Here is a 1,153,433-nt window from a genome sequence, read left to right on the forward strand (position 1 = left end):
AAAGAAAATAATTATTATTTGAACTGGTTGCCTATATTTGCCATGGCAGAATTGCCACTAACATGCCAAAGCAAAACCATAGGTTTAGAGATTTTAAAAAATGAAGAGAGGGAGTAAGGGCCATATTTGGAATAACTCTGACAATCACAAAATATGAGATGACACAGCAGAAGTGTGCATGTTTCAGAAGAAAGCAGCTGTTTGCATAAAATATTAACTATTACCAGCACCGCAATAAAATTGCAAGAGGAAACAGATAAAGCCTCAAGATAATTTCTGCCATTACCTAGCATTTTACATCCATTGAAGAATTCCAAACATATAAAGGGATGTCAGTCTTTTTTCCCCCACGAAACAAAGTATTTTTTTTAAAAATGGTGAAGCTTCAAAGGCTGTCAGTGTTGAAGTCAGTCAATTATAGATCTGATTCATTTCTTAACCCCTTGAGGTATAAAGTAAGCTTTTTCTGCCCGGCAAACATTTTCAGTAGTCACTAGGATGAAAGACCTGAAGTTTGCACACTGATATTATAGTTATATCTATTTGGAGCACAAGATAACGACCGGAGTTGTAAAATTAGAACACAATATAATTAATTATAGAAATGGATGAGAAACCTAACAGATTTTCATTTTAAGCTGGCATGGACTATAGCAAATGATAGTTCCTTCTTGATAAATCTGTAGCCAGTTACATTCTTTGTTTGATGGACTGATTTAAAATTTCAACATTTAAAATAACGCCTTGGATGTTCACATATGCTCAGCCTTGAGAAGTACAAGAACTCAAAGTCTAGATCATACCAGGTGGAACATGTAAGAATTTAGAACACATTTGCACTCTGTTATCACATAAATTAAAGAAAGTCATTCGTCTGTGTAGCTATCTCCATAAAACAGAAAATATCCTGATTTTTTTTTTAAAAAAAGTGAACTGAATCGTATACCGCCAGATTTACTGCATTAACAAGATGTGGCTAAAGTATAGCAAAAAGGAACAAACTGTACTTGATTGAAAATCTACTTGCTTTATAAGTTTACACTTTATTCAATAGAAGTCAAGGACATACGTTTCTAGGAGGCTAGAGAAATGTGAAAATTGTCTCCAAGCAAAGCAAGTGACCAAAACCTAGATTGTAAAGGCAAGAATCTTGAAAAGATTTCTAGGTCAGAGATTGGAAGCAGATAGATTTGATGAGTGATGTGCCAACAAGGGTTTTTCTCAAAAAGAGCCTTGATAGTACAGGGGTTTAGTGCACCCTGTTATTAACACAGCTGCCTGCAATTTCTGCTGGTTCGAATCTCTCCAAGGCTCAAGGTTGACTCAGCCTTCCATCCTTTCTAAGGTAGGTGAAATGAGGACCCAGTTTGTGGGGGCAATAAGCTGACTTTGTATAAAATATACAAAAGAATGAAGGCTATTGCTTAACGCATTGTAAGCCGCCCTGAGTCTCCGGAGAAGGGCGGCATATAAATCAAATTAAAAAAAAAAAAAATTAGACAACACAAAATATTTTTTCCTACCTAAATTAAAACAATATAAATATCAGGAAAAAATGGGAGGAAATTTCCACCTTGGTTACACAAATGTGTATCATTCTGGAGTGATTATCAGTTTTAGGTTAAGTTATATGTGTGTGAATATTTTTTTTTTAAATCAGGTCACATTCAGAAGGTATTTTCGCACTTGACTTGCACTTGGTTAGGCCTTAGCCTTATCTAAAGGAATAATGTGGATACTGAAACATGAAATCTGCCTATATCTAGGAGATATTCATTCTGGATTAATTACAAATCATGGAAAATTAAAGATTAAAGATGTATTACTGGATCTGAAGGCAGCAACTCTGAATACGTATTTCAGAAGCTGCATTTAAACCAATTGTTCTGAAATTATTCTTAATAATTATTACCTATATAATGGAAACAAATGCACTTATTACTTTTTTTAAAAGGTGTTTCAAAAACCTTTCATATTCTTTTTCATTTCTCCCCTATCTATAACTGGATTGTGCAATCTGAATTTATTGTTGAATTATGTTTGGACCATATGTAGTCAACATTAATCTTTAATGTTACAAGCTCATGAAAGATACCAATTGGACCTTTTTTTTAAGGTCATTGGTATTATTTGTTTTATGATATAACTAATAAAATGCATTAATATTGTTGTATGCATTGTTTATCTGCATGTTATATTCTTTTATGGTAGCCCTTTTTTAGCTTCTGTACTAAACAATTCAAGATGGTCTAGCAGATCATAGAAAATGCTTACTTTTTCATTTCTTTTCTTTTCTTTTTCTCACTAAAAGCAAGCAGGAGGAAAATAGGTAAACCTCAATTATTTTAGTGGAATTTAATGCAAATTTTACATTTGGGTTTGCAGCTGAAAGTTATACATCCAGACTTCTACCATTCATGCAATTCCATGTTGAAATGTCACTCATTTATAACACACAAATTGGGCACAGAAGTATCAATTAACAAATATAAATAATACATAAATAAAAGGCATCAATAAGTAAAAATAATAATTTGGCAGCTTTTTTAATTAATGGCTTTACTTCAAAATTCAAAAGCTGAAAACAGTTATTTCTAATAGTGAATAGTTCTGACATCATCTGAAGAGTTCCCATTGAACATTTTTGCAAGGCTTATTTCTTTTTCTCCCTTTGCTCTAAGCAAACTGGTTTGCATACCAATAGGGTTAATAGGGCTGCAGAAAAAATGAACTTCATCTCTTCATAGCAGTAATAAGTATGTACTGATTTTTTTTTTAATGAATGAAAAGCAAGGGCCTTCTGTACACATCCACGCTATTCCAATCCTCAGATGCCTTAGCAGACTATGGTCCACATACAGCACCTGCCTTTTGGGATATTGGCTATCTCTGTAGATTAATCTACAAGGAGCAAATAAATAACTGTTCATGTGATATGAACAAAATATCTAGAAGTAACCCCAAAATAAAATCAGTGTGATTTGTCTCTGAGTAAAGAGAAACAGGACCACATTGTAGACAGAATATTTATTTTAAAAAGCTCCTTTTTGGTACTATATTGCCTGTGAGCAAAAAAGGAGCATAAAATGGAACTCTTCCATTTTCCAAATCCATTTGTTGTTTATTTGCAAAAATACTAAAGAATTACTGGATGGCATTGTATGTGCAATGTCTTATTGCCACCATTTATCCTTTAGACATATTTCTGTTTTCATCCCAGCAGACAGGACTGGATCAGTTGTGTTTCCTTACTATGCTGCTTGAGTTATACTCATCCAAAATGGTATTCCAGTTGCACTTAAGAGATAAATCTTAATTTCCACCCTAAAGTCCAAGAAACAATTCTATGTTATCTTGCTCAAATTACTTAGAAGTTTGGATTTGCTATTATAGAAAGAAGCATTTTCTATGGCAGCCTAGGTTCAGATACTGCTAAGAAAAATCATACCTGGGTTTGCCTTTTGAATGATTACTATGTACTTGCTGTATTTGTGTATGTTGCCTATTTCACCTCCCGTTTTGTTGCTGTAAAACTACATCTAGCAATTCCACTGCTAGAACATTGGAATGTTATATTCCACCATAACTCTATGGAAGGCCTGTTTGGAATGAGGCCTGCAAATTTATAAAATTGGGAAAAGAAAAAAAAAAGACATCCCTATGAATGTTGTTGCTCCTTAAAATTTTCAACAGTTAGTTCAGTTTCAGGGAAAATCACTTTAATAAGATCCAAGGCCAGAAACAAAGCTGCCGAGAGTTTTGATTGGAATTGAGCCCTAGCATTTATTTAGAAAATGCCTTGAAAGAGGATTCTTTTTTTAAAAAAGAAAAACATATTTAGTTTCATTATGGAAGGACCAAAATATGTGCTTGGAAGTCTGAGGATTGCAATTGCGGCAGCATCAAGAGCCTCTCTGATAAGATCTTCCTGGCCATTGTGCCTCTGGATAATAGCTGGCCAAATCACCATTTAGGAAAACAGCCACTTAAATACTTTCAACTGTGCAATCGGTAACAACAACACTGGCACCCCACTTTTAAGAGGCAAGGCAGAGAGCCAGGAGCATCCTCCTCCTTGTGCACTGCCCACTCAGAGAACGAGCCAGGAGAAGAGGCATTTCCACGACTTTACAACAATCAGACTTCCTACCTTTCTTTCCTTGCAAAGAGAGATGGAAGAAATGTCCTGCTTTAAAGAAAGTTGTAGGGAAAAACCAGGCGGCAGTTGCAGTAAATTGAGTCCTTTCAGTCAGTGGATACCAGCGAGCGGAGTTCTGGGGGTGGGTGGAAAAATAGAATGGGAGGAGCAGCTGTGAACAAGTGACCTCCTGAAGCACAGCTTGCTTTGTGAAGCGAGCACTTGGGAGCCAGTGGCTCGCATTTGCATGGATTAGCTCCACTCCAAGAGAGAGAGATTTAAATATATCTGGCACAGTACCAAGAGATGGAAGGGAAAGATGGAAAGGAGGAAGGAAAGGGGTGGGGGAGAGAAGGACAGAGGAAAATAAAAAGGAAGGAAGGAAGGAAGGTTACATACATAAGGGCAGAAATTCAAGATCGGTGAGAGAAGCACATGCAAACTGAAAAAGTGGAAGAACCATAGCTCCCTCTTCATGTCATCTTGTAAGATAGGAAATGCTGTCATTAAGAGTTATTGAATACAAGGAGAAGGGAGGAAAGCGAGTTACCCTTCTCCAAACCTTTAGCTTCACCAGAAAAAAAAAAAACATGCAACAATTGGGAAACAATTTCTCAAACCTTTTGTCACTCACGGGGTGACTGGGGCTAATGGGACTTGAGTGTCAAATCTCTGGAGAGCACCAGGTTGCTTAACCCTGTGGAGGAATTCTTATCTAAAACTGTGTATTTAACCTGATAATCCCTGAAACAGCTAGGTAAAGGTGACTGTTCCAGTTTCTGTATTACAGGTGAATATTTAGTGGCAGCTTGCCAGATTGTCACTGAATCTCTATTTCCATACTCACTAACTGAGAGCAAGCCTGTCTGTGCTCAGCAGAGTTGTCTTTGGAGAAAATGTCTCAGCAATGGCATTGTGTTAGTTGTAAGTTGCTTCAGCGTGGTTTTTCAATTAAGCCACACTTGGCTTGGTTCACACAATATGCTAACCAGTGATCCACGTGTTAGCTAAATAGTGTGTGGGAGCCCAGCCATTGTATAGAAGAATTCGCTTCTGTTTTCTTCTGAAAATTAATCCATTTGTTGTTAAATAAGTGGGAGGTGTCAGAACAATTCTATATATTTCTTCAGCAGTAACATATAAAAGATCTGCCTCAGCGGATGGCTTAAATCATGGACGTCTTACTTCATAGGCTCAGTAAGCTTTCTGAGTAAATATGCACAGCATGGTACTAGTCATCTATAACAGGGAAGATTAAGTTAGAAACAAAATCCCATATCCAGTTAGGTTACAAGATCTGGGCTGCAAAACTCTGGAGAAACATTAGATGAGACCACAGAATTGAAGTTAGTATCACTTTGCCACCATCTGGTGGTCATCTGGATTTTTGCAGCCCAGATTTGGCAGCTGCACAAACTTGTGTGAGCTTTAGAGACTGCTTTAGTCTGTTGAAGGTTCAAATGAAGTAAAATAGATTTACCATTGAATCAAGAGGCTATGAAACACTTCTTAGATTGATGTGTTTTCTGCTGCTGTTATCGACAATTTGCAGCATTGTAACTTCACTTATGTATACGGTGACACATTAGGGGGGAAGTTAAATAATACTCTTCAACATAGTATTCATGTCAATGCAATTTTTGTGACCTTATTAAGTTATCTACCAGAGTTCTGTGGACATAGCAGAGAGTAGTTTCATTCACTTTCTTAGCTGTGGTGTCTGTTGTGTTAGTAGAAACTAAAGTTAGTCAGATGTTTTGTCTTACACCAAGTCTTACTTTTAAACTTTGCACAATGTGAGGAAGAGTTCTATTTTTAAATAATGAATAGGAAGATACTATGCATCCTGCCCAACCTGATGCCCACTGAGGTTAAAAGGGTCATTTCTAGGAAATGCCAAGTTTTTAACAAATTAACAGAGTTGGAAGAGACCTTGTAGGTCATCTAGTCCAACCCCCCGCCCACGCAGGAGACCCTACACTCGTAATGGCCTATGAACCTATGGCATGCATGGCAGAAGTGGCATGCAGCGCCCTCTCTGTGGGCATGCGAGCTGTCGCCCCAATTCAGCTCCACCATGCATGCACGCGCACCTCCTGCCGGCCAGCTGGTCTTCAGGTCTCTGCTGCGCATGTGTGGGGGATCGGGCACATGTGGGGCACACATGCATGTGAGGGGCACATGCAGGGTGTGTGTGCATATGGCATTTAGGGGGATCATACACACATGAGCATATTCATGCACACACATGTGCTTTGAGTACTCGGTTCGGAAAAGGTTAGCCATCACTGCCCTACACCATTTCTGACAAATGGCAGCCCAATCTCTTCTTGAAAGCCTCCAGTGATGAAGCTCCCACAACTTCCAAAAGCAAGCTGTTCCATTGGTTGATTGTTCTCACTGTCAGAAAATTTCTCCTCATTTCTAGGTTGAATCTCTCCTTGAATCTCCTCAGTTTCCATACCTTGTCTGCCTTCGGATGCCTTGGAAAATAGCTTGACACCTTCCTCTCTGTGGCAGCCTCTCAAATATTGGAACACTGCTATCATGTCTCCCTTGGTCCTTCTCTTCATTAGACTAGCCATGCCCAGTTCCTATAACCGTTCATGTTTTAGTCTCCAGTACCCTAATAATCCTGGTTGCTCTTCTCTGCACTTTTTCTAGAGACTCGACATCTTTTTTGATAGTTTGGTGACCAAAACTAGATGCAGTATTCTAGGTGTGGTCTAACTAAGGCTTTATAGAGTGATATTAGTACCTCACTTGATCTTGATTGTATCTGTCTGTTAATGCAATTTAGGATTGCATTGGCTTTTTTGGTTGCCACACACTGCTGGCTCATATTTAACTGGTTGTCCATTAAGACTCCAAGATCCCTCTCACAGTTACTGCTATTAAGCCTGGTTTCACCCAGTCTGTATGTGTACTTTTGATTTTTCTTGCCTAAGTGTAAGACTTTACTTTTCTCTACATTGAATTTCATTTTGTTTGATAGGGCACAGTGTTCAAGTCTGTCAAGATCCATTTGGATCTTGAGCCTATCATCTAGGGCAGGAGTGTCAAACTCATGGCCTGCGGGCCAGATGTGCCATGCACTGGCCATACCCACCCCATTTTAGTGAAAGGGAAAAAAGTTGTGATACATCACGTGACGACAATGTGTCATCACGAGTTTGACACTCATTATAAGAGATGGCTGACTGAAGTCGTAGTAGTAGCAACTTTGGAAAATCAGCATCCAAATCTAAAGGCCATATCGATCTCTCATCCTTCAATAATCCAGCTTCCACCATTTTCTCTTTAGAAAGGCATTGGAGTGTAGCATAGTTCAGCTTGTGCAGAATCCGTTTGGCAGAGACCTTTTCTTCAGATTGTTTCCATTTGAACCAGTTCTTACACATCCTCTGCAGCCTACAATGCATCTCCTCCTCTGCTCTGGGAGCTACCTGTCACTGCATTAACCCCAATACCAATTCTGGCAATGAAACTCCAAGCTTTCTTCTTCCTTATTCTTTTACTTTGTTGTCAGGTGAGCACTGAAGAAAGTAGAGCAGGCTAGCTGCTACATCATCCAATGGAACAGAGAAGAGGAACCTTTAGATTTCATGTCATACCTTCAGTGGACTGTACTCAAGAGAATATATTTTCTCACGTGCCTTTTCTCCCTTTAAATGGGGAAAAAGGGTGGGGGCTTCAGGCTCAGGCAGACTTTCGTTCATTTTATTGCTGGAGTGCTAAAATAAGCATCCACACTTCCAAAGGTTCCAAATTTGGAGAATAAAATTCTATGCACATTCACATTCTTTCTTTTCCAAACACCTTATAAATAATTAGAAAAAATGGTATTAACCTAGAGCATCTATCCCCTCCACTGTCATTTTTCTTCTGCTCACCTTGGCCAGAGGCATCTAACAAATGAGGACAAAGTGACAAAATGAGAATTGTAGAGTGTGACGCATGATCCATCTTTGGGTACTTGTGTCCAACATGAGGCAAATGCAAAAAGGCAGAACATGTGACATTGCATTGCATGCTTCATTGTTTTGACATCTTTATGGCTAGCTGTGGACACTTATGGCCTTGTCTATATTAATTTCAAAATTTTCTTTACATATAAATACACACACATAGATTTCATATCTCCCTTAAATCTATCTTCTGTCTTGGAAATGTGGTCATAGTTTCTCACCTACAATGGGAAAATTCAGGGCATTGTAAAATTTGAAATGGAGACTGAGTGCCAACCCAGTTTTTAAAGCTGCTATTTATAATGGAAGGAAAACAGGAACCACAAAGGACCTTAATTTATATCATATGCTTCTACTTAGAGTAGAGAATGATTAGAGTATCAAATATTTGCAGGATAAGTATAATACGATCTCATGTTTTTAGTGATACATCATCCATACCAGAAAAAGTTAACAGGTGCTGTTATAAAGTTCCATCATGAAGGAATATGAGTTCCTTAGAAATAATCACAGTGCTAAAAAAAAGTCACATCAGATAAATGACCGAATACACAGGGGAGTAAGTGAGAATATTTTAAATGTCATTATAATTATTCTGTGATTCAATAATTAGAAACTCTCTGTATCCTATAAACAATCTATGACTAATAAATATGCATTCAATTTTCTCAAGAAAGCAGAGAATGTAGGAGTGGAAACATATGATATCAAAGGCTGTAGGAAATGCCTCAAAACCTAATATACAATGTCTCTTAAATGCAAAAAACGGGGAGTTGTTTTGATCACCACATCAGGCAATATTACTGTGATCATACAGAATCAATCCATATGTTATACATTCTTTAATTTTTTTCCTTTGAATTTTATATGTACTATTTTGAATTTTATATTTTACTATTTGATTGCTGCCTTGAGAATTCTTTTGGCAGACTGACAGTGTTACATTCACGGATAGTATAAGAAATATAAAAGGATAAATGTTAATTGCTTTAATTCATTTACATTGCAATACTAATATTTATTAAGAGTTCCATGGTCCTAAACTTTGGAACTCTCCAGTGGTCTCGCCAATGACAGGTAGAACATCTCTTTTAATATTTCATCTCATTTTGCAGAATACAGAATCATAGAGTTGGAAGGTACCTTGGAAGTCATCTAGTCTAACCCCCTGCTCAAGCAAGAGACCCCATACCATTCCAGACAAATGGCTGTCCAATATCTTCTTTAAAATCTCTAGTGATGGAGCATCCACAACTTCTGGAGGCAAGCCACTGATTGTTCTAACTGACAGAAAAATTATGCTTAATTCTAATTGGGTCTCTCTTCGTTAAGCTTCCATCCGTTACTTCTTGTCTTGTCTTCAGGTGCCTTGGAGAATGATACTCCCTGTCAGCGTTCCAAATTAGGCTTTCTTCCAGCGCTGACATAACAAGTTGAAGCAGAAAGAGCGGAAGCTTGATTTATTGCTGAGATGAACTTTTACCTAGTTTTGTATGTACAGATAGTGTTTCCTGGGAGACGAGGATGGGGGCTGCATTCCTGTGAAAAGAACGTGCCGGGGTGTAGAGATGGATCTGTATGATGGCCAATGGGATATTGGGGTTGGAGAGCGGAAGAGGAGGGGGTTGGAAGGAGGGGCCAGTTTGGCTGCAATTTGAATCAGAAATGTCGGATTCTGCTATTCTTAAAAATAAAATGATTCATTAGACAGCTTGCGCTTGAGAATGAAGTTTATTCAAGATAGCACCGAAACCTGACACTCCCACTTCTCTGTGATAGCCCCTCAAATGTTGGAATTGCAATCATGGCATCCCTAAACCTATTGTTAGATTAGACATTCTCTGTTCCCACAATCATTCATTGTATAGTTTAGCCTCCAGTCTCCTAATCATCTTTGTTACTCTTCTTTGTACTATTTCTGGAGCAGGGGCATCCAACTCGCATCATCATGGCAGCATCATGTGACATTTTGGGACTTCCCCCCCCCCTTTGCTAAACCAGGCATGGGTTTGGCCAGTGCGTGATGCATCTGACTCGCAGGCCATGGGTTTGACAGCCCTGTTCTAGAGTTTCAACATCTTTTTCATATCTTGGTGACCAAAACTGGATGCAATATTTCCAGTTTGCCTTTACCAGTATGTCAGCATTCCAGAAAAACCCCTGCTCCAATTAAAAACTCTGAGGCAAGCATTTTCTCAAAGTTCCATTTATTAGAGTAGGTATACTGGCACATCTTGGGAAAACCTGAATCTGAGAGTTCCGGGTTTTCCCTCAGTAAATCAAACCCCCCAAAACCATCCCCACACTCATAAGTCGATCACAAGTTCCAATCACCATCCGTTCCATCTCGAGACAGCAGTCCAACCACTCCTTCTCCAGATGCAAGCTCATCCTGACCTTGACCGACAGAAAGAATGCTATGCTATTTTGTCTAAATACAAACCCTCAAATAAATCCCCCCCTCCTACTTTCCCACACATGAGAAGGTGGCAGCTTGGAAGCTTCCGGCCTAATATGGCTTCCAAAGCTGACACAATATAGGATAAAGCAATATTAATACTTCACGTGATTTTGATACTAAACTTCTGTTAACGAAGCCTAAGATCACATGTTGTAAGCCTCCCAGAGTTACCATGTGGCAAGATGAGTGGCTAATACATACATACATACATACATACATACATACATACATACATACATACATCTCTCCTTGGTGAGGTTCAACAGCTGATCCATCCTTTTTTCCTGCTGTGGGACCATCAACATCAGGAAGATGATTATGGATTTTCTTGTTTAGAAAGATAGAAGAAAGAAAGCAGCCTTCAGTTTTCCATTTTCATTTTGGGACCCCTTGCTTTTGGGGAACCAAATTTAACTTGCCCTAACATTCCTGGGACAATCTGAACTATAATATGAAATCATACTAATGGATTGCTAAAACAGTATGTTATGTTGGCTGAACAGTCTAAATTATTGCAACTAAGATACCTGATGAAATGATTATACTGGGTTAACTGGTACTGCATGTTTAAAAATATTGCAGAAAATTAAATAATCAGTCATAGCTGAATTATCTGCTTGCTTTAATACTATCTTTGTCTGTCTGGATTTAGTGAAATGAAAGGTAGCATTTGGTGCTTTTCAGTTATCTTTCATTGTTCAGAATGATTGGATTGGTTCTAGACCCTGCTGCATGAATAGAAGGGATATTTCATTACAGAGAAATGGCAGTGCAATGCAGACTTGATGAAAGGAAAGAAAAGGATTGCACTCATCTCCCCCCCCCCCACACACACAACCATTCACAGACATTCTCTCTTGTCACTGTAAACAAAAACCATTTAACAATTCTTTGGAACAGCAAATGTTGCAAGGGATGCCTGAGCTAAAGGAGGAGATGGGAATCATAAAATATAATAACTCCATGACTTTCTTGAGTAGAGATCTTCACTGTATAAATTCTAAGTCAAGGTCAACTTCTGATAGCTTTGTATATATGATTATGCAGTTTCATATGCAATAATATGGAAGTAGTTCCTTTCTTGGTGCTAACCAAGTTGAATCCTTCTTAGCTTTCTCAAGGTCAGCCAAGGTTTGCTAAATGCTGTTCCAACTTTCAGAGTGATTATATGAACTATCAATTTCCTTTCATCTACATTTATAACATTTATATCTCAAGTCCTGATAATGAAGACTCTAATTCATTTTAGTAAATTCTGTACTGGCCTAATTCAACAGACACAGTGTCTTAAAGTGTGGAAAGGACTTGTACCGTATCTGCCTTTCTCATTGATATTAAAGATGAAATTGTCAGAAAAGCAGGGGTGAAATGCTCCCAGTTCGGACTGGATCGCCCAATCCGGTAGTGATGGAGGCAGTGGTTTGGAGAACTGGTAGCAAAAATCCCTGCCCCCCCCCATTGCCCAGCTGAGCAGCTTCTTATTATTTTTAAAAGCATTTTTTCTACAACCTCTTTGGCCGAAAAAATGCTTTTAAAAGTAAAAAAAAAGTCTCTGATGATCATGCAGCTCAGCTGGGATCATCAGAGGCTTTTAAAAGCATTTTTTACAACCTCTTAGCTGAAGAGGTTGTAGAAAAAATGTTTTTAAAAGGAAAAAAAAAGCCTCTGCCGATCAGGCAAGTCAGCTGGGATAGTCAGAGGCTTTAAAAGCATTTTTTTACAGCCTCTTCAGCCGAAGAGGTTGTAGAAAAAATGGTTTTAAAAGTAAAAAAAAAAAAAAGTTAGCCATGCCCACTCAGTCATATTACCCCCCTCCCACCACCACCACCACCAAGCCATGCCCACAGAACCGGTAGTAACAAATTTTACATTTCACCACTGCAGAAAAGCCAAGGGCAACCCTGTTTTAACATCACAAAATCAGCACATACAAGCTCCAATTTTAAACAGCTTTTAAAGCTTTGGGGCTGACTGGACAAAGGTTTCATATTTACTTTCTCCCTCATTCATTTATTTTATGCTCATGTTCTTTCTGTGCTGCAGATGTTGATCCTGTCTCATTGAATGGTAAAGTGTCTCTAGCAAGGCATACTTCAGAGTTCCATTGGAGTAGGAAAGACACACCCGTAATCATACCCAGGTAACTTCACTTTCTAGCAAAGAAACTGAAGAGGAACATTGGTGAAATCCATATGTGAAACTACAATCATTCTCCACCTTGAGGTTACCTAGCCAGCAGCTTGCCAGAGGCTTTTGTGTTTCAATCTTTCTGGGAAAAGAACAATGTAATTCTGGGGAAGAGAAGATGGAGAGAGACATTGAAATATTCAAGATGGATTGAATCAATCACATGCAAACTTCTCCATGGACTGGTACTGTAAATCAGATTGAGTTTGCTAATTTATTTTCCTCTGTCTTTGAATGGAATCAGTGCCTTGCTGAAGTCATCAGAGAAGTATTCCCATTTTGGATGAGTCTGTCCATTGTTGTCCCTTTGTTTCCATTGACCCTTTGAAACTTATATTTCATTGGCTCTGAATAAAGCAGCGTTACAGATCACACTGCTCCTTATGTTTAGATGAACTGACATACAATTCCTCTTCAAACTTCCCATCTCGATATATGTAAACCAGAAGAGAAAAAATGGGATAAAACTGCATCCACATTTTTCACCACTCTAAAAGCTTTACATACTCAACATTAAAAAAAAACAAAAAACTGGGAAATGCATCTTTTTCCAAAACTAGGAGTATATTGAAGTGATATGTGGAGCATATGCCACACCCTCCAATATGAGAGCAACCAAGATTTTTTAAAAAAATCTAAAGTGTACTTAAATTTAATTGAATAAATAACCGTGTTTATTCCTAATTTATTTAACAGGTGTTCTATTTTAGTAATTAAAATTGCAGCATCACAACACTTTGGAAAGACATCTCTAAGGCTTGGGGGGCGCATTAGGATTTTCTGGGTCACATTTGGTAATATCAGACAGCAATTTATTGGAACATATGATTCCTTGAGCCAGAAGCTGTTTATCTCAGAAGCTGTGGACACAGATATGCTAATATTTCCCCTATTTTCTGGCCATCTATAAGTAATCTATCAATCATGTGTTGTGTGCATTTAAAAAAGAAAAGAAGGAAGTATTGCAACTTATTTGACCTCTTCATATTTCCTTGCATGTAAAACAAATTATGAGACAATAAGCAGATAATATTATGAATGGAATAAATATGGATCATGCTTTGGAATCATAAGTGAGGAAATAAACGGTATTACAAAAATGAATTCAAGAGGAGAGAGAGAAAGACAGAGAGAGAGAGAGAGAGAGAGACTTAAAAAACTGGCAGTAAATCAAAAGTTGTGAGGCTCGTTCACACTTAGGGGATGATACAATTTGACGAACAGCTGCGATGGAAGTTGGATCGCATGCATATGAAATGAATTTTTTAAAAAGCCAATGAAATTGTAGCAGAAATTGAATGCTAATTTATGGCCCCTATTGAAGGAAACAGGGCAATATATCTGCATATAAATGGCTTCCAACTAATGCTCTATGCTAACCCATTATCTAGCCAAAAGGAAACAAAACACATTTTTACTGTATTGAGTAATCATCGGAAGCTTTCTTCAGTCTCATTAGTTACAAAGTAGACTTTAAAGAAAGCTTGAGTAGCATTTGAAATAAAAGAGCACTTCATCCTTACATAAAGGAAGAGATGATAAAAGAAGCATACTATAAACAGGATGATTAACCCCAAAGGTAAATGAGCTGAATCTCTGAATGCATTGGCAACTGAAATTCTACTTTCCCCGACAAAGTTAATCAACTCTAGAAAATTCAGTAATGATCATCGTTTGGTCTAACCCAGGGTTGATTTTTGATTTTTGTTTAGATTTCTGTATAAAAGGGCATTGGCTAATTTTAAAGAGAAATAATCATACATTTCTGAGTTACTGAATTACCCTCATACAATGTAAAGACGTGTTTTACTACAATGAACAAACCGCCAAATCTTTTTTTCAATGTTATTATTTATTGTAGGCAAACTTAGTCATTTCATGCATATCCAGCATACCCATACAAATTATAAATTGCAGATTGGTTAAAAATCATTAAAAGAATGGTAAACTGCAACAGTTAAGTTTCAGCTTAACTAATATTAAAACGATATGCTTGTTATTTGCAATAGGTGATGAAATTTAAAAATAAATAATAGTAAGGATTGTTTTTGTAGAAAAACATTTGATAAAAATCAGATTACCTCACTGAGAAAAAAAGAACTGATAATCTTCCTTTTTTATATCTTACACAATGGTCTGAAAAATAAAAGTAAAACAAAATAAAGCATTTTGGAACCACATTGTTTACTTCACTTCAGGCAAAAGAAATCAATGAAAGCTCTTGTGAGTCATATAACTTTCTAGTTATAATCAGGGATTAAATTATTAAAACATCTTTTCAATAGATCCTTGGATACTGTTTCGGACTAGGTCTAGTTTAGGCTATTTTACAAAATGTATTTAAAAGAATTTGAAAAAAAGAACAGGAATACCTTTGCATGGAATAGACAATTTACTCTGGTTTGAACTGAAACAAAAAAAGCTTCATTTGAGACTTTTAAACCATAGTGTTAATCAATAAAACAAAATTTAAAATAGCTTTTGTGTCCCACTGTCACAATTGTAACAACAGCCTGATGATCTTTGCTTTTCAATGTGCAGAAAAAACAGGAGAAGAACGAGAAAAGTCTATGTATATTATTTTAGTGAAATGTGGCCTATGCCTCTAACAAATAATAAGTACCTTCTAGGAGAATAACACTACCCAGACTGATAAACTATGCTGACTGCCACCTACCTCTAAATTGTAGAAAAAATGGTAAAATGTATGCCTTTTAAAGTATTTTTAGAAAAACACACCCTGGAAACAATAGAAACCCAGCTCTGCTTTCAGCCACTTAACCATCTGTAGAAACTGTTACTAGAAGAACCAAGCTGTTCACAAAAGGATCAGAATTCCTTTCAGTTTCTTCAAATTCACTGAGTTGTTCTGTCAACAAATTATTGGACTTAAAAACTAGTCTCTTTAAGATTCCTTTCAGTTAGGACATCTATAAAGTTTCTGATTATTATTTTTTTAAAAAAATAATCTCCTTGGTCACAATGTCAAGAAAGTATTCCTAAGGCACCATGATTCAGTGTTGACTAACGGGGGTTTGTTTATTGATTTACAATATTTGCAAGCTGTCCCAATTAGTTGAAACTCAATATGGAGGAGGTAAAACACCAGGCTCTTTATGAGTAAGCTACAAAGTAGAGCATGAGTGCCTGAAGACTCAGTGCCTGCTGAACATAAAGGCTGTTCTGATGAAGTGGGAAGAGGGAATATTGGAGGAGGAAATATTTTAGGAAGATGACAGATGAACAATGAGAAGGCACCTGCTGGAGTACCTTATTATTCTTGTAGAAACTATCTCCCACACTTGTGTATGCAACATAATGTCAAGGCAGAGAAGACAAGAAAGCTGGTTCCTCAGGGTTGGAACTTCCTCAGAGGGAAAGAAAGGGACCAGACACCACACAAGTAAGGAGTTGCTAATATGTCCACATTTGAGGCTGAAAGACTTATTGAAACTGTTTATACAAGAGTTGGAGAACAGGTCTCATCTCCAGCTGTCCTAACAATTTGCCTTCTTGGTTACACATTTTACTTTCAACTTTATGTTTATGTTGAGACTGAAGCTTTTCAGTCATCCAGGTAGAGTTGTCTAGAGGTTGAGTCATGGCAACTGTACCTTCTCCTTCTCCTTCTCCTTCTCCTTCTCCTTCTCCTTCTCCTTCTCCTTCTCCTTCTCCTTCTCCTTCTCCTTCTCCTTCTCTTCCTCCTCCTCCCTCTCCTCCTCCTCCCCCTCTTGAATTCATGGGGGAGTTCCAGCTAGACATGGCTGCTGGATTGATGACGAGCTTCACCTCTCCACCACTGCTCTATGATATCTACCTGCCCATCTTTTTGGTTATCATATTTATGTATTCTTGTTGTGTTCCTTTTTCATTATTTTATTTTATTTTACTTCTCTTCATTTTCTTTTTTTATTATTATTGTAAGCCATCTAGAGTAGTACCATGGCGAGTTAAATAGCAAATAAAATCAACAAATACATAGATAAAAATTGGGTATATGCTTAGAAACCAACCAAACTCTTGATTTTATCCTGGTCTAGATAGAGTTTGGATGTCACAAAAAAAACTAATCAAGTTCATTGTTCTAAATATAATTGTATTGAAATATCATAAGCCAGCTAATAATAATTTGATTTCATCTTGGCTTTATTCAAAATAAACCAAAACAAAAAAGACACTCAGAAGCAGGGGTGAAATTCAGCAGGTTCTGACAGGTTCTGGAGAACCGGTAGTGGAAATTTTGAGCAGTTCAGAGAACCGGTAGTGGAAATTTTGAGTAGTTTGGAGAACCGGCAAATACCGCCTCTGGCTGGCCCCAGAGTGGGGTGGGAATGGAGATTTTGCAATATCCTTCCTTCAGGAGTGGGGAGGAAATGGGGATTTCGCAGTATCCTTACCCTGTAGTAGGGTAGGAATGGAGATTTTTCAGTATCCTTCCCCTGCCACGCCCACCAAGCAACACCACACCCACTGAGCCACGCCCACAGAGCTGGTAGTAAAAGAATTTGGATTTCACCACTGCTCAGAAGCATTCTGTGAAATCAGGAGAAGCTGAATATCATTTCACAAGCTTCTATGCTAATGCAAAAGTAGCTGGATTTCACAAGATGAGCATTGTCTAATTAAATAAATCCAAAATAGGCCACCTTAAAGAACAAAGGAGAAACCATATTGGATCAGTTCAGTTTACATATCAGAAGGAAGGCAGATACAGTTTGGTGGATCCATAAGAAATGTGAGTCTTTGGCAATGAGCTAACTTCAATATTTGTAGAATTCAAGGTATTTCCTGCAGCTTACATTAAGTTATACACAAGAATACAGGAGAGAGTTTCAGTACTTATGAAGTGATGAATGCTCATCTCTCTACAGATTCAAGGGAATTTAGTGTGCTCAGTACATCCACATAGATATTCAGCAACCCCTGAAGATATTTCTTCTGCTAAGGATCTATTTTTAATAGGTTTGTAACAAACCGCTCAATAAACATTTAAGAACAGAGGAAAGATAGGGATGCTCTAGTTTAAAATTACTTTTGCTATTCAAAAGCAAATAACTTGATCAATATCAATAGAATTCCATAAAAGTTATGTTATATTTTCTCTTTCCTACTAATCCTACTAAGAAAGCAATTGATATCATGGTGTAAATGTGAGACATAATTGTGGCACAAACACAAAATACAGTAAGGGTCTGTGGTCTATTTGTGCACCAAACTAATTGTAAACTAAAGCAACTGGCATTACAGTGCTGATGTATTCATTCTAATACATAAATGTTTCAACAAGCTACCACTTAGGGGTGTTTGGCTCTCTATATCCTGATTGGAATTTTCAGTTTGATTTGAATCGCTAATTTGAGTCAAACTGAACCTGCAATTCGAAAGAGTTAATTTCACATTTTCAATTGGAATGATCAAATTAATTCCATCTGAAGATTCATTTCAATAAATATCGGTGGGTGAGAGTTCGTAAATTAAACTCTAGTTTTGAAGATACAGAATCTTTGAAACAATTGTTTCTCTGTGTCATACAATATACATGGGTATGTGGGTATATGCACAATTTTGTATTTAATTTTATTTTTCAGGTCATGTTTATTTAGTGTATATTGGAGGTATATGCAACGAAATTTTATTTTAATGTATGCGGATTAATGTATATTTAAATTGACAATCAAGTTATCCTAAGTCTAATTGAGGGTACAGTTTTCAGCTTCAGCACCACATTAATCTGAATCAATTTGATTTAAAGGGGGAAAAATAGACAAATTGCCTTCAAATTTAAGGACTGAATCTTGAATGAAAGCTTCATATAGTCCTATTGTTATTGCAATGTGGACATCCTAAAGTGACAAAAATGTTCAGACAATCAGATATGAGCTTCACCTGTTCACTAAATTTTACATCGTTGATATTAGTGGAATTTACTATATGTGCTGTGCAGATAATTGAATTATGTAGATACTGTTCAATAAAAGTAACATTACATTCTAATTGGCTGAGGGTATTAGTCTTTCCTAATCTCGTGATCACCAGATACGTGTCTAATACCATCCCTAACATTCAAAATATCTGGAAGGAACTATAACTTGCTCAGTATTAAGTGGCCTTACACAATCCTACAGAACTTTCAGTGAAAATAATCAGTCTAGCCTTATTGCTATTAACATGTCGACCACAACACAAAGTACACGCACTGTTATGGGAAGCAGACTCGAGTCTGTCGCATGTGTGAGATCCGATTTCCCAAACCAAGGGAACTACTCTGTTCATCCGTTATGACAAGGCAGCTTTGCCGTAATTAGTGATTCAATAGCACACTGGTGTTTGCTACCATTTGATCACGGGACACATGTTAAAAAGATTTTACATGGGAAAAGAATGGAGAACAATCAGATTTGCAGCTGAGATGGGTTACCACCATAAATCCTTTTCCAGCTGGGAGCCCTAAGCCTTTCAGGGAGGCTAAAGAGGAAAAATGACTAAGAGCACTGCAGGACTCCACCAAGCCACCCAACCGCAGCACAGAAATGAATCTCCAATGAATCTGATGGCATGTATAATGCTGGACATAGTTAAGAAAATCCTGCCGAACCCCCGCTGGTGATCACTTTATACGGTGAAGCATAAGATGTGATTATGCAATGTTCTGCAGCTCAGAGAATGGCTGATGAGTGAAAAATCTACTTTGCAGAGGACCTTAATGGAAAAGCAAGCAGAATTCTGCCCCAGGATGTGTCCCAGAGAAGCAACATATCGCTTTAGCTCACAAACTCGCTCCCTTTGTATTCCCCTAGTTTTGGTGTAGTTTTACGAGTGGTCTGACTTTTTTTCCCCCTCCACACTTCCAAAGCAATCCACCAAGCGTCCTTCCTTGAGATTACTTTATAAGGAACTTTTCCAACAGGGATTCATTTAAATTTCAGAGCAAGAAGCAATAGCGCAGATAATATTTTTGTAACAGACAGGGGCTTCTCCCCATTTTTTACTCATTTTTTTTTAAATTATGCTTATCACGGTGGCTTATATAGGTATTTTTAAAATATTTGTTTCTTTTTTTTTATAATTTTTTTTTTATTTTTTTCCAAACATAAACATAAAATATAACTTTCAAGAACAGAGTCTCGATCCGGTCACAGATGGTTACCACACTTATATTCCTTTGACAAGCTCCATTCACAATTTCTCATTACATCTTTTAAGAGTAAAAATTCAAAATATAAAAGAACAAATTTTAATATAAATTCTAGCATCTTCATCTAAACAAATCCATTATATCAATACAATTTTAGTTTCAAATTAACTTTTGCTCATTCTTATATCTGTATATCAATCCTAATTATATCTTGTTCTTCTCTACCTTGTCTTTATCATATATTTTGTCATCAGTGTCAAAGTAATTTTTAACAATATTCTAACCTCTTATTCTAATTATTTACCTTACAATTTTATTACCTCAAATCTTGATTTCAAATTCAATACAACTCCATTTTTATTACACTTTATAAAATAAAATTCTATCTTAATCTCTTAAAACTAATCTCTTAGTCTTAATCTCTTGGCCCTTTTCCTCGAATCTTAATATCTTAAACTTTATCAATTTGTCTCTGATTTTATCCCATTTATCATCTATTACACTTTTCATGTTACACAGGTTTATCACAAAAACATGTTTTATTTAAACTAATTTCCAGCATATTCTCTTTCATACCTATTGTTCATACCTCTTTCATATCTATTGTTTGGCTATTTTCCAGCATATTATGTTTGGCTGATTCCCAGCATAGTCTCCTCCAGAGCACCAACTATTTTTGCCTAATTTCCAGCATAGTCTCCTCTGAACCTCCCACCGTTATTGGCTGATATCCAGCATATTATGTTTGGCTGATTTCCAGCATAATCTCCTCCAACTCGCCTCCTATTGTTTGGCTGATTTCCAGCATTTTATTGGCTGGTTTCCAGCATATTATGTTTGGCTGATTTCCAGCATAGTCTCCTCCAACTCTCCTGCAATTGTTTGGCTGATTTCCAGCATTTTAACTAGTTTCCAATGTATTTCCTCCGAGTCTCAAACTCTTATCTAGTTGGTGTCCATCCCTCTTATTTTAACTTTCCCTTGCAGTGAAAACAGCAGTGAAAAAAGTGACTTATGACCATTTTTCACACTTATGACCATTGCAGCATCCCCATGGTCATGAGATTTACATTCAGATGCTTGACAACTGGTTCGTAGTTATGACCATTTCAGTGTCCTGGGGTTATGTGATCCCTTTTTGCGACCAATTGACCAGTAAAATCAATGGGGAAGCTAGATTCACTTTACAACCGTGTTACTGATTTAACAACTGCAGGGATTCGCTTAAAAAAAGTAGCAAGAAAAGTCGTAAAATGGGACAAAATTTGCTTAACAATATTTATTTTATTTATTTATTTTATTTAAATTTGTATACCGCCCTTCTCCTGGTGGACTCAGGGCGGTGCACAGCCAAGTAAAAAACATCCAATACAAAATTAAAAAAATTAAAAGAATTATACCCTTTGGCCAAAAATTAAGAACCTTACGACTAAAACCCATTAAGCAATTAAAAATCTAATATCTCAAAAACGGGGGGGGGGGGTTCACGCCAGCCCTGCTTGATGGAAAAGAAAAGTTTTTAGGGCATGGCGAAAAGCCCGGAGATCTGATATCCTCCGTATCTCCGGGGGCAAATCGTTCCAGAGGGCAGGTGCTGCCACAGAGAAGGCCCTCCCCCTGGGGGTCGCCATCCGACACTGCCTAGCTGACGGCACCCTGAGGAGTCCCTCTCTGTGGGAGCGTACTGGTTGGTGGGAGGCTATTGGCGGCAGAAGGCGGTCCCGCAAATACCCATGTCCAATGCCATGGAGCGCTTTAAAGGTGGTAACCAGTACCTTGAAGCGCACCCGGAAGTCCACCAGGAGCCAATGCAGCTCATGCAGGAGAAGTGTCACATGGGAGCGCCCTCTCGCTCCCATAATCCCCCGCGCAGCCGCATTCTGCACCAGTTGAAGCCTCCGGGTGCACCTCAAGGGGAGCTCTATGTAGAGAGCACTGCAGTAGTCCAGGCGGGAAGTGACGAGTGCCTGAGTGACTGTGCATAAGGAGTCTCGATCCAGAAAGGGACGCAACTGGCGAATCAGGCGAACCTGATGAAAAGCCCCCCTGGCCACGGCCGTCATATGCTCTTCTAAAGACAGCCGTGCATCCAGGAGGACACCCAAGTTGCGAGCCCTCTCCATGGGGGCCAATAACTTGCCCCAATAGCCAGCGATGGCGCCAGCTGGCTATATCGGGACACCGGAAGCCACAGCCACTCGGTCTTGGAGGGGTTGAGTCGAAGCCTGTTACTCCCCATCCAGATCCGCACGGCCTCCAAGCACCGGGACATCACTTCAAGGGCATCGTTGGGATGGCCTGGGGTGGAGATGTACAGCTGAGTGTACAACATAAATTCTGGGCTTAGTTATGGTTGTAAGTCGAGGACTACCTGTAATATTTTACTTTTCTCTTTGTAAAGGTAATGAACCATCTTGTTTGCAGAACATTCCCAAAATAAAATAAAATAAAAATTAAGGACACCAGGAGCTTTATGGATTATATTTTCATTACCATCTAGTCCTTCTATAAATAACTTTTTGATCTGTATACAAAAACCTATTGGCAATTTAGGTTATTTTTTCAATTACTCAACAGTATAGAAAATTAAAGAAAAATATGAAAGAAAAAATTTAAAAAAAGTAAAAGTGAGAAAACAGAATTGTGATTCCTGCTCTTCTTTCCATCAGTTACCATCCTAATTTTCCCCATTTCTCTTTAACACTTTTTAATCCCCAAATCATCCATTCAGTCTTTTCCTCTTTGAACAAAAAGTCCATATAAGGTTTATCACCACCACCCCCAACCAGATATTCAAACTTCAGAGGTGGAGTAGCAATAGCAATAGCAATAGCAATAGCACTTAGACTTATATACCACTTCATAGAGCTTTACAGCCCTCTCTAAGCAGTTTACAGAGTCAGCATATTGTCCCCCAACAATCGTGGTCCTCATATTACCAACCTTGGAAGGATGGAAGGTTGAGTCAATCTTGAGCCTGGTGAGATTCGATCTGCCAAACTGCTGGTAGCCAGTGATCAGCAGAAGTAGCCTGCAGTACTGCACTCTAACCACTGCGCCACCGCGGCTCATATATTTAATGTTATTATGTAATAATAATAGTATGTAATGTTATAGTGTGTATCCAAATTACAGAGAGCCTGTAATTTTATAATTTGTCCCATTTCCATTTGAAGGCACAGATGCATTGAACTAAATGGAATGAGGGTTAAGCTCTGCTATTGTGGAAAACATAGAAAGTACAAACCATTGTTTCGAGATCCAGTCATTTGAGAAAGCAGATCACATTGGGAATCTTGTTTTTTTTTTTCTTTCTTTCTTTCTGTTTCATTTAGAATGTATGAGAGGTTTTAACTCTGATAAAAGCTATGGCAACAGTGCCACATAATACATTTGTAAAGGTGAGCAATATTTTAACCTTAATCTGTAACCAGAATTATAATGCCACCTATTCCATCTCAAGTAGGTTTTGAGAACAGTTTTATTTCTTTCTATTTCCCCCCCCAAAGAATCTTAATGCATTTGCCTATTCGGAGAAGCACTTACATACTGTTGCTGAGCACATTAGTATGTCCTTGAAATTTATGAACTGATGCCGTAAATGCAGCTGTATTATTACACATTTGTCCCTCTTGCCTCCCTATCATTGGGCTGTGTCACTGCAATCAAGAGAAATTAAGCTACCTTTACATGCCTAAGGTGCTGCACAGCCTTGTAAAATAAATAAATAAATAAATAAATAAATAAGGGCAGCCCTCATGGATTTTGGAAATGTTGTAATGCTGCATGTAATGAATCAAACAAGCATAAAAAGGTCAGGAGTTCTGCGTTTGTAGGCCTCCTTTTAACTCATTTTCATATTGACTCGGGTTTTTTTTTTTTAGAAATTAAAAATTATTCTTAATCTTTTATTTCTAAAAGTAAAAGATTATACAATGCCTTGGTAAGGCCACACTTGAAATACTGCATTCAGTTTTGGTCGCCACGATGTAAAAAAGATGTGGAGACTCTAGAAAGAGTGCAGAGAAGAGCAACAAAGATGATTAGGGGACTGGAAGCTAAACCATATGAAGAACGATTGCAGGAATTGGTCTAGTTTAATGAAGAGAAGGACTAGGGGAGACATGATAGCAGTGTTCCAATATCTCGGGGGCTGCAACAAAGAAGAGGGAGTCAAACTATTCTCCGAAGCACCTGAGGGTAGAACAAGAAGCAATGGGTGGAAACTAATCAAGGAGAGAAGCAACTTAGAACTAAGGAGAAATTTCCTGACAGTTAGAACAATTAATCAGTGGAACAACTTGCCTCCAGAAGTTGTGAATGCTCTAAAACTGGACATTTTTAAGAAGATGTTGAATAACCATTTGTCTGAAGTGGTGTAGGGTTTCCTGCCTAAGCAGGGGGTTGAACTAGAAGATCTCAAAGGTCCCTTCGGACTCTGTTATTCTATTCTATTAAGTTTTGTCGAGTAGTTTGCAGCATCTAAAAATAAAGGATTTCAGTTTTGCTGAGTAGTTTGCAGCATCTAGCCTTGGGTGTTCCTGAAGGCAAGCTAAGCAAGATCACACATACCGTAATTAAAACTTGAATGAGAGGCCACCAGGAGATCCCATGGCTATAAGTTTAAATTCTGGAAATGGAAAAACTGTGGCAGAAGAAAGCAATGCCAAATCACTTCCTTATTATTGCAAAGATGGAGCAAGAGGAAGCTGTTGATTATATAACTGAGCTGGACTCCTATAAATTTAAATATTATCAAAATAAAGGTAACTACATAACTAAATCAGAGTCCTCCATTAACATATTCCATGTTTTTGAAGTAATGTTTTAGTCATCTTAGACTGAACTGTGGGCTTCAAAAGACATCCAAGAACAAAACTTGTTAACATAAAACAGAATTAACACACACACACACACAAAATGCCCTCAAATCCTGTCCATTCGACAGACCAACCAATTTGCTCTGTTTTTCAATAGCAAATTGAAATGTTTATTCTGTCTACTATCAAAAGGTTTGTTAGCAGGGCTGGCACTTTATTTCTATTCTTGTGTTTCATCATAGTTGAATGGCATCATTATCACAACTTCTAATAAATGATAAAAAGCTGACTGGTTTTTCTTCTTCAGTTCTGTTGTTCTCTTGATGGAACACTTTGAGGCCTGTTTCTCTCTCTTGTCCTTCTGGTTGGGAAGATCACCTTCTCCTTCACATCTTCCAGAGTACAAGTAAGATCAAATACATAAATAACTTGCCAGCCTTTAGACATCTCCATCATTGCCAAGCATCTCTCCAAGGCAGGGCACCCTAAGTATTTAAACAAGCATATGCTCTCAAGAACTCAAAGTCATAGAAAGTTTGTGTGTTTGTGTGTGTGTTGTGTTGTGTGTGTGTGTGTGTGTGTGTGTGTGTGTGTGTGTGTGACTGATCTAAATCAAGGAAAGGAAAGGAACAGGAAAGTTTGCTTCCATGTCCAAATGACTATTCCTGGATCAGACAAAGGCCAGTACTGATTTATTAAACCAAACATAATCTGCCCTATTTTAAGAAAATTAATGAAAAGATACAATGAACATAATGCAAATCTCCAACTCAGCATTGAAGCTGAAGAAGAAAATAAAAGCAAGCAGTCCAACACAGTCATCTGAACTACAGAATACATATTCTTCTCTTCACAAATTTGGCAGGATGTGAGCTACATGTGGGGGGGGGGGAAGGGGGGGCATCCTTGGCAACTTTAGGATTTGTGGATTCAAAGTGGGACAACCCTGGGCTACATGCATGGAATTTTATTCTTCACTTAAAAACAAAACAAAACACCAAAAGAACAATTTCCTGCATGAAACTCTGCAGCAGCTCTTTTGACCTTAAAATGGTGATTGTTTCAGATGGAAGGCAAAAACCATCATCCTCATTCCCAGATCACTACGGAATTCATAGTTTGATTTAGTTTTATTCAGTAGAAGAGATCCGGTGAAGTTAAGCAATGCTTTCGAAAAACACAAGCAAGAAAGGAAATCTCAGGCTTTTTAAAATTGCTAAAACCATAACTAAATAGACTACTTTAGCTTATTTTGGCACCAGGTCCTTTTATCGATGCTGCACGACTGGTTGCTGATTTAATTAGTCCCCCTTCCCCATTTCAACTTTTACCCTTTCCCCTTAAAAGCTAGGCTCCCGAAAACATCCGCAGCAGTCTTGTTTTGATTCCTTCTTTATCTTTACGGGAAAGATTAGGATCAGGACCTGTCCTGCTCCCACCCCTGCTGACCATAATCCATTTTAGAAAAGAGTTAGCAACGGCTGCAGCAGCCCAAGCGAAATTCCACATTGCACTTGCAATTATCCATAGGATTTGCGGAGCACAAAGCAAAAATGCTGGCTTTCAGAGGACATCTGCTCTAAATAAAATGATGCCATAAATTTTAAAGACAACCATCGCCGGCTCTGTTGTTGTAAAGGCAAAACATTTTGGCTTGTCAGAGCAGGTTCTCATGTTCATCCTCTTTCCAATGAGGTCAGTCATGTTTATTTTTGGGCTCTCTTTATACACACCCTTTAATGAAATTAGCATGTAATGCTTTCGACGCCTGCATATATCAACTTTCCTTCTTTGGGAAACATGTGAACATCATTAAAACACATTTTCCATCTCTTTCCCAAAAGAACCTCCTAAGATAATCAGTGAAACTCAAACTGGGCAGGGGTGTGTCTCCCTGATGCGATCTTGGGTTGCATCGCTTCTCCCTTTGTCTAGGGGCTGTATACTTTGTTTTTATAATATTTATCTTTTATGCGGATTCTTATAATTTTGTATTGATTGTTTATACATGTGCTGTTTTATTGAATTGTTTTGCGTCATGGCAGAATAGTACTTTTGTGAGATGTGCAAGTTGTTCAAATTTAATTAATACTATTTAATGCTCCTTAAATATTCATGTTTTTCACTATTTTTCGTTTGAATTCCTAGGTTTCACGAGAAAGTAGATATTAATAGTGAACTAACATTTAGGATAAAGAGTTCTAACTTTGATATAAAATATAACTGGGTTGCATTATATTTTTAAGTAATCATTAAGCTTTTTCTGCTATTCTTTTGAAGTCAGAAGGTAAAAAAAATTGCTCATTACAAAGGCAGACTGATCATAAAAAAATTTCCAGACAATTTTTTTTAAAAAAACTAAACTTATTTTATTGATTGGCATATGTGTCAGGGGTGGGTTCTACTTACCTTTACTACCGGTTCGCATCGTGCCTGTACGCGCTCTTCTGCGCATGTGCAGAAGCTTCTGCAAATACGCAGATCAACTTTGATGACGTCTGGGTCAATGGGCGGATCCTCCCACTGGTTTTACTACTGGTTCTTGCGAACCGGTCCAAACCGGGGGCAACCCACCACTGATATGTGTGTGTTGTTTCTGAAATCAGGAAGGTAGTTAGGAATACAATAACTTTTATCCAGGACATTTTATCGTGTCTTTGAACGGAAAAGATATCAGGAAGGTAAAGTGACTTTCACAATTCTTCTATCTTGCTAAATGCATTTTTTTCATCTTAAATATCTGTATTGCTAATTTAAGGGTTAGCTCCATGAGAATTGGAACCCATCACTCAGGATGCTTGAACATTCAGCTTTGTTGCTTCTTTTTCAGGTTCTTCCCCTTTACCATCAATCAATGATCCAAATTTTGCCATCCCACCCTTCCTTCCATCAAAATAATTGATTATTTGTTTTTCTAGAATCATTAATCTTACAACACTAAGTATTCTGGTCTACATGTTACTTCCAGTGACCAACGCTGATGCTTTAGTTTTTATTTTTATTATTTTTATTTTATTATTACATTTATATGCTGCTACCTCATTGATAAGATGGCTGTGATGGTTGCGTGAGAGGGGATGAAATAGGAATGCTCATATGCACATGTGTGATTCACAGCTTGGCAACATGCATGTTCATGTTCAGAATTGTGCCATAAACAATTTGGATTCGGATTCAGATGCAGAGGGCATTGCTACAACTGATGCAATAGTCCTTGCACCATTTGCACACACTCCACTAGTCCATTAATGGTACTGAATAAATTTCAAGAAAAAGAAGCAGCAGTGAAATGCATCTGCCCATTAGATTTTACGAGATTCAAAACCTTAGACAAGGTATCATTTAAATACCGAACATTAAATTGTCTTAGCTATTAATTTCTTGTTTTAGAAAGACTTCAATCTGATTTACGAGCACTTTGCTGCAGAGATTGAGAAGAGAAAGAAAATGCATTAATTTTAACACCAGAGATATAAATATATCTCATGATCTAAGGGCAACAAACATTAGCTAAAAGTGTGAGTGTCAATCTAATAATAGCACTACTTTGATGTAAGTAATTGTCTAGGTGACAGCCAGTTTGGTTTAATTGTTCATTAGGCTAGAAACTGGAAGGCATGAATTCTAGTCCTGTCTTAAACACGAAGCCGGCTGGATATCTTAGGCCAATACTGAGTTGAAGACACCAAGATAAATGGATGATAGATAAGATTAGGTAGGTAGGTGGGTAGGTAGGTGGGTAGGTAGGTGGGTAGGTAGTTGGGTGGGTAGGTAGGTAGGTAGGTAGGTAGGTAGGTAGGTAGATAGATAGATAGATAGATAGATAGATAGATAGATAGATAGATAGATAGATAGATAGGCAGGCAGGCAGGCAGGCAGGCAGGCAGGCAGGCAGGCAGGCAGACAGATAGATATGTGTCTATATGTGGTGTTTAATGAGTAGGGAAATCATAAAGGATGACCATATGATGTAACATTTAACAACAATGTAGGATTTGCTTAACAGCAGCAACCAGAAGTGCCAGAATTTCCATTGCTAAGCAGTGTGGCCACATGAGATCATGGTTTATGACCACATCATTTGGTAACCAAACATCTGGCCTCATTTTGTATCATTAATTGTAACTACCTTTATTTTCTTCCCAATTGTAACTATTTAATAAGAACTATTTAACTCTCTCCCTTCAGAGTTTTGGAAGGCAAAACTAGGGAATGTGTAGTACAGCAGCCCGCAACCTTTTAGGCACCAGGGACCAGTTCCATGGAGAGAAATGTCAGGGTTCCAAGTAATACACCCATAGCAAACAGAACTCCGGGGCAAGCAGATTCCTTTAAGAACAGGTTTATTGGGCACATCATATTGGCACAAACTGGTGAAAACCAACTCTAAAGGTTGCCGTGGTTTTCACCTAACTAAAAGTAAACGTTTCTCCCCTTTCCCAAATAATCCATCACATGGTCCAATCAAGGTGCTGTCCGATTGCTTGGAATCTTCACTCCTCCTCTCTTCAGCCACCTGTGGGAATGTACTTTGTTCTCAGGGGAAAATATTTTGTTTTGGCTACAGAACTCCAACTATCTCTATTCCCTGCTCTCTATCCCTATCACCATTGTGGCAATGCTGAAGCCTGCAAGATGGCCTCAGTCAGGCCAGCTTCAGAGTTGACAAGAAGTTTTTCTGAAGACTGGAGAGGGCATGGTTTTGCATGCTGCCTGCATCCTGTGGGTAGGGCTTTGCTTGTTTCTGGCATGCCATGGACTGGGGACCGCTGGTGTAGTACATTTTATTCCAATCTGGGGGGGAAAAACTTTTTTCAACACCTTTGAAAAAATATGCTCAATCAAAGAAAGGAATTTTATATAGTGTGCTTTAACTGAGACAATTATCCCCTAGTTATATGCCAACATCTATATTGAAGTTATAAATCTATCTCAGCATCTACTTCTGTCCTACTATTGCAGCACCATTGAGAATGTCCTGACATATGGCATTCTTGCATGGTATGGGAACAGCTCTGTAGTGGACAAAAAAGCTCTACAGAGAATCATTAAAACTGCCCAGATTATCATCGGGCTCCAGCTACCAGCCCTGGATGACATCTTTGAATCTTGCTATTTGAGAAAGTTGCATAACATTCTCAGAGACTCTTCCCATCCTACTTACAATCTTTTTGGACTGTTGCCTTCTGGCAGAAGATACAGAACAATTAAAATTCTGACCACACGTTTTCTAAATAGTTTTTAGTTAATTGCACTCAACAATGAACTCAAAGGTCACAATCAGCATTACAGCATTACTTGGTCTGTTGTGTGGATGTTTGGGTGGTTTAGGGGTGGGGAATTTATGGTGGGTGGGAGTGTGTTTGGGGATTGTTATGTGTGTTGGACCTGGTCTTTGGGTGTTAAGTGAATTTCGTTGTATGGGTATACTGTGTATACACGTACAATGAAAGTAAAGTTTATTATTATTATTATTATTATTATTATTATTATTATTATTATTATTATTATTATTATTTAATCTTTAGTGAGATTCACAGTCTTTAAGGCTGGTTAATAGCTCAGCAGCTTGAGTCCTAACCAAGGACCTAGGAACTGTTAAGGTATCATCGGAGGATGCAAGCTGTTCCGAGTAAAGGTGGTTTTTTGTAGAGTTGTTGTTGTTGTTGTTATTGTTATTGTTGTTGTTATTATTATTATTATTATTATTATTATTATTATTATTATTATTATTATTATTATAAAATGGTGCTATCATTGGAAAAGTTTGTTAATTAGGTTTACTGATAGATTAAGAGGATAAAATGTGTAACTCTTGTAATTTTGTATTATCAATTTATGACCAGTGGTCGGTTGCCCCCAGTTCGCACCGGTTCTATAGAACTGGTAGTAAAACCAGCAGGAGGATCCACCCACTGATCCTGATGTCATCAAAAAGCTTCTGCGCATGTGCATAAGCTCCTGCGCTTGCGCAGAAGAGCAAGCAAAGCGAGCGTGCACAGGCGGCCCCATTGGGAACCGGTAGTAAAGGTAAGTAGAATCCACCCCTGTTTATGATCATAACAAATATTCTTTGATGTGGTTATACTGAAGCTGCAGGAGTTGCACTTGAGTATTTTCTCAATGTTCTGTCCCCGTTTCCACACACACACAAACACAGCCAGCCGAGGGTTAAGAAAGCACTTGGCACGCACACAGGTCGTTATCTAAACTTGGCAACAAAACAAGCACCGTCTGCCAAGAGCTTTACTTCAACAGATAACATAAAATACATACGAATTGTAAATAGTCCAGCTCAAACAATATCCCTTCGGCTGATTTACACGTTGTTCAAGTGACTAGCCAGAGTTAGTTTTTGTTCGTCACAGAGTTTTCAACGGCCACCACACTCTCTTATATAGTCTCTGGGGTGTGGTCCAGTGACTCAGTTCTAATCCCTGGCACGCCTCCTTAACTGCTGCAACCGTTTATCACGCCTTCGTTGGCGTGGATCCAGGAACGACAGATCACCTCCCTCGCTCTCATCGGAGACACCTGGCTCCTGGCTAATCTCCTCTTCCTTGGCCGGCACTTTAGGCAGTGCCAGAGGGGAGGGGCCTGGAGAGGGAGGCCTGGCTGACTTACTCCGATGAGATAGGCTCAGAGGGCGGGGCCACAACACTCAACTCTTGTTCAGTTGAGACAAATTCCTAATCTTATTTCTCCAGATTTGTCACTTTCCATTATGCCATGCAGTTTTTCTGTAAATATGTTGATGACTTGGATAAGAGATTTTTAGATTTATCTTTATATATTTATCTTTATTTATTTATATTTAAATTTTGGAGTTGTTCTTTTCACTTTATAAACTGTATTCTCTCCCAGTCACTCTATTTTCCCTACAATTCTTGCAGTAAATTCATGTTTCACTTTGATTACTATCCTGTCTTAAGTTTCTTTTTTCTAGTACATTTAACATTCCTAATCAATATCATCCTTTCCTTAAATATTGCAACCATATTTGTTTGCTTCAAGCTTGCTTTCCTGCATTCATCAGATGGCATATACATTCATTGATTATTTTGTGAGTGTACTATCTTCACTTTATTAAGTTCCATGTTCCTTATCTCACTTGTCTCTGCTGTTCCTGGAGAAGGAACTCCCACCCTTCAATTCTTTTGGATTAACGTGGTTTATATTTTCAGCACAAATGCATCTCATTTAAAAGCTGCCCTTTCTGCCTTGCCTTTTCAATATCATAATCTCCTCTAAAATACAGTGAAGTTTCAATTTATAGATTGTCTTTCCTAAGAAACACTTCTAAGTTATATTTAAAAAATAAAAGTGAAGGATACAGAAACTGCTAATGTTTGCAAACAGAAAAATGTTTGATTTAACCTAAAATAGATTAAACTAAACATTTTTTTCTGTTTGCAAACATTAGCAGGTTTCTGCATCCTTTATAAATGTGTATGTGTCTTACAATAGTAATAAGAACAGTAAGAACAAATACAATACAAAATAAAAAGGAAGCAAGAGAAAGGGAAGAATAAAAGAAAAAGCTAAAAGTGCAAAAAAGAAAAAGTAGAAGGAAAGTAGAAAAGGAAATTGTAAACAAGTTATAAAGAAGGGCTTCTAATCTTCACAGCATTTATAAATACAGTTATACTTTAACTTCTCTCTGTCTCCCTTCGGTTGTATCATGTCTCTCTTCTTTCTACCCTTCTGTCTAATCACAAAAACCATAAATCACAAATTCATTTTTAATGCAGAAGAAAATGTTCAGCAATAATAGATACTGTCTTTAATCAAAGAAGTCAAACTTCAGTTACTTCAGCAAATTATGTCATTCCTTCATTGTAGATATTTCCATTTTTGGGTAAATAATAATTCCATTGCCACAATTATACATAAACACAGGGTTCTGTGGATCTTTTCTTTGGACAGTTTATCCCTCAGTTCCAGGAGGGGAAAAGGAGTCTAAAATAAATATGTTTCTTCCTTTTTATTCTACTGCTGTGTTCTTTAACCCAATGAAAAAAATACACCTGTTAATAGTTTACTTTTCTTCTGTTTAATTTTAATTCTGAAATGCAAAATAAATATTTTGATTTTTTTTTTTAAAGTGATGTGATTTCTTGAATAGAGAAATATGGAGCCTTGGAATATCTTCTATTATTAAAAGGGTGCAGAAATCTCTTAAAGAAGAATTATGTTGATAGATAGTAGATCTTCATGGTAGAAATCTTCATAATTTATACTTTCCTGTGCAAATCCCTTATTTTATAATGGAAAATCATACAACAGTTTAAGGAAGCTTGATACAGCTTGCTGGACTGTTTTGCCAACCACAATACTGTAAAATGAGAATTAATGGAACTCTCTTCTAGAAGCAAAGGGTCGTCATACCATTATGTACCAATCTGTAGCACTGTACACAGAATTTACACAACTGTACACAATGTACACAGAATGTTCATACAAGGTCTGCCATAAATCGTGCAGCCAACATGACGTCTTTATGATCCACGGGAAAAGCAGAGATTTTTCTTATCAAAACTCAAATTTTCTATATCAAATTGGGGGAGGACAATTTTTCTGAAGAATTTTTATCTTTGCTATCAGCAGATATTCTTCTATATTACAGAATAGGAAGTAGATGCATCTGGGTTTTTTCTTGTTTGAAGGAGCAAGCATTACCTCTAAAATAGAGAGACAGAGAGAGGGGGGAGAGGGAGAGGGAGGGAGGGAGGGAGGGAGGGAGGGAGAGAGAGAGAGAGAGAGAGAGAGAGAGAGAGAGAGAGAGAGAGAGAGAGAGAGAGAGAGAGAGATAAATACTGTTTTTAAATACTGAAAAAGTAATGTTGCATTATAGGTAGGCCTTGACTTACAACCATTTATTTATTGATCATTTTTAGGACCAATTTTCACTCTTAACAACCGTTGCAACATTCTCATGATCACATGATCAAAATTTAGCCACTGGGTAATTAGCACATATTTATGACAGTTGCATTGTTCTGGGGTCATGTGATCCCCATTTCTATCCTTCCCAGCAGACATCTGACAAGCAAAGTCAATGGGGGAAGCCAGATTTGCTTAACAATCACGTTATTAACATAACAACTGCATTGACTCAATTATGAATCAATATACAACTATGCTAAAAAAAACATGGTAAAATGGGGTATTTAACTCACTTAAAAAAAAATGCCTTGCTTAGCAATGGAAATTTGGGGCTTGATTGTGGCCATAAATTGAGGACTATCTTTGTTTTGAATTTCTAGAAACATTACAAATATATACAAAAAGACCCAAATACAAAGAATCAATATTTATGTATTTTAAAGATTTCAGTAGCATTACAAACCATCTGTCAAACCTAGCATTATGAAATCAAGTATCTATATTGAAGTATTAGCAAATTAAGCATAATCAAATATTTAGAGAATATTCTTTTAATTTTTAAAAGAACTCTCTTGAACATATGTTAATAAAAAACTAGGAAAAGACAATAAGGACCAACTACACGTTATACTGAAATATGTGTAATGGACTGATGTCCTTAAAAAAGAGAAGAAGTAGATGTTTTGGGGTGCCCGTAACAGTTGCAGAAGTAATTGGGCAATTGCTGAAAAGTCACATTTAGATGTAATCTAAATTTTGAAAAAAAAAATAGTAAATTAAGGAGGAAACCTAAGAATCTGGATGAATTCAGATGAACCGCTATTTGAGGAATAGAAATAAGATCTCTCATGATGGTGAAATGTCTATTTGATGATATCTATATCAAACAAAAACGCCCATGCTTGATATATATTCACTTCATCTTTAAGCGTGACATTAAAAATATATATCCAAACTTGTATGCGGTACTTCACATTTTTTTCATTCTTCTAGTAACAATTGCATCTAGTAAGAGGTCATTTGAAAATTACACTCTTCTGTGTCATGGGAAGGTGTAGTGAACTATGATTCAACTGAAAATAAAATTGTGCAAGGATTATCTAATGAAGCTTTCTTATCTAAAAAGGTCCACAGTAGTTTTACAACAGAAAACTACAGCCATGTCATTAAATTATTGATTTGCGTTCTCTCAGAAGATCTTCAGGTGAAGGTATATAAAGGTAGAATCAAGGCTTCATCGTATGATGAACAGAATTGAACTTTTTCTTATTTGCTTTTATTTCTGAATTATGATCATTGTACCTTCAAAATTTAATCATGGGTCATGGGTTAACAAATTTTAAACTAAATATGTCTAATATTGATAAATCGCTCAATTGATAACCTGCATTAATGTTTTGGGGATGCCAAATAATTCTCTTCCCTATTGTTCCCCTAACTCTAAGGTTCTCCAAACTCTAAAACACTGTAAGGTTTTGTTTAAATGATTTTGAACAATATAGAACATGATTCTTGTCCTGCTATATCTCTATATAAAGTTTAAAAATGAGTGTTTTATCTATTTTTAATGGCCTTTCTGAAGTCAATTTATGGTTGGGATTTGACACAGAGTCAAGAGGGCATAGGCTACACAATATTTTGCCATTTCTTCACAATTTCTTTTTTTACAGTTCAGTATTATGACCTGGTGGTATTATTATTTAGTTAGCTTCTCAAATGTTGTAGAAATGCTAGTAAAACCATAATGTGAAGTGAGATCTAGAGACATGACCATTTTTTTTATGGCAAAGTAAATTTCTCTTCTGCTATTTTATAAATATATGCTATTTATAAAAATAGCAAATGGGGAATCCCAGTCAAAGTGATATTAGTACAATTTTCTCTCTACTTCAAAAGCTTAACCTTTAATGCTTATCCATTCACCACCCATTTTTTAGTCTTTAAGACTACCTTGATTGCTTGTGACTACCGTGTTTTCCTGAAAATAAGACCCATTCTTATTTTCTTTTGGGCACCAAGAAAAGCACCAGGACTTATTTTTCAGGAGATGTCTTACCCTAGGACCACCACAGCCAGGCTTCCCATGCCCTGATACCTGTTGCACCACTGCCCAGCTCATCATACCAGTGCTGCCACTCGCAGCAGGAGGCTGCGTGGCATGTTGGGCCATTGTGTGCATGAGCGGTGGCACCATGCAATGGGCCATGCGCATCCTGCCATGAGTGGCCACACTGGCGCAGTGAGCCACATGGCCTCCTGTTAAGAGTGGTGGCACTGGCACAATGTGTCACATGGCCTCCTGCCACGAGCAGCAACACATCATGATGTGCCATGTGATGTCCTGTCACCAGTGGTGGCACTGGCGTGATGAGTCATGGGGAGTCCTGTCGAGAGTAGTAGCACTGGCACAACAAGCCACATGGCATCCTGCCATGAATGGTGGCACGGCGTGATGCACCAAATGCCATTATGAGCGGCCGCAGGTGGCTGCAGAAGAAATCAGACAGTGGCATGACAGGTGTCAGGGTGTGGGAAGCCTGGCTGCAGCAGTCTTAGGAGTGGCTAAGTGGGTGCAGGACGCAGGGCAGTTCCACCACCCCACCCCTGCCCTAGCTTGATTTTTACACCTCACCCCACCTCATAAAACCAGACAGTGGGTGGAGCTTAGCTATGGCTTATTTCTGGGGTAGGGCTTATATTAGGTGCAGGCATGAAAATTGGGCTAGGGCTTGTTTTTGGGGTAGGTTGCATTTTCAGGGAAACATGGTATATAGACAAATCTTTTAGGCAGCAATTTTTTTAGTTTGCCTTCTTCCAAGGGCTGGGAGAGAATAGCTGATTCAAGGTTGCCAAGTCGGTTATTGTACCTAAAGCAGAACTTGAAGTCAAGTTTTCTGCACCGATTCTAGCACCTTAACCACTACACCATGTTGGCTCTCTTTGCAAACTATAGATGTCATCAACTTATTTTTATATATTTTTTTTTCCTTCCTCCTCTTGGGCACAAACCATTACCCAGCGTTTTGTCCACCGTAGAAAATAAAATTAAATGTTTGTTGTCTGTTTGCTTCTGAATGTTTATTCCGATGAAATTCCCATGGTAGCAGTTTTCATGGTTAGTTTCTTTTTGGACGAACAGACTCACAGGACAGGGCTTTGTTTATTTGTTTGTTTTTTGTTTTAAATTAAATGACTTGTGGAAAGAATGATTTTTTTTGCTGCCTGCAGATTGAGACAGGTTCAGCTGCGCTTATGAGAAGATAGCTTTTCAGTAAGACACAGCTTGGAGTGTTAATAAACACATGCCAGGCAGGCTGATTTCAAATGAAGCCAGTGTCTCATTTTCTGTTCTTGTTTTTAACCTAACACCCTTTTGTTGCCAAAGTCTCTTCTTCCCATCCAGCTCACTCTTTTGTTCTATTGATTCCAAATTTTGTCTAATTCTGTAGCCTGAGTCTAACTTGTGCCTCTCCTATTCCCCCGTTGAGTTTGGTCTGACTCTTTCCTGTCAGGCTTGGCTTGTTCCTTTCCTCTTCAATAAGATCATCCATCTCCATTGGAAGTTTTTCCGACAAGGCTGGCTGGCTGGCTTTCTTCTCCTTTCCGCCAAGCAACGCTGACCTACTTCTTGTCTATTGTATAAAAGCATCCTGATCTGTTCTGCCAGGATTGGTGTGCTATACGCTCATCTCCCATTGCCTTCTCACACACTCCTTTTCCAGCCCATTCCAATCGTCCCTTCCACAAATCAACTTGCACTACTCCTATATTCATAGTCATAGAGGCAATCAGGAACTTAACCTGGATTTTGGCAATGAATCTAAAAAGGGATTCAGAGAGACAATGAATTACAGGTCCTGAAGCAACTTGATCATGGGAATTATGAACTCTAATCTCTTCCCCCTCTTTCCTTTTTTTGCCTCCCTGCCTTTTAGCTACACAAACGGAATTCCTTTATTGGAAAGAAAATCATTTGCAAAGGTGCTGTCTACAGTATTTATTCCATCTGATTCTTTAAATGACCCATTACCATATTTTAAAATATGAAATGTTGCTTTTTTGTTGTTGTTGTTGTTGTTTCATTTGTCAAACCATTGCTTTGGAAGATGAATCATACATTTTAACCAAAAGTGTTTCCACGAGTTACAGTGGGGTTAGGGGGGAAAAAAAATCATAAATCTTTTATTTCTGAGTGACTGATGAAAAAGAAAAGGTCTGCAAAGCAATGAATACCTCTTCGGGTAAAAGATGAAAGTCCCATCAAAAAATAATTGATACTCTTGTGATCAGTGAGAGCAAATTAAAAGCCTGCCTCTTATATGAAATCACTCTCTTGTGTGAGCTATGCAAAGGTTCAAAGTTGTAAAATATTTGTTTTGCAGGAGGTGATTCTCAAATCATATAACTGGCTGGCATGTAGCTTGCTCTTATTTTAGTTATTTATTTCTTCATGAACCTCCATTAAAATGGAAATTATCAGTTGCAACTTTTATATCTTTTCCCACTATTAATTACTTATGCCAGATATTAAATCCTGGATGTTCTGTCGGTATGTTGTATATGCATGTGCATATATATACATATACATGTGTGAGAGACAGACTTAAGAAAGATGGCGTGTGTGTGTGTGTGGCTGTTGATGCTTTTGTGAAAACCATAAAGACCATGTTGAGGGCCCACAGGAATAATAAAATATTAATTTGATGGCAAAAAATTAAGTGCTTAAAGAAAGAAGCTGTTGTCTATCCCATGAGTAGCTTTTAAGACACTGATGTCAAGCTTCGAATGTGCCTATTTTTAGCTGAGCTAACCACATGTAATGGGATCTAAGTAACTGTCTGACTTCAATCAAAGATTTCACTGGTGAAAACCAATAATTTCTCCTTTCTGTCACAGTGTCGGTATTGAAACACTTTTAACAATAATATCTGGATGCGAACAAATGTACTGTGTTTCTGCTAACAATGCTGAAAACTGTCTTGCTGCAAAAATGCATGATTTGTATCCGCCCTATGCATATGCATCAAGGTGATTTCTTATAACAGCAGGAGACAGCTGTGTCACAACATCACAGTCTGTCCTGTCTTGCTCAGAAAATGAACAAGTCGGTATATTGACGATGGTCATTCTCTTTTAGAAAATGAGGCTAGACCTTCAAAACATTTCCTCGGTGGTTCAGTAAGCCACAACACAGCAGATCCCCTAGATAAAAAGATCCAATAATCACTGCATCGGGAACATACATACATACATACATACATACATACATACACTGTGGTGGGATTCTGCCAGTTCTAGGGGGTTCGGCCGAACCCTTTGTTAAATTGCTGGCTCGCCCCGCCTCTTGCCCTGCCCCTCTGCACCACTATTTATTGCCAATAAATAGTGGTGGGCGAGGGGCGGGCGAGCCAGCAATTTAACAAAGGGTTCGGTGTTTTTTTGTAATTTTATTGGCCCGCGGAGCTTCAGCATAGGATAATTAGCCCTTGCTTAGATCGGCTCTTGACTCTCAGCTGATTTGCTCTCAGCTGTTTTGCTCAGGGCTCTGCTGCTTGCTTTCAAAGAGTGCTGATTTTTTTCCCCTAGCTATGCTGAAAAACGAAACAGAAAGTAAAGCAGGCTGTTGGCTTTGTTGTTGTTGCAATGTTGGAGAATTAGGCAGGCAGATTTCTTTTCTTTTTCCTCACCAGAAAAGGTAGATGCAAACAATGGGAAATTTAGGGCAAAAGAGGAGAGTTCAAGATTTTAAAACACAAAAGAAAAAAAGCTCTATTTAACCAGGGAATTGTAATAATTGAGATACTATTAGTTTAGTTTAGTTTAGTTTAGTTTAGTTTATTTGATTTGTATACCGCCCTACTCCCGAAGGACTCAGGGCGGTGAACAGCCAAGCAATAAAATACATAAATACACAAAATTTAAAAACCAGATAAAATCAAATTATATCATTTTGGCCCGGACAGATTAAAACACCCCAATAATTTAAAAACATATTAAAATTTACATATTAAAAGAGGGAGGAGATTAGGCCAAGCCCACTTGATGGAATAAAAAGGTCTTCACAGCACGGCGGAAGGTGCGCAGATCCGGGATCCTCCGTATCTCTGGGGGGAGCTCATTCCAGATGGTAGGTGCCCCCACAGAGAAGGCTCTCCCCCTAGGGGCCGCCAGCCAACACTGTTTGGCTGACGGCACCCAGAGGAGTCCCTCTCTATGAGAGCGTACTGGCCGGTGGGAGGCTATTGGTGGTAGTAGGCGGTCCCGTAAATAACCAGGTCCTAAGCCATGGAGCGCTTTAAAGGTGGTAACCAAAACCTTGAAGTGCACTCGGAAGACCACCGGGAGCCAGTGCAGCTCACGCAGGAGAGGTGTCACATGGGAGCGCCATGACGCTCCCATTACCACCCGCGCGGCCGCTCTCTGCGCCAGTTGGAGCCTCCGGGTGCTGCTCAAGGGGAGCCCCATGTAGAGAGCATTGCAATAGTCCAGGCGGGAGGTGATGAGGGTGTGAGTGACTTTACGTAAGGAGTCCCAATCCAGAAAGGGACGCAACTGGTAAATCAGGCGAACCTGATAAAAAATCCTCCCGGTCACGGCCGTCAGGTGCTCTTCTAAAGACAGCTGTGAATCCAGGAGAACGCCCAAGTTGCGAGCCCTCTCCGTGGGGGCCAATGATTCGCCCCCAATAGTCAGTGATGGTGTCAACTGACTATATCGGGACGTCGGAAACCACAGCCACTCGGTCTTGGATGGGTTGAGCCTGAGCCTGTTCCTCCCCATCGAGATCCGTACGGCCTCCAGGCACCGGGACATCACTTCAAGGGAATTGTTGGGGTGATCCGGGGTGGAGATGTACAGCTGGGTGTCATCAGCGTACTGATGGTACTCCACCCCCAAACCACAGATGATCTCGCCCAGCGGCTTCACATAAATGTTGAACAGGAGAGGCGAGAGGACCGACCCCTGCGGCACCCCACATATGAGGGGCCTCGGGGTCGACCTCTGTCCCCCTGTCAACACAGACTGCGACCGGTCAGAGAGAAAGGAGGAGAACCACCGCAACACAGTGCCTCCCACCCCTAACTCTTCTAACCGGTGCAGCATGATACCATGGTCGATGGTATCAAAAGTCGCTGAGAGATCTAACAGGACCAGGACAGAGGAGCACCCCCTGTCCCGAGCCCTCCAGAGATCATCAACCAACACGACCAATGCCATTTCCGTGCTGTACCCGGGCCTGAAGCCCGACTGGAATGGATCCAGATACGTCGTTTCCTCCAGGTGCTGGGGGAGCTGTTGCGCGACCACACTCTCAACAACCTTCACCACAAAATGAAGGTTGGAGACCGGACGATAATTTACCAACATTGCCGGGTCCAGGGAAGGCTTCTTGAGGAGAGGCCTCACCACCGCCTCTTTCAAGGTGGCAGGAAAGACACCCTCACCCAATGAAGCATTTATAATCCCCTGGAACCAGACTCGTGTCACCTCCCGAGAAGCCAGCACTAACCAGGAGGGACACGGGTCCAATAAACAAGTGGTCGCGTTCAGTCTACCCAGAATCCTGTCCACGTCCTCAGGGGTCACAGGATCAAACTCATCCCAGATAACATTCTCAAGACCTGCCCCAGTCCCTCCCCCTGAGACTTCCCAGTCAGAGTCCAGATCTTCCCGAATCTGAGTGATTTTGTCATACAGATATTGAACAAAATCCTCGGCTCTACCCTCCAAGGGGTTCTCCCGCACTTCCTGGTGGAGCAGGGAGCGGGTCACCCTAAACAGGGCAGCCAGGTGATTATCTGATGACGCAATAAGAGCAGCAAAGTAACTACATTTCGCTGCTTTTATCGCCACTAGGTAATTCCTAATATGAGATCTTACCAGTGTCCGGTCAGATTCAGAATGACTGGCCCTCCAACTACTCTCTAGGCATCTTTTCCGGCGCTTCAACTCCCTCAGCTCCTCAGTAAACCAAGGAGCTAAATGAGATCGGCGCCGGGTCAGAGGCCACAAAGGCACGACCCGGTCCAGAGCTCCAGCGGCTGCCCTATCCCAGGTGGCCACTAGGTCTCCAGTCGAGGCGTGTGCCAGAGCCTCAGGGAATGGCCCAAGCTCCATCTGGAACCTATCAGGTTCCATCAGGCACCTGGGGCGGAACCATCTTACCGGCTCCGCCTCCCTGCAGCACGGTGTAGCAGTTCGAAGGTCGAGACAAAGGATAGAGTGATCAGACCATGACAAGGGCTCGGTGACTATATCCCCTATCTTGAGATCACTCAACCACTGTCCAGAGACAAAAACCAGATCCAGCATGTTTCCCCCAGTGTGGGTAGGGTCATGAATTAACTGGGTCAGGTCCATAGCTGTCATGGAAGCCATGAACTCCCGAGCCACCTCAGACGCCTCGCCCACGGACGGTAGGTTGAAATCCCCCATGACCATAAGCCTGGGGATATCAACCACCACCGTGGCGATGACGTTGAGTAGCTCTGGCAGGGCTGCTGCCACGTGGCAGGGAGACAGGTACGTGATCAGCAAACCCATCTGAACCCCGTGGCCCCATTTCACAAGGAGGGATTCACAGCCGGTCGTCTGAGGGACAGCGGCCTCCCTCGGTTTCAGACCTTCCTTAATGATAACTGCTACCCCCCCCCCCGCCCCTTCCCTGTGACCTTGGCTGATGGAAAGCAAGAAAACCTAGAGGGCACATTTCAATGAGGGGAACCCCCGCCTCCTGGCCCAACCAGGTCTCCATAACACCTGCCAGATCCGCACCCTCCCTCCTGAATAAGATCACAAATGAGGAGGGCTTTATTTACTATGGACCTGGCATTGCAAGCATCAGCCGAAGGCCCGGGCCCTGAGGGTCTATGCAACCTGGGAGATGGGTGGAGCTTTGGGGGCCGGAGCACGCCATTGCTCGTAAACAGCGAGTGCGCGCTCCCCTAACACAATATGGCCCCCTGCTCCCACCATATCTATCTCTCCCACCCACAGTATTGATATTCAAAACACTATCCGGATGAACTCTAACCCCCCCTCGATCCTGGGCCCACCCCCCCCACCGTGCTTCACGGCCAGACCCGACCCCGACCCTCCCCCTTGTGGGTTTTTCCCCAAACCCACAACCTGAGTTCTAATTTGACCCTCCCCCTCCCTGAGACCCCTTAAAAATTTAACTAAAAAGTTTGATAAAAAAGCCCTCAACCCCCTAGTTTTCACATGCCACCTCTCTGGGTCCCAAAGCCCGTCATTGGGCCCTCGATAACGATGAGGGCCACATCTGCGAGAGGGGGGAATCTCGCAGCGCAAGAAGATCCGCAGTCGTGTACATCTCCAAGATACAGCGATGGAGGCACGGAGCTCAAACAGGGGACTTCACAAAAGATGTAACACAGCCATTTGTTCATTGATGTACTATTGGTATCTCTACTGTCTTCCCACGACAGTAGGAGGGTCCTGATTATCTCATCCAATGGGAACGGCCTCTGGCCCACCCTCTCACAGCAGGGTCCCCAAGGGGCCGTAGATCAAAAAAACTTCTCCGACAGACGAGACTCATGATGTAATAGAGGACCCCTCAACAGTTGCATCAATTGGATGACCCATGGTCAGAGGAAGAGTTTATCAGTCTATCAGTCAGTCAGTGAGTCACTTCAGGGGCAAAGATGGGAAATCCTTGGCATAGTCTTATACTCAAAATCACATCTGAGTAAGTCCCGATGAAAAAAAAGGGGGGGAGGAAGAAAGGAGGGGGAAGAAGGGAAAAGGGGAAGAAAGGGGGGGGAGAGAGAGGACTCACTCAGGGCAAATAATGAGCCCATTTAGGCGGACACAGTACCCGGGAGGGGGAGGAAAAAGGGCTGGTATCCATACGAGGGAAAACCCTCTGTCACCCACCAGCCCTATTTTCCTCAGTTCTTCCAGACCCCAGCCTCCATTAAAAGTCACAGGAGGCCTCCAGGTCCTCTGCAGCCACCAGGATATTCCGAGGGGGGTGGTCTCTCTTCTCCAATCCCAAGACCCGTTTATACTCCTCTCAGTTTCTGAGTGGGTTAAGTGGAAATTCAACTGGCTGCCACCACTCGCTGCCCCAAAGCCATTCTTCCTCCTTCATCTTCTCTGCCAATGCCTCTGGGCTTATCCAGGGGTGAGGGAGGTCTTAATAAACCCTCGCCCCGAGCTCCACTGACTGAGCCCGCCGCCGCGATGATAAGCCACCATATCTCCGCTCTCTGCGCTGCTCCGCTCTCTTTTCTCACCCTTCTCCACTCCAGCAGCGCTTCCATTCTCAGTTCTCCTCTCTCAGTTCTCGCCCGATAAGCCACCATGCCTCAGCTTTCAGCTCCACTCTCTGCTCCCCTCCAGCAGGGCCTCTGCTCTCGGCTCTCAGCTCTCGGCTCTCTCAGCAGTGTCGGCAGCGTCGGAGCAGCACAATTTCCACTCTCCCTTGCCGCTTCCGACTCCGGGAACATCCAGGGGCGAGGAAGGTCTCAAAACCCTCGCCCCGGACCCATCTGACTAAACCAGGGTTTGCTGATGGTCGAGGTCCCTGTAGTACCCCCTAAGGCCCCGAAAAGTCCTCCATCTCACCGCAGCACTTCATCACACGACCACCATCTTGCGCATGCTTTTAAAAGTTTAATTGTATATTGTGTTGAAGGCAGAAATGGTTAAGTTGTGGTTTGGAAGAATATATGGGGGAAATTATTTGGTTTATTATTATTGGTAAATATAATTAATTGATTTGTAAGAAATTGGATTGCATGGAAATAATTGGAATATTCATGTTCATATTGATTAATATACAAAAAAGGTAGTTATATAACTAATTGAGTTATATTAAAATGTTGAATTTATATTAAACAACTGTAATATTACATAATTAACCAATGTGAGGATGGATATAAAAATAGATGACAATGGGAAGGGTTATAATATAGAATAGAAGGGAAAAATTGAATTTAATTAAGATTAGAGATGAAGATGAAGGGTAATATTGGTTTTTTATAAAAATAGAGGAGGAATAAATATGGCAAAAAGGAAATATAGAAATTGTAAATTTAATTGAAATGACTAAACACTGTTTAAATTTGTGAACCGGCCAAATATTCTGTTCAAAGAAAATACATTGTATGTTTGTATGTGTGTTTCTAATTATTGTTATTTATTCATATTTGTTCTCTTTTATTCTTTAAAGTTTAACAATTCATTCTTTATCTTAATATCTTTATATTTGTTTGGGGTTGGCTGTCTTCCCTTTCATCTTTTTTATTGTACAGCAATCTTTCTCCTCAAACCTACCACCTCTCTCTTTTCTTTCCTTCTTACTTTCTCTTCCTCCCCTTCTTCTCCTCCCTACTTCCTCTTCCTTTCTCCTTCTCCTCCTCTCTTCCTTCCTCTCTTACCCTCACTCCTACTCTAATTTCCCTTCCCTTCCTTCATCCCTCTCTATTGCTGTATCCTTTTATGCATATGGACTACTCAGAGGGATGAAAAAATTATTTCTGACCGGTCCTCGCACTTTTGACCAGCCTTCAAACTTACGACTGTCCTCACATTTTACGTTTTTGCCCTATCTTGTCACCATGGTGAAGAGAAGCAGTTGTGAAATGAGTGACACGGTTGTTAAGAATGCTACAATGGGCATAAATGATGACCAGTCATAAGTGCGAAGACGGGTCAAAAGTGCGAGGACCTGTCAGAAATCACTTTTTTCAGCTCTCTGGGTAGTCCTTTTATGCATATGGACTACTCAGAGGGCTGAAAAAGTTATTTTTGACTGGTCCTCAAACTTTTGACCAGTCCTCGAACTTATGACTGTCCTCACATTTTACGTTTTTGCCCTATCTTGTCACCATGGTGAAGAGAAGCAGTTGTGAAATGAGTGACATGGTTGTTAAGAATGCTACAATGGGCATAAATGATGACCAGTCATAAGTGCAAGGACCAGTCAAAAGTGCGAGGACCAGTCAGAAATGACTTTTTTCAGCCCTCTGGGTAGTCCTTTTGTGCATATGGACTACTCAGATGGCTGAAAAAGTTATTTTTGACTGGTCCTCACACTTTTGACCAGTCCTCGAACTTACGACTGTCCTCACATTTTACGTTTTTGCCCTATCTTGTCACCATGGTGAAGAGAAGCAGTTGTGAAATGAGTGACACGGTTGTTAAGAATGCCGCAACGGGCATAAATGTGAGGATGGTCATAAGTGCGAGGACCGGTCAAAAGTGCGAGGACCAGTCAGAAATGACTTTTTTCAGCCCTCTGTAGTCCCTATGCAGCTAGCCACGCCCACCCGGTCACATGACCACCAAGCCACACCCCCAACTAAGCCCCGCCCACAGAACCGGTTGTTAAAAAAATTGAATCCCACCACTGTACATACATACATACATACATACATACATCTTAAGCTCATTGCTCTGCAATCCAACGATTAACGGATGTGCAGGAAGATTTGCTATTGATGTTAATGTATGTGCATCTAGTGTTACATGTTTTTCTTGGAACAGGTTGAAAGGGAATTAAAAAGCTGCACTGGGCACCATAAGGATCTCCTCCCATGCACAAAGTTTTCTGATCTGTTTGCCCAAGAGAGGTCTGTGTCCTTGAGCCTTTTGGAGGAAACATTTTTTTTTAAAGTGCAGATTTATTTACAGCAGCTGAGTATTTGGCTCCCAAGGAATGTCATTTGTTTAAATACATGCCCCACTAAAATTAACAGGTAGCACATTGCTTAAAATTTATAACAGAATAGGAATGCGTATTTGTTTGCTAGAAGCTAGGTCAAAAGCAATTTTTAAAGCTGATTTGGAATCTTGGATTGCCTACTGATAACTAATTGTTAAAACTTCTCTCTCTATACAGACATGCAAACATGCACACACATATGTATAATATATATACATATATTATATATACATATTAGAATAGAATAACAGAGTTGGAAGGGACCTTGAAATCTTCTTAATATTCCTACATATTAATTGTATGTGTGTACTTATGTGTGTATACATATTATATATTATGTGTGTGCATGTATATGTATATACTGTATGTATGCATTTGTGCATGTGTATATCTATAAACACCCACACATACATATGGTTGACTTAGAATAACTTTATTGTCACTTTGAATGTACACTAATCGGCATACATTAAAATAAAATTACGTTGCATATAGCTCTCAAAGGGTCTTCACCTCTAATATAAACATAAACATAAACATAAACATGACAAGATAAATAAATAAATAAATACAAAATTTATGCATGTACCCACATATATTATATGATACGGAGAAACAACACAGTCTATGTAAGTGTGTGTGTGAATGCATGTGTATACACATACAAACATACAGTACACACACACACACATATATATATATATATATATATATATATATATATATATATATATATATATATATATATATATATATATATTTGTTTTCTCAGGTTTTCGCGGGTGTTTGTATGTAGGTCTTTGGTTATTCGGGTCTTCTCCCACGTAAAATTGAAGGTTTCTTGGCAACGTTTCGACGAAGTCTCATTCGTCATCTTCAGGCTGGTGTCTCGGCTTCGTGCTTCCAGGAGCAATGTGAGATCGCAGCTGTCTCTTCCTTTTAACTGCTAGTGGGGGTGTGAGCTGATTGGGTGGGGACTTGGCTGTGCTCTGATTGGATGGGGGGTTGGTTGTGCTCTGATTGGCTGGGGGTGTGTTCTGTTTGGGTGGGGGCTTGGTTGTGCTCAGCTTAGTTGCAGGGGGATTTGAACTCAAATTATATATGTTATATAATTATATATATATAACATAATTATGTTATGTGTCTAACATAATTCCTTTAGTTTTTATTTTAATTAATAAGTTCAAATTGAAATTGTCCTGCCATGGGTCACCGACATTTAAGTCTTCATGCTGTGTTTTAAATTGTAATTCAAATTAAGAGAGCTAGAGCAAATCCAATGAATACTGTCAAGACTTAGGTTTATTAGCAAGATAATTGGCAACTATTTATATTTTTGAAGGGAGGGCTTTCATTATAATTACATTAAGGTAAGGACTTCTTTCTGAACAAGCATACAATATCAATGCACACATTTGAGAAAATCTGGGTGATGCACAACTCTGACATTAAGGAGTATGTTATAAAGAAATCAAAATATTAACTTTCTTTCAGCAATAGAAATGATGATCCTATATTCATAACTATTTTGAGATAGTTTCCTAATATGTTTGAACTGAAGGATCGTATTCAAAAACAGTTGATCTCAGTTGTTAAATTAAGCACAAATAAGAAGTAATGAAAATCCCTGAGTGATAAATTAATGAATGAATTAATGTCAGTTATTGGTCATGGTACATCACAACAATAATCAGAATAAAAACAATATCATGTGTCGCCCACAATTAATCTATAGATACAAATTGAAATTATCTGATGCATATCTCCTTCGTTGGTTACTACTGACAGCATAACATGACCCTAGAGCTTGCCCTGGACCTCATTCCAGTTTGTTCTTACAACTTACAACTTTTCCCAGACAAAACCTACAGATCTGCTATTTCTTGGTAATGCTTCCTTCAAGTGCTAACCAGCTTCATCCCTGCTTAAATTTTTCAAGATCAGCTGAAGTCCACCACCTGCTGTGATACACAAAGATACAAAAGAAAACAGGAATCAGTGCAGTACTGAACACGGACCAATGCAAGATTCAACTCTGGTTGCTTATTTCATGCTTTCTGAGCTCATGAGTCAACTACCATGTAGTTCCTCTACTTGCCTAAATTGAAGTAATTAATTGAAAACTGCCAAATTGGGCCGGATACCAGAAAATATCAACCACTTATTATGGAAGGGAAAATATTGGGGTCATTTGGGGTTGTTGTTGTTGTTTTTAACCTGCAGCTGGAAAGACTGGTTGAAACTTTTTTCAACTATCTTTTTTCCCCAAGATAAACAAAGTTTATTCCAAGTTGAACTCTGTTCTGGATGAGATTATGGACACATCTGTATACAGTCCTCAACGTACAGCCACAATTGAGCCCAACATTTCTGTTGCTAAGTGAGGCAGTTGTTAAATGAGTTTCGCCCCATTTTATGACCTTTCTTGACACAATTGTTAAGGGAATCACTACAGTTAGGAACACAGTTGTGAAGTGAATCTGGTTTTCCCATTGACTTTGCTGATCAGAAGGTTGCAAAAGGTGATCACATGATCCCAGGACACTGGAACCATCATAAATATGAGTCAGTTGCCAAGTGTGTGAATTTGGATCACCTGACCATGGAAGGATGCTGCAACAGTTCTTCTGATTGAAAAATGGTCATCAGTCACTTTTTTTCAGTACTGTTGTAATTTCAGACAGTCACTAAATGAACTGATGTAAATTAAGGAATACCTGTACTTCCCATGATAAAAGTATGGAACTGACTTGCTGTTGAGGGGTTCGTGGTACCCTCTGAGCTTGGTTGTCTTCTTGCAGATGTTTCATTACCCAAATCTTATGTTATCCTCCTTCTTTTACTCGTTCTTCCATAGTCTAGCCCAGAGGTCAGCAACCTGTGGCTCTGGAGCCACATGTGGCTCTTTCACTCCTCTGCTGCGGCTCCCTGTCACTCAAAATATGCATCACAAATGCCAATGTGCGACACCTGCCAGCACGTGATTTATTGACCTATTTTTCAACCCCCAGTAGGCCAACCATAGAAAAATTCAAGAAAAGAAAAGTTTCAGAAGAAAACAGAACATTTAATTCAATTACATATGCTAGTTTTGTGGCCGCTCAAGAAATAGTCAGGCACGGGAAAGATTTTGTGGCTCCCTGTGTTTTCTTTTCTGTGGGAAATAGGTCCAAATGGCTCTTCAAGTGTTTAAGATTGCAGACCCCTGGTATCTCTAGGAGGAGCTTCATCCAAATATTAGCCAGACCCAATATTGCTTAGTTCACAAAACTAATCAGAGGCTATTACCTGGCATAAATCAGAAAACTGAGGCTGGAAGGGACCTTGGAGGTCTTCTAGTCCAACCCCTGCCCAAGACAGGAGACTTTATATCATTCGGGTTATCTGGTCTACTTTTGAAAACCTCCTGTGATGGAGCATCCACAACTTCTGGAGGAAAGTCATTTTGCTGATTAACTGTTCTCACTGTTATGAAATTTCTCCTGAGTTTTAGGTGTTGAGATGCTATCAATATTCCCACTCAAACGGCCTACAAATTTATAACTGAAAAATGTCGATAATATTGTTTATCCTTATGCTTATAAAAAAAATCAATACAATGATACACATGCTGCCTCTGCACTGCCCACATGGCTTTAAATTTATCTTCTTAAATTTGTGTTCCTCATTTACCCTCCACAGCTGATGCCAAATCATCAGAAAGGAGTGAAACAATTAATTGCTGAGGAAGCCAACCACATTGTAGAATCTGCGTGGACGTTCCAACACTTAGATTATTATCTACATTTATAGCAGTGTTTCATAATGTTGGCAGGTTGAAGATGTGTGGACTTCAAGTCTCAGGATTGTCCAGCCATCAAAGTTCCCTTGAAGTGATGTCCCAGTGCCTGGAGGCCGTGCGGGTCTGGATGGGGAGGAACAGGCTTCGACTCAACCCTTCCAAGACCGAGTGGCTGTGGATGCCGGTGTCCCCATATAGCCAGCTGGTGCCATCTCTGGCTATTGGGGGCGAGTCATTGGCCCCCACGGAGAGGGCTTGCAACTTGGGCGTCCTCCTGGATGCACGGCTGTCTTTAGAAGAGCATATGACAGCCGTGGCCAGGGGGGCTTTTTATCAGGTTTGCCTGATACGCCAGTTGTGCCCCTTTCTGGATCGGGACTCCCTATGCACGGTCATTCATGCCCTCGTCACCTCTCACCTGGACTACTGCAATGCTCTCTACATGGGGCTCCCCTTGAGGAGCACTCAGAAGCTCCAGCTGGTCCAGAACGCGGCCGCGCGGGTAATTATGGGGGCAACATGGCGCTCCCATGTGACACCTTGCCTGCGCGAGCTGCACTGGCTTCCGGTGGTCTTCCAGGTGTGCTTCAAGGTATTGGTTCTCACCTTTAAAGCGCTCCATGGCTTAGGGCCTGGTTATTTGCGAGACCACCTTCTGCCACCGATAACCTCCCACCGGCCAACTCGGTCCCACAGAGAGGGCCTCCTTAGGGTGTCGTCAGTCAAGCAATGTCGACTGACGACCCCCAGGGGGAGAGCCTTCTCTGTGGGGGCACCCGCCCTCTGGAACGAGTTACCCCCAGGAATACGACTAATCCCGGACCTCCGGATCTTCCGTCGAGCTTTGAAGACCTTCCTATTTCAGCAAGCTGGGCTGGCTTAAAATTTTAATGGGTTATTTTAAGGGTAATGGGTTTTAATGTTTTGGGAAGCCAATTCGATTTAATTCTGCTTTTAAATTATTTTAAATTTTGTATTGTATGTATTTTAATTTTGGCTGTGCACCACCCTGAGTCCTTCGGGAGAAGGGCGGTATACAAATTTAAATAATAAATAAATAAATAAATAAATAAATAAATAAATAAATAAATAAATAAATAAATAAATAAAATCATGGTACTTCCCGATTGACTGGGGAATTCTGGGAGTTGAAATCCACATGCCTTTAAATTGCCAATGTTGAGAAGCACCAGCGTGTCTACCATTCCTGTCCCAATGTTCCCTTTAATTGTATTCATTTTATATATTCATTTCATGCATATATATATATATATAACAGTTTGAATATATTTAAACAGAACCCAAGCTGGAAAACAATCTCAAAACCCCGTATTGAAGAAAGCCCCCAATCCTAACCATGTGATAGAAATTCTCTCATTCTTTGACCATTCACATGATCGAACACCACCATCTTTCAATACAGAGCAACCCTTATTCTCACTAGCAAAATTAAAGGCTACCAAATGCTGTTAAAATAACTGTCTCTATAAAAAACATTACATTTCAGTCATAAACATCCTGTTCACCATCCCTAGACAGAATATTTAGTAGTACATTTTTATTTTTATTGCTTTGTACGCATTGTAAGCTGCCCTGAGTCTCCGGAGAGGGGCGGCATAAATAAATAAATAAATAAATAAATAAATAAATAAATAAATAAATAAATAAATAAATAAATAAATAAATAAATAAATAAATAAATAAATAAATAAATTTATACTGAAATATTCTCATCATGCTACACTTAGTCCTTGACTTACAACCACAATTGAATCCAGAATTTATGTTGCTAAGTGACAAATTTGTTAAGCGAGTTTTGCCCCATTTTACAAATTTTCTTGCCACATTTATTAGGAGAATCAGTGCAGTTGTTACATTAGTAATCCTGCTTCCCCATTGACTTTGCTTGTCAGAAGGTCACAAAAGATGGTCACCTGACTCCAGGACACTGCAACCGTCATAACTACCATGTTTCCCCCAAAAAAAGACTTATCCTGAAAATAAGCCCTAAGTTGATTTTTTACACATGCACCCGATATAAGTCCTACCCACAAAATAAGCCCCAATTAAGACCCTGCCCACTCCAAGATGCACAGGGGAGGGGGGGCGAGGTGCATGGGTAAAAATTAAAGTAGGGTGGGGATGGAGGGGTGGAGCTGCCCTACAACCTACCTTCAGACAGTTGCTGCCAGGCCTCACACACCTCGACACCTGCCTTGCCAACCCACTTCTTCTGCAGCTAGCAAGGCCGGTAAGGTTTTTCTGAAGATCTCTGACAGTGAAAAGGAGGTCAGGGGCAATGCAGGCAAGTGAGGTGAGTCAGAGGAAGACAGCCACCCCAAAAAATCAGACCTGGTGCCTTTTTTGGTGGCAAAAAAATTAAAATAAGACCGGGTCTTATTTTCGGGAAAATATAATATGAACCATTGAATATAAAATCATATGACAATAGGGATGCTGTAATGGTTGTAAGTGTGAAAAATTATCGTAAATCACTTTTTTCAGTGTTGTAACTTTGAATGGTCACCAAGCAAACTGTTGTAAGTTAAGAATTACCTGTATTTTAGGCTGAAACTGGAAAGAAAATTGTCATCATTTTTTTTCCAATTTTTTTTTTTTATTTTTTTAGCATAAAACATAAAATACATCTTTTTAGAGCAGGGGTTTGGTCCGGCTTAAAATAAGTACAATTATTCACATTTCCTCAATCAATTTTGTTCCAAATTTTAAAATCTTTAAGAAGAAAAAATAATAAAAAAAAGACAAAATTCTTATTCTAAACATTTATCATTCTACTATAACACCCAAAATTCTAAACAATAAACACCGTTCTAAATCTTTATCATTTTAACAATTAATATTTCATATATATTCCTCAATCCTAAAACCTATTGCCTCAAAACTATATTTTATCTCTCTTAAATGACAACAGATATCCAATTCTTGACAAAAAATATTTTCCTCCTCTCTTAAAATCATTTTGAAATACATCAACGTTTCTTTCTATATTTTATTACTTCCAAAATATTTTACTTTAATACTTCAAATTTATTCTCAAATTCTATTAGACCAGCTGTTTAGCTGATTCATAGTTTAAATATCTATTTCCCAGTTATAATTTCCAATATTCCTTTCTCCATTTATTTAACTGGTTCACAGTTCAATTACTATTCTCCAATAATGTCTCTTCCACTTCCTCCTAGGTTTATTTTTAAGCTGATTTGCAACTTAATCAGCTGCTTTCCAGCAATACTTCCTCCACTCCTTACCTTAATTATTTTGGCTGGTTCACAGTATAATTTTAACTGCATACCAACCTTCTATAACTTGTCATCATTTTTGTTATCCTGTAAGAAAAGGATGACAAAGAAAAGGAGCTTTAGTTTTAAATTGGCTGCACGTGAGATTAAAATTATGTCCAGATAAATCTGTGCTTCCATGATCTGGCGGTAGAAGTTCTATTTTTATTTTTTGTAGATTTTAATTCAGATAGACAACCAGTACCATCTCAACATTTTTTTTAAAAAAAATCACTGTTTCCAGGGCTTGACAAAACTCTGCTTCTAACCATAACAAGCCACCCCTAGGTAGTACATCTGATGCTATTTGCATGAACCCAGTGGTTTGATTCCCCACAAGGCAGTTCTTTGTGATGTAAACAATCCCTGAAGGGCAATGGAACTTTCCAACTATATACTGGTTTACACTCTTCATGCTGAGAATTTCATCTGGTTGATAAAACAAGACCACAGGGAACAGGCATAAACTCCCATAGTGATATATGACAATTGGCTTTGTACAATGTCTAAGGTAATTTCGCTGTCAATTCCTCCTGTACAACCTATTAGTCATCTTATTTTTTCTAATTGTTGTCCTGTTAAAAAGCAGATTTCATACTTTGCAACCATGGGCAGTATTTATTTAAATACTAGGAGGTATATTTTCTGTGGATTTCTATCTTTATCATTCTCAACCTTTCTAGTTTCCACAAAGAGCATTAGCATTCTTCTTATGGTTAACCTCAGTAACTTTAAGATCTGTGGGTTTCAACTCCCAGAATTCCCCCAGCTAGCATGCTGGGATCAGGGGTGGGTTCTACTTACCTTTACTACCACTTCACAATGGGAGCGAGCGCTTCTGCGCAGATCGTCCATTATGATGTCCGGGCGGGTGGGCAGAGTGTCCCACCGCTTTTACTACCAGACAGAACCAGGAACAAACCACCACTGGCTGGGGGCTGGACTACAAGACCTCCAAGGTCCCTTCCAGCTCTATTCTGATTCTGATTCTAATTCTAAGTCAGAAAAATAGTTTATTTCAGAGTAGTGAGCTAGCACATAGTAGTGTATATAGCACGTATAACCTTGCACATAAGCCATAATCACACAGCAATGTGGGCCAAAAACTGGAAACCCATCACTAAAAATGAAGAAGCCTTTCTTGCATAAGCAATTCAGTTTGTCACAGAAGCAAAACGGACAGTCTCTTTGTGCTTTTTAATTGTTTTAAATGAAGAGAAAAAAATGCATTTCCCCTCTTTATTTCCTTCAGAAGAGATGACAAGTTTTATTTTAATCTTTCCAAAGCATTTTAAGGTCCCATTAGCATTCCCACGAGATTTCAAGATGAGGTAGAGGCAGGCTCATTGTATTGAGTTACCACATCTGGAATTTCATCCACCCACAGGTAGCAGTGACTGCCAACAGCAGAACTGGGAGAACAGCCTGGAATCCAATCTCAATTAAAGCTACACATCATCCTCAACTGGCGACTCCTGGGAGGCCTCTCTCTTCTGTGTCTGTTCTGCAAAACCACCAAATGCCTCCAGCTGACAGCTTTTCAAAATAGTTACTTTTGGCATCACTTCTATGGGCACAATATGTCCTGGATAATTTATTTCATCTTACGTGTTAGGCTCTTTTCTAATTAAATCTTTTGCTTCATGAAAGGGTAGCTTTCCCTGCTGATGTGCCGGCGATAGACCAGCTTCAGTGAGGTGGGAGGAAGGGGGCTCCATTTTGAAGATTTGATTCGAAATGGAGTTGAGAGAATGACCCCTTTGAACGGAGTCTTCAAATCAAAGTTGTCGATATTGAATGGCTTCAAATTGATTTGGCAAGGGGGGAAGGTTGATGTGCACATTTTTTTTTTTTTTTAGTGAAATTCAAAAGTGACTGAATCACCTCAGACCTTTGATAATTCAAACCAGATATTGGGTGATTTGCACATCTGAATGTTGGAACAACACAAACAGTGGTGGGATTCAAGTAATTTATCAACTGGTTCTCTGCCCTAATGATTTCTTCCAACAACCAATTTGCCAAACTCCTCAGAAAGTTAACAACCAATTCGCCAGAAGTGGTGTGAACTGGCTGAATCCCACCACTGAACACAAAGGATACCTGTGCAACTTGACTGAAATTTGCATAGTAGACCAATTTCAGGTTCTATTTATTTATTTATTTATTTATTTATTTATTTATTTATTTATTTATTTATTTATTTATTTATTTATTTATAAATTTATAAATTTATACCAGTTATTTACCAAATCTTAGCTGTTTACATTCGAAGAACTTCGGCAATGTATTTGCTGATGTGATTCACTTTCCATCGGTAGGTCCTGAAAAGCTTATGTAGCAGGGAAAACAATGCTCACGTTAGAATCATGTATCCAATGTTCCAGCTGAAGCTGATTTGTAAGTGCATCCTTGAAGATTAAAGACTGCCAGCTCTTTATACATATACATATGGTATTCATGTATGTGTATATATATATATATAATAGTATATGTACACCATGGTGTTTTTTTTTTTGAAAGATTATATTCTATTGTGTTCTAGTAGATGTTCCAACACATTCAGGCATTACAATTTCAAGCAGAGGGAAGGAAGAAGGAATCCTGTAGCATAATAAAATGCAGAGGAATGAAATAAAAATATGGCTGTAAAGTCTCTCCTGGGAAGGCGAAAATATAAAAAGTTTCAGAAAATAAAAAAAAAAGAGGGAGGTAGAGGAAACAGGGAATCACCTACAAGTATATTATTGAGTGCCTTGATAGCAACATTGGAAGTAAATGAATATTGACCTTGACATTCCCACATTGATATTGTGGGAACTACCCTGAAGTAGAAGAGTTTTGACCACCTTGCCAAGATGCTGGGATTTTGGCAGCTGCTCAAGGAAATCGGATGCATCCAGATGGCTTGAGAATAACTTAAATTATTGTCCATAATGACTCTGCTTGTTCTATGAGATCATCAAATGAGGTCCTGCTTAAAATCCCATGAAGAGTTGAGGTAAGGGACACATAGGTCAGAAGACAGGTTCAGCTAAGGCTCTTATCTTCTAGAATGCTCTCCCCCTAGAGATTTCTTTGACGTTGCACTTCTGGCCTTCCAGAAACATACATTTCTAACCGGACTTTTGACAATTTTAATACCTAGTGGAGATGTGGATCGCCATCTGTTTTTCATTTTGGGTTGTATTATTAGATGGAGTTTCATGTTGTGAGATGACATTTTGAGTCTTGAACACCCTTCTGAGTCTTTTGATTGTGTTACAATTGACATAAATGAATAATGGCAGACGTGTTGTCACGTGCTCTAGGGCCATCTGAAAAATCAGCTGTGCACGGGCAGCGTAGTGAAACAGCGGCATACCTTGTTTTTCAATTTCTACCCATGGTTTACAGCATCTCTATCTGCTATTTTGTGTTATTTTGGGATGGGCCTGTGACAGGTCAAAAAGCCAGGGCCTGACTACATCAGAAAGAATTGCTTCACTCTGATATTTTATACCTGTCTGTAGTGGTCAGGGGGACCAGTCTGAGTGCCTGTTTTATGAACAAGTCAACACAAATGAAGTATTGAGGAAGAAATGTTCACTATGCTTCTTGTCATCAGAAAGTGTTCCACAGGAGAGTTGCTGAGGCTCATTGGAATACAAATAATGGATTTTAAAGCAATCAGCCCATGAGAATGCAATGATGTACTTGTGTGGGTAAATCTGTTTTCAAATTGTATGAATTTGTGTCTATTATAGCTATTAGGATCCCACAGTTTTGTTTGTTTTTTTTTCTTTTCTTATTTGGGGGAAGAACAAGAGACTTCAAAAAATTAAAATGTTTTCTCTTTTGGTTGAAATTGCATAAAGGCCTCCTCTTTCTCCTCCTTCTTAGTTTTTAACCATAATTTTCTAAACTCAGTTTAAACAGTCTCAAGAACAGTTCCTGATAAAGATATTTTAGGAATTTTAGGTATTCCTGAGACAGCCACTTGCTATATATCACACAACACATTTCAGGATTTTTGCACCCTAATAAAAAAAACTCATTGATCTGAGAAAGGCCCTGTTTATTACAACAGGCTTTGTATGAGGCTCTAAAAACTTCATTGAGGATTTCAGGGAACTTTGCCAGAAGTATAAAGACTTATGGAAATTGATTAGCTCTGAAGGAGAGGAAATTGAAGACATGATTGACATTGATTTGCTAGGCTTTGCTTCCTGCCTTAATGGTCAACGTTTGCCGGAATCATCAAGAGTTAAAAAGCCAAGAAAGGTTTTGTAAAGCTTGTAATAAATTGCGTTTTTAGGTACACTTGTGAAAAGAGTTAGATAACAGCTGCTGCACGTTTGCTACATAATCTATTAAATTGTGTATAGTAGTCAAAACTAGCATATGGGTTCAAAGACACCCCCATTCTCAGTTATCTTTCTTTTCTTCATAATGTTTAGCAAAATAAAATGGAAATTATAGTGAAGTCTGACTGAAAGTTTGAAGTCTATAGAACTCCATACCTATTGGAGAATCTCAATCATCCAGGTCATGGTTGTCCCAAAGGTGCTTTTTCAAAAGGCAAATGGATTTTCTTGGTTTTTTTTCCTTTGAATATTTCACTTCTCATCCAAGAAGCTTCTTCAGTTCAAGTGAAATATTTTCAAAGAAAAAACCAAGAAAATACAGTTGCCTTTTGGAAAAAGCACCTTTGGATATAGGGGTCCATGTTTTACAAACGATATAGTAATGATACTTATCTCCACTGGTCTGCACTAAGGAATCAGTCTGTGATGATGCTAATGGATAATTAAATTTCTCTCAATGTTATGCACACTGAAAAAAAATTATTTTAAGTCTATTAAAAGATAAACTCATAAGAGTATATTGCATAAAAATCATCGATGAAGGCCAAAGAGTCAAACTTTGTTTTGAGTGAACACAATTTCTCTCTCCACACTTTTACTTTGACAATAGTTATAAAATGTTTTGACATTGCCTTCTTCCAATATCTTTTTAGGAACTGAAGTCTAGCAGAAAACCCTGTGATTCCCTGTCCTATCTAACTGCTAACCAGGTTTAATCTACTTAGCTTTTTTGATCAGCAAAGTCCAGCCACTTGTTCTCTGCTTTGGAAAGCCTATCATGCAAAAACAGCCACTTTATAACATTTGAAAAACTTATTTCTGAAATGTAGCTTCATCCATGGCCAAGAGGACCACAGCGTATCTGTATGTAATACTCAGAAGCACTCTTATCAAAGATTTAATATGAAACAATAAAACGGTCTTTTTCAATTTATTTATTAGTTAGATCTGTATCGCACTTTTTCTTTAACGGACAGCCTTAGCACAGATTTATGTTGATTTGTGTCAGACTAACACTCTGTGAAATAGACTTGTCAAATCTGGGTGTTTTCATATTATTTGTTTCTTCAGACAGATAAATTTTTACTAACTTTTAATAGAACAACCACATTAAAGTACTGTTTTTCTTTGCCGCATAATTTTTGGGGGCTCATCAAATACTTCCTTTTTATATTAGAATAGTAGGATGCAACCTATACATCCCAGACCATGTTAATGCAACTTCCTTTGTCTTCTTTCAAGGAGCACAATACAGATGCATACAGCAGTTTTGTGTGGTTGAGCCATGCTGACTTGATTAGGATTTTCCACTTGGTATTTAAACAGACATTTAAAAAAAAAAAACCAGTCCTTTAATTTATGGCACAAAACATTTGCACTGATTTTTTTAAAAATAAAAATCATTTTAATATTTACCCAGTAGCTTTTTAGTAAGGCGTTTCAAGCTAAATTTAATATATATATATATATATATATATATATATATATATATATATATATATATATATATATATATATAAAAAGGAAAACCACAATAGATGACATGAAGATGTATGGTGATTTCTCATCTTACTTGGGCTAATTTTCTAAGGGTGGATGGATCATGCACACACATTACAGAGCATTCCAGAGCCAGGAGTATGGCAAGTCAACAGAGATTTCACATAGAGCTAATAGTAATAAAGCAAACAATGGATCAGTTTTCCAGCCCCAAGTTTGAATAAACCACAGGACTGGAAACATGCAGGTTCCTCCCCAAATTTGCTACATGTGATTCACTTAGAGGAAGCTGAACTTTGGAATTTCTGGAACACAAAAGCTGGGAACTAAGGGTCAAAGCCATTGTTTTGTAAACAAAGCATGTGCAGCTCCATATTCCATCTTGCTTTAATTAATCACAGGCAGGCTAGGAGAGGTGTTCGAGGAAGGAAATCCTGCTAGGCAGCATTACATCTTGCAAGGGAAGCTTGTGTTCTGATTTTCTACCCATCTAGCTCAGTGAAGGTATAAAACACAGCACATACATGCACACAATAGTTTGAATATGTTTTTGAGCATTCCAGCATGTTTTTGAGTGTGCGAGTGTGGGTGTCACTTCTACATAACTTCCATGCATTGTATATCTGATTAAAATTGATTTTATTTTATTTTTTTTACAGGAAATCTCCTTTGGAAATAGGACACTTTTGTTTCCAATATTTTCCAGAAGGAACCACCTAATGAACTGGGGATCAAGAGAAATGCTGCAGGTAAAGCTTTATTAAAAATTAAAAATGAATATGGAAGATGAATATGTTACAGATGTTATGACTGAAAGGGCAGAAAACATTGTGTTTGACATAATGCTGGAGGAGACCTTGAAATTTACACTGATTTACAATCGAAAGAATTTTTAAAAGATAATGAAAAGTTGGTATTTAACACCTGATATATTGTTAAAGATGAATAAGGGTGTGACAAGTATATGTTGGCAATGTAAGCAATGTGAAGGTACTTTTTATCATCTTTGGACATGTAAGGAAGCTAAGAAATATTGGGACCACATTTGTATTTTAATTTATAGAATTCTTAAAATAAATGTACAATTAAAACCAGAGGTTTCTAGGTTTAATGGACAGACTGAAAAAAAAATGCATGGGACTTTATTTTTATATATATAACAGCAGCAAGATTTTTATGTACATAGAGATAGAAGGACTCACAAATTCCCACAACAGAAGAATGGATGGGGAAGTTAAAGGGGTTGGCCGATTCAGCAAAATTCACTTGCTTTGATTCAAGAAAAGGCTTTGTCTACTTTTGCTGGAAACTGAAAGAAATGAAATTTTAACTTTGGGTTTTAACAATTAGAATTGTTTATGATTATATAATTACTGTGTGTTATGGTTAATTTTAGAGCAAAAGGTTATTGTATTTTATATTTGTATCTGTACTAAATAAAGTCAGAACTTATTCAGTTCTACATTTTTCTTCTTTTGTCTGCAGTACCCATTTTTTTCCACTGCCACCAACCTTTCCCTGTTTCTCTGTATTTTATCTTTTTTGGAAACTTAATAAAGTTTTGTAAAAAACAAGAGAAAGAGAGAGAGAGAGGAAGGGAGGGAGGGAGGGAGGGAGAGAGAGAGATGATAGATAGATAGATAGATAGATAGATAGATAGATAGATAGATAGATAGATAGATGCTGCAAGAAGAGTGAGGTAAGAAGTTATTTTCTTCCAACCTCCATTGGGAAACTACATGCATTATCTAAAAAGAGTCCCTGGAAGAGACAACACCAAATGATTAGAAGTAAAGGAGAAAGACATATTTCAAAAAAAAAAAAAATAGGAACAATTTATTTGAAGGCTTCCCATCCCCCAAATTAATTAATTATTTAAAATTAATCATGAACATATTTAGGAATGTGAGAAGCTATAAATAAATAAAATAAATAATCACTCAAGCAGTTACTTCCTTGGTCACCAACCTAAAATGCCCCTGATGTGTTCCTTGGGGTCTACAGGGCTTCTAATTCACAACAGACAATTTAAGAAAAAGTGTGAATAGTTATAACCTAGTACATTCTTTGAAAGTCTGTCCATAAGCTTGCAATTCTCACCACTGATTAGTTATTGGACAAGAAACTTTACTTTTCGTTTTCCCAGTTTGCCTTTTAGTCAACGGATGTTTTCCAAATAGCCTACCCATCGTGACATCCATTCTGCGAGAGTGCCACAGGTTAAACCTGCTTCTCAGCTTCCCAATGTGTCCAACTTTATGCTCCTGCATATTGTTTCAAATGAAAATCAAATGGATAATTTGAAGGAGAAAGAACGAAACTTTCAATAAAGTTTAGCTAATGCTTGCAGTGGCTAAATAACAAGGAGCTGCTAACTCTCTCTGTATGTCTGTGCATATATAAATGTCTAACAGATTAGCTCACTCACAGAATGCAAATCAAACCCCAAAGATAAAGCAAACGGGATAAAAAAGGGATCAGTGTGCAGCAATGCAAAGAGGAAAGTTAGACTTTACGTCCTAAACACAAGCCGGTTCATTGTTCCTGCAAGGAAGAAAACGTCTAGTTCAGCATCTCCAAACTCGCTTCCCCAGAATGTTTTGTTTTTTTCTTCTCCTTTTGGGCTACTCTGTCTCACAGCGGCATTAGGTTAAAATGCATGATTGCAAAGTAATGAAAGCAAACAGGAGACCTGCTGAGCAACTGAAATGGATAGCAAAACGATTCTGGAGAGTGCAGAGTTTGCAAATATCATGAGTCCCTCGCTGTGGAGGAACACCTTGACATTAAACCTAACTTTCTGTTCGGATATCCCTAATCAGTATGTTTAGGCTCTGAGCAACAGAGTTAAAAAAAAGAAGACATTTCCCAGAGGATAACAAAAGTATGTGTGAGGAAGTGAATAAAAGAAAGTGGGAGAGAATAACACGGGGCAATCTCTTTCAGTAACAGATAGAACTTGGCATGTTTCCCCTTTAGCTAGCTCATAATATAATCTGGTTTTACAGCCAGCTGTTTTCTTCTGCATAGGATTGAAGCTTAAAACTTTACCACACCAGTTGTAGAAGGGACATATACATGCTATCCCTCCTGATATCTGAGTCCCTTCCCCTTCCCCTTTCCCTGTTCACTGCCATTAATTGATTCCAATAATTTAGAAACTCATTGGATTTGCATCCTTGTATGAGATGCTGAGAAGAGAAAAAGGAGACATTTTAGAAACTTGCAAAATGTTTAAATTCTCTATCCAAATTTAGACAGTATCAAGTTCAGTAAATAATAAGTGTTTCCAGATTGTAAACGAGGAAGTGGATAACAATAGTAAAAGGGCTGCGATGAGCACACACTGAATCCCTTTCCTCTTTTATAGACCGATCAAAATTGTCATCTTGATATTTTTGATGCGCACACACACCAAACACAATTCCGGCGTTGCTTGTGATTCAGACAGGGGGACATAAAGAGTTAGAAAAATATATTGTAAATACTCGTCTAAACTATTTGAAAACCTCATTCAAATCTTAATACAAATTGACAGGCCATTGCTGTAGATAAAGTGTAGAATTCAGTGCTGGGTAAATAATACCTGAAAATCCATAACTCTTGATGACTTGACAATCCTAGGCAATAGGGTATAGCCCTTAGAAATATGCACAGCTTTAACACTTTATAATCAACGTAGATTCATATTATCTAGAACAATTAGATTCTGCAATAGCTTTATATCATATATATCAACCTTGTTAACTCTCAAGACAGAGTTTTTCTGCTATGTATTCAATATGGACTGTGATATATATATATAATAAATATATATATATATATATATATATATATATATATATATATATATATATATATATATATATATACACACACACACACACACACACACACACACAGACACACATATATATGCGTCTATCTATCATTTTTAATGTGTGCCTGGTGTGTTCACAGAAGAAAGTGTCAATTTCTCTTATAATCTTATCTTATCTTATCTTATCTTATCTTATCTTATCTTATCTTATCTTATCTTATCTTATCTTATCTTATCTCTCACCTCTTATCCTATCCTATCCTATCCTGTCCTGTCCTGTCCTGTCCTCTATATGATATATGATATGATATATATGAATACTATACTATACTATACTATACTATACTATACTATACTATACTATACTATACTATACTACACTACACTACACTACACTACACTACACTACACTACACTACACTACACTACACTACACTATCAACTTAAAAATAATTTGATCATAGGTGGTCCCAACTTAAATCTAAGTGTGAGTGACATCCTTTTCATCCTTCCGTGCAATCATAGAGCCTCAAATGTTGCCTATGTATGCATTAAGCTCCCAAGATGATAGTGTATAATGCCACTCTTCCCCTGAAAATGAAAATGAAAAATATAAATGCTGGCTTCCAGTTGTACAACATTTGTGTGAGTCTGAATGCTAAATCCAAATGTGGTGAGGAGTTTTTTGCAGAGTTGTCCTAGATTCTATTGTGGACACAAATATTCTTTATTTTCTGTCAAGCAAGCAAATGCCTCTGAGAACAGTTGCTGTTAAAAGCAACTGATTATAGAAGAAGGCATTTTCACTTTGCCAGGATTTAATTCAATCTTTGCATTTCTAGGAATACTTTATTTTTTTTCAGTAAATCCCACCATATGCTGCTAGGATTCCTGGACATGCATGCAGGCTTGGACGAGATTGATACTAAAACAGTTTATAACATAATGGGGAAACGTGCACAGCTCTAAAATCTGCATAAAGCTTTGCACATGTATTGGTCTTGAAGTAATCCGATTTCAGCCACATACTGTTACCTTGATTTAATTAAAATATATAGAAGCAGGATACTGATATAATGAGGTATAATTTAAGCTGCCTGGACTGTGCTTTTGTATCGGAGGCATTTTAACTCAGAAAGATTGAGGGAATATTGAAAATACACTGTTGGGGGCAGTGGCAAACACATTCTCCACCAGTCAGTCCATTTGAAAAGCCCTAATTTAATCATCCCTGTCCTTTGCATCTCATGGTTTTACATAATTCAAATGACAAGTTGAGCCAACCTTGCTAGCTCTTCCATGTAGATTATTCAAAGTCTCTTTTCAGTGGGCTGAACTCTTGGCAAACCAAATGAGAAAAAGGGATGGAAGATTATATGAGAGAGAAAGAGAACGAGAGAGAGAGAGAATGAGAGAATGAGAGAGAGAGAGAAAGAATAAAAAGGACATGAAAATAAAATGTCTTGAAATGTTTCACAGGTACCAGATGTTGAAGGAAGTGTTTATTTTCCTTTACAGTGGAGATAAAAATGAATATTCCATTATTTCCGTGGCAAGGAAAATATCCATGTTACCAACAAGAACCTAATGAGGAGGAATGGATGATACAGTTGGCCAAAGGCTATTCTGACCTCAAGGTCTTTGGCTGGTGGAATATTTTATGGAGAAATAATTGTATCTCAGAAACAAAATTTTTGATTATTTTGTTTTTCCATTCTTTTCCTTTTGGTTCCCATTGTCACTCATCCAGCAAACGAGCTGCATGAAACATTGTTAGATGTTTTTTGAGAGTGAAGGCGAAATACTGGATTAATCCCAAAATCAAAATCTTTATTTGTGTGTGTGTGTGGGAGGGGGAAACGTGCGCTGTTGGCTACAATTGAGGACAAGAAGGGAGTTAAATTCTAATTCATAAACATGTATTGTCTTTTTAAGTATAACTTACCTTACTAGATGGCTGTAATTGGAGCGAATAATTTCAGACATAAATTCCTAGAGAAAATGGAAGTTGAATAATAATAACAATAATGATGAGATAAGGAATAAGATCTTTTAAATTTTAGCTGATAATATTTGTTCATGTATTACATGTTCAAACTGTTCACTAGTCACTTACAAACATTTACAAACATTTTCCCAGTCAATTTTGTTCATAGGAAGTGAAACATTGATTACCATTATTTATTTATTTTTTTCTTTTATAAGTAATATCTGAATGGTGACCTGGATTTATCTTCTCTTATGACCTAGATGGAAAATATCATAGTACCTTTCTAGCTAGATGTTTGTTATTAATTGTTTGGATTGGGGTCACTATTGATATTAAATTTGAAAGGGCAAGTTACTCAATTATCTTTAAATATCTGATTTGTTTTCCTGCGTTGTTCAGATTTCAAAGACCAAAAAAATCATGCTTTCTACAAGGATACACACTACTTATAATAGAGAATTATGTCTGCAAGGCAGGTGTGGAAGTCAAAGGAATAGAAAATGCAATAAATATTGGAAGTTTTCAATTTGCCTAAGTAGAATGGACTTAAGAAAGGAACAGACTTGAAAAATTAAAAAATAAAATAAAATGTCTTATTATGAGATGAATAGACAATCCTTCTTTGCTATTACTACATCTTCTTCTCTAAGTAATAAAGCTGATGTTCTACTCAAATACTAAATATTACTTTTGTATACTCAGCTACCTAAGGATACAGTTTCTGTGAGCCTTATATCCTGGTAGAGTTAGTGATGAGCCTTTCCTGTCTTGCATCCAGAATCACATGATATTTTCCTACAATATCTTTGAGAACAGTCAAAATTGGTTCTTAGCATGTGCATCACTACCAAGAGTGTGTTTTGAGGCTCCACCATTTAAAAGGAAGCAGATATGTCCTTACTGAGCTACCAATTACCTTTGTGTACAAGATTGATTACAGGATACTTGAAATACGGAACACAGGAGTCTGAGGTTTGATGCATGTACAGAGACTTTAGTGATGATGGTGGTTGTGGTAGGATGTTGACAGGAGGAAGATCACATACTTCTATAGACTCATATCATGTGATAGGAAAATAATTGGACTTGCCATATACAACTCTGTTAATGCACCAGTTGCACACTCATTACATGCTAAACATTTATACAAAGGCTGAGATCGAAAATATCTGCAAACATTTGTCTGAAAGTACGACTATTTGAAGGTAGTAGATGATTGAGTTCATAAATTGTCCCTAATCCATAACAATGTCAGATGTCTATTCTGTATATGTCATATACTAATATTCAGTTGAGGTCTGAATACAGCTCATCATATGATCTGGGATTCTCCTTTATTGGGGTTCAAATGAAGACTTGTGCTTGTATTTAAGCAAATTTAAGTAGAACTCCTCTTCAAACTTCATGTCTGAGCACATGGGGATCAGAAAGAAGAAACAGACCAGTCTTCTATCTGCATCTATTCTGGGAAATATTTCAAAATGGAAAGCATGCCCAGTTATTTACCAGGATCCATTCAGGTAAGCATTTAAACAAGGTCCCTGCTAATCAATGTGCAGTATGTGATTTGGCCATCTTCACATTCAGGTAGAAGATCCTTACATGCATATTTCCATAAAGTCTTTCAGTATTCATGACTGTACCAGAGTGGTAGAGTGTATGGCTAATGGGTTAGATTTAGAGATTCAGAAATGCAGATTTAATTCTTCCTCAACTGTGGATCTTAAGTGTCTCACTCTATCTAGAAAAGTATTTCTCAACCTTACCAATTTTAAGTTTTTGGACTTCAACTCCCAGAATTCTGAGAGTTGAAGTTCACACTTCTTAAAGTCACAAAGGCTGAGAAATACTGTTCTACAGGAACAGTATATATAAATGTATTAAGGTAAGAAAGCAAATTCATAAATGAACAAATAAATAATCCATAACTTAATCTAATTATCCAGTAGAGCAGAGAACAGGGTTGTTTTTTTTTTTTTTTGAGAACTGATAACTTCTTGAACTAGATAAATATTTATTTTATATCCTGCTATCTTTTAGTATTTTTATTATTATCTCCAATTTCTCTATATGTTATCTTAACTAAGCCTTTAACCTTTTACACTGATGGTCCTTCGTAAAATAATTGTTCATAAAAGAAGTTTCTTGGCTGGGAATAAACAGTTCACCAGAAATGAGTGAAACGTGGAAGTCACTCAGTTTGAAAATGTTGCCTGAAGAAAATATAGATTTCCATTCATAATGAGCCATTCCTCACGATGGAACTACAGCAAATTCTTGCCACCAATCACCATCAAACTAAAAAGTAAGCTCAGGTACTGTATTGCTTTCTTCATTGCTTCAACAGAAAACAGCCAAGATCCATGGGTCAGAGTGAGAAAAGCAGACAAGAATGCTTAGCTTTTAATGAATGGATAAACTATAATGAAAAGAGAATCAGTTTAGTTCTAGCTGCCCTGTGGGCTACATGGTTTTGAAATAGCTTTTTTTCAGGAACTTTTCTTCAAGTGTTTATATTATTTCAGCAATTACCTCTGGAAATATAATTGTTATAAATGCATCCTACGATAAACAACCTAAAACTGGAGCTGTGAATTGTGCTTGCAAAATGTTTGTATTGCACTCACAAAGGCCAAAACATATGCCTGAGATCAGTTTCTTGCAAAAGATATTAAACCCTTTTTCAGTAAAGAAACTGGTTCAGAACAGTTCTCCTAACACATCCTATCCATCTGGCTTTTGGATAAAGGCTACAATTACTGCAGATGGAATTTTATGTACTGAGGGATTTATATGGTATTTTTAAAAAGTTATCAGTGACTTCTATTTAAGAATTTCATCCTGTAAGAAATTTCTGATCCCTGGACTTATGCAAACAGCATGCAAACCATTAATCTTTCCTTCCCATTCTTTCTATAATTAGCATCAAACAAAAGAAAGAAAATGAAGAAATTTTAGGTTATTACAATGTTTAGTTAAAATGTCATTTATTTCATAATTTTATTTGTTATAATATTTTAAATATAATAACAGCACTCCAAAACAGTCTAATCCCTGTTGTAAAAAAAACCACAAACCCTATCCCAAAATACATTTTTAAAATCCTGTATATAGATACTTCTAAGAAAGCATAATATTACAGAAACATTATTATGACTGCAGGTAGTCCTTGTTTAGCGACCACAATAGAGATCAGCAACTCGGTTGTTAAACAAAACAGTTGCTAAGTAAAACTGTGAATATATGTATAATGTATATATGTATATGTATGTATCTTACATCATCTTTCCTTTGCTTTAAAGATCTGTGACTGTTGTAAATATAAGGATTGTTCATAAAGTTACTTTTTTATCACATTATAATTACAGTCACTAAATGAAGTAGACATTGAACAAGGACTACTTGTATCAAAAATATATATGGCTTATTTGCATGTTGTAAAAAGACCAAAAAATGCTGCAATGTCTGAACAGGACAGATTTTGGGCTACTGAAAAAAAAGAGACACAACAAGAACTGCTTTGATATCAATGTGAAATCAATAGCTGGAAAGTCCTTAATATTAATAAGTATTTTCCTTATTTTGATGGCCAATTAGAAAAGCAAGGATGTGAACTCACATGTTTTGGGTCTAATTTTCTCTATTTTTTAAAAAAAATTCAGTGGGATGAAAAATATAAATTAAATGCTGACATCTAACAAATAGATTTAGTCATAAATCAAAATTATTTGTTTGGTAAAGGAATCTTCAGGCCTTCGGAAATAGCCAGTCTAATGCCTACATCGATAAAACACTAAACTGCTTTAAATTCAACAGATCCGGAGGTTTTTTCCCTAAACCAATAAACTTTATAAGGGATTGGCTAGATAATGTGCTGTTTAGCAAGGCTGAAATGAAGCTGATTTATGAGAAGATCCAGTAAGTTGACTTAGAAATGATAGTGACATACTTTCACTTTTATTTTATTTTTTTAAAACCCTTCAAATCAAACTCAATATTTTTAAGAAATAATATTGGATCAGCAAGCTATCAGATTAACTTATAATGGTTTAGTTAAGCACATTTGGCTCTCCTGGATTTTCAAACTTGACGCTATCTTAAGAGGAATAACTTTTATGGTAATAACTTGAAAGTAACTTGCTAATTGAAAGAGAGGATTGAAGGAAGGCAGTTCGCATTCTTCTGGGATTGGGACTCCGGTGGTAATTTTCAAGGTTACTTTCTCCTGATTAAAAACTCTGCAAAATCGTAATGAAGCAAAAACGGTCCCTCATTAAGGGAAGAATAAGATCACTCCTGGCTGGTAGCAGAATTGTGCTGTAACGTATTCCCGGCTTTTTTTTTTTTCCTAAAAAAAAACCCCCAAACATTCACTGTAAGCACAGAGGAGCCATAATTATACTATATTTGATCCTTATCAAAGTAACTGATCCATGTATCGATTTACATAACGGAAAGCACATAAAACATGATTGCTTCTCACCTTTACTCTTCCCTGCTCGGAGGGAAGTTTCCCTTTGCAGACTTCATTTGAATATAGAAATCTCCAGTTGAAATTTGTGATGTTAAACAAACCATACCACTCATTCAACTTTTTAATTAAGGATTCAGTGTTCTGTCCCTTTTCAGGCATTAAAATTCAGGTGCAGTCATTAATCTTTCTAAACGAATTCACCTGTGGCTAATACTGATGTATTTTCTATGAGGCTTGTCATGGACTGCATAATGCATGCATAACCACTTCACAGTTAATTACACAAGAGATTATCATTAATGTCACAAAGATAAAACTGTTCTAGAAGCATTACCAAGGGGTTCCCTCCCCCTTCTTAAAAAGCAATGCCTTATTTTATCTTTGTTAACAACAACACGAGTGTTTAAGAAATAACAACAACAACAACAACAACAACAAAAGAATGAGTTCACAGCACATGGAATGGTTCAGGGATCATCGAATCCTTCTTGAGATGGTTAGGGACTACTATCACAGAGCTATTTATAGGGCAAATGAATTCACTCTGAAAATTGCAATGATATAAATAGTCACTCAACAAAATATCACAGGGCAGAATACTGTTTTTTCCACCAGTTATACTCTTTTCCATAATACTGTGTCCCATCTTTGAACCCCTTTTCCACAGCATTCCTATCTGACTGATTGTGCCAAGAGGTATATTTCTTTCTTTCTTTCTTTCTTTCTTTCTTTCTTTCTTTCTTTCTTTCTTTCTTTCTTTCTTTCTTTCTTTCTTTCTCTCTCTCTCTCTCTCTCTCTCTCTCTCTCTTTCTCTTTCTTTCCTTCTTTCCTTCCTTCTCTTTCTTTGTTTCCTTCCTTCCTTTCCTTTTCTTTCCTTCCTTCCTTTCCTTTTCTTTCCTTCCTTCCTTTCCTTTCTTTCCTTTCCTGCCTTTATTTCTTCATAAACAGCCTAAGCCTTCTCCTATTCTTCTCACAAAAATAACCGAGTGATGCGGGCTGAGCTGAGAAACAGTTACTGGCTCAAAGACACCCAGCAGGGTTTAATTCCTAATGGAGCTAGAACTCACCATCTCCTGATTTCTGGGCCATCATCTCTCTCTCTCTTTTTTTTTTTCAAGATTTTTCTAATTTCCTTAAATTTTGAGTTTTCTGTCAACCTCCTATTGCCCCCCTCTTATGCATCATTTTTAATATTTCATATGGAAAGTAACCTCACATTGGGAAGTATAATTTATATGGTAGTGTCTACTACATACTTCAAGTAACAGCTTTTTATTTATCTATCAAGTTTATGTGGACACCTACTTCACAAAAAAAAGTGACTCTGGGCAGTGTAGAACATTTCATTATAATGCAGACACATAAAAACATTCATCTTTTTTTTTTTAAAGAAATTATGAAAAGCATAACAACAAGAGAGGATGATGTTAGCTGAAGTAAGAGACCCATTGCAAGGTATCTCCTATCTCTTGGGATTCTCAAATCTAAAGGGAAAGCTGATTTGAGGGACCTGCAGAATGTTAAGAGGCGTGGAACTAACTTCATTGTTATGTGATTTTTTAAAAATTAACATCTCTCATTGACACTTCCGTTTGCATTTTCTTCCATTCTTTTTAACATTTTCCCGTGCATCCCCAAATCTTTTCCTTTCTGCACAGAGTTCGGTCTGCATCTCTGCTGTTTCAAAGTAAAAATCACCCCTTACAACTTATCCCATCTAAATGGAATCATTTTCTGTCTGGTTTTATTGGTCAGAAAAAAAATCCCACTTCTTTCCTCTTGCACAGTATTCTGATTGGAATTTCATTAAGTACCATTACATCTGTGTTTTTCCTCTTCACTCTAGGACTGATAATAAAGATATAATATCTTAAAATGGTGCTGCAAAATTTGATCTCTCGTCTTCTTCCTGACAAAGTGCACATGGATATCCCTTGGAGAATTTCTTAATTTTACAAATCATATATTAAGCTCATAAACTTTATCAGTCTCTGCCCATGTCATTCTCATGTGATCAAACCCAAAAGTTAACAGGAACTTAACAATCTTTTCTTTGATATTTTCCCCATTGTCCTCTCAAATTGGTCTAAATCTTAAACAAAGTTATAAAAATCTTTTTTCCATATCTCTGTTTATAACATTTGTTTATACAAATGTTTATAACATTTGATTTGCTTTCAAAACTTCCACTTTGTCATCAATTTGGTTTACATCTCCAAATAATTGTCCTGTAGATTCTTTACTCTTCTTAACCTGTTCTTTCATATCCTATTTTTATCCCTGCAAATCCCTTTTCCATTTGTTTTTAAAAACTTCCATACTATTGGCAATTGTTTTAGTCATCCTCTTGCCTAACACCTCAAATATTTTCTGCAATAAATCTGGTCCTTATCTGTGCATTGTTCTACTGAACCTCTCCTTCCTTCTCCTATTTTTGTCCTTTTATTGTGGTTGCCATTGAAATATTTATGGTCCCAAAGCGAAAATAAATCAGTTACTAGAATGAAAGTAAAGGCAATCTTCTCAATTTTTTTTCCTGCTTTGCCTGCCTCCATCTTTAATGTTTAGCCCTAATTAACTCTCCAAAGTTATACTCACACAATCTATCTCATATTATTCTTATCTTCTTATTCATGATGGTATGAATTCTGGCAGCTGCAGAAGCAGTGGAGAAACATGTTGGCAACACAGAATTTTTCTAGAGAGAAGTCTGGCTTATGAGACTGCACAGTCCCAAGCTAAACAGGGGAAGGGAGAAGAGATACAAGGTAAGTACACCCCTAGAATCTCTCAAGCTATATCTTGTAGGTTAGAAAGTTATACATTGGCAAGTTTTGATCTAATAGGTATAAGTAAAAAAAAAAAGAATTGGACTCAATTGGATTTCACCATATTTTCTTTGGGCTTATGCCCAATCCCTTGACTCCCAAGCTGTTCAATGCACAATAAACCACAAGAAATTCAATTCCTGTGGTGTCCTCGTGAGGATCAGCTATCCAGAACACAAGTGGGAAATTTCCTGATCTCTCCTTCTCTGGTCAGAATTTCATTAGCCAGAACATGTTGCATGGCCACCAGAGGTGGGTTTCAGTAGGTTCTGATCAGTTCTGGAGTCCCGGTAAAGGAAATTTTAAGTAGTTCGGAGAACCAGTAGTAAAAATTCGGACTGGCCCTGCCCCCATCTATTCTCTGCCTCCCAAGTCCCAGCTGATCCGGAGGAAATGGGGATTTTGCAGTAACCTTCCTCTGGATTGGGGAGGGAATGGAGATTTTACAGTACCTTTCCCCTGCTACACCCACCAAGCCACGCCCACCAAGCCACGCCACACCCACCAAGCCACACCCACAGAACTGGTAGTAAAAAATTTTGAAATTCATCACTGATGGCCACCAATCTACAATGCTTACAGGGATGTCTTCCTCACCATGAGTCCTCACCCAGAAGCTCCATGGATAATAATTTATATTGGTAGTTACATCATTTTTTCAAATAACTTTTGAAAATAGGGAAAATTGCAGTCTGTGTTGGCAGGGGGGGCAGAGGTCGACCCCGAGGCCCCTCATATGTGGGGTGCCACAAGGGTCGGTCCTCTCACCCCTTTTGTTCAACATTTATGTAAAGCCGCTGGGCGAGATCATCCGTGGTTTCGGGGTGAAGTACCACCAGTACGCTGATGACATTCAGCTGTACATCTCCACCCCGGACCACCCCAACGATGCCCCTGAAGTGATGTCCCGGTGTCTGGAAGCCGTGCGGATCTGGATGGGGAGGAACAGACTCATGCTCAACCCATTCAAGACCGAGTGGCTGTGGTTTCCGACGTCCCGATATAGTCACTTGACGCCATCGCTGACTATTGGGGGCGAATCACTGGCCCCCACGAAGAGGGCTCGCAACTTGGGTGTCCTCCTGGATTCACAGCTGTCTTTAGAAGAGCACTTGATGGCCGTGACCAGGAGGATTTTTCATCAGGTTCGCCTGGTTCGCCAGTTGCGTCCCTTTCTGGATCAGGACTCCCTACACACAGTCACTCATGCCCTTGTCACTTCCCACCTGGACTACTGCAACACTCTCTACATGGGGCTCCCCTTGAGGAGCACCCAGAGGCTCCAACTGGCACAGAGTGCATCTGCACGGGTGGTTATGGGAGCAACATGGCGCTCCCGTGTAACACCTCTCCTGCACGAGCTGCACTGGCTCCTGGTGCTTCAAGGTTTTGGTTACCACCTTGAGAGCGCTCCATGGCCTAGGACCTGGTTATTTATGGGACCGCCTACTACCACAAGCAACCTCCCACCGGCCGGTACGCTCTCATAGAGAGGGGCTCCTCCGGGTGCCGTCAGCTAAACAATGTCGACTGGTGGCCCCCAGGGGGAGGGCCTTCTCTGTGGGGGCACCCACTATCTGGAATGAGCTCCCCCAGAGATACGGAGGATCCCGGATCTGCGCACTTTCCGCCGTGCTCTTAAGACTCTCCTATTCCAGCAAGCCGGCCTGACCTAATTTTCTCCCCTGTTTTAAAATTCTTTTAAATCGAAATTTTAATCTGTTTTAAATTATTGGGATTTTTAATTGTTTCGGGCTAAATTATTTAATCTGGTTTTAATTATGTCTTTTAACTTTTGTATCTATGTATTTTATTTTGTGCCTGTTCACCGCCCTGAGTCCTTCGGGAGTAGGGCGGTATATAAATCTAATAAAACAAAACAAAACAAAAAAAACAAACAAAAATAAAGTATCTTTACAATAGCAATAATACTTAGACTTATATACTGCTTCATAGTGCTTTACAGCCCTCTCTAAGTGGTTTACAGAGTCAGTATATTTTCTCCAACAATCTGGATCCTCAGAAGAATGGAAGGCTGAGTCAACCTTGAGCTATTCAGAATCAAAATCCTGGACTGAGCTGTGAATTAGCCTGCAGTACTGCACCACCACAGCTCTTCTATTAAAGTAATACATATTCATTTAACTAAAAATATTTATTTTGGGGGTGTTACAACCAAAGATATTATATAAGCTTTTATATCCTTTCTGTTTTGCTGATACAAAAACACTGGAGAATTGCTATGGCAGCCAATCTGATGTGAAATAGTCTGTAGAGATTCTCAGCCATCCAGGTCATGGTTGTCCTAAAGATGCTTTTTCGGCAGGCAACTGGACTTTCTTGTTTTTTTCTTTTGAAGACATTTCACTTCCCATCCAAGACGCTTCTTCTTCTTCATTGTTCTCTGAAAGAACAATGGGGAATGGAAGGATTTATATTCCTTGCAGACAGCTGGTAATCTGAATCCTTTTAGAGCAGGATACTAAAAGTTTGATACTTTTAGAGTATTAAACTCATGTTGTCACGGCGTCATCACATGACGTATTGGGACTTTTTCCCCCTTCACTAAACCAGGCATGGGCGTGGCCAGTATGTGATGCATTGGGCCTGTGGGCAGGGAGTTTAACAGCTCTGTTTTAGAAGGTCTTGAAGCACTTGGAGGTTTATCTGTGTTTTCAAGTACTGTGTCTGAGTAATCAGGAGCACTACTCAGGTGATCCTGAGGACACAGATAAACCTCCAAGTGCTTCAACAACCTGCTAAAAGGATGCAGATTATCAGATGTCTGCAAGAAATATAAATCCTTCCATTCCCCATGGTTCTATCAGAGTTGAAGAAGCTTCTTGGATGAGAAGTGAAATGTCTTCAAAACAAAAAAAATAAGAAAATCCAGTTGCCTCCTGAAAAAGCACCTTTGGGACTGATGTGAAATATATACTATAAGAAAAATTCTGAAGAAGTGCAATCCATATCTTTTATGAGGTTTTTTTTTTTTAAAAAAAAAGAATAGGGTTTTTTGACAATCTGTAGTATTTTGCAGACGTTTTAAATACACTGTACTTTCTAAATTCTACCCTATCCTAAATTTCTGAATGTTATCCAGATGATCTCAGGAATAAGACTCTGCATGCATACAGAGTATGTGTTTTAAATGAAGAGAGTATGTTCTTCAGATGCAAATCTGCAAATGAACGCAAAGACAAGTTTTGAAAAGCAGAAATACAGCAAAGGGAAGATAGTTTGGTGGGCAAAGAACTGAAAGAAGAACAAATTTGGATACTTTCAGTTGGAATGGAGTACTGAGGCATCAAAAAATAAACAGAAAAACAAGACATAGAAAAGAAGATGTAATAATAGCAAAGAAGGATTGTCTATTCATCTCATAATAGGATATTTAAAAATTAAATTAAATTAATTAAATTAAATTAATTAAAAATTAAATAAAATTTATTTTATTTAAAAATAAATAAAAAATATTTAAAAATTAATAAATTTTCAAGTCTGTTCCTTTCTTAAATCTGTTCTACTTAGGCAAATTGAAAACTTCCAATATTTATTGCATTTTCTATTCCTTTGACATCCACACCTGCCTTGCAGACATAATTCTCTATTATAAGTAGTGCATATCCTTGTAGAAAGCATGAAACGTTTTTTGCCTTTGAAATCTGAACAACGCAGGAAAACAAATCAGATATTCAAAGATAATTGAGTAACTTGCCCTTTCAAATTTAATATCAATAGTGACCACAATCCAAACAATTAATAACAAACATCTACTTTTCTGCCACCATCCTGCTGTTTTAATCTAAAAATATGCAAATTGCAGGAGAAATGAAACAAAGTTTGTGAATTTTAATGTCCAATTATGCTTTGCTTTCTTTCCTTAACATTCTCCTTTTTTTCCCAGGTGTCAAGTGCCTTCCATGTTCAAACAAACTATGCTAAAAACAAAAATGCTGCTGAAAAGTTAATCCGGCATTACATTGCACTACAGTGTTGTTTCTAAATGGGAAGATTTTATATACAAAGCAATTTATTACCAAAGCATATTATTAGTCCTTCTAAGTGGGCACAATCACGTCTGTAGATTAGATGCTAATGATCAACCTGCATCTCTTTTGCATGATACATATTCAGAACTAGCCCCATCATGAAACAGATTGGGACACCTGTTTTAGATGGCTAACCAGTGGTGAGTTGTTCCTGGTTCGCAATGGTTCTATAGAACCGGTAGTAAAACTGGCAGGAGGCTCCGCCCACCGACCCCGATGTCATCAAAATGTTTCTGCGTATGTGCAGAAGAGTGTGTGGCGCCACTGTGAACCGGTAGTAAAGGTAAGTAGAACCCACCCCTGTGGCTAACACCAAGGGTATTGGGCTTACCCACCAATGTTAGCTTGTTGATGAACTTGCGGGACTCCAAAGCATTGATTCTCAAAGCAACTATATAGGCTGGATATGTGCAACATGTTAAGGCAAAGAAAAAAGAAAAGAAAAGAAAAAAGAAATGAAACCGAGTAAGCCTTTAAAAACATTAAAAATAGCCATGCAAATGAAGCTACTAGGTCTTTAACTCTTCTGATTAAATGATGTAAAATTCCAACCTGCTTTATTTCCCTGAACTACTTTGTAATGTTCTTGTGTGCAGAGAATGAAGACATCCCATTTATCAGTGTTAAAATAAATGCAGTCTGCTAATCCAGTTGACCAAGCAGTACTGTGATGGCAGATTTGGAATATCAAGTTTTAGGAGTAGGCTTCATGCCAAGAGAGTGATTTTTAGTTAGCTAATATTTCATCCTGAGGGAACATGGTGGCTCAGTGGCTAAGATGCTGAGTTTGTCTATCAAAAGCAGTTCAGCGGTTCAAATCCCTAGTGCCGCGTAATGGGGTGAGCTCCTGTTACTTGTCCCAGCTTCTGCCAACCTAGCAGTTCAAAAGCACATAAAAAATGGGACTTCTGGTGGTTCCGCGTTTCCCGAATGGATGCTCCTTTAGGAGCTCCAGCCCCGTGATTCCGTTTGCCACTAGAACAGCGAAAATCAGCTGTTCTAGCAGCTCAAAACTCTCCCCCAGGGAAAAAGGGGAAGAGAAGAGCAGAAGGGTCTAGGTAGAGCTCCCCTAGACCCCCAGGCTTTTTTTTTAAGCGTGGGGTTTGCAGGGTGAGAGCTCCCTGAAAGCCCTTCAGTGCTCCGGATCCGGGATGATTCTGCTCTATGCAGAACAAGGGGTCGCGACCACACCAGCAATGCAATTTTAAGGACTATGAGAAAATTCGAACCTGGATGCTGGCACAGAAAATCAGGAGAACAGAAAATGCAAGTGTTAAACTTTAACTCCGTTTAAAAGAAAAAGGAAAAAAGATAGCGCTTAAGGGCGTTTAAAACAAAACTTACAAGTGAAAGTGATCGTTAAAGCTGCAACATTGTAAAAGCTACCAGATTACGTGGCAAGAAAAAGATTTAAAGTGCTAGTGAAATAAAAAGGACTATGGTATTGACCTTAACTACTTTATACTTCTAAATTGTGTGGAAAATTATTGGATTTATTGACCTGATAGCTGAACAAACTTAAACTGGGAATTGAAATATGGCTGACATCAAGGATGGAGGATCATTACTATATGAGCCAGCAAATTCACAAGTTGTGACTGTAGAGGTTTTACAAGAACTTTTAAATTTCTATACTTCTGCTATACTGGAATCAATTGAAAGGACTATTCAAGACTTCCGGCGGTGACGTAGAGTCGTGGCGGCACAGAAGAGAAGAGCTCTCTCTCTGTTGCCGATTTTCCGAGCTTTGGCGCCTGCTTTTGGCGGAGACCGGTCCCGAAGAGACCGGGAATAAAGAGGGGAAGCTTTGGGGGAGGCGAGGAGAGGTGCGATCTCCCGCCGTACCGTAAAGAGCCCTCAATCCAGGTTCGGGAAGAAGTCGGCTGGCGCGGTGAGCACAGTCGGCCCAGAGACCCGAACGAGCCGATTGAGATCATCGGGAGCAAAGGAGGGAGCACAGTGCAAAATTGCGGAGGTTGAACAGAAACGGAACTAATTTGGATTACTAATTTCAGCGCAAAACAGAGGAAAAAGCTTCTTTTCTTTCCGGAAGGACAGCGTGAAGAAGGAAGATCTCAAAGTGTAACCGGGCGGCAACTGAAAAGGCGAGCAAAAAGGAAGGGACAAAATACGGAGCAGTGAAGAAAGTCTAAAAAACTTTACAATAGACAAAACGAAGGTGAGGAGAAATAACTTAAATAGAGGAGATTAAAAGAAGAATGGACTCTCTTTTACCCCCGTCTTTAGCTGCCTGAGCGGAAGGAGTGAGAAAGTCTTGGCAAAGTAAGGATTATATACAGTGACTGTGCAGAATAGAGGCCGCCATACTGTAACTGGAAAAGACTTCAAGAGTTGTAAAAGAACTGGTTTTTTTTCTTTTTTCTTTATTGAAAACATATCGAGCCCAACAAAAACATTGAAAAGCACTGCTCTAGCTTATCATCATTTTCTTTACTTAAGTATAGATGAATTATTATTAATGCTATTTATTGGAATTAATTAATTAAGAAATATAGAGTGTATTTAATCAATTTAGAAAATATTTACAATACATAGAGATTTAGAAGTACTATTATTAGAATATCATATTACTATTAATTAATTAATTATTATATATTAACCAGTAGATATTATTAGAATATTTTCTGTTTGTGGATTTTATTGAATAATTAATTATTAGATATTAAGATACTAAGAATTGATCAATTGTATAGTTTTTAACTAGATAAGATATTTATTTATATATATATTTATATTTGTAGCTATATTTATATTCATATTTAGATTTAGATTTAGATTTATATTCTCATCACATTCTCAATTGATTTATATATAATTTCATATAGAGAGAATTAATTATTTAAAAGACTTTATTCATTTAAAGAAGGGTTAGTGGATTGATCTTTTACAAGGAGGGGGGAAAAAGAGAAAAGAAAAGAAAAGAATTATAGAAATTATAGAATTTGGATGGTGATTTGGGAGAAAGTTGATAAAATACTGGGAGAACAATACAAGATTTTGAAAGAAATGACTAGCACCACCACAACCACGTTGAAAACAGCTAAGAAGCCAACACCATTTTTAACAGGAACAGGGGCCTCCCCAGTGACACAGAAAACCTTGGAGGGAATGTTTGCATCAGACAAGCAACCCAGTACACCTAATATGCCAACAATGCAGGCCACGCTTATAACAATTCAGGAAACTATGGTCAAAATGCAAGAGTGTATGACAAGAAACCATGAACAATCTAGAAAAGACATGGATGAGGTAAAGAGAGAAGTTAAGAATGACATTCAAAAGATTGATGGAAAAATGGACTTAATACAAGAAATCATCCAAAAAAATGACCAAAGGATAAAAGAAATAGAACAAAAAACTGAATTGACGGAAGAAAAATTAGAAGCATTAGATACAAAAATGACAGGATTAAATAAGGAACTTGAGAACACTGTGGCCCAATTAGAAATGGAGAAGGCAGCATTCTATTTGCGTTTCCAGAACGTAGCGGAAGACCGGGAGGAAGATTTGACGATGGTAATGGCTGAGATGATAGCAGAGGCACTCCAGAGAGAAAAAGACGAGATAATTAATGAACTAGATGAAGTCTACCGAGTCCACACTAACTACGCCCGACAAAACAAACTCCCGCGGGAGGTACACATAAGATTTGTAAGAAGGAAGGTGAGGGATATTGTATATAAGATAACAAAGGACGAACCGATGTATTATAGAAATAAAGAAATAATCACCCTAAAGCAAGTACCTAAAAGAATACGAGATTTGCGAAGAGATTATTGGTTCCTGGCCACGTTACTAAACAGAAGATATATACCATTCAAATGGATAACCCCGGAAGGAATGTTAGTATCGTGGCAGGGAAAGAAAATCAAGGTGGATTCGCACAGCAAAGCAAAAGAATTATATGACCAAATGATGGGGGCTGAAGTAACAAATGGTAATAAAGAAGAGGAAGGACGATATATCAAAGGAAAACAGAAGAGAGATCGGGAAAGAACACCACAACAAGGAGGGAAAGCAGATGAAGGAGAGACCCAGGAAGAGGAAGGAGTACAGACAAGAGGCAAAAAAAAGGAACAGGAAGAAATAAAGAAGAAACAACAGGAAAGTTAATAAAAAAAAAAAAATGGAACGGACTTTAAAAATACTATCTGTAAATGTTAATGGACTCAATTCACCATCCAAACGACACCAAATTTACAAAAAAATTTTGAAACAAAAATCAGACATTGTGTGCCTCCAGGAGGTACATATAAGAAAACAGGATATCAAATATATACAATATAAAAAATTAGGTAAAGAATACGTTTCATTGGCAGAAGAAAAAAAAAGAGGAGTGGTGGTATATATCAAAGAAGGAATAGACAGTAATATGAGGTATGTAGATACAGAAGGTAGGATAGTCATGGTAGAACTAAATCTTGAGCTCAAAAAGATATTATTGGTAGTAATATACGCCCCAAATAGTCAACAATTAGAATTCTACAAAAAAGTGCATGAGAAAATTATAGAACAAAAAATGGAGAATGTCTGTCTGATTGGGGATTTTAATGCTATATTAGATGTAAGAAAAGATTATGAATGTGGTCAACAAAACAAAAATAAAAAAAATGTATTACCTAAAACCTTTATGGATATGGTGGAAGAGTTAGATATGGTAGATAGCTGGAGATATCTTAATCCCGAAGCAAGAAATTATACATATTATTCGAATCCGCATAAATCATGGTCAAGGTTGGATATGATTTGGGTAACTAAGATGTTAATAATGGAGATAGAAGAAGTAGAGATTTTACCAAATAATTGGGCTGACCACAACCCGATAATGATGAAGTGGAGAGGTCAGCAGAGAAAGAAGAATAGATGGACTATGAACACACAGGTTCTGCAAGAAAAAGAATATAAGAATTATATAGAAAAGGAGTTAGAATGGTTTTATAAGGATAACACAAAGCAACACACTTCCCTACAAAACCTATGGGATACAACCAAAGCATATATAAGAGGCCTCACGATATCATATAATGTAAAACGGAGAAAAGAGAGAGAGAAAGAATATAACAAATTATTAGAAGAAATTCAAAATTGGGAATGTAAATTGCAAAGAAACCCAGGGGATGAAAAAATAAGGTTAAATTGGTTAACAGCAAAACATAATCTAAACATATTAGAGCAGGGGAAATATGTAACAGCATTGAAATATACAAGACAAAATTACTTTGAAAACGCAAACAAACCAGGGAGATGGCTGGCGTATAGGCTGAGGAAGGAAAGAGAAAAAAGAACAATTCAGAAATTACGAGATGATGAGGGAAGGATTCAATGGGCCCTAGAGGAAAAAAAGGACATAATAGTCCAATATTATCAAAAACTGTATGAAAAGGATATAGTAACAGAGGAGGAAATTGAATACTATTTAAAAGGGGAGGGATTGCAAATACTAACAGAGGAAGAAAGAGAATTATTAGATAAGGAGATTACGATGGGGGAGCTAAAAGAGGCACTGAAGAGGCAAAAAAATAATAAAACCCCGGGGACAGACGGTTTACCAATAGAATTCTATAAGACATTTGGAGACTCATTAAATGGAATACTGTTAGAAATATACAATGAGGCCCTAATGGAGGCAAAGCTACCCAACACATGGAAAGAAGCATACATTTCCTTAATATCTAAAGAGGGGACAGATACCACACTAATAAAAAATTATAGGCCGATTTCTTTGTTGAACACTGATTATAAAGCTTTCATGAGTATAATTGCCAATAGGATGAAAATAATATTACAAAATAAAATACACCAGGATCAAAATGGTTTTCTGCCTACAAGGCAGATAAAAAACAATTTAAGAATAGTATTGGATGTTCTAGAATATTATGAGGTGCATCCAGAGAGACAGGTAGCACTGATCTTTCTGGATGCACAAAAAGCCTTTGACCAAGTTAACTGGCAATTTATGAAGCAACAAATTAAAAGTATGAATTTTGGAGAAAAATTTACTAAAATGATAACATCGATATATCAGAATCAGAAAGCATGTGTTTTGGTGAATGGTGACCCAACAAAATTCTTTGGAATAGATAAAGGAGTAAGGCAGGGATGTCCACTTTCCCCTTTACTATTCATTTTAACATTGGAAAATTTATTAATCAGAATTAGAGCAAATAAAGAAATTCAAGGATTAAAGATCAAGAGAGAGGATTATAAGGTCCAAGCATTTGCAGACGACCTTGTTTTTTTCGTAGAAAACCCATTAGAAACAACCCCAAAATTAATAAAAGAGATTGAAAAATTTGGAAAGGTAGCAGGTTTAAAAATTAATAAAGAAAAGACAAAAATGATAACAAAAAACATGACAATAAAACAAGTAGAGAAATTAGTAAAAGAATCCGGTCTGCAGACAGTAAAAAAAATTAAATACTTAGGGATAAATTTGACGGCCAAAACGACAACAATAAAAGAAGACAATTATGATACTTTAGTCCAGAAAATAAAGGAAGATTTAGAAAAATGGGGGAAACTAAAACTGTCTTTATTGGGGAAAATAGCAGCAATAAAATCAAACATACTGCCAAGACTCCTTTATCTATTCCAAACAATTCCAATAAAATTAGATAAGAAATTCTTTGATAATTTGGATAAAATAACTAAAAAATTTGTGTGGGAAGGGAAGAAATCAAGAATAAAATTGAATATACTACAAGATGATAAAAGTAGAGGTGGATTTGGACTCCCGGCATGGGATAAATATTACAAGGCTGCCAGTTTATTATGGATTAAAGATTGGATAACCTTAGATAATCAAAGATTGCTAAATTTAGAAGGGCATGATTTAATGAAAGGATGGCACGCCTTTATATGGAGTTCAGGAAATAAAATATATAAACATTTTAACAACCATACAATCAGGAGATCCTTAATTAACACATGGCTACAAATTAAACAAAAACACTACATGAAAATTCCTGGCTGGCTATCGTCTATAGAAGCAATAACTCACCCCAACATATTATCAAAACAAAAGATTCTAAAATATAGGGAAATAGTAGATGTTCAGGGGAATTTGAAAACTAGGGAAGAGCTTAAAGAACAAGGAATGGAAATAGACTGGTGGCCCTACTCGCAAATAAAAGTAAGATACAGAAAAGACCAAGAGAAAGAAGGAATAGATTTAAAACAAAATCAATTAGACAAACTATTAGAATCAAAAGAAGGGAAGCTAATCTCAAAAATTTACAAATATTTACTCGAATTCGATCTGGCAGAAGAGTTGGTCAAAGGGCAGATGGTAGCCTGGGCGAGGAACATAGGGCATAATATACAATTAGAAGATTGGGAAAGAGCTTGGGAAGATAATTATAGAATGACAAAATCGGTACCATACAAAGAAAATCATTATAAAATGTGGTACCGATGGTATCTGCCACCCGCAAGGTTAGCAAAAATGTATCCAAATGTGAACCCGGTTTGCTGGAAATGTAAAAAAGCACAGGGAACTTTTTACCATGCTTGGTGGCTTTGCCCAAAAATCAAAAAATATTGGAACAAAATAAAAACATGGATAATAGAAATAACAAATCACGAAATTGAATTAACACCTGAAGACTTTTTACTCGGCATGATCAATAAAAATATTAGGAAGGACATAAAATACCTAATACTCCATATTATAACAGCGGCAAGATTAGCATTGGCACAACTCTGGAAAATTGACCGTTTGCCAACTGATCAGGAAGTAATACAGAAAATCTATGTATGCGCAGAGATGGATAAATTAACCCTAAAATTACAGGATAAGGAAGATTCAAATTATTTTAAAATATGGAATAGCTGGTACCAGTGGATAAGTCAGAGAGAGGGAATGCTTAGAGATGAAAGTTAGGAGAAATCAATGTAAATAAACAACTGCACTGTCAGAGAGATATAGAAGGAAATATAGTCACTGTGTGTATATATATATATGTATATATAACATTAGAAAGTAGTTGATAGAGGAAATTGAGCACTATATATGTATAGTATATGTACTTGTAATTTGTGTGTTTGATTAAGAAAAACTTGTTCAGTTTTTCTTAAAAAAAAAAAAAAAAAAAAAAAAGAAAGGACTATTCAAAATTATAATTTGGAGAACAAAAATGATTTGCTGGCTGGAAAAGAGGAAGAAAATCAAACTAATTTGTCTTTGGAGCAGGGAAAAGAGGCTGTCAGGAACACGATGGAAGTTACCACATTGAATACAGAGGTTTTGGCAGAGGCTTCTATGCAGTTAATTGAAAAGCAGCAAATAGACTCTTTCCTGCAGACTGATAAACTTTATCGTGACAATTCTTGGTTTTATAGACAGAATCAATTTTTAAGAGAGGAAGTGACTGATTATATAAGCAGGAAGAGTTGAAATGGAGGTTTCAAAATGAAGAAGATAACTTTTAGGAGAGAACGATCTTCAAAGATGCATCAGTCTCAAATCTACATTCAAAAATTTTCGAAAATAAAAGCAGGGGGAGGAGCAATGCTGAAGGAGAAAGTATTATTGAAGAAGAAGGTTTGGAAAAAATATAGAAAGAAAGGAAGAATTAATTTCTTTTGGGGAGGATCTTAATAAATTTGAAAAGTCTATTGAAATTAGCATTTTTCTTTTTTTTTTTTAAAGTTTAAGTAAAAATGTTTAACTAAAAATGGATAGCTTTTTTTAAAAAAATGACTGGTATTAAAATGGTTAACTTTAATGTTAATGGATAGTTTTCTGAAAGTTTTGAAATTGATATTTTGAAGAATGAATTTAAGAGTTAGAAATAACTAAACTCAATGGTTTAATAGTATCTTTAAGGTTATATTCTGAAGAATATTTTAATGAAGTATTTTTTTTGAGAGAGAAAAAAAAGAAAAAAAGAACTTAATGAAGTACTAAAATGGTTAATTTAAAATTGAATGGATGCAAAATAATATTTTCTTTTTTTTCCTTTTTCTTAAAGAGATATGCTTTAAAGAAAGTTTTAAAATGTTTAAATTATAATTTTAAAAGGGGAGGCTGATGAACAATTTTTAAAAGAGGAGTTAAAGAGGGTGAGGGAGTTTTGACTCTTGTAGGAAGTTAGTATATTTTATTTTATGTTTAGTTTAATGCTATACCCTGTTTTTGCTCTGGGAAGTCGGGGGTGGGGTTGGGGAGGGGGGTTTGAAGGTTGTGTGGGGATAAAATGGTTGTCTAATTTTTAATATAATTAAAAGATAGATTAAGGTATTAATAGAGAAGTAAGAAAAATGGGGGAAATGTTATAATAAAGGGAGAAAAAATTTAAAAAAAGCACGTAAAAAATGCAAATAGACAAATAGGGACCATCTTTGGTGAGAAGGTAACAGTGTTCCGTGTGCCTTTGGCATTTAGTCATACCAGCCACATGACCAGGAGACGTCTTTGGACAGCACTGGCTCTTTGGCTTTGAAACGGAGATAAGCACCGCCCCCTAGAGTCAGGAATGACTAGCACATATGTGCAAGGGGAACCTTTACCTACTTCACCCTGAAAATATCTTTTTCAAATGTCCAGTAGTATGGATGGTTACAGAAGAAACCCATAACTTTTTTTTAGTCTTGCTGATAATCCTCCATAACACAAATGTTAATATCTTTACGCTAATTGTTTCCACTACAATAGAATGTTTCCAAAAGTAATTGTCACCCAAAAGATGTCCTTGAATTGACTCCTGGTGACTATAGGGGCATAAATTTGCATTTTTCTTGGTTGTAATATGGAAGTGGTCCACCCTTGCCTTCTGCAATATTTCTCCACTTCCCAGTATAGCATACAGTCTTAATATTCACTACAATCTCCCATTCAAAAACTAACCACTTTAATCCTTTAACTCAGAATGGGCTAACCACATGCTACAAGTACAAGACATGCAATATTATTTGTCTAAGCAATCCACAAGTCATAATCTGAAGTCAGCTCTTATGCTTTAGAGATTGGTTATAATTTGCTTTTCAAAATCAATTGTCTCTCTCTTATTATTTTTGCCCATCCTGTAAGATTCAGTATAATAGAAACTATTCAGCTGCCATCTATGAAATGACATCAAGCTGATTGGACTTTGCCCATTTTGCTTCAATACCTACCCTCTGAGAGGTGCAGTGGCTCAGTGACTTAAATGATGCCAGAGAAGGTCAGTGCTCCATCAGTTTGAACCTTATCCCTACATGACAGGATGAGCTTCTGTTACTTGTCCCAGCTCCTGTAAAGCTACAGTTTGAAAGCATGCATATGCAAGTAGATAAATAAGTACCATTTCAGTGGGAAGGTAACAGTGTTCTGTGTTTTGCCATATACTCTGCATTGCAGCATGATGTCATGCTGACTACGTTTTAGAAATTCTGTTTATATAAAGCACCAGAGAGCAATGGAAGACATTATTACTTTAGCATGTATCCTATAAGCTTTTAGATGATCCTTAAAAAATGTGTAACCATCCTTCCCCTTGACTCCAATTCAGGGTAAATAAGTGGTGTGCCTATTTTATGTGCATTATTTGTTCTGATTGTGATAGGTGTTTTCCCCATTATATGATATTCATTTTGTTCCTTTTGTTGTGTGTATATAAATAAGATTGGATTTAATTTTATATTGTCCAGTATAAAATTAAATCTATACTCCAGTGAGTCTGTTTTGAATTATAAATCAGAATTAGCAATAAGTATAAATAAATAAGATCAGAACAACAATGACAGAATGGGTAAGAATGTTTCTTGAAAACTAACTCAAGGCTTTGCAAGTGTATAACTCTTACTTTCAAAAGTGTGAAAAGGATCAGCAGAAGGAAAACCTGGCCAGACTGTGCCAAAAGCCTAAACTTTGCCTTTTCCTTCATTCTGGGCTTATATATTTTGCAATAATTCTTTTGCAAGAATCTAATCAAGGAAAATCACTATTTTCTTTTTTTAAAAAAATGAGCTTAATAAGGTATATTCACCAATTCATTTTTTTTAAAAAAAAATTCATTGCCTTAGTTCATTTAATTAGATATTCAGCTTCAAGATTCTATAATGCAGTATGAGAATTTTATATTGTTAAGACCTGAAACTGGAAGAATTAATGCTATGTTTGAGTGCATACTTCTCTTTGTAAGAAAACTGAATAAAACATGTAACAAAAAGCAGTGAACAGAAATGACAGCCCACCTTTTGTCAGAAAACACTGGCTGCCCTATTTTAGTTTATCTGCTAATAAAAATATTTGTGCTTGTCTCAAGAGTCTTCCAAATAAAAAGGAAATAAAGTCACAAAGTAAAGACCAAATGGCAACAATCGAGAAAAGGCAATCTGAATGCCTATTGTGGATCAATTTTTAACAATAAAAAAAAAATTATTTACCAAAAGTTATGAAGGGGGTATGAAGTGACAGGACTGAAGTTTGAGACTACAAGAATCATTGTCACATAGTGTCTGCTTACTTAAAATGAGTTTTAAATCTTCAGAAAGATATGATCTTCAGATACTGAAGAAAGTAGGTGAAAAACTGTTTTAAGAATTGCCATTAAGGAGCCCTGGAAAACTGATCAAGTCTTCAGAAAGTGATCTCTAAAGAAATTGATCTGTAAATACCTTGAAAACAATGTGATAGTTATCAGAAGTCAGCATGCATTTTTCAAGAAAAAAAATCTTACCACAGTAAACATATTTTTTTAAAAATAGGAAACTTCCTTAATAGATTCTGGGAATTCTATAGGTATAGTATCCCTTAACATGGGCAAAGAATTTGACAAATTACGCCATGATATGCTGACTAGCAAGCAAATTAAATCTGAGTTGGATGCCATGACAAGTGGATACATAGCTGGCTTGAAAATTGCCCTCAAAGGATGTTCAGAAAATTGGTGAGACATATCAAGTGAATGCTATAAAGATAATTTCTGGATCTTCTACTTTTCAATATTTTTTATTAAACATTTGGATAATGGATGGAAGGAATCTCTATCAAATTTGTAAATGATGAAACATTGGATAAGATAAGTCATACCCCAAAGGAAAGAAATAAAATGATCTTGATAGATTGGAGAAATTCAGTGAAAGTAATAGCATGGAATTTATCTGAGAGAGTACAAAGTTGTTCTAAGGAAACAAAAGTCAAAAGAAGAGCTATAAGAGGTGGGATATTTGGCTTAGTAATAATGTTTGTGAAAAAGTTTAGGCACAATAGTTGACTGCAAATAGAATCTTAGTCTGCAGTATGATTAAGTTAGATAGAAGATAAATGTATTTCTAGAATGCACCTACAGAAATAACATTTTGAAATCATAGACATAATTCTACTCTTTTGTGTTTTGCTCTAAGCTCATTCTGTGTCAAAATCTGGGCCCCACACTTTAATAGGAATTAATTAAAATCAGAATAGGTTCAAAAAAGGATAAAAAGATAAAGGAATGGTAACTTGAACCCCACAGAAAGAGAGGTTGAAGTTCCTTGGTTTCACTTTGAAACATGATAACCGAAGAGACATATATTATTTTTTCAAATGCAGATAAGGCCATCACATAAAAGAAAGTCAACATTTTCTCTCATTGTCAAATGCAGGACACGGAATAATGAATTTCATTTATAAGGAGGCAGATTCCATCAACAAATGAGAAAACTTCCTAAAATTTTTGTGTGCTTTGATAGTGGAACTAATTTCCCAAAGATATTGCTAGGTGTTCCTTCTTTAGATACAGTATTTTCAGGTAGACTGGAAACACCCATCTTCTGGGAATGTTCAAATTTGATTATTGCCTTCAGCAGAGGTTGAATTTCAGTGAATTGAATAGGTCTTCAACATAATTTTGAAAACAGGCAAAACAACTCTCCAGCTGAATTTATACACGTAAAATTTATATAGTTTATTTATTTATCTATCAAATTTATACAGCCACTTCACAAAAAATGATTGGGCGACATAACAATATACAAACAAATATATAAAGACAATAATTATAAAAATATAAAACAATTGCTTTGAGTTTCCTTCTCACATTTCCTTCATCTGCAATAGTCTTTCCTTCTCTAATGGCTGTGCGTCTTTCTCCCCTTTCTCAGATGGTGTTCGCTCTTCCATCACAGGGAGTGAGTTCATGCATTTCTAACTACCTATTCATAAAGTGGGAATTGACCATTGCAGCTTTATGTCTTCATTCCAGAGCTCTAGGAACACTTCTGTGCGCAACCTAAAATATCAAAGCACCAGACAGAACCAAATTAGAACATCCATTTGTGTCCTCAATTGGTTTCATCTCTGACCATGCAGAGATTTGCAGATTCAATTTATTCTTTTCCCGTTTGTTTTTCTTTCTCGCTCCCCTGCCTCCCTCACTTTTTGTCATAGCTTGCTGGAGGAAAAGACAACAAGAACATACATCTTCTTTAGTATATGTAAGTTGGCTTGTTAAAAATGCTGGCCTGTCTTGGATAATATCTAGATCTATCCAGCTTTTGTTTTGGGCTCCCATTAAGCAACTTCCTGATTCTAGTTAACAGCAAAATATCTACTGTACAATGAGCACATCAATGCATTCGAAAGACAAGCGTTTAATGCATTTGCACAAGTTGTACTCCAGAGCTTCAAGGAGGGAAACACACAGACTTCAAATCAACTGACAACACTCTGTGAAAGCCTACTTTGCATTTTTGGACATATGTTCAATTTCAGCTCATGAGCTAGCAACTTACTGGCCTGATGCACTAGCTGCAAAAGGCTTCATTTTTCTTATTTATTGGTTCAGCAACATGTCTCGTGGAGTATATTGCAAGATGTCATTCTAACAAGCATGTAAATAGGCTGTAGAATCAGAAGCAGATTTCACACAAGACAAGTTCCTCTCTTCTTTCCTTTTTATCAGTGGGTTTTAGTGCTAAACGCCCAGCGGGATCCATCTAGTTTACAAAGGCGTTGCCTTCTTACCCACAGTGTGTGCTCAAATATACCATCCCACACAGAGAGATTTTTTCGCCCTCTTTGCTGATTGCTTTTCTGGCTGCTCAGCTCATATTTGTCACAAGTTTGCAAAACCCCGTGTCTAAAGAAAGCAGAAGCACCATGTTCATCGCTAATCTCATTACAGTAACAGCAAGAGAACTAACACCCCAAAGTATAGCTGGCAAGCCAGCGACTGTATAGACACACACTTCCATGCCATGCACAGCATGATTCCCTTCAGAACATGCATAGCCATTGCCTCACTTCAACAATGGACAACGCCAAGTGTGCGCTTGTAATTCCTTGCTACTGAGCCCCTTTGGCCTTCTTTTAAATGGAACACAGCCACAAGGGGAACAAAGTCACTGCCTCATTTCAATGGCCAGGACAACATTGCCAAGACACAAAATACTTTCCTTGCTTCATTTTCTCTCTGAACCTGAAAAGATTTGACTCTGTCAAAAGCTGACTTTTTCTTCTTTTTCCCCTTTTGCAAAATGGGGAAATAGTCTTTTAAAAAAACCACACCTTATTCTCTGGGTGCTTTACTATCTCTTTCTTTCTTTCTATTTTTTTTAAGCTTTCTATTGTCATGAGATGGTGAAGGCTGCTCTTATTGTTTTATTCTGTTGGTTCAAGGAGCCTAGCCTTCAGAGGTTGCTATTATGCACTGAAAAGAAAGGGAATATCCTTTCACTTTAATACTTTAGATCAAAGGTAAAGAACAACTTTACTTAAGTGCTTGCTTTTAAGGGCAGACAAATGTTTGCACTGATTTTTTTTCACAGGGAGCAATTTTGGAAAACTTCAAAAATAGGGCCAGAGTAAATGTTGTTTTGTCACATTTAGGGGGGGAAGAACAGTAATTATGAATTTAGGGGGGAAAGAATTGTAAAAAGGCTTTTGGGGACCTTGGTGAATTAAAAAAAACCCACTCCTAACTTCCTTAAATATTTTAGAAATAAAATTTCTCTCTCTGCCCTCTTTGTACTTTTCTAAGGAAAGCTGAATATTAGCGGAACATTATTTCTAATGACTGGTATCTCATCACACTATGAATCTATTAGCAGAAAAAATATTCAATTTTTTCCTCAACAGACTCTATGGAAGATTTTTGTTTCTTTAAAATCCAGACCTAAACTAGTGGGAAAAATGTGTATCAACATGGGACTTTCCTCTTGCTAGGTTATTGTGAGAAGAGAATTAAAATTGGATCAACCCTGTTCCAATGGGTATTTTCAGAAGGTTGCAAGTATCAGGTGAACTTCCTCAAGTGAACTAGCAAGCAACCAGCCACAGAAGATTTAAATTAATATTCCTGAGTAATAAAAGTTCCATTCTAGATCATCTCATGTTCTGTACTACATGTCAAGATTAAAATAGTATAACAGAGCCATTGTGGAACAGGGGTTAGTTACAGTGCTGTACTAGATCTCAAAAGGCTATGTATTCTTATCCTTCTTTAACCATAAAGCTAAGGTGATTTTAGGTCAGTCATTCTCTTTCAGTCCAACCCATCTCACAGAGACAGGGAAAATAGGAGATGAGAATATTATGTATAATACCTTGACTTATACAAATTCCAGGCAGCATGCCTATGAAGACTCTTAGTCATCCAGGTCATGGTTGTCCCAAAGGTGCTTTTTCAAAAGGCAACTGGGTTTGTCTATGGACATTCTCAGTCATCCAGGTCATGGTTGTCCCAAAGGAGCTTTTTTTTAAAGAGGCAACTGGACTTTCTTGTTTTCCTTTCAAGATATTTTGCTTCTCATCCAAGAAGCTTCTTCAGCTCTTCTTTGAAATGTTTCCAAAGAAAAACAAGACCGTCCAGTTGCTTTTTGGAAGAAAAAGCTCTTTTGGAGCAATTGGACTTTGTTTTTCCTTGAAGACATTTCGCTTCACATCTAAGAGGTTTCTCCAGTTCTGAAGAACTGAAGAAGCTTCTTGGATGAGAAATGAAATGTTTTCAAGGAAAAACAAAGTCCAGTTGCCTTTTGAAAAAGCACCTTTGGTACATTTAGGCAGAATATAAATCTAATAAATAAATATACCACAAATAATACATTCAGGAGTGTAGCTAAACAATTATGTTGAAGCAATTATTCTTATTTATCTTGCTGAACAAGAGCTGTCAGCTCCTGTTTGAAAAAGTCTACCCTTACATTTTAACACTGAAAAGTGTTTTGTGCAAGGTAGTACCTCACTTTTAATTTATGTCCGGTTACTTTTGGATTGGAACAGCTAGGAAGCACTTGCTACACATCTTACATCTCTAATTTATACAGCGAAGACAAGAGTGTGATGTACAACCTGCCACCATTTCTGCAATGTGCATTCTATTTATAATAATTGGGAATTATTTGACACATTTCTGTATTTAAACTTGACTTTGACAGGAATCAAAGTCAGATTTCTAGTAAATGTGGGACATGCTGTACAACTTTTTCAGAATAAACAAGTGGAATGCGTTTATAGTGGAAATTGGATTAGTTGACTGGATTGGTTGGCATGCTTCATTTATCTTATTGTGGTGAAATACATCAAAACAACCTTTTTAAAAATACTTTAATTTCTGAGATTTTTTTTCCCCCAGCATCCAACATGGAGAAAGAGGTTTTGCTTTGTTTGTTTTAAAGGTTGCAGCCTTGGGACTTATTATGAGACTGTATATCCCATTTAGTACTATTTATTGAAATAAATGTGCATAGAAATGTACTGCATGGTTCCCTAGAAATGTTGCTATACCATCACAGGTCATTTGTGTTACTCTATGGGCTGTTCTGTAAACGGCCATATGCCTGGCATGAGCAACTATGAACAGATGTAGCCCTAATAAAAAGTATGAAGGCCATCCCAGGTGTTGAGGACCAGTAAGGACAATGCTAAAATCCTTAGGGGCTGTCCAAAAAGGATTACTCAATGCCTGAGCATATCTCATCTCTTGCCGGTACCAGACAAATAAAGCCATTCTCTTGAGGACATCTGTGCATTCACTAGAAATATCTGTGACAGGAAAAATGTACTGCACTCAGTTGTGTGTACTCCAGTTTCTGTGGTAAAACAAAGTTTGTGCATGGTTTCTTGGCTGTGTGGAAATCACTGCTTTTACAATCACACAGGTGAAGGTTTTTCCTTTTACAAATGACCATGCTGTCAACTCTCCTGAGGAGCTGTATCATTTTAGTGACATTATTGGAGTTTATCAGGAGTGTCCCTGCCTTCTTTTTGAAAGTGCAAATAGCTATAAATGTAAGTGTATAGATGTGGTGCTCTCTATGGAAGGGTGGACTCACACCCTTAATGAGACCAATGAGAAAATAATGTTCTTAAAAAAAAAAACTAAACTTTTTTTTGTCTTTTGAGCTATTCTAGTGAGATTGTACAGTTTAAGACTTGGATTGTTTCTAGGACAGAAGTGTTTTTTAAAAATTCATCTCTATTTTATAGTATAGCCTTTATTGTCATTGTACAATATATCATGCATACAACAAAATTGGTTGGTTAAAGACAATGGGAAGAGTATGCACAGACCCACTTGTGACATGTACACACACATGCACACATGCACACATGCTCATGCATGGATTCATGCACACTCATGTGTGTGCACACACATAGAGACACTGATTATTGCTACATATCCATAACTGAATAACAGTTAATTATAAAGGGTTTCACCTGAATAGAGCAATGAAGAATATTTATAATATGTATGGATTGGAGGCTTTAGGAAGATTGTGTGATATATGTCCTCAAATGCTTTTGCATCCTACTTCCATCAATCCTATAAATTATAGAAGATTCAATCCAGCAACATCTGGAAAGTCAGACCTTGCCCATTACTATACTAGGTCAAGTTCTGTTCTATGATATTACAAATGTAGATAAGTAAAAAACTACTCAGTTCAATTTTCTGCTCAGTTCAATTTTCAAATAAATATCTTCAGCCTCACATCAAACAGCTTGTGAGGAAAGGGAAAAAACAAAGAGCTTACAAGTGGGTAATTCTTGGTATATATGTTCTAATCTAAGCAATGTATCATCTCTTCTCCCTCCCTCCCTCCCTCCTTCCCTCCCTCCCTCTTCATTTATCTTTCCCTCTCCCTCTAAATCTCTCTTTCCCTCCATCTCTCTCTGTCTGTCTCTTTCTTTCACTGTCTCTCTCTTTCACTTTTGGTCTCTCCCTCTACACCTTCTTCATCTCTCTTTCCTTCTCTCACTATCTCTCCCTCTGTTTCTCTCTTCCTCTCCATCTCCTTCTTTCTCCCTCTATCTGTTGTGTTCCATCTACCTCTCCTCCCTCCATGTCACCTTCCATCTCCATCTCTGTCTCTCTCCCTCTCCCACTATCTCTTTCTCTGTGTCTTTCTCTGTCTCTTATTTATCTTTCTCCCCCCATCTCTCTTCCTTTGTCTCTTCCTCTGTCTGTCTGTCCTCTGGTTCTCTCTCATTCTCCCTCTCTCCCTCCCTCCCTTCCTCCCTTCCTACCTCTCCATCTGTCTCTGAACTCTGCTAACTGTAAACCCTGCAGTCTGTGTTCCACTCAAAACCAAAGTTAAATTTTGGCACTGAGTTTGAAGAGAGAGGACCAAATTAGTTTTGGAGTATTAGGTTTACTGCTACAATAAATTTATCCATTACCATTCTGTGGGTGGTGGTGGAATCACATTCAAGATTGCCAAAATGAAACAATAAAAAAAAAAAAAGATTGTACCAAACATTGCTGTAGACCTATTAACAAAGTAACATGAATACATAGAATTTGTGCTTGTCAATCACTATTAGGCAATTCTTTCAGGTGTAGGAATTCCAAAGCATTTACAGAGATTCTATCAAGTTGCCCATTCATTTCATAGGTTCCCATATTGAAACAAAGCTGAAAAACCAAACACTATTACTGAGGTTGAGAAATACCAAGTTAGCAAGAAGGTACAGGTACAACAGTTCTTACAACAGTCCGTTAAGTGACCGTTTGAAGTTACAACAGCACTGAAAAAGTGACTTGTGATTCTTTTTCACATTTACAATTGTTGCAACTTTCCCATGATCGCATGATCAAAATCCAGACACTTGGCAACTCACTCAAATAGTTTCAGTGTCCTGGAGTCATGTGATCAGCTTTGGTGAACTTGACCAGGAAAAACAATGGCAAGCCACATTCCCTTAACAACCATATTACTAACTTAACAACTGCAGTGATTCAATTAACGACTGCGGCAAGAAATGTCATACAATGGGGCAAAATTCAGCTAACAACTGTCTTGGCAATAGAAATATTTAACTCGATTGTAGTCATAACCATTGTATAGGACTACCTGGAAACGCTTTTATACAGTTACAGAATGCTAACAATTACATGCAAATATTTAGAAAAATTGTAAGACTAAGTTTGTAAAACTTTTCTGAACTCTGATTCTTTTATTGTTAAACTAAAAACGCTGGGGTTGCATTGGTATATCAAATATTGATGTTTTTTTTGTTTTACATTCATGGGTATTTTATATTCATCTTTGATATGAACAGATAACTTAAAAGACAAAATGATTTATTTTTTTTTAAATTAAGGATCCAAATAGCTCTCTGGGAATTTTAAAAATGTGATAAATTCTTCAAAGAAGTGATAGCTATGAGATGCTCCTGAAAGATTTCTTCCACTGGGTGCTGCAAATTTTTGTCCATTATCTCTGTAATATGTTGGTTGTCTAAACTTGTGATATTTAAGTTGTCCAAACAAGAAGAGTTACACAAATATTTACAGCAGGGGTCTCCAACCTTGGCAACTTTAAGACCTGTGGTCTTAAACCAGCTTTGCTTTGCTGGCTGAGGAATTCTGGGAGTTGAAGTCCACAGGTCTTAAAGTTGGAGACCCCTGATTTACAGTATGCCACAGGCATGGTACTCACTTACCTTAGCTACTGGTTCGCAAATGTGACCGCAAGCATGCGCAGAGCATCAAATGTGGGACATGATGACATCAGGGCAGGTGGGTGGAGCCTCCCTTAGCTACCACTACCATTTCATCCAAACTGGATAGAACCAGCTGAATAACACCACTGGTATGCCATGGTCTCTTACTAAACGTAACACCATGGAGTGTCACGTTGTGCCCACGTGACATCCCTCCTGCGTGAGCTGCACTGGCTCCCAGTGGTCTTCCGGGTGCGATTCAAGGTGTTGGTCACCACCTTTAAAGCGCTCCACGGCATTGGACCTGGATACCTTCGAGACCGCCTTCTGCCACCAGTAGCCTCCCACTGGCCAGTCCGCTCCCACAGAGAGGGTCTCCTCAGGGTGCCATCGGCCAAATTATGTCGGCTGGCGACACCCAGGGGGAGGGCCTTCTCTGTGGGAGCCCCTGCCCTTTGGAATGAGCTGCCCCCAGAAATTCGTAAAATCTCTGATCTCTGTGTATTTCGCTGGGCCCTCAAAACCTTGTTCCACCAGGCTGGGCTATCAAGGTAAAGATTTTAATTGGGTTTTTAAAAATGGGATTTTAAATTTGGGGTTTTAAATTGAGCCTATCATTTAATAATTTTAATTATTTTTAAATTTTGTCTGTCTTTGTGCTTTTAATTAGGCTGTACACCGCCCTGAGTCCTTCGGGAGAAGGGCAGTATAGAAAATAAATAAATAAATAAATAAATAAATAAATAAATAAATAAATAAATAAATAAATAAATAAACAAACAAACAAACAAACAAACAAACAAACAAATAAATAAAGCATTATCTAGTCATTGGTTCACAATCTTTCTGATACTGGACAATAGGACATAAACAAAACCTATATATTTAAATGGGAATGACATACATAGAAAGATATATTCATACACAAAGTAACAATATGCAAAGAATGTTTGCATGTAAGTGCACATGGATATGCCAGCATACAGTGCTATGGCTCTTGATAAGAAAAGATATATATATATATATATATATATATATAATAAAGTTTAGAAGCCAGGATTTAACTGTACAATAACTATGAAATTAGAGTATCATGTTTCTTTCATGCATTCAAACAGAATCTCGCTCTCTCTGTCATCTGAAGTGTCTACCCTGCTGGGAAGCATCAATTTGTTTGCCGATCTTACTGAGAAACATTCAGTCACACCATTTATGGCTACTGGAGCCTGTAAAACTATTACAAAGATTTAAATGAATGACTCTAGAAATATTTTTCCCCAAAGCTTTTGAAAGTTCATTATATCCAGCCACATATTCTTATTTAATAAGAATTTTGCTCTGAGGGACCATTGCTGCTTACTGCTACTTACTGCTGTTTATCATTTTTTTTTAAAAAAAAGCAGAAACGAGATTCCTAGAAGTGCATACCATGTTTATGTCTTTTTATCCCTCCAGCAACTAACAAAGTAAACTATAACTAGTTTTAAGGCTATCGTGTATAACTGAATTGCTGTTCTTTTTCACACTGCAGTAAATTTTATTAGACTGTGTGGAGATTTCTATTCTGAAATTAATTAATACATACACAATTGCTTTTAAGTAAGATACTATATGTATGTATGTGTGTGTCTGTTTGCGTTCAGCTACGAAACAGAGTTGAATCTGCTACATTGCTGGTTACCTGAAGGCAAAGGTTCCCACGAAAACCAAGGCAAACCAAAATGACATTTTATAACTTTTGCATCTTGCCATACATAAAGCATTCCATTTAAACTAGAAGTGCGTCCAAGTTCATAAAAATTAATCAGTCATGTGCAAATTAAACAGAAGCCGTTACAAAATAATTTTCTCTCTCTTTCTCTCTCGTAGACATGGAGACATAAATTAATTTGGTAATAATTTCTATTGTCTGATTTCTCAAAAACATGGCAAAATAATCCAAAAATCTGTTGCTCCAGAGAAGTGAGAGAACATTTATCTCTTTGTTTTTTTTTTTTTTAAAAATGAATATAATTGACTTGTTTAACAATAAATAGATAAGCTAATATCCAGCAGTATAAAGCACAAAACATTTATTTACTTCTGAGTTATAAACCACCAGGTTACAGACACATGCACGTGTTCAAGAAGCCTAGGCCAAATCACTTCCCATATGCTTTACCAGGTAAATCAGGTAGGAAATATGACCAAATAAGCTAATTCTACTTTATTGTAAGAGAGATGTGGTGGCTCAGTGGCTAAGATGCTGAGCCTGTCGATCGAAAGGCCGGCAGTTCAGCGGTTCGAATCCCTAGTGCTGAATAGGGGTGAGCTCCCATTACTTTTCCTAGCTTCTGCCAACCTAGCAGTTCGAAAGCACATAAAAACTGCAAGTAAAAAAATAGGAACCACTTTGGTGGGAAGGTAACAGTGCTCTGTGCGCCTTTGGCATTTAGTCACGCCAGCCACATGACCACGGAGACGTCTTTGGACAGCGCTGGCTCTTCAGCTTTGAAACAGAGATGAGCACCCCCCCTAGAGTCGGTAACGACTAACACATATGTGTGAGGGGAACCTTTACCTTAACCTTTTACTTTATTGTAAAGCTACATTAACAAAATCTTGCAAATCTGAAAGCAAAAGTATAAAATATTTATGATTTCATTTTAATGCTGAAAGGTGCCTAGAGCCACCTGGCTGGAAGATGGGCGGCAAGCAAATTTAATAAATAAAATAAATAAAATTCTCCCTCCATCCCTTTTACAGCCAGATAATTTAGGGAGGGCCCATCCTGAGAGTCTTGCTCTGCCCACTATGCAGCTGTGGCCTAAGCCCACTTATATCTGACTACAGGTAGTCCTCAACTTACAATGGTTCATTTAGTGACCATTCAAAGCTAGAACAGGATTGAAAAAAGTGACCATTTTTTCACACTTATAACCATTGCAGTATCTCCATAGTCAAATGATCAAAATTCAGAATCTTGGGAACTGACTCATATTTATGGATGTTGCAGTGTCCTGGGGTCATGTGATCACCTTCTGACAAGCAAAGTCAATGGGGAAGCCAGATTCACTTAACAAGCGTTACTAACTTAACAACTTCCATGTTTCACTTAACAACTGTGGCAATTATAATTATAAATATACAAAAGGCAATTATAAATATACAAAAGGATGAAGGCTATTGCTGAGCACATTGTAAGCCGCCCTGAGTCTCCGGAGAAGGGCGGCATATAAATCAAATTAAAAAAAAAAAATTAAAGTCGTAAAATGGGGCAAAACTCACTTAACAAACGTTTCACGTAACGACAGAAATGTTAGGCTCAATTGTAGACATAAGTCAAGGACTACTTATATTTCCTAGGCAGCATCTCTGCAACTCATCTTCCAAGGTTTTTCCGATATACAATTACAGTTCCATATAAACCGCTAAGAAGATATAACATGGCCATCTCTGTGTAATCTATAGGAATTGAGTTTGGGTCAAGGGAATTATGACTTGGGTACCACCTTATCAAGCCCACTCAATCAATTATGAAAAACTGGGAAAGAGACAAAATTCATGGGATCTTTGAAAAAATATTGCCAGTTTAAACTTTCGAATTTTAAAAATCCAAAAACAATAGCAATGTATGTCGCCTTTTCCTTTATACCTATATTGGTCTCCAGATTTCGAGAAAAAATAAATGCTGGGATTCATTTTTGCTTTGTTTTGTTTTGAGAGTCTCTTTACTATTGTCAATCTATCCAACACATTTTGGCAATGTGTTGGATTCTACCCAAATATTTTTTTTATACCTTTTTATTCTATTCAAAGTAATTTGATGCTCTTTGCTCACTGTATATAGAATATTTGGCTTTGGAAAATACAGTCTTTCTGGGGAAAGAAAGAACTGATTAAACTTGTTTTCTCTGTGGGTTAGGAAGAGTATTAAATGATTTAATAGCAAAATCATACAATGAGAAATACTTCACACCTTTTCAAGAGGACACAACGCTTTAGCATTCATTGTAAGTGCTGTCATCACATACTCAAATGTGGGTCCTCAATCATCTTCTTTTACAACTATATTTTGATTGGGGTTTAATTTCATGGGCCTCTCAAAGAATTTGTGCTTTCAAAAGAAAGCCATTTAATTTACAACATGATAAGAGTTGCACGTTTATTTAATTGAAAGGTCTGACATACTGATGGGACAAGCCTTTTAATACCAATTACCCAAACAAAGAACCTTCTCAATTTCTCTCTCCCTCCTGCCTCTTTCCTTCCTGCACCTATTTGACCAACACCAATGTGAAATCACATGGTACAGCAAGCCTTTTCAAGGTGTTCAGAACAAATGATAAAATGACCAAGTCTATTTGTTTTAGACCAAGTCTCTTCTTATAACTGCCTTCAAGTTTATATCGGATAATCTACAAATATCAAGAGTATGAGCACAAGTAACCATAGTTGCAGTGGGTGGGTTGGGGAATGGAAATATTCTATCATCTATCTATCTATCTATCTATCTATCTATCTATCTATCTATCTATCTATCTATCATCCATCCATCCATCCATCCATCCATCCATCCATCCATCTATCCCACCCATCTTCCCTATAAGGCATCTTTTGTGGCTTACAGTTTATAAAAAGACAAATTATTAAAATATTAAAACCACACCAATGAAATTGTTAGAACTATATATATATATAAAAACAGGACTAAGAGACAGATGACATGGAGATGACCTTCAAAGTGCCATAACATCATTTATATTGGCAATGCAAAGCAGTGTTTATGAATATATATTTTTTAATTTGATTTATATGCCGCCCTTCTCTGGAGACTCAGGGCAGCTTACAGTGCATTAAGCAATAGCCTTCATACTTTTGTATATTTATACAAAGTCAGCTTATTGCCCCAACAAACTGGGTCCTCAATTTACCTACCTTAGAAAGGATGGAAGGCTAAGTCAACCTTGAGCCTGGCAAGATTCAAACTTACTTTAATTGCAGACAGCTGGTGTTAAATTACAGTGCCTTGTCTGCAGAGCTATCCGGGCTCTTGAGGGAATGAGGGAACATTTCTTTATGTTCCCTCATTCAGTCCATATCTGGCTGCTGATTAATACTGACATATCTATATACTTCTAAAACTCTTGTTGTCATGACTTTTAACTGGATAAACAATACATCATAGGCAGTGATGGGTTCCCCCGGTTCGCACCGGTTCTATATAACCAGTAGTAAAACCAATGGGAGGCTCCGCCCACTGACCCCGACATCATCAGAATGCTTCTGTGCATGCCCCATTGCGAACCCATTGCAAACCAGTAGTAAAGGTAAGTAGAACCCACCTGATCATAGGACATCCATTTTTGAACCAAGACACTTCAAATGGACTAATTTACTTACTTGTGTTCAAAATCTAAGACTCTTATCTCCTGAGGGAATGAAGTTGTGGCTGCTTCAGTGCTAATAGTTGCTACTTGGCTGCTGGGTTACTGCTGCAATCATGTGATCTTCATTTTCAACACGCTTTGACAGTCTTGCAAACCTTCACTCTATCCCCCACCCAGAAACAGTGCTTACATGCCTGCTGGACAGGGAAGGGGAACAGGAAGAGAAGAAGATTTCTGCCAGATTCCCAACAAGAAAATTGATGGGGAAGCTGGCTGGAAGTCAGAAGTCACTCATGCTCCCACTACTTTTTGCCTGCCCTTGATTATTTTGTTTCTCTGTTTAGATAAGGAAATATCTCTGGGGGAAAAAAAGACCCAAGGGAACATAGGTTAGTTATTTAGTTAAAACTGAAAATTGACTCTGCTTCCAAAAAAAAAAAAAAAAAATTCTCAAGTCTATAATATCTAATACATATACTATTTTATTGTACACCACCCAAATCACATTTTGTAAATTAGGCAACCATATAAAGTACAGATGATAATATGTGTATTATAAAAATATAAAAATATGATGAACAAATAGTTATTCTTTTGATGGCCCAAATAGTACATATTATTTCTATATTGTGTTTGAGATAGTATTGTCAATATGTGTTATTTCCTTAGCTAGGATTAGGAGATGTTTCCAGCCAGATGCATGCTTGTCAATAAACCGAATATTCTAGATCTATTTAAGTCTAAATTTAAGCCTGGATCTGGTACAAACCCATCCTTAGTTGTCCTGATTGATGATGTCTATTAGGAAAGATTCAAAGGAGTCCTGTCTTGTTTGCCTGACTAGGTGGCTCAGTGGCTAAGACAATGAGATTGTCAATCAGAAAGGTCGGCAGTTTGGCGGTTCGAATCCCTAGTACAGGTCTTCTGCGTGAGCAGGGGGTTGGACTAAATGACCTCTAAGGTCCCTTCCAACTCTGTTACTGTTACTGATACTAGACCCCTTAGTAGTCTTTGACACCATGAACTATGGGATATGGCCAATGGTGGGTTCTAATCTGTTTTACCACTGGTTCGCATCGCGCATGTGCTTTACGCATGATCGCCATGCGCATACTCGTTTTGTTTGCACACCCGCCGAACGTGCACTTTGCGCAAGCGCATTAGGAAAAAAACAGCTGAGGCATGGCAATCCTCTCAGCCGTGCCTTACAACTGACAAAAAAACAAAGGAAATAAAGGTAGGTATAGTGTGGGGGTGGTGGGGCGGGCCAAATTGACATTCATAGCAAAGTAGTTCTCTCTACTATGAATATTTCCACTACCGGCTCTCCTGAACTGGGGAGAACCGATAGCAACCCACCACTGGATATGGCTGGAGAGATGCAATGATGAGGATCTGGAAGCATTTTGTTACACAGATTCTGTTCCAATCTGCAGTTGTGACGCCAGAAATTTTCTGTTTGACCCATAATACTTGAATTGTTCAATTCACTAAATTCTATTCTTTTATCTCTGCACTTCAGTATCTGAAGGAGATCTACCATCATGTCTCTTTGTGATACCGAATTGTGTTTTTCATTTCCCCTTGGATCAGGAAATATTAGACAGCTACCTCTAAGCTCTCTAGAGAAAGTGATGAAGCAGATGAAAATCAGCAAACTGAAGATAAATCATAGTAAGATGGAGATATTGTAGACAAGAGATTCTCAAGCTCAGGAATCATGAAAGTGGTAACCATGGAAGAAATATCACTACCTAGGAACTAGGGAAACACAGGTTCCTTTTGTGGCCAGGAATGATCAATGCTCTAACAACTTCTTAGTTGGATTATGGCAATGCACTCTGCGTGGATAAAGGCAATCAGAAAGCAACAACAGGAGCAGAATATACTTGTCTGATTGTTAAAAACTGGGTGGTTCTATAGCATCATATAACATTGAAACTGAAAGTGCTACTTTGATTGCCTGTCAACTATTATGCTCAATTTAAGGTTTTGAAGTCTCCTCCACTACCCTCAAGCTTGTGCATTAAAATCAACTGGAGAGGCCAGACTTGTGGCCTCACTGATGGATTCTGTTCACAGCACATTGGCAAGGAGTAGGGCTTGCCAGACCAATTTTCATCTAAGAGGTATTTGACCGGATTCCACATTGGCTTCTTTCAGAAAATAACTGAGGCAAATTTGTTCACCCATACATTTGTAAGGTGACGCTATTCAACAGCCAGCCCTTCTTTTGTATCCCTCATCATTTTCCTTTCCTTTTTCTTTTTCTTTTTCTTTTTCTTTTTCTTTTTCTTTTCCTTTTTTCCTTTTTTTTTTTTTTGCTTTTTAGCATGAATTTAATTTTTATATTGATTGTTTTAAGCATTGTTGGCTTATTATGGTTTCATTTGAGATTGTTTTTATTAGTCTTTTGTCAATTGTTCAGGGCCCTGTGGGAGAAGGATAGAAATGTAATATGCTAAATAAGATTTTTAAAAAATCAAGTGTACCCCATAATTTGATTTCATACAATTCACGACAAAGGCTCCATGCCTAGCAAACTATTTCTTACTCTGACCAGGAAAAAAGCTTGCTCGGTGCTTCTAAGTAAAGGCTACAATATAAAATCCTTTTTTAGTCCATGTATATTGTCAATAGCTTCTGTCAGTGTTCCAGATTTGTAATTTGGTAGGGCTTTCCTTCTTTTTTAACCATCTGACACTGTAGGTGTTAACAAGCTAAAGCAAACCATTGAGCAATCTGAACAATACACCTATAGACTCAGCAAGTTAGTGAGGTCTCTGAGGTTGAACCATGTAAAAGTCAAGTAATTAAACACCAAGTACTTACTGTAAAGAAGAAGAAATAATAAAAAAAAAAGAACCACTGGGAAAGTTTTGATTCCAAAGCTCTAATTTCACACACAGAAGATTTCAGTGGAAATAAAACCTTTATATTCCACTTGACTTGATCTGAAAGAACTGGATAAGAAAAAGAAAAGAAAAGAAAAGATTAGGAACTCAATTCAATGGTCCCTTTCTACAGTTGAGCTTTGGGAGGTGACAAACAGTTACGGGCAATTCACTCAGTAATCGTTCCTAAAATGGCATTTAGAAGCTTCCTCCCAATTTGGCGGAACATCTATGGTGTCGTTATTTTCGCGACATACAAAGCCACATCCTTTCATGCTCTTGGCTAAAGAGTCAATGTTTTGAGTTCTAAGAAATACCTAATTGAATACAGAGTTTGCAAATACTAGGACAATTTCATCTCATGCTGCTACATTCTTCTTTAGAAGGTCAATAAAGGATCTTTTTTTCTTTTTTTTTTTTAAAAAAGGTGTTTTTACTGGTTTTCTTTCCTTGTGTTTTTTTTAAGTGTTACTAAAGGTAAGCATTTAAAATCCATGCAGTCTACTCAGCCAAGTTTTTGGAGGGGAGGGGAGAAGGAAACAATGAATTTGTCAGAGAGTCCATTATTTGATTGTCATATTTTTTCAAGCCTAAGCAAGCTGCCATGCCTTTTCTTTTCATAACATGGAATATTATCTTTCCAGACCCAGTTCAAGGTGTTATTATTTCTAAAGCCTCACAGGTAGTCCTCAATTTATGAACACAATTGGGACAGGAACTTCCCTTGCTAAACGATGCAGTAATTAAGTGAGCCAGGCCTAATTTTGCAGCAGTTGTTAAGCAAATTATCGTGGTCATTAAGCAAATCACATAGTCATTAAGGGAATCCAGCTTGTCCTATAGACTTTGCTTTTTGGAAGCCCCCTGTGAAGGTCATAAATAACAATCACGTGAGCCTATCATAAATACACATTGGTTGCTAAGTGCCCAAATTATGATCACATGACTGCAGGAATGCTACAATAGTTGTAAGTACAAAGACTGATAATAAGTCATTTTTGTTTTCATTCAGTGTGTAATTACTTCAAATGGTTGCTAAACAAATTGATAGTCATCTGTTAAACTTTACCCTTAAATATAGCACTTAGCAATAGCACAGACTTCTATACTGCTTCACAGTACTTCACAGCCCTCTCTAAATAGTTTACAGTCACCATATTCACTCCAAAAATCTGCATCCTCATTTTACCAACCTCAGAAGGATGGAAGGCTGAGTCAACCTTGAGCTGGTCAGAATTGAACGGTTGAACTGCTGGCAGCCAGCAGTCAGCGGAAGTAGCCTGAAGTACTGCATTCTAACCACTGTGCCACCTCAGTGCTTTAAAATATTATGCTGTCCACAAATCAAGCATAGCTTTCTATCTGAATTGCAGTGCTACACATGCTTAAGGTTCAGATTTCTGTTACAGCTAAATTTGAACATTCCAGTTTGAATCGCTGACTTGAAATCTGAATTATGTGTTGTGTTGTCCTAATCGATTAAAATACATTTTCCAGTTCTCATGAAGCAGGACATTTAGATGTTACTAGATGTTTTTTATATGGCATATAGCCCACATTTTTCTTTAGGACAGGAAGGTTCGTATAGAACTAAGAAGGCAATAGAAGACAGTATGCCTAGCAGGGTGAAAACAGACACTTGAGGCTCAAGATTTTACCTGCCTTTCACACAGAATAATACCTGTTCAGCATTCTGTCTTTGCTTGAGGTATGACTGAATAAAACCATAGAACCAATAACATTAAAAAATGTTAAACATTTGTTGTGCTAATGTTGTGTTAAAGTGTTGGACCAGAACAAGAGGACCTGGGATCTAGGTTCTCTTCTGCTATGGAAGCTCACTGGTTGACTTTGACTCAGTCCTTCTCTCTCTCAGCCCATCCTTCCCTACACCATTCTTATTGTAGAGAAAATTAGAAAGAGGAAGAACAATTGACATCCCCTGAAACTTCTGTACAAAAGACAGGATACAAATCCAACAAGTAATTTAAACACCAGTTCTCAAGCCACCTGCAGCTGGCTCACTTCTGTGTAGCTGTCACTGCCTTGTTCCTTATGTCTGGCGTTAGCTTCTCTACCATCCTTATGCTTTACTTCAGGATTGTCAAACTCATGGCCCGTGGACCGGATGTGTCACGCGCTGGCCACACCCACCCCACCCCCAGTTTAGCTAAGGGGGGAAAAGTTGCAATACATCAAGTGATGATGTAACGATGCGAATTTCATTCTATTTGAATGAAAGTCACCTGTTTCTTATAAAATGTCAAGCATGCTACACAGCTGCCTTAGATGGCCACCATCATTTAAATACAGCAGCCAAATTGATCAAATTTGGAGTAGGCCTTTAGGTATCAAGATGTTTGTAGCTTCTTGGCAATTGGCCATTTGATTCAATTTATATTATTTTCAAGGATAAGTGCATACATGGATTATGGTAAAGTAAAACTCTATACCTCAGCATTGTTTCATGTGAAAGAATGTCTCTGGAATGTTGACAAATCCCACAAGAAGTCTAAGAAAGAAAAAACCAGTGTGGTTGCTTTACTTTAGAAATATGCTTCCCTATTAAGGGAGGAGGGAAAGTGATTAAAATTGGGTTGGTAGGGAGTTTACAGCATCATACTGTTGTTGTTTTTTTTTTTGTCATTCTGATGAAACCAGGTTCACCCTGCAAGCTTGTTATGTTGTGATGAAAATGACAGGACACACTGCTTGCATCCCTTTGTTACTGCTTTTCTTCCTTTCCATGGACCCAGTGGGTGAGGAGCTCAAGGGACCTCAACAAGCAAGTGGAAGGTTGCCCTCCTTAGTGATTAATCTGAAATGGGACTTGATGCTTAATCAAAACATTTTTCAAGCTGTTTGGAGCTCTCTGAACCACGATCATTGCAATGATCATATGTAGCAAGAAACCTTCATCACCAGATAACACTTTCTTTAGGGAAAGGCCCTACTGTAATGGTATGTGAGAATGACCTTAGGAGATAGAGAAGGGGAAGAAATGCTACCTAGGAAATCATCTAATAAAAGAGGGTATAGCCAATAGTTGTATAATGGCAGAGAAAGAGACTGAGAAAGCAAACCCTCCCTAACATCTCAGACTAGAAAAGAGATAGTGGTAGATGCCAGAGTGTGTTGCAAAATCAAATCCAGAAAGCACACATAGGCAGACTGATACAGCAGGATTCATTAACTTTTTTATATACATAATAATACATGAAGATAAATGTACAATACCAATATAGATTCTTCTTCAACGTAGTAGCAGTTACAAGCAAAACACACAGCAGGAGAGAACAGTTAGTTTCATTTCAGCAGAGTAGACAGACAAGCCCAGGCTTGTTTCATTTCAGAGCTGAGCACAGAGCTTAATACAAAGAGAGTCTCCTCTATAAAGGGCAGTTAAGCTTCTGCACACACTCAGTTGCCTAAGCCACGCCCAGACTTCAGACTTAAGTTTCTGTTTCCAAATAAGCCTGTTACCATGTTATTCATTGGCTGACCTTGTTACCATGTCTCTATTTATTTATTTATTTATTTATTTATTTATTTATTTATTTATTTATTTATTTATTTATTGCGATTTATATGCCGCCTTTCTCCCTAGGGACTCAAGGCGGCTTACAAAATGACAACTTCAATACAAATCACAATACAATATCAAATTAAAATCAGTAACCCAATTAAAAACGATTTAAAATTATACCAGTGTACCCCCAAACAGATCAGTTTAATTGGCGGAAGAGCCATGTCTTCAGCTCGCGACGGAAGGAAAGAAGGTCGGGGGCTGTCCTGAGCTCAGTGGGCAATCCATTCCAGAGGGTCGGGGCTCCCACAGAGAACGCCCTCCCCCTGGGGGTTGTCAGCCGACATTGTTTGGCCGACGGCACCCTGAGGAGGCCGACTCTGTGAGAGCGCACAGGACGATGGGAGAACGGCTGGAGATGGTCCTGCAAGTACCCCGGGCCTAAGCCATGAAGGGCTTTATAGGTGAGCACCAGCACCTTGAAACGTATCCGGAGTGCCACCGGTAGCCAGTGCAGCTCACGCAGGAGAGGTGTTACACGGGAGTATCTAGACGCCCCCGTAACTACCCGCGCGGCTGCATTTTGGACTAGCTGAAGCCTCCGGACACATCCCAAGGGCAGCCCCATGTAGAGGGTGTTACAGTAGTCCAACCTAGAGGTAACAAGGGTGTGAGTGACCGTGGCGAGGGCATCCCGGTCTAGGAATGGACGCAACTGGCGCACAAGACGGACCTGTGCGAAGGCCCCCCTGGTTACGGCCGTCAGATGGTCATCTAAAGACAGCCGAGAATCCAGGAGGACACCCAAGTTGCGGACCCTGTCGGAGGGAGCAAGGATTTCACCTCCGATCATTAAGGATGGAACCTCCAGATCCCGGGATGCCGGCATCCACAGCCACTCAGTCTTGGAAGGGTTGAGTCTAAGCCTGTTCCTCCCCATCCAAACCCGCACCGCTTCCAGGCAGTGGAACATCACGGAAAGGGCATCCCTAGGGTGGTCAGGGGTGGAGATGTAAAGCTGGGTATCATCAGCATATTGATGATACCTCACCCCAAAACCATGGATGATCTCACCCACCGGTTTCATATAGATATTAAAGAGTAGAGGGGAGAGAACTGATCCCTGAGGCACCCCACAAGTGAGAGGCCTCTGGGAGGATCCCTGACCCCCCGCCCAAACAGACTGCAGACGGCCCGAGAGATAGGAGGAGAACCACTGTAAAACAGTGCCTCCTAACCCCATCCCCCTGAGCCGCTGCAGCAGGATACCATGGTCGATGGTATCGAATGCCGCTGAGAGGTCAAGAAGGACCAGGATGGAGGAGCAACCCCCATCTCTGGCCCGCCAGAGATCATTTACTAGGGCGACCAATGCTGTTTCCGTGCTGTGGCCACGCCTGAAACCAGATTGGTTACCAGATCCAGGTAGTCAGTTTCCTCCAGGAATTGAGGGAATTGCTGTGCCACCACGGACTCAACAACCTTCGCTAAAAAGCGAAGGTTGGAGACTGGACGGTAGTTGTTAAGTACGTCAGGATCCAGGTTAGGCTTCTTAAGGAGGGGTCGAACCACCGCCTCTTTAAGCGCAGCGGGAAAGACCCCTTCCTTTAGTGAAGCGTTGACAATAGCCTGGATCCAGTCTCCAGTCACCTCCCTGGCTGCCGAAACAAGCCAGGAGGGACAAGGGTCCAGTAAACATGTGGAAGACCCCAACCTACCCATAATCCTGTCCACGTCATCCAATGAAACAGGCTCAAACTCAATCCAGATGTCTCCACCGAGACTAGGCCCTGTCACCTCAACGGACTCTGTCCAGTCGGAGTCCAACCCCGTCTGAATCTGAGTGATTTTATCTTGCAGAAACTGTGCAAAATCCTCAGCACGGCCCTGTAAGGGGTCCTCCCTCGCTCCCTGATTAAGGAGGGAGCGGGTCACTCTAAACAGGGCTGCTGGGCGATTTTCTGCAGATGCAATGAGAGTGGTGAAATAGTTACGTTTCGCCACTTCCATCGCCACAAGATAAGACCTAATATGGGTTCTTAGTTGTGTTCGGTCGGACTCGGATCGGGTGGATCTCCAACCACCCTCCAGGCGTCTTTTCCGACGCTTCATTTCCCTGAGCTCCACGGTAAACCAAGGAGCCGCCCGGGATCTGCGTTGGATCACAGGCCGCAAAGGCGCGATTCGATCCAAGGCCCCCACCGCAGCCTGTTCCCAGGCCGCGACAAGTGACTCAGATGAATCGTGGGCTAAGGAGGCGGGAAATGACCCAAGCTCCATCAGGAAACTTTCGGGTTCCATCAGGCGCCTGGGGCGGAACCATCTTACTGGTTCCACACCCCTGCGATGGGGGGTGGCGGAGGAAAAGTTGAGTCTAAGGAGGGAATGATCGGTCCATGACAGAGGGTCAATAGATAGAGTCCCCTCCCCACAATCATTTATCCACTGTCCAGAGAGAAAAATAAGGTCGAGTGTGTGTCCTCCAATATGAGTTGGGCCCTGTACAATCTGAGTCAGGTCCATGGCCGTCATGGAGGTCATGAACTCCCGCACCAACTCAGATGACTCACCGGCCGATAGCAGATTGAAATCTCCCACAACCAAAAGGTTGGGGAGTTCCACCGTCAATTCGGCTAAGACATCTAGTAGTGCGGGCAGGGCTGAGGGCACGCAGCTGGGGGAGATTTAGTCCCCATTGGTTGATCTATTCCAGAACATGAATATTCATACTCTGACAGTATATTTGTACTATCAAATTTGCAAGATTCTGTTCATGTAGTCTTACTATAAAGTAGAATTAGATCATCTAGTTTTTACTATCCGGTCTACTGGAAAGACTGACATCCACCAAGCTATGTTGTCCACATATATTTGCATTATAGTAAAGCAATGTGTGAAGCTTGATGGACCAACATACAAATATACTCATGATGTATTGAGTGAGGAACAGCAAGCCACTCACTGGTGTTCAGTAGAAGGTCTGCCTGTTAGATAGCAGTTGACTTCTTAACTATTAGTTATATTATTATGCTTCTTAAAGTTATTGTATACTTTTTTTTATTGAAAAAGTTTTACAGATACAAATTTTCCCATTCCCCCCCCCTTTCCCTCCCTAACCCTCCCTAACCCTCCCCTCCTCCCATGACTTCCCCAAGGTGAAATCCGTCCACATTATATTATATCATACTTTACCACCCTTCTATTCTCCCCCCTGTGTACTATACATTTCTACATAACATTAAGCTATTTTACCCCCTATATACTATACATTTCTACACAACATTCAGCTAAAAGCTATCTGGTACTTCCTAGTTTGGTATTTATTCTGCACATAATCTATCCATTTCTTCCACTCCCATGCATAAGTCTCTTGAGTCCGGTCTTTTAAATATGCTGATATCTTTGCCATTTCTGCAAAACTGGCCACCTTCAAAGTCCATTCTTTTTTTTTGTTACTTTTTTTTTTATTGAAAAAGTTTTCAATTACAAATTTTTCCCCCCTTTTTACCCCCCCTCCTCCCTAACCTCCCCTCACCACCCCCTCCCCCCTCCCCCCTATGACTTCTGCGAAATAAAAACCTAATACATAACAGATTCAAAGTCCATTCTTGAATTGTAGGCATAACATCCCTTTTCCAATATTGATCAATAAGTAACCTAGCTCCTGTCACCATATACAATATCAATTTTGTTTCACCCACTGAAAAGCCCTTAACTATACCCAGTAAAAACAATTGAGGAGAAAATTGGATTTTTTTCTTCAAAACATTTTGCATAACCCACCAAATTTTTATCCAGAAAACCTTTACTTTCTTGCAGGTCCACCATATATGATAATATGTAGCATCTAAGCAATCACTTCTCCAACATTTTGGTTGAACATTAGGATACATACATGACAATTTCTTAGGATCTAGATCCACCTATAAAACATTTTATAGAAATTCTGTGACTGTGTAAATTTAACATTCTGAACCCATATTTTTTCCCATGTTTCCATCATAACTGGTTCTGCAAAATTTTGCGCCCATTTTATCATACAATCTTTAACCAGTTCGTTTTCTGAGTCTCTTTCTAACAAAACATTATAAACCCTCTTAATATGCATTGGGCCTTTCTCTTTTATCTGTCTGACCAATTCTTCTTCATGCAACATTAATCCAATTTTTTGATCTTCTCTCCATCTCAGTTGAAGTTGATTATACTGTAACCAAGTTAAATTAATCCCTTCTTCCAACAGTGTGTATAATGTCTTTAGTTGCCATCTGCTCCCATCACAAAAAAGTATTTCTTTATATAAACCCCCCCCGAGTGACTTTATATTTATATTCCGTATAATGTGACCAAGATCCAACCACAACGGTATTTTATAATCCCATTTGAGCCGGTGCTTCTTCCATACTCTCATCAAGGAATTTCTAAGAATATGGCTGTTGAATACTTTATCCACCTTGTTTTCATAGAATAAATATGCATGCCAACCAAATTCAAGGTCATAACTCTCTATATTCAATATTCCAGTCTTTGTCCTTCCAACCAGTCACTTGCTTGTGTCAACGCTGCTGCTTCATAATACAGTCACAGGTTTGGAAGTTTAAGACCACCCCTTTCACGAACATCTTGCATAATTTTCAGTTTCACTTTTGGCTTTTTCTCATTCCCGACAAACTTATTCACTTCTTTTTACCATTCCATCAACTGTTTATACTTTTAAGCACCAGAATCATTTTAAACAAAAATAAAAATCTAGGTAGAACATTCATTTTAACTGCTGCTATTCTTCCAAGTAGAGACAGCTGCAGTTTTTTCCAGGTTTCCATATCCTTTTGTACCTTTCGCCACAGCACCTCATAATTATTTTGGAACAGTTTTATATTTAAATCTGCAACTTGAACTCCTAGATATTTCACCTTTGGTACTATTTCAAAACTTGCCTTACTTTCCAGTTCCTTCTTTTGATCAACTGTCATATTTTTAACTATCATCTTGGTTTTTTTCTGATTCAGTCTGAATCCTGATACCATACCATATTCTTCTATAATGTCTTTCATCTGAATTATTGATTCCATCGGCCGTGTTAGGTAATAACCAGGTCATCTGCAAATGCCCTTGTTCTATAATCCTCTTGCCTTATAACTATTCCCTTCAAAGTGCTCGAGTCCCGTATTGTGTTCAACAAGACTTCTAGAGTTAGAATAAACAACAACGGGAATAATGGACAACCTTGTCTTGTGCCTTTTTCTATAATGAAATTTGTAGTTAAGCTTCCTTTAATGATAATTTGTGCTGTTTGCTCTTGATAAATTGCTGAAACCACCTGCACGAACTGATCCCCAAAGTCCATCTTTCTTAAAGTCTTTAATAGAAAGTTCCAATTCACTCGATCAAAGGCCTTTTCCGCATCCAGAAACACCAGCACTGCAGAGATCTGCTTATTCTTCTCAAGATATTCCAATAAATCTATAATTTACCTCACATTATCCTTCATATATCTGCCTTCTATAAATCCTGCTTGATCATGATGAATCACCTCTTGAATAACTGGCATTAATCTGTTGGCTAATACTTTTGCAAAAATTTTATAATCTGTATTCAAGAGAAATATTGGTCTAAAATTTTCCGGTTTTGTAGAACCTGCTTCCTCTTTCGGTATCAAAAGCTGCTTTCCATGAAGGGGGTATTTTACCCCCTTGTTGTATGCTACAAAATAAGTCTTTAAGATGTTCAATCATTTCTGCTTGTAGAGTTTTATAATACACCGCAGTTAAACCATCCGTTCCTGGAGCTTTAGCTGTTTTCAGTTGTTTAATAGCAACAATAATCTCCTCAGCTGTTATTGGTAGACTCGTTCTTTCCTTTTGATCACTAGAAATTTATTCTAGTGATCACTAGAAGTTATTGTATTCTTATCTCTACATTATTTTGAACTCACTTTCCACTGCTTATGGTATTTTAAAACTGAAGTGGTTTAAAAGTTTTATAAATAAAGTAAGGAAGGAAAAGAAAGGAATAGATTTGGAAGGAGTAGAACATCTGGGCCTCAGATAGAGAAAGTATCTTGAGTTAGTCTGTCCCTAACATGTACTAACTATATAGCATTACTGGATCATGACTATAGATAAATGATTTATTATATATTCCAATGATTGCATGATATACATGCTCCAAAATTTCTGGGCAATGAGCAAATTTGTTAGAATTAATTTGTTTGAATTTAGTTATATCTACCAAACTCTAAATGTGCTCATGTTTATATTACAAATTTCAAGAAAAACATGAGAATTATTAGAGGAATTTTAAATATAGCTACAGTTGCCTGAGTTAAATAAATAGATCTTTTATTCGTAGACTTTCTCATGTACAGTATGTTCTAATCTCTGATGGTTACATTCTTGAGAGGAAATATAATATTTAACAAATTCTTTCTTTCTTTCTTTCTTTCTTTCTTTCTTTCTTTCTTTCTTTCTTTCTTTCTTTCTTTCCTTCCTTCCTTCCTTCCTTCCTTCCTTCCTTCCTTTCTTTCTTTCTTTCTTTTTTGTTTTCCTACACACTTCAAATATAATATAATTATAAGGTATTCAGAAAGTCAGTAGTGGCTTGGGAATAGAAGAGATTAGTTCCTAGTACTGTATGTTATGTTTTGCTAGTTGAATTTAAGCTATTAAATATATAAAATAAGATGATTCATTATATAAAATTGATCAGAAAAAGGTTAACTTTGCCAAAAGGAAATTAAAAAGAAAAAGGGGATGTAGAAAGCATTATGAAAATTGAAGGTGAGTCTAAATCAAATAGGAGGAAAAAGAAAGTGCAGCTACATCATTGATCTCAAGGGCTTCCAGCTGAGTTTGATGGTGAATTGTACAAATCCTTTATGACCTCAGTTAGCTAACTTACAGCTTGGCCTGGCAACACCCATTTGAATCTTTGTAATCTCAAAATCTGACTATTATTAAGGCCCAGCCTCAGAAGACTGTTCAATGTATCTGTATAAAAGTTGCAAAATGTTCCTGGAATGGGGGAAAGAAAATAAAACATATGAAGTTTGTCATATCTAAGTTTTGGAAATCAGTAAATTGGATACCATGGAGCACATACAACTTTATAAACAATAGATCCACATTAAAATATTACACTCAGTAATTTACTACGCAATCCAGTGCAGATGTTTTGAATAAGGCATCCTTATAAACACCAAATGATATGTCAATAATACGGGATACTGGAAATTTTACTTTGTATTTAGGATACTAAATGGTCTACATGTTTCTTTAGGTTTGCTTTTGTATTAACATTACTGAATGTAATACATTAAGCATTAATTCTAATGTAACATTAATTAAAAAAATAAAAAATGGTTAAATTCACAATATAAAAATGTTCAAGTTAAGTCATGAAAAAAATCAAGAGTCTTAAAGAAAATGAACTGTGGCTATTTAACTCAAATATATACTTAGAAAGTTTGCTTTCATTCTAATTTTGAGAACAGCATATTACTATTTTCCCTATTCTACAGCTTGATTTTCTTTTTTTTTTAAAAAAAAAAAACTGGAGTTAAAAGTCCATTCCCAGGACCTTGAGCTTGTCATAAGCTTTCATGGATGAATGAAGTTTTTGTTCATGTAATCATAATCAAGTGAGGGCAAATGGTATAAAAATAAACTTCTGCTTTAGTATTGTTGTAAATGCATTATAATTTTAAAGATGACGCAAATGTTTAAATATACATAAAGTGAACTAACAAAGGCAACAAAAGTAATTATTAAATATCACCAAGAATAAAATAATTCATTTTATAAAGTTTATCTTAGTTTTACAAAGATAAATATTACCTGTCCAGTGCTTATAGTGGCCCCATTAATAACAGCCTTTTTGTAAATGATGATTTCCAGTATGAGATACCAAGCTTGTGATAGTTATTGTGTGCCCGTTTGGCTTTTGTTGTGGGTTTACTTTCTGACTTAAAACATATCCTTTCTACTTGCTTGTGGTAGTAGATTACAATCTAGAGAGACAAAGCAAAACACCAAACCAAAGGAAAATAAAGAATGAATTAAAAAAAACACAGTTATAATCAAATGATACTGACAGAGAAGCATGTAAAGGTATCAGGCTGAGAAAATAAAGTCTAGCACTGAAAAGCAGACACCTCCAAGGCTAATTTCTACATGGAAGAACATCTGCAAATCAGGTACTATAACAGGAAAAACCTTTCCTAGGTCCTCACAATAGGCATCATTTTGAGTCATGGTCCATCAAGATCTTAATATTTGGGTAATACATCCTCTAAGTGCTCCTCTTTTTTGAAGTACTAGACTCCTAAACAATTAAAAATCTTAAATATCTGAAGTTTGAAAGGTGACATAGGCAAGTAGTACAATACTGTCAGATCAATCTCATAGAATCCTTGAAGGACTCTTTTGAAGGATGACTCAGTTACAGCGATGGCCTCATTACTGCATTCTGCAGCAGTTGCAATTTTCAAGTCTTCATGAACTATCCCAGGAGTATGTTGAATACTCGGCTATTGTGTTATTAACCAACCATATGGGTGGTTATTAAAGCATGGATTTACATAGTCAGGCCATTCTTCTCTAAACTGCAAATGCATTCTGGGCCATCCATATAACATGGTGGCACACTCGTTAGAATGCAGCACTGCAGGCTACTTCTGGCTGCCAGCAGTTTGACAGTTTGGGTCTCACTGGCTTAAAGTTGACTCAATCTTTTATCCTTCCAAGGTCAGTAAAATGAGGACCCAGATTGTTGGGGGCAATATGCTGACACTGTAAACCATTTAGAGAGGGCTGTAAAGCATTGTGAAGCAGTATATAAGTCTAAGTGCTATTGCTATGGGCCAGTGGTGGGATTCAGCCAGTTCTGTCCAGATCGCGTGAACCGGTAGCAGCAACTGTGAGAGGTTCTGCCCACCCACCCAGAAGTATTGTGCAGCGCAGAAGGCTGTGAGCATGCTCAGAGGTGGCATGTGCACTCACATTTGCAAACCGGTAGGGAAAGTAAGTGAATCCCACCTCTGTATTGGGCCTCAAGTGAAAGAGACATATCCAAGATTACGCTTGCTTTGCAGGGGAGTGCATCCTAATCTAGAAATTATCTTGGTTCCTAGACTTGCTAGCAATCATTCCACAGGAGTCTGTTTCTTATGCATCTTATGGGGATTTAATTTCTGTCTTTTCCAAGCCTTGGATGGATGCAAAGAGAAGGTAAGACAATGACAAGAGCCTGGGTAGTACAGTGGTCTAAAGCACCCTGTTATTAAGACCAGCTGCCTGCAATTACTGCAGGTTCAAATCTCGCCAGGCTCAAGGTTGACTCAGCCTTCCATCCTTTCTAAGGTAGGTAAATTGAGGACCCAGTTGTGGGGGCAATAAGCTGACTTTGTATAAATATACAAAAGTATGAAGGCTATTGCTTAGCGCATTGTAAGCCGCCCTGAGTCTCCGGAGAAGGGCGGCATATAAATCAAATTAAAAAAAAAAAACAAGCCTAAAATTCGTTATTAGCATCTGTCTCTTAGGTTTTGAGACAAAACTAACATAATCATTGTGAGAAGAATTCAAAGAAAGGATGCTTACCTTGAAATTATACCAGCAGTGAAAACTTCTAGCATGAAGAATTTGGAGGCCTGAATGCCAGGAAGAGAACGAGATAGACCATATGTCAAATATAAATAATGCCTTGGAAGATAGTACAAAACCCAAGCTGAAGATCTTTTTAGAAGGAAAAGGAACTTGTAGCAAGAGTATTACGAGAAGAGAGGTTGGAAGAAATAAAGTTGAATCCAACCAGTGAAGGCATCTGAAGTATGTTCTTATGTAGGCAGGGTTTGGACTATGCTTAATTGGCCTTTGTAATAGTATTACAAAGGCCATACTCACCTTTGCTGCTCAATCTTTTTAGCTGATAGTGGGATATAGGCTTGGCTTTCACTGATGTATAGGCCCTCTGTCCTTCCAATTGGTGCATCTACATCAGGAATCAATTATATGGAATAAGAGCCATTCTGTAGATGGCTGACATGTCAGCCTATTGCAGTGATGGCTAACCTTTTTGCCGTCACGTGCCAAAAGCAGGTGGAGCATGGGGGGAGGGTTGTCCGCGCATGTGCATACACTCATAATTCAATGGGCCCCACCCCTGTGCATGTGCATGTGACACCTCCCCTGTGCGCCCCACTTTTGGCACGTGATGGCATGGTGAGCCCGGTGGGCCCATTTTTCGCCCTCTGGAGGGCCTCTGGGGGCTGGAGAAGGCCATTTTTGCCCTCCCCTATTTCCCAACTTCCGGTGGGCCCAGAAGGCCTGAAAATCAGCTGGCCGGCACATGATTGCATGCTGGAGCTGAGCTAGGACAACGCTCGCGTGCCCACCGACATGGCTCCATGTGTCATAGGTTCATCATCACGGGCCTATTGCATCCTGAACTGTAGGCTATGTTTTCATCTTAGCTATAGTACAGAACTCCATAATATGTTGAATTATTTGTTTTTGTACTGTTTATTTCAGAGTGAAGACTGGAAAGATCTTAGAAGCCCAGGAACAATTTTAAGCCCACCTCAATTAGATAAGATCAAAGATTCAAGAACTGTAAAGTTTTAAGCAAGGTGTATATCATGCTGTGTGTCAATTTGTTGTAGTAGCTAAGACATCAGGCTAGAAACCAGGAGACCTTGAGTTCTAGTCCTGCTTTAAGCACAGAACCAGCTGGGTGCCTTGTCACTGTCTTTCCTTTTCCTAGGAAAAGGAAAACCCACTTCTGAACAACCTTGCCAAAAAAAACACTCCAGATCCTGCAGAGACGTGTGTAGACAATCTTCAAGAGTCAACAGTGAGTCTAAGATATTGGGGCGGGGGGGAATCCACAAATCATAATGCTAGTTTGGAATAGCTACAGAATCTTGAAAACTAGGGAAGGAATTTTCCACTTTTATTTACATTGAATGTCTTAAGACAATCACATTGAGTGATTTGAAATCCCTTTTCCCAGCTTTTGCTCCACCTGGACTAAGTTGCCATTTGTGAGATAAACTGTCAGCTAACTAATCCACTAGCTGTTATGTTTGTTCTCACTTCTACTTGTTTTCAAGCACCCTACCCAGGTATTTGACCAAGTAGCATATCACAGTTTATGGTATCAAAATCTGCTGACGGATCCAGAAAAATAAATAGAATTGTATTCTCCCTGTTTTTCCTTAGAGCAGATCTCTGTCAGGGCAACAAGCACTTGCCCGGAGTGGATCCAGATAATCTTCACCTTCCCAAATCACATAATACTGATTGATCATCAATCTCTCAAGTAGCTTTAGTTTCATCTCTAAAACAGAAAGTTCAAATAATTATTATTACTTCAATCAAATTTAAGTTGCAACTGAGCCAATCAAACAATGAAATAAAGGAGACTGTAGGCACACATACAATATATATATATATATATATGCATATATATATATTTGCAAAAACAGATAGATAGATAGATAGATAGATAGATAGATAGATAGATAGATAGATAGATAGATAGGTAGGTAGGTAGGTAGGTAGGTAGGTAGGTAGGTAGGTAGATAGATAGATAGATAGATAGATAGATATAGATATAGATATAGATATAGATATAGATATAGATATAGATATAGATATAGAGATATAGATATAGATATGACATTACCTTCCAGCTATTTGTATTCCACCATTTTTAATGAGCCAAGCATGATGAAACATATCTGATAACTTGATAGTAGGGTATATGCTGAGGTGTTCCTTATAGAATACTGTACAGGTAGTCCTTGATTTACGACCACAATTGAGCCCAAAATATCTGTTGCTAAGACATTTGTTAAGTGAGTTTTGCCCCACTTTATGACTTTTCTTGCCATAGTTGTTAGGTGAATCACTGCAGTTGATTAATAAGTAACCTGTTGTTAGTAAATCTGGCTTCCCCATGGACTTTGCTTGTCAGAAGGTCACAAAAGAGGATCACATGACCCCCGGACACTACAACTGTCATAAGTATGAATCTTTTGGCAAGCATCTGAATTTCGATCATGTGACCACAGGGATGCTGCAATGGTCTTAAGTGTGAAAAATGGTCATAAGTCACATTTTTTCAGTGCTGTTGTAGCTTTGAACTGTCACTAAATGAACTGTTGTAAGTCCAGGACTACTTGTATTCAAGTCACAGATCTGGAAGAAGTTTTGCCTACAACTTTCAAGTTTGCCTTCCTGTAGGTTGGTATAATTGAATGAGCTTATTAGGAAATCTGTTATATGATCATGTCTCACATCCAGATTCACTATTCACAAAGTCAGGGTTTGCTCCATTCTTTTCAGCATCTGGAATCTGTGCAAGAATGCAGTCCCTCTATTGTTGAATTCAGGAAACTGATCCGATTGACTGCTACAAGCTAAAACCCCTGGCATTTGGAGTCTTGGTTAAGAGGTTACATATGCCCCATGTTTGCTGTAACAGCCGCTAGATATTAAGAGTGTTGGATTACATATGTTGAACATGGGTAAGGAAAAGATATTTATACATTCTATAGCTGGCAGCATTTTTTTCCCTTGCATTTTGAGAAGTTAGGAGTCTTGCTGAGAGATATATTCTTTTATTAGATATTCATATGTTATCTAACTTAAATTGATCTCACTCTTCTTTTTATCCAGTTGCTCATTATGTGGGATATTCTTGTATGAAGTGATTTGTGTATGTTTATGTGCTTCAAGTATTTTCTCTGTCTTGTGTGGTTGGCCTACCAGCATTGTTAAGGAAAAGCATTTTAAAGAGATTCAAAAGTAATGATGAATCACCTCAGAAAAAATCCTCTGAGGAATTCACAAAAACCTCAGTGGTTTTTTTTTTTTTTTAAACAATGTACTTGCCTAATATTTAAACTGGGATAACTTCACTGAGTAAATCTGAGGTGTAGGCAATAACCCATTTCAAATGATGGAAAGAAAAACAGGACATTGAAAGGCAGAACTTGAAATTCCAAAGTAATTGTGGAGTTATTGTTCTTTGTAGCAATTCAGAACTTAAAATCTATCCTTCAACAAGATTCAAACCTCAAAGAATAAGAAGAGTTTCTTAAAAATGATCACTCTCCAAATATCTATAAATGAAAATTATTTCAATATTTTTAAAGAATTTTATATCCAGTCTATCAGAATATATGGCAGACTGAAGTTTGAAATCCACCTTGATTAATCTGAAATAGAATAAACTATCAGATTGTTTGCAGAAAAAAGTTAAAAGATCTTTCAAGTACATTTGGAAAACATATCTAGTAAACATGTAATATTAATTATCTTATTATCCACACCTGTTTTCATAAATCATCTTACATACTGTACATATACTTGCTCTTTTTCCTTTCCCCTTTATTTTTTAAAAATCTCTTGAGAACTCAACACCTACATTACATTCAGACAAACAAAGATGGGAGTGTAAATGTATTGGATCGTTTAGCTTTTCTAGGTTCTTGTAGATATTGTTCTTTATATTCCGTCCATTGCTGAAACTGTTGATTAGTCCAAAAAGAAAAACATCTGATTAAAGCATTAAGGTTGTGGAATCCTTTCCTCACTTTGGAACTATTTGACTTCACATCTAATTGATTCAAACTTTCCTCCTCTGCCAAGAATTTGTCTCGTCTACTTGATGACTCCAGCAGCAGAACCTCTTTTAAACTTAGTTAATCTGTTTTATTCTCTTGTTTTATTTCCTGTATGGGATTAATTTTATTTGAATTGTTTTAAGCTGCCTTCTAGGATGGAAGTAGATTGGAAGGTGGTGTTCTCTTTAAAAATGTTTTTTTTTTTAAAGTAAATGAAATTAATTACTGAAAGCAAGTCTCCTGTTTTTGGTGGACAATGGAGCACTCTGGTGACTGAAAGAAATACATTTTTGTTGTTGTTGAAAATGATTTCTAGAGCTATCAAAGTTTTCTCTATAGTGTTCATAACATGAAGGGTCAATTACAAATGGAAATCAATTGATGCTATGAATAGTTCCATGATGGTGAATCTATGGCACGCATGCAGAGCCCTCTCTTTGGGCATGCATGCCATTGCCAGCTGTTCTTCTGGGTTCCATTGCACGCATGTGCCGGCCAGCTGCTCTCTTCTGGGTTCCATCATCCACATGTGCACCAGACAGCTGTTGTTTTCCGGGTTCCAGAGTGCGCATGCGCACCAGCTAGCTGGTCTTCATGCAAACACCAGCTGGTTGGCGCTCATGCACGTGCTAAAACCCGGAAGAGAGCAGCTGTCCAGAGCGCATGCACGTGACTGAACCCGGTAGAGCAGCTTGTGCACCGGCCAGCTACTCTCTTTTGGGTTCTGGTGTTCTGGTGAGTGTGTGCCCTCATGTGTGCACAAGTGTGCACGCGCTCCAGTTTTGGCACTTGGTGCCAAAAAGGTTAACTATCACTGGGATAGATGATAACATTAGTAGGTGAGAAAAAAAAGATGCATGCATGTATCAGCTCATATGTGTGATCATTTTCAAAAGGTTGCTGTTATGATCATAGAAATGGGTCACTCTAAACAACTACTGGTACTGAAGATGATAATGGCATAAGGTTTCATGGCTGAGATTTTACAATCACGTGCTCCATTATTATCTAACAATAACATTTTAACAAGAGTCCTAGTGTTCTTGGTATGCTCTATTTTCAACTATGAGAGGTGCTTGGTGTTCTCTGAGCTTGGCTGTTTTCTTGCAGATGTTTCATTACCCAAACTAGGTAACATCATCAGGGGTAGTAAGGAGTAGGGTTTGCTTTGAGTTTATATTCTAGTGGCTTGCCCTGTCAGTATTGGTGGAGGTGGGTCATAAACAGGGGTGGGTTCTAAATTTTTTTACTACCGGTTCTGTGGGTGTGGCTTATTTTGTGGGTGTGGCTTGGAGGTCATGTGACTAGGTGGGCGTGGCTATCTGGTCAGAGTCATTTCTGGAAGGTCCTCGCACTTACGACCAGTCCTCGCACTTACGACCCGACTCATTTGTTTGCTTTTAACACTGATCAGCTGTAGGACGGCTCTTTGAAGCCCCGCAGCAAGAGTTTAAACAGTTTTTTTCCCTCTAGTCATCAGCTGGGACTCAGGAAGCAGCAATAGATTGGGGGTGGGACCAAATAAAAGATAAGAATAATGTGGTTAGGGCGGGGGGGAGAACCGGTTTGGTGATGTCATATCGGCCGAACCGGACCAAACCCGGAGGAACCCACCACTGGTCATAAAGATTCTTTGGTAGGGTTGTTTACTGTTGGCTTGTTCGGAAGTTCCTTGATTGGGGTATTGTTTACACGATTGTTAGTTAACAATTAATTACAAGATTAACATCAGAACAGATAAGTGGCGCAATGGCCTAGAGGTGAAGATGCTCGCCTTCCGCTTGAAAGGTTCAGTGTTCAATCTTATGCAGCGGCAGACCTTTCTCTATTAGAGCACAAAGAAAAAAAAATCTGTGAATTCCACATAGGCATCAGGAAGGGTATCCTGTCAGTAAACACTCAGCTCTACTCATTCGCCCCGACTCCACCCCGAAACAAGGAATTAAAAAGAAAAAATAATAATAATTCAGTGAGATGATGCCTTTCATTCCAAACATTTGTGATCACATCAGTGCCTGAACAAAACTGATAAATCTTTTCACAAGTTCAGCTTTTTCCTATACATATTTTTCATCCAGCAAGCAAACTTAGGGAGGTTTTTAAGCAGCAGTTTGATTATTGCAGCTAAATAATGGAGTACAAAATACATTTGCTGATCAAACTAGTAAACCTATTTTTCTGCTTGTATGCTTGTTTTAGGGCACCTGGTGCAACACAATGATTATAATGATCTGACTTCAGAACTAGAGGTAAAAGTTTGCACTTCAAAAGTATTATAGAAAAGATAAAATCAGGGCTCTGAGTGCTTTAAATTCCTCTGCAGTATTATCTCTCAGAACTTGGAAAAGGGAGGAAAAAAACCTTGCAGGAGTAAAAAAAAAAAAAAAAAAAAAAACAAGAAGAAGAAGAAGAAAGGGAGGGGTTATCCTTTGCTTTTTAAATGAGTTCAGCTGCAGACAATGTCATAGCCTACAGCTTCCAGTTAGGAAAATAACCTAACAGTGAAGCATATCTACATTATCAGTGCATAGAATACTGCTCTTATCCTCGTCTGCAGTATTATTCTTTGATCTTCTGCTATTTTTGTTAGCCCTCCGCTTGGTTAAAACATATCCACTTTTTTAAAAAAGTTTTTATTGCTTAAGAGGATTTAGGGTAACCAGGCAGAAATATTCAGAATGACCCCCCAGCTTCAATTCATGTGGCTATGGAACCTTACTACAATAAAATTAGCATTTAATTGAAGATAAACCAGGTACAGAAATATTTTTCTAAAGGGGAAAAAATAAAGTGAGCAGAGTTCATTGGAACTGACCGGTGGTACAAAGTTTCTGAATTAAAATGCACTTTTCTAAATGTTTAGAGACATAAATGAATGGCTTTGAATAAAGAAGCCGTGCTGATCCTTGGAAACTACTGGGAGCTTTGCCATTGACTTGAATAGGGCCAAGCGTCCTCAAATGATAGCTTTATTCACATGTCACTGGAGATATCCTCAACTTACAAAATGGGGCTAATTTGATGGAATCCGTATTCTGTGTTGGCTGTACCAGAAAATCAAAGCAGTGAGGAACATAATGTCTAATAGTGATGGTGATGAATTTACCTTTCTTGACAGTCGGTGTGCAAATTAGGGGAAGGCAACATGAGGCATTCCAGATGCTGCATCTTTCACAGCTTGGTCCAGGATGATGGAAATTGCTCTAAAACAATTGGCAGGAATCTATATTATAAAGACATTTCTCTTTTTATCATACCGTAGCTAGCTATTTCCAGCTGGACATGTGATAGTTTCACATGTGAAAATGACTCCAAACTGATTCCAATTCCGGAACGTTTATCTGGAAACATCTTATGAACTGATTTTTTTTTTTTATTGCAAAAGTTTTACAATTACATTTTCACCCCATTTTCCCCCCCTCAACCCACCCAAATCTCCCAACCTCATCCTCCCTAACCCTCCCTAACCCTCCCCTTCCCCCGGACTTCCATACAATATACTCAGATCAAAAGAAAAACCCCCCTTTGTATAAAACTTGAACCCCTCCCTCCCCCTTATAATTTTTCATCTTCATTACATTAAAATATTTCTATCTTAATATAACATTTTCAAATAAAAACTATTTGATACTTCCTGGTCTGATATTTGTTCTGAACATAATCTATCCACTTTTTCCATTCCCATTCATAAGTCTCTTGTGAACAATCTTTTAAATATGCTGAAATCTTCGCCATCTCTGCAAAACTGGCCATCTTCAAAGTCCATTCCTCGATCGTGGACAAAGCTTCATTTTTCCAGTATTTACCTATCAATAATCTCGCAGCTGTTATCATATACAATATCAACTTTGTTTCACCCGATGTAAAACCCTTAACTATACCCAATAAAAACAGTTGTGGAGAGAATTGAACTTTTTTCTTCAAAACATTCTGCATAACCCACCAGATTTTTATCCAAAAAGCCTTAACTTTCCTACAAGTCCACCAAACATGATAATATGTAACATCTAAACAATCACATCTCCAACATTTTGGCTGAACATTAGGGTACATACACGACAATTTTTTGGGGTCTAAATGCCATCTATAAAACATTTTATAGAAATTTTCCCTTAAATTCTGCGACTGTGTAAATTTAACGTTCTGAACCCAAATTTTTTCCCCCATGTTTCCAACATCACTGGTTCTTCAAAATTTTGTACCCACTTAATCATACAATCTTTAACCAATTCAGTTTCTGAATCCCTTTCTAACAAAACATTATAAAGCCTTTTAATATGCATTGGACCTTTCTCTTTTATATGTCTGACCAGTTCTTCCTCATGCAACATAATACCAGTTTTTTGGTCCTCTTTCCATCTCAATTGAAGTTGATTATATTGTAACCAAGTTAAGTTAATCCCTTCGTCCAACAGTGTCTCTAATGACTTCAACTGCAATCTGCCCGCATCTGTAAAAAGAACCTCTTTATATAAAAACACCCCGAGTGACATTATATTTGTATTCCACATAATATGACCAAGATCCAACCATAGCGGTATTTTGTAATCCCACTTGAGTCGGTGCTTCTTCCAAACCCTCATCAAAGAGTCTCTAAGTATATGGCTTTTAAATACTTTATCCACTTTGTTCTCATAGAATAAGTAGGCATGCCATCCAAATTCAAGATCAAAACTTTCTATATTCAATATTCCAGTCTTTTTCCTTCCAAACCAATCGCTTGCTGCTGCTTCATAATATAATTGTAGGTTTGGAAGTTTAAGACCTCCCCTTTCTGGAACATCTTGCATAATTTTCAGTTTCACTCTCGGTTTTTTCTCGTTCCAGACAAATCTGTTCACTCCACTTTGCCACACTTTCAGTTGTTTATCACTTTTGAGCACCGGAATCATTTGAAACAAGAAAAGAAATCTTGGCAAAATATTCATCTTAACTGCTGCTATTCTTCCAAGTAAAGACAGCTGCAGTTTTTTCCAAATCTCCATATCTTTCTGAACCTCTCGCCACAACACCTCATAATTATTTTGAAACAGTTTCATATTTGATTCTGCAACCTGAATACCTAGATATTTTACTTTTGGTACAATCTCAAAACCTGCCCTCCTTTCAAGCTCGTATTTACGATCTTGTGTCATATTTTTGACTATCATCTTAGTTTTCTTCTGGTTCAATCTAAAACCTGAAACTTTACCATAGTCTTGTATAATGTCTTTCATCTGGATTATTGATTCCATTGGCTGTGTTAGGGTAACAACCAGATCATCTGCAAATGCCTTTATTCTGTAGTCCTCTTGCCTTATCATTATACCTTTCAAGATATTAGAGTCCCGAATTGTGTTTAACAAGACTTCTAATGTTAAAATAAATAACAATGGGGATAACGGACATCCCTGTCTTGTTCCTTTTTCAATTTTAAACTCTGTTGTCAAGCTTCCCTTGATAATAATTTGTGCCTTTTGCTCTTGGTAAATTGCTGAAACCGCCTGTATAAACTGATCCAACAAAGTCCATCTTTTTAAAAGTCTTTAATAGAAAATTCCAATCCACTCTATCAAAGGCCTTTTCCGCATCCAAAAAGACCAGCACTGCAGGTACCTGTTTATTCCTCTCAAGATATTCCAATAAGTCTATTACTTGCCTTACATTATCCTTCATGTATCTACCCTCGATAAATCCCGCTTGATCATCATGAATCACCTTTTGAATTACTGGCATCAACCTGTTGGCTAGTACTTTTGCATAAATTTTATAATCAGTATTCAGAAGAGATATTGGTCGATAATTCTCCGTTTTTTTAGGACCTACTTGCTCTTTTGGTATCAAAGAAATATAAGCTGTTGTCCATGATGGGGGTATTTTACCCCCTTGTTGAATATTACAAAATAGATCTCTGAGTTGTTGCACCATTTCTGCTTGCAAAGTTTTATAATACACTGAAGTCAAACCATCCGTTCCAGGAGCTTTAGCTGTTTTTAATTGTTTAATTGCTACTATTATCTCCTCCTCTGTTATAGGATAGTCCATTCTTTCCTTTTGTTGATTAGTAATTTTTGTAACTCTTTTATTATCTAAGTATTTTTCTATAAGTCCATTCTGCATATCATCTTTAGCATATAGTTTAGTATAATAGTCCACAAAAGCTTCTTTAATTAATTTTTGTTGAAAGATTTCTTTCCCTCCAATATCAATACTATCAATAGTCCGTATACTCTGCTTCTTCCTTAATGTATAGGCCAACCATCTGCCCGGTTTATTGGCGTTACAGAATGTATTATGCCTCTCATATTGTAGATTTGTTGCAACTTGTTCCGCCATAAGCATTTGAAATTGATCTTTCAGAAGTTTAATAACACCACGTGTTCTTTCATCCATTGGGTTTTTAATAAGTAGCTGTTCTTTATTCTTTATTTCTGCTTCCAATTCAGATCTTTTCTTTTGTCGATTCAGTCTATGTTTAGAATTCATATAAATGAGTACCCCTCTCATATAAGCTTTGCTCGCTGATATTCTTAATGAAACTATATGGAAATTAGTCCATGAATCTGGAAGCATAACCATATATAGTAACAAATCACCTATCTACCTGTTAATAATTTCCATTAATAAACATCAAGGAGTGTCAGCATGCTAAACATTTGCCAAATGGAAGAGTTATTAAAGCAAGTTTTACAAATCTTTGATAAATTTATGGTAAAGAGAATGTTATATCTGGCAAAAAATCAATCCTGTTCTTGAGGTTAAGATATCTTGCCATGGATATGGATGCTTCTGAAGTAAAATAATAATAAAACTTATTTTTCATATATTTCTAATTATCTTATTAGTAGCAATGACTTCCAAGGTTCTTTAATATCCCAGTTACAACTTTTCTAATATTTAATATGATTGGGCTTTTTAGTTATTTCTTCTTCACTGGTAGGCAATTTAAATAAGCTTTTCCTAAGAGACAGACTCAAAGGATTATATTTATCCATGCAGTGGTTGAAAGAAAATATATGAGTTTCTTTAATTATAATTCATTATATTTGTATGGAAGTAACTGGGAGAGAGACAGGAAATATAGTCTAACAGTGCACTTATATATAGTAAATATACATTGAGAAGTAATTTTGCCAACTCCCAGAATAATAACCCAGAACTGCACTATTAGGGGATCTAACTTTAAGAACTTTAGGAGCTGACAAATTCACAAGTAGAAATAAGATACAGTGAAAAATCCTTTCCTGCCCCTATATTGATGAAGGAAATTATTCCAGCATTATGAAGGCTTCCTATTTCTAGCCGTTCCCATCACTTATATTGGATCAATTTACGAGAGTAATTTTACAATTACGAAGTACTGAGAGAAGAAGAGCCATGTCATATAACTCCTGAATTTCAAAGCAAACAAGTCAGCAATAAGATTTTGTTCCTAAATCTGACCTATGATCCAAAGTCCAGGAGTTAGTCTCATCTAGAGTGGTTTATAAGCCTTAAAAAGCAAACAATTTTCATTTGATTAGCAGTTCTAGACATTCACTTTTTTATGTATTTATGATTTAATTTCAATTTTTATCTTACAACCATATGTGCTAGCAACATCATTCAAGTCCCAAAATGTGGCTTGATGCAGAAAGAAAATAACCTACATCCTTTCAAGAATAAAAAGGGAAGAAAATGGATTCCTATTTCAAGAGTTGAAGCACCTGAAAAGTTGACTAGACTTAACATTTGGAAAAATGTACTATAGTTACAGTTATAGTTAATGTAGGCACTATATTTATTTGTGTGAAAGAGTAGTAACCAGCGAGGGGCTGAGTGACTAAGACACTGAGCTTGTAGATCAGAAAGGTCAGAAGTTTGGTGATTCGAATCCCTACTACAAGTCTCCTGCGTGAGAAGGGGGTTGGACTAGATGACCTCGAAGGTCCTTCCAACTCTGTTACTGTTAAATTTTACCCCTATGTAATTTAGCTATAAAATGAGAAGGATGGATCAGACTCATGGGTAAGATAAGAAGGCATTTATTTTTTTAATTCGGTTTTTCATTTTGGTGAAAGATTGCTCTAAATTAGCATCATTTTCCTTTCAAAGATACATAATATACAGTATATTGTATATTTTTGTGACCATAATGCTCTACTTCAGGTGTATAATTTAATAAGAGATTTGATTTCTCAAAACGAATGGAATAATTTTATCAAGTCCACTCTTCTTCCCTGGCCCAGCTTATTAGTGATTAAACCATGCCCAGTGTGATTAGATTATGGTTTCAGGTTGATCATTGAATAATTAAATAGAAATCACTTTACTTCATCAATTACAAATACTCTATTAAAAAAATAAGATTTGATTTTTATTTTTCATTCAACACTCTAGTTTTGGCCTGCATTTTTTTTTTCTGGATATCCCACTACATAGCATCTTCCATTGTTCCCTCTCATGTCAATCAAAATCAGAATGTAATTGTCCCTTTCAATCCTATCCATGTAGTCTTCAATTTACGACTATTTATTCAGTGGCTGTTCAAAGTTACCACAGTGCCGAACAAAGGGACTTGTGTCCCATGCCCAAAGTTAGGGTTGTTGCAGGGCCCCCACAGTCACATCATCAAAATTTAGATGCTTGGCTGCCTGATCACATTTATGACCACAGGGGCACAATTCCTTCCATCTGACAATCTTATTGTTATTCATTTGTTTAATTTGTATCCTGCCTTTATTATTTTAACAAATAATTTAAGTTTGTCAACATAATCCAACATACTTTCCTCCTCCTTTTTCCCCCACAACAGGGGTGGATTGGGCTGAGAGAGTGTAACTGGCCCAAGAAGACTCAGCTGGCTTTTATGCCTAAAATGGAACTCATGGCCTCTTGCTTTCTAGCTTGGTGTCTTAACCACTAGACCAAATTCCCTGCCAATCCACGCTCTGCCACCCCAGCTGACTTTCACATTCTTTTTTCTCCTCCTGCTGCTGAAAAGCTTCTCCAGAGCTCCACCGAGGCAAAAAGCCCCTCCTGACCAGGCTGAGGCTGGGCTTTGCATTGCAAAAAAAATACCGCCAGAGCAAAAACGGGTTTTTTGGCATGCCATGAATGTGGGACAGTATTTCTTTCTCCTTGGACTGCAAAGGTGACTAATAAGCAAGTACTGGAGCGTGTAACACCAGAATGTCACTGGAAGGCAAAACCATAAAATGGTGTCTCACTCACTTTGACCATGTCACGTGGGGGAATTCATTGGACAAAGTAATTATGCTTGGAAGAATTAGCAGTAAAAGGAAACCAGGCAGCCAAAGAACATAGTGGTTGGATACCATCAAACCTGACACAAACAAGAGCATAGAACAACTCAAAGAAGTAGAGCAAGATTGGAAGAAGTGGAGAAACCTGCCCCATAGAATCGCCAAGAGTCATACATGACTGAATGGATAACCTACCTACTTTTTTTCCTTTCTTCCTTCGCTCCTTCCTCTCTCTCCCTATCCCTCTTCCTCCCTCCCTCTGTCTCTCTCTCTTTCTTTTTCTCATGTAACCTAGCCCCAACCCAGCCCAGCAGCCAGACACAATTTGCCAGATGGAATGGACCAACTTGACATGGCCAATTCACCACAGCCAACTCGCCATGGAGAACTTGCCCTGGCCAACTTGCCAAGGGACAACTCAACATGGGACAACTTGCTGTGGGAGAATTCAACAGTTCAATTTAATTATTTAAAATAATTTTTGTCACATTTCATTTTGTCCCTCCTTTTCAATCCTTTTTTTAATGATTCTATTCCACCATTGCTTTGATATTAATGTAACACTTCGCCTGTGGCGAATTGTCCCGTGGCGAGCTGCCCATGGCAAGTTGGCCTGTGGTGAGTTGGCCATGGTGAATTGTCACAGATCCCTTGGCAGGGGTCTCTCTAATGCAGACTGGCAAGGTAACTGTGGTTGGATTTGGGCTGGAGTACTATAACTTCCAGGGATGTAGCATGCAGCTGCAGCGCCATATGGCAGGGTGTAGGGTGAGCAAAAGGGCAGAGATGAGAGGGAGAGTTGGGAGGGCATTGGAAGCAGTCTCTTATTTATTTTTTATTTTTTTCGAATTTATTTGTTGCCCTTCTCCCGTAGGACTCAGGGCGGCTCACAAAATAAAAACAACATAACGATAAAAAATATTAAACAAGCCAATTTAAAATCCCCCAATGATTAAAACTTTGCGACAGATCAGGGAATTTGCTGAAAAAGCCATATCTTCAGGCCGGTGCAGAAAGTGCAGAGGTCAGGGGCCATCCGGAGCCCGGTGGGTAACCCATTCCAGAGGGTCGGTGCAGCCACAGAGAACGCCCTCATCCTGGGCACCACCAGCCGACATTGTCTGGCCGACGGCACCCAGCGGAGGGCAGTCCTATGTGAGCGCACTGGGCGGTGAGAGGCCGGTAGGAGGTGGTCTTGCAAGTATGAGGTTTGGAACTGGGAAGGACCAAGCCTGGAACAGTTTGGATTGGGATAGCTACTTATTAATAACCCATAAGTATCAGTTGACGATGGCAATAGGGATAGGCAATACCCATGTTCCCATGCTAAGCAATGCAGTCAGATAACATCTTACTTTGTGACCACATCACTCAGCTATGGAAATTCTGGTCCCAATCGGGATTGCAAATATTTCTCTTCGGGTGTCTAGCTTTCATTGGGATTTTTGCAATATTGTAATCCTAAACACACATCCCCTGTTTGTGGCCAAAGGCAACACATTAAAAAGAATGATGTTGCCTAATAGCTCTCCATTCCTGCTATTGTGAGAATTAATTATGGTTTTCAAAGGGTTGTTGAGAGCTAGAGTTAAGACAGAGAGAAAACAGAAATGCCAAAATACTGCTATTATGGGTTTCTAATTTATTAGAAAGCTATCAATGGACTGAATTTGCTTCCAGTAGAATTTCATAGAACTAGCATAGGTCCTCTTGCTGTTCCAGTTAATCTTCTGTAGGTCTTTCATTAATCCTCCAAGGAAAGATTGAAGGCAAACGAGGTCCAGGCAGAAGAAGAACATCATGGCTTCAAAATCTAAGGGACTGGTTTGGACAAAACTCAACAGCACTTTTTTCTGCGGCTGTTGATAAAAATAGGATCGTCAACATGATCACTGACATGTGACGATGGATATGGCACAAGAACAAGAAGATTATCTTTAATTCAGAAATGATATGTTTTATATCTATATCTATATCTATATCTATATCTATATCTATATCTATATCTATATCTATATCTATATCTATATCTATATCTCTATCTATCTATCTATCTATCTATCTATCTATCTATCTATCTATCTAATTATGTCTTCTTCAGTGTCAACCTTGCCACTGAGGTATACAAGAATGGGACAGTACCTAGTGCCATGATTAATTGAGAAATTTTATTGTATGATATTTTTTTGGCAAAACACAAAGAGGCTATTGTCTCAAAAGTGAGCTTTCTATGGATCAAATTAAATGGAGCAGTCATATAAGTGAAGCCACTTATATGACTATATACTATATACATATCATATATAAGCAGCCCTTATCAGCAATTCAAGGAGAAAAAGAATATGAATAAGGCTACATTTAATTTAAAAATATTAAAAACAAATAAATAAATTAAAAGAACTTTAATTAAAATATTTATTTAAAAAAACAAGCCAAGTCAAAAACTCTGGAGAGATTTCAAAAATGCCAACATACGAAAGCAATATTAATAATTAGAAGTTATGTCACACTCCGGCATTTTTATTTACTGAAGAGGTCTTTTAGGCCCCTTTATAGGGGAAAGTGATCTCAGGACAGCATTCAGACATAATCCAATAATCACAAATAATAAAATATAATTAAAGTACGTCATGAATTGGAAACCATCTCACACAAGGCAGAACAAAAAAAAGAAAAAGAAAAAAAGAAACCAGTTTCTTAACTATAGGTTTAAAGTACTCATCAGCTTAACATACAATTATTACTTTTTTAAAAGGAAGGCAAATTAGGGTCCCAAATTAAAGCTCTGAAAATAATACTCTAAAAACAATGATCTAAATGCCATCAGCATTCTGACAAAGAAGAAATAATAATCTACACCCTAAAGCCCTCTTAAAGGCATATTATTTGATAGGGATTTCTGCCAAACTTGTCTCACTGCTTAGTGGTGATAGATCAGGTTCCCTGATGCCATTGGTGCATTACTGCTAATGTTTAAAATGGCTTTTGATTAGATTTTTATGGGGTTTTTTTAAACTAGGAAACAGTTCACACATATATTGATGGTCTATCTTAGGTTTCTCAACCTTAGCAACTTTAACTCCCAGAATTCCCTATTCTGGGAGCTGAAATCCACACATATTAATGCTTAATGGGAAATGTTGATAAATCTGATATAGTGATCCATCTCAAAACCATTTAAGATTTCAGGATATTCATGAAACAAAAATGGCAGCATTGGCAGTGGTGAGCAATGACAAATTCATAGCCACACACCCCATTGGATACTCAAAACATACTAATATTTATTACTAGAGTTGTGATAGCGCACTAGTTAGAATGAAGTACTGCAGGCCACTTCTGCTGGCTGCCAATTGCCAGCACTCTGGGCAGTTTAATTGTCACCAGCTCAAGGTTGACTCAGCCTTCCATCCTTCTGAGGTCAATAAAATGAGGACCCAGACTGTTGGGTTGGTAAAATGAGAATCCAGATTGTTGGGGGCAATATGCTGACCCTGTAAACCACTTAGAGAGGGCTATAAAGCACTATATAAGTCTTAGTGCTATTGCTATTGTTATTACTTTAGTACAGATAATCCTCCACTTACAACTATTTATGTAGTGACTGTTCTAAATTACAACATCACTGGAAACTGGATTTATGACCAGTGTTCACATTTACGACTATTGCAGTGTTGCCATGGTCATGTGATGAAAATTCAGGCACTTGGCAACTGGCATGTATTTATGACCATGGCACTGTCTTGGTGACATGAGATCACCAAGTGTAACTTTCCCAGCCAGCTTCCAACAAGCGAAGTCTGTGAGAAGCCAGATCCACATAACAACCGCATGTTTCATTTAACAATTGCATTGATTTACTTAACAACTGGGGCAAAACAGGTCATAAAATGGGCCACAACTCAACAGTGTTGCTTAACAACAGAAATTTTGGGCTCAATTGTGGATGTAAATTGAGGGATACTTGTATATTGGCATCAACTAAGTACTACATGTACCATATCTGGGATTGCTTCAATGGTACTTCCTAAATGAACAATCAAAAGTCTCACTTATTTTGAAAGGCATTAAATGGAGGCAAACTGAAATAGTATTAAGCATGGCGGCAGCTGCAGCTTGAAAGGATCTGTTCAGATATCAGCATGCTTTTCCTGCTTTTCATCAGAATAAACATTTTGGGTCGTGGCTAAGTGGTGGTCCGCTAGCAGCTTGCAAAACTGGCAGCAGAGTTGAACAGTGAGGAGGCTGGGGAGGAACATGGACCAGTCTGGAGTCTGAGGAAGGCCAGAATAAAGGCTCTGTGTCAGAGGCATAGATGGGGCCAGGGCCATCTGGGAATTATGTGCTGACTCCGGAGCCTCCAGAGTTTGACATCAGCAAGGCAGAGGAACAGGGGGAGCCTGTTCCCAGTGTGCACATGTGCAGAGCTGCCAGAAGGCAAGAACAGTTAAGACAAAAGGGGCAACTTGGGAGTAAGGCTTGGAGATGATTGGCCCCTCCTATAAAGACATAAAGGAGGAGCAAAGGGACATGAGCCTTTACAGGAAGTAACTTTGTTCATGTTGGTCGGTTTAAATTCTGAAGCTCTGTTTTAACTCTGTGCTCCATGTGGCCTTGCAAAGCTAATTGCCAAATAGGTCTTTGGCAGTGTGTCACGGGAGAAAAAGGTGGGTGCTTACCAGCCTTATTCTGAAGGACTGTGGCAGACTTCTGTCGGACTTCTGTCAGACACAAACCATTTGTGACAGGCTGTGATTGAACAGAATTCACAGCTGTTGAAATAAAAAGAGGGTTTTTGGGACTAATTGCATGCTTTTTATTGTGTCAGGAAGCCTAGGTGAGAACAGGCTATAGGTGTAACCAGTGGTGGGATTCAATTTTTTTAACAACCGGTTCTGTGGGCGTGGCTTAGTTGGGGGTGTGGCTTGGTGGTCATGTGACCGGGTGGGCATGCCTATGTGCATAGGGACTACTCAGAGGGCTGAAAAAAGTCATTTCTGACTGATCCTCACACTTTTGACCAGTCCTCGCACTTATGACCATCCTCACATTTATGCCCATTGCGGCATTCTTAACAACCATGTCAGTCATTTCACCACTACTTCTCTTAACCAAGCTGACAAGATAGGGCGCAAAACGTAAAATGTGAGGACAGTCGTAAGTTCGAGGACTGGTCAAAAGTGTGAGGATCGGTCAAAAATAACTTTTTCAGCCCTCTGAGTAGTCCATATGCACATAGGGACTACCCAGAGGGCTGAAAAAAGTGATTTCTGACAGGTCCTCGCACTTTTGACCGGTCATCATTTATGCCATCATTTATCTTCTAGTCCAGTGATCTCCAACCTTGGCAACTTTAAGCCTGGCAGACTTCAACTCCCAGAATTCCCCAGCCAGCTATGCTGGCTAGAGAATTCTGGGAATTGAAGTCCACAAGTCTTAAAGCTTCCAAGTTTGAGCTAGGGCTTTGGGGCCAGCCTTTTGGGGAGGGAGTCCCATTCGGAGAGACCCCCTGCCTCTCAGGAAGCATCAGGCCCAGGCAGAGAAAGTTGCCAAGGTTGGAGATCTCTGGACTAGAAGACCCTTCCAACTCTGTAATTCTGGTATTGGCAAGCAAGCACAGTTAAGCTACTTAAATCCTCCAGAGCAGGGGTCCCCAACCTTTTGGACCTCAGAGACCACCAAGTTCAAATTTTAAATTTCACGGACCACTAATACAAATCCAGCGCACCGCTTGCTGAAGCACCTGGACTCCCAGTGACGGGAGAGGGTCCTTCAGGCACTCTCCCCCCTCTTTTTCTCTCTCTCCCCCCTCTCTCATTCTCTCTTTCTCTCCCCCCTCTTTCTCTCTCTCTCTCCACCCTCTTTATCTCCCCCCACTCTTTCTCTCTCCCCTCTTTCTCTCTCTCTCCCACTCTTTCTCTCTTTCTCTCCCCCCTCTCTCTCTCCCCCTCTCATTCTCTTTTTCTCCCCCTCTTTCTCTCTCCCCCACTCTTTCTCTCTTTCTCTCTCCCCCTATTTCTCTCTCTCTCCCCTCTCTCCCACTCTTTCCCTCTCATTCTCTCTCTCCCCCCTCTTTCTCTCCCTCTCTCCCCCACTCTCTTTATCTCTTTCTCTCTTTCTCTCCCCCTCTTTCTCTTTCTCTCCCCCACACACTCTCTCTCATTCTCTTTCTCTCTGCCTTCTCTCTCTCCCCCATTCTTTCTCCCCTTTCTCTCTCCCCCCTCTTTCTTTCTCTCCCTCTTTCTCTCCCTCTTTCTCTCTCTAACCCTAACCCTAACCCTAACCCTAACCCTAACCCTAACCCTAACCCTAACCCTAACCCTAACCCTAACCCTAACCCTAACCCTAACCCTAACCCTAACCCTCTCTCATTCTCTTTCTCTCCCCCTTCTCTCTCTCCTCCACTCTCTCTCTCATTCTCACTCTCTCTCCCCCTCTTTCTCTCATTCTCTTTCTCTCTCCCCCCTCTTTCTCTTTCTCTCTCTCTCTCTCCCCCACTCTCCCCCACTTTCTTTCTCTCATTCTCTTGCAGCGAGCCAATCTGGTGTCTGCAATGGAGAGCAAAATGCAGCTTCTTCTCTCTGCTGTAAGTGCAGCATCAGGATTCCCACTTTGGCATATTTGCGGCACAAAACAGCCCTCGTTTCCTGCCGACTCAGAGCAGTAAACAGCGCCTGGTTCGGGGAGCAGCCGGATTTTGCTCTCTATTGCTCTCTCGGTCCCCTGCAAGCTCTCATCTCTCGAGAAGCCCAACCAAAATTTCCCGCACCACTTCAGGGAGCGCTCCTGAAGTGAACCAGCAATTTAACAAATGGTTCAGTGTGCTGCGAGGCCAATAAATTGCAAAAAAAAAAAAAAACACTGAACCATTTGTTAAATTACTGGCTCACCCACCCCTCGCCCGCCCCGCCCCCACTATTTATTGGCAAGGGGCAGAGCGAACCAGCAATTTAACAAACGGTTCGGCCGAACCACCTAGAACTGGCAGAATCCCACCACAGGATGTAACACATCTATATGTTTTGTGTTTTGGGTCATGGATATAGATGTAACACATGCAAAAATGCATGGATCGTGTGTCATAATATCATAAGACTATCTGCATTAGTCTGACACTTCTTATCTTTCCCTATAGAGTACTGCACTGATTGGCTGTGGGTCAGTAGTGAGTGAAAAAAAAAACATTCAATAAAGCAGAAGGATGTATGGAAGATAGAAAAGTTATATTGAATTCTTTTTTTTAAAGAAGATTGCTTTCAACAATCTAAGAAGGTAACAATTAACTGATATCTTCCAAGGAGCCAGCAATTCTTCAGATGTAATTTTGAATGAAAATATTTGAAGAAAGTGATCAGGGATGATAAGTACTTAGCAGTGAGAAGAGAATGCAGTATTGCGTAAACATATCAGATTCCCAAAGAACTCTGCCCTGTTTTTAATTTTAATTTACTCTTTCAATTTGAGGCCTACCATCAACATATATAAAGAAAACAATTCCAGGCTACAGAATAAGCCAAATATCAAAATCATTGAAAGCTGACTGTGAAAGCCTCTTTAAGGCTGAACATTTGGAGGTTATCAGGTTTTATAGATAGATAGATAGATAGATAGATAGATAGGTAGGTAGATAGATAGATAGATAGATAGATAGATAGATAGATAGATAGATAGATAGATAGATAGATAGATAGATAAAAACCCACTGTAATATTTATCAGAAACTTAGCCCACCATGCTTTAGCCTTCCTTAAACTCCATGTGCATTTGAATAATTCAAGAGAGCTAAGGCAGTGGACTATGATTTTGCAGCATTTGTTATCTGGCTGTGCTAGCATAATGACTATTAAACATTTTATTTCTCCTGGCTGCCTTTCTACCTCTCTGACAAAATGGTTTAGTGAGCCATTGAAAATATATTGTGAGATGATAGCGCCAAAAAATGGTCTTGGTATTCCAGCTTGGCCCAGCCCTAGGGATCAATATACTTCTGGTCTGTGCTATTCTGGTGTTGGTGCCTCTTTCTGACATTCTAAGTGATTGGTGGATATCTCAGAAGAAATTGCAGCACATCGAAATCTTCCTCTAATTGATAGGCACAATGCTCTGTTTACGCCACCCATTACATTTTTCTTTTCTATTCTATTGTACTGCCAGCTAATTGGCTTTTAAAAATAATTTATTGATACAATAAATTTATTAGTTCACTGTTTGACATATTGGCCACTAGGACTAAAATTACTCCCAAAAGTCAGATCTAGTAAAATTTGTATTATATTTTAATTTCTTTTTTCTGAGCGCTTAAGTCCAATGTTTTAGTAACTTTGAAAAAGTTCAGTGATTGCATTGTCTTGAATGCATATTTCAGGCTACACATGATACTTCTTTTCCTTTAAATCAGGGGTGAAATGTTCCCGGTTCGGACCTGATCACCCAATCTGGTAGCGATGGTGGCGGGTGGTTCGGAGAACTGGTAGTGCCCGCCCCCATGGCCAGCTGAGCCGCATGATCATCAGAGGCTTTTTTTTTAACTTTTAAAAGCATTTTTTCTACAACCTCTTCGGCTGAAAAAATGCTTTTAAAAGTTAAAAAAAAAAGCCTCTGATGATTGCGCAGCTCAGCTGGGATCGTCAGAGGCTTTTAAAAGCATTTTTTTCTGCAACCTCTTCGGCCGAAGAGTTTGTAGGGGGAAAAAAATGCTTTAAAAAGCCTCTGACAATCCCAGCTGAGTTGCCTGATCGTCAGAGGCTTTTAAAAGCATTTTTTTACATGCTTTTTTAAATGCTTTTAAAAGTAAAAAAAAAAAAAAAGTTGGCCATGCCCACCCAGTCACATTACCCACCACCACCAAGCCACACCCACAGAACCAGTGGTAACAAATTTTATATTTCACCACTGCTTTAAATATCTTTATATATAATCTCTTTATATAATATATGCACCTACAGCAATGGCTATTTACAATTTTCAAGATTTAAAATTAAGAAGTGACTTTTTTTTATTACTTACTTTTAAAAATGAAGTTTTATTTTTCTTCATTTTTTACGATATTATTCTGTTTCCTAGGAGGGGAAAAGAATGGCTGATATCTTTAGTTACATGCCATGATGCTATATGACTATGACTATGTGGCAGTGCTTAGATAGTATTTCTACATAACATAGCTTTTTATCCACCAGAAAGACAGCAGGGGATGATCCTATCTTTCTCACACAATGGAGGTTGGGAGTAGTGAGTTTCCCCTTGCAAATTAAAGTGATGGTGACAGAAACTACAAAGTCATCACTCCAGGGCATGAGAAGGGTATGGTATGAAGTTTCAGAGGTTTCTAAGTGAGGAAATTTGTGATGCAACCAGCTCAGCCCAGCTCACTACAGGTATTTATCCTATGTAAACCAAGTCACTGAGATAGGCAGACGTGTTTGGAAGTAGGTAATATGATTTTGAATCACAGAAAAGATTTACATTTCTTTAGGTTTTGATTCCCTTCAGCTATTGGATTGTATATTATTTTGATTTTCTGGATGCTACAGGAGAGCTCAGTAAAACAGCAGGAAGTCTACCCTCCAAAGAAGAGGAAATAAAGAGAGGCATAAATATGGAAAACCATGCAACCAGAGAGAGAGAGAGAGAAATCCAATCTATTTTGGACACCAGCATTTATTCAAGGGTTGAAATACTATTCCACCTTTTTTATCTATCTCAGAAAGAGATTTAGGGACACATTTTATGAGATGGTAAAAGCAACAAGTACATCTTAAAAGCAACTTGCAGTAGGAAAGAGGTGAGACAAGCGAAGGGAGTAGATTAATAGCGTTTTGCCCCTTGCTATCTGTTTTCCACCATCCCTTCCGTAATAGGTTTTGACGAAGCTTAAGGCCCTTCGGTGCCAGGAGTAAAGGATTCCATATGAAATGGGGGAAGATGAAAAGTGAGCAGTTCAGCAAAACTGCCATCTGCTCAGCTTTGCAAAGCTGATCCCGACATTAGCGCTGCCATTTCATGAAGTTTCTAGCAACAACAACAACAACAAAATCAGTTCATAAAATGCATAGCTGTAGGTTAGTCGTCTAATGTCCTGCTAGGGAGGAGGGCGGGGGAAGGTTCTTGCTTCTATTGGAAAAGTTGAAAAAGAAAAGTGGAAAGTGGTTGCAAGGCTTGTGTACTGAAAACAGAAGATAAGTTAATACAGGTCATTTGGAAGGAAGCACAATATTGTGGATAAAATACCAATCTTTGCCTTCAGTTCTTTTAATTTAGGTCTAGGGATTGGTCTGTAGGTCAGTTCAGGCATCTCTCAGTTTCTTATTTTGCAAAACTGCCTACTTTGTGTCATCAAATTTAAGACTTATTTTAAAAATTGGTAGAGATATTTCTGTACATCTTAATGCACATTTCTCTCGCTCTCCCTAGGCACACCGATACACACACACACACAGAGAGAGAGAGAGAGAGAGAAAGAGAGAGAGAGAGAGAGAGAGAGAGAGAGTTGTTTTGATCTATCCAGATTTTCTAATTTCCCCAGATATAATGCATTTTTGTATTTTCCCCCTTAGATGTACACATATTTCTGCAGAGCAGACTTCCTTCCTAATATTCTTTTTTTTTTTTGAAAAATAATGAAGAACATTGCAGTAATGGAATAAAAGTACTTTTCAATGATAATTAAGTATTAGTTTATGCATTCGGTTCATAATAAAAATTACTTAGGGGTTTAGGGTTTTTTGGTCAAAAATAAACAAAAAGAAAATCATCTTTATTCCTATCTCCATCAGCTATATTTAACAGCCAAACTGTTAATTTACATTAGCACATGCTAAACTTCTATCACCATCATATTAATGAAATAATAAAAAGGAAGTGCCAACCACAAATGGATTGTTCTTCTACTATACTGCAATCATATATCAAAGTTTAGCAGTGATGTTTTTGATCATACAACACTTTCCTATCAAGTGTCTTTTTCCTCTGGTCACCTTGTGCAATAAATACAAGTTGACATTATGTTATAGTCAACATGAGAGAACTTTAAGATTGATTATTTACAGCCAGAAAGCAAAGGTAGTAAGAGCAACTACGGCAGTAGGTCTAAACAATAACCAAAACAATCCAGTTTGCAAATCGTAGCATCGCATTAGGATGTTAAATTTGCCAGTCTGCACTGACGCCTCCTTTTTTTTTATCGCATGCTAATAACTGTAGTGCTTTCCAAACATAATATTTATTAACAGATGGAGCATTTCAGCTTCATGTTTAGCATTTCATTATAAAAAAACACAGAAAGAAAAGTGCATTGTATTTATTACTCTATAACGTAGTTCTCCTTTCTTCCATTTTAAATGGAAGTGAGTGCCGCTATGAATTTATAAAAGAAAGATTGGAGGAAAGCAACTTTTGGATGGTTCAGGAACTATAGAATGCCAGATTGGCCAGCTGGATCATAATACAATGCAATTATAATTATCTTTAAACCCCTTGCAAACCACGAGCTTAAGGATTTATAAATCGGCACTGGATGGTGGCCTTGATCTGTGGAAAAAATCTCTCCTAAATGTATTATTAAATAATGCAATTGCAAAGAGAGGCTTGTTTAATAAGCCCTTGGTGGTCTTGAACAATGCTGTATTGTTATAGTCCAGCTTTGAGAATGTGGGTTTAATTGAAGGAATGCTGGCTCACAAAGTATTGTTCAAACACACACATTTAATGACTAAGTCAGGTCCCTTCTTCTCTGGTTGACTTACAACTGATTACTTTAGGCTCAGGGAGATGGAATAAATAAGATAACCTTTGAGAAATCTGTTTAGGTAATGCACAAAACCTGGCCCTACAGTTTTTCTAGATTGTGATCATGTTGTTCAATAAGCACAATGTTTCACATATTCAAGTGAATTTGGCATATGTTGCCAGTTACTGGACAATTTAAAAAAATGCAAAAGAACATGACAATTATTTGGGGGCATAGAGTTGAACTGCATAGTGAGCAATTTAGTCTTGAATTCATTCTCAAATCCTTAGTTCCATTAGATGTGTAGTAGGCAATGTTATATCCGGACAGCAAGCACGAGCGGCCAATAGAGCAGCTGATTGGTCCATGTGCCGGCAGGCAGCCGGCGGGAAATTGGTGGCTCCTGATTGGCCCAGCTTCTGACAGCTGAGTATAAAAGAGCTGTCAGTGCCTCAAAAGCTGCTCGCTCTCCATGGTAGTTAGCTAACCAGAGCGAGTCACTGTTAGCTGTTATTGTTAGCCAATAAACATGTTGTGAAGTGTTTATCCTGCCTCGCCTCCCTTCTTTAGCCTTTGTTCCATGAATAGAACAACTGGCGATGAAGGATTGGGATTACTCTGAGGCGGCAGGTCGAGCGAAGCCACTACAAGAGCTGAAGCACTGAGCTGAGCCACAGCGACAAGACGTCGCAAATTCTAAGGTCTGACGCTGTTCTTCAGGAAAATGTCTACCCTATCTACATTCGCACCTTTCAACCAGGCAGTGGAGACCTGGGATTCCTTCTTTGACCGTTCTAACTGTTTCCTGGTCGCAAATGACTATAAAAGTCTACCAGGGGATAGAAAGTTAGCTGTTTTCCTCAGTGTCTGTGGGCATGATACGTTCGAGACAGCTAGGGCACTATTAGCACCTCAGACAGTCCATAATGTGCCCTGGGAGACATTGCTAGCCATTTTAAAAGGCCACTATGCCCCTCTACCCTCAAGAGTTGCTAGACATTTTGCATTTCAGCACCGTTTTCAGGCAGAAGGGGAAACTATTAATCAATACGTGGTAGCCTTAAGGGCAGCCGCTTTTTATTGTGACTTTAGAAATTACTTAGAAGATATCCTTTTGGACCAGTTAATATGTGGGGTCAGGGATATCCGCTTACAGCGTCGCTTATTAGCTAGAACGGATATTACGTTGCAAACAGCTATAGATGAGGCTAGAGCCTCCGAATTATCAGTTAAATCAGCTACCGAGATAAGACAGAACCTCAGCCTGCAAGTTGCCCAGAAAACTAGCATGGTTCACCATGAAGAGGCTGAGGTCGAGTCTGACCAGTTGTCTGAGGGTGAGGAAGATGTAAGTCGTCTCCAAACGTCTAGAAAGAAAGGAGGGAATTCTGAAGTAAACAGGTTTCAAGCCCTTGTGCAGGGTGCGGAGGGAATCATTCCCGTTCCACACGTAGGTTTAAGAATGCTGACTGCAGACGCTGTGGTAAAAAAGGCGACCTTGCCAGGGTTTGTAAGGCTAGCCAGCCAAATATGCCCAATAATAACAACAATAAAAATAGTTTTTCGAGACCCAGCTGGAGTTACCAACCCCGAAATAGGCAGGATAGGCGTGAGGAAGAATGTTTTACTATTTACAGGGGTGCCTGCCCCCCCGAGACGACCATAGGTCAGGCAAAGTCAGATTTGAGGAAAAAACTTTTCCTCACAGTTCGCATAGAAGGTAAACCGGACCTGGGGATTGGCAAACTAAATTGGCTACCTATTTGTTAACGCAGCATGTGACCCCATGCCAATGACAAACCGTAGCCCAGATGAGTTATTAATGGGCCGCCGGTTAAGAACAGACTTGGATCGTTTACATCCTGATTATTTTCCTGAGAAACCCCTGGATTCAAGTGGCGGGGCCCGTTCATTCCAAGAGGGAGAGTAGGTATATGCCCAAAACTATGGGAGGGATCCTCGCTGGTTGCCCAGCCAGATAATTGAGGTTATAGGGCCCCGGTCATACAGAGTGCAGTTGGGGGATGGCCGTACCTGGCGGAGGCATGTAGACCAACTGTGCCGCCGGCGTTGGTTTCCCCAAAAGATGATTACTAATGAATCCCTATCTGGGCCTGTCGCATCTGGGTCTGCTGGAGCCACGACTGCAGAGTACAAGTCACGTCCGGAGTCTCAACCCGATGACGAGGGGACCGTGAACTCACCTGTGGTTCCTGTACCTTCCCTGCCAAATGAAGCGCTGTCCGAACTGGATATCCAGTCTCCAGGAGTTCCAGTGGCACCCAGCATAGATCTCCCTGTTCCAGCTGAATCCGGTGGACCGCACAGATCAGGGAGGAACAGGAGATGCCCAGCATACCTCGATGATTACGTTTGTGCCATCCGGGAAGAAAGGGATGTTACGTCCGGACGGCAAGCACGAGCGGCCAATAGAGCAGCCGATTGGTCCGTGTGCCAGCAGGCAGCCGGCGGGAAATTGGTGGCTCCTGATTGGCCCAGCTTCTGAGAGCTGAGTATAAAAGAGCTGTCAGTGCCTCAAAAGCTGCCCGCTCTCCATGGTAGTTAGCTAACCAGAGCGAGTCACTGTTAGCTGTTATTGTTAGCCAATAAACATGTTGTAAAGTGTTTATCCTGCCCTGCCTCCCTTCTTTAGCCTTTGTTCCGTGAATAGAACATGCAATAATGTCCACTAATAATGTCTTTTTTTGTTTGCTTCATCTAGTGTCTTTTCTGATTAATTTGAATGAATGAATGAATGAATGAATGAATGAATGAATGAATGAATATATTGTCCACCCATCTTTCAACAGGATGACCCTTGGTGACTAATAATATTAAAAATATATAACTATACAGTACAAATAAAATACTGTAAAAAATACAAACCCTGAACCCTAACTAAAAGATGGTGAAGGAGGGAATAAGATGGCCAGGAAGGGAGGTAGGATATGTTATCAATTTATCAGGCACCCACAATATAAACCCCTCTCCCATTAGAGTTCCCAGCTAACTGGCAGAGCCAGGCCATTAAGTTCTTGCAGAAGGTCAGGAGCTGACCTTAGTCCATAGGGCAAGAAGTTCCTGAGGGCAACGCAATGGCAGAGAAGGCTCTTCTCCTGGACCCCAGGATATCCTGGCCAATGGGGCCTGCAGCATGCCTGAGTGGGGTGGACCAATCCAAGTGGGATGAGATGGTCCTTCAAATAACCTGGACCTATACCATGAACGGCTTTAAAGGTGATTACCAACATCTTGAATTGCACCCGGAAAAACCAGCAGCCAGTCCAGCTCATGGAGCAGTGGGCCACCCTTGGGTTCCCAAAAACTGCCTGTGCTGCTGTACTCTGCAACAGCTGTAGCTTCTGAATACTCTTCAAAAATAGCCCCATCTAGAGCAATGACACAAAGGACATTAGAATTGGTTGTACATCATATCACTGATTTTTAAATGTAAACTTCTAGAACTAATGCCAATGAATTTGGAAAAAAACCACCCTATGATGCATCTTTTTCTTCTTCTTGTGCCATATCTGTCATCAGACATTGGCGATCATGTTGGCGATCCTATTTTGGATGTGATGCATACAGCAGAATAATATTTGACAACAGGTAACTTTAATCAAGAATAACAATAAGTCTTACACTGCTTTGGGTGTGCATACCTTTAGTTGGACTTTACTTCTGATGACTCTCTGGAGTAGGGTTCATATTTATGACTGTCGCGGTGTCCTGAGGTCATGTGATCCCCTTTTGTGACCTTCTGACAAGGAAAGTCAATGAAGAAGCCAGATTCACTTAACAACCCTGTGACTAACTTAACAACTTCAATGATTCACTTAAATAATAATAATAATAATAATAATAATAATAATAATAATAATAATAATAATAATAATAATAATAATAATTTTATTTCTATACCGCCCTTCTCCCGAAGGACTCAGGGCGGTGTACAGCCAATTTACAAACACAGGACACAACAATGATTAAAAATTAAAATAATTAAATAGATTTGGCCGATTTAAAACCCCAAAAATTAAAATACCCCAATTTAAAATTATTATGTTGATAGCCCTGCCTGGCGGAACAACAGGGTCTTCAGTGCGCAGCGAAACACCCGGAGGTCGGAGATCTTACGTATTTCCGGGGGCAGTTCATTCCACAGGGCTGGGGCTCCCACAGAGAAGGCCCTCCCCCTGGGCGTCGCCAGCTGACATAAATGTGGAAAGAAAAGTCATAAAATGGGGCAAAACTCACTTAACAAATGTCTTGCTTAGCAACATAAAATAATGGGCTTAATTGTGGTTGTACATTGAGGACTATCTGTACACTATTGCTTTCATGTTTTTGGAGAGCTTTGGAGGAGTGTACTTCAAGCCATTTTCTTTTGCTATTCTCCTCTTTGTCACTGCAAACCAAATATTATGCTTATGCACAGTCTCTGTCATGCTTTCTTTTTTACTTTAAAAAATTAATCCAAAACTATAGTGTGGTTCAGTCACAGCTTTTTACCATATCAAAACATATGTAAACATTCTGTCAGCTAAACAGATAAATCTGTAAAAAAATATTACTTTTCTTGGCAGTTCCTATTCATTGATACTGCAAATATCTTTAATTTTCATCTGGCATCTTTTTTTTTTTTGGTATGCTGATATTGTCATAGTAAACCTTAGAATATTGCCATGCTCATTTGAATTAAAGCTATTTTAGTGACATATGTCATGGTGGGTTTTTTTAAGGTTTTATAAACAGGTAGTTTTAATGCAACATAGACATCTCATTGAGTGAGATTTTGTGTGCAAATTTTAGGAAAGTAGGACTTTGGAAGAAGGGAGACTATTTGGTCTTTCAATAATGAAGAGGCAGTTATCAGTCAACTTCTACTCTTTTCCTACCATGCCCAAAAGTTTCTTTTTTCTTTTTTATTCAATCCTGGATTTTGCTATTAGCGTATACATGGAACTTTGAAAATGTCTATTCTCCTGTATAGGTTGTTGAGAGCATGGTGGCATGCAGCTCCCGTTGGCCCTGGAGGATACAGACTACCTGGATCCATACCAATCGGGTTTCAGGCCGGGGTACAGCCCGGAGATGGCATTGGTCGCGCTGGTGGATGATCTTTGGAGGGCTCGGGACAGGGGATACTCCTCTGTTCTGGTCCTCTTGGATCTTTCGGCGGCTTTTGATACCATCAACCATGGTATCTTGCTGCAATGGCTCGAGGGGTTGGTAGTGGGAGGCACTGTTTTACGGTGGTTCTCCTCCTGTCTCTCGGACCATACGCAAGCAGTGTTGGAGGGGGGCAGAGGTTGGCTATGAGGCCCATCATTTCTGGGGTGCCCCGGGGTCAGTCCTCTCACCTCTCCTGTTCAACATCTATATGAAGTCGCTTGGGAAGATCATTCATGGTTTTGGGGTGCGGTATCATCAGTACGCTGATGATACCCAGCTTTTTATATCCACCCCAAACCAGCCCAGTGATGCCCTCGATGTGATGTCCCGTTGCCTGGAAGTGGTACGGACCTGGATGGGGAAGAACAGGCTTCGACTCAACCCCACCAAGACCGAGTGTCTGTGGGTACCGGCATCTTGGTCTGATCGAGATATTCCATCGTTGACCATCGGGGGCGAGGTGTTACCCCCGGTGGATAGGGCTTGCAACTTGGGTGTCCTCCTGGATTCACGGTTGTCTCTGGAAGACCATGTAACGACCGTGACCAGGGGGACATTTGCCCAGGTTCACCTTGTGCACCAGCTGCGCCCTTACTTGGACCAAGATGCCCTACACACCGTTACTAATGTGCTGGTCACCTCCCGTCTTGACTACTGCAATGCTCTCTACCTATGGCTGCCCTTGAAAACCACTCAAAGGCTTCAGCTGGTGCAGAATGTGGCCACGCGGATTGTGATGGGAGTGTCCCGACATTTCCATGTTACATCTCTCCTGCACAACTTGCATTGGTTACCGGTTGCCCTTCGGGTGAGGTTCAAGGTGCTGGTTATCACCTACAAAGCCCTTCATGGCCTAGGCCCAGGATATTTGTCAGACCCCCTGCAGCCAGCGACAATCCCCAATCACCTGGTGCGTTCCCACAGACAGGGCCTCCTCAGGGTGCCGTCGGCCAGACAGTGTTGGCTGGCGACCCCCAGGGGGAGAGCTTTCTCTGTGGGCGCTCCCACCCTCTGGAACCAACTTTCTTTGGAGCTCCGAATAGCCCCTGACCTTCGCTCATTCCGTCGCGATTTGAAGACCTGGTTGTTCTGCAGCCTGGACTGATGGGGGGGGGGGGTGTTAATGAATTTTAAATTGTTTTAAATTGGAACTTTAATTTTGTATCACTTTTAATGAGGAACTGTGCATTTTTACTGTCGTGAGCCGCCCTGAGACCTCGGAGATAGGGCGGCATATAAATTGCATAAAATAAATAATTAAATAAATAAATATAAATATATAACACAATTTTTGCCTCCATTATTAGCATTAGAATAAGTTAGATCATGTTGTGGCCATACTTAGGATAGACTCACTAAGTTCCTCATTAAGAGTTTTCTGGAAGTTGATGAGGACAGTAGGGGAATTTTCAGTACAATATTTATGGAATATTGTACTGAAACAGCATTCCATGAGCCTTTAGCGTAGTCATGCTGGCTACATGACCATGGAAAATATCTTTAGACAATGCTTGCTCCCTCATGGAAGAAATGGAAATGAACAGCGGGCCCTAGACTCAGACACGACTAGACAGGGATACCTTTACCTTTTTATTTGTTCAATGCTTTTATTAAATTGCAATTTTCATAAATTGATCTGGAGGTTATGATATGACCAGACCAAAACCACAAGGAAGTTCAGTCATGGATAGTCCAATACTGAATGAAGAGTACTTCATTTTACAAGAGACCTACAATGGGATCACAAAATGTGAAAAACAAAAATCAAAGGAAACTTGAAATTGTGAAAGTGAAAATACATATTAAATTGAACGCTAAAGGTGTAAGTGAAGTGAAGTGGATCAGAACTGGCCACTTTGAAACATACAATTATAAAGTGTGTGATCCTGTGACAGAAGGGAAGGGTGATATTATTCAAAAATGGGATGTGCTAAGCTATAACCCAATACTGTTAGGAGCTTAATAGAACAAGTATTATAAAGTGATCTTCAAACTATACAAACATATGTATGTTCTATAGAGGTGGCAGTGTCTGCTGCAGAAGAATTCTATGGCAAACTACAAGAGGTATCAAATTAAAAATCTAGAGAATGTATACTATTACTAATGGATGGTTGGAATGGAAATGGATAAATGGAGGAATTAGGAAATGTAATAAAACTTGGACCAGATAAATGTAGTAATGCAGGAGATAAATTAATGGAGTTTAGTTCATGGTCAAATCTGCTTCAAGCAACATAAACACAAACTCTACACTAAACAAAGAATAATGGAATCAGTCTGATTATGGAAAAAACAAAACAAAATGATCCACTTGATATACAAGCTATATTTTACACAGACTATAAAACAAATAGTAAACAATATATTAAATACACCAAAGAGAATCTGGAAGAATATGAGGAAACTGAAAAGATATTGTGAAAACTGAAGTGGAAAAAGGTTCTCAAAAAAGAAAAAAATTCAAGGGAGTTTTAGAACAAAACATTGTGATAATCACAGCCAGGGCAAGGGTGAAAACCTTAGATAATCATTGAGACATGATGACTGAACTCAAATTTTCAATGTCAAAGAAGAAAGGAGAAGGAAAGGTATAATCAAGAGTGTCCAGGATTAGAGGAAAATAACAACAACAACAACAACAACAAAAAGGAAAATTAAGAGGAAAATTAAAAACTTATAGGAAAATACATGATTAAAGTACAGTTGCTTAAGGATTATCATGGAAGATAAACACAGGCAAAAGAAGTTTAAGGAATATGTAAAGATCATTTTGAAACCCTTTGCAAACAGATGACAGAAACATTTGTAGAGAGTGAACATCTTCAGGAACCAACACTACTAGGAACTGAGCCTAATTGGCAATAGATTTGTGACCTGCCCAGAATTTAGTTTAAGAAGGGCAGCCATATAAATTTATAACAAACAAACAAACAAACAAACAAACAAACAAACAAACAAACAAACAAACACCAGTGGTCAAATAATAAAGTACTGGGTACAGATGAAATACCTATTAAATTGATTGAAGTTGCAGGATAAGATAAATAATAATAATAATAATAATAATAATAATAATAATAATAATAATAATAATAATAATACCATAAAAAACCACCTTACTCGGATCAGCTTACATCCTCCGACGATACCTTAACAGTTCCTAGGTCCTTGGTTAGGACTCGAGCTGCTGAGCTATTAACCAGCCTCAAAGGCTGTGAATCTCACTAAAGATTAAATAATAATAATAATAATAATAATAATAATAATAATAATAATAATAATAATATACATTTATTTATTTATAATATCAATACTTGTTTTTAAAACAACCTTGTAATCCCTTGTATTGAAGTGGAGCTGGGAAGACTGAATGCAGCTCGAGCATTTACTGGCCAGATGCCCTTCCTGATGCCTACATGGAGTTTGCATTAGATAATTATTCATTGTACCCAAAGAGAGAAATATCTGCCACTACCTAGGATCGAACTTACCTTCTGATTGTGAGGTGTATATATATATATATGGTGTATATACTTATACTGAGGAAAGGAAATGCATATTACTGAACCACTGCACTCACAAGAGGAAAAGATTTGCTTAAAAATCTTTGAAACAATCAGGAAGGATTCAGAAAAGGCAAAGGGGCTAAGGATCAGATAGATGGATAATTGAGGGAACAGTATAGTTTTCACTCTGCCAAATTGACTACAAGAAGGCTTCCAATAGTGCAGATCATGCATGAATGTGGAATATATTAAGGCTAATGAGTATAATTATTAAGCTGGTTAAATATGGGATGGATAGCATGACAATTAACTCAGTACAACTCTGGCTCAAAGATCTGGTTTTAAAAAAAATCAGTGGTTCCTTATCAGTTGGAACGTAGCCCCAAATGGACTGGCATAGTGTTCAATTCTAAACCCTATCCAATTCATGAACGTCTCAGAAGTGGGAAAAGAATAAAACACCTATGAAACATGCAGACTATGCAAAGTTGATAGCAGTGGCAAAATCCTCCACCGGTTGCCACTGGTTTGCTGCCCACTCATGCGCAGTGCATGCTGGATGCACACTGGGCGCAAATGCGTAGTGCGCACCAGATGCATGCTTTTGGATTTCCTACTCTTTTTTTTTTTTTTTTTTACTTTTTAAAGCATTTTTAACTACCAGTTCCAGAGAGCAGGTAATAAAAAAAATGCTTAAAAAGTAAAAAAAAAAAAAAGTTCTCAAGATCAGCTGAACGACGTGTGATCATCAGAACTTTTTCACCCCTGGTTGATAGGCTAGCTAATGTCCTATAAGATCTATGTAAAACTCAAAATTATATAGACAAACGCACTGGAAAGAATTAAAGAATGAAATTTAGCAGGGACACTTGCAAAGTTCTTCACATTCTAAAGAGAAGTGTTTAGAACCCTGATGACCAGAATGGAATATAGGTTACATAGTTTGTTAACAGTTGCCATGAAAAAAATATTGGAATAATAATTGATTGTAAACTGGATACCACTGAGCAATGCAGGGTGGATGTGAAAAAGGCAAAACATGACTCTAGGCTGCACCAATAGAAGTATAGTTTCCAAACATAAGGGACCACCTCACCCAATAATATTCTCTTCGGCTTTTAAATATATTAGTGTCAGCCTGGTGAGGCAGTCCTGGCACACCCAGATGAAGTAAATCTATTTTAAGGTTATATTAACACAATCTTACAAATGTCCCCTGTTGCCTTTACAGCGCAAGTAACTAGGGAGGGTCCCTTCTGAGATATTTTCCACATCCACATTCCTTCTGTGGGCTAATCTACCTCTTATCCGACTACTGCCGTGGCTGCAGCTCTTCCCTCTGTATCTCAAGATCATTTCCACATGACATTACAACTAGAGTGGGTCTGATAAAAGGTCTATGTTGACAGGAAATTGGCCTTCTCCAGTGGCTGCCCCACATTATAGAACTTACTACCCCATAGGTACGCCTGTCTTCTTCATTTATGGCATTTCAGGAGATATCCTTTATTAATTGTATTGTGGGCTTTTAATTGAATTAGTTGTTAGATGCTTCTTTTAGATTACTTGAAGTTGAAGATTTTGAGCTTCTGGAACATTTTTAAAATCTGACTCAGTCCCCAGACTATAATTGGACTATCATAATATTGCAATAAATAATTAATAAAAATAATGGAAAGCCACTGTTTTATATTACACTGTATTAGGCAGATGCACCTTCTGCATTTCTGGACTCTACAGTTTAAGAGAAATTGGAACATGTTCAGAAAAGGGAATGATCAGGAGACTGTAAACCAGGGGTGAAATACTTCCGGTTTGGACCGGATCGCCCGATCTGGTAGCGATGGAGGCGGGTGGTTCGGAGAACCGGTAGCAAAAATCCCTGCCCCCTCCCCATACCCAGCTGAGCCACGCGATCATCAGAGGCTTTTTTCTTTTAAATGCCTCTGATGATCCAAGCTCTGATGATCCCAGCTGGGATCGTCAGAGCCATTTAAAAGCATTTTTTCATAACCTCTTCGCCAAAGAGGTTGTAGAAAAAATGGTTTTAAAAGTAAAAAAAAAAAAATGGCCACGCTCACCCAGTCACATTACTCCCCCCCACCAAGCCACACCCACAGAAACGGTAGTAACAAATTTTAGATTTCACCACTGCTGTAGACTAAGTCTCACGAGAATACAGTACAGGTAGTCCTTGACGTATCACCACAATTGAGACCAAAATTTCCATTGCTAAGCAAGACAGTTGTTAAGTTTTGCCTCTTTTATAACCTTTATTCCCACCATTGTTAAGTGAATCACTGCAGTTGCTTAGTTAGTCACGTGGTTATTAAGTGAATCGGACTTCCTCTTTGACTTCACTTGTCAGAAGGTCACAAAAGATGATCACATACAGTCAGGTCCATAAATATTGGGACATCGACACAATTCTAACATCTTTGGCTCTATACACCACCACAATGGAGTTGGAATGAAACAAACACAATGTGTGTTAACTGCAGACTGTCAGCTTTAATTTGAGGGTATGTACATCCAACTCAGGTGAACGGTGTACGACTTACAACAGTTTGCATATGTGCCTCCCACTTGTTAAGGGACCAAAAGTAATGGGACAGAATAATAATCATAAATCAAACTTTCCCTTCTTAATACTTGGTTGCAAATCCTTTGCAGTCAATCACAGCCTGAAGTCTGGAACACATAGACATCACCAGATGCTGGGTTTCATCCCTGGTGATGCTCTGCCAGGCCTCTACTGCAACTGTCTTCAGTTCCTGCTTGTTCTTGGGGCATTTTCCCTTCAGTTTTGTCTTCAGCAAGTGAAATGCATGCTCAATGGGATTCAGATCAGGTGATTGACTTGGCCATTGCATAACATTCCACTTCTGTCCCTTCCAAAACTCTTTGGTAGCTTTTGCAGTATGCTTTGGGTCATTGTCCATCTTCACTGTGAAGCGCCGTCCAATGAGTTCTGCAGCATTTGGCTGAATGTGAGCAGATAATATTGCCCGAAACACTTCAGAATTCATCCTGCTGCTTTTATCAGCAGTCACATCATCAATAAATACAAGAGAACCAGTTCCATTGGCAGCCATACATACCCACGCCGTGACACTACCACCACCATGCTTCATTGATGAGATGGTATGCTTAGAATCATGAGCAGTTCCTTTCCTTCTCCATACTCTTCTCTTCCCATCACTCTGGTAAAAGTTGATCTTGGTCTCATCTGTCCATAGGATCTTGTTCCAGAACTGTGAAGGCTTTGTTAGATGTTGTTTGGCAAACTCTAATCTGGCCTTCCTGTTTTTGAGGCTCACCAATGGTTTACATCTTGTGGTGAACCCTCTGTATTCACTCTGGTGAAGTCTTCTCTTGACTGTTGACTTTGACACACGTACACCTACCTCCTGGAGAGTGTTCTTGATCTGGCCAACTGTTGTGAAGGGTGTTTTCTTCACCAGGGAAAGAATTCTTCGGTCATCCACCACACTTGTTTTCCATGGTCTCCCAGGTCTTTTGGTGTTGCTGAGCTCACCGGTGCATTCCTTCTTTTTGAGAATGTTTCAAACAGTTGTTTTGGCCATGCCTAATGTTCTTGCTATCTCTCTGATGGGTTTGTTTTGTTTCTTCAGCCTAATGGTGGCTTGCTTCACTGATAGTGACAGCTCTTTGGATCTCATCTTGAGAGTTGACAGCAACAGACTCCAAATGCAAATAGCACACTTGAAATGAACTCTGGGCCTTTTATCTGCACATTGTAATTGGGGTAATGAGGGAATATCACACACCTGGCCATGGAACAGCTGAGAAGCCAATTGTCCCATTACTTTTGGTCCCTTAACAAGTGGGAGGCACATATACAAACTGCTGTAAGTCCTACACCGTTCACCTGAGTTGGATGTACAAACCCTCAAATTAAAGCTGACAGTCTGCAGTTAACGCACATTGTGTTTGTTTCATTCCAACTCCATTGTGGTGGTGTATAGAGCCAAAGATGTTAGAATTGTGTCGATGTCCCAATATTTATGGACCTGACTGTATATCATAAATATAAACCAATTGCCAATCATCAAAGTTTTGATTACATGACTGTGGGAATGCTGCAATGGTTATATGAAAAACGATCGTAAATCACTTTTCTCAGTGCTGTTGTAACTTCAAACGATCACTAAACAAACTGTTGTAAATCGAGAACTACCTATAAAGGAACTTGGAAAGCTTAGCCTTAAGAATAAAAGATGAGAATGGCTGTATGGATAAGTCACTAAGTATGTATGTATATTCATGATATGAATCTGCTCTTTGCATCTGAAAGGGAGTTACCCAGTATCCAAAATCTGTTTTATATTAATAATATTTTTTGTTTTAATTTGTGTAATTTTAATCAGTTTTTGTATTTATAATGCGTTTCCATTATCTTGATGCAGAGTTGCCTTAAACTGTTGAGATGGGCAGCAAATAAATTTGATAAATAAATAAATAATAAGTTTAGGGAATGGAATATGGTATTTGATTTACAGGAAAACGAATTGTATTTGAAGGGTAAAGGGAAAAACAAACCTTCCTACGCGTAAGAAGACAGAGAGACAGAAGCACAGAGAGATGTTTGATTTGATGTTTGTTGGAAGTAGAAGCTAAATAGCCATCTATCTTGGGTATTTATTTGGAATTGTGATTGAGCAGAGGGTTAGATTTGGTGGCTGAAATAATCCCTTTCCATTATATTCTTCTATCATTTTAGGATTCATTGCTATCCAGACATGATTTTAAACTCCTTATGTTACTGGCAATTGTGCTGTCCTCTCTCTCAAAATTATGGATTCAGAAAAAAAGGATTTTTTTTATTTTTGATAATTGCTAGTTTGTACCCATGCCACTGAAGCTACAAACATTTATATCTGTACAGTGGTGAAATCTGAACTGGTTTGCTGCCGGTTTGCTGGCCCTGCATATGCGCCACATGCCAAGTGCGTGCTGTGCAATCACATGCACAGTTTGCACCAAATGTGCACTGCATACACATGCGCACTACACATCAAAAGGAGGCTTGGGAAGGTAAGTAGAACAGTGGGGGGGGATTAGCTGTGGTGCGCGATCTTGGGAACCTTTTTAAAAACTTTTTTAAAGAATTTTTTTACTACCAGTTTGGTGGAATAGGTAGTAAAAAAGGCTTTTAAAAAGTTTTTTTTAAAAAAGGTTCCAATGATCACAGCTGTGCCATGCGATTGTCAGAACCTTTTTTTTTACTTTTTTAAAGCATTTTTTAAGTACCTATTCACCCGAACCACTAGTAAAAAAATCCTTTAAAAAGTTAAAAAAAAGAGGTTCCGACGATGGCGTGGCACAGCTGTGATATTGGGAACCCTTTTTAAAACCTTTTTAAAGCTTTTTTAACTACCTATTTGACTGAACTGGTAGTAAAAAAATACTTAAAAAGTTTTTTTTTAAAAAAAAGTTCCAACGATCAGCTGAGTTACACGTGATCATCGGAACTTTTCTTTTTTTTTTACTTTTAAAGCATTCTTTTTACTACTGGTTCGGCGAATCAGTAGCATTTTTTGCTACAGGTTCGGGCGAACCGGCCCAAACCGGTAGCATTTCACCCTTGTATCTGTATCATTTATATCTATATAAATCTAATCAATCTTTGATGTTGATGTTGAATGTTTAGAGATCTGATGCATCAATTTATTTAAAAATAAAAAAATAAACAAAGGACAGAAAGCCTAATAACTTATTATTCATATTTTTTTGAAGAGAGAACTGGGAAATGAAGCTTTATTTAGGCTTCTCTTTGAGGCAGTGATGGGATGCATTGTGCTCAAATTCATATTTCCTAGAGATTAATTATGCCAAATCTTTCTTTTAGCATTCTACATCACAGGACATCAGAGTCCCCAGATCTCTCCTGAAGTTAAATCCATGCAATCCTTCATTTTTTTTTTTAAATTTGATTTATATGCCGCCCTTCTCCGGAGACTCAGGGTGGCTTACAATGCGTTAAGCAATAGCCTTCATACTTTTGTATATTTATACAAAGTCAGCTTATTGCCCCCACAAACTGGGTCCTCATTTCACCTACCTTAGAAAGGATGGAAGGCTGAGTCAACCTTGAGCCTTGGAGAGATTCAAACCAGCAGTAAATTGCAGGCAGCTGTGTTAATAACAGGGTGCTTAGACCACTGTACCAGCAAGGCTCTTTTTAGAACAACATCTAAATAATTTTAGAATAAAATATATTGGGGGGGAGGAATCAAAGTTATTATTGGAGGATATTATTACTGGAGTAATTACTGGAGGAGATGAATTAAAAATACTCTGGTGCCATATAACAGCCTACTAGATCCCACAACGACTTGCAATCTTTTAATAATTTTAGTAATTAACAGCTAAGAATCATCGTTAGGTTGATGCTATTCAAATAGTTGCTTCTAGATATCCCTACTACATGGGTATTTTTAGTTTAACTGCTGAGGCACCTAATGTATTTAATTATTTTAAAAGATTGATATGACCGTCCATCTTGAAACAACTCTGGGCAATTCACAAAAGCAATGAAACTACAAAAACCTTTATAAGCCTATAAAAAAATAAAAAAAATCCAATGCCTCAAAAGCCAGAATGCATAAAGAACCACCCACAGGTTACATCTCTAACTGACTCTACTTTATGGAACACCTTCCTCCAGCAATCCAGCCTTGACCTTCTGGAACATTCTTAAAATCTGGCTCTTTACCCAGGCATTGTTCTTCTGATTTAGTCAGGAGGGAGGTTTTGATAACCTTGAGCCCAATGTAGGACAGGGGAGAGGTAGAAAATTAGGGGCTTATTTCTAAGTAGAAAAGTCGGGCTGTATTGCAATCGATTTAGCAACCACAAAGCAGACCCAGAACTATGTATCATTCTAGCGTTTTATAACTGTCCATTAGGATGTTCATAATTGAACTTACTAATCTGATCCGCATTTGCAGAGCCGAAAGGAATATTATAAAATATCCTGATCTTGAAACAATTACATGACTATTGAAGGGGGGGGGGTGAATTTTCAGCAGTAGAAGAAGCGGAAAAAGTAACCAGGGCAGAAATATTTTGGGACTGTTCTCTTATTATAGCAGCATAAAAGTGATGAGAACACTGGCCATAACACTGCCAGGAAATCTGGCATGGAGGGATGCACGTGGCCCCCATGTGGCCCATTTTTGGCCTGGACAGCCTCCTGAAGCACTTTTCTGCCAAAACAGGGGGCCCGTGCTCCATTTTGGCCTGCAAAGTGCTGAAGGAGCCTGTCCAGGCTGAAAACAGGCCACTAAAATGTCCCCCATCCCCTGCTGGCCCACAGAAGAGAACTACAATGCTGATCTGGCCCTCGAAGAAATCCAGTTTGACACCCCTGATATAACCCAACAACAGTCTTTTATTCTCCCTCTCTCCAGCACTTCTCTGGACTTTTTAAAAATTTCAGTTATGAAAATGTACACCATCAAAACTATGAATAAACCTACGTGGTGTATCAATTAAGGACTCCAATGAGTGAAACTAAGATAAATCTATGTCAATACCAAAACAAAGATATCAGAATTGTTCAATGGACAATATTTTGCTCCTTCCTCATATGTTCTATTAACAGCAATAGAGAAGGAAAACATATTCCTGAAAACATGTGATGAACCTGATTTCTGTTAAGGTGTTTATTATATACTTTCCATCTGAGCTCCTCTTTTCTATACACAAAGGTGGCTTACAAGCATCCAGAAATTGCATGTGAACTTCTCAGTTGTCTTTATGCATAGAGGCACACATATCACCACAAAGCTCCTAGGCAATTCATCAGAAGTTTTGTTTTATTTATGTGTTTCTTATGGTTACCAGAAAATGGGGTGCAAGAATCCAGGGAACACTAAATGGTAGCAAAGGGACATGATTTTCTGACACTTATTGGTTATCTGGAGTTTTGCAGCTCAGCTGAGTATCAGGAGAAAGAGAAAAAGGGACAGGTATTTTCCAGACAGACAGACAGACAGACAGACAGACAGATAGTGGAAGAACAAGAGCAATTCTCAGCCTTTTGAGATCAAGAAACAGACACCACCAGGACTACTGGAACTGTATAGCTATAGGGTATAATAACAGAAACCCTAAAGCCTGACAGACTTTCTCTCTGCTCCCTTTTGTACAAAAAGAAATCAAGTTGGAATTATACTGATTTTGTTGCTCACCCAGTTTTCCTTCCCAGGGCTAAGTAGATGTTTATCTAACTGTTCTTGCATTCCATTTTCAAGGTTAGCTCCACAGTCCTCTACAATTTTCTGTAAGAGGTCTTGCAAATTATATCCCTTTCTGGCAGGATGAATTTCCTTCATGGTCTCAAGGTTAAAGGGGTTTTGCTTTGTTTTTCTACATGCCAGAACCAGGCTTGGTATCATGTGGACCCTGAGAAGGTCCATGTCTAATGAAAACACCTGTAGTTAGGCATGTTTTTCTTAGAGCTGAAAATATACAAAAAGGAAAATATGTCAAGCAATGCTGGAAAAGGTGTTGGATTTGCTTTGTATGGTAAGGGCTGGAGATACTGTTTGTATCAAGAAAACTATGGAGGATGAATATGCACACTTGAATTGTCAGGAGCAAGCAAGTTCAAGAGAGAGATCTCCTCCTGGATGATGGAGAGGACTGCAACTTTTGGAGAACATCAGCAAAGTTAGTTTGATAAAGTTACTAAAATCTTGCAATCCCATGAAATATTTGCATTTCCACCTCCCTACCAATGTTATAAACATCAAGGAGAGAGAAAAAATAAAATAGATAAGTAATTTTTTAAAAAGCTCCACTTGGAATTTTCTGTATAGAAATCTATTTGTTAAGGCAACATTACTTTATCTATTAGAAACACATACACATTATACACTGGAATTGTTCCTCCTGGGGATAATGAAAAAGACTTATAAGAAGACAAGACACATCATTCTACATATAACAACTGCAGCAAGATTGGCCTTTGCACAATGTTGGAAAAACGCAAAGATGCCCTCCGATGACTTAATAATTTAAAAAAAAGTTTTTGACTGCACTGAAATGGATAAACTGACATTGGAATTGAAAGGAATGACAGACTTGGAGTATTATGTATCATGGGAAAAATGGTACAAATAGATTGAAAACAGAAAAATAAAACAGACTCAGACATTGTAGAATTAGATGAAGTAAAATGTATAGAGTATAAGAATTTTGTAGTGATATGTTGTGTAAATGGTCACAATCTTGCAAAAAAAAATTTCTTTTTTGTAATTTTGCATTTATGTTTTTGTTTTTGTTTTTTTTTAATGTTTGAAAATCAATAAAGAAGAAATACACACACACACACACACCAGTGGTGGTATTCAGCCTGTTCTGACCGATTTGGGCAAAGAAGGTAGTGGCGACCTGTGGTGTGGGCACATCCTATTTAGCCACATTTTCTAAGCTGCACACATGCGTGCAAACCGCATGTGTTCACATTTTCGGTGCATGGCGAACCAGTGGTAAAATTATGTGAAACCCACCTCTGACACACACCAATGCACATTATCTACTGTATTTTCTGGCGTATAAGATGACTGGGTGTATAAGACAACCCCCGACTTTTCCTGTTAAAATATAGGGTTTGGGCTATACTCGCTGTATAAGACTATCCCTCTTCCAACGCACACCAAATAAAAATTAAAAAAACATCAACTGGCTCACCCACAATGTAAAAGCAGCTGTGCTAGACCCAAAATGGCCCCTGCAACAAGCAGGAACCTCACACAGCCATAAAAAGCCCCAAAAAACAACTTTCACACTTTACACACACACAATACAACACAACTGGCTCACCCACAATGTAAAAGCAGCTGTGCTAGACCCAAAATGGCCCCTGCAACAAGCAGGAACCTCACACAGCCACAAAAAGCCCCAAAAAACAACTTTCATACTTTACACAAACAAAATTCCACATACAGCTTTGTGAGATTTTGTGTGTTTGTGTAGTTAGAGCAGCGGTTCTCAACCTAGGGGTCGTGACCCCTTTGGGGGTCGAATGGCCATTTCACAGGGGTCGCCAAAGCCCTCTCTTGCCCCCCCACGCCTTCACTCACCCTCACTCTCTGCTCTGTTGGATCGCCGGCCGTTCGCTTACTCCGCCCACTTCCAATCTATTGCTGCCTCCTGAGTCCCAGCTGATGGCTAGAGGAAAAAAAAACTGTTTAAATTCTTGCCATGGGGCTTCAAAGCCTGCCCCTTGCCCCGCCTCTCCGCACCACTATTTATTGCCAATAAATAGTGGTGGGCAAGGGGTGGGCGAGCTAGCAATTTAACAAAGGGTTCGGTATTTTTTTGTAATTTTATTGGCCCGCGGAGCTTCAGCATAGGCTAATTAGTCCTTGATTAGATCGGCTCCCGACTCTCAGCTGATTTGCTCTCAGCTGTTTTGCTCACGGCTCTGTTGCTTGCTGGAGCAGATTTTTTTTCCCCTAACTATGCTGAAAAACAAAACTGAAAGTAAAGCAGGCTGTTGGCTTTGCTGTTGCTGCAACGTTGGAAAATTAGGCAGGCAGATTTCTTTTCTTTTTCCTCACCAAAAAAGGTAGGTGCAAACGATGGGAAATTTAGGGAAAAAGAGCAGAGTTCAAGATTTTAAAACACAAAAGAAAAAAAGCTCTATTTAACTAGGGAATTGTAATAATTGAGATACTATTAATTGTATATTGTGTTGAAAGCAGAAATGGTTAAGTTGTGGTTTGGAGGAATATATGGGGAAAATTATTTGGTTTATTATTATTGGTAAATATAATTAATTGATTTGTAAGAAATTGGATTGCATGGAAATAATTGGAATATTCATGTTCATATTGATTAATATACAAAAAAGGTAGTTATATAACTAATTGATTTATATTAAAATGTTGAATTTATATTAAAAAAACTGTAATATTACATAATTAACCAATGTGAGGATGGATATAAAAATAGATGACAATGGGAAGGGGTGTAATATAGAATAGCAGGGAAAAATTGAATTTCATTAAGATTAGAGATGAGGATGAAGGGTAATAATGGTTTTTTACAAAAATAGATGAATAAATATGGCAAAAAGGAAATATAGAAATTGTAAATTTAATTGAAATGACTAAACACTGTTTAAATTTGTGACCCGGCCAATTACTCTGTTCAAAGAAAATACATTGTATGTTTGTATGTGTGTTTCTAATTATTGTTATTTATTCATATTTGTTCTCTTTTATTCTTTAAAGTTTAACAATTCATTCTTTATCTTAATATCTTTATATTTGTTTGGGGTTGGCTTTCTTCCCTTTCATCTTTTTTATTGTACAGCAATCTTTCTCCTCAAATCTACCACCTCTCTCTTTTCTTTTCTTTCCTTCTTACTTTCTCTTCCTCCCCCTCTTTTTCTCCTCCCTACTTCCTCTTCCTTTCTCCTTCTCCTCCTCTCTTCCTCCCTCTCTTACCCTCACTCCTACTCTAATTTCCCTTCCCTTCCTTCATCCCTCTCTATTGCTGTATCCTTTTATGCATATGGACTATTCAGAGGGCTGAAAAAGTTATTTCTGACTGGTCCTCGCACTTTTGACCAGTCCTCGAACTTATGACTGTCCTCACATTTTATGTTTTTGCCCTATCTTGTCACCATGGTGAAGAGAAGCAGTTGTGAAATGAATGACATGGTTGTTAAGAATGGTACAATGGGCATAAATGATGACCAGTCATAAGTGCGAAGACCGGTCAAAAGTGCGAGGACCTGTCAGAAATCACTTTTTTCAGCCCTCTGGGTAGTCCTTTTGTGCAAATGGACTACTCAGAGGGCTGAAAAAGTTATTTTTGACTGGTCCTCGCACTTTTGACCAGTCCTCGAACTTACGACTGTCCTCACATTTTACGTTTTTTGCCCTATCTTATCACCATGGTGAAAAGAAGCAGTTGTGAAATGAGTGACATGGTTGTTAAGAATGCTGCACGGGCATAAATGTGAGGATGGTCATAAGTGTGAGGACCAGTCAAAAGTGCGAGGACCTGTCAGAAATCACTTTTTTCAGCCCTCTGAGTAGTCCCCACACACATAGCCATGGCCAGCCGGTCACATGACCAGCTAGCCACACCCACCCAGTCACATGACCTCCAAGCCACACCCACAAAATAAGCCACGCCCACAGAACCAGTAGTAAAAAAATTTAGAACCCACCCCTGGTTGGGGGTCACCACAACATGAGGAACTGTATTAAAGGGTCGCAGCATTAGGAAGGTTGAGAACCACTGAGTTAGAGTGAAACACTACAGAAACACACTAAATCTCAGAAAGCTGCACAAATATTATTTTATTTTTATTTTTATATAAAAACTAAATTTAAAACTTCCTAAACTTTAAATGGCTAGGTCTAAAAAAGAACAACTAAAAAAACCCCAATGAACTATTTTTTTTAAAGCTCCCAAAGGGGAAAAAAACTTACCAAATAGAACAGGGGTCTCCAACCTTGGCAACTTTAAGACTTGTAGACTTCAACTCCCAGAATTCCTCAGCCAGCTTTGTTTTGCTGGCTGAGGAATTCTGGGAGTTGAAGTCCACAACTCCCTGCCTGCTTGATTGCAGGCAGGGAGTGGCTTGCTGATGGAATGGATTCAGGCAAGCGAAGCAAGGCAAGTGTTGCGATTAGCAGCTAAGGTAAGTAAGCTGGAGGGGGAAAACTTTTTTTCTTTTACAGGGCTCTGGCGATCCTAGCTGAGTTGCCTGATTAGCAGGCAACTCAGCTGGGATCATCAGAGCTTGGATCGATGGCTCTGGTTATCCCAGCTGCGTTGCCTGATTGGCAGGCAACCCAGCTGGGATTGTCAGAGCTTGCAGAGCCACGTAAAAGGAAAAAAATTTTTTTTCCTTTTACATGGCTCTGGCATCCCAGCTGAGTTGCCTGATTAGCAGGCAAAGCTGGGATCGTCAGAGCTTGGATCGCCAGAGCCATTTAAGGCTCGTCAGAGTCTTTCGGGCTGATCTGCCTGGTTACAGGAGAACGACACCCGGCGTATAAGACGACCCCCGACTTTTGAGAAGATTTTCATGTCTTAAAAGTCGTCTTATACGCCGGAAAATACGGTACCTAAAAGTACCAAATCTATAAATATATAACTTAAGAGAAGAATATTGTCTGTCTGGAAAGTACCTGCCCCCTTTTCCTCTTTCTTCTGATACTCAGCTGATACAAGGAAAGTGATGAGCTGCAAAACTCCAGATAACCAATAGGTGGCAGCAAATCATGACTCTTTGCTACCCTCTAGTGTTACCTGGATTCTTGCACCTCATTTTATAGTAACCATAAGAAACACGGGAAAGGATTAAATAAAACAAAACTCCTCCGCTGGCATCCTTTTATGCAGATCTTGCTGCTACTCCTCCCACTGCCAACATTAATAAGGCAAGTAAAAGAAATGCAAATATAGCACTGATCATGTGGATTTGTGGGAAACTGTTGGGATGGTATCTAGTATGTCCCCTGATTCATTTGGGAGCGGGGGGGGGTGGAGGGGGAACAATTTTTAAAAAGGATGATATCCAGTTTGATGAAAAGACAGCAAAATGTATAGCTCCCTTATCACACATTGTGAGCCAGAAAACGAAATTCTTTTCCCCAAGCTAAGGTATCATTTAAAGAAAAGTGCATCTTAAAAACTGTGAAGCTCAGGTTCCATCTGCCTCCTTTATTTAGTTTTGATTCTGATGGTTTCCAAAATCCTGCTGTGTTGAGAATGGGGTGTTTTCCCATTTGAAGCACACAAAATAAACTGTGATTCTTTTTTCAAAGCTCCTTAATCTCTGGCACATGGCACATTTTAAATTCTTCCTCCAGGAAGGCCGTTCTCTTTGAGATGAAGGGGGAAAAAAATGGTAAAGCATCTCTGAACAGAAGGACCAGATGGCTCTTCCTGGTAACAGATCCCTCTTTATTTTTAACAGAATCAATAGTTATTTGCAAGGAACTGAGCCCGTAATATGAGAGCGAAAACATCAAAACTCCTGACTTTGAGCAGCTGCAAAAGCCAGAGTCTGGTGTTATTTCCCCCCTCTAACTGAAGTACCAGCAACTTTTGTGAGGTCAATGAAAGTGACCCTTTTCCCTGTTGGCAAACCACACTCCACAATTTAAATTAATCAATACGATACTCTCCTTTTGCCTCACCTCCACAAACCCTCTCCGGCAACCGATGGAAGCTAATCACACAAGAACCAGTTCATGCAGCTATTAAATAATAATAATAATAATAATAATAATAATAATAATAATAATAATAATAATAATAAAATTAAAATGTGAATTTTATAATTGGTCTACAGTCAAATACATTCCTTTGTTCGGATCAAAAGAGAATAAAGCATCTTCTCTTGCCCGTTCTCTCTGAGTAAATAATAAAGTATCTCCAGCAGTCACTTGCTAGTGGAGTTTTGAAGGGGCTACACATAAAATGGATGAGTTTAAGATTCCCCCCCCCTTTTTTTTCATGCTGTTCTTTTATAAGAGACATCACTGAATCCCATGCAAAAGGCTAATTAGTTACAAAGGAATGTTACTGCCTAAATGTAATTTACAATCTATTTGGCATAGTTCACCCACATGACAACAGCGTATTTAGCACCGGTGGCCACACCTTACAAAGCTTCCAAACCCTTTTTTTGGGGGAAAAGCTGCCACATTATTCATTCCTGCCTGTGTTACATCTTCCCTTAAGAGGGGTTATCATGTGCATGACCCTAATTAAAATACTGCTTCTGCAAAAGAACTGCCAGAAGACATGCAGGATTCAATTATCGCATAGATGTAATGCCCACTTTTATAACACAGAGGAAACAAAAAGAATGCAAGCTGATCCTTATTAATGGATGAGCATCTCTACCTCCACCCACCCACCCACCCGGCCCACTCTTCCAGCCGGCTTCAAGCCTTGAGGGTTAAAATTCTCTGGGATTCATTATGTTTGCTGGAATTGCTGATAGAGAGAATAATGATTTCTATCTAATGGGGTGGGGGGGTGGGGTGAGGGTGGAAGACTATTGGGCAAGTCTTAGATGAAACAATGAAATCCAGTCCCGTAGAGAGTTGTTGGTTTTAGAGCCAAGGAAAAATATATCAGCAATTTTTCGTTTATTTTTTGTTAGGTAGATCTTACAGCTTTTCTCCAGGATTTCAAAACGATATTGATAGTGATCAATTCATCAACCTTTTGTCAAGAGAGGATGTGCAGATTTTTATTTGGCTCAAAATGAGTTTCGAAGCAGTTTGAAACTTCTCTTCCCCTCTTTCCTCAAATCCTAGACAAGGGGTCTGCAACCTTAAATGCTCAAAGAGCCATTTGGACCCATTTCTCACAGAGAAAAAACCACTGGGAGCCATAAAACCTGGGTGGGCATTGCCAACTCCATGTCACTCACTCCCACCAGTCACATGACACCCCCCCCCCCAGCCACACCTACCCAGCAGGTCATTAGGGCAGAGAACTGCTTGTTAAAAAATGAAAAAAACACCACACTGGGAACCACAAAACCCTTCTCTCTCTCCCTCCTCCCCTCTCTCTGTATCTCTCCCCCTCTCCATCTCTTCCTCTCTCTCCCTCCTCTCTATCTCTCTCACCCCCTCTATCTTCCCTCCTCTCTCCCCCCTCTCTCCCCCTCTCCCTCTCTCTCCCTGTCTCTGTATGTCTCTCTGTGTGTCTCTCTCTATGTCTCTCTCTTCCCTTCTCCCCCCTCTGTCTCTCTCTATCTCCATCTCTCCCCCTCTCCCTCTCTATCTTCTCCTTTTCTATCTTTCCCCCTCTCTCCCCCTCTCTGTATGTTTCTCTTCCCCCTGTCCCTTTCTCTCTCCCCCTCTCTCCCCCTCTCCCCCATTCTCCATATCTTTCTCTCTCTGTATCTCTCTCCCCCTCTCTCCCCCATCTTTCTGTATCACTCTGTGTGTGTCTCTCTGTCTCTCTCCCCCTCTCTACTCTTTCTCCCTCTAATCTGATCTGAGGGCAACAGATTAGAAGTCATACAGTATACCATGAGTTGAATGAATGAATGAATGAATGAATGAATGAATGAATGAATCAATCAATCAATCAATCAATCAATCAATCTGTGATCCCATGACCAGCTTAATTATTGAGCTAACTTGGTGTTATGCAGTGGTGATATTTAGGTGGTTTGGGCCGGTTCGGGTGGACCAGTAGTTAAATAGCTGGGTGGCCCCTCCCCTCCCTGCCCCTTCCAAGAGTCCCCATGTATCCTATTTTGGCTCCTAGGTAAGTGCAGGGAGGCCTACTAGGCCAAAATGGGGCACAGGGAGTCAAGTGTCCCCTGTGGCCCTTTTTTCGCTCCTAGGAGGCTTCAGGGAGGCCTCCTAGGCCCAAAATGGGGCACGGGGGGCAGCACCCCCCACGGCCTGTTTTTGCTCCCAGAAGACTGCAGGGAGGCCTACTAGGCCCAAAACAGGACAAGGGGATGGTGCGGCCTACCTCCTGCGGCCCATTTTTGCTCCCAGGGGGGTGTAGGAGGCCAAGTGCTACCTGTCATGCCTCCTGGCCACACTACCATTGCCATGCCCACACAGCCAGTCATTAGGGCAGAGAACTGGTTGTTAAATTATTTGAATCCCACCACTGGTGTTATGCATATTATTATACTTCATTTGAATATATGTGTTCCATCTTTGGATGAGAGATAAGTAACCTATCCCTTCATTCAAATGCATTTTGTCTATCGTATAAATAAGATACATAAACTCAAACCTGTTTTTTCGATAGCATTTGAGCTTCACCGAGCTGTAGCCCAATGACAGTACGTTTATGTTGCTCATCAGACTAATAAAAGGAATTGGGTTGCAACTAGAGCCATCAAATATATTTCTATTCCTTCCTGAGAACTGAAAGCAAATTGGAATGAATCCAAATGAACATTAAGATCAATTGGGATTATGCTTTGGTTCCTCCTATGGTTAAAGTATAGTAATTTCAGGAATGGGGGAGTAGCACTCTTCCCTAGGGGAAACATATCTGGGCCCAAGTTGCTTAGCATTTACAGAGTAAAACTATCCAATGATTAAACTACCATTGAATCATTGGCACATTAATTCTTTTTCGTTTTGAAAATGGTTTAATATAACACAATCCTCTAATTTGTATTGTTTCCCCTGTTGTTCTTTTGAATGTTGTTATTTGAATGGTTTGCTTTTATTATGACTACTTTTCATAGTTAATCACTCTGAAGTCTCTTTTGGAAGAAAGGATAGCATACAAATAACAGTAATCTAGTATATAATTCTTGAATAGTTGGGTTAAGGTTGGACAAGAAGTGTTACACCTGTGAATGGTATGTCAGATGTACATGACTGCTAGGTTTCCATAGGAATGTGAGCAAAAATCCTAACTTTGCTCTTTCACCTCCAGGGGGCAGTCAGTTAGAATCCTAGTCCACCTCAGATAAAAAGAATAACTTGAATAACTCCTTTGTGGCATCCCCATTCGCTCTTGAATCTAGCCCAGATGCTCTGCTGTCAAGAGCATCTGCTGAGTGCTACTTCACAAAAAGTATTTCCTTCGTTGGGATACAAGCCATGTGTGTCATGTAAGACAAGCCTCATCAATGTCAAAACACAAGAGGAATCTTTGGAGTTTCACAAAGTTGTAGAATACACATCTTTTTTTTTCTCCTCAGAAGAAAGGATATCTATACTATTTGTATGTCTACCTCTTTCTCCCTCATACACATGAGGTGCACAATCATAATATTTAAGAAAAAAACAAATAGCAGCCAAGGTTAGTAATCATCACTGTTAATAAGAATGAGGTGAGAAGTTTCACCTGATAATTTGGCTTCAGGCGGTTCAGCTAATATCCTCCATCTCATGGAACATCAAGATGGGATAGTTCACCTCACCTGGTGGCTTCACTTCAAAGACTGTGGTTTCTGGAAATGTGCCGGATATGCTCAGAAACTTCTTCACTTGGCTGAAGTGAAGCAGCACAACAGCTCTTGCTCTTTAGAAGAAACAACAAAACCTTGCTTTTGTTTTGTTTTGGAAGCTTTCCTTGGGTGCTTCCTTTGGAGTTTCATCAAAGCAATATGCTTTTTGAAGCTCTTTACAGGCTTCTCTTGAAGTGGGCTCAGTAACGAATAAGAGGTCCATTCAGAACTGAGGTGGAATTCTGTATTAAGTGAAGTTTGGGAACTGCTTCCAAAGATAGGCTCCTCAATAGGGCTTTTACAGAAATCTAGTGTGGAAGTTGTGATGATCTGTTATTACAGTACAGCCAGATTCACTGCAGACTTCCCAATATAAAGGAAATGAGGCAGAACAAAATTGTAGAAGGTGCTCCAAGCCACTGAGGATACTTGAGCTCCACTTCCAAGTTTTGCACATTTAAATTGAAATTGAAATGTCTTCCAGCAAGATGTTCCATGCCTCATATCCTAAATACTTTCCAGCAAAAGCCCTGAGAAAACACAGAAGCCTTGGAGGGAGCCAACAATTTTTTCTTGGTAGGGAATTCTTCAGAGTAAGGCCTGGATGAATCAAGATCTCTGTTTCCCACCCTTAATTGTCCTGAGTCAAGAAACAGGGCCTCCAAAGTTTATATTAAAGAATGGGCAGATTCTTAGAGATGAAAATAATCTTTAAAATAATTTGAGAAATGTTCGAGAAATATTATGTCTCATGGCTTGATTCCTGTTTCTGAATGAAATAAGAATGCAACCTTTTGAAATAAAATGTGTCAACAGAAGTTGATCTTTACATTTGACTTAAATATTCAGCATTAGCTGTTCTGCATTCAATTCATAGGTATCCATAGGTATCCATCTAATAAAATCCATAGTTTTATTAGACTTTTGAAATGTGAATTGCATTTTGCATAAATTTCTTCAACACTACAATTGCATACCTTGCTTGGCTTGGCTTGGCTTCCTTGCCACTCCTAAAGACAGATGGTGAATCATCCAAACTGTGGTCTCCAAAAAAGCAACATTTCTCCTTTTGCATGGTTTTTATTCCTTTGTTGCTATTGCTTCACTGCCGGTTTAATTCTGATACGTGACAGCTTCAGTTGTCTCACCTTATTTCTTGGCTAAAACGTTAGCACTGCATGAGGTCGGGTATAGAACTCTAGTAGTGGTAAGTAGTTGCAAACTATTTGATGTACACATCCAGCATCAGGAAATCACATTTTCTCAGCACACTGTCTGATACTTCTGAAATAAGGACTGTGAGAGCTAAGCTCTTCCCAGAGCTATATCCTTTTGATAACAGGCAAAAGACAGGTGAGATTGTTCACTAAGGTAAAATCAGGGGTGAAATGCTCCCTGTTCGGACCAGATCGCCCGATCCGGTAGCGATGGAGGCTAGTGGTTCAGAGAACCAGTAGCAAAAATCCCTGCCCAGCTGAGCCATGCAATCATCAGAGTTTTTTTTTATTATTATTATTTCTAAAAGCATTTTTTCTACAACCTCTTTGGTCAAAAAAATGCTTTTAAAAGTTAAAACAAAAAAAGCCTCTGATGATCGCGCAGCTTAGTTGGGATCATCAGAGGCTTTTAAAAGCATTTTTTCTACAACCTCTTCCGCCAAAAGGGTTATAGAAAAAATGTTTTTAAAAGGAAAAAAAGCCTCTGCCGATCAGGCAAGTCAGCTGGGATTGTCAGAGGCTTAAAAAGCATTTTTTTTACAACTTCTTCAGCCAAAGAGCTTGTAGAAAAAATGGTTTTAAAAGTTAAAAAAAAAAGTTGGCCATGCCCACTCAGTCATATTACCCCCCCACCAAGCCACGCCCACAGAACCGGTAGTAACAAATTTTACATTTCACCACTGTGTAAAACCAACAGATGTGAGTCACAAACATGACTCCCCCGCAATGTTAATATTCCAGAATGACATCTCTATTGCAAAATGTCTACTGCTAAGTATCTCACAGAGCAGATTAGATTTTAAAGCTAAGAAAGATACACTGAAGGTTGCCTTTGTGTAAGAAACTTCTGTTTTTCTACCTTATTTTCAGAGAGATTTAGAATTTCTTTTCACTTTATTTGCATCAGCTGAAATGGCAGAGCTGCTTCCTGCCTGCCTTCTTTAATGTTTTACACACTACTCATCATAATTCATGGTGTTCTTAGATTTCTGTGTTGACTAATTAGAGAACAGAGCAGAACACTTTATTGGCCAAGTGTGATTGGACATACAAGGAATTTGTCTCAGGTGCATAAGATCTCAGTGTACACACAAACAACAAAGTATTGCAATCATAATAATGATACCAATAAGAGAAGGTAGTAAAAAAAAAAGATGAGAAGGGTAATAGTATTTGGCCTTGGTAGTCTCAGTGGTTATCAGTACAATGAGTGCTCTATCAAAAATATTTGATCAGTATTTAGAAAATCTGCACATTGACAAAATTTCCATCGGCCAATTGCAAAAGGATGCAATGCTTGAATCCACAGATATATTATGCCAATGTACTGGTCATCCTTGACTTACCACAATGGAGCCCAAAACTTCTTTTGCTAAGTGAAACAATTGCTAAGTGAGTTTTGCCCCATTTTACAATCTTTCTTGACACAGTTATTATGCGAACCACAGCAGTTGTTAAGTTAGTAATACAGTTGTTAAGTGAATCCCATTGACTTTGCTTGTCAGAAGGTCACAAAAAGATGATCATATGACCCTGGAACACTGCAACCATCATAAATATAAACCAGTTGCCAAACATTTAAATTTTGATTAGATGGCCATGAGGATACTGCAATAGTCATGTAAAAATTGATTATACGTTACTTTTTTCAGTGCTGTTGTAACTGTCGAGCCTAGCCTCGGCTCAACACAACCGGGTGCAGGGACGCTGCATACCCATGGCATACGATGAACCTTTGGGGGGTTGTTGGCTGATCGGTGGTGGTGATGGGTTAGGCACCCGACATGAGGGTGCTGGTGATGGGTTAGGCATTCGGGCATGCGACGGAATGAGCCATTGCCTTAAACGGACTTTGCTGCTGCACCGAGGAAGCGGAGAATGACATCACATCAGGTGCCTGAGCAGTTAGAAGTGAGAAGTAAGGATACAGGAAGCAATGTCTGATTGGAAGGCGGGCCAGCGCGCTCTATTTAAAAGGCGCTTGGCATTGTCTACGATTGACCTGAAGCATGAATAAACCATCTTTCTCACCCTGTGAAGCTTGGCTGAAGGTTTTGTTTGAATACGCCCAGGTTTGTTGAGAAAGCCGAGAGTAACTTTGAACAACCATCAAAAAAATGGTTGTAAGCTAAGGATGACAATATTCTATGGTCTTGAGAAGAACTCAGTGTGCATGAAGGCCAACATCAGCTAAAGAATTAGCAGCTGTGACTTCACATTTTGTGAATTATTATTATTATTATTATTATTATTATTATTATTATTATTATTATTATCATCATCATCATCATCATCATCATCATCATCATCATCATCATCGTATAAAACATTTGGTACAGTACTGATACAATTAAAAAGACTGGTATAATTCTATATCAATCACCTGGATTATATTTTGAATACATATCTACAGATTACCCTATTAAAAATTTTACATGTTTTAGGCTATTAAAGAAATACACACTTAGTACTAATAAAACAAATTAAAAATAAAACTGAACAAGTGATCCAGGTGGTCTGGATTTTCATTTTTTTTTTTTAAAAAAAAAAAGAGAGAAGTAAAATTTGATACAAGCTAAATAAGATAAAGGGATAAATGGAAAAGGAAGAATGAGAAGCAAAATATTATTTGCAGTTTTATATCTTGGCCAACAACAAACTTAATTGGATTTTTTTTTCTCCATACGGGCTTTCTATTTAACAACCACTAAAATGAAAACAAGACTGCAATTTATTGAGTGTTTTATATTTTCCAAATCATACTCTTCAGTTACAAAAAAGATTTCTGTAGTTATAGTAATCAGCACTAAAGATAAAAGTACTATGATCCACTCCAGGCTACTGGAGCCTGGAGTGGATCATAGGAATCCTAAATTTTTACTTCTGATGACAATTTTTAATGATCGTCATAAAGACCATCTTGGAATGAAGAGAGGAAAGGAGAGAGGAGAGGAGAGGAGAGGAGAGGAAAGGAAAGGAAAGGAAAGGAAAGGAAAGGAAAGGAAAGGAAAGGAAAGGAAAGGAAAGGAAAGGAAAGGAAAGGAAAGGAAGATATTAAAGCTATGAATTAAAATAGGAGGGAGGAAGAGAATATTCTAATGGCATTCAATGAAATTTCATACTTTGACAGAAGGATAGCCAATTTAATTTAGATGAAGCATTTTAATCAATAGTGAAGCTTCTTCATTTTGATCTTGTTTGTGTGTGTGTGTGTGTGTGTATCAAACAGTAAGTCCTGCTGAATTTAGTAAGCTTATGCCATAGTAAATCTGAAAAGAATATAAAGGAACACTGAACGTGCTAATGAAAAGCAAAGGAGATGCATTTGAGAATGGACATTTTTTTAAAAAAGATAGAAGACCAAAGAGTGTTAGTTAGCCTGAGCTATTTCCTGATGGCCTTAGTGGCAGCCTTGCGAGTCAAAGGTTCTCCTAATGAAGACTTCTAAATGTGTCTGCCAGCTTGACTTCTATTAGGAAGATAGAAAGAATCTCTGCTCTATCCTTTCCTCTCCCCAGTCCCTCAAAAGCAGGTGGAAAATGATCTATGATGATTTGATCTCCTGGCTGATCTTGAGAATCAGACAAGTAAAAATTATGTTCTGGCTTGAACTGCTCTGGGTTATACAACAGCAAATCTTCCCCCTCCTCACTATACATACAACAGAGCTAATATAAATTGCCTCCCTTCTTTTCTTTTCTGTGTTCTAAATCCATGTTGTTGCATTTGTTTGATCATAGGCAATCAGATCCAATCCTCATGGTTCCTATTTAGATCAGCTAAGATGACAACACATTATCTCTTCCTTTAAAAGACCAAAGAGTGACAAGGCAAATACCATGGAGATGCTGTGTTACAAAAATGAGTAATTTTACTGCAAATGTAAACGCATTGCAAGTGAGATGTGAAAGTGGCAACTCAGCTATCACACTGCCAGTTTTGTGGGAACACAGAAAACCAGAAGCCTCTCTTACCTGGCATAAAGTCTGGATGTAGAAGTGGAATGGGGATGGAGTTGTGGTGGTCTATATCAGTGGTGGGTTGCCTCCGGTTCGCACCGGTTCTATAGAACCGGTAGTAAAACTGGCGGGAAGCTCCGCCCACCGACCCAGACGTCATCAGAACGCTTCTGTGAATGCTCAGAAGAGTGCGAACGAGCGAAGCAAGCATGTGTAAGTGGCCCTGTTGTGAACCAGTAGTAAAAGTAAGTAGAACCCACCCATGATTTATATGATTCTGTTCCCCTGGCCAGGTGTCTTTTCAACAATAAACAAGAACAACAAGAACAGATGACAAATCTATATTTCAGTCATAGATCAGTACATTGTAACATTCTGGTTTTGTACATATGGATCTAAAGAGGGAATTCTTCGGACTACAAAGAAGGAGTTTGGGAGAGACATTCCTTGAAAATTCAGATTATGTTATTATAACCTGCAACAATAAAATGTAGTTCCATTTGTTTTTAGAGTGCCTTTTCCTGGCATGGCCTATGTTTCAGGATCAATCTTGAAAGTCTGATTGAGATTTTCTTTCCCATATCTTATACCAAAGAGAATCAAGGAGGGTCAATTTTGAGATTCTTCCTCATATCCTCCTTTCTTCCATGATTAATAGCAATAACACTTAGACTTATATACCACTTCATAATGCTTTACCACTTACCATATAAGTGGTATACATATCTACCACTTCATAGTGCTTTACAGTGGTTTACAGACTCAGAATATTGCCCCCAATAATCATTTTACCAACCTTGGAAGGATGGAAGACTAAATCAACCTTGAGCCGGCAAGAATCTAAGCTGGTGCTTACCTAATAGTTAATCTATCTAGGTATAATAGTTCACCCAGGTGTGGGCACCTAGGCAGTGGTGGGATTCAGCCAGTTTGCACCACTTCGGGAGAACCGGCTGTTAACTTTCTGAGCAGTTTGGTGAACTGGTTGTTGGAAGAAATCATTAGGGCAGAGAACCGGTTGTTAAATTATTCGAATCCCATCACTGCTCCTAGGGGTTCAGCAGGGTTTGGGTGATCCTCTAGCCAAGGATTGCCAAGGTTTGGTGAACCCCCAAATGCCACCTGTCTGGCCATGGCCACCCCACCCTGCCCCTCCCAGGAATCTCCACATTGCTCATACATCATTCCAGGTAAGTGCAGGGGCCATACGGAAGGTCTGGGAGGGCAAAAACGGGCCTACCGGAAGTTCCGGAAGTCCAGAAACGGGTTTGTTTCCGGCTTTCGGAGAGCCTCCAGACCCTGGGGGAAGCAATTTTTGCCCTCCCGGAGGCTCAAGGAAAGACTCCGGAGTCTGGGGAGGGTGAAAAAGCCCCCCCTGCTGTGGTGCAGGTGGCCGACTAGGCCATGCCCAGCAACGGGGCAGCGAACCCATTGCTAAAGGATCTGAAGCCCACCCCTGAGTTCAGCTATCTTCTTCAAAACCATTGTACTTTTCTACAAATGTGGATGAAATTGAAAAAAATCTTAGTTTTGAATAGAATAAACATTTAGAACTCCCTGAATGTTCTGTATAAAATAAAAGCTGAAACATTTCACATCTTCTGTAACAAAAACAATGGCAATTCAAAGCAAGCCCTTGATCTTCTCGCTGTTTTACTCTAAGACCCTCAAAGTAGCAGGGCTGAGTATGTGGACTGCCTACCTAACCTGAGGGTCATGTCTTTCTACAATTTTATTTATTTATTTATTTATTTTTATTATTAAATTTCTATACCGCCCTTCTCCCGAAGGACTCAGGGCGGTGAACAGCCACAAGATAAAACACATAAATACAAAAATTTAAAATAAAATAAAAAAGAATTAGATAATTTGGCTGAACAAATTTAAAATACCCCATAATTTAAAAACAAATTAAAATTTACATTTAAAAACAATTACATTTACAATTAAAAATTTATAATAAAACAAGCAACAACAAGAAAATAAATCAGCAAAGGTTCATTATAATACAGTGTATGAAGCAAAAAGAGTAAAGATATGGCTATTGACATGAATTTCTTTTCTTAATGTTCTACCATAGTGCACAGATTTGCATTTAGCAACCTGCCAGCAACATTCAAAAGATAAAGAAAATTGATCTAATGTTTGAATATTGTATTTCTTAGACTCTAAAACATCATCAGCATTATCAGAAATATTTATATAATATAGAGTGGGCATGTCTTGTAGCAGTCTATACCAGGGGTCTTCAACCCCTATTCGGAACTGGTCCATATGAGTATTGGGCTGGCACGCATGCACACACACATCTTGACTTGCATGAGCAGTAGGCCAGCATGTGTGTACACAAGTACACATGCATGCGGCCCCACCACTCGCACAGCCTGGTTTCCCTCTCCCTCCCCCCCAATTGGGCCACCAAGCCACAAAGGTTTGGGATTACTGGTCTATAAAATGTCTATCTTCCACGGCACCACAATCCACAGTGATTTCTCTCAGTGTAAACATGTAGCTATAAACCTAATGTTCTTTTCTACTTCATCCCTTATGTTCCAGTGAACAGTGGCCAGAATGGAAATGGTGTCTTCTGCTTTATTGGCCAACTCTGGAGAGATTTCATTTTTAAGCCAAACCAATGATCATTTGGAAAACAAGCCCATCACAGCGCTCAGAAAATTTGCAGCATTTACAACACAACTGAAAAGTTCTTGTTCTAAGATGGGACATACTTCTAACTCCATACTACATATGTTTACTAGATTATGTAGACAGACCCAATGCACAAATAAAGTGTATAATAAGCTGGATAATAAGTTCCCAATTTACAACCATTCTTTTACTGACCATTCAAAGTTTCAACAGCACTGAAAAAAGGGACTTAGTTTTGACTGTTTTTCACACTTACAATCTTACAGCATCCCTGTCAGATGTAAATGTCTTATTCTCTATTGTGTAAATAATGTATATATGGGACATCAGGGGTTAACTTATTCTTTGGATTTTAATGTATTCATAATTTACCACTCCCATTCCTGGCTCCACCCCTTGTATATATAAGGAGCCACCCTCACCATTTTCTTTGCTTCTATCTTGAATATTCAGCGAATATAGAATGCCTATTATTATTAAAGAGAAATATATTTAAATCTCTAATTCTTATTATCTTTATTGAGTCTGATCCTGAAAATATTGCAACAAGCTGGTAGCAGAGGATGGTTAATTGACTCAATAAATAATTAAAAATGTCTAAGAAAGATAGGCCCAACACCAGGGCCTACAGCAAGGAAATAGAAACTGAACAAGAGATGATCAACGAATCCACTAACGCGATTTCGAGAGAATCCGAAGAATACACCACTGAAGAAGAAGAACTGATAAATGAAAATAATGACCAGGAAGAAATCGAAATAGAAAATAACGAACTCAGGTCAGAGATATTGAAGATACTAAAAAGCCAGAAGAACGATGAAAGCCTCATCGCGAACCTCCAAGAAATGCTGAAGAACAACGGAGCAGCGAGAGAGAAAAACGTCGTTAAAGAAAAACCCAAAGATCAAAAAACTGTGAGTGAAATGAATACTGAGAAAGTCGTTGTGAAAAAGAAAAGATGTGATCCCGCGCGAAATTTTGAATGGCAGCCATCTTGGTTTCAACGAACTTCAAAAGAGAGTGAAGCAGAGCCAATCAAAACGCTCAGTTCAAAATTTCTGGCGCGAAAAACGCTATCAGACGACGAAAGTGAAAAAGAAGACTCAAACTCTTCAGAAGAACCAGAATCAGAAAGTGAAGACGATTTAACAAAGTCTCAAGTAAAGTCAGCAATGAAAACGCTTTTTGCTGCTTTTGGGCCAAGATTGAAAATTTCCAAGGCACCAACGAAGAAGCAAGAGATCAAACCGACAACTCGAGACCTGCACGCTCCCATCCTGACTTCGAAGGCGACGACACCTGAGCCCAGAGAGCCATGCCGATTCCGTCCTACACCGCAGACCGGATCAAGTGCCAACGCACACGAAAGAAAGAGAAGAGCTGTCGCCACCACCAGAACCCCTAAAACCGAACCAGAGACCGACTCATCTGAAGAGGAGCGGAACGAGAGAGCTGAAATGGAGAGAACCTTCCACGACGACGCCAAGGAAGAAATGAGCAACGCGCATGTGCAAAGCTACGTAGACGGCCCCGAAAGACTTGAACTGGCCAGAGAACCGCGCAGACTCGTTGCGAGCATCCCCATGCCGTTCTGTAATTTCCTGCACTTGCGAGACCACGGACTGCCTCAGGTTGTAAGTAATGGACAAAATAATGTGGGGAACTTACCCAGTGACTTCCCAAAACTTAGAGTTGATGGCATTAATTTACAAGAGTGGTATCAACAGCTTCAGGTTGTCTTTATGAAAGAAAATTTACTATTCTTTATAACTAGTCCTCCAAGAAGACCTTGGACTTTAAAAATAGATTGTTTACATCATAGAGCATTTTTCATAATAATATCTAGCGTGTCTCCTGCAATGTATCATAGCATCAAATCAAACCTAACTGTGTCAGAAATAATTCAATGCATGTTTAATCTATTTCACAGCGATAGCGTAGCTACAACTACAAGAATGTCTAAGGATTTCTTTTCTTCTAGAGTGAAACCAGGGGTTTCTATAAGTGAGCATTTGATATCTCTAAACAAAATAAGAGCTGAGCTGCAATTGAGGGGGGAAGTGATTTCAGATCAAACAATGAAAAGTGTTATTATCAATTCACTTGATCCATCATGGGATAGCTTTATGTCACACTTAGATACTATTAATTTAGGATATTTAACCATAGAAAGTCTATCTAACAAATTGATAGCAGAAGACAATTCAAGAAAAAATCGTTACAGTAATCAAACAGAACACAAATCTTTTAGGAAAGTAGCTTTCCAAGAAAAATATAATGAAGCCTTTAGATGCCACAATTGTGGGTCCAGGGAACACAGTAGAAGAGACTGTCCCAAAGTCTCAAGGGAGAGACATAGGCCAGAATATAGGAGCAAATACAATTATAGACAGTCTTCCACAGATAGACACAAATATAGAAGCCCACCAAATTACAGAGAAAGTAGAGGGGGTAGAGAAAATTCAAAAGAGAGAAAATCTGGGTCACTAAATGGACTAAACAAACAAGAAAGCACCAAAACACAACAAAATGAGAACAATAATTGGCTTATTGATTCTGGTGCAACCAATCACACCACTAACAACAAAAGTATATTATCTTCATTTACAGAAGATAAGTTTGTGATAAAGGTAGCTAATCAAGAAAAGGTTCAAGTATTAGGCAGAGGAAATGTGACCTTGCCTGGTTTAGGTAAAATAGAGGGGGTATTATTAATCCCAGAAATACCTCATAACATACTAAGTGCTATAAAACTAAGCAGAGATTCTGACATCAATATAGTTTTCTCAAAGGGGAAAGCAACTTTAGAGAAGGACAAAACAAATATAGGCACTGTGATGATAAAAGGAGGTCTACCCTATCTGATAACAAAAGAAAGATGGTTACATAACATTGATTCAAATATGGAAGATTGTATTGAAGCAGATGATGAAAATGTTAGTAACAGTGACAATGATGAATGTAAAATACCTCATGATCACAAAAATACACACAATGAGAAGAAACCAAAAATAGGTAAACCAATTCATGATGAGTGTGCTCACATCTTACATAGGAAGTTAGGACATGCAAGCTTTCCTGTAGTTCAAAAAATGACTGAACACGCAGAAGGTGTCAAAATAAAAAATTGTGATAATTATTTGGAATGCTCAGTATGTAAATCCACCAAACTAAAAACCAGTCCCAGACCAAAAAAATCTAACAGATCAACTAACAATATTTTTGACTTAGTACATATGGATTTAGTTGGTCCATTAACTCCATCAATTACCTATAGAAAACGTTACTTTCTAACAATAGTGGATGATTATAGTCGCTATGGTTTTGTTTACACATTAAAGCACAAGGATGAAACCTTTCAGAAATTTAAGGAATTCTACAAACGCATAGAAACACAACATAATATCAGAATAAAACAAATTATGACAGATAGGGGATGTGAATTCATGTCTAAAGAATTCTCCCAATGGTTAAAGGATAGGGGAATGCTACATTTCACGTCCAATCCATTTTCTGCGTTTCAAAACGGGATTGCAGAGAGAAAGAATTCCACACTACAAACCATGATTAGATGCACATTAGAGGATGCTGGTTTAGGCAAACAATTCTGGTCAGAAGCCCTACATTATTCAAATTACACTCAAAATAGAACCTGGTCCAGTATTGTGAATAAGACACCGTATGAGGTGATGTACAATAGGAAACCTAAATTAGCACACATGCACATATTTGGAGTCACTGCAGATGTGCACATACCTAAGCAGTTGAGGAGAAAGGGAGAAAACGTATCCAGAAGATTAAGATTTATGGGATATGAAACTGGAACCAAAGGGTACAGATTCATTGATAATAATAACAAATTTATAGTCTCCAGAACAGCTGTGTTCCATGAGCAGGCCAATTGGTCTAAACTGCACCTTAATGAAATATTTCCAAATAAATGCAAAGATGCGATATCTTGCGAGGAAGGGACAATAGAAAATCAAAACATTAACAAAAATAAGAACAAAACCAAAACTTGGACAAATAGTCAGCATAAAATAAAGACAGACACATTAACAAAAAAGGAAGCTAGATATTTGCACGACAACCATAGCAAACCTGAAAGAGCTATTAGAAACAATAGAAATCAAATACCAAGTAAATACAAAGATTACATAATGCATATGAATGGAGAACAAATAACACCTAATACATATGAGGAAGTATTAAAACTCCCTCGTGAAGAAAGAGAAAAATGGGAACTAGCTATGAAAAAAGAGACGGAAAGTTTGCAAGGATTAAATGTATTCACTCCTGCGATCGCACCTAAGGATAAAACAATTATAGGTACCAGGTGGATTTATAAAATTAAGAACCTAGAAGGAGGCAATACTTTATACAAGGCTAGACTAGTTGCACAAGGTTATGCACAAAAATATCCAGAAGACTATACTGACACATACTCCCCCACGGTGAGGACAGAGAGTGTTAAAACAGCTCTAGTAGTAGCATCTGCACTCAATCTGGACGTATTTCAATATGACATACAGACTGCGTATTTACACGCAAAACTAGATAAGGAAATATATGTAAGAGCACCACATAGTCAATACACTAATAAGAATGAAATTTGGTTATTAAACAAGAGTCTATACGGATTAAAGCAATCTGGCAAGAGATGGTACGATTGCTTGGTAAAAGTACTAAAGACCATGGATTTCAACGCTACCACTGCTGATAACTGTTTCTTTGTAAAAAAGAGTGATGATCACATTGAATTTGTATTAATTTATGTGGATGATATTTTATATATAGGAAAACACAAAGAGAGCAGAGAAATCTTTGTAAATAAGTTAAACGAACATTTCTCGTTGAAATCTCTAGGTAAAGTGAATAAATACCTTGGTGTACAAATTAACAAAACTAGAAGGGGATTCAAACTTACTCAGAAAGATAAGATCATTGAACTTCTAAACAAATGTAATTTAAACAATGCCAAAACCTGTGACACTCCTATGCAAACTGATTTCCTTAGAAACACTGATGAGTCTTCCCCTGAATTTAAAGATAATACATTTTACAGATCAGTTATAGGCTCACTCCTTTATATATCTAATTGGACCAGACCAGATATTGCATTACCTCTCAATTTATTGTCAAGATATGTTAGCAAACCAACCATGTATCATTGGGAAGCTGTCAAAAGAATTCTAAGATATTTGAAAAGTACATTAGATTTTTGTTTAGTATTAGAACCTAATAATGACAAAGAACCAAAAATTACCTGTTATGCGGATGCAGATTGGGCTGGTGATACATCATGCAGAAAGAGTACTTCTGGTTATATTTTTCTATTGAATGATTGTCCAGTTTACTGGTACACTGGTAAACAAGAACTGGTAGCCACTTCAACCACAGAAGCGGAATATGTTTGTTTATCCAAAGCTGCAAATAACCTTGTATGGTTCAATGACTTGATCTCAGATGTTTGGAAAAAACCTGCATTACCTTTTGTCGTGCATGAAGATAATAAAGCAGCCATTGAAATATCCAGATCCGATGCCATTGGACAAAGGTCCAGGCATATTGATATAAAATTTAAGCACGTGAGACAATTATCTCAAGATGGGTTCATCAAAGCAATACATTGTGATACTTCTGAACAATTAGCTGACATATTAACGAAGCCTTTACCTTCTAAACAGCACAAATATTTAACTTCTAAATTGTATGTATTATATTGTCCTGAATCTGAATGTAATTGGTGTTGTATAGCGAACCGGCATTTAGAGGGGGATTTGTCAGATGTAAATGCCTTATTCTCTATTGTGTAAATAATGTATATATGGGACATCAGGGGTTAACTTATTCTTTGGATTTTAATGTATTCATAATTTACCACTCCCATTCCTGGCTCCACCCCTTGTATATATAAGGAGCCACCCTCACCATTTTCTTTGCTTCTATCTTGAATATTCAGCGAATATAGAATGCCTATTATTATTAAAGAGAAATATATTTAAATCTCTAATTCTTATTATCTTTATTGAGTCTGATCCTGAAAATATTGCAACAATCCCCATGGTCACGTGATCAAAATTCAGTCTATACTAGGGGTCTAGATAAACAACTGACTCAGATTAACAGATTTAACAGATTAACAGAGTTGGAAGGGACCTTATAGGACATCTAGTCCAACCCCCCACTCAAGCAGGACCATTTCTGACAAATGGCAGTCCAATCTTTTCTTGAAAGTCTCAAGTGATGAAGCTTCCACAACTTCCAAAGGCAACTTCTGTTCCATTGGTTGATTGTTCTCACTGTCAGAAAGTTCCTCCTCATTTCTAGGCTGAATCTCTCCTTGGTCAGTTTTATTCATTATTCCTTGTCTGACCTTCAGGTGCTTTGGAAAACAACTTGACCCCCTCCTCTCTGTGGCAGCCCCTCAAGTATTGGAAGATGGCTATCATGTCTCCCCTAGTCCTTCTCTTTAGACAAGCCACGCCCAGTTCATGTAACCATTCTTCATATGTTTTAGTCTCCAGTCCCCTAATCATCCTGGTTGCTCTCCTCTGCACTTTTTCTATATTTATGATAGGTGCATGTGATCAACTTTTGCGATCTTCTGACAAGGAAGCAAAAAAAAAAAAAGTGACTGGGGAAGCCAGATTCACTTAACAACTGTGTTACTAACTTAACAACTGCAGTGATTCACTTAACAACTATGGCAACAAAGGTCATAAAATGGGGCAAAACTCACCTGTCTCACTGAGAAATAGAAATGTTGGGCTCAACTGAAGTCATACGTTGAGGGCTACATGTATAACAATTTGCCATTCAATTTGCCTATTGATATAAATTCCAAAAAATGTCATAAGTACATTCTTTTATCTTCACAAACTCCAGATCAAACCATAACCTGAATCATTGAGAAGAGCCGAAGCTATATTTAGACACTGAGTAAGTGTATGTTTCATATATATTGTGAAAAGATGAGGGACTTTAAGAATTCAATGGAACAAATGACACTATTATGTTCTGTATTTCTCCTTAAATAATATTTACAATCCATATTTTAGAAGGCTGAATAAGATCTAAATCGTTTCTTTCATATCATGTCTGTGGACAGCATCAATACACTACTTCTCTGAGAACTATTAGCAACAGCTTACAAAAGCTCTATTGATTTAGGGGTTTCTTTTTTTAGTCAGATGTTAGGTTAGAGATCACTCATGCAAAACACATGAATAGAAGTCAGAAATCATATTTGCATATAAAAACTTGGTAAAGGATGCCAGAACCACTTAGATCAAGTGTTTTGCATTTTTAAGATTGATTATTTTGTATTTTTAATTGTGACAGTTTTTATATATTTGTTGTTTTATATTGTACACTGCCCAGAGTTATTCTCTATGACATGGGGAGTTATATAAATCTGATAAATAAATAAGCCAGCTAAAATGTAGAAAAGACTCCTTTTAGCCAAACCTTGAGTTTTAGTGACTTCATGGTAATTAACATTGTTTGTTTGTTTGTTTGTTTGTGAAAACTAAAGTAGTTTTTTGCTGCCGTATTCTTCCCAATTTGTCTAATGGCTTGGCATCTCCTGGTGGTCTTCCATCCAAATAGCAACCAGGTTCAACCCTTCTTAGATTTTTTGATCAGCCAAACACAGCTATGTCAGGCCACCTAGCAATAGCAATAGTGTTTATATGTACAACTTCATAGCACTTTACACCCCTCTCTAAGCAGCTTACAGAGTTAGTATATTGCCCCCAACAATCTGGGTCCTTATTTTACAGGCCTAGGAAGGATCGAAAGTTGAGTTAACCTTGAGCTGGTCAGAACTGAACTTCTGGCAGGCAGCAGAATTAGCCTGCAATACTGCATTCTAACCACTGTGCTGCCTAGGTTACACTTTTCAAACTTAATTAAAGAAAGGTTCCACATAACTCCTGTCATACACTTCAGTTCCTGCTGACCCAGCAGTTCAAAAGCAGGCCGACTGCAAGTTGATAAATGGGTATCACTTTGGTGGGCAATTTCATAGGGACATGAAAGGAACCCCTAACTGGGTGTCCTCCGGACAATGGTGATGTCACCAGCAAATCCTTTCATCCCAGAAGCACTTCAGTGCTTCCAACATGGAAGTAGTAGTAGCACTGCATGAATGGAATAAATCATCTGTAATTTAAAACAATAATGCAAACAGCAAATGAACCCATTGCTCTTTCAAGAGCCTATCACACTGATTTTATTATTCTGTTCTTTTTTTTTTTTTTTAAAGGTGATTTTATGGCAATATGAGCTAGTTCATGCCTTTCAAATGACACTGAGATCGGGTGCCTGATATTGGATTGTCTGTAATTGTGTCTTCAGTGCAGTGAGCTGGGATAAACTGGGATGTAGATGTGTAGAGGCTGGAATGGGATCCAATGCACATTTATATTGCCATTAATGGTGATCTGTAAGTTGTAAGTGTGAGTACAAGTGGGAAATACAAGGCCTGTTCCTTTTTATGTGCATATGAAATGCAGAAGATACATTAAGAAGGGTCAGGTATTTGATCTGCCATTTTGATCTCAATAGCCCTTTCTACTACCACATGCATGCACAGACACAGAGGTCCCTGCCTTACCTCCGGTTAACACATCTCTGGTTAACACAACATACTCCTGTAACAATGATTAAGTCTTTCCAAGACAAGCTAAACATTTCCAACCATCTCTACCACTCCTACTGGTACATCGTCTAATTCAGTGATAGAGGCAGAAAAACATCTAAACCCACTAGGACAAGTCAATGGTCATGAGCCATAGGGGTGCAATGGTTAGAAAACAGTACTACATGCTACTTCTGCTGGCTGCTGGCTGCCAGCAATTTGGCAGTTCGACTCTTACTGACTCAAGGTTGACTCAGCCTTCCATCCTTCCGAGGTCAGTAAAATGAAGACCCGGATTGTTGGGGGCAATAAGCTGACTCTGTAAACTGCATAGAGAGGGCTGTAAAGCACTGTAAAGTGGTATATAAATCTAAGTGCTATTGCTATTCTTCCATGAACATTTTTTTTAAATCCCACCTTTATAGGTAATTCAAGGTGGCCAATATACCTAATACTCATCCTTCTCCCATTTCTCCTCCAGCAACAATCCTGTGAAGTGGATTGGGCTGAGATAGAATAACTGACACAAAGTCATCCACTGACTTTCATGCCTGAAGTTGGACTAGAACTCATGGACTCCTGATTTCTAGGCCAGCATCTTCACCACTACTCTAAAGTGGCTCTCAGGTTAATTCTTCAAGTGAAGTATATCAGACAAGAGCATACTTTTTGAGCAGTTTTTGAAAATTTAAATTCTCAAGGGTACTAGCATCTGGCATAGCTTATTTACAATTTTGTGCTGGATAGTATGAAATTTCCTATTCTGGAGTTTCTTCCCTTCTGCTATCTTTGCTTTAAAATAGATGCAGGGGAAAATATTTTTAAAAATGTATGGCATGAAAATTTTGACAGTATATTATGAAGTTGAAACTTGGCAAGCTTAATATCTTTCAAAGTGTCACTGTCCCTACTATTTTCATCCAAGGGAGGGAGGGAGGGAGGGAGGGAGGGAGGGAGGGAGGAAGGAAGGAAGGAAGGAAGGAAGGAAGGAAGGAAGGAAGGAAGGAAGGAAGGAAGGAAGGAAGGAATACAATCCCAGCCTTTTCAAATTTTGATTTCCAATTCAAATTAACCAGGATTGATTCAGACAAACAGACTCTCTTCCTCTCTATACTTGATAGGCTATAAATGAAACAGATACTATATGCTAGTTTATACTATGCATCCAACATGCAGCTGTTTGATTATAAATCAGTGGCTTAAGTGCTATGGATAATGAGGAAATCTGAGGAAATTTAGGAGTTAAGTGTGGCGACTGGTATCTTGTAAGGCTTCCTGAAGAACTTTAAAGTCTGATGTGGTGATCAATTGGCAAGCTAATCATAAATCCACATGATCAAAAGGATAGTTTACAGAAAGGAATCCAAACATTTCAAGACTCATCTGATATGATACTTCACAATTTACTAGAACTCTTGCCTTTTGTTGCCAGCATTTTTCTCAATATAATTCAGCAGGCTGTTTATTTTTATTAAAGTACTGAATGGACTAGATACCATTCCTGCAAGTTTGTCCTTGTTGGGCAGATTCTTTATCTATCACGACATAGTTTGTGCTGTGTAAAAGTTCCTGCTTTGTCTGGCCCCTTCACTTTTAAGATACCTCTAAAGAGAGAATTAAGAAAATGTGTCGAGAGTCAATATAGCTTTTTAAAAAAAGTTTCTATTATTGATCTGCACCATCTCTTTTACTGAGGGTATCATTGCTTTTAAAAAATTTATATTGTTTGAAAAGCTGCCTGCACCACCTGAATAAAACTGCCCAGGCATTAAGGAAGAGTATCAGACATTGTTTAAGAAAGCTATCACTGTCATTTAGTTTTAAACGGTTAAAGAGACAAACCTTTTTGGGAAAATGGTGCTATTTTTATTGAATTATGTTCCACAATTTGCACTCTGAAGGAAAATCTACACAGGGCTTAAAGAATTTATATATTTTGGTTCACATTAATCTGGTAATCTTTGACTTTCAACCATTTTTTTAGCAACTCTTTGAAGAGACCCCCCCCCCAAAAAAAGTGACTTACAATCAGTCCTCGCACTTACAACCATTTAATCAATCATATAATTAAAAATTGGACGCTTGGTAACCGGCATGTATTTACAATGGTTGCAGCATCCTGGATCACACAATCACCATTTCTGACCTTCCTTGTTTCTGATAAGCAAAGTCAATGGGATAACTTGGAGTTGCTTAATGATGTCACGATTCACTTAACAACTGAAGTAATCCACTTAACAACTTCAAAAAAGGTTGTAAAATAAATTACGACTTACTTAACAACTGGGTTGCTTAGCAATGGAAATTCTCGTCCCAACTGAGGACGTAGGTTGAGGACTTATATACACGCATATTGGCTAAGATTGAAAATAAACACATTTTATATTTAATTGTTTCAAAGCTTTTGCTTCCTTGGGATTGCTTTTGTGCTGAAGAGCAATTATATAAATAAAATTGGAGCTTGCAGCTATCTTGCCATGCTGGCTCAAAATTCTGATTATTTTTTTTTTCTTTTTTGTGTTACTGATTTATCTTGCTTTTATGTATTGCAATCCTCTGGTTATATATATTTGAATAAATAAAAAATTTAAAAAATATTAAGGAACTGGATAAAAGAGTTAATTTTTTTAATTCTTCATTTTATTTCTCTATCCCTTCTTTAAATTCTCTAACATTCTCTTCCTCTAAAATTTCAATGTAACTGGTTGTTATTCCCTGTTGATTGATCGGGGAGAAGAATCTCCATCTGGAACCCATGTGGCTGTTTAGTCAAATGGCCTTCTTCTCTGCATGTTATCGATGGATGGATGTATTTAGTTGATTGAGGAAAGACTGGTGTCTTCTCTTAAGAAACTAAATATTTAATGATGTACCTTGGCTCCTTCCCAATGCCTTCCTGTCTTTAAGCTTTCCCTATGCTCCTTTGCAAAGTTCAGCAGTGCATAAATAGAGATTAAATTTAAAAAGAATATATTCTACCTCATTTTAATATATACATATATATATTCAAGGAAGGAAGAAAACGAGGGAGACAAATGTTGCTTGTGTGTGTAAGTGTTTATGGAGATTCTCAGTCATCCAAGTCATGGTTTTCCCAATGGTGCTTTTTCAAGAGGCAACTGGACTTTATTGTTTTTCTTTGAAGATGTTTCACTTCTCATCTAAGAAGCTTCTTCAACTCTGACTGGATGGTGTGGAATGGAAGGATTTATATTCTTGTGCCCTTGTGTAAAATTTTGGACAAAGATCTTCTGCCTTTGGATCGTTCTATCTTACAACCAGATTGATCACTAAATATAGACTATATACAAACTTAAAACATGTTTTTTTAAAATGTGTTGTGCATTGTGCAATGGCACCTTTGTAGTGCCATTGAGTCAGCCCCCCCCTTTTTTTTAGGCTTTTGGAGAAAAAAGAAGATGCAGGGATCTTATTTTCATAAGTAGACTCCTTAAAGCAGCTGCATCAGTTGATACAGTTCTACAGAGGAATTATTGAGTCTGTCATCTGCCACTTCTATAACTGTCTGGTTTGGTTCTGCAACCCAACAAGACAGACACAGACTTCAGAGGATAATTAGAACTGCAGAAAAAACAATTGCTACCAATCTGCCTTCCATTGAGGACCTGTATACTGCACAAGTCAAAAAGAGGGCTATGAAAATATTTACAGACCCCTCGCATCCTGGACATAAACTGTTTCAACTCCTACCCTAAAAACAATGCTATAGAGCACTGCACACCAGAACAACTAGACACAAGAACAGCTTTTTCCCGAACGCCATCACTCTGCTAAACAAATAATTCCCTCAACACTGTCAAACTAGTTACTAGGTCTGCATTACTATTAATCTTCTCATCGTTTCTATCACCCATCTCCTCCCACTTATGACTGTATGACTGTAACCTTATTGTTGGTATCCTTAAGATTTATATTGGCTGTTTGCCTCTGACTATCATTAAGTGTTGTACCTTACGATTCTTGACAAATGTATCTTTTCTTTTATGTACACTGAGAGCGTATGCACCAAGACAAATTCCTTGTGTGTCCAATCACACTTGGGCAATAAAGAATTCTATTCTATTCTATCATGTATCAGGCTCATAGGAAAGGGGAGGGAGGGAGTTCCTGATTTTTCAAAAAGCATGAAAGTGTTGTGTGGGTGTTTGTACAAAGTCTGGAGCACTTCTGAATCTTTTGTGAAACATGCACGGTGTTAATAGATGGATCTTCTTTAAGAATGTGATGCATGAAATTCAGATAATTTCATTATACCAGAGATATTTCTTTCCTGAGTGAAAATTTTATTTTCCATGACACATGTGCCAAACTAGGCAACATCTGGGCTACATATGTAATGAAAAGGGGAAGTATTTATGAAGTGTAGAATTGCCCACATTTAAATCTGAAGGAAAAGAGATGATAATTACCCATTAACAAAAGTACCTCGGGCGTGTTTCTTTCCCTCATGTCACACCTTTGAAAAACCCTTGTTAGAAATTAAAAGAGCAGCAACTTGAAAATGATAATGAAACTGGTCCAGAAATAGCACGCTAATGTTATTTCACTGAAATGATCATATTAACAGAAATAATCTTATCACTAATAACACAAATCTTAAAATGTGATGGCGATTTAGAAGACGTTGCTGAACATAATAGCGGCTTTGCCAATTCTCTTCGAAAGCTTCGGTTGTGAGATTTGGAGCATTTCTGTGTACAGATTGTATCACTGCAGCTGCCTGGAATGAAAGAAATACTGGGCTTGTAGAGATCCTGCTAAATAGAGGCGCTTCCAGTAGGGTTTGCCACTTAGATGGACTAACCCAGGAGTGCTATTCAGCAGGTTCTGACAGGTCCTGGAGAACCAGTAGCGGAAACTTTGAGTAGTTTGGAGAACCAGCAAATACCACCTCTGGCTGGCCCCAGAGCGGGGTGGTAATGAAGATTCTGCAATATCCTTCCCCTGGAGTGGGGTGGGAATGGAGATTTTGCAGTATCCTTCTCCTGCCACAGCCACCAAGCCATGGCCACCAAGCCACACCACACCCACCAAGCCACGCCCACAGAACCGGTAGTAAAAAAAATTGAATTCCACCACTGGACTAACCTGTTTGCCCCAACAAATAAACAATGAAAGGGAAATTGGTCTCTGGACCTATGAAGCAAGAGATGGAGGAATGGCTTGCCTTGGAGCAAAGGTTATGGTAGTAACTAGTACAAATCTGGTCGGATGCTCTAAGTTGCCCATTGGATGGAAAGGAAGTAGCCTAATGGTTGCCCAAACTTGCAATTTTTGATTACCAGTCATGAAGATTTATGGGTAGTCTTCCAGTTGTAACAGCAGGTGGAACCATAATTTCTATCGCTAAGTGGTACAGTTATAAAGCACAATATTATATGACTACATTGTTTAAGGATGGCATCCTTGAAGTCCCAGGTATTGTTGTTAATCAAATCTTCCTTTAATAACAGAAGATCCATATTGATCCAAGTTACTTCTGGCCTGGTCCCTTCCAACCCCAAGCTTTGGTAAGATAAGGGACTGCCTTCTCTTCAGCTTCCCACACTTGCTAGTCCATCTTTGCCTTCTGCCTTTCTCTTGCTCATCCTGTCACCCTCACCACCCATGCTGCCCCCAGCTGACCTTCGCCATCTTCTTCCTGTCTCTGCTAATGAGGCAAGCCCAACCTGACCTTTTGCAAGGCAACTGCTGGAAGGGCAAGGACTGTGCCTGCCCTATGTTCCAGTCATAAGTGACCTTGTTAGGACCAGGAACGGAAGGTTCAGCATGCACAAAACAACAAGGCAGGCAGGAAACAAGAAGAGGTCATCCAAAAGGCGGAAGAGGACAGATAAGCAGGTGGAGAGATTTAAATTGAGCCTTGGTGGTACAGGGGTTTAAAGCACCCTGTTATTAAGCTTATTAAGACCAGCTGGCTGCAATTACTGCAGGGTTCGAATCTCGCCAAGGCTCAAGGTTGACTCAGCCTTCCATCCTTTCTAAGGTAGGTGAAATGAGGACCCATTTGTGGGGGCAATAAGCTGACTTTGTATAAATATACAAAAGGATGAAGGCTATTGCTGAGCACATTGTAAGCCGCCCTGAGTCTTCGGAGAAGGGCGGCATATAAATCAAATTAAAAAAAAAAAAAACCATCCCCATAGTTTTAAGTGCTGTCAAGTGGCCAAGTGTAGAATAACAGAGTTGGAAGGGACCTTGGAGGTCTTCTAGTCCAACTCCCTGCTCAGTCAGGAATCCCTAATACCATTTCAGAAAATGGTCACATGTCATCAACAATGGAGGAAGACAGTAAGGTCAGCTGGGTGTGGCAAGGTTGGCAAGGCTGGCAGGACCAGCAAGAGCAAGCCTGCCAATGATGGCAGGGCTAATAAGTGACAGGCAGCAAGCTTGCCAGGGGCATCAGTGCCAGCAAATGCAGGATTGCCAAAAGGGCAGAAATGGAGAGGAAATAGGCTAGCAGGGGAGGTGGATTTAGGCACCCCTGTGATTGTAGGTTTTGGGGGGCCTGTCAACCCAAATTTTGATCACATGACTACAGGAGCACATCTATAGCTATAACTTCAGGAACTAGGTGTATCAAATACTCATTTAGCATCAGGAGCCGCGGTTGCGCAGTGTTCAGAATGCAGTACTCGGGCTACTTCTGCTGATTGTCTGCATTTTGGCAGTTCGAATCCCACCAGGCTCAAGATTGACTCAGCCTTCCATCTTTCCAAGGTCAGTAAAATGAGGACCCAGATTGTTGGGGGGGGGGGCAATATGCTGACTCTGTAAACCACTTAGAGAGGGCTGTAAAGTACTGTGAAACAGTATATCAGTCTAAATGCTATTTCTATCGCCATCACCATAACTTCAAACAATCATTGAACGAGTGGTTCTTGGACTATCTGCATTTACATTTTAAGCCTAAATGTATTAGGATTTCTCTCTCGTGAGGTCCAAAGTTCAATAGTTTCAAGTAACATAAAAGTTTCTAAGACTGGAAATTTTTAGTACATTATAAAGCTTACTTGTTTTATTATTTATTTATTTATTTATTTATTTATTAAACAAATTTAATAGCCGCCCAACTCTGGGTGGCCTACAATATTCCTTGCCCATAGGACTTGACAATATATTTCCTGAGATAGGACTATTTCAATTATTATACTGAATTATTTCAGATGCTACAGCTTGCTGTCATGCTTCTTTGAGAAGCTTTGTTCCTGGAATCCCCAGTGATGTGAAAGCTGGAGCCATCTGATTTATAATTTGGACCAAACTATCAGCTTGCTATTATTTCTTCCTTTGATGATAAAGAGATGGAACAGCAGATTAAGAAACTGGAAATGCTATTGACACTTAGAAAATGTATCCAGCTGGCAATATCCAGCTTAGCCTGTTAATGCTCTTTGTCAGACTTTTATGTAAATAACACTCATAATCATATTGTCCAGGGATATGATATCATTGAGCAAGGGATTCATTTTCCATCTCACTTGGTACTGTTAATATGTATATTGGAGAAGATGGTGCCTCAATGACTGAGCTCAAAAAAAAAAAAAAAAAACCAAAAAACCCACCAACTTAGAAAATAGGTCCATTATTAATTAGAACTAGCAATATGCCTACTGCAAAACGTGTTTTGAATTTATATAAAGTATTTCCCAGAAATTTCATTTTGATTTGGCAGGATCAAATTTTCTATGCTCAAGGTGCCATTTGGAAATACAGATGGTCCTTGATTTACGACAACAATTGAACCCCAGATTTCTGTTGCTAAGTGAGAGTGTCCGTTAAGTGAATTCTACTCCATTTTACGACCTTTATTTCCACAAATGTTAAGCGAATCACTGCAGTTGTTAAGGTAGTAATATGGTTGTTAAGTGAATCTGGTTTCTCCATTGACTTTGCTTGTCAGAAGGTCACAAAAAGTGATGAATTGACTCATAAATATGAGTCAATTGCCAAGCATCTGAATTTTAATCACATGATGACGGGGATGCCGCAATGGTCATAAGTGTGAAAAACAGTCATAAGTCATTTTTTTTTCAGTGTTGTTGTAACTTTGAAAGGTCACTAAATGAATTGTTGCAAGTTGAGGACTACCTGTATAGACAAATCAAGTGCCCAGGTATATGACCAATTTTTTTTTTTTCTGTAACTCATCAACAGATTGAAAGAGAACTAATGTAGTAAGTCAACTGAGAATGGAGATGAACTCATTCTTCTTTCCCTGTCACTTTATGCTCCCTATCCAATTTGAAATATTATTAGCCAATGTCTTATAGGTTAATAGTGATCTTTAATATTCTCTCACTTCTTTTGAAGCCATTTTTATTGCATTTCATGTTTGTGAAGATGCTTCCACATGTGGTCTTTCTTCAAGGAGAGAAGCAGTTCTGGACCTGGCAGAGTGAAGGAGCTAGATTGATTTATTTCTGGCTCTATTTTAGCTTATTTGAAGTTGGAACAAATCTATTTTTTCCTCTTTGACATTTTACGCAGAGTTAAGGGGATCCTGTTTTGTATTAGCATTCTCATCTCGTCATGTTCTTTGATCCAAATCGCGTAACAACCATTACGTTTCTTTTCCATAGTCTTTCAACGTAGACTGAGATATCTATTTATATGCACTATTTAAAATGTATCTTCACTTGTCTCTGACCTCAGCCAATAATTCAACATGCAACCATAGACATAGCTATTTCCAAAGGCATCTGGTTGCAGAAATTAGATACCCTTGTTTTTCAGTGGCTTCCAAATGCAATAGAGAAATTGTAGTTTTGTAGCCAGGGAATGAGCTCCATAATAACTCCTAAACCAGACAAATATTAGAATATGTTTAAAAAAAAGAATTGTGATATGTTTTAATTTTGGTGTAGAACAGATGGGCAGTCATTTTTGTTCCTTCAGCCATAGCTCAGGGCAGGGCACTAAATGATATCCTTTATATTCTTTCTGCTGCACTTCCCTGTAAGTCAGCACAGTGAACAAAACCAATTGGCTCTGAGTTTTTTTACAGGTTCACAAGTTGTAATCACCTGTGTAGGGTTAGGAAATGGAACTGCAATTATAAAACCTTGTATAGAACTGCCTGAGAAAAACCTTGGAGTTTTCAAAAGACGTTGGACGCTGAAGGAGAAAAGAAGAATAATTCCATTTTGCCTCTAAAATTTTCACATTCGTATTTTGAAAGCAAAGGAAGAGACTTTGGGAAAAAAAAAAAAGGCTTTCCGTATTAAGTACCATTGCATTCCTCTTCCAAGGTTTACTACATTTTTTATTTTTTTTTATTTTTGGTGCCAAATATCACACTTGTTCTTTGAGGTACATACCAGGGACTTTTCTCAAAAGATGTGCAAGACCAAGAAATAAACAAGTCCAAGGCAAAACCCAATTTGGTTCAGATTTAATTCAAGGGGACATGCCAATAAGATTAAATTAAATCATTTAATTTACTAATTTACTGTTTTGGATAATAAGGTAGTGGCTTATTAAATTAATTAATTAAAGGAACAAATAAAGAAACATTTAGGGAAGTCCCCATTTGTTACATTGTGTCCTGGAATCCAGTACCAACTTCTGGAGGTATTCGTTGGGTGCAGGCTACCTTGGCCCTTATTTGTAATGGCCATACACATACCATAATTTATAGCAAAACATGTCGTAACATTATTTTATACTGTAATGTGTAAAATCCATCACTTTCCAAACCCTCAGTTATTCTCCTACATACCCATGGACCTGATGCATGGATGGCATAAACTGACTGACAGATTGATTGACTGACTGACTGAATCTTTCTCCCCTTCCACTGCTGTGTGTAACTGCTGGCATTTGCAAGGTGACACAAAATGGCATTTAGCTGGGTACTTGAAGAATCTGGAGTGTTTGATTAATATAGCCCACTTGTGTTTTAACATCTAATGCTGAAGTATAACCACTTCACTCCAATGTTTTGGGTGTCAGAGTGCATGAAGCATCACTGCTTGGCTGTGAAAGAGTGCCATCTGGGAATGAGTGAATTATTAGCATTGGGCATAGATCCAGTGCTTGACATTTCGCTCATTAGAAAGTCTATTGTAATTAATGTAATTGAGATCTATTGGGTGTGCCATTGATGGATATGCTTGTCTCTAGAGTACTTTGTTGTCTTCCAGGAAATTCATTGGTGAGAAAATGATGTATGCTGTGTATTAGCTGCATAGAAGCAGATCCTCTAGAGACAAAGATTTCTTGTTATAGTGGGCTTTGTCTCAGCAGAGGGACAGATGATAGCCTTGGAATGCTTCTTATCTGCACTTACTATAGAAGTGGCTTTTAAAAAAAAACCCTAGAAAATACATGTTAACTTATTTAAATGAATGGCACATTTGAGCACAGTTCCCTGCACCTCCCTGAAAAATATCCAGAAGAAATGCTGTTTTAAAGAGATATGCATCATGTTTCAGATATATGTGACATTTGTGCTCAATGGCCCATGTTCCCCCCCCTTTTTTTTTTGCTTTTAATTCTAACCTACTTGACACAGAAGTGCAACACTGCTTCAGACACCCTGTAGATATTGATGGATGGCAACCCCAAAAATCCAGTCTAGCACAAATGAGATTGCAGTGATGGGAAACTCAGTCAGATGTTCGATTACAAGAATACTCTGGAGCAAGAGCATTATGTTTTATGTAATGTGTAGTTGCCATGCAGTTCTAATGCTGGGGCTATTACACAGTTTCATATGAAATAATTGCACATACAAACATATATCCAACAATATTTTAATTGATAGAATTACAGAGTTGGAAGAGGCCATTTAAGCCACGGAATCTAACCTACAGCTCAGTGGTGGAAGAGCAACCTTCTCAGTGAAAATGAAATTTTGCCCTATATAAATGAAACACTTTTATTTAAAGGTAGAGGTAGATAAAAAAATATCTACAAGGAATAAAATATTATGAGCAAACCACAAAAAATGACTTTAATAGAACTGTAGTGTATTGCGATAATATTTGCACATAATACATTTTTGTTATAAAACCTTGGCAACATTGTTGTCCTGTGATTAGGGAATGATTTTTTTTAATCAAATTTTATTAATTTTTCCCCCACATTCACCCACATCTTTTTTAAACAGAGCATTGGCCATATCTTATCTTATACAATTTATCAAATTCAAATACATTTTACTGAATTACAATTTTTGCCACAATTTTCTTTTTTCCCTTTTTTTAATCATATCTCAATATTTGTTTGCTTATTTATATAAACAGTATCTTCATTCGTCCCTTAAATTCTAATTTTACTGTTTATTCATATTTATTCCCTTTTATTCTTTAACAATTCATTCTTTATCTTAGTATATTTGTGTTTGTTCGGGGTTGCCTTTCTTCCATTTCATCTTTTTTATTGTACAGCAATCTTTCTCCTCCAACCTACCATCTCCCTCTTTTCTTTCTTTCCTACTTTCTCTTCCCCTCCTCTTCTTCTCTTATCTACTTCCCCTCCCCTTCTCCTTCTCCTCCTCTCTTCCCCCTCTCTTCCCCTCTCTCCTACTCTAATTTTCCTTCCCTTCCTTCCTCCCTACTCTTCTTTCCCTCTCTCTCCTTCCTTTTCCCTTCCACCTCTCTTCTCCTCATCTCTCTCTATTGCTGTATTCATCTTCAATTTAATATTTTCCACTATGGAGTCCAGGCAACCCCGATCTTTCATTTATCAAATATATTTCACAAAATTCCTCTTATCTTTTTAATTATAAACAGTATATTTCATCTTATTCCATTTTTCTCTTTAAATTTTTACCCAAACAATCTTCCAATCCTTTATCTTCTTTACTTTTAACAATATGTTTTTTCTTCTTGACTTCTTGCAAGGGAGTGATATTAAACACACAAACAAAGCATAAACAAATTGTTGTGCCATAAAATTGTAAAAGAATCAATAGTGTTAGATTATATTAGAAAAGGCCATAAGAGTGGCATAGATTAATAACATGGCAAGCCCTGCACGGGACTGCTCTTGAAAAGTATCCTGAAGCTTCAACTGGTACAAAATGTAGTAGTGCAAGCAATCTTGGACACCCAAAGAATGGCACATGAAATACCTCTGTTGTGCAACCTGCATTGGGTGCTGATTTGCCTCCAGATCCAATTCAAGGTATTGGTTATGACCTTTGAAATCCTACACGGCATGGGTCTTCATCCCACTACATCAGCCTGTCCCACCTGGTCAGGTAGGGAAGGCATGTTTGTGGACCACATCAGCCAAAGCATTCCAACTGGTGGGATCCAAGAAAGAGCCTTCTCTGCTATTGCCTGTGTCCGTGGAACATGCTCCTACAAAAGTGAGATGGGCCCCCTCTCTCCTGGCCTTCCAAAAAATGTAAAAACATAGGTGTGCACCTTTGCTTGGGTTGCACAGATGAGCATGCAACTGTGGAGTTGGTTGGTGCCCTGAAAGACCCCCCCCTGCCTTTTAATGAATTCTTAACATCCATTCTCAACATCCCTTGCCTCTTTTAAATTTAAAAAGTTTTACATATATTTTCACATTTTTAATAATTTATTGTACATTGCCCAGACTTTCTCTTTGAGGGAGATGGGTGGTTCTTAAATATAATTGATAAATAGATAAATAATAAATAAGTAAATAAAATATTTTAATGTGTGGGGATAGCTAAATGATAGCAGTAATTTGGAATTATATCATATTGTGGACACTTTTTTGGCAGGGTTAAAACGTTTTGATTCAGTTGAGGATTTAAAACATGGTACTATTCATGGCTGGGGCTAAACCTTTTTTTAAAAAGCTTTTTTATGTTTATTTCTCATAAACATACTTAAATGTACAATCTCCTATCCATCGTTAATCATACATATTATCTTTTGACTTTTATCTTAGTTCATTCTTCATCCTAAAAAAAATAGAGTATATTCCAAGTTGCTCTTCTACCCTTTCCTCTCCTTTATTTTACAACAACGTTTCCTCTCCTTCTTCCCTTCCCTTCCTTCTACCATCTCTTTCTACTTTCTTCTTTCCTCCTCTCCTTCCCCTTTTCTACTTCCCGTTCCCTGGCTAGGGCTAAACCTTATTTAGAAGGCCTGGATAAAACAGCTCTCCTATTGAGACTTCTTTGACTTGTTATATTAAGCTACCCTATCTTGACGTGTTCTGTTGAAGATCCAATTGAGTCAGCTTGCCCAGGTGGGGAGATGTTCTAATCCACCAAAAGAGCCCCTGCATTAGCGCAGAAGCCTTTTTTTTAATCTAAAACTAAATAAAATGGTTACTCCCCTTGTACCTCAGAGACAAATGCTGATTCAGCATTTTTTCTTAAAGAAAAGCATTGACTTAAAGTGTCTTTTCAAGTCAGTCAGGGCCAAACTATATGGTGTGTGTTGACTTAATTGGTCTTTTTAATTTAATTTAATTTAATTTCCAATTTATATACCACCCTTTTCCCTGAGGACTCAGGGCGGTGTACAGCCAAGATAAAAAACATAGAATACAAATATTAAAACATTTAAAAATATATATAAATTTTGGCCCGAAAGTTAAAAAAATCATAAACTAATTAAAAGAATTTAAAAATTTCTTCTTAAGCCAACCCGGCTTGCTGGAAAAGATGGGTTTTCAGGGAACGACGGAAGGCATTGAGGTCATGGATTCTCCTTATCTCCGGGGGCAACTGATTCCAGAGGGTGGGAGCCCCCACAGAGAAGGCCCTCCCCCTGGGGGCCACCAGCCTACATTGTTTGGCTGATGGCACCCTGAGGAGGCCCTCTCTGTGGGAGCGCACGGGTCGATGGGAGGTCATCGGTAGCAGCAGGCGGTCTTGCAGATAGCTAGGCCCTATGCCATGGAGCGCTTTAAAGTTGATAACCAACACCTTGAAGCGCACCCGGAAGACCACCGGGAGCCAGTGCAGCTCGCGCAGGAGCGGTGTTACATGGGAGCGCCATGTTGCTCCCATCACTACCCACGCTGCTGCATTCTGGACCAGCTGGAGCCTCCGGGTGCTCTTCAAGGGGAGCCCCATGTAGAGAGCATTGCAGTAGTCAAGGCGAGAGGTGACGAGGGTGTGAGTGACTGTGCACAAGGAATCCCGATCGAGAAAGGGCCGCAACTGGCGAATCAGGCGAACCTGATAAAAGGTCCCCCTGGTAACAGCCATCAGATGTTCCTCCAAAGACAGCTGCCTATCCAGGAGGACTCCCAGATTGCGAGCCCTTTCAGTGGGGGCCAAAGACTCGCCCCCAATAGTCAGTGATGGAGTCAACTGACTATATCGGGATGCCGGGAGCCACAGCCACTCAGTCTTGGAAGGGTTGAGTTTTGGCCTGTTCCTCCCCATCCAGATCCACACAGCCTCCAGGCACTGGGACATCACTTCAAGGGCATCATTGGGGTGGCCTGGGGTGGAGATGTACAGCTGGGTGTCATCAGCGTACTGGTGGTATCTCACCCCAAAGCCACGGATGATCTCACCCAGCGGCTTCACATAAATGTTGAACAGAAGGGGTGAGAGGACTGATCCCTGTGGCACTCCACAGATGAGAGGCCTCGAGGTCGACCTCTGCCCCCCTGCCAACACAAACTGCGACCGGTCGGAGAGAAAGGAGGAGAACCACCGCAACACAGTGCCTCCCACCCCCAACTCTTCCAGCCGGTGCAGCATGATACCATGGTCGATGGTATCAAAAGCCGCTGAGAGATCTAATAGGACCAGAACAGAGGAATAACCCCTGTCCCGAGCCCTCCAGAGATCATCCACCAACACGACCAATGCCATTTCCGTGCTGTGCCCAGACCTGAAACCCGACTGGAACGGATCTAGATAGGATGTTTCCTCCAGGAATTGCGGAAACTGTTGCACGACCACACTCTCAACAACCTTCGCAATGAAGCGAAGGTTGGTGTTATGTATTGATACATTTCAGCGGGAGTTTCAAACCTGCCTTAGTTGCTGATTGGCTGACAGCCTCTCCGGGATTGTATATAAGGAGGGCTGCAGCCTCAGAGTTTTTGCTGAAGTCTCACTGTATATTAAAGAGCTGTTGTCACTTGCTTGCTTGTGCCTCTCATTATTCCCGAATTACAACATTGGCGACGAAGGTGGGATTGAGGCCACAAGAAGCGAACCAGTGAGACCACGAGCTTCAGCTAGGCGACGAGCCGAACTACAGGAGGCATACCGAACATGTCTGCCTACGTTCCGCCCAAGCCTTTTGATCCGGCCCGCGAAAAATGGGTCTCGTACCTAACGAGGTTTGAGTGCTTGCTAGAAGCCAGTGACATGCAAGGACTATCCGCAAATCGGAAGAGAACCCTCTTTCTAAGCCACTGTGGACCAGACGTGTTCGAGATGGCGGAGTCACTATGTGAACCAACGCCAGTCCAAACCATTTCCTGGGACACCCTGATGGCAAGTCTTCGGGCTCACTACGCTCCTGTGCCCTCCAAATTCGTGCAACGATACCAATTAAGACAACGCGTGCAACAAGAGGGGAAACCGGTCAGCGCTTACATGGCGAGCCTGCGTAAAGCCGCAACACATTGCGACTATAGGGACTTGGACGATGCGCTGCTTGAGCAGCTAATCTGTGGCGTTCGAGACATAAGACTTCAAAGGCGACTACTCGCTAAGCCTGATCTAATGCTTGCCGGAGCCCTAGATGAGGCCAGGGCTCATGAAGCCTCCACAAAAGCCGCAGAAACACTGCAGTGCCCGCTGACCAGCAAGGACAATCCCAAGTCTACACCAGTGCACAGGGAAGACGCCGGATCCAGCTCGGAGTCCGAGTCTGATGAGGACGTCTTCCGCACAGAGCACCAAAGAAAAGACGCAGGCAGCCCCCGACGTAACTGCCCCAGCTGTGGCGGGAATCACGATAGACTGTCCTGCAAATACAGAGAGGCTATTTGCAGGCGCTGCGAGAAAAAAGGGCACTTGGCGTGAGTCTGTAGAGCCATACTGCCCAGAAAACATCAACCACATGAGCGCCGCAGCCAACCAGAACCAATGCGCCAGAAGCATCCAATGAGAGAGGGCGGCGCTAGAAAGCGGCGCGAATCTGAACCGCGAGATGGCCGCAGCATACACGTCGACCAGGCCAGCACGGCAATCGAAGACAAGGTCAGCACGGTGGTCGAAATCAACGGCAAACCATGCATGATGGAGATCGACACCGGATCAGCTCTTTCCATAATGTCGTGGGCGACCCTGAAGACCATCCTGCCGTCATTCCGGAAGGACCAGCTATCCAAACAGAGACTGTGCATCCTAGACTACCAGGGGAACCGGGTCCCCGTCGAAGGAGTAGGCATGTTCCGAATCACATACGGAGACTTCAAAAAAGACCTGCTGCTAACAGTTGTCACAAAGCAGCTACCCAGCCTTCTGGGCATGGGATGGTTCCGAGCCCTTGGCATGGGTTTCACCGGCGTCCACCGAATGTTCGAGCCGTCACTGAAGGACAGCCTCCTGACCGAGTTCCAGGACGTCTTCGGGGACACGTTGGGCAAGTATGTGGGGACCCCTATCTCCCTAAATTTAGACCCCAACGTAGCCCAAATAAGACTTAAAGCCAGACGGGTGCCTTTCGCATTGAAACCAAAGATCGATGCAGAACTGGACAAATTAATTAAACAAGGGGTGTTGGTCCCCGTTGACCATGCGAAATGGGAGACCCCCATAGTGACCCCAGTTAAATCTGGCGGCTCAATCAGAATTTGCGCCGACTACAAGTGCACAATCAACAAGGCTTTGCAGCCGAGCGCCTATCTGGTGTCGATTGTGCATCATCTACTACACTCCCTGGGGCCAGGAAAATTTTTTGCCAAATTGGACCTAGCACAGGCCTATCAACAATTACCCATTGACAATGCCACGGCAGAGGCGCAAACGATCGTGACTCACAGGGGTGCATTCAAGTGCACCAGGCTCCAGTTTGGGGTGAGCGTCGCACCCGGCCTATTCCAGAGCACCATGGAGCGCCTTTTGCAAGGGCTTCCGGGGGTGGTGCCCTATTTTGATGATGTTTTAATCAGTGCCCAAGATGAGCGTCAACTAGGGGACAGAGTGAGGAACGTCCTAACCAGATTTAGGGAAGCGGGACTCAAACTTAAAAAGAACAAGTGCATGATCGCTGTTCCCTCTGTCGAATTTTTGGGGTACAAGGTTGATGGCACAGGCATCCACCCCACCAAAAGTAAAGTTAGGACCATCAAGAACACACCTGCCCCCAAATCCAAATCGGAGCTCCAAGCCTTCCTTGGACTCCTCAACTTTTACTCAATGTTTTTAAAAGACAAGGCTACCATCGCAGATCCCCTGCACAAACTGTTAGGGAAGAATGTTCTGTGGTTTTGGGGCAAGGCAGAGGCAGCCGCATTTGAGGCTGTAAAGAAACTTTTGTCTGAGGACAGCTTCTTCATTCAATACAACTCGGCGCTACCACTTGTTTTGGTTTGTGACGCCTCCCCCTTTGGAGTTGGTGCCGTCCTAGGCCATAGACTGCCAAATGGCCTAGAGGCGCCCATTGCGTTTTACTCTCGCACTCTGTCCAGCGCAGAGCGTAACTATAGTCAGTTGGACAGAGAGGCTCTGGCTGCAATTGCGGGGGTTAAGAAGTTTCATGAATATCTCTATGGCCGTCAATTCGAACTTGTGACAGACCACCGGCCCTTGCTGGGACTTTTTGGCCGGTGACAAGCCCACCCCCGCTGCCCTGTCCCCATGCTTAACCAGGTGGGCCATCTTCCTGTTGGCCTATTCGTACCAGCTTGTCCATCGACCCGGACGGACCTTGGGTCACGTGGACGCCCTCAGCCGCTGTCCCCTCCCCGAACTGCTTGTCAACCCCATGCTGGAAGCCCCCATCCTTTTGATTGACGCTATGACTTTGGGACCTATCTCCTCTTGCGAGGTGGCTAAAGCCTCTGCTAGGGACCCTGTGATTCGCACTGTGATGGCTTGGGTCCTTAAGGGGTGGCCTGTCAAGGTGGACAGTGGGGAATACCAGGGTTATGTTAACAAACGTAACAAATTGTTTATGCAAGGGGGTTGCTTGTTGTGGGGTGATAGGGTGGTGGTACCAACAAAACTGAGAACGAGGGTCTTGGAGTTACTGCACAAGGGGCACCCAGGAATAGTTCGGATGAAAAGCTTAGCCCGCAGTTACGTTTGGTGGCCCAACATGGACCAAGTCATCTCCGAGTGGGTGGGGAAGTGCAGGCCCTGCCAGGAATCTCGCCCTGATCCCCCGATAGCACCTATCCAAGAGTGGGAGAAATCAAAGGGGCCATGGGGGAGGATCCATATTGATTTTGCCAGGCCATTCTATGGGCAAACATTTTTAATCATAGTCGATGCCTTTTCAAAATGGCTCGAAATCATACTCATGTCTTCAACCACAGCTGAAGCAGTCATTAAGGCTCTTCGGAAATTATTTGCCACCCACGGGCTACCGGATACCCTTGTATCTGATAACGGGCCTCAATTTACAGCGACTCTGTTTGAGAGCTACCTGGCCGGACTGGGCATCCGCCATGCCCTGTCGGCCCCTTTCCATCCGGCTTCTAATGGCCTTGTTGAATGTTTCATAAGAACAGCCAAAGAGGCTTTGTCCAGGCTAGGCGATGGGGTCTGGCAGGCCAGGACAGACCAATTTTTAGCAGTCCAGCATGCCACACCATGCACGGCCACAGGGAGAAGCCCAGCCGAACTCCTCATGGGCAGGAAGCTTCGGTGCGTGTTAGACAGGCTTCACCGTAACTACTTACATGAGAACTTTAAGGGAGAGACCACCGGACTAAGGCAGTTCCAGGTTGGGTCCCCGGTGTTCGCTCGCAATTATGCTAGTGGACCTCTATGGGTTGCAGGAACCATAGTGGGCATAACGGGCCCAAAATCTTACACGGTAGACGTAGGGGTAGACAGAATCTGGAAACGCCACATAGACCAACTAAGGAAGAGAATAGTCAGCGAGGCAAACATCAACTTAGAAATCTCCGAACCTAACTACAACAACTTTCCCAAAACAGCTAACTCAAGCCCAGGTTCGAGGGAATACTTAGCTGACAAGCCCTGGTTCCAGTGCTGCCCCAGCGAGCCGCCACTCCCAGCCGGGGATAACCACGCCCCGGACAAAATCCAGGAGGTTCCATTGGCGGAGCCAGGAGAGACAGAGAGTCCCTCCGACCAGCTCGACGCCCCACCAAACACTGAACTGCGCAGGTTGACCAGAACGAGACCTCGCCCAGGTCACCTGCGAGATTTTGTGTGTACTTATGTAAATATTTGAATGTAGTGCCTTCTGGGAAGGGAGGGGTGTTATGTATTGATACATTTCAGCGGGAGTTTCAAGCCTGCCTTAGTTGCTGATTGGCTGACAGCCTCTCCGGGATTGTATATAAGGAGGGCTGCAGCCCAGAGTTTTTGCTGAAGTCTCACTGTATATTAAAGAGCTGTTGTCACAGGATCCATCAGGCACCTGGGGCGGATCCATCTAATTGGGTTTTAAAGACAGGATGCAGAGAATTAGAAAATATGGGGCCTTCTGGTTACAAGCCTCTCACCCCTAAAAAATGTCCTGCTATCCCCATTAATTTCAAGTAGTGGTCAATTTCTTACTTTTTTTAAAAAAACCTTTTGGGACATGTGTGTAAATATTATATTGCTTAGCCTATGCACCAAACAAAATGCTATCTTGTGATTCTTGGGTGTCTATTATTAAATTCTTAACAAACATATATCATCACATTCTGTGAAACTGGCTCTCAAAGTCTGATTCTTCACTATTTTGACATGAGTTGCAAATATGATCAGCAGGTTTTTTTTTTTTTTTTTTTTTTTAATAACAACTATAATTTTTGTAGGCGAGGATGTGTGCCTTCACCTCAAGGTTGATTCATAGCCCCTACTTGGACTAGTTGTTGCAGTTTTCTTGACAAGATTTCTTGAGACATCAGGCTATTTATAGGATCTCCTCTCCCTGAGGGTACCTGCCTATCTCACTAGATCAGATAGGATAGGTGTGGTCCTCATTTCTTACTTGAAATAGTGCCCTCTAGTGACACCTAGAAAGATTACCTTTTCCATGGCTATTCCTGTCTTTGGAATATCCTCCAAGTGCATTTTTTTAAAAAATGGCTCACATGGAGGTCATTCAGCTCAATTTTCTTTTCTTCTAAAAGGAATACCATGAGCTAAAAACAGCCTTCTTTTCATTATTCCCATTCATTCAGAGGGTCACTTTGGCTTTTTTCTAAGAATGGCTGGGTCATAAAAAGGAAGGTAAAAAAGGGAGGTAGCAAAAATGAAAAGTACGGAACTGTTTTGCTTTAAGAAAGGGTTGTTGTTTGAATGGTCAAGGTTTTATTATTTGCCACAAAAGAATAAAAAGCTGAACAAAAATTTATTTCTTAAACAGGAAAGTAATAATTCATCTCAAAAGGCAACAGTAGAGGAAAGATGCCATTTTTAAAGAATATAATTGTTAAGGATATTATCTAATAACCAGCCTTTTAGCTATCTGCAAGTAAGAAAAATCCCTTTTAACCCCTAGAGAAACTTCAGTAAACAGAAAGTTTACTAAACAAAGTTCATACTTGGTCTTTAAGCAGGAGCAGACATGGGGAATCTCCGGTCTGTAAAGTGGGATCTCCTTGGTGTTTTCCTAGCTTGGTAGTTTTCGTTCAGGTGTTTCATTATCAAACTTAGTAACATCATCCCTGCACTGAGGATGTTACTTAGTCTGGTAATGAAATGTCTGCAAGAAAACCTCCAATGCTCAGAGAGCATCCAGGATCCCTCCGTTTAACCCTGAGTTACAAATATTCTCTTTTATCAGTCTTAGTAAAGTCCCTCCATTCATTCCCTCATCTTCCCACTAATGTCTTTTTTTTCCTCTAATTTTGCCAGGGCTGGATGGACTTTGACTTAAACTGTAGTAGAAGAAGTTAACAGTAACAGTGTTGGAAGGGACCTTGGAGGTCATCTAGTCCAACCCCCTGCTCACGCAGGAGACCTATACTAGGGATTCGAACTGCTGAACTGCCGACCTTTCTGACTGACAAGCTCAGTGTCTTAGCCACTGAGCCACCTAGTCAGGCAAGATGTAAATGAAGGAGTTAATTTATCCTTCAACAAGAACACAGCAGCTGCCTCTGTTGCTAACTCGTATAATATACATTCTGAAAAAATATATATTCTGAATGTATGTGTATCTATTTATCCATACATACAAACACTGTATTGGTGAAGATGCCTTATTACTTCAGAAATCATATCCTCGAGTGGTGAGACTTCTTTGATTGTTTGCTACTTTCTTTATATTAAATGCAATTGTGCACTATTTGCTACATGTTTTCTTCTTTACATTGTTGGTTTCTGGCTGAAGATTATTTATTGGTACTATTTTTATCCAAGTGTTATATTTACGTGTGTTCAAGGAGAGACCAATGAATTTCACTCTGCAGTAGTTACATGATGACACTGTAAGAGAAAGTAATATAGGATTGACTCTTTGATATTTCTTGAAGGAAAACAAAACTTTCTGGACTGTTTTGTGATTGTTATTGCCTGAAATTCCCTTGATTTCCTCTTTGTTATGGATCTTCCTAATAGAATAAGGATTCTCGCCACCATTACCAGAATAATGCCATATTGCTATGCTTAGCAAAGCTGCGGAATAATTTAGCTTCATAAATAAGACTGTTCTTTAAGAATTATGTTGAGCTTTCAAATTCATATCCACACTGATAGATTGCCAATGAAAACTTGGCATTCAAATATGTAACGGAGTATTAATTTGTTATTTTAGTTTTTTGTCCCACTTAATAATGAGGAAAATAATATTGATTTTGGATACAGTCATGAAAGAGTGATGATTAAAAAATTATAGAAATGTTTGTTCCCAGAAAGGCCTTTATAATACTTATGAATTTTGAACCTGTGAGTTTTTATTACTTACAAATAATTACTGTATACTGTGAGACAGCAGTAAATTAGGAAATTGGCCTCATGCCCAGTGGCGCACCAAGATCAAACCTCCATTTGCTTGTAAAATAGAACTCAGGGTTTTACACAATTTATGATGGCAGGAGACTTGCAATTATTTTTTTTCTTTTGCCCTTCGCTTTGCACTTCATTGGTTTTAAGACTAGTTTGATTGGGAAGCTATTTATAATGTTAACAGTTAATGCACTAACATGACCAGTAGGATCCAGTCAAAGAGTGACCTGAAATGGGTAGGGTATGAATGTAGCACTTCTCTGAGTACTTATGCATCAGATATATTTTTTGAAGTTCTCAGAATATATTGCTGCAGTACTTTGAATATAAAAGTTAGTCCTTTTTTTAGTTGATGGTTTAGCTGCACCGTCCAGTTGCCCCATCACTGGATCTGGCCAGCAACCATTTTTGGAGAGCACAAAGGGATAATGTTTCCCTTTGTCGTTCCTCCACTCACCTTAAAAGTGATCTCTAGATGCAATTTTCTGCTTCATTTCCAAAGCGGATTTTTCCATGTTATGGGCCCTCAAATGCTCTTGTACATGTCAAGTTCCATACTTCAGTTGTTGCAGGACTGACTGCCTTGTAGAGACTTCAGCATCCTCTGAATTGAATAGTGCTATTGGGAAAGCTATAATAACACAATGATTTTAGCGTTGTTTTATAAATAGATTTCTGGATCAAAGCCAGTTAGGACCTTATTTTGACTACTGTTTTTCTTTCTCTCAGCCACCTACTGTTCCCTGTGTGTGCGGGATTTTTTTTTTTTTTAAATAAATCCACTGTGTCATTGTTTTTCTCTGTGTTTTTGTTTTTGAAGTAGAAGTGTCTCATCCCCAGCTCCCAAATAGTCCATAGGTTATTTGCAAACTGAAAAAGGTGAAAAATTTCTTTCTCAGATCTTGTAAAAGAAAGAAGACTTGGCTTCTTAATGTTGAGCTGAATGGTTTTTATACTTTTATATTACATGTAGCACATGGATTTCTCTTTTAAAAATTGCATTTTGGGGGGGGGGAAGGGGAACCTGTCATACTATGAGATACAGTGTGAAGAACTTCCTTAAGTGAATATTGGAAGAAAGTTAATTTACAGGTTTGAAGTCTGGTTGAGAAAATTGCTCACTGGAAAACTAAAACTAAAACTAAAACTAATGAAGTACCCCATGTAGAGGCCCTTAGATAATAATTTACAGTTGTTTAACACAGGAATACCATTAATTTCTGAACTGAGTGGGTATGTCAGAAATTATCATGTTCATCACTATATAAGACTGCAATGCTTGATTTGGCCAGTTGATGAATCACCTGGCCAAAACACTACGTAGTTATCAATTTACAACCACAATTGAGCCCAAAATTTCTGTTCTAAGTTAAATGAATTTTGCAACTTTTCTTGCCATAGTTGTTAAGTGAATCATTACACTTGTTAAGTTAGTGACATGGTTGTTAAAAAAATCTGGCTTCCCCATTGACTTTGCTCGTCAGAAAGTAGCAAAAGCTGGCCGTATGATCAGGACAGTACAACCGTCATAAATATGAACCAGCTGCCAAGCATCCAAATTTTGTTCATGTGGCCATGGAGATGCTGCAATGGTCATAAGTGTGAAAAATGGTCATAAGTCACTTTTTTCAGTGCCATTGTAACTTTGAACAGTCACTAAATGAACTGTTGTAAGTCGAAGGCTATCTATATTTTATTTTATTTATTTATTACGTTTATGAACTGCTGATCTCTCTCGTTTTCAGGGAGAGACTGAAAGGAATTGAGTGATTTGGAGGCAGCTACAGTGTTTGCAAAATGTCATCTAAGCAAATGAGATTCTCTGAAGAAGCAAGGGTATTAAAAAGGACTATATTATAGTCTAAGACACAAAAAAGATGAAGACGCATATATTCCAAAGATAAATTTCAAATCCATTTGCCAGAAAAATTTATGGCTCACAAATACATCTCCGGATGCTATGGACATTAAGAAGATTTAAAACTATTCTTTGGGGAAGATGACATAAGATTATTTGGAAGATGTCTGGAAAGAAGTGACCCTTCCTAATTCAGTTTTTCTAAGCAGCAAGATTAAATATATACTGCCAATTATATTACCAGGTAACCCAACAGCCACTGAAAGTGCATAAGGAATATCAAGTAGAGATCAAACTAAGCAGCCATTCTAAACAGTCTACCTATTATCACAGATGTGTCTCCACAGTTGCAAGATCCATTAAAAAAGTATACAATCTCTAGTGATGACAAAGTTTTGAAATCAACTAAACCTCAAACATTGAGTTCTCAGTGTCTGAGTGTAATAACAGACATTTGGACTTAAACATAGATTAAAAAACTTCGTGATGAATTCTGAAAAATCTGTTTCTTGTGGGGTGGTAGTAGATTAATGTAATTATATAGATACCTGTTCCTGTTCAAATTCAGTGCCATGACCAATGTGCACAAAGTAATCAACAATCAATTAGACACTATAAGAATGGTCTGTACAAGATGTGATTTGATTGTGCAGCTTGGCTCTTAAATATATGCCACATTTAAAAAATAATAAAGGTAGTAGATTTTTCAAGTAATATTGTCATCATGAAGCACTATTTCCTTCTTTCCTAGTATTAGATTCTATAGGAGTATCTCTGAAATTAAATTTAGACCCCAAGAGCTTGAACGTGTGCAGTTATACACCAGATTAGCAGCTAGAATTTGCAGGAAGTCAGGCATTTTGAAACCAATTTAATTACATCAGGGAGCTAAACAGGATTGCCACCTTTCTCTTGGTCTTATTGCTATGGCTACTGAACGTTACACAGAAGATTCAAGTAGAAGGTACTGTTTCGTGTGCAGGGAAAAACAACTTGAGTTATTGAAAGCATTGATTAAAATCTAGGCTGATGATATTCTATTATACATTTGTAGGCACAGTACAATCCTTGGGAAGAAAGTACTGAAGAAAGCTCAAATATTTATATTTTTGGGGTGGAGAAGTTGTACCTAAACTTCTAAGCTTATTAAAATGAGAGCCAGTTTGGTGTATGGTATCAGGCTAAAAACCAGGAGACTGTGAGTTCTAGTCTCATCTTGGGCCAAGTGGGTGACCTTGTGTTAGTCATTGTCTATCATCCTAGAAAGGAGACAATGGCAAACTTCTTCTGAAAAACCTTGCCAAGAAAACGACAGGGACTTGTCCAGACAATCTCCAAGAATCAGGTACAATTGAGGGTACCCTCCTCCCTTATAAAATACAATTTTCAGAATTCCTCATTATCACCATGCTATATCCGGATCTGATAATAACAATTTTATTGCTCGCTTACTGTGATTCACCAGGTTTATTATTATTATTATTATTATTATTATTATTATTATTATTATTATTATTATTATTGTTATTATTTTATTATTATTGGTTTGATTTATATGCCACCCTTCTCCAGAGACTCAGGGCGGCTTACAATGTGTTAAGCAACAGCCTTCATACTTTTGTATATACCTGTTTAGTAGGGCTTTCGGGCCCCCCTAAGCGGTGTTCTTTTTATACAAAGTCAGCTTATTGCCCCCACAATCCAGGTCCTCATTTTACCTACCTCGGAAGGATGGAAGGCTGAGTCAACCTTGAGCCTGGTGAGATTTGAACTTGCAGTAATTGCAGGCAGCTGGCAGCTAAGTGCTACTTAACAGCACTTTAGTCCGCTGCGCCACCAAAGCTCCTTTTTTATGGTCAAAGAATACCGTTCTTTTTTTCCAGTTTTGTTTGTCTGAGGTCATAGAGGATGACAATGGTACAAAATTATACCAACTGAAGAAATGACAATGAGATTTTCAGTTCCTTCCTTCCTTCCTTCCTTCCTTCCTTCCTTCCTTCCTTCCTTCCTTCCTTCCTTCCTTCCTTCCTCCTTCCCTCCCTCCCGAAACTTTGTGTTTCAACTTTGTGTTTCATCTTGAATTAGGTTAAATTCTGATGTCTGTTCAGACTAAGGTGATACCTTGACACGGAAGAAAGGCATTTTTACAGAATCCTAATATTTTTCATAGTTATGCTGGAACAAGGAGACAGAGGAGGAGGAGGAGATGGAAACGAGATGTTATATCCTGAAAGGCATACATGCCTGTAGGTTACATGCCTACATAGTGTTTTCATGGTGAATACATTTAGAATTGCAGTTCTGGATCTGGATCACCAATGATCGAAAAAAGCATGGTTGGGAAAAAACAGAGAGAGGTAAAACAGAAAGGCATCGGAGACAATAGCTTAATGCAGGGGTCCCAACCCTTGGTCCGTGGTCCGGCATTGGGCTGCAGCATGCCAGAAATCGGACAAGTGAAGCCCATCCCATCCATGGGATGCAGGCAGCATGTGAAACCATGCCCTCTCCAGTTTGTGGAAATACCTCTCTCCACAGAACTGGTTCCTGGTGCCCGAAAGGTTGGTGGCTGGCTTAATGATTCTGTCACTTGAATTATGCAATTCTGTATTATGATAGATAAATATTCATATTCATATTATGATAGGTAAATATTAATTTCAAATAAGAGTTTCAATGTCCATAACTTAAACTGGTTCCAAACGGTTTCTCTTTTTAGAGAATTCTTCATGATTTCCATCATCACACCATGATCCTGCCCAAAATAACTTATAACCATGGCTGTCAGAAAATTCCCACAACTGGCCCACATTTGCAAATGAGGACTGTTAACTTTAGGTTAAATCTGCACTTCTCTAACTTTCTTTAAATAATTACTTAAAAGTGACATGCAAACATACATGTACTCTAAGATATCATTATCTCTCTCTTTCTGTGTGTATACAATACACATAAAGAGATGTACCATATTTTTTGAAGTATAAGACACACCTTTTTCCCCCAAAAAAGAGGGTGAAAATCTGGGTCTTATACGCCGAATGTAGCCCTGCCCAGGTTTTCAAATAGAGGTTTCAGAGGCTGATTTTTCTGAAAATCAGAAAAAAAGCTTCAGAAAAGAAGCCCCCAAACAGAGCTTCAGAAAAGAAGCCACCAAACAGAGCTTCAGAGGCTTTTTTTCTGAAGCTCTGTTTTGGAGACTTTCAGAGGCAGGAAAAAAAGCGAAAAAAAGCAAGGCACAGAGCTCACAACCAAGGAACCTGTTGCTTAAATTCACCTCTGGGAACAGCTGATTGGGGGTATTCCAGGAGACCGATCCACCTGCCAATCAGCTTTTTTCTTATTTTCCTCCCCAAAAACTAAGGTGAGTCTTATTCTCCGGTGCGTCCTATACTCTGAAAAATACAGTATATCCTAGGCAAATTGTACACAATAAACATATATTTTAGACAGATATGTACAGAATTTGTTCAATCCCAGTCAAACTTTAATTCATGGAGTGTGTAGGAGTGTGCAGGTTAATATTACAGCTTTAATTAAATCACTTGGCTACATACTAATATCCAGGGATATCCACAAAATATGGTTAAAAAAAAAAGTCAAGATGCTGTCCATGACAATACATAAAAACCAGGAAGAGCTTCAATCTTAACTTTTTGACTTTGGTGGATGTGTATTCTGACCTTAAAAAGCAGGAAGCAGGAATTGGTCCTGGCAAAACCTCTTTTATTTACATGACTGTAAATTACTTTCATTCACAATCCACAAGGCTTGTCCAAACAGTTTTTCAAAGGAATATTTCTCAACACACCTTATCTCACTTGGCAAAGTGCCACATAACTTGTTTCCAAATGCAGAGTAAGGCAGAACTTGGCACAGTGTCTCTTAGAGTCACGAACAGAACTTTCCACTCTTGAAACTACTGAACGAACGAATTGTTTCCTGCAAAAGCCCCCTCCCCATTCACTCTTCTTTTGTTTCCTATGGGAGGGGCCAATCATTTCCAAGGTGTGGCTTTACTCCCAAGTCGACCCTTCTTTCTGAGTTGTTCTTGTTTTCTGGCAGCTCTGTGCATGTGCACACTGGGAACGGACTCCTGCTGTTCCTCTGCCTCACTGCTGTCTAGCTCCCCCTTTGCCTCCAAGCTTTCCCCAGCCCCCAGGACCCTTGTCCAAGCTTTCCCCAGCCCCCAGGACTGGCCCATGTTCCTCCCCAACCTCCTCACTGTCTGACTCCACTGCCAGCTCTGCTGGCTGCTAGCAGGACACAACACTGTGGATACCCTGCGAACATCACTTACTGCTGCAAACCAATAGGTAGAACATCTTTCTGTACAGATACTTTCAGACTCTGCTGAAATCATTTGTTGAAAATAACACCAGGAAAGGGCATTTTCTTATCCTGCCAAATAGGTTTACAAAGCTCATCCTTTTGGCTGAGCTGCACTAAAGAGCAGGTTGGCCATTTTTTTTTCCCCTAGACATTCATTTTAACTAACCAGCAAGATACATCAAAATCTCTGCATCCATAAGTGGAATATTTCTATCTAAAAAGGTATGCTCTTTTTTTGGCATCACATTTATTCTCTCCACTTAATTATAAAAACCTGCAATTTACATTCTTATAGAAAGGTGAGGACAATTTCAAATGTTCTTTAAGATCACTGCTGCCATTAATTTATCTTGGGATGCTGTGAGGCTCTGCATGTTTTGTGCCGTTGTGTTCCAATTATAATGTACGTAATACCTTAGAAATTGACAGGAAAGGAGGCCATAATGTTATCAGGCAAAGATTCACCCTTCAGCAAGTAAGCTTATATATATGAAAAACATTATGCAAATTAATTTTCCATGCAGAGCTGCAGTCCAAAAGGTCTCCTTAGTGGAAAATGAGGATCAATATTTCTGAGAAAAAGCAAATTGAATCACAGCACTGCTTCAATTTTTAATGGTCCTAATGTTGAAGATAAATAGCAAAATTGTTTCAGATTGTTTATTGCGGGATGTTCTAATTTCTATGCCTCTTCTTCTTTATTTTTTGGAACCATTTATTGCTGACATCAGTGCCACACAGCAATTTAGGCTGAATGAGAGAATGTCGTACATGCAAAGAAAAAGTAGCACATGCAGCAAATCTTTTAACCATCCATTTATCTAAATTTCCAGAATGATAGATGCCCCATTAAACTAATTATAACTGAATTTATACTGATACTAATGTCTTCCATTGTTATGCAGAGCTTTGCCATGACATTCACATTATAATAATGTGCCAATTTACATACAAAGTGATTATTGGAACAATTTGCAATTACTAGCATTACAGGATTGATTATTCTATCAGAAATCTCTTTCTAGAAAACCTTTTCCTCGAGTATGCTCCATCGGCAAAAGATCACACTTGAGGAATGTGCTAGCAATGAAGTTGGCAGACTGCAAGTACATCCAGTATTGTTACCCTGAAAGAAAGGTCAATTCTTTCACACCAGTATCCTGATCTGCAGATATTGTTGGTGCCAGTCAAATGGGAAAGATGAGTTCAGAACAGCTGTCTCCACATATGGACCACGGTAGGGTTGCAACTCCAAATAATCACAGTTGCACCTCCCAGAACTGAATCAGATCAGGTTGGATACGAAGTGATTTTTTTTGGGGGGGGGGGGTCATTTTTTTAAAAAAATATGAATAAATAATTTATACTAGAAAAAAAAAAGGGTACTAGAACAGAAAGCCAAATATATGCTTTTCTGATCAAGCAATAGCAATAACAATAACACTTAGACTTATATACCACTTCATAGTGTTTTACAGCAGTGGTGAAATCCAATTTTTTTTTTACTACTGGTTCTGTGGGCGTAGCTTGGTGGGAGTGGTGTGGCTTGGTGGGCATGGCAGGGGAAGGATACTGCAAAATCTCCATTCCCTCCCCACTCCTGGGGGAAGGATTTTGAAAAATCTCCATTCCCATCCCACTCTGGGACAGCCAGAGGTGGTATTTGCTGGTTCTTTGAACTACTCAAAATTTCCTCTACCGGTTCTCCAGAACCTGTCAGAACCTGCTGGATTTCACCCCTGCTTTACAGCCCTCTCTAAGTGGCTTACAGAGTCAGCATATTGCCCCCAACAATCTGGGTCCTCATTTTACCCACCTCGGAAAGATGGAAGGCTGAGTCAATCTTGAAGCAAGATAATGGCAGGACAATCTTACCTACATTCTTCACTTGAATAAGATTCTTGTTCATTTACTTTCTAAATTTACTGTTTTCTGGACTTCAGGAATCATTCCAAATTATTGCCACAGCTGGAAAACCAAATGCTTATATTGAGGGAAAAGGGCATATGGCACCCTTTTCTATATTGATCCATTGTTTCAAAAACAGTATTGTAAGCAATGTGTTTCCCCTGCTTCAAGAATTGTCATCTCTCCTTGTTGACGGCAAGAGTTAATTTCCTGAAAATGTATCTGGCTTAGTGATAAGTAAATAGGCAGCTATTTATTTCAGATATCTGGAATGTTAACTTGCATGCCAACGTTGCCATGGCATTATATGATTTGTGATGTGGCAAGGAACAAACTCCTTATTGCCCCCCACCCTCACATAGCTATTATGCTCCGCTACTGATTAAGAATGGAATAAATCATTTCTATCTATTTTTTTTTTATACCTTACTGGAACATTTTAAGACGAATGCCAAATTTTAACCTTATCTACCACTGAGTATTGTTCTGATGAGACTGGAAGAGAAGGGTGGTTTCTTTCATTTGGAAGCATAGTTATAAATCACTAATTCCTCCACTAATAAGTAAAATGTCTCAAAACCATTAAAGATAGATAGATAGATAGATAGATAGATAGATAGATAGATAGATAGGAGGCAAATCCTGCTTTCCATCCATTCTTTCGAGTCTTCTAAATATTTCTACACGTTTGCTTAATAGCATGTTTGTTTGGGAAAATTAATTCAGTCAAACGCGCATCGAGTGTCTCATGGTTCATTCACCAACAGGAGATGGTGCCAAGGAACAGCTCCGATGCTCTTTTGAAACAGTTGCTCACTTGGGCATAAATTTCTATGTCTTATTAGTGCAGACACTTCTGCAGCATCTTGCATATTCCGCTCACCAGCTGACAATTGCTTGTTCATAAACTAGAATATTCCAGAAAACAGTTCCATCTTTGCTCTGCAGTCTGGAATGTATGGCTAAGACAGAAGTTCAACTCATTCCAAGTTTCACAGACTGTACAGATGGATGGTTTTGATCATTTCCCCTCCACCCAGAAAGAGTAACGAAGAATATTCCTTTGTATCAGTTCTGCATCAATAGGAATAGAGTAGACAGCATACTTATTCATTTTTCATGTTCATCCCCACAGTTGAATCAAATATCAGAGAGGAATTTCAGAAAGAAGTAACAAGTTATATGCTTTGTCTTCATGCCTGTCTAGGTGTTTTAACACAGAAGTAGTGATTATATGGGCTAGTCCTATAATTAGATGGAATCAGTGGCGGGATTCAAATAATTTAACATCCAGTTCTCTGCCCTAATGATTTCTTCTAACAGCCAGTTCTCCAAACTGCCGAAAAAGTTAACAACCGGTTCTCCCGAAGTGGTGCGAACTGGCTGAATCCCACCACTGGATGGAATGGGATGATGTTATTCATTTGATTTCAGAAAACCAAACCATCTACCATCTTTCTATCATAAGAACAAAAAAAAAGTGAAGGAAAAATCATTAGAGGTGTGTGTGTGTGTGTGTGTGTGTATGGTGTGTGTATGTATACCTATAGCAATAGCAATAGCACTTAGACTTATATACCACTTTACAGTGCTTTACAGCCCTCTCTAAGCGGTTTTACAGAGTCAATCTATTGGCCCCAACAATTTGGGTTTTCATTTTACCCACTTCGGAAGGATGGAAGGCTGAGTCAACCTTGAGCCTGGTGAGATTTGAACTGCCAAATTGCAGTCAGCAGAAGTAGCCTGTAGTATTGCACTGTAACCAATGCACCACCATGGCTCGTATCTGTATGATATACCCTGTTTCCCTGAAAATAAGACATTCCCTGATAATAAACCCAATCGGGCTTTTGAGTGCATGCACTAAAATAAGCCCCCCCCCTGAAAATAGGCCCTCCCCAAAAATATTTAAACGCATGTGCAGCCGGTCCCCGCCATTTCCTCTGGTTTCCTCCATGTGCCCCAAAATAATAAGACTCCCCAAAAAGAAGGCTATGTGCTTATTTCAGGGTTCAAAAAAATATAAGACAGGGTCTTATTTTTGGTAAATCTTTTTATGATCTTCTAATCCAGTGGTGAAATCTAATTTTTTTTTTACTACCAATTCTGTGGGCATGGCTTGGTGGGCATGGAGGGGAGGCATACTGCAAAATATCCATTCTCTCCCCACTCCAGGGGAAGAGCCTGTAGTACAGTGGACTAAGCACTGTTATTAACATCTGCTGCTTGCAATTACTGCAAGTTCAAATTTCACCGGCGCAAGGTTGACTCAGCCTTCTATCCTTTCAAAGGTAAGTGAAATGAGGACCCAGATTGTGGGGGCAATAAGCTGACTTTGTATAAATATACAAAAGTATGAAGGCTATTGCTTAATGCATTGTAAGCCGCCCTGAGTGTCCGGAGAAGGGCGGCATATAAATTAAAAGAAAAAAAAAAGGATACTGCAAAATCTCCATTCCCACCCCACTCCAGGGGAAGGATACTGAAAAATCTCCATTCCTTCCCCACTCCAGGGGAAGGATACTGAAAAATCCCCATTCCCTTCCCACTCCTGGGGAAAGGATATTGCAAAATCTCCATTCCCACCCCACTCTGGGGCCAGCCAGAGGTGGTATTTGCCAGTTCTCCAAACTACTCAAAATTTCTGCTACCAGTTCTCCAGAACCTGTCAGAACCTGCTGGATTTCACCCCTGTTGTAATCCCTTGCTTCAGGATGGAGTTGGGGCAGCTGAATGGAGCCAAGTATTTACTGGCTGGATGCTCTTCCTGATGCGTATGTGCCGTTTGCAGCAGATATTTTATCTTTGTGCCTTGTTAGAGAAACATCTGTTGCTGCCTAGGATTGAACTTTCAACCTTCTGACTGGGAAAATGCTTAACAAGTTAAGAAAAGAATGAGGGAGGAAATAAATGTGTACAATTTGTATACAATGGTATGCAGATTTCCCCTGAAACCTGATTTAAATTAGAGTTTTTGGACTCTAGTCTTTTGACTTTGAGATTGTAAATTCAGATAGAAAGTGCCAATGACACTTTCAGTTCCCAGAAAGGAAACATTGTTCACACATTCTTGTGCAAGAAATATCTTAAAGATAAATATTATGGCATTTTATGTACTACCAGTTAATTTCATCAGACACATGAAATATTATTCTGAGAGAGAATGTGTGCAATGTTGAGGTTGGAGAGAGAGAGAGAGATGTGGGTAATTGAATTCTTTGGTCTGTTTAGAAATTAAACTAGGATAGATTTTATTGTCACCCTTGCTAATTGCAACTGCTTCTGTTTTGACTTACAGCTGAAGGATGGTGGCCTCATTTCTCATGCAAGAGAGCCTTTCATCCATGCACACTTTCAGTGTCACCAACCAGTGCAAATCCATCAGTTATGGTACTTCTGTGATGATTGGTTGTTTTGACAGATGGAAGGACCAGACTCATGGATTCAACCATCTCTCATCACACACCTCTCACCTGCTTCCCCACCCAACTGGAAAAAGGGAGAAGTGAAAGGGAAGAGGAGCCTCATTATCTCACTAGTTGAGATCTGGATCAGTCTGAGCAGCATGTGAGGGATATGTGTGTATGTAAAACTGTCCCAGAGGTGCTTTTTCCAAGAGGCAACTGGACTTTCTGGTTTTTCTTTGAAGTCTTTTCGCTTCTCATCCAAGAAGTTTCTTCAGCGCTGAAAGTTTAAAGTGCTCCATGGCATAGGGCCAGGGTATTTACGAGACCGCCTTCTGCTACCGATAACTTCCCACCAGCCAATACGCTCTCACAGAGAGGGCCTCCTCAGGGTGCCATCGGTCAAGCAATGTCGGCTGGCGGCCCCCAGGGGGAGAGCCTTCTCTGTGGGAGCACCCGCCCTCTGGAACGAGCTACCTCCCGAAATAAGACTGATCCCGGATCTCCGCACTTTCCGTAAGGCCCTGAAGACGTTTTTATTTCAGCAAGCCGGCCTGGCCTTAATAGGTTTTATGGGTTAGTTTTTAATTGTATAGCTTGGGGTTTTAAATTGGGGGGTCGATTAATTTAATTTATTTTTTAGTTATCTTAACTTTTATATTGTATGTTATTTTAATTTTCAGCTGTTCACCGCCCTGAGTCCCTTCGGGGAGAAGGGCGGTATATAAATTCAAATAATAATAATAATAATAATAATAATAATAATAATAATAATAATAATAATAACCATGACTTGGATGACTGAGAATCTGCATAGTATGTAAGATTGCTTTCATTCTTCTGCTTGACTATGCAACCCCCCCCCCCTTCCTATTAGATGTTGTTCAGGGAAAACATTATATCCATGTTTAAAAATACCAACAAACAAACGCTACCTGAAGGGCTTGGGTTGTGTAGTGGCACAGAAAGACATCTTTCTCTCTCCCTTCACCACATCATGTCCATTACCACCACTGGTTAGCTGCTCTTCAGTCTTCAAACTGGAGAGAGGTTCAGAGATTTGCAAATATAAGGGGAGAGCTGGGTCCCAAAGAACTGGAATGTCTTGCTCTCCCAAACTGATGGACTTTGAAAGGCAGTATCTAGGGACTGGAGAAAAGCAAATAGATCTAACTATCCTAGAATGCCTAGTAGGTTCAGAACCATTGCCACCCACTAGGCATCTGATTCTACCGCCAATAAGTCTAAGAATGAGCTTACGGAGCAGAAAATAAAAGCACCATATCAACTAAAGACAACTTCAAGCTGCCATAGACATCAGCAGGGGCCAAGATGAAAGCAGTATCATGGCAACAGGGAAGGGAAAAAAAAAACATTTCAGGTGTGAAAGGCCAGTATCATATTTAATTTTCTCAGATGGACAGGCAGACTAAATAAGGCAGCGACAAATATAGCTAGTCCAATAGCCTGTAAGTGTGTTGAATTAGGTCTACTGCAATCCCTGACAGTTGCTCACAAGATTGTGCCTGATGGGCGATGTAGTCCAAAAATTTTAGGAGGCCTCGTTTTGCTTATTGTTGTGGTAAGATATGGTTCTATAAAATGCAAGCAAAAATTACATATAAACCAGACGTACTGTTGGCTAAATATGGACAAGTATTGCTGCCTAACTCCTTTTTGAGCTGGCTAGTTCTCTTTCCTTTATTTTCTGTTCCTCCTGCTGTGAGGCTACATATGTGTTTCAGATTTTATCTATGCAACAAGACAATGCTAATAATGCCAGGTGGTGTCTTCTGATTATGGTTACGCTAACTTAGTTTTGATCAATGAGCTAAATTCAGTGATTTCTAAAGATAAATCATTACCAATTGCATGGAGTGAAACAGGAATCTGTATTTTGGGGGAAAGGACAGATAGGTTACTGTACTAGAATGGCCTTGCCTGGATGGGCCCTGCCCGCCCTGTATATTAAAAGTTTATTTTACTTATATTGTTATGTATTGCATCTGTATGGCCGCCCCTCTACTTACTTTAAGGGGCCCTTGGTATTCTCTGGGCTTGGTGGTTTTCTTGAAGTTGTTTCATTATCCATGGCTTAGGGCCCAGCTATTTGCGAGACCACCTTCTGCCACCGATAACCTCCCACCGGCCAGTTCGGTCTCACAGAGAGGGCCTCCTTAGGGTGCCGTCGGTCAAGCAATGCCGACTGATGACCCCCAGGGGGAGGGCCTTCTCTGTAGGGGCACCCGCCCTCTGGAACGAGCTACCCCCAGGAATACGACTAATCCCGGACCTCCGGACCTTCCGTCGAGCTTTGAAGACCTTCCTATTCCAGCAAGCCGGGCTGGCTTGAAATTTTTAAAGGGTTTTTAAGGGGTAATGGGTTTTAAATACTTTGGGAAGCCAATTGGATTTAATTCTGTTTTAAATTATTTTAAATTTTGTATTGTATGTATTTTAATCTGGCTGTGCACCGCCCTGAGTCCTTCGGGAGAAGGGCGGTATACAAATTTAAATATAATAATAATAATATAATAATAATAATAATCCAAACTAGGTACATCATCAGTCCTAGTAAGGAATGGGATTTTCTGTTAGTTTGTATTTTGGGGGCTTGCCCTATCAGTGTTAGTGGGAGTGGTCTCGGAGGTTCTTTGGTTGGGCTGTTTCCTGTTAGCTTGTTTAGCAGATCCTAGTTTGAGGTATTGGGTAATGTTTGGGTAATGAAACTTCTGCAAGAAAACAACCAAGCTCAGAGAGCGTTAAAGATCCCACAGTTCAACCCTGAATGCAAATATTTTCTTTTACTTGTATTTAATTTAAAACTAATAAATACGTATAAAATGAGCACAATTAAAAATAATTATAAAAATGGGCATGCAAAGCAAGAGCGGATGATAACTCAGAAAGGGAGCCACTGTAAAATTTCTCTGGTCTCGAGATAAGAGAGTCAGGTCTTGAGGGACCCTTCAGAATATTGAGCTGGATGGAGTTAATCTCAATTCTGGGGGGGAGGGGGGAACAGTGGTGGGTTGTTCCCGGTTCGGTCTGGTTCTATAGAACTGGTAGTAAAACCAGCTGGAGGCTCCGCCCACCTGCCATGACATCATCATGGGTGATCTGCGCATTTGCAGAAGAGCATGTGTGCGTATGAGCAAAGCGAGCGCACGTGCACGATCCCACTGCAAACCAGTAGTAAAGGTAAGTGGAACCCACTCTTGGGGGGGAGGGGAAGATTCCTCAATGCAGGGACTGTGATAGAGAAGGACCTCATCCTGGGACCCACCAAATATAATTCCCTGGAAGAAAGGACCCATAGCATTCATTCCCTACCAGACCTGATGGGTCCAAAAAATTAAATCTCTTCTATATGGTTCAGGCATTTTCTGCATTTCAAGAGAGCATACCAGAAACAAAGCAACAAAGATGATTAGGGGACTGGAGACTAAAACATATGAAGAACGGTTGCAAGAACTGGGTATGTCTAGTTTAAAGAAAAGAAGGACTAGGGGAAACATGATAGCATTGTTCCAAAATCTCAGGGGTTGCCACAAAGAAGAGGGAGTCAAACTATTCTCCAAAGCACCTGAGAGTAGAACAAGAAGCAATGGGTGGAAACTAATCACGGAGAGAAGCAACTTAGAACAAAGGAGAAATTTCCTGACAGTTAGAACAATTAACAAGTGGAACAATTTGCCTGCAGAAGTTATTTATTATTTTATTTTATTTTATTTTATTTTATTTTATTTTATTTTATTTTATTTTATTTTATTTTATTTTATTTTATTTTATTTTATTTTATTATTTTATTTTATTTTATTTTATTTTATTTTATTTTATTTTATTATTTTATTTATTTATTGGTTCAATTTATATGCCGCCCTTCTCTGGAGACTCAGGGCGGCTTACAATGCGTTAAGCAATAGCCTTCATACTTTTGTATATACCTTCTTAGTAGGGCTTTCGCCCCCCCAAGCGGTGTTCTTTTTTATACAAAGTCAGCTTATTGCCCCCACAATCCGGGTCCTCATTTTACCTATCTCGAAAGGATGGAAGGCTGAGTCAACCTTGAGCCTGGTGAGATTTGAACTTGCAGTAATTGCAGGCAGCTGGTGCTACTTAACAGTACTTTAGTCTGCTGCACCACCAAGGGTCTATGAATGCTCCAACCCTGGAAATTTTTAAGAAGATGTTGGATAACCATTTGTCTGAAGTGGTGTAGGGTTTCCTGCCTGGGCAGGAGGTTGGACTAGAAGACCTCCAAGGTCCCTTCCAACTTTGTTATTCTATTCTATTGTAAACACATTAAAACCTCCTCTTGCCTAAAAGAATAATTGATCCCCTAAAATGCCCGGTCAAAAGCTTGTCGGAGTTTTCAGTGCATTTCTCATTTCTGGTAATTCTAATACAGCTCATTTAAAAAATAGACCTGAAGCGAGGTTCAATGGCCTGGTGTTAAATCACCTCCTGATACCAAGACATTGGGTAGACAATTCACCACATATATTATACCTTGCAGTCCAGTGACTCAGGAAGAGATAAAGTGAGAAACACTTCCTTGCTTACATTGCTAGGATAATGTCAATTTAGACCCTTAGTTACTTGCTGGGTGGCCTCTCTGCTATTATGTATGTGTGTGGATATATCGTCTACAGTTCTGCAGGGTAATTTGTCATCTTTGTCTCAGTGTAGTCAAGAATAACAACTGGCTATTTAACATGCCCAGCTCTTTCTTGAACCAGAATGTAATATCTGTTTTGCAAAGACTGGTGACAACATCTTTATTAAAAGCAAAGACTCATTCAATGCAAAGGGTCAGGGACCGTGGCTATAAGTCAAGTCTCTACCCCATTCTTTTTATTATCAACTATCAACACTGAACAAGGAAGGACCACTCAAGGGAAATTTCAACTTATGATACTTCTGGCATATTCCAAAATAAAATGCTTGCTATTCATAATCCACAGTTCAAAGAACAGTTATGCCCATGTTCTCTTTTTAAAAGAAAAAATAGTCACTATTGCTTTGAAAATAAGAAATGGGAGCTTGCTGTTTGGGTAATTATATGGCAGACAGGGCCATGTCAGAAAATCTCCTTGCCAGGCTGCTGGGAAGGATCTATTTGTCTATCAGAATCTGCATCAGGAATACTTTGCATTAATTAAATATTGCCATCGGATTTTCTTCTTGGAATGTAGCAAGAGCAGCAGTTCAAAGGTATGTGATGGTGATTTAGCATATAACTACAGGAACTACAATCCCAAATAAATCATAGGACATAAAAGGAGCTTTCATTCATCAGACCAAAGTCCTAGAGGTGCTAGGAAATCCAACAGAAAACTTATAAGCAGCTCATAACAGTGGTGAAATCCAAATTTTTTTTACTACTGTTCTGTGGCTGGGCTGGCTTGGTGGGCGTGGCAGGGGAAGGATCAGGGGTGAAATGCTCCCGGTTCAGACTGGATCGCCCGATCCGGTAGCGATGGCGGTGGGTGGTTCGGAGAACCGGTAGCAAAAATTCCTGTGCCCCACCCCCAATGCCCACTGAACCACACAATCATCAGAGGCTGTTTTTTTATTTTAAAACCATTTTTTCTACAACCTCTTCAGCCGAAAAAATGCTTTTAAAAGTTAAAAAAAAAGCCTCTGACGATCGCGCGGCTCAGCTGGAATCATCAGAGGCTTTTAAAAGCATTTTTTCTACAACCTCTTCAGACGAAGAGGTTGAAGGGGAAAAAAATGCCCAGCTGAGTTGCCTGATCGTCAGAGGCTCCTAAAAGCATTTTTTTCTGCAACCTCTTCGGCCGAAGAGGCTGTGGAAAAAATGCTTTTAAAAGTAAAAAAAAAAAAAGTTGGCCACCCTGTCACATTACTCCCCCACCAAGCCACATCCACAGAACCGGTAATAACAAATTTTAGATTTCACTCCTGGGAAGGATACTGCAAAATCTCCATTCCCATCCCACTCCAGGGGAAGGATACTGCAAAATTCCCATTTCCTCCCCACTCCTATGGGAAGAATATTGAAAAATCTCCATTCCCACCCCACTCTGGGGCCAACCAGAGGTGGTATTTGCTGGTTCTCTGAACTACTCAAAATTTCCGCTACTGGTTCTCCAGAACCTGTCAGAACCTGCTGGATTTCACCCTGGCTCATAACATAGTAGAATTACTATATCATACTATATCACTAGTACTACTATCACTACTACTACTACTACAGGTACTACTACTATCTGTCAGTAGTAGTAGTAGTAGCCTTTACTGACAGATATTTTACTGCTTCCAGTATTGGAAGTCTATTTCCTGCAAAACTTCTATCATTCCAGACAAACAGGACATTCTAAACGCATATAATTCAGTAGAACTAGGATTATAGCCAGAAATATGTGAGATCTGATTGTTTCATGATAAATTCATCCATAAACAAGTCTTCCAAAAGAACTGGGGAATCAATGAAGTTTTGGCAGGAAATAGTAGCCCCAGCTCACACTCTTCAACAGACTAAAGCTTGCTTCCATAACACCTACTCTAATGTAATTGCTAGAACTGTATACTACGTTTCAACCAGCAGGCTGCCAATAAAATCCTGCACTTCCCTGCTTCTTCTCTCAAAACTAGTTGTGGGAAAAGTAGGGTGATGACTCAAATGTTGCTTAATTTTGGAAGGCAAAGGGGCAGGGGAATAATCCATCAAGCAAAGGGATTTTATTGGAAATAAACTTATTCATTACATGTATTAACATTATTGTCACATGCCGCTTGGACTACTGTAATGCTCTCTACATGGGGCTCCCCTTGAGGAGCACCTGGAGGCTCCAACTGGTCCAGAATGCGTCCGCGCAGGTGGTGATGGGGGCGACTCGGCGCTCCCATGTAACACCTCTCCTGCACAACCTGCACTGGCTCCCAGTGGTCTTCTGGGTGTGCTTCAAGGTATTGGTTACCACCTTTAGAGCGCTCCATGGCTTAGGACCCGGGTATTTATGAGACCACCTTCTGCCGCCAGTAGCCTCCCACCGACCAGTACACTCCCACAGAGAGGGGATCCTCAGGGTGCCGTCGGCCAAACAATGTCGGCCGTCGGCCCCCAGGGGGAGAGCCTTCTCTCTGGGGGCACCTACCCTCTGGAACGAGTTGCCCCGGAGATACGGCGGATCCCGGATCTGCGCACTTTCCTCCGTGCCTTAAAGATGTTTTTGTTTCATCAAGCCTGGCTGACCTGACCTAACTTTTTAAATTGTTTTAATTTTAAATTGTTAAATTATGGGTTTTAATATAGGGGTGTTTTAAATGTGGGCCAAATTAATTCAATCGGATTTTAATATTGTTTTAATTTTTATATTTTCTGTATTTTATCTGCTGGCTGTTCTCCGCCCCGAGTCCTTCGGGAGAAGGGCTGTATACAAATATAATAAACATAAACATAAACATCTTTCCTAAGATTCCAGCAATTCATGCATTGTTTTTTGTGCTGACAGAGAATTCTGAAAGATTATTCCCATTGCATCTACACAACAAGAAGACTGACTAGCTACCATTAGCATGACAGTCATTGTAACAAGCTGCCCAAGTCACTCTTTTGGTTAGATTTGGGTGATGGTATTTTACGTGAAGCAGTTGGCCTCATTCCAGATGAGTTACTGTAAAACTTAAAAGAGTTTAATTATCCCTGATAGTTAATATTTAATGATGAAGAGGTGATGGGGAAGAAAATTGTCTTGCGGGATTTCATTTCACTGTCCAGATCCTCCCCCCCCCAATCAAAATAAAACCCTTTGATATAAAGGACAACATGTATTTATTGTAAAAAATGGGGGGGAGAGAGAGAGAGAGAAAGAGAAACAGGCAGAGAGACAGGCAGACAGAGGAAGAGACAAAGGAAGAGAGATGGGAGAGAAAGTTAAATAAGAGACAGAGAGAAAGAGACAGAGAGAAAGAGATAGCGGGACAGGGACAGGGAGAGCGACAGAGATGGAGATAGAAGGTGACATGGAGGGAGGAGAGGTAGACAGAGAGGAACAGATAGAGGGAGAAAGAAGGCGATGGAGAGGAAGAGGAAGACAGAAATAGAGGGAGAGATAGTGAGGTAAGGAAAGAGAGATGAAGGGCGATATATAGGGAGAGACTGAAAGTGAAAGAGAGAGACAGTGCGAAACAGAGACAGACAGAGAGAGATGGAGGGAAAGAGAGTGTTAGAGGGAGAGTGAAAGGGAAAGATAAATGGAGAGAGAGGGAAGAGAGAGAGAGAGAGAGAGAGAGAGAGAGAGAGAGAGAGAGAGAGAGAGAGAGAGAAAGAGAGAATACATTGCTTAGAACATATATACAAAGAATTGCCCACTTGTAAGCTCTTTGTTTTTTCCCTTTCCTCACAAGCTGTTTGATGTGAGGCTGAAGCAGTGGTGGGTTTCAACCGGTGTTACCACCGGTTCGGTTTGCGCACGTGCTTCGTGCATGCTTCGCGCAAGTGCATTGAATTTCAGAACAGCGAGGCACGGCAATCCGCTCTGTCACGCCTATCAGCTGGACTAAAAACGAATGAATATAGGTAGGTATAGCACAGGGGTGGGTGGGAGGGCCCAACTGACAGTTGGAGCGAACCGGTTCGCTCTCACCTTACCATCTCCGCTACCGGCACGCCCGAACCTGGGAGAACCGGTAGCAACCCACCACTGGACTGAAGATATTTATTTGTAAATTCTCATAAGGGTGAGAAGGGATTGTTGCGTCTATGTATATTTACAGATCTATGCAAAACTCTAAGAAAGTAGTTGCACTTCATAAAGAATCCTTCCCAACTGCTTTGTGAAGTAATACAGCTAGTCCTCAATTTACAACAGTTCATTTAGTGACATTCAAAGTTAGAACAGCACTGAAAAAAGTGACTTTTGACTATTTTTCACACTTACAACCGTTGCAGCATCTCCATGGTCAGATGATCAAAGTTCGGATGCTTGGCTACTGATTCATGTTTATGATGGTTGCAGTGTCCTGGGGTCATGTGATTTCCTTTTGGGACCTTCTGATAAGCAGGAAGTCAGATTCACTTAACAACCCTGATACTAACTTAACAACTGCAGTGATTCACTGAACAACTGTGGCAAGAAAGGTCATAAAATAGGGCAAAATTCACTTAACAGATGCTTCACTTAACAACAGATATACTGGGCTCAGTTGTGGTTGTAAGTTGAGGACCTTCTTTATGGCCTTTTTTTTTGGTTCTAAGAGGAGAGAAGAGGAACTTTTTTTCCTACTGCATTGGTCAAAATGTATCCTAGTTAGGTGTCCCAAAGGTGCTTTTTCATTAGGCAACTGGACTTTCTCATTTTTTTCTTTTGAAGATGTTTTGCTTCTCATCCAAGGAGCTTCTTCAGCTCTGACAGGATAGTGGAGAATGGAAGGGACAACTATGACCTGGATGACTGAGAATCTCTACAGACTCCTGTTTTCTGAAGGTGGCTTCAGAAAAGAGTACACAATAATCTGAAGTGTGCAGTGAAATTGTTCTGTCTGGGGTCCCATCAATATACACTGAAGGTTTTCCATGTTCATTGATTACGTAGACTAACAATGTTAATAGACATACAAAGAATCATGAGATCCTCCTACATACATACAAAGAATCTCCCTTTGGTTTTTCTTCAAGAGACCCAAGTAGTAAATTAATGTAAGATTCTGGCATAATCTATTCTGCAGAAAAAAACTACTCTGTGGAGTCTTGTAAAGGAAAAAAAAGAAAGCAATAATCATAGCAGCAATGATGTACGTTTCCATTATTTATTATTTATTTATTAGATTTATATTGACGCCTATTCGCCCATGGAGACTCCAGGCGGCTTACAGAATATAAAAAACCACATTTAAAAAACTAAAACTCATAAAAAATCAAATAAATTAATGTAATAAAATCATCCCTGACCCCCACCTCCCACCCCAGCAACAGCTGATCACACGAGCCATTTAATGGGCTCTATCCTGCTCTGGGTTCCCCAGGCCCGCTGACAGAACCAGGTCTTCAGTGCCTTCTGGAAGAGAATTAGGGTGGGGGCTGTTCTAATCTCTGGGGGAATGATGTTCCAGAGAGAAGGAGCCACCATGGAGAAGGCCTTTCTTCGAGTCCCATCAGGTGTATCTCCCTCGGGGATGGGACCCACAGCATTCCTTGCCTCCCTGCTCTAATGGGTCGGGTAAGTGTGACCGGCAGGAGATGGTCCCTCAGATAACCTGGGGCACTGCCCCCTCCTGTAGGGAAGCATTAATCACTGCCAGAGTCCACCCGCCTGTCACCTCCTGGGAAGCTTTCACAAGCCAGGAGGGACATGGGTCTAATACACAGGCTTGCGCACATACTCCCTAGGATCCTGTCCACTTCCTCGGGAGCAAGAGGGTCAAACTGTTCCCAGATAACAGGGCAAGAAACTGCCTCAAGGGCTTCTATCAGACCAGCTTCCATGCTGGCATCTAACTGGGAACCAATCTGAGAGATTTTGTCTTCCAGAATGCTAATGTGGTCTACTCAGACTTGAACATTTGTGATTTTTAAAAAATCCATACCCTAAAATATGTATTGACATCTGGACCTTCAGTTGGACTATCTCAAGTTGAGAACTGGAGTGACACCATCTGGTGCAAATGTTCTAAATTTATTATTTTTCTCAAACTGATCACAGGATTGATAACAGTTTATACTGTACGTGCAAGTGTGGCCTAAAATAGTCTAAGATACATTAATTATGATAGTGGTGTTTAAAAAATAACAACAACAACAACCAATAATCCACTGCCTATTTAAAATATACTAGTCTTTATGTTTTAAAAATAATGCTGATAAAGTTTCTTTCACCAATAAAAACTCCTATCTCCAAGCCTTTGCAAACATTGTAAATGTTTAGACACATAATACATAATACATAATACATAATGGTCTGTAGAGTTTATTGTACACACTTGTGTATTGTAACTGTACAATCAAGGTAACATTACTATTACTCCTGCTATTTGTTTCCTATCTGGGCTACCTTGAAAGAATATAGAATAGAATATAGGATAGAATATTTCATATTTGAATGTATACAATATAACTTGTTTCTTTTTTTAAAAAAAAAAATTACAGTTGAATAACTATTTCATCAGAAGTGCAAGATCTACAGTAAGCATCTTTTCTATTTTAAAATACAGTTTTGGGGTTTCTGCTATTGGAGCAATAAAATTAAGGTAATCATTTCATGCTGATTTGGAAAGATGTTTAAGCGCATGCATCTTGAATATGTGTATGTCTACACAAAACACAGTTATGTTCAAAGCTAAGAATTAAACTGGCTTCATCTCTCACAGCTTACTAGAAATAAAAAGAGGAGAAACCTACACTGTATGCATTCCATTTAAATGGACTTTTATTTCTATCCCCAACTGGATGAATGCAATTATATGGCACACATTTAAGCTAAAGAAAACAAATTTTAAAATTTGAGTAAGCTTAGAATAAATGTTCAGTTGCATGTTTTTTGGCAATGTTTTAAAATAAGATGATGATAGTATGAAAGGAATGTTTGATATTAAACCCTGGATAGAATTATCATCTTTGCAAATGACTTAAACTATTAAAGTGGAAATAATTCAGAAATATCATTAGCAACCAAATAACTTTAAAATACACATGATTCTTTCCTCTTTGTTTAATTTAAACCTAATATCTGCTTATTTCTGACATAAGCAGAAAATCCTGATAAATAATTCCAATACATGCCTAAACATCTCCCTTCACAGCTAGCTCCTAATTTGATCTCTGGAGACCTTTCTTAGTAGCCGAATATTTTCATTTATTTCAAGAGTACCTACATCACCAGATATTTCTAATCTCACGTTGCTTAGTAATGCTGCTAGATGAGGTTCTCAGCAGATCATTAGGCTTGTTCAGTAATAATGTTACAAATCACAAGAGATTCATCACTGTGAATAAACAAAAGAAGGGTTATTTTTACCAGGGGAAAATGGAATAGGTTAATTTCACTTTCCAGGGTATTTCCTGAGATTATTTAACCAGAATATATTTTCGTGTGTGTGTGTACACCATTTAGTATAAAATGGTTTGTCATGAATGTGACTGCTTGAGGGCTCCTGGATTGGAATTGAAAGGTGAAAGGGATGCAGTATGCTTTCTCCCACATGCTGGGATAGAGCAGGTGTCTCGATAGAAAAACGCACACACGCACACACACACACACACACACACACACACACACACACACACACGGTTATACTAGCATTTCAATAGACAGTTTCATAAGCACCATTTCTGATACATTTAGACAGAATGCTTTTGAATTACAATGAAGCAGTCATTCCTTATCCATACTATACGTATGGATATAGGAATGGTGTGGATATATCTGCCAGTAAAATGAAAATAATAGGATGATGGGGATAATAATTTATGCATCATTGTTGTCATCATCATCACATTCCTATTGTTTTATTAAAAATATTGTTGGGCTTGCTAGAGGGATCTTTGTCACAAAGGCTATTAAATTTGTGTTGGTGTCTGTACGGAAGAAAATATTGGACAGAGACTTATACGTATATTATGTAAGATACAAGGGAAGAATTAACACAAGAACACTGACACTAAAGGATAAAGAGGGTATGTATATCTCTGTCTCTATCTGTATCTATAAATATTTACCACTTCATTCTAGCTCGGTAGAGACAGACAGATACAGTTGTTAAGATAAGTAATAGAGCAAAGAGTTATGGACCCAGGAAACTAAAGCCCGTTAAATAAAGAGCATCCAAGATTTCAGGATAAGGGCAGGATTGGGTAGTTAAATTTTCCTTTTGCATGTTCCAGACACCTCCAGAGTTAATCAAGGTAAAAATGTGTAACCAATTATTGGGTGTGTGTTTGTGTGTGTCAAGAAAATTTTGTTGCTTAACATTTGCAGACCATGCAGGAGCTCATTTCACCATTGAAAGCCCTCTAAAAAAACTTTCATCCAGGGGCTCTGAGCTTTTAGAATATAGGTCTAGTCATGCCACTAAAATCTGTGGGTGTGGCATGGTCTCCAACCTTTTCCATCTTTCATAACCCTAATGTAAAGTAGTAAAAGAGAAAAAGGGATATTACTTTTTTAGACGGAACATTTTTTCTTTATCTGCCTGTTCACTGTAATTCAAAAGTTGATAGAGGAGAGTTGCTGTCTTTTCTTTAATAGGCTTCTGGTTCCAGTGGAGTATGTCATCAACTACCACATGATCGACAGGTCATAGTAGGGGACTGTAAGAGTATGTGGGTGTGATCTTGGGAAACAGGATGAAGAGATATAGCCAAGGGAATGGACAGATAAGAGGCAGCTTAGCATGCAGCAGGAATGTGGGCAGGGCAAACAACTCAAAAGAGACCCTCCCTAGTTTCTCCAGCTGTAAAGGGGGTTGGGGAGGGGGAGAAATATACTTTTAGACTTCCAACATTCCGTTAATGTAACCTTACAATAAAGTGGGATTATCTCATGTGGCCATATTTCCTGACTCATTTACCTGGCAAGGTGACAAGGTCCAAAGAAAGAACTTTTTAAAGAAACCCTGCAAGGTGCAGAATGTGGTGCAAAATTCTGGAGATTCTGACAAATCCAAAAAGAATAAAAACAGAAAAGTTACAAGGAAGAAGAATCAAGAGTGCTAGATATCGGTCATGCTAAACCTAAGATTTTGCTAATCTATAGAACCTACCTCTTTTATCAGAATACTCAATTGAGCTTAGAGTTAATAGTTAAGGGGTCAATTAGCTTCAAACTAATACACTAAGTAGACTAATAGACCAAACTATAAGGGATGCGGTGGCTCAGTGGCTAAGATGCTGAGCTTGTCGATCAAAAGACACGTAGTTCAGTGGTTCGAATCCCTAGTGCCACATAACGGGGTGAGCTCCGGTTACTTGTCCCAGCTTCTGCCAACCTAGCAGTTCGAAAGCACATAAAAAATGGTAGTAGAAAAATAGCGACCACCTTTGGTGGGAAGGTAACAGCGTTCCGTGCGCCTTTGGTGTTTAGTCATGCTGGCCACATGACCAAGGAGATATCTTCAGATGACTCTGGCTCTTCAGCTTTGAAACGGAGATGAGCACCGCCCCCTAGAGTCAGGAATGACTAGCACATACGTGCGAGGGAACCTTTACCTTTAATAGACTAAGATATTACTGGGTATGATTAGTTTAGTGAAAAGAAGGACTAGGGGTGATGTGATAGCACTGTTCCAATATCTCAGGGATTGCCACAAAAAAGAGGGACTCACCTATTGTCCAAAGCACCTAAGGGCAGGACAAAAAGCAATGGATAGAAATTAATCAAGAAGGGAAGCAACCTAGAACTAAGAAGAAAGTTCCTGAGAGTTAGAACAATTAATCAGTGGCAGCAGTTGGCCTCCAGAAGTTGTGGGTGCTCCAACATTGGAAGTTTTTAAAAGGAGATTGGATAACCATTTGTCTGAAACGATATAGAGTTTTCTGCCTGAGCAGAGGGTTGGACTAGAAGAACTCCAAGTCCCTTCCCACAGTTATTCTAAGTTATTATTATCATCATTGGATATTTTCATGTGCTCTATCAGTGCAGTTTCTCTTACTCCTTCTCTTCTTTAATATTCACAATGCTGGAGATATGGTAAATTGAAATAGAGAGAAAAGGGAGAAAGCAGGAGAGTTGTTAAGAACAACCACAATGTTTCAAGGAAACCAGTGCTATTTATTAATTAAATTTGTATTTGAATATATTATGTAATGAAATCTACTGTTACATGGATCAACATCAGAGCAAGGTAAAATAAATTATATATATATATATATATATATATATGTGTGTGTGTTTTTCTTCTAGCCAGGTTTTCCCTACGTAGCCAAGGTTTTTTTGTAGCTCCAGCTCAGTACAAAAAAAGCTCAGCTACAAAAAAAACCTTGGCTACGTAGGGAAAACCTGGCTAGAAGAAAAACACACATAAACCCTACGAAGAAGTAAGAAAACTGATATATATATATATATGTGTGTGTGTGTGTGTGTGTGTGTGTGTGTGTGTAGGTCTTTGGTTATTCAAGTTTTCTCCCGCGTAGAATTGGAAGTGTCTTGGTGACGTTTCGACGAAGTCTCATTCATCATCTTCAGGCTGGTGTTTTCGGCTTCGTGTTTCTAGGAGCAAAAACACCCGCGACACATTCTCACTAACGTACTAACATCCAACGGATTCCAAAGAAATAAGATTACCAATCTAATCCAAAAAGAAACCCCCACTAAAATCCAAGACAGAGAACAAGAAAACGGCAAAGCCCACCTCCCATACATAAAAGGTACCACAGACAGAATCAGCAAGACAAACACAACGTCAAGACAGCATTCTGCACAAACCAAAAAATATCCACCATCCTAAGAATCCCCAAAGACAAAATTGAGTTAGAAAATCAAGGAGTATATGAAATCCCATGCACCGCCTGCCCCACCATATACATCGGACAAACCAACAGAAGAATAAGTGCATGCATTGAAGAACACAAGAACTCAATCAGAAAAGAAGAACCAACTTCTTCCCTGGTACAGCACCTTAGAGCCACAGGACATGAAATTGACTTTAAAAATACCAGAACTATCGCCAAAACAGAACACTTTAACAACAGAATAATCAGAGAAGCCATCGAGATAGAAAAACGCCCACACAGCATGAATAAACGAGATAATACCTCCTGCCTACCAGCCATTTGGAAACCCGCCCTTATTGACAAACGAGTCCCTAACACAAAGAATGACACCAGACCCACACTCACGAGAGCCACACAGGATGTAACCACCACACATCCACGCAGAAAGCAGACTCAAACCCACACTGAGGAAGAGGCACAACTGCGGACCAGAAGCCAGACCACAGCTGCATCATTAGCCCCTTTAAACCCCTCCAATCCATGCATGAAGCAGACTGACACTCACCATGAAGAGGTAGCACGGCCACGAACACGAAGCCAAACAACAGCAACACAGCTCACCAGCTCAAATCCCCCTGCTACTCAGACTAACCCGAGCACAACCAAGCCCCCACCTAAACAGAACGCACACCCATCCAATCAGAGCACAGCCAACCCCCCATCCAATCAGAGCACAGCCAAACCCCCAACCAATCAGAATACACCTCCACCCAATCAGAACACAGCCAAGCTCCCACCCAATCAGTTCACACCCCCACTGGCAGTTAAAAGGAAGAAACAGCTGCGATCACACACATTGCTCCTAGAAGCACGAAGCTGAAGACACCAGCCTGAAGATGACGAATGAGACTTCGTCGAAACGTTGCCAAGAAACCTCCAATTTTACGCGGGAGAAAACCCGAATAACCAAAGACCTACATATATATATATATATATATATATATATATATATATATATATATATATATACTAACACACATACATACATACATACATACATACATACATACATACATACACATACACACGCACACATATACCAAATTTATATTTTGCTGATAAAGAAATAAAGGCAGAATATAAATTTGATATAAAATGGTTTGTCATGAATGCGACTGCTTGAGGGCTCCTGGATTGGAGCTGAAAAGCAAAAGGGAGCAGAATGGCCCCTCCTACATGTTGGGGTAGACCAGATGTCTCGATAGAAAAACACTTTATATATAGAGAGAGGGGGGGAATACATTATGTTGAAAGAAATGTCAGCATTTGAATCATGACATCAATTTCATTTATTAACATCAAAGTAATAGTGATGGAAGGTACCTTCAAGGTCTTTCAGTTCCATCCCTTTGTCCATTGAAGGAATGTTCAAACCATTCCAGGCAAACTTCTAATCAACCTTTGTTTGAAAACCTCTAGGGTTGGACACCTAAAGCTTCAGCAGACTGGCCACAATAAAATTATTTATGAAATATACAGAATGTATTCTTATTGATTGATTGTCTTCCCTTATTTAAAATTAATATGATCAATAACAAGTAAAATGTTTATATCCCAATTTTCAGAACAACATTTTCTCAAACAGAGTTTAGGAACAGCATATGCATTCATGGAAACAAAACAAAATAAATAAAAATTTTAGGCTCCTTCCTCAAGACCGTTGCGCATGATTGGGGATGGGGAGAATGAAATCTCTTCCTCTTATTCTTGTTGGTCTCTATTGTCACGTTCCAAAAAGGATGAATTACAGACTTTGAAATTTTATCACTATCCTTTTTGTGTGAATGTATTTTGCTTAGAAAGAGTTTATGATCTGAAGGAAGCGAGGACAACCAAAGATATATCAAGTGGAAATTAGTGCTTTCTTCAGTGAGCCAGTTTTGGCACAGTTTCAAAGAACAGAGAAGACCAGTCTCTTGTGTGCGGTCATATTCACAAGAGCATTTGCCTCAGAATGAAATAATAAAAAAAAAGTCAAGAAAATGTTTTAAAGAGATTTGAAACCAGCACTATTCATCCCTTTGGTTTTAGCTATATTTAACCTGGGCTATGAACGAGTCACACGATGGCTTCATCATGTACGCATTGTGCAGCTGGTTTTGCTACTGTACACAACCACATACTCATAACGCTTAATCTACAAACTGAATATTTTCTTATAATTGTTCAGAATAGGCTGCCCTCAAATACTGGACAACTTAAAGATGGTGAATATGGGAAGAGTTATTAGCAAAGATGAATTCCAAGATGTTGTGGTAACAGTCTGTCACCATCTCAAAAAATAAGGTGAAAGAAGCAACATTAATGAGAATCTCCCCTAATCTCCCCCTAATGGGTAATGCAGCATTTGGTTTATTTTTAGCTGCATTGTAAGATAGTGTGTGTGTATACATATACACACACACAAACACAAAGAGAGAGAGAGAGAGAGAGAGGGAAAGAGAGAGGGAGAGGGAGAGAGAGAAGTATATAGTAAACAGGAAACTCAACTGAATAATTCATGCGCCGTTTATAAAATGCCCAACCATTTTATTTAAACATATGTATGAATAAAACAAAGCTGAATACTTTATAAAAATATGAATTATTCAAATTAATTTTTGCTATTGTTTGCTAAACAGAGCATTCAGTGAATAATATTGAAATGGCTCATATATATACGTGCAATTAAATTGAAATAAGCAGGTTAGTTGCTTAGTTGCATAGCTGCTGCTTGTAAATACAAATACATACATGGGGCGTCTGAATTGGAATTCTTTAATTTAATTGTAATCAGTATAAACCTAATGTACCGTTACTGAATACAACAATTTATTTGGAACATGCACACAGGTGCACATACACACACACACACACACACACACACACACACACACATGCAACACACACACATTCTGAGACTGTTGTTCTAACAACCGTGGAATAGAATTGTCCAATTTCCATGTTTTTTCCCAGCAAAAAAGACTGAGTAAAGTCGGCTTGAAATATCTCAGGTGTCTTCTTCTCTTTATCATATTTGATAGACCTTTAAAGGAAACTTGTAATTCTCATTAAACTTTACTAGAAGGTATCAAAGTCACTATAGCTTTTCGGTTTGTTTAATGATGCAACGCTCAAATCATTAGATTCTATTACCGTTTCATTCCTGCAAACTCTTTTAACGTTAAAGCATTTGGGTTGTTTTTTACAAGCCTTTCTCATTCCCAACTGTACTGTGATTGTTTCACATCAGTTAAGCTTTGGCTGCTGGCAAATCTTTGCAAGGCCCTGGACCCAACCAACCAGGTTTCATGATTGTTTTGGAGGATACATTCCGCTCTGAGGTATCTTTTCTATGAAACTGTTTTCTTGTTAGCTCTAGCATAATACTTTCACAGATTGATCTTGGAATTCTGGTTGTGTGCTTGATTGTTTGTAACCTTCAATTGTGTGAAGCAGTGCATCATGAAGAAACAATGAAGGGGCCTGGTGGCTCAGCAGACTGATAGCATTGTGATTAACACCAGCTGTCTGCAATTACTGTAAGTTCGAATCTCACCAGGCTCAAGGTTGGCTCAGCCTTCCATCCTTTCTAACGTAGGTAAATTGAGGACCCAGTTTGTGGGGGCAATAAGCTGACTTTGTATAAATATACAAAAGTATGAAGGCTATTGCTTAACGCATTGTAAGCTGCCCTGAGTCTCCGGAGAAGGGCGGCATATAAATCAAATTAAAAAAAAAATTGAATCAACATACCTAAAATGGGCAAATTTAAAGAATGCATCCAAAAATCTGGAGCCCATGAATCAGAGGTGGGTTTCAGCAGGTTCTGACCAGTTCTGGAGAACTGGTAGTGGAAATTTTGAGTAGTTCGGAGAACCGGTAATAAAAATTCTGAGTGGCCCCGTCACCATCTATTCTCTGCCTCCCAAATCCCAGCTGATCAGGAGGAAATGGAGATTTTGCAGTAACCTTCCCCTGGATTGGGCGGGGAATGGAGATTTTACAGTATCCTTCCCCTGGATTGGGGAGGGAATGGAGATTTTACAGTATCCTTCCCCTGCCACGCCCACCAAGCCACACCCACAGAACCGGTAGTAAAACTTTTTGAAACCCACCACTGCCATAAGATTTTAATTTTAAAAAGTTGTGACCGTTTCAGTGCCTTTGTGCTGCTACACTGCTGTTGTCAGCCATTGCAACAAAATCAGGGTTTGTAGTGCTCCCTGCCAGCTTCCTATAAAGAAAGTCAATGGGGAAGCCATCAGGAAGTTGGAAGTCACTCCGACTCCCATAGATTTTGGGTTTTTTTACCCACTCACAATCATTCTGTTCCTTTGCTTAGGTAAGGAAATATATCCAAAACAATGACCCAATTAATGGATCATCTAGTACACGGGTGTCAAACTCGCAACCTGTGAGCTGGATGCATCATGCACTGGCCATGACCACCCCCAGGTTAATGAAGGGGAAAAAAGTTGTGATACATGTCGTCATGAGTTTGACACCCCTGATCTAGTAAAACCTCAAGTTTCATACTCTAGAAAACATGTACTACCCAAAATAGTGTCAGTGACTTGAGGGGAAATTGCCAAATGTGCTTTGGACTCATATCAATTGTAAATTCAATTTCCAAAAACTCACATGCTCCCTGCTCCCATATGCATGTCAATTTTTCTATAATCCCAAGTGCAAAACACATTGGTTGGAATCTATGAAGATAAAGAAGAAAGGACAAGTCTAAATGCTTAAATCAGTGTTGGCTAAACTTTTTGCCATCATGTGCCAAAAGCGAGGGGAGCACTGGGGGGGGGGTGTCGTGCGCGTGCATGCCCACATCCATAATTCTATGCGCCCTGCCCTCCTGCACATATGCAGGTGACCCCCTGCACTCCCCCCACTTTTGGCATGTGATGGCACAGTGGGCCCGTTTTTCACCCTCCCCAGGCTCCAGAGCCTTTCTAGGAGCCTGGGGAAGGTAAAAACGACCTCCCCCAACTCCAGAGGCTGGAAATGGCCCATTTGCTTACTTCTGGTGAGATCAGAAGGCCCGTTTTTTGCTCTCCCCAGGTTCCAGAGCCTTTTTAGGAGCTTGTGGAGGGTGAAAACGGCTTTCCCCACCTCCTGAGGCCCTCTGGAGGCTGTTTCCCTACTTCTGGTGGGCCCAGAAGGCCCGAAAACAGAACTGAGCTCGCGTGCCCACCAATATAGCTCTGCTTGCCACTTGTGGCATGCGTGCCATAGATACTTCTCCTAAAACTTCAGGTTATCAACTTACTCTTAGCTTTAGGTGCATCTCTATCCAGTTTTTAATATGGAGAGGAGTCAGGGTATTGCACGGCTATCATTACTGTCTTGAAAACTCAGCAGTTTGTCGGTTATTAATTTTGTCCATTTCCCCACAATGAAATTCAAAGAATATCTGCTGTTATCGGACTACTGTTGCAAAATAAAAAACTTGTCTGGGCTCCAACGCATATGTAGATTGAGTATCTTTTGAATAATCTGCAATCATAAACCAATGTGGAATTATCTTGAACTCTATTAAGGTACTATAATTGAATGCCCATTGATAAGGGGCCTATTTCTGTGCACACAGATGAATATAGAAATCTATCCTGCTAAGATAATGTCTCAACAGTCTATAAAAACAGTGCTTCGGTTCTCTCTGCTGGAACAGTTAAGGACTTTCTAAAATCAGAGAATTTGTCTCAGAATCTGGCCTCATTTCCCAAATCTACCAGGGCTAATTTTAAATCATAGCGGCTAGGTTGCACATCCATATATGTATTTATGTGCAATTCAAGTGTGGGGCAATTTGCACTGATCATTGAATGAACCTTAGGTCTTTGCTTTGGTAAAGCATTTTTTTTCTTTTTTTTTTTTAAACAAAAGCTGCAGAAAAGAATGGAAGATAGTTAAAGCCCAGGGTTGGTTTGAACCTTCAACAATATATGTGAATGTTATTTCTAAGCAACACTTACTGAGCTGTCAGGCTCACCTTTTTTCTTTGTGAGCTAATTAGCTCTGTTCTTTCTGGTTTGTTTTTAATGTAAAGGGTAATTATCTGAAATTGCTTTGCAGCAATTTTGTCCTTTGCACTAGTTGTTGCCATGTGCAATTTAAACTAAAACTGGCTAGTTAAGCTTTACTTCCCCACTTTTTCTTTTAATTTAAAGGGGACCTTGAAAGTGACAGTGATGAAAGTTTAGCAGCTGAGATTCCCTGTTGTCCATAAGTGGCAGTTTTCTGAGCTCTGCATACCAGGTACGTTCCAATCCCTGTCTAAGTTTATCACGTCTTTTACAATGTATTATTGCACTGTGTATTACAGTGCTTGCCAGATGAGAAACTCAGACACAAGATTTTGGACACCTAATAGCATTTGTCTTGGAGGTGGAAAATGCAGGAACGCTAATTAGGCTCTTTGCATCCACTCTTCATGGGTTCCAAATCTTGCACTTGGAAAACTGAACATCCTCCTTTATGCCAAATTGGATTCCATATGAGCATCTAATTAATGTCAAACAGCCTAGTCAAGCAAGATGTGATTAAATCTGGCTTTCTTTTCAAGAAAAGTTTAAGCTGGGATATAGTAATCAATGTAACACATTTCAGCTCAAACCCACAGGTTCTAAGCAGAATGAAGAAAGAAGAAGAGGAAAGGATGGAAACTAGGATTAAAATATTGCATTTGCTTACTGCAGAGTTTCTCAACCTTGGAGGCTTTAAGAGATGTGGATTTCAACTCCCAGAATTCCCCAGCCTGCAAGGGGATTCTCTAATCAGCAATGTTGGTATTGACTGACTGTTGGCTCAACTTGTTTTGTCACTGCCCATCAACTACTTTTAATAGAAAATATTTAAAGATATTAAATCCTGGTTCAGATCTCAGCCTTGGCAATATTAATAAATCTCTCTCTCTCTCTCTCTCTCCCTCCCTCCCTCCCTCCCTCCCTCTCTCTCTCTCTCTCTCCCTTACTTCCCTATCAGTACTTGTTCAAGTTTTTCTTAATTTAAGCTTTGAATAACATGTTATAGCTAGGGGTGGGATTCAAAACTTTTAGCAAGGGGTTCTCTGCTTGGTTGTTGGGTGGGGGTGGGCATGGCCTAATAGGCCTCCTGCACCACTGGGCGGGGGGGTGTTTTTGCCCTCCCCGGACTCCGGAGGCTTTCTCTGAGCCTCTGGGAAGGCAAAAATGGCCTCCCAGGTTCCGGAGGCTCTCTGGAGGCTGGAAATGGGCTCTCTTTTCAAGAAAAGTTTAAGCAGGGTTTAAATTTAAGGCCCATTTCTGGCCTTCCCGAACTTCCGGTAGGTCCGTTTTTCACCCTCCCTGAGCCTCCACATGTGCCCTGCACTTACCTGCATTCAAAATGGGCCACGTGGGGACTCCTGGGAAGGGTGTGGTGGGGCGGGGTAGGTGGGGCCAGACAGGAGTTGGATTTGGGGGTTCTCTGAACTGCACAGAATCTTAGCTAGAGTTTCTCCCGAACCCCTGCAAACCCCCAGCAGCCACCCCTGGTTATAGCAGGTACAAACAGAATGGGAAGTTATTTGTGTGCATGAGTTTGTGCATTGTGTCTGTTCTAATCTAATTGATTACGTACCTGTCTCCCTGCCACATGTCGGCTGCCCTGCCCAAGCTACTCAACGTGATTGCCAAGGTGGCGGTGGAGACCCCCAGGCTTATGGTCATGAGGGATTTCAACCTGCCATCTGTTGGTGAAGCATCTGAGGTGGCCCGGGAGTTCATGGCTTCCATGACGGCCATGGATCTGACCCAATTAATTCATGGTCCCACTCACATGGGAGGACACAATCTGGACTTGATTTTTGTCTCTGGGCAGTGGATGAATGATCTTGAGATAGGGGAGGTAGCGACTGAGCCCTTGTCATGGTCGGATTATTCCCTCCTTAGGCTTGACTTTCTAACCGCCACACCCTGCCGCAGGGAGGCGGAACAGACCAGATGGTTCAGCCCCAGGTGCCTGATGGATCCTGATAGGTTCCAGATGGAGCTTGGGCCATTTCCTGAGGCTCTGACTCGTGACTCGGCTGAAGAGCTGGTGGCCACCTGGGATGGAGCAGCCACTGACACTTTGGACTGAGTTGTGCCTTTGCGGCCTCTGACCCGTCGCCGAGTTTACCTGGCTCCTTGGTTCTCCGAGGAGCTGAGGGAGATGAAGTGCCAGAAAAGACGCCTAGAGAGCAGTTGGAGGTCTAGTCGCTCAGAATCCGACCGAACAGGGGTAAGGTCTCACATTAAGACCTACCTAGTGGCGATAAAAGTGGCAAAATCTAACTATTTTTCTGCTCTTATAGCATTGGCAGATAACCGCCCGGCCGCCCTGTTTAGGGTGACCTGCTCCCTCCTCCATCTGGGACCACGGGAGGATCCCTTGCAGGGTCGCGCTGAGGATTTTGTTCAGTATCTGCACGATAAAATCACTCAGATTCGGGAAGGCTTGGTCTCTGACTGGGTAGGTACAGACAGGATGATGGAGGCCGGTCTTGAGAATGTCATTTGGGAGGAGTTCGACCCTGTTGCTCCTGAGGATGTGGACAGGATACTGGGGCAGCTGAATGCGACATGTTTATTGGACCCGTGTCCCTCCTGGTTGGTGCTGGCCTCCCAGGAGGTTACGCAAGGCTGGCTCCAGGGGATTATCAATGCTTCCTTGAGTGTGGGTGTCTTGCCATCCGCCTTGAAAGAGGCGGTGGTGAGGCCCCTCCTCAAGAAGCCCGCTCTGGATCCGGCTGTTTTGGCTAACTACTGTCTGGTCTCCAACCTTCCCTTCGTGGCGAAAGTTGTTGAGAGTGTGGTGGTGCGACAACTTCCTGGGTACCTGGATGAGGCTGTCTATCTGGATCCGCTCCAATCCAGCTTCAGGCCTGGGCACAGCTTGGAAACGGCATTGGTCGTGTTGGTGGATGATCTCTGGAGGGCTCGGGATAGGGATACCATTGACCATGGTATCATGCTGCGCCGGTTGGAGGGGTTGGGAGTGGGGGGCACCGTTCTGCAGTGGTTCTCCTCCTATCTCTCCAACCGGACACAGTCGGTGTTGGCAGGGGGGCAGAGGTCGACCCCATCTATGGGTTTTAGTTGGGATGTTTTAAATTTTCAGCCAAAGTTGTGTAATTCTTTAAAAAAAAATTAAATTTTGTATTGGAATGTTTTTTATTTTTGGCTGTGCACCGCCCTGAGTCCAGCAGGAGAAGGGCGGTATACAAATTTAAAAAAATAAAAATAAATAAATAATAGAGAATCTTACAATTTTATCTTTTTCCAATATTAGCCTTGAATAAAACAACATGGGGAAGGAAGGAAGGAAGGAAGGAAGGAAGGAAGGAAGGAAGGAAGGAAGGAGGGAAAGAAGGAAGGAAGGAAGGAACAAAGAAGGAAATTATCTTACTATACTTTCATATTCTTAGATATCCACACAGTTATCATCCTGGCCTGTCATATCTTAGGCTATTTAATTTTGCAACCTCTCTTGATAGCTTCCCCACTGTCACAGCATTTGCAAGAGCAGACAGATCAGTTGTTTCTCTTTGTGATAGCTTTTCCTTTTTCTATTAACACACTTGGATTATCAGCTTGTCCAATCACATTTGTCATAAGCCTATCCAGCACATCTTTGGAAAACAATCAACATTTTCAGTCAAAACAGACAGAAGTTCCAAATGTGGAGCTGCACCAAACTGTTGAGAAAAACAAGGTTTGTCTTTATGGAAATTAATTTTTATTATAAGGTGCTTATGAAGAGCAGAGGACTGCCATCCGAAAGAAAACACTTGCCAACTATAACAAACTGGCCTTTTGATTAAGTTATATATCTAATGAAAGATGAAAAATTTCACAGACACATACACATGCACAGCTTCAAATTTAATAGTAAATGAACTGTGCTTAAGAAAGCCTAATTCACATGATTCAGAAGTGAAAATATTGTTTTTTTTCAATCAATTGGAAATTCAAAATTACAAAATTTAATAATGACTTGAGTGAAGTCCAAATAGATAATCCATAACAAAGAGTATACAACTTGTAGAGATAGAAATAGGGTGTCTTTATTAGTCTTTGTTGCAAGTTTTTCAAATCCGTCCTACCTGCTGGATGAAATAGGCCTATTTGTTTGATGTGTTAAATGCGCATTACAGTTACTGTTGTTGTTGTTAGTTGTGAAGTCATGTTCAACCCATCGCAACCCCATGGACAACATCCCTCCAGGCCATCGCAACCCCAACCCATCGCAACCCCATGGACAACATCCCTCCAACCAAATGTACAATCCTCTGGAGTACATTTAAGTTCATGCCTTAGTTCGTGACTTAATTTCTATATATTTCTATCCAAAACAGAAGTATGAATGCAGACAAAACAGCATTACTGCCTTTATAACAAAGATACACAACTTCCGTTGACTTGAGGGCCACAAAAGGTTTTCAATGCAAGTTGAAAGCTGTTCTCCAATAAAAAATAAGGCTATAAGCTTCCCTAGGAGAAGATTTTGGGTTTTTTTGCAAGTTGAAATAAGTGTCTTGAACTCATTTTGGCCCTTAGCCTGCCCTATATGTCCAGAAAATGAAAAAAAAAAAAAAAAAAAAGATAGTGCGGAACATTTTGATTTCAATTGCTCTGGGAGATGAATGCACCTTTGAACTCCTGATCTATAATATCTGTGGATTATTCAAAGCAGCTTCATAACAACAAAATATTGTTTTACCAAAATGTTAACACAAGCATTTAACAATTCCCATATCAGCAATAACAAAAGGAAAGTCTCTTTGAGTTAGAGTGTGAGTTCCGAATATGTACCCTTTGAAATTGCTGCGGAGGCTGGCATCTGTGCTACAGTGCTAATAGAGCAGAACGACCTCTGGTCTAGATGGAAGGAGGAAAGAGCAGATTCCTATCTCTGGTGGTGTTCAGGCAACCAAAATCATTTCTTATTATTATTATTATGTATTGAAAAATAGTCCAGGGTAGTGTACAATATAGTAATGATGCACAGCTAGCAGTTAAAACATGCTGGCAGCAATAGGCTGACAGTGGTATGAAGCTTGCCATTGTATTTTTCAAGGATATTTTAATTGCTCTAGGCTAGCCTGAAGTCCTTAGACTTTTTTGGTTAATCTCCCATCTAAATTGTTACAAACCATACCCAACGCTATTAAACTTTTCTAGAAGAATCACTGGTAAATATGAACATAGTAATATATTGTTTTTCTTTTTTCTTTTTCACTGCATCAGTGTCAGGGTAATGATGATTTAATAGCTGACCAGCTGCTGTAATGCTGTCATACTGTAATGCTGTAATGAGGATGCAATGGTAGGTATGAGTCAGCAGGGTTATTTGACTGTTACCACTTTAAGAGTCTGTATTATAAGACTGTTGGGGCATCTCTCTGTGTGTGTGTTCTTCCCTGCTGTAGCTGCTGATTGATTGTTTGACCTTTGCCTAGTATGTGTAAGTATATTCTTTTGTAGAGATAAACCACTATTTATTATTACAAACCTGTTTGATGTTATTGCTTCTGGGTTGTCTCACATAGTCACACTGGGTGTACTCTGACAAACAGATCCTAAATGCCATAGAGGTTGGTTCAAGTGGTCCTTTTCTCCTCCTCCTCCTCCTCCTCCTTCTCCTTCTCCTTCTCCTTCTCTTCTGTCTTCTCCCTCCCTACCTACCAGGAATTTGAAGGAACAAGATGAAACTTCTTATTGAGATGCAAATAACTGATTTGTTTTGTATAGATGTGAAAGAGCAAGTCTAAATGCAAATTCTGCCTTTCCATTCTGTTTAATCCATGACTTGAGAAACTTCATATTTTGAAGCAATAAAAATATTATTAGGCTTAATGACAAGTATGAGGATGACTAGAACCAGGCTTTGGTTTTTAACAGAACAGTTATGAGCTAACATACCAACTTTAACACTGCCCAGTTTTACAGAAAGGCTGTTTACCTTCTGAGCTTTTTTGGAAGGCTGCAATTAGAAACTAAACTAAACTAAACTTATTGGGAGCATGCAGTGTTTCATTAGAATTCCACGTGAAGAAGAGAGCACTGATAAGTCAAAAATGATGCTAGAATCCTTAATATGTTCCTTCTGTTATGAAACCTATGCTGTAAGGTATATATATATATATATATTTCTTGTTATCCATGCCTCACAAGTAAACATTATTGTTCAATCTCTCTGTAATCAAATGAAATCATTATAAAACATAATCACTCAGTGCAATTTAGCATGTTAAAATTATAGAGTGTTTTTCATACTGTTCAGAGGAGATGGATTCTGCTAATCAAGTAACTGTATGAGCAAGCAAATAAGGACTCATGCAAATAGAAATGATCATTCTGGACATCACCTAATATCTATGATTGCATAAACTATTCAGTAAAGCCCTTCACTGTCCAACACGTTCATTCTGGATTTAGCCTTCAAAGCTATGAAGCATCTGCACACTACTTATATAGACTTGTCCAGAAGGCTTGAAAGAACCATGCAAAGCCTTGGAGTAGTTAATGAAAAGAAGGACTAAGAGGACATGATAGCAGTGTATCTAAGGGGCTGCCACAAAGAAGAGGGGGATCAACCTATTCTCCAAAGCATCTGAAGGCAGGGCAAGAAGCGATGGATGGAAATTAATCAAGGAGAGAAGCAAAACTAAGGAGAAATTTTCTGATGGTCAAAACAACTAGTCAGTGGAACAACTTGCCTCCAGAAGTTATGAGTGTTCCAACACTGGAAGTTTTTAAAAAGAGCTTGGACAACCACTTGTCTGAAATGGTATAGGGCAGTGATGGCAAACCTTTTCGGTTGCACAAACTGGAATGATTGCACAAACTGGAATGTGTGTGCATGCGCCAGAGCACCTGAAACCCAAAGACCAGCTAGCTGGCACGCATGCCTCTTTTTGGTCTGTTTTTGTCCATTTTCAGGCTGTTTTTTGGGGCAAAAATGGTCCCCAAAATGGCCTGAAAATGCCTCAAAAATGCCCTGAAAATGCACCCAAAACACCCTGAAAATGCCCTGAAAGACACCCTGAAAATGGTCGGAAAGCAGCCAAAAAACAGGCCAGTTTTCGGGCCATTTTCCGGCTATTTTTTGGGGCTGTTTTCCAGCACTCCAGTGCCTGCAAAGACTAGCTGGTCAGCGCACATGTGCATGCCGGAACCCGGAAGAGCAGCTGGAGACAGTGCGCATGCCCAGAGGGCTCTGTGTTCCACTTCTGGCACGCGTGCCATAGGTTTGCCAACATGGGTATGGGGTTTCCTGCCTGGGTAGGGGGTTGAACTAGAAGACCACCAAGGTTCCTGTTATTCTGTTCTGTTATTCTGAGTATGTTTCTACTTAATGAATGCAACCGTGGAAAACATAACAGTAACAGAGTTGGAAGGGACCTTGGACCTCTAGTCCAATCCCCTGCTCATGCAGGAGACCTGTACTAGGGATTCGAACCGCCAAACTGCCGACCTTTCTGATCGACAAGCTCAGTGTCTTAGCCACTGAGCCATCTAGTCAGGCATTACTTTTTGCATTCTAAATGGACACTGTGGACAATCACTGTGGTTTGGTAAACCAGATAGAACATACAAATTGGGAACAATGTATAGCAAAAGTGTCCTATATGGAAGAAGACAGTTTCTCAGTAATAGTACTTACTTGACAGGGGAGATACCATGATCATGCCTTGGTGGCACAGCACACTAAAGTGCTGTTAAGTAGCACCAGCTGCCTGTAATTACTGCCAAGTTCAAATCTCACCAGGCTCAAGGTTGACTCAGCCTTCCATCCTTTCGAGGTAGGTAAAATGAGGACCCGGATTGTAGGGGCAATAAACTGACTTTGTATAAAAAGAACACCGCTTGGGGGGGCCAAAAACCCTACTAAGCAGGTATATACAAAGGTATGAAGGCTATTGCTTAACACGCTGTAAACCACCCTGAGTCTCCGGAGAAAGGCGGCATATAAATTGAACAAATAAATAAATAAATAAATAAATAAATAAATAAATAAATAAATAAATAAATAAATAAATCACACTAGCACTCATATCAAAAGCGAAATATAAGCTAGGGATTAAAACTGGGCCAAATGTTGTTTATATGTTTTAAACAAGTGATACAAATACATTATTGGGAGAGGAGTACATCGTTTATATTTCTTTAGCCTCATCCAACTTAATGCATTTAGTTCTTGAAATAAAATATTAGGTTTTAGTTAGAAACCAGAAAGATGACAGCAGGAATGTGATTGCTTTTCTGCTCTTCCAAGATAATGGAGCAACATAATAACATTATAAATATTAGATCTGGCATGGCATTTATTTTTCTATATATATCACAGTTACAAAATAGGCTTTTGTAGATGAAAAGGAAGATTCCCATAATTTTTATTAAAGAGTGTATTTACAGTAGCAATAGTGAATGCAAACTGCACTCAGAAAAAGATATAAAAAGAAAAATAAAATAAAATACAAAGTGCCATTCTTAGTCCTGTCAGATTTGTTAGTATTCCTGGTCCCTCATTTCTGATATTTAATAAAACTCATAAAAACCTAAAACATCAAACAATATAACTGCATGATCAGGATAAGAGGAAAAGGTTAAAAGATGAGTTAATAAACCTGAAACCTGTTATCCTAATAGTCTAAAAAAATCACATGGATCGTAGATAAAGAGTTTCTTCTTCTATGTCATCGTTGAGGGTAAAAAGAACAGGAAAATTTTACATTAGCATCAGAGACCTATTTAATCTACGGGAATGTGCTGATGATAATCTCTGTTCAGGCTCTTCCAAACCAGTCAAAAACAAAGAAACTACTGAATTCCCAATGAATATGTCAAAGATAAATCCAGCACATATTCAGAAATGTACCATAACATCTCAGTACTACATAAATAGTGGCAGGTGTATAAATAAAATAAATAATAAATAACTTTATTGTCATTGTATGTGTATACACAGTATACCCATACAACGAAATTCACTTAACACCCAAAGACCAGGTCCAACACACATAACAATCCCCAAACACACTCCCACCCCCCACAATTCTCCACCCCTAAACCATCCAAACATCCACACAACAGACCAAGTAATGCTGTCCAACAACTCACTGATGGTGGCCCTTTAGTTCATTGTTGAGTGCAATTATAGCTCTGGGATAAAAACTATTCAGAAAACGTGTAGTCTGAGTTTTAATTGTTCTGTATCTTCTGCCAAAAGGCAACAGTCCAAAAAGATTGTAAGCAGGATGGGAAGAGTCTCTGAGAATGTTATGCAACTTTCTCAAACAGCGAGTTTCGAAGATATCATCTAGGGCTGATAGTTGGAGTCCAATGATATTCTGGGCAGTTTTAATGATTCTCTGTAGAGCCTTTTTGTCCACTACAGAGCTGGTCCCATACCATGCAAGAATGATGTATGTTAGGACATTCTCAATGGTGCTGCTATAGTAGGACAGTATCTTCTAATGATGGTGTTCATGGTGCAACCTGGTTTGACCTGAGAAAAACTGGAGGCCTCTTTGGTTGACCAACATTTATTTCATCTAATATGTATGGATCATGAAGGGGTCTTACTCAAAAAAAGATGTAATCCCCAGGGCCTATCTCACCAATGGATATCAGAATTGTGTCAGGGAAGTCTGCATATTGGCCCCACTATTAATCAATTTCTGTATCAACTCTTTGGTAACTTATCTCCCCAACCCAAATTTTCCAATACTTGCTGGAAGAAGCGTCTCATTTCTACTGTATGCAGCAACCCTGCCATACTTTCAAGAACACTTATTGACCTTAAAAAAAAACATCAAGAGCACTGACACAGTATTGCAAGGAAGACCAGCTAGAAGTCAATTATCAGAAAATGAAAATTATGGCAGTTGATAAAAAAATACTAAGAATCACTCCTGGATCATAGGTTTTGAACATCAAGACTGAGCATCAGTGATGGTATTCAGCCGATTCTGACTGGTTCAGGAGAACCAGTTATGGTGACCTGCGAGTGGGCCTGGCCAGCCCACCCACCCCGGCACTATGCCATCCTATTTAGCCATGTTTTCTAAGCTGCGTGCATTTGTGCAAAGCCGAGCACGCTCACCAGAGGTGGGTTTCAGCAGGTTCTTACCAGTTCTGGAGAATGGGTAACAGAAATTTTGAGTAGTTCGGAGAACCGGTAGTAAAAATTCTGACTGGCCCCACCCCCATCTATTCTCTGCCTCCCGAGTCCCAGCTGATTGGGAGGGAATGGAGATTTTACAAAATTTCCCTTGCCATGCCCACCAAGCCATGCCATGCCCACCTAGCCACACCCACAGAACCGATAGTAAAAAAGTTTGAAACCCACCACTGGTGCTCACATTTTCGGTGCGTGGCGAACCAGTGGTAAAATTATGTGAAACCCACCTCGGCTGAGCATTCTGTTTCCTGTGTCAAATTCCTGGAAGTTATCTTTCATTCTGCCAACAGTAGGAAACCTTGTGGGGACTACAGTACTGAAAAAGCACAGAAGAGTTCATCTGCCACCCTTAAATTCCTCGAGACAAGAAGTGACCACTTTATGCACTCCAGCACTCAAATTATTTGAAGCCACATTAATAGCACAACTTATTTATAGTGTCCGGCTGGGCCCCTTCTCCAAATTTGCACATTAGAACTAGTTCAATCAAATTTCTAAGGTCAGATCTTGAAGTCCCAAAATGTGTCTCAAATGCCACTCTGAGAGACAGACCTCATGAAAGTAGAGGTTAGAGTGTGGGTGACCATATTCAACTATTGACTCAGACTATCTTTTTTTTTTCTTTTGGCCTTGCCCCATTAACTATGAAGGATGATTTTTAGTCTACATGGAAAGAGACAGTGGCAACTAAAATCTCATCCTTGAACTTCTCCCCAGATCTTATCCTCACATGGGATATGATTGGGCCAAAGCAATAGCAATAACACTTACTTATATATTGCTTCACAGTGCTTTACAGCCCTCTCTAAGCCAATTACAGAGTCAGCTTATTGCCCCCAACAATCTGGGTTCTCATTTTATGGACCTTGGAAAGATGGAAGGCTGAGTCAACCTTGAACCAGTGAGATTCGAACTGATGGCAGTTGGCAGTCAGCAGAATTAGCCTGCAGTACTGCATTCTAACCACTGCACCACTCCAACTCATAAAGCACTCATTAAGCAGTGTGTTGCAGACACAGAATGCCAAATGGACCTAGCTAGATCCCCAACCTTTATTGCCAATGAACCCAACAGGTTCTGTCCCCCTTATAAAAAACCTAGTTAATCTCAAAGTACTTAGCTGTCCTTGAAGGGGGATTTAGGAAGATTCCCTACCAAGAGAGACAATGCCTCTGTGACTAAGGAGATAAAAAAAACAACCAAGCATATATTTCTCCAGCATCTGTACTGGAGAGACATTCATACTAGCATCATCTCACCTCCCTTACCCAAGGATACAGGCCAATTCTATATCTCCCTGCTACTTTCAGATACCAATCCATATGTTGCCAGGTTCTGTGCAGAAGTGCTTAAAATCCATCACATGTTTGATGAGCTGTCCCATAAACTAATCTTCACGAGCACCCAGTTTGTCATATTGGAGGGCTCTATAATGTGACGGATTTAATTTGCTACATACCCTTATGCTCCATTAGATACCCATCTAATGCCCTTATCGTTTCTTATAGATACTTTTCAGATTTTTCTTTTTATATATACTTTTTGATTTTTTTTAAGCTTTTTATAATTATTGTTTTTGGACTTTTTAACTCACTCCAACTCCATATGCTGCTCTTGGATTGCAATAAAGATTTTATTTTATTAATGGGAACCTGGAAAATGGTTTATTCTCCTCATACTTGTATTGAGAACTTTTTTTAAAACAATGGGTAAACATTTCTACTTGCACATTGCCAAAGGAGGAAAAGGTTTTCTGAATAATGGCCTTCTGTTTGAGAAGACATGCCTGAAACATAGAGATTTCCAATAATTTTATGTGGCCTTCCATGTGTCGTTGGAATATAGCCTTGGGAAGTAATTCTGTGCACATTTATCTGGCAGTAGCCCTCCCCCGCACCTTAAACAGTACGGGATCTACACATATAAAACTATAAGGCTTTATGGTGTTGAACCATTTTCCCCTATTTGACCCTAGAGAGAAGCAAAGTAGGAAATGCTATTAACTGAGCAAACACGAGCATCACTGAAAATGGAATAAGCAGTGGGAGAATTCTTTCATCTGTTTAAATTCATGAACAGTCTCAGTCACTGCTTTGGATTCCATTAAGGTTACACACTTTTTGCAGATATTCAGAAATAAGTAAGACAAGTAGCCTTTACGGTGTTCAGTTTCAATGAAAAGGAGAGGGAGGACAATAGATGCTGAAATGTCTATTAATTTATCATTGCTTTATGGTAATCGCATTGATTCCATTATCCACAAGAAAATATTGACCCATTGAGAAATATAGTAAATTTGAAAAGGTGCTCCGCTCACAATCTGTAGATTATGCTTTTGTTTTATTCCGTTCCATCTTGATAAGAGTTTCATTGGTGTGAATTGATCTCCCACTGTTAGTTTCATATTCCAGAAGATAGGTCAGCTGCTATCTGAACACCTTTAGGGACCCATTCTAGAAATCTAAATTGCAATATAATGATACCCTGGGAAATGGCAGTAGGTAGTAATAGCTGCATGACCTTGACTTGGCTGAGAAGCTGCTAAGCAGGGTTGGGTTTCTCAGTGCTAAGGTGGGAAACCTCCAAGGAATTCCAGATTTGTAGATTAAATTTGTGTGTGTGTGTGTGTGTGTGTGCGTGTGTGTGTGCGTGCGTGTGTGTGTGTGTATCTATTCTTGTATGTGTGTCTGTGTATACATAAACATATACATATATACGGTACACATTCATTCTGAAAGAAAATAGTAGCAAATCACTTGTGTACGGTTGCTAAGAAAATTACATGGACAAATCCATGAAATCACCAGGAATTAACCTTTACCTGAAGGATGTATAATGTATTTATATAGAAGGAAAGATAGTTCTTTTAGCTTCTTCCCTGCAAAAAAACAACAACTAGTAGTGGCTCAGAATGATTTCCAAGGGGCCATCTAATGATAGGTATCATCCTTACTAGCTGATAAATATTTTGTCCGCTTGCTTGTGAACTTGATCCAAAGAACAAAATATCCTTTATAGAGAGAGACACTCTAGAAGGGAGATGGATGGTCACTAAATATGACATTCAAGTAAAAATAAAAACTCAGTGCCTTTTGCTTTTATAAACTGAATCTGAGACTCATCAATATCTTTTTGTGAAGTTACCATCACAGAATGAGGGTGTCATCCCACTCTCCAGTGGCGGGATTCATCGGTTGTAACAACCGGTTCGCTGCGTGCATGACTCGCACTTCCGTGCATTCACATTATGATTGAAAGTTACCTTCTACTGAATCCAGTGGTGGATTACCCCCGGTTCTTACCGGTTTGCAAGAATCGGTAGTATAACCAGTGGGAGGCTCCGCCCACTGATCCCGATGTCATCAGGAAGATTCTGCTCATGTGTGCCCACGGCCCCATTGTGAACCAGTAGTAAAGGTAAGTGCAACCCACCCCTGATCCAGAATGAGTAAAATAGCTGAGGCGCGGAAATCTACTCTGCCGCGCCTATCAGCTGGGTTTAAAACAAAAGAAATATAGGTAGGTTATAGCACAGGGGACGGCAGGCAGGCCCATCTGATCACTGGAGAGAACCGGTTCGCTCTAAGCTGATCATCAGAGCTACTGGTACAACCAAACTGGTCAGAACTGGCTGAATCCCATCCCTGCCCCCCCCACCCCCAGGATACTAAGTAAATCCACTGAATTGAAAATTAAAGTAAATAATGATTTCCTAGGGCAGCTGTTTAATTGGTAACTACAACTTAATGGATTTTTTTTTTTTACTGGAAAATAAGGTCCACTTATTTTCCAGGGCCTGGTGGCTCAGCAGACTGATAGCATTGTGATTAACACCAGCTGTCTGTAATTACTGTAAGTTTGAATCTCACCAGGCTCAAGGTTGACTCAGCCTTCCATCCTTTCTAAGGTAGGTAAATTGAGGACCCAGTTTGTGGGGGCAATAAGCTGACTTTGTATAAATATACAAAAGTATGAAGGCTATTGCTTAACACACAGTAAGCCGCCCTGAGTCTCCGGAGAAGGGCGGCATATAAATCAATTTAAAAAAAAAAAAAAAACTGTTTAGTTGAGCAAAAAGAAAAAAGGGGGAAAAAAAGTAAGGTCAAAGCAATGGGCAATATAGGTTAAAACCAAGACCTCTGTGACATTCAGCAACTTGTTTCTTAACAAATGCTGAAGTGCTCATCTTCCGTTGTCACTGTATTCATCTGGAGGTACATTTGGCCTGGATGAAGATGTAGTCCAGTAAGCATTAAATGGGAAGAAGCTAAATTGATTGCCATACTAAAGAGTCGAGTCTTGCCAGAAATACTGGAAGCAAAAGGCCTGTTGGGTCCATGTCTAGGTTAAGATTTGGCAGGGGGAAAGCCAGAGGGTAGCCATTAAAAATGAATGGTAACTTGAGGGTATTTTAATAACAGCTGCTTCTGTTTCCTTCCTTACAGCAGTTTTATACTTCTCTACTTTCTTCTTGATGACATGGCTATTATTTTATAGCAGTTTCAAGCAGTTAATTAATGAACTGCACACAAGTGACATGACACCACCTTGCCCAATTATCTCTGGCATCTATTTTTATGGTAGGAAGCTCTGCCGCTTTGTGAATTGCCTCGATTCACAAATTGGCTCTGGAAACAGTTATCTTAACAACCAAAACAGTGTTCTGGCAGGGCATGGGAGGAGATGGATCTCCTGCAAATGCAAATGTCTTCCCTGAACTCCGAGAAATTCAACCACCAAGCTTTGGATCGCTTTGCGACAGCCCCCACTAGCCTTCTGCAGAATTTCACCACTTTTCATAATCAGCAATGGCTGTAATGTGGCCGTCGCCAACTATTTCCTGAGAGTAGTAGACTTATGAATCACAAGAAGGGAAGATCTGCCTCTGAGAACAAAAGAGGTAAATATAATGCAACTCTGATCCAAAAAGATTACCATTTTAGGCATTGATGATAGATCTGCAGCTTTGATTGATTTTGAAAGAAAAGGACACTTAGGATAAACGAACAGCAATTATTGTGGCTACTGTCACTTTTCAAAAGCTTCATCTGTTATATAAATTTGCTTTGTAATGGATAAAATAAAATGTTTACGGGGTTATTTTTTAAGAACAAAGAGTGGCCACTATTGCATTGCTTTTTTGATTATTTATTATTGGATGATTATCTCAGAAATTGTTCTGATGATGAAGAAAAAAAATGTCATGGATAGTACTACAGCCAGAGCTTTTGCACAATCCCTGTGATACACAGAAAGCACATGGAAGGGGAACCCTAACTCCATCCTAATGCAAAGGCATGCAAGTTAGCCATGCCTTTCATCGATCATATATTCACTGTCTTTGCAAGGAAATCATTAATGCATTTTGTTTACATTTTTAAATTTATAGTTTCCCTGTATTCCAATAGTCAAGGTGGCTTGCACAATAAGAAATACAGAGGAAGAAACATGCCAGTAATGCAGCCAAACTCAATACCCAGATTAAAATCAGTCATTATATTTTAAAAAAATCACATTTAAATATTCAATGGAAAAGATGCATTTTTAACATCTTTCCAAAATAGGAGGAAAAGGGGAACAAAATATGCTTCCTTAGTGAGAATCTTCCAAATCTTGGGAGCCACATAAGAGAAGGTGTTTCAATATCCAGTACTTAAATTTCTAGTTGCAAGGATGTCTTCAGAAGTACCTTTCCTGCTGATCTGCGTAACGGGGTAGGCTTATTATTATTAGCATATAGTATTGGTACAATAGCCAGGAGACCACAATGCAATTGTAGAGTAGTAGTTTGGCTTGTCAAGGTACCAGCCCTCTTATAGGACACACTTGCGCATATCCCAAGGTGTGTCACAGGACAGCAAGTTGGCTTTGCACCAGAAAGATGAGCAACTCTTCCTGCAGCAACATCTAAGGTCCCTCCCTTACCAGAGCTGCCTTGCAAATGAATATGCAACCAGGAAGGTTCAGAAATCTGACTGCCTGCACAGAGCACCAACTCATGTTACTACCTAACTATCTACTACCTACTTTCATAGAACATGCTTTCAAACTGTTAGGTGGACAGAAGTTGAGGTGACAGGAGCTCACCCTGCCAGACAGTGCTAGGACTTAAACTGTCAGAGCAAAGACCATCTCCAGTCTCATTAAGCCACTGAGCAACTGTGCCTCTATGACGTAAGTTCATAGAAGCAGAGGCTTTAGCAAAGCTAAAGATCAGATCTAAGCCATTTAAGATTTTAAAGGTTAATACAATGGGTCAAATTTTGCCCACTCAACATTGCTAGAAGCATCATATGAGTCCATGGCTTGCTCTAGTTAGCAGCCCAATTACTACATTTTATACAATTTCTGAATGCTTTCCAAAAGTAGCCCCATACAAAGTCTGTATCATTAAGCACATTTGGGAATTCACAGGGGCATCAAATATATTGCCAAGGGAGCCTTGAGTTCTTTGTGTATTTCTTTGTTAGAAGAAACAATCCAGGATGATACTCTTGCACAGGCTTTTAAATGAATCACATATGGAAGAGTGTTTGAACTTTACATGTCAAATAAATGCATTATTTTCTTTTCATTAAGTACTTTTAACCTATCCTTCATCCTAGGATATCTAGGCTAGGGTTTTAGGAGCCCTAAAAACCAATATAGGTCCCAATAAAAGGCAATAAAAATTTAAAGCCTATAAAAACAAAGCAAAATGTTAAAACATAATACTTCCTTCCAATGTACAACTTTGGGATCAGTATGGGTGACATCACTTCTATTTTCTTCTACATTGTTGAGCACTACACCATACAATATATGTGACACATATTTGCACCATTTTCATCTCAATTCTTTTGGTCAAAGAATGGGAGGGGGGGAACCTGAAGGAAAGTCGATGGGGCTTAAAATAACCATATGACCAGGCTTGGCTAGCTGGAAGTGGACATTATCTTTTGAGATATGAGCAGTTCATACTCTTTCTTTCTTTCTTTCTTTTTAAAATAGTGTTTATTGAAATTTCAACATTTAAAACACAGTACAAAAGTACAACCCAGAGAAAAAAGAAAAAGAAAAAAAAAACCAGAAAAACAACGTAACAAAAATTTTCCACTAATAACAGCTTTTCTATATCAGTATCTCTATTGTAACAAACATATTTACAAAAGGTCTAATTCTATATATCTCTATCTTAAATTACATCCTTATTTATATTATAATTACCTCTATTCAAAAAAATATGTTAAATATAATATGTAGAAGGTAAAATTGTTGAAGAAATGTAGGATATGAAATTGAGGAGTGCATACTCTTTCATATACTCCTTCAACTATATAATATTTGTATTAAGGAAGTATATATAGCCTTCAAGTGTTTCCTCCCTTGTATCTCTACCATAGGGGCAGCAAAACTGCCATGCAGTTATTTCGACATCTCACAATTTCAATTCTATTTCTTATCCTTCAATATCAGTTTTAAAATCATCTCACTCTGCTCACTGATCTTTTTTTTTTTTTTTTACTTCTACTAGTGATGAAATGCCAAGAATATGCAGGCGACCATATCAGCAATCAAGGCTTCCATTGATTGACCACAACAGAGAAATGAAAAGTTGAAAAAAAAAATGTTTCTGCTTCTTCAGAAATTACAAAAAAATCTATTCATCTCTTCTCTCCTTTATATAAAAAAGAAGAAAAGCTGCATTAATAATACTAACTTGATTTCAAGAAACAAAAGGTTTATATCACTTTTTTAGAAAAAGAACAACAAAAAAAATTCAGTTTCCTATTATTTCAGATGGCATGATCCAAACCAGTGGTTTAAATTCCAAGAGATGTGTTACTTTTGTAAGGATAAAATAAGAAGGCAGTCCTATGTGCACTATTTTGAGAAGAAATGTAGGAAAAGATTAGTAACAACAACAACAACAATAGAAAGATTAAGAAATACCAAAATTGATGGGAATGTTATTATTAACCATGACATAATGTGGACAGTATCACTGTCATCAGAGATTTTAGCTATCAGGTTGAAAATAACCAGGAGGCAACTAAGCACATAGGCAATTTATCATTTTCTGTATTACTGAAAGCTAAATGCGCTCATTTGTCCCTGTTCAGCACTATGATCATAACTGTGGATTCTGATTTCAAAAAGTTAAAAGAAAACCTATAACAATTATTATTTACTTATAAATCAAAATTCATTTCATAGCTTTATGTACATTTCATGAATGATAGCAGAAGAAATGACAGAATGATTTTGATTATATACACATGAACATGCACACAGAGAGGGAGAGAGAGAGAGAGGGAGAGAACATGACATTATGATGTTGGACTAAGAGCAAGGAAACCTTGGTTCTAGTCTTCTTCGGTACAGAAATTGGCTTGGAGACTTTGGGTCAGTCATTGCTCTAAGCCTAGCCTAGCACCTCCCTGAACCCCTATTTATCAACCTGTACTGGCCAGCAAGGAAGAGGTCCTCATGCTGTGGTGAATTGATTTGAGCAGATAATAATAAGGAAGACCACAGGAAGAATACAAAAGAGACATGGCAAGACAAAACACATTTAAAAAAAAAAAAGAATTAGCAAGCCAAGCAGATAATAAATAACAAGACCTGGCAAAGGCTAAGAGTAGGAAAATTGAAGAAAGAGACCGAGGGGTTAATTCTGGCTGTACAAGACCAACCTTTAAGTATAAATGTGTTAGGGTGTGTGTAAAAAGTATTTGTTGCTTGTGCAACGAGCAGAGCAGAAACACACAGGGAAGGAGATAAACGTCCAGCTCTTGTGAGAATAATACTTTATAGATAACAGTCTCGGTGTAAGTAAAACAGTCCAAGGTCATAAACAGTAATATCAGTCCAGTAAGTATCTTCCCTTACCAAAGCAAACAGACTTTAGTAACTCTTGGTATACAGTACCATACGCAGTAAGCAACAGGATACAATCAGGTATCAATCCGGAAGAAGCAGGAAGAACCAAGAACGCTTCTCTGTGCTGCTTATTTATGCACTGTAGCCTAATTACAGGGTTCAGCAAACCCTGATTACGTGGCTCAGTTGTTTCTTAAAGAAACAGATATTGCCTGACCAACAAGTTAGAAGTACGCTGCAAGCTGAACCTAACATTCTCCCCATTGGGCAGGACAATATACACAATAGATACAGAAACAAAAATACACATCCAAATCATACATTGTACAGTGGTATCAGTTACATTTCAGATTCTTAATCCAAATCTTTCACAACAATTGGTGTGTTTAATAGTACCTTGCGCTTTGGTAAAACTATCGGCAATATTGTCCTCTGATGCGCAATATTCCAATGTAATCATGTTATCCTTAACACATTGCCGAACATTCAGATAACGTATATCAGTGTATTTAGTCCTTGTCTTTACAGCAAGATTTGTTGCCATTTTAATGGCTGCCTGGTTATCCTCATAAACCGTGATAGGATAGTCCATTTTGAATCCAATATCTTCCATCAACTGTTTATAATAAATCAGTTCAGTACATGTAAGTGATAGACAAGAAAACTCCGCTTCCATGGTAGACAAACTTATGTGTTTCTGGCGAATTGATTTCCATCCAATCAGGCAGTTATCCAACATGATTGCTATTCCAGACGTAGATTTTCTGGCAAAACTGGCATCAGCATATGCCTTTAACATCATATTGGCATTTGGTTCTAAATACATAGCAAAATGCAATGTTCTTTTAAGATACCTAAGAACACGTTTAGCAGCCTGCCAATGCCTATCAGTAGGCTCTGAACTATATTGTGCTAGTTGATTAACACTAAAAGCTATATCAGGCCGTGTCCAGTTGCTCAAATACGACAAACTGCCTATTAATGATTGATACAGTTCTTTACTGAACTGTGGACTCTGCAAACTATCCTGCTGGAATTCTTGTGTCATAGGAGTCTTGGCAGGTTTACATAATTCCATCCCATATTTTGTCAACAATTTGCAGATCTTATTAGATTGTGATATTTTAAATCCTCTAGATGTTTTCAGAATATCAAGCCCTAGATAATGCCGTATATGTCCTAGATTTCTAAGTTTAAATTTTGTTTGCAACTGACTGATAATCTCTCTGGCCTCAGCGTCAGTTCTGGTAATTATGGCAATGTCGTCTGTAAAGAGTAACAAGAATGAAACACATCCATCCTGTTCTTTTTTAAACAGACATTTATCTGCTACGCCCTCATAGAACCCAATGTTATGTAATTCCTGCACTATACATTGGTTCCACTCGTAACCTGATTGCCTTAAACCATATAGGCTTTTCTGTAGCCTCCAACACTCAGTGCTATCCTGTGTATCATAACCAGGAGGTTTCTTCATATATATTGTATGCCTCAACGGAGCGTTCAAGTAAGCTGTCTCAACATCTAAATGAGTAATAGAGCATTTATTTCTAGCTGCCCAAACAAGCATCGTTCTCAAAGTGCTCGCTCGTAGACTTGGAGCAAAAACCTCATCATAGTCTCTATCTGTCTGTGAGAACCCTTGTGCAACAAGCCGAGCTTTATGGGTTACTACCCCATCTACACTTTTCTTTACCTTATAGACCCACCTACAGCCTATAAGTTTCTCATTTGGTGGTATTCTTACAACTTCATAGACACCAAGCCTCTTCAAAGAATCAATTTCTCTATCCATTGCCTCTTGCCAGGCTTTTTGCTCCTTTTCTGGATATAATTTTATATCATGATAACTGGATGGTTCGATATCTACTTGGCAAACCACTGTGGCTTTATAGCGATCTGGTGGATGCCGGTCCCTGGAAGATCGTCTAGGCATAACAGGACTAACATCAGGTATATTGGGTTCATCCTCCCCTAACCCTAATTCCTGTTCCTGTTCTTCCACCTTAATAGATGGTTTATCATCCATCTCAGATGAACTATCATCAGGAATATGGTCTATCTTAACATCAATATCTGTAAAACCATAGTCTGCTTTCTCTAACCTGTCCCAGCCTTCATGTTCTAGGAATTTAGCATTAGTGCTACACAAAACTTTTGTTGTTCCTTTTTCCCAGAACCAATAGGACCTATGGTTAGCCTCATAGCCAACAAAAATCATTTTCTTTGCTCTCTGTTGGTCCTTCCTTCTCTGACTAACTGGTATATGCACCCAGGCTGGTGCACCAAAAGTATGTATATAACTTAAATCAGGCTTCCTGCCGTGCCATAAAGTAAAAGGTATTTTTCCGGTAGAGGAGTGCACCACATTATTTAAAATATGATTGGCACATAGTATTGCTTCTCCCCACAATTTATCAGGTAAACAAGCATCAGCCAGCATAGTCCTAGTCATAGTTTGTAGGGTCTGGCCTCTTCTTTCAATATATGCATTATGTTCTGGCCGAAAAGGGGCAGAACGTTTATGCTGTATCCCAGCATCGTTCAAAAACTTAGCCAACTGATGGTTAGTAAACTCAGTTCCATTGTCAGTAACAATGCATTTCACCTTAAACCTCTGCTTCCTTTCAACAAAACGAAGCCAATTTGTGATACATTGAAACGTATCACTTTTGGACTTCATAAGGTAGCAAAAACCATATCTGGTAAAGTGATCAACTATACTTAAAATATAGCATGCTCCCCCTAAACTGGGTTTCTTTGGCCCTATTAAGTCTAAAAAGACTACCTCCAAAGGTTTAGTTGTTTTAAACCCATTGCAGCGGTTTGCAGGTGTAACTTTACTTTTATGCTGGTTACAAGTATTACAGTTCAGGTATTTGCTGCAAGCCCTTAACTTGATGCCTTTAGACTGCTTAACAGTCAAATTCAACAACCTGAAATTCAGATGACCAAGCCTTCTATGTAATAAATGTACGCATTCATCATGAGGCTTTACATTTCCAAATTTAGCTTTTGACTGAACTAACAGTAATGACTTATCCCTAATGACAAATAAGTCGTTTTCTAATTCTGCAGTAACTACAGTGCCTTCACATTCCAGCAAACATTTGTCGTTTTTAAAAGTTACTGTAAACCCAGAATGTAGTAATGACTTTACAGATAAAAGGTTATATTTCAAACTAGGGATATAAAGCATGGGTAAAGGGTGCTTACTAATAGAACATTGAACAAGTCCCTCCCCAGCTACAGTCACATTCCAGCCATTAGCTAATTTGACCTTTTTAGTACTTTTCTTCATATTTAGAAACAGTTTTCTGTTTTTTGTTATTGATTGAGAGGCACCGCTATCAATCACCCACCAATCATCTTTTATATTATTAGATGAACTGGTTGCTAAATTACACCCTTTCCTGGGTTTAGCAGAGTTTCTAGCAGACACTTTCTTATTATTACAATATTTTGCAATGTGCCCCTTAGCCCCACAAGCATAACAGCGTTTAACAATATTGACATTCTCATATACAGCTTCCACTTTTGGTTGCTGTTGCATCCTTAACTGGTCTCGTTCTTGCCTACGTTTGGCCTCATCCAGTAACCTACCAGTTATACTGGCTAATGTTAGTTCATCTCTAGACAATACTTCTAATGATGAAACAAAAGAGTCATAACTGTCATCCAACGATGAAAGAATAATATAAACTTGCTGCAGTTCAGTAAACACAAGGTCTTTCTCATGTAGCTCCTGGAAAAGCCCTGTCATGGAGTCCAGGTGAGCCATCATGTCTCCTCCTTTCTGAAGATGTAAGCGAAATAGTTTCCGTGTCAAGTAGATATGAACACCCACAGAGTCACGAACGTAGAGTTTCTTTAGCTTTGACCAACACCTCGCAGCAGACTCTTCGCCCCGGAAATGGACAAGTTGCTGGTCTCCCAGTGTCAGGCCAATGATGCATAAAGCACGCTCATTGTCCCTGTGAAACTTCGCTATCTTTTTGGCATCTTCTTCGTCAGCAGCATTCAGTGCAGTTATGTCCGGTGGATTATTAACCATGTCCCACAGTCCTTCTTTTCGCAAAAGTAGACAGCATTTTGTGGACCAGGTAACATAGTTTGTTCCATCCAACCGGGTTATAGTAGAATAACTTGTACCTTGCTCAAAAGCCATCATCTTGACTACTACACCCACTGCCTGCACTTCTCACTTCCACAAAAACAAATTAAAGAGCCCTGGAACGTTCTGGGCCCATAACCAATGTTAGGGTGTGTGTAAAAAGTATTTGTTGCTTGTGCAACGAGCAGAGCAGAAACACACAGGGAAGGAGATAAACGTCCAGCTCTTGTGAGAATAATACTTTATAGATAACAGTCTCGGTGTAAGTAAAACAGTCCAAGGTCATAAACAGTAATATCAGTCCAGTAAGTATCTTCCCTTACCAAAGCAAACAGACTTTAGTAACTCTTGGTATACAGTACCATACGCAGTAAGCAACAGGATACAATCAGGTATCAATCCGGAAGAAGCAGGAAGAACCAAGAACGCTTCTCTGTGCTGCTTATTTATGCACTGTAGCCTAATTACAGGGTTCAGCAAACCCTGATTATGTGGCTCAGTTGTTTCTTAAAGAAACAGATATTGCCTGACCAACAAGTTAGAAGTACGCTGCAAGCTGAACCTAACAAAATGCATGCACAGCCAGAATTGAGAAGACAGCAACAGGCAGTCAGTGTCACTTCTGCAAAGCTGAAGAGACAGTGGATCATCTAGTTAGCTACAGCAGACTTGACCACATGCAGTGACATGACAGAGGAGCAGCAATGGTGCATTGGAAACATCTTCAAGAAATACCTTTTGCCTAAACACAAGAACTGGTGGGATGACAAAATACACATAAAGTACTAGAATACAAAGAAGTTAAAGTGCTCTGGGACTTTAGAATTCATATAGACAAGCACCTGCCACACAACACCCCAAGTGTAACAATGGTTGGTAAGAAAGACAAAAAAAGTCTGGATAATGGATGTTGCAGTTTCTGACTGCAGAAAGAACTGAAGAACATCATCAGATACAAAGATCTGCAAATAGAACTGGAACTGTGGCAAGAAATAGTTTAGTTTAGTTTAGTTTAGTTTAGTTTAGTTTAGTTTAGTTTAGTTTAGTTTAGTTTAGTTTAGTTTAGTTTAGTTTAGTTTAGTTTAGTTTAGTTTAGTTTAGTTTAGTTTAGTTTATTTGATTTGTATACCGCCCTACTCCCGAAGGACTCAGGGCGGTGAACAACCAAACAATAAATTACATAGATACAAAAAATTTAAAAACCAGATAAAATCGAATTAAACCATTTTGGCCCAGACAAATTAAAACACCCCAATAATTTAAAAACAGATTAAAATTTACATATTAAAAAGAGGCAAAAGATTAGGCCAAGCCCACCTGGTGGAATAAAAAGGTCTTCACAGCACGGCGGAAGGTGCACAGATCCTGGGGGGAGCTCATTCCAGACGGTAGGTCCCCCACAGAGAAGGCTCTCCCCCTAGGGCCCGCCAGTCGGCATTGTTTGGCTGACGGCACCAGGAGGAGTCCCTCTCTATGAGAGCGTACTGGCCGGTGGGAGGCTATTTGTGGTAGTAGGCGGTCCCGTAGATAACCAGGTCCTAAGCCATTGGGCGCTCTAAAGCTGGTAACCAAAACCTTGAAGCGCACCCGGAAGACCACCGGGAGCCAGTGCAGCTCGTGCAGGAGAGGTGTTACATGGGAGCGCCATGTCGCTCCCATTACCACCCACGCGGCCGCACTCTGAGCCAATTGGAGTCTCCGGGTGCTCCTCAAGGGGAGCCCCATATAGAGAGCATTGCAATAGTCCAGGCGGGAGGTGACGAGGGCATGAATGACTGTGCGTAAGGAGTTCCGATCCAGAAAGGGACGCAACTGGCGAATCAGGCGAACCTGATGAAAAATCCTCCCGGTCACAGCTGTCAAATGCTCTTCTAAAGACAGCCATGAGTCCAGGAGGACGCCCAAGTTGTGAGCCCTCTCCGTGGGGGCCAATGATTCACGGAGCCCTCTCCGTGGGGGCCAATGAATAGTCAGTGATGGTGCCAACTGACTATATCGGGACGTCGGAAACCACAGCCACTCGGTCTTGGATGGGTTGAGCCTGAGCCTGTTCCTCCCCATCCAGATTCGTACGGCCTCCAGGCACCGGGACATCACTTCAAGGGCATTGTTGGGGTGATCCGGGGTGGAGATGTACAGCTGGGTGTCATCAGCGTACTGGTGGTACTTCACCCCAAAATCACAGATGATCTCACCCAGCGGCTTCACATAAATGTTGAACAGGAGAGGCGAGAGGACCGACCCTTGCGGCACCCCACATATGAGGGGCCTCGGGGTCGACCTCTGTCCCCCTGTCAACACAGACTGTGACCGGTCAGAGAGAAAGGAGGAGAACCACCGCAACACAGTGCCTCCCACCCCTAACTCTTCCAACCGGTGCAGCATGATACCATGGTCGATGGAATATAGAAAGAATATAGAAATAGAAAGCAAAGGTAGCATCTAATAGGTGTCTTTGGGAACCACCTGAACACCACATTGACAGAATCACTATCAAAAAGCAGCTTTAGTTGCAACAGCTTATATCCTGCCTTCTTCCTCCAGGTCTAGATCAAACATTAAACTGCCAGAATGAAAGTCAAAATCTTCTTGGCTTTGTCGTTGATGGCAGTGGCAAACGGATGGTGGCGGCAAACGGGCAACTGCGGAAAATGGGTGGCGGTGGCGAATGGGTGGCAGCGGCAAATGGGCAGCAGCAAATGGGCCACAGTGAATGGGCTGTGGTGAACAGGCCAGATGAATACTGGATGAATGCTGGGAGGCAAAGGCAGATTTTTTTTTCTTGTTTTCTTCCCCAAAAGCTAGGTGTGTCTTATAGTCCGAAAAATATGGTATATATTATATACATTTGATCAATTTTTTTTCATTTTGACATTTTTTTCTGATGAAGCCTCTCACCAGATTTTGAATTATTATGAAAATAGTTGGTAATAAAACTAAATTATATGCATACATGTGCATGTGCACCAACATGCTTTTATGCATTCAGACTCATGTGCACCTATATATGCTAGTAAAGCAAGAGATAAATTTTCCATTCTGAAAATTCCTTGATTTGTCCTAGGTTTCTAGACCAGTTTCCTTTCCTCCTTTCCTAATTTAAAGGGTTTTCTGAACCTTTGGCATGATATTCTGCAGATAATTAAATGGAAAGAGGAAATTGGGAGTATTTTCCTCTGAATTCTTTAATAATGATCAATAATAATGATTATTTTCTTTTTTCTCCCTTTCATGAAAAAAAAAAACAGCTTCCAAATAAGTTTGTATCTCATACTAATTTTACTGTATCTAAGTAAAAGATTTATTGGCAATATCAATATGGAAATCAAGGAAATATGGAAGGATGAAGGCAAAATAAAAATAAAAATAAGAAGTGATTTCTCAAGGAGAAAGCTTTAGTTTTTCTGGCAGTAGATACATAAACATACGTGGTAGAATGGAGTACAAGAAAATCTATTTTCTCAACAGAGGCAGTAAATATAACTGTTGTATTTTATCCAGCCTTTCAATACCTTGGAAGACGTTAAGTCACAGTTTCAAATTATTCAGATTCATCCACTGAGCTACTTATATAAGATCAACCAGATAAAAACGACGATATTTGTCATTCCTAGTTCCAGTAATTAAGTGCTGCTCTAATTCTACTCGAACAGGCCGCAGTGGGATTATAGACGTGGCATAATGATAGAAACAAAGACAAAGAAAGGATCAGAATGGTTAGGAAAAAAAGCAGGATGTTGAAAAATTCATGAGAGGCAACTCATGATTGCCTTTAAGAGGTTAGATATTGCCAAAAATAATAATCTAAAGCAGTGTCACCAGAGAATCTCTCGCTTCCAGAAGGCTTTAGTATCCATGTCTGGATACTGTTTTCCACTCATATATGTTGACAGTGATGGACGCTAACTTAAAATCTATAAGAGAGGCTCAACTATCTTTCCTGCCAGCATTTGAGACACAATTGGCTAGTGTGCATGCTTTAAATATTCTTGTAAATCATCTTTGGTTATTGTTTTTTTTTTATTCTGGAAATATACATTATAAGTATTTGAAAAGCAGCTTCTCAAAGAAAAAATATTTAGGGAAAAAAAGGCATAACCTGCAACAGCACATAGCTGTGGTATTGCTATATATTCAAGTTCAGTTTAATATTTTTTAAGCCATAAATAAAAGAAGAGAAATGGGGGAAACAAAGTTATAGAATAAAAGAATTGGAAGGGAACTTGGTGATCTTCTAGACCAACCCTCTGCTCAACCCACAAAGCGTGTTTTAACTGAAATAAGAATTATTTTACATCTGAGTTATATGTATTTAACTGCTGTTAGACCCCTTGCAATTTGCCTACTGAGCAAATAGATCGACAGATGATGCTGTTAATATGACTCTGCACTACATCCTACAACATCTTGAATCTCCAAAGACCTGTGCAAGGGTCCTCTTTGTAGACTTCAGCTCAGCATTCAATACCATCATTCCAGATATTCTTCTATCTAAACTAAATCAGTTAGCTTTACCTGACCACACTTGTAAATGGATCATAAGCTTCCTAAAAGACAGGAAGCAACAGGTGAAGCTAGGCAAAATCACATCTGATACCCCCAGGGCTGTGTACCAGGGGTGAAATGCTCCCAGTTTGGACCGGATCACCCAATCCGGTAGCGATGGCGGCAGGTGGTTCGAAGAACCAGTAGCAAAAATCCCTGCGTTCCCCCCCCCATGCCCAACTGAGCCGCACAATCATCAGAGGCTTTTTTTCCCTTTTAAAGCATTTTTTCTACAACCTCTTCTGATGAAAAAATGCTTTTAAAAGTAAAAAAAAAAAGCCTCTGATGATCGCGTGGCTCAGCTGGGATCATCAGGGGCTTTTCAAAGCATTTTTTTCTGCAACTTCTTGGCCGAAGAGGTGGTTAAAAAAATGCTTTTAAAAGTCTCTGACGATCCCAGCTGAGTTGCCTGATCGGCAGAGGTATCAGGCACCTCAGCTGGGATCGTCAGAGAAGTATTTTTTAAAAAGCCTCTCTGATGATCCCAGCTGAGTTGCCTGATCAGCAGAGGCTTTTCAAAGCATTAGAAAAAATGCTTTGAAAAAATTTTTTTTAAAAAAAAATTGGCCACGCCCACCCAGTCACATTACCCCCGCCCCAAGCCACACCCACAGAACCGGTAGTAACAAATTTTACATTTCACCTCTGCTGTGTGCTCTCTCCACTTCTCTTCTCTCTATACACCAATGACTGCATCTCAAAAGATATCTCTGTAAAGTACTGAAGTTTGCAGACGATACAACAGTGATTGGTCTCATTCGAAACAATGATGAATCCGCATACAGATGGGAGGTTGAACAATTAGCCTCGTGGTGCGACCAGAACAATCTGGAATTGAACACACTGAAAACCATAGAAATGGTGGTAGACTTTAGGAGAAACCCTCCCATACTACCACCTCTTACAATACTAGACAACACAGTATTAATAGTAGAGACCTTCAAATTTCTAGGTTCTACCATATCTCAAGACCTAAAATAGACACCTAACATCAAAAACGTCATCAAAAAAGCACAACAAAGAATGTTCTTTCTGCGCCAACTTAGAAAGCTCAAACTGCCCAAAGAGCTGCTGATTGTTGTGGCCCATCAGTGGCCTGTGCAGCTTGTAGCTGATTCCAACAACGAGGAGGCTGGTGTGGTGCTGCACCAGCAGCCTGTGCAGCTGGCGCTTGAGTCGGACAGTGAGGAGGCTGGAGAAGATGTGGTGCCAGAGGCAGGGATTCAGCCAGGGCCTTCAGAACCTCCAGAAGCTCCTTTAAGTGAAGAGGACAAAGAGGAGGAGCCTCTTCTCAATGCACGGGTGCAAAGAGCTGCCAAAAGGCAGGAGTGGCTCCTCAGGAGGAGGTCTCCTCGAGAATAAGGCTTGGGGCTAATTGGCCACTCCCTTAGCCTATTTAAGGAGGAATGCCGCTTGCAGCAAACTGTAGGGAACAACTTTAGTTCACTCTCCTTCGCGTTTGGATTCTCTGCAAAATTGCTTTTGGGCTTTCTGCCAACTCTAGTAAGACTGTGATTACCTTATCTTAGAATTCTGGTAGGCTGTTAACAGCCTTTGGTTGATAAAGTCTGAGTTATTTGAGTAAAATAAGCTTTGTATAGAGTTTGTGTGTGCTGCGTTCTTTGGGGTCCATAGCTGGGGCAGAACACTGATTCAGTTCTACAGAGGAATTATTGAGTCTGTCATCTGCACCTCTATAACTGTCTGGTTTGGCTCTGCAACCAAGCAAGACAGACACAGACTTCAATGGATAATTAGAACTGCAGAAAAAACAATTACTACCAACCTACCTTCCATTGAGGACCTGTGTATTACAGGAGTCAAAAAGGGGGCTGTAAAATATCTAAGACCCTTCACATCGTGGACATAAATTGTTTCAACTTCTACCCTCAAAACAATGCTATAGGGCACTGCACACCAGAACAACTAGACACAAGGACAGTTTTCCCCCGAATGCCATCACTCTGCTAAACAAATAATTCCCTCAACACTGTCAAACTATTAAGACTGTATTACTATTATTCTTCTCATCCTTCCTACTACCTATCTCTTCCCACTTATGACTATAACTATGTTGCTTGTATTTTTACAATTTATATTGTTCTGTTTGTTCCTAATATGATTTGATTGCTTATTAGTAACCTATGACTATTACTGTGTTGTAGCTTATGATTCTTGATGAATCATTTTTTTTCTTTTTTTCCTTTTATGTACACCGAGAGCATATGCACCAAAGACAAATTCCTTGTGTGTCCAGTCACACTTGGCCAATAAAGAATTCTATTCTATTTGTACTACCTATTTGTACAAATAGGGCTTTCAACATACCTGAGAGTGGCTAACATATGGCCATTTTGATGGTTAGAGAATAAAAAAGCCAAAATTTTCCCCAAAGCTCTGTTAAACTTAAACATAAAATAATTTAAAATACAAATATTAAACAAGATTTAATAACTGCATGGGTAAGGTGAATCATCCATTCACATCTAGTGGTCAGCCTTGAAGTCCTGTTAGGACTTTAGTACGTACCAAAAAGAGAGATAATAGCCAGCTATTTTCTGTGTCTTCCCTCTGGACTCACTTGATAAATGAGAGGTGCAGTTATAAACCACAGAAGAGATGACTGAACAATAAAAGGCAGGACATTCCCATAAACCTCTCCTCACCTTTGACTTTCCAATGAAATGTTCTTCTCCTTTGGAGGAAAACAAAAAGAGAGAGAAAACAACCACAACCACAACCCAAGTAATTTCTTTTTTCCTCAAACAGAATCAGGCTAGAAGGAAAGTGCAAAAAAAAAATAATGTCTAATTTAATTAGGCTTTCAACATGCCAGAGTGATATGAGGATATAAAGAGAGTTGGCATGTTCACATGCTCCTATATTACATCTGTCTTCAACATATGCTGCCTTCACTCCTGACAAGCTTCTCAGTTATGCTATTTTAGGAGATTATGTCTTCATTTCCTTTCATTCTGATCATTAAAGGTTTGATTCTGTTCTTGCAGTTCCATAATTGTCAGCTCATCTACATACCAACTCACATCAGTTTTAAGTGTTATATTTTCTCCCAAAGAATAGACAGACTCAGTTTAAGAAACTGGCATTATCTCTTAGACATTCTTAGTCCCATTTTCATGGACTGCTATTCCCAGGAATCCTTGAGAAGGGAAAGTATGTTTAAACCCACTTAAGCCTACAATATAGATTTGCCCACGAGATTCACCATGCGGACAGTTTGATGCATAGTAAGTGCATTTCTTGCTTGCTTCCCACAGTCTTTACACCTTCCCCCAAGATTACCCTTCTGTTCCTGACAACCCTGATTTTTAAATGCTCAGTATGTGTGTGTGTGTGTGTGTGTGTGTGTGTGTGTATTCTTCATTGGTAAAATAAAATATTTCCTGTAGATGCCAATTTACTTACAGTTATAATTGTTATGGAGAACTTTATTGTAGGGTCACCCACTTATTAATTTTTCTTCATGCAATATAGTGATGGACAGTGTCTTTCTGGCCTCCTGACACTTTTTAAGGACTGTTTCCTACTTTGGAATCACTTATCAGATCTCTAAAAAAACAAACAAAAAAAAAAAAACAGGGAATGGAATCAAAACATTTATGTGCATATTCATCTATCAATTGCTTGGAGGATCTTTTACTGAAAAGAATTATTTTCAGTATGACTTCTCAATTCTTATCTTTTTATGACATGTGTAAGGATGTGGCTGAAAAATGTCTTCAGATATACAGTCCATCTTGATGATGTACAACAGAATAGTGTGAGACACAAGCTGGCAACCCCTGGAGAGGTATTTCAGTCATCTATGCTTTTCACCTTACTTCCCCTCATCTCAAACCGATCATTCTTTGTTTGCCACAAAGGAAATAACTATACGGGCATATTTTACTTTCACAGTACCTCTAAAACCACTAAAGTGACAGGACACACATGTAGGGGATTTTGTAAGTACTTTAAAACTCAAAGATGCCACAGTTTTGAACAGAGATCTGTGTGGGAACATCACATGAATGTTCCTCTAGGTGGAAATGGTTGAACCAAGAAGAAACTTTTTTAAAATCCCACTTCAATAAAGAGTTAAGCACCCTCTTAATTCTCACTTGCTACCATTCTCAATTGAACATAAGCTGTATGGATGGCCACTATCTTTTAGATTTCGAACCTTGTCAATAAAACGTTAAAGATGTGATCTGTTCTTTATATGCATTGAAGAAAGCAGAAGCGAGAGAAAGTCTGTTCCATCTGGAGCTTTATTTATTTTTTGGTTACCAGCCGTATCTGCTGTAAGGAAGGCAAGCAGCTTTCTAAATGGCAAGATGGCTTATCTATTTGGCAAGAAGACCTGTTCCAGCAGAAAGCAGAACAACTCACATGGAGAAGAGAACATTGTGCTCCTGTCTATGAGAGTTGTTCAGATCATTATGTCAGTCAACCTCCTTAGGTTTTTGCTGAGATTCCTGCACATTGCAAATTCACACAACATTACTTCTTTTTGGTTTCAAAAGAGGGTAAACAACAGCTAATGAGAAGTGTTCTTTTCTGCCACCCAAGCCTCAACAGATTCAAGATGGGTTGATGCTAGTCTGCAAGTCAATGTTTACATCTTTCTGGTGTCAGGAGGCATCTCCCATATCTAGTGATTTTCTGTATTTGTTGCAAACATATTCAGGTTACTTCTCTGAATTCTCTGCTTTTCAGCATTCACTGATCCTTGTGGCTCCTACAACCTCTCCATGTATTTTTATCTTTTCCCTTTTCTCTCCTTTTTAGCCTTATTTCTCTCCATTACTGCATTACCTTCGAGGGCTGAGATAGCTATTAAAATCATGTCAGACCAAATGACAGTGAGAACAAATATCATAGATTGAAGGAATTTCAAAACAGGGAATTTGAAAGTACCCCCTCCCAAAAAACACAATAAAACCAAATTTAATGGGGTATTACAAGCTTAGTCTAAACCCTTCTCAAATTTTACCTCAGTTTCTAAGTCTTCTTGCAGCCTTCTCCATTCTGTTACAGTAAATGTGCTGAGATTGGAAATCCCATAATCTCTACTCAGTTTTACCAACATTCCTGGTTTAGAAATGCCTTGTTTTTCTTCCCCTGCCTTTAAAAATGGTCCAATTGCATGGCAATAAAATAAAATAAAATTTGGTAAAAATAGGCATCTAGTTTTTTGGGAGGAGGGATATAGTATGATGTACCAGGTAAATATAGTCTTTTTTGTTGTTCTTGATATAATTACTAACAATTTCACAGATAATGCAGAAGTTCAAGCATATTCTGAAAGCTTTAGGCTCAGTTATCCCCCATGTCTCCCCCAATTTAAAAGAAAAATGTGGGAAATTGGATAACAGCTGGCTTTTTTTCCCCATGCAAGTCTTTTCATGGTTTTGGGAAAATGTAAAGGAATTATCATTCTTCTTACCTTCCACCTTCTCTAAAAGTATTTAGAAAGACCCAGTTCATTATGAACTATTACAGACAGTTTTTATTCACTGCTTAATAAATATTGGATTTTATATACATACTGGCATATTGCAAGGGATCTTATCTTGTGTGTTAGTTGGGAAGGTATCAGTGGTGGGTTTCACTTATGTTTGCTACTGGTTCTTTTGCATGCGGGCCACTTCTGCGCATGCACAGAAGCTTCTGCGCATGCGCAGAGCGTATTTGATGACATCCAGTTGGGTGGGTGGAGCCTCCGGCCACTGCTGCTACCGGTTCACCCAAACTGAGGCGAACCGATAGCAACCCACCACTTGAAGGTATGCACTCTGCACTCACCTGGATATTCCATTTTGTTTCTTCTCTCTCTTTTTCAAAATACATTTCAAGAGAAATTAATCATCATGGACATCCAAACCATGAAAATATGCTGCAATTTGCTTGTGGTGTTTCTAGGGATTTATTGTTGTTGATATGTAAACTTTCCTCCTTCTCTTCCTCATTGTTGGTGGAAGTTGTCTTCTTCTACCAATTCTGAGTTTCTCCAGAATGTGGTGACCTCTTTTTCTCTTGTTGAACAACAGACCCAGGTTTGGGTACCATCCTGTCAGCACTCAGCAGTTGAGCCATTAGAAAGAGTGATGCATAACACTCTTAAAAAAGAAAATAAGAAAACCACAATCTAGCAGTTATTACAATCTAAACATTAATCATACTTACATTTCTGCTGAGCCAAGTCAGTCATTACTATATAGCAAAACAACAACAAAAAGTTTTTTTTTTAAAGAGAGAAAAAATATGAGTTGCTCTTACTTTGACAACATTTATTGCACAGTAATTTGTTTTTAGACAATAGGGGAGATGCAAATTCTAGAGAGACATATTAATCTGTAGGTCAAACAATAACAAAATATTGAAAAACTGTCGTAATGAATTTTTTACCTTGCAGTTGAAAGGCTTTGCAATTCCTTGGAGGGCTCCTGGTGATCCCATAAAGCAGGAGAATAAAGTAAAGTGGTTTATTAAATGCCACCAAGGTACTGAAATTGACTTTGTTTTATATCATGCACAAGTGTGAATGGGGCTGATTATTTACAACATGTTCATTTTTAAAAGGTCTCTGCTCCAATCTTCTAGATCCTGCTTTTCCTCCCTGGTTCCACCAGGCACAATTGTATTACAGCTGCAGGTCCTTTGCCAGCTGCCTTAGATATAAACACTCATTCACAAATCTTTCTCAGTGGTGAGTGCTTTTTAATTAAAGTGAAAGTGAAATGCCATTGAGTTTAATGGGAAGCGAGCACAGACACTGTGTCAGGTAATGTTTCCCAAGTTGAAGGGCTAGAGATCTGTAAAATGCAAATGACACTTCACTTCCTTTCTCATTGAGAGATGTATGTGGGTAGTAATATTTCAAATGTCTTCTACTTTTCCTCCCTGCCTGCCTGCCTGCACTTCTTGTAAGGAAAAGGTTTTCTGTGCATTTCACAATGTCTGAGGGAAGCATTTTATAAAGTCCAGTGCTGCATATTGGGTATTACTGAAGCAAGAAGTGAGTTAGATCAGAACCTAAAATAACTGAGGATCCATCTTGGACACTTTGCTTTCTTATACACTTCCTTTTCTTTCTGCACCAATCTTTCTCTTGGGATAGGAATGAGAAAGCAGAGTGTGACTGTTCCTCAGATTCTCCTGAGGAAATAATTTCACTGCTGCTCATTTGAGCATTAAGAGCTGTGGTGCCCACAGTGGTTAGAATGCAGTATTGCAGGCTACTTCTGCTGATTGCCGGCTGCCAGCAGTTCAATTCTCACAGGCTCAAGGTTGACTCATCCTTCCATGGTCAGTAGAATGAGGACCCAGATTGTTGTGGGCAATATGCTGAATCTGTAAACAGCTTAGAGAGGGCTGTAAAGCCCTGTGAAGCAGTATATAGGTCTAAGTACTATTGTTATTGTGTTGAATGGAAACTGCAGCATTTACAACTGGAAGAAAACAATGTCAAAAAGGCAGATATTACAACACAATCAAAGCTCACCTCCCTTTGTTCATGTCCTGCTCTCCATCTTTATATTTGACCCCCAAATGCACCCTGTGGATGTCTCCAAATAAGGACATAGTTGTTTACCTGGAATCCCGATAGAATAGGTAAAATAGGAAATAGTTGAATAAAGGATTCTATTTTTTTTTAATTTTTTAACCAAGGACTATGTGGAAGTAGATTACAAATCCAATACAGAAGTAATCATCAAAATGAAGGACATTTATTTTAAGAAAGATAACAAAGGAAGGATGATATTTGCAGACCCAAAAGATAGAGAAACAAGATATGCATGTACCCCCTAATAAATAAACCATGTAAAAGAAATCCCTCATGTGAACAAACATTCTGTGCCAACTTTATTTTACTGATTTCAGTTCTTTTAGGGCTTTCTTTAAGTTATGTTTCAATCTTAAGATAACTTGTATGAAATTTGCTCTCTTAAGGATCCTTCTAAACAAGATTTTGTGGAAAAAAAACAAATCCTTGGCTTCATCTTCACCTTCCTTCACAGAAGAGGACATGATTGTTTTGAGTACTCTTAAAGGTACACTAACTAGTCAGCTGGCTTCTCAAAATCAAATTCCTTAAATTTCATTCAAACTGTTACTGTGTAAACAAGAGGTTTAAATCTAATGTGCCTGAAATTTGCAGGTGGTTTAAATATTTTCTTTTCAAATATTACCCTTCCCTCCTACACAACAGATCAAGTGTTATTCCAAAAGGTACTCTTAATTCACATGAATGTCATTGGGAGAGATATATGTAAGTAAACTTATTAATACCAAAAAGTTTTATACAGAAAAAAAAATCTTTTAGGACACATTTGTCTAAAAATAACAGCCAGTGAGGGATGGTGCCTGTTGTGCTAGATGGCATTACAGTGAAGTGTCAGTTTCCAAGGAAGGAGGAAGCACGTTCCAAAGAGCAGGAAAAGACAAGAGGCAACATAACCCAGAGACATATAGGAGACAGAGGAAGAGACAGGGGTTCTGACAGGTTCTGGAAAACCGGTAGTGGAAATTTTGAGTAGTCCAGAGAACCGGCAAATACCACCTCTGGCTGGCCCCAGAGTGGGATGGGAATGGAGATTTTGCAGTATCTTTCCTCTGCCATGCCCACTAAGCCACATCACACCCACCAAGCCATACCCACAGAACCGGTAGTTAAAAAAAAAAATTGAATTCCACCACTGGGAAGAGCTAGAATAGCCACTCCCTAGAATCTCCCAGGGTGTATCTCTTAGGGTGAGAGTAGCAAATATTTACTCTGGCAAGATTCTGTCCAGCAAATAAAGAACTGAACTTTGACTAGATTATTCTCTGTCATTCTTGGGCTGGGCCTGACATAGCCAGAATATGAAAATGAAATATTGAGCATTCATATTCAACAGAAAGTCTAGTGATGCCTTTAAAAAGAGTTAAATTTCACTGACTTAAATTGAAAAGTTTTCAATTTTTCAACAGAACCTGTTTTCATTTCAATCATTGCAAGTACTCTAAACAACACATAGCAGAAAAGGTGTTTTATTTTCAGGAATATGAGTAGGAACAACTTTATGGGCCATATTGGGCCATAAATTGGGTTTTGATAATAAGAGTCATGAATATCTAACTCTATTTAAAGATAGTACTTTGGAAATCTATCTTAAATCACTTTACTGGAAAGCTTGGGTAGCTCCTGGGATCATGACTTTAAGGCAACTACTATGTAATGACAATTTCAAGGATTTTTTCTGACCTCAAAGAGAATTGGTCTTCCCAATTTTCAACAGCGGAGATATCTTTTGCTTAAGCACATTCTAGCAGATCAAGATGGACAGGATACCTAGGCTGCTTCAAAGACACCAGAATTGCTTTCTTACCTGGCAAAATCCATGACAGAAATAAAACCTATAACATATTTCTATCAACAGTTCAAGAATATTTTTAAAGTGGACATATCTGGAATATTTCAAACATGAGCTACAGAACTGGAACGTCTGATAAATTCACATCAAGGACTTCTTGTCCTTAAAAATGTTTAAATGGCATCCACAGATTTGAGACTAAGGTTGAGTCTTCAAAAAATTGCATTTAGGGTATATTAGACTCACCAAATAATTGAATTCACCAAGTATTTGAAAGGATGGACATCAGATTTTGTTTATGTTGAAGCTGTAAGAAATTTGAGGATTCACTTATCCACATGATATGGTGATTTAATAGTTTTTGGGGATAGTGTATTAATGTATAGTAGTAAATATATGGAAAAATCTTTAAATTATAAGATGTTAATGTAATGTTGAATTTTAAACCAAATCTTTGGAATGCATCTGTGGTTGTGTTAACCATGGGTATAGCGGGAGGGAAATAATGATATTGAAAAATTTGAAAAGTAATATTATTCCAGATGTCAAGGATTAATTGTTGGAAATGTGTGATTTATCTGTTTTGGAAAAGACAGTATTCTATACTAATCAAATGTGTTTATATATTTATTCCATTTTTACAGTACCAATTTCTACTGGTAGTATGAAAAACTAGTTATTTAATTTCTATATTTATTTAATTTCTATTACTGTTACAGTAATTAATTGTACAGTAATTGTGGCAGTAATAGAAGTTCCCTGAAAATGGGCTCCACCATGAGTCCAAAAGCTCAGAAGACAAAACTCTGGTCCTGGTGATTGACTCAGATTGGATCCTCCAACATTATCCTGGGACATGAATATCCGCCTTCATTTGTCATATCTTGTATTGTTCATATTATAGTTGTGAAGTCATTGGTAACCAATGATACTGATAAATATCATATGAAATATACAGAATTTATTTTCTTATTTTCTTTTTAGTTTGTATTTTCAGATTCTACTTTTATTTTTTCTAAATTATATTTTTTCTTTAAGATTAAACATTGTTTGGTCAAAATAATAACAATTATAAGTAAAAAGGAAGAAACATATTTCATTGACGTCTTAGGAAAAAAATGATAGAAAAGTCCTAATTATTATTACCTATAAAAGGAAGAATCTTCCTTTCAGCACATATGTTAGTAGTTTATTTTCATTTTTTTTTTTTGGCTGAGCTGCTGCAGACTAATAAGTAAACACTGAATTCTAATGGAAAATAACTTTAGGCTTTCTTTAAAGAACTTGATAATAAGTGTTGCCATTCTGTATTGAATATTGTTCTGCTTTGCTTAATAAAATAAAACATAGTGAGTAGTTTCCACTTAGTTTTTCAAAGCGATGGCCTACAAGGCCAACAACTTTGATGAATGGCTTTTTAAAACAGGAAGGTATGGATGCATGATTGGAAATAATGTACAGGTCCTCAATGGAAGGCAGGCTGGTTGCAATTCTTTTGTCTGCAGTCCTAACTCTCTATTGAAATTCAACATTATAGAGTATCCAACTTGCCTGTAAACAAGTGGTTTTTCTTTGACCTAACACTTAAAGGAAAAAATATCAAGATACATATGGGATTTTTGCTTGGCCCAGCTTAATTGGCTATTCTAAATGCCTTTATTATTCAAAATGATCATCTTGCTGAAGTCACCCAAATTTGCCCATTATCTCAATCCTTGAGAATTACAATACAGAAGTACAGGGATTACAAAAAACATATAACATAAGAGCAACTATAATCAACATAAAGTTGTCATTGTCATTGTACACTGTGGTTTTATATATAAAAACTAAAAGAATAAAAGGTAAAAAAGCTAAAAAAAAGCACTTGTCCTTAACTATAAGGCTCATAAATTTAACGTAAATGTATTTTTATTACAGGAGCTCTTTAACAAAAAGCAGCATTATAAATAACTCTTAAGTGGAAGCATGCAAAATGAAAGGTAATTGATGGAAAATAAGCAACCTGCCTTTGTCTGGCATATTACGCACTAAATTGATAGAACACATCCTCAACTGATAACTATTGTTGCTGACATCTGGGAGAAGCATTTCAATGAGGTCTTATCAATAAGGAGACACTCCATAGAGAATTTACCAATCTGGCTACCAATTGTAGAGGCTTAATTGTCCATTTAAGACCAAATAAGGTGCCAGGTAATGACCCAACTGTTCCTGAACTAATTAAGAATAATGTTTCTCCCTGTTCTGATGGCATTTGTTACTTTCATAGATAAATATTATAAGCTTCCTTTTTAAAAAGAAAACAGGAAAGACCATATTAGCTGTGGAATGAACAGAATCTGTACTGGCCACTTATAGTGGAAACGGAGTGACTAGATTACACGGGATACATTTCTTGTGGAAGAGCAGGCATTAGGAAGAGTCACTCTGCCATTTGGTGCTATAGCATCTACAGTAATACAAAAAATGTTTTGCATCTTCCACTATTTTGTTGATTGCAGAACTTATTGTTTTTATGCTAGCATTTGGTTCCATCCATTGAATTAAGCTGTGGGAATCTATGCTTGATATTTCTAATCTGAACTAATGACTGAAATTTAGAAGTAACACTCTACAATATCTATTTACCTACTCAAAGGGAAGTCATTAGGGTTGTTTCTTAACCACACTGTTAAATTCTTTCTAAATAATTTGGTAAGTAACAAACAATTTGGAGTCTCGTCCTTCTAACATAAATGATAAATTTGTAAACTTCTGCTTATATGACTTGCCTTTTCTAGGGCCCCTATAGGACTTGAAATAGTTCTGAGGGGCCTCAGAAAAGAAAAAAAAGTCACAAGTTAATCTCTGAAAAAAAATACATTAAAATTCTGAATTTCAATAGGAAAGCTATCTCCCAGCAGATAAAGTTCTTCTCATGTTAAAAGTTGTTTTCTAACTTGCATCACTATAGACAATAATTTGAGGTCTTTTCCACAATATACATTCTGTGATATATAATAAGGATTGTTTCATGATGAAACCACAAATATTGGATACAGAAAGGAAATCTGACCTAGAAAGTATCCATTATTTCATTTGCTTAACACGAGAGATATACAGTAATAGAGGAGGTGTACCTTAAATAAATACTAGTCCCCCAATAAAAAAGGCATTTAAATTAAAGTGTTTTAAAATTATCCTATTGGTTAATACTGTCCCATTTTGGATAGTAGATATTAGAATGCTCTGTATTTAAAGTAAATACAGTCATGCAGAATTGGGTAAAAGTAAATCCTTTCAGTTTGTCTTCTTTCAATATTTATTCTATAGAATTTTCCAAAAGTGCCTTCATCTTTCTAGGATTGTTTAGATTCCCAGCTCAAATTCATCAGGGATAGATTTATATGTTACAATTTGATTGTAATTTTTTTAACAATATGCAAATCTGCTTCATTTTGTGCTGTGAAAAATTTATCAAGAATAGACTATGAATAACAACAAGTAGATTAGATGCTGATCTATCTAGAATGTCAGTTTTCTCCTGTGTTGCTGTTGCTTAGTTACAATATTACGTTGTTATGGAATTTAATCTATATTTTATATTGAATTATTAATATTTTTGTAACGGCAGAGATAAAAATTTGGAGGATCACTATGCTATATACTTCCATTACAATGGAAGCTAAACAGGTTTTGGGCCTGGTTGATATTTTACTGGATTCTTCCAGTAAATAGCATAGCTATAGCTTAAAATGGGAAATTGGGAGAAAAAAACCCTGGCAACTCACTTGTGTTTTGTTGCCAAGAAAATTACATGGATGTATTAATGAAGCTACCCTGTTTCCCCTAAAATAAGGCATTCCCTGATAATAAACCCAATCGGGCTTTTGAGTGCATACGCTAAAATAAGCCCCCCTGAAAATAAGCCCTCCCAGAAAATAAGCTTTCCTCGAAAATATTTAAGTGCAGCTGGTTCCTGCCATTTCCTCTGGTTAGGGTTAGGGAGACAGAGCTGGAAATCAGGTAAGACGGCAAGAGGAGCCCCGTCTTGCTCCACGCACCCCAAAATAATAAGATATTCCTGAAAATAAGGCCAAGCACTTATTTTGGGGTTCAAAAAAATGTAAGATAGGGTCTTATTTTCGGGAAAACACGGAACCAAAATAGTAGGAGAATTGAGAACTAAATTGCCAAGAATTGAGGTAGGAAGAGGAGAATGTTATTTTTACTAACAGTGCAAGTCTTTGCATGCCTGTAGAAGGCTGCATCTAGCCAGTCTAGGCTGATTTTTAAAAGGGAGCCAAGAATAGTTGGATATACTTAACACTTGTATGAAAAACCAAAGACTAATAGAGTATTAAGTCAATAGAAGAACAGCAGAATCATGATCCCCAAAAATACTGATAAAAATCCATATCTCTTAGAGATAAATGGAATATACAACTAGTTATTGAACTTTTCTTGCTTCATTAATTTAATGCACACTTTTGAGTATTAGAACATTTCTATACCCCCATTATTTTTATTCCCTAATTTCTCTAAGAGAGGTCAAAGCTAATTTGCATTCCTACTCAGGAACCAAACCATCTTCATCTCTAGCTTCTTCTTCTGCAGAACAAGAAGATAATGCAAACACATCATCCAAAATGATCTTGCCACCTAATTTATTCTAGATCCTTGAACTGCCAAATTCTTTTAATCTTATTTCCATTCCAGATAGATAATGTTATTGTTAGCCCCCTTTCCATACTTTTACATTTTATATATTACTCTTGTAAGTATGTGTGCGGACATTTGCTTCTCTGAGAGAGAGAGAGAGAGAAAAAAAATGGTTACCATGAAGAAAAGCTACCCAGATGTAAATCTCCCTTTTCCTCCTGTGCTTAAAATCAGCTTGGAAACTGTGAAGGTGTGAAAGGATAGTATGCTGGCATTTTTCCAACCAAGCCCTTCTCTTGTCACCATGGTTGCATGTTGCTATAGTGGCTAGAATGGGAGATTTCTCTGTTCAAAGCAACAGAGAGATGCAAGAAATAAGATGTTGAGGCTCAGAATGAGGAGCATCATTCCTCACCAAAAAAAAGCCATCCCTCTCAAGTTACTGCAAAGCTCCAATTTACAAAAGGGTGTCGGTGTTGATTTTGAATAAATGCAGAGTCTTCATGGAAATGTGCTTAGAATGGAAGGTATAAGTTTGTGTGTGTGCAATCCTTCTAAATCTCACAGTGTCTCATTTACCTTCCATGAGAAATTGTTGTTCAAACTATAAACAATCATCTTCTTTTTTTAAGTCAACCAATGTGCCCTCGTGGGTACTTGCTGCTAATAGAGACAGAAATATCATTCTAGCTAGGATTTAATACATTTCATGAACAGATCCATCAAACACTATTTTCTCAGCAAATATAGAACTTTAATATTTGGGTTCTTTTTCCCCTAACTCTTGATAGAAATGAAAAATCATTGTTCATAATGGCATTCCAAGCTTTTGGGAACATGAGCATGCCGACATGTACAAGTTGGTGGTGCCTTGTTTACAGTCACTAAAGAATTCCAATTTATAATTCTGCTGCAGAAACCCCAATGAAATATATGTGAGTTATCAGAATGTAAATGTTTTTGTTGAATCTCTCACACAATAGCTGTGCTTCATTTTCTTTCCTGGCAAAAGATGTGCAGATGCCATGAAATAATCAGAAGTGAGCTCATTTACTTAAAGGACAAATTGTTTAATAAGGATATTCAAAATTGAACACAACATTTGGTTATTTAAATATAAAACCAGAAAAAAACCTGATTAAAATATGTCCACAATACTTTTTATGTGTGGGGATGTTTTTTGCCTTCTATTACTGTTTCCTTTTGAAGAAATTTACTATGAAGTGGTTGTCGCAATTTTACTATTATATTCACAGGAAGATTGAATTTAATGAAATGTTGTCTATAATTTGGAAAACCTACATTTATAAAGATTTAGCAGTGGTGGGTTGCTCCCGGTTTGGTCCGGTTCTATAGAACCGGTAGTAAAACTGGCAGGAGGCTCCGCCCACCTGCCATGACATCATCATGGGTTATCTGTGCATGCACAGAAGCTTCGAACCAGTAGTAAAGGTAAGTAGAACCCACCCCTGCCTATTAGGCTTGTTTAGTCTAGAAGAGAGCCTACCAAATCAAGGTCAGAGGAACATGTGCCCCTTGTAGGAGAAAGCAAAAACAGTGTGGAGTATTTTGTAAGTAAGAAACATGGTGGCTCAGTGGCTAAGATGCTGAGCTTGTCGATCAAAAGGTCAGCAGTTCAGTGGTTCAAATCCCTAGTGCCACATAATGGGGTGAGCTCCTGTTACTTGTCCCAGTTTTCGCCAACCTAGCAGTTGGAAAGCACGTAAAAAATGCAAGTAGAATAATAGGGACCACCTTTGTTGGGAATGTAACAGCATTCTGTGTGCCTTTGGTGTTTAGTCATGCTGACCACATGACCAACAAGCTTTGAAACGGAGATGAGCACCTCCCCCTAGAGTCAGAAACGACTAGCACATATGTGCGAGGAGAACCTTTACCTTTATCTATTTTGTAAGTAAGATAAAATTTCCTTCAATTCATTTCCACCCTTTCCCCCATTTGATTATGGTAAAGTGCAGTGTAATATCATTTTGATAACTGTTTATATGGTTTTCTTTTTCATTTTAAGCAGTTTCGCTTTCCATTTTCTGTCTCTGTGTCTTCTACAGTATCTCTGAGTCCTCAGTTACCAGTCTAAAGTGGTAAAGAAAATAGATCTAATTCTCACTCTACACAAGTGTTACTTCCAGCTGAGCGGACACTCAAGTTGTGGTTCATCTGGTTCTTCCTCTCCTCTGACTTAACCGCCTTTTCTGATGAGGTTATCTTTGAAGATGCCAAGATCTTGCCCATGAAAGCTTTCCTCTAATGCATCATGACAATCAGATAGTTTTTCTGTTCTAAAATAAACATTTCTGAATATTTAACCATCTGTAAAAAAACAACAACACACATTTCAATATGCATTTTTCCTGAGTAATATCTGCATTTCTCTGAGTAGCTTTCTTAGATGTATTATTTTATGTACTGGGATGTCTCCTTTGGATGCTTCCTCCGACGCTTCCTCAGAGGCCAGTTCGAGGAAGAATGAGATTATTCCTGGCACATTGGGAATTACTGACCCTGAACTGACAGCAGATCAGGCTTCAGCTGGGGACAGCTTGCAGGCCAGTGAAGAGGAAGGGGAGAAGCTGCCTGCTGTGGTAGAATTTTAGCGTGCACAGGCACAGAAATGGAGGTCTGCCAGATTGCTCGGGAAAAGGTCCCGCCTAGTGGTGGGATTCAAGTAATTTAACAACTGGTTCTCTGCCCTAATGATTTCTTCCAACAACCAGTTTGCCAAACTGCTCAGAAAGTTAACAACCAGTTCTCCCAAAGTGGTGCGAACTGGCTGAATCCCACCACTGGTCCCGCCCCTCTTGATGGGCTGCACAGGGAGTTATTTAGCACAGCAGGCAGAGGGAGGTGTTGCTGGAAGCTGCATGCTTGTTCATGTTTCCTGATACTCTGAATTTCTATAATCCATGAGCTAATGTGGATGTACTTTAAGTTTTGCTAGGGGGCTTTATTGGACTTACTAGTTTTAGCAGCTTGCTATTTGTGTTATGGACTAATTGGCCATTGCCTGGGGAATTATCCGGGCTTGCTCATGGCTGCCTTTGATTGGAATAGTTCTAAGGCCAGGTGAAGACAACTGCTGGGGGAAGATAAATAAAACCCTCCGTAAATCACACTGACATGTGAGTGTGAGTGAGTGGGGCAGCACATGTGCACATCTTGAATCATGAACCACATAAATGAATTAGACATATTCATAGTCTAATGCATAATCTGCTTAATAAAGAGGATCAAAGGAGAAAATTGGTAGGAAATATACGAAGGTTCTACAACAGGGGTGTCAAACTCCGTTTTCATCTGCAATGCCTCCTGCAACCTTCTGCCAGCAAAATCAGAGCTCAGGAGGGCCATGAGCGCTCAGGCCACCACAAGGGCCCTTGACACGAGTGATGTCGAGCTGGCCACACCCACCCTGCCCATGCCCCCTCCCCCGAGGTCAAACACAACCCTGATGCAGCCCACAATGAAATTGAGTTTTACACTCCTGTTCTACATGTACTCAATATGGCTGCCTGCAGAACTTGCAGGAAAATGTGACAATATAACTTTTTTCCTCAAAAAGAGCTCATTTGTTTAGGACGTTACATTTCTCACCCACTGGATATTTTGCTATCTGGTAATCCATGGCTTCAGAGCAAGATTTTTTTGTTCTGTATTCCATTCCACAAAACATCACTATCTGGAAAACAACCAGTCAAAGCTGTGTTCAAGAAGGTACATAAGCATGAAAATACATTGCTTAGACATCTTGTCTTTTGGGGAGCTTTTGAGAATCCAAATCCATAAATTAAATTCAAGTCATAGTTCTTCTTTATATGAATCCCAGATATGGATCACTTTTCCTCAAGGTAGTTCAGAGCAATGCAGATATACCATACTATGCCCACAATTACTTTCTAAGGTAAAATGCAAAGAGGTATAATATTATAATCTGAATAACATTCTCACTGTGGATTTTCATTGAGATCTCCTCAACTCAATCCAACACACAGTCCACTTCACAACCTTGATTGTATGGGTAACATATCCAAATGACTAGGAACAGGGTAGTGCATGTAATGTTAAGCCTAAAAATGTCCCACACAGAAGTCAATAAATGTGAAAGTTCAGCTTTCATTATTGGATGAAATAAATCAGGAAAAAAGAAGAGCATGTGATCTGAGCAAAGTAAAATAATGGTGGTGTTAGTTGTGACTACTGCCCCTAAAATGCCGCTAAAAACAAATGTAGGAGAAGAAGTGACAGAACTGGGAGTGGAATTAAAAGAGGGATCAGCTTAGAATCCATACATAGCCACAAGCAGACTAAATCCACACTCACCTCCCTTGAATTCCACTGATCCTTATCTTAGTCCAAGCAGGTGCTAACCTTTGAGAAGGTTCCTATGTGTAGATTTTTAGCAATAAATCAGTTTAATTGGACTTTCACATGTGGACCTAGTCTTTCACTCCTGACAAGTGGAATTGTGTAATTCTTGAAAATTATGTTAACTATATTCTAATGTCATGTGCACCTTAAAAAATAGACACGTTTTTGTTTTGTAGAATAAAAAGGGAAGTTCTGTCAGAAAGGAGATGAGAGTTTATTGCTGCTGGTAAAGAAAGCCAGTTAGGACATTCAAGACAACCACTAAGTTAAAATAAGCCATCTGTATATCTGTGGCGTCTGCTTTTATTAAAACTGTAGAGTTTTTAATTCAGAAATATCCCCTTCTATATCCTGCCTTAAAGAACATAAGTATAATTTACTACCTTCAAATATATAGCTGGTTCAAGATGCTGAGACTAGAGAGCATTCATTGTGCAAAAAAAAAAAACACCTTAGCTTTATATTGAATCAACTTGCATATTTCAAATAATAGGCTGTTGCTGTATTAGTGGTTACTAAGCACACATAATACTTTATAGAGTGCAAAAAGGCAGCTTCCTTCCCTGGAGATTACTGAAAAAGGTAAATTTGGGGAAAGTAAAAAAATATGAAGGTGAGAGACAGGAAGAAAAAGTAAAATTAAAGGAAGAGCAATATACAACTCATAGGTGGGCCAAAGAGAGAGAGAGAGAGTTGGTATAATGCTTAAAACATGAGGCTAGAACCTGAGGAACCCTGAATTCTAGTCCCACCTGGACCACCCAAAACCAGCTGGATGACCTGTGACTAGTCACTCTCTCTCAGATCTAGGAAAAAGAAATAGCAAATCACTTCTGACATCTTACCAAGAAAACTGCAGGGACTTCTCTAGGTTGTCACCAGGAATCCAAAATTGACTTGAAGGCACACCCATTCTTGGGATGAACTTTGGTTATAGAGCTGTAGATTTAAAACAGGGTTTGGGTTATGCTAAAAGCTTCATAGGAAAAGTTGATTCTGAAGTCGAAGCTGTGTCAGATTTGTTTTACTGGTTAAATCAGCAGGGCCTCAGTTCATTGTTCACTGTGGTCTTTGGTATGCTTGACTTTGCAAAAGAGTGCATGTTTTGGGCCTCATACTAATCCCAGTGCGTCATGTTATATAGTGTTCATCTGCCTATTAGAGTTGTGGAAATTCTTTGAAAGAGATGTTCTGCAATGCACAGGAGCAGCAGACAGAATCAGGAAAAAGATGCAATTGCTTCAATAATTCATAAATATCTTCATATCTGTATAAATATCTTCATATTTTGAAGCATCTATTTTAAAGTATTTTGCACAGTCTTAGCACATACATTATGAAAATATGCCTTGCTGGACTGTATCAATGTCTCCCAATGAAACAGTTTACACAAAAAATATTCATAAGCAACCAGCATTAGGTGGTACGCTAAAAATATCCAGCTGAAGATTAAATAAATATTCTGTTCCACCCTATCATAAACAATAGAATATCTGCTACCAGTTATGGAAAACTGTATTCTAAAGAACCTTTAGTATTTCTGAATTACAAGTAGTGACATTTGACCTTCCCCTCAAAAATCCAGATCTAATGCTGTCAGCTTGAAATACCTTGTTACCGAAAATGAAAATAGATTTGTCTTTTCTAGTGTTGTTACAAAAGTATATCTTGGGAATGTGCTAAGCATATTATGGCAAGTTTCTCTATGCCTATGTTCCATAAATATATATTTTTTGATTGGATGTCCTCATGTGCTGAATTTCTCTACTCATGTACATCCTCATCAATTTCCCCTCCATTCAAACTAGCATCTTTCAGAATGTGGCTGGAAATTTTGAGAAACGTTAAACTATGCTAAAATAGTATTTTTTAAAAAAAATATTTTATCCCATCTTTATTATTTATACAGTGAACACATCTTAATGTTCCTTCCCTATCTTACTTTCCCTGAAAATAAAACCCTGTGAGGTGAATTGGGCTGAGAGAAGGTGACTGGTTCAAAGTCACTCAGATGGCTTTCATTCCTAAGGCAGAACTAGAACTCACAGTCTCCTGGTTTCTAGCCCAGTGCCTTAATCACTAGACCAAATAAAACATCAACATCTGCCTATCCTAAGTCCTTGGGAAGGACTCAATAGATGGATAAAAATGCCAAATCTGAACATCTGGCTGACTGTACAACAAATCATAACAATGATGGAGTTATGTAAATTCCATCCTCCATCATTTAGATCATCTCAAATTTGAATGGTGCCTTAGAAAATCATTGCAGCCCTTTATAAGTTATCATCTTCAGAAAAGAAGAAAATAGACACAGAAAAAAGAAAAAAAACCAGGAAAGTTCAGTCATGATCATCTATCTACATGATAGATCTGATTCATCCCGGTTTTCTGTATGTAGTGATGTAGAAGATCATATTCACATTTTATACTGTACTTGTTTTTAGTCCTGATCACAGCTAACATACCTGGTGGCGATAAAAGTGGCAAAATGTATATTTTTCCACTCTTATTGCATCATCAGATAATCGCCCGGCCGCCCTGTTTAGGGTGACCCGCTCCCTGCTCCACCAGGAAGCGTGGGAGGACCACTTGGAGGGTAGAGCCGAGGACATACAGATGCACAGTATCTGTATGGCAAAATCGCTCAAATTCGGGAATACCTGGACTCTGACTGGTGGATTCAGGGGGGATGATGGAGGCAGGTCTTGAGAATATTATCTGGGAAGAGTTTGATTCTGTGACTCCCGAAGACGTGGACAGGATACTGGGTAGACTGAGTGCAGCCACATGTTTATTGGACCCGTGTCCCTCCTGGTTGGTGCTGGCCTCCCGGGAGGTTACGCGAGGCTGGCTCCAGGGGATTATAAATGCTTCTTTGAGTGAGGGTGTCTTTCCTGCTGCCTTGAAAGAGGCGGTGGTGAGACTTCTCCTCAAGAAGCCTTCCCTGGACCCGGCAGTGTTGGCTAATTATCGTTCAGTCTCCAACCTTCACTTTGCTGTGAAGGTTGTTGAGAATGTGGTAGCACGACAGTGTTGTGACTCCGACCCCCGAGCCCGTCTTATCAGAGGGAGAAGACTCCGAAAGTGAAGGAGAGGAGTTGGCAAGGCCTCCCTCTCCAGGACCCTCCTCTCTGGCAATGCCTCAGGTGTCTTCCGAAGGAGAAGAGATAGGCCAGGAGCCAGGCATCTCTGAGCAGCCGCAGTTAGACAGCAACAGAGATAAGTCTTGGCTGGATCCCTGCCAGCGTCGGAAAGACAAGCGCACGCAGCAGAGAAGGAGGCATGCCAGAGATTAAGATGAGTCACTGGACCACACCCCACAGGAGATAAAAGGGGGTGTGGTGGCCATTCAGGCTTTGTGACGGACAAAACTGAACAGCTAGCAAGTCATACTGTGTCTCTGAAACTTCGTTATCTGCCTTCCTTGGATTTATTATGGACTGGACTTGACAATTCTTTGGCTTTGTGAATTTATTTTGGTTTATCTGACGGAGGAGGAACACTTCCCTCTGTGAGTAAAGTTTTTGGCAAGCAGCTACTGGGTTGCTGCCAATTCTGTTATCAAAGGAAATTATTGTCTGCAAGTTTATTTTAACTTGGCTGACTGTTTGTGTGCGTGTGTGAGATGGGGACAGAACAGACAGCTCCCTCAGTACCTGGATGAATCGGCTTATCTCGATCCCTTCCAGTCGGCTTCAGGCCTGGGTACAGCATGGAAACGGCATTGGTCGCATTGGTTGATGATCTCTGGAGGGCTCAGGACAGGGGTTGTTCCTCTGTCCTGGTCCTATTAGACTTCTCAGCAGCTTTTGATACCATCGACCATGGTATCATGCTGCACAGGCTGGAAGAGTTAGGGGTGGGGGGCACCGTGTTGCGGTGGTTCTCCTCCTTTCTCTCCGACCGGTCGCAGTCTGTGTTGGCAGGGGGGCAGAGGTCGACCCCAAGGCCCCTTGTATGTGGGGTGCCACAAGGGTCAGTCCTCTTGCCCCTTCTGTTCAACATTTATGTGAAGCCGCTGGGTGAAATCATCTGTGGTTTCGGGAAGTACCACCAGTATGCTGATGACACTCAGCTCCACCCCTGACCACCCCAATGATGCCCTTGAAGTGATGTGCCGGTGCCTGGAGGCTGTACGGATCTGGATGGGGAGAAACAGACTCAGGCTCAACCCATCCAAGACCAAGTGGCTGTGGTTTCCGACATCCCGATATAGTCAGTTGGTGCCATCACTGACTATTGGGGGTGAGTCATTGGCACCCACGGAGAGGGTGCGCAACTTGGGTGTCCTCTTGGACTCACAGATGTCTTTAGAAGGGCATTTGACGGCTATGGCCGGGAGGGCATTTTATCAGGTTCGCCTGATTCGCCAGTTGCATCCCTTTCTGGATCGGGACTTGTTAAATACGGTCACTCATGCCCTCGTCACTTCCCGCCTGGCACTGCTGCAATGCTCTCTACATGGGGCTCCCCTTGAGGAGCACCCGGAGGCTCCAGCTGGTTCAGAATGCGGCCACGCGGGTGGTTATGGGAGCAACATGACGCACCCATGTGACCCCCACTCCTGAACGAGCTGCACTGGCTCCCGGTGGTCTTCTGGGTGCGCTTCAAGGTTTTGGTTACCACCTTTAGAGCGCTCCATGGCCTAGGACCGGGGTATCTACGAGACCGCCTTCTGCCACCAGTAGCCTCTCACTGACCAGTACGCTTAGGGTGCCATCGGTCAAACAGTGTCGACTGGCGGCCCCCAGGGGAAGAGCCTTCTCTGTGGGAGCACCTGCCAACTGGAATGAGCTCTCCCTGGAGATACGGAGGATTACAGACCTGCACGCTTTCCGCCGTGCCCTCAAAACATTCCTATTTCAGCAGGCTGGCCTGGCCTAACCTCTTTTTAAACTGTTTTTAAATTTTTAAATTTTAAATTTGTCTTATAAATTTGGGGTGTTTTAAATTTTGTTTTTCTGGGCCAAATTATTTAATTGTATTTTAATGGTTTTTTAACATTTGTATTATATGTATTTTATCTTTTGGCTGTTCACCGCCCTGAGTCCTTCGGGAGTAGGGCGGTATACAAATTTAAATAATAATAATAATAATAATAATAATAATAATAATAATAATAATAATAATAATAATAATAATAATACAAACCAAAGTTCTATTTTTTTTGGGGGGGAATCATATTTTTAAGCAGAGATTTCTAATGATATCCATATGAAAGGATAAAGACCACACCAAGATATATGCATTTAATAAAAGAGAAAAGGGGGCTTATCTTTTCTATTCCTCATTTTATCTATAACATATGCAAGAAATATGATAAGCGCATGGAAAAAAGCAGATCTTGGACAGCCTCTGTCACATATACTCTAATTACATGTGCATTGCAAAGGCGTATGTGCTTTGCAAAGGATTGGATACAATGACCTCTGTGGCCCTCCAACTTTACGATTCTATAATTCTATTCTTATTACCCTTAATGATAGCTGATTCCCTAACTAGTTCTTCAAAGATAGTTCTTCAGAAACCATAACCAAAAACACAACAAATATCTTTAAAAACAAACAAACAATGGTATCTCACCATCTGTGTCTTTTCAACAAAAATCTAACTGTGAGGAGCTACACTTTCTCTATAACTACTGAGGAAACAATGCTAACTCATGCCAAGAATCAATTAGCCAAGGAGACAGCTCCATCTCCTTGTTTCCTGGGATGAGAACAGGTGTTTAATAATTTACATAAATTATGCAAAATCGAAAGCATTTACAGTAACTAAACACTTAGCAACAGACAAGAATTGGGAGGTATGTTACTGATGATGTTCCTCAGTAGAGTGGCGCCTGCTACCATTTCCACCGTTATGAGTCTGTCGGGCTTTCCATTATCCCCCTAATTTTTTTCTCATAGAGAATTATATTCTTCTCCTAATTGGATTTTGTTGTTCGCATCTGGTGAACCAAGAGCATTGGCCATGATCAGATTTTTAATTCCCAGCAAGAGCAGCAAAAGTCTAGATTTTAAGACAAAAACAGTGCTCAGTGCTATTCCAGGCAATCCATCAGGGTAACTTGTTTGACTTTCTCACAAAGTCACAAGTTAGCTCGGTGGAAAGATATGACATTCCCAAGATAAGATACTTTTGATGCTACATGACATCAGATATGTGTACTTAGTTTGGAAGAATTTATTGTGCTTCCACTTTTCCTCAGGGAGAAAAGAGAAAATTTAAGATAAGAAAGCTCCTCTGTGCACTGCTAACTGAGCTATTCAACCAGATAGAAACATTCATTTTATTTTTATTTATTTATCACATTTTGGAACCACCCATCTCCCTCACAGACTGAATAGCAGACTGAATACTCTGAATACCAGTCTTTTGAAGCCAAATAGCAATCCAACCTACAATTGAGATATGCTGTATATTACAATGCTTGGGAGAATTGTGAGATTTTCTTCAAAAACCATTCTTTCAAAAAAAAGAAAGAGAAAATTCTGAAATTGCTGAGTGAGGAACAAGCATTTTATGGGGATTAGAATATTAGTTTAGAGAGGAAAGAAACACAAGGCTAGTGTGACAAGGAAATAAATGGCATAGAAGGGGCCGGAAAGCTGAAAACCAGAAAAAGGATCACCCCAAGCATTACCTTCTGTGATCTACTTGTAGTCTATGGAGATTCTCAGTCATCCAAGTTTTATAGTTGTCCCAAAGGTGCTTTTTTCAAAAGGCAACTGGACTTTGCTTTTTCTTGAAGATGTTTTGCTTCTCATCCAAGAAGCTTCTTCAGTTCTAGGGGATGAACTGAAATGTTAACGCCTGAAAAATCAGTTGGGTGACTTTGGGCCAGTCCCTCTCTCTTAACCCAATATACCTCACAAGGCCGTTGTGGGGAAAACAGGAAGACAAAGAAGTATTACATATACAGTATTAACCACCCTTACTTATCTATAAACATTAATAAAGTTCTGAAGAAGCTTCTTGGATGAGAAGTGAAATGTCTTCAAGGAAAAACAAAGTCTGTTTGCCTTTTGAAAAAGCACCTTTGGGTTTCCACTTGTGGAATGTATATGTAAAACCGTGTTCTACCTAAATGCATCTTCTATTTATAGAGTATCCCGGTTTAACTACAAATCAAGATAAAGATCTCTAAGAAGGGACAACAAGCGTTTTAAAGATATTCACAAAAAATGAACTTGGATTGAATGCACTGATCAGACAATTACCATCCTTTCCACTCTGATCTTACATGTCCATTAACATTATTGGATAAATACAGGAGCTGGTTTGGTCTAGTGGTGTAGACCTCACGTTAGAAAACCAGGGGACTGTGAATTCCAGTCCTGCCTTAGGCATGAAAGATCAGTTGGGGCGACTTTGGGCCAGTCCTCTCTCTTAGCCCAATGCACCTCACAGGGTTGTTGTGGGGAAAACAGGAGGACAATGGAGTCTTACATATGTTCACCATCTTGAGTTATCTATAAACAATAATAAAAGTGGGATTTTAAAAAAATCTAAATATATGAATGAAATAAATCAGCACGCACAAATGCTTATACAGCTAAGCCTCCCCCTTTTTTAGCCATATATAAGTGGCTATACTATTTAGGCCTGTTTCTAAGACCCAGTATCTACGTTTATATGGTATAGGCTTGACCTGTTGCACTTACAAGGCCTCAAACAATTACCTTCTCAACTTAGGAAGATTCACAGTGACAGTATTTGAGAATTCGTTATCAAGGGTCAGACGGAGGTTCAGCTGAATGTTTTGTTGCCTCAGCAGTTCTGTATGTACGGTTTATTAAATACGTTGGCAGAGGCTCAATAGGCCAGGGAAGAGCCTGCCAGGTCCAGATTCAATGGGATATATAAAGGACATTTATGCTAAACAAACTTGTTAAGGCCAGTGATAATACTTAGTGGAAGAAACTTTCTTTCATTTCCTCTCCGCTCCAATCGTAATAAAATGTGTATACAATGAGAGAAGTAGATACTCTCAGCAGGTTCTAATGACATTCTAATGGAGTTGTTGTTTTTTTTTTTTTTTTGATTCCCTGATAGCCTGAGCTGACTTGACAAAACTTTAACTGTGGGCCTTCCAGGCAAACTGTAGCCTTCGGCTTTCTCTATAAGCAGCTATTTGTGCATGTATAATTCAGTTTTCACGATCAAGTACTTTGAAAGGGGTAACTGTAAATGTCCTGTGAATACCAACTAGCCAAAAATATATATTTAGTGGTGATTGATGACATGCAACTCATTTGTTCCAATCTCCTATGGTGGAATCTTTCTTTCAATGCATATGTATGTTTTGTGTATATGATAATACTAACAGTAACCTACGAAAGAAAGCAAAAGAAAACAAAGGAATGAGGCAAAATAACTGAAGCACTAGTTGAAGACCCTCGGCATTGACAAAGTCACCATTAGTCAATTGCAAATGTAAGCTTATTTGGAACAACTTACATCCTGTGACGATACCTTTATCACCATCAGACTTCAACATCTGCCTATCCCAGGTCCTTGGGAAGGGCTAAATAGATAGATAAAAATGCCATATCCAATCCAAACATCTGGCTGACTATGCAACCAATCAATAATAGTCCAAAATACTCATATGGATGCCTGAATATCTATTTAATTAGGGTGTTCATTATGGCACTGTCTGCATTGCTATTTTGAAGCAATTGGGTCTGTTCTGCTCTTAAAACAATATAAGATAGTCCATATTTCTGGAAGTTTACAAGCTATAATCATTTTGACTGGGTTCACAAACATGAGAAATTTGGAGAATATATGACACATTATCAGCTATGTAGCCCAATGAAGAACTTGAGTTAAAGTGCAGTTGAAATAATATTTCTGTCTTTTTTTTTTTTTTTGTTAGATTGGGCAGTTGAATCAGTAGAGGCCTAGCTGTAAAAGACCTTTACTGAAGTGCTTTATTATGCCTTCCTTTCATGTTTGATATGTGTATTATATTAGAAAAAGAAATATGCAGTGAATGACACTAATGTAGAGATATTTTGCTCTAGGCCATCACCGATGGATCTAAAGAATCAATTGTATCTTAGTAGAACAATATAGTAGATTATGGAGCCTATTTTTTTTATCTACATGTAGGAAGTTAGATGATAATTTCAAGCTTGAAAAGGCCAGGAAAGTAAAGGGTAAACAATTGTATACTTTGAAATTTTGGAAAAATAGCCTGGATGAAGCAGTGCCATATCTATTTTGGAAATAATTAAAAAATTCAGAAATAATATTTCTCTCAGGATAGAAGTTCCTGGTTTTCTATCTAATTCTCAGGAAGCTTTAGCATTTCTTTTGGTATTTAGTCTTATTTTAATTTTATGAGGTGATGAAGGCTGCTGCTGTTTTTTTTTTTTTTTTTTTTTTTTACTGTAATGCATTATGCAGCCCTTCATGATGTATATAAATTTTTGTAGAGACTTAAAAACAGCAGAACCCAATGTAAAAATGTGTTGGAACAAACTTTATGAGAGAGAGAGAGGGAGGGTGGGAGGGAGGGAGGGAGGGAGGGAGGGAGGGATGTCCTGTTTGATATATTTGCCTTTTCTCTTTTTTAACCCAGTTCAAAGCAATTATTTTGGAATTTATAAATCTTTTTTCTACTACTACTAATTTTGCCAGCTGAAAAACTTGCTTGTCTCTTCACCATTGATGTAAATGTTAATGTAGTTTTAAATTATTGCTTTGGAAATATTTTTGTTACTCAACCTTATTATTTTATCTGATGACATATATAGAGTAATTGCTGGTAGATGCTTTACAACCAGCTCTTCCCAAAACCCACAAAAATTTACTGTCATTGCCACACTGTGCCCTAGTTGGCAAACAGCTGATTGACATGCCACCAGTCCTGGCTCAGCCTTGCTTTTAACCAGATCAACCCTCCTCCCCACAAAAAAAAAGTACGAGAATGAATATTCTTTGATGGGTCCTGGGACTTAACTGAATATACTGCAACTATATGCACATATCTTTTCATGTAGGGTTTTACCACAGTTTCACATTAACATGAAGGCTGGCCAGTGGTTGTAATTCATCACATTTATTATAATCTTCCCCTCACATATATTGCATAAATGTCTGGAAACATTGGTGAATCCTAGAAATATAACATAATCCATCTTGTTTTGCTCTGAATGATGATAAGGGATTGCTATGATGTAATCTGGTAACAGAGCTGGAATGAAGCCACGGTAGATGATATGGCTAAAGATAATATTGTTACTTTTTTTAAAAGGAACCAGTTATTGACATACTGAGAAGAATATACAGGTAGTCCTCCACTTCTGACTGCTATTGGGATCAGTCACTAAGTAATGCAGTGATTTGAGTTGCACCCAGTTGTATGATCTTTCTGATTTATGATCTTTTTTATCTTTTTTTGCCACATTTAAGCAAATAACCATGTTAATTAAATCCATCTTGCCCCCATTGACTTTGCTGTTGGAAGCCACCTGGCAAGGTTGCAAATGGTGATCAAATGGCTCTGGGACCATGTAGTCATCATAAATACATGCCAGCTGTCAAGCATCCAAATTTTGATCATGTGACTACAGGGATGCTGCATTAGTTAGTGCAAGGACAGGACAAAGTGCAAGGACAGGACAAAACACATTTTTTCAGCATAATTTTGATAAACAAATCATTTGTAAGTCAAGGACAACCTGTAAAGGTAATAAAATGAAGTCATAGACAAAAAGTACATTACTAGGAGATCAAATGGATTCTTTGGTCTATGCTTTGGATGACGTAGTGACACATTGGTAAGACACACATTTCTACATATTATATATAATGCTATAAATATATATTACACATATATGTGCATCCATTAAACATAGTGACAAGACAGAGCTTCTCGTTCCCATAATAATCTAGGTGAAGTATGATGCTTCCTGTTACTTAGAAGCAATGAAGAAACAAGTGCTTCAATAGGTATATTCTGTATAGTATATTTCAATTACATGCGAGTGATTTCATCCTCCTGTGATACAATTAGCCAAATGTTATTCTTTGAGGTTCAAACTTTCTACCAGGATCTGAACTCATAGACCTTTGTATTTTTGATGGCAACATACAAACACAAGCTTTAGGAACTTTTGCAATGTGATCATCTGAAAACATTTTATTAAATGTATTTAATATTATCAGTTAATTAATATTTTTTTAAAAAAAAAACACACACAAAAACCAAGCAAACATTTTAGATTTCTTGGATATAGTCAACTGGAAAGTCTGTAGGTGGTGTAAAAAGTATTCAGTATTAGCTCCACTTCATAGATGGAATGGTCAAGGCTAGTTTATAAAGACTTGAGTAATTTCCCTACCAGCATCTTCATAGCATCTTTTACAGTCATCCGACCATAATTATTCCAATATTACAGTGCACAGACCTTATTTCATGTAAATGACAGTTGAATGATTCTATGAATGGCCTTGCTTAGACTTATACAACGAAGTGATCACTTGAAATAATTCTCAGCCTTTAATTCATACCTTGCGTTTATCACAACGAACTTTATCATTGCAGGAAGAATCCTTCTTTTCAAAAATCTCTCTTTTTGATGTCATAAAGTATGCAGAGACTCTTCTGAAAAGCAGAAAAAAAAAGACAAAAGAAGAAAAGCTTTGAAATGTGAAGCTGGGAGAGTTTACACTCCACACAAACAATGCCATGCAAGATAAATTACCGTCTGGGCAGAAGCAATGCACTCCATAAGATCAAAGAAGGAGTGTGAACAAACACTGAAATACATGGAATATGCTGGGGGGGGTTTGGGGTGGGGGGAGTTTACATGTGAATATGTCTGTAAGCAGAAAAACTAACATGCAATTGCAGTAAAGAAATCAAATGCAGTTGCTCCTATATTTTCGATAAGATATGGCAGCTGTAGAATATTGTGAGAGCATTTGTCATTCCCTTTAAAAAACAAAATGCTGGATATATGGTGAAAAGAAACTACAATAAATGGCTGATCTAACATAGTATAAAGCCAAATTTTGTTTTAATTATGTTAGTATTTTGCTTTGATGGCTTCTTTTTTTGCTCCCGTCGAAAGAAAAGTATAAATCTAATCCAGGTTGAGTTGTCTTCTACTAACAAACAGGTTTTTTTTTTTTTTATAAAAAAAAAACTGACTTAAACTTTGTGTGTTCCCAGAAATTGTTTCCCACTGTAAACTGAATTCCCAACCTGAGCAATTATACCACTGAAGGATTTAGAAAAAAATATCTACTCTGTTATATTTCAGTGCTACAGCCAACAAAGTTCATGTGAACTTTATGTAACAGCACATAAGCACATATCCTTCTACTTCTTTAATTCCCTCCTCACGGAACTGTTTTCCATCAAATTTCATTTCAGTCAGTGCTACAAGCTGGGGAGCTTGCTATACAGTGGTGAAGTCTTTGCTGTAGGTGGCAAACTGCATATAGGTTTGAGAGGACATTCAATAAAGTTCTTGAATGCAACTTTGGATACAATCAGACATTAAAATACAGAAGAATGTAGATTTGAATGTTGTCGAGATTTCAAACAATGGATCAGATCAACAGGCTTATGAATAGAATAGAACAGAACAGAACAGAACAGAACAGAACAGAATAGAATAGATTTTTTTATTGGCCAAGTGTGATTGGACACACAAGGAATTTGTCTTTGGTGCATATGCTCTCAGTGTACATAAAAAGACAAGATACATTCGTCAAGAATCATAAGGTACAACACTTAATGATAGTCAAAGGGTACAAATAAGCAATCAGGAAACAACCAATAGCAATATAAATTGTAAGGATACAAGCAACGAAGTTACAGTCATGCAGTCATAAGTGGGAGAAGATGGGTGATAGGAACGATGAGAAGAAGTAATGCAGCCTTAGTGAATAGAATAAGCAAGTTGCAGAAGACAGCATCCTTGAAATACTTTTTTTTTTTTGGGAGGGAGGGGATCTGGGTAACTAGGAGCTAGGGACCTAGAAGATATAGGTATCACTAATAACTTATTCTAGCCCAAACCATCATAAGCTAAAAAGGCTTTGGCAACTTGCAATATAATAGGCTAAAGCAAACTCAACTATTGGAGTATTTACATTATCTAAGCTCTCCTTTTCTGAATCTTCCAACTTCCTCTGTCGGTTTCATGTCATTATAAAAGCTTTCAAACTGGATATACTTAAAAAAGAATCTCTCTGGGAATATAGACATACCACATTCATATGCTTCTATGACATAGTGGCCAGATTAAGAGATGGGAATATTTGTGTGAGTTGTCACATCTGGTACAAATTCATTAGACTTGTAACGTATTCAGATTTCAGCACAGACATGCTAACCCTTCCAAATTTTGCCCTATAGGACAGTCAGCATTCCTGAGATCATTTTATGTGTTGTAATCACCCAAGGATATTTATATTGTCCTAAGGTTAGTTTCAGCATCTCATTTGATAAAGAAGAGCCGATTGAAATGTAGCTTCCCAATCATTTTAACCTACCATTTCTTTTTTATCATTGTTTATTGATTAAACTACAGTTATATGGGCTCACAGATTGCAATGTGCAAATTTGCACTATGCAAATGATGCAAAAGTCATAAGGGCTAAATTCATACAACACATTGCCAAGTTAACACCTTCCAGATATGTGGATGTATAATTCTTCAGCTACCATGGCCAGTTCGGAGAATACTGGGAACTGGACTACACTTCTAATGGATTCCTAATTTGGGAAGACTGTGCCACACCAAAATTCAGTAAACCACATCAGTGTGAGATCCAGATGGACCATGGTCAGATACCAACTTCATGAGAGCCGGCAAGTATGTTACAATGATATTTAACAGATGTTAATTGCCTTTCTAAAGGGAAAGCAACCAGTTGTCACTCTGTTAGAAAAACAGGTGGAAATAAAATAATAAGTTCTGAGCCTGGGGAGTGATGAATAGATGGAATTTAAGATTTATAATTTGCAGGTGCTGGCTTTCTGTTGTATGGATTTTCTTGTATCTATTCTTGAATCTGTGCCTGCTATTCCAAGTTTGAGTAACACTTGGAGGAAACTAGATATTTATTAATTACGGAATGTGAACTTTTAGGAGCTAGTCTTGTGGTGACTTCATGGAAATATCAATGTATTATTCTAGGCAACAAAATATGGTATTGTTTTCCACTGAAGTGTCTTCATTCTACCAGTTTAGCCTATAGAAATTGACTTTATCCGTGGTCTCTCATTAGAGTCTCACTGAAGTCTGACCATGCATATTTTTCCAAGATCAGCCAAGATATGACTCAGAGTGGCTATCGTGTTTAGGGAATAGATAACTCTAGGTAAATGAACCAATGGCCCAGTACATGAGAGGGCAGCTTCCTCTATCCCTTTACTATATTTCACTATTTGTTGTCTTTGGTACAAATGGAATTTTACACCATTCAATTTCATGGGACATCCGTAGACCTTACTGGGTTATAAGGTGAAGTATTCTTGGGCATAGATAGGTATGAAGTTTACATAGGTATCAACTATACAAAATTACAACCTTGTACAGCATCTAATGGTTCAGGGCAAACAAACATTTCATCGAACACCATATTTAATAGTCACTAATCAGAATAGAGCTGGAAGGGATTTTGGAGATCTTCTAGTACAACTCCCTGCTCAAGCAGAAGCCCCTATAACATTTCAGTCAAGTGGCTGTCCAGTCTCTTCTTAAAAACCTCCAGTGATGAAGCACCCACAACTTCTGAAGGCAAGTTGTTTCAATGGTTAATAGTTCTCACTGTTAGGAAGTTTCTCCTTAATTCTAGATTACTTCTCTCTTTGATTTAATTGTCACCAGACCTAAAAATCACTATTTGCAGAATGGGGAAAAATTGTACAGTTGCTAAGATTTCCAGAAGACATTTGCTTACAATGTCTATAGCTTCCTGAAGCAAAGCTGAATATTTTGAGACTTGGGATTTTTCTCTTCCTAAAGAATATTTATAGATTTTTATAGATCATCCTGGACAAATAGATTTTGTCCAAGATGATCTGTCCAATCTGGTCCTCTAGGTCTTCCAAGAGTGTATTGGAATTATATCCAATTCTTCCTTTTTTCTACCTTTCCCAGCATTATAGGCTTCTCAGGAGAGATAGATCTTCACATAATGAATCCAAACTAGGATAATTTAAACTTGGTCATTTGTTCTTTAATGAATATTCTAGATGTATTTGATTTATAGGCATATATATTTTTGGCTAACCATGGTATTCTCAGGAATCTTCTCCAAGACTAAAGTTCAAAAGCATCAATATTCTTTCCATCATGCTTCTTCAAAGTCCAAGCTTTCATTCAATTATAATACCAATATAAATAATAACAGCTTGAGTTTTAGAATACACCTCCTCATCTTTGCAAGAAGATGACTCAGCAAGGGAGATGTATCAAATGTCATTTTTACTGTGGGCTGGTATCCTTGGGGAAGTGTTAAAAGTTCACTTGAAAAAGCCTAGTTTATGTGCATTTGAAAAGGATGGTTCCCAAGAGCCAAGTGTCAATTATCTCTAAAACTCTGCTTGGCTGAATTCATCTAGAGGACACCTATTTATTTGAAAACTTTCCAATACTCTTCTGCTTCCAGTTGCATTGTATGGATTTGGCATCTATCAAGTTTTCTTTATGGCAGTTTTTTGTTCACTTGTGATATATATTGGTGGACATCAATCTTTTTCAAATAGTCTAATTCTATTCTTATCATTTTACAGCCTGTTTATTGAGGGAATCCCCTGGTCATGTGTATGACAATCTTCATCATAAACTTCTCTTTCTAGAAATATCTTCCCTTTACTCTGTTAATTTGATATTTGACATTAAATCAGGCCTGTCATACAAAGGACACTACCCATTAGCTACAGTTATAATAAAGAACAACCAGGCTTTGTAGTAAACTCCTAATTATGCTTGCTTATCTATTTCTGTATTGGTCCATGTGCATGACATGTCAAACCTACTCTAGAACTGAAATTTAAACCACAAGGATGAGACACTTCATTGTTTTTTTTTTCCCATTAACATCCTGATTTCCCACCTCAAAGCTTCTTTGGATTAAGAAAAAAAAGGGTTTTTTTAAAAAAAGATTCTTGAATAATGCCATTTTGCAATTATCCTAGCCTCCCATGTAGAGGAGACCAGCATGAAGTTAAAACAACTTTAGGTGTTAGGTGGAACATTGTTAGGTGAACCCCAAAATCACCATTTGTGATTTACTGATGGCTTCCCCCATTGACTTTACTTGCTGGAAGCCAGGAACCTTATAAAAAGTCATAGTCCAACCTTGAGTTTGTCTTCAGACGTGCTCCAGAATTCCATAGAACTGCCTACTGAAATGAAGGAGCTGCCCTCATCTCTTATTTTCTCTCATAAACTTTTTCCTCACTTCTAAAAACAACACTTGAAAAGAAAAGTTTACTGCACCTGGCATCTATTTGTCTCTTCAGACTGTTACTACTGCCTGACCAACATAGCTTTCTGAGTGAATGAAACACCTGTCTCCCCTTGCAACTTTTTCTGTAATGCCTAGAAGTAATTAGCTACAAATAATTGCTAGGTAAGAAAGGTTGTATTAACAAGAGTCACATTATTCATTACTCTGAATTCCTTGTGGATGGGCTGTAATTTTTTTTTCCTGGTTATTGCTAGCTACGCTTTTCAAACTACATTTTACCTCTTAGAAATAATTCTGGCAAGCACTTTCATTTGATAACACAAGAATGTTAAATTCATTTCTGAAGCAGGCTCAAAGAGTGAGTTCTGTAATCCTCCCATAGTCGTACCTACTTTAGTAATGGGGGAAGGATAATATCAAGAGATTAGAAACTCCGCAAATTTGTGCTGCTCTCACACAATCCTTCCCTTGTTAGGATCCAGGAAATAGACTGTTCAAGGCCTTGAGCAGAGCCATGAAAGAAATTCCAATATTTTTTCATAAAGTAAATAGTTTGACATGTAGTACTTGATTATCCTTAAAATGCTAATAATTTCTTACAACAGGAGTAAGTGAATGGAAATTATCAGAAATAATAATAATAATAAAACCCTAAGCAAATCTCATTTGTTTTAATTCGGTGGCTGAATAATTATCTATGAATCTAAACTGGTTTTTTACATAGTCAATATTAATGATTTTGCACTTATTGTTGTCCTAAGGATGCAGAGAAAATAGAAGAAACAAAAGAGGAAAAACAATCACTTCTAAAATAACCATGAGACTCAGAGAGATTAGCAGGTAGACTAAAGTTTTCCACCTCTTTTCTCATTGACTTAATGGTTTGAGCTGATGTGAGTTTCCATCATTAGTATACAAAGATGCTTTAGATATCAGGCTCCAAAAACTAAGACAGATTTTGGTTCTTCCAATGAAATTTATTTATTATTCTACACCAATAGAAAAAAGCAGGTGACTACTTATATGAAGCATACATTCTGGGAACTATTAAGGAGGCACTGTCTTCATCCTTTTTCTCTCACAGAAAATATCTGACCTGAGTTGTTTCTTGCTATTCTGTAATGCACCAATCCCAATCCAGCTCACTACATAGCCCTGCCCAAGTGATTTTAATCAATGCATAGTGATGGAAACAGTTCATCTGGCTTTATTTTATTCTTCAATTAATCAAGGGTCCTAAAAACATCATTTACACTTTGAAGAGAGTTAAAATTGGCTAGCACATGTGGGCTTTAAGAGCAGCATGATAACAGAATAATAGAATATCTGAGCGGGATCATTGGATAGAGTGAAGGGATACAGGAAACTCCCTTAGCTGCCATCTACCAGTAGCAGTTGTCCAGACTGGTGCAATCCAGAGATGATAGACCAAGATAAAGTCTGGGAATTCATATGCAAGCTTTTGAATGTGGGATCCTTTCAAAGCATGAAGATGAACAGAAGGTCTAGGATTAATTACAGAGATCTACTTTCTCTATCTTATTGGTTTAAATCATGTGTTCCCAACCTGTGATGCCCATGCCCCCAGAGGTGTGGACATGAAATTTCAGAAAGAGTGACTTGTGTCCCTTAGTGACAAGTCATGAGTCACAATTACTTTTATAGATGGTGTGAACATCAATCCAACATTTCTCAGAGGAATGGGGCATAGAAATGTTGGGAACCACTAGTTTAAACTAATCTATATATAACATAGTACATAGACAAAATATGCAAAGACATGCTTTTAATCAAAGCACCTATCTGGAGCCTCTGCTTAAAGCTATGAAGCAGCTACAGCCCATCAAATATTCTGAACATCTGTCTCAAAGTCATCTCAGGATCTCCTAGATATGCATCACCAGAAAACACATCGGTCGGATATTCAGCTTAAATGAAATTTTGAGGAGGGAATCCAGAAACAGTGTCATGAAATGATTTGGATAAGCCTACAAGATATCCAATGCTTCAGCAATAAACTACAATAATAAAATTGCGCTAAAACAACTTGACTATATAACGTAAGATTCTCATAAATTAGTGCAATGGTGGTGTTGTCAGAAAGTCTCAAATGCCAAGATAAATAAAACATTTGCAGTAAATGCCTAAACTTGCAATGGAAACAGCACACTATCAGCATGCATTGAAAACATTTTTCTTATAAATTTGCCCCATGTTTAGTCTAATCAACTTGACTTGCGACTCATAGCATTTCACATCATTCTGGTACAACCTATTCCCAATCCTATTTTGGTAGGGATAATAAAGATCTTTCTTTGAACACTTCAGTTCTTTGTTATGGTTATTGACCAGACTACAAGAAATTGGTTAAGCAGTTTTAAAAACAAGATGGGAAACAAATTCAAGAAAACTAAGAATAAATGGTATCCGGTGAGGTTGCTGTCAGTGGAAATTGACGTTACTAAGCAAGGTGTACCATTGATCCTGCTGAGCCTCTTTCAGTAAGTCTGACATGTTTGGCTGTGCAGGTGGGAAGCCAAAAGGATACTTTCTTAAGTCAAAGAAAGGGAACAAGAATTTGTTTAATACAGATGCTTTCAGATCTAATCTAGCGAGGAACCTTTTCATATTATGCCTTGAGAGTTGAGCTGCTTAATCCCAGTTTTGTAATTTACAGCTTGTTGAAAAACATCTTTTTACACTGGTTCTTAGGGAGAATCCATTTCACTTCATCTCATATACATTAATGATCTTGTTAAGCTGCCAAGCACATACTTCCATGGACTTCTTTGTAAGGAATAGGATGGACGACCCAGGCTATTCACAGGCACATCAGTTCACAGCTTGGTCCCAGTAGGCAATGCCAGCTAGGTTTACAGAAAGGATGAATAGACTGGAATCTCAGCTTTTCTCTGCAAGCATGCTTCACAATAAGAGATTTTAGAGGGATTCAATTACTTGCACTGTATATCGTTCCTTCTTGTTAAAACCCCAACTAATAACAGACAAAAAGTTTCACTCTCAAGAACCATGTTCAGAGCAATTCATATGTTTGTTGATGAAGTGTAATCCTTACTTTATGTGACACTGTGCCTCAAGTGTTATTTGTGCCTTTATTAGCTGTGAAGACTAAATCAGTAGTAATATTTTCACGAGATTAAGATTAATCCACCAGAAACAGCCAGTCAGATATTCAACTGCTGAACACTTAATGCAATAAAATTAAAAAAAAAACTAGTTAAGGTGATATTCCGGAAGGACTGTTAATGAATCCTGAATCTGTATCATTGTCTTAAAGCAAGATTTAAATATTTAAGTGGAAATTCAATTTCCTACAGGGCATTATTGGCAAGTTCCTCTTAATTTCGTTTTTAATCCATGATGTGGAAATAGATTAGCATTTATTTACTTAGGCTTCTATAACACTCCAATGAATCAACTAGACATGGAGCAGCTTACAATGTCTTCTTAGAGTAATTAACTTAAAATAACACATTCATTGACAAAAGAATTATGCTTCTTTCCTGCTAAAATGTTGTAATTTTTAACAGTTTCCATTACCTGTTTTGCTTAATAATGATAACAATTTGTCACATAAAGTAATCTTAGAACCGTGTAAAAATAGGACTTGTGCAAAATGAGAACTGCTATTTTTGTTGATCAATTATATTGGTTCACCAAGAGTCAGTTTGGTTTAGTGGTTAAGGGACCAGGCAAGAAAGCAGCAGACTATAAATCCAAGTCTCATTTTAGTCATGGAAACCAGTCACCCTGTCCAGGGGTGGGTTCTACTTACTTTTACTACTGGTTCGCAACGGAGCTGCATGCATGCACATGTGCATAAGCGTTCTGATGACATCGGGATCGGTGGGTGGAGCCTCCTGCCAGTTTTACTACTGGTTCTATAGAACCGGGGGCAACCCACCACTGACCCTGTCTCAGCCCAACTCATTAAGCACTGAATTTCCCTAAAGTGTTGGGCAACATGTGTTATGAGTTTTAATCAGAAAACACAGCATACAAGAATTTACTGCCAGGAACTCCCAATCCTTTTCCAACAAAAATTGTACAAAGTTACTAGGTTCTATGGTCTATAATGTTTTAATTAAATTTGTGAACAACTTAAAATGGACAGCTGTGGTTTTATTATCATCTTCAATAAATTCTTTAAAAGACTAAAGTTTCTTACATAGTACTTTAGAGAAACAACTCAAAGGGCATGGGTTGTCACACATGTCACATGCTTCTATTGGCACTTTTCTAAATACATACACATGTACAGCCCAGGACTGCACTGTAATCACAAAGGAAAGACACATGACAAAAAAATGCATTAAAAAACAAAACAAAACCAAAGAATTGCCAATATATCTGACCAAACCATCTCTGGATCTTCTGAAATCTTTCTTTCATTGAATCCAGATGGCTGCACAGTCCTGTTTCTTATTATTTGAGGTCAATAAGGGAAAACCTTTTTAAATGTTTCTAGTGAACATTCTGGTGAACATAAGGGACATGGTGGCTCAGTGGCTAAGATGCTGAGCTTGTTGATCGAAAAGTCGGCTGTTCAGCGGCTCGAATCCCTAGTGCCGCCTAACGGGGTGAGCTCTCGTTACTTGTCCTACTTCTGCCAGCCGAGCAGTTCAAAAGCATGTAAAAAATGCAAGTAGAAAAATAGGGACCACCTTTGGTGGGAAGTTAACAGCATTCCGTGCACCTTTGGTGTTTAGTCATGCCAGCCACATGACCACGGAGACATCTTCGGACAGTGCTGTCTCTTCGGCTTTGAAATGGAGATGAGCACCACCCCCTAGAGTTGGGAACGACTAGCACATATGTGCAAGGGGAACCTTTACCTTAAGGGAAAACTTTTTTAAACGTTTCTGGTGAACATTTATAGTTTGTATTATTATTATTATTTTATTTCTTCTTCTACAATTGTCATTGCTTTCACTTTGTAACCTGTTATTTCCACTGGCCTTTAAGTGGCCTAATTCTGAGGGCATTTAACAGGTTATAGGAAATAGAAGATGCATATCACACTATTAATAACTAAGGAAGCCTCAGGCTAACCAGGAGGTTTTTTTTTTTTAAAATTAGTGTGCACGCAATAATCAGGTTTTTATCATTCATATATTTAACACCCATTCAAATGGATGAATAAAAGAATTCAACATTATAGAGAATAATGTAGTTACCTGCATAATACATAAAATTGCTCTGAATTTATTTTTTGACCCTATCCATTACCCAACTTTAAATCTTAAATTTTTGCTTGACTTTCACCTTTTCCCAATCGGATTATACATTTAATTTCCATGACCATTCTTTCCATTTCAGACAGAGCTCTAGGTCTGAATCTAAAGTAACCATTTAAAAGATTTTGTTTTTGATTAAAATCTTAAAATCTCAGGCTAATCTGTTGTTGCTAGATGAGTGTCATACAAATTGAGTTTCCCTGTTTAACTGGTAAAGCTAATGCCATTGCTGTAAAATGTTTTTTTTTTAATTTTATAATTAAGAGCACTGAATCCAGAATTTTGATTTTCACTAACATCAGTACTGTCGAATGGAGTTCAAAGTTTAGAATTTTATCAAGAACTTGGAATGGATGATTCAAAATAATTATGTCATGTGTACCTTTCCTAGAGTGATATTTGGTGTAAGTGACTATTAGAAGTTATTTAATTTAATTTAATTTAATTTATTGCATTTCTATGCTGCCCAACTCCCAAAGGACTCTGGGTGGCTTACAGCAAAAATAATGTGAACAATGAACATATTATTAAAAAACATTATAAAAACATTTTTAAAACATTAAAAGCCCATGCACACCATTCATGGCCAGATCTCACAAGATTGCAACAGCGAGATCAACGGCCCAGGCCTGCTGGAAAAGCCAGGTCTTCACCACTTTCCAGAAGGCAATAGGGTGGGGGTAGTCCGGATCTCAGGAGGTAACTGGTTCCAGAGAGCTGGGGCAGCCACAGAGAAGGCCCTCCCCCACGGGCCCACCAGCCGGCATTTTTTAGCTGACGCGACCCAGAAGAGACCAATTCTGTGGGAATCAGTTTTATGTAGTGGTTAAGGCACAAGGCCAGAAACTGGAGGGTGTGAGTTCTAGTCTCACTTGAAGCACAAAGCCATCTGACCTTGGACCAGTCATTCTGTCTCAGCCCTAAATCAGGGGTGAAATGCTCCCGGTTCGGACCGGATCACCGGATCCGGTAGCGATGGTGGTGGGTGGTTAGGAGAACCGGTAGCAAAAATCCCTGCACCCCCCCCATGCCCAGCTGAGCCACGCAATCATCAGAGGCTTTTTAAAATTATTTTTAAAAGCATTTTTTCCTACAACCTCTTCGGCCAAAAAAGTGCTTTTAAAAGTAAAAAAAAAAAGCCTCTGATGATCGTGTGGCTCAGCTAGGATCGTCAGAGGCTTTTAAAAGCATTTTTTCTACAACCTCTTTGGCCAAAGAGATTGTAGAAAAAATGTTTTTAAAAGAAAAAAAGCCTCTGCCGATCAGGCAACTCAGCTGGGATCGTCAGAGGCTTTTAAAAGCATTTTTTTACAACCTCTTCAGCCGAAGAGGTTGTAGAAAAAATGGCTTTAAAAGTAAAAAAAAAAAAGTTGGCGATGCCCATCCAGTCACATTACCCCACCCACCCACCCACCCACCAAGCCATGCCCACAGAACCAGTAGTAACAAATTTTACATTTCACCACTGCCCTAAATATCAGGCAAGGCCAAACTACTTCTGAAATCTCTTAAAAAAAAAAATCAAGGAGTAATTGAAACAGTTGCTGGGAGTAAACAATGTCTTGAATGCACCCAAAACAACAACAAAACCCACCCTATATCCTTGTTTACGTGAAGCTGAGTTCATGGTTAGCACCTAATAAATCTTCTTTCTTGGTGTTAATTCAGCTTGCTCATGTGGTGAATAGGAAAATAACAATCATATCCTATAAAAGATAAAGTAGTACACTACTTTCTTGACTTTTGATGCCAGGCAATCCTAACGTGCAGTGGTGGGATTCAAATAATTTTAACAACTGGTTTGCCCACAGTCAGGTTGGCTGTCATGGGAGGTGTGGCCCATCCCCATCCTCCAGCTCCACCACTCATGCGGGACAAGCCTCCCACGATAGCCAACCTGACCCTGGGCGAACCGGTTGTTAATGCCCCTATCAAAGTGGATCCTGGGCGCTGCACTGCACTGCAATGGAGAAATGGGCAATGGAGCAGCTGGCATGAGGGAAGGAAGAGGGAAAGCAGCCTGTTTCTCCATTGCAGTGCAGCACAGCGTCCAGGATCCACTTTGATAGCAGGTGCGTGCGTGTGTGTGTGTGTGGGGTAATTTAACAACCGGTTCGCTTGAACCGGTGAGAACCAGCTGAATCCCACCACTGCTCATGTGGATTCAGAAAGCAACCAGAGTAAAGCCAACCATATGCCAAGACATCTGATTTGTGAGCCACCCATACAGAATCTGCAATTAGCAGCCTGCAAGTAGAAGTCAGGCAATATTGAGGGCAGAAGGTTTGTAATGGTAATTTAGTGGTGGAAAAAAAAAAAAACAAGTTTATATCGGAAGCTTCATAAACTGAGGAAAATGGAAATGGATGAGAACTGAGTAAAACTAAAACATTGCTGATACATTATTAGTGTTCTAAATTTTAATGACTTTTTAAACTCGTTCTTTAGGAGATGAAAAAAGAAAAGCAAAAGAGAAGTTAATGAAATAGAATTTGGAAGCACACACACATATTGGATATATTCATTTTGAAGATTTTTCAAAGCCTTTTCTTGTGCTAATTTTTCAAATGAAGATTTTTCCCCCCATGTTTCTAAATAGCAATGATCCAATGAAAGATGAACTTCAGTTTTCAATGCTGTGATGCATGTTGAAGCATGTATTTCCTTATTGGACAATATAATTCATCAGCTCCTACCTGTTGTCTATTTATACCTGTCTTATTTCCTAGGCAAGTCTCTTGATTCTTGATCTGTTTGTTGCTTTTATTGTTTTAGTCCTTTATTTGCATTAACTGCACTATCATCATCCAATATTTTATGTTGCTGTCATATCCCCAAACCATGATGTAAATGTCCTGGTAACTGATCAAAGGTCTAAAGGGAAGGGAAGGAAGTATGCAGTGGAGTACCTCAAGGCTCTGTTTTAGGCCCAGTACTCTTCAACATTTTCATCAATAACTTGGATGAGGTGATAGATGGGGAACTCATCGAATTTGCAGATGACACCAAGCTGGCAGGAATAGCCAACACTCCAGAAGATAGGCTCAAGATACAGAAAGATCTTGACAGACTTGAACATTGGATGCTATCTAACAAAATGAAATTCAACAGTGAAAAAAGTAAGGTTCTAAATTTAGGCAAGAAAAACAAAATGCACAGATACAGTATATGTGGTACCTTGCTCAATAGTAGTAACTATGAGAGGGATCTTGGAGTCCTAGTGGACAACCATTTATATATGAGCCAGCAATGTTCAGCAGCTGCCAAAAAAGTGAACACATTTCTGGACTGCATAAACAGAGGGATAGAATCAAGATCACATGAAGTGTTAATACCACTTTATAATGCCTTGGTAAGACCACACTTGGAATACTGCATTCAATTTTGGTCGCCACGATGTAAAAAAGATGTTGAGACTCTAGAAAGAGTGCAGAGAAGAGCAACAAAGCTGACTTTGTATAAAAAAGAACACCGCTTAAGGGGGGGCCAAAAGCCCTATTAAGCAGGTATATACAAAAGTATGAAGGCTATTGCTTAACGCATTGTAAGCCACCCTGAGTCTCCGGAGAAGGGCAGCATATAAATTGAACAAATAAATAAACAAACAAACAAATAAACAAACAAACAAACAACAAACAAACAAACAAACAAAGATGATTAGGGGACTGGAGGCTAAAACATATGAAGAATGGTTGCAGGAACTGAGTATGTCTAGTTTAATGAAAAGAAGGACTAGGGGAGACATGATAGCAGTGTTCCAATATCTCAAGGGCTGCCACAAAGAAGAGGGAGTCAAGCTATTCTCCAAAGCACCTGAGGGTAGAACAAGAAGTGGAAACTAATCAAGGAGAGAAGCAACTTAGAACTAAGGAGAAATTTCCTGACAGAACAATTAATAAGTGGAACAACTTGCCTCCAGAAGTTGTGAATGCTCCAACACTGGAAGTTTTTAAGAAGATGTTGGATAACCATTTGTCTGAAGTGGTGTACGGTTTCCTGCCTGGGCAGGGGATTGGACTAGAAGACCTCCAAGGTCCCTTCTGACTCTGATATTCTAATTCTAATTCTAATATATAAGGATCATTTCTCCCTGCTTCTTCTTCCAGCCATGGAGGGAAAGCAAGAAGAGAAGACTCACAATGGTTGATCAGAAAAATGAGGGATCTCTTCCTGCTTCTCTTGAAACTCTTCCTAGTCTTGGCAGCAGAAGGCCAACATTGGGAGGATTCTCAGGAAAAACAGAAAGTCAGCCCCCCCCCCTCCGCTTGTTTATCAATCCCCCAAATAGTTGATAGACCCTGTTGGGTTAGCAGTTAAAGATCCTGTATGGCTACAGAGTCAATCAGCCTCTGTTGGATGTTAAATGTGCTTAAAAGAGATCTCAGCCTGGCTAATGTTAGAAGAACAATTGGAAGTTATTTTCCCCATTGGCCGGTGACACTTGGTGGGATGGGCAACAAAGCCAAGAGAATCCACCAAAAGCTTTGCTTACCTTACTTTGCATTAAAGCTGTAAAGATTACCATCTGTCCTTGTTATTGAAATAGATTAGAGCTTACAGTGGATGCAACAAGTGATATATTGACAAAAAGGAGAATTTTCCCAATAAGCAACAATTGTTAATGAGAAAAAATAACCAGTAGAATGGCTTGCCTCCAGAAATTGTGGGTGCTCCATCATTGGAAGCTTTTAAGAAGAGACTAGACAGCCACTTGTCTGGAATGGAATAGGATCTCCTGCTTGAGCAGGGGATTGGACTAGAAGATCTCCAAGATATCTTCCAACTCTGCTATTCTGAACTTCTGAAACTTTCCTGCTACTTTAAGTCATTTGTGTGGTTCTTGAGCTGTACTCATTATCTGCCTATTGTAAGATTTCAAGCAGCTCATAGCAAGACTGTTGAGTTCTGTAAATTGATGATCAGCTATTTTCCACTGCAGCCCCGGATTATTTATTTGATTGATTGATTTCTATAGCCATCCATCTCAAAAAGTGACTCTGGGTAGTTTACATCATAAAACATGAAAACAATTAAAACAGTAAAAAAAAAAAATCTTATTAAAATTTATGTTCCCTCCTCCTAGGATGAAAGGATGGGAGGAGGAAGCTAAAACAGGAGGATGATATTTTTACACTAAGTGCCTCATAGAATTTTAGAATATATCATAACTATAACCACGTAGTGGTCAATGTCAATAAATATTAATGCATAAATATCCAAATGCAAATGGTGTAGTATGTTGCTTGCTCTCTCTGCGGCATACGTGCATATGCATGTATTTAAAACTAAATACTACATTCAGATGAAATATAGGAAGGGCAATGCTGGAAAGAGGACCAAGAATGTGTCATAATTTAATCTGATGATACGTATTCTAGTTCAAAATGCCCAAATGAGATTATTTTTCTGGGACTTTTCCAGAGCCAGACAAGCTCGAACTGATCTCCCAATACACAAAACAAAAGGGACAGATCATATCTCCCTCTAGTAACTCTGCCTAACAATCCTGAGTGTGCAACCAAAGCCCAGCAATAAACGTTCAGACCACATACAATGGGAAACCACCCACATGTGCTGTGACATTTATTATACATGGGAGACTAGGCAACCCTTACTTGAACCCAGCCGAATGGTAACAAAGATCCTTACAATAATATCGGTTAAGGTTCTCTAGTATCCGTCCGCACAGAGAGAAAAGCAAAAGCCTGAAAAACGCCTCTTCAGTACAAGACTGGCAATATTGCAGATCACTTTCGCTCATCCATTTTTGTCGGTGTCTTCCAGCAAGGAAATTGAGGTAGGGAAGTTATATATAAAAGTCCTGAAACATCCAGACTCTTATTGCATTAAGAATATATGCTGGCATATGTGAAATAGGCACTCGTGCAATTTCAAAACACAGTTTTTGAACTTCAAGATGAACCTAAATATTATTGCAAGCAGCAAAATTTCTTTGCTTATTGTCTCCTTGGTGCACAGTTTGACTTGTCAGCTTAGCTGCCTTTGGCCTGGTAGATGTCACCTTTTAACTGTCTGGGACTAAACAGAAAGGTCACAATAGACAAGGCCCTTTCCTTATTTCTTCATGGCAGCATATGAGCTGTAAGCAGGGTGTCAGAGATTGGGCTGACAAATATATTAACCACTACATCACACTTCTTGCATTAACAACTCCATATTGTACAGCGTAGATATTGTCGCATCCTGCACAAGCAGCTTTCAGACAAAAGTCACATTCACAGAGAAGAGGGAACTCCGTGATCTAAGATAACAGGCTGAGAAAAGGATGAATCCTTTCTGCTTACTGTCTCTTCATATGGTCCTTTTGTTTGGGCTCAAATCGCTGCTTTATCTCGCAGAGAAGCTGTCCTTTGCCACTGTGTCCTCTCCCATCTGGAGGAAATTGTTACGCTACAAATGGAGTGATCTGTCATCAGTCTGCTGGCTACGTTTACAAGGCCAAACCATTTTGAACTGTTGATGGGCAAACACCACTTGTTATTCCCTGGTGTGCCTCTTTTGTGTAGAGAAATGCTCGCTGAGTCATCTGAACCCTGGAGCAACTCCTCTTTTAGGCCTGTGGCAAATGTTATTTGAAACCTCTGACAAATTTCAGTTTCAAAAGTCTATCTGCTGCAATCCCAAAATGGTAACCAGGGGTGGAACTGCTCTGCTTTTGTGAAGATGAAAAGATAAAATAGTGTGTGCTTATTTATTAAATAATATTGAAAATAACTTAGCATGCTGCATTAGCAGATTTCTGACTTCCTGTATATCACTCCATGGCTTATTGCAATCTTGGTTTATTGAACAAACCATATTGGCAGGCAGGCATATAATTCTAAGGCATTAATCATAATTTACCATGTATGGTATGCCAGTACTACAGTATTAGGACTATGTGATGCATAAACGCAGCCATTGTCATTTATTCAACTGTTATTATGGCTTACAGTAAACCATGGTTGAAACATAGCAATTATTTTGGGAGCAGAGTTACTATGCCTCCTCTCTGCTTGGCCTGAAAAGATAATGGTATTTTCACTACAACCACAAAACTTTATATGGTATCTAACTTAAGAGGCATGTCTTAACAATCCCCAGCTAACAATGCCCTTAACAATAGCTGTTATGAACCACAATTCAGAATATGACTCTGACCTTGAATCTGACAATGTTGCTCCATCTGAGTCTGCGTTTCAGGGTTGTCAACCTTAGGACCCACTAAGCCATTAGTCAATTGAAGATAATCAGCCACAGGCATCTCCTCTTCAGCTGGAGCAGTCAGATGACAAGGCACAGCCCTCCAGTCTTAGGCCTAGATGCCTAAAGAGATGAACAGAACAATGCTCCTCAATGAGACTCCTTGCTAGGCAAAAGCCGAGGCATGAATGATTGCAGAGAGCTGACAGCAGACAGATTTAGGTGGCTGTTTTGCTTGCAATCTTTATTGGAGATAACTGTTGGCTTTCCAGCTCATGATTCTTCTTCTTGTTTCTTGCTTGTGACTCTTTGATTCTTGGACTTGATGACTACTGTGTTTCCCCGAAAATAAGACCCTGTCTTATATATATATATTTAAACCCTGAAATAAATGTTTGGCCTTATTTTTGGGGAGGTCTTATTATTTTGGGGCGCATGGAACAAGATGGGGCTCCTCTTGCCGCCTTACCTTCCAGCTCTGCATTTAAATATTTTCGGGGAGGGCTTATTTTCAGGGGGAGGCTTATTTTAGTGCATGCGCTCAAAAGCCCGATTGGGCTTATTATCAGGGGATGTCTTATTTTTGGGAAAACAGGATATCTGGTTTGGATTTGTGTGACTCTTGAATTGTATTTGAACTATACTATGGGTGTCAACCTCGCGCCGTCATGTGATGTTTCACAATGTTTTTTTCCCTTTGTGGAGCTGAGGTGGGCATGGCCTGTGTGTGATGCATCCAGCCTGCAGGCCACCAGTTTGACACCCCTGGACTATACTATTTCTTCTTGGTCTGTAAATGATGCTTTTTAGGTAAGCACTCTCTGCAAGGCATATGAATTACATTCCTGTCTCATAGTACATCCCTGTCTTCAAGTTTCTGAGTATTGTGGCTGTGGGTGTTCCTATCTGTAACCCTGAAATACAACAATAGCAAACAAATCAACAGCCTGGTGAGTTTCTTGGTCTCATATCTATCACAGGGGTATTGGTACTAGGCTCCAGCTGTGGGACATGGAGCCACAAAAGTGACTGGCATGACTTTATCGTTAGTGGCGGAGAAATCACACAGATAATGTATGTGACCAAAAAAGTGCACTAACTGTTCAGCAACAGTGCAAGTTATGTAGTTTAGCTTCATCCTTACTGCTTTCTGTTCCTTCATCCCAGCTGCAGAGGGTAAGGAAGATGACCTTGACAGAGATAGAGCAGATCTGTAATCAAAGTGATGAGGAGAAAAACACAGGTCAAGTCTCAAGCAAGCAGAAAATATGGATTAATTTATTGTATAGTACATCCACATATTTCAGTACAAAGGAACAGAGAGGTAAAATACAAAACATAGACTATAAAATCTGAAATCTAAGCAAGAAGATTACAAATGTATGTGTAAATTGCAAATATGTTTTTATTGCACTTATTATAGCAAGGAAATCAGTGAAATGTTCATTATAGGCTCTGCTTTGACACTGTCACTATGTGTTGGATAATTATTTTGGCCCCACAGTAACAATTCAGGGATGGCATTTTGCCCCACTTATAGATGGCATCTGCACATCTACCAGAACCAGTGCAAATTTTGTTCAATGTTATCTGTATTGCATAGGACTAGTCAAATCCAGGTGTGGTTTTTCCAAGATGCATGGAAAGCAATTTTGGGGGCAATTTTCTATCCAGTGTTGTTTCCACATGTTGTGAGTATCAAAATGACCTTTAGCAATAGAAATGATTGGGTGTCTAAATTTCAATCTGTTTCGCTCCAAGCAAGCTACATTACTCAATATCAACAGCTGGGAATTATCAATAATCATCAGGTATTCTGGAAGAAGGGCTTTTTTTCATCTTACTTCCGGAGGAGGTATATGATTCAGAACAAGCAACCAATATGTGGGAATAGACCGAATCGTTCCATTAACAATGTGCATTGATTCATAAAGTTGTGTGTCAATTCTACATGTGTATGGGCTATTAAGCCACATTGGGGCACAATACTCTGCTGCTAAGTAAACCAAGCAGAGTGCAGATATCTGCAACGTGTCTGTTGCCAAACCCCAGCCACACAATTTGTACAGGATGAAGTTTGGCAGCAAACTTCAAGTGTTCTTTATAGTCCTGGCCAAAGTGACTTCAAGATATTAAGGATGCATGTTATAACTGAGTAGGTTTCCCTTAAATTGTACATTGAGCTGTCTGTCTGCTCGATAAATGGATAGACATGGATAAATAGCTTGGATAGAAACCTTCAGTATTCACATGGGTATAAGAAGGGAAAGGAAGCCCAGTACAATTGTTAGAGCCAATCTCTAGAAAAATAGTCTTAGCTTTCCTGTGGTTTTAATTCTTGGTTTGGTCTCCCTGATGGAGGTCACAAGAGCCGGGTGGGATTGAAAATTTATTTGACTGCATATGTGTAAATATACATACAAAAAAACAAATAAATAAAATCAGTTCTTGGCTTTACAACCTTAGTTTCCTAATACATCTAGTGCTCAACATATGAAACAAAGTTACAATGATCCCACAAAAACTACTTAAGATCAATTTCTAGAGTTCCAATGGCTGTGCACACACACCTGGAGTCACATGGTTGCATTTCAGGTACTTGGCATCTATGGACATTTATGGACAGCTGTAGTGTTCTGTGATCTCATAACAGTGATTTATGACTTTTGGATGGTCCGATAGAAGTACATTAATTCATTTAACAGTTGCAGCATTTGCTTAATGACAACCTTATTCACTTAAGACTACAGCTGCAAAAACTACCTTGTAAAATCTGGTCCAGTCATGTGGGTGCCTGAATTTATGGCCACCATGTCTTAAAAAAGGACATTCTGGGCATTTCATTATGATAGTAAGTCAAGAACTACCTGTAGCCAATTTAAAGACTGTAACATTAGTTGTCAAAAACCAATTGAAGTTACTCTGAAGCTGTCCTAAAGAAGAACTAAAATGTAGTTATGAGCAGCTCCAGTGATATGTAAACAGCTCTTCTTAATTTGCTTTTCATGTGTTTAAATTAAAAAGTCAGATAATGTCTGCAAAATGTCATGTTTTTTGTTTATTCATGTTCTCCAAGCACATCAGAACTGAGCAATATGAAGGCAATTAAAAAGAATTTTTGTGCCAAGCTGTTTACAAATGACACCTTCCTCTTTTTAAATAACGGCATATAGGCAATGGCATGTCCATTTATAGTAATGGTTTAATAGCAAGTCATTAGATCAATACTTTTGGGAAGGAAAAAGCAACCATCATTCTCATCATCTGCAATATCAACTTTACACTGTAAAATAGAATTGCGCTCTTAAATGTCAATACAGAACTAACTTGTTGGAAACATACAACCTTAATATGTTGTTTGCAGAGGCTTATAAAATAAAACATATATGCAGAATTTGGAACCTCCCACAGACATCTGTATATGTAATGTTATCCCCTCCTGAAACCATTATTCCTACTTTTTGGCTTATTCTCAGACTTGGCTTTTCCTCTATACACAGTGATGATATATAATATAAAGCATTTTCCCCAGGCACTGATGTCATCGTTCTTCACATCCTCATATTATTTTATAGTGTTTTGAGGAATTATTGCTGAGTTACTGGGATCTAAAATATTTCAAATAAAGTGACAATTATAGATAAATTGTTCTCTATACTAATAGGAATAGGAAAGGATGGCTCACTTGGGACAAAGTTTTAAAAGAATGGCTCACCGGACAAGGTGTGATGGACCATGCATAAAATCCATGAATATAAGGATTGTTCCTTATTGTCCACAGGGCAGCTTTTCAACTTTCTTTCTTCATCTATTATAGATACAACATTCCCCAGCCATTAAAAAGGCCTGTGCTGTCTGAATTCAGAAACAAGCACGGCTTCTGATTGTTATCTTTCAACATACACAGCACATTATAGAAGAGGATACTATAGACACAAATGGTTTCATCATGAATTCTAGCTCAACTGCCATTAGCTACACGCACATACATTTTATGGCTTTCATTCCCCATGAACTGGTGTTTTGGGGATTCATGCTACATTCTTTGAATCATGCAATCTAGAGACTCAAACATCATAAGCAGTAAAATTGCTTCCTCTTTGAAGCCATGCATTAGTTTTGGGTTTGTATGATGCTAGAATCCCTACAAGAGTCCAACGGTGACCCAGAGCTCTTAATTTTCTGAGCGATTATATTCATATAACATATTAAATTATATTTAGATTAAATTATATTATATTAAATTATAAAATATATATTATATTCATATAACATATTAAACATAATGTGGTTTTGTTGATTTTGGCTTCGTTGATGCTGGAACCAAACCTTGTGGTTTTGTACTCTAACTTATTTTCAGATTTTTTGGGGGGAGCGGGTAGTTGTCTTTTTCCTACAAAGTATGTAAATTACACTTTATGGTTTAGCACAGGTGGGTCAAACTCTATTTCATTGAGGGTCGCATCAGGGTTGTGTTTGAACTTGGGGGGGTGGGAGTGGCCAGGGTGGGCATGTTCAGCTCAACGTCACTCATGTCAGGGGCACCTGTGGTGGCCCAAGCACTCTGCCAGCAAAATCAGGCTCCTGAACTCAGTTTTCGGCTGCAATGGCCTCCTGCAACCCTCTGCCAGCAAAAACAGAGCTCGAGAGGGCTGCCTCCATTTTCACTGGCAGAGGCACTGTGAACTGGTCCTTTGCTGTTTCCAGGACGGACCAACGGGCCAGATCTAGGCACCCTGCTGGCCGGATCCGGCCTCTGGGCCTTGAGTTTGACATCCCTGGTTTAGCAGGATCGGGACCAAATAAAGAGTGGTCAAACAACTTAGTACAATGTGCAAACCAGTCAATCTGGGTGAACCTATTCTTTTGTAAAACAGTAAAAAGGAAATAAATATAAGATGCCCCTTTCGTAAGAATTACATGTTTCACAGTAACATTGTAGTCTTATTACCAAACAAATGGGGTGGAAGAAGACCCTGGTTTATTTGACAGTGTTCTGTCTAAGTAACCTTTTACCTTATTATAAAATAAAAATATAACTCTTGGCTTGGATCACTCCGGACATAGCCCTAATTGCAAAGTTGTTTCTGTGTTGCCTAGTAACTGCATGAAGCCAAAGAACATGTTCTTAATTCTATGGTAGATAGCTTCATCTTCTACAGCAAACCTGCTTTAAGTTATCTCACTAATTGGGAAACTACATTCCAATAATATTTAACTAAAAAGATTTCTATAGGTGTGGTCATGCTTTAGTTCCAAAGATTTCCATCATTCAAATGCAATTCCTCCTTTATAATTTAAATTATTTGTTCCTTTACTGAAAATAATAGGTCAAATTTCATAGCTGTGATAGCAAAGTGGACCTATATGTAAACTCATCACATATAGCTTTTAAGAGTTTAATTTAGGATTTGCTTCACACCCCATTCCATTTTCCACTTCCACTTCCAGCTTTTGCAATTCAGTGCATTAAAATCTTTCTTCTCCCTCCCTCTCATTTTTTTTTCTATTTCAAGAACTACAAAATCATCAGCAAATTTTCCTAACAACACATACTTTTTTTTTTTTTGGTCCCCATCATTATTCTTAATGACATGATGCAGTGGCAATGAACCTAAAATGCCAACGGCAAAAAATACCTCTGCTGGATCCTTTGTCAACCCCACACACCAGCTTGACTATTATAATTCTGAACTGGTCATCCAATAGCCAAATATATCACCACCGCATTATGCACAAACTCCACTGGTTGTTAGGTTACAAAGGCTTAAAGCAGAATATCTCATTTGTGTAGCTGAATTTATTTTTGTTCTGACTTGGAAGTGCTGCAAATGTCGTGATTTGTATATTTCATGTATAGAGTAGCATCTGTCTTTGAAAACAGATAACAGATAACTTCAGCTAACTGCTGGGACTACTCTGTTAATAGTGCAGTATGAATATATCTTGAAAGTCATTATTTTCAATGGAATATCTGACTAAGGAAACATATTAAGAGTAGATACTAAATGTTCAATTGTGTGGATTTTTAAAATCATATCGGTTTATATAGCATGAAGGGGCAGTTCTTTGTTGTTATTACATTATAAGAAATGATAAAATGTTCTCCTGAAGAACATTATATATATATGTATGTATGTATGTATGTATGTATGTATGTATGTATGTATATATGTATGTAGATACAGTAGATAGATAGATAGATAGATAGATAGATAGATAGATAGATAGATAGATAGATAGAATAAAGCCAAAAAAGGTTTTTAAAAGTAGCATCCCACTTGCAAGAGGAAGAAAGAATGAAAATAGAATATGGATAGCGTAAGTTAAATTGGGTAAAGTATAATGGTTAAAAACAAGAAATATTACATATATTCTTCCCTTTTAAGTAGTGTTATCAATGTGCAATCTTCAGTATACCTTTGCTTATTATAAGGTATCACTAGGAATGTGTATTTCAGTGTAGATTTTTAAGATGTTGTGAATATATACGAATATTAATATTATAAGAGGAAGATACTGTATTAATAGATAATGTGGCTACCCAATTTTTTTTATATAAATCTATTTTGTGTAGAGGACATAATTTTTCATTGGAAAAAATAGATTTAAAAAAACAGAACTTCAGAAGAACAAAGAAAAATTACAAATGGATTTATAACAATAAAAAGATTCCAGAAGCTATTCAAAGAGAATCAAGAAAGGTTGGACCAGATCAGAGGTGGGTTTCAGCAGGTTCTGACCAGTTCTGGAAAACCAGTAGCAGAAATTTTGAGTAGTTCAGAGAACTGGTAAATACAACCTCTGACTGGCCCATCTATTCTCTGCCTCCCAAGTCCCAGTATCCTTCCCCTGCTACGCCCACCAAGCCATGCCACGCTCACCAAGCCACATCCACGGAACCGGTAGTAAAAAAATTTGAAACTCACCACTGGACCAGATAGATTATCATGTTTTTGTGGATGAACAATTACAAACTCTACAAAACACAGTGAATTCTACTTTACAAGAAGGAAAGATTCCAGGGACTTGTAAAATTAATACCAGGAAAGAAATAAGATTTGACCTTTGCAAGAAACCACAGACCAGTATTTATGGAATAATGCTAAATTGTTTAGAGCAATTTTAGCTGAAAAATTGAAAATTATTTTGCAAAAATTTATTTGTTTTTATTTAAAAAAACAGTTAAAGGACAATTTTATAATTGTGCTGGATATTCTGGACTATTTAGAACAACTTTATGAAAAAAAGGGCACACTGATATTTTTAGATGCTGAGAAGGCTTCTGACATTTTGAACATTTTGACTTTTGTGTTTAAAGTTCTGGAAGATATGAATTTTGGAGGGAATTTTATAAAATGGATAATATAGAGTTATACTTCACACATGGCAGAAATAATGGTTAATGGAGATAATCAATAACCAATGAGGCAAAGTTGCCACTGTCCTTTTTTCTGTTTATTTTTAATTCTTAAAATATTGAATAGAGATATAAAACAAGGTGAGAAGATTGTGAGCATAAAGATTAAAAAAAAGTCTTACAAGTTAAGAGTTTTTGCAGATGATTTGTTAGTTTTAGAAAAACCTTTAAAGGGAATTGAATTATTAATGAATACTTTTTAAAAATGGGTACATTAGCAGGTTTCAAGATTAATAAACAGAAGACAAAGATTTTGATAAAAATATGAAGATTCCAGATTAAACAGAAATGATGAATAAAATAGGTTTTAAGATTGAGAAGAAAGTAAAAGACTTGGGTATTATGACAAATATGAATTATGTATTATTTTGAAATAACTATGTTAAGACTGGAATAAATCTAAAAAAGATATATTAAGATGGAATAAAGTACAATTGTCATTCTTGGTAGAAATTCTGTGATTAAGATGTATTTTTACCTAGAAAGTTTTTGTTTCACCCAATGCTTGTTTTGACAAATGATGTACTATTTAAATAATGGCCAAAGGATATAAGTAAATTTGAATGGTTAAGGAAAAAACCAAGTTCAGTATAAGGTGTTACAAGATGCAAAGAAAAAAAAAAAGAAGGATTGGATCTACCAGATTTGAAATTATATTTTGCTGCCTGCTGTTTAGCTTGGAAGAGAGTGTGGGTGTTACTAAGAAATAGAGGAAGATTAGAGTTAGAGGAACATGATCTGAGATTTGGGTGGTGTGGCTATCTTTTGCAAAACAAACCTAAGGTTAATGTAGATTTGAAGAATTATTATCTCAAGAATCATCATGTAAGCCATTTTAAGAGTATGGAATAAATATATTATGTCCCCAAAATTTGTGTGGCTCTCAGCAAAAGAAATATTTTATACACAAGAATTGATAAGTAGAAATAAAGAATTAGCTTATCTTGATATAAGCATTTTGTCAAGGAGATTGATACACACACACACACACACACACACAAACACACACACACAAATATATATACAGTAGTGGCAAAATTGTGGAAACCTTTTGGGAAAAGAGTATTTTTTAAAACTAGCTAATATCACCACTTATTTCTGGAGTAGTACCATAAAATTATATATCAATGGAAAGATAATTTAATCAAGAATATAATGCAATAACTTTTATGAAGGATTTGCTATTAGAATAGCAGTTACAGTATAAAGAAGAAAAGTGAAACACGTAGAAAAAAGGAGATATACAAAAATTATCACGTCAGTTAATACTTAGTTGGGTAACCTTTAGCATGAATTACGGCCTTACAACATCCCCATGGAACCAAGTCTTTTAGTTCTGTAGCTGTTATAATGTGAAACCAAGATTGAATGGTTTCTTCCATTAACTGGGTTTTATTGCTGGGTTGCTTCTGACCAACAAGTTTCTTTAGTAGGCTTCATAGATTTTCAATTGGATTAAGGTCTGGGCAGCAGTGGAATATGATTATCTTGAAACTCCAGGAAAAAACTGGTGTTATTAGCCATCAAACCTCAAAAATACACTTTTCCCAAAAGGTTTCCATAATTGTGGCCACTACTATACACACACACACACACACACACAAATACACACAGAGCGAGAGTATATATACACACACACTATCTACCTCCCTAGATTTCTGGAAAATAAAAGTAAAAGAGGGGAGAAGTGCTTTCAGACTTGCAAGATTCTGTTACTATAACAGAACTGTTCGTGCTTCTTGTTTGGATTGTCTGATCTGCACTTCTTGTCTGGATTATATCCAATGGCTGGATCAGAGGTGAAATCTACTTACCTTCTTTACCGGTTCGGAAGTGCACGTGCACGCGTGTCACATGCACACACAGACCTTCTGCGCATGCGCAGAAGGTAAAAAACACATTACTTCCTGGTTAAAACCAGGAAGTAATGGCACCCGGGCGGGTGGGCGGAGCTTTGCTCCACCATCACTACCAGATCGCTGAACCAATGGCCAAGATTGCTACCGGACCGGGTGATCCAGTCCAATCCAGGAGCATTTCACCCCTGGGCTGGATGTAGGAGATCACCAAGTGGAGCCCAAGAGTGGGGGTAAATGCGTCATCAGTTTGGAATAATTACGTTCTCACAAGACAGCTAAATCCAGCCCACCTGAATTCTGTTGAGTCTTGTCTAGCCCAATCTGGTCATTAGTAGATCATATTCTTGTGTATAAGTAGCATGAAATAAACTTTTAGGGTTTTGAACTCTACTCCTGTTCCTGGTTTCTTGCATCTGACCCTGACAGATATTATGAGCCATCCAGAGTTGTTTTTTTAAAAAAACCAGGCAATCCCTCCATGCAAATAAACAATTAAATACATTTCTAAGGAATTAAATTAAATTGCTTTTGAAATCTTTTCTATTTCTATGATACCAGTTCTAACATCATCTTGATAATACTTTATAGCAAACGCTGCTACTTATTTTAGCCCTTACTTGAACTCTCTACATAATGAATTTATGGTCTCCAAATTGAATAGTGGTCTAGTTGTATAAGTCAGCGTAAGGCAGAATGGGATCACCTCATGCAAATGAGTATTGAATTACACTCCTAATCCATTACTGTACATGCTTGTAAATAATGCTAAGTAGCAGCTCATTAATATATTTCTGGCCTTCTTTCAGGAATAGGTTTTGAATTGACTTTAAAAAAAAAAATACTTGACCCTGCAATCAAATACTTACTAATTATATATAATATTAGAAAGGCATCTTCAGTTGATGACAAATCCCCTTTGAAGCATTTGCTCTTTAAATTAAATTAAATAAATTATTTTATTGGCTTTGTTTACTTTTTGGTTTGACCTATTTTATAAACTGCAGATTTTTGAGATGCAAAACCAAACTCAACCTGCAATCCCCAACTTCTAATAAGAGAGCTCTATATAATACTTTGAAATAAACTGCCCAAATTTTCTTTACAAGTATTATTCATCCAGGGGGAAATTATACAAAGCAGTTCATTTACCAAATTAGGAGCAAATTCTGAAATATATTAAAATTCTTTGGGGAAGAATGCATGATGGATAGGTATGTCAATTTAATTTAGGGATCTGATTTTGGACTATTCCTGCTGCTGATTACACTTAATCCTCTATTACTGATGTTTTATATTAGGACTATGCAAATCTTTGAAGTGTTGCATCAGGTCAATGATGGTTTGTGTGAAATACTCCTTCAGTGTAGGTTAATGAAATGATATAGCCCCATGTTTCTCATCAAAAGAGTGGAGCGGTTACATAGCTTCACTAGGAAAAATAGGAAAAGGTTTGTGCTTATGCAAAGCACCCTGGATAAGTCTCACCCACATGTGATGCAACATATGTTTTATTTCTGAAAAACAAAATATCTCACTGAGGAGAATCATTTCTGCTGGGATAAATCTTACATATAATTGATAAAAACAGAATCAATGTTAACAAGATCAATTCTTTGAATCTCCCATGTGACTGTTAATAACAATGACCTAATTTCTTTCTTTCTTTCTTTCTTTCTTTCTTTCTTTCTTTCTTTCTTTCTTTCTTTCTTTCTTTCTTTCTTTCTCTTTCTTTCTTTCTTTCTTTCTTTCTTTCTTTCTCTCTCTCTCTCTCTCTCTCTCTCTCTGTGTGTGTGTGTGTGTGTGTGTTAGAGAGAGAGAGAGAGAGAGAGAGAGAGAGAGAGAGAGAGAGAGAGAGAGAGAGGGAGAGGTAGAGAGGGAGGGAGGGAGGGAGGGAAAGATTTCCCTTTCTTTTCTGGAATCCTTACCATAAGTGATGGCAATAGTCCTTTGTCGGTGTTGTTAGTGGCACTTAGTTGTTATAGCCCTTATGAATGAGTGAAGCTGTAAAGACTTCTAGGATGGCTTTGCCTTTAATCTTCCCTTCCTTTACAGATGAATTCCACAGGACAGTTGGTAGAAATAGGGAAGAGAAGGAATTTATTTACTTATTTGTCAAATTTATATGGCTTCCCATCTTGCATGAAGTAACTTTCTTGGTGTACAATAAAACTAGCAATTAAACATTCTGTAAAACTAGTTAAAAGCAATGAACATAAATAAAGCAAGCTCACTAGAGGAAAGATATGCCATATAATGCAGCCAGCCCATAGGCTTCCTATTACCATGGGTTCCCCTGGCTTAAAGGCAAAACATTTTAAGTGCTTTCTGTAAGGTCACAAGGGTTGACTTCACTATAAGGAAGGAGAAGTTCCTTCACTCTCCTTCACTGAAGGAGAAGTTCCAGAGGGTGGGATAAAGCTGGATGGAACTCCCTCACAGAGGGGACCCATAATATACCTCTCCCACCAGACCTGATAGGATGGGGTAGATGTAATTTGGAAGAGACTGTCCCTCAGATCATCTGACCCATGTAGGGCTTTAAGGGTCAAACCCAACATCTTGAATTGGAACCAGAAGCAAGCTGGTAATCTATGCAGCTCACAGAGATATAACAGGTGTCCGTATCATGTTGCCACATTTTGCACAAGCTGAAGCTTCCAATTACTCTGCAACAGCAACCCAATAGTTCATTTGAGAGGTGACCAGGACATGATTAACTGTGACTGGAGCCTAACAATTCAGAAATGGGTGTAATTGGCACACAACATGAAGTTGCACAAAAGCCATACTAGCCGCAATGCCATCCAGTACCTAAAATGAGACAGTCCCAGATTTAAAAAACCCTAAAACCCAAAGCCACACAGTTTTGCAGGGTTCAGTTGAAGCCTGTTGTTCCCTGTACAGACCATCCTGTTTATGAATTCATTTAGCCACCCATCCCACCCAAGAAAATTTACCTGTCTGTAAATTCCCCCCCCCACTGCAACCCCAGAAGAATAAAATATTTTTGGGAATATTTAAAAGGCAAGATAGAATATTTCCCCTAAAGGAGAAATGGGAAAAAAAAATCAGAAACCAGCACTAGCCTCCCTGACTCCAAGCAGGAACTGAGGAGACCAGCTTTTAGAAATGCAGATTTGGTAACCCATTCAAGACAGGGTATTCTGAAACTCCTTGTAGCAAAGTTTGACAGCTAACAAAGGCAGAATGGTAGGATTAGAAAGCAGCCCCTCACCCAAGATGCAGCAAAGGACGAAAGCCATTAGCCACAATAGGAATTGCCCAGCACACTTTTAGAAACAAAGCCCCTTCATGCATCACCCCCAAAATAGTTCAAACTTCAAAGTCACAGAAACCTATAAAGATCCATTCACTCATCCAACCATTTTGTCAGCTGCACCAGAACCACAAAGCCTGGTGGTTCTGCTTCATCAATAAACCCTTCTGTCCAACCAGCCGCCATGTTGTTTCCAGTGTCTTTCTCTCAGTTTGGAACTGAACCAGATGGATTTTCTTTCCAAAATTTCCATAATGAACTGGTTACTCAAGAGACCATACTGAATATGAGTAAAGTTAGCATCTGTTTTAGACAGGAATTTCCAAAGGTTTTTAAGGGGTGATTAAACTTCTTTTCTCCTTAATTCCATTAATCCACCAATCAAATTTTTGGCCTCTTCCATTTTGGCAGTCTTCATGTACCTTCTTTGTGATTCCTACTATACACTAGTGTTAAACTCTAAAAATTCTGAGAAATGGTCTTTGGTCAGGTATCTGGATAGAAATACATTTTAACATATTTGAGAAAAAGCAGTTGCTCTTGATGCTTCATTTTTAATTTTACCCAAACAAAGTTTTGAGTTGGAACGGCCTCATACATTGAAATTATATAAACAAATAGCGCAGTAATAAAATAAAATAGTGTAGAATATGGAGGGTATGACTCAGGGGTGAAATGCTACCGGTTCGGACCAGTTTGGCTGAACCGGTAGTGATGGTGGCAGGTGGTTCGGAGAACTGGTAGTGACGGTAGTGCAAGTCTCCGCCCACCCACCCAGTCATCGTTACTTTATGGTTTTAACCAGGAAGTAACCTGTTTTTTACCCTCTGCCATGTGCAGAAAGGTTTGTGCATGTGCAGAGGGTCCAAGTGTGTACATGTTGTGCGCATGCAAGTGGAGCAGCGCATACACTTCCAAACTGGTAGGAAAGGTAAGTAGATTTCACCCCTGGTATGACCGCCATTGTTGATGCTCCAAAAGTTGGTTCAGAAAGCAAAGTATGAACATAATCTTGAATTTTGTTAGTAGAAATTGATGCAGCTTTAAATGCTTTAAAGGAAGCAAGATTCCACACCTGAAAATGATGCTTTAATTCAATAATATTAGCATAATAATTCACAATTATACACATGCAGACACATGTACACACATCCTCACACTAGGTGTGCTTTTCCCGAGATGAATCCATTTTCCAGCTTTTGAACAAACTGAAACAGGCTCTTTGGAAACAAAACAAAGAACAGTAACTGCTTGCCATGTACAAAAGGCACTTCTCTGCAGGAGGCCATTAAAGCCAGTTCACTTGTTTAATGGAAAACACGTGTTAGTCTACAACAAAAGGAAGAGGTTAGAGAGGAGTTAGTAGTACTTCCAAACATTTAAGACGAAAGCTGGAAAATATGTTAAGCTTTTCATCATTTCATTTTCTTACATTCCTCGATGTGAACCTTTTTGTTGTTATTATTGTCTAAAATAAAATAAGTGGAGTTAAGGTTGTACAGTTTTATCTCTTTTGCTGAATGTAAGCCTTGCTGAATTCAGTGGAACTTCTGTCCATCCAGGTACAGAGGTTTGCAAAATAAGTCCGCCCCCCCCAACTCAAAAGAAATTAGACTGTCACTAGACTGAGATATTCCATGTCTTGTATTCTGATGAATTTAAAAAAAGGGTAATCCACTTGGATCAGGATCATGGTGTGGGAAAACAAAGATAACCTTGTGGCAGAGATCTTTGTAGACAGAAAGATGAAGCTGAATAAGAAGTAATGGAAAGCAAACATTGAGACTCTCCAAGATGTCATGAATCCTGCTGATGTTTCTTTTTCCTATTCCCTCCAGCATTCAGGAACAGGGGATAAAAACAGAAACAGATTCCTTGGAACCTCACTCCAAACCAAGAGCTCAAAATAACACTAAAAATAAAATATTTAATCAAGAAAATACCGTATTTTTTTTGGAGTATAAAATGCACCGGAATATAAGACGCAGCTTAGTTTTTGGGGAGGAAAATAGGAAAAAATATCTGCCTGCCAGGTATTCATCTGGCTAGTGTCCTTAGTCTGGTCAGCTTCAGCACCAGGGCCGGATTTTCCTATAGGCTAACTAGGCTTCAGCCTAGGGCCTCAAGATCAAGAGGGGCCTACACAGTGGTGGGATTCTGGGGGTTCTAGGGGGTTCGGCCAAACCCTTTGTTAAATTGCTGGCTCGCTGGCCCCTCGCCTCCCACCCGTGCGGCGCCAGCCTACCATAGCCAGGGGTGAGCAATTGTGGCTCTTTTACAACCTGTGGACTTCAATTTCCAGAATTCCTGATGCAGCTTGGCTGTCTCAGGAATTCTGGGAGTTGAAGTCCACAGGTTGTAAAAGAGCCACAATTGCCCACCCCTTCCCTAGCCTGAGTTCCGCTGCCTGGGATCCACGTGGGCTGCCATGTGGTTCCCCACCGGCTCCGGATGCAAGAGAGCAGGATGGAGAAAGCAGCTTCCACGCCTTCACTCACCCTCCCTCTCTGCTCTGTTGGATCGCCGGCCATTCGCTTACCCCACCCACTCCCCATCTATTGCTGCCTCCGATGGCTAGAGGAAAAAAAAACTTCAAATTCTTGCCACGGGGCTTCAAAGGGCCGCCCTAGAGCCAGTGGTGCAGCCGAACCCTTTGTTAAATTGCTGGCTTGCCCCGCCCCTCCGCACCACTATTTATTGCCAATAAATAGTGGTGGGCGAGGGGCGGGGGAGCCAGCAATTTAACAAAGGGTTCGGTGTTTTTTTGTAATTTTATTGGCCCCCGGAGCTTCAGCAGAGGCTAATTAGCCCTTGCTTTGATGGCTCCCGACCCCCAGCTGATTTGCTCTCAGCTGTTTTGCTCAGGGCTCTTTTGCTTGCTTGGAAAGAGTGCAGTTTTTTTTCCCCCTAGCTATACTGAAAAACGAAAGATAAAGTAAAGCAGGCTGTTGGCTTTGCACGTTGGAAAATTAGGCAGGCAGATTTCTTTTCTTTTTCCTCACCAAAAAAGGTAGGTGCAAACAACTAGAAATTTAGGGAAAAAGAGGAGATTTTAAAACACAAAAGAAAAAAAGTTCTATTTAACTAGGGAATTGTAATAATTGAGATACTATTAATTGTATATTGTGTTGAAAGCAGAAATGGTTAAGTTGTGGTTTGGGGGAAATTATTTGGTTTATTATTATTGGTAAATATAATTAATGGATTTGTAAGAAATTGGATTGCATGGAAATAATTGGAATATTCATGTTCATATTGATTAATATACAAAAAAGGTAGTTATATAACTAATTGATTTATATTAAAATGTTGAATTTATATTAAACAACTAATATTACATAATTAACCAATGTGAGGATGGATATAAAAATAGATGACAATGGGAAGGGGTATAATATAGAATAGAAGGGAAAAATTGAATTTGATTAAGATTAGAGATGAGGATGAGGGTAATATTGGTTTTTTACAAAAATAGATGAGGAATAAATATGGCAAAAAGGAAATATAGAAATTGTAAATTTAATTGAAATGACTAAACACTGTTTAAATTTGTGAACCGGCCAAATACTCTGTTCAAAGAAAATACATTGTATGTTTGTATGTGTGTTTCTAATTATTGTTATTTATTCATATTTGTTCTCTTTTATTTTTTAAAGTTTAACAATTCATTCTTTATCTTAATATCTTTATATTTGTTTGGGGTTGGCTTTCTTCCCTTTCATCTTTTTTATTGTACAGCAATCTTTCTCCTCAAACCTACCACCTATCTTTTCTTTCCTTCTTACTTTCTCTTCCTCCCCCTCTTCTTCTCCTCCCTACTTCCTCTTCCTTTCTCCTTCTCCTCCTCTCTTCCTCCCTCTCTCTCTTACTCTAATTTCCCTTCCCTTCCTTCATCCCTCTCTATTGCTGTATCCTTTTATGCATATGGACTACTCAGAGGGCTGAAAAAGTTATTTCTGATTGATCCTCACACTTTTGACCAGTCCTCGAACTTACGACTGTCCTCACATTTTACATTTTTGCCCTATCTTGTCACCATGGCGAAGAGAAGCAGTTGTGAAATGAGTGACATGGTTGTTAAGAAAGCTGCACGGGCATAAATGTGAGGATGGTCATAAGTTTGAGGACCGGTCAAAAGTGCGAGGCCCAGTCAGAAATGACTTTTTTCAGCCCTCTGGGTAGTCCTTTTGTGCATATGGACTACTCAGAGGGCTGAAAAAGTTATTTTTGACTGGTCCTCGCACTTTTGACCAGTCCTCGAACTTACGACTGTCCTCACATTTTACGTTTTTGCCCTATCTTGTCACCATGGTGAAGAAAAGCAGTTGTGAAATGAGTGACATGGTTGTTAAGAAAGCTGCACGGGCATAAATGTGAGGATGGTCATAAGTGTGAGGACCGGTCAAAAGTGTGAGGCCCAGTCAGAAATGACTTTTTTCAGCCCTCTGAAAAAAGTCTATGCACATAGCCATGCCCACCCGGTCACATGACGAGCTACCCATGCCTACACAGTCACGTGACCAGCTAGCCACGCCCACCCAGTCACATGATTGCCAAGCCACACCCCCAACTAAGCCATGCCCACAGAACCTGTTGTTAAAAAATTGAATCCCACCACTGGTGAAAGGGCCTCATAAGTGGAATAGCCTAGGGCCTCTTTCAATCTAAATCCGGCCCTGTTCAGCACATTAGTTTCCTGGGCTTTTTTATCCCCTGCTTGGGGATAAAAAACAGTTTCTAAGCACAGCTGAGAGGAAGCAGCAATGAGAAAAGCAGGCAAAGCAGGGAGTGGGGTGGGGGGAGATCGCTTCAATCGGCTATGTTGCAATATTTTCAGGATCAGACTCAATAATATTAGTGAGAGTTAAAGGTTTAAATATACTTCCTTTTATTTACAATAGGCATTCTATATTCACTGAATATTCACAGATACAAGCAAGGAAAAGGGTGTAGGTGGCTCCTTATATATACAATGGGTGGAGCTATAAGTGGGAGTGGTGAATTATGAATACATTAAGAAGTGAAGAATAAGTTAACCCCTGATACCCCATTCATATACTATTTACACATTAGAGAATAAGGCATTTACATCTGACAAATCCCCCTCTAAATGCCGATTCGTTATACAACACCAATTACATTCAGATTCAGGACAATACAAGACATACAATTTAGATGTTAAATATTTGTGTTGCTTAGAAGGTAAAGGCTTTGTCAATATGTCAGCTAATTGTTCTGAAGTATCACAATGCACTGCTTTAATAAATCCATCCTGAGATAATTGTCTCACATGTTTAAATTTTATATCTATATGCCTGGACCTTTGTCCAATGGCATCAGATCTAGATATTTCAATGGCTGCTTTATTGTCTTCATGCATAACAAAAGGCAAAGCAGGTTTTTTCCAAACATCTGAAATTAAATCATTAAACCATACAAGGTTATTTGCAGCTTTGGATAAACAAACATATTCCGCTTCTGTCGTTGAAGTGGCTACTAGTTCTTGTTTACCAGTATACCAGTAAACTGGACAGTCATTTAAGAGAAAAATATAACCAGATGTACTTTTTCTGCATGATGTGTCTCCAGCCCAGTCCGCATCTGCATAACATGCAAGCTTTGGTTCTTTATTATCACTAGGTTCTAATACTAAGCAAAAATCTAGTGTACTTTTCAGATATCTTAAAATTCTTTTAACAGCTTCCCAGTGATACATTGTTGGTTTGCTGACGTGTCTGGATAATAAATTGAGTGGTAAGGCGATATCTGGTCTAGTCCAATTAGATATATAAAGAAGTGAACCTATGATTGATCTATAAAACGTGTTATCCTTGAATTCAGGTGAAGATTCATCAGTATTTCTAAGAAAATCAGTTTGCATAGGAGTATCACAGGGTTTGGCATTGTTTAAATTGCATTTATTTAAAAGTTCTATAATCTTATCTCTCTGAGTAAGTTTGAATCCCCTTCTAGTCTTATTAATTTGAACACCAAGATATTTGTTCACTTTACCTAGAGATTTCAATGAGAAATGTTCATTTAACTTATTTACAAAAGTTTCTCTTCTCTCTTTGTGTTTTCCTATATATAAAATGTCATCTACATAAATCAACACAAATTCAATGTAATCATCACCCTTTTTGACAAAGAAACAGTTATCAGCAGTGGTAGCGTTGAAATCCATGGTCTTAAGTACTTTTACTAAACAATCATACCATCTTTTACCAGATTGTTTTAATCCGTATAAACTCTTGTTCAACAGCCAAATTTCATTTTTGTTGGTGTATTGACTGTGAGGTGCTCTTACGTATATTTCCTTATCTAGCTTTGCGTGTAGATACGCAGTCTGTATGTCATATTGAAATACATCAAGATTGAGTGCTGATGCTACCACTAGAGCTGTTTTGACACTCTCTGTTCTTACAGTGGGGGAATACGTGTCAGTATAGTCCTCCGGATATTTCTGTGCATAACCTTGTGCAACTAATCTAGCTTTATATAGAGTATTGCCTCCTTCTAAGTTCTTAATTTTATATATCCACCTGGTACCAATAATTGTTTTATCTTTAGGTGCAATTGCAGGTGTAAATACATTTAATCCTTGTAAACTTTCCATCTCTTTTTTCATAGCTAATTCCCATTTTTCTTTTTCTTCACGAGGGAGTTTTAACACTTCCTCATAAGTATTAGGCGTTATTGGCTCACCATCCATATGCATTATGTAATCTCTGTATTTATTTGGCATTTGATTTCTGTTGTTTCTAATGACTCTTTCAGGTTTGCTATTGTTATCATGCAAATATCTTGCTTCTTTTTTTGTTAGTGTGTCTGTCTTTATTTTGTGTTGGCTATTTGTCCAAGTTTTGCTTTTGCTTTTATATTTGTTGATATTCTGTTTTTCTATGGTCCCTTTCTCATGAGATTTTGTATCTTTACATTTATTTGGAAATATTTCATTAAGATGTAATTTAGACCAGTTGGCCTGTTCATGGAACACAGCTGTTCTGGAAACTATAAATTTGTTATTATTATCAATGAATCTGTACCCTTTGGTGCCAGTTTCATATCCCATAAATCTGAGTCTTCTGGATACGTTTTCTCCCTTTCTTCTCAACTGTTTAGGTATGTGTACATCTGCAGTGACTCCAAATATGTGCATGTGTGCTAATTTTGGTTTCCTATTATACATTACTTCATATGGTGTCTTATTTACAATACTGGACCAGGTTCTATTTTGTGTGTAATTTGAATAATGTAAGGCTTCTGACCAAAATTGTTTGCTTAAGCCAGCATCCTCCAATGTGCATCTAATCATGGTTTGTAATGTGGAATTCTTTCTCTCTGCAATCCCGTTCTGAAACGCAGAAAATGGACTAGACGTGTAATGTAGCATTCCTCTATCCTTTAACCATTGGGAGAATTCTTTAGACATGAACTCACATCCCCTATCTGTCATAATTTGTTTTATTCTGATATTGTGTTGTGTTTCTATGCGTTTGTAAAATTCCTTAAATTTTTGAAAGGTTTCATCTTTGTGTTTTAATGTATAAACAAACCCATAACGGCTATAATCGTCTACTATTGTCAGGAAGTAACGTTTTCTATAGGTGATTGATGGAGTTAATGGGCCAACTAAGTCCATGTGTACTAAGTCAAAAATTTTGTTAGTTGATCTAGTAGATTTTCTTGGCCTGGGACTAGTTTTTAGTTTTGTAGATTTACATACTGAGCATTCCAAATAGTTTTCACAATTTTTTATTTTGACACCTTCTGCGTGTTCAGTCATTTTTTGTACTACAGGAAAACTGGCATGTCCTAACTTCCTATGTAAGATGTGAGCACACTCATCATGAATTGGTTTACCTATTTTTGGTTTTTTTTTTATTGTGTGCATCTGCGTGATCATGAGATATTTTACATTCATCATTGTCACTGTTGCTAATATTTTCATCATCTGCTTCAATACAATCTTCCATATTTGAATCAATGTTATGCAACCATTTTTCCTTTGTTATCAGATAAGGTAGGCCTCCTTTAATCATCACAGTGCCTATATTTATTTTATTCTTCTCCAAAGTCGCTTTTCCCTTTGAGAAAACTATATTAATGTCAGAATCTCTACTTAGTTTTATGGCACTTAGTATGTTATGAGGTATTTCAGGTATTAACAATACCCCCTCTATTTTTCCTAGACCAGGCAAGGTTACATTTCCTCTGCCTAATACTTGAACCTTTTCTTGGTTAGCTACTTTCCTATAAGGTTTGTGTTCTGTGTGATTGCTAGAACGATTTCTTCTTGAATTGTCTTCTGCTATCAATTTATTGGATAGACTTTCTATGGATAAATATCCTAGATTGATAGTGTCTAAATGTGACATAAAACTGTCCCATGATGAATCAAGTGAGTTGATAATAACACTTTTCATTGTTTGGTCTGAAATCACCTCCCCCCTCAAATGCAGCTCAGCTCTTATTTTGTTTAAAGATATTAAATGCTCACTTATGGAAACCCCTGGTTTCACTCTAGATGAAAAGAAATCCTTAGACATTCTTGTGGTGGTAGCCACACTATCGCTGTGAAACAAATTAAACATGCATTGAATAATTTCTGAAACAGTCAGATTAGGTTTGATGCTATGATACATTGCAGGAGACACACTAGATATTATTAAGAAAAATGCTCTATGGTGTAAACAATCTATTTTTAAAGTCCAAGGTCTTTTTGGGGGACTAGTGATAAAAAATAGTAAATTTTCCTTCATAAAGACAACCTGGAGTTGTTGATACCATTCTTGCAAATTAATGCCATCAACCCTTAGTTTTGGGAAGTCACTGGGTAAATTTCCGACATTATTTTGTCCATTACTTACGACCTGGGGCAGTCCGTGGTCTCGCAAGTGTAGAAAATTGCAAAACGGCATGGGGATGCTCGCAACGAGTCTGCGTGGTTCTCTCGCCAGTTCATGTCTTCCCGGACCGTCTGCGTAGTTTCGCGCATGCGCGTTGTCCATTTCTTCTTTGGAGTCGTCGTGGAAGGTTCTCTCCATTGCGGCTCGCTCGCTCTGCTCTGCTTCAGACGAGTCGGTCTCTGGTTCGACCTTGGGAGTTCTGACGACGGCGGCTGCTCTCCTTTTTCTTTTGGGAGCGTTGGCACTTGCTTCGGTCTGTGGTGTAGGGTGGAATCGACAAGGCTCTCTGGGTTCGGGCGTCGTCGCTTTCGAAGTCAGGATGGGAGCGGGCAGGTCTTGAGGTATCGGCTTGCTCGCTCGCTTCTTCGGTGGCTCTTTGGTAATTTTTAGTTTTGGCCCAAATGCAGCAAAAAGTGTTTTCATTGCTGATTTTATTTGGGATTTTGTTGAGTCATCTTCACTTTCTGATTCTGATTCTTCTGAGGAGTTCGAATCTTCTTTTTCATTTTCGTTGTCTGATAACGTTTTTCGCGCCAGAAATTTTGAATTGAGCATTTTGATTGGCTCTGCTTCGCTCACCTTGGAGGCCTGTTGAAACCAAGATGGCTGCCATTCAAAATTTCGCGCGGGATCACTGTTTTTCTTCTTCGTAATGACTTTCTCTGCAGTCATATCACTCACTATTTTTGGGTCTTTAGACTTCTCATTAGTGATGTTTTTCTCTCTCGCTGCTCCGCTGTTCTTCAGCATTTCTTGGAGGTTCGCGATGAGGCTTTCATCATTCTTCTGGCTTTTTAATAGTTTTAATATCTCTGACCTGAGTTCGTTATTCTCTATTTCGATTTCCTCCTGGTCATCATTTTCGTCTATTATTTCTTCGTCTTCAGTGGTGTATTCTTCGGATTCTCTCGAAATTGCGTTTGTGGGTTCGTTGATTATTTCTTGTTCTGTTTCCATTTCTTTGCTGTAGGCCCTGGTGTTGGGCCTATCTTTCTTAGACATTTTTAAGTTTTTATTGAGTCAATCAACCATCCTCTGCTACCAGCTTGTTGCAATATTTTCAGGATCAGACTCAATAATATTAGTGAGAGTTAAAGGTTTAAATATACTTCCTTTTATTTACAATAGGCATTCTATATTCACTGAATATTCACAGATAGAAGCAAGGAAAAGGGTGTAGGTGGCTCCTTATATATACAATGGGTGGAGCTATAAGTGGGAGTGGTGAATTATGAATACATTAAGAAGTGAAGAATAAGTTAACCCCTGATACCCCATTCATATACTATTTACACATTAGAGAATAAGGCATTTACATCTGACAGGCTAGCGCCTAGTTAGGGCTGAAAAAAGCTTCTAAAGAACAGCTGAGAGTCGGAGCAAAGCATGGAGATCGCTTTACTCGCTAGCGCCTCATTAAAGCACAGCGGAGAGTCAAGGGAGCAGGCAAAGCTGGGAAGATCGCGTGCTCATGCCTCGTTAGCACCTCATTAGGGCTGAAAAAAAAGCTTTGAAAAAGCTACATTCGGAGTATAAGACGCACCCAAATTTTCAGCCTCTTTTGGGGGGGGGAAGGTACATCTTATACTCCAAAAAATATGGTAAATGGATCTGGCAGTAGAAGTTGGAGACTTTTCTTCTGTTTTCAAACCAACATCTTAATAAGCCTTCCCGCCTCAGCTATGAGCATATAAGCAGCTACTGACTTAAATAGTTTCTGACCTCTTTGTTCTCACAGAAACAGAGTTGGAAGGGACCTTGGAGGTAATCTTGGTTCAAGAACCAACGCCCTCTATCGGGCCATGAGCCATTTGGAAATGGGCCATGGAAGCACAAGGCAAGTGCATGTGCAGATCCCTACTTCCATAAGTAGTGGGTGAGCATGCGTGCATTCCCTTTGTGTGAATGGCAGGTGCATGTGCCCACCACTTGTGCAAATGGAACTGTGCACATGCGTATGCTTGCTCATCATGTGCATGGAACTATCCCCTCCCCAGTCTTCAAAGCCAGAAAGGTTGGGGAACTTTGATCTAATAAAACCCCCTGCTCTCACAGGAGACCTATACAATTTCTGATAAATGGCTGTCCAGTCTCTTCTTAAAAGCCTCCAGTGATGGGGCACCCATAACTTCCAAAGGCAGTTTGTTCCATGATTAATTTTTATCACTGTTAGGAAATTTCTCCTTAAATCCAGGTTGCATATTTCCTTTGTTAGTTTCCATCCATTGTTTCTTGTTGTACCTATGGATGCTTTGGTAAATAAGTTGGCCTCCTCTTCCTTATGGCAGCCCTTCAAGTATTGAAAGACTGCTATCATTTCACCCGGGCCCTTCTTTTCACTAGACTAGGCATACCCAGTTCCTGTGATTGTTCTCCAGTTCCTGCAATTATTCTCCAAGTAAGGCTTTCCAGTGTGAGGAACCAGCTCTCTTTTCTTCCTACTCAATGAACTGAGTCCTGGCAAGGCAGCCTGGAAGGATGGGAAGTCTGATATGCAAGTTTTATAAAGTGAGATCAACAGGTGCTTTCTCTATAAACTTCACTTACCTGGTATTTGATATCTCCCTCAATCTTCTGTTCCAATTGTCCCTTAGCTCTTTCTTCTGATTAGCCCTTATGCTTAGCAGGCAATAAGTCTGCAAACATTCACACTCTGCTATTATGCCTTACTCACACAGAGGCTAGTATTTTCCCTTTGCTTATAAACCCCAAAGAAATTTTCTTTCTCGAAGTAGGAGTATGAGGGGTATCAGATCCATCAACTCTTAGTTTTCCTTTTCATCACCTCGGGATGTCTTCTGACTTCATTTTGTTTATGTGTCATTCTGAGATGAGAAACACATAAAACCAGGAATGTAGGCTTAAAATGTTCCAATTGCTCCAGGCCAAGGAGAGAAGGAACCTTCAATGCCGCTTATTGCAGAAGAGAATGCCATCTAATACATCTTTTATTACATCATTCAGGAACATAAAGACATCAAAAGTGGCCTATTAGCAATAGCAATAACACTTTGACTTATATACCATTTCATAGTGCTTTACAGCCCTTTCTAAGTGGTTTACAGAGTCAGCATATTGCCCCCAACAATCTGGGTCCTCATTTTATCAATCTTGGAAGGATGGAAAGCTGAGTCAACCTTGAACTGGTGAAGATCAAACTCCTGGCAGTCAGCAGAATTAGCTTGCAATACTCATTCTAACCATTGTGCCACCTCAACTCCTATTCCTGAGACAAAACTATTAATTGCTCTGACAATCTACCTGCAAGCTGCATGTTTAAAGGGGTATTTTTAGAAATAATAATCTGTAAACCAATAGGAAGATAAGGACTTAATTATGGTCCCGATCCAAACATAATCTCTTGGGTGCTTCTGCTTGCAACAATATAGATCGGACAATCAAATCATTATGTCAAAGTTCATCTCTTCCTTAGCCTTTATATAGATTGTTTCATCTTTAAGCAGCAACCATACACTTCTTTAAGAGTAATTGATAAATTACAGCTCAAATCCTTGTGACTACATGGACATTATTCATGTTGTTTTCATGCCAATAATGATAACTTGATCTACCTCTGCCTACTTCAATAATTTTTTTTAAAACTTTCAGTCTAATGCACAGATTTGGGAATTTCTGATAGTTTCCCCACCTGCGTATTAACAAGGCCCAATCTTCCTTAGCTTTTTCAAGATCAGCCAGGATAAGCAGCATTATAGGAGTTAAACTAACTTGTGAATAGGCTAAAAATGCCTCTTGACTCTTTCCTTCAAAAATACTGAACCCAGTGCCTTTCTGTCTTCCTACGATTAGAACAGAAATGGCAGGCACTAGGAATAGCTGTTTATCCTGCAGATTGAGGATCAAAAGCTGTTTAATTTGTACTGCTTGGTACAACATATAAAGTTGACATTTGGGACCTGGCCTGACAAAAAGGAAGCATAACCCTATCCTATTATCAATGATGCTTTACCAAATAGCATGCACAATAAAACTGATTCAATTCTATCACAATTTCTCACAAGAAAAACTCATCCCTGTCCTTCTCTTTCTCTCATACTGGAATAGGCGGGAAAGTTCAATACAAGTTGAAAAGTAAGATTTAATTAAGAAGGAAATTATTTTTGTTTAAACACTTTGCATGTTTAGTATAATTGGTCTGTCTTTCTGTCTGTCTGTCTGTCTGTCTGTCTCTCTCTCTCTCTCTCTCTCTCTCTCTCTCTCTCTCTCTCTTTCTCTTTCTCTCATCTCTCATCTCTCTATCTAGATCTATATGTCATCTAGCTATCTCCAGTGCTATCTATCTCTATCTATCTCTCTCCCTCTCCCCTCCCTCCCTCTCTCTCGTATAATGTTCCCACTTCCTCAACCCACCAACTCCTTAACCCCTGTGAGATGAGTTGGGCTAAAGGACCATGCCTGGCCCAAGGTCATCTAGCTGCTTTCATGCCTAAGACATGGACTCTAATTCAGTTTCTCAACCAATAAGTGGCTCTTATTTCATTTACTAGTTCTTTGACCTCACTCAACTTCAATCACAATGTCTAACTATTGCAGTAATATTAATATTTGCATATGCAGTTTTAGACCTTTGTTTTTCTGTTTCTGTGTAGTCTGGGAACTGTTTTATCCCTCTAACATAAAAAGTCAAATATTTCACTAATCTATCTAGATCCCCCTAACCTAAAGCCCCAAAAGTGCATATTACACTTATCTTAAATCCATTTCCCTCTGTTAGAAGAATGAACCCTGGAAAGCTTCCAGTTGTTGTAGTGGCATAATCAGTTACAGCAACAACTAGTTGTTATCGAGATTTCCTGATTCTCCCTTGAAGTTCTCCAAATACTTTCTAGTTTATATATCTTTCCTTTTCAGCATTAAGCTCAGCATCTCTTTGTTGAAAATAGGCTTTGATCTTGTTCCATCCCTCTCACATGCACACACTTATGTAAACATGAAAGAGTCTCTGTTGGACATTTTGTTTTTCCTCTTGATAAGCAGACTTTTATTGTACTTTTTGCACTGAGTATCACCAGCTATATTTTTCAAAATGAGGCTGGGAGTTGCAGTGTTCTTTCTGGGAGAATGTCTTGACTGAAGCCAGTGGCAGAATATCAATCTAGTTTTCAGTCCCCTTTCAAGGAGTCCTAGAATACCTTCTCATCTTTCTTTGGGGGGTACTTTTACATTATCATCTGCCTTTCCTTTCTTCCTTTTAGTTGCAGGTTTGTGCCTTTTTTATTAATTTAATCAAGGAATGGAGAGAAAGGAAGAATTTTCCAATTCACTACTGGGAGAATGCATGCTTCTTTTATTTCTTGAGTTGCTTTTTTACAATGGAGAAAATGGAACACTGACTGTGTAAAAGCTGCCCCTCTCTTTGCTCACAAAGAGAAGACAAGGAATAGGATAGGATAGGATAGGATAGGATAGGATAGGATAGGATAGGATAGGATAGGATAGGATAGGATAGAATTTTTATTGGTCAAGTGTGATTGGATACACAAGACATTTGTTGCTGGTGCATAAGCCTCTCAGTGTACATACAAGCATCAAGTGATAAATCATGATCATGATCATAAAATACGATCATCATAAATCATAAGATACAAACTCATTGATGATCATAGGATATTAAACAAAGGCAACCAACATAAATCATGAGATACAAACAACAAAGTTATAGTCATAAGAAGCTAAGGAAATAGGTAATAGGAAAGATGAAAATATAAGAAGGATAATAGGTAATGCAGCCCTACTAGATGATTTGACATCCTAGATCTAGAGCATAGACAGTGTTGTGGGAATTAGTTGTTTAACAGAGTAATAATATGGGGGGGGGGGGGACTGTCTTTGTGTTTTGGTATACAATGTCCTGTAGGGTCGCCTTGAGGAAAGAAGTTGAAACAGTTTATGTCCAGGATATGAGGGGTCTGTAGATATTTTCACAGCCCTCTTTCTGGCTTGTGAAATATACAGGTCCTCAATGGAAGACAGGTTGGTTGCAATTATATTTTCTGCAATCCTAAGTATCCATTGAAGTCTGTCTGTCTAGGTTGGTTGCTGTGCGAAACCAGTTATAGGGGTACAAATGACAGACTCAGTAATTCCTTTGTATAACTATATCAGCAGCTCCTTGGGCAGTCTGAGCTTTCTGAGTTGGTGCGTAAAGAAAATTCTTTGTTGTGTTTTTTTGATGACATTTTTGATGTTAGGTTTCCATTTTAAGTCCTGAGATATTACAGAATCTAGAAACTTGAAGGTTTCTACTGTTGATAGTGGGTTGTTTAGTATTGTAAGAGCTAGTAGAATAAGTGGGCTTCTCTTAAAATCTACTATCATTTCTACAGTTTTGTGTGTATTCAGTTCAAGATTGTTCTGGCCACACAAGTCCAGTTGTTCACCTTCCCATCTCTATGTAGATTCGTCTTCTTGAATGAGACCAATCACTATTGTATCATCTGCAAACATCAGTACTTTTATAGAGGGATCCGTTGAGATGCAGTTGTTGATATAGCGAGAAAAGAATAATGGAGAGAGAATATGACCATACCTAGTCACTTGATGGGACGAAGGAAATCTTAGAAGTTGGGAGATAGAATGATCTGGGAGTTCCCACTAATGGGAAGTTGCTCGTCACTCAACTCCAGAGAAAATTCTGAGAGAAAAAAATTCTCTCTGGATTAGGAACTGAGTTAATTTTCGCAGCTATCCATCCTTCTGTAAGTCTAAGGATTTATAAAGATGTTGTGTTTAAGTCTAAGGATTTTATGAGTAAGTTAAATTTAATCAAAGATTCTATGACTTTTTTTAGATTGTAAACAAGTATCATAATAGAAATTAGGATCTTGGCAAGATTATTTAATTCTACAAATATCTATGATTGGGAGATATATATATATATATATATATAGAGAGAGAGAGAGAGAGCCTTTTTTCCACACAAAATTGAGAATAGATATGCAAGGACAGCATGACCTACTCTGGAAATGATTTCTCAACTCAGAAAATAGTGCAATCTACCTTATATTGTCTTGGAGATAAAAAAATCTTAATTTAACCATATTGTAGACTGCTATTTGGGGGGTGGGGGGAAAGCTCTACCCTCCCATTATCTAGAATGAGAAAAACATAAATTAGTGCCTATCACTTTGTTTGTTTGATTATCAGAATGATATGAATTTTTCAGGACTTGTATAACAATATAAATGGAGGAAGCATTCTGGGAGAGATAAACTAAGGATTAGTGGTTTCAGGGCAGAGATCACAATTTTGGACACAACCAATAATTGCCTAGTTTCAAGGCTATGAAGGGCAAGGCAGAGTCCACTGAAACATGGAAAAGGCAGGAAGAAGCAGTGTTTAAAAACCAGCATTGTAGGTTTAAATGTCTATGGATATAATACAGAACTACACCTTCATAATGGCAGAGGGCAACCCATTGTTGGCTATGGTTTCGTTCTAATTCATCATAAGACATTTTTAACTAGTCATACCATGTCATAGATGTAGAGACTTTAGCCAAGATGGAGTCTAGAAGCCAAGTTTAGCTGAGAAAACTAGAGAACCTGAGATTTATTTACAATATTAGGGTATTCTGACATATTATTTGGAGCTACATGACTTTTTATAAAAGTGTCCCTTGTTTGTTTAGTTAATAACACTCATTATGAAAATAGCTTCTGTACTGAAGAATATCTGTGACATATTTCAGCAAATGGTCAGAGATTTGTACAAAAATAAAGGTTGCAAAGAATAATGATATTTTTTGTGCATTAATTGGAGCTAAATTATTAGGAACAAAGAATAGAGAGAACTGTAATAAAAGAACTCATTCATCTTTTCCATGTAAGAAAATAAGTTTTAAATCAGTCAGGGTGATAAAACAGCCAAACAACTTTCTCTTATAGTTTTTATAGATAGAAAATGGGAAGCTGTGAGGTGCACAAGTGGTTGAAATTTTCTAATCTCTAAATTTTAATCTTGCTCCAAGATTTTTTGATTTGACAAAAGAGTAATTGAATCACAAAAATATTGCTGATCTGAAGGGGGACCTGACCTGAATCTAAGACTTCCCCAGTTCTGAAAAACATTTTAGAATGCTAGAAGATGTCAAATGACCATTTTAGTTTGTTTTAAAGCCCTCTGTTTTTAAGAAGTAGAATCTTCCTATATTTGTAGCACATTGAAATCTGGAACTACCGTAGAAATGGAAATAGCTGCTCCTTTCATGGAAATATGGTTAGCAACTATTTTAGAATCAGTGTATGCTAGTGTTGATTTGATATAGCTACTTTGTAGAAATAAGTGAACCTGCCTTTTGAATATATTTTAAATTGAATTAAATCAATAAAATAAAATAAAATATTGAATAAAAGTCAATTTGTTCCTATGTTAATCAAGGGTTTATGCTATCCCATATCTTCACCACATTTCACCCAGGTGTTCTACTTCAGAGATTTAAGTAACTCCTAAAATTTCAGAAGATTTAGTAAGCAGAACAAAAGGATGATAAAGGCAAAGATCTCCAAAACAAGGATAGTAGGCCACAGAGTTTCATAAAGGATTTTGAACTATAGACAAATTAAAGATTCCAGTTCTGCCTCGAGTTACTTTTTAAGAATTTCTCTGCTCTGAATTCAGGGCTCAAAGTAATTTGCCCCAGTTGTGAGCATTGCATTGATCCAGAAGGTGTGGTTTATTCAATATTCTAAATTCATTTGTTTATCTGATCTGAAGTGCAAGGGCACAAGAGAATATTTCCAAAGAAAGTCGAATCTGCAGCAGTGCTCTGAAAGGACACAATAATTACGGCTGAAATTGCAAAAATCAAGTGGCACAATTGAATTGGACAATAAAGCTGAAGGGCTCTGAGATAAGGAATGTTTATAATGTTTGATGGATTAATAGACTTTTTAAAAAAATACTGTTTAAATTTTGGGAACTGTGCAAGCTGTAAGTGTAATAAAACTTTGCATTCAAGGTTTCTCTCAAAGGAGATTGACTCATGATAGAAGCTTCCATGCATTTATTTAACAAATTACTAAGACATATGGCACTATGTAGTATCACAATGTAGGCAGACCATTTTTTGTCTTTGATTTTTGAGGCTTATTGTGAAAGATGTGTTCCAAAATAAGCCTATTTAGTTCCTTATAAATTGGAAATAAGTGAGACTTTCAAATTCTCAGATGATTGTTGGTTGGGTGACTGTTATTAACAGATTTCAGTGCTTTCAGCACTTTTTTTTCTCTGTCCATTGAAATTTTAAAATACCTGGGAATTAAGCAATGAAGCCATTGGAGACAGGAAAAGCATGCCTCATTATGAATTTTAGCCACACAGCAACATGGGTTGCTTGGAAATTTATGAATGCATTATATTAAAGCCCCGTAGAAACAATATTCCACAGGAAAAAGGAACATATTGTTTATTAGTAAAAGCAAACTTTTTGTTTTGTTTTGTTTTGTTTTGTTTTGTTTTGTTTTGTTTTGTGTGTGCCTTGGAGTCATTGTTGGTCCCTGGCAATGCCTTAGACTATTCCCTACTGTTTTCTTGGCAAGATTTTTCAGATATGGCTTGCCATTGCTTGCTTCCTAGGACTGAAGCAGTGGGTACATTAACAGGGACATGAAAGGAGCTCCCAACTGGACATCCCCCCCAGGCAACAGTGATATTACCTTTCAACCCGGAAATACTTCTCTTCTTCCGACAGTAGTGTGAAGCAAAGGTTGAGAAAGAGTGAAGTACATTGGAACTATCTAGTATGGTAATATTATCTTCAAATGAAAGTAGTCAAATAGCAATTAAGATTCAAAACAGATCATTAGAATAAGCCACATCTCCTGTCTTTAGTTGTTGTTGTTTTTAAATGGGAACAATAGGCTGCTGGTAATAAGTCATCTTAATTTTGAAAACATTTGTAATACAATAGTATAAATGTTTGGAAGGGTCCATGAATAATAACCTTCTATGAATTCCAGAGGCCAGATAACATTTACATGATATAGGTTATCTAACCATGAAGGACTAATTCTATTTACATCTTCAGAGTATCAGCCTAGTAACTGTAGTAACAGTCTACCAGGTTTTTTTTTCTCTCTCTCTTTATATCATGAATTCAATGTATCTTCACTTTTTGCTGTGTTAGTTAGATGGGGATAAAGGAAGTTTGCTTAATAATAAATTGTGGTTTAACAAATGTCCTGTGATATGGTCTTAAGACCTAAAAAAAAATTTCGGGTGTTTTCCCGCGTCATTATAAATAAGTTGGTTAAAATATTTAAAATCCTGGTTAAAATCCCAGTTTAAAATCTTCTAAAAATCCTTACAGAGCACTCTGCAAGGTCCTTTAAAACCTCAGCTAAAATCCCACCAGTGACTTTAAAAGTTTTTCTTAAAGCAACATTTCGACAGGCTCACACCCTGTCATCTTCAGGCTCTGTTTCATGTAGAAGCTATGGGTTCTCTGTTGCGGGGCCCCCCTTCGTGAAGCACGAAGCTGAAAACACCAGCCTGAAGATGACGAATGAGACTTCGTCAAAACGTCGCCAAGACACTTCCAATTTTACGTGGGAGAAAACCCGAATAACCAAAGACCTACATACAAACACCCGTGAAAACCTCAGAAAACACACACACACACACACACACACACACACACACACATATATATATATTCATTTGCATGATTTATGAGTAATTGCATCTGGCTCTTTTAATGGAAGGTCTGATCTCAAAAATACTTTGCAGAGTTCAAAGTTCTTATAATCCTGAGGAGAAAAAACAAGATGGAAAATTCCTTGCTTGTGCTTTCCATAATGTTTGTTGAGAAAAACTAGTGACAGTGATATAGAATGAGTGTGATTGACTTTTGGTTTTATTATTTATTTCATCCAGATTATTCTCATTTTTTCCATCTCTCTCTCTCTCTCTCTCTCTCTCCCTCCCTCCCTCCCCCTCCTTTTTTAACAGAATATAGAACTTCCAGTGGACTCACATGTATATTTGCATGTATGTGTGTATGTCTATGTGTGCAGAAACTTTTGTGTGTGTGTGGTTCAAGAGCCATTGTAAGTAAACATAAGTTATTTCAAGGTTTATGTTTTTGATGTGCTATCTGTAAAATATATAACCCAAACAGGCATGATTATTGATAAAAATAACAACTTATGGAGCTAAACAATTCTGTGAATTAAATGAAATTAGATAATTAATTTTTAAATCACTTAAAACCCTAAAACACAGAATAAACTCTTTAAATTTGAATAAATGAAATGGCAATACAGTTGTTACTTCCAGAAGAGAATAAAGGGATTGATTTTAATTCTTAAATTTGATCTGATGCATTTAAAACCCTCACTTTAAAAAAAACCCAATCACTTTCCTTTTGTCGTCTGTTCCAAGTAAAAATGTTTTCCTCTTTTAAATTAATTTCTATCTTTTAACAATGAAATGAATGGGTTTTACAAACAGATAAATGCTAAGATAACTTTGGGTGCTAAACTTCCAAGGGACCCATTTACAGGTAGTGGTCGACTTACGGCCATAATTGAACCCAAAATTTCTGTTGCTAAGTGAGACATTTCTTAAGTGAGTTTTATCGCATTTTACAACCTTTCTTGCCAGAGTTGTTAAGTAAATCACTGCATTATTAAATTAATAACATGGCTGCTAAATAAATCCAGCTTCCCCATTGACTTTGCTTGTCAGAAGGTCACAAAAGGGAATCAGATGAGCTTGGAACACTACAACTGTCATAAATATGAGTCAATCGCCAAGTATCTGAATTTTGATCACATGACCATGGGGATGCTAAAATGGGTGTGTGTGTGAAAAATGATCATAAGTCACTTTTCTCAGTGCTACTTTGACTTCAAACGGTCACTAAATAAACTATTGTAAGTCGAGGACAACCTGGACCATGTGAAGATGATATTTATGTATCTGTTTTGGAAATCAGTAGGAAGCGTGTATGTCCCTTCACAGAATTTCCTTCATTATTTTTCAAAATGACATTTAGTGAGAAGTATACAACATATGCAAAAGCTGAATTCTGCATCTCTGCTTTCTCTCAATCATTTTAGACTTTATAATGTAAGGATGTCTCCTATTGAAAACTATCAAACTTTTCAAAATTTCCCTAATAAAACTCATTCTAGAAGGAAATGTTTGGTTACAGAGCTCAATCACTTAGGGCTCAGCAATCCTAAAACTCCTTGTCTTTTTTAGAGTTCGTAATTTGCACTAACATGAGATTTTGTGATACCTTAGAGGGCCTGGTTCAGATGCATTATTCTTTGTTCAGCTAATGAGGTCAAAGCACCTTGATCAGTAATAAAGCTATCCTCTTGTGTATCGTGCCTCTGAGACAATGCAGCAGCTATAATAAAGTCAAAGAGAATGATAATTATTCCGCTGACTAACCCTAAACCTTGGAGCTGAAAGAGTGTGAACTAAAATTAAAAGGCTGGTAATACTGTGAAGATGTAGGTCATGCTACTGACATGCATCAATTTCATCCAGGTTTTCTAAATAGGGTGTCCTTTAAATGAGATGCTGCTACAATGTGTATGTCATGATAGGTAAAATATGGTCTCTATTCTTGGTATCTGGGTTCTAAACCATCAGTTATGGTTTAACTACTAGGCTTTGCACAATTTTTTAAAAGTTATGGTGCCCTAGGAGGTTCCTGCTTTCCATATTTGTGTTGAAATACAAACAGAAGATGCAAAACATGGTTTAAATATAGAAATAGCTACAAAGGGGTATGACCATTCTAACATTGTTCAAGCATTGGATCAAGCTAAGATTTTTTTAAAAAAAAATTGAGTAAATGAGAAGTCAAATTATTCAGCCTGCTGATAGTACCCAAACGAACGACACACTTTTTTATTTATTTTACCTGAAATTTCTAGTAAATTGTTTTTTTATTTATTTAAATATTTCTATACTACATTTAAACACAAATAAGATTATCACCATGAAATCAACTAATGTCTTAATAATTGAAAGGGGTATACAAAAGTAAACCAGAAGAGTGACTTAAATTTTTTATTTTGAATTTTAAAAAGTGACATGTTAAAATTTTGAATGAGAAAAGACAAAGGTGAGATGATAAGAATTCTACTTCTGGGACACTATTTAAAAGGATTAAAAATTAAGATTGTTAAAAGAAGCAAAAGGAAGAAATATAAAGTTTGCTTATTTGATCAAGGTGTGTGTACACACACGCACACACAATTCCTGATAACTGTAGTAATTCTTTATAAAATCACTTCTTTATTATCTTTTTATATATATATATATATATATATATATATATATATATATATATATATATATATATATATATATATATATATATATATATATATATATATATGTTTTCTCAGGTTTTCGCGGGTGTTTGTATGTAGGTTTTTGGTTATTCGGGTCTTCTCCCACGTAAAATTGGAAGTGTCTTGGCGACGTTTCGACGAAGTCTCATTCGTCATCTTCAGGCTGGTGTTCTCGGCTTCGTGCTTCCAGGAGCAATGTGAGATCTCAGCTGTCTCTTCCTTTTAACTGCTAGTGGGGGTGTGAGCTGATTGGGTGGGGACTTGGCTGTGTTCTGATTGGGTGGAGGTGTGTTCTGATTGGTTAGGGGCTTGGCTGTGCTCTGATTGGATGGGGGGTTGGTTGTGCTCTGATTGGATGGGGGTGTGTTCTGTTTGGGTGGGGGCTTGGTTGTGCTCAGCTTAGTCTGAGTTGCAGGGGGATTTGAGCTGGTGAGCTGCGTTGTTGTTGTTTGGCTTCGTGTTTGTGGCCGTGCGAGCTCTTCATGGTGGGTGTCAGTCTGCTTCATGTATGGATTGGAGGGGTTTAAAGTGGCTAATGATGCAGCTGCGGTCTGGCTTCTGGTCCTTGGTCGTGGCTCATTATCAGTGTGGGTTTGAGTCTGCTTTCTGCGTGGATGTGTGGTGGTGACATCCTGTGTGGCTCTCGTGAGTGTGGGTCTGGTGTCATTCGTCGTGTTAGGGACTCGTTTGTCAATAAGGGCGGGTTTCCAAATGGCTGGTAGGCGGGAGGTATCGTCTCGTTTGTTCATGCTGTGTGGGCGTTTTTCTATCTCGATGGCTTCTCTGATTATTCTGTTGTTAAAGTGTTCAGTTTTGGCGATAGTTCTGGTCTTTTTAAAGTCAATATCATGTCCTGTGGCTTTAAGGTGTTGGACCAGGGAAGAAGTTGGTTCCTCTTTTCTGACTGAGTTCTTGTGTTCTTCTATGCGTGCACTTATTCGTCTGTTGGTTTGTCCGATGTATGTGGTGGGGCAGGCGGTGCATGGGATTTCATATACTCCTTGATTTTCTAACTCAATTTTGTCTTTGGGGTTCCTTAGGATGGTGGATATTTTTCGGTTTGTGCAGAATGCTGTCTTGATGTTATGTTTGTGGAGGATTTTGCTTATTCTGTCTGTGGTGCCTTTTATGTATGGGAGGAGGGCTTTGCCGTTTTCTTGTTCTCTGTCTTGGATTTTAGTGGGGGTTTCTTTTTGGATTAGGTTGGTGATCTTATTTCTTTGGAATCCATTGGATGTTAGTACGTTAGTAAGAGTGTGTAGTAAAAACCGAACTATGGATAACTTTGGATAATACCTTCTCATCCTTCCCCAACAAAATCTTATCAAGTTCCTGTAGGGAATTATAGATTCCTCCCTTGTTTTTGTCCTGAGCTGTCCTGGATTGGATCTGATTGTATATCCACCAATCTAACCTCATAGCCTAATTCCACCAGCGTATTTCGAGATTTTACTTTGCCTAAAGCAGTGGTTCTCAACCTTCCTAATGCCGCGACCCTTTAATACAGTTCCTCATGTTGTGGTGACCCCCAACCAGGGGTGGCTTGGAGGTCATGTGACCGAGTGGGCGTGGCTAGCTGGTCATGTGACCGGGTGGCCATGGCTATGTGTATAGGGACTACTCAGAGGGCTGAAAAAAAGTCATTTCTGACAGGTCCTCGCACTTTTGACTGGTCCTCACACTTATGACCATCCTCACATTTATGCCTGTGCAGCATTCTTAACAACCATGTCACTCATTTCACAACTGCTTCTCTTCAACATGGTATAAGATAGGGCAAAAAACGTAAAATGTGAGGACAGTCGTAAATTCAAGGACTGGTCAAAAGTGCGAGGACCAGTCAAAAATAACTTTTTCAGCCCTCTGAGTAGTCCCTGTGCACAAAAGGACTACCCAGAGGGCTGAAAAATGTGATTTCTGACAGGTCCTCGCACTTTTGACCGGTCTTCGCAGTTATGACTGGTCATCATTTATGCCCATTGTAGCATTCTTAACAACCATGTCACTCATTTCACAACTGCTTCTCTTCACCATGGTGACAAGATAGGGCAAAAACGTAAAATGTGAGGACAGTCGTAAGTTTGAGGACTGGTCAAAAGTGCGAGGACCAGTCAAAAATAACTTTTTCAGCCCTCTGAGTAGTCCATATGTATAAAAGGATACAGCAATAGAGAGGGATGAAGGAAGGGAAGGGAAATTAGAATAGGAGTGAAGGTAAGAGAGGGAGGAAGAGAGGAGGAGAAGGAGAAAGAGGAAGTAGGGAGAAGAAGAAGAGGGGGGGAAGAGAAAGTAAGTAAGAAAGAAAAGACAAAGGTGGTAGGTTTGAGGAGAAAGATTGCTGTACAATCAAAAAGATGAAAGGGAAGAAAGCCAACCCCAAACAAATATAAAGATATTAAGATAAAGAATGAATTGTTAAACTTTAAAGAATAAAAGAGAACAAATAGGAATAAATAGCAATAATTAGAAACACACATACAAACATACAACATATTTTCTTTGAACAGAGTATTTGGCCGGTCCACAAATTTAAACAGTTGTAGGAGGTTAGCAGCCACCCCTTTCCTAGAAGAATGAAATATTTTGGGAAATATTAAAAAGGCAGAATATTATATTTCCCTGGATGAGAAATGGAGAAGCATATTTTACAGACAAAGCAGCTCCCACCTTCCTGCCCCCCACCCTTTGTTAATGGGCCAGAGGCAGAAACTCAATCCTTTGTCAAAGGACATTTGCAACACAATAGCAACAGAAACTAACACAATGGGCCCCATCAAGCCATGTGATCCTGTCCACTATTAAAACATCTTTCCAAACAGTCTCCATGTTTCCAGTGTCTTTTTCCCCACTTGGAGCAGAACTCAGAAGGATATTTCTTCCAACACAGTATTTAGTCATTTCAATTAAATTTACAATTTCTATATTTCCTTTTTACCATATTTATTCCTCAACTATTTTTTAAAAAAACCAATATTACCCTTCATCCTCATCTCTAATCTTAATCAAATTCAATTTTTCCCTTCTATTCTATATTATACCCCTTTGCATTGTCATCTATTTTTATATCCATCCTCACATTGGTTAATTATGTAATACAGTTGTTTAATACAAATTCAACATTTTAATATAAATCAATTAGTTATATAACTATCTTTTTTGTATATTTATCAATATGAACATGAATATTCCAATTATTTCCATGCAATCCAATTTCTTACAAATCAATTAATTATATTTACCAATAATAATAAACCAAATAATTTCCCCCATATATTCCTCCAAACCACAACTTAACCATTTCTGCTTTCAACACAATATACAATTAATAGTATCTCAATTATTACAATTCCCTAGTTAAATAGAGCTTTTTTTCTTTTGAAAAAAAGAAACCTCCTCTTGCCCTAAATTCCCCACTGTTTGCAGTTTTGTACCTACCTTTTTTGGTGAGGAAAAAGAAAAAGAAACCTCTGCCTCATTTTGTCACGTTGCACCAAAGACCCTGCTTTCTCTTTCTCTTTCCAGTATAGCTAGGCTAGGGGGAAAAAAACTTGCTCCAGGAATTTACCTCTTTGCAGCTAGCTCTTTGAAGCCCCGCGGCAAGAATTTAAAGTTTTTTCCCCTCTAGCCATCAGCTGGGACTCCGGAGCAGCAATAGATTGGGAGTGGGCGGGGTAAGCGAACAGCGACCGGGCGATCCAGCAGAGGCAGAGGGTGAGTGAAGAGGGGGGGGAGAGAGGGCTTTGGCGACCCCTGGGAAATGGCCGTTCGACCCCCAAAGGGGTCGCGACCCCCAGGTTGAGAACCGCTGGCCTAAAGGATCCAACAGAACTTGGTAAATTAATGGTTTATTTCTGTTATCAACAGTCGGGTGTATCATCGCCTCTAAAGGGGAAAGCCAAATCGGAGTCATCAGGTAATATTTATTTCTTATTCAATCCCAAATAGTCATAAAAACCTTTCGGATAAAGTGGTCCATAAAGTATTTATGTTTTTTGGGCCTTTCCTGACTCAGATAATAATGCCACCCCTGTTGCAAATTGTGGCCTTCCAAACTAAGGATTCTCCTCCTCCTTAAAGCAATCCAGTCTCTGATCCAATTTAGGACAGCTGCCTATTCACAATAACTTCTGTCTGTCCATTGAGACCCAGAAGAGATAGCTGTCTTTGGGTCTCAACCATTAAGGAGTGTTGTCTGTACAGATTTAAGGAGTGGGTGATTCATGGTCACTGTTCTTTTATTTGGAATAGTGTTTTCTTGAAACAAGGTAGACTCTAATCCTTTTGGCCTTCTGGGTTTTCCATTGGTCCTTTGAGTTCTGAGGAAATATATTAGGTTTACTCCTTCCTGGTGGCCGAATGTCTTTAGCGTCTTCATTATTCCTCAATATTGAGAATTTATATTCATATTGTTGTAGATTGATTTAATTTTGTTACTGGTTATGGGTCTGTAAATCACTCAAAGTAGTTCTGATTGAAGTGACACAGAAACCTAGTTAAACGAATAGCAAAAGAAGGGATATGTCTGTGTCTCCTGCTTTAAAGCAGATCTAATTTTATGTTCTTATATTTGTAAGTTACTTAGCCTCCTTAAATCTTTTGCCTCCTCCTTGGAAAGTAGCTCTAGCAATGTTAACATTAGTGTGCGTGTTTAGTTCAGCTTATATAAAGTTGCATACAGTATTAAATCAATGTAATACTTATAGTGTATTTTCTTGGATAGAAGATAATACAAGGCATCTTCACCTAATTATTCAGTGCCAGTTGAGTTGGAGTGCTCCCTATCATTGTTTTGTTTGGACATGATTTTATATTTTGTATTTATGTACTGTCTGTTGGTTGTTATATGGCTTTTATTTGTTTAATATATGTTGTTCTTCAACATAGATTTTGCCTCTATGTTGTATGCTGCCCAGAGTCACACTGTCAGAGTTGAATGGCCTTGTAAATCTTGAAGTAAAATTAAAAATAAAAATAAATAAAAACAAATGATGATAACTAATGTATGTGAGTATAGTAGCCATACTGATTATAATCAATGTAACATTTTTAAATTTAATTTCAACATACTTAGAACTTGCACTTTGTTAGTCTTCACAGCAATTAATAATCTAACTAATGGTATTTTAATTTTATATACCCAGAATGGGGAAAAAAGAATTAGTGACTATGGGGACATGCTGTGTATTTGATACAAAAACAAATATGTCATATGTTTCTGACCACAGTGTCTCACAATTCATATAAGAAAAGATCAGTCTGTGCTAATGAAAAAAAATATTTATATGCTTTATGATCAGGCAAAACAAGGAATATAATCTCTCTCTCTCTCTCCCCTCTCTCACATGTATTCTATCTATCATCAATCATCTGTCACCCATCTCCTCCCACTTATGATGTATGACTGTAACTTTGTTTCTGGTTTCCTACGATTTATATTGATTGTTTCCTAGTATGATTTGATTGCTTATTTGTACCCTATGACTATCATTAAGTGTTGTACCTTACGATTCTTCACAAATGTATCTTTTCTTTTATGTACACTGAGAGCATATGCACCAAAGACAAATTCTTTGTGTGTCCAATCACACTTGACCAATAAAGAATTCTATTCTATTCTATTCTATTCTATTCTATTCTATTCTATTCTATTCTATTCTATTCTATTCTATTCTATTCTATTCTATTCTATTCATCAATCAATCTATCAATATCTCTCTTCCTTCCTACACATATAGGGATAGCTACAAGATGTCATTCAGTACTAGTAACTCACACATTGAATGTTGAAATGGTAGTGAACTAGCAGCAAAGGCAATTCCTATCCTACCAATAAAGTAAATTTTTCCCCATTTGCAGTGGTAGGAGAGAAAGACTACTGACACTTTTGAACTTTGATATTGAGGAAGACTCCTGAGAATAATGTGGACAATAAAGAAAACAAATAAATGCACTTTTAAACAAATCAATCCCAAATTTTCATTTGCAGCACAAATGACCAGGCTGAAATGATCATAGTTCAGACACTTTATGTGAAGACCTACCTCTGTGGAAGAAGTCTAATGCTGGGAATGGTGAAAGAAAAAAGAAGAAGAGGCCAATTAACAATGAAGAAGATGGATTCAGCTTCACTGGCAATGAGTGAACCATTAGAAGATTTCAAAAACTAGATTAGGGACAGATTGTTATGTCTACTTATCTATCTTTTAAAGTGATGACGCCAATTTTAATGCACATAATCATTTGTAGAGAGAGATTTCCATATTATTTGAAAAATCTAGTTGACATAAAGCCTTTCAAAGAGTCTTAAAGACCTAACTTTTCACCACAAGAATTGGGTAAAGAAGCTTTGTGTCCATCTTGACTGGTACAGCTTGGATAAAGTTGTTCCTGGTGCTTTATCTTTTATTGTACTTCAGCAGAGAGGCAGTTTGATATACTGGTTAAAGCACCAGGCCAAAAAACTGGGAGACCATGAGTTCTATAGATGATAGATAGATAGATAGATAGATAGATAGATAGATAGATAGGGAGGGAGGGAGGGAGAGAGAGAGAGAGACAGAGAGATAAGTGCTTTGGGGCCAATTACTATTTCAGCCCCATGAAGAAGAAGGCCACGATAAACCTCTGAAAATGCTATAAAGAAAATTAAATTGACTTGTTCACATGTTGCCAAGAATAAAGACTGACTTAAAGGCACAAAAAGCAAAACCCTCTTCAATTTGTTTTTGGGAGGAGGTGAAAAATGTTTTATTATATGCTGGGTTTAATTTTGTACATGTTGATTGGACATTTATCTAAATAAATGAATTGAATAAATAAAAAATCTCTATATAAATTGTAACATTTGTTTCCCTGACTAATAAGAATTTAGGAAACTATTCTTTAAACAGGCAATTGCTGTAGGACATGACCTGTACCTGACAGCTGCAGGCTTCTTCATTAGGCCAGACCCACTAGGTGGAAAAACCAAGAAATCAACTCCATTGAAAAGCCAATACTACTTTTATTGAGATTGGTTATAATAATATAGAAATATTCTATTCTATTCTATTCTGTTCTGTTCTGTTCTGTCCTGTCCTGTCCTGTCCTGTCCTGTCCTGTCCTGTCCTGTCCTGTCCTATCCTATCCTATCCCATCCCATCCCATCCCATCCCATCCCATCCCATCCCATCCCATCCTATCCTATTCTTATTTATTATAACTATAATATAGAAAGCCTGCCATGAGCCCTGATATGTACCTCTCCCATGTGATTTAGGGATTGAAACGTTTAGTTATAGGTGCCAAAATTGGGGGCAGATTATGACAGCAGTGTAGAGGATGGGTAAAGTAATAAAAAGAAACAGAATAACAGAGTTAGAAGGGATCTTGCACATCTTCTAGTCTAATCCCCTGCTCAAGTAGGAGCCTTTATACCATTTCAGACAAATGGTTGTCCAATCTCTTCTTAAAAACCTCCCATGATGGAAAGCCCACAAATTCTGAAGGCAAGCCATTCCACTGTTTAATTGTTCTCAATGTTAGGAAATTTCTTCTCAATTCTAGATTGATTCTCTCCTTGATTAGTTTCCATTCATTGCTTTTTGTCCTGCCTTCTGGTGCTTTGGAGAATAGGTTGACTTCCCCCCCCCACTCTTTCTGACAGCCCCTTAGATATCAAACTTTGAAGAAGTAATGCAAGAACATTTAAACATCAAATTTCACCTTTCAAAGAAGAGGAGAAGAGAAAGAAACTCAAAATTGACCTACCTTCTGTTTAGCATAAAAGAGGACAGAAGGAAACTCTGACAGGATTTCAAGATTCACTAAAATAGAGCTACAGTTATATCTGAGATCACTAAAATAGAGCTACAGTAGTCTTTGTGATGTTTGTTTTCTAGTCTGGTCTGGTCTACCTCAAATGGCTGATAAGGTGAGATTAAACTTCATGGTCCCAATACAAATACAACCTTATATTCAACCTCCAGTGTATATGGATATGGGTCTTTGTGAATCCCTTGTTGAAAGGGATAAAATGATTATTTATTTCTGGCCTACTCAAGAAACATACTGGGAGGGATTATAAAGATAATATCAAATTGAAGAAGTCTAGAGTGATGAAGTCAGATAAAATAAATAAAAGAGATATGTAATCACAGTGCCTTGGGTCATGGATCAGTCAAGGGGGACAATAGAAGGTTTCAGAAAGCAGCTAGCTCTATCTTTAAGAGTAACTGGAAAAGTCAGGATCAAAGAAAAACTTCAGTTGACCTCCCAGCATTATAAGCCAACAATCTGATGATGAAAATATCTGGACAATTCCACTGAAATTTATTTTGGTACCTTTTTATTATCTTCTGTGTTTGAGCCAATTTTATTTTTTCAACTCACTGGTATTACATTCATTTCTATGAGAACAAGATTCTTAAAAGCTGGTATATGATAGCAATAAGGAGCACACTAAGCTGTTTTAGAAGCCAATAATCTGGTACTCTTATTGAAATGCTCTAAGCAGTCATCAGCCTTACAGCTTATCCACCTGGGAACCAAATTATTGCCTCATAAAACAGCTCGGCACTTCTATTACGGTTTAAACATAATTGTATTTAAAGACCTTGTTAGTTTCATTTAGGAAAAATTAGTTTTTATCTTATTAAATAAAAAGGAGCTCCTAATAAATTTAATGATTTTGTATAAATTAATGTGATCTTGAGAACTTCACATATAAATTATCCACAAGTGTGGAAGAAGAAATTTCACTACGAATTGTCTTTCAAACTTATTTCTTCATCATGATTGTGATTTTACCATGCTCAGTATATGAACTTAAGGATATTAGGTTTGATCTGGATGTACCATTCTATTTATTCATTTATTCCATTGGTATGACTGGCCATTCAGCAGATGCTCTTGATGTCAAACAATCTTAATACAAATTTAAAACAAATTATTATCATAGATACAAAAGTTAAGACACACATTCCTTAAAGAAAATATTATTAATGGTTGGTTGACATAACTAGAAGATGGCACCTTTTATACCCTTGTGGTCTCTGATGTCAGCATAGAACCAAGTTTTCAGTGCCTTGTGAAAGGCCATCAGGATTGGGATCATCCTAATCTCTGAAGGGAGATTATTCGATAAGGCAGATGTTATGGCAAAAAAGGCAGGCCTCTGGAATCCTGACAGCTGTCATTCACTCAAGCATGACCATCCTACTGTAGCAAACATCTAGAAACAACAATCTAGAAAGGAAAAAGGTGGTCCCTCATGTAAACATATGTTTAAAGGATTCTCTTTTTAGTCATATTGAATTTTTCCTTTACCAAAGATAAAGAGGGTAGCTTCTACAAAAAGTTTTTTTGACCAAAAAGGAATGGATGAACAAATACATACATTTTCCATCTTCCCTCCATATCAGGGGTGAAATCCAGCAGGTTCTGACAGGTTCTAGAGAACTGGTAGCAGAAATTTTGAGCAGTTCAGAGAACCGGCAAATACCACCTCTGGCTGGCCCCAGAGTGGGGTGAGAATGGAGATTTTGCAATATCCTTCCCCCAGGAGTGGGGAGGGAATGGGGATTTTGCAGCATCCTTCCCCTGGAGTGGGGTGGGAATGGAGATTTTGCAATATTCTTCCCCCAGGAGTGGGGAAGGAATGGGGATTTTGCAGCATCCTTCCCCTGGAGTGGGGTGGGAATGGAGATTTTGCAGTATCCTTCCCCTGCCATGCCCACCAAACCACACCATGCCCACCAAGCCACGCTCACAGAACTGGTAGTAAAAAAAATTGGATTTCACCACTGCTCCATACTATCCTCAAAACATTGATAGCCGGTTTGGTGTGGTAGTAAAGGTGCTAGCCCCGAAACCAGAAGACTATGACTTATAGTCCCGCCTTAATCATAAAAGCTGGCTAGATGATTTGAGGCCAGTTACATTCTCTCTCAGCCCAACCCACCTCACAGGGGAAATAGGAGAAGGAAGGAGCACTATGTAGGTTTGCCACATTGAATTACTTATAAAATAATAAAGATGAAATAAATGTAACAAATAAATAAGGTGGTTAAGTAGGCTGAGCAAAACAGACTGGCCTAGAGTCAGGCAATGACTATCTTAAAATAGCAGAATTTGGATCTAGGTCTCCAATTCAATTTGCTGGTTAGATTATTTTTACAAATCATTCCCAAACATGGGAATGGTGTGGTCGGGTACAGGTACTGCTGAATGGTGACTGGAAGGTAAATGTTTATTTTGATGCTATTCTGTATGTTGTGTTAGACTTTGTGGGGCTAAAACTGCATTCGTAAATTCATTTGTTCTATCCCAGCTAACTGTGCCTGAATCAGGGCATGATTAAACCTTTTTGTTTATATAAATTAGCTGAGGTGGTGCAGTGGTTAGAGTGCAAGTACTGCAGTCTACTTCAGCTGACTGCTAGCTGCAATTCAGCAGTTCAAATCTCACCGGCTCAAGGTTGATTCAGCCTTCCATCCTTCCGAGGTGGGTAAAATGAGGACCCAAATTGTTGGGGGAAATATGCTGACTCTGTAAAACCACTTAAAGAGGGCTGTAAAAGCACTATGAAGTGGTATATAAGTCTAAGTGCTATCGCTATCGCTAAATCTTTCATTTACAGTCATGGTAATTATGGTAAAAGTTAGAATACACATTGGATGGTGATGCACTAACTTGGCATGACTTCCCCATTTCCTTCTTATTGTTGCTTTTCCAATTTCTGCTAATAATGGGCTAAAATCACATAGCCTTTATTTTCCCTACATGTTTCATATCATGATTTGAGAATAACCTTCCCGAAATCTAATGAGACTTATTTCTGAGCAATCATTGATGGGTTTGAATAGCAGGCCTTTCACCTGGGACTAGCACATTAGTGGGCCTATTTGTGAATATATATGTTCCATAAATGACTCTGCTGAATTTCAGTGCCAAATGAGGAGGACCATACCAAATTCTCAGCGACAGTGTAAGTTGCCTAGTCCTGTATTAGCCAGACGGAATGATTGATGGTTCTGTATAACTTAGTTAGAAGTGTGATTTTCATGCTTATTGCTTATTCCAAATGTATATTTGCATGATACCTAGATGACAGATAGATGGATAGATTTTCACTATAGAGTCATACCAATACCATTTTTAAAAGTAAAATTGTATGATATATTTATCTCTTAGGGATATAGTCATAATAAATCTTCAGGGATACTTCTCCCAGCCCACATACTTCTGTATCTCTAAGAGGCCATAATTACTAGTTTTTTACATGGTTACGATTTTGTGGGTAGTAAAATCGTAAGTGGCAAAAATGTAAGAAGAAATCTATTTTAAAAATAATTTTCTACAGAATTGAGATTCTGTTTGATACGCTTATGTGATGCTGAAGTGCTCTTCAGGGAGCAACATTTTTCTTTTGATGAAAAAAATATAATTCTATGATTTTATCAATCCCTGCCTGAAGTGAAGAATAATATACTTTTTTCTCCCTCAGCTTTTATAGTGACCTGCCCACACATATATACAGTAGTTTTAGATATAAATTGGATTTTTACCAATTTGGTTGTTTTATGATTGTAAACTGCTGCTGACTCTAATGTGGATCTTGGCAGACTTTATTTATTTGTTTGTTTGTATCCTGACTATTATTTTAAAATTAACTCAAGGCAGAAAACATATCCAATGCACTTTCCTCTCCCAACATGACTACTTCATAAATAACTTTCATTTTTTAAGCTTGAAATTAATAACCTTTTGATCAACTCTGATGTAAATCTTCTATGTTCTTCCCTTAAAAAAGGCTAAAAATTCTCAATCGTGTAACACAGTGGTCCCCAACCTTTTTATCGCCGCGGACCAATCAGCCTTTGATAATTTTACCGTGGCCCGCTGAGCACGTGCAGGGGTGGGGGCTTTGGGCCACACGTGCGTACCTGCGCGGGGCTCTCTTCCCTGGAGCCTTTGCGCACGGCCCAGGAGCTTTTGCGCACGGCCCAGGAGCTTTTGCGCACGGCCCAGGAGCCTTTGCGCTGCAGCGTTCATGTCCCCCGGCCGCTGCGTGGCCCGGTGCCAGGTACTCCACGGCCCGGCACCGGTCCGCGGACCGGGGGTTGGGGACCACTGGTGTAACATATATACATTATTATATGCTGCCCAGAGTTGCATTTTGTGAGATGACCAGCTATAGTGTGTGTGTGTGTGTGTGTGTGTGTGTGTGTGTGTGTGTATCTGTGTGTGTGCATTTAGCAAAACTCAGAATTCTAAGTTTAGACTCGAGAATTATTAGTTCACCATATATTTCAGTCACCTACAGTATGCTACATTTGTTTTAGTTCAAGAAGAGCAGTAATATTCATTCAATGTATAACATCATGTTATAATCACATTAACTAAAATATTTAGTGCTTTGTACTTCTATCTCTTATGCCTCAATTATGAGAAGTTCTGCTTGGTCTGAAACGGAATAAGAAAGAGAAAACTTTTCAAAGTATAATCATTCATCCAGGTCAAATATCATCCAGACCAATGATATATTAGTGAGCTATTAAAAGCTTGACAAATGTTAAAAGCTTGACAAATGTAAATGCTAAGCTGTATAAGAACCCGCCGGCTCCATGCCTAAATCAGGACTAGAATTCACAGGTTCTAATCTGGTGTCTTCAACCCTACTCCAAACTGTCTCTACAAAACTTTATGAACTTAATAGTGCCATGAGAATTTGGTACGCTCTGCCAGAATTTCAACTCCCATTTGACAACCCACTTCTAAGGTTTCTAAAGTGGGTTGCATGGACTTTAGAAATTTATGAAAACCATATCTGCTTTAATGTCATAGTTGAATTCTTCATTCAGTAATATTTATGGACAAATTGACACTATTATAATCCTTCAGAAGGTATTTTGTAGTGCTTTGGAGCATGTATCAGGCACCTCTCTCTGAACCACTGAAGCAGCTGCATTTTTAGAATCACGTAGCTGCTGCCAACTGTTCCTCCATAAATATGCATAGGCAACCATCTGACCCAGTAAAGCTCAGTGGTTGTGCATGCACTCTTGTAAATATGGCCAGGTGTATCTTATAAAGAACCTGCTTTAAAACACAGTAGTGTTTTGTACATACGCCCCTCCTCATGTGTTCAAAGCATTTGTTTTAAAGGGTTTGCACAAGCCTAATTGTTATTGAATTATTGCCCCTTGTTCTTTTGACTTCAGCTGATGCTTTGTTTTAATTTGGCATGTAATATTTATTTATCCCAGATGCATGCTGAATTCTGCCATTATTGGCATGGCATCAGATACTCAAAGCAACTTAAGGATCAGTCCATCATAAATAAAATATCATGTGACCATTTTCCAAAAAAAAAAAAAAATCAATAGATGCTAGGGTCTTTCTGGCTCAGTTAATTAGCCAGCAACTATTTCTCAGGCAAAGTTATAATAATACAATATAATCCATATTTATTAGGAGTCAAACATGTCACTAATAGAAAAGATCCAAGGACCAAGGGCAAGGGCTGAAGTGGGAAGATTTGGGGCATGGGTGGGTAAAGGGATGCTGCTTCAGTTCTGTATTGCACCCATGTACCTTCTTAAATACAGGAAACTTATAGTTCTCACTTGAGCAACAATTATACTGATCGGCCATGCCAAATGATTCCTAGATATAGTTACTTGTGACAAGTACATTCTAGGGCAGTGTTCCAATATCTAAGGGGCTGCCCCAAACAAGAAGAGATTAACTTATTCTCCAAAGCACTTGAAGGCAGAACAAGAAGCAATGGATAGAAAATAACGAGAGAGAACCAACATAGAACTAGGGAGAAATTTCCTGACAGTTAAAACAATTAATCAGTGGAATGGCTTGAATCCATAAGCTGTGGATGCTCCAACACTGGAGATTTTAAGAAGAGATTGGACAACCATTTGTCTTAAATGGTATAGGTTCTCCTGCTACAGCAGGGGTTTGGACTAGAACAATGGTCCCCAACCTTTCCGGCTCTGTGAACTTGTGGTGGCTGCAGGGCGGGGGGGGGGGGTGGAGGGATGGTTTCATGTGTGTGTGCATTGTTTGCCCAAATGCACCTTTGCATGGTCGCCTGGCACTTGCATGCCTGATTGTCAATGGGACGTATCCCAATATTGGGCTGTGAACTGGGGGTCAGGGTCCCCTGGATTAGAAGACTTCCAAAGTTCATTCCTTCTCTTCTCTTCTCTTCTCTTCTCTTCTCTTCTCTTCTCTTCTCTTCTCTTCTCTTCTCTTCTCTTCTCTTCTCTTCTCTTCTCTTCTCTTCTCTTCTCTTCTCTTCTCTTCTCTTCTCTTCCCTTCCCTTCCCTTCCCTTCCCTTCTCTTCTCTTCCTCTCACTCCCTTTTCCTGATCTCCATAAAAAACCCCTGGAATTCCTATGGACTGAATGAACAGGACACCCACTCAAGGTCTCGTTTGAAGAACTTTGTGAGTCATCTGCCAAACTTATTGTTTGCAACTCCCAATAAGTATAGCCTATCATTTGCCAGGAGCTGTACAAACATGAAGTGGAAGTCCTTTGGTTGAAGAATCCAAATTATTCTTGTTGGGCACCCTCTGGATAGCCACACATATTTGTTTCTAGCATTCTTCTAACTATTTCATGAAGGAAACATTAGATAGCCTATTTTTTGAATAAGTTATAGGGCCTACGATCAGCAAAAAATGGAAAAGCAACTGAGAAGAGCATGTAGCTTAAGTATGAAGTTGAAAATGGTTATTGCCCTGATTTGCCCATTTCCCAATTCCTTTAGCAATAGCATTCAGCAATAGCACTTATATACCGCTTCACAGTGCTTTACAGCCCACTCTAAGTGGTTTACAGAGTCAGCATATTAACCCCAACAATCTGGGTCCTCATTTTACCAACCTTGGAGGGATGGAAGGCTGAATCAACCTTGAGCCTGGTGAGATTTGATCTCCAAATTGCTGGCAGCCAGTGATTAGCGGAAGTAGCCTGCAGTAATGCACTCTAACCACTGCGCCACAGTGGCTCTTATTTTAGGTATGTTTTCTGTATTTGCTTCAAAATTACCAAGGATTACAGTTTTCCATCTGTGAAAACAGATGGGAGATGTGAACTGGGAAGAGGGAAGGTTGTTTTTTTCTCTCTTTTTTCCCACTGACAAATTTTGCGACATGCTTTCAAGACACAAGTTAAATATCAAGAGTATAATCTGCACAGTCTGTCTAGAAATATTATAAAGTCAGTTTATGATATTTAAACTACTTGTTCCTGAAAATATTACACTTAGCTATGTTATGTTAAAAGAATTAGCAAAAGTGAGAGGCCCTAAACTGGCGTATCTCAGAGTTTTCTCTTTCTGTACTGTCACTACTAATACAAAAGACAAAAAAAAAATCTCTGTCAGAAATTTGTGATTCTAAATATAAATTATGTGATAATACTAATCTAGAACCATACCTGGTATATGCAATTTTCTCATTCTATCAAAGATGCAATCATTCATCTATTTCTGCTTGTCTGCTTTTTTTTTTCCCAAAGAAAATTATGCTATATTTTCCTTACACTTTTTAGGATTATGGTGACTTTTTTTTATTGTATTGGTGTTGCCTCGCAGGCAGCATTTACCATGAATAAATATAGCAAGTATTATAAGCTGCAGAAAATTGGGGCTGCATAAATATAGCTTGTAGTTTTCACTTTCATTTCCTCATTTGAGAAATTTAATTTACACTACATAATCTAGAATAATTCAGTGGGTTGATGTATCTATTCTTTTGCGACATGTAATGCTGAAATAGAGATTGGAAGCAGGTGTGCTGTAGCTCGGAATGTCCTCCTGTGTCCAGCTGTTTGTATAAACTTGAAACTTGAAAAGATTATGTGTACTTGTCACTGAACATAGCTACCACTCAATCAACAATTATGAGAAAACAAGAATCTCAGCTGAAGGGAATGCTGAAAATACAATCATTTAAATTCGCTTACAGCTCCCTTTCAGATCTTAAGTACATCTTAGCTATTCTATCTATGGCTGTCTGTCTGTCTATCTTCTATATAGACCTTTTTATTGATGGGCTTAGTTGCAAATATAGTCCACAGGTAAGTGAAAACTGATGGCATCTCCTCCTGTGCCATAATTTTTAGATGGGGTTCTGGGATTGGCAGATGGCTGCTTTTTGGATAAGAGCATTAAAAGCAGAAATGATGACTTCCTATTCAGTGGATTCAGTGAAATGAAATTGCTTTATTTTTATGCAGTAAATAACAAATAATGGACATATTTATTATTTAAAAAATATTTGAGTTTTTGGTTTCTAGAACCTCTTGAGTTCTTAAGGAAAACCTTACAAATAAGAAATGTCATATATCTCGATTTTCATGTCCTCTGTCTTCTGCCACTGTAATAAACCATCTGTATCTTACAAAAACTCAATAGCCTCTTACACAAATTCAACCCTATAATATGCACATGGAATTTATATCATTGCTAATCATAAATCTAAAAAAATTGAATGTGGGCAGTTAGCAGTTGTCAAATCATTGGTGCATTTTTTTCCTCTAAATATCAGGAAACTTTCCTGCCAAAGTTTTGTACAAGTTGGAAATGGGAAATAAGAAATAGCACAGTAAAAGATGCAAAATTGTATTGGTGCCAGTCTTCTTGCATTATTAGGTTAGCCTTCTGCAATATTTATTTCATTGATTTTTGTGAAGGTAATTTATATGGAAACAAGTATAAAAATATATTCACACAACCAATCCTATGTAGAATATTTTGAAACGTACAATATACCTGTACGCTACATTTACCATATGGCTTTAGTGTATTTCAACCTCCTCTTCAGTTTCTAAACTGAGTCTCTTTCACATATCAAACTATTTTCATAGTGAATTGAATAAATAGGAGTTCTTTTTCTCTGTTTCTGCTCTTAAATGGTTATAAAACTAATCAACTTCTTAAGCAAATCTGTTCAGTATGCAAACAGTGTTTGGTCAAAATATTTCTACTAAAGTCTCCTTCTTATTTAAATAAGAACAGCAACTTTACATTTTAGATATTACAGTTTGTATCCCTCATGAATTCAGACAAAAACTTCCCCACAAAGTGGCAACTTCAGAACTTGGGGGATTTTCAAACATTTTGAAGATTGTATGTATCACATAATCTGGTTGAGGGGAGAGGGTGGCCTTTATTTATTTATTTATTTTTAACACCTGGGAAAAAATAGCAAAACACTTTGACATCTCAAGCATTCTTCTTTTATTTCCTGAATGTAGACGTATCATCAACTTTAATGATTAAAAAAACCCCTTGTCTAGTCTCCTCCTCATCCCCAATTCTGAAATCTTAGAAACAAACAGCACTGTTGCCCCCAGAGAATATATCTCACAAACATCATCAATCTTTTTCCAAATGTGATTTACAACCTTTCCTTTTGGTTAACTCCAGACATTTATGTGGATGCCAAAGCAGTGACACTATGGGATTCTCCCCAGTTGCCCTCTAAACACTCCAGTGGAGAAGTACACCAGATACTTGGGTGGTATGGAAAGTCTGTACAATGTTCCAGTAATGGTGACATCTGCACAGTATAAAAAACAACAACAACAACAAATACTGTTAGTAGCTAATAATATAACTGAGAATGTATAAAGTAGCAAAACAAGTTATACGGGCGTTATGATATGGATTTTTTAGAATGTTGATTCATTCTAAGTTATAGGAAAATATATACAATAGTGGCCAAAATTGTGGAAACCTTTTGGGAAAAGTATATTTTTGAGGTTTGATGGCTAATAACATCACTTTTTTTTTTTTTTTGAGTTTCAAGATAATCATATTCCACTGCTGTAATGGCCTGGGAATAGCCCAGACCTTAACCAATTGAAAATCTATGGAGCCAACTAAAGAAACTTGTTAGTCAGAAGCCACCCAGCAATAAAACCCAGTTAATAGAAGCAATCATTCAATCTTGGTTTCACATTATAACAGCTGCAGAACTAAAAGTCTTGGTTCACTCCATGGGAAGATGTTGTAAGGCCATAATTCATGCTAAAGGTTACACAACTAAGTATTAACTGACGTGATAATTTTTGTATATCTCATTTTTTCTATGGTGATAATTTTTGTATATCTCGTTCGTTCTACCTGTTTCACTTTTCTTCTTTATACTGTAACTGCTATTCTAATAGCAAATCCTTCATAAAAGTTATTGCATTACATTCTTGATTAAATTATCTTTCCATTGATATATAATTTTATGGTACTACTCCAAAGAAAAGTGGTGTTATTAGCTAGTTTTAGAAAATACACTTTTCCCAAAAGGTTTCCACAATTTTGGCCACTACTGTATGCATTGGGCCATGCGTGTGTCCCACATTCCAGCTTTCAAATTTGTTTTTTTTATAGTTGCTAAATATTAATGACTCTCTTTTCTGTTGATTAGAGGTGGGAAACGCATTCAAGCCATGCCATAAGATGTGCAGAATTTCAAGCTTCCCCTCTGGCTTTGTGAGAAAATTATGGCATATGGACCTTAGTTTATCTCAGAGCGCAAACTTTCAAAAGCTATAGTTCACTATCATTCACAATGTCGTTGATTCAATAATTTGTTCAAATAAGGCCTCAAAATTCCATATCTTGTTCCATTAGAACAAAATTTCTTAGCTCAACAACTGAGACATATTCTCCTCTAAATCTTCTTCATCAATATTGCCAGATGTGCAAGTGTCTACTATTTCACTTAGTGTAGACATCTTAAAGATTTGTCTGTGTTTCTAATTAATCATAATGTTTGCATGCTTTCTTGGTGGATGGGTAGCTTTTTCCGTTATCATGCCTGCAAGTTGGCTACCATTAATAATGCATGCAAATCTGTTTTAGTAAGTGCATGGAATAATACTTTTCTGGAGCACATTAAGTAACTTCAGCTGTAGTTCACAGATTATCTTCCTGAGTGTCAGTGAAAGCATCCAGTAAGAGTTCATTTATTGGGTAACCAGGGACCGTAATGATACATTAACTGAGACTGTGTTGTGCTGAAATTAGGCAAATGGGACCTCAACTCCTGCACACCATTCCACCTGTGTACGTCTAATTGTGGTGCAGATAATTGCTGTGCTTCCTTCTAGGCTTGCAGATCGCTGTGTGTACACATGAACCATTAAAAAACAACAACAAAGGAACCACCAACAGGAACCATGGTTGTTGTTTTTTTAATGGCATAAAAATAAAGGTAAAGGTAGAAGTGAGAAATATATCACCATATCCAGGTAGCTCTTTAGAAGCTAGTGTTTTCTCAAAGGTCTAATGTTCACTGTTGCCTCTGAATTAAAAAGAATGGTGTGTGAATGGTGTGGTCTGTTCCAGCAGATACATTCAAATCAGTGGGCTGATTTTTCAAGAGTTTAATAAGAGCCTTGGTGGCGCAGCAGACTAAAGCACTGTTAAGTAACACCAGCTGCCTGCAATTACTGCAAGTTCAAATCTCACCAGGCTCAAGGTTGACTCAGCCTTCCATCCTTTCGAGGTAGGTAAAATAAGGACCTGGTTTGTGAGGGCAATAAGCTGACTTTGTATAAAAAAGAACACCGCTTGGGGTTGGGCGAAAGCCCTACTAAGCAGGTATATACAAAAGTATGAAAGCTATTGCTTAACACATTAGAAGTCACCCTGAGTCTCCAGAAAAGGGCGGCATATAAATCAAACCAATAAATAAATAAACAATAAATAAATACAAATATCAGTTCCTGAGATGTTTCATTTGTCTCCCTCTTTTATCAGTTTTTTTTAAAAATGCTATGGGGCTCATCTGCCTTTCATGACAGAAGTGACTCATGAGTATAGGAAGTTGTGACAAGAACTATCAAGTCATTAAGGTAAAGGTAAAGGTTCCCCTCGCACATATGTGCTAGTCATTCCCAACTCTAGGGGGCAGTGCTCATCTCTGTTTCAAAGCTGAAGAGCTAGGGCTGTCCAAAGACATCTCCATGGTCATATGGCCAGCATGACTAAACACCAAAGGTACACGGAACACTTTTACCTTCCCACCATTTTAATGCTTTTGAACAGCTAGGTTGGAAGAAGCTGGGACAAGTAACAGGAGCTCACCCTGTTATGAGGCACTAGGGATTCGAACCGCTAAATTGCTGACCTTTCGATTGACAAGCTCAGCGTCTTAGCCACTGAGCCACCCTTGTATCAAGTCATTACACCAAGGCAAAAGACAAGGCTAGTGTCCAGACATGTCCAGACTCAACTCAAAAGGTTTCTGAGAGAGGAGGTCAGCCTTCTACCATACAACATCAGCTGGGAAATTTGGAACTTTTGCTGTGAAAAAGTTATGCTGTAACTCAGAGGAACTAGGCCAGCCTGATATGGTAGCTTACCCTGGCCATTAGTCAAGTGATGCTTTAATTGACTGCTATAAGCAATAAATCATAAGGAAAAAATATTACCTGCATTGCTAGTTCAGGGACAATTCAATTGGAGAGATAGATGAAAAGCTTTTAATAGAAACTTCAGACCACCCAAACTCTTTCTGTTTTGGCAAAATCCATGGAATATCCTAAAAACACAAATTTATTTATTTATTATTTATTAGTTTACTTTATATGCCACCCTTCTCCAGAGACTCAGGGCGGCTTACAATGCTTTTAAGCAATAGCCTTCATACTTTTGTATATACCTGCTTAGTAGGGCTTTTGCCCCCCCCCCCAAGCGGTGTTCTATTTTATACAAAGTCAGCTTATTGCCCCCACAAACCGGGTCCTCATTTTACCTACCTCGGAAGGATGGAAGGCTGAGTCAACCTTGAGCCTGGTGAGAATTGAACTCGCAGTAATTGCAGGCAGCTGGGAGCTAAATACTACTTTAATAGTAGTTTAGTCCACTTCACCACCAGGCTCATTGAGACGGTTGATCAAAAAAGTGGAGGAATTCCTCCACTTCAGGAATTCAGAATATCAAACTGTGTGGTCTGGCACCATATTGGTTAGATTAGTGTTACTCTAGAGCTCTTTGTTTCTTGTCTGCATAGAGAAAAACAGGAAGTTCTGACATGGTGAAATATGTTAAATTTATTTTATTTTACCAAGTATCTCATTTTTTCATGTTAAGTTTGTTCTGTTCCATTTCTAGGCCAGTTTCTAATTTAAAAAGCCTTCTCTTGATGTACAATTTTCTATGCATCATGGCATAATTTTCTAAAGTCTCCCCCCACCTCTCCCTGTTTGGTTGACTGCTTTCCTTCAGTGCATCCATTTGTGTTTTAAAGCTCTTTTTTTTTCCTTAATATAATATGTTTTGTTCACACCTTTTCCTAATATATGCATTTATATGTTTAATATTTTAGTTGCCAACTGTAATGCAATCTTTGGAGAAGCGCAGGTACTGATGTACAACTACATTCTGATTTGCATATAGATTTGGGATGTGTGAATTAAATGACTGAACATTAAAATGCAAACAAGTAAGTTCTATCCCGTCTCTAACATCCTTGTTTGATTGGCCTTATAAATGGTGCAGACACAAAAAGCTGTTTGCTCAAGAACTTAAAGAAATGTTCTTCGTACTGAGTCAGGACATTGGTCTTCCTGTCAGCCATACTGATAGGTGACAACTTTCTGAGTTTCAAGGACAAAGCTTTCCTCAACAGTCTACCTTGAGACGAATGTATGGAAGATTCAGACTGTACTGTAAGACCAGAAATTCTGGGCTCTAGATATTCGAAAGTGTTATATTTCTTCTGTACATGCATGCTTGCCGTTATGCCTTCCCTGTACCTTCTTAACCATTGACTTTTAATATGAGCCTACAAAGTGGTATTAAAAATTTCATGTGCTGCCCAAAGCTGGTAAGGGAAGAATCATTCATGAGCTGAGCCTGCTACCTTCAAAGACATAAACAAGATGTAACCCAGCACATTATGCTTATCTCAATAGGTAGCAGTATCTGGCCATTTTTGTCTGGGCTCAGAAACTAAGCAGGGTTGGATCTAGTGAATAGTGGAAAAGGAGACCTGCCCTGTAAATGAATCTAAGTCAAAACAGCATCCTGGAAAAAGGCAATGGGAAACTATTTGGCTACTGATAAAGGAGAATATTTGTAGCTCAGGGTTTAGAATAGAATAGAATAGAATAGAATAGAATAGAATAGAATAGAATAGAATAGAATAGAATAGAATAGAATAGAATAGAATAGAATAGAATAACAGAGTTGGAAGGGACCTTGGAGGTCTTCTAGTCCAACCCCCTGCCCAGGCAGGAAACCCTACAGCACTTCAGATAAATGGTTATCCAATATCTTCTTAAAAATTTCCAATGTTGGGGCATTCACAACTTTTGCAAGCAAGTTGTTCCACTTATTAATTGTTCTAACTGTCAGGAAATTTCTCCTTAGTTCTAAGTTGCTTCTCTCCTTGATTAGTTTCCACCTAATTAGTTTCCTCCTAACAAATTAGTTTCTTGTTCTATGAAGGGTCAGAATAACAGAATAACAAAGTTGTAAGGGACCTTGGATGTCTTCTAGTCCAACTCTCTGCACAGGCAGGAAATCCTATACCATTTCAGATAAATGGTTGTCCAATTTCTTGTTAAAAACATCCAATGTTGGAGAATTCACAACTTCTGGAGATGAGTTGTTCTACTGATTAATTGTTCTAACTGTCAGGAAATTTCTCCTTAGTTCCGGGTTGCTTCTCTCCTTGTTTAGTTTCCACCCATTGCTTCTTGTCCCGCCTTCAGGTGCTTTGGAGAATAGCTTGACTCCCTCTTCTTTGTGGCAACACCTTGGATATTGAAACACCGCTATCACATCACCCCTAGTCCTTCTTTTCATTAAACTAGGCATACCCAAGTCCAGCAACCATTCTTTATATGTTTTAGCCTCCAGTCCCTCATAAACTCTGTTGCTTTTCTCTGCACTCTTTCTAGAGTCTCAACATCTTTTTTACATTGTGGTGAACAAAACTGGATGCAATATTCCAAATGTGGTACTTGATGCTCTCTGAGCTTGACTGTTTTCCTGCAGAGGTTTCATTATCCAAACTAGGTAACAATGCTAGCACTGATGGTGTTACCGAGTTTGGATAATGGAATGTCTGCAAGAAAACATCCAAACTCAGAGAACATCAAGGGCTCTTTATTTGGCTACTGTTATTCTGACCTAGGCTTCCTGATATAGTAAAAAGCACACAATTAGTCCCCAAACCCCCCTTTTTTATTTTAACCACTGTGAATTCCTTTCATTCACAGCACCTGCTGAATCATCAAGAGTTTATAAATAGTCCAACAGAAGTCTGCCACAATCCTTCAGATAAGGCTGGTAAACACCCACCTTTATCTTCTTTGACACGCTGCCAAAGACCTAATTGGCAATTATCTTGGCAAGGCCACATGGAAACACAGAGTCAAAAACAGAGCCCCAAAGTACAAACCAACACCATCCACAACATTACTTCCTACAAAGGCCCACATCTTTGCTCTTCCTTTATGTCTTATGGGAGGGGCCAATCATCTCCAAGCCTTACTCCCAAGTCATCCCTTTTGTTTCAACTGTCCTTGCCTTCTGGCAGCTCTGCGCCTGCGCACACTAGGAACAGGCTCCCCCTGTCCCTCTGCCTCTCTGATGTCCGACTCTGGAGGCTCCGAAGTCTGCACATAACTCCCAGTTGGCCCTGGCCCCATCTCTGCCTCCGACACAGAGCCCTCATCCGAGCCTTCCCCAGACTCCAGGACTGGCCCATGTTCCTCTCCAGCCTCCTCACTGTCCGACTCTGCTGCCAGCTCCACCGGCTGCTGGTGGATCACAACAACTGCTGCCAAGAAAACTATTTGGGCATCTTTATGAAGTCACCAGGAGTCAAATTAGATTTGAAGGAGACTTGACTTTACTTTGCACTTAATTTCCTTTCGTGAAATATGGCATGTAACACTTCTCGTGAGATATGCATAAGCTGGGATGAGTGCCAGCTCTTGAGAGCTGCCATGGGATGACCCAGTCACTAGAAACGGCAGTCACGTCTTGCAGGAGAATTCAGCCATAGCCATCAGGAGGCATATTATCCATGACTTCTTGCTGCACTCCATTAAAGTTAATTCACATTGTGTTAATGAGGACGCATTAACACTTAACTCCTCATTACTACCTCAAGCCCATTTTTATCGGTTGGAGCAAGGTCTTTGCATATTGCTCAATGCTCAGGGGCCTGATTCTGGCTCCATTATTCATGATGAGTTAGGCAAAAGTATTCTCTTTGAACTCCCTGTTTGTGCAAATTTGGGATAGGACTGAACCAAAAAAAAAAATGTGAGAAAGGATTAGAGTGGAAGAAAATATATCCATCATTTACAAAGAAAACTTGGCTGGGTTGCTCCATTAAGGGCAATAGGGGCTGCGCTTCGTTCACATTGCTAATCGAGCTGTCAGCTTACAGGGATAAGAGTTCAGTCAATCAGGCCCTCAGACTAGCCTTAGTACAAAATTCCAAACATGAGGAAATCCAGACTTCCTCCTGTCTAGTAGAGGGTCAAAAAGAGCAGCCATATCTCCCAGGTTTCTTGGGATTTGTGAAAGGAATTGTAATAAAAAGTATCATGCAATTTTACTACTTTGGGGGGGGGGAGTATTTGTTGCCAAAACTGTTCCTACTATTTCAGAGTGCCCTGCTACTCTAATGGATTGTAATTAAGGATATTATTTCAAAATAAGAACTCAGGAAAGAATTTGAGATTTTTAAAAAGAAAGATAAATGTGTAGAGGGAAAAAAAAGGCTGATCCTTAAAGACAAAAGACCTTTGAATAAGGGGTTCCCAAAATTCCGAGTTTGGATCCTATATATTTGGACATTATTCCTGTTACAAAATTACCTCAGTACTTTTGACTGGCATGTCCATAATTTAATGACTAATTGCGTGCTTTGAAAATGATTTGGAAGAGGTGCTTGGTCTTTTTTGCACAATTGCAAGCAGAAGCAGAATCCTTCTCAGCTATTTATTTATGGGCAGTCCTCGACTTACAACCATCCATTTAGTGACCCATTTGAAGTAGGAAAAAAGTTGATTTACCGTAGGATTCTTTTTCACATTTAAGACTGTTGTAGCATCAAGGTTGTGTGATAAAAATTCAGGCGCTTGACAACTTTTCCGGGATCGTGTGACCATTTATAACCTTCCCAGCTGGCTTCTGACAAGCAAAGTCAATGGGGGAAGCCAGGCTCACTTAACAACCACATGATCAACTTAACAACCGCAGTGGTTTATTTAACAACTGCAGCAAAAAAATGGTCATAAAATGGGGCACAACTCACTTAACAATTGTCCGGCTTACTAACAGAACTTTGGGGCTCCATTGTGGTTGTAAGTTGAGAACAACCTGAATGCCACAAAACAAAACAAACAAACAAACAACAACAAAACCCTAGACCTTTTCTAGGCCTGTACATGAGCCTGAAAAAAAGAAACTGCTGCTTTACAAAGTCCACAATAGGGTTTTCTTAATGGTAGCAGTATCTTCTTTTCAGGCTCACGTGAAAGCCTGATAAAAGTCTGATTCCTTTGAGGAATAGCAGAAAGGCTCACCTTACTCACTTCTTTACTCAGACAGTTATTTGCCTGAGCCCACCCAGTCTGGGTGAAGTGGGAAAACTCACTTGCTGTCAGAGAGAGCAAGTGTGATCCCAGAGGTTCCAAAGTACACTGCCTGTTTTGGATCAGTCTCTTAAGTTGAACCTGGAAGCTTTATTTATAGGTGCAGAGAATTAGGCTGTTCTGTAAGGCACCCCTGAAGAAGTCACTTGCACAAGATCTCATCAAATCTATAAGCACTTTGGAGATTTGCAGCCATATTTAGCAGCACAGGTGTCAAATGACTGTATGACCGAAGCTCCATCCCTTTTTAAGTGCATCACAGGTAAAAAGAGATGGGACTCCAAATTACATGTTTGAGGTGATCATCTTGACTGCTCGGCCGCCCTCCACAGACAATCCTCTATGTTCAATGAGTATATTACTTAGCGTGTGTATTTGGCACTGATATATGATTCTATTTTTTTAAAAAAAATCAAGATGATTCCTTCAAGAGCTTTTATGGCACTTCAATCAAAAATAATAGCTAAATAATGACATTTTTCTCTTGGTGGATTTGATTTGTTCTCATATCAGGGAAATTTTCTGTTTGCCTTTGTAACATCCAGAGAAAATTCTTCATTCTAAAGACCAAGATAAGACAAAATATACAGAAATAGGGATTTCTATTTTAGCTGTAAAAAAATAAAATTTAAAAATATATTTTTAAAAAGTCTATTAACCAACAGGTCTCTCATAAACTATTTATTGTGAAGATTTAACTCTAATGAGAAGTGACTTTTTTTTCTTTTTCTCCTTCCTTCCTTCCTTCCTTCCTTCCTTCCTTCCTTCCTTCCTTCCTTCCTTCCTTCCTTCCTTCCTTCCTTCCTTCGGAATACAATCAGTACAGTCAGTATTCTAATTATATAAAAGTGTAATAGAAAGTCAGCCATGTGTGTTGCTATGGTTAAAATCTGGGAAGACCAGGTTAAATTATGTTGTGCAAGGCAGTGACTTTCACCCTGTTTCTCTCTTTTGCTATCGCTATCTGTCCAATTTATTTCAAGATCTGAAAAATATAAGGCCTGCATAAAAATAGTGTTGAATTCTAAGTCACCATCCTGAATGAAAAAGCTACCAACTAAGTAAAACTCAGCATTCAGGATTTACTCTCTCAGCTAAATTTTTAGAGCTAGTTTTCAATATTCGGCAGGTCTGTGACCAGCCCAGGTTATACCTGAACCTGCAAGGCACAGATTAACAGATTAAAAGAGTTGGAAGGGATCTAGTCCAACCCCCCACTCAAGCAGGAGACCCTACACCATTTCTGCCAAACGGCAGTCCAATCTTTTCTTGAAAGTCTCATGTGATGAAGCTCCCACAACTTCCGAAGGCAAGTTGTTCCATTGGTTGATTGTTCTCACTGCCAGAAAGTTCCTCCTCATTTCAAATTTCATTTCATTTCAGTCCAAAGAAGTTTTCATTGCAAGCTTAGCTGAAATGAACTAGACATATGATAAAGGATAACAGCATAGTTTTGCCTATAGGTCCTATAAAACTAATTGTCACCAAAATATGGTAATAAGCACTAGGTAAAATTTATACATTTGCAACCATAGTTGCTAAACCATTAGCATTTGTGGATTATGTTGTACAATATTCTTTCATGTCATGATATTCTTTCCTTTCAGAATGGCCTTGGTTTCATTATCCTGTGTTAGGAGTTAGGGATGGAAGAGGAGATTGGAGGAATGTTGACGGTTCTAAAATCTTTTGGGTGTCAAGCTTGATGCAGATTTTATTTGTCAATAAATTTTGATATCACCCATCTCACTCACAGATTTATTAATTTTACAAGGCCTAATCAACTCATATAGGACAGGTAGGCCAAAATTAGCAGCATTGTCAGGGAACCAATGAAACTCTTATTTGTGACAACAGCCGTTAAGAGCCTCCTTGGGCCCTAATTGAGCTGTGCTAGGCTTTTCTTTTAATTCCAGTGCCTGATGATAGTCGGGCATTGTAGGCATTGCTTCAGAATCCCATCAGGTACCATTATGAGGTCTTATTTCTGAGGTTTTAAAAATCTAATTGTCAGTCAATGTGTTACAGCCTAGCTTTCGCTTGACTCTCTTGGCAATACACTGTGGAGAAAAAAACAAAGACGTATGCTTCATCATCCTGTCAAGAAGGTTTCTTAACAAATTACCTTTACCCTCAAAAGAAAACATAGAGAGACTTTTCTGTATCTTTAACAATTCTCCTAGTTCATATCTTCCTTTGCACACTATTCAGGGGAACAAAACCACGATCCCAGAGCACTCAGAAATATTGAAACCTAAACCTTTAACAATTTATGAAGAAATCTAGATGTTTAATAAGAATAAGCCACACTTCTTAATAAAACCATGGTTAACCTCTGTATTATTTTTAAAACGTGACATTTGAAAGGGCACCTCTCATTCCACATGGGTTACTTTTTTCGACAGAAAAAACTTAAAGTGGTAAAGTTCACTTGTTAATTCAGATTTCCTCAAAAAAGTTTATGTGAAACTATTTGAGAGTTTGGGCTATTGGCAGTAAGGCACAAATAAACAAAGTGGTGCCAAGTGACAAATAGAGAAATACTGATAAAATTCAATATATGCCCCACATACCACTTAGTTCTTTATAAGCTTTATTTTTATATTTATGGATTCCTTCTAAAAGATGCCTAGTTTATCTTTGTACATCCATTTGTACAAACCTTGTACATCCAAGTTTGATAGAATTTGATTTTCTTATATGAAGTAAGTATCTGAACCAGCAAACAGCATCATTTTTCAATTTTTGCACTCAAAATCGTGCTTGAGAAGAATTGTGACAAATCATTAGATCAGAAAAGAGCATTTTCTTTCTCTGCTTTCCTCGCTTTTAGAAAAAAGTGAAATTTTGACTAAGCTACCGGAAAAGTCATACAATGAAGTACAGGATCACTGGGCAGATTCCTGCAATATATTAAAAGCCAAATCTAATTTTCAATAACCAGTGGACTTGTATGTGTGCAGAAAAGGTATATAGGATGCTACCTATTCAATAAGTTTGATAAATTGTAGAAAGCTCTACCTACAATGCTTTGGGGAAAATGTCAGGCTGGTTTTTCAAACTCCAAAATAACCATATGCTTCAAAAGGTTTTGAAGGCTTTTCTACATTGTGTGTATACATGTGCAGATAAAGCTTCCATTGCAACTAATGGAAAAACAGCCGTGTGTACCAAAGCTGAAAGAACTGCATCCCCTGGAAAAATGAATGAATATGTTTGGAAGACTTTCCTTGTACACCTTTGGGTGTAACCAAGGGAAGACTTTCAAAACATTGTTTTTCTGCCTTATGGAGTATCAGTTACCTTAGCACCGTGATAGCAAACTTATGGTATGCGTGCCACAGGTGGCATGCGGAGCCATATCGGTGGGCACACAAGTGTTGCCCTAGCTGACCTCCAGCGCGCATGTGCATGCCAGCACATGCACATGTGATTTTCGGGCCTTCCAGGCCCACTGGAAGTCAGGAAACGGGCCATTTCCGGCCTCTGGAGGGGTGAGGAAGGCTGTTTTTGCCCTCCTCAGGCTCCAGGAAAGCCTCTGGAGCCTGGGGAGGGTGAAAAATGAGCCTACCAGGCCCACCGGTAACCTTTTTGCCGTCACATGCCAAAAGCGGGGGGAGCGCAGGGGGTCGTGTGTGCATGGGGGGGGCATGGGAGCCATTGAATTATGGTTGTGGGCATGCTTGCGCGTGACCCTCCCCCCCATGCTCCCCCCACTTTTGGCACACTATGGCAAAAAAGGTTAACCATCACTGCCTTAGTACTTCACAGGGCACTTCATTTACCCTAACAAGTTTTGCCAAGCACTCCTCTGATGGCTGTACATTTTTGGTACACACATGGTACATCTTTGGTACACCTTTCATATTCCCTGTGTTGCAATGTACTCTTCCTGAATGCTGTTTCACAGTTATTAGCAATGTGGTGACAGATTGTGCTTGGAAGCATTCAAATCATTCACTCAGGAGCCTCAGCATTCACTCAGGAGCCTGAGTGGCGCAGCAGATTAATGCTACTGTTAAAGGTAGTATTTAGCTTCCAGCTGCCTGCAATTACTGCGAGTTCAATTCTCACAGGCTCAAGGTTGACTCAGACTTCCATCCTTTCTAAGGTAGGTAAAATGAGGACCCGGTTTGTGGGGGCAATAAGCTGACTTTGTATAAAATATACAAAAGTATAAAGGCTATTGCTTAACGCCTTGTAAGCCACCCTGAGTCTCCGGAGAAGGGCGGCATATAAATAAATAAAAATAAAAATAAAAATCACACATAGAAAGGAGTCAATCTGAAAGTATTGTGATAGTACTGAGTTTGAACTGGAAGACAGTGGCAGCCTATTAGCTTAGCTGTTCTTTGTTAATCACAAGTTTATATCGATAGGGCATTTAAAATAAAAACCTTATCTTTCATTCTTCCTGGCCTATAGTTACACAATTCAAATCTGTTTTGTTTGACATTTACATGTGTATTTAAGCTTGTTCACTTTTCCCCTTTCTTCTAATGCACAGGTCAGAATCTCTTTTATAAAATAAAGGCATTATGTTTTGGCTTGGCTTTGTAAGTAGTGCCAAAACTGCTAAAATCTGTTGTTTGGAGCAAGTGTTCTGTTTTCAGTCATTTGAAAGTCACCAGAGATTTGCTGGCTAAGATCATTTTCTAGAAATACGTTATCTTAACCATTTCATGAAATATAATTTTGGAGTGCAGGGAATAGTGAAAGAAGCATTTATTCACTTGTTCCTTAGGCAGGCAGAAAACCTGAATATTTTGTTGTTTCATAGCAAGGCCATCCCACTTTAGTAAATGCACTGTATTGATCTAGCTAGCATTGTTTTTAGCTGCACTAGAAGATCAGATGATCCTGTTGATACAGTCCTTAGGTCAGTAGAAAATATATTCCTGTGGCAAATGCACCTTCCATTTCCCCGCAGAAGACTGAATTTCCCTGACTCAGTGACCTGCACTAAAAGGATAAACTCACATCATCATGCACGTATGGGGAATGCTGTCTTACAACTTCCTTTGCAATACAGCTATTCACTTCAGTCCTTGAAAATGCAGATGGCCAAAGTACTTTACAGCAGTTTTTCATTCATCCCGAAACAAAATAACACAACGAGTTCAAGTGCACAGATGGAATTGACAACTATAGGAGGAAGATCTAATAACGTGGGAAGCAATTCTTATGGCAGTCATATTTGTATGTGTTTCAGAGTTTAATATGAACCATATCCATTCATGTTTTCTTTCAATAATGGGTGAGAAAAAGATTGGATTTATATACTACAATAGAAGGTCACTGTACTTATGTGCAGTGTATGTACTGTACTGTTCAATGTACTTGTATGGATCTGAATAGTAAATATTGAGTACTATTTGGAACTGTTTCAATGAGTATTGTTGATAGGATCATGAAAAATCTCAAAATGCATGAGTTTAAACAACCATTGGGTCTCTAATGAAATGTGGCTTCAATTTTTGGGGAATAACTATATGCAATGGTACACCTAAGAAGGAATAGAACTATGAGCTTGATTTATCTTATTTAGTTCATCCCAGTTCTTAATAACAATAGTACTTAGACTTACCATATTTGTTGCTTCATAAGATGCACCTGACCATAAGATGCACTCCCATTTTAGGCCTCCGCATGCCCCATTTTTGGCCTCCCCACATCCTGTTTTTGGCCTCCATGTGCCTTATTTTTGGTCTCTGCGTGTCCTGTTTTCAGCATCTATGTGCCCCATTTTTGGCCTCCGCACGTCCCATTTTTAGTCTCCACACAGGACCATGCATGGGGGCCAAAAATGGAGTGTGTGGAGGCTGAAAACTGCCAAAGGGTAGGGGCTGGTGGGTGGGCGGGGCTTTGGCAATATTCGCTCCATAAGATGCACAAACATTTCCACCCACTTTTGGGAGACAAAAAAGTGCATCTTATGGAGTGAAAAATACGGTATATACCTCTTCATAGTGCTTTACAGACCTCTCTAAGCGATTTATAGAGGCAGTATATTGCCTGCAACGATCTGGGTCCTCATTTTACCAACCTTGGAAGAACAGAAAGCTTAGTCAAGTCCTGGAGTGAGCAGTGAGTTAGCCTGTAGTACTGCATTCTAATCACTTTGCCACCATGTCTCTTCCTATTTTCCCCTGCCTTAAACCAAGGGATGTCAAACTGAAGGCCTGTGGGCTGGATCCAGCCTGCAGGGCACTTAGATCTGGTTTACGGGGCCACCCTGGAAACAGCAAAGGACCAGCCTGTGGTGCCTCTGCCAGTGAAAATGGAGCCTGGGAGGCCCTCCCAAGCTCCATGTTTGCTGGCAGAGGCAGAGGGCTGCAGGATGTCGAGCAGGCCACGCTCACCCTGGTCATGCCCAGTCAGTCCCCTAAGCTCAAAGACAACCCTGATGCAGCCCTCAATCAAGTTTGACACCTGTGCCTTAAACAGTAGACGGATAATGGCTTTTTACAGAGAGAAATTGATAGAGAATAATTTCCATGATTGTAATTTTGAATTATTTTCCTCCATAGAATATGAGAAAGATGTGAATTTCATCTTTGTTCAAAATAAAATTGGATGATTGGAAGAGAATTAAGGAACAATATTATTGATGTGCAGAATTTTCCAGTTGCTAAGTCCATCATCTTTAGACTGGAAAAAATTCTTATCTGAAATTCTGGACTGAAGCTGCTTGTCTAGGTAGAGCTTACTAAACAAGATAGTTTTATACCGAGCAAGTTTGCCAGGCTTTTACCAGGTACTTAAAAGAGACAACATCCTTCTACCAACCGTAGTCATTAGAGTTCTTTTAACAAGCTTTATTGACATGAAAGGGTAGAGCTACAATAATTCCAGCAACTGAATCATCTTCAACTTATAATCAATGCAACATAATTACATTGACCTAAGGGCAGAAATGTTTTTCTTTTTTTAATTTTCATTTAACAGCCTTCCTATGATCAAGTGAGAAGGCAATCTTTCTCAGAATGGAGAAGCCTGCAGCTGGCTGTTTACAAAATAGTCTCCTGAATCTTTATAATTCTCAGAGTTCTTAGACATTAAGAGATCACTGTTCATATTGTTATTGTAGAAATGGCAGAGGAAAAGGACCAAGATTAAGGAGACGGAAGGGGTCTACAAATATTTAATATAACAAATGCTATATGAATTGATCATTTCAAATGTTTCAAAAGTTATTGAAGTCATCTGTGCTTCCCCATATATTTATCACATTTGCTTGGTTATTTATGTCAGAAAAGTGGGGGGAGGAAAGACTTTGGTAGAGCATGCACTGAGCAGAGAAGAAATATTTTGTTCTGTCAAACCTTAAAAGGGATGTGCACAAACTGCATCTGCATTAGGGTCATTTTCACAAGCGCTTATTATATTCACAGATGCCAAGAGAGGTCCAAATTATAACATGGTACGTCTTTGTTGCAAAATGCATATGCTACATCTGCATATACCTAGGCCATGAAGTGCTATGAGTGCTTCTTTGCTTCTCTTATTATATCATTCCTTGTTACCTGAAGTACCTGTTCTTCAGATTGGCCCTTCCACGTACTATGTGATGTAAGGCAATGGTGGGTTTAAAATTTTTTTACTACCGGTTCTGTGGGTGTGGCTTGGTGGGTGTGGCATGGCTTTGTGGGTGTGGCATGGCTTGGTGGGCATGGCAGAGGAAGGATACTGTAAAATCTCCATTCCCACCCCACTCCAGGGGAAGGATACTACAAAATCCCCATTTCCTCCCGATCAACTGGTTTGGAGGCAGAGAATAGGGGGCGGGGCCAGTCAGAGGTGGGATTTACTGGTTCTCTGAACTACTCAAAATTTCCGCTACTGGTTCTTCAGAAGTGGTCAGAACCTGCTGAATACCTCCTCTGATGTAAGGTAAATACACAACCACCTGGTTTCCACAGGCCTCAAATTGTTGCTTGATTATAGTTTCAGCAATGGCTTAACATAGACCAGGGGTGTCAAACTGGCCGCCCACGGGCCGGATGCGTCACGCACAAGCCATGCCCACTCCAGCTCCGTGAAGGGGAAAAACATCCTGAAACATCATGTGACAGCAATGTGATGCCGCGAGTTTGACATCTGTGACATAGACCATGTTGCTCAGCTGATAAGATTTGAAGCCTAATTCTTCTATTTTTCTTTCAAATAGTTTTATTAAGAATTATAACTGTAAACAACTAAAGTCAAAAATATGTGAAGAAATGCAAAGGAAATATGCAAAAATATATGAAGAAATCAGAGAAGAAACTGCAAAAGGAAAAAAAACAAATGGAAAAAGAAAGAAAAATGTAACTTCTCTTCACTTATCTGACTGTCTCTCAACAAAATGTAATGAAGCCTAAGTCTTCCAAAAGATCCTAAGATATCTTTAAGATAATGACATATTTAGAGCTTACTCTGGATATAACAACTTTACCTCTATAGATCTCAATTAAGAAATCTCTCCCTCTCTGCTTGCAGTGCCAATATGTCGATACATTGCTAAAACAAACCAAAGAGGAGAAGAACAAAACATTCAAATAGTTTTGGCTTAAAACAGGGGTGTAAAACTTGATTTCATTGAGGGCCACATCAGGGTTCTGTTTGACCTTGGGGGGCCGGTGTGGGCGTGGCCAGGGTGGGTGCAGCCAGCTCAACATCACTCCTGTCGGGGGAGCCTGTGGTGGCCCAAGCGCTCTGCCAGCAAAAACAGGCTTCTGAGCTCCATTTTCGGCTGCAATGGCCTCCTGCAATCCTCTGCCAGTGAAAAGGGAACTCGGGATAGCTTCATGCAGCCCTTGCGAGCTCCATTTTTACTGGCAGAGGCACCATGGGGCGGTTCTTTGCAGTTTCCAGGGTGACCCTGCGGGTCAAATCTAAGCACCCCGTGGGCCGAATCCAGCCCCCAGTCCTAGAGTTTGACACCCCCTCCTTAAAAGGTGCTATTAAACATTTGAGAAATAACTTAGGTAAAAAAGTATAGGAGAAGGTTCTTTTTTTTAATGCTAGTTAAAAAAATGCTTTAATGCTACTAAAACCCCAATTAGAAAAAAAAAAAGATAATCAGAAAAGTAGAAGTGTACAAATCACAATTAAAATTGGACAGAGTGGGATATATCTTTAAAATCTCAGGCAACTGGTACTGTAATAACCTACTAATTCACACTAGAGGTCCTTAAATGTAAATCACCTGAATAATTCCCATTAACTTTTGAGTGCAGATGTTTTTAGGACAAGAACCTGCAAATAGACTTTGAAGGAGGCGTTAAGAGTCATAAGTCAGTGATCTTTAAAAAAGGGATTGGCATTAATGAAATTGGTTTAAAGTTGTTTTGAATTAAATAGTATAAACAGATTATAGCCCTATCTATCATGCCTGAACATCGTGATTTTTCTCTTCATGTTTATATTTACCTCTTCTACTCAAATGTCTATGGTTTTTTGTTTTTTTTCCCATAGTTATTGATAAAATATGGGGCTCAGGTCTTTGCATTATGCAGACTCAGAGTATGTTCCGGAGGCATGATTAAAGAAAAACAAAAACAAATTCTCTTAAGGAACTGGGAGGATTTGCAAAGAATGTGAAAATGCAAGCAATGGGCAAATTTTATGAGAGGCTTTCTGGATGAATTTACCAGCAATGAAAAAAACATTTGATCAGCTTTGCTGTCATCAGCAGATGTCACTGCAGCCATTAAAGAACTAATGAATTGCTCAAGAGGACATAATGGCTAATTTGTCTGGTCAAAAAGGCAAAGATGCAACCTTTGAAAACTGTGTTCTTATTTAAGTTGTGAGAAAAAATACCCCCTCCCTTATCATTTAATTTTAAATATGGGCTGGGTTCCAAATCAATTAAAGACCCTTGACAAATTTCCCTGTGAATTTTCTAGCAACTAAAAGTTCTCCTGAGTTGCTGATGGAAGAAGATAGGCACAGCAGAAGAGCCAGTGGGCCAATGAATCAAATAAAGGAACCAGAAAAGAGATTTATATCCTCTTTATTATGAATACGTTGCTCCCAAAAGGCCATTAAATAAGATGTGTTTGTCTTCTTCCAAAAGCTCCCAATGGTTTTTAATAATGAACACTTATATTTAAAGGCCCGTCTTTTCAATACTTCACTGAGTGGCTAGAAAATATTCAAGCTGCTGTGTTGTTAGCTTGGATTTCTGTTTTGTTTTGTATTAAATTCCGTCTGAAATGGGGTTGTTAAAGAGGAACATGGCTAGTTTATTAGGGATTTCATTATTCACATTTTGGTTTCCTCCCACTAATAGAATCATATAAAAGCAAGTTTACAGGGAGACTATCAAGCCCAATCAATTCCCTCAGAACATGAATTTACCTTATTTGCTGTTGTATTCCTCAATTTATTATTTTTATGTGGTGTATTGTTAGACTGGACAGTTTATCATACGCTGGGGATTAGGTATAAAAAAAAAGAACAGGAAACAAAAGACATATAAACATATGTGATCTCATATGACTTCGATTAATTAGGTTCTAGGAAGTCAGGTTTCACATTTTGAGGGTTATATGGGCAAATGTTCCTCACCTTGACCAACTTTGGTAACAAATCTTAGCTCTTCAAGGACATACCAAGAATCTTTCTCATCTATTTTATCCATTATCTTCCTCGTCTACTGAATAGGAATAGGAATAGGAATAGGAATAGGAATAGGAATAGAATAGAATAGAATAGAATAGAATAGAATAGAATAGAATAGAATAGAATAGAATAGAATAGAATAGAATAGAATAGAATAACAGAGTTGGAAGGGACCTTGGGGGTCTTCTAGTCCAACCCCGTGCTCAGGCAGGAAACACTATACCATTTGAGGCAAATGGTTGTCCAATCTCTTCTTAAAAACTTCCAGTGTTGGAGAATTCATAACTTCTGGAGGCAAGTTGTTCCACTGGTTAATTGTTCTAACTGTCAGGAAATTTCTCCTCAGTTCTATGTTGCTTCTCTTTTGATTAGTTTCCATCCATTGCTTCTTGTCCTGCCCTCAGGTGCTTTGGAGAATAGCTTGACTCCCTTTTCTTTGTGGCAACCCCTGAGATTTTGGAACACTGCTATTATGTTTCCCCTAGTCCTTCTTTTCATTAAACTGGACATACCCAGTTCCTGCAACCATTCTTCATATGTTTTAGCCTCCAGTCCCCTAATCATCTTTGTTGCTCTTCTCTGCACTCTTTCTAGAGTCTGAACATCTTTTTTACATCATGGTGACCAAAACTGTACGCAGTAATCCAAGTGTGGCCTTACCAAGATATTATACTTCTTCCAGCATTGCCAAATGTCATAATTTCTCCCAGTCCATCCTCGCCTCACATAACATGCTGCAAACATGTGAGTTTCTGTATGCATGATAATTCATTCAGTGAGCCTTCTTCTCATCCAGACATGACTGATTCTTGAAATTTATGGTATTCTCAGTAGCCACTTCTAAATCTGTTGTTTGGAGGCATCTATCTTCTTTCCCTCATTCTTTAAGTTGCCACATTTCATATCTGCACAATACATTTAAAAGACCATTGTCTTAACCATTATGATATACCCATGGGAAAGGAGAAATAGCTGCAATTGCATATAATGTGAGATATCCTATTTTTCAACCAAATATCCCTCTTAAAATATTTCAATATAATATTAGACAATAACATTTTCTGAAAACAAGCAGTCATTGTGCATGTGCAAATATATGGTTTATTTACAAATATACAAGCTATAACCTCACATCACATCGGATCTTGAGAAACAGACATTTCTAATACAGTGTATTTGTATTGGAAGCCCCAAAGGTGCTTTATGATTTGTGAGGGCACCCATATAGCCTCTGTATTTTGTTCTAGATCTAGAATCTTATTAATACTTTCCATTATTCTCCTAAATAAAAAGGGTGGGGGGATTGTGGGAGGCGGAGACTTTTTCTTTATTTTTATGTTTTAGCCTCACTTCCTTCTTCTCTTGAATTTATCAAGTTAAATTTTTGCCCTCAAGGGATAACTGATGCAAGTAGTTTTGCTAATAATGAAGTCTTCTAGTCTCATCCAAAGGTCTCAATCACAGGCAACCAGGAATCCCAGTGTTTATATTACCATCAAATTTCTAATCACAAATTTGAATCCAATTATGATCTCATTAAATCTGAGACCAATTTAAATTTGATTTGTACTGATTTGCTATATATTTGGCTTTGTTACATGCACATGCTTTTTTTCCCTGAACGCTGATACCTTGTTCTCAACCTTCCAGAAAGAGTTTTTTAAAATTTACTTTTATTGCTTTTAAAATAACCAAATAAATAAATTAAACAAAAAACAAATCCTAGAGATAATTATAATAAAATAGATATATTGTCAAAGAAAAGGAAAAAAGAGATAAAAATGCCTTTTTTAAAAAATGAGAAAATATAACAAAAGAAAAAAGAGGAAAATAATTTTAACAGTAAATAATTACAATTCTACATATATATTTCTAATACATTTATATAACTATCATGCTTTTCTAACCTAATGTATTTATATAAATGACTCCCATATTTTGTTATACGTGTCCATACAAAGTCTACATATATAATGTCAACTCGCAAAGCATCCCTGGCCTGCTCTTGAGTTGCCATTGGCCAGCGGGGATGGGAAGCTGGTGAAATGGCACAGCAGCCAAAGAACATGCACATTCAATGCTTATCTCTATCAAGGCTGTATCCTAGGGTTACCTACAGCAGCCGAGGGGAGTGACGTCTACAACCCGCGAAATTACTCCGTTGGCGAATGTGATTAATGACACACCCTGGGCAGTGGTGAAATCTAAAATTTGTTACTACCAGTTCTGTGGGCCTGGCTTGGTGTGTGTGGGGGGTTAATGAGACTGGGTGGGTGTGGCCAATTTTTTTTTTTTACTTTTAAAACCATTTTTTCTACAACCTCTTTGGCGAAGAGATTGTAAAAAAAATGCTTTCAAAAGGCTCTGACATCCCAGCTGAGTTGCCTGATCGGCAGAGGCTTTTTTTCTTTTAAAAGCCTCTGCCAATCAGGCAACTCAGCTTGGATCGTCAGAGGCATTTAAAAGAAAAAAAAGCCTCTGCCGATCAGGCAACTCGGATCATCAGAGGCTCTTAAAAGCATTTTTTCTACAACCTCTGAAAAAGTTATAGAAAAAATACTTTTAAAAGCCTCTGACGATCCCAGCTGAGCTGCGTGATCATCAGAGGCTTTTTTTTTTTTACTTTTAAAAGCATTTTTTCAGCCGAAGAGGTTGTAGAAAAAATGCTTTTAAAAACTAAAAAAAAAAAGCCTCTGATGATTGCGCAGCTCAGATAGGCATGGGGGCGGGCAGGGATTTTTGCTACCAGTTCTCCGAACCACCCGTCTCCAACGCTACTGGATCAGGCATTCGGAACCCTGACATATAGGCAATTAGATAATAGGTAGCAAGTGTGATCAGGACTTCGGTCAACTCAGTGACAGAGCCATATGTTTTTCTTTCTAATGCTGCAATATTAGTCTTTTCATCACAGTAAGGGAAGAAAGGATCCATTTGCATTACAATTTTTGTGTATTAGGTATGTAGTTCAAGGGAATATTGTCCTCTGAAAATTTTAACTTTTGCTGCACAATCATATAACTATAATCCACTACTTTCTCCCAAAACTTAGTAAGTATAGGACATTGTAAAAGAATGTGTTTTAAACAATCATTTTCCTTATTACATCTCCAACAAAATGCTATTTTAATGGCCCTTTTCTATACAAAATTTTGGGGCAACTTCAAAATATGCAGTATGTATATGGCGCCTTTGGTTGGATGGACTGTATTAAGATCTAAATTGCCATAAAACTCTAGTTATCCCTGGAGACAATTACATCAGTTAGAAATTTATGGAAATGTCTAATAAAAGAAGATTCAAGTCTTTTTCTATTCAACCAACTGAAGTTGATTTCCAACTTTTAAGAATTGAGAATAAAACAGTGATATGGAAAAATTGGATAGAAGCAAGGATATTGACATTGGACCAACTGATAGATGACAATGATGAATTTTTAACATTCCAGGAAGAATTTAAGGCCATTGCAGCACTTAGGATGCAAATAGAAAAAGATGCATAGGAGAATCTAGAGAACTCACATAGCATTTCTTGCTAAGCCATTGAAATAGCCAAGTCTTGTTCAGGGACTGCGTAGCAGCTGCAAAGGGCAGTGATCCCAAGAAATGACATAAAGTGGCAGACAGATGCTATGATATGTGAGCACTCCTATGCATTTTAAAACCTTTTTTTCCCTGCTTGAATATGAAGGACTGGTCAACTTTACTGAACATCGAGAAACTGTTTATTCATTTACTCTGACCAGCTGGTTTTAGGTGGCTCCTAAAGAGTTGATATATCGAAAGCAGTTATTTAATGGTGATACAATGCAAGGCTAATATTACACTATAAAATGGTGGTTTAAAATGCAAAGCTAGGTATTAAAAGTGGTAAAAGTAGAGACAGTATATAATAGTTCAAAAGCCACTGGAAGGACCATGTTTCACCTGGAAGGCTATGAGGTTGATGTTCATTAGCATATTTTTATGATCCTACACTGATAAAATAGTTGAATGTTCTTTTATCAGCTCCAAGATGGTGCTTGATGTTTAATTTTAAGGAAAAACTACCACAATGTATCTGTGATAGCCAGCTATCTCATAACATTATATTATAATGGATTTCTGTCCTTCTTTGTATACTATAAAGTGAAATACAGATAGTCCTTGACATATGACCACAACTGAGCCCAGAATTTCTGTTGATAAATGAGACATTTGTTTAAGTGAACTTTGTTCCATTTTACGACCTTTCTTGCCTCAGTTGTTAAGTAAATCACTGCAGCTGATGTTAGTAAACTGGTTGTTAAGTGAATCTGGCTTCCCCATTGACTTTGTTTGTCAGAAGGTAGCAAAAGATGATCACGTGATCTTGGGACACGTCCACCGTCATAAATATGAACCAGTTGCTAAGCATCTGAATTTTGATCACATGATCATGGGGATGCTGTGAAAAATGGTGGTGAGTCATTTTTTCCAGGGTCATCGTAACTTTGAATGTTCACTAAATGAACTGTTGTAAGTGGAAGATACCTGTACATTCCTTGTATAATTGCCTAATATTTAGTTTGGCTTCTTTGCTGTTATTTACAACAATGGAAAAGCTTCTTGTTCTGGATTATGTTGGAATTAGTTGATGTAGCATAATTTAAAAACTATTGTTAGATCATAAGATTTTTTTTCCCCTTTCAATGAATCAGAGGGCTTTATTTTGCTTAGCTTGATAGTTATTTTTTTTTTTTTTTTAGAAAGTCAAATGTCTATGGCAGAGGTGGGCAACTATGGCCCTTTTATGACTTGTGGACTTCAATTCCCAGAATTCCTGAGCTAACATGGCTGGCTCAGGAATTTTGGGAGATGAAGTCCACAAGTCATAAAAGGGCCATAGTTGCCCACCCCTGATCTATGGAGATTCTCAATCATTCAGATTAGGGTGTCCCCAAGGTGCTTTTCAAAAGACAATTGGAGTTTCTTGGGTTTTTTTTTTCCTTGAAAAAGTTTCGCTTCTTATCCAAGAAGCTAAAGATGGCTCTTTAGAAAGCTCAGAAAGCCAATTTTCTGTTGTATAAGCCCATATTAAAAATTTCAAGTCAAATTTCAGCAATGAACTAACATGTGTTAACTATCAACAGCAACATTAAGGTAAGTTAGGTGGACATGATGAAAATCACTGGAAAATATTAAAAGAGATATGGATTGTCATCAGGGATAGATCAAGACTGTGGGCATTTATCTAGACAGATATCAGGGGCCACGTCCCACCTCATGGTACCTGACTAATTCAATTTTGTTTTTTTAAAAAACAAAACAAAAAATTGAGTAGAATCTACAACAGAAAAGACAGATATTTTCTTCATTCTGAATAGAGAAGATAAAAATTCAAACATGCTGGGATCACACAGAAAGAGTGGAATTTTAAATACTGATCTCAACAAATCTGCTTAATAGAAGAAAAATGTGCATACTAATTTAATGAGATTGAATTATGAGAATAGTACCCAGTCACTGAAAGCTCCTATCAATGAGCTTATTCACTTGGGCTGTTATATGTAAAACAAGAAAAATAAACCAGTCATTGACTTTGGAGAATGGCCAATCCACCCTTCTCACTTGGGGCACAATAATTGGGCTCTATTTTTTTGTATTTTGGACACCTTATGTGAAGCCTTAGGTCTCTTGAGAAGTTTTGTAATAATTCTATTAAAAGTTTTATATAGAGCAATAAACTAAAAAAAGAATAAAAGATTTAAGAAAGAAAGAAAGAAAGAAACCCTCCTTCCCACCATCATCATGACAACTGTAGTTGATTTCATAAGCTCTTCTTCTTCTCTTAGTTGAAAAATATAAAATTATTATATACAGAAATCAAATAAGTAACATCTTCTCCAATCCAATTATCAACAAAAAAATCCAGAGCTCCAATATATTAGCATTAATTAACATATATAAAACTCAACATATCAGTTCTTAACTATAAGCAAAATTTCATTTAAAAGCATAAAATGGTTACAATATCCTAATGTAAACCAAATAAAAGAAACACTAACAAAGAGACCATTTCTCCAAGCTTCATTACACAACACTTTTCCCATTTGAGCCAACAGTTCCAGACAAAATGCCTAAATAGCAATTCATACAGGGGTGAAATGCTCCCGGTTCGGACCGGATCACTTGATCCGGTAGCGATGGTGGCAGGTGGTTCGGAGAATTGGTAGCAAAAATCCCTACGTGCCCCCCCCCATGCCTAGCTGAGCCAAGCGATCATCAGAGGCTTTTTTTTTTTTTTTTACTTTTAAAAGCATTTTTTCTACAACCGCTTCGGCTGGAAAAAATGCTTTTAAAAGTTAAAAAAAAAGCCTCTGATGATCGCTCGGCTCAGCTGGGATCATCAGAGGCTTTTAAAAGCATTTTTTTCTGCAGCCTCTTTGGCCGAAGAGGCTGTAGAAAAAAATGCTTTTAAAAGCCTCTGACAATCCTAGATGAGTTGCCTGATCATCAGAGGTTTTTAAAAGCATTTTGTTCTGTAGCCTCTTTGGCCGAAGAGGCTGTAGAAAAAAATGCTTTTAAAAGCTGCTGACAATCCTAGATGAGTTGCCTGATCATCAGAGGCTTTTAAAAGCATTTTTTTCTGCAACCTCCTTGGCCGAAGAGATTGTAGAAAAAAATGCTTTTAAAAGTAAAAAAGAAAAGTTGGTCACACCCACCCAGTCACATTACCCCCCTCCCCCTGCCCAAAGCCACATCCACAGAACCGGCAGTAACAAATTTTACATTTCACCACTGAATTCATACCATTCAAATAAACATTATACATCTTAACTGTAAAGTATAAATACATCCACATTTCTCAAATATGAAGTAATTTATGTTACCTGATAGTATTAAAAAGACTAAAATTTAGCATAACAAGGAGAAATAATTTTACTAAGCTTCCTTACTTTGAGTAAAAAGCCAGACGAAAGCCAGGATGAATATTATAACATTAGGATACATAAATTAATTATAGGATAATGATCTAAAACACCTTATTAAATGTAAGCAAATCTAGTATACCGTATTTTTCCAGTTCAGATACCAGCATACAAAACCACTCAGAACACAATGTGTCTCATTTTATCCTTGTCAAATAAACTGGCTTTATATCCCTTTTTTTCCCATACACAGAACAATCTTTTTCTGTAGTTCATTCAAATGGTTACTGATTCTTTTTACAAATTTCTTCAGTACTTTAAACAGATGTGAGTTTTTTGTGTGTGCTTGTATGTGAATAAAAACAAAATATAATGCTCTCTGGGAATGTCATGTTTATTTTCTTCTTAATTTTTCAAGGCTCATCCAATTGTGTCTTTATATCTGCTAAGAAGTTCTTATTCAAAGACTCGTGTTTTTCTTCGGTAAATTTTCCTGCATATCTTTTCTATAGCATCTTCGTCTATGAACAGATTGTTCCCAAGAAAACACAAAGCTCAAAGCTTTGTCTGAACACAATTATAGTTGTTTGCCTTGTTAATTCTCCAATCTCAAAAACAGTTTTTCTTTTCCACAGCATGCACTTATTCTTTAAAAATAATTTCAAAGATTGAATGTTCAAAGCTCAATATTCTAGCATTTCTAAGTCCTTAATCCATTTAAAACTTGGTTTGTCTAGCCAAAACCTTGCCTTAGTTTTTGCTGTTTATTTTAAATTCTTAAGGATTATATAAATAAATCTTCGTATTCTTATATTTCGGATTGAAGGAACTCATGTGGTAGTTCCAGCCTAGTCATTCTGAAGACGTCTAACCTTTTTGAAGCAGTTATAGGAAATTTCGAAAGATGGTTAATATGGAAAGTACACAAGCATACTGTCCTTTGACAAAGCTTCATATGAAGCTGGAGCAATTATGTGGAATTGCCTCATTTCCCAATTCCCCCTTTCCAAAGATCACTGTCTTGAGATCTTTTTGTGATGAGCAACCATAAAGAGATCAGCTTGGGTGATCTTGCATCATCTCTTTGTCCAGAGTGGGTTGTACTAGTCAATTTATTTGTAGCAGCCTTGTTCATAGCCAAAAAAACAAAAAACAAAAACGGTCCATATTAAGAAGGAAACCGCCATCTTCAGTCTGCCATTTTCCTCCCGAAATCCATTCTTGAGAAGTCTATAATGCTGGGAATGTGCAAAATAAAATAAGATGTCAACCGAGAGCACAGTGAGTGGATTTAATCATATTTTTTTTCTTTTTAATGTATTATATTTGCTGAATATGATGAATAAATATCAAGCAATTAAATAATATTAATCCATAATGATTAGAGAAAAAAAGATGTAAAAACTAAAAAAATAAGTCCTGCTATATAAATAAATAAACAGATAATATGCACATGGTTATTTGTTGTGTAAAGGGTTGCTAATAAGAAAGTCTCTTGCAATTGAGATAAAATATAAAGTCCTTCAGAATTTGATTCAACTGTAATTCCGGTCTCTGATGTTCTATTATTTTAACTTTATCTATCATATTTTCTAGTGTAGCAATTGAAAAGGCCTTATTAATCCACATGTCACTCATTAAGTTATCTAAAGTTTTGTAATGATGAGCAATTATCATTTTAGGAACTAAAATAAACTAGATAAATTGCTTATTTCTAAGCTTGAGATTTGTCCTGTAAATAAGTGCAGTACGCCTGTAACTCTTCAATTCTTTGTTTAATAATAATGCTTATCTTTCCAAAAGAGCATAACTTTATCACCTGACCACAACAATTGAAAGAAAGATACCCCCCCTTTTTTTTAATAAGCTCTGAAAAACCTGGAAGAATAATTTAATACATACATGCCAATCTTCAGTAACTGGAGTCAAGGACCAATGATTCCTCCATTGAAATTCTCACAGTAAAGCTGTGTGAATCTACCTCATCTCCATAATCCATCCAATTTTTCTCCAGTATGGGGTTACTGAATCCAGCAGGTTCTGACAGGTTCTGGAAAACCGGTAGCGTAAATTTTGAGTAGTCAAAAAAATGAGAACCAGAAAATACCACCTCTGGCTGGCCCAGAGTGGGGTGGGAATGGAGATTTTACAGTATCCTTCCCCTGCCACACCCACAGAACTGGTAGTAAAAATATTTGGATTTCACCATTGCTGAGAACAGCATTCCAACTTTCCTTAAACCAGCAGTGAATCTCCTTTTTTTAAATTCCAACATAAATTATGGATTTTTGAAATGCCCCCACTTGGTTGTCCTACAGTTAAGAATTAATTTCTCAACATCAGTATAAGTTTGATTTACTAAGATTCTGTCATCTTTATTTTTCAATAGAGATTTATTTTGATCAAAACAAAACAAAACCATGGTAACTTGTCACCTATTCATCGCTCTATCTGATCTTTATCTTAAGGTTCCCTATTGCTATATAAAATATTTTATTCTGTATCAGTTATTTCCTCTCAAAAGTTTCTTTTAAGCTATGCTACAATGATTGTCCTGTTAAAAGAGTTAGATAAAAAGCATACTTTATCAAGTCTATCTTACCTATTTTCAAATTTGGAGTATCATTGTTAGGAAAATATTTTCAATCCTGTTTATTCTGTGGAAATGTTTGGGTGAAAGAACTATCAATTTATAGAATTACTTGCCTCTAGTATAGATTCAATTTGTATTGTATTTATTTAGAAGGTTGTTCCAGAATGAATGGAATCATATGCCCTTATCACACAATTTGATATGTTCTCAGGCTCGATATGTTCTACCGTCTCTGCTCCCAAAAAACTATAAAAATCCTTGTATTGATTCTGATTTTTTTTTCTATGGGAGCAAAGTTTTCTACTATTTATTAATTTGTTTGGCCAATATTTTAAAATCTATTCTGGATTTTCAACTGGGAAGCATTGAAACAGAGAATTAAATCTTTCAATGATTTTTCAATGATTTAACCACTGCAAATTGCCCTAAAGTGTTAAAATATTGTTTAACTTATTTCCAACTTAACTCCAATTTAATATTTCCATGTTTCATTTCTAAAATCATAATTGTAACAATATTTTTGGTAATACTGATCCCTGAATACTTATCTTTTTTCTACTGGAATCGTTAAACCTATAGAAATTTTCTTTTGAGGTTTGGGAGGATATGAAAAATACGAAATGTGATTTATGGATATTAATAAATAATTCTGACACCTTTACAAATTCTTGTAACTCATTCCTAATGCAGTTAGCTGAATGGGAGGCATTTGGGAGAGTCAGAACCGTATCATCTGCAAATAAATTTCAAAGCCATGATTTATCACCCAATTTTATCTCATAAATCTGATCATTGGATTGAAGTGCTATTGCCAGCACTTCTATAGCTGGGTTGAATAATGTTGATGATAGGGGAAGTCCTGGTTAGTACATCTTAAAATCATAACATCCTCTCAAATTATTTTGGCTAAGCAAAGGAGCCTGAGTGGCGCAGCAGACTAATGCTACTGTTAAAGGTAGTATTTAGCTTCCAGCTGACTGCAATTACTGCGAGTTCAATTCTCACCAGGCTCAAAGTTGACTCAGCCTTCCATCCTTTCTAAGGTAGGTAAAATGAGGACCTGGTTTGTGGGGGCAATAAGCTGACTTTGTATAAAATATACAAAAGTATGAAGGCTATTGCTTACTGCCTTGTAAGCTGCCCTTAGTCTCTAAAGAAGGGTGGCATATAAATCAAAATCAAAAAATCAAAAAAAAATATTATGAATATAAAAATTCTACAATGCTGGTGAATAAATAAAACTTAAGGGGAAAAATAGATTAAAAATAGAAATACTCAATGATGATTAAAATCAAATATATAAAGAATTTTAACTTTTTTCATCAACTATACTCCTAAAACAATCCATCACTAATTAAAATTAATAAACATTTAAACTGATTAATGTTTTTAGAAATAGCTCAACAGAACATGCAATTTCATCAATTGTCCTTTTTCAATTTATCAAAACTCCTTTTCCTTTTAATTTCTGAAGTCTTTAAAATTTAAACATGGAAAATCTCCAGATTCTAATAGATTTTCAGGGGAATTTTACAAAGAATTTTAAAAGGTCTTAATACCTGAATGTTTACTTTTATGCAATACCCTGAATAAAACTTACCAGAGTTTGGAAACAGACTAACATGAGTGCATTGTTGAAAACATAAAAGCCCAGGCTGAGGACAAATCATCCTGAAGAAGATTTATCTATATGGTCGCTAAAATTTGATACCAACTTGATAATAAGTAATCAATCATTAACTTTCAAAACATAAAAACAGATCTGTAGGAAATTAGTTTGTTTAGTACTACATTCCAAAAAGCTTTCTGTATAATATACTGAACTGAGTATATTAATATTGAATATTAGAATATAGAAAATAAAAAAAACTTATTTGAGGACCCTTGATCTGGCCCAGATTGTAATTCCAGTATCACAACAGAAAAAATATATAGACTATACTTAGTGTTATTTGTAGAAATATGTGTTTCTTACACTGCCAGAATATGATGTAACTTACTGGCTACAAAGTTTGCAAAGGAGGCAGATAAGGCAATCTATTCTCCCCCCTTTTTATTCAACGTCTGTTTGTATACATATTAAGGGAAGCCAGATTGGAAGATCAATGTGGTGTTACAATTAGATGTCAATAACCTATGCTATACTGATGACACTATCCCGATGCAGGCTTCAGTAATAAAACTTAAGCAGAAAAATGAAAAAAAAGGACTAAAATTAAATATAAAGACCAAAAAATGACAGCAAGTAAAACAATCAACCTTAAAAATGTAAATGAAGATATCAAAGTGATAGATAAGTTTTGCTTTTTATGACCAACCATCAAAGTATTTTTTTTAAAAAAAACAAAAAAACCAAGCAGTCAAAAAATACACCGCATTTAGCATTTGGCAGAATAACCAAGAAGGCCTTGGAAAAGGTATTTAAATGTTGTGTGAATCTTGGTATTCCCTGTGATATTCTAATAAAGTGAAGTGAATCTTTCAGTGAAATGGGGGGCAAACAAATTTAATAAATAAAATAAATAAAAATAAAATAAATAAATTAGATTGGAGGATAAGAAATGTTTCAGGGCTTTTGAACTTTCATATTAGAGAGGGTGCCTAAACTACCATGGACAGCCAAAAAAAACAAATAAATTGATCATCAAAGTATTCACTTGAGGTACAAATGTCTAGGGTCAAGTTATTCTAATATGAAAATCTATCTCTCTGGAAAAGACTTTAATGCTGGGGAAGATGGGAAAAAAAAGGAGAAAGAGGAAGGAAGCCAGCAGGAGATTACAACTTCCAGGGGCATCAAGTGCTCCATTGGAAGACCAATTTAAGGGTAGATCATCATGAAGAAAATGTATCTGTTAGGAGTTGAAAATGATTGGATGGCACCTAATCTAGCTAACAGGGTGAAAGATGCTGGGAATTATCCAATCTTTCTGGTTGGGTAGAACTTTTCCATTTCTAATTTGATGGTTTGTTAAGGTAAGCATTGCAAATCACTGAGGGAAAAACCAAATCACTGAGGGAGAAACAGCCAGAACAATCCAGGAATGTGCTAGTTTCTTTGCATGTCAACAGTCTTGTAACATTGATGATATAAGCTGAGATGATGACATTGTTAAAATGATGGATACAGCCAGATTCTTTTTCCATAAATATAAATAAATTGTACAGAAGACCATTTGACAGACATGCTTTTTTTAAAAAAAAAACTCAAGAAACAGCAGTAGCTCTGCTTCTGTTAAGGTGAATTGGTTTATCTCACATAACTGTCTTAAGAGGTTTAAATATTCAGGTTTTGTTTAAATCTGAAGGCATGGTCAGCCCATATTTCATTTCGCTCTGCTTCTGACTAGCTACCTTTTTAATCCAGACACAATTGCTCAAAAAAAACAAACTATCAACACACCCTTGTCATTTCAATTTTCCACACATTTTCTCAGCTTGTGTGTTCTCTGTCTTAGCAAACTCTTATCTCCCCAGTCCACTGCCACAGGCTTGTGGTATATAACAAAGCTTCATCTCAGCAGTGTCAGAAATAATGAAATAAGGGAAAGCACAGAAGAGAAATTGGCCACAGTCGTTCCTGCAGATCTAAAGCTTGTAGGCCTTGATTCATCAGAAAAATTTGAGTCAGACAGTTCTTCTATAACTTCAGTTACTGCTGAGTTGTCCATTGTCACGGAGCTACTGTCCAGCTGGGAACATGCCTTGAAGAATGGTTTCATTTCAGGGCTGTCTGACAGACAGACCAGAGAACAACATCTCATTGCACAATGAGAAAGGAACTTTTTTTTTCTTGCTTGCTTTCTTCACCTGCCAAACATTCTTTTCAAATGTCAAGACATATGTTAAAGAGATGAGAAGAACTAAAGACACATACTGATTGGTGAATATATTTATGGCCTGGAAAAAAGGGACTTTCTATTGATCTGAAAGGGTTTTAAGGGGATAAAGAAATGAGAGAGAGAGAGAGAGAGAGAGAGAGAGAGAGAGAGAGAGAGAGAGAGAGAGAGAGAGAGAGAGAGAGAGAAGACAATCCAGCTTTATAAAACTCCCTTGAATGAACATTAAAAACCTTTTTGTAATTTTTTTTTTAAAGAGCTTCTGTGTTTAAACAGTAGACCCAAGGCTGATTCACATAGTCCCCACAAATAAGTGCAAAATAGACTATGTGTTTTATGATTCACTGCATGTGAAAATTTTCAGTTGTGCCAGGTTTAATCTTTAAAATACATATTTGTATTGAGTCAACATCAAGTAGTGGCATTTCTACCTAGTCATAGGATAGTTCCTACTGAAATAGTCTAAGGATGTTCTTGCTATTTTTTGATACAGTTTCACCAAACTGTAGTTAGATCTTTTTAGTAATTGGGACTTTTGATGTGGGGGGTGACATTTCAAACAATATTCTGGATGTAGGAAGTGAGAACTTATTCAAAAGTCACTTCAAAGGAACTTCCATGGGCTTGGGATACCTTTGTGGGATATTATAAGTGAATGAGTGGCATCATAAATGAGTACAACTGTGAAAAATAAATCAGAGCAAAATATCCCAAATTAAAAAAGAAAATGCTAGGGAAATAATCAAATAGTAGTAGATATAGGGTTACTCTGTAGAGACCCTACCTACAATGTATGACTAGAATGAAAAAAATATTTGAAACCTATAAGACAAGGGTGAAATCCATCAGGTTCTGACAGGTTCTGGAGAATCAGTAGAGGAAATTTTGAGTAGTTCAGAGAAGCAGTAAATACCACCTCTGGCTTGCCTCAGAGTGGGGTGGGAATGGGCATTTTGCAGTATCCTTCCCCTGCCATGCCCACCAAGCCACACCACGCCCACCACGCCACGCCCACAGAACCAGTAGTAAAAAAAATTGAATTTCACCACTGCTATAAGTATTTAAGTACATGGTGGTTTTCCTCTTACACCATTTTCCTGGTATCAGTTATGTTTCTACTGTGTGAAATTAAGTGTTAATTAAAATTAATGGGTTGGACCTAACTTATTGCTTAAAACAGATTCATGACACATGATAGACATGAATAGCTGAATTCTCATTCCAAAAAGTGTTTTAAAAGTAAGAAAGCAAGCAAATTCCAATTGGAAGAACATCAGCACTTCAAACATCTGTTGATTTTGAACAGAAGGACAATTGTCCTTTATAAACTCATGAAAACATCAAACATTGAACGGAAGCTTTTGAAAATAGGTTCTGGAACACTTAGGCAACTAATATAACATTAATGTATAATCTAGTATTGGAAGTGGCCAAAGCATTAATTTGACAGTATGGCATTTCATAGAAAAGAAAAAAGAAATATGGAAAAAACTACATATATAACTAATACGAATACTAACTTCTTTGAAGAAAATAGATCCTCTTCCCCCCTTTTTTTATCATGGTACATAACACACTGAAGAAATAATTGTATCATTGATAGCAGATCACTTTGAGTAAAAGAGCAAATAATATATTGAGCCACAGTGGTGCAGTGGTTAGAGTGCAGTACTGCAGGCTACTTCTGCTGACTGCCGGCTGCCTGCAATTTGGCAATTCAAATCTCACCAGGCTCAAGGTTGACTCAGCCTTCCATCATTCTGAGGTGGGTAAAATGAGGACCCAAATTGTTGGGGGCAATATGCTGATTCTGTAAATCGCTTAGAGAGGGCTGTAAAGTACTGTAAAGCGGTATATAAATCTAAGTGGCATAGGACCTAGTTATCTTCGAGACCGCCTACTGCTACCGATGACCTCCCACCGACCTGTGCGCTCCCACAGAGAGGGAGGCTGGTGACCCCCAGGGGGAGGGCCTTCTCTGTGGAGGCACCTACCCTCTGGAATTAGCTGCCCCTAGAGATAAGGAGAATCCAAGACCTCGGTGCCTTCCGCCGTGCCCTTAAAACTTTCTTTTTTCAGCAAGCCGGGCTGGCTTAACATATTTTTTAACATATTTTTAATTTTTAATTGGTTTGTTATCTTAAATTGGGGCCAAATTAATATATATCCTTTTAATTGTTTGTTAATGTTTGTATTGTATGTTTTTATCTGGCTGTACACCACCCTGAGTCCCTCGGGAGAAGGTGCGGTATATAAATTCGAAATAAAATAAAAGAAATAAAATAGAAATAAGTGCTATTGTTATTGCTAATATAAATTTGCCAGTGGAATTAAAGGTGTGTGTGTGGGGGGGGTGGACTTTAGGGAAGTTGTTACATTTTTTTCTAAGTGGTCATTGGGTACATAGCTAGTCTGAGAAGGGAAGAAGAAATGAAAAGCTTCCACTGATTGAAAATTAAGTCACAGAAGCCAAGAATATCCAGTGATGAACTGCAATCGTTGTGGCAAGTTTATGTTCTAACATCAGAACAGTTCTCATAGCAAGTGTATACTTGTATAGCAGTCCTTGGAAAAGAGTCAAATAACTAGAACAGTGATGAGAGGTGAAGTTTTTTCTTATTAAATAATGGCAACATTAGAACAGACAAAATTCTTCTTAAGGAAGAGAATCAAACAAAGACGTGAGACCAGAGGAAAGGGATGGCTTCTAAAGAGTAAACAACCTTCTCTCACAAATGATTTAATTTGAATCTTATATTAAGCAGGGAGTTCAGCTCAATGACATAGTCCATTTTTGACTTGATGATTCTAGACTTTACCAATGTATTTTGAAGAATAGGGCCTTAAACAATGGTTGTTTTTGTTTCAGTTGTATGTGTGCATAATTTTCTTTTATCCAAACAGAACTAAATGAAATCGCAAGGCACCAAACAGGACAGAATTAGGAATTGTCTATGCCATTCATGAAAAATGGAAGGAAACCCTTCAAGTGTATCGACATAGTAATATCTTTGTACAACTGAAACTTAGCATCTCAGAGATTTCTTTCTTGTTTTAAAAATATATATATAAATTTTAAAGAAGAAGAAAAGAAAAATAATTTCTTATTATTTTTTTTTTTTTTTGGTGGGGAAGAGGAAATGACAAGATGACAACAATCCACCTGACCCTAAAATTGTGCATTGCAATGAAACACTAAAGTCCAGTCCCTCACTAAAAAAGCTGTTCTTAGAAACATACTCTATTAGAAAGTCAGAGCCATGGTTCATTTTCCCACTACTGAAATTCCCATTCTAAGTGTACTATCTCTAAAGAGATAAAACAGCTGACGTGATGCTTTTGGGTGTTGCAGAAGTCCGAATACAACAGGACATCTTGTAAAAGGTTGACTTTTACAATCAAAAAAATAATAATTGTCTTGTTTCCTTTGTAATATTTCCTATTGTGTGCTGCTGAAACAAGGCAACAATGAATTCCACAGCTGAAGAGGTTTGAAAAAAATCCAGGTCCTCCATTACAAGAATGGTGATAGCTACTATCCAAAACATAAAAGAGTGTTTAACAATCCTTATTAACAATCCTTTATGATGTGGGCTCCAGATGGCAGCCCTTTTGCTGTAGCATCCTGGATTCACATGATCCCAGATTTATCAACCCAGATTTTATTTTGATAAATAAAACGATTTCACATTGAGATCTTCCTGATGTGGAAGACTTAAACACTTGTTTTGAAAAAGAATAGGTCACAGTTTTCAGGGAGCAGGGAGGAGGCATGGGGAGCAAGCAGGGGTGAAATCCAGCAGGTTCTGACAGGTTCTGGAGAACCGATAGTGAAAATTTTGAGCAATTCAGAGAACCAACAAATACAACCTCTGGCTGGCCCCACAGTGGGGTAGGAATTTTGCAGTACCCTTCCCCTGGAGTGGGATGGGAATGGAGATTTTGCAGTACCCTTCCTCTATCACACCCACCAAGCCACGCCCACCAAGCCACACCCACAGAACCGGTAGTAAAAAAAAATTGGATTTCACCACTGGGAACAAGCTATAAGGAATTACCTATGCAACCGTTGAAAATCTGTGAATAGTTTTCAGAGATATTCTACGCTTTTTGTCAAATTTGCAGCAGACCCTATAAATATCACCACACGATTCATTGCCATTTGTAGAAAGGGAAGGTCACAGGAAGTCTTCTGAAATATCAACTCACCTCCTTTCTCTTTTTCATGAGCAAGAATAAATATAACTAAGGCAAAGAACACTTCTTGCTGAAATCAGCTGAATGCCATTTCTGTCTCACCTTAATAGAAAGGAAGAGGCATTTTGTATCCAGCATTCTTCCAGAAGATAACCCATTGAGCCTTCATCAGGTAAGAGACAAGAGGGTTTTTTTTTTTTTTAAAAAAAGCAGCTATTTAAATGTAGCCCTTTCCATTCCTCCTCAAGTAGCATTCATCTAACTGTGCAGGATATCAATAAAGGAGAATATTTGTAGCTCAGGGTTGAAATGGGAGCTCCCTGATGCTCTTTGAGCTTGGTTGTTTTCTTGCAATTTTGTTTCATCGATGATGTTACCTGGTTTGGATAATAAAACATCTGCAAGAAAACAACCAAGCTCAGGGGAGCATCAAGGACCCCTTACCTAGCTACTGTTGCCAAGAAAACTACTTGGTCATCTTTATGAGGTCACCAGGAGTCAAACTAGAATTGAAGGAGACTTTACTGTGCACTTAATTTCCTTTCCTGAAATATGGCATGCATTGCTTCTCGTGAGATATGCATAAGCTGGGATGAGTTCCAGCTCTTAAGAACTACAATGGATCCCTCATGTGCAGGATATTTCAGGTCTGCCCTACACCTTTTCCTTCTAGGTCTAGATTGGCTGAATTGTTTTCTCCATCTATGTTAGGATAGAGTGCTAGAAATAAATAAACGTAGAAAGAGATTTAGTAGGAGGGGGGATTAAAAAAAAATATTGGAAGAGGCTGCTATAAAAGGTGAAGAAGAACCTGCTGCCCATCAAAACGGTGATGTTTAGGACAGGTATAGAAGCTCCATATAATAGCTGTCAAAATTTTTCTTCCAAATACACATAACGGATAGGTGACAATGTGAGTAGCAAGCTATCATGCAGCATAAGGATTTTAAAAGTGCTAAGCCAAGAAGGAAAACTGAAATGAGAAGAAAGTGTTCCAGAGATTACAAAGAATCCAAATGTACAATTTGCATAACTTTCAACATTGAAAACCAAGCGCACTGTACTGTTTCCCTTTTTGTAATCCAAATACCGTATTTTTGGGGGTATAAGATCTTCCCCCCCCAAAAGGGGGTGAAAATTTAGGTGTGTCTTATACACCAAATGTAGCCCCACCCACCCACTGGCCCCCACCCTTTGGCCTCTGCCTCACAGCAGTGACCTCCTTGCAAGCAAGCAGTGACCTCCTTGCAAGCAAACAGCAAGAAAAACCAGCTCCTTTCAGCTTCAGCACAGCCTAATTAGCACAAGTTGATTGGATCGGCCTCCCAACTCTCAGCTGATTTGCTCTCAGCTGTTTTGCGCAGGGCTCTGCTGCTTGCTGCAAAGAGATAAATTGCTGGAGCAGATTTTTTTCTCCCTTGTGCTAATCAAGCTATGCTGAAAACGAAAATGAAAGTAAAGCAGGCTGTTTGCTGCAATGAGGCAAAATTGCTCAGAGGCAGAGGCAGAGGGAGATTTCTTTTTCTTCTTTTCCTCACCAAAAAAGGTAGGTGCGTCTTATACTCCGGTGCGTCTTATAATCTGAAAAATACAGTATATGCCCAAGCACTTCACTGATAGAATCTGGGTGGAAGAACAAAATTGTAAAGATTAAAGGCATGGGTATTCCTTCCCCCACCCCACCCTACCCCACTTGCCACCACAGAGTTGTTGTGACTTTAGTAATTGCACGTCTTAAATTTTGTTCTACCTTTTCTGGTGTGTTGAGATTGTGGTGGGTCATTCTGCCCCTGCTGAATTCCTACTTTTTGAGAAGCAGGCAAAAAAACCAACAAAACCATAGACTTGAACCAGATTTTATATTAAGAAATATAATAGAGTAACAAGAATACATCTATCTGGGTTGCCTATTATACAGCCTATGTGGATTCCTTTCCGATGTATGCAGTGATTTTACATCTCATCTCTTACTGTAGTGTTGATAGTAAATGAAAAAAGAAAAAAGCACAGTCCCATTTCTCTGAGCCTTGCTTTTACTTCTATGAGAGATGACCTCATAGATTTAATTGAGTGACATACCTTGACCAGTTCCAGACCTTCCTGCTTTCACAAGTCCAGGGAGACTGATTTCCTGAACAAGCAGAAAAATGATCGCAGGCAAAATGAAAAAGAAAGAAAGAAAAAAAAATTGAATGTTGCAGCCATGCCAACTTGCCAAGCTAAACATTGCAGCAAATTCTTAAGCTGTTAGGCAATCTGCCCAAAGCCTCAGATGGCAAAATGAGAATTAATTTTCCTTCAAATAAACATTTCATAATATATTTAATCTTTCAGCACCGTAAAAGGAATATTAGTCAGTGTGGAGCTGAAATAAGCTTCAGCAGATTATTCGGGGGCTGAAATATTGGCGCTGTTTGTCTATTTTAGCTTTGTAACAATGTCCAAATGATGCGCTAAATGTTGGCAGCATTCAAACATTGGAGTTGATTACAGTTTGTTATTACTGGGTAAAAAACCCACAACAGCTTACCCATGACCTGAAGAATCAAACAGTCACGTTGGGAAACCAGGACTTTACTATTCTTGTTAATTCTAATTTTATGCATCTCAGTGCAGCTAATGGTGCAACTGTACTGATATAAGGAGACACAAATTGGGCAGTAGTTACAGGCTGGTCAGGGAATAGAACAATCCTACGTTTGTCTAGTTTGAAATAAATCCTACGGAGTTCATGGGATCTAATTCATTTTAAGTGTCTGTGTACAGCAGAGGACCAATGCTAATAGAAATGGCTAGCAAGAGCACTGATTGAAAATCCATTCCAGAATACATAAACTTTTAACATCTACATGAAACTGCTGGAAGAGGTTATCCATAAGTATGGAGTATGCTAATAATACTCAGTTATATATCTCCACCCATAGCTAGATAGGTAATACAAGGTTGGTGCTAGCTGAGTGCCTAGAGATTATAAGGGTCTGGAAGGGGAGGAACTGGCTTCATCTCAACCCTGGAAAGATGGAGTGGCTTTGGGGTTTTGCTCAAGCTCAGGTGATATTTCATCTGGACTCTGGACAAGGTGGTACTCCCTTGGTTTGAGCTGGTATGCCATTTTAGGAGTCCATCTAAATTGCACATTTTAAATCCATAGTTCCTGCTTGAGGACCAGGTGACCAAGGGGAATCTTTGCCCAGATTTCTTTAGTGTTCCAATTGCATCATTTTCTGAACTGGGAGGCCTTTCTTTAGTCACTTCTTTGCAGAGGTGGGTTCTACTTACCTTTACTACCGGTTTGCAACGGGAACAAGTACACATGCGCAGATCACCCATGATGATGTTGGGGCAGGTGGGCGGAGCCTCCGGTTCTATAGAACCGGACTGAACTGGGAACAACCCACCACTGCTTCTTTGGATTACTCCAATCCACTCTACATGGGACTGCCCTTGATGACCACATAGAAGTTACAACTGGTCCAGAATGCAGCAGCTTGTCCGTGATGGATGTCCCCAGGCTTATCCATGTGACACCTCTGTTGGCTGCACTGCCTCTTGTTTCCTTCCAGATGCAATTCAAGGTGCTGGTTGCTACATTTAAAATCCTATATGGCACAGGGCCAGATTACCTGTGGGATAGCCTTTCCCTAAAGAAATCCACCCTTCCTATCAGATCAGATAGGGTGGGCATGATCCTAATCCCTTACCCTAAATGTTACCATCTTATGGGATCTAGGAAGCATGCCTACCATATGCAATATCCCTACCCTTGAAATTTGGTAAGCCTCTACGGTCCTAGCTTTCCAAAAACACTTAATACCTGGCTTTCCCCCATGTGTTGGAATAGGGTGAAGTGGACAAGAGGATTTAATGGGGGGTGGCATGTGGAACTTGGGTGCCAGGTTTTTAATGTGTGTGTGTGAATACATATACAATTGATGTTGATTTAATTGTTGATTGGGAGCTACCCAGAGAATATATAAAATAGGTGGCTATATAAATATTTTAAATAAATAAAATATGTTTATTTAAACAAAGGTAAAGGTAAAGGTTCTCCTCGCACATATGTGCTAGTTGTTCCTGACTCTAGGGGGCGGTGCTCATCTCCGTTTCAAAGCTGAAGAGTCAGCGCTGTCTGAAGACATCTCCATGGTCATGTGGCCGGCATGATTAACACCAAAGGCACACGGAACGCTGTTACCTTTCCACCAAAGGTGGTCCCTATTTTTTCTATTTGCATTTTTTACGTACTTTAGAATTGCTAGGTTGGCAGAAGCTGGGACACGTAACGGGAGCTCACCCCGTTATGCGGCACTAAGGATTCGAACCACTGAACTGCCGACCTTTCAATCGACAATCTCAGCATCTTAGCCACTGAGCCACCTCATCCCTATTTATTTAAATAAGCTGTTTTAAGTTTGAAGCTTGTAAATTTATATTTCATTGTAACAAAGAGCTAAAACCAGAAATAGGCAGACAAGGAGTATGGCCTATTCAAGAATGTATTTGTATACCTGGGGAAAGGAAAATGTAAGTAACCTAGGCTAGCTGTGAGCAACTTTCTTCTTTAAGGCAGATGTTCCCGGGAGATTTAAGCACATACTGGACCCTCAGCTACTCTTGGTATCTTTTATTAAGGGAAAAAACTGCATCAGTATATTGTGTTTGAGCAATAAACTGAACAACTTCAAATTTAGTTTGGTGTCTTTGCATATACAAAAATAGGAATATACTGTATAAGAATTATATTGCTATATAAGAGAATTTCTATAAACAGTTTAAACTAATAGATCCTCTCTTTCCTCCCTCCCTCCCTCCCTCCCTCTCTCTCTCTCTCTCTCTGTGTGTGTGTGTGTGTGTGTGTGTATCAGGGGTTCTGACTGGATTGGGCGATCTGGTAGCGATTGTGGCAGGTGGTTCAGAGAACCAATAGCGATGGCGGCGCAAAGCACCGCCCACCCACCCGGGTGTCGTTACTTCCTGGTTTTAACCAGGAAGTAATGTGTTCTTTACCCTCTGCGCATGCGCAGAAAGTTTTGTGCATGCACAGAGGGTCTGCACACGCATGTGTCTGCACGCGCATGTGACTGCGTGTGCACTTCCAAACCGGTAAGGAAGGTAAGTAGATTTCACTCCTGGTGTATGTGTGTGTATACATACATATATATATATATATATGTGTATATATATATATATGTGTATATATATATATATATATATATATATATATATATATATATATATATATATATATATATTAAGGTGACCAGACGTCCCGCTTTTGGCGGGACAGTCCCGCTTTTGAGCAATTTGTCCCGCGTCCCGCGGTGTTTCAAAAAAGTCCCGATTTTTCTTGAGCCCCAGCTGATGGCTAGAAGAAAAAAAAACTGTTTAAACTCTTGCCCGGGGCTTCAAAGGGCCGCCCTACAGGCAATCAGTGTAAAGCAGTTTTTTTTTCCCCTAGCTAAGCTTCAGAAACGAAAACGAAACCAGAGTCTTTGGTGCAGCGTGACAAAATGAGGCAGAGAGAGATTTATTTTTATTTTTATTTTTCCTCCCCAAAAAAGGTAGGTGAAAAACTGCAAACAATGGGAAATTTAGGAGGAGAGTTCAAGATTTTAAAACACAAAGGAAAAAAAGCTGTATTTAACTAGGGAATTGTAATAATTGAGATACTATTAATTGTATATTGTGTTGAAAGCAGAAATGGTTAAGTTGTGGTTCGGAGGAATATATGGGAGAAATTATTTGGTTTATTATTATTGGTAAATATAATTAATTGATTTGTAAGAAATTGGATTGCATGGAAATAATTGGAATATTCATGTTCATATTGATTAATATACAAAAAAGATAGTTTTATAACTAATTGATTTATATTAAAATGTTGAATTTGTATTAAACAACTGTATTACATAATTACATAATTAAACAATGTGAGGATGGATATAAAAATAGATGACAATGGGAAGGGGTATAATATAGAATAGAAGGGAAAAATTGAATTTGATTAAGATTAGAGATGAGGATGAAGGGTAATATTGGTTTTTTTAAAAAATAGATGAGGAATAAATATGGCAAAAAGGAAATATAGAAATTGTAAATTTAATTGAAATGACTAAACGCTGTTTAAATTTGTGAACCAACCAAATATTCTGTTCAAAGAAAATACATTGTATGTTTGTATGTGTGTTTCTAATTATTGCTATTTATTCATATTTGTTCTCTTTTATTCTTTAAAGTTTAACAATTCATTCTTTATCTTAATATCTTTATATTTGCTTGGGGTTGGCTTTCTTCCCTTTCATCTTTTTTATTGTACAGCAATCTTTCTCCTCAAACCTACCACCTCTCTCTTTTCTTTCCTTCTTACTTTCTCTTCCCCCCACCCTCTTTTTCTCCTCCCTACTTCCTCTTTCTTTCTCCTTCTCCTCCTCTCTTCCTCCCTCTCTTACCCTCACTCCTACTCTAATTTCCATTCCTTCATCCCTCTCTATTGCTGTAATCCTTTAATGCATATGGACTACTCAGAGGGCTGAAAAAGTTATTTTTGACTGGTCCTCACACTTTTGACCAGTCCTCGAACTTATGACTGTCCTCACATTTTACATTTTTGCCCTATCTTGTCATCATGGTGAAGAGAAGCAGTTGTGAAATGAGTGACATGGTTGTTAAGAATGCTGCATGGGCATAAATGTGAGGATGGTCATAAGTGTGAGGACCAGTCAAAAGTGCGAGGACCTGTCAGAAATGACTTTTTTCAGCTCTCTGGTTAGTCCTTTTGTGCATATGGACTACTCAGAGGGCTGAAAAAGTTATTTTTGACTGGTCCTCACACTTTTGACCAGTCCTCGAACTTACGACTGTCCTCACATTTTACATTTTTGCCCTATCTTGTCACCATGTTGAAGAGAAGCAGTTGTGAAATGAGTGACATGGTTGTTAAGAATGCTGCACGGGCATAAATGTGAGGATGGTCATAAGTGTGAGGACCAGTCAAAAGTGCGAGGATCTGTCAGAAATGACTTTTTTCAGCCCTCTGGTTAGTCCTTTTGTGCATATGGACTACTCAGAGGGCTGAAAAAGTTATTTTTGACTGGTCCTCACACTTTTGACCAGTCCTCGAACTTACGACTGTCCTCACATTTTACATTTTTGCCCTATCTTGTCACCTTGTTGAAGAGAAGCAGTTGTGAAATGAGTGACATGGTTGTTAAGAATGCTGCACGGGCATAAATGTGAGGATGGTCATAAGTGTGAGGACCAGTCAAAAGTGTGAGGACCTGTCAGAAATGACTTTTCAGCCCTCTGAGTAGTCCCTATACACATAGCCATGGCCACCCGGTCACATGACCAGCTAGCCACGCCCACCCAGTCACATGGCCTCCAAGCCACGCCCACACAATAAGCCACACCCACAATGGTGTCCTTCTTACCAATGTTAAAATCTGTTCACCTTACCCTATAGACATAGCCATGGCCACCCGGTCACATGACCAGCTAGCCACGCCCACCCAGTCACATGACCAGCTAGCCACGCCCACAAAATAAGCCACACCCACAATGTCCCTCTTTACCAATGTTAAAATCTGGTCACCTTAATATATATATATATATACATACATATATATATATATATATATACCATATTTTTTGGAGTGTAAGATGCACCTACTTTTTTTGGTGAGGAAAACAAAAAGAAAAAAGAAATATGTCTCTGCCTCCCAGCAATTTTGCCTCGTTGCATCAAAGAGCAAATAGCCTGCTTTACTTTCATTTTTATTTTCAGCTTAGCTTGATTAGTACAAGAAAAAAAAAATCTGCTCCCAGCAATTTACCTCCTTACAGCAAGCAGCAGAGGCCCGCACAGCAATAGGCAATCGCAATCCCTGCAGCCTGAAACAACTAAGAGTCGGGAGGCCAATCCAATGGACAATCAATTTGTGCTAATTAGGCTGTGCTGAAGCTGAAATGGGCTGTTTCTTCTTGCTGCTTGCTGCAAGGAGGTAAATTGCTGGGAGGTAGAGGCCATAAGGTGGGGGCCAGTGGATGGGCAGGGCTACATTCAGTGTATAAGACATACCCAAATTTTCACCCCCTTTCTCTCCCTCTTCCCCCCCTCTAGTTCAGACAGTAAAACTAGTTGTCCCATCCATTCCCTGATAACTGTTTCAATTGACCAACTGATTGATTGCCAAGGAATTAACTAACCGACAGCATGTTCATAGCCAGGCAACAAGGATGATCTGGGAATGGGACACCAAATGTCTATTTAAAAGGCATCAAATGAAGAAAATGGGGAATGTTTAGCTTAAAGAAGAAAAGTTGGAAGTGATACAACCTAATGCCAATTTCGGGTATCTGAGAGGTATCACAAAGAACTCTGTGACATATCTGCATATCCCAGAGTGCAAGAGAAAGAATAATGAGTTATTTTTTAAAAAAGTTGTTAAAAGTTGTTACGGGGAAAAAATGAAGTTCAGCTGAAGAATAATTTTCTCAGTGTTTGCTGTAAGTGCTGTAAGTAAGATCAGAAGTCATTTCATTCAATGTTTATTTTCCTTTTCTTTGTTACTGCACTTTCTGTTTTCTCTCTTCACTTTGGTTTTTTTTTTCTTTTTTCATATTTCTGTTTTAACTGTTTGAAAACACTCTAATATAAATTCTAATAATTATTTCCTCAGTTATAGGCTGTGTGTTCAGGCAGAAATCTGACCTCCATCTTTTTGCTATTTGTAATTAATTTTAATTAATTATATGTTGAGCTGGAGGTTGGATCTGATGACCTAAATGGTTATTTCACCTCTATACCTCTACCTACACCTACCTTGCTTTTCCCACTCCAGATTTACACACCTGGATTTTTACCCTCACTTTGATTTCCTGAGTGACAGCTTGCTTCATCCATCAGTCACTTGAAGCCTTTGGCTGCTGCCAGACTTAAAACCTCAAGGAAATAATATGATGTCAACAGCTTGCTAGCAATACTTCTTTTGTGCAACATACATATCTTGGTTCTCCTTCACATCCAGTTATGGAATTGTAACTCCGCTACTAGTTCTCCACTCCTACTCCTCTATTTAAGTAACTCTCTTTTTAACAAATCACTGAGTGTTCTTAAAATATCTTTAAAAGGGAATAACTTGAATTGGCAAAACTGCATTTCCAGACATGCCAATATCTCCCATGACAAAGATCTTTTACTGGTCAAAGGCTACACAGAGAAATATTTACAAAGATTTGTCACTATTTTGAGTCAGGCCAGTCCTAAAAAGAAATCATTCATGCCTTTTAAAAAAGAAACATAATCGGAACCAAAGTAGCACTTGCAAGCCATTTCTAGGTCATGGAATAAATTTGAAAATAAAAAGACCATAAACTTAAACATATTAGTGTAGAGCTGGGTTCCTAATACAATTTATAGATAGACAATAGAGAGATAGAGACAGACAGACAGACAAACAGGAGAGAGAGGGAAGGAGGGAGAGAATAAAGGCTTCCCCTGTCCAGTTTATACATATTTATTTATTTATTTATTTATTTATTTATTTATTTATTTTATTTTATTTTATTTTATTTTATTTTATTTTATTTTATTTCGAATTTATATACCGCACCTTCTCCCGAGGGACTCAGGGCGGTATACAGCCAGATAAAAACATACAATACAAACATTAAAAACAATTAAAAGAATATATATTAATTTGGCCCCAGTTTAAAATGACAAACCAATTAAAAATATTTAAAAATATGTATATACATATACATATACATATACATATACATATACATATACATATACATATACATATACATATACATATCATACCATACCATACCATACCATACCATACCATACCATACCATACCATACCATACCTTGTGCTTTCATTCCAGGAGGCTGTAAGTAATAATCTCCCTTTCCCTTCACTTCAAATTATATTTGCTACCCTGAGAGTATTAACTGCTTAATGATACCAATGGAGGCGAAACTCAACAGTTGTCATCACTGAAATATTATAATTCAGTCCTGTTGATAGTTTATACTTAACTGAAATATTTCATAACCACTAAATTTGAACATATGGGACTCCTGCTGAGGAACTTCCCATTTTATGTCACCAGTTTCAATAGAGTATGCTTTTGAAGCAACTGGCAGAAGGGAGGTGCACTACTGAAATGCTTCATGATATATGTGTTTATGTATGAAAATTATAAATCTGTGTTGTCTTTCCTTTTAAATAGGATTTTCAGTCACTAAATTTAAAAGAAAACTATTTAAGAGTATATGTATTATATTTTGATTGCTATTATGTTATAGTTTTGCTATTACTATTACAATATACAGTATATTGTATATTACAAGAGACAGTATATGTCTCTTAGAATTCTAAATTATGCTTGGCAATTAATTGCCTAAATTAAGATTATCAATAATTTGACTTTCAAATTCCTAATTATTTATTGATTTATTATCTGAAAGAGGCTTCTGTTATTCTTAGGGTGCTTCAAGTTTTCTTTTGAATTTCTCTTGATAGTGTTTTGTGCTTATTTTATGATTCATGCACCTTTGTCCATCACTCTGAAGCCGCCTTACTGCCCACAACTTTCAATCTGAGAAATTCCAAAGATATTTCCCCATAATACTTTATTTTTAAGATTTAGTTGAATCTGAGAGAAACCGGAAGTGTTGCGGCGAGACCGGCTGGAAAAATAGTGGGCTCTGACAAGCTCCGCGAAAATCCATCCAGACAAACTGCTGTCGGGGGATCTTCAGACCAAAACCATCCTGTAGGGATGATGAAGAAGGAGAGGTGTCTTGGACAAACAAGAGGAACTGACAAGTTCCTCAAAAGGTCAGAGGCAGCTCTTCGGACCAGCAGCAGGGGTGGCGGCCATTGTAAAATGACCGCTCTGAAGCTGGGGCAACTGGACTAAGTTTTTGTGCAAGAGCAGTGTTTGAATGGAGTGCTAGTACCGGGTGAGTGATTGGCCAACTCACAGGTAAAAGAAAATTTCGAATTAGAACATTAAAAGGTGTCCCGGAGCTGAAATGAGTGGCTAATTGGCATTTGGGAAATTCTATGGAGGGAGAAGAACAAAGAGGAGGTTAAAATACCAAAGCCCAAGAAAGTTTTCATATTTACAATTGGATTTGGAGAAACTAAAAATAACAAAAGAAAAGAACCCAAGGAAAAGTATTTTTTATGTGATTTAAAACATTTTTGACATATTTGACATTTAGTTGGTTTGAGAATATTGTGGATTTGAGAGAGACATCTGCTGGCGGAAAGAGAGTACTGCAATATTTGTTGGGAGATAGAAGAGAAAATATATCTGTGACCTTGACTACTAAAAGATAATTTGGAAACTGTGAGAACTTTTAAGAAGTATTTAGCTTTCTACATTGCTTGGTTTTGATTCTCAATGGCTGTGGAAGATAACAAATCTTTAACTTGGAGTGGACTGGATAAATATTTGAATTGGACATTATTTGAAAACAAAAAGAGACTATATGGATTTTAAGTTTTAATTAAAAGTGATGTAACTCAAAAGTTTTAACAATTTTTTAAATTGGCAATATGGAGTCTTGGATGTGTGAGGAATTAATTGAGATGTTTAAAAATATGCGTGAATCACTAAAGGATAATAAAAAGTCAGAATTTTTGTTGAAATACACAGAACAGGAAAAATGTGGTAAAAGAAAGCATAAATATGGAGCAAGAAAATAATATTGAAGGAAAAGAAATTAAATGCAAAAAGCAGTTAGATGATTTCACTGGGATTTACAGTGACAAAAAAAAGAGTGGATGGGGGGAACATCCCCCAAAAAAGAATCAATCAAAGGGTAAAGAGGGAAATAGTGGAAAGAGATTAGGAGAAAGCTTGGGGAGAACTAATTGAATAATATATCTAAAAGTGAGAAAAAGGATTCAGAAGAAAAGATATAATAAATATATAAAAAAAAGAAAAGAAAAGAAAAAGGATAAAAGAAGAAAACTATCAAGAAGTGGAAGTTTGGAGAGACCAAGAGAAAATGGTTAAAGAAGGGAAGATTAGTGGAAAGGAGGAAGGGAAATAAGGTACATATTAGTAGATTTAAAGGAACTGTATTAATATTAATTGTGGATGGTCAACTAAGTTAAAGAGTTTTAATGTAAGATTTGAATATGATGATGTATATTGCTTATAGTAAAACAGAATAGCAGATGAAATGTGAAATGGCAATTTGGTTTAATTTTGAAGACAATTTAAATTCAGAGACAAAGTTCAAATGTTAAAAAGTGGGATGGGGATTTTGAGAAATATATTCTGTAATGGAGAAATAAGATAATTAATTGATGTTATTTTAAGAGATTAGGAATTAAGGGTGGATAGTGATACTGTTTATGTATTAAGAAGACATTAAGGTAATGAAATATGGAAAAAGAATATTATGGCTGAAATTGGAAACATGTAAAATGGACTTGAAAAAAAAAGAACAATATGGCAGAAGCTGAAATAACAAGATGTGGTGAAAATGATTAATTTGTGATAAAGAATTATATAAAAGAGATGAATATGGAAAAAGTGGGAAGATTGGAATAGATTATAAAGATTAATATATATCTATATAAGATGTGACCCAATCAACACTCTGTTCATAAAATATGTATGATGAAAGAAAAATTCTAATAAAACTTGTTTACAAAAAAAAAAAAAATTAGTTGAATCTAAATCTGAGATTGTGTGGGAAGCCAGAGAACCTTGGACAGAGGATTATACAAAAAAGGGCATATCATTCACACCAGCGGTGGGTTTCAAAAATTTTTTACTACCGGTTCTGTGGGTGTGGCTTGGTGGGCATGGCATGGCTTGGTGGGTGTGGCTTGGTGGGCGTGGCAGGGAAAGGATACTGTAAAATCTCCATTCCCTCTCCAATCCAGGGAAAGGTTACTGCAAAATCCCCATTCCCTCCCAATCAGCTGGGACTTGGGAGGCAGAGTATAGATAGAGACGGGGCCAGTCAGAATTTTTACTACCGTTTCTCCGAATTACTCAAAATTTCCGCTACTGGTTCTCCAGAACTGGTCAGAACCTGCTGAAACCCACCTCTGATTCACACAGGACCCTTAGCAAAAACATTGCTAAATGAATGAAACCTCCACAAACCATTCATACCTCTAAAAGAAATGTGGAGAGCAAATTCATTCTTACTATCAAAAAACATATGGTAGAATAAAACATTTACTAATCCTAAATATACTTCTAGAATATCAGTCCCAATGTACTCAGAAAGGTACAGTCTGAAAAACAAAATGTGCTTTGGATTGAGTTGTGAAGAATATAAAAAATGAATGTTCCATAGAGAATGACTAAAGCATAATCTGAAATATGAAGTACCAGTTTATCATGAAGTGAGATTTGTGAAACAGAAAACCCATGAGTAGAAAATGCACATAACTGGAACTGTGTTTTTAATTATACAGTACAAATAACTGGAACTATGTTTTTAATTATACACTAGAAAAATATTTCTAGGCATAATGCAGACACCTTAGGGATTTGCAATTTATGGATGGAGGTGGCAGACTTACACAGTAAACCTCAATAATTGAAGATGTTGACCAGTTCCACAAGTTTTGATGGGCAGTTCATTTTGCAAATTTGCAAAGAAATACTCAGCCAAATGCCTGCTCAGTCTACAAAAATATTTGACACCGTTTCATAATATTGAAAGAGATATCAACTAGCAAATGTAACCATGCTACTGTCTCTATGGAAAACAGCAATGCATTTCGTCAGTGTCACTGTTGCAAACATTCTACAAAGAAATAGTTATTTAAGCTTCCCCAAGATAAAATAGTATTACACTTCAGGATGGATGGGTGGATGGGGAATAAAAAAAAAAAAACTTTAAAAACAAGGAAACAAAAATATTTCAAGGGAAACACATTTATTATGGACTAAGGGCTCGTAAGCACAACAATAAAATGCATAGACCTGTAATTATTAATAAAACTTTATAAAAATGCAATAACATTACATAAAATACATTATTATTGTTACTAGTACAGATAGAAGTGGTAACCATCACAATTTGTGCTAAACTTCAATGACGGGTAGCACCAGGGGTGAAATCCAGCAAGTTCTGACAGGTTCGGAGAACCGGTAGCAGAAATTTTGAGTAGTTCAGAGAACAGGCAAATGCCACCTCTGGCTGGCCCCAGTGTGGGGTGGGAATGGAGATTTTGCAGTATCCTTCAGCTGGAGTGGGGAGGGAATGGAGATTTTGCAGTATCCTTCCCCTGGAGTGGGAGGGAATGGAGATTTTGCAGTATCCTTCCCTTGCCAGGCCCACCAAGCCACACCATGCCCACCAAGCCAAGTCCACAGAACCGGCAGTAAAGAAATTTGGATTTCAACACTGGGTAGCACAAATAATAGCACAAAATCAGGCAACCTGGAAAATATATCAATGTCCTGGTCAGACAGAAGCAGTGACAGATATACATTGTGCTTTCTACCAGCATAGTTGGTTTTCTTTCTTTTTTTTTTTTTTTTCAAATGGGATAAATATGTATCTTTCTTGATTCACTATAGTGAAAGCAACAAAGGAACATATTGCTTAGGGATTCCAGAAACCAAGTCCACATGGTCATAAGCGCTGCTAAAAAGAAATGTTTTTATACCATCCCCACAAAACTGCAGAGGGTAAAACATCAAATTAGCCAAAGAGAAAGCCCTCCAAAATTTTAGAATTAGCACTGAAGAGAGATAAGACTATGGCTCATGCCCATTTGAGAAGGCTATATAAACTAAACAGTTGGACTGGTTTGACAATCAATATCTTGGAGTCTAAGTGAACAGTCACTTAAATATGAGCCAGCAGTGTGCAGCAACCATCAAAAAGGCCAATGTTCTAGACTGCAATATTCTAGACTGCATTTATTGTGACCCCGACTCCCGAGCCTGTCCTAACAGAGGAAGAGGACTCAGAGGGTGATGGGGAGGAACTGATAAGGCCTCCCTCTCCAGGACCCTCCTCTCTGGCAATGCCTCAGTTTCCATCTGAAGGCCAAGAGGAACAGCCTGGGATATGCCAGGAGGAAAGCATATCGGAACAACAACAGATAGGGAGCGAGGATGATGAATCCTGGCTTGATCCCAGGCAGTGTCGGAGGGAGAAGCGCGTGCAGCAACGAAAGAGGTGTGGGAGGGCCAGAGATTGAGCTGAGTCACTGAGCCACACCCCACAAGGAATAAAAGTGGGTGTGATTGCTCTTCAGGCTTTGTGACGGTCAAAGTTAAAAACCTGAGTGTCACATCACGTTACCTGAAATCTGGCTTGAACATATTTGGATTGGACCTTGGCTAACTCTTGCTCCGTGGATTACTTTTTGCTACCGAACCAGACTGAGGATAAACTCTCTCTTGCTTACTGTGAGTGAAAACTGACTTGGCAGGCATTTTGCAGTTTACTGCGAAAACTCTTATCTGCAAGAGTTTCTAGTCTGATTGCTTAATAAAATCTTGGCAGGCGTGCCTGGTGGTGTGTTTGCCTGTGTGGGGAAGCGGGACAGAACAGCATTAAAAGAGGGATAGAATCAAGATCATGTGAAGTATTACTGGTAGTATCACTTTACAAAACCTTAGTAAGACAACACTTGGAATACTGAATCCAGTTTTCACCACCGCAAAATAAAAAAGATGTCGAGACTATGGTTAGAGTGCAGAAAAGAGCAACAAAAATTATCAGGGAGTTTGAAGCCAAAACATATAAAGAATGGTTGAAAGAATTGGATACCGGTATGTTTACTAGTCTAGTGAAAAGTAGGATTCGGGGAGACATGATCTCCATATTCCAATATTGCAATACTGCCACAAAGATGACGGGGTCAAACTATTTTTCAAAGCACCAGTAGGCAAGACAAGGAACAATGGATGGAACTTAAACAAGGAGAGAAGCAACCTAAAGCTAAGGAGAATGATCCATTGATCATTCTTAGTGGCGCAGTGATTAGAATACAGTATTACATGCTAACTTTGCCTATAGTCTGCAGTTTGAGCTTGATGGGGCTAAAGGTTGACTCAGCCTTCCATGCTTCCAAAGTCAGTAAAATGAGGACCCAGATTGTTGATTTCAATATGCTGACATTGGAAACTGCTCAGAGAGTTCTGTAACGTATTATAGAGTGGTATATAAACCTAAGTGCTATTGCTATTGCTATTGCTATTGCTATTGCTATTGCTATTGCTATTGCTAGAGTTTTTGCCATACCTCTCCCTTGGAAAAACTGATTTGAAATCCACAAAGGATGCAAAAAAAGGATGCCTTTGAATGGTGAAGTGTATTTTTCAGCTAATGGTGCAAGACCAGACAGTGGTCTAAAGTTGAACCTTTATAATCAGGGGTTTTTTTGTGCAGAGATCATTTAAAAGAGGCCTAAGAGATTTTAGGTAAAATAATAAATCATTAAACTAATTATTTATAATTTTTATAGAGCTTTGGCTTTGTAATAAAATACTAGTCTACTCAACATGTCTTTCTGATGTATAGCTGTGGGCTGAAATTCAAGTACTAATGCTGTATGGGGTGGTAGATCAAGGGGATACCTTCTTTTATATACAAAATTGGGCTCACAAGTATAGCTAGAGGCCAGTAAGAATTATTGCACTAAATGTTTTCTGTATTGGCTCCAAACTAAACTACTATATTATCCTGGAAATAGAATTTGGTATGGACTGTGTCTTTGCCAATATCCAAGGAAAAGTCTAATAAATGTTAAAAAGCATTCTCCAGATGTGAGAAAATCTTACAAGACCAATATTAAGAAAGTATAATTTTGGACAACTAGCAGGAAAAAGAGTTCTAATGGTGGCTTTTATTAAACTATAAAATAATCCTTTTTAAGTATTTTCACCACTTGGACTCTTAAACATGAGACTAGACAAAGTTCCAAATTACTCTTAAGGGATTATGAAAAAAAATAATATGTTGGCCAAAGACCATATATTTTAACAATTTGAGTCCATTTTCCTCGTCTCTACTTTCAGCCAAAAAGAAATGTACATACAGCCAGCATATGGATTAAATATTTGTTCATTTATCATATCAACACCTCACTCCCATTGACCTTATTTTAGGAAGATAAGATACCGGAAATCAAGGTAAATGACTGATCTTAGAGCATGTACTAATGTAATTCAGGAAATACTGTCATGACAAAATCAGATCTTAGGTTTCTCTGGGGGATGCAAACAAAATTCATGTTTAAGGTCAACATAGAAAGATAACCCACTGTGGAATTGTATCTGATGACTAGAACAGAAAAGTGAGCAAATATATTTTCCTGGAGAGGATATTCTAGGCATTGCATAAGTTTCTTGACAGTTGAGTGTGTGTATCCCATTCAAAAAGGCCTTGATTTCTACAACTTTTTATCGCCAACTTTGAAGAATATAATTTGATTTTGCAAATAGTATCCAACCTCTCATTTGCCAAGTGAAATGATAGCTAGGTTACTTCAGGGGATAAGCTATCATCTATCATGGTCAAAGACACCAGTAATGTTGGTTGGAAACTTAGAAGACTAATAACAAGGCTATGGTCCAAAACAAGTAGATATTTTGATTCCAGGGATATAAACAAGATTAGAGAGAGATCAGACAGAGGCTCAGATCAAAGGCAGCAATCAGAATAAAAAATAAAAGTAGAGCTCTTCCCAGGGAGTGGGAAATATATGCCATTCCAGATGTTTTTGAACACCAGTTCATAGTAACTCCAGACATATCATCTATAGTGAGGGATCCTGGGAGTTGTAGTTCAACAAATCTGGAAGGTCACTGCTTCCCTGCTTCTGAACTAGTTTTGAAGTTACAGCCTGAAAATAGCAGGGAGAAAAGCATGTGTAAAACAAAAATATGTATGGTGATTTTCTTGTCTGAAGGACATTTTAATGGAAGGGAGTCATTAATGCAACTTGGGTTGGTAAGGTAAGTGTTTCATGGAGCCTTATGAAGGCAGATGATAAACCCCAAAGCATGAAGGGGGAAAGCAAAAGTGAATATTTTGCACTTGGCTCAGAAACAAATTGGTGTATTTTCTAGGGATTTAAAGAATATGATCTGAGCAGGAGCCACCCATCAAAATTGGGTTAATTAATTAATTAATTAATTAATTAACCCAATTTTTTAATTAATTAATTAATGCCTTTCAAAAATTCATTGGTTATTGTGCTGTCCTGAGATTCTAAAGACAATATAAAATGTTGCAACTAATTCTGATAATGAAGAAGAGTGTTGAATGGAGCAAGTGGCAAGTTGTGATGTTGTATAAGGGCAGTTGGTAAATAAGCAAACCTAGAAAGTGAAATGATCAGAATCAACTAAGCCACCTTTGTGGCATCCGAGAACAGAAATAATTATTACAAATTAACAACAAAACTGTTATTAAAACAGACAGAAACACAAAAAGTATTTTGAAAACTTGGATTCTACTATTTGTTAACATGTGTTAACTTAAATGGTTTAACTTAAAACTTAGTTAAAACTTAGTGTGCTGATTCAGTCAACTTCTCTATAGAATTTTTGAAGTTTATTGTGTTGTCCTTTTCTCACCCTCTTCTCCCTTTCCTAAAAGAAGTAGGATTAGGGAGATTATACATATATCTACCGGCATATATGTTTATATATTTTTCTCTCTGTGTGTCTCTGTCTCTCTCATATGTCTAATCTATCTATCATCTATCATTTATCTATCTACTTATCACATACAGACATCTACATCTAAAATTTATATACACACATATACACATATACACATATATGTACATATATACATACACATTCTCATTCCCACACATACATATAATATATATGTACAGTATATGATAAACCTCTTGAAAATATCTGCCTGAAAGTTGGCTGGGTTAAAAGAGTCTAAGACATCTTTAGCCAACCCTGCTACGCCTACCTCATTGGCCCATATGTAAGCTGCTTCAAATCTACTTACCTTCCCTACCAGTTCAGAAGTGCATGCGCTGCTCTTCTTGCGTGCATGCATCACGTACACACTTGGACCCTCTGCGCATGTGCAAACCCTTCTGCTCATGCATAGAGGGTAAAAAACAGGTTACTTCCTGGTTAAAACCAGGATGTAATGATGACCGGGCGGATGGGCGGAGCCTCGCACCACCATCGCTACTGGTTCTCTGAACCACCTGCCACCATCGCTATCGGTTTGGCTGAACCGGTCTGAACCGGGAGCATTTCACCCCTGATTTTATCATCCCTACAAACCATTCATGCAAACCATTCTTGCTTCTATCATGTCCTTGTGATACTTTTTTGTTTTCCTTTGTTGTTAAATATGATCACTAATGTATCTAATATGGATTCCTTATCTTGTTTAGGAAAACCTATTCTGAATCCAAACTGCTGCCAAGTAACATCTCAGAAGATCCCTCATGGCCCTGCATTGGAGGCAGAAAATGAGCTGTAGAGTTTAGTGCCATCTGCCCAGCAAGCCTTCAGCTGTAACTTGATGTCCTCTCCCACCAGTCTCTTTAATTCTTCCTATTAAAATCAATAGGTGCGTATCTTGTCTTTAATGTGAGGCAAAGCAATATAAATTATTTTATGGTGCTGATTTAATTTTTTAAAAATTATTTATTTATTCACAAGGTTGTGTATCATCGGTCTTGAGAAAATGCCTCTAAATAAATAAATGCAGTCAGCAAGTAGTAATAGCAATAGACTTTCATACTGCTTCATAGTTGAACAGAACAGAACAGAACAGAATAGAATGGAAACAAGAGTTTTACAGCATTCTCTAAGTGGTTTACAGAATCCGCATATTGCCCGCAACAATCTGAGTCCTCACTTTATTAACCTCAGAAGGATGGAAGACTGAATCAACCCTGAGCCATTTAAGATTGAACTGCTGGCAGTGGGCAGAGTTAGTCTGCAATGTTGCATTCTAACCACTGCGCCGCCACAGCTCTTCAGTAGTGTACGCACTTGGCAAGAGTTGGACTAGCAGGATTGCATTTCTAGGTTCACTTACCTAGAAAAAAAACATATTTAACTGAGCAAGGATGACTTGGGTGCAAACATCTATAGAACTGGAATAATACGTTACATTTGGCAAAATTATATTTAACATTATTAACATTGGCCTTAAAATTATTATGACTATTATCATTCTCCTACTCCTAAAGGATTGATATGAATTCTTTAAAGTGTTTCACTGAATCATCTTCATTTAACGACCCCATAATCCCTTGCAGGGTGGAGTCTGGGCAACTGAATGGTGTGTAAAACAGAGTGTTTTAATGGCCGGATGCCCTTCCTGTTGCCAATGTAGAGCTTTGTTAGCACATAAATTCTCAGTGTGCCCAGAGAGAGAAATATCTGCCTCTACCTAGAATCGAACTCACAGCCTCCTGATTGTGGGGCGAGAGCTCCACCTCTAGGCCACTGTACCACTCCAAAGTGTTTCACTGAACGATCAGCATTTATTTGCAAGTACAGGTACTCCTCAACTTACAATTACAATTGGGACCAGAAATTTGGTTTTAAATTATTGTTGTCATACGGCAAGGCACCTACATGTGCCCAGACTCCATTTTATAACTTTTTCCTTATGAAGATCATTAAGCAAGTCATCAGAGTCCTTAAGCCAACATGCAGTCGTTATGCAAACTACATGATCGTAAGCATGAATCCATTTTATCCAGTGGGCATCTTTTTGCTGGAAAATGGCAAAACATGATAACGTGACCATGTGATGCTCCATTGTAAATACAAGCCGGTTACCAAGCACCCAAAATGTGATCACATGAGTGAGAGAATAATGCTGCAGTCTTAACATCAAGGACTGGCCATAAGTAACCTTTTTCTAGTCCATCGTAACTCTGAACAGTGATCAAGTGACTAGTAGTAAGTAAAGAACTACCTCTATTTCAAATGTTTAACATTCCAAAAGATCAATTTAAGTTCTAAAAATGGTCAGGGTTCAGCTGATTTCATCACAAATACAATATATCTATAGGATAAGCAAAAAGGTGCACAGATTCCTAAATCCATTATTTCTGTATGACCTTGTTTTAATGGATTAACCGTTTTGTTAAGGAATTTTCCTTGAGTCAGAAAGGTGTAGAAATTTACATCAATTGTGTAAATGATTCTTAATTTATGTTAGGATGCCATACACATCATTTGTATTCTTTGCATTTAAATGATATAAATTACAACATAAATATGATTTCTGCTGCATGATGTCCATTCCGTTTAAGTCCTTTTAAACCTTTTAAAAAGGTTCACGTCAGATAGCAGAGCCTTTTACAGTCTGATTTTGTCTAGCAGGTTTTTCCTTAATAGTTAAAAGAAATGCAGGGGAATTAAAATTCTTGAATAATATTGCTATTTTACCACTGGCATTTCAATTTAGGGAAAGATAATCTGAAAAATGATGATGGCATCAGAACTAGGTTGATATTGTAAAAGCTATTATCACAATGAAATTATACTGAGAAACAAAAGACATACCTGTGAATGTGTTTTTTTTTTAATAATGTTGTTCAAAAATTTGGCTGTTAAAAACATGACTGCTATGTTTCCATCAAATGCATCACTATCCCTAAAATATCTGTAGAAGCCTGATGTATGTTACCGTATATTGATTTAATTAATATTTCAAATCTTTTCATGAGACTCTGAAATGTACAGATTTACTATGCATTTTTCATGAGTTTTTATATTATACATCTATCTTTAAAAAAAACTCAGCGTTTTATAGCTGTCCAATTACTTAATTAATTAATGCTGCTAAAGATCATTGCAAATGAATGTCTTACTGAGAAGCTGCATTTGTAGATACCATTTTCAATTCACAATATACTGTATGATTAACTATTTTGCTATTTTCTTTTATTAGGAAGGTACAATTAGTGATGGTTTCTGGATGTATGGACATTGTGAAAACATAAATTTATGCACATCATGTGATGAATTGCACAAAGGTCAGGATATTTTATATTTGTAAATAGTTTTATGTGGAGTAAATCTTATATGGACAAAAATGGATTTTCATCATAATGGAATAAATTATGGAGTAGACATAAATCTAAGATTCCATGATCCTAGCTAACATCAACTCAAATACTTTGGCCACCTAATGAGAAGGAAGGACTCACTGGAGAAGAGCCTAATGCTGGGAAAGATTGAGGGCAAAAGAAGAAGGGGATGACAGAGAATGAGATGGCTGAATGAAGTCACTGAAGCAGTCAGCGTGAGCTTAAATGGACTCCAGAGGATAGTAGAGGACAGGAAGGCCTGGAGGAACGTTGTCCATGGGGTCGCAATGGGTCGGACACGACTTCGCAACTAACAACAACAAACTAACTTTACTGCTACACCATATTTGCAACAACTAAATAGGTAATCATTTGTTAAGTCTTTGGCCAATTAATTCTATTTCTGCAAGAATAATGAATAAATCTCTTCTTTTCTCTAAGATTTTTACTCTCTCCAACATATACATTGAACAATATAGAAGCTATATTGGGTTTGATTTTACAATCATTCAGTATGTTTTTCACAGTATAGCCATTATGATTATGTGATTCAGGCAGACTATATGGGTCTTCCCGAAGACAAAAATCAGCGGGATGGGAAATACCCTCGATAATCTTCCCTACATTTTTGCAATATGTACATTCTTTTCCCAGTGCTGGAAGATTAACACAACAGGAATCAGCTCTTATGCTGTTTTAAAGGGCCATGAATAAATAGGGAGAGGTTGCCTCTTAAAAGCAACCTAGTTCAATAGTGTCTGAAATATCTCACCAAGATGGAAATTGGTATGCATGAAAGGTGAAAGATTTTCAGAGGTTATTTCTGCTGATTGATTGTGTGTCATCAAGTTGATGTTGACTTTTAGTGACCACGTAGGTGGATTTTCTCCAAACTCATCTACCCTCTCATTTGGTCCTTCAGATCTTCCAATGAGTCACCCATCACCACTATAATTGACACCATGTCCTTACTGCTGGTCACTGTCTTTTTTTCTTCACTTTCCTAGTATTACAAACTTTTCAAGAAAGCTCGGATTTTATTTCTAGAATTTGAGAAGTGCCATGTTTTAAAGAACAAAACTGAAAGAAGAGTTTGTAATCTGGAGGATTTGAAATCAATGGATGCAATGAAAAAGAATTATCTTTTTCTGCTCTGGAATATTATGTCCTTTATAGATACACTGCATTAAATAGATCTTATGATTAAACCCTCTATATTTTATATATAGGCTGTATAATTAAGGGTGGCGCAGTAGCTCAGTGGTTAAGATGCTGAGCTTATAAACTGGAAAGCTGACAGCCCAAATTTGAGACCTGAGCACCATGCAACGGGCTGAGCTGCCATCCTTGCCCTAGCTCCCGCCAAATTATCAGTTTAAAAGCATGTAAATGTGAGTAGATAAATGGGTACCACTTTAGTGGGAAGGTAACAGCATTCCATGACATAATGCTGGCCACATGACCATGCAAACATCTTCAGGCAGCGCTAGCTCAATGGCCTTAAAACAGAGATGAGCACCACCCCCTATAGTGATGACTAGCAAAGTAAAATCTGCAGGGACTCTTTTATCTTTATATAATAATTAATATTTGGTCCTTATACATTTCTGTTCGTTAAAACCTTATCTTACACAATTTCTATCAAAGACTATTATTTAGTCATTTTAGTTCATTTACAATTTTGTTCTTTTTATGCACATACTTAGATCTGAATAACTCCCCCCAAAAAATCGCTTAAGGTAATTTCATGTGGAAATATCAAGCACTTGTTAACGTTTATGCTAGTTTGTTCAAAATGAAAAATATATTTCAAATGTAAATCAAATACCATATTTATGCCAGGATGCCAGTTATCACTGCAGCTAGATCCCTTAAAAACAGTGTTTCTGACGAGATGCATTCACTTAGAAAGTTAGAGGCAACGAGGGATTCTGCCAAGCTAGGTATTGTTCATCCTACTGTCAATTTTAACTGACATATTAATCCATCTCTCCTGTGGCTGTCTTTACTAAGGCAGGTACATTTTAGTAATCAGATGGAAAGAACTGGATGTGTTGCTTTTTAGGAAGAGTGTGGGAAAATGCACTCCTTCAAATCTAATTAACAGATAGTACATGCTGAATGAAAAAAAATGATTTCAGAACAATGCAAGTCAAGACATTCAGGCACTAAGCTTATAAATAATATCTGCTTTCCACCATAAACAAGCTTTGGAACAAAAAGTATTAATCATTTCAGTATCATTCTTCTGAAAGAATGAGTAGATTCATCTTACTGTCAGTATTACTACAGTTGCACTCTTTAATCAGTTAAAAATCAGTACTCACTTATGCTTAAAATTGACTACAACAGATAGAAATTGCCCCCAAGAAATATGGTTATTTTTTTATACATACAAAGTTTCTTAATATATGAGTTTCCTAAACCAATAAATAAATGAATGATAAAATCTGAAAACTCTTCATACTACAAATTTCTCTATGTTTAATTTGGTACCATCAAGTCAAATTCCTCCAAGCTCTCTTTATTTTTATCTTATATTTTAGCAACTCTTGCTGGCTATTTGTAGAAATGTCTTCTTCAAGTACATCTGGCACAAACAAATAACTTCTAGATTTTTGAGGAAATAACTATTCCTCTGATGTGGTTAGCTGGACACACGTTGTGGGAAGCTGAAGGTAACAATAATGTATTAATGCTGAAAAAGAGAAGGCTGCATTCAAAAAGAAAGGTACCATTTGTGGTCCAGGCAACAGAAAAAAGAACAGAGTAATAGGATATACACAATTCACCTGTGGTAGTCTTACATGAAAAATGAAACAGAAGGTACAAGACAGAGGAATCTTCTCTGCACAATATTGGATGAATTGTTGGCCATGTGAGATAATCCTAACAAGGAGAAGAGAAGTACTAATTATAATTTTATTGTAAATTACAATAGTAGTAGAATCTTGCAAGCCTGAATGTACATTTCTTCCCCTTCAACTTTACAGTCCAAGAAATGAAAGGGGGGCCCCTTTTGAGGAGTTTACCATGCCCCCATTCCTTCTGTGGGCTTAGCTGCCCCTTGACTGACTATTGTACGGTCTGAGGTTGTTCCTCCTATTGCCCAAGGCCATTCTCACATATTATTACAGGAGAGAGACCAAGAAAACACAATAATTTAGAAGCCTTGCCATATTTAGTTAGAACTTGTGTTAACTAGTTCTAACAATGTTAGAAGTTCCACCCCAACTGAGCCTAAACACCAAGTTCCCAGCTGAACCTAAAATTCTGTACCAACCAACCAACTAACCAACCATTATGAGATTATATGTCTTATTAAGGAATACAATAAATCTTAAACATAATGGAACTTAATTTTAAATGACCATCCATGTGGATTGTGCTACACATTGATGGTGGTGCACAGATCCATCCCTCAGTGGACATTAAAGACCATAGTTCTTGAATTAACAACTAATTGGATTTGTCCTCTGATGGGGAAAAATGATACCAATAGCAGTTAGACTTATATACCGCTTTAAAGTGCTTTTATAGCAAACACTCTCTAAGCGGTAATTATAATGTCATAATTCATTGTCAAAAAAAATATACCTATCTTTCTTTTCTTGGCAGCTTTCAGGCTAGTTCCTTTGCCAATGTATCTTGGTAGAGAATAGATCACACAGTCCAGCTTTTAACTACTGTTTGTTATCTGAATAGTAAGTGCTGGGCAGTTAGAAATCACATATAAGGTAAACTCAGTACCAAAATTAGATGAGATATTCCTTTTTTTCTGAACAAATATAATAGTTCTTCACGGAGTTTAGATTGAGATACAGAATGCAAAAGGGTCTCTGGCAGAGTTTCTGAATATGGTATAGTTATGGAGATTGCAAAGTTCTTCATACAACCCTTTCCTGTTCTTGAGATGAACAAGTTTCAGAGATTCAAAACCGTGAAGCATGGGAAACTCAGACAAGTTGGTCTCTCTTCAGTTCAGCTGTGGTACAGGTACTGTAACTGCAAAGCTAGATTTTCATTTGTGCTTGGGGGTTATTTTTTTGGGGGGAGGGCTTCATTTGGTTCTGTTTTCCCATTTGACAGAAGTGTTTTCACAGCTCATGCTTCAGATCCTTTAAGGGAAATGCGGGTTGAAGATTTTGCAGCCTTTGCTCTCTAGTTCTGATAAAAACGACCAGGAAGCTATTATTATTTTCTCCTATTCTGCTCACAGGAAGACTTCCTCCTCCCTGTCCTCCCCTCCTCTCTCCTCTCCTCTCTTTTGGGTGGACTGGTCAGAGACGACTTCTGTTTTCCACAATCTGAGATTTCTGCTCTTTATGCATTTCTGACCAAAGTAGCAAGTAAATAAACAAATAAATACTTTGATAGTACAGTGGTCTAAGCACCCTGTTATTAACACAGCTGCCTGCAATTACTGCTGGTTCGAATCTCTCCAAGGCTCAAGATTGACTCAGCCTTCCATCCTTTCTAAGGTAGGTGAAATGAGGACCCAGTTTGTGGGGGCAATAAACTGACTTTGTATAAATATACAAAAGTATGAAGGCTATTGCTTAACGCATTGTAAGCCGCCCTGAGTCTCCGGAGAAGGGCGTCATATAAATCAAATAAAAAAAAAACAACGTAAATACCAAACTTTGAATGCCAGTGAAAATACTAGAAATGTAGACATGTCTTAACTTTTAAACCTAAGACATGCTGAGACTGAGAAATAAAGGACTGATCTGAGATACATATCTCAGAAGAATAGAGAACTTGTATGCTTCACCTGCATGCTAAAAAGTCTTCTGTTAACTTCTTGTAGAAATCTTAAAGTGTGACCTTGTTAAGGTGACATCTAAATAGGATGCAATGACTCAGAACTTCTCAAACAGTAGTTGGACCCATGAATTGCATCCAGTTACATCATCTGTACTTAAAGTTTTGAAGCAAGAAGGGCATTTTTCTACAGTTTTCCAGTTAGATAAATTCTCCAAAAGATTATTGTAAGTGTGGCAGCGCATTAGCAGAATACCATGGATTCTCTCTTTTTTGAAAATGAAAAAAAATTGTACAGGAACATTTAAGCACATGGGGATGTCAAAAACATTGAAATGGTGGCTAAACCTACACAATCAAACCTACACTTTCCGTTTTTGGTCACATCACATGTAAAATTTTGTGAGACACTTCCGTGGATCAATAGCTATTCTACAGCACACAATATTGTGGGATATTGTGTGCTTGTAGAATAGTCATAAAATGTAGATTTTTTAAAAAAAATAAGAAATTCGGTTCAACTTTAGATACGAGGGTTTTTTTTATTTGTTAATCTAACAATTTTATTTGTAAATCTAATCTGTATACAATTATACAAACAGAGGGCTGTGAAAATATTTACAGATCCCTTGCATCCTGGACATAAACTGTTTCAACTCCTATTCTCAAAACGACGCTATAGAGCACTGCACACCAGAACAACTAGACACAAGAACAGTTTTTTCCCGAACACCATCACTCTGCTAAACAAATAATTCCCTCAACACTGTCAAACTAGTTACTAAGAATGCATTACTATTAATCTTCTCATTGTTCCTATCACCCATCTCCTCCCACTTATGGCTGTATGACTGTAACCTTTTTGCTGGTATCCTTAAGATTTATATTGACTGTTTCCCTATGCCTATCATTATGTATTGTGCCTTATGATTCTTGATGAATATATCTTTTCTTTTATGTACTCTGAGAGTGTATACACCAAGACAAATTCCTTGTGTGTCCAATCAGACTTGGCCAATAAAGAATTCTATTCTATTCTATTCTATTCTATTCTATTCTATTCTATTCTATTCTATTCTATTCTATTCTATTCTATTTAGAAGGGCCATATCTATCCAGTTTGAGACTATGGTCAAGGAAAGAGAAAATATGCTTTTTTGGAGTGAGGGCATTCTCAGAACTTGTTTAACTTTCTGGAGCATTTTGAAGAATTTCAAGAAGTTCCTGTGGATATCCTGCACGATACTGTGGAATAAGAGAAAGGGCAGCTAAAATAAAGGAACATGTCTGCAAATCTCTACCCTGAACCATTATACTAAGATAGAACATGTTTTTAGGTCGCTGTAAATTCATTCAGGATAAATTGTGCTGCTACTTAAACTGGCTTTTTTTTTTTTTTTATGAAGATGTGGGAAGCCCCTGAGACAACCTGAATAAATGAAATTAAATTGAACAAACACACACAAAGACACATATGCAGGTACCTATGATTCGAAGTTTTTTCCCAACAGTGTTACATTAGCCTGAGCAAATCTCTGAACAAAGGAGGAAAATGTTTGCTTCTAAATAACTAGTGTTTTGTTTTCCAACCAGTATTTATTTAGGCTGGCATAAACATGCATTCCAATATTTCACCTCCCCGGTGACCTTCAAGTCTCTCTCTCTCTCTCTCTCTCTTTGTTTGTTTACTATATTTCAAATGGCATTTTCAATGCTGGGTTGTTGTTGTTTTTTTAAAAAAAAAATCTTAGTCACATTATGATTCTTAAAAATAAAATAAATATGTTCTGGAATCGCTCCTCAAGTCTAAATGTCAACTTTGGTAGCATTTAGTATTCGCAAAGTATTTTGTTCTCAAATTCTGAATATCAACTTTCTTATAATTTGAGGCTTTTCATTTCACTGATTTAGTATAAAGACATTTCTAATATATACAATTCTCTTTTAATACACAGTTCCATTATATATTACTGAAAATATATTATACGCATTACTGAGATTAATAAGTAATTTAAGGTTCTGTATTTTGATCAAGCTTGGAAATTGTGTATCCAGGGGTGGGATTGAAAAATTTCAGCAACTGGTTCACTGCCTGGTTGCTGGGTGTGCGTGTCCTACTCAGCCTCCTGCACCATGGCCGGGGTGTGTGTGTGTTTTCACCCTTCCCAGGCTTCAGAGGCTTTTCTCAAACCTCCAGAAGGGCGAAAATGGCCTCCCCTAGGCACTGGAGGGCCTCTGGAGGGCCTCTGGAGGCTGGATATGGGCCTGTTTCTGGACTTCCAGTACTTCTGGTAGGCCCATTTTTCATCCTCCCAGACCTTCGTGTATGCCCTGCACTTACCTGGCATCCAAAATGGGCCGTGTGGAGACTCCTGGGAGGGGAGGGGCAGGGTGGGCGGGGTCAGCCAGTCCTTGGAACAATTGGTTCAGCAAACCAGATTAAAATTAACATCCGGTTTGCCCGAACTGGTCTGAACCAGCTGAATCCCACCCCTGGGTGTATCCTTCCTTCTAGGGTGAGGGATCTCTATCCTTTTACAACTAAAAAGGAATATAGAATTTTAAGAATATGTTATTAGCACTCCCAAAAATTATAGGTACAGTGGATATGATTCCTCCCCTTTCTAGAGGCAAGATGGGGTTGACTATTTCAGGGAAAAGATGTTAAACTGTGGGTGTAGGGATTCTGTCTCCCTTCTATCCAACAGGCTGTCAAGTTTGAATGTTATTGCTGCATTTGGATAGTGTAGAAGGGATACAATTAATGTACCATTGTGTTACACTAATTGTAAGTGTTCTTGAGTTAGCAGTTGGGAGAGTCTCTCTGGTGTGGGACTAACTTTTTGTCTTGAGGTTCTTCGGTATCCACGCTGAAGCTGCCCACTAATGAGTGGCTCTGAATTTTATGCGCATCATGATGACTATGTATTTTCCAAGCTGATATTTATCACTAAGCTCACAGGGACATTCTAAATTTCTCATATTGCATACCATATTGGGAAGGTCATAGAGAAGTAATATTTTATCATTGTTGTCCATATTGATTCCTTTCAGTTTATAAAACTCAGCCTCAAGGCACAGGCATTGTTTATTGAGAGATGAGAAGCATGTTCTCTTTGCCTTGCCCTTTTGTGGCTATTGTGGTAGATGATACAAAACCTAGTTGGATAAGAATTTTGACAGAAAGCCTTACTCATTGTGGTTTTACATACAATTGAGTTTTAAGAATGAAAAAAAAAAGACTGTAAGCAAAACATTTGGGTCACAAATTTCAAAGATTAAATGCTTTGTCTATGCATGAAGTATAAACATAATTTTCATGCCATCATCTCATGTTACTAACATACCAAATTCCAAGCCCTTGCAGTCTTTAATAGTAGCCCAGTTTAATATGCTGTCTTCAGTATTCCTGTGAGGGAAATATCAAAATAACAAATAAACAAAGAAGGGAGGGGGAGGGAGAGAGAGAGAGGGAAAAGGAGAAGAAAAATATCTAACCTTATACTGAAAGAAGTGAAGTTGGAGCTGTACGTCAGTCAGTCAGTCTTTCTGTACTGTCCCTTTTCACAGTGATTTTCATGACTTTAATACTTATTTTAATAAATATTCAAAGGAGGGTATTTGAATGCAATATAAATATTTTGGTTAGTAGGTTTAATAGATTGGCATCAGAAGATCTCCAGTAAGCAGATTCTTAGTTATTGTTTTTATTATTTATTCTACTGTTAGGAAACTAAACAATTATGGGTATCTTTGGCCTGTCTTGATGTGCTAAAGTTTTAAGATTATAATATGATAGTGGTGGTGGTGGTGGTGAAGACGATGATGATGATTAATGAGAAAGCTGAAGGAGGAGAAAAAAGAGGAGGAGAATAATGGTGATGATTGAGATTCAACCGGGGATTAATCTCAAGGCTAAGAACGAATGCTTCCTCATGAGTCCATATGTTCTTGCCTTCTTATAATTATATAGGACCTGAAAATACATCTATTGACATGGAAATTCTCCTTAACTATAGATCAATCTCTAATATTACATTTCTGGGTAAAATTGTCAAAAAGTTAAAATCTCGTAAGTCACGAATTGTTTGATTATTTAGGCCTATCTTAATTACAGTTTTGTCTAGTTTATGGTACTGACATTGCTCTGGTCATTTTGATTAATGATCTACCATATATTGGAAATTTGATGAGGAGAAAGTGATCCTGATGGTTGTCCTAATCTAGCACCCATTTTGGGTAGACTCTGATATTATCAACCTGTGGGTTAGATGGTGGATTGTGCCTTGAAGCAATTTTTGCAATGGTTTCCTTCTTTTGCTGACATGTATCCTGAAGGGAATGCTAGAGAACCACTATTCAGCACCTGGAAAGTTAAAAAGATGATTATGTACCATTAAGTAGGTGTTGAGTCTTAGTAATCATTTAAATAGAGTTTTTACAGGATAATCTACCATAACCTGATCCTTCAGTTCATCACCTCTATAATTAAGTCCATCCCCCTTGTTGCTAATTATCCTCTTTCAGTATTTTTAAGTATTTTAGGCTCCTCAGGACAGCTGGGCCTTTTCATAATGTGCATCAAATGTAAGTATTTGAACCCCTTCATTTCTGTGTCAAATGAGAACTCCAGATTGATTTGTTCTGTGATACATTTGTTTATTGTTTTTTGCTATCCATTGTATTCTCAGGAATACAATACTATCCATTGTATTCTCCAACTCCAAATTTCAAAAACATCCATGCTCTATTCTACGTTGCCAATGTCCAACTTTTGCTTCCTAGAGTGTAATAAGGAAAACAATTGACTGCATGATTCTGAACTTTGTGGGTCTGACACACCCTGGCATCTGAATATCTCTTTCAAGGCTTTCATTACTACCCTAGCCAGTACAATTCTATGGCATATATCTTTACTGCTACCTTATTTTCTGTTGCTAATTGATCCTAAAAAGCAGAAGCTATCCATCATTTTAGTATCTTCATTATCAGTTTCCAAGGCTGGATGTCTTAGAATGTGTCTTCATTAGTTTGTACAGCTTTATATTTCTACTGATACAATAATAAAATCATATTTAAAAAAATCACAGTTCAAATCAAAGTCATTAGAATCTATTAACAGTTCAAACCTTTAAAAAGTGATGTATTTTGACAATTTTCTGAAATATTCAGGCAAAAGGGTTGAAATATGTAAGCCAAAGAGATGATCTTGGAGAAACAAGACAGAAGTGACTGTCCTAAAAGCATCCCTCAAGCCTAGGAAACAGAGAAAGAAATTCAGACTGACTTCCCTTTAATTCATGAAAGCAATGCTTCTCAATTTTGACAACTTTAAGATGTGTAGACTTCAACTCCCAGAATTCCCTAGCTAGCATGCTGGGAATTGAAACCTATACACCTTAAAATTGTCATGGTTGAGAAACACTGCAGCATAAAATAAGAAGGAAGAAGGAGAAAACTTAATCATGTTTTCAAGAGTCTGTTACTATAGCCTTATTTGATCAAGTATAGGCTTGAGAAATGCCTTCTATGCTCTAGACAGGGGTGTCAAACTCAATTTCATTGAGGGCCACATCAGGGTTGTGTTGGACCTTGGGGTGTGTGGGGGGGAGCATGGCCCTCCCAAGCTCCTGTTTTCACTGGCAGAGGGTTGCAGGAGGCTGGGCAGTCAAAAATGGAGCTTGGGAGCCTGTTTTTGCTGGCAGAAGCACTGTGGGCTAGTCTTTTGCTGTTTCAGGGCAGCCCGTGGGCCAGATCTAAGTACCCCTGGGCCTTGAGTTTGACACCCCTGCTCTATAAGGTCATTTTGAGGGTAGAAGTTGAAACAATTTATGTTCAGGATGTGAAGGGTCTGTAGATATTTTCACAGCCCTCTCTTTGACTTGTGCAGTATATAGGTAAGTTAAATAATTTGAATGTAAAATAAGTTGAATGTAAAAAACTCAGGAATCCGAGAAGAACTCAGTCAGATTCAATAATGTACCGGTATATCAGGAGTATCCAATCTTGACAACTTTAAGATCTGTGGACTTCAACCACCCATACTGACTGGGGAATTCTGGGAGTTGAAGTTCACAAGTCTTAAAGTTGCCAAGGTTGGACACCCCTAAGGGACAGTTTCTATTAGAACTCCTTGCAGTTCTTTGCACAACTAAACAGACAATGGTTCTTGTTGTTCCTTGGGATTTTTCCCATTTTAGGAGCGTTTTGTTTACTAAGGTTTTGCTTTCACATTTTTCTTTCCTGACTTCGCAGGATGTGAGCTGTCGAAAAGCTATTGCAGCAGCAAACCAGATTTATTAGTGAAATAACTGAAGACTAAATTGGTGCTAAATAAAAGGTTTTTAATGACAGTCAAGACCTTAATCCAAACCAGATAACTTGTCATTTACAATTTCTAAATCTAAATATAATTTATTTGGGGGAGAGGGAAAGCTATTTTTCTTATGCCTGGTGACTAAAGCTCAGCAATTAAAATAATTAAGCTTTAAAAGCAAAACAGAGAATTGTCTGTTGTTTTACAGTATAGAGTTTCTTTTTCCATGCTAGAGTGTGTTTGGGCATATGTTCATGTATTCAAATCACAGAGACACAACTGAAGAACTAACCATAGAATAAATAGTTCACAAAACCATTAGCTACCAAGCATGTGCTATTATGCTTTTGTTCAATTCATATCTTTACACAATTTTAAGGGCTTGGTATGCTGAGCAATGAACCACACCCTCTCTCTCACCCCCTCCACCCTCTCTCCCTCCCTAGATAGATAGATAGATAGATCCATAGATCGATCGATAGATAGATAGATAGATAGATAGATAGATAGATAGATAGATAGATAGACTGAAGTTTCAATTGTTGCCATCTGTCAGTGGTCAATTTACAAAGCAGAGTACAATTTCTAGGATGAAAAATAGCAGCTTTGTGAAAGTGTCCAAAATGTAACTCATAGCAATAAATTACTTATAAGACATTTGGTGATTATGGACTGAACTGCAATGTTTCCCAGGGTTTCCTAGTGGGAAATGAAATGCATTATTTACAACTCTAAAGAAGTCCAAATGGCTACTTTTAATCTTTAATTTCAGAAAGCTTACTATCTTGTTTGTTTCCTAAAATAATTATTATTTGGCTTTCTTGAGAAACTAAGAAAGGTTAAATATATGAAGCAGAGGCAAACTTTACCAAGGTGGTCCTGCTTGCATAGAGGGAGTAATTTCTCCATTACACATAATGGGATAATTTATTTTTAATATCACAATTGCTTTTGGGACACTCAGATTCTACTGTATGAAAATATTCCTTGGTGTAACGGGAGACTGAAAGGGATGATACTGAACTAAGTGCTACAATAATGTGGAATATAAATGGAGAAAATGACTCCCAAAAAAGGGGAAAAAATCAGTATTTGAAAAAATTAAAGCAAGGCATAATTTGCCTAAAAACACACACATATTAAGAAAAGAGGATTATAGGATTTCTCTCCATATATAAGAACCTGGCATTGTGGGACATGGCTAACAGCTACAATCTCATTGTGTCCTGATCACTCTCTGCTTGAATCAGGATTGGATTCTTTCCCATTTTTATTTTATCTTCATTACTGTAATGGCTTCATTAACATTTCTAATGATCCTTTGTGGCAAACTAATTAAAAGCATGCATTTGACTCTTTCTCGTTTGTTTTTATTAGTTTTTATATTATGTATTTATTTATAACATTCTATACTGTCTTTCTTCCAAGTCCTTTGGGAAGTTTATAAAACTAAAAGTCTACAAAATAGATTCAAAAAGTGCTATATGGTGTGGAACTTCCTTAATCCTTCTTTCTTAATTTGACATCTGGAATTGTTTTAGGATTGATTCTAGTTTTATTTTGGGATAGTTTATAGATCAGCTCATTTTCTGTTTTGGTGCACAGTATAATGTCCATTTGGTCTATTCATATTTCTCTTACTCTGTTTTCCTTTGTTCATTTCAATCCCATATTTCTGATTGTCTTCCAAACATTTCTGTTTGAATGTCTCAGCATCACCTAAAACTTAATAATGAAACTGAATAGATTGTCTTACCTTTAAATCATGCTTTTCTACTTCCCTTACTCTTTCTGGCAAGGATTTAAGTTGCACTTCACCGATCATGTCCAAAGTCTCATTGTTGTCTTTCATTCTTCTTTATTTCCCAACAGATGGATTTTACTGCCAGATTTCCCCCTTTGCCTTTCACTATTAGTAAAATTAATCATTTTACATCTGTTTCTTATACTAAAAAATGCTTGCTCAGTGTTTAATCTTGTCTTATCTTGATTAATTCAATGTTTTTTTTGTGTTTCCACTTTCTCACCTTAAACCTTTGGTTTCTCTCCAGAATATATCTGTCCAAATTCTTTATCTTTTTCTTAGGTTTTTTTTTTTTTTTGCGTTGGTAGCTCATCTCATATTTAATTTAAACTTTGTATTGTTTGCTATAAAGAAAAAAAATCTTATCTTCTTCCTTTGATATCCTGTGCTGCTACAGTCTCAAATCATTTTATCATCAATATTTTTAAGTATAAGGCCATATTAAATGTTTGATTTTATTCTCTTTTCTTGTTTGTTCTTGCTTTTTTGAATCAGCCTTAGGAATCATAAGTGAATAAGACTTCTTCTGTGTGAAGATGGAAGAGAAAACATGCAGAATAACATGACATCACCTCGTTTTGCGTTGTCCCACATCAATAACTGTTTGGTACAAAATTAAATTGATGACATCAGTTTTATGTGCATTCATCTGGAGCTAAGATATTCAACCTCTATATGGAAAATTTGGTACTTTCTTCCTTTCCTGTAGCTCTTTTAAAATTGTCAGCTAACTGCCCTTTTTATTGGGATAGACAACAATGTTAGTGAATTTGTAGGAAGCAAACATGTCTATTCTATTTAACTTAATATCTTAATTAAGTTTGTGTTTAGATAACTTGCAATGAAATTCATATTTTGTATTAAAGCAACCCATTTTTATCCCATTTCTCTTTTGAGCCTTAATAAAGTTGTGCATTCCAAATTAAGAAGTTGTAATAACAGGGGTAACATGAGTATTGAAAGAGCACAAGTACAATGAATTTTTCAACATCTAATAATGTTCCATCTTTCTTGCTGGTTTAAGAAGTGTTCCAATATTTTAAAAATAATTATTTTCACCTGTTTTTACTTTCTAAATTTCTGTTTTATTGTGCATGAGTATCCTTAAATCATAATAGATGACTTCTCATGATCTGAATTTCCTCTGGACAATCCTTTGGATAGGCAAAACTCAAGCAAACTGTAATTTCAATTAAAAGTAAAAACTTTCTTCCTTCCATCCCTAACTTCTTGTCTTTCTGAGTTCTAAGAAGCTTTTCTCTCCTTCCATTTGGAAGGAATGGTAATTTCAGCCAGAAGTCTAAATTTGTCATTAAGTTAAAACAATTGTGACCTATTAGGGTGTTGTTAGTCAAGCTTTCCATAAATTTTATATATTTAAATACTATTTTTATTAATTAAAGGGAACCAGTTTTGTCTAGTTGTTAAGGTGACCAGGAGACTGTAAATTCTAGTTTCACCCTAGGCAAGAAAGCTGTTTGACTGACTTTGGGACAGTCATTCTCTCTCTGCTCAAGCAACCTAACAAAGTTGTTGTTGTGGGGAAAATAGGAAGAAGGAGGACTATTATGTAGTTCACCATTTGAATTACCATATTTTTCGGAGTATAAGACACACCGGAGTATAAGATGCACCTTAGTTTTTGGGGAGGAAAATAAGAAAAAAGCTGATTGGCAGGTGGATTGGCCTCCCGGAATACCTCCAATCAGCTGTTCCCAGAGGTGAATTTTAGCAACAGGTTCCTTGGTTGTGAGCTCTGTGCCTTGCTTTTTTTTTTTTTTTTGCTTTTTTTTTTTTTTGCCTCTGAAACTTCTGAAACTCCGTTTCTTTTCTTCCTCTGAAAGCCTCCAAAACAGAGTTTCAGGAAAAAAAAGCCTCTGAAGCTCTGTTTGGGGGCTTCTTTTCCAAAGCTCTGTTTGGAGGCTTTTTTTTTCTGAAGCTCTGTTTGGAGGCTTTTTTTCTGAAGCTCTGATTTTTTTTATTATTATTATTTATTTATACACCGCCCTTCTGCGGAGACTCAGGGTGGCTTACAATGCGTTAAGCAATAGCCTTCATACTTTTGTATATTTTATACAAAGTCAGCTTACTGCTCCCACAAACCAGGTCTTCATTTTACCTACCTTAGAAAGGATGGAAGGCTGAGTCAACCTTGAGCCTGGTGAGAATTGAACTTGCAGTAATTGCAGGCAGCTGGAAGCTAAATACTACCTTTAACAGTAGCATTAGTCTGCTGCGCCACTCAGGCTCTGTTTGAGGGCTTCTTTTCTGAAGCTTCGTTTCTGATGCTTTTTTCAGCCTCTGAAACCTCCATTTGAGAAACTGGGCAGGGCTACATTCAGAGTATAAGACGCACCCAGATTTTCACCCTCTTTTTTGGGGGGAAAGGTGAGTCTTATATCCTGAAAAATAGGGTACTTATAAAGTAATAAAGGCAAGATGCAAATCTAATAAAATAAATAAATAATTCTAATTCAATATATGCAAAATAGTGCATAATTTTACAGTACTTCATTTAAGAATGCACCCTCATCTCCATATGGTGTTCTTCACTGTATCTCTTTATATTTAATTGCATCTACAAAACTGCACATACACAATATGTGTAGTGATAATATTTCTATAAATATTTATCTGGAAGTAAACATTATTGATACAGAAAATGGCATTATTTTCTATTAAAGCCCATGAGTTGTATACTGTACATAGAGATTCTTCACACATGACCAGAGTTTGTGCGCATCATTAGAATATTAGTTTGTAATCTTCTCCTAAATTGTATTTAATAAGAGATAGGTAAAAGCTAGAGGGGCGCAGTGGCTCAGTGGCTAAGATGCTGAGCTTGTCGATTGAAAGGTTGGCAGTTCAGCGGTTCGAATCCCTAGTGCTGCATAATGGGGTGTGCTCCCGTTACTTGTCCCAGCTTCTGACAACCTAGCAGTTCAAAAGAACTTAAAAATGCAAGTAGAAAAATAGGAACCACCTTTGGTGGGAAGGTAACAGCATTCCGTGCACCTTTGGCATTTAGTCATGCCAGCCACATGACCACAGAGACGTCTTCAGACAGCGCTGGCTCTTTGGCTTTGAAATGGAGATAAGAACCGCCCCCTCGAGTCGGGAACAACTAGCACATATATGCGAGGGAAACCTTTACCTTTACCTAAAAGCTTTTGAATCATAATTTCTGCAATAAATTATTTGTGTGTCCATAGCATTCCACTGGGCAATCATTTTTATCTTTCCCGAAGACTAAAATGTGTAGAACTAATAATGGTATATAAAGACAGCATTATAGCTTTGTAGATGTTCTGAATCTGCAGACATAATTGGACATTCTGACTGATATTCTTCAAGGAGCAAGTGTCATTCAAGTCCTCTTTTTTCCGGAAATAAATATAATAAGTTACAACGGAGACCAGCTGAATCACAAATATAGAACAGTTCAGAAACTTCATAGGTAACCTGTGCAAAAAATTCAGGAGAAATGTTACAAAAAGCTGATATGAGCTGCAAAAATCCCAGTTTACTGGACAGAAACAGTTAGGATTTTCTGTATTTTTAAAAATGTCTTCTTGTGATAGTCCAGATATTTTTAGCCCATATCAAACAACCCTAATAAAAATCAGGAAGAACAAAAAGAGAGGAAAAATCATTAGTGTCATGAAATCCACATGTTGAAATGAAGATTGCTAGCATTAAATTTATGGCCTTCCTATTACTGTGATGATTTGGGTACAACCAAGGTGACATCTTAGTCCTTAGTAAAATGAAGAAACAAGCAATGGCTGATATCCCATTTTGATAATATAAAATTCAATTGCTAATGGAAGCAAGATAGGACAAAGGAAGAGTCCTTTTCATCTTTTTCTAGTCAGTCCAACAAAGCTTGTTAAATACTGATTAAAGTAAAAGGAAGATTAGCAAGAGGGAAAGAATATGTAATTTTAACGAGGTATACAAACATTTTAATTATCTATATTAAATATTTCCATCTGGAATGATCTATTAGAAAAGATATTCTATTAGGAAAAACATTGTTAAAAAAGGTAATAAAAGTTAACCGGCTTTGAATAAGGAAATGTTCCCCTGTAGGATGTTGACAGAGTGCTTTCTTTTGTTAAATGTTTCATTCAGTATATGTTTTTTTCTGGACAATTATTTCAATGTATTTAAAGTATACTGCAGTTACAAACGTGATAACCAACAATAGCAACTTTGTAAGTTTCATGGTTTTGTATACCTTAAGTCAAACCTGATAAGAAACCAACAATTCTTCAATGCTTTTCTAATTATCTTAAATTCTTTTGACCAAAATGACTGTCTAATTGAATATGGCTGTCATATATTCTCTAGAACTACTCCAATGTAATCCAGAAAATGGCGGTGTCTATGGAGATTCTCAGTCATCCAAATCATGGTTGTCCCAAAGGTGCTTTTTCAAAAGACAACTGGATTTTGTTTTTTTCTTGAAGACATTTTGCTTCTCAGAATTGAAGAAGCTTCTTGAATAAGAAGTGAAACACCTTTAAGGAAAATCAAAGGAAGTCCAGTTGCCTTTTGAAAAAGCACCTTTGGGACTAGCAAATTTACAAATTATACAGTATAATTTTGGCAAAGTACATAAACCCATGAATTTTCTTCATAGGTGATTCCTGATTATTTGCTAAAATATACTTAAAAGAAATTCTAATGAGTTTGAAGAAATTCAAACTCCATATACCATATTGTGTTTATGTGTGCTCTCTAGGGTTCTTTGAGATTAAGGCAGGTCACAACTAATATGAAACAAACAAACAAACAAAAAATCCTACCAGATTTTTTTAACTATCAAAAGACTCTGTCTTGCTTGTATAATATTGATGAAATTCACTTGATTTTATAAAGAGGCAGTACATCATCCTTTAAATATTGTTAATGAAGTATAAAGGTTTAGGAATGAATGACAAAATATGACTTGCATGTCCCAAATTCATTTAAAAATAGGCATATGCTGTCCTGGAATATTCATATATTCAGTACTTAGCAAAGTTAAAAGAAAATTTAAACTTGTTGGATGACTCATAGCTTAATTAATTACTTTTATGCACATAGCAAAATCCTGTTATGTCCTGTTATTCATGCTGTATATATAACTATAACTATAATTATATATACAGTAACTAGCAGGAGTGGGCTGCTGAGGGTTCACAGGAGTTTGGGAGAACTCCTAGCTAAGATTGTATGCAGTTTGGAAAACTCCCAAATCCCACTCCTGGCTGGCCCCGCCCACCTCACCCTGCCCCTCCCAGGAGTCCCCACATGGCCCGTTTTGGATGCAGGTAAGTGCAAGGCATGTGCAGAGGCTCAGGGAGGGTGAAAAATGGGCCTACCGGAAGTTTGTAGGGCCTGTTTCCAGCCTCCAGAGGGTCTCTGGAGCCTGGGGAGGACGTTTTTATTTATTTATTTATTTATTTTATTTTATTCGGCTTATATGCCGCCCTATCTCACAATGGACTCAGGGCGGCTCACAACAATAAAACACAAGCCACAATATAAAATAAAGACCAAAATCTAAAAAATTTAAAATTAACCCTTAAAACCAATTAAAACCCCATCATCAGTCCAGGTCAAGGGATTTGAAAAGCCAAGTTTTTAATTCCTGGTGGAAGGTGCAAAGGTCAGGAGCTAATCGGAGCTCCAAGGGGAGTTGATTCCAGAGGGTGGGCGCACTGACAGAGAAGGCTCAACCCTTGGGGGCCGCCAGCCGCCACTGTCTAGCCGACGGCACCCTGAATAGGCCCTCTCTATGGGCGCAAACCGGGCGATGGGATATCGTTGCTGGCTGTAAGTGGTCCGCCAAATATCCTGGTCCTAAGCCATGTTGGGCTTTATAGATCATCACCAGCACCTTGAATCTCACCCGGTAGCCAATGCAAACCACGCAGGAGGGGTGTAACATGGGAGTATCGGGATTCTCCCATCACAACCCGCGCGGCTGCATTTTGCACCAGCTGAAGCCTCCGAGTGGTCCTCAAGGGCAGCCCCATGTAGACAGCATTGTAGTAGTCAATCCGTGAGGTGACCAGCGCATGCGTAACTGTGTGTAGGGCATCTCGGTCCAAGTAGGGATGCAACTGGCGCACCAGAATATCTGGGCAAATGCCCCCCGGTCACGGTCGTTATCTGGTCTTCTAAACTCAACCGTGAATCCAGAAGGACGCCCAAGTTGCGCACCCTGTCTACAGGGGGCAAAACTTCACCCCCTATAGTCAGCGATGGTACCTCTCCCCTGAACCGAAATGCCGGTACCCACAGCCACTCGGTCTTGGCCGGGTTGAGTTGCAATCTGTTTCTACCCATCCAGACCCATACCGCTTCCAGGCACCGGGCCATCACGTCGAGGGCATCACTGGGTTGGTTCGGGGTGGAAATATAAAGCTAAGTATCATCAACGTACTGATGATACCTCACCCTGAAACCACGGATGATCCCCCCTAACGGTTTCATATAAATGTTGAACAGGAGGGGCGAGAGAACCGACCCCTGAGGCACCCCACAAGTGAGGGGCCTCAATGTCGATCTCTGTCCCCCTGCTAACACTGCTTGCGTTCGACCCGAGAGGTAGGAGGAGAACCACCGTAGAACAGTGCCTCCCACTCCCAGCCCCTCGAGGTGGCGCAGCAAGATACCGTGGTCGACGGTATCAAATGCTGCCGGAAGATCCAATAGGACCAGAACAGAGGAGTGACCTCTGTCCCGGGCCCTCCAGAGTTTTTGCTCTCTTAGAGGCTTGAGGAAAGCCTCCAGAGCCCAGGGAGGGCAAAAATGCCCCACGCCGTGGTGCAGGAGGCCAACTAGGCCACACCCACCATGGCCATGCCCACCCAGCAACCGGGCAGAAAACCCCTTGCTAAAATTTTTGAAGCCCACTCCTGGTAACTAGTATTATATGTATATAAAACTAGTATTATAGAATACTTAGAATACTTTAGAATACTTTATGGACTAAATTCCTAGCCTTATATTGAAAAAAAAGTCCAGTGATTATTATGCATTCATAATACATTCCTTATATGATATCTAATTTTGCTTCTTCTAATTTTAGATTTAATGACTCTTATAATTTTTAATATAGTTACTCCTAGCTGACCCTGGCATTACTCGGGGCTCTACAATCACCTCTTAAGAGACCTGTGTAGATGAGGTGTTCTATTAGCTCTGATTTTATGTGCTATTTTAGGCTTAAAGCCAATTTATTAGTCCAGGGTATCCTTACCAGTCTGTCTTCTGGAGACCAGCTTTCTCTCCAGCAGTCAATTATTTTGCTTCTGATTACTAGTCCAAATAGGCCCTTGATAACAATGTACTAAGTAAATGGGTGGCTAATGGCTTAAAGACCTTAAAGATTCCAGTATAACAGATTAAGTTGCTTTTTGTCCAACACACTGCAGGAGCCAAAAGAACATCATCAGCTAAACTTTTAAGAGCTTCCGTTAACATTTCCACTGTACTGCTTGTTTTTCATGTATGTCAAAATGCCTTTGTCAATATTATTGACTAAAAATTGAAAAGATTTGTGGATGATTGTGGATTTCATCACTCATATGATCTACATGGAGATTGAATGAAGATTAAGAATAGCTGCTATTCATACATTTCTACAGTGAGCTGTATTTAATTGCCATGTTTTCAAGATTTATCATGAATTTCTATAAAATAGGAATTAAAAAAAAACAGTATATTGGTCAAGACCCTAGTTACTCAAAAGGAGCAATTAGAAATTTAAAAAGCATCAATTAAATTCTAGCTCAGTTCTAAATTGAGGAAATACAAGTTGGGCCTACAGAATTAATATCAGTTTTTATTTATCCAAGGAAAGCTAAGTTTTATTTAGATCTAATTCTTGTTTTTCATTTTTTACCTTAAATAGGTAAATACGTTTTTCCATCTCTGAAGGTTTTAGGAAGAAATTGGATAGCAAAATGGCAACTATGGTTTTCTTACACATTACAAAGGGATGAGCTAGATAATTCTTGTGGTTCCTTCTGAGTATGCAATTCTACAATTCTATGAATCTAATTGAATTTCAGAAAAGGATTACTGAATGGTGGTTTCTAAATTAAGAAGAAAAAGTAAAGTTTCACCAATATATCATTTTCAGAATACATTTTATTGTAGTACCACTTTATCAATCTATCCATTAGCAATTATTACAAAATTGTTCCACTTCTCATTTGTCTAATACCTGGTTAGAAATAGGGAAAGATACATTAAATGCTCATATAATTAATTTGAAAGGATCACAGACAAGCCAAAGATCTGAGTTTTCACTGATGCTCTTGATAGGTCACCCACAACTGCAAATAAACCTGATGGCTCCAGCATAATCATTTAATATTAAATTGATAGTGTAGAGATTCTCTCTTTATATTTTGGGCCCATTCCGAAGTCATTCTGAATTGTTCCTAAGAGCAATAGAACAATGACAATGAAGGTGTTCAGTAATCCAAAATCACATTGTGATATATTCTCTCTCTTTTTTCATTTTTATTAAAGTGACTTTTTTTTTTTTTTTTTTTGTATTTCATTCATTCTTTCTGGAGTCAGCTATAACCTATGCTGATGGCAGTACATTGCTAGCTGAAAATGAACCTACCATCTGTACTAATGAAAGCCAAGGAGCACAGTGGACAAAAAAGGAGCTAAGATTAGATTTGAAGATCAAAAGCCAAACTAATGACAACAGCGACAGCAACTAGCCTTAGAATTGGCAGTGAAGGATCGTTTCTGCTTTTCAGAACTGACTATCATAGTAAAAGAACCAGCCATCAAGGAATTCTCTGCAGCAAAGCACTTGGTAGGATAGCAAAGAAGGCCTTAGGAACCGTGGTGGGACAGTGCTTAGAATGCAGTATTGCTGGCTAATTCAGCTCACTGCCAGGAGTTCGATCCTGACTGGCTCAAGGTTGACTCAGCCTTTCATCCTTCTGAGGTCAGTAAAAGGAAAAGCCAGATTGTTGGGAGCAATATGCTGACTCTGTAAACTGCTTAGAGAGGGTTGTAAATCACTATGAAGTGGTATGTAAGTCTAAATGCTAAGTACTATTGCTTGTAAATGACATTCAGATACCATTATGTGTCTATATCAACCAAGTTAAGAAATATGCAGGCAATGGTTTACTCTGTGATGTTCTATGGAAGCAAATCCTGAGCTTTGAAGAAGCAGAATTAAAAAAATATGGACACTTTTAAACCTCAAGAGTTTAAGAAAACTTCTAACAATACAGTGCATAGAAAACAACAGCAAGATTATAGAACAAATCAATTCAGAGTTTTCTCTAGAGACACAACTTAAATTTGCATGTCTATATTTCAGACACATTATGTTAAGACCAGTGGTGGGATTCAAGTAATTTAACAACCAGTTCTCTGCCCTAATGTTGTCTTCCAACAACCAGTTTGCCAAACTGCTCAGAAAGTTAACAATCGGTTCTCCCGAAGTGGTGTGAACTGGCTGAATCCCACCACTGGTTAAGACCAGCTTTCTTTCTATAATGATGGGAAAAGTGGAAGGTAAGAGAAGGGGATGACCTGTAGCAAGGTGAATTGACTTGATTATAAAGGCAATGAGTGCATCAATTTGGGACACCTGAAGGGTCACATTGGGAACAGGTCATCCTGTAAAAGGTCTGCCTTTTGTGATCATTACAAGTAAGCAATAATGGAACATAGCTGACAAATCAATAATAATGTTCTCAATAGAAAATTAAAAAGAGGCTTGACGAAAAATAAATTGAACTGATTATAAAATGCACATCTCAAATTCTAAAGCAGGACAGTATTCAAACTGTCATTCTGTAGTGATTTTTCCTTATTCTAAAGCCTAAAGATTATCACCAGGAATTTATTCAAGGGGCTAAAAAGCACCTGCCCTTTACTAAGTAATAAATGTTTACTTATACATAATTTGAATAGCCAATCGTATTGCCCATCTTTGCAATCTGTCTTTCCATCTTATGTATCTTGTTACCATAAACAAGTTCCGATCAGGTAACTGATTCATGCTAGCATACAGTTTCTGAAGATACAATAACAGCATTACTTATGTATAATGTGACCACTGGAGCTTGACAAGGCATCAGCTTTTAGAAAAGTGCATTTTTAAAAATCCTTTGTTCTGACAGGAAGCGATGACCTAGATTTATGCCACACAATCTGTTAGAATAAGAGACAGCAAATCAGTGGATTTTTCGTTGTAAGTAAATTAGTTTCACCGTTTTATGACATTAAAATGCTACATGAGGAAAAAAGAGGATGCACACTTAATTTTATCTCACTAAATTGGTGAAAATGTGAGACAAATATCAGGGGAAGGGACGGGGGGAGGAAGGAAGGAAGGAAGGAAGGAAGGAAGGAAGGAAGGAAGGAAGGAAGGAAGGAAGGAAGGAAGGAAATCTTATAGATATTAAGACTTTAGTAAAATGCACCCATATCTGCAAAAAGCTTACTTTCATTGGAAAGTTATGTTTAAAAAAACCTAAATGGACAACTTCAAATAAGTACATCTGGTTTATGTTCTAAAACCTTTCACCCCTAAAATGCTTTTCTACTTGTTTGCACAAAACACTATTTGAAGTGGCTTGATCCAGTAACCTTTCTTCATAGGTGCTTGACTGGCTAAACTGTTCAGTAATTAGCATATAGTACAATAAATATTACACTTTAATATTTAGATAGAATAATGTATATTGTTTATCAAATAGAATATCAACATGTTGGCCTTCAAAGAATATGGTCACTGAGAACATTAGCAAATGAAAAAATATATTGATGATATTAACTATTAGAGTGTGATAAAACCAAACTATCAGATTATAATTCATATTGTTTGGAAGAATCTGATAAAACATTTATCGTCACTTTGTTAAGTAATATGTATTCTAGAGGCAATAATTTTATTGGGTTTTCATTGTACTGAAAAGCATTTCAGGATCAAACAACAATTTAATATATGTTTTCCTGAAATTTATTTAAATGTTTTATTTTAGAAGTTTTTTTAAAAATTAACAAAGCCATTCTCAAAGAAGAGGCATTTAATATGACTTTCAAAAATATCACTTAAATAAATGTCACTTTCTAATTACTTACATAAATAATTAATAAAAATTACCAGTTTGCTGCTGTTTAGAATTCCCAGGTTGTAGGAAGAAATTATACCTTTTAAAATTAAGATTGGGACCATATTTTCTAGGTAGACTATTAGACAACAAAGAAAGAAGAAAATTAAAAAAAAAACAATTTAGAGTTAGAGAAAAACTGAATACACATATCAACCATAAGAGGAACAATTAAAATAAAATGGAACTGGATGAATTGGATGACAGCAATATGAAAGGCATGTTTTCCATGATGCCTAGAAGTCTCTTCAGTGGGGCAAGCATTATATACAGTATCCAGGTACAAATGTTTCAAAATCTGAATGTTACACAGGTAACATCCATGTGGCAATCACATCACTGGAGGGCAAGGCCAGGTATTTAGACTTACTCTCACATTATTTTTGTGGGTGTAAGTCTAATTGGTCCATCAAATCAGCTGGAAGCGTCACTAGGTTTTCCACTGCAAATTATCTTAAAATTATGTTGTCATTTTTGGAAGCAGCATGTTTAGAGAGGACCCCTCTAAGTACCATAGAAATAGAGTCTCAGAAGCACATGAAGACCGGGGACTGTCTATCTCTTCCCTTCCAAAATATTACAGCAACTCAAGCCAACTTTACATGTAGCATATAAGTCTTCTTCCCTTACTTTACCATAGTACCGTGATGGCGAACCTATGGCATGCATGCCACAGGTGGCACGCATAGCCATATCGGTGGGCACGCGAGCTCAGCTCTGCCAGCTGATTTTCAGGCCTTCTGGGCCCACCAGAAGTAGGGAAACAGGCTGTTTCCTTCTCTGGAGGACCTCGGGGGTGGGGGGTGCGGGTGGGGAAGGCCCATTTTTCTTTCTCCCCAGCCTCCAGAGCCTTTCTAGGAGTCTGGGGAGGGCAAAAATGGCCTTCCCCACCCCCAGAGGCCCTCTGGAGGCCAGAAACAGCCCGTTTGCCAATTTCTGGTGGGAACCACCACTATCACCACCCCACTCCTGGCATGCAATGGCAAAAAGGTTAGCCATCACTGCCATAATACCGTCTCCTTTTTTCTTTCCTAATTTTTTGGGGGGGAAATCAAGATTTAGTCAAAGTAGAAATTAGCAGTCATGTAATTCAATAGTAAAGAAAGGTCCAAGTTTGATTTTTTTGTTGATTTATTTGTTTATGAAATACTATTTATCTGGACTGCTTATTTAAGAAAAATATATAGCATTGATTATTAGGTTTTCTATCCTTGGTGATAATAATTTTTTCCATCCTCATGGACAAGCAGTGCTTCTCGTGTGGTCCAATATTCTGAGTTTCATCAATTGCCCTGAGATACATCTCCTTTCCTAGCAGAGACTGACAAACTCTTCCTTCCTGTCCATGAATGAGATCTTGCAGCAAGTGCAAGCTATTTTAGTACGTCCATATTTGCACGTAAATCTCTGTTCTGAGCCAAGGCTCTGATATGTTAAGACACAAAGAATAACAAAGCATAGCCCCAGAGTTCACATTTAAGTTCAAGCAACCTCAACAGAGGCTTTGTTATGCTTTCTTCCAACAATTTATAATCTTGTCACTGGTTTGTAATTTTATTATTTTTTTTTAAGCGGGGGTGGGACAAGTTAGGTACATAAATTCAAATGACTGGTAAATATTTAACAAACTCTTTTGTAGTCAATTGAGTTAAAAATTAAATATAGCATTGGCTGGGAAGGTTTCTTTTTCTTTTTTCCTTCTTCTTTTCCCCCCCTCCCTGATCCATTAATAGAACATTGAGTGTTATTTGTGTTGAGTGTAATTCTTTCTGACTTTGCCTTCCATTTGCCTTGAGGACAAGCCAGTTTAAAACTGTTCAGCACATTACACCATGCATAACAGGTAATCTGTCTAATTACGGCCTGTAAGGATGTTCAATGTAAAATATTAAAGAGCCTCCATAACCTCAGTTTCACCCTCCCTGGGCACCACAGCTTCTGAGACTCGGAGATACCCTAGCCATTAACTCAAGTGTTTACATTTGAAGCTCAAATTCTGTGTTGGCAGAATGGTTCATTTCACATTTTACAAGTCTGTTTTCTCATTCACAGACAGAAAGCAATTTATCAAATTTTTATATTACATTTTTCCAGCTTTTTAGAATACGAGGTATAGTATCTGCTGTAAAGGTCTAAAATGAAAAAAACAAACAAAAAACCAAGCCACTTGGTCCAGGGGACCTAATAAGATTTATATCTAGTGTATGTGTGGGTGGTAAATTATTCAACATGATGAACAATAAAATATTAGTTTGCTCTGATGCACAGCAAGACAGGAGGGACCCCAAAGAAATGCATCTGAAAGCTCTAAGCAAGATGGCAAAAATGGACTTCCTCATCAGGCATGTATCAATCCATTGATTGAACCAAATGGAGGAAGTTCTTCAGAAGATAAAGAGCTGGTGGAAAGGCAAAATCAGAACTCATTCAATTTCTAGGAAACTTCGATTTGATTTGTTTGTCATTTAACAAGCATCAGAGCACTCACCCCCATTGTTTCAATCTGCCTTTTAAAGATCACCATCAATGCATGAGGGATGCAAACTGTGAACTGTAAAAATTGTGGCACTGAATGCTACATTTATTAATGTCTTACCAGAACTTGATTCACCATTAGGTTACTCCTGTTATATGTAAACCTCTTTGAACTAACTGTAGGTTTTCTATCTTGCCTGCCTTGACTTATTTTGATTCTTATAACACAGTTCCTAAGGGAAGCCCTCAGAAGCACAGATTAATGCAAATTCCATCTCATTTAAGTTACAGACCTCAAGTTTCAACAAGGAAACATTGTTTTTGAGTTGTTTCATGTGCAGCATTAATATTCCTTAAACATATGATTTTTAATAAGGTTTTTATTAAATAATAATAAAGTCTCATTTTTCAAGGTTATTTTAAGAAGATTTCTTTCTTTTCTTTTTTTTTTTACAAAATCTAAAACACACAAAGACACGAGTGTATTTATGGCTTGGAAATTTGATGGTGAAAAATTAGTTGAAATTACATGACACGTACAGGTCATTGACTTACAACAGTTCATTAAATGACCGTTCAAAGTTACAACGGCACTGAAAAAAGTGACATGATCCTTTTTCACAGTTACAAACTTTGCAGCTTTCCCTTTGCAGCTTCCCCGTAATCATGTGATCAATATCCAGATCAGTGGGGGGTTGACCCCAGTTCAGACCGGTTCGCAAGAACTGGTAGTAAAACCAGCAGGAGGCTCCGCCCACTGACCCGGACGTCATCATAGGTGATCTGCACAGAAGAGCGCGCACGCACGTGAGTGAAGTGAGCGCGCGCGGGTGCGATGCGAACCGGTGGTAAAAGTAAGTAGAACCCACCCCTGATTCAGATGCTTGGCAACTGGTTCATGTTTATGACCGTTGTCGTGTCCCAAGGTCATGTGATCACCTCTTGCAACCTTCTCCCAAGCAAAGTCAATGGAGAAGCCAGATTCACTTAATAACCATGTTACTAACTTATCGACTGCAGTGATTCACTTAACAACTGTGGCAAGAAAGGTGGCAAAACTCACTTAACAAGTGTTTCACTTAACAACAGAAATGTTGGGCTCCATTGTGGTCGAAAGTCGAGCTGTAATTCGAACTATATTAAATTAAATTTCTGTATGCTCACTGTCTACTTTTTGTCTCAATTCAGGAATTTTTATAAGAAAAAGCTCCCACAGAGTTTCTCTCATATTTGATCAGCATATCACTGTTGCATTCACAAAGTTTTTTGTTTTTTTCATGTTCAGGTAGCCAAGGCCATATGAATATTTTATGTCAATAAATTATTTGGCATGTATATGAAGCATCCTGAATTTGATAATGCCACATTTGTAAAATATGATACAATTTATGGAACAAAAAAAGCAAAATATGTTCTACATGGACACCAGGATATCTGCCTCCTTTAAAAGAATAAGCCTTTTATAGTTTCTATTCTGGGATTAACCAGAGTCTGAAATCTGTTCCTGAATACTAATCCATTCATATATTTGATCATTTCAAAAATTCTGGATTTTATAGTCAATAGAATTATTACTGTGAGAATATTCTACCTATCTATCTCTGTGAAGGTCAGCATCAAAAAATCATCTTTGTATTCCTGGCTTAATGGTGCTTCATTGTGGTCACTAAATATCTTGTCACTCAAATGTATCTCTAGCCATATTACTTTCGAGGAGAGTAAGTGTAGCAAGTTTCATAGACATCCATTTCAGCTGAGGAGCTATTGGAAATATTGGCAATGTGTTACACATTAAAACTAATATTTGAAAGCAAGCCTTTAATATAGGAATCCACTGCATATAAAAGCTTATTAAGAATGTTTGGAAATCAAATATTTAAAACTATGTGCAAAACCAAATGAATGCTCATTTTGTTGAAAAAAAAATATGGCACTAATGGGTTTTGACCGATCAATTCAGTGTGTAATAGTATCAAGCAAACCATATTTTTTTTATCCTAAAGAGCTCAGGGGTGTGTCCTCTGAAGAGGCAACCTTTGACCCCTGCACATTCAACTGTTTATCAATTGATGGCTAAAAGATCAATTAAAATGTATCTGCTATCCAGCCAGCTTTTATACATCTATACTCTTACAGTATATCCAGGGGTGACAATCTTAGGATATTGATTTTCAAATTTTTAGAGCTTTCTATATCATCACCCCAAGAACTGCAAGAGAGCTTTGGAACTCAGAAGCCTGATCTGAAATGCAATTTACTGTGTCACTTAATATCTCCCCCTATTTCTTCATTGCTGATTAGAATCTAACAAAGCCAACTCACACTCTGCTTAGGCTCACAAAGAGGGATTTGATTTCCTGTAAAATATGCTTACTTTTCACTGCAATATATGCTTCAGTGGAGTAAAGAAATATTTCAAATACATACAGGCTGTCATAAAGGCTGATTATTCACCTACTTATTTTTACTGTCATGGACAAGCTACTTAAAGAAAGCAAATCCTCTAGCAACTACCATAATATTTATATATTTTCATAATAGAAGACAGAACCAGAAAGACTAGGGGAATTGTATACAGAAGGTCTGGAGAGTCTGTGGTTCTTCAGATGTTGAACAGCAATTCCTATCACTCTCTTATGGTTGCCAAAGCAGGCTAGAACTTCAACAACATCTGGAGCATATCACAATTGTTATGCAACGTAAGTTCAGTGAATTGAATTCAACCATATATGTTGCTTGCTTATTGTACTTGAGAATAACCTGAACACTTTCTATGCAGTAGAATATCTATTTTCATTGTGTTCTGCTTCCCCCCTCCCTTAAAATATATTGACAATTATCTATTTACGCTCACAAGGTGCCATGCTAAATCATACTTAGTCAGCAATTGGGCATTTACTCATTTGCTTGCAAGGTCAAATTGTGGAATATGTAGAATAAGTAAATCTGGGCAATAGTTTTATTCCTCAGTTTAATAAATTGATGTCACCCTGGCTAATATTTATTTATTTTTATTTATTTAATTAAATTTTTATACCGCCCTTCTCCAAAATAGGACTCAGGGCGGTGCACAGCCAAGGTAAAAACAAGACATATATACAAACATGGTGAATCTAAAAAACTATTTAAAATAATTAAATGTTTTGGCCGAATTAAAACCATTTCCAATTTAAAATCAATTTAAAAATTAAAAAATTTGGTCAAGCCAGCCCAGCTTGTTGGAATAAATAGGTTTTTAGGGCCCGACGAAAAATCCGGAGGTCTGTTATTATGCGTAATTCTGGGGGGAGGGTGTTCCAGAGGGTAGGCGCCACCACAGAGAAGGCTCTCCCCCTGGGGGTCGCCAGCCGACATTGCCTGGCGGACGGCACCCTGAGGAGGCCCACTCTGTGTGAGCGTACTGGCCGGTGGGAGGCTATTGGTGGCAGAAGGCGGTCTCGTAAGTACCCCGGCCCTAAGCCATGGAGCGCTTTAAAGGTGGTCACCAACACCTTGAAGCGCACCCGGAAGACCACTGGGAGCCAGTGCAGCTCGCGCAGGAGAGGTGTCACGTGGGAGCGCCTCGTCGCCCCCATGATCCCCCGCGCGGCCGCGTTCTGGACCAGCTGGAGCCTCCGGGTGCACCCCAGGGGGAGCCCCATGTAGAGAGCGTTGCAGTAGTCCAGGCGGGAAGTGACGAGGGCCTGAGTGACTGTGCGTAGGGAGTCCCGATCTAGAAAGGGACGCAACTGGCGTATCAGGCGAACCTGATAAAAAGCCCCCCTGGCCACGGCCGTCAAATGATCTTCCAAGGACAGCCGTGCGTCCAGGAGGACGCCCAAGTTGCGAGCCCTCTCCGTGGGGGCGAGTGATTCACCCCCAATAGTCAGCGATGGCGTCAGCTGGCTATATCGGGACGCCGGAAGCCACAGCCACTCGGTCTTGGAGGGGTTGAGTTGGAGCCTGTTTCTCCCCATCCAGGCCCGCACGGCCTCCAGGCACTGGGACAACACTTCAAGGGCATCATTGGGGTGGCCTGGGGTGGAGATATACAGCTGGGTGTCATCAGCGTATTGATGGAACTCCACCCCGAAGCCACGGATGATCTCACCCAGCGGCTTTACATAAATGTTGAACAGAAGGGGCGAGAGTACCGACCCTTGTGGCACCCCACAAGCAAGGTGCCTCGGGGTCGACCGCTGCCCCCCTGTCAACACAGATTGCGACCGGTCGGAGAGGTAGGAGGAGAACCACCGCAAAACGGTGCCTCCCACCCCCAACCCCGCCAACCGGTGCAACATGATACCATGGTCGATGGTATCAAAAGCCGCTGAGAGGTCTAACAGGACCAGGATAGAGGAATGACCCCTATCCCGGGCCCTCCAGAGATCATCCACCAATGCGACCAATGCCGTTTCCGTGCTGTGCCCAGGCCGGAAGCCGGACTGGAGCGGGTCTAGATAGACAGCTTCATCCAGGTACCGGGGAAGCTGTTGCGCCACCACACTCTCAACAACCTTCGCAACGAAGCGAAGGTTGGAGACTGGACGATAGTTAGCCAAAACAGCCGGATCCAGAGAGGGCTTCTTGAGGAGGGGCCTCACCACCGCTTCTTTCAAAGCGGCCGGCAGGACCCCCTCACCCAAAGAAGCGTTAACAATCATCTGGAGCCAGCCTCGCGTCACCTCCCGGGAGGCCAGTACCAACCAGGAGGGACACGGGTCCAATAAACATGTGGTCGCGTTCAGCCGTCCCAGGATCCTGTCCATGTCCTCGGGAGTCACAGGATCGAACTCCCCCCAGATAACACTCTCAAGACCTGCCTCAGTCATCCCGTCCGGACATACCCAGTCAGAGGCCAGCCCTTCTCGAATCTGAGCGATTTTGTCATACAGATATTGCACAAAATCCTCAGCTCGACCCTGCAAGGGGTCATCCCGCACTTCCAGATGGAGGAGGGAGCGGGTCACCCTAAACAGGGCGGCTGGGCGATTATCTGATGACGCGATAAGAGCGGCAAAATAGCTAGTTTTCGCCGCTTTTATCGCCACTAGGTAGGTCTTAATATGAGACCTCACCCGTGTTCGGTCAGATTCGGAGCGGCTGGTCCTCCAGCTACTCTCCAGGCGTCTTTTCCGGCGCTTCATCTCCCTAAGCTCCTCGGAGAACCAAGGAGCTAGGTGAGTTCGGTGCCGGGTCAGAGGCCGCAAAGGCACGACTCGGTCCAAGGCCCCGGCAGCCGCACTGTCCCAGGCGGCCACCAGGTCTTCCGCCGAGTCATGAGCCAGAATCTCAGGAAATGGCCCAAGCTCCATCTGGAACCTATCAGGGTCCATCAGGCGCCTGGGGCGGAACCACCTTGTCGGTCCCGCCTCCCTGCGGCAGGGTGCAGCGGTTAGAAAGTCCAGTCGAAGGAGCGAGTGGTCAGACCATGACAAGGGTTCGATGACTATATCCCCTATATCAAGGCCACTCAACCACTGACCAGAGACAAAAACTAAGTCCAGAGTGTGTCCCCCTGTGTGAGTGGGGTCATGAATTAACTGAGTAAGGTCCATGGCCGTCATGGAAGCCATGAACTCTCGAGCCACCTCAGACGTTTCACCGATGGATGGCAGGTTAAAGTCCCCCATGATGGCAAGTCTGGGGGTACCAACCGCCACCTCGGCTATAACGTTAAGGAGCTCGGGCAGGGCCGTTGCCACGTGGCAGGGAGCCAGGTACGTGACCAACAAGCCCATCTGTACTCCATGACCCCACTTCACAAAGAGGGACTCACATCCGGCTATCTGTGGAACAGTGGTCTCCCTTGGATCTAGACCTTCCTTTATAATAACCGCCACCCCCCCCGCCCCTGCCCTGAGCCCTCGGTTGATGAAATGCACGGAAGCCTGGTGGGCATATATCCACGAGGGGGGCTCCCCCCTCATGGCCCAACCAGGTCTCCGTAATGCCCGCCAGGTCCGCCTCCCCCTCCTGAATAAGATCGTGAATGAGGGGGGCTTTATTAACAACGGACCTGGCATTGCACAGCATCAGCCGGAGGCTCTGGCCCTGAGAATCTGGACAGCCTGGGGAACAAGAAAAGCATTGGGGGCCGGAGTGCGCAATCGCTCTAAGATAGCGAGTGCGCATTCCCCGCACATGATATGGTCCCCAGCTTCCGCCATATCTGCCCCTCCCACTCACTATGCTGATGGAACAGCCCTCTTCAAATCGAACTCCAACCCCCTCCCCGACCTCCGGTTCTGCGTCCCTAGTGTCGCAGCCCTTCGCTAAGGCTGGTCTTGAACCCAGTGGATTTCCCCCAGAACCCACCCTAATCCCCCCCGAACCCCTTAAAATTTTTGTTAAAAACCCACTAAAAAACCCACTTAAAAAACCCCTCAAACTCTTCTTAGCCGCATGCCATCTCTCGGGGCTCCAACGCCCGTCATCAAGATAGGCCCTCGATAACGAAGAGGGCCAAGCCTGCGAGAGGGGGGAGTCTCGCAGGGCACGAAGGTCATTCCCCGAATACATCAACGTCAAGGGAGGTGATAATTCATGGCCAATAGCCAGGGGCCAATTTGATGTTAACACAGTCAGAAGGAGACTTTTGATCTGCTTGATACTTGCAGGATCCTTCAGACAGCACCATGAGAAAATATGAAGGAAGAGAAAAGGCTGCTCAGTCAAGTGATATTAATCTGGCTGCAGAGGTAAGAATTAATGTGAGTTATTTTCCTTATTTTGTGTAAATGTATAACCTTTGAAAATAAAACTGCAATGACAACTTAATGCTAAGTTGATGTCTGAACTTTTTCAAAATGTCTGCATAGAAACAGACATTTTCAGAACTCAAGGAGCAAAAAAAAAAAAAAAAAAAGACCAGGGAGGGGAAAAAAGAGAACATCATTTTATATTTTTCATGAAATAGATACGTTCATGATTTCTTCTTCCTGGTTGTTGTTTTTTTTATCAAGGTAGTCAGTAAGCTCCAGAGATCTGCTCTCCTACCACTTTCAAAGTCAAATGCTTTCTGCTCTTCCAGAAACAATATTCTTCTACTGAGAATAGAAGAGACAGAAAGAAAAATATGAACTTTTTCTTGATTAAGATCTGCTAACTAGTTGTTATTGGTTTTGCCCAGTCTTTCATTGCTAGAAGTCAGACTCTTGAGGTTAATGTGCCAAAGAATCGCTCAGTTTGTGCAATGAATATTTGTATAATTTCAGAACAGTTTGTTACCTTACTACACATTGGCTTTGATAATGAATTCAGAATGACAGCATTCATATAATCAACCCTGGTATTATTGAAAACAAGACATTTTCTTTGCATTAATTTATTCAGGCAGAGGAAAAATATTGGTGGGTGAAGAAAGAAACCATCTCACAGGAATATTTGTTAATTGCTTCAAACTGTTAGCAGTTACTTTGTCCCAAGGTGTGGGATGCTGAATGTTATGGTTAAATGATTCATTTAGAGCCTCTTGACATGAGTTTCCTACCACCACCACCATCTCTTGTTCTTCACTATCAATTGTGCATATGTCTTTTCAAGCAATTAAGCCTAAACTCCTGCTGGTTTGGAACTCATGAGCCTTCAAATTCCAATTCAAATTTTACAACACCTACTGCTTGAGAAGGGAGGGGGAATTTATTAGTTCAAATTACGAAGATGTATATAGATGCATATTCAGATATCTTATTTGAAGTGTGTGGGTGTGTAGTGGGAGAGAGAGAGGAAGGGAGGGAGGGAGGGAGGGAGAGAGGGAGGGAGAGAGAAATATGTCCATGCTTTAAATACATCAAGATGTAGGCCCCATTGTTCAACTGCAGCCATTTCCAAGAGTGCCGTTAGAAATGTATCATGCAGACATTGATAATTAGTGTTCCCTTCTTGCCACATAATCATTTAATTTTTTAAAAAAGGCTCATGACAATTGTTATTTGTTCAGCCCTTGGATTTTGACGAGATACTTCAGAACAAAAGATGAAAGCATTTGTAAAATAAAACAGAAATGCCAGAAAAGGTGTATCTACTTCCCTCGGTTTGTATCCACAATTGTTAATGTATATTATGTTCTATGTATTATTACAAACAGGAGGCATGCAGTAAAAAAAAGATTCACCTATTCTTTTGATGGCAAAGAGTTAAATAGTTAAAGGAACCTAGATATACAAATAATTTGCTAATGTAGCTACCAAGGTGTCTTATTTATCGTGACGTGCACATTTGGTCAAATAATTCATCTAATTTACTGGGTGGTATTTCCATCATTTGCAAAGGGACAAATTAGGGGTTCAAATCCTTAAATGTTATTTATATATATATAAATATATATGTATATGTATGTGTATATATATATATATATGTATATATATATATATGTATATATATATATATACATATATATATATATATATATATATATATATATATATATATATATATATATATATATATATATATATATATATATGTCTTTTTTCCTTTTTCGTAGGCTTTTATGTGCATATTCTTTCTAGCCAGGTTTTACCTACGTAAACTAAGTTGTTCTACAGCCCTGGTTCTGTGAAATCTCATTCACAAGTTTCTGAGATTCCCCAGAACCAGAGCTGTAAACAACTTAGTTTACGTAGGTAAAACCTGGCTAGAAAGAATATGCACATAAAAGCCTACGAAAAAGGAAAAAAGACACATTGTACCTTTACAGGGAGGATATCTGAGAAGTAGGTGTGGCTCACTGACGAAGCCTTATAAGGCAGAAATAGCTATCTGAGTCTTCCAGAGAGCAACACAGAGTTGCAGTTTGTCAGCAGAAAAAAGGCCCAGAAACTTGTGAATGAGATTTCACAGAACCAGGGCTGTAGAACAACTTAGTTTACGTAGGTAAAACCTGGCTAGAAAGAATATGCATATATATATATATATATATATATATATATATATATATATATATATATATATTAAAATCTATGAACTGTACTTCCAATTAGGGTGGATACAGTTCTACATGAGTATATCATCTGTTTGGGGAAAAACATTTATTTTATTTTATTTGGTGTTTGAACAGAAATCTGCATCCAGACATTGGGTGACTTCCCAATCTGAACATTAATTCAGACAATCCTATTCAAATAAATTACATTGAAATTTTCCAAGATTGAATTCTAACTTTTCTAATTTCCACCACAATCCATAGAAAAAGAAAATTAAATGAAAATATAACAATTCAGCTTGCTTGTATAAAAGATACATTCAAATAATATATTTTTCAGGAACCAAGTTAGTATATTTATTAGTAATTAATAAAAGTTATTACTAACTTTTAGTTATTTTTTTACAAATTAGTAGATGCCTATATTTTATTATTGACTGTTATATGCCTTGACTGCCATATAGATTGGATAAATCATAAGGGTCTTCTTTTCCCCTTTCATTACATTCATTAACTGTATGGCATATGAAATCAATTAAAATGTTAAGAATGTAGCCACAAGTAAATTATCAAAAGGCCACTTCTTTTGTGTGTGATATACAGTATAAAGAGGTGGAGTTTCAACCATCTAGTTGCAGCTGCCATCTTTACTTTTTTAAAACAAACACCCTTCACAGACAACCTGAACTTGGCTTTAGGAAGCATGTGGATAATTTTAATGCATTACTTAATTTTTTTTTTACTTTTAATATTCTTTTCACTTCAAGCTTGAAAATTAAGCATGACAAAAAAGAAGTAGCTGTTTCTATGCCAATGGTGCAACATTGACTTTTCCAACTGAAGAGAATGCCCGTGTTTATTTAGTATTTTATCATGGAACAAAGCTCTATTTTTCCAATTATAAATTGAAATAATATAATTTGTCTTATGTCTGATGGACTTGATTATCATTCCTACTAACTAGATAGTATTCCAGTCTTGTCCTTAAACTTTATGCACTAACATTGGCAATCAGGTTTAGGTGGGATTCTTGCTAATTGAAATTAGATTTTATTAAAATAACTCCTAGTCAAAAAGATAAGTAGCAAGGCTGGTCAGAGTGATGAAATCCCTGTCACTTTTCTATATCTATCATCATGACAGTTCACCCACACAAAAAGAGGTGGAGTTTGTGTTGAAATAGCATTATTCTGTTTTCATTAATCTGATCAAAGTGGAAAAATTCTGAGGATTTTGTTGCTAAAACACACAACAAAAAACACCATTTGTCTCCAATCCCTTCCATTTTATCTTTCTTTCTTTCTTTCTTTCTTTCTTTCTTTCTTTCTTTCTTTCTTTCTTTCTTTCTTTCTTTCTTTTTCTTTCTCTAAAGATCTTTCTTGAAGCTTCATTCCCTTCCTCCCTCCCTCCCTCCCTCCCTCCCTCCCTCCCTCCCTCCCTTCCTTCCTTCCTATTGCTTCTCTTCTGTCTACTTCACAGCACAACCTCTTACGTTCTGGCCTTGAGATTCCCCCCCCCTAATTTTCTCAGCTCAATAGCTAACTTTTCTCCAAGACTGTAAATCTCTTCCCTGCAGCTACAAGCCAACTCTTCTAATGGCTATTTACTAAATGGATTATGCCAGTTCATCTTTTTTTTAATTCCTCACGATCCTTATGGCCTCTTAATGATCTGGCTAACTTTGTAAAAGCTTAGAATGATGAATGTTAGAATTCCATAGCAAAAATAGCAATGGCAGACTTCTAGTGTACTTATAAATCTCACTCAGAAAGCAACTTCGAAACAGACATTGCAACCGTATAAGTACAAATACTGAACTTACGAATGAAAAGCTTTATTTTTATTAGCAAATCAGTTGAGTCCCTGACCTGCCCATCGTGTACACTCAGAATCTTAATTCATTTTCTAAACTGGTCAAGTTCTTCTAGGGATCTTTAGTGGCATTTACTTAATGGGTGATGTTCCCAGCACAGCACAGGACTACTTAAATTCCAGGATGCATTCTGAGTGATGAATGAGTCACTTTTGCTCTTCCTGGACAATATTTATGGAGCCTGCTAGGTTGTGTTTGTGAGCTTCTATTTGTGAAGTCTTTAGTTTTGTATTCAGCTGCGACTGTACAGAAAAACGTTCTCTTCCTTAAGTGGGAGAAATAAAAGAACTGAGATTACAGCAGCTTGCCTCTTAGAGAAACACAACTGATTATTGTAGATTCATTCTGGGGATAAAGTGTTTCCTAAGAAGCTAAAGCAGCAGCTGGTGCATGTAATGTTGGTGGGTTTTTTTTATTATTGTGGTTGGTAACAAATAGCAATGGATTTTAAAAAGGCATAAAATATATTCTAACTGACATTGACCAAAATCCTACCTGAGTGCAATATAATTTAGGCCAGCTTGATAAAAGGAGAGTTAATAATGTATAGCATTGAATCGGATTGAATGGTGCATGTAAAAATGGCATTGCTATTCCTTGTGAAGGAAGAATGCACATTTGTAAGTGGAATTATTGCATTGGGCGAAAAGGCAAAAGAAAACTTGATCTTTATCTATGAAGACAAAATAGGGGAAATCTGGGCTTCTTCTTAAAATCCAATAGTAGTGATGACTTTTCTCGAGAGCCGGATTCAGGCTTTCAGTAAAGGGGTTACCAGAACACACAAAGACACAAAATGAGAAATGAGTCAGTGAATTGATTTACTTTTTTAAAAAAAATGAATGAAAGACTAGATGCTCCCACTGAGAAGAAGCAGAGAAGCACCCCAATATTTTCAGCAGAGTTTCTTTGTCATTCGAGCACAATTTTAATTATGTAAAGTATTCCATGGGAACAAAGATATATAGATTTCAGATGCTTGACAGCTGCATTCCTTCCTATTGTTCTTCTCCAATTTATAATGGAAAATTAGATCCTGTACGCTGGCAATCACCACTTTAATGGAACATGAGGGAAACCTGATCTTCATACTTCATTTCATCAATTGACAGATTGCCACAAACTATATGGCTTTGCCAAAGTATCCAACTATGAAGTCATTCAATCTTTTTCTTCATATTCTAAGTACAAATTACTACTAAGAAACAGCTGAAAAAGTATCTGAAGACAGTTTTTTTCCTTTAAAAAAAACAAAACAAAACAAATAGTTCCAGAAATGGTGATCAATAACACATGTTGATTTGCTATTACAGGCGCTGGTTTTGGACATTAGACTAAGGAACAATTGGTTTCCAAGAATCCAACTAATGAATTTTAGAATAAGAATGCTTGGGTAACCTAAATAACAGTTATGAATGGATAAAAGTTGAACAATTCTCAGACTGGAGATGAAGTCTAAACTGTGCTCCAGATCTGCAAAAAATGCTTTGGGAACACTGAATGTCTGAAGGTGGTCCTAGTTTTCAGTCCCAAAGCACAACCACACCATTTTAAGAATCACACGGCAACTGTATTCCTTTAATGCTATGCATTTCTCAATAGAATAGAATAGAATAGAATAGAATAGAATAGAATAGAATAGAATAGAATAGAATGGAATGGAATGGAATGGAATGGAATGGAATGGAATGGAATGGAATAAAGTAGAGTAGAATACCGGGTTTCCCCAAAAATAAGACCCTTTCTTATATTTTTTTTGAACCCTGAAATAAGCGCTTGGTCTTATTGCCATGTGCTCAAAAGCCCGATTGGGCTTATTATCAGGGGATGTCTTATTTTGGGGAAAACAGGGTAGAATAGAATAGAATAGAATAGAATAGAATAGAATAGAATAGAATAGAATTTTTTATTGGCCAAGTGTGATTGGACATACAAGACATGCATTTGTCTTGGTGCATATGCTCTCAGTGTACATAAAAGAAAAGATACGTTCATCAAGAATCATAAGGTACAACACTTAATGATAGTCATACGGTACAAATAAGCAATCGGGAAACAATATCATTATAAATCGTAAGGATACAAGCAACAAAGTTACAGTCATATAGTCATAAGTGGAAGGAGATGAGTGGTGGGAGCAATGAGAAGATTAATAGTAGTGCAGACTTAGTAAATAGTTTGAAAATGTTGAGGGAATTATTTGTTTAGCGGAGTGATGGCATTCGGGAAAAAACTGTTCTTGTGTCTAGTTGTTCTGGTGTGCAGAGCTCTATAGTGTCATTTTGAGGGTAGGAGTTGAAACAGTTTATGTCTAGGATGCAAGGGGTCTGTAAATATTTTTTCACAGCTCTCTTTTTGACTCGTGCAGTATACAGGTCCCCAATGGAAGGCAGATTGGTAGCAATTGTTTTTTCTGCAGTTCTAATTATCCTCTGAAGCCTGTGTCTGTCTTGTTGGGTTGCAGAACCAAACCAGACATTATAGAGGTGCAGAAGATATAATGATTGTTGTTTCCACAAGAAACAGTAAAAAGTTATTTGCAGCTTTCCATATTGTACAGACACACACACACACACACACACACACACACACACACACACAAGCAAAAAACAGACTGAATGAATATAAAAATTAAACATGTGAATATGTAGCATATCTTAGAAGGAGAGAATTTCAGCAGTATCTGCTTTCAACTGAAAAAAGCTAATTGGGAACAACTGACCATTTTCTATATCAGATTCACTCATTTCTGTTTTCTATTTGGACTTAGTTCGAAGTACCAAAAGCAATAAGTAAATAAGGACTCCTTCCTATTGTTTTGGCATGATCTGTAAATATAATAAAAATGTCAGGGGCCATATACTCATACACTAATGCTCCTTCCAAAAGGCTAGGACAATAATTAAGTAAGTCAGAGCTATATGACCTTAGGAGAAAGAGGGGATCATTGTGCCTACATGTGAAGAATAGATCAGAAAGAATTGGAAAATCCCAGAACAACAATTTGATTTAGTTTATGTTTTTATGACAATTAAATACAAATGAAATTAGTATGAGAAAGTCCCATGTATCGGGTAATTGTAACTTTCATTGTACCGGTATTAAAAATGATGAGTTACAGATTTTGAGGGAATCTAGGCTCATAATCAAACCTTGCAGGGATATGGTAGTTATGATTGTTTTGAATTTATTGTTGTAGACACTTTATTGTAATACAGGTCTACTGCAATAATTATAACATAGTTAATGTAAATATAACTTGCAATGCACTCTTCTCTCTCACTCTCTCTCCTATCATTGCGTCTGATCTTGAGATTTGATATTCTAAAAAGCTATACAGAAGAATGTAATTTAGACAATTTTTTGCTGAAATAAAGTGGGATAGACAATTCAGCTTTTCCTTGCCTAGCATTATTGAAAACATATGCTGGTGATGTAAATGCATTGTTCATCCATAAAAATAAATAAATAAAAGTTTTAGTGTGTATAGGCTTTCTCTTAAACTTTTTAGATTGATCCACCTAGGAATACATCATACTGATGCAATATAGTTACTCGGATTAATGCTGAACTTCTATGGTGCTTGGATCACTTCTGCCAGACTCCCAAAAAACACGTAAAGTTACTTTTAAGCAACTCCTTTATTTTTCCTCACCTACAGACAGGAACTTGTCAAACTAAAACAACTATCTGTATCATAAAAAATATACTCTGAGAATTGCTAAGGAGGAGCTGCCTTAACTCTTTTTCTCCCAACCAAACCATCTAAACCTCTCTTGGACTTGGCTATCTCTTGGACCTCTGGAATACAGCTCCCCCCCCACCTTCCTGGAGATCCAGACTACATTCTACCACACCTTTTACTAAATAGTGCATTTTCAAATACCTAAACATTTTTTTCTACTTGAACAAATGAGACTGATATGTAAAACACACACATAAAAAAAATGAGTGGCCTTTATACTGCCTTGAATATAACATATGAATTGATTAAACATATGCTAATCTTAAAGAAAACTAGCTAGAAGCACAATATTTAATATGTCATATTAATGTCAATAGAAGGTTTGTAAATATTTAAATGTGAATCACCTCTGACACTAGAATTGCACAAAACAAGAAGTTAATTTGTAACACAATCAAGCATTGCGGCTTTTTGAAAATTTTGAAATGATTTTTTTTTTTAAAGTTCTACATTGTAGGACTTTCCAGGTCTTTGATGGAGAGTTATGACTCAAATTATATTCAAGCTAAGCTTTTCTCCCCCTCTTCCAAAGTTCAATTTTAATGAAACCTATGGCATAGGCAACTAAATTTATATTTCAGACTGATCAGAGCTCTTCGCATTAGATGATCACTTTGTTAATGCCAACCATGCTGATGTAAAATCAGGATGTGTAAAACAACTTGTAATATATCTCAATGTCATTACATAGATATAGAATTATACATGTGGGGCATGGTGCACAGTCAACTATTATGAAAATAATACTTGAGACTATTCACATGTATTCATCCCTTGCCTTATCTCTATTTCTATAAACTCTCAAGGACTAGGATGAACCACCTGATAATGGGAACAGAGAAATATGGAATGTAAATCACTGCTTTTCCTTTGGGGACAGGGTTTTTTATTTTTAATATTTATTTTCCCATCATATAATGTTTTATATATAATCTCTATATATGATAGAAATATGAGAAATCATATTATGGATAGGCTTATATTCTATTCATATTTCATGGAAGGATATTAATTCTGATGGGCTCATTTGATATTAATGTACTGTGATAAACACTTCTGTGGAATATTGTGTTGCAGTCAGTATTAATTAGCTGAACCATTACTTTGAAGCTTGATATACTTGGCTTTTACAATATGTACCTGTGAATGATTTATCTCACTCTCTTTTATAGAGTTTCTTATGATGTTGGCAAGAACAATCTTGTCTGAACTGGTCAAGTAGATTAATCTGGATTCTGCTTGCAAATTTGTGCAATTTCTTATCTTTTGTCAGATATGCCATCTAAATATTATGTTTATTTTTAATCCATATTTTAATGTTAAAAATTGCCTGTTGAACTGATCTGGGTTGATAACTGTCTATGTAACATTATGAGCCATGGTGGTGCAGTGGTTAGAGTGTAGTCACTGCAGGCTACTTCTTCTGCCTGATGGCTGCCTGCAATTTGCCAGTTCAAATCTCACCAGTCTCAAGGTTGACTCAGCCTTCTATCCTTCCAGGGTAGGTAAAATGAGGATCCAAACTTTTGGGGGCAATATGCTGACTCTGTAAATCGCTTAGAGAGGGTTGTAAAGCACTGTAAAGCAGTATATAAGTCTAAATTGCATACATAATTTTCTAGGAACATAGAATATAATGAAATTTCAAGTACAAGTTTTAACCAAAAAAAACCTCAAAAATATTTGATTAATAGAATTGGAATCAATAATGAAAAAAGAAAGTATATATTCAGAACAATACAGTCAGAAAATAATGTAGATAAAATAGAATGTAAGTTCAATTTAGTTATAAACTCTGAAGCACACGTTTCTGATAGGGCATATTTCCAGGTATAAAGATATAGATTTCTCTAAACTAACTATTTTTTCCATTATTTTTGTAGAGCTTGACATTCACACCTAAGCAATTTAGATTCCAGTTCTTTTCACACAGAAACCCTGCTGGCACAGTGCTTCGAATGCAGCATTGCAGGCAAACTCTGTCCACAGCTAGGAGTTCAATCCTGACCAGCTCAAGGTTGACTCAGGCTTCCACCTTTCTGAGATCAGTAAAACAAGGATCCAGATTGTTGGGACAATATGCTGGCATTTGTAAACCGTTCAGATAGTGCTGTAAAGCATATGAACCAGCAGCTAAGTCTAACTGCTATTACTAAGTGCTATTGTTATATGCCTAAAACTAAGCTCCACAGAATTTGGATAATGTAAGGATACACATTCTTGCACATTGGCAAAAAAAAAAAAATCAAAAATAAATAAATCAAAACATAAAATACAAATTAGATGGACATGACCTTGTAGATGACCCTCAGTCTGTCAATGACCTTGGAGTACTCATTTCTAAAGATCTAAGTGCCAGAACCCACTGTAACAACATTGCCAAAAAGGCATTAAGAGTTGTTAACCTAATCTTGCATAGCTTCTTCTTTGGTAATATTGTACTACTAACTAGAGCATACAAAACATTTGCTAGACCAATTCTTGAATACAGCTCATCTGTCTGGAACCCACACTGCATATCGGACATAAATACAATCGAGAGAGTCCAGAGATATTTTACGAGAAGAGTCCTCCATTCCTCTAAACGCAATAAAATACCTTATGCCACCAGACTCCAAATTTTGGGCTTAGACAACTTAGAACTACGCCGACTTCAGTCTGACCTAAGCATAGTACATAAAATTATCTGCCACAATGTCCTTCCTGTCAATGACTACTTCAGCTTCAACCACAACAATACACGAGCAAATAATAGATGCAAACTCAAGGTAAATCACTCCAAACTCGATTGCAGAAAATATGACTTCAGTAACAGAGTGGTCAATGCCTGGAATGCACTACGTGACTCTGTAGTTTCTTCCCCAAACCCCCAAAACTTTAACCTTAAACTGTCTACTGTTGACCTCACCCCATTCCTAAGAGGTCTGTAAGGGGAGTGCATAAGTATACCAGCATGCCTACCATCCCTGTCCTAATATTCCTTTTTACTTACTCTTTTCATGTAGTCAAATTATGTTTATACTTTTACCTGTTATCTTATATATGCTTGATAAATAAACTTATGATGATGATGATGATGATTACAATAGTGGCGAATATCTGTAGCTTGGGTGTAGGATGAGGATGAAGGTTTGTTCTCCGAGCTTGTGAGTTGGTTTGTGAATGTTTTGTTACCAGGCTAGATAACATCTTCAGAGTTTAGGGATGTCAGTGTCAGTGTCAGTGGTCTTCTAAGGGCTTCAGGTGTGGGTGTGTCAAGTGAGAGTCTTGTAACATGTCTTGTGATGTGTCAGGTGTGAGTCATCAGTGAGAGTCTTGAGATGAGTCTTGTGATGGGTAGGTTACATCAGGTGAAGGTCATTGGGAGGTGAAGTGCTGGTTGGGGGTGGGGCTTGCGTAGGTTAGTTGAGGGTCGGTGCTGTTTCTGGTTGGCTGTGCGGTTGATTTGGATTCTGAAGGATTTGTAGGCTAGTTGTAAGTCAATGTGTCTGTTGATGGAATTGTTATAGAATGCCAGGCATCAATGAACTCATGAGCCTGGTGGGTGGTAGCGGGGCCTATGATTTTTATGTTGCTCCAATTGAACTGGTGCTGTTTGGTGTCGGTGTGGGTAGAGATTAAGGATTTAGGATTGTGGTGTTTGACTGCCAGCCTGTAATGTAAGGATACTGTAAGTATGCAAAGGAAAGTGCAGACTTATTCTGAAAGAACCTATCAAGAAGAGGGGTCATTGGCCATGTAGCTGGTTGAGTTCCATCCTCAAGGCTATTCTCCCATCTCCTGTGTATGAACTGAGAAAGCATGAGAAAGAGTTCTTGAAACATAGATCTGGACAGAGAATCCACATATACATATCCAGCATGGAAAACAACTGAAAATATGAAGGTGAAACAAGGCTAATCCACAAGGCCTTACAATAACCTCTTTTATGTCATTTCCAATCAACTTGAACTGCCAGTGTTTTAATTGTTTCAGTACTGCGTGAAAGTAACTTTTTAATGAGAAATACCATCTAAAGGAGTTAAACTAATTAAAAACATCCCTGAAATTAGAGAGCTAATCAAGTATAATTAAGATCAAATAATAATCCAGGAAGAATGGTAAAATATCAGAACGTTGCTCAGAAACATCTTCAGGGGAAGCTGTAAATATTTCTGACAAACCAAATAAAGAGAAACTTTAGTCAGTTTCAAGGCTCATTTAGCTAGTGGTTCGAAATATAACTATGCTATAAATCATCAAGTACCTTAAATTATATGATCCTTTATTCCTTTCAATAATCTTTACATTTGCAGTCATGGGGACATTTAAGAAGTACGTATTTAGGAGACAGAGCATAATATTTCTCTACAGCGGAGAAACATGTAAGCAGGTTTGAAAAATTACCAGGCAATTTGGAAAACCCTATATAAATATTTTTTTTTAATGACATACTATATTTAATAGCCTTTTCATGAGTTGGGTGCATAAAGACTCTTTTTAACTATTAACATATTAGCAGTTCCATAGTTTCATCTTTTCTTGAAATAGAAGTTCTATTAAACACAGATTACTTTAAAGAACTTTTTTTTTAACATGTTAACATTTGAAATGTGGAAGAAATAACTGAAACTAGATTATGGCTAAATAGAAATATGATAGTCAGATCTTCAGGTACAGTGGAAGTAATTTAGTAATTCTGGACTAGTCTCTTGTCTAATCTTCATAAAATTAGACCTAAATTATGAGGGTAAGTGATTCTTATAAGGCAAAAATGGGGTCTTATCTAATTAGGCACTTCTGCTACTATATAAAATGCCATTAATGATTTGCTCATCCTGTTTTTCGATACGCATTCCAGATGTGTCTACCAGGAAAGTTTCAGAAATGCACCTGGTTCGCAGATTCAGAAATGCACCCGGGTGAAATGCACCCGGTTTGCAATCATCAGAGGCTTTTTAAAATTATTTTTAAAAGCATTTTTTCTACAACCTCTTCGGCCGAAAATGTGCAAAGATTGCAATCCTGAAAGACCCTCTTCCAGGAACCTAGTCAAGCAGCTTGCTTTCCATAATGTCTCCACGCCTTTTGGAGGAATTGCATTGTTAGGAGTAATGTGCCTTCCAGTTCTGGACATCCAGTCCTTAATAGCTGGAGTAATAGAATAGTTCTTCATGGTGACTAATTCAGTGTTTATGCATCTATAAGTCTGTGTTTTTCCAATTAATACTGCACATAGTTAACAAGCTTTCAGTTATAAGCACAGGTAAGAGCTAAAAGAATGCTAAAAGAATAACTGTTTGATGACAGTTAGGCACATCTCTCCCAAATCCGACAACCATTTATCTTTGCTTTTTTCTAAGGAAGTATAATTTTCCATTACCAAAGACATTTATATATTTATTCATCACATTTTTCTCTTGTTGCAATCCCCTAACTCTCAGCATGGAAGATGTCTTATAATGATCTGTTCTAAAATGTATTATGAGGGATTTTATAGACTATAAGAACTGCATAAAACATGTATAGTACAAACTACAATAAAAGCAATAAAACCAACATCAACCGTACAGAAGAGTACAAATAGTAAAATGGAAAGTTAAAGATGGTACAATCAAATCACCTGAATTATCCTTATAAGTGTTTCTGAATCAATGGTCAGTGATCAGGTGCTCCATGAAATTATAAATGTTGTGTACAAATTTAGCACAGGTTATCAATTAAAGGAAGAGAGAAAATCTCATCACTCTAACCTGTTTTTGTTTTTTTGTGACTCAACTCACAGGAGAATATCTTGAATTTGAAATGTGATTAGATCAGACTATTTAGCCTTAATAATTTTAGAAGTGTTGGGAAAAACTCAGAAGCAAATCATTGATTGAACTGTACCAGGCAAAAGAATGTTTAACGAAGTGTCCCTGATCCATGCAATCATGTAGATGCCAAATAAAGACAAAGTAGAGAGATGCATTAATGAACATGAAAAAATACATCTGCCGGTTAGCCATCTGAAAGAATAAGAGGGGAGGGGGAGAAGTTTCAAATCAAACATGAAGATGAAACACTGGATTGCCCATGGCAAAGTCTGGGGAAGATGTAATTCATATGGAATGGGACGCTAGCGTTAAGGGAGAGCAGGCCATATTTTATTGCTCCATTAATACATGCCTCAGGTGTGTTTTGAGGCAAGTGGCCATCGGCTGTTCCGCGTGGTGTTTTGAAGTCCTAGAGCTGAGATACACCAAAAGCAGGCCTTTGATCAATCACACAAAGCCAGCCTGGGACTATAACTAAAGATAGGAAGGAAACTGCCCGTGGGCGTTGGTTTAAATGGTGTGTGCAAATATGGATGGGCTAAAACAAGAAGACAAACAAATGTGTGGAAAGGAAACAAACTCCTTTCTGTGTGGTTAATGCAATGTGTTCCCCAAGGTACTCATGAGGATGGGTGACCTTTCAGAGTCCTTGCCTCCAAAGTTGGAACATGAGCAGCCATAAATAGTGCTAAAAGTTCCCAATAACTGAAAGCAGAGACAAATGAGAGCAACTGTGATAAGGAACACTGTGTTTCTTATCCCAGGGATACTATAACATTTCATCATAGAAAAATTGCTGGTGAGGAATAGAGGTACCTTGTTAGTAGGAATAAAAATTATCTTCTCTCAATGTACATTGATGCTAAAGATGTTAAAGCCATGGCTGTAAAATATTGCTTTGAGGTTGCCTTTCACTGAGATGCAATATCTTGGTAATAAAATTCTAAAGTCACACATTACTTTTGCTAATTCCCATTCATCAAATCAAATCAAAATCATTTTAATTTCTGTCCAGGAGCATATGAACCAATTTTCGAGACAAAATGGTTGAGAATGTTTTAGAGACAATTTCAGAGACACAATGACTTTGGAGATAATAAAGAAGTCAATAGGTAAGTATGAAGGACTTGTGAATATATCATTGAGTCATATACCATGCAACACAACACTGTTAATGTCTATACAGACATGTGATTCTGGGTCATATTGGATTCAGGGTGGTTTACTCCTGAATAAGTGTATATCTCAAGACTATATAATCTTTGGCTTTGGGACTAAAGGAAGTCCTTGAAAACTTTGGGAATAATTCCTTCAAAAGTTTTGGTTGAATTACATTTTTTTAAACATAGCAACAAGAAAATTATGAAACATCTGGGGAAGTACCATATTATTACTGTCTATGTCAAGGGACATAGGGACATAGAGATGTGGTGGCTCAGTGACTAAGATGCTGAGCTTGTCGATCAAAAGGTCGGCAGTTCAGCGGTTCGAATCCCTAGTGCCACATAATGGGGTGAGCTCCCGTTACTTGTCTCAGTTTCTGCCAACCTAGCAGTTCAAAAGCACATAAAAAATGCAAGTAAAAAAATAGGGACCACCTTTGGTGGGAAAGTAATGGCATTCCATGTGCCTTTGGCATTTAGTCATGCCGGCCACATGACCACTGTGTAGCTGTGTAGTTTCGATGGCCAGGTCACAATATTTTGTGATTTTTTCCAGTTCTTTTTCTTCGACCCTGGTGTCTCCTGGTACAGCGATATCAATATCTTCGGTTTTCGACAACTGTGATATCTGGTGTGTTGTGTTCCAAATGATGATCTGTCTGTATTCGAAAGTTCCACAAGATCTTCATCTTCTTATTTTCAACAACTTTTTCCACTTTATGTTGCCATGACTTTTTGGATACAGGTAAGTTATATTTTTTACATGACCAGTGGATTAATTTAGCAACTCGGTTATGTCTAGCTTTGTAATCAGTTTGTGTGATTTTGCTGCACTCACTTATTAAATGTGAAACAACTTTATCATTGCATGATAAAGTTTGATGATGATTGATGATGATGATGATTGTCAGGCCTGGAAGCCATCTTTTGCATTGGATCTTTAGGCTTGCCACATTTACTGCTGTGGGAAACTGGGAGGGAGTAGCGGTGATATATAGTCATAATAACATTCCTTTCTCAGAGAGTCAAGAATATCTTGCCCTGCACCTGGGTGTGTGTGGCTGGGAGGCATCTCCAGTTGGGACAGTGCTTTGATTGGACCATGTGATGAACTTGTGGGTGCTGGGCAGGGACTTGGACTTTTCTTTGGGTGAGGAAAACCTACAAACTTTCAGATTCGGGTTTCCCCAAAAGTGCCAATATGACAGCTCTAATAAAATGGAACTTTGAGGAACTTCAAGCGTCAGAGTCTTTTTTTTTTTTTTTTTTTTTTTAAATTTTTTATTGTAAACAAACATACACATATAGACATAAACATTAAAACAAACTAGACATAAACTAACTATACAATGAAATCAAGTCGCATGACTTGAACTTTGAAAGTAGAGCTACTTCGGTAATTATATATCAATATATCTATATATATTATCTTTCATCTTGTATCAATGTTTATATAACGATATTTCCTGTTATTTACTTATTTTTGTAGTATTGGGTGGTAATCTCTTATTTCGTGTCTTTTTTATCTAACCATTTGTACCATTCTTGCCAAATTAAGTAAAAGTCTGTATCTTCTTTTCCTTGTATTTCTTTGGTCAATTTGTCCATTTCTGCACATTCCATAATTTTTTGTATTATTTTTTCTTCTGGTGGCGTGTTTTCCAATTTCCACATTTGTGCGAAGACAATTCTAGCTGCAGTTAGGATATGTATTATCAAATGTTGTGTCTCTTTTTTATAGTCCTTTGTCAGTATACCTAATAGATAAGTTTCTGGTCTGAGGGGTACTTTTTGGGCGGTAATTTCTTCCAGCTGACTTTGAATTGTTTTCCAAAATTTTTTGACTTTGGGGCATGACCACCACATGTGGTAGTAGGTCCCCTTCTGTATTTTACACTTCCAACAGTTCTGATTAGTATTGGGAAACATCCTTGCCAACCGTGCAGGGGGGAGATGCCACCTATAAAACATCTTGTACGTATTTTCTTTGTAGGGCACGGACATTGTCAGCTTAGTATTTACTTTCCATATTTTTTCCCAATTCTCTAGGTTAATATTATATCCAAAATTTTTGGCCCAAATAATCATATTTTCCTTCACCACTTCTTCTTCCAATTTGTATTTTAATAGATAGTTATATATTTTAGCTATTAATTTGTCATCTGATTGCATTATAATTTTATCTAATTCATTTCTTTCTTTTTGGATTCCAAATTTTTCCATATCACTTTTATATCTTGATTTTATCTGTAAATACGGCCACCAATCAATATCCGTGCCTTGTTGTCTCAGTTCCTCTCTTGTTTTCATATCTCCCTCTGTGTTCAACAATTCGTCATAGGTTTTCATCCTGTCTGTGTCCATTGTGTTCGGGTAGATTTGGGCCTCCATGGTTGATAGCCATCTTGGGATTTTGTCGTAGTGTTTTCTCCTTATTTCAGTCCAAATTTTTGCCAGTGCTCCTCTGATATAATGTCTCCTGAAGTGTTCATGTTGTCTGGGCTTTTCTTCCCATAGAAATGCGTGCCAACCTTTTGACAGGTCAAATCCTTCTAGTGCTAGTGTTCTTTTATCTTTAAGTGTCATCCAATCCTTAATCCAAGTTAAAGCTGTTGCAGTGTAATAGGTTTGCCAATCTGGTAGTCCCAGACCACCCCTTTCTTTAGTGTCCTGCAAGTGTTTCAGTTTAATCCTGGCTCTTTTTCCATGCCATAAATACTTTAATATCATTTTGTCAAGGTCTTTGAAGTATGATTTTCCTGGGTTTATCGGTATTGTTCTAAATAGATATAGTATTTTTGGTAGAATTGTCATTTTAATTGAAGCAATTTTGCCTAGTAGTGATAATTTCAACTTACTCCATACCTCTAAGTCCTTCTGGATTTGTTTGGCCAATTTGATGTAATTGTCTTCTTTGAGGGATGATATCTTATTGGTGAGCCAGATTCCTAGATATTTTATTTTGGTTGTTGTTTGTATTCCTAATGTCTCTTCCAATTCTTTCTCCTGGGTTTTTGTCAAATTTTTGGTTAGTAGTTTAGTTTTTTGCCTATTAATTCTCAATCCTGCCACTTCGCCATATTGATCTATCTTCCTTAGTAAATTCAGTCCTGATTGTTTTGGTCGTTCTAAAATGAATACTACATCGTCTGCGAATGCCTGTAATTTATACTCCTGGTTTTTTGTTCTTAATCCTTTTATTTCATTGTCGTTCCTGATTTCATTCAACAGTGGTTCCAATGCTAATATATATAATATAGGAGAGAGGGGACATCCTTGTCTCACTCCCTTAGATATTTTAAATTGGTCTGTTGTCTCTCCGTTTATCCATATTTTTGCAATTTGGTCTGAGTATATTGTTTTAATCATATTTAAAAATTTGTCACCGGTTCCCATTTTTTCTAATTGTAGTATTAAGAATCCCCAGTTAAGATTGTCGAACGCCTTTTGTGCGTCAAGGAAGAGTAGAGCCATCTTTTCATTCGATTTTTGCTCATAATATTCCAGTATATTTATTATTGTTCTTGTGTTCTTGTTAATTTGCCTGTTTGGAATGAATCCATTTTGATCAGGATGGATGTAATTCACAATAATTTTCTTCATTCTCTGGGCCATGATTGATGTAAATAGTTTATAGTCTACGTTTAGAAGTGATATAGGTCTGTAGTTTTTGGTTTGGGTGAGATCTGAGTCTTCTTTGGGTATCAGAGTGATGATTGTTTCAATCCATGATTTGGGAATTTTGGCTTCTAAGATTGCTTCATTTAGGACTTGTAATAAAATATCATCTATTGGCTGGTATTCAATTTTGTAAAATTCCGTTGGGATGCCGTCTGGACCTGGTGTTTTATTGTTGTTCAGCTTCTTCTTTGCTTCCATTAATTCTGACATCGATATTGGTTTGTTCAAGAGTTCTCTTTGAGTTTCCTTTATTTCTTGAATGTTGGATTTATTTATATATTCTTTCACTTTTTCCAATTGAATTTCTTCCTGTGCATATAGTTCCTGATAAAAATTTCTTACGATTCGCTTTTTTTCTTCGTCCATGTGCTGTAATTGCCCTTGTTCGTCTTGTAGTTGGTGTATTATTTTTTTTTCCTTTTCTTTCTTTAGTTTATAAGCCAACCAACGTCCTGTTTTATTTGCGAATTCAAATTGGTTTTGTTTTGCCATTTTGATTTTCCTAGCTATTTCTGTTGTTGTTATTAAATTTATTTCATGTTTGATGAGATTTATTTTCCCCTTGATCTCTTTCTTGTCAGGTCTGTTCTGTAATTCTGCTTCCTGTTTTCTGAGCTCCGTCAATAAATCGTTTCTTCTTTGCTGTTTCTCTCTGTTTTTCTTCGCCTTAAATGAGATTGTTAATCCTCTTATATATGCCTTTGTAGTGTCCCATAGGACTTGCAATGATGTTTGTTCCCTGTTATTTATTTGGAAAAATATCTCCATCTCTTTCTTTATCATCTCTATGTATTCTTTATCTTTAATGATCTCTCTATCCATCATCCATCGTCCCCTTTTTGGTTGGCCTTTCCAGACTATTGTTATAGGACTATGGTCCGCCCATATATTCGGTGTGATTTCAATTTCTTTTATATTTTCTCTTAATTCTGCGGTCATCCAGGCCATGTCTAGTCTGGACCAGGACTGATGGGGATTTGAATAATAAGTATACTGTTTTTTAGTTTTATTCAGTTCTCTCCAGGCATCTTTCAATTGTAACTCTTGAGTCATGTCCTTAAAAGAATCAGGTAGTGTCTTTTTCCTAGAGTTATTTTTTTTATTACTTTGGTAGTCATATTCCATATCAACGATTGCATTATAGTCCCCTATTATACATAGATGTTCGTAGTCTAATTCTTTAATTTTATCGTGTATCTTTTTAAAGTATTCTTTTTGGCTCCCATTCGGGGCATATATTGATATCAATAACATATTTCGGGTCTCCATCTTAATATCTATCATTAGTATCCTGCCATCTTCATCTGTGTAGATTTGTTTTGCCTGGATGTGGCTTTTAATGTATACTGCGATACCTCTTTTTTTTTGATCTGATAGTGAGGTGAATAGTGTTCCAAGTTTTCTGTTTTCTAGTAACTGTTGATGTTGTTTTTTGATATGTACTTCTTGTAGGTTGATAATATCTATGTCTAATTTTTGAAGTTTTCTGAAAGTGTGTGTTCTTTTGGTTGGTAGATTAAGGCCGTTTATATTAATTGAGATTAATTTCAACTCTCGTCCCATTTCCTTTAGTTTTTCTTTATTAGTTTAAGTTTACTTGTGTTTCTTGTTACCATATGCGTTTTCTCCCTAGCCCCTTCTCTCTCCATCTTCTCCCTTTCCCTAGGCTCCTTCTCTTCCTTCCCTTTTTTTGTTTCCCCCGTGGGGTATTCCTGGTTTACATTATCTGAATCACGTCTAGTTTCCTGTTCCTCTTCTATTATAAAGTGAGTATCAAAGAATTCTTGTGCCTTCTCTATCGTATCGATTTTATATTTTTTGTCGTCCCAGGATATTAAGATTCCCTCTGGCACCAGCCAGCGGAACATTATTTTGTGTTGAATCAGTAGGGTTGTCAAAAAGTTGTAGTTTTTTCTGTATTCTCTTATTCTTCTTGGAACTTGTTTTAAGGTTATTATTTCTTTCCCTTGGTAGCAGGGTTTTCCCTCTCTCATGGACGTGTAGATCTCTTCTTTTACAGTTTTACGTGCGAATCTAACATGTATTTCTTTAGGTAGTTTGTTCCTACGAGCATAGTTCGTATGGACTCTATATATTTCGTCAATTTCCCTACTAATTTCGGTTTTTTCCTTTTGGGTAGCCTCTACTAATATATCTGTCATCAGGTCTCTTAGATCTTCTCCTTTTGTTTCTGCAATATTTTGAAATCGTAAGAAGAATGATGCTTTTTCTAATTCTAAATGGGTAATTGACTCTTCGAGTTCTCTAGTTGACTCCATTTGATTTTGTTCGATATTGTCCATCTTTTTCTCCGTTAGAATCATTTTGGCTTCCATGTTTTGGATTCGTTCTTCGTTTTTAACTATGTTTTGTTGTATTCTCTCAATCTTATCGTCCATTTTTTTAATATTATCATTTATTTGTCCTACTTCTGATTTCAATTCCTCATGGTTCTTTTTTGTTTCTTCGTGGTTATTTGCAATTGTTTCTTGGGTTTTGTTCATCCCCTCCTGAATCATAGCTAGTATAGACTGTATATTCTGTATGCTGTGTGCACTAGCAGCTTTTTCTTTGTCTGTCGTTAACATCGTGTCTATAGTTTTTTGTTGTGCGGGTGAAGATTGTGTAGGTATTGGGTTTGTTGTTAATTTTTTCCCTGATTTAGTTATTGTTAGTGAAGATGTTGCCATCGTTGTCTTTTGTATTAATTTTCCCCAAATTTTCATATACTAATTGGTTGGGGGTGGGTGAAATATCGTTATATAAGGATCAGGATAATTAATTCGAAGGGGTTAGGGAGAAAAAACAATATTTTAACAATTCATTCTTCTATTCTTATCCCTAAACAATATAATGCAATTAATACTTAAATACTAAATAATCACAATACTTAAATTCACTTTAAAATTAAACAATCTCTATATAACCTTTCTATAATAGATCAATGGGATTAAAGTTCTCTGTAAATCATCTAAAGTATTCTATTGAGTTGTATCACCGTTACCAATATATGCTACCTATATTAATTATTACAATTATTATTCCTTAATGATATCTATAACAATCTCTATGCAATGTCTATATTAATATCTAACTTTCTAGTCAATATGCAATATAATTCCACTTAATCAATATATTATTTTGCAATCTATATAGTTGTTTCAATAGGGTAGGAAATAGTAAGACAATAAGAGAAAATAATAATAATAATAATAATAATAATAATAATAATAATAGTAATGTTAAATCAATTCCTTATTATGTATTATAATAATTTCAAATTGGATATTAATATTCTTTAAGCAAAGTTAAGTAAGTTTTAAAATAGATGAAATTTAGTAGTTTAATATTTAAAGTTCTCAAGTATATCACTCTCAAACCAATTGGGGTTGCTTCCTTCTCCTTTCCTTCTTCCTTCGTTCTTCAGTTCGCCCTCTTTTCACTCAGCTGTCCCAGTTCTGTTTCAATATCCTCTATTAAATCCATAAGTAAATCAAGTAAATCAATTGTTCCAATATTCCTGTGTAGCAGGTTGTATCTCCTTTGGCAACAGCGTCAATGTATCTAATGTCTCACTACACGTCTCGTGTCTGTAGTTGAATTTACTATTGTTGCTGGATACAAAGTGAAAGTTTCCTTCTCCAAATCCTCAGTCCGCCATTCGCTACTGTTCAGTTGGTTTCCTTCCGCTCACAACGATCTTAAAAAAGTCTCAGTTCTTTAGGTTTACTTTCTACAATCTTTCTCTTAAATAATCCTTTTTTCCTCTGTTAAGTCAAATTGTGTTATTTTAAAGTTATAATCCACCGCTTACTTATAATCCTCTTTGTCTGTCACTCGTTCCTTTTGCCTGTCAGATCTGCATTGTCATTGTGTGTATTGAGCTTCGCTCCAATCACTGTCTCTCGCCGCTTGCTTGACGATCTTGCCGCCGCTTTTTGGAGTCCTATTCTCGCCAATGTATTTAGGTCCTTATGATTATACCTTTATATCTCAATCTACTTAGTCTTTACCGATGTTTCTCTTGAATCTTCGCTTCCACACTTATCGGTTGACAGCGCTCCGGCCAGCCAAAGTGGCTGGTTTTTTTCCTGGCTGGAATTAGGAGGGTTTCCTCTGAACCTTCAGGGTGATTGCTGTCGCCCCCGAGGTCCTAGAGAGTCCTCCTTTTTCTGTCGACCTCTCCGTGGTCGATAGTGCCAAAAACGGCTTCCAATCAAGAAAATTGAAGCTTCGGGGACGGAGCCTCGTTCCCCTCGCTCCTTACACGCTGACGTCACCGCAGGAACAACTTTTTCCACTTTATGTTGCCATGACTTTTTGGATACAGGTAAGTTATATTTTTTACATGACCAGTGGATTAATTTAGCAACTCGGTTATGTCTAGCTTTGTAATCAATTTGTGTGATTTTGCTGCACTCACTTATTAAATGTGAAACAACTTTATCATTGCATGATAAAGTTTGATGATGATTGATGATGATGATGATTGTCAGGCCTGGAAGCCATCTTTTGTATTGGATCTTTAGGCTTGCCACATTTACTGCTGTGGGAAACTGGGAGGGAGTAGCGGTGATATATAGTCATAATAACATTCCTTTCTCAGAGAGTCAAGAATATCTTGCCCTGCACCTGGGTGTGTGTGGCTGGGAGGCATCTCCAGTTGGGACAGTGCTTTGATTGGACCATGTGATGAACTTGTGGGTGCTGGGCAGGGACTTGGACTTTTCTTTGGGTGAGGAAAACCTACAAACTTTCAGATTCGGGTTTCCCCAAAAGTGCCAATATGACAGCTCTAATAAAATGGAACTTTGAGGAACTTCAAGCGTCAGAGTCTTTTTACGTTGGGGATGTTACTTGGAACCCTGAAAATTACTTCCTGCCTTTGTTTTAAACAGTTCAAAGCATCTGTACACAATGTTCCCAACACCTACAGATAATCCTCGATTTATGACCACAATTGAACCCAAACTTTCTCTTGCTAAGTGAGACATTTATTGAGTTTTGCCCGACTTTATGATATTTCTTGTCACAATTGTTAAGTGAATCACTGCAACTGATAAGTTAGTAACCTGGTTGTTAAGTAAATCCGGCTTCCCCATGGACTTTGCTTGTCAGAAGGTCACAAAAGGTGATCACATGATCCCAAGGCGTTGCATGGTCATAAGCATGAACCAGTTGCCAAGCATCTGAATTTTGATTATATGAGCATGGGGATGCTGCAAAGGTGAAAAATGGTGATAACTCACTTTTTTCAGTGCCTTTGTAACTTTGAATGGTCACTAAATGAACTGTTGTAAGTCGAGAACTACCTGTTTTTCCTTACAATAGCCCAGTTTCTAGTTCAGTACCTTAACCATTATCCTAGGACAGTGATGGCTAACCTTTTTGCTGTTGCATGCTGAAAGTGGGGATCATGCACATGCATGTGCCCATACCCATAATTCAATGTGCCCCACCCCCGCACATGCACGGGTGACCTCTCCTGTGCGACCCCCACTTTTGGCACATGATGGCACAGTGGGCCTGGTAGGCCTGTTTTTTCGCCCACCCCAGTCTTCAGAGGGTTTCTTGGAGCCTGGGGAGGGCGAAAACAGCCTTCCGTCCCCCACTCCGGAGGCCAGAAACAGCCCATTTCCTGACTTCAGGTGGGCCCGGAAAGCCCAAAAATTAGCTGGCCGGTGTGCATATGTGTGCTGGAGCTGAGTAGGGCAAGACTCGCGTGCCCACAGATATGGCTCCACGTGCCACCTGTGGCACCCGTGCCATAGGTTCACCATCACGGTCCTAGGATATATCAGTATTCCTTTTTGCGGTAAGCGAGATTATGCAGAGTAGAGAAAAAAAAAGAAATAATAAGCCAAAGAAATTAAAGGCATGAGATAAGAAAAAGAAAAGAAACATAGTGAAATTTAGCTTGCAGCAATGCCATTCATTATATAGCTAGATACCTTTGTATGCTAACAACCAAATTTGCTTCCATCTCATTCATGCACCACTTCATCCATTAGCTTTTGCTCTTTAAAATTCTCACCTCTCTCCATTTCAGGATCTCATTAACTCTATTCAACTACAACATTTTCAATCTTCTTCTTAACCTATTCTCTCATCCTTTTCATATTTGTTTTGTGATTTGATCCTCATTCATTCTCTTTCTGTGACTAAACAGCCTCAACATCCTAATGGTTATGCATTTTTATATTCAACTCACATTCATTCAGTACTCATTCACAGTTTCCTTTATTACTTGGTTCATACAGTACTTCTAAAGAACCCTGCTCTCATTGCACTCACCTTATTTTTAACTTTGTCATGACATACCCAATTCTCAATTCCATAAAACAAAATGGACGGAAACAGGCTGGTATACATTGTCATTTTCATTTCATAAGAGAGACATCATATCTTCACAGCAGAATCATCCACTACCTTCCTAACATTGCTTGCAGGTTTTAACATTTCCCCACCTATAGTAGATTATCTATCTAGTAACAAATTCATGTAGTTTTTGTCCTTTCTGTAAAACATGCAATTCTTCATTTTCTTGTGAGACACAAGTATCTCGGACTTTGATACATTGATTTTCAGATCCATGCTCTTCTTTATGTTACACAGCTAATGTTTGCCTTAAATTATCTTGCATTGTTAGCTAACAAAATAGTATCATCCCCTCACAAAAGACCATGCAGTTCATGTTTCAAACTAGTACACATCTAACATCATTACAGATGCAGGGCCATCTATATATTGTGGTACCCTAGAAAATGCCTAATTCTGATGCCTTCAGTGGTTTGATTCATTATTCAATTTTGTTAGGAATTTCAAAAATGTCCTTCCTTCCTTCCTTCCTTCCTTCCTTCCTTCCTTACTTACTTACTTACTTACTTACTTACTTACTTACTTACTTACTTACTTAGCTTTACACTGATTATTTTCAGCCCAAGACATTTTTCGTTTCTTTCTGCAGATATTTTCATCCCATTTATATCTTGAAATTATATTTAATCCTTGAATGGGGCCACTGGCTCACTGAGGTTTTTCACTGTGTGTGTGTGTTTTGGAAGTCTTTTCAACTGTGGCACTCCTAGGCTGGTGCCTTCTTGACCTTAGCCTAGAGATGGCTAAGGTCCTGTAAATGTAGGTTTTATACGTTTATCCAGTCTTCTTGCTCAGTGTTAAACCATAGGCTAAGCTTTCCATTTATTTTTCCACATGCTTTACTTTGCAACAAACACATTTCATTCAGCAAATTAACTTTCAACTCCATATATGCAGATTGTTTTTTCTTCAAGTTAACTTTCCCCAGTTCATACATTTTTCAATGATCTGCTGAAGAACAAAAATCAGGCCGTTGTATCAACAGCCAGCATATTACTAGGCTGTACATTGCTAACATTGCTTGTTGTCTCCTCTTTTACCTTTTGATCAGAATTCTACCAGACACCTTCCCAAGTGCACTTAAGCAACTAATCTTCCAGTGGTTTTTACATTCACAATTGGTACCTTTGTATATTGAAGCACAACAGCATTCTTCCAATAATCAAGAAGGGATGCATCCTTCACAGGTTAAACGAATCTCACAGTCTTTCCATAAACAAATCACATCCATAGGAATATTTTCCACTTTATACTAGCTAGACTTGTGATTTTACGATTTTTCAACATTCACACAGTTTTTATGATTTTTTTCATCTTTTCTTCTTGGACACTATCACATTTGTGATGTTTCTGGTATATTGCTATAATTCTCCTTCCAGCATTCCCTCTCTTTAGTTTCAGTTTCAAACAGTTTTGTGACTTTTTTTTTTTGCTCTTAAATTTTTTTTACCCCTCTGAATCGATTTTCCACTAAACAAAATCAAGAAGGTCACTGCATTTTCTTGCTTCTTTTAATGTTAACCATGTATTGTTTGTTTGTTTGACAAGATTACTTTGCAATTATTTTTCTGTCTCCATACTCATGCAGTAACCTGCTCCTATGCTTAGTTTTTGCAGGAATTGTTCTCGTAGTCAATATTTAGTTTCATCACACTTTCTTTCACTTAATTCTTCTACCAAGTATCTTTTCAGTCTTCAGATTAGTAAAACTCCACCTATTTTTATAGCATTCTGTGAAATAATTATTTTCATTGTGTTCCAGACAGGATTCATATTTTATCTCCTTTTATTATGGTTGGTTGCACAGTTTAGACTGGATTTGGCTTCCTCCTCCCCCCCCCATCATCTATTAAGGACCTGGAAAAGAGAGATGTATTGTTCGATTGTGTTAAAGGTATTGTTGCAGAACGTAACCTAGTCCAAGTAAAGCTTCCTTTTGCAATTGGCTGATGATCATTTTCTCCATGCCAATAGTGTTCAGGTTGGTGTGATGACTCAGTGTGTCAGGTTTCGGTGCTATCTTGAATAAACTTCATTCTCAAGCGCAAGCTGTCTAATGAATCATTTTTATTTTAAGAATAGCGGAATCCGACATTTCTGATTCAAATTGCAGCCAAACTGGCCCCTCCTTCCAACCCCCTCCTCTTCTGCTCTCCAACCCCAATGTCCCATTGGCCATCATACAGATCCATCTCTACATCCCGGCACGTTCTTTTCACAGGAATAGGCCCCCATCCTCGTCTCCCAGGAAACACTATCTGTAACATACAAAACTAGGTAAAAGTTCATCTCAGCTTCTGCTTCATTTCTGCTTCATCTTGTTATGTCAGCGCTGGAAGAAAACCTAATTTGGAACGCTGACACAGTGGTTTAAACACTGGGCTTACTGGCTGGAAAGTCGACAACCCAGGTTTGAGGCACAAGCATTGCACAATGGGGTGAGATTCGTCTTTGCCTATGTACTGCCCACCTAGCAGTTTGAAAGTGTGTAAATCAGTGGTGGGTTTAAAAAAAAATTACTACCAGTTCTGTGGGTGTGGCTTGGTGGGCATGGCATGGCTTGGTGAGTGTGGCTTAGTGGGCATGGCAGGGGAAGGATACTGTAAAATATCCATTCCACCCCACTCCAGGGGAAAGATACTGCAAAATCCCCATTTCCTCCCAATCAGCTGAGAACTAGGAGGCAGAGAATAGATGGGGGCGGGGCCAGTCAGAACTTTTACTACTGGTTTTCTGAACTACTCAAAATTTCCACCCCCAGTTCTCCAGAACTGGTCAGAACCTGCTGAAACCCACCTCTGATGTAAATGTCAATATATAAATATGTACCACTTCAATGGGGAGGAAATAGTGTTCCATGACATCAAGCTGGCCACATGACCGCAGAAACATCTTTGGACACTACTGGTTCACTGCCTCCAAATGGAGATGAGCACCACCCCATATACTCAGCAATGACTAGCAGAGTAAAATCTACAGGGACTCCTTTCCTTCCTTCCAGGTGGAACTCCAAATGTTTCAGATTGCACCAAGGCACCTATCACTATTGATATTACCTTTGCTTTCCATAGTTGTTCTACTTCTATTTACAGATCTTTATCTGTTATGGGTCTTTATATTAATATGCAGGGATGCGGTGGCTCAGTGGCTCAGATGCTGAGCTTGTTGATTGAAAGGTCGGCAGTTTAGCGCTTCGAATCCCTAGTGCCACGTAACGGGGTGAACTCCTGTTACTTGTCCCAGCTTCTGCCAACCTAGCAGTTCGAAAGCACGTAAAAAACGCAAGTAGAAAAATAGGGACTATCTTTGGTGGGAAGGTAACAGCTTTCCATGCGCCTTTGGCGTTTAGTCTGTTCCCAACACCTACAGATAACCCTTGACTTATGATCACAATTGAACCCAAACTCTTTGTTGCTAAGTGAGACTTTTATTAAGTGAGTTTTGCCCCACTTTATGACATTTCGTGCAACAATTGTTAAGTGAATCACTGCAGTTGATAAGTTAGTAACCTGGTTGTTAAGTGAATCTGGCTTCCCCATGGACTTTGCTTGTCAGAAGGTCACAAAAGGTGATCACATGACCCCAAGGCATTGCAATGGTCATAAGCATGAGCCAGTTGCCAAGCTTCTGAATTTTGATCATGTGAGCATGGGGATGCTGCAAAGGTCGTAACGGTGAAAAATGGTGATAACTCACTTTTTTCAGTGCCTTTGTAACTTTGAATGGTCACTAAATGAACTGTTGTAAGTCGAGAACTACCTGTTTTTCCTTATCATAGCTCAGAGAGAGGGGGAGGAGAGAGAGAGGGAGAGGGAGAGAGAGAGAATTGCCTTGTCATGTCTCTTTTCTATTCTTCCCTGGTCTTTCTTGTAAAATAGAAAACTATTTTCTCTTCCTATAGATATTGTATTTTCATTCTAGTTTCTATCATATCTTTCTTTTCTCCCATCTCCATTTTTGCTCACAATTTCCTACAGATCCCTCCTGTTTATTCATTCAGTTTGCATAATGCTGAATCCTCATACTCTCTCAAAGACTAACCATAATAAAATCATACATATGATTAAAATATCCACACTAGAAACAGTAACAATGTCAAGAAATAATCAAAATGACATAAATAGCATAACACATTATAACATTACATTATGGAAGAAGTTCTTTAAGTACAAAAAAGTAACGTATAGCGCTAGTCTGTTTTTAAACATTATTTTTATTTGCCTCTCCTCCTCTACTATAAGAGAGATACAGCCAGCACAGGTTCAGATAGATCAATTTTGAAATGTTTATCCTGAAGGAAACCTGTAGGTACCTAGGTGGAATTCTAACCTAACCATTCACATCATATTTATTTATTAATTTATTTATTAATTCAATTTGTATGCACCCCTCTCCGAAGACTCAGGGCGGCTCATAATGCATATAACAAATGCATATTTGTTATAACATACAATAAAATAATTCTTCTTTTGGATCACATTCATTCAGAAAGTTTCATTTTGCTCTTTTTTCCCCCCTGAAACTATTCTCTGTTTGTTCCATATTAACTCACTCATGAGTAATTTCCATTTATGACATCCTATTTTCATATACAGTTAGTCCTCGAGTTAGGTATGTAATGGAGCCTGCCCATTCCATTCGTAACCCGAGGATTCGTGGGAATGAATCTCATACCTTGAATGCAATCACTCCCTCCTTTTGCCCACACATTTGCTAATCAAATGTGCAGTTCATTAAGTGCACATGAGGTATTTCAGGGTGGGTAAGGCTATGGGGAGCCTAGTGATGGAATAGGTCACATGCTTAAGACCACACAAGGCATCTCCAACCCAATGAAATACCTCATGCTCCCCACAATTGCTTCCCCCCCTCCAACCTGCCACTCCGGGTCACTTACCGTGCAAATATCTAGCAAGCTGTCTCCTGTCCAGCCTCTCAGGCACACATGCCCCTCAGGAGCTCTTTTTTGGCATGCAGAGACCTTTTCCGGCACTTTGCAGCATAAAACGGAGTTTTGGAAGGTGCCGGACAAGGCCTGTGCCACTCTGAAGCTCTGTTTTCGGCTTCAAAGTGCTGGACGAGGCCTTCACGTGCCAAAACGGAGTTGTGGAACTCTATTTTGGACTGCAAAGGCTTTTTGCAAAGATGGCAAAAGGCTTTGCAAATGGAGGGAAAGCTTTGATGTTTCAGGCCTTCCCTCAATTTGCAAAGCCTTTTGTTGCAGATCTTGTCCAGGCCTCCTTTTGCAGAGAACAGAGGACTAAAGTACCATGAGACCACAAAAGATCAATAGCATGAGATCTCACACTACTGATCTCGTGTGATCTTGCAGTACTTTAGGCCTCCAATCTCTGTGTACTCATTGAAGGCCTGAAGCACCAAAACAGGCCAAGAAAGTGAAGGATCTCTAGATCTTCACAAGGTGAGTATAGTATCCACAGGCCTAATGCCTATGAAGACCCAGCACTGGGGGGGGGAGGGGAGGAGAATAGAATAGAATAGAATAGAATAGAATAGAATAGAATAGAATAGAATAGAATAGAATAGAATAGAATAGAATAGAATAGAATAGAATAGAATAGATTTTTTTATTGGCCAAGTGTGATTGGACACACAAGGAATTTGTCTTGGTGCATATGCTCTCAGTGTACATAAAATAAAAGATACGTTCATCAAGAATCAAGGCAGGGTAAATATTGAAGATCCTCTGCTGTCATTTGTAAGGGCGAACAACTGCCATGGTACTGCAACATTCATAGTTTCGGGATTTGTTTGTACGCTCATCACGTAACTTCAAACATTCGCTAAGGGAATGCTCGTAATCCAGGGAATACCTGTACATGAAGAACAACATAAATGGTACAGATCCATACCTTCTGTCATATCTTAAAATTAATGTTACACCTTCATTTCCCTGCACATGTAAAAGATGCACCCGGTGATGTGGTTACCAGTCTTCCCATTCTAGAAAGAGCTTTGACATAAATGGTCATTCAAGGCCATCAAAAAAAATGGTAAAAAATTATGTAACTCAGAAAGAGAGAAGAAAAAGCCATCAAATTAAATTGTAAAGGCTGTGATTTATTTATTTATTTGTTTTTTGCACAACAGAGGCCAAATCACCTGTAATGTATGACAGATGTTATTCTTCAATTGTGTATTCAGGACCTAGAAATTTGCATACTAGTCAACTTATTTCTAGGTTTGGGAGTCATAAATTATAAGTGGTCCTCTTTCCTGAGGTTACTTTCCCAGTGAAACACATTTGGGGCAAAAAAAAAAAAAAAAAAAAGGCTAATGCAACTTTTAGTTTTTGTACAGACCAGTTGGGAGGTCCATGACATAATGAAATAACAGAACAAAATTGTAGAAGCTGGCTTATTTTTGTAGCAATGAAAAAAAAATCAAAGCTTAAACTAGTGTTAAAACCAAGCTTTTCTTTGAAAGCTTTTCTTTGCTTCAGAAGATCAAGAAAAATAATCCTGAATATGTTCAAGGAATAAAGAATAAACTTCCCTCAAAATTCATAGGCACGGTATTACAGATTTTGTTAAAAAACAACAACAAGAAACTGAGATACTAAAGATAGTTTTAGTGAAGAAACAAAAGAAATATTAAGAATTTGATTATAACAATCCTATTTATTTTGTACATCTGCAGTCTTTTTGGGAAAAACTGAAAATGACACATAATTATATTCAATTCATTCATGAAAAATTATAACAGAAAACATAGCCTTCTGCTATTATCCATGTAAGTATTATAATAAATTATGTGGAAGAACTCTTATTAAATAAAGAAAAACTCTTATCATGACTATTGAGAAGCTTAAACCAAGCATCTAATAACGAAGTTTTTTAAAAGCCATGTTATTATAGACATAAAACTATAATAATAGATTCTAAGTAGAAGCTGCACTGAGATAAAACATTATTTATGCTGATTAATCCTACTGAATGTTAGCTTTATGCAAATATATTACATGGAAAAAAAGGAATGTCTTAAGGTAGCATTTCATTGGCTAGGGAGTAAAAATTTATAATCCTATTCTTAATAGTTTAATTTTTTTATGCTGACTTTTTTAATCTATATAACTATCACATTTCAACAAGTGGTTTCAAAACAGAATTTATCTTTAGAAGAATGTTAGGTTACACTGACATTTGCATGGAGGTTAAATGTGTCAGGTTGAGGAATGTAGTCATTACAATGTAAACCATTTTCTCTCTCTTTTTCTTTCTTTCTTTTTTCTTTCTTTCTTTCTTTCTCTTTCTCTTTCTCTCTCGCTCTCACTTTCTCTCTGTCTCTCTGTCTCTCTGTTTCTCTGTCTCTCTGTCTCTCTATCTCTCTTTCTTTTTCTCTCTGTCTCTGTCTCTCTCTGACTCTCTCTCTTTCTCTTATATATGATATATATGTATCAACTTAAACATTCCATCGAGGAGTAAGAAAATGATCTGTACCAATCCCACTAATGGCACTGGGGTCCATAAATCCAGTAAAATGTAAAGAAACAGATGAGGATCAACTCCTATCTTCCCACTGCAAGACACCATGAACTGTGAATAACAGATTTATGGCTTCAAGCTCTCCCTCTTCAAAATCCATTGCAACACAGAAGCCAGTAATAAGGCAGGCTATTTCCCTGACCCTCAAAAGACTGAGCTTGAGCCATTCTCTGGAGCAGGATAATAATGAAGATAAACCCTGAAACAAGCCCCCTGCATGCCCTCACAATCACATAACATTTTCACTATGTCTTCCCATTGTCAGCAGAAACTCTGATTCCTAGATTGCAGTGTGTAAATCATATTGCTGCCAAGGTGGATAGCTTCTAAGGAGCCTTTGACTCACCTCTATTCCATGGAACTAAGGAAATCAAATCCGTAACAGAAGCTGGCATGTGAACACCTTGGCAGTCTGTCCTATGACAGCAACAGGGCATCCGGAAGGAGTCAGTGCAGCCAATTATTGTCATGTAGTACAGAGAAAGCAACTTCCTAGAAATGCATCAGAATGCCCACAAATGGAGCTGCCACAAGATGATCATTGGTCTCATGGTCTCAACTCCTAAATAGTCAGACTAGGTCAATTGATCTGAAAGATTTCCACTACTTACCCAGCCTAAAAAATATTAAGCATACACTTCTGACTTTCAACAGCAATGTCTCCCTGCCAGACTTACACAAATGAACAGATTGGCATGGTACCTGTCACTTTTAAGCTCTCAGATTCTTTAAAGATGAACTCTGACCTCAGTGGAAGAGTGGCAGGTGGCTATGAGTCTGCAGATAAGAGCCATAATATTGTATGCTCCATCTTCCATAAACCTTCCAGCCATGCTAAGAGACTTGGTCCTCACTGAGTGAGCAAGTGAAATAAAGTGAGCACAGAATGACCCCCCCCCAAAAAAAACCCAGTTATCATATTAACTATCTGACACCTCATTCAGACCCAGTCCTCCTCAGTGCTGACAGTGTTCAGTGCTGACAGTCCAGCATCCATTTCTTATATCTACTTTACTGCTGCACACTTCCCAAACCATCACATACCATTAGGATAATGATAGAAAACTGTCACCACATTGGTCTAATGTCTTCATCAACACACAAATGGACAGTGGAAATGATCCGAATACCTGCAATACTCAACTCATTTCCAAGTAGAAGAGTTAGATATAGCATAAATTCCAAACAAGCTCTTAAACTCAGCTTGGAGATACATCTGCTCTCTCATTCTAAGAACCACTTGGTTTGAGGAACTCAAAGGGTAATAATCTTCCCATCTCTTCCTTCATTGGTGAAGAGGTTTTGCAAGATACAATGCACGGACCCTTGCTTGCCAATGGTTCCTATTTTGCTGCCCCTTATGTACTGATTCTTTCAGCCTCCCTCCTTGAACTACAATCTCCCCTGACCCCTAATGGGGAGAAGAAAGTCTTGACAGCCCAACAGATGGCAGAAAGGAGAGAACAAGGAACTGACAGCACTCTCCTTTCATTTTCACAATGGAAACTATGATCTCAGCCATCCCATTCATTGGCTAAGGTGAAGCTACTCACCTTGGAAAGTTCAGCCACCCAGCCTCTAGTTAGCAGTGCAACCGCTTAATGCCCAAGTCATCAGCAGTCAAGCTTCTAACCTGGAATGTAGCTACATACTTTGTATCTCCAGGGATCCTTGATTTACTGATTCTCCAGCCATGCAATCTGATAAAAAGAAAAATGGTGATGGCTGACAAATTAGTATGAATCCAAAAGGGACAGAACTTGGTAGCTCAGTGGCAGAACCTCACTTCCATCATGTTGAAAAAACAGTCTCCTGTCACTACCCTGCCTCAGTCTTTATCATATAATTGCTACCATATCAATGGTGGCTAAAATTAAACTGGGGGATTTGTCAAGTGCCACAAGCTTATCTCATATCACACACAGATAAAGTGGATGATTAACTTGTACCTACAATAGTGGCCAAAATTGTGGAAACCTTTTGGGAAAAGTGTATTTTTGAGTTTTGATGGCTAATAACACCACTTTCTTTCTTTCTTTTTTTTTTTTGAGTTTCAAGATAATCATATTCCACCTCTGGAATGGCCTGGGAATAGCCCAGACCTTAACCCAATTGAAAATCTATGCAGCCAACTAAAGAGACTTGTTTGTCAGAAGCAACCCAGCAATAAAATCCAGTTAATAGAAGCAATCATTCAATCTTGCTTTCACATTATAACAGCTGTAGAACTAAAAGACTTGGTTCATTCCATGGGAAGACCTTGTAAGGCCGTAATTCATGCTAAAGATTATCCAACTAAGTATTAACTGATGTGATAATTTTTGTATATCTCATTTTTTCTATGGTGATAATTTTTGTGTATCTTGTTTTTTCTACATGTTTCACTTTTCTTCTTTATACTGTAACTGCTATTCTAATAGCAAATCCTTCATAAAAGTTATTGCATTACATTCTTGATTAAATTATCTTTCCATTGATATATAATTTTATGGTACTACTTCAAAAGAAAAGTGGTGTAATTAACTAGTTTTAGAAAATACACTTTTTCCAAAAGGTTTCCACAATTTTGGCCACTACTGTACACCATCCTAATAATTTTAAACATTATATTTTACTTGAGGCAATTTGAAACCTAAAATAAAATTAAGCTGGTTCTGAAAGTGAAATGCAGGTCGACATTTCTTATTTTTCTTTTCCCTTGAATATAAACAATTGCTAGAAGTCTGTCTTTCCTAGGAAAATCTTCAGGATGTTCCACTGCTATTTTGTACATAAAATAGAAGACTGCCTTTTTTTTATTGTACAAACTCCAGAGATTTTTCACCTAGAAACTAAGACCAAATTATTTAACTCACTAATTAGGAGAATATTGTCTATAAATAATGTATTAAAATACATATTGTGTATGGATAAATTGTTATAAATATAATTGTAGTATCTGTCCTCTGCGGCTGTGTAATTTGTTCTATTGATGGAACATCAGGTTCATTTCTTTCAATGTGGATCAATAGGGATTCATTTTTAATGTTCCTTCAATACTAATGAAACTCAACCTGAAACATTTCATGTACATTCAGTTTAATTTTCTCATATTTGGAATATGTAGCTATCTCCTAATACCCCTAGTTAATTTTATCTGTGCAGCTCACAGATTCAATTAAATATAACTACAATTAAACATCAGCTCCCTGGTCTGCTTTTATGACTTGTAGACAATTCATAGAGTTACAAGAACTCACTTAGGAGTCATTTCTTAAGAAAGAAATCTGATCAAGAATGAGCTTTTAGTTCTGCAGATTGTAAAAGAAAGAATAATGATAACAATTAGGATTGGCTAATCCAATACAAATTATATATCATGAATTAAAATTTGTTCTTGAGCACTGTTGTATCACTGGGAGCAGGGCTGCATTTTTTTCACATTGCTGTTTTTGAGGTTTTATTTAAATTTAAATTTCCAAGTAGCATTTTTTTACACGGAGTTTCCAGAAGCATCAGGTTTCGTAATTCCTTATCTTGGAACCTCAGAAAGTGGTATTTTCTTGTCAATCTTGTTTCTCCAATTCAAACTGGAGAAGGTTTTCATATTTCTACCAACAATCCATTAATTTATTTCAGTCGATACTACACCAAAAGGGACATGGTGACTCAGTGGCTAAGATGCTGAGCTTGTTGATCAAAAGGTCGGCAGTTCAGCAGTTCGAATCACTAGTGCCATGTAACAGGGTGAGCTCCCATTGCTTCTTGTCCCAGAAGCTTCTGCCAACCTAGCAGTTCAAAAGCACGTGAAAAATGCAAGTAGAAAAATAGGGACCAATTTTGGTGGGAAAGTAACAGTGTTCCGTGTGCCTTCGGCATTTAGTCATGCCAGCTACATGACCACGGAGACGTCTTCAGACAGCGCTGGCTCTTTGGCTTTGAAACAGAGATGAGCACCATCCCCTAGAGTCGGGAACGACTAGCACGTATGTGGGAGGGGAACCTTTACCTTTACCTTACTACACCAAAATTTATAATGTTCCTAGCCGTTGTTACTGGCACTAACCATACAAAACCATATAAAATATTTTCCTAATTAGAAATCAAATGTTAAAAGAAATAATAAAGTCCACAAGCTACTTCATTTTTGAGTATGAATAAAATTCAAGAAATGTTTCACTCCCAAAATGTAATAAAATCATTTAGAAGAGATGTTCAGGTCTTGAACTGCTTTATAATAATTAAAGATCTCCTGAACTCAGTTCTTATGGGTCTCTCCCTGAGCATCCAGAAAATGTCTGTGAAAGGTGGCACTATGGAAGCGGTGCCAAAAAGTCAATCAGGCTTATTTCATTGTTTAACTAATATAACATGATGGGAACAGAAGTCATTGGATTCAATGAGTAATAGATCTGCCTTCAAATCAGACCATGATTGGTTAGCATGGGGCTTATTATCCAGACTGCTGACCATCACCAGAAGAGATGACTCATAATAACTGGAAAATAGAAATAAATGATTGCAATCTCTATTAATCCCTCACTTGCTGTCAAGGGCTTAATTTTCTGCTCCACTTCCAAAGTGCACTTTTCAATGTTTTGTCTTCTCAAACTCTTCTCTCCATATCAGATACCAAACTTTCATTTGTGACTGGTGAACCCCAACCATTCATTAGCTATTCCACAGAGGTGAGAATGCCCCTTCAGCTGAGTCACTGGTTTCTATAAGCTCTAATATATTTTTAGAGCCACCTTTTCCTTGACTGCTGTAAGAACACAGTAACTTTAATTTTTTTTCCTTTGTAAACAGAAGGTTACTGGTTTGAAACCAGCAGGTTATTGGTTCGTTTGTTTTAATTACTATTTTCCCCAAGCTTCCTTGTTTTCTCTGTGTTTTTTTTTTCCTCTCTCTTTCTAAAAAAGAAAGGGAAATCAATGCAGTTTCATTGTTTTTTTTTCAGGCAGCTGAAGTAGAAAACATTCAATTCCAGTTCCCAAACAACTGATAGTCTCTACTACAATTGATTGGACAAGTGATAAAATGATGTACTGCTGTATTTATTATTTTTAAAAATGCACAGGAAAAACAGGAAGCTCAGGGATACAGAAATAAAAATGGTAATTAACCGCCCACCCCCACATACATGCAGAATTTCTGCTGTGTTAGTACTTCTATACGTTCTGAAGCTCCTGTTCTGAATAATTTTCAAAGCATACATAGCACCCTTACAAATTCTCTATCTTTGCCTTTGGCCATTTTTCACAGTCTGGCAACAAAATAAAACAGAAATATACATGATGGAATTCTTCCAAATGAAACATATAACTTAGCAATCTTAGATAACAGTTAGATAAAATAAAGTGTGCATACAATTACTACCTAATTGTAAGTGCATTTAGATCTACAATATTCTTTCTTTTTTCTACCGTGAAGAATTGATACTTGAAGAGACTTCTGAGAGCAGAAATCCCAGTTGTAACAGCTGCTTTGCAGAATGAAGTTAGTAAACAACTACAAAAATACTGAGTGTTATTCATCCAATCAAGTGTTGATATAACCAGAAGACCACCAAGTCAGACCAAGCCTCAAAAATTTTCCTAAAATTAAAATATATATTAGAAGATGAAGCATTATCTATATGCACTTGGCATCTTGCCTTTTTCAAGGTCAAAAAGATCTGATACCACATATTGTAGTTAGATCATCCTGGGCATGTTGTTTCAAACATTAATTTGAACTCTGTGTTCTTCCTTACTTTGCTTTGTTGTATTATTTTTCAAACAGTAGCTGAAGACAGGGACTTCATTGAGAAGCACCATTTTATTTATAGATCAAACACTACTGTGTGTCCAGATTATATTACCTTTCCCTGCACTTCATTTAAGAATCCATGCCAACTGACTACTGCATAATCTATTGCTCAGTGCCCAGTTCACATAATATTTAGAGGTATATGACCATAGCAGCTTTTTCTTCATTGTTTTGCTTTCTGAGTTTACTGATGGTAAACTAGAAAAGCCAAGGTGTGCAAAAGGAAAAATATTTGTAGATAGGTGGGACTGTTACTAATATTGTGTACAAAAAATATAAAAAATATATAATAAAGTGAGGTGAGTAATTAGTCAACTAAAGAGGTTGAAATGATCCCGTTTTATTTAACAGAACAACATAGTTGGAAGGGACTTTGGAAGTCTTCTGGTCCAACTCCTGCTGAAGCAAGAAACCCTATACCAGGGCTGTCAAACTGGCAGCCCACAGACCAGATGTGTCATGCACTGGCCACTCCAGCTCCATGAATGGGAAAAACATCGTGAAATATCACGTGATGGCAATGTGATGCAGCGAGTTTGACACCTGTGCCCTATACCATTTCAGACAATGGCTGTCCAATCTTTTGAAGCACCTACAACTTCTGGAGGCAAGCCATTCCATTGATTAATTTGTTCAGCATTCTTTCTAGAGTTTCAACACCTTTTTTTTAATATCATGGCAACCAAAACTAGATGCAATATTCCAAGTGTGGTCTTGAACAAGGCTACAGTTAAATTAATCATTTGCAGAGGATTAGATAATAGATACCAAAAATACTCATTCAGATTCTAGGGAGAATGGAAGCAATTCCAAACAGAATTTCCTCAGTTGTTCAGATGATAACTCCTTCCAAAAGAATAGAGGAGTTGCATATTTTGGAAGAGAAATTTCTCTATGGAAGATAAATTCTGAAATCACTTTAGTAGGGAATTAGAGATGTCCCTACTCAATCTGTACATGAGGTAGACTGTTCTGAGTTAAGACATTTTATTTTATTTTATTCTGCACAGAGAAATATAATGGAAATATGAAAATAGCATCCCTTCTGATTTCTGTTCAAATAAATTGCACTCCTGACTCTTGAGTCCATTCCTCAAGATTCAGGAGCAATCCAACAAAGAATCATGCCTTATTAATCTGAATGATTTTAAGAGAAGAAACAGTATTATTTAATCATAATAAAGTGAAGTTCCCAAACATCCCAAGTCTAGATTTTCACTTCCTACAATTATCAACTTCATCTGAAGTCATCGTACATCTGGCAGCTTAATCAAAATTCTGAAACTTCAGTAGCATTTTCATCCCATGCTTAATTCGTTGATATCATCTGAAATAGCTCTTTCTTCTTTATTTGCCATGTACCTTTATTCTTACACACTGGTTTTGCCAGTGTCATATGACAGATACATTGAAGGTAAAGGAAGTGAAGAGACGAGACTGTTCACCTTACTCTGCGCCAAATTACAGGGTAAAGTTTATCACTTAGATGGTTTGTGCTTTGTTAAAGATGCTCTCTTCGTCTATGGCTCTTTTCTTAATGTTTACTTTGCTAGCACTTTTTATTGTCCTGGCCAAGACAGTTATTCTAACCCTGGAAATAACCATCAGAATGACTCTAGGAAAAAAAACAGTGTTTGCTCTGTATTTTGCTCAACAAACTAAGGAGGAACACACGGTTCAAATTAATGTCTGAAACAACATGCCCAGGCTAAACTAACTACAATATATGGAATCAGATCTTTTTGACCCTGGAAAAGGCAAGATGCCAAAAACATACAGAGAATACTGTGTGTGTTCTAATATATATTTCAATTTTAAGAAATACTTTGAGCAAATATTGAGCAAATCAATATTTAAAGGTTATTCTATATTACACTTGGCATGAAGGTTGGATAGTTGTCAAAGCAATTATCTTTGATCAAAAGACCAACATAAGCAGACACATTTGGCTAAAATCATAGATTATAAGTACCATGAGCCTTTGATTCCTTCGTCTTCCATTGAAACAGGCAAAATATAAAAAATAAAAAGGAACATAATTATTGTTTAGCCAATTTATTTTAAAAGATTAAAAGCAAAGAAGAATTTCTTTGGCAAAGCAATTAAAAACTTCTAGATCACCACTTACATTTTAAGTCAGTGTTAACAGACTCTAATTGTTTTAAACTGCTTAATTTGCTGTTTTTAAGTCTTCTTTTAATAATGTGTTAGAGTAATTACAATCAAAACAACAACAACATTTCAAAAACAGCTCTGAAGCATTAGCATAGCCATCAATAATTCTATCCATATTTAGTATTGTAATTTCACAAATAAAAAGTACCTTGGATACCCAATTTTAAAGTATTTAATGCTTAAGAAACTGTCATTTTATATATCGAAATTGCAGAGATCAAAATCTTCCAGTAGCTAATGTAATGCCTCCCATCCCTGAAAACCTAATTGAAAAGTATGATGCAATCTAATTAAACAACCCATCCATGTTGAATGGATAAAGTTAATTTAATCTATGGAACATAAATTACTCTATCTCTAGACCCAGGCCCATTTTATATTGGTCAATAACATGTTGTTTTCCAAGCATGAATATACTAATAACACAAAGTCATTTTTCTAATTCTTCTTTTCTATTAAATGTCCTTAAACACAAACGAGCATTGTAATACAAAATAGATATACTTTCCTTATATGCTTGATGTTTAGTAAGGGGAAATGTCACAGCTAAATAATAAAATTTATTTATTTATTTATTTATTTATTTATTTATTTATTTATTTATTTATTTATTTATTTTATTGATCAAATTTAGGCACCACCCATCTCACTCTCTAAGTTACTCTGGGCGGTTTATAGATAAAAAGTCAAAAAATCATAAAAGATAGATTGGCTCAGCCAATCTCATTGTACACATGTTGTACTCTGACAATAAAGGTTTGAATTGAAAACAGATTTACCATACTTTTCGGAGTATAAGACACACTCCCTCCCCAAAAAAAGTGGGTGGAAATGTCTGTGTGTCTTATACAGCAAATGTTGCCAAGGCCCCACCCACACTGGCCCCCACCCTTTGGCCTCTGTCTCCCAGCAATTTACCTCCTTACAGCAAACAGCATAGTCAGCTTCAGCACAGCCTGATTTAGCATGAGTAGCTGATTGGCAGTTGGATCTGCCTCCCAGAATACCACCTATCAGCTGTTCCAGGCTGCAGGGATCACCGCCGCCCATCAGTGCCATTGCCGTCCATTGCCACTCCCCCTCTGCGTGCCCCATTTTTGGCCTCTACACGTCCTATTTTCGGCCCGTTCCAGGCAGCAGGAATAATCGTGGTGATATACATATCCTGGCCTTCCTTGATTTCTTAGTAATAATTCTATTATATTGTAGATCTCTACTGATATGATTTTAATAAAATGTTAATAATAATAGTAAAATGTAATGCAAACTAAGTTCAAAGAAGGAAAAAGAAAATAGAAAGGGCTTTAAAAAATGCAAGAAAAAGGTTGCTCCCCTTGGTTTTCATTTGTATTTCATTTTTAAATGTTAAAACCCCAGCCATTGAAACATCCTTTTATAAATCATTTTCTTGGCCTGTCAGTTGTAAATCCATTTTCAATACCATACCTATCTTTTCAGATAAAATTTGTTCTAAATCTGGCATTTCTTCAATACAAATGTTTTGGACGTACTCTATCCATAGAAGCATGCATCATTACTGAAATTGCTGATGTTGTGACTACTATTTTCTGATTCCATTTTTCAAAACTCTTCTTTAGTATTTTGTCATAACCATCTTGCAAGCCTGTATAACTTTTTTCTACCTAAAATTTTTAGTTCCCTCTAACGTCCAGCTTTTGAAATCATTTTTTTTTTTTTAAACCTATGCTGGGTGTTATAAAATCCAAAACAGGATCTATTTCCCACGTGAAGCTCTTTATACTTTATAATTAATTTCCATAATCTTATTGTCAATGTTTCAGTATTCCGATTTTATCTGAATCCCTGGTTTGTTTATAACTTTATAAGATGTATTTGCTGTTTCTTTTTTAGATTCTTTACATTCTTAAGCTTACAATTAAAGATTTCTTAATTTTAGAATTAAAGGCAGATTCATCGAACATTTTCAAACTTGTCATTCTGAAGGTCTCTAATATCTTGGAAGTAGTTGAGAAGTAATGAGAAATTTCTGAAAGTGATTAGTGTAATGGAATCCTTGAGGAAAGAGGAGAAGAAATACTGCCTAGGAAACAAAAGGGGCAGAAGCCCACAATCACTTAATGGTCAGAAAAAGAAACTAAGGAAGGACCCACCCTAATGAAGCAGGCAATTAAAAGTGGAGGGTGGGAAATTTGTATTTTCAGACTTGCAAGATTTTGTTAACATAGGCTTACAACAGTGGTGAAATCATCCTCAGTTTGCCACCGGTTCGCTACCCATGCATGTGCAGTGCACGCCAAACACATGGTTCACATGGGAAAAGGAGGCTTAAGAAGGTAAGTAGAACAGCGAGGGGGGGGATAGCTGTGCCGCGTGATTTAGATTCACTAGAAAGCAGGATTTCCTGCTTTCTAGCAAATATAAATCATGCGGCACAGCTGATCGTCGGGAATACCGGTTCAGATGAACCAGTAGCTTTTTTTTTATTACTGGTTCACTTGAACTGGTAGCTTTTATTACTACTGGTTCTCCCGAACCAGTGTGAACCAGTAGCATTTCACCCCTGGCTTACATAATATACTATAGATTAGGCTCACCTTGTCATGTTTTTTCTCTTGTTTACCCAGTAGGGCTGACAATTAGAAAATGAAATTTACAAACTTACAAAATATTCTTTTTATTAGTAGGTAGTTGTTAGAAAAATGGCTAAAGCTGTTGTCTCCTGGTGCTCAAACCCAAGGAAAATTGATGTTCTGTGGTTCCTTGGGGGAGAGCATACATCTGAAGCACATGTGGGCCATCTCCCATCTCTCTTTATCTGGAGAAGTTCCAAGGAACCAGTCTACTCACCGGTTCCTTGATCTTTGCAATGGTTTTCACTTTCATACAGCTGTGTTCAATTCACCATGTCTCCCCTGAAAGCCATCTCTCAGCAACTTTCAATAACATTGACCATTGTATCTTTCAGGCTTGCTAAGGGAATTAAAAGTTGGAGGAATAGATCCTCCAAAGTGGATTCGAATCACTATTGGTGAGGAAGGGGAGATCTAGCCCTAGGACTCTGATTTATGGGATGCTACAGAGCTAAATATTTTCCCTGCTCCTATTTAGCATTTAAATGAAATCACTGGGTGAGATAATCTGTTGGCATAGAATCAAGCATCACCAGTGTACAATCTGGCTTAGGCCATACAAGTGATGAAGTGAAGCAGCTTTCTCAGGGCTGGGAAGCTCTATGGTTCTGGATGGGAAGAACTATCTTCAGCTCAGTCCTGTCCAGGTGTGAGTTTTTGGATCCCTTACATCTAACACTTTGACATCTTTAACTTTGAAGTGATACTTTCCCAAGCAGAATTCTCCTCGATTCATAGTTCTTACACAAAGAGTAGATGGTAACCTTGACTAGGAGAGCTTTCACAAATATATCTTTTCAGCCATTTGCACTCATTCCTGGACTGGGAGACATTGCTAAGAGTCTCTCGTGCCTTAGTCACCTCCCAGTTGGACTTTTGCAATATGCTTTCCATGAGGCTGTCCTCAAGGCAGAGAAGGACAATTCAGTGAGACACAAGCATATCCAGATCTGGAAAGACTGGATATCAAATCACATGGACTATCTCTGCTTGATACACTGAATGCAGTAGACACTTCACAATACATATTACTACTTCTTGGAGCTACATTGGCTCCAAGTAGACTATAAGACGCTGTTCAAAGTCCTACATCACATGGTGACACATTTACTGGCAGGATCATTTATCACCAATGCTTTTGCTTGTCCCACTAGATTTTCATGGTGAACGCACCCTAGATGTCCTTTGTGAAATAGTGCCACTTGGCAGGGCTTTGGAACCATACATCCTGTGTCATGGCACCTGCCTTATAAACAGCCTCAGAGATATGGATGACCCTGAACCTGCTGACCTTTTGGAAAGAGATGAACATTTGACCTTTTTTTCTCAAGCACTTGAATCAGGATGTTGATGGAAGTGGCAAGGTCTGACTGATTTATGGATGTGAGTTTTTTCAGGCCTTCAACATTGTTTTTCATTTTAATATAAGAAAAAAATAATAATTGTGCTGTGTTTCTGTTCTCCTTCACTGCCAAGAGTCCCTTTTGGTAGATGGGTGGTCATATAAATTTGTCTAATAAAGAAAGAAAATAAAGAAACATTAGACTTTTCTTAAGATGTGGAAATGATGATGACAATGTTAATGATGGTATAATGATCATCATCATCATTATCCACTAGGGCATGACACACCTGGCAGGCCACCTGGTTCTTTTGCCTTTGGCTACCCACCTTGAAAATCCATTTTCCACCAGAAAACAGAAAATAGAGAACGCTAAGAAGAACTATATTACCTTAATTGAAATCTTTATCTACTCCCAAACTTAACAGACTACTTTAGTAAGAACGCTACAGCAGTCTTTCTTTTCTCCAAATGCATATACACGATGTGCATGCAGAGGAGAAGGACACTGAGGACAATCACTGCCATACCAATTGCCCTTTACACATGAAAAACAGAGCTTGTCCCCCTCTCCCCACATATGCTACTTAAAGAAAACAAATGAGCTGAATGTTTCAGTTTAGTTGCATCCTCCTTGAATCTAATATGGGATGATGGCAGAGAAGGTCAACTCAGTGATCACAAGCATATCCATTGCCATTTAGAAAGATTGGATATCAAATCATATGGAGTATCTCTGCCTGAGATGATCAGGCACTGATCCAATAAAAGAAAACTGTCTATGAATCTGCTGACCTAAAATATATTTTCATTGTAAAAAGAATGGTAAAAAAGTCTTGAAATATTTCGAGTGGTTAGGAGATCACATCAACACTCTTTCTCAATATCGTATCCACCAATTAATCTGGACCATAACTTCCATCTGGACCACACCTTCCATACTCTATAACTATTTATAATGAATAAGTTTATAGGGAATTGTAATCCAGCTTCTTGAAGATATTAGGTTGGGCAGCCTGCATGTTTCTCTCTCACCCTAGCCCTAGCCCTAGCCCTAGCCCTAGCCCTAGTCCTAGCCCTAGCCCTATCTATCTCCAGATCTCTATCTCCATCCATCCATCCAGGAGGATCTCTGATGGCACAATGGTTAAAGTGCAGTATTGCAGGTTAACTGTCCACATCCTGGAGTTCATTCCTGATTGGTTAAAGGTTGACTCAGCCTTCCATTCTTCCAAGATCAGTAAAATAAGGACCCAGATTGTTGGGGGCAATGTATACAATGACATTGTATACATCTCAGAGAGGGCTGTAAAGAACTATAGGGGGTATATAAATCTAAGTGCTATTTCTATTGCCATCCATCCTTCCATCCATCCCATCTATCTATGTAACTGTTCAATTGCATATGTGTGAGTTTGGAGCAATAAAATCAATATGGTTATTTTAATTTTTTTTTATTAAAAATACATCAATTAAGCAGGCTATAATAACAGGAGCTCAGCTAAGATTACACTGGATTGCCCTCTCAGCTCTCTCTGGATAAGGTTTGATTCTAGATCCCAGAGGGATAGCTTCATTGAATCTATTGCTCCTCCTTTCCCATTTTTTCTCCATAATTTGACTTTGATGTATCTTTTTAAGTATCAAATGTCAACATTAACAGGTTGGGTGTGAAAATCATGGGAAACATTATCATTCCTGTAATCATATATCTTATTCAGCATAGCTCTATTAACTTGAGGCAAAATACAATCTGATTTTATAAATTTAATGGCAGAGCAAATCTGCACAGTTAGTTTACCTGCCTTAGGATTTCTCTACAGACAGAGCTTCATATACACTAATATACAAATATATGAACCCACGAGTATATGATTAAAGACCCAGTATGCATTTCTCAAAGCTGAATAATGAGTAGGCATAATCAGTTGAACCAAAATGAAATAATAACACAATGAATTAAAAGTCCCAGAACAAATGATCAAATATAAGAACCTATTTATCCATCAATTAAATGCAGAACTCTTAGATATGCTTCTGGGTTTGCTCTGTGTCAGCTGCTGGTGAAGCACTGAGCTTCAACAAGGGATTCTGCATGGTGGAAGCTACTCATATGTTGGGGTTGAAACCGAGCTGATATTTACATTTTCATTTTCCAGAACATATGGAAAATTAATAGCAGCTGAATCCAGGAGGGACACAAAACTAGCCTAAGAGTGATATTAGACATAGTTCTAGAATAATAGACTCCTGCTACACTATATGAACACTTCAAACATTGGTAAACGTATCTGAGAACATATCCCAGAAACTTAGAATTATGATGTTTTTGATCAAGTTCATTCTGCTATTTTTAATTTGCTTAATTTATATTATTTTATTTCATTTCATATTGCAAAGAAAAACAAAAACAAAAAAAAACTAAACTAAAAAAACTAAACTATCTAAATCACATTAAAATGTGTTAATGCTGGATAAAATGTCCTAAAATAATTGATGTATATGAATCCATGTCAGCCCTCGCAAGTATCAAGAAAAATAAGCATATTCTTCACCGTGCACAGTGAGGCTAATGTATCTAACAGTATGGCTGATGTATCTCCTTTCTGTACCAAGAAGACAATGCATAGGAAGATAGTCTTTCCTTAATTGGAAACTAACGGTGAAATGAGACATATTATTGGCATATAATTCTCCAGCTATATAGTTTCATACAGGCCTAAGTTATTGAATTGCATATAATATTAAATCATTCTGAACTACTCTGCTGATTTTATGTTGACATTTATTATGACAATTGCTATAGTTTGGGCAGATAATTCAATAATCATCTATTAGTTCCTACTATTATTTTCCTAAGCAATCAGAGGATAGTTATACAAAGGTCCAAAGGTTATTCCCAAAATGAAGCAGTGCCTCTACACACTACTTATTAAAGTACTATTAGTTTAAGTACATACTAAATATAACTTAGCTACTATGGCCAAGCTACATAAAAACAATAATTTAGAGGCCTTCAGTGATTCTTTGCATATGCACATAAATGCACAGAAGATCCCTGGTGAAAGGAAGCAGCCACCTGAAGTGTAGGATCCTTGACACTTTAAATGGTGGGGTCAAATTGGTGTGTCTATCAAGCACCAAACGAGAGAGCAAGATCAAGGAAGCAAAGCCTACACTGATTTCACCTGGAAGAAATAAATAAATGTCAGTAAGGTATCTTGCTAGTCAGGAAAAACAGAGAATTCTGAAAACTCTAATTGAAATATCTCCGCCATTGATATTGAGTTAATTAAGGTGTAGCCTCTTTTCAATGCTTTGAGATGATTTTTTTTCACATTCTCTTCACATAGGCTAAATTGCCATTTATGAGATAAATAGTTAGCTGACTGCCATGCTATCTCTTGACTGTCTTTTCTCTTCTTTTCCCAGCCTCCCCACCATTTCTCCCAGAACATGGTTTATTGGATCAGGTGATTATTGATTAATGGTTTGCACAGGTCCTACTACAAAGAAGAGACCTGGGCAAACAAACCTCTGAGAATTCTCTAATCTGTTAGCAAACCGAGTATTTTGCCAAACTTGTTGAAAGAGAAATTCTCCACAGGTTGTTTGGACTGGGATTTAGGATTAGCACTAGCAGTAGTAGCATAGCTTGTGTGTATTCCCCCCCCCTCGCCCCCCAAGGCAATTTGTCCATGCTTTCTTGAAGTTGTAGCAGTAACAGCATTGTTGGCATCTGGAGCAACTTCTTATCTGCTCCAATATGGCCTGGAAAGATAAGTTCAAGAAAGGATCTGTTATTCACTGGTTGTTCTAGTCTTAGTTCTGCTGGAACTGGATCTCTGGCCCAGATTCTGTGCAGTCCAGAGGACCTCCTAATTCAATGTTGCATGCATATTTAAAAAAAAATCTGCAGGGATGCTTCACTTCCTCATATCTTTGTAGCAGATAAACCAAAATGGCAAGAAGAAAGAGAAAAAAAAGACACCTCTATCAGTGCCTGATAAGTGAGGGGCAGAGACTGTTTTGGCCAGAAGTAATAAGAGACAAAAAGGCAAAGTATAGTGAGGTTGGGAAATAATTGTCATCCATAATTGTTTCCAAAAACAATGTTTTTTCAAACTTGATAACTTTAATATACTGCTCAAAAAAATAAAGGGAACACAAGCAGAAGACATCCAAGATCTGAATGAATGAAATAGCCTTATTAAATACTTTGTTCTTTACATACAGTAGTTTATACACTGCTCAAACAACTAAAGGGAACACAAAACTACTGTATGTAACGAACAAAGTATTTAATAAGGCTATTTCATTCATTCAGATCTTGGATGTCTTCTGCTTGTGTTCCCTTTATTTTTTTGAGCAATGTATATCTGTTATGGCCCACCAGCTGCCAGCAGAGATAGTGGCAGACTCGGACAATAAGGAGGTTGGAAAGGAACTTAGGCCAGTGCAGTGGTGGGTTGCCCCTGGTTCGATCCAGTTCTATAGAACCAGTAGTAAAACCGGCAGGAGGTTCCTCCCACCGACCCTGATGTCACCAAAATGCTTCTGTGCATGCGCAGAAGAGCGTGCAGCCCCACTGCGAAACAGTAGTCACTGGGCCAGTGCTGGAGTCTGGGGAAGGCTCCGATGCGTTGGATGCAGAGATAGAGCCAGGGCCATCTGACATTTCCCAGCCACCGGAGAGGCAGCTGCCTTTGGATTTGAGTGAGGATGAAGGGCAGCTGGGGGCTGTTCCAGATGCACGTATGAGCAGAGCAGTCGACTTGGGAAGCAAAGTACACGTGGATGCTGAATGGCCCATCCCTGGCTGGGGAATAAACAGAAGAAAAGGGGAGTGGTTGTCGTAGGAGACAACAGTTCGTATTTCTGAAGATTTTGCTCATTGTGTTTTGTACCACAAAGACTGCTTGCCAGAATTTAATTTGCAGCCTTTCAGCTGGAAACTCACAGTCTTGCAATTATCGCAAGGAACTGATAAGGTCTGTACTGCAGTTAACTCCTTGAAGGACTATTGCCTGGACTTTTCAGTGGGTGAATGCAATTAATTCGCAAAAGGTAAATAAAGACGGGTTTTTCGTGACAAGGAATCTGTTTCTTGCTTCTGCTAAGGCTGGGTCAGAACAACGTCTGAATTTCAAGTCTCAAAATTTCCTGGCTTTCTGGTAGTTGAAGCTTTACAAATCTTACAATTTCCAAATTTGAAAAATACTGTTCATCCTTGGACATGGTAAAAAATTAATAGAATCATAGAGGTGGAAGGGACCCTGGATGTTTTACAGCCCAACCCCTTGCTCAAGGACGGAGACCTAACCTAGCACCCTTTTTTTTAGGCTTATGCATTAATGCAGTGTATTTTTATAACAAACTTCTCTTTTATCATGCTTCCTTTTTCCTGCTTTGTAAATTTCAATACCATGGTGCATATTAAGGTATTATACCTACAAGACCCATATTGCCCGACAGTTCTGAGTTTTGAAGCCTAATCTATTTGGTGGTGGTTGAATTTAGCATAAGGTACATCATGTTTATTTCTTATGAATACCACACAGCAAGATAATTCATTCCTTTCTGCAATCTCAAAAATGCTCTTGGCTAACTGCTTGATTTTAACAGCTAGGTTCTACATGTCCTAAGCCATGATGTGCTTTGTTCTAATCAAATTATCTAATAATCTAATCTAAAAATCTAATAAATAATCCCCTATAACATCCCCTTTTCTCATTATTTCCAGGTCCTTTTATTTATTTGTTACAGTCCAGTGATGAGAAAGAGGATGTTAGAAAGGGACTTGGATGCAAATCGGCAGCATCAGCACAGATTTAAAGTTGCCTCCAAAGACAGAGGCACGAGTATGTTCAGCTAAATTGTTAAAATTGTAGATTGCATTGCCGAGCTGGTACCAACATTAAAAATGAAACTTAAAAATACTGCCAGATGACAGTCATGTGAATAAATTATATGAACCCCTCGCTTTGGAAAAGACAAGAATAATGTGCATTAGGAAAGCAATTTCAATATGGATTACCAGTGATTATTCTACAAACAATTGCCTCAGACAAATACTGAATTGTAGCCCAATTAAAATTATGTGAACTTGAACCAATGATCAAATAGTTTTGTTTGATTCTCACTCCCGTCATTTCTAGCCGTTTCTTTTTGCTGCATAATTCACAGTGAATGACATGCCAATTAGTAAACAATAAACTCAATGCAGAGCAGAATTATTTTTTTTCTGTATCATTCACTTCTCTTTTCAAACAGACAATAAGTCATCATATAAGACATTATTTTCCTAAAGATGGGACATGATGATGGATCACACAGTTAATTTAAATCAGCACATACCACACAAGCCTCATTTAGCTTTTATCTAATATGGAATGCTATTTCCCCTCTCTTTGGCTAATTTATTTAAGAATGGACACAATAAACTGCAAATAAAGTAACAAACACATTGTTTGGAAAGCTGGCATAAAATGTCCCAATTACTAAGAGCTGTACGCAAAAGTGACATTTCCCCAGCCTTTCTCTCTCTGAGCAAATTTATTCAATCAGGCAAAAGTTATTTCTACCAATGATCACAACAAAGTGTTCTCTACTGTTCAACCTAGGGACAGTTTCAATTATTTGCAATGTATTGTGATGACAACAGAAAAGAAGCTTATAATCTTTCTTGTAATCTTAGAGTGAGGTCTGAGAACAGAACAAGGAGAAGGATTACAGTATAGCTCCAAAGATTAGACTATAGGCAAATAGTTCACAGGTAAGATGTGTTTCAAGTTTTATGATTAGAAGACTATTCCAGTGGCAGAATCATGGCAGACTCATTGACCAAGGACTTCCATAACCATTAGTGGGGTATTGGAGGAGGAGGTTCATGTTAAAATTTAGAGATAAAATGTCATCTTCCTTTAATGTCACTCCTTTTTGTTTTTTTTTAAATAGCTCAGTATTAGACAACAAAAACTGAAATGTCAGAACACCTAAAATCAATTTCTCTAACTTCTAGGTAGCTATAAGCTACAATAGCTTTCTTTTCAACTACGTCCAATGAATGAAAACACTTTGAAATGTTTGCAGTTAAAAAAGGAACAAGAAGGTCAAATTATATTATGAAAAGCTCCAAGGGCGCACATACATTAAACCAACCCCACATTTATATTTTGCAATACTTAGGAAAACAAGGTGGACTTAAGACACCTACCTCTGGGTCTATTTTGTTTCATGTAAAATGAGAGATTAAAATACTGTTACAAAAATTACAAACCCAAATATATTGGCTTCATGCTGTGAGAATGTTTACTTAAACTTTCAGTCAACTAGTTTTATTTAAAAATTGCGTTCTTGTTTGTTTTATTCACTTCATTTATTTGGCATTTTAGCAAACTCTTTTTAATGCAAATTAGGTGAAAAAATGTTCTTCATTTTTGCATTTAATCCCTTGATTCTGCTCGTAGTCAGTCATGACTTTATCCTGTTAAAATGTGCTCAGCACAGTACATTATTGCTTAATTAGCCTGCATTGCATTTTCATTGGATTATCAAAACCCCAGAATTGCTGACATTAACTTACTGATAAATTTAAAGTCTCTTCTGCCCATTATGGATTGAGCCAATTCCAAATCACAGGGGCAGAATTTATGGAACACTGTGCTTAGATTCAATTATAATTGTAGCTACAAGCAATTTAAAACATTTAGTATTTATTTATACAGCATTCAGTATGTTGGTCTGTCAACTTGGTTTTGGGGAAAAACATTTCACTAGAATTACAAATAATATGCTTCTGCTTTGTAGTCCATATTTATGAATTAAAGTGTATAAATTTGGCTGGTATCCTGAATTAAGGAATTAAAAGGATGAGAAATTTCAAATGGATATTATGATGCTAGATTTGCTGAAGACATAGAGGAAGAAGAAAATATGATCCCTGGGGTTCATGAAGTCCTGTAGTGTTCAAGAATGTCTCAATAAAATTCAAAATGGGGAAAAATGACTTAATTAGGGACAAAAGAACAAGAAAAAGAAAAGAACAACCCTTTATGGACTTTTTTGCTGGCAAATGGAGTAAATCAATTGGCAATTTATGAATTTGTTGATTAGAAAGGGCAGAGTATGGATATAATCTTAAAGAGGGATGATAAACGATAAATTCATTTGTAACTGCTGCAAAGAAGATGAGAAGCCATTTTATATATTTTCCTTTGCTTTTTTTTCTCCATTGACTTTCTTTTTCTCACTTATTTGTTTTATATCTTTCTTCACTGTTTTTCTTTTCTACAGATTCATATGGTACATTGGTCTTTTATTTATTGTAAAAAAGTATTTTAATAAAATTATAAAAATACTGTTAATAAAATTGTGTGTATGTAAAAAGAATGCCTCCATGAAATTTGATTGCAATATGGCCCACTTTAGGTGGTGTATATATGGATTTATTTTATAAAATTGACAATCTGACGAGAAGGAGGACCAGAAACAGACTATTCTCATTCGTGCTCTTTAACTCAATCCTCAAATATTGTAGAGTCCAGTGGTGGGTTGCTACTGGTTCGGTCCGGATCTTGCAAACTGGTAGTAACAGCAGCAGGATGCTCTGCCCACCTGCCTGGACGTCATCACGGATGTTCTACGCATGTGCAGAAGCTTCCACGCATGTACATGCTCCCGTTGAAAATGATTAGCAAAGGTAAGTGGAACCCACCCCTGATATAGTCCAAAATGATGGTTCTTGGTCCTGTTTGGAGCTCTTTTTTGGTGTATTTTACATAAAGAAAAGCTAGGAATGAGGCAGGAGACCTTTTGTGTTTTAAAAATGCCCAGAGCAGGGTAATGGGGGAAAATACCAATTCCCTCTCTTTTTGCAATTGTTCCATACTTCTGGACAACCTCAGATGCCCCAAGAATACCCCCAAGTAATATTTCTTTAGAATTTTGTGATATGAATAGCAACTGTAATAACAAAAGTATAACAATTACTACAGGGAGTGGACGGAATTGTGAAAGATTTTATGTGGGAGTGTTTACTAATCTACATCTTCATATGGGGGAAATGTTTCCAAATATACACACATACCTGACCAAGGATGGACATAAATTTACATTGGGAAAAATATGCTTAGAAATACATTTAAACTTCCTAAGCTAAATTCATAACTAGAACTTACAGTCAATTAAATTGCCAATTAATTAAGAGAACTAGTTTGGTCTAGTGGTGGCTAAAACCTGAAAGACTTGTGAGTTATGGTCCTGCCTTAGCCTGGAAAGCCAGTTGGGCCAGTCACTTTCTCTCAGCCCAAATCACCTCACAGGATGGTTGTTATGACGAAAATAGAAGGATGAAGCAGAGGTGGGTTTCAGCAGGTTCTGACCAGTTCTGGAGAACCGGTAGTGGAAATTTTGAATAGTTTGGAGAATCGGTAGTAAAAATTCTGACTGGCCCTGCCCCCATCTATTCTCTGCCTCCCAAATTCCAGCTGATCGGGAGGAAATGAGGATTTTGCAGTAACCTTCCCCTGGATTGGGGAGGGAATGGAGATTTTACAGTATCTTTCCCCTGGAGTGGGTGGGAATGGAGATTTTACAGTATCTTTCCCCTGGAGTGGGTGGGAATGGAGATTTTACAATATCCTTCCCCTGCCACACCCACCAAGCCATGCCCACCAAGCCATGCCATGCCCACCAAACCACACTCACAGAACTGATAGTAAAACGTTTTGAAGCCCACCACTGGTGAACGTATGTTGGATATGCTTGTCATCTTGAGTTATTTGTAAAAATAATAAAGGCAGGATACAAATCAATCATCAAACAAATAAAGAGAGCTGTCCAAAATGGAAGGATGCCAATTCTTAACATGACCCCATTGGGTCATCGATTCAGAGATATTTATTACCTAAACAGAAAAATAAAATGATCACAGACAAGCAGAAAAGCAGTGGGAAAAACTTCCAACTTCCTATCAGCTTTCCCATTGAAGCTGGCAAAGAGCACTGGAAATGATTTGACCAAATTTTAATTGCATAGAAATAATGGGTCCTGGCCACAACTTTGGCAAATTTTAATCCCAGAAGTTTATGGTACCATCATCACCTCAGTAAAGTTCACACTTCCTGCTGGCTTTTCCACTGACTTGCAGGAAATTGACATTTAATGTGTTGGAAATGACAATCATGTGACCAGTGCAGCACAGCAGCACTGAAATATCCACACTGTTCCAAATTTCAGTTCTCTTTGTGGAAGTCTCCTGGATTATAGGTGTATACTGGAAACCAAGGGTGTCTCCTCAAGGTCAATGCTCAGATTTCTCCTGCTTCATCACTGGGACATCAGAGGCAGACTCTTGGAAGTCCTAACTTATTGTCTGTTGAAGCTAATCTGAATGTGCTGTACAAAAGATGGAATAACCTAGTGAAATTTGCTAAATTTGGTTGGATGATTCATGATCTTCTAATACATATTACTAGGAAGCAATGGCAGATACCCTCATAATCTGCTTATGGGAAGATCAATTGACCAATGTTAATCATTCAAATAGGTTTTGGTCTCTCCATCTCAAACATTAGTTTGTTATTACAATAGTTGAAGACATGGCTCTTCATTTTTCCTAACTAAAGAAATCAAATTAGACTTAATATAATTATTTGAGAAATGAGTTGATCTATTAAACCTGTGTTCAAATAATGATGTTGAGATCTGTCCGTTGCTAAACTAATGAAATATTTGACCCTGACTGGACAGTATAGAAACAGCACTTAGGAATTAAAAATCAACACATACTGTATTGTAATGTTGTTGAGTATAAATTAATGGCTTTCAAGTGTTCCTTAATAATTAAGCACAGCAAATACTGCCAGTGAAATGTGACATTTTCAGTATGATAGATTTTGTCAGGGAAGGGAATCCTCCTCCCCATTTTCACCTAATTAATTAGTAGTAAATTTGGAAGCAGCATTCTGACCTACTTATAAATCTCTGTGGATACATGTATATTTATATAATACTTCTTTGGGCTACCTCATTAGGCAGAATGCAATAAACGAATTTTAATGACTGAACAGTGTTGAAAGTTGAAGGGATTTTTGCTCAGGTATCACAAAGTCCTTAGTACAATGAAAGAAGGAGAATAAGAAATGTCCTGGTAGCTCCAAGTGGATCACACAACATACATAACTTGTTAACATTAGAAAGAATTATAATTACAATGGACCAGTTCTCTAACTGCTCTTCCTTTCAAGGTTTAATATAGTAAATATTATTTAACTGGGAAAAAGGGAGATAATTATTTCAAAGTTGTTTAGTTTAGTTTAGTTTAGTTTAGTTTAGTTTAGTTTAGTTTAGTTTAGTTTAGTTTAGTTTAGTTTAGTTTAGTTTAGTTTAGTTTAGTTTAGTTTAGTTTAGTTTAGTTTAGTTTAGTTTAGTTTCCTGGAACTGACACAAGAATAAAACTTTTCAGGAAGCTAAACTTTGAAATATGCAAGAAAGCACTCATGCTCCAAAGTACTAAAGACCCCTCATATGTGCTAGTTGTTCCTGACTCTAGGCGAATTACATTATTTCATACCCAAAAATCCACTTTCTCAAAATCCCTCACACATATACAGAGCAGCCACAGGAATAAATGATTTTGGATTGGCCTCCAGGAGCAAAACTTCCCCAAACTATTTTTGATTTGAATTGCTATTTAAGCAGGACATGAAGTGTGTCGTTTACTCATGTCAGGTGCTCATAAAGCAGAAGGTGACTTCGAGTATCTGTTCCTAACACTAGAAATAACTCCCACAATGGTTAATTAGCAGGAGCTATTTCAGGAACACTCTTCTCAAGCTCTTTTGCCTGAAATGGCTGATTCAGTCTGACTATTCGGTTTGACAGCGAGAAAAAGAGAATTTTAGTCATACAGTTTCCCAGGAACTGCCATCGGCTGCTGATAGGAAAATGGTTCACATTAGAGAGCCGCAGATATTGGTTACAATTAGGGGTTTCCATTTGAATGTATTCATTCCTTTCTCTTTCTGAATTATTCTGCAATTTTATATATTAAAAAATCATCCCACAGAGAGTAGTCTTGAGCTATTTCTCTCCCCCCACCCCAAATATACATTTTCCAATAGTGTTTTGTTTTGTTTTTAGTTTTGTTTTGGTGTCTGTCCCCGCCAATGATATAGACTAGTTTACAGGCCAGGATAGCCAGCTGAGCACATTGATAATTGTATTGAATGCATGAGATATGTTTCTTTTTTTAAAATATCAACATGATATCTTTTTTTCCTTCTGTGATTATAGTGGTAGTTTAATGTAAGAAGAATTTAACTATGAAGCTTCATGTGTGTTCAGGCTATTTATTTTTTATTTTTTAAAAAGAAGAAAGATGTGTACATTGGCTGTTTTGCTTTGCCTCACATTGCAGATTATATAGAAATATTCTGTGTAAAGTGTGGAATTTCGCTAGTAATAATGGCAAGGGCAGGAAAGTAAACATGGTAGTGACATGGTAGTTAGGAAATTAGGAAATTGGATTAGGAAGCCAATGTTCAGAACATCCTCAGCTATGGAAAGCTCATTGAGTGACTTTGGAACTATCACTCTCAGATCAATCTCCATGATAATTGGCTTTTTACTGGAAAATAATCTGGCGAAAATATTCATGCACTATCCTGGATTTATGGATGAAAAGTGGGAAAATTAACAACCCATCAATAAAATATTGTTTATGTGATTCTCAAATGAAACCATACTTGTGTCTATCATAACCACATTCAGAGACTAAATCCAACCATAGCCCTAGAAGTTTGTAGGTTAGGTGACTAACTTTAGGTGGCTGCTTTGGTTCTCATCCCAGAAGAAACACATCAGTTGCTTTACATCTGAATTTGTATGCAGTGTGTTTTTCAGACACTTCTCGGTATGATTGCTGGCTGAGAATATACTCCCACCCTAGGTCATTGAAAGCATGATAATATAAAGAAGACATTTAAAAATATTACTCAAAGTATAAGTAGCAAGTAGTCTCATATTGGATTATTAATTGCTTTCATTTTACTTCAAGTTAATAAAACTGATTAAGGGTTGTAGTTAGTAATATGGATTAAAAATTTTATTCTTTGCTTAAAAGAGGCTCCTTCCTTCCTTCCTTCCTTCCTTCCTTCCTTCCTTCCTTCCTTCCTTCCTTCCTTCCTTCCTTCTTTTTCTTTCTTTCTTTTTCTTTCTTTTCTCCTTTCCCCTTTCCCCTTTCCTTTCCTTTCCTTTCCTTTCCTTTCCTTTCCTTTCCTTTCCTTTCCTTTCCTTTCCTTTCCTTTCCTTTCCTTTCCTTTCCTTTCCTTTCCTTTCCTTCTTTCCTTTCCTTTCTTTAGTTTCATTTCATTATTTCTTTATCTCAGGCCTACAAAATTGAATGCATCCCCTTGTCATCATCCCACCAGGAATGGTAAATGTAAGGTTAAAGGTGGTTTAATATTGCATCTGTCAAGTGGAGGCATTCTGGGAATCACAGAACTTGCCAAGTCAGTATCCATGAAAATAACCTTACCCTGGATAATTTCCCAGTTAGTCATTTACTTTCATTTCGTAGTTTTATTATAGCGAAGTTTGCAGCAACATACCTCCTTGCATTTCCTCAGTAAGGTCATGGAATTTTCTCTTGAGATCAGAAGCTTCGCTGGGCAAGGAGGAAAGGGATTAATCATTACAAGACATTTCTAAATAGGGCAGGGTTTCACTAATGTATCTGGACAGAACGGAAGCAATTCTGTGAACTTTACTAGGGCATCTAACTGGAAGTTAAAACAAAGTAGGAACTACAACTTGAGAAAGAGGTGGAAGATGCTCCACCCCAACAGCAAAAGAGTGACTTTGGTTTTGAAAAAGGCCAATAATCCAGCCCTGTTTGCAGAACAGAGTCTTAAAATTGTAAAATAGTATCTTCAGTTATTATGGCTCTGTGAAGAATGAGATGCTTTATCCTGAGACATTTCATCTTTGGCTTTTTTGCTTTGACCTGCTGACTCATGTAGGGCTGATGTCCTTTGTCTAGCAGTGGGACTTGAACTTTGATGGATGAATTGATGTGTCTGGTCTACTCTGCAGGTGTGAAACAGAGCACTGTGACATTTTATGGATCAATCTCAAAGGATGCTTCTATTGGGGCTTTGATCTACCTGAAGTCTATTTTGAGTGTTCACAAAGACCTAGCTCTTTTAAAGTGTTCACACAGACCCAGTACTCATGTTACTGGTTCCAAAATAAGTAATTGGAAAGGAGAATTTCTGTTTCATTAATGTGTCATTTTCTGCTTGCTGCTTTAAAATGTGTTTCCTAAGGTGTCCATTAAACCCACATAATACTTATCTCAGAAGATGCAGTGCTCTTTTGAAGTACAGAGTTGAATTCTGAGATAGAGATGTTGGTGTTTTCAGGGTGTAATTTATACTGAATAGTGATAATCCAACTATTTGGGCATTATTAATGAAATTGTCCTACACTATTTTTGTGTTTTTTTTTTAAAGTAATGTCCATTTTTTTTTTCATACCCACAACCCAGAACTTTATAAACAAACATAAATTTCCCCACAACTTTATAAATGAGTATATTCAACAAAAGTGGAAATCAATGAAATAATTCCTGAGTTTCAAATTATATTTCAGGTTTTTGTATTTTAAGAGGCGTAGTGGAGCAGTGGTTATAATGCAATTTTGCAGGCTAACTCTGCCCCCAGTCTGGAGTTCGATCCTGACTGGCTCAAGATTAACTCAACCTTCCATCCTTCTGAGGTCAATAAAATAAGGACCCAGATTGTTGGGGGCAATATGCTGACATTTGTAAACTACTTGGAGAGTGGTGCAAAGCACTATGAAGTGGTAAATAAATCTAAGTGCTATTGCTATTTCCGTTTTCACTGCCATTCTCCTCTTTCTTATATGAAAATAAAAACATTTTACTTCAACTATATCTCTTGTCTTCAGATTAGAACTGGGTTTGCACATTACATTAAGGTGTGCTTAATCAGTGGGTTTTTTTTTTTAATTACAAATAATTTAACCATGGTTTTATTTTGCAAACCACAACTGACTGAAACAACTGGCTGGGTTGAAATAATTACACATAACTTAGTGTGACATGTGAAACATGTCTTAACTTATGTTTAGGAAGAAATAGCACTGTAGCCAATGAGCATTGTAAAAATTTGGGGTTATGTTCAAGATCAAGATGAGGCTCTTAGGATGATTTTCTTTGAAGACCCAAAAGATGGAACACAATGAGTTCATTGTACTCTTCTGAGTCCACCTACTGGTATTGATACCTTCCAGATTATACAAATTCATTTTATTTAGCAATTCAAACAATAATAGTAGCAGCAACAGCTGATGAAAGAATTGTATTTTGCTGATAATAAGAAAAATAGCTAGCAAACAAACCAATAATTTGGATAAATATCACTTTTTTTTTGCAGCAAAACTGTAATAATTATAGTTCTTTTGACTCAGATTTGGCTACCTGTAATTTATGTTACAAATAAGAGAATTGAAGATATGTGTAAACTCTTTTTAATTTCCTTTGGGTAGGCAGATCCAGTTTTGATTTATGTACAAGCTATCAGTCATTTAATCCATTATCGCAGTGCAAATGAAAATATTAATTAATTTGGCCAGTGTTTTGTTTAAAAAAATCTAAAATATGTGTCTGTGAAATTATATTTGCATTACATTCCAAGAGGTAACAATAACATCAGAAAAATGAGGGAAGTAGAATGATTTCACAATATTTTGATGTGTGTATATATGTGTGTATGTATTTCTCTCTCTCTCTCTCTCTCTCTCTCTCTCTCTCTCTCTCTCTCTCTCTCTCTCTCTGTGTGTGTGTGTGTGTGTGTGTGTGTGTGTTTACTATACATATACCTATATCAGGAACTAAAGCCAGAAAATAGGAATTAACACTGTCCATTGTGCATTTCAAGGATCTTTTATTTCTAGATGGCTAATTTGGTGTCCTTTCTAGAATGACCACTTCTACAAAAATATGCAAAAATTACAGTCTTTGTTTTACTTGAAAATGGACAAACTGTCTTAATTGCTATGTTTTATGCATTGTCTTTGTTTCTTCCTTTTAAAAAACATATTTGACTATTATTACTCTTGCATATAATCTTACAACAGCAATAGACCCTACGCAATATATACTACACATGTATAATAAGGGTTAAAATGATCCCACCAACAATCCTGGATCATATTGCATTGATGAAATAAACTCTCAATAAAATAAAATTACAAAATGCAGATGGACACATCTACTTCAGTCCTCACTGCACTGAATGTCAATGAAATGCAAATAAATTGTGCATTCTGAGTTTTATCATAGTAACTAGGATACAGTGCACTATACTATTTCCAAAATACAATGTAAATTGTATTTATACAAATAAATATAATGTAAGAAACAAGAATAGGGCATAATGTTATGCATGCAACACATGTTTAGAGAAGCTTTTATCTAAAGGTCCTTTTTGGTATCTTGAGTAAAAGGATCAGTTTTATACAAATAGGGTTAGCTTTTATGCAGAATGGGTCTATGTCATGGATGTACAATTAGGAATGCACTATAAGTCTATAATCTACATTCATTGATATAAAGAAATATTAGTCATTTTGTCTATGAAATACAATTTCCACAGAAGCTTTGTTTGCATTGTTTGGAAAAGTTGGCTGCAAGATTTCAAATTCTTTAATAGGCACATTAGTTAGGGAAAAAGTAAGGACAGGAATAATGTGACCTATCCTGCAGCCATATCTGTCCCAGTTCACAAACTTACACATAAAGATGGAGAGTTATATTTTCCCAAATGAAAAATTTACAAGCATATTCTTGCTTTTTCTTGCTAGAAGCCTTGAAAGAGGGCCTTTAAAACAGCATTTAGACTTATAACACTCAGTACTACTTTCAACCTGGTAAAATCTAATTTCAATGTATGAAAATTCTACTCCATCCTTAATTCATTTTGGATTATAATCTGAACATTGATCTTGATTTTGCAAATGAGATTGAGAGAGAGAGAGAGAGAGAGAGAGAGAGAGAGAGAGAGAGAGAGAGAGAGAGAGAGAGAAGGTGGGGAGGGGGAGAGAATAAAAAATGCATACAAATTACAAAATTGAAATGTAACATGAAAAAGTTTGAAGTATAATGTAAGATTTCAAAAGTAAAAACTATTCCATTGGTAGAAATATCCCACTTCTTTATATATCAGCTTGAATTAGAACAAATACAACAAAAAATGTCAAAAGGTGTCATTTTTAATGCTCCTATAGTGTTACATTTCATTACTATTGAAATCCCATTTTTGATTAGATGAGAGATCTATCTATAAAAGCACACAATTCTAATTAATTAAGAATCCTTATTTTAAGAGATTCCAGAGTTCAGATGTGGAGCTTGCCATATGTAGAATTGTACTCCATAAACGGTTTCCAAATTAAATTGCAACTAATGTAACTAAACTAGAACTAATTGTTTTTCATGTATGGTTTGACACTGATCTGTATTCATACAGTGGTACCCACTATTCTTCTAATAAAGGAAAAATGCAGTTCTGAAGTTCATATATTTTTTATCCCAAAAAAGCATAATGTATTCTGGCAGCATTGATCATATATAAAGCATGTATTTTCTAAGTACATATATATATGATTAAGTAAGACAAAAAGGTAACTGGTCAAGAAGTAAAGAGCATTAGGACTCACTTTATTTTATAAGAGATCATCTTCTAGAATAATAGAACCACCAGATACTGTAAAATATTCTGACTTGATTTTTACTTCAAATAACTTTCTAAATCTGTGTTGTCCATTTTAGCTGTCATTACTAGGATGTTGTACTAGTGGAGGAACATTTTGCATCAATTTTATTTTAGTGTATTATTCATAGCGACTTTAATATTTCTCTTCTATTGATATTCCCATTTTGTGTATTGATTGTCCTACTTATATTCCACATCTATTTGATCATCCAATCTTTCTCTTTGTGGGTCTCCAAATCACATTTCAGTAGCAACTTATATATAAACCATAGCAGGTGTTCCGTATTTTGTGTTATTGTGCTGTCACAATTCTAATTCAGTCAAATCTCTGATCTTACCCCCTTGCTTTTTGTAAATCCTTCTGGATTCTATTGCTCAGTTGGAGATATTGAAACCACCAAAATCACTTCTGATGAGTCTAAGGAAAGGCAGGTGAATGTTTCCATTTTATTTATTTATTTATTTATTTATTTATTTATTTATTTAATTTAATTTATATAATTTCCACCACCATCCCTACAATCTTGCAGGTTGGACGATTTTTTTCCATGCTGGTTGTATTGCCAGGAGGTGTAACATTTTCAGGCACTGAGGGATGTGTTGATTGGAAGGAGCTACAGTAGAAGAATAGGTATCAGTCAAAATCATGACATTAAATTAATGCAATTAGTTCCCATGGATTGAAAATATTTTTCCTATTATCCCATTAGAGACTGCAAGGTGGGTACAACTTTTGGAACATTGTAGGATTTGCATTCAAGACAGAGGGAAAACATATAGAACATCAGAGCCTGCACCTTACTTTACTCTAAATGGTGTTAAGATTACAAATTTGATTTCCTGTCCCTAAAATTCTGCAAGTCCCCACTGCGGAAACATTTGAGCCTACGAATGCTTTAGTTGTTATGATCTTCAACTTTCCAAAGCCCTTGTACTTTATGCAGCTATTTTTTCAGCATATCTATTAGCTGTTTCAAAGCTTGCACACATATACATTCTCTCCTTCCCTCCCTCCCACCTTCCCTCTCTCTTATAGATGTACATATACACAAACATACATTTAAAAGACAGATAACAGCATTTAGACTCAATGACCTTGTTATGGTCAACAGAGAAAAAAAAACTCAAGTGGTTTGCTACATTTGAGAAATGCCACATACAGTAATTAGCTTCCATTCATTCCCACATAAAATGCTTGCAGCGGGCTTGCTTTTAAAGTAATATTAATGTAGCATGCTTTACAGAAGTAACCTCCTATTTGCAAATTATATCACTAAATAACTAGTCTAAGATTACATTATAAAAAGCCTGCATAAAATACTCTGATTGGGCACTCCAGGTTTTGACACTTCATTTTGCCCTTTCTTTTGGTTTTGATCTATTATAATTTACCTAATGAGCCCCACTTACATGCCTTAAAAAAAATAATAAAACCATCGCCATTCCAAGTTTTACATATTTTACATCTAGCTTTTGCTAGCTGGGGAGCTCATTAGCAGCTATTTCTTGTGGTGAATAAATGCCACCTGAGATCTACACTATTCTCTAATTCATAAGTTTGCTGCATTCTTCTAAGAGGTCACTTAACCTTTAAGTCAACCGCAGCATAAAAGCAGTAAGCAGTTTTCAGCCAACAACTTTCCCGGTTGTGTAGCTGCATTGGAATTCACACATTAGATTGAAATTTGACAATTCAAGATGATAGAAAACTCTGCCGCACACATATTTGCTGCACCTAAGGGCTGCAAAGGTAGTATTTGAACATGCAGCACTGGGGGAGAAAAAAAAGGCTGAAATAAATATTTTGAGAAAAAGTATATCACTGTGCAGTAATTCAAGCTCTTACAATTGAAATAAGTATTGTGGTTTGTAGAATCAAATCCCCCACAGCAAAGAATAAAACGAAATACTGAATCCCTTCAAAAGAATTTTTATTTATATTTTTTTAATGAATGGATTTTTTAAAAATTGCTCTATTTCTATATCTGAAAATAATCAATTTCTCAATATGTCCATTTAGGATTATTCAATAATTATCATATATCTGAGGACAGAAGTAAAAATTTCAAAACCAAAAACTTGTAATCTTGATAGAAATTGAAAAATCTACATGAAGAAAACAATATGGATTTGTGAACAACTTTTAATGTATTCCAAAAAAATGGAAAACTAATAGGCCTCATAAAGAAAATTAACAATGTAAACTCATATATGCCTATTCAGAAGTCACCTTTTTATGTATTTGTTCAAGGTAAGAGATCATGTGACTGAACTCTTTCTCCATATAATCTTATTACCTTAGGTTTATTTAATTCATGTTTTCAAACTTGGCAATTTTAAGATATATAGACTTCAACTCCCAGAATTCCTCAGCTAGCATGCATCAATCTTTCAACCCTAGTTTCCATATTTTTTTTTTAGTTTATCCTTCTCCTCCATTACTTGGACACATTATAAATTCACACACACACACACACACACCAAGGTTGCTGCAACTATATAGATGATTGCATCTGTATGCTTTTGAATTTTGTTTTACTGTAGAACTATATCTACATTAAACTAGAGTGCTGATTGTGTATGTTTTTGCAATATTTTATCCATGGCCACATACATACTAATAATATAGAAATGGAAAGAAAGCACCAATTGATAAGAATGTAATGAAATGAGAGTTGTGATACATATGTAATCATGGAGCCTGACAAAAATCATAATAATTCTAAAGTCTCAAATGCTTTACAGAAACAACAGTGCAACCTTCAAATCCAGAGGAACTTTGAAATACTTAGACAACCTATATCACATACTAAATTATTCCTATGGATCAAGTATAACTTTTTTTTACTGAAATAATGTTTAATATATGTGATTAAAATTCACTGCTTCTCGCTGTTGCTCCCTACCCACCTAAAATGTTGACTTGGAGATGATGGAATTTGGGGACCATATTTAAGACTGAGAATTGCTAGATTACCATACTTTTCGGAGTATAAGACACACTTTCCCTCCCCTAAAAGTAGGTGAAAATTGAAGTGCATCTTATACACTGAATGTTGCCAAAGCCCAGCCCACCCACTGGCCCCCACCCTTCGGCCATTTGCGGCCTCCATTTTCAGCCTCTGCACGCTCCATTTTAGTCGTGTTTTGGGCTGCAGGGATCACCACAGTACATCGCTGCCCACTGCCGCCTCCATGCATCACATTTTCGGCCTCCGCATGCCCCATTTTTGGCCTCCATGCATCACATTTTTGGCCGGTTCCAGGTGGCGGGGATTGGCAGCAGCTGCAATCTCCACCACCTGGAATCAGCCAAAAATGTGATATGTGTAGGCCAAAAATGGGGTGTGCGGAGGTCGAAAACGCAACATGCGGAGGTGGCGATGGGCTGTGGCGATCCCTACAGGCTGGAACAGCTGATTGGTGGTATTCTAGGAGGCTGATCCAATCACCAAACAGCTGCTCATGCTGAATCAGGCTGCAATAACATGTTGAAGCTGAACAGGCTGAACGAGCCAGAAATAGATCTATATAAGTCTCTCACCTGGCACCAGAATTTGCTGGCTGCCAGAAAGAAAAAAAGCCTGTGTGTCTATCTGTGTCTCTGTCTGTCATCTATCTATCTATCTATCTATCTATCTATCTATCTATCTATCTATCTATCTATCTATCTATCTATCTGATGGTCTTTTCATATGTACCATGAAGAGTATTATAGGCATTGAGGAACAAAAGCTATATTGGATAAAAATCTATTATGATGTATATAGCATAAATCAATGAAATATGGCAAACAGCAAGTATTTCTTGCTAATAAGCAGTCAAGAAGAGCTATGCTAGAGCCATCACAAAAATAATCTCCAAAATGCTAACCTGGAGTATTAGGAAGGCAAACATCACTCTCCTTAACAAAAAGGTCTCTCTTTCCAAAATCCACAAACAAATTATTATCAAACACCAAAAAACTTTGTCAGAAGGTCATCATAACCCGGATCCAGATGAAATGAAAGTCAAACTATAAAACACATTATGTTCTCAGGAAATTATGTTTTCCCCCCTTCCTAATTGTTTGAAATGTCAAAGAAAAGCTATTTTAAAATTGAGGCTTTAAGCTGCGTCACTCAAGATGACACTAGTGAAAGCAAGTGATTTTTATTTACAGTTTGATAAACAAGTAGGAAATCATTGGTAGGCAGAAATGAAACTGTTGTGAATGGCAGAAAAAAAATCTGCTATGCTTTAATGTGTCTGGACCTGTTGTTGTTGTTAGTCGCAAAGTCGTGTCTGACCCATCATGACCTCATGGACAACATTCCTCCAGGCCTTCGTGTCTTCTTCCGTCCCCCAGAGTCCATTTAAGCTCCCACCAACTGCTTCAGTGTCTCCATCCACCTACCTCATTCTCTGTCGTCCCATTCTTCTTTTGCCCTCAATTGTTCCCAGCATTAGGCTCTTCTCCAACGAGTCTTTCCTTCTCATTAGGTGGCCAAAGTATTTGAGTTTCATCTTCAGGATCTGGCCTTCTAAAGAGCAGTCAGAGTTGATCTCCTCTAGGACTGACCAGTTTGATCACCTTGCAGTCTAAGGGACTCGCAGGAGTCTTCTCCAGTACCATAGTTTAAAGGCCTCAATTCTTTGGCGCTCAGCCTTTCTTATGGTCCAGCTTTCACAGCCATACATTGCAACTGGGAAAACCATAGCTTTGACTATACGTACATTTGTTGGCAAGGTGATGTGTCTGCTTTTTAGTATGCTGTCTAGATTTGCCATAGCTTTCCTCCCCAGGAGCAAGCATCTTTTAATTTCTTGGCTGTAGTCCCCATCTGCGGTGATCTTGGAAACCAGGAAAATAAAATCTGTCACTACCTTCATTTCTTCCCTATCTATTTGCCAGGAATTGAGAGGGCTGGATGCCATGATCTTAGTTTTCTTAATGTTGAGTTTGAAGCCAACTTTTGCACTCTCCTCCTTTACCCGCATCAAGAGGCTCTTTTGTTCCTCTTCACTTTCTGCCATTAGAATGGTATCATCTGCATATCTGAGGTTGTTGATATTTCTCCTGGCAATCTTAATTCCAACTTTTTATTCATCTAGCTCCACCTTTCTCATGATGTGCTCTGCATATAATTTAAATAGGCAGGGCAACAATATACAGCCTTGCAGAACTCCTTTCTCAATTTTGAACCAATCAGAGGTTCCATGTCCAGTTCTCACTGTTGCTTCTTGACCTGCATATATGCTTCTCAAGAGACAAACAAAATGGTCTGGTACTCCCATCTCTTTAAGAACTTGCCACAATTTGTTGTGATCCACACAATCAAAGATTTTAGCATAGTCAATGAAGCAGAAGTAGATGTTTTTCTGGAACTCCCTAGCTTTCTCCATGATCCAGCGTATGTGGGCAATTTGATCTCTAGTTCCTCTGTCTCTTCGAAATCCTGCCTGTACTGATAGTTCTCGGTCCACATACTGCTTGAGCCTAGCTTGTAAGCATAACTTTGCTAGCATGTGAAATGAGTGCAATGGTGCGGTAGTTTGAACATTCTTTGGCATTGTTCTTCTTTGGAATTGGAATATAAACTGACCTTTTCCAATCCTGTGGCCACTGTTGAGTTTTCCAAATTTGCTGGCAAATTGAGTATATCACTTTTACTGCATCTTTTAAGATTTTGAATAGCTTAGCTGGAATACTGTCACCTCCACTAGCTTTGTTGTTGCTCAGACTTCCTAAGCCCCATTTGACTTCCCATTCTAGGATATCTGGCTCGAGGTCAGTGACCACCCCATCATGATTATCAGGTCTGTTAAGATCGTTCTTGTATAGTTCTTCTGTGTAATTTTGCCACCTCTTCTTAATCTCTTCTGCCTCTCAAAATGGTCCCTACCATTTTGGTCCTTTATCATGCCCATCTTTGCCTGAAACATTCCCTTCATATCTCCAATTTGTTGAAGAGATCTCTGGTCCTCCCTATTCTATTGTTTTCTTCTATTTTTTTGCACTGTTTAAGAAGGCATTCTTATCTCTTCTAGCTATTCTCTGGAATTCTGCATTCAATTGGGTGTATCTTTCTCTTTCTCCCTTGCCTTTTACTTCCCTTCTTTCTTCAGCTATTTGTAAAGCTTCCTCAAACAGCCATTTTACTTTCTTGCATTTCTTTTTCTTTGGGATGGTTTTAGTTGCTACCTCTTGTACAATGTTGCTAACCTCCATCCATAGTTATTCTGGCACTCTGTCTATCAGATCTAATTACTTAAATCTATTTGTCACCTCTTCTATATATTCATCAGGAATATGATTTAGCTCATATCTGAGTAGCCTAGTGCTGTTCTTAACTTTCTTTAATTTAAGCCTAAATTTTGTGATGAGAAGCTCATGATCTGAGCCACAGTCAGCTCCTGGACTATAGTCATATAGCGCTTCTCAATCTTTGGCTGCAGAGCACATAGTCAATCTGATTTCTGTGTTGATTGTCTGATGATGTCCATGTGTAGAGTTGTCTCTTGGGTTGTTGGAAAAGAGTGTTTGACCATCGTATTCTGTTGACAAAATTCTATCAGCCTGTGCCTTGCTTCATTTTGTACTCCAAGGCCAAACTTGCCTGTTATTCCAGTTATCTTTTGGCTTCCTACTTTAGTATTCCAATCCCCCATGATGTTAAGGACATCATTTTTTGGTGTTAATTCTAGAAGGTGTTGTAGAGCTTCATAGAACCAGTCAACTTCATCCTCTTCAGCACCAGTGGTTGGGGCATAAATTTGGACTCCTGTGATGATGTATGGTTTGCTTTGGATTCGAATTGAGATCATTCTGTCATTTTGGGGATTGTATCCCAGTACTGCTTTTCCTACTCTTTTATTGACTATGAAGGCTACTCCATTTCTTCTGAGGGATTCTTTCCCGCAGTAGTATACCTGTTAGTCATCTGAATTAAATTCACCCATTCCTGTCCATTTTAGTTCACTGATTCCTAAGAAGTTGATGTTCAGTCTTGTCATCTCTTGTTTGATCACCTTGCCTTGATTCATGTTTCTTACATTCCAGGTTCCTATAGAATATAGATCTTTACAGGATCAATCTTTCCTTTCACCACCAGAAATATCCACAATTGAATGTTCTTTTGGCTTTGACCCAGTCGCTTCATTCTTTCTGGTGCTACTAGTACTAGCTCTCTGTTCTTCCAGTAGCATATTGGACACTTTCCAACCTGAGGGGTTCATCTTCCAGCATCATATCCTTTTGCCTTTTGATACTGTCCATGGGGTTTTCATGGGGCAAAGATACTGGAGTGGGTTGCCAGTTCCTTTTCCAGTGGATCACATTTTGTCAGAGCTCTCTGCTATGACCTGTCCATCTTGGGTGGCCCTGCACGGCATAGCTCATAGCTTCATTGAGCTACTCAAGATCCTTCATCAGGACAAGGCAGTAATCCATGAAGGGAATCTGGACTTAAAGGTTTTATTCAGAGTTGCCAGAGATCAGGTGGCATCCCTAATATTTATTTCGTCTGATCCTATCTCTGGACAATGGAGATAGAGTTACGTTATCAGAAGCTCCATCAGAATCTGAATGTGTTGGTTCGAATGACAGCATATAAGGCAAAGCAGGAATCACCAATACCGTAACAGAAAATAGCATGTCTCCAAATTCAACAAACACTTGACCATCTCCTAGCTTAAAATTCTCCTCAGTGGATAAAATATTAGATCTCTTAACAAACTGCATAACTATTCTGGGTCCAGCTATGTGTCCAATTACATTTGTTTCTCAAACTATCAATGTTCCTTTCATTTCATTCCTAAGAAGCAAGGTGTTGGTTTTTTCAGATGGTCCTGGTGTTCTTGTTCCTTCCAGTAGTGATCCTTTTCTTGTCTGTCTTGTTTCTGGATAAAGATATTCTGCAGAAATACGATTAATGGATTCATTGTACCAGGCACACTTTTTTTTCCCTATCCCTTTTCTCCCCCTATCCTTTAAAAGAATGATTTATCCTTTTAAACTGGGGCTTTGGCACTTTCTGTTTCCTGTTTCTGAATTCTGATTACTGACTATTAAGTCTTTCATTTTGGTTATCATGTCAGTTTGGCCTAATCAATTGCATGTAGTCATCAGGGGTGGGCTTCAAAAATTTTAGCAAGGGATTTTCTGCCTGGTTGCTGGATGGACTTGGCTTAGTCGGCCTCCTGCACCCTGGCAGGCTCCAGAGGCTTTCCTCGAGCCTCCAGGAGGGCCAAAATGACCTCCCCAGTCCCATATCCAGCCTTCACAAACTTACAGTAGGCCCATTTTTCACCCTCCCCAAGCCTCCACACGTGCCCTGGATTTACCTGCATCCAAAATGGGCCGTGTGAGGACTCCTGGGAGGGGCAGGGTGGGTGGGGCCAGCCAGAGTGGGGTTTGGGGGTTCTCTAAACTGCACAGAATCTTAGCCAGAGGCTCATCTGAACCCCTGCAAACCCCCAGCAGTCCACCCCTGGTAGTCATACATTTGTGAATGGATTATCAAATATTGCCTTAAAGACAAGATTACCAGACATCTGGAAAAAGGATACACCTTTTTTATCCTCATGTCTTCTGTCTGGCAGGCATACCCTTAAATTTAAATATTATTTGAATATCCTGGGAGGAGGGTGAGTGGGTAAGGAACTGTTTTCCTCATAGTAGTCATTCAAACTTCAATTATGGTGACTTTGAAAATAGTCTACTTCTTTCTTTTCCTCATCTGCTGACAACCTCAATAGCCAAGATTTAATGCTATTTAAGATTTATGCTGTTTCATGATTACAGAAATTAGTTTCAATCCAGTCCCTTCAAATCTACAGTATGAACATTGTAGTCTGTAGATCATATGACTTATTACAGTAAACATTTCTATATCTTGAAATTTGTAAAATATGTTGTTGATTCTATATTACTGCTCATATATGTTCTTGAAAACAAAGATTTGTTGGTAAAATATTTTGAGTAAAAAAAAAACCCAATCTTTCTCATGCTAGAAAAATGCTTCCTCCTTTTGGAACATCGTCCCTGCAGAGATTAGCCTGGGCCCTGCTTTGACACTTGAACACTCTTTCTCAAGAAAGAGTGTTCTTTCTTGAGAAGACCTGATTTTGCCAATCAGTCTGGGGAACCCATCAAGTGACTTGTTTGATTGTTGTCGCCAAGGGGATGAGGGTTTATTGTTTTTATTCTTTGTATATTGGGTGGGGTTTAAATAAACAAACAAACAAATAATAGACAGTGAACAACATGAGTACGGCAGTCATTAGAACTGCAGAAAAAACAATTACTACTAACCTGCCTTCCATTGAGGACTTGTATACTGCACGAGTCAAAAAGAAGGCTGTAAAAATATTTTACAGACCCCTCACATCCTGGACATAAACTGTTTCAACTCCTACCCTCAAAACGACACTATAGACAACTGCATACCAGAACAACTAGACACAAGAACAGTTTTTTTCCCGAATGCCATCACTCTACTAAACAAATAATTCCCTCAACACTATCAAACTATTTACTAAGTCTGCATTACTATTAATCTTCTCATCATTCCTATCACCCATCTCCATCTACTAATGACTGTATGAGTGTAACCTTGTTGCTGGTATCCTTACAATTTATGTTGACTGTTTCCTAATATGGTTTGATTGCTTATTTGTTCCCTATGACTATCATTAAGTGTTGTACCTTATGATTCTTGACGAATGTATCTTTTCTTTTATGTACACCAAGAGTGTATGCATCAAGACAAATTCCTTGTGTGTCCAATCACACTTGGCCAATAAAGAATTCTGTTCTATTATAAGCAATCTCTCAAAAATACTTTTAATGTTAGTTCTATTGATCAGAAGAGATAGTTAAGTAATTGCTTAACTTTCCCTTTGAATAAATGTGTTTCAAAAAGAAATAACTTTCAGTAAGTCATATCTTTTGCATATGCTAATGTGCTTGTAATGAAAGAAAGTGAAAGGAATTGCATTGTTTTATTAAAGTCATATTAAATATATCTAATAAGCTGAGCATGTATGTTTATGTACTGAAAGTAAACAGAGATCAGACAACTTGTCTCTGAAATAATGAGACACTTACGATGACAAGAGATAAGAACCAGCCTCAGAATACTGATTTAGCTACACAATGGTATATATAAAACACAATGTACATTTTAAAGAATCCTGATTAATTACTGTCATAGTATTGCTTTTGTTTATTGAGAGCTATTAAGGAAAACCTGGTTATGATAATAAGACATTGTAGGTGACAATTGCCTGCTGGGAAATAGCTACATCTAAAGTAAGTCTGTCAAAGGCTCCTGGCTTAATGCGTCACAGCTTCATTAATTATGTTCTACTAGATCTTGAGAAACTCTTAACATAGGTGATCAAACAAGCAAATCACCCCTCAAATATTCATAGCAAAATGATGCTTCTGCCATAGTGGGGTGAGTAGAACAGAACTTAGTAACTATAGGAAATCTTTGCAGAATTGCAAAGAGTAGAGATGGGCAGAGTAAGGTTCGTGTGTCCAATTTTTATTTCCTTTATTGGGGTCGGTGTCTGCACATACCAATATTCAGTCTGTTTTGTTTTTTGTAAAAATTAAAAATCCAGCTATTTATTTGCTGGATTGGATCTGGGGGTTTGGCCAACTATGTCATATGATGGCTTAGAAAAAGTGAGAGGAGCAAAAATCAACTTTCCAAAGTTGATATTTTTCTATAATGCAGGCTTTTCTCAATATTTAAAGAAGTAGAGATGCAACTCTCAATCCTTATAAAAATTTTGAAACATTTCAGAATTATGTAAGAACCAACTCTGGGGGCAAGCATTATTCAACATTTTTATTAATGATGGCAGCGATGGCTTGTTTATCAAATCTGAAGATGACACAAAATTGGGAAATCTGACCAGGGTTAAAATAATTAATCTGGGTAGGTTGGATGACTTGGCTGAGAGTATCTTTTAGAGAAAATTCAAGAGAGATTTATTGCTTGGAAGCACTATCAAGCAATGTAATTTAGTTTGTAGAAAAGTTAATGCCTTTCTGTGGCGCATTAGAAAAAGCATCATATCAAAATCATATCATGACACATATAAAATATTGGGTATGACTCTGGACACTCCATTTCCAGTAAGATATTGATAGATTGAAGGAAGTTCAGAGGAAGACAAGGAAGATGATACAGTGATGCCTTATGAGGACAGGTTGAACAAATTTGAGATGTTCAGTTTCAAGAGGAAAAGACTTAATGGAGAAGCGATAGCTATGTTCAAGCACTTAAAGGGTGATTATAAAGAAGATTATCATTGACTATTTATCTTGGGCATAGAAACAACATCCAGAAATAATAAGTACAATTTGGAGTTACCTAGATTTAATAGATTTAATAAATATAAGGAAAAACTTCCTGACAATAAAATCCATGCTTGTAGACTCTGCATCTCAGAAAGTTTTTAAGAATAGATTGGACGATCATCTCTCATGGTTGAAATGGTTTTCCTGTATATTGCAGAGAAATGTAGTAGATGATCTTTGTGATTGCTTCCAATTTTAAAATATTATAATTCTGCAAAATCAAACATTCCATGAATTTGTGTGTGTGGTGATGGGGGGTTTAAGGGTGGACATTAGCATACTTCAATCTGGCAGTTTCTTTTGGCTTCCTGATCCTATTTTCCCATCATGCTGAAATGCTGCATGACTTAGAAATATTGGGAAATTGGAGGGAAAGTTTTGATATAGTTCACATAGGTGAAGATTTTTAAAACACATCTCTTAGTGTCTAAAGCAGGGGTCTCCAACTTTAGCAACTTTAAGACTTGTGGACTTCAATTCCCAGAGTTCCTCAGCCAGCAAAGCTGGCTGAGGGACTCTGGGAGTTGAAGTCCACAAGTCTTAAATTTCCAAGGTTGGAGACCCCCGTCTAAAGCATTATTTCTTAACCTTAGTAAGATGTGGGGACAAATTCCCTGAACTCCCCAGTCATCATGCAGTTTCTCCTGGGGTGAGAAACACTGGCTTAAAATAAGGCAGCTGGAAAGAAGACAGATAATATAGTCTCTTTCTCTATAGTCCGAGAAAGGGTGCTGTTCAAAGTGGCCACAATGTGCTGTTTTGGAGTTGCCAAACACACGTAGGGAGAGGGGGATGCATGGGGCCACAGATGGGTGTCAGGTGATGGGACTCATCCTGGGAGAAGAACCAGCTGTGGTCAGTTCAGAAGCCATCCAGGCCTGAAGAGTACTTGCTGGAGCCAGCTAGAGAGTAATTGGGCTCGAGGAGTCCTTGCTGGAGCCAGGCCAAAAAAGTACTTGCTGGAGCCAGCCAGGGAGGAACTGGGCTGCAACAAGAGTACTTACTGGAGCCAGCCAGGAGTAACCAGAAACAGGAGGGTGGAGCGTGCTGAGTCCATATAGCCAGATGGCTAGCAGAAGCCAGTAATGCTGGCTAGAAACCCTTTTACTCTATTGTTCACCACGTGCCAAGCTGAGACTCCAGTAAAGAGACCCGTTCTACTCACAGTGTGGCTGGCCTCTTCCTTTGCTGGCTTGGTTTGGAATTGTGACACCTGTAGCACTAGACCACAGTATATAGTTGACCTTAATTGCTCTTGGAAGCTATGTAGATTTGGCCCTGATCAATGAGGAATTCCAGAGTTATTACTTAGATTAGCAGATGACGTAACATTCTAGAAGAAAATAATGGGGAAAAAACTGCATGAACGCAGTCACCAAGAATCAAACTCAGTTTAAGAGCACTGAGCTGTGGTGGCATAGTGGTTAGAATGCAATACTGCAGGCTACTTCTGCTGACTGCCGGCTACCTGCAGTTTGATTCTCACCATCTCAAGGTTGACTCAGCCTTACATCCTCCCGAGGTTGGTAAAATGAGGACCCAGATTGTTGGGGGCAATATGCTGACTCTGTAAGCCACTTAGAGAGGGCAGTAAAGCAGTGTGAAGCAGTATATAAGAACACTTATATGTGCTATTGCTATTTTTAGCTAAGCTATTACCTAATCATGTGAAGAAGGTTTTACCAGCAGGTTTCAAATTTGGCCACAATCTGTACCGCCTGTTTTTCACTGCAGATTTTCAGAAGTAATATTTAGAAGTAGCAGGACTCTAATTAAGCACTTTTTGATAAAGCTTCAAGGAACCTTGCTGGCAGAAGCCGCCTTGCCAATATAGCTTATATCTCTATAATAGATACATATTTATTATATATATATATATATATAATAAAATATAAAACCACACAGACAGTGAAAGCTCTCTGGCATTGGGACAATGTTTCTATTAATCTCTTGGAAGAGTTTGCCAGTTTAGCGTGCCTGGCACAGGCTGTATGGCACCCAGTTACCACTCTGCTGAATGTGCTGGCTAAGGCAGTTTCCTTCTTCTGGGTGTTGATTGGATCATCCTTTTGAGGAGGATTATTGTTGCCATTCAACTTCTGCTTTTACAAAAAATGGTACAAAGTGAAGATCTTAAAACTCTATCCTCCTGTCTCTTTCTTTCTTTCTTTCTTTCTTTCTTTCTTTCTTTCTTTCTTTCTTTCTTTCTTTCTTTCTTTCTTTCTTTCTTTCTTTCTTCCCTTTCCTTCCTTCCTTCCTTCCTTCCTTCCTTCCTTCCTTCCTTCCTTCCTTCCTTCCTTTCTTTCTTTCTTTCTTTCTTTCTTTCTTTCTTGGTATTGTCCTATAAAATTTTTTGGGTCTTTGAGACTAGTATTTGTATATTCAAATCATCACATTAGGAGGAAAACTAATTATCTGCTTCTAGTAAATTTGAGGCCGGGAATCGCTAAGTGGTTCACCGTAGAAATGCACCCCAATGCTGGCATTTTGATAACTGTAAAATTATTATCTGCAAATGTCAAGAAAGGGGATTTATATTGTGATATTTTGTATTGTTGCAATAATCTTGGCGGTGGTAATGAAATCAGAATGTGTACTTTGCTGTTCTCTGGTGACCTTTTGCCTTGGAAGAATGAAACGCTCAAGTTAATACTAGAAAATATTATCAGCTTTCACAGATGCGGAAGGTTTTTAAATGTGTTTGTTCTAATGTTGCTGTGGCTTTCTGTTACCTGTTTGCCTTTGGGTTCTCTCTTCGGTTCCTCAGATCAAGTCAATATAGGAACACGTGATGGACTACAGTGCTTCTGTTAGACATTGGAGATTTGGGGTGGTGATCCAGAGAGTGTTTTCTTGCAGTGAAAAATCATGACAATATCTGTGTGTCATATGTTTTGCATTAACTGTTTTGAAGAACGACTCCATATCGAGTACACAATACTCAGCTGATCATAGAGGTCTGCAGGGAAGTGTCTAGGAGAGGCAAATGATGATACCTGTGACAAGATGGCATCATACAAATGACAACTTGACATCAACATGCTTTTGACCCTTTGTGAAAAGATGCTTAAATGCTTAACATTTGGAAGACTATAACAGTCTAGAGACACACAGAGAGAGAGTCCTTCTCATGTATCTTTTTACTTGCTTGGAAGCACCTGTGGACCTTGATTTCTTTGTCACCATTCTTTCCTAAGATATCACAACTTTCAAAAGAAATGACAGATATATTAACATCATCATTTAAATGTCAGGCAGAGTAACTTAAAACTCTTGTAGAACCATTCCAAAGTCAAGGTGCTCAGATAAATCCCAATGCTGCTTAGCTGCAGCCACACTTTCCTCCCTTCTTCCCTTCCATCCATCCATCCATCCTGATTTTTTATTTAATATACACCAAAGCAGTACTTCTCAAGGACAAGACATGCCTTTCTGGAAAAGGCTATCAATAGGAAAGTATGGAAACCATGAAAAGAATATATTTCTACCTATTGTCTAATCCTGTGATGGCTAACCTTTTCCGGCCTGAGTGCCCAAAGCATGCACGAACCCCCAAAATGTAATGCACGCCCCACCCCCACCCACCCCCCATGGATGGACAGCAGAGAACCAATGACCAGCTGGCCAGTGGGAGGTGTGCTGTGGAGCTGAACTGGGGCAACGGCTCACGTGCCCACAGAGAGGGCACGCGTGTCATAGGTTTGCCATCACGGGTCTAGTCCATATACATGGGTATGGGGACCTATGTAAGATAGATAGCCAGCCCAGCAAAAGATATCATATTTCACACATCAAAGAGGGAAGAAGGACAGTTTCTCTTTTGAAATTACTCCTCTCTTTTTAAAGGTTATGGCTGCACAGCAAATATGAACTTTTTATATATTTTTTTCTCACTCAAGTCCTGTCTACCTATACAGTCAAGGAGGAAATAATTCAATTTTCTGTTTTTGATGCTTTCAACTGAAGGGATAAAAAAACACCCTTTTTAATTCTTCACCTGATTTTTTTAACCCAGCATGTCAATGATAGGTTGAGTTTTTCACACCAATTTATGTTTAAAACGAAGTGGAGAGGGTACTGCAAGAACTTTTCTGAACCACCAACAATTTTTATTTTTGTTGCAGACCCTTAAATAAATTATGAGAAAGCAGTTCAGGTTCTACCCCTAGAAACTTGTGGCTTAACTGAAGTTATTTCCCAGCATTGTATCTATTTATTTCTAATGCTTGCTAATATATGCTATTAAAAACATTACAAAATAACACTTTAAGAAAAGCCTCATGAGTCCTCACACACAGCTTTCTCTGAAGGATTTTGCAACCAACTTGGCCAGCAGAAAAAAACCAATTTGGTCTGCTAATTCAGTATGCACTATCTATTAATACCATTGTTCTGAATACGCAGGTTTTCAAAATGAGGTACCATATAATGTATGCTTGTTTTGCATGTAATTTTTCCCAACACATTCTTCAATTGAAGAAGGGTGACTCTTACTTTTCTCTTCTCCAGATTGGCAGATCTTGCTACTTCTCTGTAAAATAAATTGGGATAAAATCTATTTTACATCCCTATCTTCATCTCAAGAGCATTTACAGCTGACAGTGGTGTTTTCAGTCACCGGCATGTCCCTCATTATAAGTTCACTATTTCATACTGCAAGAGTTGAGTGTTAGGAAGGGGAAGGATAAGTAAACAGACATAATTAGATGAAGAAATTTGTACGAAGGAACTGGGAAACACACATTTCTCCTCTCTGTCTCTGACCAGTTCTGCTGAGAATTACTAGAATTGTGTATGCTCAGCTGTGTTACTGAAAACCCAGCTCCTTCAGTGACAAAGTTAAATTGAAATACCACCCCTTTACCAATTACATAGTTTTTGACATACTTGCTGTTCTAAGAGAGGGGAAAGCCATTATGTCCTAACAGTTCATATTTCAGATGTATCATTTTAAAAACAGTGGTAAAGTGTCCAGAAAAACACCATATTTTACCCAGGTTTATTACAGTTTCAAGAGCAATAGTTTAGAATTAATAGTTTAGGACATCACTTTTAGGATTACATTGTGTCTAAAACAACATTAAGGCATCAAGAGTCATAATGTAACAGAAAATAGAGTAAAAAAGTTTTTTACTCTAAAAAACCCCCCTCTTCAAGTAGTTTTAAAAATGGAGATATAACTGTGCATTAGGGATAGTTGCAGTGGTGAAATCAAATTTGTTTTACTAACATTTCTGTGGGCGTGGCTTGGTAGGGGTGGTGTGGCTTGGTGGGCATGGCAGGGGAAAGATACTGCAAAATCTCCATTCCCACTCCATTCTGGGGCCAGCCAGTGGTGGTATTTGCCAGTTCTCCAAACTACTCAAAATTTCTGCTACCAGTTCTCCAGAACCTGTCAGAACCTGCTGGATTTCACCCTGAGCAGTTGCCCCTAAACCCTTTTTGTTTTAAATGATCTATGCCTACTCTTTCTTATACATACTGAAAGTTGATGAAACTTGTCCCCAAAATCAGGTCATCCCTTTAAAAAAAAATAGATTCAGTTTTTGGTCTTCCCAGTTTCAACATAGAGTATGTATGGAATGAAAGAGTTAAAACGGAGCTCAGATATCTTGACTGTAAGTCTTCTTTGTGGAGAGAGAATTTGCTGTAGCATCTTTGTGGCAAAAGAAACAGTCAACGGTCAACTCAACAGGTGTTGAACATTTTCCCTGCAGACAAAATGAGAAGATTTATTCATTTGGGATGTGAAGAGCAGAAAGTTTAAAAGAACAAGAAAGCAAACAAACAAACAAACAGGCAAAACAAATTATCCAGATCTATTGAAAATACACAGAGTTGACCACAGATGTAAAGGAATCCTGCAATACAATCCTGTGTGTCACTGCGCAAATGCAGGCACAAAACCGTGTTCTGCTAATAATATCGCTGAGATACATTAACCTAATCCTAGGCTTAATGTTCAAGCTGGTAAGGAAGGTCAAATACAAAAGATACATTATGGGAAGTTTTTTTTTTCTTTGTTTCACAGAGTTGTTGTCTCTCTCTCTCTCTCTCTCTCTCTCTCTCTCTCTCTCTCTCTCTCTCTCTCTTTCTCTCTCTCTCTCTCTCTCTCTCTCTCTCTCTCTCTCTCTCTCTCTCTCTCTCTCTTCTCCCACCCATAGAATGACTTTCAGTCTTTGGAGAGTTTGCTTTTCAGTTTGCAAAGCAAATCCCCTCCAAACCTGCAAAAACACCTTGTTGTCTGGCCCTCAGGCACATCTGGCAGTTGCTCCTGAAGAGAGTATTCAAAGCCTGATCCCAGGGCTCGCAGGATGAAAGGGGCAATGTTGATGTGCAAGAGCAGGACTCGGCTTGAGGCAAATGGTCTTTTGCCCTGTACAAGGCAAAAAGAAGGAAGGAAGGAAGGAAGGAAGGAAGGAAGGAAGGAAGGAAGGAAGGAAGGAAGGAAGGAAGGAATTTTACAGTGAAAAGCCACTTTCATTTTCTTACTTGATGATAAATTTGCCTTATGTAATTATTCACTCACATAAAATTTGTCCAAATATCAAAACAGTGCATATAGCCTCTTTGTTATAATCTTATTCCTGTTTCAAGAATAATTTGTTTCCAAAATTAGAAAAAAAATATCTTAGCTTGGGTTTACTTATCAAAAAGAAGAAAAGAAAGAAAGAAAGAAAGAAAGAAAGAAAGAAAGAAAGAAAGAAAGAAAGAAAGAAAAAAAGAAAGAAAAGAAAGAAAGAAAGAAAGAAGGAGGGAGGGAGGGAGGGAGGAAGGAAGGAAGGAAGGAAGGAAGGAAGGAAGGAAGGAAGGAAGGAAGGAAGGAAGGAAGGAAGGAAGGAAGATGCTCTTAAGGAAGGAAGGAAGGAAGGAAGGAAGGAAGGAAGGAAGGAAGGAAGGAAGGAAGGAAGGAAGGAAGGAAGGAAGGAAGATGCTCTTAAGTCCAAACACTCCCTGTTTAAACAGAATAAAGTATGGGAACTTGCATTTGTGCTTTTGGAGTGAAATAGTAACAGATTCAATGTCTTGAATACTACATTCTTTTCTGACCATCTGAAAAGAAATTAAGAAACTTTCCTCTTTGCAGGAGGTCTGCAGTCAGAATTCCATGCCTTTCTCAACTGATATGAAAATCGATCAATAGCACAGGTCCAGCTGTGAATTGTTATAAATGTCTTCCTGTGTAATAATTTGTTTTGAATTAAATAAATAAACATTTCAGAGAGGTGAATCCCTCAGACCTTTTATCCAACAGAAGTGGTATATAGTATCATTTGTTTATCAGTAATATTTTTTTCAATGAATATATTTAAACATCACACACTGCATTTAAACAGCAATAGAAAATGAATGGAAACTAAAAGAAATTTGCATGGGAGTATTTTTTAAAAATATGATAGAACCCTCACTCCCTTCCTCCCTCCCTCCTGCTTACCCTTCCTTCCTTCCTTCCTTCCCTTCCTTCCTTCCTTCCTTCCTTCCTTCCTTCCTTCTTCCTCCCTTCCTCCCCTCCCTCCCCTCCCTCCTTCCACATTTTCCTCCAATACCTTTTAGCAACTCTTCATATTCCAGATAATCCCTTCCAGGCAATGCACTATTCCCTGACCTGTTTTGACAAAAAACGCACATTAGAGCTTCATGCCAAAGGCCATGGTTACACAAAAGCCAAAGGTCAACAAAGATCACTCATGTTCCCTATGAGGTTTTCTTTTCTTATGATGAATCCTCCCCCATCTTGCTTTCCTCCCATTGGGAATAGCTGGGGGAAGTCTTGGAAGAAAAGTCATATCTATCAAGGGGCCCATTTATGAAACTCTTTAAAAAAAAAAAAAAAACCTCCCCCAAATTCTGAATGAATCGTCCCCTCACTTTAGGTACCTTGCCTGAGGAAAGAACCTTTTTCTCCCTCACTTCCAAAGAGCTCTGTACATTTTCCAGACATTCTCTGCTGACTTATCTCACTCCCTCGATGGTGTACAAGAAAGTAGAAGAGAGCAGTCAATACTGTTTTTAAAGTTTTCCTGTTACAAAGGAGCCAATAAAATGATCTACATCATATCACAGTTCAACATTCCTGACATCTGCTCTGTAATAAAATAGACCTAATGCATATCTTTCCTCTGACTCGTATGCAGGTTTCCTGCTAGCATTCTCTGCTTGCTCTTTCGAGTAAACTTCTTGATGTATTTAGGATACTATAATATTATAATGTGACATCTCCGATGCCCACCCACCCCACTCGTGTAGTCCACACTACAGCACAACTGGATCTCAGTGGAAGATAATGTTCAACCTGAAGTTATCAGAGATATTAGAAACTGGTTACTTGTTCATGTGTGTATGTGTTTATATATACATATCCATACACATGTACATACATGCACACACAAAGACACACACCACAAAGATGGATATACAGATGGATAGATGGGGAAAAAAGAAAGAGGGAGGTCATTTCTCTCTTGTTGTGTCATATGATAAAGGACCCACACCCAAACAAGTAACCAATTACTAATATCTCTGATTACATATGCATATACATATACATCAGTGGTGGGTGCCCCCGGTTTGCACCAGTTCCTATAGAACCAGTAGTAAAAACCGGCAGGAGGCTCTGCCCATTGACCCTGATGTCATCAAAACCCTTCTGCGCATGCGCAGAAGAGCGTGCATGCGTACGAGAGAAGCGCACGTGCGCACAGCCCCATTTGCAAACCAGTAGTAAAGGTAAATAGAACCCACCCCTCATATACATACACATACACATACACATACACATACACATACACATACACATACACATACACAGACACAGACACAGACACAGACACAGACACAGACACAGATACAGATACAGATACAGATACATTTTGTTATTGTTAGTTTCAAAGTCGCGTCCGACCCATCACAACCCCATGGACAACTTTCCTCCAGGCCTTCCTGTCCTCTACCATCCCCCGTAGTCCAATTAAGCTCATGCCGACTGCTTCAGTGACTCCATCCAGCCACCGTCATTCTCTGTCATCCCCTTCTTCTTTTGCCCTCAGTCATTCCCAGATTATCCATATATACATATACATATACATATACATATACATATACATATACATATACATACATACATACATACATACATACATACATACATATATATAATATATATATATATATATATATATATATATATTTCTTACTTCGTAGGATTTATGTGTGTTTTTCCTCTAGCCAGGTTTTTCCTACGTAACCAAGGTTTTTCTGCAGCCCTAGCTCAGTGGAATCACATCCGCTCAATTCTGGGCTTTTTTCTTTCTGGCAGCCAGCAAGTTGCTGCCAGTCTCTCTGTGAGAGAGCAGTGGGATTTATTGAATTTATTGACTTGGAATTGATTGAATGTCCCTCCCCAGACCTTGGACTATCTGGATTACCCCCAGGCCGTGGACTTCCCCCAGCTTAATTAATTAACTGATTGATTAGATGTATTCACCAACAGAACTTCTTATTCTGCGAGACTCCCCCCTCTCGCAGGTGTGGCCCTCTACTTTATCAAGGGCCTACCTTTATGATGGGCTTTGGCACCCCGAGAGGTGGCATGCTGCAAACAAGGGGATTGAGGGGTTTTTTAGGGAAACTTTTGATAGATTTTAAGGGATTTTAAGGGGTGGGAGGGTTGTGTGGGTTTGGGGGTTAAACCCACGGGGGGGAGGGGTCCGGCCCAGCTGTTAGTGGGGCCACGGAGGGTGCGGATTCCGGGGGTAAGGGGGACATTAGAGTCCATTCTGTCGAGGGCTTTTCTATCAATGTGTTGGAGTGGGAGGGGCAGATATGGCGGGAGCAGGGGGCCGTATCATGTGGTGGGGGCCGCGCACTTCGCTATCTTCGAGCGGTGGCGCGCCCCCGGTCCCCAAAGCCCTTCTCGTATCCCAGGCTGTTCAGACTCTCAGGGCCCCGAGCCTTCGGCTGCTGTCGTGCAATGCCAGGTCCGTGGTAAATAAAGCCCCCCTCATTTGCGATCTTATTCAGGAGGGGGGAGCGGACCTGGCAGGTTTTACGGAGACCTGTTGGGCCATGAGGGGGGGTTCCCCTCGTGGATATGTGCCCACCAGGTTTCCCGAGCATTCCATCAGCCGAGAGCTCAGGGCAGGGAGGGGGGGGTGGCGGTTATTATAAAGGAAAGTCTTGATCCAAGGGAGACCACTGTTCCACAGATAGCCGGATGTGAGTCCCTTTTTGTGAGATGGGGTCGTGGAGTACAGATGGGCTTGTTGATCACGTACCTGGCTCCTGCCGCGTGGCAACGGCCCTGCTTGAGCTGCTCAACGTCATAGCTGAGGTGGCGGTTGGTACCCCCAGACTTCTAGTCATGGGGGATTTCAACCTGCCATCTGTCGGCGAAACGTCTGAGGTGGCTCGGGAGTTCATGGCTTCCCATGACGGCCATGGACCTTACTCAGTTAATTCATGACCCCACTCTCATGGGTGGACACACTCTGGACTTAGTTTTTGTCTCTGGTCAGATGGTCGAGTGGCCTTGATACAGACCAGGTGGTTCCGCCCCAGGTGCCTGATGGACCCTGATAGGTTCCAGATGGAGCTTGGGCCATTTCCTGAGACTCTGGCTCACGACTCGGCTGAGGACCTGGTGGCCGCCTGGAATAGTGCGGCTGCCGGGGCCTTGGACCGTGTTGTGCCTTTGCGGCCCCTGACCCGGCACCGAACTCACCTAGCTCCTTGGTTCTCCAAGGAGCTTAGGGAGATGAAGCGCCGGAAAAGACGCCTGGAGAGTAGTTGGAGGACCAGCCGCTCCGAATCCGACCGAACACTGGTGAGGTCTCATATTAAGACCTACCTAGTGGCAATAAAAGCGGCAAAATCTAGCTATTTTGCCGCTCTTATCGCGTCATCAGATAATCGCCCGGCCGCCCTGTTTAGGGTGACCCGCTCCCTCCTCCATCTGGAAGCGCGGGATGACCCCTTGCAGGGCCGAGCTGAGGACTTTGTGCAGTATCTGTATGACAAAATCGCTCAGATTCGGGAAGGGCTGGCCTCTGACTGGGTATGTCCGGACGGGATGACTGAGGCAGGTCTTGAGAGTGTTATCTGGGGGCAGTTCGATCCTGTGGCTCCCGAGGACATGGACAGGGTCCTGGGACGGCTGAATGCGACCACATGTTTATTGGACCCGTGTCCCTCCTGGTTGGTACTGGCTTCCCGGGAGGTGACACGAGGCTGGCTCCAGAAGATTGTTAACGCTTCTTTGAGTGAGGGGGTCCTGCCGGCCGCTTTGAAAGAAGCGGTTGTGAGGCCCCTCCTCAAGAAGCCCTCTCTGGATCCGGCTGTTTTGGCTAACTATCGTCCAGTCTCCAACCTTCGCTTTGTTGTGAAGGTTGTTGAGAGTGTGGTAGCACAACAGCTTCCCCGGTACCTGGATGAAACTGTCTATCTAGACCCGCTCCAGTCCGGCTTCCGACCTGGGCACAGCACGGAAACGGCATTGGTCGCGTTGGTGGATGATCTCTGGAGGGCTCGGGATAGGGGTTGCTCCTCTATCCTGGTCCTGTTAGACCTCTCAGCGGCTTTTGATACCATCGACCATGGTATCATGTTGCACCGGTTGGCGGGGTTGGGGGTGGGGGGCACCGTTCTGCGGTGGTTCTCCTCCTACCTCTCTGACCGGTCGCAATCTGTGTTGACGGGGGGGGCAGCGGTCGACCCCGAGGCACCTTGCTTGTGGGGTGCCACAAGGGTCGGTCCTCTCGCCCCTTCTGTTCAACATTTATGTAAAGCCGCTGGGTGAGATCATCCGTGGCTTCAGGGTGGAGTTCCATCAGTACGCTGATGACACCCAGCTGTACATCTCCACCCCAGGCCACCCCAACGATGCCCTTGAAGTGATGTCCCAGTGCCTGGAGGCCGTGCGGGCCTGGATGGGGAGAAACAGGCTCCGACTCAACCCCTCCAAGACCGAGTGGCTGTGGCTTCCAGAGTCCCAATATAGCCAGCTGACGCCATCGCTGGCTATTGGGGGCGAATCACTCGCCCCCACGGAGAGGGCTCGCAACTTGGGCGTCCTCCTGGACGCACGGCTGTCTTTAGAAGATCATTTGACGGCCGTGGCCAGGGGGGCTTTTTATCAGGTTCGCCTGATACGCCAGTTGCGCCCCTTTCTAGATTGGGACTCTCTACGCACAGTCACTCAGGCACTAGTCACTTCCCGCCTGGACTACTGCAACGCTCTCTACATGGGGCTCCCCCTGGGGTGCACCCGGAGGCTCCAGCTGGTCCAGAATGCGGCCGCGCGGGGGATTATGGGGGCGACGAAGCGCTCCCATGTGACACCTCTCCTGCATGAGCTGCACTGGCTCCCGGTGGTCTTCCGGGTGCGCTTCAAGGTGTTGGTGACCACCTTTAAAGCGCTCCATGGCTTAGGGCCGGGGTACTTACGAGACCGCCTACTGCCACCAATAGCCTCCCACCGGCCAGTACGCTCGCACAGAGTGGGCCTCCTCAGGGTGCCGTCCGCCAGACAATGTCGGCTGGCGACCCCCAGGGGGAGAGCCTTCTCTGTGACGGCGCCCACCCTCTGGAATAACCTTCCCCCGGAGTTACGTATAATAACAGACCTCCGGATTTTTCGGCGGGCCCTGAAAACTTATTTATTTCAACTAGCTGGGCTGGCTTGAGCTAAATTTTAAATTGGTTTTAAATTGGGTTGTTTTAATTTACGGCCAGAATATCTAATTATTTTAATACTGTTTTTTAAATTTTGTATGCTTTGTTTTTACTTAGGCTGTGCACCGCCCTGAGTCCTATTTGGAGAAGGGCGGTATAGAAATTTAAACAAATAAATTTAAACAAATAAATATATATATATATATACACACACACATATACACATATACACACATATACTGTACACACACACACATCATATATATATATATATATATATATATATATATATATATATATATATATATATATGTAGGTCTTTGGTTATTTGGGTTTTCTCCCGCGTAAAATTGGAGGTGTCTTGGCAACGTTTCGACGAAGTCTCATTCGTCATCTTCAGGCTGGTGTTCTCGGCTTCGTGCTTCTAGGAGCAATGTGTGTGATCGCAGCTCTTTCTTCCTTTTAACTGCCAGTGGGAGTGTGAACTGATTGGGTGGGAGCTTGGCTGTGTTTTGATTGGGTGGAGGTGTGTTCTGATTGGTTGGGGGTTTGGCTATGCTCTGATTGGATGGATGTGTGTTCTGTTTAGGTGGGGGCTTGGTTGTGCTCGGGTTAGTCTGAGTAGCAGGGGGATTTGAGCTGGTGAGCTGTGTTGCTGTTGTTTGACTTCGTGTTCGTGGCCATGCTATCTTTTCATGTTGGGTGTCAGTCTGCTTCATGTATGGATTGGAGGGGTTTAAAGTGGCTAATGATGCAACTGTGGTCTGGCTTCCGGTCTGTGGTCGTGCCTGATCATCAGTGTGGGTTTGAGTCTGCTTTCTGCATGGATGTGTGGTGGTTACATCTATTAGAATTAGAATTAGAAGATCTAGAATTAGAAGATCAAGGCATATACGAAATCCTGTGTGCTTCCTGCCCATCAACATACATTGGAGAGACCAACAGAAGAATGAGTGTGCGCATCGAGGAACACAAAAACTCAATACAAAAGCAAGAACACACATCATCATTAGTTCAACACATAAATACAACAGGACACAATATTAATTTTAATAACACAAAAACAGTTGCAAAAATAGAACACCTCAATGGCAGAATAATCAGAGAAGCAATTGAAGCAATTGAAGCAATTGAAATAGAAAAAAGACCATATTGCATGAATAAACGGGATGACACTTCACGTCTGCCTACTATTTGGAAACCTGCTCTCATAGATAGACGAATCTTAACACCAAATATAAAACATAGATCAAACATTAATCAAAAAACAAATCCCAACCAAATCATATTCAAACCAGCCACATAGATGAAGCCCTGCCACCTAGTGGAGAAAAACCGACAATACACCTGAAGCCAAGCCAATAAACACATACTGGGACTCCCAACCAATCAGAATGAAAAGGTGGAGCCATCCCAGACTACCAGCATCAGATTTGAAATAGCAACGGCAGTTACTGCAAAAGACTCCTCACATAAGCCTGATGATGGCAGATGAGATTCTGTCGAAATGTCGCTTCTACCCTTTTAGGGATATATCCACAATTACACGGGAAAAAACCCAAAATATTAACTATACACACACACACACACACACACACACACACACACACAGATATATATATATATATATATATATATATATATATATATATATATATATATATATATATATATATATATATATATATATATATGTTTTCTCAGGTTTTCGCGGGTGTTTGTATGTAGGTCTTTGGTTATTCGGGTCTTCTCCCACGTAAAATTGGAAGTGTCTTGGCGACGTTTCGACGAAGTCTCATTCGTCATCTTCAGGCTGGTGTTCTCGGCTTCGTGCTTCCAGGAGCAATGTGAGATCGCAGCTGTCTCTTCCTTTTAACTGCTAGTGGAGGTGTGAGCTGATTGGGTGGGAACTTGGCTGTGTTCTGATTGGGTGGAGGTGTGTTCTGATTGGTTAGGGGCTTGGCTGTGCTCTGATTGGCTGGGGTTGTGTTCTGTTTGGGTGGGGGCTTGGTTGTGCTCAGCTTAGTCTGAGTTGCAGGGGGATTTGAACCGAAAAATATCCACCATCCTAAGGAACCCCAAAGACAAAATTGAGTTAGAAAATCAAGGAGTATATGAAATCCCATGCACCGCCTGCCCCACCACATACATCGGACAAACCAACAGACGAATAAGTGCACGCATAGAAGAACACAAGAACTCAGTCAGAAAAGAGGAACCAACTTCTTCCCTGGTCCAACACCTTAAAGCCACAGGACATGATATTGACTTTAAAAAGACCAGAACTATCGCCAAAACTGAACACTTTAACAACAGAATAATCAGAGAAGCCATTGAGATAGAAAAACGCCCACACAGCATGAACAAACGAGACGATACCTCCCGCCTACCAGCCATTTGGAAACCCGCCCTTATTGACAAACGAGTCCCTAACACGACGAATGACACCAGACCCACACTCACGAGTGCCACACCTGATGTCACCACCACACATCCACGCAGAAAGCAGACTCAAACCCACACTGATAATGAGCCACGACCAAGGACCAGAAGCCAGACCGCAGCTGCATCATTAGCCACTTTAAACCCCTCCAATCCATACATGAAGCAGACTGACACCCACCATGAAGAGCTTGCACGGCCACAAACACGAAGCCAAACAACAACAACGCAGCTCACCAGCTCAAATCCCCCTGCAACTCAGACTAAGCTGAGCACAACCAAGCCCCCACCCAAACAGAACACAACCCCAGCCAATCAGAGCACAGCCAAGCCCCTAACCAATCAGAACACACCTCCACCCAATCAGAACACAGCCAAGTTCCCACCCAATCAGCTCACACCTCCACTAGCAGTTAAAAGGAAGAGACAGCTGCGATCTCACATTGCTCCTGGAAGCACGAAGCCGAGAACACCAGCCTGAAGATGACGAATGAGACTTCGTCGAAACGTCGCCAAGACACTTCCAATTTTACGTGGGAGAAGACCCGAATAACCAAAGACCTACATATATATATATATATATATATTGAAAAATAAATAATAAATATATATATAGCTATGACCAATTCACTTCAAAACAAGAGTTTCACTTCTTCATCTACCTTTCTCTACAACAACGATCCTGGAAGTTGGATTGGCTGAGAAACAGTAACTGGCCCCAAAATCACTGAGGTGAGTTTTATGCCAAGGGTGGACTACAACTCCCATTCTCCTGGTTTCTAGGGAAACAATTAACCCTTACACCAAATCAGCTTTTATGCTGTAGTAATCAAACTACCAACAAAAGGTAAGTTTCCCCTGCTCCTGAGGATTACGGGGAATGATACTGAACCAAATATTTCCGTTGCATTTGGGGAGGTGTGGGTGGGTGCCTTCATTAGGTTTGATAGCAAATAAATTGTTTCTTTCTCCTCAGAGAGGTATTAATGAAGAAACTATATAGATGGGAAAGGGATCTTGTGTTAACTTCAGTAATCATAATGGTTTGTGTAATGTAGCGTGTCTTGGCTTTCATGATGCAGTGACCTATTTGGTTTTGCATACTATAGTTCAATCCCCAGAGAAGACCTCCTCCCTACATTCTTCCCTCTGGAGCTTTTTGGGAGCCAGAAGGAAGACTGCAAACAGACAAAAGACATGTGTAAAATACAAAGAACAGAAGACCCTTAACTTAAATTCAATCCTAATGAATCAAAAATTCCTTTCACAGAGCTTTTTCTGAGCAGAAAGCAAGGGAAGAAGGAGATGCTAGAGAGTGATAGAACAAACCAAAAGGTTTTAAGTAGTAACCATATCAGTATTCTTACCATCTTTCAATAATGAGAGGAGCATAAAATTGTGATCTGAAAAATAATGTTGAAACACCTTAAGAATGGGTTAGAACAACAAAAGCATCTTTTGCATAAAACTTATATTTCTCCGATCAACCCCTTGCTTTTCCTTCCTTTTGGGAAAGTACTCAAACTCTGAACTTACATGTGTGTTTATGTAGAGGATATGTGTATAATACTGTCCAACTCTTAAAGTCTTTGGGCAGCTTAACAAATAAAATAACAGAAGCAATCATATATCAGCAGTCAGCCTGACCACTTACCGGTCACAGTCTTGCAAATGAGACATTCAAGATTTTATGTGAACAAGTCAGCCTTTTACCGGCCTTACAAGGATGTCCCTTGAATATTAATTTTTAAAATATTCTGAAAGCTGCAGTTTGGTTATTTAACCATTTAACTAGAAATAGATCCACGGAGCTCTGTGGAGTTTATGTCTTCATTCTGCGATGGCCAATCTTATGAAAAATCAGTAGAAAAAGTGCTATCAGTGTTTCATAAAGCTAGTAAGTTTCTTATTTGGGCTCTCAGCTGCAGGCAGGGTTGCAAGCATATTGCAAACCTTTCCATTTTAACCCTCAAGCTTTTCTCAGACTCCCATTTGCAACAGGACATGCATGTGTGCATGATCTTCATGTGCATCTATGCCCCACAAACCCAGGTGCCTCATGAGCCACAGAATTTTTAGCCATTTGGGGTTTGCTTCTTATCCTTTTGTTCCGTAGTCACCTCTTTTGCTTAGAAAGAAACAGAACATAAATGCCAGTTAGGGAGGGAAGCAAATGTTATTTCTGATTTCTATGCAAATTAGGTCTTATAAATGGATCCTTGTCTGACTGTTTCCCAGGAGGTTTCTTTTCTTTTCTTTTTCTTTTTCTTTTTGCCCTGCTTTACTGTTCAGCTTCTTCACTTTGCTTTATTCTCCAGCTGCTTCACTTTGCTGCGTTTCTGAAAGAAGGGCGATGAGAACAGACAAGTGCTTGGTTGAACATCCAAAGGGTTGCATTGTTTTAAATCAGAAATATCTGAAACACAAGTAATCCCCTGACCGTATCATTTTATTGGTGATAAGACAGGCCTCTTGAGAAAGGTTGATGTGCCCTGACATACTTGGGAACTTTTCTTGACAGAACAAATTCTTTGAGGGAATACATCAAACTCTGTTTATCTCTAAGGTGCTCCCTTAAAACCTGTCAGTGCTAATATTATCAGATCTCAGATTAAATAAATCCTATTGAGAGATGGTGTGGCCATATCCATATTCAAAACATTACACTTGCTACTATCAGAGGGAAGTCCTGTTTACAAAGGTGGGGAATACACAATGAGGAATTGCCTTTTTCTTTTTAAGCATACAAGAGAGGGACACAGAAACTTCTCAAAACAGTGCTTGTTTCTCCAGATGTTTTCCACCAAGCTTATACGTCTTTGAAAGCAACAAAAGCAAACCAACCCATTATTATTTTGAGCAGTATACCTACAATGTGTCTGCTTTATTTTGGTAAACAGGGATGTAAATTTTCACTTGTTTTTATCATCTATCTCTCTACCTCTCTGTCTCTCTGACTGTCTCTCTGTCCATCCATCTGTCTTCCCATCTTTCCATGTATTTGTCCATCTATCCATCCTACCCATCAACTAACCTTCCATGTATCCATTTCTGTCTGTCTATCTGTGTGTCTATCTGTGTCTCTGTCTGTCATCTATCTATCTATCTATCTATCTATCTATCTATCTATCTATCTATCTATCTATCTATCTCTAATCTATCTCTCATCTTCTATCTATCTATCTATCTATCTATCTATCTATCTATCTATCTATCTATCTATCATCTATCTATCTATCTATCTATCTATCTATCTATCTATCTATCATCTATCTATTTCTATCTCATCTATCATCCATCTGTACAGATATATATTCACACATACAAGGAATGGCAACAAAGTAGAAATAAATAAGATTTTGACTGAGAGATGAATTGAAGACTGATAACTTTTCCTGGAATGGTCATAAATGCAGTCTTTCTGCTTTTGTTTTAGAAAAGTCTCACCTTCTAAATATTTGTTTAAATACTCCACAGTGAACTTTTTATGTGTACACATGCACCTGACTAAATCATATTCAGATCTACATAGGTCAGTCTTGCAGAACACAGGATGACCTGAGGTCCAACACATCTGTTCAGTATCAGGCTATGAAAGAATATTATGTAAATAATAGCATGTAAAATGAGACTGATTGGATTATATCTGTCCAGATAACTGAGTTCATTGGCTTAACTCTCAGATACCTGCATGTGAGATACCATTTGAAATTGATCTTGTGTCAGATTTAAGGGCAGACTGCTAAATGGTGCAGCTTCTCAAATATTCTCAATATTTCTCAGTGTAAGCTTCAGAAGTCTAAAGAAAAAGAGAAAACTGATAATAATTGTGTTTAGCCTCAGTGCTTCATGCAGGGTGTTGACAGACATCATTTCTTTAAAATCCCTGAAAATTAAATAGCCTGTCTGAATTTTCTTTTTCTGACCCACAAAATGAATTGCAATTTGTTCTCCAAGTTCATTATTTTGACTGAAAGAACTAACACTACCACTTCATCATTTGAAAGCAATCTGTTCTTTATTGATCAAAGTATCACCTTACCAAAGTGAGAATTGTCCCTCCCGTTTTTTAGCTCTTAGTTGCCTGAAATCTTTATTAGTGTAAAAATGATCACCTTGTTTTAATTACTGAAAGGAAAATAATATGGTTTTATTAATGTTGGGCTTTATGCCAACTTGGAAGTAGAACATAACAATACGGAATCACTTGGCTGCTGACAGTCACTTTCTGCAAGATTTTTATCATGAAGGACTGAATACAGAAGAGAAATGGCTATATTAGTCTTTTATTTAAAGGGTTCATTTAATTGATACAGTATGTGCAAAAGAATATGAATTCATTCTTCTACTGTAACTTAATTACAGGAAAAGTACTTATGACTGAGTAATTTCTCTCTGACTGGAACTGTTATTCTTAGCAGTCCTGTCCTATTTATGTCTTCTATTTAAAGAATCGGTGATAGTAGAAGGATTGCAAAAAGGGTAGTATGGAATATTTCTCTCCCTTCCTTCTTTTGCTCAAGCCAACAACAAAATATTGCCACGATCTTTGACATGGAGGTGTATGATATTCTCATTGCACTGGCCAAGGTAGTATTGGTCTTTGGTGAAAATAGAAACCTTACCCAGGGGTTATTATAGCATGGGGTGAGAAATTTGCTTTGAAGTCAGGGCATTCTATGGTTGCATCCTTATTGTTTCTCACCCCTCTCTTGACTGCATGTCTCTATGGCCTTGACTTCATGTGTGTCCCACAGCCCGCTCTTTACTCATCAGGTCAGAAGTGTTGCAAAAGTGATCTATTAAAATAAATGGAATGTCAGAAGGGGTAAAGAATTTGTGCAGTTTTGTCTTGCCCCATTCCTGCATGCTGACTTTCCATACATCAGGGATATGTGTGGTCTTCGATTACAGATTACTCTCAAAGGAATGGGACTCTGAATTGGGAAAAAGGAAAAAACACCCGGTATGGAGTAAATAATACCCACTTTTTCACTCCCCCCGCTTTTCCAGATTTATAATCCTTCTCTCTATTCATTATAGCATTGAAATCCCCCATAATACAAATGTGTGATGTTGCAGGATAAGAGGGTGAAAATCGAGAACCTTCGAGAGGCATATGATTTCTACAAAAACCAGTTTAATATAAGTGAACACGGTAGTGAAAAAGAACTGGAACAAAAGAGCTGTGAGAACCAGAAGAGCGGTAGAACGGAAAAGGGCAGGAAATTGAAAGAAACAATGAAAGGAGGAAAGAGTGATATAAGTGAAGATGAAACCCCAGGAACCCGACAAGAAACAAGACAAATATAAAAGGTGAAAGCCACAGCAAAATGAAGAGGTGGAGAAGATTGGAAATTTGATATCGATTAATATTAATGGATTAAATGCCCCAAGAAAACGAAATAGGATTTTTTCAAAATTACAAAAATTAAAAACTGGTATAATATGTCTCCAGGAGGTCCACATTAGGAAGAAACACATGGATATATTAAGATGTTCACAATTGGGGGAACTATACGTATCTCTGGTGAACCAAAAGAAGTGGGGTGTGGCAATCTATGTTCAAACTTATATAGAATCTAAAAAGATATACTCAGACGAAGAGGGAAGATTGTTAATGGTAGAAGTAACAATGCATGGTAGACATATCTTGCTGATGGGTATTTATGCTCCTAATAGTAATCAAAGGAAATTCTATAAAAGGATATATAAAAAATTGGTAGAATTAGAATATGAACACATTTGTATTATAGGAATGGAACTTTGACAGTATTACTTAGCTTACTACATAGTGATACCACATAATATGGCTATCCATCATTTCTTCTCCCCCCCCCTTCTAACAGGACTCAAGTCTACCTTAATGGCAAATATTAGCACCATGTTCCATAAGCAACAGCACTTATTATGCCCATATATTACCTCCCTTCATAACTGTCTGGCTTCTGTTATTTGTCTCTTTTCTCTCAGGATCACCAAACAGCTTTTTTTTTTTTTTGCTTGCTCCTTTGTATTTCTATACCTTTCCTTGTGTCTATCCTATATGGTTATCCTTCAGGACAACCCATCATATAACTTTTGCATTTCAATGATGAGCAGATTATCTGCAGGTTCTGTCGTAGCTTTTCTTGCAAAACGCAAAAATCTCATCCTAAGCATGGTGGGGTCATCCTAATTGACCTTTGTACTTTGGCTTGCCAAATTTTTGCATGTTTGAAGGAACCCTGGAAAGAGGATTTGTTGATATATAATCATCTAATGTGTAATGAAGAGATCTGGACAAATAATTCACAGTGAATAATTCACTCAAGCTTTGTTTTTTTGCATGACAAGAGATAGCACTATTTACACTTCAGATTTATCCAAGTTTTATGTTTTGCTTTGCAATTCATTTGTCGCTAACGTGAGTTGAAAGCAGTTCACCAGGGATGAAATCCTCATTTCTCTGAAGGCAAACAGCACATATCAAGTAGTAGAGGAATAGTTGGTTATGCAAAGATCAGCATACGTAATACCATTTGACTTAAAGTTTGACAGTAATGAGGATTTGGATAAGGCATTCTCCATCTTAAAACTTTGCTTTATATATTTAAGTAAGTATTAAACTTACTTTGGAAACTAAAAAGGGGAAAACAAATCCCTTTCATTATACACGTCTCAGAAACATAGAAGAGCTTCCAAAGACAATATTGGGCCTCACATAGAAATACATATCCTTGAGATTTGGTAGTTTGAAGCCATGAAGAACTTTGTCAGATAATACTAGCCCTCTGAAAGAAATTAATTTAAAAGTTCACAGCAACTTCCTTCTGTTCTTTCACTGTAACAACCATGCATTATTCAAAAGACTCAGGAGAGATTTTTAGGTGAGCAAACATCTAAGGACATTTTGAAAAGAGTAGGCAAATGGTAGTACAAAAGATAAAAGGATAAGTAACCTTCCTTCCTTTACTTTGCTTGCCATTAAAAAAAAATTGCAACAAAGTTCTATTTCTAATTGAAACTGCAATTTGTTCAATGGGTATGGCTGTTTTTTTTTGTTTGTTTGTTTCAGAAATTAAATAGTGAAAGGTTCCCAATATAATCTTAACGCCTGGATTAATGGCTTCTAGACGTCCAAAGTTTAAAAATGGTAGGTAAGAGTAACTATGAAAGAACTATGAAAGAATCCATTGACTTGTCTTTGTGAAAGCTTCTCAGATGCCCGTCAATCTGTTTCTTGCTTTGCTGGCAGCCTGCCACAATATTTCAAGCAATTTTAAATGCAGTTCAGATAGTCTTTTAGCTTAGGAAGGGGGGAGGGTGTTGTTTGATTTAATACCAGGAGGTGTTTGTTCAAGGGTTGATTCTGATTCAATGCACAAATAGGAAATAACAGCATTTTATCAATCTCATGTTTGTATAAAATATGAATTATAAAGAGTTACAGCTTCTGTTTCCCAGATTACAATTTTGTTTCTTTCTACTGATTCTATGGAGGGGATGTTTAGAGTTGTAATCTAATGGGGTAGCAACAATTCCAAGTGCATTGATGCTCAATTTATTGCTGAGATCTCATGACAAGTCATATTCAAAAGAGTGTTCAAAACTCAAAGTATTTGAGTATGTATTTTTTTATACATACATAAAGTATGTATAAAAAAAAATACTGGGTGTCTTTAACCAACCCATACAAGTAGTCATCAACTTATGACCACAATTGAGCCCAAAATGTATGCTGCTAAGTGGTGAAATTCTATCCCATTTTATGACTTTTCTTGTCACATTTTTAAAATGAACTACTGCAGTTGTTAAATTAGTAACATGGTTGTTAAGTGAATCTAGCTTCCCCACTGACTTTGCTTTTCAGAAGGTTGTAAAAGGGGGATCACATAACCCCAGGACACTGCAACGGTTATAAATATGAACCAGTTGCCAAGCATCCAAATTTTGATCACACGACCATGAGAATACTGCAAAGTCATAGGTGTAAAAAAGGATCATAAGTCACTTTTTTCAGTGCCGTTGTAACTTTAAATTCTCACTAAACAAACTGTTCTAAGTCGAGGACTAGTTGTACTTACCTCCATGAACCCCTTGGTAATTCAGGAACTAGACTACTGGGAATATTCTTCTTTAAAATCTAAGATGTATAGTATTCCCACCAAGGCATTATTTTGTATCCTTGGCCTAATTCAGGGACTTGGACTAGATGAACTATACTGCTCAAAAAAATAAAGGGAACACAAGTAGAAGACATCCGAGATCTGAATGAATGAAATAGCCTTATTAAATACTTTGTTCTTTACATACAGTAGTTTATACACTGCTCAAACAACTAAAGGGAACACAAAACTACTGTATGTAACGAACAAAGTATTTAATAAGGCTATTTCATTCATTCAGATCTCGGATGTCTTCTGCTTGTGTTCCCTTTATTTTTTTGAGAGAGTTGCCTCTAATATAACCTCTGGGTTTTTAATGTCCAATTGCAAAAAAAAAAAAAAAAAAAAGTTTGAGAATAATGACACAACACACCAGATATAATAATTTTTTCATCTAAGTGGAGCAGAGGTATTTTGGGGTCTTTTTGTTTTCTGTTTCAGGTGAAGGTAGTTCAAAGAACATACGGCAGGGTTTTTTTCTTCTTGTTTTTATGTTTTGAATCAACAGAAAAAGAGCTTTTTTTGGTACATTTATGTAGTCACAGACATTTTCCTATTGATTCAAAACATAAAAATAAAGGGTGGGGGAACCCTGCCATTGTTGTTCATTCCTTGAAATGTCTTCACCAGAAACAGCCTAATAAAGCAAAGGAAATGGCTAAAAGGAAAGATGCTATAATATAAATCATAACCAGCTGGTAATGTCAGGTGGTCACTGCAATTTATAAAGAAATTTTCAAGGAAATGAATCAAGGGCAAGTGGCACCAATAGATGTGGGAAGCACTTTTGAGCTATGTTATGGGAGATTTATTAAAGAGGGTAAAAGAAGAATATTTGTCGAATGAAAAAAATAAACCCAGCTCATGTTGAAAGTCCTGATTTAGAGCACATGCACAGTGCAATAAAGCTTTTCACTACTCCTGGGATGTTAGGAAGAATGCCTGGACTAATTATAAACAGAGTGAAAATCTCTAAAGGGTGAGCTGAAATGTTGCTTGACTCTATTAACCAACAATGGTCCCATCCTACTTCTTCCTGAAATGTTTAGCCTGTGGGCTTGTAAGATCTTTGCTAAAAAAAAAAAAGTAGAACAATTGGAGAAATTGCCATTCCTGAAACCGTAATTGTAGTTTATCAGGCTCCCAAAAGGCAGTAGAAAGTCTTCTGGAAAATACTGTAAACAATCTCATTGTGTTCTATAGCAGTTGTCAACTTCAGAAAACCAGTCTTATGCAGGGGTGAAATGCTACCAGTTTAGACCGGTTTGGCTGAACTGGTAGCGATGGCAGTGGGTGGTTCGGAGAACCGGTAGCGACAGCAGAATAAGGCTCCGCCCACCCACCTGGTCATTGTTACTTCCTGGTTTTAACCAGGAAGTAACCTGTTTTTTGCCCTCTGCACATGTGCAGAAGGGTTTGCGCATGTGCAGAGGGTCCGCACGGCGCGTGCACTTCCAAAATGGTGGGGAAGGTAAGTAGATTTCACCCCTGGTCTTATGATTATCTAATGCCTTCACTTGGGAAATGCTAACACGTGGGAACACCATTAGTTTTAAATAGACCTAAATTGGAGACCTCTTCACATGTACTTCTGAATGAGTGGGACTCTGTGTGTGTGTGTGTGTGTGTGTGTGTGTGTGTGTGCGTGCATGCATGCATGTATGTATATGTGGAATGCAGACTCCCAACTCCCAGTGTCCTCAATGAAAGTGTGCATGTTCCACTCTTAGTGATAAAACTGAGCCAACTTCTTACATTCACTTGGATTCAAATATAACTTTCTTCTTGAATGTGGTGGTGAGTTTTGCTCCCTTTCAAAGGAGTGTTAATAAAAATTCTGTACAGATTTGGCCACTTAGTGCAGTAAAGGTTGTGATGTATATATTTCAGCTCAGAACAGCTCATTTATTCAGTGCTCCATTTGAAGAGAACTTTTGAACGAATATGGTCTTCAGAGTCTGAGTTCCTTCGCTCCTTCCAAATGTTCATAAGAACATTTGAAGAGGGCTGAAATTAAGTTCACATTCAGAAGTAAAAACTCAAGGTTGCATGAAGTGACTCTAAACTTCAAAAGCCTTCAGGTTTGATGAATTCAGCTGCCTAAAAAAAGGTGTACTGTATGTATGATTCCTGCACATATACAGTACATGTGCATGTTTATGAGGTTATACTTCAGGAATTAGAAATATCTTTCCAAATATTCTTGTTTTTTTCCTTGGTGATGCTTTGCTTTTCATCCAAGAAGCTTCTTCAGTTCTGACTGAATGGTGGGGAATGGATTTTTTATTCCTTGCAGTCATCTGGTCATTAGCACTCTTTCTGAGAGCCATTGAGGCCACTTGGAGGTTTATCTGTGCCTTCAGGATCATCTGAACAAATGGATGTGGAACTTTCTTGGAACTGCTGAAAGGACTGTGTTGTAAACAGGAGATAGGTGGTGTCGTATCCATCCCCCTCTGTTGAGAGAGGGCTGTTCAGTCTTAATGGCCTCTTTGACCCCACTGTAAAACCAGTGGTCATCTCTGTCCAGAATGTGGACTTTACTGTCTTCAAAAGAGTGTCCTTTGTCTTTCAAATGCAGATGGACTGCTGAATCATTTTTCTTCTATATTGTGCCATGCGTTTGTGAAGTGGTTGTTTTGCTTGCCCACTTGTCATGTTGAGGCACTGTGTCTTCTCTCCTTTGCTTCAAACAAAACAAGAAGGTCCAGTTGCCTTTTGAAAGAAAGCACCTTCAGGATAACCATGATCTGGATGACTGAGAATCTTCATATACATATCTCTCCTGGACTTTCTAGAAGATGTGGCACTTGGATGTTTTAAGCAATGGCTTTCGATTAATGGACCCTTTCTTGCTATTCAACATGTCCTGAAAAATGGTTTATTTTGATGTAGGTGCTATTTGAATCAATTAAATACACACACACACACACACACACCCCAATATACAAACAAGCATACATTTAAAACATCCATCTAAATTGTTCGCGCCACCCTAGCTTTGTAGAACAGGTTCTATACAATTCTGCGTGAAAATAGAAAATATCTATCTTTATATTATGTGAATTCTAGATAATAAAAAAAACACCATTTTAAATTACAAATTTCTAGGCAGCAAATTAGCGGAATTGATGGCACCTCAAAAAAAAAAAGGGGGGGGTTAATGAGCTTTCCAGGACTACAAGTCTCATCCTTTTATTTGCAATTTCATTCTGAAAACATGCATACTATTAACATGGTAACCATAGGTAATTATCTCTTGATATCCCTTTTGGGCTAACTTCCTTTGTTGGCTTGTTTGTTTTTTTTAGTTTTATAGCTTTATATTCTGAGGTTGGTTACAGGCATGAATCAACAATACTCTCTTGGACAGGTGCACTGAAGGAAGGCTTATATGGTGTTTGAGTCTAAGAACTGCAGAGAAGTCTTTAATAATTTTTAATCTCTTTTTTATTGAACAAAGATGACAGCTCAACAGGCAACATTTTCTAAGCCTAAAGTCTACACTACACACAGTAGCTTCACAGTATGTATCATAAGAGCTTAAGGTTATGTTCATGCATTCACAGTGGAAAGTGGATGAAACAAAAGCTAGCTTTTTGCCCTCAATAAATGGCTTTCCTTACTTTTTGCTAGTAGAAGACCCAGTGGCAAAGAATTTTTGAATCTTAATTTTATTTTTACAAGTCCCTTCCAAGAATTGGAAATTAGAGAGAGCCAACAGTTTTGAATGATTTCATGAATACTAAGAAGGTTTTGAAAGTAGCATCGCAATTTAGGAAATACAGACCCATTCATTTGAACTTGCACAGAGAGATACAAGTCTTTAATAAGGAAGATGAAAGAATGAATATGTAACAAAAGCAATTATCAGCTTTTGTAAATACTTTTAATTTTGTTAAACAAGGAAGAAGTCATCAGGGATTTTTTAAAAATGTATTTTTAATAATAAAATCCCATTACAAAAGCATTATAGTTAAGCAGAAATTAATACAAAGTACAAAAAAGTAAGAGAATAAAAAGAAAAAAAGGACATATAGAAAAAGTAAAGATATAACAAAGAAAAAGAAGTAAATATATAAAGAAGTAACTTCCGCATTCATCACATGTGAAAATAATTTAACAATTTATTACCTTCCTCTAAAATACAACAAGAAAATCTCTTTATCCCATATCTCGTCTCATATTTACAAACAGATCCTTATAACCTTGTCATTCAGTCCTGGTCAGCAAAGTCCATTAAGAGTTACTAGAAATAACAATTTATATATTTTAACTTTAATCAAATAAACCCAAATTATATCACTTCCTTTTATTTTTTACAATCTTGATCTTTAATCCCTTCAAATAATCTCAAAATGTATTTTATTTTTTGTCCCTTCTCAAAAAATTCTTCAATCTTTTAACAGATTTTTTTTTTTTTTTAGTAAATCCAATATAAGAAAATTACCCAACTTGGTCTTTTGTTTTGAAACTTGTACATACTTTTCAGTTATTAAGACCTCATCTGGTTTCATTTGTATATCTAATAGAGCATCTTTTCCTATATCATTCTAATGCAGACTGACATTTTCAGATCCAGTTTCAGATTCACGTTCCCATCTGGCAAAACATGGTCCTCTTTCACAACATTTCTTAAAAGCTATTTATCTATAATGGAAGACTCCTTTAAGATTAACCTCTGGATCCATAGCTCACAAATATCCTCAAATGCATCCAGGATTAAATTATTTTGCTCCATTCTGTGTTAATAAGTCAAATTAAATATTGTCCTTTACTTGTAGTCTTTAGTTCATTACTAAGTAGTAATCTTTTGGCTCTCTCTAGCAAAGGTCTAATGATTGATGGGATGATAATTTGCATAATATTTATGGAATGTGTATATCTTTCCTGACAACTTCAAAGGAACCCTGCCTTCTAGAAAAGGAATATAACAAATTTCTTTATTCAGGTTCACGTTTCTGACTTTCTAGCCAAGAAGAGTTAGGAATCACTGGTAGTGTTTCCTCATAGATTCAGAATAAAATATATCACAGCCATAGCAGACAAGAAATTAAGAGATTAAATCTGGAAGCTTTTGTTTGCAATCCTTCCCTCTAGTCTTAGAAGTATTGTTAAGTATTCTTTAAAGAATATCAGAAAAATCTAACACGCAATACACTTCACAATACACTAACATGCAATCCTTCCCTCTAGTCTTAGAAGTATTGTTAAGTATTCTTTAAAGAATATCAGAAAAATCTAACATGCAATACACTTCACAAGTTTGGCTCTGGAACTGCAGGTATGGCATGATGCTCACTTAATTTATAGATGACTTGATACTATCAGACAATATCTCTGATAGTTCTGGATTTCAGGTTGTTTACCGTATTTTTCGGAGTATAAGATGCACCTTAGTTTTTTTGGGGGGGAAATAAGAAAAAAAAATCTGCCTCTGCCTACCAGCATCCATTGGTATTCATCTGGCTTGTGTCCTGTCAGTGTGTGAGAGTTGAGGGCTGTTTGGAAAATGAAACAGTATTTGCTGTGTGAGCAACAAGGAAGAGACAGCAAGAAGCCTGGCCATGGCTTAGGTCTGAAGCTCTAAATATGCTGAACTAGTCTGCTGCTCAAAACTGAAACTGAAACTCCTCTCCTCTGCTTGTGTTTTGTTTTGGAAAACCTGTTTTTGGTATTGTATATTTTACTTCATATGTTATATATAAGAAAAGTTATTGAATCCTGCTGAATCAGTTACTTCTGTGTGCTTTCTGGATGTGATTGCTGCTGCAAACTCTGAGTCCTTGCAGCAAATAGCAAACAGCTAGGTCAGCTTCAGCACATTTTTGCAGCCTGATTCAGCATGAGCAGCTGATTGGTGGGTGGATCAGCCTCCCAGAATACCCCCAATCAGCTGTTCCAGGCTGCAGAGATTGCCACAGACCATCGCCGCCTCCATGCCTCACGTTTTTGGCTACATTTGGTGTATAAGATGCACCCAAATTTTCATCCTGGGTGGGGAGTGAGTCTTATACTCCAAAAATTATAGTAGATCAGGATTTTTCACTGGACAACTTTAAGACAATTTACATCTTAAATTGTTGTGGACTTTGAAGTCCAGGTTTAAGTCCATGCATCTTAAAGTTGAAAATTTTGGGGAAAAAACCTGACTTAGATAAATAGTTTGACACTCTGCTTTTTCTTTTTCTAGGAATTAATCAGAGATCCTAACAATGCAATGAATGAAAATTGCAAGGAAGATTCCACTGATTTTCAGGCCAGAGAGAATGTTATGTCAACATAGATTAGATGTTGTCAAGCTTATGGCATCATGGCAGTGTCATATGATGTACCTGGACATTTTCCCCTTTGCTAAAGTGTGGGGGTGGCCAGTGTGTGATGTATCCGGTCTGTGGCCCACAAATTTGACAGCCCTGGATTAGATGTTTCCAAGGCTATGTAAATAAATGCACAAGATATGTCTTGTTTATGTATACTGTAGTAGGCCAATCAACCTTGTATGTAGCTTAACTTTTACCTGCAGTAAAATACATTTTTCTAATCATATGTGTGAGCCTTCTACTGATTCTTGAATAAAGGGTTAAGTACCTGGAGAACCAAGGTTACCTAGGTGATGTAGAACCTGATGGTTAGATTTTTCTATTCCTATTCTCACCATTATTGGAGAAAAGCCTTCACCTAGAAAGCAAGAATTGTGACTGCATAGTTATTGTTATTATGGCAAAAGACCAGTGGTGAAATCCAAATATTTTTAGTACCAGTTCTGTGGGCATGGCTGGGTGGGTGTGATGTAGCTGGGTGGGCATGGCTTGGTGGGTGTGGCAGGGGAAGGATACTGCAAAATCTCCATTCCCACTCCACTCCTGGGGGAAAGATATTGCACAATCTCAACATTTCTTCTACCGGTTCTTCGGAACCTGTCAGAACCTGCTGGATTTCACCCCTGCAAGAGACCCTTTTGCAATCCCTTCCATGCCCAGTCTAATTATCAAGCTGCCATTGCCATGCTTGGTGTCTGAATCAAGTTACAACTCAGATTGATTAGGAGACTCAATCAGTCAACCAGTCTAGTGGGTGGAACAGAATTTATAATTACTGATAATTTCTGTATAAAACAAGGCTCAAGAATCTGAAACATTGCTAAAGCAGCTTCAGAAGCTTACAGCCTATTGATTCTGAACATCACCCTCCTTCCCTTGTAAAGAAAATGAGCCTCCAAGCAACTTTATTGCTTTCCTGGCTCAGTGTAAATTGCCCATCATTAAGCTCATTATAAATCCTATGTGAGTTTTGGGGAAGTTATGTGGTCTAGCAATCATGTCTGTGCAAAGGCTGTTTGAAAGGAGTGTCAAGATACCTTTTGCTCCTACCTGTGAAATCCATAAATAAATAAAGAGAAATGTCAAGTTAACCCAACTTGCAATAAAAACAGCCAGCAGTAATTTCTATGATTGTTCAGAATATTTATGTCCTTTGCAATAATAAGAATGGCTGTTACACACTGTTGGCTTTACAGTATATCTGGCGATTCATACCTGACATGTCGGTATATAAGTGTAGCCATAGGGACAGTTTGTAATGTTCTAATGAAAATGAAGATGTCCAGTATAAAATAATTCTGAGTGAGGCCAAATCCATGGAAACAATGTCATCAAAGCCTCTGCTTTCCACCACTATTATTATTGTTAAGTGTTCACATGTTTGAAGCACAAAACCAACTTTTGAGAACTGGCAACATTCCTCAAATTTTTCACTTGAGAAATTTTGTTATATTGCATTTGTATTTGAAATATTAATATGGTGCTGTTTTAGCCCTCCCTCCCTCCCTCCCTCCCTCTCTTCCTCCCTCTCTCCCTCCCTTGCTCCCTAACTCACTCCCTTCCTTCCTTCCTTCCTTCCTTCCTTCCTTCCTTCCTTCCTTCCTTCCTTCCTTCCTTCCTTCCTCACTCAGTCAGATACTTTTTACCTCATTCTATCCATATGTTCTGCTATAGTGACAATAATTTGTTCTTTCTATCCAAATGGTGGCTTTTGCACCATTTGGGGTAGTTAGCTACATTCTCATTACACGGGCTGGTACATTTCTAAATGGACAATGACAAATTATATTTATATCTTGTTTCTTTTTACCTTTAAGAGGAATTAATTGCAGTGTATTCCCACTTTCCTACCCATCTGTTCCATCTCTGGTCCTTCTTTCTTCTTGTCATATGCTTCTGCATGTGCTTTCCTATATCCCATCTGCCTGAAATTTTAACACATCTCTAGGGGGTAGCCTCACTTCTGTACAATTCCCTTGTAAGCAGACATCAGGAAAACATTGCTTTTGTTTTGAAAGTTTTTTTTTAAAGAGATCATACTGTCAAAAATAGATTCTTCTAGATTTTTTTAAGAACAGTTTGATAAATAAAATTGAAGGATATAACCAAGCAAGTGATGTGAAACCAAGTGCAATCATGTTTGTAAGACTGAAGCCCATGGTTTGCAACTTGCATGGAACTAAAGTCAAGGATCAGCTGTTATAATCTTAGATTATACTAGTATGACTCTTTAGTAAACTCTTCTTAGTGCTGTGGTGGTTTCTTGCATTGAGCTGAAGTTTTCCTCCTTGTCTTTCTTCTATGCTGATTTTACATCATGAAAACAGACTGCAACCTGCAATGGCAATTCATTTTTCTGACCAGCTGACAGGCCATAGGAGATCGTCCACTCAGTGACATCAACAGAAAAAGTTACAACTAGAAAAATATTCTTCAATTTCAATTTCATTTCTCTCTGTGTAGTGGGCTTTGGGGGAGGCAAGGGTGAAATGCTCCTGGTTCAGACCGGATCACCCGATCTGGTAGCGATGGAGACGGGTGGTTCGGAGAACCAGTAGCAAAAATTCCTGCCCCCCCCCATGCCCAGCTGAGCCGCGCAATCATCAGAGGCTTTTTTTTATTATTATTTTTAAAAGCATTTTTTTTACAACCTCTTCGGCCAAAAAAATACTTTTAAAAGTAAAAAAAAAAAAGCCTCTGATGATCGTGTGGCTCAGCTGGGATCGTCAAAGGCTTTTAAAAGCATTTTTTTACAACCTCTTCGCCAAAGAGGTTGTAGAAAAAATGGTTTTAAAAGTAAAAAAAAATGGCCACGCCCACACAGTCGCATTACCTCTCCACCAAGCACACCCACAGAACCAGTAGTAACAAATTTTAGATTTCACCACTGGGGGGAGGGGATAATTTCACCTGACATAGAGGTTTTATTTCATCAGTGATCTTAGTCGCCTATTTTTAACTGAAAACCAAGCTTTCAGTGTTCAGGAGCATGATTTTGCTGCCAAAATAAGCTACCATTTTTTGCTGCCAAACATTGTGATTGTAACCCATTTTTCAGGAGTTGTGTTGGGTTTGTCTAAGTGGGAGCATTTCACCTCTTACAATCTTTTGCTTACATTGCTCCAGCAAATTTAAAAAAAAAACAAAACCATGCTATTTATTTATTTATTTATTTATTTGTTCCTATTTCTATACCGCCCTTCTCAAATAGGACTCAGGGCGGTGAACAGCCAAAGTAAAAAACAGTACATACAAAATTTAAAAGCAGTTTAAAATAATTAAATATTTTGGCCATAAATTAAAACAACCCAATTTAAAATCAATTTAAAATTTAACTCAAGCCAACCCAGCTAGTTGAAATAAATGGGTTTTCAGGGCCCGACAAAAAATCCGGAGGTCTGTTATTGTACGTATCTCTGGGGGGAGGTTGTTCCAGAGAGTGGGCGCCGCCACAGAGAAGGCTCTCCCCCTGGGAGTCGTCAGCCGACATTGTCTGGCGGACGGCACCCTGAGGAGGCCCACTCTGTGTGAGTGTACTGGCCGGTGGGAGGCTATTGGTGGCAGAAGGCAGTCTCGTAAGTACCCCCGGCCCTAAGCCATGGAGCGCTTTAAAGGTGGTCACCAACACCTTGAAGCGCACCCGGAAGACCACCGGGAGCCAGTGCAGCTCGCGCAGGAGAGGTGTTACATGGGAGCGCCTTGTCGCCCCCATAATCCCCCGCACGGCCGCGTTCTGGACCAGCTGGAGCCTCCGGGTGCACCCCAGGGGGAGCCCCATGTATTAAAATCTGTTTCAGTTAAAATTTAGGGATACAAACTCAGGCTTTTTCAAGAACTGCAAAAATGCTAGAGGCATCCTTAGCTACTAGCCAATAGCAATTGTGCCACTTTAGTAGCATTGTTTAACCTCTTCATTGTGAATCTCAGATTTGAATCTGCCTCTTGCAAATTCTGTTTTTTTCCTGATGAAAATGCAATCCGAGGTCTTGCCTAGAGATGGTGCTATCCAGAAACTAGACGACTCATCCCTGGGTGACTTATTTAGATCTTGGGAAAATGACAGAATTTGTTTGTTTATCCTTTTAAGATGTATAGCAGTAGAACATATGACAAACTGAAATTGCACAAGAGAAAGATATCAGGTATTATTGGAAAAGAAGAGAGCATCAAAGATTGAGCATTAAATCACAATAAATGACACTTTAGAAAGCTTGAATGATATAGCCAAAACAGATCTGTAGAGCTATTCTTTTCCTCTATCCTTTCTAGAGGAACCAATTAAATACTGTAGCAGGGCTGAAAAAATATGGATTCTATTTTCAAAGGTTATTTATCATTCAGGATTGGCCCACAAATATTTGAGATATTTCACTATTTTTCTTTCAATTGCGGGCTGTAAACAGATAATGGCTGTATTCTTTCACTGTAGAATACTTAAGCACCCTGAAAAGACATTTTGCTTTGCTCAATAGATTTTGATTGTTGTCAAAAGGCCAACCACTGGCTCTAAGCTTTATTTTGTTGCACTTTTTTTAAGTTGCCATTACATTGCGCTTACCTTTAGCTTGAAAAAACTCTTGACTGGCATAATGGGAGAAAAATATTTCAATAAATAAATAAATAAAAGTGTGTCCCCCAAAAGCATCATTTTTACCTCAAAATGAACCACAGTGAAGAAAGTGCTACTGCTCACCAGTTTCTACCACTGACATAGGGCCAAGATCTGGGCAGTACTGTGGTTGACCATAGATAGTTCATGATTGCTGGCCTGCTATGTGGAGAGGAAGGAACCTTATATTGTCTTTCTATTGCTCCCAACTGGTATGAGTAACAAGTAAGGCCCTGAAAGCAGGATATTTTGCCCCCTTTCAATGCATTTGACGATCACCTGTAAGGTGACAGGGAAAGGGCACTCTTCTATTGTCAACTCAACCAACTCATTTCTCACCCCCCCCACATGAGTATTTTGTAGGATGGTTTCTTTATCCTTTGCTGTTTAGGGTGAAAGGCCAAAGAGCATCTCTTGGTTGCTATGGTGATTTGTGGATGGATTGACTATCTGATTGCACTTCTGTACTTGCCAAGGAAGAAGATATCTGCCTCCAGAGTGCAGCGCAAGGAGAAAATGCTCATTATCCAGTTTCTTTGGTAAATTGTACGTGAGTCTTCTTCTTACCAGCAAAGCCCAGGCCAGTTTGGTTGCCCTTAGCAATACTGCTGCGAAACCAAATCTAACCAGTTTTGCAATATTGAGGCTTAATGTCATTCCTCCTAGAATAGCTAAGAGTTTGCACAGAGAGGGGGGAAGTGCTGATGGACTAGGATTTTGCAACAAACCAGATTATATCCTGGCCAAAAGAGCAAAGAAAAAGCACAAGGTGGCTTAAAACATTGGGGGAAGGGGGCGGGGGGAAAGTGAATATTATATATTAGTCTCAGTTTACGTCATCCTATTTTCCTTTGTTCCCATGGGTTAATATTTATGCAATTCTTGTTTCAGCACATTTAACTGATACTTAATCTGTAGGCTGAAATATTTTTAATCAAAACAGAAGGATTTGAATAATAGGTTTATGATAAAAGAAATGACAAAATAAAAAATAGTGATTGTTTAATAAATCTACCGACAAAGGAAACCAGGAAGCTATTCTAAGTAACTGTCAATTACAGGAAAATGTTTCAAATATTTCTTAATCTATTTAATGTAAACTCCCAGTTAAAATGCTTGAAGTGATTTACACTCACAAATAGAAACATAATTAAACCAATGAAAAGTAACAACAAAGGATTTGCACTAGAAAGTAAAGTGTTGACATGCTCTAAGTGATAGAAAAGTCTTTTTTTAAAAAAATGGGGAAAAAAAGCTGTGCTCTGTTGCTCTACAAATTGGGGATTGTGGAAACAACACACATCCCAGTGAATTCTGCACACAGGGCAGTATGTTTTATTGATGTTTTGCTGTGGGCTTCATTAAAAACTTACAAAGTGAAGGGGAAAAAAGTTATTCAGCATACTTGCAGTCTTCCTTTCCCCCTACATGTTCATATGTATGTGATGTATGAATTTCACTGGGAAAACGTATTTGAAGCAGAATATTTGAATTGGGAAGGATATTCAGATCATAAATTAAGCAAAAGTTCTTTTTGATCATTAACTTGAGAGGAGCACATTTACATTTTCAAATGTAATAACTTATTAAAGTAGTTTGTATAAAGGCATGGCAAAGAAATCCTGCTTGTCTGTCAGCATGCACAAATGCAATTAAGTAGCAGCATGGCTCCATGAATGAATTTTTGCATTTATTTTTATTTTTAGATTATGATTGTAGATCATTTAATTATGGGTGTTGGTGTGCATGCAGATGAACAGTAAATTCTAATTCCCAGAAAACATTAGTATTCATGTTGCTTACATATATAGGAAACATGCATCTATATACTGAAACATCTGTAATTCAAGGCATTCATTAAATCATATTGAAATGCAATTATTTTGCTTCTCGGCCTCTATAGGCTGAGCTTACAAGAAGTCCAGCAAAAGGAGGACATGGGCTCCTTTTTATCCTCATGTCCATCTGACAGATTTAAAATGAAATATCGCCCAGGTTTTGAATGTCTTGTTTTATTGGCACAAGGGGGAGAGGGTGTTTTCACAACAGGATCCATTCAAACTTTTTTTTTGTCTTGTGACCTTGTAAATTGTTTGCTTCTTTCTTTGCCTGCTTCATCACAGATTTGACATCCTGTATTTCTGTTATTTTGTTTCCTGATTCCAGCAATTGGCTTTAATCCAACCCCTTCAAATGATCACTGTAATCTGTAGATCACATTATACATTTCTATGGTGAAATTTGGAAAGTGTGTTGTTGATTCTATAATGTGTCAAGCATATGTTTTTGAAAATAAAGATTTGTTGGAAAAATATTGTGAATGAAAAACTGCACACCTGCATCTACATCAGCATCTGCATCTATCTATCTATCTATCTATCTATCTATCTATCTATCTATCTATCTATCTATCTATCTATCTATCTATCTATCCAGTATGTATATGTATATCAGTGGTGAAATCCAATTTTTTTTTACTACCGGTTCTGTGGGAGTGGCTTGGTGGCCATGGTGTGGCTTGGTGGGCGTGACTTGGTAGGCATGGCAGGGGAAGGATACTGCAGAATCTCCATTCCCACCCCACTCCGGGGGAAGGATATTGCAAAATTTCCATTCCCACCCCACTCTGGGGCCAGCCAGAGGTGATATTTGCCGGTGTTCTCCGAATTGCTCAAAATTTCCGCTACCAGTTATCCAGAACCTGTTGGATTTCACCCCTGATGTATATGTATGTTTATAAACTGGTACCTCGGTACTCAACTGCTTCAAAACACATAGAATTTGGTACTTTACACATTTTGATGTGAAAATGTTGTTCCAATACAGGAAGTTGGGAAGGTTGCTGGGAAGGTCGCTAACATTGGAAAAGGGACAGACAGAGAGAAAGTTCTTTCCAGCCGAAAAAAGGGTCACCTGCTAAGTCATGTGGTTTGTTTGGCCTCATCCTTTTTAGTGTTCTCCTCTCAGGACCAATTAATGCTGAATACTGAGGTACCTCTGTATCTATACATCTTTAACTTAAGTTTTAGTCTGTCTATCTACCTGTGTGTCTGTCTGTTTATAGTTTCTTTGTTATTTTCATTGCCAAGAAAGTTAAACAACTAGTGTCCTCCCCCCTATTTAACCTTCTTTCCCATTGTCCATATCTTACTTCACCTATTCAGATGCCTGGTAACCCTACCATAACTAGACTGCAATGCTTCTTTTATCTTTTGCTGTCTATTCAATTATAACTTCTAAATTAATTCTTCAAATAATATGCTGTATTGATCTTTATTCTTCACATGCATGTATAATTTTCTGAATATGAAAAGAAAAGAAATACAAATCAAACCCACAAAAGTACCACAAAGAGATATGAACTTTTAAAAATGCCTTAAGGTTAGCTTGAGAACTCCTTTGTCAGGAACCTGAAAAACAGAAAAACTCTGTAATTGATATGCTAAAGTTTTTGTTGCTGTTTTTGGAGCCCTGATCAAAATTACCTGATCAAGTGGCTCAATGGGTATTTGCCTTGGAGTTAGCATAGGAAGGACAGCAATAGTCTTTAAAAGATACAAATAGCTATTGCTGCCGTTTTTGTTTTCTTTTCATGACCCCATAATCCCTTTTATCAGGGTGGAGTCGGGGCGACTGAATGGAGCTAAGCATTTACTGGTTGGATGCCTTTCCTGATGCCTATGTGGAGTTCACAGCAGATATTTTCTCTTTGTGCCTTGATAGGGAAACATCTGTTGCTATTTTAGGAGTGAACTCTCAACCTCCCAAATGTGAAGCGAGCATTTTCACCTCTAGGCCACTGCACCACTCAGATAGCTATTGTTTGCTGTTATTGCTACTGAATAGCTGCAGAGAAGCACAAGGGGATCTTGGAGATACTATGCAGAGGTAATATACAGAAATGTCTGTACAAACAGACTTTAGACCATGGAAATAAAGAAAATATTAAGATGAAAGTTAGACTAGTTTGCCATAAGTTCCTGGGATAGAGGTGGGAAGGAAGGGAAAACAAAGGCAGGCTTTCAATGTTCTGTTATTATAGGCTTTTGTCAACAAAGAAGAATACTGTGCCCTTATATGGTTTAACAGCTGCCATATTAATGACTTAGACATCAGACACAATGAGACCATGAGGATTATAAGTGGATGTATTAAAACCACTCCAACTTGTTGGCTTCCTGCTCTGAACCACATACAGCTAAATTTACAAGGGCAAGATGCACTAGTGAAAGAATAAAGAAAAAATATGAACAACTCACTCCTACCAATGCATGCTGACCTTCCTCATTTATCATCTGGAAGACTCAAATATAGGAACACCCCCCACCCACCCACCCATTGGCACTTGCACAACATCTGCTCAACAACTTTAACATTAATTCCCAATGGAAAGCTAATTGGGTCACTGAACACCCAGGTGCAGGCAGACATATAAGTCACCCAAAGAAAAAGGTGCCAGGCTTTGAACTACCATGCCAGCAACGGACAATCCTGAATAGGATTTGCAACTCGTACGGCATCTGCTGGGACTCACTGTATAAATGGGGCATAGTATTCACTCCTCAGTGTGACTATGTGGTCCCACATGGATCACATCATAGCCAGCTGTAAGCTGAAGACATATACCAATCCAATATCTGATTTATATATATATATAAATGATGTTGCACTTCAATTGTTAGATGGCCTAGACATTTGTGTTTGAACATAGATCTTTTTAACATTTATATTTTATTATGATTTAGGTGAAATATAAATATATATTGCTAGTTCATGTATGATATGCCATACACTACATAAATAAATAAACTTACCAACAAAGCATTGTTCCAGTCAAACATGCAGAGTAAGTTTCCTTGTCCACCTCAAAGGCTGATATAATTCTTGCAAGTCTGTTTGTGTTTTGTCTTCCATTCTACTTCTACCCCAGGAAATTAGAGCAGATCTAGTTTGAATTTTATCCTAATATTGTTTCCTGGGCTTAAAGTATTCTTGTATACATGTTATGATTGAAACTGTCTCCGCATAGTTTCTCCAAGGTGTCATTATAGTAGCAAACAACAAGGAAGAGAATCCTGAGCTTTTTCTAGAGGAATTTCTTGAAGTATTGTACAGTAACAAGCAGATGAGCTGCTGGTAAATGGACAATATGTGGTGGGAAGGGATACCTAGAAAGTCAGCACTGACTATAGTTGGACAATCTATGAAAAGAGATACAAAGTTTTCTAATCTATCAAACTATTAACGGAAACAACCAGTCTAGAGCACTTTGATGAAATAATTTAATGAGAAATGATAGATAGATAGATAGATAGATAGATAGATAGATAGATAGATAGATAGATAGATAGATATGGATGGTGGATGGATGGGTGGCTGGAGAGAGAGAGGGAGAGGGAGAGGGAGAGAGAGAGAGAGAAAACTTATCTCTTTCTCTCGAGCCAAAAATTATAAGGGAGCACCTACTATGTGGTTCCTATGATTTATGATAATAATTATAACAAGCCATATTTAGAGTAAAAGATCTTAGATAACAGCAACTATATTCTACCTGGATATAAATTGGCAAAGATTTATAATCTTACCAGCAGAGGTGCAAAACTACACAAGCTGGGTTATCCAGAAGTTATTTAATATAAACGTCCCTGGGGCATTTAGAAATATTCTGAATTCAAGGTAATATTGTCCTATTATACTTATTTTTTTAAAAAAAAAATGCAATGAAACAATGAAACACCAGCATTTTAGTAACACCCAAGCCACAAGAACAGGCTCTATTATTGGAGATGACATTCCTGAATCTGCCATCCAATTCGCTGAAGTTAGAATATAAAATTGAGCAACCCTACATGCTGCACAATATTTGGGGCAAGGTATTTTGCTGACTTAAGGCTGAAAACACAGCCTAATGCTTATTAAAACGGTAAGAATGGATGCCAAGACTGGTCTGGTGACTGAGACTGGTCTATTAACAGAAAATTCATTCAAACTAGAACTTCCCAGCACCATCTGCAGCTTTTCTTTCATCAAAGGGATGACAATAGCATAGTAGAACAGTGCACTAAGTTCCATACCATGGTGAGCATGTGTGCGATATCATAATGCACATAGACTTCATAAAAGCTAACTGTTATGAAATGATTGCTTTATATCCATCAGAACTATGATGGTAACAATTTTGGGTTTTCATCCTTTCTAACTTATCTTACAGGTTGTTTCAAACATTGACCATTTCTTTATGTGAATGTTTTTAAATTATAAATTAACGTGGTGATGAGAGCTACTTTGTCAGTTAACAAACTAACAACAAAAGGATCTTCACAAAAATTAATAGGCATGTTGTTTCATCCTCTCCTCTCTTCTAAATACGATCGTTCTAGCACATAGCCCTCTTGTAAATATTTTTGTACCCTGTTTTCCCCAAAATAAGACATCCCCTGATAATAAGCCCAATCGGGCTTTTGAGTGCATGGCAAAAAGCCAAGCGCTTATTCAGGGTTCAAAAAAATATAAGACAGGGTCTATTTTCGGGGAAATATGGTACATGCCTTTCCTTATGTTGGTTTCACATAAAATGTAATCTTTTATTTGTCCATGGAAACCAAGAAAGAATTACAAAATATAATTGTTTATTTGGCCTTCCATAATGTATGGATTTCTGTAAACTTTAAATTTAGAAATCACATCATCAAAGTCTGAAAAAAAATGTAGATTGGGGTTCAAAATAGAATTCAGCACAATCCCAATTTCCATGGAGACTCAGACAATTTACATTATCATATTTTTCAGAGTGTAAGATGCATCCTTTTCCCCCTAAAAGAGGGTGGGAATGTTGATGCGTCTTATACACCAAATACAGCCATTTTTGGCCTCCCAAAGCCCCGCCCTGCTCGTTCCATTTTTGCAAAAAAAAAAGGCCAATTTTTGCCTGTTTTTCACAAAAATGAGGGTGTTTTTGCCCTCACCCAGCCCCCAGGAGAATTCTGCAGGCCTCCCAAACTCTCTGTGTGCCTCATTTTTTGCAAAAATGGGCAAAAAAATGGGCTGTTTTTTGCCCGTTTTTGCAAAAAAAATGGGGTGCGCAGAGGGTTTGGGAGGCCTGCAGAGTACTCCTAGAGGGCCAGGGAGGGCAAAAACTTTTTTTTCTTACTTATGTCTTCGAAATCTTGGTGCGTCTTATACACCGGTGCGTCTTATAGTCCAAAAAATACGGTAAGTTCAATTTCTCCATTACTCTTTCTAAAGAAATTCAAAGCATAACTATACCATGTTTGCCTTAATATAAGGAATATAATAAATATTTGTTAACAATAGAAACTTTTTTGCCCAATTCACAATCTGTTTTATAATCTTACTTTCTGGCTGTTCCCTTTTCCAGTGCCCTCTAGAGAATATCTGCACTGTTTCCTTTTTCAGATAGCCCTATACGAATCATCTGTGCAGATTCATCTTTAATTTATATCACTTTCCCTAATTATAAATAGAACAAGCATCTGGTTAAAAAATTAAAACTGAAGCTTCCACTTCATTGGTTTTGTAATAACAAAGAATCCAATGGCTCAATTATTTCTTCTTGCTTGAAGTTTTAGGGCATACCTAGACATCACTCTACAGGATAAACTCATCCTTCTTGCTAGATTTTGGTAAAGTGTTGAAATAAAGACTATTTTATATGCAAATCTTACTGCATTTAAATTCAAAATTAAAACAAAGTGGCATCCTAAGGCTGTTGAAAGAAGATTAATGAGATTATTTGAGTGATATGAGTTTCCTAAAATCGTGTCCAGATGTAATCACTAGCTACAGTTCTACACTAGACAAATCATATATGTGGACTTCAAAAATCTGAGCCACCACTAGATGTCACAGGGCATTCCCTGTATCTCTTTCAATAAACCTCACTGAATTCTATAGAACAAACTTTGATATCAGGGTGGTGCTGTGTAAGCCTTTGAGCTGATGGTTCACCTTAGCAAAGTTCTGAGAGATGCAACTTCTTGAAGATGGTTTGCAAAGTAGCCTGGCCCCTCACTTTGAAGAATGAAGTGGCAGCATTTTTTTGCTCAGCTCATTTCTTTTCTGCAGACATCATCAGTAGTTGCAAATTCAAAAAGGCCTCATGAGCTATGCTGTTTGGGTAGGATGCTGTGCAGAGAAGATAAGAGACAATGACCTCATTTTAAGGCATGAAGTTCTCCACAAAACAGTTCTCTGCAAATCGAAACTCTTTGCACTGACTTAATGACTATATTGACAATCACACTTTGTTAGGATTAAATCCCAATGATAGATACTCATGGATATCATAGACTTGGATTTATTTCCAAAAAGGTGCTTCAGAGTATTCAAAAATTCAAACATAGTATCTGTCTGGTCTTTTTGAACTTGATGGCAGCATCTGATACAATCATCCATCAAGGTATTGCTGTCTGTGTCAAGGTCCTTGGGCTTTTCATTTTGTTTCCCCCCTTTCTCTTGCACTGCTACATGATGGATTGCAGTTCTGGAATTTCCTGTCATAGGAGCTGTCATCCTGGGCTCTCTTTTGTTTATTCTTTAAACCCTTCCTTGAATGCACTGATCCACCAGTGTATCAATGCTACATCAATGACATCCATGGTCTTTGGTCTTTTGGGCTCTTTGATGATGAGGCATAGTCAACTGTGACAGTAGGTTTTTATTAGCATTTTGGCTTTCATGGCCTCAGACCGCCTCATGTTGAGACAATGGGAGTGTTGTGTTTACCCTGATTGTCTTTTCCATACTTACTGTGCTTCTCTGCATTTGTCTCTCAGATTGTCTGAGTTTCTTCCTCCCTCGGCTTCAGGATCTTGACTGATGATCAGCTGACTCTGCATTCATGATCTCACAGCAAGAGTCACACATTTTCATTGGATAAATATTTATTGAATCAAGGAGGTTTTGATGGAGGATCTGCAGCTAAATTGGGATATATCTTAGTTGTCTGATGCCTGAACTCTTGCAATTGTCCCAGTTGGGTTTCGCTGATTCTACTCTTCATCTCCAATGTCATCCTGTTATTTTGGACTCCCACGTTGTTGTCATTTTTCATTTTACATCAGGCTTCTTCAATGGTTCCCTATTCAAGTCAAAGCCCAGTTTAAATTAATGCTTCTTTTACTTATAGCCACATAGAGAAGTGCCCTTATTTGTCCCTGTTATCCTATTTGTTCCTTGTATTTCTCTGAGCAAGGTTTTCCCCCCCTTTTTAAATTCCATGGTCACCATCTTGAAGTTCCAGGCTGTGGAGATCTGGCTCTGGTAGTCTGAAATCAGTTCCTCTTTTCCTTCTTTTGTGAGAAAGTCTGGTTACTTTTAAAATATGTTAATGATCATTTTATTGGGGAAACGGATGAAAGTAGGGTTGGTGTATCTTCTTCCCCATTATTCTAATTAAAATTAGAATAGTTACTGTGTCAACGTCTATCCTGAATAAACGAAGGATATATTTGCTCTTTGCTGTTTCGAAGATGCTAATATGCATGCTTAGAGTTTTTTTATTTGTAATAAATATTTGTTTAATTTGTCTATTTTTTCACCTTTTTCCGGATGAAATTACTGTTTCTATGGCTTATACCATGCATTAGTCAAAGTTATTGTTATTTCAGCAGTTGCGCATTTTACGCAAATTGTACAATTGTCTCAATTTCCCATGAAAAGATGTGGCTGCTTTAAAGAGTTTCTGTAACTTGGTACCCTTACATTCCCTACTGGATCAAATCTGACATGCTGCACAACCTTAATACATAAATCCACACATTCCAAACATATGCACCCACATACCTGTTGATACACACACAGAGAGTTTCCAACAAGTGCATAAACCAGTGACAAGATTCAGTGAAGTCTAATTATTTTAGTCTATTATGCATTTTGTTGGAAGAGGGGAAGCTATTTCTTTTGTGTGGGTGGGTGGGTATGCATATGCTTAGGTTAATACAGTGGACCTCTTCTGATATTTATCTATATGCAAGTATAAATTTGTAACATAAATTCATGTACATAACTTATTCCAGAGTTATTGAATGGTTGTGTGACATCTTGCCAAATCTAACCTCAAAATCTTTATCAATCTGAAGACTTTGATCTTAGAATTTATGTCAGATAATTTAGCATATTAATGATATTTTAGCTTTGGGTTGTTAAGCATAAGCAAGGGAATTATTTAAATGAATGTATCATTTTTATTCATATTTATAGCAGAAGATGGAACAGGCTTTTAATTGCCATATAATGTAAAAATGGGGGCTATCCAGGAAGAAAAATAAATTAAAATATATTACAGTTTACCACCTAGAAAAAATAATGCTGCTATCTTTTTATATTTGAAAATTATGATTTTAATATGGCACCTTAGCTGTAATGGAAACAACAGAAGGCCTATATTTGAAGTTTCTTTAAATTTTAAACATAGGACAAAGAAAAAGAAGAAAAGAGAAGGAGAGAGAAAGATTGAAGCAGGGAGGGAGGGAGAAAAATATGCTAGATAAGGGAGTCGCTTGTGTAGAGCAAATAAGCCAGCATGTGTCATGTGATATGACCAACACAGATGGGAAACCATAGAGAACCTGATAATTGGCTGATCAATCAGATCCACTGTCCCTGAACACAGAGAAGAAAGAGGAAGTATGTATTATGGATAAATTGATCCTAACCCTTTAAAAAAAGTGCATCTACCATTTCTCATCTGCTGCCGATCAACTAGAAATAACAGAAACCAAAATAACAAGATGATGGATAAAAAGTGCCCTTTCTATTAGAAATAATTTGGCTTGCTCGTACAGAAATAATTCTGCATCATCTAATTGAAAAGTATTCTAACTGCTTCCACACACACATACATACATACATACATCCCAACAGTAAGGAGGTTCACAATGGAAAATGTATTGAGTTATTTGTGTAATATGCTTATGGCTGCTGATGCTGATGCCAATGCATTGCTTTTGATATATATTACCCAATAAAAGTGGTGGGTTGCCCCCAGTTCGCACAGGTTCTATAGAACCAGTAGTAAAACCGGTGGGAGGCTCCGTCCACCGACCCCGTCACCAAAACGCTTCTGCGCATGCGCAGAAGAGTGTGTGCGCACGTGCGCAAGCAAAGCAAGCATGTGTGTGTAGCCCCGCTGCAAACCGGTAGTAAAGGTAAGTAGAACCCACCCCTGCCCAATACCCATTATGGGCTTGCTGCCATGGGGCGGGGTTGAGATCTCATCCTTCACTCCAGCTCCTGCTAGCGACATGAAAGGACCCCCCCAGCTAGGCATCCCCAGGGCAATAGTGATGTCACCTGCTAATCCTTTCAACCTGGAAGTGCTTTGGTGCTTCTGACATGAGTGCAAAATGGGTTGCTTAGGCTCCTTCAATTCCTTCTTTTCCAATGAGAAACATTACTTCTCTTCCTGTTTAATCCAGCGCTGAGATAGACATTCCATAGGATAAGGGCATGGTTAGGATGCAAACAAAAGCCAAAGATTTCAAACTGCACAATCATTGTCACATGATTTCTCCCAGTGGTGGGTTTCACTTACCTTTGTTACTGGTTCGCTTGTGTGCACGCGCTCGCATGTGCACCATTTCTGCCCATGTGCAGAGCATATTTGATGAAATCCAGGTGGGTGGGCGGAGCCTCCCGCTGCTGCTGTTACCAGTTTGCCCAAACCAGTGCGAACCAGTAGCAACCCACCACTGATTTCCCCCTGAATGACTGCTTTGCTTAGGAACAGGGCTGCTGTTCCCAATGGTGGTCACTAAATCAAGACTACCTCTTACCAGTTATGCAGTTACAAGACAATACTTCAATGCATGTTGGGTGTGCATTGCCCTATTTCTCTTCCAATAGGGGATAAGCAATGTTGTATCCATAAATCATCATCAATTCTTGAAAGGTTTGGAATGTACATTGGTATAATCTTAAATATGATTTTTATAAAATGATGTATGGTTGGAATATGTCATTGTAGAACTTGCCAAGAATGTATAAAGGGAGCTCAAATTTATGTTGGAAATATGAACAACAAGAAGGAACATTTTTTATTATGCCTGAAAGACGTGTAAAAAAAGCGAGAAAGTTTTGGCTTCAAATATATACACTAATTATGAAGAGCTTAAAGATTGGTTTACAATTGAAACCAGTGGATTTTCTGTTGGGACTGGTCAATAAACAGTTGGAAAAGTGCACTGGGGCTTTATTTTAATGTATGATAGCTGCAGTGAGATTACTATATGCACAAAAATGGAAAGATTAGATATGATCTGCAATGGAGGAATAGATGGTGAAGTTGATGGAACACTGAGATGGCCAAATTAACTTCATTGATCAGAGAAAAGACAATAGCTACATTTATTGCTGACTGGTAATCTTTTTTAGAGTTTTTGATGCATAGAAAAAAAAATGAACTGATGTTTATGATTTTGATTATTAGAAAAACTAGATTATAGAAAAAAAGTCCTGTCGTATCATAGGTTAAAAAGCAAATATCAATTATAACTGCTGTAATAAAAATCAGAAAATTTTTCTTTTCTTTTCTTTCTTTCTCTTTCTTTCTTTCTTTCTTTCTTTCTTTTTCTTTCTTTCTTTCTTTCTTTTCTTTTCTTTTTTCTTTTCTTTTTTCGTTCCTTTTCTTTTTTGCATTTTGGTTTTGCTCCTCTTCCACTTTTCTTTTCTTTTTTCTGTTTTGAATCTTTCCTTGTTAAAATGTTAACAACATTACATGATGAAAACATAAATCATCAATTCCTTAATCCACATTTTGATTAAAAATGCTAAATAAACCTGTTTCAATCCCCCTGTATGTAGTGGTGGGATTCAGCAAGTTCGCACCACTTCGGGAGAACTGGTTGTTAACTTTCTGAGCAGTTTGGCAAACTGGTTGTTGGAAGAAATCATTAGGGCAGAGAACCGGTTGTTAAATTACTTGAATCCCACCACTGCCTATATGTAGATAAAGTGGTTATCCCCTGTCCACCATATAAGCTGGGGTAAGGTGGACTCCTGGACGTCTTTTTCCTTACCTTGTAGAGATGCATTACTTTATCTCTATGCATTATCAATTATATTAAAACGAAGGAGACTATCTTTACTAAAAGCCTTACAAGTTGCAGACTTTTCTGAAAGATTAATGGCACCTGTACTAAGCAGATTCAGGCCAATTAAATATTTGGGGATTTACTTTTCCAGCTTCTGCTTTTGGTGAAAACAAATCAGAGCTCTTAATGATCAGATCTACAAGATTGCTAATGCTATTCCATATTTTGCTGGAAGCAGAGGTGGCACAATATGTCGAGGCTTGTACTGCTGGGCCCAGTCAAAGAACCAAGAATCCTATAGACTTCAATAAGGAATTCTAATAAGAGGCAAGTAATAAAAGCTTGTGATAGGAACCACCAGTCTTTTTCCATTACTGAGTTCATTAAGATGAAGTGTCTCTGAATATGTGAACATTTTTCTCCTGGGCTTTCTGCAACCTGCATGTAGTTGCTATTTATGAGATAAGCTACTAATAAACTCCTTCCCACATCCATTGCTTGCTTATGTGAAGAGTTCCTGCCAGTTCATTCTCCGTTTCAACACCATCTCTCACTCTATTTTCTTACTGCTATAAATATTTTTAAGGCTAAAGTGATTAACCAACTGTTTAAAGTCTTGTAGATTTGTAATTATGGAGATATAGGATCTTTAGCTGTAGTACCACTGGCATTTCTGTTAGCTTTCCAATCAATTTTGGGGCTTGAAAGGTTTTTGAGTGATAAAGATCTGGCTTCTCTTCAGGGAATTGGACCAAAGTAGTAGATAAACCAATTCTATGGCAAGAGTAAGGACCTTACTCTAATTATGTAATGCTTGGATTTTTTAAAATACCTTTTTTGTACTGCATTTTTTTTAAAAAAAATATTTTTAATATTGAAGTACTCTCTCCAGAATAACAAATCTTGAGAAAGGCAGCCTTATAAAATATTATTATAAATTATATAATTTACATAAATGTATATAAATTATAAGTATAAATTATGAGCTTTTCTAAAAGTTTGCATGCAATCCCATTGGCTAAAATTCCAATTCAAACTAAAACTGATTTTCACTGTTGGCTCTCATTAACAGAATAACAGAACTGGAAGGGACCTTGGAGGTCTTCTAGTCCAATCCCCTGCTCCCCTACGCCAGGGATGCCTAACCTTTTTGCCATTGTGTGGCAGGAGAGGGGGGACGGAGGAGGGTCACGCGTGCATGTGCCCACATGCGTGCATGCGCAACCGCCACCCCCACCCCCCACCCCACTCCTGGCACATGATGGCCTAGTAGGCCCGCTTTTCTTACTTACCTGGTTCCAGAACCTCTCTCTTTATCTGGGAAGGGCGAAAACAGCCTTTCTCACTCTCTCAGAGGCCCTCCAAAGGCCTGAAATGGCCCATTTCCCAACTTCCGGTGGGACAGGAAGTGACATTTTTTGCTGTCCCCAGCCTCCAGAGCCTCTCTAGGAGTCTCTGGAGGCTGGGGACAGCAAAAAATGTCACTTCCTGTCCCACCAGGAGTTGGAAATGGGCCTTTTCAGCCTCCGTAGGGTCTCCAAAGAAGTGGGAAAGGCTGTTTTCATCTTCCCAGATGCATAGAGAGGATCTGGAGACAGGAAAGAAAGAAAAACGGGCCTTCCCCACCCACCCCCAAGCCCTCTAGAGGCAGGAAATAGCCTGTTTCCCTACTTCTGGTGGCCCAGAAGGCCTGAAAATCAGCTGGCCAGCACGCGCATGGGCCCAGAGCTGAGCTGGCGTGCCCACTAATATGGCTCTGCATTCCACCTGTGGCACGTATGCCATAGGTTCGCCTTCACGGCCCTACACTATTTCAGACAAATAGTTGTCCAATGTCTTCTTAAAAACCTCCAATGTTGGCGCATCCACAACTTCTGAAAACACTGATTAATCATTCTGTCACAAGATTTCTCCTTAATTCTAGGTTGGTTCTCTCCTTGATTAGTTTCCATCCATTGCTTCTTTTCATTAAACTAGACATACTCAATTCCTCAACCATTCTTCATATGTTTTAGCCTTCAATCTTTTTGCATAGCTTTCAATCATCCTGGAAGAAAGGTAGTGAATTGGACAGAAGATATTATGAATCCTCATCTCTATATCTGATCTTACTGTTTTGAAAAAAAATGAAATTAGGACATATAGGGCAACAAGATTATTTAAATTTTGAGAATTTTGTTTTCCTTTGTTTCTTCTTTCCTTTTTTATTGCCATTTTGATTATATATACCGTATTTTTCGGAGTATAAAACGCACCGGAGTATAAGACGCACCTACCTTTTTTGTTTTTTGTTTTGAAAAAAGGGTTTTTTTATTTTTTAGACAAACACACATACAAAAACATACAATGTATTTTCTTTGAACAGAGTATTTGGCTCGTTCACAAATTTAAACAGTGTTTAGTCATTTCAATTAAATTTACAATTTCCATATTTCCTTTTTGTCATTGTTATTCCTCATCTATTTTTTAAAAAAACCCAATATTTCCCTTCATCCTCATCTTTAATCATAATCAAATTCAATTTTTCCCTTCTATTCTATATTATACCCCTTCCCATTGTCATCTATTTTTAAATCCATCCTCACATTGGTTAATTATGTAATATTACAATTGTTTAATACAAATTCAACATTTTTATATAAATCAATTAGTTATATAACTATCTTTTTTGCATATTAATCAATATGAACATGAATATTCCAGTTATTTCCATGCAATCCAATTTCTTACAAATCAATTAATTATATTTACCAATAATAATAAAACAAATAATTTCCCCCATATATTCCTCCAAACCACAACTTAACCATTTCTGTTTTCAACATAATATACAATTAATAGTATCTCAATTATTACAATTCCCTAGTTAAATAGAGCTTTCCCCTTATGTTACTCATTTTCACATCTTAAACTCTCCCAATAACCCAAAGTTTTGCCCATATAGAAAAATATTCCAATTATTATTCATTTCATTTTTACAATCATGATTTCCCATTTATTTCTTACTACTATTCATATTTCAATTCTAAATATGTATAACATCTTTCTCTTTCATTTCTTTTTCTTTTTCTCCTTTCCCATTTTTATTTTTGCCTTTTTTCTTTTGTGTTTTAAAAACTCCCCTCTTTTGCCCTAAATTTCCCATTGTTTGCACCTACCTTTTTTGGTGAGGAAAAAGAAAAAGAAATCTCTGTCTCATTTTGCCACGTTGGAGCAAACAGCCTGCTTTATTTTCAGTTTCGTTTTTCAGCATAGCTAGGGGAAAAAAAATCTGCTCCAGGAAACAGCAGGCAGCAAGTAGCAGAGCCCTGCCCAGAACAGCTGAGAGCAAATCGGCTGAGAGTCTTGTGTTAATTGACCTATGCTGAAGCTGAAAGGAGCTGTTTTTTCTTGCTGTTTGCTTGTAAGGAGGTAATTGCTCGAGGCACAGGCCAAAGGGTGGGAGCCAGTGGGTGGGCAGGGCTACATTTGGTGTATAAGATGCACCTAAATTTTCACCTCCTTTTGGGAGGTAAAAAGGTGTGTCTTATACTCTGAAAAATACAGTAATATATAAGTGGCAACTGACCTTCAGCCACAGGTAAAGTCCATACTTTCCAAAGTAATTGCACATAGATTTATAGCCTGCAAAATATAAATGTCTTGCAAGTGCATGCTATACATATCTATTAGTAATAAATCATTTATTGTTCAGTGGAATGCAAATAGAGATTAGATGTAAGATGCTTATCTCATTAAAAATGAATGTCTGCATATTTTTTCACAAAATAATGAAAAATCTATTTTTTAATTTTGGCTTGTGTTTTGAGTTCTTCTGAATACTTGGATGGTTCAAAATCAATTAACTCATTTAAAATTTCTGGTATTGCTGTCTATCTCTGGCAGACTTGCAAGAGCTAAACTTTAATAATTTCTTGAAATCCATTCTTTCCTAAATTGAACTATTAGGAGTTGAACCTTTTTCAAATGATTTTTATTACACTTTTGAATACAGAATAAAAACTAACAAGTACTAATGATTACTATTGCTTAACGCATTGTAAGCCGCCCTGAGTCTCCAGAGAAGGGCGGCATATAAATCAAATTAAAAAAAAAAAAGAATGAAAAATGAGCAAAAAGAAACAAGACTAAAGATAAAAGTGTGGAGATACATACATATATACATGCATACATACATACCAGGAATGGATTCTACTTTCCTTTACTATCGGTTTGCAATGGGATCGCGCATGTGCACTTGCTTTGCTCGCCTATGCGCCTTGCTTCTACGCATGCGCAGAAGCTTCTGCACATACACAGATTGCTTCTCATGATGTCAGGGTCAGTGGGAGGAGCCTCCTGCCAGTTTTACTACCGGTTCTATAGAACCGATCCGAACCCACCACTGATACATACACATATACATACACACATACATACACATACACACAAAATTTCATCTTTATTCTTGTTTCTTTTTTCCAGTGATTAATTATTCTAACTGTCAAGAAATTTCAAATAAAAAAAAAACAATCAAGAAACTAAAGATACATCATGAATTTAGCTGATATTTAAATTAATGGTAGAAAATAACAACCATTTAAACTCTACATCAATTTAAAGGGTTCTCATATGTCCTCTTGGAGTTACTGATTGGTATTTATTTTACTGTCCACAATAAGATGTGCTTTTTTTTTCCCTAATGAAAAAAAAAATGATGTAACCTCCATAAACTGGATTCCTAAGGGCTAATGCATTGCAGCTGGAGATGATTGCACACCATAATATAGCACAGCTTGAAGTAAATCACTGCTAAGTAGCCCACATACAGTCCTGAGCCCTTTAACATCTCCAAAGACACATAAGACCACCCTGTCAGAATATGGATAACAGTGACTTCATTCCAGAGATGAAGAGCAAATAGAGTTATTGCACGTTCTGGATCCGTCTTCTTTTTGCTAGGAGGTGAATAATGAATGCTAGTTACATCAACACTTCATCACCAGGGTAACAATGGGGATAATAATTGGTAAGAATATTTCCTGTCTTAATTAAAGTTTTCCTTCAGTAGAGCTCAACTCCTAATTATTTTTCAGTTATAGCTGTGTTGTTTTCTTGAGAACAATAAGGAAATTGATTGCCATTGCTCTCTTTACAGTATGTTTTTAAATGCTAGTTCAGTCTGCAATTCTGTCAGAGTCTGCTTGCCTTTTTGAGATCACCAAAGCTGGCTCTGTGCTGTGATCTGCTATGATTTAGTACTTAGTTATTGTTGATTTTTTTTTCCTCCTTCTGTTCAAGTCCCTGCAGTTTCTCTTGGCAAGGTTGACAATTTGACAACCTTTCCTTGAGAACATGCAGTGCTCCAAGTAGGCAGCTGAATCTGTATTGCAGTGCAAGGTCCAAGAACTGAAGAATTAGGCTCTAGCAAATATCTAGTTCGTCTTTATTTCATCCAAACAGGAATGATACCCAGAAAATATTTAAAATTAAATAATGACATATTTATTGCAATGTGGATTGAAATGAATAGTACGAATATGAATAAATGAAATATTTTAATCATTTTTGGTGGAAGCAATTAAAAACAATTTTTACATTCACTGAGTTCTATGCTCTTTCCTTTCTTTCTTTAAAACCTGGGATCTATAAAAAAATTGATATGGAAAACAGAAGAGAGTTGTAAGGAGATTTGTAAATTCATATTAAGATCGGAAATATTCAACCCTAATAAATCTGGTAAGAACCAACACAGATGGCGCATCATCACTCCAGCCTACCAATATGCTTTTGAAATATTTCAATTTATTTTAAGAAAAAAAGATGTTCTATTATTAATAAATTCTATGTATCGTATTTGCAAAGTTTAAGAAATATTTGGTATCTCCCTTTTTTGGTAAGCTGCTCATTTATTTATACTAAGTAATATAAAAAACGAATGTTGAAATGAAAATAACTATTTTGAGTAGTTTTAGTAGAACATATTTAATAATAACTAAGTACTGGAGGACCAGTTTGTTCTAGTGGCTAGAAACCAGTAGTCTGTGAGTCCTGCCTTAGGCACAAAGCCAGCTGAATGACCTAGAAACAACCAATCACTTTTAGCATTAGGAACCAATAGCAAACCACTTCTGAAAAGTGACAATCTTTTGAGTAGACCAGGGGTCAGCAACCCGCGGCTCTGGAGCTGCATGTGGCTCTTTCATCCTTCTGCTGCGGCTCCCTGTTGCTGGTCAGCTCCACAATTGATAGGGCTTTTGTTTAGGACAGGTAGAGGTAGGACAGGTAGACAGGTAAAAGAATGCCGCGCTAGGAGGAGACTCTATAGTGGGGGAACCGGACTTCCGGTCGTCTCCAGAATTGAATGGGGGCTTCCAGTTAGGACCTTTGTGGCTCTTTGAGTGTTTAAGGTTGCTGACCCCTGGAGTAGACTATGTAGTAGTTTTAACAGTCTGAGATTTCAATAAATGCCTGATTGACTAGTCTTTCTTGATAAGAGTAATGATATGTGAGCTTATCGTTATGGATGTGATAGAATACTATAACAATATAGGATAAACTTCCTCCACAACTACAATAGATACTCAGAAATATCTAGAGATGAAAATTCTTTTCCTAAATATATCCTTTTGGGATGAATTTACTGTAGACTGGATCCGTGTCTCCTTTAAAATTCTGCAGTGATGGGTTATTCAGTGTAGGAAATCTTGCTGAAGCAGACAGGAGAATGAACATGGCAAACATTATTATCTAGCACAGATTGCCCACAGGCTCTGCATTTATATGTTATTCCATTACGTGTTATGCAGTACATTTTTTTTCTCCAACAATGCATTGTTTTGCTTTACTTCTTTTGAAGCAACTACAGAAAACTCATAAAAAGTGAACAGCAATTTAATTTCATATTCTCAGCAATATACTGGACATTGAGTAAACACTTGATATCTGGTACATGCACGCATTTTCCATCCTCCTGATTTTTTTTTAAAAAAATACTTTAATAATATATTTTAAGTTCTATTCTAATTAAAATAAATAAATAAATCTCCAATTCATAAGATTTTGGAAGGAGTTCCTAGAAGAAGGTAAAATTATTCAAGAATTGAGTAACCTGTCATTGGAAATATCAGGATAGAGCTGCAGCCTAACAATTATAAACAATCACAAAGGAAAATGAGAATGTGTTTAACCGAGGGCTTGACTGACTTCCTGCCAGCTTCCCCACTGACTTTGTTTGTCAGAAGCCAACTGTGAAGGTTGCAAATGAAAATTACATAATCTACAGGAGTGTTGCCCTAGTTGCAACTTCAAGGACCAGCTATAAATCTCATTTTTCAACACCGTCATAACTTTGAACAGTCATTGTGTGGTTAGTAGCCAAGGACTACTGTATAACAGAAAGAATGATTACCTTGATGGGAATAGTTACATTAATTATATTGAGTTCATTTTATCTGCATGAAATTAGAAATGAAACTCAATGACAATCAAAGGAAAATTCCAACTATGGGCCCAAAACAACTGTACACCCCTGTTCTAAGGCCAGGTCAAGATATCTGAGCAAATTAAAATGGTGGACAACTTTAGATTTCTCATTCACCACTATGGCTTTACTTCCCATTTCAGTTACCATTGTCAGGTAGATTGGATCCACTAGAGGATTAACTTAAATGCTGGCAGCATCTTGTTGCTTTCTGTCAGTTACACACATGCAAACATGTTCAACCTCCATGATAAGGTTAAGAACTAACTGTTCAAAAGAGCCTTCAACATTTTAATTAAGAAACTCATCAATTTTCCTCATTTTTAATCAACCATGATGTCTAATACAAAGCTAAAAGTATAATCTAAATACAGCATTTAAGTCTCTTCTTAAAATCCCTTAAGGAGCTTCAGACTTTAGAAAAGGAAGAAAAAGAAAAGAACAAAAGAACAAAAAGAAAAGAACATATCCAACTTCACCACAAGTTCAATGGAGTATTTAAGATTACTTAAATAAAGAAAAAAAAATCAGTTCAATACATTTCTTTTCCAAGAATCTGACTGCTGAGAACCCTCTACTTTCTGCTTATTTCCTTATCCCAAATGTGTATTGATTTCTTCCACCTTAGTGAACAGTAAATATTATTAAAAAATAAATGACAATCATGAGTCGAATTAAATGTCAGCTAGGTTAGGCTTTCACAACTTTTTCCTCTCCTGGAAAAAATGTCAAGGGAATATTTCTTGGTAATGTAGACAAGATATGAAAATAATAGTAATATTATGATGGTGATGATGATGATGGATATAGCAACACATTAAAATTAGAGAAGATTGTCCCAATTAACCCATCTAATAGAGATATGTATATATTTGTTTGAAATAAAAGTGCTTCATATTCAGCAGAATATGTATAAATATCCCCTAATTGTTGGACTGGTCTACAAGGCTTTAGACATGAAATTGACTAATTTTGTATCTTGAAATGGAGTATCTTGAAATGGAGTATTTTACTCCATTCATGTATTTTACTTTAACATAAAATACATAAAAATATATATGGATATGAAATATCTGTTCCTTTAAGTAATGACAAATTACACACACACACACACACACACACACACACACACACACAAATACCTGTTCCTTTAAGTAATGCTTAATTACTTAAAAATACTTTAAAATTGCTTAAAAATATTCATATTCATAAGTATTTTATGTTAAATAACATTTATAAAATGGAACAGTACATGTTAACTTGAAGATAAATTCACTCTGATCATTTTGAAAGCAGATTTCTAATTTATTTTAATTAGGACAATTATATACATATATACACACTTTTTACTTAAAATTTAAAAAAACATATACGCTAATACAAACTTGTATAAAGTAAGGAAAAATTTGGTACATCCATTAATGATTTAGACATATCATTTTGCCATTATTTAAATGATGCATTCATCATCAAAACAAAATAATCATTCATGACAAAACTTTAATTTTTATCAAAAGAATATTCTTATCAAAGAAATTCTCCTCAACAATAACAATTTTAATTTTTCTCTGCTTATATACAAAAGTCCTTTAATTTTTGTCCATTAATGTTTGTCCTCTCTCTCTAGTGGATCTTCTAAAAACCATCAAATTATCTGCAAATGCTCTTAACTTGGAAGTTTTTTTTAATCTTAGCTCCCATAATTCTCTTGTTTTATGTCTCTATTCAGTATCTCAAGAACTAAATGGAACAAAAGTAGACACAATGGACATCCTTGTTTTGTCCCTGTTTGATTATCACAATGGTTAATTTTCATTAACCATTATTTGTGCTTTCTGGGAAGTATAAATTGAACTTATCGATATAATAAAATTCTCTCAAAAAATTATATCTTTCAAAACTTGAAACAGGAATGTCAGTCCAAATTGTCAAAGTCCTTTTCTGGTTCTAAGAATTTTAATGCAGTTTCTTTTTCTTTATGTTATGTTGCTCCAAGAATTCCAGAATATTTGAAATGTTTCTAATGCTATCTCATAGTTTGTCTTTTAGATAAAAAAAAACCTACATTAATCTTCATAAATAAAATAGCACCTAAACTTATATATCACTTCAAAGTGCTTTACAGCCGTCTCTAAGCAGTTTACAGAATCAACATATTACCCCCACAATCTGGGTCCTCATTTTATATCACTTCAGTTCTTTTCTAAATTTGTTTCCAAAAAGTTCTCTACAGTTCAGCCTAAATCTCTATTCTTTCAAAGTAATAATCATTTCTTTCAACTTATCTCATCTAAACTGATTTTTTTTTCTGTTTAAGTTTGTCTATCACAAAAACCCCAGTGTTTTATGTTGCATAGTATTTTATTTGAAATTCCTTAAGACAATTGCATCTGTATTATAAGACTTCAACCTAATATTAAAATGCTATTGTAGAACTTGGTCTCTTGTCTTCTTTCCTGAAAAAGTACATAAGGACATCCCTTGGAACATTTCTTAATTTTGCAAAACTTGTATTGATCCTGTAGACCTTATCAATATGTTTTTGTATTATCTTTATCCCTATCCAGGAAATCAGAAAGAGACTTAGCAGTCATTCATTTGATATGTTTTTCATGTTTTTCTAGAATTGCTCTAAAACTTAAACAAGGTTATTTTACTCTCTGTTCCAATAATGCCAAATTCTCCAAATTCTCCTCCATTTCTCTAGTTATAACTTCTGTTTTACTTTCCAAAACTTCTACATTGTCAGCATTTTATTTTCATTTTGCAGCCAGATGTCCTACAGATTCTTTAGGTTTCTTAATTTCTTTCAGATTTTTTTTTAATCCCTACAAATTCTTCTTCCATTTCCTTTTCCTTCCATTTCCTTCCTATACTGTTGCAGTCATCTTTTTGACAAATTCTTCAAACAATTTCTTCAATAATCTGATGAAATGGTCTTATCTGTAAACTGTTCTAGTGCATCCCTGTGTCCTTATGCATTTTGTGGTTTTAAAAGTCTTCCAAGTAATATTGTTTCCAATAGTTAACATTCTTACGCATGAGATGGTTTATAGAAATATCTGATGAGTTTATTAATCTGAACCCTTCACAGCTCAAAAAATTATAAATGGAATAATGATTGATGTTATATAATCAATCTGGCCATGTCTTTTTTTCTTGTTTACGCAAGTAAGTCTTGATTACGCAAGTAATCTTATGAAAAGTAATGATCTATCATGTAAATCAGAATTAGGATATTTTTCATACTGTCCAATGTGATTATAACAATCTCTTCAGCCTGTAGCATTGAGACTTTTTTTTTGGCGGGGAAATATCACATTTTTATACCTAATTTAATTAATGAATCAGTAATGTTCAGCAGAGATGTTTCCTCCTTTAGGATTATATGTTGATTGCTGTGAAAGAGCATTAAATTGCCCCTTTTCCCCTTATTGAAGAAGATATCTTTGCTCCCTATCTACAAGAATCTTAACCAGTAAGAATATACTATATAAGAAGTCATAGCTTATTGATACATATCATGAAGCATGATCAACTCTTTATACTTCATGTTTCTATGACACCATCTACATAGATTCTGAGAACTGAAGCAACTGAAACTCTTGTTCTTATTGTTCCGAAATATTTACGTCTTCCCTGGATGTGGATTGCCCACGCTGTCAAGGCATAGTATATATCTCTATCACTGGAGAGATGAAAGTTGCATTTGGAAAGTCTTGTTATTCTGAAGACACAAGGCCTGTTAACAGGGGCTGTATCTTCAGTAACTCCTGGGAGGCAAGTTTCTTTTTGAAATTTCCCAAGTCTATCAAGTTTAAATGGGAATTGAGCACGAATAACTTTCCCAGAAAACTTCTCTACAACTTCCTAAGCATTTATCTCATAATAAAAATATCAACTCTGGACCATTAATGAATTCTTTTTGGAGAGGAAATCAAAGCACTATTTTGGTTGATACCACTTGCATGCATTATAGATAAATTAATGCTACTCTTAGACTACAGTGCTTCATTTCCCTTCTTCCTTTCTTTCTCCCTTCCTTCCTCCCCCACCACTATTTTTTAAATCTGTGCAATGGAGGATGGAGTACATATGTTACCTTGTATTGAAGATAATATAAACAATGTTAATAGCTAACCTAAGTACTTTCAGTTTCTCTAGATTTAGTTAAAATAGCATTTTTCTTTATAGTAACAAACAATTTATGAAAAGTGAGATTGTAAAAGCCCAGACTAGCACAATACCAATGAAGAAGAAAAATAACAGGTCTCAAAAGAAACTAGCATGGCTGCATAAAGAACTCTCTAATAAATTGAAATACAAAAAGAACAAGTATAAAAAGTGGAAAGAGGGACACATATCTAAGGCAAAATATGAGCAAATAGCCTGAAGTGAGGAAAGCTAAGTCTCAAAATGAACTAAGGCTTGCAACAAAAGTCAAAAATAACAAAAAGAAACTTATTTTAACATGTAAAAAAGTCAAGGAAACAATTGGTCCATTAGTGAGAGAAAGTGGCAAGAAAGTGACAAGCAACAGGCCGAACTACTTAACTTAACTCGTCTTACATAAAGGGAAAAAAAAACAATCCAACCTATCAAAAACAGTACCCTAAAAAAAAGACTAGGAACACAAGTTAAAATAGACAAGAAAATGGTAAGTGAGCACCTGTCCATCCTAGACGAATTTAAATCTCTGGGACCAGAGGGATTACACTCCAAGGTTCTGAAGGAACTGGCAGATGTGATCTCAGAAACACTGAACTACATCTTTCAAAGATCCTGGACCATCAGGGAACTACCAGAATACTGGAAAAGAGCTGATGTAGTTCCCATTTTCAAAAAAAGGGGGAAAAAAAGATCCAGGAAACTATAGACTGACCTCAATACCTGGGAAGATTCTGGAAAAGATAATCAAGAAACAAATCAGCTAACACTTAGAGGCAAACAAAGTTATAACCAAAAGCCAACATGGGTTTGTCAAAAACCAATCATGCCAGATAAATCTTATTGCATTTTTTGACAAAATGACAAAATTAGTGGACCAGAGAAATGCTGTGGATATAATTTGGACTTCACTAAGGCAATTGATAAAATAGACCACAATCTACTACTTGATAAGATAGAAAAATGTGGGTTAGACAGCATCACCATCAGATGGATTCATAACTGGCTGACCAGCCACATTCAATGTGCAGTCCTCAATGGAACTGCATATACATGGAGGGAAGTATTGCGGGTATGGTGTACACTTATTTACATTTGATTTCTAATTTCCAATTGATTTCATGTGGGATGGACAGGAACAGCCAAAGGGCTGAATTGGCACAGGGGAACATAAAATCCCCAGGTCTGATGAAGAACCTAAGTCTAGCTAACTGTATGGCATTGTGTCCTATTGTGGCCATTGTGTCAAACGTCCTATTAAAAGGACAGATTTTAGACACAATCTTGCTGTTATTTTGCAAACACATTCACCATACAAATTAAGATTTATATAGCTACTGTATGTTGAAAGAAGATTGTTCGAAGTGAAATGAGTGCCAATCTCATAAAAACTCTGCAGTGCATAATAATACACCCCCTTATCCTCAAAAGCATGGAGAAAATGTGACAAGAGAGTCTTCGGTTTTTAACTTGTGCATAATCAAAGCAATAAACCACCATTTCAATTATGTGAGATAAAAAGCTTGCCCATAGCTAAACTTATAAACAATGTCATTAAAGCTTATGCAATTTTAATTAATTAATGTTTCAAGTTTTAAAAGCATTTTATTTTGAGAAGCACTTTCACACTTTAAATTCATCTTTTTTTCTGAGTTTATCTAATCTCTCTCTCTCTCCCTCCCTCCCTCCCTCTCTCTCACACACACTCTCTTCTCTCTTCTCTCTCTCTTCTTTCTCTGGTCTATTAGGTTGTATTTATACTTGCCACAAATGTTTGTATTCCTAAGTACCTTTCAAATTTCATGACAGCCTTAAAGTTGTAACAGTTATTGAGTCTTTGCAGTTAAAGTTTGGATGTTTACAGATTTTGGATGACTTTCATCCTCAAAACAGTATCTTCTTCTTTCTGTTAATGGTACCAAGAAAGCTTTTTTATTGGCAGGCAATGTTGACAATAGCTGCATTCCTTTGCTATCAAGTTTTACAGCTTTTATGGAACCAGCACAGCCTATTTAAACTCATATTCATTTTATATGTATTTTCATTTGATGCTATGTCTTTTCTGTGTGCCCTCTTATAATTAGGAAATAGGCCCCGAAGGGCCCAATTATCCACCATGTGAATGTAATGATAAGTTCTCAAATGCCTTTTTTTTTTTTTGGCTTGTTTTCTGTGGCTATTGCAGTAGATGTTTGACCATCCATGCCCCAATTCTTTTCTCAAGGAAGCCCATTGTGTAATCATTCACATAACGGAATTTATGCAGCTTTAAAATCATGCCAGTTGAAGATTACTTACAAGTGGCATTCTGTTCTACATAAATATAGGGAATTACAGGAGAACTTGTGAAGGAAATTGATCCCTCTGATGGATACTAGGCTTATTGCTTTGCTGTGATCCTTCCCAAGTTTGTTTGTTTACTGATTTATTGCAATTATATCTGCTACAATAAAACAATTCACAGCAGCTTACATGATGCATAATATAGAAAAATGCTAAAGCTTCCACAGCATGATTAAAAATACTAATCAAATATCAATCATAAAGCCTGAAGCCAATAGACACAATAAAAATAAAGTAAGTATCAGTGAAGGAAAAGGAAATAATAGGAATAAAAGATGTCACAGTGCACGAACATTGTCAAAGTGCTCTCTGGAATAGTTTTTCCTTAATGACCTAGTAGGTCGGGCCCACTCCAGTTGAGTTAGCAGATGGACATACAGATGGACATGCAGATGTCCAGATGCCACACTGAGTTATTCATTGATGTTATTTAAATCCCACTTACTTTGACAGAGGCTAGGCAGCTCACAAATATTTCAAAACATCCCATAACCAAACATGTTTGTTAGTCAGAATACATTTCACTCTGTCTGAGTTGATTAATCGAAAAATGATTGAAAAAATGTATCTACCACTGTACAAATTTAAAGTATCTAAGAGTATGTGCTGATGACTAGATTGTACAATAACTGAAAGAGCAATACAAGCTAGAAAACATACATATTGTCAGGCCCTGAAACATATATCTTTGCAAAAAGCTATACCTTTTGGAATAAATGTCTCCCACTTGCTCACAAGTTTTCAAAGCTCAGAAAAAGTTAGTTGAGGGGGCATTGCCATCATTATACTTTGAACTGCCAGACTCCCATTCAATCACTTGTTGAAACTTGCATGAATTTACAAGTTGTCGTAAATGTGAGAGGCAGCACAATGGCAGCTGAGAAGATTAAAAACAGAAATGATTGCAATTATAAGAGCCATGGCATTCCCCCCCCCCGCCGTGGCCCATTTTTGGTCCTGGGAGGTCTGCTAGGCCCAAAATAGGCCACAGGGGGCGCTCCACACCCCCGTGCTCCCTCACCCCACGCAAGTGCACATAATCCCCCCTGCACCTGCGCGCACTACTCTTCCCGCACATGCAAGCGCATCTCCTGCATGCACACCGCCCCCCATGCATTTGCGGCAGAGACCTGAAAACAGCTGGCCAGCAGGAAGCATAGCATGCGTGTATGGAGGGTGGAACTGAGCTAGGCAACGGCTCGTGTGCCAACAGAGAGGGCTCTGAGTGCCACCTGTGGCATACATGCCATAGGTTCACCATCATGGCTATATGACAAGGATAAGCCATTTTTTTTTTTGTTTTCAAATATTCAATTACTGGACTTCTTTTCCTTTTGTTACCTGGAATGGCCAGGTAACAAAAAATAACCAACTGGGAACAAAGCTCAACTCTTCAAAATGGTTTGCGCACAATCTTGTCTGGAATCTAGTGATTTAGAATAAAAATTCTCATGAGATTTTGGGATTACCTGGGATTCTCCAGTCTGTTATTTTAGGATTCTTTAGATGTCCTCTGAGAGTTTTATAGGGAATATGTTGTGATGACATGTTTAACAAAACCTTAGGGACAAAGTGTGGCAGTAAGACACTTAAGGGAGGAAACAAGACATTGCAAAATATATTCTTCAAGGAAAGAAAAGGAGAAAAGATGAGGAGTAAACTCAGAGTAGCTCTATCTTCATTATGCTACACCAGGGGTGTCAAACCCACTCTCATTGCGGGCTGTGTTGTGATGTATCACAACGTTTTTTGCCTTTGTGGAGCTGGGGTAGGCGTGGTTAGAATACATATCCGGCCCACGGGCTGCCAGTTTGACAGGCCTGTGCTAGACCAATCATGTTAGCAATACAATGATTATAATAGGACCCGTGGTGGTGCAGTGGTTAGAATGCAGTATTGCAGGATAACTTTGGCAATTGCCAGCAGTTCGATCCTGACCAGCTCACGGTTGATTCAGCCTTCCAACCTTCTGAGGTCGTTAAAATGAGGACTCAGGTTGTTGGGGGCAATATGCTGACTCTGTAAACTGCTTAGAGTGGGCTGTAAAGCACTATGAAGTGGTATATACAGTAAGTCGAAGTGCTATTGCTATTTAAAGATTCACAGTGCTTGACATACAATACTGTATTGTATGTCAATACTGTAATTGCCTTCTTTGTGGTCTCTGCATTATCCAGTCTCAGGACTTGAACTTGAGAACATCACAATTTTATTAATACTAGTAAGGCCAACAGAGCTACATTCTTCACAGGCCTTATATGTTGTAAGTGAATAAAAGTGTGTCTTCCCCGCCTCCCCTCCTGTTTTGCTTGCTTGCTTATTTGTTTCTTTAATTTTGTGATTACAAATGTCATTTTCTTACATAATTTCGTACTAGAAAATCAAAGCAAAGAAACACTGGACTAGCAGAGAATTCTAAGGACATAAATCTATTTTAATAGATAGTATGATTGTGAGCAACCATCTCCAGGTAAAATAAATTGTCATTTGTTGCATATCTTCCTGTCAGTACATTCCACCAATTTTTTTTTCCTCTTAGGAAATTTGTTCATAAAACTCATAACACATTTGGAAATAAGCATGGTTTAAATCAGGAGTGGGCAATTATGGCTCAGGAAGTCTGGAACTCTGGTGAAGTCCATAGGTCATATAAGGGTCATAGTTGCCCACCCTGGTTTAAATTCTTTCGTTGGAAATATAACAAATTAGCCTTGTCCCATCTGAAATATAACAAACTATTATCAGAGTCAGTTCTGGCTGGTACATATTCTTTATGTTAAAAAATGAAGCACCTCAGCAAGGAGGCTTCAAAGATATTTTTAAGATTTAAGTGCTGACCCATGGGAAGGATACTAGTGCAAAAATATCTTTTAAAGAACTTCAATACCTGCCGAGCTGGAGGTGGGGATTGTAGGGGCAGTCTATTAATCTCGCCCTCAGATCTTTTCATTAATTTGCCTTTCAAACATTTTGTTCAACTTGCGCAGCATTAAATGGTCGTCTTGGGCAAAGTTGTCTTCCTTCCTCAACTGCCCTGCCTTTCTAAAAAAGGATGTTAGATAAAGTTAAGCTATTAGGCATTTACACAAAGAATTCTTAAATTTACGGACTGATTTCAAATCCTTATAATTTTTCTCACATATCTAATGCCACTGAAATGCTAAAGATTTTTTTCCTTTATGTTTTGTATCATAATTGCATAGTACATTAATACTATTTATATATGATATATATATTAGCCTCAAAAGCATCTCTGCCTTCATTATATAATTTTCTAGCTGTAGAGGGTGAATTCAAAATAGAATTAATACTAAGTAGTATTTTCATAGAAGGGACACAGTGGCTCAGGGGCTAAGACCCTGAGCTTGTCGATTGAACAGTTGGCAGTTCAGCAGTTGGAATCCCTAGTCCCGCGTAACGGGGTGAGCTCCCGTTACTTGTCCCAGCTTCTGCCAACCTAGCAGTATTTATTTATTTATTATTTATTAATTTAATTTCTATACAGCCCTCCTCCCGAAGGACTCGGGGCGGTGTACAGCCAATTAAAACATTATATATATATAATATAATATATATATATATATATATATTAATATTTCGGGTTTCTTCCCGTGTAATTGTGGATATATCCCTAAAAGGGTAGAAGCGACGTTTCGGCAGAATCCCATCTGCCATCATCAGGCTTATGCCAGTAGTCATTTTGCACTAACTGACGTTGGAATTTCAAATCTGGTGTTGGTATTCTGGGATGGCTCCACCTTTTCATTCTGATTGGTTGGGAGTCCCAGTATGTGTTTATTGGTTTGGCTTCGGGTGTATGGTCGGTTTTTCTCCACTAGGTGGCAGGGCTTCATCTTTGTGGCTGGTTTGAATATGATTTGGTTGGGATTTTTTTGTGCAATGTTTGGTCCATCTTCCACATATGGTGTCAAGATTCGTCTATCTATGAGAGCAGGTTTCCAAATAGTAGGCAGACGTGAAGTGTCATCCCGTTTATTCATGCAATATGGTCTTTTTTCCATTTCTATTGCTTCTCTGATTATCCTGCCATTGAGATGTTCTATTTTTGCAACTGTTTTTGTTTTATTAAAATTAATGTTGTGTCCTGTTGTATTTATATGTTGAACTAATGATGATGTGTGTTCTTGCTTTTGTATTGAGTTTTTGTGTTCCTCGATGCGCACACTCATTCTTCTGTTGGTCTGTCCAATGTATGTTGATGGGCAGGAAGCACATGGGATTTCATATATGCCTTGATCTTCTAATTCTATTTTGTCTTTGGGGTTTCTCAGAATGGACAATATCTTTCTATCTATCTATATATATATGTTTTTCTTCTAGCCAGGTTTTCCCTATGTAGCCAAGGTTTTTTTGTAGCTCCAGCTCAGTAGAATCTCATCTACTCGGTTCTGGGCTTTTTTCTTTTCTAACACCTAGCAAGCTCTCACTGCTAGGTGGGAGACCTAAATAGATCCATTTCTAGCTCGTTAGCTGTCATCAGTAGGCCACACCCATATCCTCCCTGTAAAGGCACAGTATCAATTTTCTTACTTCTTCGTAGGGTTTATGTGTGTTTTTCTTCTAGCCAGGTTTTCCCTACGTAGCCAAGGTTTTTTTGTAGCTCCAGCTCAGTAGAATCTCATCTACTCGGTTCTGGGCTTTTTTCTTTTCTAACACCTAGCAAGCTCTCACTGCTAGGTGGGAGACCTAAATAGATCCATTTCTAGCTCGTTAGCTGTCATCAGTAGGCCACACCCATCTCCTCCCTGTAAAGGCACAGTATCAATTTTCTTACTTCTTCGTAGGGTTTATGTGTGTTTTTCTTCTAGCCAGGTTTTCCCTACATAGCCAAGGTTTTTTTGTAGCTCCAGCTCAGTAGAATCTCATCTACTCGGTTCTGGGCTTTTTTCTTTTCTAACACCTAGCAAGCTCTCACTGCTAGGTGGGAGACCTAAATAGATCCATTTCTAGCTCGTTAGCTGTCATCAGTAGGCCACACCAATATATATACATTGATTTAAAAACCAATTAAAAGTAATAAATAATTTTGGCTCAGAATTAAAACCTAATTAAAACACCCAATTTAAAATCATTCACAAAGATAGCCCAGCCTGGTGGAACAGTAGGGTTTAAGAGCGCAGCGAAATACACGGAGATCAGAAATCTTACGTATTTCCGGGGGCAGTTCGTTCCAAAGGGCAGGAGCACCCATAGAGAAGGCTCTCCCCCTGGGTGTCACCAGCTGACATAACTTGGCCGATGGCACCCTGAGGAACCCCTCTCTGTGGGAGCGAACTGGCTGGTGGGAGGCGACTGGCGGCAGAAGTCCGTCTCGGAGGTACCCCAGCCCTAAGCCATGGAGCGCTTTAAAGGTGGTAACCAACACCTTGAATCACATTCAGAAGACCACTGGGAGCCAGTGCAGCTCACGCAGGAGAGGTGTTACATGGGCGTAACGGGTCACGTCCATAACTACCCGCGCGGCCACATTCTGGACCAGTTGGAGCCTCCGAGTGCTCTTCAAGGGGAGCCCCATGTAGAGAGCATTACAGTAGTCCAGCTGGGAGGTGACAAGGGCATGAGTGACCGTGCCCAAGGCATCCCGATCCAGAAAGGGTCACAACTGGCAGATCAGGTGAACCTGATAAAAAGCCCCCCTGGCCACGGCCATCATATGCTCTTCTAAAGACAGCCGTGCATCCAGGAGGATGCCCAGATTGCGAGCCCACTCTGTGGAGGACAGAAATTCACCCCCAATAGTCAGTGATGGTGCCAGCTGACTATATCAGGGCGCTGGAAGCCACAGCCACTCGGTCTTGGAAGGGTTGAGTCTGAGCCTATTTCTCCCCATCCAGACCCACACGGCCTCCAGGCAGTGGCACATCACATCAAGGGCATCGTTGGGGTGGTCTGGGGTGGAGCTGTACAGCTGAGTGTCATCAGCATACTGATGGACTCTCACCCCAAAACCACGGATGATCTCACCCAGCGGCTTCACATAAATGTTGAACAGAAGGGGCAAGAGGACCAACTCTTGTGGCACCTCCCAATCGAGGCGTCTTGAGGTCGACCTCTGCCCCCCTGTCAACACAAACTGCGAGCAGTCGGAGAGGAAGGAGGAGAGCCACCGTAGCACAGTGCCTCCTATTCCCAACCTCCTCAACCGCTGCAGCATAATACCATGGTTGATGGTATCAAAAGCCACTGAAAGGTCTAATAAGACCAGGACAGAGGACCAACCCCTGTCCCGAGCCCTCCAGAGATCATCCACCAATGTGACCAATGCCATTTCTGTGCTGTACCCCTGCCTGAAGCCCAACTGGTATGGGTCCAAATAAGTAGCTTCATTCAGGTATCGGAGAAGTTGTCGTGCCACCATAATCTCAACAACCTTTGCCACAAAGCGAAGGTTGGAGACCGGATGATAATTAGCTAAAATAGCTGGGTCCAGGGATGGCTTCTTGAGGAGGGGCCTCACCACCACCTCTTTCAAGGCGGTGGGAAAGGCACCCTCACTCAAAGAAGCATTTATAATACCCTGGAGCCAGCCTCGTGTAAGCTCCCGGGAGGCCAGTACCAGCCAGGAGGGACACGGGTCCAATAAATATGTGGCAGCACTAATCCTGCCCAGAATCCTGTCTACATCCTTGGGAGTCACAGGATCAAACACTTCCCAGATAACATTCTCAAGACCTGCCCCGGTCTCCTCCCCTGGACTCACCCAGTCGGAGTCCAGGCCTTCCCGAATCTGAGCGACTTTATCATGCAGGAATTGTACAAAATCCTCAGCTCGACCCTGCAAGGGATCTTCCCGCACTTCTCCCCAAAGAAGGGAGTGGTCACCCTAAACAGAGTGGCTGGATGATTCTCTGCAGATGTAATAAGAGCGGGATTTTGCCACTTTTATCGCCACTAGGTAGGTCTTGATATACGCCCTCACCAGTGTTTGGTCAGAATTGGATTGACTAGTCCTCCAAATGCTCTCTAGACGTCTTTTCCTATGCTTCATCTCTCTCAGCTCCTCGGAGAACCAAGGTGCTAATTGAGATCGGCATCAGGTCAGAGGCCGCAAAGGCACGACGCGGTCCAAGGCCCCAGCGGCCGCACTATCCCAGGCGGCCACCAGGTCTTCAGTCGAGTCGTGTGCCAGAGTCTCAGGAAACGGCCCAAGCTCCGTCAGGAACCTTTCGGGATCCATCAGGCGCCTGGGACGGAACCATCTAGTCGGTTCTTTTTTGTCTTGTTTTTTTTTAATTGAAAAGTTTTACAGGAAATACAAACATTTTCTCCCCCCCTCACCCTTCCCCCTCCCCCCATCCCTCCCCCCCTTGCCCCCCCACCCATCCCCCCTCCCCCTTACCCCCACCCCCTCCCTAGACTTCCCAGAACAAGCACAGGGTACAGCACTTACAAACATAAACCTAAAATATGCTAACAAATTGTTGACTTCAAATTCTTTCTAGGTCTTTAACTCCTTATAGCTCAAAACACTATAAACATAAACTAAAGATTGAAAATGTTTCACTCATTAGCTATATGAATCTTCTTAGTGTGATACTTGTTTTGAATATAGTCAATCCGTCTTCTCCATTCCGATATGTATCTTTCGTTTGAATGGCCTTTAAGATATGATGAAATTTTTGCCATCTCTGCCAAATGCACAACTTTTAGTGTCCATTCCTCAGTAGTAGGTGGATCTTCCTTCTTCCAATACTGTGCCACCAGTAACCTGGCAGCTGTTATTAAATTCAAAACCAACTTAGTTTCTATTACAGTACAGTCCATAACTATTCCCAACAAAAAAAATTGTGGTGTAAATTTAATCTTTTTTTAAAAAATATTTTGAATAATCCACCATATTTTTATCCAAAAATCCTTAATTTTTTTACATGTCCACCATACATGAAAATACATAGCATCTTCACATTTGCATTGCCAGCACTTAGGTTGTAAGTTTGGATACATACAGGCTAGTTTTTTTGGATCTAAATGCCATCTATAAAACATTTTATAAAAGTTCTCTCTTAAGTTTTGGGCTTGTGTAAATCTTACATTTCTAACCTCTTACATTGGCTTTGAAACGGAGATGAGCACCGCTCCCTAGAGTCGGGAACGACTAGCACATATGTTTCCATTTCAAAGTCAAAGAGCCAGTGCTGTCCAAAGACATCTCTGTGGTCATATGGCCAGCATGACTAAATGCCAAAGGCGCAGGAAACGCTGTTACCTTCCCACCAAGGTGGTCCCTATTTTTCTACTTGCATTATGTGCGAGGGGATCCTTTACCTTTTACCCTTACCTAGAATTTTCATAACTTTGTTTGATTATAATGAACTGATGGAGTCACCTTCAGTGAGGCAGTGGTTATATAAATTTGATTAATAAATAAATAAATAACATTCTTTTTCTACAATGTCTTGCCCAACAAAAGTTCCTACAGTGACTTTTAGTAAGATTTATTTCTTCATCTTTATAAGATTTAGTATTTGCCAAAAAAAAGGGCATTTTCTAATTATGGGCAACTAACATCTATATTAAAAATAAAGATCTTTGCTAGTTTATTCCAGGGCTATAATAGCTGCACATATCAGATGATAACTAGATGCAGCAAAAGTTAAAAAAGTCTACACTACTTTGTTGCCATTTCATGGTCATCTAGACCTTTGCACTCCAGAAATTTTGATCCAAATCTTTCCCCAAAATTATGTATAGTTAATAGCATGCCTTCATGAAATCCCTTCATGGATTACTGCCTTGTCCTGGTGAAAGGGCTTGCGTAGCTCAATGAAGCTATGAGCTATGCCATGCAGGGCCACCCAAGACGGACAGGTCATAGCAGAGAGCTCTGACAAAACGTGATCCACTGGAGAAGGAAATGGCAACCCACTCCAGTATCTTTGCCATGAAAACCCCATGGACAGTACCAAAAGGCAAAAAGATGTGACGCTGGAAGATGAGCCCCTCAGGTCGAAAGGTGTCCAATATGCTACTGGGGAAGAGCAGAGGGCTAGTACTAGTAGCACCAGAAAGAGTAAAGTGACTGGGCCAAAGCTGAAAGGATGGTCAGCTGTGGATATATCTGGTGGTGAAAGGAAAGTCCAATGCTGTAAAGAGGACAGGAAGGCCTGGAGGAATCTTGTCTATGGGGTCACGATGAGTCAGATACAACTTTGCAACTAACAACAACAAAATAGCATGCCTCCATGGAAAAAAGGGGGCAAGTCAAATAGTCTACCACACAGTACAGGGAGTCCTTGATTTATGACCACAATTGAGTCTAACATTTCAGTTTCTAAGCTAGACAGTTGTTAAGTGAGTTTTGTCCTATTTTACAACCTTTCTTGCCACAGTTATTAAGTGAATAACTGTAGTTCTTAAGTTAGTATCATGCTTGTTAAGGGAATCTAGCTTCCCCATTGACTTTGCTGTGTCAGAAAATCACAAAAGGTGATCACATAAGCCCAGGATACTGCAACTGTCATAAATATGAACCGGTTGAAAAGCATCTGAATTTTGATCATGTGACCAATGGGATTCTGCAATGGTCATAAGTATGAAAAATGGTCACAAGTTCCTTTTTTTCCCATTGTTATTGTAACTTCAAACAGCTATTTAAAAAATGGTTGTAAATTGAGGGATACAATACCTGTAATCTAGATTATTTCAGTTTGTAAGTAGATTCACACCAAGAACAAACCTGAATTTCTAGGAGCATAATCAAGGAAATTGAGCATTTATCCCTTAATGAAAATGACACAAAAATTAAAACAGTGATCTATAGTTCTGATTCTGTACCATAATCAACCATGGTAACCCAATTACCTTGGTTGATTATGCTGGAACTGAAATGGCTGGATAAAACACCCTCATTCCAGACATTCTTCTAACTAAGCTAAACCAGCTAGCAGTACCTGAACACACTTGTAAGTGGATCATAAGCTTCCTAAAGACAAGAAGCAGCAGCAGTATCACATCAGATACCTGTACAATTTGCACAGGGCCCCCCCCCAAGGATGTATGCTCTCTCCATTTCTCTTCTCTCTATACACCAATGACTGCATCTCAAATGATACATCTGTTAAACTACTGAAGTTTGCGGATGATATAACAGCAATCGGTCTCATTCAAGACAATGATGAATCTGCATACAGATGGGAGGTTGAACAACTAGCCTCATGATGCGACCAGAACAATCTGGAATTGAACACACTCAAAACCGTAGAAATTGTGATGGACTTTAGGAGAAACACTCCAATACTACCACCTCTTACAATACTAGACAACACAGTATCAACAGTAGAGACCTCCAAATTTCTAAGTTCTACCATATCTCAAGAACTAGAATGGACACCTAACATCAAAAAAGCACAACAAAGAATGTCCTTTCTGCGCCAACTCAGAAAGCTCAAATTGCCCAAGGAGCTGCTGATACAGTTCTACAGAGGAATTATTGAGTCTGTCATCTGCACCTCTATAACTGTCTGGTTTGACTCTGCAACCCAACAAGACAGACACAGACTTCAGAAGATAATTAGAACTGCAGAAAAAACAATTGCTACCAACCTGCCTTCCACTGAGGACCTGTATACTGCACAAGTCAAAAAGAGGGCTTTGAAAATATTTACAGACCCCTCACATCCTGGACATAAACTCCTACCCTCAAAACGACGCTATAGAGCACTGCACACCAGAACAACTAGACACAAGAATAGTTTTTTCCCGAACATCATCACTCTGCTAAACAAATAATTCCCTCAACACTGTCAAACTAGTTATTAAGTCTGCATTACTATTAATCTTCTCATCATTCCTATCACCCATCTCCTCCCACTTATGACTGTAACCATGTTGCTGGTATCCTTACGATTTATATTGACTGTTTCCTAATGTGATTTGATTGCTTATTTGTTCCCTATGACTATCATTAAGTGCTGTACCTTATGATTCTTGACAAATGTATCTTTTCTTTTATGTACATCGAGAGCGTATGCAACAAGATAAATTCCTTGTGTGTCCAAACATACTTGGCCAATAAAGAATTCTATTCTATTCTATTCTATTCTATTCTATTCTATTCTATTCTATTCTATTCTATTCTATTCTATTCTATTCTAAATGTCCCTGAATCATTCTGCAGTAGCACAGGAGGGTCAGTCATTTTGATTTTGGACAACGTAATGGAACTAAATTTATTCTAAAAAGTTGAGGATTAAAACACCAATCAGCCCAATTTGAGAACCTTATTTGGAGCTTCAGAAATGGTTTGATATAGTCTGGATCACTCCAGCAATAATTCATTCTCTTTCAGTGAATGGATCCAGAATAAGATTGGAGGAGAGTGAGAATCAAGCAACATTTTCTGTAGCATGTTCTCCATGACTGCAACATACATTTTTGTTTTCATTGCAGTGGGATGAAATATAAGGGTTAAATCAGAAATGAAATGAAAGGGTAAATCAGATCTTTGGAACAGATAAATTATGCCATATCTCTCAGGAATAACCACGGGGTTTTGAAGCTGACATCTTTAAGACTTTTTTTTAAGTGTACCATAGGTTGGGTTTTGTTTTGTTTTTTGTGATAGACTTTGATGAAATTGCCAGGAATAATAGATTTTACTATAAATTTTAGAAATACATGTCTGTCTGTCTGTCTGTCTGTCTGTCTGTCTGTCTGTCTGTCTGTCTGTATGCATGTATGTATGTATGTATGTTTTTATGTATGTATGTTTTTATGTATGTATGTTTTTATGTATGTATGTATTAATAAAAGTTTGTAGAAAGGATAAAGAATGTTTGTCAAAAAAGGGATTTGTCTTCCCATATCTAATGTAGCTGTTTTGTTAGAAGTTGGAAATATGAAGGAATAACTTGCTTGTCTTTTCCATAAAGTAAATAAGTTGCTAAGCGAGGTTTCACTCACTAATGCAAGCAATAAATGGTTGTCATAGGGTCACTCAGAAACAGTCTGGGAGATAAATGGTTAAACCAAATATCTTTCTCAACCCTAAACATTTCTGCTTGACTGACATTGTTGTGATGAACAAAAGGGGCCTGAGCACAAGAATCACTCAGATATCAGGGCAAACCTGTCAGTAATTGTATTGAATATCCACCTCCCTTCCGCTCCCTCTTTGACATAAATGATAAACTGACAAGAGAGCCCCCTCCCCCATGTGTGTGTGTTTGTGTGTGTGTGTGTGTGTGAGAGAGAGAGAGAGAGAGACAGAGAGACAGAGAGACAGAGAGAGACTTCATTTTATCCTAGGGAAATCACCTAGGAATACAGCTTTGTGAGGCAGGAAGAGAGCAAGTTCAATCTCTACTCTCCGTTATAGGTAAAGGAAAACCTGTTCCAAATTACTTCACTCCATCTTCCATTTGTGTTTATTTCTGATACACAATAGGTTTTGCAGCACAGAGTATGCCATGAAGCAAATTTTAACTTTGCCACAGTCTAAGAAAAATCTATTAACCAGTAAACAGATCAGCCCCACTCACCTGAAACCAAACAACATCTCCCTAGGACAGATACAAGATTATTTATTTCGTCTTAGACATTATTCTCTGTTGGCTGCTGCTGTTACCACAGTTGGAAGAGGGGAAGATTTCACCTCACATTCTAGCAATGACGAGAATGACTAAAATATTTTGAACAGCTTTGGCTAGAGATTGATGACAATACAGTTCAAAGAGACATAAAGCATCTGTGCCTTTTAACTATGGTTAGTATTATGCGGTTTGCATCAATAGAATAGTATGCTTAGTAGTATGCCGTTCACCCATTACAGTTTAAAAACTAAGTGTTAAATATTGGAGCAACATTAATTTTACTGTCTTGAGCCTTCTACTTTACTGCTTGACACTAAAGACTCTTTCACATGTGAAATAATAATAATAATAAAGAGATTCAGGAAAATTCAGGAAAATAAAAATTACACGGAAGCTTAATGTTCAGGATTTGAAAAGGTAACAAAACAGTAGCCTTGCTGTTGAACTTTTAACCCTACACTGGATAAAATAATTAGCCTTTGAATAAGATTGTGCCATAATGCACAGAGCATAGAAATATAAAATTGGTTTTACAGGGGAAAGAACTTTTGAGATTTAAAAACTCTTTGTTCCTCAAATCTTCACTGGTCACATTTTTATTAATGAAAAGGGCTGACATTTAAATTAAAGTCTGCAAATGTTCATTTTTCTGATTCAATTATATTGGCTGAGACATGTTCATAATATGTGTGTGTGTGTGTGTATATGTGTGTGTGTTGTCATTTAGTGAGAAGGGCTTCACATGAAAACAGCACAGATAACATTTATAAAATTGTTAATTCCAACATTGCTACATCTAGTGCTTTTTAGTATGGCTATCTTGTCCCTTTGACGGTTAATTGCAGATACTGGTGCCTGTTCCTATGTCATGGCAGAGCTCTCTATTAAGCATCATACATCCAATTACTGCATTGCCATTTTATTAGAACACAAGCATGGCATTATTGTATTCATAGTCACACACCCATACCATAGGAAGTAGTAGCATTCCACTTCATGCCCCATAATCTATAACACAATTGTGGATAATGGGCTGGGCCAAGTAAAATGAGAAAGAGTGTGTGCATGTGTGCTGTTGGCTATATAAAAAAAATAATTTTACAGATGTTACTGAAATTAGCACTTAGCAGGAGGTTAAGAATAGAAGGGATTCTGTGTGAGAAGGAAAAGTGCATCGTGAATAAGAACATTGATGGTTTGGAGGTTTGGAAGTACAAAGATACATTCTGGGATACAGAATGGTAGGAAAGAAAGGTCACGTAATTCCTATTATGTGCCCATAATAGGAAATCAGAATAAATCTGCCAAGGACCTTTCAACAATAATTAAGATGTTGAAGGATGGATTACATGCATAAATTTACCTGTGCTCAAAACAAATTATTCTCAAATTATTCTTCATGTTATAATTTAACAATTATATAAGTTTTTTTAAAATCTGTCTGCACAAGGATGTTCTTGTTTGCATATACCCTGTTTTCCCGAAAATAAGACCCAACCGGAAAATAAGTCCTAGCATGATTTTTCAGGATGCTCGTAATATAAGCCCTACCCCAAAAATAAGCTCCAGTTAAGATTGTCAACCAGATGGAGGCATTTAGTACTGTATTTCCCCCAAAATAAGACCTAACTGGAAAATAAGCCATAATGCGTCTTTTGGAGAAAAAAATTAATATAAGACCCGGTCTTATTTTGGAGAAAACACAGTATGTATATATGTATTGATTCAAATACATGTGCATTTGTGTGTGTGTGTGTGTGTGCGCGCGCTTGTGTGTGTGTCATTTATCTGATTGTGAAATCTACTAAAAAATTCCATTAGGTATACCTACTCTAATAATATTATTGTGTGCATGAGCAGAGTGACTGTTTATTAATAACATGTAATTGAGAGATGCTAGGAAAGTGTCCTACATCAAATCCTAGTGACTCATGAATGTCAGTCTAGGTAGTGTCTCCCACAGTTTAATTGAATAAAGAAACCTTTCCCAACTAGTATCCAGAAATACTAGAAATGAAGCTGGAATTCCCACATGCAAAGCATGTGTTCTGTGTATGAATTGTAGCCTTTCTCTCATTTGTCAGGACCTCCTATTTGAAAAGATTAGGAAATAGATTGGCACTGACTTTCTGTTCACTTCTCTGCTTCACACTTATCCATGTATTCCATCTTCATTTCTCTTAGCTTTAGGACACTCAATCTGTCAACATCCCCTCTCAGTGAGATGAGCTACATAATAGCTGTCCAATGGTAGATAGATTATTATGGTTGACTTGCTTGTCACTGAACAATCAATGCTGTCACTCAGTCATTCTATCATTTCTATTATCTAGAAAGAGTATTGTCCTGTCAGCATGTCAATTAATCAATTCACTGAATTCAAATTGTGTATGAATTCTGGAATTTAAAGCTTTTGAGGAAAAAAAAAGGGGGGGAGATTGATAACCATGCACAGAAGAAGGAATATGGAATGGAACACTCCTTAAATCCTTGACCTTAAATCCTTGACCTTTTGTTTTCAAGAGTTGCCTATGGTAGCGGGAAAGAACTCTGATTTATCAATTGTTTGGTCCACAGAAATAACATCTTCCTGTTTGCCCACATTTTCCCCTTTAATTGAAGCTCCGCTCAATTTAGGCAACAATGCTATGTGTGCTTATCTCAAAATATATCAGCTTTAATGCAATTGGGGCTGCGTCTTCGTTCGGTAAAAGATGGCACCAATAAATGTTTAGAAAATTAGTGCTACCATAATCATAAATGCATCCTTGCAATAATTATTCTGTGCATTTACAGTTAATGGAGATTTTGTTTAATTTAAGTGAAGCTATCTTATCCTTGTATGAAGAGTAGTAATTTGGCATTACAGGAAGAGGTCCGCTTAATACATCAAGAGCTGCTGATTTCTCTTGTTTACAGTATTACTTTTTCTCAGTTGTCTTGTGAAAGTATTTTATGATCATCAGCAATATTGTTTCCTGTTTGCAAAATTATAAGTTTCTTCACTTGGCTGCAAAAAGCCTCTTTCTGTCTCTATGGATTCTCTTCATGTTATTTATTTGGATCAGCAGCTATAGCAACCAATTGTCTATCAGGAACAGTCAGATCTGCGGAATCAGCAAAATGAGTGCCAGTTATTCATCATAATTATTATCATTACAAAAGGCAGAGGATCCAAAATGATTCTCCCCCCCTCATTTTTGGTTTTAGGAAAAAGAAGATTCGAGATGTATTCATGTATTTCTTTTGCCAGACAATATATCTAAACAAAAATGTTCAATTTGGCTGCTAATTAGATACCACTCAATACTTGTCTCAGCGCATATTTTATAACTAAGTGGATTCACGAAACTGTATACCCATTCATTTAGGATACTATCTGCAGCTAGAAAGCTCTGATTTTTTATTATTTAGCTAATTTCAGCTACAGACATAAGTTGCAAACTACATAGAAAAACTTGTTTGGCTCTTCAGCTCAATAAACATTTACAAGAATTGCTTAAATTGTAGGTGTTGCATGTAAATAAACATGTTTATTATTTCATGTGCAATTTTTGAAGCTGCTAAAGAGATGAATAACATTTTACTCTGAAATGTGGCTCTTCTTTCTAATTACTGAAAAAGTTTCAAAGAATTTTCACTCAGTGTAAATCCCATTAGTTAATGTTATGAAATTTTATGGGCCCTGGATATAGCAGATAGTAAAACTCTATCAGATCAGGGTTCATTACCACAACTGTAGAAGAAACAACAATGTAGGCCTATAGCAAACCATATTTAATCAAATATAATGATCAATGGAATATTTGGTTTTTTTAAATCTCAAATTGTATTAAATGTACTACTAAATTAGAAAATAAAGGACAAAAATCACAAATGTATTCATTTCTTTCAATATCTAAATTTTGTACTAACATATTTTTATTGTCCAATAGAGCTATTATTTCATAAATTATAGAACACACCCTTGCTCTGCAAATGTGTAGAAAATTAGATACATTTGTTAGCAAGATATATAGGATCATTTATATCATACTATAGATATAAAATGACTTTGCCAAAGATTGCATCCATGGAAAGGTAAACTGTGTTCAAGATAATAAAATCTTCCAGTCCTCCTCTTCATGTTTATCTTGCAAATAAGAACGGAGATATGAAATGTAAATCTGAGCATTAATTACACTCAAATGTGAAAAGCTACCAAATCATTAGAGTTGGGTTATTTTTTTCCTTTCGTTCTTTAAGTTTTTCCTAACTCAGATGAGGAGTTAAGTTTTTCCTTTTCAGATGAGGATGGTATTCTTTGCAAGTATCAATGATGTATGCGCACTACTTAGGTAGTGTCTCTCCTATTACAAAGGCTGATAAATGATTTCAAGCAGTGTATCTTAGGAAAATGATATGATTTATTACTACAGAATTTAGTTCTGGGAAACAGCTTTTTAAAAATATCCCCATGTAACCATTTTTCTCTGCCATATTTTATCATTGAAACAATGGTGCATTATGACCTCGTTGACACATGCCATACATTTCAAAAAATGTTGCCATTGTTTGAAAAGCAAAAGGGAAATATGATGATTTTTTACCTATGATGAGCTTGTATGCCAAATCCCTTTAGCCCTGCCATTGGGACTTCCCCGGTAGATCAGAACCCTGAAAAACGTGAACATCATCTCATGAATATTGATGGATTATAAATATTCATTATTAATTAAAATGTTAACACTAATGATAAAACAAATTCAAATAATTATATTGCAGATGTGGATGCATATCTTGGGATGCATGAATTACAAGAATCATGGTAACATGTACCAAACTGGGCAAAATGCATGCTCTTGAGGATGGTTCTTGTAGTTATTTTTAAAGACACATGTACTGGAATCTTACACCCAGAAGACTAGCTTTCATAAAACTTGCTTTCAGATCACTGAAAAAAGCCAAACTCAGCTACAGCAAAATCCCATCATCTCAAACCACAATTTTATGATATATAGTTCATTTCAAACATTCCGTGATGTGGATCTGATAATAAAATAACTCATAAAGCTTCAGATTCGCTTCTTCTAAATCATTTAAATTTTGTTAAACTTATTCAATGATATTAGGAATTAGCAGAACACAGCTATTCTTTCCTGTTGTTTCCATCATCTTCATTTTATTTCAAAATGTCATGATGGTATTCTGCATATGTGCTGTTTTATCTAGAAACACTGCATGGTGATGAAAATGGTTATGGAATTCTAAAAATGAATATTATAGGCAATTGTCTTTTGATTAACATATAGAAGAAAATTTTGTAATAGCATAATATTTATTTATTTGTTTGTTTGTTTGTTTGTTTGTTTGTTTGTTTGTTTGTTTGTTTGTTTGTTTGATTCAATTTGTATACCGCCCTTCTCCAATAGGACTCAGGGCGGTGAACAGCCAAAATAAAAACAAGACATACAAAATTTAAAAACAGTTTAAAATAATTAAATATTTTTGGCCGCAATTTAAAAGAAACCCAATTTAAAATCAATTAAAACTTAGCCCAAAACTGTGGGATCAAGCCAGCCCGGCTAGTTGAAATAATAAGTTTTCAGGGCCCGACGAAAAATCTGAAGGTCTGATATTGTACGTATCTCTGGGGGAAGGTTATTCCAGAGGGCGGGCGCCACCACAGAGAAGGGTCTTCTCCTGGGGGTCGCCAGGTGACACTGTCTGGCGGACGGCACCCTGAGGAGGCCCACTCTGTGGACCATCATCTACCGAAATGTGACACTCACTGTTACAGATGCTTAGGAGAAAACTGAGCTACTAAATTTGGGGAGAGAACTGTTATTTCACAATATTAAATATTGGGTTTCCTTCCAGAGAACCCTGTCTCTCTGAATTCAGTTGGAATTCACTGTAGAATCATTTTCTGTGTAACACTTCTTCCAAAGTTCAACTCATATAAATGCAAAATAGCAAAGAGTAGCAATGAATTTTACTCCCTTTCCTTTGATAATCAATACATCAGCTAAATATTTTTGTTTTTATGAGCAGTGCTACAACCATGAAAGAAATACAATGGTGGTTTTTTAAAAAAAGAGTATTTGAGGAATAAATAGTTACAGACATTTGCTCTTAAACTCACATTTTAAGAAAACTGAGCCATGAAGACAAAGGGAAAGGTATTGACTCCACCCCTTCTTTTTATCTTCTGCAATTTTGAAAGCCTAAAGCAGTAGGAAGGTGCTTCTCCTTGTTTGGCATGTGAGAAGGTCTTCAAAAAAAATATAATTATGCTGTCATCTTTAGTACCGTATATTGGACAGAGTTCAATTATTAATATGCTTCCCTCTGAGAATGACTTGATCATGTCACAACTCTAGACAAATACAGCTAATGCAAAATCATAAAATATTCACTTGAATACTGCTGAACTGACAGGAAATTAATTCTATGAATATTTTGATATTACAAGAAAATTAATTTCAAATACATAAGACTAAAATAAATGCACTCATAATTTGCTCAAGGGTAACATTCATCTGTAATAAGGTGGTGTCTTTTTTAGAAATGCTTCATGTATCTTAACATTATGTTGCTAAAAAAGTACAACAGATGTACTATATTATGTTTTTATATAATATTTTTACAGGGAAAAACAAAGGGTTTTCAGAAATATTTAAACTGTACAGTTTTCACTGATCAATACATAACTGCAGAAATGCCTTCTTTGGAAGAATCCAATCTAGAAAGTTAAACCAATAGCAATAGCACTTAGACTTATATACCACTTCATAGTGCTTTACAACTCTCTCTAAGCAGTTTACAGAGTTAGCATATTTTCCCCACAATCTGGATCCTCATTTTACCAACCTGAAAAGGATGGAAGGCTAAGTCAACCTTGAGGTGGTGAGAATCAAACTGTTGGCAGTTGGCAGAATTAGCCTGCAATACTGCATTCTAACCACTGCACCACCACAGCTCAGTGGTGATATCTCTGTATCCAGTTTTGTTGGGGCTACTGCTCTGAAGAAGAGATAGACATTTTCAGATTGGTCTTTGAGCAGCATGACATGGCTGTATCCCTCAAAATAATGGATGGAACCATGACAAAATTAAACCTTAGTTCATTTATCGTATTTTTTGGACTATAAGATGCACCGAAATTTAGAAGAGGAAATCAACAAAAAAAGTTTTTGGCCTCTGGGCATGCCATTTTTGGGGCTTTTTTGGGAGGGCCTTTTCCAGCCTTTTTTTTTTTTTGGCCCATTTTCAAGGCTTTTTTTCTGTCCATTTTCTAGGCTTTTTTGGCCCATTTTTGAAGCTTTTTTGGCCCGTTTTTCAAGGCTTTTTTGATGGATTTCTGAGGCTTTTTTCAGCCCATTTTCAAGGCTTTTTGGCCCATTTTCAAGGCTTTTTTGGCCCATTTTCAAGGCTTTCTTCAGTCCATTTTTGAGGCTTTTTTCAGCCTGTTTTAGAGGCTTTTTTTTTTGGCCCATTTTCAAGGCTTTTTTCAGCCCATTTTTGAAGCTTTTTTCAGACTGTTTTTTCAAAAACAATTGGCCAAAAAAGGCCTTAAAAATAGGCTGAAAAAAGGCCTGAAAATGGGGTGTGCGGAGGCAAAAACAATGGGTGGGCATGACTTCAGCAATATTTGGTGTATAAGATGCACAGACATTTTCACCCTCTTTTGGGAGACAAAAAAGTGTGTCTTATAGTCCAAAAAATATGGTACTTTCCTTTTAATTAAAATGAAATACAATTAATATTATTTTCTATCATGTGTTAAACATTTTGCCCTTCTATCACTGAGCTGAACAATACTCCCTTAAATTTGTTGTTTATTTATTTATATCCTGTCTTTATTATTTTTACAAATAACTGAAGGCAGGTCATATCGAATACACCTTCCTCCTCCTGTTTCCCCCATAACAACCACCCTGAGAAGTGAGTTGGGCTAAGAGAGAGAGGACACTCAGCTGGCTTTCATGGCTAAGACAAGACTTGAACTCATGGTCCTTTACGTTCTAAAGATAATGTGGCTAATTACTACCCAGTAACCATTCAATATGTGACCAACATCTTATATGTCAAACATCTCTATCAAAAGCTCACTGATTGGATGAATGAAGTTAAAAATAAACTTACATGTAGAAAATACTGACTACAGACCATGGTTTTCAATAGTAGATCAATGTATCATCTTGCATTGTCATTCCTTCAAGCTTTTCTAGTCTACCAAGAGGTTCTTTTTATAGACCTATAATTGGCCTTTGATTCAATTCCTCACTTGAAATTATGGAGAAAGCTATCAGGCTCCTCTACTAATAGCTCTGTTCTCCACTTAATAATGTTACTACATGAAAACATTGCAACACACTGCCAAAACCTGACTGTGCTCATTCCAGCTTCTAACAAACAGAGGTGTATCCCCCTGTTCTTCACATTGTAGTAGTATCATACTGCCTGATCAAAATTCTGGAAATCACACAAACATGTAAGGTTATTTTATTTACCAATCGGTATACTGATATAGGAAAAATCAATATTAACATTATTAAAACGCTAACCTGATTTCAATTTTCTTCCCACTGTACCCCAGCTGATAATTAGAATAATTATAATCAAGCCTTTAAAATTATTTCTGATTACAGACCTTACGTCAATAGCTTTTCCCTTAAAACCCGTACTCTAAATGTCTAAGTTTGCCTTCTTGTGTGTTATAGGATATATAGTATAAGGACACAATTCTTGCTTAAATTTGGTTAAGTTTCAAAACTGGATGTATGCTATTGATTTTGCCATTGCTGCATATTTCCAAAGTTTGGTTTCCACTCCAATTAGCAAAGTGTTTGTTTTGCAGTGTTTTTTTTTTCCTTGTGGTCATCAAAAAAAATATAACAGATGCATAATTGTTCTCTGAATCTCTATCTTGGATTTCAGATGCTTGAATGAAAGTCCTAGTTATATACATTTTATTTCCTTTTTACAAAATATGGCTCTGAGTGTTCTTTCATTAGAATTTACTGGGGGAAAAAAATCAGTAATTGCTATTTGGTAGCCTCTGTAATTAATTTCAAAAGGAATGTTTTAAGTAGGCATTTATTAAATGCAACAATTTTATACGAAGACAAATTGCCTAGTCAGGGATGTGCTTCTACCCTTGTGTGACACAATAACAAAAAGACTATAACAGGAAGTGGCAAGTAGGATATCCAAAATGAACTTTGAGTATCACAATTCCTTAATATAATATGAGCTGAGCATAATAGAACAGCTCTAGCCCGATAGAACAGCTACACAAACAAAATTCCTTTCTAATCTTTCATATTAACTCTAGAATGTAGCATTAATTAACCACTTCTAACTACTTTCTTTCTGCTGCCCCAACAGCATAATCAAATTTGAATTATTACAGAAAAATATTTTCTGCCCTCTTTGGAATTCATTAACATAAACCTTCCCTTCCCAGTGATTTTATTGCAGTTCCTAAAAGCAGAATTATTTTTTTTCAGAGCACAGTTTTTGATATACTTTCATCACTTCATGATCAATAAATTTGGTAGATCATGCAGAGCCAAGATTTGGGGTGCAACCATACAATTATAAAGCCTTGCTTTTTTATGTATGTTGTACATATACTATACATGACAAATGGTATAGATTTGGTCATAGCAGCTGTTATGTTGACTTCCTAACCTCCTATGCTCCTGAACCCAACTGTGTGTGTGTGTGTTAAACTAATCCAACTTCCTGTTTATTTTTTTTTTTTGTTGTTGCCGGAAATGATAAAATTATGTTCTAGTGTTACTTTCCATGGTTATAGTTCGAACTGATCATTGGAACAAAGAAGTCTGCATAAAAATGAAAACACAGTACAAAAGTTTATTTACAATACATGGGAAGTCAAAGCTAACAGATTACATGATAATAAAGAGGGCAGATGAGAAGCAGTGACAATCTACAGCTGTAATTTGTTTTACTAGGTGTCACAGATGCTGCTGTCAGAAATGTACTTTTGAAAGCCAAGCAAGCACATTAAAAATGTGACATTTATCACAGTCAGAATCTTTACTAGACAATTGTTAATTTATTTCTTCAAGGAGCTCCATCTTTTTTTTTCATCATGTGCAAAGCATTGTAATATCCTAAATACAGCCCAGCGTGATTCAAAAAGTGTATCATGTATCATGTATCATCTAATTTTTACAGAAAAAAAAAATAGAATTCCACAGCAGCCTCGGTACTGATGTACATAAAATTCACATTTATTATATACACCTAGCATTATAGTCATCTTGCGGCCAAGAATCATTTAATCAGGTAGCATATAGGTTTAATAAATACCGTAATAGTAATGATAAAAATATTCATTCAACATTTCACAGTCCAGATATTGGAATTTCCATGTACAGCACTTAACATAATTATTTACCAAAAGGATGGAATAGCTGCTTGGATTTAACTTCATACCTACTACCTATATACACAAACATTTTGTGTACAATTTTCAATAATGTCCGGAGAAAAGGAATGCTACACAGAGAAAATGCCTGTTTAAATCAAACCACAGATGTTTGACAAATAATAGTCTGAAAGAGCATGTGGTCTATTCAGTATACCTCTTGTACCTAATCATTTTTCCCACCTGCAGAATATTTGCTAGTATCAGGTTTCAGGTAATTGCAGAAGAAAATAAAAAAATAAATAAAAAATAAAAAGAGGGAAGGATGGCAGCTGCACATTTAAGAGCATTAACTTCTAATACACAAAGGGAAAAGAGCTCCTTCATGGCCTGCCTCTTAGATTTAATTCCTTCCCATTTTTTTTTTCTCTTCTGTATCATGAAATGCAGCTGATAATGACATGGGACAAAAAAAATGGGAAGAATAAAACCCAAACAAAATGTCACCCTGTCACTCTATTCATGTTCAACCAAGGCCCAGAAGCCTTTAAGATCATGAGTTTTGATTCCCTGTCAGTTCCTTCACAAATTACTCAAGGAATAAACATAATTATCTGGCCTGAAAGCTTTTAATGTGCCATAATGTTTTTGTGGGTTTTGGTACAATAGACCACATAAAGTAAAGAAATGTAAGAAATATATTATTTTACAAGCATCTGATTTGTAAATAATAATAATAATAATAATAATAATAATAATAATAATAATAATAATAATTTAAAACTTACATCCTATGTGAATACTTTTACAACATCAAACAGCATCTGTCTATCCTAGGTCCTTAGGAAGGACACCGTGGATAACAAATTCATCTAAACATCTGGCCAACTGTGCAGACAATCATCATAATTCATTGAACCTGTATGCCACCTGACCCCCAACAACTCTGGATGGCTAACAACAATCAAAGAAATTGGCAACAAACAATAGGCAAACAAAAATGTTTGAATTCCATGAGATATTAGAATTCTGTCACAGGGGATACAAAATGAAACCAAGAAAATTGATGGCAGACAGACATAACTAACAATGGATTTCCTACGTACAATTATCAGAAGCATTCAAAGAAGAGAAAATAATTTATGGTATTATTTTCTAAGTATTCTAAGATTAATTTCTAAGTATTCTAAGATTGACTTTGAAATGCAGTTGTGTGCAGATAGTTATAATATTAAAGTGAGCTTTTATACAATGATTCACTGTTGGTATATGACACCAAAAAAATTATCTGGAATGCATAAAGGTACTTCAATTTAACATTGGAAATGTGAACAAGAAGAGTTATTTTACCATGCTTGGTGAACATTAAAAATACTGAAAGATATGGGTTCAAATCAGTATGCAATCAAATAATTTAATAACTTGTTCTCCCTAATGACTGGCTGGGTAGGCGTGGCTGGGGTGTGTGTCTTGTGACTGAGTAGGCATGGCCAACTTGACATCATTCACAGAAAGGTGGAGTGGCGCAGGTGGGCCAAAGTGGCAGTGGCAATGGCCGGAACCTTAGTGTGGGAGCAAAGCACCCCTGTACTTGCCTTTGTGCAGCAACAGCATTCTGCCTTCATTGCAGTACATTTTCACCCATGAGATAGCCATGGCTATGAATGTGGCAGGCCAGTGTCTCAGGGTAGGTAGCAGGTTGCGTGTCTCCCTGAGCGACCAAGGCATGCTCAGCTGAACCAACAAGGGCTGGAAGTAGCCATTTCCTGCTGCAAAAAACTTTTTAAAATCCCTGACTGTCAGGCAGCAAGAAATGAGGCGCCAGAGAATCAGACCTGGTCGCTTCTCTCCACTGCAGTGCTTCCCAGATGTGGCTTACAGCTCCGGGCCCAAAATGGCAGGAGGCAGGGCTGCCTTGAGCACAAATGTACTGCGATGAAGGCGGAATGCTGTTGCTGCGCAAAGGCAAGTACAGAGTGCTTTGGTCCCACACTAAAGCTCTGGCCATTGCCACTACCACTTTGGCTGCCTGCGCCACCCCACCTTGCCACAATAGCGCCATTACCTCACTGTGGCCGGCAAGGTACCACCTCTACAGTGGAGATTTCCAGCTCCACCCAGAGCGAATCTCCCTCCCACACTGTTGCTCTTACCTTCTCAGGCCAGGCAAGGAGTGACTGGAAGGGGAACGGTGAGGGACAGGGCCAGCCAGTGGTTGGATCAGCCAGTTCGCCGAACTGCACAAAAAGCTAACAACCGGTTCAGCCAAACTGGTGTGAACCGGCTGAATCCCAGCTCTGGTTCAAATGTTCATTGTATTTTAAAGGTTAATATACAACTGAAAACAGAATTTCTCCTCTTGGCACTGATAAATAAAGAGTTGGAAACAAGTAATAGAATGAGATTATATTATGCACAAAGATAGAAATATTTGGCAATAACTACAATGGAGGAATGGTTGGCAAAAATGATAGAACTTGCTGAGACAACCAAATTAACCTATCTGATTATAGAAAAGAGAATATTTATGTTTATGCTGATTAGAAATCCTTTATGGCCTTTTTGATGAAACAGAAAAATATGAACTTATGATTTATGGCTTGAACTGGAGATAGTTTAACTTTAGAGAAAGAAAGAAATCTACAATTGTACTCATAACTACTGTAAAGAAGATTGGAAACCTCTTCTTTATTTTTCCCCTATTTTTCTTCTACCATTTTCTTTTTTGTCTTTTTACACTTTGCTTTGCTTTTTACTTCTTTTTCCCATCTTACTTTATTATAATTTATAATATAATAAATGATAATTATAATATAGATATTAATTCATATTCTTGTTTTTAAAACTTTCAATAAAATTGTATTTTAAAAAAACAATCAACGAACTTACAATCAAATCAATAAAAGAGAAAAAATGGAAAGCACAGCCACATGAAATGAAGCAATGAGTGATAATCATCATAAGGTGATGGGGAGAAAATGTAGATGAAGGAAAATGCTGTATGTGCATTGATTTTTTTTAAAAAAAGAAATATATTCTATTTTTGAAGACCAACTCACCCTTATAGATTGACTACTTGCTGTACTTGTTTGAAGTATAATAAACCCAATACAGTACACATTTAGCTATGTGTATATCACAAAGTTGTATTATAGTCAAAACTCTAGCTTATCTCTCTCCCTTTCTGTTAGTATCTTGAAATCTCTTTGTGATAACGTTGTTGCATTGGATCTTTTTATTTCAAAAAAAGTGTATGATCTTTTGCTATTGTTGTTTCCCTAGATTGGGGATTAGTTTTGGTTGGTCTGGCCAGCTGGAGAGCAGGCATACCATCAGTCCATTTTCAGAAATACTTATTTTGCCCCAAATGACTAGCTGAATGTATTTTCTGTAGAAAATTTGGATTATATTAGATCAAAGATAGTTAGACCCAGGTGATGATGAAATGATACTGTTATTTCAGCATCTCCATTTTGTGAGGCTTTAATATGAACTTCTATTTTTGCCCAGCCAGTCGGTCACAGTCTCTAAACACCAGCTCAAGACTTCCACAGAATTTCTAGCTTGGGTGGTCTATGCATCTATACATCATTGGAATCCTTCAGTCTCAAGACACTATGGTATCGTGCTCTGGAAAGAAGTCCTAAAAGAGCATCTAGTGTGACTAAAAATTCCAATTCGAGAGTGGCAATCCCTTTCACACTGAGGGCAGATACAGTCTGTCCCCTGCCCAGCCCCCAGATTTCGCTGGTTCCGGGACTGCCTCTTTGCCTCAGCCTGCCGAACAAGTGTCTCTTCGAATTGGAGAAGGCGATGCTGCATCTTTAGCCTCTAAACTGAACGATCAGACATCAAGGTTTCCCAGTTGTTAATGTCCATTCCCAGGGCCTTTAGGTCCCTCTTGCAGATATCCTTATATCACAGCTGTGGTCTCTCTCTGAGGTGCTTTCCCTGCACTAATTGTCCATATAGGAGAATACTCCCTGTATTACAACTCTGCACAAGAACTGGAGGTCGTCCATGACTTTGTGTACCTCGGCTCAACTATCAACTGACACTCTCTCTTTGGATACTGAGCTGAATAAACATATTGGTAAAGCGGCCACCACATTTTCCAGATCTATGCACTATGAGCTGATACTATCTCATCCCAAACCTATGGATGTTATCTCCCAAGAGTTTCAAGATGTTTGAAAAGCATTATAGAGATGGTTGAGCCATGAGATACATATTGGGGCAATCACACATGTGATTACTCACCTACCATGGTTATAAAGTGAAACTGCCCATTTAGTATATGCCAAACCTCTTAAAAAACAATGCCTCCACCTCCTAATGCTGATAGGTGGACATCAAGATACCATGATCAACAGTAGCAAAGGCCACCAAGAGGTCTAGAAAGAACGAAGAGGAAATCAGTCCCCCATCCAGAACTCAAAACAACTTCATGCTTATCTTTTACTATTGTTAGGTTAGGATATGGATCAGGATAGGATATTTCTTGCCATACTGCAGATTGTAAGCACTATCACCCTCTGATAGGATGTGTTCAGGTAGCCAGCCCCATGGATCTGATGGAATCTGATGGCTTCTATTATGTGCTTCAGAAATTCCACAGAGATTTGGAGGGCAGTTCTGTCTTGTGCCTAGAGTGACAATTACACAACACTCATTATGAATATATGCATGGCTAATTTATTTTTTATTTTTTTTTATTTTATTTTGAATTTGTATACCGCCCTTCTCCCTGAGGACTCAGGGCGGTGAACAGCCAAGTAAAAACATCAAGTACAAATATTAAAATACAGTTAAAATATACATATATAAATTTGGCCCCATTAATTAAAAACAATAAACAAAACACTTAAAAACACTTAAAAAAAATTAGGCCAGCCCGGCTTGCTGGAAAAGGAAGGTTTTAAGGGCACGGCGGAAGGCACCGAGGTCTTGGATACTCCTTATCTCTGGAGGCAATTGATTCCAGAGGGTAGGTGCCCCCACAGAGAAGGCCCTCCCCCTGGGGGTCACCAGCCTGCACTGTTTGGCTGATGGCACCCCGAGGAGGCCCTCTCTGTGGGAGCGCACGGGTCGATGGGAGATTGTCGGTGGCAGCAGGCGGTCTCGAAGATAGCTAGGCCCTATGCCATGGAGCGCTTTAAAGGTGATAACCAACACCTTGAAGCGCACCCGGAAGACCACTGGGAGCCAGTGCAGCTCGCGCAGGAGCGGTGTTACATGGGAGCGCCAGGCTGCTCCCGTCACTACCCGCGCTGCTGCATTCTGGACCAGTTGGAGCCTCCGGGTGCTCTTCAAGGGGAGCCCCATGTAGAGAGCGTTGCAGTAGTCAAGGCGAGAGGTGACGAGGGCATGAGTGACTGTGCACAGGGAATCCCGATCAAGAAAGGGCCGCAACTGGCGGATCAGGCGAACCTGACAAAAGGTCCCCCTGGTTACAGCCGTCAGATGTTCCTCCAAGGACAGCTGCCTATCCAGGAGGACTCCCAGATTGCGAGCCCTCTCTGTGGGGGCCAACGACTCGCCCCCAATAGTCAGTGATGGAGTCAACTGACTATATCGGGATGCCGGGAGCCACAGCCACTCAGTCTTGGAAGGGTTGAGCCTGAGCCTGTTCCTCCCCATCCAGATCCGCACAGCCTCCAGGCACTGGGACATCACTTCAAGGGCATCGTTGGGGTGGCCTGGGGTGGAGATGTACAGCTGGGTGTCATCAGCGTACTGGTGGTATCTCACCCCAAAGCCACGGATGATCTCGCCCAGCGGCTTCACATAAATGTTGAACAGGAGGGGCGAGAGGACCGACCCCTGAGGCACTCCACATATAAGAGGCCTTGAGGTCGACCTCTGCCCACCTGCCAACACGAACTGCGACCGGTCGGAGAGAAAGGAGGAGAACCACCGTAATACGGTGCCCCCCATCCCCAACTCTTCCAGCCGGTGCAGCATGATACCATGGTCGATGGTATCAAAAGCCGCTGAGAGGTCTAACAGGACCAGAACAGAGGAACAACCCCTGTCCCGAGCCCTCCAGAGATCATCAACCAACGCGACCAATGCCGTTTCCGTGCTGTGTCCAGGCCTGAAACCCGACTGGAACGGATCTAGATAGGATGTTTCCTCCAAGAATTGTGGAAACTGTCGCGCGACCACACTCTCAACAACCTTCGCCAGGAAGCGAAGGTTGGAGACAGGACGATAGTTGGCCAATATTGCCGGATCCAGGGACGGCTTCTTGAGGAGAAGAAATTGAGCCACCCTATACACTGGTGATAAGACTATGACATATTTGTATTTTCTAGATAGGGTTTCCTGTGTTTCCTAGTTGGGCAGAGACATGGAAGGTGATGGGCCAATGTGTTGCCATGTGAGCTGAGATCATTCTGAGCTTTTGTAAGATGCTGTTTTGTCGTATAAATTTTGTCTCCTATGGGTTACATGCTGCCTAATTTGGCTTCTTCAAGAGAAGGTGAATTAGTATCATCTGGTTCATTGCTGGTGGCCTTTCATACTGCTACTAAAAGGCATTGGATGGCCTCTACTCACACATATATATGCCTCAAGCTCCTTGAAGAAGTCATTTTTCAAGCCAGCTGTCTTCAGGTGGGCCATAGAGCCCATTTCACTGTTTCTACTACCAGTGTTACCTTAAAAGGCATTTTAAATTGGGGAGCCATTTTGGATTTAATTCTGTTTTAAACATATTTTAATGTTTATATTGTATGTTTTTTAATTTTGGCTGTTCACCGCCCCGAGTCCTTCGGGAGAGGGGGCGGTATAAAAATCTAATAAATAAATAAAATAAATAAATAAATAAAAGTGCCATTTCCATTCACTTACGGTTTTTACACCATTCCTTAATTCTCAATGAGGAAGGAGCACCTTCTATTTTTCAACAATCTTCTGTATCAGAAATAGTAATGACCTGGAGACACTCAGAGTAACCTATTAGAGTTGAATCAGAAAGTACTGGATAATGCAGGTAGTCAAGAAATTTACAGTTGAGATAGAAAGTTTGCTGAACAAAATGAAATTGCATTTGAAGCACAACATGTCCATTTCAGTGGTGAGAGTAGTTGACTTGATTTTTCCCACTATCCTTTTATAGGATAGTGCAGTGTTTTTCAACCTTGCTGACTTGAAAAAGTGTGGACTTCAGCTCCCAGAATTCCCCAGCCAGCCTTGCTGGGAGTTGAAGTCTATACTTCTTCAAATCATAAAGGCTGAGAAACATTGGGATAGTAGAAGCTTGTTAAATGCCTGTTTTCCTATTGCCAGGAAAACAGGCAATGACTTCATTGCTGAATTTGCTTTTTAAAAAAAAACAAAATCTGTTTTCAGCTAGTATTTCACTAGGGTGTGAAAGGAAAAACAATGGACCTGTTCTGTCATCTCCTAAACCAACAGTGTGAAACTTGTGAGCCCCCGACACCCATAGGTAGGGTAAAAATCTGCCATATAGGGATGTCATGTCTCTTATAAAATCAATGCATATCTAGAACAAATAAGGTTTGCATTGCAGTCCAGTGCCCAGTAATCCTGTAGTATAGCTTTGATTTCATCCAAATAAGCCCCGAGGAGCTAAAAAGACCCAACAAATACTGAAAACCTCAGCATCTCTAAGATGTATGGACTTCAACTCTCAGAATCCCTCCAAAGAGCAAGTCTGGGTGTTGAAGTCCATACAACTTAAAACTGCTGAGGTTGAGAAACACTGCTCTAGAACATGTTCCTGACACCTGGGCAGGCTTGAGTCCCTATCAGTCAATAGCAGAAGGCTTCTTGGGAAAAGATTATTTCCATACCATTGCTGTAAAACATAATTGACAGTTATAGTTGCTGTAGTTGAACCATAAAACCTGCCCCTTGTTCTTAAGGAGCATAGCAACATTGTGCTGTAGTTAAATATTTTAATGAAAAGCTCTTAAGTGACATTAATTGCCCCATTTGGGACAGGAAGACTGGAATTTCCACATGAGTTGCTATCTCCATTGTTTAAAACATGTAGCTGTTTACCAGCACACTGGGAACACCTGCTAGCAAAGCTGTTTAACTACAAGTTTCCCTATTGTGCAATTCAACTAACAAGCTGTTTTAAATGGCCTCCTAATGCTTGTGTATCTAGAGTGATTTTTTTCCCCTGACCACTCTTGGGTCACATTTGCACAGAGCTATTCATCAGTTATTAGGCAGTTTCTTCCTGCCCTAAAGAGAAGCCAAGCTATGTAGTTTATTTAAAAAAAAAAAAAAAAACAGGAGTGGAAGATAGGGACAAGACTGAAACTTGTCCTTTAATGCATTGCAAGGCTCAGAAATGCTAAACGGAGAAACAGCTGATAGCAAAGCTGTCATCAATCTCCATAGATAGGTGGAGTGTGTGACTCTGTGTGTGAATTTTTAGTCCTTGTGGTTTCTAATATTAGTCCTAACTTTCAACCACTGAAGTGGTGGTAATCGTCTTTTCTTCCACATAAATGAGTTGTACAAGGGAAATAATAAAAAGGAAGCAAAAGTGAAACAACTACATAACTTCTGTGAGACGTTTTCCAATTTAACTGTTACAACTCATTTAACTTTATAATAGTTTCCCTCTCTGTTCTCTCTTTTTTTTTTTCTACAGCAACAATATAGTCATCATGTACAAAATGTGAAAATAAAGTGAATAGGTGCTAATGCCTTTGTTTTCCAAGGAAATCCACAAGATGAATGACATGTCCTGACATAAAAGTCCCTTAAACTGACACCACTTGAGACATGCAGAAGAGTCATTCATCTATCTGACCTGATTACTTTGAACCTGGTGATGAACTATCTCTATTTCACTCATTCAAAATGCAGTATCCATAAAGTTCTAGAGATCAGGCATCACCATCAATCAGTGTTACTGGACTATATTTTCAAACAAAACATTTTACATACATAGACATTCTACTTTCATACAGACCATGAAGCCCAGGCATGAAGGTCAAATAAAGTGATTGGAAAATCATGGTGCCCATTAAAGGAGAAAAAAGAAAAGCACAATTCCTTCATATTAATTCAATACATTAATACTTGCTTAACTTTCATCAGAATTCTAACATATTCATTACATTCTTAAGAGCTCACAAGAGCTGGAAAACAAACAGCATTAAGGGATGTGTAAATGCTTGAGAATGTCTCCTTTGATGAAGCTTAAAAGAAACAAATCTGGCTAGAATGATGTCTTGGAAAAACACGCAGGCATATCCATTTACTCAAGAGTCAATTATGAGTCATTTATAAGCACAGAATCTGTGTTTATCTAGTCAGTGGTTTTTAAAATCTGATGTACCCAGGGAGCTTTTTATATTGATTTATTAACCAAGGAACCACTTAGCCATGCCTTTATAATGCATGGAATTCTGGGAAGCATTATAGAATGTGTTCCAGGTTAGGTCTATTGCTTTCCATCATAAAAATATAGAAGTCATACCCAAGGCATTGGCAAATAATCATTTGCCAGTTTTTTTTTTTTGGGGGGGGGACAAATAAGGTTGAAAGCCTAATGAATTAGGGTCTGTGATTACATTTTGCTATCGAAGAAGATGGTGACACTGATGTTCCAGCTCAAAGTAGTACTTTTAAGTTTACTTCAACTCCAGCAAAGTGGGCAAGGAGGTTGGTTTAGAGAATATAAGGCATGCCATTTACAGATCTGTTTTGTTTAACCTTGTTATGGTTTGTGAGGTCCCTGGTGTTGTCTGACCTTGTCTGTTTTCTTGAGGACATTTCATTATCCAAACTAGGTAACATCATCAGTGCTAATAAGGAGTACAGTTTTCTGTCCTTAGTAATTTGGGTAATGAAACATCTGCAAGAAAAGAAGCAAGCTACTAGAGGACCAACAACCCCTCATTCCAATCCTGAGCTACAAATATTCTGCTTTATTGGTTTGTTATGGGTCCCCCCCCCCCATTCTAGCAGTTGTGGACTGGGAAGGCCAATCCTGGGAAGGTTATTTTCTTACCCCTTGGGAAGATCAAGATCCCACACTATAGGGCAGGAGATGAGAAATGTCCATAGCAATGTTAGTATAGAAAGGATACCCTTTATATATTAGCATGCAACATTGGGATACCAATATGAAATTTGTGATATTGTGACACACGTTTTGCCATCGTATCGTTGTAGTTATGTCCATTTCATACTGAATGTTTGGCAGAATAGTGAGTCAAAATAACGATACAGAAGAAATGAAATCAGCTGAAAATAATGGTTAAACCTCAGCATCATTTTTTTTTCTCCTCATCAAACCATGCATGTGATTTCATAATTCTCATCAGTCAATTCTTCCTGTAATGAGAATACATATAGCCAGTTTTTACTTGTTGCTGGAAAGCGTAAAGAAGAAGTCTATTCAGAACTGAAACACGAATTCATGTCATGTGTTCTGGGACAACTGAGCTCTGTGGGAATTGTTCCCAGTAATATCAGTAGGTATGGCCTTGCTGTCTTTCCTTTCTCTTTGGCAGATGCCAGAGAAATGCACATTGATAGAGCAATGTAATTGGAGACTCAGAAATCAACTGGATCTTTATTCACTTAAGGACTGAACAGAAAAATTATCTTCAGTGCTCCGATAGTCAGAGATAGAAGAAGTCAGCAAATATTAACAATAGACTTGATGTCTTCCAGGAAAATGCCTTCACCGACTCCTAAAGATTTGCTATTTTGACCATATTACTAAGGAAGAAGTGGTCCAAAAAAGAGTTTCTCCTGCAAACAATATAACATTGTCGCCCTTGGAAGATTCCAAATCGCAGATCATATTTTCCACATGGAGAATAATTGAATCCTCAAGATGGCAGTGAGATGGACCTCCCTCGATGCCAAACAACCAAGAGGATGCACTCAAAATATATACTGAAGAACATTCATGGAAAACTTAAAGACTCTAAACATCACATGAGAAGATGCTGAAGTACTTTCCCAAGACCAAAAATGCTGGAGATTCCTTGTTCCTTGTAAGCCGCATAGCATGGTAGGACTAAAATGCTCTGATGGTGCCAGTGTAAAAACAACTTTGAATGGGAGTTTATTGGTTTGAACCTAAAAAAAAAAAAGATTAGCATTAAAACCCAGCAAGAAACAGAACCTATTTGTCTCATGGCCCTTCTTCTGGCTTCTTGTTTGAAATGAAGACAAATGAATGGATGTGCTCTAAGCCCTGCTTGCCCTAGAAATGGAAGTGGGAAAATTAGAAAGCTCAGGGGTATCAAAAGCTGTACCTCATTTCTGAGTCAGACAGGGAAGTATAAGTTTTGCTAGGCTTTGGGGAAAATAAGCATCTGCAAATTCAGTCCTAAATAAGCAGGGCATGTCTGAAGAACAGGTGTCTTTAGAAGTAAAGGCTGCCTTGGGATTATAGGATTCTGAACACAAAGAAGTGTCTCCTGCCAGCCATAATGACTCCAAGCTAAAGAATTCAGTAGTTCTAGTTCTTTGGGACTATTAAAATTGAATGATCTTCAGATATCTTCTAATTCTTTCCTGCCTTTTAGTGGTTGTGTAGACCATTGCAACTCAGATATGGTAGCCTTAAACAACAAAATCAGGTTCAAAAATGCAGAGTCTGAAAGTCAATTATCATGATATTAGCATCAACAGTAAATCAGGAAACACAGTGAATACAAACGCTGATGATGAGACAGCATTTCTAGCACTGGTAATATAGAACAAACTACTTATAAACTAGGCTAGTCATGAACTACCTACTCTGAATGCTTACTGCCAAAATATGTTATTCCTATTGTTGCTTCTATAGATTTTATTGGTGCTATTTGGAAGGTTTAAAAGTTTATCAAATGTTAGCATTCATGAATAACTGGTTGGATGCATTCTTTGATTCCTAGAACTGGTGTTTTAAGTTTTTTAATTATTTATTTATAAATCTGTTCTTAATGATCTTTCCTTCTTAAATATAACTTTGTCTCAAAAAAGCATGATGTGAATGCACTAAACAAAAGTAAAATGAAAATCTTGAATTTGATGTTGAAATCATAATAGTTTTTCTGTTGACACTGACTTAATGCTACTTATTTAACCATTTTTTAAATGCATTTTTTTAAAAAAAATCTCAGCCACAAAATCAACGTGAGGAGTCTATTAAACACTCACACATGCACACAAAAAAGAAAGGTTCTGTAGCATAATGAAATGCATAACTGCATAATTTAATGCGTGTTCTGACAAGTGTAATAGGTTTTTTTTTTATGTAAAGAAAATTGCACAACGTTTACCTTCTTTGCAGGTAAAGAAATTCATCAAGTGGTGAAACTCAGATATTATATGGTGATGACATCCATCTGTTACATGCTTGCTTACAGCAGATAATGTGGTAAGAGCAGCCATCATCAATCACACATTAGTATAATCCCACTTCACAATCCTGCTACTTCTGGGTCATTCAAGGATGGTGGCTATAATACTAATTAAAGTGTAAAGTGTTTTACAGAGTGTCAGTGGACATAATTATATTTATTTTTCCCTTGCAGGCTAAAAGGGCAATCAAAATATTAACATATGAGACCCTTTCTAGGAGTGTACTCAAACCTTGTAATTATCCAAATGTATTTGTAATGCAATACATTGCTTTAATTGATTGATGCAAAACATTGTGAGATATCAGAGGAAGATGAAATGGTCAACTGAAAAAAGAAATTAGATCTGATTCTAAGATTAATTTTGCAATGCTGTGAGGAGGATTCTATTATCAGAAATGGCGTTCGAAACTCCCCTTTAAAGGACATTGTCATTTGCCTTGTAGTATGTACATCTATATCTCTGTCTGGATTCTCATCCATTTGTACTGGAACATTAAATTCCTATATTATTGCAATGCAAATACAGAAGTATGGCCCTTGCATCATGACATCATAATTCATGTTTCCCCATGTTGATATTCCTGTGGTTAAAATCACAGGATGATCAACATGGGTGGCATATATATTTATATGCCACCCAGAGCAAAACAGTTCAACTACCTGTATCATCCCCAATAGCTCCAGAAAAGTCAGGTCTTAATCACCTTCCAATTATTTCTAACTACATATCTGCATGCTTTTTCTACAACTTTACACCAGGGAGACCTGACACGGATCATGCCTAGACTTGGTTTGAATGATTTTTTTTTCTTTGATATGCATTTGAACTGGCATAAATTATGACTTCTACTATATATTATATTATATCACAAATCTACTTTTGGTTAGCAGAATTCGTTATCTTTTGATGATTGTAGAAGTTTGATGCAAATTCAACTAGAAAAGATAGGACTGACGTATCGGAGATGATGTTGAAAGTTTGCTTAGCTTCTAGTGGATTTTTGCACCTATCTATATTTACCTCTATATTTACCTACACACACACATATGCATGTGCACACACTCACACATATGGGACTCCTCCCAGGAGTCTCCACGTGGCCCATTTTGGATGCCAGATAAGTACAGGGCTCACACGAAGGCTCTGGGAGGGCTCCAAAAAAGCCTCTGGAGCCTGGGGAGGGCGAAAACAGGCCTACCAGGCCCACTGATAAGTTTTTTACCATTGTGTGCGAAAAGCGGGGGGAGTGCGGGGGGTTGTGCGTGCATGTGGGGGGGCATCGGGGCATTGAATTATGGGTGTGGGCATGTGTGCATGCGACCCTCCCATGCCCCCCCACTTTTGGCATGCGACAGCAAAAAGGTTAGCCATCACTACTCTATACCATACAGTTGAATGCACAAATTGGCCTAGCAATTGTACTTTTATATACATAGAAGAAATGCACTGTTTAAAACAGTAAAATAGTTGTACACATGTAAATAGTATAATTACATCTAGTTAAAACCAAAGCCAAAGAATAAATAGAACAGTAGAAGTTCTCAGGAGATCTAGGCATTTTCAAAAATCCAATAGAATAATGAATACATATACTATCCAACATACTATCCAAATTTATATATCTCTGTGATCATTGTTGAGAGAATTTTGGGAGATATGTATCTCATTTCAAATTTAGTTCAATTAATATGTACAAGGGATAGTACATATAATGTGCTCATGTCAATATCAAAAGTATGTCCCCTGTGTCTTATCTGCACACATTGTAATGTAGGCTCCGCAATTGCCAGGATCCCCATCATCTTTCCCAATATCATCTAGGTGGGAGAAAACAACTGCCAATTCTATCCCTGAACACAGAAGGAGAAAGTTCTATACCGTTTCAAACATTTTTTATCAATAGAGCCTTATTGTGATTACTGTTTTTTATTTGAAGGACATTGTTTTTGATTTCTCCAAAACAAATCAAGCACAGAAAAGAACATTTGCAGGGTATTATAATCCAAGTACTGTAGGAATTCATCTGGAATAGTCATTTCTCTCCTTCTGATGCTTGGGATAATGGCTTAGTCCTAGGAATATTAATCTATAGAGTTTTCTATGCAAAACACTTTTAAAATAACATTATCTGATTTCCATGCCTTCAAAGAAATTGGAAGTAATGAAAGTAAGCACTGTTAAGCAAAAAGTAGTATAGTTCAGCAACAGTATGCTTGATTATACTCTTGGTTTATACTATATATTACAGTCAATTTTCAACCAAGGAAATGATAATTTTCCTAATTCGTAACACAGTAATAGAAGGCTGTATGTGATTGTACCTTGGGTTAATCAAAGTCTTCACAAATTGTACACATACCAACAAGTATTTTGACCTCCTGATAGACCAGTATCCAATCTTACGTGAGATCCTTATTTCTATTTCAGGACCCTCTGAAAAGAAGAAAATAGCCCCACCACTGAGATGTCTGATAGAGACATGGAGACATACAATCATTTTTCAGACTGAAGGGAGCATCCTCACAAGAAAGTTGCTAGGACAGCTGGAGACCAGCAGATCACCAACATCTGAATCCTTTCCCTATAATGTTCTCACTGAAGACCTTGTGTCAACAACAGGTAAAACATTACTTTCTTATCAGAATACCTAAAACTTGTCTTGGGTTGTCCAGATAGTAGGCGACTATTGGGATGAATTGTTAGGATAGGTGTTTTATGAATGTTAATAGAGTATCTGCTAACAAGACACTGAACTGTTCTGTCACTAATTTCTGAATGCTACCATTTCGATTGTCTGATATGACGCTTTAATCTTTCTTGACATATGCAATTCAGAAGATTGGAATAAGATGGAAAGCCTCGGAGACTCTTTCCTTCCCTTTAAACAGAAATATACAGTAAGTTTTTAGCATTTTTTTTTGTCATAGGAGTGGTAGAGCTGGACTGAATCCCCATAACAGCTGGTTGAAAACATGTTTCTAACATTTTTCCAGCTAAGGAGAGGCACTGTTATCCGTTCTCTCTCCAAGGTAAGTACTGAATCTTCAGTGCTTGCTTATTTATAACATGAGGGTAGGTTGACCTGATTCAGTTTTTCCTGTATTTTTGAAATTGTTGACTCCTAATGCTACAATTCTATTTGCTTAACTATGGTTTGATGAATGCAAATGGCCAAACACCAGAGAAATCATATTATGTCTTACCCTGTATGATTTTCATTGACTCAGCTGAGGTATTTTTATTAGAAAACCTATGCCTTGTTCTAGCTAGAAGGCCAGTAGAACCATCTCGTCAGATTAAAATGGAATCACTTAAATTCTGATGAACAATTTACTTACTTTGAGTATGACTTGCTGATATGCATACGTACAATGCAAAAAAGACCTTAGACTAAAATTTTTCGCTTTTGAAGAGCTTTTCATTTAAACATAGCAATGGTTTCATTTTTCAGATTCCCATGAGACTGGAATGGTCCTCCCTTCTCTTGCAGCACCCACTGCAAGATATGTCCTGTGCTTTTTCTTTGTAGCTTCCAGAGTTGCATCTCCAATTTCATGTAGTCCTTAAGAAAGTATTTTTTTTAGTAATAAGAATGCTGTATAACCTTGAGCAAGGGTCATCCTAAATTCAGTTCTAAAAACAGCAGAATCTGAAGGGGTTCAGTGATCTGACTTGTAGCTCTTCACTTTAAGATAACACACTAATTATATTCCATACCTGTGTAGTTTTATTTGTGTCTTTACCATTGCTATACCGCTTATTAATGAAATGTTCATAAATGTTAACGTTATGAAGTATAAACACAGTTCAAAGAGCATCCAAATCAAACTATTTCCAAATAATAGAATGGACGTTGGTCTTACCTGATACGTCCCTTCTCGACATGAGGAAAAACGTCAGTCAGGATGGGTTAGCGTCCCGTCTAGCCAATGACCGAGCACTTTCCAAAATCAAAACTCTGCCCTCCGAAGGAGCCCCAGTTCTTCGTTGAGGCGAAGCGATGGACTCGTGCTCCGTGTCCTCCTGAAACAAGAAAGAATTAATATCACCCCTCCCCCACCACCGGAACAAACCAAAGGGTGGGGCTGACTGACGTTTTTCCTCATGTCGAGAAGGGACGTATCAGGTAAGACCAACGTCCATTCTCCCTCTCAGAGGAAAAACGTCAGTCAGGATGGGGACATACCAAAGCCAGATGTCACCAGGGAGGGAAGAAAAATGGTCCGGTGGTGCTCAAGGGAGATGAACCGACTGTAGAACCCTTCTGCCGAATGCAGCGTCAGCGGAAGCAAAGGAATCCACTCTGTAATGTCTGACGAAGGGACTGATGGTCGTCCATGTGGCTGCACAGCAAACTTCTTCGAGGGAAGCCTGAGTAGACCAGGCGGCCGATGTTGAGGCGCTCCTCGTTGAATGAGCTGTGATGGGATGCGGCAGAGGAGCATTCGATTGCCGGTAAGCTAATGCGATAGCGGCTCTGATCCAACGACCCAAAGTCACACTAGATACCCGTACTCCCAGGGATGAGGGGTGAAAGGCAACAAACAGAGCCTCCGTCTTCCGGTGTAAGGACGTCCGGGTGATATAAATCTTCAATGCCCGGCAGATGTCCAGCGTGTGCCAAGCCCGTTCCAGTTGATGTGAAGGGCGAGGACAAAAGTCCGGGAGAACGAGCTCCTGTGCCCTGTGAAAGGTCGAGTTTACTTTGGGCATGAAGGCGGGGTCCAGCCGGAGAACCACCCTATTGGCATGGAAAATACAAAGGTCCGACCGGACAGATAATGCTGCTAGTTCTGAAATTCTGCGGGAAGAAGTGATAGCCACCAAGAATGCCACTTTCAACGAAAGGAAACGCAGAGAGACGGATCGAAGAGGCTCGAAGGGAGGTGACATGAGCGCTTTTAGGACTTTATTCAAGTTCCACGTTGGAAACCGATGAACGGTTGGAGGGCATAGATTTGTAGCTCCCCGTAAGAAGGTTGTGATGATTGGATGACGAGAAATGGAGTCCTTCGAACCACAGGACAATACGGAAGCAATGGCGGCCAGTTGTCGACGTAGTGTGTTGGGTCGAAGTCCTTTGCGAAGGCCCGATTGAAGGAACATCAGCACGTGAATAATGGAAGCCGAAGTAGGTGAAATAGGAACTGATGAACACCATGAAACAAAAGCCCGCCAAATGGCCTCATAAATTCTGACGGTAGAAGGTCTGCGGGCGGCTTGGATCGTGGACACGACATCCGATGGGATTCTGGCCCCCGTCAGGAGGAGCCGCTCAACCGCCAAACGGTCAAGCGAAGCCACTCCGGGTTCGGATGAATCAGAGACCCCTGTGACAAGTTGACCTTGGAGGCAGGGATTTGCCAAGGAGGAGCTACTGAAAGGCTCATCAAGTCCGCGAACCACGGGCGCATCTGCCAAAATGGGGCCACCAGGAGAAGCTGCGCCTGTTCGGAAAGCAACTTCCAGATGACCCTGGGAATCAATGGGAGAGGGGGAAAGGCATACAAAAGTCCCGAGGGCCAAGGGCTGCGAAGGGCATCCGTGGCTTCCGCCCGGAGGTCTAGGAACCTGGAAAAATAATGGGAAAGACGATGGTTCAAACGAGAGGCGAATAAATCTACAACTGGACATCCAAATCTAGAGACGATATCTCGGAAGAGCTCCTGCGAGATGGACCATTCGCTGTGGTCCACCTGCGAACGACTGAGGAAATCAGCCTGGATGTTGTCAGATCCAGAAATGTAATCCGCCCGGATGGAAGCAAGATGGTCTTCGGCCCATAAACCCAATAAACGGGCCTCATTCATCAGAGAATGAGATCTGGTACCCCCCCAACCTATTAACATGAGCCTTGGCTGTAGTGTTATCGGTTAGGACTAAAACATGTCTACCGTCCACTAAATCACTGAACCGAAGCAAGGCGAGGCGAATTGCCCATAGTTCCAACAGGTTAATACTGAGAAGAGATTCCTGAGGGGTCCACTGACCTTGAGCCATGTGATGTTGTAGATGCGCACCCCAGCCAGAGAGACTAGCATCTGTAGTCAACTGAATCCTCTCTGGTTCCCTGAAGGTAGAACCCCGAGATAAAGCGGGAGAGATCCACCAGAGCAGAGAGTGAAGGACCGGTTGGGGAATCCGGATACGCCGGGAAGAGGCCGCAAGGTTATTACGTTGAAAGGGTAGAAGAAGCCGTTGGAGCTCTCTACTATGCAAACGGGACCACGGGGTAATACCGAAAGAGGAGACCATCATTCCCAAAAGACGGGAAAGGACGAGGGCAGAAGCTGAGCCAGACCGCAGACATTTCCGCGCTAAGGAGCGCAGATTAGGCTGGCGTTCCGGTGAGAGGCAAACCGTGGAGGAGACAGTATCAATAGAGGCCCCTAAATGAAGGATACAGGTAGAAGGGGACAGATGGCTCTTGGACCAATTTATAGAAAAACCATGAGACTGGAGAGAAGAGATAACAAAGGACAAATCCTGCTGAGCTGCCTGAAGTGAAGGAGACTTAACTAATATGTCATCCAAATAAAACTGAAGGCGGATAGGGTGTGATCTGATGAAACCAATTAACGATGCCATAATCTTAGTAAATACCCTGGGCGCCGAAGAAAGCCCAAAGGGTAAAGCCTTGTATTGGTAATGGGAACCCCTGAAAGCAAAATGGAGGAACTGGCGGTGAGCCGGTAAAATCGGAACATGAAGGTAAGCATCTGTTAGGTCAATAGAAGAAAGAAAATCGGAAGGACGAATGGACTCAAGGATAGACGAAAGGGAATGCATCTTGAACTGGCGGTATTTAACGTGCCGGTTCAAAGCCTTTAGGTCTAAAATAGGGCGCCAACCACCCGAAGCCTTCTGTACAACAAAAAGACGGGAGTAGAACCCATGGCCCTGTTCAGAAGGGGGGACTTTTTCAATGGCGGAAATTAGTAAAAGATGCTCAATAGCGGCCGAAACAATTCCTGATCTGACTCGGTCCTGAGACACAGGGCAAGGAATAAAACGGGAGGGGGGAAGGGAAGAAAATTCCAAAGCCAAACCAAAGGAAACAGTGTTAAGAACCCAGGAATCGCTTATGGAGGAGGCCCACTGCTCACGATAAAAAGAAAGGCGACCTCCAATGGGGTAATGGAAATGCACCTCACCTACCCCTGCGAGACCACCGACCTCCCCTACCTCCTCGGAAGGGTTTACGAAACCTGGAACCCTGTCTGACCTGGGAATCCCGTGGAGGTCTGGAAGGAAAGGAGCGTTGTCCTCGAGGTTGAAAGGAAGGGGAAGCAGAAGTCCGAAAGGGCTGGTATCTTGAAGAAGAGAAACGGGAGTCAGAGCGCCGAGAAGCAGGGGGAAGAATCTTCCGTCGATCCCTGGTTTCGACAAGCAAGGGTTCCAAAGCCGAACCAAAGAGGGAGCCGCTAGAATAAGGAGCCGAAGCGAGTTGCCATTTACTTCGTATATCGGCTTGCCAATTTCTAAGCCACAAAAGGCGGCGAGATGTCACGTTAGAGCCCAAAGCTCTGGCCGAAAAGCGAGTGGAATTCAAAGTAGCATCAGCCGAATACTCCAAGGCTGCCGCAATCTTATTTAGATCTTGATGGGACCGAGCGTCAGAAAGCGGAAGTCTGGCCTGTAGTTGCTTGAGCCACAGCAAAGCTGCTCTGTTAAAGAAAGAGGCAGAAGTCGATGCCCGGATAGACCAGGCAGTAGCCTGGTGACCTTTTAAGAGAGTTTTTTCCGCCCTTTTGTCCTCAGGTCTAAGAGAATCCTCAGGGGGTCCCGCAGGATGAGAAGAATCAGTTAATGCCACAATAGGAGAGTCGACTTTAGGGGCCTGTAATAAATCAGCTAACGGAGGGGCAGAGTTGTATAGACGCTTGTCCAATCCGTTAGGGCTAGGCCCAGCCCCTGGCAAGGCCCATTGACGATGGAGAACATCAGTAAATAACTTAGGAGCCGGAATGGTGTCAGGCTCGGCGGTAGGTTCCGCAAACATGGCCTCTGCAGGGTCAGAAGTAGACGAAGATGGAGCAGTTGTCGGAGGCGAACCCAAACGGGTAACGGCAATGGCCTTAAACAATAAAGATCAGAAGAGGTGTGGCTTGAAGAGGCCAACAAAGGCCGGCTGGTCGGGTCCCAGGCCTTCATCGTCCGACCAGGCTTGATCCGGGTACTCCTCCCCATCAGACACTGAGGCTTGATCGAGGGAAACCCGGGGAGCAGAAATATCGTGATCAGGTAAGGAACCACCCCGTGACTCGATGGGAGAATGAGGATCCGCTCTTAAGTTGGTAGCAGAAGGAGCCTGGTGAAGACAATCCGCTATGGACTGCCGTATGGCTCTGGATATGAAGGCCTCCAAGGAGTCAGCCATAGGAGTAGACAAAGTTGGAGGTGGAGGAGGAGTAGGAGGCAAGGCCAAAGGCTGGTTAGAGGCAGGGAGAGTTTGAAATAGTCTCTGAGGCTCCGAAGGGGACACCGTATGATGGCCCTCAGTAACATCAGGAGAGAGATCTCGCACCGAACGAGGGGAGCGAGACCCTGCTGGTGGCTGAGACGAGAGGCAGTTAGACATTTGAGCCTGTGACTGTGCCCGTGAAAAGGCCTTTTCTATGGCCTTATGCCGGCGCTGTTCCTCTCGGGAAGAACCCGATTTAGAGGATTGGGCCTTAGCAGATGGAGCTTTATCCCTTTTGGAATGGGATTTCTTGGCTGGAGGAGGCAGCAAGGAAGAAGTCCCCTCGAGGGGATCGCTAGGGTGGCGCCTACGAGAAGAAGCAGGACCCTCAGAATTCCGCATGGAGGAAGCCATCCTGGGTAATTAGGCAGAATTTGGCAGGAAAGGCTATCCGCTGAGTCGCAGGGCTTAATAAGGAGACCAGCAGGCAAGAAGAACGGCAGTTGAATCCCTGTCCTGTCAATCACTCTTTCGCGCCAAAACTGAGGAGGACAAACGGGCGCGCTGTAAAGCCGTTGGCTGCAAGGCTTCAAACGGCTGGTAAGGCGAGCGTCGCTCGAGCCTTATCTTTCCGATCGCCCTTTTCCTCAGATCGCCCCCGTGTGCCGATCAGCTGGGATGGGGGGGGCGCTCTCCTCCGTCACTGGCAGGCCTCGAGATGTCAAATGGCCTGTAAGGCGAGCGTCCGCTCAAGCCTTATCGCTCCGATCGCCCCCGCGCCTATCAGATGGAAGGAGGTGGGGGGGCTCTCCTCAAACGCTAGCTGGCTTTAAGGCTTCAAAAAGCCTGTAAGGCGAGCATCCGCTCCAGCCTTATCTTTCCGATCACCCCCCAAGCGCCGATCAGATGGAAGGGGGGGGAGAGCTCTCTTCAGTCGCTAGCCTAGAGGCCTTAAACGCGACTCAGGTTAGGTGGGAAAGCCGTTAGCGCTGTCAATTTGCTGCTAGGCAACGGCCGTCTCAATGCAGCAATAACTATTAGGAAAGAAACTCGCCCTGCAGCAAGGCACAAAGCCTGCAGGAGCGAGAAGTACTTGCCAGTCAAATAGAAGATCGTAATCACAATAGAAGGCAGTCAAAAACGAAGGAAAATCTCAGTCAAGGAGGACACGTCCTGTCTTAGCGAAGACCGAGACAAAGAACTGGGGCTCCTTCGGAGGGCGGAGTTTTGACTTTGGAAAGTGCTCGGTCATTGGCTAGACGGGACGCTAACCCATCCTGACTGACGTTTTTCCTCTGAGAGGGAGAATAATAGAGTTGGAAGGGACCTTGGAGGTCTTCTAATCCAATCCCCTGCTCAAGCAAGAAACAAATCTATGTCATTTCAGACAAATAGCTGTCCATTCTCTTCTTAAAAACCTCCAGTGATAGAGCAGCCACTAAAATTTTCAAAAGACTATGGCAAATATATTTGAAAATCAACTGAAAAGTCTGTGAATGCAAATATATACATAAGAGACAACCATTAGCAAAAGGTCATCTTTTCCAAGGTTAGAAATTCACCATTACATTATCAATCCTGGAAAATAGAGATTGATGGAACAGGATATTCTTTTCACATACAGTTTGCTTTAGGGACGGATTTCTCTTCCGGCAAATTTGAATTTTGAGTTAAGGAAAAATAAATGGTAAATTCAGCATTGGTCACTCTTATTTTCCAAACCTTACAAGGTGGCTGAAATTCTCTTCTATCTTTTTTTCAACTTAAACTCTTTATGGCATTTCTGAGGGCTCCTGGAATGGCCATCTGGTTGTGTGACACCAGCAAAAAGTGTCACATACACGCAAAAATTCTTTGCACAACAACTTTTGTGTTGTCTCTATCGAAATATATTCTGCAAAAGTCGGAAAAGCAACCAGACTATATTTAGTAAATGTGAAGTATTTGGAGATGGGTAAAGAAGGTAAGTCATATGATAGTTTTCTGTATAATCAGTAAAGTCTTGCAGCGTGCTATGGAGGTTTTTACAAATCCAACAGAAATCCAACAGAAATATAGTGTAATGTATAAGGTGAAACAATCTGGAAAACTGACACTTGGACATTGAATTAAGAAGCGTGTATGTGGGAGATTGATTCATGTGTAAAAGTTAAGGATTCGTTAAATTCTATGAATAGCAATAGCACTTAGACTTATATACTACTTCATAGTGCTTTACAGCATTGTCTGAGAGATTTACAAAGTCAGTATATTGCCCCCAACAATCTGGGTCCTCATGTTACCGATCTTGGAAGGATGGAAGGCTGAGTCAACCTTGAGCCTTGTCAGGATCAAATTTCAGACTGTGGGCAGAGTTAGCCTACAATACTGCATTCTAACCATTGTACCATCAGGGCTCAATAGTTAGAATGCAGCTGTAAGCAACTAGGCTATGCAGTATTGGAGGTTTAGAGGTCTAACTGTTTTTCTTTTGATATTTACAAGCAAGTTTAAACATTCATAATAAACTCTGGAGATTGCAGTTATATAGCTTCTCTGTTCCTTTTTTATACATTATGAATTTAATAATTCTTAAGCATATTGTACTAGATCTCTCAAAAAGCAACATATTTTATCCTACAAATAAAAGCTTTTAGCAGACTTTAGGGGATGTTTTAGATTTTTGTTCTCAGCAGTGATATTCCCAGCATAGAGAAAAAATGTATAAAATACAATCCACCTACTAGCTTTTTTCAATTCTGTTGGGTGAAAGATTATCATTGCCAAGTCAACTCTGTAAGGTAATTTCATTTTCATCTTGCACTGCACTCACTGCTGTTGCTGAGATTCATATTTGAAAATTGTATTCAGGTCTACTTTGTTACATGAAAAACATACAGTTCAATTTTCATTTCATTTCCTAATATCAGAGATGCTGCAATGAAAGCAGAGAAGTAAACACAAAAGTTGTGTAAAGAATGTCGAGTCTCTGGGTATTAATACATTCTTTTCCAGAAAGAACTTTAGAAGTATCTTTGAATTTCTGTACATACTCTCTCATTCTATTTGGATTTTAAAATGCACATTTATTGATGGAATAGCCTGAAAGATATGAAATGAATTTATTAACTATTACCTTTAAAAACACTTACTTTAATTCTTCCTGCAGACTGGTCATGTATAGAAAATATATAATGATGATGATGATGATGATGATGATGATGATGATTATATATATATATATATATATGCATATTCTTTCTAGCCAGGTTTTACCTATGTAAACTTAGTTGTTCTTCAGCCCTAGGTTCTGTGAAATCTCATTCACAAGTTCTTGGGCCCTTTTTCTGCTGCCAAACTGCAACTCTGTGTTGCTTCCTGGGAGACCCATTCTGCTGCCAAACTGCAACTCTGTGTTGCTTCCTGGGAGACCCAGATAGCTATTTCTACCTCTTAAGGCGTCATCAGTGGGCCACACCCACTTCCCAATTATCCTCCCTGTAAAAGGCATAATGTATCTTTTTTCTTTTTTCATAGGCTTTTATGTGCATATTCTTTCTAGCCAGGTTTTACCTATGTAAACTTAGTTGTTCTTCAGCCCTAGGTTCTGTGAAATCTCATTCACAAGTTTGGCAGCAGAAAAAGGGCCCAAGAACTTGTGAATGAGATTTCACAGAACCTAGGGCTGAAGAACAACTAAGTTTACATAGGTAAAACCTGGCTAGAAAGAATATGCACATAAAAGCCTATGAAAAAAGAAAAAAGATACATTATGCCTTTTACAGGGAGGATAATTGGGAAGTGGGTGTGGCCCACTGATGACGCCTTAAGAGGTAGAAATAGCTATCTGGGTCTCCCAGGAAGCAACACAGAGTTGCAGTTTGGCAGCAGAATGGGTCTCCCAGGAAGCAACACAGAGTTGCAGTTTGGCAGCAGAAAAAGGGCCCAAGAACTTGTGAATGAGATTTCACAGAACCTAGGGCTGAAGAACAACTAAGTTTACATAGGTAAAACCTGGCTAGAAAGAATATGCACATAAAAGCCTATGAAAAAAGAAAAAAGATACATTATGCCTTTTACAGGGAGGATAATTGGGAAGTGGGTGTGGCCCACTGATGACGCCTTAAGAGGTAGAAATAGCATTTACATTAGAAATAATGTAAACTTAGTTGTTCTTCAGCCCTAGGTTCTGTGAAATCTCATTCACAAGTTCTTGGGCCCTTTTTCTGCTGCCAAACTGCAACTCTGTGTTGCTTCCTGGGAGACCCATTCTGCTGCCAAACTGCAACTCTGTGTTGCTTCCTGGGAGACCCAGATAGCTATTTCTACCTCTTAAGGCATCATCAGTGGGTGATGAGGGCAGATACATTGTGTCCCCGGCCCAGTCCCCAGATTTCGCTGGTTCCGGGACTGCCTCTTTGCCTCAACCTGCCGAACAAATATCCCTTCGAATTGGAGAAGGCCATGCTGCATCTTTAGCCTCCAACCTGAATGATCAGAGGTCAAGGTTTCCCAGGCATTAATGTCCATTCCCAAGGCCTTTAGATTCCTCTTGCAAATATCCTTATATCGCAGCTGTGGTCTCCCTCTGAGGTGCTTTCCCTGCACTAATTCTCCATACAGGAGATCTTTTGGAATCCGACCATCAGCCATTCTCACGACATGCCCAAGCCAGCGTAGACGTCGCTGTTTCAATAGTGTATACATGCATATATTATATAATATATATATTTTATTATATATAATATATACATAGATTATTGACCTGATGTACCTGATCATAGTAAAATTGACTTATTTATTTATATACGTTCACAAACGAAAATTGCAAATAAGACTATCAGGCAAGTTATATAAATAAAGCAATATTAACATTATGAAATGAATAATAGCCTTTCTTATAATGTAATTGGTTTAATAAAACCTAGTTTAGACCCAGAATCTTCCTGTAGCCTATTTGGTCTTGTGTTTAAGGAACCAGGCTACAAACCAGAAGATTGTTTGTCCTGCTTTAGGCATGAAAGCCAACTGAGTGACTTTGAGTCAATTTCAGTCCAACTGACCACACAGGTTGTTATGAGAGAAAAGAGGAGGTAGAAAGATTATTATGTATCTTTCCAACTTTGAATTATTTATAAGGCAATTGTTATGCCACAACATATAAATATATATACTGTTGTTGTCCTCTAGCCCCTTCTAGTGGCCGGAGAGACAAATATGCCCCAAGTATATTGTTTTGAAGCTGACCCATCAGCCTTCACTCTTAAACCAAGTGCATGCTGGGAAGCCAGACTCTATTTCGTTTAGCATTTGGAGAAGGCAGAAGCACAAGGTCATCCAAGGACAAATCCACATCCCACACAGAGCATCGCTGGTGAGATTTAAATTGCTTGTATTTATTAATCGATATGTTCAGCGGTAACTTAATACTGTCTATCTTGTATTTGGTTCTCATTGTACGTATTCCTATTTTCCCCAGTTTAGGTGGGTTTAGCTGCATATCGAGCTGCATGCAGACTAATGTGTAGTGAGGACAGAACAGTAATAAAGGCAGGAAAAAAATCTAATAAATAAGTAGCCATCAAAACCGAACAAAATGTTGAAACCTCTTTAAAGATTCTAAGCAGTTATCTGCTAAAAGAAATCAGAAATCTGATAGCATCTTTTCCAACTAATCAACTTTATTAAAAGGCAACGGTTTTTGTGAGCTGTAATTTCTGCTTTTAATAAAAAGCCTATGCCTTTTAATAAAAATTGTCAATTGGAAAAGGTGCTACCGGATTCCTAGGTTTGTTTGTTTTTTTTGCCATCATAGATTAACATGACTTTTCTCCAGCAATGTCTACTAAAAGAAAGTCTATGTTCTCTTCGGTGGAACAGACCAAATAATTAACAAGGAGGGGTGATATTTGGATACCATCATGCTAGGTATAAGGTAGGGCTGCCAAACTTGCGGCCCGCAGGCCAGATGTGTCACATGCTGGCCATGCCCATGCCTGGTTTAGCAAAAGGGGGGGGATACATCACGTGACGCCACTGTGACGACATGAGTTTGACACCCCTGGTATAAGGGACAACTTGACAAAGCGTACAGTGTTAATTTAATAACTTCTTCAAACAAGAACAAGTTCAATCCTTGAAGGAGATATTACTAAACGTCTTCTCCAGAACCACTGATGGAAATGACATACTTGATTAAGAAGTCATAGAAATTCACTATAAATCTGAAACCACAATGATGAAATATACTAGAAAACTAGAATGCTTTACCAAACAGTGCAACATAACTTTGCTTATTTGTTAACAAATACTGCTAAAGTTTTTGCTCATGGCCAGTATAATTAATTCACGTCTAAAGTTTAAATAATATGAATTTGGCAGAGCAAGATTACTAGGATGATGATTGTTATTTATAGCATCTTTTTATAACAATGCAAAATTTTAAGTTAAAATATATCATTGCATAATCTATTTTAATTATAGACACTATAGGGACAAGCATTACCAACTTACTTTGTATTATGTATTGCTGTATTATGGCGTATTCCCGTATGGCACATTATTTGGTTAGCTTGCTTGGTATTTAATTACCCCCTATAGTGAGAAGCAAAGCCATAGAGTGTGTCTTGTTTGGGGCAATCTTTTTTATTATTATTATTTTTCAGCATCTTCTATAACCAGTTATTATTCATTTTTTTGACTCCCGGCAATGTAATAGCTGAATGTCCAGCTGGTGTCATAACAAAATGTTGTTATATCATCAGCCAGGGATTTGTTTAGAGACTTTTTAAAAATTATCTTTGAAGGTTTTGTATACAGATCCGTAGAGTTCACTTTCATCTTCCTTTGATTTATCATGTACTTAGAAGAGCAAGTCGGTTGCTTGAAACTGTAAGAAATAGGCAGAAGTGCTGCTGGTCAGTTTGGAATGATAGCATAAATAAATAATGTTAGTAACTTCATTATACTGCAATCAGATCAGAATCTCTACTCAAACATCAGGGTTCCTATTCTTAACTCTTTACAAAGATGAACTGTACAATTATTGCTGTTTACTATGCATGTTAAACATATATAGTGTAGTGGTGGGTTTCAAAAATTTTTACTACTGGTTCTGTCGGTATGGCTTGGTGGGCAGGGCTTGGTGGGCATGGCAGGGGAAGAATACTGTACAATCTCCATTCCCACCCCACTCCAGGGGAAGGATACTGTAAAATCACCATTCCCTCCCCACCCAGGGGAAGGATACTGCAAAATCACCATTTCCTCCCGATCAGCTAAGATTTGGGAAGCAGAGAATAGATGGGGGCGGGGACAGTCAGAGGTGGTATTTACTGGTTCTCTGAACTACTCAAAATTTTCGCTATCGGTTCTCCAGAACTGGTTAGAACCTGCTGAAACCCACCTCTGATATAGTGGTGATTGTAACTCATAGCCTTATTACCCCCTGTATAGATTATTCAAATGTGCCCAGAAGTGGGCTTCACATAATTTAACAACTGGTTCGCCTAGTGCAGAACCGAAAATGGGAGCGCACACACGCCTTCCGTGCTTGTGCGTGGGTTCAAACACACAGCGATTTCAAGCATGTAGCTTCCAGCACACCTTCTCGGGCAGCCGCAGTGAGTAGAGTGGGCAAGACGTGGAAATCAGCTGGGCTGTGTGGGTGGGGTGAATAAGCCAGGATAGCACCGGGGCAGGTGGGAGGGCCCAGACAGTGGTCAGAACTACCGGTTCACCCGAGTCAGTCAGAACTGGCAGCAGCCCACCTCTGAATATGCCCTGTGTGAGACAACTTTTCAAGCCATGCATAAACTACATTTGGTGCAGTATTTATATGTTGTTAATTATTTATTTAACTAGGTTTATATGCCACTTTAAATTGCTATGGGGGTGGCAAAAATCAACATTATATAAATTGAATAAATTTATACATTTATAAATAAAATGTTTGTTTATTTAGAAGCAATGTTTATAGCCAATAAATATGACATTTAGATTGTAAGTGAATCCCCAAATTCAAGCAAACTAGGAAACAAATTTATACTAGAGTAATCTGTCAGAACGCACCTCAGTACTTCTACAGATATGGTGAAATGCAGTGGTGAAATGTAAAATTTGTTACTATGGGTTCTGTGGGCTTGGCTTTGTGGGGGGGGGGTAATGTGACTGGGTGGGCATGGCCAACTTTTTCTTTTTTTACTTTTAAAAGCATTTTTTCTACAACCTCTTCAGCTGAAGAGGTTGCAGAAAAAAATGCTTTTAAAAGCCTCTGACAATCCCAGCTGAGCCACACGATCATCAGAGGCTTTTTTTTTTTACTTTTAAAAGCATTTTTTTGGCTGAAGAGGTTGTAGAAAAAATGCTTTTAAAAGTAAAAAAAAGCCTCTGATGATCACATGACTCAGTTGGGCATGGGGGGGTGGGGGCATAGGGATTTTTGCTACCGGTTCTCCGAACCACCTGCCGCCATCGCTACCGGATCGGAGGATCCAGTCCAAACTGGGAGCATTTCACCCCTGGTGAAATGTAAGTCTACTACTTACTTACAGTATATTAATCTATAGGAGCCCCTATGGATTTTACTCCGCTAGTCATTGCCAACTATAGAGGGAGTTGCTCATCTCCATTTCAAGGCCGTTGAACCATGTCTGAAGACATTTCTGTGATCATGTGGGCACTGTGACAACATGGAGTGCTGTTACCTTCCTACCAAAGTGGTGCCTATTTATCTACTTGCATTTGTATGCTTTTGAACTGCTAGTTGGCAGGAGCTGGGGCGAAGATGGGAGCTCACTCTGTCATATGACACTGAGGTCTCAAATCTGGGCTGCCAGCTTTCTAGCTGACAAGCCCAGCATCTTAACCACTGAGACCCCTATATAAATCAATATATCAATCTATAAAAGAAATTAATTTTCATATCATGGGCACTGCCGAAAGTAAATAGTTTTTCTCTCTCTTTTCTGTATAGCATATGTATATCTGGAAATGTAAAAAATAAATCTGCGATTTTGTATGTGATTCCTTGCTTGAGTAAGAATTTCTTAGTATGAAAATCCCACATTTTGTTGAATCACTGTGCATACATCTGTGTATTACAGTATTTGAAAAGGTTTTTTTAATTGCTTTCCCTTCATTTTTGTTTAGGTTTAGGTTTAGGTTTATTTGGATTTATATACCGCCCTTCTCCCAAAGGACTCAGGGTGGTGAACAGCCAAAGATAGAACACATACAATATAAAATTTAAAAACAATTTAAAACATATTAAACAAATTTGGCCCATACTAATTAAAACACCCCTTTTTAAAAAGCAAATTAAAATCAAGCAATTAAAAAGAGTTAGGCCAGCCCAGCTTGTTGGAATAAAAAAGTCTTGAGGGCAGGGCGGAAAGTGCGTAAATCCGGGATCCTCCGTATCTCCGGGGGGAGCTCATTCCAAAGGGCAGGTGCCCCCACAGAGAAGGCTCTCCCCCTGAGGGCCACCAGTCGACACTGTTTGACCGACAGCATCCTGAGGAGTCCCTCTCTGTGGGAGCGTACTGGCCGGTGAGAGGCTACTGGTGGCAGAAGGCGGTCTCGTAGGTACCCAGGTCCTAAGCCTAGTGCAGTGGTTTGGTTTTTTAAATTTCTAATTATTGTCTAAGAAATAAATTTTGGTGTAATCATTATTGTTCCAAGCCACAAAAAAGTGAAATACTTTGAGCCATTTCAGTAATTTCCTCAAGGCTTTCCTTGAAACGAACATCCTTGCCAAGGAATTATTTCATGAAAATTATTTCCTTTTTGATACAATTTTATTGAAGTTTTAAAACCAAGAGTAAACATTAATGCAGATTAAAATGGAATAAGAAAGAATAAAGAAAAAGAAAGAAAGCTAAACTGCAGAAAGAAAAAAATGTAGAAGATTTTTTTTAAAAAAAAACAACATAAACAGGAGGCTTGCAATATTCTTTACAACAGTTCAAAGCCATTTATAATTTAGCTTCATGCCCACTTCCACTGCTTTTTTGCTCACCCGTGATGATTTTTTTTCCTCTGTTTTGTTAAGGAAATATTTCTGAAACAATGATCCAAACAATGACAATGGCTTGTCTAGTATAGTTTAATAATCTTAGGTTTTAGATAGAAGATTGTACTAGAAGATCTCCAAGGTCCAACTCTATTATTCTGCTATTCTATGATATTCATCTGCCATATTAATCAATGGCTATATATGTAGAGATTAAAATTAATGGATTCCAAACTTGCAATAGCATTGGGCTCCCAAACTGAGGCATCTATGGCTATTTAAAAAGTCAAGTCATGTAGATTCTTTTTGGAAACATTGTGAAAGTTAGGAATTGGAAATCAGTTTAAGATGAGGGTCCTCAGCTCGTTTTGTGACTATAAGCATATGATTTGATTATGTAGTGAGTATGTGATAAAAAATAGAGCCCTGGAGCTTTTGAACTGGAAAGAAAAGAACAAAATCACTTCACTTTCTTTTTATAAATGATATTCCTCTTCTCATTTTTAAAGTAAAGAATGTATTGCTTCTAAAGAGCATTTTTGTAATCTACTATGAGCAATTTTAATTTAGAGCCAGAAATAATTCTGAAACTCTGTGGAAACTCTTAATACATGGAATTCAATTCAGATAAAAAATGCATTTTAATATGTGATAATCCCTCCTATGCAAATTTCACAGGCTACTATAGTCTGGGAATCCCTATCTACTTTGAATCAACTGTACTTTAAGAGAAGATATAGTGATCAGGTATTATCTTTTCCAAAAAAAAATTACCATTCAATATCCTCATTCCTTTTTTTGATGAATATATCTTAAAAGAACTATGATTAATCATTATAACAATGTTTTTAAAGGTACTATAGGAAAGTCATTAAGTCTCTTTTTTTTTCATTCTCATATACTCACACAGCCAAGGCCCTGACATACACACTGAAGTTATTGATTGATTACAGTTATATCCCACTATCCCCCAAAGATAGTAGGGAATATCTCTTCTCTACCACCTTTATCCCAGAAAGTTTCATTACTTACTGTGGTTCATTTGAGTGGAGATTGAACTTGGGCCTCCTGAGTCTTTGCTGATCCTCTAACCACTACTCTGAGCTGCTTCTTTTGCACTATTTGAAAAGCAGACTTTTTATCAAGTCTTCTTTTTTTTTATCACTGCATCATAGTGTCATTTTATTGAAGGAAAGAAAAGCAATCCCAAGTGAAGTTTTTCAAAACTCCCTCTAAAAGCTACAATTAAACTAATTTCAAGTATTCCATTTCAAATATTCAACCTCAAAATATATTTGTTGGGAATAGGCTAAATCTCTTTCTTAAAAGACTAGAAATCTAGTAATGGTACTTTGCACTTAATGGGGACAAATCCTTGTTCCAAAATGTTTTTTAAAAACCCTCACTCTATATAAAATCCTATTCACTAGGACTTTATATAATATACATATAATTTTATATAAATATAATACATATAATATTACATATAATATACATATTATATGTAAAAAACCAGTTTTTATATATAATAATTTTATGTAATTATTTATTAATTAATTTATCCTGTTTCTAGAATAGTGTTCAATGGATATCTTGAAGTATGGCCCAGATATTTATGAAAAGAATATGGAATGTAGCCACTATTCCACCTATATTTTTTATCTGTATCTGGAGGGGAATCATAATGTACAAGATGGCCCCTCGTTTTGCTAGACATCAAGCAAAAAGTATCACCTCCTTTGTGTTATTTCATCCCAGAAGAAAGGCAGATGCTAATAGAATAGGTGCTTGTTAAAGGAGGAGAAGCACTGAGGAAATTGTCCGTTTGTCTTGAAATATTTGTTTCAAGGGGAGAGAGCACCTTCCAATTCTCATTCACGCAACAGAAAGGACATGTACTAAGAAGTCATAAAATGTTTGATAGAAAGTCCTGAACAAAGGTTTTTTTTATCTGTCAATCAATCAACAGAGAATAACAACCAATAGAATGGACAGGTATGGAGAGAAAAGAAATGTAAGATGTAGTCAATAGGAACAACACACAGGTTTCTATGAAGGATCATTATATCTACCGTTAATGCCTATATAGTGCTCCAAAGAAGGAATCGGCTGTAGTATTTTCAACAAAATGAAGGAACAGAATAATGGTAAAGGAAATTAAGAAATAAATGGAGAAAGAGAGAGAGAGAGAGAGAGAGAGAGAATTCTATTTCCATTAAATCATATTTGAAAAAGGAATCATTTTTTATTTTTTTTAATGATATACAAATTCAGAAAGTTAGCTAATGGATGCAACTGCATGAATTCACAAGCTGTGTGAAACTCAAGTGAACTATGAAAGAAATATTAGTGACTCAAAAATTAACATTGGATTTTGATTTGGTTCTTCAGAAATACTGTTTTCTTATAAAATGCAAAGTTTGAATTTGACAAACCTCTATGAAGCAAGCATTCAAGCAAAGATTAGATTACACTGGATTATATCTGCCAGAAACTATGTTCAAAAGTATATAACTATGTAGGAGTATTCATGGCAAAGTAATCTGAAATATAAATTTGCCAGTCGAATCCAAGAAGAAAAAAGATAAATTTCAAATAAGCAGAAATAATAATAAGAGACATTATTTTTTTTAAAAAAATATGGAAATTATGGAATTATAGATTTTAAAAAAATCTAAGGGCATGAAAAGGCACTTTGGTTAGTTGACAAAATTAAAACAACTACATAAAACTCCACAAGTATTCTGAAAAAAAAAAAAATATTTTAACGCTGTACTGAAATCAGTCCACATTTCACTTATTGCTGGTCAAATCTTTTACCCTTATCTTTTTAACTTGTGTCATTGCTACCGGTCACTTTAAACTTCTGCATGAGAACATCATGCATGAGATATGCTATGACATTATTGTCATATTTTGTTCCTAATTTGAAACCATTGCTGTCATTACTAAAAATATGCAAATCAATACAAAATAAAATAAAATAAAAATGGACAAGACACTTTATATTTTCCCCTTAATTTCGCCCTTAATTACATAATTTTTTTTAAAAAAATGTTTAAATGCTAATTTAATTCTAAATTTTTACATTTGTGTTTTTGGAAATTGCTTTTTTCTTTTTCTCATTTCCAATAGGTCAATATTTCTTTTATTTTTCCTGTAGAAAGGATATTACTACGGTGACCCTTTTTTCAATATTGACAAAGGCTTGAAAACTCAGTCCTTTGAATTTTAAGATGCTTCAGGGAACATCTAATGGGCAAAAGTAATTGGGCAAACTTTTACTTCTTAAGTATCACACAAAAAAGGAAAGATAAGTTCAAGGAACTGATTTCATGCCATAAATCTCCAAAAAGACACATACAGTACAGATATAAGGGACTGAAAGTTTCAGTTCCTTAGTCTCTGTAGCAGATTTTGGGACTAAAAAATAAATGGGAGCAAGCATAATTTTTCTATCCCAATTCTAATGTAAACATCGTTTGCATGCATATTCCTTTATCATATTTATCTGCTAATGAAAATTGCTGAAGAATTTGGACTGTAGAGTTTGGTGGTAAATAGGAGTAGTCCTTGAATTACAACCACAATTAAGACCACATTTGGTTGTTAAATGAGTCACACCAGTGATGGGTTGCTACCGGATCACCCCGGATCGGATGAACCGGTAGCAGCAGCGGCAGGAGGCTCCGCCCACATGTCCGGACGTTTCTGCACATGCACAGAAGCATTGCGCTAGCACACGAGTGCGCGCGCACCCATGAGTGAACCAGCAGCGACGGGATTTGAATCCCACTACTGAGTCACACCCAATTTTACAATCATTTTTGCCATAGTTGTTAAACAAATCATTGCGGTTAAATGAACCATGTGGTGGTCACGAAGCAAATCTGGTTACTCCTGTTGACTTTGCTTGTTTAGAAGTCATCTGGGAAGATCAAAAATAGTGATCACATGACTCTAGGATGCTGCAACCATTGTAAATGTTTGGCTGGTTGCCAAGGGCCCACAGTTCCATCAAATGATTATTGGGATGCTGTGATGGTTGTAAGCACGAGGAATGGGTTTGAGGAACATTGTAACTTTGAATGGTCACTAAACAAATGATTGTAACTTGAGGACTACCTGAATTTCTCTCACAAGAGTTGAATCATTCCAACTTAACAAGACACTTTGCCTTAATAAGGAATCTTACTCTGTCTCAATGTCAAGCTTCCAAGTCTTCAGGGTCGACACTCTATAATCAGATCAAAGAGGTGCTTTGCTCTGCTATTTCACAGAGCAGTTCCATTCAACAAACTTTTGTGCTCGAGAAACATTTTGAGGGATATGATTTACTCGAATGTTCATTGGAGTTAAAAGTGGATGCTCATCAGAGATGAAAATCAGAGATGCAAAACCCAACCAAGAACATTTGAGGAAAAAAATGAATATAATTTCCTTCCTTCCTTCCTTCCTTCCTTCCTTCCTTCCTTCCTTCCTTCCTTCCTTCCTTCCTTCCTTCCTTCCTTCCTCCCTCCCTCCCTCCCTCCCTCCCTCCCTCCCTCCCTCCCTGCTTCTCTGCCTTCCTTCAGAAATTATTAGGGGTGAAGTTAAAAGCTGTAACCCAAATACATCTTTCCAGGGAAAACAAAGCACTGACTCAGCTATATGGTGTCAAATTAGGTAATTACCACTCTACAAAGCACCTTTGCAAGGAAATGAAAACTGTTGACTCAGCCATAAAAATATTTAGAAGGCCAAGAAATGATGCTAAACTGGGATAATATTCTGGGAAGTGAGCAGAGCTCCAGGAAAGGAAAGTGATTTTCTAGAAAGAAATTATGCTGTTTTTTCTTTCTAAACCCTCTTGTCTTTGTAGTTTTACCCATTACCTCATAGTTGCACTGATGGATGTCATTGACCACATGATGTGTGATACCCTATGAAATACTTGGCTGCTGTATCCAATCCCATGCACATTCTAATTTGCATAAGTCTATAAAGAGTGACCACAACCCCATCTCTTTTTTACTTCAGGTTTTTTCCTCCAGTGCTGACAATCAGCAAATTTGTGCTTCTGATAACGCTTACTGGTTAAAACATTGTTGAGGGTAAAACTGCCCTCTGCAAAGTGATGCAACGGACCAGACAGCAAATAGATACGTTGCTTAGCAAAACATACAGATACTCACAGACTCTGAACATTTAAAGAAAAATAAACAGTCTTTTCTTGTAGTAGAAAAAATAAACTTGGCTTTTCAAAACAAAGATAACATCTCTTCAAATCACGGTTCAACACAAAAACATAGTTTGCTTACAGTTCCAGTTCTCTTCAGTAACACAGACACAGTTCCTTTCAGCAGTTCAGCCTTCTAATAGCAGGAGCAGAAGTAAATGAACTTCCTGCCTTCTTTTATGTCTGCTTAGCACAGCCAATTAGTCATTTTGTAGCAGTTAAAGTTACAGTACATAGTTTTCTATATATTACCTACCCAACCGTAGGATAAGCATCCAACAAACATACCCCTAAAAATTCTATTAGAATACATCAATATTACTGGGTTTTTAAAAATATCATATTGGATATTTATTTATTTTCCTACATAGGACATAATTAAAATTTGTTAGTGTGTAGTTTTGTGCCGTGACTTTTTTTTTTTAAATACCCCCTCCCTCACCCTTTGGGTTTTGAGGAAATAGAAATACTGGCAGATCTCCCATTCATGCTATCAATTAATGCACGCTTGTGGAGTGACACATCCAAATTTGGTCCCAAGAGAATCTATGGTGAAATTCTTCTAGTAATTACATATTATCACTGTGCAGTGGTTTTGATCTGATTCCAGAAAGGTAGTTTGGAATATGTGATTGAAGGAAAGGGATGGCTGCTTTAAAACTGCAGAAAGGGCTAACTTTACATTCCTGTATGTTACAAAAAATCTCTTTGGAATCAAATCTGAAGTTCTTGCAAGGCCTATTAAATAGTTTGTACTCAGCCTGATTGTTGAGAAGAAGATTGCTTCCTCAGTTATATAGTATACCTTCAGAATGACATTATTAATTGTCCCAAAGTTGCTTTTTCAAAAATAAAAGCAACTGGACTTTATTTTTCCTTGTTTTTGTTTTTCCTTGTTTTTGTTTTTCCTTTGTTTTTCCTTGGAGATGTTTCGTTTCTCATTCAGAAGCTTTTCATTGAAGTTATATAGTATATTGTCAGAACTGAAGAAGCTTCTTGGATGAGAAGTAAAATGTCTTCAAGGAAAAACAAGAAACCTCAGTTGAAAAAAAAATAAGCATCTTTAGGACAACCATGACCTGGTGACTGAGAATTTCTATCAACATTAATTGACATATAATGGACTTTGTCTGAAGGCCAATTTTCCACTCCATGAAAGTTGTTGTTTGGGGAATGCATGTATTGAAGGTAAAAGAGTGAGAAATATTGTGGGCCAACTCATTTTTAATAGTTAAGTGCTGACTATTTCTAAAATTCTCTTCCTTCTCTGAAACTTACAAAAAGCTTTAAATATTAAATTACTTCATAAAAGTATGCCTAGGTAACGAAGAGAATATTCAGCCCAGTTCTATGGATATCCTCGCCATCTTTTTTTTTAAAAGTTTAAATATTTTGCAACATTTATAAATGTACAAAGTCAAAGAAAATTGACTTAGATCTTCATTTATTTCCTAGAATACGTTTGTGATGTGCCTGGTCTCATTAACACTCTCACAAACTTACTTTGTAATCAAGGGTACCATAAAACAAACAAATGAATAAAACCCTGGGTAAAGGTGAGCTGATTGTGAAGCCATGATTGATTATATATGAAGAACAAAAGTTGTGAAAAGCAAATGGCATTGGTGTATTAATGCTTCTGATGCTATTTCTTTGTCTTCATGCATTACAGAGTATTTGGTATGTCCCGGAGGCAATTCAATACTTAGTCAACAATTCTGTCAGTGCATCAACAATGTATGCCATTCTTCTCCAACCTGATGCCCTTCTGATGTGTTTGAAGTCCAACAACATTTCCAAACTCTGCAACAAAGCAGAGACAAAAGGCATCCTATTCTCCCCATTCTGATACAAAGCCTATGCATAGAAGGAATGCCTGATCAGGTCTGTGCTGATACTCAGTTCCTCATTTGTTTTTATTTTATTTTGACTTCTTTTCATAACAAGTATTTAAATAGTTCTCCTTTGTTTAAGTTTTTCTCATTTTTTTCTCAAGTCCTGTCCTTTTTTAATACACATCTTTTTATTTATTTATTTATTTACATCTATCTATCTATCTATCTATCTATCTATCTATCTATCTATCTATCTATCTATCTACTTACCTTCCTACCTACCAGTAGTGGGTTTCAATTTAGTTTGCTACTGGTTCGCTTGTTTCTGCACGTGCTCGCGCAATGCTTCTGCACATGCACAGAAGCATCTGGGCAGGTGGGCGGAGCCTCCTGCCGCCACCGCTACCGGTTTTCCCAATCTAGGGTGAACTGGTAGCAACCCATCACTACTACCTACCTACCTACCTACCTACCTACCTACCTACCTACCTACCTATCATATTTTGAAACTGGGCAATGTACAAATAAAATATTAAAACACAAACACAGTATGTAAAATTTAAAGGGCAAGGATGAATCAGTGTTAAAAGTTAAGGAAAAAAAGGTTTTTGTTTGTTTCATTTCTGGCCCCCACTAAAGTTGCTGACCTCTTTTTCCCAGGAAAAAAATAACCAAAAGGGATTTTTTTTCTCACGGTTGTAACCATGTGTGTTATCCATTTTGCTTTACCCGTAATCTAAATTCTCTTCTCAGTACTTTCTACTGCACTGAAATCATTTTTTTCTTCAAAGTATGGCACTAAAATCTGTCATTACTGTTGCTTGAAATAATATGGATATATGAGTAAATCTGAATAGAGCTGGCATTTATATGACTCATGAGCCACTGTTTTAATCAGGCAAGACCCGGTGATGTTTCCACTGTTTTCCAGCAGGTAGTCCATCTCTATAATCCAAGAAATAGCAAAACCTAACAGATGACTAGTTCGCTTGAGAACACAGGTACAGTGCCATCTATCTCCCGAGTCCTGAGTTTCCCTTTATTCTTCACTGTCCAAATTTCAACATAAAGATGTAGCTATTATTTAGCTGAGTTTCAGGCCCAGTATCTTGCTGCAATAAATAATCCTTGTCTGTATATTGTAGCTGCACCTGTCTTCTTCTTGTTGTTCTTTATTTTTTTATATAGGACACTTAACTGTATTTTTTTATCTGTTTGACTGAGAAGCTGTTAGTGGGAACCAGTTATGAAGGAAATGTTTCTTTCGTCTTTTCAAATGCCAGCAGGTAACAAGGCATTTGTCATATCAAGCGGTTATCATCTATAACCTCTTTGTGAGTTGCCCAAAGAAATCAAGAGTTAGCATGAATTCTTTAGTGAACCAAAGGTGTTTATTGACAAACAGTGATAAATAAAGGCTCATTTAAAAAAAAAATCCCTGCCTGTACCTGGAATCATTATTCACATGCATTGCTAATTTTAAAAATGCCACAGATTGAAAGGAAGGCTCTGGGTAAATTACAACTGCAGAACAATTAGTGAGGTTCAACAAAAAGCTACAAGTGTACATTAAAAGCAACAGCAATTTAAAAAATAATATTTTTTTTTCAAATTCATACAGAGGTAAAAAGGTAAAGTCCTAGAATTCTACCACATCACTGTTGGCTTGCATAATACATTTTCTGATTTGTATCTGTCTATACTCTTGCTAGTCCCTTGGACTGCAAGGTGACCAAACTGGTCAGTCCTAGAGGAGATCAACCCTGACTGCTCTTTAGAAGGCCAGATCCTGAAGATGAAACTCAAATACTTTGGCCACCTAATGAGAAGGAAGGACTCACTGGAGAAGAGCCTAATGCTGGGAAAGATTGAGGGCAAAAGAAGAACAGGATGACAGAGAATGAGGTAGCTGGATGGAATCACTGAAGCAGTAGGCGTGATCTTAAATGGACTCCAGAGGATGGTAAAGGACAGGAAGGCCTGGAGGAACGTTGTCCATGGGATTGCGATGGGTCGGACACAATTTCACAACTAACAACAAAATAAATTCAATTTTGTTAAATTTGATTTTGAGAATTGTTTGAATCAATTCTCTGAAGAACAGAAATATTGTAACTTAAAACATAGGATAATTTAGGAAATTTATATTTATGTGATAAAATTCAACCAGCAGCATGTCAGTGAATGTGAGTGCACATCTATCTTGGAACAAATTGTACATAAACTGATTAACATGTGACTCTTGTTACATAACATGTAATATAATGTATGCTGTAACTTGGTCTTCTTTATTTAAGCTGAGATGCCAAACCTGAGTTGTTACAACTGTCTGTTACCAAGGTGATAGCTACAGTAATTCCTTCTGATCTTCTTCTATTTGTAACACTAAGATTCCTAACACTACATTGCTTGAAACCTTAGATCCCAAGGAGGCCTATAGGCTACCTCTGGATTCACTATTCAGAGAAACAAAAGTTATGGTATCTATATCTCTGGTATTGTATGTCAATGATTTTGGCAGATGTTGTACCTTGGTCAGAGGTAAAGAATGCTGTTAGATTCAGAGCATAAGATGCATTTTCCTCAGACCTTTCTCAAATCTGCAAATTTGAGCAGACAACATTACAACATTCCTTCCAGCATTTCAAAGATGAAAATAGGTCATTCTAATAGGCATATAATAATTGCTGCTTAAACCGCTTTAAGGATGAGCAGATTTTTTCTGATAATTTTGTTATCAGACTACCACTTGGATCTCTTGTTCCTCCTTTTCACCTCTCTCACAGGAAGAAATCACCATCATCATCATCATCCAGCTATTACAGTTATCAAGGGCTGAAGTGTACAGTTTATTGATATTGTTGTACCAGGAGACGACACAGTCGAAGAAAAAGAACTGGATAAAATCACGAAATATTGCGACTTGGCCATCGAAACTACACGGCTATGGATGAAACATGTAACAGTGATATCCATTATCATTGGGGCACTTGGTACCATGTCCAAGAATTTTATAAGATACATCAACAAATTGCAGCTTCCTGCAATAACACCAGTGCAACTGCAAAAAACTACGCTACTCGGAACATTGTATATTTTAAGAAAATACTTGGTTGTTACCTAAGACAGCAACCCGTATCAGCCATTAGCACCAGTCAATAGTATTTATGATGACATTTTAAATGTTCAGTTGACTGAGTTTCATGTTTAATGAATAATATTAATAATATTAATAAGAATAAGAATAAGAATGAGAAACTCAAGATCTTGTGGGACTTCAGGATTCAGACTGACAGGCACTTGGTCCACAACACACCTGACATAACAATAGTTGAAAAGAAAAAAGTATGACATTGCAATACCTGGTGATGCACGGATTGAAGATAAGCAGCAAGAAAAAAATCACAAAGTACCGGGACTTGCAAATTGAAGTTGAGCAACTGTGGAAAAAGAAATTGTGTGTTGTCCCAATTATAATTGGAGCCCTTGGAGCAATACCCAAAGAGCTACCCCACTATTTATAAATTCTAAATTTACCGGACTTGAACATTTTGACTGTACAAAAAACCACCTTACTCGGAACAGCTTACATCCTCCGACAATACCTTAACAGTTCCTAGGTCCTTGGTTAGGACTCGAGCTGCTGAGCTATTAACTAGCCTCAAAGGCTGTGAATCTCAATAAAGATTAACCAATAATAATAGTAGTAGTAGTAGTAGTAGTAGTAGTAGTAGTAGTAGTAGTATGGCATTCTATTGCCATACCTGGTGACAGCAGAATCGACGAGAAACAACTTGAAAAAGTCACCAGATATCAGGACTTGAGAATCGAACTGCAGAGACTCTGGATAAACCAGTGCAGGTGATTCCAGTGGTACTCGGCACGCTGGGTGCTGTGCCTAAGGACCTAGGCAAGCACTTAAAAACAATTGACACTGAAAAGATCACCATTGATCAGCTGCAGAAGGCCACTTTACTGGGATCTGCTCGCATAATCCGCTGATACATCACACAGTCCTTAACGCTTGGGAAGTGTTTAACTAGTGATTTGGGATACGAAATCCAGCATGGTCATCTCATTTGCTGTGTATACTGTCATAATAATAATATGAGTAAACTTTCAGTTGCATGTATATGTGTTCCACTTCATTTGTTCTGGCTCCATAGAGTTCATCTTGTGATGGCTGATAAACTCATTGCTTCAAATAAAAATTGCCACAAGGAGCAAGGGAATCAGTGCCTTGATGAGTTTGGGATCATGCCAAAATTTAGATTCTTGTCATTGTCTTTCTCTGAGGATTCATTTGCAAGACTGGAGAGAACAAATTACTTTAAGGAGTCTTGGATGAATTGGAAAAGTTCTAAAAGCCTTGAAAGCAATTTTTCTGTATTTATAACATGCTTTCCAAAATAAGCCTAATTAACAATGGGGAAGGGGGGAGGATAAGTGTAAAAGAAGGAGGAAATAAAAAGAGCTTTTATTTTGTTTACCTGGTATTATGGGGGATATACAATTACAAGCCGCATTTTTTTTTTTTTACCATTTCAGACCAATGGTTGTCTGAATCTAACTTAACACATAATAAATTCTCAAATGTAAATAATCATATATTTGAAAACCCACAGTATTTCTCTAGTCAAATCAGATTTAGCTTTCAAATCCCAAAGTCAAAAATTGTTTTTTTCTCATTATCTTCTAAGAAATTCAACAGTGGCCTCCAAGTCACAACAAATGGAGTCAAATTATTGCCTTAAGCAAAGCAGTCAATTTCATCATCACTGCTAGTTCCATTAGTTTCAAAGTCAATTCTTCCACTGTGGCTGCATTTTCCTCTTTCTATCTTTGGCCATATAGTACCTTTACAGCTGAAGTCCTGTATACAACCAAACTCCCTTGTCTTCATTCCATCTGTTTATCTGCCATCCCTAAAAGAATAACTGGTTGATTCCTGAAGTTCATTCAGTTAATAAAATGAACTTTATTATTTGAAATTCTCTCCAAATAGAGTCAAAGGTGAATAGTAGACTTCCAAATTTATTAGAATTGCTACTCTGACAGGGAAGGCCTGATCAGAGAGAATTGTTGTGATTAGAGGTTCCAAACTGGAGATTAGAGGTTTCAATCTGGAAATTCATGATAAATTCAAGTTGTGTTTATGTCTTATAAGCAGTGGTGGGATTCAGCCAGTTCGTGCCGGTTCAGGCGAACCAGTAGTTAAATTGCTGGCTGGCCCCTCCGCTCTCCGTCCCTTCCAGGAGTCCCCACGCATCCTATTTTGGCTCCCAGGTAAGTGCAGGGAGGCCTACTAGGCTCAAAATGGGGCAGGGGGATGCGGCATGTCCCCCATGGCCCATTTTCGCTCCCAGGAGGCTGCAGCCCAAAACGGGGCACGGGGGGGTGCGGCACGCCCTCTTGGGGCCCATTTTTGCTCCCAGGGGGGGTCCAGGAGGCCGAATGCTGCTTGTCACACCCTCTGGCCATGCCCATCATGGTCACGCCCACCCATCCGGTCATTAGGGCAGAGAACTGGTTGTTAAATTATTTGAATCCAACCACTGCTTATAAGCATATGTCTGGTCAGTCAGATATTTTTTTCTTCTAGACACTGGCATGACTGGTACAAAACCAGAATTGGATTTCTAATTTTTATCAGTCCACAATAAGACACTGATGTCTTAAAACACGTAGGCATTTTCCTTGCCTTGGCAAGTAATGGCAAGGAATCATTTCTTTATATTACTGTAAGATACAAAGTATATCTAATGAAAACATTATTTTTCCTGTGTGAAACCAGAGGGCCAGTCTTGGCTTTTATTTTTCAATTACACGTGATACCTTTGAACTGGATCTTCCCATCAGCTGTATCAAGACTGCTCTATGATCACATTTTTTTAAAAAAAATTATCTTGGCTTCTGATTGTGAAAAAAAATCTCCATATTCAAGAACGTTGTTTTCTTTTAATTTTGATTAGAGTAGTTTTGCATGCTGATAGTATTTTTAGATTTCACAGGCTATTTTTTTTTTAATTGCATGTAAAGAAACGTTCTAACTTTCTAATAAGTCTGGAGGCCCTTTCCATCAGCTGCACTATGAGGGTGTTTTTCTCCCTGAACATAGTCCTTGTTTTTGTGTTCTTTTCTCAATAGCCACTTACCTGAGGCTAATTTTGTATTCTATCAAACAGCTGGTTTTAAATAATATTTGTTGATTTCACTGAATGAATGACACCAAGTTTTTGTTGTTGTTGTTGTTGCAATATAAATACATTTGTTAGACAAGAGCCCTAAAGGAGCTATGGAAATTTCTAATAACAGATGAATTCAAGAACGAGAAATTCAGCAAATGTTTCCTTTGCATATAAAATTTGGCACTAGAAAAATAAATACTGGTTTCTCTTTTCCTCTTAGCTTACAAACAACTGGCAGAGGGAGAAAAAAAAGTTGGACTGACACAATGGGGCCCTTCAGACAAGTCTTTCAATGGTCACCTCATGGCGAGATTACATAGGGCTGTCCTTGAAGACTATTCACAAGCTTCAGCTGATCAAAAATACAGCAAGATTGGGAGTTATATTACCAGGCCTCTGCATTTGTATAGATGAAAAAAAAATGGATAAATCTGAGACACAAAAGATTATTAAGTCTAGAGGAATACGATCTCCAACTGGGTTGGCATGCTTTTCTATGATATGGGAAAAACAAAATACATGGATATTTACAAAGACACTTCATATGTGGTGGGCATGCCCAAAGGGAAAAAATACTGGACTAAAATACATACATGGTTAGAAAAAAATGATAAAGCAACACATAGATTTGAAACCAGGAATATTTTTGTTGGGTATCTTACCAGAACAGTATAATAAAGAGAATACATAGGAAGGGAAGCTGTTTTCTCTCTCTCCATCTCTCTTCCCCCGTTGTTGTGTTGTTTTATATTTCTTGTATTGTTATTGGTTTTTAATCTTTTTAACAATTTGGAAACCTTCCAGAATCACCGAGAGTTGGGCTGCATATAAAAGCAACACATTGTTATTGTTGTTGCTCTGCTGTTGCTATTATTGTGTAATTATTACTGCTTAACTCTTTTATGAACGTTCCTATCTTATTAAGGCCACTTTAGTCAAGAATCTAAAATATGCTAGATTTCTAGATCATGGGGCTTTGATTCAGACTCATGACTTACCTTCTGCGTAACAGGGCTTCTTTTTTGACTTTTAAATGACTTTTGATCCAGTCACATATCACTACTGATACAACTGGGGAAGAGAGATGGAGAGAGAGAAAACAGCTTCCCTTCCTACTACAATCTATTTCCAATATTAGAAACTCTCCATTATATGCACCAATAGTATGCAAGTGATGCTAGGTCCGGTTATCTCCTCATTGATTTTTCACAGCGCCATACAACTAAATACCACAGGAAAGGTGAAAAATATAATAATAACCTTTATTTTTTGGTGAGCTGACATTTCCAGTGGGGAATTCTTTGTATAGCATCTTCCCTCTAGATCTAGAATGCCCCCACACACATACACCCTCCACACACACACACACACACACACACACACACACACACACACACACACACACATACACACACACCACATTTCAATTGCAACTCATATTTTAGAAGTTAAAATAGAACAAGAAAAGCCTGCTGGACTTCAGTATGATTTGCCTTGCAAATTACTGTGTGATGGAATTTTGCGAAGATAGCATTCACTTATCTTGCACAATGCTGTTAATGCTTTTAATTATATTTTTTAAAAAAGCAATTGATAAATTCAGAAATGATTCTGGGTGTTTCATTTTAAGCTTTTCGCAGCCTTAGAGTTTTTATTAAAGGAAATCTACTAACCTTTTTAAATAGAAAGGATGACCTGGGGGAGTCTATGAGTTTTGATCCACTGCACCGCTCCTTTTCACTTTATATGCATAAATGTGTGCACAATCACATGCGTGCACAAACACACCCAAACACTTTCTTTAAAAAAAAATTTCTGCGCTTCACCCAAAAATTGTCAGAGCCTTCTGATTTTGTGCCATGTGAATTTCTTGTTTGGAGTGCTGTAGCAAGTTATGGCCAGCATTAACTTTTTTGTAGTAAAATCACTAAAAAAAAAAGTAATCAATATTTTTGCTTTTATTATTGTCTGTTTAAACAAATATAGAACAATCCTGAGAAAGGTAGTTTCATATACAAGGGACATATTATTTTTACATGAGAGTGGGATAGTAAAAAGAGAGATCAAAAAACAGTGAAACATATCCAGATTGATGTTGAATAAAGCAGTACATAAAGGTGAACTGAGAGCCAGTTTGATGTAGTGATAAAGGCACCAGGCTAGAACAAACAGATTGTATTACAATGTATTTACATTTTTGCCAATAGCAATTGAAAGACTCTTGGCAGTTTTTAATTTTTTTATTTATTATTAAATTTCTATACCACCCATTTTGCCAATAAAGTAACTGAAATACAATTGGCCTGTTTTTTTCCCCCAGCTGCTGGAATAAAAAAACTATGTGACTTGGTGGCAGGTTTTGTTGTTTCTAATGTTTTTAATGTGCTTAATGGTTTTTATGTTACCCTGTTTCCCCGAAAATAAGACATCCCCTGATAATAAGCCCAATCGGACTTTTGAGCGCATGCACTAAAATAAGCCTCCCCCCAAAAATAAACTCTCCCCGAAAATATTTAAACGCAGAGCTGGAAATCAGGTAAGATGGCAAGAGGAGTCCCATCTTGCTCCATGCGCCCCAAAATAATAACACCTCCCGAAAATAAGGCCAAGCGTTTATTTCGGGATTCAAAAAAATATAAGACAGGGTCTAATTTTCGGGGAAACACAGTACTTTTACTTTTGACTGGGAGTCACCCAGATTTCCTTATAGGTGGCTATATAAATGTTTTACATAAATAAATACAAGAGCCGTAATTCAATTAAAATAACACTAAACAATAAGCAGTTTCTCCAAAATGAGCCACAGATAAAATGAAGCAACCAAAAATCAGTAATAAAAGATATATCAATAAAATAAATAATTTTGTTCACACTGATTTTCCAAAGCATAGTAAAGTATACAAGGTCATTTTAGTCTCGGCTCTTTAGTTTGCTGTTTTACCTGTTTTTATGGATTTTCCAGTTCTGTTAGGTAAATGAAATAGATGATAGATAGATAGATAGATAGATAGATAGATAGATAGATAGATAGATAGATAGATAGATAGATAGATAGATAGATGAGAGAGAGAGAGAGAGAGAGAGAGATAGGTTCTATTGATCCTCAAAAGCCTTGTTTCAGCCACTAGAAGTGTCATAAAGAGGTCTGTGCATGCGCAATGCTCACATATACCAGTAACATTTAGCTTTAGCCAATGCCACAGACGGCTGCTGTAATGAGTTTTCCAAGCCAAACCAAATCAGAATTGTGTTAGGGTTCTGGAATGCTTTACGAGTTGACAAACTGCTTCACATAGACCTCTGACAGACTGCCCTGTAGATAAACATATATTGCCTAATTTATCTATATATGCATACAAGAAGATGCCCTTTCTCAGAACTAGACTCTTAAAAGCTACATTTTCTCAGTGAAAATTGACTTTATTTTTGTCAAGATAGATGATAACAGACTAACTGCCTGAAGACTTCCATTTATTTTTGAATCACAGATTGGAAGAAATCATCACATCAGCCACTCTGTATAACTGGTTAATCTGTGTTACATACATTATCCAGGTTTAGAAATGACCTCCTAGTCAGTATGATTTCCTAGTCTTAGGCATCTCTAAAGATTTAGAACTAAACGAGATAATAACAGCTATGGTATAAAATGACCAGGGTTAATTTAAAATATCTTAAAATATCTCCATCCTTATTAAATGCTCTCCTCCTAAAACAGCCTAAGTCCAACCTAACAGGTTGCACAAAGAATTAATAGCTAGTCATGAAAGTTCAGAAATAATGAAATCAAATGATGGCTTTCAAATCATCTCTCTCTAGCTTGCTTTTCAAGATAAATGACCACATCCTATCCCCGTGCATACAGATCTGCATTTAACTCAGTGCTGTTAGGGAATTATAAGAAATATTTCTTTCTCTATTGTGAGATTGTGTAACACCATACTAAGATATCTTGGAGATGTCTTTTGACAGACTCTAGTGTCTCTTTTCTCATAGCCTTCTACCAGTAGGTCAAGACCATACATTGCCTTCCCTGATAAATACCCTGATAAATACCCATTATTTATGTGCCACCTATATTATTTTTACAAACAACTCAAGGTGGAGAACATATCCATTTTCCTTCCCCTATTTTTCCCACAACAACCCTGTGAAGTAAATTGGGCTGAGACCAGGGGTGAAATGCTCCTGGTTCGGACCGGATCGCCCAATCCGGTAGTGATGGTGGAGGGTGGTTCGGAGAACCGGTAGCAAAAATCCCTGCCCCCCCCCCCATGCCCAGCTGAGCCACACGATCATCAGAGGCTTTTTTTTTTTACGTTTAAAAGCTTTTTTTCTACAACCTCTTTGGCCGAAAAAATGCTTTTAAAAGTAAAAAAAAAAAAGCTTCTGATGATTGTGCGGCTCAGCTGGGATCGTCAGAGGCTTCTAAAAGCATTTTTTTCTACAACCTTTGGCCGAAGAGGTTGTAGGAAAAAAATTCCTTTAAAAGCCTCTGGTGATCCCAGCTGAATTGCCTGATCGTCAGAGACTTCTAAAAGCATTTTTTTTTCCTGCAACCTCTTTGGCCGAAGAGGTTGTAGAAAAAAAATGCCTTTAAAAGCCTCTGACGATCCCAGTTGACTTGCCTGATCGTCAGACAAAGAGGTTGTAGGAAAAAAAAATGCCTTTAAAAGCCTCTGGCGATCCAAGCTGAGTTGCCTGATCGTCAGAGGCTTCTAAAAGCATTTTTTTCTGCAACCTCTTAAGGTTGTAGAAAAAATGCTTTTAAAAGTAAAAAAAAAAGTTGGCCACGCCCACCCTGTCACATTACTCACCACCATCAAGCCACACCCACAGAACCGGTAGTAACAAATTTTACATTTCACCACTGGCTGAGACAGTGATTGGCCTAAAGTCACCAAGCTGGCTTTCAAGCCTATGGTGCAGTGATGGGTTTCTACCGGTTCGCTCCAGTTCGGGCAAACCAGTAGTGGTAGCAGCAGAAAGCTCCGCCCACCCACCCAGACATCATCACGGGTGCTCTGCGCACACGCACGCTCACAGTTCCGAATCAATAGCGAAGGAAAGTGGAACCCACTACTGCTAAAGTGGGACTGTAACTAACAGTCTCCTGGTTTCTAGGCCAACATCTTAACCACCGGCTCTCACACAGAAGTGTTTTTTAGTCATATCCCCTTAGCTTTCTTCACACATATTAAGTATATTACATGGAAGGATTAGGTACTGCCAACAAGATAGATCGCAATGGAATAAAATAGCATACACTTATGCAAAAGGAACATTGTGTTTAACTCTCAGGATAGCTTTTTTAGGCACCACAGAAAATGCATCAAATGCTCATTCAGTTAAACCAAAAGATATTTAGAAGCATGTTAAAATTGTACTATATAGGCTCATAATCAATGGCTCTTTAATCAAATGCTTATAATCTTTTCAGGACATTTTTTTTTTAGCTTGCAAATCTTTAAAGTAAATCTCTTAAGGAAATTTAGACCTTGTGTCTTCAATGCTTCATGCTTGCTATGGATATTGCCAGGCAGATTTGCCTTAGAGTTAGCATTTATATTTATACTCTATGCAATCTGAATTAATTTTTGTCCTAGAGCCAATGTAGTCCATTATTGCCCTATGATCTAACTGAAAAATCCAAAAGGTGCTCCATTGGAGTTTGCAAAGTGATGCAGTAAGCTCTTTATTATCATGATTGATGAATCACTACATAAATGAAGTTCATCCCTAAGCATATGTGCCAGATGTTAAGTATTTTGACTAATTGCTAAAAATGAACCATTCCAGCAAGCCCTTTTAAAGCAATGGGTTCCATGCCAAGCAATGGGCTAAACTAGCTTCTGGCTATTGTATGCAAGTGCTCAGATTAAGAGAGAGGGAGAAGGAAGGGAAGGAAGGAGAGAGAGAGGGAGGGAGGGAGGGAAGGAAGGAAGGAAGGAAGGAAGGAAGGAAGGAAGGAAGGAAGGAAGGAAGGAAGGAAGGAAGGAAGGAAAAAGAGAGAATATTCTTCATTGTAAAATTCAATTTTCCTTATTAACATAATTTAATATATAGTTTATTACTCATGTTAGTGATCTGTGATAAAATAGGCAGCAGCAAACTCCTTGTAATTCAATTTAATCCATATGAATGCCCATGAACCTTACCTTATATTTTTATTTTGTCCTACCAATAAAAGTAACAATGCAACAAATAAAGCAGGAGTTCTACCTACAAGCATGTTACCCTATTCCCAGCCTCCCTCTGGAATTCTTCTACGGTAGCAACAGGCAGGGTATACCTTATGCCAGCTGCTACCACATATTAAATACTGCAAGGAAAAGAGACGCAAGAGACAAACTCACTATTCAATCATGGTTTCTTTTTAGATGCTTCTTTTAATATAGGACGTTGCCACATGTTATGGGAAACAGTAACTCCTCCAAAGAAGATCAATCTTGGTCTATGGTTTGCTACCATAGACCCCTTTCCTAAGATATAAAGTGTTATCCCCCGCTTGGGGGTATTTACCATGGAACCAGTTGGATGCTTTGCTCCACCCTAGGGCGTCCTCCCTCTCTGAATTTAGTAGCATCTAGCTCACTTTGTCTGGACTCAGAAGCTACGCTGAGCCAAGTTAGTAATTGGATGGGAAATCTCCAGAGCATATTAGAGCTGTAGACTAGCCCAGAAGTTAAAAACAAGAGGAGAAAGATCGACAACATATCACTTCCGAAGGCATGTTGTCAGTTAAACTTCACTGATCTGTCCATGAAGTCACCAGGAGTCAAACTCAATTTGAAGGAGATTTTTACCTTCAAGTAAGGTTGCTATAAATCTTGTTAAACCTTCCAAAAGATAGACAGGAAACTGTCCCTACTCTTTATACTTCACCCCTCAGCAGCTTGCGTTTAGCAGAATACTGTCTTGGCCTCTGAGGATTTTAGTTAATTATCCAGTTAATAGCTGTAAAGTAACCAATTTGTTTTACTGGTCTTCCACAGCTATACAGTCTATACCCAAATATCCAGTGACTATAAAGTTAGGCATTGTTGTGCTTTCTGTTTGATTTTGGTTTCATGTTATTGTGGCTTGCACCTACCAGTAGTCTCAATGTATGACCACAATTGAGCCCAAAATTTCTATTGCTAAGTGAAACAATTGGCTGACCTATAGTTTTGTCAAATTGAATGATCTTTTGAGCATATGGGATTGAATGGTCTATAAAAGCACTTATTTCTATTGTTGGCATTGTGTCTAGCAGTAGGGTAGCGTTACTCAATCTTGGGATGTGTGGATTTCAGCTCCCAGAATTCCCTATCAGCTTGGTGTCTACAGACTTTAAGTTGGTAAAAGTTAAAAAGCAGTGTCTTAGGAAATACTGATCTCTGAGATATTTCTGGATCCAAGCAGCCTACAGAAGCAAAAAAACTTGCAAAAAAATTATAGTGGAGCAGGGATTTTCTTATATATTAAATATTTTTAAATTAATTCTAGGATGCGTATTGACCTTATTTATGAAGTTTAATATCCCTGGTTTTGTGACAAGCTTAATATATCTAAATTTTTATTTCAAGAGAATTCAACAATGTTATTTTCATTATTCATAGTAGTCAATTCCCTTAGTCAATTATCTGAGAATAAATATAATATACATTTAGTCTGACTTTTTAGTCTCACAGCCCAGTCAATAAGATAGAGAACTTAGTTCCCTTTGTAGTCATCTGTTCTGAATAATTTGGTTTTCTTCAACTTTTTGAATTCTACCATCTCTTCTTTACACACCTTCTGATTGGCTCCTGGTTCCTAGTTAGGCATTCATCTTTAAAGTAAAGTAAAATATTCATTTCATCCTATAGTCTTGGTCCTCAGTTATTGTTTTATCTTCCACTGCTGCCAGTTGAAGGATAAATCTGGATTTCACTCCACGTCATCCATAAGAACATTTGGTGCTTCATTTCATGCTGACATCATCATTTCTGCCTGAATAACATTTGGCTCATCTCTGAGAAAGAATGAGAAAAATAATACTTTCAGGCTTCCAATTAAAATATAATATAGATAAAAACTTTTGAGTTTTATTTCATGGCTTACTTTAAGATAAAAAATTATGAATAACAAGATTAGTATTCTTGACCATACCTGCAAAGGTCTAAGTTTATTAACAACTCTAAAGCTTAGGTAAGCAGATAAGACAAGACTAGAAAATGGTCTGCAATTTTGGAGTAATTTAGATGAGATGGAACCTTAGCATTTGTGGAAAGCAATTAGAATTTTAATTCTAATATTAACAATTTTCAATCTAATAATATACCATACAGCAAGATCCATATGCCCTAATGCAGAACCAAGCCCCTCTTTTGCATGCTCAGAGAAGCTGAGAATATGCTACCAAAATTCAATGGTTAATTGACAAACAATGATAATGAGATTTTCTCTGTATTATTCCTGGGAAGTGAATGAAATAAGGTGCATTAAGATTTAAATTTTGCTTATTATCTATTTAAGGGCAAAGAAACAGAAACTTCTCTCCCCCATTTTATTTTAAAAATAGAAGCTTCTCGAAATCTTTTTTTAAAGCAATCCAAAAGTAAGGGTGAAGGTCGCTCTCCGAGCTTGTGGGTTTATTTATTTATTTATTGGTTCAATTTATATGCCGCCCTTCTCCGGAGACTCAGGGCGGCTTACAATGCGTTAAGCTTACAATGCGTTAATACATACTTTTGTATATACCTGCTTAGTAGGGCTTTCGGCCCTCTCTAAGCGATGTTCTTTTTTCTACAAAGTCAGCTTATTGCCCCCACAAACTGGGTCCTCATTTTAACTACCTCGAAAGGATGGAAGGATGAGTCAACCTTGAGCCTGGTGAGATTTGAACTTGCAGTAATTGCAGGCAGCTGGTGCTACTTAACAGCACTTTAGTCCACTGCGCCACCAAAGCACCAGGGTTGGTTTCTGAACGTTTCATTACCAGGCTAAGTAACCTCTTCAGTGGAGTTTAGGAGACAGTTTAATTCAAAAATGCCACCAACTGGTAAAAATAATAGCTAACTTCCTACCCCAAAGAAGTTGTTTTCCAAAAAGCTGCTTATTTCTATCCAATGGTGATGAAAACTTAAAACAAAATGCATACAGAATGAGAAACTCCTTATTCATTATCTCCAAATAGGAGAAGGGAGTTAGTTGTTGTCGCCCCACCCTCTTTATTTTGTAATTAGTGATGGCATTTATTAGAATGTTTTAAAACCCCATATATTAACAATATATACAAGGACATTCATCAGAGAACAGATGGCTTCCTAAATGCAAAACTAAACAGTTCTAGAATGATGACAATCCATTTATCTTAATGTGTACATCCTCCAGCAGATATCTAATCCAGCAATAACAGATTTATATCACACAAACTGTTTTACGTGAAAGTTTCTGCAAGTTTGGTGTTTTTCTTTTATTTTTAAGATAAAGCAAATTTATCATCCTTTAGTGGTCAAGGCTCTCAGTAACAAGAAGCAAATTCAACAGAAGGCTCAACTAAAATCATGACAACCCTCTACTGTGTCCCTGTGATAACCCTCAACGCACCAGTTCAACACTGCAGTGCACAATTGAAAACACATGAATTATTATTGGAGCGAAGGGAGGAGAGGTGATCAAGGTTATTTTTCTCCCACCGTCTTTGAAGATATATTTTCAAGTTCCCAGTTGAAAATTTGAAGGACATGTCTACAAGACAACTTCTCGGGGTCAAAATATATACTCCAGTTCTTCTCTGATATCTCTTTTTCAGAAATAAGCAACAGTTCTCCGGGCATCTTAGAAACCCTGTGGACAGCGACAACAAAACTACTGAATCCTACTGCAAAATTGCATTTTACAAAATGCAGAAAGTTGGCATTTTTCTGAGTCCTGCCAGGAAGAAGCCAAGCTTGGCTGGGTATGCATGGTGCGGGTGTTCTTCACAACCAAGGATAAGAAATGAGCAGCAAGAAATTCATTTTCATGCAAGAATCATGAAACAGATGCAAGATTTTAAATCTCTGGTTTTGTTACACATAGAAGGTTTTGCTACTTGATTGTGCAATAACTGATCTGCATCATTAGCATTTCTTATTTATTTGTTCATTTGTTCCTTATTCTTTTTCTGCCTCTGATTGAAACAGATTGCCATCAAATATCAGGCCACAAACTCAAATACCCTCTTTGAATCTCAAATTCCCAACCTGAATTGAAACAGAGCTACTTTAAACAAGCTCAGGGATCAAGGGAGGGTTTGAATGACCAATGTTTAGGTTGTGATTTTTCTGGCTAAAATTTTATGTTAAGCTTTAAAACAGTTTGATTATAGACCCTGACATTAATATGTGTAATCATTAAAACGTCTTTTATCTATTTGCATATTTTTTACAATCATAGACATTACCCAATATCCACTGTTGTTGTTGTACAACGTGCATTTTTCCATGAATGTGTTGCTTTGAAATGCCATTATAAGGTCCCAGCCTAATCCTAAACCTGTGTTTGTTTTGAGACACATACATTGTAATCATCTAATAAAAGTTTCCACAATTCTCTTTCCCAAAGAATTCCAAAAGGTACAGAATTCCTGACATAGGTTTTTTCCAGCATCGAATTTTTCCAGGGAAAAAAAGAACATACATTATCCTGATTTTTTTATGGAACAGTTTTATATAAAACCAAGCAGATATTCTTTTTTAAAAATGCTTATATAAAAACAAAGCAGATATTCTTTTTTAAAAAATGTTGTTAGTTGGAAATACACATTGCCAAGTTTGTAATGAGAAAGTAGATCGTAATTCAGCTCCAATAGAAATAAATAAATGTATCATACATAAGGCTTGTATGTCAACAATTTAACACGTGAAATGATATTTTAATTCAGAAGTAGACAGTCTTTGGTCTCCATAACATTTAACTTTGCAGGGCACTTAACATGCACTTAATTTTGTGAGGGCGGGGGGGTGGATTCATGACGCAGAGGGGCTATATTATGCATTTAGATATTTCTGAGGTTTTTTTAAGACTGGGAATTAACTGTTTTATTAAAGGACAAACAACTTTTATTGCCTCAAAAAAAACAAAAAAACAAACTGTACTATCAATGTGTAACATTTGTTCCACAGATATTCATATGACCTAACTGGAACAAAAGATAGAAAGTAGGAGAAAGAGAAAGAGAGAGGACTAGAGCTATAGAGGAGTAGAGATGTAGAGGAGTAGAGAGATAAACATGTAGAGAGATAAACATGTAGAGACATAGACCTTTTGACAAATAATAATGAATTAATAAGTAGCCCATTCCCACCTTCTGGCTTATATTAAGACAGTTAAAATAACAGCCTGTGTTATACTGTACTTTTCAGAGTATAAGACGGACTTTTTTCCCCCATAAAAGAGGTTGGAAATGTTGGTGTGTCTTATTCTCCAAAACAGCCATTTTTGGCCTCCTGAAACCCTGCCCCGCACATCCTGTTTTTGCCAAAAACAGGCCTATTTTTTTTGCAAAAATGGGATGCACAGAGGGTTTGGGAGGCCTGCAGAATGCTCCTGGAGGCTGGGGAGGGCAAAAATGCAATGTGTGTGGGCAGGGGTGGATTCTAAATTTTTTTGCTACCGGTTCTGTTGGTGTGACTTATTTTGTGGGCGTGGATTATTTTGTGGGCGTGGCTTGATGGTCATGTGACAATTATTTAGGATTTAGCAGAGGTACTGGTCTACCAGGCTGTACCGATCTACCCATTTATTTTTGCAGGCACTGGTCTGCCCATTTATTTTTGCAGGCACTGGTCTACTCATGTATTTCTGCAGGCACTGGTCTACTCATGTATTTTTGCAGGTACTGTTCTACTCATGTATTTTTGCAGGCACTGATCTACTCATTTGTTTTCTTTTAACACTGATCAGCTGTAGGGCAGCCCTTTGAAGCCCCGCGGCAAGAGTTTAAACAGTTTTTTCCCCTCTAGCCATCAGCTGGGACTCAGGAGGCAGCAATAGATTGGGGGTGGGGCCAAATAAAAGGTAAGAATAACGTGGGAGGGTGGGGGAGCGGGGGGGCAGAACCGGTTTGGTGATGTCATATTGTCACTGCTACCGGCTCGGCGGAACCGGGCGGAACTGGGAGGAACCCACCACTGTGTGTGGGGTTTGGAAGGCCAAAAACAGGCCTGTTTTTCATGAAAACAGGTCCATTTTTCACAAAAACGGGGTGTGCAGAGGGTTTGGGAGGCCTGCAGAGTGCTCCTGGGGGCTAGGGAGAGCAAAAACATTTTTTTTCTTGTTTACCTCTTCAAAATCTTGGTGCATCTTATTCTCTGGTGCATTTTATAATCCAAAAAATATGGTATTTACCTAGCACATAACCATTAAGCATTTCTGAGATGAATGCAGCCAATTTCCAAAGTGTGTAAACCAGGGGTGGGTTCTAAATTTTTTTACTACCGGTTCTGTGGACGTGGCTTATTTTGTGGGTGTGGCTTGGAGGTCATGTGACTAGGTAGGCGTGGCTAGCTCGTCAGAGTCATTTCTGGAAGGTCCTAGCACTTACGACCAGTCCTCGCACTGACGACCCGACTCATTTGTTTGCTTTTAACACTGATCAGCTGTAGGACGGCCCTTTGAAGCCCTGCGGCAAGAATTTAAACAGTTTTTTTCCCTCTAGTCATCAGCTGGGACTCAGGAGGCAGCAATAGATTGGGGGTGGGACCAAATAAAAGGTAAGAATAATGTGGAGGGGTGGGGGGCTGGGAGGGCGGGGGGGAGAACCGGTTCGGTGACATCATATCGTCACCGCTACCGGCTCGGCCGAACTGGACCGAACCGGGATGAACCCACCACTGATGTAAACACAGAAACTTTGCCTTCAAGAAATAACTCAAGACCACATTTCTGAGGCTTCCCTATCCCCACCCCACCTCACCTCACCCCTGCACCACTACCACTTATTCTTTTGGGTGGTAGGTAAATAAACAAGGAATCTCAGTCTTATAATCAGAAACAGAATTTTCTGAAAGTTACCTTCCAAGTCTAACAAATTACATTTGCAGCCGGGTGGGAGGTGGGGAATGTCTTTCCTCTAGAAGTGAGTGATTGTGTGCTATTATTGTGGATGATTTTTTTAAAATCATCTTTAAATTTTAACAGACATGAAAAAAAATGTCTGCATATGTGAGAGAGACAAAGCATTGCCCTTAATGGCAGAAGAAATGTGTCAAAGCTAAAGTTGCAGAACAAAAGTTCAAAATCAAAAGCATCAGTTATCCTTCTAAAACTAGATACCTTGAATTCAAAGAACCTTTGAATACAACCAAGAGATACTTAAGGTTGTGGACACATTTATTATTTTCTTTGCACGAATCAGAGAGAAAGAAAGAAGACAAAGAAGAGGATCCCATCTAATGTAGAATAACACAGTTCTCCTCTATTTTATTGACAAGGTTAGGTGTCTTAAGCAAGCACACAAAATGGAGAGAGAGCAAAACTGAAGCATTCAAGTTGTTATAACATCTCACCCAGAATTTCAGATAGACAGTTTCCAAGATGCAGCTACCGGTTTCTATCTCCAAACTGCGTCAAGTTTGCTGTGTCTGTTTTTAACCCTTCTCCAAGTACATTTAAATCCCATGTGTTGAGGCTTTCAATCAAAGTCACACAATTCTACAGCTACAGGGTAACTGTCATTCAAAACCATCTAAGCCTTGGCATTTCTGTCTATGGTTTACACAGGGGGCAATAATTTTTAACCTATAACATTCACAAAGAACTACTGGTTTTTGAGACAACAGCTGAACAAGTGTGATTTCAAACAATGGCGTTTTTGATTCACATTTTAACCCATAACACATTGAACTTGCTTAGGCTCTGCGTAATGGTTTTATAATGTAATCCTGCAACAGGAATTGACAGCTTTTTCTTAAGAAATCTATCAGTTCCTTAACTATAGTGCACTTCTATTAAAATGGAAATCGGAGAATCTAGCATGTAAGAGTAAGGAGCCTTGGAGAGATCATCTAGTGCAACATTTTTCAAACTTGATTTGAAGATTTAAGGTTTAAGATGTGTGGAATTCAATTCCCAGAATTCCCCAGTCAGAATACTTCTTCTGGCATTGTTCCCTTCTTGAACAATTTTTACTATTAGTAAATTCTTCCTGATGCCTAAGGAAAAACTGTTTCCTTGAAATTCAATTCCAATTGTTTTCATATCTTAACTTTCTGAACAAATCTATCCCCATGTTTTATATGACAGCCCTTCAGATACTTGTAGACAAATATCATTGACTGATATTTATTGATATTTAAGAGAAGACTCTATGATCTTCTCTTCTCCGGATTACATATTCTCAATGCTTCCAACCAATTATCATTTTTTTCCCTTCCATATTCTTTATAATATTAGTTGAGGTCCTATAACTAAGTTCCATTTTTTTCAGCTTGGACCTAAAATTGATGCCAAAAATTGATTTAATATTCTAGGTAGGTTTCAACCAATACAAAATAGAAATGAATACAAAGTTCTGTTGATTTGAACACTATGCTTCTCTACAGAGCTTTTGATTGATTTTTTATGTACCATTCAGTCAGTGTCAACTCTTAGTGACCATATACTTAGATTTTCTCTGTGATTATCTGCCAATCCTGATTTTTCAGGTCTTCTAACATTGCATTCATCACTGTGGTGAAATCCAAATTTTTTTACTACCGGTTCTGTGGCGTGGCTTGGTGGGTGTGGCAGAGGAAGGATACTGCAAAATCCCAATTCCCTCCCCACTCCTGGGGGAAGGATATTGCAAAATCTCCATTCTCACTCCATTCTGGGGCCAGCCAGAGGTGGCATTTGCCGGTTCTCCGAACTACTCAAAATTTCCAGCGGTTCTCCGAACTACTCAAAATTTCCACTACCGGTTCTCCAGAACCTGTCAGAACCTGCTGGATTTCACCCCTGCTGTATTGATGAAATTCAGCTATATATTATTTGATCCCATTATCTCTCATTTAAGCTTCTGGAAAATAAAGAAAATAATCAACACCTGAAGTTTTGTCTGAGTTGGTTTTCTACCTGATTTCCAGGGATTTGACACCGTCCCAACATACACCCCTTTATTTCAGGGGTCACATATAGATGTTCCTCTAACTTCAGCTCAAGGATGGCTGACTGTTATTTAATGTCACATTCTTACATCATAACCTTCTCTCAATCCTGGTAGCCAAGGGTACATATCTCTAGGCTTTCCTGATCTTGTATGAAATTGCATTTCTCATCTCCTGCTTACACAGCCCTTGTTACATATATGAGACTTAGCACTCTAGTGATGACTGTGAAGTGGTAGCCTCTGGGGTCTGCCAGCTCTCAATGATTGCTTCAGAAGGCAACATGGGGAAGCAGTACATATAGCCTTGTCCACCTGCCTTGTGGCTTGCCTGTCAGTTGAGACCTTTCTTTTCTGCACAAATTGACCCATCCAGGAAAACCTTGGAATCTTCCACAACACAAAAGTATTTCCAAGTTCCCTACACTTTGAATCTTGGATAGGCTGATCATCTTCATTCTTTCCAAAACCTGATCTGTCACACAAGTCTGGACATTGAAGCAGGTCTCTCTTCCAGGTGAACTGATGCCCAGATATTGGAATAAAACTCAAAAAGCAACTCTGACACCTCTTCTGCCTGTCCAGCACATGAGAGAACAGTTATATAAAAATACTGAGCTAACAAATCTGCTTAGGCCTCCAGAGCATCTGGCCTTTGCAATCAATAAAATTGACATCTTGGCTGTTAGATCTTTCTATAGCTTCATCCATTGTCCCAAACTGTCACATAGCTAGGCTTCCTTATACAAACAAATGATACATTTTAGCAGGATTCCCAGCAATGTTGCTCTTAAAAAAAATAATAACATAAATTGACAAAATGACTAAATAAAGACTCACTTTTTTATAAAAGACAAGAAAGGAGGATGAGGATAAGGATAGTGTGTTCCAGTAGTTTCTTTACTTAGCTAATGGACTCATCTGGATAGATTGGCTTATAAGAACCAAAGCTCAGCATCACATCCACTCCAGAACATCAATATGCCTAAGCTAATTTTGGTAAATAAAGTGGGTACACCTTCCAAAAAACCCTCCTGTTTGTAATTGTAATGTTTCTCCAATAAGATTTTTAAGCCATTACATTTGGAGTCATCAGAATCGCTATGTATCACAAAAGATAAAATCAAAAGGCAGCATTTTAATGCAAAAATGTCTAAGCAATTAAATGAGTTTTCAAAGTTGAGGTCTTAAAGCCTACAGAATCATTAGGTCAAAGTTCATTGAGAAATCTAGATCACATTATTCATTTTCTGTTCTAAACTAGCTACAGGGCTAAGCTCACTTTCTAAATTATTTAATGTTGGTGAACTTATGTGCATTTTTCCATATAATCAGTTATCAGGATCCTGGCTAGGGCACTCTGTCTTATTTTAAATATAAACTTTGGTGTCTATATGATCATACTGTAAGAAATGCAGTATTATTGCTATTATTAACAAATGTCAATAACTAATTACTGCAGGAATTCAAATGCAGTGCAATCCAATTAAATAAATATCCAAAATCTGTATAAGTATTAAACTAATGCATGCACTTTGCAGCTGTCTGTACACATTTCCTACTTGTGGCAGAACCTGTTCAAACACATAAGTGATGACGTCTCAACATGAATCTTGCAAAAACATCATAAAAAGAAAAACTAAGTTGCAGTGAAACTACCGTTTTTCCTGGAAAATAAGACCCTGTCTTATATTTTCTGAACCCCGAAATAAGTGCTTTGCCTTATTTTCGGAGATGTCCTATTATTTTGGGGTGCATGGAGCAAGACGGGGCTCCTCTTCCCGTCTTACCTGATTTCCAGTTCTGTCTCCCTAACCCTAACCAGAAGAAATGGCAGGGACTGACTGCGCATGTGTTTAAATATTTTCGAGGAGGGCTTATTTTCGGGGTGGGGTGGGGTTATTTTAGCACATGCACTCAAAAGCCCAATTGGTCTTATTATCAGGGGATGTCTTATTTTAGGAGAAACAGGGTACTTTATTTGTTGGCTTCTATTGAATAGAAGAAAGGAGACAGAGGAGTCCCTGTGGATTTTAATCTGCTAGTCTTTGTCAACTTTAGATGGCAGTTCTCGTCTCCATTTCAAGGCCATTAGCCAATGCTTTGTGAAGACATTTATACTGTCATGTGGCCAGCATGATGTTATGGAGCACTGTCTCTTCCCCACTGAAGTGATATCTATTTATCTACTCGCATGTTCATGCTTTTAAACTGCTAAGTGAGCAGGAGCTAGGTGAAAACAGGTGCTCACCCTGTTACATTTGATGCTTGGGTTTTGAACTGACTGCTGAGCCATCATGCCTTCTATTGGATAAATAGCATTTTATTGAGGAAAGTCTGTGAAGGACATATTTCTAATTAATGTTATGGCATATCAAACTTGTTAAGTGATTTCTCAATGCTAGAACTTTGTAACTTTAAGGCATAAAGCATTAAATTGATATGATTAGAGAATTTTAGCAGACAAATAATGTTTATGGAAAGGATTGTTTCAACTCCATTGCATCGAAAACAGGAAGGAAAACGAACTTATTACATTCAAGCATAGGATCAGACAAAACGTATGCTACTACAGATATTTTAACTACCCAGATTCTATTGAACTACAGTAAAGCTTTTTTCTTAAATTGATTCTCCATCTTGTCTCCTCACTCTTTTGACAGCACACAGCAGGAAGCTATGTTGACATGTGAAAAACAGGATCTTGCTGTAGGCAGGGCTAAAAACCAAAAAGACACTGATTAAAACAAAAAAAGAGTCTGATGCTACAATTTGATCTTAAAATTTTTGATCTTGTCAGTCACATATGGATGCATAATGGCTGTTTAGGACTGTAAAAACTCCAAGGTTAATTCTAAATTATCACCATTTTAAAAAGCAAAGAATTCTATATGACATCTTCCATAAATAATAGAAAAATGATCATTGTACAATGATACATTGTCCTGTCTGCATGATGATCTAGCTTAAAAACCAAATAATCTTCAGCATTTCAGGAATTTGATGTTTGCAAATTTGTTCTTCACTTCTCTCAAAGTTGTTTTGGCAACTTCTCTGCTTCTGGTAACAGGTTTATGTATAAACATATTCATTTCAAGTCACATTTTTTTAGAGAAAGGGCAAATATGTTTCTGTGTAATGCCGTTGTATTTATATCACATCCATGGGACATACGACATACCATTATGGTAGAATCATGCCCTTGTGTCATATGTTGATATAATTAAGATAGTGACAGGTTTTCTTTAAAAAAATGCCTGTTAACAAGCTTCTCATTTCAAAAGACAAACACTTTAAAAGAAACAATCAATATTTCTAGTTCTACATTTGGGCAGAATTGCAGTTCTTTTTCAAGCAGTGACAAAGATCACAGGATCTAGACCAGGGATCCTCAAACTTTTTAAACAGGGGGCCAACTCACAGTCCCTCAGACTGTTGGAGGGCTGGACCAGCTGGGTGGGCATGGCTAGTTGGTCATATGACTGGGTGGGCATGGCCAATTTAGCAGTCCATTTTGCCAATTTAACAGTCCATTAAACAATACACACAAATTAAACTTTCATTTGTTTTGCTCCTGGAGGTGTTTTATTTGCTCTTGTTTGCATGTTGCTGTCAGGTTTCGGTGCTATCTTAAATGAGTTTCATTTTCAAGCGCAATCTCTCTAATGAAACATTTTTATTTAAGAACATAAAAAGCCGACAATCCTGATTTCATTTTTGCAGCCAAACTGGCCCCTCCTTCCAACCCCCTCCTCTTCCGCTCTCCAACCCCAATGTCCCATTGGCCATCATGCAGATCCATCTCTACCTCCCGGCACGTTCTTTTCACAGGAATGTAGCCCCCACCCTCGTCTCCCAGGAAACACTATCTGTACATACAAAACTAGGTAAAAGTTCATCTTGTTATGTCAGCGCTGGAAGAGAGCCTAATTTGGAACGCTGACATCCGGCCCCTCTCCCTTCACTTCTGCGACATCACCTATCCCATAGGGAAAACACAACAAGATTAGTCTCATCAGCCCCTCCCCGGCTGTGCACCCCCCCTCCCGGCTTTCCCGGGTGGTCTGCATGGAATTTTGCTATAAGGCGATCAGCTTGGATGTTTGCGCTCTTCACCCAGGAAGCCTCTGACAATGGGTAACCCTTCCATTTAATTAAGTACTGGAGGCACCCCCTGTGCCATCTTGAATCAAGAATCCGCTGCACCTCGTAGTGCGTTTGGCCCCCAACAACCAGGGGCCCAGGGGGTTCACGTGGAGTTGGCCTTAAAGTAGACCCCACTACAGGTTTTAGAAGGCTACTGTGAAAAACGGGGTGAATTTTCCCCAAAAGCCGTGGCAACTGCAATTGCACTGTAATGGAGTTGATTATTTTTATTATAGGAAATGGTCCTATAAATTTTGGGCCCAATTTCCTGCTCGGGAGTCTACGTCTCAAGTACTTGGTGGAGAGGTAAACTTTCTCTCCCAGCTGAAATGGTCTTTGGGGAGTTCGGTGCTTGTCCGCTTGGTCCTTATAAGATTGAGCCGCCTTTGCCAGTGCCCTCTTAACATTTTCCCAAGTTTGTCTCAACATTGCCATCCAGTCGGTCAAACTGACTGAGGAAGGGGGCTCCCTCGGGTATTCTGGCATGGGAACAAAATCCATGCCACTCACTATTTTGAACGGGGTTAGCCCCGTGCTGCTGTGGACAGCATTATTATATGCAACCTCTGCAAAAGATAGGAGGTCTGCCCAATTGGACTGCTGGTAGTCGACGTAGCATCTTAAATACTGTTCTATCATAGCGTTCAGTCTTTCTGCCCCCCCATTGGTGCTCGGGTGAAATGCTGAGCTGAGCCCTTGGGATGAACCTATGGATCGTAGAAACTCCCTCCAGAACTTTGCTGTGAACTGGACCCCTCTGTCGGAAATGATTCTCCTGGGGACTCCATGTAGGCGGTAAATGTGTTTCAGGAACAGTTTGGATAACTGACGGGCTGAAGGCAGTCCACTACAAGGTATGAAGTGTGCCTGTTTGGAGAATAAGTCTATTACAGTCCAGATCACTGTATTTCCACTGCTCCTTGGTAGGTCTACTATAAAGTCCATTGCAATCTCTTCCCATGGTCTTGTTGGCTCAGCTACTGGTTGCAACAATCCAGGCGGGCACCCTGGCCTTGTCTTCATCGTGGCACAAATGGTGCAGCTTTTTACATAACTGTCTACGTCCTTTCTCATGTGTGGCCACCAGAACTGCCTTCGTACTAGGTGCAGAGTCTTTAGGAACCCGAAGTGTCCTGCTGGTTTAACGTCGTGGCTCCTCTTGAGAATCAGGATGCGTAAACTCTGTGGGACATAGAGTTCTGTCCCCCCCCCCATGCTAGTTCATCTCTTTTTGTCAAGAGATGTTGATTGTCCCGATACCAGGGATCGGTCAGCGTTTCATTTTTTAATTTTGCAGTTAAGTCACTTGCAAGTTGGCCTTGCTGGTCACGTCGTTGCCGTCTGGTGATCACTTGGGCCGCAGCTTGGATGGAGGGGATGATGGCATTCACTACCTGCTCCCGCTCACTGTTGTATTGGGGCATCCGGGAGAGGGCATCAGCCAGGAAATTTCTCCCTCCTGGGATGTGCTTAAGCTCGAAATTGAAACGATTGAAGTATTGTGCCCACCGCACTTGCCTGGGCGACAGTTTTCGTGGGGTTTTTAGAGCCTCTAGGTTTTTATGATCAGTCCAGACTTCAAATGGTTTCTGGCCTCCCTCTAGAAGGTGCCGCCAGGTCAACAAGGCCCACCTTACTGCAAACGCTTCCTTCTCCCACGCCGCCCATCGCCTCTCCGTATCGGTGAGTTTGCGGGAGGTGTAGGCACAGGGTTGTAGATCACCTTGGTTGTTCTTTTGGAGTAACACGGCTCCTACTGCCACATCACTTGCGTCTGCTTGGATGACAAAAGGCTGTTCTGGATCCGGGTGTTTTAAGACAGGTTCTTTCGCGAACAGTCCTTTTAGCATCTCAAATGCCTGTTGGCAGGTCAGGTCCCACTGTAGGGGTTGTCCCGGGCGAGGTTTCTTCGCTGGGCTTCCTGTCTTTAGGAGGTCCGTCAAAGGTTTGGCAATCTTCGCGAACGAGGGGATGAATTGTCTGTAGAAATTCGCAAAGCCTAGAAAACTTTGCAGTTATCTGCGGGTGCGAGGAGGCTGCCATTGTAGAACTGATTGGACCTTGGCTGGGTCCATCTCTATCCCCTCATTTGATACTCGGTAGCCCAGGTAGTCTAGCCGTGATTGGTGGAAATTGCATTTTGGCAGTTTGACATATAGGTTTGCCCGTAGCAGTTTTTTCAGTACTTGGCGGACGAGGGGTATGTGTTCGTCTATGGTCTCCGTGTAGATAAGAATATCATCCAGGTAGACGAGGACCCCTTTGTAAAGGTGTTCATGTAAGACTTCGTTTATTAACTGCATGAATACTGCCGGGGCTCCTTGCAATCCAAAAGGCATTACTTTAAACTGGAAACTACCCAGGGGGCAGTTGAATGCTGTTTTCCATTCATCTCCTGCCTTTATGCGTACTCGGTAATAAGCTTCTCGAAGGTCTAGTTTGGTGAAAACCTTCCCTTTAGCTAGGTGGGCTAACATGTCTTTCATGAGGGGGAGGGGGTACAAGTTGTGTACGCAAACAGCGTTGATACTTCGAAAGTCGACTACCAGTCTCACGGAGCCGTCCTTTTTCTCTTTAAACATGACCGGCGCCGCTACCCTTGGTTTCACTGGCTCAATAAATCCCCTTTGTAAGTTTTTGTCTATGTAGTCCCGCATTTCCTGCATTTCTCGGGGCGTCATGGCATACATTTTAGGTTTGGGTAGTTTCGCTCCTGGGATAATCTCGATGGCACAATCGGTCTCACGGTGGGGTGGCAGAATGTCACACTCGGCCTCGCTGAATACCCCCGCAAGGTCTTGGTACTCCCTTGGGATCTGGTTTGCGTTACAAGCGGTGGTGGGTGCGGCTGCCAATTGCTTTGCTGCACCTTCTGGGAGGGACCCTTGTGTTGGTGGTGTTTTCTTCTGTAGTGGAGGGCTGCTTTGGGGTTTCAGCGTGGGAGGGAATTCTTCTGGTCGGGGCGGCAGGGGTTGGGGCCCCTTTGCTATTCTCAGCCTGCGGGTTCCCTCTTGCCACCAAATGATTGGGCCCCATTTGTCGAGCCATGAGAGTCCCAATATGACTGGTTCTGTCATCTTGGGGGCTATTATGAAGCGGATCGTCTCCCAGTGATCTGCGAGTTCTAGTCTCACGGGTTCAGTCAAGTGTGTGGCGTACGTTCCTCCCACTAGGGACCCATCAACTTGCTCGAAGCGAATTGGTTGTTTGAGCTGTTTAGCTCGGATTCCCAATTTTAGAACTGTGGGTAGGTTGATTAGGCACCGTGTGCTACCCGAGTCTATTAGGGCTTGGAAAGTCTCTTGGGCCCCTGTTTTGGGGGCTGTTAGGCGTATGGGGAAAAGAAAAGGATGGACGGGTCCACTCACCATCGGGTCATCCTCGCCTTCGTCTTCCGTGTCATAGGGTTCGGGGGACTGATCTCCCTCCACTGGGATTCCTCTGGTTTCGGTCAGATGAGCGAAAAACTCAGGGATTTGGGGAGCTTCCCGCGGTACGTGGGTGACGCGCTTGGGCCCTCGTTCCGGTCGTGCTTTGGGCGGTGGAGCTGGTCCCGGTCTAGGCATTCCACATCTTGCTGCTATGTGGCCGCTTCCTCCACATCTGTAGCATTTCAGTGGGCTCCGTGGGGCAGTTGGTCTGTAGGAGGACTGTGATGTTGGGGTTTCTCGTCTGTTGAGTGGCCCCTGGTCTGGTCGGCCTCTCTCCTTTTCCTCTGGTGGTTTTGACGTGTCACTCGCCCGCAGCCCTCTGTCGACTTTTATCGCTACCCGGAACCATTCAGCGAGTCGGTTTGGGATGTCACGATAGGCAGTCACTTGGGAAATTCTTTTATCTAGGCTTGTTCTAAAAAAATACACCAACAATCGCTCTGGTAGGGGAGGCAGTGTCCCAATGACTCTCCTGAATTCACGGATATGCTCTCTGATAGGCTTCCCCCTCTGCATTAGGTTTCTGAGCTCGTCTTCCACATAGGGGTCCTCCTCCTCCTCCTCATAACGGGCTCTCAATAGTTGCAAGAACCCATCCGCATTTTGTAGCTGGGGGGCCCTGTATTTGTAGAGTGAAATTTGCTTCTCCCTCCAGCCCTTCCGAGATAGCATTCACTAGGGCTCTGGGGAAAGGGTAGAGGTGTCCGAACCGCTCTATGTATATCTCAGCTGAATCGAGGAATTGGGTGAGGTTGTCTGGGTCACCATCGAACTTCCCTCTGAACTGGGGTGGTTCCTCCCTCTCTGCCCTCTCCTCTCTGTGCTGAGCTCTGGAGGGCCAGCCTTGGTGTTGGTAGTCCTCTGCCTCGTCTCTCATCCTGGGGTGGGGAGGTGCTGCCTTGTCTGGGCTTCGCTGCCATTCCCATCCCCAGCTCGCCCTTCCCAATTCACTTAGGGGTTTTTCTTTATCTTTTATCTTTGTATTTTCCAAGTTGGCTGGAATCACGACCGCTTCTGCTCCTCCCGTTTCTTGAAGCAGGCTTTCCTCCGAGAGCTTGGCTTCAGCCATAGTCCGTCCGACCAGATTTCTGGGAGGGAACGGGATGATTTAAACTCAGCCAGCCTGGATTTGTAGGTGAGTTTGGCTGTCTGTCAGGTTTCGGTGCTATCTTAAATGAGTTTCATTTTCAAGCGCAATCTCTCTAATGAAACATTTTTATTTAAGAACATAAAAAGCCGACAATCCTGATTTCATTTTTGCAGCCAAACTGGCCCCTCCTTCCAACCCCCTCCTCTTCCGCTCTCCAACCCCAATGTCCCATTGGCCATCATGCAGATCCATCTCTACCTCCCGGCACGTTCTTTTCACAGGAATGTAGCCCCCACCCTCGTCTCCCAGGAAACACTATCTGTACATACAAAACTAGGTAAAAGTTCATCTTGTTATGTCAGCGCTGGAAGAGAGCCTAATTTGGAACGCTGACAGTTGCTCTTTTACTTGGCTTTTCTTTTTACTAGATTGTTTTTTAAGTTGTTTAGTGGTCCACTTCAGGATACTCAGTTTTGCAGCAATTCTTGTCAGTCCCAAGGAACTTACAAACAAGTCTCTCCCTCCCTCCCTCCCTCCCTCCCTCCCTACCTACCTACCTACCTATCTACCTCTCTGTGTGTGTCTCACTCTCTTTCCATATCTCTTTCCACCTCCCTCCCTCCCCCCTCTCTCTCCTGGGGCAACTTCTGCAGGGCATCAATCCCCTTCAATCCTGGCAGTGCCCTGGGATACCTCATTGAATTCCATTCCATTCCTTTCCATTCCCATTCTACCCTATTCCCATTCCCACTCTCACGCCATCCTATTGCTATTGCTATTCCATCCCATCCCATCCTATTCCCATTCCCATTCCCATTCCCATTCCCATTCCCATTCCCATTCCCATTCCCATTCCCATTCCATTCGCTCCTATTTCTATTCCACTCCATGCTCTTCCTGCCTCCATCTCCAGGGGTAGAGACAGCCGTATTTCTTGTTATTCCCCCCACTTTGGCTTCATCCCTAATTCTTTCATAGCCATGAAAGCAGGGGTGAAATCTACTTACCTTGCCTACCAGTTCGGAAGTGCATGCGCCACACACTTGATTCCTGATAGATTCTCATTCCAAGGCCGAAATCTCTCCCAAATTCAAATTGTCCTACCATTGCCAGAGAAAATTGAGCTTCCAAGCAAGCAAAGAAACCCCCTTGATCCATGAAGAAACAGTCAGGAGACATTTGTGTCAACTGAACCCCCTCTCCCCAGTTTGAGCAAAGCTGCCTCCATGAAGCATCACGTGGTGTAATTACGCAGCAGGAGCAGCCTCTCCCATTGGAACCCTTTGGTTTGCCTCCCCCCACCCCCGGTGGAGTGATGGTGGATTGAAGTCCCTGGCAAATCTTTGAGTTCTTTCCTCAGCTGACAAAAGGCACGGCCCATTTTTGGCCTTCCCTGCCCCCCCTGAAGCACTCTGACAGCCAAAAACAGGACATGTAGATGCTTTCCGGGGGCCCTTTTTTGGCCTCCCCCACCCCCCAGAAGCACTCTGCCAGCCCTCGCAAACTTAAGTCCTGCACTTGGCCAGAGGGTGGGGACCAGTGGGTAGGTGTGGTGTGGTGTGGTGATGTGATGTGGGCGGGGCAGTCTCATGGTCCCGTGCTGGCCGGATTAATGGCTTTGGTGGGCTGGATCCGTCCCGTGGGCCGTAGTTTGAGGATGCCTGATCTAGACATTATTCTCACCTGACATTTGTAATTCTTACTGTATTCATGGAGCTAATGAACCCTGCCCTGTTGGTCTTTTTTTTTTTTTTTTGCTTTAATTTATATGCTGCCCTTTTCCGGAGACTCAGGGCGGTTTACAATGCATTAAGCAATAGCCTTCATACTTTTGTATATTTATACAAAGTCAGCTTATTGCCCCCACAATCTGGGTCCTCATTTTACCTACCTTTGAAAGGATGGAAGGCTGAGTCAACCTTGAGCCTGGTGAGATTTGAACTTGCAGTAATTGCAAGCAGCAGATGTTAATAACAGTGCTTTAGTCCACTGTGCTACCAAGGCTCTTTATTGAAAGATAGCGTTAAGCACCAGGAAAATCAGGAGATCCAGACTGCTCAAATAAAGATTTAGTGTAAGCTTGAGTTCTCTACAAGAATCTGAACTACTAACAGTCAAGGGAAATTAACAGGAGATAAGAGTAGAAGGAATTCAAGGTGGACTGGATTTAGATTTCTTGTGGGTGCGAAGGGACTCATGACAGTTGATGCATTTGATCCCTCCCTCAAGCTCAGCCTGGCCATCTCCTACAGGCAGAAATGAATAACATTTCCCTCTACAAATCCTGATTCATCTTCAAAGTGATCTCAAGAATTCTGCTCCACTTCTGAAGTACACTTTGTCAACATGAATGTTCCTCTCTGCTTTGAGTAATAGTGTAGTATGTTGCAAGCTAGCCTCAGGGGCAACAACAGACCTTCAATTGAGTCAATGATTTGTATAGTCTGTAATGTCTTTTCCAGTTACCTTTTACCATGAGTTCTGTAATATCATAATGGCTGTAACAATTGCCTTATACCGTTCCACTGTTTTTCTGTAACCTGAGGGAGAAAGTTTTCACTTCCTGTTCTCCAACAGCTCCGATAATCCATTATCAACATGTCTTGATCTGAACAAGTTTTTCTTACACCTTCATAGAGACAAGGTGGCAGAGAGTGCAGGCATGGCCAAACTTTTAAAACTATCACCTGCAATCATTACTAATCTACTAAAAAAAAATGTACATGAAAATTATACAGGGTGCTCAAACAAATGTTGTTTTACTGTAACTAGATGTTGAACATGAATTATATGTATCTGTTTTATAGGAAAATTAATATTACATATGAAACATTTACCAAGAAATTCCACTTACTGGTACAGCTGTTCATTTTTTCTAAATACCATGACGAGAGCTGAAGTTTCATTAAACAGTTTCAGAAGGGAAACAGAATAGAAATAAGATGAAATGCCTTTTATAATAAGCTAGCCTAAATAAGCATCATAAATATTTTCTTCACTTCAATGTTCATACCTATCAAATGTCATTTTGCATTTATTTTATAGGTCTATCCAGGATGGATGTTTAAGTTTGAATTTTGTGTTTGATCTTAACTTTTCATTATGTGTAACAGTGTATTTTAATAAACTTTTAATCAGATAATATACAGTTAATCAGGGAATAAATTTTGATGATGTTCAGATCAACAGATATTTTATCAAAGAAGGTCTTCAAGACTAAACAGATTTATTGTGCTATAAACTATTGTGAGAAGGAGCTCACTGATAGAGATACTGATGTCCTAATAAAATTAGTAAGTCCTGAAAATGCTATTAGAGTTCGTGTCTGTTTTGTTGCCAAGATTAACGTGTTACTTCCCCATTGTTACCAGCTAATTTAGCATTTGCGAATTGGGTACCAAAAATGGTAAGCACAAGAAAAGATGCCTGGGTAATTACAATTAATAAAAAATTATTAATGAAATCCCCATACTTACAGCATCAACAAGGAGGAAATGACATAGCATCTGTTCACAAAAGGTTTGTCTTGGTAGGGCAGACCCTATAGTCTCCCCCTTCCTCTCTCCACCCCTTGGAATGCTCAACTCAGTCTATGTAAGACCAGCTACAATGTTATATTTGCTTTGATTTTATAATTAAAAAATGGGAAAATAACGCATAGGCAAATAGTAGAAAATCTGCATAGAAAGAAACACAATAGAAAAATCTGTTTGGCATGCTAAGCCATTTGGTGGTGAGACATAAGTTCAGCGATACAGGCAGTAAAAGCAGTTAAAAAAAAGCCTATTAATTTCTTAAGGTCAGAGTGGGAAAATACTTAGTTCCCAGCTCACATGTGATAAGCAAGTGGCACACTATTCTGGAAAAATCTTAGGAAGAGATGATTTGTTTAAGCAATATCTTCCTGGTATAAATTGAAAAAAGTAGATCAGTTACAGGATACCCCTATTCTATACCCGTACCTTTCATATCAAAGACCTATTCTTCAAGTGAATTTGGTATACTCCAAATTCAAGTGAATTTAGTAGGAGTATATAGGTTATATGTCTGGCATAGTTTGTTACTAACCTCATCCCTAGAAGTAAAGCCACATTTTGGGTCACAGCTGGGAACAATAGACCACAGACATTTATGGCAAACAACCGGAGGTGGGTTTCAGCGAGTTCTGACCAGTTCTGGAGAACCGGTAGCAGAAATTTTGAATAGTTCAGAGAACCGGTAGTAAAAATTCTGACTGGTCCCGCCCCCATCTATTCTCTGCATCCCAAGTCCCAGCTGATCGGGAAAAAATGGGGATTTTGCAGTAACCTTCCCCTGGATTGGGAAGGAATGGAGATTTTACAGTTTCCGTCCCCTGCCATGCCCACCAAGCCATGCCTACCAAGCCACGCCCACCAAGCCATGCCACAGCCACCAAGCCACACCCACAGAACTGGTAGTAAAAAAATTTGAAACCCACCACTGAAAACAACAGAAGAAAAATCATTAAAGGTTCTACTAAACTATACCAGTAAATCTGGAGAACCTCAGTGGCCAACAATTTGGAAGAGGTCATTATACATTCCAATTTCCTCCAAATGAAAACTTAAGAGAATGTGCAACCTATCATATTACATCCTTTATTTATGCTTTCAAATATAATAATTAGGATCATCCAACATAGATTAGAGTCCTACATGGAAAAAGAGATACCAGAAGTTCAAGCTGGCTTTAGAAAAGGCCAAGAAACCTGAAACATTATTGCTGATGCACACTGGGTAACTGAGAAAGCCAGAGTACCAAAATAAGTCAGGACATACTTGGCTGATTATAGAAAAGTTTTCACTTGTGACAATCATGTTAAGCTGTGGAATGTGGAATGCTCTAGAAAAATGGGAATCCTCCAAAAATCTTTTTGTCCTTATATAGTCATACACAGCTCAGGAAGCCACAGTACAGATAGAACATGGGGAAAGAGGCTGGTTCTAATGTTGGCAAAGGAGGGTCCATCCATCCATTCATGTCAGAAGCATCTACAAAGTTAACCAAAGAGTGCTGCTGGGTGGAAAGCATTTGCCGGTGACAACACCGTTGCCCAGGGGACACCCAATTGCCAAAAATAATTCAATCTTCAAGGAAGCTCCTTTCATGTTCCCTGGCAAAGGAGGGTGACAAGCTGTATACCTTCCCCTTATTTTATGAACCTAGATGCTGAATATGTATTAAGGGAAACTGGATTGGAAGAAGATGAGCATGGTTTTAATACTGGAGGAAGACACATCACATATGCTGATGACGTTACTCTTAAGAGTCAACAGTGCAAATGATCTGCAAAATCTACTAATAAAAATCAAATGGCATAGCAAGGAAATGAGATTAAACTAAAATATAAAGGAAACCAAACCAATTATAGCAAGTACAACAACTAGCCTTCGAAATGACAATGAAGATACTTGATAGACAGCTTTTGTTTAGCATGAACCATCAAGAATACAGGAACAAGCCATCAAGACATACGTCATACACTAGCAATTCTTTTTGTTCTAAAACTTCTGTAGTCATGAACTGCATTTCACACACACACACACACACACACACACACACACACACCACATACACACACAAACACACAAAACAAGGGTTGAGAACAGTCTGGAACCCCCCTACCCACCCACCCTGCCAGCATTGTCCCTAATCTGGAATGTGTCACATCTACAGTTCAAAGCACCACAACTTGCAAATGAGAAAGAGCATTACAGATTAAATGTATCATAAAAATCCTCCCCTCAAAAAAACCAAAACAAAACTATTCAAGAGTATTTTGTCATGCTAACATTAAATAACATAAATAGTTTTGATTACAGAGAGAAAGATTTAAATATAGTGTAGATGATTTTTCTTTATGATATGCAGCACTATTGCATTGCAGTAGTTAGAACTTAAACATTTAACTTTGGTTGGATCATGCCACAATTATTTTTTTAGCACCACAGTGAAATGTAAGTGAAATTATTATGAACCACATTTTTTTTAAATAAGGTTGGTTTGATTTTTGTAAGAAATAATTGATTTGAAGATTTGGTCTAATTCCCCAGGCTCCCTTCCTATTTTAAATTTCAGAAGAAGGAAATGTTTTGATTATTGTTAAATTGAAGATGTGCGAGAGCTTAGTACCAAAACACAGGAGAAAAAGAACATGGTATATTTTCTTTTTACATCCCTGTCAGTAAAATCAATCATCAAATGAATCAAAATACTTTCAGCTTCTTATATGGGGGAAAAAATAGCCTTTCTTGTTTTACTTTTTGTTTAAGTTTTCTATATTTTCCTAGATCAGCACCAGTGTTTTAAGACCTGGAGAGTTCGCATTATTTTTCCCACAAGGTTGTAAATGACCCTTTTCTCATTAGCAGAACACCTTCAGGTTGAGAAACTATAAGCCCTAATTAATCTCCTTTTAGAAGGCTATCCTTCTCTATATTGCTAGCACGTGAATAAATGATGCATTATATAACAGTTGTTTAATTAAAATGAAGGAAAATAAATAAATAAATAAATGCAAACCAACCTTGCTAATTCCACCATAATGCTTCTCTTTCTTACTTTATAAGTAAGCAAAAGGTGAGCTTCTAAAGTCTTGTGCAGACATGTGACAATGAACATTTGCTGTGGGAAGACAAACACCACTACAAAAATAGCACACATTTGTTTGAAACAAAAGCCAAATAACAACTTTTGCTGGCAATAAAAATAAATAGAAGCAAGAAACAAGACAGAAAAACTAATTAACGGACAAGGAACTGAGACTGGCAAAGATGAAACAAATGGATAGCCTATTTATAGGTTGTACAGTACGGTTGGACAAGGTAATGGTGTTTATCAATTATTATGATCAACAACAATTGCACAGCAATCAAACCCTGAATATTAAGAATGTGGTTCCAAAAGCAAGAAAAAAAATGGGAAAGCAGCAAGACTTTGTAGGAAAGAAGCTCACATATGACTCCTTCTTTGAAGAACAAGATTTCTTCTATATGGGTAGATAAATTTACTGGATAGAAATAGTATCATACATCGTGCAAGCAGAAAAGCTTCTATTTCCTTATGTAAATAGAATTTGATGCCAACCTTAGCAATATGAAGCTTCAACCATTTTTTATTCATTGGAAAGCTCATAGTAATTAATTCCTGAAGGCAATTCCTTGTTTTCTTTGAAGGTTGGTGCCAACATCATTCAGGCAATTTCAGGTCAACTAGAAATGTTTGACTGTTGTGCCACAAAGATAAAGCCACTGTCATTTTCTTTCCCAAATAGTTCTTAAATGCAGTAATCAATACTGAAAACCTTCAGAAGTCAGTTGCATGCAAGTCGTGTAAACATCTTTTTTTTTTCAAACATCGTAGATAATTTATCTCCAAGTTTTCAAAAAAAAAAATCAACATTATCTTTGAATAGACATTGATAGTTTTATTGGGACAAAGAATAAGCAAGCCTTCTTAAAGGTTTTTCCTTTAGACAATGTCTAATTTTAGTCTGCTGATTGATCTTTAGTGGGTTTTCTTACCCTCAGTAATCTGTATCAGAAATACAGATTTTTGATGGAAATTATGCATGAACTGAAGTGAAAATAAATTTAATTTTTCCCCCTCCTCTTCCCCAGGTCTTCTAGATTTTAAATTGGGTAAATTGGAATATTATCGCAATTTATACCTTACGTCTCATGCCTTGTTCTTGAAATAGAAAAAAATAGTTCTCTCGTGTAAGAGTAGAAATTTTTTATAAAATTATATTAAATCATTTTAAGGAAGAGGTTTGTTAGGAATATGTGTGTGTGCTCATGTGCAGATATATTGGTATGTGTCTGTGAGAAAAATGTTTAAGCATATATTGTTACCAATTTTGGAGTTTATGTTCTGTTTTCACTTTAACATTTTAACATTTACCATCATGTCAACTATATATGCAACATTTGTTTTGTTGCGTTTTAATTCTTATTTTGGCTTCATTTGTTTTACAGATGCATCACATTTTCATTATTCAAATATATTAAGTGTATCCAGTAATTTGCTTTTAGTCAAGATAAAATAAATTTGATTTCATAATGGATTTATAATTCAAAATAATTATTCAGCAACTGCCTAACTACTTCACAGTAGAACATAGCAGAGCCAATATGAAAATAAAAATAAAAATGAAAAGCTTGGGTTATTTTGGACTGCAGGAAATTACAATCCAAATGAAATCCTATTGTATAGTCTGTATAATCCACAGCTTCATCCAGAATCACAATATAATAGTTGGCATGTGTATACAGAGTGGACTTTCTATATCAGGTTTTAACATTTAGCCTGTGTTCTTATTCTTATTTGAATAAATTTCAGTCAGTTTGCCTTATTTTTGAATATCCATATTGTGGAATGAGCAGTTAAAGGATTTCTTTTATTCACCATATTCTGAAATTACTGCTAACAATTATTTTACAGATTTAAGTATGCAGATTTTTTTTAAAAAAAAATAGTTGACACACTAAAAAAAAACAAAAACCTGAAGATTGACTAAAATAACCTAATTTGGAAAGTACTATGCATCTAAATAATTGATGCTGAATACAGGGGACCAGTTGGTTTCTCTCAACCCCTGCACCTTCAGTGTTCTTGCCAGCTTTAAAAAGCAAGCTATATTGATCATCCCAAGGCACAAACTTGAAATGTTGATAATCATTTTTCTTGAAAATTAGTACAGCTGAGACACAGCCCAGTGATCCAGAATTACATCCTTTGCCTCTGAAGTTCGGCTTCTGTTTCCGTGGAGACCTTCACTACTTCTCCAACAGATAATGGCTGCCCTCTAGTGACATAGATATTTCAGCTAGAACAGGAAAAAGAAAACCACATGTTGCTTAGTGGAATCTGTCTTCAAGATTAATATAGGAAGGGGGAGAAAAAAGAAGAAGAATGCTTAGAGTGTAAAGAGATTTCTACCACCGTATATGATAATTTTGTTCTTTTAAAAAAGGAGAAAAAGAAATAAGAATACATTTATTTCCCACTGAAATGTTATCAATTTTACCATCTTCCTGCTTCATTAAAATATTTCCCCTTGTGATAGAATGTGATAATTCTTGTACGTAAATACAGTATTGTTAAAAGTAACATTTAGATCAAGTTGATATATCTTTAAATAAATATTTCTTCTCTTCATTGTTCTCCACCATCCCTCTCACTCTTTTTAACTCTATCTCAGAAAAATAAATAATTTTTACAAGGCTGCTAAATACTTCCATTCCTAGTTATATTCAAAGAATATAATTCTGAACCGTTTCCTGCTTATTTTCTTGGAAAATAAAGGATAAACCTGAAAAGAGGCAAATCTGAAAGAGCTTCATAAGGATTAAAAAATATGCTTATAACTTCGCTTTACAAAGGAAAATTCAAGAGAAAAATTTTAAAAAAGATAATTATATTAAATAAAGCTAAAGAACAGTTTTCTGAAATAAAGGACATATGGTCATTCTAGCTCTTATGGAGAAAATGCAAATCATTGTTTTATTGTGGAAATATCTATCTTCCTATGTGCATTGTTGTATTCCAAATTTTAATTTTTAACTTCTTTTCAGGGAAAAATAACCTCATCTGAAACATGCAGAGTCTTAAATATAATATATACCCCGGGGTAAAATGCTCCTGGTTCAGATCAGATCGCCCAATCCGGTAGCGATCGTGGCGGGTGGTTTGGAGAACCGGTAGCGATCGCCGTGCGAGGCTCCGCCCAGCCGCCCGGTTGTAGTTATTTCCCGGTTTTAACCAGGAAGTAATGTGTTTTGTACCCTCTGCACATGTGCAGAAGGTTTTGCTTTTTTGCTTTTAAAAGTTAAAAAAAGGCTCTGACGATCACAGCTGAGCTGCGTTATCATCAGAGCCTTTTTTTACCTTTTAAAAGCATTTTTTACAACCTATTCGCCCAAATACTTTGTAAAAAAAATGCTTTTAAAAGTTAAAAAAAAGGCTCTGACAATCCCAGCTGTGCCTCGCAATCATCAGAGCCTTTTTTACTTTTAAAAGCATTTTTTAAAAGTAAAAAAAAAAGGTTGTGCACCACAGCTGATCACCCTCCCGCGTGCACTGTTCTACTTATCCCATGCCTCCTTTTGGCATGCAATGTGCACACACGCACCTTACATTTGGCGCATGGTACGCACTGCGCATGCATGCACAAAGTGCTCATTTGGCTCACGGCGCTCATTCACAGCCAGCAAACTAGTAGTAAACCGGATCAGATTTCACCACTGATATACCCTCATATAATTGTCAATATCACTCCATTTCTGGGTGAAAATGTATCAAAAGAGAGACCTTGATGATCCTTATGTGATCCCCTTGTTTATAAAAAACTATTTAAAGAGATACTACCATTACAGAGATGAGCCAACCAATGTTCAACCAAAGGAATAAATAGTTTTAATAAGTTGGGAGACAGATTGATGCCTTCTAAATTAGTCTACTGCCTACAAGTATAGTTGTTAAAGCTGGCTTATTAGTTTTGAACCAGTACAATGCTAATGTAATTCTAGTTCTGAACATAGATGACACCTATAGTATATTGAGTGTCTCTATCTCTCTGTGTGTAATGTATTGAGAGGGAATCTCTTCTTTTGTATTAATCAAAAAAATGTTTGGATCAGATTCTTGAAGAACATCTTCTGTCTGAACTTCTCTTCTTGGTGTATGTTGCCATTATTCTCTGGCTGCTATAAATGAAATTGTTTTAATTTCGGGACTAATTGCAATAGAGCATACAATACAGAGATGGTATTCAGCCATTTTGCATCGGTTCGTATGAACAGTTGGCGGAAATTTGGCCAAGGTCACAGAACCAGTAGCGATGGCTGGCTGGCCATGCCCCCAAACCAGTCCCCCGGTTGCCGCTCACTCGTCCTGCCCATCATGTTCGTCACCACCATGTTCTTCGTGCATGTGCAACCCATTGCCTTGCAAGTCCAGTGAGATGCACATGCGCAAAGAACATGGCAGCAATGGCAGCAGCTTTTTCTGCAACTTCTGGTATTTTTCAGCAGCCGGCAGCCAGCCACTGTCTCTTTGAGAGCCACTTTGCAGCTGTGGCTTCTTTGCCAGATGCTTTCCAGCAGTGGCGGCTGGCTGGGAGCCACCAAAAATTCTGGTCAGCTTGCCTTCTGGACTCTGGACCAGCCACCGTGGAAGGTAAGTAGCCTGAACAAAGAGGCGGTGGTGGTGGAGGAAGCAGGGCTAGGGCCGGGGGCGCTAAAGGAGGGGAAACGGGGGCAACTGGCGAAGGGAAGGCGGGGGTAGAATTTCCCAAAATTTTTCTACCTTTTCCTGTGGGTGTGGCTAGGTGGGGGGGTCATATGGCTGAGTGGGCATGGATGTGAGTGATGTCAAGTTGGCCACACCCACTCAGTCACATGCCCCCCCACCTAGCCATGCCCACCAAACTGGTAGCAAATTTTTTTTAAACCTACCACTGATACAATAGCATGGTTTCAGATCAATTTTCAAATATTAGCAATCGTATTAAAGGTTCTTTTCTAATAATCATTTAAAGCAACTTGGATTATCATAAAGAAGTACCCATTTGTTTTAAAAAAGAGCGGTTTTGTGGCTTCGCTCTCTGAAACAACTTATAATGAGACGGGCAGTGCTGGTGGGATTTGAGTCAGCGAATTTGGGCCGATAGCTTCATGACAGCCGGCCCTACATTCATCAGAGGCTGCCGGATGGATGGCGATATACGGCTGCGATGACTGTCTGGCACCCTGGACTGACTTCGTTAGACCCTTGGCAAGATTGGAGGTTGCCTGCAGAGGCCGGCGGTGGGCGAAATCGGTGCGGAGGAGGCCGATGGTGGTGGCAGTTTAAAATTCCAAAATGGCGCCCGAAATAGCAGTTACAGTTGGCAGTTACAGGCAGCAAAAACCAAAGCAATTTAGAGACCAAAGAGGCCTCAGAAAGGAGAATAGGGACCTTTCTTATTTATTTTCAACTGATCTCCTGGGCAATGGAAAGATGCTGATCCTTCCATTGTCGGGCCAGCTCTGGATTACCATCCCAGAGGCCTCCCCCCTCTCTTTCTATAGGGGGGGGGTTAAACCTTCATGCATAAAAGACCTAAAGAAAGCTAAGGAGATTAGAAATGATTGTTATATCTATCATGGGGGCTTTGCTTCTACAAAGTGACTGCCTTATTCCATCTCCCCTCCTGTATTTTTATCTCCTATCGCCCTTTTATGACCGGATATTCGGCTTTTTGTGAATCATTTGCTATCCAGGTTTGTTGTTTCCTGTATATCAAGATGAGAATTTCCTTACTTTTATTTCATCTGAGTCTCCCTGGATTTTCGCCTACTATATATATTTCCCACAGACTATCCGTATCTCTAATCTCAAGGATTGGCTATTCCATCTATGCCTAGGTACAACATTGAAAGAACAGGACTATAGCTGCTGTTTTCCTCCCTTATATCTGGTTGCCGTGAGAGGGTGATCGATGTTCACATCTGAGTTCAAAATGGCTCTTTCTACCGCTGATATGAGAGTTCAGCAGGACTAAAATGACTTGTACCTCTAATTGATACTCTCTCCACAGGACCCTGGATAACTAGGACATGCCTACCAGCTATAGACTATCTAGCTACAAAATGTACTCATTGGGAGAACTCCTCAAACTGCGAGATGCCCCCCTCTCGCAGGTCTGGCCCTCTTCTTTATCGAGGGCCTATCTCGATGACGGACTTTGGAGTCCGGAGAGATGGCATACAGCAAAAAGAGGGTTATGGGGTTTTTTAGGGAAATTTCTTATTAAGATTTTAAGGGATTCTGGGAGGGGGGTAGATTACGTGGGTTCGGGGGAAGACCCGCGGGGGAGGGTATCTGGGCCAGCCGTAGGGCATGGCATGGGAGGTGTGAACTCTGGGGTCAAGGAGATGATTAGATCTTACGATACAGATGCCCATAACATCGATACTGTAGGTGGAAGGGGCAGATATGGTGGGAGCAGGGGGCCACATCATCCTACGGGAGTGCGTCCTCGCTGTTTACAAGCGGTGGCGCGCTCCGACCCTCAAAGCTCTTCTCGTTCCCCAGGTTGTAGGGAACCTCGGGCCCCAGGCCTTCGGCTGATGCTGTGCAATGCCAGGTCCGTGGTAAATAAAGCCCCCCTCATTTGTGATCTTATTCAGGAGGGGGGTGCGGACCTGGCGGGTATTACGGAGACCTGGTTGGGCCAGGAAGGGGGAGCCCCCCTTGTTGATATGTGCCCACCAGGTTTCCGTGCTTTCCATCAGCCAAGGTCTCAGGGGAGGGGCGGAGGGGTGGCGGTTGTTATTAATGAGGGTCTTGGACCAAGGGAGGCCACTGTTCCTCAGACGGCTGGATGTGAGTCCCTTCTTGTGAAGTGGGGTCATAGGGTGCAGTTGGGCTTGCTAGTCACGTACCTGGCTCCCTGCCATGTGGCAGCAGCCCTGCCTGAGCTGCTTGATGTTATAGCCGCGGTGGCTGTTGACACCCCCAGGCTTATGGTCATGGGGGATTTTAACCTGTCATCAGTTGGCGAGACATCTGAGGTGGCTCGGGAGTTCATGGCTTCCATGACGGCTATGGACCTGACCGAGTTAATTTATGGCTCTACTCACATGGGGGGACACACACTGGACCTTGTTTTTGTCTCTGGACAGTGGTTGAGTGATCTCGAGATAGGGGATATAGTGATTGAACCCTTGTCATGGTCAGATCACTCCCTCCTTCGCCTGGATCTTCGAACCGCCACACCCCGCCGCAGGGAGGCGGAACCGACCAGGTGGTTCCGCCCCAGGCGCCTGATGGATCCTGAGAGATTCCAGATGGAGCTTGGGCCATTTCCTGAGGTTCTAGCACACGACTCGGCTGAGGACTTAGTGGCCGCCTGGGATAGGGCGGCGGCTGATGCTTTAGACCGAGTCGTGCCTTTGCGGCCTCTGACCCGGCGCCGGTCTCACCTGGCTCCTTGGTATACTGAGGAGCTGAGGGAGATGAAGCGCCGGAAAAGACGCCTAGAGAGCAGTTGGAGGGCTAGTCGTTCTGAATCCGACCGAACACTGGTAAGATCTCATATTAAGAATTACCTAGTGGCGATAAGAGTAGAGAAGAGTAACTACTTTTCTACTCTTATTGCGTCATCAGATAATCGCCCAGCCGCCCTGTTTAGGGTGTCCCGCTCTCTGCTCCATCAAGAGACGCGGGAAGACCCCTTGGAGGGTAGAGCTGAGGATTTTGTACAATATCTGTATGACAAAATTGCTCAGATTCGTGAACAGCTAGACTCTGACTGGATTGATCCAGAGGAGATGACAGGGGCAGGTCCTGAGAATATTATTTGGGAAGAGTTTGATCCTGTGACTCCCGAAAGCGTGGACAGGATACTGAACAGACTAAAGGCGACCACATGTTTATTGGACCCGTGTCCATCCTGGTTGGTACTGGCCTCCCGGGAGGTGACACGAGGCTGGCTCCAGGAGATTATAAATGCTTCTTTGAGTGAGGGTGTCTTTCCCACCGTCTTGAAAGAGGCGGTGGTGAGGCCTCTCCTCAAGAAGCCCTCCCTGGATCCAGCTGTATTAGCAAATTATCGTCCTGTCTCCAACCTTCGCTTTGTTGCAAAGGTTGTTGAGAGTGTGGTTGCACGACAACTGCCTCAGTACCTGGATGAATCGAATTATCTAGATCCATTCCAGTCGGGATTCAGGCCCGGGTACAGCACAGAGACAGCATTGGTCGCATTGGTTGATGATCTCTGGAGGGCTCGAGACAGGGGTTGCTCCTCAGTCCTTGTCCTATTAGACCTCTCAGCGGCTTTTGATACCATCGATCATGATATCATGCTGCACCGGTTGGAAGGGTTGGGGGTGGGGGGCACTGTTCTACAGTGGTTCTCCTCCTTTCTCTCTGACCGGTCGCAGTCTGTGTTGACAGGGGGGGTGCCACAAGGATCGGTCCTCTCGCCCCTTCTATTCAACATTTATGTGAAGCCGCTGGGTGAGATCATCCGTGGTTTTGGGGTGAAGTACCATCAGTACGCTGATGACACCCAGCTGTACATTTCTACCCCAGACCACCCCAATGATGCCCTCGAGGTGATGTCCCGGTGCCTGGAGGCCGTACGGATCTGGATGGGGAGGAACAAACTCAGACTCAACCCATCCAAGACCGAGTGGCTGTGGTTTCCGTCGTCCCGATATAGTCAGTTGGCGCCATCTCTGACTAATGGGGGCGAGTCGTTGGCCCCCACAGATGGGGTTCGCAACTTGGGCATCCTCCTGGACTCACGGCTGTCTTTTGAAGAGCATATGATGGCCGTAGCCAGGAGGACTTTTTATCAGGTTCGCCTGATTCGCCAGTTGCATCCCTTTCTGGATCGGGACTCGTTACGCACGGTCACTCACGCCCTTGTCACCTCACGCCTGGATTATTGTAATGCTCTCTACATGGGGCTCCCCTTGAGAAGCACCCGAAGGCTCCAACTGGTCCAGAATGCGGCCGCGCGGGTGGTAATGGGAGCAATGTGGCGCTCTCATGTAACCCCCCTCCTGCGCGAGCTGCACTGGCTCCCAGTGGTCTTCCGGGTGCGCTTCAAGGTTTTGGTTACTATCTTTAGAGCGCTCCATGGCTCAGGACCACGGTACTTACGAGACCGCCTCCTGCCACCAATAGCCTCTCACCGACCAGTTCGCTCCCATAGAGAGGGACTCCTCAGGGTGCCGTCGGCCAAACAATGTCGACTGACGGCCCCCAGGAGGAGAGCCTTTTCTGTGGGGGCACCTACCATCTGGAACGGGCTTCCCCCGGAGTTACGAAACATCCAAGACTTACGCATTTTCCGCCGAGCCCTGAAAACATTTCTATTCCAACAAGCTGGTCTGGCCTAACTCTCCCTTTTTAATTGGCTTTTAAACTGTCTTTTAAATTGGGTTTTAAACCTCTTTAGATAAATTTGGATGTTTTTTAATCTTTGAGACTAAATTACTTAATCTGTTTCTTAATAGTTTTTAACTTCTATATGTATTTGTATTTATTATGGCTGTTCACCGCCCTGAGTCCTTCGGGAGTAGGGCGGTATACAAATATGAAAAATAAATAAATAAATAAAAATAAATAAAATCTAAAACTTGGAAAATTGAATTTTTAAAAAATGTCCCAGAAAAGTAGAAAGGTTTGAAGAATTTGCAAACCTGCTTTTTCTATATAATTTATACACACCACACCCACATGCACATATACATATACATACGCATACACATACGCATATGCATACACACAGAGAGAGAGAGACATATATACTGGTATGTATGTGTATGTATATGTATATTACAAACTATTCTAAAAATACGAGTTCCAGGTATATTTGTAAAGAAAGAAACAGATATTCTGCGAACTCCGGAACTAAAATAATTAAAATTTTATTCTACTAAGCTTTCATCAGCCATCTGCTGACATCATCAGAGTATTAAACTACCAGCTTAGTAGAATATAAAATTTCTATTTCACTGATAAAGAAATAAAGGGCGACTAGTATAGATCTATTTCAAGCTATTTAGCTCTCATCAGCTAGCCATACCCTTACTTGGATTGGAACCAGGTGTCTCGATACACTTTATACACACACACACACACACACACATGCATATGTGTGTGTGTGTGTTTGTATGTTTGCATACATTGTCTTGGATCTATAGCTTATCATTGTCCAAATGGTGTAATATTTGTAACTTTTCTTAACTAAACCTAGATTTTACATGAAACCTCCTTAGATATTTGTTGACTTTCCTTGCTGAGAAGGCCATGATGTCAGTAGATTTGGGATACTGGTGCCATAATGGCATTGTAGCCTAGACAGATCATGGTATTTAGAATCAAACAAAATCCATGATGGATTTCTTAGGCATTGCTGAATAGAGTACCTATGCTGAAAACTATTTTCTTCATAAGGAAGTCTGTGTCCCATAATTCTGATCAACATATTGTGTAAACTTATTATGGGTTGCCACCTATTAACCCATAATTTATTACTATATATGAGCATGTTGAACTTGTAACTATTTTTTCAGGATTCTGGTTTGAAGAAAGCTATGTCAAGGATTTTTTTTTCCCAAATCAGAATCTCAAAACTGTTCTTTCAATTTAATGTACAATGAGATTTGACAGCACAGTAAATACAAAATCTGCATGCAGTGTGTTCTCTTCCCTCTTTATGATCTTGGCAAAAGCACTGACTACATATATTGCTTCATTCAGTAAAGCTTTCCCATTCAGTGCTCTCATCCCTGTCTTTTAAAGAAACCCAAGCTCTGATTTTGCATCAGCTGGGGAAAGCTGGCTGAGCATATGGGAAGCACACATAAGCCATACAATCCTGTAATGAGCATATCTGGAATTGCACATTTACTGACCTGCGGATATATAGCCATATAATCCTAAAATCCTGATCTTTGTGAAGGTTCGGCGCCTAAACTGGGCGCCTGGAGGATAAATGGCCAGAGTATTGATCAAGTGAAATCTTTTAAATATTTGGGCATGGTTTTTCATAGTTCCACCAAATACAGTGCACACCAAAATTATGTGATATAAAATGTTCCAAAAACAGTGGCAACAATTTAATGTTTTCATTTCACCAAATCAGTACAGCATATCCCACCAGCACTGAAGCTATATTCAGCTAAGACTATTTTTTGATGGCCAGGTAAGACCTTACGCTTCTTTTACTCCTCTTGAAATTGTCCCATCTAAATTCCTATGGCCTATATTCCAGGTACCCCTTACATTCTAAATATAGTATTCAGGAATAAGAATAGAATAGAATAGAATAGAATAGAATAGAATAGAATAGAATAGAATAGAATAGAATAGAATAGAATAGAATAGAATAGAATAGAATAGAATAGAATAGAATAGAATAATAACTTTATTGTCACTCTGAATGTACACGAATCGGCATACATTAAAATGAAATTTTGTTGCATACAGCTCTCAAAGGGTTACCACCTCCAATATACACTACATAAACATGACTAAATAAACAAACAAACAAACAAATAAATAAATACAAAATTATGCATATACCCACATATATTACATGACACAGAGAAACAACACAGTCTAGTTCAGATGTATGCATGTACATGGTGAGAAAAACGAATCTTGCCAGTTTACCGGATGGATGGCATAAGGAACAAAGCTGTTACAGAACCTGATAGTCCTGCTAGAAATACTTCAAAGCCTCCTCCCAGAGGGAAGCAACAGAAACAGACAGTAAAGTGGGTGTGTGGGATCTCTAACAATGCTTTGAACTCTAAGCACTTAGCACTTATAAGCAGTATCCTGAATAACAGGAAGTGAGCTTTCTATAATCTTCTTGGCTGTCCTTACCACTCTCTGTATGGACTTTCTATCTGAGGCACTGCTGCCACCAAACCAAACACTGATGCAGTTTGTTAAAACACTCTTAATCGTGCCTCTGTAAAAAGTAGCCAGGACAGAAGGAGAAAGATGTGCTCTCCTCATCTGACATAGGAAATGCAGACGCTGGTTTGCAGACTTCCCTAAGGATGATGTGTAGAGAGACCAATTCAGATTGTTAGTTATCTGCAGATACTTAATACTGTTGTCCATCTCTACAGTTGCATCCTTGATACTGAATGGAATATAACTATGTCGACTCTTTCTAAAATCTACAAAGATCTCCTTTGTTTTTTTAACATTTAGAACCAGGTTATTTTTATTGCACCAGTCCACCAGAGCCTTCACCTCTTCCCTATAAGCATCTTTATTGTCATCCCAGATAAGGAAGAAGGCTACCTAAGGTTGAAACAAGTGATGAACATGCATCATAGCACATTGTGTTCTTTCCCACAGCTTTGGGTTCTTTCCTTATTGAAACAGGTCATGTCATACTTTGTAATTACAAATCAATATGGTTCAGAACAGTCGTACAACAACATCAGCATCTCAGTTTCTCTAGAGCAGTGTTTCTAACAATGAGTTATAAATGTGTACTAATTGTAGTTAAATAACATACCAAAATCTGTAAGTCCAGCAGGACCAGTCTGCATTACCTAAGATTATTTTTCTCAGCAATCAAGCCCCTTTTTACAAACCAGTTAGATTGGCATTATGGTCTGTGTAAAGGTTTAGTAACATCTAGGAGATCTTCTAAAGTCAGAACCTCATGAGATGACTGTAACAGAAAGTATCTTGCTGTTTACAGGTTCTTGTGTCCTTCTGACAGTTACATGCACAGTTAACAATTTATAAGGAATGAAACTGGATTTCTGCCTGGAAATTTGATTTCTGGACTTTTCTTTGTGTCACAGTAACCTGATTTCCATCTTTCTTGTTCCTGTTCTTCCCCCTCCTTCTCATTATTATTAGTTAATATAATGTTGATTGCAAAGTATGACATGACCTGTTTCAGTCAAGATAGCTATTCTGTAGGAGTGACTCATACCAGTCTTGAAAGTTCAACAGAGATTATAGTTTTAGCCAGTCTTGGCTGGTTTGTTTCTAACTTTCCACCCTGAATTATCCATGTTTTTTCTCACAGGTTCTGTCAGCAGACCAACCATTAATGACATCATCAAAGGTATATAAGCCTTGTCCCATGTGGAAAAGGGAAGTGAAAACAAATGGATGCGGGGGCTATAGCTTCAAAGAATGCCTTGAGAGATAGACTTTGAATATGAAATATACTTGAGAACTAGAGCAAAAAAAAAAAGAGGAGAAAGAAAATGTACAGGAAATCTGCAACTGGGAGAAGGCTATGTTTGTTTTCAATAAATCAATGTATTAATTCAGGTGGGATTCTGCAATACTGAAATATGGAGGGCAAAAGGAGGCAGAAATGGCAATTATTACTTGCTGGGGCTGCTTAATAATAGTTGTGGGAAATTCTTGGACTTTAGTGTGGTCTCCAAAGGCTTGGAGTCAAGTACCTTCATTGTTCTCCTATTTCATCTGTATAATATAGATCATGGGGTTTTTATCTGCTGTATCACAAGGTGATAAATTACATTTTCCTGGCAGCCGGGTGCTTTTTAGGGTTGATGGGTGCAAGGCAAAATAGTTCAGGTTGTAAGCTAATAGCTGTACATGCCAGGATATAGGAAACAAGATTTGAGTCTGAAAACTCAGGTACAGATCTGGAAAGAATGAAGAATATTTTCTTGTGAAACATGCTGATTGTAGGTTGTAGTTTAACTTGCCACAGCCCTAAAGTTCAGAAAACAGGAGAGGGGATAGAATGAACATAAGGAATATAGTTTGGGAAAGCAGAAAAAGAGCTCTCTGCCCCTCACTCTCTCTCCCCCTCACTCTCTCTCTCTCCCCCCTCTCTCCCTCTCTCCCCTGTATCTCTGTATTTCTATATATCATCTATATGTCTATCTCTATCATCTCTATCATATCTATCTATATTTATATCTATCTCTATCTATCTATCATCTCTGTCTCATATATATATATATATATATATATATATATATATATATATATATATATATATATATATATATATATTTCTCTCTCTCTCTCTCTCTCTCTCTCTATCTATCTATCTATCTATCTATCTATCTATCTATCTATCTCTCATCTCTCTTTCTCTCCCCCCCCTCAAATCTCGGGTGGGGGTAAGGGGATGAAAAGAAGATGAATGGGAGAGAGAAACAGGAAAGGAAGAACATTTGAAAGTTCCCCTCTCTAATGCACAGAGAACACTTATGATCAAGATGGCACATCTCCCCATGAAGCTTGGTGTAAGCTATAGCAGCTGAGTCAATGTGGTATAAGAGCTGGACATTTCATTTGTGAGAAGAAGCAAAGAAGCAACATGGAGCTGTAGCTCAAGAAAAAACTGACTGTTGTGGCCCTCTGGCAGCCAGCAGAGTTGGCAGCAGAGTCGGTCAGTGAGGAGGTTGGGGAGGAACCTGGGCCAGTCCTGGGGGTTGGGGAAAGCTCAGATGAGGGCTCTGTGTCAGAGGCAGAGAGGGAGCTAGACAGCAGTGAAGCAGAGGGACAGCTGGAGCCCATTCCCAGTGTGCGCATGCACAGAGCTGGCAGAAGACACGAACAACTAAGAAAGCAGGGTCGACTTGGGAATAAAGTCACACCTTGGAGATGATTGGCCCCTCCCACAGGAAACAAAAGAGGAGTGAATGGGGAGGGGGCTTTTGCAGGAAACAATTCGTTCGTTTGGTCATTTCAAGAGGGGAAAGTTCTGTTCGTGACTCTAAGAGACTCTGTGCCAAGTTTTGCCTTACACTGTGTTTGGAAACAAGTTATGTGGCAACTTGCCAAGCGAGATAAAGTGTGTTGAAAAACTTTTTGAACAAGCCTTGCTGACTGTGAATGAATGTAATTCACAGCTGTGTAAATAAAAGAGGTTTTGCCAGGACCAAGTCTCTGCTTCCTGATTTTTAAGGGTGCCTAGGACAGAACACTGACTAGGGTGAGACACTGAGGAAAAAAAACAGTTGGAAGTCCTAATTCACAAAGGTACAGGAAACACAGACCAAGGCCATTAAAATGAGCACATCGGGAACAGTGGAGAAGAAAAGCTTCTGAGTGTTTCTGAACTCTTCATCCCATAGCTTAATACAGAATTCTTAATGTATCAATCTGTATACAACTCGTGTTCCTCTGTGTTGTTACAGTAAAAGCTTCATAGTTAGGAATGTTTCTTTTCATACTTTTCATATCTACTCCAAAGAAATGAAGTCTCCTCCTGGAGTGTAGAAAGGTTGGCATTCAGGTTTGCGGAGAATAAATTTTATAGGAGCTGTTTGGCAGATTGGCAGATTTAGCCCTCCAGCTCAAGACTGCCCCCTATGTTCTAACTGGGATTGCCTGCTGTTTAGTGCATGTCAATTGTTTCTGAGGGCAGGTTTTTTGAATGAGCACAATAGCGCAGATTGCTGTATTTTTTATAGTCCATCCTGTTTAATGTGAATAAATTCTGTATTTGCTTGTGTAGGAAGAAGGCCCAAATGCAGTTGGCTTTACTTTTGTTGAGTAAACATGCATAGCATTTCTCTGCAGTCCTAATAGAGATTTCAGTGACTAACAGCAGTGTTATTCTTTTATCGCTGTCAAGTGACAGCAAACATTTAAATGACATATTCTGAAATGAATACACTGCTCTTGCCCAATCCAATCAGCCTTCTTTAAAAAAAAATACTTCATCTTTTCAAGCCTCTGTATTTCTAGCATGCATTTCCTTAACCCTCATAAACATATACCAGAAAACATGATGTGAGGTTTTTTTTTTTTTTTTTTTTGGAATGAATGACAATTATTAATGCATTTCCATTTCCTTCTGACTTTGCAGGTATTTGATGTGAGTTACAAAAACTTAGCTTGGCTTCCCATAAATCCACAGTCAAAATGCAGAACACTGCAGGAACTGGTTGCTGACTTGTATCCCGAGATATATTGCCGTTAACAGGGAGCTTGAAGTCTTGATTAGTTTGTTGTAAACACTACAATCATGTTTGCACGCTTCCATTCACTTTGTGTGCTGTGTATTAGATGGATGATATTCGTGCTGAAAGCTGCAATTTAATTACAATAAGTCTGTTTCCTATACAATTTTGTCAGTGTCATCCTATTATACTGGTTGTGAACTATTACAAGGTTCAATACATTGTGCATCTTCATGTCAGGGATTGAATGTCATACAATGGATCAATTTTAGGAGGTTTTTTTTCTCTCTCTCACTCTCTCTATCTCTTTTTCTTCCCTGATTGTTATTGATTGTTAATTATTATTAACTTTACAACTTCTGGTGAACTGAAGCAATGAGGAAGAAAGAAGAACTTGTGTGTGTGTGTTTTTAAAAAAATAAATAATATTGCAGCTGATGTACCGAGAGAGATTGGTATGAGAAGAATTAATTCCTGAAATGGCTACTTCTTTCAAAGTTTATGATTCCTCAAGAAAATCTGTTAAAAAAAAAGAGAATAGCTTTTTATAGCAATAGCACTTATATACCACTTCATAGTGCTTTTACAGCTTTCTCTAAGTGATTAACAGAGTCAGCATATTGCCCCCAACAACCTGGGTCCTCATTTTACCCACCTCAGAAGGATGGAAGGCTGAATCAAATTTGAGCCAGTGAGATTTGAACTGCTGAATTGCAGCTAGCAGTCAGCTGAAGTAGCCTGCCGTACTGCACTCTAACCACTGCGCCGCCTTGGTTTAGCTTTCAAAGATTTGCACATAAACATTTTCCACTTAAACTCCATAATGTCCTTAATAAACACATGAATTTTGTTTTTTGTCTTCTAAAATGCAATCAGCAGAGATAAGCTGTTAGGAAAGAAAAGTCTAAAACTGTGCAATGTGAATTGTAACGTATTAGACCTTGGCAACCAAATCAGAAGAGACAGGTGACCACAGCAGAGACACAAACATGCTCAGGGAAACTTTTATCTCCAGTAAGAGGCTTTTTTGTGGGGCTGGGTCCTACAATGCATTCCTTATGACTCTGAACGTGATATTGTTGCAAACAAAGCTGAAGGATTTTATACCATCAAGGGTCATTCTCACTACATTAACATCTTATGTAAGAGAAAAACCATTAAAAATACACCCATTGGATGAATATTTATAATAATGGAATGAAACAGAATACTTCAAGGACACCTGTGAAAGAAGAAAAGAGTCTACTATTCATGAAACCAGCTACTCAAGAATCTAGTTCTATAGAGTCACCATGTGAAAGAAGCTTCAATTAATGAAACAGGCAGCTGTACATTGCAAATTGGTGTAGAAGTATTTCATCAACTTTTGTCCCAACAGTCTTTGCTCCCAACTTGGGCTCGGTGTTCCATTCCTAGTAGTAATTTATTGGCTTTGAACTATGTACTGTAATGGCCACATGCATTATGCTTGTGTGGAGGTTACCAACTGTCCTCCATGCCATGCAGGAAGAAGTTGTTAGTTATATAGCTGTTAAGTTATATATATATAAAATCCCAGTAGGAAAAAAACAAAGTGGTACATATGGATCTGTGGGATTCTAATGTCGACAGCATACATTTGTCAATATCAAAATAATCCAATATGTTAATTTAATAATTTTAGAGCTTTAATGAAGTCTTTGTCTCAGTTAAATTATTAAACTGTTGTAGCTTTAGCTAAGTCATTTTTTTTCTGTTAAAATACTAAATAGTTGCTTAATTCTCCATTTACATTCTAAACCTCAATAGCAGTTCCATTCAATACTGTACTAGCTAGTTTTAATTTTTGTTGTATTATGTGTTGCCCTCACCTGGGTTTGGAGCAGTGATGGGGTCCTACCAGTTTACCCCAGATTGAGCAAACCGGTAGCAGTGGCAGCAGGAGGCTCCGCCCACCTGCCTGGATGCTTCTGTGCATGCCCATGAGCAAATCGGTAGCAACGGGTTTTGAAACCCACCCCTGGCTTGGAGGCTAAAGAAGTTTAGATCTGGTAGATCTGTCAATGGCAAACCTTCATCATATAGCTGTTAAGATAACATAGCTTAGCACCCCTTCCCCAAAAGATAAAACATAGAATAGAACATAGTATAATATATAATACAATATAATACTATAACATAGTATAATACAATATGTTACATTATAGAACAAAATAATATGTTATTCTATAATATGTTATTATACTTTCTTATATAATAAAATGTCAGATTAGGAAATAAAAAAAAAACTATCCCGAAAGAAGACAATGGCAAACCACCATTTCCATACTGCTACCCAAAAATCACCCAACGTGAATGTGACCATGAAGTCACCAGACATTAAGGCTCCCTATTGAAGAAGATTTGGCTTTAACTATCAATATAAAATAAAGCTACCTTTCAAACCATATTTGCGTATGATTATCTTCTGAAAGTTTCTAGATGATCTGTATTTGTCCTTTCTATTATTTGTAGATCCAAAAAAAAAATTCAAAAAAGTATTCTCAACGATAATACCATTCTTTAATAAAAGTAGGCAAAATACGATAGTTTGCACAATGAATGTCAGGAAGGATAGTTTGAATGCATTACTTTGAAAATGAATTTGCATGAAGAACACAGAGGTTGGCAGATGGTTAAGCAATCAAGCAATCCTGCATTTGATAGATCCATGCATGTACGTATCTGTCAGATTTCTGTTAAAAACAAAATAGCTAAACAATGCTGAAATGAGATATCAGATTTCCGGACAGCTGAGAGATATTTGAGATAAGTTAATTTGAAGACAATTTTTAGAAGACTTTTTTCTCCCTTTGTAGAAAGATGAAACAATAAAGTTTATTCTATTCTGTTTTTTTAAAGCCCTGAAGGTAAAAGATTGATATGCAATACTGTATTTCTTAATATACTATCTGCAAGTGTTGTTAATACCCAAGTTAAAAACAGAGTTAAAAAAACAAGGTTAAAATTTAGAAGGTAAAATAAAAAAAATCAAAGTTAAAAGTTAACAAGGCTAAAAGGTGGAAGGAGCACCCTTAAGCCACTAGCCAGCCCCCAAGTTGCATAACAGAGTCAGGTCTTTGGAAGGGCAGGAATGTGAGGAGTCTGCTCACCTCTGGAATGTTCCAAAGAGCAGGGGCAACGGCAGAGAAACTTGTCTTTCTAAATCCCACCGATCCAAATTCTTCAGCCAATAGAACACACAACATCTCCTTGTTGAGCGATATTTTGAAATTTTACTATACAATGCTTTTATTTTAAATTCTTAAATGTAATATATTCTTATTAATCAATAGCAGAGGTGATATTCAGCAGGTTCTGACCAGTTCTGGAGAACCGGTAGAGGAAATTTTGAGTAGTTCGGAGAACTGGTAAAAACCACCTCTGACTGGCTCCGCCCCCATCTATTCTCTGCCTCCCGAGTACTGTTTGGGAGGAAATGGGGATTTTGCAGTAACCTTCCCCTGGAGTGGGGAGGGAATGGAGATTTTACAGTATCCTTCCCCTGCCATGCCCACCAAGCCTCACCCATCAAGCCATGCTACACCCACCAAGCCATGCCCACAGAACCGGTAGTAAAAAAAATTGAATCCACCACTGATCAATAGGAGCAGAAAGTGTGGATGTGGCCATACCTGATTGGAAGATGTGGAGAGACCTGACCCACAGAATCACCAAGAGTCAGAAACAATTGAATGGATAACATCATCTTCATTAATCCATATGCTGCTTTTATATCACAAAAGCTGGGAATGTTGCTTTTATTTTTATCAGAAGAATTAAGTGTTTCCTTTGTCGTTTTATGATTGTTCAAATTTGCTGCATAGAATTGATGGACTGCAAGTGAAATTAGAATGTCCCTTTTGATAATTTTTCCCATAATGGAATAAAATGCAATTATTGGATTGTATTGAACAACTTTGAAAAAGTAGACCTAATACATGTATCAAATTTAAAAAGGCTTACTATTCTTTTTTCCCCTTCCATTCACTTCATCTGATTCTTGAAGGCTGCCTAGACAAGTCGTTGCAATTTTCTTGGCAAGATTTTTCAGAAATGGTTTGTCATTGCCTTCTTCCTTGGCCTAAGAGAAAGACCAAGGTCATCCAGCTGGGTTTGTGATGAAGGTTGGACTAGATCTCACTGTCTCCTAGTTTCTAGCCTGATGTCATAACCACTACAGCAAACTGGCTCTCTTTTGCTTATATAATTTATCAGAAATAAATGTATCAAGGATGGATGAAAAGGGGAATTATCCGATAGCTACTCCTATACCAATCCCCAAATCACTTTCTGCTATTCCTCATGGAGGCTGGGTGTTGCTCCTCAGAGGAAACTTTGGAAGTTTAAATCAAGAATATATAGGTTAATGCAAGTCATGAAGATTTCCCAGCTGCTAAATCAAAGCAAACAGACATTTCTAATGAATAGCAGCGATATATGTCTACAGACATTCTCAATCATCCAGGTCATGGTTTTCCCAAAGGTTCTTTTTCAAGAGGCAGTTGGACTTTCTGCAATATAGGACAATGCATACTGGAGATGGATGATGACTTTAGCAACTGGAATTGGATAAGTCAGAAGATCATACTGCTTACTACACAGTTGGAGGAAAATGGACCGTGTGGTCTAACAGGAAGAAGGAGGAAAATGGACTGTATGATCTAGGAAAAAGAAATGATGCAAGAAAACAACTTAGCAGCTTCTACCAACCCAATATATTCTTCATTTTTAACCCTTTTCTCACCACCACCCCAAATATAACCAGAGAACACATAAAAATGAAATTAACTATCATAATGGTACAAGAAGAAAGAAAAGTTCAGTAATAACTTCATGTGACATAGTCAAAAGCTAATAATGAAACAGATCACTAACTATTCATACATTCAACCACATTGATAGAGGAAGTCTAGACCTTAAAGATGAATATGAATATAGACTACAAAAATTAAGAAGCATCTGAAGAACAATTGCAAGGATTGGGTATGTCTAGTCTAGTCAAAAGAAGAACTAGGGGGTGACAAAATAGCAGTGTTCCAATATTTAAGGAGCTACCACAAGGAAGAGGGGGGGTCAACCTATTTTTCAAAGCCTCAGAAGCAGTGGTGAAATCTAAAATTTGTTACTGCCGGTTCTGTGGGTGTGGCTTGGTGGGGGGGTAATGTGACTGGATGGGCATGGCCAATTTTTTTTTACTTTTAAAACCATTTTATACATGTAAAACCATGTAAAAAAATGCTTTCAAAAGGCTCTGAGAATCCCAGCTGAGTTGCCTGATCCTCAGAGGGTTTTTAAAAAAACCTCTGCGATCAGGCAGCTCAGCTGGGATCGTCAGAGCTTGGATTGTCAGAGCCATTTTTTTTTCTTTTAAATGGCTCTGACGATCCAAGCTGAGTTGCCTGATCAGCAGGCAACTCAGCTGGGATCATCAGAGCTTGGATCGTCAGAGCTTGGATCATCAGAGCTTGGATAGTCAGAGGCATTTAAAAGAAAAAAGGCATCTGATGATCGCACGGCTCAGCTGGGCATGGGGGGTGGGGGCAGGGATTTTTGCTACCGGTTCTCCAAACTGCCCACCACCATCGCTACCTACTTGCCCGAGCCGGTCCGAACCGGGAGCATTTCACCCCTGAGCAGAAGGCACAACAAGAAGCAATGGATGGAAACTAATCAAGGAGAAAAGCAAACTAGAACTAAGGAGAAATTCCTTGACAGCAAGAACAATTAACCAGTAGAACAGATTGCCTTCAGAAGTTGTAGATGCTCCATCAATGGAGGTTTTTAAGAAGAGATTGGGGAGCCATTTGAACAGAATGGTACAGAGTCTCCTGATTGTCCAGGGGGTTGGAACAGAAGAACTCCAAGGTCCCTTCCAACTTTTGTTATTTTATTATTCAGAAGAAGGCAAACTGTATATCAGTTAGTGAAAATTTCCAAGAAGAGAACATAAATCAAAGGCAAAAGTCTCAGGGAGAAACTTGTCAATGAATTTCAGTGAGCTGTTAGAAATGACAACTAACACTATAATGACAACACATGTAAAGACATTAAAGGTAGAAAGAAAGAAAAAAACAAGAAAATCTTGTAAAATATCTTTGAATTCATGAGGAGGCTCCAACTTCAAGTCAGTATGCTACAGGACACCAATGGTGATCCAAAGAAGGTCAACAAAGGAATCTATTGAAATTGTATACAGAAGAAATGTCAGCACTCGAGATACTTTTAAAAATATCTCCTATTTAGTATTAGAAGATAAAGTTATATCAGCACTCTGGTCATTACTCACTAGGAAGGCTATAGGAATTGATGGAATAGAATATCTAGGAGAAATATGGCAAATAACTAAAGAATCAGTAAAGATTGTAAGTCAATATGCCAAAAAAAAACAAACCCCACACAATGACCAATTAAATGGAGGTAGTAGTCTGCATATGATTAGCAGACTTAATAAAGTACACAAACAATTGTATAATATACTTAAATTCACTTGTCAGTAAAATAATGCTTAAGATCATTCCATGCAACTAGAGCTTTATGTGGAGAGGGAAATGCTCATGCTGGTGTAAGAAGATTGAGGAACAAACATTGCTAATACACACTGGATAACTGAGAAAGCAAAGAATAACAATAGAAGACTTAATATGTGCTTCTTTAGTTATAGAAAAGCTTTAGTTGATATAGGCTTTTGTCAACTACGTCAAATTCAGTTTAAATGTAGTTAAAATGTACTTTGGAAATTGGGAACCCAGAGCATTTATCTGACCTCATATAAAACCTATAAAAAGGACAGATAACTACTCTCTAGAATGGTGCAAAGTTCTGTTACCAGGTCAACAAAGGAACAAGACAAAGCTGCTTACTCTCTCACTGATTATTCTGCCTATCTATTGAATATCCATTGAGAGAGGCTGGGTTGGAAGAAGATAAATTTCTAATGAGAAATTTGAGAGACCAGGTTGGGAACAAATTGCCCAGGAGAGATATCTGTGTAATTGCAAAGAGTCAACAACAACCTGATGGGGCAAATAATTAATCAACACTTAAGGAACCAGCAGCCAAGAAATATGCTGCAGCCTAACACTTGTTAAAGCAGTAAAGATATTCAGATGCATTAATCAATCAATTAATTATGCCGATATTGTTTCTGACCTGTCTGAGCTATTTAGGCTTTGGAGCTTCATGTCTTCATTTTCATCTTCATCGGTGCAAGAGGACACTAATGGCATAGTTATGTAGCTTAATCTTTATTACTAAGCTGATATGCTATTATCATGCTACCATAAAGGCATTTTTAGGTGTGTAGAAAAGCTAGGCAGTTCAATTTGGACTAGCATTCTATATGCACAAAAGTAAAAGTAGATAAAGCTCAAACAGCAAAATGCCTTAATTGAGCAATGTCCCATACATAGGGATTCTTTTTCATCTGGCAATTTTTTGTGTGTGTGGGGAGAGGGAGAAGAAAGGGAAAATAGCCCATCTGTGATGTAATATGCCTGAGTAAAATGATATATTGGTTAAGTTAAGACTGAGCAATCTATTTAAAAAAGTAAAGCAAAAATACATATTGCCTACCACTTCCTTGTTTCCCTGGCATCCTCCAATCATTTCCACTCAGCAGAAAACGCACCCCATCAATCATTTCCTACCTGCTCCAGCCATTTATATAGTAGCTCACTTTCTTGCCTTTCAGTGCCATGTGTGCACTACATATTTTGTGAGCGTTACAAAACAGGGAACAGCTGTACCTTAACAAGTAACACTCTGTAAATCTCATTCACACATATAAAGTCAGTTGCAAATGAAACTCATTTTGCAGACAAGCTCTGCTGTCTGGGTTTAAATATGGAGCTAAGGAAGCAGATCTCACTGCTTGCCTTAAGATAGCTCCTACTTGTATTAGCCCTTTTAAAAAAAATTATAGGGCTATCTTTGCTGCTATATCAATTACATATCATAAAAGAGTTTAATAAACTAGAAGCTGCTTTTGTGGCCTGTTTTTTTCAGGTAGCTCCTAGAACTGGGATGTTCAAACAAATGGAGACTCAATATGGGATCATGATGTCATTTCCGGAACTTGGTTTCTCTGGTTCTTTCTGTATATCTTTTTACAAAATGGAGGGGGAAAGGTCAATGTATGGAACAAACTCAGTACATTTATGTGAAAGAATCTGAGAGCTTTGGGAATAAATAAGTAATGTTGTGAAAACTGAAGTGCAGAACCACAGAGAGTGAAGAATTCAAGTGGCTTTTAAAATAAGCAACCATTATCTTAAACAATACCCTTGGATAATATAATAATGTATAATGACTGAGCATGTACTCTGGGTTTCAAGCAAGAAGGAAGGAGGAAAGATACTGCAATCAGGAATGTCACCAAACAAAGGAAAATGAAATATGTTTAAATGAAATATCGTATCAATTACAGGAAAATTTACAGCTGAGATTAATACAAGCGTAATAACAAGAGAGATCCAGTAGAGGTATTTACGTGAAAAGAAGATGAAATATTATATAGACATTATGGAGTGACAGAAACATTTGTAGAGAGAATATACATGCAGGAATCAATTGCATTTGGGGAGCTATACTAGGCAGAAAACCAGGTCTCAAAAATAGGAAAGAACCTGACCCACATGAAATACCCACTGAATTTAAAGCTGCAGGAGAACAGTCAATTAAAAACCTAACAAGTGCATAGCAACAACTCTAGAAGGAGACTTAGGGATTGAAATAGTTTGGGTTTATGTCTATACTGAAGAAAAGGAATGCAAGAGAACATGCTGTTTCCAAGCCATTAGAGTAATTTCAAATGCAAGCATACTTTTGCTTAAGATGCTAGAAGAAAAAATGGGCAATGAAATTCAAAATACAGGGTCCAGACAAGCAAAGGGGCACAAAATCTTGTAGCCTAAATTAGGTGAGTAATAGAGACAAACTAAAGGAACCAGGGTTATCTATGCTTTTTATTTACTAGAACAAAGTCTTTTTGTGGTGTAGCATTTTTCAAACTTGCCAACTTTAACATGGGTGGACTTCCGCTCACAGAATTTCACACCCACCCACATACAAACAGATGCAGAGACCTTTAAATGATGGGTCAACCAGCCAACTGTTCAACAGGCTGACCACTAGGTAGCAGCACAAAATCAGAGTCATCCAGATTTCTGCAGTCATTGGATAGGTGTCCTTGAAGAATTAGAATATGAGAACTGTAGAACACCGAGTTAGCTTTGAAGAAAGAATGTGGCAACTGTTAACAAAAATATCAGGTTAGGTCAGAAAAATAGGAGTGAGCGAGGAGGCAATTCAAGATTCAGAACCTTGATTCTTATGGGTACAACAAGAAAGAGAATGAGGAACTCAATCTTTCAAGAGAGTGTGATTATAATAATCTATATTAATATAGAAGCCTTTCAATATTTCTTCTAGTGGCTGTAATTGACCTGATCTACCTCACAGAATTGACAAAAAGAAGGCTTAGCTTCAGGAAGATAAGTGATTTATCCTGTGAACATTTTGTTCTGCAGTGTTTATTTTAAGCACTCATATAGATCTTTCTGTTTAGATTAATACGAAATTCTTACAAACAGAGGAAAAAGGATCTTTTGGGTGAGGGAGGATGTATAAGTTTTACAAAGGCCAGGCAAATGTTTCCTGCAACATCCTTCAAAGAATAGTTTGCCCATTTAAAAGCATTAAGAGAAAATTCTCCAGTGTTAAGAAGTTTCGTATTTATTACATTTTATTATTACTTCAATCAAACATTGAAACTTTGCCAAATTTTTCATTCCTTCATTAAAAAAACATGAATTCTTTTTTAAAAAAAAACATTTTAGGTCACAAGTCTTAATTTAAATTTTGTAAGCCAACTCAAACTTGTTGCAACAGTAAGCCTTTAACCTGTTCTCACTTTTGAGACTGCCGTAATAAAAGCAGACATTCTCCTGAAATTTTATCTTAGAAAAGCTCAATAAGAAGGCTTTAGGTTCTCTGCTTCCTTTCTTTCATGACTTCTGAGGCACTTTTATATGGAGAGATTACATTTACATATAAATTAACCTTAAAACATTAATCTATTAGGCACCACAAGGTTTAAATAAAACTTTGTGTGGAAATAAGCATTCATGAGTTATAACATGCTTTCCTCAGAGCTTCTTTTCCGCTATTTATTTATTTATTTTTCAACTGCCACCTCTGGTGGGTGCCCAGAGGGGCTTACAAAAGACCCAAATTAAAATTAAAATTAACAATAAAAAATGTGTTAAAATAATCTAACAAATGAAAAGTATGTTGAAAGAGATCTGTCTGTAGAGATTTGATTAATCCTAAGGAGCACAGTTCTCAGTGATTTGAAAACAACAAATCCAAACTAATAGGATAAATGAGAAATCCCCTGCTTTGGCAAATGTAGTCAAATGTTTTCCAGCAGAGAAATGATGATTTGTTTCATATGATTTGTGTCATTCAAAAGTTCATCCAACAACTGCTGGAAGTAGGCTTCTCTGCCTACTTTGTACATGAGAAGGAATCACTTGCAGCTATCTCAAAAGGCTTTAAAAGGAGGGAATGTGGTGTTTGAAAAGGGCTTTGCATCCAGCTCTCTTAAAGTGATCTTTGCAAGAGATCTTAAAATATAGTACAAGTAGCCCTCGAGTTACGATCACAATTGAGCCCAACAATTTGCTTGGTAAGTAAAACATTTGTTTAAGTGAGTTTTGCCCCATTTTACGACCTTTCTTGCAACGGTTGTTAAGCTAATCATTGCAGTTGTTCAGTTAATAAGTTGTTAAGTTAGTACAGTTGTTAAGTGAATCGGACTTCCCCATTGCCTTTGCTTGTCAGACAGTTGCAAAAGGTGTCATAGAACCCAGGACACTGTCATAAATATGAGTCAGCAGCCAAGCATCTGAATTTTGATCACAAGGCCATGGAGATACTGCAATGGTCGTAAGCGTGAAAAATAGTCATAAGTCACTTTTTCCAATGCCTTTGTAACTTTGAACGGTCACTAAATGAACTGTTGTAAGTCGAGGACTACCTGTAATGAAAAATTTCATATCAGCATTGCTGGCAGATGCACTGACCTGTTGTGTGTGTGTGTGTGTGTGTGTGTGTGTGTGTGTGTGTGTGTGTGTATATATATATATGGCATGTCAATCAAAGTAAGTTTTAGAACTTCACAGAAACAACTAGGAGCATGGTCAGAACGTTTAACAATCTACCATATTTTAACCAAGCCTCATTCTTTCTTCTACTAATTTATGAAAGCAGCGAATTACGAGTGGAGGTGCTTGATCCAGTATCTCTGAATTTTGAACAGTAAATCGGCTTTCACTAACAGAGAATCACACTTTCGGAAAAAAATAGTATGCGGTGGCAAGGACGCAATTTGAATGACGCTCTCAAATAAAGTGAGCTGTAAATAAACACAGATGCAAATTAGGTAGTAGGATGATAAAACCATAGCATTCAATATATTTTCCATTTAGTTCTGTTGTAAAACTTCACCCTGATCTTAATGTGGTTGGATGGCATCCATAATTTGCAAAGTTGTGTTTAACTACCCTGACATTTGAAGATTTTTTTTTTTCCTACTGACTGGTGTTTTAAAATTAGTATGACTAAAATGAACCTTAAGACCTGCTTTTCTTCTCCTCCTTTAGTGTTCTAATTATACTCTGTCACTTTCTGTCTTGGCACATTTTTAGCTACATGTACCTTTCTGCAATGACACCACATTTTATCTTTTGTCTGCTGTCTTTGAAATTACAACAATCTTATACGTAATTTTAGATTTCAATTAACGTTGCTTTGCTCAACTAAGAATAAAAATAGCTTATGACATTCTACACTTTTCCACTGGGAAATGAATGACCTCCATTGTCTTTTAGCAATGAACTCGTTGGTTTAGAAACTATATAGCTAAGTTTCTCACCGGGAAAAAAAAATAGACAGTAATTCCTGATTTAAAGATAAGTTATTCATTTAAGTTGTCATCATCTCTTATTGGAAATGTGAAACGAGGAGTGCTCTGATTGTTCTCTGAAGCTTTGGTTGGGATGATATATTATGTTGAACCACCCTGCTGTTTGAGTGATCTTCTCTTAAGGAGCTGTGGTGAAACAGTGGTTACAATGCAGTATTGCAGGCTAACTCTGCCAACTGCCAGGAATTCAATCCTGACTGGCTCAAGGTTGACTCATCCTTCTATCCTTCCGAGGTCGATAAAGGGCCTGGTGGCTCAGCAGACTAAAAGCATTGTGATTAACACCAGCTGTCTGCAATTACTGTAAGTTCGAATCTGACCAGGCTCAAGGTTGACTCAGCCTTCCATCCTAAATGAGGACCCAGTTGTAGGGGCAATAAGCTGACTTTGTATAAAATATACAAAAGTATGAAGGCTATTGCTTAACACATTGTAAGCCACCCTGAGTCTCCAGAGAAGGGCGGCATATAAATCAAATTAAAAAAAAAATGAGGACCCAGATTGTTGGGGGAAATATGCTAACTCTGTAAACAGCTTAGAGAGGGCTGTAAACCATCATCAAGTGATACATAAGATTCATCTCAAAGTTGACTCATCCTTCTATCTTTCCGAGGTCGATAAAATGAGGACCCAGATTGTTGGGGGAAATACGCTAACACTGTAAACAGCTTAGACAGGGTTGTAAACCATCATGAAGTGATACATAAGACTAAGTGCTATTGCTATTAATGTGATCTGAGATTTTCAAACCATGGTTTTTTCCGCACCTGTGACCCAAATCACAGCTTGTTCTATAAACAATGATTATAGGAATCATGGCTTAGTGCAAAGCCTGAACCAATCTATATTGTGAATATTTATGTATAAGTGTATATGCAGTTTGTATGTATATACACATAGAGATATGCATTCACATGTACATACAAACATGCATAGGTTTATTTTATAGCAATTATTTTATAGCTTGATCTACACATACACACACACATACACTCCATCCTTGGAAGTAGATATATTGATTTCTATATAGCTATCAGTATAATAAAAATATCTGTAATTTAATGAAAGAATTCAAGCTGTCAGTCATGATGCAACAGTAGCAGTTGGAATAATTCTTAACTACATTATAAATGGAAGCCAATTTTCCAATTTATAAAATAACTTCACATTGCAATAAAAATAGATTTGCTGTGAGCTGCTTAATGCAGTTTATTTTTGGTGGTTCATCACTGTTCCCTGTTATTTATTACTCTTCTGCAATTATGAAAAAGAAATACTTAGCTTCACAATTCTCAGAACTCATAAGGATGACTTGCATAATCTCAGTGGGACAAAGGTGAAAATATTTTTATGGATATATGCAATATGCTCTAGTACATGACCCTGTAATCCTTTAATTCAGGTAGAGTCAGAGTGACTGGATGGAGCTAAGCATTTATTGGCCAGATGTCCTTCCTGATGCCTACACCGAGTTCACAGCAGGTATTTTTTCTTGCATCCTAGGAGAGAAAATCTGCCACTACCTAGGATTGAACTCTCAACCTTCTGGGTGGGAGGCGAGCATCTTCCCACCACCACGTCGCACATGTGTGAAATGCGCGCTCTCCAAATATTTCATAATTTGCATCCTGTCCCACACCTGTCCCACATCGTGATTTCTCTGGACCTCTTAGAGTCACTTTAAACATTTGGATTATTTCATGGAGATGGAAACAAGCGTTCTTTTCCTTTTCTTTCTTTCCTATTTGCTTATTAATACTTATTATTTAGGTGTCTGTGTCATCCTATTCCAGACTGGGTTGGTCCCAAGAAAAGAGAATATATTAAAAATAATACAAAAGAAAAACATTCCTCTCTCACCCCACTGTCAGATTGTTATCAATGGCCAAGTTTTAACAAGCTAAAGAAGAAGTGGCCCAGATGTGCAAAACCAGCTGTGTTACAAAGATCCATCAGATGTTATATTATTTGCCATGGTGTTTTATATGTTTATAATATATGTTTTATATGTTTCCCCAAGGGGGAAAATACTGTGGTTTTTTAATCAGTATGCTGATGATTTTTCTTCTGAAATTATGAATATTACAACACATTTCTTGCACACTGTGAGGGATTAGAGCACAAGAAAATAGCTGCACATACAATCCTATCCTTTCTCTTAAATATTTAAATATATATATTGGCTTACATAAATAACTATTTCTTCACTGAAAAGGATAAAGTTAGGTGAAAATTATCAATGACACCTGGATACAAAAAGTTCATTCCAAACACAATTTCAATGTACAGCAATGCTTTAAGCTGTATGTCTCTCAGGCTGCACCTGGAACTGGAAATGAACCCAAAGAATTCTGATCCAGGTTTCAATCCATTCCTTCACTAGAGCAATGATGCCAGACAGATGTTCAATGCAACAGCAGTCAGCACAGCTCTTCATTGATGGGTGCCCCTCCCACCGGTGCTGAAAAGGCAAGTACCAATTGCTTTCATCCTTGTAGGTGGGTCTTGGAAAATATGTCCCAAGACCTATCTGCAAGGAATTCTGTCTGCATGGAATATAAATCCTTCCATTCCTCACCATCCAGTCAAAGATGAAGAAGCTTCTTGGTTGAGAAGCAAAACATCTTCAAAGAAAAACAAGAAAGTCCAGTTGCCTGTTGAAAAAGCACTTTTGGGACAACCATGGCCTGTATGACTGAGAATGTCCATAGATATTTAGCTATGCATTTTGGGATGAACACCTTTCGAATGGTAGGAAATATGAATGGATTTCCAGAAAAATTGCAGATTACAGGAACCATTTTCAGTTCAGTTTGAGATGCAGACAACACAGACACATCACTGTGCCTGTGTTCAACAGTGAAGGGACACAAAAAACATCATGCATGAAGCACAGCTCTACAGCACAGTCCTTTCAGCAGTTCCAAGAAGGCTCCACACCCATTTGCACTACTCAAGTGACCCTGAGGACACAGACAAACCACAAAGTGGCCTCAATGACTCTCTAAAAGAATGCAATGACCAGCTGTTTACAAGAAATATAAAAGCTTCCATTCCCACCATCCACTCAGAGCTGAAAAAGCTTCTTGGATGAGAAGTGAAACATGTTCAAAGAAAAACCAGAAAGTCCAGTTGCCTCTTGAAAAAGCACCTTTGGGACAACCATGACCTGGATGACTGAGAATCTCCACAGAAGTCTGGGAAGATAGCAATTTCCTTTTTATGAGCTCTCAGTTCTTCTAGCTTTGAGGCACCCTCCTGCCCAATCAATGAAATTTACCCAGAATCCTGTTTTTTACTCCTTCAAGCCCTGAAAAAACTTTTTAAAATACGAATTCTCCCTGTTCTATTTTCCTTGCCACCTCCTGCAGTTCCACTAATCCTAATCCTAACCCTAACCTTAACCCCCTTCTGATAAATTCTAGCTCAGCTTTTTTTGGGGGAGAGGGGTATTTACATATGAGAAAGACAAAGGAATGTGGTATGAAGCCTTGCATTTTTCAGCAAAGAGCGTTTGTATCTTTAACATTGAACATTAGTGACAGAACCCCAACAGCACGTATAAAGAGAAGCTGAATTCCTACCATATTTAACAAAATGTGTTTGTCCAGCTTGTCTGCTGCAAAGCCAACCGACCCCTATAGAATAGAGTAGAGTAGAGTAGAGTAGAGTAGAGTAGAGTAGAATAGAATAGAATAGAATAGAATAGAATAGAATAGAATAGAATAGAATAGAATAGAATAGAATAGAATTCTTTATTGGCCAAGTGTGATTGGACACACAAGAAATTTGTCTTGGTGCATATGCTCTCGGTGTACATAAAAGAAAAGATACATTCATCAAGAATCATATGGTACAACACTTAATGATAGTAATAGGGAAACAGTCAATATAAATCTTAAGGATACCAGCAACAAGGTTACAGTCATACAGTCATAAATGGAGAAGATGGGTGATAGGAACAATGAGAAGATTAATAGTAATGCAGACTTAGTAACTAGTTTGATGATGTTGAGGGAATTATTTGTTTAGCAGAGTGATGGTGTTCGGGAAAAAACTGTTCTTGTGTCTAATTGTTCTGATGTGCAGTGCTCTAGTTGGCAACAACTAGTGGAGTAAAATCTGCAGACACTTTTTAAAACAAAAACAAAATGTTCTTTCAGTAAAAAAAAAATGCATAGGATTTCAGTCTAGTTTGAATTGGAAGAATTAAATTCAAAATTTGACATCTTAGAATTTGAAGTAAAAGCAATCTGGGTAAAACAAGCTCCAATATACAAGTAACATGGTAGAATAAAATTGTTCTAATTCCTGGTTTCAATGGGAAAGATAATTTAAAGTAAAAAAAAAACCTAAAGAAAAAAAAGGCTTTTGAGTCAGTGGAATGATGATGTGATGTCTTCTGCCATGCCAGTTCCTCTTTAGTAGGTTTATAATCTGTCTGTAAAGCATTAAGCACTCATGTATTAGATGTAAAAATTTCATAGATGAAAAGCACTTGGGATAAATAAAGATTAGTAATTATTCCAAGTGTCAGTTCGTATCTTTAAAAAAAAAACCCACTGGAGCAGAGAATACATCAACTTCAGTAAAAACTTATTTGTTATTTTCAATGTTTAGCTTCAAAAATAATATAGCAAGTATTGTTTTTCTCCCCCAGATTATAGGCTTCATATATTCATTACTTCATAGAGGAAGAATTTAGTGGAAAATCTCTACCGCTTTGTGAACAGGCTCAAGGTAAGTAAGATTTAAAGTGAAATCCAGAAGTTTTCCTGTAAATGTAATCATGTTCGTAAAGAGACGGTTGGGTTGAAGGCTATAATACCCAGTTTTTCCCAAGAGAATAGGGTTAAACATAAATGAAGTCTGAAGCAAAACTGACTTTGTAGTCAGATCAGCTCACTAAAAACCATCACTCAACTTGTCAGCACATCCCAACTATATATAATTCAGTTGTTTAGCCTTCCTGACAAGTTCTAATCAGGAAGATTTAGGCTTGCTAACATTAACTCTGAATTACTAAGGGCAGTATTCAAGAAGACTGTGGTCATTGATCTGATGGACACCTCCGCTATATATTTTCCATAGAACAAGTCTTTCAGAGAAGGCCAGTCCACTGTTTCTCAGGAGCAACAAAGTAAATTCAACAGTACATAATAATAAAAAGAGTTTGTGTCTTAGCTAAACAAATTAAGAGCATTAGGGTAGAAATAAACACTGAGGCCCAAAGATCTAAGCAACTAATACCTACTGTCAAAGAGAAATCTAGGCTACTCAAAACATCTGGTAAAACCATTTTTGAAACTTAGGAAACTTTCCAAAGCAACATGTGCATGATATAGAAGTCTTTCCTTCATGGAAAAAAATCTATAAACAGTTCCAGAGAAAGCACTACTCACCATAATTAATCTCTTGGTTCCACGTAATATCTTAAGAACATCAACAGAATATCTAGTGATACTCTTGTTTAAAATTATTCATTATGCATCTGATCCACTATACTATCAGCTGTGGCTTTCTGTGTCCTACCCCACAGCCATTGTGGAAAGATTGGCACCCTGCACAACTTGCCACTATTGACTTCATTGTTCACTATGAATGATGCATTCCTGATTCTGTGCTCTTTTTAGCTTACTGCCATCCTTTCTCTTTTGAAGAATGGGATAGCTCACCTTACATACAGATGCTAGGAAGTTCCTCTCAAATACATTAAATAGAAATATTAAATATTAAATCGGGGTTGGTGAACTCCAGTGTTGACTTCCTTATTTATACAAATAGATCATTCATTTCAGTTCGCCAAGGACTGGACTAGTTTCTGTTACAATTCAAGTATACACAAAAGGTTGTAAATAGAATCTGGGAAGCTGCTGCCAATTAGCCTATTACATGTAGGGAACAACTTGTATGCTACACATCTTTAGAGAAATTAGTTGACTGGATAGCACAGAACAGTATTTTTACAGGTTTAGGAGAGACATTCAATGCTTTTGTCCTGCATTATTTAGTACAAATGTATATCAGTGATTCTTGAGACTGGATCTCTGTCATATTTTGTGACTGGAGTATTCAATTCAGTTCTAAAATACAAGATGTACGAGAGATTGATTACAGGTAACCCTTGATTTACAATCATAATTGAGTACGGAATTATAGTCGTACATTTTTGAGGTTGTTAAACGGGTCAGCACGTGACCAGATCAAATTTTATGACATTTTTGTGGTGATTGTTAAGCAAACACCATGATCATTAAATGAATGTGGTGGTTTTTAAGTGAATGTTGCAGTTGTTTCGTGAACACTGCAGTCATTAAGTGACTGCTGTGGTGATTAATTGAATCCACTTTACCTAATGGGACTTTTATGACAGAAATCAGAAGTAAACCCTAGAAACTGAAAAAACATTGAAAATCGTGGTCATGTGACTGCAGGATCTGCAAACAGTGACAAAGGTGAACTATTTGCCAAGGGCCCAAAATGTGATCATGTGACATGGAGTTTGTGTGTATAAGGTCATCATAACTTCAAAATCAGTACATAGCTTTTGAGAGGGTCCATTGTAACTTTGAAGCGTTACTAAGGATTTGGGATTGTGGCATTTGACTGCCAGCTGGTGTTGGTAGATCCTAGTTTTTAATTGACATGATGTTTGTCCCACGTAGAATTTTTGTGTGTTTTTATGAATTTTTAACACAATTATTTGTTTTTTTTTAATATCATTGACAGGTTATATCCATGGGAAAGGTAAGGATTTTCTTTTTCTTAAAAAGCGGTTTGAGTGAGTAGTTCTAAGAGTAGAAAGCATTTGATGCAAACAATACCATTAATGTAACTTTTATCAATTAAATGTAAGGGACACGGTGGCTCAGTGGCTAAGACGATGAGCTTGTCAATCGAAAGGTCTGCAGTTCAGTGGTTCGAATCCCTAGTGCTGTGTAATGAGCTCCCCTTACTTGTTCCGCCTTCTGCCAACCTAGCAGTTCGAAAGCATGTAAAAAATGCAAGTAGAAAAATAGGGACCACCACATTAGTAACAGGGTTCTGTGCGCCTTTGGCATTTAGTCATGTCAGCCACATGAACCCAGAGACATCTTCGGACAGCGCTGGCTCCTTGGCTTTGAAATGGAGATCACCACAACTAGAGTCGAGAATGACTAGCACAAATGTGCAAAGGGAATCTTTACCTTTACCTATCAGTTAAAAATACATCTTGTATTTAGATTTTGTGCATTCCAGAAATAATAATTTCATATGACTATTCTGGCACATGACAGAATAGCCAAAGTATTGGTCCTGATTCATATGGGTCATTGTGGTTTTCCCATATGAAGAAGATTTTGATTATTAAGAGCCCTGGTGGCGCAGCAGACTAAAGCACTGTTATTAACATCAGCTGCCTGCAATTACTGCAAGTTCAAATCTCACCAGGCTCAAGGTTGACTCAGCCTTCCATCCTTTCTAAGGTAGGTAAAATGAGGACCCAGACTGTGGGGGCAGTAAGCTGACTTTGTATAAATATACAAAAGTATGAAGGCTATTGCTTAATGCATTGTAAGCCGTTCCTAGTTGCTGCTTTTATTGAGGTCTATTTAATTTTAATCTCAGAATTCAATCATTTAGCAATGATTTCCCCTTGTTTTTGTAAAGCATTCCAATGAAGAATGGGAGATTCAACATAGAATTTCATTTCCTTCCTCAGCATTGCATCCTGAACTATAGACTTCTTTTCTTGGATAGTTTGTGCTTCAGTCCAGTGCATTTATATAAAAGAAAGACATTTTTTTTTCTTTTCAACTACAGTAAGTCATATATTTCCCCCTTCCCTAACCTCCCAAAATAAAATAGGAAAGAGTTTTGGAGGGAAAAGATCTTGAAGCAAGGCACAAAACTCACATTTCATGCTTCCAAATGCACTCATACAACTCCAGTGCTCAGAAATAGTATTTGGTGTGAATAAACCTCAAACATTTGAACTATCTAGTTGATCTAAACCACATGAATCTCTGGAGTAACCAAGTGCAAACCAATAGTTCTGTAGATCCTGCAATACTGAGACAGATAAGTTGCTTATATGTAATTGTGGTTTTAAATTATCTGTGTATTCATACATTTGAGGGACATGCCTACCCAACAATGGAGGACATCTTTAGTTCTGAAAATGACTTTTGGGTAGGAATCCCATCTGGAATGGGTTCTTTTACAACTATATCCAATTTTGTGGACTCCCAAGCGCCATTAATAGCACAGGTCCTTACACAATACTCATAAGTAGTCTTTCCTACTACCACCCACATAATATCCTACACTTCACACTATTACCAACACTCCTTGTGAGTATTGCCACAATTTGGACCCTGGACTCTTCACATGCAAGTACCCTGCCACTCCTCTTTATAAAGTGTAGGAATTTTTTTAGTTCTGCAAAGGACTTTTGAGTAGGAAACACACCTAAGAATCATGTTCCTGTCCTCGCAGATTGCTTACACAGCCAAAGGTTCCTGTCCTCTCAAGTTCCTGTCCTCTCAGGTTGCCTGAGTAGAGAAGAAAATAATTGGGGTTTAAGGCATTTGTTAAATGGGATATGGTGGCTCAGTGGCTAAGATGCTGAGATTGTTGATCAAAAGGTTGGCAGTTCAGCAATTCGAATCCTTAGTGCCACGTAACAGGTTGAGCTCCCATTACTTGTCTCAGATTCTGCCAACCTAGCAGTTCAAAAGCATGTAAAAAATGCCAGTAGAAAAATAGGGACTACCTTTGGTGGGAAGGTAACAGCCTTCCATGCACCTTTGGCATTTAGTCATGCCGGCCACATGACCACGGAGACATCTTTGGACAGTGCTGGCTCTTCAGCTTTGAAACGGAGATGAGCACCACCCCCTAAAGTCAGGAACAACTAGCACATATGTGCGAGGGGTACTTTTATCTTTACCTGAAGGCGTTTCTGTTTAGATAAAAACCTACAGGGCAAAATTAGAAGGGTTATGTTTGAAGAAGAGATTACCATTGGAAGAATCCTGTGCTGTTTTCTTCACAGTCTCTGTGTATTTTACACGAGGGACAAGCTTACATCAATTGCAGAGGGACATTACTATGTCCAAGTACTGCAAGATAGAAAAAAAATGATAGCTTTGCTTAAAGTCATGACTGCCATTGACTGACATAATATTAATAAATGTAGAAACCTGAGATCAATTCACAACTCTGGTAAATCATGCAAAGAACTTAGGCAAAGATCAAAAATATTTTATTGGAAAATAGATAGATATGAAAATCAAGCAGCTTCGACAGTATATCTCATAAACCACAAGTCCTTCCTCAGTTTCTGTAGAGGGCTGACAGTTCCTTGTTAGAAGAAGAAAAGTCTGTGAAGAATGGTTAAAGGAAGCCGGCTTATCGCAATAGAAAGACAGAGCTATGAGTACATCTAAAGAGGGAGCACTCAAAATGGAAATCTGAGTGCACTTTCAAAAAGACTGTGTTTGGATGATGGACAACATATCCCTGTGGAGCTGAAGATAGGATAATCAAATCTAAGTAGACATAATTCACACACAATGAGCCAATGTAATTAAAAACATGAATGCCATTTTGAAGGGGACCAGAACTCTTGAAAAAACAGTGCAGCAAAGAACAATCTTAATTGTTTACTTTGGGAATTTCACACATGGTAGTTCAAGAAATTCATAACTGAGATGGAATCTGGAGAATGAATTGAAACTGACACTTCTAGCCATTTCACTTCATATTTAGGCTCTCCATGTTACAATATCAAATGAACTGACTGCTTGCAAGTTCACAGAGGAGAACATCCTTAGATCCAATTTGAAGAATTATCAGAAAACGTGGACTTGACTCCATTGAAGTGTTTGTTGTTGCAGTGGTATCACACCATCATTTTGCCTTAAATTTACTCTTCAGAGTTTGTTAACATGGTTTTGTGTGAGTGTTCTAATCCATACCAATCTTTTTATATGCAGTTGGCCTCAAGAAAAGCACTCATGGAGTAAAGCCAAGCATGGTGATGAAAAGGAATTGTGATATTGTTGCTTAGCTGTATGAAACTGCAACTTCAAGAGAAAAAAAAAGAGTGGTGCTTCATTTTTGTTTATCTTTTTCCACAGAAAACTTGAAAAAATTGTGGGACTATCATGATAGTCTGAGCTCTGAGGAAGAGGGTTTTGTGAAGTAAACTCTCCTCTCTGTTTTACCCTATTTGCAACTTTCACTATCCATCACATTGGGATGTTGAAAACTCAAAATACAGCTCAGTCTAGTTCACTTTATTATGGACAACCAATTCATTTCCTCTTGGAAAAGACAAAATAACTGCTAATCTGGTTTACGTGGACTCTCAGCCTATCGTGTGTATAGGATAGGGCTGAAGCCAGGCAATGACTTTTTGGCTCATTCTCCTAAAATGATGTGGGAAAAATTTTCACATTAGCATTACATCACTTTGAATGATACTCCTTATGTCATACTGAAATGTGTCTATAACATCTTCTTTCTCTCTCTCCTCATAGAAGATTGTTCAGTTAGATGTGATTTGATATCTTACTTTTATTTATTTATTGGTTCAATTTATATGCCGCCCTTCTCCGGAGACTCAAGGCAGCTTACAATGCATTAAGCAATAGCCTTCATACTTTTGTATATACCTGCTTAGTAGGGCTTTTGGGCCCCCCCTAAGCGGTATTCTTTTTTATACAAAGTCAGCTTATTACCTCCACAAACCGGGTCCTCATTTTACCTACCTCGAAAGGATGGAAGGCTGAGTCAACCTTGAGCCTGGTGAGATTTGAACTTGCAATAATTGCAGGCAGCTGGTGTTACTTAACAGTGCTTTAGTCTGCTGTGCCACCAAGGCTCTTTTGAAATGTTCTTCTCAATTTCTCCTCATGTTCACAGCTGAAGCCAAGGAAATCCAGGAAAGTCCTGGGAGAAATTTTTTATTCTTTTAGAATTATGAAAGAAGAACAAACTCTGTCCATTTTCCTATTGACTGGAGACATGCCATTTCATTTTACAAAATAAAGGAAATATATTTGATCTTCCTAACTATAGGTCCATCATGTGGCTAAATATAATCAGCTAACAGTATGTTTAGTAACCTTATTCAAAACTATTGGACTAGTTTAAAATAAAACATCATCAGTGAGGATGCTGGCAGGCTTGAGGGACCAATCCTCCAGTAGTGGGTTTCACTTACCTTCACTACCAGTTCTGAACTATGAGCATGCACAGAGTTTCCATGGTGATGTCCAGGTGTGTGGGTGGAGCCTCCAGCCGCCACTACTACCGGTTCACCTGAACTGGGGTGAACCAGTAGAAACCCACCACTAGACCAATCAGCTCTGTCTGGTTCTTCCTAGCCTAGAAATTGTTTTTTGTAGCCATTATTGATTTTAAATTTGATTTTTATTTAATTCCAAGGGAGAAGCAGTGGGAAAACCAGAGTATCCTCGACATCTATAAGGGTTTTTCCTCCCATTCAGTCCTTCTAAGTATCCTGATGCTGTGCATATTATAGCAGGGGACTTTAATCAGGCTGATTTAAAAGCAGTGCTCCCTAAATTCTAGCAGCATGTTAAGTGTGCTACTAGAGAAGCAAACATATTGGACAAAGTATATACCAACATTAAACATGGCTATAAGGTTATACAATTACCACATTTGGGACAATCAGACCATATGTCATTGCTTTTAGCACCATCATATATCCCTCTTAGGAGACAGGCTCTGCCTATAATAAAGACAGTGAAATCTTGGCCAGAAGATGCTTCCCAACAACTTCAGGATTGTTTTGAGAACACAAATTGGGACATCTTTTACCACCCTGACCTAGAGGAGCACACTGCAACTGTTCTGTGCTATATCAAACACTGCACTATCACTGTGGATAAACGTATTAGGATCTATCCCAATCAGAAGCCCTGGATGACCAAGGAAATCCAGTGCCTCTTGCATGACAGGACCAAGGCCTTTAGGTCTGGTGATGGGGCAAGATACAGTGTTGCCAGAGCTAGTCTGAAGAAAGGCATTCGGAAGTCCAAGACTGATTATAAGAGGAAGATTGATGATAATTTTTATAGTATTAACATGAGGCGGATGTGGCAATGGAGTCAATAAATTATCAACCATCAACCGACCAATGTCATCCCGGCTGAGGAGGATGCTTCGTTGACAGAGGAGCTGAATCATTTATGTGGTTGCTTTGAAGTGGAGACATCACAGACAGCTAGAATACAGCCACCAGCCCATTGTAGCCCCCACCTCATTGTGGAGGAAATGGAGGTGAGGAGTATTCTGAGGGCTGTGGACCCTACAAGGCTGCCGGTGCTGATGGCATCTCTGGTTGAGTGCTTAAAGACTGTGCTGATCAGTTGGCTGGAGTCTTTATCACTCTTCAATCAGTCTTTATCCCAGTCCACTATTCTATCTTGTTTGAAGGCTTCCACCATTGTTCCACTGCCAAAGTAGTTCCCTATCAACAACCTCAACAATTACATACCAGTGGCATTCACTCCTATCATCATGAAGTGCTTTGAGAAATTGGTCTGCTGGCACATCATTTCTGGTCTTCTGCATACATTTGATAAACACCAGTTTGCATACAGAAGAAATAGATCTACAGAGGATGCTATAGCCATCACTCTTCACACTGCACTGACTCATTTGGAACAGCGGGAGGAGGGCTATGTGAGGATGCCTTTTGTAGATTTTAGCTCTGCATTTTACACAATACTTTCACATAGACTAGTGTCTAAATTTATGGATCTTGGACTTTCTTATTCAATCTGCCTTTGGATTATGGATTTCCTGTCTGGCTGCTCTCAGAGGGTCAGATTAAGTAATAATATCTTTTCAGCCCTTATTCTTAATACTGGTAAACCACAGGGTTGCATGTTGAGTCCCTTACTCTATACTCTTTATGTGCATGACTGCATTCCCACTCATGCTAATAATACTATTACTAAATTTGCAGGTGATACAACAGTGGTGGGACTCATCTCTGGGGGGTGGGGGGGGTGAGTCTGCCTATCGAGATGAGGTGGACCAGTTGCTTTCATCGTGTGGAGACAATAACTTCATCCTTAACACCAATAAGACCAAGGTGCTTATAATGGACTTTAGAAGAAATAGATCAGACATCCAGCTCTTGCTTATCAATTTTTTAAATTTTAAATTTCTGAGCATCATCATAAAAGAGGACCTGACTTGGGGCACTCACATTGCAGCACTGGTCAAAAGGGTCCAGCAGAGATTATACTACATGAGACTTCTCAGGAAACAACAACTGAATGAAAAACTGCTGGGGACCGCTGCACCATAGAGTGGTAAAGGTAAATGAAACCCACGATGGTGCAGACAATCTTATGATTGTGACTATCTCCCAGGTGCGACTTAGGAGGAGTATGAGAATTTTAGCTTCTTTTTGCCTACCCAGAATAAAAGAATAAAAAAAAAAATAATTAATAGAAAATGAGCCTTGTTATTTGCACAAAATGATAAATTCATAATTAGTAAATTTCTGGAAATATAATTCAGCAGGTGCACACCTATAGATATCTTGAATGCTAATTCAGGCCTCCCTATTTTGGAGAGGATGTTTTCTATTGCTGGCAAGTGTTGCTAACTGTAGCATTTCAGCTGTCCTGAGACTTTTTTTTCACTTCAAAGAAGTCTGTCTCCTCTTTCATCTTTGTGACCAAAGTCATCTTCCAGCATTTCTATAGCATCTAAGTCAATATGTATAGAAACCTTGACATCCTTGATATTGCTCAATGGCTCTGTCAGAGCCATTCTTGAAGTTCCAAAATGGATTTAAAATACTAAAATTAATTTAGAAATGAGCTTAGTCCACTGATGCTAGAGATTGATGTCATATTTTTCAAGATAAAATTATCTTCCCTTCTTCCTATCCTGCTTCCCACTAGATCTGACTCCATTGCTTCTCAAAGACTATTTTAAGTCCACTTGATTAAACAAAAAAAATTGCAAGATTCACTCTGTAGGATTCTCTTTGGAGAGACTTTGCCCATTAGGTTTTGACAATGCAAGAAGTATTTTCTAAAAGTCTATTTGAGACATTGATTTTCAAATTGGCCTAAATCTGCTTCTCAGCTTTGTAGTATATGAGATCACTACCTATATCCTATCAGTCCTGAAATTCTGCTGGGCTTTCATTTAGTTCAAGTTCTTTTGTTCTGCATCCTATTGCCAAATATTCTCCTATATCAACATATGCATCCACATGGGAACAACTCATATGTCCTTGGACCCTATGTCTTCCATTGCTTTCTCTACAGCAGGGGTGTCAAGCTCGATTTCATTGAGGGCTGCATTAGGGTTGTGTTTGACCTTGGAGGGCCAGGACGTGGGCGTGGCCAGCTCAACATCACTCGTGTCGAGGGTACCTGTAGTGGCCAACTGCTAAATCAGGACTTTCCTCAGACCCTCCCTCACTCTCATTATAATCTCCTTCCTTCCTTCCTTCCTTCCTTCCTTCCTTCCTTCCTTCCTTCCTTCCTTCCTTCCTTCCTTCTTTTTCCTTCCCTCTTCATTCTCCTTTCTTCTCCCTTCCCCTATTTCTTTAGTTTTCCTTCCTTGCTTGCTTCCCTCCTTTCCTTATTTTTTTTTTGTCTTTTGTCTTTCCCTTTGTCCTTTCCTGTCCCTTCTTGCATGCTCAAATGTTTTGTCTTTAGTTTTGTTTTTAGTTTGTTTTGTTAGCTCTCTGCCAGTGAAAATGGAGCTTGGGGGGGCTCATGTGGCCCACCCTGGGCCCAATTTTTGGCTGTGGCAGCCTCTTACAGCCCTCTGCCAGCAAAAATGGAGCTGTCACTGCCAAAAATGGGACCCTGGAGTTCCATTTTTGCTGGCAGAGGCACTGCGGACCAGTCCTTTGCTGTTTCCAAGGTGGCCCCGTGGGCCAGGTCTAAGCACCCCATGGGCCAGATCTGACTCATGGGCCTTGAGTTTGACATCTCTGCTCTACAAGAAATCTTGGGTGTCTTGAATTCATACTGTCATGGAGAGGTTTTCTTGCAGAGTGTATCACTTTTGCCTTTTCTCATGCCAGACCACTGCTCAGATATCTATCTGAACTGAAGAAGCTGCTTGGATGAAAAGTGAAAGGTTTCCAAAGGAGAAAAATCAAGAAAGCACAGTTGCCTTTTGAGAGAGAGAGAGAGAGAGAGAGAGAGAGAGAGAGAGAGAGAGAGAGAGAGAGAGAGAGAGAGAGAGAGAGAGAGAGAGAGAAACACTTTTGGGACAAAAATCTCAATCATCCATGACCTGGATGATTGAGATTCTCCATAGACAATATCTATCCAACTTGCTCAACTCTGCATCTCTATAGTATGACGGCTATATGACGGCTGCAGGGGACCATATTATGTTTTGGGAGTGCGCACTCAATGTTTACGAGCGATTGCGCACTCTGACCCCCAAAGCATTGCTCATTTCCTGGGTTGTTCAGAGTCTCAGACCCTGGGTCTACAGCTGATGTTATGTAATGTCAGGTCAGTGGTAAATAAAGCCCCCCTCATTCATGATCTTATTTCAGAGGGGGGTGCTGACCTGGCAGGGATTATGGAGACCTGGTTAGGCCAGGAGGGAGGAGTTCCCCTTGTGGAAATGTGCCCGCCAGGTTTCCGTGCATTCCATCAGCCAAGGATTAAGGAAGGGGTGGGGGAGTGGCACCAATCATTAGAGAAAGTCTTTGCCCGAGGGAGGCCACTGTTCCTCAGATAGCCGGATGTGAGTCCCTCCTTGTGAAGTGGGGTCGGGGGATTCAGATGGGCCTACTGATTGCGTACCTGCCTCCCTGCCACGTTACAGCAGTCCTGCCTGAGCTGCTCGACATTATAGCCAGGGTGGCAGTGGAAACACCCAGACTTATTGTTATGGGGGATTTTAATCTGCCATCCGCTGGTGAGATGTTGGAGACGGCTCGGGAGTTCATGGCTTCCATGAGGCCATGGACCTGACCCAGGTAGTTCCCCACTTGGGGAATCACCCTCTGGACTTGATTTTTGTCTCTGATCAGTGGCTGAATGATCTAAGAATAGGGGATATAGACATCAAGCCCTTGTCATGGTCTGATCATTCTCTCCTTCACATGGACTTTCAAGTCACTTCCACCCACCGCAGGGAGACAGAACCAACCAAATGGTTCCGTCCCAGGTGCCTGATGGACCCCGAAAGGTTCCTGACAGAGCTTGGGCCATTTCCTGAGACTCTGGCTCATGACTCGACTGAGGACCTGGTGGTCACCTGGGACAGGGCGGCTACCGGGGCCTTGGACTGTGTCGTGCCTTTGCGGCCTCTGACCCGATGCCGATCTCATCTAGCTCCTTGGTTTTCCAAGGAGGTGAGAGAGATGAAGCATTGGAAAAGATGCCTGGAGAGCGATTGGAGGACAAGTCAATCTGAATCTGACCGAACACAGGTGAGATCTTATATTAAGACCTACCTAGTGGCGATAAGAGTGGCGAAGTCTAGCTACTTCTCAGCTGTTATTGCATCTGCAGAGAACCGCCCAGCCGCGCTGTTTAGGGTGACCTGCTCCCTACTTCAGGTGGGGGTACGGGAAGATCCCTTACAAGGTCAAGCTGAGGATTTTGTACAATTCCTGCATGATAAAGTCGCTCAGATTCGGGAAGGCCTGGACTCTGATTGGGTAGATCCAGGGGAGGAGATGGGGGTAGGTCTTGAGAGTGTTATCTGGGAAGAGTTTGACTCTGTGGCTCTGAGAACATGGACAGGATTCTGGGCAAGCTTAACGCTGCCACATGTTTATTGGACCCATGTCCCTCTTGGTTGGTATTGGCCTCCCAGGAGGTTACACGAGGCTGGCTCCAGGGGATTATAAATGCTTCTCTGAGTGAGGGTGTCTTTCCCGCTGCCTTGAAAGAGGCAGTTGTGAAGCCCCTCCTCAAGAAGCCTTCCCTGGACCTGGCTATATTATCAAATTATCATCCAGTCTCCAATCTTCGCTTTGTTGTGAAGGTTGTTGAGAGTGTGGTGGCACGACAACTACCCCGATACCTGGATGAAGTTGTCTATCTGGATCCATTCCAGTGGGGCTTCAGGTCATGATACAGCACAGAAATGGCATTGGTCGCGTTGGTTGATGATCTCTGGAGGGTTCGGGACAGAGGTTGCTCCTCTATCCTGGCCCTATTAGATCTCTCAGCGGTTTTTGATACCGTCGACCATGGTATCTTACTGCACCGGCTGGAGGGGTTAGGAATAGGGGGCACCGTGCTTCGGTGGTTCTCCTCCTTCCTCTCTGACCGTTTGTGTTGGCAGGGGGTAGAGATCGACCTTGAGGCACCTTATTTGTGGGGTGCCGCAAGGGTCAGTCCTCTCACCCCTTCTGTTCAACATTTATGTAAAAACGCTAGGCTTCAGGATACAAAAGATAGAGGAGGAGCTGCACTCCCTGACTGGGAGATATACTACCAAGCAGCAGTACTATCGTGGGTCAAAGATTGGATAGAATTAAAGGACTCTAGAACTTTAACAATTGAGGGACACGAACTTCAAACTGGCTGGCACTCCTTTATGTGGGATGAGAAATACAAAACACATTCATATTTTAAAACACATACAATAAGGAACTCATTATTACAAATTTGGCTTAAAATTAAAAAACAACATTATAAGAAGATACCAAATTGGCTAGCACCGGCTGAATCAATTAGACACCCAAATTTAACAGATAAGACAAAAATAATTAGATATAAAGATATAATTGACTATCAAGGCAAACTAAAGACAAAACAACAATTGGAGATAGATTTACACAGAGGAATAGACTGGTGGACTTACACTCAAATACAATCTAAATATAGAGAGCATATAAAAACATATGAAATTTATAATCAAAAACAAGAAATAGATAAAATTATATTAGATTCAGAAAATAAATTAATTAGTAGAATTTATAAATTTCTCCTACGCTATAAATTGGAAGAAGAGACAGTCAAAGAAACGATGATTAAGTGGGCTCAAAATATCAAACACACAATACCTTTGGAAAAATGGGAAAAGTTCTGGCAGGTAAACCTAAAGTTAACGAAAGCAATGGCGTACAAGGAAAACCAACTGAAAATGTTTTATCGGTGGCATATGTCTCCAACCAGATTGGCAAAAATACAACCTAAAAATAGCCCAATTTGTTGGAAGTGCAAAAAGGCACAAGGGACTTTCTATCATTTATGGTGGACGTGCCCGGCAGCAAAGAAATTTTGGTCTAACATCAAAAAATGGTTGGAACAAATAACAAAAACACAGATTGAAAAAGAACCAGAAACATTTTTATTAGGAATATTTAACAAATCATACCCTAAGGATATCAAATATCTTACAATTCATATATTAACTGCTGCAAGAATAACCTACGCAAGAAATTGGAAACAAGAAAAAATACCAAGTGAAACAGAAGTAATAGGGAAAATTTTAGAATGCGCTGAAATGGATAGGTTAACCAAAGAATTACAAGAAAAAGAAGAATCAGACTATTATAAAATATGGAATAATTGGTATAATTGGTTAAAAATTAGAAATATACAAAAAATATAGGGGATATATTACTGATTGATACATATATATGTAATAAAATATTATTAGATTACAGAAAGGTGAAGGAATATATTATAAGTAGAAGTGTAGAACGTCACTCTGAAAAAATGCTTAAGAAGAAATTATATTCTTTTTGTGTATATGTTGTATAAATGTTAGTTGTGTATATGTTACGTATGTCTTTTTTAATATTTATATTCAATAAAAACTATTAAAAAAAAATGCTAGGCGAGATCATCCGTGGTTTCGGGGTGAGTGTTCATCAGTATGCTGATGACACACAGCTATACATCTCCACCCCAGACCACCCCAATGATGCCCTTGCTGTGATGTCCCATTGCCTGGAAGCCATGCGGATCTGGATGGGAAAAACAAGCTCAGACTCAACCCCTCCAAGACCGAGTGGCTGTGGCTTCTGGTGTCCCAGTATAGTCAGCTGGTATCATCACTGACAATTGGGGATGAGATCTTGCTCCCCACAGAGAGGGCCCACAACTTGGATGTCCTCCTGGATTCACGGCTATCTTTAGAAGATCATTTGACGGCCATGGCCAGGGATGCCTTTTATCAGGTTCACCTGATCCGCCATTGCATTCCTTTCTGGATTGGGACGCCTTGCACATGGTCACTCATGCCCTAGTCACTTCCCGTATGGACTACTGTAATGGTCTCTACATGGGGCTCCCCTTGAAAAGCACCTGGTCCAACTGGTCCAGAATGTAGCCGCGTGGGTGATTATGGGCGCAGCTCGTTGCACCCATGTAACACCTCTCCTACGCGAGCTACACTGGCTCCCGGTGGTCTTCCGGGTGCGATTCAAGGTGTTAGTTATCACCTTTAAAGCGCTCCTTGGCTTAGGACCTGGGTTCCTACGAGACCGTCTTTTGCCACCAATAGCCTCCCACCGACCAGTTCGTTCTCACAGGGAGGGACTACTCAGGGTACCGTCAGTCAAATTATGCCGACTGGTGACTCCCAGGGGGAGGGCCTTCTCTGTAAGGGCTCCAACCCTTTGGAATGAACTGCCCCCTGAGATACGAAATATCTCTGATCTCCGTGCTTTCCGCCGTGCCCTCAAAACCCTGATGTACTTCAGGCAGGGCTAAACATATGAACATGTGAATGTTTTTAAAGTGTTATCTAATTTTAGGTTCTATTTAATTGGGCCAAACTATGTTATAATAATAATTTTAATTAGCAATTTTATGATGTTTGTGTATCTATATTTTTCTTGACTGTACACTGCCTTGAGTCCTACAGGAGAAAGGTGGTATAGAAATATAATAAATAAATAAATAAATAAATAAATAAATAAATAAATAAATAAATAAATAAATAAATAAATAAATAAATAAATAAATATTATATAAGCACTATCCAATGACTGTTCAAAGTTATGATGATACTAAATGAGGAGACATGTCCAGTCCTCGAAGTTCCATCCCTCAGAGTGTCTATGGTCACCTGATGTCCATTTGCAACCTTCACTGATAAGTAAAGTCAATGGAAAATCTAGCAAAAAGTCACAAGTTCCAGTCATGTGGCATTGTGCTTAATCACCATGAGTGATTCACTTAACACCCACAACTGGAACTGCCAGAACTGCTGTTATAAGTTGTTATTTTTCACTTTAAGACTGCATTGCTTAGTGGTGGAATACCCAGTTCTATTTACAGTCATTAGCTGAGGACTACCAGTATTTACCTCATACTATATTTGTATTTTGGAATAGTCACCACAATGATTAATGTAACTCATTTCTAGAAATTTCAGAAGATACACAGGTATTTACTCTAACTTTCTGACATTTTTCAACTGCTTTAATGAACAGGAAATGTCTTGATAAATTATCTAATATAATTATAATGGTTCCATAAATTTCCTAACTCATTCCTTACCCTTACACCATTTTTTTAGGCTTCATACTTAAAATCTGACAATTTATAAAAGTCAAGATGATGAGGTATGCCATTTACTTTTTAAATAAATTAAAATTGTTTATGTGTAATTTGGAAAATAAAATGTTCTCACTAAAATTGCTTACAGAAAAATAATTGGACACTGCTGTGAAATTTGATATGCATATAAATAAAAAGAATTTTCCCAATCCATATTTGTTTCAAACAAGTAAAAATTAGATAATTGATGCCTCTAATACAATTGAATAAAATTAATGTACAGGCAATTTTATTTTGCATGAGCGTAAGTCATATATGCTATAGATCCTAGAAGAAGCAGAAGCAGAAGCAGAAGCAGAAGCAGAAGCTTAAGAAGAAGCAGAAGAAGCAGAAGAAGCAGAAGCAGAAGCAGAAGAAGCAGAAGAAGCAGAAGAAGCAGAAGTAGAAGAAGAAGAAGAAGAAGAAGAAGAAGAAGAAGAAGAAGAAGAAGAAGAAGAAGAAGAAGAAGAAGAAGAAGAAGAAGAAGAAGAAGAAGAAGAAGAAGAAGAAGAAGAAGAAGAAGACATTCAAGCTGGAAAGTAGACAATGATGGCACCTACTCTCAGCACCCAGTACAGACCTTGAACGTGTATTGATAATAAGCCTCACATTTCCGCCTTCCATCTCTTGACTGCCAGCATGATGTACTTTACTTCTATGAAGGAGAACAAAAAGATTTCTCCTTTTCAACAGGCAATGTCTAATTATGTAAAGGAAAAAAGTGATTAACTGATTATGATGAATAAATTAATCTCCAAGGATTTGTACAAATTCAAACATTTCTAATTAGTATGATTTTCATGGGGCATCTCAAAACATCCTCTGTTCCTATTAGCAATGATTAACAGAACAATAAGTAATTTTTGGCAGCTCTTGCAAAATTATTAGTATCAACCTGGGAGATTGAGATTAAGGATTCAGGGGAAAAATTCTACTGATTGATGATGAAATACAGGTACCTGAGTTCTTGTTGATGAAGGCACCCATGTCTAATGGCCTTCATCAACATCAGATTGGTTAGCAATAGCAATAGCACTTAGATTTATATACTGCTTCACAGTATGGTTTTTACCGAGTCAGCATATTGCTTTCAACAATCTGGGTCATCATTTTATCAACCTTGGAAAAATGGAAGGCTAAATCAACCTTGAGCCACTCAGGATTGAACTCCTGGAGTGAGCAGTGAATTAGTCCTGCAGTACTGCATTCTAACCACTGGCTCACCACAGTTAGTGTTCTCCATTCATCTTCAGGCTTCTTTAGAATTCACCTTTTTTGTTTTCTTCAGGAAACAACAGTTATATAACTTGGGCAATATTAGAATCTACTGGTTGCTCCAAATCAACTTTCCCCCCACTATCTAGGAAAGAGTACAAAATGATCTACTCTATGATTCCATTATTCTTGGAAGTAGGAGATATTTGAGGAGAACCCATTGTGGTTGATCAGTTGCTAAGTCATGTCCAACCCTTTGTGCCCTCATGGACCATAGTAGGCCAGGTCCCCCCTGTCCTCCACTGTCTTCTGGAGTTTGTCCAATTCACATTCATTGAGTCAATACCACTATCTTACCATCTCATTCTCTGCCATCCCCTTCTCCTTTTGCCTTCAATCTTTCCCAACATCAGTGTCTTTTCCAATGAGTCCTCTTTTCTCATTTGGTGGCCAAACTATTTGAGCTTCAGCTTCTTTCCTTCCAAACCCATTGGAGAACACCAGTTATAAATCATATTTCTTTGCTTGTAAAGAAAATGCCCTGCCTGCCAATATGCTTCCAGTCAGAATCCTAGATGTTAGTGATTATATGGAAATTCTCAGCACTGTTAGATACATCTGCAGCATGTTGTGTTCCTCCAATCAATATTAGGTTCATTATGCATACCCTTCAAACCATTGGTACCCTGATGATACAAAGCTGGCATCAATATTAGTCTTGTGTCAATTTAATTCTTGTATTTGTAATTTGAATCTACACTCGACTGATTATTAAATAAATGAATTGGGCCAGTTTATTTAAAGAAAACAAAATGAATACATTTATACTGTTTAATTTTTTCCAGCTGTTGGTTTCTGGTTGTATCTTTTTATTATGAGACATACAAGTCATCTCAACAGATAAGAATCAAGATCATGTGAAGTTAATATCACTTTATAATGCCTTGGTAAGGCCACACTTGGAATAGTGTATCCAGTTTTGGTCGCCACGATGTGGAGAGGAGATGTGGAGAGGAGTGCAGAGGAGCAACAAGGATGACTGCTCCTAGAAAGAAAGTGCAGAGATGCAACAAGGATGATTAGGGGACTGGAGGCTAAAACCAGGGGTGAAATGCTCCCGGTTCGGACCGGATCGCCCGATCTGGTAGCAATGAAGGCGGGTGGTTCAGAGAACCGGTAGCAAAAATCTCTGCCCCAGCTGAGCCCCACATGCCCAGCTGAGCCCCACGATCATCAGAGGCATTTTTTATTTTAAAAAGCATTTTTTCTACAACCTCAAGAGGTTGTAGAAAAAATGCTTTTAAAAGGCTCTGACGATCCCAGCTGAGCTTTTTTAAAAGAAAAAAAGCCTCTGCCAATCAGGCAATTCAGCTGGGATCGTCAGAGCCTTTTAAAAGCAATTTTTTTAGAACCTCTTCGCCAAAGAGGTTGTAGAAAAAATGGTTTTAAAAGTAAAAAAAAAAAAATAGTTGGCCACGCCCACCCAGTCACATTACACACACACACCCAAGCCATGCCCACAGAACCAGTAGTAAGAAATTTTAGATTTCACCACTGGCTAAAACATATAAAGAACGGTTACTGGAAATGAGTATGTCTAGTTTAATGAAAAGAAGGACATGGGATGACATGATAGCAGTGTTCCGATATCTCAAGGGTTGCCACAAAGAAGCGGGAGTCAAGCTATTCTCCAAAGCATCTGAAGGCAGGACAAGTATCAATGGGTGGAAACTAATCAAGGACAGAAGCAACCTAGAAATTTCCTGACAGTTAGAACAATTAATCAGTGGAACAACTTGCCTCCAGAAGTTGTGCATGCTCCAACACTAGATGTTTTTAAGAAGAGATTAGGCAACCATTTGTCTAAAATGGTATAGGGTTTCCTGTCTAGGCAGGGGGTTGGACTAGAAGACCTCCAAGGTCCCTTCCAACTCTGCTATTCTATTCTGTTCTATTCTGTTCTAAACTTAAGAGTTCTTGCTATGAGCAATACCTTATGAGCATTGTTTTAAAAAATGAATTGTTTCACCCTCCCTTCAAAACATAGGAGGCATCTTTGAATTGACTCAGTGAAGGTCATTTCACTCTCCTATACTTCTATCATACTGGAATATGCAAAGTTATTGCCAGGGAAAGAACCTCAATATCTTCAATGTCGAGCAAGAAGTTGTCTTGTCAGGGCTGTTCTGGACAAAATGGAATGGATGAATTGCACTTACAGCTGAGGTTGACTGAAAATAGACATTTTAATGGATGTTGAACTCTACAGACCCCAAGACTTTATCATTCTTTAGCTTTTAAACACCATCCTATAATTCAGCACTATCAGCCACCACCTCTTTCATTTTATCATCCACAGGTGAATACATTTGTTAAAAACATGATTTTCGGGTGTTTTATGCAAGTTGGAACTGTCAGAAAACACAAAAGGAGAGAGGAATATATGACAGTTGCTCAAGGAAAGGGCATTTGTAATAGTGATTCATACTATCCTACCAAGTAACAAAGAAGGCGTATCTAAAGGGCAAATACGAAGTCACTAGGAAAATGTTTCTGAATTTATGACCATGCATCTAAATGAAGTTTTCCAGGCCTGCATTCTTATATTTATCTGAATAGCATGGTGAACTTAACAGTATGGTTGTTTATTCCTGAAAAACCTTGAGAAATAAGGAGGATTGGGAACCAAATGGATTTGGCAACTCTGCTTAGTGATTCTCCTTGGTAGCGATGTAGGAACTCCTCTGAAATGAATTAGGCTTGGTATATCGCTAGACAAGAAGTATGGTCCCATGGTGCTTATTCTGATAAGGTAATGAAAGCCCACCTTAAATAAGGCTCCATAATTGTAATCATCACTTGAGGAGTCCTGGTGCTTTCGGAGCTTAGTTGTTTTCTTGCAGACATTTCATTACTCAAACTACCGTATTTTTTGGAGTATAAGATGCTATAAGAGGCACCTACCTTTTTTGGTGAGGAAAACAAGAAAAAGAAATCTGCCTCTGCCTCCCAGCAATTTTGCTACATTGCAGCAAACAGCCTGCTTTACTTTCATTTTCGTTTTCAGCATAGCTTGATTAGCACAAGAAAAACAAAATCTGCTTTCAGCAATTTACCTCCTTGCAGCAAGCAGCAGAGGCCCACCCAAAACAGCTGAAAGTCGGGAGGCCGATCCAATCAACTTGTGCTAATTAGGCTGTGCTGAAAACTGAACCACAGCCTGAACCACAAAACTGAAAACCAACTCTTCTTGCTGCTTGCTGCAAGGAGGTAAACTGCTGGGAGGCAGAGGCCAAAGGGTGCGGGCCAGTGGGTGGGTGGGGCTACATTCGGTGTATAAGATGCACCTAAATTTTCAAGCCCTTTCGGGGGGGGAAGGTGCATCTTATATTCCAAAAAATACGGTAGGTAATATCTACTAGTAAAGTAGTAGTAAAGCAGTAAAATAGTAAAGTGCTAGTAAAGAATGGTGTTTGCTCCTTGTTTATATTTGAATGTGTTGCCCTGTCAGTGTTGGTGGAAGTAGTTTTGGAGGTTCTTTGGTGGGCTGTTTACTGTTGGCTTGTTTGGCAGTTCCTTGATTGGGGTATTGTTTACTTGATTGTTGGACTGATGTTAATCTTGGAGTTAATCTATTCTATGCTCATCTGAGTGCTGATTGCTGGTGGGGAGGTGTTTGGGTCTTTTTAGTATGTAGAGTATCGTATGTAGCTCAGAGCACCAAGGACCCCTCATTTCAACCCTGAGCTACAAATATTCTCCTTTATTGGAATCATCACTTGATCATTTCAGGAGAATCTATAGGAAAGAGGGTATTACAAATATGCAACCTCTAATTTAAACAAATACCAGAAGCCAACAGGAGGGTAGAATGACTATCTCTCCACATCAAATTCTTTGTAGATCTTTTTTAAAAAATTCTTGCATAGATTTTCTGAAACTCAGCCAAGTTTAAAAAGAAATGCTGGGGCTGGGACCCAATTCAACCTGACACAATAAAAAAAAAAACACAATGGAACTCAGAAGATTAAATTTTAGGTAGGCTTTACTGTCCTTTCCCATGCTGTTGTAACTGAAGACCGTGGTAAATGACTCCACATTAATTAATAGCCATTTTCACTTTCCTTCTCTCTTACCCTTCTATTAACCAAATAGGAAAAAATAAAAGTGAATAGAGACAGAGACACAAATGTATATGGCTATAAGAGGAGAAGCTGTGTTTAGGTTTCTATAGCAGCATAGTCCTCGCTGTGGTTTAGAACAATTTTGGTTTACTTTAGTCCAGCCAGAGTAGCCCAATTTGACACAATTTCACCCAATTTGACATCATTTAATAATTGTCATACTAGCATAAAGGATATGAGAGGGAGGAGAGAGAGTGACACACACTGCTGCTGTAGCATATTTCAAAAGATGATAGTAGCATAATAAATATATTTCTTATAGGTCATATTTCACTGACATGTTTGTGATTTGACACTAATCTAGTGAAGAGCCTAACAAAGGAGAATTGACAGATATACATGTGACAACCACAGAAGAATCAGGAAACTGTCATTGTTATCAGCAACAGATAATACCACGCTGAAAGAATTAATTATGATGATTGCTTAAAGTGTACCTTTTTGTATAGCAGCTCTAATTATTAACAGCAACACTTTACAATGGAAAGGGGGTAATCATTTGCAGTTCCTTTAGCATTCATTGCAGTAACATTAATCACAATGAGCTCATTTGGTTTTAATGTGAATATAATATGTGATGCCACAGGAATTCCATTGTAATTTATCAGTAAATAATGTTGAGTGCTATCAAGAATTCCTTTGTCAAATAATGTATGCTGGTTTTTGAACCAATGCTCATTGGTATGCATCCTCTCTCTATTGCTCACTTATATGCTCAACCATCCTTTCAAACATTCTACATAATGCTTTTAGTAGTTAGACAAAGGATTACGTTGGAGACCAAATGGGAATTCCACTGCCTTTTTTGACAAAACTTAATAGATAACATCCAGATATTGTTCTGACACAGAAAATGCTTTTGGTGTTTAATCAATGATAATGCTATGAAAATTATTATACACTTGCATAGTCATTGTATTCATTATCCAAAAGCAAGATTCCCTTTATAAGATTACAGGAGGGATGTAGAATCCATCCTGAGTATGATAAGCATGCTCAGAACACAAATGGATGATTGTAATATTTGTAAATGTTACCGGAGATAAGCATAGATTTGTTTGAGCTATTTGGAAGCTGGGAGTAAAGCCTTTCTTTTTCAGGTGACTGGAAGAAATGGTAAAACCTTGGAGTTATTTATTTTTCAAAAAGCACATAGGAAAACTCAAGAAAAAAATCATCATTGTCCACCAGGTTTTGAACTCACAAACTTCCATGTGCTAAGCAAAGCTTTCAACTATTACGCTAATTCAGCAGTATTAACAAGAGATGTTATGAAAACGAGTAGAGGTTATGATACAACATGGGCTCATTTGAAGGAATAGTCTTTTCTTTGCAAAGTAGCCAAAAAAGCTGCTGAAGAAAATGTACAAACAAAAGTGTTCTTTCCCAAATAGATAGAAGTAAGGCAATAGAAAACGGAAAAGTGTATTTTGCAAGTGAAGAAGAGAAAATCCACCTGAGGTCACTTCGAAACTGAGTTGAGGATCAAGGGAAGGCAATATCCATTTCTGAATGGATTAACTGAGCAGTACAGATGAGCCATGAGCAAGTAGTTCTATCTGCCTGCATATACAGTATATCTATCAGTCAAAACAAAAGAAGCCAATCTAGAGCAAGAATTATGTTGCCTGAACCTGTTATGGTTAAGCACTTTGCTTAACTAAAATAAAAAAATAAAAAATGATCAAGCTGCCCCACCTCAAGATCAAGATGGTGATTCCCTTTGAAACGCTAGATCACAGCATCATCTCCACTTTGATCTGGATGCTAGAAGAGACTGCTGTGCATATGTTGTAAATACACAAAGATGTGGTTTTGGAAAAGCTAAGCAATCAGTCAAATCTGATCACTGTGTTAATTTGAACCCAGGCATTTAGCCGGAGACCTGATGTTGTTCATTTGTTTTGAAGGCAAGAAGCTCTCTTGCATCGGATCATTCTAGTAGTCTGGATGGGGTCAATGTCTCTAAATAGAGTGATCTTGTTTCTCACAAGATCACTCTATCACTCTATTAGATCACTCTATTAGACATCACAGGAATGATGTCTAAATAAAACTCATCTACATCTGTATTTTCAGAATATGGAACTGAATTACCAAATTGAGGCAATAGATAGAAGCTTCCTTTTCATATCAATGGTATTTAACACAGCAGTCCCCCATATTTTTGGTACTAGGGACCAGTTTCGTGCAAGACTATTTTTCCAAAGACCAGGGGTGGGAGAGGAACACAAAGCCTAGATCCCTTTCCTTTGCAGTTTAGAGGAGATGTTGCGCTCCTATGAGAAGGAAGTGAAGTGAAATTGAGGTGGTGGTACTAGCACTGGGAACTGGCTGCAAATACAGCTGAAGCTTCACTTTCTCCCCCTTGGCTCACCTCCAACTGTGCAACCTGGTTCCTGCCACCGACAGGTTCTGGTTTATGATCTGGGGGTTAGGGACCCCCAATTTGCCATATTTTTGGTAAACTATGAGTTAAGGTAGCGATGGCAAGTAAATAAAAACTATTGTTTGAGCACAATCATTGCTTCAGAAGCTTGCCTTATCAAAAATCCTGCTACAAAGTAACAGAATGGCTAGTAAAGAGGTGACAGAACAGGATAGCACAGAGTGTACTGTTAGCTCATTAAACCAATGAGTAAAACCCCAACTGATTCAGTGAAATTAAGATTATATTATAGCTAAAATTTTCCAACTGCTCTACTGATACAAGCTTCATTAATTTAATGTTCGCATACAGTGAGTGTCCTGAGGGTTTTTTTCCCCCTAAACATTAAATGGTTTATTTCTAAGCAATTCCTTTTTGCAACTATAACATTCTTAAATATCAATTTAAACTGAGCCTTGTACATTTCATAGGAAAAAGCCTCCGTTTTCAATTTCCATTTGTTATTTCTAGAATGCCACTTCCCTTGGCACAATGATTAAATGTCTCACATTCTTTTTAAAAAGAAAATGATATGCTGGCTTGCAAAATTCTGTTGCTAGTTTTGAATTGCTAGTGGTTTAGAAATGTGGGAATAAGCAAACACACATGTAGAAACACACATTACAGAAACTTATTTTTCCCCTTTTGGTTTTTGAGACTTCCTCTGAAATGCCAATTTAGCTTGTTTCAATAATTTATAACCCTTGGAATAGAGATTGTGAATAGAAAAGTTAATATTGAAACATTGCCTTGTTGCTAATATTTATTCCTTTCTTTGCATGATATGAAAAACTTGATAGATTTTAAATCTTAAGTGTGCATACTTGCAAACGTGCTAACAAGTATATTCAGGCACCATACAACTTTCCTTTCTGCTGTAACTTCTTAGATATATTTGGAGCATAAGACAATTAGGTAGCATCTCACATCCTTCCAACAAGTCAATAGGCAACATGTCTATACTTACAATTTAAACTTCTCCTGTCCGGAGCTCATGGCAGCTGAAGTTTAAGCTGACTGAAGAATTATATGTCTGACCTGAGACATTTTGAAAACAGTTCGCAGAATATTTAATTCTGACTGCATGTTGCCATGTACTGCCAATAGACAATTCCCCTGCTTCTGTGCTATTTCACCTTTTTGGACAATGGCAGTCTTAATGACACTTATGCGCTTTCTGAAACACACACACACACACAGAGAGAGAGAGAGAGAGTGAGAGAGAGAGAGGGAGAGGGAGAGGGAGAGAGGGAAGGAGAGAGGGAGGGAGAGAGGGAGGGAGACAGAGAAAAGTTAAAGTCTGACTCAATAGATAGATAATAGGGGATAGAGGCTGGCTGGCTAGCTGGCTGGCAAATTAGATAGATAGATAGATAGATAGATAGATAGATAGATAGATAGATAGATAGATAGATAGATAGATAGATAGATAAATAGAAGTGTTTAATTGCATAGTAATAAATCTGAAGCTTCCTTTTACCATTTGTATTAAAATAGCATAATAGATAAAGTTTTGCCTAGTGTTTAAGAGACTGTTGGTTCGCAGGACAGTAGAAATGTTTTTCCTTTTTTATTATTTTATTTTGTTATGTATTTTTTGTTGATTTTTTAAAATCGTGGAAAGGGAAAAAAAGGGAGAGGAGTGAAGAGGAGAGGAGCCATTTAGAAGAGAAAAAAATGAAACAGGTAGGTCCCTATTTATACTTGTACAGTATTCTAAAACAAATTATTTTATAATAATACATAACAAATAATATTGAAATATTCAATGATTTTCTTAAGAAGAACTAAAAGTGTACTACAGTCAGAGAATTGCAAAAAGAAAGGAAAAAGCAGACATAGTCCATAATATGTGTGCTTCAGTGGTGGGTTCCTCCCGGTTCTGCCCGGTTCCACTGAGCCGGTAGCGGTGACAATATGACGCCACCTAACCAATTCTCCCCCCACCCCCTGCCCCCCCTGCATTCTTACCTTTTATTTGGCCCCACCCTCCAAACTATTGCTGCCTCCTGAGTCCCAGCTGATCGGCTACAGGGGAAAAAACCGTTTAAACTCTTGCCGTGGAGCTTCAAAGGGCCGCCCTACAGCTGATCAGTGTTAAAAGAAAACAAATGAGTAGACCGGTGCCTGCAAAAATAAATGGGTAGAACAGTGCCTCCAAAAACAAAGGAGTAGACCGGTACAGCTCTGCAAGCAGTTAAAAGCCTGGTAGATCAGTACCTCTGCTAAATCCTAAATAATAGTCACATGACCATAAAGCCATGCCCACAAAATAAGCCAACCCACAGAACCGATAGTCAAAAAATTTAGAACCCACCCGTGGTGTGCTTGTGTGTGTCTATGTGTCTAGATGTGCGTGCTTTAAAAAAGCTCCTGTCATGAATGTAACTCCTTAAATTTCTATTTCCAAATAAAGTTGTTCAGAAAAAAGAAACTTTTAAACAAAAGAAGAAGAAGAAGAAAAGAAAGATAACCTTTCCCGATTGGCTTCTTAATTGATTCCATCAATTTTGTCCCTTGTAAGTCTCCCACAATTATTCTCAAAACAAAGCTCATGGTCTATCAAAATTGCAGGCTATGATATATAAAAAAAAATTGGATTAATGAAAATGGAGGCTATGAGTAGGAAATAAGATTAGAGGTGACATATTGTTCTCAGCCAGGAGGACTTCTCTAAGCTGCAGCAAGGAGGGGAGGGTAAAATATCCAGCTATTCTGCTTTAGTCATCTTATCCTGTCCTTATTTGCTGTGGAATTCAGAAATAATTGTGACCTTAAGGCTGCACCGAGCAGTATGAATTAGATGTGGATAGTTATGAATGCTATTTCCCTGAGAAATCTGCAGCTTAGATTGTTTAGGGTAAAAAAGGAATGTTGCAGTTAAGCAAATCCACTCCAGACATTTTGACTTTTAAGCACAATAAAACTAATCCAGCACTATTTTTAAGGAACCACTACGAGAAGAGCCACTTGTGAATGACTGAGACTATGCCAAAATCTATTTTCCAATAAGCCGAGTTTCTCCCTTTCCTTTGGGGTTCCTTTCTTTATTTATTGATGAAACCAGCTTATTTCTGAACTGTTTTCTCCAGTAAATAAAGCAATCTAAAAAAAAAAATATTATTATTATTTTAATGCACTTTCCTTATTTTATTTTTGAGTGTGGTTTTGAACTTACTTTATTGCCAGAGAGTAAAAAATGCCTTTTTTCTCTGTTAAACTTTATTCCATCATTCTGCAGGATTCCTGCCTCATAGCCCGCAAAAGCTTCCAGCTTGCTCTCATTTCATGATATATATAAAAAAGTCTTTAGATAAATCTTCTCTTGAGATTTAAGTGGGAAGTCACAAAAGTCATGGACTGTAGGAGAGATGTTTATTAAAAATGTACTCATAGAGCCTCTTTGCGAGTAAAGTAATTAAAAATGCTGAACCCCAAACATATAACATTGTTTTAAAGACATATATAATAAATTGAGATTTTATTTCATGACATTAACTGAGATGGGAAGGGGAAGTCCTGAAGGAATTATTAGGATAGCATTCAAGTACTGGCAATCAGATACTTGAATCTGAATCATTTTCAGTACCAGCATTCGAACGATTATGGGATATAAGTTATTCGTCGAAGCTAGAATGTTCCTTGAAATTTATGGTTGAAATAGCAAGGTACTGATTATGGGAAAATAAAATATAGAATCTTTTGAAACAGATTTTAAATGTATATCTAATAATTTTGTATCTTTAAAGCTTTTCTTTCTTAAATATACACTAGTACAGTGAACATCTCCTTTAAACTGATTTTTCTTCTAAACTAGAAAAGTATGTTTAAAGCAATAACCATTGTTATTTCAACAAGTTGTTGTTCCTGCTTTTTTTGTATAATTTAATTTTTTTAATTTACAGTTTTAAAATTTTAACTCCTTTTCTATTTTTCTTTTTTACGATCTGTAAACTGCCACAGTCAGTTTACCAGGGAGATGGGTAGCATATAAATTTAATAAATGAATAAATAAGTTGCAAAGCTGATACCTATAATATAATTTATGTATTGCCAAGTGAAGTCAAGTTTTCTCTCACTAATTCTGGGCCACTTTAAACATTTATTGTTGGTTTTTTTTCCCCACTTATCAAAACCTATAATGCTAGTAATATTCAAAAAAGTAAAACAAAATATTATGCCCAATCACTCATTTTTATTAGACATGGATGTCTCGGTATCATTAGCTATGTTTTTTCCTGAAGCTTCTAAATAGATATCTAACACATCCTTAATACATAGCAAGTATTTATGCAAAAATTTATGACTTTTAGTAGTAGCAGATCTACTCTAGAAGTAACATTACTTTAAGGAATGAGAAATCAGTACATATTCAAATAGATGTTCATTCTTGGTTTCTAAAAGTTGTCTAGAAAAAAATGTTCCATGTGTACAGTGTGGTTATCAAATGCTGTTGTTGTCTTTAGAAATTGTATTAAAATATTTTAATTGAGGGTCATTGGTGCTCTCTGAGCTTGGTCGTTTTCTTGCAGATGTTTCATTTCCCAAACTAGGTAACATCATAATGACCTCTCAACCGGGAGCTACAAATATTCTCCTTTAAATCTTTTAATGTCATGTTTTACAATAGCACTAAACTCTTTCAGCATTTAAATAATGTGGGTTACATTATCCTTCAATATTGCTAAGAGGTCAAAAACAAAAGATAAACATTAAACTCTACTTCTATTAGGAAAGTGAAATCTGGAATAAAATTCTTTAGATGATATGAATTACTGCTAAAGTCTAGAGAAACACATATGAGAAGAAGCATAGTGATCTGTCCAAGATTTGTCTAAATATATTCAAAAGATAATAAACCAAAGTTTAGGCATTACATAACATTTGCAGAGTTCATTTTGCTTTAAAACATGCCATGCATATTTACCATCAATAAGGAAGAGAATAATAATATCAACAATCAAGTATGGGAAGTTTATTATATATATTAGTGCTTCCTTTTTTCTGTAATTTCATGTGTAAATTGGAATTTTGTTGAGTAGCTACTGAGAAAATGTCATATTGGTAAAGAATTATCAGCCTTGAGATTTCTTTGGAGGCTTTATTTATTTTTCATTTTAGAACAAAAGAAAGATGTACATATAGTCACAATAATTGTTGTGAAGGCTGTAAAAAGTAAAAAGGCTGTTCACTTAGTAGCTTTCATGTTTTCAACTTGGCAAGCACTATAGTCAAAGAGAGACTTTATCCATTTTCTTCTGAGCTCTATCATTACCCCTTCAGCCCTTATGACATTTTGACATGTCATCATTTCTGTGATCTGAAGTATGTATCCATTGATTTTTCAATCATTCTCTATTAAAGCCAACAAAAGAGATTTAATGATCCCGTTCAATCAATCCCAAGAAAAATAGCCACAGTTTCAACCCCATTAAAAGATCCATACTTTTTTGTTTGTTTGTTTTCTCTTGTACTCTCAGTACATTAAAATAAGATGAGTTGCTTCGTCAATGCTTCTTGATACTTCACAATGAAAATAGGGAAACTCTTAAGCTATATATCATGCTTTCGAAAACCAAGATAATACTGCATAAATCCATTAGAAAATCTGAGGAATACGACTTCTAGATCCATGACTATTTGGTATTCTTTCCAAAGCTGCATATCATAATATAATGTTGACACCTTGAGATCTATATAGTAAAGTCCCTAGTAACAAAAGACTATAAAGAAATATTACAAGATTGCTAATATATTAGCAAATTTGATTTTGCTTACAGATAAAAGATATCTTTTCTTTCTTCATTGTTTTGAGTTCCTTTAAGCTACCACTGTTCAGAAATGCAGTTTTGGAAATTTATGGTTATCTACAACTTCCAGTCATTTTGTGTTAATAGCCGCTTGTAGGAGTAGTGATGGCTGACTTCACTAGCCTAGAAGATTAAAATAGTGCTGGGCAAGTTCCTGGAAGAGAGGATTTCTGATGATCATTAGCCATGATAGTAATATAAGCTTTTAAAGAACATTGGAATATATGTTGCATTGAGTGAAATTATTAGTTCTATCAAACCATTATGATATTAACAGGCAACATCTGTTCATCTTTTGAGGCAATTGTTTTTCCAACTCTTTCTGGAAATGCCAGGAAACTAGTCAAGGAGAGAAGCACTCTAGAACTAAGGAGACATATCCTGACAGTGGAAACAATTAATTAATGGAATGGCTTGCCTCCAGAAGTTGTGGGTGCTCCACAGTAGTGGGTTTCAATTTTGGCCGCTACCGGTTTGTCTGAGAGTGCATGCTTGCACTCACATAGCGCTTCTGCTCATGCACAAGCAGGTGGGCGAAGCCTCCCACCGCCGCTACCGGTTTTCGCCCTGATCCAGGGCGAACCGGTAGCAAAACACCACTGGTGCTCCATCACTGAAGGTTTTCAAGAAGAGGCTGGTCAGCCATTTGTCTGGAATGATATAGGATCTCTTGCTTGTTGGAACACAAGACCTCTAAGGTTCCTTCCAACCTTATTATTCTGTGTACTATGTTCTAATCAGAGCTTGACAGTTTACTAATATGTACAGAATCGTGAAGAAATCTTAAATATTTACAACAAAAGTGAATATTTGTAACTCAGTGTTGAACTGTGGATTCCTTGGTGCCCTCTGAGCTTGATTGTTCGCTTGCATGTTTTTCATTATCCAACTAAGTAACATAATCAGTGCAAGTAAGAGTAGAGGTTAAATATAAATATTTGACATAGGCCTGTAAATTGGACTCTTAATATCTGTAACATTAAAAGGCCCATTGTCTTCTTGGACTTCATAGCTAAAGACGCTTACTCTGATAATGATCAGTTTATCTTAACTGGGATCAGATACAATAAAAGAAATAACAAAATGATACTGAAAACAAATTAATGCAATAAGAAAGCCTAGACTATCATTTGGCTTCTTTTCTTCTTCCTATCTCCCCCATTTTACACAGTTTATCCATTCTCGTTGCATACTTGCTCACTGATGTTGCTCCTGAAGCAAATAATATTTTGTATTCACTGTAATATGTGCTCATATATGCAGCATTTGTGCATATTTCATATGATCGGTTCTTCTGAAATAATCATTAGCCTGGAGTGCAGTGGTGATAATTAGAGCTGTGCAAATCCCAGCTATTTCAGCCTTGTGTGTTGGGTAGCACAGTTTCTTTTATTTAACATTTTGCCGAGTTTTGCATCCTGAGGGCTGGATTATGATTTTTGTTGCTGTCATGAAAACTGTCCCTCTAAGCTTTATTTTGATAGGGGTTTAGAGCCATAGTTCTCAAAATAAAAGTCAGTTGAACCCAGTCAGGCTGTCTTAGTTTCTCCAGGAAAACATAAATCTTTTCTCTCAGTGCCTGGCCTTATACTACTTGAAACTCAGCCAAACCTTGCAAAATTATTCATGAAGGCAGCTAGCCTTCTGAGAATCATAAAAGAGCCCAAGCAAAGGCAAATTCACATGTTATTGAACCATGTCTACATTTCCCCCACACAGGCACACACAATATATACATTCTTATTTATTTTATATTTATTTTATATCCTGCCTTATTATTTTTATAAATTGAAGGCAAGAAACATATTTGTGTTTGTTTGTTTGTATTCTGCCTTTATCGTTTTTACAAATAACTCTAGGTTTTGAACATATCCAACATAATTTTCTCCTCCTATTGTTCCTATAACAAAAACCCTGTGAGGTGAGAATGAGTGACCCAAGGTCACACAGACTGCTTTCATGGCTAAGACCGAACTAGAACTCCCACTCTCCCACTAGCCTGATGCTTTAACTACTAGACCAAACTGGCTCTTAATATCCAACAGACCTTCCTCCTCATCTATTCCCCGACAACAAAACCCTATGTTGTTGGAGTTGGGCTGAGAGAGAGAGTCACTGGCCCATTGAAACTTTAAAGATTATGTTGTAGGATAGACCATTTTCTCAAATACACCAAATACCATCTAACCGGGCAGCCACCTGGGCTAATGAGTGATCACCTACATCAAGCTTTACTGTTGTCAGTCACTTACCTTTCTGTCCCTATGGAGAACATATGTGAAGAAAACATAATCCAATCTCTTCTCAGTCTATATAACATTTCAGTCTATATAACATTTTCTTAGACAGTTCAATGTTCCTCAGTACTGGGCACTGAACATTAGGTACTCTACAATCGGACCCAGTTACCTGTCATGTATTAAAGGTGAACTTTAGCTGATCTTACCTTTATGAGCATCATGTTCCAATAGTGACACATATCCTGAGAAAGGGGAAGAAGTGAAGAACTATAGGCAGGAGCAGGACAAGTGATTGAGAAACCAAATGAGGAGACAATGGCAGTGAAGGATTGTATGATAGCATGGGGGCGAAATTTTGGATATCCCCTTGACTTCCAGCAATGGGAACAGATTTGGTTGAAAAATATGAAATTAACCATGGCCTCCTCATATAAAGAAAACATATATAAAATGATCTACCGGTGGCATCTACCCCCGGCGAGATTAGTAAAATGTTTCCCGGGACATCTGCCTGCTGTTGGAAGTGTGGTTACAGCAATGGAACCTATTTTCACCAATGGTGGACCTGCCCTCAGGCGGTTAAATATTGGAAAAAAATACGGCAATGGATTTTGGAAATTACACAGATTAATTTGGAATTAAGACCTGAGATTTTCCTATTGGAGGCAAAACCTTTGAATGTTAAATCAGATATATGGTTCTTGTTGATTCACATTATCACTGCAGCAAGATTAGCGTATGCGCAGGAGTGGAAAAATCAATACTTACCGATAGATTTGAAAATAATATATAAAATTAATGAGTGTGCGGAATCAGATAGACTAACTAGATTGATCAATGGTAAAAAAGATTCAGAATTTTATAACAGTTGGAAAGTATGGTACGATTGGGTCCAGAAAAGGTGGGATAGAATAGACATATGATGATGTATATATATGATGGCAAATATGTATGTATAAAGGAATGATTTTATACTTATGGACAATGTAATCATATTATACCATGGTGGCAGGATTGTATATTTTATTTGTGTATTAGTGTATAGAATATATTAATAAAAATTATATATATATAAAAAAAAGGAGACAATGGCAGCAGGAAAACTAGATTGAAGCCATAATGACAGTAGCAGGATTGGCACTGTGCTTTTTGAATCTTTGGCAGCTGGTTATTCTGACTTCTGGTGCCGACCCTGACCCTAAACCTAGATACAGGTTTATAGTAGCAAAGTTTTATAAAGTGCAAAGCTACTCTGAAAATATTAAGACACGACAGTATCTTTATCTGGTTATTTGTAGATCATCTTTTCCAATGATTAAAAGGGCAATTGTTTTAGCTTTGGAATAAGGCAAATGTACAAGCTTCAAGAAACTTTATGTTATACTTCTAACACTTGGTGCAATTTTTACTTAATTTCTTCTTTCCCTTCCTGAAGCTAACATTCTATGGCTAGGCATCTGTAAATACATTTAACTTGTGGGAAATATTCCCCCCACCCCATCACCCCAGTGAAGAAAGCTGCAGGACACCTTTGGCATCAACGGCAGGATACTCAGAGCTGGTGTTGCCATAAGCTGCACATACTAATGTCTTTATCTCAAAGCACATGGGAGGAGGGCTGGGTGAAAGCTGTATCTGCCTAAGGTTAAGCAACTCTTCTGACTGATGAGCTGGTCCTATCTGAAGTAAGAACAAACGATTTCCCTGAACTAGCATGACATTAAGATGACAGCTCTTATCTGCCATGGTTAGTTAAAACATGGGAAAAGTGTCCCTGTGAGAATTCCAGGAAGGACCAAATGTGCTGTATTTCAATTGCTTGCAAAGGCCAAATTCAAAGAAGCTATAATTTTGAGCTTCTTTAGTTATATTCCCAGGACCAAAGAGTTACAGACATGAATCCTAACATTTTTTTATGCTATTAGGCAGAATTTTTCCAATAATTGTTTCCCATCCCTTAAAAAAAAAAAAAGGACAAGATCGAATCCATTGCAATTAAATTTTATATGCTATTGTGTGGCTAGGATAGCAGCAATAAAAAGGCAAAAGGGAAAATTATTTATTTCATTCAAGCATCTTATCCATACCATGTAAGTTAATGTGTATATCTAATTTGGCCCTTTAGAAAAAATAGTTACATCTCAGTTCTCAGGATTTTATTATTATTATGGTTCATTGCACAGTCAGCCAGATGTTCAGATTGGATTTGACAGTTTTGTCCGTCTATCACGTCCTTCCCAAGAACTTGGGACAAGCAGATGTAGAAGTTTGTTGGTGTTTGAGGTATAATCACAGGATATAAGCTGTTCCAATCAAAACTGACTTACGTGATTGATTGATGGTGATTTTGTCAATGCCAATGGTGTTCAAGTAGTCCTTCCATTGTTTTGGGATTGCACCCAAGGGCCCTGTTACTATTGGTATTACTTTTGCTTTCTTTTGCCACAGTTGTTCTATTTCTGTTTGCAGGTCTTTGTATCCTGTTATCTTCTCCAGTTCTTTCTCTTCTGTTCTGCTGTCTCCAGGTACTGCTGTGTCCACTATCCAGACTTTTTTGTCTTTTTTTAATCGACAGTCTGGAATGTTATGTGGCAGGTGCCTGTTTGTTTGAATTCTAAAGTCCCAGACCATTTTTTTTTTAATTTGATTTATATGCTGCTCTTCTCCGGAGACTCAGGGCGGCTTACAATGCGTTAAGCAATAGCCTTCATTCTTTTGTATATTTTACACAAAGTCAGCTTATTGCCCCCACAAACTGGGTCCTCATTTCACCTACCTTAGAAAGGATGGAAGGCTGAGTCAACCTTGAGCCTTGAAGAGATTCGAACCAGCAGTAATTGCAGGCAGCTGTGTTAATAACAGGGTGCTTAGACCACTGTACCATTAAGGCTCTTTAGCTTCTTTAATTTGCTATGGCTTTCTCTATTTTATGGTCCCACCAAATTTTGCTTGTAGGCAAAATGGAATTTCTTGCAGATCTTCCAATGTACTATTGTTGTTACTTTGTCATGCCACTGTTTGTAGTCAGTCTGCATGATCTTCTTGCAGCAGTTAACCAGGAGATCCACAACGTACAATAAATGAAAACTGATCAAGGAGAGAAGCAAGGAGAAGTTTCCTAACAATGAGGACAATTAACCAGTGAGAACAACTTGCTTTCAGAAGTTGTGGGTGCTTCATCATTGGAGGTGTTTAAGAAGAGACTGGACGGTCACTTGTCTGAAATAGTACAGGGTCTCCTGTCTGAGCAGGGGTTGGACTGGAAGACATCCAAGGACCCTTCCAACTCCATTCTGGTTGATTGTTTTTTTTTTCTTGAGCTTCTTTTCAGAGGTGGTACTTGATGTTTGTTGCTGTCTTCTCAATTCTTATTCTCTGTACATTTGTTCTTAAAGCTTCGTCTTGTGCAGCCAGAATTAGTCCCTCAGTCCCTTCCTTCAACTTTCTTGTTCTTAGCCATTGCCAGATCTTATTCTTTTCTATTTACCCTCCTATTTTTTTAATGTATTCCTACTCCTATTATTTTAATCTTTTAAAAAGAAAAAGATGTATTTTTAATGTATATTTTTTGCAACTTTCTTTAAAGTACACACTTAAAAACTATACATATACTGTACATACATACATACATACTTACATACAGACAGCTTCTCTTAATTGACACTCACTTTTTAGATATAACTTTAACCACTTCTTTGTGTAAATATGTTGAGTGAAGAATAATAGACCCTCCAGACTACATTGAGTACTGCCTGATTGTATATTAATAGAGACTCTTCATGTAGGTAACACTATTTTGTTTCTACTGAAACAATGGATTGGATTTATTCTATGGATTTATTCTATGTCTGAAGGACCCTATAATATACACAGACACATTATTCTAAGCTACATCCTTATATATACATATCTGGAAATATAGGTCACTGAGTTTAGTTAGCCTTATTTTAATACAGACCTCTTGTTTGGCATCAGATACAGTACTGAGCTGCAACAATTGAAAAAGGGGAGGGATCCATTGTTCCAGGATTGGAATCTATTGTTCCAGATGTCTAGTTAGGTTAATGGTCCCTCTGAAATTTGGGAACTGACATTCCATTTGTTTCGGTAGTGCTACTGGTACTTCAGAGTAACAAAGTGAATATGGAGCTACAGTACAATCATTAGAGACAGAAAGGATACAAAGAGAAAAACAGAAGTAAAAACAGGGAAAAAACTAGATCTGCTATAACAGAACTACTTATTTCGACTACAATATTTTGGACCACTAATAGATGCCAACAACAAAGAAATACAGAACAATCTTGAGTTTTTACCGCTGCACAGCAACCTTCTGGATTTGTGAAGCCCAAATATGGTAATCCTTGTTACAGATCAGAATAACTTCATTTCTGATGGAAACTTATTTCATCAACTGTAATTAACTAATGACTAGACTCAACTAGAGAATGTTACCTAATTTAACAATTATGAAATTGTTGAATCTTTCCCAGATTTTTAAAATATAGTTATGCTATGTGTAGCTGTGTAGTTGGAATGAAAAAAAAAAATCCCAAACCAGAGATATTACTTTATTGCTAGATATGTTATGGAATTTCCTTTATATTCTTTATGCTTCTCTGTTTTGATTTGTATCCAATTCATATCACACATTTCTATTTCTTTTGCTATAAATTCCTGGCATGATTTTTCAATTCCATAACTTTTGCCTAAGTTTTTGAACATAAGAGAGGTCAGCTAGGAGGCATTAAATTCATTGTATCTATTCATCTTCTGACATGACAATAGAAGCAGGCTATCAGCCTGTCCAAAAAAGAAAATCCCATCAGCCTATTCAGCATTTTGTAAATTTTTAAACAGAATCCAGAGGTAATAATAATAAACAACTTCTTGTTCAGGGTTGAAATAATACTTCTTATATTCATTCTTCATTTATATGGACAATTCCCAACTCTGGTTGGTTAAGAGAAGGTTAAAAACACAAAAACAAAATAGCCAATAAGTATAAAAACTAGAGAAAAAGAACAGGAAACAACATACAATGAGGTTAAATCATAACATGCTCAGATTCCAAAGCTATTTACCCTATAAACACATCTAACTCAAGGCTCAGGAGGATTATTAGTAAAATTAAGATTTTACTAGCAGGAACCTGAAGCACGGTTTTCATGGAACAATTGGACCTGTGCCACAAGGAATGTCAAAAGTGATAATGGTCACCTTAAATCATATTCAGAAGGCTTTAGGAATCCAATGAAGTTTGCAAAGTGGAGATGTCATATGGGCACACCATAACAAGCCACTATATCCTGGACCAATTTCTGTCTCTGGATGTTTTCAGGGACAGTTCCCAAAAAAAACATATTGTAGTACTCCAAGTACCCTACTAGGGTATGAGTGACCATGAGCAGGGCCTCCCAAACCAAGAAAGGGTACAATTGGCACATAAGAAAAAGTTGTGCAAAAGCCTTTCTGACCATGGACTGTCAAGCATATGTTGAGAATCTAAGAGAACAGCCCACTAGTTCCACCTGGAGAAGAACTGCTTTATTTAAAACTGAAGATGGACAGTTTTCAGATGCAATGGACACTAAACTGACAATGATTCAGTTTGCTTGGGTTTAAACAAAATCCCACCCAGATCCCATAGCTTCTTGAACCTTTGGTTGTCCAGGCCAAAGAAGGAATAGTACCATCACTCTATCTTGTGCTTTGGGATGTACACCTTAGTGTTAGTCCTCATTACTTGGTTCCATATTTTCACAATTTTATACAAAATTAATAAACTATCCAGAGTTGGACAACTACAATAATGAGAAATTTAGAAACCAGGTCTTGTGTAAACGAGTGGAGAAGATGGGTACATTTAGTAGATTACATGAAGGAAACATGACAGCATTAAAAGTTATCATCAGTGAGGAAAAAAGATCTTAGGAAAGGGTAGCTTTACATTTATTTATAAGTATTTATACAGAATCTGAAGGGCTTTTATCTGGAAAGCTCTAGGCGTAAAATTTGCACTGAGAAGATGATTACATTATTTTCAAGGTCCCTTCCAGACTGTCCTTGACTGTACTGCATGATGTCAATGAATGTCAAATGTCAAGCTGAATTATGTTCAGTATAATGCCAGTTTACAAAACAGGTAGTATCTACTAGACCGATGTCAGACCTGTGACATGATAGATAGATAGATAGATAGATAGATAGATAGATAGATAGATAGATAGATAGATAGATAGATACTTAGAATAACTTTATTGTCACTTTGTAAACTAATCAGCATATATTAAAATGAAATTACGTTGCCTACAGTTCTCAAAGATAGATAGATGTTAGATAGATAGATAGATAGATAGATAGATAGATAGATAGATAGATAGATGATAGGCAGGCAGGCAGGCAGGCAGACAGACAGACAGACAGACAAGAATCTTGCAAGTTTGATTATTCTGTATTTCCTTTTTGGAGAAGATTATTGAAGTAGGGAAATGTGCGTCTAAGTCACTCCTGAACTTGTTCTGAACTTTAAAAAGTTTCAGCCACTTTTGCCTAGGCAATCGTTTCTGCATACTGCACAAAAGTACATTTCCTTTCACTCTAGATCTATATGCCTAAATGAAAAATATGTCTACTGTTATCAGATAACTGCTTCAATGGAAAAAAAAATGTTTTGATTATGATTTAGAGTAGAATCCAATGCATGTTTACTAGTGGGGAACAAATTTAGCTGAACTCTCACTGCAGCCATTATATAAAGTTTTATAAAGTTTTAGCTATGATGTTTTTCATGCACTGGGATACCAAACACCTGACTCCATTTAATGGTTTTGTTTATCTGTGCAAAGGAAAAAGTCAAGAAAGGGATTTAACACCTGAAGAAATACTATTAGGAGTGAAATATTTGTGAGACACCTGCCAAAAAATATTGAACATTGTCTCATAGGAGATTCCCTTAACAGTTGCAGATATCTGGTATCATGAAAGTTAGGGTTTTGGAAATATCAAACTACATTCAATATTTTATATTTGTTTCATAAAATATATATGTTGATAGTTATAGAAAATGTACAGTACCTTCATAAAAGCTATCATCTTCAAGTGTTGCAAGACTGGCTTTGTTGCAACAAAGAAATAGGCAACTTTTCTGAAAACATTCATATGTCAACATATTCAAAATCTTTCTCTATTGTGCTTTTTCATTTCATCTGTTTTTAAGTCTGCCTCTCTATGTGTGTTCAGGTAGAGTGAATATGGATAAATGGATGGGTGGCTACATAGCTTATCAAGACACACATTCTCATAATTCAAATTTAAAAACTTTTTAAATGTTACCTTGATACAGTTCACATATTTAAATGTAAAGGGTTACCTATGATAGTTTTTAAGCACCAAACTTAATACCGGTAACATCTTGGAAAAAAATAGGAAGTTCCTACGTACTGAGTGTTCATTCTTCCAGAAGAAATAAAATTGCTAAAATATTCCTTTTAAGACTTTATCTGGGTTCTATCATCCATCTATCTATCTATCTATCTATCTATTTCTAGTTTTTATCCAAGAGCTATAATTGCACTCAACAATGAACTAAAGGGCCACCATCAGTGAGCTGTTGGACAGCATTACTTGGTCTGTTGTGTGGATGTTTGGGTGGTTTAGGGGTGGGGAATTTGTGGTGGGTGGGAGTGTGTTTGGGGATTGTTATGTGTGTTGGACCTGGTCTTTGGGTGTTAAGTGAATTTCATTGTATGGGTATACTGTGTATACATACAATGACAATAAAGTTGTTGTTGTTGTTGTTGTTGTTGTTATTGTTATTATTATTATTATTATTATTAATATTATTATCATCATCATCTATCATCTCTCTCTCTCTCTCTATCTATCTATCTATCTATCTACCATCTATCATCCATCTATCAATCTATCATCTATCTATCTATCTATCTATTTATCTATCATCTATCTATCTATCTATCTATCTATCTATCTATCTATCTATCATCTATTATCTATCTATCTATCTATCTATCTGATCTATCTATCTATCTATCTATCTATCTATCTATCTATCTATCTATCTGATCTATCTATCTATCTATCTATCTATCTATCTATCATCTTTAAATTCTTATTTAATTTATAACATGTGCATGTATTTATTAATTAGCATTTACTCTAGCATTTGCATTTGACCACTGGTAAATCTGTGTTAAAGGTTGTTGTTGTTTTTTGAACAGACACGATTACTATTAGTATTATTTTGGAGAACAGCATTTGAGCCCCAATTTCAGAGATTGGAAGTTTCTCTGAGGGGAAAAGGTAGAAAGAATTCTCAAGGATTTTCATCTTTGTTGTGCCATCTATCTTTGAATGGTTGGGATCCTTTGAACAGAAGGTAAAGTGGCCTTATGGGCAGTGGGGGAAGGAATGAAATGGTTAAAAATAAATCTGCTGTTTTTTATCCTCCAGCAGGTTTCTGATGCGCCTCAATAATTAATGAATGAGCCAAGGATGACATGTGCCAAAGTTGTCTTTCTCTTTCCTCTCACCCCACCTCATAATTATTAGATATTAAATAATATGCAATTTACTGGAGGGCCAAATGATTACCATTTGAAAACAGTCAAACACTCATAGATTTTGCCTTGTTTTTAGTTCAAGTTAATTGCATAAAAAACCTACCACCTTTGCTAAGGCCCGATAATTTTGTTTTGTGTAGTTTGTGCTTCTACAGAGAAATCTCCTCAGAAATTTAAAAAAAGATATATCTTGTGGTTAAACTTTCCTCAGTGCCCCAAGCCTGCACTTTACTTCTGCCTATTATCCCCTAAGCCTTCTTATCTAATAGCTTCCCCAAAGGAAACAACTAGTTTCAAATAGTGCCACAAGTTTGACTGTATTTTTTTAAAAAATAAAAAAAAAAATACGCATCTTGATTTTTCTGTGCTCTGTTGTCCATTCTAGCCAAATGCATTAGGATTCAAGGCACTCTGGAGTCATCATTGAAGCACCTGAGCAAAGCAATGCACAAATTGTGTGAGAGGAAGACAGATCCCTTACCTGAACTGCAATGCCCTTCATCAACACCCTAAAAAAGAAAAATAAGTTGGTTTTTTTGCTAATTTTTTTTTCTCTCTCTCTCCTGCATGCTGCTTCTCTCTCGGTCTTCCAAGCATTCTGAATTCTAGTCATCAAAACCTGTTACAAAATCAGGCAAAAGAAAACAACCATCTCTTGGGTGGCAGAGTTTCAGTTAATAAATATTGTCCGCATTGGGGTTACACTAGCATCCGTAACAACCTTAGATTGACACTGGGGACACAATTGCCCAAGAATGTTAGTTTTCTCTAGGTAACCGAACCCATCTTATGCGCAGCTGGTCTGTGAGAGCCACAAGGCAAACTGTATATTACATATTTATGCAGCTTTCTTTCATGCTTGTTCTGCTTGCTGAAGTCACACTGAATATGGAGACTATTCCACTCTTTATCTCCTGCAGCTGCAATTAAAATGGATCACAGAGAGAAGGGCTAGGGACCAGGTGCCTCTCCTAGGAAATACTAGCCCAGGGAGACCTATATTTGAAATGAGACAGGGCAACTTCATGTATTTTTATTAATTTAGGTGAATTGTAACAGGTTTCAGGCAAGTATAGCTGGCTTTTGTCTGACAGAGCTAGGACCAGGGGTGAATTCCAGCAGATTCTTTAAAAAAAAAAAAAATCTTTATTTACATTTCATTTAAAAAGAAAGGACAAACAACATAAAATGACACACATAACAATACAACCATAAATATATGAATTTCCATATAGTACCCTAGTAAGCAAGTATTCGGTACTATAACTCTATATTATATTCCGGAGAAGGCAGAACATCTTATATCTCTTAATGCATCATTTAGGTCTATCCGACCACACTTATCTTATATAGTATACATTTCTCTTCCAATACCAGTCCTCGTCTAATGTGGGTTATAAATTCCTCTTTTCTAACCATTTATAGAATTTGTCCCAAACTAAACCTACTTGTGTTTGCTCTCTATCCTGTAATTTTTTAGTTAGCGTATCCGCTTCCGCACATTCCAATTTTTTTTTTATAATAGCCTCCTCTGTTGGGATATTTTGGTTCTTCCAAAATTGAGCGTATATCAGTCTCGCCGCTGTAATGATATGTAATGCCAAATACTATAAATCCTTTTTTACATTTTCCGGTTTGGAGCCAAGCAGGCATGTCTCTGGTCGCCAGTCAATTTTTAACACTAATATCTCATTAAGCCATTTTTTGATTTTCCCCCAAAATATCACTGCTTTCGGGCATGACCACCATTGGTGATAGTAAGTGCCATGTTCCCCTCCACATTTCCAACAATCCGCCGATTACCCTGAGAACATTTTAGCTAGTCTATTGGGCGGCAAGTGCCACCTATAGATCATTTTATTGATATTTTCTTTATAGGCAGTAGATACAACTAATTTCATATTATCCCACCAGATCTCTTGCCATTTATCTAGGTGTATTGGGTACCCAAAATTCTTCCCCCAAGCAATCATAGAGTCTTTGACTATTTCTTCACCTATCTCTAATTTCATAAGCAATTTATAAGATTTTTAAATCATACCCTTTTCTTGACCCATCAACATTTTATCTAATTCTTGTAATTCTCCATCAATCCCTCTTCCATCCCTATCCTTTTGGTATTTAGACTGGATCTGCAGATAACTCCACCAATCCATTTGCACTCCTAGGGCGGTTAATTCCTGTTTGGACTTTAATATCCCTTGTGAGTTCAGTAAGTCCTTGTATGTTAATTTTTTAGCCACATTATATAAATTGGGATATGTTACTGCTTCTAGAGGTGCTAACCAACCGGGTATTTTGATGTAATACTTTTTACTGACCTTTTCCCAGTTTTGAATTAAAATCTTTCTTAGATAATGTCGGGTGAACCATTTACTCAGTGGGATATTCTCACGTCAAAGTGCCTTATGCCAACCCTGTTGTATGTCAAAGCCTTCTATCTTAAGAAGCAGATTGTTAGATAAGGTAATCCACTCTTTTACCCAGGTTAGTAGAGCAGCTGAATAATACTTCTCCCAACATGAAAGTCCTAAGCCTCCTCTTTCCCTTAAAGGAATATTTTAAAGGCATTTTTTCTTCTACAACCTCTTCGGCCGAAGAGGTTGTAGAAAAAATGCTTTTAAAAGCCTCTGATGATCCCAGCTGAGCTGCACGAAGTTGCACAAAGCTCGGGTCTCAAACCTGGATTCTCGGCTCTTTGGCTGACAAGCTTAGTCAGTGGTGAAATCCTCACCACCGGTTCACTCGCTGCGCTTGCATGGTGCGTGCCAAATGTGTGCTACACACACACATGCACAGTACATGCCAGATGCATGCTGCACATGGATGCGCAGTCCACACCAGATGCACACTGTGTGTGCATGCACAGTCTACACCAGATGCACACTTTTGGATTTCCTGCTCTTTTTCTTTACTTTTTAAAACATTTTTAACTACCAGTTCCAGAAAAAAATGCTTTAAAAAGTAAAAAAAAAAAAAAGTTCTGAAGATCAGCTGAGCGACATGCGATTGTCAGAACTTTTTTTTTTTACTTTGTAAATCATTTTTTTTTACTTTTACTTCACCGAACATTTTTTACTACCGGTTCGGGCAAACCAGCCCAAACCGGTAGCATTTCATCCCTGAACTCAGTGTCATTAATCACTGATCCCTCATGCCCTACCACAAGTTTCTACACAAACCAAAAATCAGAGGAAAAGAGGTGAGTACTATCAGAGGAATCTTTCCATCAACCTTTTCTGTAATTCCAAATTCCATGATTCCTATTGTCCCAAAAGTGCTTTTTCAAGAGGCAACTGGACTTTCTGGTTTTTCTTTGAAGATGTTTTACTTCTCATAAAATAAGCTTCTTCAGCTCTGAAGAAGTTCTTAGATGAAAAGCGAAACATCTTCAAAGAAAAACCAGAACGTCCAGTTGCCTCTTGAAAAAGAACTTTTGGGACAACCATGACCTGGATGAATGAGAATCTCTGGTGAATCCCATTGCTTTTTTTTTTTAACCTGAGAATCCAAATGTGTTCTTCCAATGATATGTAGCTTGACTGTTCTCAGAGATGAAGGTTTCCTATTTGCTAATCGTCATTTCCCCACACTTAATAAAGCTATCGTGTGTGTGTGTGTGTGTGTGTGTGTGTGTGTGTGTGTGACCTAAGGATACTTCTCTATCAAAAAAAAGTTAAAGCTCTGTGTGTGTGAGAGAGAATTCTAATGTAATGTTTTTTAATGTAATTTTTAAAAAATTCTTTAAAAGATAAAGGATGTAATCTTTCCTTTGTTCTCCTCTCGTCCCCTTCCTTTTCTGTTCAGATTCCTGCGTGATTTAGAAAATAGTGCTGCTACCCCCACTTGAGAAAAATGTTAAACTATGGGCATATGACAGAGGGAACCAAACAATACCCATTTCAATAATGCAGATATGTCCTAAGATTAGTTTTACCTGTCCACCTCTCTGCGTTGGAAACAATGATAAATGTCTTTCCAAAAACAATTTTTGATTTACCAAAAATCAAAAGTGACAGGGAAAACTACAGAATTGTCCTCATTATATAATCCAGGGATGCTAGTGAAACACAAAGTCAAAACGAGACATAATGGTTTCTCTTCTTGAAATCAGAATTTCTATCAAAGCAACAGGCTTTCATTATACTGATGATGGGGAAGTCACTGCTGTAGATATTTCTCTGTGTCATTTACTTGCCTAACAAAATATACCCTGTGTAGAGCATCTGGCTATCAATGAGCTTTTTGCTCTTTATGCAGTTTTCCAGCTGGCCTGACTAAACAACTCCAAGGTTGAAGCAACTAGTCCAAGGTGACTCTGGCATTCTAGCATACATTACACTACTTAGGGCCTACAACCACCTTCAAATACATCAGCACATCATATAAATCTCCTCATGCAGATAAGTCTCTGAAACAATTTCTTTAGTTTTGAACAAAGCAATCAAATACTGTGTAGTCTGGGGGAAAAAAATGTCACAAATGTGGAGCTGCATTTGATATGCAGGTGGGCATACATATTTCCATACGAATTACGCCGTAAATCAGAATCACTTAAATACTAATTAAGTTGTCTCTTCAAGGTTATTTTATTACTCTGTGCTTGCCTTTTTCTTTCCCTTTTTCACCAGAGCAAAATCTTATCTGATCTGTCAGATTCAAAAATTAAACCATAAGGGATACCTATTAGCACAACACTGCTGGCAGATTTATCTCAACAAAGCCACGATGAAATTTAAAAAGTGTGTCTAGGCCATTGACTCTAGGATGCTTGATCAATGCCCTCTGGTGGCTACTGCGGTATGAATAATGGGAGTTATGTATAATTTAGAAGTATATAAGTATAAATCTCTCTCATTTTCTATGTGTATAACTTTTACAGCATAACCCAACTTCATTCAACTCAATACAACTTTTGCTAGCTTACAATTGGGAACTTGTCTGTACCTCCAAGATGTATGTTTGTTTGTTTGTATATACAACATTTGTAAACCATTCCTTTGGCTTTTAAAAGGATATTTCATGCTTTGTAGGGTTATTGTAACGAATTGTCATTACCATGGAAGCCATGATATCAAACTAGATGCAAGTTTCATTTTTCATTTAAAAAAAAAAATCAGGTTTTTGAAAAATGAAACCTAATAAACCACAAGTCCGTGGATTCACTTCAGATCAAAATGCTGTCAATCGCTACTTCGTGATGTTCCAACATTTTCCTCCTTGACTTCCATAGCAAGCGTCTCTACTTTCTTTGGAATTAATTCCATCTGGGCTTAAATAGAGAGAATAAAGAAATCAATAGAGAGTCAAGAATGATATTGCAAAGGTACTACAGCTACTAAGAAATGGTGCTCCTTTGACAGTCCTAAACACAAAAATGTTAATAATAGCCCACAAATAAGATCTTGCCATAGATTGTTCATGTTTTTTTTTTTGCTATCGGCATTCTAACTGACTTCCCAGGAGATAAAGGAATTGTAGTGATGCTTTCCTTTGGGAATTGTTACTTGGCAGGAACTAATACCAATCCTGTATTAGTGATCAGGGCAGCAAAAGGCATTACTCTTAACACAATGAATTTCTCTGTGCCTGTGTAGAAATCTATGAACAGGTCTCTAGAGCAGATATTCTTAATAACCCATACTGGAATTTAGGGTAAAGCAATGCTATTTATTAATTTTCATTATTATGCTGCCTGTCGTGCAGCTATTGAAGGCATTCAAAATAGTTTTAAGCAGCCAATAATGGTCAGTGCACAATTACATGAAATCAATGCAGTTTAGTACACTTAGATGCCAGTTTCAAGGTTTATTCTGCCAAGTGTTTGACAGTTCCATCATTCTTCAGGTGTTTGCTTTTATATTAATCCACTCTGAAGGTCATAAGAATTCCTTTCTTTCTTTTCTTGAAGCATTAGTTCCCCCTCCCCCCCACCCACCCCCAGGGCTCCTCTATAAAGTAATAGAGGCAATGAGTTGTAGTCTGAACCTGCCTGAGATACTGATTATGCCTTGTATTACAACTCCGAGTGGTAGTAGTCAATAGATGTAGTAGTCTATTGTAGTAGTCAATAGTGACTGGCTAATAAAACATGTTACCAAAAAAAAAAAAAAAAAACACCTTAGTGAATGCTTTTCCCAGAATGGAAGTTATTTCAGCTCAGATCTATTGTCTACAGAATTAAGATTGTATTATAGATTTTGGTAATGTTTACTTCTAAGCTTGTATATTTAACAGCCAAGGGATATTAAAGAGGTCACTGCAATTATAAAATCAAATGTATAGATTAAAAATGAGCTTCGGCAAGTAGCAGCTGATCTCAGAAGCTAAGCAGAGTTGGCTTTGGTAAATAAATTGGAGGGGCAACCATCTGGGAATTGTAGAGTCACAGGCTATCTTTGGGGGGGAGAGAAATAAGAGCAAACCACTTCCTTAATGCTATTTTAAAGAAAAACTTTGGGGACACAGTCACCAGAAGTTGAGCTCAACTCTGTAGTATCCTTATCTTAACTTCTATTTAACAATATTGTCTTAAGTCACTCTATATGGAAAACAGCAACTTCTCTGCTTGTCTAGATTACTCATCACAAAAAAAAATACAGGTACTCCTCAACTTACGATCACAACGGAGCCCAAAATTTATGTCGCTAAGTGAGAAATTTGTTAAGTGGGTTTTGACCCATTTTACAAGCTTTTGCTCTGACCCAGCTCCCCAAACATGACAAACCTTCTGACGTGAACTCAAAAGTTTCCTTTATTAGGAATGCTGGCAGTCCCAGCAAAAAGTTTCTCTCACAGGTTAACAAGTCCATCTGTCTGGAAGATGAATAGTTGTCTACCACACCTATTTACCTCCGCCCCCTGCCTTTTATCCCCATAGCTAGGGTGGGGCCTTATTAGCAGCAGTGGCTCTTCCTTCCCCAGGATCGGCCCACGGCTTTCCACTGCTTTGCCCTTCTCTGCCTTCTGCTCAGTCATCAACCACCTCCAGACCTAGTGTTCTGCCCCAGCTACGGACCCCAAAGAACGCAGCACACACAAACTCTTTACAAAGCTTATTTACTCAAAATAACTTAGTCTTTATTATTTCAAAGGCTGTTAATGAATTGTCTTAACAGCCTAACAGAATTCTAAGATAAGGTAAATCACAGTCTTACTAGAGTTGGCAGAAAGCCCAGAAGCAGTTTTGCAGATACGAAAGAGAGTGAACGAAAATTGTTCTCTACAGCTTGTTGCAAGCAGCGTTCTTTCTTAAATAGGCTAAGGGAGTGGCCAATTAGCCCCAAGCCTTACTCTCGAGGAGACCTCCTCCTGAGGAACCACTTCTGCCTTTTGGCAGCTCTGCGTGCCCGTGCATTGAGAAGAGGCTCCTTCTCTTCATCCTCTTCACTTAAAGGAGCTTCTGGAGGTTCTGAAGGCCCTGGCTGAATCCCTGTCTCTGGCACCACATCTTCTCCAGCCTCCTCACTGTCCGACTCGAGAGCCAGCTGCACAGGCTGCTGGTGCAGCACCACACCAGCCTCCTCCTTGTCGGAATCAGCTACAATCCGCGCAGGCCGCTGGTGGGCCACAATACCTAGGGGCTGTTGACTCTCCATCTGGATGGCCCAGGCTCTGCCTCTGTCTCTCTCTCTCTCTGCCAGATCCATTTCCCCCTCGGAGCTCCCAGGTTGCCCTGTTGCTGACCCTGACTCGCACATCTCCACCTCCTCCTCTGATTCTGCTGCTGGAGGTGCCGGGGGCCAACAGGCCATAACACCTTTCTTGCCACATTTCTTAAGTGAATCACTGCAGTTGTTAAGTTAGTAACACGGTGATTAAGTGAATCTTATTTCCCCATTGACTTTGCTCATCAGAAAGTCGCAAAAGCGGATCACATGACTCCAGGACACTGCAACAGTCATAAATTTGAGTCGGTTGCCAAGCATCTGAATTTTGATCACGTGACCATGGGAATCACACAATGGTCATAAGTGTGAAAAATGGCCATAAGTCACTTTTTTCAGTCCCGTTGTAATTTTGAATGGTCACTAAATGAACTGTAAGTTCCGGACTATCTGTAGGTTTAAATGTACCTGAACAGGAAAAAACAGCAAAGGTGAAGGTGTGTTGTCTGCCTACTTCTTTCTTTTTCCTTTCATCTTTTTATCACAACACTAGGGCTGTCCTGGATAAAGGCTGTCTTTTGTTTTAACCATTAATTTTCAGTTTTATGGAACATAAATTATTCTGATTTTTTCTCCAAAGAAGAAAAAAAATGCTCATCTTCTCATGAAATTTGGGCTGTTTATTAAAAATTGTAAAGTGTTTCTATGCCTCTCTTTCTCTCTGTAAAATGTCTGCTTTTCCTTGTGTAATATTTTTTTCAATGATCTGCTATTTCCTTGGATTTCAAGTTCTTAGAGGAAACTTCACATGAACATTTCACATTTTTCTCTCTAAATCGGTAAATACAAATTGATTTTGGGTAAAGAGATGCAACAGAAAGATGAGACAATTCACCACAATAACCTCCATCTATCCATTCATCCATCCATCCACTTTTATTTTCTTAGAAGAAAATTTTAAAAGTTCAGAACCCTGTTTTTCAGGGAACTTGAAGAACATATTTTGGCACAGTAGTAGCAGTCAGCATAGTTATATATATTATACTGTATTTCTTTACAATATCACCATACATGCATTTTTCAATCAACATATTTGATATTTTAAAAAATTCTAACATTTACTTTTGCTTTCAAAAATAGTTTTTATATGCCATTGATCTTGAAGAACCATTTTTATAACTATGTATTCTAACTTTATGTTCCAGCCTACCTTATGTCCATAATTTTTCAGTCACAGCACAGGACACACAGTCACTATGAAGACCAATGTCTAGCATAGATCATAGAGTGGAAAGAGCAGGCCTGTGATTGCTCATAATTGATTCACCTTAAAAATGTTTCCATTGTTCTGTTGCTGAATCTCAGCTTGCTTCTGGAAAGCTTGGCATGTGGCTGAAATTTAAAAAAAAAAAATCTCAAGAGGTTTTCAAAATTAGAAATAGCTTTTCAGGGAATTTTTTTTTAATATTCAGTCTATGGTCTATCTATTTTCATTTTTAGGTGCATATCTATGTCATAATAGCTGTGATTTATTTTTTTAATCAAGTATGAGGATAATGGTAGGTATTGCTTTAAAGAGACTGAAATATTATTTTAAACGGTCAAGAAATATTCACCTCTTCAACTCATGAATCATAAGTGACCTCATCTAAATTAATACTCCTACCTTACATGTCAAGGAAGCTCACAGTATATGGTATCAGGAAGGAACATAAAATGTCTGTCAGACTTGGCCAATAATTGCCTAGTTTTCTGAACCATAATTAACATCATTTGCAGGATAGATCTATCTAGTTTTCCTGAAGGTTAATTGGGTTTAGATCACTGAAATACAATTTATATCTGATAAATATAATTTGTATAAATCACACATTTCCATTCCCTCCTCCCCCCCAAAAAAAGTTTGAGTGGTATATGGTTAATTAAAGGGATATTGAAACATTTGACTACAAAGTACTTTAATCTATGCTTCCACAAAGAAACTTAAAAAGAATCATCCAGATAACCTTTGGAGATATTGAAAAAAGCCAATACAAATACAGGGAGTTAAAATGGATATGGTAAGTCAAGTATTTGAATTGTAGTCCATGGCCTACTGTGAAATGGCAGCATAATTTATTAGGTATGGGAGTTTCTGCACAATGGAAAGTGATCTCCTCTAGTGTTAATTCTGAGACAGGGATTTTCCTTGGTCCACTTTACACAGTGAGGAAAATCCATAAATGGTGCAAGAAAACAAGGCTGTATGAATGGCAGTGTATTAAAGCTTAGAATCCTACATAATTCTGATCAAAGTACAAAAATGAGCAATTAAATTAATTATTGGACTGGATCAACTAAAGAAGAAGCTGCAAAGTTTTCAGATAATCTCAACTTTTAAAAGACACATGGTTTCTTTGTAATACATTAAAGTTGTTTTGCCAAGGAAAATGAGAGAGATTCTGAATTTATATTGGAATTTTGTATCTTGAGAAATCTGGGGGTCTATTCTTTTCTTAATCTGTTGACAATCTCTGTCATGTTTCACATGATAAGAGTTGTGCTAAATACAACAAAAAGAATGCAGAACAGGGTGGCAGGTAAATTCAAAATTCAAAATCTCTCTTTCTTGGGTTTCTCTGAAATTATACTCTGGATTAAGTTTAAGCCTGTACAACAATATATTCATATCAGATTGAATATGAGGACTGTCCCTCTAATCCAGAATGTGAATAAAGCATGTTCTTGGATAATACGATCTAAGATTGGCGAATTTAAGCACAACTCTTCTTCAAACCACTTGCCTGAATACATAAAGGGAAAACTCCATATACTCCCATTTTGTTTCCACATTAAGATCTCTACACAGGCAAATCACCAAGTGAAATTTTAGATAACTTTAAATCATTACTGAGGCTTGGACTAGCTTCACTGATTGCCAGTCAGCTTTTCATGCAAGTTCCGTCTTTTCAAACAAGCTTAGTTTTGCAAAGATCCTGGGACAACATAGATCAAGGAAAAGCATTATTAGCAAGCATCTGCAGTTTTACCATGTCCCATAAGTGCCCTTGATGTTCCTGAGAAAAATCCATGCATTCCACGAAATTCCTCAGCAAGAGTGATGAAACCAAGACCTAACTTGCCCACAATATTCTCTCCTTGCCTAAATTCATGTGATGTCAATGATGGAGACTTGATGTTTAAACTGAACCCTCTTTATATAAATCCTCCTCTAGTTATAAGTAAGAAGAAAATACAGAGTTTGTAGGGGATAAATTGGAAAAATGTATCTTGTTTATTTTTATTTTGCATTTCTGAACTGCCCATTTCCCTCAAGGAGAGACTCTGGGTAGTGTACAATAAAATGTCAGGCTATAAAAAAAACCTGTACATAAAAATTAAAATGTTAGAATTAAATTTTCATTTTTTTTGTGGGAGAGCTCTCAGGGCACCAACAAGCCCTATAGTTATTTGCTCCTTTGGGCTCCCCAGGTGAGGCCACAGAGCCATGTTTTAATTCCTTTTCAGAAGGCCAGGAAACTGGAGGCTTGCCACACCTCCAAGGGCGAGAATATTCCGCATTGTGGGAGCAACAGAAGAGAAAGGTCATTTTCTAGACCCCAGAATTCTTTAATTGATGGGATCCTTCCCTGTCTGACCAGGTGGGACAGGCTGGGGTAATGGGACAAAGGCAATTTCTTAGATAGCCTGGCTCATTCCGTATAGGCTTTATATATCACAACCAATACCTTGAATTGGATGGGGTAGCAAACTGGCACAAAATGCAACTGGCAGAGCAGAGGTGTTACATGTGACTTTTTGGGGTCACTCAATATACCTTGCACCAGCAGAAGCTGTTTAGCATACAAGCTGGAAAAAAGGAGAAAGAGAAGAAATTGATACATATTGCAATAGTTCTTACGGGATGACCAGGGCACGAGTAACCAAGTGGCCCATTCAGAAAAGGGCATAACGTGGAGTTGAGCAAAGGCTTTCCTAGCACGGTTAAGGATAAGGATAAGGATAAGGATAAGGATAATTTTATTTCTATACTGCCCCTCTCCCGAAGGACTCGGGGCGGTGTACAGCCAGGTAAAAACACAATACAAATATCACAATTTAAATTTAAAAAAATATTAAAAGTATTACATTTAAGGCCAATTAACTAAAAAACCCAAAAATTTAAGAACTCCGAATTTAAAACTCAATTATGAAGCTAGCCCTGCCTGTCCGAAGAGCAGGGTCTTAAGAGCACAGCGGAAAACTCGGAGGTCAGAGATCTTGCGTATGACCGGGGGCAGTTCATTCCAAAGGGCAGGGGCTCCCACAGAGAAGGCTCTCCCCCTGGGTGTCGCCAGCCGACATAATTTGGCAGACGGCACCCTGAGGAGTCCCTCTCTGTAGGAGCGGACTGGTCGGTGGGAGGCTATCGGTGGCAGAAGGTGGTCTCATAGGTACCCAGGTCCTGAGCCATGAAGCGCTTTAAAGGTGGTAACCAACACCTTGAATAGCACTACTGGGAGCCAGTGCAGCTCGTGCAGGAGAGGTGTTACATGGGTGCAACGAGTTGCACCCATAATTACCCGCGCGGCCACATTCTGGACCAGTTGGAGCCTCCGAGTGCTCTTCAAGGGAAGCCCCATGTAGAGAGCATTACAATAGTCCAGACGGGAGGTAACAAGGCATGAGTGACTGTGCGCAAGGCATCCCAGTCCAGAAAGTGACGCAACTGGGGAATCAGGCGAACCTGATAGAAAGCCCCCCTGGCCACGGCTGTCATATGCTCTTCTAAAGACAGCCGTGCATCCAGGAGGACGCCCAGATTGCGAGCCCTCTCTGTGGGGGGTAGAGATTCACCCCCTATAGACAGCGATGGCGTCAGCGATACCGGGACGTGGGTAGCCACAGCCACTCGGTTTTGGAAGGGTTGAGTCTGAGCCTATTTCTCCCCATCCAAACCCGTAAGGCCTCCAGGCAGCGGGACATCACGTCAAGGGCATCATTGGGGTTGCTACCCATTCTTTGAGTTGGAGCTGTCAATCTAAAAGCACCTCCAGCTGACACACTGAGTCTGTCTGAAGTAGTGCAATCCCATTCAAGTAGTGCAGCTCCATCCAAGACACTTGATAAGCTCTTGGATATAATGGGCCCTGTCCACAGCCGTTCCCTTAGGGTCATCTAGTCTAAGACAGTAGACAATGGATTTTGAAAAAACTACCCCTGAGTTTTGGACCAATATTTTGAACTTACCATATTTTTTGGAGTATAAAACACACTTTTTTCCTCCTAAAAGAGGCTGAAAATTTGGGTGCATCTTATACTCCAAATGAAGTTTTTTCAAAGCTTTTTTTCAGCCTTAACGAGGCACTAGCAAGTGAAGAAATCTCCACTTCCCTGCTTTGCCTGCTTCCTCCGACTCTCAGCTGTGAAGCTTTTTTTCAGCCCTAATGAGGCGCTAGCGAATGAAGCGATCTCCGTGATTTGCCTGCTTTTCTCATTGCTTCTCTCTCCAAAGATCAGTTGTGCTTTAGAAGATGTTTCTTATCCCCAAGTAGGGGATAAAAACCAGCAAACTAATGTGCTGTAGCTGACCAGACTAAGGACACTAGCCAGTTGAATACCTGGTAGGCAGATTTTTTCCCCCCTATTTTCCTCCCCAAAACCTAAGCTGTGTGGAGTATAAGACTCCGGTGCATCTTATACTCTGAAAAATATGGTAATCCAACAGTAGAACCAGAATTTTACTCCAAATTAGCCAACTAATTTGACCATCTCAAGTTAGTAGCATTTCTCTTGAAAGTTAGTACAATTTCAAACATCTGCATATGTTTCTTTATACAACTAGATAATAAACACTGCTGTAAAATAGATGATACATAAAAGTATCTTGTTCATTGAACTCTCAAAATTAATATCTTTATGTGTTAATGCTTTATTGATTTGCCCGTAATTCATTTTACCTTTTGGTGAAAAGGGTCATGGATTGTTTTGCATAAAATGGACTACAGATTAGTCAAAACAGAAGCGGAAGTTAGAGTTTAAGTGGGGGACACAAATTGATAATTACTATGCAAAGCATTTGAAAAGGATATTTTGAAAAGTGGGTTAGCATGAGCAAAGCACTTCTTTGAAGTATGAAAGTAGCCACATCCTGTGCAATAGTCATGTGGCTTCTTCAAAAGGAATCTGTCTGTTTGTGTGGATATGCTGGTTCCTTGCTTCATTGGGACTTCCAATAAAAGTAGATGCAGACACAGACGCTCTCAGACAATTAGAGACCACTTTATAATTGCTACTCAATTCTTACTTTGTCAGCTAATATTTATTAAATTGTAAAACCAATACAAACTATAAAAGACAAAAAAGAAGAAATAGACAAAAAGTGTAGAAAAAACACAATATTTTAAAAAGAAAATTTCCTCATCTGTCTCAGCAGGTATAAATAATTTCAGCAACGTATCACTATCTCTTAAAGTATAACAAACCATCTCTTCATCCCATATTTCACTTCATTCTTTATAAACATATCTTTAAAACTTCATCATCCATCCTTCCTAATCAGCAACAGTCCATGAAGGGAAGCCAGAAATAACTTTTTATGTATTATAGGGTTCTAATAAACCTATTTGAATTCTTTCCTTTTATATTTATACCTCATTTTCTATTTTTTTAAAAAACCCCTCAGATCTCATCATTCAAATACAGTCTGTAAATATTCATTAAAAGTTACCAGAAATAACAACATAATTATTTTAACCTTAATCAGGTAAAATGTAATAAATAACTTCCTTCCCATATAACTCATGTTTACAGAAAAAGTCTTAAAGCATTGTCTTCTGGCCCTAGTTAGGGGGGAAAATACATTAAAGATTGCCAAAAATAGTTCCCTTTCTATTTATCTTTGATCAAATAAACTCACTTTATATTCCTTCCATTTATTTTGAACAATATTGATCTTAAGACCTTTCGAATAATATCTTGACATATGGTTTATTTTCTCTTTCTCTCTTTTGACAAGGTCACTGACAACAAGACTCTATTGTATAGCAGATATAAAAAAAAACTATCTAAATCACTCTTCAGATCTATTAATTGTATGTCCTTTTTAGATATAAAAACATTATCCTGTTTGTAAATATAGTGTTTCATCTTTGTCAGAGTGTGCACAGTGTGACTATTTTTGATACAACCCAGGAGCAAAATACAGTAAACAAGGTTTGTCTTTCAAATAGTGGTTTATCTACAAGGAATATATACATACACGTACTAGGTAAATTCAGGCAATCAATCATCAACTACAGCACGGAAGCACACAGGGAGAGAGAGATACGCCCTCACAGGGCCTCTCTTATATTACAGCCTCTTAAAGTGGTAACAGTCAAATAACCCTGCTGACTCATTGCTACCATTGCATCATCATTATAGTGTTACAGTATTACAACATTACAGCAGCTGGTCAGCTATTAAATCATCATTACCCTGACAATCTTGTTCTTGTAATTTGTCATTTTGAAGTCCAGATTTGAATCATTTTCCTTTTTGCCCGGTAAAATTTGTTTTTCCATAGCACCAAAAAGTAAATTCTCACTTATTTCTTCATACAAATGCCTCAATGTTTTATTTGCTGATGCTTTCTAGTGTCCATCATTTTGTTTTTCTTCCAAATGCAAAAACATGGTTAGTTTCTAACAGAAGGAGTCTTTAATTTAAATCCATTTATAAAAGTTTGGTCTAGTGATTAAAACATCAGGTTAGAAACTGGGAAACTGTGAGTTCAAATCTCACCTTAGCCATGAAAGCCAGCTGGGTGACCTTGGGCCAGTCACTGTCTCTCATCCCAACACACCTCACAAGGTTGTTGCTGTGGGGAAAATAGGAGGAAGAAGAAATGTTTCCGGCCTGATTTTTTTTTTTTTTTGTAAAAATAATAAACAAGGGATACAAATAAATACATGAATAATTTTCTAAAAATAACACTTAAACTAACCCTCTGCCTTCTTCTCAGAAAGAACAAAGCCCTCTAACTAAAAGAAAAAACAAGAGAAATTGAAACAAAGGATAACTAAGCATCTAGAACAGTCAGAAGAAGATAATATGACAACCTGCATTCAAGCTTTTCCCAAAGAAACAGCTAGCACAAGAATTTAAAGATGCCAATACTGTAATATCAAATATAAGTATCAGTTTACTGCAAGAAGCAAACCAACCAATATACAACACAGCTGCTGTTATATCCAACTACACTGGATGCAAAATTAGCAAAGAAGAAAGCTAGGCTATGCACCACCAAAATGATAGCTCAGGTTGAGAAATATGATCAGCAAGATGAGATCAGATGAAATCATGCTAGAATTGATAAAAGAAATGAGAACGAGAAGACCAAAGAATACCTGATCATTAAATACCTAGAAACAACAGAAATCCAGGAAATATTGAAAATAATAAAGCAGAAAATTAAAGCTATAGCTAAGTAGATCAGCAGTTGTGAAGTTCAAAGCATACCAACAAGCAGAAGCTCCTATTTCAGTCAAAGCAGAAATGTTTATATCAAGCCATCAATGGAGAGACTACAATGTCAACACCTGACAAAGAAGAAACAATGAAGTTCTGGGCACAATTATGGGACAACCCAAAGAAATACAAGAAAAATGTGACCTGGCTGAAGGACATGGATAAGATAAAACAACAACAACTGAAATTCAAGAAATAATAATAATAATAATAATAATAATAATAATAATAATAATAATAATAATGTACAGAAAATCAAGAATTGGCCAGCACCAAGTGAAGATGAAGTCCATGCTTTTTGGTTTCATCTGATTGGTCTGCAACCACTTGTTGCTTTATTTATTTATTTATTTATTTATTTATTTATTTATTTATTTATTTGTTTATTTGTTTATTTGTTTCCATTTCTATACCGCCCTTCTCCAAACAGGACTCAGGGCGGTGAACAGCCAAAGTAAAAAACAGAACATACAAAATTTAAAAACAGTTTAAAATAATTAAATATTTTGGCCGTAAATTAAAACAACCCAATTTAAAATCAATTTAAAATTTAACTCAAGCCAGCCCAGCTAGTTGAAATAAATAGGTATTCAGGGCCCGACGAAAAATCCGGAGGTCTGTTATTGTACGTATCTCTGGGGGGAGATTGTTCCAGAGGCTGAGCAGTTTAACAATATATTGCAAGGAGGTGAAATTGAAAATTCATTAACATCTTGTAAAACCTGCCTGATAGTAAAAGGTCCAAAAAAAGGGTTAAGGGTAGGGTTTTTAGGTAATTAACTGCTTACTAGCAGCTTTCAGATTGCTAATTGGTATGATAGCTAATGCAGTCCATCAGCATCTAGTTGAAAACAAGCTTCTTAAACCTGAACAGAAAGGAAGCTTCCTAAGCATCAAAGGAACAAAAGATCATTTCCTAACTGACAAGATGATTTTGGAAAAGTGCATGAGAACAAAGACCAACTTGAATGTAGCTTGGATTGATTACAAGAAGGCATTCAGCTCCTTGCCACATGTTTGGATAATCAAGTGCCTAGAAATAACAGAAGTCAGTAGAAACATCAGAGGCATCAAACATCAGATGCCTCAAGGGCATCAACAGTAAACGCTGCCATTCTTGATGAACTACTAAATTGATGTAGAATGTGAATATATTTGCTATTGTGACAAGTTGCATTTTTATATGACTAATATTTTAGTGTTGTTGCTGTTCTTGATCAGATGAACAAGACATGTTCATATTCCCCAAATGCTATGCAGTGAAGTTTCATATTATATGCACAGACATCTGAAGTTGATAGATGTCCAAAATTTTAATCTGAAGAGTTGTCCATTGAAGTGAAGAAGTACAAGGACAGAGATTGCCAAGATAAATCCCAAGGAGCTCAGTGATGTTGGGCAAATGTTTACACTCATTGGGATATGCCAATTAAAAATTAAATGATGAAGCTTCTATTTCCATGGACACAAAATAGTTTGACTTTTCATATCTTTAACCCTACTGCATTTTTTCTTTGATGCTATGTATAGAGCGCAGGTGAAGAGATCTTCTCTGCTATGTATTTAATAGATTTTTAGTGCACGAATAGCCATTACAGGTAGTTCTCAGTTTATGACTGTTATTGAACCCCTGTCCATTACAATTGTAAGTCATGACAATCAGAAAGTTGGTCATGATACTGTATCTATTTTAAGACTTTTTTTTTTTGGTGGTTAAGTGAATAAGGTGATAGTAAACTGAATGCTACAGTCATAAAGTGAAGTATTTGCTATGCAGCATTTTTACCAAAAACTAGAAAAAAGTGACAGTTTTCAGCAAAAACATAACTTTTTGTTGCAAATGGTCAGAAATGTAGGTTGGTTACTATGTGCCCAACATGCAGTCACATGATAATGGAGAGGGTCCAGTCATAGGAATTTTGAAACCAAAACCAAAATATGTATGTATGTATGTATGTATGTATGTATGTATGTATGTATGTATGTATTTTTAAATTTATTTATTTATTTATTTTTGTCATGGTTGTGTAGTGTATATTAGAGAGCTGTTTGCAACAAAATTTCATTTTAATGTATGCTGATTAGTGTACATTCAAAGTGACAAAATTATTTTAAGTCTTCTAAGTCTAAGTCTAAATTATAAGTACCCTTGGGGGATACATTGTAAATTTGACCAGCCACTAAGCAACTAGTTCAAAGTCAAAAACTACCTGTATCCATTTATTCTCCTTCTAGATCATTGTGATAAGTAAGTTTCCCTATCATACGTAGTTCTTTATCTGATAGCCTAAGAAAATGGAAGGACTGCTCAAAAGCAAATCATAACCTGAACCTTGGCATATAATTATGAAGCCGACAGAACTTCGGATACACCCTGCATTGACAACATGAAATATTTCACAAGTACATGTTATCACATCAATCAGGTTGCATTTAAAAGGGAAAAAAATTGACTTTGTCATGATATAGTTCTTAAAGTAATAAATTCTTTACAATTGGTAAAGCCTGAGGTATGCCTAATTTATTCATTACAGACCATGAAAAATAATTAAGCCTTGCTTTCTTTCCTGGTGCTTCATTACAGTCTAGCCCTTTCTCTGCAGCAGCCAAGTGACTGAATGCTTATTAAAATAAATTAACTGCAAAACTTTTAGCTCTGTCTAAAAGAAAAGCTAATCCACTTTTCTAGTAGAAGCAACATTGATTAAATAAACCTAGTTTCATGCAGAGCAGCCTAATTCCGTTAGCCACAGTTTTCAATCTTAAATCATGTTGTATCTATATTAGTTTGAGCAGGATATAATGAGCTCTGAGTTTATAATTGCTGTTAAGCTCTTTCAGCAAGTGTTTTTTACTGACAGGATGGGTGGTTTTTACAACTTCACAGACTCAACCAAAAACACCCACATTCCATTTGTTTCCATTCAGCTCCTTTAGATATATTAATTTTACACACGGCTGATACTAGATGTTGGCGAAGTATAGCAGTTGCTGGGATCCATAAAGTGCTTGAGATCCAGCTGTTCAGAGACATGTCATCTATTTACTTACAGTTTTTTAAATTCTATTGTTTTGTGGGTTTTCATTCATAACTATATCCCATATAATTTATTGCCCATCATTCAAGTGTCATGTTAAACTGTGTTTACTGTGTTCGGGGTGATTCATGGTTGTCTATACGATAAAAATATGTGAAGTGGTTGAAGTATATGCCACATTCTATGCCATTAATCAAATCAGGTTGGTTTCATCCACCTTTTGGAGTGATTTTTCCCCAGGACAAGAAAGTGTTTAAAGTCTCATCCACAAAAGTTGTCATGAGCATATATTTTTGCATCTTCTTCCAAGTTGCCTGTTAATCTTCATAGTGGTCCATTAAGATCCATAACAAAAAAAAAAAAAATTAGGGCACTATAACTAATTTCAGGAGTTAATCTGAGTTTCTGAACTTTTGGATTAGAAGTATTGAATGAAACCAGTTGTTTTTGACTTGTGATTCTTCTCGCTACAGTTGCCATTTGCTTCTTGAATTGTATTCAATTGCAACCAGAAGTATTCCTGTAAAACAATGTATCTAAAAGATCTGTGAATGATTCCTGTGAGAGATTCCAGACTTCTTTAACCTGATGAGCTCCAAGTGGTCTTGCTGGTTTCATGGGTCTAGATACCTTAAAAATATCATAGTGTAATACCAACAAATTTTATAGTACATATCTGATATTACAAAGTGAAACAAGGTTACTTGATATTATAGTTTGTCCCTCCAAATCATGGGTCAGGTCCAAGGCCGAATACAATACAGCGAAATCCAATCAAGTCCAATTCTTGATTTGCTTTCACCCAATGGACAGAATCTTGCCAAACTAAAGTTATCACATTTTAATCTAATAAATATAATCTGGAGGATTCTAGGATATGGCCATTTGAACCTCTTACTCCCTTTTCCATTTAGCTCAGGACTGCATAGTCTCTTATTCTGGACTTCTCTCTGGGATGCACTATCTTCTCCCACAATTCCCCCCACTCCTTCTCCCGGTGCACATTCCATTAGATCATCCTTATGTAGATCAATAAATGAGGAAGGTTAGGATGTCATAGGGTCATCAAAAAGAGACACTTATTTTTTTTTCTGTTAACCAATCCTAACAAGGACAGGGTTAGCTAAAAAAACAATTCCATCTAACCAACAAGCTTTTCCCATATCTTGAAAACTATTTACAAGAGATTTAAGTCCATTCCATCATATTTCACTTAGTTAGCCAGATAAAATATTGAGGCTCCACAGAAAAGGGCACCCTTTATTCCATTCCACACAGATACATACACCGTACTACCAAAAGGGATAGGAAAGGGTAAAATCAGATTGGGTCTGTACCCTTCAGTTGTGGTGTCATCTTTTTGTTCTCGTGCAAACTCATCACTGGTCCCATCACTGCAATTACACACACACACATGTATGTATGTATGTATATTATACAATTACATATACAAATACACATACATCTTATCTTTTACCAAGAATCATATGACAATTATTAATGAAATGAACTCATATTCTGCAGCAGCTGAGAGCAGCATAAAGAAAGCAATTCTATGACTAACTTGAGTTATCCAATACTGTGTGTGGCTGATATGCAACAGTGAATCAGCTAAATATGATATCATTTATGCAAAGTGCTTATATGATACACAAAGTTTGGACTCAATATACAATTCATGATAACATATTTCACAATTTATTAACAAGGCACCAAACTATGTGTAGGAACCATCAGAACAACTTTTATTTTCAACATGCAGATAAGAAAGCTAAAGCGATCAGATAGTGATGACTTTTCACTGCAAGATGGATTGAGAGATTCAGATGTAACAAAGTGGCTTTAATCCAACTGTGCATATAAACATATACTGTACAACCATCAGAGTGTCCTTAAAAACTAACAGAAACCTATAACGTTGTTCAGCTGCTCAATAGGAAGAATAAATCCTGTATCCACAGTTCCCTGGAGGAAGTAGTTGGAATGATTAATATGTTTCTATAAGGGTTCCATGTGCAAAGGTTTGTCAGTTCAATCAGAAATAGTGCTGACCCCAATGTTTTCCAGGTTTGATTTTGGTTGAAAGTGGTTATTGAGGGAACAGCTTCTCCCAAAGCCATTAATCCTACCTTCCCATAGTTTTTCACAATCATTCACAATCAGTGTTTTCTCTTTTTTCAACAGCTGCGGTGACATTTTTTTTCTTCAGCTTCTTAGTTTTGTTCATCCTCAGGTGATTCCAGGTAACCAAATATTGCACATTCCAAAGTTATATATTACAGTTTGGTACATCTAAATTGACAGTCAAGATTGTGATTAGTGTCATTCATTCACCCACATCTCCAGAATGCTTGTTTTAATTCTGGGCATTTTTTTTTTTCATGAAACAGCCCTTCTGCCATATAGAAAGAAAAAGACATATGGATACCTGAATGGGCATCATTTGTATAAGCACCTACATTCAAAGGCCAAAGTTTTTTTAAAAAAACAAACTACCTTCCTCTGCATTCCTTAAATGCTAATGCTATGATTTTTTTAAGCTGCTGGGATTGTGCCCAAAATATAGCATGTACGTTACAATAAGTTAACTACAGAAAACTTTTAATAATTATGTTAACATAATTAATGGTCAATATAATATTTTTTAGGATAAACTAGGGTGTTATAAGTGTGTATAGTCAAGGCTATGGTTTTCCCAGTTGCAATGTATGGCTGTGAAAGTTGGACCATAGGAAAGGCTGAGCACCAAAGAATTGAGGCCTTTGAACTATGGTGCTGGAGAAAACTCCATTTAGTCCTAGAGGAGATCAACCCTGACTGCTTTTTAGAAGTTGGATCCTGAAGATGAAACTCAAATATTTTGGTCACCTAATGAGAAGGAAGGACTCACTAGAGAGGAGCCTAATGCTCAAGCTAGGGAAAGTTTGAGGGCAAAAGAAGAAGGGACGACAGAGAATGAGATGGCTGGATGGAGTCACTGAAGCAGTAGGCGTGAGCTTAAATGGACTTCAGAGGATGGTAGAGGACAGGAAGGCCTGGAGGAATGATGTCCATGGGGTCGCGGTGGGTCAGACATGACTTTGCAACTAACAACAACAGGATGTTATAAACAGAGACATAATCATAATAATATCTGCCTGTCAGTCTTTGGAGTCAGAGTTCCTTAGTGGCTAAAGATCAAGGGAATAGAATGAGGAACAAGATAGAAATATCAAGGGCTGGCATCTAGCTGGGTTTGATCTTTAGTTATACCAAATTCTTATTTGTTCAAAACTGGCTCCTTTTCTGCTCATTTCTGAGTAGAAAACTAAAATCATTCCAACATCCCTTCATATCTGACACTGTCAGTGCAAGAAGCAAAACAGAACAAAGTCGACATAAGACAAGCCACATCATGCAAGATTTGGGAATCTTAACTGCTCTTCCTTCAGTAGACATTTGCTTTAATCATGGCATTAAATAAATTAAAGTACATTCAAGGGTAGCAGCTGGTATGAGACACTGCTCCCTAGCCATATCAATAGGTGCAGGAGATGTTTCACTGCAAATAATACCTATTCAGTCTATATTGTTGAGAGACCTGAAAATGAATGTGAGGATGGAAGAAATAGAAAGAAAGGTTCATGACATGTTGAATTGAGAAACAAGGCTGCTTTTCCTAACAATTGAGAGAATGCCAAGTATCGTCTACGGCTCATAGTCGGTGCCATCTTTTCTTGAGCCAAAAGGCATCAAATGAAATACACTTAATAATTCCCTTTTCATACTTTCCTCTTTCAGTGATCATTATCTTTCTTTTCTTGTTTGAGCTGAGGTGTTCCTGTTGTTGTTACAACACTGCCCAGGCTATAACAATGGCATGATGGTCATGGTCTTGATTGAGAGGAGAAAACTCTTTGGCCATTTCTGCAAATAAGAGAAAACCTCCATATTGGACCCAGCCTAGTTTCCAAAGTAAATTTGGGAAGTTTGACAATTTGAATGAAATTGTGAATAGTGATAACTGTCACAACAGAAAAAAAAATGTGGATGAACATATGCAGACACAATATGAGCCAGATTTGTCTATTCAGTCTTACTAGAAAGTGCTTCTACTTTCCCCACTGAAATTCTTTCATAGACCAAACTGAATTGGAGCAATGGAGTAACCTTCCATCTTCCTCCCTCTAAATTTCTGTAAAATATTCTTGCAAACAGGGCCAGATTTTTTTTTTAAAAAAAGATGTGCAGTCAGAAAGTTTAATGCAAATATCCCTGCTTTCTTGATAACAATATATCCTGGAATGTCTTTGAGAGCAACATGTTATAGTCCTATTTCATGGCTTCCGCCAAAGAATATGTAAAAACAGTTTCAGCAGATATTTTCATTCCCTTTCACAATATTTTCCAGAATGTAGGAACATTTGGATATGTTGTCCCATTATTCCCAAATAAGCACCTCAGAGACTTACTGTATATATGTGATGGGCAGCTATAGTTAATAAATTAACAAACTAACAAGAAAATCTCACAATGCTATGAATGACCAATTTTTTTCCTCTTAATGTTAGAAATTTCTAACCCAGAAATATGAGTTCTAACCCAGGCTTAGGAGAAGCAAGAAACAGACTCCTTGTTCCAAAAAAAAAAACAAAAAAAAAACACCTCTTTATTTACCTCTGGTGAATTAATTGCATTCACCCACCGAAAAGTCCAGGCAATAGTCCTTCAAGGAGTTAACTGCAGTGATAGACCTTATCCGTTCCTTGCGATAATTGCAAGGCCAAGAGCTGCAAATTAAGTTCTGGCAAGCAGTCTTTGTGGCATGAAACACAATGAGAAAAATCTTCAGAAATATGAACTGTTGTCTCCTATGATAACCACTTCTATTTATTCCCCAGCCAGGGAGGGACCATTCAGCATCTACGTGTGCTTTGCTTCCCAAGTTGACTCCTTGTCCTCCGTTGTTCATCTCTCCTAACTACTCTGTGCATATGTGCATCTAGAACAGGCCCCAGATGTTCTTCCTCCTCACTCATATCAGCCTCCAAAAGCAGCTGCCTCTTCAGTGGCTGGGAAATGTCAGACAGCCCTGGTTCTAACTCTGTGACTGACACAGAGCATCCATCAGAGCCTTCCCAGACTCCAGAAGTGGCCCAAGTTCCTCCCAACCTCATCATTGTCCGAGTCTACCACCAGCTCCACTGGCAGTTGGTGGACCACAACAATATGGCTTGCTTTCAGAAACTGTGGGTGTTTATCACTGGAGATTTTTAAGAAGAGACTGAACAACTATTTGTCTTAAATGATATAGGATGAACAGGAGGTTGGACTAGAAGACCTCCAAGGTCCCTTCCAACTTCTGTTATTCTATTTTCTCAATATGATTTTTCATCCAGCCAATGATAGTTGAAAGGAAAATCTGGAATTCATCTCTATTAAATAATTTCCAAGAAAGTTAGGAGAAAATTAGATTTTTTTCCTGAGATTTTCAAAATAAAAGCTACTATAAATTTGCTTAAATGATTATCTTTAACCATAGTTTTTGAGCATACATATATTATATCTTATATATTACAAATGAATTGTGAGTGCTTATGGAAATACCCTACAAGCAGATGAACTCAGTGTTTCTTGATGGAAAGTTGGTACATATCCAATAAAATGGTCTGAGAAGAAAACTGTCCTGTATTGATTTTACATTTTATACAATAATGTGTACATTTCACGATGAAAAACTGACTTAAAAAGTGACCAAACAACTATGCTATTTATGGAGGGGAAATCTTAAATACTTTCCTGTAAATGAAAAGACAATTTTAAATATTTATTTATATATGTACATAATTGTGTAAAAGAAAAAGTGGCTCAGTCATCAACAAGCTTTTACTAAAGTCCAATGGATTTTTCCCTAAGTGTTTACAGGATAAATATACTTTTCCAGACATATTAAGATGCCTCACACTGGCAGATTATGGATCTCCTCATGTTTCTCAGTCCTATTATCCTTGAAGCAAGACAGATAGCAGTTGTGGAACCTTATGTGTTGTTCTAATCATTATGTCTTTATAGGTTACAGTGTTATTGTTGCTACCTGACATTTTGAACAGAAAATCACAGTACACTGAGGAAGCTGATTATACAATATATAGATGTCAACTTCGTTACATACATTAGGGAGTTTTGTTATCTAAAGGAAACCTTTATTTTCTTACAAACGCACTGAAGGTGACACCTTTGTTAATGTGTGATGCCTTTCACTGGGAAGCTGAAATTTTATTACAGAAAATCAAGTAAACCCTTAAAAAGAAGTTATCCGTACTGCGACATGAGTTATCAATACAAAATGTAGGTTCGGCTAAGAAGACTGAAGGTTAAATATATACTATATTATAATGTGTACAAATCTTGCTATGCAGAAAAAGCACACAGTATCAAAAGAGCATCAATGAGATCCCAAGATTGATAATATATTTGTCATAAACATTTGCTTAATTCGGCAAAGCCGTGTCAGTTTCAGTGGAGCCATGAAGGGAGGGAAATGTTTTTTCTTCATATAACAGGAGAAAATAAGAAGGCAAATGGGCAGTGACAGCTGACTAATGTAATGTCTGATTGCTTTTCCACATGTCAGTGATAAAATCCATAATATTTCTTTAGCCTCCATGAGGGGAAATATAATCCCGCCTTGTATTGCCTGATGTATTCAACAGCAGTGCGATTATACTTGGCAAGTGCATTATCATGATCCAAAAGATGACATCTAATTTATAGATGGAATAGAATAAAAACAAGAAATGGGAGTGTAGTCCACACACACACACAAATAAAAACCCAGCAACAGCAACCAAGAAACAGGAATGTAGCAATCCTCTAAATATTTTAAGTGCATTGTCCATAAAGCAGAAGGAAAGTCTGCAATTGTGCACATCTGGGCAATTTTTTGTCTGCAGGCAAAAGAAAAGACACAGATCAGGGATTGCAGTTTGGAAATAGGAACTAATACAAAGGCTCCAAATTGGGGTAGAGTGTGCATGAAGAACCTGTGGTCATCCAGATGTTGTTGAACCATAATTCCCAGGAGTCGAACTAACATTAGTGAGGCTGGGAATTAAATATCTGGAGAAGCACAATTCTCTTAGTGCAAATGTACATTAAATTTTCTTTAATCCAACTGCCAAAACAAAGAATTAGGAATCTACAACAAAAAGTAAATGTAAATTCATATATACTTATATATAAGTAAATTGAATTATGATCATAAACATTTCATATTTTTTCCTCTGTCATATTAAAAAATTACAACTTGACCAGCAACTATATTTTTGCCTGGGTGGGGGCGGGGTGTGGCTCTGTAATTCATGTAAACCAAAAAAATAAATATCCTAGCTATGTCCACTTCTTACTTTAGCTCTGATAGATGGGTAAATAGTCAGATTACTATTATCAGTGAAGAGAGGTAGAAGTGCATTTAAAGTAAGTATTGGCTTTGGCAGTTTGCACGAAAACAATAATCAGAAAAGGACTAAGTGATATAAATATATACTTAATTCTAAACGATCATACTATTCAGGCTCTGTTTTTTTTATTATTATTTTACTACAGTATTGACAGCTGGTTATAAAATGGAAACTCTCCAATAGCTTGATGGGAGGTAATAAGGGTCATAATGCAAGTTTTGCAGTATTTTCTTTTCTGCAAAAGTTTTTTCTGCCATGGATTTATGGGAAAAGAGGAAGGAGAGAGGCAGAGGGAGGGACACAGAGAGAGGGGGGAAGAGGGGTAGAGGGAGAGAGAGAGAACATGACCAGTTTATCAACTAGCCACCATGCAGTTCCTATAAATTCTGGAACTTTGCCAATTCAAATAGACAGTTTCAATGGCTTGCTTTTATGCCTCAATATATGTCTGCCCCCATCCTTCCAATGATGCCTACTTCTATTAAAATCCCCATATTTCAAGAGTTTATAACTGACCCCAAAATGCTCTCCTAGCAAAAGCTGGCTTTTACTAAAAGGTCTCTATCTACAAATGACATTTGGTTTAACCACAGTACTCAAGTACCAATTTGTCATCTTTTACAGTGCTTCGTGGAATGACCCCAAAGAGGAAGCTTTTCTCGAACAGTCTAGCATTTTCTGGGTTTTTCATTGAGAAACTTTATAGCCTACTATGAACCACACAGATGCTCAAGATAGTTTTGCCCCTGGCATCAACCGAATAAGCTTTCATGCCATAGTTCACAATTACTCAGAGTTTAAGACTAAAGGGTCTGTTACCAGGCTGTTGAGTGAATGGGCTTAGATTGATAGTCTAATACGTTTCTCACAATTCCATCTATCAGAACTGATACGAGACATTTTGCTAACAGCGATGAAGGCCACAATAACGCTGCATCTTTCATTTCAGTGACAGTGGATGAGCAGCATGACAGAGAAGTCTTAGTTCAAGATTAGCAATGGAAGATTTTTGGCTCTAACCTTACCATGAAGCAAGCTGAAGGTTGAGGAGGTTGCCACATGAAAGCATTGGTGGACCTCCAGCGTGCGGAACGAAACAAAAACAGCAACCATTTCTCAGAGAGCTACATAATAGAATAGAATTTTTCTGAACCAAAGTTCAGAAAATGTCTATGTCATCCATTAAAAGAAATGTCAAAACAATACATCAGAAATATTTTTTTCAAAAAATATCCATCCACTCTCCCAGGTCCATTCTACATGGGGGGAAAAAAAGTATTGCTACCAGATCTGAAATTTGTGCAAAAGTAGAGAGTGAAATGAGACCCACTCTCTTATTGCATAAGCTGTTTTCCTCCAAAGTATTGGTAGATATACATTATAATGCCATCTATTAATATCAATTCTACCATTCCAAGTTTTAAACCCTGAGTAATTGTGAACTATAGCATGAACGCTTATTTGGTTGATGCCAGGAGCTTCTATCTTGCATTTAGTGGAAAACAAGGAGAAATAAAACCCACATGCTAGATTCAGATCCTTTTCGGATCCATGCAAAAAGAAGAGAAGAGCTGGAAGGCCTGTGTACAAACTTAATGCACTGTTTCACATGGAAAATATCTAATAGCATTCATTAAATCTTACTGGCAAATAAGGATAGCTGTTCAATACATACGATTCTATCTTTTCCCCATATATCAGCCCCATGGAAGTTACTTGTTGATGTAAAGCAAGTAGGAGATCCCAATGGCTTTTCTTATTTGCCTCATTAAGCTCAGTGTTGACTGTAAAGCCATTAAGAAAATCTGTATCTGATATCACTTTTCCTCAGGTGCTGGTAATTGCCGGTGTTTTTTTGTTGTGTTTGTTTAGATGAATGCTGTGTCTTTTTTCCTCATTGCACCTGTTCTCTGCAACCCTCTGGGAAGAGCCTCGAGTTGGGTGTTTTGTTTGAAATGCAAGGTTAACTACCGCACATTTAGATTTTTGTCACATTAATAATTTGCTTAAACTAAGGCATCTGCTTGGACATAACACTGAATGGACCAGTGGATTTTTACTGAACCAAAGTGAAAAATCTATGCATGAATGACAGGCGTGAAGTAATTTCACTGGCCTATTGAGCCTGCTGGTTCAGTTATCCCAATGCATGAGAATACAAACATGCTCTTAAAATGGCTTATTTAATAATAAGGAAAAGACTGTCAAGCTTTGTAAAACACATATATGGCCTGTCTGAAGCCTGAGGAGTCAATAGTGGATCTATAAACCAATTGTCATATTTGCTGGCTAAGAGAGTGTGTGTCTGTGTGTGTGTGTGTGTGTGTGTGTGTGTGTATGTGTGTTCATACATGCATGCATACATATATATGAACGTACACACCAGGAGTGGGTTTCACTTACCTTTGCTACCGGTTCGCTCGAAGCTTCTGTGCATGTACAGATTATATTTAATGACATCGGGCGGGTGGGCGGAGCCTCTGATCGCCGCTGCTACTGGTTCGCCCGAACCGGGGCGAACCAATAGCAATCCACCACTGATACACACACAAATACTGTTGTCAGGACCACACTTGAAGTTCCAATTAAATAGATTTATTGCACATGCCTATGCACAGGAATCTACTCAGTAACACACTATCTCTTCAAACAGCACTATTTTGGCACTATTCAAGTGGTCTTGGACTTAGTCCATTTGTGGCTACATAGAGATTCTAGGCTGATTCATTGTTTGACTCTGCCTTTAGGTTCTGCTAAATTGTTTTGCATTGTTCCTCATTATATTCATTTTCCCTTGCATAGCCAGAAACAACTAAGACTGACATATCTTTAAAAAGCTGGAAGGATGAGACTACAGGGGTAAATGAATATTCTAACTTTCCAGCAAAAGTGGGGGAATCTCTTTTTAACCTCATGGCAGGAATTTCTTCCTTGAAACTGTCTCCAGGTGAAGGATAATATCATGGAATATAAACCCAGGACACAAACCCAGGAGATCTGTTTTATGCTATAATGCTTCATTCTTTGGTGAAAAAATATTTATAGCTTCCCTGAGCTTTCTTTTTGTGTGAGTTAACAATTCCAATTCATCTCTTTTCAGTCTTTAAACATTTAGCATGTTTGATTTCAGCGCATCATGCTTTTCCACCAATTTGGGCATTGTTTACTGGCTCATTCTGTCAAATGCTTTGTAAAAGAAATCATCTCATACAATACAGATGTCCAAATAATATGCAGCATAAATAACCAAGTAAAATACTATGAAGCCACAATAAAAACAAATGCAGAATATTTAAGAATCACAAAGGAATAATAAAATAATTAACAAGACAAGCATAAATAACCCACATTTCATTGTATGCTCACTGGAAGCATTAGTTGAAACATACCAGTCTTTCAAATTTAGCACACACCTTCTCTCTATTAGCTTGCCTGCTTCTACAAAGGAGTAAAAAATGTAGCATGTAATGCCACATAGGAGAATAGACTTCATTTGCCAATTTGAATCCATCAGGATAATCTTGTATTTTTCATTAAGTTTTGCTTGCATGTGAAAAACAAGACTCTTATATTCTTTATATATTTATAAAATTGATATAAATTCTATATCTATATCTATGCGAGATGTAACCCACAGAAGTTTGGACTTGCTTTTGGCATTCAAACTTAGGAGGTCCAAATCCTGAAATATACTGAATTTGCAACGGCAATTTAGCAGCCTCATCTTACATTATGATTTCCAGCTGTGCCTTGCACCTTTTTATAAAAGCAAACCACAGGCAGACCTGCTTTTGCGTAGGCAGAACTTCAAAATATTTCACTGGGGTTGATATGAACAGATTGGAAAGTTTGCTTTGCTCTTTAAAGTACTCCTTGCTGCAAATTTGACTTACTGCAATCATCATATACTGGGGTTATTTATTTGACAAAGCTTTGTTGGGGAAAGAAATCTAAACAAAACAAACAGGCATTTCTTTGTGATGTTCTGACAGTCTCAGGTTTCATGTTAGGCACTGCAATAAATCTTAGCTCTCTGTCACTTAAATTCATACTTGGCGCTTACTTAGAAATACACAGCTACACAACAGCCCAAGTATGAATGTGTGTATGTTTATATACGTGTGTGTGTGTGTGTGTGTGTGTGTGTGTGTGTGTCTGTCTGTCTGTCTGTCTGTCTGTCTGTCTTAATATAGGTAGTCCTCAATTTATAACCCCAATGGAGGTTATGTTGCTAAGTGAGTTTTGCCCCATTTTACAACCTTTCTTGGCACAGTTCTCTCTCTCTCTCTCTCTCATGCTCACTCTCTCTCTCTCTCTCTGTCACACACACACACACACACACACACACACACACACACACATACACACACACACATATCCATACCAATGATGGGTTTCAAATTTTTTTACTACCAGTTCTGTGGTGTGGTTTGGTGGGTGTGGCATGGCTTGGTGGGAGTGGCAGGGGAAGGATACTGTAAAATCTCCATTCACTCTCCACTCCAGGGGAAGGTTACTGCAAAATCCCCATTTCCTCCCGATCATCTGGAACTCGGGAGGCAGAGAATAGTTCGAGGCGGGGCCAGTCAGAGGTGGTATTTACCGGTTGTCTGAACTACTCAAAATTTCTGCTATGGGTTCTCTAAACTACTCAAAATTTTCGCTACCAGTTCTCCAGAACTGGTCAGAACCTGCTGAAACTCACCTCTGATACATACATATTTCCAAGCCTTTTTGTTCCATTTTTTTGACCATTCAGAGACATCAATTTAGTACTTACACAAAAGTTCAGTTTAGCCTGAGAACTGTTGGTTCCTACCTTTCCAGCTTGAGCTTTCATATGTACTATTGTTACGAACTTGGACCTGGCCATATTTTTGTTATGCATACTGCATATATTATTATTCTGCAGCTTCTACTTCCATGAATGATGCAAATGGTTCTGAACTTGCTACTGGAATAATTTTTAAAGGTTCCAGTGTTGTTCAAGTAAATAAGCCAGCAAAACTATTACCTGTCTATTGCAAATTGTAATATGTAGCCTCATATAGATGTCACTATATAAATTACTCTGAACACAAGAAGAAACTAACATTCCCTAATGCTGGAATCTCCACAGAGATAAAGGAGATAAAATTTGTAACTCAATTCTACAGTATTAGCCTTCAAAACAGATGACATTCTACTTGCTTTTCTGTGATACACATCCCTCTTTACCTGACAATTCAGCCTGATATGAAAAAAGTGTCATCAATATGAATGGCTATCCTAATGTTTGAAAATGCAAGAATGTCTCCAAAGATTCCTTACAGTGAAAAAATATATAAGCCTTCTGATTCAATATTTCAGTTAGGTCTTGTAACTTCTCCTATTATTGCTACATTTGAATTATCCTGCTGCCGACCTCACTGTATTTTATTTAACTCCTAAAACATTTGGCATATCCTCTTTGATTTAAATAACTTAATTGTGCACAGTGAAAGAGCTTTAATTTTTGTTCACCTCTTGAAATACCCAGGACTTCTTATATATTGTATTATTAACTGACTACTTCAATTAGACAGAGAATGTACAAAAATGCATTGTTGCTACTTAACAATGCTTGTGATCAAATCCTTCTGCCATGGAGATCTAAGGAGTAGGACCCTTTGATTCTTTTCCTTTTCCTATTTTCAAAACCTGAGCAACTTGTGAGTTTTCTTTCCCATGTGATTTTGTTTTTACTTAACTCAATGTGCTTTGCAATTCTTGAGAAGGAGTGTTAAATGTTTGTTTGTTTGTGTTTGTTTGTTTGTTTTGTCAAGCATATATAAGATAACAGGTAAACGTATAAACATAATTTGAATACATGAAAAGAGTAAGTAAAAAAGGAATATTAGGACAGGGACGGTAGGCACATTGGTGCACTTATGCACTCCCCTTACAGACCTCTTAGGATTGGGGTGAAGTCAACAGTAGATAGTTTAAGGTTAAAGTTTTGGGGGTTTGGGGAAGGAACCACAGAGTCAGGTAGTGCATTCGAGGCATTGACCACTTTTACTGAAGTCATATTTTCTGCAATTGAGTTTGGAGTGGTTTACCTTGAGTAAAAAGTCAAGGACTAAATTCTCAGCCTCTCTTCAACAGATGTAGATTGATTGATTGATTGATTATTTCATGCCTTTATTATTTTTATAAATAATTCAAGGTGGCAAACATACTTCATACCAGTGGTGGGTTGCTCCTGATTCGCACCGGTTAGCAAGAACCGGTAGTAAAAAATTTAGTAGTTCAAAGAACCGGTAATAACATTGGCTGGCCTGGACCAGTTTCCGGCCCAGTCGCCACTCACTTACCCTCATCAAAAGAATTTTTTTTAACTTTTAAAAGCATTTTTTCTACAACCTCTTCGGCTGAAAAAATGCTTTTAAAAGTTAAAAAAAAAGCCTCTAATGATTGCGCAGCTCAGCTGGGATCTCAGAGGCTTCTAAAAGCATTATTTTCTGCAAAAAAAATTTTTTTCTGAAAAAAAAATCCCTTTAAAAGCCTCTGGCGATCCCAGCCGACTTGCCTGATCATCAGAAGCTTCTAAAAGCATTTTTTTCTGCAACCTCTTCAGCCAAAGAAGTTGTAGGGAAAAAAAAATTCCTTTAAAAGCCTCTGGCGATCCCAGCCAACTTGCCTGATCATCAGAAGCTTCTAAAAGCATTTTTTCTGCAACCTCTTAAGGTTGTAGAAAAAATGCTTTTAAAAGTTAAAAAAAAAAAAAAAGTTGGCCACGCCCATCGAGTCATATTACCCCCACAAGCCACGCCCACAAAATAAGTCATGCCCACAGAACTGGTAGTAAATATTTTAGAACCCACCCCTGCTTCATACCCCTCCTTCCTCCTTTTTTCTCCACAATAATAACCCTGTATGATGGGTTGGGTTGGAAGATTGAGCAACTGGCCCAAAGTCACCCAGTCGGCTTCAATTTCTAAGGTAGGACTAGAACTCACAGTGTCCTGGTTTCTAGCCTAGTGCCTTAATCTTTAGAGTTAGACCAAACTGGCTGCCAAACTGTTCTGCTGAGAGTCTTGATACTTAAATAGAAAGACCTCCTGTGCCTTTCTGATATAATTTATTCTGGGCTGAAATTTTTCCAAGAAAAATGACTTTCTGAAGTGATGGATAAACTGCAACCAACAATTTTATAGAGATCAATGCAATCTTATGGCAAAGTGTATTCTGTGATGAAATTTATCTTCAGGGCTTCATATGCATTGACGATTAATCATATGCATTATTAACTTGCAAATCTTTCTTATTTTCCAAAACATTTTTCAGTTTCAGTTCAATGCACGATCTTTACTTTTGTAACATTTGGGAGGATTTTTTTTTTTTGAAAAATAATAGCAATTTAAATATACATGCAGTTCAAGGTGGATTAACAATCCATATCAGAATGACAAGTCTCCTTAATACATACATTTAATTCTATTCCAGCCTTAATTTTATTTTCTTAAAGATCATCCTCAAAAATCATATTATGTACAGATTTCAATTGGCATTTTTAAATCTATACATTTCTGAACTTTCTGTATCCCAAAAATGCCTTTTAATATGATTTTTTATTTGCATCATCAAAATTGGAATTGTGTAAACTCCAAATCATATTTGTATTGAAGTGGATAGGATTAAAAGAAATATATAATGTCCAAGTTTCCTTAAAAGTTTATTGTAAGAACTAGAAAAATTATTCATGCCTATATTGATAAAATACGCTACTCATTTGACCAAAGTAGTTATGAGAAAACATGGTATTCAATGTTGATTTTTAGTACTCTTTGAAAAAAAGAAAAGTATCAAGACCAATCAATATCACTCTTGACATTTGCAGTCCACCTCTTCAAAACTGAGATAATTGAGTATTTAAAGGAATACAACTCTTCTATTGATCTGAGGAATTTTAGGCACTATACTTCGAAGAGCACACTCAAATAACATATATAAAGCAGATACCAAAGCTGATCTGTCTGTGAGGCTCAGCAATTTTAGGCATATTGTAATAGCTAAAGAAAAATACAGTCAGTGGCATCAATAATGGTGTGAAAGGCTATGTTACATAAAACTCTATTGTCTTTACAAACACACAAAAAATACATAAAGCTATTGTCTGTACAAACACAGGAAAATATAATTTAGATCTTAAGCTATCTATTGGATTAAAAAAGGAAATGGTTTATAATGCATTAGGGGGAAAAAAAACTTGACATATTGAGATCCAGTTCATGGCAATTACACTTATGCCAAAGAAGAGAGAAAAGTACTGGATAGTTTTATGTTCCAGTATTGAAAGAGAAAAATACAAAGAAAGGAGGACACAGAGAGTGTCTTGCTTATGATGTCATCCAAATTTGGTTGAAATCAATGAATTTTGAGATGTTGAATTGATATTCTACTGACAAAGAAATAAAGGGAGACTAGTATAGATCTATTTCAAGCTATTTAACTCTCGTTAGCTAGCCATACCATTCTGGGATTCGAAGCCAGGCTACTTGCATATTAGGTAGATGTATTAACTTCTAAGACACAGGCTCTCCTCTTTGTTGGCTATACCAGAGAGAGATTAGGTGTTTTTTTTCCAGTGAAACCTGTCAATCAGGACAATCTAGTCTACCTAAATATGGGACAGAGCAAAGGCTCCTGGAGTATATATTGGCAAATGCCATGATTTTGATTTTCTGATAATTGAATTCCTTGCTGATCTTCCTTGCAATACTGGGCAAGTGCAGTCTTTTAAGATCAATGGGTGTTATCGAGAGTATTGCTGCATTATCTGCACAAAATAAAACAGGAGTGTATTCCAGCTAGTTTTGGGGAGTGAAAGTTCATATGAAATATGAAAGTTCATGTTGAGGACATGGAAGTTGATGTAAAGAATGAATAGGGGTGGTGCCATGCAGCCTTGCTTGATGCCTTCTGCGTTCCAATGGCACTATTTGATGGCCCTGGTGTATGCAAGCATCATTGCAGTTTCAAGTATGTAACTATACTTGTGTGTATGGATGGGTGGGTGGGTGTCCATGCAGACAGAAACACAAATATGGTACTATACAGCAACAGAAAACAAAATGGCAGCCTGTGATAATTCCACAAAAAGCTACAAACAAAAAAACCACTCTAAATTGTTGTGTTAATGCAACTATCACATTTTCTGCACCCTAGGATGTAATTCAGCTGGCTCTGGAGTTTGCATTCATTTTAATTATTATTATTTTTGTAACCCTCTGTTTGTTTATCTTGAACTGCAGTTCCCTATTTCTGTTAGTGGGACAATGTTGCCTTTTCCCCCCTTACCTTTAGCTTCACTCTCAAATCCCATTTATTCTGAAGCAAAAAAAGAAATTGTAAGGAAAGTACAATCACCTATGTGGATGTGGAACATCCAACCTAAAGTCGCAGTGTGAATTATTTGGTGTAAGCTGAAATTGACCATAGCTGATGTATTTACACATTGCTGGAAGAATAAAAAGTGATCTTAAGAAGGAAGGAGAGTTTTTAAGACAAATTACAGAATCTGAAATGTGTATAAAGAACCACCTTTTAAGACAAGTATATAAATTGCTACTGAAATATGACAGAGGCAGAAGTAGGAAAAGCTTGTGTGATAAACTGGGCACAAACTTTTAAAGAAACAATTACATTACAACAACTGAGGGACGTATAAAAGAATTCAATAAAAGTTTTCCTAAAGCTGTAATTTAAGAAAAAAATGGTACAAAATATTTTATAGATGGAAATAACTCTGTCCATAACTGCAAAAATAGATAAATCATATAATAATAAATGTTGGAAATGATGTGATCCAGAAGGAAATTTTTCTCATATGTACGGTAGTACTTATATTAAAAAAAATTAAATTACTGGAAAGAAATACGAATAAGTATTAAAAAAAATTAAAGCAAAGATTGAATTAAAACTTTGTTTCTCAAAAATCTTTCCAGAACAAATGAATTTTTAAAAAGTTACAATCTATTAAGATAGTGGTTCTCAATCTTTTCTTCACCATGTACTCCCGTTAAATACCTTTTATGGCATGGACCACGGACCATGGGCCATGGCCATGAACCACCAAGATTTACTGGTAAATCATAACATTTCCTCAAGACTTTGTGGACTCCCTGTAACAACATCCTGGCCTCCCAGAGGTCTGTGGACCACAGATTGAGAACCACTGTATTAAGATATATGCTAAAGGCTGCAAGGAGAAATTTTGCTTAACATTAAAAAAGAGATACTTTGCTCAAAATATCAGATTGGAAAAGTTGGAGAATGTACAGCAATAGCAAAATCAACCAAACTTTGATTAAATTTAGGCAAGAATGGCTTCCCTATATAACAAGGTAAAGTCAGATATTTAGAGTATGGTTTTAAAAGAGAAATTGGCAAATTCTTTGTGTCCTTTGTTGGTTATGTATTTGTTCTTCAATTTCCCGCAGGCATTTTTCTATATTTTAGAAAAGTTGCCCAACTGGCGGATGAAGAGGCTGCCGCATTAGACGCCATTGTGGCCGAGTCATGGGCGCTTATAATAAGCAGGCTGCCCATTTTTGTATTTAGCGGCTGGCACACTAGGCGCAAAATTTTTTGGCTGCAGCAGGAGCTTAAACAGATGAGGCACCTCATGGCCATAGCATAGAGTTTCCTGGTGAGCCAGGCAGCCTGATCACAGGGGAAGAAGTGGCGAGACCACTCGGCTCTATCTCACAGTGCCTCCTCCCTTCGGCTTGTGGAGCGGGGAGCACATGGAATAGTCACAACCGTGACAGTAGTGCCCTTTGGTCAGGGCGGTTTCCATTGCAATTCGACAGAAGTTCTGGCATTATGGCAGAAGTATTTGGCTGGGACTATCTGCCCCATTAAAAAGGTAACGGGGCGGCGGTTTAGCAGTGGCGGAGGTAGAGATCTTAAGCACCAAATTGCCCCAAATAATGGGATACCCGATTGAGCCACAGTATCAGTTTTACAGCCCCACCTTCCTGCCACACTTAATGGTGGGAAAATTTTGCAACCTTTGAGGTTCAGTGGCAACTGGGTCGCTTGCTGGCTCCAGACCTAGGCGATGGGGAGGCGGCATTGCTTCAAGCAAATCGTCCTGTCAAGGATCTACAAGAGCTGTGATTGAAGTTTTTACCAATCAAAAGGGCAATTATAATAATATTAATGAGGGAATGCTCCTCACGGCAGCTTCTGACAGTTTAGCAACCCTTCTCTGGCCACAGTTTTGGCTGGCGCAACCTCCTTCTGTCTTCAGACATATGCCACCTGGCAGTTACCTGCAATAATCGCGCCTTTCTCAAGAGGATGATGGCACCGTTTGCACAAGGACCTGTCCCAGATCTGGTCTCCTTTAGTCGGCGGTCCCTAAATGTTCATGACAACATCATAGCACCCATTCCCTGTGGGGAGGTTCGACCGCACGACTACCACTCCCTTCTGACTGGACAGTACGGCAAAGGAATGCAGTGGCTGCTGCCCCACAGATCCCTGGCTGGCTCTCCCTGTCCCTCCTCACATCGGGATCTGCAATATCAGGCTGTTGTGCCCCTTTTGGTTTAAGACAGGCATTTCCTTGGGGGGGGGGGTTTGCTGACCCTGGGGGTTTGTACTCACATTGATGTTTTTAGATGTCTCCTATTTTCCTTTTTGCTAAAAATTGTCTGTGGTTGCAGCTTTGATACTCTTACTTGCCTGGAATTTCCATTTTTCCTACTTTTCTCTTGCAGGATTCAAATCTGTTGGCCTAAATTTCCTTCGATCTGAGTTCGTAAACATTGGATCCTCTGAAATCCAGTGTAAAATGAAGTCCAGAATAACATGGCCATCTTCTGCCAAAATTCCAATTACTGTACCTTCACTTCTGCAAGCAATTCTGCCTCTTAGTAAGGCTTCAGTCCAGATAGCAGACATGGGAAAAAGAAGAAATTTAATAAAGTTAAGATATGTTCATGAGGTGACACTTTAAGATATATTAAGGAGAGATGTCTTAAAGACATAATCATATCCCCCTAAAAGAATTACAGAATAACAGTGTTGAAAAGGTATCTTGGAGGTCTTCTAGCCCAACCCCCTAGTCAAGCAGGAAATCCTATAACCGTGATGGCAAACCTATGGCACACATGCCCGAGGTGGCACGCAAAGCCATCTTTCCGGGCATGCGAGCGGTTGCCCAACTCACTTGCAGCTGCGCATATGTGTGCACCCCAGCTGGTGTTCAGGCAATTCAGGTTGAGTGCAATTCAGGGGACCCAGCTGGTCTTTGGAGCTCTCTTGAGCATGCACATGTCTTTGCGCATGTGCGCAAGAGTACTTGCATGCAGTCTATGCATGTGCAGATGGCATTTGCACACATGCATTGTGCATGCACTGATGGTGCAGTTGCGCATGGGGCACATGCGCAAATGCTGTGCACATTCACAGATGGTGCAGTTGTGTGCGCAGCGAATGGGGGAGGAGCCACGCATTAGCAAAGGACATACCTGTTCGACACTCAGTGAGTAAAAGGTTCGCCCCCACTGTCCTATAATATGTCTGACAAATGGTTGTCCAAACCTTCAGCATTGGAGCTTTCACAACTTTTGGACGACCCGGGTTTTTTATTTCCTTTAGCATCCTTTAGCATTAATTTAAACGTAATTTAGAATAGTTCCATTTGAAAGTTCCATCTGGCAAGCTTGTGCTTCATTCGTTACCTGTATTCTCTCATGCTCCTTCATTCATCGGAATGCCTTCATGAAACTGCACCTCTCAGATTTCTTCCATTATGGATATCAGGTATTGATTTCTTCACTTGAACAAAATAGCTTTGTAAGTGATATTCAGTCTTTGCCCTGCGCTTAAATCTCACTTTGATGAAATTGCACAAAATTTGGCTGCCAGAAAATAAATAGAAAGCTTTATTTTCATGATACCAGGGAGGGAAAAAAAAATCCAAATTAAGCTGCTTTCCAAAACTTCTCTAAGAATGTTGTTTTGCTTTGTTGCCACTAAACTGTACAACATGCAAGCTAAAAATTACCAGCAAGAGAGAGAAGTGTTGCAATAACTTCACTCCTGCTGGGAGAACACCTGGACTTGGTTAGATGTTTGCAAATAGCTAGAGCATCTGTATGCTAAAATTATTTAAACTAAAAGAAAAGGAATTGATATCTTCCTAAAATGCTATTGCATGTACAAGTACTATTTGAGAAAACATTAGCAAATACGCCATTTCCCTCAAAACCAATATTCTGCACATATAGTAATTGTTATTTAACAAAAAGCAACCATCTATAAGCTTCCACTGAGACTCTAGTTCCATATGAAAATCAGAATGAAATGGGAAATGTAAAAGGCCTGATCGCATTAGGGAATAAAAGATCTATAGGGGTTTCTGGATTATAGCTTTGTTCATTCTGTATTATTATTATTTTTAATGTATATCCATAGGATTGCTAATTGCTCAGGGACCTTTCTTCATAGTTAAACTTGGATGCTTATGAGCATAAGAAGAACTTTTTAATATTATCTTTCCTTCTCTTTCTTTAAACAGCTATTGCTTAAAATTATTGATATGGTTTCCCATGTGTTAGTTAGGGTGAATGAGGAGCCAGGAACCAGGTCGAACTGAACAACAACTCTTTAATGTACAGTGAGAATCCAGCAGCTTTACAGTATAAAGCTCTTCTTTTATAGTTTCTTGCCAAGGGTGTTAGCCAATGATCATCGAGCTTTTTCCTGCTCTAATTTCTCTCCAAAATTAGATACATAACACCAAGGTTTCCCATGTAGGAGCCCAGATGGTGGGTGGTTATAACGCAGCATTGCAGGGTAAACTATGCTCATAATCTTGACAGGCTCAGGACTTCCATCCTTCTGAGGTTGGTAAAATGGGGACCCAGATTGTTGGGGGCAATATGCTGACATTGTAAAACTGCCCAAAGAGTACAGTAAAGTACTATAGAGCGGTTTGTAAATCTAAGTGCTATCGCTATGTATCACTTGAGAGAAAGCTGAGCTTTATTTGTAACTTGGAGTAGAAAGAGTATGCACCATAGCTGAATTTGTGCATGTACATTTAAATCCTTCTGTGTTTATTATTCCTTCATTCCCACACAGAGTTACAAATAAATTAAGCAGATTATCCTCCCCTCAAAAGGCTACATTTACCTAGATTTGGATTCAACAATGCATGTCTATCATTCACCGATTTTATGAAGACCAGCTTTCTAAAATGCATTCGTTGTGTCTCAGTTTTTAATCACCATATCTACTGATTGCTATATGTCCTCACTGGTGACAAAATATTAGAAACACATGTTTTGGAAGGCTCTGAATAGTTATTTTAAAAGCTGTAGAAATTTTCTGGGGATTGTTTCCATAGGTGTGGGTTTGATTTTTATCTACACACTTCAGAGGGGAAAAGAACAAAGTACTCCTAAAATCTAGCTCCAATGTTTAGCATGGTCCACTTTAGATTTTGTCATTTGGAGTCAACATCTATCTCATGTGTTGAAAAGCTTGCATGCTGCTGAAATTCAGATGAAATTTAAGTATAGTTTGGCGTTTCCATTATCTTGCTTTGGAAAGTACTGACATCAAAATTCATAATTTTCACATACAACTTGGTTTCACTGTTTCCATGGTGTTTGCATTCTTTAAAAGCATTAACATTTTATACTAAACAATTTCACTTTTTTTAAAAAAAAAAAATAGCAATCTCTCATATATTTGTGGAAAGTTTATGTAGCTCATTTCTAGTTTAGTCTACACCCAGCAGCAGCTCGGTCAATGCTGATCGGAGCAAGCAGTTATGCACTCAGTTCACCCAGCCAAATACAGCTTGTTTATTTATTAAATATCAGCAAACATAATTATGAACTGGCAAAATTCAAGACAAAAGACAGGGGAAAACAGGGAAAGGGAGAGAGGCATGAACAAGAGGTAGAAGATTAAAAGGGCAGGGGCTTAATATAAACAATATATATTAGCTGCATCCATAAAAATGATCTATTTTTTCAAAGGTCAGAATTTTCCAAAGCTACTGAAAATAATACCATAGATAATTAGCAGAGGCAGTTCCAAATGGAGTGGCCTTGCTTATTCCGGTTTTATCCTATTTATGTATATATTAGCAGCGAAATAAAGAGATAAGTAGGACATCAGTGATAACACATCTATTGTGCACAATGGAGAAAATCTATGTTGTGGGTAGAATTGATATATCCAAAAATATTTATCTCACACCTTCTTGAAATTTTGTTGCGGAGCAAGAGCAGTACATAAAAGAGTAACAGAGGCTTATAGCTCTGTGCTTTTGGTGAACCAGCTCGCAATTTAAATGATAAGTTAATTAAATTGATGTATAACATGACACATCTGAAAATTTTGATGGAATAATTGATCTCTGATGACTTAGTCCTACCAATAAATTATTACATTATTCTAGTCATGTAAGATAGTCAAATATCTGAACAAAAATATTACACCAGACACATTTTCTCTGTGCTACTTAGGTTCAACATATAGGGCTGAGAGATTTACTTTTCAATTCCCACTCAACTGTGAAGTTCATTGGATAATTGGGCTGATCAACCTCTTTTTTTAGTGAATTGTAAGTTTTAGTTATTTTTGTTTTAATTATTGTATTTGGTTATTTCATTTAGTACTGGTAATGCATAGAAATAAGTAATTTACTTATTCATAGTAATAAATAAAATTGGTAATTTTAAGATTTTAATATTACTATTAGCATTAGTAATTCTGGTATAAAGGCTAGCTGGTATTTTAAAGGCTAGTTGGTATTTTAAAGCCCTGGAATCGAATAGTCTTGGACCACCTACTGTTGATAAGATGCAATAAAGCAGGAGCCAAAAAAGAATTTAAGAAAGACTAAAGGGAATAACAAGCTTTTGCAGGGAGAACATTTCAAGCATTCTGATCATGCCAGCATTGTAGATACTTCTTGGCAGCTAAAACTAAAGGATTAACTGCAGCACAAGGACACCATACATAAGTCTTCTTCTTCCTTGCAACCTCCGCTAATAAATCTCACCCCTTACTTGATTGGGAAGTCGATTATTTCCCTTTTCTCCAAAGATGAGGTTTTAGTAAAAGATAGAGGAGAGGTTGGTATTAAATGTGTATGTGGGGTGTGTGTGTCTGGATTTGGTTGCCTAGAATTGCCTTCAAAATACCTAAATGGTTATTGCTATATTTGAGAAGATGTTGGTTGCCAACCAGAAAATATATGCATTAAAGTCACTAATGGAAAAAAATAGGAACCCATTAAGACACCAATGTAACTCTTTAAAATGTACAAAAATCCACTATGAAGGGATAGACATGCAATGACATAGAATTCTGCACCAGATATTCCCTTCAGTGAGGTTTGGAGAACACAATAGAAAAACAATATTCCCTTTCACAGCTTTTCCATTGCGCAGGATATTCCATTATGCTGACAGAAATGTCCCGCCTCCCCAGATGCCATGGAATTAAAAAGACAATTCTGACTTTTAGGCATTTTAGTTTCCTTTCAATGTTTTCTAAACTCAAAAAGTTCCTGAGAAGATTTCACATTACACCAATTTGCGTTTTTCACAATAGCAAAAGCCAAAATTGTGAGGAACAAGGGTACACATTTTTGAGCTCATAATCTCAGTCAACAATTATCTTACAGCGGAACTCTCCACCAACCCCAAGGTCAGGATCAGATAAATAAGAAGAGAAACACAGTAGATTTAATTAAAGGGAAGGCTCGGGCATCAGTTAACCTTATGGAGAAAGAGGAAAATTTAACCCAGTTGGTTGGCACTTTTTCCACACAGGGACAGTGAATGATTTTAAATAATCTTCAAACAAGTGCTGCAAGTGAGTCACTTAACACTTTATTGCCCTCCAGTTGTCCTTCTGCTGAAATGCTGACAAGTCCACTCTCTGAGAACTTAACTTCTCCATTAAATAAAAGGAGAAGGCATTCCAGCCGGAGACACATTTATACAAAAGAAAAGAGCACCAAGCTGGTCAGTGAATAACACAACCTTTATTTAACCATTGATATGACCAGCCAACTGCTGACAACCCTTCTGAAGAACTGCTTGGACTAACTACAACCTTGCCCTTATTCTTTCCTTTTGAGTCCTGATTCCATTTATTAGCGACTGTTCATCTACATTCTACCATTCTACCTTACAAGTTAACCTTTGTTACAGGAGCTCTGAGCACCCATTGACTCTTATCCTCTGGTCTGACTTTATTTGCTCCTCCCTCAAAACTTCTCTTGACATGCAACCATCCCAAGTACAAGATGCCATTCCACTCCCTATTTTTCCTGATTATTATTTTGAACAATCCAACCTAACAGGACATGAGGCCCTGAGGAATTTAGCAAATTGACAATTACATCCTCTTAATGATCTCTCCATCTGCACATGGAACATTGTTGAACAATCTTCAAGATAAAGCAGACTCTGGTTTCCATTCAAATTGAAGAGATGTTCTTTGAGGTAATATCTCTGATATTACCTTATCTGATCATATGAATATTGCAAACCCCACCTCTTTCCTATACACACTTTGTTCCTTCCGTCTCATCCTTGTTAGTTTGATTTTAATTGAATTTTAAACTGATGGTCCTTATTTATTATGCTATGTCTTGTAGTCTATTTTAAGTGAATGCCTATAAGCCACCGAGAGTTCCCCCCTGGTGAGATGGGCAGCATGCAAGTTTAATAAATAAACAAAGCAATGTCTGTAAATCTCACCTAAATGAGATTTATTTATTTATTTATTTATTTATTTATTTATTTATTTATTTATTTATTTGTTCGATTTATATGCCGCCCTTCTCTGGAGACTCAGGGCGGCTTACAATGCATTAAGCAATAGCCTTCATACTTTTGTATATACCTGCTTAGTAGGGCTTTTTGCCCCCCCCCCCCCCCCGAGCGGTCTTCTATTTTATACAAAGTCAGCTTATTGCCCCAGAAACCAGGTCCTCATTTTACCTACCTCGGAAGGATGGAAGGCTGAGCCAACCCTGAGATTGTATTTATCCTTGTAGCTATATAGGTAATCACTTCTTTCAAAACATGTGTTACCGACCTGTTGCATAGACAAAGAAGAAAAGAAACAGCTAAGCAATTAATCAATGTTCAGTGTACACCTGGTTCCAAACTAGAAAGGGAAACAATCTGTTTTTGTTCTCCCTCCCAACCCCTAGGCCAATCCTCACCAACGACATGGAGGCCAGGACCCCACAGTTCTGAAATGTCTGATTTGTTTTTTGAAAGCTGTGAAAACAGAACGATTGTCGATCAGGACTACATTGAGAACTAAATTTACTATGAAACCTCCCTGGTGAAAGTTGTTATCCCAATTTTTCATCGGTCATTTAACCTCTGAAATAAAACATTAGGGGGAAACCTAATCAACATTCTGCTCATTTCAGTGTATGAGTAGTGTATATTTTCCCCGTTCCTTCTTCTGAGTATAAAAAAGTTACTGGCTACAAAAATGAAAATCTGCTTCAAAGTCCTACATTCCCCTCTACTAATATTTTTTCCAGTATCATTTCACCAAGGGTAGATTCTTGCTCTAATGATTTATTTAAAAAAAAAAAAAACAAAGTTGTTCTTTCACACTTTTCCCCCTTAAAATAGGTAGTCATAGAAATAAGGATGAAGTTGGAGATGATTTCAGTTGGTAATATTCATATTTGGAGCTGTGAACTGAGAAAATAAATCAGTAATGAGAAGATTAATCACCAAGCTATAGTGCAGACATTGTTCTGGAAGCTTGTCATAATATCTGGAAATAGCTCACTATTTTCTCTTATTTTTAAAACTATTATTTATTAAGACTTTTAAACCAGTGGATACAAAACTAACACAAACTAATAGGTAGTAAGTAAGGGTGGGTGGAGGGAAACAAAGAAAAGCACAAACTGTAAAAAAAGGAAAAAAGGTTAAGAAAAAAGTATGAAGAAGTACTCTTCACAGCAGTTATAAATACAAATATATGTTAACCTTTCTTTCTAAAGTTACTTCTTATTACTCTCCTTCCTATATTCTAGCCTGTCTAATCATCAAAACTGTTAGTCTGTTCATTTTTTTCAATTTTATGCAAAAAAATCTGTAAGAGGCTTCTAGATACCCATAAATGTAGATAATGTCTTTTCACTAATCAAATAATTTATCTGTTTCAGCAAAATCTGTCAACTTCACCAACCATTCCTCCATAGTGGCTAATGTTGATCCCCCTCCATGCACACACTAATCTTGTTGCTGTGATCATATATTGAAATAATCTTCCATGGCTTTTTTCCAACTGTTTCTCCATTAATGCTACAAGGAAAAGATCTGGCTTCAATTGAATATTAATCTTTAAAATCCTCTGTATCAAAGTAACTATTTGGATCCATTTTTATGCCTTTTTTATTTGCACCAAGCATGATAAAATGTCCTTTCATGTTGTTCACTTTTTCAACCTACATTTGAAGTCCCTTTATACTTTCTAGATAATATCTCCAGTGTCATATATCCATGATATATCATTTTATAAAGATTCTGTTTTGAGTTTATAACACAATGTATAAATTGAACTTATCTATTTAATAAATGATGTCTATGACTCATATGTTCTAAAATTCTAAACCAAAAAGTCCAGTTCAAATTCAAAGGCCTTCTCTGCATCTAAGAATATTAATGTAGATTGTTTTTCATCATGTTATTCCAAATATTCCAAAATATTCCAAAAACTTCTAATATTATCTCATAATTGTCTTTTAGATAGAAACCCGTATCAATTCCATTACTTTCATGTCTACGTGGCTTAAAACATAATAGCCTACATCGATAGACCTCATGCCATAAGATTTATTGTGTCATCAAGTTGGTTTTGATTCCTACCAACCACATAGATAGATAATCCTTTCCACCACAGCCCATTACAAACTTCCACCAAATTATAATCTCAAAATTATGGCAAAATTATCAAAAAGCTACTGTACTAATTACATCTGATTTAAAGAAAGTGAAATGAATTACTTTTCTTTTTTAAATTTTCTTTTTTATTATTTTTTGGCCTTTTGGGAGAATAATTTCCAGTACACAAATGAAAGAATAAATACAGTATATAAAATAGTTGGGGGGAAGGAACCACAATATACTCTTAATATCTACAAAGTCTGTATTATTTTGTGAGATACAATTGAATGTCATCTCTTCTGATCTATAATGTTGCTCCCAAATATAAACCGAAGTTATTTCCCAGCTTCATAAATTAAGAAATTCAGTATTGGAAAATGCACTCTAACATTGATCTATAGCCTTTGGTTATTTGCAAGGACATTTCTCAACCTTAGCAATATCATTAAACCGTTCATGAGCATTCAAAAAAACAAGACAAAGCCACATCTACTATTGAAAAATTTAATGTATATTGGATATGAACTTTCCACTTGAGCTGGCTAATCAACTTCTCCAGGAAGTGATACAAGTGATTTATTACTGGCATGTACCAGAATAGTTTCATTTCTAACATTCCAGATGGAATTCCAGCTCTGCATTAGCCAGCCTGAGGAGAAGGGTATTGGGCTGCTGAAATCAAGCCAAAATTCAGATTGGATGCAACCATTGGCTTTTCTGGGTGAGAGGAAGAGATGACTGGAAGGGAAAGCGTTTCCTTCCCTTACTCCTGAAGATTATTTGGCCAATGGAAAATCTGAGGGAAAACCATGGGTCATATTTAATCCATGCATCTATGAGGGGAAATTCTGAATACAAAGCTAAAAGTATAATTAAATATTCAAACAATCTTTAGATTCAGTGTAAATTCACAGTTTCTTTAATTTAGTTAATTATGGAAAACAACATTCATCTTTGCTGTAAGAATGGCTATATATCCTTTGTCAAATTATCTTTCTGAACATAAATTCAGGCTATAGTCCAATGTGATACTTTACTTTAAGGCTGGTTCATCTGCTTTGAAAAATAGAATCCACATACATTGGCCATTTCTTAGAGACTGCAGGGAGCTCATCACTGCTTCTGAACTGATTTTGTTCATTAAGGATGCTTCTTTGTATGTATCAGATTTCTCTGCATCCATCCATACACATATACATTCTCCTCATTTGTTTTTGTTTTTTGTTTTTTGTTTTTAAAAATTACTTTCTTAGCAATAAAGACATTCCCATTCCATTGCCTGGTTGTCAATTTTTACGTAACAATTACAGAGTTCCAAGACTAAAAATTACTTTTTTCTCAAAATCAGATTAATACAGTATATATTATTATGTCCTCCCGGAATATAATACTTTGTGCAGAAAACATGTTTTAATTAATCTGGTTGCATCTCCAGCTACATAATGATTTACTTATTCTTTTTCTGTACGAAAGAAATCTGGTCCAATAAGTCTAAAGTAGTATTTTTGTATAAACTATAAATCTGAGATTTAGTGAGAAAAAAAAATCAAAAGGTTAAACATTTTCCCATGGTTTTAGACAGAATGGCAGTTTCTTATTTCACTCAGTCTTTAAAAGTTTTGTATCAAATTGATTTATTTATAAAAGATATTTATAAAAACTCATTTATATTTTGTTGTCTTGTAAGATTTAGTGATCTCATCTAATAACGTAAGTATTCTGAAGCTAAAAATCTGCAAATCCAAACTGAAATATCAATAAATGTTGCAATTGTAACTCCTGACAATAGGGGGATTACCAAATGGTATTATCTTTAGTACAGAGAAATGATACCCAGTAGCTGATCTAAAGTAAAAAATCCCAACATCTATCCAAATCTTCTGTGTAACAGTTTTGTTAGTAATTATTCCTAAGATCTTGAAATAAAACTAAGTTTTACTCTCAGAACTGGTTCTTATGTTTATAAGAAATCCAGTAACTAAAACAATCACCAGATTAACCTTGCCTCTCTTCACAAGTGACAAGTCGAATTTACACTAAAATGGCTTGAGAAAATAAGGCAGAATCTTACCTGAAATTGCCTATCCATATTTTTCTCATTTGAAAGTAGAATATTTGCTAGAATTCTGATGTTGAACTATGATTTCCTTTCTAATATTACTAATTAGAATTTTGAGACGTGTTCTTTCAACTAACTTGTTTTGCACCAAAACTGCTGCTACAAGAGAAATCTGACATAATTGATGCTATTGATTCCTATGCCTTTACAATATTATAAACTGTCCTTAGTCCACTACCCCATACATTGATTTATACAGTGCTTTTTATTATTGCCTCTCCTTTCTTCAGTAAGAGGGAGTTCTGATAAGTTCTTTTCACCACAACTTCTTCGAGCTTCCCATTTCTCTTGACCTACCTGCTCATTCTTTATATGTCTGATTTGCAATTTGTTCCTCATGCATTCTCTTTATATGATCAGCCCTGTTAAATATTTCATATGGGCCAGTCATATGTATTTTGTATTCAGTCCATTTTCAGTCCACATAGCCATATTCAATCCACATAGTCAAAGAATTTACAAAAAAATCTTGGACATCTCACAGTGAGGAGAGAATATATATCAACTCCCCACTAGAATCAAAGACCTAAAAATAGAAAAAGTTGAAGTTGGTGTTCATTCGATGTCATAGCTTTTTTTTAATGCCTGTAGATCCAGATTTAGTGAAAGAATTCATGGCAGCAGCACTACACAATAGAACTGACCTAGTCAAACATATTAAAATTGAAATGCATAGAATCATGGACCTTATCAACCTCTGCCTCACTCCTACTTTCATTTTGAATGACAACAGATCTAAGGAACACCATTGGAAGCACCACACTCAGATTATAGCAACGTCTAGAAATTATAGCACTCCCACACATAGAGTCAAAGGTATGGGTCCGGCATACAAATGACATCATTATAATACACAAGGAACTAGAGAAGACACATGAACCAATCAAAATCTTCAAAGGAATAACACCGTGTTTCCCCGAAAATAAGACCCTGTCTTATATTTTTTTGAAACCCAAAATAAGATCTTGGCCTTATTTTTGGGGAAGTCTTATTATTTTGGGGTGTGTGGAGCAAGATGGGACTCCTCTTGCCATCTTACCTGATTACCAGCTCTGTGTTTAAATATTTTTGGGGAGGGCTTATTTTCAGGTGGAGGCTTATTTTAGCGCATGCGCTCAAAAGCCCGATTGGGCTTATTATCAGGGGATGTCTTATTTTCAGGGAAACAGGGTATTCACTAGGAAAGAAGAAAACAAAACATTACCCTTCCAAATAGTCTCCTCAGCAGAGGAAATTATGACAAATTTAGAAATTAAAATCTATTGAAAAACAATCTATACTAATCAACTGCTCCATTATCAGAGTAACAACCCAAGCTATCACTTAAGGAGCTGTGTAACATCTACCTCAGCAGCAAACACCCAGATAAGCAGGATTAACATCAGCCAAACAATCAAGCAGAAAACAAGAAATTAATTGTACCCGGATTGAACTATCAAGAAAACCACACCCCCACCAACACAGTCAGGGAAAGCTACTGTATATAAACAGGGAGCAATCCCACACTCACAAACATTGATATTACCTAGTTAGGTAATGAGATGACTGCAAGCAAACAATCAAGCTCAGAAGGCACCCCATTGTCTATATTCATTGAATACTCTTGCATTCTTGTTCCTATATTTTTTTACAACACATATGTGTGTCCCAAATACCATACTCACACATCCATTGAGCATTTCTCCAATTCATGCATTGGAAGATGATTTCAATATAAGAATTTAACTGCATAAATTTTCAGAATTCACAATTTTACATTAACCATTCATGGGCAGACATGTAGTAGAGGAGGGGGATTTCTTTGCAGAATATTTTACATTTTTTTTCATTATGCATAATATAGAGTTATTTTATTAATTCTATTTGGTGTGAATATTGGCATACTCCAAACACTGGCAAACTTCTGACAATTGGGATATATATTTTAGAACCACAACATTCAGAGCAATACAATAAAGTGATCTAGATACAAAAAGATTCAGAATCACCTTTCAGAGAGGGATTGTGGATTTTCTTTTATTTTTAAGTCTCAACTATATGGAAATTCTACTATGGTATACAGTGATTTTAGAAAGAGGAGGTTCCAAAACTTGCAAAAAAACAAAAAAAACAAACAAACCAAAAAGTATGTTTCAATGGCTGCATGTATCTCTATAGAGTTATGAGTAAATTCACTACCCTAGTTTAAATTTCTACATCATGCTAGATAGAGCAAATTCTTTTAGTTGGACTAGGTGCTGTCGAATGATAAAAATGCTACTTCCATTATTATTGCATTATCGTTCTAAGCCAATTTATTTCAGTTTGTACTGCAATAAGCTCTTGATGTTTCTAATATTTTCTTCTCAGCATGCAAGGCAATATGAATTGCTGTAGTTAGCATTCTCTTAATTCATCTTCCTTTTTATCATACATATTGTAGCCTCTGACCTCTGCGAAAAGGCCAAGCTGATCTTTAAACAATGTGTAAGAGTTATTAAAAGCAATGGTATGGGATCACTCCACGGGCAGAAGCTACTTAAATAATAATTCTCCATAAAGTAGCTTTTTAATCCTTTCTGACAAAAAAGTCACTACTTCTGAGAGTAGCTTCTTCCCTTGATCTAGGGGTATATTGAGAATGCTTTGGTCCATTATTTAATTCTGACCCAGCCACAGCTTTTGGAGATTATTTGTATGGGATTGTGAATTCTCCAGTTCCCCTGCTGATGTCCTACATTCTCTCTCTGTTTTTTTTCTTTTTGTGCCTTTGAGTCACTATTGGCTACTGGTGACTGCTTGGATGAGTCTCTGCTTTCTTGATAAGATTTTGGAAATGGCTTGCCATTGCCTGCTCTCTAGGGCTGAGAGAGAGTGACTGGCTCAAGCTCACTCAGTTGTGCTAAGGTAAGACCAGAATCATGGTCTCTCCATTTTTAACTTGATGCCTTAACCACTACATCAAAGTGACTTTTATATTAATATTAACAAATAAATGCCACACTTTTGAATGAGGAATGGCATTATCTGGCATTATCTCGGAACTTTTTTTTTCACATATAACTTTTTCCCACCTAAATTACAGAAATATGAGAATTTAATCATTTGGGGTTTGGAAATAGGTATTCTCAAAAATTTTACATTTCTTCATGCGGATGGAAAGGACTTAAGATAGACTGTAATAAATATGAATCACAGAAATCTTCAAAACTGAATTTGGGGGGAAATGAATCTCTTCTATTCATAGACATCTATATCTGCAACCTGAACTAAAATGCTTGAAATATTCATTCTATCTTGAACAAAAATAGACATTTTAAAGCTGTACCACAGTACCTTTTGGGAAAATGTTGCTGATGAAGTAAACATTTCTATGATAAGGCAAGTAGTTGTGGAAGATTCTGTGCTGTCGCTCAAAATGAATAAACTAATAACCCTTCCCAGAGACACACACCATTAATTTATATAACTCTGCTATAAGGTATCAGTAACCTGGTTCATGTGTTGCAGTTCAGAAGCTTATTTAATGTTTCAGCCTTGCTGCATGTCCTGCTATGAAGGAGATCAAGAAGACAATGGAAGGGGAGGGGGAGAGAGGGGGGGAAAGGGAGAGGGGAGAAAGATGAGAGAGAGAGAGAGAGAGATAGACAGACAGAGACAGAGAGAGACAGAAAGAGACAGAGAGACTGAGACTGAATGTCAGAGAGACCAGGTCAGAAGTTGGGCTGAGTTGGGGAGGCCCAAATAAAAAGAGAAGATGATTCTTTCTATCACAACCTGTCCTATTTACCTCTGATGAGTACAATTAAATGATGGCATCTAGATGATCTTGGCTAAGTTTGGAAAAAGCTATGCACAGCTCAATTGGATTAGTTCCTGAATGGAAAACTGACCCAAACGTCCAATGCTAAAATATCCTAGAAGATAGGTAAAACAATTTCAGCATTATTGCTAAGAAAACAATAGACATGTACTCTTGTAGGCACCTTGAATTGACAGTTGGATACATTTTCCTTTTTTATCTTGATAGTTCTCTGCAGATTACTCCCTATGAAATGTGTTGATCACCAAAAAAGTTAAAACACTAAAAAATAAAATATCGCATTACCACAATTTGCAAAGAATGAATTGCTTTCTCCTATGTATTAGTAAATGCCCTAATTCTCTTTATAGAAATACGAATCTGCACCAAATGGCAAACGTATTATTAAAATAATCTAATGTTATCATTCTTAGAGCCAAGTGTGGAAAGAAGTTACTAAAACAGTTCATCACTATTTATAATGTGTGCCAACATATCTATTCAAGTATGAAAAGATACAAGTGCTTTTTAATGCATACATTTTTTTTCATGGAGAATAAAGTTTTCCCTATAGCTTTTATCCTCAATTTAAGGCATGTTTTTTTTCTGAGCCAAAGACAGTTATGTAGCTGACAAGTTGTTGAAGAAAAGATAACTAATCTTCCTGACCCTTGCCTGATGTAGTATCTGATTTTAAAGCAGTAAATTTGAAAACAGAGAGGAATAAAAATATGGTCACCTATTATCAGTAAGCTTAAAAAGAAATAGGTAGTCATAACCTATTTAATTGGTAGCGGCAAACACTTGAGCATAAGAAGGCTGAAATGAAAGCTTTTGATTCTGATTTTGAACAGAAGCTGTCACAAACCCAGAGTGACAATGGGTATTCTGATTCATGTGCCGGAGCATAATGATAAAAGCTTGAGGGCTTTCCTTTTTTGTATTTTGTGAAATCAGTTTCTTATTGACCAAGCATAGGGACCCAAACAGCAAAGGGTTCATATTAGAGCAGTACAAAGCTGGCAGACTGCAAATTGGAAGTCACTTTTGTTTGGAGTTTTCAGGAAAAAAAGTATAGCAGTTTAGGAGGTATATCAATCTTATGAGGGATCCTCAGATACTTAGTTCATTCATTTGTTCCCTGTTTATTGCATTACTGTACCATTTTCTTGATAAGGCAGCCAAGATGGTTTATATTTTTAAACTACTGAAAAGCAATATGTATTGTGTACTCTCAGGCCACTGAGAATTTATGATGTGAGAGAATGATGCTATGACCTCCCCATTTGAGGTTTTCTATACCAAGATTATATTTAAAACATTATTGTAAAGGTGTATTTCTAAGGATCTATAGGAGAATTTTTGAGTTCATTTAAACCAGAGACCAGCAGAGAGAGATGATCACAAACTCTGGTCAAAAGATCAAGATGGTGGCCACAATAGTACAATTAAAACTGTATGTGGTTTGTATGTGTGTTATGACACATATAAAAAGAGCCTTGGTACTACAGTGGTTTAAAGCACCCTGTTATTAACACAGCTGCCTGCAATTTACTGCTGGTTCGAATCTCTCCAAGGCTCAAGGTTGACTCAGCCTTCCATCCTTTCTAAGGTAGGTTAAATGAGGACCCAGTTTGTGGGGGCAATAAGCTGACTTTGTATAAATATACAAAAGTATGAAGGCTATTGCTTAATGCACTGTAAGCCGCCCTGAGTCTCCGGAGAAGGGCGGCATATAAATCAAATTAAAAAAAAAAAAAGGTAAAGATTAAAGCAAGAATGGCTGCCATATATTATATGTCAATAAGACAAACTTGTTTATTGATTTTGTAACCTATGTTTCTTTTTAACTTTTTTTTCATTTTAATACATTGTTGGTGTTGTTTTAAAGCAAAGCTTCAGTTTGTACCACTATGGCTGCCGTCTTCAGGTTCTTTTTAACCATAACCAATGGATATCGAAATTGTAACATATATTGGTTTATTGATCATTGTTGGAGGCAAAGACACACTTAAAGAAGGGAGGGGTTACAGTTCCTCTTTATAGACTTATGCAATTATAATAGACATTTTATTTGATTATCATTCAGTGATTGGTTAACAGCATTTATATGTTAATGTGCTTGGCAACAAGGTGACATTGGTCAAGTAATGGGTTTTGAATACTTCTAGTTGCTATCTTATAACCCTGAGTTCTCCTTATATAACCTTATGTGTTAAACCTGATTGGTCTAGTTAACTTCTAGCAATTTCACTAACTTTTTTCCACTATCTTTTTTCCTCTTGCAGCATTAGCATTATTGTATTAGCAAGGGATAGAACTGGCTGTGTGTGTGTGTGTGTGTGTGTGTGTGTGTGTGTACATATACATACATACATACATGTATGTATATGTATATCACTGATTCACAGTGAACTCAGGCACCATTGTAGAAAATTAATATGAAAGACCGTAATGTTATATGAAAGCAAGAAGGAATATTGTTCTTTCATCTATGAATGCTGAAGATTTGAATAATTTGATCAATAAATGCATGTGCAAAATCAACATAACTATTTTGAAATGTTTAATAAAAAACGTGATTTAATTTGGTTAGGGTTAGGGTTAGGGTTGTTTATTTCTATTGTATCTTATAAAACATGCTTGGTCAAAATATTGTCAAAAGTTTGGCCAAAATATTGTTCCTTTTTGGATTTAGCATTGGACACAAAATAAAAAAAAAATCATGATAAACATTAACTGGAAATGTATTCTTGCTTCCCTGCATCCACATTCTCTGCAGATATTGCCAGCAGGAGTTGATAGTCAAGCATGAAATTTAGGATTACTAGGATTTCAATTAGAATACAGTATATTGAAAATTGTAGAAAAGCAATATTTCTATTGTAGCTTATAAAACATGCTTGGTCAAAATATTGTCAAAAGTTTGGCCAAAATATTGTCCCTTTTTGGATTTTCTAAATGTTTGTGAATCTTTCCCACTGAAAATTATCAGAATTTCAGATAAATCCAAATCATAAATAAGGGGAATTTTTAAAACAAACACTACCAAATTTGGTTTTTCTGTTGTTTCTTTTATAAATAATGATATTATTTTATAAATAATATCATTCCCATGTGAAAAAGTAATCAGATGAAACTGCCCTTTAAAAGGATAAACATGGCCACTTGTGTGGGTATTTCATTAAACAATCAGAACTGATTTTGACTAGCCATTTTTTGACCGGCACTGTTCTGTTAGTGCTCACCAACCTTGACAACTTATTATGGACAACTCACTATGGAACACAAGTTACACTAATATTGAAGAAATGGTGGACTAGAATCATTAAAAAAAGGATGCCAAAGGAGAGACAAAATGAAATGTGAATAACAAAAATTAAAATAATTGTTTAATTATTTTAAATAATTAAATTGAATTATTGAATTCTACCGTGGCCAGTTGTCCAATGTTCAGTTGGCCATGGTGAGTTGACCACAATGAGTTGGCCGTAATAAATTAGCTGTGGTGAGTTGTCCATGGCAAGTTGGTCGTGGTGAGTTCACCGCAGCAAATGGCGAATTATTAAATTGTCCCATTCCACCTAAGGAAGTGATTGCTTTTCACATTGACGCATTCATGCATTGGATGACTTTTTTAAAGAAATGCATGTAACAAATATCAAGCTTTATTGTTATGCTCATTCAGATTCTCTTTCTAATCAGTATAATTTACATGAACTTCTAATGATGTTCAGTGACAAAGACATGGAAAAATTCAGAAACCTCAGAAGGAGATAATACTTTTCTGTATTCTGTATACTTTCCTCAAGTAGAGGGGAAAAAAGAGTCAAATTTAAAATCATGTCACTCAGGAATGCAGGTATAAATGTGTGAATATGTGTGTGTGGTGTGTCTAGATAGAGCTGGACACATACTTGTATTATTATTTCTTCAAGAAATGCAATGTTTTCCACAACTAAACTTTAATTCTGCCTTCATTCAATTATATGGCTCAAGGATTTAGAAATAAATTTCTTTTTCAATAAGGCATCTTCTGATAAGCCATAGTGCCAAGGCAGATGGAAACCTAATTCCAAGGAAATAAGTCAAATTTTCAGATTTGTTCCATGATTCATGATGCTCTCAGAAAGGCTACTGCATTATTCAGAACAAATACAATAGCAAAGAATTATCTGTAAAATAATTCCAGTATTTCTTAACTAGAATAATAATCTAACATCAGTATTTGACACTGAATAATGGCATATTTTAAGCATAATTTCATTTCTTTGTGTAGTACTATGCAGAAAGATTTTAGAAACTTGAATAGAGAAGTAAGTCATTGGAAATGCTAGAGCCACATCAGAATATGCAACTATAATATTACAATCAGAAAGTCAAATCATGTTAAAAGAATTCTTTAACATGAAATTCATTGTAAATATAAGGGAATGCAATAAAATTATAATCTCCAAATGATTACATTCTTCAATAGTTCTATTGAATTATCTTCTGGAAGATAATTTTGGAATCTATCTGGAAGAGCAGCAACGCTAGGCACAAAAGCCTGAAAAAGGGGAATTTTAAGGATTAGCAGAGAGGTGTTGCATTTATGGTTGTGCAAAGTCAAAACCACTTCCTCTAAATAATTATCAAAGTGTGCAGGCCATAAAAGCCAAGTGCCTCTTCTCTTACTACTGTCAGAGGTAATCCTACTAATGATAAGAACAGTAGGACATAAGACATTCATTCCTTGAATGGAATGGTGTTGTCCATGAACCCAATTCATACAGTAGTGGCCAAATTTATGGAAACCTTTTTTGGAAAAGTGTATTTTTGAGGTTTGATGGCTAATAACACCACTTTTTTTTTTTTTTGGAGTTTCAAGATAATCATATTCCATTGCTGGAATGGCCTGGGAATAGCCCAGACCTTAACCCAATTGAAAATCTATGGAGCTGACTAAAGAAACTTGTTAGTCAGAAGCGACCCAGCAATAAAACCCAGTTAATAGAAGCAATCATTCAATCTTGGTTTCACATTATAACAGCTGCAGAACTAAAAGACTTGGTTCACTCCATGGGAAGACGTTGTAAGGCCGTAATTCATGCTAAAGGTTATCTAACTAAGTATTAACTGACATGACAATTTTTGTATATCTTGTTTTTTCTATGGTGATAATTTCTGTATATCTTGTTTTTTCTACGTGTTTCACTTTTCTTCTTTGTACTGTAACTGCTATTCTAATAGCAAATCCTTCATAAAAGTTATTGCATTACATTCTTGATTAAATTATCTTTCCATTAATATATAATTTTATGGTACTACTCCAAAAAAAAAAGTGGTGTTATTAGCTAGTTTTAGAAAATACACTTTTCCCAAAAGGTTTCCACAATTTTGGCCACTACTGTACATAAATGCTATATAGTATATGCCAAGATCTTTTAAAAACCACGTTAATATTTGGGATCTAGAATGTATCTTTGCTTAAATGAATGAGGGGTTCTAGGATAAGATGTACAGATAGTCCTTGACTTACAACAGTTACATTTAGTGACTGTTCGAAGTTATAACAGCATTAAAAAAGTGACTTATGACCGTTTTTCACACTTACGAAAAGTGTGCGGCATTGCAGCACCGCCAAGCTCAAAATTCAGGTGCTTGGCAACTGGTTCATATTTGTGACAGTTGCAGTGCCCTGGCATCATGTGATCACCTTTTGTGACCTTCTGACAAGCAAAGTCAATGGGGAAAGCCAGATTCACTTAACAACCTTGTTACCTACGTAACAGTGAGCAGTGATTCACTTAACAATGGTGGCAACAAAGATCGTAAAATGGGGAAAAATTCACTTAAATGTCTCACTTAGCAACAGAAATGATAGGCTCAGTTGTGGTCATACGTTGAGGACTATCTTTAGTGCTGGTATATCTTAATATACCTTAAATAAATCTTAAATGTATCTTAATAAAGATGTGATAATAAAGATTTGATATGATTAAGTTAATATATTTTGCAAAAACAACTTAGGGTATTGGTTGTATATTTAACATACATTGTAGCAGCATATATTTTAGTACAGACACCAGTACTGCTTGCCAGAAGATATATTAGATGGATCCGCCCCAGGCGCCTGATGGATCCCGATAGGTTCCAGATGGAGCTTGGGCCAATTCCTGAAGATCTGGCACACGACTCGGCCGAGGACCTGGTAGCTGCCTGGGATCGGGCGGCTGGTGGGGCCTTGGATCGAGTCGTGCCTTTGCGGCCTCTGACCCGGTGTCGATCCCTCGCGGCTCCTTGGTTCACCGAGGAGCTGAGGGAGATGAAACGCCGGAAAAGACGCCTAGAGAGTGGTTGGAGGGCCAGTCTCGCTGAATCTGACCGAACACTGGTAAGGTCGCATATTAAGACCTACCTAGTGGCGATAAAGACGGCAAAGTTTAACTACTTTTCCGCCTCTATTGCGTCATCAGGGAATCGTCCGGCCGCCCTGTTCAGGGTAACCCGCTCCCTGCTCCATCCGGGAGCGCGGGAGGATCCCTTGGAAGGCAGGGCGGAGGATTTCGGACAATACCTGTATGACAAAATCGCTCAGATCCGGGGGGATTTGGACTCTGACTGGGTAGATCAGGGCAGGGTGACGAGGAATAGTCTTGAGAATGTTACCTGGGAGGAGTTTGATGCTGTGACTCCGGATGATGTGGACAGGATTTTGGGGAGACTTAGTGCGGCCACATGTTTACTGGACCCGTGTCCCTCCTGGTTGGTACTGGCCTCCCGGGAGGTTACACGAGGCTGGCTCCAGGGTGTTATCAACGCTTCGTTGAGTGAGGGTCACCTCCCCGCCGCTTTGAAAGAAGCGGTGGTGAGGCCTCTCCTCAAGAAGCCGTCCCTGGATCCGGCAATATTGGCCAACTATCGTCCTGTCTCCAACCTTCGCTTCCTGGCGAAGGTTGTTGAGAGTGTGGTCGCGCGACAGTTTCCACAATTCTTGGAGGAAACATCCTATCTAGATCCGTTCCAGTCTGGTTTCAGGCCTGGGCACAGCACGGAAACGGCATTGGTCGCGTTGGTTGATGATCTCTGGAGGGCTCGGGACAGGGGTTGTTCCTCTGTTCTGGTCCTGTTAGATCTCTCAGCGGCTTTTGATACCATCGACCATGGTATCATGCTGCACCGGCTGGAAGAGTTGGGGATGGGGGGCACCGTATTACGGTGGTTCTCCTCCTTTCTCTCCGACCGGTCGCAGTTCGTGTTGGCAGGTGGGCAGAGGTCGACCTCAAGGCCTCTTATATGTGGAGTGCCTCAGGGGTCGGTCCTCTCGCCCCTCCTGTTCAACATTTATGTGAAGCCGCTGGGCGAGATCATCCGTGGCTTTGGGGTGAGATACCACCAGTACGCTGATGACACCCAGCTGTACATCTCCACCCCAGGCCACCCCAACGATGCCCTTGAAGTGATGTCCCAGTGCCTGGAGGCTGTGCGGATCTGGATGGGGAGGAACAGGCTCAGGCTCAACCCTTCCAAGACTGAGTGGCTGTGGCTCCCGGCATCCCGATATAGTCAGTTGACTCCATCACTGACTATTGGGGGCGAGTTGTTGGCCCCCACAGAGAGGGCTCGCAATCTGGGAGTCCTCCTGGATAGGCAGCTGTCCTTGGAGGAACATCTGACAGCTGTAACCAGGGGGACCTTTTGTCAGGTTCGCCTGATCCGCCAGTTGCGGCCCTTTCTTGATCGGGATTCCCTGTGCACAGTCACTCATGCCCTCGTCACCTCTCGCCTTGACTACTGCAACGCTCTCTACATGGGGCTCCCCTTGAGGAGCACCCGGAGGCTCCAACTGGTCCAGAATGCAGCAGCGCGGGTAGTGACGGGAGCAGCCTGGCGCTCCCATGTAACACCGCTCCTGCGCGAGCTGCACTGGCTCCCAGTGGTCTTCCGGGTGCGCTTCAAGGTGTTGGTTATCACCTTTAAAGCGCTCCATGGCATAGGGCCTAGCTATCTTCGAGACCGCCTGCTGCCACCGACAATCTCCCATCGACCCGTGCGCTCCCACAGAGAGGGCCTCCTCGGGGTGCCATCAGCCAAACAGTGCAGGCTGGTGACCCCCAGGGGGAGGGCCTTCTCTGTGGGGGCACCTACCCTCTGGAATCAATTGCCTCCAGAGATAAGGAGAATCCAAGACCTCGGTGCCTTCCGCCGTGCCCTTAAAACCTTCCTTTTCCAGCAAGCCGGGCTGGCCTAATTTTTTTAAGTGTTTTTAAGTGTTTTGTTTATTGTTTTTAATTAATGGGGCCAAATTTATATATGTATATTTTAACTGTATTTTAATATTTGTACTTGATGTTTTTACTTGGCTGTTCACCGCCCTGAGTCCTCAGGGAGAAGGGCGGTATACAAATTCAAAATAAAATAAAATAAAATAAAAATAAATATTTAGGGTTGTGATGGAGTAGGCTCAATATTAGAGCATATAAATTAAATACAAATAAAAAGCAAACCAACTCTACCTCATCCCCCCTTACAAATAACCCAAGATCTATAAGTTATGATAAAGCTATAGCATGTTGGTGAACACCATGAAGTAGTGGAAGCAGATTTTTATGAACCTGAAGTAATTTAAACTCTATTAATGGAGAAGCACATATGGAGTATTCTGGCAGGTGCCGAATGCAGCTGTTTGGCTGCAATACCCTCATTACTGAGCGAAAGGAAGTAAAACCCTCTGCTCTAATTGGAAAGAGGAAAAGTTAAAAATATCCTTTATCTTCTCTGGCACAGTTCAATTAAGAATAAACTTATACTTGTATAAGTATATTTGTAGAAGGCAGTTTAAAATATTTTGGATAGAGACGGAGATGTAAATGATAGAGATGATAGAGAGAGATGATCAATAGATACAGAGATTAGAGATAGAGATAAAAATAAAATGAAATAGAGATAAAGAGATAAGAGAGATAGTAACAGAGATGAGAGAGAGAGAGGGAGGGAGGGAGGGAGGGAGGGAGGGAGAGAGAGAGAGAGAGGGGGGGGAGAGGGAGAGGGAGAGGGAGAGGGAGATTCACATCCATGGGGCTATTCTTCAAGTATACATGGCAGTGGTGGGTTTCAAAAATATTTACTACCTGTTCTGTGTGTGTGGCTTGGTGAGCATGGCAGGGGAAGGATACTGTAAAATCTCCATTCCCTCCCCAATCCAGTGGAAGGTTACTGCAAAATCCCCATTTCCTCCTGATCAGCTGGGACTTGGATGGCAGAGGATAGATGAGGATAAGGCCAGTCAGAGGTGGTATTTACCGGTTCTCCAAACTACTCAAAATTTCCGGTTCTCCAGAACTGGTCACAACCTGCTGAAGCCCACCTCTGATACATGGGCTGTTCTTGAAGACCAGCCTAAAACTGCAGCTAGACAGAATTCATCAGCTTGAGTAGTTTTGCCCATTAATTGATCTGCCCACATACATTTGCAACAACTGTATAATTAAAGATGCTTATTATTACCTTTAACACTCTTCAAGGCTCAGGATGTCCATATATTTTGAACTGCCTTCTCCCAATGGTATTTGCCTATCCATTGAGATCTGAAAAAGGAAGTCTTCCTCAGCTGTAGGAAATTATCCTTGTCACCTTATAGGTTGCTCGTCTTAATTTATCCATTCATTAAGATTGGTATTAACATGCACTTTAGGCAGCTATCTGCCCAAAGTGCCTGTTAATACCAATCTTAATGAATTTTTTATTTAACCCACTACCTTACTTCATTAATTAGATTGATTCTTAGCTTCCTAACAAATATACATTCTACAAATCCATAGTTGAAGATTCTAAAGTTGGAAAATCTTGTTATGAATTGTAAAGTAGAAGTGAGGTTAATCAATTGTAACTACAGGATGAATCCAGAAAAGTATGAATAGCCCTTTCATACAATGAGACTTTAATATTTTTCCTTCCTTTCTCCATGTCATCCCATGAATATAATTGCTATGGAACTATAATAACTATTGAATGGTGTGGAAGGAAGGATCATAAAGAAAAATAAATATCTTTCTTTTTCCAGGCACTAAATATCCTTGGAACTCAGCCAATAAAAACAAATACGGAATGTAATTAGAGGAGAAAAATACACTTTACGCATTCATTCTTTTCACCACTATGTAATTATATATTTTTAGGAAATAGTTTTTACAAGGTGGTTCATTTTGTATTAGCATAAATTAGAATGTCACTAAATCGCAAGGGAGGGTTTCATCTAAACAGCAATAATTATATTTCTAAAATGTAGAACCTAAGAGAGAAAAATCTGCACCCATCCACACCAAATTCGGTGGTGGTGGTGGGAATAATTTCATTAACAGCAAAACAAATAAATATTACAATATTCAAATTAATGCGCTTTGCTCAGATGAAATGTAGGAGATGATAATACACGTTTATTATTTCACACTGTTTATCTTGATATTTGTTATGCATTGTGTGATCAGTCTAATAACTAATAACTTCACCTTTTAGCCCTACAAGAAAATGTGGCCCATCTAAAACATTCATTCATTTATTAAAGAAATAGAAGGCCAAGATATGCAAATACAGTGACTACTGTTTGCAAATATGTTGTCAATAAATAGCAGCAAATGTTGGTTAAAAAAATCATCATCCAACCTAATTTTCCAAAATTAACAAATGCATTATTGCATAAGCTTTCTCTGATTATTTTCCAAATATTTGAAGAATACTGACTTTCCAGTAATGTCGTCCAAGTACAATATGCAGTTGTTATCGAATGCTTCATAAACTTTACCTGTTACATGTTCTGGTTGAAAATATGGCTGTCCAAATGTTGTTAGGAATCAGATAGTTGGTTCATATAGCAATTTTCATTTTAGGGGCTGCCAATGTCTTTCTAATCCAGACATATGCATAAGGACACAAAGGAGGAATGAGAAAACAGGTATCACACCACTGTGATGTGAACTCTGTCCATTCTTTATGTGCATTGTGACATTGCACATATGTACTAGGACAGGTTATGCTGTGACAACTTGTTCCAAAATTTTGATATAATTATTGGATTCTTTGGACCTCATTGTTCTAAAATTGTTTTAAAATGTTGGTTTTAATCCTTAAAATTGGCAATTAACCCATATTATTTAGAGATTTTTTTAAAATCTTTAAATCTGGCAATTAACCCATATTATTTAGAGATTTCAAAAAAAAACCTGTTGAGACTTTGGAAAAAGTGCAGAGAAGAGCAACTCAGTTAATTAAGGGCTTGGAGACTAAAACATACGAAGAACAGTTGCAGAAATTGGATACGGCTAGTTTAGAGAAAAGAAGGACTAGGGTGGACATGATAGCAGTATTCCAATATCTGAGAAGCTGCCACAAAGAAGAGGGGTCAACTTGTTTTCCAAAGCACCAGAAGGCAAGACAAGAAACATTGGATGGAAACTAATCAAGGAGAGAAGCAACCTGGAATTAAGGAGAAACTACCTAACTGTGAGAACAGTTAGTCAATGGAAGAGCTTGCCTTCAGAAGTTGTAGGTGCTCCATCACTGGAGATTTATTAAGAAAAGACTGGACAGCCATCTGTCTGAAATGGTATAGGGCAGTGATGGTAAACCTTTTCAGCACTGAGTGCTCAAACCGGAGCGCACATGCACGCCAGAGCACTGGAAACCCGAACACCAGCTGGTCAGTGCGCATGCATACACTGGCCACCTGGTCTTTGGGTTTCCAGCGCACGCATGCATGCCAGCCAGCTGGTCTTCATGTGCGCTAGAGCGCCAGAAACGGTGCATGTGCGCACAGAAAGGGCTCTGCGTGCCACAGGTTTGCCATCACGGATATAGGGTCTCCTGCTTGAGCAGAGCTTAGAGTAGAAGACCTCTAAGGTCCTTTCCAGCTTTATTCTGATTGATTGATTGATTGGTTGATTGGTTGATTGGTTGATTGGTTGATTGATTGATTTTTGTTCGGCCATAAGAACAATTGGATTTAAGAAATGGCAGAGAAGGCTTTTCTGTAGTGGCCCCATCTCTAAGGAATAATTTTTCAACTTGGATTCTCCCTTTCTATAAGCCTAAGCATTCTTTTTTCTTTATTTTTCTCTGAAGAAGCATTTCAATGGAAAACATTCAGTTCTGGACTTTAATACAATGGAAAGGGAAGCATTCCTTTTCATAATTTGCTTTTATTAATTTTAATATGTCTTATATTATTTCATTTTATTCTGCAAGCCAATTTGGGAGGATTTGTTCCCTAAAAAGTTGCTAAAAGAATTTTAAATAAAGCAATAGTTCTAATGAAGTAGATCACAAGCCAGGAAAGCTTATGAGAAAATTAATTGGTTAGCCTGCACTGTTTTTCTTGTAACAGACTAAAATAATTAGGCTCTGGAAACATTTTTAAAAACATAACTGTGATAAGTAGTTGAATTTCCACCAGTGTTGTGCCCTGTGGAGATACAGTACTTCAACTTATCCAAGATATTAAGAGAGCATCAGGCAATGGAAAGCTCCATTATACAGTATGGGATATTACTGAACTTCACTTAAATGGGTTTTTTTTTTTCCCTTGCTTCAATTTTTCTGTAAATTTTAGCTGAGTTGCAGCTTTTTCATTACTACCTTACGAAGTTTTTGAGTCACATTATTTACACTGTATTATTATTTTCCTGTAGTTTATTATTCTGAATATTATAAATGGAAGGACAGAATGAATTTTAAATGTGAATAAATGTCTTACTATTATTAATATAGATTATATTCAATTAAATATAAGTTAAATTAGATTGGGGTGTCAAACTCGCGGGGTCATGGTGGCATCATGTGACATATCAGGACTTTTTTCCCCTTCGCTAAACCGGGTGTGGCCAGCGCATGACTCATCCGGCCCGCAGGCCGTGAGTTTGACAGCCCTGAATTAGATTTAGTGACAATAGATTTTGGACCAATTTACAAAAATACATCTCAAATCATTATAGTCATTTTGGAGAAGGAGATGTGCAAGCATAGCAAATGATAATGTTTGGTAACATAGATTTCTCTTAAGAGGGCAAGCAATGTCACATAGTTTTTGTGTAATAACTGTCAATTACAGGACCCAATTCCAAACTGTATATCCTGTAGCTACTATATTTCTGTTTACTATTATGGGCCATGATTATAAAGTAACAGGAGAAGCTTACCCCTTCATTCTTTTCTTACGAGATTTTCAAAGACAACTAAACTGGTCAATACTCATCAGAGAGTATTAAGCTTCATGGATCTATCCAGTGGTAGGATTCAAGTAATTTAACAACCGGTTCTCTGCCCTAATGATTTCTACCAACAACCAGTTTGCCAAACTGCTCAGAAAGTTAACAACCGGTTCTCCCGAAGTGGTGCGAACTGGCTGAATCCCACCACTGGATCTATCAAAGCAGTTGGTAGGTTGTAATCTATGCCCATTTACCTGGCAACAAGTCTCTCCAAGTTCTCTCACATTTCTGCTTATGCAACAAGTCTTTTTTTTCCCCCCTAAACCCTAATGTTATCTCATCGCCAAAATATGATGTGCCCCCAAATCTGGTAGGACTACAGCATACAACAATGGAAAAGAATCAGTTTTGTCAGTAGTATCATTTCAGCTACTGAGCACAATTGGACAAAATTGGTTTGTGAACTCCATTGGTTTCTTTAAAGAATCAGAATAGAGCTGGAAGAGCCCCTGTTCAAGCAGGAGACCCTATACTATTTCAGACTTGTGACTGTCCAGTGTCTTCTTGATGAAGCACTCACAACTTCTGAAGGCAAGCTGTTCCACTGGTTAGTTGTCCTCACTGTTAGGAAGTTTCTCCTTAATTCCAAGTTGCTTGTCTCCTTGATTAGTTTCCATCCATTGTTTCTTGTCCTGCCCTCTGGTGCTTTAGAAAATAAATTGATCCCCTCCTCATTGTGGCAGCCTCTCCAATACTGAAATACTGCTATCATGTCCACCCTGGTCTTTCTTTCTTTCTTTTTTTTTTATTTGATTTATATGCCGCCCTTCTCCGGAGACTCAGGGCAGTTTACAGTGCGTTAAGCAATAGCCTTCATACTTTTGTATATTTTATACAAAGTCAGCTTATTGCCCCCACAAACTGGGTCCTCAATTTACCTACCTTAGAAAGGATGGAAGGCTGAGTCAACCTTGAGCCTGGCAAGATTCGAACTTACTTTAATTGCAGACAGCTGGTGTTAAATTACAGTGCCTTGTCCGCAGAGCTATCCAGGCTCCTTTTCTCTAGACTAGTCAAAACCTAAATCATGCAACCGTTCTTCATATGTTTTAGTCTCCTAAATTGTTTAGCTATTTAATCTTCTAAAATGGAATTCACAGGATTGCAGTATATTATGTTTTTTTTAATGTTCATTAAATTCCTCTTATGCTTGTTTTTAACCCAGCTATGAAAGGGGGAAAAAATGAACTCATACTTATAGAGGAGAATATTTGTAGCTTTGAAATGAGGGGTCCTTAGAGCTCTCTGAACTTGGTTGTTTTCTTGCAGAAGTTTCATTTCTCAAACTAAGTAACATTATCAATGCACTTATGATGTTATCTAATTTGGGTAATGAGATTACTGCAAGAAAACAACCAAACTCAGAGAGCATCAAGGACCCCTGAACTCATACATTTTTTTCTGGAGATTTATTAAAATGTATTGACTTATAAAAATATACTAGAGTCCTGTCCCTATGTTGAATGTCTGAAAAGCATAGCAACATCTTTTTGAAGGAATGAAATCATAAAAAAGATTCTATCTGAGCTATTGTCATGGAGACAGGTGCTAAATGCATGGGTTATCATGGAAAGAGCAACTTGATAAGAACATATCTTTTGCATGACAATTGATCCTACTCACATCAAGTCATTCTTCTCCTGAATAGTCTTATTAAGTTCAGCCCAACTTCAATATTAATTCTGCCATATATTTCCTAATAATTGAAGAAGGCAGTTACTACTGAGAGTGTTTCTTCAGCTAAGCATAGCCATGGGAAGGAATACTGAATAGCCTCCAGCATCCACATGTCTTCTAGATGTCTATTCCCAAAATCCCCCCAGTTGTAAATTTCTGAGAATGGAAATCTAATTCATTTGGAAAGCAAATTAATCCAGAATATCAACTTGGGAGCAGAAAGCCACAAATGATATTCTACCACAAAAGCAAAACACTCCTTTAGGTTTCCAACTTAGATTTTCAAAAGGCGCTACTGTGCTTTTGGTTGTAAAGGATTAAAAAAAATGTATTTAGCAATAAACAGAACCCTCATCTATTATGTAATTGGCATAATTTACTCTGTATTTATAGCATTAGAAGTTTACTGTATTTGGGTAGTTTAAATCATTTTGCATATCTAGTTGAAATTGTATTTTTTTTACGTGATGATTTAATCTATCTGCAGCTGCAGCAATAAAAATTATACTTAAAACTATGCTGATTGATTATAATCAGTTGTAATCATGTCTTATAATTATGTTGCATTCTAGAGACAGGACATTTAAGCATACTCAGCACCCTGTTATACAAAGAAGATTAGCTGTTACTTCTGTGAAATTCTCCTCACATTGAAATATTATGTATCTTCACACTATGTTTTATTAAATGTATTGTCCAGCAACCAAATTAATTCTCCTTTTTGTAAATGTAAAGCAGAACAAAGAAATCAAAATGGTCATAATGGTTTGGAATTTCCTGCTAGTAAACAATACTCTCATTAGACATGTACAGCCTGTTTATCTTGAAAATGGTTATCTATTCAATATTCATTTGATAATAATTGGGTATTACAGAATCAACTGTGCATTCATGAAATAATAAAATTGGGCAGGAAGATGCATAAGCGATATCTTACGTACCACAGATAACAAGAATGCATATCATTATCAATGGTTCTCAACCTAGTTATCTGGGTTTTAATTATTGCAGCATTTCATCTTATAGTGATTAACCCTAGATGTAATACTAACTTTAGGTAACAATTTGCAAGGCACTAGAAAGATTCAAAAGGGTGCTTTGCTTCAAGAAGGCTTTAAATGAAGCACTCTTTTGAAGATGCTTTCCAAAGCACTAGAGCCTTCACTGATTGCCTTTTTAGCAGATCCATTAACTAAAAGGAACATCTGAAGATGCAACGTGCCTTACTATGCCTTTGAGAAGAGATCTATTTTATCTCTGTGACAATTTCATGTCACAGAGATAATGATCTTCATGTACTTGTGGCATAGAGGCAACACTTCTATCCATACAGTGTCAGGGTTCCAAGTAACACCTCCAATGAAAGAAAGTTTCCTCAAAGTTCCATTTTATTAGAGATGTCATATTGGCACATCTGGGAAAACCCAAATCTTAAAGCTTCAAGGTTTTCCCCACCCAAAGGAAAGTCCAAGTCCTTGCCCATCACATGGTCCAATCAAAGCAACGTCCCAACTGGAGATTCCTCCCACTTCCAGCTCTCCAGATGCAGGGCAAGATGTCCTTGACTCTCTGAGAAAGGAATGTTATTATGACTATACATCATCCATGCTCCATACAATCCCCCCTCCCAATTTCCCACAGTAGTAAATGTGGCAGGCCTGAATGCCCAATGCAAAAGTACTGTCATTGAATATAAATCCTTGTGATGTCTCCCTTGGACAACTTTGACTTTTCCTTGGAGGACGGTGCGAGAGAGGATGAGCTCATTCCTGGCACATTAGGAACTGGGTCAATTAAAAATTCTGAACTGCCAGCCAAAAGAGATTTATGGAGAGCTTCAACTGGGGACAGTTTGCAGGTCAGTGAAGATGAGGAGGAGGAGGATCCTTCTGTACTCAATCCAAGAACATGCAGGGCAGAGAAAAGACAAGAGCAAAGGAAATCTGACAGATTACTTGAGAGAAGGCCCTGCCTATCTTGATGGGCTGCACTGAAAAGCTATTTATCATGGCAGGCAGAGGGAGACGTTGCTGGAAACAACATGTTTGGTTTATGGCTGTGTGTTTGTTCATGCTTCCTGCTTGACTTTGTGCCTTGGAGACTCTGAATTTCTCTTGCCCAGTGAGCTCTCGTGAATGTAATTTCGAATTTGCCTGGTAGATTTAAGTTTGTTTGCTGGACTTACTTGTTGCAGCAACTTTCTATTGTTTTATGGACTATTGGCCATTGCCTTGTGGACTAATCTTGGCCTGCTTGTAGCTGGATTTATTTGGGCAGTTCTGAGGCTGGGTAAAGGGAACTGCTGGGGAACATTAATAAACTCTCTAAAAGCACTTACTTGTGTGAGAGTGAATGGGACAGCACAATCTTTTCATTCCCCATCATCCAATCAGAGCTGAAGAAGCTTCTTGGATGAGAAGTGAAACGTCTTCAAATAAAAACAAGAAAGTCCCATTGCCTCTTGAAAAAGCACCTTTGGGACTACTGTGTTTTCTGGTTCTTGTTGCATTGCCATATTTTCTTCTATTCATTTACATTTTTAATTATGTACAGAGTCTAATATGCATTGTATGTTAAGTAGAATACAAACAGTTTCAATACAGTACAGGTAGTCCTGAACGTACAACCATTCATTACAACTGGGCAGGCAGGGAATGCTGCGGGTCCCATCCCCAAGAGAGATACACCTGGTGGGACCCAGAAGAAAGGCCTTCTCCATGGTGTCTCCCTCTCTCTGGAACATCATTCCCCCAGAGATTAGAATGGCCCTCACTCTAATACTCTTCCGGAAGGCACTGAAGACCTGGTTCTGCCAGCGGGCCTGGGGAACCCAGAGCGGGATGGAGCCCATTAAATGGCTCGTGTGATCTGCTGCCGCTGGGACAGGGAATGTGGGGTGATTTTATTATATTATACTATATTAATTTATTTGATTCTTTGTATTAGTTTTATTGTTTTAAATGTGGTTTTATATTCTGTAACCCGCCTTGAGTCGCCATGGGTGAACAGGCGGCAATATAATATAATATAATAAATATAATGTAATGTAATGTAATGTAATATAATATAAATTAAGTAAGTAAGCAAACAAAGAAACAAACAAACAAATAACTTTAATGACCATTTGAAGTTACAACAGCACTGGAAAAAAAGTGACTTGATTGTTTTTCACACAATAATTTTAGCATCTCCACCGTCATGTAATCAAAATTCAGAAAATTTTGCAACATTTCTGTTAACAACAGAAATGTTGGACCTAATTATGGTTCTAAATCAAGGACTACCTGTAATTTAATAAATCTGCTGCCTGGCTCTTCCAATAATACTATCCTACTCATTTGTAGGTAAAATCAGTCCAATCCAAAAGGGGCTTTTTCAGGAGGCAACTGGACTTTCTTGTTTTTTCTTTGAAGACATTTTGCTTCTCATCCAAGAAGCTTCTTCAGCTCTGACTGGATGGTGGGGAATGGAAGGCTTTATATTCCTTGCAGACTGCTGGCCATTTGCATTCTTTTAGAGAGTCTTTGAAGCACTTGGAGATTTATCTGTGTCTTCAGGGTCACCTGAGTAGTGCTAATGGTTCTTGCAGTCTGCAATATTTTCTGGAAATCCGTTCAGCCCAATCAGACTACACTTAGAAGGAAAAAAAAGGAGCAATCTCTCTAGAAACTAGGGACAATGGGCTTATAGTACTTTGCAATGATATAAGAACAGCATCCTCAAATAGAGACGTCAGTAAGCATTTTGTATTCAGTGGAGATCTTGTTGAGGCTGGTCAGGCAACTCAGCTATGAGTCCCATCTGCCTACTTTAGATGATAAATCAAAAGACTTTTTTGGTTTTGTCCTCTTATTAGGATGGGAATTGTATTTGAATATATGGCATGCCCACTGCAATATTGCACACTTGCAATTTAATTATGCAAATCAGCAATTTGGGAGGTTTTTCTTATGTGATCTAACAATTAAATTGCATGGTACAAGGGTTAACTATTTCATCTGTTCTGCCAAATCACCACTCGAGATGCTGAAGCATCAGTAATTACATTTCTCAATGGCTGGGTTTCTCAGTATGCCGCTGTAGAAAAAAAAAGAAAAAAAAAAAAACCCAGCCCCATCAAGTTGGATATTGATGCATTTTGGGGCACAGGGACAGGGATTTGAAAATGGAATTTGCAGGGCATAGAGCAGAAGGGATTGAGACCTGGAGGCGAAGAGAAAATGTGTGCAGAGGAGAGATAATTGGGAATCGAATGAGAAACCTGGGAATAACCAAGTGCTTGAACATCAGAAAACAGAATTAACTCAGGCATCACATTGTGCACTCAGTTACACCAAAAATCAAGGGTTATATGAATATGTTACAGAGAAGAATTTGATCCAGTGAAAGAAAGAGATAAAAACTACTAGGCGTTTCGCAGCACTGAAAGCAAGCAGTACCACCATGCTGCTGTTTGGACTCAACGAAGCAAATCAATGACTAATAGTACGTTAACAGATTTTAATAGGCAGCGATTTTTAAAAATTATTTAATATTTTCCATTCCGTTATTTCGTTTATCTGTACTTTATAATATTAATATATTTAGAAACGGTAATTTTCTGCTCGGTTTTTATCTTTTACTTTTGAAAAATTAGCCTTTTTATAGATAGGCACAAGTAATCCTCGACTTACAGCCAGAACTGAGTTCAACATTTCTGTTGCACAGTTGTTAAGTGAGTTTTACAATCTTTCTTGCCACAGTTGTCAAGTTAATAACATGGGTGTTAAGTGACTCTGGCTTCCCCACTGAGTTTGCTTGTCAGAAGGTTGCAAAAGATGACCCTATGACTCAGTGGTGAAATCCATTTTTTTTTTACTACCAGTTCTGTGGGCTTAGTGGGTGTGGCAGGAGAAGGATACTGCAAAATCCCCATTCCACTCCACTGGCCAGCCCGAGGTGGTATTTGCCAGTTCTCTGAACTACTCAAAATTTCTACTACCGGTTCTCCGAACTGCTCAAAATTTCCACTACTGGTTCTCCAGAACCTGTCAGAACCTGCTGGATTTCACCCGTGCTATGACTCCAGGACACTGCAACCATCATACATATGAGTCATTTCTCAAGCATCTGAACTTTGACATGACATCACATGACCATGAAAATGCTGCAATGGTCATAAGTGTGAAAAATGGTTATGAGTCACTGTTTTCAGTGGTGTTGTAACTTTGATCACTAAATGAACTGCTGTGAGTGGAGGACTATCTGTACAGTATATGTGTGTGTATGTCTGTGTTGTGTATAATCATGTACATATTTTATTAGTTTTCTAATAAAGTATTTTGAATTTATAAGGAATATTTCAAATAAAAATGTTACAAAATTTAAATCTATTGATAATTTTTTTTTTGAGGGCACTAGGGCACTTGACTGTAGTATCCATTTACCTTCCTTATCTAACTAGATTTCCATCTATCCTATCATGATTTAATTTATTTCAGCCAAAGACCTTTAGAGTCTTCATTCCAAATATGGGTGAAGTCAATTAAAAGGGGGGCAGATGTTCCATATACACTGCAAACTATATATAATTAAAAAATAGGATGCATAGGAAAGGAAAGCATTCTTACATATACAATTGTGAATTCGTTGCATTTGGAATACCTCTAATTAAATCCCAATGTCTTCATATATTTTACTGATGTTCTTTTAGTCCAACTAGTTGATTGTAAACTAGAGCGGAAGAAGGATAGAGAAGACAATTGCAGATGAAGCCACATGTAGATTGAACCAGGAGTCATGGTTAAGAATAAGAATTAAGAATAGACGGAGTCAGGGATTACCAGGGCAAGAGACAAATTTACTTAAGAAACCATCTTGTCCCAATTACAATATCCCTTCCCACCTACTCAGGCAGGGAGGGCATGTTGTGAATCCTATTGTTTCAAGAATGTTGACTGGCAGGATCCAAGAAGAAAGCTCTTTTGCTGTTGGCTCCACTCTTTGGAACATCTTACCTCCTTACATCTTACCTCTTTGGAACATCTTACCTCACCAGAGGTGAGATGGGCCCCCACTCACCTAGCCTTTTCATATGGAAGAAAAAGAACGAATTTTGTGAAAGTGAATTTATACCTAAGAATTTTGGTCCCTTATTATTGTATTTTATTATTGTATTGTACTTTATTTGTTTAATTAAAACAAATATTAAAGTTCTCTAACTTAACTGTATGCCCTGGATGAAAGACCACAGGAATGAAATCCAGCAGGTTCTGACAGGTTCTGGAGAACTGGTAGCGGAAATTTTGAGTAGTTCAGAGAACCAGGAAATACTACCTCTGGCTGGCCCCAGAGTGGGGTGGGAATGAAGATTTTGCAATATCCTTCTCCCAGGAGTGGGAGGGAATGAGGATTTTGCAGTATCCTTTCCCTGGAGTGAGGTGAGAATGGAGATTTTGCAGTATCCTTCCCCTGCCACACCCACCAAGCCACACCATGCCCCCCCAAGCCACGCCCACAGAACTGGTAATAAAAAAAATTGGACTTCACCACTGAAATACCGCTAGAAAAAGAAAAATCCTGGACTTCTGACTAGACTAGGAAGTAAAAATAAATATCTTGCGGGGGAGAGGGACAGGGGCATGAAATTTATGTAATGTGGCCAAGAAAACTCCATATAATCCCCAGGAACTGATTCTTGAAAAAAGGCATCTGATGAAGTGAGCTGCATGAAACCCTATGCTTTGAATAACTGGAATATTTGTTAACTGGAAAAGGTGTGACCAGTTTCCTGCTATGTCCTTATTTTAAGTAAGCTTCAGCCGGATAAATTGAACTAAATAAATCAAATTAAGAGATAGTAAGAGTTCCATGAATGTCATGGCATAGAACAGATTTGAACCTAGGTCTCCCAAATTCTTCTCCAACACTTTAAACACTGCCTCTTATTTAAGTGACCAGATTTTAACATTGGTAAAGTGGGACACCCACCATTTTGTGGGCGTGGCTTGGAGGTCATGTGACTGGGTGGTGTGGCTAGCTGGTGATGTGACCGGGTGGCCATGGCTATGTGTATAGAAAAAAGTCATTTCTGACAGGTCCTCGCACTTTTGACTGGTCCTCACACTTATGACCATCCTCACATTTATGCCCGTGTAGCATTCTTATCAACCATGTCAGTCATTTCACAACCGCTTCTCTTCACCATGGTGATAAGATAGGGCAAAAAACGTAAAATGTGAGGACAGTCGTAAGTTTGAGGACTGGTCAAAAGTGCGAGGACCAGTCAAAAATAACTTTTTCAGCCCTCTGAATAGTCCATATGCACAAAAGGACTAACTAGAGGGCTGAAAAAAATCATTTCTGACAGGTCCTCGCACTTTTGACTGATCCTCATACTTATGACCATCATCACATTTATACCCGTGCAGCATTCTTAACAACTATGTCACTCATTTCACAACTGCTTCTCTTCACCATGATGACAAGATAGGGCAAAAATGTAAAATGTGAGGACAGTCGTAAGTTCGAGGACTGGTCAAAAGTGTGAGGACCAGACCAGTCAAAAATAACTTTTTCAGCCCTCTGAGTAGTCCATATGCATAAAAGGATACAGCAATAGAGAGGGATGAAGGAAGGGAAGGGAAATTAGAGTAGGAGTGAGGGTAAGAGAGGGAGGAACAGAGGAGGAGAAGGAGAAAGGAAGAAGAAGTAGGGAGGAGAAGAAGAGGGGGGGAAGAGAAAGTAAGAAGGAAAGAAAAGAGAGAGGTGATAGGTTTGAGGAGAAAGATTGCTGTACCATAAAAAAGATGAAAGGGAAGAAAGCCAACCCCAAACAAATATAAAGATATTAAGATAAAGAATGAATTGTTAAACTTTAAAGAATAAAAGAGAACAAATATGAATAAATAGCAATAATTAGAAACACACATACAAACATACAATGTATTTTCTTTGAACAGAATATTTGGCCGGTTCACAAATTTAAACAGTGTTTAGTCATTTCAATTAAATTTACAATTTCTATATTTCCTTTTTGCCATATTTATTCCTCATCTATTTTTTTAAAAAACCAATATTACCCTTCATCCTCATCTCTAATCTTAATCAAATTCAATTTTTCCCTTCTATTCTATATTATACCCCTTCCCATTGTCATCTATTTTTATATCCATCCTCACATTGGTTAATTATGTAATTATGTAATACAGTTGTTTAATACAAATTCAACATTTTAATATAAATCAATTAGTTATATAACTATCTTTTTTGTATATTAATCAATATGAACATGAATATTCCAATTATTTCCATGCAATCCAATTTCTTACAAATCAATTAATTATATTTACCAATAATAATAAACCAAATAATTTTCCCCATATATTCCTCTAAACCACAACTTAACCATTTCTGCTTTCAACACAATATACAATTAATAGTATCTCAATTATTACAATTCCCTAGTTAAATAGAGCTTTTTTTCTTTTGTGTTTTAAAATCTTGAACTCTCCTCTTTTGCCCTAAATTTCCCATTGTTTGCAGTTTTGCACCTACCTTTTTTGGTGAGGAAAAATAAAAATAAAAATAAATCTCTCTCTGCCTCATTTTGCCACGTTGCAGCAACGACCCTGTTTTACTTTCAGTTTTGCTTTTAAAGCATAGTTAGGGGAAAAAAATCTCCAGCACTCTGCAGCTAGCAACTACAGAGCCCTGAGCAAAACAGCTGAGAGCAAATCAGCTGAGAGTCGGGAAGCCAATCTAATCAACTTGTGCTAATTAACCTATGCTGAAGCTTTAAGGGGCTGTTTTTTCTATTTTTGCAGGCATTGGTCTACTTATTTGTTTTAACACTGATCAGCTGTAGGGTGGCCCTTTGAAGCCCCGCGGCAAGAGTTTAAACAGGTTTTTTCCCTCTAGCCATCAGCTGGGACTCAGGAGGCAGCAGGGAACAACCCACCACTGCGCCGTGCATTCTTTCCAAAAATCGGGACTTTTTTAAAATGCCGCGGGATGCAGGACAAATTGTTCAAAAGCAGGACTGTCCCGCCAAAAGCGGGACGTCTGGTCACATTACTCTTATTTCTTCCTGTGCCAGAATGAACTGCAGAAAAATAGAGAATGGATAAACACAATCAGGGTTAGGAAAAGTTATACTATCTTCAGTGAGAAATAGCTATTCTTCTTTTTCTTTTTCTTTTTTTTTACACAGACTCAAAATTGATTTTAATCCTTTCTATATAAACAGTTGGCCAGTAGAAAAGGGCTCACTGTACCCTACTGAAATATTGGATTGCAAAAATGTAACCTGACTTAGATGAACAAGTTTACTATTATAGTTGTAGAAACATATAAACCAAAGATGGTTTCTACTGATATTTATATACGACATCAGCCAACACTGTTCTGCTCTGCACAGATTGTCATAAAAGAAAGCTACCCCACAGAAGCACTGAACATCAGAGTTGTGCAAAATTTTTAAAAGGGACTTCTTTTTTCAAAAAATATTCAAGAAAGTGGCCTCCACTTCCTTGTAGAGTGGAACTACAGTGAAGCTATCATGCCACATCAAGTGATATCTTTGCTGGTCTTCTGCATTGCATCCACGCATGCAGTAGATGCTTTGGTAAGGTCACACTTGGAATACTGCATTCAGTTTTGGTCACCATGATGTAAAAAAGATGTTGAGACTCTCGAAAGAGTGCAGAGAAGAGCAACAAAGATAATGAGGGGACAGTTGCAGGAACTGAGTATGTCTAGTTTAATGACAAGAAGGACCAGGGGTGAAATGATAGCAGTATCCAATATCTCAAGGGCTGCCACAAAGAAGAAGGAGTCAAGCTATTCTCAAAAGCACCTAAGGGCAGGACAAGAAGCAATGGGTAGAAACTAATCAAGGAGAGAAGCAACTTAAAACTAAGGAGAAATTTCTTGACAGTTAGAACAATTAATCAGTGGAACAACTTGCCTCCAGAAGTTGTGAATGCTCCAACACCGGAAGTTTTTAAGATGATGTTGGATAACCATTTGTCTGAAGTAGTGTAGGGTTTCCTGCCTAAGCAGGTGGTTGGACTAGAAGACCTCCAAGTTCCCTTCCAACTCTGTTATTCTATTCTATTCTATTCTATTCTATTCTATTCTATTCTATTCTATTCTATTCTATTCTATTCTATTCTATTCTATTCTATTCTATTCTATTCATTCCAGTAAAACAAAGTGGTCAGTGATGTGGCCCAGGAAAACACTATGATTGGAGAGGTAAGAGAGGTAAACCAAGATTTCTGGGTCATATGATCACTAGGTTCCATCTAGCAGAGAGGAAAAGCTTCATAAAGTAGCTCTATTGAATGCCTCAGATAGCTCTATTGAATAAACCAATATTATAGCCACATAAATGTCAAATCCATTCATTAGAATGGGTACTACATGGTTTTCTGAATAGAAAAAGAAAGCCATTATGGGTTTAGAATGACACAAAGCTTTCCTGATCTGAATCTGATGTCTTCTGCTATTTATTTTATTTATTTTTATTTTATTGAATTTCTATACCGCCCTACTCCCGAAGGACTCAGGGCGGTGCACAGCCATGAAATAAAACACATAGATATACAAAATTTAAAATCGAATAAAATGAATTAAATAAATTTGGCTGAATTAATACCCATAATTTAAAATACCCATAATTTTAAAATACATTAAAAATTTAAAATTTACACTTAAAAGGGAGAAGATTTAGGCGAGGCCAGCTTGATGAAATAAAAGCGTCTTCAACTCGCGGCGGAAGGTGCGCAGATCCGGAATCCAGAGAGGTGACTTGTGGAAAAAAAATGAGTATCCATTGTAATAACAAAATCTGAAGGATGTGGATCTGTGATACTGATCTGTACAAAACCACTCAAGGTATTCTGACCTTGGACAAAATCAACCAGTGAATGGTCACTCTCACCCTAAGCACTAAAATCAAAACCAAATGAAATTGCCAATTGGAGTTCAAACTAACATCAGAACATTTGTGTCCAGGATATGCATTATATGCATAGCGAGGCTTCCTGTTCCTGAGGCGGCTAGGCAGATGGCGTTTTCATGTTTCATTTTTGAACTTCAGTTAGCATGGTTCAAACTTTAAAATGGAAAAAAAATGGATAGAAGGGAAAGGAGAGAGTTCTCTTTGGAGATGTTAAAGCTATTTGAACTGCTTTTTCTTGGGTTTTGTAATGCCTTTAAAAATATATATATTTGAAGCAATAAAGATTATTTTCATTAGTATTGGCTCAGGATGGAATTTGTTTTTAGAAAGACAGGGGTTTTTTTTTCCCCAGTGGTTGAATAAATCCATAATGTGGAATAATAATGAGATCATTACTGATATTATATGCTGACCCAAAGACTGAGTCCATCCTCTTAAGGTGCTGCTTGAGCAATCATTCTGTCTTATTTCTTATTTCTTGCAAGAAAAGATTTGATTCACACTGACCCTATACCTTCTGAAGAGGCTACAATAGTACAAAGTGTGGCCACTAAGATAGCATTTTATCCTTACATTTAGTGCCTTATGAAAGGTAATATTATATCTGAGATGGTAAAGCATGTATAAGACATTGATAACTTTATCAATAATTATTGCTTTGGTCTATGTTTCTTTTATCAGTTTATGATATAAAATACAAAAGCAAATAATAAGAAAAGTAGAAGGGGGAAAAAAAGGAAGAGAAAAAGTGTAGAGAAGAAGCAAAAAGCATTGACTTCTAACTTCCTTCAGAGCAGTAGAATAAAAATAACATTGAACCTTAATTTTTTACTTTTACATAATAGTATAAGCTAGCCATTTCTATAACAATAGATCGATCTAATCAGTAAAACCCAAAATCAAAGTTTCATTTTTTTTCCCACCTCAAGCACAAAGTCCAGAAGCGGTTTCCAAGTAAAAATAAAAGTAGTTGTGGGTTTTTTTTCTTTTATCATCTTGTAAATAGGGTTGTAATGAAGGAAATAGGATTTATATTGAAGAAAAACAAAGTGTTAATACCACTTTAAAATGCCTTGGTAAGGCCACACTTGGAATACGGCATCCAGTTTTAGTCACCACAATGTAAAAAAGATGTGGAGACTCTAGAAAGAGTGAAGAGAAGAGCAACAAAAATGATTAGGGGACTGGAAGCTAAAACATATGAAGAACAGTTGCAGGAACTGGGTATGTCTAGTTTAATGAAAAGAAGGACTAAGGGTGACATTATAGCAGTGTTCCAATATCTCAGGGGTTGCCACAAAGAAGAGGGAGTCAAACTATTCTCCAAAGCACCTGAGGGCAGGACAAGAAGCAATGGGTGGAAACTAATCAAGGAGAGAAGCAACCTAGAACTAAGGAGAAATTTCCTGACAGTTAGAACAATTAATCAGTGGAATAACTTGCCTCCAGAAGTTGTGAATGCTCCAGTTTTTAAGAAGATATTGGATAACCATTTGTCTGAAGTAGTGTAGGGTTTCCTGCCTAAGCAGGGGGTTGGACTAGAAGACATCCAAGGTCCCTTCCAACTCTATTATTCTGTATTCTGAAAGAATGAAGAGAAGGTGGTACTTTCAAACCAAACCATGTCAGGCAGTTTCTGGAGACTTGGATCCACTTCTTGAAGTGAGTATAAGAGATCACACTGAACTCTGTTATTCTGTTAAATGTGAAATGTAGTCAAAGGTGAGAAAAAAAAGAAAAGAAATAGTTCTGAATTTTCAGAATAAATGGTTGATCTCAGTCAAGATTGAGACTTCCATTAGGTGGTGTTGCTGCTGACAAGACTTCTTTGTTCACAGCCATCTACAAGGATTGATTTATATCCCTTCATTTAGCAACTGTTCAACAACAATGAAAAAAAGACATTAATGACCACCCCTTGCAATTATAATCATTACACATCCTGATGATCGCATGATCAAAATTTGGGCATTTAGCAATCCGCATGTATTTATTATGATTGCAGTGTCACATGTTTATGTGAATCACCATTTCCAACCTTCTCAGCCACTTTCTGACAAGCAAAGTAAATGGGGAAGCCAGATTCAATCAATAGCCATGTGATTCACTTAACAATCATGGGGAAAAGGTGGTAAAAGTCAGCTGCTACTCACTTAACAATCATCTTGCTCAACAATGGAAATTCATTCACTCGGGGATTACCTTCCTTTTAATAATTATTGTTTTTGCATAACTTTACTTGGATTAATTGATCATTTTACTTAGATGAACAAATGATTTTTTTTTAAAAAAAGTGAACCTAAACATTAAAAAAAAAACCTAGACCATTTTTCTTGGGGAGCAAGCTAAATAAAGATGGGTAAATAAATCTTTGGGATGAGTATATTATGTGCAACAATATAATACGTTCTCTTACCTCCATAGAATATTTTCAGGGCTCATATTATCTACTGCATAGAATTGCAGTGCATAGAATTGATTGCAGAAATTATGATTTTCCCTGAAAAAGATGAATCAGAACTGCTTTAGAATCTTACTAGAATAAAGAATGAGGTGAAGGAGAGACAATACAAATGAAAAAGTAAAAGGATCTGTGCAGTGATGGGATTCAAGTAATTTAACAACCGATTCTCTGCCCTAATAATTTTTCCCAACAACCAGTTTGCCAAACTGCTCAGAAAGTTAACAACCGGTTCTCCCGAAGTGGTGCGAACTGGCTGAATCCCACCACTGGATCTGTGTGTCTGTGTGTGTTTGTGTGTGTTTCCACTTTGTAAAATGGTTGCCACATATTTATATCAAGCACTTTTAAAGACATTGGAAACCATTGGCCTGAAAAGAAAAATGAAAAGCAATGATGAATTTTGGAATATGGAGAAGGCAAATTCTCCATATTCTAACAGCTGCCAACTGAACCGAAAACAGAGCCAAAATGATCTCCCAGTTTGAATGATCCAGAGGTTCACCAAGGATAAGGTGGTGTGGGAAATCTGTCTTGAAGGCAAACAATAAGGGGCTTTAACGTCTGCCACTTTGGTGGCGGGGTGTGTGTGTGAGGATTGACAGTGGTGGGTAGTTTGATTGCTGCTGGGAGTGTGCCATTTGTACCTGGAGATTGGCAGTAGAGCACAACAACAACATAGAAGGCAGGTGTTATGCAATGATTCACTTCAAATGTCAAATGTATTAGATCCACCACCGGAATGATTGGAGAAAAGTGTGTCTGTTGCTTTCTTAAGGACTCACTGCCCCTTATCTTCACTCCCAGGATGGTCTATCTGCCATCCTTAGGCTTATTCAAGCACTGGTGTTTACTGGAAATGTTAGCCTTTGTTTCCCAGCCTGGATTAGCTGCCATTCTGTTCTTCCCTTTTTGTTGATGTGGAAGAAATTTAAAAAATATATATTTCTAGTTGATAAGCTGTTTGGCAGCTTCCAAATTTCAGGGATCGTGTGATCAATCATTAATAAAGATGATACTAACCCTAACCACCAAGGAATGGAGAACATACAGAGTGGAGGGACTCTAGCTCTCTCTCTCTCCACCTCCCCTCTCCCCCCCTCTCTCTGGTATACATAGAGTATGATACTGATTGCAAAAGGCTCTTGACTTTGCTGCTGTAACTTGTAGAACTGAATTGTATCCGGCTGTGAAGTTGCAGGTACATGTTATAGTGTCAAGAGGTTTGCTATCACTATAGTTTGTGGAAACAGAACACAATTCTTGGGCTGGTTTTATATTATGGCCTACATTCACACAATTTCTTCACAAGCATAGAGGACTGTTTTCACAGTTTAGGAAAAATACATGTTCAGTATGAAAAGCACAAGTGGGACCAGTGAGCAGTTTTGCCATGCATTTAAAATGGAGGACAATTAGGGTAATATTGTGATCTTACTGTTGAAGGGGCAGAGAAATTTTTTATATGGTGAATATGATTTTTCCCCCTATTGACTATTCCTCTAAATTTGTGTCAATATAGAGTCTAGAATCTTAGAGCTGAAAAATGAAGAATACAGGATTTGAGCAGGATTAATTTTCTTTCCAGTCTGACTCACTCAGATAATACAGCTGATCTCAGAACTTCATAGAATCACAGAATGTCAAACTTGGAGGCATTACAATGTTGTTTAGCTAGACAAATGCACACTGAGAAAGATGCATCCTTTGCTCTCAAGCAGAATTTATTATACTAAGCCAATGATAGCACTATTTTCCCAATTTTTATTGATGTGCATTGTAGTGGTGAGTTTCTACCGGTTAGCCCCAGTTTGGGCAAACTAGTAGCAGTGGCGGGAGGCTCCGCCCACCCGCCCAGACACTTCTGTGTATGCGCAGAAGCATTGTGTGCACGCACGAGCGAACCGGTAGCAAACTAAATTGAAACCCATTACTGATGCATTGGTCTCAGACAGTGAGAAACAAAGGAAGACAGATTTACAAAGTCAGGATATATTTGCATATCATCCCTTTTCCTTCTGTTTCACCATCAATTGTAGGTACAAGTAAGGTACAACTAAGGTACAAGTAAAAGGCCTAGTTATACAGATCACAATAAATCTATATTTATTGTATTTATTCTACTAGAAATTTAGCCTACCATGGTAAATAGATGTTATCCAAAGCAAAATATTTGATTAGAACAATGCATAAAATCACCTGCTACAATTTAGATTGACCCAGATTATAAATTTATAAAGCAGTCCCCATTTTATGATGTTAGACAGCCAATCATAGGTGACTTGGATAAATTATTTCACTCACTGTAAATTACCAATTTCATCCCAGTTTGTTGATTGTATGGGGATGTACACAGTGGTGAAATGCACTTACCTTCTCTACCAGTTTGGGAGTGTGAATGTGTCTGTGTACTCGCTACGCTCTCGCGTGCCTCTTCTATGCATGTGCAGAGGGTCAAAAACAGGATGTAATTATGTCCCAGAAGATGGGCGGAGCCTCCTGCCGCTTGTGCTACCGGTTCACGCAAGCCAGATAGATCCGGCTGGATTTCACTACTTGATGTACACACGGGACTTTCATTGTTGTTGTTGCTGGTGGTGGAAGGAGATAGCTTTGCCAAGAAATTTGTAGGGATTATTCATAACTGCACTTGGAGACGTTAACTGCATGGAGAAGTTAATTAGTATCGTAACCGCACATGGAGAAGTTAATTAGTATCAAGCCCTGGTACACTTAAATTAGTAGCAATGCAATGCAATAAGACATCAGCACTCTATATATTTTATCTTTTGTTTAGCTGAGGGATTATTTCTATTCCTCTGCTCAGACCATTGTCTACTTACAGTATAGTGGAGATCAGTGTGGATACATAGTACTAAAAAGCTACTAGTCTTGCTAATCAATACAGGATCAGAAGAAAAGTAAGAGATATATCTCTTCTGTAAAAGAAATAGAAAAATAAACCCTTCTCCTTAAATCTTTCTTCACTTCTCAAAATACTTGAAATGAATTCTGAAAGGCTGAACAGAGATGAATATCTTTGGTGGGGCCTGGAATGAAATACAGTATTTTCTTCCCCATTTGTGACAGCAGAATCCAAACTGAGTCAAACTCTGGAATATTTGAATGTATCTAGTATACAATATTACAAAGGCAGCCACATTTTTCTTTATGGCATTTTGCATAAAGCAGAGAAAGACATATTTAATAGTTAATATATGGCATTCACAGGAAGAATTATGCACTGTCAACACCACCTCTTCTGAACTGATGCATGTAGTAATCATAATTTATTGTTACAACTGTAGGTCACATAATAGCAACTACAATGGGAATAATAAAACAGCTCAGTGCTTAGATGCCTGAAGCACTCTCCACCAGTAAACAAAACAAAAGTCTTGATTTTCAAAAAGGCTCAGGACTCCTTTAGGGTGCATTCTTTCATTGGATAGAATAGTTACAACTTATCACCATCCTGATGAGGAAAAGTCAGGTGGGAATTCCTGCTATAGTATGACTTTTTCCCAACACTAAATTAAGATATTCCAGAAACATAAGCGCCCTCTCTCTCTCTCTCTCTCTCCCTCCCTCCCTCCCTCTCTCTCTCTCTCTCTCCACACACACACACACACACACACACACACACAGAGAGAGAGAGAGAGAGACGGAGGGAGGGAGGGAGGCAGGGAGGGAGGGAAGGAGAGGTAGGGTGTTAAAAAAACAAAACTATAGAAAGAAAGAATTTAAAACCCCCCAGAAAGAAGTAGCATCTTATTTCCTTGGCAGCAAATACAAATGTGATTACAAAGTTATCTCTTACTCTGTTGTCAAATAAAGCTAATTCTTTTTCTTAGTTATCAAAACATCAAATCATTAGTGTATTTTTTTCTCTTTCATGCAAAAAGTCTATAAGGGGTTTCCCTTCAGCCTTAGATATTGTTTTTTCTTTAACTAAAGAAGTTAATTCACGCCACCTCTGCAAATTCTATCATCTTCAACAACTAACTGCCTATCCATTAGTCCAAAAAGAAAAACCTCTGGTTTCAATTATACTTTAGTCTTTAAAATCTTCTGAATTAATTACATGTATTTGGATCCAAAAAAATTATCCATTTCACACGTTTACACCAAAGATGGTAAAATGCCCCTTCATGTTGTTCGCCTTCCCAGTAAAGATATGAAGTAACTTTATATATTCTAGACCCATGATGGCGAACCTATGGCATGCATGCCCGAAGTGGCACTCAGAGCCATGTTGCCTGGCACATGCAGCGTCGTCCGTTCCTCTGCCGGGTTTATGGCACGCATGCACATGCAACCATTACCTGGCCTTTATGTGTGCAGCAGTGCCAGAAACTGGAAGAGCTGGTCTTCCGTTTTCCAACGTGAGCATGTGTGCCGGCCAGCTGATCGGTGCATGTGCATGCACGACAGTAATCGGAAGACTTGCTGCCCGGCGTGCATTTGTGTGCCTGGAAACCGGAAAAAACTTATCCTACACATGCATGCCCCCTGGGCAGCTCCTCTTCCTAGTTGTGGCCTTGATGAGCGAAGTGCTCCCTTTTTGACACTTAGTGCTGTGCACACATGCGCTTCCTTTTCGGCACTTGGTACCGAAAAGGTTCACATCACTGTTCTAGACCATGCCCCCAACATTTTTGGTGCCAGGGACTGGAACGTTGGAGAGAAGTTTTTCCTTGGACCAGAGGGAGTGTGATTTCATGCACTGTCTTCAGTATGTGCACATATGGGGCTTTGGTTGTTTCTGGAGTGCTGTGGACCAATGCCAGTCCATGGCCCAAGAGTTAGGGACTTCTGTTCTATACAATTTCTATTTTTAAAGCAAATCTCTTTAAGATTAGAACATAATGTAAATTTCAATCCTTTCAATCACATACTTTCCAATTAATCAGTTTATATAGTTTTATAAAAAAAAATAGCCTTTTTTTTCAAACCTTCTTTTTTATCTTTTGTCTTGTATTTCCATAAATGTTTATGCATTTTAGCCATAACATGTTCGTAATTACTACATAGTTTTGTTTTGCATTGTCTTAAATCATAAATATTCTATCCACTTTAAGTCTTTCATATAATTATACATAAGAAATCATTGAAAAATAGATCCTTTTTATTGTCAAATCTTATCTTGATTTTATTTTACAATCACTTTGAGAAAATTGTAGTACTTCATGGTAAGTTAACCATTTATGTTTTTTTGTCTATGCAATGTTTCTTGTGCTAAAAGCCACAAACATGTGACACAATCTATTACTCCATACTATATTTATTCCATATTCTAATAATAGCCCATCTAATCGTGTTTGCAATCTCCATTAATCTTAGCTTTGTCATTCCATAAATATTAATGTCCCCAAAATCTCAAATCTTATCCTTCTAACTTAACATAAATTGTGTCTTGATACATAAATGATCTCTGCCCTCCCTTTCCTGAACAACAAACCCTACTGTTAGAAATCTGTACCCTTAACAAATGGATTTATGCTTTTAGTCACCCCAAATATTGGATTTAATTTTTGGTAACTGTAGCCTGCAATTAAATGTAATTTCCTGTTGGAAACAATAGAAGGGCAGAAATGCTCAGACCTTGTCCACAACTGAAATGAGACTCAGAAAGATACTGAATACATTTTCTTATGCTAATTAGCTTGTCCCAAAGATAAGGCAATGGGTCTAACCCAGTGTTTTACAACCTTGGCAACCTTAAGGTGTCTGGACTTCAGTGCTCAGAATTCTCAACCATAATGCTGGCTGGGGAACTCAGATGGATGCAAAACACAGCATCTGATAAACGAAATGGAAACATTTTCCTTCCATGACTGCCTTTATGACAAAATTGCTGATGTACAACTGGATTTTGTGAGCAGCTCAGATCAATGCTATTGATTTACAGGGAAAGGCTTAATTATTTATTTTGTATGTAAGTTTATTATCCCTGTTGACTACAGGTCAACTAATATGTACCACTCTGTTTTCTATCAGGGACACCTGAGCATGTTTATTATGTAGTTTGCTCAAAGAAATTGTTAGGAGTTGTAGATTTAAGAATTCAGGTTTATCACAATTTGACTGAAGGAAATGTTAGTTTCTTAGAAATCTTAATTTTGGATTGAATTCTTGGAGGAGGGAAGTACCCCTCTGCTTATTTCTTTTGACGAAAGAGATCTGTGACAGTTTTCAAGAAAAAAGATGTAGTCTACAAACCGCTGATGGTGGGCTGCATGAATCTGAATCTATGATTCATCATTCATAGATTTCATAATTCATAGATTTCATACATTCATTTCAAAGTGTAAATCCAGAGATTTACACTTGTCTGCCTAAGATATTTCACACACACATCCTGTTTCCCCAAAAATAAGACATCCCTGATAATAAGCCCAATCGGGCTTTTGAGCGCATGCACTAAAATAAGCCTCCCCGAAAAAATAAGCCCTCCCTGAAAATATTTAAACGTAGAGCTGGAAATCAGGTAAGACGGCAAGAGGAACCCCATCTTGTTCCATGCACCCCAAAATAATAAGTCCTCCCTGAAAATAAGGCCAAGCACTTATTTCGGGGTTAAAAAAAATATAAGATAGGGTCTTATTTTCGGGGAAACATGGTTTGTGTGTGTGTGTGTGTATATTTGTTTTCGTAGATTTTCATGGGTAGAGGTATGCAAGTTTTGGTGTATTCTGGTCTTTTCCCGTGTAAGATTGAGAATATCTTGGTGACATTTCGACGAGGTCTCACTTGTCATCTTCAGGCTGGTGCCTTCGGCTTCGTGCTTGTGCGCTTTCCTCGCACAAGCACGAAGCTGAAGACAGCAGCCTGAAGATGATGAGTGAGATCTCGCAACATGTGGGAAGGGGCATTCTGCTCCCTTTTGCCTTTTAGCTCCAATCCAGGAGCCCTCAAGCAGTTGCATTCACGACAAACCATTTTATACCAAATATATATTTTGCTGATAAAGAAATAAATGCTTGAGGGCTCCTGGATTGGAGCTGAAAGGCAAAAGGGAGCAGAATGCCCCCTCCCACATGTTGGGGTAGACCAGGTGTGTCGGTAAACACTTAATCTTTCCCCTGGCTCAAGATGATGAAGGGAGGAGAACTTGTGGCTCAGAAGGTTAATTCAATTGCCTAACATGCAGGAAGCCCAAGTTCAAATCCAAGTAAGGGTATGGCTACTGATGAAAGCAAAAAACCTTGACATAGATCTATACTAGTCTCTCTTTATTTCATTATCAGCAAAATATATATGTGTGTGTGTAATTGTATGTGTGTGTAATTGTATATGTGTATTAGATTACAGGATACTTGTTTACGCTCTCAAAATAGTGCATAAATATTGGACTAAGGTGTCCCTTGGACAGATACAGCAAAGTTATTTTGTGTTTTTATTTGTTTTATTTGTCTCACCATTTATTTTCCCTTCTTTGGGGGAAATGAGAAGCAATTGATTCATAATAATTTAAACCATGCCTTGACAAAATTACTGACAAATGTAACACTTAACAGCCTGTAAAGGATTATAAGAAGTAGTGTGCCATTTGATAGTGGGCACTTTATGGGCTTTTGAATACTTCATCTAGCTCTACATAAAAAAACAAAATAGGTTATCTACTTCCTGGTTGTATCTCCATCCTCCAAAACCAACCTACCTACCTACCTACCTACCTCTCTCTCTCCCTCTCCCTCTCCCCCCCTCCCCGTTCCTCCAGTTTGTAATATATTTAAGAAGTTATCTATGATTCCTAAAGATGCTCTGGGCATATCTGTTTATAGTGCTTGTCTCCCTTTTTTCTTAAAGGACATTTTTACATGTGGAAATAATTGTTCCTTTCTGTTATAAATCACAGAGAAATGCTAGCCCAAAGCTGTTCTGTTATGTGATTAAAAAAAGGAAAGCAAAACCTGAACTCAGCAAGAAGGCTTAAGAGAGAATGAACATGAAATCTGAAATTGTTTTGACAGTAAGAATATAATAATTTATTTCTACAGACTATTAAAGGTCTACTGGTTACATAGAACATGAAATACTTGTGCACACCAGGAAAATTTTCAATTAGGTTCATTCCTTAATTGCAGTGCCTATAATATTATATATGGGACATGTTTGTTCTTTTGTTATTTTATGCTAACGGTAATTCCACTCTGACTAGACAAATATCATCATATGTCTATAAAATTTGTGGTACAGTAGTTTATTTTCCATCACTTTTGTTGGAAATTATGAATTGGCTGAATGAACATATATTGGTGTCAACTGTAATTACAGAGAAAGCTCATCTATATTATGTTAATAAGTGTAAGTCATAACTATGTCTGTATTAATAAGATACAAGTTCATTTCAGTCAACTCATTATGACTTTAATGCCATTTTGATTACTTATGTTGTTTATGAAATTGTAAGAGTCTGAAGATAGTTGGCAAATATTAGAATGATAGTTTCAAATATTAGGCTGGTTGTGGGCCAATAGAGTGATAACTTTATAGAAAACTTTTAAAGGGGCAAATAAGGTTATTTTCATATTTGGGACAGTTGAATATGCAGTTGTTCATCATACGTGTCTCTTAATAATTTTTTTCTGATATCAGTTCTGTTTTCTTCCTATTTGTCTATCTTAACTCAAGTTGGAGGATTCATTATGCAATAGATTCCTGATCTGATCATTCATTATTTATTTCAGTTGTTTATTTTTTCCACAATGTCTGAGATTATTTTACAAAGAAAAAGCTATTCAAGACAGAAAACACTGAAATCAACACAACTTCAGTTGCAACTAGGCTAATATCAATCAAGTTCAATCCATGAACTTGTATCTCAAAGAAAAATTATCAATAAAATAAGTTAAAATAATAATCAGTGGAGAAATAATTTGGGAATTTGTTTTCATTTTATATCCTTCTGGCTACAACTATGATGCTACTTAAATTCTAACAAAATGTGAACTGGTGGAATCAAAAGACTAACATCTACAATTTATTGTAGAAAACATAAATGAGTTGAATAAGAAAGTTTTAAGCTTTTTTTTTTTTTTAATTTTATTTATATTCCGCCCTTCTCCGGAGACTCAGGGCGGCTTACAATGAGTTAAGCAATAGCCTTCATACTTTTGTATATTTATACAAAGTCAGGTTATTGCCCCCACAAACTGGGTCCTCATTTCACCTACCTTAGAAAGGATGGAAGGCTGAGTCAACCTTGAGCCTTGGAGAGATTCGAACCAGCAGTAATTGCAGGCAGCTGTGTTAATAACAGGGTGCTTAGACCACTGTACTATCAAGGCTCTTTTTTAAGACTTAAAAGTCAACCATCATCTACAGAGTAAGTTAGCAATACTGATAAGTTAGTAACATGTACATGTTCCCACCTGCAGTAGATAATAAGACCTCTTTCTAAAATGCAGGTACATAAAGATAATCCCCAGTGTCTGCTATGGATAGACTGTTGTCACTCATATGGTGCTATCAGCAACCACATGGCCACCACAAAAGTCCTCTGGTCAATGGTAACAAGCACCTGAAAGATTTTGATATGCAGCTGATGAGAGAAATCCAAGGAAAAAGGATGTCATTGCCATGGCTTGCAATTGTAGTTTGGAAGGACCTTCAATATCAATGATTATGTCAACCAAAGAAAATACAGCAATCCTAGCTGCAGTTTCAGAAATATTGAAAAAAAGACATGTGATTTTTTTTAAAAAAAGATGTGGCTATCCCTGGAATGTCCAGCAAATTTGAAGGAATGTTTACTGGTACTCAGCAAATTTATTTTAAGAGAATCCTTTTTAAGAGAATGGGTTCATTCTCTTCATTTTAAGAGAATCCTGAGCAAATTTCATCCCAATGGTTCTCTTGTGCATTGATATATCCATTCGGCCATACAGCCTGCATCATATCAAAGGTGACTACAATTTGACTCTTGCACAAAGACCCATCCAGTCGGTGTAGGTGGTCTAACATTGAAATGAGAGCATTTGGTTCCACTTGGCCTTGGTGCTCTTAGTACACTAAGCAACTATGGCCCTTTACAACCTATCGTCTTCAACTCCCAGAATTCCTGAGCCAGCCAGGAATTGAAGCCCACAGGTAATAAAGGGGTGATAATTGTCACCCCTGCTTTAGTATGTCAGTGCCAAAATAGTCACTAATTTGTTTAGTCAGGAAGTTCATTAGCAGAGATGGCTAAATTGGCTATTTTGATTACAGGAAAAAAAAACCAGTTACTTTTATTTCTACTTGGAAACCCCTTCTGGACTTTGTGCTTTTAGATGGAGATACTGATTAGATAGGTTTGTTGTTATAGAAATAGCTAGTTTACACTACCATGTTTCCCCAAAAATAAGACCGTGTCTTATATTTTTTTGAACCCTGAAATAAGCGCTTGGCCTTATTGGCATGCGCTCAAAAGCCCGATTGGGCTTATTATCAGGGAATGTCTTATTTTGGGGGAAACAGGGTACTATGTAAAAGTAAAAAGTTGAGATTTGATGCTATTACGGTATCTATTACGGTATTACAGGGTCTTATTTTCGGCAAAAAACAGTATTACGGTAGGAAGTCAGCTCCATTTCTTTCTTTTTTCCCTTTTCTCTACATTTTTTTCCCTTCCCTTTTCCCTCTCTTATTGTTCTACTATTTTCTTTTATATTTTTGAATTTGAATATAAACTAATAAAAAAGGTTTGTGAAAGTTCAATGGAAAGGTGAGGCCTCAGATAAATTTTAAAGATGCAAGAAACTGTAGGCATTATATGTCTTCTGAATAGTTATAAGAACACCAGAATGTGTTGTGTGTCTAGGAATCATACAATTAGAAAGCCAACACTGAACATAAATATCCATTTCTAAACATGATGATGACAAAATTATAAAGGAAACTTTATGACTTCCACCCCTGCTCTTTTGTGTCTGCATCATGACATCACAACATATTTCATCATTTGCCCCCTCCATGATCTCTCTCTCTCAGAGAAAAAAAAAAAAACTATAACGTGGGGAAAAGCCATGGAAAGCTTTTAATATAAAGAAAATATAAGCTCGTTTATTCAATGTAGCATATTTTACTTATTATTTTAACACAGATCCTAAAGGTTTCAGGGGAAACCTTTCTTCTCCAGCCAGGTACCTTTTGAATAATCATTGCCATCCTTCAGAAACAGAGACAATGCAATCCTTGTCTCAAAAGGCATGACATAGCCAGAATATCTTAAATATAGTGAGAAGATTCCTGATAGCTATTTTGGCTGCACAGAGGTAGTCACAGTAGCTACAACTTCAGGCACAGCTTGATGTCCCTCATATGACCTCAGCACATATTCTCTGCTTTCACCTGGCCTCAGGGTGCAAAGTTGTTCCCTTTGGGATTAGTAATAGAGGAAAACAAGGAATGGCAGCCATTGCTCCAGGATTCAAATCTCACCCTGCAGCAGTAGCTGTGACATCTTCTTTTCAAATCGTGCTTATGATTTGAAAACATCAGCAAACCTCAAAAGAGAACTAGACTGAGATGTCCTTTTCAGTAGGCAGTCTTGGGGGCAAGTAGTCAATTCTGGCTTTTGAGCATGCCACTTCTTTCTCCAGTTTCAATGATGAATCTCCAGTAACAAGCCCATATAGTCGATTTCTTTAAAAAACAAAACAAAACAGCAGGTATCATATGCCTCTGAAAAAAACAACATCATTACAAAGCTGACCTTGCAGATGATCTTGAGGAAGCTAATAATCCTACCATTGAAGCTTAAGTAAGTTATTATGGGTCAATGCCATCAGAAGGCCTGCTTTTTATCCACGGATTTATCTCTAGGGCTATTCTCTAGTTCAGTTCTGTACAAAAAAACAGGCAGGAAGGAATCTCTCATTGCAGAATATTTCATAGTTTGGAGAGGATTTTTTTTAGATGGAATTATGCCAGCAAATAGAAGGGGACTGAGAAAACAAAATCTATATTTTTCTCCTGTTTCCTTAATAGAGACATGGGGTGGAGAATGTCAAACAAAGTAAGACCACGTATCCTAACAATATAAACAAAGTTCTATAATCTTGCATTAAAAATAGTACATTCTTTATTACACCATAGATAATATTACATAAAAGGGACAGGTACCACAGTGGCAAGGAAGCAGGAACCACAATGGCAGCAATAATTCCTAAAAGTCTTCACTAAAGATCTCCACTGAAAATACAACTAATTAAAGTGACTGCTTAAAAATGTGTAAAAAAAAAAAAAAGACCTTGAAAACACAAAGTGGAAAAATATTTTCATAATCTGGAAACCACAATTTTAAAAAAAAGCCTTCTGCTTTATCCTGCCAAAATGAAACCGCATGACTTTACTGTTCACTATTATATGTTTACTATCTGAAGTGCTGTAAAATATGTCAGAGTATTATTTTGGCTTTACAGATGGAGCACTGAAGCAAAGCCATTGAATAATTAGGTTCAAGGTCAAAGCAACAACTGAGATCAGTTATTTTTCACTCCAAGTTACATTCAGAAATGAAGAACACTATGGCAAGCATCAGTTTGCTCACTGAGGCAATCAGGCTGTTTAGCTGTGGAAGATTATTATTTCCCTCAAGGGTTAAGGTTATCTACCTATCCATTTGTATACCACACATTAATTATACTATCTGGCCATTTAACAATCTGCATGTCAGAACATACATTTTAAAACCAGCAGTTCCAACTAAAATCAGACTAAAACCATATATTTAAGCTTAATTTTTCAGAAGGAAATGTACCAAATCTTTATCTGAATCAGGGAAGCTAAAAGGAGACTTCGAATAACCCTCAGGGGACGTCTTTTTAGAAGGAAAATTTGCATTTTAACACTTTCCTTTCAAACACTAATTGAAATCAGATTTCAGTTGGGGCTGAGAAAGCTTCTGCACCAGAGACAAATTCCTTGGGTATCTAATCACACTTGGCCAAATAAAGTATTGTATTCTATTCTATTGTGATTCAAACCTAAGTAGAAATCATGGTAGATCCAAATATTATACTAAGCTCTTTGTATCCTGGCATGTTGAACTAACAAGAATAGAATGGTTCATTAAATCAAGTTTACTAAGCTGAGTTTACACAACACCTTCACTAACATCTACAGAAATGACATTATAATTCATTTATAATATTTGTATTTGTTGAAGGAGAAGGTAAATGTGTTTAGATACAGATCTGTTGGGACAAGATGAGGAAATCAGTCCCTGGTCAGCAAGTGAGCAGTGACTATTTCTGTGCTCTGCTATTGACTAGAGAGGGTACAGCCAGGCTGTACAGAGATAGGTCTGGACTTTACAAATCTAGTAATATATAAACATGTCCATGGTCCAGATAACCCTGCCAGAATCTGGGTCAAGTACATTTTAAACTGCATCCAGAATGGCTGAGAAAACAGGAAGGCTGATCATCTGAAAATGTACAATGTTCCATTTTCAAGCACGCTGACAGCAGATGCATTGATAATCACGGTACATTTTTTAAAATTTAACCTTATGGGTAATGCATTTCATGTTATAAAACAAGACAAAATATAAAGTCACAAATTTGATCTACAATGGCCATGTTTTGTGAGCATATGCTCCGAGTACCTGATCCTACTCTGCAAAACAACGTTGACTATACATTCTGAATCTAAGTCTATACTACACATTTTTAATCAGAGCATGAGTATCTAATTTTCACTTGCCTGGGCTCCACTGAGTGAAGAGGAATTGTCTTGGGCTGCATATAACAGCTATAAAATAGTTAATGTATATAAATCACATAATAATATTAAAAATTTACTATCTTGTGGGGCTGCATTAATAGCTTGTCTAAGGCCTCATGGGTCATGGGTTGAACATGACTCATATAAAGAGTCATGCATTGCTAGCAAAATTTTGAGGTCACCCAAATCAGTTCTTTCTCATCCCTTTATTTGGGAAAAGGCAACCTACGAGTAACAACATTTGGTGTATATAGAGTGTGATAACAGATCACCAGCAAAATTGGTATTCTGTCTTTCTCAGCAATCGCGGCATATGATCTCCCATTATTTTTTACATGACCATATGTTGTATTGTTTTATTGTCTGTACATTTTCTTGTTTGTAGGCTTTTTTTTAGCGGCTGGCCTTTGGCTGCAACAATGAACGCATTCATTAATCAGATGTTTTATGAGAAACGAATCATTTACACTTTAATTAACATGGAGTCAACAGAGTGAAGTAATCATACTTCTTGGACTACAGCATGTACTAAAAAATAGAAATTATCCTTCTTGAAACACATTTTTTCTATATATTGAATGCTTTCTTTCTATTTAAACAAAATTCTTAGAGGGGCATCAAAAATCCTCTTTGGGATTTCACATGATTTTTCAGCCTTTTGGAACACTGTAGCTGTTTTGGTGGAATCATAGCAACCACCTACATTTTAATAGCTTGTGGATAGATGTCTAGGCCTGAAAAATAATAGCAATAAAAAGCTAATTACTAATATCACAAATAGTCCTTGATTTACAGTCACTCCTGGGACCATAATTTCTCTTGCTAAGGAAGGTGATTGTTGAGTGAGTCATGTCTGATTATATGACCTTTTTTTTTTTTTGCCATGGTTGTTAAGCAAATGATTGCGGTTGTTAAGTGAATCACACAGTCGGTAAGCAAATACAGCTTCCCCCAATTGACTTGTCGGAAGCTGGCTGGGAAGGTTGCGAATTATGATCACATGACCATGGGATACTGCAAGTGTTGTAAATACATACTGCTTGCCAAATATCTGGATTTGGATCATGTGACTGTATGGATATTATGATGGATGTAAGTGTGAGAACCAGTTGTAAGTTAGTTTTTTCAGTACCATTGTAATTCCAAATATTCACTAACTGAACAATTGTACATTGATGACTACCTGGATGTCATTTATGCTTTCCTTCTCTTCCTATCTCATACCTCCTGATTTTAAAGACTGAGTTCAAAAATCTCCCACTTCTTTGGATGCCAAATCTGTGACTTCACATACATTGTGATCTGCGATTGTTACATATATTGCAATTTACAACCGTCAGGTAAGATATATTGATTTTTCAGGTGTTACTATGGACCCATAAACTAATGTGGTGATGTTTCAGGGTATAATGGACACTGCAGAGTAACTCATTGTTGTTATAACCTATTTCCTCATGTTGGTTGTTGTGCAATAATCCACTGCATTCACATTTTACTGTCAACATTTTAATATCTCCGGTACAAAGCTGTGGTATTGGAATGTATTATATGGTAGTGTGGTGATAAAAATCTGAATTTCTTATAAAATGGACTGAACTGAAAGTAAAATTTAATGGGAAAAAGAATATTTACATTTTTTTAAAAAAAAATGTTAATTATTTTTCCCCTATGCTTATACTTTACAAATATTTTAATATGTTTATTCAGTTTTTAAAAAGTGGCAAAATCTTTTATTTGCTATAAATCAGGTGTTTTTAAACTTTTAAATGTTTAATTGTTTTAAAATGATTTCCCACACAGAATAGTTAGACACCAACAAAGGCCTAAGGGAAAAACAAGCTGGAATCAGAACAGCTTAGTTTCCTATAGTAATGCTTATTACTATTTTAAAGAAAAAAAAAAACTATACAACAGTGCTTTTGTCAGAAAAAATATATACATACTTTTCTTTTATGAAATTATTATAGATTTTAAAACAGTTTTTTCAAATTTATGTTAGTCCATCTCTAGGGACAACATCTGGATGAAGTGTGAGATCATCTCTTTCAACTTATGATTACTTCTGCTCATCTGCCAGTTTTAGAATAGAATTTCAGGGTCTTATACAATCCTTGGGGACTGCAGACTGATATAATACAGCCTACTAAAAGAGTTCAGCAGGGATGCATATTTACTCCATCATTACTGAACCTTTACATTCATTGGTAGATTGTCTTGTTAGAGTGGAATTTCATTCTCTCAAATTAGCTGCCAGACACATTTCTCTCCTAATTTATGCTGGTAATGCAGTAGACTTGTTTGGAACTCTTATAGAAATGAGAGGAACATGTAGATTCTTGGCTTCTCACCGAAAGCAGGAATCCCTGTCCATTAATTAAAGAAACTGGTGGGACTTGCCAAAAAGGCTTCAAATTATAAACAGCAAACTTTATAGATCTGTGTCTTTTTTCTGGATCTTGCTTAGCTGAAGTCCTCTACAGGGTTGCGGTGATTGCATTGAATATATATTTAAGTGGAGACTAGTTCTGTTCTTGCTTCCTCATTATCCTAATAGGTTTCTGTGTGAACAAGATGCCTTCTGCAGTAAGGAACTCTCTACATCTAAAGAGACTCTTCAGAGATTTAGATTCTTGAAAAATAGATGGCTCTGCAGTCTAACAATGAAATAAAATATAGGCCCCTGAGCTAGTGTGCTCACCCTTGAACCTCTTCTATTGAATTGGAGCTGTATGGATTTTAAATGCCTCAGTGCAGTCTAAGAAAATGTGCAATTTGTTGCCGCTTTGAAGGTTGCTAATATCATGTGCAGATGATCTCTGTAACTTGTGCAGTGATGCCTAATTCAAAGTTTGTAACCAAATGTGTAACCAACTAAATAACATTAAAGAAGATGCCAAGACATCAATATTATAAGAGAGGTTTATTAAACTGGTCCCTGTTCTTAAAGCTCCTGGTGTTCCCTTCCTCTACCTAAAATTAGTAATGATAGAGCTCCATGGGTTGTTTGTTTGTTTGTTTGTTTGTTATCTCCTGCCTTCATTACAAATAACTCAGAGCAGTGAACATATCCAACACATCCTGCTCCTCCTATTATCCACAGCAACTCTGCAAGGTTAGTTGGGCTGAGAGAGAGTGACTAGACCAGGGCCACCCAACTGGCTTTCAGGCTAAGGTGGGACTAGAACTCACAGTCTCCTGATTTCTAGAATGGTGCTTTAACCACTAGATCACTATTCCACATGCTGGCTGAGGAATTGTTGAAGTTCGTGAGTCTTAAAGTTGCCAAGATCGGACACCCCTGCACTAAATCAATATGACATACAAGGGAATTGCTCTTGTAAAATAGAGCTAATATCCCCTTTCGTACTCTCCTAACTGATGGGATGTTTGGCCTGGCTTGAGGAAAATTAACTAGGAAAAGATTACTATGTGTGTTTACAAACTTAGAAGAAGAAGGAAAGGATACCAAGGTAGTCGACAGGGAAAATCCCATCCCAAGATGCACAACAGCATAGTTGATTAACTTATTCAGGTCAGGATGAGACATTGTTAATTTGGACCTTGTATTTGTTTGACCTGTAATATGCCATAGAGAAAAGCTGCTGAGGAAGAGACATGTTGTCCAAACAATCTTCCTGACATTGATTTACAAATGGCAATGTCAGTTTTGGAAGCCATATTAGCACTGGAAGCTTCCACACTGCCACCTTCTTGTGTATGGGAAAGTAGGAGGGGGCATTTAGTAGAGGGAATGTAGTTAGACAAAATAGCATTCTTCTTTTCGGTCAGGGTTATTACAGTCCTGCATCTGGAGAAGGAGTGGTTGGAATGATGTCTCGAGATGGGACGGATGGTGATTGGACCATGTGATGATCAGATGGGTGCAGGGAATGGATTTGTGGGTTTTGATCTACTGAGGGAAAACCCGGAACTCTCAGATTCGGGTTTTCCCAGATGTGCCAGTATACCTACTCTACTAAATGGAACTTTGAGAAAATACCTGTCTTGGAGTTTTTAATTGGAGTTGGGTTTTTCTGGAATGCTGACAGGCAAAAGAAAAGGTAACATTAATGCGTATATGTGGATGCGCAACCAACTACAAAAAAATGATAATAATTCATTATATTTGCATACTGTCCAATTCCCAGTGACTTTCTGGAAGTATACAAGATTTTTTATTAATTTTCTCAAAGTTGCCACTATATGTCATTTTTGACAAAAGTGATGGGGAATTGCTAAATGCTAAACTGTGGTTTCCATCATCTGTTATCTTCTACCAAAGTGGTGGAAGCTGCTGGCAGCAATACTTGTTCAACAATCGCAATAGCACTTAGACTTATATGTTGCTCCATTGTGCTTTACAGCACTCTCAGATCAGTTTACAAATGTCAGCACATTGCCCCCAGCAATCTGGGTCCTCATTTTACCAATCTTGGTAGGATGGAAGGCTGTGTCAACCTTGAGCCAGTCAGAATCAAACTCCTGGCAGTGGGGCAGAGTTAGCCTGCAATACTGCAGTCTAACCACTGTGCCACCATGGCTGCTACATGGTGGGATCCCTGGTGGGATTCCAAACAGCATTTGGAAAGTTGATCATTTTGTTGCCCTGATCAACCAAAAGCATGTATATTACAATGCCATCCTAGATAGATGTACTTAGAAATAAATTCCACTGAATATAATTGCATTTAGTTCTAAATCCAACCCAATTGATTTTATTCTGTACATTTTAATACGATGGATTCTGATATGTTCATATAGATAAATGTCTGATTAAAAATGGATTCAACATCATGAAGTCTATAGCCAGAATCCTATGCATATAAATTCAGTAGAATTTACTCTTGAATTATATTATTAGTCTGGGCTGTACAGATAACACTTCTTGGAACAGGCCACATTTATTAGAACAACTCATGGGTTTTCAGACATAATATATAAAGTTTTAGAAAATTTCAACTTTTGGTGTTATATTTTATTCTTATCCTCATCTGTGAATCAAATATAAGTGTCAGTAATCTTTAAACCATGTCAACTTATTTACTGCAATAAACTGACTTTCTTAGTAACAATTTTAGTGTGATGGATAAAAGCTGATCAGGGTCATTCACTGATAAATGTATTTTGGAGGATTTTCTCTTTTAATCCTAGTCTGAATTTTTATCCATAAAAACATGCCGTTGCGCACGTTGCACACACACAATTGCACAACTTCTTCGGATTTCAATTTCTTACTTTTTCTCCTTGCTGAACTATTTGGGATCTTTTCATTTAAAATTCAGCCCAACTCTAATTCCACTTTAAATCTGTAAAACCCTTTACTGCTAAATTCAAATAAAGATTCTTTTTCTTAGTCAAGAAAAAAGGAGATGGAGATGATAGAAAAGCTTACTTTGTTTCTTTCATTATTAAAAAAAATATGAAAACCAATGATTGCTATTGCCTGTTTCTACACATGCCTGAAATGTAGCAAAAATCAACCATTTCACTACCTTTGTCACTGCCATTGCATTCAGCTATAATTAGCAAATTAGGAGAAAAAGCACCCAAAGAATTGATATAGAAATATTTGGGATAATAATACAGCAATAATAATGTTTAATGATAACTTATCTTTGTACAGAAGAAAAGGTTAATATTTCATGTAAAAAGGAAGTTATTCGTGTTAAATTTATCCATAAACATATTTTTTTTCGGAACACTGGAGGCTTTGCAACAATTCTCCTGTTCATCAAACTACAAATAGGTTGAAAAAATGCTTACTGGATAATTAGAAGAACACCAAAACACTTAGATGCTAGCCAGCCTATTGTCCAGCATTCTATTTTCTTCCAATTTAAATGTAGCCTATGGTAAAATAGAAAATCACAATTTTCACCGAGTTGAATAACAAACCGTATCTCTGGAATATAATGAAACTATTAAGGAAAAGGTCAGCAACCTCTAATAGCCCTGCCATCTCCACAAAACATTTGGACATTTCGTGAAGGCCCCAGATCTCTAGCATCACCATCCTGAGCATTTGCAAACATTTGAGGGAGAATGCCAACTCTCATGAAAAACCTCATGAGGTAAAAGGATCGTTTTCAAAAGATAAAAGAGAATGAGTGTATTACTGATCTCTGAGAAATCAAAAAAAGAAAAGCTGAAATCAGGATGAAAAGGAATGCTCATTTTGTAAATTGTCTGTCTCCAAAATGACATTCTAGTAGCACCCAACCTCCAGAACAGTTTGATGATATGACCAGAAAACAGAGCAAGGATTCTATTATTACACCAAAGTAATTTGTTTGCTTTTGGCTTAGTCTATTTTGTGAATTCATCCTTTGTGATTCATAAACTGTGTTTGATGACTCTGAGACCAACCAGCCACTCTGATCTACTCAACACATCATGGGGCTACTAAGCAAATCATACCATCTGGCTCCCCATGACATATGCACCATTGATTTCATAGCTTTTTTATTTCACAGTGAAATCATTTTTGATTGTGCAGAATTTCATCCATGCTACAAAGGCTCCCTCCTTGAGAGAGATGGGTGGTTCAAACATGTGACAAATAAATTAAAAACTAATATTAAACAGAAACGATGTACCAGTTTCAGCAAGAAGCCCTACTTCTACTTATTTATTTATTATAACTCCTTTAACAAATTGTTGAACAAATCCTGTTGAACAAATCTATAGTAAAGTATAGATTAAAAAATATGATAAAATACCAAAAAATGCACCTCCATTGGCTAAGTATAATAATCAAGTAAAAAAAAAAAAATGTTGGCCAAGACTTATAATTTGAATTGAGGGGCAAAGTCAGCTTAGCAAATTAATAAAGCATTTCTATACAGTATTTCAGCTTGAGAATCCACTGATACAAAAAATACATATTGTAATGTAGCTAATTTAGATTTGGATTTAGCTGCAAATGGGGGGAAATGGCTGGTGGGTGGGGAGATGATGCTACTGTAGACAATTCGTGTATTATCTAAATTATGGCTTTGACAGAGAAGATAGAGATTAGGTTTAAGGTTTTATGTCTATTTAGAACTGAATCAACATATGTCACACTTCGGATAAATGAATAATTCAGACCACAAGATGACCTCCATAAAGAGAAAAGCATCAAATCTCTGAAACAACTCATTAGGAATCAATAAATAAAACCAGAATGAGTCACATCACCTTGATAAAGAAAGACACAGCAGATGCTGATTTGCGTTTCTTTTCACTTTTGTATCTAATTGTAACAATAAGTTTACACATAATTAAGTTCCTAATGCCTGTGGGCAAGAAAGAGAATGAATTAAACTGCAACTAATCTTCCTTTCCATTCTTCTCAAATAATAATAAAAATAATCATAGTGATAATAATTGCCATTGAGGTCTATGATGTGCAGTGCAAATATAGGCTATCAGCAATCTTGTATTTCTAACAAGGAAAGCATTCCTGGGAAGCCCCCATGAGCCAGACTCATTATGGTTTTGCTATTTGCAACTCTAGAAAGTGGTTAAGGCACTGTCAGCATTTTTTTTTTTTTTCATATAACCTCCTCCTTGAGGTTGTTTAGAACTCAGCAATAAAAAAAGCACACATGTCAGGAGAAAAAAAAACCGCAAACAAGATCCTGGGTATTGTTATTAAAATAAGCATAACAACTTAGAAAACTTCTCTCTTTGTCTTTGTTTCTTTGTTCCCTTACAAAAACTAAGAACTTGCTGTAAGTGTTGCTTTGACACTCCATTCATTCTATTTAGCAATGAGCAAGAAGGTCTTGGAAAAAAGGAAGCTTCTTAAAAAGAGTGAGCCAGGAATACTAAAAAAAAAAACCCTTTATTGTTACCTACTAACAATGAAACTCAGGTGCCAGGATTCTAAACATGGTTATATTTCAGTTCAGTGGATTAATTGATTGATTATGTGCCACCAAGTCAGGGTTGACTCTTAGCAACTGTATAGATTGATTTTCTCCAGCATGATCTATCTCCAACATGCTCTTTCAAATATTCCATTGTTACTCCAATGGAATACACCCAACTTGCTTCCAGCCATCATATTTTTTTCTTCCACTTTTCCCTCCCATATAAAATTCTCAAGACAGCTGGTCTTCCTATCTGTCTAAAATCTGTCTATGATCCAGTTTTTATTTTCTTGGTTATCCAGGCTTTCTCAACAACTTTTCCCTAACTGTTGGAAAAGTGACAAGAAGTGTATTGCTAAATTCAAGCCCAGGCTTTAAAGCACCATTACTCTTCCTATGAAGCTTCTTCAAAGTCCAATATTTGCTTCCATAGAATATCACAGGGAAATCATTGTCCATATGATTGTAATCTTTCTCGGTATAAGTACATCTTGGCTTATGAATATCCTTTCCAGCATAGCACAGATTTTGAAACCACAGTTGTTGTCTTCCAATGTAGTTTTGATATACAAAGAAGTATGGCTTTAAAATTGGAGAAAGCATGTTGAATAAATAAGGGGACAATAGGCAGTCTAGTCTCATTCCTCTTTTAAACCAGGACCAGTCTGTTTCACCATGTTCCCTCTAGACCAGACCTGGGCATTTTATGCTCACATTTGGCCCTTTGGCTGTCCCTGTATGGCCCATGTGAGATAATCAAAAATTAGAAATCAAATGTAAATAAATGCATGTCATGGACAGAATACAACTACATTGCTTTTATTCTGAAGGCAGCTGGGTTTTTAAAAAAATTATGTATCTATGTGTGGGTGTACCTATGCACTTTCAATGTCCTATTGATTTGACCATCCACAACAATCTCAGTTTGTCATGGGAAACAAACTGGGAAAATTAATCGCCCACCTCTGATCTGGACTATGGTTTCCTTATCCAGGTATAGGTTTCACATGAGGACAGTGACATGTTTCTATAATTCCCATTTTCCTAAGCAAATTCCATAGGTTGACATGATCATTACAATAAAAAGCTTTTCAATGGAGCACAGATTTATTTATTTTTGGTATTTTTTTCCTTTCTTGATTATCCAGCATGTACCCACAATAATTTATCATGTTTCCTGGGCTTTTCTAAAATCAGCTTGAAATTGCAGTGTTTTCTTTTCCATAAAAAGCTCTAATTTTCATTGGAGGATTCTAATAATTATTTTGCTGGCATATAAAATTAAGGGTATTGTATGATATTTTGCTTACCCTATTAAGTCTCAGATAAGATTACTCTGTTTCAATCCATTTGCTATTTGTTGGTTTAGTTTAGTTAAAAAATCTTTACTAATCTCCTCTCTCTCTCCCCCCTCCCAATATTTTTGTAGATATTTCTTTATATCTTGTAGCTTTCTCTTCTGGTAATGACTGAAGTGCTGACTAACTTCACCTTCTAGTACTGGAAGTTCTTGTAACTAGGGAATGCCTACTAAGATATCTTGGATGTTGACATTGCTACTAAACAGAATTTCAATATATTCCTATCATTTTATCTTCTTTGAATAAATTACCATCTGTCCATTGAATCTGAGGCTGAGACAGCACTATGAAATTCTTTGTAAAGTTTCTTTCTGAAATCTTTGTCTTTCTTGAATTTGGATATTTTTGTAAATTTCCACTATTTGTTCCAACATCCAGTTTGTTTGTGGGGTTTTTTTTGTTTTTTGTTTTGGTCTGTGGAAGATTCCTTTCACATTCAACCTTAAAAATGTCTCTGATTTCATTTTACAGCCTCTCTGAACTTATCCATGAGGTTCAGAACTTCAAAGCAATTCCTGGAAGTTCTCCTTGAAAATGTGAGCATGTATTTAAGATTAGATGATGGAAACTGATTGTCTTTCTTCTCTGTTCTCTGTAGCTTGCCTTGGGTAGCTGTACCCTATTCTACAGTCACCTCAACCATGCTTTAGCTGTCCTGCTGTGCTGCCTTATTGTGAAGCAATGGTGTGTTTGAAGAATAAGTAAAGAACTCGGACAACATATGCCTAGAAAATATCATCTCAGCAGGATCACTCAATTCAGGAAGGCCATCCCAGCTATCCATCTAAAGCAAGTTGGAACCTAAATTAGACAGCACTGATTCAGAAAGATACTGGAGACCGATGATCACTTTAGCAACAGTATCATTTCATACTGTATAAAAAAAGGCAATGATAAATCACTTTCTCTTAACCAGAATACACATGGTAAAGAAAGCCACATGGATAGACAATATAAAAAGATCAGTGGAAGTCCTATGCAAAACATATCAGACTTCATCTAATGTTTGTCCGTGCAATAATATTGATGATATTGATGCATGTTTAAAAATAAAACAACTTTGCCTCAGATTTCATCTAAAGAGACAGTCAGTTGGAACAATACTTCGGAAATTGATAAAGAGGTTTTGCTTTTTATAAATCTTCATCAGTTTCCAAAGTATTATAATTTATTGTATCATTGTTTTGTCAGGCACTCACATTTCTATTCTATTCATTGGGATTGTTCTTTCCCAATCGGAATTGCTACTAATTTAATCCAGACTACACATCTCAGAAATAATGATTCATCATTATTCTTAGAATCAATTCTTAGAATCATTCTTAGAATCAATCCCAGGACAGAATTTCATTGGTGCAATTTACATTTACTGTACTTCTAAACTTTTCGTGCTGGTTTCTGTTAAATAATTCTGTTGTGAATCACCTTTAACTTGGCACAGATCCTAAATACATATGTTCTTCTCATGTTAGATAATAAAAGGAAGGCCCTGTCAGTTTCCCACCAAATGCAACCCTAATACTTTTATTTTTAACTTTTTTTTTCTCTTTCAGCCTTTCCACTTAGCAGAAACCTGTATGCACTTTTATTTACATTCCATGATATTTGATAAATTAGTAGGGAAAGTCTGATAAAAAAAGACTAAGAGGATACATTTAATAACAGGAAACATACAGCCAAAGGCACTGCATTCTGACTTACTTTATAATAGATGTCTAGGAGCTCACATTCTTTTCTTAGAAACTGTAATTAGATCTTTTACCCTTTATCTGATTTATGGTTCTGGTAGCTATGAAATTCTCATTAGGTGGGAAAGGATGTTGACACAGGTTCTAATACATACCAGTGACCACAATTCAGGTAACAACCAACTAACCTACAGTATACTTACACCAGAGCAGAGGTGGGTTTCAGCAGGTTCTGACCAGTTCTGGAGAACCGGTAATGGAAATTTTGAGTAATTCGAAGAACTGGTAGTAAAAATTCTGACTGGCCCCACCCCCATCTATTCTCTGCCTCTCAAGTCCCAGCTGATCCGGAGGAAATGGGGATTTTGCAGTATCCTTTCCCTGGAGTGGGGTGGAAATGGAGATTTTATAGTATCCTTCCCCTGCCACGCCCACCAAGCCATGCCATGCCCACCAAGCCAGACCCACAGAACCAGTAGTAAAATTTTTTGAAACCCACCACTGACTTACACTGATGTATAAAAGATATTGATATCAAATTTTCTAAAAAGCAACCAATTGATGCATCCTGCTAATTATGTTCCTATTCACCATCTCAGCATATCCTGTTGAAAGAAAATTGGATCCAGAATTTCACTGTTTGAAGGCTAAAGTTGGGTTGAAATATATAGATCTTGGAGCTGCCTCTTCAGATATTTGTTAGTCCTGTCTCCAAGGTAAAAATGAAACACATTTTGAGACAATCTTCTCTTTTTTGCATGTATGGTTTCTTGACTCCAAATTGTTTTGTGCCACATTTATATAATTACATTAGAATCTTTGGGAATTTATTCAGTGCAGTAGAACCATTTCTTGCCCAATTATTTTTCTAACAAAAGGCATATACTTGAAAACATGCAGATGAAGATTTGTACTTTTGGAAAAGTGCATATTGAAAATCGGATGAGGGCTCATGTGGATTTTTTTAAAAAGTCGCATACTGCTGTGGAAATAGAAGGAATTGTTACTGGAAAAAAAATGAGAATGAGCAAAGTCAAATTTGATTTTTCAAAAACCTGATATATATCACTGTGAGAGAAAGAAATAAAAGCAGAAGCAAACTTAAATGGAACCCAGTCAGTAGTTTGATTAGGATCAGGGGCTGACAGATTCAAATCTATCTTCAGCCACGGAAGTGAAAAGGATCGGTTTTGTCCTCTCTCCCTCACTCAGAATAGCCTCACTCACTTGCCTTTAGAAAAGTCATTAAGATTTGGCTTTTACCCAGACATTTGGGTCTTGTTGATTGAAGTCCACCTTTGGTTATTTGGTTATTTAATTACAATGTTTGATCATCATTTTACACACATACACACAGGGTAGGATTGTTTTATGATTGGGTGTTTTTTGAGGGGATTGGGTTGGTTTACATTAGTCACATTTATTGAATTGAGTAGTGCTATAAATCCATAAAATAAAATAAAATAAATACTCTGAGCTGGATTCCTGATGGAATTAAATAAATTGGCTTTGGTTTAATTGATCCTTAAACTGAAGTTGCTGATTAGCTTTTGAATAAGCAGGTTCCACTCATTTCAAACTCCTAAGATGTGCCACAGTTTCACAGCTTTTCTATAAATTGTGGTTATTGTGAAATTAATTGCTATTGTTATGAAAATATTACCTAGATGCTTGCTCATATTCTATCTTTGCCCAAAATACTAAATTATACAGCATGTTTCAGTGACATCTTACTGTTTCCTCCAGAATTTCTCCTATTGTTTTGTGGCAATAGTAAAAAGGCCAACAAAAATTATATCAGAGAAACTTGCACCTGCCATAATTCAAAATCCAATTATCTAACGTTCTCTGGCTAGCATACTTATGAACAGTTGCAAAGAAACTTCTTATTTTAAATTAAATATAATGCCCCTATAATTTACAATAGAAATTCATCAGGTGTTACCTATGAGAGAGTGACACTGAAACATAATGGTACATCCACAAAGCATAAAAATATTTAGATACTGTTTAGACATTATTAGTTCAAATCCTATTCAAAGGTCTTTCTGGTAAAGCTTCATAATTTGACACATTATAGATATACCACTTTAAATGCTTTTATTACTGCATTTGCTTTGGCCATTTCAAAACTAAAGCTGTAACATAGAGAACGTAGGTTCTCAATAGAAATTTGCTTATTCAAATTAAAAGTTAATCTTTACAGTATTTGTCTTGGGAATAATTGGGTAGCTCTTCCTTAGACTTGGAATTATATAGATATCTAAGCAACCCCATGCACTTTTATTTACATGCAAATTATTTTCTTAATTGATGTTATTCATTAATATCAACATATTTTCCAGATAGTAGCTCTAAATGATTATTGTACAGATAAGTCAATTACATAGAAATCCATGTTCACTTTCTATATAAGTTCTATTGCAATATACATACTATATATTAGAACTGTGCAGAAATCTCCTGATCTGCTAAAGGATTAGATCTAGTGTTGCAGGAATAATCCAATTTGGTTTGAAGGTGCTTTAGAAGTTGTTTCCTCCAATTTATTTCCAAAATCTAGAATGCAATTAAAAATAATAATAATAGAGCTATAGTTTTTTTTGAAATGATTCTCTCTGCATTGTTTCAAAATTACATTATTTCTGGTGTATATTTCTTTAATTGTGAAAATAACCAAGCTCAATTAATCCATTACAATCCTTTTCACTGCAATCTTGACAGGATTTCACATTTTCTCCCAACAAAACCAACTCCATATACTTAGAATTAGTACAGAAAGATAGCCAAAATAATTAACAGCAACTGTGAAATTGCTGTCAGTCCAACTGTCTAAAAAGTGGAAATATGTTGGTCATTTGCGGAGAGATAAGGGTCGAGCATTATTTTGACTCTTCTGATATTTTTTCTGACAGTTTGGATGCCAGTGTCTTCCTACTGGACCAGAACCTTACATAATTCATTTTAGAAATGTTATGCTTGTTTTGTTTGTTTTCATCCTCAGATTTTTGGCAACAGTTCAATACAGACTACTGCCAGTACATTGTCTAAACTCCTGACAAACCTTTGCATTTGCAATTTAACTCAAACCTGATCATTCCTTGTCCCTCTTCAATATTTTTACGTGGTCCATTGCCATTCAGTGAATGCTGCAAAGATTCATATTCTTAATCGTGGCACTTTTCAAAGACCCTATGACTGGAACAGCAAATGTAGTTTGATTATAGATATTTACTCTAATATGAGGACAGATCTGTCAATCACTTAATCTAATCCTCTCCTCCTACAGAATTTTCAATAAAGAACATATGAATGATTCCCAATCCACCTTGGAATTCAGGCTATATCTCTATGTGGAATACAGCTATACTCTGTACATATGCACTCTGCAACCCTGATATTGAATTAGTTGAATGATAGAATACATATGCCCATCAGTTCTTACACTATTGTATAAAATACATGCAAACAAAGCTGTGGGGCTAAAGATTAGGATAGCAAAGCCAGGTCAATAATGGCCTAGAACGCCATTTCTGAAAATCTATTAATCTCAGTCAGCAGCATATATTTCATTCCAAAATATATCAGCTTAACTTGAGTGTTTATACAGATTCTGCCTATTTCTAAAACTGTATAGAGCATCAATCACAGAGTTTATAATGTATCTCACAACATTATTTGACAATAATGTTAAAAATATGTTTGCTGAATTTAGCAAATGAAGCCTCAAAATCTCTATGACCCTTTTTTAAAAAAAACATATTCTTAACTTTTCCTAATAGTATTTGCTACAGACCGCTTCATCTGAGGTACTAATAGATATGAAACCTAGCATACATCCTACTTCTTTACTAAGTATTATATTTGACAGATGATAAATATGCCTCTTCCAGAATATTGTGACAAACAGTTAACATTATGAGGTACATGTTTGGTGAATTTTATCTTTATAAACAGAATTACATCTTTCTTTTGTTATTCAAGCCTTCACAGGAGAATAAAGTGACAAGACTGGCAGGGGAGCCTTGTTGCTAGTTTATGCAATGAACATTTCTTAGTAAAATAAAATCCAACACATGATCACTTTATTAAAACAATCATAGTTTCAGTGCAAATGTGGGAAAACACTGCTTATTTAAGAATTGTTTTAATGAATTGATGACTTGCAGTATTCATGCTTCATGCTTTAATTAGTAACAGAGAGGTGACTTGCTCACAATTTTGTAAGGACTGAAGAACCTCTTCCAAATTGCATTCAAAATGCACACAGTCTTATTGTCTATAATAAACATTTTTCTAGTGCCAACAAGCTGCTCAACATGGCCTGCCTGAAATGAACATTCCAGCTGAAATTTGGCACATGAATTCAACAGTTAAAGCAATTGAAAATACTTGCAATTTTGCTTCCACTGGCCTATTGTTCTACACTTCTTATTTTGTATTAGAACACTTGTAAGCTTAACACTTACCCTGAGTACTAAAAAGAATGCACTTAAGGGTTAGATTTATTACCACATACGATACTCACTACCTTATATATATGGAAAGGATATGAAATGTATTTTTTTGAAATAGTAATACTTTTACCATGTTTTAGTATCATCTACCTAAATCATATTTAGAGCATTAGAATAACAGAATTGGAAGGGACCTCAGAGGTTTTCTAATCCAACCCTCTCCTCGAGTAGGAGACCCTATGCCACTGATGGCCAACCTCTTTGCCGTTGTGTGCCAAAAGCGGGGGGAGTGGTGGGGTTGCCTGCCCCTGTGCCCACACCCATAATTCAATGCACCCCATCCCCCCACGCATGTGCATGTGACACCACCACCCCCGCTCCCCCTGCTTTTGGTACACAATGGGACAGTGGGCCTGGTAGGCCCATTTTTCACCCTCCCCAGGCTCCAGAGGCTTTCTTGGAGCCTGGGGAAGGCAAAAGTGGCCTTCCCCACCCCACTAGAAGCCCTCAGGAGGCTAGAAACAGCCCATTTCCTGACTTCTGGTGGGTCCGGCAGTCCCGAAAATCAGCTGGCCAGGGCGCACATGCACTCTGGACTGAGGTAGGACAACACTCATGTGCCCACAGATATGGCTCCACACGTGCCATAGGTTCGCCATCACGGCCCTATGCCATTTGAGACAAATGATTGTCCAGTCTCTTTTTGAAAACCTTCAGTGATGGAGCACCCACAACTTCTGAAAGCAAGCTGTTTCATTGGTTGATTGCTCTCACTGTTAGGAAATTTCTCCTTCATTCTAGGTTGCTTCTTTCCTTGGTTAGTTTCTTAATTGTTTCTTAATTAATCGGCTATTAATAAATATATTTTGAAATAAAGTCTGTGGGAAATATATTAACTAAACATTGCATTCCCAAGTTGAGATTTTAGTATTATTGTGCCCTTTTCCTGTCTCCTCCAAACAGCTCTAATGCCTGATACATCAAGAAAAATGCAGCATAATACGTAAGTTTGATGATGATCAAGAATAGCAGTAGCAATAGCACTTAGAGTTTTATACCTCTTCATGGTGCTTTACTTCCCTCTCTAAGCAGTTTGCAGAGCCAGCATATTTCCCTCATCAGTCTGGGTCCTTATTTTACTGACCTCGGAAGGATAGAAGGCTGAATCAACCATGAATCAAATATATGTTTATGTTGCCTGAGAATAAAAAAAAAAAATACACAGGGATTTTAAAAAATGACCAGATATTTTTTCTTCATAGCGGTACTGCAGAAATACATAGAGACTTCTAGAAATTCTAGAAATACAGGAAGAATTCATGCAATTTTTTTGGAGAAATTATAATTAAGATAGACTTGACTTACAACCACAATTGGTACCAGCCAGGCAGTTGTTAAATGAGTTGTGCCCAACTTTACCTTTTTTTGCCAGAGCTCTTAAATGAATCACTCAGGTTGCTAAGTGAATCACCTGTTTGTTAAACATTCTCCACTGATTTAGCTTATTGGAAACTGATTGGGGAAGTTGGAAATGGTGATCATATTACCCCAGATGTTGCAAGCGTCATAAATTCATACCAGTTTTCAAGAGTTCAAATTTTAATCACTTGGACTTAGAGAAGTTACAATGGTTATAAGTGCAAGGACTGGTCATAAGTCTCTTTTCTCAATGCTGTTGCAACTTCAAATGGCCACTAAGCAAATGGTTGTAAATTGAAGACTAACTGTAGTTACTGTGGAAAGTAAGAGGTAATCCTAGATGGATTTCAGGATAGATCAAGCACGCTTTTGAAGATCAGAAGCATTGAACAGGACACAATATATGAGTAGTAGGCTTCATATTGATCTTGTTGTATGACAACACTTAATCTTTTGAACTTTGTAACCTTAGCCTTATGCAGCACCTACTCATTCAGTGAACATGATTTAGCAAGATGAATAGCATTTAGGTTGGAAAAAGTTTTTCAGAACTAGCCTTTGCTAACGTATACACACTTCCCTTCTGTCTCTGATTTTTCATATGAAACTTGATGATTAAACAATTTGATAACTGGCCTACTTGGTTTATTATTTTATTTACTTAAAATGTAACCATATGGTGATCAGATCTCAATTGGAGCCGAGTTTGCAGACATTGGGAAGCCTAATTCTTGTTCCTAACACCTTATGCCCATTTGCTAAAAGAAAATATTATTTAAAATTCCCAAATGAAAACAGTTGCAACTCCAATGACAGATGACTGATATTTTGAGAAATATTTTAGTTTCAACTGCTTGTTTATCAATTACAGAAGAAAAGTTTCTGGTCTCACTTGTATATTAATCTTTAAAATCCTCTGATTCAGTCTATGTTTTCAATCCAGAATTTACATGTCTACCAAACATGATAAAATGTTCTTTCTTGTTGTTCATATTTCCTGCATAAATTTTAGGTTTCTTTATACATTCTAGACAATTTTTTAGCACAAATGGCACATAATTTAATAAAAATTGTCTTTAAGACTTCCTGTTTGCTCTCTGTTGCTGCCAGATGGTCCCTCAGGACCTCCAGCCCCGTCGCCTGTAAAGAGCCACCTTTACAGCTGAAAGGCAGCTCGAAAAACTCCATTTCCATAAGGAAATGTGAGACAGAGCAGGTGAGGGCAGGTAGAGCTCTCTGCGAAGCCCCCAGAGTTTTTTTTTTACTCTCGGGGGACGAAGCAGATGAGGCTCCCTATTTCCCTCGCCGCCGCTCCGGGCTTCGGGAGACCTCTGCCTTTTTGCAGAGCCAGGCGACGAGAACAAGCCTTTTAAAGAAAATTAACAGATCGTTTATTGAAAGAGGATGAGATCTGGACCTGGGACCCTAAATTGCAAGTATTCTCATTGACTTTATAAATGATATTGAAGAAAGGAAAAAAGAAATTTAAAATGGCAACTGCTCAGGCTTGAGAAGGGAAAGCTGAAAGAGAAAGTCCTTCCATTTCAATAGTTTAACAAGCTACAAAGTAGCGGAATAAATACTGCTGGCTACAATTGAGAAGAAAAAGTTCTACTCTTATGTTTCTTTTTTCCTGGAGATCTGATACTGATCTTGTTTGGAAAGAAGCTTTCTTTTCTTAAAAAAGAGTTTGTCTGTGTGGAAGGATGGCGTTTAAGTTAACAAAGCCAGACAAACAAGCAGCGGGGGGGGGGATTCCCCCATTTATAAACTATGTGAACAAGTTTTAAACTTACAGACTCAGAAAAATGATTTTAACTTAATTGAATTTCTCTTGGAGGAGATGGTAAGAAGGGATGAGATTGTGAACCAGAATCTTGAAAAATTCAAGCAGGAAATTAAAGAATTAATACAATTAAAGTATGACGATTTGAAACAAAAGATTATAACAGTGGCTGATGCCTTTACAGAATTATTTATAAAGATGGATAATAATATTAAGTTATTAGAGTCTAAAATGGAGGAAGTTGATGACAAGATTTATAATTTGGATAATAAAATACAAAGAATTGAAAATGATTTGATAAATACTCAAGACAATAGCTCAGAAGAAAAATTTAAAATGGAAGCTGATCATAAGACTTGCAATGTAGAAAATATAAAACAACGGATTAAAAAGAAGTTTTAATGATGCAACACAGGTTCACAGAATTTGCGATCAGAATGAGAGGATTACAGGAAAATAATAGAGATAATTTAAAGAAAATATCTGCTAAATTCTGGCTGGGATTTTAAAGGTTCATCCTGAGGAAGTATTTTGCAGGATTGATAGAGTCTACAGAATAAATTCTTGGATTGCAAAGCAAAGGCAACTGCCTAGAGATGTGGTGATTTATTTTACAGACAAAGAAATAAGAAATGATATTGTGCAAAAATCCTTTAATTCTACTCCACAACTGTATGGGAGAAAAATCTGGATATATAAAGAATTGCCGCCTAAGATGTTAAAAGATAGAAAGAAATTTGCATTTTTGGTGACTGAGTTAAAAAAACAAAATATTTTATTTAGGTGGGATGTTCCAGTGGGTATAATATTGAGATATCAAGGAGAAAGATACCAATTAAATACTGTTGAAAAAGCGGAAGAATTTTATTATAAGATTTTGAAAATGAATTCAACATCTTCATGCATAACACAGGATAAGCAGAAGGAGTTGGAAATAATGGAAAAACATCGAGCTACAGAGGTCTTTGTAGATGAATCGCTTTTGGATCCTTTAGATGTCTCAGTTGGACTACTTATAAATACGAGAGAAGCGGCGTTGGATTCTAATGTGATGACTCATCAAGTCACAGACAAGCATGGAAATCAATCAGTTGATATACAACTTATAGAAAAGAAACCTGAATGGCGATCTAAGCTACAAAAGCAAAACCAACAAGATCAAGTTATAGATCAGAATGAAAATCGAACAGTTGATATACAACTCATAGAAAGGAAATCAGGAAGGAGATCAAACCCACAAAAAGTCAAGAAAAAAAGAAATAGGTCTCACAAAAACAAAATTTTTTAAACTAGGCAACAGCAAAGCCAGTTATCTAAAGGATGATTGAATATATGAAAAGACAGTTGAGGCGAAGTATTGGTTAATATTATCCTGAGGAGAGTGACAGACCTCTGCAATGCCGTATTTTTGGGATGTGAAGAGGGCCTCAAACTGTTGGATTGGAATTATCTATTTTGGATTCTTTGATAAATGTATTACGTTTATGTTGAGTTATATGGCAAGAGAGCTACGTTGGGGCACGTAGAAGATCTGGTTGTTACCCCATTATGATGGTTGGAATTAATAATCTTGAAGAAAGCCACTACTACAGATACTATATGGAATACAATTATAATGTCACTCGGGTGGTTGTTTTCTTTTTTTTATATACATACATGAAGATATTTATTACTGATGGGGGCAGATGATAACTGAGGATTCCGAACATTCTGTTGGAATTAGGATGTGATGTTACCCTAATATGGGTGATGGAGTTAATAATCCAGTTGAAAGACATTATAGAAGACATTATATGGATTACAAGTTTAAAGTCATTGATTTTATCTATATAAGGGAATATTTTTTTTTTTAAGCAGGATGGGCAGAAGAATAAAGATATTAAGAATTGTTATTTTGTAGGAAAGTGGGTGGAAACAGGCTAGTTTATTGTTTGTTTATTTATGGGAGTGGAGGAAATGGATAGACTATGAGTTGAATAAATGTTAAATTAGGATCTATTATATAGTTTTATAGTGGAAGGCTTCTTTGAAATGTTATATTAATATACACAAAAGATTAAATATTAAATTAGGATTTATTATATAGTTTTAAAGTGGAAGGTTGTTTTGAAATGTTATATTAATATACATAAAAGGTTTGATTTAAGAGATATATGTATGGGGAGGAGAAAAAGGGCAGATTATTGTTAAATTGGGTGTTATAATAATATTACTATGCTAAATTAGAAGTTATTATACAATGTTATAGTAGAATGTTATTTTGAAATATATAGTAAAAGGGGGATATAATAATATTATTAGAAAGAAAGGGTCAGTATTTGGGGGATGGAGTAAGGGGATGCTAAAGTATTATATAATCTGTTATGAATTTGGATTTTATTTTGAAGAAGTCACAGGGGGAGGGGTGGTGAGGGGGGGTTAGGGAGGAGGGGGGACAAAAAAGGGGGAAAAATCTGTATTTGAAAAACTTTTTCAATAAAAAAAATAAAAATTGTCTTTAAGATAATAACATGATGTAAATATCAAATCTCTCAGTCACACATTTTTTCATAATTCCATATATATATATATATATATATATATGTGTGTGTGTGTGTGTGTGTGTGTGTGTGTTTGTTTGTTTTCTTTCTTTTTCGTAGGTTTTATGTGTATTTCTCTTTAGCCAGATTCTACCTATGTAAACCAAGATATTATGCAGTCCTAGTTCAGTGAAATCACAATTCACTAGTTTCTGGGCTTTTTTTCTTCTGGCAGCCAGCAGACACTTTGCTGCCCATTGGGAGACTAAGATGGATCTATTTAGGCCTTATAAGGCCTCATCAGTTAGCCACACCCTCATCTCATGTATCCTCCCTGTAAAGGTACAATATTTGTTTTTCTTTCTTTTTCGTAGGTTTTATGTGTATTTCTCTTTAGCCAGGTTCTACCTATATAAACCAAGATATTATACAGCGAAATCACAATTCACTAGTTTCTGGGCTTTTTTTCTTCTGGCAGCCAGCAGACCCTTTGCTACCCATTGGATGTCCACTGAACTAGGGCTGCATAATATCTTAATTTACAGGGAAGATACATGAGATGAGGGTGTGGCTAACTGATGAGGCCTTATAAGGCCGAAATAGATCTATCTTAGTCTCCCAATGGGCAGCAAAGGGTCTGCTGGCTGCCAGAAGAAAAAAAGCTGAAAAACTAGTGAATTGTGATTTCACTGAACTAGGGCTGCATAATATCTTGGTTTACGTAGGTAGAACCTGGCTAAAGAGAAATACACATAAAACCTACGAAAAAGAAAGAAAAACAAATATTGTACCTAATATATTTATATTTATATATTTATAATGTATTTATCATACATTATTTTACTTGTTCTGTCTGGAGTTCAAGTGGGTAATCTCAGTTACTCTCCTTTTTCTGGACAAAATTTGTCATCTTCACTATTCCTTCAGGGACATCTAGTTTGCCATGAATCTTCATCAGAAGTTACATTTGTTTTTTGTACAATAGTTGCAGCAAGATTATTGTATGCAAAAAGAGAGAAAGATTTGACATTACCCATGATGGAGGAATGGTTGATGAAGATGATACAACCTGTTGAGATGACTAAGTTTCATCAGAGAAAGACAACATCCACATTTCTTGCTGACTGAAAACCCCTTATAAATATTTTGTGTAAAACAAAAAATACGAATTTAGGATTTATGGTTTTTATGATCAGACCAGAAAGATTATAGAAAGAAGAGAGCTATGCTGTAATCAGAGATTAAAGAGTAAAATTATAATTGTACTAATTTTGCATGAAGGAAGATTGGAAACATTTTTCTTTCTTTTACTGTACATTTTTCTTTTACTCTTTTTTCTCCTATCTTGAACTTTTACCTTTCTCTTTGATTTTTTTTTCTTTTTCTTACTTTCTAATAGTTTGCATTAGTTTTTATTTTTCTTGAAAAAGAAAAAGAAAACATTCTCATTTCTTACAGAACTCCATGGGGATTCCTGAATTCTCCAAGAAACCAAGTCATATGTTCTTTCAGATTTTGCTTTACGGTTCTGCCTTTACAGGCTTATGGAGACAACTTTCTCATGCTGAAATGTTTAACTGACAAGAGGTTGAACCGTTTCTTACAAGCGTAACTTCATGAAGCAGCTCCCAGCATGTGATGAAACTCTAAGGGATTTCTCAGCTTTAGCAGTTCCTGTGGCAGATCTTGAGTCTTTCATCAAGTAATCCTGTAACTCTGTATCTCTAGGGAATTTTGCAGCACTACAGTGTGTTGAGTAGTCCTGGTTTCATGCTTGCCTAATATACAAAGGCTTAGAGTTCAGAGTTAAAACTTACTTGGCATTGTTAAGCTCTTCGTGTAGGTTTCAGAGGCATTTAACTTTTTAATCTCAGGATGCTGTGTAAAAGAGGCAAGATTAGTTACCCTTTTCCACTCTTTTGAATTTTATCCCGTAAGCCAATACTGCCTTACACCAAATTGAACTAGGCTCATGCCATTTTGAAAACCTGCTCCAACTCTTTTCCTAGATACCTGGGCAATAGAGAAAAATGCAAATGCAGTCCATGAATCTGAATTTGATAGTGTTTACTGAATACAAGCCAGTCATAAAAGGGTTTATTGTAAGTGATAGATGCTTTACATTTAGTGCAATGCATTTACTGTAAGTATCATCAAACTAGAGAGCGTGCTAACTCCATAACAGCATGAAAAAAGCTCCAAGAGAAGAGTTTGATCCTGATGGGACTCAAGGTTGACTCACTCTTCTATCTTTCCAAGGTCAGTAAAATGAGGACCCAAATTGTCCTGCAAATAATGCCTTAATATAGTAAATCACCCAGAGAGTGCTATGGGGTGGTATATAAGCCTAATTGCTATTGCTATTAAGAAGATGTAGTACAGTAAAGACTTCATTGTTTGGGGGAAAGTAATAGCAATAAGATTGACCCTTACCAGTGGGCAATTCCTCATTGGTTTCTTAGTATGTCTCAAGTAACATTAGGCAAGACAAGCAAAAAGCAAAAAAAAAAAAAATCATAGTAAACTTCAATATTTGAAGACATGAAGGTGGATTCAATTGAAACCTCTCATTAAAGCATTAATGAGCACCAGCACCAGAATCTTCTGAATTGGCATTGCTCAATGGAAAAAATCTCTTCTGCAGTCTTGCTTGTTGAAAGCAGTTTGTATTGAGTTACCTTGTTTCCCCAAAAATAAGACATCCCCTGATAATAAGCTCAACCGGGTTTTTGAGCGCATGCGCTAAAATAAGCTTCCCCCCAAAAAATAAGCCCTCCCTGAAAATATTTAAACACAGAGCTGGAAATCAGGTAAGACGGCAAGAGGAGCCCCATCTTGCTCTACGCGCCCCAAAATAATAAGACCTTCCCGAAAATAAGGCCAAGCTCTTATTTCGGGGGTCAAAAAATATAAGACAGGGTCTTATTTTCGGGAAAACATGGGTAGGTGCTGAAAAACCATAAAAATTGTCAGAAATTTTGCTTTCACATCGCAAGCTCATTGGACAATCTTAAATTTCAACTGATGAAGGAAGTGAAAGCATCTCTCCCTTTCCCTCCCTCCCATTTAGGGCAACAGTAGCTCTAAGGTGCCCAATGTTGACAGCTGCTTTCTTATAGGAATGTATTATACTTCAGATCCAAAAGAAAATGGATGCTTCTGAGCAATCATGAGCATGGATACTGCACCTGTCAGCAGTGTCTTAAAATACCTTTCCCAATCTTCTTCTGAGCCATTTAAGTTAAGAAGGCACCAACAGTAAGCCCACACTCATTCTGTAACAACCCTCTTAGACTCTGTCTGCACCTCCTTAGTTGAACTTGTGTTTTCCTGGAATCATATGGCTACCAGGTTATACCAAGAAAAGAAGCATCATCTTTTAAGGATACACTGAAAAGAACAGCATGTATGCCCTTTCCCTGTGAGACAAATTTTCTAAGCACATACAGTTGTTGGAGGTAAGGAAAGGGATTGTGAAAAGAAGCAGAACTGCTTGGAGGGAGGTTCAGATGACACACAAAGTAGCTTAGATTAATGGTTGCAAATAAAGTGGTTATATTTGTCCTTGTCAGTCTCATGCAGCAAAATCAACAAGGAACTTTGTGATCTATCATAGGCCTCACAACTTCCTTATCTCATGAGATTTATAATCCTGAGAAGGTTTATATTTATGTCATGGCTATAGTTTAGAGATAGAAACGAGCCTTGATAGTACAGTGGTTACGCACCCTGTTATTAACACAGCTGCCTGCAATTTACTGCTGGTTCGAATCTCTCCAAGGCTCAAGGTTGACTCAGCCTTCCATCCTTTCTAAGGTAGGTAAAATGAGGACCCAGTTTGTGGGGGCAATAAGCTGACTTTGTATAAATATACAAAAGTATGAAGGCTATTGCTTAACGCATTGTAAGCCGCCCTGAGTCTCCGGAGAAGGGTGGCATATAAATCAAATAAAAAAAAAAAAGAAACAACAGGAAGAAGAGAAAAATGGAGTTTGTTTTGTTTTGTTCTGACCCAATATAACATCATTACATTTAACAAGGTAAGTTGGTATTTTATATATATATAGTTAGCAACTGTATTGTGCCTCAAAGCTTTGATCCTTTTTCAAACTATAAAAAATGAAATTTAACCTTTTTCAATTGCCGTTTTGCCGTTTCCTGTACTAGTGTTTATGGGTTGATTTTATTATTTCCACGAAGTTAAAGATAATATGAACAATTGAAATGTTTCAGGAAATAGCCATTTCTGATGTGTGCTTGTTTAACTTTTAAGCAAGCTTGGTCAGTTTCTCCAGTGTAAAGCATGGGTGATAGGTCAATAGCATGGATCATATGGAAATAACTAATGTGTGGTAATTGTCATCTGGGAATCTCTTACAATTTTCCAGCACACTGCACCACAGGTTTATTAAGTTTGGCTCTAGGAATCAATTGTAATTGTTGCTGTTGAAACAGTCTTCCTGCGATAGAACAACCTTCCTGTCTGAGCTCCTTGATTTCATTTTTAGGTTGACAATGGAGTTCTCCAGACTTATGGAAGACTTTAACCTATCTTCTTTAGGAATGGAATCTGAGGTGTCCCAGGAAATCATGGCCACTATGATGACCATTGGCCTATCTCAGATAATCCAGAGTTCAATAGAACGATGGCCATACACTAGAACTGGTGTTTGTATCAGAGCAGGAACTATGAAACTATGAAAACTGAAATTGGGGGAGTTCTTATGATGTGATGTGATCTTGTCACAGTCAGATCACACCCTGGTTTCAATGGGATTCCCTAGTGCCAATAGCCTGTGCAGGGATGTTGAAGCCATTACATTGGTCTACTTCCAATGACTGATGCACCCAGAGGGATTTAAGACGGAATTGGTGGGTGGGGGGGTTGCTGCAGTTTTAGGATCAATTTCAGGATGCTGGTTTTAATCTTTAAAGCCGTTCATACCATATGACTAGGTTATCTGAGGGTCTAACACTCCCCAATTATATCAATCATCCCATTAGATCTGGCAGAGAAGGCATGTTGTAGCTACCATCTGTTAAGGACTTACATTTGGTGGGTCACCAAAGATGTGCCTTCCCTACCACTTATTTTGGAATATCTCCCTATCCCTGAAATTAGATTAGTTCCATGCCTGTTCATGTTCTGAAAGTTCCTTGAGACCTGGGTATGTTATCAAGCCTGAAGGTCCCCAATAGTATTCTAAGATGGTTTCACTATTGTGGTTAATACATTCACACTCACCATGCCTTGTGATTTGTATATTTTAATTTTTAATAATATTTTAATTTTTAATAATATTTTAATCTTCAATAATTATTTTATATTTTTATAATAATTGTTTTATATATTTGTTGTTTTATTTGACTGTTGTATGCCACCCAGAGTCACTTCTTGTGAGATGGCCAGCCATATAGATTTGATAAATAAACAAATATATAGATAATACAGCTAATGTAAGTTCCCCATATTATTGTGGTGATGCAACAGGGTGAGAACATTGCTGTAGCAGGTATGAGGACAGAGTTGGCAATCTGTGTATCATGTTCCACCTGTATCATTGTGTCATAGCCCATTATCTCTGATTAGTAGCCATTTCAGATAACATGGCTATTTGTGATGGAATATGGTCTGGATTCCCAGGAGGGAGGGAATGCATTCCAGGAGAGCAAGAGACAACTCAGCTCAGATAGTGTGGAAGAAAAAGAATGAAGACAGATTCACCCCTAATAGCTCCCAGGGTACTTATTATTATTATTATTATTATTATTATTATTATTATTATTATTATTATTATTATTATTATTATTATTATTATTATTATTTTATTTTATTATTATTTTATTATTTTGTATTTTTGTATTTATTTGTATTTATTGAATTTGTATACCGCCCTACTCCCGAAGGACTCAGGGCGGTGAACAGCCATAAAAATAAAACATGGAAGTACAAAATTTAAAATAGAGATAAAACAAATTAAATAAATTTGGCTGAACCATATTTAAAACCCCAATAATTTAAAACCAAATTTAAAATTCCCATTTAAAAGCGGAGAAGTTTAGGTCAGGCCGGCTTGCTGGAATAGGAACGTCTTAAGCGTGCGACGGAAGGTACGCAGATCCGGAATCCTCCGTATCTCGGGGGGGAGCTCGTTCCAGATAGTAGGTGCCCCCACAGAGAAGGCTCTCCCCCTGGGGGCCGCCAGTCGACATTGTTTGGCCGACGGCACCCGGAGGAGCCCCTCTCTATGGGAGCGTACTGGTCGGTGGGAGGCTATTGGTGGTAGCAGGCGGTCCCGTAGATAACCAGGTCCTAAGCCATGGAGCGCTCTAAAGGTGATAACCAAAACCTTGAAGCGCACTCGGAAGACCACCGGGAGCCAGTGCAGCTCGCGCAGGAGGAGCGTTACATGGGAGCGCCACGTCGCTCCCATCACCACCCGCGCGGCTGCACTCTGCGCCAGTTGGAGCCTCCGAGTGCTCCTCAAGGGGAGCCCCATGTAGAGAGCGTTACAGTAGTCCAGACGGGAGGTGACGAGGGCATGAGTGACCGTGCGTAACGAGTCCCGATCCAGAAAGGGATGCAACTGGCGGATCAGGCGAACCTGATGAAAAATCCTCCCGGTCACGGCCGTCAAGTGCTCTTCTAAAGACAGCCGTGAATCCAGGAGGACACCCAAGTTGCGAGCCCTCTCCGTGGGGGCCAATGCTTCGCCCCAATAGTCAGCGATGGCACCAGCTGACTATATCGGGATGTCGGAAACCACAGCCACTCGGTCTTCGATGGGTTGAGTCTGAGCCTGTTTCTCCCCATCCAGATCCGTACGGCCTCCAGGCACCGGGACATCACTTCAAGGGCATCGTTGGGGTGGTCTGGGGTGGAGATGTACAGCTGGGTGTCGTCAGCGTACTGATGGTACTCCACCCCGAAACCACGGATGATCTCGCCCAGCGGCTTCACATAAATGTTGAACAAAAGGGGCGAGAGGACCGATCCTTGTGGCACCCCACATATAAGGGGCCTCGGGGTCGACCTCTGCCCCCATGTCAACACAGACTGCGACCGGTCGGAGAGAAAGGAGGAGAACCACCGTAGTACGGTGCCTCCCACCCCCAACTCTTCCAACCGGTGCAGCATGATACCATGGTCGATGGTATCAAAAGCCGCTGAGAGATCTCTATCCTCAGGATAGAGGAACAGCCTCTGTCCCGAGCCCTCCAGAGATCATCCACCAACGCGACCAATGCCGTTTCCGTGCTGTACCCAGGCCTGAAGCCCGACTGGAACGGATCTAGATACGTCGTTTCATCCAGGTACCGGGGAAACTGTCGTGCCACCACACTCTCAACAACCTTCGCAACAAAGCGAAGGTTGGAGACTGGACGATAATTAGCCAATATTGCCGGATCCAGGGAAGGCTTCTTGAGGAGAGGTCTCACCACCGCCTCTTTCAAGGTGGCGGGAAAGACACCCTCACTCAATGAAGCATTTATAATCCCCTGGAGCCAGCCTCGCGTCACCTCCCAGGAAGCCAGCACTAACCAGGAGGGGCACGAGTCCAACAAACATGTGGTCGCGTTCAGTCTACCCAGAATCCTGTCCACGTCCTCAGGGGTCACAGAGTCAAACTCATCCCAGATAACATTCTCAGGACCTGCCTCCGTCATCCCCACTGGATCTACCCAGTCGGAGTCCAGATCTTCCCGAATCTGAGTTATTTTGTCATACAGATACTGAACAAAGTCCTCGGCTCTTCCCTCCAAGGGGTCCTCCCTCGCTTCCTGGTGGAGCAGGGAGCGGGTCACCCTAAACAGGGCGGCCGGGCGGTTATCTGATGACGCAATAAGAGCAGCAAGATGAGTACATTTCGCTGCTTTTATCGCCACTAGGTAATTCTTAATATGAGATCTTACCAGTGTCCGGTCAGATTCAGTGCGACTGGCCCTCCAACTACTCTCTAGGCGTCTTTTCCGGCGCTTCATCTCCCTCAGCTCCTCGGTAAACCAAGGAGCCAGGTGAGATCGGCGCCGGGTCAGAGGCCGCAAAGGCACGACTCAATCCAGAGCTCCAGCGGCTGCCCTATCCCAGGCGGCCACTAAGTCTCCAGTCGAGGCGTGAGCCAGGACCTCAGGCATTGTCCCAAGCTCCGTCTGGAACCTATCAGGTTCCATCAGGCGCCTGGGGTGGTACCATCTTATCGGTTCTGCCTCCCTGCGGCGGGGAGCAGCGGTTCGAAGATCAAGGCGAAGGAGAGAGTGATCCGACCATGACAAGGGCTCGATGGCTATGTCCCCTATCTCGAGATCACTCAGCCACTGTCCAGAGACAAAAATCAAGTGCAGTGTGTTTCCCCCCATGTGCGTAGGGCCATGAATTAGCTGGGTCAGATCCATAGCCGTCATGGAAGCCATGAACTCCCGAGCCACCTCAGACGTCTCACCCACAGACGGCAGGTTGAAATCCCCCATGACCACCGTGGCGATAACGTTGAGTAGCTCGGGCATGGCTGCTGCCATGTGGCAGGGAGCCAGGTACGTGATCAGCAAACCCATCTGAACCCCATGACCCCACTTCACAAGGAGGGTCTCACAACCGGCCGTCTGAGGAACAGTGGCCTCCCTCGGCCTAAAACCTTCTCTAATAATAACCGCTACTCCCCCGCCCCTCCCCTGAGACATCATCATTATTATTATTATTATTATTATTATTATTATTATTATTATTATTATTATTATTATTATTATTATTGGATATACATCAATATCATTATATGAACAGTGAGGGATCTGGGTATCATTCATTTAAATACAAATAATAATAATAATAATAATAATAATAATAATAATAATAATAGTTACATTAATCATACTTATGTAACTGGTATTATTATACATAGTTATATTAGAGTATGATCCTTCATTGTTTAGTTGTTCAGTGTTTTTATGTGCCATTCTAATAACAATCACAATATTATTTAAACGTACATAGTGATACCATCTTTCAAAATCTAATCTTTACATCTAGCTATTACTTTTAATATATTATATAAAAATATGTATAATATTATTCCCCCCTTGATCTTGTTTCTACCTTTATTCTAGGTCTCAACAAAGCCAATCTTATATTAAACAGCATTCCCTTTCTAACCATCATCTCTTGCCTGCTTTAGTATTTCAATTCTTATTCATTTTTTGACTTATATTTCTTTTTATCCAATCCAATTTTTTTATCTTTTAATATATATTGTCCCTTATTAGATTCATAAGTCTTTATTGTCTTCTCCTTCTTCTCTTCTTGTTTTATTTGTTGATTTATCTGTTCTGTCTTTTCCTCTGATCTTTCTATTATCTTCTCTATTTTCTGTGTTTTATTACCTTTATTCATTGTCCCTTGTTGAACATTTTCTGATTTCCCCACAATGTCATACATTAAGTCTTTTATCTCCATGTGGTTATTTAACAACATATCATAAGTACTTTGGAGCATCAACACTATTTCGTTTTGAAATCCACTCATCTCCTCCTGATGCAACATCTTGTATTATTTTGATAGGTCCAAATATTGCTCAATAGCCTGTCAGTAGTCTGTCACTGCCCCAAAGTCTCAATTGTCTATGACCTCAGAAAGCTAGCTTAGAAACCATTTGCACAATCCTAGCATTGCTCCTCAGGGGAATGCAATAGTTATAGTTCTTTGTGTCCCACAGTTAATCAATTAGTTCCATTTAGGTAATCCAAGACTTCAAAATGTCTCCTTAAATCCATTCTGTGAGTTCGGTCATAGATTTTAGCATTTAAAAGTCACTTTCTTTAAACATCTTCCATAATCTCACAGTTAAACCTCCAATAACCATGAAATAGACAGATATAGAACAGTAGATAGCACAGCAGTCCTCCAGGTGTTATTTATTTCCACTTTTTTTCCTTTGTCTTATCAATACTTCCCAAGGTTGTAGGAGTTTAGCATATATTCCATTCACCAGTAGATGGCACCTTCATCTTAAATTTCAATGTTGGACAAAATGTAACAAATATTTATTTCAGTTTTTGCAAATAGTCAATATTCAGACAAATAATTCCAGCATTTTAAAATGCCTTATCAAAATATTGCTAATAAAGTTTGAAAATCCAATCTTTCTATATTTTACAGATTTTGCGCTCTCCCTTTAATTTCTTTTCTTTCGAGACTATAATTTTTCTCTCTGTAATTATTTGCTCCTTAGACAAGCATTTCAAAGAGTTTATTTTCCAGAGTTTATTTTCTTTGGGGTTAGGTTCTAGGTAAAAAAAGAATCTCTTCACCCAGTTCTGATCACTGTTCATCTACACCACTCCAGCACATTCTTTGTTTCTTCAGCTGCCCCAGTTTCATGGCAGCCATAATGGCTGCCTCTCCTTTTCATCGTTAGATGGGAGGGAATCCCTGGGTCCAGCTGCTCTCTGTGACCTACAGGGTGCCCCTCCTTTCTTCATCACCCTACAGGGTGACTTTAGCCCCTGGGGCGGCCCCTCCAATGAGGAGGATTCAGTGCGAGTTTATGGAGCCCTGCTCCTCGTGTCCGATCTCGCCGTGATGTCAAACTGGAACTCCCAGGATATATATTTTATAGGGTGGTTAATATGCTTTAGTTTGGCAGGATAATGTCTTTCGTTGACGAACAATAAATAAATCTGTTCGGAAAAATCACAATATGTTTTCTTGATTTGCAAGGCCTGACATCATCTATAAACACATGAAAAATTTCCACTATGTTTGTGAAAGGGAAGTGTCACACTCCAGGTATAATTAGGAGTTGTAGATGTTAAATGAATTGCCTCCTATTAACTTTCTTTCTGGATCCATCTTCTAATTTATTTATGTGTATTGGTGGGGCTGTGTTGATTGGTTTTTTATTAGTACTGTAATTACACAAATGCTTAATTTAAATCCCAATTATTGCATTTGTTTAGCAGGCAAATATTCAGAAGTGTGGATGTATTGTGGCACTTACCAATACACAATATATTTTGCAATATGTTCTGGATGGAAGTTTGCAGCACATATATATGCATCATGGTCACCTATTTTCCTGTAAAATACAATGATGAATGCCCATTTGTTAGTTTCACAGTAGTGTGCAGAGAATTAACTTGTTACATAGATTGAAATAGCTTTGGGTCGATGTGAACCTTAATTGAGATACTGATGGAACTTGTAAAAGCTCCTTGTCTTAGGATCCAGATTATAAAGGTAACATCAATAAATCAAAGGTAGAGAAGTGGTTTGTGATGGCAGGACTGAATCACTGTTTGTATTTCACTGAACTGGAGACACTTTTTTTTCCCCCAAAATGAAAATAAGTTGGGCTATTATGTCCTACAGCAACAAAATTCACAGATAACTATCGTATGAATAATATTAAAGCATAGTTAGGTCCATAAAATATAGTTCTGAAATCCATAAGAGCAGAATAGAATTAGAAATGGGGCTGAGTAAAGTAAAGTAAAGGTTCAATACAGACAACAGAAGGAATTGAAAGAAACACTGTCTCTTGGCTTCTCTTGCTGCCTTATTTAGCCACCAATAGTTGACCCTTTCTTGACCCAACTAGCACCTGCTCCTTAGCCTTGGATGCTTACCGTCCATCCAGCCTTTGAGCTTCTATCCATCGATGGCAGAGTTCTTTATGAGTGAAATATTTAATAACTGGGGATATGAGTTTACACTTTTGAAAGAGACACAGAATTGTTGAATTGTGCTAATTTTCAATAATTCTGAAGCTGCTAATTCAGCTTTCCTCTTCAGTTGTTTTCTCTTCTAAAATGAAATAGAAGAAAGAAGTATCCAACAGGATCCTGGTCATGACATAGATTCAGTATATAGTAGCAGAAGTTGGCAACCTGCTGTGCTGTATTATCATCAGAAATAATATTGCTGATCATTTGTAATACTTCATTGTATGGGACATTGGTCTACACGGTTTCAACATCCATGATGTTCAGGATGGTGCATTCTGATGAAATTATTAATAACTTATAGTTTTCTCAGGAAGTCTGCAGTCTCTCACATAGAGCTTTGGTGAAGTATAGCCTTAAGAACAAATGCATGCAAAGCCAGATTTGAAAAGACAGCAAATGCCACCTTCACAAAGAAGCTGAAGATACAGTGTAAATCACCTAGTTAGCTGCTGCAAGAAGATGACATAGATTGACCGCAATCAATGACATGTAGTAACAATACTACACTGGAATATATACAAGAAATACTATTTGCCTGCAAGGAAGAACTGGTGGGAAGACAAAATAGTAGTAAGATAAAATAAAGAAGCTAAAGTGTTCTGCTAAATTCATTTGAATTTGCTAAAGTTAAATTCAAACAGACAAGCACCTACCACACAACATCTCAAATGGTTGATAAGAAAAACAAAAATGTCTGGATAGTGGACATTGCAGAAATTGGAGACAGTAGAAGAGAAGGCAAAGTAGAGTTCTAGTTTTATTTGCAGGTCTTTGTACTTTTTGAATGACTGTGGCAAAAGGAAGCAAAGATAGTACCTGTAGTGATAGGTGCTTTGTGTAGAATCCCCAAACATTTGCAGCACCACCTGAACACTATTGGCATTGACAAAATCACCATCAGTCAATTGCAAAATACAGCTTTACTTGGAATGGCTTACATCCTGTGACCGATACCTTTAACACCATCAAACAATAGCTGCCTATCCCAAGTCCCTGGAAGTAACTCAATAGGTAGACAAAAATGCCAAGTCCATTCTAAACATCTGGCTGGCTGTGCGGCCAACCATAATAATTTTATGAAACTTGTATATTGTCTGACATTCATTGACTCTGGATGGCTCACAACACTCAAATAAATTACATGACAATCCCGAGAGTTGAGAAGGGTTAGTTCTCACCAATACAGATATTAAAGTAAGGCTCATCAGCGGGGAATAAAAAGCTCCCACAAGTATGATGTTTCTATATTTCAGGGGGAAAAATAGTTGTCAAGGATCATCAAATGCTTTAGGCATATAAAAATGTGCAAACCAGCACATTATTTCTATTGAGTGAGCAATAAAAGCTGTGTACTAAGGAAATCAAAGAAAAAAAAATCAGAAATGAAAGGGTAGCATTCACAGTTTCTATTTTAACTTACAGAAATGGGGCTCATGAAACTAAGCGATCAGCAAGAACTTGAAGATAAGGGATTTTTTTCCCAACATGTGAAACATTTTGTGTGAATGGCAATTAAGATGTATAACTTCACTATGAACAGCTAGATTACAGGAAAAAAATCAATGTAAAAGCTGATATTTAATTTTATTCAGGAAGCTTTGGGAAGAGCATTAAAAGCTGTAATTTTACTTCTAATGGGTTTTTTTTTCTGTTGAGGATTAGCTATAGAAAACTCTGCTTTAGATTGTTCAGTTCCATAAGTCATAACAAAATGCTATTCACTTTTTTAAGGGTAGATCAATATTTATCATTGCAATTTACATTTAAATGTTCTTTTTGTTCCTGTAAATAAATACGAGATTTTTTAAAAAAAAAATATTTTACTTACTTTCTTTCTTTTTAAAATTGATATCAACAGATCTCAATCAGTAATATTCTGCTTCTGGGTACATCTGCTGTTGGGAATAATGTTTTCTGTAAAAATTACAAAACGGTGAATTTCATAGCAGTTGTTAGGATTATCCACGACTAAATAGAAATGACTATACAATGTGTTGAAAATGATTTTTTAAGAAATGTCTTTGTTTCTGATAGGCAAAAGATTACATCAGATTATATAAAATGCCCTAGTGCTTTATAAAAAAAGAACATTTTATGCTTTTTTCCCCCCATCCTTTCCCCCCCCCATATTTTAAAAACTACTTAGAAATCTTCTTGTTAAGATGAAGATAACACTGACAAAAGAAAAGCATGAAGTACAAAGGGACATTTGGTGGCATCACTCTTATTTGGTTGGGTGGATATGGCTGATCTATTCCCAGCTTTACTTCCTAGAACAGGGGCCAGCAACCTGCGGCTCTGGAGCTGCATGCGGTTCTTTGGGCCCTCTGCTGTGGCTCCCTCTCAGGTAATCCCACCACTGGCTGGCCCCGCCCCTCACCCTCCCCTCCCAGTCACTCCTCACCTGGCCTGAGAAGGTAAGGGCGACGGCAGGGGATGGAGAAGCGGCCAGGGCAGAGACAGAGAGATACAGAGAGAGAGGGAGAGGGGGGCAGGGAGGGAGGGAGTGGAGAGAGAGAGATGTCAAAAGGATTTTGTGGCTCCTGGTGTTTTTTTTAACAATTGGTTCTCTGCCCTAATGACCGGCTGGGTAGGCATGGCTAGGGGCTCATGTGACTGGTAGAAGTGAGTGACATCGTGTTGGCCATGCCCATCCAGGCTTTGTGGCTCCCGGTGTTTTATGTGGGAAACGGGTCCAAATGGGTCTTTAAGTATTTAAGGTTGCAGACCCCCTGTCTTAGAAGTTCTCTTTTCAACAGTGCTAGACCAGGAAATGCAGTCACCCACTTGTAGTATTCCTTTAAAGGTTTGTATGACAGTGAGGGAAATCATAATGTGGGGGGTTATTGATTTCTTTACATAATTGGTTTTTTTCTGTGTTTTGAACATTGTTTACAGTACCAGAAATCATCATTGTTCAGTAGAAAGAGTTCTTCCCAAACATGTTGGATCAATTCTCTCCATCAACATGGTAATAGAAAGAAACTAGGGGAGTTGTCATCCAAATCCTCTAGAGCAGGGGTGTCAAACTCACGTCATCATGTCGTCATCATGTGATGTATCAAGACTGTTTTCCTTTTCGCTAAACCGGAGGTGGGCATGGCCAGCACATGATGCATCCGGCCCATGGGCTGTGAGTTTGACACCCCTGCTTTAGAGAGCGTCAGGTTGCCCAACCTCTTCATATTTTACATTTTTGGCTATGTGAAAGCACATTTTCACATAGGAATAAATCAGTCAGGTCAACCACATTATGTGTTAAAAAATGAGGACAATCTAGTAAATATTGTAATACATTTTGTAAATTATGTTTTTACAAATTAAATATGTAATTAAATATATTTGATGTCAACCCAGGACTTCTCATTTTATATATATATATATATATATATAAAATCACAGTTGATAGTGTCAGCTTAGCGTTTCTTTCTTTTCAAGCATCAGCTTCAGGGAGGAAGGGCAAAATAAAATAGAATAAGTTCCATTATGATTTGGATCAATTGATAGATGTTGATTCATAATTTCTAATTTCTTCATAATTGATTCACTAATTTCATAAGTTCCATTATGATTCATAATTTCAGATTCTCCAAATTGATTCAAAGAATCAGAACTGATTTATGGAGAAATATATGATAGGACAACAATGGTAAGTATTGCATAAGCAGAAATGTGCTCACTTGCCATTTGATATAGCTATGAAATAGAAAAATGTGTTAGAAATTAATATGTTGCCCTAATAGTCTTTTAACCAAATTGGGTTTGATTTTTTTCAGTTTTCCTATTATTCTTTGTCTATTTAGAAAATGAAAAAAGGAAATAATTATGACACAGACCTAGGGAATATCATCAAGAGGTGGTTTCTGGAATTTGTCAATTGTCTCCATTGTTGATACATTCATAACTAAGGATGTCAACTTTTCTTCTTCTTTTTTTTGGAGAGGATTTAATTGAATCTATCCATTTAAATGTGAAATTAGCTATAATCATTCTTCCATGAAGGGTTTGAGCTTCTGATTTGAAAATAACCCATAATGGGCATTCATGAATCACTGTGAAAGGTTCTAGGCACTAACCTTCTGTTAGAAGTATGTCTTAAATGAAAGAAATAAAGCATGCTTTCATTTTTAATTGAACAGATATGCTGTGTTACACTGCTAAACTGTGCGTAATTGATTTTAATTTATGAGCCACAGTTGCATTATTTAAACATTGCCATTCTTTGGAGGCAAAAGGTTACACTCATACTTTTAGATTCCTTTAAAATTTCCTATTTTCATTATTCTCTTAATATCCAAATATTGTTGTCTTTTTTTCAAATTTAACAAAACATATTTTATTAAATCAATCAGTTTAGCTTATTAGATAGTTAATGTATAAGGTGAGGATTCACAATTGATGGTACCCATCAGTAGTGGGTTTCAATTTTGGCTGCTACTGGTTTGTTCGTGGGTGCGAAGCTTCTGCACATGCGCAGAGACATCCGGACGGGTGGGCGGAGCCTCCTGCCCTTGTTGCTACCGGTTTGCCCGATACGAGGTGAACCGGTAGCACGCCACCACTGGTACCCATACTACATGTAACTTTAGTAGTAGGCTAGATAGGATAATGGTAAGTCACTGAACTTACCATAAGTCATTAAAAAAAAAAAGAATGTCTGTACATTTACAAATGCTGCTTCTAATAAAAGTGCAGTTTTTGTTTCTGTCATGGTGGATTCTTTGACAAAGTGGAACTTCAGATATAAAAGATATAATGGATACTAAGCTAGTCTGTAAGGCAACCATAAGGTTAAATTGAGTGCTTTGAGTTTGATAAATTCCAATAAATAAAACATTAATGAATGAATAAATAAATACAAATAAATAATTAATTAATAAATTCATTTTATTCACAGAAAAGTGTGATTGTGTAAATAGATGATATATGGCATTGTTACATTACACATATATTACGCAAGTGTATATATCTATATTTATCTATAAAACATCTTAATTATATATTATTATTATTTAAAAGTATTGCTTAAAATGTTGCTTTCATAGTTATTCTGATAAAGAAAATAAAAGCAAGTGCAAAACTTGTATCATGCTGGGTTTTATTTCTTTTTAATGAATTACTGTATTTTCTTAATGTATACAAAGTTCAATCTAATCTAGATAATATCAAATTTTAAACCATTACTAAAATTGTATTTGTGCATACATTATCAAACATGGATTGTTACCCAAGTTATTTGACTATGTAATTTAAATCAATATATTTGACATACAGTAATTACAATTAAGTTTGCAGTATATTTTAAAAGAAACCACATTAAGTCTTGCTGTTTTATTGTACAGTACATACTTTAATTTTTTTCTTTTAATAAGAGAGACTACTTCAGTCAAAGGAGAATATTCTTTCAAAGACATTTACTACATGAGAAGAAATGATAATAAAACATGTAGGAAGCTCTATAAATTATTTATCATTTGATATTTTGATATTATAATTGCCAGTGGACACCCTTGTTTTATTTAGCAAAGAATCTCTTTTTTGTGTCCATGTCTATCTATGTACATCTCTCTCTTTCATTCTCTCTCTCCAAAATATAAAATATTTACTTTGCTTTAAATAAGAACAACTAGCTCCAAATGTTTTACAATTTCCTTTTTTAAAAAGAATTCTGCACCTTCTTTTTTATTTATTCCTTTTTAGTCTGCATAGGTTTTTAATTGTAGTAATTTTAAACAAAATTACTATTTAAAGAAGAAAAGAAAGACATTCAGTGAACATGGCAGGAAACCAGGGGCAGGTTGCTCTCTGAAAACAACGGCCCAGTGTCTTGTACCAGTCCCATGTTCTGGCCCTCCTGATCTCAACTCCAGTTCCTGATCTGCAGGCCTTCAGAGACTCTGGCTTTCTGTTGTTGTTACTAAATGCCAGGTCAGCCTGTAATAAGTGTTGTGTATGTATCTATTTTGTGCAGGAAATTCAAATGTACAGTGAATTCTGATTGGTTCTTGGTTGCCTCTGAAAAGTATATAAAGAGGGCTGTTGCCTGTGTTTCTTTGCTGAAGTCTCACCCTGAATTAAAGAGCTGTTGTCACTAGCTTGCTTGTGCCTCTCGTTATTCCCGCGCTACAACAATAAGGCCTCCTTTATGTGTTATTCAATCACAGATGAGATGGCTGACTGGGCATGCATTACTGAGACCTGTTAGGTCTCCTTTCAGAAATTTGCCCAGCTGAGCTTTGGGTGTGGCATCAGCTGAGAATCTGGACAGAGGTGGCGGGTATGAGAGTTGTCACCTGGGAGTCTCTTGCTGTATAGCTTTCAATGGCACTGGTCTAACAATTGTCAGATGTGACACCCTCTTCCTTAAATTGGACTCTAGGAATCAGGTTATTTATGTATTTGTTTGTTTATATCTATCTATCTATCTATCTATCTATCTATCTATCTATCTATCTATCCATCCATCCATCCATCCATCCATCCATCCATCCATCTATCTATCTATCTATCTATCTATCTATCTATCTATCTATCTATCTATCTATCTTCTATGCCATCCAATTCCCTTACAAGATGACTCTGGTCCAGGGGTGAAATTAAGCAGGTTCTGACAGGTTCTGGAGAACAGGTAGCGGAAATTTTAATTTTAGAACCGGCAAATACCACCTCTGGCTAGCCCAGAGTGGGGGGGATGGGGATTTTGCAGTATCCTTCCCCTGCCATGCCCACAAAGCCACGCCCACGAAGCCACACCATGCCCACGAAGCCACGCCCACAGAACCGGTAGTAAAAAAAAATTGAATTTCACCACTGCTCTGGCTGCTTACAAACTATAAAAGCAAATAATTAAAACAATCGATCATCAGAGGCTTTTTTTAAAACTTTTAAAAGCATTTTTTCAGCTGAAGAGGTTGTAGAAAAAATGCTTTTAAAAGTTAAAAAAAAAAGGCCTCTGATGAGGTAGGTGGGGTAAGCAAGAGGCGACCAGGCTGGGGACCAGTTCGGGGACGTGGCCAGCCAATGTTATTACCGGTTCTCCGAACTACTAAATTTTTTTACTACCGGTTCTTGCAAACCGGTGCAAACTGGGAGCAACCCACCACTGTTCAAACTGATGGGGGCCTAGGAAACAAGCCTTTTCTGTTGTGGCATCATCTCACACCCCCAAAGCGAGGTTAGTCCTTGTGACCTTCAGGCCTGGGGATTCCCTGGCAGTAAGGAAGCTACAAGCTGTCTGCCTCCCCTGTCATGAGCTTGTTCTTATTTATATTTAATTTTAAAAAAAATAGTTTTTTATTTTTTTATTTTAATTGTATTGTACAGCGCCCAGAACCATTTTGTGTGAGATGGTCAGTCATAAAACTTTGACAAATAACACCAGTAAATGCAAAATGAATAAACACAGGGTCACTGAGATACAGAAACACCGCAATTTACCTCACTGAAGTCAACAGCTTTTGTTTTCCTCCTCTGGCTTCCTCCTAAGTCTATAATAGCTGGAACAAGCTGCTGCCTACACATGCCTTTTATTCACCCATCTCTACCATGTAGTTTCAGAAGGTCATTTTAAGCCATCAAAGGGTAAAAACGTTATACTATGCTAAACTCCTCTCCCTATATTGATGATTAGTATCTTGCTTTAAATAAGTGCTTTTTCTTTAAATCTCAGATGACATAGGATTTATATGGGATGCCTGATTGCTCTATCATCAGTAATGGGATAGCAACTTTTATTTTTTTATTTCTTTAAGGCAGATATCAAAATCAGGGTTTTTTTCACCTGCCTCCCATTGAAAATTCGATTCCCAGCAATTTTCCTTCTATGGGTACCTGCATATGTGTGTATGTTATATATAAAACACATTTTCAATATAATAAAAGTATAAAAATAAGAGTATAGAAAATAAGAAAAGAAATGAAGAAAAAAGAACTATGATTTGCACCTTTCTTTCTGCTGAGTAATTGGTCTCTTATTTTTCCCCTTCCCTCTTTAACACATTTCATAATTTAAAATAAATCCATACATCATTAATTCCATCATCCCAAATGGCAACTGGACTTTCTTGTTTTTTTCTTGAAGACATTTCACTTCTCATCCAAAAAGCTTCTTCAATTCTAACTAACCGGTGAGGATGTAAGAATGTATACTCTTTGCAGTCAGCCAGTCATTAACACTCTGACATTCCTCACTAGTTATTTAGAACTGAAAAAGCTTCTGGGCGAGAAGCAAAATGTCTTCAAGAAAAATCATGTTGCCATTTGAAAAAAGGGCACCTGTTGGGACAACCATGATCTGGATGACTGAGAACTTCTGTAGTCATCAGTTTAGTCATTTCTTCTTTCAGCAAAAAAGTTCCATACAAGGTTTCTAGGCTTAAAAAAAAAATCTTTATTGGTTTTTCCCTGACCAAAATGTCCAGCTTGGCTGTTTCTCCAAGTTCCATCCATTTTATAATTTAAACAAATCCAAATGGGCTTTCAGCATATTTTCCTGTTACAGGTTATACTTATTTATTTATTAAATTTATATCCTACCCATTTCATATCGAATGTCACTTTCAGTGCTCTTGCCCATTTGGCTTGGCAGGTAAGGGAAATGACCTGGATGGAAATGTGCAAAAACATTACCTAGAAAAGGAAGGCTGAAACATTGTTTTAAATCCTGGGAAGCAGGAAAGATACAGCTGAAAAGATACCCTCCTAATTTATTGGGTATAATATGGAAGTGAAAAGAAGCCAGACTTGTAATATTCTGATATCATACTCTACTCCCTTATTACAACTCTGTAGTCCCTATTTGGGGTAGAGCCAGGGTTACTGAATGGAGCTGTTTACTGGACAGATGCCCTTCCTGATGCCTACACAGGTTCACAGCAGATATTTTCTCTTTGCGCTCTAGGAGAGAGAAACATCTGCCACTACCTCAACCTTCCGACTGTCTCACCTTCTGAGTAGGAAGTTAGCTTCTTTAGCACTAGGCCACCATGCCGCTCTTCTGTTATCATAGCCTATGTCAATAAAAACAGTTGTAGCCTTCCTATGGAATTGATTTTCTGATCTGGTCTACCAAGTGGGAATGACGCTGGACTATTTACTTTCTTATTGGCTATTCTCAACAATTCATTAACTACAGAGGAATGAATGGCCCTTCAGGGGTAACAATGCTGACAATTGTACCACAGACTACATTTTTTTTCAAAAATAATAATAATAATAATCCAGAACTAATCACATTGACCAAAAACCTGCCTAAGGCTTTCTTTCATTTCTTGGGAGAAACTGTTTTCCTTAATTATGCCCTATTCTTTCTATATTGAATTTCCCGCAAATCAGAAAACTCTGGTCATGGAGATTGGTAAATAAATCTAAATTTTCTTTTCTGTTGCTGAATTTCTGTCTCCATTGTCAGAGAGGGAAAAACACAACAAAACAATATCTGCCCTTTGGGATGTTTTCCCAGGAAACGCAGGCTTCCATTAAAGGGAAAGGAATGAATTTAAGTATATTAGGCGAGCAAAGTATTTTTAGGATTGCATTTTGCACTATGTAAAATAATTCTCTCAAGGCAACTATAAGCCTCTCCATCACTGATTACAAGCCTTGTTGATTTATTCCATCTAAACAGTTGAAGATATTGTGGTTCTTGGCATGGCACTCCTGCTGTTCTTTTTCCATTACTAAAATATGTCTTTGTTTTCCTCTCAAAGAAAGATCACATGATTATGCAGATAAGCCTATTTAATCAGAAAGTGCACTCATCATCTTAAAATTATTCCATGCAAATTCAGGCCACCTGATACCTCTGAGTTGAAAACAAGAATCTATTCAAAAGATAGGGTTTTTTTTTTTTTTAAAAAAAATGAAATTCAGCCTTCGGAGTTTCAATGAGACAGAGCACAACAATAACACTGCATGGTAACATTTTCTCTAGAAAATGTCACAATGTCATTTCTTTACTGCCCTATTTTTCTCATAATTGGTAATGTCAGTTTTGAATTCCATACATTCAGCTACACTAACGTTTGATCACCAATATTTCACTAGTTAGCCAGCAGGACTGCATTTGCAAGTGATCTAGTTGTGGATATGAACCTGCTCTTTCCTCCTAATAAACTTTCCAAAAGGGATGTTGTAACGTTAGAAACTAGTGGGTGACCTAGAGTAAATTAATAATTTTAAAAAAAGTTGTGGCAGTCAAACGATGACATATCCTGTAGATGATGTATGCCTAGATCTTACTGAGATTTGTATGACAGGCCAAATAGGGAAACGGAAAAAAAAGAAGTGGGAGAGTAGCATATCAAATTATATTATTTATTTTATTTATTTATTATTTATTTTATTTTATTATATTTTTATACCGCCCTTCTCCCACAGGACTCAGGGCAGTGAACAGCCAAGAATAAAAACATCACATACAAAATTTAAAATTTTAAAAAGAATTAAACAATATTTTGGCCCAATAAGTTTAAAACACCCCAACTAAAATCCATTTACAATTAAAAATATCTAATATCTAAGGGGGGTGGGGGTTAAGCCAGCCCGGCTTGATGAAATAAGAAAGTTTTAAGGGCACGGTGAAAAGCACAGAGATCTGGGATCCTACGTATCTCCGGGGGCAGGTTGTTCCAGAGGACAGGTGCTGCCACAGAGAAGGCCTTCCCCCTGGGGGTCACCAGCCGACATTGTCTGGCCGACGGCACTCTGAGCAGTCCCTCCCTGTGGGACCGTACTGGCCGGTGGGAGGCTATCAGTGGCCCTAAGCTATGGAGCGCTTTATAGATTTGGTTCTGCATGTCCTTCAATTCCATATATGGTTAGTGTCAAAATAGACACTTCATCAGTTCATTCACACTGTTACAGCAAAGATTTAATTATTTCAAACAGCTGATAACTCTAAATAGGCAATCTGTATCCAAAAGTGCATACAGTGTGCAACCTGATCAAACATCGGCCCTTATGTTTCTTAAGTGTCTTAGGAAAATGAATCTCACATAGACCTTGCTACCAAAGGCTTTGGCAGAGTCAGGAAACATTTGTAGCTAGAGCTGTGACCCTTTGCCCCATAGGAGACAAAGTGGTTTGTCTTTGGTTGTATAGGTAGTCCTCAATTTATGTCCATTCACTTAGCAACCATTCAGAGTAACTACATAACTACATACTGAAAAAGAGGATTACCATGTGGATCTGAATTTCCATTGGTTACCCCACACACACAGACACACACACAGTTGTGTGACTACATTTTAGGTACTCAGCAAAATAGCTACATTTGCAGTTTTCCACTACAGGTTTGTCAAAAACATCTCCTTTTCCACAAAATCATACCATAGCGAACAATGGGTATATTTAATGACCATGGGGTTCCACTTAATGACCGCCACAAAAAATGTCATAATATCATGATGGATTCATTTTACAACCATTATGACCTCCGATCATAAAAGGCAGGCTCCATTATGGTTGTAACTCAAGGACTATCTGTAACCAGAGAAGGGAGAATAAAAGTCTTGGCTGCCTATGCTTTAATAAAACCTAGCAATGCAGGTTATACTAAGGAGAAAGTCCTACCACATAGTTCTAGTCGTGCCAATAGGGTAAATTAACTCAAAGTCAAAAATAGAGAAAAGGACCCATCTCCAGGTTGATGAGAAAGGTGTCAGCCCCAGCGTGGCTGGCGCTGCCACAGCCCACCGAGCTAACCTTGATCCTACTGCCTCCAGGAGGCCACCAACCACTGCTACAGCCTACTCTCATTCTTGAAGGGAAGGATGACATCATAAGGCAGCTGGCAGCCTTCTCAGCTGTTGAATTGCAAGCATCTCCAAGCGATGGGTGGCTCCCGGAGGGAAGGAGTAAGCCTAGCAGCCCTGAAAGTGCTGGCCTGAACTGGGAGCTGAAAGTACTGGTAGGACCGGAGCTGAAAGAGCTTAAAGTGCTGGCAGGACTGAGGCTGATTGGGGCTGATTGTGGCTTGCTGACATTCCCTGTACGCAGTAGGAAGTAGGTAGGAATGAGGTGGGTATGACCAGTGTGTGGGCGGATAGCCCATCGATTAGGAGCATGGGTAGAAGGGTGGGCTGCTTTAATGGGCTGCTTAGGCACTTTATAAGATGGTGGGGAGCATGGAGCAATAACTCCAACAATATTTCCTTTCATTGTTTATGGATGTCAGTCTGTACCGATAAAGCATCTTGTAACCATCATCATCAAAGTTTGGAGTCTTTTATTTTGGAACCTGACAAAAGGTCTTAAAAGCAGCTTTCTGGTTGTGTTTTAAATTGTGTACCCCACAGAACATGTCCAAGTGGCCATTTTCTTTCTTCCTGAACTCTTCTGTAGACAGCTTGCTCCTTTGAAAGAAGGGTTTTTATTCTTTACAACTTGTTGAATAGAATTATCCCCCTCCTGAGTTGGTTTTGCCCTCCATGTCCTCATTTTGACCCTAGTTGCAGCTTTTTCAGTAATTTCTGTATCAACATTGCAGCTTTAAGGATTGAGGATTCCCTTACCTATGAACCTGTTTCTGTGCTGCTTATAGCACAGTGAGTTAAGTTAAAGAACAGGTGTCCAGGCAGAGGTGGAATTCACTTACCTTTCCTATCAGTTCGCAAATGTGAGCACATGCGCAGTGCTTGTACATTATATCTGGGCAAGTGGGTGGTGCCTCCCGCAGTCGCCGCTACCAGTTTGCCCGATCTGGAGAGAATTGGATGAATCCCACCACTGTGTCCAGGGCTCTTCTCTCCTACAAAACGCCGAATAATCTGAATCTGAAGTGGCATGTGAGAGCTTCAGTGGGTGAGTTAACTCTGGTTGCTTCTCTTCTTAGTCTATCTCTATGTGTCTAATTAATAAAAGTTTAAGAAGAACAAATACGGAAAAATCCCATACATAAAAGAACAAGAGACATATTGTAATTCAGTACTATGCAAACAAAATGCATACATTGGTTATCGATAGCAGTATGTTTCAGTATTTTTCACTGTGTTTAATGTGAAACTGTGTATTAAACTGTGTTTAATACACCTTATCAAAAATATAATATTTATCATTTCCATATTATGCTATACATTGTTCATAATGCTATCCTACTTGGGTCTACTTAAAAACAAGCCCCACTCATTGTAAAATGACTTACAATAAAGTATGCAAGTGGCTTTGACCATTAACATTTCTGTACAAGAAAATATTCCTATGCTACATAAATGCATCTATATGTGTTCTAAAACATTTCTTGAAGATCTCATTTAATAAATTAAGTGTCAAAAGGTTCAAAAATGTAATTTGACAATGCAGGGCATGATACAGGTACTCATTATCATCATCACTGTATTTTAACTTTTGGGTACCTTCATTTAGAAGTCTTACACAAAACTCCAAACAACAAAATTAGGGAGTTACTTTAGAGTTCAAATTATCTGAAAGTTCACTGATAAAATGCTAATCTTAAACCACATTTATTCACAATAATATCCTCATAAATAATGTAAGACCAAAGAATGACTCAGAGGGAAAATTATTCATGAGTAATTACAAATAAAAAGTGGGGAAAAAAACCCTAATATGATCTGTTTCCAGATAGCTTGCAAATAAAAATGTGAATTTCCCAATAAACTATGTGTTGTGATCCCTTCAGCATCTCACCCCTCCTAATTGTCTTTAAAATGCACACCTGGAGTGGGCAGTCTTTTAAGGAATATCAGAAAAAGATGACTACCTTTCTTTCAGCTGCTTTTGATAAAGTCCTCAATATACTTTTTAAGGAGATAAAGTCATAATATGTGGAGTTAAAGCTGTCTTCTGAAGAGAAGATGAAATTGAAATTGGCTCATCATTATTCACACAATGCACATTATAATAGAATATTTTAATGCAATTTGGATAGGAGCAAAATTAATCTCCTTGGAAGCATTGCTTATAATATTCTGCCATGCACACCTTTCAATATCTCTGTAGTAATAGATGGCACTATTAGATTATACAGGGTAGTTTTATATTATCAGGTTATTAACAACACATCCTTTCAAAGAATAAAGCAGTTTCCAGAAGTGGGAGCCCAAGAGACTTCAACTAGCAAACATAGACACACACACACAAACACACACACACACACACACACACGTACGTAATGACCAAATCTATCATATTGCTATGCTAACCTCTTTATATCTGTCCTGAATTAGATATACTGCTTTGTCTTAGTCTGATCCTTTACTGTTTATCAAATGGTTTGATACACCACCCTTGGCAGAATACCGATTGTGGGGTCCTTGGTGTTCTCTGAGCTTGCTAGTTTTCTTGCAGATATGATAAAACTGATCATGTTACCTAGTCTGGTAATGGAACATCTGCAATACAAAACCTCCCACCAAACTCAGAGAGCACCAAAGCCCAACCAGTTCAGCCCTAATATTCTCTTCTATCAGTGTACAGATTAAAAACCTAAAGAATTAAACAACAATCAAAACCATTAAAAAGGAAAGACTATAAACATTATAATAGCCAAACCATGAGCCCACAATATTTCTTAGCCAAACATTTGGGAGAAGAGCAAAGTATTTAAGGTAACTTAAAATTGTGGTTGCTTGGATCTCTTGTGGGTGGTTCTCTTCCAGACCACAAATGGTGCAATAGAGGGGGCCTTTCTCCTGGGTCCCATGAAATGGCATTGTTTGATAGATGTCATCCAAAATATGCTGACTTGCTTAGATCTTAAGACATTATGGGAGAAAGATGGTCCCATAAATAACTAGGTTCTGTGCGATGAAAGGCTTTATTGTTGGTAATCAGCATCTTGAAGTACAGTAGAAGCCTAATGGTAAGCTTTGTATTATGCATAACAGAGGCCATACCATAGCACTTAATATTTAATGTGAGCTTAATTTAAGCATACAGACCCAATAGAGACAATGGAGGGAAAAAGGTTAAGTTTATCCCATGGGGTAATCCTGGTCCAGACTGAATCCTAATGTCACGGTTCCAAGTAATAGATCTTAGACATCTAATCTATTACAAGTAAACTCTTGGACCGGAAGATGATGTTATTTATACATTCTCTAGTTTACCCAAAAGTGCTTTTTCAAGAGGCAACTAGACTTTCTGGTTTTTCTTTGAAGATGTTCACTTCTCATCCAAGAAGTTTCTTAAGCTTCTTGGGACAACCATGACCTGGATGACTGATAATCTCTATAGACATTGTCTAGTTTCATTGTGAATAGGGCAGCTTTTTACCTGCGTTTCTACATACAGTTGATTCAGACAAAGAAATTATGGAGAAAGATGAAGGAGTACTGGAAACCCCTCCCTGTATTTTGCTAATTTCAAATTTTCCATCTTAGGGTCATGTGATCACCTTTTGCGACCTTCTGACAAGCAAAGTCAATGGGAAGACCAGATTCATTTAACAACCGTGTTACTAATTTAACAAATGTAGTAATTCACTTAACAAATATGGCAAGAAACATCGTAAAATGGGTCAAAACTCACTTAACAAATGTCTCACTTACCAACATAAATTTTGGGCTCTATTGTGGGTGTAGGTCAACAACTATCTGTAGTTACTATGCAACTGAACACTCAGTAAATGAAAATCAAGAAGTTGGCAGCAATGATAGATACTGGGCATATGCCAACATCTAGCACTTTTTCGTGCCAATATCTGCAAAAATAGCAACAACTTGCATTTGTGAATGATTGGAATTACCCAGTTCACGCAGATCACTCATTGTATTCATTGTATAGCTCATGTTTTTCTTCACATTTATTTTCTTTCTTCAGTTTTAAAACTTTGATAGTGATAATAAATACTGTAATGCATGCTATCCATTTCAAAGGTCTATAAAAAAAATCTAAGATATCTAAGCAGATAGTTACCAAACAATCATCATTCTAATGAATTCTTGGTTCTGCAAGTGTCCAGAACAATTTTTTCTTGTTCTTTCTTGTTTTGATCCCAACTGATTGATGATCTGTCCCCGTCCACACACACACACAAACACAGCCAGCCGAGGGTTAAGGAAACACTTTGGAACGCACCCAGGTCTTATCTCCAACTTGGCAGCGATTTACACACCATCTGCCAAGTGCCTTTATTTTCACAAAACAGAAAGATAAGATACTTAGCGTACAAAAAGTCCAAGCAGAATAATATTTCTCTCAGCAGTTCCGGACGAGGCTTTAGTGACTATCCAAGGTTTACTTTTGTTCGTCACAAGGATCACTGACCACTACCCTCTATTATATAGTCTCTGGGGTGTGGTCCAGTGACTCAGTTCTAATCCCTAGCACGCCTCCTAAGCTGCTGCAATCGTTTATCACGCCTTCGGAGGCGTGCGTCCAGGAATGATGTTTCTCCGTCACTCTGATCCGAGCCACCTGTCTCCCTGCTAATCTCCTCTCCCTCGGCCGGCACCTGAGACAATGCCAGAGGGGAGGGGCCTGGAGAGGGAGGCCTGGCTGACTCCTCTTCCTCATGCTCGGAGCTTTCTTCCTCCGATGGGACAGGCTCAGAGGGCGGGGCCACAACAATTATTCATGGCATATAACAAAATATTTCTTTTACCCCTGTTTCCCCTAAAAAAAGACATCCCCGATAATAATCCCAATCAGGCTTTTGAGCGCATGCACTAAAATAAGCCCCCCCTGAAAATAAGCCAACCTGAAAATAAGCCCTCCCTGACAATATTTAAATGCATGCACACCTGATCCTCTCCATTTCCTCTGGTTTCCTCCACATGCCCCAAAATAATAAGATCTCCCTGAAAATAAGGCCAAGCGCTTATTTCAGGGTTCAGAAAAATATAAGACAGGGTCTTATTTTCGGGGAAACAGAGTACTACTACTGAAACCATTTGGATATAGCAAACATGAAAAAAAAATTGCCATGCAAAAACTTATCCATGCAGCTGTAAATCATTTTTGATTCTTTGTGGCAGCCTCTGGCTGACTTTTGTTGATCTCATAAAGCTAAACTGGCTGGAAAAGAAAACTCTGTTTAGAAATCCCAAGTCTAAAGAACAGAATGGGAAGTTGGAAGAAACATCCTGGAAAAATGATAGTTGCAAACAACTTTTATGTAGTCTACAAGAAAATTTAATGGATATGTCCATTTAACGACAGGAGCTGCACTTAACACAACAGAGTCTTTATCTTTATTTAAAAGCCTGTGATTTCCTGATCATATGCCTGCCAAGGGCCATAACCGCTGAAGCAAATTTTGAAGCAAACAGTATCTGGAGAATCTCAGATTGTCTTATTTTGTTATCTATTGTATCTATGTAACAGGTAGTTAAAACATAACCAGCTTAATATTGACACTGGACAAATTGTATTTCATTTGTATCACTGTTTATGCAGAATCCTCCTTAGGCATAAATGAAATCATTAATCATTTCATATGGTACTCAGAAATAACAACAACAACAACAACAACAAAGCTAGACATGACTGAGTTGCTAAATTAATCCAGTAGTCATTATGTAAAAAATATGACTTTCCTGTATCCAAAAAGTCATGGGAACATAAATTGGAAAAATATAGAAAATGAGACAGTGAAGATCTTGTGGGACTTTCAAATATAGATGGATGGTCATTTGGAACATAACACGCCAGATATCATAATTGTCGAGGGCCAAAGCGTACAGTTTATTGATATCACTGTACCAGGAGATGCCAAAATCAAAGAAAAAGAACTGGGAAAAAAATCATGAAATATTGCCACCTGGCCATCGAAACTACATGGCTATGGATGAAACATGTAACAGTGATACCCATTGTCATCGGGGCACTTGGTACCATGTCCAAGAATTTTACAAAACACATCAAGAAATTGCAGCTTCCTGCAATAACACCAGTGGAATTGCAAAAAACTGCGCTACTCGGAACATCATATACTTTAAGGAGATACTTGGTTGATATCTAGAATGCTGGCAGCAACCCATATCAACCATTAGCACCAGTCAATCAAATTTGTGACACAGTTTTAAATGTTCAGTTGACTGAGTTTCATGTTTAATGAATAAAAGAAATAATAATAATAATAATAATAATAATAATAATAATAATGATGATGATGATGATGATGATGATGATGATGATGATGATAATGTGGCAGTGCCTGGGGACCGCAGAATAGAAGAGAAAGAACTGGTGAAGATAACAAAATACAAAGACCTACAAATAGAAATTGAGCAACTATGGCAAAGGTAAGCAAAGGTAGTACCAATAGTAATAGGTGCCATGGTGCAGTCCCAAAACAACTGGAGCACCACTTGAACACCATAGGTATTGACAAATTTGCTACCAGTCAATTGCAAAAGGCAGCTTTACTTGGAACTGTTTTCATCCTGCGATGATATCTGTAAACACTGTCAAACATCCAGATTTGCCTATCCCAGCTCATTGGTAAGAACTCAATAGGTAGACAAAAATGCCAAACCCGAGTCTGAACATCTGGCTGATTGTGCGATGAATAATAATAATAATAATAACAGCCCTAGCCACAAACTGCATGAAGGCAAAAATTCAACATGTTACCACCAACAGCAAATGCCGCCTCTGCAATGAGAAAGATGAGACAGTCAACCATCTGATCAGTGGGTGCAGCAAAATTTCACAAACTGACTACCTACAATGCCATGACCATGTTGCTAAAATCATTCACTGGAAATTGTGCCAGAAGTTTGGATTTGAGTACAGCAAAAACCACTGGGAACATCAGGTTGAGAAAGTTTTAGAGAATGAGAAACTCAAGATCTTGTGGGACTTTAGGATTCAGACTGACAGGCACTTGGTCCACAACACACCTGACATAACAATAGTTGAAAAGAAAAAAGTATGGTTCATTGACATTGCAATACCTGGTGTTACATGGATTGAAGATAAGCAACAAGAAAAAATCACAAAGTACCGGGACTTGCAAATTGAAGTTGAGTGACTGTGGAAAAAGAAATCGTGTGTTGTCCCGATTGTAATTGGAGCCTTTGGAGCAATACCCAAAGGGCTACCCTGCTATTTAGAAATTCTAAATTTACCCGACTTGAACATTTTGTCTCTACAAAAAACCACCTTACTCGGAACAGCTTACATCCTCCGATGATACCTTAACTGTTCCTAGGTTAGGACTTGAATCCTTGGTTAGGATTCGAGCTGCTGAGCTATTAACCAGCCTCAAAGGCTGTGAATCTCACTAAATATTAACTAATAATAATAATAATAATAATAATAATAATAATAATAATAATAATAATATATAAATAAAATAATAAAAGTATCAATGATATTTTTGATGCATTTTTAAATGTTCAGATGACTGAGTTTCACATTTAATGAATAAAAGAGATAATAATAACCTTTTCCAATGGGCTTGTTTTTTGTTTTTTTTTATTGTGGATATGTTTAATCTAAAAAAAAAAAAAGAATTACCACACTTAGTAAGGCAATATATATAATGGTCAGATAAATGTAAGTGCATGGGCATGGCTCAAAGCTGTCAGAAGAAATCCAATATAAACTATTGCCTAGCTAGCTGTTGGTTGAGACATTGCTTGTAGGCATTTGCAGGCAAAGAATTAGGAGAAACAAACTTACATTATGGGTTCTGTGTAAAAAATAGAGAGAGAATAGCAAATATTTATTAGACCAATATTTTCTGAATTAAAACATGTGCACAGTATTCTATCTGTTTATCTATTGAATTTTGCTTATTTATATAATTTGTAAGTATTAAAATCTCCAGAGAATCATTACTGACAAACTGTATGAAGTATGATATTAAATTATTATTTGCTTATTTAAATCATCAGATTTTGACATTATTTTAATTTGGGGGGCGGGATTATTTGAACATTTAGTTTTACTTAAACTTGCTGGAAGGTACACCGTTTCCACTGTAATGCTCTCCATGTAGGTTGCATTATAATTTCTGGTAGATAATGGTGAAAAGATTGTACCAAATGTTTACATCACAAAATTAAAGTACAGTATGTACTCATACTGTAGGCCAATCGTATCATTTCTAAATGTTCTTAAATTCTGCAATAGACGTCCCAGTTTAGATTATGTGTTCCTTTTATTTCTTTTAGTCCTAGATCCTCTTTTTGTCTTTTTTCACAACTGTGCTGAAAATAGGTAATGAAGCTGCAAGGTCAGGGAACTACTAGAAGATACGTAGACTTTCTCTCCTTGTGCAGAAATACTATGTGCCCTTTACAGTGCAATAAAATCTACTGAAAAATGTTGTATTAAAAAAATGCAGGGTTTGTGGAACTAGTACTAATTCATTCATATATATATGAATGAATTCCACTGATGGAAAGCAGTGAGCACTGATAAGCAAGCTAGGAAGGAGGAAACAGTAGGAATTAAGCCTCCATTATCCAGCATGACGACAGCAAAAATATCACAGCTGATTACAAGTGGGAGACGGCTGGAAGGGCCTATTACATGCACAAGGGGCAAATTGATTAATGGCATATAAAGGCAGAGATCTCTGTAATGGTAGTTTAATTTTCTGACGGTGTCAGATGACGAAAGCTTAGTTAAATAACATTTTAAAAATTTAAAAATTTTAAGTTCCGGAGCTCGCAGGATGTCTGCTTCTTTCTTTACTAATATACCTGGAACTTGTATTTTTAGAATAGTTTGTAATATATATAGATATAGATAAACACACATACATGCACGCACACACACACACACACACACATCGTGTTTTCCCGAAAATAAGACCCTGTCTTTTTTTAAAAAAAAAAAATAAGTGCTTGGCCTTATAATCAGGGAGGTCTTATTATTTTGGGGCTTGTGGACCAAGACGGGGCTCCTCTTGCCATCTTACCTGATTTCCAGCTCTGACCACCTAATCCTAACTAGAGGCAATGGTGGGGACCGGCTACGTACGCATTTAAATATTTTTGAGGAGGGCTTAGTTTCAAGGAGGGCAATAACCCAATTGGGTTTATTATCGGGGGATGTCTTATTTTCGGGGAAACACTATATATGCAGCTATATAGATCTGTGTTCTGATGTATCCTGGATGCATGCCAATATATTACATAATTGATAAGTGGTGAGCAACAATAGGTTGTCTTACAAGGTTGCCTCTAAATCAGAAATCTAAATCAGCATTGCAGTATTGCAACAGTACCTCTTCCATTTTTGGTGTGTGTGTGACATCATACACATGTTTAAAAGAGGATGGGCTTGTATTACAAACAATATTATTTTATTTGTTTGATTTTTATCCCATCTCTATTACTTTACAAATAACTCAAGGCAGCAAACACAATCTGGTGGTTCTCTTTGACTCATAGTTCCTGCTCAAGGAGTAAGATGGCAGCCGTGGCAAAGAGGCCTTTGTACAGATATATCTATTGGGTTTGAAACAGTTGTGCGTGCCATTAAAAACAGACTTTAGGAAAATTTGACATAAGCAAAAAAAAAAAAAAAGAAGAAATAAAAGAAATTGTAATGAAAGTAGAATGATTATTTAAGACGGGAAAATATAAGCCCTCTATAAAAAATTAGTAGTGTTCTGTCCCCTCCCACGAGTGGCCTTGCATAGGCTCAAATAGCCCGGCAGTAACAAATGCAGGCTAGAGAGACTGAAGCTGGCCCTTTAATAAATAGTTATCTTCCAAAGCGTATATCAGTCCAATAGTTACCGGGCAATGTTCCAAAGGTCTTGGCAGACGGCCAGCAGGCTAATGCAGGAATGCAGACTCCTGTCAAAAAAACCCTCCAAACTAACAGTTGTAAATCCACTGCATCCAAAACGCCAACAAATTGTTCACCACGCCTTTCCAGCCCAGTCACACCCCTTTTATACTTTGTAGGGTGTGGTCCTATGTCTCCTGACCATGCCTCTTGGGACGTGGCAATAAATGTTCTCTACGACGTCTCCTACGTCTCTCTCTTGCATCCAATAGGGGCTCCCCCTCGTCGTTACCGGCCTCTGTGTCCTCCTCAATTTGGCTGGGGTCCAGAGGCATGTCAGCAACTGTCAGTTCTTGCTGACTCACCAGTGAAGACAGCCCCTCCAGCACATAGCTCGTGACAGCTTCCTCTTCCTCCATATCATCCTCCAACTCAGCATGTGAAGATAAATCAGCCTCCGGGGCCGGGGTCACAACAAGTAGAAAACCGATGACTCTTCCAACAGAATGATGAAAAGTCAAAATAAAGAAGGATAATGGGATTGTCAGATGCCTATCTTTAGTTTCTTTGAAACTCACTAGCAAATGCCATAACAAGGGGGAGAGGGTATTGGGGAGGGGAAGAGAGCTGGAGATGTGAAGGAATGCTGTGGGAAATAAGGGAGTATGGACACTAACAGGAACCAGAGGTGTCAAACAAAACCATCTTACTGTGTTCAAGGACACTGACTCTGGGAAAGGAATTTACAACCCTACCAGAGACACCTGGTTCCCAAAACATCAGAACAACAGCTGATTGGACTGCTTTCAAGGGGGGAAGGATATGGGACATGGGGATTGCTTTCAATATGTGATTTTCATGCGGATTTTCCTCACAGTTTGTCTCACTTATGCTGCATCCAGTTCCCTAGTAAAAGTACCTTTTCTCTAACCTGTACAGAGTCAACCTTTCTTAGGAGCAAAGCTAAGGCCAGTCTGACAGAGGCAGAAACTTTTGGAAATGCCATATAAATGCATGGAATTATACTAATGGGAGATGTGAAGAAAAATGCTTGGTAGAATGAAAGAACTGTGGACAAGGAAAACATGTAAGAGCATCATTATGAAAAAAAAATAAGGATCAAAAAATGTGAAATTTCATACAAAAGTAGTTGCAAGTACACAAGGAATTGTTAGGCTGAGAAGAAGCAGAGAAGAACAGAGGAGTTTAGATAGGAATTATAATTTTTTTTGGAAATGGTGAAAAGGGCTAGACAAGGAGTCTTCATTGGAGTGAACTGAATTAAAAATAAAAGCAGTTGAATCATTTGAGTTGAAGCTTAGTTGATTGAAGGAATCCTATAAGAAGCATTTAGGACTTGCATAGGAGTGATGGTGTTATGTTGGAATTAAAATGAATCCTTTAAACTTTCATGTCCAAATACAAATTGATGAAAAGAAAGTTGTAAGTGTTATTATAATGTTGAAAAATAGGACTGAAGATATAAAAAGTGTTGTTGGAGGAATAAAATATGTTATTTACCTATGAAGTCACTGCAACATTTAAGGTATGCAAGCAAATTGTACTTATTCCTGGCAATTAAAGAAATAAAAATGCAGGTGGTGACAAGAATCATTTGCAGAATTGTTTTATGCTAATTATGGGCTATACATTCTAGATTTTTGTTCCTTAGCACAGGGGTGTCAAACTGAAGGCCCAGGGATGCTTAAATCTGGCCTGTGGGATTGGCCTGGAAATAGCAAAAGACTGTCCCACTGTACTTCTGGCAGCCCAAACAGGGCAGGAAGGGGGCGTATGCGGCCCCCCTGCACCCCATTTTTGGCCTGGATGGCCTCTTGCACCACCCTGCTGGCCAAAACGGGGTGCAGGGGAGCCATGTGTGGCCCCGGTGCCCCGTTTTGGCCGGCAGGGTGCCACAGGAGGCATCTGTCCTATCTCCACCCCAGGTGGCCCATGGAGGAGAACTACAATGCTGATCCGGCCCTCCAGTTTGACATCCCTGCCTTAGCAGATCATTGAGAAATAAATGGTTGTGAAAAGGTTTATTCTATTTTTTTATTATTATTATTTTTACATCCTAAGCAGGCCTGGATCATACGAGAGAATTTCACTAAAGCATTTTTGTCCTTTGGGGTGGAAAAAATATTTTTTTTTACTGTCAAAATGAATAAGAATTACAAAAGATATGTAGTTAAAATAATCAGAACAATGCTATTAGAAAATGAAAAAGAGAGAGATTTTTATAGGCTTCCATTAATTGTTGCAATCCTCAGAGAGCTGATCTTTCAAAAGAGAGAGAAGAAACACAGAAACATCTGGTGATAATCATTGCAGATATGGATTGTGGGATCGATAGATTGTATGGTCTAACACAAAGTTTTTGTTAAGTGCCAGTGAATGAAATATGGGAAGCCAAAAAAGAGAGGAAGAATTTCAAAAAGTAGGATGGGTTAAAGTGCAGCAAAACATAAAGTTTACTATATTAAGCTCCCACTTTTTTTTTTATTTTAAAAAAAACCTTATTAAATTATCAAACAATTATAAAAACAATTAAAACCATAATGAAATATTCATATACATAGATCATATCTTATATTTGACATTTCATTTCTATTCTTTTACATATCTATATATATTCTTCTCCTCTACACATTGTATATTTCATAACCTAGTCCCACATCCATCCTCATGACGGTGAAGTCATTGTTGGTATTTATATAAAATAAGCATGGAAATACACTACCATACTACCATAATACTCATCAAGATTATCTTTATACTTTACTAAGTATATCCTTATCCACTTTCTTTTTGCTTAATCCAATCATACCACTTGTCCCATACCTTAAAATACTTTGAGTTTTCCTTATCCTTTAATTTCAGTGTTAGTTGATCTGATTCCACACATGCATATATTTTTTGTATTATCTGTTGGTCTGTTGGCAAATGATCCTTCTTCCAAACTTGTGCAATTGCTATTCTGGCCGCCGTACTTATATGATGTATCAAATATGTCATTTCTTTTCTAATATTTTGTTTATTTATTCCTAATAAAAAAATCTCTGGGTCTAATTCTATTTCTTCTCCTGTAATTTGTGATATCCAAATTCTAATTTTCCCCCAGTATGCCTTGATTTTGGGACATAGCCACCATATGTGATAGAAAGTTCCTCGGGCCTGTTTGCATTTCCAACATTTCGGGTCCAGGTTAGGGTACATTTGTGCTAGTCTTGAGGGGGCAAGGTACCACCTATACCACATCTTATATTAATTTTCCTTGTAAGTTATTGATTTCGTTATTTTAATGTTGTTTTCCCAAATCCTTTCCCACTCTTCTAGTTGAATATTTTTACCTATGTTTCTAGTCCAGGCAATCATTTGTCCTTTAATTATATTCTCATTTAAGTCAATTTCTAGTAAATATTTATATATTTTGGATATTAATTTCTTTCTTAAATTCTTTTCTATACAAAATGTCAGTAAACTCTTAATTTTTGCTAGATGTTCTTGTCTTCCTTAGTGACTATCCCACTTGATGGCAAGGTCTGTCTGCTTCTAGTATGGTGCTTGCTTAATTTTTATAGGGCCTCTCTCAATGCAGTTCTTAATATTTTCAATGTATAAATAGAAGAGATATTTGTAGCTCAGAGTTGAACTGTCTGCAACCTCTTTTCTGCAACCTCTTCAGCCAGGAAATTGTAGGGGAAAAAATGCTTTTAAAAGCCTCTGACGATCCCAGCTGAGTTGCCTGATCGCCAGAGGCTTTTAAAAGCATTTTTTTCTGCAACCTCTTCAGCCGAGGAAGTTGTAGGGAAAAATGCTTTTAAAAGAAAAAAAAAAAGTTGGCCACGCCCACCCAGTCACATTACCCCCACCCCCCCTCACCAAGCCACAGCCACAGAACCGGTAGTAACAAATTTTACATTTCACCACTGACAATAGGTATTTAGAACATCATTATTATGATCAAAATAATGTCCATGCAGTTAAATTCTCCAGAACTCAGAAAAAAAGTAAATGAGACTTTGTAGAAAACTTCAATCTTGTAGGTGTTTTGTGCTATTTTGATTAGTACTGATATAGGTGATACTTAAGTATGGAGTTTGTTTTTATTTTTCCTCATGGACAAAATCTAAATAATACTATAGATCAGTGGTGAAATCTAAAATTTGTTACTACCAGTTCTGTGGGCGTGGCTTGGTGGGGGAGGGGGGTAATGTGACTGGGTGGGCATGGCCAATTTTTTTTTTTTTTACTTTTAAAAGCATTTTTTCTACAACCTCTTCAGTGAAGAGGTTGTAAAAAAATGCTTTCAAAAGGCTCTGACTATCCCAGCTGAGTTGCCTGATCAGCAGAGACTTTTTTTCTTTTGTTTCTGACGATCAGGCAACTCAGCTTGGATCATCAGAGGCTTTTAAAAGCATTTTTTCTACAGCCTCTGAAGAGGTTGTAGAAAAAATGCTTTTAAAAGTAAAAAAAAGCCTCTGATGATTGTGCGGGTCAGCTGGGTGATGGGAGGGGGCAGGGATTTTTGCTACCGGTTCTCCGAACTACCTGCCTCCATCGCTACTGGATCAGGTGATCCGGTCCGAACCGGGAGCATTTCACCCCTGCTATAGATGAAAGTGACCTTTTCTTTAAAATCACAAAAGAAATGATTTGGGAATACAATCCTTTTTAAAATGTTTCTTTCCTATTCTTTAAAATGTATTTTTGAATTCTAAGAGTTTCAAGAGACGAAAGAGGAGAATATTTGAAATATTTGATATTTGCTTTTATCAGTTACTGTCTCCTTTGACAATAACTCTTTTAATATGCATCCTCAAACAATAATATTGTATAAATCAAAATGGATATATCATCTGAAAAATACAGTAGTGCACCTGTAATTTCAGAATGTTAATAATTCACTATTTTAAATACGCTAGATTTTTTGAAAAAACACAATTTACTAGTGATGAATTGTAATTTGAATGCTGTAAATAAAAAAAAGCATAAATTAGTTGTAAGTATTTTTACATAGGATATATATATATATATATGTGAATATAATTTTATATTAAAATGGGTAATATGGCAGTTCGAACATCATGTACACATGCCAATCTTTTTGAACATGTATCCTACACACATATTAAAAATAGGTAGTTGCAAAATTCTATCCACTATCTTGAGATGTTGGCCCCACTCTGCAGATACATTCTTTTTTATGATACTTATATACAGCTGCTTGAGGAGGCCTAGTTATTTTAACAAACTTTATGTAGATATGGTACTATCTCTACTTTCTTTTTCATCTTTTCAAATCTCTACTATCCTAGTAATTTAGCCTTTGTTACATAGTGCCACTTTGCATTATTGATCATTCATGCACCCAAAGTTAATTGCACCCATCAGCAATTAAAAATTTGGCCACTTAAGACTATTAAAAATGCTTCTTATCTCTCCTAATGATTACTGAATGCCACCTAGAGTGCTTGTACCTTATACCTAGCAAGTAAAACAGATTACGAAATATTTTATAGATAACTTTTTATTTTTTATTTATTGTATTTATGAAACACCCATATCCTTGCAGGGGGTCTTGGGGCAATGTACAATAAATTATTGTATTTTTTACCTGCTACCAAACCTGAGTGGAAAAGTGGATTTAGTACTGAGAATTTCTCAAATAGAAATTTTGGAAGACATCAGCATCTATGTCTAGATTAAGTCATGTTTAATGGTCACATGAACTATTACTTTACTACATGAACTAAAATTACTTTATTACATTACTGCATGAACTATAATTACTTTAAATTAACCTACACTTTTATTGTCCCAAAAGTGCTTTTTCAAAAGGCAACTGGACTTTTTGAATACTTTTTGCTTCTCATCCAAGAAACTTTCTCAGTTCTGAACTGAAGAAGCTTCCTGGATGAGAAGCAAAAGGTCTTCAAGGAAAATCAAGGACCAGTTATCTTTGAAAAAGAGCTTTTGGGACAACCATGACCTGGATGACTGAGAATCTCCAAAGATACTAAACTATTATTGCATTGTGATACCATTTCCCATGCGAACACATCTTGATGTGATCATAATCAAATAATATACTAAAATTGAAATTAAAATTCCATAATGGAAACACCAAAAAAATACTTTTTAACCTTCCCCAAAAATCCAACATGGATAGAAAAATAAATGCCTCCATTTCTTAAACTGTGATATCAGATCCTATTGTCCTTCAGAAGACTGGGTGCTGAACTGTAGCCCTTGAACCTTCAAATATTGTCCATTTCTGTCCTATGTTCACTTTTGGAGGCCTTGTGTTATACTCAAATGCATTCTGAGCCATTAATCAAACAAACCCTCTTGGGAATGCTTCCAAATATTCTGAGTCAGTTGTATTTTAATAGAACAAAACTGAAATGTTAATAAATTTTCTACCTTTCAATTGAGTTTGACACCCATCCAGCTGAAATTAGCTCAATGTGCTGATAATGGGGTTTGTTTAGTGAATGTAAAATCATTCAGTATGTTTGTAGTCCTGCATAAATTCTACTGAATGTATCATTACCATGATCTGGGTATTTACATGATCTGGATACTTAGGAGTAAACAAGTAAACTTAATTTTGTCCTTCCTTTTGTAGAGTGGTTGTTATTTACAACTAAAGTCAGACCTTTTTATGTTTTAAGTGATCATCAAATTCAACACTCTTTCAGATGTTTATGTAATTTTCCATATGGCCTTAACCTACGCAATCCAGGCAAGTCAATGATTGGATGCAATAGCAGTAGGATTTGCCATAAATAATCAATTGGGATAAGAGATAAATTATGCCAGTGTTATGGAAGGTAAGGATTAGCTCTTAGTGATTCACCAAAGACAGGGTGAGAAAATCTAGCAGGAATTTGGTTTTTAAAAGTTGCAGTATCTTCACCAAGGTAATCTCTAAGTATAAGCAACATGTATTAAGTAACACTCTTGTCATTTAGAATTACAAATGGCAGGCAAAATATCAAGCATTATTAGCTCCCACCAGATCTATGTACTGAAAACCAAAGTATCTCATATCCATATCCATACACATACACAATGAAATGACCTATTTCTCAGGAGAAATTATGCTTGGAAAAGTGGAAGTAAAGATAAAAAGAGGGCTAATAGCAGCAAAATGGATCTACTGAATTACAATGGTAAAGGGTATACTTGGAGAAAGTAAGAAATATGACCTTGATGGAAGTATGCAGGATCTGTTGCCTAAAAAGGGGGGCTGAAACATTGTTTAAATCCAGAATGAGATAACATCCAGAAATAATTCTGACAGACACCTCCTTAATGCACTAAACTATAAGGAGCACAATAAACTTGCAAGATTCCTGTTGTACATCCAATCTCAATACAAGTAGCTTCAGCTTTCCTGTTGAGTTGATTTCCTCATCTGGTCTACCTAGTAGGACTGACAGTAGTATTGGAAAACCTAAAGGACCAGGTTAGGGACATTCTATATATGCAGTTGCTAAGAGCTGACACCAAGTTGATGGTGCATAAAGAATTAGGCATGTTTATTTCAGACTTTATTTCAGACTTTGAGTAACTCTCTCCAAAAGGGCCTGGCCAAGCTGATGCTTCTCTTCTTCTTGATAAGGAACCACTGCCAGGGTAGTAGGATGGTAACACTTATGGTCTTATTACTCACAAGAATTGTGATATTAGGTGAGTTGTTCACCAGTGACTCTGAAGTTTTTATGTCCAAGTGTGATATATCCCTCCAAGCAGCAGTAGTTTAAAAGTCTCAGCTTCTCAGCCTGTACATAAGGATCTTTCCCCTACTGCCAAACTACTCAACAGCAAAATAGTTGGAATTGATCCCTGCTGTTTTAGTGACTAACATAGTTTCCCAAACTTAGAGGAAAACATCATCAGAAAGAACAATCCAATTACAAGATATTGGAATCATCAAACAGGGAGTTTTGTCTTGAGCTTGAGAGAGCTTTTCATTCAAATAGTTGTAATTGAGCTGTAATTTAAACTGATTGTTTTAATTAATTCTATGCTTCTTTATATAATTTAACTACTTTACCAGTCTGATTTATGCTGATATATACAGAGACACAAAGGCACACACCACTCATGATCCAGACAGACAACTCACCACGATATTTGGCAGTATGTTTTTCTTGGGAAACACATTTTGAAAGGTTATATTTCAATTTCATAAACAAGGAAGCTACAACAAATACATAAAGATGAAAGAAGATTCTTTTTCCTTTCAATTTTGGATGAGTTCCCCAATGTTGTCTGCCTGGAAAGAGAAAGCATTATCTCTTGAACAATAGTTGAGATGTTCATTTTTTAGAAATGAAAAAAAAAAAAGTTTTTCCGCTTATTTCAATTAAATACTCATCTATTCTGAATCCAACAGGGACTGTAGGAGCAAGAAACCCCAAAAGCAAATCTGAAATAACTGACATTCACTGATAAAGGGTACATGTAATGATATATGGGAATGACTTCAGGAGACCAGGCCTAGAGATGCTACCTAGGGAACAGTCAGATAAGAGATAGCGTGGTCTGCAGCTGAATACTGATTGGGGCAAAAGACCCTCCCTCCCTAATATTTCATGGTGTAAAGGAGACAGGAAGAGAAATGAAAAATCAGATTTTCAAGATTCTGTTAATGTAGCCTTATAATATATTTAGCTGTGTTTCCATTCTGGTCTACCTGGCAAGGCTGATGGTAATTTTGTGAGAATTACTCTGAACAATGTTTGTTTTGATAAGCATACAAAAGGCTATCTTACCCCAAACCAAATCTGGAGGTGGAAAACAACTGCTTCATGATGGAAGTAGATTCTTAGGCATAAAAGGTGACATCTATAATTAAGTGAACTCATTAATCCATCAGACCAACATTGCCAACACAGATTGATAGTAAATCTCTAGGATTACATACTGAATTCTAGCTTTATCTAGAAATTCTAGCGACTGAAACTTTAGTATTCTAAGCTTGTCCTTTAGAACAGCTCTTTCCTCTTCAGAGAAGATAATAAACCTGAGATGAGGATGAAGGATTCCTTCCTTCCTTATTTCACTGAAGAACCAGGTGCACTGCTCAATGTTGTTACAAATTCTGGCCATGTAATAAAGCTATCCAAGCTTCTTGTTTTGTTGTATGTCAGTGTAATACATTATAATTAATTCTTAACCTTGTTGATGGTTGCTGCAGAAGTTATTTGTGAAACAGACAGTCCCTAAGCACACAGGGTGGCACAGAACTTGACTGGGAATAAATCACTGACAACAGGGAAGCAATATAATAATTTGTAACAAAAACAATTAACAGTCTTAAATGTTAATTATGCAGTTTTCAGCAGCCCTTCCAGTTGTTCACGAAGTCCACGTGTATGAGAACATCATACATGACATACGGCAAATATAATTTTGAGTTTTATACTGTTGCATTATGTCAGCTGCATATAACCTATCTTCTTGTGGTAGCTGTTTAATAACACTTGATAATCAAACTTAATGCATTTTAAATGTGTTAATGGACTAAATGAATGGGAAGTCTACAGTGAACATTGGAACAACTGAAGAAATGCATCTTGCCAAACTATTGTAGCAAAAATCAGGATGTTTTGAGGATAATGAAAAGAATAATGGACTTTAATGGAATTGTGGATCCAAAGCTTGATTATAAGAGCGATATAACAAGAAAGAATAAAAGATCTCCCCTACCAAAGACCTTCTTTGACTTAGTAGATGAGATAAATTTAATTGACATGTGGCGTACCTTACATCCCCAGGACAGACAATTCACATTTTATTCCATCCCACAGAACTCCTGGTCCCGAATCGATATGGTTTGGGCTACCAGAAAATTGGCGTTAGAAATAAAGAAAGTTAATATGGGCTCTAATACTTGGGCAGATCATAAGCTCCTAGAAATCAGTTGGTCCCACGATATGAAGAAAATACAACAGAGATGGAGTTTAAGGACCAATCTCTTAAACGAAAAAGAGTTTACACTAAAATTGAATGAAGAAATCAAACGCTTCTTCTTAGAAAATGGGAATCGAGAGACAGCCAAAGAAATTGTGTGGGACACTATGAAGGCGTATGTCAGGGGAATAGCTATTTCATATACTGCCTTTAAAAATAAGGGAAAAAGAAAGAGTAGAGAAGAACTTACTCAAAAATTAATACAAACTGAGGCCGAATTACAGCAACGACCGGGAGACGAGGAGACGAAACAACAGTGGTTGATGTTGAGACACCGATTGAATTTATTGGACCAGGAGGAGATGGCTCAAAAAATAAGAAGATCTAAGCATTATTGTTTCGAGAATGCTAACAAGTCGGGGAGATGGTTGGCGTATAAATTAAAAAAAGAGAAGGAAAAAAACCAAATATTAGCTTTAGAAGACCCGCAGGGCATCTTGTTGACAAAGGAAGAAGATAAATTAGAAAATATAAGAAAATTTTATGAGTGTCTTTACAAAAACGAAGGAATTGAGTTAAATAAGGTAGAACAGTATTTGTTGGAAGCCAACCTCCCTCAAATTTCGGAAGAAGAAAAGGAAATGTTAAATGAAAAGATCACCATAGAGGAGTTAAGATCTGCCTTATCTAAAATAAAGAAGAATAAAACCCCAGGCCCTGATGGTCTCCCTGGGGAACTATATCAAAAATTTGATGATGCCCTGAAATTGGAACTGCTAGAAATTTTAAATGATGTTATTGCTGGTATAACAATCCCAGACTCCTGGAGGGAAGCCTACCTGACGATCATTCTGAAAGAAGGTGCCGACCCGAAACAGATTTCCAACTATAGACCCATCTCACTGCTTAACGCAGATTATAAATTATTTATGACTATAATTGCGGAGAGATTTAAGAAAATTCTAAACCGTTGGATACACAAGGATCAAAATGGTTTTCTCCCTGGGAGACAGATTAGAGACAACTTGAGAACAGTCTTAAATACTATTGAATACTATGAACAACACCCTGAAAAGCAGATGGCTTTAATGTTTGTTGATGCCCAAAAGGCATTCGACAATTTAAATTGGACCTTCATGATAAATCAAATAGATCTTATGGGATTCGGGACTAACTTTAGGAGGATGATAGAGAATATTTATCATAATCAAAGGGCAAACATACTAGTGAATGGAGACAGAACTCGGACATTTCAGATCCAAAGAGGAGTCAGGCAGGGATGTCCCCTATTCCCCTTACTTTACATTCTAGCACTAGAGGTCCTACTTAGAAAGATTAGAGCAAATGAAGATATCAAAGGCTTAAAGATTAGGAAGGAATCATTTAAAACCCAGGCTTTTGCGGACGACGTCGCCTTTATAATTGAAGACCCATTAGACACCGGCTCAAAATTAATGCAGGAAGTTCAGAACTATGGAGAAGTCGCGGGCCTTAAACTTAATAAGAACAAAACTAAAATAATCGTGAAAAATATGACAAACCTACAAACGAAAGAATTAGAAGATCTACTAGGCCTCCAGGTAGTTAAGAAAACAAAATATCTGGGAATATGGATTACCGCAAGACTATCTTCATTAAAAGATGATAATTATATTCCCTTATTGCAGAAAACCAATCAAGACCTCGATAGGTGGAGGAGACTTAAATTGTCCCTGACCGGGAAAATTGCGGCGATCAAAATGAATATTCTACCGAAATTTCTATTTTTATTTCAAAACATACCGGTATCACTGGATAAAAATTTTTTCCTGGATTTGAATAAATATATCAGGAATTTCTTGTGGGAGGGTAAGAAATCAAGGATATCTCTTAAGACACTTCAAGGGAAAAGAAATTTGGGAGGGTTTGGGCTCCCTGATTGGGAATTATACCAAAAGGCGGCAAAAATAATTTGGATAAAGGAGTGGATTAAATTAAAAGAAGGGAGAACTCTGACACTAGAAGGACATGACCTCCACGAAGGATGGCATGCTTACCTCTGGGATATAAAGGATAGGAGGAAAACGTATTTTCATAAACATAAAATAAGAGAGACATTGATTTGTACGTGGCGGGAAATTAGACAGAAGATATATACCAAGGTTCCTAGCTGGTTGTCGATTATGGAAGCTCTAGTGGTCCCAAATAGGAGAGGAAACTATAAAATGGGCACATATAAGGATATCTTGGACGAAGAAGGGAAGCTCAAACCTTTGGAAGCATTGAGGGACCAGGGGTTCAATCTGGATTGGTGGAACTATCTCCAAATTAAGTCTAGATTTCAAGAAGATAGAGATAGAAGGGGTATTGAAATGAAATATGGATATTTTGATAAAATTATTTGGGGTCCAGATAAGAAAATGCTATCCAAAATTTATAACTTTATATTAGATGAGGATAGAGCGGAGATGATAGCTAAAAAACAGTTAAGCATTTGGGAGAAAAACTTAGGATATGGCCTTAATTTCAATGACTGGGAGACAGCTTGGAATAGGAATCTCAAAATAACAAAATCGTCAACATTCAGGGAAAACCACTACAAAATGTTGCATAGGTGGTATCTAGCCCCGGACAGGCTGGCTAAAATATTCCCAAACTCTTCTGCTTTATGCTGGAAATGTGGAAAAACGGTCGGCACCTTTTATCATCTTTGGTGGACTTGTCCCGAGACCAAAAAGTTTTGGTTAAAGATCCGACTCTGGCTCTCTGAAATAATGGGACAGGAGATAGTCCTGGCCCCGGAATTCTTTCTCTTAGGTATGACGGAAGATGGTCTCAACAATAATAAAACCCATTTGGCAATTCAAATTATTACTGCGGCTAGAATAGCCTTTGCGAAACTTTGGAAATCTAAATCTACCCCCTCTGAGGAAACATTAATAAATAAAATCCTAGAGTGCGCAGAGATGGCTAAACTGACAAACGAGCTAAAAAATGAAGAAAATTCTAAGCACTATGAAGTATGGGGAATTTGGTATAATTGGTTAAAGAATAGGATAAAAGTATGATAATAGGCTATAGTTGCTTAAACACCAGAAATGGACTCAATTGTATAGAAATGTAGAGGATTATATAGTATTGTATAATATAATGTATAGTGATAGTTATGGATGGAATCCATCCAATATTTGACTTATGAAATGTGTAAACACCGTACCCCGGATCAAGATTGAGATTGTATTTTGTCTTTTTAAATATTGGAAAACTCAATAAAGTATATATAAAAAGAAAAAAAAAAAGAAAAAGAAAAGAATAATGATTCACAAACATCTACATTTTGTATTTATTTATAAGGACTGAATAAATAGTGTCTCCAACAGATGGCAATCCTGATGTACTAGAACAGGGGTCCCCAACCCCCTGGACCATGGCCCATTACTAGGCCGTGGCCTGTTTGGAACCAGGCCAACACGCACGCATGCAGTTTGATTTACATAAGTAGTGGTTCAGTGTGCACGTGTGCACTGGCCTGTCACTTGCATGGGCCAGTTCTCTTCTCCCCTCCCCTGTTGGCCTGCCACACCTAAAGATTGGGTACTGCTACACTAGAATATCCAACATGTTTTAGCAACAAAGGTTGTGTTGCCATTTTTTGTGAAGTGGAAATCTTTGATGAGTTCTCATTGGTGCACTTTAGGTAGCACACAGTGACTGAATTTTTAATTGCATTTTTATGCATTTCTTGTCCTTTCTTCTCTGCTGATTTTTACCCAACTACCATTTCCCAGATCAGCACATAGGAAAAGGTTAAATGTGTGTTTTAGGACAGGACCTCTTGATAATTTACTGAAATTACAGTTCATTTTTGGCTTGGAAAGCAAATGGTAGTTGAAATATTTGATAAACTATTGATTTTAACTAGTTAAAATGTTTTTATTATATTTCTCTAAAGAATACTATTAAAGCAAAACTGAAAGGCTTTTTTGTATTGATTCATTAAATGAAGATTTTGCCTTTAACAAGTCATGAATTGTCTGTATAATCTTTTTTAAAACTACTATGACTTATAACTGCTAGCAGCATAAGATTAATCTTTGTTTATTTAAAATTTATTTGTATTGTGGGGTCTTTGGTGCTCTCTCAGTTCAGTTGTTTTAGAGATATTTCATTACTCAATTAGGTAACATCTTCAGTGCTAGAAGGAAGTGGTTTTTCTCTGTGTTTATATATAGTTGCTTGCTCTATTAGCATTGATGGGACAATTGTTTTCTTCTTGATAGTTCCTTGATTAGGTTGTTGTTTACTGTTTGTATCAGGGTTCCAAGTAAAAGACCCAACGCAATTAAACCTCTGAGACCTAGGTGTTCCTCAAAGTACAGATTTATTAGGCACATCATATTGGCACATCTGGTAAAAACCCAACTCTGAAGGTCCCGCAGTTTTCCCCACCCAAATTAAAAGTCAAAGTTCCCCCAATCCACATGTCCATCACAGGGTCCAATCTCGTCACATCCCAAACTCCAGTTGGTTTCAATCCATGTCTCCCCAGCACCTGGTGAGAACGTCCTTGATTCCCAGGAAAAAGAATTTTATTTTGGCTACAGGTCCCCAGCTATCTTTATGCTCCTTCCCGTTCCTACAGCTCCGATCAGCATAGTTGGTCAGAGCTGGGCAACCAGGTTCCAAAATGGCTTCAGTGTTGACAGTTTGATTGTTTGTCTAAATTGGTAGTTCCTTGATTGGGGTATACTATAGTTAGCATATTTTGTGAGGAACCAGTTTCCTTGAGAAGACCATAATGCTGAGAAAGGTGGAAGAAAAGAGGACAGGATGATCAGCAACACTGGGGATACATTTAATTACAGAAAAAGGGCCAGGCTAAAGAAACGTAATTCTATAGACAATCTATCCATGTGTCACTAAGAGTTGACATCAACTTTGTGATGGAACACAATCAATCAGTCAGTTTCAAGATTATAAACAGTATGAACAGACTGCATTTTCCTTCATGAAATTTACCTTCATGGAATTTACCATCCCTGTACCTAAAATGCAAACAAGCACCTATTGATGTTTGATGTTTTGTGAATGAGAATATGGTATCATTATTATTATCAAGTAGTTCAGACTGAGGTCATCTTGGTTTTCCATCAAGCAAGACTGCACATAGAATTAGGAGCATTCACACTCATTCAAGCTGAAATCAACGTGTTTACCCTGTTTAGCTCATAGTGTCAAACACAGTGGCAGGTTGGAGGAGAAGAAGAAAAAGAATGAGGTGAATGAAAGTTTATCCCAGAGGGATGAATACTCTAGTGTGAACATATATTATTTACCAGATTGTGAACAAGGGAAAGCAATTACAGCAGAAGGCAGAGAATAAAAGAATGGAATCCAATAGGCTGTCATGTCATTGTACTAAATAGGTAGTGAAGGTCAGACATTTAGAACATGACATTGCTTTTTATGTTAAGGTATTGGTGACCCACAGACTAACTGGGATGGACCATAAATATATAGAATCCATAATAATTTTTTAAATAGGAAGGACATCTGAGCTAAAGGAGTCATGAATATACTTTTTGCAACCTACTAAAAATAGACGGACTTGAAACAAGTGTATTGTCTCATATAATAAAGAATAACATGGAATCTAATAATATTTAGGGAGTAACATGAAGCTGCATATTTCTAAATCAATTTTGTTAAAATAGAATCAAAATAATGAACTCATTAACTTTTACATGAATAAAATTAGGAAGAAAGGGGAGACTGGAAATCTAAATGTGTTGTGTTTTCAAGGATACTTCATAGAATGTGTTGTGCAATATTCTACTGCATTATCTTTGCTCTGTTCCATTTACAGAAAGATATAGAAGTAGAAACCATGGGACCAAAAAAGGAGATTTCATGGAAGTCTATAATTTCTAATTAAAACTTGAAATAATGCCTCTAATGAATTTTCAGATTATTAATTTGAAATAATATAACAATGAAATCAATTTCATAAAACTATACAGGTAGTCATTCACTATTGACCTTAATTAGATAGAGAATTTCTGTTGCTAAGCAGGTGGTCATTAAGTGAGCTGTGTCTAATTTTATGACCTTTTTGCCACATTTGTTAAGTGAATCACTAGACTCATTAAGCAAATAATACAGTCATTAAGTGAATCCAACTTCTCCCATTGACTTTGTCAGAAACTGGCTGGCAAAGTTGAAAATGGCAACCATATAACTCTGGGATTCTATAACCATCATAAATACATGCCAAACACCCAAATTCTGATCATGTGGTCATGGGAATGCTGCAACTGTCATAAATTGAAGGTTGAGTCATAAGCCACTTTTTTCAGTGTTGTAATTTGAAACAGACTCTATACAAATAGTTGTAAGCGAAGGGTTATTTGTATTAAAAATTCAATAAGCCATTTTTTAAAATTATTTTATTTATTTTATTATTTATTTTATATTTTATTTTATTTTATTTTATTTTATTTTATTTTATTTTATTTTATTTTATTTTATTTTATTTTATTTTATTATTTTATTTTATTTTATGCCTTTATCATTTTTTACAAATAACTCAAGGGAGTGAACATATCCAACACACTTTCATCCTCCTATTTTCCCCACAACAAGAAGCCCGTGAGTTGGGCTGAGAGACTGTGACTGAACCACGGTCATGTCGGGAGCTTTCATAACTAAAGTGGAACTAGAAGTCACATTCTCCTGGTTTCTAGTTTGGTGCCTTAACCACTAGACAAACTGACTCTGGTTTATGCAACCGAATCTTTCCTCTATAAGACATGAGAGTGCTATGGGACAGAAGGGAGACCTTTTTGTTACTGACTTCTTCATTTTGTAGCATGCTACTCCTACCTTTCTGGCATTTTGTAAGGCACCTGAGATCATTCTTTTTCCCCAGAATGAAGATTTTAAATGCTATTTGGTTGGTGTTGCTAGTTTTAACTTATTGTTGTTGTTAGTTGCAAAGTTGTGTCTGACCCATCGCGACCCCATGGACAATGTTCCCTCCAGGCCTTCCTGTCCTCTACCATCCTCTGGAGTCCATTTAATCTCATGCCTACTTCCTCAGAGCCACCTTGTTCTCTGTCGTCCCCTTCTTCTTTTGCCCTCAATCTTTCCCAGCATTAGGCTTTTCTCCAGCGAGTCCTTCCTTTAATTTAGGTGGCCAAAGTGTTTGAGCTTCAGGATTTGACCTTCCAAAGAGAAGTCAGGGTTGATCTCCCCTAGGACTGACAGGTTTGATTGCCTTGCAGTCCAAAGGACTCGCAGGAGTCTTCTCCAGCATCATAGTTCAAAGGCCTCAATTCTTTGGCGCTCAGCCTTCCTTAGGGTCCAACTTTCACAGCCATACATTGCAACTGGGAAAACCATAGTAAGTAATTTAACTTATTACTTCTACACAATTCAAAGTCTTAATGACTATGGCAATGAGTACTGAAGAATAAACAACTAAATTAAATTAATTAAATACCTAAACATAAAACATATTTTAGCAGAAGGAATATGCACATTGTGGCGTTGGTATAGGCATTTTAGTGAAACCAACAACTTGCTTTTATCACATCATTTAAAATGAAGTTATAGGATATTGAATAAATTTGTTTGGAAAGACCAGCTGTCCAGAATATGGAAAATATGTTATATCTGTGTGCCTAGTTTTGCTATGGATTATTTATTCTACGTTCAGTTGCGATCTGGAATAAAGAACTTCAGAATGGACCTACTCTTTCACTCAATTTAAGAAGCATTATTTGATCACACTGCAATATTTGCAAGTGAAGTTTTCAGGGAATCACTTGATGTTTCAAAATGTAAATGGAAAACATTGGGTTGCACAATGAAATATACAAACATTTTTTTTTTAATCTGTCTTTTGTCCCATGTATTTTTTTAAAGTCAACACATTAAAAAAACTGCATCAATTTTCAAATTTCATTCTTATTTTAGTACATAATTAAAATTTACAGAAAATAGCCCAATTTAATTTATTGTTAGGATCAAAAGACCACAAACAAAACCATGTCAAATCAGCAGAATAAAATAACATGTATATATTTTTATAATCTAAAATGAAAGATAAAAGGAGATATGAAACTTTATTTAAAAAATTGGCACTTTAAATCTTCTAACTAAATGGCAAACTATTACCCAAGTTATGGTATAAAACTTTGCCATGCTGCTAGAAATGTTCACTTTTGTTGCTAGGGAATAAGAAATATAAATAAGAAATATATGAAAAACAACATTAAACATGTGCACGTCCATAAATAGCTTTAAGAAATAGAAAAGAGGACATGATTCACCATCTCCACCTCATCAGTCATGGAAAAAACAAAAACATTGCTTAAATGGTTTCTTTTGATATTAGCAGTGAAGGTAGAACATTAAATTATACTAACATAAAAACCTTATAATGTTTCAGCATTATGATCTGGGAAAGGTAAATGATAGAGACAGTTATTAACAGCCAACACTAGTTACAAATGACTGGAAATTGGATTCCTGTTCCAGATTTGACTGCCAGATACGCTGTCCTATAGTATTTTTTAACCTTAAGAAAGTAATAAAACCTGAGGTAAAAGTTATTTTTTTCATCCATGGTTCTCTTCTGCATGGACCTAAATTTTTCATCTAAAACGAAAAAGGACAAAAACTGGCTGGAATAAAGGACAAATTTTAGTTAATGAGAAAACAAGAAAAAAAAATTGACCTGCATTTCTATCAGAATTAATCCTGTTTCTAAGTGTAATATTATCCTTGACACACACATCTGGAACCTATAAGTATTGAATACATGAGTGCCTTCAGTGGTCCATGCTTTGAGAAGAGGATATTTAGATGGAAAGAACAGGTAAAAATCTCCTCTGCTATAAAATGATTAAACAAACAAGCAACAATGGCTACATTTGGTATTGTTACTAAAAATTCAAGGAATATAATTTCTAGTGATTTTTGTTGCTTTTAATTGCCTGTTAAGGTATTGAGATTTAAGAGCTGACTGCTGTAAAGCTGATGCAGCTGTAAAGCTGATGCAATGAAGATGAATCAGCATTGGTATTGCCGATTGTAGACTACGAAGGGGTCCACAAAAGTTTTTACCACTTTAAGAGGTGTTTATATAGGGCAGCCAAGAGAGGGCGTATTCCCTCTCCTTGTGTCCGGTATCCATTGCTGAGTTCTCCATGTAGAGCTAAGAAGAATATTGATTGCTTGTCAGGTATTTGCCTACCGCATATGTCTCTGTATATGTCTTGTATATAAATCACTGTTAATGTCTAAGTCTCTGTGTGCTGTGATTTGCTCCTGGGTTGTCTCCTGCAAATGCTCTGACATTGCCCTGCCAAACTTTCTTTTTATATATTTCTTTGAATTTTCCCTTTCCCTTTCTTTATTCTTTACTGCATAAACGTTCTTGAAACAGGCTTTTTCAATACAGACTACTCTGATATAAGCTTATTTTAAAAAAGTAATATTTCCTATTCATTTTCCCAAATAAGACAGTCCTTGACTTTTTTTTTTTTTTTACGGTGTGGGGATTCCTCCTACATCAAATAAAAAAATAAAAATAAAACAAAAAGATGCATTAGTGTATTCCCCCCCCCCCAAAGTGCTGGAGATGTTGCCACTTTTGCTTTGGCAATCAGCTTTTATGGATCTAATACATCTGGCTTTTTATTCTTAAAATAAAATGGAGCCCAAATGTAAATTATTTTGGATGGGATGAATTTGAACTTAAATTAGGCTCTAACAGTGGGTGAGTAGCTCAAAATAAACAAGGTTCAAGAAAGAGAAATGTGTAGGGTCTTTGAAAAGTGGTCAACCCACATCAGCATTTTATTTTCTCTCATGACACATTTAAATTTATCTTTCACTAACCTATTACACTTCACTGTTAACTTTCAGCCTTCCCCTCCCCCCCCACCCAGGTTTTATGCCCAGGGTTATCTCAGTGAATTATAGTAGTTTCAGTTGGTATTTAGAAAAATTGTTCATGTATATTATACATTTGAGAATAGTTACATGTTAAATTAAAAGGGGGTATGGCGGTCAAACAATTAAGATGCTTGGCATGTCGACCAGAAGATTGACAGTTTGAGCTCATGTTTTTGCCCCAGCTCCTGCCAACCTAGCAGTTTGAAAGCATTCAAATGCAAGTAGATAAATAGGTACCACTTTATTGGGAAGGTAACAGCGTTCTATGCACCTTGGCATATACATAGTCATGCTGGCCACGTGACCACAGAAATGTCTTTTGACAATGTTGGCTCCCTCAGTTAGGAAATGGAGATGAGACTGCCCCCTAGAGTCAGACATAACTGGCCAGGGAAAACCTTTCCCATTATCTTTACATGTTAAATTAATTTTATCATAGGCTAAATTAAGATAGAAATATAAGTAAAGAGAAGATTGACCAAGATGCTTTTTTGTACTAAACTTATTATCTGGGTATTATTTTTTATATATATTAAAACCCTTTCTGTGCAAATACTGATAAATCTTCATATAATATAGTTTAAATGTCTTTGTTACATTATTTATCCAGCATATCTTAGATGGCTAATATTTAACAATTTTACTTCTCTTTAATGCAACATTTTACATTTTTTTTCCAGTGTACAAAATGTAAGCTCTTTAGCAGTGAATTGTAATTCAGAACTTGTTTAAGAACTGCAAAAGACAAAATTATTAGCAAAAGAACTGGGCTTCCCTAAGGCTGCTTTCCTGCTGTGTAGGGAATTATATTAATAAGTGTGAGAGAGGGGGTTTAAAAATAAAGCTTACCCCCCTGGGACAAAATGAAGCACTAAGCTCAGTGTGAATTAAAGTTCTAAAATAAACTTAGCAAGATAGACTTTTACATCATTTACTGGGCCAGCTAGCATGTTATGTTACAGAAGCTTTCAGGATGAAAAAAGACCCCTCTTTAGGGATTCCATATATATATGTAGTGTCAAAACGATAACCAGATTTCATATGAAAACTTTTTTTTCTTTGTCCCTTCCTTATTCTAACATAAAATTGGTTTGCCCCAGAGGTTAGTAAACTTAATATGAAGGGCAAATCCCTGAAGATCATCACAATAAAACATAAAAGATAATTTGCTTGATGATATTTGAAGCCAGAGGTCATTTTAATATGGTCTTGAATTCAGGTATTTATGTGTGTATGTTTAGAAAAACCCTTATCCTACAATAGTGGAGGGGGAAAAAATCTCATGAGTATAGTGGCTATATTTTGGGACAAGGAGCAATAAATTCTAAAAGACTCAATAAATTTGTAAGAGGGCCTTTATCTCATATCTCAATCCAATTTCATTCCCAGAGCTATTGGTAAAGGGGGAATGGAAAGTTCCATAACTGATAGTGACCCCATAACTGATAACTGACATGATAGTAGTCTTCCAATATCTAAGAAGTTGCCATAAAGAAGAGGGAGGCAACCTATTCTCCAAAGCACCTGAAGGCAGGACAAGAAGCAATGAATGGAAATTACCAGTAATCAAGGAGAGAAGCAATCTGGAAATCAAGAGAAATGTCCTAACAGTTAGAACAATTAATCAATGGAACAACTTGCCTCCAGAAGTTGTGGGTGCTCCAACGCTGGAAGTTTTTAAGAAGAGATTGGTCAACCATTTGTCTGAAATGATATACGGTTGCCTGCTGATCAAGGGGTTGGACTAAGACTCCCCAAGATCCCTTCTAACTCTTTCTATTATTCTGATGACATCCTGAGGAAGTACAGATGAGATGGAGTAACTATAAGGCCTTTCCAGTTCCTAGAATTCTTAAACACTGTGGGTAGGGAAGGACAATTGCTCAGTGGCACTCATTTCCTTTGTGTGCAGAAGATCTCAGGTTTACACACCCAGCATCTCCAGGTTAAACTTCATGCTTGGAGAAACCCTCCTAGTTGGGACAAGCTGCATCCAGTTCTGTTTCAAGGTCATCCAACGTTCTCCCTTCAAGTCCTGCTTTTCTTCTGGAATATCACTTTTTTTCCACATGCTGTTCTTCCAGTCACCAATAATGTAATTTCTGAGTGGAAACTCAACCATATATTTAAAACATGCATTGTGCAAAAAGTAACTAAAACAGTTGTTTGCAGTTCCTCAGCACTAAGCATTATATATTCAATTCTATTAAGAGACAAACGAATAATGACAGGAAGGAGTGAGTCAAGGGTCGCAGATTGTTTAATTGATTCTTCAGAACTAATTTACACATGGGAAGAGAAAGAGAGAGAGAGAGAAAGAGAGAGAGAGGGAGGGAGAGAGAGAGAGAGGGGGGAGGTTCAATATATACAAAAAATGGAAGACCATTTTGATTCCCACAATCAGGATGAATGGCTGCAGAAGTTGAGGGGGTTAGCAGAGATGGCTAAACTGACTGTTTTGATTAAAGACGAAAATACAACTAATTCTGTTTCTACTTGGAAGCAACTTCTGGACTTTGTGCTCAAGGTAGGGAAAAATGAAACTTTGACTTTTGGTTTTACTGATTAGATACAGTAGGTTGGTTGTTATAGAAATGGCTAGTTTATAGTACTATGTAAAAGTAAAAAGTTGAGACTTGATGTTATTATGTTATTCTTCTGCACCAAAGGGAATCAGAAGTCAACACCTTTTCTTCCCCCCCCCCTTTTCCCACATTTTTCCCTTCCCTTTCCCCTCCCCTCTCTTTCCTACTATTTTTTTTTGTATTTTTGTATCTTATAGTATTAATACATAAATAAACTAAATTTATTCAAAAATACATACATAGACAGAGACACACACACTATGCACAAAAGATGTGTTCTATTTAAAACTCTCAAATAGATAATGATCAGAGAACAAAATAAGATGGTGGAAAGGCAGTAGATAAATTAAATATTAAAGCCAATAATTAATATTGAAGTATTTTAATCTTTCTGACCCAGTTTATCTGAGATATATATATTCCTTGTAATATAATAATCATATTTTAAAATATATAATTCTATAAATCTAACAGATCATTGCAATTGACCTAAATGCAGGCTATGATAAATAAGTAAACTGCAGACAAAACACTGCTATCTTATGCAGAGGGCCAGAAGGAACCATTTAAAGATGAATTATCCATTTATAGGCAAACCCTATAAACATGGCAAAGGTGAACTTGCTTTCACTTTTTTTTATCTCATTCAGGATAAAAACTGTAATTTTAGTGTAACATTTTTACATAACACTTACAATCCAGCTCATCTAACACAGTTATCGTTGTGAAGAAAATAAGAGGCTGAGAATATTACTTATGTTTGCCACCTTGAGTTATTTATAAAAATGAAATGAAATGAAATGAGGAAGGGAGGGAGGGAGGGAGGGAGGGAGGGAAGAAGGAAGGGATAGAGGAGGGAGGGAGGGAGGAAAAAATGGAATCTGATTTGATTTGTTAAAAGATTCCTATCATATCCTGACAATAGGACTATTTGATCCTTCAGAAAAATCTATTAGTCTGTCACCTCTATTATCTCATTCATCACTTCCATACGGGCCAGATGCTTTTTCTCTAGGTATTGTTTTTCCTTAAGCTACATACAGGGACTAAACATAAAATGGATAAGTTGACTAAGATCTTCTGCCTTTCACAAAAAAACTTTACCTTATGAAAAGATCTCATGTTTGCTTGAAGCACTTCCTTCGGAGACATCCAATGCCTTCACATCCTCTAGGCTAACTAATTGTATGTAGTTCACATTTTCACCATTCAACATTAAGAGCGGAGATAAATTACAGGAACATTTTCAGCCCAAATTAAAGATGGAAATATTAAATATGATGGGGATGGAGGTTGGGGAAAGAAACATGGTGTTTCTTTTTTAAAGGTATAGTTGTTTAAAGGTATAGTTGTTGTTTTTTACTTCCAACCTTTTGCTCCTTTTTTCACCCCAAGCTGTGTGACATTACTTAGTGAAGACCCTGTCATGTAGAAGGTGATAGGTGATGGACTCCCTGAGGAAAGAGCAAAGGGAAGGAAGAAGCAGATGAAAGAGACTGATTCAGTATGACTTGCCTGTGAATAGGAAGTTTTTCTGTTTTAGTTTTTTTTTCCCTGTCATGTAACAGTAATTTATGATGGAAAAGAAAGTAGCTATAATGTTCAAGGACAGGAACAGGAAGAAAACTACCAGGAATCCGCTTCCCACTGTGTATCTTTTTATGGAACCACTTAGCAACTCACAACTTACATTTTGATACTACTAAAGTAGAGAGAGTTAACATCTGCCCATCATTTTTTCCAAATTTGTTACATTCTCTGGAGACGGAACATAAAGAAAATGTAAAGTTTCTTTGGATTACAGTTACAGTTTTGGAGTTGAGCTGAGCTTCTGAGAATTGTGATGCGTAGCTGGCATTATGCAAAATCAGATCCCATGTTGCAGCAGCAGTGGCAGCAACAACAGCCACCTCTACCAAAGTTGTCAGAACCTCATGGTGGCTCAGTTTGGCTCTAATGTGGTTCTTTTGAAAAGTAACATATTGGCTTAAATATTCCTACTCATGATTCCAGTCTATTAAAGCAAATCATCTTCTGTGGGAAAGCAATTGTTGCAGTGACATTTTCCAGTAAAGAAAAGCATTTAATATTTCCAATGACCCTACTTGGTCACTTGTCCACTTAACATGGATAACTATTTGTTGTTTATCTGGTAAATCAAAGATACAGCCCAAATTTAGGATAAAATAGAGGGTAATTCTGAGCAAATCCTGTATGAGAAGAAATCTTGCAGTTGAATGCATTTGAATGAAAAGAACAATAGCTCTACAAACAAAGGGCTATTCGTTACTTTAGAGACATCCAGCTGCAATTTTAGGAAAAGATATAAAGTTTCATGGCAGTACAAGTGATATTAAGACAGATAAACTGTTATGTCCTTATAAGGACATCCGCCCTGATTGGCTGCCAGCCATCGGGCGGGAGATTTGAATCCCTGTCAAGGGGCGGTGCGTCTGCCGGTAGCGAATATAAGGAGAGCTCCGGCAGCGCGCCAGCAGTCTTGTCTTGTTACTTTTGTAGCTAATAAAGTTACTTATGTATAGAGCTGGTCACGTCTTCATTTCCTGCGCCTGATCTAACACTGGCGACGAAGGACTAGAGAAGAGAACCTGAGAAAGACTCACGGCAGGATCGCCCACCAAGCTGAAGTCACTACACCACAGCGACTTCCAGAATGGCAACCCCGCAAGCCCCAATGACCGCGCTGAACCAATTGACCCATCCCAAGAGAAGTGGAGGTCGTACATGGTCCGATTCCGGCAGTTCCTGCAAGGCAATGGCTACCAGAACCTCGACGATGAGCGGAAAAGAGCCCTCTTCCTGGCTCACTGCGGATCGGACGTCCTGGAGATGGCGATCGACCTCGTGGCACCCAGGGACATTGAGGAGATGTCCTGGAACGACCTGCAAGAAGTCCTGCAGGAGCATTACGCACCCACAGGCACCCCAATCGCAAACAGGTTCACCTTCCAGCAGAGAAACCAGCGGGAAGGTGAATCCATCAAGGAATTCGTGGCAGCGCTTCGCCAAATCGCTGCCAACTGCGAGTTCGACAACGTGGACAATGCCATCCGAGACCGCGTTGTTTTTGGAATGCGAGATGTGGGGCTGCAGAAGAAGTTCCTCAGCCGGAAGAGGATTCCACTCAAAGACGTCCTCGACGAAGCAACAGCGGCTGAAACATCCGAGAAGGCAGCCGCCGCGATGGTAAAAGCTAGAGGGATCCACAAGATCCACAAGTCGGGCCTGACCTCATCAGACGACTCAACCACGCAATCCGAGTCTGATGAGGAAAGGGCCGTCCACAAGGTTTCCCGCCCCCCCAGGCGGGAAAACCCACAGCATGGCGACCGGGGAGAATGATGCGGCAGCTGCAAAGGCGACCACCCCAGGGCAACCTGCAGATGGAGGGACGCGACCTGTCGCCGATGCCTGAAGAGAGGGCACATCGCCGAGGCCTGCAGAGCCACAGATCCAGCCCCGGAACCACCCAGACCACGATTCCGGGAGAATCGCAAAGACAATCAGAGGACATCCAAACGGTCCTCTAATCAGTCCTGGCGCGGGGAGGAGGAATATCCCCGAAATAGAACGGTGCACCAGACCACCATCGCTCACACAAGCGACGAGGGAACCACCAAGTTCCACGTGACGCTGCTAGCAGAGGGGTCACCGTGCAAGATGGAGGTAGACTCCGGATCCGCCTACTCCATCATGGACTGGCAGCACCTACAGCAGCTGAAGCCATCCTACAAAAAGGCCCAGCTGAAAATCCCGAAGTCGAGGCTCGTGGACTTCAACGGAAACCCCATTGGAATCCTGGGCAGAGCCACCATCCACGTAAAATACAACAACTTCAACGGAGAGCTGCCCATCACCATCGTGGAGCACAGCCGACCGAACCTGTTAGGTGTGGAGTGGTTTAAGCCGCTGGGGCTTTCCATCGAGGGCATCCACGAAATCCACAGGGACGAACTCGACACCATCATCGAAGAGTTCAAGGAAGTCTTCGATGGTAAGCTGGGGAAATTTGTGGGGAGGCCAATCTCTTTTAATTTGGATAAGGGAATCACCCCAATTAGGCTCAAGCCCCGCCGAGTTCCGTTTGCCCTGCGGCCTAAAGTAGACGAACAGCTGGATAAGCTGATCGCCCAGGGCGTCCTGGAACCGATCGATCATGCCTCATGGGAGACCCCCATTGTGACCCCACTGAAGCATGATGGGTCTGTGCGCATCTGCGCCAACTACCGTTGTACCATCAACAAGGCGTTGGCACAGAGCGCATACCCAGTCCCAGTAGTGCAACACCTGCTGCACTCCCTGGGATCTGGCTCAATTTTCGCGAAACTGGACCTGGCCCAGGCTTACCAGCAACTGCCAGTGGATGAAAAAACGGCGGAGGCACAAACAATTGTCACGCACAGGGGGGGCATTCAAATGCAACCGCCTCCAATTTGGAGTCAGCGCTGCCCCCGGCATTTTCCAATCTATGATGGAACACCTCCTCCAAGGCGTTCCAGGGGTGGTGCCTTACTTCGACGATGTGCTCATCTCCGGTGACTCAAGAGCTCAACTCCTTGAAAGGCTCAGGCTTGTCCTGCAGCGGTTCAAGGCCAAGGGCTTGAGGGTCAGGCGGGACAAGTGCATCATAGGAGTACAGGAAGTCGAGTTCCTGGGCTATCTCATTGATAGCACTGGCATCCACCCCACCAAATCAAAAGTGGAAGCAATCCATGAAGCTCCAAGCCCAAAAAATAAAACGGAGCTTCAGGCTTTCCTTGGGTTGCTCAACTTCTACGCTATTTTCTTAAAACAGAAAGCCACAGTTGATGAGCCACTCCACTGCCTGCTGGGGAAATCGGCTTCCTGGAAGTGGGGCCAGGAAGAGGAAGCAGCATTCCGGGCCATCAAAGGACTATTGACGTCCAAAAGCGTCCTCATCCAATACAGCGAGACGCTTCCCATCAAGCTGACTTGTGATGCGTCGCCATATGGGGTGGGGGCAGTCCTCAGCCACGAACTGCCCAACGGCACGGAAGCCCCGATCGCCTACTTCTCAAAGACGATGTCCGGCGAGGAACGGAACTACAGTCAGCTGGACAAAGAAGCCCTGGCCATCGTGGCTGGAGTGAAGCGCTTCCATGAATACCTCTACGGAAGACGCTTCACCATAGTCACCGACCACAAGCCACTCCTGGGACTCCTCGCAGGCGACCAACCCACCCCGACCTTCATGTCCCCACGGATGACGAGATGGGCCATCTTCCTAGCCGGCTACTCCTACAGGCTCGTGCACCAGCCAGGCACAGCCATAGGAAACGCCGACGCGCTCAGCAGATGCCCGTCGAAGAATCCAGTCGAAGACCCAGCCCCCACGCTCCACCTATTCCATATAGATGATGACGCCAGCTGCCCAGTGTCATCCGCAGATGTGGCCGTGCACACCCAAAAGGACCCCACACTCCGCCAAGTGAAGTCCTGGATCCTCAGAGGGTGGCCATCGGAAAAGACAGAGGAGAGGTTCAGCCCGTTCGCCAGGAAACAGAAGGAGCTGTCCACCATAAAGGGCTGTCTGCTATGGGGAGACAGGGTGCTGATTCCAAGCACTCTGCAACGGCGAACATTAGAGACTCTGCACAAAGGGCATCCGGGCATCGTCCGCATTAAGGCCCTGGCACGGAGTTACGTCTGGTGGCCCTCCATGGACAGAGACATTGAGCAATGGGTCTCCAGATGTGACCCGTGCCAAGAAGTCTGCCCAGCGCCGCCGCAATCCGAAGTCGCGAAGTGGGAGACCCCCAGCAACCCCTGGTCGAGGATCCACATCGACTTCGCGGGCCCGATGCAGGGGCGGCACCTCCTCATCATGGTAGATGCCTTCTCCAAGTGGCTCGAGGTGATACCCATGGCATCCACCACAACGGAAGCGACGATCCGAGCCCTGCGCCAGCTGTTCGCCACACATGGACTACCGGACGTGCTGGTCTCGGACAACGGCCCCCAGCTCACATCCCTGGCCATGGAGTCCTTCCTGGCAGGACTGGGCATCCGCCATGCCCTGTCCGCCCCGTACAGGCCGGCCGGAAACGGACAAGCTGAACGCATGGTCAGACTCACCAAAGAATCCCTCACCAAGATGGGCCCGGGGGACTGGCAAGAACGCATAGATAACTTCCTCCTCACCCAGCACATCACGCCGCATGCCACCACCCACAAGAGCCCGGCCAAACTGCTGATGGGCAGAAGGTTGAGGTCACCCTTGGACAGGCTGCACCCCCAATACAGCCCGGAAGTGACCGCAACCGCCAGCCGCCCGCTTCGCGCCTTCAGCAAGGGAGATTCAGTTTTCGCGCTGAATTTCAACGGCTCTCCTAAGTGGCTGAAGGGGAAGATTGCCAGCACAACTGGCCCCAAATCCTACACCGTCGAGTTGGAAGATGGACAGGTCTGTAGACGTCACATCGACCAACTCCAGAAAAGGTGGGGGGGAGCAAACCAGCCTGACGAGGGAGGCTTACAACACCCAGACGAGGTAGGCCTCCAACACCCCGGCGAGGTAGACCTACCACACCCTGACGAGGTAGGCCTCCGACACCCCGACGAGGTAGGCCTACAACACCCCGGCGAGGTAGACCTACCACACCCAGACGAGGTAGGCCGACGACACCCCGACGAGGTAGGCCTACAACACCCCGGCGAGGCAGAGCAACGCCATCCCAACGAGGTTGGCCCGGCACACTACCAGGTACTGTCACGTCGGCAGTACAGCGAGGTAGACCGGGGACAACCGCACGGGGGATGGCAACACCAACCCAGCCAGGTGGGCACCCGGCACTACAGGGGCAGGGACCACCAACCCAGCCCGCAAGTAGACCAGGACCTGCCCAGAGGAGGAGCAGCGGACCCCACCAGTGACGGCAGCCTACGCCAGCCCAGCCAGGGAGACCGCAGTTCCAGGCGAGTAGACCGGGACCCAGCCAAGACGGGCACCCCACTATCCATGGGCGAGGGTGGCACATGACTCCCCGGCGAGAGGGACCCCCGCCCATCTCAGAAGACAGCCAGGGAACAACAACCCGACCCGGATGACCCCAGGCACCACCCGACGGTAGACCAGGGACTTGGGGGAAGGAAAAGCCGACAACAACCCGGCCAGGGAGACCTACACCACCCCGGCAGGGGAGACCTCCGCCGCCCCGCAGAGGTAGTCCCACAACAACATCCTGACCAGGTCGACCACCACCAACCAGATGGGGTAGACCAATGCCAGCCCAACCGAGGGGACCAATGCCACCCCTGCGAGGTCGGACAGCACAACGCAAGCCAGCACCACCCGCAGCCAGCGGACCGGACCAGAGGGCACCGAGCGGAACCACTACCCAACCGGCAGCAGACCGGACCGCAACCGAACCGCAGCGCCCGGGAGGCCAGGGAGGAGCAAGCGACGGACTTACCGAGACTCAGACGCTCTTCCCGGGTCGGAACCGAGCAACCGAGACGAGGCGATAGATCCACAGGACAGGAGGAAGACCACCAGAACCAGCCATCCAAGGTCTGCGGTCGGGCCGGAGGCGCTGGGGGTGACCCCGCTCACTCGACAGCCGAACCGAGCCCGGTTCCGGAGAGGGAGCCAGGAGACGAAAGAGCCCCGTCCGTCCAGGCCGGAGACGGAGAAGAAGTGAGACTGCGCAGGTCAGCTAGGGTGCTGAGGCGTCCTACGTACCTGCACGATTACGTGACTTTTGTGGACGAGATTTGACAGTTCGGACTAAGGGGGGAGGAGTGTTATGTCCTTATAAGGACATCCGCCCTGATTGGCTGCCAGCCATCGGGCGGGAGATTTGAATCCCTGTCAAGGGGCGGTGCGTCTGCCGGGAGCGAATATAAGGAGAGCTCCGGCAGCGCACCAGCAGTCTTGTCTTGTTACTTTTGTAGCTAATAAAGTTACTTATGTATCGAGCTGGTCACGTCTTCATTTCCTGCGCCTGATCTAACATAAACCGTGCTGGCTTTTCAGATAATGTAGATATTCAATTTTTCACATCATATTATAACTGAAATGGTTGAGTCATATTTCTATTGTACATGGGAAAATATTGTATTTTGACTGCTAGGGAACAGTAATTTGAATACATACACACACACACACACACACACACACACACACACACACACATATACACATACACACACACACATACACACATATGCAATACATACATGAACGCACACACTGCATCAGTGGTGAAATCCAAATTTTTTTACTACTGGTTCTGTGGGCGTGCCTTGGTGGGCATGGCTTGTGGCCATGGCAGGGGAAGGATACTGCAAAATCTCCATTCCCACCCTACTCCAGGGGAAGGATACTGCAAAATCCCCATTCCCTCCCCACTCCTGGGGGAAGGATATTGCAAAATCTCCATTCCCACCCCACTCTGGGGCCAGCCAGAGTGGCATTTGCCACCTACTCAAAGTACTCAAAATTTCCACTACCGGTTCTCCAGAACCTGTCAGAACCTGCTGGATTCCACCCCCACACTGCATATATATTCTCTCTCTCTCCCTCTCTCCCTCTCTCCTTCTCTCTCTCTCTCTCTCTCTCTCTCTCTCTCTGTCTCTCTCTCTCTCTCTCTCTCTCACACACACACACACACACACACACACACACACCTATATATGTATATTCAGCTTGTTTGGCGCTTGCCAATCTCTTGAGGGATTCATTAATTCTATTCAAAGAAAGCATATACCGTAGGTAGTCAAATCAGTAAAAAAAAACTTTTAAAATGTGTAGATACATCCTTTTAAATGCTGCCAGGGTGGTCCTTTTTTCAGTAGGATTACCAGGAAGAATATGTAACTTTGTTCCTAACTTTTTTTTTTTTTTTTGGTAGATAATTGCTTATTTTTTCTTCTTATGCCAAAAATATTCTTTAATTTAAAAAAAAATTGCCTGAATATAACTTGGTGCTTTGGTTAATAATATGCTTTAAGGTTATTTTAAAAAGGAAAAGATAAATTTGAGTAGTGAAGCATATTTATGATAGACAAATAGGATGGAAAGTTTCTTCACTATTGGCAGCCATTTTGTGAGTTGTGTTTGCAACTTATACTTAATATTCCAAATTCAAAAAGCTGCCTGTCTATTTCTGAACTAAAATCTAATTACACCCAATCCCTTTCTTCCTAGACTTCCTGAGCTCAGTTTCAACCCTAATTTTGTATTATATAATTTTTCAGGTAATTTTTCTTCTTTATTTTGACATCCAGCCAAATAAAGTTGTGACCAGTAGAATAACGTTGCAAAATTATTTATGAAGATAGGTTATAAATGTAATAGAAGAATGTAAATAAAGAGATGGGCAAAAAAGGGCTCTACTTTCTACAAAGCACCTCTTCAATCTACACTGTTGTAGTGATTAAATTCAAGGTGACACCTTGATCTGGAAAATCAAAGGGTAGCAGTGGGCCTGCTCAATTCAGCTGACCATTATAACCTCATGGAAGAGGAGGAGCTTGCGCTGGCTGAAGTTATAGACAGAAGCACCTTTTAAATGTCTGGATTGAAATGAAGCGGTTGCTCTGATTTAGCACGTCAGAGAAAAGGTTGCTTCAATTTACCACTTTGCTCTGAATGGATGCCTTGATCAAAGCTTTGTTGAACTAAGTGACATTTCAAATTTCTATAAAGCCCTAAATATTTAAACTGAAGTATTCACTATTCAGAATAAATCTTTGGGCTTATAAATAAATATTGGGCTTTTTTAAAGTTTGCCCATATTTGCATCCATGTGTAGTAGAAAGAAAGTATAATAGATAGGATTGAGTCTGCAAAACAATGGTCAAACAGAATAGCTGCAGACAGAAACAAAATTACCTACTGTCATAATTCCTGAAATGAGAAATCCTATTTGATCGGAGTACATGTTTTTTTTTTTTTAAAAAAAAATAATAATTTCCCCAGATTATGAGAGAGAGAGAGAAATAGGGTTGATTGTTTTTCCAAACTCCTCCAAGGATAAGAAAAATTCTCCAACATATTTCTTAAGGGCAGAACATCTCCTTAGCAACTACAGTATGGTTATCAAACAAGGCAAAATAGGAGAACTTTCCTTGGCAACCTCTTGTTAAATAAGTACAAGAATGTCATGCTCACCAGTAGTAACTTGTCTATAATTTTCTTCTCTCTGGAAAGAATACCTAAAAGAAACTCTTTTTTTAATCAAACTGTATAAGGATTGATATTTGAAAATGTAAGATATTTTATCTATCCAGAGCTTGGCCTTCTGTGACAATAAGAATAAGAACAATTTGGCATTTTTGGGCTGCATCACTGGGAGTTTTTCAAAGTGTAATTGCTACATGAGGATAAGGGGTAATAAACTAAATTATTTGCTTAGGTCTGTGTGTCTACTGATTAGAAGACTGTCATTATTTCCCCTAAAGAAATGAAAAGATAACATTTGTGGATGCAAAAATTCTCACTGCCATAAGGAGCAGAGAATTTCTTGTGGAATCTTTTGAAGAGACAATAAAGCTTTCTAAAATATCTTACACAAACCAAAAGGCACAGTAGCCCAGCAAGAGGGAGAAAAAAACAGGAGTCATCTACCACATACAATGCAAGGATTGTAACAGTTGCTATGTTGGACAGGCAAGCAGTAAATTAGCAGATTTCATCCATGAATAGGAACTAGCAGTCAAAGAGTTTGACAAAAACTCCTTAATCTTTACAACACAGAGGTAGAGTCAACCATAGTTTCAACTTTGAAACCATTTGCATTTGAGATCAAGCCAATTCCAGGGAATTCCTGGAAACATGACATTCAGCCATCAGTAAACAGAAATAAACCACATTTGCATATCATTCAAAAGAGAAAGGAACCTAGGAAGGAATCCAAAATACTAGAACACATCCCCTTCAACAGCCAACAAGCAGAGAAGTGGAATCAGCACTAAACTAAACAATCAGGCAGAAAATAATACTCTGATCAAAGAATAATCAAGAGGAAAACCACACTCCTATCAAAACTGGCAGGACAAGCTTCTCTATATAAACAGGCAATAAACCTCAAAATAATTTGCACTGATGATGTTACCTACTTGGGTAATGAAGCATCTGCAAGCAAACACCCAAGCTCAAAGAACAGCAAGAATTTCACAGTTTTGTTCCTGCCCCAATCACATTGTTTTTCCAAGGTCATCTCTAGGGTCCTCTACAGTATTGTTGTGTTTTCTTTATTATTGTGAACCACCCAGACTCTTCTTATATTTGCAGCAAAATATAAATCTAATAAACAAAAAAATATTGGAAAACATAGTTGTGTTGTATTAGGCACGAAAAGTCCAGACAGGATTTTTGTGATTCAGGAAGTAACTGAGAATTGTATGAACATGGAAAGGAATATTTATTGCATGTTTATTGATTTAGAGAATGCATATGATAAAGTGAATAGCCTTGAATTATTAAATGCTTTGCATAAATCATTTGTTGACATTTGGTTGTTGAACACAATAAGAGTGGTAGATGATGAAAATTAACCTTACAAGTGAATAAATGAAATCATTCATGAAAAACTCATTATTGAGCAAGTTTAAGACAAGGATGAGTTATTTCTCCTTCATAGCTTAATGTTTTTATGATAGTTCTATAAAGGATGTTTCTGTTGTTGTTAGAAGTATTTGGAATGTGATTATCTATGTACTTTTCTGCAGATAATGCATAAAAGTGTGTAATAAAATAAGCGAGAGAATCAAGAATGAATGGGTTTGAATGAATATGGACTTAATAAAGTACTGAATGATAGCCTAAAAGATGTACATAGAATCAATGAGAATTAAGTTGCATTTATGAATGAAGACTTAATGAGCTGAGTGGAAAAACAAGGCAAGAAAGATGATAAAATCCTGAAACTGACAAAGATAAGAAGTTTAAGAACTTCTGTATGAAGCAGTATCTGAACACAATGGAAGGAAGGAATTATAATTGTTTTCTAATTTTAAAATTGTAAGTTGCCCAGAGTCACTTGGTTGAATTAGGTAGCTATTGAAATGTCATACATACATACATACATACATACATACATACATACATACATACATACATACAAACAAACATACATCTGGGCTTGTGCGATCACATTGCAAGTGCTACCCTTTCATATTCATATGTACCATATTATTGTGATGCATACACAAAAGGATGGGTGTTTGCATTGCAACGTCATCACATTTTTTTCATTATTTACAGTCCTTTCCCTACCTTGAGGATGTCCCTGAATGCAAGGATAGTTTGCAAAGACAAACTTTTGGCACAGTAACATTGAACGATATTGTGTTAAATTGGCTTTAGTTAAGTTTTACTTCCTTTTTCTTATTTCATGCTTTTAATTCCTTTGGATAACTATTTTCTATTCCTTTCTACGTATGTGCTAAAAAAACAAGCTGCTTACCTTGAAAAAGAATAGCATGACATATACATATTTTATGAATACATTCAGGTTTTTAAAGAATGGGAAAAGAATCCACCAGCAAATACATTAGTAATTAGTCATTTTTATATATGGAGGAATATATTTCCCTGCTTTACTTTATTAAAATGTAAATTTCTTCAAATTTTTGTACCTTTTAAATAATTTTCTCTAATGTGTTATCCTTTTCTATATAAGGGTAGATAAAATCCATTTACCTTTATTTATTTAAAAAATATTTAAAGTAAAATTGCATCAATAAAATTCTTAAGATAAATAATGTACAAAACACACTCTCTCTCTCACACACACAATATCTTATCCTTCCAATTTAAACTGTTTCTTATAATCCACTTTTACATATGGTTCAATTCAGTGGTGGGACTGAACCAGTTATTAAAATAATTTAACTGGTTCTCTGCCCTCATGATTTCTTCCAATAACCAGTTCACCAAACTGCTCAGAAAGTTAACAACTGGTTCTCCCGAAGTGGTGCAAACTGACTGAATCCCACCACTGGTTCAATTGTGTCATGTTTTGTGTTTTATTCTGTATTTTGATATGACCCACGGGCTAATCAGCAACATAAAGAAATATATACGAAATGTGTACTTTGCAAAATAAATACATAAGTAAAATCATGTGATGTTTTTGTCATTATTTTATTTTATTTTAGTCCAAGGTCCTAAACATCTAAATCTGCTTAACATAAACATATTTAAAAACAATACTCAATAGGAAAAAAGGCCACCAAAATTTCTGGGTCCTGCCTATGTATATAACAAGACCACGCTTACAATATTGCTTTGTGTGGTATTACAAACATTGTAATACCACACATTACCTTTGTAATGTGTGGTATTACAATGTTATATGTAATGTGTGGTATTATAATATTATATGTAATGAAATGTAATACATGCATGCATGCATACATACATACATACATACACACATCCATCCATCCATCCATCTGGGATTACAATGTTTGTAATACCACACAATATCACACAATAAGGGACGTGGTGGCTCAGTGGCTAAGACACTGAACTTGTCAATCGAAAGGTCAGCAGTTCAGCGCTTCGAATCCCTAGTGCCGCGTAATGAGGTGAGCTCCCGTTACTTGTCCCAGCTTCTGCCAACCTAGCAATTTGAAAGCACGTAAAAAATGCAAGTAGAAAAATAGGGACTACCGTTGGTGGGAAGGTAACAGTGTTCTGTGTGTCTTTGGCACTTAGTCATGCCGGCCACATGACCACAGAGACGTCTTCGGACAGTGCTGGCTCTTCGGTTTTGAAACAGAGATGAGCTCTAGAGTCAGGAACAACTAGCACATATGTGCGAGGGGGACCTTTACCTTTAATACCACACACAAAGACCCCCATTTCTTTGGGGGTCATGGAGCTCACATTGTAGGTGCTCTTTCACACTTGAAAAGCCTTTCATTTTCATTAAGAAATGGGGGACAAATTTCCCGGTACCTGGATGAAGCTGTCTATCTAGACCCGCTCCAGTCCGGCTTCTGGCCTGGGCACAGCACGGAAACGGCATTGGTTGCGTTGGTGGATGATCTCTGGAGGGCTCAGGATAGGGGTTGCTCCTCTATCCTGGTCCTGTTAGACCTCTCAGCGGCTTTTGATACCATCGACCATGGTATCATGTTGCACCGGTTGGAGGGGCTAGGGGTGGGGGGCACCGTTCTGCGGTGGTTCTCCTCCTACCTCTCTGACCGGTCACAGTCTGTGTTGACAGGGGGGCAGCGGTCGACCCTGAGGCACCTTGCTTGTGGGGTGCCACAAGGGTCGGTCCTCTCGCCCCTTCTGTTCAACATTTATGTAAAGCCGCTGGGTGAGATCATCCGTGGCTTCGGGGTGGAGTTCCATCAGTACGCTGATGACACCCAGCTGTACATCTCCACCCCAGGCCACCCCAACAATGCCCTTGAAGTGATGTCCCAGTGCCTGGAGGCCATGCGGGCCTGGATGGGGAGAAACAGGCTCCGACTCAACCCTTCCAAGACCTAGTGGCTGTGGCTTCCGGCGTCCCGATAGAGCCAGCTGGCGCCATCACTGGCTATTGGGGGCGAATCACTTGCCCCCACAGAGAGGGCTCGTAACTTGGGCATCCTCCTGGATGCATGGCTGTCTTTAGAAGATCATTTGACGGCCGTGGCCAGGGGGGCTTTTTATCAGGTTCGCCTGATATGCCAGTTGCGCCCCTTTCTAGATCGGGACTCCCTATTCACAGTCACTCAGGCACTCGTCACCTCCCGCCTGGACTACTGCAATGCTCTCTACATGGGGCTCCCCCTGGGGTGCACCCGGAGGCTCCAGCTGGTCCAGAATGCGGCCGCGCGGGGGATTATGGGAGTGACAGGGCACTTCCATGTGACACCTCTCCTGCGCAAGCTGCACTGGCTCCCGGTGGTCTTCTGGGTGCGCTTCAAGGTATTGGTGACCACCTTTAAAGCGCTCCATGGCTTAGGGCCGGGGTATTTACATGACTGCCTTCTGCCACCAATAGCCTCCCACCGGCCAGTACACTCGCACAGAGTGGGCCTCCTCAGGGTGCCGTCCGTCAGACAGTGTCGGCTGGTGACCCCCAGGGGGAAAGCCTTCTCTGTGGTGGCGCCCGCCCTCTGGAACAACCTCCCCCCAGAGATACGTACAATAACAGACCTCCGGATTTTTCGTCGGGCCCTGAAAACTTATTTATTTCAATTAGCCGGGCTGGCTTGATCCCACAGTTTTGAGTTAATTTTAATTGATTTTAAATTGGGTTGTTTTAAATTACGGCCAAAAATATTTAATCATTTTAAACTGTTTTTAAATTTTGTATGTTCTGTTTTTATTTCAGCTGTTCACCGCCCTGAGTCCTATTGGAGAAGGGCGGTATATAAATGGAAACAAATAAATAAATAAATAAATAAAATAAATGATTTTACCAAACTGAAGGGGGCAGATGTGATGCTTCATTGGTAATAACAGTTCAAAAATCTTATAGCTCAGAAATAATGTTTCCCATTCTTTCATTTTTAGCATCCAAACAGCAACAACAGCAAAATAAACAAACAAAATTCCCAAACCCACCCTTGTGATGCCAGCAGTTTCTGATCAATACATAAAAGGAGTATGCATTGGAGAAATATATATCCAAATCCTAGATAGTATCGATGGCTGAGGAACTGTGTAAAAAGAACAGAGTGTAGAAGGAGATTTATTTCTTTTATTTATTTATAAAAGATATATTATTTAAATTTATTCATCTTAAATCATCTCTACATCCCACTTGGACAATAATAATGTTTTGACCAGACTTCCATAGGACAAGCAGAAATCTCATCCAAACTTATTTTGGATTTAGCTCTTCTCTTTCTCTGCCCAAGCCCACCAAGGGGCCATTATGGTACTGCAAAGTTCAACAGCCTTTGCTAACATGTTTAAATATAGTTTCATTTAAATACCAATCACAGGTAGTCCTCGACTTACAACGGTTCATTTAGTGACCATTCAAAGTTACAGCAGCAGTGTAAAAAGTGACCATTTTTCACAGTTACAACCTTTGTGATCAAAATTCAGATGATTGGCAACCGGTTCATAACTTTGACCATTGCTGTGTCCCAAGGTCATGTGATCAGCTTTTGTGACCTTCTGACAAGCAAAGTCAGTGGGGAAGCCAGATTCACATAATAACCGGGTTATTAACTTATCAACTATAGTGTTTTACTTAACCATTGTGCAAGAAAGGTCGTAAAATGGGGCAAAACTCACTTAACAAATGTCTCACTTAACAACAGAAATTTTGGGCTCAAATATGGTCGTAAATACACTGTACACTAAAGACAGCCATTTAATTTTGTTGAATCATGTGCAGTGACACTAAACTAACTAAACTAAACTAAACTAAACTAAACTAAACTAAACTAAACTAAACTAAACTAAACTAAATCAAGGACTACCTGTACGTGTGCTCATCAGCTGCAAATCCACTTAGCATAAGGTGACCAGATTTTAACATTGGTAAAGAGGGACATTGTGGGTGTGGCTTATTTTGTGGGCGTGGCTAGCTGGTCATGTGACCGGGTGGCCATGGCTATGTGTATAGGGTAAGGTGAACAGATTTTAACATTGGTAAGGACACCATTGTGGGCGTGGCTTATTGTGTGGGCGTGGCTTGGAGGCCATGTGACTGGGTGGGCGTGGCTAGCTGGTCATGTGACCGGGTGGCCATGGCTATGTGTATAGGGACTACTCAGAGGGCTGAAAAAAGTCATTTCTGACAGGTCCTCGCACTTTTGACTGGTCCTCACACTTATGACCATCCTCACATTTATGCCCATGCAGCATTCTTAACAACCATGTCATTCATTTCACAACTGCTTCTCTTCACCATAGTGATAAGACTGGGCAAAAAATGTAAAATGTGAGGACAGTCGTAAGTTTGAGGACTGGACAAAAGTGCGAGGACCAATCAAAAATAACTTTTTCAGCCCTCTGAGTAGTCCATATGCACAAAAGGACTAACCAGAGAGCTGAAAAAAGTCATTTCTGACAGGTCCTCGCACTTTTGACTGGTCCTCACACTTATGACCATCCTCACATTTATGCCCATGCAGCATCCTTAACAACCATGTCACTCATTTCACAACTGCTTCTCTTCACCATGGTGATAAGACTGGGCAAAAAACGTAAAATGTGAAGACAGTCGTAAGTTCAAGGACTGGTCAAAAGTGTGAGGACCAGTCAAAAATAATTTTTTCAGCCCTCTGAGTAGTCCATATGCATAAAAGGATACAGCAGTAGAGAGGGATGAAGGAAGGGAAGGGAAATTAGAGTAGGAGTGAGGGTAAGAGGGGGAGGAAGAGAGGAGGAGAAGGAGAAAGGAAGAGGAAGTAGGGAGGAGAAGAAGAGGGGGGGAAGAGAAAGTAAGAAGGAAAGAAAAGAGAGAGGTGGTAGGTTTGAGGAGAAAGATTGCTGTACAATAAAAAAGATGAAAGGGAAGAAAGCCAACCCCAAACAAATATAAAGATATTAAGATAAAGAATGAATTGTTAAACTTTAAAGAATAAAAGAGAACAAATATGAATAAATAGCAGTAATTAGAAACACACATACAAACATACAATTTATTTTCTTTGAACAGAGTATTTGGCCGGTTCACAAATTTAAACAGTGTTTAGTCACTTCAATTAAATTTACAATTTCTATATTTCCTTTTTGCCATATTTATTCCTCATCTATTTTTTAAAAAAACCAATATTACCCTTCATCCTCATCTCTAATCTTAATCAAATTCAATTTTTCCCTTCTATTTTATATTATACCCCTTCCCATTGTCATCTATTTTTATATCCATCCTCACATTGTTTAATTATGTAATTATGTAATACAGTTGTTTAATACAAATTCAACATTTTAATATAAATCAATTAGTTATAAAACTATCTTTTTTGTATATTATTCAATATGAACATGAATATTCCAATTATTTCCATGCAATCCACTTTCTTACAAATCAATTAATTATATTTACCAATAATAATAAACCAAATAATTTCCCCCATATATTCCTCTGAACCATTTCTGCTTTCAACTTAACCATTTCTGCTTTCAACACAATATACAATTAATAGTATCTCAATTATTACAATTCCCTAGTTAAATACAGCTTTTTTTTCTTTTGTGTTTTAAAATCTTGAACTCTCCTCCTAAATTTCCCATTGTTTGCAGTTTTTCACCTACCTTTTTTTGGGGGGGGGAAATAAAAATAAAAATAAATCTCTCTCTGCCTCATTTTGTCACGTTGCACCAAAGATCCTGGTTTCGGTTTCGTTTCTGCAGCTTAGCTAGGGGAAAAAAAACTGCTTCAGGAACTCTTTACACTGATTGCCTGTAGGGCGGCCCTTTGAAGCCCCGGGCAAGAGTTTAAACAGTTTTTTTTTTCTTCTAGCCATCAGCTGGGGCTCAAGAGGCAGCAGAATGAAAAATCGGGACTTTTTTGAAACGCCGCGGGACGCGGGACAAATTGCTAAAAATTGGGACTGTCCCGCCAAAAGCGGGACGTCTGGTCACCTTAACTTAGCAGAAGCATAGCAATGGCCAAATATCAAACTTCTGGTTTCCATTCTTTCTCAGGCTTTTTTGCAAGGACTTTACTATGATATATATACTTAGCTGAAGAGGAACACCAGCTTTTCAAAGAGTTTGTCCTGAAGAAGCAGCATGTTTTACGGATAGGGTGATCCTACATTATATTATTTTAGAGTCATATTGTGACTCTCACTGGGACATCCAGTAATTCATCTCTCATGCCTAGAAATTTAAAATTAGTTCTGCTAAAGAACTTGGCGTGATGTACTTCATTTGGATATTTTTTCTGATACGCAAAGCAAAGTTTCAGCTAGAACACTCCTGGAATGTTTGGAGGGCACAATTTCAACATCCATCTGAAATGAGTTAACTTCAGGAGTGGCGTCCTCTGTAATAACAAAAAGGACATTTTAATATCCTGAGGGGAAATGATCTGTCTGGTCATCTCAATTTTGTTGTAAATGGGGCTATGAGAAGTAGTTTCTCTAGTGAGAGTCAGTGAAATATTAAACATTCTTATCAGCAATATATATATACATATGGGCATAAACAAACATGGGGAAAAGGGGGGAGTAAATAAGGACAAGTGTTTTTATTCCCCCCCTCCCCAATTCTTTGTTAAGATAAAATTGACCTCCACAGCTTTGTTACATACGTAAATTCAACAAGAAGTTAAGTTTAAACATCTAGGAAACAGACTGATTTAAAATATAAACTCAACTTCAAGTGTTCCAAGATGAGGCAGATTGTCATAAATTAAGGCTCAAATGTCTATTTTTATAAACAGCTATTCCCTGCCAAAGGATATATTGTTGGAAACTTACTGGCAGTAATTTCCAGTTTAGTTGCCAACAGATTCCCAGTTAATCCCTGTATACAGATCAGAGGAAGCAGAGGCACACCACTCAGTTAAATATAAAAAAAAAAAATATTTACAATTAAATAAAAAGTGTTCATTTATTAAATATTAGCAAATTAAAAGACCAAAAAAAGGATAAAAGGCCAAGGAAAACCGTACAAAGACATGAACATCTAGCAAAAATTTACATTACATTTTTATATTTACATATGCATCATATTACATTTGATGCATGCTGGATAAAGTATCCAATACACTGCAATGCAAGATTTCTTGGCAGCTATTTTAGATTTTATAATGTTATCTTAATAAGGTAACCAACATATCTATCCAGCCCAGAATTTTCATGTAGCTGCTAAACAGCATAAAGGGCCAAACAAAACTTTAATATGTCACTTGTCACGGGTCTAGGCCAGTGGTGGGCTGCCCCTGGTTCGGACTGGCCCACCGACCCCGACATATCAGGATGCTTCTGCGCATGTGCAGAAGTGCACACACGTGCACGAGCGAAGCAAGCACAAGCACACACAGCCCCGTTGCAAACCGGTAGTAAAGGTAAATAGAATACTATTTGATGCCTGGTCTAGGCATCAAATAGTAGCCTACCAGCATTATCTTTTGGATATAGCCCCAAAATAAAGACTAGAACCAAAGTAAAATGATGTCCTCAAAGCCCAATTTCACTAGGTGATTGAGAACATCATGGTTGATGGTGCTCATATTTCCAAAAGATCTAGGAGAACTAGAAGAGCTGCACACTCTACATTCAGTTTCTGAACATGAAACTCAAAAGCTTCATCAAGCTACTCAAAGTTACTTCAGTACCATACAGATTGCCAGTTTAGCACAGTGATTATGCTAGAAACCAGAATACTGTGCATTCTAGTTCCATGAAAGCTGGCTGGGTGATCTTAGGCCAATCACTGTCTCTTAACCTAACCCACTTGACAGAGTTGTTGTTGTGAGAAAAATAGAAGGAAGAAGGAGTATCAGGTATGTCTGTATCATTGAGAGTTATTTACAAAGAAGATGGGATAAAAATGTAATAAACAAACAAGCAAATACCAAGCTGAAAGCCTAATAATTCAAAAGGATCCAGAAAACTAGTATGATGCAGCTATATTTGAGGCTGGAAGCTATCACCATCTCATTCATATAGAAATAGAACATGTTACAAGTAACTAAACATTTTTCATAAATCCCAGGTCAATGGGTTATTTTTTTTAAAAAAAAATTAAAAATCATTATTGTCTCCTTTAAAGAGAAACAATTAATTTCTTTTGTGGGTAAATGTTTATATTCTTAGCCAAGAAGCCAGGCATTTCTGAGTGATTTAACCTACCAGGAAGAACAAGGAACAAGGTGATAGCTTTCATCTCTTCATATTTTGTCAATCCCTATCCACAAGATGAAAAGGCTCCAAAATAAAAAGCAGACTTTTGTGGTGTTTACATCCTAATCACTGTCCCAGTTCAAGACTCCAAAGTGATATGAATAATATCCTGGCAAGTAACAACTGAAGAGGCTAGCAAAAATTAGCCTTCATTTTGAAGTCAAAGCGCTCACCTCCTCAAAGCTTCCCTTTTCCCCCATAGATTTATGTTGAAGTGCTTTTGAACCCAATCGTATTAGTCAAATGGAAAAATATCCAGTTCAAACAAAATGGCACGAATCATACATCACATGTGTCCAGAAATGGGCAACTTTTAAACAGTCCTTAATTAGCCAAAATATACTTGTTGATGCATTCTGACATTCTCTGAAGCTAAATTAAGATTTTGTTGTTGTTGTTGGCAGTGCTACATGAACTTCAACCTATTTTAGCTGTCAAATTAGGACACCAAAACACAATCTGTAGCTTACATACAAATAATATTTAATTTTCTGTGGGGGAAAAAACCATTTCTCTTTCTTTCATAACCATGCCCTTCACTCTAACATCCTAATGATAAAACACTCTTATTTTAAAAAATAGAAAAATTGCAATGATTTCCTCTGTAATCTTTCATGTCAACAAAATACTTTAGCATCACCAGAGCCGTTAATGTTCTTTGTGCCTTATCTCTATCGTATATGCTTTCCTCTCCATTATTGTTTATGTGTGATATCCAACTTGGATATTCAGTTTTAGAAAAAATAGGAACAAGTCCTTCCATTCAGCTATATCAAATGGCCCCTCTTAAACTACCAAACTGAATTTTTAATGAAACAGAATTACAGTGTCAATACACATACTGCATTTTCACAGCATAATAGCATGATGATTATTTTCTGTCTTGGACACCAGATATTTTTAAGCCTAGAATCATTTAAAGAATCCTACAGATTAAATAGAGATACCTTTCTTATTGTGGACCTCTGGTATAAAATATAATAATCCGGTGCTAGAATGTCCATTTTACAGATTATAGGTTTTACAATTTTGCAGCAGTTTTATGTAAAATTGTATTTCTTGATACCTGATTTTATTCCAACAGACCAAAATGCTTAAATTAGAGCCAACTGTCATATAAATTTATATTATTATTATTATTATATATACAGAAATGTGAAATTGTGGCTGCCAGTTCTTTAGTTCACGTTGGCCTTCATATGCATCAAATCCTTCCCAAGAACCTAAGATGTTATAATGTATTGGGTTAATATAAATCAATTATTATCAGATTTTCGAAGTGCCATCCAATTTTTTTAAAATATGTTTTCTAGTATTCTGATAACCACTGGGACTACCAAGGCCAATTTGTGCCATAATCTTTCAATTTAAAATTTTCAGATCTTGATATTTTGTGATCTTCTCCAATTTTTTGTCTTCTATTCTATTATTGCCCGATAGTTCCACATCAATTATTCATACTTTCTTTTGTTCAACCATGTTAAATATGATGTGTTGCAAGCTAGGACTTCATCAGTCTTTATTCAGATTTTTTTTTTAATTTTACCTTGTTTGCATCAGTTCAACTGGTTTGTTATTGAGCAGCCAAAATCAATCCTTCAGTTTCATTTTTAATGTTCCAGTTGTAATCCATTGCCAAGTTTTATTTTTATGAACTTTTCCCTCAGTCCTTTGTAGAAATTGACCATGTAATGCTTTTCCTTGCCAGCATTCTGACCTTGTATTTTTATATTATTTCTATATTCACTTTTGCTTCCTGCACATTCAGTAAATTCCATTTAATTTGCATCGATGCTTTTTCATGGCTATCTTTTATTTAATCAGACAATATATGCTTTACTTCTTCATCAGTTGATTTGACTAATAAACCTCTGTATCCTGTCCACAGGGCAGGTATAATCTATCAATATCACTACAACAATGTATTAGATATATATAATTATTTTTCAGACATAATTATGAAGATCTTTCAAAATTAGGATTGAGTTCTTAGCTATGAGATATAATGAAAAAGGAACAGCTTTGCCTTCAACTCAGATCTGAGGAAACATACTTTAATCTTCACCAACCACAGTAAGAACAAGCATGCTGAAAGTTTGATACATCTCATTTTCTTAATATAAAAAGTTAAATAAATGAAATAAAATAAAACATAGTGGAGCAAGAAAGCTGGAGTAAACATCAACACCTGTTGCTGCATGTCTATTCATCTGAGTATACCAAGGAACAGGTGGGCCACCTCAGGTAAATCTTCGAAAAACATAAGGCATACATAATGCTTTTGTTAACAAATTCCTAGAAAGAGAAGATATAATAATGAATTATTCTTCATAGCAAGTGTCTCAAACACCTGGTCTAGCAAACAAATAAAAAAATCTAGGTAACTTTATTATTCTATACTGGATGCCCAGCCTTTAAAAAAAAACAGTTGTGCAACCTAGATTATGGAAGTGCTCAGTTCATTTTATCTATACAGCATAAAACTATTTTCAGCCATTCTGTATAATGTGTAAATGGGATGGGCAGCAATTTTGCATAAATATGCTCAAATAAAAAGGCTTCCAATAATTAAAAAAATACTGTCTAGGGACTGTCTCCTAAGCAGCTTAGGCAAATAAATATCAATGGAACATTCAACAGTTATATTTAATAAAACTTTACTTGATTCTGTTGGGAGTCATACACTTTTCTTTATCTTTTATATTCTGAACATATTAATTACAGATCCTTTCCATCTGAACTGGGTTCTATAAGGTTCATAAGTTTTGGGATAGCTTTACCCAAACCATGATCTAAACTTGGATACAAAAAGGCAGAAAATCTTTCTAATGGTTTGTACTTCCAAAATGAAGTACAAACCCTACAAGGAGTTGTAATTGGCACCAGTGCTGTAATTGCATTTGGCTTCAACTCAACATTTCTATTTACCCAGGCATTTTAATTAATTGGTTCTATTTGCCCAGCAGTATTTATTGTCATCTATCTTTTATCACAGTGATGTAGTATTCTCATGGCATGTTGTCTTATTTATCTAATTTGTATAGTTTGCTGATATATATAGAAGGATAAACAAAGTTTCACAGAGGTTTGTAGAAATAAAGTAATGTACAAATGTAATACAAATCTTAATGCATATATTACTGCAAAAATAAACATGAGTAACATTGCTAAAGTTTAAAATGTTGATTGCACATTTGTCTGACTTGTAAACTCATTGCTATATTATGAATCAAATCCTACATTTCTCCCTCCTCCAGATACCACACAAAAAATATCTATGGTTAAATGTATAGCAAGATACTGTGGTGTGCAAAGCTATCAAAATACTTGTAAATAAAAAATGTACATATGCAAAACAGGAAAGGAGGGAGGGAGGGAGAAAGAGAGTGAGGGAGATGGAGAGAGAGAGAGAGAGAGAGAGGGAGGGAGGGAGGGAGAGAGAGAGAGGGGGGGAGGGAGAGAGAGAGAGAGAGAGAAATCTCACTGGCAATTGTCATTTTTCCTCCATAGTTTCCTAGGGTGTTTCCACACAATATTGTCCCAATCTGAAACTATAAACATTGGGACATCATGAGGATGGACATGACTCAGTGATGGGTTGCTCCTGCTTCTGTCCTGTTCTTGAAAATCGGTAGTAAAAGCAGTGGGAGACTCCACCCATCCACCTGGACATTATAAGGTACGATCTGCACATGCGCAGAAGCTTCGTGCTCCCATTGCAAACCATTAGTAAAGGTAAGTAGAACCCACCCCTGACATGTCTCCATTGAAAACTCCAATTTTCTGCTTCCAGCCAAATATGTGTCACCTGTCAAGTTGCACCTCTACCTATCTGCGTTTCCTGTCTTTAAAAAAGAAGAAAATTAAATATGTCTGTGGCATTTCTGCACATTTATTCCTCCCTCCTCTATGCAGGACATGCCAGAACCAATGTACGTGTACCTTGCCAGCTTGCCACACTGGAGAGAGAAGCTGGGAAATGTGTAAACTGGATTCTCCACCAATGAGAGTACAGATTCTAAGCCTAACGAGGCCACTTAAACCATAGCTTTCCCACGAAATGGCTTTTCCAAAGAAATGGGAAAATAATGTATTCCCAAGGCTGTAGCAGGAGATTCCTTGTAGGGGGCACCTCTAGAATGATAGATGAGTTGAAACCACTGTTGAAGAAGGAATATTGTTATACCAGGAATATTGTTATACCAAAAGGAAGCTCTTTATCATTGTCTTGAGCATTGTTGCTACAGACAGATAAATTGGCTTGTTTCCTGAATGTTGTTAACAGAGGTCCTGCTCATATCCATTCATATTTCTACAACATATGAGTTTATGCATTCATTTCAGAATAAAGGATGTTTGAATAAATGAACTGGACTTTTCATTCCTTTTGAAATGTCTGCGCCTTGCTACAACTAGATGAAAGTTGCAGGCTCTTCACCTTTGCTCTCTGTGAATAGTTGTTCTTTTCAATCTGCTGCCTGAACATAGTAACACTCAATTAAAATCAAAAGAAAGGAAAATGAGAACAGGAACACTTGTACACCAAAGAAAAATAAGCAACCATTCTATTCCCAAGCTTTATTCTAATACAGAATAGAGTTTGATACATAGAAAACAGTTCTTTCAGAATGGTTTCTGAAAGTGTACCTTCCCTTAATCTCTCAGATAATATACAGATATATGACAGTTACATCCATGCCCCCGTGGATAGTTTTACAAAGCTTCCAACACCACCCCACTCTTCTGGATTGTGGGGTCTCTTATTGTTGCACTGTGCATTTCCCATGCAGTATTTCCATGATGTTCCATGAGTCCGAAAAATAATGTTGTCAGGTTGGCAGGAGAAGACCAGAAGGTCATAGCAGAATACAACGAGAACCTGTAGAATTTTATGGTTTCATATTCACCACCTGTCAAAAGTGTAGCAATGGAAATAAATGCTGTCCAGAAGTGAAAAAAAATTGTCTCTTTGCTATTCTAAAATTCCAAAAAAGAAAATACGTATGTCTTTCACAAGCAAGGAAATGTTTTATCCAAGGAAAAAAATGAATAACAGACCTCAAATGAAATAAAAAAGACATTTCTATTCACAAGTTGTCCATATATTTAAACATATTGTAAAAAAGCAATCAGAGGATCAATTTGTACTTAGGTACAAATTGGGTACCTAAAACATTAGGTAACATTATAAAATTTTCTGGTACAGATAGGTTACACCGAGTTCTTCATAGGTCTTTTCAGTCATGAAGCTCAGTAGGCAACATTGGTCAATCATTGGCTGGATTCAATATATCACCAAAAGTTTGTTAAAATCAAGCTTTGTTGAACAAGTAAATAAAGGCAGGACATTAAACTAATAATTAAATAAATAAACCCATATATTTTAAGACATGATTTTGCAGCTGAGAACTACTTTGGTGAAATGAATAAAGGGCTGGGTTAGAAGCTAGAAGAGCATGAGTTCTAGTCTTCATGCCTTTAGCCTGAAAACTGGCTAAGTGGATGACTTTAGAGCAGTTAATTTCTTTTAGCCCAAACCATCTCCCATATTTGGCATTTTGTGTAAAATCGGAAGAATAAGTGTTAAGTATGTATGCTGTCTTGATAAAAGGAGGATAAAAATTTAAAAAATCAGGCTGAATTTATTGCATAATGTAAAGTCATATGAATTAGCATGATATGTATATAGTTAAGCTACTGACTATAGTTACTATTAACCTAATATTATGTGTGTGCATGTAAGTACAGCAAACAAAGAAATATGAACTTGATACATTAATTATATCAGTTAGTTCATAGAACAGGAGTTATTGATTCCTGGCGAAAGCATACATTTTTGCTCTAATGTAAGGAAGCACATATTGTAGGCATCTATAACTTGTAACTTTGATTGGATTACAGCTGTCATGGGAATTGTAGTCTAGCATATTTTGAGGTGTCTAGTCAGGAAAAGATAATACATAATATGGACATTTGAAGCTTAATATAGTTATGAATGACTTAGTGGGGCAAAATATGAATAGAAATAATTATTAGAAAGTAATGTTTGCATATATCAGAGTGGTGGGATTTATGTATAGTATATGAATATTCATTTATATACACATTGGAAAGTTTTTTTTTTCCTATCTATAATATACTTGTTTGCATTAGAAGTGCACTGCTGTATTTCTTCTATCTCAAATATATGCATCCCTTCCGAATAGTGAAAAGAATGACTTGGGATGACATGACAGCAGTGTTCCAATATTTGAGGGGCTGCCACATAGAAGAAGGGGTCAACCTAGACAAGAAACAATGGATAGAAAGTAATGAAGGAGAGCAGCAACCTAGAACTAAGAATAAATTTCCTAACAGTGAAAGCAATCAACCAGTGGAATGGCTTGCCTTCAGAAGTTGTGGGTGTTCCATCACTGAAAGTTTTAAGAAAAGATTGGAAACCACTTGTCTGAAATGGTATAGGACAGTGTTGGTTAACCTTTTTGCCATTGTGTGCCAAAAGCAGGGGTCGCACGGTGGGATATACCCATAATTCAATGTGCCCCACCCCCACCACGCATGCGTGCGTAACCCTCCTGCAATCCACCCACTTTTGGCACATGATGGCACAGTGGGCTCTCCCCAGGCTCCAGAGGCTTTCTTGGAGCATGAGAAGGGTGAAAATGGTCTTCCCCACCCCTCCCATGCTCTCCAGAGGCCAGAAACAGTGGGCCCGGAAGGCCTGAAAATCAGGTGGACGGCGTGAATTAGGGCAATGCTCACGTGCCCACAGATGTAGCTCCACGTGCCACCTGTGGCACATGTGCCATAGGTTTGCCATCACAGGTATAGGTTCTCCTGCTTGAGCAGGTGTTGGACTAGAAAATCTCCAAGGTCCCTTCCAACTGTGTTATTCTGAATACTTATGAACATTTCCACAGAATATTGTATTCATTTCAGATAAGTACTACTAACCATCTTTTTTATCTCAGAGCTAATATTTATTTAAAGTGTCTTTTTTCATACTTTAAGCATTGGAATATCTTTACTTTTAGATTTTGTTTAAGATTTGTTTAAACAAATCTTTGCTTCAGATTTTGTTTAGATGAATAATATTATTATAGCCATGTAAAATTTTCAGGGGAAAAAATATAGGTTTTATTTGGACGTGATCCCAAGGCGGCTAATGTTTAGCAACAGTATCTCTTCTTTTGTCCATTTTCTTTATTTGGCCTTGGTGAGCAACCTTTAATACTATCATTCACAATTCTTCCCCACCAATATTGTCTCCCAAGATCACCATTGCACCACAGGGCTATAATGTCTTTCCAAAGAGATTACTATATAAAATGTTTAGCTGTAAGTAATGTTGTACCAAAGAGTGTGCTGTGAGTTTTCAAGACAGCTTTAAGACAATATCCTGTTGAACATAGGAAAAAAAGAACTTTATTGTATTATTTGTGACAGAACAGAACACCATTGAAATAAGGTTAGCCATGTCTACCCACTTGTTTCAATACACGTTGTCACAAATAATACAATAACTTTATCTCCATCTATTTGTTGTAAGACTCCATGTCATAGTAATAACTCCTTTGAGTCAAATGCATCTTTCCTTTCTTGTCAGATGCTTTGATAGCCTTTTACTCCAACCTCTGAACCATCATAGATGAGAATTCAATCCCCAGCTAGAAAATAATAATAATCATAACATCAGTTATTGTCAAAAGGAAGAAAAAGAGGTCAGGGAGAGAGCAGTCTCATTAGTTCTTTCGGTAAATGAATGACCACTCAACCTTGCATGGAAAGTTACTTACAAATACCCTGGAACTACATTCTCCATAATCACATATGTAACCCAGAGACTGGGGGGAAGGGCAAAATCTCAGGCAAAGGATAACACAATAATGTAGTTAAAGGCATTTTAAATAAGTCAGCAGTTTTCTAGTCTGTGTTTTCCCTTTGGAACAAAAGAGATGTAGGCAATTATTTTAAATTAGGCTACATGGGGATATTATTTGTATAACCAAAATAGGTTTCTCTTTGTAATTAAGTTTAATGGACATTATTTGAAAGAAGAATCAAACTAGTTTTGAAAAAACCCAAAAACTGCCAAACTTCATAAAGCTTTTTTGTCTGAAACTCCAATCATCTTAAAGTAGTATTTTTAACCCTCTCATTAAGATACTGAAGTAACCATGAAGTATAGATTGTTCAGTGATGAGTAAGGGAAAGCATTAAGCTGGTATTGTTCCTTCTCTTTTATATAAAAGAACCCAAGAATACATCTGCTAGATCCGGCCAAGGTCCACCTTAGTTTAACAGTGTTTTCCATAGTCAATCAGATGTATATGAATGCTGACAAGCAGAGACACTTTTTTCTACTCCATTGTCCTCCATATCTAGAGGTAAGGATGTATCTCAAAACTAAAAATCTTGATGGACCTATCAACCATGAATTTATCAGATCCTTTTTAAAGCCATCCAAGTTGTCTATGGAGATTCTCAGTCATCCAGGTCATGATTGTCACAAAGGTGCTTTTTCTAAAGGCAACTGGACTTTGTTTTTCCTTGAAGACATTTTGTTTCTCATCCAAGAAGCTTCTTCAGTTCTATCAGTAGAAGAAGAAAAGAAGCTTCTTGAAATGAGAAGTGAAATGTCTTCAAGGAAAAACAAAGTCCAGTTGCCTTGAAAAATACCATTGGGACATCCAAGTTAGAGTTCCACAATTAATTATCCACTATTGTTAATCACCTTTGTTAAATAACCCCTAATGCTGGTATTATGAGAGTAGGAGAAACTTTTCTGCCTGTCTACTTTTTTCATGCCATGCTTCAGGGATTTAATTGCCTCAGTCCAATTTTTAGAAAAACTGGTCGGTTATACACATTGCAACTCAGCAAAACATCTTACATTTTTTTTCCTGCTTGTCCTAAGAAAGAAAGAAAGCCTGGAGTGCATCTGATACAGATCAGATATTATATGTACAAAGCCAGAATTCTAATGGAATTGGATCCGGACTTTCAAAATAACAACTTCTCCAAGTACCGGATGTGAATTTACAGTATATGCTAGCTTTAATTGTATGGGAAAATGCTGAGATTTAAGCATCTAATGAAGAATTTACCTTCTGTTAATTCCCTTTTAATAGAACTTCCTGTGCATAATCCTAGTTGTTTTTAAATGAAAATATCTCCCAGCATTTGCATATGAACATATTCCTATTTAGTTTAGTAGGACCCCAGGCACAATGTTGTATTATATCAACCCAATTCTAAGCAGACATGTGGCCCATAAGTTTAGAAATGTAGCTGATGCCTCTTAACTAATAAAGATTTAAAATTGTTTTAGCTATAATACTTTACCATTTTAGGGGTGGTTACAATTACCCTAAAAATCTAAAGACTCATGTTTTCATCAACGACCCACAAGTGGGATATCAAATCTTTTCTCTTTAAGACTTCTCTTCTCTGATTAAACTCGCTTTCTAATGTTTTTATTATCAAAACTGTTACCCAGCTCAAAAGGTATTCTCTGTATGCCGGTGCTTTTTTTTTTTTTTGTGTGTGTGTTTCATTTCTCTAGCGTTTCAATTTAACCATTTTTACTTACTGATTTGTTTGTTTGTTTGGGAAACTGTTAGAATGCCTGAGTCACATTCAACTATGGTTCACAAGTACAGCATTCTATTTCATAAAATCAGTAAAGCAATACAGCAATAATATTTACAATACTATATTTGTTGCAAAATTAATTTCACTCTCTTAGTCCAGTTTTCTGGAATAACTAGATGTTGACAAATTTCCAGAAGGAGCCACTCTTAATCCTCAGAATTCTTGTATTTAGAACAGACTCTTGAATGTGTACGTTTAATGACACTGTTTTTTGTTTGTTTGTTTTCCCAAAGGTGCTCTTTCAAGAGGCAACTTCTTAAGCTGAGAGCAAAGAAGCTTTTTGGATGAGAAGCGAAATGTCTTCAGAGATAAACCAGAAAGTCCAGTTGCCTCTTGAAAAAGCACCTTTGGGACAACCATGACCTGGATAACTGAGAATCTCCATAGACATTTTTTTTTTATTTGATTTATATGCCGCCCTTCTCCAGAGACTCAGGACGGCTTACAATGCATTAAGCAATATTTGTTTGTTTTAGGTCAAATTAATACAGCAGTTTAAAAGAAACATTGGCCATTTTCCTGTTTAAACTATCATTAAGTTTCTATTTCACCACCCAGAATTCCTTTTGGTAGATGGTTGATCATATAGATTTGATTACTAAATAAATAAATTTTATTGAAGGGCTGGCATGAAAAATTATTGTCAGAGCTAGTAGCTGCCTAATTTAGATATGGACCTTGCCATGCATGATTTCACACATCTTAATTGTGTCCATTCTCTGTTGCCTTTTTTGTAAAGATAAAGTCCTCTAGCTTTTTCTTGTAGATATTTTTGATCTTCCTGATCATTTTGGTTGGCCTTTTCTACATTTTTTTCCAGCCTCAACTCTTCCTTTGTAAGATTACTTGTACATTAGCTCCATGCTCAGTTTTTGAATCTGTAGGTGAGCTCCAAATTATTATGTACTGATATCTGCACGTTTCTGAATGCTGTGATGCTGTTTACACCAGTGGTGGATTTCAATTTTTTTTTTACTACTGGTTCTGTGGGTGCGGCTTGGTGGGTGTGGCATGGCTTGGTGGGCATGGCAGGGGAAGGATACTGTAAAATCTCCATTCCCACCCCACTCTAAGGAAAGGATACTGTAAAATCGTCATGCCCTCCCCAATCCAGGGGAAGGTTATTGCAAAATCCCCATTTCCTCCCAGTCAGATGGGATTTAGGAGGCAGAGAATAGATGGGGGTAGGGCCAGTCAGAATTTTTACTACTGGTTCTCCAAACAACTCAAAATTTCCGCTACCGGTTCTCCAGAACTGGTAAGAACCTGCTGAAACCCACCTCTGGTTTGCACCCTAAAATAATGTTTTCAAAATATATATTGGGGGGAGCACACAAATATTGTATACTGGAAAAGATATATACATTTGGTGTATAGCAGCAGGACCTTCAATCCAGAAGAATTGGCACCAGGACATTGAGTCTATATGAAATTTGGGAACTGCCAGCAACCTTTTAGATGGGGTTCTTCAATTAGGACCTACTTCTCTCTCCTTCCTATTTTATCATCTATCTTCTATTGTTATTATAGTTGCTTCTTTCTGTAGGAGAAAATCTGAATGGTTTGATTTCCTAATAAGCAGAATTGTAAATTAAACTAAAAGATATCAGGCACTTGAAATTCTCAGATGCACCTGAAGTAATAAGGCACTAACAACTGTAAGCTGCTAGAAAGTGTTAACTGCAAAAACACATGGCAACCATGAAGGTTAACAATGAGTGCCAGGCAACCATTAACACTAAGCACTGGGAATCAATGCTTTGTAGATAATGGTTTAGCTAAAATAGCAATTTAGCTACCGATTCTGAGGGCCTTTGTTTAATTAAAGGTTCCATTGTTTAGAGGAAGTCTGGTCTAATTCTATCCACCCCTCATTATATATTTTAATATGTATATGAATTAATCCAATCAGTAAGGTTAACCTTTTCAATCACAATGATTGTAATGCCCTGTGGCATTGTTGCTAATTAACTGTAATATAACCAATTAAATGAAAAAATAATTTGCATAAATCTATAAAGAGGGCCTTGTAACCCACCATTCTCTAGCCTTCTGCTTCCTGACCTCCACCACCGAACCTGTCAATAAGTCAATTTTTGCTTCAATGTAATTGTGTCTTAGTCTCTAGTTTAAACATACCCTAGAGGAAAAAGTTCTCCTTCATTTCCATTTTTCTCTTCTACTTGTAAAACCTTATACTATTGAACAGCAAAATGGAAGAGGGGGAAAAAGTTCTGAGACACCAGACAATGTTCTAATTCATTTTTAAAAAGGCAGATTGTCACTTTGCTTGGTAGCTGATATTCTTCAATGGTGAGAGAAGTGGCGGACAGAATGTCCACTGCTTCAACCCTCCTGGGAGAAGAATGGACAAGTGCAGAGGTGGTGTTCAGCCAGTTCACACCAGTTCGGGTGAACCAGTAGTGAAAATTTTGAGCAGTTCAGAGAACCGGCAAATCCCACCACTGGCTGGCCGTGCCCTTGCCCAACCGCTTGCCTGAACTCCCGCTCTCTCCACCCACCCACTCGCCCTTTCACGAGCGTGGAAGAAAATTGGACACTGCAGTCAGAGCTGGGCTTAGAGCAGCACAGCAGTAAGTCCTGGAGCTCAATCTACTCCGCAAGCTCCCAATGCCCAATGGAAGAGAGATTTTTTGTTTTGCTGGTGAGTACGTACGATACAGACCAAGTGGGCTTGTTTCTTTTTTTCCCCCACCTCCCCATCGCAATCCAGCATGGCACAGACAGCCAAATGGAGGTGAAAAATGGGGCATTTCCATTGGCCCTTCTCTTTTTTTCTCCCTAACCTCCTTTTGACAGCATGTGCCAGGCAGGCTCAGCAGGCAGTCACGTTCTTTAGATGGGTTTTTATTTTGTCAGCCCAAGAGGGTGGGGGGAAAGGGACTCAGAATGGTACCTAGAAATTGGCCTGTCTCTGCAGCATCGGCCTGCCTATGCTGCCCCACCCTGCTATGAGTGATGTTGAGTTGGCCATGCCCACTCAGTCACATGACCCACCCAGCCACACCCACCAAAAGCCATGCCCACCAAACCACGCCCACAGAACCAGTAGTAAAAAAAATTGAATCCCACTACTGGACAAGTGGCACATAAGTGACTACATATAGGATAAATAATACAATTGCACAAATCTGCTTTTTTAGGTTATGGGACTATTACTAACCTATGTAAAACTTGTTATAATGTAATATAAGCAAGGGAAGGGTTGAAGGATCTAACATAGGACTGTCAAACTCCCGGTCCGCAGGTGGATGCGTCACGCGCTGGCCAGGTCCGTGCCCGGTTTAGCAAAGGGGGTGAAAGTCCTGATACGTCACGTGACACCGCTGTGACAACGTGAATTTGACACCCTTGATCTGTCATGATAAATGCCTAACTACTATGTCTCCCTGATCACCCGGACCTTCAAGGGTTAACTAACCACATATCCCATAATCCCTGTAACCACTCCTTACCTCTTAGCCCCTCCTCCTGGGTACAAAAGGTCCTACCACATGGTCCACAGATGATTCCAGATGTATACCTGAAAGAGAAAGGTACAAGGTCAGTGACCTCCAGTACCACCAGATCAATAATAAAGCTACAGAAAAGAATTGGAGTCTGTCTTTGAGTTATTGGGCTAGATCCAGTTTCTAACAAATTGGTAGCAGAGGTCGGTTGCCCATAACTCCAGACAATGACTGAACCCAACACCTACTCTGAAGAAGCAAACAGAGCACAGACCAGAGCTCTTACCAAGAAGATGGCTGAGAAGCTTGCAACCAAAGCCACAGCCATGGAGGAGACAGAAGCTGGAAGCGAGCAGGACTCCAGCCTGGACTCACAATCAGATGAAGAGGGGCCATCCAAAGAAATCACCACCCTGGAAGAAGAAACAGCACAGAAAATGAATAAATTCAAACTCTCCATCCTGAAACTAATGGAGGCAAGCAGCGACAAAGAAAACCTCATCGCGGACCTTCAAAGCCTCTTCGAGCAACAAGAAGCAGCGATTGAGGCCCCAAAAGAAAAGCCAGCAAAAAAGGGTAAGCCATCCCAACCCGATGATCCTGAGCCGGCAGAATCCATTTTCGCGCCCCCTTCCTGGCGGCCATCTTGGGATGAGCACCAGCCAATGGGAAGCCAGGATTTGAATCCCTTGGCGCAAAAATGCCCGAACCCCGAAACAGACGAGGGGGACTCAGAAAGCGACTACGAAGAGCCCAGCTCTGAAAGCGACCACGAAGAGATCACAGTAACTAAGAAAAAAACGCCTACCGATCTCGAATTGCAAAAGGCAATCGAGAACATCACCGCTGCCCTAGGCTCTGCTTTCGAGCCTCCTGCGGCACTCAATAAATCAAAGAAAAATCCTGGAAAGCACAAGAAGGCCAGGACAACCAACAAAGACCAGGCAACCGAGTCACAGCCAACTAAAAACACCGCGCACACCAACAACCGGCACAAAAGACCGCCCACCTGCAGGAAGAATCAACCGCAGGACTCGAACTCACCACCCGCTACACCGACAACGCGAGGCCCGAGGGAGAAGAGAAGAACCGGCTACTCACCAATGCCACGACATCCATCAGGCCAATCCACGCGACCAGGGACCAGCGACCACGAGGGAGGATCTGCCACCGCCGCCGCCATTGCCGCCGAGCCGCTGGGTGCAGGGAATCCTCAACCTACGACCTCCGCTGCTGCCACGCCGCCAACCCGCGAAAGTCCTCGACTTGCGACCGCGTCGCCCCCTCACCTTCTACCCTTCTTCGCCGGGGATCCGGCCATCCAGCGGTGGTGTCCACCTTCAGGAGGAATCTTCGGACCCACCGGGGGCGGGTCCAGCCTCCCACCGACAGGCCTAGGCCTAGGCCTGGGAGCTCCAGCAACAGGAACCTCACCCGATGGACTCCAGCGCGGAATGAGCTTCGCGCATGCCCAGTACCTGCCTGTAACAAGAGAAGCAAGTTACATAGATCCAAGCAAGTACAGAATGGCCACAGACATCCCAAAGCCTTATTGTGAGTTTAATCACATTTTGGACCATGGACAGCTCCCCCCAGTAAGTAACCTTACTAATATTTCTGGGGCAAATTATACCAATTTGCCAAAATTGCAGTTAGATGGGGGTAATATTATAGAATGGAGCCAACAATTAAGAGTTGCTCTCATGAGAGAGAATGCACTGTTCCTAGCTAACAGACCTCCCCAAAAGCCCTGGTCACTGGAAATTGACTGCATTCATCACAGGGCATTTTGTATCATGTTAACTTCCATTCCATCTGCTATGTATCCATCTATTGAGGACAATCTAACTGTTTATGATATTATGCAAAAACTATGTAACCTGTTTTATAGCCAAAGCAGAGCCACTACCACTAGACTATCTAGGGAGTTCCACTCCACCAAGCATAAGGCAGGGGTCCCCATGAGTGAGCACATCTTAAAAATGAATGCTGCAAGGGCAGAGCTCATGCAGAGGGGGGAAATCATCACTGAAGAGAGCATGATAAGCATAATCATAAACTCTTTTGATAGCAGCTGGGACAGCTTCATGACCCAACTAAATAGCCTCAGCTTGCAATACCTCACACTAGGCGCACTGACCAGTCAGCTCGTTGCAGAGGACACTCTGAGGAGGGAACGCCAACTAGCCAAAAGGGACCCTAGACCCACAAAGAGGGTGGATTTCCAGGATAGGGCCAGGGATACCTCAGAATGTTATTCTTGTGGATCAAGGAACCACTTAAAGAAGGATTGCCCCAGGAACCATAGGGATAGGGGACAGCACGAAAGTAGAGGGGGGAGGTCACCTGAACGCAGGTACCCAAAGGAAAGAGGGCGAGGGTGGTCACCCAACCCCAGGAAACACCACGAGCGCAGAGACCACTCCAGGGAGAGTAACTCTGGCTCCATGTACGGGATCAGGCACGATGACCCAAATGACAAACATAAGATAGAGAGAAACTCATGGCTTCTGGATTCAGGGGCCACAAGTCACACTACCTGTAACCCAGAGCTGCTAGACTCACTCACAGAAATAGACTCAGAAATAAAGGTGGCAAACCAAAGCAAGGTCAAAGTAGTGGGGAAAGGAAACGTACACATCACACAGGTAGGGGATTTAAAAGGGGTACTGTACGTACCAGAGATTCCCCACAACGTGCTAGCCATCACAAAGCTGACACGAGACACAAATATAGAAATAAAATTTAAAGATGGAAAGGCACACTTGATCAAGCAAGGGAAAGAGATAGGAAAGGTAACCATACACGAGGGACTTCCCTACTTCACACCCAACGCAAGGGAGGAAGAAGGCATTGATACCAGCACAAACCACAAGGCAGATAAGTATCCAGAAACAGAGGGGGTGCAGCAGGAGGCAGGATGTAGCCATGAGAAGACAAACAAGTCTGTATCTATTGGCAAGCCATTGCATGATAACTGCGCCCACCTCCTCCACAGGAGACTGGGACACATAAGCTTCCTCATTGTAAAGAAAATGACGGAATGTACCGAGGGTCTCAAAGTAAACAACTGCGAAAACTACTTGGAGTGTTAGGTTTGTAAGCGTTCTAAGATCAAGGTTAAGGCCATCCCCAGGGGATTCAAACGAACCACGGAATACCCCTTTCAATTGGTGCATATGGACTTGGTAGGGCCAATGAAACCCTCTGTAGGACATAGGAAGCGGTTCTTCCTCACGATTGTGGATGACTACACCAGATACGGGTATGTCTACTCCCTCAGACACAAAAATGAAGTGTTCCAAAGGTTTAAGGAATTCCACAGAAGAGTAGATATGCAACATAACATGAGAATAAGGCAGATAATGACTGATAGGGGCTCAGAATTCATGGCCAAAGAATTCACAAGGTGGCTGAGGGAGCAGGGCATAGCGCATTACACCTCTTCACCTTTCTCCCCCTTTCAAAATGGAGTCTCAGAGAGAAAAAACGGGGTGTTGCAAACCATGATGAGATGCGCCCTGGAGGATGCTGGGATGGGGCAGCATTTCTGGTCAGAGGCATTACACTACGCTAATTACACCCTGAATAGACTGTGGTCAAGCTCTATCAATAAGACACCATACGAGATGCTATACAACAGAAAGCCCAACATTGCACACTTACACATATTTGGCGCCCCAGCTGATGACCACATTCCCAGACAGCTAAGAAGGAAAGGGGAGAAATTATCAAAAAGATTGAGGTTCGTGGGTTACGAACCGGGCACAAAGGGCTACAGATTTGTTGACAACAATAACCGTTTTGTGGTTTCCAGATCAGCCGGTTTCCACGAAAACGCAAACTGGTCCAGGGTACACTCCAATGACATCCCAACCAATAGGGTCATGTTCGAGCATGGCCAAGGGGAAAGGGAGGTTAGAGAGGTCACAGGGCACAAAGCCAACCATCGCAAGGCGAGCGTCAAAGATTGGAAAGAAGGTCATCCTTCACTGAAGATAGATGACCTGACGGACAAAGAGGCAGACAACATGCAGGAAACCGAGCCAACCCCCAGCAGGCCAATCAGAGAAACCAAAAACAAGCTACCAAAGAAGTTAGAGGACTACGTTATGGCCATCCACAACACCCATTTCACGCCCAGCTCATATAAAGACATCCTCGGGGTCCCCCAGGAAGAGAAAGAAAAATGGATGTCTGCCATGGAGAAGGAGATGGAGAGCCTAAGGAACCTCCAGGTATACTCACCTGCCCAAGTTCCAGAGGACAAAAAACCAATAGGAACCAAATGGGTGTTCAGGGTTAAGACATTAGAGGACAACAAGGTCCTGTACAAGGCAAGACTAGTCGTGCAGGGTTTCGCCCAAAGATACCCCGAAGACTATACAGACACCTACTCGCCAACCGTCAGGGCGGAGAGAGTCAAAAGCGCCCTGGTGGTGGCCACCATCATGGGCTTGGAGGTCTTCCAATTCGACGTACAAACAGCGTACTTGCACGCCGAGTTGGATAAAGAGATATACGTTAAAGCGCCGCCTGGGTACAACGAAGGCGAGAACCAAACCTGGCTGCTGAACAAAAGCCTGTACGGGCTCAAGCAGTCAGGCAAAAGGTGGTATGACTGCCTGGCCAAGGCCCTCAGATCCATGGGCTTCGAGGCCACCTCAGCCGACAAATGCTTCTTTACGAGGAGAGAAAACAACACATTCGAAGGTGTGCTCGTTTATGTGGACGACATCTTGTACATCAGCAAACACAAGGACAGATGTGAGAAGTTCGCCACTGAACTGGGTAGCCACTTCTCCTTAAAGTCACTTGGAAAGATTGACAGATACCTAGGGGTCCAGGTGATAAAAACCAACAAGGGTTTCCGCCTCTCCCAGAGAGAAAAGATCATCGAGCTGCTGTCCAAATGCAACATGTCCGAAGCAAAACCCAGTGAGACCCCCATGCAACCTGAGTTCCTGAAGACCATGTACGAGGAATCTGAACCTTTCACAGACAACAAATTGTATAGATCAACGATAGGGTCACTGCTATACATATGCAACTGGACCAGGCCCGACATCGCCTTAGCCATCAATCTGCTGTCCAGGCATGTAAGCAAACCCACGGTAACACACTGGAACGCCATCAAAAGACTACTTAGATACTTAAAATTCAGTGCGGATGCCCTACTCTGTCTAGAACCAGAAACATCCGAGAAACCAAAGCTAACCTGCTATGCTGACGCTGACTGGGCTGGGGACATAGAGTGCAGAAAAAGCACCTCAGGCTACGTGCTACTACTCAACAATTGCCCCATCCATTGGTACACTGGAAAGCAAAAACTGGTGGCCACATCAACTACGGAAGCAGAATTTGTTTGCCTATCAAAGGCCGCAAACAATTTAGTATGGTTCGATGACCTGCTCTGCGACATCTGGGCTGAACCCTCATATCCAATAGTTATCCACGAAGACAACAAGGCAGCGATAGAGATCTCTAGGGCCGATGCCATAGGTCAGCGTTCTAGGCACATTGACATTAAATACAAACACGTCAGGCAGTTTTCAGAGATAGGTTTCATTAAGGCAATACACTGTGACACAGAGGAGCAAACAGCAGATATTCTCACTAAACCCCTACCACATAAACAACATGCTTACCTCATGTCAAAAATGCGTGTTTGCTTGTAATTCATGCCTCTACCTGTGTATTCTCTGTATGTATACAAACACTGCCCCAGGTACCCAGTTAGGCATTTAGAGGGGGTTTTGTCATGATAAATGCCTAACTACTATGTCTCCCTGATCACCCGGACCTTCAAGGGTTAACTAACCACATATCCCATAATCCCTGTAACCACTCCTTACCTCTTAGCCCCTCCTCCTGGGTACAAAAGGTCCTACCACATGGTCCACAGATGATTCCAGATGTATACCTGAAAGAGAAAGGTACAAGGTCAGTGACCTCCAGTACCACCAGATCAATAATAAAGCTACAGAAAAGAATTGGAGTCTGTCTTTGAGTTATTGGGCTAGATCCAGTTTCTAACATGATCTAACATAAAGCTCCCAAAAGGAAGGAAACAAGCTTCTAACCCTTTTAGATCTTGCAGAGTATAAGCTTCTTATTCAGAAAAATAGTATTTGTAAACATGAAACCTAGCAATGCTAAGAGAAATGAGAAAAGTGATAGTTTATATTGTTCTTGCTGCTTATGCCTTTCTTCTCTCAAATGTCATAGAAACAAAATATAAGGAAAAAGTATAGAATGAGGAAAGTGGTGTTTTTGCATTCTCTTTGTTAAGTCTTCTTTACAGATAATGTGGGGACCAGAGGTCAAAGCTAAGTAGAGCAACAATATTAAAACTATTTTCACTGTAACTTCTACAGGGACATTAGAAATCACAAATATTCTACTGCAGAGTTCCCCAACCTTTCTGGGTTGGTGGCCCAGAGTGGGGTGGGTGGGAAGAGGGTGTAGTTTTGTGGGAGGGGCAGGTGTGTGCTTTTCCCCAGGACCTGTTGCTTGCGTGAGTGAGGCTGCGAGCAACCCACATGTTGGGTTCCTGTTCTACTGAATAATATTCATTTTAAATTCTTTTTTTTTTTATTGCAAAAGTTTTACAATTAGATTTTCACCCCTTTTTTCACCCCCCCCACCTCCCTCCCCAAACCCTCCCTAACCCTCCCTAACCCTCCCCCCCCAGACTTCCCTATTATATACTCATAACTAATAACACTAGTAAACAAGCTTAAACCCATCCCTCCCCCTGTATAATTTTTCCTCTTTATCTCTTTACATTAAAATATTTCTAATACATTAAAATATTTCTAATACATTATTTTCAAATAAAAGCTATTTGATACTTTCTAGTTTGGTATTTGTTCTGAACATATTCTATCCACCTTTTCCATTCCCATTCATAAGTCTCTTGTGAACAGTCTTTTAAATATGCTGAAATCTTCGCCATCTCAGCAAAACTGGCCATCTTCAAAGTCCATTCCTCGATAGTGGGTAAAGCTTCATTCTTCCAATATTTACCTATCAACAATCTTGCTGCTGTTATCATATACAATATCAGTTTTATCTCACCCCGTGTAAAACCCTTAACTATACCCAATAAAAACAACTGTGGAGAAAATTGAATTTTTTTCCTCAAAACATTCTGCATGACCCACCAAATTTTTATCCAAAAAGCCTTAACTTTCCTACAGGTCCACCAAACATGATAATACGTAGCATCCAAACATTCACATCTCCAACATTTTGGCTGAACATTAGGGTACATACATGACAACTTTTTGGGATCTAAATGCCATCTATAAAACATTTTATAAAAATTTTCTCTCAGGTTTTGCGACTGTGTAAATTTAACATTCTGAACCCAAATTTTTTCCCATGTTTCCAGCATCACTGGTTCTTCAAAATTCTGTGCCCACTTAATCATACAGTCTTTAACTAATTCAGTTTCTGAATCTCTTTCTAGCAAAACATTATAAAGCCTTTTAATATGCATTGGACCTTTCTCTCTTATATGTCTAACCAATTCTTCCTCATGCAACATAATACCAGTTTTTTGGTCCTCTTTCCATCTCAGTTGTAATTGATTATATTGTAACCAAGTTAGATTAAGCCCTTCATCCAACAGTGTCTGTAATGTCTTCAGCTGCCATCTGCCCGCATCTGTAAAAAGAACCTCTTTGTATAAAAACCCCCCGAGTGACATTATATTTGTATTCCACAAAGTATGACCAAGATCCAGCCATAGCGGTATTTTGTAATCCCATTTGAGTCGGTGCTTCTTCCAAACTCTCATCAAAGAGTCTCTAAGTATATGACTTTTAAATACTTTATCAACTTTGTCATCGTAGAATAAGTAGGCATGCCATCCAAATTCAAGGTCAAAACTTTCTGCTTTCAATATTCCAGTCTTTTTACTTCCAAACCAATCACTTGTTAAAGTTAAAGCTGCTGCATCATAATATAACTGTAGGTTTGGGAGTTTAAGACCTCCTCTTTCTGGAACATCTTGCATAATTTTCAATTTCACTCTCGGCTTCTTCTCGTTCCAGACAAACTTATTCACACCAGACTGCCAGACTTTCAGTTGTTTATCACTTTTAAGCACCGGAATCATTTGAAACAAAAACAGAAATCTTGGCAAAATGTTCATCTTAACTGCTGCTATTCTTCCAAGTAGAGACAGTTGCAGCTTTTTCCAAGTCTCCATATCCTTCTGAACCTCTCGCCACAACACCTCATAATTATTTTGAAACAATTTCATATTTGATTCTGCAACCTGAACTCCAAGATATTTTACCTTAGGTACAATTTCAAAACCTGCCCTCCTTTCAAGCTCATGTTTACGATCTTGTGTCATATTTTTAACTATCATTTTAGTCTTTTTTGAATTCAGTCTAAAACCTGAAACTCTACCATAGTCTTGTATAATGTCGTTCATCAGGATTGTTGATTCCATTGGTTGTGATAGGGTAACAACCAGATCATCTGCAAATGCCTTTATTCTATAATCCTCTTGCCTTATCATTATGCCTTTCAAAATTTTAGAGTCCCGTATTGTATTTAACAAGACTTCCAATGTTAAAATAAATAAAAGTGGGGACAACGGACATCCCTGTCTTGTTCCTTTTTCAATTTTAAACTCTGTCGTCAAACTTCCATTAATAATAATCTGTGCTTTTTGCTCTTGATAAATTGCTGCAATCGCCTGTATAAATTGATCCCCAAAGTTCATCTTTTTTAAAGTCTTTAGTAGAAAATTCCAATCCACTCTATCAAAGGCCTTCTCTGCATCCAAGAAAACCAGCACTGCAGGAATCTGTTTATTCTTATCAAGATATTCCAATAAGTCTATTACTTGCCTTACATTGTCCTTCATATATCTACCCTCAATAAATCCCGCTTGGTCCTCATGAATCACCTTTTGGATTACTGGCATCAACCTGTTGGCTAATACCTTCGCATAAATTTTATAGTCTGTATTCAAAAGAGATATTGGTCTATAATTCTCTGGTTTTTTAGGACCAACTTGTTCTTTTGGTATCAAAGATATATAAGCAGTTGTCCAAGATGGGGGTATTTTACCCCCTTGTTGAATATTGCAAAATAAATCTCTAAGTTGTCCCACCATTTCAGCTTGTAAAGTTTTATAGTACACTGCAGTCAAACCATCCGTGCCAGGAGCTTTGGCTGTTTTTAGCTGTTTAATTGCTGCTGTTATCTCCTCCTCTGTTATAGGATAATTCATTCTTTCCTTTTGTTGATCGGTAATTTTTGTAACTCTCTTATCATTTAAATATTTTTCTATAAGTCCATTCTGCACCTCTTCTTTGGCATATAATTTAGTATAATAGTCCACAAAAGCTTCTTTAATTAATTTTTGTTGAAAGATTTCTTTCCCTCCAATATCAATACGATCGATAATCCGTGCACTTTGTTTTTTCCTCAATGTGTAAGCCAACCATCTGCCCGGTTTATTAGCGTTGCAAAATGTGTTATGCTTCGCGTATTGTAGGCTTGTTGCAACTTGTTCCGCCATAAGCATTTGAAATTGATCTTTCAAAAGTTTTATAGCACTTCGTATTCTTTCATCTGATGGGTTTTTAATAAGTAACTGTTCTTTATTCTTTATTTCCATTTCCAACTCAGATCTTTTCTTTTGTCGGAGCAGTCTATGTTTAGAATTCATATAGATAAGTACCCCTCTCATATAGGCTTTACTTGCGTCCCAAACAATTTAAATTGGGGTACCTTTATTCAAATTTATTTCAAAAAATTCTTTCAAATGCTTTTTAAGTTCTATTGTATTTTTTTCATATCTAAACAAGTTCTCATTTAATCTCCAAGAACGTCTCTCAACCTTATCCATCTCAATTTCTATCCATACAGGGCTATGGTCAGTCAAAGTTCTTGGAAAAATCTTTGTTCTTTTTATCTTAACAAGTAGATCATTTGACAACAGAATAAAATCAATCCTAGAAAAGGATCTATGTCTATCAGAAAAGAAAGTGTAATCCAATTCATTTGGATTATGTATTCTCCAAACATCTTTTAGTTCCATATCTTCTTTCATATCAAAAAAAGTCTGTGGTAGTCTAATTCTAGACTTTGCCAAGCTCTTTTTATCTAGTTTAGAATCAATTACTCCATTCCAGTCTCCCATAATTAAAATAGATCTATAGTCCCATTGCAATATTTTAGTATGTAACATCTTATAAAAATAGTCCTGTTGTTGGTTGGGAGCATAAATTCCAATCAAAAGAATTTGTCCATTTGCTGTAAGCAATTCAATTGCTACAAACCTACCATCTTGATCTGCTTCTATAACTTTCGCTGTTAATTTTTTATTTACATAAATAACCACACCATTCTTTTTCTGCGAAGTTGAAGATATATAATGTACTCCTAGTTTTGGATTTATCAAATATTTTTGATCTTGAATTGTGATATGCGTTTCTTGTAAACATATTATATCATTATTAAATTGTTTCAAATATGTAAATAATTTCTTCCTTTTCTGTGCTGAATTCAACCCATTAACATTCCAAGATAGACATTTAAAGGTCATCAGCCTCTTTCTGTAACGCAGAGCAAAATATTTGAAGTTCATCCGAGAGCTTCGATCTCGCTCCTCCCATAGCGCCACTCTCTTGTACGGTACTCTTAACTGCCTTCTTGTCTTGTCTTTCCTGTTGTTGTTGTTGCTTTTGTTTAAGTAGCTTGGATTGAGCTCTAGTGATACGTTGATCTTTAACTTCAGTCAACTGAATCAGATCCAAAATTGGAGAAGAATCCAGCAAGGGCTCACTCAGAAAACCTCCTTCTGCACCTTGCACTATTTCTAATTCCTGCTTAGACTGTTCTTTCAATTGCCTCTCTTCACTCTCCTTAATCTCCAAAACTGTAGATGTACGTGGAGATGGTGTTCTTTCCTTAAGAATAGTACTATAAAAGTGTTGTGCCTTCTCCACGGTATTCAATCGATATCCTTCTCCCTTATATCTAAAAATTATCCCAGCTGGTGCGTCCCACCGGAAGGGTATCTGTAAGTTTTTCAATTCCTTAACAAAAAAACCAAATTCTTTTCTAGCTTTCAGCATTTTAGGAGGTAGTTCTTTAAAAATTTCAAGTCGTGAACCCCCCACTTGTACAGAGGTGTGAAAAGATTTTTGCAGGATATCATTTCTAATTTCTCTATCAGTAAAGTATATGACCACATCTCTGGGCAGTTGTCTTTGTCTGGCCACCCAAGAGTTCACTCTGTATATTTTATCTATTTTATGAAATACCAAATCAGGATTAGCTTGTAAAATCTTAGCCAAGGCTTCAGAGCAAACTTGTCTCAAATCCTGTCTCTCCTCCTCTCGAATTCCCCGAAGCCGTATGGCGAATTCCATCGCCCGGAATTGTATCATAACAATCTCATCTTCAATTCTCTGCATTTTATTGTCAACCTCATCAATTTTATAATCATTGTCTTTCATTTTAACATTAACTTCTGATTTAAATTCTTCAACTTTAAAATCAACTGTCCCAATAAATTTTGCCAGGCCAGACGCCACTTCTGAAATTTTTTTGGTCACCTTATTTTGATTCTGTTTCACCATGTCTTTAACTTCATTAATTTCCTGCATAAATTCCTGATGTGATTTTTGAAGTTTATCATCTATCTCCTGTTGAGATTTTTGAAATTTATCATCCAAAGTTTTAGAAATAAATTCTTTTAAATCTCCCACATCAAATTCTTTTTTCTGAGTTTGTAACTGTTGAGCAGGGGGAAGTTGCGTTTCATGTTTGTGTGTGGGGGATCCCCCCCCCCTAATGCCTTCCCTTCCTGCTTCTTTGAAGCCATCCTGGCTCGTGATCTAGTTTTTCTAAAGAGGGAAGTTCCTTTTCCTTTCCCTCCTGCACAAAGACTTCTAAAAAAGTCCCCCAGATTTGTTCAATTAAAAGCTAAGGTAGAGCAAAGTCCAATATTAGAAAGGGAGAAATTTTTCACTTGCTTCTCTAACAAACAAGGCAACTTTGCAACAACTTGAAGACTTGTAACACAAAATAACTTCACCAATCCACACTCATTGGCTCGTTAACTTTAAGGCTAAGCGCCATGTTTTTTCCCAAAGCACTTTCACTCACTCAAATGTCTCAGTTTAAAAATCAGCAAAGCGCTAATACTTGCGTCTCCAAATTTGAGGGTTCCGATAGGTTCGCTGTTTATTAAAACTTATTCTTTTCAAATTACGTTTCCTGCAGCCGGCTTGTTTTGCGAGAGCAAAGTCGTCCCACGTCGCCCGGAGTTTCCGCAGGTTGGGAGGGAGCCTCGCCCGTTCTCACCCCAGAAACAGTTCCCTGGGGGACAACGGGGGCTCAACCTGTGCCCTGCGATCTCTACTTCTTCAATCCTTGGGATTTTGAAGCTTTCAAGCCGCTTCTGAGTAGCGAAGCGGCTCTACGGGCGGCGGGGCTGGCGGAGCTCCGAAAGGCACCGCCGTCGCCGAAGGCAGAGAAACTGGAAGTCCCATTTTAAATTCTTAAATTCTTCCTGCCCTGCTTCTCCTCCAACATTATTTTATTACAATAATACAATTATTATTTTTCCATCTAAACTCTGCAATACCCAGAATCTCCAGTATCTGCCGGCAACTTTATTTTAACAAGTTCTTAAATTTTTAAAAAAATTATATATGCATTTCTCAGTACTGTTTAATACAATGGTAATAACAACTTAGATAATCATATTGATCATGAAAGTAGTGAGAAATAGAATGCTTTTAGGAACAGAAGAAACAAAACACTTTTTAAATGCAGGGGAATTTTCTTCCTTCCTCTGAATGAGTAAATTTGATTGATTTTTGGTTTTCTGCCAGCACCGTTTTCTTGCAAGATAGTTCAATGTGCCTATTCTGCTAACCTTAAATATTCAAAGCAACCAACCCAAATGCCTGTTTACTTATTGTGCAATCAGGGAATTGGGATAACAGAAAAGCTGGTTGCTTTGAAATCCCCAGAGAGATTGGCTTAAAAACATTCTATAATCCAATGGAAATTTAACCCTGGGTCCTCCTGGACTCAGTCTGGCATAATAATCATTACAGTTCCCTTGTTGTCTAGAAGTAATGAAAATATGGAGAGGATACCTGCATTTACTTACTTTAACATTGTGAATATTATCATAGTGCCAAACTGGAGTCCTGTTTAAAGGAGAGTCTTTGTTCACTGGATCCGCCATCTTTGATTTTTATTTGACCATTCTGTCACTGTCTTTGCTTTCTTTTTTCTCTCTTCCTCTGGATATTGTTGGATTAAAACATGATAAGCTTTCTGGACAGACTTCTACATAGTGGCAAAGCTGCAAATATATTCTAGAATAAAGCTGTTTTGGAAAAGCATTATGAGGCATTCTAATGATAATTGCCCAGCAGACTTGTCAAGAACAATAAATTTGCTAATTATGACTTAAGATAAAATGCTGATTAAAAACATTAACCATGATGATGAAGGCAAAGGTGTCATTCATTGTAATTTTGATTTTAAAGCTAAAGAATATTGCTATAGGGATAACATTTGCAACAGCGAGGAATATCTAGATGATTGTAAACTAATTTTTTTTTTCTAATCAGAACCAATAAATGTAAGACACCATTCTTATCACCACAAGCAACTAAACAACTGAACAGGGAGTGATTTGTACCTCAGTAGAAAGCTAAGACAATTCTGTGCAACATTAGCTAGATTATGCATGCAATTGCACATTAGCTAGGTATGCAAAAAGCCTGTTTCCATTATTCTTCCTTGGATTTTAAAATAGGTTGCTTTCCTTTATTCATCACAGAAGTCTTTTCATTTCATTTTATTTCTTAGAATAAGCATACAGTAATACGACGGCAGGATTTCATTTTACGAAAATGATTACATTGTGGGGGGAAAATGTGAACAACTTTGATGTTCTTTCATTTAGGAAGCTCCAGGTGTTGTAGTACAATGATGTATTGTTATTACGGTAATAGCTTGGATCCAAAGAAGCTTGAATAGAATTTATGCAATTGAGTTTCGCCATGTTATTCACTTCACAACCTACTTGTCCCTCATAGGTGTTTTAGAAGCCTACAACAACTACCATTTAAGAATCAGAAAGCTGACCTGTTTCTTAAAAGCTCTCTTAACTGTTCTTTATAATTAGGATCCCAATTTGTTCTTTTTCAAAAATCCTGAATATCAGAATATCTTTCAAAATGATATGGGAGAGAAGAAGACAAACTGTAGACACACACAAAGGCATTCCTGAAATTGCTGTCACATATATATACTGTGTGTGTGTGTGTGTGTGTGTGTGTGTGTGTGTGTGTGTGCGCACGCGCGCGCACACGCCATTCTTAGATTTACCTAGTTAGCTACAAGATTGACAGTTATTATCATTTGTACAGCTGCTTCATAGTGCCAGTAGCAAAGATAAGTCAACTTCTATCAGTGTATAATTTTAAAAAGAAAGAAGCAGGATGCATATATGAAAATGATGTGAAAATTCTCTGGGCATACAGTAAAAGTGATAGCCTGTACTTTTCAGTACGGAACAGTGCAGAATTCTATTGACAATAGAATTTCTGATACACTTGGTAAAAAGAGATAGTGATAGAATGGAAAAGATTATGTTCTTAAGATGTACTTTAGATAGCAGTTTCCCCAAGAATTATCAATTTCTTTGCAAAGGGGGGGAAAAAAAGAAAACAATTGTAGCCAAAACTTTTTCTTTAGGATCACTTTTTTAAATGAAAATATATTCTTAAAATATAATGCATGTATATTCTGAAAGGATAGTAAAGAAGTATAAGATTAAAGATAATAAGAAACAGGAATACAAAGAATATAGTTCGTGACAAACTGATCATGGGTATTGGTATTGGACATTGCAGATACTGTAAATGAGCATGTGATTAAGAGAAGAACTGCAACAGAGGACTCACCTTGGATTTCTAGTTTCAAACTTGGACAAGATACATAAAGTTTCTATATCCCTACATTTAGGATATATCCTATATGTACACAATTAATCAGTGAAACAACTTGCCTTCAGAAGTTATGAATGCTCCAACACTGGAAGTTTTTAAGAAGATGTTGGATAATCATTTGTCTGAAGTGGTGTAGGGTTTCCTGCCTAAACAGGGGGTTGGACTAGAATACCTCCAAAGTCCCTTCCAACTCTGTTATTCTATTCTATTCTACATTAATTTCAGTTGTGTCAGAAATTGGGTTATCTGTCCCATAACACCATTTTTGCAGTTCTATGGAATTTTTGACAGTGTGTTATTTTCCTGTGGACTCAATAAGTAAACCAATGGGAAAGCTTTGCCTGACCAATAAATAAATAAATAAATAAATAAATATATAAATAAATAAATAAATAAATAAATAAATAAATAAATAAATAAATAAATTTATCACAAAAGGGGGTCTCCCAAATTGACCCCCACACACACACACCTTCTCCAAGCATGTCATTATATAATCTCTACATTCCTATGCCATTCTGAGGATGGAGGGGGTGGGAAGGGCAATGAAGATGGACCCCAAGGAAAGGAAGTCCAAGTCAAGGAAAAAGTTCACCTCTGATCTTCTGTGACCCTGGTCACATATTTTTTTTTCTTATTTTAATTGTAATATGGTTTCATTGACATTAAAACATCACATATTTGTTTGCCTTAATACAGTCATGATCATCAGAGGCAACAATATTAAGACAAAAAAATTTAAAAAAATATTTTCCCACATTTCCTGGTTTGCTGTCTGGTTTTGATATGCTACAGATCACATGAAGAGGAAGGAAACACAGAGAAAAAGGATTTATCTTCATGCTATGTGCTACACCTCTTCTATAGTTACTGTATGTTGCCCTAAAACCTTTGGTGAAGTTCTCAAAGCTTCTCTCAAAGTTGTTACCCAATTTCCATTCTTAACATGACAGAAGGATTTACTGGCATCTGGCATGCAAATATTAGCTGCATATTTCATTATAATAACTAAGTTACAGTAAATCTAATTGAATCAAATTTTCATTTTACCTTTGTGGGGAGTGCAGCCATGGCATGCCTTTGGAACATCAAGTACAGCCCTTGGTGCACACAACTTTGCATGTATTACAGGCAGGATCATTTGCAAAAAGTGTGTTTCAAAAAGTCAAGATTATGGATGCAATTGAAGCCCCGTGAGATAAAAGCCCCGCCTCCTGTGAGTTCCTCAGGTTGCCCACAGTCAAAAAAGGGGTGGAGTTTTGAGAGCACAGTCTTAGCCAATGTATTGGGGTTGGTTTTGTTTTGCTTGGCTTGGCTTGGCTTGGCTTGGCTTGGCTTGGCTTGGCTTGGCTTGGCTTTTTCTTTTTCTTTTTAATTCTCCTTGCTGATGTTCCTGATTGCTGACCACAAATGGCATTTGGTGTTTTTCATCCACATTGTGGCCAGGAATTTCTGAAGGTCAAAACTTCCTTATAGCTCAGACATTGAAAAAACTCAATGGGAGTTTCACTGTGATGTCTTTTCTTTATTTTTAACTGCTCTATAAAAGAATAACAACAAATATTAACAAAGTCAATGTATTTGACAAATTGTAGGTAAAATATGGAATATAGTAGTCATTATGGTTTACTGCACCTTTAATAATCCATAATGCTTTAACCTTCTAATATACAACTCTGGTATGATAAGTAAAAACTGTTCATTTATAGGATGAAGCCATACAATAAATGCCTTGGACACTCCTATGTAACTTTTGAAATGAATCCATATTTTAAATACCTAAGAAAAAAGTGATGATTTCTTTAAAAACTCTGTATCCTGCAGAAACATCTATTAGGCAAGTTACATCCATTCCAAGAAGCTATGCTATTTCCTGAAGATGTCTGCCAATGGAATGTATTTTATGGTTCATTTTATTATCTATGACTGGAATTATTGCCTTGTATGAATTGTGGATGCCTAACATAACCCTGCTGCCTTGCAATATATTCCTAACTACAAAGATGTGCAGATGAGTGTGAAATCTAAATATTATGACCTGACAAGCATCCAAAATAGACTATTACATTTTTCAACTATTTGAGGGGCGAGCTAAGAACGATGAAGATGAGGGCAAATATGAGAACAATGACTTCATCTAAAAGTTTATTCAACTGCAACATTTATGGATTGTTTCTTCCAATCGTGATATTTTAGTACAAAATATACCCATGTTTCCATTTGAGGATCATACTCTTGATATGTTTGGAATCAAACTATCTACGTCTTCCCTTTCCTTGTAGCATTTATTCCTCTGCTGTCCAGAAGGATCTGCCAGTAGGAAGTCCGATTTCTGTTCTCATTATTTTGAAAACAGTAAAATAGACCATAAAAATAAGAGTCAATTGATCAGGGAGCTTGAACATCTTTGAGGGAAGCAAGGGGCAACTGGTGAAAAGTGTGTGATGACAATAGCATGCAAGAATATAAAAATGGCATTTGTGTTGTCATTTTGGCATCATAACAGTTTGCTGCAGATGCCACTGGCAGGGAGTCTTAATAGTAGCCCATACAGATCTTTGGCCTTTGGCTATTTACTCCAAATAACTTCATTTTCAAAAAGAAAACTGCACGTTATTTCTAATTTCCCAGTGATACAAAAAGATTTATTTTAAATATTCATAGGCAAAGTGTGATATGCAATAGGATTAGTCTCACTGAATTGGCTTACTTTGCAACAGGCATATATATTTCTGTGGCCTAAGTTAATTCTACTATCCCATAGAGGTGCTCTATAGACTTCAGCAATAATAGAATCCAAACTCTGTGTAGCATAGCTGATTCCCAAACATCGGTTATGCTTTTTGCACCGCTATGCATTTTCCTTTGCATGAGAACGATAAAAACTTAATTATTAAAATAACCTTCCCCTATTTTGCCTCCAAAGAAATGGCTCTCACGACAGTATTTTAGATTTTGTAAAATGTAGTGCTAATATTAATGTAATCTGATAATGGATTCTGTCATCAAAGAAGTAAAGTGAATCTGTGAATTGCTAGTTCACACCTGCATGGTAAATGCAATAAAAAGAATTCAAGGAATGTGTGTATGTATGTTCAATCCCATCGGAATTAATACCTTTCATGTTTTTCTATGCTTTATTTGAAATGGTGGCAAATAAAAGAGGAATGGTTGAAATCAAAGGATAAATTGAGTTAAATAGATAAACTATAAACATTTGATCTGAAGACCTATACATGCGCAATGAATTATCACAGCTTTAAAATCTGTTTCTTTGAACATTCACTTTTGCAATTTCTTGTAATATTGCACAATCACAAGTTGAGGGTTAAATAGCACTGCTTATTAAAGAAAGTCACTGAATTAGTTTGATTTGACAACATTATCCCTTTTATTTGATTTTTTATAGGTCATACTGCAGAGCCAGCTTTATATAATAATTCAGAAAAGAGTAGTTATTTTATTTTTAGCTTTGGTGATATTGAGTGTTTTTATAATTCATGGAAGAAAAACTAGATTACCTACTATATATTGTCATTATCTTTAAAGCAGGGAAGGGAAAGGAAGGGAAGGGAAGGGAAGGGAAGGGAAGGGAAGGAAAGGAAAGGAAAGGAAAGGAAAGGAAAGGAAAGGAAAGGAAAGGAAAGGAAAGGAAAGGAAAGGAAAGGAAAGGAAGATCTATATAGCTAACAAAAGTATTTTCTCAAGTGAAAAATGCTCTTGAATAGTGAACATCAAATTCTTCCAGTAGTAGATCAGTTTGTCTAACTGCACATAACTGTTACAGCTTTATTTTTTATAGAATGACATTCTAGAGGTGATCCAGAGACCAAAGTGTTGTCAGCTAGGAGTTACACAGTGCTCTCAAGTCCAAAAATGGCCAAAATCATCTCCAACAAAGCAGCTGTTAAAAAGTTTCTGGAAGTACTTTTTTGAACCGAAGCACAAAATAACAATATAATCTCTCCATAACTTGACCCTTTGTCTGGATTCTAAGCAGCTCTGTTTCTTTGATAGTGTTTTCATCCTTTTGTGAACTATCCCACATACACTTGGATCTTTGAAATCATTTTTAACATACTACCTACTGCAGCTGATAGCTTTCAGCTGCTTGTTGGAGGAAGACAGGGAAGCTGTTATGACAGTGCTTTGTAAGTTCTCCGAGAAACCAGTTTCCAATGATTGCATTGAAAATTAATTTCCCCTGGGGGCAGCCAGCTCACTTCTTATGAAATATGCTCAGTGAAGTCTAACTAAAGCCCAATAGCACCACTTTTTGCAGCAAAAAGTTAGCGCTTTAAAGCAAGCATAATTTCTGTTTTAAGTCTCTGATTTTGTCTCTATGGTTCTATATCATTAGTGATGTTCTCGGAAGATTCGTGTTCCTATCATTATATAAAATGGCAGTGCATATTTCTTTTATATAGGATGTGCTTCACATAATCCATATTTTTCTTATTGTAATGATTGCAGTGTGACAATCAGAGCTTCGGACTTGGCCAGCCCTAATAAAAATATTATTTAGGCTGTATCAAAATACCATTAATATAGCATGTGACGTATTATCTGTTCCCAGGGAATAAGATCCTGTTGTCATAGAGAGATCCTGCCTGTCTCTGACAAGCCTTCAACAGAAAAGGAATGGTAAATAATAACATTGCCTAAGAGATTTGAATGGATACAGATTGACGTGAGCAATAGTGGTGCTTTAAATGTTCAGATTTGAAACTATTAAAATCGATAGCCAGGACCTTGAATTAAGCCAAGAAATAGATGGTAAACCAGTCTTGTAAGTGATAGATACCAGAATGTTAATTCCTTTGTTCCTAAAATCTGAAAGAAAATCTGTTCATTTGAACTGTGTTTGAACTCAGGAATACTTCTGTAATGACAATTTTGTTGGTCATACAGATAGTTTATGTCACATGTAAATGCCTTATTCTCTAATATGTAAATAATGTATGAACGGGGTATCAGGGGTTAATTTATTCTTCACTTCTTAATGTATTCATACTTTACCACTCCCACACCTAGCTCCACCCATTGTATATATAAGGAACTGCACGCACCCATTCCTTGCTTCTATCTGTGAATATTCAGTGAATATAGAATGCCTAGTGTAAATAAAGAGAGATATATTTGAACTCTTAACTCTTACTAGATTTATTGAGTCTGATCCTGAAAATATTGCAACAAGCTGGTAGCAGAGGATGGTTAATTGACTCAATAAAAAATTTAAATATGTCTAAGAGAGATAGGCCCAACACCAGGGCATACAGCAAAGAAATGGAAACGGATCAAGAAATAATCGATGAATCCACAAACGCGATTTCGAGAGAATCCGAAGAATACACCACTGAAGACGAAGAAATAATAAATGAAAATGATGACCGAGAGGAAATCAAAATAGAAAACAATGAACTCAGGTCAGAGATATTAAAACTATTAAAAAGCCAGAAGAATGATGAAAGCCTCATCGCGAACCTCCAAGATATGCTGAAAAACAGCGGAGCAGCGAAAGAGAAGCACATCACTAAAAGCCAAAGGATTCAAAAAATAGTGAGTGATATGATTACAGAAAGAAATACCATGAAGAAGAAAAACGGTGATCCCACGCAAAATTTTGAATGGCAGCCATCTTGGTTTCAACAGACCTCCAGGGTGAGCGAAGCAGAGCCAATCAGAAAACTCGATTCAAAATTTCTGGCACGAAAAACATTACTAGACAGTGAAAACGAAAAAGAAAAGTCAAACATCTCAGAAGAATCAGAATCGGAAAGTGAAGGTGATTCAACAGATACTCAGATAAAATCAGCAATGAAAACGCTTTTTGCTGCATTTGGGCCGAAACTAAAAATTACCAAAAAGTCAACTAGAAAACAAGCGAGCAAGCCAACGCCTCAAAATCTACCCACTCCCATCCTGACAACGAGAGCACCGACGCCTGAACCCAGAGAGCCCTGCAGATACCGCCCCACGCCACAGACCGATGTAAGCACCAACGCTCTCAAAAGAAGAAAAAGAACAGCCGCCATCGTCAGGACTCCCAAGATCGAGCCAGAGACCGATTCGTCTGAGGAGGAGCAGAACGAGCGAGCCGCAACGACGAGAACCTCTCACGACGACTCCAGGGACGAAATGGACAACGCGCATGCGCAAGACTACGCAGACGGCCCAGGAAGACATGAGTTGCTGAGAGGACCGTGCAGGCTCGTTGCGAGCATTCCCACGCCATTTTGTAATTTCCAGCATTTACGAGATCACGGACTACCTCAGGTTGTAAGTAATGGACCCAATAATATCGGAAATTTGCCCAGTGACTTCCCAAAGCTGAGGATAGATGGCATTAATTTACAAGAATGGTATCAGCAGCTCCAGGTTGTCTTTATGAAAGAAAACTTACTGTTTTTTTATCACTAGTCCCCCAAAAAGACCTTGGACTCTAAAATTAGACTGCTTACACCATAGAGCATTTTTCTTATTAATTTCTAGTGTATCTCCTGCTATGTATCACAGCATTAAGCAAAATCTGTTTCAGAAATTATTCAATGCATGTTCAATTTATTTCACAGTGACAGTGTAGCTACTACCACAAGAATGTCTAAAGATTTCTTTTCCTCTAGGATAAAACCAGGGGTTTCCATAAGTGAACATTTAATATCTTTAAACAAAATAAGAGCTGAACTGCATTTAAGGGGGGAGGTGATTTCAGATCAAACAATGAAAAGTGTTATCATCAACTCACTTGACCCATCATGGGATAATTATATGTCACATTTAGACACAATCAATCTAGGATACTTATCCATAGAAAGTCTATCCAATAAGTTAATAGCAGAAGACAATTCAAGGAGGAATCACTCTAACAACCACATAGAACACAAACCATATAGAAAAGTAGCTTTTCAAGAAAGATATAATGAAACATTTAGATGCCACAACTGTGGATCCAGGGAACACAATAGAAGAGATTGCCCCAAAATTTCAAAAGAAAGACATAGGTCAGAACACAGAAACAAATACAATTATAGACAGTCTTCCATTGATAGACATAGATATAGAAGCCCACCAAATTACAGAGAGCATAGAGGGGGCAGAGATAATTCAAAGGATAGAAAATCTGGTTCACTGAATGGACTAAATAAACAAGACAACACTAACATACAACAAACTGAGAACAATAATTGGCTTATTGATTCTGGAGCAACTAATCACACCACTAATAACAAAAGTATATTATCTTCATTTGTAGAAGATAAATTTGTAATAAAGGTAGCTAACCAAGAAAAGGTTCAAGTATTAGGCAGAGGGAATGTAACCTTACCCGGCCTAGGAAAAATAGAGGGGGTATTACTAATACCTGAAATACCTCATAACATACTAAGTGCCATAAAACTAAGCAGAGATTCTGATATTAATATTGTTTTTTCAAAAGGAAAAGCGACCTTGGAGAAAAATAAAATAGATATAGGTACAGTAATGATTAAAGGAGGCCTACCTTATTTAATAACAAAAGAAAAATGGTTACACAACATTGATTCAAATATGGAAGATTGTATTGAACTAGATGATGGAAACATTAGCAACAGTGACAATGATGAATGTAAAGTAGCTCATGATCACAAGGATGCACATAATGAAAAAAAAACCAAAAATAGGTAAGCCAATTCATGATGAGTGTGCTCATATTTTGCATAGGAAGTTAGGACATGCCAGTTTTCCTGTAGTACAAAAAATGACTGAACACGCAGAAGGTGTTAAAATAAAAAATTGTGAAAACTATTTGGAATGCTCAGTATGTAAATCTACAAAACTAAAAACTAGCCCCAGGCCTAGAAAATCAACTAGGTCAACCAATAAAATTTTTGATTTAGTACACATGGATTTAGTTGGTCCACTAACTCCATCAATCACTTATAGAAAACGTTACTTCTTAACCATAGTGGACGATTATAGTCGCTATGGATTTGTTTATACATTAAAACACAAAGATGAAACTTTTCAGAAATTTAAAGAATTTTATAAACGCGTAGAAACGCAACACAATATCAAAATAAAACAAATCATGACAGATAGGGGATGTGAATTCATGTCTAAGGAATTCTCCCAATGGCTGAAGGACAAAGGAATGTTACATTACACATCTAGCCCATTTTCTGCGTTTCAGAACGGGATTGTAGAGAGGAAGAACTCAACATTACAAACCATGATTAGATGCACATTGGAAGATGCTGGCTTAAGCAAACAATTCTGGTCAGAAGCCCTACATTATTCCAATTACACACAGAATAGAACCTGGTCCAGCATTGTAAATAAGACACCATATGAAGTGATGTATAATAGGAAACCAAAATTAGCACACATGCACATATTTGGAGTCACTGCAGACGTACACATACCTAAACAATTAAGAAGAAAGGGAGAAAATGTGTCTAGAAGACTCAGATTTATGGGATATGAGACAGGCACAAAAGGATACAGATTCATTGATAATAATAACAAATTTATAGTTTCCAGAACAGCTGTGTTCAATGAACAGGCCAACTGGTCTAAAATACATCTTAATGAAATATTCCCAAGTAACAACAAAGATACGAAATCCCAAGAGAAAAGGACTATAGAAAAGCTAAATGATAACAATCATAGAATCAAAACTAAAACATGGACAAATAGTCAACACAAAATAAAGACAGACACACTAACAAAAAAGGAAGCAAGATATTTGCATGATAACAATAGTAAACCTGAAAAAACAATTAGAAACACCAGAAATCAAATGCCAAATAAATACAAGGATTATATAATGCACATGGATGGAGAACCAACGACACCTAATACATATGAGGAAGTGTTAAAACTTCCTCGTAAAGAAAAGGAAAAATGGGAATTAGCAATGAAAAAAGAGATGGAAAGTTTACAAGGATTAAATGTATTTACACCTGCAATTGCAACAAAAGACAAAACCATTATTGGTACTAGGTGGATATATAAAATTAAAAATTTAGAGGGAGGCAATACCCTATACAAAGCTAGATTAGTTGCACAGGGTTATGCACAGAAATATCCAGAGGACTATACTGACACATACTCCCCCACAGTAAGAACTGAGAGTGTCAAAACAGCTCTAGTAGTAGCATCAGCACTCAATCTCGATGTATTCCAATATGACATACAGACTGCGTATCTACACGCAAAACTAGATAAGGAAATATATGTAAGAGCACCTCACAGTCAATACACAAACAAGGATGAGACTTGGTTATTAAACAAGAGTTTATATGGGTTAAAACAATCTGGTAAACGATGGTATGATTGTTTAGTAAAAGTACTTAAAACTATGGATTTCAATGCTACTACTGCTGATAACTGTTTCTTTGTCAAAAAAGGTGATGATTACATAGAATTTGTATTGATCTATGTGGATGACATTTTGTACATAGGTAAACATAAAGAAAGAAGAGAAACATTTGTATCTAAGCTAAATGAACATTTCTCTTTGAAATCTTTAGGCAAAGTAAATAAGTATCTTGGTGTTCAAATTAATAAGACTAAAAGAGGATTCAAACTTACTCAGAGAGATAAGATCATAGAGCTCTTGAACAAATGCAATCTAAGTGATGCCAAACCCTGTGACACTCCTATGCAGACTGACTTCCTGATGAATCATCCCCTGAATTCAAAGATAACACGTTCTATAGATCAATCATAGGTTCACTTCTTTACATTTCTAATTGGACAAGACCTGATATCGCTTTACCCCTCAATTTATTGTCCAGACATGTCAGCAAACCAACAATGTATCATTGGGAAGCTGTTAAAAGGATATTAAGATATTTAAAAAATACCTTAGATTTTTGTTTGATATTAGAACCTAATAATGTTAAGGAACCAAACCTCACATGTTACGCAGATGCGGATTGGGCTGGAGACACTTCATGCAGAAAAAGTACATCCGGTTATGTATTCCTCCTAAATGATTGTCCAGTTTACTGGTACACTGGCAAACAAGACTTAGTGGCCACTTCAACGACAGAAGCAGAATATGTTTGTTTATCTAAAGCGGCAAATAACCTTGTATGGTTTAATGATTTAATTTCTGATGTTTGGAAAAAACCTGTCTTACCTTTTGTCATGCATGAAGACAATAAAGCGGCTATCGAAATATCTAGATCTGATGCCATTGGACAAAGGTCCAGGCATATAGACATAAAATTTAAACATGTGAGACAACTATCTCAGGATGGATTTATTAAAGCAGTGCATTGTGAGACATCAGAACAATTAGCTGACATATTGACAAAGCCTTTACCTTCTAAGCAGCATAAATACTTGACTTCCAAGTTATATGTTTTGTATTGTCCTGAATCTGAATGTAATTGGTGTAGCATACCGAATCGGCATTTAGAGGGGGATTTGTCACATGTAAATGCCTTATTCTCTAATATGTAAATAATGTATGAACGGGGTATCAGGGGTTAATTTATTCTTCACTTCTTAATGTATTCATACTTTACCACTCCCACACCTAGCTCCACCCATTGTATATATAAGGAACTGCACGCACCCATTCCTTACTTCTATCTGTGAATATTCAGTGAATATAGAATGCCTAGTGTAAATAAAGAGAGATATATTTGAACTCTTAACTCTTACTAGATTTATTGAGTCTGATCCTGAAAATATTGCAACAGTTTAGATCAGGGGTGTCAAACTCAAGGCACACGGGACAGATCCGGCCTGCAGGGTTCTTAGATCTGGCTCACAGGGCTTCCCTGCAAATAGTGAAGTACCGGCCAGTGGTGTCTCTGCCAGTGAAAACAGAGCTTGGGAGGGCTGCATGCAGCTCTCCCAAGCTCCGTTTTCGGCTGCCAAGGCCTCCTGCAGCCTCCTGCTAGAAAAAACAGAGCTCAGGAGAGCCATGCACAGCCCCCCTGAGCTCCATTTTTGCTGGTGGAGTACTCGGGCCACCACAGGCACCCCCAACATGAGTAATGTCAAGCTGACCATGCCCACCCCATGCCATGTCCACCTCCCCCCCCAAAGGACAAACACAACACAAATGCAGCCCTCAATGAAATCGAGTTTGACACTCCTGGATTAGATTATAGATCCTTAACCATATGTATTCAATTTGCACCATCGCTTGCAATTGGATTAACTATTTCCCTCATTCATATATTGTGATTTTTAGAAACTCACGCAAGGAGTTTCTTGTTTCATTCACCTTCCACATACAGTTACGAACAAGTTGTGACATTGTCAGAACAATTTACAGCTAGAAAATATGTCACTTGGTTGCAATAGTGGAAAATATATGTAGCTCACAGCTGAGTAGTTGCATTTTTGGTGTTCTCTGTGCTTGCTTTTCATCTTACAGACTTTCTATTACTAACAATACTACGGTAGGTAATATCATCAGTTCATGGGTGAATGGAGCTTACTGGCTGCTTATATGTGGAAGCTTTTCCTTCCTGCTGTCCTGCTTTGATTAAGGCATTATTTGTCCTGTTTATCTGGTGCCAATTCCTGTTTTGCTGGATATTGGTTTAATAGATGTGTGATGAGGGAAGATGTCCTTAGGGTACATCTGTTTGCCCCTTCCCTTGATCTTTAGTTGCTTCCTTTTGGTGAATATTTATACAAGGAACTTATCACAATTTGTCTGTTAATGGCTGATTCATCAAAATGCCAAACTTTTAGAAATTCTCTTGCATTTTTGGAACTGGTGTAGTCTAAAATGTCTATAATTTCCCAACTTGAAATTGTATTTGAATTTGTCAGTGTTGTGAAATTAAAGACTTTTTATAAGCAGTCCTAGGTCATTCTCTTTCATTAAACAGAACAGAACAGAACAGAACAGAACAGAACAGAACAGAATAATAGAGTTGGAAGTAACCTTGGATGTCTTCTATTCCAATCTCTTGCTCAATCTGATGTCATTTCAAATAAATGGCTATTGAATCTCTTCTTAAAAACCACCAGTGATAGAGCACCCATGAATTCTTAAGGCAAGCCATTCCAACACCTTGACAAACAGGCATCAGCATTAGATAAACAGGAAAAATCAAGGAAGAAACTATCCCCCATTCAAAGAACAGTCAATTAAAAAACAATACCCCAATTAAAGCTCATAGGATAAACTCCCACATGTTAACAGCCAATAAACTGTAATCTCCCACAGGTAAACAGCCAGTAAACTCATCTACACATTAATGATGTTATCAGATGTTTAATGAAATATCTGTCAGAAGAAAATCAAGCTCAGAGAAATTCAAGAACCCAACATGTCACTTATATTTGCCTATAGACAGCCATAATTGATTGCATTGATATAGGCTGGTTCAGATAAAGCTGGACTAATTTCTATTATAAAGAACAAAAAAAACCAACAACCCCAATTTAATTCAAACTAATTTGACTGAACCTCATTTCTGTTTTTTCCTAAACTTAATCCATGGATGTTTCATTATTTCCATTATTTCATAGAAATCTATATTCACCCTACTAACTGACAGCACAATTGTACAGGTTCTGCAATTCCCATCTGTTGTGACATTTTAGTTATGACATTATTGTCTTCACTTTAGTACACATAACTATAATTAATAGAAAATAGGTCTTTACTCTGGTAACTGTAATTAATTTGGATAAGAAGATGCTATATTTACTGCCTGGATTACTCAGCGTTGCCACCAATCTCTGTATAGCATGTGGGAAACTGGAGCCTCTGTTTAGATTTCATTAGGAAAGAAAAATGATGCAGTGTCTTACTACATTTGTATTATGAAGCAAACTTGCCATCTACTGGGAAGACAGTTGCTGATCAGGTTTCTGACTCAGATAAAAGATTCCCTTCATGAGCAAAAAATGTTTTTGATTAGTGAATTAATAAAGTATAATAGTTTTCCAGAACAGCTGTGGATTTTATCCTAGGTGGCTTGGGTCAAGAGAACCATTGCAATAATTATAACATGGAAACTGAAATAAATTATACCAAATAGTCCCATTAAATAATCACTTAAACAATATTAAACACCTTTTAAGTGGCATACCATATTTCAAGTTTAATTATTTCATCTATACTACTGCATTAATGTCTTACACACTGCATATTTTGGGAAAAAAATGGAAGCAATAAAGAGAATAGAAATACAGGTTATTGTCTGTATTTGGTAGTAATGGGTTAGAGTAGCAATTCAGACTTAACCAGAAAACAAGGGAAAATCAACAGATACTCTGCCTTTAGATTGTATATATTGCAAAACAAAAACACCCCTAAATGAGTAATTCTTAGATTTATTCATAAAGAAAGCAAGGAAGACTAATTTCAATTTCATCTATTAGAATTAATTGCTGTTAAATTAAACTGCATCCTATTAGCCAAGATTTACTTGTTTCACTTTCCATGTACCCTAGAGACCTGAATAAGTCTCTTGTAAGTGTGTGAAACTCTCACTGTTCTATTATATTGAATCTAATCAAAATATATTTAAAAAAAAACCTATGGGAGGAAAGTTTTATATATGTTTTATATTTCCCATTAGATGTTTCCAAGAGATTATCAATTAGCCTATACATTTTTTCCAGCCCAAGAAGGATAATTAAGACAAGTTACATTGTGTGGTATGGGATTTAAGTCTACTGTATCATTGTGTAACTTGCATAAATATAACTTTTCTCATGGAGTAACAAATAAAAATGGAATCATATTTGGGGGTGGGGGGGCACCGTACTACGGTGATTCTCCTCCTTTCTCTCCAACTGGTTGCAGTCTGTGTTGACAGGGGGGCAGAGGTCGACCCCGAGGCCCCTCATATGTGGGGTGCCACAAGGATCGGTCCTCTCGCCCCTTTTGTTCAACATTTATATAAAGCCGCTGGGTGAGATCATCCGTGGTTTCGGGGTGAAGTACCACCAGTACACTGATGACACCTAGCTGTACATCTCCACCCCGGACCACCCCAACGATGCCCTTGAAGTGATGTCCCGGTGCCTGGAGGCCATATGGATCTGGATGGGGAAAAACAGGCTCAGGCTCAACCCATCCAAGACTGAGTGGCTGTGATTTCTGACGTGCCGATATAGTCAGCTGGTGCCATCGCTGACTATTGGGGGCGAATCATTGGCCCCCACGGAAAGGGCTCGCAACTTGGGCATCCTCCTGGATTCACGGCTGTCTTTAGAAGAGCACTTGATGGCCGTGACCGGAAGGATTTTTCATCAGGTTCGCCTGATCCACCAGTTGCATACCTTTCTAGATCGGGACTCCCTACGCACAGTCACTCATGCCCTCGTCACCTCCCGTCTGGACTATTGTAATGCTCTCTACATGGGGCTCCCCTTGAGGAGTGCTCGGAGGCTCCAACTGGCGCAGAGTGCGGCCACGTGGGTGGTTATGGGAGCGACATGGCGTTCCCATGTAACACCTCTCCTGCGCGAGCTGCACTGGCTCCCAGTGGTCTTCCGGGTATGTTCAAGGTTTTGGTTATCGCTCAATGGCTTAGGACCTGGTTATCTATGGGACCGCCTGCTACCACCAATAGCCTCCCACCAGCCAATACGCTCCCATAGAGAGGGGCTCCTTTGGGTGCCGTCGGCCAAACAATGCCGACTGGCGGCCCCTAGGGGGAGACCCTTCTCTGTGGGGACACCTACGATCTGGAACGAGCTCCCCCCGGAGATACGGAGGATCCCGAATCTGCGCACCTTCCGTCGCGCGCTCAAGACTTTCTTATTTCATCAAGCTGGCCTGGCCTAAATCTTTTGCCCTTTTAAATGTAAATTTTAATTTGTTTTTAAATTATTGGGTATTTTAAATTTGTCTCAGCCAAATTATTTAATTCGTTTTTATTCTATTTTAAATTTTTGTATTTATGTGTTTTATTCTGTGGCTGTTCACCACCCTGAGTCCTTCGGGAGTAGGGCGGTATATAAATTCAATAAAAACAAAAACAAAACAATTTGTTCTTGGAGGCATCACTTCTTAGGTCCTGAGATTTTTCATGCTCTATGAGGAAAGAAAATGGAGAGTATGCCAATAGATGGCTCCTTTATGTTTCCATTTCTTGATATTCCTAAATCATAGCAATCATCATCATCATCATCCAAGAATTTTACAAAACACATCAAAAAATCGCAGCTTCCTACAATAACACCAGTGGAACTGCAAAAAGCTGCGCTACTTGGAACATCATATATTTTAAGAAGATACTTGGTTGATACCTAGGACACTGGCAGTAACCCAGGGATGGGTTTCACTTACCTTTGCTACAGGTTCGCTCATGCATGCTCGCTTCGCTCGCGCAGCCGCCACTTTTGTGCATGCACAGATCGTATTTGATTACGTCCAGGTGGATGGGCGGACCCATCGCTGCTACTGGTTCACCCGAACCAGAGCGTACCGGTAGCAACTCACAACTGCAACAACCTGTATTAACCATTAGCACCAGTCAATCGTATTGTGACACATTTTTACATCTTCAGTTGTCTGAGTTTCATGTTTAATGAATAAAAGAGATAAAAACTTTGACCAATTTTACTTTTGCTCATTAGTAGTTAATAGAAGTCCTATTTCATCAGACAAAATTTCAAGAATATCAGAATGTGGCCAGCTAGGGGCAGCCTGTAAGATCACTATTATTCTCCAGGAACTTGTATATTAGGCATGTTGCCTTTGAGTTTGGCCGTCAAGCCTAGTAAACAATACTAATCACATCCTCCACAAATCTGTCCAGTTTTCCTTTTAAAATACAGCCAGCTGTCATGATTTTTTTTCTTTTTTGGAAAGAGTGGGAATGATTTCTAAAAGTGAAAAAAATAATAATGATCAGTTACCCAAATGTTAAACAGATGCAGATTGCCTTATTTTCACAAGAGAGGCAAGGTCCCTCACTTCTACAGAAAATAAAAATGGAAGAAATAGAAATTTGCCTACTTACATTGCCTTTATATAAGATTTTTATTGGAAACTAAGTACTTACTAGAATTATTGCATTATAACCCTGTAATCCTTAGACAGCATCTCTTCCTCCATCTACCAAGGTCATTCTCACATTCCATTTCAGGAGGTTTCTTGGTGCACCACAGCTCTGGAGCTGCAAGAAGGACAGCATGAATACTAGCCTCAACCCAGTGGTGGTATTCAGCCGGTTCTATCCTGTTCGTGTGAACTGATAGCGGCGGCTGTGGGTGGCTCCACCCACCCGCCTGGACGTAATCACATCCCATTGATCCACGTTTTTGATGCTCTGCGCATGCATGGAAGGCCCTGCACGTGCTCACATTTGAAAACTGGTAGCAAAGGTAAGTGAATACCACCCCTGCCTCAACCTGACCTCAAATGCTTTTGTGACACCCAGGAAGCCACCACTGCCTCAGTCCAGTCCCAGCTGCAGTTGCTCTTGCCATCCTGCACTCCAGAGCCTCTGCCACCCTGCACTCTGCCACTTCAGTTGACTTTGTCATCTTCTTGCTCCCACTGCTGATGAGGCTGGCCAGCCTGGCCTTTCATGTGGCTAACAGCTACCTCACAAATATCCAGGCTGGATATGCAGGAGAAATAGGATTGTGATGGTCATCTAGGGTGCCAAGGCCATGGACTTCAGGGCACCAAAGGGGCATAGATACAGCCATAAGTTGCTAGTGGACTGCCAAAGATCCAAATTTTGATCATGTAACTGTGGGGAACACTGCAATGTCCACAACTTTGAGGTTTTGAAGGCCATAACTTCAAAAGGCTGCTGAATGAATGGTCGTAAGTTGAGGACTGCCTGCATTTTTCTACACCTGTCTGTAATAGAGTATGTTTCCCTGTATATCTCACCATTGGCCCTGGATTAGTTTAATAACTTGTACCTTTGGGAATCATTTCTGATATTTATTTATTTACCTTTACAGATCTGTTGGTATCAACTTGCCCTATTAGTAAATAATATAGTAGAATTAAAATGAATTAGTGTATAATTACTAGTGTTCCCAAGAGATATTCAGTATTTATAATGAAGTAGTGCATTCTTTTTCTATGAACGCTATGATAATGCATGTTTACCAATGTAGAGTGAGAACACCAGCTGCTGTGGTACATCACATGATTATCATTATATCAACTCCTCTAGGGTAGGTTCAGAAATGCTAAATCAACATCTGGCTTTATGTGTAAAATGATTCTAAAAACCTATTAAACTTATTTTTAATTATCTTTAATTTTGTCAAAGTTTACTTAACAATTCTGACTGGATAGAGCAGACCATTTTTCATAAGGAAAAAGCATTTTCAACTAGTTTAAATGTGATTCTTGGGTCAAAGCCAGTTGTCACTGGGATAGTTTGTAAAGGGAAGACTAATTGTCTCCTTTACTTCCCCCTTTTATTAGTATTATTATCATTATTCTCTTTGTTGCTTTGTAAGTACACTGAGTACTTCTGTACCGAAGATAAATTCCTTATGTCTAATCACACTTGGCCAAATAAAGTATTCAGTAATGTTTTATGCAAAGGCTCTCATAAATCTGGCAAAGGTAAGGCCTGGAGAGTAAAATAAGAACAGTTGCAGGAACTGGGCATGGCTATCTAGAGAAAAGAAGGAGTAGTATTTGAAGGGAGAAACAAGGAAGAGGGAGGCAACTTATTTTCCAAAGCACCAGAAGGCAAGACAAGAAACAATGGATGGAAACTAATCAAAGAGAGAACCAACCTTGAATTAAGGAGAAACTTCCTAACAGTGAGAACAATTAGCCAGTGGAACTACTTGCCTTCAGAAGTTGTGGGTGCTTCATCACTGGAGGTTTTTAAGAAGAGATTGGACAGCCACTTGTCTGAAATGGTATAGGGTCTCCAGCTTGAGCAGGGGGTTGGACTAGAAGACCTCCAAGGTCCCTTCTAGCTCTATGCTGATTAAAATTTTAGTCTCTCTGCTATCTAGTGTGGTTCATACTAAGCTAAATCAAACAATAAGCCCATGTAGTTATGGTACTGAACAACTCAAGTTCATAAATTTGCTTAATCGGTGGGTCATTATTATTATGTCACTATCATTACACCCTGAAAATAATACTGAGGTAAAACTCCTCTTCCCCAACATAGGATCTTGAAATTCTCAAGGACATAAGTGATATAAAATGTAGTAAAATTACACTGTATGAGTATCAGTTGTGTGGTTTCATGACTTCTTATCACATGATAGTTTTTAGGAATAGACATGAAATAGGTAGCCAAGCAAAAATTTCTTTCCTGAATGATTATACAAATGTATTTAAATATTTATCTTATTATGATAAAGCCGTGATGGCGAACCTATGGCATGCGTGCCACTGTTGCCCCAGTTCAGCTCTGCCGCGCATGCGTGCACACCTCCCACCAGTCAGCTGGTTTTTGGGTTTCTGCTGCGCATGTGCAAGGAATGGGCACTCAGTCCAGAAAAGGTTAGCCATCACTGTGATAAAGGCTATAAGATAGCTAAGAGTTCTATGTCGACTGGCAATAATCATAAATGATAAAATATAGCATGGTATTCCTCTCAATGTAAACAGAATGCCAAATGCTACAAGTGTGTATGATAATGTAACCATCTTCAGTTTGATTCTGTTCTGTGTCAGTTACAACCTATTTTTGTGATGTCAAAGCATTTTTAGATATCTCTGCTCGAATGCTCAGATTGAAGTCTTTATTTCTCCAGTGTATATCCTTACACCAACATAGCTAAAGAAAGGGAATAACAAAAATAGCAGAAAGCATTCAACCGTTTCATGAAACAGAATCTACTGGAAATGCTTACATGCTTGGAAGAGAAACTAAACTTAATCAGACTTTTATTTCTGACAAAAAGAAAAAAAAATATTTTTGTTTACAAGAAAAAAGAGCTGAAACACAACTGCTTTAGACTACTGTAACTATATTATTTATTTTCCATAATGATAGATCATATTCTTATGTGTTGCATAACATATCCTTTCATTCTCACAAGAGATATGATACTATTTTATTTTGGGTACCTTGATTATATTTAAAATGCCTGCATCAAGGGTTTAAAAGCTTTTGTTAGAGAGCAAGATGGTGAAGATACTGGAGCTTCCAGTTTCCTGTCCAATTGATAGTTTTGCCTTTATCAGGATAGATTAAAACCCCTCGCATCCTGGACTTAAACTGTTTCAACTCCTACCCTCAAAACAACACTATAGAGCACTACATAACTAGACACAAGAACAGTTTTTTCCCGAATGCCATCACTCTGCTAAACAAATAATTCCCTCAACTCTATCAAACTAGTTATTAAGTTTGCATTACTATTAATCTTCTCATCGTTCCTATCACCCATCTCCTCCCACTTATGACTATGACTGTAACCTTGTTGCTGGTATCCTTACGATTTATATTGAGTGTTTCCTAATATGATTTGATTGCTTATTTGTTCCCTATGACTATCATTAAGTGTTTTATCTTATGATGCTTGAGGAATGTATCTTTTCTTTTATGTACATTGAGAGCGTATGCAACAAGACAAATTCCTTGTGTGACCAATCACACTTGGCCAATAAAGAATTCTATTCTATTCTATTCTATTCTATTCTATTCTATTCTATTCTATTCTATTCTATTCTATTCTATTCTATTCTATTCGTGAGATCTTAGGTTGAAATTGGGCAACTTTCTTGTTGTCCTAAACATATAATAATTTGGAAGACTAAAGTCTTTATGAGAAAACCTAAATATAGAATATCTAAATATCTATATTTGCTAAATAATTTCCTCAAGCGCTTTATTCAAAATATTATATTTAGGATATTTTATACACACACATATGCAAACTTATAAGGAAATGCTTGCATGGAAATCTTGATTTTCACCCCCTTCACAAGATTTCAAAATTGATGCAAGATTAAATTGGAAATTAGCATTAAGTAGAATAAAATATATAAGTCAAGTTATAAAGAGCCTTGATAGTACAAGGGTTTAGTGCACCCTGTTATTAACACAGCTGCCTGCAATTTCTGCTGGTTCGAATCTCTCCAAGGCTCAAGGTTGACTCAGCCTTCCATCCTTTCTAAGGTAGGTGAAATGAGGACCCAGTTTGTGGGGGCAATAAGCTGACTTTGTATAAAATATACAAAAGAATGAAGGCTATTGCTTAAAGCATTGTAAGCCGCCCTGAGTCTCCGGAGAAGGGCGGCATATAAATCAAATTAAAAAAAAAAAGAGTTAATAATAGCTTTACAAAGAAAACAATCAAGTTACTTATTCATGTATCATTTCATCAATATAGGATAGATTTTATATTAAATAAGTATAACAGAATAAGAGAGTTAGAAAGGACTTTAGAGTTCTTTTAGTCCAACCCCCTGCTCAGGCAGGAAACCCTATAGACAACCCCATTTAGAGAAATGGTTGTCCAATCTCTTCTTAAAACTTCCAATGTTGGAGCATTCACAACTTCTGGAGGCAAGTTGTTTTACTGATTAATTGTTCTAACTGTCAGGAAATTTCTTCTTAGTTCTAGATTGTTTCTCTCCTTGACTAGTTTCCACCCATTGCTTCTTGTCCTTCCCTCAGGTGCTTTGAAGAATAGGTTGACTCCCTCTTCTTTATGGCAACTCCTTAGATATTGGGACACTGTTATCATGTCACCCCTAGTCCTTCTTCTCATTAAACTAGACATATCCAATTCCAGCAACCATAAACTTTATATGTTTACAGTAAACTTTATATGTTTTAGCCTCCAGTCCCTTAATCATCTTTGTTGCTCTTCTGTGCACTTTCTAGAATCTCAACATCTTTTTCATATTGTGGTGACCAAAACTAGATGCAGTATTTCAAGTGTGATCTTTCCACGGTATTATAAAGTAGTATTGATACTGCATGTGATCTTGCTTCTATCCCTCTGTTAATGCAGCCTAGGACTGTGTTGGCTTTTTTGGTAGCTGCAGCACACTGCTGGCTCATATTTAAGTGATTGTCCACTAGGACTCCAAGATCCTTCTCACAGTTACTACTAATAGGCCAATAAGAAATAAATAAGTTTCCTCATGCCTTCCACTGCAGGGATTTTTTTTAGCCAGACATAAATATGTGAACCAGTAAGTAAAGGTGATAGTGAATTTCCCATTACTGATTATCTTGGGACAAACATGGGATATTGTTTTGGGAATTATTTCATTTGGATTTCTGCACTAAGCAGGACCTTATGTTTAATGGTCCCAAAGACTCTTTCCACCCCAAGGCAACTAGTGGGTGAATGATCACATATTATACTACTTATAGAGATCACCAGGAGGCAGTTTGTGATCAGTTTCATTCAGCATTAGAACATCAGACATACATATACATATCTTTTTTTTTTATAGGATCCAAACCTTCTGTAAGGAATTGAATTCATGAGCCATTGCATTATATAGCGCTTAAGGTTTAGTGCTGGAAGCCCTCCTACACAGTGACATATTGTAATGTAACATCCGTCTCTCCCTCTCCCTCCCTCTCTTTCCTTAAGGGAATGGGACCAAATATACCATTCTGATATATTGCTCTCTTACATGCTACTGATAGCTGGCTTGAGGATATTTGGGAAGGAAATCTTCCTTCAGACTTTGCAAGCTGACTAATAGACAGTCATGCATCCCTTTTCACGCAAGAGGGAAATACATATCAGAAAAATATTTGATATAGCATGTTGAGCTGTGGGCAATGGGGGCCTTACATTAATCTCAGGCTAAACTAGTGTTCAGTGTAGAAACTTGTAATCATTTAACATAGCTAATTCATTCTGAATTTCTCTATTCAAGCCACACTGGTATCTACTCACTGTTTTAAATTAACTCTGTTATGGAATCAGCAACATTTGAACTTTTGCTGCCATTCTTAGTTTATTCATTTGCTGATGGACAGCGGCAATACTATGGTCTTGGGGACTCAGCATTCTGATTTACCTCTCCATAGTCCGAAATACTAGGATTGATCTAATATATCCAACATCTTCCTTTCATTCATCACCGCTGACTCACAACCTACTTGTTCCAAACTTTCAGAAGGAACATTTCTGAGATCTTCCAACCTTCAGTGTGCCCCAGCAAACAGTCTAATTTTCTTCTTTGATGTTTTGCATAATGAAGGACAGCAGGAAAACCTGTGAATATTCCTTCTTCCTCAGCCGTGCCATTCTACTGGACCATTTTGCAAAGACAAGGAATGTATTGAGATGAGAATATGTTAATACAAGTGAGATTAAACCCTTAATCAACATTCGCTTGCAAAAGAGAGAGAGGGAGAGAGAGAAAGAGAGAGGGGGGGAGGGAGAAAACAATTCAAAAAAAATTGTCTCCACACTGCAAGAGACTGAAAACTGAATTATCAGAGCTAGGAAAAGTAACAATTTTCTTTCTCTGTGGTATGCGGCAGTAATTATGCATTCAAGCCATGCAGTCTACCTGAAGACAGAGCTACAAACTCACCTTCATTGCTGAAACGTCTGGCCTATATTTCTTTTTCCTCCATTCCCTGATTTTTGCAGTGATTTTCATGCCACATTCTGAAGAATTCAAATGTTTGTGAACCCTCTTATGATATTCTTGTTTACCCTATTAAAATATTGTCAAGTTATGGGTTTAGGATACATTTTAACATTCAAAGAGATTAAGTCAAAACTATTGAATTGATTATTTAGAAATGTTTGTAATAAAAGGTTTGTACTGCAGTACAATAATTATATGAAAAGACTATATTTCTATAATCCATATATTTTATAGCACTTGCATTTTCATATGGCACTTTCTATAGAAAGTGCTGTAAATGTAGTAGAATTTGCATATTTTCTGGATTAGATTAACCTCTAGGAAAGTGGTGGGATTCAAATAATTTAACAACTGGTTCTCTGCCTTAATGACCGTCTGGGTGGGCATGGCCATGGTGGGTGTGGCCAGGGGGTGTGATAGGCAGTACTCAGCCTCCTGCACTCCCCTGGGAGCAAAAATGGGCTGTGGGGGGGTGGGACATGTGGACTCCTGGAAGGGGAGGGAAGGGGAGGGGCCAGCTGACAATTTAAAAACCAGTTTTCCCGAACTGGCCCAAACCAGCTGAATCCCACCACTGCTTTAGGAGTAGTTTAATCCTAATAACAGCATATTTAAGGATGGACGCCTCTAGTCAACCTTAGCAAAAACTGACATGGAGAATGACTTTATTCTTATTTTATTTATTAGTCATATTTCTATGATGCCCATTCTCCGAGGAATCTGGGCGGCTTACACCAAAGACAGTATACTAAATAGCATATTGCCCCCAACAATCTGAGTCCTCATTTTACCCATCTCGGAAGGATGGAAGGCTGAGTCAGCCTTGAGCCGGTGAGATTTGATCCGCTGATTTGCTGAACTAGCAGTCAGCTTAAGTAGCTGCAGTACTACACTCTAACCACTGTACCACCTCAGCTCATAACCACAACTTGAACCTTATAACGTCTATTACATAATGCATTAATTGAATCTCAATTCTGCAGCATGACCTACCTGAATGAATAAATGTCCAATTTGGTTTTTGAATTCTCCTTTTGTTTGCTTGCTGATTTGCTTTGTTTCTAGGCTAAACGATCAAGCCAACTGTAATAAAATCACCACTTAGTCTCTTAGACTATATGTAAAACAAAGAACAATGCTGAGAAATATACCATTTTAACCCAGTTTCATTTAAAATTAGAATTGTGGGTCAAATTCTTGGGGGAGAAGTTAGAAGGTGAGGTTTGCTGCCTGAACTTTATCATGAAATCAAAGCAATTTCCTTTAATGATGTCTCTAGGTCACCTCTGCCATGCAAAGAATCCCATTCATTGTTCATGAACTTTTCTTAGGCAGTTGTATCACATTTCTGAACACATTTGTCTTTTCTTCCTGAACTAACATGGCATTGAACTCCTATTTCATCATTCAAAGTATATTATATAGAAGGAAAAACACTGTGCCAGGGACTTGGATATTGCAGACAATAACATTTGCAGAATGACCTAGATTTGCTTGAACCAGGAAAAAAAAAAATATCCGCACACACAAAACACAGTCAGCAGAAATGTTAAGCTCTTGACTATTTTGAAGTCTAAGTTCACCATTTTGCCACCATACCTCTTTATTTACTGAAAGCCTAATCCGTATAGCAACCACAGACTGCTGTCAATCTTGAAAGTGAGGAAAGTAGGAGCATTTTAATGTTAAAAAAGTGATTTTGAAGTAATTGAAATATAACTTAATTAAAATTCTATCAGCAGAAGTAATTGCAACACAATTGAAATATTTATATATTGGGGGGGGAAATCATGTTGCATGTTTTGGGAACATTCCAATTTTAAAGCTGTTGTTTAGTGTAAATAAGATAGGAACTTACTTCATTACAGCATAAGCTCTTGGGGATTTAAAGAGAAACATGAAATGTAATTGTGAACTAGCAAGAAAAGAAAGTGCTATCTTTATATTACTATTGTGCCAGATTTCATCCTTGACTTTTCTAGAAGTTGGGGGGAGGATTCTTTCAATGTTCAAAACTGCTCAAAAAATGGTTTCATTTTTCTTTCTCACATCCAGGTTGCTTTCTACAGAAATTCCAAAATGTAGTTGAACTTATTTTATTGTTGCAAAACAAAGTAGGTGTAAGGTAGATATGCTTTGTTTGCACTGTTCTGCCGTTTTCCTAGTTGGCTTAAGGGAGAATTTTCCCAATGATGTCCTCTCATCGGATTAATTGAAAGTAGGGACATAGTAAATCTCCTTAGAATAATTATAGAATGAATGGGGAATGTCTCCCTGTAATTATGAAGTATGTAAGGCACTTACTTCCCCTGCACCTACTCTTTTATGTACTATATTCAACTATCTATGTAGATAAGCAGTCTAAATGGTAGGATATTATTAGTTCTATTAAATGAAGGGATACATTTCATACATTTCCATACAGTTTTCATACAGTTCCAGACAGATGATACAGCTCATCTGTCTGGAACCCGCACTGCATATCGGACATAAATACAATCGAGAGAGTCCAGAGATATTTTACGAGAAGAGTCCTCCATTCCTCTACCTGCAATAAAATACCTTATGCCACCAGACTCCAAATTTTGGGCTTAGACAATTTAGAACTACGCCGACTTCAGTCTGACCTAAGCATAGTACATAAAATTATCTGCCACAATGTCGTTCCTGTCAATGACTACTTCAGCTTCAACCACAACAATACATGAGCAAATAATAGATACAAACTCAAGGTAAACCACTCCAAACTCAATTGCAGAAAATATGACTTCAGTAACAGAGTGTTCAATGCCTGGAATGCACTACCTGACTCTGTAGTTTCTTCCCCAAACCCCCAAAACTTTAACTTCAAATTGTCTACTGTTGACCTCACCCCATCCCTAAGAGGTCTGTAATGGGCATGCATAAGTGCACCAGCGTGCCTACCTTCCCTGTCCTAATATTCCTTTTTACTTACTCTTTTCATGTACTCAAATTATGTTTATACTTTTACCTGCTGTCTTATATATGCTTGACAAATAAACTTATGGTTATAAGTAACATAGTGATTCAGTTATAATTTTCTGAAGTGGCATTTGCACCTACATGAGAACCATTCTTCAATTAAAGACACAATACTATATTTTATCTATACAAGTAGTCCTTGACTTACAACAGTTTGTTTAGTGACTGTTCAAACTTACAACAGCACTGAAAAAAGTGACTTATGACCATTTTTCGCACTTACGACTGTTGCAGCATCCCCACAGTCATGTGATCAAAATTCAAGATGCTTGGCAACTGACTTATACTTATGACGGTTGCAATGTCCCAGGGTCATGTGATCACCCTTTGCCACTCTTTCTGACAAGCGAGATCAATGGGGAATTCAGATTCCCTCCACAGCCGTGTTTCTAACTTCAAAACTGCTGTGATTCACTTAACAACTGTAGCAAGCAAGGTCATAACCTGAGGCAAAACTCACTTAACAAATGTCTCGCTTAGCAACAGAAATTTTGGGGTCAATTGTGGCTGTAAATTGAGGACTAACTGTATGTTCTCTTCTGAAAATTATGTGTATTCCTCAAAAATAGAAGCTGTAAGTAACTTTCCCAAATTCAGTAATTGTGTCAGAATAATAATCATGCAAAGGCATACTGTACATATCACATTATTCTCTTTGCAGTTAAAGAATTTTACGCAAAACATAGAAAAAGAATAAGCAGTAAACAAAAGAAATTAAAAGCAATAAATAAGAGAAAAGGAAATTTTCTCTTCAATCTTGTTTACACCACCTTTTACCGTACCTGTTCATACAGTGAAGAGATACTTTCCTTTCCTTACACATAGTTCTTGTTTCTACACATCCATATATTGTGTTGGATCCATAGATCCATTCACCTTCTCTTTTTCTTTATGTATATTATAATTATGTATATCATAATTATAACAGTTAATATAATAAATATTCTATTGTTCAATTAGTCAATTTTTTTTAGTTTCCTTGCAGAAAATATGCAGTTTCCACAATTTGCAGAACTATGCAAGTTCCTCGGGAGTTGGGCGGCATAAAAATGCGACTAATAAATAAATAAATAAATAATAAATAAATAAATCCTTTTAAATGCATAAAAAAACACTGCTTTTCTTACGTATAATTTTACATTGGTTTTTTTTTTTTTTTTTAATTTGATTTATATGCCGCCCTTCTCCGGAGACTCAGGGCGGCTTACAGTGCATTAAGCAATAGCCTTCATACTTTTGTATATTTATACAAAGTCAGTTTATTGCCCCCACAAACTGGGTCCTCATTTAACCTACCTTAGAAAGGATGGAAGGCTGAGTCAACCTTGAGCCTTGGAGAGATTCGAACCAGCAGTAAATTGCAGGCAGCTGTGTTAATAACAGGGTGCTTTAAACCACTGTAGTACCAAGGCTCTACATTGTTAAGACACCTGCAAGCCAAAATTGAATGTTATTACACTCTCTAAATTTTGAGAGAAAACATTGACAGGTATTTTGTAGCACAAGCAGTTGAGAATTAGTAAATGGGGTCTATAACATATTCCTGGACCATACTGTTTCTTCTACCTTGATTGATTCCCTTCTTTCCAACTTCATCTCCCACAAATAATCACAAAGATGCTTTAAAGTGATGGTGGAGGAAACATGAAAAGGTGTTCCAGCTTCCAGGTGATGGTGGAGGAAACATGAAAAGGTGTTCTAGTTTCACTGAATTTGCTTGGGATAAATTAGATATGAAGCAGTGAATGGTCTCTTAACTACAGGTAGTCCTTAGCTAACAGTTAGCTAACAGTTAGCCATTCCAACAGCAAATTCAGACGCTTGGCAACTGACTCATATTTATGACCGTTGCTGTGTCCCAAGATCATTTTGCATGGGGATCATGGGGAAGCCAGATTCACTTAACAACTGGGTTACTAACTCATCAACTGCAGTGTTTCACTTAACAACTGAGCCAAGAAAGGTCGTAAAATGGGACAAAATTCACTTAACAAATGTGTCCCTTAACAACAGAAATTTTGGGTTCAATTGTGGTCGTAAGCAGTGATGGGATTCAGCCAGTTCGCACCTCTTTGGGAGAGCCAGTTGTTAACTTTCTGAGCAATTTGGCAACTGGTTGTTGGAAGAAATCATTAGGGCAGAGAACCGGTTGTTAAATTACTTGAATCCCACCACTGGTCGTAAGTCGAGGACTACCTGTACACAAGACTCAGGGTTGTATTTATACATCAGGAAGCCTTGATATCATATATTAAAGGATTCTCTTGGAAAATAAATCAATAAGATGCTTCCCAAAAGAAAGATGGGACTTTTAGTAAGCAGTTTCATTCTAGCAAGGGAGGCTTACACACTTACTTATTAATAAGTGTAGGCTTTATTTGTCGCCCATTGCAGAGACACACTATGCAAAATTTCAGCAGATCTATGACTAAAATAGCTGGAACAGCATTCTAAAAATATTTAGGTCAGGGAACAGAATGAAGATGACTCTTTAAGCTACTAAAATACTAACGGAGAGAATTATTCTTGCTTGCTTTCACGCCACATTACAGTATTTTCATACTCACTTCGGAGTCTCCTGCATTTATAGATATTTATCATTTAAAATACTTCTACGGTGCTTTCCATTAAAAAAAAATCTCCAAATGGTTCAACCATAAACAGAGAGGTTGAAATGATTAATAAAAAACATAACATTAAAACATTTTATAAAAAGGAAAAAAAAACACGAACTATAAAATAAACATAAAAACAGTACAAGAAAAAAAGGAGCCGAAAATAAAAAATCACAACCACATTAGCACTTTATTAAAAGGCCTGGGAGAATAAAAATGTCTTTGCCTGTGGCTGAAAAAATAAAATAAAATCAGGACAGGGTGACAGAATTTGACAGAGAAGGAGGCCATTCGTTTACGTTAGTAAGATGTCAACTGGTATCCTTTTACACTTGATTTTGCTCTGTTCAGTCTCTTTTTCTAATGTTGGGAGAGCGTGCCTAAATGGTTTGCCCCAACCTTGAACCCCTTTCAAATGTTCATTGAAAACCTGACAGAGAGGGGAGAAATTCATCCTATTATTGTTTTTCTTTTCCTGTGTTCGCTATGAACTCAGAAAAGGCTCTCTGTGCATATCGTGGAACCCTATAAATGTCAGTTTCAAAGGTAGAAACCCAACAATCAGCTCCTTTGAATTTCTAAACAAAGAAAATTATCAAAAATTATAAAATATACAGACAATTGGAAGATGACATATTTTAAAAATTAAAAAATCAGTATAGATACAATACAAAATTAAAACAAATCTAGTTATCGGGAAATGGCATAGGGCTTAGCTACTTGAGAGAGTTCCTATCTCTCATAATTTCTGCCTGACTAATTGGCATGCTTCAGTTTCAATGTTATTTTCAAGACTTTATCTATAAAACTGCCTGCCCTCAAGAAAGCTGTCCCTCCCAAAATCCAGATGACTCCCCCATCTGCTGTTATTTAGAAGAATCATGAAGACCTAGCTCTTGGAGTGGTGTAGTGGCCTAGAGGTGGAGCTCTCACCTCACAATCAGGAGGCTGTGAGTTCGATCCTAGGTAGTGGTAGATATTTCTCTCTCTGGACACAATGAGAAAGTATCTGCTGCGAACTCAGCATTGGCAACAGGAAGGGCATCCGGCCAGTAAACAATCAGCTCCATTCAGTTACCCTGACTCCACCCCAAGGGATTATGGGGTTGTTAAAAGACCCCCCCAAAAAATGAAGACCAAGGTCTTCGCCATATCACACCCACCATCTTTTATCTTTATCTTTGATGTTTTACTATTATTAATGTAACTTTTTAATTGTTGTGAGATGCCTAGTGTTGATAAGCAGCATACAAGTTTATTATCATTATCATCATCAACATCATCATCATCATCATCGTTGTCCCACTTTAAGTTTTAAGGAACAGTATCTGTAACCCAAATATTATTAGGATCAACCAGTCAGACCCTGGGTTGCAGTTTGATCCTGCGGTCATGTGATTGCTATTAGCAATCTTTTCTGCTGGCTTCTGAAGGCAAAATCAATGGGGAAGCCTGCAGAAGATCACAAATGGTGATCATGCAACCAGGGGATACTGCATCCACATAAGATTCACCTAATGATAGCAACTGGGACTTTATGACTATGTCATTTAATAACAGAATTGCAAGTCCCATTTACCATCATTAGCAAGGACTGCCTTAATGGATCTTTTTCTTCTACCTTATGAACTGCTAAAAGTCTTTGCACAATTGTGGTGGGATATAAATATGATCAATCAATCAATAGCTTTATGATCCCATGATAAGTGTCCTAGAAACTTCAATTCATTCAACTTTTACTGTTCCTTGGAAGAAATATTTGTTTGGAGCTTCTCATTTACGACCATGTGTCACTTTATTATTTCATCTTAATAAAGAATCTTTATTTAGAAAATGGATCCTAGTTCCATGTATCTCCATATTCATATTTATTTAAATGATAAAAAGTAAGTGATGCATGGTAACAGGAAATCAAATATAATTCAATTCTGATACATTATTTAAACAAAACATATTGGATAGAGTGGAAAGAAATATTAAAGTGACTGGCCTTGTATAAAGTGAACATAATTACTTGTGGAGGGTATTTTTTTTTTTTGCACTATATGGGTGGAAGTAAAAGTGTATTTCAAGAAAGAGACATAAGAATTTATATTTTCAAGTCACTCTGTGAATCTCAGAAAGAACAACCTTTTACCTTGCATCATATTACTTTATTGTATCACAAAGACATAATGAAGCAGCATTATTGTTCCTGATTACTCTTTCCAATGTTTAGATTAAAACAGACTGACACTATCTTACCTGAGATATGAAAGCAGCTTACTGTATTGATTCCCTAGCTTTACTCAGAATGGCAAGTTAATCAGACAACCTTTAGAAAGAGCCTTTTGAAATAAAATGATCACTTTAGGAATGACACTTTAGTTATGTGGAAAATGTAATTACTAATTTCCATGAGAGGAATTAGTAAAGAACAATTCAGAGAATTAGAATGAGTTTTAATTGAATTTAATCTGGATTTTAAAATGTTCAGTAAATTCTTCAGACAGGGGGAACCATTTTTTCCCCCAATAAAACTATTTCCTGTTTTGGGGAAGTTGAATTCTCTGCATTTTCAGAGGAAGAAGATTTAATTTTACTCTTTATGTTTCTGATGTTGTTGTCATGGTTAGAAGAAAACGGGAAAAACTTTCATAAGGAATCCCACTGTTGTTTGATTGTTCAAGTTGCCAAAGATATATATATTGATGCAATATTAATAAATTAATTCAATTGCTTTATTAGTTGCCATAATTTTGTGACAATGTACTAAAAAATTAAAATCATTTTTCAATGGATCAGTAGTAAGTAAACATTAGGAATGCTCTGACTGAAGACACTATTGCGCGCGAAGCGTGCACACAAAGAGAACCGGTAGTAAAGCCGGTTAGAACCCACCCCTGGGCTGCAAAAAAATGTCAGTTATTCAATCTACTTCTATATGCAGACTATCGTCTCAAATGAGACCAATGAGTGTTGTGTCATCTGCCAAACTTCAGTACTTTAACAGAGAGATCCTTCTAGATGCAGTCATTGGTACAGAGAGAAAAAAATAATGGAGAAAGCACACAGCCATGAGGGGCATCAATGCTAATTGTTTGGCTATTCAATGTGGTTAGCTTCACCTCTTGCTTTCTGTCTGTCAGAAAGCTTATAATCATCTGCAAGTATGGACAGGCACAGCTAGCTAAGTCATTTTAGAGTGAAGAATTTCTGGATGATGGTATTGAATACTGAGCTGAAGTCTACAAAAAGACATAGGTCCATGCATAGGTCCCTGGGGAGTCAAAATGTTGCAAGATGTAGCACAGTGCCATATTGACAGCATCATCTGCCAATCTATTTGCATGGTAAGCAAGCTTCAAGGGGTCTAACAGTGGGTCTGTGATGATTTTTAGGTGGGCGCCCTCCCGCCTGGGTGCAATCCCATCCTATATCGCTGTGTTTTTGATGCCGCATGCATGTGCAGAAGGCACACGTGGGAGAATTGCCATGTTTTTATGCCACACGGACGTCCAGATGGTGCACATGCGAGCGAAGTAGGTGAGCGCGCACAAGTGCTCACATTTCTGGTGCTGGGCGAACTAGTTGTTACAGTATGTGACGCCAACCTCTGATTCAACTCCTTGATGGAGGGTTTCTTGGGAACCAGATAATAGTAGAGTATTTGAAGAAAGAAGGCACATGACATATCTCCAGTGATTTATTAAAGATGTGGGTGAAGATGGGGGTATTCTATTCAAAATACTAGGTATTTGTCCTAGTGAAGGTTCTTTCATACACTAGTCTTAAGAGCAAGTTACTCTTATGGATGGCTAATCTAGAGACAAATGCAATAATCTAGCAGAGGTTTTAATGGGAAATACAACATTTTTTTTTCTCAAAGTACTAACAATTATCTAAGGATATTAAAGAATTTAGCAGATTGCTTTTTCATACTTGAAAGTTTTTCTACTTCACACAGCTAAATTTCAGAAGGCAAGGAAATCTCTTTGGCTCAGCATGTCACCTATGATAAATTTCTCCCCAGCATTACACATGATATTTGACACACAATAAAACTTTTCTTGCACATCAAAGTTAAATTGTAAATAATTGCTCTCTCTGCTCTCCACATAACAGGCTGTTGTCCCCAGCCAAATGCACAGGATGTCTTACAATTGTGGTGTTCTGCTATTGTCACAAAGTACTGTGCTCTTGGGATGTGCATTGTCAGCAAGAAACTTCAGATGAATTGCATTACTGAATTCAGTTGAGATCTATATTTTTTTTTCTATGCAGTAACAACAGGCATGTGTTGAAAAGGTATGATTTACATGCCTAGGAATACATATATATACACGCTACTGATGCCAATGTGGACATTTGAAGAAAAATAGTCTAACAAAAAAAAAAAACACCAAAAAATCATGCAATGATTGCTTAAAGAATTTAGGTTATAGCACTATCTTTACTATTTTCATATCAATACCTAGTGTTACAAAGCATCCCACACTGATGCAAAAGTAATGCAAAATGCATTATTCACCTGTTACTAATTCTTGAAGATTTGTTCTTGATATAGTTATATCAAATGATGAACATATTTAATACAAAAAGCCACTCTGGAGATAATTTAACCATGCACGTAGTTTTAATAGCACTGAAATATGCTAAACAGTGGATGAAATAGCTAAAGAAAAATAAAAAAGTTAAATTTGCAAATTTCTTTACCTTGTAAATGTTGGAAAATAGAACTTCTTTAAAATAAATAATAACTTTTTAAAGTTAGTTACTATTGGAACTAATGGGCTAAAACATAGATTAGAGGCAAATAGCCCATAGGGAAAACAGGATATTTGTGAGAAAAGCTAGAAAAATATGCAAAAATTGTCTTCTGCTTGACTATATCTTATTTTTAAAAAAGTGATGTACAGAAAATACTCCAGAAAAACTTAAACATTTTTCAATCATGACCATTAAAGCAGGTTTGTGATGACAAGGATTATCTTTCAACCTATGAACAATTTTCTTTTTATTCCATTCAGTTGTGTCAAATTCTTAGAGACTGCCTGGACAAGTCCCTGAAGTTTTCTTGGCAAGATTTTCCAGAAGTGGTTTGCCATTATCTCCTTCTCGGGGCTAAGATGAAGTGACTAGACCAAGTTTCCCCAGCTTTCTTCACGTCTAAATTGAGACTAGAACTCATGGTCTTCTCTTTTCTAATCTGATGCCTTAATCTGTAGACTAAACTGACTCTCTCCTATGAACATATTAACTAAGAGATTTCAACCCCATAGAATCAGTCTTGTGTCACACACCAAGATGTATATTTTTCAATGGAGAGATCAGTGGTGGGTTGGTCCCAGTTTAGTCCAGTTCTTGCGAACTGGTAATAATGGTGGCAGGAGGCTCTGCCCACCTGCCCGGATGTCATCAGGAATGATCTGCGCATGTGCAGAAGCATGCACATGATCCCATTGCAAATCAGTAGTGGAGGTAAGTAGAACCCACCCCTGGCAGAGAGGTATCGTTGGGCAAAAACCTAGATCCCAAGATGAAGTGAGATAATTCAGAACAGAGATTTATTCCCCAAGATAAAGAGACGAGTCTAAAACTGCTGATTAAAATGGGTCCCAATGAAATTCTAACCACAATTTGTTTCTCTGGAAATCTAAGGAACTAAAGAGAGTTTCATTGGCAGTTTTGGTACAACAACAATTGTTTGTAGTTTATAATAAATACATGTTGGAAGGAAAGTAGAAAATATTGAACTGAAGTCATAAACAATTCTGTACTCATATCAGAATGTTTTTATGACCAGATCAGTGAAAGCTTTAGCATCTTCAGAGATTATACGTGCAACATGTTCCTTAATTTTATTAATGTTCCATCTCACAATGTCTCACTGAATAGTTGTAACAGAGTCTTTTTTTAACCACATTACATTTCTGATCTGAATTGACAACCAATTTATTTTATGGAAAAGTCTAGAAGAGTAATCTATTAAATTTCTGCCTCAATTTCTAAAACTCGGCTTTACACCTTTCAGAAAAAGATTTAATCCTTCTACATAAATACTCATGTTTTTCATTGCACCTAAGTAATGAAACATAGCACAGCTATTCTCCACAGAAAGCCACTACCTCTGCACTTTTCCTTCTGTCCCAAAACAAAACAAAAAAGATTCAGGTAATTTCGAAGATCAGAGTTTACAGGATGATAAATGAAAACCTATATTGATTTGGCTTCTATCATTTTCTCATAAAAAGTTAGGGTACTGGCAAATTTATTCCTATTTTTCAGAAAAGCAAAGCCAAAAATAAATCAAAGAGTGCAAAGAAGAGCAACAAAGTTGATTAAGGGACTGGAGGCTAAAACGTATGAAAAACGGTTGCAAGAACTGATATGTTTAGTTTAATGAAAAGAAGGACTAGGGGAGACATGATAGGAGTGTTCCAATATCTCAAGGGCTGCCACAAAGAAGAGGGAGTCAAGCTATTCTCCAAAGCACCTGAGGGTAGGACAAGAAGCAAGGAGACAAGCAACCTAGAACTAAGGAGAAATTCGCTGACAGTTAGAACAATTAATGAATGGAACAACTTGCCTCCAGAAGTTGTGAATGCTCCAACATTGAAAGTTTTTAAGAAGATATTGGACAATCATTTCTCTAAATGGTATAGGGTTTTCTGCCTGAGGAGAGGGTTGGACTAGAAGACCTCCAAGGTCCCTTCCAACTCTGTTATTCTATTCTGTTCTGTTCTGTTCTGTTCATAAAACTAGACTGTGCAGGATGAATTATTGCTAATTATAGCATAATTGTTCGTATTTCCCCATATTTGTGTTTGAAAATGGCATTCTGATCTTGTTGCCCGTGACTCTGAAGAAGTAGAACTTTATTAAATAGAACATGGTAGCCCTCATGATCTGATAATGGAGTTAATAAGGCAGAAGAATCAACATCGGAGATTCTTATATTAATAGTTAAAAGTTATCTGTGAGCATCATGAGCAACAGCAACAAGGGAGCTAGGCAAGCTAAGCTGACTGAGAGCTCCTATACCAACAAGAATAGTCAAGAATATCTGATAGAATGAGATTCCAACATTTCTCCAAATTGGGTATCTGTAGTGGACATAGGGATGACCAAGCAAGGCTGAATTGCTTACTGGTAATGGTATGGATGAAGTTTCACAATACTAGGAGTGCTCAGATATTCAAGGCGTAATTGCAGCTGAATAGCTAGACTAGTTCCTCAGTGAAAGAAGAATAGTTGTTTGCATCCCATTACTAATTATTCCCACATGTTCATTTAATGAACATAAAAGATTAATAATGGACAAATTGTTGAGAATGGTAAATCCAACAATTGGTGGGTTGTGCCAGCCTATGTTTTTTTCAACAGTGAATGTGGAAAATAAAGGGTTCTATGAACTATTAATGTGCCATTCAATACCTTTTTGGTTTTTCTATGGAAATGATTTTTGGTAAGAGAAAAAAAATGTTTAATAATCTAAATCAAGTTTAGAGTTGGTATTTAATAAAAAATGTAGACACTTGCCATTTTTAAGGTTTTTCATAGTTGGCATCTCTGTTGTATGTAAGCTTTTCTGTGAATGTGAGAAATATGTGTCAAAAATGTTACTTTTAGTTCTCCATAGATAATTGGTATGGAGAATTAGGATGCTCAATTTTTCTGTTCCCCAGGGTGCAACCTAACATCTATTTAACTTTGCTAACAACTCTACTGTGTTTTGTCAGATCCTGGGAACTGTTATGAAAACAGTGAGCAGTCTATGACACGATGGATAGATTTTAGACTGTTTTCTTTTTTTTTTTTTTTTATTGCAAAAGTTTTACAATTACATTTTCACCCCTTTTTTCACCCCCCCACCTCCCTCCCCAAACTTCCCATCCACCCTAACCCTCCCTAACCCTCCCCCCCCAGACTTCCCTATTACATACTCATAACTAATAACACTAATATATAAACCTGAACCCATCCCTCCCCCTATATAATTTTTCCTCTTTGTCTCTTTACATAAAAATATTTCTAATACATTATTTTCAAATAAAAGCTATTTGATACTTTCTGGTTTGATATTTGTTCTGAACATATTCTATCCACCTTTTCCATTCCCATTCGTAAGTCTCTTGTGAACAATCTTTTAGATACGCTGAAATCTTCGCCATCTCTGCAAAGCTGGCCATCTTCAAAGTCCATTCCTCGATAGTAGGCAAAGCTTCATTCTTCCAATATGATTTTAGACTGTTTTCATATCACACTTGCTTGTTTTGAACAGTGTTGCCTTTGGAGGAAGTAATACATTTTAGAGATCACCAGATCTTATACTTCGAAAATTGTAATTTCTAAGAAAAAAAATGTAATTTTTAACGCAGGACACTGGCTTTGTCTTTCTCTGAAAAGGAAAAAAGAAACAGCATTTCTGAAGTAAGCATATTAAAGATACATCCATCAAAACAATATTAGCCAATACTACTATATTAAATTTACTGTCATGTACTTTGTATTAGGATGTGAATAATTGATAGATAGATGGAGAAAGGAACCACCACATACAAAAATATCACAATTTTTAATATAATATAATATAACCATTTATACCCTACCTACTGTATCATATTTTACTGCATCATTTATTAAAGTATGGTGCAGGGACCCCTTGAAATTCTGTCAATCTTACAGGAAGCTTAATCAGTAAACTAATTCTAATTTATTCTAATGCTATATTAAAAGAATCTTGAAAGTCTGAAAGTACAATTCTCCTGCCATCACCTTTATACCCTTGGAGGGTCTAAGACAACTCAACGCAGCATGACAACTCAACTTGCCATGGCCATATCGCCATGGCCAACTCACAACGGCCAACTCACCATGGCCAACTCATCACAAGACGATTCACCATGGCCAACCCACCACAGGACAATATTGAAAATATCAATAGGATAATTAAAGAAGGGATGCGGAAGAAGGGACAAAATGAAATTTGAATGACAAAAATTTAAATATTTTAAAAATTATTTTAAATAATGAAATTGAATTATTTAATTGTCTTGGGGCAATTTGTCCCATGACAAGTTGATGGTGGCGAATTGTCCCACCACAAGGTGGCCATAGCAAGTTGGTCACAGTGAGTTGGCCTTGGAAAGTTGGCTGTGGCAAGTTGTCTCATTCTGGCCTTGGAAAGGGTTGCTTCTGAGACTCTTTTCCCATCCACTATTCAGCTGAAGGCTAGGCTGTCTCTTATTTGAAGATTCCCTAGGCAATATCTCTTTGCTCTATCTCCGAAGGTCTTTCCAATGTGCCATTACCATTTCCCCAAGACCCTCTCAGAGTCCACAAGTCAAGATTATTTGCATGACTTCAAACATGACTAAAAAAATCAATATAATATGTGTAGTGTGGGTGTGTACACAGTCATTGCTAAAATCATTGGTCAAAAAAAGATGAAGCAGATAATGCCAAACTCATTGAGTTACCATTGAGTTGCAATTGGATTCTTTTGTGATTGGCCATGTACACTATGGCAACCATTTGTGATCTGGCAAGAAGTTTTTCCCCACAGTCACCTTGACACAATTCAAAATGTGTCCATATTCCCAAAGGATTGCTTACCTAATGAATAACTTCTACTAACAAACATCTGTTTAGGTATTAGTTATGCTAATTCATGAAATGCACAATTGCACACATGCCCACTTTTCTTTAAAGAGAAAAATAGTATTTGTTGATCTGTATTCAAAATAAATTAATATAATTAATCATGCTAGAATATGACTAGATTCATACATTAAAAACATTATTAGACTAACAAACAAAGGAATGAAGGATGACTACTTTACTACACACTGGACAACTTTTGATTAATCTAGACTGAAAGAGTCAAAGGTATCAAGAGTAACAACACAATTAGTAAGAGTTATGCTATGCTGCCTTTGCATGTTGACTATTCCAGTGATACATTTTGGGATAACATTATCATGCCTTTGGTATATTTGTCCTTTCTTTGTTCAATAGCAGATTTATAATTTACACCAGCTTACAAATAACAATTTCTGTGATGCAGAAGTTGAAATCACATCTCAAATGAAACTTTAAGAGATAAGCCAATAAACACAGCAAAATATTTTGAGCAACTAGTCTGTGAAACAGAAATTTGAGAGTGTAATTATTTTCTCTTTTAAGCATCAGCTTGAATCATCTATATTCTCTCAAATTTATCATTGTAAAATGATAAATGATAAAATGACCACAAAAATAAGTCATTAATATGCGCTCTTTTGGATAAAACTGATTAACATTCCAAGTAACTGGGAAAAAAAATAGTATAACGTCACCTGAAAAAAATGTAATGTCTCTGAAAGAACAGATCCTACATGTAAATAAATTGTTATTTGCAAACTTTTCAAATGCTTACTTTGCCTAATAGGCTAAATACAAATATGGTTGTTGAGTTGCAGATACTTCTTAATATTACTGAAAATCATTAATTTTCTGTCCTGATTTTCTATCAAGTCACAAAATATTTTATAGACATAGAGTAAACATGGGAAGAATAAATTTCATAAAACTGCCATTTCTTCCTTCTAAGTTTCATGTAAAGCCATAAATTTTAGACGAACCTTGTGCAATTAGAACTGTGAATTGACACAGTAAAATGAAATATTTTGTAAAACCCAAAGAAAGCATACATTTTAAGTACGAGTTAAATTAGCATGTTAGCCTCTAGTCTCCTCTCTATGAAAGTGAAGTACTCACTATAAAATTGTGCTAATGTTTAGAAAATAAATCATATTTTTAAAATGGTCAAAATTTCAAAGTCTAAAAATAAATCAAAGGTTTAAAAATGGGTCCTTTCCAATATTAGCCAGGTAACACCTTTTGTCTAAACTATGAATTATTACATGTAGATTAATATTTTTAGGAGCAATGTTAAAAAATGTTAGTTACAGTTAATTATCAGTTTAATTGTGTAGTAGATTTTTATTATTAGATGAATGATGCACATGTCAGAGAGCTAAATAGTATTTTAAAAGGAAAATAACAGAAAATAAATTTTGTGCAACACTTTAAAACTGCTGCTTATTTTTCACCTTGTGAGGGCTTCCATATAGACATAATTGGAAAAGGAAATGAAATACAGCTATTTCCTGAAAAGAAAACAAGAAAATTATTCCTACATATATACAAATTGCACATATTAATCAAAGCCCGAGTTTGACATATGAAGCAATGCTCACAAATATACTAGTTATAAAAACTTACACATATACATCTCACAATATGCTAATGCTTAAATATTTCTTACATTTGTGATAGCTTTTTGGTTCTTGGGGCACATGCATATTCTTGCCTACTGTATACCAGTATCCTTGACCAGTTGAAGTATTTGTTTGCATGTGTCTAGGATTTGCATGTGTCTAGGATAATATGCATATGGGAGAGATTAATGTTTTAAATTGTTAAATGGGAATTAAGCCATCCCTATTTAGGGAAGACCTTACACTATAATTATTAGGAAAAGATTAGTTCTACTTAGCATGCTTACCTCTCATATTGGAAAGAAAGAGGTATATCATGGTTAAGATGCTGAACTAGAAATCAGCGATTTGTACATTCAAGTCCTTCCTTAAGCATGGAAGCCAACTTTGGGCCAATCATGCTCCCTCACCCCAACCTATAAATCAGGGTCATTGATGGAGGGAAAATAGGAGGAGAGAGTATTATGTATACTGCCTTGAATTGGATAAAATAAATGATATGACAGATGACAAATAGATGACAGATAGATGACAGAAGATAGATAGATGATAGATAGATAGATAGATAGATAGATAGATAGATAGATAGATAGATGATAGATAGATAATGTGTGTGTGTGTTTGTGTGTGTGTGTGTGTGTATGTGTGTGTGTGTGTGTGTGTGTGTGTGTGTGTGAGAGAGAGAGAGAGAGAGAGAGAGAGAGAGAGAGAGAGAGAGAGAGAGAGAGAGAGAGAGAACACAAAACAAACAAAACAAAATATTGGTCCATCCAGAACAGGTATTTTTTCCCCAACTGAGAAGATAAATATTGAACCTGAAATCTTCTGCGAATCTTCTTCTGCCAGAGAATCTGCTTCACCTTTCAAGGCTGAAGGTACAATCCCTCCCTCAAAGAAGCCCACATCAAAGCATGGACCCAATTGCAGGTTATCATCAGGGTGGCCTTAATAAACCAAGAGAGACCTATATTAAGCAAGCATATGGCTGAAGAAACTATTTGGAGAGTCCAGACGTGGTAGCCAGATCTACCAAGTCTGAAGTCAACTCCTATCAGTTAAATACCTTAACAGATATAAGCAGTGGTGGGATTCAGTCAGTTATCTCCGGATCACACAAACTGGTAGCAGTGATCCGCCCACCTGCCCAGACATAATGCATGACTACTGCGCATGCACACTCACATTTGCAAACCAGTAGGGAAGGTAAGTGATTCCCACCTCTGGATATAAGGACACAGGTTTAATGGCCTTATAAATTGTGCCCTTTGACCAATAATTCCATACAACTGTTCTTTCTATTCATAATACATGCTGGCTCACCTCACAAAGTGCACTAAGCCATGTTTTGTTTTAATAATGGTTAGAAAGCTGCAGTGATCATGTTCCACAATATAATAAGCATATTATGTTTACAGTTCTTTTGTAATACAGTGTGTGAATCAGGGTGGGTTTCAAAACCCATTGCTACCAATTCGCTCATGGGCGCGGACGCACACTCACGCGCATGTGACACTTCTGTACATTCAGGGGGCAGAGCCTCCCGCTGCCGCCGCTACCGGTTTGCCCAATCCAGGGGGATTCGGTAGCAACCCACCTCTGGTGTGTGAATCAATAATGGAGTGAGAGAATATGGAAAGATCTGAATTCCACATGGATCTTCTCTGCAGTGGCTTCTATCTAGGCTAAGATTCGATATGATTTGATTATCATACACCAATATTATTGAACCTCAGCATGCTCTCCTCTTTTGTTCCTCTGCTAAAATCCATTCTCTTTTTCCTTTACACAAATCTAATATGTTTTTTAAAGTGTTTCCACATAATGCCTTGAAAAAACACAAGCATTCAAAGGATAGGTATTTTATTATTCTGATTGAAATGAAGTATTTTGTACACATTTCCTTTCTACTATGTTATTGAACTTCCTGATAATAACTTCATTTAAAATATGAGCAATATATTGTCTGTCTCTCCAGGATTCCTGTAATTAGATTTAAATTATCTTTCATTTAAATTGCATGTTTAAGACAGGGTAGGGTGTTGTAATATCAGTAACGCTATCATTCTGTATAGGAAGTGGAAGGTGAAATGCTATTATAAGACAGAAAATATATTCCCTCTTAAAGATTTAAGACAGCAACTGAAATAGTTTGCCTGACAAGTTGATAATAGACTCTAAAACAAGGATATTTAATTTACTCCTTTGCAGACTTACCTTTTGTAAATTTTATACTAAATTGATGTCTTCATTACATTTCCTAGAAGACACCTTTCATTGTATGGTCATTAACTAACACATTACAGATTTGTTGGTCTCTGACAGACTGCAATTATAACAGTGCCAAATTCTACAAATTCCATGGATAATTCTAAAAACTAATGACTTACTGTTCACATCCAACACACTCTTTTTAAATAATGAGGTATCTAAATCTTTTTGTGTTATCTTGTCATTTAAAAACCCATATACACACATGCACCTTAAAAACATTTAAAATATAAACTTTAATGAAAACCAATTATATAAAATCTAATGAGTAAAGATCAAGTGACAAAAGTGTAGTGATCTATTCCTACAGAGTTTAAGTGAAGAATACTAATGCTTAAATCATATTACAGGTACATAGATCCAGTTTGGTCTAGTGGTTAGAGCACCAGGGTAGAAATGAGAAGTCTCTGAGTTCAAATCCCTTGTTAGTCATGAAAACCAACCAGTCAGTCTTTCTCAGCCAGCTCACCTCACAGGCTTGTTGTTGTGGAGAAAATAGGAGAAGGAAGTGTGTTGAATATGTTCGTTGTCTTGAGTTATTATGAAAAATAATAAAGGCAGGATACAAATGAATAAATATTATATAGGAGATGACAAGAACCCATAAATTTGATAAACACAAGAGTGGCTTTCATTTGAAATGTTATTTTATCAATTATAATACAGCTTTTTCAGTAAATTTAAAACGAATTTACTTTAAAATTAACATACTTTTAATTAAAATGAAATGCTGGATGTCATTAATACATTTGCATGTCTTAAAATTGGGTTAAATAAAATGAGCTGTTGGAAAAAACATTTTGCCATGATTTTTGAACACTAATAGCAAAAATCAAAACTATTTAGATAACCACATAAAATACCAACTTCAACAAACTTTTTAGTAGAGAAGAACATTTTGAAAATGTATACCTTTTAACTCCATAGAACTGTTTCAAAACTAATGTGTGTTTTAATTATCTCATCACAACCTTAGGAATATGCATACCAACTCTACTAGCTCATATAAGTTACACTGCCATGCCTATCCACTCAGCCTACTTTAATCAGAGAGAAATCTTCTGATATACAAAATTCTGTTAGATCTTTGTTTCCTCCGAAAAGAATTTGCGAATATAGTTCAAAAGACAGTCATCATCTTTAAACCTTTTCTAATGTTTCTCCCACAAAAGGCAGATAAATAATGATTTCTGTTCCTTGTGTCAGGCTGAAGGCTGTCATGAGAACATTCTAAAACATCATAAGAAAACAGTTTGGGCAAGACAGGTCTCTAATCCAATGTCTCTCTGCTCCTATTTTCTACAACCATCTACTCTTTAATGTCTTCGTTTCCCTTTCTGCTACTATTAGTCCTTCTCTTTCAATCTCAGCTTCTGCCTTTGGTCTGTCCATCTGGACATCTTTTGCTACCCTTCAGTCTTATAAAATATTTTAAAGTGAGAATGTAATACTGACAGTCTTATATAACTATGTTTTTCCCTTATAGATCTCTACGTTTTGCAGTTGCGATTATGCCAGAAAAGGGAGGCTTTGTAACACTTGCATTTCAGAGATGATTCCACGTCTCTGAAATGAGACTAAAGCAGTTTCCAGATACATTTCTTGATTGGACATCTTGTCCTTGACCAGTCCTATAACACAGATGGGAAGAAACTTTAACAGAATAACAGAGTTGGAAGAGATCTTGGAGGTCATCTAGTCCAACCCCCTGCTAAAGCAGGAGACCCTATACCATTTCAGATAAATGGCTGTCCAATCTCTTCTTATAAAACTTCAGCAGTGAAGCATCCATAATGTCTGAAGGCAAGCTGTTGCACCAATTTCAGGTAGTCCTTGACTTACAACTCCAATTAAAACTAAAATTTCTGTTGCTAAGTGAGACAGTTAATTTTGCCCTATTTTACCTTTCTTGCCACAGCTATTAAGTGAATCCCTGCATTTGTTAAGTTAGTAATATGGTTATTAAGTGAATCTGACTTCCCCATTGACTTTGCTTGTCAGAAGGTCGCAAAAGGTGATCATATGACCCTGGGACAGTGCAATTGTGAACTGTGCAATTTATATTGCCAAGATATAATCCATCTGGATTCTGATGACATGACCATGGAGATGTTGCAATAGTTGTGTGGAAAATGGTCATCTGTCACTTTTTTAAAGTACCTTTGTAACTTTGGTCACTAAACAAATTTTTTTAAGTCAAGGACTTCCTGTAATTGTTCATGTTTGTCATGTTGGTGGGGCTACTGTGGGAGGGGCTCAAAAATTTTTAAAGGTCCAGAAAACTTTGCAGTTCCTTCAACTGGGGCGCATTTCTCTGAAGACATGAAAGAGTGGTGGTGGGTTTTTTGGGGGGAAGAAGCTACTTAATTAACATTTTCTGCTCTAGAATAGAAAGGGATGGTGAAAACTTGCTGCTCTTGTTAATGTGGTGTCAGATACCTTGTACATTTCAATTTTGCAACAATCAAAGAGGAATTAATATCTTTGATTCTAAGAAGAAAAAGTGGCTGGGAATTTAATGGTGTTGCTGTTGCATAGACAACATATTCAGAGTGTCAATAATCCCAAATCTATTTACAACTATGACATAAATAGGAAGGACATATGGAAAGACATGATTATGACATCTTATCAACTTTGTCTGTAACTCTAAGGGCAGAAAGAAACCTTTGCTTTCCAAGTTCACCAGTAGATGATGACATACCTGCCAAACTTCACCATGATGTTTTGTTTTTGGTGATTGTTATGATCGTCTTGCACTCATTTCACATGCTAGCAAAGTTATGCTCAAAATCTTACAAGCTAGGCTCCAGCAGTATGTAGACCGAGAACTACCAGAAGTACAGGCAGGATTTCAAAGAGGCAGAGGTACTAAAGATCAAATTGCCAACATACACTGGATCATAGAGAAAGCTAGGGAGTTCCAGAAAAACAGCTAAAGCCTTTGATTGTGTGGATCCCAATGAATTGTGGCAAGTTCTTAAAGAGATGGGAGTACCAGACCATCTTATTTGTCTCTTGAGAAACCTATATGCAGGTCAAGAAGCAACAGTGAGAACTGGACACGGAACCTCTGATTGGTTCAAAATTGAGAAAGGAGTTCAGCAAGGCTGTATACTGTTGCCCTGCCTATTTAACTTATATGCAGAGCACATCATGAGAAAGGTGGAGCTAGATGAATAAAAAGTTGGAATTAAGATTGCCAGGAGAAATATCAACAACCTCAGATATGCAGATGATACCATTCTAACGGCAGAAAGTGAAGAGGAACTAAAGAGCCTCTTGATGCGGGTAAAGGAGGAGAGTGCAAAAGTTGGCTTCAAACTCAACATTAAGAAAACTAAGATTATGGCATCCAGCCCTCTCAATTCCTGGCAAATAGATAGGGAAGAAATGGAGGTAGTGACAGATTTTATTTTCCTCTGCTCCAAGATCACCGCAATGGGGACTACAGCCAAGAAATTAAAAGACGCTTGCTCCTGGGGAGGAAAGCTATGGCAAATCTAGACAGCATACTAAAAAGCAGAGATATCACCCTGCCAACAAAAGTGTGTATAGTCAAGGCTATGGTTTTCCCAGTTGCAAAGTATGGCTGTGAAAGTTGGACCATAAGGAAGGTTTATCATCAAAGAATTGAGGCCTTTGAACTATGGTGCTGGAGAAGACTCCTGAAAGTCCCTTGGACTGCAAGGTGACCAAACTGGTCAGTCCTAGAGGAGATCAATCCTGACTGCTTTTTAGAAGGCCAGATCCTGAAGATGAAACTCAAATACTTTGGCCACCTAATGAGAAGGACGGACTCACTGGAGAAGAGCCTAATGCTGGGAAAGATTGAGGGCAAAAGAAGAAGGGGACAACAGAGAATGAAGTGGCTGGATGGAGTCACTGAAGCAGTCGGCGTGAGCTTAAATGACTCCAGGGTGTGGTAGAAGACAGGAAGGCTTGGAGGCACATTGTCCATGGGGTCGCGATGGGTTGGACACAACTTCACAACTAACAACAACAAATGTTCATCTATTTAAGATTCCTCAGACATGAGAATAACAACTAAGAAAAATAACTATAAACTACATCTATTTCAAGAGGATTTTGCTTAAGATACATACCTTGAAAACCTAAGCTTTTGTATTGCGGTTCCATAAAAGAATCTGCTTGGAAAGTTATTAGGCTTAAGATTTTGTAATATTTTATTTAATTAGTGACAATGACAAATTAAACACATTGTCCAAAATTAATATAGTAGTCACGTCCATCTAACATTCTCAAGGTAACCTTAATTTAAACAATCATAAGAAAGAAAGAAACTCTTGGACATTCTCTTTCACTATATGTACTTTTCTTTTACTTTTCGTTTCTCTTTTCTTTGCAATCAAACTGGGAATTCAACGTTCTTCCCTGCACGCTCATTCTGTCCTTCTGTATCCTTCAAATGCCAAATTATGACTCACATCAGAAAAGGAATCTGATTAATCAGTAGATCATATGTTTTATTCAAGAACAGTGTTCTCTATATTCTATCAGAGCAAATTAATAACAAGAAGTCCAATCTAGAATGTGAAGAAGAGTTTAGCAGCTTGTGTTCTATTACTGCTAGATTTGATAGGAAACCTTCTTTTATAGGTTTTATATCAACCCTATAAATATTTTTACTACTTCCAGTTTGTAATCTTTTTGCTTCCTATTGATAGAATTTCAGAGCAATCTTTTGAAGCACAGTATATCTAAGCTTTATCAAGTAGCATTTGTGTAGTGTTACAAGCCTTGTAAGCAAGTCCACTCAGGAGATTTTAAAGGCTGACTGGAATTTTTATTTATTTCTTTATTTATTCAATTTCTATAACCATCCATCTCAGCTGACTGGACACCTTACAATCCCCCCCAAAAAAATATATTATCCAATTACCTGGGATAGAGAGTGGTGTGGAGCCCAAGAGGTGGAGCTCTCGCCTCATAATTAGGAAGCTGTGAGTTTGATCCTAGGTAGTGGCAGATATTTATCTCTCTGGACGCAATGAGTAATTGTCTGCTATGAATTCCACGTAGGCATCAGGAAGGGCATCTGGCTAATAAATACTTGAGCTATGTTCAGTTGCCCCGATTCCACCCCGATGCAAGGAATTACAGAGTCATCAAAAGAAAAAACATCCAATTTCCTGGGATAGGTACAGTAGTGGGTTCTACTTACCTTCTCTACCGGTTTGGAATCAGGTGCACGCACTCGCATTGCTCACGTGTGGCAATGTGCACAGAGTATCCATGATGACGTCCAGGCGGGTGGGCAGAGCCTCCCGCCGCCACTACTGGTTTGCCCAAAATGGGGCGAACCAGTAGATACAGTGGTGAAATTCAAATTTTTTTACCATCAGTTCTATGGGCATGGTTTGGTGGGCGTGGCGTGGCTTGGTGGGCATGGCAGGGGAAGGATACTGCAAAATCTCCATTCCCACCCCACTCTGGAGCCAAAGGTGGCATTTGCTGGTTCTCCAAACTACTCAAAATTTCTCCAGTACCTGTCAGAACCTGCTGGATTTCGCCCCTGGGTAGAAACCCACCACTGGATAGGTATACAAGTTATCAAACAAAATTAAATTGTCAGATTCCTTTAAGAGAGAATATTGAACTCACACATCATGCTAACATCACAGGGTGAATATATTCATTCCAGCAACATCTTCATTCCAAGTCTTTCCAGAAAATTGTAACGGATGGAGGGTTCGAGCTAATTTTTCATGTATCTTCAGAACACAAAAATCAAAGAACGCACTTCCATGTCTGACACATATTACTCACTAATGTCAGATGGCAGTCTTCTTTAATGTTGAAGTTAAAACTCTTGCAAAAAAAAAATCAATCTTTTTTTTTTCCCTTTTCCTGCCAGCAAATATTAGTGATGCAAAGGCAAAGAACAATAACCAAAATGAACATGGCATTGGCCAGTTAATAACTCAGGGATAAAAACGATCGTGACACACATCTCTTTAATCAGCGCTACCAAATCATTTGGGTTTGATTGTAATAATATGACTGCCAGCTTCATTACTATTTTTAAAGGGGGGGGATTATGAGTAGCCAGGGGCATAAACTAGCTATAGTACAGTTTGTGTATGTGCATGCACATGCATATAATATGTAACTCTGAAATGGTTTGAACAAGTCCTAATTAGCACCCTAATGACCAACATGGTTGAAATCAGTTAAAGCAGAGTTTCTGAAGAAACTACAAAAGGAACTTTTAAGTCAAGTAAGGGTTCTTTATTTATTTATTACTATAATCCCTGGAACATTTATAAAACAGAAACTTTAATAGAAATGAAATATTGAATGCACTGTTCGTAACCGCAATTGAAAAGAAATGTGTTTGGCTTTGATTTCCTATGGTTTTCGATGTTGAATGAGGTATTATCCAAATCCTTAAATGGTGCTGAAATCCTAATGGCCAAAGGATGCTCAGGTTTTTATTCCCCAGTACTTTAGATCTGGAGCATATATTAGCACTTTCATTAATGTTTTCTTTTGCTGTAAATGGCAGAACTCATGTATTATGGTGCCAAAAATAATAAGATCTTTTGTACTAGGATATTCATTTTTTTTAAAGCGTTGCCAATAATAAATTACGTTTAAGCTGTGTGAGATTGAGAGCATAAGTTACTCGTCTGTTTTTACCCTACATGATATAATTCATATATGCCTCCAAAAGGGAACTATCCAGCAATAGAAGCCAGCTGGCCAGGTTTGCATCTCTAATACCAATCCAGCACTCTTTAAAACAAAATACAGAGTTTAATCTTTGGCCACCTTTCAGTTGAGACAGTATATGACAAAGAAAAGGATTTTAAGCCTTAAATGAAACTATTAGGCAGGTTTTTTTAAAAAATACTCATATTTCCTGACAGTTTCTGCAGAGCTATAGTGAAGGACAGTGCATTATGCTGCCAATAATATCACTCTTGTCACAGACAGTTATGTTATTAATGGTAAAATATGCCACCTTTGCAGCATTTCTTAAGAAGCTAGAGCTTCAATTTTTTTTTTCTAGCATGCAAAACCTCACTGGCCTATGGTTGTTTTCAGTGGTGGGATTCAAATAAGTTAACAACCAGTTCTCTGCCCTAATGACCAGCTGGGTAGGCGTGGCTCAGTGGTCATGTGACTGGGTAGGCTCAACATCACTCATGTCGATGGGTGCTTTGCCTTAGCTGTTACAATGTAATAAGGGTTAACCAGGGAGGCAGTATCTGTAAGCAAGGCAATAAAGATTAGGCTAGAAATAACACCAGAATGTTTCCTTCCTGCCTTCCTTACAGGATTAGCCCTGTAAAGTGGGGAAAAAAACAAAATAAGATTTCTTCCAACAACTGGTTCTCCTAACTGCTTAGAAAGTTAACAACCGGTTCTCCCGAATAGGTGCGAACTGGCTGAATCCCACCACTGGTTGTTTTCCTTTAAGATTTTGAACAGGTTTGAACAGTTAAATCTGCTGAAACAAAATAAGCATAAAGGTACTCCTCACTGTCCCATTTAGCAACCATTTGTAGTTATGAAGGCGATGAAAAAGTAATTTTACAACTGATCTTTACATTTATGACTTTTGTAAGGCTTGTGAAGCAAAGAAAAGCTGAAGTAAGATGATAATCACAATAGTAGTTCACTTAATGACCGCTTCATATATGCAGCAACATGGATTGACTCTATTTACCAAGAAGGATAGTTGGGCATGGAATGTTGTAAGTCTACCAATTAAAATTGAAGAAGAAATAGGGTCATTGGGAGACTATCTGAAGGACAGTAAAGAAGATGCATTAAGGCTGGTGTCAACCTTGAAGGTGACCTGACCAAAGCCATCTTGGAGCTTCAATGTTGCCACACTGGAGCTGAAGGATAGGGATGGGGGAATTAAGATAGTTGGGACTTTGTAGCCAAAATAAAATACTTTCTCTTGGGAATCAAGGACATTCTCACACTTGGTCAGAGGAAGGAGGAGTGATGTTACCAGGCAACCAGATGGATCCATGATTGGACCATCTGACTGATTGTTTTGAAAAAGTGAAAAGTTTTGCTTTTAATTAGGTGAAAACTGCGGGAACTTTCAGTGTTGGTTTTCACCAGATCTGTGCCAATATGACATATCCAATAAAGCTATTCTTTGAGGAATTTACCTGCCTCAGAGTTTTGCTTGCTATGGGTCTATTACTTGGAACCCTGATGGCTGATACACCAGGAATGTTTATTAAATACTGAAGAGATCAAACTGACCTACAAGACCAAATGAAGAATAGAAAACAGACATGGCAAGGCAAAAAAACAGAAATAGACTGCAAATGTGGTCTCTGCAATGAGGCTGAAGAAACACTAGATCACCTAGTTAGCTGCTGCAAGTTTTCAAACAATGAAATAATGAAAACAATGAAAAGCAGCAACAATGGTATATCAGAATACTGTATCTGCAAGAAATACCGTTCGCCTGCAAGAAGAACTGATGGGACTACAAAACAGACAAAGTAATAGAAACGGAAAAAGCTAAAATATCCACTATCCAGGACTTTAGAATTTAAACAGACGAGCATTTGACACACAATACCCCAAACCTGACAACTGTTGATAAGACAAAAAGTCTGGATAGTGGATATTGCAATATTTGGAGACAGCAGAAGAGAATAGAAATATTTGAAGAAAACCACAAAATAGAAAGACCTGGAAATAGAATGACTATGGCAAAAGAAAACAAAGAGAGTACCAATAATTTATTTATTTATTTATTTATTTTATTTATATGCCGCCCTATCTCCGTAGAAATCAGGGCGGCTCACAACAATAAAATATCCAAATAAAAGCATGTTAAATTACATGTTAACCCCCCCAGTCCAGGCTGAACAACCATGTTTTTAAGTCACGGAGGAAGATGCGGAGGTCAGGGGCCAACCGGAGCCCCAGAGGAAGTTGGTTCCAGAGGGCGGGAGTACCCACAGAGAAAGCTCTGCCTCTAGGGGTCGCCAGTCAACACTGTCTAGCCAACGGCACCCTGAGTAGGCCCTCCCTGTGAGAATACACCGGGCGATGAGGAGCTGTTGCTGGTTGCAGATGGTCCGACAAATATCCTGGACCGAAGCCATGTAGGGCTTTATAGGTCATCACCAGCACCTTGAATAATACTTGGCACATTGGATGCAATCCCAAAACATCTAGAGTACTACTTGAAGAACAACATTTACAAAATCACAATTAGCCTATTGCAAAAGCTGTTCTTTTGCTGTAACAGCTTACATCCTGCAATGATACCTTTAATTTTATTAAACCCCAGCATTTGCCTATCCCAAGTCCTTGGTAAGGACTCCGTAGGTAGACAAAAAGGACAAATCCAGTCTAAACATCTGGCTGACTATGCAACCAACCAAATTAATAATCCCCTCCAATCTCATACTGGCTGTACGATTCCCATCTTGAAGTTGCCAAGTTTGAGAAACACTGTTTAGCCATACTTTTTCTAATACAGATGAAGACTTCTTCTATGAAGGCTTTGGTGGAAGTGGAGAAGGTGGAGCCATGAGCACAGGGCCTACATGCAATTCTAAGTAGTGCATCTCTTATGACCAAAGGGAGGAGCCAGCTACAGTGACCTGTGCCTTTATTAGCACTGGTTGGCTTCTGTAATGTGCTCTATATGGGGTTGCCTTTGAATGCCACTTAGAAGCTGCAGTTGGTTAAAAAAAAATGCAATGGTCACTTATTAGCTGGCACCTGTTGCTTTAAATATATTACACCTATTTTGTGGGTTTATTGGCCGGTAATAGCTTTTTCACTGCAATTCAAAGTGCTTTGAAGCCTCATTGTATCATTGAACAATCTTCCTTTTTTACCTTTGACTTTATTTTCTTTGTGGCATTTAAATGTGCTTTTCGCAAAGAACTGGCTTGGGTTGTGTTAGTTGTTGCGGGGGATCAGAAAAGCTGCATTAGGACAGCCCCTTCCATTTATAACAAAGGGAAAATAATCATGAAACCAATTGCAGCAACAAAAATTATCAACATCCTGCTGTGCTGTGCTTATTTTCAATAACCTTTTCACAGAGAGCTTTCACTCAGAACTGGTGAAAGTAGCCCAACTCCCAGTTAATTTACTTAGTTAGTCTGTACCTGGCACACCTATTCATGCTTCTGGTACTTACAGAGGTCTGGTAAATGTCTTTGACATTTGGGGGTTGGAAGAAAGAAGAAAAGCTCTTTTTGTGTCATTTCCATTTCTTTGCTTCATTCCTTTCTTGTGGTAGCATTAAAACTGAAAGCTGTACAATTTTGCCACAAGGAAGGAAGGAAGGAAGGAAGGAAGGAAGGAAGGAAGGAAGGAAGGAAGGAAGGAAGGAAGGAAGCTCTTTTTCAGTATTTAAGGATATGCTTTCAAGCTCCAAGTGCTTTCAGAAACATGGCCTGTCCGTTATCATATATATATATATATATATATATATATATATATATATATATATATATATATATATATATATATATATATATATATATATATATATATATATATACCCACATTTTGTTTGTGGTATTGTCAAAAACCTTGACATCTAAAGAATTCATTATTGGGAGTGTAGATTCTTTTTCGGCTGTCACTTACAATAGAAGAGAGGCCTTCCTTTCACGTGTTGGATCTGACACCACATTGATTATGCAAATAATCTTTGTGAGTGCCTAAGGCATATATTACTTACCTTCTTATTTCAGCTGTTTAGAAATACCCTGAGCTGCAAACTGTTCTTATTTTGGTAAATTGTATTCCACTAAATCACCTCTTTTCCTAACCCCATCCTGATCTTAGGAGCCAATATCATCGCTATTTTTATTTTACTAAGCTCAAGTTGCCTTTCACTCTTGGGAACTTTATCCCCCATTTCTCTTTATCTATGAAGAAAAATGCAATAAATATTCTAAGTAGAATGAGTGAGCCTTCAGTTCAAGGCTAGTCTGAATAGAAGCACCTACTCTTTTTTTTTTTTTATCATTTAAGCACTTTTCCTACAATTGCTTTTCTGCAGTGTTTCAATTTCGTTTTAACCTTATTCTTGGCCGCCCATCCATTTTTACGGTTTTCAGCATGATTGTGCAAATAATCTTTCAGTTCTTTCTGAGTTTCATAATAGCACAATTCTATGTATAATTTTCTCAGAATTAAGTCCCACTGTGTTCTGACATGAGAGGTTGTTGGCTGCCTTAATGCAAGCCTGCTCACGTTCACTTAAAAGTGTGAAGACTGTTCTCAGTTTACAACAGTCTGAACAATACCATACCCAGATTGCACAAGAGAGGAAAAAGTGGTATTGCACTCCTGCATTCGTCAGAATGTACTCTCCATTCCCCCAAAAAACAACATTAAACTAACTAATGCCCACCAGTCATGAACTGTTATGACAATGTCATCCTCCTGGCATTGATTAATACAAGAAGCCACCGATAGGTACAGCAGTGGTGGTATTCAGCCGGTTCGGACCTATTCAGGCGAACTGATAGTGGTGATCTGCGGCTGCCCACCCACCCACCTGCCCCGGTGTTATGCCATCCTATTTAGCCACATTTTCTAAGTGACGCGCATGCCTACAAGCCGCCCATGCAAGCAAAGTGTGCTCACATTTTTGGTATGCGGTGAACCAGTGGTAAAATTATGTGAAACCCACCTCTGAGGCACAGTCCCTAAGAAAAGCTGCCTGCATACTCCACATTCAATATCATCACAGGGAGCCAGTGATTTCCTAGGTTGAAGGTAGCAAGAAATACAGTGAGTTTTCAGGTACCACTAGTCAATCAGGACAAGATTCAGCTGTCCACCTGCAGCTGAAAGACAAAGGTCACTTTTTTTGAAGACAACAAAGTCCACCTTTTGCTTAGAGAGGACATTGGTTTGAAAGGGGTGTAAAAGAGGCCATTTATGTCAACACTAAGCAGCCCTCTCTCAACAGAGGAAGGATGAGACACCACCTATCTCCAGTTTACTGTTGCGACCTAGGCTTCCTGAGTCATTAAAACACACGAGTAGTCCCAAAAACTTCTTCTATTGCAACAGCTGTGAATTCTGTTCATTCACAGCTGAGTCCCAATTCGTTGCAAAAAGTCCTTTGGGAGAAGTCCTTCGGGATAATCACCAATCTTTATTTGGTGCCAAAGACCTACTTGGCAAAGCCACACAAAGTCCAGAATCAAACAGAGATGCCGACTGGGAACAGAATTAACAACGTTGCTTTCCTGCAAAGGGCCCACATGCCTTTGGTCCTCTTTTAAGCCTTATGGGATGGGCCAATCATCTCCAGGCCTTATTCCCAAGTCATCCCTTTAGTTTTAACTGTTCTTGCCTTCTGGCAGCTCTGCACATGCGTGCACTAGGAACAGGCTCCTCCTGTTCCTCTGCCTCTCTGATGTCTGACTCTGGAGGCTCTGGAGTCTGCCCATAACTCCCAGATGGCCCTGGCCCCATCTCTGCCTCCAACATAGAGCCCTCATCCGAGCCTTCCCCAGACTCCAGGACTAGCCCATGTTCCCCCCCACCCCCAGCCTCCTCACAGTCCGACTCCACTGCCAGCTCCGCAGGCTGCTGGCGGACCACAACATCTACAATGCAGTGTAGATTCCACCACCAATTGCGCCCTGAAGGCAAAAAAAACCTGCCCAAGTGGCATCAAGAGCTCTCAGAGAGTGCTAATGGACCAGATGACTGCAGTCCTTCCACCCCACCCCTCCTCATCCTGTCAGAATCTATCCTCCATTCTTACCACCACCACCATCACAACTGATGAAGTTTCTTGGCTGAGAAACTTCTTCTTCCCCGAGGAAAAAACGGTTTATTTGTTTTTTTAAAAAAGCACTTTTGAGACAACTATGACCTGTATGACTGAGAATCTTCACAGACGTACCTCCAATTTTGATAAACACAGATTATAATAGCATTGCAATACTATAGCATATAAAGGGGATGGAAGAAAGGCCATAAAACACAGTATCATTTTTTTTTCTCCTTTTACAGTTAGAAAACGAAATAGTGTAGAGCACTTATTAGAACAGGGCTCGCTGAAGGAGGAGGGTCTTTGCTAAAAAGGTTTCTATACCCATCTCTCCAGAGCAGCATTTTTCAACCTTGGCAACTCAAAGATGTGTGGACTTCAATTCCCAGAATTGTACCTGGGGAATTTTAGGAGTTGAAGTTCACCCATCCTAGAGTTGACCAGGTTTAGAAACACTATTCTACACAGGGATTTAATTACTGTATGTTCTTACTGCTTACTTTTCTGCTGCTTTATATTCTATGAAGCTTGAGACTTAAAAAAACCTTGATTAGTGTCATATATATATATATTTGTTTTCATAGATTTTCACGGGTACAGGTATGCAAGTCTTGGTGTATTTGGGTCTTCTCAGGATGGTGTTTTTGGCTTCGTGCTTCTAGGAGCAATGTGTGATGTGTGTGTGTATATATATATATATATATATATATATATATATATATATATATATATTAGTGTCGGTGTTTTATTTTGTGTCACATGATGTAAGAGAAGGCAAGGCAGAGGTCAAGTCAAGAGAGGAATCAGGCTGAAGTTGTTACATACTCACAAGTGATCCAAATCCAGCCCTTTTGGAATTCCATTAACTTATATAGTGCCAATTTAGTGCTGATGGTTAATTGACAAGATTCTTGTTTATAGACATGAGCAATAAATCAACTTAACTGGAACTCCCAAATATGCTTTTTCAAGAGGCAACTGGACTTTCTTGTTTTTCTTTGAAGACATTTCACTTCTTATCCAAGAAGCTTCTTCAGACCTGGATGACTGAGAATCTCCACAGACAACTTAACTGGAAGTTAACATATGATTCTGATCCTTTGCTCCTGACACATCAAATAAAATAGAACAGAATAACATAGTTGGAAGGGACCTTGGGGGGGGGGGTCTTCTAGTCCAAACTCCTGCTCAGGCAGGAAACCTTATATCACTTCAGACAAATGTTTGTCCAATCTCTTCTTTAAAACTTCCAGTGTTGCAGCATTCACAACTTCTTGAGGCAAGTTGTTCCACTGATTAATTGTTCTAACTGTCAGGAAATTTCTTCTTCTTAGTCACCCTAGACCTGTTTCTAGTTCACCCGTGGAGCCATGAGGAAAGTAGACTGCAGAGAAACTTTCAGAAAGCAGAATAGAAAACAACTTTTAGTAACACTGTCAAAGTAGTGAGGGTAGGGAGTAGCAAAGCAACTGTTAAAGGAAGTTAAACAGTAGGAGATGTGTAACAAATACCACAAATAGCACGGAGACCAAAAAAAAAAAAGGAGAAGAACAGCTAGGAGAATCTAAGCAACAGGGGACATAGCAGCAAAATAGAAATAAAGCAAGCAGGAGCTAGGAGAACAAGAACTGGGAGAAGTTAAACAGTGAAGAGATTTCAGAAGATGCAAATCCGAGTTAAACCCAGTGGGCCATCACCAAAAACACCAACAAGGGAAAAATAATAGGATCATGGGAAAAATCAAAATAGGCTTTTCAAGAACATAGTATTTTTTCACAGCTGGCTTAGGGTAAAGATACATCTTTGTAAAACAACCATTGGGACTGGAGCTGATGGACTCTTTATTTCACTAGGGGTTTTTAAAAAAAACCCTCAGAGTATCAGTGTAGCAAGACAATGCAGTAAAAAACCCCTTCTTTTGAGCTCTAATATTTTATTCTTGTTCTAAATCAGAGATGGGGAATGTTAGCCCAGCACTCTTCCTCATCTGATCTGAGAGGCTCAACTCTCAATTCTAAAAACCTTGCCTTTTCCTTCTCTTCATCTTTCCCAGGCTTCACACTACCAGATTCCTCCCTTTGTCAGTAGGAGCCAGCAACCTCTTTTGGGGGGCAGGAATGAACAATACCAGAGGTGGGATTCACTTACCTTCCCTACTGGTTTGCAAATGTGAGCAATTCTGTGCATGCGCAGTAGTCACGCATTACATCCGGGTGGGTGGGTGAAGCCTCCCGCAGTTGCCGCTACCGGCCTGCGCGATCCAGACAGAACCGGCTGAATGCCACCACTGAACAACACCCTGTGCTGACCCCCTGCAAATGTTTTTTTCTTGCTTCCGTCACTCAAATGCTACTGTCCAGTTTGTCTGATATACTTCACATTCATCTAGCCCAATGTCTCTCAACCTTGGCAACTTTAAGGTGTGTGAACTTCAACTTCCAGAATTCCCTAGCCAGCCATGCTGTCTGGAGAATTCTGGGAGTTGAAGTCCACATGCCTTAAAGCAGGGGTGGGTTCTACTTATCTTTACTATTGGTTCACATTATGCCCATGCACACTCTTCTGCACATGTGCAGAAGCTTCTGTGCATACTCAGATCATGCTGATGACATCCGGGTCAGTGGGCGGAGCCTCCCACCACTTTTACTACCGGTTCTATAGAACCGGTCCGAACCAGGGGCAATCCACCACTGCCTTAAAGTTACCGAAGTTGAGAGATCTAGTCCAATCCTGCACTTTGAATGGCTACTTCTCAGAGGCTGGAATGACCCTTCAACATATTTTTCTGAGTAATATCAGTTGCAGTTTGTTCATACCATCATAACAAGGAAACACTTGGTTAAGATGCAGCAAATCTAGAGTTTGAAACCTGACACTAAATTTAGTTACTTTAGTTACTGTGTTCATTTTCTTGAGATATCTACCTTTCCACTGGGCTTTTTTTTTTTTTTAAAGCCCACTAGTGCAAATGATTGGAAAAGTGTTGAAATACTGCATTGGTTGACTTATTTAAAAAAACAGAGACACCAGAAAAGTAGGGTAGCTGTGGGAGCAAAAAAACCAGGGGAGGGTGACTTCAAAAACATTCCTATTGCTTTCTAAATAAGAGACATTCTGCATATCAGACAAGTGTAATAATCACTATGAATGAAAAATCAGGAAAATCAAGGCAAATGCATAAAGGGTTATTATTTTAAACCTAGCTGACCTTCCTGCATATACATGCATTTGATGTTTTAACTTCATATTTAAATTTAATTTAATTTCATGGGTGCATATTTTTAATATACATCTTGTGCAGAGAGAGAGAAAGAGAGAATATATGCCTAGTGCAATCTGCTCACAGAGCAAAACAGTTGATGATTTTTTTTCCTTAAAACAGAAAATTAAGAAACCACAGGAGAAGGAAATTGTTCAGACATGGTGTAATGCATTTTGATCATCTTGAAAGCCCCACCAATTATCTCCATCCAAACAGGATTTTCTTAAGAGGTTTAAACACAGGTCAGGAGCAACTTAAAGGAACAGTGTGGACATGTCCTTCATCCACACATTCTTCCTGCAAGCGCAAGGCAAGGCTGAAAGCTATATTTCCTTCCCTCTGCACATGCCTGAAATAAAATACCCAATTGAACTGAATAACCAAATAATAAACTAAACTAAGACAAGAAAAGATGAGCTAAGAGATAAGAGAAGATAAAATAAGGATAAGAGAGTAAGGTAGGTTTAATTGTTCAAACGTTTGGGCAACTATACATTACAACAAAAATGTTCTGCCCCAGCTACAGGTCCCAAGAAGTGAAGCACACACACACAGCTCCAAAAACTCTGTTTAATACAAACAGACCCCTTTCAAAATGCAGGCTTTAATCACAAATGTCCTTATCAGCCATCTATGAATTACAGAGATTAAACAAAGTCCGACAAGGGTTGGCAATCAGCCAGAAACTAAGTTGTAACAAAAAACTCACTCTCAAAATGCTCTGCATAGGACCAAACGTTGTTTCCAGCAACATTTGCTATCTGTGTGGGAACTTAAATAGGCTAAGGGAGTGGCCAATTAACCCCAAGCTTTACTCTTGAGGAGACCTCCTCCTGAGTAGCCACTCCTGCCTTTTGGCAGCCCTGCGTGCTCAAGCATTGAGAAGAGGTTCCTCCACTTCACTCTCTTCACTTGAAGGAAGTTCTGAAGGCCCTGGCTGAGTCTCTGCCTCTGGCACCACATCCTCTTCAGTCTCCTCCTGTCCGACTCGAGCGATGGCTGCACAGGCTGCTGGTGCAACACCACACCAGCCTCCTCGTCATCAGGATCAGCCACAATCCACACAGGCCGCTGGCAGGCCACAACAAAAAAAGGCCAAAGTTTGTGATATCCAGGGCTCCATATTGGAGATTTTTCCCAACCGATTAGAAAGTGTCACTGTGTTAAATAATTTAGCTGTATTTGAAAAATTCCAAAAGAGAAATTAACTTGATCCATTAACTAGATTTATTTTCAAACTTACCAAAATAAATCTTCCATGAAAAACTATTTGGCTGTCACTGGGATCATATGTTTTCTGTTTATTCCATATGAATGGAGTCTGTATGAAAAACTGCCTCATCTATATGTCAGTAACAATGTAGGTGTCTTTTTCTAAAACTGAATGGCTAGAGTGCTGTCTATAAATACAGCACAGTTGCATTTTCACTGATCCTATTCTGTCAGCAACATAAGAGAATCTATCACTTGTCCAACTTAGATGAATGTGAGAGTCCCTGCTATTTTTGAGGGCAAATGGGTGTTATATTATTGTGGTTCTTTCTGAAAAAGTCAAAAAGCCGTATAAGCTTATACCACATCTATCCATTCCTCTTCCCTACTTTGTTTGTTGCCTGTGCGGAAACAGGGAAAACTAAGAAATTGGAATAGGAAATTGGTGGCCAATCTGTCTCAATTTTCCAGAGCTATGGGGCTTACAGGTGGCTAAAAAATCCTTTCCCAATGCTGTGGTGGCATGAGCTCTCAGAAGGAGAAACAAATCAAATTAGCCCACACAGGGTTAGAGATGTAAAAAGACAGCGATCATGGGTTTTCTTTTATGACAAATTGCCGTAATCTTTCCAAGGAGACTACTGTGGCACAGAAGGCAATAATGAATGGAATGTGCTGCTGTCTATCATTCTCCATTAGACATGTTCATAAAAATCAGCATACCGTTTGGGAAAGCTACGTAAGCTGAAACCATATGCTAGGGCCGAGCTGCATTTAAATAAAGCACATATAAAGGGAAATCGTATAGAGAATACTGCATATTGAGAGTAGTAATGTAATGCATGGGAGGGAGAATAAGTACATTGGAGGCAAATACATTAACAATCTGTAGAGCAGCAGCTGTGGATTTTTCCAATGCAGGTGTTCTCCTTTTTTAAAAGAATCTATTGAGAAATCAGACAGTACCAAAGAGCAAAGAAGTAAACAGAGAACTAATACAGACCAGATTTCTAGTGATCCATTCACCATACTGGATGCTGTATGAGCCTCCCTGTATCTTTGGATAGTTACAATGCCTAGTGGTTCCTGACATGAGTATCAGCCATTGTTTCTGATCTTGTGGAACAAAAAAAAAAAATACTAAATTGTAGTCAGAGTCTATCAAAGCCTATCACTCTAAGCATGGGTGCAATAAGGACTTCAGTCTATTGTTTGAAAGATTTTGAGTGGCGATTAAACCTCTTAATAACAATTCTCTCCAAAGGAAGAATTGGAAGGAAGGCAGGAAGATAAACTAGAACAATTATTTGCATGAATACTAATATATTAGAAGATTCTCCTTATTTCATTTTCTCTGCAGACATTTTCAGAAAAAAATTTACTGATTGGAGCAAACAGGAATGTCTGATACATTTCAGATGATCTACTAAGTGTTCTTTTTTTAAAAAAAATCTTTCTTTGCAGAAAGGTTCCTTCCTTCCTTCCTTCCTTCTTTCCTTCCTTCCTTCCTTCCTTCCTTCCTTCCTTCCTTCCTTCCTTCCTTTCTTCCTTCCTTCCTTCCTTCCTTCCCTCCCTCCCTCCTTCCTTCCTTCCATCCATCCATCCATCCTTCCATTATCAATTGTATAAACATAGGGAAAACAATAGAGACAGTTGTTCTAGGGACAAGAGGGACAGGACAGGACAGGATGTTTGCTGGGTTCTTCTTTGTATTCCTGGACTTCAGAAGTGTGGATAATAATTAGATGGCAGCAAAATATTTGTTGTTGTTGTTGTTGTCTTGTTTCTTAACTATCTGCTATTATGCCTTATGGTTATTTGGACTTTTGCAGCCAGTTATCATTGCTCAAGGGCAGGGACCCAACAGACTCTGTAGTGCAGTGTGTCAGGCCTGGAAGCCATCTTTTACGTTGGATCTTCAAGCCTGCCACATTTGCTGCTGTGGGAAACTGGGAGGGGGGATTGTATGAAGCAAGGGTGATATATAGTCATAATAACATTCATTTCTCAGAGAGTCAAGGACATTTTGCCCTGCACCTGGTGGGGTGTGACTGGGACGTATCTCCAGTTGGGACGGTGCTTTGATGGGACCATGTGATGAACTTGTGGGTGCTGGGCAGGAAGGTGGACTTTCTTTTGGGTGGGGAAAACCTGGAAACTTTCAGATTCGGGTTTTCCCAGATGTGCCAATATGACATCTCTAATAAAATGGAACTTTGAGGAACTTCAAGCCTCGGAGTCTTTTTCATTGGGGGTGTTACTTGGAACCCTGACACAGTATTTCCCAACCTTGGCATCTTTAAGATGTGTGAACTTCGACTCCCAAGCTGGCTGGGAAACTCTGGAAGTTGGAGCCCACATATCTTAAAATCACCAAAGTTGGGAGACATTGCTGTAGTAAAATAGCAATATGGAAGAAATAAAGGGGGAAGCAACTGAGAAAAGGAGGAAGTCACTGAGAAATAGGCTCTCAGTGCCAGAGCACCTCCTTCTCTACTATCAGTCTTGAGTAAGTTGGTATGTCAGCACTAGCATGCACTGGAGATCTCAGTGACTTCATTTTAGAGATCAGCCAGATTTTTTCAGATCAGATAGCCCCATGTTCTGCAGATCTAAGTTTGATACGCCTCAATAATCTATATTTTAAGTCGCTGGTAGTTCTGAAATAATGGTTGGAGGTGATGGGAAGAAACTACTGTATTTGTGATGTCTTTGAATTAGATGCCTTTGTTTCTTTTGCTCTCCCTGTACTCTAGGCTTTTTTTAGAGGAGGTGGAGGAGGAGGAGGAGGAGGAGGAGGAGGAGGAGGAGGAGGACCCTTTTTAAAGAATTCCTAGAGTGGAATTCTCATCCCAAAGAAAAAATAATAATTGCATAAATATCTATCATGGTGATTTTCCTGCTATCAGAAATAAGACACCGAGCAGGGAATATTGTACAGTTATGCTTTTCTGCACTACAACACATGGAGGTTTTATAATTGCAGTTTGTGAATTTCAATCCAGTTGACCTGACAAACTAAACAATTCTTCAGAACAAAGATAAAACATGAAAAGCAAATAATGCTGCAGTACATCATTAACAGATTGTCCACAGTTAATGGCACATGAGATAGCCATTTGAATTAGGCCCAGTAAATAGATACACAATGAAATAGATTTTAAAATAATTCAAAGCCACTAGGATTATCACCTTTTGTTACATAAAAGTGTAAACATAAAAGTACAATGTGGCTACTCTATTGACACGCTGATCTCTCAACAAGTTCTTAAAATTGTTTTTTAGTTTTTAACTGTACTTTAAGCGAGGAAATCCAAATTTTATCTCTCCAATTTTGTATGCAGAAATGTGCTTTTGACATGTGCAGATTGTGGGGGAATTATTTAAATCATGAATTTAAGAAGTTTAAGAAGACTATTAACCCCAGGCCCATAATATAGAATACAATAATATAGAACTGCAGAAAAAACAATTGCTACCAACCTACCTCCCATTGAGGACCTGTATACTGCACGAATCAAAAAGAGGGCTGTGAAAATATTTACAGACCCCTCGCATCCTGGACATAAACTGTTTCAACTCCTACCCTCAAAACGATGCTATAGAGCACTGCACACCAGAACAACTAGACACAAGAACAGTTTTTTCCCGAATGTCATTACTCTGCTAAACAAATATTTCTCTCAGCACTGTCAAACTAGTTACTAAAACTGAACTACTATTAATCTTCTCATCATCTCCTCTCACTTATGACTGTATGACTGTAACTTTGTTGCTTGTATCCCTATGATTTATATTTATATTATATGTTTCCTAATATGATTTGATTGCTTATTTGTTCCCTATGACTATCATTAAGTGTTGTACCTTATGATTCTTGATGAACATATCTTTTCTTTTATGTACACTGAGAGTATATGGACCAAGACAAATTCCTTGTGTGTCCAATCACACTTGGCCAATAAAAAGTTCTATTAATAGAATAGAATAGAATAGAATAGAATAGAATAGAATAGAATAGAATAGAATAGAATAGAATAGAATAGAATAGAATAGAATAGAATTCTTTATTGGTCAAGTGTGATTGGACACACAAGGAATTTGTCTTTGGTGCATATGCTTTCTGTACATAAAAAGAAAAGATACATTCATCAAGAATGGTACAACACTTAATGATAGTCATAGGGTACAAATAAGTAATCAAATCAGCCCTTGACTAGACACAAGGAGCATATCTGGATTGCAAAATCTGGGAAACTAATAGATATAAAAGGGTGTTTGGTGTATCTTTGTTGCCATCTTTCAATCAAGGTTTATAGCAATTCTGCATTACATTGTTACACCTCCATTCATTCATATATTCTAACTTTTAGGTATTTTCCTTTGAGAGCCTCAATTTTCAATATTTATTGCTTTTATACCTCTTATTGATTTAATCTGAATCAATAAAACAACTAATGTATTATTCCTTTCAATTGCTGCTCCAAAATTGATAAGCCACTGCTATAAATTTTTTTATTTCTTTTTGTTTTTATTGCAATCATTTTTATGTATGTGTTGGGAGCAGTAGCATTCAGCAATAATGGTCTTATACTGAAATCATTTGCTATTTAGTAGGTAGTCTACTAAAACTCAGGAAACCTGACCAAAGGATCAATATTACAACCTTTTTCTGTATTGCTATTTTATGGTCCAAAGCTGATATTTGTAGTAGAAAGGATATAATGCAGAGTCTTAACCAAAGTTATGCTGATGGTAGCAAGATGCTGTTCCTGTTAAAACAATGGCTGACTCAGGGACAAAAGAGGAAGAAAACTCACATCTTCCTTATCTATTCTAGTTGAGGCCCTCACTGATAAATCTATGAAAAGTAAGGAAGATGATCTTGATGGTCTTATGCAGGAACCATTACCTAGCTAATGGTAATGGACTGAAGAATTTTTCAACTATAGAACAAGCTGATATTCAGAAGTGGCTCAGACAGACACTCCACCTTCCTACCCCCATTCATTGAACTAAAAGAAGGAGGAGAGAGAACAATAAAAACTTAAGGGTGTTATTGTAGACAATGTCAATAAAAATAGCTCCAGCCTTTCTGTAGAGTTCATTTCCTTCTTCTGGTCTACTTAGTAGGACTGACAAAATCTGGGCTGCCAACATCTGGATAGATACTGGAGGGTAAAAAAGGGGCAACCAAAACTTCCACTCTCTGCTGTCATCTTCTGATTATCTGTGTTTTGCAAACCTATAATGATAGTTTTACATTATGCATCTATTTATAAATAGAAACACATATATGTCACTTGAAAAGAAGTACATGTTTGATCACTACTGATTTCTCTTAAGTATGTTTATCCCACCTCTCAAGTTAAGTAGTTTGAAATCATTGATTTCATGGATGTTTTTTGAGTCCATGTGCAAATGTATGCGTCTCAACATATGTGTCTCAACATATCTATAAAAAGAACAGTGACCTAAATGATCTGAGATAAGTGGGGGGGGAAACAGACTTTAAAGGTCACTATAGATATTAAGCAGGGTAAACAGCTGGAATGCACTAAGAGGTGTACACATGATTAACAACTGAATTATACAATCAGACAAGCCAAAACCACTTAGACTTTTCTCTGGTTTCCAAGAGTGATCCTGAGAAAGTAAAGTGAAGTTTCTTCTCAAATATAAACAATGGATTATTGTCTAAGTAGAAGACCGCATCTTGGTTTATTGCCTAGATTTGTACTTCTTGGCATAACAAAACTGAGCCAAAACAAGAAAAAGAGAGAGTGATTTACAAACTTTGCTCCTTTTCTTCTGCTACTTCTCCTTACTGATTCTGATAATGTCGAATGAAAGAAAGATGCAACCATAGATGCCTATTTATGGCAATTTTATAAATAGGCTTCTGGTTAATTCAAAGGCATGCTGTGATTAAATTCAGTTGCCTTGCATTCCAGATGACTGATTTCATCCTTATTCAGAGTCCTCAAATGTGGGTAGCCAGATGTTATGCTATGGGGTTCAAATTCTTTACTAGGAATTGAAATAAGAGACATTCACATTTTAGATATTCAATACAGTACATTCGCCTTAGGAGCTATCCAGATTCTGCCATTCAGTGGTTGCAAGTAATGATATCGAGAAGTTAGAAGAATTCTTCACCTCCAACGTAGGGAGTGGGTGGAAATCATGTGAAAACTGCCATGGGGCATGACATAATGTAACATCTGTATCTCTCTGCTCTGATTGCTTAGCAAAAGGCATACTTCTTTCTGATAGCTTGTGGCTGCATTCTAAGGGGAAGAGGGCAACAATCAAATAAGCTTGCAAACTCTTCTGTCTGTTCTGGAAGCTGAAGTCAAAAAGTGTGCTTGATACAATATATTGGCAAACACATCTTTACCATTTACAGTAAGTGTGTGCAGGTGAGGAGGTAAGGGATATGATGGAAAAAATGGAATGGAATCTTGTGCCCCTTTCTAGTTCTTTCATATTCTTTTAGTTTTGAAGTGAGAATTAAATACTCAACTGTCTTATATCCTGTGCTCTGTTCCACTATGACTATTCTCTATTTATGTCATTTAATATTGGTTTGATTTGGAAGTTTCTCTGTGTGCAATTCTTGGCTTCTCTAACTGTCCCAATATTTCTCTTTTCACAATAAACTGCTTTTAAGTTATTTAGATGGCGTTTCATTGTTGTTAAATAGGGATTTCACATTAAAGCCTCTTTAAAATGCACAATTGCACAGCTAGTTCTAAGTATTTCAGGGTTGGCTCAAATTTTGTTCATTTCTAGATTTTATCCAAGAAAATTCCAAAGCACTTTTCTTTCTATTTCCTGAAGTTAGTTTTGAAACAAGCTTGTTCCATATGGCTAAGAACCACCCATCTGCACAAACTATGGATTGTTCGGAGGTGCCTGACTGATGGCAGCCTATTTTAATTTATCTTTTATCTTTTACTGGAAAACCCTTGTAAGAAGAGATCTTCCAGGGAGATTTTAAATTACCTTCAATCCTTGGTTTATGATAAAACTCAGACTAGTCTAAAGGGGTATTCAATACTTATATAGAGTTATCTATGTATAACACTATAAAATGTGAGCAAAATTAGTCATCCGCTGCTATCCTTTCTATTGAGCACCACACGATGCCTGAAAATCAAATCCAATTTTCTCATAGGTGGTTTTTTTAAAAAAGCTTGTCTGCTTTAGTCCAATGTAACACTATAGATCAGTGGTGGAATTTCAATTTTTTTTTTACTACTGGTTCTGTGGGCGTGGCATGGTGGACATGGTATGGCTTGGTGGGCATGGCAGATGAAGGAAACTGCAAAATCTCCATTCCCACCCCACTCCAGGAGAAGGATACTGCAAAAGCCCCATTCCCTCCCCACTCCTGGGGGAAAGATATTGCAAAATCCCCATTCCCACCCCACTCCTGGGGAAAGATATTGCAAAATTTCCATTCCCAGTGCACTCTGGGGCCAGCCTGAGGTGGTATTTGCCGGTTCTCTGAACTACTCAAAATTTCCACTATTAGTTCTCCAGAACTTGCCAGAACCTGAATAGCATCCCTGCTATAGATGTGTTAGAAATGGCCATTTGCCTGTTGCTGTTCAGTAGCCCATGTTGTACTACTGTAAGGTTTAGAGAAAACTACATAAAGGAATTCATTATTAATAGAAGAATAGAGGTCTAATTGAAAATGGCGAAGTGATTAAACATTCTGGGTAGGGGAGAAACTAATGACTTTTATCTGATTGCAAAGTGGTAGTGCAGGGAATTTCTCCTCCCCCCTGCCCTTAACAAGGCTCTGATGAAAATCCAGACCTATCCATCCCTATTTTTAAACTGAGTTTTGTAGATCCACTTAAAAATTCACCCCTGCAGATCCATTCCCCCTTAAGCACATTCTACGATAGGACAACTGGATGCTGAATGATATTCAGAAAGAAAGTCAAATTGAATCATAGAAAAGATGATGGGATCTTCTTCTTTTTTAAGTATCTAATAACATTTCAGAGGAAGCCCATTAAAAACAGTAGAATATCTAAAGTTTATGCAGTGTGAAATTTGGTCCTTTTCAAGGTAGAGCTGATCTATTTTTCATTTGCTTTTAGATGAAGATTTTAAAAAAAAAAATTGAAATCTTAGATTATAAGGGAGTAAGCATAGCATAATGGGAAAAGTCCATGCAAGAGTTAGTGTTAGAAATTTAGTCATGTTTAGATGGCATCTTTTTTTAAAAAAGTTTTTTATTTATAATACAAATTAAAAACAATGAACATAGTGTGACATCTCTGGTTTAAACATTTTCATCAAATTTTATCATATAATTGATACACTTCCTTGTCTCTATACATATTTACAATAATTATCACATTTCAAATATATATATTCTTCCATACATATAGGTTTTATTGATATCTAATTCAATTGTATCTATCATAACAAATTAGCATAAAAACTTCCAAACATTTTACTCATCAATGGTCCTTTATCCCAGCATTCCTCCTCCTTTCCAGCCAATAGTAAAATTTGTTCCAGAGATCATATTACTCTGATTCATTCTCATCTTTAAATTCCAAGGCCAGTCTCTCCATTTCTGCACAAGTTAATATTTTAGCTAACACTTCTTCTTCTGTGGGGGTCTCTTTGTTTTTCCATCTTTGTGCAAAAGCTAATCTTGCTGCTGTTAGAATATGTAATATTAGGTAAATTGCGCTCTTGTTGTATTTGCCTTCTATAATACCCAGTAGAAAAAAATCCGGTTTTGCTTCTATATTTTGCATTAGTGTCTCTTCTATCCATTATCTTATCTGGTGCCAAACTTTTGTGGCTTTTGGGCATTCCCACCACATGTGATAAAAGGTCCCTGGCTCTGCCTCACACTTCCAACACACCGACAAATGTTTTTTGCTTATTTTTGCTAATCTTGTGGGTGGGAGATGCCACCTATAAAACATCTTGTATAAATTTTTTTTGTATGTGGTAGCTAAGGTAATTTTTATGTTTCTTTCCCACAGAACCTGCCACTTGTCTAGATTGATACTATAGCCAAAATATTTACTCCAAATTAACATAGTTTCTTTTACTTGTTCTTCTATCTTATCTTGTTCCAATAAATAATGATATAATTTCCTTATTGCCTTCTCCTCTGTTCTTAATAAAATTTTATCTAGTTCTGTTAACTCTGTATTTATGCACCAATCTTTTTTATCCTTCATATATTTTGATTGTACTTGGAGATATGCCCACCATTCAAGTTCAATTCCTTCCTCTTTTAAATTTTTCCTGGGTTTCAACTCTCCCCTCTCATTTAACAATTCTTTATATGTAATAACTCCTCCTGACTTGATAAAATTTGGGTGTGTGAACATTTCCAATGTCAATATCCAATTCAGAACTTCCATATAGGTACATTGCTTAATTTTGATCCAAACATCCAAGAGTGCCCATCTGATGAAATGCTTCTGGAAGTACATGTGAACTTTGTATTTCTTTTCCCAGAGAATAGTGTGCCACCCAATCTATATATCATGGCCTTCCAGAGTTAGCAACCTCCTATTTTTTAAATGTATCCAATCACTCACCTACCTAGATACCTAGATGGCATCTTTTAAGGACAGAACTGAATATAATATCTCCCAGGTGTTGTTGTTGTTGTTGTTGTTGTTGTTGTTGTTGTTGTTGTTGTTTAAATAAATTCAACAAAAGGAAGAATGGAAACTTTAAATATGTTTAATATTTCTTCAGGAAATCATACATCTGTTTTAAATATATTTAATCATCATAAACTGCATTAATCTTACTTTATTGTACTTTATAAGTACTTTATTGCTTATGCTACCATCCCATTAGGCCTTTTTTGTTCAGCAGAGTGTTTTAACAAAGACAGTTTTTTAATTCTTTGCATAAAACAGGTTTGTACTCTCTTGCCTAAAATCTATTGCCATGCATTCCTGCAGAAATGTGAAAGTGCATTATATGAACATTCAGATGATCCAATTCTTCCCCCTAACCACCTTAACTTGGATATTATTCAGTTACTTTCATCCTTCATAGTTGACTCATGACAAAATGAAGAGCCAAAAATATATATCCCATATATCAATACTCATTTTTTTTAAAAAAAAATTCAAAACAAGTGTATAAAACCGTTCTAATTTCCACTCATGCTAGAAAATCCTCCTACATTGAAATTTATATTTTACTTCACACAGTATAAGCAGTAAATATTTTATTTAGACTACTATGCTCTGATGGCTTAACGAATGAGGATTCATGCTCTCCATTGGGGTTTCCAGTCAGAATGAAATTAGGGAAGGATGCATCCAATCAGATGCTCAAATATGTAATCTCCTCAGTCCCTGAAGGGAGAAAACTTGATAAATGTATTGCTGTTGCAATTTGCTGCTCACGAATTTTACCTACTATAGTAATTGTGCAGATAGAAATTTCATAAGTTTGTAATCCATCCATAATCATTTTCCACAGATACACTTGGTGGATTTCAGCTTGATGCGTGCTGACATTATTTACAGAATCCCACTCTAAACTTCTAACAATGTGCGGCATCAAGAGATTAAAACAGACATGGAAACCATCAGGTTGCAGATGTGAGGGATGAAAAGCTTCGTTAGGATATAGAGGCATCCTGTTACAATTAAAGTAAGCATATTCTCTTGGGGATAATAAAGGATAAACCTGAAAAAGGGACAAATCCAAAAGAGGTCCATAAGGATGGGGAAAAAAATTGTTTATAATGGCTTTACAAAGGAAAATTCAAGACCAAACCATGGAATATACTACAAAAATGCATGTAATATTGTTTTAAAAAAATACCTAAAATGAAACAGTATGTGTAGATTTATATTTTTTAAAATTCAAGTTCTATATTTTTCACATGAATGTGAAAGACTGCACTAAATATCAAGACTGTACTATATGCTAGATACCAAAGTTGCCAAGTTTTAAATGTAAATGTAAAGAATGAAGTTTATGATTTATTCTATGAGATAGAGTGAATCTCCTACCATCAGTATCTCCAGAGATTTGGAATTCTTTTCAATTATTATTTGCAAATAGTATAGACTGTCTTTAAAAATAAAATCAATCATTCTCCCTATTAAATGCTTATTTATAAACAGGCAAAAAAAAAAAAAAAAAAAACCCAACAACTTGAGAGCAGCAGGCTTAGCAGAACAAACCCCTTAACTATAATGCAAGTTCTTCCACTGACTGCTAAGTGCTGTTTACTTACCAATCCTCACTTACATGCAAAAAAAAAAAAAAAAAAAAAGAGCCAAAAACTAGATACAGTACCTATGCATTTGACCAGCTACAGGAGGTAAAAACCACGACTCATGAGTATGATTATTTTCATCACGTAAATCTAACATGAAAAGGAAAACGGCAGCTGGGTGATAAAAAGCATTGATTAGCTGCTTTGTCCAGTAATTGTAGTTGCAGAGTTGTCTACAGTAATTTTCTTTTGGAAAGTGAAGAATATAATTGGGGAGTTGAAGACCAATTTTAAGTCTTCAATGGAATCTATTTCATTCCTACGTTGTTTAACCCTCTTTTGACATTAGTAAAATAAAACCATTTCCCTCTTACAAAGCCGGAATACCTAGGGAAAGAAATTAAGAGGTTCTTTTCAGCAAAAAAATAAATAAATAAAAAATGTTATTCTTTAATGAAAACTTGCCTGTTATGTAAATAAAGGTCCTAGATGTTTGGCAAAAAAAAAAAAAAAAAAGGAAATAGAAATCTCCAGAATGCAATGATTTCTAACATAGGAAAGTGTTAGAGATAAGAAAGAAACTAATTATTTAGGCTATAGCAGTGATGACAAACCTTTTTGGCACAGAGTGCCCAAACCGGAATGCACATACATGTGTGTGTATGTGTGCGCACCAGAGCACTGGAAACCAGAAGACCAGGTGGCCAGCATGTTCATGCCTGTTTTTTGGCCATTTGTGCCTGTTTTTTGGGCATTTTCAAACTGTTTTTCGGGCCATTTTCAGGCCGTTTTCAGGCACTCCAGCACCTGCGAAGACCAGCTGGCTGGCGCATATATGCATGCCGGAAGAAACCAGAAGAGAAGTTGGCGACTGTGCACGTGCCCACAGAGAGGGCTCTGTGTGCAACCTCTGGCATGTGTGCCATAGGTTTGCCATCATGGGGCTATAGTATTGCCAAAAAAAACAATAAAATTACCCATGTTACCTGGCTTGCACCACTGTGAATGACCACTAGATGTCAGCAAAGAATTAATGTTTTCTGAATCTCTGCTGCCATCTAGTTTTCATCCAGTTTTTTTAAAGTCCAGGTACATACTTTCTTTTCCTGAATGACAACATCAGTAATTAAATATCCCAAAGGCTTTAATCTAGCCAAATTACTGTTCTGAAAGATCTTTTAATTCTCCCTTACTAGCATGTGAGTGCTCAATAAGAGATGAGTGTCATCTGATCTGAAGGGTCTTCATCCAGGACTGTGTCATCAATCTTTTTTTTTTATTGTCTATCTATGTGATTTCTTGATAAAATACATGACTGGTTTCCCATTGTCTTTTCCAATGCAGTATGAAATGATACCATTGTCATTGTTCATGAAGTGGTCATCTGTTTCCAGCATCTTCCTATATTATTGCTGCCCAATATAGGTGATTAATAAATAAGTCTAAGCAACATTTCAGGACAAATAAAAAAATAATCAAGATTAATGGATTAATCTTTCAAAGTGGCATTGCAAAGTTCTACTTTTTTTGTAAGCACATGTACAAAACAGCAAGACGCGGTGGCTCAGTGGCTAATATGCTGAGCTTGTCGATCGAAAGGTCGGTAGTTGGAGATTTTGCAGTATCCTTCCCCTGCCACGCCCACCAAGCCACACCCACCAAGCCACACCCACCAAGCCACACCCACAGAACTGGTAGTAAAAAAAATTGAATTTCACCACTGATTCAAGGTACCTTCTTATGGTCTGACTATTAGTGATTCCTCTACCAAACCAGGTGGGTTTGATTTCCCTTGCCCTGTGTGGATAAAATTGAACAGAATTACTTGTGATACTGGAAAAAAATACCTTTGCTCTGTCTCAGAGGAGATTCCCCTTGTTACGATTGTGGTGCTGATATGCAAACTATTAATCTATACTAGTTGTTTGAGGATCAATACTAGTTTTTTGTTCTTCAAGTTATGTCATTAGCAAAACTGAAGAATCATTTATCTGATTCTTCTAAATATACGTATCTAAATATACGTTCTAGCTAACTTGTAGAGGCAATATCTATATGCCTCTCAAATCTAATTTTCAGTTTCAAAGAAGTATAAATATGAATGATTATAGGAAATCATTCTAAAATGAAAAGAAGGGAAGGGGACAGTGGCTCAAAGTCATCCAGTGATTTTTTTTTTAAAAAAAAAATTGAGTGAAGATGGACCGGAATCTGAATTGGTCATTCGAAAATCAGTACAGAACTATAGCTCGAAACATTTTGAAATGCCTTTATGCAATAGTTGGCCAACACTAGTTCTTCAACCTGGGAATTGTTATCAGTTTTCACCCATTGCATCCATTTTGTATGAATGTAACCTATGTGCTAAATGAATTATTTCTGAGTCACTTTTATGTGACTCATTCCTAAATGTTCTCCTGCCACACTCAGTAGATAAGTGACAGATGATGCCAAAAATGTATTCAACAAATCCTCTACACACACTATTTTTCTGTCAGGCCTGGAAGCCATCTTTTGCATTGGGACTTCAGGCTTGCCACATTTACTACTGTGGGAAATTGGGAGATGGGATTGTAAGGAGCATGGGTGATATATAGTCATAATAACATTCCTTATGTTATTAACATAAGGACATTTCAATAACATTTCAGAGAGTCAAGGACATCTTCCCCTGCACCTGAAACGCTGGAACTGGGAGGCGTCTACAGTTGGGACGGTGCTTTGATTGGACCATGTGATGGACTTGTGGGTGTTGGGCAGGGTGTTGAACTTTCCTTTGGGAGGGGTAAACTTGGAAACTTTCAGATTCGGATGTGCCAATATGACATCTCTAATAAAATGTAACTTTGGGGTGTTTCTTGGAACCGTCACATTTTCATCCACTTGAATAGCATAAGCCATCTGTGCTTTGTAAAACACCTTTAGCTGATGTTCTAAAGTTTTACGCTTGTTAATGTTTTCCTATTTATTTCCTGCTGTTATCAACACTCAGCCTGCCAAAAATTATGTTTGGTGGTAGCAACATATTCCTACTGAAAAGCTGATCCTGAATTTCTGCAAATAAATGGAGGGAACCTCTATGCAACAAATATAATTTGTAATTCATTTACAAATTATATTTGTAATTATGAACTATTCATCAATAGTTCATAATAGGTGGAAAAATTTCAGCTCCTGAAATTAGCAGTAACTCTGTGCTGTCCAGCTCTTTAATCCTATCATCCCTTCCTAATTTAGCAAGTTTTTTTGAAAAAGAATGAGTAAACAATGTCCAGATGATATTCTTTAATTTCTATTCCTCTGTGAGCAGACATTTGGGAAATGTGGAGAACATCTAATTTTCTTCTCCCTGTAATTTATCTGAATAGAAGTAAGTCACAAACTAGTAAGAATCAGCATGGAAAAGGTTCTCAGCTCTGGATGTGTAGAACTATTAGGCCAATGTGACCTTTAACTAATCATTGTGGGAAGATTGAATTGATTCCAAGTCCATAGAAAGTTACTACCATTTGATCTGTGGCAAAAGAATGGGAACAAATGTAGCCATATAGCTACTATTTTACACTAAACAAAAGTTGAAAATCACTCAACAATAATAGCATGCTATGTAATGTCAATTACATGGCATATCCCACACTATTTGTCATATATATCCCATCAAATGATTTAACTTTATCTCTTAGGAATGCAATCATTTTACAATGGAACAGAACATAACGTTACACGACAGCCTCAAACACTGCCACATGTGATGCATTGTAGATAGGTCCCAAGGCTGCATTTCCTAAAGGGTAATTAATGTTTTATTACTCATGGGGTTTTTTTTTTATGTCAGTTATCATATTTCTGGAAACTCCTCCATTTTTTGCAGGTTATTAAAGAAACCAAATTTGTCTTATAAAAACTAAAAAACTACAAGAGGGAGAACAAGTTGAAGATACCCGCCACTAACTTGCTGCACATTCCTGGAATTTAAGGCGACAGTCTAATATTTCTGAGCTAGAGAACCAAAGCAGCAGGGAGATGAAACTGCCTTTTGAAATGAACCATGGTTCCGGGAAGCTCTACTGAATAAGAGTTGCTTTATTTATTTATTTAGCGTATGGCTTGTCACACACAGTATTACAATAAGACACAATAAAAGTTGCTAAATTATACTAAATGGACAAAGGTAGCCCTTTCTCTTTCAGCACAAATTCCACATCTAGAACACATTGGCATTCCCATTCAAATTTTCATTACATAATAAAACATTTTAGTAAAAACAAAATGTTAAGATTGGCATTTTCAATGACTGTTATCAGATTCTGCCTATTGACAGATTACCTCTTAGTTAAACGAGTTCATATTTTACAAAGCAAAAATGGTAATATTGTGAGGAAAGCTTTTTACAGAGAAGGAGGAGGAAAAATGGCACTTTGCTTCATCCATCCATCCATCCATCCATCCATCCATCCATCCATTTATTTATCAAATGTTTTAACCACCAATCTCCCTCTCAGAGGGGCTCTGGGCCATGTACAATTTAATCAATATATAGCATCACGAAGAATATAAAGAGCCATGGTGGCGCAGTGATTAGAATGCAGCATTGCAGGCTAATCCTGCTGACTGCCAACAGTCAGATTCTCTCTGGCTCAAAGTTGACTCAGCATTCCATCCTTCTGAGGTCACTAAAATGAGGACCCAGATTGTTGGGGGCAATATGCTGACCCTGTAAACTGCTTAGAAAGGGCGGTAAAGTACTATGAAGTTGTATATAAATCTAAGTGCTATTGCTATTAAGTAAAATAGCATTTTTCGATATAAAGATGAGTGTCAGAGTTCCAAGTAACAGACCCAATGCAATAAAAACTCCAAGGCCAAGGTGCTCCTCAAAGTCCAAATTTATTAGGCATGTCATAATGGCACATCTGGTGAAAACCCAACTCTGAAGGTCCCGAGATTTTCCCAATCCAAATTAAAAATCAAAGTTCTTTCGTCCCAGTCCACAGGTCCATCAACCAGGTCACAGACCCAACTCCAGTTGGTTTCAGTCCACACCTCTCCAGCACCTGGTGAGAACGTCCTTGGTTCCCAAGAGAAAGAATTTTGTTTTGGCTACAAGTCCCCAGATATCTCTATTGTCCCCTTCCATTCCCACAGCTACAACTAGCCTTGCTGTGGCAGCCCTGAAGATTCTCCAAAATGGCTTCAGGGTTGACAGTGAGTTGGAATGCACATACAAATGCTCATACATGTTCTTGTGCACTTTTGAAAAATCTTTCTGACAAGATAGATACAGAATTTAAGTATCAGAAAATTCATAATGTATAAAGCTAACTTTTGATTTTGATTTATTGGATTAAAAACACACTGCTCCTCAATTTTGTTCTTGAAGCAGTTACAAAATTACATTGCCCACTATTGCTAATTGCAATGAATGAGGAAAAACCATAATAAAGAATAGCTTTGTAATCAGTGGAGGCAGTGGTGGGTTTCAAATTTGTTTACTACCGGTTCTGTGGGCGTGGCTTGGTGGATGTGGCATGGTGGGCATGGCAGGGGAAGGATACTGTAAAAGCTCAATTCCCATGCCACTCCAGGGGAAGGTTACTGCAAAATCCCCATTTCCTCCCAATCAGCTGGGACTTGGAAGGCAGAAAATAGATGGCAGTGGGGCCAGTCAGAGGTGGTATTTACTGGTTCTCTGAACTACTCAAAATTTCCGCTACCGGTTCTCCAGAACTGGTCAGAATCTGCTGAATACCACCTCTGAGTGGTGGGTTGCTACCGGTTCGCCCTGGATCTGGCGAACCAGTAGCGATGATGGTGGGAGGCTCTGCCACCCACCCAGACATCTCTGCAAATGCGCAGAAGTTTCTGCGCATGCATAGAAGCATCACATGTGCACGCGCGCCCACGAGCGAACCGGTAGCGAACAAAATTGAAACCCCCTACTGTTTGTAATGTAAACCTCCAAACTTCAGCACTGCTTATTAATACTATCATTCAGGGCAAAGAAATCTCATAATTCTTGCTGTTACTTTTCTGCCATTTTTATAACATTATTTGACTGGTAAGACCTTTGAGAAGAAGAAAATGTAAAATAAAATCTTACCATTGCTATGGATATATTTCTGCTCCTTGACCCTGCCTTATATTCTTCTCATTTGAAATTTCTTGTGGGGGGGGAATGTAAACATGCATAGACTTCCCATTAGAGATACTTTAGCAAGATTAATGGCTTGAAAACAAATTGCTGTGCTATTTCCTTTCATTAGCACTGGACGGATTTAAACCATTGTGCTCCAGTCTTTAAAAAAAAAATCTCAAATTTATTTTCAGATCATGTATCTCTAAAACAATGCGCTCATTAAATCAGGAAGTATCTATTACAGATGGTTTGATTTCTTTTCCAATCTCTAATGCCACCAGTTTGTACAAAGATAATGATTTAACTACATCATCCAAAGAGTATTCCTGTAATAACATATTTGCTTAATAGTATCTGTGCAGGCAGCCTGAAAAGCGTGTTGATTTGTTTCTGCTACATCAATCCCTGTGACTTTCAGGCATCAAGCTTTGCTGGGTGAGCACAGCATGCAAATAACTGAACAGAATATTCAGGATCATTGGACAAGAGATCCTTTGTTTTTGAGGGAACTTTGCTGTTGTGATTTTACCACTGGAGGTACATGGGGGTTCCTTCCCGTAAACACCTTCCCATGTCTGTGAAGGCTCATTTAGTCCATGCCTCCAGCAGCAACTTCTGACATTCTGTTTGTACATGTGTATGTATGTACACCAGGGGTGGTATTCACTTATCTTCACTACCGGTTTGCAAATGTGAGCGTGCGCATGTGTGAATGAAGCTAGCAGGACCTTCCGCGCATGCGCAGAGCATCAAAAACAGGATGTGTTTTGATGTTCTCAGGGGCTGAGAATGTGATGATATCTGGGTGGGTGGGCGGAGCCTCCTGCCATCGCCGCTACCAGTTCGCCTGACCAGATAGAACCAGCTGAATACCCCCACATACACGAACACACCACTGGTGGGTTCCAACCAGTGTTACTACCAGTTCTCTTCGCTCACGCGCTTTGCATGAGATTGCTTCGCTCGTAAGTGCACCAATCTTGCGATCCACGCAAGCGTGTTAGGTTTCTGGCCAGCTGAGGTGCAGCAATCCATTCTGCTGCATCTATCAACTGGGCTAAAAACCAAGAAATAAAGGTAGGAATAAAGCAGGGGCAGGCAGGAGGGCCCAGCTCACAATCACAGAGAACCAGTTCGGTGACGTCACATCTTCACCGCTACCGGCTTGGCCGAACCAGGCCGAACTAGGAGCAACCCACCACTGATACACACACTTGCATAAAATGTCTACATTAAAAAGTACATTTAGAAAATTCCTTAATGTTAAATTGTCCTTAAAATACATTTTAAGCACTTTCAGATCTATTTCCAGCATTGCCCAGACTACATAATTTATTTATTTATTTATTTTATTTTTCTTATATTGATATGCTGCCCTTCTCCCAAAGGACTGGGGATGGCTCACAGAAATTGAAACGATGAAAACAATAAAAATAGCTACTAAAATAATCAATTAAAATCTCCCAATTAAAAATCACCCATCAGATCAGCAAATTTGTTGGAAAAGCCATGTCTTCAGGTCACGGTGGAAAGAGCTGAGGTCGGGGTCCATCTGGAGCCCCATGGGTAACCCATTCCAGAGGGTCGGTGCACCCACAAAGAACACCCTCATCCTGGGTGCCACCAGCCGACATTGTCTGGCCGATGGCACCCGGAGGAGGGCAGTCCTATGTGAACACACAGGGCGGTGGGAGGCAGGCAGAAGGTGGTCCTGCAGGTGACCGTTAGATTGTATTTCTGCACCATTCTGTAATCTGTTTTATTCTTACCAACCAAACGGTAATTGGAAAGAAACTACATGAAGTTATCAGAACTTGGCCCTTCAGTACACTAAGTACAGAAACTGAACTGAACAGGATTCTGCACAGAGAAAAACAATGAAGATGATTAGGGGATTGGAGGCTAAAACATATGAAGAATGGTTGCAGGAATTGGATGTGCTTAGTTTAATGAGAGGGACAAGAGGTGACATGATAAAAGTGTTCTAATATTTGAGGGGATTCCACAAGGAAGGGGGGTGTCGAACCCCAGTCCGTGGCTCACGGGTTGGGTGGGTGGGGGACGGCTGAGCAAAGTGAGTGGCAAGCAAGGCTATGGTGGTAAGCAAGCCTATGGCAGCGGTGGCCACTTCCAGCTGCACCAACCATCTGCTCTCATTTCACTCGCACACATTGAGTACTGAGACTCCGGCCTGATTAAAGTGGGACTCCTGAGAGTTCTTGCATCAGTTCTTCCCAGGTCCAGCTTTTGAGGGGGGGGGGTGTCAATCTATTCTTCAAAGCACCTGAAGGCAGGACAGGAAGCAATGGATGGAAACTGATCAAGGAGAGAAGCAGTCTAAAAGTTAAGAGAAATTTCCTGACAGTTAGAGCAATTAATCAGTGGAATGAGTTGCCTCCAGAAATTGTGGATGCTCAAACACTGAAGACTTTTAAGAAGAGATTGGACAACCATTTGTCTGAAGTGGTATACAGTTTCCTGCTTGAGAAGTGGTTGGACTAGAAGACCTCCAAGGCCCCTTCCAAGTCTGTTATTCTGTTAAGACCAAATTTGCAATGGAGAAAGAGAGAAACAAAAGAAAGACTGAAATTAAAAATGAATTAGAGACCCAACTTAATACTGACAAGGGGATGAATCACCAGGACTTCACCCCCTTCCTCATGGATCAAGCAGTTCAAGAGTGGCTCAGAACATTCTCCATTCTAAGCATTGTCAACTTCAAGCAGAACCTGGCAACAGCCATTTTCCTGTTCCTCAGTTACCACATAGAGGAGGAAGAGGGGAAGGAAGTTGGAATGCCTTGCTAGACACAACAGAGAGCTTTCTTGTGAGAACCAAGGTCATCTCTACTGGCAATGGATAAGGTCGAGGAAGGAGTGCCTGTAGAGCCTGCCAATTGATCTAATTGGCCAACATGACCTGTGACACTTGAGGATGGGCTTATTTCCTATTTTTAATTATACTGAAACTGTGGGAAAGATTTAGAGTTAGTTTTCCCTTAAAAGCAGTGTCAATATGATGTACTCAATAAAGAAGTTCTTTGAGGAGTATTCTAGTCTCAGAATTCTGATTTGCTTGGATTCATTAATTGGAACCTTGATTGCTGTTTTTTCTTCCTTCTTGGTCATGGGACGCAGACTGGAATGTAGGTGACAATCTGTCCTATGTTTCCTGGTGCACAGGTTTGATCAAATGTATAGTTACTGCTAGTAAATTGCATAGAAGAAATTCCAGAAATCATACTTAGCATACCTTGTTTTCCATGTTCTTTTTTTTTAACTATTTCTTTAACTTATGCACTGGTTACATCATTTCCCAATTTACAATCCTTAATAAGTGCTGTATTCTTATATACAGTAATCAGTATTAAAGCCAACCCCCCCACACACAATAATAATCCCACAAAAGGGCTGAATCTAAAGTGCAACTTTTAAAAAAAAAACAACAACATTTTTTTCTGTTCAAAATACAGTCCAAACATATATTTTTTTTTCAGTATTCCTACCTATTTCACTTTTGATGTATATGTAGAGCATATTTAGATATAGGTTTTTATCTGAGTTGAGACACCTGGTAAAACCTAGCAGACAAGGACATTCCAGTCATATTATTCTAGGACATTGTGGATTAGGTCAGATTATTTTGGAATTGCAATAGGTAGCCAGCTGGGAGATGATTATAAGCAAATGCAGAGAGTTCAGCTGAAATATTCTGGGGGTCCCGAGAACCGTTGATGTGTTTAGCCATGTAATAAACCATTTGCTCATAATGCCATAAAATTGAACATTTTACTGTTCAAATGATAAGCCATTCTTCTGCATTAAGCAACTCAACGTTTTGTAAGCTCCTGCTGTGACCTGCCTGTCACTTCTCTTTGCTGTCCAGGTATCTCCTCAAGGGGAAATGGCAGAAAGTAGATTTAGTGTATAAATACAGTTGAAAGGGCCATTATCACTCTTCCGTTTCTTCCCCCCCCCCTTCCTTCTGTGCAATGCCCCTATGTCAGGCTATGTGAAGCATCCTGGAATGCTCAATACATCTCACTTATTAGGTATATTTGAAGTATTTAGCTAAAGTGTCTGGGTTATCTCCTTGAGTGATGAAAAGACTATTTGATTACTAGGTTTTTCGTCTATGTTAGGGTACAATACAAAATGAATGCATCACTGTATTAATAAAGGCATTTTGAGTAATAGATCATATTTCACAAAATAAGGCAAGCTATCAATAACTCCATTTGAAAACCCCCAACTCAGAATGATTATATCTTTATCACTGAAGAGAAGTGGAAGTCTAAACAATCACCAACATTTTGTACTGGCATTCTATCAGTTTATCTATCCATTCTTCCAAAGTAGGTATTTGTAAGTCCTTTCACCATTTTGCATATAAGAGTCTCATCACTGTTATATATAAAACAAAATTAGATGAGATATTTCAATCTCTTTGTTCATTAACTGCCCCTTCCAATTACCTCTGGTTTCCATTGTAAAATTATCTTTAAAATCTTATGATCAAATTACATATCTGGTCTTAATAATTTCTAGCCTTATTGTATTCCATCGAAGATAAAAAAAGTACCTTCAAAATTATTACATTACCAACAAATATTTGAAATTCCATTATATATTTTTTGATAATTTATCTAGTGTTAAATACCAGCAATATATCATTTTATAAAAAATTCTCTTTAAGGTTATAATTCAACAAGAATTTCAACCCCTTTCTTTCACATATTCTCCTATTGGTCCAATGCTATATTATATCCAAAATATTTTGCCCATCTTATCATACAGTCTTTAACTTGTTCAACCTCTGTTTCCATTTTCAATAAAAGTATATACACCTTAGCAATTATATGGTCATCATTTGTACCCATTTCTACATCAACTTTAGTCTTACCATTTTCAAAGTCATAGTTCTTCTCAAATTTAGATCTTTCCATCAGCTGGCCATTATAAAATATATGACCTTGCAATTTCAGATTTTCTCTTTTTAACTTAAGATCTCCTTAAGAGAATCGCAGAATATCAGCATAAACAAAGCACCACCTTCTAGAATCTAGCAGATCTGGAATGTCTTTGGCTTCAAAACAGTGGTGGAATTTTAAAAAATTTACTACCGGTTCTGTGGGCGTGGCTTGGTGGGCAGCTTGGTGGGCGTGGCAGGGGAAGGATACTGCAAAATCTCCATTCCCTCCCCACTCCTAGGGGAAGGATATTGCAAAATCTGCATTCCCACGCATTCTGGGGCCAGCCAGAGATGGTATTTGCCAGTTCTCTGAACTACTCAAAATTTCCTCTACCAGTTCTCCAGAACCTGTCAGAACCTGCTGAATAGCATCCTGCTTCAAAAGGTAAAGACCCAAAAGTTTTCACAGAGCACAAACATTCTGAATATGCAACTTGATTGCAGTCTAATTTGGAATTATAAACCCCACGCACAAAGGAGAGGACCAATCATTCGAAAGAAAGAAATATTAGGCTTCCCAGTGCAATCATTTTATTTTTTTTAACAAGGTATTTGATGAGAGCAAATGGCTGTGCTCTCATAATTCAAAATCTATAGTTCTACTCTCACCATAACCCCAAAAGTGTGATACCTACCTTAGGAAACCTCAAATATTGTCAAAGTTCATTTTATGTTTAAAATATCAATGCTATAAACCTAATAGCAGTTACTAGCATGGACATCTTAATATTATATTGGTCCAATATTTGGTACAAAAAATACATTCAACACACTGAGCAGTAGAATATTGCTGTTCTGTGAACCTGCCTTTTTTACATTTGATCCTTGGCTATAGCAATGAATAATATGGAAGCAACTTTCCTTATTTCAAATATTCAGTTTATTCTATTGCTATTACTGGATTGAACTGAGCTAACTCACTAGCTTCTTTCTACGACAAAACGAAATGGATAGCCATTGGTCTTAGCGAGAAAGAGACCCAGGTTAAACATTGTGTTGTTAGAGGGTATACAATCAGCCATGGCATAATTTCCAGGCAATGAAAGTTTCTGGTTTGAGACACTGTGGGAAACTGAGCCATTCATCCAGTCAAAAATGGTGCCCTGCTGTGAATGCCCATTACCAAAGAAAAATACCAGTTCTACAACACAGAACAACAGTGCAAAAATGAAGATCTCCTGCTTCCTTTGTCAGCTGCCCTACTGTACGGGTTGGCCAAAATTACCCAGTTAAATAGAATTTTAGCAACGATCAAACAATGAAGGAGCAGAATAAGTAATTGACAATGTCCATTCTGTATCTTAAGTGGCACCCGGAATAAGCTTCGGTGTGGTATGGTTAGCTGAGGAAGCTCACCGGAGGTCTATTTTCTGTCTCAGCATGAAGAAGTAGCCAGCTATGAATCAGAAGGTGAAGACATACATAGCAATTTTAGAAGCTGATGCTGATCTGACTGAACTTCACTTCCTACTTAATATCTTTGTCTCTCTAGACTTCTACAAGTTAGAAGTGGCAGCCAGCTGTGCACAAACCTGATTTTGAAGGCAGGAAAGCTATCCTCGTCTATCCTTCAAATTTCATCTCAACAATATTTTTATGTCTTCTCACAAATGAAAGAATAAATGAAAGAATGGGTGGATGATTAATTTAAATAATTAAGAATGGTGTTCCATAACATATAGATGAAGAATTATATTGACTGAAGTGTTCAGTTCATTGCCTGGTGGAAGCAATCTATAAATGATCTTAATCATTAATTTTGAAATTCAGTCTAACTTTCCAGGTTCAAAGCTAGGTAAGGCTAATACTTTCTGCCTGCCTTGATAACCATCATAATTATTCAGCAATCAGACATGAATTAAACATGAGTTTCATAATGCAATTATATGAAAAGCTATACTTAATAAAGCAAATAATATAAATGCAACACAAATATAGAACATGGGGGCACAACAGTGGTGGGATTCAGCCAGTTTGCACCTATTTGGGAGAACCAGTTGTTAGAAGAAATCTTATTTTGTTTTTTTTTTCCACTTTACAGGGCTAATCCTGTAAGGAAGGCAGGAAGGAAACATTCTGGTGTTGTTTCTAGCCTAATCTTTATTGCCCTGCTTACAGAAACTGCCTCTCTGGTTAGCCCTTATTACAATATAACAGCTAAGGTGAAGCACTCATCAATGTGAGCGATGTTGAGTTGGTCACATGGTCACATGATCACCGAACCACACCTACCCAGAGAACCGCTTGTTAAATTATTTGAATCCCACCACTGGGGCACGGCATAAGAATCTAGTGCTCCATATTGTCCTTTGGTGCTCTCCTAGCCTGATTCTCAAGTATCTTTCATTTTTGGTATCAGAGTATAATATGTATATCTGATTTAAGACTTGGAGAAAATGGAGAAAAGTAAGAAAGCTGTTTATAATTAATGTGTAACCTTCTGTGGACATGGTCACTTTCTGCTTTAATCAACCCACTTTCTCTTTTGTCTTGCCCATAGACAATCCATGAGTCCTCAATCTGAAAGGAATTTCTAAGAAGACTACAAAATAGAAATAAACTATTTATTCCATTTTTTTTCTGAATCAGATCAAAAAGCAAAGAAATAAAATACAAATGCAATTCTTGTCAGTCCTGGAAGCCATCTTTTACTTTGGATCTTCAGGCCTGCCACATTTAGTGCTGCGGGAAACTGGGAGGGGGTATTGTATGGAGTTGAGGAGATAGCTAGCCATAATAATATTCTTTTCTCTGAGAGTCAAGGACATCCTGCCCTACATCTGGAGTGGTGTGACAGGGAGGCATCTCCAGTTGGCATGGTGCATTGATTGGACCATGTGATGGACATGTGGGTGCTGGGGCAGGGACTTGGACTTTCTTTCTTTCTTTTGGATGGGGAAAACCTAGATTTGGGTTATCCCAGATGTGCCAATATGACATCTCTAATAAAATGGAACTTTGAGGAACTTCTAGCTTCGGAGTCTTCTTTCGTTGGGGGTGTTACTTGGAACCCTTGACAACTCTATTGTTCAAAATTCTTGGGTAGCAAAGGAAGAATATGTTACCTTGCATTGTGGGTGCAGTTTTCATCCTTTCCATTTCTAAAATGCCTTTTGTTTAGCAGCCATTCACATACTGATATCCAGTGCATCCTGCCTCATTCAAGTCAACTGCAATTTTATTTCTATTCCTTCCAAGGAAGGCATATTTTTCTATGTATCTTACTGTGTTCTTTTTCTTTTTGATAAAAATAGTTGTTTAAATTTATATGCTTGCCCAATTCCCAGCAATTCTATACCGATTATCAAACTAATTATAAACAAAAAAATAAAAGCTGATATAAATATAGATACAAAAGTGACACACTTATATAATTAATGTTAGAGCTAGTATAAGGTAAAAAAATTAAAATTTTGCCCTTAAAACTCCACTATAACTTTATCCTCTTGATCCCAATTTTAGTGAGGCATTGAGGGGATATGAGCGTACTGTAAATTATACTACTTGTGAGGATTTTTCTCCCAAGCCTATAGCAACAATTTAAAGTAGTGCTTCTTAAATAAACAACATAAAAGTTAGAATATGAAGTAAATATATAACTATCCTTTCACATTCGTGTTGAAAGCTACTATACTTTCTAATAACCACAGCTCACTTAGTAATGCCAAAGCATGCTTTCTCAGAATAAAGAACCCTTTGAACATTTCCACAATCCTTGTCAATGCCCCTATTCCATTTCTTCCATATGTTCCTTTTGGTGCAGTATTCCTGAAATCCAGGAATATTGGATGGGATTCCCTTTCATTCCAAGGGTCAGAATTCTATGTCATTAAAGTCTTCAAATCAAAACTTTATTACAAAGCAGCATATCATTAGAGTTTTGTTCCTAGAACATCTTCAATGTTTTTACATGATAGAAAAGGAAAAATAAATAAATACAAGGAACATTTAAATAATAAATAAATAATAATAAATAATAACTTTATTGTCATTGTACGTGTATATACAGTATACCCATACAACAAAATTCACTTAACACCCAAAGACCAGGTCCAACACACATAACAATCCCCAAATACACTCCAACCCACCACAATTCCCCACCCCTATACCACCCAAACATCCACACAACAGGCCAAATAATGCTGTCCAACAGCTCACTGATAGTGGCCCTTTAGTTCATTGTTTAGTGCAATTATAGCTCAGGAATAAAAACTATTCAGAAAACGTGTGGTCTGAGTTTTAATTGTTCTGAATTTTCTGCCAGAAGGCAACAGTCCAAAAAGATTGTAAGCAGGATGGGAAGAGTCTCTGAGAATGTTATGCAACTTCCTCAAACAGCGAGATGCTGTTTAACATGCTATTAACTATGTGTAAATGCAACTAAAATGAAATCAAATCTAATTTTTGCCCTAATCTCTAGTTTACTGGTAACATTAAGTGTTAGGGAAAGACAACAAGATGTTGAGAAACTATCTATTATTTTTAATAGCATATATTATTTCCAGAGAGTAAAAGAATTGAAATGGAAATGGACTGGTCACACGGAAAGAAGAGCTGATGGCAGGTGGACGAAGGCAGTCATAGAATGGATCCCACTTGATAAAAAGCATCCACAAAATAGACCTAAAAGATGGCTTGACGACATCAACAAGTATCGCAGGCCCGAAAGAAAGCTCAAGACCGTATTGGAAACATAAAGAAAAGGCCTTCATCCTGCAGTGGACAATGGCTAGAATTATGATGATGATGATAATGATGATGATGATGACGACTATTCAATATTATATTGCACAGAAATATACTGTATACTGTTGTGCTGGTTTAAAAAAAGGAAAAAGAAACCTTATTAATTACAGCAAGCAAGCATAAAGTTGATGTCCCATCCCTTATTTACATGTACATGTAATAATCCCTTTACATGCAATGCCTGTAAAAAAAGGTGGAGGGGGAAGAGCTTTGCTTACACAGTCTTGGTCACAGTCTTGACTTCCCTCTCTCTCTCAATCACACACACAGAGAGACACTCCCATCCACACGCCCACACACACAACCTTGTATAGAAGCATTATATTTATCTTCCAACATTACATGTAAGGAAAAAAAAGTCAAAGCTCAGCATAGGAACTGGATCTTAGCCCCTTTCAAGCTCACATTCACAGAGTTCCAGCTCCTTGACCATTTTTAGACTATGTATTTTATTATTTTAGTTTCATGTTACATTTTCAGCCTTTTATCCACAAGCTAAAGGAACACTTTCTTTTCTTTTATCCTCGCAATGACTCCATGAAGTATATTTGGCTAAAGGGGAATGACAGAACCAGGAATTTAAATGACTGAGGAAGGAAGATGGGTTTTCTTAGTCCCAGGTGGAAACCTCTACACCACATTGGGTCTTAGATGAAGAAAGAATGGAACCCACTCACTGGATAAGAAGCATGTTTCCTTTTACATTGGTTGATGGTGGGCCAGGTCCACCAGGTCTGAAGTTGTTCAATCCCTAGTCACTTTTTCTGGTTCCGTTTTCTAGTTCCTGTGAAGTTGACTTTTCAGTTACTTAAAAAAGAGCCTTACCTAAGGAAGGGATCTGTCTAATAAATAATCAATACTCAGTTTATTGGAAGACGTATTTGGATCAAAATGGAGAAATCAAATTCCTGTAGCATGGATTCCAGGGTACTCTTTATTGATTAGTCATTCAATTGGTAGAGAAAAATCCCAAGTCAATAATTTCTTTGTGCTCAGCATCACAAGGAATATAGCACAAAAATATTTGCCATAAAAGTAACGATGCAGAACCAGGGGTGGCAGGAAATCTGCAGGAGAAGTTTTGAGGGCTCCCAAAGTCCCTCAAAAGTTATAGCTGAAGTATAAAGTTTAATATGATAGAATGGGAATATTATAAATATGTGGGTTTCAATCATATCAGCTGAATTAATTCATTAGTTTAATTTAAAGTAAAAGAACAATTAAGTTTTGGTCCTAGCCATATCCATTCTTGGGAGTGTGGTCTCCAGTACAGGAGTCTTCAACCTTGGCAGCTTTGCTGGCTGAGGAATTCTGGGAGTTGAAGTCCACAAGTCTTAAAGTTGCCAAGGTTGGAGACCCCTGCTCTAGTAGACCACTTAAAGATCAACTCAAAAGGGAAGTGGTTTGGAAAACAGTTAATATTAATTGGAGTAGTTGACCATTCCTTGAATTCTTCTGAAGGAATTTGCTATGGAAGGAGCTTCAGAAAGAAAGAAAGAAAACTATCCTCATGAAAAGAAATGAGGTTATGTTATGTTTTCAGAACATTTTGAATTTTTTAAAAAATGGATCATATACATGACATTATTCTTTTCCTGCCACAGGCAGGGTTACAACATTAACCTTACCATATAATTATTCCTTTTTGAAGTAACTAAGGAACTTTGGGGATGTAGGGGTGTAGAAATATCTGTCACTGTATTTCAATCATACATTCATGCACGGTAGTTAATATCCAATAAAGAAGTGGCATAAATATTCACATTTACATACAACAATATATAATTTGCTAGTTTTCTTCTAGAAGATGCCTCCTGGGAACTGTAGATTCTTGGCTGATTTCAGCTATACAGTAGTACCTCAGTTTAACAGGTCATTAGGGATGGGGTGTCTATTAAATCCAATTTAAGATCATTGATGTAATTTATGTCATTTGCGTAATTACATGATTGCTATTTTTACATCGTTTGCAGCAACTGCTATCATTTGCCTCATGAAAACAGCATCAAGCAATTCCAAAGACCTAAAAACATCACTCTGAAAATTATGCTAATGGAGCTAAATTAAGCAAATTATGTCAAATGTCCAAACTGCTTTGGAATTACCATTCTTTGTCCATTATTTGAAAGTGAAATGCAAAATAATATTTTGTCCGTCACATCCAAGGTGGATGGAGAGTTAGAAAATCAAGATTACATTGTAATCAGTGGTGGGTTTCTACTGGTTCGGCCGGATTCAGGAGAGCCGGTAGTGATGATGGTGAGCTGAGAGTGAACCGGTTCTCTCTGATGGTTAGGTTGGCCCTCCTGCCCACCCCTGCATTATAGATACCTTTTATTTGGTCGTTTTTAGCCTAGCTGAAAGGCGCAGCAGAACGGATTGCCGCATCTCAGCTGTTCCAAAATACACTGCACTTGCACGGACCGCAAGTTGGGGATGCGTGCAAGTGAAGCGCGTGCATAATGCGAACTGGTGGTAACACCGGTTGAAACCCACCACTGATTGTAATGAATATAAAACCAAATCAGTTATGCTGCTTATGTGTGGAGGGACAGGTTTTATTTTCTGCTATAGACCAGGGGTACTTACCTTTACTACCAGTTTGCAGCGGGGACTGCACAGCATGCGCAGAAGCATTTTGGTGACGTCGGGGTCGGTGGGCGGGGCCTCCCGCCAGTTTTACTACCGGTTCTATAGAACCAGTGCGAATCGGGGACAACCCACTACTGATGTAGACTAATGTCCCTCTCTTTCTGTATGTTTAAGCTTATCAAATGGCAACAAGGAGGCTACCATAACCTTTTAAAAGTAGAGGTGAATGTTTCTCTTCTTTCTCTTTCTCTTCTTCTCCCCTCCCCCTCTTCCTTTGTCTTTGAATCAGTTTTGACAAGGTCCTGAAATTTTCTTGACAAGATTTCAAAAGTGACTTGCCATTGTCTGTTTCTCTCATTGGCTAAGAGAGAGGGACTGGCCCAGGGTCACCCACCTGATTTTGTACCCAAGGCAAAACTATAACTCATGGTCACCTGGTTTCTAGCCTGTTGCGTTAATCTTTACACCAACCTGCCTCTCTGTTTATCTTCTTATCGTATCCATTTAATAAATGTTATATATTTTTTTAAAAATAGTTAATTTTTTCCACTTTTTTCCTGTATCATTATTTAAGGGACATTCTCATTTTATCCAATGTTTGTTGGATTTATGTTTTCATAAACCTCTCTATCAAGGGTACCATTTCATGTAGCAATAGCACTTAGACTTATATACCACCTCACAGTGCTTTACAGTCCTCTCTAAGCAGATTACAGGGTCAGCATATTGCCCCCAACAATCTGGGTCCTTATTTTAACGACCTTGGAAGGATGGAAAGCTGAGTCAGTGAGAATCGAACTGCTGAACTGCTGGCAGCCAGCAATCAGCAGAAGGAGCCTGCAGTACTACATTCTAACCACTGCGCGACTATGACTCTTATGCATGTGCTTTTTTTTCCTTCCATTTAAAAGCTAAGATATTGGATATTCTCTAATGTGTGGCAGCAGTTATAGATGAGAATAATCTAAGACATGTTCCTATCCATCCTAACAAAGGATAGATGAGCGAAACTATCTATTGACCTATCCATGTATGTAATTAAGAATTTGTGGGCACAGCAACCAAGTGACAGCATAAGTCCTTCAGAAAGTGTTCAGCAACTGAAACTTGCATATTCCACCAAAACCAATATTCCCTTCAATTTGTATTTAATACCAACTAGGTACACTTCAGTTCTCTCTGTAAAATGCTGTAGATTAGAGCAGAAGTACAGAGAAGCAGGCCAATAACCTTGGAAACATAATAGACAAGCAAGGAAACTAAGTTCATTTTAAATTATAGCAACTCTTTATGGCCATTACACAGAACAAATCTGGGGTTATTATTACCAAATGCTAAACAGTTTAAGATTATTCTATTTATGTAATAATTGCTTTTGCTATTAATAGTTTTGTTTGGAGGGTGAAATGTAGATATTTGGATTATTATTATTCTTTTTAGCATTTTAACATCATTTCTTGTTTCCATGTTATTCTGGCAAAATTTGATAGCCCATTTCCATAATAAAGGGGAAAATATTAGGTACAAAAATCCAAATCTTGAAAAGGTGGTTTTGCTGCAAGGAAGTTCAAGGAATATATGCCTTTTGAACGATTTCTCCCAAATATTGTAGCACTGGCGGTAGTTCTTTCCTTAGCAATATGCCTTGTTTGAATACCCAGAACACGTGTAATACTTGGATAAAAGTCACTTCATCGAAGTGAGGAACTTAATGAAATTAGAATGAGCTCATCCCATCTCTTTGCTGCTTTCAAAGCAGAATGAGAAATCTCAACAACATACATTTCCTTGGTGGGGTAGATCAAAGCCATCCACACTGATCTAATATGATCTTTTTCTCTGAGCAGTAAGAGAAAAAGCTTAAAGAAGTGACTATTTCTTTTTATGGGTAAAATAAAAATTTAGAATCAATAACAATATTTCTACAAATAAAATAAACCAAGTAATTTACTTTAACCTTAAAATAGTTTAGACCAGTGATGGCGAACCTTTTCGGTACTGAGTGCCGAAAAGGTTGCACGGAAATGTCGTGTGTGTGTGTGTGTGTGTGCATGCACCCTCATTGACACTGCACTCTGGAAAAGCTGAACTTCCGGGTTCTAGTGCACATGTGTGCCTGACGATCAGCTGATTGGCGTGCATGCACAAGTTTTCGCACTGCCATGTGTGCGAAGGAAAGCTGATCGCCACATGCGCATGCGGACCAGAAACCCGGAAGACAAACAGGCTAGGCCGTGCGTGCTGGGCAGCATCCACTTTGGGCATGCACGCCATGGGTTCACCATCACAGATTTAGACAATATATAAATCTAGCCTAGAGAATAACTTTTAAGTTATCTTGTCATAGTTGGACTTGTTTTAAACTTATCTGTGCAGAATATGTATAAAACCAGAATGACTTTTGATGAATAACTAAACTCTCTGATTTTGCCAGTGCTCAAAATTCAACTTCTGCCCTAGTCCTAGTCTAGGTTAAGACTAATTAATTGATGATTAATTTTCTTTCTTTCCTTCTTTTTTCCTTCTTTCTTTCTTTTCTTTTTTTTTTTTTAAATTTGATTTATATGCCGCCCTTCTCCGGAGACTCAGGGTGGCTTACAATGCGTTAAGCAATAGCCTTCATACTTTTGTATATTTATACAAAGTCATCTTATTGCCCCCACAAACTGGGTCCTCATTTCACCTACCTTAGAAAGGATGGAAGGCTGAGTCAACCTTGAGCCTTGAGAGATTCGAACCAGCAGTAAATTGCAGGCAGCTGTGTTAATAACAGGGTGCGTAGACCACTGTACTATCAAGGCTCTTTCTTTCCTTCCCTCATTCCTTCTTTCCTATAAATTATGCCTCAAAACATGCTAATATTTCTCATTTTTTTATTAGCAGCTCTACTGAGTTATGTTAGTAGATACCTCACCCCTTAAGGAAGAGGAAGACAGCAAACTAATTAGAAAACTTTCCTGCCTATAATGAAAAAAAGGGGGGAAATGATTTGAGGGATTTCAGCTCAGTGTGATTTTTAAAAGAGGTCGTTTATGAGGCTTTTGACTCAAAAAAAGCATCCGGTGAAGAAAATATCTATTGATAAAGCCTTTATAACAAGGCTTCCAGAAAGGCTTCACATTTCTATTGTAATAAACAATGAACTTAAATGGTTTCCGGGGGATGGTAGAGGACAGGAAGGCCTGGAGGAAAGTTGTCCATGGAGTCGCGATGGGTCGGACATGACTTCGCAATTAACAACAACAAAACAATGAGTGCATCCTGTTGGTTTTAGTTATTGCCAAAACAGAAAATATAGCTACAAATGTAGAAATGTCTGAGATATAGATGAACAAGCTTTCAATTGTGTTGCTTCCTTGCCTTTTTGGATACCAAACAAGTTTGTAAATGCATGTGGTCATATTCATTCTTAAGATCTTTTATGATTCTAATCCCTTTTTTTTTTTTTTTTTGGTGACTTTAATACGGAGCATGCAATGATGTTCTTGTCCAGAAGAACCACCTTTAAAGAAGTTTACTCTCTATAATGCACATTTAGATAGCCATAATATATTCTTTAATGTATGTAATGAGAGGCGTGAATGAAGTCATCACAGAACACCTGAGAGTTATTAATGTTTTAGCAAAATAGGATAAAATGTGCAAATAGAAGTGCCTCTTCTGAAAAGCTAACTTCTGAAATAGGCAGACGTTTCTATGCAAAGTTTTTATTTCAATATGTTTTTAATGATCCCATCTGAGTTAGTTGCCATTTTCCTCTATGTTTTGTTACACATTGTGTGGTTTTCTTACATGAGCACGCCAGTACACAAGAAGTATTGCAGTTGAACTTGATGACAATTAAATGTTGCGGTTGATACAAACCAAATCCTTAGATCACTTGTACTTTCCTTTTTTGCAAGGTCTCAAAGCAACCCACTTTCATATTGCTATCAAGGCAACTACATCATCAAGACTTCCTTTAGTTGGAATCATCAAGTTCATGGACCGAACCTTTAGCATAGACTTCTTCAAACATGAATTGCTTGGAGTCTGAAGATTGGATATAGATTATTTATTTATTTATTTATTTATTTATTAAATTTTTATACCGCCCCCTCTCCCGAAGGACTCGGGGCGGTGAACAGCCAAAATTAAAAACACACAATACAAATATTAAAATACATTAAAACAGAATTAAATTATCTTAGGCTTCTCCAATTTAAAACCCCATTACCCATAAAATTCACCAATTAAAAATTTTTAACCCAGCCCGGCTTGCTGAAATAAAAACGTCTTCAGGGCCCGGCGGAAGGTCCGGAGATCCGGGATTAGTCGTATCCCTGGGGGCAGCTCATTCCAGAGGGCGGGTGCCCCCACAGAGAAGGCTCTTCCCCGGGGGGTCGCCAGCCGACATTGCCTGACAGACGGCACCCTGAGGAGACCCTCTCTGTGGGAGCGTGTTGGCCGGTGGGAGGTTATCGGAGGCAGAAGGTGGTCTCGTAAATAACTGGGTCCTAAGCCATGGAGCGCTTTGAAGATGAGAACCAACACCTTGAAGCGCACTCGGAAGACCACTGGAAGCCAATGCAGCTCGCGCAGGAGAGGTGTCACGTGGGAGCGCCATGCCGCCCCCATAAGTACCCGCGCGGCCGCATTCTGCACCAGTTGGAGCCTCCGAGTGCTCCTCAAGGGGAGCCCCATGTAGAGAGCATTACAGTAGTCAAGGCGGGAAGTAACGAGGGCATGAGTGACCGTGCATAGGGAGTCCCGATCCAGAAAGGGGCGCAACTGGCGTATCAGGCGGACCTGATTAGATGCATGGATGCATGGAACCATGAATGCCAACCTCACTGTCAAATATCCTCAAATATTCCAGTCCCATCTTCTTTTTCCCTAACTTTGCAGCATTGAGCAAGGAGGTCTGATGGGAGAATTTCATATTTGCACCTGAATATAAGTACAAACTCTAAACAATTGTCCTTAATTAGGTGAATTCCTTGCATTCAAACAGCACAAGTGAAAAATAATCCACTTCCCACCTTCACACTCAAGCTAACAAGTTGAAAAGGGAATTTTGGTTTTAATCAGGGCCTAAATCCACAGACAATCTCTATGTTCTGTTGCTTTTTGTTCAGATAGGATATCTGAATGTTTCCATATGCAGTGGAGCACATTTAAATATTAATAACACTACAGAAGTCAGTAGTATTTAATACCTAGATTATCATAGTTTTTTGGGGGGAGAAGAGTAAACCTGATTTACAGGGAGAGCCATACTAACAATTAATGCAGATTCATTTGCATTAATTGTTAGTTAGTTCATTTGCAGATTCATGAAGAACGGTTGCAGAAACTGGGTATGTCTAGTTTGATGAAGAGAAGGACTAGGGGAGACATGATAGCAGTATTCCAATATCTCAGGGGTTGCCACAAAGAAGAGTCAAACTATTCTTCAAAGCACCTGAGGGTAGAACAAGAAGCAATGGGTGGAAACTAATCAAGGAGAAAAGCAATTTAGAACTAAGGAGAAATTTCTTGACAGTTAGAACAATTAATAAGTGGAACAACTTGCCTGCAGAAGTTGTGAATGCTCCAACACTGGAAATTTTTAAGAAGATGTTGGGTAACCATTTGTCTGAAGTGGTGTAGGGTTTCCTGCCTGGGCAGGGGATTGGACTAGAAGACCTCCAAGGTCCCTTCCAACTCTGTTATTCTATTCTATTCTATTTTTATTAGATTTTTGTGGTACTATTGCTATTCTTGTAATTACGGACGAATATACCAAGATTTTTCCTGTCATTCCATTGATAGTCATTAAATGTCTAAATCATATTGTATGGTGTATTATTGTTATAGCTTTCATCATTTATGATCAACATTTGCTTTTAGTCATTACCTTTCTGAATGGTGTGTTTAGATGCTTATACACATTTGTGATTTTTAAAAAAAACAAAGTTTTTAAAAACTTATTGCATTTTTCATTCCTTCCATTTAAACTTTTGCAAGCTCCTGCCAGGTGTAGAGATCTGAGTTGTGAAGGTTTGATTGGTCTAAAAAATAATGGCCAATCATAGAGTTTATACTTCTTTTTTCAAGGGCCAGCATGTTTCATTTTGGATCATGAAGCAAAGTTAGCAGCTCAAAGATCATGAAGTAATTTATACCTTTCCAAGCTATTTGTTTAATTGAATATATCAACCTACCTGCTCTGTGTAGATTTACCACATGCTTGAATATGGCTTTAGGCTGTTGTTATGTTTTTTGATGCTAGCACTATCTGCAATAAATATTTAGGTTATTGTTTTCTTATAATGAAATCTAGTACTAATAACTATAATAAAAATATGGCATATGCTTCTAGTGTGATAAAAATATTTCATTTTAACAGTGGGCCGTTTGTCTAATCTGTTCAAAGCATTTATTTAATGCTCTAGATTCATTTTCTTTGAAATCCTGGCAAGAACATGAAATGCTCTAGCTAATTTTCTTTGTAAATGTAAATTTCAATGTTTGAAAACATTGGCTTGAGATTATTAACTAACTCAGGCAGAAGTAACCATTATTATATTTGTGATGGATAAATATAGATGAATTTTAGAGGAGCAACTAAACTAGCATTAGGGGAAGTAAATTAGAAGGACAAGATGAAATTTAAATCTATAAACCTATAAACCAGTTGACTCAGAGGGGAATTTAACTGCCATACATAAAATCTAATCTGCCACAGACATAGTGAAGCTGTCTTGGTATTTCTACCTAATAGAAGCACTGAAGAAAGAAGGGATGCTATAAAATGAACTTGCCATAAGATTCAGAGACACAGCTGAGCAATTTTTCCTCACCTAAAAATTACTATGAATAAATAATGTATCAAGCAAGCATAAAGACAAAAAAAAAAAAAAAACATTGCAGCCTACCAGAAAAAGTGAATGGCTTCCTACAGGAAAGTTGGATTGTTAAAAAAGCAAACAAACACTTCTTCATTTGCTAAATGATTTTGGTTGAATGTAAGCTTTCTGCTCCTTTCCACTCTAGGAGCTGGTTCTGTCAAGGTAGTTCTGCTAGGTTTATTCCTGAAGGCGTTATTTATGAAAAGCAATTATGCTTGTGCTTAGCTTTAAGCACACTTTCTGTAATGCTTTCTTGAACATGGAAGGTAGGGGAGGGATTTTAAAAGTATCTAAGTCACTCACAAGTGTAAGTGTCATTAACTTTCAACGCATTATCAACTTTAAAGTGGGTTAAATGCTTTTTGAAAATTCTCATCCTCATACTTACCTGTATATCTTAGGGCAGAGTTTCCACATTCCATTCAAACTCATCCAAAGTGGGCCAGTAGCTTCAGCAGCCTTTATTTAAACATTATAAAACATCTAATAGTATAATATAGAATTCATAAGAACTTCTAGAAGCTTTTATAAGAACTGCTAAAAGCTGTGGAGCAGAGACACAATATGAAGGCTACCAAGAAATAAGATATTTCAGAAATCTATCTATCTATCTATCTATCTATCTATCTATCTATCTATCTATCTATCTATCTATCTACCTACCTACCTACCTACCTACCTACCTACCTACCTACCTACCTACCTACCTACTGTATCTATCTATCTATCATCTATCTTTATAATCTATTTATTGGATTTGTTAAGGATACCCAGCTCCACAAAGACTTTGGATGGTTTACAGAAGTTAAAAACCCAATTAAAATTCACATGACAAAAACAAAACTTATCAACATACAAAGAAAACTCAACTGAGGTTCCAGAGACATCTTAATCTCATGGCTGGGAACAAAGTCAGATTTTAAGAGACTTTGAGAAACCAGGGAGACTGGGAGCCATGCATATCTCTGGAGGGATGCTATTCTAAAGCAGGGGCCAGAGGAGATACTTCCTTGCCTGGCAAGACATCAACTCATCTAGAACACAAGAATTCAAAATTAAGCTTTCTTGAATTCAGTGGGATTCTTCCAGACAATTGGATTTGGACATGATTATTTTTAATCAATTCATTGCAAATATAACATCACTGGAAGCCTAAGAACTGGTCAGTCTACTTGTATACATATTTATCACACCATTCTCTTTTGAGATGAAATCAGTATGCAAAGCACAGTAAGCAAAAGATGTTGGAGGCAAAAGATATGAAAATCTAATTAAATTTGGTTTAGCCCTACGCCCCACTCCATTCACTATACCTTCTCATACTTTTCTATCTTTGCAAACATCTTTGCATCCTATTCATAATTTGTCTTTTAGTCTTTACAATTCTCACCTCTTTTTTCCAGGATCTGAACTTCATAACTTCCTTGCTCTTCTCCTTTTTCTCAACCCATTTATTCTTTCTTCATACCTTCTCTCTATATGTCCAAACACCCTTCTTTCAGATTTATCATTCAATATTGCATTTACTCCACATTCATTCAATAATTATTCATTCTTAGCTCTATCTATACTTTTTTTAAAACTACTGTATATACATTTCTTAAGTAATCTGCCTCACTACACTGAACATACTTTGATATTTCTCCTGACTAGCAGCATCCACCATATTGTGTCTTTGGAGCAGGGGTGAAATCCAGCAAGTTCTGACAGGTTCTGTAGAACCAGTAGTGGAAATTTTGAGTTGTTCAGAGAACAGGTATATACCACTTCTGGCTGGCCCCAGAGTGGGGTGAGAATGAGGATTTTGCAATATCCTTCCCCTAGGACTGAGGAGGGAATGGGAATTTTGCAGTATCCTTCCCCTGGAATGGGGTGGGAATGGAGATTTTGCAGGATCCTTCCCCTGCCCACCAAGCCACACCATGCCCACCAAGCTACTCCCCCAAAACTGGTAGTAAAAAAAATTGGAATTTACCACTGCTTTGGAGCATGTGTGCAATGTCATGATACACCTAGAAAATTAATGCAATTCTACACATTTCTGCGATACTTTATAATATTCTTTTAATTTTTAAGCAATATTTAATTTAGGTGGAAGAACTATCTGTCTTTTAACCCTTTTCTATGCAGGAATTTTACTCAAGATTTGGTCATGCTTTGAGTAGAATCTGTAATCTGGAATCTACCTTGAAACCTATTTGCTTGTCTCCTACCAACCATGAGATACAGGAAGTGTATTGAGATACTCAGTAAAAAAGTAATCAAATGATTATTTTTCACAAGATAAAAAATTCACAGAATAACCAGATGACTAAATTATATTTTCAGTAAACTGAAAGTCTTTTTCTTTTACACTACAATCTTATTCATGTAGCAAAAATGCAGAATTACAAGAAATACATGAAGTTAATCCATTCATAAATCTCTTCTTTGACATTTAAAAACTAAAAAAAATATAGCGCTTTTATATAATCTCTGCTATGCGATTACATTTTTTTTCTTTGTAGAATTACATTCTTGTTTGGATGTGTCTTGTGAATAATCACTTAAGGATCATTAACTGTGACATGAATAACACACATTTTTAGGCAGACTGATGGCTTTCTAAATCAACATTAACCACAGAAATAATAAATTACAGCACTTCAGTAAATTATAAAGCTTGTAAATAACTCAAATGATTCAATTATTTTGCTGCTGCAGTCAAGCCTTTTGCACATCCACCTCCAGGTATTCTTTATCAATTGTTTTTTTTCCCCTGCTATGAACTGATGCCAAATGTAGAGGTAGCCCTTGACTGATAACAGTACATTTAGGGCAGGGGTGAAATGCTTCCGGTTTGGACCGGATCGCCCAATCCAGTAGCGATGGAGGTGGATGGTTCGGAGAACTGGTAGCAAAAATCCCTGCCATCCCCCCCATGCCCAGCTGAGCTGCACAATCATCAGAGGCTTTTTTTACTTTTAAAAGCATTTTTTCTACAACCTCTTCGGCGGAAAAAATGCTTTTAAAAGTTTTTTTAAAAAGCCTCTGATGATCGCACGGCTCAGCTGGGATCATCAAAGGCTTTTAAAAGATTTTTCTTTTAAATGCCTTTGACAATCCAAGCTGAGTTGCCTGATCAGCAGAGGCTTTTTAAAAAAACTCAGCTGGGATCGTCAGAGGCATTTAAAAGAAAAAAAAACTTTTTTTTCTTTTAAATGCCTCTGACAATCCCAGCTGAGTTGCCTGATTGGCAGAGGCTTTTTAAATAATAATAATAATAATAATAATAATAATAATAATAATAATAATAATAATAATAATAACAATTTTATTTCTATACCGCCCTTCTCCCGAAGGACTCAGGGCGGTGTACAGCCAATTTAAAAACACAAGACACAACAATAATTAAAAATTAAAATAATTAAATAGATTTGGCCGATTTAAAACCCTACAAAATTAAAATACCCCAATTTAAAATTATTATATTGACAGCCCTGCCTGGCGGAACAACAGGGTCTTCAGTGCGCAGCGGAATACCCGGAGGTCGGAGATCTTCCGTATTTCTGGGGGCAGTTCATTCCACAGGGCTGGGGCTCCACAGAGAAGGCCCTCCCCCTGGGTGTCGCCAGCCGACATAACTTGGCTGACGGCACCCTGAGGAGACCCTCTCTGTGGGAACGGACTGGTCAGTGGGAGGCTATTGGTGGCAGAAGTCGGTCTCGGAGGTACCCGGGTCCTATGCCATGGAGCGCTTTAAAGGTGGTAACCAACACCTTGAAAAGGCTCTGCCCATCAGGCAACTCAGTTGGGATCATCAGAGCCTTTTGAAAGCATTTTTTTACAATCTCTGCGCCGAAGAGGTTGTAGAAGAAATGGTTTTAAAAGTAAAAAAAAAAAATGGCCACGCCCATCCAGTCACATTACCCCCACCACCACCAAGCCACGCCCACAGAACTGGTAGTAACAAATTTTAGAATTCACCACTGATTTACGGACCTTTTAAAGTTAGAACAGCACTGAAAAAAGTGACTTATGACCATTTTTCATGCTTATGACCGTTGCAGCATTCCCATGGTCAGGTGATCAAAATTCAGATGCTTGGCAACTGACTCATAGTTATGACTGTTAGAGTGTTTTGGAATCATGTGATCACCTTTTGCCACCTTCTGACTATAGAAGTAGTGAAGGATAGAAATGTATGCCCATTCTTACAAGCACTTGCAGAAAAAGGTACAAAAAGAGAGAAAGGCTGCATGCTGATAATTTTCCAACTTTTTCCTCCATTCATTGTTATTATTTTTCTCCTTATGAATCTCTTAGATCTATAAATCATAACTAGGCTTCATTAGCATCCTCATGATAGGTAATGTCTGTGGTATTCTGTGGCATATGAATCAGAGACACACTTTTTTTTTTTTTTTTTTTAATTTGATTTATATGCCGCCCTTCTCCGGAGACTCAGGGCGGCTTACAGTGCGTTAAGCTTCTGATCGCAAATAAGTATGAAGAACTTACACTTCATACTTCTTGGAAGCAGAGGCACCACTTGCAAGCCCCAATGCTATTGAAATCACAAAATATCAATATACCATGAACATGTGCATGAGTCTTATGATTTGGGTGATGGCCTTGTGTTACAAGAAGTGTCATTTGAACCTCCTAGCCAATGTCCATGTGGTCAGATCAAACATTTGTCCATGATGTAATTGCTATCAAAAATCACTTCCCTATGTTGGATACATCATGCCAAAGCAAAAAGAATTGACTTTCCCATCCTATTCAATTAGATCTCATTAGCAGCATCTCTCTCTTTGAAAGCCAGGTACTTCCCTCCATTCCAATTAGAGATGTGCTGATGCTAAAAAAAAAAATAGTTTAAATTCACATGTAATAATTTTTTTTGCCAGAGTGAAGTTGCACAGGGATTACTCTGACTTTTTTAAAAAAATTATTAAAGTAGGAAAGGGATTTATTTCAGCTTTGTTTAACCTTTAAAAGGCTTGACACTCTTTCAGAAGTTCTGGTCTCTTTGCACAGAGGCATCTTTGGTTCTCCGGCACTTCCTGGAATGGTTGTATGAAGAACCAATTTCTTCTGTCATCTGGTCATTCCAGCAAATGCTGGAAAAGAACAGAAGCTTAGGTGAAGAAGTGCTGCTAAAATTACACAGGGCTTTTCAAATGTTAAACAAAGCTGGAAAAGATCCTTGGCTAAAATTTATACATTTTCTTTAAAAAAAAAAAACTCATTTCACCAATCTCACTTTTGATTTGATTGATCAATTGATTGATTGGCTTCCTGAACTTTTTTTTTATGGCTAGCATTCACCCAATTATATATCTCTCATCCTCGCGTGCTATTCTGGTGTCCTTTGTAGCAAAAATCTTTCATATTTTGTGATCTGTTTAAGAGGAAGTGCTCTTTACATTTATTCAGAAAAACTCAGATGCTGTATATGACAATGGGAATGCCATACAAACTGTGGTCTGGAGCACACTTATGATCAATCATTGCTCTGAAATTATAATGTAGCCTTCTGTTACTTCGTTCTCTCTTCATTTTTGGCCAGCAATCATCTGGACTTGTGCTCTAACAGTAAATGTACTTGTGTTGGTTTTTTGCAGTTTTGCTTCTAATCCCACAGATGATATTCTACAACTTGATCTAAAAGACATTTACAGTTATTAACATTCTGAACAGCTGGACTCTTAAAAGCTGTTACCATTTCACTCAGAAGTATAAAAATACAAAATTGGATATATTTATAAAGTGAAGAAAGGTTGATGATAACTAGGCCTGTTTTTATGCAGGCCTAGTGTTTCTGCTCCAAAATATTTTGGCAGAGTCAAAATTAAACCATTCTTGTCTGGATACATAAATGAGAGGCAGCTTGTAAAAGAAAAATCCAAAAGACACAAATATAACATCAAAGATAAAGTCTGTAGTCCTAAATACAAGTTATTAGGGAATAAGTATCATTGAACAGCATGGAGATCACTGACATGTAAACTTCTCTAGAAATGTAAACTCCCATAGAAATGTCCTAATCATCATTTTGAAACTGGCAGAGATCATTCCAACTATTGGTTAACGCAAAAATGTCATAATACAAGATAATATTGTTCCCGTTTAAAACTTCCTATTATCCAATTGATATAATGCAAGTATACTTCCTTTTCTTCACAATGCTTCTGTTGCAATATTTTCAGGATCAGACTCAATAAATCATTTGAGAATTAAGAGTTCAAATATATCTCTCTTTATTTACATAAGGCATTCTATATTCACTGAATATTCACAGATAGAAGCAAGGAATGGGTGCGTGCAGCTCCTTATATATACAATGGGTGGAGCTAGATATGGGAGTGGTGAAGTATGAATACATTAAGAAGTGAAGAATAAATTAACCCCTGATATCCCGTTCATATACTATTTACATAATGGAGAATAAGGCATTTACTTGTGACAAATCCCCCTCTAAATGCCGATTCGATATGCTACACCAATTACATTCAGATTCAGAACAATACAAAACATATAACTTAGAAGTCAGGTATTTATGTTGTTTAGATGGCAAAGGTTTTGTTAATATGTCAGCCAATTGTTCTGATGTCTCACAATGCACCGCTTTAATAAATCCATCCTGCGATAACTGTCTCACATGTTTAAATTTTATATCTATATGTCTGGATCTTTGTCCAATGGCATCAGATCTAGATATTTCGATAGCCGCTTTATTATCTTCATGCATGATAAAAGGCAAGGTGGGTTTTTTCCAAATGTCAGAAATTAAGTCATTAAACCATACAAGGTTATTTGCAGCTTTAGATAGACAAACATATTCTGCTTCTGTTGTTGAAGTGGCCACTAAATCTTGTTTGCCAGTGTACCAGTAAACTGGACAACCGTTTAGGAGGAATATATAACCAGATGTACTTTTTCTGCATGAAGTGTCTCCAGCCCAATCCGCATCTGCGTAAGATGTGAGGTTTGGCTCCTTGACATTGTTAGGCTCTAATATCAAACAAAAATCTAAGGTATTCTTTAAATATCTTAATATCCTTTTGACAGCTTCCCAATGGTACATTGTTGGTTTGCTGACATGTCTGGACAATAAATTGAGGGGTAAAGCGATATCAGGTCTTGTCCAATTGGAAATGTAAAGAAGGGAACCTATGATTGATCTATAGAATGTGTTATCTTTGAACTCAGGGGATGATTCATCTGTATTCCTTAGAAAGTCAGTCTGCATAGGAGTGTCACAGGGTTTGGCATCGCTTAGACTACACTTGTTCAAGAGCTCTATAATCTTATCTCTCTGAGAAAGCTTGAATCCTCTTCTAGTTTTACTAATGTGAATACCAAGCTACTTATTTACTTTGCCTAAAGATTTCAGTGAAAAATGTTCATTTAGCTTTGTTACAAATGTTTCTCTTCTTTCTTTATGTTTACCTATGTACAAAATGTCATCCACATAGATCAATACAAATTCTATGTAATCATCACCCTTTTTAACAAAGAAACAGTTATCAGCAGTAGTAGCACTGAAATCCATAGTTTTAAGTACTTTTACTAAACAATCATACCATCGTTTACCAGATTGTTTTAACCCGTATAAACTTTTGTTTAATAACCAAGTCTCATTCTTGTTTGTGTATTGACTGTGAGGTGCTCTTACATATATTTCCTTATCTAATTTTGCGTGTAAATACGCAGTCTGTATGTCATATTGGAATACATCGAGATTGAGTGCTGATGCTACAACTAGAGCTGTTTTGACACTCTCAGTTCTTACTGTGGGAGAGTATGTGTCAGTATAATCCTCGGGATATTTCTGTGCATAACCTTGTGCAACTAATCTAGCCTTGTATAGAGTATTGCCTCCCTCTAAATTTTTAATTTTATATATCCACCTAGTGCCAATAATAGTTTTGTCCTTTGGTGCAATTGCAGGTGTAAATACATCTAATCCTTGTAAACTTTCCATCTCTTTTGTCATTGCTAATTCCCATTTTTCTTTTTCTTTAGGAGGAAGTTTTAACACTTCCTCATATGTATTAGGTGTCGTTGATTCTCCATTCATATGCATTATATAATCCTTGTACTTATTTGGCATTTGATTTCTGGTGTTTCTAATTGTTTTTTCAGGTTTACTATTGTTATCATGCAAATATCTTGCTTCTTTTTTTGTTAATGTATCTGTCTTTATTTTGTGTTGACTGTTTGTCCATGTTTTGGTTTTGTTTCTATGTTTGTTGTCATTTTGCTTTTCTATAGTTCTTTTCTCTTGGGGTTTTGTATCTGTGTTGTTGCTTGGGAATATTTCATTAAGATGTATTTTAGACCAGTTGGCCTGTTCATGGAACACAGCTGTTCTGGAAACTATAAATTTGTTATTATTATCAATGAATCTGTATCCTTTTGTACCTGTCTCATATCCCATAAATCTAAGTCTTCTAGACACATTTTCTCCTTTTCTTCTTAATTGTTTAGGTATGTGTACGTCTGCAGTGACTCCAAATATGTGCATGTGTGCTAATTTTGGTTTCCTATTATACATCACTTCATATGGTGTCTTATTTACAATGCTGGACCAAGTTCTATTTTGTGTGTAATTGGAATATTGTAGGGCTTCTGACCAGAATTGTTTGCTTAAGCCAGCATCTTCCAATGTGCATCTAATCATGGTTTGTAATGTTGAGTTCTTTCTCTCTACAACTCCGTTCTGGAATGCAGAAAATGGGCTAGATGTGTAATGTAACATTCCTTTGTCCTTCAGCCACTGGGAGAATTCCTTAGACATGAATTCACATCCCCTATCTGTCATGATTTGTTTTATTTTGATATTGTGTTGTGTTTCTACGCGTTTGTAAAATTCTTTAAATTTCTGAAAAGTTTCATCTTTATGTTTTAATGTGTAAACAAATCCATAACGACTATAATCGTCCACAATGGTTAAGAAGTAATGTTTTTTATAAGTGATTGATGGAGTTAGTGGACCAACCAGGTCCATGTGTACTAAATCAAAAATTTTGTTGGTTGACCTTGTTGATTTTCTAGGCCTGGGACTAGTTTTTAGTTTTGTAGACTTACATACTGAGCATTCCAAATAGTTTTCACAATTTTTTATTTTAACACCTTCTGCGTGTTCAGTCATTTTTTGTACTACAGGAAAGCTGGCATGTCCTAACTTCCTATGTAAAACATGAGCACACTCATCATGAATTGGCTTACCTATTTTTGGTTTTTTCTCATTATGTGCATCCTTGTGATTATGAGCTACTTTACATTCATCATTGTCACTGTTACTAATGTTTCCATTATCTAGTTCAATACAATCTTCCATATTTGAATCAATGTTGTGTAACCATTTCTCCTTTGTTATTAAATAAGGTAGGCCTCCTTTAATCATTACTGTACCTATATCTATTTTATTTTTCTCCAAAGTCGCTTTTCCTTTTGAAAACACAATATTAATATCAGAATCTCTGCTTAGTTTTATGGCACTTAGTATGTTATGAGGTATTTCAGGTATTAGTAATACCCCCTCTATTTTTCCTAGGCCAGGCAAGGTTACATTCCCTCTACCTATTACTTGGACCTTTTCTTGGTTAGCTACCTTTATTACAAATTTATCTTCTACAAATGAAGATAATATACTTTTATTATTAGTGGTATGATTAGTTGCTCCAGAATCAATAAGCCAATTATTGTTCTCAGTTTGTTGTATGTTAGTGTTGTCTTGTTTGTTTAGTCCATTCAGTGAACCAGATTTTCTATCCTTTGAATTATCTCTGCCCCCTCTAAGCTCTTTATAATTTGGTGGGCTTCTATATCTATGTCTATCAGTGGAAGACTGTCTATAGTTGTATTTATTTCTATGTTCTGACCTATGTCTTTCTTTTGGATTTTTGGGACAATCTCTCCTATTGTGTTCCTTGGATCCACAGTTGTGGCATCTAAATGTTTCATGATATCTTTCTTGAAAAGCTACCTTTCTATATGGTTTGTGTTCTATGTGGTTGTTAGAGCGACTCCTCCTTGAATTGTCTTCAGCTATTAACTTATTGGATAGACTTTCTATGGATAAGTATCCTAGATTGATTGTGTCTAAATGTGACATATAATTATCCCATGATGGGTCAAGTGAGTTGATGATAACACTTTTCATCGTTTGGTCTGAAATCACCTCCCCCCTTAAATGCAGTTCAGCTCTAATTTTGTTTAAAGATATTAAATGTTCACTTATGGAAACCCCTGGTTTTATCCTAGAAGAAAAGAAATCTTTAGACATTCTTGTGGTAGTAGCTACACTATCACTGTGAAATAAATTGAACATGCATTGAATAATTTCTGAGACAGTCAGATTTTGCTTAATGCTGTGATACATTGCAGGAGATACACTAGAAATTAATAAGAAAAATGCTCTATGGTGTAAGCAGTCTAACTTTAGAGTCCAAGGTCTTTTTGGGGGATTAGTGATAAAAAACAGTAAGTTTTCTTTCATAAAGACAACCTGGAGCTGCTGATACCATTCTTGTAAATTAATGCCATCTATTCTCAGCTTTGGGAAGTCACTGGGCAAGTTTCCGACATTATTGGGTCCATTACTTACAACCGGGGGTAGTCCGTGGTCTCGTAAATGCTGGAAATTACAAAACGGCGTGGGAATGCTCACAGCGAGTCTGCACGATCCTTTCAGCAACTCATGTCTTCCTGGACCGTCTGCGTAGTCTTGCGCATGCGCGTTGCTCATTTCATTCCTGGAGTCGTCGTGAGAGGTTCTCGTCGTTGCGGCTCGCTCGCTCTGCTCCTCCTCAGATGAATCGGTCTCCGGCTCGATCTTGGGAGTCCTGACGATGGCGGTTGTTCTTTTTCTTCTCTTGAGAGCATTGGTGCTTGCATCGATCTGCGGTGTGGGGCGGTATCTGCAGGGCTCTCTGGGTTCAGGCGTCGGTGCTCTCGTCGTCAGGATGGGAGCGGGTAGATTTTGAGGCGTTGGCTTGCTCGCTTGCTTTCTAGTTGATTTTTTGGTAATCTTTAGTTTCGGTCCAAATGCAGCAAAAAGCGTTTTCATTGCTGACTTTATTTGTGTGTCTGTTGAATCACCTTCACTTTCCGATTCTGATCCTTCTGAGGTGTTTGACTTTTCATTTTCATTTTCATTATCTAGTAATGTCTTTCGCACCAGAAATTTTGAATCAAGTTTTCTGATTGGCTCTGCTTCGCTCACCCTGGAGGTCTGTTGAAACCAAGATGGCTGCCATTCGAAATTTTGCACGGGATCACCGTTTTTCTTCTTCACAGCGTTTTTGTCTGTAATCGTATCACTCACTATTTTTGAATCTTTTGGCTTTTCAGTAGCGATGTGCTTCTCTCTCGCTGCTCCACTGTTTTTCAGCATATCTTGGAGGTTCGCGATGAGGCTTTCATCATTCTTCTGGCTTTTTAACAGTTTTAATATCTCTGACCTGAGTTCGTTGTTTTCTATTTTGTTTTCCTCTCGGTCATCATTTTCATTTATTATTTCTTCGTCTTCAGTGGTGTATTCTTCAGATTCTCTCGAAATCGCATTTGTGGACTCATCGATTATTTCTTGATCCGTTTCCATTTCTTTGCTGTATGCCCTGGTGTTGGGCCTATCTCTCTTAGACATATTTAAGTTTTTTTATTGAGTCAATTCAACCATCCTCTGCTACCAGCTTGTTGCAATATTTTCAGGATCAGACTCAATAAATCATTTGAGAATTAAGAGTTCAAATATATCTCTCTTTATTTACATAAGGCATTCTATATTCACTGAATATTCACAGATAGAAGCAAGGAATGGGTGCGTGCAGCTCCTTATATATACAATGGGTGGAGCTAGATATGGGAGTGGTGAAGTATGAATACATTAAGAAGTGAAGAATAAATTAACCCCTGATATCCCGTTCATATACTATTTACATAATGGAGAATAAGGCATTTACTTGTGACAGCTTCAACTCTTATTTGAAGATCACAAAGAAAAAGAAGAATACTAATATATCTAACAAACATATCTAACTAGAATGAAAGATAAAAACACTTTTGAAATGTATACAATGGTGGTAAAAAGACATGAAATGGGGAGATGAACCATGAATGCTTAGATCTGGCATTTTCTTTTGCAAACAGAAAGACAGACAGAACAGATCCCATTGTGGAAAAACCATGTCCCCATCAGAGCCTGAATCTGCGGAGGAGGATGGGCTGGAGCTAGGGCCAATGGAGGTCAAAGGGGCAGCCTCATTGGCTTCAGAGGAATGTGGGCAAGAGCAGGACCAGGCAGCACCGAGCTCCTCGGGCTTTGGATGGCTTGCCAGCAGGGATGAACAAGGGCAGGATGACTGAGAGAGGGCAAGCAATGGAGATGAAGAGCGATGGAGTTCATGTGATGAGCAAGTACCTCCCCCTCCTGATCCCCAAGCAGGGAGAGTGGAGAGGAGATGGAAACAGCACAGGCTGACCCGGAGACTCGGGAGGAGATCGCCCCACCCAGTGGTGGGATTCAAATAATTTAACAACCGGTTCTCTGCCCTAATGATTTCTTCCAACAACCAGTTCACCAAACTGCTCAGAAAGTTAACAACCGGTTCTCCCGAAGTGGTGCGAACTGGCTGAATCCCACCACTGGCCCCACCCCTCTTCAAAAGCCACACTTGGGGACTGAGACTTAAGGAGTCGCTGTGGGGAGGGATGTTTGTTCCCTCCCCACAGCATTCCCAAACATTGAATTTGCCGAGTTTGCTGGGCCATTTCTGACGTCTGGAGTTTGCAGGACTTCTTGCCTTGTTCCTTGCTTCATGGACTTTGTCTTGTTCCTTGCTTTGTGGACTCATTGCTTTCTTGCTTACTCCATGAATTTATTGCCTTGTTCCTTTGCCTCACTGGACTTCTTGCTTTGAAGCTGTTGTGCTAGCAGCACTTTGCTGGACTTTGCTGCAGGACTTGCCAGAAATGTGGGAGCAGTTGGGGGAAAGTTGGAGCAATAAAGGGAAGTTTTGAACTATCAGCTGACTGTGTTGCTTTTGTGCCTGGTCCTGGGTCATCACACAGAAGTAGTGTAGTATTTTGACTGGTAAAAAAGAAGAACAGAGTATCTTTAGCAGTATTACCCAACCAGATAAATTTCATAAGAATTAAGAGTTGTTGATGTTAGGAATCACAGATATAAGAAAATTATAAATTCTTGAATGGAACTCTTTTCAGGAGTGCTTTTTACTGAAGTGGAAAATACTTGATTAAGCTCTAAGATATAGCCTAAAATTTCTCCCCAACAAGGTTGGCAATTTTTTGGTTCTCTAGCTGTTTCTGAGTTACAAGTACCATCCCTTTCCATTGGTTACACCGCCCAGGATTGTTGGAGTTTTAATTCAGAAATATTTGTAGGGTTATCCTAGTGTAAAGAAGTCTGGGAATAAGAATATACTCAGCTGGCTTCATGATAGATATTAGCATTTTTGACATAAGAGTCTTGGAAGAAAATTTCCAAAGTCAATATATTACAAATAAAGTGTTTCTGCAGTTTGATATCATAGATAATATGGAAACCTGAAGAAAGGCATCTGAGATATATGATAATTGTTGGCAAGGTTTATGTAGTAAACTCAGTATGTCTTTAGTATGTCCTGCTCTTAAACCATTTGAAGACTAAAATAAACAACTTGATTTAGGGCTCTTCTGTCCAGCCTAGTTGCCTTGTCACCAAAATATTGGTGAAGGACAGAATGGAAGCACCATTAAAGGTGTTTTCTTCAAAAGGCACTTGGACTTTCTTTGTTTTTCCTTGAAGATGTTTCGCTTCTCATCCAAGAAGTTTCTTCAGTTCTGAGAATCTCCATAGACAGGCAGAATGGAAGAGAGAAATGGAAAACGGCACACTCTGCTAATGACCTATTCATTGTCAAAATGAATATTTTTCCCGTTTTTCACAAGGATATTTTCCTGCTCCACTTCTAAACAACTGTACTCCATGTTAAGTTGTCATAAGCACTTTTCGGATAATGTGCTTCAATTTGTTGCAGACTAACAGCAGCAATTCACTGGCTACTTTGCAGATGAAAGAACATTCATTCAGTGGAGTCCATTTTTACTATCCTTTCTAATGGCTTCAACATGTCCCTTTATCTGAAGATGTTCACCTTGCTGTCCTAGCAAAAAGAAGGCCAGTTCAGTGTGCAACAATAACAGTCCTTTTAAAATTATTTTTCTTTTCATAAGCAAGCTATCATATTTTTCACTCCATAAGAGGCACCTGACCATAAGACGCACCTAGGTTTAGAGGAGGAAAACAATACAAAAAATTTTCAGGAGGAGCCTGAGAGGACCATAGATAGGTGTCCTCTCATGTGCCAGTTCTGCCTATTGAATCCTGCACTGCGGAAAAGAGACAGAAGAGGCGGGCAATGACAAAGGCAGAAGAGGCAGGGTTCAGCACTGTCAAAGGACCCCAACGCCACAGCACAGCTGCTATTCACCAAAGACGCACAGACATTTCCACCCACTTTTTTGGGGGGGAAATGTGTCTTATGGAGTGAAAAATATGGTAATTTTCTCTCTTGGATCTTTTTTTTTTAAAGATAAGTCTACAGCGATGCATGTTATTATTTTTCCAGTCAACTGAGGTAAAAGAGTTTTATTGACACAACTAAATAGCTGACTGAGAAAATGCTGAAACAGTGCAGCAGTGTATATGCTCTGGGAGGAAACCCGTTTACTTAGGAAAAGATAAATGGTTCTGTCAGGTTATGAACTGGAAACCTTCTGTATGCTAGACAAAAATCAAAGTCACTATGCTACTTCAGCACCAACAATAATAACAACAACAATATAGAAACAACTAGAGTACCACAAAGTGGGAAACAAGGAATGTCTATGGAGATTTTCAGTCATCGAGGTCATAGTTGTCCCAAAGGTCAACTGAAGAACTAAAGAAGCTTCTTGGATGAGAAGAAGAATGGTTTCAAAGGGAAAAAAAACCCAAAAAAGTCTAGTTGCCTTTTGGAAAAAGCATCTTTGAAAAAGCAAGGAATGTTTATTTTAAAGTAGTGATTTTATCCATACATATATGTATTTCAGGGGTGGGTTCTACTTACCTTTACTACTGGTTCGCAACGGGATCTCCTTTTCTTCTTCATTATTCCCATTCTCCTTTCCTTTTCTTCTTACCCTATTTCCTATTGTCTTTATTTTCATTTGTATTTTATATTAAGAAAAGCAATTCAATAAAAAGTGATAAAAAATCACACTGTAACAAAGCCAATCTTTCAGAGAGCTTGGGAATTTCTCACGTAACTTGGCAATGCTCTCTTGTCTTGTTTCTCTATTCCTTGTGTAATGTACTTTGGGAAAGTGTCAAATCAAATTTATAGACAAAGAATATGTTTCCCTTGTTTTTGTTTTTAATAAATCTTTCTGCATGTATCTCCTGTACTAAATGGGCATGCACTATTGCAGCACCAAAAAAAAAAAAAAAAAAACCTATGACATGACATGCAAAGAGAGAAAAAAAGTTTCAACCAGACTAATACTGTATGTACACTTGGCAGTCATTAAAAAATGATTTTCACATTTGCCTTTAAGAGAAAAGAAAAATACTAACTCATTCCTTTGACTTCTCATTATTCCAGAAAGGTACAATTTACTCTGTTGCTTGTAATTCTTTACTGCAGTAGTTTCAATCAGGGTTTGAAATAAACTGTTTTACTTTACTAACCAGCAAAAGGTACAGTAGTATCTCGGTATTCGTCTGCTTCAGAACTCATTGAATTTGCTACTCGATACATTTTGATGCGAAAATGTTGTTCTGGTATTCATAGTTTCTTTGGTATTTGGCACACTGTGAAATAACCGCAGAGGATTGATAGGAAGTCAGCCATGCTGGGAAGGTCACTCTCATACGATAAAAGAGAGACAGAATGTTTTTCCCAGCCAAAACAAAGGGTCACATGGTAAATCACCTGGTTCGATTGGCACTCATAGTTTTTAGTACCTATCATGCCTCCCAGAACCAATTGAGTAACAAGGTACTGCTGTAAAAGTGTGTGAAAAGCAGATTTTTAGAAATTGAAATTAGGCTTCCTCCCATTACTTCCAGCTTCTGCCAACCTAGCAGCTCGAAAGCATGTAAAAAATGCAAGTGGAAAAAGAGGGACCACCTTTGGCGTTTAGTCATGCCATCCACATGACCACGGAGATGTCTTTGGACAGTGCTGGCTTTTCGGCTTTGAAATGGGGATGAGAACTGACCCCTAGAGTTGGAAACGACTAGCATATATGTGCAAGGGGAACCTTTACCTTTACTAAGAATATTTCAGTTCAAAAATCTTTGTTTCATTACTAACTCTCTCTTTTCTTTTTTTACACCTGAAGGTAGATATCAGAGTATGATTCAGTTTAAAGTATAGGTCATCCTTAATTTACAACCATTTGTTTAGTGACTGTTCAAAGTTTATAATGGTATTGAAAAAAGTGACTTATGACTTGTTTTCACACTTACGACTGTTGCAGCATCCCCATGGTCATATAACTCAAAATTTGAGCAGTTGGCAACTGGCATGTATTCAGTGCAGCAGAAATTTTCTTGTAGTTTAACCCAGATCTGTGCCTTGCAATAATTCTGTCTCTGAGCTGCGCAGGCAGTTCCTTTCACCTTATGGTTTTGTTCTTCTACAGTATGCATTGTCAGTTGTGAAGACTTGTATCCAGAAGTGTGTGCCTTTCCAAATCATGTCCAATCAATTTAATGTACCACAGGTCAACTCCAATCAAGGTGTAGAAACAAGTCAGCAATGATCGAGAGAAATGAGAGGCACTTTGCAAAGTGTTGCTGCAAAGGGTCTGAATACTGATGCCAATGTGATATTTCCATTTTTTTTTCTTTGTAATAAATTTAAAGACATTTCTAAATATTGGGTACTCATTATCGGTACTGAGATTAATGAGGGGAAAAATGAATTTCAACAACTGTAGAATCAGCATAACAAAATTGACAAAAGTGAAGAGGGTGTGAATACTTTCTGAATGCACTGTAGATGTAGTGCTTTTTACCATGGGCAGAGATTGAAACTGGCTACAGATCATGTCAGAATGGGGGGAAAAGTTAGGATTTGACTTCTCTTTCCAATGTTCTTTTAGTATATGGATTGAGAGTAATCTGAACCCCCAATTTTGTCAGCCGACATTGTCTAATCTCAAAAAGCTAAACATAGGTACAATTAATTACTTCAATGGAAGATCATCAGGAAATGGGAATCCCAGGGTTGAAGTTACATTGAAGGGTTTGGGATTTGTTTTCTTTTCTTTTGTTTGTTGTCATTTTGGCTTTTCACATTCCATAAGAAGGCATTTTGTATGCTGAAAAGACATGGGGTCATATGATAGCCAGGAATGGTGTCTGACTTGGAGACTTTAAACTTATTCTTAATCAGGGTAATCTTAATCACTATTCAATATAATCATCACTGAACTATAAATTGGTTATTGCTTTCGCTTTTTTGATTAAGCCATAATTCCAGATGGCACTGGCTAAACTGGTGGGAACACTGACCATGAAAAAAGAAAGAGAATGCATGTGGACAAAATATGTTCATATGGATTTGTAGAAATACTTGCTTGGACAAATAATGAGGTGGCTGATAGTTTCCCATTCACGTTCTTCCGAAACCAAAAGATTTTATATTCTTTATTCGTGTGGATTAGGAATCAATATATACATTTCATTTGAAGTTTGCCTGCTTATGTTTTTTTTCCCCCAATATCTCTTTTTACCATCAACAAAGTGGGAAACCTGATCATAAGATTTTCAGGCTAATCAACTCTACTGACTAAACTCTGCAGCTTAATGCTAATAATGTATCCTTTGCATACTTCTGCACATGTTTACTTGGTTTATATTTTTTTTACAAAAACAGTTAAATATAAACTATAGCATTTTCATCTGTATACTCTGAATGACAGCTTTAAACATCTACGGAAACTCTGCCTTCACCTTTGGTTTATTTTTCAAACTAAGCCTTCAAGTATTGAAAGTTCACCTCCAGACCCCCTGATCCAAAATGATAAATGAACTTCTGAATTAAAAGAAGATGCTGCTATTATTTTAACCGGCGTGCTTACTCAGACTGAATCTGGGTGTTATTCCGCTTAGTGAAAGAAAAGTGTTTTGGGGAAACATGTGTTTTCTATTGTAAAATCAAGTTTTAACAATGAACGTAGATAATTACCCTTTGGACTTTAAACATTTATATGTGTCACATCATGTCAGAGTATTTTTCATGGTCAATAGGTTGAAAGGTTATAAAGTTGAAACTGTGTTAGTGGCACAATTCACCAGTGAAAAATGATTCCTACTGTAATACAATGATTCTTTGCTGCTCTCTCTTGGAAAGAGATGGTAATGACCACAGGCATATATTTCTTTTAACTCTGGAACAGCGATTTCAAACAGCCAAGCTGTTTAAAACAACAACAGCAACAAGAACAGCTGATATTATGGTAAATGTACACTGAAACCTAATCAGATGTTTGAAAATACATTTGCACTCTGTAGCTTGGTGAGTAAAGCTGCTTTCTACTTAAGCCAGTACTGATTAATTCTCTTGACTCAATTTCAAAGGTTTCTTAGACGTTGATCTCCTACTATGATATGTGGTGACATGACCTATCACAGAGTCAAACTTTATGATGATAATGATTAATGAAAAGCAGAGCAGAAAAAGTTTGCGCTTGCTGCTAAATACAATTGAAACGAATTTGTACTCCTAATGCAAACTCAGTAACTCAGACTTTGTCAATGAAAATTACGTCAAGATATATAATACTTAAGATTACAATATATGTCCATCATCTAATTACAATTATAATCCTGAGATCAATTTTACTTAGGTGTCATTAGGAGAAGGAAGTAAAAATGTAAATCTTAATACAATTCCATCAGGCAGAACAGTGAACTTAGGTGACTGGAGTCCTTGGTGGAGTCTGCAGTTATGGTTGAGTCTGCCATGTTTTATGAGATTAAGGAGTTGTCATTGTGACTTGACTGCTAGTTAGTATTCATAGACTCTGCTAGTCTTCTGTCTCTTTGACCTCTTGTTTTTTCTTCATGGGTACTAGTTCTTTTGGTTACAATCATGTTATGTGATTGTAATAGTCTGAAGTTATTTCTGAGATGTTTTTGATGTGTGGTAGTGTTCCCCTTTTTATGGCTTGTGTTAGTTGTGCTATAGTGGGATGAATGGTGAGATATTTTTTGATAAAAATTCAACCACAGTTTCAACTGGAAAACTGAGCCTCCTAGACAAAGCTTAATCCACCTCTAGGGAATTTCTAGAAACTTGGCATTTAGACAAATCAATCATCAATAGGTACACAAAAAATAAACCGTATTTACACACCATTCAAAAGAGACAATAAAAAGTTAAGAAGGAAACAAAAACAAGAACACATCCTTTCCAGCAGTAATTCCCAGATAAACAGGGATTAGCACCAGGTAAACAATAAAGCAGAAAACAATACCCTAATCAAGGAATACCCCCATTAATACTAGCAGGGCAAACTTCTATATATATAAACAAGGAGCAAATGCCACACCTCTTCTGAAGGAAAAAAGTACTAATTCATAAAACCTATTGGGAATGATCTATGGGTCCTGGTGTACACCCTGAATATTTGCTTCTATTTACTACTGAGTTTTCAAGAGTTCCATTTTAGCCAGTAGTTCAATAGATTCATCCACTGTTTCCATTTTCTAGAGATTAAACAAAATCTTTGAGCACAATAGGCACAGAACATTTTGTTATATATTCTATTGTCCATCCGATTCTGCTGTGGTAAAGAAAATTCCTTGCCACAAGTCTAGACATGCTTAAACTAAACTTGTGAATTCATAGCAATACATTTGCATAAAGCTACAGTTCAAAGATGTGGTTTTCAGCAGATATTTGTCAAGTCTCTTTGGGTTTTGTCAGATTAGAAAGTATGCTACAATGTAAGTAAACAAATATGGAAACAGACACTCATCCCTTTTTCCATTACCCTATCAAAATATCCATCACATTAAATGAATGCCTTGACCAATAAAATATATTTTGAAAAATGTAAAATATTTTAGAATAAAGCAGTATGCCCTATTTTTGAAGAGTGTTGGATATGTTTATGGAGTGTTTTATTTTTGAGCATTGAAGAGGCATGCACACTTTTGTGTTGTGTGTCAAAGTTCAGTAGATAGATACTTGCATTCCCAGTTTCACAAGTTCTAAAATTATATCCCACCGACAAATTATTTCTTTTTTATTTTGGAACTGTCATGCTTCATTCTACTACAAACAGCCTAGGAATGTTGGCATAGTTCTGAAACTTACAGCTTGAAATAATATTTTGAAAGCAAAGGACCACTGCTGGAAGCCAGCTCCAGGGCTAGCTGAACATACTATGAAAGAACAGGACAGGAGCGCTTCCCACTGTTTCATCAATAAATCCATGGTAATGCGATCGTTTGAACATCTAACCACCTACAGTTTCTGAAACCATGGCTTCCCAAGAATCTGTGCTTCACCTGCCACACTGGAGTATTTCACTTTAAAAAAAAAATGCCTATGGTAAAACAAGCATCCAAAGGGCTGATCCCTTTTAAGGTGTTGCACTGTATCCTTAGAAAGCTACGCTTAGGAAATAAATAATTGCTATGTAATTTTGTTAAAATTTTCTAACAGGTGATGATATGATATGATATGATATGATATGATATGATATGATATGATATGATATGATATGATATGATATGATAAAAAGAAATTAAAACATCCGGATCAGCCAAGCATTATGAAACTGTAGTCATATTCTTTTTTCGCTTCGGGTGTTGGGAGTGGACTAGTGTTAGGATTGCTACATCTGGACTGCCAAACTCCAAGTAGCCACTAGATCAGGGTGAAATGCTCCCGGTTCGGACCAGTTTGGCCGAACCAGTAGTGATGGCGTCTGGTGGTTCGGAGAACCGGTAGAGATGGTGTCTGGTGGTTCGGAGTACCGGTAGCGATGGGGGCTGGTGTTTCGGAGAACCGGTAGCAATGGCGGCACGAGGCTCCGCCCACCCGCCTGGTTAAAACCAGGAAGTAAGTTGTTTTTTACCCTCTGTGCATGCGCAGAAGAGTTTGCGCATATGCAGAGGCTCCAAGCATGGCGCGTGCACTTCTGAGCCAGTCGGGAAGCTAAGTAGATTTCACCCCTGCATTAGATGACAGGAAAGAGGTAAAAGTCTGTTGAGATTCTCAGTCATCCAGGTCATGGTTGTCCCTGTTTTCCCAGTATCTTGTCACAGCTAAAGAGGCTTCTTGGATGAGAAGCAAAACATCTTCAAAGAAAAAGCAAGGAAGTTCAGTTGCCTCCTGAAAAAGCACCTTTGGGACAGGAAAGAGATACAAAAACTTTATATTTAAAAATATGTTTGTGTGTGTGTGTGTGTGTGTGTGTGTGTGTGTGTGTACATACACAGGCATGTACATGTATGCTTCTCAATACACTTCTGCATACAACCACTAATATTTACTTGATGTAGCAATGTATGGTAAACCATCACAAATATTGCCCACTTGGAGGCTGTTTTGAGATGGAATAAGTGGGAAAATGCTACTTTGATATTCATGCAGCTAATGACAACTTAAGACTCCAGACAAGATAAGGACATGAGAAGGAAGATTGAAATTGCTGTTGTTAAGATATGATTTTGCAAGTAGGGACAGGACCTAAGATTATCTTTCCCCCATCAACACACATAACCTTGCAACTTCCAATAAACTTGGTTTGGAAGGATCAATTGTAACCTGATTGCAAAGTTAACTCAGAACTGAGACCTGCAATTGCTGATTCCCAGCCTCCTTCTCTTCCTTCAGTGACCATTTTCATAAATTCTAAAAATTGCACATGAGGTTTCGTGTCTGTGTTTATAACTAAATCAAGATTAAAACTTTCTGGAGAGCTAAATCAGAATGGAATATGTGCATACCTATTTCAACTATTCCAGAGAAATGAAAATCTGTTCCAAATTACCAGGCTCAGCTAGAATATACTTGAAAAAATATGAACATCTAGAAAGCAAAACAGGCAGATGTATGCATCCCTATTTATTACTATCCCATTCTGCTGAAATTGTACAAATACATGTCTTTTATCTGTGAATATACATTTCAAAAGAGCTATTTTTAGTACTGAAAAGAAAGTCGAGTTGATGATGGTTTTGAGAATCAGCCTCCACGATTAATAACTTATGGATCACTTCTCTTAAAATACAGATTCATTCAGAGCCCAACACTTGTTAATTAATCCAATGCCAAATTCTTCGTCAGATAGCTCTCCAGATGTATTTTTATACCCTGTGAAGCAAGATATTTTTAGAAAATATCAGCCATGCTGTATAATTTTGCTTAAGATTTGTTTATCTAACAGAAACTATAGTTATTTGATTTCTACATTCACCTTCATATGGGACCTGCTGACTGTCAGCTGTTTTGTTTTACTAGGTACTGTCTTTCCCTGCACTCAGAGATCAACCCCATTCTTTGGTGTGAAATATTAGTTTTTGTTGAAAGTATAACTCTGTGCATTTTTCCTGTTATCAAAATTGTGCATGCAGTGACTGGTTCTGTCGATATAACTATAAGTCCGCCTAATATGCAGGAGTAATGAGAGTGGCCTGATTTGACCAGAATAAGAATGTTTAACCAGGTGTATAGTATATTAAAGTGGTAATGTCCAGCTTCGAATTTATGAAAGATACAGGTTAAGGGGAAAAAAATCCTTTACTTTCTTCTCCCAGCCTTGCCAAAATGTAATACAAAAAGGATAGTGGCTTTTGCTCACAAAATCACTCGCATCCATCATGTGAAAAAGCATCTCAAAACTGTTCTTCCCAAGAGTAGGTTTAAGCTACAGTGCATCCATATAAAACAGTTCCAAAACTTCGACACAATTTACTTTGAAAGTATTTAAACTTTCGCACTCATGAAGATGCTTTCTGTTTCCTCATACCTTCACTCCTGGAAAGAGATTTTTTGTTTCAAGAAAGACCAATTCTGGAATGGAATGGAATAGTGGAATAGTGGAACAGTGGAACAGCAGAATAGCAAAACAGTGGAACAGTGGAATGGAATGGAAGTGAAGAGGAAAGAATTTACCTAATCAAAAATGTTTTATGGGTGAAAGTGGCTTCAGGAAGGTGAGAGGAAAAAAAGATCCAGAGGCACAATAGCACTGAGAGTTCTCCATTTGAGATTTTCTGTTCTTCCAATAATTCAGCTAGAATTTTGAAGGGCTAGAAGGGAGTTTTCATAGATATATCAGTTTTCTTTCTGTGGTAAAAAAAATATATGGATCTCTCAAGATCAACAATTATCTCAGATGCAGCAATCTAGAGATCATGTAGGCATAATTGTTCTTCGTAAACCTATATTTATTTTCTCTCGCCCATACTTGTCAGCCAATTCATCCAAAACTACTGGATTATTGTCAAAGAAGGAAGTCTTGCCTCCATATTTACAAGCTAAGATAATAAGGCATACCAAGAAAGGATGGAGGAAATATAAAGAGAGAATGGATTTTATATCCTCATGCCATCATTCTGCTGAATACCTAATCCTCACAATACTGTCTTATGTCTAAATATATTCACCCGTGTTGTATGGCTACAGTATTATTATTATTATTATCCTTCTCATCTTCTCTACTATGCCCTCTTATCGATATCATTATTATGATTATTATTAGCCTGTTGTTTTACATGTACACTGAGAGCTTCTGCACTGGAGACAAATTCCTTGTGTGTCTAATCATACTTGGCCAAATAAAGCATTATATTCTGTTCTGTTCTAAATTCTGCATAGAAAATACATTCCATGTAATTTTCCATCTTTTACCTTAAAAAATCCTGTTTTGATGACAATTTACAGGCTAGGGGAGAGGATTTTAAATTTATTCAAGATTTTCAGGATTACTTGTAGTCCTGGAACTTCTGATTAATCACATCTATTCTGATTGTCATTGGTTTCAAGAGTTACGGGATAAAGGTTTTTAACAGCATCTTCTGTCAACATCTAGATGTTTTTCCTTGGGGATGCCATAGTTTTCATCTGGAGTCTTTATATGTAAAACATTTGTTTCAACATATTAAGATACAGTTCATAATTTTTAGGCAAACATGTCTAACTTCACAATTACATTCAAGCCAATCTCTTAATTCTTCTTTCCCTGAAAAGTTAAATAGTCACTTAAGGAAAAAGGCCAGAAAAGGAGAGCTATCCATGTAAAAGGGAAACATATAAAGCTTTGCTAACCAGGTTAATTTTGATGTAAAGCTAAAATTCTGATTTGGAAGAATGTTCCACCTAAAACCACCATGAAATTCGTGCAACTCAGCTGTTCTGTTACAACAAATGAAATGCAATAGAAATTTGCCATTGAATACCAAAATTGCACGTTTTAAATTTAATACATTTGAATTTAATTTTATAGGCAGTCTGTAAAATTACCTTCCTGAAGAATTTTCCTCTCTAGACAAGCCTTTGGATATCTCCCAAACCCTGCCCCAGTTTTTATGTAGTTGTTTGGCTTGAACAGGAGCCTGAATTATGCACTCAACCTCTGCCAATTCAAATGTATCAACTTTAATCCTCATTGCCTATTCACATTGTACTTGAAATACGGATGGCTTCTATTGCTGTTTACTCAATTATCCAGCAAGCTTCTGTTCTGAACACTGCTTTCCTTTGCCCGTTTTTTTTTTTTTTTTTTGGAAAAGGATGGGTTTTTTTAGCTGCTTTTATGTTTATCATACGGGGGAAAAAAATACAAAGCAATATTAAGTGATTTGCAGTCACTAATGCCGAAGCTATTTTGGGATTCTACATTGACAAGCTTTTTGAGGCTACATTGTTGAATTTCCTCATGAATGCTGCCCTGAAATCAGCGTAGCCTGAACAACAGGAAAATTCAAGATGCTAGGAGGCCATCACAGCAGGAGAGCCATAAGCAACAACACCATCTTATCAACGAGATGGGGGTTTTAACAGGCTGGTTCTCAGCTGCATAGAACAGTGAATGAAAATTCAGAAAGCTAAAATGGAGGGAATAAAAAACACAGAAAGATGCCTTTAGGAAGGGACTCGGTTTAGTGAGGCAGGGTCTTTTCCCCCTTCTGCAAATCAAGAGCAATTTAAAGTAATAATGACTGATAGTTTTCGGCAGCTATTCTGACTTTTATCCTATTGCAGGGCACAGTTCTCTCACCTTTGGTTTTTTTTTTTTTTTGCTTTGATTTCAGCATTCATTTTTTATGATGTTCATTTTTTATGATGAAAGCGCCCCTCTCTGAAGCGAACAGATGAAGGGTGCCTCTTAAAGTAGTTCAAAGACACCTTTAACAACTTGGAACAAAGGGAAATTACTGTACAGATCAAGGGATTAGAAGGAAATGGGTTTTTTTTTACAGATTTAAAATCAAATATAAACAATGGCTGAGGGATGGAAGAAGCATGGTTGTTAATCGTCTAAGCACATATCCCTCATAACAGGTAGTTTATATTTGTCACAAATAAACGTGGATCTATTTTGAAAATGAATGAAATCACAGGACCGTGAAATAGTAAGTACTGGTTCAGACAAGAATCAGAGAAATGATAAATTGTGTTAATAGGCAGAAATTAGACATAACACAAGATTAACAACATGAGGGAACACGATGGTGAGCACTCTGTGTTGATCCTTCTCAACATTAAACCAATGGATTTTTATAAGTAGTTCGCTTTAGATGTTATTTAAATAAAAAATACTTGACTCATGATGGACTGATTGTGCTATAGTGTTTTTGCAAAAAGGGATGTCTAATGAAAAATGGATTGTTCCCCTGGCAAAATCACATCAGCCTTTCTAAAAGTCACTCTAAGTCTTTATACAAATGGCGAAGGCTCTTATATGGATGAGGGCCCTATTTACTCAGGATAAAAATGAGAGGCACATTGAGAAATGAGTAGGGCTAAAGCCCATGCATGTTGAAATCATTCCCATTCTCCTCAATCATAAATTCTAGTCATGTGGTGACAGCCAGTTTGGTGCAGTGGTTAAGACCTCAGGCTAGAAACTGGGAGATGGTGAGTTCTTGTCCAACCTTGAGCCAATTGGGTGACCATGGACTGGTCCCTCTCTCTCAGCCCTAGGAAGGAAGCAATGGCAAACAAATTCTGAAAAACCTTCCCAAGAAAACTGCAGGGCTATCTCTAAGAATTGGACACAATTGAACAGAAGAAAAATAAATTCATGAAAATCCCTGTATGCATTTTCATTTTCTTATCTTCACAGCCGTGTGTTTATGCCAATCCAATTAATGTACAGTTTCAATTATTCCAATCCAATAAATTTGCACTGGTTTTCAAATTCAGAAGGAAACAAGATAAAGAAAGCATGCTGGGCTTGACTTCTGAAATTCCTTCTAATCCCCATTTACCAGCAGTGACTACAAAAGAGGGTTTATCATCTCTATATTTTCTTCTGTGTGACATAGCAATACAGTGTGTGAATGTGTGCATGCATGTTTTCACACTCTTTTGCCTCTGCCTGTATTTCTATGCATATGTGAAGCTAGGAAGCAAAGGCAGATTGTGTACATTATGCTCTGGGTCATGTGACCAGGAAGAGAGGGGGGGGCTCAGAAGAGAAGAGTCAGGAACAATCTGAGCCATTACTTAACTCCCTGTCCCATAAGAATCAGTGAGGGGAGAGGACATTACTCTAGGGCACTTCTATGCAAGGTGCTTCTGGGCTCAGTTCTGTCTCCACTCCTATTTAACATATAGATGAAACTGTTGGGTGAAGTCATTTGTCAGCACTGGATCATCAGTATGCCAATGACACTCAGTTATACATTTATACCCCTGGCCAGACAAATGATGCTTTTGATGTGTTTACCTAGTGCCTGGAGGTTGTGAGGGTCTGAATGGAGAGGAAGAGAAGGCAACTCAACTCTAGCAAGACAAAATGACTTTGGTTTTTGGCACCTCCTGGATTGTGTTTAACTCTTGATAGCTTGGTGCACAATTTGGGAGTATTCCTGGGCTCACAGCTTCTGCTTGAAGAGCAGGTGGCAGCCATGCCTATAGGGAGTTTGCTCAATTCCATGTCATGTACCAATTGCGTCCAATTTCCTGAACTGGAAGGTTCTGCTCAAGGTCACTCATGCCTCAGCTACTTTCCAATTGGACTACTTCGATGTGCTTTACGTGAGATCATCCTTGAAAAATACTAAGAAGTCTCAATTGGTCCAGAATTCAGCAGTGTGTGCAATATTGGACATACTGGAGTTCCCCCATGTTATAATGCTGTTCTGCAAGCTACTCTAACTCCCAGGATGCATCCAGTTGCAATGCAAGGTACTGGTTTTCACATTTAAAGTGCTGCATTTCACACAACTAAGTGGCTTAGAGGATCACAGTCCCTGTAGATTTTTACCCATCCCACTACCACTGACAGGACCCTCCTCTCTATTAAATAATATTATTTGTTGGGTTATAGGAGACAAACTCTCTCCCCTACATAACTTACCCTACGGAATTGCCTTCCCCTGAAATCATCTTGGCCTTTAGAAGGCTATGTAGATCTGGATCTTTCCCCAGAAACTGATCAGGGATGTTACTTGAGCCCAACATAGATGTATTTATTTAGGAGTACATTATGTTATGGTGCCTTAGTATTATATTACAGTTGTTATTTTGACTTCTTTGTATGTGTGAGAGAGGGAGAGGGAGAGGGAGGGAGAGGGAGAGGGAGAGGGAGGGAGAGAGAGAGAGAAGATTGTTGTTAGCATCGCCTGGATCTGGAGATTTTGTTCTGACTCAGGCTTAGCAGAAGCAAGAAACAGACTCCTTGTCACGAAAAAACCCTCTTTATTTACCTCTTGTGAATTAATTGCATTCACCCACCGAAAAGTCCAGGCAATAGTCCTTCAAAGAGTCAGTTCCTTATCAGTTCCTTGTGATAATTGCAAGGCGATGAGGTCCCAGCTGAAAGGTTGCAAATTAAGTTATGGCAAGCAGTCTTTGTGGCACAAAACACAATGAGCAAAATCTTCAGAAATACGAACTGTTGTCTCCTACGATAACCACTCCCCTTTCCTTCTATTTATTCCCAAGCCAGGGAGGGGCCATTCAGCGTCCACGTGTGCTTTGCTCTCCAAGTCAACTCCTTGTCCTCCATTGTTCCCTTCTAACAGCTCCACTGGAAGCTGGCGGACCACAACAGATTTTTCATGTTTAATTCTTCATGGGGTAGCACATTAAGAGTTGTGTATGTAGAAAATCAGCCATATTCATTCTTGAAATAAATAAATAATATTCAGGTGTACTTTATGTACCTTTTTCAAAATTTATACATATTCAAATAAATAAATTAAATAAATAATTTCCTCTTGCTTCTTTTTTCCTCTGTCACTAGTATTAAAATATCACATCCCCAAGGCTTCTTCGCCTTCCAAAGATGCAATTGGTTGATATAATATCCTTGTAATTATGTTGTGGGTATGTGAATCCATAGAAGTCACCATCAGATAACCCCAACTTTAAATCATTTGGCAAGAAAAAAGTACAGGACAGCTGAAATATGTAGACATACTTGATTGGTGCATGCAATTCACAAGCAGAAAAAAACTTTTTGGCAAGCAAAAACCCTTTTAATTCTTTGATGTGGTTTGCAGAGATTTTCAAGAAGAGATTGGACAATCACTTGTCTGGAATGATCTCCTGCTCAAGCAGGGAATTGGACTAGAAGACCTCCAGGGTCCCTTCCAACTCTATTATTCTTTATTTTATTATTTATTATTTATTTATTTCGTCAAGCATTTTTTTTGATAACAGATACAAATATAAACAGGATTATGAATACATGGGAACATTAGGACAGGGACAGTAGGCATGCTGGCGTGCTTATGCACGCCCCTTACAGAGCTCTTAGGAATGGGGTGATGTCTACAGTAGACAGTCTAAGGTTAAAGTTTTGGGGGTTTGGGGAAGAAACCACAGAGTCAGGTAGTGCATTCCAGGCATTGACAACTCTGTTACTGAAATCGTATTTTCTGAAATCAAGTTTGGAGCGGTTTACCTTAAGTTTGTATCTATTGTGTGCTTTTGTATTGTTTTGGTTGAAGCTGAAGTATTAATTGACAGGTAGGACATTGTAGCAGATGATTTTATGTACTACGCTTAGGTCTGACTGAAGATGACAAAGTTCTAAGTTGTCTAAGCCCAAAATTTCTATGTTCTTCTATGTTCTATTCCCTTAATGATGTTATCCTTTTGTAATGGTGACCTTATACATTTTGAAGTATATAATTTCTTAATATATTTTCAATACATTATTCTTCAATACATGCCTTTATGTACTTTTTTTTAAAGCTTATCAAAGTTCTTATTTTAACATCCATAAGTATACTACTTCATGTTTAGATCTGGGGACGGGATATATTGTTTCAGACTTTTCCCTCTTTATCCAACTGCACACAAACATCCTTTTAAACACATGTGCTCACTTTATTCTAACAGACTACACAGCTTTTACCATTTAAATTCTGCCATTAGAATTTAGGATCCCTTCTGAATGGAGATAAACAGTACAATACACGAAATGGTCCCAAAAGTCACTTCTTTATGGGCAATTTCTAAACTTACTTACAGATGATATGATGAAAGTATCTGTTTATCTGTCTGAATGTTAGAAAGAAAAAGAAAAAAAAAGAAAAATTGGGAAAACTTTAAAAAAAGGTGTTACTCTGTGTCCATCTGGAAAATAACCTCAGGGTTTTTTTGTTTTTTGTTTTCTTTTTCCTTTTCTCCTGTGATGTGAATCTGTTTCCAGATTTTCTATGCACCTGTTCTTATTTAAAACACATTTCTCATTTATCAGAATGATAGAAAGCAAAATCTCAAAATGTCCTAGTTAACATGGTTACAAGAAGGATGTTTATATAATGCGACTTGTGTCCTGTTCAGTTTGTCACAGATGACAAACATCTGTCTTAAGTATCTTTAACATAATTAATTTTGCAATAAATGATAAATTAAATTTCTTATGAAATTACAATATTCCAGGACAACACAAAGGCAATATTACAATGATGCGTCTGAGAAATTATTCTCATTCAGATAGATATGAATTGAAATGCTTTTCTCTTAGGAAGAAAGAAATTACTTTTACCACTGATTCGTTGGTGGATGAAAATATATTTCTTTTTCCTTCCAAATTGTATAATAGTTTCATGTTTTGGTGGTAAGTCTTTAAGCATATTTACTGATATTTCCCCATGACTCCATAAGGGATATAGATCCTTTAACTCAAAGAAGATAATGGGAGAAAACAAAAGGAGTGGACCGGGGTGAAATCAAGAAGGTTCTGATAGGAGAACCGGTAGCGGAAATTTTGATCAGTTCAGAGAACTGGCAAATACCACCTCTGGCTGTCCCCAGAGTGGGGTGGGAATGGAGATTTTGCAATATCCTTATCTCTCCACCCATATCTGAGGGAAGTTGGTCATGAACACTGTCCTTAGCCATGTAGATCTGTAAAGGTGACGATCAGGTCTTAATTGTACAAGGAAGTTAAACTCACAGCCTTTACAATTTCCATAGTGCTTCTGTTACACTGGCAGCTCTTGATGTTCTTTAATTATCTGAGCTGTTCCATGTTATACCAAATTAAGCTTCTGTGTGGTTTTCAAGGAAAGCTCTCTATAGAACGCTTTCCAATAGCCTTAGTTATGAAGTCACCAGGCCATGAGAGACTGCAAGTAATTTTTTTCTCTTGATCCAGGAAAAGTTACAATGAAGATACAAGATGAAATTGTGCAGTGGCCTTCCTGGTTATGGCCTGTTCTTCAGAGATCTAGGAGGCTCTACAGTTCTCTCTGGTGGATGATGGTACCATCCAGAGTCAAAACAGATTGTTGCTGGACTCAGCTTCAGAATTCTTAACCACTCTGCCTTGATAGAATTACATTTAAACCTGTTTATTTCAACCTAGGCTTTATGAGTTGCCAGGCACCGGATAGATAGATAGATAGATGATAGATAGATAGATAGATAGATAGATAGATAGATAGATAGATAGATAGATAGATAGATACAGTAGATAGATAGATACTGTGTTTCCCCAAAAATAAGACCCTGTCTTACTTTTTTTGAACCCCGAAAAAAGCGCTTGGCCTTATTTTCAGGGAGGTCTTATTATCTGGGGGCGCATGGAGCAAGACAGGGCTCCTCTTGCTGTCTTACCTGATTTCCAGCTCTGTCTCCCTAACCCTAACCAGAGGAAATGGTGGGGACTGACTGTGCATGCATTTAAATATTTTCGGAGAGGGCTTACTTTTGGGGAGGGCTTATTTTAGCGCATGCACTCAAAAGAAGGAAGGAAGGAAGGAAGGAAGGAAGGAAGGAAGGAAGGAAGGAAGGAAGGATGGATGGAAGGAAGGAAGGAAGGAAGGAAGGAAAGAAAGAAAGAAAGAAAGAAAGAAAGAAAGAAAGAAAGAAAGAAAGAAAGAAAGAAAGAAAGAAAGAATCATGTGATAAGGAATCAGCTGAAAGGACCAACATCAGAATGCTGATGGAGAAGGGTGGTTTGGTAGTTTAAGAAGAGTGAATAAGTGAAGTGATGCTCTTCTTCCTACTTCAGCCTCCATAAATTTGCCTTCAATGTAATTTCTCAAGTGCATAGGTATCTTTTCATGCCCAAGACTTTGAGTCTAGGGTCTAAGATATTTGCACTTGAATTAATCTGTCAGTGGTTTCAGATCATCTTCAGAATTTAGTTAGGTAAGAGCTGGTTATGATCCATCTCCTCCAAAGGTAAATGGCTGCCTCTATCTGTGATCACTATTAAAATGATCTTGAAAACATATTTATAAGTAAAGCCCATTCAAAAATGGCTGATTAAAGCTATCAAGTCTGGATTACAAATGATTTTTTTCATGCTTAAATTTAATGTGTAAATTGAAGTGATTCCACTTCAACACGGGATCAGTTATCCAGAGAAGTGATGGTCTTCTCTTCATTGGATGATCTGGATTCTGATACTGAGCAAGGGATTTGATTTATGGGCTTACAAATCCCCTAATTATCACTATATTATTAATAAGGTTGTTCATTGTTTGTGTTTAAATGGAAAATGATACTTTGCAATTTGCAAGAGTGTTAATAAGTGTTTGTCTTTGACTCACTGAGGTAGCAACTCTCTCTATTTTCATGCTCATATGACTTTAGAGGAATCCCCTTCCCCAAATTTATCTGATAATTTGAAATCAAAACTAATAAAGATGCAAGAAGTCCCTTGTCGGCATATAGATAAATTCCAACTTTCAGAATCATCTGACTTCAGATTAGTTCAGGAAATAAAATTCTCAGGATATCTCGATCATCTTTAGAAAATAAAGCAAGAAATATATTAATAATATTACTATATTAACATACTATTTTATATATTAATTAATCATATGGTTAATATTTAAAATAATTGTATGAAGTGTACAATCATATCCCAATAAACAATGTTTGGTCATAAAAGTAGAAAGGAATCACTTAATTTTTCAGCTCTTGTTTTTCTTTTTCTTATTTCTTTTTCTTAAAAAAAAACAGACAACACAGAAAACATACACTGAGCAAGATTGGCTATAGTTTATACCACATTAATGATGTCAAGTGAAAGCTTTGGAGTCCCAATGCAGTGCTTTACTCCTAAATGCAGAGAAGGTGATATTGTTTTATGAATTGCATTGAGGCAAAGCAACTTAAACATCTGGAATTAGTCCATAGTTGCCTTTATGGAATGTTGATTTGACACCTGGGCTAGAATATTTTCATTTCTTCAAGCTATTAAAGATAATGCTGGGTTTCGGGTTCACAGTTTGAGCTCACTGAACTGTAATGCTGCAAACTCTCTAGTGCATACGTAGCCAGAGCAACGTTTCTCTCCTTCAATCCCAAAGCCCTTTCATATCTTCCCAGAAGCCTATTTCCTTGTCACAGATTTTCTCACTTCAGATGCCTGCGGCATAATGACCCTGAATTTCTCCCTTGCCATCTTTAGAATCAATAACCTTAAAACAATATTACTGGTCCCTTCTGAGTGCAGGTCTGAGCCTGCCATCCATTCAGAGGTAAATATATAGAAGAAAAAGCTAGAGAATGTTTCAAAATTCAAAACAAAATGAACCCCTTCATTTGGATTAGACCGAGATTTCCTATTTATCATACTTTCTTATATATACTGCCAACTATTCTCCCTCCCTCTCTCTCTCTTTGTTTGTGGGTCCCACATGGAGAGGCAATTAGAGAGAAGGGAGAGAGAGAGAGAAGAAAGAGAGAGAGAGAGAGAAGAAAGAGAGAGAAAAAAGAAGAAAGAGGAAGGAAGGAAGGAAGGAAGGAAGGAAGGAAGGAAGGAAGGAAGGAAGGAAGGAAGGAAGGAAGGAAGGAAGGAAGATGAATAGAACAGAATGGAACAGGACAGAACAGAACAGAATAGAATTTTTTATTGGTCAAGAATGATTGGACACAATAGGAATTTGTCTCTGGTAGATAAGTGCTCAGAGTACATACAAACAACAAGTGATATGTCACTGACCATAAATCATAGTTACAATTAATAATCATAATTAATCAATAATCATTAAGATGATAGATAGATAGATAGATAGATAGATAGATAGATAGATAGATAGATAGATGCCATTTACAGTACAAGAATGGAATTATAGGAATGGAGGCAATCACAGAGCAGAAGAAACATCTTTGGTGAAAGCTGAATATATATGTCATATCAGGCTTATCTTGACAGTGCAAGCTGATTCCTTATGTTCTCATTTTGCTGTTATTGTTTGATTCTGGAATGCATCAGGACACTGGTTTATACTGTTGTGTGAATAGGATACTGGATGCCATGATGCCCTGGGGTCACAGTGTCATACAGTGAGACAGATGATACAATGAAGGGTAAAACATAAGAATATGATGCCAACATGGAGCTCTTGGCATTATTTATCTAACTCTTAATCTGATTATTTGCAGTTTGGGAAGAAAAAAGAAGCAGGAGGAAGTGGAGAGAGTGTGCACCTTGCTTTTTTTTTTTTTAATGCCATTGCTGCTCATCTTCTATCTACTATCATGCAGGATGGAATCCTTTAGAAAAAATACAGCATGCTGTTTTCTGGTGTAAATTTCCTGTGCATATAGACATGTCACGCACACTCTTCCAAGTGTGAAAAGACTAAGCATTCATACAATATTTCTTCCTCATTCTCTTGTATGGATCTCCTCTGATTAGTATATGATTAGAATTAGTCTATTTGTGCCCATATAGGAGTATTAACTATAAGTGCTTCTCTTTTCAGATAAAGACTTTTCCATGTTACATAAATTTGAATATGTAAGAAGATTCAAAGTTTTTGCAGACTGTCATGCAAAAGGATAGCCTAATAACAATATTAATGAATTATACTAATATCATTCTGAGTCGCATTCAAGAATCAATATCCTAACTGGATAACAGCTGAAATATAATGTGTAACTGAATTATTTTGTCATCGTGTCCCCTGTAAATTTTTTGTGAAGGCACAGTTGCTACGGAAACCACATCATCCAACTTTGTGTGTGTGTGATTCCATTTCAGACAATTCTCTTTTACTAAAGAGACAATTATCTATCTTCTTCTTATAGAAACAGATACTATGCCATGGGCCAAGGTCTGATCTTCAGTGATCTTCTGAAGTACTGTAGATGACAATGAACAACCATAGACCTATCTTGTACTTATTATAACATTATTTCCAAGGTTCTTAATTCTCCATTTTATTTCAGAAGATAGTGCTTACTTTGAAGCCATTACAGGACAGCAGTAATTTATAGCAATCTAATAGAGCCAGAGATCATTCTCCCGATTGTCTCACTCCACACAGTTGGACCACAAGTTAACTGAGAAAAATGGATTTATAATTGGCAGTGTCTAGAGGAATCATACAGCCAGAGGTGGGTTCTACTTACCTTTACTGCCGGTTCGCAACGGGATCGCTGTGTTACATAACACAGTGTAACATAATTTAGTGTAACATAACTGCCCAAAGTTGTGACTTGGTGGCCATCCTCAGTTCTAGTGATTTGAAACAAGGCCCTTCAGAGATGATTTATTCTCTCAGTAACTTTATTGCAGAGATGCAGATAGATGCCATATATTCTAACAGGCTAGCAGAATGGACAATATAGCACATAGAGAAATAATTGTCAGGGTTCTGACTGATGAACCCAACCAAGTCAGCCCTCCGAGACAATTAGATTTCTGAAAAAACTGTTTTATTGAGTACATTATTTTGGCACACATGAAAGCAAAACCAACTCTAACCATTTCCCCCAGTTTTGGTAAAATTAAAGAATAGATGTTCCCTTCCCTCCTTGTCACAGGTCCGATTGTCCAATTAGGTGTTCTGGTGTCTCCCTAGCAACTCCTTCCAATCTCTGGCCACCACCTGTTGAGATGACCTTGGCTCCCATGGGACAACAAGTTGTTATTGTCTGGGCTGAAATTCCAAGCCTCTTCCCTGCCCCCATACTGTGTGACAATCTGAGAAACAAAAAGATAGCTGTGGCAGCCTACATCTGTTTTGAAGTTGACAGTAATTTGTCAATGTTGAAATAATATATTCAGATGGAATAGTCTTGTCAGGCTACATTTGAGAAGCAAAAGGTGGCACATATGAAGAGATTAGACAGCCATTTGTCCAAAATGGTGTACGATCTGCTACTTAGATCATAGGAATGGACTAGAAGACCTCCAGCTCCATTATTCTGTATTCTATTTATTTACAGGAACATTGAAGTCAATAGCTCACCTGAACCTTGGCACTGGGGCACAGAGAGAGTAAGCAGGTAAATAGACAGGAAAAAGGGAAAGTAGCCATGGCTTCTTGTTCTTAGAGGTAATGAAACCAGCTTTGGGAGGACTGGCCTAATGTTGTTGTCCATAGGCTTTCTTCCTAAAAGAGTTAAATATGTAGAGCTTGGTATAGCCAACTGGCCAGTCAGAAACCTAAATTGAATTCAATTTCTTTGGCAGACTTAATACAAAAGAATAACATTCCATTAGCATAAGAGAAAAGAGAAGAAAGAACAGAGCTAAGGTTTGTGTCTGGCCACATTGAAGGAGTTGAGTTGAAAAAGTGAATGAAACCCAAAGTGAGTTAGGTTTCCAAATCCAAAAGAACTGGGAAAAGGGAGGGAAAAAGGAAAGAAAGGAAAGAAAGTGAAGAGAAAAAAATCAAATGAAAGATAAGTAAAAACGACATTAAATTCTAAATTCCCTTTCAACATACTTGACTGGTAATTGCCTCAAAATATTTATAAGCATTGAGATTTCCTCTAATAACTGTTTTTTTTACTTCAATTTTCCTCCTTCAAAAACCATAGTGTCTGAGTTTGCCTTGATGTATTATTTCCCTTTACTCCACGTGATTATGTGAATTTATTTTTGGAGCGATGACAAAGAGGGGTGATAATAATATTACTGTTTAAGACTTTAATATAGAATTTTAATTATTTCTTAAGATGATACGATGAACCTAGTTCTATACATTTAATTAACAAAATAATGAGTTTTAAATGTAATAATGGTAAATCCTTTGTTTATTTACTGATATTTTATTCCTCATCCACTCTTTTTCCACTTTCTTTTTTATTTTATGTAGTTATTTATTCTGCTCTTTAATTTTTTTTAATAATTATTTAAAAAAAAATAGCTGTGATTTTGTTCAGTGGGGTGAGAGAAATCAATTGGCCAAATCAGAGTCCATTGTATCAATCCATCCTTCCCCCAGGTGTTCTCCATATGTGGATCTGAAGCTTCAACAATGCATATTGTACCAGAATTGCCATGATATCTCCAAATACTTTGGAGGCCCTTGATTCAATTTGTTCTTTCAAAGCAAGTCTCCATTTTCATGCACAAATTTGTTGCAAAGGGCATGATTTAATCAAAGCTTTCTCAAATCAAATCATCCCACTGATGCTTCTCAGCGTTATAAATTGACTCCTTTGAAATGAGCCATACAAACCTTACCAAAATAACAAATACTTTTCACTGGAGTTAATAAGCAAATATCGGACTCTGCAGTTGATTGAATCTCACTTATTAAAAGTAGACAGAAAGCTTTAATAGCTTGATTTTAGACACTAAAATCAGGCTAGTGTCAAGAAAACAAATGTTTCCTTTTGATTACATCCTTCATCTCTTGGACTTTTGAAAAGATCAACCTGGTTGATAACCTGCTGTAACTCATTATAAGATTTAGAATAATTCTTTCTTGAGATCTAGATATAAAGGATTAAATAGAGGCCGCCAAAGGTTATGTAACTACAGTTTCCAGGGTGTGGGAGGGTTTGTAGTTCAGGAATACTTGCAGATCCTTTGCCTCTTCTGTGGAAGAATGTTATCGGAAAATCACAGAGTTTCATTATGTTTAATTTAGTTAGTACTTTCTTGTCTGGGCCAGCAGTAGCAAGGAAAAGGTGTGATTTCTTTTCATATGTTGAATGAGATACAAATGCTGATTGCTTTTATGGGTGATAACAAGACATCTGGATGAGAAAAGAAAAAAAACCAGGCATGGGATAAAAAAGAGAAATGAGAAAGCAGGAAAAAAACGCTGTCTTTTTTAGCTTTCTTTCTTAGTTCATTCCTTTCTTAGCTCATATTCAAATCCACAAGAGAGGTGAATTACAGGGTCGTGATACTCAAGCATTACAAGTCCACACATTCTTATTTCTGAGTCGATGAAAATAAACGTTGACAAAAGCAACTGTATGGAAATTCTCCTCTTTATTCTGAATGTGAAAAAAAAAGAAAAAGAAACCTACCATACACATTCACCTTGGGGAAATGTGATCTCCTTTTAAACCATTTGTACTAGACAGGAAAGGAAATTCCAATCGCCCAGGAAAATTATTCATTATGAATTAATCTCACATCTTCAGAAGTGTTGTACATGTGAAACGAGTTGTTATTATTATTCGTATTTATAGCAAATGATTTGCTTTCTCCCTCTCCAAGCGAGACTCATTAGACTGATCCCACACATAACATAATGGCTGCGATCCATGTCTCTTATTTATTTATAGGCATTTCTGAATTTGTGTGTCTGGAGCTCTCTGAGTGAATTGCATGGTTTTCCATAGCAGAGTAAGGACTTCTTTGCAAGGGAGAGATCCCATGTCCACTTCTCTAGAGGGAGAAAAAAAAAAAAGATCTAGCAAATGGCAAACCACTCAGTGAATTGGACTCTTTGTAAGTCATGATTATCTTCCTAAGGATAGCGTTAAAAATACTTCTTTGGTCTTTGGAAGCTTTTGCACATGAAAAGAAGATCAATGTTAAAATGCAAGTCATATTGTGCATGAAGTACAATCTCTTTCCGAGCACAATTTATATAGCAGAGATGAAAAGATGACGGCTTTGTTGTAAGATTATGCCAAGTTGTAAAGCATAGTTTGATGGACTTAGTTTCCAGTCTGCCCCTGGCTTGGGACTTTCTGGGTTATGACTAGAGTCACTGTGACTGTGAGATGGGCAGCATATAAATCTAATAAATAAATTAAATAAATAAACAGGATCCTTCAACATATTCTGGCTAAAGTCTATAGAGATATTTAGGCTTTAGATGTTACCTTTTTTAAAACTAATGTGTAGATTGAAACATATTTTTTATTTATTTGTTTGTTTGTATCTCGCTTTTATTATCTTTAGAAATAACTGAAGGCAACAAACATATCCAGCATATCCTCCCGTTTTCCCCATGACAACAATCCTGTGAGGTATGTGGGGCTGAGAGAGATTGATCGGCCTAAGGTCACCCAGCTTGCTTTCATAAGCTTGCTTTTAATAAGGCAGGACGTGAACTCATGGTACCCATTTTCTAGCCTGGTGCTTTAAGCACTAGACTGAACTGGCTCTATATTTATGCATAACTTGAAATGCACTTTTATGTGTTTGTGTGTTTGTGTACACATGCATTTCAAATTTCTTATTTCTACCAGCGGCTTCTGTAATAAGATGCAATGACATGCGCATTAAGACATCACACAAACTACGCAATGATATGATATCTGATGCAAGTACGTATCTTATATCTTTTGCATCATGACACATGAGAATGCTCAGGAAGATAAATCTATCTCAGCATCTACTTCTGTCCTACTATCGCAGCACCATTGAGAGTGTCCTGACATATAGCATTCTTGCATGGTATGGGAGCAGCTCTGTAGTGCACAAAAAAGCTCTACAGAGAATCATTAAAACTGCCCAGAATATCATCAAACTCCAGCTACCAGCCCTGGATGACATCTTCGCTGTTTGAGGAAGTTGCATAACATTCTCAGAGACTCTTCCCATCCTGCTTACAATCTTTTTGGACTGTTGCCTTCTGGCAGAAGATACAGAACAATTAAAACTCGGACCACACATTTTCTGAATAGTTTTTATCCCAGAGCTATAATTGCACTCAACAATGAACTAAAGGGCCACCATCAGTGAGCTGTTGGACAGCATTACTTGGTCTGTTGTGTGGATGTTTGGGTGGTTTAGAGGTGGGGAATTGTGGTGGGTGGGAGTGTGTTTGGGTATTGTTATGTATGTTGGACCTGGTCTTTGGGTGTTAAGTGAATTTTGTTGTATAGGTATACAGTGTATACACATACAATGATAAAAAAGTTATTGTTGTTATTATTAAGTGTCATTGTTTGGCCCTTTCCCTTCCTAAGGATGCCTATTGAGCTCCCATGTTTACTGGGAGCCATGAGAAATAAAGTGCATGAAGAAATGATTAGAATAAGGGTGAATTCAAATTTAAAACTGCATAAATCAGAGAGCATTATAATATAGAGTGCCACCAAACTGGATAACTTAAGAATACAGCTTAAGTTAACCTAAATATTTTTATTATAAAGAACTAAACAGGAAAATATTGTTATTGTGGAATTAGACCCCTTATTTTAAATGTCACAACAATAGCACTCCAATCTAAAACCTGAACTACATGAGACAATTACTTATCTTTCTGTTTTAAAAAGGAGCCAATAAAATAAATCTAAACCAGTAGCGCATTTCCTGAAATACAATATATTGCATTTTGAGCCCTCAGAATAAAATATATTTTTAAAAAAAACCTGCTACAAAAAATGTAACCTTGAAGCCAAATAAAAATTTTGTTATATTCATTGGAAATAAATTTATTGTAGAAAGAACAAATTTTGTTCATAGATATGAACATCTCTGCTGGTTCTATGCTAAGTTACATTTTTCCCCATTGGACAGAAAATATATCACTTCTGTGTCCTGGGTAGCAGCTGGTACACTATGGCATTTTAAAAATAGTTATCAAGAACAATAGGTATCAGCAATGATTCATTTGCAAAAAGGAACATTACATTAACACTTAAATCCATTGGCCTTCACCTCTTAATATTTTGCTTTTTTTTCCCCTTAGTGCTGAGAAACCAGTCAGATGGTGCTCTGGAATCTGCAAGACTTCTCTCCTTATTTCACGTATGAAGTTTATTAAATTTATATGCCATACTCGCTGTCCAATGTTAAAATGCCATTGAGGGCATGACAAGATCTAATCCTTCTTCCAATGCCTCTCTGTGAACATTTGAACTTGTTTTTTTTTTTTTACTTACACACCTATGGGCCTATAACACAAATGTACAAATTGAGGCTCCACACTACATGTGGCCCAAACACCTCGAGAGAGCGACAAAAATATTCCAAGAAGGGAAATATGTCCTGGACACATGTGTGAGTGTATATTGCATGGAGGGTGCAGAGGAGTAGGAGGGAAAAATGCTTTAATTGGTTGATGAGGTGAAGAGAGATCTTTATGAAATTCAGGATTGTTATTACAGCAGGGAAGATCCAGCTCCATAACTCTTTTCTTCCTGTCTATTCTCAGTTGTTGTGGCTTGAGGGATTTGTGTCACAGGGGCAGGGGTGGGCTGCTACAGGTTCACCTGGGTTTGGGAGAACCCATAGCTAATGTTATGGCCAGTTCGGAGAATTTCCAAATCACACCCCTGGCTGGTCCCGTCCACCCTGCCCCGTCCCTCCCAGGAGTCTCCACACAGCCCATTTTGGATGTGAGGTAAGTGCAGGGCCCACACAGAGGCTCAGAGAGGGGGAAAAACGAGCCTCCCAGAAGCTCCAGAGGCAGTTTTCGCCATCCCAGAGGCTCAAGGAAAGCCTCCGGAGCCTGGGGAAGGTGAAGACACCCCCATCCCCACTATGATGCAGGAGGTCGACTAGGCCATGCCCATCATGGCCACCCCCACCCAGCAACCGGGCAGAGAACCCGTTGTTGAAATTTTTGAAGCCCACCCCTGCACAGGGGTTTCCTCAAGGTTCTCAGGATTCAGTGAAAGATACAGTGCAACCACTATTTGCAATGTAAGGAGCTGTGGTGGCACAGTGGTTAGAATGCAGTGCTGCAGGCTACTTCTGCTGACTGCCGGCTGCCAGCAATTTGGCAATTCAAATCTCACTAGCCTCAAGGTTGATTCAGCCTTCCATCCTTCCAAGGCCAGTAAACTAAGGATTGTTGGGGGCAATATGCTGACACTGTAAACCACTTAGCGAGGGCTGTAAAGTACTGTGAAGCAGTATACTGTATAAGTCTAAGTCCTATTTCTATATACTTTATTAAGAAAAGGTATTAAAATAAGCAAGTTTCAGCTAATTGGTTTTCCCAGCCAGACAACTTTAAACAGAATTTATAATCCAATGATGTCATTTCCTTCTTTTATCCACCCACCTAATAATGCTACTTGCCTCGCTTTGTAAAATACTTTTGAGAAAGAAGTTCTTTTTCTACTGTATTCAAGATTTCTGCCTAAATTCTATTCCTCTGCACTGCATAGGAAAAAAATCCCATAGTACCTCTTCATCTTCAGCAGATATTTTTGGATTGTGTCTTCCTCTATTTCAGATGCATTTCACCAACTGAGGAACAAAACAAAAATTCAGATCTGTAATACTGTCCAGGATATTTACATTTCTTCTATTTCAGTTCTTTTCTTAGTTCTTCCCAGAATTCTTCTGATACTGTTAAGGCTCTACCTTGAGTCCCAGCCCAACATCTCAACTTCCTAAGAAAAACTATAACTCTTAATCTCATATACTCTTACAAACTAGCTACTGCAAAGCATCTGATTTGTGAGATATGTAAACAGCCAGTAAGAAACCATGAGAAATGCAGGTTGTCATAGCTCTACACCTTGTGGAGGCCCAATGTGAGAGGTTTGCCTTGAAGCTGGAAAAGTTTTACTTACAGTACATCACTGAATTTCAGGGCCTAATCTGTGAAACTAGCCCAATGCAGATGAAAGCCAAGGAATTTAACTTTAAACACTGCCTAGATCTAGAATGAAATTTGGAAAAACATCTTTATTTTCCTATAGTATAGCATGGGGAAAACATAAAGAATGAAAGCATTCAGATTTTGGCAGTGATTGTATTTTATTGAGAATACTTGTTCCAAATTGCAGACAGAAAGAATGAGGGCTTGAGGATTTGTGTGCATAAGGAATGAAAATGTTCTTTTTAAATATTTTGGAGCTGATTGTTGGAAGTGAGATATCAAAGCATCTTATCTGGCAGCAAATGAATCACTCGGCATGCCAAGTTGGCTAACAAATAAAGCTTAGATAGAATTACTCATGAGGAGAGTTTGGTGATAAGACGATAGAACCACTTGGACTAAATAGGAAAGGGCCTTGCCAAGATCTCTCCAGAAAATGCTCTGTGTTTCCTAAATTCAGTCTGATAGGTAAGTTATAAAAATACAGCCCAATAGGTCTTTTTATATAAAACAAACACTATTTTGTAGTGGCAGGAACACCGTTTCAAATACTTAAAAGCAATGTTTTTCAAACTTGTAAAGTTTTAAAGTCTTCAAGACCCAGAATTCCCTAGACAGCAAGACTTCAGGAAGGCATTGTGCAGCCTCAGGAAAAAGGCATCAGACAACCAGTAGCTGCCTCATGAAGGGCCAAAGATAGATGTTCCTCATCAGTAGTGGCAGGAGGAAAACAGAGAACATGAGTTGGAGGCAGTAGAGCACAAGGCAGTTTGTGCACCCTGCCATTCCAGCAACAACAGCCATTCCTGACCAACTATGCTTGTGAAGGATCAAGCTCGATGAACTTCATCAGCAGTGGGGGGCACAAGATCCAAATGGTCAGCTAGTAATGACAGAGGTGACACAGAACACGGTGACCAAAAGACCAGAGATTGGGGAATGGAGATAGGGGGGACTTGAAGCTCCCTGTGGGTATAAGTATGGATAGATTGCCATTCACCCAAATTTTGACCACATGACTGTGAAGGCACTGCAAAGGTCATATCTTCAGGGATCAGGCATGGGTACCCTTCATTCAGCACCATTGTTAAGTTTGAAGAGCTATTGAATGAAAGTCATTAAGCAAAGCCAACCTGTAGTGTATGTTTATAATCTTGGAAGAATTTTTTCCCCTCTTAGCTAATTAATTAGCTAAAATGTTTATGGCCAGCCCATTGTCATGCACAAATAACTGGGAGTATTTGTGAGTTCAAGCCATAGAGAAATTTGTTATTGCTGCCTCTAATACAAGAATTTAGCAACTAGTGGTCAAGGCAAATTTGGTGCTAGATAAGGATCAACAGAATTCAAGGGGGAGCTGGACTTGGGTCTCTTGTGACAACACAATGACTCCAAACTGATGACCATTCATAAGTTGAGGACTATTTGTATATGAAAAGTTCAGGAGAAATAATGGAAGGGCCTAAGATTCAGTTGCAACCAAAACTGTATTTCATTTTATAGGAATCACCAATTAAATCCTAACACTGATGGTGTGAATTGGTTCAGGATTTGCCCACAGCAAAAAGTACACCAATATTAGAGATGCCTCTTCAGAGATCACTTTGCAGTCAATTAAATAAGCTGCCAAGAAAGCAAGATGAAATCCATGTTTATCAATCTTTGCTGAAATTTCCAAAGTGCGTTTTCAAGGTTTTGAGCATTAATTCATTCATTACATAAAAATCAATGGCTAGATAGAGTCGATGTTGCATCTGATGTTTGAAATGAGACTTATTTACTCTTGAAGAAAATTCTGCTTTTCTACCTCCATCAATACCGTCACAGTCTTGCCTTTGGGGGAGGGGGGGAAGGAAAGTGGTACTTTAAGTGCACATGTTGCAAGTGTTTTATGTGACCATGATGAAACAATAAAATCTAGTGTTATCCTTATTCTTCCAATAAATATGACATTCAGCTCTTCGACAACAAAAAAGGATTTTCAGCCTGAACTTTGAGGACCATTAACAATTCTGTAGGACTGCTTGCGTTTTACTACTGAACATCACATATTTCTGCTCCTACTTAGAATATCAAGCAATATCAACTGTTATCAGCCAATAAAGATCCAAGCCTTTATCCTTCTTTCCAGATCTATATTCCTCCAATTGTGGGCAATCTTTCAAAATAAATTGACAAAGCCAGAGAATCTGAATAGCAATAGCACTTAGACTTATATACCGCTTCACAGTGCTTTACAGCCCTCTCTAAGCAGTTCATAGAGTCAGCATATTTCTCCCAACAATCTGGGTCCTCATTTTACCCACCTTGGAAGGATGGAAGGCTGAGTCAACCTTAATACAAGCCTAATACTTTCTAGCAAATTCTTTTTGGTATGGCTGAAGGGAGGAGAGTCATATATTCCAGTAAAAAAATAATGACACAGTACTTGTTGGCATTTCACAATCTCTTGGTGGCTAATTATTCATTCAGCTCTAATTCAGTTCAGAATCACATCTTAAAACATGAAGAAATGGCATGGTTTGCTTTCGAAGCTTCCCTGTAAAAAAAAAAAATACAGGAAAAAAAAGGAGCAATCTGATTCTTGATGCAGTGGGTTTTATTTAGGCTCAGATCTTTTGCTTAGAAATCAAGAGGAAAAAAACCCACAGCAGATTCCAGAGAAAATTATAATATGGGCTTTGATCTGCACGAACACATATCTGTTCTCGGTTTTCTCTACATAAGATATTCATTACTTTCCTATCTTGTGATCTCGTTGGTTGGTCTGGTAATATTCATGTTAGATGGGGGGGTGGGGTTTAAATTCAAAAGTGATTGCATTTTTTTAGCAATTTTGCAGATATAAACAATTTGCATTTGTCCCATTTTCTCCATTCCCCACCCCCCATCACTCCAAACCTTGTGGGGAACAGACATATGTAAAACATTAAGTTGAATTAATATAAAACTGAAGAAAGAAGTTTTGTGCTATCAATGGGAACTTTAGTTTGGAAGACAGAGGCTAAGACAGTGTTCCTCAACCTTGCAGATTTTAAGATATGTGAACTTCAATTCCCAGAATTCCCCAGCCAGCATGCACTGGGGATTTTTTCGCCCCAAAATAAATGTCTGGTTCAAAAGACAGCTTTTAGTTTTTGTTCAAAAGAAGAAAATGAAGAGTTAAATTGACTTTCCCAGGCTTCCTGGGACTCTGATAATTTTCATTTTTTCAAGCAGGCACAGTTATACTGAACACCTTTCTTTCTTTCTTTCTTTCTTTCTTTCTTTCTTTCTTTCTTTCTTTCTTTCTTTCTTTCTTTCTTTCTTTCTTTCTTTCTTCCTTCCTTCCTTCCTTCCTTCCTTCCTTCCTTCCTTCCTTCCTTCCTTTCTTTCTTTCTTTCTTTCTTTCTTTTTTTCTTATTTGGTTGATTGACAGTATGGCACCAATCTCAACATGGTGATTCTAAACAACAAACAATGCATAAACACAATATAAAAGTAAAACTAAATCAAAATTTGGTAGGAATGAAGTATCTACTGTATAAACAGAAAAACAACATAATTAAACCGACATAAACAATACAATGGAAACAAAGCTTCTAATAGAGTACTTGAAAAAGAAAATAAACAAAACTTTAAAGCAATATTTTGCAAACGTGGTAACTTGGTAAGTGTAGGCTTGAGCTCCCAAAATGTCAGAAGAAGCATGCTGCCTGAGGCATATGGAAGTTAAGTCCATACATCTTAAAGTTGCCAATTTTGGAAAAAAAAATATTCTAAACCAACCTTACAGACAATGTTCAACAGATATCCTGGCCAGTAATGAAATCTAAAATTTGTTACTACCAGTTCTGTGGGTGTGGCTTGGGGGGAGTGTAATGTGACTGGGTGGGCATGGCCAACTTTTTTTTTTTTACTTTTAAAACCATTTTTTCTACAATCTCTTTGATGAAGCGGTTGTAAAAAATGCTTTCAAAAGGCTCTGACGATCCCAGCTGAGTTGCCTGATCAGCAGAGGTTTTTTTTTTCTTTTAAAAGCCTCTGCCGATCAGGCAACTCAGCTTGGATCATCAGAGGCATTTAAAAGAAAAAAAGCCTCTGCCGATCAGGCAACTCAGCTTGGATCATCAGAGGCATTTAAAAGAAAAAAAGCCTCTGCCGATCAGGCAACTCAGCTTGGATTGTCAGAGGCATTTAAAAGGAAAAAAGCCTCAGCTGATCAAACTCTGAAGAGGTTGTAGAAAAAATGCTTTTAAAAGCCTTTGACGATCCCAGCTGAGCCGCACGAACATTAGAGGCTTTTTTTTTTACTTTTAAAAGCATTTTTTTGGCCGAAGAGGTTGTAGAAAAAATGCTTTTAAAAATTAAAAGCTGGGCATGGCGGGGGGGCAGGGATTTTTGCTACCGGTTCTCCGAACCACCCGCCTCCATCGCTACCGGATCAGGTGATCCGGTCCGAACCGGGAACATTTCACCCCTGATCCTGGCTCACTGCCTGAGTGAAAAAAATCACATATTCAAGGCCCTATGGAAGGCTAAGATTTTTATTCCTAACAGAGACTAACTAATCGTACCTGACAAAACTGAAATTAATTTGACTGAATTGCAGAGGAAAGCACCCATTTACACATGATGTTCTGCCTCTAGATAGAAACATATATCTGGATATCTATGGACACAGGCTTCATAGCTGGCTCAAGACATACTTATGTTTGTCATATACTGATGAACTTATTACATTTTTCTTTAAAAAGTTCAAAAATCAATCTACATTTAGATCACTGCAGAGTTCATAAGACATGATACATTGTCAGTAAGACTGAAATGTTACCCAGTTAAGATAGCTAAACAAAAATGCATTTCTTTAGATAAATGTTTCAGACATTCATTTAAACTGTTCACTCTGCAACAATTCATTATTCAGTGGCTAAGCAAGATGTTTTGGCACATTCTATGTGCTTTATCTTAGAATTAAGATAAAGAACAGAATTTCAGCTGTTGAGATTTTCACATTGTAACAATGAACATACTACAGAGTATGTGAAGACTGGTGTTCCTGAGTACAAGAAAAGTTAAACTAGTTATTCAGTCACTAAATCGTGTCTGACTCTTCATAATCCCATGGACCACAACATGCCAGGCCCCCTGTCCTCTACTTTCTCAGAGTTTGCCCAAATTCATGTTCATTGCCTTGATGATTCTATCTTTCCTTCTCCCTTTGCCCTCAATCTTTACTAACACCAGAGTCTTCTCCATTGAGCCCTGTCTTTTCATTTGGTGGCCAAAATTTTTGAGCTTCACGTTCAGTATCTGTCCTTCCAAAGAACAGTAAGGGTTGATTATTTTTTTCTCCATAAAATAAATCCCAGCATCAAAAATTGCTTTTGTTTTTGTTCAAAAGAAAGAAGGAAAGAGTTAAATTGCCTTTTCCAGACTTGTTGGGACTTCAATAATTTTCCTTGCTAGTTCTCCTCCTTCACAGAAGATGTTGTTATTCATATTTGCTAAAAACCAGTGCATTAGATGCACACAAAAATCCTGTAAGCAGTAATTCTGTAGAATCTAAAGTTTCCGTAACAAATTGCTGAACCTTTACAGTTGAATGAGGAGTCTGCATGTCTGGTGAGTTGAATTAATCCTTTATGAGCAAGAAAATGCTTTTTTTTAAAAAAAAAAAAAAGAAGAAGAAGAAGAAGAAGTTGACTTTGCATTAATGTCAGCTTGTGAGTTTTGAATAGATAAATGGAAAATAATAATTCTAGGGAATAGCTGTCAGAGAAAGAAGCTAAGCTAAAGGACTTGGGAAGAAAAATGGAAAAAACTGGAGGAGGGAGATGGAAACTTTCTACGGTCAGACAGTTTGGGGAAAACTGTCTTTTTTCCATAATACATAAGTTATTTGGCAATATAAAAAGATCTATATATTTTTACTGTGGTTAGAAAAATGTCTTGAAGACCTGTCAGCTGTTTTAATAGCAATGATTTGTATTCTTTATAGGCCTATCAAACTAACAGGACAAAAATGGTTTGAGCACCAGAAACTCTTGCCCCGTTTAAAACCCCAGATTAAAAATGTGAAAAACCCAAATTCAAAGTTTTGCAATTAATGCTTGCCAACAAGAACCCTGCCAAAATCCCAAATATTTTCTTGTTGAAAGTTTGAATCTTTCCCAAGATTCCTTTGGGAAATTAGATCCAACATTATCATGGGGAAAGGTACATAGATAAAGAATTGTGATTTTTGGAGACTGTGAAGGCCATTCAAGAATGCTCTCAATTTGGACCTTGCAAAACTCATGCAAAAGGGCTGTGCTTTTGTGTAGCTTCCAGACTTTTCAAAAAGCATGCGAGAACTGGGTGTAATTTCACAGGGTTCACTGGAGCAGTCTCAGGTAGTCCACATGGGCTAATCAATAGAAAGAGAATACTGTCTGAAGATAAGTGGTACATGACAGATCATGGGAGCACTGGGTTGCAATTGCATGTTTCCCAAGGCTTGTGTGCCTTGGTGAACAGTGCAAGGCAGCCTTTTTGAGTGGCAGTTGTTATGTCCTTATAAGGACATCCGCCCTGATTGGCTGCCAGCCATCGGGCGGGAAATTTGAATCCCTGTCAAGGGGCGGTGCGTCTGCCGGGAGCGAATATAAGGAGAGCTCCGGCAGCGCGCCAGCAGTCTTGACTCGTTACTTTGTACTTAATAAAAGTTGCTAAATGTATCGAGCTGGTCCAGTCTTCCTTTCCTGCGCCTGATCTAACACTGGCGACGAAGGACTAGAGGAGAGAACCTGAACAAGACTCGTGGCACGATCGCCCACCGAACAGAATCACCACACCACAGCGACCTTCCAGAATGGCTACCCCGCAAGCCCCGATGACCGCGCTGAACCCGTTCGACCCATCCCGGGAGAAGTGGAGGTCATACATGGTCCGATTCCGGCAGTTCCTGCGAGGCAATGGATACCAGAACCTCGACGATGAGAGGAAAAGAGCCCTCTTCCTGGCTCATTGCGGATCGGACGTCCTGGAGATGGCGATTGACCTCGTGGCACCCAGGGACATCGAGGAGATGTCCTGGAACGACCTGCAGGAAGTCCTACAGGAGCACTATGCACCTACAGGCACCCCCATCGCAAACAGGTTCACCTTCCAGCAAAGAAACCAGCGGGAAGGTGAATCCATCAAGGAATTCGTGGCAGCGCTTCGCCAAATCGCTGCCAACTGTGAGTTCGACAATGTGGACAATGCCATCCGGGACCGCATTGTTTTTGGAATGCGAGATGTGGGGCTGCAAAAGAAATTCCTCAGCCGGAAGAGGATCCCGCTGAAAGACGTCCTCGACGAGGCAACAGCGGCTGAAACGTCTGAGCAAGCAGCCGCCGCAATGGTAAAAGCAAGAGGGATCCATAAGATCCACAAGTCGGGCCCGACCTCATCAGACGAGGCAACCACTCAATCCGAGTCTGATGAGGAAATGGCCGTCCACAAGGTGTCCCGCCCCCCCAGGCGGGAAGACCCACAGCATGGCGACCGGGGAGAGCGATGCGGCAGCTGCAGAGGCGACCACCCCAGGGCAAACTGCAGATGGAGGGACGCGACCTGCCGCCGATGCCTGAAGAGGGGCCACATCGCCGAGGCCTGCAGAGCCACAGACCCAGCCCCGGAACCGCCCAGACCACGATTCCGGGAAAATCGCAAAGATAACCAGAGGACATCCAAACGGTCCTCAAACCAGTCCCGGCGCGGGGAGGAGGAATATCCCCGAAGCAGAACGGTGCACCAGACCACCACCATTGCTCACACAAGCGACGAGGGGACCACCAAGTTCCACGTGACGCTGCTAGCAGAGGGGTCTCCGTGCAAGATGGAGGTAGACTCCGGATCCGCCTACTCCATAATGGACTGGCAGCACCTACAACAGCTGAAACCGGCATACAAAAGGACCCAGCTGAAAACCCCGAAAGCGAGACTTGTGGACTTCAACGGAAACCCCATTGAAATCCTAGGCAGAGCCACCATCCATGTGAAGTACAACGACTTCGACGGAAAGCTACCCATCACCATCGTGCAGCACAGCCGACCGAACCTGTTGGGTGTGGAGTGGTTCAAGCCGCTAGGACTTTCACTTCAGGGCATCCACGAGATCCGCAGGGACGAACTCGACTCCATCATCGAAGAGTTCAAAGAAGTCTTCGATGGTAAGCTGGGGAAATTTGTGGGGAGGCCAATCTCTTTTAATCTGGACAAGGGAATCACCCCAATCAGGCTCAAGCCCCGCCGAGTTCCATTTGCCCTGCGGCCTAAAGTAGATGAACAGCTGGATAAGCTGATCGCCCAGGGCGTCCTGGAACCGATCGATCATGCCTCATGGGAGACCCCCATTGTGACCCCACTGAAGCATGATGGGTCTGTGCGCATCTGTGCTGACTACCGTTGTACCATCAACAAGGCGTTGGCACAGAGCGCATACCCAGTCCCAGTGGTGCAACATCTGCTGCATTCCCTGGGGTCGGGATCAATTTTCGCGAAACTGAACCTGGCCCAGGCTTACCAGCAACTGCCAGTGGATGACAAAACGGCGGAGGCTCAAACAATTGTCACGCACAGAGGGGCATTTAAATGTAACCGCCTCCAATTTGGAGTCAGCGCTGCCCCTGGTATCTTCCAATCCATGATGGAACGCCTTCTCCAAGGCGTTCCAGGGGTGGTGCCTTACTTCGATGATGTGCTCATCTCCGGTGACTCAAGAGCCCAACTCCTTGAAAGGCTCAGGCTTGTCCTGCAGCGGTTCAAGGCCAAGGGCTTGAGGGTCAGGCGGGACAAGTGCATCATAGGAGTACAGGAAGTCGAGTTCCTGGGCTTCCTCATTGATAGCACAGGCATACACCCCACCAAATCAAAAGTGGAAGCAATCCATGAAGCTCCAAGCCCAAAAAACAAAACGGAGCTTCAGGCTTTCCTTGGGTTGCTCAACTTCTACGCCATTTTCTTAAAACAGAAAGCCACAGTTGCTGAGCCACTCCACCGCCTGCTGGGGAAATCGGCTTCCTGGAAGTGGGGCCAGGAAGAGGAAGCGGCATTCCGGGCCATCAAAGGACTATTGACGTCCAAAAGCGTCCTCATCCAATACAGCGAGACGCTCCCCATCAGACTGACCTGCGACGCGTCGCCGTACGGGGTAGGGGCAGTTCTCAGCCACGAACTGCCCAATGGCTCGGAAGCCCCGATCGCGTACTTCTCAAAGACTATGTCCGGCGCAGAACGAAACTATAGCCAGCTGGACAAAGAAGCCCTGGCCATCGTGGCTGGAGTGAAGCGCTTCCACGAATACCTCTACGGAAGACGTTTCACCATAGTCACAGACCACAAGCCTCTCCTGGGACTCCTCGCAGGCGACCAACCAACCCCGACCTTCATGTCCCCAAGAATGACGAGATGGGCCATCTTCCTAGCTGGCTACTCCTATAGGCTCGTGCACCAGCCAGGCACAGCCATAGGAAACGCTGACGCTCTCAGCAGATGCCCGTCGAAGAAGCCGGTCGAAGACCCAGCCCCCACGCTCCACCTACTTCACATTGATGACGACGCCAGCTGCCCGGTGTCATCCGCAGATGTGGCCGTCCACACCCAAAAGGACCCCACACTCCGACAAGTGAAGTCCTGGATCCTCAGAGGGTGGCCAGCGGAAAAGCCAGAGGAAAGGTTCAGCCCGTTCGCCAGGAAACAGGAGGAGCTGTCCACCATAAAAGGCTGTCTGCTATGGGGAGACAGGGTGCTGATTCCAAGCACCCTGCAACGGCGGACGTTAGAGACCCTGCACAAGGGGCATCCGGGCATCGTCCGCATGAAGGCCCTGGCACGGAGTTACGTCTGGTGGCCCTCCATGGACAGAGACATTGAACAATGGGTCTCCAGATGTGACCCGTGCCAAGAAGTTCACCCAGCACCGCCGCAATCCGAAGTCGCGAAGTGGGAGACCCCCAGCAACCCCTGGTCGAGGATCCACATTGACTTCGCGGGTCCGATGCAAGGGCGACACCTCCTCATCGTGGTAGATGCCTTCTCCAAATGGCTCGAGGTGGTGCCCATGGCATCTACCACAACAGACGCAACGATCCGAGCCCTGCACCGCCTCTTTGCCACACATGGTCTACCGGATGTGCTGGTCTCAGACAACGGCCCCCAGCTCACATCCCTGGCCATGGAGTCCTTCCTGGCAGGACTGGGCATCCGCCACGCCCTGTCCGCCCCTTACAGGCCGGCCGGAAACGGACAAGCCGAACGCATGGTCCGACTGACCAAAGAGGCCCTCACCAAGATGGGCCCGGGGGACTGGCAAGAGCGCATAGACAATTTCCTCCTCACCCAGCACATCACGCCACACGCCACCACCCACAAGAGCCCGGCCGAACTGTTGATGGGCAGAAGGTTGAGGTCACCCTTGGACCGGCTGCACCCCCAATACAGCCCGGAAGTGACCGCAACCGCCAGCCGTCCGCTTCGCGCCTTCAGCAACGGAGATTCAATTTTCGCGCTGAATTTCAGCGGCTCTCCTAAATGGCTGAAGGGGAAAATTGCCAGCACAACCGGGCCCAAATCCTACATCGTCGAGTTGGAAGATGGACAGTTCACGAGACGCCACATCGACCAACTCCGAAAAAGGTGGGGGGGAGCACATGAAAACCAGCCTGACGAGGGAGGCCTACAACACCCCGACGAGGTAGGCCTCCAACACCCCGGCGAGGTAGACCTACCACACCCAGACCAGGTAGGCCTACAACACCCCGGCGAGGTAGGCCTGCGACACCCCGACGAGGTAGGCCTACCACACCCCTGCGAGGCAGAGCAGCACCACCCCGACAAGGTCGGCCCAGCCCACTACCAGATGCTGTCACGTCGGCAGCCCAGCGAGGTAGACCGGGGCCAACCGCATGGGGGATGGCAACACCAACCCAGCCAGGTGGGCACCGGGCACGGCAAGGCCAGGGACCACCAACCCAGCCCGCAGGTAGACCGGGACCTGCCCAGAGGAGGAACAGCGCACCCCACCAGTTACAGCAGCCTATGCCAGCCCAGCCAGGGAGACTGCAGTTCCAGGCGAGTAGACCGGGACCCAGCCAAGACGGGCACCCCACGACCCACGGGTGAGGGTGGCACACGACTCACCGACGTGGGGGACCCCCGCCCATCACAGAAGACAGCCAAGAAACGACACCCCGACCCGGATGGCCCCAGGCACCAACCAACGGTAGACCAGGGACTAGGGGGAAGGGGAAGCCGACAACAACCCGGCCAGGGAGACCTGCACCACCCCGGCAGGGGAGACCTCCGCCGCCCCGCAGAGGTAGCGCCGCAACAACACCCCGACCAGGTCGACCACCGCCGACCAGACGAGGGAGACCAACACCAGCCCAACAGAGGGGACCAACGCCACCCCTGCGAGGTCAGACGGCACAACGACAACAACGCAAGCCAGCACCACCCGAACCGAGCGGAACCACCAACCGAGCGACAGCAAGCCGGACCGAGACCGAACCACAGCGCCCGGGAGACCAGGGAGGAGCAAGAAATGGGCTTACCAAGACTCAGACGCTCTTCCCGGGTCGGAACCGAGCAACCGAGACGAGGCGAGAGATCCACAGGCCAGGAGGAAGACCACCAGGACCAGCCATCCAAGGTCTGCGGTCCGGCCAGAGGCGCTGGGGGTGGCCCCGCTCACTCGATAGCCAAACCGAGCCCGGTTCCGGAGAGGGAACCAGGAGACGAAAGAGCCCCGTCCTTCCAGGTCGGAGACGGAGGAGAAGTGAGACTGCGCAGGTCAGCTAGGGTGCCGAGGCGTCCGGCGTACCTGCGCGATTACGTGACTTTCGTGAACGAGATTGACAGTTCGGACTAGGGGGGAGGAGTGTTATGTCCTTATAAGGACATCCGCCCTGATTGGCTGCCAGCCATCGGGCGGGAAATTTGAATCCCTGTCAAGGGGCGGTGCGTCTGCCGGGAGCGAATATAAGGAGAGCTCCGGCAGCGCGCCAGCAGTCTTGACTCGTTACTTTGTACTTAATAAAAGTTGCTAAATGTATCGAGCTGGTCCAGTCTTCCTTTCCTGCGCCTGATCTAACAGCAGTGATGATACCAGGACTGAATTCAAGGCCTGGGCCTCAACTTCAGGCCTCGCCTCAATGCTGCCCCACTAATTGGCACTCTTCAGAGTAGCCCAGATTATGGTGAGATAGAGAATTGGTCCTCTTTTGTTGTGAGGGACACACTTGTTGGAGAGAAGACACATCAGCAGAGTCAAGTTAGGCATTTTCTGAATTTTTTAACACATCAAGCCCGAAAAGTTAACTGTCATTAGCCTGTACCAGAGGTGGGTTTCAGCAGGTTCTGACCAGTTCTGGGGAACCAATAGCGGAAATTTTGAGTAGTTCTTAGAACTTGTAAATACCACCCCTGAATGGCCCTGCCCCCATCTATTTTCTGCCTCCCGAGTCCCAGCTGATCATGAGGTAATGGTGATTTTGCATTAACCTTCCCCTGGATTGGGGAGGGAAAGGAGATTTTACAGTATCCTTCCCCTGCCATGCCCACCATGCCACACCCATTAAGCCATGCTACGCCCACCAAGCCACACCCACAGAACCAATAGTAAAAAAAATTGAAACCCACCACTGGCCTGTACTGTATGCAAATGCTATTGCAACCTGACAAGACGCAGAATCATGGATTCTTCCCATCATGTGGCAATACTGTAGGCTCCTTGTTGCAATGTGCCAACATGATTTTTCTGTCCCTGAGATAGACAGAAAGGTATCCTATCTTGCCAGTTCTTGTCCCTTTCTGACTGTCCCTCATTCACTATTGCATCATGGCCATGAATTTTGAAGGGCCACACTGCTAGAAGTAGAATTTTCTCCTCCCTTTTTTATTACTTACTCAGGAGTTTTGCCCAAGTTGAAACCCTGCATTGAGGTATGAACAGTGTAGCATATGTCTTTTCCATTCAATAGAATGCACATTTCTATGTTTCCAATTGTATGTAGATGTAGAACTTTAGGCCTGTTTTATCTTTCTATTTTCAAAGTTCAACAAAGCTACAAAAACATGTTTAAAAAATAAGAGTATATTATTTTAGAATAGGATATCTAAAGCCTAGTGAAAGGTTTTGACAACATTTAATTGGATATAATACCACAGTGCCCTCTAAAACAGAAAAATTGATCTCATACCGAGGGGATTAAATAGACAGATTCAACTTTCATTTGCCCAAAAGCTCATTCTATATATTTCAGTGAATACAAAGGCAGAAACAGTGATAACTCTGCCATTGCCAGTCCCAAGCCTGGTAATGAGAAAGGAGCAGGGTAGACATCAGACTCTGTGTCAAGTTGGCCAATATTTCAACATCACATCATCATGCATCAAACCCAAAACAACACTTGAGATTACCCAAGGATGTCATGCCCCACCAATACTGCAGACCGGATGAAGTAGTGGGAGAAATGCAAAACTGCAGACCCCCTATATGACAGGAATAACACAAAGAACAGCAAAAAGAAGAAAGAAACAGTGATAATCAGATTGCCTTTATAATTCCATTAATGTTCATTAGGAAGATGGATGATTTGCTAGATAAACCCAGGACATCAAAGATAGTTGCAAAAGCAACAGTTTAATCTTCCTATAAAGGCTGATTTCCATTATTCCCTATATTCTGTAAAACTGAAATAATATTAAGGAAGACTGGTGAAAAGAAGAGCTGCTTATCTAGGAAGACACCAAATGATTTCTCTACAACTATTTTCTTTGCAAGAAGGCTGTACTGAAGGCCTGGAACTTACTCAGGCAGTAATAACTGGTTTAGGTAAATTATTGGTATTAATTGAAAGTCTATGTGTTTTGCTATTGCCTTCCCTTGTTTTCTTTACAGTCTCTTTTTTTCCTCACTTTTTATATCTATGCATTTGGATTCATTAATTTTAAAAGGAAATTTTCACTATTTCCCCTCCTACACATTTACACAACTTCCCCTTGTGATTCACTACAGGCAAAAAGTTTGTTCCCCTCTGTTTTTCTAGAGTTGGACTGAAGAGAGAAGTTCTGAAGATTCCCCACTTTTACAGACCAGGGAGACTTAAGAAGTTCAGCTTGACTGGTAGCAGTTTATCATATATATATATATATATATATATTTGTGTGTGTGTGTGTGTGTGTGTGTGTGTGTGTTTCCTCTCTCTATATATATTTTTACTGGGGAAACCTTGGAAGAGAAGATCTGTCAGGAAGGTTTTACATTCCCTACTCGTGGGACATGTTTGCTGTTCATGGTATGCCATGAATGATCAACTACCACTGCTGGTGTTCCCCCTGAAGCAGAGGGTCTCAATGGAGCATTAAACCAGCATGGTTCTAGATGAAATTTTAAATTTCCTCACTGCCATCACCTTTTGATGGTTAACTGTCTTTTGTTCAGGTCACAGCAGCTGCAACATTAATTTAACTATTGCTCTTAGAACTGTTTTAGAAGGCTTTATTGCATATGGTGGTGATTGATATCTGGATTCTTGGTTGAAATCAGTAAATTAGGATGGACTCATTGCTGCCCAGAGGATATTTTTGGTCAAACCTCCTCCTTCTGCATATTCAGAAGATTATTAGCACCTTTTCAGACTAGTAAATTTTATTAAATATAAAAGATGTCAGCTTTATGAACTACAGCTCACTTCATCAGAGGCATGGAATGAGTAAACTGATGTAGGAAACTTAGCACTTTTAATAAAATTTGTTTGTCTGAAAAGATGCTCCTAAACTCTTTCTGATTGTTGCCTACCATAAACTGATGCAGCTCTCCTTATGCATGAAGTCTTGATATCGGGGCTCTCTGAACTACTGCCAGCAAAACTCATAAAAAAAAAATAGCACTCTGGCTGACTGGGCTGTGACTGGTTTCTTATTTTCACTAAATCCTTTCATATTTTCCACTTCTTTTGAGAATATTTTCATACAACAGGAACCAAAGATGATATCTAGTTCTATTTCAGGCTCGAAAGTTAAAGCCAGAAATAAACGATAGAAGGTTATTTGTATTTTTTAAAAAATGATCTGATATGATTTAAGCTTTAGAAAATCTAATCCAAGGATGATCCAAGCAGGGCTAGGCCCGTGAAAGAATGATGATATAGAATTCAGTGAAATAATGTCTTTTTTTTTTCTTTGCTCATCCCAGTTGGGTCAGCAAAAAAAAAAAAAGTGCATCTTTTACACTTCCGATATGAGCTGCCATCAAGTTGAGACAATAACTACAATTCTTTCCTAATTGTTTCACAGATCTCTTTAGCCAGGGTCTTATTCTCAGCCTTTGGAATACTTTCCAAAAGTATTTCCAGATGGCCAGTGACTGATCAAGTCTTCTAATTTCAGAACAGAAGCAAAAGGATTTGAGTGAAATGTTTTCATAATCTTAGTTACCTGTTCTGTGTTGAGAGTCATCCATTCTCACTGGGGACCAGGGGTGGGTTCTACTTACCTTTACGACTGGTTCGCAATGGGGCTGCGCGTGTGTGTTTGCTTTGCTCACATGAGCGTGCGCTCTTCTGCGCATGCGCAGAAGCATTCTGATGACATCAGGGTCGGTGGGTGGAGCCTCCCGCCAGTTTTACTACCGGTTCTATAGAACCAGTGCGAACTGGGGGCAACCCACCACTGCTGGGGACCCACAGCTAATGGGAATGTGCCCAGTTAGCAGAGATGTCTCTCAGCCAATTAGTATTCAGCTACTGACCAACAGCCTCATCTTTGTCCTTCAATTTTGTATTGAAAAGCAAATCCTTTTCTTCTCCAAACAAAAGAAAATGACCTCATGGAAACATATTTCCTGGCATTACAGTCTTGGATGATTGATCTTTCCAACTCATGCCAGTCTGTTGTTACTCTGGGAAACTAGGTGCTGAAAAACAGGGTGAGTCAGGTTCTTTCCAATAATTCGCATTCCATGTGAACCATTAAAGCAAAATGTTTCTATAGCTTTATTCCCAACTGCTACAAAGCATGGTAGCTATTTGTAGAACTGCAGCATGAGAAAGAGGGATCAAGTTAATAGGAAATGGAGTCATAATAGTCCTGATTGCCATTGTACTTTGTGAATCTGTGTTCTGAGCCCAGTTCAAACTGGCCTCTTTAGATACGGGAAAATCTAGTTGGTTTTCCCAAATATGCTGATTTTTCTATCTCATATCTTGGAAGCTATACTGTGTATGTCTTCAGCACCAGAGTTTTCCATTGGCTGTGTGTTATATGTAGGGGGGTGGGGGAAGAGAAAGACACACACACACACACACACATACACACACACACACACACACACACACACACACACACACACAATGTGACTCTATAGTCACCAGTTCTTTCATCTCACAAAGCAGATCCATAGGACTGGGCATCAGCTAAAGAAAAGCAAAGTGGGATGAAGCAGCTTGTCACCATAAGTTTCCAACTTATGACCACAATTGGGCCCAAAATTTCTGTTGCTAAGCAAGACAGCTGAGCAAGATAGTGAGTTTTGCCCCCCATTTTATGATCTTTTTTTGTCACAGTTCTTAAGTGAATCACTGCAGTTTTTACGTTAATAACACGGTTGTTAAGTGAATCTGGCTCTCCCCATTGACTTTGCTGATCAGAAGGTCACAAAAGATGATCACATGACCTGACCCCATTACACTGCAACTGTCATAAATATGAACCAGTTGCCAAACTTCCCAGTTTTGATCACGTGACCATAGGGATGCTGCAACAGTCTAAGTGTGAAAAATAGTCATAAGTCATTTTTATCAGTGCCCTTGTAACTTCAAACGTCACTAAAAGAACTGTTATAAGTTGAGGATTACCTATAAAACTGCATCCTGGGCATCAGAAGATACAATGCTTGTGCACATGTCCAACTGTTGAATGTGTATCCCAATACTGTTCTAAATTTATTGAATTTTCTAAAATTCAGGTTTACTTTTAAAAAAATTCAGAATTAATTTAAAAACCTGGCATTGTTATAGCCAAATATCAACATTTTTGCCTAGATGGATATTTAAAAACAGCATGCCATCAGTTAGATTTTTTTTAAAGTAACAATTGCATTCATAAGGGGTTTTTTTCCCATCCCTTTTATCTGAAAATGACAGTATTCATTTTTGAAAAAGAATTATTCTGTACATTAGCATGTGACTAATCAGGGTAAAATTTCCATTTGCATGGTAATTAAACTTTGCATTGGAAGCTGTTACTGAGATTCATTTAACAGGAGAATGTGAAAAGTTAATTAGAACATACATAAAGGTTTTGGTAGCTGGAAGCAGAGGCATACATTGTAACCAATTGGCTGTTGCCCAGTATTGGGGGGAAATCCCAAATGAAAATATTGCATTACACTCAAAGTTACCATAGAGAATATATTGTGGAAAACGAAATCATAAGTGTATTCTTTCCGGAGCCATTTACCACAATAGCTTTTGAAACTGTTATGTTCTTTCCATGTGAACTATAGGGATAGTGAAATTTGTTCAGTTTTAATTTTTACAAAAATAGATGCTGTTGGAAATCAAAATCATTAGGTAATTTAGCAGGCAATTTAAGAGAACATTATGGCTTATAAAATTTCAGCAAAAATATGGATAGGTTATTGCACCTCAAAAAGAACCTACAAAGGGAATTAGCAAAATAAGCATACGAGACAAAGGAAGATTTGTAAGGTACTGAAAAACAACAATATTAAGGTCTCGAAAAAAGAACCACAAAATGGAAGAGAAGCATATTTCAATATCTCAATCTCACCAAACCTAGCATAGGATAACAATATCTCCTTTTTTATATATAGTTAGCGTCTATGTACTACTCACAGTGAAATTGTCCCATCTGTCAGTTTGCAGTAGCTTGCAATAAATTAAGTATTATTGTGTAACCAGATTCTGCAGGCCTAAAATGTGATACAATACCATAATAACTCTGCTCAGGTTATTTAGCTAAATGCGTGGAAAACCTCAAGTAGGACGTTGTGTTAGTTTCACACACACACCTTTATTTTCTGAACCCTCTGCATCATTTGCGGATCTGAATGACAGCTATTCTTATGTTGACATGAGTGTATACGGATAGTACAACTTTTTATTTGGTACTCTGTTTGACTATATCTGGGCTACATAAAAAACTGTGCTTGAGTTTGAGCAAATACTCTGTTTCTCCCAAAATAAGACATCCCCTGCTAATAAGCCAATCGGGCTTTTGAACGCATGGCAATAAGGCCAAGCGCTTATTTCAGGGTTCAACAAAATATAAGGCAGGGTCTTATTTGGGGGGAAACATGGTGTTGTGACCTAGGCTCACTTAGTCATTACAAGACACAATTAGTCCCAAACAAACCTTTTTTATTATAACAGCTGAGAATTACTTCATTCCCAGCTCAGTCCAAATTAATTGCAAACCAAGTCTTTCAGAAGAAGTCCTTTGGGTTATCACAAACCTTTATCTTCTTTGGCACCCTGCCAAAGGCCTTTCTTGGCAAAGTCCCACAAAGTTCAGAAACAAGAGACGCCAACTGGAAACTGATTTAGCAACGTTGCTTTCCTACAAAGAGCCCAAGTGCCTTTGCTGCTCTTTTAAGCCTTATGGGAGGGGCCAATCATCTCCTGGCCTTACTCCCAAGTTGTCCTTTTTGCTTTAGCTGCTCTTGCCTTCTGGCAGCTCTGCTCATGCGTGCACTAGGAACAGGCTCCTCCTGTTCCTCTACCTCTCTACTGTCTGACTCTGGAGGCTCTGGAGTCCGCACATCACTCCCAGATGGCCCTGGCCCCATCTCTGCCTCTGATGCATAACCCTCATCTGGGCCTTCCAGGACTGGCCAATAGTCCTCCCCATCCTCCTCATTTCCGACTCCACTGCCAGCTCCACAGGCTGCTGCTGGACCACAACACATGGTATGATTACAGGGAATAGGAACAGGGCATGATGGCTACTTTCTGCTCAGTTTGAAGCCCATTATAAGTCTAGCTGAAGAACCAAATAAGTTTATTATCTTCATAGTGTCATGTTCTGGAGCTTTATAAGACTATGGAGGCTGCAGGTACAAGATTTAGGCCAATTCTAAGGAATCAGACAGCCAAGAAGATGACCTACAATACCTTTGTCCTGAAGGCACAATTGGTTTTCTTAGCCTAAGCTCAGAGATAAAAGCTATTAGCCTGATTTAAGATTTCTTGGAGGTACATTTGACTTACTATTAGTCAGTCTGGGAGTTTCTTCTCTGAACCACTTTTGACTTTGAATTGTCTAATTCTGTCTTTTTTTGTTTATTCTCAGTATTGTTTTCTTCTAATTTGATCTCAAAATCTTCTCCTCTGTAGTTACTGTGACCAGGTGATGATCTTGAATTATCTTACCTTGTGTTTCCTACAGTTTCTAAATACAGTTTCTTGGCTTGACTTTGGAGCATTTGCCTCATCCCAATCAGGTCACTCTGCTTGAGCAGTATATTCTGGAGGATACTCAACAGTGACCATAGCACAAGCAGATATACATGTTCATACAGCTATACTGTACAGAGAAATGGCAGAAGGCAAGTTAAGACGGAGGGACAGACAGACAGAGGGAGGGAGGGAGGGAAAGAACATTGCTGAACATGTTTTGCATTTCTCAGAAATGTCTTGCTTTTTTTGTAGCAATTACCACATGCCTTCAGGTATTTATCTTTCTATTGTCACAGAGATGGAAAAATGAATTCGGATTTTACTTTGTTATATTTTTTTTCCTTCAAATTGTACACTAATAGATCTTACCTTGAATTATAGATTTACCTACAGTACTATAAGTAGGTTTCCTTGCCCCAGGCAGGACTGTACAATGTTAATAACCTGAAATTCTTATTAGCAGCAACTAATTAACCTTCTATGCACATTTACTTGTGAGAGATGCACAGCAATGCTACTTTTCTAATAAATGATAGGTATGAAGTTTTAATAGTAATCACGTTATAATAGAGAATCAAACAAAAGCCAAAACTGTGTTCCTTTCTCAAGTATATGTATGCTCACCAATACCCACTAGAAATAGAAATCAATTTTATTTGGTCTAATTTTTTATACACACCCAGTTCACTGTTTCCAAGATCTACATGCAAACGAGAACTCACTCCTCTGCTAAAATCTCACCTTCCAGAAACTACATATATAACTTAAAAAAAAATATTAATTTATTGGAGTTATATCAGTGGTGGGTTGCCCCCGGTTCGCAATGGTTCTATAGAACTGGTAGTAAAATCAATGGGAGGCTCCATCCACTGACCCCGACATCATCAAAACGCTTCTGCGCATATCCTGCTGCGAACCGGTAGTAAAAGTAAGTAGAACCCACCTCTGAGTTATATGTACATGTATAAATACATTTTTATAACTGTAAGCTGCCCAGAGTTCCCCTGTGGTGTTCTTATACCCTTATATTAGAAAAAGTATAACCTTTTATATAATATAAAGATAACCTTTTATATATTTATAACCTTTTATAACACAAGGTGTATCATTATACTATAAATATATAAACACCAATATAGAAAACTCCTGGCACCCTCAGGAGCCTGATATGCACAAAAACACTTTCTGGACTATAGCTTCACATTACCCCAATGTTTGTGGGAAACATCAGAATAGAATAAATACTTTATTATGGTCATCGAACAGCAATAGACATACAATAAATTAAAAATAATACTGACATTAATCGTGAGTAATAACATCCCTGTTATGAAAATAGATGATCTCAAACCGTTAGGATCACTCCCTAATTTACATAAGTGGAGAGCCGATAAGTATGTGAGTAAATGTATTTTTCCAATAATTGTTATAGATATTTCCAAAAAATTGGCATCAGTTGACTATCTATAATTCTGTTACCAATTTTTTTCTTGTGGGAAACATCAGGTCTTTACATCTTTTCAAAAGGCTAGATATATAGAGCACCAAAGGGCAGGGGCAGCTGCCAAGAAGGCACTATGCCTTGGTCCCACTAGATGTCAACATTTAAGGCCAAGGACCTGGAGCACACATTGCTCTATCAAATCTAGTGAAATGCAAAGAGGTATTTTTATGAAAAAGTATGCTCAAAAATTATTCGCAAGAAACCCATCTGCGTGACAACCAAATATGGTCATAGGAGGAAATGTCATGAAAATTCATCCCATGCGGATTTTCTTTCTTTCCCAAGTTTAAGAAGGAATACAAAAAATAGAATAAAATAATCTCCATCTGGAAAAATGAGACCCTAAAAGAAGGAAACAAATGATTGCACACACTTCTACCTACTTTAATAGAAACGGTAGGTAAGCTAAATAAATTAATCTGATTTGCAAGGTATATGGATTTCTGCATTATTGTCAAGGATGTAAACTTTCCAAGTCACACATTAATTTCAATCAAAACCTTAGTCACTGTTTGGAATGGGTGAGTGCTTATATCTTTGGACCACATCACTTTTCCTGCTCCTACTGAGCAGGTCCAGCTGTGGTTCCTGGGTTTAGTCTTATGGTATAGAATAGAATAACAGAGTTGGTAGGGACCTTGGAGGTTTTCTAGTCCAACCCCCCTCTCAGGCAGGAAACCCTGTACCATTTCAGACAAATAGTTGTCCAATCTCTTCTTAAAAACATTCAGTGTTGGAGCATTCACAACTTCTAAAGGCAAGTTGCTCCACTGATTAATTGTTCTGTCAGGAAATTTCTACTTAGTTCTAGGTTGCTTCTCTTCTTAACTAGTTTCCATCAGAGATGGTATTCAGCAGGTTCTGACCAGTTGTGGAGAACCGGTAGCAGAAATTTTGAGTAGTTCGGAGAACCTGTAAATATCACCTCTGACTGGCCCCGCCCCATCTATTCTCTGTTTTCCGAGTCCCAGCTGATCGGGAGGAAATGGGGATTTTGCAGTAACCTTCCCCTGGAGTGGAGTAGAAGTGGAGATTTTACAGTATCCTTCCCTTGCCACGCCCACCAAACCACGCCCACAGAACCGGTAGTAAAAAAAATTGAATCCCACCACTGGTTTCCATCCTTTGCTTCTTGTCCTGCCTTAAGGTGCTTTAGAGAATAGGTTGATCCCCTTTTCTTTGTGGAAGCCCCTTAGATATTGGAACATTGCTATCATAACACTGCATCTCAAACAATCCATCTGTTAAACTACTGAAGTTCACAGATGACACAATAGTGATCAGTCTCATTTGAGACAATGATGAATCCGCATACAGATGGGAGGTTGAACAACTAGCCTCATGGTGCAACCAGAACAATCTGGAACTGAACACACTCAAAACCGTAGAAATGGTGGTGGACTTTAGGAAAAACCCTCACATACTACCACCTCTTACAATACTAGACAACACAGTATCTGTCACACAGAAACAGAGACCTTCAAATTTCTAGGTTCTACCATATCTCACGACCTAAAATGGACACCCAACATCAAAAACATCATCAAAAAAGCACAACAAAGAATGTTCTTTCTGCACCAACTCAGAAAGCTCAAACTGCCCAAGGAGTTGCTGATCCAGTTCTACAGAGGAATTATTGAGTCTGTCATCTGCACCTCTATAACTGTCTGGTTTGGTTCTGCAACCCAACAAGACAGACACAGACTTCAGAGGATAATTTGAATGCAGAAAAAACAATTACTACCAACCTGCCTCCCATTGAGGACCTATATACTGCACAAGTCAAAAAGAGGGCTGTGAAAATATTTACAGACCCCTTGCATCCTGGACATAAATTGTTTCAACTCCTACCCTCACAACGACACTATAGAGCACTGCACACCAGAACAACTAGACACAAGAACATTTTTTTTCCTGAGCACCATCACTCTGCTAAACCAATAATTCTCTCAACACTGTCAAACTAGTTACTAAGTAACTACATTACTATTAATCTTCTCATCTTCTCATCGTTCCTCTCGCCCATTTCCTCCCACTTATGACTGAATTACTGTAACCTTGTTGCTGGTATCCTTAAGATTTATATTGACTGTTTCCCTATGACTATCATTAAGTGTTGTATCTTATCACTCTTGACGAATATATCTTTTCTTTTATGTGCACCAAGACAAATTCCTTGTGTGTCCAATCACACTTGGCCAATAAAGAATTCTGTTCTGTTCCGTTCTGTTCTGTTCTGTTCTGTTCTGTTCTGTTCTGGTCTGGTCTAGTCTAGTCTAGTCTAGTCTAGTCTAGTCTAGTCTAGTCTATCATGTCACCCCTAGTTTGTAGCTTCCAAATCATCTTTCTTGCTCTTCTCTGCACTCTTTCTAGAACCTCAACATCTTTTTTACATCGTGGCAACCAAAACTGGATGCAGCATTCCAAGTGTGGCCTTACCAAGGCATTATAAAGCACTATTAACCGTTCACATGATCTTGATTCTATCCTTCTGTTAATGCAGCCTAGAAATGATCTGAAATGAGTTTAAGTTGGTAACTCTTAAGGAAGTGGACCAGGGGTGAAATTTACTTACCTTCCCTACTGGTTTGCAAATGTGCACATGCTGCATGCGCAGAGGCTGAAAATGTCACAAAAAAGGTACATCATGATGTCTGCACAAGTGGGTGGGGCTTCGCTCATTCGGCCCTACCGTATCGTGCGATCTGGATAGAACCAGCTGAATTTCACCCCTATCCCTGAAGTGGATAGGATTCTCAACAACATTGGTTTAACAACCTTTTCTTCACTATGGATCTCCTTTAAATACCTTTTGTGATCATCGCCTTTGGCCAAAGACCCCCAAATCTTAAAATTTAAATCATAACATTTTTTCAAGCCTTCATGGACCCCTTTGACAACATTGTGTCCCTTCTAGGGGTCTGCAGACCACAGGTTGAGAACCACTGCTCAACACTATTTGTTTGTCCACCTGTTTCTTGAACTTGGCTCCTGCTTGGTTATTTAAGATATCTTAAATAGTATCTATGTGAAACTGCTGGGTGAAGTCAACCACAGATTTGGGTTTCAGTATCATCAATGTGCTGATGATGTGCAATTATATCTATCAATCCTATATTAGCCAATCAGCCAATTGGGTCAGAGAATATTCCATCTTTAACTGTGGATGGGGTTGCACTTCCTTATTCAAGAGCAATACACACTCTGGAGGCTTTCCTAGACTCATAGCTATTGCTTCAAGAGCAAGGACAACTTTGGCCAGGAAAGCCTTTGCAGAACTCCATGCAGAACTCTTTCCTGGTTTTGGAAATCCTTCAGACAGTCATTCTTCACCTCACATCTTGACCATTACAATGCACCCCTTATAGGGCTGCCCTTAAAGACTACTTGTAAGCTTAAATTGATCCAGATGCATCAGCATGGGCAGTGATGATGATCATGTGTACACCAGAGGTGGGTTTCAGCAGGTTCTGACCAGTTCTGGAGAACCGGTAGCGGAAATTTTGAGTTCAGAGAACCGGTAGCGGAAATTTTGAGTAGTTCGGAGAACCAGCAAATATCACCTCTGGCTGACCCCAGAGTGGGGAGAGGATGGAGAATTGGAATATTGTTCCAAATGAACAATAACCTTCCCCTGCCATGCCCACCAAGCCACACCCACCAAGCCATGCCATGCCCACCAAGACACACCCACAGAACCGGTAGTAAAAAATTTTGAAACCCACCACTAGCGTACATCCCAGTTTTGGGAGCTGCAGTGGTTACCTGTGCATTTCCAGGTAGGACTTGAGGTGCTGCTTAGCAACTAAAAAGTCCTATGTGGCATAAGGCCTAAGGGAATGTTTATCTCCCATAGTGTTTGCCTGGCCGGTACAACGTGGCATGTTCTGTGTCATTTCTATTAGAGAATGTCATCTATTGGAACCCAGGAAGTGTGGGTTCTTCTCCATTGGGACACCTGCAATGAAGTTCCTTCTGATAGTGTCCCCCCAAAAAAGCCTAAAAGACCTAGCTGCTGTCCCAGGTTAAGATGCTTAGGGGACCCTGTTGGATTTATTTGAAATGGAGGTATTTGTTAACCTGACTATTCAGAATCTCCTGGGGAGGGGGAATCAGATTATAGGCCACTATAAATGTAATTCTTTCAGTGTGAAATAACACCAAATGTGTTATTCAGAGCATTAATTTACAGTTCATCTTTTTCTCTTCCTTTCCCAGGTAGGAGATAGCACATATATGAGACTTGATCAGTCCTTTTAAATGTTAATGTCCCATGGGCAAAGATGGAGAAAAGTACAATGTCCAAATGGAAATTTGCCCGTTGCATTTATTTCTTTTTATGATTCACAACAGTTACATTTGGTCAGCTCCTGAATTCATATATCATTTTGGTCTAGTAATAATCCGCATTCCGTATGCTATTTTATGATATGCAACTGTGAAAGTAAAGCCATTTTGTTCCCAAATATCTTTGCTCCCTAACCTTTCAGCCACAAACTAGTTTATTATAGTTGGAACGTCCCCATATTTAAATTTATCTTGCATCTATGGCAAATGTATTTCTTCCCTCCCTGCCACCACATGCTCTTTATATATTCATTTTAATAGGTATTCCACTAAGCTAGTTTGTAGGCACATGCTTGCAGTAACTTCCAGCTGAGAACATAGTTTCAATAAAATAAATTTAACCCTAGCATAAAAGAACTCAGAACCAATTAGCATCAGTTATTGGAATTAAACAAGGATATGGGGATACATATAAATATAAGGAAAAACTTGTCTGACTCTGGCTCAACTCCTGGTGACTGCCTCTTAGCAACGATACAAAAATAATCTTCCACTTCTTTTGTCTCCTAGGTTTCTTCAGCCTGATGGTTTTCCATTTCAAGATCAGCCACCTAGCTAAGAAATAGGCATATTCCTAATTCAAAATAGGAATAGATTACCTCATTCAAAAACAGAAATGTATCATATTAGGCTCCACATTAGATCACATGCATTGTTTCAAACTCCAGTTTGGCTTTAGGCCTACTTTCCAACTGTATTTGCTTTGAATACATTTGAAGAATGAAAATCTGCAACACAATCTAAAAATATTGTAGCCATCCTCTGACTCGGGGTACTTAACAATCCATATTTGGCATGGGTAGAACTGTATCATAAGATAGTTTTGTAATATTACAAAACCAGGTTGAAGTCTGGTCATTTTGTTTACATGGAGAATTTAGAAATGAGAGAAAAGTATTTCTTGATGTCCACCTTTCCACCACTTCCTCCCATCACCCTCCTGAAACTGGTACTCATCAGAAAGTATGACATGACTTGAGTTTTCCATCTACCACTCCCATGACTTTTTTTTTTCTTGGAAGACCAGATTATCTCAGAAATATTAAAACTTTTCATTATCTGAAATCCTGGCAGAGGCCTGGTAATATGTGAAGAATGTATTATTCTGCATTCATTCAAAATACAATTCAGCAAAACAAATGTGTAGGATGAGAATGTGAAATGTTATGTAAAACTGTTGAAATGTCACAGAGCTTATGGTCTCTCTCAGATGAATATATACAACACATTGTTGATTGAAATTAGATACCCAGTATGTGTAAATTAACTCACTGTCCTGAATTAGTAGGCAATGGCACACTAAAATCATTCAGCTGTGGTGGTGCAGTGGTTAGAATGCAGTAGTACAGGCTACTTCTGCTGACTGCTAGCAGTTTGAGTCTCACCAGCTCAAGGTTGTCTCAGCCTTCCATCCTTCTGAAGTTGGTAAAATGAGGACCCAGGTTGTTGGGAGCAAGATGCTGACTCTGTAAACCGCTTAGAGAAGACTGTAAAGCACTGTGAAGCTGTATATAAGCCTAAGTGCTAGTGCTAGTGCTATTAACAAAGATGTATCCAGCTTCTCTAGATTTTGAATATAAATTATAGCAAGAATGATATTAGCATATGCACAGAGCTCTGACTTCAATCTAGGGTATGAATTAGAGCAGTGGTGGGTTGACCCCGGTTCACACCGGTTCTACAGAACTGGTAGTAAAACCGACGGGAGGCTCCGCCCACCGACCCCAATGTCATCAAAATGCTTCTGCGCATGTGCAGAAGTTTCTGCGCTTGCGCAGAAGAGCACACGCACATACACGCAAAGCTCGCACACGCAGCCCTATTGCAAACCGGTAGTAAAGGTAAGTAGAACCCACCCCTGAATCAGACCACAAGCAAGAATTGAGCATCACCTTCAGCAGTGCAAATGTTGCATATGTTACATAGGTAAATGACATTCTCTACCTCCTACATCAAGTTGAATTTACCTTATTGAGTTTGAAGCTTAGAACTGTAAAGTTATTGCCCTTTGTCCCAACAGGGCCTTGGAACATTTCTTCATATATTCTCCCAAAGTAGCATGATTTAGATACAATAGAATGTCTTTTTGTGTCACTTCCATCAGTTACTAAATCAACTGTCCTAGCAATTTTGATAAGGAGTCACATTATCCTTGCTACTCATAGTTTTAATCTTAATGCTAGCAGAGTAACAGTGATCTGTTCTGCATTGCCCCATTGATCTACACTTCATCAGCTGAACAGATAAGGGGAGGGGCTGTTAAAAAAACTGTAAATGCACTTTAAAGATACAATTTATTCAAGAAGACAAATTACTCTAAAGTATCAATACAGAATCTAGTATCTGTTAAGCATGGAGCAGCATTATAGCAGTACTGATCCGTCACCCTGGTATTTTATTCCTCCAAGTGCCTCTGGCATTTCACAAGATGTACATTTCTCTCTCTCTCTCTCTCTCTCTCTCTCTCTCTCTCTCTCTCTCTCTCTCTCTCTCTCTGTGTGTGTGTGTGTGTGTGTGTGTGTGTGTGAAAAAGAGAGAGAGAGAGAGAACTTCAATATTAGCTAGCCTCTAAATATTCTAGAACACCTTAAATTGCATTCAGCTGTTTATTAATCATTATTTTTTGAAGAAATCAAATATCTCACGGTCTTCTTTAAAAAGCCACTAATATAACAAGTCTGGCATCTGATTAAAATTTGCTTAAAATTACAAATCTAACAGATGGAGGAAATAAGAACACATTGGAACTAAAGCATAGTAAGCTTGGCTAATTCAGGTAATAAGCATGGTTAGCTTGAGTTAGCATGTAGATCGAGAATTTAGAATTTCAGGACGAACAGCTAGAGTTGGAGTTAAAAATAAAACTTTGGAAGAAGACAATGGCAAATCAACTCAATCAAGAGGAACTCAACCTATTCTCCAAAGCACCAGAGGGCAGGACAAAAAGCAATGGATAGAAACTAATCAAGGAAAGAAGCAACCAAGAACTAAGGAGAAATTTCCTGACAGTTAGAACAATTAATCAGTGGAATGACTTGCCTCCAGAAGTGGTGGATGCTCCAGCACTGGAAGGCTTTAAGAAGAGTTTGGACAAACGTTTATCTGAAATGGTACAAGGCTTCCCGCCTGAGCAAGGGTTTGGGACTAGAAGAACTCCCAAGTCCCTTCCAACTCTGTTATTCTGTTATCTCCTGTTATCGTCTGTGCTACAGAGAAAACTACAGGACACCAGAAGTTGCCATTCCCAGGAGCTGAGCACAGCTCAAGAGTTTCTTTAGCTTTAGGCACTTGAGACACTACAGTAGAACAAAAGTAGTCAGACTTGATTGGTTAGAGCTACTTTACATACTACTAAAAACCAAGATCCATTAATCAGAGTAGATATAAAAAAGGAAACGGAAAGAATGGTAGAAGAACAGGATATTGCCCAATGTGCTCAGAGCCTCATGCTTTGTTTCTAATGTCGCAAATGTATAGTGCTCACAGTCCATTTATCCAAAACTCTGTTCTTCAGGGCAAACTCCACGATACGTAAAATATATATTCTGCGGCACACTGTCTAGTTTTTTTTTTTTATTATTGACTGGAAATGCACTATAGACCACTGTGTTCAATGGGAGAAGCCAGATCCATACCATGAATACAGAATTTATGAAATATGATACCAGTGGAAGGCTTTTTTTCATCATTCCCTGTGCATATTGGAAATATATTTATTTCCAAACAAGGTAATTAAGGGAAAAAGAAAGGTAGATTTGTTCTTCTCTGTGCATTTTGAAAAGAATAGAAAAGAAAAATATATGTGTTTTGTTTAAGCGTTTTCATTTCAGCACAATGCTAAAGTGAAAGATTCATTTTCCTTGTTATTATGAACCAAATAGTAAGAAGAAGCCCTTACTCATCTGTTGCAAGTCACTCTGATACCAAATTACCACTTCTTAAAGAGGCCAATTTAATGTTCTATATGCATCTACATTTAAGGAGAAAATACAGGAAAATCAGGATCTCTCGTGTAAGAATCATAGTAGATCTTTTATCTACCCTGAGACAATTTAAGAACCTTTGTACAATGACATCCTATACATCTGCTTATACCTAAAAAAAAAGAATGAAAGGCTTGTTTAAATTGTTGCTTGATCTAACTGAGCTTATTTCATTTACAGGATCCGGACTAGTCACTGGGACCAGAAGTTTGTTTTCCAAGCTTTTGGATTCGTGCTGGATCTCCATCTTCAGGGAACTTCTCTCTAGCACAGTGTGTGCTCTTCTGTGTGTGGTATTTATATGGTGTTTTTTACATGTTAGAAGGGACACGGTGGCTTAGTGGGTAAGACACTGAACTTGCCGATCGAAAGGTCAGGAGTTCAGCGGTTCGAATCCCTAGTGCCATGTAATGGGGTGAGCTCCTTTTACTTGTCCCACCTTCTGCCAACCTAGCAGTTTGAAAGCACGTAAAAAATGCAAGTAGAAAAATAGGGACCACCTTTGGTGGGAAGGTAACAGCGTTCCGTAAGCCTTTGGCATTTAGTCATGCCGGCCACATGACTACGGAGACATCTTCGGACAGGCTCTTCGGCTTTGAAACAGAGATGAGCACCGTCCCCTAGAGTCGGAACGACTAGCACATACTTTTACCTTTTTACATGTTGATTGGAGTGTCTTGATGGCTGGCTATTAAGTCATTGGCTGTTGTTTGTTTGTGCTGCCCAGCCCTCACCTTCTAAGTACTTGATTAACTGGTGTAAATCAGCACTCCTGTGGGTCCTTTTCTCAGGCTTCAATCACTTCCCTGGCTGTTGTTGTGCCTACTCGTCCAAAGATCTTAGTAGCTAGAAAATTGTATGCATTTCATTTAGGATGATACTGAGCAGTTTCAAGATGCTTTGAATTTCAAAGTACAGGGAAGTTGGCTAATTCAGTTCCTGGAATTGAAAGAGCTTTTGTGAATTCCTCCTGGATGTTGTTCTGAGTTGAAGCCACTTCTGAGTAACTACCAACACAGGAGATGTTCTCCAAAATAGAGATTTGGAACTGGAATCTGATAGTCATATGAATAGAATAAACTATCAGACTTTCTTTAATAAAGTTAGCTAGGTAGTAAAGTTTGCTAAACTAAGGCCCAATTAAAGGCAAGCTTCCCACTAAAGCAAACTAAAAACACCTTTAAATAAAATCATTAAAAAATGATTAAATTAAATTATTAAAATAAAGTAGATTATGTCTGATGAGTTATGTTTTATACTTATCTTTTTGAGTACAGCAATTAGCAGGTGGACACCTCTCTTTAAAGTAAAATCAGTTGCCAAAAAAAGTGTTTCAGCTAAGATATTTCTATCAGCAATTTATCTACTTGCCTCATTTCCTGTGCACAAAATTAGCCCAATGACGAATGTCTGTTTTAAAGAAGATAGGAAGCCAAACACTTCAGAAAGAATTCTCACAGAGTCCTAACGATTGTATAAATGAATTTGGGTGTCATAGATTCAGAGCACAAGACAACTGTACTTCAGTATTTACAGAAATTAAACTTTCAGAATTTTGTTGTTGTTTCAAACAAACATCTTGGCTTCACTTAGATTGTCTGGAGAAATCAATGCAAACAAAAACAATCCTTACTTTTACAACTCAATTGGGTTAACAAGGAAAAGGACTTGAATGCATTTGCAAATAATGGATGACTTTCGTAAAATCTGAAAATCCTA

This window comes from Pituophis catenifer, unplaced genomic scaffold, assembly GCF_029215685.1.
Source record: "Pituophis catenifer annectens isolate HBS135680 unplaced genomic scaffold, rPitCat1.0.hap2 SCAF_3, whole genome shotgun sequence".
NCBI lineage: Eukaryota > Metazoa > Chordata > Lepidosauria > Squamata > Colubridae > Pituophis > Pituophis catenifer.